The 1,017,731-nt window shown below is 42.0% G+C and overlaps 3 protein-coding genes and 1 long non-coding RNA gene across 8 annotated transcripts; 1 reads left to right on the forward strand and 3 right to left on the reverse strand.

Annotated features, from left to right (window-relative positions):
- Nucleotides 1–174,481: 174,481 nt before the first annotated feature.
- On the reverse strand, nucleotides 174,482–176,550 carry DKK1 (dickkopf Wnt signaling pathway inhibitor 1). The gene is made up of 4 exons (XM_075287985.1): nucleotides 176,300–176,550; nucleotides 175,901–176,054; nucleotides 175,087–175,239; nucleotides 174,482–174,923 (listed from the first exon to the last, which is right to left on the reverse strand). The coding sequence occupies exons 1-4, from the start codon at nucleotides 176,501–176,503 to the stop codon at nucleotides 174,667–174,669; spliced, it is 768 nt and encodes a 255-aa protein (XP_075144086.1). The 5' UTR covers nucleotides 176,504–176,550; the 3' UTR covers nucleotides 174,482–174,666.
- A 23,868-nt stretch (nucleotides 176,551–200,418) lies between these two features.
- PRKG1 (protein kinase cGMP-dependent 1) lies at nucleotides 200,419–926,968 on the reverse strand. Of its 4 annotated transcripts, none has more exons than XM_075257506.1 (19): nucleotides 926,524–926,968; nucleotides 720,436–720,602; nucleotides 576,208–576,321; nucleotides 374,861–374,966; nucleotides 332,060–332,123; nucleotides 316,868–316,945; nucleotides 311,150–311,244; nucleotides 259,895–259,960; nucleotides 255,953–256,027; nucleotides 230,801–230,897; nucleotides 223,011–223,150; nucleotides 222,721–222,810; nucleotides 221,429–221,464; nucleotides 218,627–218,768; nucleotides 217,540–217,703; nucleotides 215,695–215,817; nucleotides 208,116–208,178; nucleotides 204,211–204,277; nucleotides 200,419–201,890 (listed from the first exon to the last, which is right to left on the reverse strand). In XM_075257506.1, the coding sequence occupies exons 1-19, from the start codon at nucleotides 926,793–926,795 to the stop codon at nucleotides 201,792–201,794; spliced, it is 2,058 nt and encodes a 685-aa protein (XP_075113607.1). In that variant the 5' UTR covers nucleotides 926,796–926,968; the 3' UTR covers nucleotides 200,419–201,791. The 4 variants fall into 4 exon arrangements, with proteins under 4 accessions (XP_075113607.1, XP_075113608.1, XP_075113605.1 ...); XM_075257504.1 differs by lacking the exon at nucleotides 926,524–926,968 and adding an exon at nucleotides 797,822–798,854 and having other exon boundaries at nucleotides 200,421–201,890; XM_075257507.1 differs by lacking the exon at nucleotides 221,429–221,464.
- On the reverse strand, nucleotides 778,626–778,955 carry LOC142183098 (uncharacterized). Its single transcript, XR_012711767.1, has 3 exons — nucleotides 778,935–778,955; nucleotides 778,857–778,896; nucleotides 778,626–778,678 (listed from the first exon to the last, which is right to left on the reverse strand). It is a non-coding gene; the product is annotated as an uncharacterized LOC142183098 (long non-coding RNA).
- A 47,015-nt stretch (nucleotides 926,969–973,983) lies between the features above and the next one.
- Nucleotides 973,984–1,010,861, forward strand: A1CF (APOBEC1 complementation factor). Of its 2 annotated transcripts, none has more exons than XM_075257520.1 (12): nucleotides 973,984–974,018; nucleotides 988,821–988,964; nucleotides 994,160–994,294; nucleotides 995,617–995,747; nucleotides 996,104–996,342; nucleotides 998,230–998,394; nucleotides 999,266–999,363; nucleotides 1,000,547–1,000,826; nucleotides 1,004,614–1,004,831; nucleotides 1,007,867–1,008,003; nucleotides 1,008,754–1,008,878; nucleotides 1,009,068–1,010,861. In XM_075257520.1, exons 2-12 carry the CDS (start codon nucleotides 988,866–988,868, stop codon nucleotides 1,009,217–1,009,219), a joined length of 1,779 nt encoding a protein of 592 aa, XP_075113621.1. In that variant the 5' UTR covers nucleotides 973,984–974,018; nucleotides 988,821–988,865; the 3' UTR covers nucleotides 1,009,220–1,010,861. The 2 variants fall into 2 exon arrangements, with proteins under 2 accessions (XP_075113621.1, XP_075113622.1); XM_075257521.1 differs by having other exon boundaries at nucleotides 1,004,638–1,004,831.
- Nucleotides 1,010,862–1,017,731: the final 6,870 nt, after the last annotated feature.

The following is a 1,017,731-nucleotide window of genomic DNA, read 5'->3' on the forward strand; positions in this document are numbered from 1 at the left end:
AATATGTATGGTATGAATGATAAAATAAGTACATAAGTTTGTTCTATACCATAAAAAGCAACTTGCCTCTAAAACCTAAAAATTCCAACTTTTACCACTAAGCCTAAATCACTCTGTGACTTCCTGTGGCCTATAGAGGGACCGTGGTCCATAGACACAGTGGTCTGGAGCAGACCGTATTCACTTGTATGGGAGAGTTATGTAGGCATGCTCAGTAACCTGGGCAGAGGTCATTGTGCAGAGAGGGAAGTAGATAAGATGGTATATCCTCTTTTGTTTCTGGAGTATTGTGTGTGTCTTATCCTCATTATAACTGTGATCATCAGTGTGCTGATAAGTGAGGAGGCTGAGGCAAAGAAATCTACAGAAAACAGGAAGTCTCAACATATTATATGTCCTAGTGGACAGTGTCAGAACTGCAGGATTTTTAGGATTTTTTAGAAATACAGATAACATGGAAACATTTTAAAAATGTCACCATAAATTATTTCAAAATATGTTAAACATAAAATGATTAAAAAAAAAAAAACTAAATTATATTGAAAGCCTACCACTTTGTGTATACAACTCTGATGTAGATGTATGCCTCTCTATTGATTATTGTACGTGCGTGCTCAATCATTGCGACTTTGGAAAATGCAACATGTCAATGCCAGTGGTTTCCCTATAGTAAGTCAAAATAGAAAGTCAATGTAAGAAACCTCTACAAGCTTTCTATGCAAAGCGCTGCAGGAAGAACTGCAATACAGGTGCAACATAGTGGGTATCACTGTGGTCTTGTACTGTTGGATTCCTGAGTTTGAATCCTGCCAAGGACAACATCTGCAAAGAGTTTGTATGTTCTCCCTGTGTTTGTGTGAATTTTCTCCCATACTCCAAAGACATACTGATAGGGAAAAATGTAGATTGTGATGGGAAAAAATAGAAGTGCCGCAGCAGTTTTTCCCACAGCACTATTTTGCTGTGGGATGCTATCAGGGGCCTTGGGGTATGTTTCGCGCGGCTAGCTGCGATGGGATGCCAATGAAGCATTGGCATTCTGTCTCGGCATACCACTCCTGATTAGGCCTAAATGAATGGGTCTAAACAGGATTGTGTCTCGAGCCACGGACGCCGTGGCTGACTCAGCTGTGGAATCTGCAAGACAGGTCATTTAGCTTCTTTTTTCCGTTACTAGCTAGCAGAAAAAAAAAGTGAGTGGCTCCCACTTTTTTTGGGATTTTGAGGCAGATTCCGCCTCAAAATCCGCCTGCAAAAAACTCCGTGTGAACATACCCTTAGCCTTAGATAGAATTATTAATACAAGTCCAAAGGAAAATTGCAGGTTGTTTCTCTTGTTTTCAAGTCAATGTTGGAATCTTATCCGTCACTATGGACAATGACTATATCTCCCAATATATATATATATATATATATATATATATATATATAGATAGATAGATAGATAGATAGATAGATAGATAGATAGATATATCCTTTACTATTTTAATGAATCTGTCTGTTCCAAAAATATTTTAATGTAATATTTCAGATGTCTCTTCTATGCCATACAGTGATCATATAGTTGCTGAGCAGTAAATCCAGAGCCACACATATACATTATATAGAGATTAGCAACAGAATAATAGAGGAAGGATGGAAAGACAGAATGTCTGCCTATTCATAGCAATAGGAGCAAGGACCTCAACTACTTGAATTAAATGTTCTGTTCCTGCCATGTGTTGACAATTTACTGAGTAAAATGGTAAGGTCCATTGCTAAGGCAGACATAATGGAGCCCACTTTGTGCAGCAGTTCCAAATTACAGCCAAAGAACTTCACAAACATTCCAGGCTGAAAAAAAAAATGTTTAAAATACTTTAGACTGTAACAAATGCGCTAAATAATTCAGTGATTGTTTTTCATGTCGTCCTGCAACCAATTTTTCATTTCCTTAGTTAATAATCTGTTGTGTGATTTGTTTTTGAGAAGATGCCTACATTTACAGAATGCATGTTAATTACGACACAGGAAGCGTATAGCGGATGTACATATATGTACATGGAAGGCCGGGAAGCCGTGACCTTAGGGCTCAAAGCACTTAAGGAAAGATCGCAGCCTGTCCGATGGATGACAGTGAGTAACACATAGCTAGGCTGATCCAAGCAACTGATAAAGGGATACAGAATAGAATGCAGTGCATAGAATAATAATAATAATAATAATAATAATAATAATAATAATAATAATAATAATAATAATAATAATAATAACAACAACAACTAGTGATACATGGGACACAATACATACAAAGTACTTACAGTAACAGAAAACCAATTAATATTTTATGCTTACAATATTTGTGCCCATTATTAATCTCCTTTACTAGTTTTAAGGTTTAAAAATGTTATAAACCTCGGTTGTGAGAATATTCTGTGGTCACAGCTACATCGCCCTAATCTCACAACACTTAATTAAAATTATGTTGTGAATATTTTTCTATCTGCGTATATGATAGTTTTATTTATTTGTTGAAAACTTTCAATAAAGATACAATTGATAAAAGTAAATTTTGTAAGCTGCCCTTGCCAGTTTCCAAAAACGGGCTGCGACAAGGGCGAGTTGGAAGCAGGAAATGGGGGGCTATGAGCTGGTGTAGATTTCAGTGGAGGCCAATGTTCCGGTGAATTTATGAGCCGGTCCATCATCCACCAGTGCAGGAGATTTTAAGGCCAACATTGAAAAAGACAATAGGAAAAAGGGGGGCAAATGACGTTCACTACTGGTATTGGGTACAACAGACATAGGCAAAGTGTTGCAAGTGGACAATATCCATTATAAGGACAGTCTATACAAACAAGCCACACTGCAAACTAGTTAATAGATCAAGACATGGTAGTCAGCAAAGAATAGAGTCCATTTAAGCAGGAGAATACATGTATAATGTGCTACATTACCATACCAGAGAGGAGACAACCAACTTAAACACCTAAACACACCCAGGTTGTTTGAGATAGTTCTCTCCTCTCTGATATGGTAATGTAACACATTATACATGTATTCTCCTGCTTAAATGGTCTCTATTCTTTGCTGACCACCAGGTCTTCATCTATTGACTAGTTTGCAGTGTGGCTTGTTTGCATAGACTGTCTTTATAATGGATATTGTCCACTTGCAATACATTACCTATGCCTGTTGTATCCCCCCCCCTTTCATATTGTCTTGTGTCCATTGTGTCAATCCTGTGTTTTTACATATTTATTAATAAATGATGTAATTTTTTTTTACTTTAATGGAATTATTTGTCTCTTTGGCATTTCTTATAGTAAGGTTACTGTACATTGATTTCTATATATTGTCACACTATTGCCAATATCCCGTAAGATAATATAAATCCTATTCTAAATTTGTAAGAAATAATGAATTATTGTGGCCATATTAAAAAAAAATGTCCTCCCACCAAAACCTTTGTAAATACCACATTAGGTCCTGTAAAATAATAGATGTAATACTCACTGTATCAATCCTCTACCTCTGATGCTTCCAGTGTCCCCTGTTCTGTAATATACAACTCAGGCCGATATAAAATGATTATGATGTAAAAAATGGAAACATAAACCAAAAGTAGAGTTTCATGTTGTATAAACTGGTGAGAGGATAGGTAGATAGATGATAGATACATAGATAGATAGATAGATAGATAGATAGATAGATAGATAGATACCAATTCAGTCAATCTCCATTTTTTACATTGGTTTCGGTTGTATCTTCACCATATATGCCATAAAGGCCAGTCTTTATAAAATCAATATCTATATGTATATATACAATCTCTGGTGGTTGGTAGGTGATATAATGGAAGTATTTGTCAGGCGCTTTTGTTTTTGAACATTTTAGGTGAAAATACTTGGAAATCAGAAGGATGAACTAACATGATCCAAGAATTAACCATTGCCAAGTCTGTAGTGTATTCCAAGAAGTCTTCCTAGTCCTCAAACCACATCTAAGAAACCATATTCATTCATTTTTTTTTAAGAAAATTAAAATTAGGTGGAGAACCCCTTTGATAGTCATTAGATATGAATGGATGATCCATATTTCTTACTGAAACAGCTACTGGATATAGGAACAATTTCAACACCTTCTACAGATCCACACGTAGTATGTCCGCCGGGGAAGGGATTGACTCACCAAACTCCTATTGGGTTCACAGGGGCTTTTCTGAACATAATTTCCAGCAAAAGAAAGTTGCCAAACCTGGTGAATCATATCCACAGATGTTTATTGGGAATATTGGTCTTGGAGACACAAGCAACAACTGTAAGGTTATGACAAGAAAGCCATTCATGACGGAATAGTCACCAACTGTTTTGACAACCGCTGCCTATCAACAAATACAGATATAGGTTTATACGGAGCAATATAGGTGTATTTGTAGCATACAAAATGTATCTATCTATGTAAGATTATGGTTTGTAAGTTGCATTTCAAGTGCTTTTTCTTATAGTACTTGATAGACAATACATGTAATTCAGTGTACAGTTATGCGGTATACAGAAATATATATCAAAGTTGGACACCCACTACTTTTACAATGTAAATGTAAAGTTATATATACTAGGTAAGGTTGGACAGTGATCCTTAGAGCTTATTCTCTTGATAAGGTTTCATGACTATGTGTTATCCATTTTTCTAATGGTTAGCACGTGGTGCTATTGAAATTAATGGCTCTATTGACACAATCCGTTTTTTAATCTGTATGTCTGTCCTGTTAAAAAGGGCCATTTTGATAGATCCTTCAATAGACTCAAATCTGAGGGATGAGGGATCCGTGAAAATGGATTTCCCTTGGATGTACATTGGCTATGAAAAAGTACCGCTTTATGGCCAGATACATGGTACGGTTGTGTAAGGTAAACAGCATGTCTTGCATAAGCAAATTTGTTGAGGCTAGTTGATAAGAATTGTGCCGAAATTGTTAAAAAGTCCACAAAACTTAAGAAGTTTTACAATTTACAGTGTCCATTTTCTTATCTCATCTCTTTTTAAAATGAGTAGAAAAATGTTGCAAAATTCGGTGCAAATTACATACGCATATACACCAAAGTCATCTAAACTTTGGAAGACATTTTTGCCCATCATTGGGACCATTTCTTTATTACTTTTCTCAATGCATAGGATAATTTAAATACTTACTAAGAGGATGGGAAAACCTCTAAACATTTGTTTTGCCTGGTGTTCGGATGTGAAATTATTATACCCTGGGGTCCCAGAGATATAGGCCCAGGGAAGATGAAAAAAACAACAACAAAAAAACAAATCACATGGTGTAAACACTGCGGTTTTAGGTCCAGTTACAGATCTCAGCAGTGACCCCAGGCACATGATGTCACAGAAGAGGATGAGAGCGCCCATATGAGGAAAAACACAGATTGCCAGAGGCCCAAAAGAGGTAAGTATTTTGTTTTTATTTTTTACATTTACCTAGGGTCTACTCCTTTTCCATTTTGGGATTTGAAGAGACCACAGAGTATAAAAATTTACCAGAAAACATGTTGCAGTGGCCATTTTAGTTTATCCAAGATACATTCTAAATTGTTCCGTTTCTTTAAAATCTGAACAATTTGGAATATTTGAATCACATCTGGTTAGTTACAAACTGATACGCCCAACACTAATACTTACCCAGTATTATCAGTACCTGGTATATTTTTTATAATGTTATTTGTTTGTGTATCAACTTTTAATCCTATATGGTCTAAATAATGATGAATTAAAGTTACATTATTGTATTCTGTGTGAAATTTGGGCTCTTCTTTTACTTTGTTTTTGCTTTTTTATCTGTACTTCTGATTCAGAATGAAATGACCTGAACCCTATTGAACTATTTTTTTCTCTGAACCCGATGACCCGATCCAAATCTTGAAAGAAAACATTTCAATTCCTTTAGGATAAACTTTTTTTTTTTGCATGAGCAGATAAAAAAGAAAAAAAATATATCTAGAAATTTCTTATTTACATGAAGAAATATGATGATTCAGAATAACTCAAATGATTATGGGAAATATCCCATCTGACTGGTATGCCAACAAAGCCATCATGTGTTTCAGGACCCACAGCAATGTTGACACCCTGGTGGTTGATCCATACATAAAGTCTAGGCTGCTGCCTGCAGTGAATCTTCAGATTTTTCCAATGTGTTCATATAACAAGCAACGTGTGATGTCATTTACGGGGTTGTAAAAGGATGTATACAGTGGCTGCATTCTTCAAGTGCTAATGTAAATATTCACTGCGGTCTGAATGGCTCCGCTTTAAAAGACATGACTATTTAAAATTATTGTTAAGGAAATATGTTAAACTCTGTGGAATGCCTGATGTTTTCTCAGTGACATTATCACAGCTGTACCAGGTTACTGCCGGTGACATCACTGGACTGACACCTAAGCTGTCATTATATTCATGTTTGGTAACAAGCTGTTACACTGCGCTTTATAGAAAAACAATTAGAAAGAAGAGATATGTTTTATCATAATTTATTGAGAAATAGATAGATAATAGATATAGATAGATAGATAGATAGATAGATGATAGACAGATAGATAGATAGATAGATAGATAGATGATAGACAGATAGATAGATAGATATTATGAATGTGGTAGAGAGAGAAAGAAAATAAATAAACTCTTATATTTCCCAAATGTACAATAAAGAAGCAGTAACAGTAATTTATTTGTTCCCCCATAACAAAATGTTTTTGTAAATATTATAATTCACAATAGCGTTATTATGAGATATTGGTTCCCTGGAACTCATATGAAGCAATGATTTATAGATTTTCTGTATAATTTGATAGATATTATAGAAATTAGATATTAAAGGGGTTGTCCAGGATAACCATTTTTATATGAGTCTGGGGAAGATGAAAAATAAATAAAAACCCATATTCACCAATTCCTAGTGCTCCGATGTCTCCCAGCCTGGTCCGGTCTATCTGTTTCGGTCTTTTCTTCCCCTGGAAGATCCCGGAGCACTGGGAACAGGTGATTTATTTATTTTATTTTATTTTTTTTAACAAACTAACTTTTGAGAACCTGGTGCACTTTTACACTGTTTAGTCTAACTGTAGACCACTTATTATTTGGATTACTGCGTTTCTCCGAAATTAGGACATCCCCCAAATATAAGACGTGGTGCAATTTTTTTTTTTTTACAAACTTAGAAATATAAGGTCTCCCCTGGAAACAAGTCCTAGCAGCAGTCTTTGCTACAGCTTTTGCCAAATCTGCTCCTTTAGGCTTGGTAGGCCTCCAGCTATAGATGATGGTAATGTGATCATGGACATAGTTCATACAAAGTATCAGTCTGTCAAACATATGATTCCTTCTGTCTACAAATTTCATAGCATTGACAAACCATTTGTCTCAATCAAATTTGGTAATCATTTCCATATCTCTATTATTGATGGAAATCTAGGCACTTGGATAAGAGGTAGAGTAATACCGGCTTTCATTGCATATTCTCTGCCACGTGTGTAGTCTACAGAATGGAGTTATTCTCATGATATGGCTGTTACGTCTGTAAGTGTCCCTACTCCTTGTACATCTACTTGAGAATGGTTTACTCAGTAAATGCATTAGACCTTTGGATCTGTAGTGCTTGCAATACCAAGAATGATTTACCAATCTTTTTACCTTCACGCAATCCCTTTCTACAGCTAAGCTTCACTTATACTCTTTCATTAAAAAGAAAAGATCTCAAAGGAGACAATACATTTGCTACACTGTATTTCATGGATTATTGCTCCAGCGATCATAAAAGCCTCCAGTGATACAGAAGATTGCTATCATCTGCACTACATCCCCACAATGAATTAACGTGCATGCATTTATCCTAACATGAACCCCAATGGTATTTGAAGAATGAGATTTCTGAGATCTCTACATAAAGAATAGGGAATACTCACGTGAAGAAGTCATTCATCTCCGTCCAAGTCCCACAATGGAATATTATTTTTGATATTTTATTGCAGAAGTTGAATCTCTTTGCATAAGAGATATTTTGCTTGCAGTTGGATTTAACCATGAATTTCTCTACTTTTATATTTCATCACTAGATGGCAGGAACATACAATAATAATACTCAATCTGTTATTTATAAAGCCAGTTTAGCAATGGTGAGCAAAGGAAGAGGTCTTATGTATTTTTTAGGAAGATAAATTTATTCCATTACAATTATATACCAAAGTAGACAACCCCTTTAACTTTAATGATGATTCTCCGATCCTTGTTTAAGTGTCTGCACATACAGTGTTGGCCAAAAGTATTGGCACCCCTGCAATTCTGTCAGATAATACTCATGTTCTTCCAGAAAATGATTGCAAGCACAAACTCTTTGGTATTAATTACAGATGAGCGAGTACTGTTCGGATCAGCCGATCCAAACAGCATGCTCGCATAGAAATGAATGGACGTAACCGGCACGCGGAGGGGTTAAGCGGCCGGCCGCCGTCAAAGCGGAAGTACCAGGTGCATCCATTCATTTCTATGTAGCGTGCTGTTCGGATCGGCTGATCCAAACAGTACTCGCTCATCTCTAGTATTAATATCTTCATTTATTTTGCTTGCAATGAAAAAACACAAAAGAGAATGAAAAAAAAAAGTCAAATCATTGATCATTTTACACAAAACTCCAAAAATGGGCCGGACAAAAGTATTGGCAGATTTGTGTTTACACATATGAGAACTTAGTGTGAAGATTTAATTCCCCTTAAGTTCATAAAGGAAGGTTAGGTTATGGGGACAATGTCACTCCCTAAGGAGAGACCACATTCTCAGGCGTATGGAGTCTTACAAAAAGCCATTTTAGCTTCACTTGGGGGATTATGGGAAAAATATGCAAATCTGTTTCCCAAAATGTAAATGGATAAGCAGTGCCTCAGTTTGCTGCCCTCTAGGGGTAGCTCCCTTGAACATCATGCTCTACTTTCCAACAAGCCTTTACTGCAATGATGCAGAATTTTTCCAAGTCAGTATCCCAACTGTGGACAGCGCTTTTTCAATCTGGTGCTGAAGAGATCCAAACAGAACGAAACAGCACTGTCCACAGCTGGGATACTGACTTGGCAAAATCTCACATCATTGCAGTAAAGGCTTGTTGGAAAGTCATGCACAGCAAAACACAAGTCACTAGATTGACTAGTGGGGGTCTGACCACTTGGACCCAAATGATCAGGAGAACAAAAGCTTTCCTTGACCATAGAATGCAATTGAGTGGCAATACCTTCCCCAGTAGTTAGACCCCCCACCATTAGACAGTTGCCCCATGCTATGGATAGGGGATGATTTAATTACCAGAATAACCAGTTAACCCCAGATGCTCATCTAAATATCAAACACAGACTCATCTTTGCTGTGTATCACACAGATGGAGTAAAAATCTAGCAGTACACATTCTTTACTGCTATGGCTGTGATTCTCCTGGAGATGGGAAAGAAGAACATCTCCCAGCCGCAAGTAAAGGAGATTTGAAGTATTGTGGCAACCCTGCTTGTTCTATTAAGATAACAGCTTTGATAATATTAGGAATGCTACTATACTACAGTATAACCAAGAGTGCTACTATACTACAGTATAACCAGGAGTGCGACTATACTACAGTGTAACCAGGAGTGCTACTATACTACAGTGTAACCAGGAGTGCTACTATACTACAGTGTAATCAGGAGTGCTACTATACTACAGTGTAATCAGGAGTGCTACTATACTACAGTGTAACCAGGAGTGCTACTATACTACAGTGTAACCAGGAGTGCTACTATACTACAGTGTAACCAGGAGTGCTACTATACTACAGTGTAACCAGGAGTGCTACTATACTACAGTGTAACCAGGAATGCTACTATACTACAGTATAACCAGGAGTGCTTATATATTACAGTATAACCAGTAGTACTACTATACTACAGTGTAACCAGGAGTTCTACTATACTGCAGTATAACCAGTAGTGCTACTATACTACAGTATAGCCAGTAGTGCTACTATACTATAGTGTAACCAGTAGTGCTACTATACTACAGTGTAACCAGGAGTTCTACTATACTACAGTATAACCAGTAGTGCTACTATACTACAGTATAACCAGTAGTGCTACTATACTGCAGTATAACCAGTAGTGCTACTATACTACAGTATAACCAGTAGTGCTACTATACTACAGTGTAACCAGTAGTGCTACTATACTACAGTGTAACCAGGAGTTCTACTATACTACAGTATAACCAAGAGTGCTACTATACTACAGTATAACCAGTAGTGCTACTATACTACAGTGTAACCAGGAGTGCTACTATACTACAGTGTAACCAGGAGTGCTACTATACTACAGTATAACCAGGAGTGCTACTATACTACAGTATAACCAGTAGTGCTACTATACTACAGTGTAACCAGTAGTGCTACTATACTACAGTATAACCAGTAGTGCTACTATACTACAGTGTAACCAGTAGTGCTACTATACTACAGTATAACCAGTAGTGCTACTATACTACAGTGTAACCAGGAGTTCTACTATACTACAGTATAACCAAGAGTGCTACTATACTACAGTATAACCAGTAGTGCTACTATACTACAGTGTAACCAGGAATTCTACTATACTACAGTATAACCAGGAGTGCTACTATACTACAGTATAACCAGGAGTGCTACTATACTACAGTGTAACCAGTAGTGCTACTATACTACAGTATAACCAGGAATTCTACTATACTACAGTATAACCAGTAGTGCTACTATACTACAGTATAACCAGGAGTGCTACTATACTACAGTATAACCAGGAATTCTACTATACTACAGTATAACCAGGAGTGCTACTATACTACAGTGTAACCAGGAGTGCTACAATACTACAGTATAACCAGTAGTGCTACTATACTACATTATAACCAGGAGTGCTACTATACTACAGTATAACCAGGAGTGCTACTATACTACAGTATAACCAGGAGTGCTACTATACTAGAGTATAACCAGGAATTCTACTATACTACAGTGTAACCAGGAGTGCTACAATACTACAGTATAACCAGTAGTGCTACTATACTACATTATAACCAGGAGTGCTACTATACTACAGTATAACCAGGAGTGCTACTATACTACAGTATAACCAGGAGTGCTACTATACTACAGTATAACCAGGAATTCTACTATACTACAGTATAACCAGGAGTGCTACTATACTACAGTATAACCAGGAATTCTACTATACTACAGTATAACCAGGAGTGCTACAATACTACAGTATAACCAGGAGTGCTACTATACTACAGTATAATCAGTAGTTCTAATGTACTAAAAACTACACATTTACAGTGCATCACTTTATCATATAACTACAAATTTTCTTAAACATTTTGGTTTTTAGAAGCCTAAAAATACTTTTCAGATTTTTTTTGTTCCTTTTATCACGTTCCTCTTTAGTCTGTCTACATATTTCATTACTTCTATCAAACTGTGAAAAAAATAGTAGTGTGAAAATGCTTAAGGCTTCCTGAACTATATCTTTTCCCCCTGAAGACGGAAGTGCTCATAATCTCACCTCTTAAATAACATTGTAGGGTTTCCCAGACAGTAGTAAAGGAAGCGACGGAGTCACCAGTGATTTCATAAAGTATCTGCAGTAGCATTAATTGTATCCTGATTTATTATTCACTTAGTAAGGTATTTTTGTTTTTTTCTATTTATACGATCTTGTTAATTATAACGGAAGCTGAAATGTAATTAAAGTGAATGGGACAGGCTGCAGAGCTGGATGCTGAACGTGAATTCATGTTGAGGATTTTCTGTTTCAAAGGAATAGTATGGTCAACGGAAGCATCACAGTTATATATTTAACCAAAAAATTGTATATTATTTTTATTTGTTTGCTTTGTTAATTTTGATTTTTTACAATTTTAACTTAATTGTAATTATTGTAGTGCTTGTTCTGTCTTAATAAAGTTTCTGCTTGTATGTAACGCAGTTAGTTAAGGCTAAGGTCCTACATAGTCCCTATTATACCTATATGGAAAAAAATCTGATCAGTAGGTGTGTCTTTGAGCACCCCCACCAATCAGCTGGCTGCAGAAACTGTGGTTTCACTAGGAGCTGTTTTTACTAGAAAAATCTCAGCATTTTTGGCAGTGGCCATGTTTGGTTTTATAATTTTTTTACACTTTAATAGAACTGAACTGAACATACAGAGCTGTGCCATGTAAACCATAATTTGGGAAAGTTCTATATTGCAGAAGTTGCACCCTCCAACTGATCTGATTTTGATGCCACTCCTATATAGGCATCAATATTTTAGTCCTATAGAGACCCTTTATTGATAAAGTGGACAGATATTATCAAGAAGTTGGGTGAATTTACTAATCCATCTACATCAATTTTCTATAGTAGGTGGGTGTAAATGTGGCACGTGCCAAAGTTGCACCACATTGTTGGTTTTGTGCCTCACTTGCAATATTTATGAAAGTAGGCAGAGCTAGGTGGAGACCAACGCAAGTCATGGAGGGGATGCCTTGGTTCAATAAATTTTCTACTGAAGCCTTGCAGCGCTGGAGTCCTGGGTTCGAATCCTGCCAAGGGCAAAAAAACATCTACAAGGAGTTTGTATGTTCTCCCCGTGTTTGTGTGGATTTCCATCCCATACTCCAAAGACATACTGATAGGGAAAAATGTACATTGTGAGCTCTACGTGGGGCTCACAATCTACGTAAAAATAAATAAATACATTTTCTACAACTCACATCAGAAAACTGGCAAGAGTCATACATGAAATCTTCACTCACTGGAGTGGATGTCAATTCTGATGCACAGAACTCATTTAATATTATCTACGTAATAAGGAAATAAGCTTAAAGTTATCAGACAGAGTGCAGCAGCCCAGTGGACACTGCTTAAATTGTTTTGTTTTATTTTAGTACCACAGTGGTTGTGTATATTGTTTTTTTTTTTAATGTAGATTGTGAGCCTCATATAGGGATCCCAATGTACATTTTTTTTTCCCTATCAGTATGTCTTTTTGCAGAATGGGAGGAAATCCAGGCAAATATGGGGACAACATACAAACTCCTTGCAGATGTTGTTCCTGGCGGGATTCGAGCCTAGGACTCCAGCGCTGCAAGGCTGCAGTGCTAACCACTGAGCCACCGTGTTGCCCCATGTATATATTGTTTTAAATGTGTATATTCCCTTTTTAATTGTAGGTTTTGCAGCTTCCCTTATGTTATATATATGTTTTCTCCCTTTGGTTTACTCCACTGTGCATGGCTACCCCTATGTATTAGGGGACTTAGAACAGCCCTGGCCAATCATTGGCCACTTGATTGGTGGTAGAGACTGTAAGGGTAAGTTCACACAGAGTTTTTTGGTTACGGTTTTGAGGCCATATCTGCCTCAAAACCCTGACCAAAAAGAAGGCTCCCATTGAAATCAATAGGAGCCACTCAAGTCTTTTTTCCGGGAGGCGTTTCTTCGGCTCCTGGAAAAAAAAACCCAAGATGCTCATTCTTCAGGCTGAGTCACCCTCCTTTGGACTAAGCCCATTCATTGGGCCTAATCCGGAGCAGAGAGTGTGGCTGGATACCATTGCAGTGCACCGGCTTTCAGTGGCAGCTACCTGGTTTTTGGATCGGAACTTGAGGTGGCCTCCGCCTCAGGTTCCGATCCAAAAAACCCTGCGTGAACTTACCCTTAGTCTCCAGGGAACCGTTAGTCAGTTGTGTGCAATCAACCCAAGATAGACCTACTGTGGCTCCTCTGCAGCCCTTGAGGGGGAAGAAGCTCTCTTCAGCCATACAGAAGCCATATACATCCCTGAGAAAGACAAGAATTGCTGTCACTCATATATAGAGTGAAAGTGCCTATTGTTGGAGGACATTGTGGTCCACAGAACCCACCACCCAGGACCCTTTTATCTCCAGGTATCTGGGTTCCCTAGGACTTCATAGAACTCCATGCCCATAGCCATAGTGGGGGACACATCCAAAGTACTGGAATAGCCACCACAGTGGAAACTGCAACTCCAATTGGGAAGTTGTATGGTAATGGTTAAGTTAACACAGTAAAGTTTAATCTTGGTTCAACTGCACCACTGCCTCCTGAGTTGTTCCTACGCTGAACATCATGGCCCTTACGAACATCACGGCCCTTACGAACATCACCATTTGGCTCAAGGTAAGAGAGAACTCCTCTCTAACTGGAAGTGCCCCTGGGGAACAACTACCACTACCATCAGTGATCAGGAGTGTTATGCGGATAGGGGATAAGTGTCCATAATGGCATATCCACTTTGACAAAGTTTTTAAAAACGTGGCAAAAAGTGTTATTCTAAGGGCTCACTGAACCTTGCTTTCCGGACATAGTCCAGTAGATATAAGTAGATACTTTATGTCTCATCTTTAGTGTATTTTTGAGACGATAAGATACAGTGGAGTTGAGTTGATGCCAACAAAATAAGCTTAAAGTTTGAAACTCCTCAATTTTTATCCAAGGGACGGACACTGCAATACTGAGCCAAAGATATCTACTTCTTGTTATACATGAATGGCATCTGATTTGGTATTCACTGCACTTAGCAGCCTTTTACTACCTTTTTTTTTCCTCCTCCATGTGGAGGGTCCAGCTTTCGTCAGCATGTTAGTAAAGAAGATCTTGTTCCCTCTGTAGATTTTAAGCTATTTGCGCATGGGGAAGGATTGTTTACTGACCCATGTTAATGAGATACAAAGACTACTTCCACATAGTAATGTTCATGGATAAGTGTATCTAAACAATGCTTCCCACCCACTCTCCTCCCTTTGTAAACTACCCACCCAACTTAACAAGATTTTAATTTGCTCCTGTTTTGGTCCATATTTTGCTTCCATATTTTAAGTCAAAACCAAAAAATGTATAACAGAGATATGCACCTCTTTAGTATTTTGGAGCAACTCCGGATTTTGTTTTTTCGAATACTGATGCATAATACTGACCAAATACTGACCATGTGAAAGGGGCCATTAATATTAATGGTTTTTACATTATAACACTCTATTTTAGGAAATGAGAACACTATATGTCCTTTGTTATTGGAGCATTGTTTATAGGAGGAATAACCCCCCTTCAGCTCAAATCTACTATTCTAGTTATAGCTTTTGTTACAACCCACCATCCTCAATATAATATATTATAATGAAGGTGTTTCCTTTCAAAAGCCAATTACACTGTCAAATCCTTTGCAGAAGACTTTGCTTTTTGTTCTGCTCTTTGCAATTGTATCTTAAAATGGGATACAATAGGAAGGTAGAATGCTTTTGAAGATTAACCAAGTGGCATACTCAGTAAGATGTAAGCACAAGACACCACAGCCTCAGTTTATGTTACATATTAAAGGCCCACTACTACTAAAAAAAAAAAAAAAAAAAAGCTATTCTTAGCGTCTTTCCTAAAGGCAGGTTGCTCTAAGCTTTGACAAGTGGAATTACAAGATAAATTATGTCTTTTATAGATAAAAGGAATTAACCCATTTCCTATTCCCTTAGTTTTAACACAGACATTTTAATGCAACATCCTTACATGGAAAGTTCTGATATTGAAATATATACATGCAGATGTAGCAGAGTTAGGGCGGGTTCACATCTGCGCCCAGTCTCTGCCTTCGGGATTCCGTGTTCTGCCGAGAGAAACTGGACAGGAGACAGAATGGGTTTGCAAAGTGACCGCCTATAATTGTGTTCTGCCTCTCTCTGCGGCGACACTTTTTTTTTTAACCAGATACAAAGTCCTGCATGTCCAACTTTGTGTCCGGTTAAAAAACTGGTCTCGCCGCGGAGAGGCAGAAAACGCTCACGGGCGGTCACTTTGCAAATCCATTCAAGTGAATGGGTTTGAAAACTGACCGCCGGGTTTCCGTCTCCTGTCCAGTTTCTCTCGGCAGAAGACAGAAACGCAAAAGAGGAAACGGTGCAGATGTGAACCCGCCCTTAACTTGGACTTTTGCAATTGGTTAAACTGCTGCAGCCTGACATCTTATCACAGTAGACAATAGAAAACAATGAAGTAATTGAATATTTTTTTTCAATGACTTTTGATTGGTATCTGTTGTCTTCTGTGGTAACATATTACCCTTCACATGACTCTATTTTTGATATGAAATTGCTGATCAAAATACGGACATGTGCATTTCTATGGGCCCATAAACACAGCCATTCCTTATGGTTTTCTAGATCTCTGCTTGCTGTCCTTATTTTCTTCCAGTGGATAAAAAAAAACTCAAGCCATGGTCATGGGATTTACAGTCCATGGTCATGTGACATACAAGCCATAGTCAAGTGATGGACACAAAAGGTGCACAGCCTGATACAGTCACATCTGTATAGTAACAAGCCATACACCTGACGACTTGATACAAGAAGTATATTGAAAAAAAAACTCTACAAACAGGACAACCCTATTAAATATCACATATCACAATTAGAGATGAGCGAACACTAAAATGTCTGAGGTTCGAAATCCGATTTGAACAGCCGCACACTGTTCGACTGTTCGAACGGATTTCGAACCCCATTATAGTATATGGGGGAAATGCTCATTTCAAGGGTACGCAAAATTCGATAAAATTATACTTACCAAGTCCACGAGTGACGGTCGGGCTGGATTCTCCTTGAAGTCTTCTCCCGGCACAGAGTCCCCGCGTCTTCTTCCGGCTGGAATTCACTCTGCCTAGGCATCGGGGCCTAGGCAGAGCAGACTGCGCATGCGCGGTCGGCTCTGCCCAGTCCAACACCTGAGCAGAGCCAACTGCGCATGCGAGGGCATGCCGAGCATGCGCAGTCGGCTCTGCCTAGGCTGGATGCCTAGGCAGAGTGAATTCCAGCCGGAAGACGCCGCGGGGACGCTGCACGGAGAAGACTTCTAAAGGTAAGAGAAGAACCAGCGTTGATTGGCAGAATGTATAGAATTCTGCCAATCAATGCTGGTTCTGCATCGAACCTTAAACTTCGTAGTGTAGTAGTAGTAGTGTTCGATCGAGTACGAGTATTTCGAATACCGTAGTATTCGATCAAACACCTACTCGATCGAACACTTCTCTCTCATCTCTAATCACAATGTATTCCTCCTGTCTAACTTTCAGATGCCGTAAAAGATCTGTGAGTGACACAAACATATTTTCTCTATTTAATCCTGACAATTACAGGCCATGCCCCTGTAATGACAATTGACAAGTTCCTCCATTATTAGGACCCTAGCACTGAAAGTATTTTACTTACTGTACAAGCCCAACGTTATCCAACAGATCTATTTTCTAATAAATGTTGATAGAAATTCCTCAATTGGCAGCCTACGGTACCTATTAATAGGATCCTGCTGCATACAGATTTACAGTGTATGGCCAGAGATAATGGGAATATTATAAGTACATATTCAGCCAGACCATCCTAGTGAAGACTCCCAGCAGCAAGAAACAAACCTGACCATTTTTCCATGCAATCTTGGGTGGTTGTCTCGAACAGATTTCACTGTATATAGATAAGACTGAAAAAATTTAATCTTTCGCACATTGATCCACAAGTGTCCATCATGACCAAGCAAAAATTGGGTCATCCACTGAAGAACTTCTTCAGGATCAAACTGCTTAGTTTCCCCCTCCTGCACTGGAGACTGGGCACCTTTTTCCTCCAATAATCATAAAGCTAAGATTTTCTTTTATAGATCTGAAGTGTCTGTCAGACATCCTTACTATAGGAACTTGATATCTTATTCTGTCATGAGCGTCTTCTGTTCCGAGACAAAAACATATTTATCTGGATTCCTGAAGAAGAAACATGTTGTTTTACTTCACAAAATGATCTGTGTCTCCCTCTGAAATAATCATCCCTTTCCACTTTGAAGTTTCATTCATTACCTGTGTTAAGTCAACAAAGGCAGCAAAGCTCGGGCAGGCCACCATTTTTTTCTGCTGCCTAATTAGATGTAATTACTTTATTTTATCCTAAGGTTCATACTTGTAGCATTGCCTTGTAATAATTGAAATTGCATGCATGGTCAAGGGACTGTTTGACGCCAGAGCGGAGACGTTCCTGCTGTCACTCCCTACTACAGCGTCTCGGTAGGAAAATACAGAGACCTCATCATCCAGCAAAGTACTTATTAACTGCACTGCACTCTGTCAATGGACAGGATGTGTACTGACCCACTGGTGATCCTCAAGAAGGCTGAAATCCAAGTCTCTACTGTAATTGGTCTGAGAGCTGTACAGGTCCTCAGAGGCTTGTGGTGGGATATCTTATGGAAATGGTGACCTCTCCATGGCAGATTGATTTCTCCTCGCAATAATTATGAAAAAAAAAGATCAAAAGCAATGCTACCTCTCATTATCTCTTTTGAAGGGTTTGAAGAATGACTGTGTCACCAAAGATTAGGAAAAAAAAACACCCGAAAACACAACATGTACTATGACAGGCAACAAAAACAATGATGACCAGAGACTGAATATATTACTTTTTTGCGATTTCTTCCCCTAGGAGCAGTTAATGAAGGAAGAAGGTTAATTACAAGCCTCCGTCAGCTAATGAACTAACACAGGTCTCCTTATCCATAAGCGGCTCTTACTAAATTTTGACTCTGACTCTAGCGATTAATCAAATGGTAAATCTGGTCTCACCGCTCTTAATAATAGGTCTTTCCTTGACTTCTTTGTTGACCAGTGAAACAAAAGCATCTTCACTGAGTGTCAGAACCTTGGCTTTTGTTGGTGGTGCCAGCTGGTCTACGACAGTGGCAGTTAAGGTTAATGTGAGATGTTAAGTCTCAGACTGCATTGAAGTTTAAAGGAAAGGAATATCCACTTTTTTTTTTTTTTTTTTTAAAGATGCAGACAATTTGAGAGGGTCTGCAGAAGAAAATGGCAAGGAAGTACATGTAAAGTGGATGTGACAAGTACAAAGGAGTAATTCTTGTTAATTGTATCAAAATTTCTTTAATCAGGTAGGAAACTAAACCTGCCACAATAGCTGGCTTGCCTCTGGTTGCGAAAAACCTTACAAGTTACTTCTAGAGGAAATAATAAGTCTAGTAAATAAATACATGTACTCAATAGTATGCATATATATGTATATATTTACATGTACCTGTTTACACACCCTATATATGTATACCTCTGAGTCACAACACATGGTACCGAACTGACTATCCACATTCAGAACACATGCATCCTCAGCCAAATTAGGTATGCATGTCTAAGCTCTAGTCGGTTATTTGTGAATCAGTCCATAAGAAATAAACCATATTGACAAGTGTTTTCTCTATTACTGAGTCCTTAAGATTTAGGATTGCATTGCATCTGAGCAAATCCACCATTTTTGCTGGATCCATCTGATCATCTAATGTGTATGGGGGAAAATCACCATGGCAAATATCAGCGGAGACAGAAATGATCATTCCTCTAACAGTAATCTCACTGTTGGTCCCATGTACTTTGCATTGTCCATGCATTAGAATGAGTAAAGAGCCTTGAGGCTAGGGCTACACTACCACTTTGGCCACCAATATACTGTAAGTGAACAGAGTCAGTTGTGACCAAGTGTGTGCAGCGCCTGTCACTTCTAATTGCAAAAGAAATCCAGCAGTGGTCAATCTCGTTGCAACTAGAAGTCACAGTCACTGCACTCTCGGGATCACAGTGCAACTCCATTCACTAACACTAGTGATGAAGTCACAGGGTGACAGCAATTTTTTGTTGCGTGATGGAATTTGAAGCCAGTGTCACCAGTTGAGTAACTAAAGTCTTATGGGCCCCAATGCAATCTTTTGTCTGGAGCCCCCTATCTTATCCCTACAGTGAATTCTTGATAGTGATGGTTACGGGTGCTAAAGAGTTTAACCCACCTTAGTGTGGTTAGGGTAATCTGTGGGTCTACTTGGCTTACGGGTCAAAGGGAAGCTGCAATCTCAATACTGATGCCAGTGCTTATGGGCCCTCTAAGGCTCCTGGGCCATGCTGCAATTGCACCCCCAGCACCCCCTCAAGTTACGCCACTGAGTGATGCTGGGTAGCCCTAGCCAAAATTAAAGTGAGCTCTTGAATTTCACTTAAGTGGATGATGACAGTTCGCAAAAAATCCTAACTGCAGCAAATGCGTGAAGAATTCATAAAACATAACCTTTAATGAATATGGTTATAACCTTTTACAAACCAGCGAATATACATATAATACACAAAAGGACCAAAAATAGATCAAGACTTTGTATCTGGAAAGAATGTCAAACTTCCATTCTCAATCACCAAAACCTCCATTTAGTTTCAACTGCTTAGTATAGGTAGAAGTGAATTATAGAATGGAGAGGAAATCTCAACCTCACAGCTTGTTGATTCTCACAGTGGTTAGCTCACAAAATAATCTGGAGGCCCCTGGCACAAAAAACTGTGGCATAATCAGGTGCCATATTATGGAAGTTTCTCAATTAGAAACATTGCAATGGGTCTCTGCTCTCAGACTACAGATGCGGTAAATGGTGTCCTAATTCTGCACCTGCTCTCCGCTTTACCCAAATCTTTAAAACACAGTATACAGGGTTTAGGCTTTATATAATTGAGACTGGTAACTGGACCTCACTCGGACATTGTACCAAAAATTCTGGGAAAATGCCAAAATTTTGATGGAAATAGAGGCCACATGGTGGTTCAGTGGTTAGCATTGCAGCGCTGGAGTCCTGGAGTTCAAATCCCGCCAAGTGCAAAAAACCATCTGCAAGGAGTTTGTATGTTCTCCCCATGTTTGCGAGGATTTCCATCCCATATTCCAAAGACATACTGATAGGGAAAAATGTACATTGTGGGCTCACAATCTACATAAAAAAAATAAATAAATAAATTTTGATGGAAATAAATTAGACACATTGGTGCAAAGTTAGGCCGGGTTCACACGATGTATTTTGGCACGTAGACGGCGCGGGAGCTTTTGCGGGCCGTATACGCTCCCATGTACGGATGAAAAATAGCGCCGTGTATACGGTCCTGGCTCCCATTGAAATCAATGGGAGCGTATACGGCCCGCAAAAGCTCCCACGCCATCTACGTGCCACTTTACATGCAAAAATACATTGTGTGAACCCGGCCTTACTCTAAAAATAAGGCAGATTTTCAAATAGCTTTATACATTCGATAGTGCAGAATATGAGAAAATGTGTAATGTATCTTATAATAAATCTAAATCTAGTCTCCATCCACCAGTTCAGAGATAACTGAAAATGAGATTCTTCAAAGGGGAAAACTGATAAAGAAAGAATAGAAGTTATATAAAGCCACTAATAGTGTTACTCCTCCGGTACACACACACATTGTACTACTGTTTGCTCAAAGTTAGGTGCTCTTAAGTTAGGACTCTTGGAAAGTTGTCTATTTTCTGGATTCAAAATTATTAGAGATGAGCGAACACTAAAATGTTCGAGGTTCGAAATTCGAATCGAACAGCCGCTCACTGTTCGTGTGTTCGAACGGGTTTCGAACCCCATTATAGTCTATGGGGAACATATACTCGTTAAGGGGGAAACCCAAATCCGTGTCTGGAGGGTCACCAAGTCCACTATGACACCACAGGAAATGATGCCAACACCTCTGGAATGACACTGGGACAGCAGGGGAAGCATGTCTGGGGGCATCTAACACACCAAAGACCCTCTATTACCCCAACATCACTGCCTAACAACTACACACTTTACACACTCAATACCACATCTCTGACAGTAGGAAAACACCTTGAAACATGTGTATTTGGCACTTGCAGTGAGGAGAGCTTGTCACCAGCAGTGAATTTGGCCCTTGTAGTAAGTTGAGGTTGGCACCAACATTTGTTTTGAAAATCAGGGTGGATTGAGCCTCTAACCAGCAGAGTTTGGGCAAATTCATGGTGGAGGGAGCCTCTAAAAACCCCAGTTTGGACCAATTCATGGTGGAGGGAGCCTCTAACCAGCCCAGTTTGGGCAAATTCATGGTGGAGGGAGCCTCTAAAAAACCCAGTTTGGGCAAATTCATGGTGGAGGGAGCCTCTAAACACCCCAGTTTGGGCAAATTCATGGTGGAGGGAGCCTCTAAAAACCCCAGTTTGGACCAATTCATGGTGGAGGGAGCCTCTAAAAACCCCAGTTTGGACCAATTCATGGTGGAGGGAGCCTCTAACCAGCCCAGTTTGGGCAAATTCATGGTGGAGGGAGCCTCTAAAAACCCCAGTTTGGACCAATTCATGGTGGAGGGAGCCTCTAAAAACCCCAGTTTGGACCAATTCATGGTGGAGGGAGCCTCTAAAAACCCCAGTTTGGACCAATTCATGGTGGAGTGAGCCTCTAAAAACCCCAGTTTGGACCAATTCATGGTGGAGGGAGCCTCTAAAAACCCCAGTTTGGACCAATTCATGGTGGAGGGAGCCTCTAACCAGCCCAGTTTGGGCAAATTCATGGTGGAGGGAGCCTCTAAAAACCCCAGTTTGGACCAATTCATGGTGGAGGGAGCCTCTAAAAACCCCAGTTTGGACCAATTCATGGTGGAGGGAGCCTCTAAACAGCCCAGTTTGGGCAAATTCATGGTGGAGGGAGCCTCTAAAAACCCCAGTTTGGACCAATTCATGGTGGAGGGAGCCTCTAAAAACCCCAGTTTGGACCAATTCATGGTGGAGGGAGCCTCTAAAAACCCCAGTTTGGACCAATTCATGGTGGAGGGAGCCTCTAAAAAACCCAGTTTGGACCAATTCATGGTGGAGGGAGCCTCTAACCAGCCCAGTTTGGACCAATTCATGGTGGAGGGAGCCTCTAAAAACCCCAGTTTGGACCAATTCATGGTGGAGGGAGCCTCTAAAAACCCCAATTTGGACCAATTCATGGTGGAGGGAGCCTCTAACCAGCCCAGTTTGGACCAATTCATGGTGGAGGGAGCCTCTAACCAGCCCAGTTTGGGCAAATTCATGGTGGAGGGAGCCTCTAAAAACCCCAATTTGGACCAATTCATGGTGGAGGGAGCCTCTAAACAGCCCAGTTTGGGCAAATTCATGGTGGAGGGAGCCTCTAAAAACCCCAGTTTGGACCAATTCATGGTGGAGGGAGCCTCTAAAAACCGCAGTTTGGACCAATTCATGGTGGAGGGAGCCTCTAAAAAACCCAGTTTGGACCAATTCATGGTGGAGGGAGCCTCTAAAAACCCCAGTTTGGACCAATTCATGCTGGAGGGAGCCTCTAAACAGCCCAGTTTGGGCAAATTCATGGTGGAGGGAGCCTCTAAAAACCCCAGTTTGGACCAATTCATGGTGGAGGGAGCCTCTAACCAGCCCAGTTTGGACCAATTCATGGTGGAGGGAGCCTCTAAAAACCCCAGTTTGGACCAATTCATGGTGGAGGGAGCCTCTAAAAACCCCAGTTTGGACCAATTCATGCTGGAGGGAGCCTCTAAACAGCCCAGTTTGGGCAAATTCATGGTGGAGGGAGCCTCTAAAAACCCCAGTTTGGACCAATTCATGGTGGAGGGAGCCTCTAAAAACCCCAATTTGGACCAATTCATGGTGGAGGGAGCCTCTAAACAGCCCAGTTTGGGCAAATTCATGGTGGAGGGAGCCTCTAAAAACCCCAGTTTGGACCAATTCATGGTGGAGGGAGCCTCTAAAAACCCCAGTTTGGGCAAATTCATGGTGGAGGGAGCCTCTAAAAACCCCAATTTGGACCAATTCATGGTGGAGGGAGCCTCTAAACAGCCCAGTTTGGGCAAATTCATGGTGGAGGGAGCCTCTAAAAACCCCAGTTTGGACCAATTCATGGTGGAGGGAGCCTCTAAAAACCCCAGTTTGGACCAATTCATGGTGGAGGGAGCCTCTAAAAACCCCAGTTTGGACCAATTCATGGTGGAGGGAGCCTCTAAAAACCCCAGTTTGGACCAATTCATGCTGGAGGGAGCCTCTAAAAACCCCAATTTGGACCAATTCATGGTGGAGGGAACCTCTAAACAGCCCAGTTTGGGCAAATTCATGGTGGAGGGAGCCTCTAAAAACCCCAGTTTGGACCAATTCATGGTGGAGGGAGCCTCTAAAAAACCCAGTTTGGACCAATTCATGGTGGAGGGAGCCTCTAAACAGCCCAGTTTGGGCAAATTCATGGTGGAGGGAGCCTCTAAAAACCCCAGTTTGGACCAATTCATGGTGGAGGGAGCCTCTAAAAACCCCAGTTTGGACCAATTCATGGTGGAGGGAGCCTCTAAAAACCCCAGTTTGGACCAATTCATGGTGGAGGGAGCCTCTAAAAAACCCAGTTTGGACCAATTCATGGTGGAGGGAGCCTCTAACCAGCCCAGTTTGGACCAATTCATGGTGGAGGGAGCCTCTAAAAACCCCAGTTTGGACCAATTCATGGTGGAGGGAGCCTCTAAACAGCCCAGTTTGGACCAATTCATGGTGGAGGGAGCCTCTAAAAACCCCAATTTGGACCAATTCATGGTGGAGGGAGCCTCTAACCAGCCCAGTTTGGACCAATTCATGGTGGAGGGAGCCTCTAACCAGCCCAGTTTGGGCAAATTCATGGTGGAGGGAGCCTCTAAAAACCCCAATTTGGACCAATTCATGGTGGAGGGAGCCTCTAAACAGCCCAGTTTTGGCAAATTCATGGTGGAGGGAGCCTCTAAAAACCCCAGTTTGGACCAATTCATGGTGGAGGGAGCCTCTAACCAGCCCAGTTTGGGCAAATTCATGGTGGAGGGAGCCTCTAACCAGCAGAGTTGTGGGAAAGCAGGGTGGAGGGAGCCTCTAACCAGCAGAGTTGGTGGAAATCAGGGTGGAGGGAGCCTCTAACCAGCAGAGTTGGGGGAAATCATGTTGGAGGGAGCCTAGTATTAGCAGAATTGTGCAACGCTTATGGTGGATGAGTATGAGGATGCGGAGGAATTGGAGAGGTTGAGTACAGACATGGAGTTTCATGTTGGGGTGCTTTACACAGGTGGGCACAAAAATGAAGGCTCTATCCAGTGGTGGTTCATTTTTATCAAAGTGAGCCGGTCGGCACTCTCAGCTGACAGACGGGTGCGCTTGTCAGTGATGATGCCACCGGCTGCACTGAACACCCTCTCAGATAGGACGCTGGCGGCAGGACAGGACAGCACAAGGCATATAGGGCAAGTTCAAGCCACAGGTCCAACTTCGACACCCAATACGTGTAGGGCGCAGAGGGGTCGGAGAGGACAGGGCTGTGGTCGGAAAGGTATTCCCGCAACATGCGCCTATACTTCTCACGCCTGGTGACACTAGGACCCTCTGTGGCGGCACTTTGGCGAGGGGGTGCCATCAAGGTGTCCCAGACCTTAGACAGTGTGCCCCTCGTTTGTGTGGACCGGTGAGAACTTGGTCGCCTACTGGAGGAACTGTCCTCCCTGCCGCCAACGTCACATGCTGGAAACCTCTCCATCATATTCTGCACCAATTGCCTGTGGCAAGCATTGATGCGATTGGGCCTCCCCTCTACCGGAATAAAAGACGAGATGTTGTTTTTATACCGGGGGTCAAGGATAGCAAAGATCCAGTACTGGTTGTCCTCCATGATTTTGACAATACGCTTGTCGGTTGTAAAGCACCCCAACATGAACTCAGCCATGTCTGCCACAGTGTTAGTTGGCATGACTCCTCTGGCCCCACCGGAAAGTTCAATCTCCATTTCCTCCTCATCCTCCATGTCTACCCATCCGCGCTGCAACAATGGGACGATTCGAAGTTGCCCGGAAGCCTCCTGTATCACCATCACATCATCGGACAACTCTTCTTCCTCCTCCTCCTCCATTAAACGCGATGAAGCGGACAGATGTGTGGACCTACTCTCCAGCTGTGACGGATCGGATGCTATCCCTGACTCCTCTGTGTGATCTGAGTTATCCCTGATGTCAATCAGGGATTCTCTCAGAACACACAAGAGCGGGATTGTAAGGCTCACCATCGCATCCTCAGAGCTCACCCTCCTTGTGGACTCCTCAAAGACCCGTAGGATGTCACAAAGGTCTCTCATCCATGGCCACTCATGGATGAGAAACTGAGGCAGCTGACTTTGTGGCACCCTAGGGTTTTGTAGCTGGTATTCCATCAAAGGTCTCTGCTGCTCAACCACTCTATTCAACATCTGAAACGTTGATTTCCAGCGTGTGGGGACGTCGCACAAAAGCCGGTGTTGTGGCACATGCAGGCGTTGCTGGAGAGATTTTAAGCTAGCAGCGGCTACTGTCGACTTGCGAAAGTGGGCGCACATGCGCCGCACTTTCACCAGTAGCTCTGGAACATTGGGGTAGCTCTTTAGGAAACGTTGCACCACTAGGTTGAAGACGTGGGCCAGGCATGGAACATGTTGGAGTCCGGCAAGCTCCAGAGCTGCTACCAGGTTCCGGCCGTTATCACAAACGACCATGCCTGGGCCCAGGTGCAGCGGCTCAAACCATATTGCCGTCTCATCGAGGAGGGCATCCCTCACCTCGGAGGCAGTGTGCTGTCTGTCCCCCAAGCTGATCAGCTTCAGCACAGCCTGCTGACATCTACCAACGCCAGTGCTGCAACGTTTCCAACTCGTAGCTGGGGTCAATCTAACAGCGGAGGAGGAGGCGGTGGCGGAGGAGGAGGCGGTAGAGGAGGAGGAGGAGGGGGGTGTTCTTCTCGTGTCCCTGCCAGGAATGTTAGGCGGGGAGACGAGGTACACCGGGCCAGTTTGGGAAGCAGTCCCAGCCTCAACTACATTCACCCAGTGTGCCGTCAGTGAAATGTAGCGTCCCTGTCCGCATGCACTTGTCCACGCGTCGGTGGTCAAGTGGACCTTTGTGCAAAGCGCGGAACTAAGGGCCCGCCTGATGTTGAGTGACACGTGCTGGTGCAAGGCGGGGACGGCACACCGGGAGAAGTAGTGACGGCTAGGGACGGCATAGCGAGGTGCCGCAGTTGCCATCAGGTCCAGGAAGGCGGGAGTTTCAACAAGCCGGAACGCCAACATCTCCTGGGCCAGCAGTTTAGCGATGTTGGCGTTCAAGGCTTGCGCGTGTGGGTTGCTGCCTGCCACTGATTCCAGTGCTTGGATTCCAAATGACGGCGCATTGAAGTGGTGGACAGGTTGCTCTTCTCAGAGCCCCTAATCAATTTCGAGAGGCAAATTGTGCAGACAACACTATATCTGTCCTCGGCGCATTCCTTGAAAAAACTCCACACCTTCGAGAAACGTGCCCTCGAGGTGGGAGTTTTTCGGGGCTGGGTACGAACTGGAACATCTTGGGAGATTCCGGGTGTGGCCTGGCTTCGCCTAAGCTGCTGACCTCTGCCTCTGCCTCTAGCTACCCTTTTTGGTGCTGCACTTGCCTCAACATCCACACTACTTTCCCCGCTTGACATCCCCCCTGTCCAGGTCGGGTCAGTGTCCTCATCATCCACCACTTTCTCTTCCAACTCCTGTCTCATCTCCTCCTCCCGCACAATGCGCCGGTCAACTGGATGCCCTGACGGCAACTGCGTCACATCATCGTCGATGAGGGTGGGTTGCTGGTCATCCACCACCAAATCGAACGGAGATGGAGGAGACTCTAGTGTTTGAGCATCTGGACACAGATGCTCCTCTGTTAGGTTCGTGGAATCGTGACGTGGAGAGGCAGGTTGAGGGACAATGAAAGGAGCGGAGAACAGCTCTGGGGAGCAGGGACAGTTGGGGTTATTGTTCTGTGAAGCTTGGGAATTTTGGGAGGAAGGAGGACAAGACTGTTGGGTAATAGGAGGAGAGGAGGCTGAGTCTGACTGGCTGCTGGACAATGTGCTGTAAGCGTTCTCTGACAGCCATTGCAAGACCTGTTCCTGGTTCTCGGGCCTACTAAGGTTTGTACCCTGCAGTTTAGTTAATGTGGCAAGCAACCCTGGCACTGTGGAGTGGCGCAATGCTTGCTGCCCCACAGGAGTAGGCACGGGACGCCCTGTGGCTTCACTGCTACCTTGCTCCCCAGAACCATTCCCCCGACCTCGCCCACGGCCTCGTCCACGTCCCTTTCCGGGAGCCTTGCGCATTTTGAATTCCCAGTTAGAAATTGGCACTATATACCAGTAGCAAAAATTGTGGGTGCACGTAACCCCAATATATTCTTTGAATTCCCAGTCAGACAATGGCACTATATACCAGTAGCAAGAAATGAGGGTATTTATAACCCCAATATATTCTTTGAATTACCAGTCAGAAACTGGCACTATATGGCAGTAGCAAGAAATGAGGGTATTTATAACCCCAATATATTCTTTGAATTCCCAGTCAGACAATGGCACTGTATACCAGTAGTAAAAATTGTGGGTGCACGTAACCCCAATATATTCTTTGAATTACCAGTCAGAAACTGGCACTATATGGCAGTAGCAAGAAATGAGGGTATTTGTAACCCCAATATATTCTTTGAATTCCCAGTCAGAAACTGGCACTGTATACCAGTAGTAAAAATTGTGGGTGCACGTAACCCCAATATATTCTTTGAATTACCAGTCAGAAACTGGCACTATATGGCAGTAGCAAGAAATGAGGGTATTTGTAACCCCAATATATTCTTTGAATTCCCAGTCAGAAACTGGCACTGTATACCAGTAGTAAAAATTGTGGGTGCACGTAACCCCAATATATTCTTTGAATTCCCAGTCAGAAACTGGCACTATATGGCAGTAGCAAGAAATGAGGGTATTTATAACCCCAATATATTCTTTGAATTCCCAGTCAGAAACTGGCACTGTATACCAGTAGTAAAAATTGTGGGTGCACGTAACCCCAATATATTCTTTGAATTACCAGTCAGAAACTGGCACTGTATACCAGTAGTAAAAATTGTGGGTGCACTTAACCCCAATATATTCTTTGAATTCCCAGTCAGACAATGGCACTATATACCAGTAGCAAGAAATGAGGGTATTTATAACCCCAATATATTCTTTGAATTCCCAGTCAGACAATGGCACTGTATACCAGTAGTAAAAATTGTGGGTGCACGTAACCCCAATATATTCTTTGAATTCCCAGTCAGAAACTGGCACTATATGGCAGTAGCAAGAAATGAGGGTATTTATAACCCCAATATATTCTTTGAATTCCCAGTCAGACAATGGCACTGTATACCAGTAGTAAAAATTGTGGGTGCACGTAACCCCAATATATTCTTTGAATTACCAGTCAGAAACTGGCACTATATGGCAGTAGCAAGAAATGAGGGTATTTGTAACCCCAATATATTCTTTGAATTCCCAGTTAGAAACTGGCACTGTATACCAGTAGTAAAAATTGTGGGTGCACGTAACCCCAATATATTCTTTGAATTCCCAGTCAGACAATGGCACTATATGGCAGTAGCAAAAATAGTGGGTGTATATAGCCCCAATTCTATTGCTAGGGGACTTGCAGGGTATTTCTGGGGTGAAGGTGGGGGGGCACACCGTTGGAACGGGTATCGGGGGTATATATCGGGTATACGGGAATACACTGACAGTGTATTCCATTCAGGATCCTGGGAAAGCTGGGTTGCGGCGATTCAGCCCATCAGTGCCACGTTACACTGACAAGCTTCTCCCTGGAATTTAGCTCTTATAAGAGCTGTTGGTTGTCTTCTCCTTCCTATCCTAGCCTGTCCCTGCCTACCCAGAATCTAAGCCCTAGCTAGCTGGACGGAAACCTCCGTCCTCGGTGAATTGCAAGCTCAGAATGACGCGAACCTGGGCGGCGCTGTTCTTTTAAATTAGAGGTCACATGTTTTCGGCAGCCAATGGGTTTTGCCTACTTTTCTCAACGTCACCAGTGTCGTAGTTCCTGTCCCACCTACCCTGCGCTGTTATTGGAGCAAAAAAGGCGCCAGGGAAGGTGGGAGGGGAATCGAGTAATGGCGCACTTTACCACGCGGTGTTCGATTCGATTCGAACATGCCGAACAGCCTAATATCCGATCGAACATGAGTTCGATAGAACACTGTTCGCTCATCTCTAAAAATTATTGGAATAATAATAATAATAATAATAATAATAATAATAATAATAATAAAAAGAAGACAGACCTTTCTTAAGGAAGACAGCATCTTTTAAATTGACTTTAAAGAATATTTCAGAATCTGCAAATACTAATCTTTGTAGACATCCCTTTGGCTCTATTTAATGTTTGTTTTTTTCCTTCCATCAAGGTATATGTGCTGATTTCTGATGGAAGACTGATTTACGTCCGCCTATAGACGGACATTTTCATATGTCGCCCATTGTAACAGATATACATGTTACAATACACATTTTGTTTATGTGCAGCTTTTGGACTTCACTGTTGCCTATTTTTGGAAACCAAGGTGACAGTGAATATGAAAATTTTCAACAGTCAAGTCTACTAGACTTAAAAAGAGTATATACCATGGGGGGACACATTTGGTGCAAGGCCCTTTATTGTACCAAACATGAACCACAAGCCTGGATCCACAGTTTGCTCACCACTTTAAATGTGAGTGGATTGAGGCAGGGATCATGGTGGGCCAAGGTCACCTCAGCCCAACAGATTCATTATAATTCACTGGAGTTTTCTCGCATGAGTTATAATGGAAATCTATGCCAGTTCCTAACTGGCATACATTTCCATGCTGGCACAGGGACATATATCTCTAGGCCCCTGAGGGCCCTTTATTAAGATTGGCATACAAGGCGGCTCAGTGGTCAGCTTTGCAGCCCTGGGTGTGAATCCAACCAAGGACAACATCTGCAAGGAGTTTTTATGTTCTCCCTGTGCTTGCGTGGGTTTCCTTTGGGTACTCCCACACTCCATAGACATACTAATTGTGTGTGTGTGTGTGGGGGGGGGGGATTGGCATACAATATGCCAGTCTCAAATCTGCCCAAGTATGTTTAGCAATGAGGTTATATGGGAATAAGGAAAATAATAACAAGCCTGTTTTCAGTATATCAAGCTGCTATCAAATTCTGTAATGTCATTTGTATTAGTTTTTGTGCACAAATAAAATTCCTGAATCTTGCTGAAAGTAAAAAAAAAAAAAAATCCAAATTCTCAAGAGTCAGTATTCTGAAACATGTAAATGAGAGATTTATGGCAGCATACCTTTTAGAGCAAGTCATTTGCACATATTATATTGTAGCGCTGTGTGTTACGGGAATACATTCTCTGCAGAGTTATAGGAAATTCCCAATGTTATATTGTCAATCATCAACTTTTGTGCTTTACTGTAACATTTTATTTATGGATCTTTTATCCACTATCCCCTTGATAAAGCATTGTAACATTACAATTTCTTTACATTAAAACATCACTTCAGATATATAGCCAGACCTATAAAAGTATAGGTATATAGGAATAGTGACTGCTATTTAAAATGTGTATCATGTACAAATGTTTTTTATTTCTCCAGTTGTATTGACAGAAAATTGAGTTTTCTAGATTCTAGCTTAAACCCTAAAAGGAATACCAGAAGAGAGGTGACCACTGACAATAATGATGTTATGTTGCTGGATTTTTTGACAAATTTTACAAGGTGGAATAACTGGGAACAAATGTCCATAATAACAACCATTCAGGAAATTACTACTAACCCAACTCTGGTGTGGTTAGTCTATGGCACCTCCAAGGGTTTCACCAGAGCCTGTCACAGGATAGATGCACCATGTAGGACCCAACCAACAAACCTTCAGAAGACAAGTACAATACACAAGCTGGGTCAAACCAAGAGATCACAGGAGTATAAAAAAAAAATACAGTAGAAAAATATCAGAGTCCAGGAGTTCACACAAAGCCAAATCAGCAAGAAATCAGATAACCAGGAGGGCAAGTCAAAATCAGTAACCAGAAATACAGCAGAAACCAGAAGTTCTGAGAACACAACCATGTTACAAGTCTGACAAGTCTGAATGCTAGGCTTAAAAGGGCTATCATTGGGAAAAGTCATTTTTAACTAAACACATCCTTGCATAGCCTTTAATAAGGTTATTTCACACCTACCTTTAGTATGTAAATTGCCTCAGTGGTTTCTGAATAATAGTAATATGCTAATGAGCTTCCAGACAGCACAGGAAGTTCCCAGCAGCACTCGTCTCTGCTATTGTCTCCTATGTGTGTGCAAACAGGAAGCTGAGTCATCATCATCATCAGCAGCCTGTGCTGTATACACTCATCAGAAACGATAAAGAGGGTGCATGATGCATCGTGTACCCAGTCTAATAAGCTTATGAATAAAAACGACTTATTCAAAAACCGCTTTCTTAAGGCTATGCAAGGATGTGATTAGTTAAAAATTACTTTTCCCAATGATAGAGCCCCTTTAAATTCCCCTCCTCAGCTCAAGATTGGACAATGAGGCAGCACTCCTATTGGCTTAGAGTCTCAAAGCTCTGAATGACTGCAGACTCAGCCAGAGCTTAACTGGTAGACAAAGCAACCTCACATTGACAACTGTGAGCAGTGTTGCACTGAAACTACTGATATATATATATATATATATATATATATATATATATATATATATATATATATACTGTATATATACATATACATACACACACATGTAGGAGAGGCAGGAGCATAGATATTGAGATTCATACCACTACATTGTGCATCTTAAACATAGAAAAGTAGCATTTAACAGTCTCTTGAAAAAGGGAATAACTAACAGAATAATGTTAAAGGAGAGGTGAAGAATAAATTAATTCAGCATTTTCATATTTTTCCATATCTTTCTCTATAATCATAATCTATTCACATATATTTACCATCTTGATAATCCAATGACATGACATACTGGATGCCAAAATCATGTCTGCCTGGTATTCCTATGTCATCCTCAATCATAGACCACAAAAAGACTAGTATGAACCTATACTCTTGTATGGGGGAGTATGGTTCTCAAATACAGAGCGGAATAGGGCCAGCTTCATATGTTGTAGATGGTTTCTATGGCCAGGACACTTACCTGTAAAAACTATGGATGTTTGTATGGGGCTGTAGAAATTAATGTCTCAGATACAAAATTGTGTGCTATATACTAAAGACAACTACTGCTATGTACAGGGGACCTAATACTAGACAGTCCTAGGTGTGTTTTAAGTATTGATTCTGCTTTGGATTCTATAGGGGTAACATCTGATCTAGTATGACATATATTGCTTTGAGCAGAAACTACTTTCCATCCTACTGATGATATCCATGTACATTGTTGGTTTTCAGGGGGCAATTTGTTTGGATTTGTGCCAGGTAGAGGAGGCAAAGCTTTGAATGTTTTCGGATAGAATACCATTTGACAGCTGACTTTGCCTATAATTCAGTATTATTAACTATAAAGTTCTTTCCAATGAGTAGAAAATGATTCCAACCAGAATTATCACTCTTTAAACTAATCTGTTCCTAATGCAATTAATAGTAGAACATTTACTGGAGTCTGCAACGCGGAAGAGCTTAGCTAGACTGTGGTCAAGACACGCATTTTATGGATTTTCCCTAAAGCTTCTTTCTTTAGGAAGCTTTGATAAAAAACACATGATCTCAATTATCATTAACAATGCAAGTTTTGTGCTGAGAAGATGAACAGGACTTCTAACGTACAGATATATGTGATAAGCCGGTATCTCACGCATTTGTCATTTCAGAACAAGGTTATTTTTACCTCTGCCTATGCCTCTATAGGCTGAATTGTTTCATTACTGTATTAAATAAGTTTGCTTTAGAGACTAAATATATATTAATTTCACAAATACAGATATCCTCAGCGTTAATACCTACAACACCCATCTGAAATCATACAAGTGTTACATTAAAGGGATTCTACCACTAAAACACTTTTTTTTCTAGTTACCACGTCGGAATAGCCTTTAAAAAGGCTATTCGTCTCTTACCTGTGGAAGTGCTCTCCGCCGCGCCGTTCTTTCAAAATACCGGTTTGTACCGGTATGCTAATGAGTTCTCTCGCAGCGATGGGGGCGTCCCCATCGCAGGAGCAGCGATGGGGGCGTCCCCATTGCAGCTCGAAAACTCACCGCAGAGCCGCCTCTCCTGTCTTCGGTGTCCTCCCCTTGCTTCTTCAGCGTACTGTCGGAGTACGCTCTGTTCGACGAAGATTGCCGAACGTACTGCGCATGCGCGAAATTGCGATCCCAGCCATAGTGCGGGCACCAAACTTTCGCGCATGCGCAGTACGTTCGGCAATCTTCGCCGAACAGAGAGCATACTGCGCAGGCGTCCGACAGACGCTGAAGAGGCAAGGGGAGGACACCGAAGACCGGAGAGGCGGCGCTGCGGTGAGTTTTCGAGCTGCAATGGGGACGCCCCCATCGCTGCTCCTGCGATGGGGACGCCCCCATCGCTGCGAGAGAACTCATTAGCATACCGGTACAAACCGGTATTTTGAACGAACGGCGCGGCGGAGAGCACTTCCACAGGTAAGAGACGAATAGCCTTTTTAAAGGCTATTCCGACGTGGTAACTAGAAAAAAAAAGTGTTTTAGTGGTAGAATCCCTTTAAGAAGTTATATCACTACATATAAAATATGTTATATATTGCTATTGTCAACAGGATAGGTCTCTGGAATTTAAAGGACCACTAAACTTACGACCTCCCCCCCCCACACACACACACACACACCGCCATCAGTAACATATCTTCAATTGCAGCAAAGTGTTAAATGATACAATTGCGTTCCTTATATTTAGTGAAATTTAAGCACAGCAGGGATCTATAGGGAATTATATATTGAAAGCAAGGAATGAATATATATATATATATATATATATATATATATATATATATATATATATATCTATGGCCGATTCAATAGGTATGGCAAAATATTTACAATATTAAAAGTGCACAAATTGATACATTAACTTATACAGCATATATGACTACCTTCGTATATATCGAATATATATATATATATATATATATATATATATATATATATGTGTAAAGTTTTAATCAGTAGCTGTGAAAAAACGTTATTTTCAGTATAAAGAGTGAATTTATGGCCTTGTTGTATTTACAGAAATTGTGGATTTAAGAGGGATTAGCTATTCCCCTAGTGACGCTGAAAATTGAGAATCATCTGTAAGTATATGTGTGTTCTATAAGAATGCGTATTACTTCAGAGATTATGGTACTGGCTATGAAGTCACAGAAGGGATTTTCAATGTAAAGTAATATAAATGTATAAATTTTATAATACCTGGGGATCTTCAGCAAAGTTATTCCAGCCTTGATATATACGAGTTTCTGTCTGTCTGAATGAGTGTTCTTTATGCGTGACCAAACAACTGGACCAATCACCACCAAATTTGGCACACAGGTACATCAGGTGTCCGGGAAGGTTTTAGACCAGGTCTCATCTGTCTAAGATGAACCGTTCCTGAGATACAGCATTCCCAAAAAAATTACCTGCAGCCGCCAATACAAGCCTGCAAGTCTTTCACTCATATTACAACTCCCATACACATGGTCACATGTCCCTTATCAGCCAGTAGAAGCTCGCAGGCGCTTAGTCTCCACATGCACTCAACTTTACTCCAGGTTAACAACCTAGCCATAGGTCAGCTTTAAAGGCACAGGGCGCTGTGGATGACACTGTTACACAAGGTCACATACACACAGCTTTACTGAGAGTTTCCATAACAACCAATCACAAGTTTTTCACTCATATCCAAAATGAGATACACATGATTACATGACGCTTATGGAACAATGGAAACTCGCAGGTTCTTCAGTCTTGACATACACACAGTTTTACACCATTTTACATAGCAAGCAAGCAAGCTATTTAGGACTTTTATTAGTCAACAGCATTATTGGCAACAGTATAATTCAGATTAAACCCTACGCAATACAGACTTACCTCTCTTGGCCCAAAATAAAGCCTACAATGTAAACTGATGTTAAGTAGGAGAAAGAGATGTACTCTATTCCAATTGGAATGTGGTAGGAGTGGAAGTCCAACACGAAGGTAGTCATATATGCTGTATAAGTTAATGTATCAATTTGTGCACTTTTTATATTGTAAATATTTTGCCATACCTATTGAATCGGCCATAGAGCAACATTAAATTACATTATAACATAGTCCCAAACAAGGGAATTGGACAAGGCTTTAAGTAAATTGCACACCCATTAGACATGCAGTGAAAAGGTCATAAAGTTTGTGCAAGCACTTCCAAACAGCTGATCAGCACTGGTCCTGGGTGTCAGACCCCCCCCCCCCCCCCCCGGTATGTTATTGATTATATATCCTCAGGATAGATCATCAATAAAAATTATTTGGATAACTAGAAACAGATGGTTTTCATTCAAAGAGTGTGGGTGGGTAAGCAGGACTCTCACCATCTCTTGTAGGAGTCCGGTGAGGATTCCCTTGGCTTTTTGATCAGAAATTCTTTCCTATCATAACAACCTGTATATCACAGAACTTAGCTTCTTTCTCCCTCCCTATCCATGTCTCAGACAAGTCAGCAATAATCAGGTTCATTTTACATAGCTACTTTTTGGAAAGATGTGACCATTAAAAAAAGTTAGAAGAATACATTAAAAAAAAGAGCTCATACTTATAAGGAACCATGAATGAATAAAATGATCTTTGCAGTGATTCTTATATGTTTTGCTTGGAATAGTTATGAGGAATTAATGTAATTAACTTAACCACTTTTTCAACTGTAATAACAAAACACAGGAAAAGACAACACAAGGAAGATAATCCCTATATTGTCAGCCATATACCGGAGTGTTCCTGCCCCCAAGACAAGCTTCCGCTTAGTCAATTACAGTGACCACAGGACAAGATCACTTTCTTAAAGACATGTTTAAGAAGGCTTATACATAACAGTGGCACCATTCTAGTTATTGCAGCATGCTTCTTGTAAAGTGTTTTGGTACCCTGGGGGGAATTTATCATATACAGTATTTTTTAATCCAATTTTCCTGGAGGCAACGTTTTGGTTATTTGCTAAAAAATTATCAAAATGTTGCCCACTGTGTAGATAGAAACTCACCATAAATACAATACTACATCTAAAGTATTGCAGTGACCAAACAATCGCATGTTAAAGTCCTAGGAGGAATAAAAATAGAAATTAGTTAAAGGGATTCTACCACTAAATAGCTATTTTTTCTGCTTCAGAAAGGCTATTCGTCTCTTACCTTTAGACGAGGTCTCTGTGGCGCCGTTCCTTAGAAATCCTGATTTTTACCGGTATGCTAAGGCGTTCTCTCACAGCAATGGGGGCAGTCCCCAGCACTCAAACAGCAATGGGGGCTTCCCCACAGCTGCCCGAGAACTCTCTCCAGCGACGCCTCCTTCTTCAGCTGCATCCTCCCCTTCTCTGTCATCTTCCTTCTGCGTCAGCTCCTGCGCAGTTGGCTCTTCCAGCGAGACACTAGTAGAGCCAACTGCGCATGCCACCCGGCGGCCATATTTTCGAGGCAGCAATTGCACGCACGCGCAGTACACTCCTCAAAGTCTTCGCCGAACAGAGCATACTGTGCATGCTCAGTAAGGTCTTACACACTTTCGACGCACGAGTGAAGTCATCCAGGCTTCAGAGGCGCTCTGCAGTCCTGTGAATGAGAAAGGAGAGGACCAAGAACCACGGGGAGCGGCAGCGATCTGTGCAGGTAAGTGGACACCAGGGGGGACTAAGTAGCCAGCGTTCAATTTTTGGACACCACGCTGTGTAGTGAATAGGATCCTTTTAAAATCTGATCTTTGATTATTAAAAAAAAAAAAACGATTGACTTGCATTGGGATCGGAATTGGGATTGGGTTCAAATGGAAAATGATCAGAAATCGGATTTTAAAAACTATCCTGAAATCTCAAGATTGGCTCAACCATAGCTGTGATCATCAATTACTGTGAATGGTTGACCTTATCTTATCTATATATAAATATAGAGGATACAGATGCCTCCTGGGTTGGATAGCCATCAGGACTAGGAGGGTCAGTGATATAACAGAGATGCAAGTTTGCAAAAGAGGCATAAAGTGCCTCAGACTTTGAAGTGTCAAATTACGAGGCAGAGGATAAGTTACCCAATACAACCATGGCCATGGTATATATCAAGCTCCTTCTGTATATAGTATGTTACTACCGAGGTTTGTCAAGAAAAAATGTGGCTTTTTACAGTCACTGCATAGCAGATCCCATCCACACACTGTGGAAAAATATGCATAGAGGACATTCTACAAATTTCCAAAACTGTCGTGGTTTTGGAGACAACAGCATGTCAATTTTACCTACAGAAATGGGGCTTCCCTATGGGTATAATGTAAGCAGAAAATCCGCGTAAAAACCTTAGTGGACTTTCTGTGAAAAGTGCTGCAGGAAAATGTGTTGCTGCTACAGTTTTTTGCTATGGTCTGCTATGTAGGGCCCTAGCCTAAAAGATCATTTTGCCTGCTGTGTCTATTACTGTTGTTTACAGATGGCTATAGGCAGTGGCGTACCTAGGAATGGCGGGGCCCCATGGCGAACTTTTGACATGGCACACCCCCCCCCCGGCCGACACCGAAGACCTCAACCAACTCCCTCCTCCGCATTCCTGCGCGCTGTCCCTTAGTGGCCCCTGCACACAGTATTATGTCCCTTAGTGGCCCCTGCACACAGTATTATGTCCTTTAGTGGCCCCTGCACACAGTATTATGTCCCTTAGTGGCCCCTGCACACAGTATTATGTCCCTTAGTGGCCCCTGCACTCAGTATTATGTCCCTTAGTGGCCCGATAACTGAAAAGTACCTTTATTTATTTTATTAAAACTTCCCCCCCCTCCCCCCCAGGGACTTGTACCTGCAATCATTTGATTGCAAGTCCCATAGATGGCAATACGAGTGTATTGTCGTCCTTGGGAGATTCTATACATTACTATTGCGGATGGTCATAGAGACCAGCCGCAATAGTAATATAGCGATGACAGGCCTGGGAGCCTTCATTAAGCTCCTGGCTGTCATCTGAACAGGTCGGCTCCTGCAAGCTCGTCGCACAGGAGCTGTCCTGCAACTTTAAAGGTATGGGGCCGGGGGCTAACTTGACCCTTTTTTTTAGGGGGGGGGGGGGGGGGAAGGGAGGACATCTCCTGAGGCCAGGGAATCTCCGCTGTTAACTCTTACAGCGGAGATGCTGAAGCTTGCTATTACATACCCGGCATCCGCACCCTCCGATGCAGCATACAGACACCGGGGCAGGTCATGCTCATCACGCTCCTGGCAGAGTACAGCGAACACCCTGCAAAGACGGTCTTACAGGCTGTACCATGGTGAATAGGTCATTAGCCTTTGCGGGGTGTTCGCTTTCCAGTACTCTGCCTCTGACTCGGAGGGGCCGGATGCTGCTGCCTCTGCTGCCTCAGCGGTAGTTACGCCACTGGCTATAGGAGAGACCTACATTAGAGGAATGGAATGTGAGAAGTCAATCTGCTGGTCTGCTGACCATAAATGAGGGGTATTGTGGACTCTCATTAGGCTGGGATCACACCTGCGTTGGCTCTCCGTATAGGGATTCCATTCCCCCTCTCTAAACGAAAAATTTGTCCCTTTTTTCTCCGCATTTTTAGGCCCTTTCGGGTGGAAACCGAACAGAAATCACGCAAAACCCATTATAGTCTGTGGGATCTGTGGGTAATCGCTTTTTTAAGCAGATTAGGTTTTCATTTGGGGAGTCCCCGAGCAGACACTCTAAATGGAAACCCAGACACAGATGTGAACCTAGCCTTAGAACCAGTGTGAACAGAGTCTTATGTCAATATTTAGACCTGCAGTTAAAACACACTAAAAAAACCTTCTTTCTACAATATTTCTATTTTATTTACAAACATTAGGAAAAATAAGTATTTGATACACTGGCAATTTTTCAAGTTTTCCCACTTACAAAGAATGGAGAGGTCAATTTTTTTTTTATCATAAGTACACTTCAAATGTGAGACCCCGAATTCACAGAACTAACAGGTCTGCGAGAGCCAGAATTCTTGCTGGTTAGTAGGTGATCAAATAGTTATTTCATGCAATCAAATGCTAATTAATTATTTTAAAAAATCATACAACGTGATTTTCTTGATTTTTTTTTTTCACATTGTCTCTCACAGAAGTTCGATAAAAATTACAGACCTTGCCATGCTTTGTAAGTGGGAAAACTTGCAAAATTGACTGTGTATAGAATACTTATTTTCCCCTCTGTATGTGCATCTATTAATTAGTATTAATCAGTAACAAAAGGAAAAAAAAACCTCATACAACTTGAGAAAAGCTTCTACATTGCGTTTCTCAGTAGAAATTAAGGTATATTCTGATACTTAATGATAAGAGATGAGCGAGTAGTACTCGATCGAGTAGGTATTTGATCCAATACTACGGTATTCGAAATACTCGTACTCGATCGAGTACCACTCGCTATTCAAATGTAAAAGTTCGATGCAGAACCAGCATTGATTGGCCGAATACTATACAGTCGGCCAATCAACGCGGGTTCTTCTCCTACCTTTAGAAGTCTTCTCCGTGCAGCTTCCCCGCGACGTCTTCCGGCTCTGAATTCACTCTGCCAGGCATTGGGCCTGGGCAGAGCCGACTGCGCATGTCCGCTTGTAGTACTGGCATGCGCAGTCGGCTCTGCCCAGGCCCGATGCCTGGCAGAGTGAATGAACAGCCGGAAGATGCCACGGGGACACTGCAAGGAGAAGACTGCTCGGAGGATCCAGCCCGACCCTCACTCGTGGACTTGGTAAGTATAATTTGATCGAATGTTGCCTACCCCTGAAACGAGCATTTTCCCCCCCATAGACTATAATAGAGTTCGATATTCGATTAGAGTAGTTCAATATTGAGGGGCTACTCGAATCGAATATCGAACCTCAAACATTTTACTGTTCGCTCATCTGTATTAATGATACATCTATGGATGTTGACAAGTGATGTATCCTATCGGACGTATGCATGTCTGGTCTGTGATGTAACCCTTATACATTTCTTTTACCCCCTATATTTTCTTTCCACATCTCTCTTTCAATAATTCTCTCCTCCCTTCCATATTAAAAATGTAAAACAATTTCTAAATTTCAGCACCAATTATCATGCTTTAGTGGAAATTAGCATTGCAACATAAGAACAGTTTTCCATTACATTACCTGTCAAATTAGACAATTTATCAAGTGTAGCCTAGTAGAAAAAGGAAGCAATTATTCAATTATTTCATTAGTCCATGGAACATACCGTATATTGTTCTCTTCACAGAACCTAGACTAATTCCTTTAACTTGCATGCAGTATAATAAAAGCTGTCTGCCTTAATACGTAGTAAAGTTATTTATGCTCCAAACCAATAAACTGGAATAAATAATTGCTAAACTACGCACAAGTTTCGTAAACTCTCCTATTAATAGACATGTGTAGTTATAGCACACGTCATATTAGCGAGTGACCAGCAGTGGGTAGAGGAAGTTTAAGACAAAAATTTCACAGCCATTATTTAGTCTTTGTTTCTTCTTAGGTAGGGTTAGTCACATATATTTCTGTGTCTCTTAGGTTAAAGAGGTTGTCTGGGAAAAAAAAAAATCATGCTCACCTGTCCTTGGTGCTACTTTGTCCTTCCAGCACAGTGCGGTCCTTTGTTTGCCTCTGCTCCTCAAATTGTTCATCTCAGCCTTGTGTGATTGACATCTTCCTTTCTAATCAAGTCTGGGGCAGGTTCTTTCCTCCTATATGTTGTTTTCCCACCCTCACCTTAGTGCTTGCTATTTGCCTTTCTGTGCGTGCTGGCTCTATACTGTTACTGTCTGTATATACATTTCTGACCTTTAGCTTTTCTTGTGACTATCCCCTTGGATTTTGATTCTGTACTGCATTGCTTGACTACCCCACCTCCTGTTTGTTGTTGTTTGTCTTGTCTGCATTCTGAGTTATCCCCTATATCATAAGAAGGGACTGCTACCCAGTTGTCCTCTATCGCCTAGGGCAATGAGGTAAGTAGACAGCGACATGGGACGGGTTCAGCTTAGGACTCACTGTCTTGTCATTTCCTTCCTCCCAGGTTTCACCAACAGTACTGGGGCATTGCTCTTCTAACAATTCCCTTACACATACACTTCCTAAGATATGACATCAACATCACATTGATGAGGTAGAACCAAGCACACTCACTGATCAGCTGTTTGAAGAAATTATAGTCTCTTCAGTGCTCATATATGCACATTGCCATCATACTTGTAATGGTTGTGTATGGTACTACTTTTCCATTTACTTATGCAGTGTCTTGTGCTCCCCTTTGGAAGAAACTAGGCAGCATACACTTACCTTGTGCTTGGCAATACCTAATGCACTATAAAAAAAAAAAGAACACAACTACTGTTCAAGTTTCATTGCTAGTAACTTCCTATATGGCAGATATTTTTTGTAGATTTTCTCTTTAATTTTATTCTCTAAAATGTGCCGTTTATATTGTAGATGTTTGCATAGGTTTCTAGACTGGAGAGAATGGCACAGCTTATAGCTTTCTAATTTCAGGTCCCAGTAGATATATTTATGTTAGGAACACCACATTATGTTAAGCCAGGATGTGGTCAGTAGTCGTTGCGACAGGTTATATTCAAAATGGACATCTTAACCAATGCATCATTCCCAAATCTGATAATACAATGTTTATACTTTGTTCAGAACATTGTGCAACCACTGTAATAAATAGGTTAAAGTAAATTTAGCTTTGACAATGATACTGAGGAATGTGAGATAAAAATGGCTTGTACTATAGTATAAAAATACCAAATGGCCTGTACCTTGTAATTGTAAGGATCTTTATAACAGCAAATGCAGCAAGTTTTATTTAGTTGAAGTGCACCTTGAGTTTACAGGTAGAGTAGACAGCCCCTAACATTAAGGAACTATATTATATGTGTAGGGGTATTCCATAAGGGGGCATTGGGGGGCATGTCTGTCAGCTGCATAATTCTTGTCAGGTTGAGGTGTCAATGACCTGTCCCACTGTGTCCACAAAGCTGCAGAACAAGGATGTGGCATATTTTTGGCACAAGGGTCTTACACCAAAGAAGTGCCACATTATCACTCATCTATCTGCGTCAGATTTCTGTATTTCTTGTAGATTCCCTTTTGTTCAGATAATCAACTGTTTTTTTTAAGGCTGAAAATGGTTTGAAAATTAAAATAAGTCACTCTCACTTCCAGCAATTTCTCCACCATTTCTGTTCCACCACTTCCAGATTCCTTCAGGTCTTAGCTTCCTGTGTATCCAGAGGACCAAGAAACTAAGACAATGCCTGCTCAGCCAATCAGCGGCCTCCGTGTTGACTCACAGTGACTGACTGGACATGTGTGTTGTCATGAGGACAGGGTGAAGCCAGCATCAGGGACCTAAGAAGTGAGTGAACGGGTAAGTGAAGGTGTCATCTTTTTTTTAATGTCACTCCGCCTCAAAAAAAAAAAAAAAAAAAAAAAAACTGTCCAGAAAACTCTTTAGTTTGTAGCGATTAAGGACATCCCGCAGCAAAAAAGCACTGCGGGAAAAACCGCGGCAGCAATGCATCACGGTTCTTCCCGCAGTGCTTTAGACAGAAAGTTTGCAGAGTTTTCTCCTGTGGACTTTCTGTGACAATTATACCTATGGGGAAACTGTCGGCGTTCTGTAGATATAATTGACATGTTGCAATTTACAAAACCATGCTAGTTTTGGAAATCTCCGTGTGTCCGCTCCATGGTTTTTGCAGCAAAGTGGGAATGTGATTCACTAGAATCTCATCCACTTTCACCCTTACTGTAAAATGCCGTGATTTTTCCCGCGGCGATTCCATGCAGGCAAATTGCAGCGTTTCCATCCTGTAGGGCCCTGACCTAAAAGGGTTTCCTCGCCACAGTAACCCTTCTGAAAATGAAGCTGGCTTTAAAACTTCTGCCAAAATCAGATACAGGAGACGTCATGTGAGCAAGAAAATATGCGCCAATCATTGAATAATACAAAATGCAAGTACTTTACAAATATTTGAAATTGCGAAAATTTTGTTTTGGTCCAGAAAACCCATGTATTAGAGAGAGAGATAAAATTGCATGACTCATAGACTGTAAGCCCTTGCGGGCAGGGCCCTCTACCCCACTGTGCCAATCGGTCATTGTTAGTATTGTATCTACCTTTATATTCTGTGTACTGTATGTAACCCCCAAATGTAAAGCACCATGGAATTAATGATGCTATATAGAGATGAGCGAACAGTGTTCTATCGAACACATGTTCGATCGGATATCAGGGTGTTCGCCATGTTCGAATCGAATCGAACACCACGTGGTAAAGTGCGCCAAAATTCGATTCCCCTCCCACCTTCCCTGGCGCCTTTTTTGCACCAATAACAGCGCAGGGGAGGTGGGACAGGAACTACGACACTGGGGGCATTGAAAAAAATTGGAAAAAGTCATTGGCTGCCGAAATCAGGTGACCTCCATTTTAGACGAATAGTGGATTTCAAATCCGGGTCATATGAGAATGTGAACTTTGTGACTATGAGACAGGGATAGCTGTACAGGCAGGGATAGCTAGGGATAACCTTTATTTAGGGGGGAATGTTATTAAAAATAACTTTTTGGGGCTCTATCGGGTGTGTAATTGTGATTTTTGTGAGATAAACTTTTTCCCATAGGGATGCATTGGCCAGCGCTGATTGGCCGAATTCCGTACTCTGGCCAATCAGTGCTGGCCAATGCATTCTATTAGCTTGATGAAGCAGAGTGTGCACAAGGGTTCAAGCGCACCCTCGGCTCTGATGTAGCAGAGCCGAGGCTGCACAAGGGTTCAAGCGCACCCTCGGCTCTGATGTAGGAGAGCCGAGGGTGCACTTGAACCCTTGTGCACCCTCAGCTCTGCTACATCAGAGCCGAGGGTGCGCTTGAACCCTTGTGCACACTCTGCTTCATCAAGCTAATAGAATGCATTGGCCAGCGCTGATTGGCCAATGTATTCTATTAGCCTGATGAAGTAGAGCTGAATGTGTGTGCTAAGCACACACATTCAGCTCTACTTCATCGGGCTAATAGAATGCATTGGCCAGCGCTGATTGGCCAGAGTACGGAACTCGACCAATCAGCGCTGGCTCTGCTGGAGGAGGCGGAGTCTAAGATCGCTCCACACCAGTCTCCATTCAGGTCCGACCTTAGACTCCGCCTCCTCCGGCAGAGCCAGCGCTGATTGGCCGAAGGCTGGCCAATGCATTCCTATGCGAATGCAGAGACTTAGCAGTGCTGAGTCAGTTTTGCTCAACTACACATCTGATGCACACTCGGCACTGCTACATCAGATGTAGCAATCTGATGTAGCAGAGCCGAGGGTGCACTAGAACCCCTGTGCAAACTCAGTTCACGCTAATAGAATGCATTGGCCAGCGCTGATTGGCCAATGCATTCTATTAGCCCGATGAAGTAGAGCTGAATGTGTGTGCTAAGCACACACATTCAGCACTGCTTCATCAAGCCAATACAATGCATTAGCCAGTGCTGATTGGCCAGAGTACGGAATTCGGCCAATCAGCGCTGGCTCTGCTGGAGGAGGCGGAGTCTAAGGTCGGACCTGAATGGAGACTGGTGTGGAGCGATCTTAGACTCCGCCTCCTCCAGCAGAGCCAGCGCTGATTGGTCGAGTTCCGTACTCTGGCCAATCAGCGCTGGCCAATGCATTCTATTAGCCCGATGAAGTAGAGCTGAATGTGTGTGCTTAGCACACACATTCAGCTCTACTTCATCAGGCTAATAGAATACATTGGCCAATCAGCGCTGGCCAATGCATTCTATTAGCTTGATGAAGCAGAGTGTGCACAAGGGTTCAAGCGCACCCTCGGCTCTGATGTAGCAGAGCCGAGGCTGCACAAGGGTTCAAGTGCACCCTCGGCTCTCCTACATCAGAGCCGAGGGTGCGCTTGAACCCTTGTGCAGCCTCGGCTCTGCTACATCAGAGCCGAGGGTGCGCTTGAACCCTTGTGCACACTCTGCTTCATCAAGCTAATAGAATGCATTGGCCAGCACTGATTGGCCAGAGTACGGAATTCGGCCAATCAGCGCTGGCCAATGCATTCTATTAGCCCGATGAAGTAGAGCTGAATGTGTGTGCTAAGCACACACATTCAGCACTGCTTCATCACGCCAATACAATGCATTAGCCAGTGCTGATTGGCCAGAGTACGGAATTCGGCCAATCAGCGCTGGCTCTGCTGGAGGAGGCGGAGTCTAAGATCGCTCCACACCAGTCTCCATTCAGGTCCGACCTTAGACTCCGCCTCCTCCAGCAGAGCCAGCGCTGATTGGCCGAATTCCGTACTCTGGCCAATCAGCACTGGCTAATGCATTGTATTGGCTTGATGAAGCAGTGCTGAATGTGTGTGCTTAGCACACACATTCAGCTCTACTTCATCGGGCTAATAGAATGCATTGGCCAATCAGCGCTGGCCAATGCATTCTATTAGCGTGAACTGAGTTTGCACAGGGGTTCTAGTGCACCCTCGGCTCTGCTACATCAGATTGCTACATCTGATGTAGCAGTGCCGAGTGTGCATCAGATGTGTAGTTGAGCAAAACTGACTCAGCACTGCTAAGTCTGCATTCGCATAGGAATGCATTGGCCAGCCTTCGGCCAATCAGCGCTGGCTCTGCCGGAGGAGGCGGAGTCTAAGGTCGGACCTGAATGGAGACTGGTGTGGAGCTATCTTAGACTCCGCCTCCTCCAGCAGAGCCAGCGCTGATTGGTCGAGTTCCGTACTCTGGCCAATCAGCACTGGCCAATGCATTTCTATGGGGAAAAGTTAGCTTGCGAAAATCGCAAACTGACAGGGATTTCCATGAAATAAAGTGACTTTTATGCCCCCAGACATGCTTCCCCTGCTGTCCCAGTGTCATTCCAGGGTGTTGGTATCATTTCCTGGGGTGTCATAGTGGACTTGGTGACCCTCCAGACACGAATTTGGGTTTCCCCCTTAACGAGTTTATGTTCCCCATAGACTATAATGGGGTTCGAAACCCATTCGAACACTCGAACAGTGAGCGGCTGTTCGAATCGAATTTCGAACCTCGAACATTTTAGTGTTCGCTCATCTCTAATGCTATATAAATAATAATAATAATAATAATAATAATAATAATAATAATAATAATAATAAATGCTCCATTTACAGTAGCACCAAACAGGACAAGTAGTTTTGTGACCCCATTTTGGAGAGTACAGTAGGATGCCCTAGAACTAACTATAACATAAGAAACTGTTCCCTGACTATACAGGAGTCTGGCTGCCAGACTCTCGCTCTGGATACATCAAATGGTGGCACAGTACCTGGTTTGTAGGTTCAGTTCACACAGGAACTCTCAGCTTTGTCAGCGTGGTGCCACAGCTCCTAGGACTTAGGGCTCACACTAGCGCTTGCAATCCGTCCGGAAGGAGTCCACATGGACACCCCCTGGATGGAATACAATCGCAATTGCAAGCGATGTGCTTGCAAAACACACGGACCCCATAGACTATAATGGGCTCCGCGTGCTTGCCGCGCACTGCCCGCATGAATGATTCATGAACTTGAATTGTTTTGTAAAGAGGAATGGTCCAAAATACCTTCATCCAGGATCTGATTAAAAGCTACAGGAAGCGACTAGAGGCTGTTATCTTTGCAAAAGGAGGATGTACTAAATATTAATGTCACTTTTCTGTTGAGGTGCCCATACTTGTACACCGGTCAAATTTTGGTTTAATGCATATTGCACATTTTCTGTTAGTACAATAAACCTCATTTCAATCCTGAAATATTACTGTGTCCATCAGTTATTAGATATATCACACTGAAATGGCTGCTGCAAACACCAAAATATTTAGAACTAAAAATGATTAAGATAAATAGGGGTGCCCAAACTTTTTCATAGGACTGTATATGTCTAGAAATCATTTTATTTCTAATTAGAATTTTTTTGATTTTTCTGTAGATGCAATGAATAAATACAACACTAATAAATTTGTAAGTATGCTTGATATATCGGATCTTAGCTAAGCTGTGCGATGTACAATAAAAAGAACAATTTCTTATCAACCCTTGTTCTTAGGGATCATTCTTATTGCATTTGTCATAAGTTTTCAAACAGTGCAGGAAGCGTTCCCTAGGCCATAGGCTTTAATCACTAATCCTTGAATTCCTTCCAGATAAATGTATGCATTTTAAATCCCATCCAGAAACTGGTAGTTGTGTAAACCCCAGGAAATGGACAGGAATGTCCAAGATTGCAATGCCTGGGATTTCTTTCGGTAGTCCTAGGGATGCACGAGTATTATGACAAAATATTATACTAATACTATTGCTTATTCCACATAATATTCATTGTTTAATTAAATGTAAAAAACAGTCTAAATACATTGAATTTTCTGTTTTTCTTAATTGTACATTTTGTGTTATTTTATCCTGATCCAGATGTAGTCAAATGATTAACTCCATGAACTACGCTTTCAACTACCACAGTACATACCATGTCACCGATCCTAAGAATGGAGGGCCCCTGACCCCATCCAGATAGTTGCTGGCTACCATTTCCATACTGATTTCTCTGCATGGAAAGCAATGGTAGTTGGGTACACTCTGCTTCTGTCCTAGAAGTGAAAGGGAATATATGTTACCTGTGTGACAACGTGAACTTATGTTATGTTCATTATTCTCATCCCCCTGTATGGAAAAAGAGTGGTATAGTGAGCCAGACTGATTCCATAATACCAGCCACCTCTGCCTTCAGTAGCAGGATTTAAGTGACAGCAACCCCATACACCTGAGATAGTTGTCAACCAGTCACAAGATCAATTGACAGCGATTCCTCCCTCCTTCCCTGACTCATTCAGTATGGACAGGGAAATTGGCCACTGTCAGATTTCTATCACAATTGATCATCAATTAAATATCAGGGGTCCGACACCCAGACCCCCCCTTTCTAGCTATTTGAAGAGTCTGCAGTGTTAGGGTGAGTGCTGCTGTCTCTTTAGTACACTCACTTGAATGAGCCTGAGCTGTGATCACTCCATGTGACCGATGAACATGACGTCACATGTCCTGTGAAGACAGCGCCGCACCTCCCATGAGGCGACAGATTCAGGCGGCGCTATGCCAGGGCGGGCGGCATTTTTGCTTACCTAAGCCAGTCCAGGACAAGCTGTCCTGGACTGGCTTAGCACCGAGTGGTGGATTGGGGGGGGGGGGGGGGGTCACTGGAGCAGCGCTGCTGCTCCAACTATGGAGAGGGTAGGGAGAGGAAGAGGAGACCTCCTCAAAGCAGAGAGTGGTCTACTTGAGATGAGCGAGTAGTACTCGATCGAGTACCACTCGCTGTTCAAATGGAAAAGTTCGATGCAGAACCAGCATTGATTGGCCGAATGCTATATAGTCAGCCAATCAACGCTGGTTCTTCTCCTACCTGTAGAAGTCTTCTCCATGCAGCTTCCCCGCGGCGTCTTCCGGCTCTGAATTCACTCTGCCAGGCATCGGGCCTGGGCAGAGCCGACTGCGCATGCCCGCACTACAAGCAGACATGCGCAGTCGGCTCTGCCCAGGCCCGATGCCTGGCAGAGTGAATTCAGAGCCGGAAGACACCGCGGGGACGCTGCACGGAGAAGACTTCTCGGAGGATCCAGCCCAACCCTCACTTGTGGACTTGGTAAGTGTAATTTGATCGAATGTTGCCTACCCCTGAAACGAGCATTTTCCCCCCATAGAGTATAATAGGGTTCGATATTCGATTAGAGTAGTCGGATATTGAGGGGCTACTCGAAACAAATATCGAATCTCGAACATTTTACTGTTCGCTCATCTCTATTGTCTACCCTATGAAGACACTTTTATTTTACAACACAGCTGAGGTATTAGGAATTGTTATTGATCTTATAAGTGAAATGACTCATTTAATGCTGTAGACCTCATACCTCTGTAACTCCCCTTCTCCCCCCCCCCCCCCTCCATAGACTGCATTTTAAACATATCGGTTTGTGTATAGAGTATGGTTCAAAATCACTCGGATAATAAGTATAGACAGGAGTAATATTTAAAGACACAGGCACTTTACTTTAATGAAGTATATTGTAAATTTTCTTCCCTTCGCCTGCACTATTGATTTATGAAACAATAAATGAAAGGCTTGTACCATACATCACCGGAGCTAGAGCATCAATTTCTCACAGAATTTTTCCTCTTTCCTTCTCAATTTCATCACTTATCATTTCTTGGCCATAACATCTTAACAATCCACCAAACTGTACAATTGTTACTTTACCATTATTGTAGTTGCCTCATCCGAATATTGTGTTTTTCAATTTACCTGGGAATGGAGAATTCTGGCCACTGTTTCTGCAAATTCTATAGAAGTTGAAACTTTTATTCTTTGGTATTTTATCTTATTCATAAAAAGTGAAATAAATAATCCTCATAGTAAAAGGCTTTCTAAATGTGAACGTGAGCAGATACGTGTCATGTTCCAACTTGTCATCTTACTGGAAAGAGAAGAATCAAAATATGTGTTGCCAACATTTGCCTTATAGTTCCACACTAATTCCAACAATAGCTTTATTCTTTTAGATTATTTTGCTTACTTGTCATTTCTTGTGGAGTTAGATCACCCAAGAAGCCGAATTCATGTTGATTTTTGATGGTCTATAATCCTATAAAGGGAGTAAAGTGCTTAATACTTGAAGGATGGCCTTTCATGATAAAGCTGTAGGTTACCATCAATGCTCAAGGATATGTTCTTATAAAGCAAGTTACAAATACTTTTTCATCTTGATCTAAAATATTGTTGAAGGAGTTGTCCGAGAGGTTAAGAAATTGCATATTTATTGTAAGCAACAGGTGATTGGTCACCATGGTCTTGTGGAAGTAACACCACCCGAGCATCAGTACTGAAGCATATGGGGGATTTATCAGGCAAGAAATGTTTGGTTATTCTTTTTTATAGTGTCTTCATGCTTCAATAGATCAAGAGTCACAACTTGAGGTTCACCCAAAATCTTAGACAATAAGTAATCTACACAGTTGCTGTTGGTTCATGTCGTCGTGAAGAAGGAATAGAAAGTAGGGCAGAAGCAATGAGGAATAGGGAAGGAGTCCTGAATTGGGTCTGAATCTGCAAAAGAAGAGAATCTAATTGTCAACATTTTGTGAGTTAATCCTATGTAGTATTGTCTGTTTGCTGGAAGAATTAAACAGAGGGATACATACCATATTAAAAAAAAAGTGTTCCAACACTAAAATTTGGTGATATAAAAATCTGTGCTTACACTTACAATTTTATTTAATTTTTTTGCCTTTTAGAAAGGTAAAATACATGATGTGGTGTAGGTAATCTTCTTAATGGATGTTTTGTTTTTAACTTATCCATATCCCTTTAGTCCTAAGCTCTCTCATGTGACCAACAATCTAACTCTACAGCTAAGGCTACAGTCCTATGAAAAAGTTTGGGCACCCCTATTAATCTTAATCATTTTTTGTTCTAAATATTTTGGTGTTTGCAACAGCCATTTCAGTTTGATATATCTAATAACTGATGGACACAGTAATATTTCAGGATTGAAATGAGGTTTATTGTACTAACAGAAAATGCGCAATATGCATTAAACCAAAATTTGACCGGTGCAAAAATATGGGCACCTCAACAGAAAAGTGACATTAATATTTAGTAGATCCTCCTTTTGCAAAGATAACAGCCTCTAGTCGCTTCCTGTAGCTTTTAATCAGTTCCTGGATAAAGGTATTTTGGACAAACAATTCAAGTTCAGTTAAGTTAGATGGTCGCCGAGCATGGACAGCCCACTTCAAATCATCCCACAGATGTTCAATGATATTCAGGTCTGGGGACTGGGATGGCCATTCCAGAACATTGTAATTGTTCCTCTGCATGAATGCCTGAGGATTTGGAGCGGTGTTTTGGATCATTGTCTTGCTGAAATATCCATCCCCGGCGTAACTTCAACTTCGTCACTGATTCTTGAACATTATTCTCAAGAATCTGCTGATACTGAGTGGAATCCATGCGACCCTCAACTTTAACAAGATTCCCGATGCCGGCATTGGCCACACAGCCCCAAAGCATGATGGAACCTGCACCAAATTTTACAGTGGGTAGCATGTGTTTTTCTTGGAATGCTGTTTCTTTTTGGACGCCATGCATAACGCCTTTTTTTATAACCAAACAACTCAATTTTTGTTTCCAAAATGAAGCTGCCTTGTCCAAATGTGCTTTTTCATAACTCAGGCAACTCTATTTGTGGCGTACGTGCAGAAACGGCTTCTTTCTCATCACTCTCCCATACAGCTTCTATTTGTGCAAAGTGCGCTGTATAGTTGACCGATGCACAGTGACACCATCTGCAGCAAGATGATGCTGCAGCTCTTTGGAGGTGGTCTGTGGATTGTCCTTGACTGTTCTCACCATTCTTCTTCTCTGCCTTTCTGATATTTTTCTTGGCCTGCCACTTTTGGGCTTAACAAGAACTGTCCCTGTGGTCTTCCATTTCCTTACTATGTTCCTCACAGTGGAAACTGACAGGTTAAATCTCTGAGACAACTTTTTGTATCCTTCCCCTGAACAACTATGTTGAACAATCTTTGTTTTCAGATCATTTGAGAGTTGTTTTGAGTAGCCCATGATGCCACTCTTCAGAGGAGATTCAAATAGGAGATCAACTTGCAATTGGCCACCTTAAATACCTTTTCTTATGACTGGATACATCTGGCTATGAAGTTCAAAGCTCACTGAGGTTACAAAACCAATTTTGTGCTTCAGTAAGTCAGTAAAAAGTAGTTAGGGGAATTCAAATCAATAAAATGATAAGGGTGCCCATACTTTTGCAAATTTTGGTTTAATGCATATTGCACATTTTCTGTTAGTACAATAAACCTCATTTCAATCCTGAAATATTACTGTGTCCATCAGTTATTAGATATATCAAACTGAAATGGCTGTTGCAAACACCAAAATATTTAGAACAAAAAATTATTAAGATTAATAGGGGTGCCCAAACTTTTTCATAGGACTGTATATTCACACCAGCGCTTGGATTCCGTCCAGAGATTCCATCTAAGAATCTGCTTGAAAAATGCAGAGAGAAAAGTCATTTTTTTGTGTGAAACCCAATGGACCCCGTTATTGTCTAAGGGGTCCGTGGATTTCCTGCTGGTAACTGCTTTGTAAGCAGATTGGGTTTTTGTTTTTTGGGTCCTCAAGTGAACTTAAAGAATAGAAGTCCAAGCACAGGTGTGAACCTAGTTTCCTCTGCCACCTAGGGCAGCGAGGCAAGCAGGTAGGAGCAGTGGTGGATTCAGCTTAGGGCTCACTGTCTTGTCAAGCCCCTTTCTGCAGGATTTACCAGCAGCTACTGAGGAATTGCTCCTATTGCAATTCCCTTACAGTGATTTATTTATTTTTTTAATACTACATAAATAAAACTAAAATGAGCAAAAAAGAAGGTTAAATTGGGTTATACATAATGAACATAGTATAATACTTGTCATTAAGGGGATAAAATAAACTGTTATGCAAGTTTTGGCTTAGGAAACCCTTAAACAAAAAGCATATCTCATGAAGAGCTGCTTTAACCTTTGGCTACACCCTGCTAGTAGGCGAGAGGTACCTAAAATGTAAAACAGTAGACAGAACTCAGAGTGCAGTCATTGCTTATCATACTTTCATTCATGAAAAAATTCCTAATTTTCCGTTCTTACACTGAGATATGTAGATTTACGTGAGTGAGAGTGATTTGAGAGATATTTATTGAAGAGCTGTTGTATTTTGACTCATTTTATTCATGTGATGAAACCCTGTTCTTAAGGTCAATGGAAGGCTATGACCATTGGTTTCAGCAATGATGTGCATAGTCATTTTTGTGTCTTAACCCCTTCCCACCATAGGCATTTTTTCAATTTTAGTTTTTGTCTCCCTGTTTCCCAAACCCTGTAATTTTTTTTTATTTTGTCTGTTCACAGAGTCATATGAGGGCTTAATGTTTTTCATAATGGTACCATTTAATATTCTGTTCAATGTACTAGAAAGCTGGAAAAAAATTCGGAATGGGTTAAAATCAGAGAAAAAGTGCATTTATGGTCACCATCTTTAAATACCCAACATCTGCTGGAATAGTACGGCACATGTCAGAATGGGGTTAAAGCAAATGTATTGCCCACTTGTTTTTGTTTTTATTATTTTTTTTTTTAAATCAGATCAGTGAAATTAAAAAAAATTTCTAATCTATTCCTATTTTTTGATTGTAGATTTTTATTTAAAGTACATGAATATGAAGTTGCCATCTTGCCTGTGCTTCTCCTCTGCTCTGTTAACAGCATTTCATGTTACAAAAAATACCAATTCCATTATTGTTTTTGTAATTTTTTCTGTGCAGTTACAAAAATTAAAAACAATGAACTCAATTAGAATGATTGGTATGAATACAGAAATGCCTTTTATTTTAATACTTTTGCACAATTAAAACATGTTCAGTATATAAAAAAAAAGTCATTTTGTGTTAGGCCATGATGCCAGCTTCTAATAGCAAACATACGTTCATGCAGCAGTTCTTCCTGCAGCACTTTAGTGCTGCGGATATGGCCCGTGGGGCCTTAGCCTTAATGTCCATTTTTGCTTGGACAACCCCTTTAAGTTATTTAGACCATATTATATCTGATGGCCAATACAATCAAATTTGAGCCTAAATGAATTTCGGGATATTTGTTTCTCTCCAACATCAGGTGATTGGCTAGTCCGGCAGAAAACAATGGGTTAAACTGACATTAATGTAATATGACGTTTAGTGTACAATATGCAGTAGAAATTGTTGAAGACAGGTTGCAAGTCAAACAAGTAGCTTTGTGTTGGGTTGAGTGATCATCTTTTGTTCATTTTACAGAAGGTTAATCCTCCTCCGAGCTCTTTAATGTCTTGTAAGATGATCTGTTGTTTAGATTTCTTGTATAGAAGAGACTTATCATTAGTTATTCTGTTATTTTAGAGTGTAAAGCCGGGAGCCTTGGTGTACATTATAATGTGACAGCTGGGTTTCAGTTTATGTTAACACTTGCTCTTCAATATTGTTTTGGCTTTAGAGAACTTTGATATTTGGTGTCTTCAGCGCTGAACAAGAAGACAGAAATGATCCAAAATGGAAATAGGAAGGCCATACTTTACCTCGAAATTTAGCAATTTGAGGAGGAGGAGGAGGCACATTCTTACTACTTTCACATTAACAAAAGAAGTTAGAACTTCTAAAAGAACAGGCCGCCGAAAAGATGATGTGATGACTGTAAATTCCATGGGGAACAATTCTGCCTGTGGTTGTGGATCTACATTATTAACTATATGAGGAAAGATTAGGATGTTTTGAGTAGAGTAACACTTATGGTGTCAAGTTCAATAAGCGTTTAACAAAACAGATAATTGCGCCATGTCCAAGTCTACATTGTTTTGTTTTAGGATGTTAAGGGTTATTTATGATCTTGGAGGAGACCCATCAATTAAACAATATCTTTTATTGACAGCCTTTCATATGTGGAAAATGCACGCATCTTATATGGCATATGACTATGATATTAAATATACTACATGTTACGAAAAATATATTAAATACTATATTAGGCAGAGTACACACAGAGTAACATGCCGCGTGATGTGGCACGTATACGGCGTGTGAGACTTTGAGCGCCGTATACGCTCCCATTGATTTCAATGGGAGCCTGGATCGTATACACCGCGTTATTTTGCGGCCGAAAAATCATGGCTGCAAAATAACGCGGCATATACGGCACTCAAAGTCTCACATGCCGTATACGTGCCACATCACGCGGCACGTTACTCCGTGTGAACTCCCCCTTATTCTATATTTTATAGTATAGTATATAATATTGACATAAAGAAGCCATAATTAAATACTAATAGTGCTATAGGAAGTGAAATCTACAGTATGCATCATACCATAGTGAATTTTGCCATTCAACAGATTTCATTTATTCACCATTAACATACAGTGCCTTCAACATTTCAGAGAACAGAAGAGGGACAAATCTGTGATGCACAAAGCACATCACAGTAAATTTACTTATGATACGCTACAACTCTAACCACACCCAGCCCCCCTTTAAATATTGCCCAATCTCTCACCTACACGCTGTAAAATACCACTTAGGTGGACCCTACCTGGTATAATACCTTCTTAGTGCACCTTTATGGTCTCATTAGTGCCCCCTGTTGACTTTCATCAAATATATTGCCCCTTTTTGTCTCACACACACTACCATGTCCCTTTGTGGGTCCCACACAGTATAAAGTCCCCCTACATAGTATAATGTCCTACATAGTATAATGTCCTCCTAAGACCCCACAAACTAAATTGCCCTCCATATAGTATGTCCTTATGTGGGCCTCACACAGTATAATGTCCCCCTAGTAACCCCTACATAGTTATATAATAGATGAGGTTGGATGAAGACATCAGTCCATCAATTCCATCCTATAACCCTACAGTCCCCTAAAGTGATGATCCAGAGAAAGGCAAAAAAAAAAACCCCAAAAAACCCCATGAGGCTCATGCCAATTGCTCCATTTTAGGGGAGAAAAATCCTTTCCGACTCCAACTATATATAGTTCTATATAGTATAATGTCCTCTTGAGACTCTACAAACCAAATTGTCCCCCTTGTGGCCCCCACATAGTATCAAGTCTCTTTGTGGCCTCTACATGCACTATAATGTCCCCCTTTTGGCTTCCCCACTCAGTAGAACCATCTTTTGTTGCTCCCACAGTTAAATGCAAAAAAATGAAAATTCGTCTCACCCTGTTCTCACCTCGCGTCCACTCCACTATCATAATCTACTATCAGAAGCTTGGAGAATCAAGCACAAAGCAGTGATGTCACTACATCATGCCTGGCTGCATCCAAGATGGTGGCAGGCAGTAGGGTGTGAAACTCCACTCTGCCTCTGGAGAATGCTGATAAAGTTGAACCCAGGTAATATCTCCCTCTACCTACGAATGGGACAGGCCCATAATCTGAGACTGTCATGCTAAATCTGGGTCAGTTGAGAAGTATGCCTTTAATGTGGTGTGACGTGTCCCTCTTTACAAATGACATTATAAGAAAGAAGGATCAGGCATGCTGAATTTCAGTGCCCAATCCTTTTATTCCTACAGGAAATAAGCTGCTGCTAAAGGAGTCCATCTGACATAGCTAACTACTCTTTAGTATTTTAATGATATGCACACTTGGCTGAATTGAGTGCGTGTCTGTGTGCGGTGGTCAGGGGACTAATTGTTGGCTGAACAAGTTAGGCCTGGTTTACATCTGTGTTCGGTATTCTGTTTGTAGAGTCTGCATGGGAACCTCCTGAACAGAATACCAAACACATTGACAAGTGGAGAGTTTATGAAAGCACATGAACCCCATAGCCTACAATGGGGTCCGTGTGTTTTCCACGTGGTGTCTTTAAACATGCGGAGAGAAAAGTACTTCAACTACTTTCCTCTCCGCATAACTCGTGTGGACACCGCAAGGAAAACACATGGACCCCATTGTAGTCTATGGGGTCCATGTGCTTTCATAAGCTCACCGCTTATCAATGAGTTCAGTATTCTGTTCAGGGGGTCCCCATGTGGACTCCCCGAATGGAACACCAAACACAGATGTGAACTAGGCCTTATATGAGGTGCATTGGCACTTTTGGTCTATTTCCTACATAATATGTTGCTTTCTATGTGAATATTGCAAATATCTTCCTATCAACAATGTATAAACTTTCTCACTCCTTATACTGTGAGCAAACTCAGCAAATTCTCTTGGCTGATAATCCAGTTCACGTAAAAAACACCGTTCCTAGCTTTACCGTACTCTGCCATGTTTGCATTTTTGGACCAACTAAAGATCTCTATTTTCTTCCTTTTATCCCAAGTTTCCAAAGCCAGACATGATATAAAGACTTTTTTTGACCCAAAGGAAAATCTGTCAAATAAATTACTGCCATTTTATTGTGATATGTCTCCTACTTGTTATCCTAACCCTAAAACAAACATTTGTTTTTAGTTTATCTTTTAATAAGTTCCAAGTCTAGACCCATTCATTAATTTTGCAATGATGTTCTTTGATTTAATGCGAGAAGCCTACATTCGCTTTATTCTTCAAATATTCCCATATTAACCTTAATTATATATATCATCTTGACTAATGAAACATCTGTTGCCAATACAAGTATGCAAAGGAAAAAGTGACCCGAACAACCGCAAAAACATTGAATCCAAAACATCAGAATGGATCTTTTTACCTAAGTATTTATTCCATTAAATTTGACAAATTGCAAATCTGCGCATGGAATCTTACTGCTCATTAGGACTGAGTGTATTAGAACAGTGTCTATCTTGTATGTCTATATTTATGTTGGGAAAGTTTTAACTTTTGTTGAATAATGTTTATACAATGTTATTGAAATGGAAAGGATCTCCTGGAACTTTTACAAGACTGCCGGCTTTCGTGACTTGCCCGTAATTACTTGTATTCTCCATAAGAAGTTCTGGGGCATCTTTTTATACCTCTATTATGCGGTTTTGCTCCTAGAAAGGTGTGACTTAGTTAACAATTCGATTTCACCATTAGCTTGTCAAAGGGAAGTGTCCATGCAGAATCTGACACTGGCAGCATGGATTGCACTGTGCCAGGCTATATAGGGCCACCCCTCCAACTGGTAATCCCTACATCCCAGATTAATTCCCATACCTAAGCATAACGTTGTAAATACTAGAAGACGGTGAGTGGATCTGTCTGTGGTAATGGACACAAGAACGACATAGATCAAATGGGTAAGGCCAACAGTGAGAACAAAATACTCTGGACTGAGTGGTAACTCCTCCAACTTCAGTCACCTGACCTGTGCAAGGTGAAGTTCCCTCTCCCTCAAATGGGATGAGTTGATCTGTACTGGTCCTTCTACAATGTCAGCTTCTCATCTGTCCCCCTTCCTCAAGTGCCAAGATGGCCACAAACTCTGTAGACTCTGAATGAATTGCTGTCTCCCCTTCTTGCATTGAGTTCATCGGCAAATGTTTTTCTTCCCTCTTGTCAGATGAATTTTGTTCATTTTGCTTCTCCAGTGATTACTATGGTCCTCCACAGGCCCCAGAGGGCCTGCCAGATTGTCCAGAGCTGTGAAACCACCACCCAATAGTGGATGGGGGTGATCTCTCTTCAGTGGCATAACTAAAGTCTTGTGGGCGCCGGTGCAATCTTTTGTCCAGGGTCCCCTACCTCATCCCTACAACGAATTCTTGATAGTGATGGTTACAGGTGCTAAGGAGTTTAATCCACCTTAGTGTGTTTAGGGGAATCTGTGGGTCTCCTTGGTTTATAGGCCAGATGGAAGCTACAATCTCAATACTGATGCCAGGGCTTATGGGTCCCTAAGGCTCTTGGGTCCCGGTGTGACTGTACTCTCTGTATCCCCTCAAGTTACGCTCCTGGCTCTCTGTGATAATACTTTTTGTTAGGGATGAAAGATCAGAAGTAAATGTATCCATGTACATTAGATGCCATTTTTCAGGTTTCAGATGGTTGGAGAGTGATGTGTGACCAGCTTTTTAGAGAAGGGACAGCATTGGAGAGGAGTATGCAATGAGTTTAGTGCAAAAAGCATGATAGGTTTACAGCTGATATATTGTAATATATGAGGTAACAACAAACATGATACATGGAACAGAGGGCCCCAAAAGTAGTCAACATGAGCGAACAGTAAAATGTTCAATATTCTATATTCGTTTCGAATAGCCGCTCAATATTTGACTACTCGAATCGAATATCGAACCCTATTATAGTCTATGGGGGAAAAATGCTAGTTTCAGGGGTACACAACATTCGATCAAATTGCACTTACCAAGTCTACGAGTGAGACTTATGGTCAAAGTGGCCATTTTCTTGTAGCGCGGGCATGCGCAGTCGGCTCTGCCCAGGCCTGATGCCTGGCAGAGTGAATTTAGAGCCGGAAGACACTGCGGGGAAGCTGCACGGAGAAGACTTCTAAAGGTAGGAGAAGAACCAGCGTTGATTGGCCGACTGTATAGCATTTGGCCAATCAATGCTGGTTCTGCATCGAACTTTTCCATTTGAATAGCGAGTGGTACTCCGAATATGAGTATTTCGAATACCGTATTCGATCGAATACCTACTCGATCGAATGCTACTCGCTCTTCTCTAGTCATAGCTAAAGAAGTCTTCATAAATTAGGCTACGTTCACATCCACGTCTGAGTCTTCGCCGCAGATTCGGTTGAAAATCATCAGAGAGAAAAGTCCTACATGGATAGATTCAGTATAAAAACAACAGAAACCCAATGGACACCCGGCAGATCCCATTATAGTCTATGGGGTCCACAGGTGTCTACAAGTAATTGCTGTTTTAAGAGATAGACAGACAGCCAGGGGGTCCCAAAAGATGGAGAGCTCAGCACAAGTGTGAACCTAGCCTCAGAGAAGTAATAGGAGAGTCTCTGACTATACATTTTTTTGGGGATCAAAACAGACTTTTGATATAGGACCTATATTATCTAACAGAAGTTTCCAAAATCTGGGTTAACACTATACTACTGTGCTTTAACACTCGAAAACATGAAAACCAATAAAAAAAAATAACAGTCATCCAGAATGGGGTATTAAATGGGGTAAATAGTCATCACAAGGGAATTATCACCATGTTCACAGCAGATGAAAGCTTTATACAGTATGTAGCATGTGTAGAATTGTGGGAAACATGCTGGCCTTAGTGTATGTCACTGATAGCATTATTAATGGTCTATGAGGTCTTGAGATGAATCATTGGGCGCAGTAGTCCTCTATATGCCAGACATGGTGTGAGAGGTCACTGTACTAACAGACGTAATGCAGAATCCAGGATTTATATATAGAAGATAAAAGTGTTTATAGTGTGTGATCGCTCTACATCATGTAGCAAGACAAAGACCTGCATTCATCAATTATGATGTGAGAACTTAACATGGTCTAAGACACACTTCAAGAACACTTTGAACTCATGTTATTTGTACATATTGCAGAGAAAAAACAATATTTTCTCTTTTTCTTGGCTAAAACCCTAAAATGAGTATAATTCATATGTCAGTGCCAATGTCATACACAGTAGTAATTGTGGTACTAGTAGTCATACACAGATTATGAAAATTTACCTTATATATGCAGCGCTTACCTAGTAAAATGCTTTTATTACATCCTCTATGTCCTCCTTGTGGTAATTTGAAGATCAATGTATATGACTATTTAATTATATATTTTTTTTTATTATATAGCGCCATCATATTCCGCAGCGCTTTGCAAATATAGTCGACACTGTTCCAATTTTGGCTCACTATCTAAATTCTCTACTAGTATGTTTTTGGCGTATGGGAGGAAACCAGAGTACTCAGGGGAAACTCACGTGGGAAAAACATAAAAACTCCTTGCAGATGTTGCCCTTGGCTGGATTTGAACCCAGGACTCCAGCGCTGCAAGGTCACAGTATTATCTAGTGTGGAATTGGCTTCATTCAGGCCATAAAGGGATGAGATCCTACTGTCAAGCAGTTGCTGTGATGGTTGGAAAGCTCCTTGTGGCTGTATTTTTCTCATACAAAACATATATAGTACTCATTTAAGCTATTAAACAACATATACTTCATGGTTGCACCAAGTCATCCAGAGCAGAAGTTGTTTTTTGACAATTTATTTACTTACTATTATTTATTATAGCATTGATATATTCTTCAGCGCTGTACAAAGAACAAAGGCCAAGTGCTTTCAACCACCAGCAATTTTTTCCCGATCCTCCCATAAACATGGACATTGAGTTTAGGTGACACTATATATTCTAAAAGGGGATAGTGAAGAGCTATCGGTAATTGCACCAATATCTCTTCCCTTGGGGCACGCAATGGGAAAGCCGACAGTACGCTAAATTCTGGATTTCAGGCTTTCTAGCGGTATATGTGTCCAAGGACATGAAAGGTCCTCTTTTAAAGGGTTTGTTGGACAAATGATATTTATGATCTATTTTTAGGATAGGTCATCAATATCAGATTGGTAGAGGTCCAACACCCTAGACCCTTCTATTCAGCTGTTCACACCAGATGCTATATATATATAGAAAATAGAGTCAAAAGTACACAGCTCTGTACACAGAATTTCTGCAGCTCAGTCACTATGCAAGTGAATGGGAACTGGTTTTGGACCTCCCCCTAATTTGATATTGATAACCTAGCCTAAGAACACGACATATATAATGAATATATATAATCATATAACTTGCCCAGATAATCCCTTTAAACATGGATCAGCATTTTAGCCCCTATGCCATATAAATATATATATATATATATATATATATATATATATATATATATACACACTTAAAATATAACGTACAAATTTAAAATGTGCCCACTTCTTTGTCACTCTGGTAATGTTGATTTGTATTGAAGTAATGAGGTAATGTAGTCCATGTCTGGCAGCGCTGACCTCAGCGTGTTATACGCTCTCCCTGTCAATTTTCCTCTATCACTTTTTGAAGGCATACAAAGAAGCATGTATATATGTAAATAAAGTATGTAGGATGTCCTATGGTTGAACTCTCAGAAGTCTTGGTGAGTTTAAGTGCTGTGTGTAACTTAGTGAGTGTTTGTTTATGCGCTTGTATGTCTGCCACTTGTGTAAGCTGCAAGTCTATAGAAAAGAAAGACCTTGCTTACAATACACAGTCTTATGATCTCGGACAGCCAGTCTCAAAATGAACTCAGCCAGTTTGAGCTTTTCTATGTATGTTACAGTATCTTACTTGTGTTCTTCTTTACAGTGACAGTTTTCTGATAAAACTTGTCAAGATTTAAGGTTTTACGTGCGAGCTTTCATTTATGGCTTGTTTGCTTAGGTGTTTTAGATGTCGGATACATTATTCTCCTTTTCAAACAGACTCAGATCCCAGTTCATTCCACTAGAAGGCTGAGGCTCCACTTTGTCAAAAGCTTCTTTTTTATTGTTTCATATTTTACTGCAGTTTTTTTTAACCAAATTTGCGAGTGGGTTGAGTAGAAGGGAGAACTGTAAGAATTTCCTATATATTTCCCATTCTTGTTGTAGCCACTCCTTGACTTGGATTAAAAAAAAAAAAAAAAAAAGGCAGCAAAATTTGCTACAGAAAAAGCTGCGTTTCCACAACCTGGGGCCTTTGCATAAGGCTGTGTTCACACAGAGGAATTTGCCATGGATTTTGGCCACGATTCCAGAGCAGATTTCTATTGGAATCCGCCTTCCATTGTTTTCAATGGAAAACAGTAGAGATGAGCGACTAGTTAAATACTCGATATTCGATATTCGTTTCGAGGAGCCCCTCAATACTCGACTACTTGAATCGAATATCGAATCCTATTATAGTCTATGGGGGAAAAAATGCTTGTTTCAGGGGTAGGCAACGTTCGATCAAATTATACTTACCAAGTCCACGAGTGAGGGACGGGCTGGATTCTCTGAGAAGTCTTCTCCGTGCAGCGTCTCCGCGGCATCTTCCGGCTCTGAATTCACTCCGCCAGGCATCGGGCCTGGGCAGAGCTGACTGCGCATGCCCGCACTACAAGAAAATGGCCTTTTTGATTGTAAGCGGCCATTTTCTTGTAGCGCGGGCATGCGCAGTCGGCTCTGCCCAGGCCTGATGCCTGGCAGAGTGAATTCAGAGCCGGAAGACGCCACAGGGAAGCTGCACGGAGAAGACTTCTAAAGGTAGGTGAAGAACCAGCGTTGATTGGCCGACTGTATAGCATTCAGCCAATCAACGCTGGTTCTGCATCAAATTTTTCCATTCGACTAGCGAGTGGTACTCGATCGAGTACGAGTATTTCGAATACCGTAGTATTCGATCGAATACCTACTCGATCGAATACTACTTGCTCATCTCTAGAAAACAGAGATCGCAGCAGGATGCGGAAAAAAAAAAAGCGTTCTCCTCTATCTTGCCATGGATAGTTACCTTGTAGAGCTAAGTGTCATCTTGAAATATCGGTATTTTACTCGGCAAACCACGCGAGGTAAAACATGATTAATATGGATATTAATTAAGGATTGCCTAATACAGACCCCATTGGTACTCCACTAGTAACTGTGCTCACCAGTTATAACTTTTTAAGCTCTTATACCATAACCTGATGAAAAATACAGCTACGCATTTGATAGGAAAATATGGGCTGCTTCTCATCTGTGAAATGTTTATGAAATGTGATCTTCATTTTAGAAAACTTCCTCTATAAGGTGTTGAAGTGAGACAGTCAGAGAGGTAACGGTACTATCAAAATACCAGCATGTCATGGGTTGATTAATTGGCTTCTGCATCAGTCAGTAACCCCCTTGTCTTAAGGAATGATAGTTATGATGTTACTATTTGTTTTTTATTGTTAACTAAGATTAAGACCCAATATTAAATGTTCATGGTCCCTACTCATTGTGAATACAGGCAAGCGCAAAGTTACGAGTAACTTTAACAAGGACCCAATTTATGGTTATTTGATGGTTGTCCTTCATTTGACCACTTTTTTGTAGACATGCTCAGAATACCCCACACAATCTCCCATTTTGGATATGCTGTGACCCAGCTATCTACGCAGCCCAATTTGCCTCTTACCAAAGTCTCTCAGTGATCTGAGAAGAAATCAGGGAAAGTCATGGCCTAATATGAAGGATAACTGGGAAAAAGTATTTTAGAATGCAATAAAGTTGGTGTTAGAGAAGGATTGTTCTAGAATATAGTAGCCATTCAATGAGTGGCTTAGTATGTATGAGAGCTAAGGGAATATTTACTATAGGACCAATAGCAAAGCAGAAGTCTAATGTATAGTAAAAATCAGGAGTGCAACTACCGGAGTAGTGGCAGCCACAGGGTGCCAGGACATTTGGGGGCCCGGCGGCAGCAGCTATTGCTGCAGATTTTTTTTTTTTTTTTTTTTATAGGCCGTTAGTAACTCCGGGAGGAAACTGGCCTTAATTACTTACTTATCCTGGCTCCTGATCACAGCTACTTGCACTTCCCCTTCTGCAGATGTGGCTGTGAGCAGGAGCCAAGATCGGTAAGTAGGACCGCAGGCCCGCGCACCACACAAAAACCACTATTATTATACTCGGGGGGGGGGGGTGGGGGGTGGAATCTTTTCACATAATAGGGCGTGTACAGGTGCCACTATGGTATACAATAGTGTGTGCAGAATGCTGGGGGCAGAGGTTGGTCGCGGTGGTCTTCAGGGGCAGGGGCAGTTTTGGTCAGAGAGGGGGTATGTCAAATGTTCGCCTTGGGGCCCCGCCATTCCTAGATATGCCGCTGGTAAAAATTAAGGAGTGTTCTAGCACATACTGTGTCGAATATGGAAATTGGATGCTTGGTCTTCCTGTCCTTTACAGGTCTCATTAGAAGAAACACACCTGGAGATTAACCTCAAAGGAATGTGTATGTCTTGTATTGGATACCACAACAATATACTAGTAACTAAGAAATATTTTCAGAATTCAGTTGTGGGAAGCTTTTAAGAAACATATGATGTCATTCAAACAGGTGGAGCCTTCCATTTTGTACACGTTGTCCGACAGATCAGTACAATAGGACTTGGGCACAGTCACTATGTTTTTGTATTTTTTTTTTCTTGTATTCCACAAGCTTTGTAGTCCTGCATTTGTATTTGGTGTATTAAATTCTAAGCTTACTTCCTTTGGCTCTCACTTTCTCTACAAGCAAACCGCTAGTACGCTATATAGGCCGTACCTTTGTCTACAAGGGCAAACATTTAGACGTTAACCACATCACTTCATTCACTTTTCTTTATAATCCATTTCCTTCCTATTGTGTGTGTAGTATCTTTTGTTTAGGCATTTTAACATTGACTAAAGAAGAGATTCCTCTGTTGATAGACTAGAAAAATAATCCTTCTGAAAAGCCGAACATGTTTTCCGTTTCACTTTTTAAAAGCCAAAAAAAAGTTTGTCTCATTAAACTGTCTCAACTACATCATCCACCGCGATCTCCATTCTGATATAAGCTCATGTTGCTGGATGAAACCTGTGGCCTTTCTTCAAAAAGATAATAAGTAACAGACCTCTAAGTGTCTGTTGAAAGGAATAGAAAGCTGCTGTCTGCCATTTGCCTCCCCGGGGAGCTGCTGCTATTGTTGGGAAGCAGACAGCCCATGTGCACTAGTCAGGACTTACAATGACACACTCTAGTGACAAGAGACATAACATCACAGCCAAGGCTCCTGAATGGCTAAATCCACTGACACAAGTCGAGGATCTACAATTAACACTCAGGTGCTTAGAGATGAATTCTGTCAAAGCTAATTTTGGAATATTATTAATGAAATTCTTATTCTATTGCTTGGATTTTCTGGCAGTTGAGGTATTTCATAATACATTTTTCCTACACTAACCATTGATGAAGGAATATAACGGATTTTAGAATCCGTTATATTCCTTTTTTAGTATTCTATAGTATTTGGGGAATCGCGCACATTGTGGAGGTTTTCTGCCCTTTTTTACAAGCCATAGTTTCTAGTTGTCTTCAATTCATAATACACACTGTAGAAACGCGTACTAACATTGGGTAGCTGGTTATAGGATTTGACTAAAGGGGTGGTAGAAAGGAGACCGGATATGGAGAAGTTTAAAGGTGACCATACACCTCAGATAGCTGTCATCCAAACTTTCTTTTAACCAACAGCTCATGTCTACATTCACATTGGAAAAGCCACTGTCAGACCCCTCTGTCAGTAGGATATCTCTTGTGAGAACAAAAGGATTTGGCGTGTTGAAATCCAGCATGCATACAGGGGTGTAACGATCGTGGTCGCAGGGAGCACGACCGCAACTGGGCCTGGCAAGGTATGGTGCCAGTCGCCAGCTGGAGATGGCCAGGGTTCCCATACAACTATGACAGCAGTCAGGGGAAGCCTGGTTCCCCGACTGCTATACATACTAGCCCAGGGAAGGTGACTCATAATAATAAATAGTTATAAGATAAGATAATCCTTTAATAGTCCCACAGTGAGGAAATTTCAGTATGTTACAGCAGCATAGTAATACAGATACAGGATAATACACAGTAATATATTACAGACGTAGACACACATATGCTGAGAAGAGAAGATATACTAGGAGTCCATAGAAGCTAAGGAATAGAAGAAAAAAGAAAATAAGGACATCATAATCATTAGTTTTCTGTGCGGAGTGATCTTTGCTTGGTCTGATGTAGATTATACAGCCTGGTAGCGGTAGGAATGACTTGCGATAGCTCCTTCTCACACTTGGGGTGAAGCAGACGGTCACTTACAGTGCTGCCAAGTCCCATCAAGGTCCCATACATGGGGTGGGATTTGTTCTCCCGCATGGAGGTCACCACGGACAGCATCCTTCTGTCATGAAGGGGCTCCCCAGGACAGAGCTGGCCCTTCTGATCAGCCTCTCACCTCTCCTGGGCTCAGCGTCCACTCCGGCGCTCTTCCGTCTTGTGACTGAGGCCTGTGATTAGGCCCCAGTGGTCACATGGGGCACAGCAGCATAATGACATCAGTAGGCCCCCATGTGACCCCTGTGGACCAATCACAGCCCTCAGCAGGGACATCTGGAAGATGGCTTTAGATTTGGAAGACAGCCAGAGCCAGAATACCCAGAAAAGGTGAGGCAAGTTCAGTATTAGTGTTTGTAATTTTTATTCACCTTCCCCGGGCCTTAGATTATTATACTCTGGGATCTGGGGGGGAGGAACAGGGGAGAAAGGGTGAATTATGCGCTGGGGAAGAGGGGCTCCAGTTGAAAGTTTGCACCCAGGCCCACAAGACACTCGCTCTGCCACTTCATGCATAACCCTACCCTCTCTTAACATAGATGGTCATCCAAGTTCCTTGAAATTGGTGGGCTCAACCAATGTTGATCTAAAGGGTATGGTCACCTTAAGGCACAATTAACTTTTATTTCAGGGTATACTGATTAAATCATAGCAGATATATTTGAGAGCATAAAGGCCATGCTGAATATTAGATTAGGATACCTTCTTCAGGTTTTCTTTCACTCTTAGCCTAATAATAAAAATAGCTGACACAAGGTAACCTTACCTTTATAAAAATCCTAAGGCTATTCTAGCTAGAGATGAATACCTCGCTCCCATAGGAATGAATGGAAGCGGCCAAACAGCAAGGGATTAAGCGCTGGCCACTTCCATTTATTCCTATGGAGCGAGGTATTCAAAATTATAGTTTTGAATACTATTCGCTCATCTCTAATTCTAACATATTTGATGGTTAGCCAGTTCCAATAAAATTGTCAGACTTAATCTGTATATGGCCAACTCTAGTCTATTCATGAAAATGAGTCCTTCAAGATATAAATGTCTGAAAGGTATGGGTCTCAGAAAAGGCGGGTTTAGCTTTTGATGTATACACAAGTAAATTACATGGAAAGTTGGTACAATTGCTCAAACAGACCCTAAGAAGGTAAGCTTCACTCCACAAGTACTCAAGTCTTATGGTCAATTGTAATCACCCTTTGGAAGAGCAAGAGGAGGAAATGATGAATGATATAGACAAGGGGCATGTCAACTAGGTCGAATCAGGACAGATTTTGAAGAAGATAGGATGATCAAAGAATATACTGTAAAGATAATGGTGTCCATTTGGTTAGGTTTGGGCAGATGTTGTACATCTTCTTTAGGCAGTAGAATTTGTAGAGTGTAAATATTAGATATATAAATCAGTGTAGACAGAACACTCACGGTATAGCAAAACAATAGAGGTCAGAAAGGATGAGAATATCATTTAATCAAGATGTAGGACTTTTTGTTGGTCCTCTATTGGTCAACTGTTAAGTTGGCCTTACATGTCTGCCAAATAAAACAATTTAAATGGGACTGGCCAAATCATTAATGCGTATGGACTAGAGATGAGCGAACACTGTTCGGATCAGCCGATCTGAACGGCACGCTCCCATAGAAATGAATGGAAGCACCTGTGACGCCAGCCGGCTGCCGGCAAAGTCAGCGTCACAGGTGCTTCCATTCATTTCTATGGGAGCGTGCTGTTCGGATCGGCTGATCCGAACAGTGTTCGCTCATCTCTAGTATGGACTATCTCCCAAATAAAAATGTTGATAGGGATAAAGATCCTATGGTTCTCTGTGAGATAAGCGCTAGCTAGAGTTGTTCTTACCATATCTACTCTAACGTGAATGACCAACCAGAGATGAGAATTTCTTTTCACTAAATGCTGTATAGTGTTCAACATAATAACCAATAAAGAGGAACATATTTTCCTACAAAGTATCATGTACAGCAAGGGAGTAGCTATAGAGAGTGCAGAGAAAGCAGTCACTACCAGGTCCTCAGCCTTGCGGATGGGGTCTTCCTATAACATAAGTAGACAGTGGCGGACACGGAGACGAACATGGAGGCATCGCTGGAGAGTTTTCAGACAGAATAGTGGAATGCCCCCAGTGCGGTCTGAAAACTCGTTTATAAGTTTTCAACAGAGGCAGTTGAAACTTCTTTATATCGTAAACCTACGGCTGGAAACAATATACTTTTGGCATCCAGCTTGCATCCAGCTCATACACTTAAAGCAATACCGGTGGGTGAATTATTGCGCACCCGTAGAGCCTGTTCGAATTCTTCAGAGTATCAGATACAAAAATATGGTACATTAAATAGACTGCGCCAGAGAGGATATCCGAATTGGAGCCTCAAACGCGCATCAAATATAGTTGACAATATGAATCGGGACTCCTTGTTACGTAATTCCACTAATAAAAAAAGTCAAATATATGGATCTCACAAATTGGTATTTTCCACACCATACTCAAATCAATTTTCTCAGATTAAACGCATTATTATGAAAAATTTGCCCATTTTGTCACAGGATATTGCAACTAAAAAAATTCTTGAAGGAGGTGTTCAGGTAGTAGCCCGACGTGGCCAAAGTCTTAGGGACCATTTGTCCCCTAGCCTTTATATTAAAGAACATAAACAATCTGCCACTTGGCTTAACGTTCAAGGATTCTACAAATGTGGCATAGCGAGGTGTAACATGTGTCGTTATGCTACAAAAATCACAACTTTTCATAACTCTGACAACAGTCGGGAATATGCGATTAAAACTTTTCTCAACTGTTCAAGCGATCATGTGGTGTACATAATCGAATGTTCAGAGTGTCAACTAAAATATGTGGGATGTACTATAAGACAGCTCAAAAGACGTATATCGGAACATATTAGTAGCATTAATAATAATCAAACCAATATTTCAGGAGCAGCCCAACATTTTACTCTCAAGCACAAAGGTAGCACTTCCAACTTGCAATTTTATGCAATTGAGAAAGTTGCACGCCCTCTTAGAGGTGGTGATTGGCAAAAAAAGGTGTTACTCAGAGAAGCCCATTGGATTAAAATGTTAAACACCCGATCTCCCAATGGTTTAAACATTAGATCTGATTTGGCTTATATATATTAAGTCATTCTCTAGTATGGCCGTTCATCGCTAAACATATTTCATTAATACTTACCTAGTAATGTTGTTGCTGCCCTGACCATGTGACTAAGTAGTCATGTGGAGTTGTTGGTGATCACATGACATCAGCCAGATCACGCGTGATATGTTCGGTTAGTAGCGTTGTTTTTGCTCCTTGATATGTCTTTTTCATATACTATACATAGATTTTTTTTTTTTAATAATATGGATCTTATAGTAGTATTTATATCTATATATAACTCCTTTTTGTTAGTACAGTCAATGTATTTCGTTATTTATGTACATTAATTATTAGAGTGTTTTAATGACGCGATATTTTTATCGCCGATTATAACACTCTTATTTTCTGGGTTGGTCATCTCTTTGACTCGATCCAGGTTTATTTCACTTATATGTTTATTATTGTATGGATTCATGTTTTCTATGGTGCTTCACATTGGATCTAGTTCACATCTAGCGATTTTTCTGCACACGTATTAGCTTTTTAGTTTTTGTGTAGTATTTATATGTATTCTCGTTCATAACCCTAAACTTATAATTATCATAGTCAATGTGATTATGCAGTAAAACGAGTATATGTTTATGTATTTATATTTATGATCCTGTTGGTTAATAGGTATTTATTATGGGGTTAAACCTTTTTGGAAGGAGGCGGGACCTTGTCTGTTGTTTTTAAGCACCTGTGTTAGTGCATTGAGCTGAGCCGAGACGAAGGAACGTATAGTTCCGAAACGCGTCGCCTTGTATACAGCAGGCCAGACTCCAAGTTACTATGTAACTTTTTTAATCTATGGACGAAAATAAAAGTTAAATTTTAAGCTACGGATATCCGTCTTCTATTAAAGTCCTTTCGGCAGTAGCTGGCAAGTTTTATCTTGGATATTTTGGAAACCATTACCAGCAGTGTTGTGTCCACCTGCAAGCCGTGCTCCCCGGAGGACTCTATATGATAAAGTTTTTATACGGTGAGCTGATACATTTTTCTTTTTTCTTTTTTCTTTTTGTATGAAAGAAAGAAGAAATTTCTCTGGAATGGCGGCACATATCAAAATAATAAAGGTAAGAGAAGGCTATTCCTACGTGTACTTAGTTAAAAAAAGGGAATTTGAATGATAGAATCCCTTTAAGATTTTTTAATTTACACTAACTACAATAGCTGCACCAATGCTTGGTTTCTCGATAGCCTCCTATTTTCTGTGTCTGTGCCATGCTGGACGGGTGCTAAACCAGCCATCTTCTCCAACATGGCTGAACTAAGCCTAGAGAGCCATCCCCTTCAATCACATTACCCATAAAGGGACCGGGGGACGGGGGCTGTTTTCTAGAAGGTTCCAAATTTTGGAAAGTTAATACGGCATTTTATTATTTTTTAAATATATTTATAATTAGGTTTTGAAGTTCAGGAAATATTTCATGTGGTTTGTTCACCTCTAAGGAACTTCCTGCTTCCAGAAATAAAGACATGTCATATTAAATCAAGAGCAGATTTAGGTAAAACTGTTCATTGTATCTTACATTTTTTTCCGCAATTGCTTAGGTTTCAGGAAATGGATTTGCTTCATCATATAGTTTTAGTTTATGTTTTTTTTTAGCCTTTCATCTGAAAAGTAGTGACTACTACTGATCTCATAAGACAGGAATCTGAAGATCAGCAAATGGTAAAATATACTTTATTACTTATCAAATAGCGAGTGGAAGTAATAATTGTAAGTCTTTCTTCTGCTACCATTTAAAGAGGAAGTATCATATCTCCAGTGTTAGAACCTACATGATGTATCTGTGACTGATTTACAATGCACAAGCTATTTATCATGAGCTTACACCATGTACAAGTCAAACATAACAGAAGCTTCTCAATCAAAGCCAAACCCGGTTAATGTAATTTTCAGGGAAATGACTCTGGATATTATTACTAACACATGTACTAGATATAAAATACAATAGCCGCTAAAAATGACTACTGGTGAAAAAGCAAAGCAATATGTAAAATTCAATATATATTATGCAGCCTTAAAACCAATTGAAGAAATAGAAATTTTTCAGAAAAGTGCAAAACTTTCTAATTTTTAAAGCTGTGGTTGTCTCCTTTTAGGGGTGTAGCTATTGGGGGGTCAGTGGTTGTGTTGCTACCGGGCCTTGGACCCTGAGAGAACCCTAAAGCTACTTAAAATATACTGCCCTATGTTGTACAAATAATTGCTGGGGACACAACACAGATGTTGGGTGCTCTCCAATCTGGTCAGGTATTAGGGTTTGGGGAACACTGCAGAGCCAGTTGACCAATGAGCACATTTACTAATAGATTGGTAAAAGTACTTAATGGTCAATGCCCCTGAGATTACCATTGAGGTGTCAGGTAACTCCCATTGGCCAATGATTGGAATTTCCAGTGGGTCAAGGCAATACCAGGAAAGAAAGACAAGCAGGTGCCTGGGAAGTATTGGAAGGGAGCACCATGGGGTCATAAAGGTGAATACTACATCATTTCAAATCCATGCTGAGTCATTTGCCACCAAACTTTTCCACTGACAACCTTCTTAAGATGTCCTTCAAATAATATGCTTGCTATCTATTGTAAAGTGTTGCAAAACCTGTAAATGCCTATTCTCCAATTCACCATGTTCCTACAATAAATATCTCAACCTTACGGTTTCTGTTCTATGTTATAAGGTGGCATGGTCTGCCCGCTGTGTGGGGTTCTGCACCCCTTAGAAGGCACGTGTTTGTGTTTGTCATAATTATCCCTCTTTATTCCGCTCTCCCTGCTAATCCTTAGTTTATACAACTGCTCCGACCACTGGTCACCTCCAACCACTCGCTCCACTTCTGTGCTTTTTCCTTTGAACTTTGCTTGTTAAAACTTTCACCTCTGTAAATAGGTTTTTTTGTTCCCAATATTTTCTTTAGTGATGACTTCTGCCTTCCCATATTTATTTTTATCATGGTATCTGAATCCATGCAATGAATGAGTTTTGCATAAAGTTTCCTTTCTTTTGATGACAACACGGCCCTTTAAAGACAAACAAACTTCTTCTGTCCAACTTCTATTAATCATTGGTTTAGGAAAGATAACAATTTCATCAAACAGTCTTTAGCCTACTAGTCCTGAGAGGAAACAGCCCTCTTTCTAGAGGTCACTGGAGCCTACACAGCTCTTTAAAGTAACTCTTGACACCGCTGACCCCAATGTCCTGAACATGACTTGAAGCATCTCCCACCCATTTCCCATATGACTTGACCAGACTTGATTGTAGACACCTGTGAGATTTATTTATATGCATTCCCCCGCTGGGTATGTCATATTTTACAGAGGATAAAGACTGTATATTACACACATATTCATTTTAATTAACAGTATATGACCACATTTTATTAGGATCCTAAACCATGGTCTCTATGCTGTGGATTACATCATTTTAACCCTATAAATCCAGCAAAGTCTACAAGTAGATAGTCATGACAATGATGAAAAGTACACATAGTAATTACAGTCATTATTTAATTAAAGGTGCAATTTAAAATGGATATATGTACGTATCATTTGAAAAAAAATTACATGATAGATAGATAGATAGATAGATAGATAGATAGATAGATAGATACCCCAAAGTTTAATAATGATTTAAGGGGAACAAACGTCTAAAATGTTCAGCCAAACTCAAAATTTATAGAAAATCCCTAACAATTTCAAATTTCAATGTATTATTCCTAGTCTATATTATAAAAATGAATTCTTGTCTGTCTGTCTGTTCTCTATGCACAACCAAACGACTGGATCGATCTTCACCAAATTTGGCACACAGATACTCCAGGTGTCCGGGAAGGTTTAAGACAAGACCCCAACTCGCTCAGACGTACCGTTCCTGAGATACAGCTTTCCCAAAACCAACCTACAAGTCTTTCACTCAAATTCCAACTGTAATACACATGGTCACTCCACATGTAAAATCCAACACTGACATCCAAGCTGAGATACATGCATCAGAGGATTAGATACACAGGTCAGTACACAGTACCACACGCTGGAGGATTAGATACACAAGTCAGCACACAGTAGCACATGCAAGAGGATTAGATACGCACATCTGCACACACGCCGGAGGATTGGTTACTCGCCAATGCACACAGTTGCACACGCTACAGGATTGGATACGTGCATCTACACACAATTTCACATGCCAGAGGATTAGGTACGCGAGTCTTCACACAGTTCCACACACAAGAGGATTAGATACGCAAGTCTGCACACAGTACCACAAGACGGAGGATTAGATACGCACATCTGCACACTGTTCCACATGCCACAGGATTAGATATGCGTCATTGCACACTATACCACATGCTGAAGGATTGGATACACACATCTACACAGTTCCACGTAAGAGGATTAGATACGCGCAACTGCACAAAGTACCACACGTCAGAGGATTAGATACGCAGGTCTTTATACAATACCAAACAATGGAGGATTATATACGCGCCACTGCACATAATACCACACGGAGGCGGTTTAGATACACACTACTGCTCACAATACCACACAGGGAGGGTTAGATACACGCGTCTGCACACAGTACCACATGTCAGAGGAATAGATATGCATGTCAGCACAGTACTACACGCTGGAGGATTAGATGCGGGCATCTGCACAGAGTACCACACGCTGGAGGATTAGATACGTACGTCTATACACAGTAACACATGCCGCAGCATTAGATATGCACATCTGTGCATAGTTCCATATGCCAGAGGATTAGATACTCACGTCTTTACACAATATCGGAGGATTAGATACACATGTCTACACACAGTACCACAAGCCGGAGGATTAGATACGTGCATATGCACACAGTACCATGCGCCAGAGGATTAGATACATTCATCTTCATACAAATCCACACGCCAGAGGATTAGATATGCACCACTGCACACAATACCACTCGCCGGAGGATTGGATACGCACAACTGCACACAATACCACTCACCAGAGGATTAGATATACACCAATGCACACAATACCACACATAGGAGGATTAGATACGTGTCACTGCACACAGTACCACACGCCAGAGGATTAGATACGCATCACTCCACACAGTACCACATGCCAGTGGAATTGATATGTGCGTCAGAACACAGTACCACACGCCGGAGGATTAGATACATGGCTCTGCACAGAGTACCACATAATAGAGTTTTACTCAAGGTTTCCATACCAACCCAGCCATTTTTCTTCACTACTTTAGGTCAGCTTTAAAGGGGCATGGCGCTGTGGATGACACTGTTACACAAGGTCACATACACACAGCTTTACTCCAGGTCTCCATAACAACCGATTGCAAGTTTTTCACTGATATCCGAAAAGAGATACACATGATCACATGACGCTTATGGAAACACACAAACAATATACACCAGTGCAAAATTGGAAAAATCTTATGGGGCCACTACACAAACAAAAAATGAAATATACCCATGCGAAGCCGAGTCCCCCTTCCAGTCCCATATAAACAGGGGGAGAACATACACGCACCATGCATTTGTTGTCCATGGTTGGATATGAAACTAGGTCCACAGTACTGTCAGCCCACACTGCAAACCAACGAGTCACACAACTTTCACTGAGGGTCCAACAAATCTAATCCTTTGGGTTAACCACAAGCAATTTCACTGATTGCTAACCTGCTGTGAAGTCATGTGTGTTCCAGATATTCTCCTCTAGAAGCATTGTTTCAAAAGATTATCTCCATAACAAGGCACCATGTTGCGTAACACAAAGACCCTAGGACAGCATAATACAAGCCTTAGAGACTTTGCATGCCACTATACAGGCTTTATGCACATGTTTCTGCTAGTTGTCTCTTTAGTACGGCTATGTTCACATCTGCGCTGGAGTCTTCTTATGACAACTTAATCACCAGATGAAAAGTCCATCAAGTCTGACTTTCTGTCCTGCAGTTTCAGCTTAAAAGAACGGACACCCAATAGAGTTGTTAATGAGATTAATGGGGCCCATCGGGCTCTGTATGTGACCACTGTCGTAGCAGTCTACCTATTCTTTGTTATGGTACTCCGACAGACCAGAACAACAAATAGATCGACACCAGTGTAACTCTAGCTTAACTAGTATCATCACCTTTCGTGTTATGATAAACATGGACAATTATGAAAACCTGATAGAATAGAGCAGCTTGGACATTAGCACTGGATTCTAATCCAGCCAAGTACAACATTTGCATTGAGTTTGTATGGATTTCTTTCCATACTCCAAAGACATACTGATAGAGATTTAGACTGAGAACCCAACTTGGGACAATGACCAATGATAATATCTGTAAAGTGCTGAGAAATATATTGGCACTATAGTAATGTTTTCCATAAATAGCATTAAGAAGAAGAGACCACCCCACGTTTAGTGGCTGGTCAAATATTATAGAAGATGGGAAATCAAAACAGACTCTTGTTTTATTATGTTTAGCCATTCACACCATTTAGAAGTGTCTTTTGATGTGTGAGTGTGAATTGACTCTTCCGCACCTTGCTAATGTTTTTATGAGTTGGAACTATGCTCAGCAGCAGTTGGAATGATCATGTTAATAGCATTGTGTCACCAATGAAACAGGAGTATTTCAATGTAATTTACATCTGTTCTAAAGAGTGACAACGGTCTGACGCTTGAGGCACAACATTACCATAGTCCCTTAGGCTTGCCTTAATAACAAAATCAGCAATATTTCATATTTACTGTCAAAAACAATGGTATAAAATTGTAAGACTTTCCTATAGTAATGGCATACCCACATGTTATGTCATAAGTGACTTATGTAATAGTTGGGCATCCCTTGACTTCCATTCCAACACCAATGATGGCATGACACAAAATGTATTTAGATGAGGCTGCAAATGCGCAAATCTATAGTAATCTCCAAAACACATACTTTCATTTAGGGCAAGTAAGAATAATGCTAAAGCAGAGAACGCTAGCCAGTTAGAATTTACTCTTACAATGGGCAGTACTATATAAAAGCTTTAGAAAGGAGTGGAAAAATACTGCAAAGTAAAGAATGCTTTCAAAAATAGAAGTGATCCCATCAATATTTGGTGTGACCATTCCTTTGCCTTCCATCAATGCTTCTCAGTACACTTACAGTTTTTGAAGGCACTTGGCAGGGAGGATAATCCCAACAACTTGGAGAAGCCAGATCTTGTATGGATGTAGGCTTGCTCCAATCCTACTGTTTCTTCATATAATCCCAGACAGACTGGAAATGTTGACCAAGGCTCTGTGAGGGCTGTATCATCACCTCCAGGACTCCTCCTCCAAAGGGCAGTCACATCAAATATTTATGATACTTAGATTTCTCTTTTCTTAATAGACAAAAATGTTAACATTTCCACTCTAGCAAGCATCCATACTTTGCAGCATTTATTCCAACCGGCATAAAACTTTTGCACAGTATTGAACCAAAATACTACAGGCTGATTTAAAAAAGGCTATGGTTTTGTTGCATTCACATACTGTACTATGGGCTATCAAACAGCAACTAATAGTCTGCCAACAGGATAGGTGAAGGACCTTTGGTTCATGGCTACCTAGCACCAACATATTGATATATTTCTCTATTATTTTATTTAAGACATCACACAGGAGGATTTTACAGAAGTGTGACCTTGACTTAACCTTGACTGCTGCAACGGATACATCCTATATAACCTGAAACAATGACAGTCTATCACCAGATTGATCAATATCGCTACAAGGGCTGCATCCTCTAAAGCAGGGGTGGGCAATTAATTTTCCCATGGGGCCACATAAGAAATTGAAACTATGCTAGAGGGCCACGCCATGGCAAATTTAGCTCCACCCACTTCTGCTGACTCCGCCCATTCCCAATAATCTTTCCATGTGCCCCCACAAAGTATAATTTCCTACAGTCACCCGTACATTATATGCCTCCACATTATAATGTTCCCTTCCAAATGCCCCACAGTATTAAGTCCCTCTCCTGGTGCCTCAGTTTAAACTGGTGGAAACTAGAGGGGACATGAAGCTGGGACAGCTGGAGGGGTACATTAAACAGTGGGGGTAGTTGGATGGGGGCAATAAATTGACAGCTGTAGAGGGACATGAAACTGGGGGCAACTAGAGGGGGACATTAAAATCGGGAAGCTGGAAGCAGACATTAAACTGTAGGGGTAAGCTGGAGGGTGACATTAAACTGGGGGCAACTAGAGGCAGACAGGTCCCCCTACAGATTCCTCCACGGTTTAATGCCCCCTCCAGTTGTCCCCAGTTTAATGTCCCCCCAGTTTAAGTGCCCTCTTCATCTACCCCCAGTTTCATGTCCCCCCCTCCATTTCTCCCTCAGTTTCATATCCCCCTTTATTTGCCCCATTTCATGTCCCCCCTCCATCTGCCATCTCTGCCCTAGTATAACATTCCCCTTCCATCTCTGCCCCTAGGTTACTGAGACACACATACAGACAGATATAGACACACACAAATATAGACACACACACTCCCCCCTGCATCTCACCTTACATCTCTCAGTACCTTATGACACACACCACATGTCTCCATCTTCTGCACTAAGACATGCCCCCTAGACACACCTTCCTAGTCAAGCTGTGCAGGCCGGTCTGAATCAGTCAGAGGGTCGGATATGGCCCGCGGGCCAGGCTTTGCCCAGGTCTGCTCTAAAGTCTCCCATAAAACTAATAATAGGTTCACTTTGGTTTTCTGTTCTTCATGTCTGTTTGGGGACATGAAAAATAAAATTCTGTTCGAAATTCCCAGTATCACTACACTCGCCCTTGTTTGCCCTATTATGTATGTACTGTATTTTAACTTGGATGTGAAATAAAGGTGAAGGTATTTCCCTTTTAAAGCAATGGATTGCATTATCTGTTCTTCGAGTAAATCTTTGAAGCTTGTTTGTTTCATATTAACTTATTTTAGTTCCCTCCATGGTCCAACTTGAGGAAGGGTTCTAAAATGTTGCACCCTGAAGAGGAACTTTCACAGCCTCATAGATATTTGGTATTATATACCACTAGAAAGCTGACTGTGTGCTGAATTTAGTACAGTCTCTGCTTTCCTGGTTTGCACACCGATGAAGATATCAGAGCCGTTAATTTGGGCGTATTAAAGAGGACCTTTCACATCCTCAAAGATATGTGGTATTATATACAATTAGAAAAACGACAGCGGGGAGATATCTGTGCCGATAACATCCAACACCAGGCTGCATACTGGGACAGCTAACAGTGTGCTGAATTATTGCGCTGTCGACTCTCTAGCGGCATACTGCATATCTTTAAGGATGTGGAAGGTCCTCTTTAACATTAAAGGTTCGTCACAGGGTATATAGACCTTAATGTAGGGAATCACTGGGTCATCTCCCCTTAGTAGTCCCCAATAGCAGCAGCAGGCTATTTATAGATATACGCATGATATGCATGAATATGATAAGTCAATGTAAGATCAGAGATATGGTGTATTGTAAGACGGTGTAGTGTAACTTTGCACTTTCTAACTTTATCTAAATCCAACTTAAAATAAATCTGCCCAACTACCTTAAGAAATTACCCACAGATGACTTGCTTCAAAATTATTAATAAAGAAAATCTTTTCAATATATAATTTCCAAATTTTGTACTTTTGCTTGTATTGTAAATTGCATGCGTTATCTAAAGGTCTTGTCACATGGATCTTTTCACTCCCTGTAGTTTGCCTATAGCAGACTATGGCAGATGATCTATTAATGGGCTCCAATAATGTCTAAAGTTACTAGCTCCTTTAATGTGCAATGAGAGGAAATTGTAGTATAAAGGTGGCCATACACATCGGATGAATGTCGGCTGAGGACACCAGTTTCAACAGGACCTTTTGACAGTATATAGGGTGTATAGGGGAAAGAAGGGTTTGAAACATAAGAGGTCTGTTATGTCATTTCTCATAAAAGTCTCTGAATCTATGCAATAAAATTTAACAGATGCAGATATATAGTAGATGGTAGGAAGAAGCAACCTGTCTGGGAGTCAGCGGGATCTGCATGAGGCCTGAGTCTAGCTCAAGTTTGGCAGGTGTTCTGTAGACTGGTAACCAACCAGTAGGAGCATATGGCACACTGGGGGCTGTCTGATAGCAAGTTTTGTATCTTCAGGTGAATAGCCCACTAACATCTATAGGGGGGCATCAAACAGTTCAGCTTTGAAGTCAAAGATAGTAGAAATACGGTGGTCTGAAGAAGTAGACCTCATGTGTCCTATCACACTGGACCACGTAGCTTCGATCTTATTGGTTGTGTTAGCTCTAGGAAGGTAATATTGTAGTTCTGGAGGCTCTTTATAGGTCTGAAGGCAAGGACTCAAAATACAAGTATAAAAAGCTGAGTTATGGCCAATTCCCACTTTTAGATTCAATCAAAATCTATATATTCAATAAGTACATAAAAGGCTAATATCACAGCGAGATCCTATCTTTAGTTCCGAAATTATGACACTGACGGCTAAAATCTTTCTATAATACTGTACAAAGTTTAACATTCAGTGAGCAGAAAATATACAACTTGGTACTTCTTATTATTAAGAAAAATTGCTTTTTTATTCCAATGGGTTTGGTTTAAAACTTAGACCATAACTTTGTTGTTTGTCTTGTATTTAGCCTTCTTCTTAAGAAATACAATATGCCTAATACCTTGTAACATGTTGCTTCCCAGCATGGATCACCTTAGGGGAATGAGTTAAAAAGAAGCCCTTTGAATGTGTTATTGTTGTTTCAAATGGGGCCTTAGAAGCTGTGAAAAGATTCATGTTAAGTGTTTCCAACCGGAAGGCTGTAGGGTAATGAGCGGATAGAATTACAGTACAAGTCTGATATAATGCCGATTGTTGATAGGAGAAGGTATGGCTCATTTGATCCTAGTGATCACTGAGCAATTATCCAACTGGCTCCCTATCTATCCGGCTATTCTTTAGAAGAGCCACTGTATCCTCATCTCATTTAGTGATTGATGGCATGGACGCTTCTTCTACAGTTCGGGACAAATTGGCAAACAATATATACTGAATTTAGGAAATTATTGTAAAATCAACAGTGAAAGGTTTATAGTACAGAAATCAGATTTTATAAAGAGTTCTGTTTATTTGACTGCAGCAGAAGATTATATTCACATTAGTATAATAAAGGAAAAAAAAGTGTTTAATTTATACCCTTAGGGTATGTTCACACGGCGGAAACCTTTTCCGCCGTGTGACTTTTCCACATGACTAGCCGCAATGGGAGCCGATGCAGTGCATCGACATCCCAATATGTCATCCCGCTCCTGATTGGGTTCAAATGAATGGACCTAACCAGGAGTGAGTCTCGAGCCGCGGACTCCGTGGTTGACTCAGCCACAGAATCTGCGGGAAGAAAGGACATGTCGCTTCTTTTTCCCGTTAGCTGAAAAAAATCGCTAGCGGGAAATAAAAGCGAGCGATTCCCATTGAAATGAATGGGAGCCTTTTTTGCAGGCAGATTTTGAGTCGATGAACATACCCTAAATGCATGATCACAGTGATGTGAAGTTTAAAATGGAGTAACGTGGTGTTCTGTCAGTGTCTATGGCGGTCAATAGAAATTAGCTTATCTAAAGCATTGTATCAGTGTATAATCAAACATTCACAGTAAAACAGAGTCATTCCATAACATATGACAAAATTATAGTACACAGGCATTTAATGGAAACTGGTTAATTCGAGCGTATAGTCTTTTATGTCTACCTACATGTGTATATAGTATGGTAATAACTGTAATTTACTATATACAAGTGGAAAAGTTTTAGGCAAGTGTGAATAAGTGAATGCAGCAAAGTAAGAATGCTTTCAAAATAAAAGTGTAAAAATTGGTGAATGAAAAAAAGAGAAACCTAAATTATAACAATATTTGGTGTGACCGCTCTTTGCCTTCCATCGATTCTTCTAAGTGCACCTTCAGACAGTTTTTGAAGGAATTTGGCAGGGAGGATGTCCAAACACCTTGGAGAACTAAGCACAGATTTTCTCTGGGTGTAGTCTTGCTCCAATCCATCTGTCTGTTCTTGCAATCCCAGACAGACTGGATGATGCTGGGATCCAGGCTCTGTAGAGGCCATACCATCACTTTCAGGATCCCTCCTCCAAGGAGTGGTTACACAAAATATTTAATTTGTTAACCCTTTCTTGATATCCGCCGTACTACTATGGGGGATATCGGTGGTGAATGGCGACTGCCATTTTGGGGAGGATCGCTGAACCCCAGAACAAGATCCTGGGTTGGTAATCTGTTGCCATGACACAACAACAACAACTACTACAGGTAATAGATAGAGATGAGCGAACGGCGTATGATCGAATTGATATTTGATCGAATATCAGGCCGTTTGAGGTTTTCGAATACAATCGAATACTACGAGGCAAACACACTAAAAATTTGTATCCCCTCCCACCTTCCCTGTGCAGGGGAGGTGGGACAGGAACTACGGCAACGGAAAAAAAAAATAGGGAAAAAAGTAATTGGCTGCCGAAATCAGGTGACCTCCACTTTATACGAATGGTGGATTTCAGATTTGTGTCATATGAGACTGTGAACTATGTGACTGTGAGACAGGGATAGATGTACAGGCAGAGTTAGCTAGGGATTACCTTTATTTAGGTGGGAATGTTACTCACCCAGCTCTTTGGGGCTCTATCTCGTCGGGATCCCTGTCAGCTTGTGATATGCGGGAGCTGACTTTTTCTCATAGGAATGCACTGACCAGCGTTGATTGGCCAAATGCCATACAGAGTACAGCATTCGGCCAATCAACGCTGATTTTTCCGGAGGAGGCGGAGTCTAAGATCGGTCCACAGCAGTCTCCATCTGGGGTGTAGCAGAGCTCAGCGCACGGACAGCTCTGCTACATCTCAAGTGTAGCAGAGTTGTGCGCTCAACACTGCTACATCTGAGATTGGAATGTGGACCGATCTTAGACTCCACCTCCTCCGGCACTCAGTTCTGCTACAACTCTGGTGTAGCAGAGCTCAGTGCACACTCAGCTCTGCTACATCTCTGGTGTAGCAGAGCTCAGCGCACACTCAGCTCTGCTACATCTACGGTGTAGCAGATTTCAGTGCACACTCAGCTTTGCTACATCTCGGGTGTAGCAGAACTCAGCGCACGGCCAGCTCTGCTACATCTCAGGTGTAGCAGAGCTGTGCGCTCAACACTGCTACATCTGAGAATGGACTGTGGACCGATCTTAGACTCTGCCTCCTCCGGCACTCAGCTCTGCTGCAACTCTGGTGTAGCAGAGCTCAGTGCACACTCAGCTCTGCTACATCTCGGGTGTAGCAGAGCTCAGTGCACGGCCAGCTCTGCTACACCTGTGCACTCAATACTGCTACATCTGAGATCGGACCACAATGGAGACTGCTGTGGACCGATCTTAGACTCCGCCTCCTCCGGCAGAACCAGTGTTGATTGGCCAAATGCTGTACTCTGTATGGCATTCGGCCAATCAACGCTGGTCAATGCATTCCTATGTGAAAAGTCAGCGCCCGCATATCGCAAGCTGACAGGGATCTTGACAAGATAGTGGCGTAATACAGGTACTTGGGCATGTTAGATGCCCCCAGACATGATTCCCCTGCTGTCCCAGTTGCATTCCAGGGTGTTGGCATCATTTCCTGGGGTGTCATAGTGGATTTGGTGACCTTCCAGAGTCGAAGTGAGGCTTCCCCTGAAACGACGCATTTTTCCCTTAGACTATAACGGGGTTCAATATTCGTTCGAATAGTCAAATATTGAGGGGCTATTCCAAACGAATATTGAATATTTCACTGTTCGCTCATCTCTAGTAATAGATATACATAGCCTAAGCCACCATAGTAATCTCACCTTGTCCACCACTCTACCCCTTATCCCATATGAGGGACAAGGTGAGATTACTATGGTGGCTTAGGCTATGTATATCTATTACTGTTTTACTTATATGTTTGGGCTTTAGTACTCCTTTTTTGTTACATTCCCTGCTTATATTTTGGTCCTTTTCACCTTAGTAGTGCATATAATTATAATGGTATCACATTAAGGAGAATTCCCTTCAGTGCAGCATTGTTGTATATGTGTATATTTGCCCATGGTTCTTACTTTTCCATTTATCAGGTGGTATTCTCCATTATCAATATCATTTGCAATCAATCATAGCCAAATAACAGACACTCTAAGGAGTCCTAAGGTTGCAGAGAGTCATGTATAGATATAGTAATACACTATTTATTGTATTCCACACATATTTATGTCACTAATATTTTTACTACATTTCATTTGTCTAAATAAATGAGAAATATGATGATATAAACATTTAGACAATATGTAGAAAGCCAACCATAAATAATACAGCCACCTTGTCAAACCCGTACTTATACGTCCCTAGACTCCTTACTGCCTAACTTATATTCCATACACTTCTACTCGCTTAAAACCAATTCAAATGTGAAATACTGAAGTTTACATAAATATCCAAACCACTAAACATTAAAATAGACTTGAACTGAGAGGTCACATTTCATTTTGGGTTTTCTCCAAACCAAAACTAATAATGCCTGGTCAGCCATTATTGACATTTGGTCACATTGTAAACCACAACATATCAACCTCAGCCAACCCTTCCACATGGCGCTAACTGACCTCATTCTCTGGAACAGCATGACTGGCTCATTTAGATTAAGGTCATTGAGATATATAAAGCTGCATATCTAATCACATGACAAGTGCAGTGTGAATACGGTAAACGCCGTCCGTGGAATTTCACCTTCATTATATTCAATTAAGAAAAAAAAAAAAAAAAAACCAACTCCTTTTTTATGATTAGTATAAGAAACCTGGTTGAAAATTAAGAAAAAATAATGTACTGTAAACGTCAGCACTTAAAATATTTGTATATACAGTATAATGTGGCCAACTCTGGACTTACTGGACCACAGTTTGGAGTTCGGGCCCTTTTCCAACGATATATGGACTATAATGGATGTATCCAGCTGTGCCTACCCTCTCCATTTACTAGTATCTAATTACAAACATCGCACAGTATGGCGAGGGTCTCAGACCATCATTACCCCCTTATTAAAGGTTTTCAGGACTGAACTGATCTTAGTTGACAACATATGCAAAGTTGCAGTCTGACCAAACCACTTGCCTTAAAAGGGTTGCCCAGGATATGTTTTGTAGTCATCTGATCCAAAAGTTTAATAAATACATCATAAAATATGTACTCAAAAAAAAATTCTCCCAACAACCAAGGGCAAACACATGGAGTGTCAGTAACAGACTCAGCCGTACAGTTCAACAATACACGGCGGTCTCCATCAACATATCTAAATAAACTGCTAGTCTTACCGTGATTCAGGAGATGGGTCACGAAAAAGCCACAGGCCCAAATGGTAAAAAATGTCAGAGATGAAAAGGGAGGAAAGGGACGTATACAAATACCAATACTAGTATAATGAATGATGAAAGAGGAATAAAGTATACTCTCCCTAGGTGGAAGGAAAGAGGAGGTGGGAACCGACCACATCCCTCAAACCCCTAACTCGGGGTTAATGCCCTACTAGAGTATGCCCTGACCAGAACCTTCCCCTACATTGAGACACACCCTACAACACTCCCTAAAAATTGAAATATGCAGAGAAACTGTTGAATGTGAATAAAAAGCTATAAAAAAAAACTCAGCCACACCCGACATGCACGTTTCAACAGTGCCACTTTATCACGCAATGTATCATCAGGGGCTAAAGGGCTAGTATGAATAAAATAGGTGAATACAGACATGCATATTACAATTGGGCGGGGACTTCGATATACGCACACAACACATGCACACCTCAGACCAGATCACCATATACGTTAAAGCAAAAGGGAGCGGTCACTATGTTAGAGGTAATATCAATGAAAAGTTCAGTGCCAGTCAGCACTATATATCTCAGTAAAGCACAGGGTATAAGAACCAGTGTGTGAGTCTCCAGCATGCTAACACTGACAGAACAGGAGAATTTAAAGTCTCCCAGCAGGTGCGCACAACCAACAAGCGGCCGCACCTGCGCACTGAATGGGAGAAGGAGGCCCTACTGCACATGTATGAGGATGAGCACATACGGCCGACACTGAATGCGGGCAGAGTCCTGAAAGCAGATATAGCTGAACAATCGCAGACACACAACTGGACCACCAATGATAATGAAAGTGAAGCAACAGTTAGAGGTGACCCCTCATATAAACAGGTGTCACTGTATACAGTCTATAAGAAGATGACGTCAGCAATTGATGTGATATAGTATATCACCATCACAAACATCAAAACCAAAAAACCCTCACAACAACATAACTTATTAAAAGAACACCACATTTGTGAGTAAAGTAAGCATTTTTATTACATATGTATTTGCAGACCCCAGAGTATAATAATTGGAGACCAAGAGGGGATACCAACATAAAAAACACTGTTACTTACCTACCTCTGGCTCCAGAGCACTTCTTGGTGGTGTCGGTCATCTTCAATGACGTCCAGGACGTCACATGACCAGGGACTCAGGCCCCAGTAGTGTGATGTCAGGGATGTCATACAAGTAGGCCCGAAGCCTGTCTGGAGCCCTGAGAGGTAAGTGACACTGTTTTTTTATGTTCTCTTACCTACCCTGGGCCTCCGATCATTATACTTGGGGTTCTGAAAAGACCCCCCCCCCCCCCCCCCCGAGTATAATAATATGGTTTGTGGGGTCCACGGTGTCACTTACCGATCCCAGCCCCTGCCAGGATTGGTAAGTAAATAGAGCCTATTACCGGCCGTAGTAACTCCAGCCAGTAACGGCCTACTAAGAAAAAAAAAAATGCAGTGGTAGCAGCTATCGCCAGGCCCCTAATACTTCGAGCCCTGTGGCAGCCACTACTGCTGCTACCCCGGTAGTTACGCCACTGAGTTGGGAGTGGAGATGGTTGGTAATGGTATGGAGAATGCTAAGAAGCCAAGTGAAAGAAATCAAAAGGAAAACAATAAAATCTGTAAATTTCATTGCCATTTTTTAGCTGCTGTTGGTAGTCTTGGCGCAACGAGGCCCCAATGTCATATTTTGCTATAAGGACCCATAATATAGGTCATAGCATTTGGAAGTGGATGCTATTCCTGACAAGGGTGTAGTCGAGGGGATGTATTATTATTCTCAAATTTAGATTGATAAAACCAAGGTCGGCAGTGGATGATGCGCCAAATTCATCACAGTGGATCACCCATGTGACATTTTTACGCATCTTGTTGGACATGTTAGACACTTTCCTCTTCGTCACACTACCTCTAGATTGGTTTGCATTACGCTAATATTATGAATCAACATTTTTGAGTAACTTTGCCACTTTTTTACACATGCCTCCTTTTCTCTAGGACTCTCCTCCATTTTTGGTCACTTTTTAAAACTTTCCATTGTATTTTATTTATACATATACTGATGGATGAGACCGATGTGAGTTCTTATTTTAGGCTTTGAGTCTCCACAACGATAAGCCTTGTACTAGCCTGGAGCCTTTATAGGAGAAGGGACATAAAAGTTGCCCTGACCACTCTTTTCGGCTTAGAGTAGGGGGTGTTACTTTTTCGCCCCTGTGACTGTCAGTTTGTAAGTACCTTAGTGTAAGGGGTTATCCAAAAACATTGTTGTCTTCTACCAGAAAGAGGGCCATGGGTTGTATATGATATTACAGATCAGCTTCATTGCAGTTAAAAGGAATTATCTGCAATATCACATACAACCCGTCAACAGATGTAGTGCGGTTATTAGAAGAAAGCAACCATGATACTCTAACCATGGGCTATCTTTTAAGGGTTATTTGTTTTCACAGTATAGTCTGCCTAGTAGTGGTGATGCAGGGTATTACAGGGGATAAACTTGTAAAACCTGCACTGTCACTTCTTGGTTGGTAAACAATAAGAAGGCTGCAGGGCTAGCTCAAGCATTGAGTTGATTGGCGGGGATTCCCAAAGTTGGACCCCCACCAACCTGACACTGACGGCCTATTGTAACAACAGACTATGGTAGAACTATTGTGAAACCAAAAAACCTCTTTAAAACTGAGATTCCTCGTGAAGATGGCAATATAATATGTTGTATAAAATGTAATAACCATCACAGAGGTAGTTTAATGATAATGGTAAAATTTACAGTAAACTCTCAGCCACTTGAGTCATTTTCTAATTTTATTACTCGATACCAATTCTACATGTGGGCTGGCAAAGCGAGTTCCCTTCTGGGTTCTAAAATTGCATTGTAAGCTTTTAGGTACAAGGCGTCTGTGTCTGTACTATTCCTCTGATAAATGTTGCACTCTTAAACAGTCAGCTATCAGTTCCAGCTGTTCGTTTTCACATATTCAGCAGTGTATAATGCTTTCCCAAACCTCAAAAACACTGGAAGACAGAAAAAGTAACTATTATTAGTACGATGTGAAAGTATAGGGATTTTTTATTGGATGAGAAGTCCATCTGTAATAAAATATAGACACCCCTTGGTTTCTTTTCTAAGGAGTAGATGAAGTTGTTGAAAGGTGGAATTTGTGCCTCCTTTTAATTCAATGTTTCAGGTTGGTCTACGATTTATTTCAGTAAATTAAGCAGATATGGGAAAAGGGATTATGTTAGGAAAAATTAAAGCTTACCAGTGCTTCCCTAATATATGCTAGCCCGCGAAGAGCCGAAGACTACCTTTGCAAATCTCAGTGGGGTGCTGGAAATGTCCTCTTCTGCTGCTCTGGATCCAAGTAACATCACCTTCTCTGCTCTAGAGCAGGGTCAGAGAAAGCATCAATAGGGGAGGAAGAAGGAATGAGACTTCCTGCCGGCACTCTGCAAAGGTAATATTTGGGTATCTGAAGGACCAGAATCTATATTACTTGTTAACACTTCTATTCAACAAATATCTACAACAAGAAGATTGCTTGGAACCCTACTATCACTAGAATGGGGGTCCCAAACTTACAACGACAAAGAGGAGAAGATGTGATGGAGGAATACAATCATAGAATGGGCAACAAGTAAAATCCAGGAGTAAAAACCAGTAAAAGATGTCAATGACCGTTATGTATGACCCTGTGGTACATTGGTCACAGTTGATCAGTTGTGTAGAGAGCAGCAGGAGCCTCTAACACCCCCAATGGGATGAAAAAAAGAGAGAATGACCAAAAAGGAACCAATGACCATTACGCATAAACCCGTGGTAATTTGGGGAGATTGGATGGAGGACTGGGTAGCTGTGCACAGTGCCACTCTATTCCAAATGTATGGGACCAAATGAGACACCCAAGTAGAATACTTAGCAGTTCGTAGATGTTGCCCAAATTCTCCTCCTTTCAATCTTCCTCTGGGAGACTCTGGATCCCCTTTCTAGTGAAAATCAAGGGGAACCAGTATTTAGACATTTACTACCTAATCTGTGCATAAGTGTAACAGTGAATAATGGGAAATCCCCTTTAATACCAGAGACCATTCATCCCACCAACCCTTGCATTTAAGTCATTCATTCTTCATGGCTTTTATAGTATTGGTAACCTTTTATGACTTCTGGTTCTTCTTTGGCACCAGCTATACTTTCCTTTAATAGTTTTGTCCCTCCCATACTAATATGACTCTAATGCGCCATTGCTCTAGTATGTAGAAGATGTGTTAAAGAACCTGATATACAAACATGAAAAATTTTTGCAATAAATTATAAGGCTGAACACAGAATTGCAAATGCTAATATTTTTCCCCTAAAAGACAAAAAATGCTCTTTGACAATAAAAAAAAAATACAAATTAAGAGACAGCGGCTTCTTACACAGGGACTACTCCCTTGTGCTTAGCACTAGGAATAACATATTAAGATGCCAGACAAAAGAGAAGGAAATATATTATTTCCATTATAGTTAATTGTCTCTTCTTATGTGGTCACCTAACATGTTTGAATAGGTCGAAAATACCCTCAAAAGAAAATGTGTGAATAATCTTATTATTTTAGTTTGAAGTAAGAGACAGTGTTGACACAGTCTACGTCTACCACTATCCACATTAGCTATGCCTTTCTGAAGACTATAGATTACTGGATGCTTGAAACCTTTTAGGAAGACTACAGTAATGGGAAATGAAAGACGTACACACCATAAAGAATAGACCTACGGAAGAATGACTCAATCATTACATGAGGATATAACACTGGAACACATTGAAACTTGCTAGACCATATAAAGGGTTTGGGACTAGTGGAAGAGGAAAACGGCATATAGACAGACATGATCTGAATGCCAGTCGCACTGGTTTTACAGGTGCTTTTCTCCTTCTCCCTCTAATGTTGTTCTTCACCATCAAGAAAGAAGACATCAAAGAAATCCGACATGGTTTGGATGACCTATTAACCTATACTGGAACTGAGTAACTAGTGACTATGTGAATGCTCAGTTATTGATCAAATTTAAGTAGATGGGAATAAATGAGCAAATTAAGTTAACTAAAGTTGTTGTTTGTTAGTTTGATATGCATGTCCACTTTTTATTTTTTTTATTTTTACAATTTTTTATTATATTTTGGACAATAAAAAAGAAAAAAGGGAAAATAAGCACAACAAAAATGAAAAAAAGAAGATGAAAAACTAGATTCACACGAGACAATTTATTTTGTTTGGATGCTGGTTTTCTGGTGTACAAGACATGGAAAGTTGCAATTTTTGTCACATGTGAATGAGTTTTCGCTTTTACACAAAAATTTCTATTTTGCTCCCGGGCTTGGCGCACTAAAAGATGACACCAGAAATTCCTTGGGACTTCTCCTTGATAAAAAGTTATTGAAATGCAAAAACCTCTTAAGAATTCTGGCACGCACATTAGGATGAAGACTGGCGCATATTTCCTCTATAGACACTCACCTTCCCATTTATCTTTATCTCAAATCTTCTTTCTCTCCTTCCCCTTTTTCTTATCCTTCACTAAATTTTAATAACCTCCTTAATGTCTTCTACTTTCAGAAGGGTCAGCCAGGGTTCCCATTCCTTCTCAAAATGTATTCTATTATCATTCCTTATTGCCTCAATTTTGTTTCCTAGCAAAACCATATCCACCTTTTCTATAACCCTATCAATATTCAATGTTCCATCTTCGTGCAAGATGTCATTTTGCTTCTAGAGAAATGCTTTTAATCAAATTATGGCCCAATCTCCCTTCATCTCCATCTTCTATCATGTGAACAACTTTATTCCAAAACTCGTGAACCACTATACTTCAGGCATACAGAAGCGCCCATGTGCGTACATTAATTTTTTCTCAATCTATGTGCGGTTAAGCACTAACCATACACAGATGGATGTAGAAAAAAAAAAAAAAAAATTCCTACATCTCGATACAAGTTCAAACCTGGCTATAGAGTTTTAGACAGGTGTGTAAAAAATTCTCCAAAGTAGTAATGAGTTCAAGAATAGAAGTGGGTAGAACCTATGGAAATGCCAACGGTTTCCCTTTAAGTATGATGGAATCAGAAAGTAATCGGGTGCTTATTAGAGATGAGCGAACAGTAAAATGTTCGAGGTTCGATATTCGTTTCGAGTAGCCCCTCAATATTCAACTACTCGAATCGAATATCGAACCCTATTATAGTCTATTGGGGGAAAATGCTCGTTTCAGGGGTAGGCAACATTCAATCAAATTATACTTACCAAGTCCACGAGTGACGGTCGGGCTGGATCCTCCGAGAAGTCTTCTCCATGCAGCGTTCTCGTGGCATCTTCTGGCTCTGAATTCACTCTGCCAGGCATCGGGCCTGGGCAGAGCCAACTGCGCATGCCAGTACTACAAGTGGACATGCGCAGTCGGCTCTGCCCAGGCCCGATGCCTGGCAGAGTGAATTCAGAGCCGGAAGACGCCGCGGGGAAGCTGCATGGAGAAGACTTCTAAAGGTAGGAGAAGAACCAGTGTTGATTGGCCGACTGTATAGCATTCGGCCAATCAATGCTGGTTCTGCATCGAACTTTTCCATTCGAATAGCGAGTGGTACTCAATCGAGTACGAGTATTTTGAATACCGTAGAATTCTATCGAATACCTACTCGATCGAATACTACTTGCTCATCTCTAGTGCTTATCTAATTGCTTTTCCCTCACTGCTTGGTGTCTATTAGGAATGCTACTACTGATGACGGGCTTTCTCTCTGAGATGCAGAAAGAAAAACCTATGTCCAAACTGAAGCTGAAAAGTATTCTATTGTGTATACATGACTAGCAGAATCTCACTAGAATGACATATATACCCCTATACATTTTGAAAACCAGATAATTGTAAAAAATTTCTGCAAGGAAAGTTACAAATTTACTATAAAATTCTTATTCAGTTCAATTGCCTTTTGTATTGATGGCAAAACCCATTTCAAGGGAACTTATCACATGTTTTATCACCACAAACTGACCCCATTATGAGCAGGATGAAATAAATGACCTGTCCATTGGTGTCCCACTGTAATCTTATGGTTGCTAGAAAATCACATTATAAATGCTGCAAAACATAAAACTTCGTATGCACATTAATTGAAGTAGTAATGGTGGGTGGACGGCAGTTTGATATGTTCCCCATGATGTTAGAGAGTGAGATGTCCATCATGCCCAGGAGGTATTGTTAGCAAGCAGGTACCATGACTAGAGTAAAGCTTCTCCCCGCCCATTGGGAGTATATAGGTTGATTTACATATGATTTTTTTTTTTTTTTTTTGCTTTCCAAGATTTATAATTTTGTTTTGCTGCAACTGAAAGATTACAATGGGCAGCAATGAAAATGTCATTACTTCCTAATGTACATGATGGGGCCACTTTAGGGTAAGTTCAGATGGAGATTTTTGGTCAGGATTTTGAGGCCGTATCCGCCTCAAAATCATGACCAAAAAGATGGCTCCCATTAAAATCAATGGGAGCCGCTCAGGAAAAGGAAGAGAGATGCTCATTCTTCAGGCCGTTTCACCCTGCGATTTGGCCTGAAGACACACCCTCCTCCGGACGAGGCCCATTCATTCCGCCTAATCCGGAGTGGAGTGCGCAGCTGGATGCCGGTGCATCGCGACTACCCGACTTTTGGTCCGGAACCTGAGGCGGACCCAAAAACTCTGTCTGAACTCTCCTTTATAGTGGAAATAAAACCTGATGAGTTCTCTTTAAGACTTTCAATGTCTCTTAAAGAGGAACTTGTTTGTTACCTCTACTTAATACACTCCGAGTGTCTTTCCCAATTATTCATATAGTTGCATTTAGTGAACTTTCCAAAGATTCGAATAAATATCAATGAAATTAACCCCCTTCTTCTAGCATTGACTAAATATGTCCTTTCAAATTGTGATTCCTCCACTTGTCCTTTCTGAACCACCACCTTTAAAAACTAAGAACAGTATCTTTTGGACTCTAAATAGTTCTTCCTTTGGAGACTCTACGTTAAGCCTCATGCACATGACCATGCTATGAAAAACACGGCTAGAACACTGACCCATTTATTTTTATGGCCCCATATCCAGGAGTGTGAAATTTCATGGCCCCGTGCATGAGGCCATGAGCCAAACTCTGGACAGGTCCTATTCATCCATGTTGTCCATGCACCGTCCTTGCCCTTCAATTCGTGCTGTCTAGTATTCCAGTACTTTGGTGTATCTTACTCTATTGAGATTGTTGGCAATACATAGTATATTTTAGCACTTTCTTAATTTTGTGAGCCATCATCAGTTTTATGGTTTTATTTTATTGTATTTTAACACTTTTCTTTTGGGTTTTGTGTAGCTATTTTGTGTTGAATTTGATGTTTTTAGTTTAGATAGATAGATAAAGATTGGCAAGCCAATGCTTTTTTTAGTTCCACCAACAATTCCCAAGTCCTGCCGTCCAAATACAAAAGCTTAAAAAGTCATAAAATCTATTATTTGGAAACATCTTCTATGCCCATGTATGACTAGTCATCTAAGGCCCAGTTCACACCTGCGTTTGGGCCATTCCATTCCCTTAGGTTTTTTTATGTGGATTAGATTTGCATTCAAGAGGTCTACAAGTGGACTCCCCAAATGGAAATCCATGCAAAGATTTATTAGGGTTAGGGTAAGGGTTGATGGTGGCTCTTGGGAATGTTCCAGGCCTAAGAATTACCATGCTCCAAACATTAGAATGATAATAATCTCCACACTTGGTTGTAAGGTTTTCCCTGGGTTTTGATTGGGTTAAAACTACAACAATTGAAGTTCAGCAATTTTACAGCAAGTGTATTGGCTCGGTGATCAGCACGACATTGGTTGGAACCCTTCCAGGGCAACATTTAGGGTCTGATCATATCTCTGAAAATCCTCCATAAAATCAAGTTTATGGATGAGGTTTTGTAATGGTTATGGGTATATTGAGGTTTTGATGATGAACTGGATTGAAGGGGTGACATCTTGCTAGAGTTTTGTAATAGTTGCCCATGTGTATTCTGAAGCTCCTTGTGGAAAAAACTCGGTGAACATACCAACTTAGCTTTCTATAAATTATCTGTTGTTTCTGTAATCACGTTATAGTATTTCATATTAATTAGGATTAAAACAAATCAGATTTCCCATTGGAAAAAAAAACCTGGCCTCAACGAGGGAGAAGTGATTTGGTACTTCTGTGAAATGAGTGGCCTTTCTTATCTTTCGGCAGAACCTTTGAACTTATTGTATTTGGTTGAATTTGCTCATGTCTCTCTTTTATTCCCTCCTGGAGGATATATTGTTTCTAACGACCTTTTAATGGGCGAGGATAAAGTTACTAATCATTTCAATAAAACAAAAAGGAACTAATGAATGGAGCTTGGCGGAAGAATAGAGATTCTGCATGTAAAAAGCTTTGTGTTTGCTATCAGGACAGCACTTTTATCTCACAGCTGAAGTCTTCCCACTTATTGTTTGCTGCTACCAAAGCTGTAAACGGTGTTAGTCTTCAGTAGAAATGCCAAGACTTTGAAGAACTTGGGTTACTCTGTGTCACCTACTGTTCCTATCAGAAAGCAGAGATAAACCTGATGGACTCAGGGTGTCTGGTCTAATTCTTTTATTGACACATAGTCTTGTCTTCAAACACTTGTGTAAATGAATCCGCGTTGAGATAGTAATGTCAGTAATAGCACACTAGATAACTGGTAATGTTTGGATAGGGTGCCTTGTTTTGTAAGGTCCTCACACCACACTAAAAATCCTACAAATTAACACCTCACTGAGATCAAAGTGTTTTCTTTCTGCAATTAACTGCTTGTATGACTGAGCAAACAAGATCCCCTGTAAGGTGTTCTTTTTTTCTAATGGAAGAGGTCAGTGCACCTAAAATGGGCTCTGTTTTCATAGGAGATATTTAGCCTTGGGAAAAGACTAACTCAGTCATGGGTGCTTAGAATTTATGACACAGATACCTGACTCTGGAGACCTAGAATGTATGCCCTGCAAATATTTTTAGGGTATCGTAGAAGAGGTTGCCGAGCAAGTAAAAAATGTTTTTGAAAAAGATCAGTACAATGGCCAGCAGTTTAATGGGATTCTACCATTAAAAATCTTTTTTTCTGTGGCTAACACGTCGGAATAACCTTTAGAAAGGCTATTCTTCTCTTACCTTTAGATGGGATCACCGCCGCGCCGTTCCTTAGTAATACCAGTTTTTACCAGTATGTAAATTAGTTCTCTGGCAGCGATGGGGCAGGCCCCAGTGCTAAAAATGCGATGAGTGCATCCCCACCGCTGCCCGAGAACAGGATCCTGTGCCGCCTTTATCTTCTGCTGGATCCTCCCCTTCTTTCTTCAGCGGCTTCACCTCTGTCGGCTCTGACACTAGTAGAGCCGACTGCGCATGTGCGGCCATAGTTCCGAGGCCGCAATTGCGCGCATGCGTAGTCGGCTCTACTAGTGTCTAAGTGGCAGAGCCAACTGCACAAGCGTCAGAAGAAAGACGAAGAAAGAAGGGGAGGATCCAGCAGAAGATAGAGGCGGCACAGGATCCTGTACTCGGCAGCGGTGGGGACGCCCTCATCGCATTTTCAGCACTGAGGCCCACCCCCATCGCTGCCAGAGAACTAATTTACATACCGGTAAAAACCGTTATTACTAAGGAACGGCGCGGAGGAGTTCCCATCTAAAGGTAAGAGACGAATAGCCTTTCTAAAGGCTATTCCGACGTGTTAGCCACAGAAAAAAGATTTTTAATGGTAGAATCCCTTTAAGAAAAAGGCATAGTAACCTTCCCGATAACCTGTCAATCCCATTCTGATGCTACCCAATTCCCTGCTTGTCTCTACTTCCTGGATACATGTGAGTGCGGTAGCCAATTTATATTTTCCGTACAACCCCTTTAAACTAGTAAAAAATTGGGTTTAAAGGGTTTTTTTCTAAAATCACTGACTATAGTAAAACCAGCCCCATTTTAATTACCTGGGAAATCAGGGAATGAGGAGGGAAGGAGAAACCCGGGGGCATGTTGCTGCTTCCAGTCATGTGGCCAGGGTCCATCATTATCGTCCACTGGATCTAGTAAGTGAATTTACATACTCTAGACAGCTCCTTTACTTGGGAACACAACTTATTTATGTTTTCAACATCAATAGGGAAGGTGGTTAAAAAATACAGCAATTCTAACAATTGTTAAAAATAATTATAACAATTGACCAATTTTTTAAACCGTTACAATTCTGTAGGATTCAGAGCTGAAATCTCAAGATATTCAATGTTTGGAAGGGTAGTCTTACCCTGGTCGGGAAATTGAATAGGGCCCCCTAGATCAGGGGGGCCCACACTAACCGCATACTAACCATCAGTCAGACTAAGGAAGTAGAATACTGTGTATGGACAATAAGCATACAGTATATTATGTGTGAAGGCACTAATTGGCAGGATACTATGTGTGGGGACAATAGAGGGGCAATATGCTGTGTGTAGGGGCACAAAGGAGACAGTATTAAGGGGGCCCACAGACACAACTTTGTTTAGGGCCCTTAAAATGCCAAATTCACCCCAAAATGTCTATACAGAGCTTATTTTGATGATTTAGGTTTTAAAAAGTGTGATTTATATATCAGGCATTGTATCATAATGTGGTATCGGAAAAGTAAAGCCTACATTAAAGGTTGACTGCTTCCAATGACCAGCAGCAGAATTGTGAATGTTACACTGGACTATAATAGCAGTCGTAACTAATAATTAGTACTAGAAACAATGTACAGTATTTTACAACGTTACTGACTTTAATGCAGATAATACTATATATTTTAGGTTCAGAAATGAATATATATATATATATATATATATATATAGTGTATGGAATATTACATTTCCGTCACTCTCAGATCCGTACGGTTTTTGAAAACCAAGCTACCATTCAGAAATGCTAAGAATAAAATATGTCGCTACTGTGACTACTCTCTACATATTTTTCATTCTCTGTCCAAATAATGGGGATTAATGAGCCTTCATTTTAGGATTACAAACACATTTTCTGAGTCTCCATTCTATGCGCAGACAGAGAGATAGTATCATTGGCGATAAGCCTGGTTAGTAATGAAAACAAGCAAAATCTATGTCTGTTTTTAGTGTGGATGGAATGCTGGTTTCACTTTTTAACATGCATTACACAACTTGTAGGACAAGACAACCTAAAGATAAAAGCTGAACAAATTTGAGGCTTAGTAATGTATATTCCAAGATCGCTCATTGAAAGCTCATGGGACCAAATGCAAAAATTTTACCAGGACCCCCGGCTACCATGTACTATTTACTATACTGGGGTCCTCTTATGTTGTAGAAAGGTCTTTGGTCCTCCTGAGGATGAGGGGCCCAGTTAAGATTTCTGCCTATGCCCTGTCTATAGCTACACCCCTGTATACAGTAAGATAACTGCAGTGCAACAACACATTAGATGATTTTGGGGTGTCCAATGGGCTGGAAATCAAAATTCCCAGAACAACAGAATCCCGAGCTACTACACGAACACTAGTATCAATGGAGTAAATAAAGGGATCATCTCATAACTGATATTGAGGGCACGTCCTGACACAAATGTCCCATAAATGCGGATGCCACCTTTCAGAACCTTATTTCCCCCAAAACCCATCTGGCCTCACTGGCCCTCACAAATCCAGGATGCCAGCTGGGATCAGGTTTACGGACAAAGATGAATTTGGAATATATTTTTTCATGGTGGGTAAAGCAATTGTTAATGTCCTAATATAACATATGAGAAGAGGTGGAAAACTTGAGCTTTTGCCTCCTGGGTGTTTTGCATTCTTCATCAACATTTCGGGATAATAGAATGGAAGAATTACATACTATTATGTCTTACTATGGTAAAAACTCTTTCAGAATGCTCCAGTTACTATTATTTCATTAAACCAACCCTGTAAATGTTATGCGGCCGAATCTGGTACCCTAGGGGCATCTAGTTATTTTAGCTATGTAAACCTTTGCCTTTGTAGTGACATCATCCAATGGGATTAAATAGACTTCCTCTTTTGTGTGTAATCTCACAAGATAACATGACTGCACATGTGCCTTGGGTTCACGGATGTCACTCAGAAGTCATGGCGGCTCTGGGGAACGTCATTAAGAGTTAAAGTTGTGTCTAAAGAAGCAAAGATTGTTAAGACTGAGCAACGCTATAGGTTTTTGTCTAAGCAGTATAGTGTATACAATTTCTGGAGGTATTGATGGTTTCTTCCGTTTTTAAGACCATATATTATAGCTACGTATTGCATTATGATATAGGATATGTTTGGAGAAGTCTACCAAGAAAATTCTCTATATATTGGCCAATAGGTTCAATGCATATTCTGCAGTATTTCATGACATTAAAAAAAAATACTCAAAAAGTCTCACTCATAATATGTTAATAAGATAAGTTAGCATCCATTACAATCAGATCCTACATGGTCTTCATGTGTCTTCTAAGACATGAGAATCATGATGCCACAGTGAACAGAGACTGTCTAGGTATTAAGTTATTGAAATATTGTATAATCCTATAAAATATAGTATTATTATCAAAATTATAAAATAAAACAAGAAGTTGTGCACAATATTCTGTACCTGGAAACCAAGAAATGTCAATGAAATCCAATGTGTCTAGTACAAAAATTGAGCCAACCAACCAAGTCAACCAATACAGTATTTCCATTTTGTATAGAGCTTTTTCTAGTTGACTGGGATGTTTCTTTCGACATGTCTCATCTTTCAACCATCTAAAGCATTTTGCCACAGTGACTGAAGTTCTTGGCAAAATCAACAATCTGAAATGAGTCATTAATCCTGCACTTCAAAAGGAGACCTGGGACAATGGATGGAACCATTCCACATCTGCCATTCTTCTTGTTTATTAGGTGGGTCAAAACTCTGATAAAGGATTATCATGAAATTATCCCCATATGCCAAATCACATTGAAATACAGTAGTAAAGCCATCAGCTTTGTCACTTGAAATTCTGTAACTCAGTATTATCTGGTGTCCTATCTCAAAGGAAGAATGAACCCTTGGAAGTCATTAGTCATTGGAGGTAAATACCTCTTTGCAGGTTTAGTTTGGCCTAGTATTTTGGTGGACTGCTTAGATCCATTGTTCACAGAATTATTATTTTTTTATTATTGTAAATAATTAAAAAAAAAAAATCTGTTTTCTATCGATTAAAATACGAATCCCTTTGATTTACTGCAAGGTGAATACATTGCCGAGATTATATTTTAGTAAGAGACAATTTCATTACAAAAAAAGCCTCGATTTCTAGCATTCTACACAGCATTAAACAGCTGTCACAGTTATGTAGATGCCAGACAACCGTGATACTGAACGGTCCTTGCACTTCTAGGGAAACAAGGTAGGTGAGCTGTCTCTAGCGCTACGACGGCTAACTAGGCCCTGCCTGAAGGTGTTGGTCATCTGTTCTCGAGCTAAACTCGGCCCCGACTATTATTGGCTCTCTAAACACAGAGACCTACAGACAGGTAGGGTGAGAGCTGAAAGAGGCTAGGGACTGGAAAACTAAAGGTGGTCACCCCTAGCGAAAGGATAAGTGCAGCAGCAAACAGTACAAGCTAGGATGGGACATTCTGGAGAACTAACAGGTGCAGCACAACCACTAAACACACAACAAGAATTGAGGAAAGGAGGAGTGGAGTAATGAGGAAAGGGTATCACAGGACATGGGCAAAACAAACCTGGAACCCAAAACAGAAACTCACAAATACCAAACAGTGACAGGCAGCAAGAAATGAAGGACAGGGGTTGAGTAGGAATGTTTGAGGGAAAACAGACTCCCACACAGAACAAAACTCACACCACTTCCAATACAGCTCTAGAAACCATACCACTCAAAAAAAAAACCTCTCCTTCTAGACGGGGCCAAGAATCCTAGCTGGTAACCACGAAAACCAGTGAGGACTGAAGCCAGCAATCAGCCTTATGCAGACCGCAGAAACACCTGATAGGTTGACGACAATTACACACACCTGAGCTTGCATCCACCAAGACACAAAGTAAGCTGAAGTAGTCACTGAGGCCGAGACCTAACCACTATCCCTAAAGGTCAGTGGCAAAGAGAATCGACCAGAGAACCACAGGACACTGGCTCAAATCCCCAAACACCACTCAAAAGTACAACCACAGTCGCAACCATTTTATATATATCTCAGATCCTGACAACGGCCATCTGTCTGTCAGTTCTTGTTAATCCACCAAGTTAGCAAGACGTATGGAAACGTGCAGTATTACTGCAGGATGAGGCTACACTGGGTTTGTTTGTACTCTGCAACAATGGAGATACATAGATTGGAATTGGAGCTGTAATACTGTAGATCTTTTGCATGTATTAGGACAATACAAATGGTTGCTAAAGTGAACATATACTATAATGTAATTTCCACAATTAGTCTTTACTTGTAGTTATTATTTGCAGTTGACTTGCAGACACCATGTCTTATCTACCCATGTACCCAGTAAAACTAATAGAAAACGGTTTGAAAATTTATGGCTAAATATACAACCTTGAATCTTAAAAAAAAAAAAAAAAAGCACTATCCCATGTATGTCAATGAGGATAAGCAGCCATAGGCACAGCTCATGGACACAAGTGGTGCTTGCTTTTGACTACAATCCTATACAACCTCCGAAAAAAGACCTTTCAGGTGAAAAGTGTTGTCAGCAGGGGATATGTGATAGATAAATGAGTGAAGAAAATGGTCCCTTCTTCTTACACGGATTCGATTAACATTTTTAACTAAGGACACGTAGGAATAGCCTTAAGAAAGTCTATTCTTCTCTTGCCTTTATTATTCTGATCTGCACTGAAGTTCCTGAGAAATATCTTCTTTCTTCCATATGTAAATGAGTTTTTAGACAGCACAGGGGTTTCTATCATTACAATTCCCTTTTTTAACCCCTTAGCGACCTTTGACGTACTATTACGTCATGGACGCGAGGTACTTCGCGCACCATGAAGTAATTGTACGTCATGGTGATTCCGCCCGCTCACTAGCTGAGCGGGCGGAATCGGAACTGGGTGATGGCTGTTACTGACAGCTATCACCCTTTTCCATAACCTCCGGTCGGTACTTTTCCCGATCGGAGGTTTTAACCCTTTGATTGCGATGGTCAAACATGACCACCGCAAACAAAGGGTGCCGCGATCTCTCTCTCCCCCCCCCCGCCGGCACCCCCCGCGGTGAGATCGGGGGGTGCCGGTATCTGTAATATGTAGTCTGGGGTCTGGTTAGTGACCCCAGACAGCCCTGAGCACTCACTTACCTGGTGATGCTCCCGGCGTCTTCTGGAAGTGAGTTTGTGCCGTCCGCACAGCTCACTTCCTGTTTCTCGAGTGAGACACGTGCAGGCTGTCACTGCAGCCTGTGTCTCATTCTATAGTAGAGAATCAGTGATGCAATCATCACTGATCCATGTGTCCCATAGGGACACAAGAACAAGTTAAAAAAAAGTGTAACAAAAAAAATAAAGTATTTGAAAACAATTAATAAAGTTATAAAGTCCCAAAAATCCCTTTTTTCTATAAAAAATGAATTATGTAAAAAAAACACAAAAAATTAATAAAAACAATACATATTTGGTATTGTCGCGTCCATAACAACCTGTACAACAAAACTGAAACAATATTTAATGTACACAGTGAACGGCGGTAAAAAATAACGGAAAAAACCCGCCGGAAGTAGTGATTTTTCGCCATCTCACCTTACAAAATGTGCTATAAAAAGTGATCAAAAAGTCATATGCACCCCAAAATAGTACCAATAAAATGCACAGGTTGTCCCGCAAAAAATAAGCCCTCAACCAACACTGTCAAGCGAAAAATAAAAATGTTACGCCTCTCAGAAGATGGCAATGCAAAAATCACTGATTTATGTCCCCAAATGTGTTTTTGTTCTGCAGACTTAGTATCGCATAAAAAAATAACATAAATGAGGTATCGCCATAACCGTACCGACCCGCAGAATAAAGGTCACATGTTACTTATACTGTACGCTGCATGGCGAAAAATGTAAAAGGTAAAACTCAATACCAGAATTGATTTTTTCTCTTTTAAATCCAGCAAAAAAAGAGTTAATAAAATGTAATCAGTAAGTTTTAGGCACCCCAAGATGGTGTCATTACAAAATACATCGCATCCCGCAAACAACAAGCCCTTATATGGCCACGTCAGCAGAAAAATAAAGAAAATATAGCATCTAATAATGCAAGGACAAAAACCTGCAAAAATCGCCAAATCATTAGAACACAACTGGGTGCGGCAGGCAGGGAATGTATAAGCTGTGCGAGCGAATATCAGGGGACACCCCATATTTACAGCTTATGAGGGAAAAGACACCAGAAGTGACCCCCAAAGTGACCCCAGTGTGACTCCCCCAATCATAGGAGCTACTGGGGGTACAGTAGGGAATTTAGTGTCTGCAATGTCCTCCGCACCGCTTATATATTCCCTCTTCGCCATCCGCTGTGCAGTCACGTCTGGGATACTAATACTCACTACACCCCCTGATAAATTCTTTTAGGGGTGCAGTTTTCAAACTGCGCTCACTCCTTTGGGGAATCCACTTTTCTGGTACCTTACAGGCTCTACAAACATGACATGGCGTCTAGATACCAAACATCTGAATCTGTACTTCAAAAGCCGCATCGCGCTCCTTCCCTTCTGCCCCCTGCTGTGTGCCCAAACTGCAGTGTATGCCACATGTATGACACTGGTGTAACCGGGGTAATGTCATATGTGAGTATAAACTGATATTAGGGCACATATATGACACTGGTGTACCCGGGATAACATATGTAATGTCATATGTGGGTATAAACTGATATTAGGGCCCAGCCAGACACAGAAGGGAAGAAGGTTATTTGGTTTTTGGAGCACAGACTTAGACGGTTTGGTTTTTGGATGCCATGGCACTTTTGCAGAGACTCTAAAATTTCCCCTACAAAATGGGGTCACTTCTTGGGGAATTCCAGTTTACTGGCACCTCCAGGGCTCTGCAAAAACAACATGGCGCCCAGAAAGTCCCTCTAAATCTGTACCCCAAAAGCTAAAAAGCGCAGTGCTCCTTCGCTTCTGAGCCCTGCTGTGCGCCCAAGCAGCAGTTTATACCCACATATATAATTTTTTTGCCCCTCGGGAAGGCCCACTTAATAGTTTTAGGAGTGTAGGTCTCTGACAACACAAAGTGGGTGCAATGCATTGGATACCAAAATGGCATATTTCTTTAAAAATTTCAATTTTTGGGAAGCATTTTTAGTCTCAAAATCATAATACCACTTGATACATTCCTTGACGGGTGTAGTTTCTAAAATGGGGTCACTTTTGAGGGGTTTCTATTGTATTGATACTTTAGGGGCTCAGCAAATGCGACATGGCACCTCAAAACTATTCCAGCAATATATGCCCTCCAAAATCCAAATAGCGCTCTTTCCATTCTGAGCCCCAACATGTACCCATACAGCAGATTATGATCCCATATGGGGTATTGCCGTGTTCAGGGGAAATTGTGTAACAAACTGTGGGGGGCTCTTAATTCTCTAACTACTTGCAAAAATTAAAAATATGGCGCTAAATGGACGATTTATTGGAAAAAAAGTAATTTTTCATTTTCACATCTCAATGGTAAAAAAATCTGTGAAACACCTGTAGGGTCCAAGTGCTCACTAAACCCCTTGATAAATTCCTTGAGGGGTCTAGTTTTCAAAATGGGGTCGTTTTGGGGGGAGGGTTTCCACTGTTCTAGCACTTCAGGGGCTCTCCAAATGCAACATGGTGCCTGAAACAGATTTCAGCTAAATTTGCCCTCCAAAATCCCAATAGCGATCCTTCAGCTCTGGACTTTACAGTGTGCCCATAGATCACTTTACATCCACATGTGGGGCATTTCTGTAGTTGGGGCAAAGTGCTTGACAATTTGTGGGATGCATTTTCTTTTTTAACCCCTTGTGGAAATGCAAAATTTGGGGTTAAAGCTACATTTTATAGCAAAAAATGTCACTTTTCCTTTTGTTGGGCCAATTCTGTTACACTCCTGTAGGGTCAAAGGGCTCACTAAACCCCTTGGTAAATTCCTTGAGGGGTATAGTTTCCAAAATGGGGTGACATTTTGGGGGTTTCCACTGTTTTGGCACATTGGGGGCTCTGCAAAAGGGACATGGTGCCTGAAAAGTATTCTAGTAAAATCTGGCCTACAAAATCCAATTAGCGCTCCATCCGCTCTGAGAGCGACCGTGTGCCTGTACATTAGGGTACCAGCACATATGGGGTATTGTCGTGTTCAGGAGAAATTGTGTAACAAAATGTGGGGTGCAGTTTCTCCTTTAACCCTTTGTGAAGATGAAAAATTTGGGGCTACAGTGACATTTTATTATAAAAAAAAGTAATTTTTCATTTTCACATCTCAATGGTAAAAAAATCTGTGAAACACCTGTAGGGTCCAAGTGCTCACTATACCCCTTGATAAATTCCTTGAGGGGTCTAGTTTCCAAAATGGGGTGACATTTTGGGGTTTTCCACTGTTTTGGCACCTTGGGGGCTTTGCAATCGGGGCATGGCGCCTGAAAAATATTCTAGCAAAATCTGGCCTACAAAATCCAATTAGCGCTCCATCCGCTCTGAGAGCGACCGTGTGCCCGTACATTAGGGTACCAGCACATATGGGGTATTGTCGTGTTCGGGAGAAATTGTGTAACAAAATGTGGGGTGCAGTTTCTCCTTTAAACCTTAGTAAATGTGTAAATTCTAGGGCTAAATGAATATATTAGTGACAGAAATTGAAAAATGTAAATTTGACCTCCATTTTGTTTTAATTGTTGTGAAATGCTGAAAGGGTTAAGAAACTTTCTAACTGCTGTTTTGGATTCTTTCAGGAGTGCAGTTTTTAGAATGGGGTGACTTTTGGGGGGTTTTATTAGAGAGGCCTTTCAAGTTCCCTTCAGAACTGAACTGGTCCCTTGAAAAATGTGTTTTGGAAATTTTCTTGAAAATTTGGAAAATTACTGCTTGACTTGTAAGCCTTATAATATCTGAAAAAAATGAAAGGATGCTTAAAATTTGATTGCTACATAAATCAGAGACATGGTTAATTATATTTATGAAAAAATTCGGGTAGTATGACTTTCTATTTGAAAGGCTTGCAATTTCAAAGTTTGAAAACTGCATTTTTTTCAAAATTTTCACCAAATTTCCTATTTTTTCATAATTAAAGACAAAACATATCGACGAAAATTTACTACTGACATGAAGTACAATGTGTTACGAAAAAACAATCTCAGAATCACTTGTGTAAGTTAAAGCGTCTCAAAGTTATCGCCATTTAAAGTGACATGTCAGATTTGAAAAAAGAGGCCTGGTCCTTAAGTCACTTTTGGGCTGTGTCTCTAAGGGGTTAATGACGTACATGTAAGAATAGTCTTAAGAAAGGCTATTCTTCTCTTCCCTTTATTATTCTGATCTGTGCTACCATTCTTGAGAAATTTCTTCTTTCTTCCATGTGTATATGAGTTTTCAGACAAGCACTGGGGACATTACCTGTGCTGTCCATAAACTCTCTATCGATGCCTCCATCTTCTTCTCCGCCTCTGCTTCTTCTCCTGCGTCACAGCGCCAACTGCGTATGTCCATCAGCCATTTTCCTGTGGCTGAAAGGGAGAGATCACAGGAAAATGACCAACGGACATGCACAGTCGAAGCAGTCAGTCATTTTCCTGTGGCCAAACAGGAGAGGCCACAGGAAAATCGCAGACGCACATGCACAGTTGGAGCCTTTGGATGAAGACACAACGGTGACACAGGAGAAGAGACAGAGGTGGAGAAGAAGATGGAGTCATCACTGGAGAGTTTATGGACAGCACAGGAGAATACACCCAGTGCTGTCTGAAAACTCATTTACGCATGAAAGAAAGAAGGAATTTCTCAGGAACGGCGGCACGGATCGGAGTAATAAAGTTAAGAGAAGAATAACCTTTCTTAAGACTATTCTTACTTGTACTTCATTAAAAAAGGGAATTCTAATGATAGAATCCCTTTAAGAATGATATTGTTTTATTTAAAGGGAGTCTTTCAAAAAAATCACAGCAACAGGGGAACCAATTCACAAGGGGAAAGCTTTGTTGGATTCAGGTGACCCTAACCTATCTATGTGGCTTTGGGCTGGGCACTTGTGACAGACTCCCTTTAATAATAATGCACCTGTCCTTTATGTTAACTGGAGCTTTACGAGTCTTGAGTATGGCTTATTAATAAGATTGAGAGTTGAGACCTTCCATTACACAACTGACATAGAGCATGATATCATCATCCGTCACCATCTTTAACTTAGAGCCTATAGCATCTCCATTATTAAAACCAGACACTCATACAATCAAAAAATTACCATGAATTCATTTCAGTCTATAAGTGAACTTATGTTGTTGGCTCTCGCTTAAAGCCACCGGCATCTTGGCTCGATTCAGTTTTAACTAAGTATATCATAACATGCAAATGTCTGGTTTACAAAGCATGAAGATCAGAAAATGTCTTAATATATAGCCATAGAGGAAATAGCAGTAGTTACTCTTGGCTCCGCACTTCTTTATAATTAAGAGCTGCACTTATAGATGAACATGGGATTATTACTATTGTAATTTTTTTTTTTCAGGACATCCACATGGATAACATATGTGCAATGATGGAAGTTTGCATAACCTCATTTTCTTATTAAAAACATTTTGATTGAATATTCTATTCTGCAGCTCTTTTATCTTGTTTGTATTATATGAGCGGTATAATTGACCCCACAGAGGTCACCACAATCCTCAGCTTAATGAATGGGTAGATATTTTAACTTTAAAGCGTAACTATGATTACATACATTAGAAAAGGGAAGTCAAAACAAAAGAAAAAATAACACATTTCAACGTCAGCGAAGAAGGTTTTAGCTACGAGTATAGGAAACCAAAGACTTACCTTGCAATATTTGGTTCTGGTTTGTGGCATTACCTTTCAGCACTTCCCAATTCACTAGTGCCCAAGTGATCTTATATAAAATTGACAAGTGAATACATAAAGAAGATCAATGATAAATAACACAATTAAGGTTTATAGCGGATCCATTCTGCCTTGATGCATTGTACGATTTGTAAAGGTCACTGATAATGATAAGACCCCGTTACACATTAGACAAAAGTTGCCAAAACCTGCCATTTTTGTTGGGACTGGCCAACTATCTAATCATGTGAGGGAAGGAAAGGGGAAGAAGGATGGGCATGTTGAAGTTTAATGCCCAATCCTTTTATTCTTTCTGGAGACATACCGTCACCAGAAGTGTTCAGTCTAGACGCATACATACTCAGCCAAACCGATCGTGTATAGTAAGTAAGGAGTAAGGAGAAATAACGAATAAGAATTTTGCCAAAAATTGTGAAAGGTGTAAGGACACTTTCCATCTACTACAAACAATACTGTATAGCACATGACACTTGAGACATGCCAATTGTAACATCTTTGCCCATTTGGGTCTCCGTGCCACCCACCGCTTGTATTCTGCGTCACTGAATGTGTGTTCAGTTCGATTCTTTGCTTAGAGTTTTTTGTTGCTCTGTCTGAGCACTGCCCTATTACCTCCCCTCTGTAATTGAATTTCCACCACACCCATCGCCTGCACTTTGCTTCCCTCTGTTCATCAAATAGTGAATCTTAGCCTGGCCTGTGTGATTGACAGCCTGCCAATCAAGGCTGGGGCAGGTCTTGGACTTCCTATATACACGTCATCAGCTCAAACAGGTTTGCCGGCTATTTTGACTCTGTCCTGTGACTTTGTCCTCACTAGCTTCCTGCTTGCTCTTACTATTGTATTACTGACCTCTGACTTCTCTTGTGACTACTCTTTTGGATTACAATATTGTACTGCTTTGTCTCTCTGTCTTGACCCTTGCTTGCCGACTTCGCTTTTGTGTTGGTTTGTCCTGTCTTGTTCTGTGTGACACTTATTTCTAGGAAGGGATTTGTCACCCAGTTGTCATCTGTCATCTAGGACAGTCAGGCAAGTAGGCAGGGACAGGTACTGGGTCGAATTTAGGACTCACTGTCTCTTCTTCCCTTCTTCCTGGTTTCAGCAGCAGCAATAGGGAATTTCACAACTAGCAATTCCCTCACAATAATATTTTCTAATCCTGGATATATCATTCTCATATGTTAGGCATACTGTATATGTTTTGTATCTTGAAACCCTAATAAAAATGGAATTGTTAAAAAAAAAGACATTGAATATAGTTAATATTGTGACCTACAAACCTTTAGAACGCCAACTCTCTTGTAAGAAGAGTTGCCCTTGGTGTCTTGTGAAAATCCCTGATTTAATTTACAATGAATTTTCATATAACACTGAAAAGTGTCTTCAAATAGCTTATGGGTCATTATTCTTTCTACAAGCAATGAATTATGATACCTACTTATAAATATTACATTACCATTAACTTCATCTATCATTTCTCAGGTTGATGTAGCCAGAACATAATTAAGCTGAAAATCTCCTTATTTGTCCTAATGGTAATTCCATGATGATTAGTTTCAATGATTCTTATTTTCACAAGATATTGGTCTCTACTGGATTTATATCTTCATAATTAAGTACTGTTATTTAAGTTAACCTGACTAATCTATTTATGAGGATTAGGAATTGAAAAAATACCATGGTTTATGGGCCGCCAATCCAGATAATGGGGGGAATTTATCAAGTCTGATGTTTCCTACTCGATCCCCGATGATTTTACTCATGGCTAGACATGCCCAATACATAAGTCACATGAATATAAGCTATTCAAGGCAATATTGCTTCATGATATTGCATCACAAAGTGAGATGTATGTGTGCCTTATTGTCTGGCCACCCACTGGTTGTTTTGTACATTGCTTCCTTTCAAGGCTTTGTTAACATGCTGTATTACTGTATTCAGGGGTGCTTCTTTCATGAGGCGATCTGAGGAGATGGCCTCAGGCAGCACCTCATGGAATAAACTGGGTGGCAGTATTATTTTTTAATCGGCCACTACTTATTGTGCTATTGCAATAGATAACAGCCAGTAAAAAAGATCATATACCTTGTGGGGGGACCAGAAAAATGGGGTCATGTATGACGTGGCCGGCCAAAAAAAGGGATTGTTATACTATGTGGGGCTATATAGGAGGGTTTTTGATCTGCCAATGGGGGCCTGTCAGGTGGGTATCTATTTTTTGAGAGGGGAGACTTTTAATAGTTTGCCTCATGCAGCAGAGAAGGTAGGCTCACCCCACATTGTATTGCATTAGTTTTGTGAGAAAGTCCAAATTCAAACCAAGTTACGGGTTGACACCAAGACTTAAACATTATTGCTTAATTACATGTACTAGTAAGGCAATGCTCAACCCAACACACCAGGGCACATATTATACCCAAGGTCATAGCACGTACTTGAGGTCTTCAAAAATGACTGATATAGTGTACTCAAGTTCAACTCTTTAAACTTACAAACCCCATGAAGTTATACACTGCCAAACTAACTGGACAATTGAAGTAGAACACTGAACAAGTTAGCCTCAGTTTTTATACTATTTTATATATATGGATCTATTCACAGGCACCAAAAATGTTAACATTATAGCAACAACACAGAAATGGGCTTCATGTCATGGACCCAACAAAGCATTGCAGCCTCCATTATAAACAGGAGCCAAAACAGTAGTGTGAATTCAGCCTAAGAGCTTTACATCAATTTTCTTCCCTTAGAAATGAATGGGCTCTTTTAAGTGATTTTAAAAAAAAACAAAACATAAAGACAAGATGGTTTACTTTGCTAGGAGAACATCTATACTCAGACACTCAGGATTATATAGCTCATTATTTGACAGATCTTCATAGACATAGCAATAAGAATGATTGATTTAGTTCCTGGTTAACCCAAGACTGACAGTTTTACACTCACTGACCTGGAAATTGACTGTAGGCTTCTCTGGGCATCTAACCTTTTCAGAGACACCTCTAGTCCTTTTATCTTGTGATTGAAATGATCACAGTCAGATACAGAATATGTATGAGGCTAGGTTCAAGAGTGCACTTGCTAAATAACAGTATACCTTTCTCCTTCCGTTGCTTCTGGTAGAGCACAAGTTAAACATCTTTTATCTGGAAATTGATGGACGGCAGGAATGCTCTTTGACACAAATGGTGTTATTTTGCTTATCTCAACCACTCTTTGAATATGCTCTACTTTCAGATAGAAAAGATAGTTAATTTGTTGTGCTCGAAGCTCTGGCAAAACCTCATTGCTCATGGGAAAATCTAAGCGGATGACATGTGTGACATATGACCAGAGATTAGTCAGTTCTGTTCACAATGTGCTATCCTTGTGCTAGTAGGTAGTAAGACGGGGAAAATTAATGTCTAGTTTAATCTCATCAATAAATCTTTACATTTTGGGGCAATTTAATAACTCTTGAAATGTAATATCTCACAAAGTATGTTTAATGATGGATTTTTTTTTTAATGTAGATTGCGAACCCCATATAGGGATCACAATGTACATTTTTTTTCTCCTATCAGTATGTCTTTGTAGAATGGGAGGAAATCCACACAAACACGGGGAGAACATACAAACTCCTTGCAGATGTTGTACCTGGCAGGATTAGAACCCAGGACTCCAGGGCTGCAAGACTACAGTGCTAACTAGAGATGAGCGAACACTGTTCGGGTCATCCGATCCGAACAGCATGCTCCCATAGAAATGAATGGAAGCACCTGTGACGCCGGCCGGCTGCCGGCAAAGTCAGTGTTCGCTCATCTCTAGTGCTAACCACTGAGCCACCATGTTGCCCCGTCCAGTGTGGATTTCATCGAGCAACTTGCAATGAATAATTTTCCCATTATTGTTGAGTATTAAAGCAGCACCATCTATTAATGATAAGATCCCTAAATATGGTGTTAGGATAGCAGATGCAGTTCAGAACCAAAGTAAGAACCAGTACTAGATAGAATTGTGGTTTGCTTGACCAACATTATATTTACTTCTATGGGATTTCCTACACTGTGATGTCTGGTAGTCCCATAGAACTGAATCAAGCTGTTACTATGCCCTCTATTCACAAGGGGCACTCGTGCCCCTCAGTTGTGATTGTTTGGGGTCCAGTAAAAAAATATACTAGTCCCTCCAATGGTCTTTATAAGCATCCCCTTTCTGGACAAGTAGAAGAATATTTGTAATAAAAAGTCTTGACTAGTCAGACACTGGTCTATGGACGTTTACCGTGCCTGTATAACTTGACTTGTAGCCCCATGTTTACGGAGAATGCATTGCAGCTAATAGAGCTAATGCTGATGGAATGGCAAATCATTTATCAAATTACACAGGTGTAAAAATAAGGGGGAAAGAATAGCCAACATGCTTATGCTAGAATGCCAAAGACTAGGATAGGGGCAGGCTTTTCTTCTCTAGCACCCAAAACAGACAATTAGAATTTTGCTCTGTAAACAAGGAATTTTAGTGACACAAGGGAAAGCCTTGAAGGTGCTCTGCTGGCAGTCATGCCTTTATACACCCATCTTACTTGTTGATTTTCAGCTGTATATACGCCTTTGTATGTGATGTTGTATCTAGTGCTGTAGGCAAGGCTAAGGAGTGGTGTCTCTTATGCCACCTCTACAATTAGTCTCACCTCAGGCTACAGCCTTGTTGACCTTTCCCTTCACCCTGCCTTAAGAGAGGAACTAACTCCTGCACATTCTAGTCTTCAATTTCCTTCTTATGTCTGTGTTGGGTGAATAAGGATGATTTACAAACTGAGAACATTGTTATTTTAAGAAATAACCTCAGACACGTTTCGATACACCTTTGTTTACTTTGTCATATACAACTGCCTTGTGCTTGTTTTATACACAGTAGCGAGTGACTTCACATCCAACATAATCTTATCACGTACTGAGAAAGGGAAGGAGTTCAAGACAGAAAAGTTTTATCCTCCTATGTTGAAGCATCTCATATAGGTCACTTTAGTTGATACATGGAATTCTCAAAATGGATACAATTGGGATGAAATAGAAAAAAAATTATGTAATCCACTAATAATGGTAGGGAAAGATTCTCATTATGGGGAAATAATTCCTTTAAGTTTTTCTAAGGTCTATTCTACTGATTCATTCCAATTAGCAGTTATCTTTAGTATCAGGGATGGTGCCACCACGTGACAAGTTGGGTAAAGCTGCGACCCACAGTCCTGGGTGGTCACGGAGTCCACAGTGAATGCCACCATAACATATGAAAGCCTTGGTAAAAGCCTTGAGAATGGGCAGTAACTATGGGTTTGGAGCAGGAAGGTACTGGAAGACTGTTAGGAAACATATGCAGCACCAAGCAAAATAGTGAGTCCCAGCACCAGACACATTGATCAAATGGTACAAAAACTGCACTGAGCATCCTGCACACTCCAAACTGCACCAGACCCAACCCTATAGAGATGGTCACTAGAGCCCCTGATGGTGGGGATGGACATAGAAGCTATTGTCAGACATGGCGGTATGGATCAGTGAGTGCGCTCTGCTACTCACAGCAGACCAAGAAACTGGAATCACTTACCAGGTCGTTCTCAGCATTGAGGTGAAGGTCTGAAGAATCAGAAGGCAGCGAATGGTGGTAGCCAGTAGATGGCAGCAGTGCTCCAATAAAGTAGTCGTCCAATCTGGGTCATCAATGTGAGGTTAGCGCAATACAGAGAGGAATCCAGAAGAGAGGTCAAGCAGGCTGGGTTGATAACAGAAGAGCCGAGCGGTATCAAGTCTTGTTCAAAGAGCAGAAGCCGGGGTCATTGACAGGAGAGATCAGAGTGCAAAGTTTGGAGGCAAAAGCAGAGTCAGAATGGAACCAGGAGATCAAGGCAGGAGACACACAGGACACAGCAGAGGAGACTTACTACCAGAGAGGACTGAATAGCCAGTGGTGAGCTGGAGCAGTTCCCTATATATAGGCTCTGGCAGGCCAACATAGTCCCTGCACCAGAAGAAAAAGCTGCGGCCTGGGTCAGGAGAGGGACAGCAATCCCCGCATATTGCCAAGGAGGTTCTGACCCAACACCTTAACTCCCAGAAGGAGAGTGCCATGATCAACAACAGCCCCCGCATGCCACCCCAGAGGTTTGAGCCAACTCCCAACAAAGACTAGAGGAGATAAGAGCAGTTAACATGGATAAAATCCATATTCACCACTCGCTCATTGGGGTCCCATGAACATTAGCATGCAGGGTGGGTGTTAGCATAAGGGAGCATTATACTATGTAAGGGGCAAAAGGGAGCATAATACTATATGGGAACAAAAGGGAGAATTATTCTAGGTAGGAGGTAGAAGTATAATTGCTTTCTATACATTCCCATTCCTTCTGTATCTACTACTAGGTTTGGCTAAAAAAAAAAAACACAAGATGTATATAAAAAAAAAGCAGCTTTTCCCCAGTGTGCTGCCTTAGCCTTAAAGAGTGTGTGGTTCTGTCCTGTAATCCTGAGTCCAGTGAAACAAATTGTGCTTGCTTTGTTCATGTGATTGGGCATACGTATCATTAGGTTAACATTACTGTTTAGTTACTCAGACGAGCAGGTTTTTATTTTGTTTCTGCCTGAAGTTAAGGATGCATTTTGTTTTGCTTATTTTGTGCCTGAAGTCAAGGTTTATTTCTTTTCATGTTCTTTTTTTTTTCTAAATAAACCGGTTTGCTGCATATTTTGTGTCCCTGTCCTGTTTTGGCCTGCACCACTGCTTCTACCAAGCTACATTCCTATCTATCTATCTATCTATCCATCCATCTATCTATCTATCTATCTAAATTTTGCATGCAAGATTATAAAAATATCAGTATAGAAATATCAACAATTTTTGGAAAACTAAAAGTTGAGCATTTTGTTGAAGCCAGAGAATTCAGCCGGTCTGGCAGGAGAATGTTATTAGTGACTTTTATAATTTTATACTTTACGTGTTTTGAAGGTTTGTAGTTTTTTTTTAAAGTGTCATTTATAAATAATCATATACGTAATATATATATTATAATACATTTTGGTTGTAGTGAACACATGTTCTTTATTACAACTAATATTAAACCCATATTTCTTTGTCATCCTAAGCTACTCGTGTCATGCAGACATAATATTTTACTACAGTCTCAGTCCCTCTTCTTTAGTCACTTAAGTACAATCTTATCTGACATAATATGTCTTTGAGAAAATGACTAATTTGTGCCCTTAGAAGAATGATATTTTGAGGCCAGCTGGATGAGGTAACAGAAAAAGAACGAGGAATGTCAGGCTTCCTGTTACTTAACGCTCAGGAACGTCTTTAAAGTGATAAATCTCGGAAGTATAGGCAACACAAGTATTGTCTTAAATTTCCGCTGAAGATATTCACTGCCCCCTCTCTTGGCGATAACCTCTCTCAGATAGGATATAACAAATTGGCTCATTTGTGTCCATTTCTCACATTCTTGCTTTGGTAAACATTCTTGATGCTGATTAATTTTTCCTTGAAGTTTAAATTTGGAAAATTGACGGAACTTTCATGTAAATAATAAAAACACTAAAGCATCCGAACATAGATAAGACCATTATCATTAGGAATTCAGTCAGTAGCATTGGTTGTTACAAGTCACAGGCAATTGGCGCTACACATGACAAAGTATAGGATTTTAGAACCAAATGGATAAATTGGATAAATTTAAAAAATTAAAAATAAATTTATTTTTTACAGCATTTTAAAGTGTTTAGCCGAAGGTTAACAGCACACTGGAAAATCTTAAAATAGTGAAGCAAAAATGGTACATGGTAACTTATAAATCCTTGGTAATCTTTCATGGTCTATAACCGCATTTTTACATACAAAAAATCCACTTAGGTCAGGCTTGTTCCTTAATGTTGGCTTTCATACAAACCCATCCAAACACAGCCAAACACAGCCAAAGTTGTGGATTCCGTTCAGTAAAAATAAATCTTTCTTAAAGGCAGTTTTCTGGGATCAGCATATTAAGAACCTAACCCTAGGGTAGGCTATTGATATCAACTTGGTAGAGTTCTGGTTCTCGGCTTCCCCACTGACCAGGTGTTTGAAGGAGCCATAATGCTCATGCCTCAACTGTTCAATGTTTAGATCGGTGTATCTATCTGTGAGACTTACTCAGTAGTTATAGGGAATGTTATTGAACATTTTCTCCATACACTTGAATGAGAAGATGATGTAATACCATGGACTGGACCACTACTACCAAGTATATACCATGGACATAGACAGACTGAGGTCCGCAGCAATTGCATGAGTTCACAAATCCTTCAAAGAATGAATTAGCAACAGTATAGAGCAGGGGTCCCCAACCACTGGTCCACGGACCAGGACCGGGCCATTGGTTTTTTTTTGCCGGTCCACGGGGCTGCCTCAGTTTTAGCTGGATACGTCACACTAGGCCACGTTGCTATGGTAATGTGTAAACTCAGGTAGCACGGAGACTCCAGCACAGATGTGAATGTAGCCTTACCAAAACCACACTTTAGACTGGTGCCCCACGTGGCGTAGATGCTGCGGCTTGGCCATGATGCAGCATCTTACAGTTACCACAAGGTGGATGGGGTTCTAGTGAATCCCATCCACACTCGACAGAAAATTAGATACAGCGGACATGCTGTGATTTCTCAAACCTTTGTAGTTTTGAAAATCGCAACATGTCAATTATACCTATGGAAACACTGGTGGCATCTCTGTAGGTATAATGAAAGCAGAAAGTCTGCAGAGGTTTCCTGTGAAAAGCGCTGCAGGTAAAACCGTGATGTGTTGCCGCCATGCTTTTTCCTGTGGCCTGCTATGTGGGGCTTTCGCCTTACCAATCTTTTGTGTCTACTTGACTCTCACACTGGTATTGTTCCTGTTTTCCCAGACTGCACCATGTTATCTTTTAAGAATCTACACAAGTGGTACCATCCGAAGTGAAAGCCCCACTGGTGGAGTCAGCTCATTCTATTCTTCCCACTTTAGCAACAAAATATAAGTTCCAGGTCTTCTAGACTACTAACACTTGGGAAACAATTCATGCTATGCCCAAACACAGGTTCTGGTCGCAGAAAATGGAAGAGGACAATACATTCTCCCATATCCAGCAATGACCACGTCGCAGTGCCTATAGAGAATTATCTACAAATGCTGAATAAAACATTTTTAGATTTTTGTGCCATAAGAAGGACACACACAGATAGCGAAAATAGTCATTTGCGGTATCGTATATTTGTTTTCTTTACTAAAATCTGTCTTGTTATAATATTTAGTATAATAAGAAATAAAAACAGTATTCATCGACTTTGCTTCACCATTGAAAGCCTATAGCGTGTAACAGTGGCCTGTACAAATAACCACCATGTCATTATTTCATTATGTAGGTGGGCACGAGAAGAGCCATTGGATGCAATATCAAAGATTTTAAATGAAAGCATGCGGCCATTTACAAGTGGTGACAAGTTTGTGGAAGATGGAAGAAAAGCAACGTGTTACTGTAACTGCAATACTAAGAAAAGCTTCAATACATATCAAGTAACATCTTATTGAATTCATATGCAAACCCAACATGTAATGTTTCATCTAGCTTGACAGGTACTGTGCTCAATAGAAGAAAGGCAAATATAAAATATAAAGGTTTGTAATAGTAGAAAAGCGAAGCTGGTCGTACACGTTAGAAAAAGTCGGCCAAAATGGACAACAATCACTTGACAAAGTATTGTAAAGAACCATTCATGATAAGACTTGAACATAGCATGATGCCACGAGTAAGGGACCTCGTTCCCAAAACGCGTAGGTTATCTACCACTGAACCTATGGAGTCATAAGATTTTGTATTATGCAATTAAAGGTTATGTTTTATTTTGAATCTATTTTTGAATTGGGTGCCGATTTTTATTTTAACTTGTGGATTCCTTCGAGTTTTCAAGTCCAAGACTCCTTTTCATGCGCCAACTTTTTTCCTCAATAATATGGATCCAGCATAGTAGCCATAAGGGTGAGCTGTATGGAACTTTTTTCTTTTCTATGCGTCATGGTGCATTTAAGCCACCCCCCATTTTCCGAGAATCCACACCTCCATGTCTAATAAGTTGAAATATTTTAGCCAAACTAGATGTGCCAAGATGCACCAGACTGCGCCAAATATACACCATGTTTATGACCAAAGAAACATCATGTTTGCTATTGTGTTACCACCTAGTAAATCTACCGCAATGGTTTCTGCACATGTTCAGTTATAAATGATAAAAATCTAAAAAACAGCAAATAAATGATGAAAGAAAAGAACAAGAAGTGATTACAGAAGATCATTAAAGTAGTCAAAAATTCAGACCACAATTCTTGTAAAATATGTATAGTAAGGGCTCGTTCACATCTGCGTTGTGGTGTCCGTACTGCAGGTTTCCGTTTCCTGCCTAAAACACAGGCAGGATACGGAAACCTGCAGGAGTCTCTCACCCATTCATTTGAATGGGTGAGAGAGATGTCCGGCCGTGAGCGGCGGTGAGCGTTTTAGGCTCTCCGCCGCGAAACCGGGTTTTATAATCTGGACACAGAGTTGGACATGCAGTACTCTGTGTCCGGATAAAAAAATCCGGTTTCGCGGCGGAGAGCATAAAACGCTCACCGCCACTCACGGCCGGACCCAGTCTGTGCTTTCCGTCTTCTGGCATGCAGAAGACGGAAAGCACAGAACGGAAAGAAGAACGCAGGTGTGAACCTAGCGTAAGTGACCTTTTTTTTAACCTAAAATGCAAAGTTCTTCCAGGGCTCGAACACCATCACATTGCCAAACAATGTAATATATATAAATTAATAGCAATATGGATGGCATAGATAAGATGGTACACAGAGGAATGTACAGATAGGTAGAAGGCAGGGACATAATTTGAGGAGTGTAGAGGGTGCAGGCGCACCAGGGCTCAGGAGCCTTAGGGGGCCTATAAGCACTGGCATCAGTATTGAGATTGCAGCTTCCATCTGGCCCATAAGCCAAGGAGACCCACAGATTACCCTAACCACACTAAGGTGGATTTAACTCCTTATGACTCGCACCCATCACTATCAAAAATTTGCAGTAGGAATAAGGTTGGGAGCCCCGGACAAAAGATTGCACCGGGGCCCACAAGACTTTAGTCATGCCACATTTTTAAGTTCTTGGAAAAGTTAAAGAGAGAAATGATGAGGGTATGAGCTCAGGTTTAAGTAATGCCATGTGTAAGCTTTGATAGAAAGTGAGGTTACAAATTACAAATGTAATGCACCATACTCCCTATCAGAGGCAGTAAGGATTTCTAATACTAATAATGAAACAGGGGGCATAAAGTCATACGATTCACCATAGGATTTCACATAAAGGAACCAACATCTGTTAATAAAGTATATTACAACATTTACTAGGCCACATATGCTGCCAAAAAATCCAAAGTTGTTGAAAAGATTAGGTACGCTTTAATTTACAAAGACCTAATCATATACTCTTGTACCCTTCATTTCTTACATTATTCATCTGTCTCGTAAGAACACTGGATCCTGTTAGAATACCGAGCATAATGTTTTGTCCAGTGTCCGTGTCTGGTGAGTCACTTTGGTCCAGACATGTCATATCATTCACTCTTAATTTACACTGCTTGTGTATTGATCACCATGGACACTCTGGAGACCATACAGTAGCTTGGATCATTCATTTTGAACCTTGGTATGTCTCTCAGTCATGACTGTATTCATTCTGACAACTTGCAAAATCCAATCATGTAAACTGTCTTGTCCTCCTTGTGGACCATAGTCCTAAAACTGTATATACCATACTGTATATAGACGCAGTGCATGTCCAAGTATACCTACACATATAAATGTTACATGCAGAGCCAAAAGTGTCTTGTTAAGAACGATCTTCACTTTTGACAATCTTTACTTGTTAGACGTGTTCCCAAAACATAGACTGATCGCAAAGAATTCCCTTTCTGGGACCCTCATTGTACAACATGGAATCTGATGGGAAACCAGGCACTAAGCATTAAAGGGTAGGTCCAACTTTTTAATAGATTTGTTGAGGGGCCCATAGACATAATAAAAAAAAAAATTACTAACTTCTTCCTGGGCCTGGGTTTCCAGCTTTGGTCTTCTATGTAGAGGTCTCTTGGCTGTCCCTTGGGGACTGCTGCAGCCAATCAGTGTATGGCACGGTTATATTTAGTATATAGCTGTGCAGATATAGTCAGGAGGTGTTAGAAGTTATTAGACTATTGTGTTAGTATTAGGATAATGGTGTTCTACAAAAATGAAATGCTACAGATATCTGTAGCAAGAAACTGAGCACAGACAAACCAGAAGACCTTGCTACAGTGGTCTGGAATGGACACGTCAAGTACGAGTTGCTGAATATAATATTTTTTTTTTCATTATTTGTATATTAATATTTTTTATTTAACATATATTTATTCAGCGACATCAGGAAGTGACCTGGGATCTCAGAGGTTGTGACGTCACATGTCCTTTGTTGATGTGGGAACTTTCTTCAATAGGCAACAATGGGCCGGGAGGACCATGCTGGGAGTCACCAGAGCATCCGGGACAGGTGAATATTTTTTTTTTTAACCTCCCTCAGTCTATTTCAAATATAACATTTTTGCCTGGACAACCCTTTCAAGGTAGGAGTAAACTGCCATGGCGTGCAGGTACCCTACATGCATATCTTTGTCAGCCAAGTAGGGAACCCGTTGCGAACAATTTGAATCCCACCTAAACCAACAGAACCTATTTAGTATTCAAAGTCCTCTCCTAAAACAACATCCTAAACTCCCAGAGTTAGCAAAGAGTGATGCAGTGTTAATAGGCCACATAGATGGAGGTAAGAGAGGTAACTCTGTGTAAGCATAGCCCTAGCCACTCCAATCCATAGTAGCCTTGGTATTACATCTAAAGGTTTGGTTGGATTATCCCCTCTAATGATCAAACACTTAAGATACTATTTTTTGAGTGCTCATGTATGAACTGAATATTTGATACTGAATTCCATCTTGATCCAGCCTTTGCCGTGCTGAATATTTCTCTTCAGGTTGTTTTTCCAGCTGTTTTCGTTCTTATAGTCTAGTACTTCAGTCTGGGCACTTTCATCCCAACGCTTTTAACATTTCCTACTGAGACTATTTTGCCCAGGGATGAATGCAGCTTTTCCTTATGGAATCTAAACGTAATAACTTGTATCGTTCCATTCAGTGATTTCTTCCATTACATCGTATAGACTTTAGGAATAATAATTTACAGCTCTGTTGAAGCCACTTGCTCTTTGTACTGGGTAATGATAATATATCTTAGGTCTGGTTCACATCTGCGTTTTGGTATTCTGTTTGTGGAGTCCGTATGGGGAACATGCATTGACGAGCAGCGAGCTTATGAAAGCACACGGACCCCATAGACTATAATGTGGTCCGTGTGATTTCTGCGTGAGTCATGTGGAGAGAAAAGTTCATGAACTACATTCCTCTACAAATGACTATAGTCTATGGGGTCCATGTGCTTTCATAAGTTCACCGCTTGTCAATGCATTTTCTCCATGCGGACCCCAAACGGAATACCGAACGCAGATGTGAACTGACCCATAGAACATTAGAATAATCTTTAAAGTAGCCATATAAAAAATTTGTGCACAAAGATGGATTCAGACACGAATTATAGGGCATTATTAAATGCATATAAAAACACCTGCATATTTTATGAATTTTTTAGTAGGGATTTTTTAAATTATTTTATTTTATATTAAAAGTGATTTTGAAGTTATTCCAAAAAGTTTTTTAAATCTTGCTTTTTGGATAAAGTTCACAGCGACCTCAAAAACATCTAGCAAATATAAGTCTATGATTATGTGAATAGTATACATCAGGGAGATGTATCCAGGTATACAAGGAGCATAACGCCTAATTGTGGTGTGAACTTGTCTTAACCTACAACTTGCCGCTTATATATACTTGAAAGTAAAAACACTGCCAGTAAAGCATGTTCAAAGTGTGCTTACACTGATGGTCTGAACAAGACCCTGGAGACGTCTGTTACCGTCTGTTTCCCCTACACCATTCATTTGACCTAACTCCTTTTCATGGTCATAAGCTTAACTTAGCACATTGTGCTAAGTGTCATATCCATCAGCATTCTTGAATGGCTGCTCATTCTTCCTTGGAAAAGGTGTGCTCCTACTTTCTGATTTCTCCAGAACTCCATTCATTCGATTTTTTTTGCACATCTGGTAGACAGAATAAAATTCTTCAAAGTGAACAATATCCATGTAATTATGATTCATCTTTGAGACTTGTAGAGCTGTAATTCATGCAGATATGGCACTGAATATACTAAATTATATTTACTTGTTTATATGCTTAAAAGAGGAGCTTTCATGTCCTCGGGCACATGCGGTTTTATATACCGCTAGAAAGCTGACAGTGCGCTGAATTCAGAGCACTCTCGGCTTTCCTGTTATGTGCCCCAGGGCTAAAGATATCGGTGCCGTTAGTTTCAGCACCAATCTCTGCACACCATCAGAAGGGTGTTCCTGACAGTCTAGATGGGCTGTAAGTAACGCCGCAACAGTACTTGTCCATAGACTTGTACTGGGGGGTGTTCTTCACAGCTTAGCTTCATCACTGGGCGGTAAGGGACGCCCTCTCTGACAGTACAGTGTTGTGGACGAGTACTGTCATGAGGGGCGTTCCTCACAGCCAAGCTAGACAGTAAGGAATGCCCTTCTAATGGTGGACAGAGATCGGTGCCAAAATTAACAGCACCATCTCTGGCCCCAGGGCACAGAACGGTATATAACATCATGTATCTGTATATCTGCTTATTTGTAGTACTTTTATAGTATTGATAATCATGTTAGAGGGCAACTCCACCCAACTATGAAAATTCAGGCTACTTTTAGGTGTCAGGAAAATCTGTTCTAGCCTGCTATAATTGACCACTTCCAACAACTCCAGTTCTTTGCGTCATTTAATAGGTGTTGCTTCACTGTTTCTAGTGCAATAGGAACGCATCTTTTCTGAACAATCACTGCAGTTAGTTTTGGTGCCTGATTTGTCATTATGTTCTGTACTGTTAGATGGGTGGTCTCAGGGATGAATAAACAAGGGGAAGCGATTCTGAGCTCTATGTCCAACCAGACCACAACACCTAGTCTACTTTGACTCAGGACCAAACTCATGGCAATACAAAGCCTACTTTGCATACTGAGCACCTAAGTTAACAGCTCTGATTGCTCTGGACTGGTGGGGGCTAGAGAAAAACTTCAAAACTGTACCAGGATCAATCGTACAGCAGAACCTATTAAGTGATGAAAAAAAACTGGAGTTGTTGAAGCTAGTAAATGGTCCATTTTAATCTTACCCCTGGAGTTTCCAAGATTGCCCTTAAAGCAATCAGAATTAGGAAAAAAACAGTATAAACTCTGCCCTTTTTAGTCCAGTTGCCAGGAATGTCTCACCAAAATCAGGACTATTGGCATGTACGGTCTACAGTGGGATTCTGTCTCAGGAAGAACGAGCCAATTTAGTTAGAATCAGGTTCAACCTGATTTTTTTCAAAAAGTTTTGGGTTCAAAACCTACAAAACACTACTATACTCTGCGGCCTCCTCAGATCCAGAGTATAATAAGTGGAGGACCAGGGTAGGTGAGTGAAAATAAAGAGTTAAACTCACACTGCCTTACCTCTCCTGGGCATTGTTGGGGAATCCTACCTTTAGGAATCTTTCGAACTCTGACTGATGTCACACACTCTGGGGTCACTAATGCCTCAGCAGTCATGTGGGGTAATGATTCTATGACTCTATTTATAATAAGTGGATCCCCACTTATTATATTCTGGGGTCTGACAATTACTTCCATGATTTACTTACCTCTTCTTAAAACTTCAGTACCAATATCCAGTTACCTTTGGTAACGTATAGCATGTGATGCTAGTTAAGTATAAGTAATGATATACTAGTACTTGGTAACATATAGCATGTGATACTAGTGAGGTATAAGTAATATTATACTAGTACTTGGTAACGTATAGCATGTGATGCTAGTTAAGTATAAGTTACAATATACTAGTACTTGGTAACGTATAGCATGTGATACTAGTGACGTATAAGGAATGATATACTAGTACTTGGTAACGTATAGCATGTGATACTAGTGAGGTATAAGTAATGATATACTAGTACTTGGTAACGTATAGCATGTGATACTAGTGAGGTATAAGTAATGATATACTAGTACTTGGTAACGTGTAGCATGTGATACTAGTGAGGTATAAGCAATGATATACTAGTACTTGGTAACGTATAGCATGTGATACTAGTGAGGTATAAGCAATGATATACTAGTACTTGGTAACGTGTAGCATGTGATACTAGTGAGGTATAAGTAATGATATACTAGTACTTGGTAACGTATAGCATGTGATACTAGTGAGGTATAAGTAATGATATACTAATACTTGGTAACGTATAGCATGTGATACTAGTGAGGTATAAGTTACAATATACTAGTACTTGGTAACATATAGCATGTGATACTAGTGAGGTATAAGTAATGATATACTAGTACTTGGGAACGTATAACATGTGATACTAGTGAGGTATAAGTAATGATATACTAGTACTTGGTAACATATAGCATGTGATACTAGTGAGGTATAAGTAATGATATACTAGTACTAGGTCACGTATAGCATGTGATACTAGTGAGGTATAAGTAATGATATACTAGTACTTGGGAACGTATAACATGTGATACTAGTGAGGTATAAGTAATGATATACTAGTACTTGGTAACGTATAGCATGTGATACTAGTGAGGTATAAGTAATGATATACTAGTACTTGGTAACGTATAGCATGTGATACTAGTGAGGTATAAGTAATGATATACTAGTACTTGGTAACGTATAGCATGTGATACTAGTGAGGTATAAGTAATGATATACTAGTACTTGGTAACGTATAGCATGTGATACTAGTGACGTATAAGGAATGATATACTAGTACTTGGTAACGTATAGCATGTGATACTAGTGAGGTATAAGGAATGATATACTAGTACTTGGTAACGTATAGCATGTGATACTAGTGAGGTATAAGCAATGATATACTAGTACTTGGTAACGTATAGCATGTGATACTAGTGAGGTATAAGTAATGATATACTAGTACTTGGTAACGTATAGCATGTGATACTAGTGAGGTATAAGTAATGATATACTAGTACTTGGTAACGTATAGCATGTGATACTAGTGAGGTATAAGTAATGATATACTAGTACTTGGTAACGTATAGCATGTGATACTAGTGACGTATAAGGAATGATATACTAGTACTTGGTAACGTATAGCATGTGATACTAGTGAGGTATAAGTAATCATATACTAGTACTTGGTAACGTATAGCATGTGATACTAGTGAGGTATAAGTAATCATATACTAGTACTTGGTAACGTATAGCATGTGATACTAGTGAGGTATAAGTTACAATATACTAGTACTTGGTAACGTATAGCATGTGATACTAGTGAGGTATAAGTAATGATATACTAGTACTTGGTAACGTATAGCATGTGATACTAGTGAGGTATAAGTAATGATATACTAGTACTTGGTAACGTATAGCATGTGATACTAGTGAGGTATAAGGAAACGTCACACCTGCATTTTAGATCAAGAGTTTGTCCAAACAAACTTAACATTTCCTGGTGTCGAACGTGCAAGTGTTTAATTTAACAAGTCTTTAAATGAGTCGTCTTCCCCGGTTTTACACGCACCTTGACCCACATACCTTGACACTTTTTATACTGCTGCCAATAGTATACTGCTATGTGACAAAAAGACATTATTTTTATGGATTCCTTGGCTCTCCGGAGTATTGAAAGTGATTATACCTTGCTATACAGAGTGTAAATTATTGCGTCAGTCCTGTAGTGTTTTGTGTGTATGTACAAGATGTATCAGCTGAATGTTATATGGGCCATGTACAATAGATAGCAGTTAGCCAAGAATGGACGTTTTCTGAGTACTAATTGTACTATTTGTAATAGGTAATATAGTCAGATAACTCTAGGGTTCTCCTTGGGTTGTCACTTTTTAATGTACATTTTCCATCAGTTTTCTGGTTGCTTGTCCATTTTTTAAATTAAATGTGGATACTGAACCTCATATAGGGCTCCCAATCTACATTTTTCCCAACACGGGGGAACATACAAACTCCTTGCAGATGTTGTCTTTGGCAGGATTCGAACACATGACTCCAGAGCTGTAAGGCTGCACTGCTAACCACTGAGATACTGTGTTGCCCCTGAACATTTTTATTGTCCAGTCGCTACATTGGCTGCCTATTCATTATAGAATAAAATATAAAGTTATTACTCTCATCCACAAGGCTCTCCATAATGCCGCCCCTCCCTACATTTTCTCCCTCATCTCTGTCTACCGCCCAACCCGTGCTCTCCATACACTCAATGACCTAACACTTACCTCCTCTATTATCAGAACCTCCCACGCTCGTATACAAGACTTCTCGAGAGCTGCACCACTTCTCTGGAATGCTCTACCCCGGACAATCAGATTAACTCCCAATTTCTACAGCTTTAAGCGCAAACTAAAGACACATCTCTTCAGACAGGCCTATCACAATTCCTAATGTCAACCCTTCCGTACTACAATTAAAATCCCTAAATTTTAACCCTCCTCTGTCCCCGCTCTCACACTACCCCACTTGATATGATGCCTTTTCAGCCTAACTTATCTGTTCAAGCTCCATCCACATGTTAAAGGTCACCACTAGTGACGGCTCATACAGTATTATTTGTGTAATGACAGTAACCTCTATTACAGAATTGTCTGAATACTGTATAAGCAATGCCACCCCTGCTACCTCTTGTGTCACCCCCTCTACCTCATAGATTGTAAGCTCTCTTGAGCAGGGCCCTCAGTCCCATTGTGTGAAATGAAGTTCTTTGTTATGTATCTGTCTGTATCTGAACCCTACAAATTGTACGGAATATGTTGGCACTACAGTATATAAATAAAATGTATTATTATTATTATTATTATTGTCCATTTCGAACCAGTTTGGCCTCCATTTTTAACTGTTACTAATGAGTGAATTTTATTGGTCTAGTTATTTGACCCAACACAATCCATTTCAACAGCTGTAAAATTGGTACAAGTCCATGTTGACGGACTGACCCATGGACTTTGGTCCGTCCATCCATCAAAACAGGCACGTACTATGTTTTTAATGGTGCACTAAAAGAGTCTCTTAAAAAACAAACGTGTATGTCCCCATTGATTCACATTGATCAAAAAACGGATGAGTAACGGATGTTAAGAAAACGACTGTAGCACGTCTATTTTCCATGCTTGTGTGCATGGGGATTTACTCTCTTCCTTTTGAGTTCTAAGATCAGAACATAAACAATTAAATTCTGTGGATCTGAGGTTCTGCAGATTTCTACCATGACAGTGGTGGTGTGGCTGGGAGCCGTAGCCCCCCTACTAAATATGATTTATTAATAGAGATGAGCGAACGGCGTTTGATCGAATTGGTATTCGATCAAATATCGGGCTGTTCGAGGTATTTGATTCCAATCGAATACCACACGGCAAACACACTAAAAATTTGTATCTCGTCCCACCTTCCCTGGCGCATTTTTTGCACCAATAACTGTGCAGGGGAGGTGGGATAGGAAATAGGAAAACTTAGGCATCGGGAAAAAAAAAAATCGGAAAAAGTAATTGGCTGGCTAAATCAGGTGACCTCCACTTTATACGAATAGTGGATTTAAGATTCGGTTCATATGAGACTGTGAACTAGACAGGGATAGATGTACAGGCAGGGTTAGCTAGGAGTTAGCTTTATTTAGGTGGAAATGTTACTCACCCAGCTCTTTGGGGCTCTATATACCTTCCTTGCCAGTCCAAGATACATGCAAGAGTACGGTCAATGCATTTGTATGGGAAAAAGTCAGCTCCCGCATACCGCAAGCTGCCAGCAATCCCGACTAGCATATGGTGTGCTGCCATGATGTGTTTGCATTGAACTTACTCTCGCATGTAGCTCGGGCAGCCAAGGTCTCATCACTTTTAAACTTCACCTGCAAGCACATCTCATGGCAGCCCATTATATGCTAGTCGGGATCCCTGGCAGTTTGCGTTTATGCGGGAGCTGACTTTCTCATAGGAATGCATTGACCAGCGTTGATTGGCCGAATGCCATACAGTGTATAGCATCAGAGTTCAGCGTACAGCCAGCTCTGCTACATCCCAGATGTGGCCGAGTTCAGCGCACAGCCAGCTCTGCTACACCTCAGATAAAGCAGAGCTGTGCGCTGAACTCTGCTACATCTGAGATGTAGCAAAGCTGGCTGTGCGCTGAACTCTGCTACATCTGAGATCGGACCACAATGGAGACTGCTGTGGACCAGTCTTAGACTCCGCCTCCTCCAGCAGAACCAGCGTTGATTGGCCAAATGCTGTACACTATATGGCCATACAGTGTACTGCATTCAGCCAATCAACGCTGGTCAATGCATTCCTATGGGAAAAAGTCAGCTCCCACATTATTAGTGGCGTAATACAGTGACTTGGGCATGTTAGATGCCCCCAGACATGCTTTCCCTGCTGTCCCAGTTGCATTCCAGAGGTGTTGTCATAATTTCCTGAGGTGTCATAGTGGACTTGGTGACTCTCCTGAGTCGAATAGTGGTTTCCCCTGAAACGAAGCTTTTTTCCCATAGACTATAATGGGATTCGATATTTGTTCAAATAGTCGAATATTGAGGGGCTATTCGAAACGAATATCAAATATTTCACTATTCTCTCATCTCTATTTATTAACTTAAAAATTTATATGAAATTGGGCTTCTAAACCAGACAAGCCCTTTAAGTGATACTGGACCATAAGGTAAATATCATCACTATGTCAATAATACTAAATCACCTGACTTCTATGAAAGCAAGCACCTCTAGTAGGGCCGATACATATACTCCACCTGGAAACTTTCACAAGCTAGAAAATCTACTTTTCATACAATAAATAGGAAATTAGATTTTAATTAAATTCCTTCTAATCTGAAGAATAATGACAAATGTTACCAAAAGAACACCTTAATACATGGTTATATTCAGAAAGGAAAGTGATCTCTCTGAGAACTAGAGAAGAAAGACATGGTAGCAGGCCCCAAGGCAACCTAGAGTGAGAACTCATGAAATGAACTGACCAGATAGGATTTAGTATTCTTGTAATTATTTAAGAAAAAGAATGGTTTCATTGAGTAAACGTGTGAGAACAAGCCTGAAATTGTCTCCTGGACTTGTCCTTGACATTTCACACTGATTTGTTAGTATGGTTAAAAGGATAAAGCTTCAGGAATTAGCTACTTATTACTTATCCCAAAAATCCAAAAACTGTAACAAATCCATGGCCAAACCTATACAATATCCACAGTTACGTAAAAGATTTTGTAATATTTTGTCAACTTGTCCGGTTTATTGATTTTGGATATAGATTGGGGATATTTAGCCCAGGGAAACCCAGGCTTGCTTGCTATGGAGATGGTATTTTAACCTGATATTTCAAGTTAGCCCAAAAAATTTTTTGAAACATCTTTTAGAGATTTTGGGCATTTGGGCATTTGTACAGATTCTAACACCATTCAGCTCATTTCTCTGTCCACTTCCAATGTTATCTACAGTCAATTACAGATCAGAGCAGGTAGAAGCTTTGATCATAGTATGGTAATGCCAAGTAATTGTATCATCTAGGTGGTACCACAGGATTTAATGTAATTCAATTACTGGAGAGACACTGCATTGGGCTAGTGGTCCCTAACCTTTCTCACCTTGAGAGCCACTATCTGGGATCAAAAGATGATCACAAGCCACATTGTATGCAAAAAGCCCCAGGGATCACCTATGAGTGTCACCTATATCAGCAACCACACAACTGGGAACAGAACTTTGTTTTATCCCCTACCCTAAATTTTTATCTTAACCCCTTTTACGGTCTGCTACATGTGCATGTATTGACTTTTAATACAAAAAGGAAACGCTTCTTCTCTCTTCCACAAACATGTCTCCTCACCCAACAAATGTCTCCTCACCCAAATGTGGTGAGGAGCCGTATTTAGGTTAAGGGAAGACAGAATCTCTGAAGAACTATTTTATTTCTATATTAAAAATTCTGTCCATATGCATTTATTATATCCCATACTGCAATCTAACTGCACACAGTACCAATGATTATGTAAGAGGAAAAGACTGTGGTGGGAAATTGACTTACTTTATCATGTCCACCAAGCAGCCAATGCTGGAGTGGTGCAGGAAGATGGAGAGATGCAGGAAGATCAAGTGAGTGGTGGGAAGATGGACTATCAGTGTAATGGAGTGGAATGTCATGACATCATATACCACACTGCGGCTTCACCGGGTCTGGGAAGAGTCAGGGTGAAAAGTTTTGCTTGATGGTCTGGACTTGTTCTTGTTCTAGTAGAAAATCCCAAGCCACACATGAGGTGAGCCAAAGATTGGGAACCACTGCTTTAGCTAGTAACATACAACTCAGAAGAAACGGAGAAGGAGTTTAATGTAAATTAGAAAACTATTACCACTTGTGCCTATGTGGACTGGGCATAGGCTCTACTTGGAGAAACTCTGGTAGGATGGTCAGGTCATGACATCATGGATCTGAGGATCAGTGGATGGTGTGTCCACTTGTGGCTTAGAACTCATGTGGCCCATGGTTTTGAGTCTCATTCACTCTCAAAAGGTCTTAACAGCTGCCATATAATGCAAAAGGGAAATTTAGATGCAACTTGGAAAATTTGACTCAACTCTAAGACATAGCAGATCTCTCACTTGATTTCAGAAATGAAGGATCCAGCCCTGGTATTGGACATTTAGGGGCAATTTGGTAGAGTGTTGCAATCTCCTATTGGGATGCTCAGTAACTATACAGTGAATTCACACTGTCCTTTAATAGTCTGAAGGGATCTCCCTTGCCCATCAGAAATGCAGGAGCAGTGTCTCAGACTACCAAAGCAGAGTATGTGTGGAGTAGCATGCAGGGTGGTAGTCATTTACAGAAATAAAGAGGGGACTGAGAATTGGTGAAAAGCACCAAAAGCATTAAAAAGGAGAGTACTTGGTGTTATAACTAGAGATGAGCGAACAGTGTTCTATCGAACTCATGTTCGATCGGATATTAGGCTGTTCGGCATGTTCGAATCGAATCGAACACCGCGTGGTAAAGTGCGCCATTACTCGATTCCCCTCCCACCTTCCCTGGCGCCTTTTTTGCTCCAATAACAGCGCAGGGTAGGTGGGACAGGAACTACGACACCGGTGACGTTGAAAAAAGTAGGCAAAACCCATTGGCTGCCGAAAACATGTGACCTCTAATTTAAAAGAACAGCGCCGCCCAGCTTCGCGTCATTCTGAGCTTGCAATTCACCGAGGACGGAGGTTTCCGTCCAGCTAGCTAGGGCTTAGATTCTGGGTAGGCAGGGACAGGCTAGGATAGGAAGGAGAAGACAACCAACAGCTCTTGTAAGAGCTAAATTCCAGGGAGAAGCTTGTCAGTGTAACGTGGCACTGACGGGCTCAATCGCCGCAACCCAGCTTTCCCAGGATCCTGAATGGAATACACTGTCAGTGTATTCCCGTATACCCGATATATACCCCCGATACCCGTTCCAACGGTGTGCCCCCCCACCTTCACCCCAGAAATACCCTGCAAGTCCCCTAGCAATAGAATTGGGGCTATATACACCCACTATTTTTACTACTGGTATACAGTGCCATTGTCTGACTGGGAATTCAAAGAATATATTGGGAATACAAATACCCTCATTTCTTGCTACTGCCATATAGTGCCAGTGTCTGACTGGGAATTCAAAGAATATATTGGGGTTACGTGCACCCACAATTTTTACTACTGGTATACAGTGCCATTGTCTGACTGGGAATTCAAAGAATATATTGGGAATACAAATACCCTCATTTCTTGCTACTGCCATATAGTGCCAGTGTCTGACTGGGAATTCAAAGAATATATTGGGGTTACGTGCACCCACAATTTTTACTACTGGTATACAGTGCCATTGTCTAACTGGGAATTCAAAGAATATATTGGGGTTACGTGCACCCACAATTTTTACTACTGGTATACAGTGCCATTGTCTGACTGGGAATTCAAAGAATATATTGGGGTTACGTGCACCCACAATTTTTACTACTGGTATACAGTGCCATTGTCTGACTGGGAATTCAAAGAGTATATTGGGAATACAAATACCCTCATTTCTTGCTACTGCCATATAGTGCCAGTTTCTGACTGGTAATTCAAAGAATATATTGGGGTTACGTGCACCCACAATTTTTACTACTGGTATACAGTGCCATTGTCTGACTGGGAATTCAAAGAATATATTGGGGTTATAAATACCCTCATTTCTTGCTACTGCCATATAGTGCCAGTTTCTGACTGGTAATTCAAAGAATATATTGGGGTTACGTGCACCCACAATTTTTACTACTGGTATACAGTGCCATTGTCTGACTGGGAATTCAAAGAGTATATTGGGAATACAAATACCCTCATTTCTTGCTACTGCCATATAGTGCCAGTTTCTGACTGGGAATTCAAAGAATATATTGGGGTTACGTGCACCCACAATTTTTACTACTGGTATACAGTGCCATTGTCTGACTGGGAATTCAAAGAGTATATTGGGAATACAAATACCCTCATTTCTTGCTACTGCCATATAGTGCCAGTTTCTGACTGGGAATTCAAAGAATATATTGGGGTTACGTGCACCCACAATTTTTACTACTGGTATACAGTGCCATTGTCTGACTGGGAATTCAAAGAGTATATTGGGAATACAAATACCCTCATTTCTTGCTACTGCCATATAGTGCCAGTTTCTGACTGGGAATTCAAAGAATATATTGGGGTTACGTGCACCCACAATTTTTACTACTGGTATACAGTGCCATTGTCTGACTGGGAATTCAAAGAATATATTGGGGTTACGTGCACCCACAATTTTTACTACTGGTATACAGTGCCATTGTCTGACTGGGAATTCAAAGAGTATATTGGGAATACAAATACCCTCATTTCTTGCTACTGCCATATAGTGCCAGTGTCTGACTGGTAATTCAAAGAATATATTGGGGTTACGTGCACCCACAATTTTTACTACTGGTATACAGTGCCATTGTCTGACTGGGAATTCAAAGAGTATATTGGGAATACAAATACCCTCATTTCTTGCTACTGCCATATAGTGCCAGTTTCTGACTGGTAATTCAAAGAATATATTGGGGTTACGTGCACCCACAATTTTTACTACTGGTATACAGTGCCATTGTCTGACTGGGAATTCAAAGAATATATTGGGGTTATAAATACCCTCATTTCTTGCTACTGCCATATAGTGCCAGTTTCTGACTGGTAATTCAAAGAATATATTGGGGTTACGTGCACCCACAATTTTTACTACTGGTATACAGCGCCATTGTCTGACTGGGAATTCAAAGAGTATATTGGGAATACAAATACCCTCATTTCTTGCTACTGCCATATAGTGCCAGTTTCTGACTGGGAATTCAAAGAATATATTGGGGTTACGTGCACCCACAATTTTTACTACTGGTATACAGTGCCATTGTCTGACTGGGAATTCAAAGAATATATTGGGGTTACGTGCACCCACAATTTTTACTACTGGTATACAGTGCCATTGTCTGACTGGGAATTCAAAGAGTATATTGGGAATACAAATACCCTCATTTCTTGCTACTGCCATATAGTGCCAGTGTCTGACTGGTAATTCAAAGAATATATTGGGGTTACGTGCACCCACAATTTTTACTACTGGTATACAGTGCCATTGTCTGACTGGGAATTCAAAGAGTATATTGGGAATACAAATACCCTCATTTCTTGCTACTGCCATATAGTGCCAGTGTCTGACTGGTAATTCAAAGAATATATTGGGGTTACGTGCACCCACAATTTTTACTACTGGTATACAGTGCCATTGTCTGACTGGGAATTCAAAGAGTATATTGGGAATACAAATACCCTCATTTCTTGCTACTGCCATATAGTGCCAGTTTCTGACTGGTAATTCAAAGAATATATTGGGGTTATAAATACCCTCATTTCTTGCTACTGCCATATAGTGCCAGTTTCTGACTGGTAATTCAAAGAATATATTGGGGTTACGTGCACCCACAATTTTTACTACTGGTATACAGTGCCATTGTCTGACTGGGAATTCAAAGAATATATTGGGGTTATAAATACCCTCATTTCTTGCTACTGCCATATAGTGCCAGTTTCTGACTGGTAATTCAAAGAATATATTGGGGTTACGTGCACCCACAATTTTTACTACTGGTATACAGTGCCATTGTCTGACTGGGAATTCAAAGAGTATATTGGGAATACAAATACCCTCATTTCTTGCTACTGCCATATAGTGCCAGTTTCTGACTGGGAATTCAAAGAATATATTGGGGTTACGTGCACCCACAATTTTTACTACTGGTATACAGTGCCATTGTCTGACTGGGAATTCAAAGAGTATATTGGGAATACAAATACCCTCATTTCTTGCTACTGCCATATAGTGCCAGTTTCTGACTGGGAATTCAAAGAATATATTGGGGTTACGTGCACCCACAATTTTTACTACTGGTATACAGTGCCATTGTCTGACTGGGAATTCAAAGAATATATTGGGGTTACGTGCACCCACAATTTTTACTACTGGTATACAGTGCCAATTTCTAACTAGGAATTCAAAATGCGCAAGGCTCCCGGAAAGGGACGTGGACGAGGCCGTGGGCGAGGTCGGGGGAATGGTTCTGGGGAGCAAGGTAGCAGTGAAGCCACAGGGCGTCCCGTGCCTACTCCTGTGGGGCAGCAAGCATTGCGCCACTCCACAGTGCCAGGGTTGCTTGCCACATTAACTAAACTGCAGGGTACAAACCTTAGTAGGCCCGAGAACCAGGAACAGGTCTTGCAATGGCTGTCAGAGAACGCTTACAGCACATTGTCCAGCAGCCAGTCAGACTCTGCCTCCTCTCCTCCTATTACCCAACAGTCTTGTCTTCCTTCCTCCCAAAATTCCGAAGCTTTACAGAACAATAACCCAAACTGTCCCTGCTCCCCAGAGCTGTTCTCCGCTCCTTTCATTGTCCCTCAACCTGCCTCTCCACGTCACGATTCCACGAACCTAACAGAGGAGCATCTGTGTCCAGATGCTCAAACACTAGAGTCTCCTCCATCTCCGTTCGATTTGGTGGTGGATGACCAGCAACCCACCCTCATCGACGATGATGTGACGCAGTTGCCGTCAGGGCATCCAGTTGACCGGCGCATTGTGCGGGAGGAGGAGATGAGACAGGAGTTGGAAGAGGAAGTGGTGGATGATGAGGACACTGACCCGACCTGGACAGGGGGGATGTCAAGCGGGGAAAGTAGTGTGGATGTTGAGGCAGGTGCAGCACCAAAAAGGGTAGCTAGAGGCAGAGGCAGAGGTCAGCAGCTTAGGCGAAGCCAGGCCACACCCGGAATCTCCCAAGATGTTCCAGTTCGTACCCAGCCCCGAAAAACTCCCACCTCGAGGGCACGTTTCTCGAAGGTGTGGAGTTTTTTCAAGGAATGCGCCGAGGACAGATATAGTGTTGTCTGGACAATTTGCCTCTCGAAATTGATTAGGGGCTCTGAGAAGAGCAACCTGTCCACCACTTCAATGCGCCGTCATTTGGAATCCAAGCACTGGAATCAGTGGCAGGCAGCAACGGCAGGACAAAGGCCGCCTGCCGTTCACGCCACTGCCACTGCCTCTGCCACTGCCTCTGCCACTGCTGACTGTGCTGGCGATGCACTCCAGAGGACGAGCCAGGACACCACTTCATCTGCCTCCGCCACTTTGTTGACTTCTACCTCATCCTCCCCTGGTCCTGTCTTATCTCCTTCTCCTGCACCATCAAAGGCACCATCAGGCGTTTCTTTACAACAACCCACCATCTCTCAGACATTGGAGCGGCGGCAGAAATACACTGCTAACCACCCACACGCGCAAGCCTTGAACGCCAACATCGCTAAACTGCTGGCCCAGGAGATGTTGGCGTTCCGGCTTGTTGAAACTCCCGCCTTCCTGGACCTGATGGCAACTGCGGCACCTCGCTATGCCGTCCCTAGCCGTCACTACTTCTCCCGGTGTGCCGTCCCCGCCTTGCACCAGCACGTGTCACTCAACATCAGGCGGGCCCTTAGTTCCGCGCTTTGCACAAAGGTCCACTTGACCACCGACGCGTGGACAAGTGCATGCGGACAGGGACGCTACATTTCACTGACGGCACACTGGGTGAATGTAGTTGAGGCTGGGACTGCTTCCCAAACTGGCCCGGTGTACCTCGTCTCCCCGCCTAACATTCCTGGCAGGCACACGAGAAGAACACCCCCCTCCTCCTCCTCCTCTACCGCCTCCTCCTCCGCCACCGCCTCCTCCTCCGCCACCGCCTCCTCCTCCGCTGTTAGATTGACCCCAGCTACGAGTTGGAAACGTTGCAGCACTGGCGTTGGTAGACGTCAGCAGGCTGTGCTGAAGCTGATCAGCTTGGGGGACAGACAGCACACTGCCTCCGAGGTGAGGGATGCCCTCCTCGATGAGACGGCAATATGGTTTGAGCCGCTGCACCTGGGCCCAGGCATGGTCGTTTGTGATAACGGCCGGAACCTGGTAGCAGCTCTGGAGCTTGCCGGACTCCAACATGTTCCATGCCTGGCCCACGTCTTCAACCTAGTGGTGCAACGTTTCCTAAAGAGCTACCCCAATGTTCCAGAGCTACTGGTGAAAGTGCGGCGCATGTGCGCCCACTTTCGCAAGTCGACAGTAGCCGCTGCTAGCTTAAAATCTCTCCAGCAACGCCTGCATGTGTCACAACACCGGCTTTTGTGCGACGTCCCCACACGCTGGAACTCAACGTTTCAGATGTTGAATAGAGTGGTTGAGCAGCAGAGACCTTTGATGGAATACCAGCTACAAAACCCTAGGGTGCCACAAAGTCAGCTGCCTCAGTTTCACATCCATGAGTGGCCATGGATGAGAGACCTTTGTGACATCCTATGGGTCTTTGAGGAGTCCACAAGGAGGGTGAGCTCTGAGGATGCGATGGTGAGCCTTACAATCCCGCTCGTGTGTTCTGAGAGAATCCCTGATTGACATCAGGGATAACTCAGATCACACAGAGGAGTTAGGGATAGCATCCGATCCGTCACAGCTGGAGTGTAGGTCCACACATCTGTCCGCTTCACTGCGTTTAATGGAGGAGGAGGAGGAGGAGGAGGAGGAAGAAGAGTTGTCCGATGATGTGATGGTGATACAGGAGGCTTCCGGGCAACTTCGAATCGTCCCATTGTTGCAGCGCGGATGGGTAGACATGGAGGATGAGGAGGAAATGGAGATTGAACTTTCCGGTGGGGCCAGAGGAGTCATGCCAACTAACACTGTGGCAGACATGGCTGAGTTCATGTTGGGGTGCTTTACAACCGACAAGCGTATTGTCAAAATCATGGAGGACAACCAGTACTGGATCTTTGCTATCCTTGACCCCCGGTATAAAAACAACATCTCGTCTTTTATTCCGGTAGAGGGGAGGGCCAATCGCATCAATGCTTGCCACAGGCAATTGGTGCAGAATATGATGGAGATGTTTCCAGCATGTGACGTTGGCGGCAGGGAGGGCAGTTCCTCCAGTAGGCAACCAAGTTCTCACCGGTCCACACAAACGAGGGGCACACTGTCTAAGGTCTGGGACACCTTGATGGCACCCCCTCGCCAAAGTGCCGCCACGGAGGGTCCTAGTGTCACCAGGCGTGAGAAGTATAGGCGCATGTTGCGGGAATACCTTTCCGACCACAGCCCTGTCCTCTCCGACCCCTCTGCGCCCTACACGTATTGGGTGTCGAAGTTGGACCTGTGGCTTGAACTTGCCCTATATGCCTTGGAGGTGCTGTCCTGTCCTGCCGCCAGCGTCCTATCTGAGAGGGTGTTCAGTGCAGCCGGTGGCATCATCACTGACAAGCGCACCCGTCTGTCAGCTGAGAGTGCCGACCGGCTCACTTTGATAAAAATGAACCACCACTGGGTAGAGCCGTCATTTTTGTGCCCACCTGTGTAAAGCACCCCAACATGAAACTCCATGTCTGTACTCAACCTCTCCAATTCCTCCGCATCCTCATACTCATCCACCATAAGCGTTGCACAATTCTGCTAATACTAGGCTCCCTCCACCCCGATTTCCCCCAACTCTGCTGGTTAGAGGCTCCCTCCACCCTGATTTCCACCAACTCTGCTGGTTAGAGGCTCCCTCCACCATGAATTTGCCCAAACTGGGCTGTTTAGAGGCTCCCTCCACCATGAATTTGCCCAAACTGGGCTGTTTAGAGGCTCCCTCCACCATGAATTGGTCCAAACTGGGCTGGTTAGAGGCTCCCTCCACCATGAATTGGTCCAAACTGGGCTGGTTAGAGGCTCCCTCCACCATTAATTGGTCCAAACTGGGCTGGTTAGAGGCTCCCTCCACCATTAATTGGTCCAAACTGGGCTGGTTAGAGGCTCCCTCCACCATTAATTGGTCCAAACTGGGCTGGTTAGAGGCTCCCTCCACCATTAATTGGTCCAAACTGGGCTGGTTAGAGGCTCCCTCCACCATGAATTGGTCCAAACTGGGCTGGTTAGAGGCTCCCTCCACCATGAATTGGTCCAAACTGGGTTTTTTAGAGGCTCCCTCCACCATGAATTGGTCCAAACTTGGCTGTTTAGAGGCTCCCTCCACCATGAATTGGTCCAAACTGGGCTGGTTAGAGGCTCCCTCCACCATTAATTGGTCCAAACTGGGCTGGTTAGAGGCTCCCTCCACCATGAATTTGCCCAAACTGGGCTGTTTAGAGGCTCCCTCCACCATGAATTTGCCCAAACTGGGCTGTTTAGAGGCTCCCTCCACCATGAATTGGTCCAAACTGGGTTTTTTAGAGGCTCCCTCCACCATGAATTGGTCCAAACTGGGCTGTTTAGAGGCTCCCTCCACCATGAATTTGCCCAAACTGGGCTGTTTAGAGGCTCCCTCCACCATGAATTGGTCCAAACTGGGCTGGTTAGAGGCTCCCTCCACCATTAATTGGTCCAAACTGGGCTGGTTAGAGGCTCCCTCCACCATTAATTGGTCCAAACTGGGCTGGTTAGAGGCTCCCTCCACCATGAATTGGTCCAAACTGGGTTTTTTAGAGGCTCCCTCCACCATGAATTGGTCCAAACTTGGCTGTTTAGAGGCTCCCTCCACCATGAATTGGTCCAAACTGGGCTGGTTAGAGGCTCCCTCCACCATTAATTGGTCCAAACTGGGCTGGTTAGAGGCTCCCTCCACCATGAATTTGCCCAAACTGGGCTGTTTAGAGGCTCCCTCCACCATGAATTTGCCCAAACTGGGCTGTTTAGAGGCTCCCTCCACCATGAATTGGTCCAAACTGGGTTTTTTAGAGGCTCCCTCCACCATGAATTGGTCCAAACTGGGCTGGTTAGAGGCTCCCTCCACCATTAATTGGTCCAAACTGGGGTGGTTAGAGGCTCCCTCCACGATTAATTGGTCCAAACTGGGCTGGTTAGAGGCTCCCTCCACCATTAATTGGTCCAAACTGGGCTGGTTAGAGGCTCCCTCCACCATTAATTGGTCCAAACTGGGCTGTTTAGAGGCTCCCTCCACCATTAATTGGTCCAAACTGGGCTGGTTAGAGGCTCCCTCCACCATGAATTTGCCCAAACTGGGCTGTTTAGAGGCTCCCTCCACCATGAATTGGTCCAAACTGGGTTTTTTAGAGGCTCCCTCCACCATGAATTTGCCCAAACTGGGCTGGTTAGAGGCTCCCTCCACCATGAATTGGTCCAAGCTGGGTTTTTTAGAGGCTCCCTCCACCATGAATTTGCCCAAACTGGGCTGGTTAGAGGCTCCCTCCACCATTAATTGGTCCAAACTGGGCTGGTTAGAGGCTCCCTCCACCATGAATTGGTCCAAACTGGGTTTTTTAGAGGCTCCCTCCACCATGAATTGGTCCAAACTGGGCTGGTTAGAGGCTCCCTCCACCATTAATTGGTCCAAACTGGGTTTTTTAGAGGCTCCCTCCACCATGAATTGGTCCAAACTGGGCTGGTTAGAGGCTCCCTCCACCATGAATTTCCCAAAACTTGGCTGTTTAGAGGCTCCCTCCACCATGAATTGGTCCAAACTGGGCTGGTTAGAGGCTCCCTCCACCATGAATTTCCCAAAACTTGGCTGTTTAGAGGCTCCCTCCACCATTAATTGGTCCAAACTGGGCTGGTTAGAGGCTCCCTCCACCATGAATTGGTCCAAACTGGGTTTTTTAGAGGCTCCCTCCACCATGAATTGGTCCAAACTGGGCTGGTTAGAGGCTCCCTCCACCATGAATTGGTCCAAACTGGGCTGGTTAGAGGCTCCCTCCACCATTAATTGGTCCAAACTGGGCTGGTTAGAGGCTCCCTCCACCATGAATTGGTCCAAACTGGGTTTTTTAGAGGCTCCCTCCACCATGAATTTGCCCAAACTGGGCTGTTTAGAGGCTCCCTCCACCATGAATTGGTCCAAACTGGGCTGGTTAGAGGCTCCCTCCACCATTAATTGGTCCAAACTGGGCTGGTTAGAGGCTCCCTCCACCATGAATTGGTCCAAACTGGGCTGGTTAGAGGCTCCCTCCACCATGAATTTGCCCAAACTGGGCTGTTTAGAGGCTCCCTCCACCATGAATTGGTCCAAACTGGGTTTTTTAGAGGCTCCCTCCACCATGAATTGGTCCAAACTCGGCTGGTTAGAGGCTCCCTCCACCATGAATTTCCCAAAACTTGGCTGTTTAGAGGCTCCCTCCACCATGAATTGGTCCAAACTGGGCTGGTTAGAGGCTCCCTCCACCATTAATTGGTCCAAACTGGGCTGGTTAGAGGCTCCCTCCACCATGAATTGGTCCAAACTGGGTTTTTTAGAGGCTCCCTCCACCATGAATTTGCCCAAACTGGGCTGGTTAGAGGCTCCCTCCACCATGAATTGGTCCAAACTGGGGTTTTTAGAGGCTCCCTCCACCATGAATTTGCCCAAACTGGGGTGTTTAGAGGCTCCCTCCACCATGAATTTGCCCAAACTCTGCTGGTTAGAGGCTCAATCCACCCTGATTTTCAAAACAAATGTTGGTGCCAACCTCAACTTACTACAAGGGCCAAATTCACTGCTGGTGACAAGCTCTCCTCACTGCAAGTGCCAAATACACATGTTTCAAGGTGTTTTCCTACTGTCAGAGAGGTGGTATTGAGTGTGTAAAGTGTGTAGTTGTTAGGCTGTGATGTTGGGGTAATAGAGGGTCTTTGGTGTGTTAGATGCCCCCAGACATGCTTCCCCTGCTGTCCCAGTGTCATTCCAGAGGTGTTGGCATCATTTCCTGGGGTGTCATAGTGGACTTGGTGACCCTCCAGACACGGATTTGGGTTTCCCCCTTAACGAGTATCTGTTCCCCATAGACTATAATGGGGTTCGAAACCCGTTCGAACACACGAACATTGAGCGGCTGTTCGAATCGAATTTCGAACCTCGAACATTTTAGTGTTCGCTCATCTCTAGTTATAACTAAGCATTATGTATTTATTGTGAATTGGATGGAAGATTAAATTAATAATAATAATAATAATAAATAATAATAATAACAACAACAACGAAACGTCTAAAGCCTCCTGTATGTTATACATAGTATGATTGACATTTTAATCTTTTTTTTCTAGAGCAACCTTAATTCTCTTCTCTTGCCTAGGGCTATGATGTAATTGTACAGTAATAATGACTTGGGTTTCAAGAGGTATAGACTGCCAAGTCACAGTGCAGATAGACGTATGCAGGTCAGCAGATGTTTCCACTTCACTAAAAATGGAAGTAGAATCATACATTCCCGAAATGCTTTACATTTTTATATTTCATTTTAGGCTTTTACAAAATATGTTCACATAATCCCTGTTATATGACTAATCATATTTTCTAATGTGAGCTCTGGTAAACTTTAAATAGACTCAGCGTTACCCAGAGAATTGGTGTTCACTCCACTGCCCTTATTCATCTTTAAATGTGGTATTAATTCAGGTGCTTGGCATCTGTTAATAGGTGCTGTTCCACTGATTTTTTTTTCTCTAGCCCCCAATAGTTCCAAAGCAACAAATGCAGTTAGACTTGGTGCCTCATGTGCTATTAAAGCTCCATGATGGCAGATTCAGAGCTTCACTCGGAAGCTGATGGTGTCAGAGCTCAGAGTCACACCACTTGTCTGCTCCTGCCTGACACCACCCTCCTGACAGTAAAGAGCCTAAATAGCATATCAAGACACCAAAACTAAGAGCATTGGTTGTTCAGGAGCAGTGGGGCTACAGAAAAATTCCAACTGTGCCGTAGCCAGTGGAGCTGTACCAATTAACAGATGCTAAGAACTGAACTGAAGGTGGTGGAAGTAAAGATTTTCTTTAAAGGGGCTCTATCATTATATAAAGTCAGAGAGGCTGCTGCTGATTCATCTCACACACATAGCAGAGAATAGCAGAGGGTTCTCACAGACACTCCCAGAGTACACGGTGGAAGTTACTTAGCCTATGAATAAAAACGGCTCATTCAAAAACTACTGAAGAAATTAGCATACAAAAGGTATGTGTGGAATGACTTTTCCCAGTGATAGAGCCCTTTTAAGCTATTAAGGTAGAAAACACTTTATTATTACTATAATTTACCAAAATCCCAGTATGCCCAACAATTAACATGGTGATTTCCACTAAAAACCATTCTGGTATTACCTTTTGTGCACTGAATACAAATATAAAAATCTAAAATTTAGTTAGATGAAAGAATAAGGAATTACTGTATAAGAAAAATAGTTGCTATACAATGGATTACAAGAAAAAAAAAAAGCCACCGTACTCAACCATGCCATGGGTTCCAACGCTCCCAACCACTGGAGTCATGCATCAAGATCTGAAAATGACAGGCAGTGGCGTAACTACCGTGATAGCAGCTGCCACAGGGCCCGGGACATTAGGGGCCCGAAGACAGCCGCTACCCCTGCAGGTTTTTTTTCCTTAACAGGCTCCTAAATATCCCCACACCCTCAAGGGCCCCATACCTTCCCTACCATAACGAGAAGATCGGCAGTAGATGCAGGGCTGCAGATGCTTCTTGTAAAACCTTCCGCACACAACAGCTTCCTGTTCCACCCCTCCCCCTCCTCAGTATCGGAGTTTGAGGGGAGACATCCTGTGCAATGTATCTGCTCTCTTCACTGCTGGACAGAGCTGCACAGCCACATGTAAGTATATTTTTGGATAAAATCTGTATAGATGTGTATATGTGTTTACATTATGTGTCTTATATACTGTGTGAGTCCTGTATGTGTGTAGATAGGTGTGTGTGTGTGTATATGTTGTATATGAATGTATGTGTGTGAGTAGATGTGTATATGTGAAAGTATATACAGCATATCAATGTCTGTGTATCTATCTATCTATCTATCTATCTATCTGTCTGTCTCCTATCTATCTATCTGTCTGTCTATATTTGCTTCTTATACATGCCTACCATTATACATACTAGAATTGTATTTTATAATGTGATGTTTAGGCCCGGTTCACATCTGCGTTCAGGTTTAAGTTCGTGAAGTCTGCTTGCCCCCCCCCCCCCCCCCCCCAACAGAAACCTATATGCATTAAAAAGTGGTTACTTTCAGAGTCTCCAATTATTATACTCTGGGGTCTGAAAAGAGTATAATAATTGTTCATGGGTGTTAATTATGGGGCATAATGGTGTGTGTAGGGGCCACTATGGGGCATAATAGAGCGCACAGGAATGCGGCGGAGGTCGGTCGGTTGAGGTCTTTAGTGTCAGTCAGGAAGGAGGCCATGTCAAAAGTTCGCCACGGGGCCCCGCCATTCCTACTTACGCCACTGATGACAGGTCACGGTCAGCATGTATCACGTTTAAAACCTTACCCTACAAGATATTACATATATTTTAAGGTGTTCTACTTTTTAACAGTATACTGCTATAGATGAAAGTGTATGTGTATAATTATAATGGTAGGCACATGGACTGGTTACATTTCAGGTCACAATCAGATTGTTGAGCATTTTGCTGCACAGGCTCCATTGTATATCGGGACAGAAGACACAGATATGATTATTTCTTGTGCAATTGGAAGTTGTGTTGTAGTTGCGGCGACTCATTGGAGAGACTGGGAGTTATAGTAAGAACTAAGTATAGACAGTAGTGACTTTAGAATTGATCAAATCCTCTAGCTCCCCTGCTGGACTTGTGCAGAACTGATGTGGCAGGCAGGATACCTAACGGTCGTGCTAGTAGATCCCCTTGGTAGTGTTCAGCCTCTACGAGGCAGGTGATAGTTGGAAGGTCCTTTAATTGTCAAAGCAGGAGACACAGGTTGCAAGTGAGAACAGGTTGAAACATTAGCGAAGATGAGGCAACAGCAAAAAAACATCTTCAAACAAAAGATGGAGGTGTAGTTGTAGATCTCATCAGTTCCACTGTGGTTGAAGGGAATGAGTCAGGTCATGGTTTCCTACAGAAAATATTTATATGCCTGTATCAATACTCTCCTATGCCAATAATCCTAATAACACCAATTTCTCCTATTCGCAGTGTAACTGTTCTATATACTCAGAATGGTCCTGTCAGTCCTTTAGTGCAACCGGGGCTCTTCTCAGAGGTCAAGGATGTCCTCAAACTATCTCCCAAAATTGTACTATATACTCTAAAGTACTCTCAAGAGCAATGTTCTCTCCTTGTCTCCGGTCTGCAGTGGTCTAATCTCAGGGTTTGGACTCCCTCTCCGACTATCCTCTTCTAGAAGAGCTGGAACACATGCCTTTCCTCAAAGCCTTCTCCAACTCCACAGTCCAGTGTGGTCATGTTTGTGGCATGAATGATGGCCAAAACAGATTTTATCCAATTATAGTTGACTAATGTGGCTCCAAGATATGCTGAATTAATGATGAGGCATGTGCTGAATGCACCCTCCATTGGTGCAAGGGACATCAAGAATGGCATACAAAAGTCTCAATGAATTGACACCCTAAGTAATATTGACCTATAGCATTGTAACTATACTAAATGACTTCCATGTCCATCTATACAACTTTGATTCTATAAGAAAGAAAATAGTTCATTTCTACCATGTCATTCTGATGATCCAATTGGCTATATTTTTGTATATCCTTGTATTGCATACCATGGCAACACTGGAGGATAATTGGTATTGAAGGTGATGACCTTTAAGTGTAATGACTAACCATATAGTACAATCCGGAAGCTGAAGCTGTATAGATTGTTATTTAGTTGGCCCGATACAATTGGGGAAAAAAAAAAAAAAAAAAAAAACAACAAAAGAAGAAAAAGAATATATTTAAACAAGAACCATATTCTGTCCATCAATGTATTTACTCGTCCAATATTGACTCCTCCGCCCTTTATTCAATATAGAAAGTCAGTCTTTGATATGTAGCACCAAACTTGCTATGACTCACTAGGTACAAAGTGATAGTAGCAGAAAAATAAACATGACATCATAGTTTCCCATAGACTAGAATATAAATGTGTCACACGCATGTTACAATAATTGGATTAAGATATTATTTAGACAATATTCTATTGATTTCAGCTCAAAATTGGTCAGAGGTTTAGAACGTAACCATAGAAAATAGCAAAACGTAGAAAGGTTCTTTTACAGTATAGTTGTCGTCATATCGTATGATATCATTCTATGGAACATTTACAAAGCTGCTTTACACGGATGATGGAAAGGCTTTTTGTGCAAAGAAATGAAACACAATGATTATATTTATTACTGCCTTGGGTCCATAAGTCTTAACTATTGATCACCTGACCGAATCCTCTTTACTCTGTTAATAAGAAAAGTGGAGTTGTTATGTGATCATTAAAGGGGAAACCATTATTCAAGACTTTCTCCCCTTAGGCAGTAGTTTACAAACCTTGCCATCTGTACAACAGGGATGTAGCACATGTTTTAGTAAGCGGGATCTTGTTCTACATTGAGTACAATGTGTTTTGGTACCCCGGATTACCCCTTTAAATGACCTGACGTGGAATCGCTACTGGTGATGGTGCAATACAAACAATTGTCACAATCCTTACCACTATCCCTTTAAATGGTGATGCCAACAGGTCTGGTAATTCTCAAGGAATGAGTTAAGTTTTTCATAAACTAAGTCCACCATATGTTCTACCCCCTTGGAACATTTCTTCAGCATCACTGGACCATTGGGGATTTTATTTATGGCCTCTACTAGGGGTCAGTTATAGATAAACCCCATTAAATTATGATTTAATATATTTCATTCTATCACATGCTTGTTGGTTAAATTAAACCAGAGTCTATTTCATTGTCTAGATTGTGTTTTTTTCTTCTAGACTCACTATTACGGCCATGCCAACCCCTTCTCCTTTAAATGATAGTTTCTAGACCTGATTTAGTTAAGAAATGATATAACAGTAAATAATAATAATTTCCTATTATTATTGTTCATTTTATATCTAATTTTTCATTTCAGTTTATCCTATTTTAAGAAAACCACAGGCAAAGCATAATTTGTCCATGATATAATTGAAGTCACATGTCATATGTCTTGTATAGAGCTTTGCATGAACATATATTTTTTCAGTTAGATATAATACACATGGCTCCACGATGATCCCGTCTCACACATATACTGTAACACTGTGGTTTTCTAAATGCAACCATCAAAAGACTCTGGATTTTTGTGGGTGTATAGTAAAACCTGACTAGGATCTCTGCACAGGACGACACGGCAGCCAGCATTATCATTAGAGGAATGTTGGTTGTATCTCATTTCTTAACAATAAACATTTGCTTAAACCAACTGGTCATTGGAATTGATGAAAAAGTAACCAAATTACACCAATTGGCATTCTCGAGGGATAGGGTTCCTTCTAGCATGCTCATTGCTGACGTTGAAAGTATGCTGTCTCTTCTTGAGAAATACGAACGTAACTAGTGGGCATATTACCTATAAAAAAAAATTAAAAAAAATCTCAAAAAAAGAAGCACTTTTCTCCTAAACAGAGTCCAGGGTATGGTCATCCCACTTGGAAAGTTTCCCGACCATTACTGGTCAATCCACATGGAACATTGGAGACTTTCTTTGGAGTCACAGAAGGGGACAAGGAACCATGCCCACCATCACTATATATATATATTTTTTTACTAAATTTTATGTGACGCTAGGTTCACACCTGCGTTCGGGTCTCCGTTCTGTGGTTTCCATCTTCTGCATGAAAGAAGATGGAAACCACAGACCGGGTCCGGCCATGAGCGCTGGTGAGCTTTTTATGCTCTCCGCCGCAAAACCGTTTTTTTAAAACCAGACACAGAGTACTGCATGTCTGACTCTGTGTCCGGATTGAAAAAAAACAGTTTTGAAGCAAAGAGCATAAAACGCTCACTGCCGCACAGCTTTCAAACTCATTCAAATGAATGGGTGAGAGACTCCTGCAGGTTTCCATCTCCTGCCTCTGTTTTGTGCAGGAAACGGAAACCTGCAGAACGGAGACCGGGCGCAGATGTGAACGAGCCCTGAGTTGTATAGCTTTAGTCCATTTCTGTATTTTCCAAGTTCAGGAAATTTCAGGATATTTACCATCACTGACACTTTACTAATGAGACTTTGAACTTACATAGTCAAAAACTTGTACTTTTGGTCTCCTTCAACTCAATATCTGCCTTTCTATCTTTGGATCGTAATCACACCAAGGGTTTCCCTGTGCTTTTACTGCTTCTAAAAATTAATGGAATTCAGATTATATAGTGCAATCTTTAGTTGTATGAAGAGCAGGGTTGTGCCGATCTTGAGATTTCAGGATCAATTTTAAAATCTGGTTTCTGTTCATTTTCAATCTGATAGCGATCGTGAAATTTACTCGACCGCTGATCGGAATCCGATCTTTTCTGATCCCGATCGCTCAGCCCTAATGAAGAGTAATATGTGTGCCTTTTCTCATCGGCGGCAGCTTTATTCCTATTGATTTTGATTATGAAAACCATATGTAAAGTTCACCTGTTATCACTTGTCTTGTCAGAATAAGCTGTTATGTGTATCTATTTATAGTCAATATAAATAGTATATTCTGCAGTTGTTGTAGACCCCCCCCCCGTTACCCGTTTGTATTTCTCTCTGTGCTGGTGGTAAAGGCCAGTTGCTGTATACTTTACACAGTGAGAAAAGAAGAATCAGCTCAATAACCATCTCTCAGAAACAGACCCAAGAACATTCACATCATATATACAGATATATTCTTCTCTACGGATCTGTACGGATTTGATTTGTGTTTTGGTTGTGATAGAAAGTTCTTATTCAAACTCTTTCTTCTCTTATCTACGCTACTTCCTGCTCACTCCCCCTTTTTCCTCTCTCCATAGACTTCTATAGGTTTAAATAATTTGAGTCATTTCACCTGAAATCCATCTTGAGATAAAAACAGTAAAGGGAGTGGGTGTAAGGGAAGAGAAGAAAGAACTTTTTTCTCCAGTCGTAGTTATAAGGGGCACAGTGGTAGCAGTCATTACTAGGCCCTAGACCTGAGAGGGCTCCATAACAAAACAACCACTATTCTCAAAGCACAAAGTAAGTTGGACCCTCTTTACAGATTTTGCATTGGAGCCCAGAAGCCTCAAGACTCTTAAGACATATTGGCAAATTACTATACAATTAATTTATGTAAAACATGTTCAAATGATTTAAAAGATTTCCAGGACTCTATAAATAAAATTTCCTGACATGAGGATTATGGGGTAAAGTTATGCAAATCGTCTAATATAAAATGATTGTTGATGCCCACACTAACCAATCAGAGGACTGCGAGAAATAAAAGCTGTGCTGTGATTGGCTCCTATGGGCGACAAGGCCATTTTTTGTGTTAGACCATTTTTATACATCTCCCCTCTGTACGCACATATTATATATCATTCAGCCTTGGACTTGTACTATAAAGCACTTCTATATCCAGATGCAAGGATTGTAGGGTTCTATGTATAGCTTTCTTCAATAAACTTTATTTAAAGTGTCCAGAAAACAAAGTTATTGAAGGCCAATATTTACTTAGACGTCTCCTTGGAACATAGCAATCGTCCAGATGTGACAAGCAGAATGATCAGACGCGAGCTGCACTAGGTGCCTGTTTTTATAGACCTTCATCCTGTTTCAGACTCTCCGGGTTAAATTCCCAGTTGTGGAATAACCACAAGCCAATTAGAATTTAAATTGTTGTGCGGCCCAAATCTAATTGACGTCTCTCTTTTTATTTTTAGGATCTGAATTAAACTGTATATCCATGCAGGGTATAATCATGTTTATTTAAGAGCAATGCATTTCTCATTGAAAGAAAAAACAGAGTCAAAAATACTAGACCTAACTTCTAAAATGGGAAAGTGGGTGGTGTGTTGTGCATATTTGTAATTGAGAATTTCATCTCAGTTTGCTATTTGCAGGGTACATCACAAAAACAATGATTTAGACGGCACGCACCCTGCATGAATCCCTAACACCTGCTAGACACATGCAGCCGCCTGCTTATTGCATCCATCACACGTCTTAATGTATTATGCAGCAGGAGGAAAGGTTACCGTGTTCTGACATTTCTATCTAATATTTGCTCTTGTACGACGGTGTATGTAGAGACTTTACACATTGTTTGAACACTGGTTTAAAAATATACTCCGATAACATATTTGTTACATTTTATTAAAGAATAATTACCATATTATATAATAGTATGATGTATTCTAGCGTTATAGGCCATATTCAAAGGCTATGTAAACCTACGCAAAATATTGGTTCTGTTCTCTCAATCCATATATGATGAAAAATGAAGGCACTTGGCAATGGGGCTTGTTTACAGATTTGTTACCATTTTGTTTCTATGGGGCTGGATGTATTATCCTGTCTAGAAGGAATACTGTCCGTGCTGCCCATAGCCACCAATCATAGCGCAGCGATTATTCGGAAAATGAAAGGTGTGCTGTGATTGGTTGCTATGAGCTTTATACATGATAATCAATGTGGCCCCTATGTGTCTCCATGTAACAGACAGCAGTCCAACTCTGTGTAGTCCGATCCTACAGTCATACTATACCTCCATCTGTGATTATATTTGGGTCTAACTTACCTGGCTAACATTAAAAACAGACCCAAGTTACATATTTTATGCCTTTCATTATGTAACATTATTCATTCTAGTATTATAAGCCATGTTCAGATATTAAATGCTATGTCCATCTATGTAAACTCTTGTCTGCATATAAAATGAAAGGTGTAGGCCAGTGGCGTAACAAAAGTCTTGCGGGCCCCGGTGCAATCTTTTGTCCGGGGCCCCCTACGTCATCCCTACCGTGAATTCTTGATAGTGATGGTTACGGGTGCTAATGAATTTAATCCACATTAGTGTGGTTAGGGGAATCTGTGGGTCTACTTGGCTTATGGACCAGATGGAAGACGTCATCTCAATACTGATGCCAATGCTTATGGGCCCCCTAAGGTTCCTGGGCCTTGGAGCGACTGCCCCCTCTGAACCCCCTCAAGTTATGTCCCTGGTGTAGGCATTTGTCAATACATCTGGATTACAAATTCTCTACCATTTTGTTTATACAGATACAACATAGACTGTGCGTCAGATTTATTAAGTGTCTAAAATGAAATCCGTCTCTGTTGCCTATTGTAACCACAGTAAAGCTTTCATTTTGTATTTGGCCTAATAATTATACCCCTATATATCTCCATGGTAACAGACAGCAGCCAAACTGTCATACCATGTCATACTGTTATACAAGTTGAATAACCTCTTTAAGAGAATATCTGACTTCTAGAAGACCCTTTAAAGGGTAAACAGGCTGCACATATGTTTCTATACATGTTGGCATATACTGGGGATAGGAAACAGAGTAATATGGCGGCACGGTGCCTCAATGGTTACCACTGCAGTCTTGCAGTGCTGGAGTCCTGGGTTCGAATCCAACCAAGGACAACATCTGCAAGATAGCGTTGACTAGAAGAGACGGTGGATGGCACTGCTAGCTCTCAATAAAGTTCATTCCTTCCAAACTTATTTATACATAGGTACATATAGTCTTAGAATATTGGGGGTGCTCGACATCCAAGTATAAATAGCATCAAGCGATATTCCGAGAAAAAAGAAAGAGGAAGGGCACTCGCCAGCCGGTTAGAGGTTTCTAAAACAACATCCTTTATTAGGGTAAACTTTAAAAACAACCTTTTAGAGGGAGGTAACACATTATAGGCGAATGAAAGAGGCAACTCAGAGCGCTTTTTCAAACCTTAAATGCAATCAGCAGCAAGTGTCACCCCAGCGGTCATGACATAGTTGCAGCTATTCCCCTTTGGACACACCTATTATGCCCATTTCACTGGTATTGATACTTTTTACGGTAACACACTTGTATAAAACATGTTACAAAATGCTTGGTCACCCTTGGTCAGAGTTAAATGAAATTACATTCTCAATTGTAGACTCTCACTTTTCTCACGTGCCAAGTGTCTGGTTTTCAGGAAGTGTTTTAGGAAAACATCCTTTCTGAGTCTGGACTTTCTGAACTCCAAGTTCTTACTCACATATAAAGTTAGGAATTTACTTATTGTCATGAGTTAATGGTTTTCCTTTTTCATCTATAACATATGGTAAATGATCTGCCCATTAGGAAATATGTAACCAAATACTTACACTATGTATACTATATCTACCCTTTATTCCCTGCTGCTACGAGCCTTATTTTCCCTTAGCTGGAAACACTATTAGGATATATTCACACAGAATTTTGTGGCGCTGATGTTGCTACAATAACTCGAGTAAAGAATCAATGCTGAAAAAAAAAAAAAAGACTCGCTCTGACTTCAATGGGAAAACGGAACCCATTGAAGTCAATGGAAGTCTTTTTTTCAGTGCTGCTTCTTTACTCAAGTTATTGTGGCAAAATAAGCACCACAAAACTCCATGTGAATGCACCGTTAGGGTCCATTCACACATAGGAAAATGGCGCTGAATTTTCCATGGTGAAAAAAAGCCTTCCATTGACTTCAATGGGTGCCGCTAATGGAAAATTCCACTAGTGGAAACAAAAAAAAGCAAGCAGAACCCATTGAAATCAATGGTAGGCTTTTTTTTTTCTACGTGGAAAATTCCACACCATTTTCCTCTGTGTGAATGGACCCTAAATGTGTATAACACAAAAAAGAGAATCACAGCCCACAGAACTAATATAAGTGGATATAGATCAGCTGGGAATCAGCAAAGTGTTTTCCAGTGCACGGAAACAACCCCTCGGCTTGGAGTGAAAGCAGCAGCTCATATACAAAAAAATATTTCAAAAATTCAGCCCTGGAAACACGTTAAAATAAAACAACTTTCAATAGTCCATTTTTGGAATAAGACCTAAACAAAAGCGGCTCATCCAATAAATAACAAGGAGGAGAAAAAATGTGTGTTTAAAAAGAATTCATAAAAAACAAACAAAAAAACATGTAGCGTTACATACAGACAGGCAATTGCTTACGTGTTTCAAAGCCCATGGCTTCTTACTCATAGCAGGTTTGAAATGGCTAGAACGCCACAAATTTATATTGCGCAGGTCATCCTAGCTCAAATGTATGCTTAACCCTTCACATACCAAACAAAAACACAACTTGTCATAAAACACACACACAAAAAAAAGAGAAACATAGGTGTATACACCACAAATACATCATAGCATGAATACACAATATGATCACAAAAGCAATAAACTGAGACATAAACATGAATATAAGAAGATCTGGTAAGTCCTGGTCATGGAAAGTCAATTCACTATAGGAGGCTGCACATGGCACATAAACCCCAGAACAGAGAGCCACTTACCCTGAATGTCGGCATAATGATGGTGAAGCGAAACTACTAACATCTATAAACAGGAGAATATGAGGAGTAGTAATCCAAAATGGTAAGGCGATCCCTGTGTCCAAACAACCAGCATAGAAGTAGAAAGCACCTGCATGGTGCAGCAATCCCTGTATGTAAGCGGTGAGCACCAAAGCCTGCAATGTGACCCGGGTGCAGATCATGTGATCACATATCACAGGTGTGGACGTCACCGGCTGCATTCAATCTAAAGACCATAGAGATTGATGGTATGAGTAATAATAATGTATATGTCCAGAGCACCAATCCTGCGGTATATGCATCACATACAGGAACTGACCCTAATAGGAACAGTTCAAAAGGACCACCATAAGTTCAAAAATGGGATATTAAATGTATATCCTACGCAGATAATATAGTGGTGCAAAAATCATGCTAAATAATCTTGGAAACTGGGTGGGAAGGAAGAATGTGCAGAAATAAAAATAACAAATAAATACACAGAAAAAAAATGCAGAGAAAATTTTAAGAAAAAAAATTAAAGAGATATATAAAAAAAATTTTTTTTTTCTTTTTTGCAAAAAATAAAAATGCTGAAAAAAAAATAAAATAAAACCCCTGTATGTAATTAATAAAAATATATTGTATCGGACCTCAAATCCAGAAGGCCTCTCTTTTCAACAACTTCCTCCTCCGATTTCCCCCCGGCATGGGTCTACTGACCTGCTTTATGCCAAAAAAAACACATGGATGAAGTTTCCCTATGATGACATAACATAAAATGTTTGGACACATCCGAGATCCTATTTGCAATCCGAAATGTGCGCAGAAATCCTAGTCTTTAAAGGACGTGTGGTACATCCAACATAATATAAGTTGCATAAATTGCAGCAGATCAAATACACCACGTACTTCGATTGACAATTGATTAAAGATTTGATCTGAAAAAAACTCTGATTATGAATATTTGAAAAGATATTAGCTTGTCGCTCGCCACTTATCCTTCGTTCACATCGATATTCACTTCGGGGAGTCCCCATGAGGACCCCTCGAATGGAATACTGAAAGCACCTGCAAGCGCTGTGCAGTGAAAGCAAACAAACCCCATAGACTATAATGCGGCCCATGTGCTTGCCGCTCGCTGCCCACACAAATCATGCGGAGAGGAAAGTAGATTGTGAACTACTTTCCTGTCCGCATGAACCCTGCGTTCACTGGCACACCGCTTGCAGTTGCATTCGGTATTCCGTTCTGGGGGATCCTCATGCGGACTCTGCTGGACGGAATACCAACGCAGATGTGAACCAGGCCTTAGATACAGGGATTACTGCACCATTTATGTGCTTTCTATATCTATGCTTGTTGTTTGGACACAGGAATCGCCACACCATTTTGGATTACTACTCCTCATATTCTCCCGTTTACAAACGTTAGTAGTTTCACTTCACCACCATTAGCCGACATTCAGGGCAAGTGGTTCTCTGTTCTGGGATTTGCCATGTTCATCCTCCTATAGTGAATTGACATTCGAAGACCAGGACTTACCAGATCTTATACTAATGCTTAATTTTAGATTTAAGTTTGTCTTTTCTAATGTGTATGTCCACCTTTACATTTTGAGAGGTCAATCACATCCACTAATTTCATTAACCCAGTCAACAAATGAATGTGTACGAGATCCTTTCAGTGACAGATATCAGGGGATAGAAAGGTTGGGCATGTTGTATTTCAACACTCCTTTTGTCTCCTAGGAGGTAAGCCACCATCAGAGGAGTCTGGCAATGACTTGTTCCTCTCCTATGTATCATCAAATGAACACATGTATTGGAAATGGAAGGCTAAGAATATATAGCTCTTGTTATGGTAGTACCACCCTATCAAAGTCAGACTACTCTACGCATCCTTTCTGAGCTTATGATATTGTTCACATAGTCTTAAATCATGGGTAAAGATTCATTTTCCAGATGTTTGTGTCATCTGCTAGTTTCATGGTATTCCACGTGACCACTGAGGCCTAATCGTAGGCCTCAGCGTTCCCCATATATCACCAGGGAGGCCAGAGGACAAAGGGAGATGGGCTCAAAAAGCACCAGATGCCAAAAGAGAGCTCAGGAGTGGTAAGGAAAGTGGATTATCAGGGTTTAATATTTTCCCCAGGGCCTCCACTTTTCTCCCCACTTGCCTGGGCCTCCACTTTTCTCCCCACTTGCCTGGGCCTCCACTTTTTGTACGCTTAGGTTTTTCATGCATAAACAGAGATTGAAATAAAAAAAAAAAGACAAGTTATGATGAATCCTACAATACTACAACCAATATTTACCTACAATACTATATATCAATCTCCACAGCTCCTCCTACTCTATAACATGCACAATACACTGCATTTTCATGGTGACTGGTTAAAGAGGCTATGGCAGAACAATGATTTATCTTCTATCCTTAGGATAGGGGATAAATTGCTGATCAGTGGGGGTCTGGCTGTTGAGACACCGACAGATCCCAAGAATTCAATGTTTTACTCCAGTCCTGAATGTAGTGTTGGACACAGGATGCTTGTCTCCACTCCATTTGTTGCAAAGATGGTGGATCGATGTACTTTGGCTATTTACGGTACTCCATTGCAGTGAATGGAGTGGAAGAAAGTATTGTGACCCTCACCAATTAGTAATTCAATCCCTATCCACTTTAATATATATATATATATATATATATATATATATATATATATATATATATATATAATGTTTTATTATTTTTTTCTAGTATTGTGCTTTTGTGGGGGATTTTTTTTTTTTTTTTTTTATTAACCACATTTAGACCTCCTTGACTTTTTTGTACTTCTAATCAGATTTGATGCTGAATACTGATCAATTAAGGCAAATCTTGCGGTAAAACTTTCAGTAATAAACAATAACCTCTTGCCAAAAGATGTCTGTCCTACTTTGGTTATGAGACCACGACTGATTGGCACTTTTTCCACGAGGATTGTCTATTAAATTATACTTCATTTTAACCAATACCACAAAATTTGCCCACACTAATACAACTCTTGCGCAACGGAGAGAATCTTCTTTTAACTTTCTGCTTAAACCTTCTACTTACATTTGTTGTTTCTGATTTTATTGGCACGTCACAAGACCTACCACATCTTATTATCAGAAATACTATTTCCCGTAGTTGCATTCTGAGTCAGTAAAAAGTTTGTAATGGATACCACCTCATACGTTACAAGAAAACGGTTTTTCGTAAAGCAAATACAGATGCCTTTTGGGTACATTTGAATACATGGTAGATCTGTAGATAGGTCTTTATTCTGCACAGACATGGACGTCTCCAACTCTTCACATAACACATACTGATGTAGCAAGTTTTAATGTTACAAAGAATGTGTCGAGAACTCTGCGCGTTAACTCGACTTCTTTACTTTTCAAAGGTTTATGTCGTTCTATGTGAAAAGATATCACAGCACAGCATGCAGTGTAAGGTTAAAGTGAACCTGTCACATGGAAAGGAGCCGAACAGATTGATATATAAGTTTGTGGGAAAAGATTTGACATAACCTGTAAATTACTCACTGAAATCTTTGTGCTATTTTGAGAAGTCAAGGAGGTGGAGCTATCAGTGATTGACAGCTATCTCTGTAGGCACGGGCAAAGTGGAGGGATGTCAGCAACTGATAGGACCACCTCCTTGACTTCTTAACATAGAAACTGAGATTTCAATGGACATACTGAATCTGTGTCTACAAACCTATAAATAAATCAGATCAGCAACTCCGGCTCCATAACACGCTACCTACAAATTGTACATGTCTTCATGTGACTGGTTCCCCTTTAAACTTTACTACATTTCTCATATCTAAAATAAAATCCTTGAACTGAGAGACTCTATTACTTTATTACTCCAACAGATCCCTCACCTCCTAGACCAAGATGTCAGCACAGTTGATTGTTGCAAGCGCTTGTGGTTGGAAGAACAACAAACTAGAACAACCACCTCTTTATGGATGGAACGTGTGATTGGAAGAATGGTGTGTTGTGATCCATTCTGTACTACAAGTGAAATTGAAAGTCACTAGGGCCGCACACAGTGTTAACACAAACCATTAGAAGGTGTTTGCACAACACTGGGCTGTGAGCTAGACAGCTGCTCCATTGACCTCATGCCACCACTGTCAAAGTCTATCATGGCGCATAGCAAGACAGCAATGGAGGTTTGTACTCTTCAGTTATGAATCCTACTTTTGTCTCAGATACAGTAATAGCTAAAGATTGACCTGGAGACCATGTCAATAACACCATGAAGAGGCCTTCACCAGGGATTGGCCCGGAGACCATGTGCACAACACCATGAAGAGGCCTTCACAAAGGATTGGCCCGGAGACCATGTGCACAACACCATGAAGAGGCCTTCACAAGGGAACATCATGGCAGTCCTACTCTCAGGATTATGGCATGAGGTGGCATAATGTCCAATAACAGAACCCCTTATAGTCTTAATTTCAGGTACACTAACAACTCGGCATTTGATTGTGGAATCAGTGCCCCAGGAACCAATTTTCAACAAGACAGCTCCAGATCACTGAAGCTCCTGTGATCCACTTGCATGGCCTAAATGGGTTACCACGGCCTGCAGGGTCACCGAATTTGAGCGCATCTCCCATCAAGTACATCTGAGGGAGCTGCCATCTGCTGGTCTGGATGATGTGTGTGTCCAGGTTAACATTGGTCAGAACCATGAAAGGAGTTGTCTTGGGTATAAAGATTAGTTTACTTGATCCAGGAGACTCTTGATGGGCCCAGGAAATTCGAGCCTGGTTCCAACTCCTGGGTAAGTTAAGGCCCTCCCTCCATCCCTGATCTCATGGTCATTTCGAGTGCTATGGGGGTTGGCTTTACTATAGTCCACCACTCCCCATTAAACAGGTGAGCTCAAGGATACAAAAAAATCATTAACATACAGATTGTATAAATAGCCTCATTCACAAGAATTAATTTTAATGGGGCAACCAGGTGGCTCAGTGGTTAGCACTGAAGCCTTGCAGCGCTGGAGTCCTGGGTTCGAATCCCACCAGGAACAACATCTGCAAGGAGTTTGTATGTTCTCCCAGTGTTTGCGTGGATTTGCTCCCATTCTACAAAGACATACTGATAGGAAAAAAAAATGAATGAATTATAATGTGCCATGTGAACGCCATTAAAAAAGAAAAACCAAAACCCTCACATGACTGATTATGACGTATGTGTGAATATAGAGTTGTGGTGACAACATTGTTACCTATCTAAGTGAAGTAGCTCTCACTCTAAGCGTGTATACTGTGCAAAGAATATTACGAAATATTATAGCCCTTCTGTGCTGTGATCTGGCGGTGACATTCTCTGTATAAACACGCTGCTGTAATTTTAACCTTTCATTTTAATCAAAAGCTAAAAGGTTCCTGCAGGAGGTAAAAAAAACAACAGTAAGATTCACTTCAAGCGATAACTCTAGCAAAAGGAATGATCAAACCTTATTATAGCAATTTCCTCTCTAGTTTTAACTTACCCTGGAGGTATTAATAGCTGAGTACCTTGATCTGTAATATTACTCTGAAATATTGTGTTTAATCTACAAACGTCCTACTTACATGTCTGGTACATGTGTCATTACAAAGTCTACATTGTAAGCAGAAAGATCTCCAAATTGCACATTAACACAGACACATACTTAGAGGGCAGGTTCATTAGTCAGCAGCGTAGGAAGGTTTAACGTGGCAAGCAGTGGCGACAAGAATCAGCATTTCTTGATGACACTCCTTTCATCAGGATTAACACCACAATGTGTCCCAGTAAAGCCTTTCAAAGCTCAATAGCCATTGGCATTTCTCAGTACAGGTGTCCTTACAGTGAACAAACTGAGCTAAATGCTACATTTACCTGCATCGGGATCCCAAACAAAAAACAGCAACCACAACTTCTCTGGAATATGAAGATCAAAGATGGAAAAAAAAAAAAAGTGCATTTTGAAATGTTTCAATATCATTCCCTCTAGCGCTCTAGTTAAAAGCTTTAATTATGGATGCAAATAGGATAAAAGCAAAGGAAGTCACATTACAAAATACACGCGGATGAGATCCACAAACAACACCTAAGATTAGTAGCTAGGAAGGGTTTAAAAATGGAACGACACAGTTTACTCAAGTTATAACAGCGGAGGATTGGGGGTTATTCTCAGAGACGTGGGTCATTGTTATCAAGATAGACATGGCTTCTTTTTATTTTAATCGTATAGTCTCTTAAGAAAGGAATAAAAGGATATGAAGAAAAGTAACATAAACCAAGAAATAATAGGAGAGATTCGTATTTTATTACTTGCTAAAATTGTAAAATTTGCAAAACTTCTAACTAGACTAGAGGCACCAAATTTATTGGAGAGGCGAATGCTATATGCTAAATTTGTCCACTTTTTTCACACAGTCTTGTCTAACTCTATACTAACTTTTTAGAATTTTAGCACAGTGTTGCCTTTTAGGTTAAGGCCCCACGTTGCGGAAAAGCAGCTTTTTTTGTTGCAGATTTTGTTGCATTTTTTTGAGCCAAAGCTAAGAATGGCTACAAAAAGAATGGTAAATATATAGGAAGATCTTGCACGTCTACCTTCTGCTCAATCCACTCCTGGCTTTGGCTCAAAACACCGCAGCAAAATCTGTAACAAAACACTGTGTTTCTGCAATGTGGGACTTTAGCCTAAAAAGGTTTTTCAAGACTCTAAAATTTATTACATATCCTTAGCAACTTCTGGAACCTGCACCTATCAGCAGAAGATCCCATGAAACTTGGACAGTTGACAGTTGCTCAGTCCTGTGACATTATGTTCATTGGTCACATGCCCATTCTGGAGCTCATTCCCTTTCAAAGGAATGGGAGGCAGCTGCAATGTTAAGTATGTCCATTATACAATGTGTGGTGCTGTGCTTGATGAGCAGTGATATGCTTTAGAGTTCATCGGAGTGCCTCACCCCTGGGAAACGCCATGTAGGTGGGGTTGCCGGTTCTTAGACTCCACCAATCTGATATTCATCACCTATTTTAATGATAGATCACCAATATCAACAAACCCCTTTAAGGCTAATGCTCCACATTGGGAAACATCATCTTTGCTACGTTTTTTGAGCCAAAGCCAGGAGTGGGATAAGCTGAAGTGGAAAGTAGAGTACTTTTCTGTCCACATGTTCCGTGCAGACACCACACAGAAAGCACATGAACCCCATTATAGTCTATGGGGTCCATATGCTTTCATAAGCTCTCCGCTTGCCTATGCGTTTGGTATTCCATTTGGGAAGGGGGGGGGGGTGTCACCATGTGGACTCCCCGAACAGATTACCAAATGCAGATGTGAACCAGGCATAAATCTGCCTCAATCTCTGTTACTATGCCTTTACCCTGTACATATGACTTACTGAGATCTATTTCATTTACTTCATGGGAGAGCTCATAGTCCCTAATCCAAGGATTGAAATATATCATACACAGAGTGAAAGGAACTTGTAAGATTCATACGTTCTGAAACCTTCCGCAACCTGTTGTCTTCAGATGGAAAGACACTAATACCCTTTGAGGGAAGAATTTTTGCATACCTAGCTAGACTCTAGGATATGTTCCATGGGTTTGATTCCTCCCTGTAGTACCCCCTGCACGATTTCCATGTATAGCTTTTATTTTTTATATTGAGTTTACTTAGTTTGCATTTGACAAATATAAATATATGTAATATGAATATAAATATTGAATGTATACCTTATATGCTTGTGCCTACCTGTACATATAATAAAAAAATAAAATAAATTGCACATTATATATATATATATATATATATATATATATATATATATATATATATACACACACACTTTTTTTTTTTTTTTTTTTTTTTTTTTAGACACTCTGGGAGTGACAAGAAATAAGCTAAACTTACATGTTAGGAATCAGCTATTCAAGGATAATTATCGTCACCATATTGTACAGTGCACAGAGCCTGAAGCATATGGCTCCATGTCCTGTATACTGGTTGGGTGCTGTTTCTGCAGCTTTGCTCCAATTTACTACAACTTCACTAACTATAGTTATGGCACCCAGTACCTATACAGAGTACAGAGCCATTTTGTTCTGGCTCTGTGCACTGCATACTTATATATAGTATGGAAACAAAAAGTCCCTCCACGCTGCTGATCTCTATGTGGCGGGTGGCTTTCAGAACCCCACTGATCGGATTTTTGTGGCCTCTCCTAAATAAAACCCTTAAGGTTGGGGCCTCACGGGACGTAAACGCCGCGATTTGCCCTCAGCAGAGACGCTGTGGAAAAAATCGCAACGTTGTACAGTGCACGCAAAGTGGATGAGATTCATATGAATCCCATGCCCACTTTGCGTAAAAGGTCGCAGCGCGGACACACTGCGATTTGCAAAGCCATTGCGGCTTTGCAAATCACAGCATGTCAATTATATCTACAGAAACGCCGGTGGCTTTTCCGTAGATATAATGTTAAGAGAAAGTCCGCAGGGGAAAACTCTGTGAACTTTCTCTTAAAAGCGCTGCGGAAAGAACCGCAATGCGTTCAAGCACGGTTCTTTCCGCAGCGCTTTAGCGCTGCGTTTACGGCCCATGGGGCCTTAGCCTTAAGGTTATGACTATTTTAGAGGGGTGTCTTAGTTGGTCTTAGTGTCAAGTACCTATTACACCATACAGTATCTATTGTAGGAAGTACCCGTCATACTGTGTTAATCCAAGTGCAAAGTGATTGTATCACAGATGTCATCATTTGCTTTATGTACAGTATAAGTGACCATGATGCCAAGTATCAGTAATGTAATACAATGGTTGTTTCCAGGGATTGCTACATTATACAGTCTCATGTCACTGTATTTATATCCCATGACTATGGATTCACTGCTAAACCTTTATTACTCTCTTACTACAGAAGTTGTTTGCCACCTGATGTATATTGTAAGCCATCCATGTGTACATGCTACTTGTATGTGCTTAGGCACTGAGTGATGGCTGTCACTCACACCACTTACAATCTCTTTCCATTCTCTTGCTTACTCAAATTTCATTATTTGGCAAATAAAATATCAAAGCAAAGTCTTTCAGGCATATTGAATAGAAGTCTCTCTTACTTTAAACACACATCAGAATTTCAATGACTACCATATCAAAAGACCTAGTTTGCAAAGTGATATGGAGTTTTGCCTCGGGACAGGATACTGTGGACAGGATTTTTCTTGGACAGCAAAACCAGCATTGAACATAAAGGGACACAATCATCTCTTGGGTGGTGTTTTATCAGCTAAAAATATTGGTAATATGGGGGAAAAAAAACTAATAAGACACTGTGGTTTATTTTTATATCAATGTGCCTCCATGCCCAAGTCCTTTTTTGGGTTGTTCCGGTATCGGATGTGGTTTGGCTGTCTTACTTTGGCAAGAGTATACATATTTTTTGTCCTAATTGGTATAACTTTCAAATAGTGATAGATTTTTGGCATATCATATGTTTTTATTCCTCCCCCTCTTCCCATTCTAAACACATGGACACCCATTTGAGCCGAGCATGCGTGTATAATGGGGGAGGATGGGAGTAATAGTTGTCAGCCAAATGTATGGCTATAAAAATAACAAGAAAAAACTGCATTACAGCTATAAAAATACAATGGTCTAAAGACTAAATATATAAATACATTTGAGGTTCTTCGTTGTACACATTTGATCAAACAGTAGGAAGCCCACCTGCCCCGACAAGGTGACCTCATTAAGGTAGGACCCTACACTAATACCTCTCCTGGACCCAAATATGGGTCTACAGTGTGAACACAAGTAAAGTAGGAGCCAGAGCATACTCAACCTAAATGGCCTTGGGGAGATGGGGAACTGAAAGGCATTCTCTGTTGCAAATGAATAGGCCTGTTCAATTGAATGGGAATGCAAGTCCGACTGAAGGGAACCACACCCCTTTAACTATATACTTACAAGAAAATTCAGACAACACCTCCCAATGTGAACAGGTGCAAGCTACTGTTGTAAAATACATAAAAACAAAAAAAATATAGTAGCACTCCGACACAGCACTAAGGCTACACAGAATAAACTGCATTACAGCTATAACAATACTATGGTCTGCAGGCTAAATCTATAAATACATTTGAGGATCTTCATTATATATATTACATTTTATTTATACAGCACCAACATATTCCGCAGCACTGTACAATGTATAGGGTTCAAAATGGTACATTACAAAGAAATAGTCACTTCACACAATGGGACTGAGGGCCCTGCACGCAGGAGATTACTATATATATATATATATATATATATATATATATATATATATACACACACACACACATATATATATATATATATATATATATATATATATATATATATATATATATACATATATACATATATATAGTAAGCTCTTATGTTATTTTAAATAAACAAATAAACAGCAAATGACAACCACAAGTTTACTTGTGACTGCAGAGGGTATAATTTGGAGGATGCGATCTGGAGAAAGACGGCTATAATCTCAACAGAGAGAAATAATACATTTTCTAAACAAACTGCATGTTGTCTGTACAAGGCTGTGCTTTAAAGCTCTGGAAAATGAAAGGTGTGTTTATGTATAAGCTGATTTAATATGTAGACAGAGTTAGAACTCAGATTTAAGGAAGTAGGTGCCAATGGTATTTTGTTATATTACATAACATTTTTGTTTTCACTTTGTTGTTATGAAGCTAAAGAAGTAAATACATAATTCTTGGTACTACAGCCATCATAAAATCTGGTTTATAGTCATTTTATAGAGACTGTTGCCCCATGTTATTAAGTACGATAGATAGATAGATAGATAGATAGATAGATAGATAGATAGATAGATAGATAGATAGATAGTGATTGTATTACCAGTTACAGTCTGTACAATACTCTACTGCTGCATTCACAATTCTCCAGGCTCCAGAGATGAATTACTTGCCTGTAAACTAGTGTAACATTGGAGGTAAGTAGTTCAGAATCACACTGAGAGAATCTATAGGAGAAGTTATTTAGCTGCTTCCAGCCTCCATTTCTGGTAACAGTAGGGGTCTCCTCACTGAAGGACTTTTATTACTTGTCTAATTGATAAGTCATAAAAGTAATAAAGGGGATGTCATGAAACAAGTCTCCTAACGCCCCACTGTGGTGACTTGTATTATTCTTTAGTCTTGTAGTACAGGACATACTAATGTGTAGAGAATGATATACTCACTGGGTGGATTGTTCGCTTTATTCAGCTGCAGAGTTGGTCCTCCAGCCGGTCATGTGATTGGCAGACGGACCTGCTGATTAACACACAAGATAGTCCATGTAAGTGTATGGAAATGTTACATCCAGGCTCTCCAAGACTCATGTAGATGGAAAAAGTGTCTTTGGCATTTACTACATTTGTCAGTTTCTATCTATCTATCTATCTATCTATCTATCTATCTATCTATCTATCTATCTATCTTTACTACATCTATCATACTACATTTGTCAGTTTACATTCCTATGTCATATCTATCTATCTACATACAAAAAAAAAATTCAGACAGCATGTCCCAATGTGAACAGGTACAAGCTACCGTGGTAAAATTCACATACAAAAAAGTGCATAAGCCCTCAGACACAGCACAAGGGCGTACAAAGAAATAAGATGAAAACCACATTACTGCTATTATTGGCACATATAAAAACGTATATGGTCTATAGTCTAAATATATAAATTTGAGGTTCTTCGTTCTACATATTTGATCAAACAGTAAGTCACCTGCCCCGACAAGGTTACCTCATTCAGGTGGGACACCTACACTAATACCTGTCTTGAACCCAAATCTCCAGACTATCTACCTATCTATCTATCTATCTATCTATCTAGTCAATAGATATCCCAGAGCAGAACCAGAAGATAGGCAGGCACAACGCCCAAAGTTTCAGGTTTCAACCCCACAGAATTATCCAAAGAAATAGGAAGCACTCCTAAGTAAATTCACAATTCAATGGTGAGATTTATACCATGTCTGTAAGACCTCTTATCGTGGAATTGTGAATTTGCTTGGGAGTGCTGCCATATTCTATCTATCTATCCATCTATCTATCTATCTGGTTAAGCATAGAGGACTTAATTTCTCTCTTGTTACAAAATGGGTAAAAGAGCCAACCATTTTGTGAAATACAAAGTAGCCATGAGAGCTCCTATTAGCTTTCTGGACCCCCATTACATATAGTTAATTGGCAGATCATAGACTATTATATTAAAAGGATATTTTCCTCCTTACAAAGTGCTAACTTATTACTGATTACTTTATGCTTGGTGACCCCCACTGGTCCTGAGAATAGAGGGGCTGTGGCAGTGCTTCAGACTCTGTTTTCCCTGCAGACTGGTTCTCGGACTATGTAGGACATAAACAGCACATCCATGTTCCTAGGAATAGGACTGACTTCAGTTCCCTGCTGCTTGCAGTACTTTTCTCTCCGCATGATTCGTGCGGACACCGCACGGAAAGCACACGGACCCCATTATAGTCTATAGGGTCCGTGTGGTTTCTTAACGACTTTATAATGAGTTCGGTATTCTGTTTGGGTGGGCCCCCAAGTGGATTCCCCGAACGGAATACTGAGTGTAGATGTGAACCAGGCCTTAGTATCATATAGTTAGTTTTTAAGGTTTTTGCACCATGTTAGTATGATATAGGTAGTTGTGTAGAGTTTCTGTGTTACATTAGTATTATATAGTTAGTTTCTTAGGGTTTCTGTATTATGTAAGTATAATATAGTTAGATGCTTAGGGTTATGTTATATTTTGCCTCTAGTCAGTGAAGCCATTGTTTGCTCAGTGATATACTGTACCACTAGAAGTGCTGCCTTAGGATACTCTACATTCTCCTTATCTGCACTAACATTTCATTGTCAACTGAATATTATCTCTGAGTGTTAGATAATACTTGAGTACAATCTCTCCAAATATTAACTTCCTCATTCCCTGACGGGCTTCACAGGGCTTTGTTTTTTTGTTTTAGATTTTTTGTTTTTATCTTGCTACATAGTATCCTATCTTCTATTTTATATCTTCTTTTGAAGATTGAAGGGTAAGGAAGCCTTCACACGGAGTTACGCTGCGCTCATTCTGAACGTAAAATTCGCTCAGAATGAGCGCGTAAAAAGCAGCTCCCATTGATTTGAATGGGTGCCGGCATACGCGCGTATCACATTGAAAGGAATAGGGAAAAAAGTCTGGTACTTTTCCGTTATCAGGCCAGCATTGCAGTTCAGCATCAGCACCAGGACATGCTGAACTGCTGACACGATGCTGGCTGGCACTGGAGCTGTGTATAAAGGAGCAGCGGATCACAGGATGCCAGAGAGGGGCACTCAGACCCTGCTCTCACTTGCGGTGCGGAGAGGATGGTGGAGCCCGGATTGGTGTGAGCGGTGTGCCACCTTTACAGATGCTGTGTGCGTGTCACTAAAGCCACAGCATCAGGGGATGACGTCCGGCTTCACCGTGTCCTAGCGGCACTGGGACGTGCAGCCCGGCTGCGCTGACAAGCTTGTGCTCACCGCAATCCCCAAGTCAACCCACGTCCCGAACCAGTCACCATCCTCTCCGCACCGCGAATGGTGGCAGGGTCTGGGCGCCCCTCTCTGGCGTCCTGTGATTCGCTGCTCCTTTACACAGCTCCAATGTCAGCCAGCATCGGGCCAGCAGTCAGCAGTTCCGCATGTCCCGATGCTGATGCTGAACTGTGATGCTGGCCCGATAACGGAAAAGTACCAAAAACCCTCCCATTGATTTCAATGGGTAGCGCACACATGCCTGCACCCAGAGAAATCAATGGGAGCTGCTTTTTACACGCTCATTCTGAACGAATTTTACGTTCAGAATGAGCACAGCGTAACATTGTGTGAAGGCTCCCTAATAGAGAGGGAAAACCAGAAAAAAAAATAATAATAATTTTACATGCAAATAAACCGCACATTTCCTTGGTCAGATAATACAAATGATGACCAGAGAGGAAGAAAATGACAAAATATATTCTAGAGAAGATAGTAGTATCATGTATGGATTGTTATTATGCTTCTTACATTTCAGATTCAGTGACTGTAATTATCATCAGGCACTAATTTAAAGGGCTTGTCCAGAATGATAAAAAAAAAAAAAAAGTGGCATCCAGAAACAGCACCACACCTCTCTAAGGTTCATGTCTGGTATTGCAGTTTAGCTCCATCAAATTAGCAAAGCTATACCAATCCTGGAAAACCCTCTAAGGCTCCATTCACACAGAGGAAAATGGCGCTTTTTTTCTGCCAGATATGTGGATGGGAATAACCATCCACATGTGTGTACAGATTGGCTGGAGATCGAAGTTTCATGGCCACCTAAGGTTGTACACCTTGCAGATAACTGTGTGCTTGGATGGAAAACATTTAAAAAAAATACCCAATGTCAAATACCTATTATAATATAGCAATATCCAACGGCCAATGATTGGTATAATATGGAAAAATCCAACAGCCAATGACTGGTTATCATTGGATATTAAAATATCTTTGCTGAAGTATTGTACCTGCTGGTACTGAGACAGAAATGCTGAGCCCCACTTTCTCTGGATACCCAATATTAATGGGGTAGTAAAAAAAAAAAAAAAAAGGGTTTTCATTCTATGTACATGATCATAATATTTCAGCACCACAGGTGATACTGCATATACACTAGTGAATATAAGTATAACTACCAGGGTTGTATAAACAAGAGCTGCTAAGGGGCCTATACTGTGCCATCACTGTGTGTATTATCCCTGTACCGTGCCATCACTGTGTGTATTATCCCTGTACCGTGCCATCACTGTGTGTATTATCCCTGTACCGTGCCATCACTGTGTGTATTATCCCTGTACCGTGCCATCACTGTGTGTATTATCCCTGTACCGTGCCATCACTGTGTGTATTATCCCTGTACTGTGACATCACTGTGTGTATTATCCCTGTACCGTGCCATCACTGTGTGTATTATCCCTGTACTGTGACATCACTGTGTGTATTATCCCTGTACCGTGCCATCACTGTGTGTATTATCCCTGTACTGTGACATCACTGTGTGTATTATCCCTGTACCGTGCCATCACTGTGTGTATTATCCCTGTACTGTGCCATCACTGTGTGTATTATCCCTGTACCGTGCCATCACTGTGTGTATTATCCCTGTACCGTGCCATCACTGTGTGTATTATCCCTGTACCGTGACATCACTGTGTGTATTATCCCTGTACCGTGCCATCACTGTGTGTATTATCCCTGTACTGTGACATCACTGTGTGTATTATCCCTGTACTGTGACATCACTGTGTGTATTATCCCTGTACTGTGACATCACTGTGTGTATTATCCCTGTACTGTGACATCACTGTGTGTATTATCCCTGTACTGTGACATCACTGTGTATGTTATCCCTGTACTGTGACATCATTGTTTGCATTATCCCTGTATTGAGACATCACTGTGTATGTTATCCTTATACTGTGACATCACAGTGTGTTTTATCCCTGTATAGTATAACAAGAAAAGTTCCAACAACTTACCACTATGTAGCAATGGATGAATGCAGGTGCACGGAGACTAAGCCACGGACCAAGGCTTGAGAGTAACAGACATGAAGAAACCAATGATTCCAGCACCAAATCAAGATGAGAATCTTCTTGTAAATTAAGACATAACTTTTAAGAGAGAATTAAAAACACATCATGTGTTCACAAAAAAAATAAAATAAATAAAAGCAGCCTACATGTTTCAGGAGCAGCCCCCTCTTCCTCATGGCATACTAAACACAACTGATCCACACCCAAGTCACATGATGGTATAACACAAATTAACCCCAAAGTATCCAAACAGGTGCAAATAACATGTTCACAATTAAATCAAAATAAATAAATAAAAATAAGAAGAGCATGTGCAATACAATAGAAAACAAGACAAATGCAATCAACTAAAGAAAAAGTCTACAGAAATATCATAAATGATGCATCAAAACATTACAATATAAATACTGACCCAAAATGCAAAAAGAAAAAACAAAACAAGAGACAAACCAAGCAGAAAAACAAATGAAGGAAATAAACTTTTTACCATAGAGGATTTACGGGCATCTCATATAAAAATCATCATACTGCCATAGTTATTCCATACCGCTATTTGCAAGGGAAAACAGGAAGTCGAGATAGTTATCCTGTATCACGTTTTACAAATAGGTGAATAATATTGGTGTAAATATAGTGTGTAAACATTTTGGATAGATGGTTTTTGTCTGCATATATATAGTTATCCACATTTATGGAAGAAATTTCTGGTAGATGATAACTGGAGATGAGCGAACACTGTTTGGATCAGCCGTTCCGAACAGCACGCTCCCATAGAAATGAATGGAAGCACCTGGCACGTACACTTTGCCGGCGGCTGGTCGCTTAACCCCCTGTGTGCCAGGTACGTCCATTCATTTCTATGGGAGCGTGCTGTTCGGAACGGCTGTTCCAAACAGTGTTCGCTCATTTCTAATGATAACAGTAAGTGTAAGTTCACACTGAGTTTTTTGGTCCTCTGCCTCAGGTTCCGGACCAAAAAACTCCATCTGAACTTACCCTAAGACATACAGACAGGGGATATCCAGATGCCCAGGTAAGTGGTAAGTGGTAGGAGCAGATGCTAAGAAAACACAAACAAGAGCCATTAGTGTGTATGGCAAATCACCTTAGATGTTAAGGCTAAGCCCCACATTGCGCAAAATCTGCTTTTTTTGTTGCAGATTTTGTTGGGATTTTTTGAGCCAAAGCCAAGAGCGGATTTAGCAGAAAGAAAAGTATAAGAACTTTCTTTATATACCCATTCCTTTTGTAGCCATTGTTGACTTTGGCTAAAAAAAAAATGCAACAAAATCTACTATAAAAAAAGCTGCATTTCCACAATGTGGGGTCTTAGCCTTAGGGTGCATGCACACTGAGTAACGCCGGGCGTGTATCACAGCCGTACACGCCGGCATTACAGCAGACTGCCGAACACTTCCCATTCACTTCAATGGGAGCGCTCGTAACAGCGGCGTTTACGAGCGCTCCCATTGAAGTGAATGGGAAGTGTTCGGCAGCCCTGCTGTAACGCCGGCGTGTACGGCTCTCATACACGCCCGGCGTTACGTAGTGTGCATGCACCCTTAGGGTACATTCACACTGAGTAAACGCTAGCTTATTCTGAACATAAAACACGTTCAGAATAAGCGGCGTCTAAAGCAGCTCCATTCATTTCTATGGGAGCGGGGATACGAGCGCTCCCCATAGAAATGAATGGGCTGCTTCTTTCACTCCGTGCAGTCCCATTGAAGTGAATGGGGAGTGCCGGCGTGTACGCTCCGGCATGAGCAGAGCTTGCCGTATACGCCGGCACTCCCCATTCACTTCAATGGGACTGCACGGAGTGAAAGAAGCAGCCCATTCATTTCTATGGGGAGCGCTCGTATCCCCGCTCCCATAGAAATGAATGGAGCTGCTTTAGACGCCGCTTATTCTGAACGTGTTTTACGTTCAGAATAAGCTAGCATTTACTCAGTGTGAATGCACCCTTAGGCAGTTTCTCAGGCAGATTTCAGATTTCACTACTCCTCCCATTGCTTTCAATGGAAATGTACATCTTGATTCATATGGTAGACATGTTGATGCGCCCAGAATGAAACCTGTGTAGTGGGGAAAAAAATACAATTTACATCTCAATGTCAAGTTTTGTTGTGGGTAGCCAGACAAGGAGAAGCCGCATTAACATGCATGGCTGAAATCTTTGGGTCAGTCTTCTCACCATTTGATCTTTCAGTACTAAAATTCGCCTTAGAATATGCCCTTATGTTTGTGGTAAACGTCAGACATCTATACATGTGATAGGATGTAAAGATAAAAAGTATGCTAAGAGAGGACTAAGTATGCTAAGAGACTTCTGAAAGCAGAGAATGGATGAAGACTTAGCAGTGTGGATGGTCCTCAGGGTGTGAAAAGGGATTTCCCATGAGCTAAACATCTCTGCAAATGTAAATAATTTAACATTTTGCTGAGTTTTAAAGATTTTCTCCACCCATCTTATTGGTGACAGTCTTTGTCTTGATCAACTGCCGATGGATACGACCATGAATACCGGAACTTCTATAGTCTGTGACTTATCAGAAAACCCAGCCATGATTTCCCTATAGTGGCCAGGTTTTAAGGCAGAAACACTATATAGAGGAGAAGATAACCTGACCGCAGTAAAGAAATCATGGCTGGGTTTCTGACAAGTCCAAGACCATAGAAAGTTCTTGCATTTATGGTCATCTCCATTGTCAACCAATCACTACCAAGAACCTCGATTGTCAACTGATCACTACCAAGAACCTCCATTATCAATTGATCACCACCATTGTCAATCGATCACTACCATGAACCTACATTGTCAACTGATCACTACCATAAACCTCCATTGTCACTACCATGAACCTACATTGCCAACCGATCATCACCATAAACATGATTAAAGGCATGTTTTCAATGGCATGAACGGTTCTCTGGAATCTCTTGGGATGCCTCTAATGATCCAACTATATAACTTAGAGATGAGTGAGTACTGTTTGGATCAGCCGATCCGAACAGCACGCTCCATAGAAATGAATGGATGCACCTGGTACTTCCGCTTTGACGGCGGCCGGCCGCTTAACCCCACGCATGCCGGCTACGTCCATTCATTTCTATGGAGCGTGCTGTTCGGATTGGCTGATCCAAACAGTACTCGCTCATCTCTAATCACTACCATCAGCCTACATTGTCAACCGATCACTACCATGAACCTACATTGTCAACCGATCACTACCATCAACCTACATTGTCCACTGATCACTACCATGAACCTCCATTGCCAACCAATCATCACCATAAACATGATTAAAGGCGTGCTTTCAATGGCATGAACGGTTCTCTGGAATCTCTTGGGATGCCTTCAATGATCCAACTATATAACGTACTTAGTGGATTAAACTTTTTCTTGCAATCCAGGGAATCATCAAAACATAAAAAGTGTGATTTTTATCTATCTTAAGGCAAGAGAAGGGACACACTACCTGAGGCTGTAGCAAGCTGCAGTCAAAAAGCGCTGCTGGAAAAACTGCAGTAGAAACGCATTGTGGTTTTTTTCTTGCAGAGTTTTCCACAGAATGTACCCAAAGCTTCCCTCTGTGGACTTTCTGATTTTTATTTTACCTATATGGAAACTGCTGTCATTTCCTTGGGTATAATTGACTATAATTCACATGCTATGATTTCCACAAAGGCAATGGTTTTGGAAACCGCAGCACTTCCGTGTGCAATGTGTGGATGCGATTTGGTAGAATCCTATCCACTTTGCAGGGATTGTTAGACACTGCGATATTTGTTGCGACGTTTACACCACATGGGGTTACAAACAAAGTGTTTTCCCCTGTCTGTGTATTCCCATATAAGCAGGAATACCGGGGGCTGGTGTAAATACATGCAGCAGGGGGCCATTACTGTAAATACCTGGCCGTCCATTTAACAGCAACCATGCTGAACGTCACTGAACGAAGGTGATGCAATATATTCTAAAACCACTACCTTGGGGATCAAAATAAGGCTATAGCACCCCTGACTGAAAGATTGTATGGCTTTCTGGCTCACAAAAATATGAGACGTTTCCTATAGAATAACATTCCCATTTATTCACGTTCTTTAACATATTTTGCATGACATTGTCTTTACTAAAGATAATTGCTATATGTAATATTAACTTAATGATTATTAAAGAAAACCTCCGGTCATTCATCCCTTGACTTAACTATCTCAACTTATTGTCATGCAAAACATAGACAAATAAAACGACACAAATGTCTTACTTATGGCTGGCCAACCATGTTGGGCTTTCCTTCTACAGGAATGAAAATGAAGATGTCCTGCAGGTATAAACCTCACACTCAGTGTTTTATGACATACCGCCCCTGTTATCTGAGAGATCATATGACCCTACTTATCCAAGAGCAGCCTCCTATCTTTCATTCAAGCGGAAATATCTTCTCAGTAACGGTGATGGTTTTTTGTTTCCTCTCTTCCCATTGTGTTTTACTAGGTCTACAAGCTTGAGATGATACGAGGGGCAGGAGCCAGTGGAAAATCTCTTCCTGAAGATGACAAAAGCTCATGGGGATATAGACAGAAGGAGAGGGTGGTGTGTACAGGACCTGTATGATCGGCCATTGACAAAGCATAGTGGCTCGTCACTTTACATCCTGTCCTTTGAAAGTTACTCCTCTTTGAATTGTGACTGTGCTCTTCTTTGTGCCTATGGCTACTGTATGAGACACCAACCTGGTGGAATGTTCTGTCTACAAATCCCAGCAAGAGTTTTATATTTGGATCTAGTTGTAAAATATTGCAATATTCAACCCTGTTATCAGTCTATCTGGGTGTCTGCTCAGCAAGAAGAAAGGTCCTTGAGCTGCTTCTTCAAATGATGGAGCAATTTATTGGAGCTTACAACACATATTGGCCCATGCAGGTGTCCTTGTTCTTCTGTATGTATATGTCTATTCTATCTATCTAAAATCCAACCTATAGAAGAATGCATTGGCAAACGGTGTGCAGTGAAAGCACATGGACCCCATAGACTATAATGGGGTCCATGTGGTGTCTGCTCAGAACATGCGGACAGAGAAGTACTTCATGATCTATTTTTCTGTCTGCATGACTTGTGTGGAGACTGTGCGGAAAGCACGCGGACCCCATTGTAGTCTATGGGGTCCATGTGCTTTCACTGCACACCACTTGCCAATGCGTTCGGTAGTCCATTCTGAACAGAAGACTGAACACAGATGTGAACCGGCCCTAAGCACTAATATATTTGATCTTTATAGTGTGATCCACCCCTTACCAATTCTAATAAAGAAACTGAATATTGTGGTAAAATAAACCAAACCAAGGTAGTAGCAACCAATAGGAAGTCCTTCTGACTATAAAAGCCGATATATACATACACTTACAACAGACTGCAGATTTCTAATTTTTCAAAATATTTTATTTAAAATAAAAATGCTGACATCCTAAAACATAAATTCTATATACAATATAAAAAGGGTACAAATGTACAGATAGAAGCATATTGGCAGCAATTTACTAACTTTCCACAATCATAAATATATACAACTGAGAGTTGCATCGTATGTACAACACAGTAATTTACTGCAAATAATAGAATGCGGTTCCATAAAAAGAAACTATTCAGGTGACCGTGGATCATAGACGACCTCCAGAGGACGTCGTGTAAACAGATACATCCAAAGAGCAAGTCATCCGTCAAGCAAAGTCCTAGCTTAACATAGGAAGAGGAAGTCCATGAAGAGTCCTCAATGCCTCTGACAAGTGTGGAGTCTGGAGGTTTTAGGGACAGTTGTGAACTCTCCTTTCTGTAACTTGCAGGACAGGCCTGCTCCACAATGACAACGCTGGAATATCTCCAGACCATGGGAACCTTTTCTCCTATGCTTGGTGCACACTTGACCTTCTTCGAGGACAGGTTTGCAGATCTTTGACCAGAAGTGACGTGCACAACAAAGTCCTGGACCACAGTCGCTTGAGCGGAGACAGACGTCACCATCACGACCTAGGAAAAAAAAAAACAAAGTTTATATGAGTATATGCAATGCTCCATAAAATATGTACCGTATACTGATATAACATAAGGCGCCCTTGCCACATCTATAGGTAAAATAATAATAATCTTAGTGGTGCAGAATATTGCAAAAATGAAAAGTCAACAAATTTACCTTTAAATGGCTGCATTCCAGAAGGAGATGTAGTGAATTTGGTGTTGGTATCTGCTGTGGCCTGGTCGGTATTGTAGGTCTCCATAATAGGATCGTCCACATATCCATGATGAGGGAAACGTTCATTTTCATGCTCAACCGGCATACAGATACCTGTGAGGGAACAAGTCCCAAGTTAGCATAGGTATATAAGAAATGTGCACCATGAGCAAGGATACATAGCAGAGATTATAACAACGGACATGTATATAGAATCACAAAGCATCACCTGGTCTATGAGGACAATGTAAGACAATACACTTCACCTGCGAATATAATGGCCTAATAAAGAACACCAAAAAGGGCTACAGCGGACTATAAAGTGGCTGTGGGGTCAGACCATTTCCAATTGTCATGGTAAGTGACCCCTTAGTACATATGCTAAGGTTTGGCTTTCTCATTACAGAGTTTGTCCAAATCCTCAAAGACAGGACAATATTTTGTTGTTAAGCAAACTAAGCACTTAGTGTTACAGCAGGGGACAATGTTGCATTGCTTTATGCCATTGCGCCCATACATTTCAAACAGGATATTTTAGCTTAAATGAATGGGCTGAGGTTGTTCCATGCTTTGTATACAATGAATTGCTGCAGGACACAATGTTATGCAGATTGTCTTCTATAGTCACAGGTATCCACCATTGAAAGGAGAACTGGATCTACCACAATCTCCAATGTGCTGCTGCTAAGTCTCTTTACTATATAACTAATATACTGGCATTAGTCACTAACATTAGTTACTTTGCAATACATTATATTGGGTTATCATGACTTACCATTATTGCAGTAGTTGCCCATGCAGCACATGGCATCCCGGAGACATCTCTTTCTGCGTTTCCTACATGCCAGGCAGACCATGTTGTTTCCATTTCTAGCGCTATGGCAGAATTCATCTAGGGCACAATCATCATCTTCTGTGCAAGTGTAGAGCTGAAATATACAGGAGATGTGAGTATACTGATATATAACATCACTATCATCATACCCTATATAGCATGTGTTTACACTGGCCCACTGAGCTGACAGTCTGCAATAAATGATATTGGTTACATATCACCACTTGGATCAGAACCTCCTATAGATAACAGTTTGGTACATGCATTAGTATTCTAAACCTCCAATAAGTCTGAACAGTAGCTTATACACAGCAGAAGGTAACATGATGTCTTACTCACCGGGTAAGCTTCAAAGGGCTGGTACTTGTTAGCAATGTCATAGAAGGAGTCCGGGCTGACACTGACTGGGTAGAAGCCCATAGGTTGTCCAGCAGGAGCTGCAGGAGCATTCTTGATGGAGTTGGAGTTTGCCACCACCACATAGGCAGAGGCTCCTTGGACAAGGGTGAGGAGGGTCATGAGCATCCAGATAAGAAGGTGCATGGTCAGGAGATGAGATAAGTCCTGGGAGGTGCAGCTGAGAAGAGTCTCCAGTATTGCTACTGTATGGAGATACTGACGACCTGGGGCTCTACTTATACTGCTCGCCTTGTTTGGATACACGCCCATAACACGGCACAACAAAGCCAAGGGATGGGATTTCAAAGCTGTGGGATTTGTGTCGCTCCAGCCCAGACTGGCAGCAGCCGGGGATTTCACAATCATTGCAATTAGCTAGGACAGGGCTGATGAGCACACAACCAGAAGCCTGGAAGCTGTACAAGACTATATATATATATATATATATATATATATATATATATATATATATATATATATATATTATATTACACACACTGCACACAGCCCAGGAGCCTGGAAACTATACAAGACTATATATATATATATATATATATATATATATATATATATATATATATATATATATATTACACACACAGAAGCTAGTATCTATCCTTGTACATCCATCATTATAAATATATAGCTATCAATATTCTTATACTGTGTACACAGAGGCAAGTTTACAGCTAATTGTCTAATTGTATAAGATTCTAAATATATGGCTGTCAATAAGTAAAAGAAAATATACACTGAAGGATTAAAATGCAGAGAAAGATATATGTGTGTGTAAAATATAAAAGATATATAAATTGATGGGATCAATATCCAAGCTGTAATAATATCGACTAATTACATATAATAGACAAATCAGTAGATAAATAATTATTAGGAATATAATCTGACAAATGTGGATAAATCATAGAATTTATATCAATTAGATAAACTGACATATATAATAGAGAAATGAGTAGATAGTAAGACAGATAGATAGATAGATAGATAGATAGATAGATAACTAGATAGATAGATTTAACATAGGTAGAAGGAAAGGATATAAACTGACAATTGTAGTAAATTTATTGATGAACAGATATAAATTAGACACATTGACAAATATAACGAATGGATGGATAGATAGATAGATAGATAGATAGATAGATAGGACAGATAGATAGATAGATAGATAGATAGATAGATAGATAGAAGATAGATTTAAATTAACTGACAGATATTGTATGAGTAATCCCTATAGTTAAATAGATTAATGATCGATATACAGATCAATAGAAGACAGATCACTGGCCATTTCTAATAAAACTGAAATCTTATGGGTTTTAACAGTATTGTGGATACAATTACATAAGAGCATTTATTATGGCGGTATCTGTAGCATCAAAGTAGAAGTTACCTGAGTCTATTTTATAATTAGAGAACTGGCGCCAACTAGTGGTCAATTTGCAGTAATAAATTTTACTTTGAAACCTTAGACTTTCTTATCTGGTATCCAAAATTACTTTATGTCAAGCATGAAGAAGCTGATTTGAAAGAAATAACTTTTTTTTCTGTAGAACTAAAAGTTACAAAGACAGAAGAGGCTGAAGAAGAACAAGACAGGAGATGTTCTGCTAGCTGGACTGAAATATCATATTCTAATATTATACAGAGGAAATGTGTAAGGTCTCCTGCACATGTCCAGGTGTATGGACCCATTTCTGTGGCCCCACGCACATTTTGGTGGCTGTGGGTCCATGTTATATCCAAGTACCCTTAAATAATGAAGCATGTGCAATTTTTAGTGCAAAGTGTACAATTCTTTTTGCAGGTCATGTTTGTGGTTGACATACTGACATATTGTTTGCGGATGGCAGATCAGTATTTGTAGACACTATACACCAGTACGGTCGTATACAGGAGGCCTTAAGGAGTCTTCGTTTGGTACCAAATACATGAAAAATTCTCCCTAAGACGCAATGCTTATACTGTATAAAGCGTCCAATGACACATATAGCTCTGTATGCACCTGGAATCATACACAGGTACACTTGGGCTCCATAGACATCCATGGGTCCCATTAGATAGCTCCAATCATCCTATAGATAGTGTACATGAAGCCTAGTTCCATATGTGGGTTTAGCACTAGATGCCAATTATTGGTGGGTGTTAGTTGGTACTACTCAATGACCAAGAACTTCCCATAGGTGCCAATGCAAAGATGACTAGTATTACTAGACAACAGTCATGTCAAGTATCCGAAAGTCAAGCGTCTTAAAGACTGAGCCCTCATTTGAAGTTGGAATCATGTCTAAGTCATTTCACAAGAAGGAGCTTTAGGACATCTCCGGCAATGAAAAGGAGATGAGGAAGACACATGTCTCCATGTAATGTGAATAACACACAAACAAACAGAACATTGCTTCCATTTATCAGATGCTGAGGTGTTGTCAGAGGACGTCTCATAGATTATTACTTCTGGAACAAGACGGCGTTTATTTCATCACTTCAAAAAGCTGTTCTGGTGAATTTTTTGCATTCTCGGTCTATAACCTCAAATTTGAGTCATTATCCCGGCACCAAGTTTCATGATCTTAGGCCGAGATAACTATTGCAGTCGACGTTATTAGCCTTTTCTTTTAAACAATAGAGCAAAGTGTTACCTGCCGTACAAAGTGCAGGATGCTACACATCAAAAGCTATTGAATTCCAACAGTACGCTCATTCTTTAATGTCTGACTACAGCTTACAAAACTAGAGGTTTGTGTGGAGGTCAAAGGAATGGCACTATGATACATGGACGGGAGCACGACAGGGGAAGAAATTGGGGTTCCTGATATTCTTATATAACTGAACTAAAGGGGTTCTATGAAGTCAGTATATATGTTTGTTGTTTATTTCAGAAATGGCACCACAGTTGTACATAGCACTGTATGAATGGGCTGAACTGCAATACCTGACTAAGCCTATGGGTAATGGGGCGCTGTACCTGTGAAATTATCCTGTATAGCTCCAATAAGAGAACGTTTGTCAATCTTGGGGTCTAGAAGGTGAAGTAAGGTTAATTCACACAGTGAATTCACATATGGGAAGATGATAAAAGTAATGTAGGTATTTTGTATAGACAATGACACAGCATAGCCTTCTCCTATACATAGATAACATGTGCACTTATACTAGATATACACTCACCGGCCACTTTATTAGGTACACCATGCTAGTAACGGGTTGAACCCCCTTTTGCCTTCAGAACTGCCTCAATTCTTCGTGGCATAGATTCAACAAGGTGCTGGAAGCATTCCTCAGAGATTTTGGTCCATATTGACATGATGGCATCACACAGTTGCCGCAGATTTGTCGGCTGCACATCCATGATGCGAATCTCCCGTTCCACCACATCCCAAAGATGCTCTATTGGATTGAGATCTGGTGACTGTGGAGGCCATTGGAGTACAGTGAACTCATTGTCATGTTCAAGAAACCAGTCTGAGATGATTCCAGCTTTATGACATGGCGCATTATCCTGCTGAAAGTAGCCATCAGATGTTGGGTACATTGTGGTCATAAAGGGATGGACATGGTCAGCAACAATACTCAGGTAGGCTTTGGCGTTGCAACGATGCTCAATTGGTACCAAGGGGCCCAAAGAGTGCCAAGAAAATATTCCCCACACCATGACACCACCACCACCAGCCTGAACCGTTGATACAAGGCAGGATGGATCCATGCTTTCATGTTGTTGACGCCAAATTCTGACCCTACCATCCGAATGTCGCAGCAGAAATCGAGACTCATCAGATCAGGCAACGTTTTTCCAATCTTCAATTGTCCAATTTCGATGAGCTTGTGCAAATTGTAGCCTCAGTTTCCTGTTCTTAGCTGAAAGGAGTGGCACCCGGTGTGGTCTTCTGCTGCTGTAGCCCATCTGCCTCAAAGTTCGACGTACTGTGCGTTCAGAGATGCTCTTCTGGCTACCTTGGTTGTAACGGGTGGCTATTTGAGTCACTGTTGCCTTTCTATCAGCTCGAACCAGTCTGGCCATTCTCCTCTGACCTCTGGCATCAACAACGCATTTCCGCCCACAGAACTGCCGCTCACTGGATGTTTTTTCTTTTTCGGACCATTCTCTGTAAACCCTAGAGATGGTTGTGCGTGAAAATCCCAGTAGATCAGCAGTTTCTGAAATACTCAGACCAGCCCTTCTGGCACCAACAACCATGCCACGTTCAAAGGCACTCAAATCACCTTTCTTCCCCTTTCTTCTCTCATACAGAGAGAGGATAAGTCATTTTGGGAGAGGATATCCATGTATCCATTTTCCTAAGGAGAGAGGATAATTTTTGTGGCATAGTCTGTTTGTGCTAATGATGTTTGTGCTTTAATAGATCATTATGTATGTATCCCACATCCATAGACGAAATGTAAATGAACCCCCATTCTACCCCTTCCTCCACAGCTGCTGTCTCCGAGATCCGTATTTGGAATCAGCCTGTAAAGCCTGGTTCACATCTGTGTTTGGGTTTCCATTCGGGGAGTCAGCTTGGGGACCCCCCCAAATGGAGACCTATACACATTAAAAAGTGGTTACCTGAGAAACCTGCAGACCTCATAGACTATAATGGGGTCCGTGTGGTTACCGCATGAAACATGCAAAAGGAAAAGTGCTGGAAACAGCACTTTTCCCTCTGCATGTTTCGTACGGAAACCACACGGACCCCATTACAGTCTATGGGGTCCACGGGTTTCCTTAGGTCACTGCTTTTTAATGCGTATAGGTTTCCATTTGGGGGATCCCCAAGCTGACTCCCCGAATGGAAACCTGAACACAGATGTGAACTGAACCTTAAATAAGATAGAACTGAATAATAGAGCAGGTTTTGTGTTCTTATAAAATTAGCGTATACAAGTGCAGCAGAGATGGGTTTGTCATGTACAGCAGAGCTGAATATGTGATTTGTAATACCATGATATAATATGAATTTAGCAGTTGTTAACATTTTACGGATTATCACCTATGCTTAGGTGAATGTGGCTAATGCACATGCACAGATATTTTTTGCAATAGATTATTTTTTTAAAAAATTCACCATAATCCTTGTATCCCTGGCACTCTATACACATTATCATATGCGAATATCCCTAAGAGGACATCAGTTTTGCAGTGTCATTTGGAGGTATACAGATGCTACTATATAGACATATACTGATATCATCGCCATTGTAAAAAAATGTACTTATGACACAGTATACTTATTTTTTTACTGGCTATCTCTGCATATATAGTACAGCGGACTGTTCTAATCCATACATCAACCAATATATAAAATATACCAGCTTGATGGAGAGAGGCCAGGAAGGACCTATGTCAGGTGAGTGGGAGGCTATGGATACATTTACATATATGTGTGACCTTTCCCATAGCGTACGGCAGGGGTACGCCAACATTCACCCCAACTGCATTCACAACAGGAACAAAATACCCCCCCTTCTCAGACATGGTGTCAGTGATCAAACCCCTACTGTTCAGCAATTTAGGACAAATATATTTAGTGACATAACTCTATTATACAAATATAATGGCACCATTGCTTGTTGTCCGTAGTGTTGACGTAAATGTAACAAAGTATTCATACCAAGTATATTATTCTAATAATATTGATACATAATATAACTATTTGTTTCGCTATGTTTCCTAATGAGCTGACACTTCAATAGAGCGAATCTAACACTCAGCTTTGTGAAAACTAACATAGAAGTCTCAGAATAGGAGCGTCTTCAGCTGAGAGCCCTAATAAGCCCATGCCTCTTGCACTCCATTGAACTAAACTGTGAAGCTATTCTTTTCCTGGCGGAGCAGCCTTTGTTTTCTCAGTCCATCCCAGTGTTCTCTGCTCTAAAATGAAGCTTGTTTAAGGATTCCCTTTGATGAGCTGAGATCAAACAGACGGAGGACCCCAGGTCCTAATCAGACTTTGGCAAAGGTGGCATTTTCACAAATAGTTTGCCTGGGTTTTCTGTAGGTTTTTTTTCGTTCAGACATTGTACTCAGCAAATTTATCCGGTTAAATGTCAGGTAATCCTCTCTGTGACTACTGCCTGTCCTAAATCTATTCACACTACAATGGCTGATGTTTCCTTGTAGTGTCATTTCATCAGCAAAACACACACTTTTCACATAATTTAATTGAGTGGGGGCCAGCACGTGTAGGGGGATGGAGTTGCAGCTTTCGTGCATAGATGCAGCCACGGTGTACCGAACAGGATTTTATGGCAATTTTAGATATGCTTATGGCATAGGGATGATGTAAACGCAGAATCCTCAAATCTTTGACTACTGCATTAAAGGAAACTCTGATAAGAGTATTAGGCTAAGTTAACATCTGCGCCATTGTCTCTAGAGACTCTGTCGCAGAATTCACTAAAAAAAAAATCAGCGGAGAGAACAATCCTGCATGGGGGACCTTTCTCCCTGGTTTCAAATTGTTATGGCAGACATCCAATGTGCACCACCGGCGTACCCCATTATAGTCGTTATAGTGTCCACGTGTAACTACAACAGTGGTCCGGCTTTCTGTCATTCAGATCCCCCAGTGGACCAGAACGACAGAGTCCGACACAGATGTGAACCTAGCATAAGGCTACACACATAGAGCTGTGGGCTTTGTTTCTTATCCATGTATTTAATGGCTACCACACTGACTCATACATACAACTGTATATATTCATAGGTCCTTGTGGGGGGCTGAGACTCTAGAGGCCAAACTCAGGACACGCCTGGGCTCATTAATTGAACTGACCATGGAGGGTATAGATAGCTCATCTGTTTTCTTACATAGGAACATAACACTGGTGAAATGAACACCTGAATTTCAAGCACTAGTAAGGAAAGGGAGGTGTCCCCCAAAACAAACAATGAAAATTTAACTTTTATTGGAAAAACTTGTGTCCCTCATAACCAACAGCCACATTGACAATACTATGTGACCCCTCCAGTAGATGTGATCGAGGAAACAACAAATAAATATTAAGGAATCAATATCCTCATGCAGTGCGCTCCACCTACATCAACATCTAAATCTCAAAGGGTGTGCTGGAATTTACTCTGGTGTATGTTTGTATCTCCCCATACACTATATCACACCCATAGGTAACAAAAGTGGGTCCACTGTTCAAACAATTCCACAGGTAAGTATTAGGGGCCAAGTAGCCGCTTTACAGGGGCCGAATCAACAATGCCTGACCTCCCTGTCCCATCAATAAGTCTGGGTCGACTGGACAATCATTTCTAGTGAGGCCATATATAAAATACACCTTTCCTAAGTGATTCGTACATTCCCTGTACCAAAGTGTCCAAAGCCTAATAATACATTCTCATACATGTAGTGTCCCTGTCTGATAACCTGTCCGGACCACACAATGTTCCTGCATTCACAGCCATATCCATTGGCAACTGACCAAGGTAAGCGGCTGTCAGGACTAGGATGGTTAGAGAAAAAAAAATATTTCTATTTTCAATTGTTTACAAATGTATATAAAGATATATAAATTTTTGGTAAAAATAAGCAATTGTACAAAATAAATTTAAAAATATTGTATAAAATTACTTATAGCCACTAGTCACTATAGACTAGTTCAACAAGAAACACAGTGACATGGCTTTAGTTCTTTCTACTAGATTTTAAAGTGTAAAATGACGATTTCAAAAGCAATGGAATTCACATTTTTTAAAACCATAAAAGATCAACTTTGTCTCCCTCTAGTGGCCCTTTACGATATCACGTCTGCCATGTCTGCAGTCAGCACAGGTGTTGTATTATATATTATAGGTAGTGAATTGATGTATATTTGTTTCTATGTTTTTTTTTTAATGTAGATTGTGAGCTCCATATAGGGATCACAATGTACATTTTTTTCTTCCCATCAGTATGTCCTTGTAGAATGGGAGAAAATCCATGCAAACACGGGGGAGAACATACAAACTCCTTGCAGACGTTGGCGGGATTTGAACCCAGGACTCTAGCGCTGCAAGGCAGCAATGCTAACCACTGAGCCTCTGTATTGCCCCTTTCTATGTTTGTTTTTGTGTGTATATTATATTTTTAACAAGCATTAAATCACTTTTCCACAAGAATTAATAAAATAACAAAGACTGTTGTATTTCCTTAACCTTAATTCCTTACTGTGACCCCAGCAGGTCACGGTCCCTATTTACTTACCGAGCCCCCGTTTCTGCTCATGGCACCAGTACTTCCCCTTCTACGGATGATCAGGAGCCGGGATCGGTAAGTGAGGCTGCGGGCCTACGAATCCTACAAACAATTCTATTATTATACTTGGGAGTCTTTTTAGATCCCCGAGTATAATGATCATTGGGCCAATGGAGGTGAGGGAACATAAAAAACACTGTTACTTACTTCTCCTGCGTTCCAGCAGGCTTCAGGCCTTTTTGGTAATGTCAGAGACATCACGTGGCCCAGGCCAGTGTCAGGCCCTCTGGGGTTTGAAAAGACCTCAGAGTATAATAATTGTTCATGGGTCGGCCACTATGAGACATAATACTGTGTGCAGGGGCCTCTATGGGGCATAATAGTGTGTGAAGGGGCCACTATAGGGCATAATAGTGTGTGCAGGGGCCACTATGGGGCATAATAATGTGTACAGTGGCCGCTATGGAGCATAATAGAGTGTGCAGGGGCCACTATGGGGTATAATAGTGTGTGCAGGAATATGGTTTGTGCGGGAAGGGGGTCAGGGGGCCCTCTGCCAAATGTTTGCTTTGGGGCCCCGCCATTCCTAGTTTCACCACTGCAAAGGGGGCGTTCATACTAGCTTCGGTGTCCGACAGCTAGTGTCCGTTGCTAATGCCCGAGGAAGATTTTAGCATCAGACACTAGCTGTGTCCGTTCACAATTTGCATTGTTTTAAATGGGACACCATTTTAATCCTTCAGTGTCCGTGGGTGTCCTTAGGTGTCCGTTTGCAAAGATGTCCGACTTTTCAAGCCGACAGCAAAATCCTACATGTGTGTATTTTACTCTCACTAGATTACCATCATCTTCTAATATTCTGTAAAGCTCATTTGTATGTTCCATTAATTATTATTCTGCTCCATTATAGCACAGCAATGCCAGATCTTTCACATGACACTGGACAAACCCCATCAGGATTCCAGCTTTGTTGTCCATTGAACAAAATAGCATAGTCATAAGTCATGTTTTCCCTAATCTGTAGCGACACCAGTATTGCTATGTATCAGAGTAGCAGAGCTTCCGTTTTGGTGTCTGCTGCAGGACTAGAAGAATGGCAAAATGGTCCATCTAGTGATGGATAGCAATGGACCCTCAAGGACCCTATTGACGATATGTGGGTTGTTGGGTTCCCATTATTTTCTAACAGACATCATCAGATTAAAAAGCAGGATTTTTTCATCCAAGATTTCTGCCAGACACTGCACCAGAGATTCCAAATGGAGCCACCAACATAGATGTGAATGTAGTATATTAAATATAGGGCATGATAAGTGGGGTCTCTGTCACATACTTTGCATTGTGGACCAGGAGCTTCACGTTTCTTCTATGATGGACCAAAGGAACCCAAGTTACATTGTTACATAGTTAGTATCAGTGGTATAACTAAAGTCTTGTGGGCCCGGGTGCGATCTTTTGTCCGGGGCTCCCTACAGCCAATACTTGATAGCAATGGTTATGGGAGCGGAGGTGTTTAATCCACCTTAGTGTGGTTAGGGGAATCTGTGGGTCTCCTTGGTTTATGGGCCAGGTGGAAGTTGCAATCTCAATACTGATGGCAGTGCTTATGGGCCCCCTAAGGCTTCTGGACCCTGATGTGACTGTACCCTCTGAATTACGCCCCTGCGTAACATGTCCATCAGGTTCAACCAGGGAATGGGAAAGGGCCTAACATTCCCTAAGCATCAATGCTATTTTTCTTTAAAAAGGCATGTAATTCTATTTTAAGCTGTCAGCTGTAACTGCTGTCGCCATCCCTGGGGTAGGCTATTCCACAGATTCACAGTCCTTATAGTGACCCTTGTCGGAGTCCTATACTACAGGATAGAGTTCTTAGACAAAATGTTAAAGCTGGCAAGGGACCTTTAGAAACATTCTATGTGTTATGTCAGGGCTATACTGCAACATTTTGTAGTGTTGCTTATTGGGTAATTGATTTTAGCTATTGATTGACATCTGTAGCCCAAAAGATTGCAATTTGGACAGCAACCATAGTTATATTCAATTAGCGACGCTATAAGAACATGCAGTATAGTCCCAGGCTATAGAACAGAATACAAAAGAGTAAAAGTAGAAACTAATACAACTACATTTATATATTCCATACCCTATACTACTGTTTAATAGTAAAAATAGAATAACAAAACGTTGGTAAGCTATGTGTCCCTGTGCAGTGCTTAATAAGTGTAAGGTAATGTCACATCTGTATACGGAATATTAGGCTCTCTAGATACCTCACACCTCTTCATTCTGTGAGTTTGGCCAAGCTACAAAGTGTTAAGGTAGGTGTGATGTTCGGTGACCCCACCAATGCAACTTTCTTCTTTTCATCCTATTATCTCTACAGTTTCTGTAACATTCCTAGTTTCAGGGTCAAATGAACTGAAACACAATTAGTTTTCCGTTTTACTGTTGATTTGTACATAGATTGAAATGCTAAGCTTGGTCCTGCACTGTACAAAGCCTCAGGTATTACAAGCAGAGATAAAAGTGAGCCAAAACTCACTCTGATGGGCTGATTTTGCTTTGCAGGATCACTTTCGCCCTGTATGTTAGTGCAAGAACTTCTCACACGCTGTCTTCCATGTTTTGGTAATATAGTCCTGGTGATCAGTTTCTATTACCCCAGTCAAAGGGGCAGATTTATTGAGACTGGCATTTTGTACTCCAGTCTTGTTAGAGGTCCTGGCAGGTGCAGGGCATGGTCATTTATGAAGAGGCCTCTTTACAAATCAATTGAACACCTGTGCGCCAGATGGGAAAATTTGTGCCAGTTAGGAAGTGGCGCAGGTTCCATTATAACAGAAAATTAATGTGAATTTTAATAAATATGTCAGACTGAGGCATGCCCATCCTCCCCCATCCCACAGCTTGGTCCACCCAAATTCTTATTTTCCCTATTAGTATGTCTTTGGAGTGTGGGAGGAAACCCATGCAAACATAGGGAGAAAATGCAAACTACTTGCAGAAGTTGTCCTTGGCAGGATTCAAACCCAGGACTCCAGCGCTGCAAGGCTGTAGTGTTATAATCACCCATATTCATACGATAGCAAGCATGGCACAGAATGGAGGTTTTGATACGTGTCTGATACACCTTGAAACAAATTTGCAAAATGAGATCACCTCATTCTGGGGAATTTGGTGCATCCATATATTACATACCCCTGCTGCTGTGGAAATATATGGTTGTCTGCAATTTCTCAAAAACAGGCATAACTGTAGGGGGTGCAGAGGTAGCAATATGGACTCTGGAGTGTCAGGGGCTTAAAGATAGATTGTAAGCCCTCTCATAGATTGTAAGCCCTCGCGGGCAGGGCCCTCTACCCCACTGTGCCAGTCAGTCATTGTTAGTATTATATTTACCTGTATATTTTGTGTATTGTATGTAACCCCCAAATGTAAAACACCATGGAATTAATGGTGCTATATAAATAAACAATAATAATAATAATAATAATAATAATAATAATAATACCTCTCCATAAGATAAGGAGACACCAGTACATGGTAAGTGGGGGACACATTATATATTTTGCATTGGGATCCAAGCTTTAAAATACCCCTCTGTTCTCTATTGAAGGTATGGGTTACGGCCGCCAGAGCTGTGAAAACTGGTCTTATCACATCATCTGATAGCTGGGAATGAAAGAGGGTTGTCTAGGTGGCACAACCTGTTATGGTGGCCAATCTCATAAGACAAAATGCCCATAAGACTCCACACACCTATATGGTGGTCTCTCCCTATGGAATGACGATATCCCCTTAACCATACCTGTAATGGTAATTATCAATACTATGACTGAGAGTGAAGATCACTGAATATTAATGTCAATCCCGGGAGAAAACTCCTAGTTTCTAAGACGCTATGGGCGACATTAGGGATACTGATAACATACTAATATTAGAATTAAATTAGATAGGAAGTTACACTACTGTCTAAACAAATCTTCAAAGACGTTAGACTAAAGTACCTTTTGCTTTGGGACAGGAGCTGATCATTAACTCAATGGTAATTTCCTGTTTTGGCTTTGTAAGGTGTTGTCGTCTTCTTTTTCCATTAGCATTGCAGCTTTTGATGAGGAAAGAGTCAACAGACTGTGAATAAGAATAGGAGACCTTATCCTAAACTAATGATACTCTCCCCATAAGCCGATCTTCATTACCATACAAAATCCACAACACAAAAGTAAAGCTGTAGTCTTTATACTGTATAGACAACAGTATACAACGAATATTCTGCTGTATTCTGTACTATGTCAACCACACCTACAGATGATAGCTCACTGGTCCATGGTTGGGTAGAAGACCCTGGACTACAAGGTGACAGATCCATTAACAGAGCCGCAGGTCTTGACCTACCCACTGTGGATCTCTTCTAATTACCTTTCTATGGGACAAGGGTCTTCAAATGTTTTAATGGGTTGGTTACGGGGCTACACCTGGGTCACTATAGGTCATCATTATCATTCATTTTCTAATGGATCCTAAAGAAACTGTATTTACTCAAGGCTGGAACAACAAATCCAGTCTTTGTGTGGCTTCTAGTAATGTGATGTTAACTAAAGTTCTTAGTCATTTCTTTGTCAGTAGTTGCCAGTTTTCTTATCAACCAGTTCCCTGTTAAGCTTATCCACCTACCGCTTCTAAACATCTGTTAATGGGATGTCGGCTTTTGATACTGCTCATCCCATTCTTTACTCCTTTCCTTTTGAAACACGACCTGGCTCTGTGTAATGTTGTATTTGAAGTAGCGCCTCCATCAGACCTCATCAATTTGTTGTCTTTGCACTGCCAGTGGTGGTGGAGGAAGATAGAGGGGGGCATTTTGATGAAATTAAGAGGATTAGATTGTGTTTTCAACATCAATTTCCCTTCAATGCTTCTAAAGGTAGATCAAAACCTTTGAGTTTATCTCCTAGGTCAAGTGGCTAACACATATATTCGCAAATTGAAGATTGAACTAGGGTGCCGGCATTATCAATGACTCTTTGATGAAGGCTGAGTGGGTGGGAGTGTTAAGGTGTCACTCTGCATAAAATGATGCATTTTCTTCTACTATGTTCACAACTGTAAGGGCCTATGTTTAGCAGAGAGACAAAAAAAGACCCAAGGAAATGAGCGCGAGAAAGGTTCCAGATTGGGGAACGAAATGTCACCTGGAATAAACATACTGGTTAACTGATTTATTGGAGTGGAGCCAGTTTGGTCTTTTCTAGATGGATGGATAGCTAGCTAGCTAGCTAGCTAGCTAGATAGATGATAGATAGATAGATAGATAGATAGATAGATAGATAGATAGGAGATAGATAGATAGATATATGATAGATAGATAGATAGATAGATAGATAGATAGATAGATAGATAGATAGATAGATAGACGATAGATAGATAGATAGATAGATAGATAGATAGATAGATAGATAGATGATAGATTTCCAGTTGTAAGACCACACTGGTATTTGTATTGGGTGTTCACCAATGGGAAAAGGCAATATCCCACTTTGTGCTAACTGCTTACAAACACACTGAAATTTCAGATTTTAATGACTTTTTTCAATTAAAAAAGATCCAAAAAAATATTCCTTGATAGCGTCAGATGCCCGCTGGTGTTTATACATACACAATTGTAATAGCTGAAGAGTATTTGGCTTTTAGACAAGTGGTCCAAAAATGAGTCCTCTTTGGGAGCAGACCCGTGCCAGTGTGTAAACACAGGGAACCCGTAGAAGCAATGGCTTGTTCTTATCTGTAACATAGTTGCTGCTATTTCAAGCGAATCCCAAACCACTTGTACTTACCAAATCTGAAACATTTGTAAAATTCATAAATCAATTTGTATTGATTCCTGCTTGTTGCTCAGTCAGTTTGCTCTTTCCTAATTCTCGCACTTGGTCACGTGCATGTAGCCTTAGATATTACTCCTTTCATATTCCTACTGAAGTCGAGAAACATCAGAAGAACTTGTCATACACATACTGGGTCAGATTCACTATTGAAAAACTTCAGTACATCCTTTACACCACATTTATTAACTGTTTTAGACACTTTCTGATAGTGTGCGCGGGGGTGGGGGGGCTTACCAAATTAAGGAGAGGGACTTAAGATGCTTTTTTGTCGCAAATCACTGGCACATTTTAAAACAGTCCAATCTGTGTCACTTAGACAGTACTAGTAAATCTTCCCCACCGTCTGTTACAGACCCAAGAGTCGGGCAGAGGTCAGAGATGGAGAATGCTTACTTTTTTAGGCCAAGGCCCCACATAGTGAAATTCAGCAAAAAAAAAAAAAAAAAAAAAAGGAGCGAAAAAAAATGCACATTGCATTTTTTTTCACAGTTTTTTTCATTGCATTTTTGCACAGTTTTCCTCTGCAAACTTTCTGCCCTTATTATACCTATAGGGAAAACGCCAGCGATTCCGCAGGCTGCGATATTGAAAAATGTGGGTGTTTTTAAAAACGCAGCTTCTCTGTGGCAGATTTTTTTCTGCACTGTGTGGATGGGATTAGCCAAAACGCAGGTACTGTAAAACGCAGCATTTTCAAAATGTGGGGCCTTAGCCTTATAGTACCAGCAAAGCAAATGAGATCCTGGCTAATCTATAAATTCAATAAGAGAAGAAAAATGTAGCAAAAAACTGGAAAAATCGCAATTTTTTTAAAAAATTTTTTAGCTGCAGTTCTCTATGTGGGGCTTTAGCCTTACAGGGAATGCTCTGTCTGAGGCTCTTATTCTTATGTAAGTTATAAATCATACACAGTATAAAATTACCCCTCCATTTTTTAAGCAGAAAATTTTCAGAATGGATTATGCAACCTTTCAGATATGGATATTCATAGTAAATACATTGATCTCATCAAGTCTAAGGCCCAGTTCGCATCTGTGCATGGGTTTGTGTTTAGGGAGTCTGCTTGGGGATCCTCGAATGGTAACCTAATCCGCATAAAAAAAGCAGTTACCTAAGGAAACCCGTGGACCCCATTGACTATAATGGGGTCCGTGTGGTTTACATTTGGTTTCCGCACAAAAAATGTGGAGACTTTTCTCTCCGCATTTTTAAAGCAGAGAGGGGAACTGAATGACCCGAATGCAGATGTGAACTGGGTCTAAGGCTAGGTTCACATCTGCCCTTGGGTTTATGTTTGGGGGTCCGCCCAAACGGAAACCTAATCCACATAAAAAACCTACGGACACCAAAGACTATAATGGGGTCTGTGTGGTTTCCACCCGAATACATCTAATAACTGCACTTCCAGTGCTTTTCTCTCTGCATTTTTTATGCGGAGAGGGGAAGGGAAACCCCATATAGAGACCAGGCGCAGATGTGAACTGAGCCTAAGAGATCAATATAATGTATGAAGTTTATATTGTGTAATCCGGAGATGGAGCCAGCTTCTGTAAGGGGGGGTTTACACTACCGCCAATGTCTGTTCCGGGGTTTCCGTTCTAAACCCCGGGGATACTGGACAGGGGACGGCTTGACTGCGGTTAGCTTTAAAACCCAATCATTTGGGTATGCGGCCTCTCCACCTGGAAACCATTTTTTTTCACAGACAAAAAGTCATACATGCATGATTTTGTGTCCGCTAAAAAAACCGGTTTCTGGGCAGAGAGGCCGCATATGGACGCCGTCGGTTACCTTTAAAAACCCAATCAAATGAATGGTTTTTAAAGCTGACCGCCGGTCCAGTTACCCCAGGGTTTAGGATGGAAACCCCGGGGCGGACAGAGGCGGTTGTGTGAACACCCCCTTAGCTCTCAGACAATATTTACCAACTTATTTGACAACTTTATATAAAATAACATGAGAAATATTCAAAAGTAATTGCTTTATTTGAACTCTATAAAGTATACAACAGGCACTCAGCAATACGGCTGCAGGTAAAATACAGAGCAAATCAAGAGCAATTCATTATATGAAGAATATTATTCATCTACATCAAAAGAGTGCAACTGGTCAACGACCATTTGAGGACAGACGTGTTCAGACAAAGTCACTTTTTTTTTGTTGTTTTTTTCATTTTTTTTTTTTTTTTTGAAGAATACTGTGTCAGAGAAGACCTAAGGAAAATATACCCATAAATATACAAAATAATCGACCATTTAAAAAGAGCAGAAAGTGGAATAAATAGGCAACGTCCAATAGAACCTTTCTGACTAAAAGGACCCGAAGCTTTGATGCGCACACAGTCTCGGCGTCATGACTGCGCATTACAAAAAAAAGAGCAAAAATTCACACTCAATTCTGCTTTCTACTTGTATTGACAGCTTCTGTCAAAAATGGTTTGCATATAGAACTCATAGTTAGCAGTGATCCTGCTTTGCTAAGGGCTGTGGAAGGCTGTTACATCAACTAGAATTTGGTTTATAGAGACATTCACTTTGATAGAATAATGGATTTACATTTGGTGGCCATTTATTGCAAACTTTGTTCCAAAAAGTTGCTTCGATTACTTGGATTTGTTCCATAGAAGACCAATGCCAAACATTATTGGAGCCTTATAAATGTGGCTCATGACAATGTTAGAGGGGTTGGGAACACATGACAATGGAAGAAGGGCATTTATGGCATATCCAGAGGTGGGACCTGCAGGTAATATGGGGTTGTGGACCCCTGTCCTACAACTGCAGTGTAAGGAGAGGTGGCTGAACATGTTCGACTTTCTTCGATAAATTGTATGGGTTTTCCAAAAACAGGAAAGGATGTTTATTCATCTGTTTTTGAAACTCCCATAGAAATTATGGGAGACGCACATGTACGGCCACATTACCATTCACGTCATAGGACAGTAGTCCCAACTATAAGGTTTCCTTGTCCAGAATGAGAAATCAAGGGCTGCATCGGTCAAGAGGTTGCATGGGGCTCACCTCTAATACCTGTGACAGGGGTGGCACTGTTTTTTGAAGAAAGCAGCCATGCTTTTCTAATCTTGGATAACCCTCAACCCCCAACTCTCACTGCCAGGTTTCCTTGTAGATTACAGATGATGGCTGGGTGTCCAAATAAAGGGACACATTAAGAACAGGTTCCTGACAAGGGTCCCTTCTAACAAGTAGGGAATATCTGAAATGGGGAACCACTATCAATTTAATAACTTTTCATGCTAAATGTAAGACATTTATTTCAGTAGTGGTCCATGTTTTCATTAGCCCTTAATCCTGACATTGGGTCCTTCAATTACAATCCCAGGAAACCCCTATAACTACATAGTGACCATCAAGAGTGAAGAACGGGACGGAAGGTCCAAGTGAGGATGACGGACAGATCATAGAATGTTACCGAGCAGATAATTGAAAAAAAACACCTTAAAGAAGAAAAATGTATATATATATATATATATATATATATATATATATATAGAGAGAGAGAGAGAGAGAGAGAGGGAGAGAGAGAGAGAGAGAGAGAGAGAGAGAGAGAGAGAGAGAGGAGAGAGAGAGAGAGAGAGAGAGAGAGAGAGAGAGAGAGAGAGAGAGAGAGTTTCTAATATTAGGGCCACACATGTTGAAAAATTTAGATTTTCCATCTGCTAAAAATTTCTATAGAGTCCTGTTACAATTTAAGTATATCCATTACTTCTGTCATAAATGTTTCTTCTCCTAAAAGGGGTATCCAAGATTAGGGGAAAGGTCTGCATTTCTTCCACAAATAGTTCCACTTATTTATTAATTTTTTAAATTCTGGATAATTAATATTATTAATTAATTATTAATTATTAATATTATTTTTTAATAGACTCTGGATATAAAGATGACAATTGTAGATTCATTGCAAAACCACTGAATATGATTATATAGATAGTGGAGACACAAGATGGGTTAATAGACAACAAAGCAGCAGTAACTTCATGTCCAGTGCCAAAGGCAATACCTACCATTATTAAATGCAATCCATAATGACCGTATGTTATATTGCAAGATGAACTGATACATTATTTTATGGGAAAAGATTTTGTATACCTGCAACCTTCTGATTGAAATCCATGTTCTTTCTATGCTTAGGAGTCCAGTGGGCAGCCTTGTGTAATGATCCACAACCGTTCCTGTATGAGCATGTATACAGATAGTTATTGATCATTGATTAGGACCTCCCATTGGACTCCTAGTCAAAGAAAGAGCAGTAAGTTGCAAGGGATATTGATTTTTTTCCCAACAATACCATATATCAAACTGCTTAACTCTTCATGCTGATAGGATTACATGTTCAACATGACAAGTTCCCTTTAAGGGCGACTCAAAGATTACATACAATAAAAACTTAAAGTTGGCCATACACATGTATAAGCTAATTCACCTGACTCCACCAAGTACGCTCAGCTTGACCGAGTATGCATGCTAATTCCAATGACTATAGAGGAATAATCCACTGCCTGACACCACTGGCAATGGTTTATTTTCCAAGGGAATACGTGTAATTATTATTATTAATTAGACAACAGTCATCAGGAAATAGGGGGAAAGGAAGGACTTGGTAGGAATTGGTGCACATTTGATCATTGGCCAACGCTTATGTGATGTGTGTGGCCAGCATAAAGTCATGTGATCACAAATAATGTATGAAGGCTTATACAAATGACTACATGGTACACACTTTGCATCATAGGTGGAAATAACTCATATCAGCGCATAATGTGTTATAGCTCCTTTTGGGCTATATTTTTTGTTGCAGATTTTGCGAAGCTTTTTTGAGGACTGGATTTAAAGGGAGTCTTTCTCCAGAACCAATCATATGAGCTAAGCCCTACAAATACATAGGTTAGGTTCATCTGATCATATAGCGTTTTTCCCTTGTGAATTAGTGCTTGTTAGTATGCAAATAAACTGTTTGGAGCAACAAGGGTGTGGCGCCTTACGTCTTTGGAGCAATGGCAACGCCATCATTTCTCCTAAGAGGTAATTTGCATATTGATAAAAACAGCAATGTTTTAGCAACAGAGGCAGCAATTTACATTGAAAGACCACCATTTGACTCAGGTGAGGCCCGATTCACGTCTGCATTTGGGCCATTTCGTTCCCCTTATGTATGAGATATCCTGCAAGCAGCACTTTTCTCTTCGCATTTTTCAGGCGGAAACCACACGAACCCCATTATAATCTATGGGGTCCTGAAATTTCTTTAGGTAACCGCTTTTTTATATGCATAAGTTTCCGTTCAGGTGTCCCCAAGCAGACTCCCCGAACGGAAACCCGAACTCATATGTAAACCTGACCCGACCTATCTATCTGCAGGGCTTGGTTGATATGCTGGGTTCTGGAGACTCCCTTTAACAAAAGGGAAAAATAGAAGGGATTCCTTTATATTTCCCATTTCCTTCTAATCCAATGTATAGAAAAAGGAGGCAATGGGCGCGCTGGACCAAATGAATAATCTTTATTCAACGCGACGTGTTTCGGGAAGACAGGTCCCTTTCTGAAGTGCAAAAAAATGCAGCAAAATCTGCAACAAAATGTGACCTGAACACTATTGGGATAATATTTTCCTGTACTGGGGCAGTAGATAAGGGATAAGATAAGGGATAAGATAAGGGAGTAATCCTTTCACCCAGCTCATTTACTAGATACTTTCTTCACGCTAGGAACCAAATATTCGACCCTAGGACGTCCAAACTAGTAAGCTGGAGAATAACTACTTATGGTAACCTCAGATTTTTTTTTTTACGTGCTCCTTAGCAAAACAGCCGTGTAAAGACTAATAGTATGTCATATATTAAATAGACCTGCACATACATGTATACATTTCACAGAAATGATGCTGCATCCCATTAACAGATACACAGCTCCAGTACATTGAACAGAAATCATCAAAACAACGTCATCATTTCTGTAATCTCATCAATATAGAATAATAAAGGCTTAGAAATCGTCAGCAGAAAGAACTGTAAAACAGAGCAAGCTAAGAAAGGACAACGTCTTGAGGTGTGTTTGTCTTCGTCATGCAGCATAACATCGAACGGTTAAGTTATTAGAAGATGCCATGAATTTAAGGCACTTGTAACAATGCCAAAATCATCAGGTTTTATGGTTCAGGACTATGGGACGGATGAGAGGACAGGGTACAGTCGCTCACTAATACTAACAGTAAGAATTCAAGTCCACCTGTACCTAGTAAAACACGGCACGTTACAAATAAGGAAATGATGAAAGAAACGACTAAAAAAGACCTACTATGCATATCTTATCAAATCTCAACACAAAAATAGCAATATTCACACAAATACTCTATTTGACTGTGGTCCTACTGGAAGGTTCAAGAATAGCGGATGCGTTTTCATGAGCACATATACACTCCGATCCAGACATGCTTGGGACACGTAATGTAGATGAATATCTCACAGCCAGAGGATGGCGCTGTATGACAAAGCAGATGTAAAAAAAAGAACACATATCTAGTAAAGAAGCCTACAATAGCATGTATGTCACCATTGCGTTTTGTATGTATATCATTTTATATTGCCCCTCCCCGTCTATATACTCGTACAATGGGTTCTTATACATTCAAGACTTATGGAGTAAGAAAAATGAAAGCGTCAGAAATGACCACCAAATATTTCACAATGAGAATGAATGTTGTATATGACGTCAGTCAATGTCTACCTAGGTTTAGATAGAGCTAATAAAAATATTACGACCTCTGCGACGCCCTCTAGGGGGCAGAGGAAGAAGGAAGCCTGTTGTGTGACATGAATAGAGTTGCATGACAGTGTTTTGTCCTGAAACGTAACATCAAACCTAAGTCTTTAGGCTGCGCCAAAAAAAGCACAGTTTTTCTACTTTTTTTTTCAAAGCTTATAAAATCTACAGTAAAATGGTGCTCCAGTCTTTGGACAAAATACAGTGGGAGGATTTCAAGGGCTCGGTGCTCTGGAATAAGCAAATACATTGACAAGTACACCTTGGATTCTCTTAAGTCAGGGTTGCCATCTTTCCCAGCACCTTTAGCCCGGTAGAGAAACAGTAGCTATCCCCTTAACAGAGGTAGTTACAGAGTATATACAGTATATGCCATATAGTTTGCTAGGTTCTTTTCCCGATTACTTGTCTCTATAAATTCCCCGATACGTTAGTCTTATATTTACATAGGACACATATACATTTAGACAGTGCAGTACTACTATGTTACTTTCGATATATGATGACATCCCATAGGCTTTTATTATACCTTGGCTTATTGCTACATATAGACTCAGATGGGTTACGTAATACTTTGGAAGGCCAAGAGCAAAACCGAACCGTTCCGTTTTAGAATTCCGCGAGCCGCGGCAATCTACGCTGGTTATTAAAGTGATTACTATTCCATAGATAAAAGATAACCTACATTGCTGGAACACATTGTTACTATGCGATGTAGCAGGGCTTTGGTAAGAGAGAAATCGGTTTGGCCGCAGCAATTTTAATATTACAATAGATTATTAGATTAGAATTACTTCATGAGTTTTTCTACAGCTAAGACGTGAGGAGTTGTATACAACTCACAGATCAAGTATATACATAGCACCTAGATAAAATCGAAAAAAAGTGCTTATATGACATCATTTAGGAGAACCCCCTCTAAGGCCTCGCTAAAGGAAATGGACTCAATTAAATTGGTGGGTTTCTGTCTAGAAATTAGAATTTATTTATTTCTTTTCTCTTGGCTATAATTCTCCAATAAATGATATCTTGTAATTAAGGATCCAATATATTTCATCTTAAATATAGACATTCTAATACTATATCGTAAAGCTGAGAACAATATACTTTCCTCTGGATGAACAATATCTAGGTCTTAAAGTAGAACTCCCTATTACCCCCCCCCCCCAAAGAAAATAAAAAAAAATAAAATAAATCTGGTCTAAGTGGGTTTGTGATATAAATTGTAAATTGCAGCTTCTTACTGGTGGCTGTATTCGTGAATTTTCCATTCTGGTCCTCAACTGTGTCATGTGACCAGCTCTGTGACTCAACAAGCGAGTCCGATGTGTGGACAGGAAATCACTTTCCTTATTGATTCTTAAGGAAACCTCAATGTGAGACCCCTAGGAGTGAAAGGACAAACTGATGTCCTGTCTACACATAAGATACTGCAGTAGGAGAGTCAGAGTGTCAGTCACGTGGCACAGGTCAGGATTGGAAGGAAAAGGATAGCTCACAAATACAGTCAGTGGTAAAACGATTACCATCAATATAATTTATATCCTGTACCTTCTAATGGATCAGAATTGGGGTTGAGCCGATCTTGAGATTTCAGGATCGATTTTCAAATCCAGCCAATGTCTATCGCATTCGTGAAATTTGCTTGATTGGGATCCGATCTTTCCTGATCGTTCAATCCTAATTGTATACAGTAGGGTTGAACCGATCTTGAGATTTCAGGATCGATTTCAAAATCCGATATCCGATCACTTTCCAGACGATCCCGATCGTGAAATTTGTTCGATCGCCCATCGGGATCCAATCTTTCCCGATCCCGAACGCTCAACCCTAATCAGAATATCTATCTATCTATCTATCTATCTATCTATCTATCTATCTATCTATCTATCTATCTCTTTCTCTCTCTCTCTCTCTCTATTTCAGCTGAGCGCGCATGTTTTTAATTGGGAAAAGGAAATTTAGAGTAATAACAGTCTCCAAATATTTGGGGACACTGCTTTCACTATATGTTGCTAATATGATTTTTATCCAAAGATCTTTGTTTGAACTCGTTTTATAAATTTTAGCTTAGTTTTGGGCATCTTGGATAGGCAGATATGGGTTACACTTACAGAGACCCTCTATCACAGAATGCAAGGGTTTGATACTTTTGACCCTAATGGTTGAAATACTTGATCTCCATTGGATGTGTCCTATGCTTTCCTATATACATATATATCTGTATATAAATATTACAGCAACACTTCCTACAAAAGTGTGATAGTACCTGCACATGATGATCACAGGACATCGGACAAGTATACAACCCAACATACCTCCTCTATTATGAATACAAATTTGGTTCCAGCTAAAAAGCTTATAACTCTTACATTCTCTACAGATATAATGACTATTTCTCCTATCCTTGTCATTATACTCCACTTACCATCAACTCCGACTATGCTAAGCCACCACGGAGAAGACTTAGACTTTTAGTTCAGCATATAGGATATATATAAATGACTTTTTCTTTTATAAAAAAACTTGAGTCTTCAGTAGTTGATACCATTTTTAATGGCTAACTAAAAATGATGATTAGGGTTGAGCCGATCTTGAGATTTCAAGATCGATTTTAAAATCCGATTTCCGATCATTTTCCAGCCGATCCCGATCTCGATCGTGAAATTTGCTCGATCGCCGATCGGAATCCGATCTTTTCCGATCCCGATCCTCAACCCTAGTTAATGCTTCTCTATGGGAAAAGTCACTTTTAGGGTTGAGCCGATCTTGAGATAACCTCCAATCTCGATCCCGCTGGAAAAGATCGGGTCGGAATTCTGATCGCGATCGTGAAATTTACTCGATCGCCGATCGGAATCTGATCTTTTCTGATCCCAATCGCTCAACACTAATGATGATAGATTACAAGCTTTCGAGGCTGTAGGCCTCTTCCTCAGGCATATGAGGAAGAGGCCTAGAGCCTCGAAAGCTTGCAATCTGTCATCATTTTTAGTTAGCCATTAAAAAAGGTATCAACTACTGAAGACTCAAGTTTTTTTTTATATTTCATATCCACTGGCTAACACTGTACAAAAAAATATTTTTTCCTTATATTTTTCTTTTTGTATATAAAGTATTTGCCCTTTATGTTTTGCAGGAATGTATATACCTTTCTAATGTCACTAATCATAGTCCATTTCCGATAAAGAATCCAGAACCAAATAGACCCCCCTACTAGAAGTACATTCAATGTTGTAGATGAAGATGGATGAATGAATACGATGCCTTTCATGATCATTTTCAACAGCATATGCAACAGTTGTGCTTTTTATTAATAGAATTGTTAAAAATCTAACAAAAGAGAGGTTAACATTCAGTCTGGTCATGAACACAAGTAAAAAAGAAACCAAAAAACAAAACAAAAAAAAACAAAAAAACACAGCTTCAAGAATTGGATTGACATGAACATAAAATGACCAAATGATTGTGGTCCTCACAATGAGTGCGAAAAACAAACGTCCAATTCAGCACTTTACTGGGGAACTTTTTGTACCATACAGATTATCATGGTACATCTACTGCTTACACATACTGGTGGCAGCCATGTTTATAGCCGAACCAATAGTCATGGGAATAAAGCCTATTATCAACTAGAAACGGATGATACCTTAAAGATGTCAATAGCTCTCGCTAAATTAAAGGGGGCTCTAAACACTTACAATATTCCAAGAGGGGATCTTTATACCCCTCGACGGAGAACCTGGGACACCCTTTAGTATGAAGGTGAGCTCCAAGGTCCCCCAACCCCTAAAGTTTAATACTACAGGGCAACCAGGGCCTACTTCTTCAATAAGCTGCATACTCCTGAATATTAGTTCAGCCTCTGGTACCGTTTACTTGCATGGGCTAAAGGAAACACTATAAAGGAAGGAGAGCATTTTTCAGCAGGACACAGCTGGGGTAAAACATTAATAAATATTTTCCACATTTATCTACTCTGACCTGCAGTAAGTCATCGGTTATGTACTTTAAAGAAGGAACACGCAATATTCGACCCTACAGCCGCTGCTGAGCTACCGATCCCATCAACCCTAGCCAGCCAGATGATGGTGAGAGCTGTAGTATAAGAGCAGAACCAGGGGCCGTACTGCACATCCCTCCTGTAAAGACTCAGGCATCACTGCCTAACGTGGACAACTGTACCGAAATAAATTATTCCTTCCTATGGATAGTACTAGCTACAAAATATGTACAGTTTTAATACATTTTACACTATACTGTTCAAAAGGTAAATTGTGAACTCTGCAATATTAGAAAGCATATATTTTTGAATGAGGCTTTGCTTCAGGACCACCATGTCGACTGCTATATTAAAGGTCAAAACGAAAAAAAAAAATATGTTAAAGAGGGTTATCGTGAACTAAGCAATAAGTCCTAATGCCACTGTAGTTACTATAGCAGCATCAATCAAGGCATCATGGTGACCCCGAGCATTAATCTTCCCCAGTTCTTTCTTTTGTTCTCTTGGCAGCCATGTTTCAGGAAAGCTGTCTTCAGCAAGGCAGAAGCAGGTAAGAAAAATGCATTAAAAGTCTATGTCCCATCCTGAGTTGTCATCAGGTGGAGGATCGTCATTGTCTTCTGGAAAACTGTCGAAATTGCTTGTGTCTGTTGGGGATGAAACCTGGAAAAGAAGACACAAAGAGGTAAATCAGCCCAGAATACTAACTTACAGTGCTATCAATGACATTGGTATAAAAGAGTCAGCCATTTAAAGGGATTCTACCATTAAAATCACATTTTTTCCTCACTAACACATAGGAATGGCCTTAAGAAAGGCTATTCTTCTCCTACCTTTAGATGTCTTCTCTGCACCAGCGTTTGGTAGAAATCTGGGTTTTCATCTGTATGCAAATGAGCTCTCTCGCAGCACTGGGGGGGTTCCCAATTTTGCGAGAGAACTCTCCAGCGAAGCCTCCATCTTCTTCAGGAACGTGCTCTCTGTGTGTCTTCTTCCGGAGCTGGGTTCAATCTTCTAGGCCTCGGGCAGAGCCGACTGTGCATGCCCAGGCCACAAGAAAATGGCCGCTTACACAGTAAGCAGGTGCAAATAGCCATTTTCTTGTGGCCTTTGGGCATGTGCAGTTGGCTCAGCCCGAGCCCTAGAAGTTTGAACCCAGCTCCGGAAGAAGACGCGCAGAGAGGCTGTTCCTGAAGAAGATGGAGGCTTCGCTGGAGAGTTCTTTCGCAGCATTGGGGACGCCCCCAGTGCTGTTTGAGTGCTGGGCACTGCCCCCAGTGGTGCAAGAGAACTCATTTGTATACAGACGAAAAAAATGGGATTTCTACTGAACGGTGGCATGGAGAAGACATTTAAAGGTAGGAGAAGAATAGCCTTTCTTAAGGTCATTCCCACGTGTTAGTGAGAAAAAAAATGTGATTTTAATGGTAGAATCCCTTTAAGCACCATGCACATAGCTACATTATAGAGCTGTAATATAGCACCCATAGAATTTTATAGTCTGTAGTTTACTGTATCTGCAACTGTATAAATGGCCATAATCCACATATAATATCATGCTGTCAAAAGCTCTGGATTACTATACAGGACATTAACATGTGTTAGAGCACTTAGTATGAGGCATTGTGATACAAATGCACAAATAGTGTAAATGATGCTTTAGCCTTACATCTTACCTGTTTCTTTTGAGTTATACAGAGTTAACTAACTTGCTTCAGAGGTTGCTGGATATTGTACCTGGGGGTTCTAGGCTGGTTGCGACCCTCGGCCAAATGAGAGGAATAAGCCCCCAGGGTCACACTGTCACTGTCTCCTCCCAGTTTTTACCACCAGTTACATGGGGGTGATTTGATTTTTAGCCTAAAAGTGTTTTTTCAGGTTCTAACTCAAAAAGCCACATGTGTATGTAATGCTGTGAGTGTGGACCCCCTGGTCACTAAACCAGTTTGGTTTTGGGCTATTCTCAGGGCTGCTATCTAACTGATCCCCTGGTATTCACCCTTTAATCCTTGTATGGGTATATGGACTGCAGGGAGCCACCAGATTGCTATCTTAAGGAACAGAGACATAACATGACCTCTTGGGCCCAAATACAAAGGCCTACACCTATAATATATTGTGTATAGTAAAGATCTTCTTATATTGGGAACAGATACCCCATGGGCAGCAAAAGACTCTTGGACCCAGATGTGACTGCACCTTCTGTCAAGTTACTCCCTTGTCTAGGATTAGTCCTGATGTTAGTGACCGCTGACCCAGTTGGGTTAAGAGACTCTCCATGTGGTACTGAAGGAAACAGTCAGCAGTGTGGTCAAAAGGCAATGTGAATCCAGAAAGGCTGAGCTTGTGTAGTATAGTAAACCAGGCAATAGGTCAGGGCAGGTGGCAAAGGGTCAGTAGCGATAGCTCAGGACAGACGGGACAGGATCACAGTCAGGTACTGGCACAGGCATGGTGGACAAAAAGGACTTTAAGATAATAGTAGACAACTGTCTTTAATGGCGTCCTTCTTGTTGCAGATGCAATTTGGATAATCATCTTATATGTTTGCATGAACCCAGCCTTATTCTGTACCTTTATTGTAATACCTTAAAAATCCCTTTTATGGTTCCCATAGCTGTAGAAGGATCACTGACTTCTACTAAATATAGTATATTACTGATAGAGTCTCCTGTATTCTCTTACTTCAGAATGAATTGTTCAGGAGATGACATACAAAGAACAGGGATCCCTGCTTTGACTTTTTGTGCTTTGTTTCGATTGAGAACCAAAGTAAACACAGAGCCTTAGATCTCGGTTTGCGGATGTCCGACGTATTGTGTGCACAAGCAGACACTGACTAATAGCCATTATGCACACTATATATGTCTCTCTGTAGTATCATTCATAACTTCTCTTTTATGATGAAAATTACAATGTTGTAAACTTCACAGATGGTTCCACGTAAATTGGTAAATTGGGTGGGAGCCAGTCTGATACTTACACTTGGGATTATAGGAGGTGTGAGAGTACCTTTTCTTAATCCTTCCCAATTAAAGCCTTCAAACCATCTGGAAGACATCATGAAAAACCACTGAGATTAGTAAGGGCAATAAGAGAAATCATTTCTTACTTACCTAGTTTATATGAAATGTGAAGGCAAATCTTAAAGAGATCCTATCATGTCTATTGTAGTCAATTCTTGTATTCTCCATAAAACAAGTCTGGAGCATCTTTTCTGCTCCTGAATTGTTATTTCAGGCGGCTTTCAAGTATTTACTAAAATGCTCAGAAGAGATAACAGGCCTTTTTTTTAAAAGACATAGACCAGATATCCCGAAACAACACAAATATTAATTCCCAATTCGACAGGGCTATAGAGAATTTTACATTAGCCACAGGACCTACATGGTCTTCAGATACATTCACCTAATCCGCAGTTTAGCAGCATCCTAGGCGCATGTTGTGCCCATTGCATGTCCAACATATAAACCCATCCTAACACTGGGAATTCATTGAGAATAGGCATACCTATGAATACGCATTCAGCTGATAAGCAGCTCACTTAAAAGCCACAGAATACTTTAGCCTGGTGGGGGTGGGATGGGGGTACAGGCCTCAGACAATAAAACATTGTGCAATGAGAGAATTTTAGAACCGTGAATTGTCTGTAAATAGAGATGAGCAAGTTGTATTCGATTGAGTACGTATTTGATCGAATACTACCAGTGGCGTAACTACTGCAGAGGCAGCTGCCACAAGGCCATTAGGGGGTGCGGTGACAGCCGCTACTGCTGCGTTTTTTTTTTTAACAGGCCATTATGGATCCTATTTACTAGCCAATCCTGGCTGGGCCAGGATCGGTAAGTGACACCGCGGGCCCCACAAATACTATCATTATACTCGGGGGTCTTTGCAGACCCCCGAGTATAATGATCGGCGGACCAGGAGAGGTAAGGGAACGTAAAAAACACTGTTACTTACCTCTCCACGATCCTGCCAGGCCTCCTTCCTAGTTGTCTGACGTCATATGAACCCGGCCTGCTTCCCTGTTCGTGTGACGTCCAACGTCATAGAAGAAGGATGGCAGCGGAGAAGACAGCGTAGGAGCCAGGGGACAGGTAATAAACAGTAATTTTTTATGTTTTTATTCCCCCGGGTCTCCCATTATTATACTCTGGGGTCTGAAAAGACCCCAGAGTATAATATTTGTTTATGGGTGTCCACTATGGGCTATAATACTGTGTGCAGGGGCCATTATGGGGTATAATACTGTGTGCAGGGGACACTATGGGGGATAATACTGTGTGCAGGGGCTACTAAGGGACATAATACTGTGTGCAGGGGCCACTATGGGGGATAATACTGTGTGCAGGGGCCACTAAGGGACATAATACTGTGTGCAGGGGCCACTAAGGGACATAATACTGTGTGCAGGGGCCACTAAGGGATAAAATACTATGTGCAGGGGCTACTAAGGGACATAATACTGTGTGCAGGGGCCACTATGGGGGATAATACTGTGTGCAGGGGCTACTAAGGGACATAATACTGTGTGCAGGGGCCACTAAGGGACATAATACTGTGTGCAGGGGCCACTAAGGGATAAAATACTATGTGCAGGGGCTACTAAGGGACATAATACTGTGTGCAGGGGCCACTATGGGGGATAATACTGTGTGCAGGGGCTACTAAGGGACATAATACTGTGTGCAGGGGCCACTATGGGACATAATACTGTGTGCAGGGGCCACTATGGGACATAATATTGTGTGCAGGGGCCACTATGGGACATAATACTGTGTGGAGGGGCCACTATGTCGGATAATACTGTGTGCAGGGGCCACTATGGGACATAATACTGTGTGCAGGGGCCACTATGGGACATAATACTGTGTGCAGGGGCCACTATGGGACATAATACTGTGTGGAGGGGCCACTATGTCGGATAATACTGTGTGCAGGGGCCACTATGGGGGATAAAATACTATGTGCAGGGGCTACTAAGGGACATAATACTGTGTGCAGGGGCCACTATGGGGGATAATACTGTGTGCAGGGGCTACTAAGGGACATAATACTGTGTGCAGGGGCCACTAAGGGACATAATACTGTGTGCAGGGGCCACTAAGGGACATAATACTGTGTGCAGGGGCCACTAAGGGACATAATACTGTGTGCAGGGGCCACTAAGGGACATAATACTGTGTGCAGGGGCCACTAAGGGACATAATACTGTGTGCAGGGGCCACTAAGGGACATAATACTGTGTGCAGGGGCCACTAAGGGACATAATACTGTGTGCAGGGGCCACTAAGGGACATAATACTGTGTGCAGGGGCCACTAAGGGACATAATACTGTGTGCAGGGGCCACTAAGGGACATAATACTGTGTGCAGGGGCCACTAAGGGACATAATACTGTGTGCAGGGGCCACTAAGGGACATAATACTGTATGCAGGGCTTACTAAGGGACATAATAGAGTGCGGAGGAGGGGGTCGGTCGAGGGCGTCGGTGTCGGTTGGGGGGGGGGGGGGGCCATGTCAAAAGTTCGCCAAGGGGCCCCGCCATTCCTAGTTACGCCACTGAATACTACGGTATTCTAAATACTTGTACTCTGTCGAATACCACGCGGTAAACGTAAAGGGCGTTACCGCGTGGTATTCAACCAAGTACAAATATTTCAAATACCTACTCGACCAAATACTACTCGCTCATCTCTAGCTGTAAAGATAGCAAAATCCCAGACTGGTTGCGGACACATTGCATTCATCATGTCGCCTTGCAGCCCTTGCCTAAGACTGAGCACAGCACACCCAAAATGACCACCAGGGAGATAAGCAGGTAACAATATAAAATAGTAGTGTCGTGGGAACTTAACTGGGATTTCTGGGTATTTGTAGAAAAAAGGCCAAAGCAGCCCTGAGATGAAATAATTTTCCACAGTCCATGCAGCTAACATTGATAAGAATCATTTTCCCAACATCTTGATGTCTACGAAAAAGTCATTCTTGGCACAGATGTTAGAATAATATTTTGTCATTGTATCCCTTGGGTGTTTGCTCAGACTGAACCACATACATGACTGCTCTCCAGAAGGAAATGTCATGAACTGGTCTCCATGTCTTTCCTTTCTAAAACTAGAAGCCTTCTCTTTCTAATAAATCACATTGGTAAAGCAGATAACAACGTGCCATCCAGTGAAATATTAAGAGACGGGGTGACAGGGTTAAGCTAATAATAGCTACATGTAAGAAGATCATATTGTGGTGTCTTGTGATCTAAGAACTGATTTCTAGAAATATGACCTATATGGAGCCCTCCATTTGTCACTGAGGTTTTTCCATTTTTAACTGAGGTTAAAGCCATGGCAATGTTCTTAGAAGGATTTGTAGTGTCTACAGGTCTTATACTCAAGCCGGGCAAGACTGACAATCTTGGTCAGACCAGTTGACTATTTTATGATTATGGGGGGGGGGGGGAGTAGGAGCAGACTTTGAGCATTTTATAATCCTTTTATTCTGGAAATCAGTGGAAACTCCTTTATCTTGATTTTTAATCTACATTTTTCCCCATCAGTATGTCTTTTGAGCGTTGGAGGAAATCCACACAAACACAGGGAGAACATACAAAATCCTTGCAGATGTTGTCCTTAGCAGGATTTGAACCCAGGACTCCAGCGCTGTAAGGCTGCAGTGCTAACCACTGAGCCACCGTGTTGCCTATTTTAATTTTTTTTTTTGTTCTGTTTAAATAAGACAGCTTTTCTTAAAGGGAAGGAACAATATAGACCATATAGAAAATATATAATAAAATAATATAATATATCAATGAAACATCTTATTCACTATTTTCCTGCAAAATAATTTTATTATTAATATTAGTAACATCACTATCAGTCACTTACTTGTGCTTTTGGATATCTTTCACTCCATTTTTCAAGTTTCCTAACCTTTCTGACGGATTGTCCCTAATAGAGAAAAGATTACACATTATATACTACGGCCTACATGGTATACGCAATAATATCATACAACAGGGACCGTGTTTCACATGCAGGCTGACAATGGTAATGCTGTTGCTGTATTTTTTTCTAGCAGTAACAACTATGCACCAGAAGAGGGCAGCATAGTCCAGCAAAGGCACCTAAACGCAAAACTTTCTAGGAAAGCGAATAATGTAATAATTACTTGGATTCATGGGATTTATACTATTCCGGATTTTACAGGTTTTATTTGCTAAATCATAAAAATAAACCTACATATATCTTGAGAGTCACTCATTTTTATCTTTTGGTCTGATTCACACAAGAGTGACGTTTATGACGGATCTAGCGGCTATTAAAAAGGGACGAAGACGTCTGGTTTGAACAGCGGTTTTGCCACCATTTTGCATCTGCTCCGTTTTCCTATTTTTGATGGGCAAATGTTATCAGTTTTGCTTCAGTTTTTAACGGTCAGCGGAAAAAAAAACCCAAGGATACATTTCATTGCTCTTTCGTTATTGATCCAACCTGCCGTGAAAAACTTATACCCAAGGGGCACACGTTTTCATAGATCTCCCATAGATTTTAAAGTATAAAATATAAAACAGGAACATGAACTATAGCTTGGCGATTTGTTACAATGAATCATCAAAATAGTGGACATGTGAATCGCCCCCATTCACTTGCATTGAATTAAATGCTGCCATGTAATAATAATGATTAGAGATGAGTGAGTAGTATTCGATTAAGTAGATATTCAAACAAAATACTCGTACTCGTTCGAATGCTATCGCTATTAGCAGTAAAGATTCGATTCAGAGCCAGCATTCTGTATAGCATTCGGCAAATCAACGCTGGTTCTGAGGCAGGTTTGTCCTTGCTAGTCAGGAGAGCTGGCAGCTTGCTGTTACGAGTGAGCTGACTTTTCTCATAGGAATGCATTGACCAGCATTTACTGGCCAGTATACAGCATTCAACCAATCAACGCTGGTTGTGCCGGAGGCTCGTCTGTGAGGAGGTGGAGTCTAAGATCGGACCACAATGGAGACTGCTGTGGTCCGATCTTAGATTCCGCCTCCTCACAGACGAGCCTCCGGCAGAACCAGCGTTGATTGGCCAATCAACGCTGGTCAATGCATTCCTATGAGAAAAAGTCAGCTCCCTTGTAACAGCAAACTGCCAGCTCTCCCGACTAGCAAGGATGAGCCTGCTGCAGAACCAGCGTTGATTTGCCGAATGTTATACAGTGTATAGCATTCGGCCAATCAATGCTGGTTCTGCAAGACAAGTAAGGGCCGGTTCACATTAGCGCTTGCTTCCCATTTGGAAGGAGTCCGCAGGAGGACCCCCCGAATGGAATATCAGCGCAACTGCAAGTGCTGTGCAGTTAAAGCGCACGGACCCCATAGACTATAAATGGGGTCCATGCGCTTTAACTGCACAGCACTCCTCCTAAACAGTCTCCTCCTGCTACTCGTGGACTTGGTGACTCTCCTTTACTCGAATAGTGGTTTCCCCTGAAACAAGCATTTTTTCCTACAGACTATAATTCGATAATTCGATCGAGTAGTCGAATATTGAGACTCTACTCGAAACAAATATCGAGTCTCGAATATTTCACTATTCACTCATCTCTAATAATGATACATTTTATTTATATAGTGCCAACATATTCTGCAACACTTTACAAATTGACATGTGACATCTGTTAAAAAAAAACGAATGTCACACGACCATTATTCTCGGTTGTGTGAATGTAGCCTTAGGCTGAGTACAGCAGGAGTAAGGACGGGTTCACAACTGTGTCCGGTCTTCACTTTACAAGTTTCCGTCTTCTGCCCACGAAACTGGACAGAAGATGGAAACAGGCAATCACTTTTCAAACCCATTCATTTGAATGGGTTTGCAAAGTGTCCACTCGTGAGCGTCTTCTGGTCTCTGCGGCGAAACTGTTTTTTTTAACCAGACACAAAGTCGGGCCTGCAGGACTTTGTGTCTGGTAAAAAAAAAAACAACAAAAAAAAACGTTTTCGCCGCAGAGACCAGAAGACGCTCACAGGCACTCACGGGCAGACATTGACTGCTGGGTTTCTGTTTCCTGTCGTGGTTTCCTGGGCAGAAGATGGAAACCCACAAAGCGGAGACCAGGCGCAGGTGTGAACTTGCCCTAAAGCTGTATTCACACAATAGGGAATAATACCGTAGCTTTTTTATGGTTATCACTCGGCAACATGAAATTCAATACAAGTTAATGGGGACTATTCACATGACTGTTATTTTGAAGGTCCATTGTAATGGGCCGTTAGACTGTAGGTCATGTTCTATTTGTGTTCATTTTCACAGACCCCTACATATGCTAAAATTTATGGAATCTGTTAAAAATGGAGCCCCTTGGGTACAAGTTTTTCCACAGCCATTTTGCAGCTCAGTTGTGCGAATGTAGCCTTAAAGGGATTCTCTGTCCTTTAATTGCCCTGATAGGTGCCTGAACACCCTTATATAAAAAACAAAAAACTTGCAAGTCTTCAGTAGGTGATACCTTTTTTAATGGCTAACTCATAATGATGACAGAATATAACGTTTCAAAGCTTCCTGGCTTCTTCTTCAGATATATCTAAAAATACTTTCTGAAGGCTGCATATTTATGTACAACTGGACACATAGGGATTAGAGATGAGCGAACACTAAAATGTTCGAGGTTCGAAATTCGATTCGAACAGCCGCTCACTGTTCGAGTGTTCGAATGGGTTTCGAACCCCATTATAGTCTATGGGGAACATAAACTCGTTAAGGGGGAAACCCAAATTCGTGTCTGGAGGGTCACCAAGTCCACTATGACACCCCAGGAAATGATACCAACACCCTGGAATGACACTGGGACAGCAGGGGAAGCATGTCTGGGGGCATAAAAGTCACTTTATTTCATGGAAATCCCTGTCAGTTTGCGATTTTCGCAAGCTAACTTTTCCCCATAGAAATGCATTGGCCAGTGCTGATTGGCCAGAGTACGGAACTCGACCAATCAGCGCTGGCTCTGCTGGAGGAGGCGGAGTCTAAGATAGCTCCACACCAGTCTCCATTCAGGTCCGACCTTAGACTCCGCCTCCTCCGGCAGAGCCAGCGCTGATTGGCCGAAGGCTGGCCAATGCATTCCTATGCGAATGCAGACTTAGCAGTGCTGAGTCAGTTTTGCTCAACTACACATCTGATGCACACTCGGCACTGCTACATCAGATGTAGCAATCTGATGTAGCAGAGCCGAGGGTGCACTAGAACCCCTGTGCAAACTCAGTTCACGCTAATAGAATGCATTGGCCAGCGCTGATTGGCCAATGCATTCTATTAGCCCGATGAAGTAGAGCTGAATGTGTGTGCTAAGCACACACATTCAGCACTGCTTCATCAAGCCAATACAATGCATTAGCCAGTGCTGATTGGCCAGAGTACGGAATTCGGCCAATCAGCGCTGGCTCTGCTGGAGGAGGCGGAGTCTAAGATCGCTCCACACCAGTCTCCATTCAGGTCCGACCTTAGACTCCGCCTCCTCCGGCAGAGCCAGCGCTGATTGGCCGAAGGCTGGCCAATGCATTCCTATGCGAATGCAGACTTAGCAGTGCTGAGTCAGTTTTGCTCAACTACACATCTGATGCACACTCGGCACTGCTACATCAGATGTAGCAATCTGATGTAGCAGAGCCGAGGGTGCACTAGAACCCCTGTGCAAACTCAGTTCACGCTAATAGAATGCATTGGCCAGCGCTGATTGGCCAATGCATTCTATTAGCCCGATGAAGTAGAGCTGAATGTGTGTGCTAAGCACACACATTCAGCACTGCTTCATCAAGCCAATACAATGCATTAGCCAGTGCTGATTGGCCAGAGTACGGAATTCGGCCAATCAGCGCTGGCCAATGCATTCTATTAGCCCGATGAAGTAGAGCTGAATGTGTGTGCTAAGCACACACATTCAGCACTGCTTCATCAAGCCAATACAATGCATTAGCCAGTGCTGATTGGCCAGAGTACGGAATTCGGCCAATCAGCGCTGGCTCTGCTGGAGGAGGCGGAGTCTAAGGTCGGACCTGAATGGAGACTGGTGTGGAGCGATCTTAGACTCCGCCTCCTCCAGCAGAGCCAGCGCTGATTGGCCGAATTCCGTACTCTGGCCAATCAGCACTGGCTAATGCATTGTATTGGCGTGATGAAGCAGTGCTGAATGTGTGTGCTTAGCACACACATTCAGCTCTACTTCATCGGGCTAATAGAATGCATTGGCCAGCGCTGATTGGCCGAATTCCGTACTCTGGCCAATCAGTGCTGGCCAATGCATTCTATTAGCTTGATGAAGCAGAGTGTGCACAAGGGTTCAAGCGCACCCTCGGCTCTGATGTAGCAGAGCCGAGGCTGCACAAGGGTTCAAGCGCACCCTCGGCTCTGATGTAGGAGAGCCGAGGGTGCACTTGAACCCTTGTGCAGCCTCGGCTCTGCTACATCAGAGCCGAGGGTGCGCTTGAACCCTTGTGCACACTCTGCTTCATCAAGCTAATAGAATGCATTGGCCAGCGCTGATTGGCCAATGTATTCTATTAGCCTGATGAAGTAGAGCTGAATGTGTGTGCTAAGCACACACATTCAGCTCTACTTCATCGGGCTAATAGAATGCATTGGCCAGCGCTGATTGGCCAGAGTACGGAACTCGACCAATCAGCGCTGGCTCTGCTGGAGGAGGCGGAGTCTAAGATCGCTCCACACCAGTCTCCATTCAGGTCCGACCTTAGACTCCGCCTCCTCCAGCAGAGCCAGCGCTGATTGGCCGAATTCCGTACTCTGGCCAATCAGCACTGGCTAATGCATTGTATTGGCGTGATGAAGCAGTGCTGAATGTGTGTGCTTAGCACACACATTCAGCTCTACTTCATCGGGCTAATAGAATGCATTGGCCAATCAGCGCTGGCCAATGCATTCTATTAGCGTGAACTGAGTTTGCACAGGGGTTCTAGTGCACCCTCGGCTCTGCTACATCAGATTGCTACATCTGATGTAGCAGTGCCGAGTGTGCATCAGATGTGTAGTTGAGCAAAACTGACTCAGCACTGCTAAGTCTCTGCATTCGCATAGGAATGCATTGGCCAGCCTTCGGCCAATCAGCGCTGGCTCTGCCGGAGGAGGCGGAGTCTAAGGTCGGACCTGAATGGAGACTGGTGTGGAGCGATCTTAGACTCCGCCTCCTCCAGCAGAGCCAGCGCTGATTGGTCGAGTTCCGTACTCTGGCCAATCAGCGCTGGCCAATGCATTCTATTAGCCCGATGAAGTAGAGCTGAATGTGTGTGCTTAGCACACACATTCAGCTCTACTTCATCAGGCTAATAGAATACATTGGCCAATCAGCGCTGGCCAATGCATTCTATTAGCTTGATGAAGCAGAGTGTGCACAAGGGTTCAAGCGCACCCTCGGCTCTGATGTAGCAGAGCTGAGGGTGCACAAGGGTTCAAGTGCACCCTCGGCTCTCCTACATCAGAGCCGAGGGTGCGCTTGAACCCTTGTGCAGCCTCGGCTCTGCTACATCAGAGCCGAGGGTGCGCTTGAACCCTTGTGCACACTCTGCTTCATCAAGCTAATAGAATGCATTGGCCAGCACTGATTGGCCAGAGTACGGAATTCGGCCAATCAGCGCTGGCCAATGCATCCCTATGGGAAAAAGTTTATCTCACAAAAATCACAATTACACACCCGATAGAGCCCCAAAAAGTTATTTTTAATAACATTCCCCCCTAAATAAAGGTTATCCCTAGCTATCCCTGCCTGTACAGCTATCCCTGTCTCATAGTCACAAAGTTCACATTCTCATATGACCCGGATTTGAAATCCACTATTCGTCTAAAATGGAGGTCACCTGATTTCGGCAGCCAATGACTTTTTCCAATTTTTTTCAATGCCCCCGGTGTCGTAGTTCCTGTCCCACCTCCCCTGCGCTGTTATTGGTGCAAAAAAGGCGCCAGGGAAGGTGGGAGGGGAATCGAATTTTGGCGCACTTTACCACGTGGTGTTCGATTCGATTCGAACATGGCGAACACCCTGATATCCGATCGAACATGTGTTCGATAGAACACTGTTCGCTCATCTCTAATAGGGATAGGATTTCAGGAGGGAGGGGGAAGAGGCTTATTACTATATACATATAAAAACAAATAAACAATTCTCAGTTCCCAGGTTCTTTATCTTTATGGCTGTCTTAGTTCAGTGATTTGTATAGAATAACATGAACCCATGTGAGACATTCATTCCATTATCCAGAGTTTTAAATAGGGTCATGCACTTGTATTCATGAATCAGTCGCTGTTTTCTTGATTTAAAATTCCCTCTTAAAATCAAAATTTTCATGTCATTGGTGATATTATGATCTTCCTGGCAGAAATGTTTGGGCACAGGAAGGTCCATTCTTTGTTGTTTAATTGTATGGTGATGTGAATTAATTCTCATTCTGAGTTTCTGGCCGGTCTCTCCAACATACAGATTTTCAGTGGAACATTTGGTGCACATTATCAAATACACTACGCTACTGGATAATGTGCACCAAATGTTCCACTGAAAATCTGTATGTTGGAGAGAACGGCCAGAAACTCAGAATGAGGGATATTATCTAATGCTAAGACAATATGGTCATTTTCCAGATGGATAACATATGTTGGCAGGAAAGTACTCATTAGGGATGGTGCAAACTGATTCATTTAGAACTGACTTTGACCTCAAATTTTCAAAAATTTTGGGTTTACTTGAACATGAAACTTTTGGGGTTTACCACTCACTAACTCACTATACTATTATAGTCTGGGGTCTCCTCAGACCCCAGAGGTCCAAGTGAGGTGAGGGAAAATAAAAAATTATTCCCACCTGAGTTCAGCTTTCCTGAGGATCCTGCAACGTCGGTGATCTCTCTTCAGGACTCTTTCAGCCTCGAAATGACATCATACACCCCAGAGTCACTAGTGTGGCCTGTGATTGGGTCTCAGCGGTCATGTGGGGCATGTTGACATCAAAACGCTGGTTCTTAGTGTTGAGGTGTTTAGGTTCCTTACGTGATCTCTGAGACTTAATCACAGGCCTTATCAGTGACTTGGGTACACGAGACATCACCAAGAGGCATGAAGAAGACGCCATGCGATGCCACAAAGATGCCCAAAATAGATGAGGCAAGGCGAGTATAAGTGTTTGTTATTTTCCTTCACCTCTTCCCCCCCCCCCCCACCCGGCCTCTGCTGATTATTCTCTGGAGTCTGATGAGACCCCATAATAAAATAATAGCACTCATGGTTCTATCTAATCCAATTTGGCTTAAAACGAACGGAAGGCTGAACCTCATGAATATTCGCAAAATAAATCTTGTGAGGTTTGACATGCTCTAGCACCCACAGACTGTTTTAGCCAAACCTTTGTAGCATTTTGCAGGTAATTTGCCATCCCATGTCCTTTTTCATCACCTAGCAGTGCTTTCATTCTTACCTGCATAGTTTTTTTATTAGATTAGCAGCATTTTTGGTAATCTTCTTTGGAAATTCAATCATGTCGATTCCTCTCAGTATAATGTTGTAAGTCTTCATAGGGTCTGGACCTGAGAATGGGGGGCTGGAGGAAAAAAAGAATTGATACAATTAATGCAAATGGGATTCTCATTACTTTTATTGCTTAGAAGGAGCAAATTATGTTTCTTGTTAGAATGTTAATAGAAATTGCATCGCTCTATTCTGTGGAATGAAATTTATTTAAGCTTATTATTTGTGCAGGACATGAGGAATATTCAGTGTTATACATAATAAGGGCAGAATGATTAAAGCTTTATGGGTCACATTACTCTATATGAGTCTAGTCTTGTAAAGACTGAAAATGGATTTGCAGTGGGTAATGTGTGCCCTCAAAAACCTTGAAATTGATTTTTTTTTTTAATTTCTACTCCTCATGTGCAGAAAATGGACTCCACTAAGGAAATATATGGATATTAAGTGCATAATGCTTATTGAGACAACAGAGAACAACATCAGCTTTGTGCCTTTTCTACACCTCTATTAACTTTATATGTTGTCTATTTTGGACCAACTTGTCAAAGTACAACCACTGTCCCCTTTAAGCTAATCTGCAAAGTTCCCAAATATGCTCCAAATCTATCCCTGCATAGAGAAAGTCTGCTGTCATGAAAACTCCCTGTGCGCCTGCTTTAAAGATCAGGGAATGCATCCCTGAATGGTGTCTTCCAGTCACAAAGAGAACTGTGCAGCCATGCAGTAGCTGTACAGTTCTCACTATTCCCCCATACATGCTCATCTCTATGATCAATGCAGGGAGTGTTTAGCTTACAGGAAAAGACCAAAGTGTAACCTGTGTAGCAACGGGAGGAAGAATAGTCTGTGAGAAGGGGGCATTAGGGGCAATCTGTGTGTAAGGGGAAAAGTAACATAGGGCACAAGGAAAAGTCTGTAGGAGACAATGGAGAGCAGTTTGTAAGAGGAAGGTATCAGGAGTAGGGAGAGCACTATGTAAGAAATGGTGCATGGGAGCTGTCCATGTGAAAGAGGGGCCATAGGAAGCATTCTGTAAGGAAGACGGTCATGGGGGAGCAGTTTATGAGAGAGAGGAACATTCTGTGAGATAGGGAGCATGGGGAGTTATCTGTGAATGTAGGGGTCATGGTAAACATGTTTTAGTACTTGGGTAACACTCTGTGTAACACAAGGGACATGAGAATAGTCTGTATAAGAGAGGAAAGGATCAGAGAGTACAGTTTGTGTGAAAGGAGGGATGTCTTACTATTCTAATTTCAGATCTAATGCTACAACAGGTTGCAGACATTAACCCCATCACTGCTCTTTATCACCAGAGTTGCAGACTTCTCTATCCTAGACCCTAGGGATGTTACCATAAAACCATCACCTACTTTACTCAACCTTACCTGATCACTAGCGACAAAGGCTTACAAGGAACATTGACCAATACCCCAATACCCCTGTAGTCCGATCAAGTTTTAAGACTCATTTTATGAATCCATAGTTCTTGAATAAGACAGAGACATCTCCATTTGTATTTTGAAATATCATAACTATAGGAATATAAGATAATATTTTGTACATGAACCTGTAAGCCTTCACGTAGGGTCACATTGAGCACCATTGCTCCTTGCTGCACCTCGCTACTATATTAAGGTTTCGAGCATGTCTGTTACACCCTTATTAAATAAGCATTAACTTACATTAGCCACTGCCAAGTCTAGTCCCTGCCAGTGCTATAATCGAAGTGACAAGGACATAAATCTTCCACGATTTGCTTTTACTATTTTTATCATGGCGATTCCCATACCTGCCAGTCAAAAGTTCATACATTAAGATTCCCAGTGACCAGTAGTCTGCTGAAATGTCGTGACCTTTGTTCAAGATGATCTCTGGAGCTACATATTCAGGGGTTCCACAAAAGGTCCATGTTTTCTTACCAAAGCCTATTTTCTTTGCAAAGCCAAAGTCAACCTGTAGTAGAAGAAGAATATCATCAAAGCCAAGCAGTTGGCAGCATGTTTGCCTCCAAACAATGGCTAAGTCCTCTAAAATATCTTCACAGCCCGTGTTACATGAAACATAGACCTAAGAAGGCAGAATCACATGAGCAGAACATAATAAATCAGCCATTGTTTATTCTAAATTATATTGGAGCACTGCACAGTGACATGTGAAATGGAGTCCAAATCTTCCAAAGCAATATTTTATTTAAAGGGAAGTAGACATATTAAAGGGGTTATCAGGATTAGACAACATGGCTGCTGTTTTCAGAAAGAACTCCATTTCCTCCTCTTAGGAAGTGACATCATGTCCATTAGTTACATAGTCATGAAGCTCAATCCTACCTAAATGAATGGGACTAAGTCTTCACGCACACAACCAACTTTGTATTACAAGTGTCTTCTGAAGTTCTGATGCAATATTTTTACAGCGTGTTCTATTCTGATTCATCTTCATGTTGTCATCTGTGTGACTTACGGTAAAAAAAAATGGAAGACACTCCGAATACAAAATTTGTCATGTGGATGAAGCCTAAGTTCCGCCATGGCCATGAGACCAATGGATGTGATAACTCTAAGAGAAGGAAGTGGAGTTCTTGTTTTCTAATGTTTTCTAATCCTGGATAACTCTTTAAGTATTCTGTCCAATCTGCAGCATAATATAGAGCAGGAAGAGCTGAGAAAAATCTCTCCATATTCAGGACCTAAGAGTCCAATGGGTGGACCTATACAGGTCTGACATTTTTTCCCTGTATGAATGAGTACAATCAGCAATTGTTTTCCATTGACTTTCCATAGAGAGAGACCTCACACAAAATGTTAAAGATTGCCTTCTTCAGGTTTCCAAATGGAAATCTGTACAATATTAACAATAGAATGAATGTGTCAACTTACCAACTTTGCATAACCTCGATGGTCCAGAATTAGATTCTCTGGTTTGAGATCCCTATAAATAATCCCTTTGGAATGCAGATAAGCAAAGGCCTCAACTACACAAGCCGTATAAAACCTTGTCGTAGAATCTTCAAAAGAACCTCTGGAAGAAATAGCATATGGTTAGAAATATTTCGTGTTATGTGAATACTATACAGTATATACAATAGGAGTCACAGTCACAATGTCCAGGAGACTTTCACATTCAATGCAATTGCCATTGAATGACCTTAGTACAGCAGAGCTGACTGCCTAAGGTGTCGACACAATTCAGTACAATGATCAAATACATATGCAATGAGAAAATAATTATGCAATGGAGAAGGAGACGTGAACAGTGTCTAACATCTGCCAGCATGCTATAGACATATAAATAATAATGCTAATATTTACATTGTATCACATGAATAACCTTTTTATATATAAAAAAATATGATTTTTTTTTAAAGGGGTTTGCACCCAAAAAATAAGAACTGCCATACATAGATAAATCAGAAACTATATTGGATTTACTAAGATTTTCCAATTTTTTTTGTTGAAGTGGCCATTTTTGCAAAAGTGGACAGAAAGTAAAGTCATATTGGTTGTTATCTTTGAATTACCTTTTTGGTATTTTTGTAGTTTTAACATATGGATCCTAGAATAGTTACTATCTGATTTTTAGAGTAGCAGATTCAAAATTGACAACCAGCATGGAAAAAAAACCAGGAAAAAGATATTTTCTGTTCAAAAGACACAATTACAAACATTTTCACCATTAATTTCTAAAGTTCTAATTTACTAATATATGGCCAGTTTTAGATTTAGGATTGAAGACCTCTCATATGAGTACCCATAGTATAATGCACGATTTTCATGCTTCGGCTAGAACATATTTTACCGCTAAAAAATTTAGAAACCCAAGTGATAGCTTTGTGGAATTAAATGTATTTTAGGTTATCTATACCTTAATTTTAGAACAGGACTTAAATCAATCTGAAATCTACATCAAGACAAACACGTTCATATGGCACAATGGATTTAAACAGACTAAAACTGCCTGTAAAATGTGTCCTGGTTGTCCCTGACAAGTAATGTAAGTTCGTGTGTCATTTCCAGTGGATCTTGTAACATGAAATAAGCGATCATTGCTAGATGTGAGAAAGAAGGCCACAGTTTTTCTAGAGCATGCGGCCATTGGCAATATGTGACATGGTGCATTTTAAGTCATTAAGAGTCAGTTGTGTTTATCCCTTTCAGAATATGCTCAGGTATGGAAAAACTATTTTCAGTTACATATAGCCATTAATTGACTCTAAAGTTAAGTAACTTGGCAAATACCTTGTATTTCTTATATTGCCCGATTCTGGATTTAGCTGTCTATCTACATTAGATCAATGACAGATGAACCCACACATTTTGGAAGGGATGGCCAACTATCTAATGTGTCAGAGAGTCTGACTCTTCTCCAAATGTTGGTGGACATGTTGGATTTCGACATGTCCAATTATTTTACTTTCAGGGAAAATAAGCCACCAACAGTGGCGGCTTTTTCCATCTTACCCACTGAGAAGATTTGCATCCTTGAGCTAGCCAAGTGAGCACTTGTACAGTGGGACAGGAGAGATAGATGTTTGCAGAATGAGAATTTAGCCAACATCTATCTAAGGGCGGGTTCCCACCTGTGCCTGGTCTCCGCATTGTGGGTTTCCATCTTCTGCCCCAGAAATTGGACAGGAGACGGAAATCCCGGCAGTCAGTGTGAGCGTGAGCGTCTTCTGGTCTCCACGGCAAAACGTTTTTTTTTGTTTTTTTTTAACCGGCCAAAAAGTCCTGCATGTCCAACTTTGTGTCCAGATAAAAAAAAAAAAAAACGGTTTTGCCGCAGAGAGGCAGAAGACATTCACGGGCGAAAACTGACTGCCAGTTTCCGTCTCCTGTCCAGTTTCTTGGGAAGAAGATTGAAACCTGCAAAGCGGAGACCTGGCGCAGATGTGAACCCGCCCTAAAGTGTAATTCCAACCTGCTGAGCGTTACTAAAAACACCCATACCAAACATATAATACAGACTGTAACTTGGACTTTATCCACAATAAGTAACACAATGCATTTACATAGTTACTTAACCTTTTATGTAGAATACACTGAAATGGTGATCAAAGTGGACTTTTAATGTAATAACTTCTATCACATGTAAATGTACTATATGTACTCTAAGACTTTTAATATGCTTATGTACAGAAGGACAACCTCTATCGATAAAATGAAATGTCTATAATGTGGTATCCCACAACACATGACTAGCTACTAAAAGCTTAAAGCACACCCCCACCCAAACCCTGTGTGACCAATGTATACTGTGTTATTTCCACTCTCCCAATGAGGTGAGGTTATATTAATTATTTTTAGTTTTATAATACATATATATATATATATATATATATATATAAAGCGCGGCACACAAACAAATGCAATGGTTCCAAAATGACAAGCGTTCACTTAAACTCATAGATAAATAGGCAAGATGGCACAAAGGTAAATAAAAATATACATATATAAGATGGAGCACACCTATCAATTGTTTGTGTGTTAACCAGTATGTACAGACGGCAATAGGCAATGTCATTTTTTTCATAATAAAGAAAAATAAAATTGATTGCCTTAGCATATTTATCTTTAGTTATGATCAGCTCAATGTAACGTTACCAGGAGCTATAGCTCAGCCTGCATACATTCTGGTCATACGACACAAAAAGAACAAACATAGCAAAATAAAGTTCATACTTATACACATTTTGAGTTACTCCTGGTGTTGTTTTGCTGCTCATTTGTAGTCATACGATCGAAATCGATGGAGAAAAGAGCAAATGCAAAGAAAAGTAATGTAATTCTATCAAGCACAAGAAGCAGATAGATTGTAATACATTGCCATGAGGCACAGACATAGCGATTTCTCCACATTCAACCAATATTTCAACATTCTTTGTTGTTATTTAAGCACCCCCTAAAAGCAAGAAAAGGCAAACACCACCATGGGGGAGGCGACTGCTCCACATCTTCATTCTTCAGGTGTCAGCTCAAATTCGGAAGTTCAGCAGGTAGCGTTTCCTCGCATAATGGGATTTGCAAGTTAGCAGTCCCTTGTCCCATGGCTTAAAGTGAATGCAAAAAGTTTGAAGGTTTCCAATGATTCATCTTTGGTTCAAAGGCTCCAAAGATGTTCCAAGGTCACATAAGTGACATAACTTGGTTCATTGCCAAGCTGGAAACTAAGCACATTAAAGTTTCCAAACCTTCATAGGACTTTGTGCACAATGCTCCTTGATTCCTCTAGAAAGCCACACATTAGCTGTGCCGTATTAACATGCATATTTCGGACAAAAGTGCATTTCTACACTATAGCATACACAGAACAATACAAAAAATTCCCATCACATTTTAAAATAAAATGTGATCACAATCCATCATAAAATCAGCAGCAATCGGCAATAGTCTGAGATGAAGACACAAAACACATCTCACCTTCTTGTACTACGTTCTCCTAACTACAAATTACAAGCGTGAAGTTTAGGGATAAAATAATATCGGGCTAGTGGTGGTCAAATACCTTACATTAGAATAAGGATGATGAAATTGGAAGATTTCAACCAATTTGGAAGTTTAACAATAAATAACCAATAACCAGAAGTTGGATGTTTTCTTATCTTATAGATGATTATAGATGATGGTCGGATAAAGGTCTGTCATTCTTACAAAAGTTCTTCAATCTGTGAATGATCTTTCCTCGAAAGGATGTTCCTAGAGAGATCGCTTGTCCTTCGACCGATGTTACTGAAAATGTACTGGTACAGTTGTACCTGCCAATATCGACTAAAACATGCAGGTACATGTGGACAATAGACAATTATTTGGATAATAGTTGTCCAACCATCAATCTACTTCTGTTTCATGTGTATGGTCACCTTAAAGCACACGAAGTCCAGAATTCTTTACGTCGTTGCTGGTAGTTCTTTATAACATAGCACCATATAATCTTATCCCAATAACCTGGGTAAAACGTGGCACAGACTACATACCTGTCCCTGAGAATAGTCCAAAGCTCTCCACCTAGACAGGCTTCCATCAACATATACAAATACTTGCTGTCCTTGAATGTTCTGTATAACCTGTAATAGGTAACATTATGTTATACACTTATTCAGTCGATTGACAAAACCTAAGTACTATATCAGTGGGAAGACTGCATTGACCAGTCATGATAGACTGTCCGCAAGGTTGTGGAAGAGGAGCAGGACGTTTGTTCCATCCTTCTGGAGGTCACTAGTCTGGAGCCATGTTGTAGCATTGTCCTGGTCACATTTCTTACCTTACAATAAAGTCAGAATGAGCACTTTGCATTATCTGTTTCTCTGATCGAATGTGTTCCTGCTGCCTTGTGTCCACTATGTGTCGCTTTTTAAGGATCTTCATTGCAAATGTTTTGGATTCCTCACTTTTTAGCTGTACCTATAAGGGGGAACATAACATGAACATTAATATACACAGAGAATAGGAGAATTAAGCGATTGATGTCTGGAAACAGAACATAAATGGACCAGGACTGAATCATGTTTGCTTTATTATATGTTATTACCAGTGGCGTAACTAGGAATGGCGGGGCCCCGTGGCGAACTTTTGACATGGGGCCCCCCCTCCCCAAACCGATGCTGAAGACCTCGACTGACCCCCTCCTCCGCACTCTATTATGTCCCTTAGTAAGCCCTGCACACAGTATTATGTCCATTAGTGGCCCCTGTACACAGTATTAACCCCTATAGTGTCCAATGCACACACAGTATTAACCCCTATAGTGTCCCCTGCACACACAGTATTAAACCCTATAGTGTCCAATGCACACAGTATTATCCCCTATAGTGTCCCCTGCACACACAGTATTAACCCCTATAGTGTCCAATGCACAGTATTATTAACCCCTATAGTGTCCAATGCACACACAGTATTAACGCCTATAGTGTCCAATGCACACAGTATTATTAACCCCTATAGTGTCCAATGCACACAGTATTAACCCCTATAGTGTCCAATGCACACACAGTATTAAGCCCTATAGTGTCCAATGCGCACAGTATTATTAACCCCTATAGTGTCCAATGCACACAGTATTAACCCCTATAGTGTCCCCTGCACACACAGTATTATCCCCTATAGTGTCCAATGCACACACAGTATTAACCCCTATATTGTCCAATGCACACAGTATTATTAACCCCTATAGTGTCCAATGCACACACAGTATTAACCCCTATAGTGTCCAATGCACACAGTATTATCCCCCATAGTGTCCCCTACACACACAGTATTAACCCCTATAGTGTCCCCATATGTCCCACTGTGGACACCTATAAACATTTATTATACTCTGGGGTCTGAAAAGACCCCAGAGTATAATAATCGGAGACCCGGGGGATTAAAACCATTAAAAGAACAGAGACAGTTGCTTACCTGTTCCTGCCGGCTGCCGCTCTTGTCCAGCTTTAATGACGTCAGACGTCACATGACCCGGGAAGCTGGCCTGGGTCATGTGACGTCAGAGACGTCAGACACGAATGACGGAGGCCTGGCAGGATCGTGGAGAGGTAAGTAACACTGTTTTTTTTGTTCCCTTACCTCTCCGGTCCGCCGGTCATTATACTCGGGGGTCTGCAAAGACCCCCGAGTATAATGATAGCCTCTGTGGGCCCTGCGGTGTCACTTGCCGATCCCGGCCCAGCCAGGATCGGCAAGTGAATAGGGCCCGTAACAGACTTAAAAAAAAAACCAAAAAAAACAGCAGCAGTAGCGGCTGTCACCGGGCCCCCTAATGGCCCGGGCCCTGTGGCAGCTGCTACTGCTGCTACCACGGTAGTTACGCCCCTGGTTATTACATATATTGTCCCTTGTGCTGGTAGAACTGCGGGGCTTCAATGTTTTAGTGGGACCAAGTATAAATCTCCTTTACCTAGTATAATCTTATGCAAGCTTCATTCACTAGCAGCCACCTGGCCTGACTAATCCAAGTCATTTGTCTCATGACTGTAGACTGCTGGAATCCGTCCAGAGCAGTGCATTGAGGGACAGCATGTAAGGTGCCCTTCTGAAGTCTTGCAGAACATACTTGAGAAGTGTAAAGCAAGCCTGGCTGTGACTTCACGCAGTATAACATTTCTGGGTACATGGTTTCATTTTCTTAGAAGTGAAGTAAAAATGCTGACTGCTCCTTGTCACATCCTGTCCCTTCCCCATGGCTTTCCCCTCTTCCCCCCCTTCTTCCTTTAATCCAGTTACTGTTTATAATGTCACATTTGTAAAATTTAAGTTTAAAATAAACATGAATGAAATAGAAAAAGTGATATAAAAATGCACTGCCGGTAGTTTATATAGAATAAACACATGAAAAATGTTACTATATACAGTATGGAGTACACGTAGTACACATGAGGAAGTATTGGGTTAGCGGTATACATGGATAAATATTAGGTTAGTGGTACCCATGATTTATTAATAAATTAATAGTGCAGAGGAGTAAATAAAAAGGAGTGCACACGAGTTACTAATAGGTTAGTAGCACACGAGTTACTAATAGGTTAGTAGCACACGAGTAAATAATACGCTAGTAGTGAATATGAGTTAATAAGTTAGTAGTGCACACAAGTAAGTAATAAGTTACTAGTACACATGATTTAATAATAAGTAAGCAGTGTACATGAGTAAAAAGACTTTTTCTACACTTAAAAGGTAAGCATACAAGAAAGCTTCCATCTTGCTTTTAACATTACATGAATGGTGATTGATGCAAATAAAGAGTGTTTCATCTGTGTCAGTCATTTAGTTCATTTTCAGTCTGTTGTTCTAATCCTATGATGGATTAGAACAATGGACAAAATAGCGCTAGTGTGAGCCTAATAAGTCAATAGTACATGGGTACTATTAGTATAATAGTATATTAGGTCAGGTGTACCCACGAGTAATAATAGGGCAGTAGTACACAGGTATAAGCACATGATTAAATGTTAGGTAGGTACCATAAATGAGCACCTCTGTGTTAGGCCTTATTCACATGTCCATGATACCACGGACAGCACTCTACTCTGTTCCTTTGCGGGTGGTGTACTATCTGTGGATGATCCATTTTTAACATCTGTGAATAAGGGATTAATTTTTTAAAAAAATTTCCTATGTTTTAAAATGTCTTTGGGCCCATGAAAAACAGACAGCACACAGATGGCATCACGGACACACAGACTTTAATGAAGCTCTAGTGTCCCCAAAATGGACCAAAATAAAGCATGTGCCTACATTGATCTGTGGAAAACAACCAGAGGTCTGCATGTGCCCTTTAAAAGAATGTGATCCCACATCCGCAAAATGTGAAGGTGTAAATAAGGACCTAATACTGTTTATATATTGTCAGCATAATGTCATAATATATCATATCCTAAGATATATATACAATTGTGTGAAACTTGATTATGAATTTACTGAACGTTACTGCTATACAAGCTGTGGGAAATATACAAATCCAGTCTCTCCAATGACTGGCATACATGGTGACAGATCTACAGCTCCTGATAATTTGATTCATTTTAATTATAGATTTATTAACACCATTTTCATGGTAAGTTTCCATGTCACCATTAGCTCTGTCTTATGACTCTGGCTCAAGTGTCCCTTGGCATTCAGTAAGTGAATCAGGGTTAACCTCTGAAATTACACCCAGACAGTCTCTCGGATCACCTTGGCACGTCTATGTTTTTTATCTATACTACAATGTCACTTTTACTGGTGCTTATTTCTAAGTAAATGGAAATTAGAAGTGGACATTGTATTAGTTATAGGCATTAAGCTTTGAATGGGCTTTGTGGCCATGAAAAATAGACAGATCAGTATATTTTCAATGGCTGCCGAGAACCTGTTCTGCATCCGTTCCTTTTCCTTTCCTCTGTTACATTGGATTTTACCTTGATTCATACTGCCCATCATGCTTTTCATAGTAACTGTACTTGTAAAGTTCATTCAAAGGCACAAATTTTGGTACACTTCATAGATTTCTTGTCAAGGAAACCTTGACAACTAAGAAACTGGCAAGATCTGGAGAAATAGCTTTCTAATACAGTAGAAGCTTCTACCCACTACCGCCACCAATGGACCACGCGACCCCTTGGACTTCAGGGGCACACTGCATACCTCAACTGGGGACTCCAACATAGGAGGGAATCTGTGATTCCAAAAGGCTACCATACAACGCAATATCATTTACTGTGGGACATAAGCCTACACCTTCTCCCACATAAGCCCCACAGGCCACACACAACCCTCGGAGGACTCTGACACCTTCCAACTGGAAACATACCAGCTAAGGTCTACTCCCATAACCCACCTTACTCTGTACCCTTGACCACATCTACCTTACCGCAACTTACTGAGCTCGATAAAGGCCGACTAGGCCGAAACGTTGCTCGACACTCTGTATACCCACGTGTAGCACAATGCCCTTTGCAATTCAATAAAAACAACAAATTTTATTTATCTATTGGGATCCCTTTATTTACTATATGCAGTGGGGTGGGACCCTATCCTATAGATCCTTGTAGGTGCCGGTCACACCTTTATATTATTGGGTTTCCGTTCGGGGAGTTCACTTGGAGACCCTCCGAATAGAAACCTATCCACATAAAAAAGTGTTGACCTTAGGAAACCGACAGACTCCATAGACTATAATGTGATCCATGTGGTTTCCACACGAAAAATTCGGAGAGAAAAGTGCTGCTTGCAGATGCGGATTGGGGAACGGAATGGTCCGAATGCAGAGGTGAACCGGGCCTAAGTCTAATGACAAGCACTCATGTTCATCATGACATGGGACCCAAAGCTAATACAGAACCAGTTTTGCTCATTTTTTTCAGTACTGAATGGCTCTTTCTAGTCTACTTATAAGGTTGAATGATATAATCTATAAAAATATACCCTACTGAAAACAGGATTAGCTGCAGCTAAATATATTGGGAGATCACACCTCGCATCTTATCCAGTCTGACATTTTGCATTTGGAAGGTATTATTTATGTTTACAAGAGGGGAATCACCCAAGTTAAGACTTTCAAGGCGAAATATTGAGCAAGGGTTATATGATGCCGAGGATTTCCCTCGGATTATGGCTTTAAAAATAGAATGCCCACACATCTTAGATCTCTTCTTTCAAGTCTTTAGTAAGACCCTGCCTAGAATGAGATATTTCTGAACTGGAGATTTTATTCCTCGCTCCAACCTCAACCAAGACCACAAGATTACTAAATGTAGTATATTATACAGATGAAAGTGTCACCTTCACAAAGAGGGGGTTGCCATTTTGGGAGTCCATATATATTCTATGAAATTGTGGGTGGTATATTACACAGGGAATAAGACGTAACATAAATGGAAAAGACTAGTGCTAAGTGTGTGATCCTGCAGGACTGAAAGGCTGCAGATGATTTGAAGTATTATTAAATGCTGTGAATCTTGCATTGCAAAGGGTGAAATCTGTGGTGTCAAGTATATGCTGAAGATGGCCCAATATTCAGGACTGTTATCGGCAATGAACAATCCTAGAATCCTAATAACAGGCCGTTCTAATACTGATGCTATGTGGTATTTCTTAGGATCATCTCCTCAACCCCCAATACAAGGTATCCTGTATCTTTTTATCTCTAGTAGTGTAAGGGTTAAAGGAAATGTTAATAAAGAACCTGGTTAACAAATTCTCAGCCCCCTGTACCCTCATGACATGCCTTTTATAGTGGTCAGTGAAGGGCTTCCCTTCCCATTGCACTTGTGTGCCCGGGTATTGATTACAGCCGGGTGTCTCCTTCTGCACAGATGTCATATTTAGTGACAATGTCTCCCCTTTCCTTGGTGACAGTTGCTGTGTTTACACCACGCTGCATTGTTCAGCCACGTTCCAAGCATTCTCCAGCTGCCCGGCATACCAGAAACTCCTCCTGTACAAATCCTGTGCTCGGCTATAAATCACTAAGCATTACCTAACTACTGCAATGACCGTGTCTCACCAATGTCAATGCAAATGAATATTTTCTACTGTGTATTACTATTCAATTACAGATGATAAAACCAGTGGCATATCAATAGGTGCAGTTACTGGGCCCTTGACCCTGAGGGGGCCCCAAAGGTCCCTCTGCCACATATAATATAGCATTATTCTGTATGGCACAAGGTAGGTTGGGGTCCCATTACAGGTTCTGCACTGGGGCCCAAGAGCTTCATGCTATCCCATTGGTTAAAACTATAAGGGTGCCTTCACTCAGCAGCTTTTGGAGAGGATTTTGAGGTGGTCCTCTGACTCAAAATACTCTCCAAATATTGGGCCTGCAGACCCCTGTGGCAGAAAGCCATGGCTGAGCCACATGAAATGGAGTTAACCATTGTTTTAACAGTGATTGTACAAGGCATAAAAAGTCGCAATTGTTTGTGCAAATCAGTTTTCTTGCACACAAAATTGGAACTGGCGAAGTATTCCCCTCATTTATGTCATACATGAAGTGCCCCCTCTGAGGCTCAGGGGCTACGAAGACTGGCATAAGTAACGCCAGTCTTCATAAATCAGCCCCAACTTTAAAATAAGGTAGAAGAAGATTCCACTGAAAGGTTTTGACGCAAGTTGAATTTATTAAAGTGCTGATGATAATCACACAATACAGTGTACATGTAAATGTTTTCGGCTTACAACAAGCCTTCCTCAAACTCAATTGATGTTATAGTGCTAGCATGGAAGAAGTAGCCGGATGGTAGATGCATAGGAAACTCTGGCAACTGTCTGAACCGAGGGGATAGGGCCCACTGTGGTAGCGTGGTCAGGTCAGCCCAATATAGGTACGGTGGCCTCATGAAGTACCGGGGTGGGGGCCAGAAACTACTCCTATAAGGTGGTAAGGCCTGGACCAACAATGGCAGCGGTCCATCTGTGACCACAGTGGGCCCTATCCCCTCGGTTCAGACAGTTGCCAGGGTTTCCTATACATCTACCATTCGGCTACTTCTTCCATGCTGGCACTATAACCATCCACTGAGTTTGAGGAAGGCTTATTGTAAGCCGAAAACCTTTACATGTACACTGTATTGTGTGATTATCATCATCACTCAAATAAATTCAACTTGCATTAAAACCTTTCAGTGGGATCTTCTTCCACCTTATGGATTCGGATTGGGACCCTAGCCCACTGTGATACAACCCGGTGCCCAGTCACGCCTATTTAATAATACCAACTTTAAAATAGTCACAAGCCTGAATTGTGATGTGATAGCATTTGCATTATATACATGTACATGGTACCAGCATTCCTATATGAAGTATATTAGTATATTATGTATTAGTATATTGTCTATACATACATATAAGGAGTACTATATAGTTATTTCATCTTATAATATAAATGTATACAGCTTACAAATGGACAAAAATAATGTAATAGAGAAATGTTGTTGCAAATAGCAACCTATCACAGCGCAGCTTTCATTTAAGCAGACTAGTCACAGAGATGAAAGCTAAGCTCTGATTGGTATAGATATGAGGCCCACTCCATTGTCGTCATGATTTCTGCTTCCTGTCAGTGAATGAAACCTGTCCAGGCAATATGACCTGTCCTGTCAAGTCCATCATACACAAGTATATGGTTTAATGAGAATATCAGAGCTCTGTACTTAGGACAGATGGACATGGCCTCTGAATATAAACAAAGTAGGGTTCAGTTCACTGATGGCAAGCAGAGATATAAAATGTGGAAAACCCCTTTAATACCAAGGTTTACAAAGGCAAAGATTTGGCATGGCACCATAGCTGTACCAAATGCCCGAAACGCCACAGAGGATAGTATATGAATACATATAATGCACATCCCATCTGTAATATTAAGGCAATACATTATTTTACGTAAATTGACCAACATGGCATCCATTTCGTGAACAAATTCACTGATAAAAATATATGCTAGAAATGTATTGTATAAAATTCAAGGCAGACATTGCAATCCTTATCTATCCGACCCTGAATAAGACATATATTAACAAAATGGCTGCTTCAACTCAGGTAGAAACTCTATACATTACAATGACAGTTTTGACTCACCAGCTCGACTCTACCAAATCCTCCGACGCCAAGAGTATCGATGATGTTAAAGTCTGTTAGCTTGAGATTGGCGAAGAAAGCGGCCTCGGCTTCATATCTATATTTTTTCATAAAAAAGAATAAAAGTCTTTTAGAGGCGTGAACATGCGAAGAGCCTCGAGAGGAACCCGAAGGAGTGAGCATGGTGTCCAAGATTAAAAAAAGTTTCTGATTTGGTCCAAAAAGTTGCGTTATCACATTCACAGTAACTTAGAGAGTCAATAGTAGAATTTCATTCACAGTTTCACATCATGCATGGTGGCATTTTAGTGTTACATGGTGGCAAATATCCAGGATAAGGAATATTTCTACTTCTGCTAGAGGGTTCAGGCTTGTGCAGAAAATGAGGAAGGCATTTCATGAGATGGGCAACGTGAACCAGTCAAACATCTGGATTTCGTTATTCCGCACATATCTTGGCAATTTCTAAAAGGCTTGCTCTGGAAATGTATCCAGTATGACAGCGCCTTTCATCCCGTCCTCACTAGCTCTACTTGCTGCTAATACTCTATGCAGGAGACTCTGTGGCATATGTAGTTGCAAGCACTTGTGTGTCTGCCCCGAGTCCCCGGTTCAGCAGTAGTCAATATAAAACTCCTAAAATATCCCAATGAGCAATGTGATATATTTAGTACAGAAGTGATGGTCTGGCCCCGCCCACCCATTAGAAGCATTGACCGTAGACATGGTCGTATAGGTTTCCTTTGAAAGATCTCCATGTATGTTCCCCACCCGGCAGATGTCCATTAGAAATTCCGTACAGAACATATGTGAGGAGCATCACGGCCGGTGGCATTTCTCAGAATGAATACCATGAATGCACACAGGCATTTCCCTTTAACTGCTGCTCATTATGGTATGATGTAACGGTGTCAACATTTGTCAGGAATTAGAGAAAGGAATGTCATCATATATAGGCAATATAGAGCAAGAGTAAAAGGGACAGGCATCCATAGCCTCCAACAAATGTTCTAAATAACAGGATTTACTTCAATTTTGGGGGGGAATATTTTCAAAATAAAAGTGATCTAAGTAACTGTAATATTGCTAGGATGTGGTATGATGTCTTGGTTGGTGACGATCCAACTACAAGGATCATCAGTAATCCTCAGAATATCTTAAGGGAACTAGAACACTGTTCTAATAACTTGAAATTAGCAATGATGTACTTTTCTAAACAAACTACGGTATCTTTTCATAATAGGATGAAGATTAGTCTATCATCAATTAGAATTTTGAAGAGGTTATCTGGGCTTTCCAGGCAATTATCATACTGGTGGCTTATACATAGAATAGGCTATCAGTGTCTTATCATTGGGGGTCCAACATTGGAGGCTATACAGGGGAAGCTGGAAGAAGACGACACCACCATCCACTGTACAGTGGCTGGACCAGGATCATGCTTCTGTTTATTTCAATTGGGGCTATTGTACTATGGCATGGCGACTATACATCTGACAGTGTTTTATGCATTTAGCACAGACCCAAGTAAGGTTTCCAGGACACAAAGACAGCAGCTATAGCTGATCAATGTGTGGTCTGGGTGTTGGACTACCGCCTATCAAATACTAAAGGTCTATCCAGAAGATAGGTCATTATTATGAAAATGGCCTGGGGGCTTGAACAGCCTCTTTAAAACTCACTACGCACATTTTATAGCTGTCAACTGAATGCTTGTTTGGGCAACAACTAATCACCCCAACTGAACATTGTCATCTATTCTCCATGGGGAAAGGGGGTAAGCTTTTCTTAACTCCCCTATGAATAAAGGATTGGGCCAAGACCAAAAGGACCAAGAAGGATTGTAAAAATTCAACAAGCCTTATTCTTTATTTCTCCAATATTGGCTGGCACATCCAATATACATTAGATGGTTGGCTAGACCTGCTGATATTGTCAAGTTTGGCTTAACTTGCTGTAATGTCTATGGCTATGGCTACCTTTATTACATGTCCTGAAAAACAGCAATACCTATGTAGTATAGATTTCGTACATATACTTTCTCTTTAGTAGTCCGGCCTCTATTGATAGGGTGCTTCCAATAAGCGGCACAAATTGCTCAGGGTCAGGGGCCACATGGTGGCTCAGTGGTTAGTACTGCAGCCTTGCAGCGCTGGAGTCCCGGTGTTCAAATCCCACCAAGGGCAAAAAAACATCTGCAAGGAGTTTGTATGTTCTCCCCGTGTTTGCATGGATTTCCATCCCATATTCCAAAGACATACTGATAGGGAAAAAATGCACATTGTGAGCGCTATGTGGGGCTCACTATCTACATTAAAAAAAAAAAAGCCCCAGTGCTCTTTCCCCACCAATACTCCATTCACTTTTATGGGGGCTTCCAGAGACTTCAGTAACAGAAGCACTGCAGAAGTAAATGAAGTTCCGGTAGAGCAAGTGTACTGGCAAGCTGGTGGGCACTGACACCCATTCTCCTGATTGCTGCGGGTCCAGTGGTCAGACCCTAGACATCTGACACTGGCTAAGATGACCAAATGGACAAATCCACAGCTCACAATATAAAGGCGCTACAGTGAGGAAGGCCGTTCCTGACTGACTGTCAGAAATGCACTTCTGATGGTGAAGAGCTATGGTACCTGTACCAATAACGCTTTACCGGGGGCACAGAAAGTGAAAGCCGATAGTGCACTGAATTCAGCGCACTGTCAGCTTTCTAGCGGTGTATTAAACCGCATGTGCCCAAGATAGTGAAAGGTCCTCTTTAAATAGAATTTGTTTTCCAGTAAAAATTCCTTCTTTCTTAAAGTTACAGTACACAAACAACTGCAACTTGCCTACAGTTTTGTGAGATACAATGGATTTATCAGTTAAGCTAATGTTTTAGCAATGTCTACAGAGATTGACCGGAGATGGTGGAGAATCAATAGGGAACTGTAGTAATTCTTGTCTCAGATTACTGAGATCTTAAGTTAGTACAGGTTTCCCTATCCAGTCAATAGGGCCCCAGCATTAATGGCAGACTTCAGTCAATACCTACTTGGAGATGATATAAGAAGGGCTATTCTTTATCCATCCATAATAGAGTGTATGTTGAGTTCGTATGCAGTATACCCTTCAAGCTGACTACTGCCATCTGTTCCTCCGCTACTCAGCACGCCTCCAGTAAAATATCCCCTGTATTATATATGCTGACTATAATAGCAGGGAGACAATCTCTGGCTTAATATTCAATACCCTGCTTCCTACACATAAGCCCTAGTTTAGGCTTCAGAAAAATAAAAATAAATGGTTCTAAAAGAAAACAATAGCAAATCATTTCTTGGTATATAAGAGAAAGAGGCGACAATGATACAGGACAAGCAAGAAAATACAGAGATCAGATACAGGGTTTTACAGGATTAGAAAAACATGGCTGCTTCTTCTTAAAAACATTTCCATATCTGTCCATAGATTGTGTGTGGTATTGCAACTAAGGCCCATTTCACATTAGCTTTTGGGCCATTTCATTATACTATCTGCATGAAATATGCAGAGAGAAAAGTCCTACAGGCAGCACTTTTCATGCAGAATTCGAGCGGAAACCACATGGACCCCCACTATAGTCTATGGTCCAGGTAACCGCTTTTTTATGCAGATAAGTTTCTGTTCAGGGGGGTCCCCAAGCGGACCTCTCGAATGGAAACCCAAATGCAGATGTGAATCGGTCCTTATTCACATATATGTCAAAAGAGCTGAGCTGCAATACCAAATACGACCCATGAACAGGTGTGGCACTGTTTGTGAAGGATAGAAACTGTTATTGTTTTTTAATCCTGGACAGCCTTTTATTAGGATGCCTCAGTAAGTTAAATAATTATTCTCTAGAGCATAATTCAGAATTGTAGATACTTTATGGAATTAGTTTTGGTGCCTGATATGCTATTTAGGCTCTGTGCTGTCAGGTGGGCAGTGCCAGGGAAGAATAGGCAAGTGGTATGATTCCAAGGTTTGACATTACCCACTTCTGAAAGGATCTGTGATCTACATCTGCTTACCTGTTCCTTCCTGACATTGCCCACCTGTCATTACAGAGCCTATATAACATGCCAGACCCCAAAACTAACAGCACTCTCTACTCTAAAATGGGGATCTAGAGAAAAAAAAATCCCATGGCAAGAATGTGGAGCAGCACCTAATAACAGATACTAAGAACTGGAGTTGGTGGAGGTGAGTTAAGGTCTTCTTTAAACTAAAGTACATTTTGGCCTCTGCATTGTGACTATGCCATGAGAATATTATGGTGTCTTTTGTAGGTATAACACCTGTAGTCAGATGAATGGATTATTCAAATAAAATTTAAGGCTGGGGCGCCACGGGACATAAACGCCGCGGAGACGCTGCGGGAAAAATTGCGGCGTTGTACAGTGCAGGCAAAATGGATAGGATTCATGCGAATCCCATCCCCACTTTGTGGAAAAGATCGCAGCGTGGACACACTGCGATTAGCAAAGCCGTTGCGGCTTTGCTAATCGCAGCATGTCAATTATATCTACAGGAAACGCCAGCGGCATTCCTGTAGATATAATGTTAAGAGAAGGTCCACAGAGGAAAACTCTGTGAACTTTCTCTTAAAAGCGCTGTGGAAAGAACCACAATGCGATCACACAGCGGTTCTTCCCTCAGCGCTTTATCACTGCGTTCACGTCCCGTGGGGCCTTAGCCTAAAGGGGTTTTCCGGTCAAAAAATGTGTTTTTTTTTTTGTTTTTGTTTTTAAATGTCTGTTAATGCTATTAATGGGTTAATAAATGCACCCATATACCTTTTAGCATGTTTTGGGTGATTTCTGGGTGTCTCTGGGGGCCCCTGGCATCACCTGCTTTTGTTTACCTGCTTCTGCCTCCTTCTATGTAACTTCCTAATCCCTCTCATTACTCCCCCCTCCCTCCTATAACCCCCCTCCCTGTCTCTCTAGCTATGGATAAATATACATTTTTTTTATTACTAATGTTATTTAGAAAGCAGCAGAGGGGAGGGTGTTTAGACTAGCGTAGGAATTTGAAATTATCATGGCCAACCCCTTTAAGCAATTTTCGATCCACTGCCAAGATGTATAAGATGGCGGTTGGGTCATTTACTGTATCATAGTTGAATATCTAGGTTCTATATTTACACCAATGTAGCAGAGGTGAGGGGGTAAGGAAGACACCAGCAGAGGACTTTGTGTTCCCCTGTCAGAGTTATTCATAGCTGTAGATTATAGAAATGGATAGTTTCCTGTATTTCGTAAGGTTTCCAGGTTTACTTAGTCACCTATAAGTTATCCCTGGGAGATTTACTGCACACAATAAAATCTTTTTATACTGTTGTACAGACTGTGCAGATTTCTATTACCGGTACAATAAGAGTATTTTTAAATGAGCAGTGAATGCCTGCTGAGGATCCGGTATCCTACCTATGGCGGTGCCAGCCAGTGAAATTACACGGCCAGGGGTGTACTATACATAAGGCAAATGGAGACCTTTGATTTGGGGAATGGGGAGGTTTCTGTGACCATGGGCCGTAGCATTTTATCAGGAATAGAGATGAGCGAACACTAAAATGTTCGAGGTTCGAAATTCGATTCGAACAGCCGCTCAATGTTCGTGTGTTCGAACGGGTTTCGAACCCCATTATAGTCTATGGGGAACAGATACTCGTTAAGGGGGAAACCCAAATCCGTGTCTGGAGGGTCACCAAGTCCACTATGACACCCCAGGAAATGATGCCAACACCTCTGGAATGACACTGGGACAGCAGGGGAAGCATGTCTGGGGGCATCTAACACACCAAAGACCCTCTATTACCCCAACATCACAGCCTAACAACTACACACTTTACACACTCAATACCACCTCTCTGACAGTAGGAAAACACCTTGAAACATGTGTATTTGGCACTTGCAGTGAGGAGAGCTTGTCACCAGCAGTGAATTTGGCCCTTGTAGTAAGTTGAGGTTGGCACCAACATTTGTTTTGAAAATCAGGGTGGATTGAGCCTCTAACCAGCAGAGTTTGGGCAAATTCATGGTGGAGGGAGCCTCTAAAAACCCCAGTTTGGACCAATTCATGGTGGAGGGAGCCTCTAACCAGCCCAGTTTGGGCAAATTCATGGTGGAGGGAGCCTCTAAAAAACCCAGTTTGGACCAATTCATGGTGGAGGGAGCCTCTAACCAGCCCAGTTTGGGCAAATTCATGGTGGAGGGAGCCTCTAACCAGCCCAGTTTGGACCAATTAATGGTGGAGGGAGCCTCTAACCAGCCCAGTTTGGACCAATTAATGGTGGAGGGAGCCTCTAACCACCCCAGTTTGGACCAATTCATGGTGGAGGGAGCCTCTAACCAGCCCAGTTTGGACCAATTCATGGTGGAGGGAGCCTCTAAAAAACCCAGTTTGGACCAATTCATGGTGGAGGGAGCCTCTAAACAGCCCAGTTTGGGCAAATTCATGGTGGAGGGAGCCTCTAAAAAACCCAGTTTGGACCAATTCATGGTGGAGGGAGCCTCTAACCAGCCCAGTTTGGACCAATTAATGGTGGAGGGAGCCTCTAAACAGCCAAGTTTGGACCAATTCATGGTGGAGGGAGCCTCTAAAAAACCCAGTTTGGACCAATTCATGGTGGAGGGAGCCTCTAAACAGCCCAGTTTGGGCAAATTCATGGTGGAGGGAGCCTCTAAAAAACCCAGTTTGGACCAATTCATGGTGGAGGGAGCCTCTAACCAGCCCAGTTTGGACCAATTAATGGTGGAGGGAGCCTCTAAACAGCCAAGTTTGGACCAATTCATGGTGGAGGGAGCCTCTAAAAACCCCAGTTTGGACCAATTCATGGTGGAGGGAGCCTCTAACCAGCCCAGTTTGGACCAATTAATGGTGGAGGGAGCCTCTAACCACCCCAGTTTGGACCAATTCATGGTGGAGGGAGCCTCTAAAAACCCCAGTTTGGACCAATTCATGGTGGAGGGAGCCTCTAACCAGCCCAGTTTGGGCAAATTCATGGTGGAGGGAGCCTCTAAACAGCCCAGTTTGGGCAAATTCATGGTGGAGGGAGCCTCTAACCAGCCCAGTTTGGACCAATTAATGGTGGAGGGAGCCTCTAACCAGCCCAGTTTGGACCAATTAATGGTGGAGGGAGCCTCTAACCACCCCAGTTTGGACCAATTCATGGTGGAGGGAGCCTCTAAAAACCCCAGTTTGGACCAATTCATGGTGGAGGGAGCCTCTAAAAACCCCAGTTTGGACCAATTCATGGTGGAGGGAGCCTCTAACCAGCCCAGTTTGGGCAAATTCATGGTGGAGGGAGCCTCTAAACAGCCCAGTTTGGGCAAATTCATGGTGGAGGGAGCCTCTAACCAGCCCAGTTTGGACCAATTAATGGTGGAGGGAGCCTCTAACCAGCCCAGTTTGGACCAATTAATGGTGGAGGGAGCCTCTAACCACCCCAGTTTGGACCAATTCATGGTGGAGGGAGCCTCTAACCAGCCCAGTTTGGGCAAATTCATGGTGGAGGGAGCCTCTAAACAGCCCAGTTTGGGCAAATTCATGGTGGAGGGAGCCTCTAACCAGCCCAGTTTGGACCAATTAATGGTGGAGGGAGCCTCTAACCAGCCCAGTTTGGACCAATTAATGGTGGAGGGAGCCTCTAACCAGCCCAGTTTGGACCAATTAATGGTGGAGGGAGCCTCTAACCACCCCAGTTTGGACCAATTCATGGTGGAGGGAGCCTCTAACCAGCCCAGTTTGGGCAAATTCATGGTGGAGGGAGCCTCTAACCAGCCCAGTTTGGACCAATTAATGGTGGAGGGAGCCTCTAACCAGCCCAGTTTGGACCAATTAATGGTGGAGGGAGCCTCTAACCACCCCAGTTTGGACCAATTCATGGTGGAGGGAGCCTCTAACCAGCCCAGTTTGGACCAATTCATGGTGGAGGGAGCCTCTAAAAAACCCAGTTTGGACCAATTCATGGTGGAGGGAGCCTCTAAACAGCCCAGTTTGGGCAAATTCATGGTGGAGGGAGCCTCTAAAAAACCCAGTTTGGACCAATTCATGGTGGAGGGAGCCTCTAACCAGCCCAGTTTGGACCAATTAATGGTGGAGGGAGCCTCTAAACAGCCAAGTTTGGACCAATTCATGGTGGAGGGAGCCTCTAAAAACCCCAGTTTGGACCAATTCATGGTGGAGGGAGCCTCTAACCAGCCCAGTTTGGACCAATTAATGGTGGAGGGAGCCTCTAACCAGCCCAGTTTGGACCAATTAATGGTGGAGGGAGCCTCTAACCACCCCAGTTTGGACCAATTCATGGTGGAGGGAGCCTCTAAACAGCCAAGTTTGGACCAATTCATGGTGAAGGGAGCCTCTAAAAACCCGTTTGGACCAATTCATGGTGGAGGGAGCCTCTAACCAGCCCAGTTTGGGCAAATTCATGGTGGAGGGAGCCTCTAAACAGCCCAGTTTGGGCAAATTCATGGTGGAGGGAGCCTCTAACCAGCCCAGTTTGGACCAATTAATGGTGGAGGGAGCCTCTAACCAGCCCAGTTTGGACCAATTCATGGTGGAGGGAGCCTCTAAACAGCCAAGTTTTGGGAAATTCATGGTGGAGGGAGCCTCTAACCAGCCCAGTTTGGACCAATTCATGGTGGAGGGAGCCTCTAAAAAACCCAGTTTGGACCAATTCATGGTGGAGGGAGCCTCTAAACAGCCCAGTTTGGGCAAATTCATGGTGGAGGGAGCCTCTAACCAGCCCAGTTTGGGCAAATTCATGGTGGAGGGAGCCTCTAACCAGCCCAGTTTGGACCAATTAATGGTGGAGGGAGCCTCTAACCAGCCCAGTTTGGACCAATTAATGGTGGAGGGAGCCTCTAACCAGCCCAGTTTGGACCAATTCATGGTGGAGGGAGCCTCTAACCAGCCCAGTTTGGACCAATTAATGGTGGAGGGAGCCTCTAAACAGCCAAGTTTTGGGAAATTCATGGTGGAGGGAGCCTCTAACCAGCCCAGTTTGGACCAATTAATGGTGGAGGGAGCCTCTAACCAGCCCAGTTTGGACCAATTCATGGTGGAGGGAGCCTCTAAACAGCCCAGTTTGGGCAAATTCATGGTGGAAGGAGCCTCTAACCAGCAGAGTTGTGGGAAAGCAGGGTGGAGGGAGCCTCTAACCAGCAGAGTTGGTGGAAATCAGGGTGGAGGGAGCCTCTAACCAGCAGAGTTGGGGGAAATCATGTTGGAGGGAGCCTAGTATTAGCAGAATTGTGCAACGCTTATGGTGGATGAGTATGAGGATGCGGAGGAATTGGAGAGGTTGAGTACAGACATGGAGTTTCATGTTGGGGTGCTTTACACAGGTGGGCACAAAAATGACGGCTCTACCCAGTGGTGGTTCATTTTTATCAAAGTGAGCCGGTCGGCACTCTCAGCTGACAGACGGGTGCGCTTGTCAGTGATGATGCCACCGGCTGCACTGAACACCCTCTCAGATAGGACGCTGGCGGCAGGACAGGACAGCACCTCCAAGGCATATAGGGCAAGTTCAAGCCACAGGTCCAACTTCGACACCCAATACGTGTAGGGCGCAGAGGGGTCGGAGAGGACAGGGCTGTGGTCGGAAAGGTATTCCCGCAACATGCGCCTATACTTCTCACGCCTGGTGACACTAGGACCCTCCGTGGCGGCACTTTGGCGAGGGGGTGCCATCAAGGTGTCCCAGACCTTAGACAGTGTGCCCCTCGTTTGTGTGGACCGGTGAGAACTTGGTTGCCTACTGGAGGAACTGCCCTCCCTGCCGCCACTGTCACATGCTGGAAACATCTCCATCATATTCTGCACCAATTGCCTGTGGCAAGCATTGATGCGATTGGCCCTCCCCTCTACCGGAATAAAAGACGAGATGTTGTTTTTATACCGGGGGTCAAGGATAGCAAAGATCCAGTACTGGTTGTCCTCCATGATTTTGACAATACGCTTGTCGGTTGTAAAGCACCCCAACATGAACTCAGCCATGTCTGCCACAGTGTTAGTTGGCATGACTCCTCTGGCCCCACCGGAAAGTTCAATCTCCATTTCCTCCTCATCCTCCATGTCTACCCATCCGCGCTGCAACAATGGGACGATTCGAAGTTGCCCGGAAGCCTCCTGTATCACCATCACATCATCGGACAACTCTTCTTCCTCCTCCTCCTCCTCCTCCTCCTCCTCCATTAAACGCAGTGAAGCGGACAGATGTGTGGACCTACTCTCCAGCTGTGACGGATCGGATGCTATCCCTAACTCCTCTGTGTGATCTGAGTTATCCCTGATGTCAATCAGGGATTCTCTCAGAACACACAAGAGCGGGATTGTAAGGCTCACCATCGCATCCTCAGAGCTCACCCTCCTTGTGGACTCCTCAAAGACCCGTAGGATGTCACAAAGGTCTCTCATCCATGGCCACTCATGGATGTGAAACTGAGGCAGCTGACTTTGTGGCACCCTAGGGTTTTGTAGCTGGTATTCCATCAAAGGTCTCTGCTGCTCAACCACTCTATTCAACATCTGAAACGTTGAGTTCCAGCGTGTGGGGACGTCGCACAAAAGCCGGTGTTGTGGCACATGCAGGCGTTGCTGGAGAGATTTTAAGCTAGCAGCGGCTACTGTCGACTTGCGAAAGTGGGCGCACATGCGCCGCACTTTCACCAGTAGCTCTGGAACATTGGGGTAGCTCTTTAGGAAACGTTGCACCACTAGGTTGAAGACGTGGGCCAGGCATGGAACATGTTGGAGTCCGGCAAGCTCCAGAGCTGCTACCAGGTTCCGGCCGTTATCACAAACGACCATGCCTGGGCCCAGGTGCAGCGGCTCAAACCATATTGCCGTCTCATCGAGGAGGGCATCCCTCACCTCGGAGGCAGTGTGCTGTCTGTCCCCCAAGCTGATCAGCTTCAGCACAGCCTGCTGACGTCTACCAACGCCAGTGCTGCAACGTTTCCAACTCGTAGCTGGGGTCAATCTAACAGCGGAGGAGGAGGCGGTGGCGGAGGAGGAGGCGGTGGCGGAGGAGGAGGCGGTAGAGGAGGAGGAGGAGGGGGGTGTTCTTCTCGTGTCCCTGCCAGGAATGTTAGGCGGGGAGACGAGGTACACCGGGCCAGTTTGGGAAGCAGTCCCAGCCTCAACTACATTCACCCAGTGTGCCGTCAGTGAAATGTAGCGTCCCTGTCCGCATGCACTTGTCCACGCGTCGGTGGTCAAGTGGACCTTTGTGCAAAGCGCGGAACTAAGGGCCCGCCTGATGTTGAGTGACACGTGCTGGTGCAAGGCGGGGACGGCACACCGGGAGAAGAAGTGACGGCTAGGGACGGCATAGCGAGGTGCCGCAGTTGCCATCAGGTCCAGGAAGGCGGGAGTTTCAACAAGCCGGAACGCCAACATCTCCTGGGCCAGCAGTTTAGCGATGTTGGCGTTCAAGGCTTGCGCGTGTGGGTGGTTAGCAGTGTATTTCTGCCGCCGCTCCAATGTCTGAGAGATGGTGGGTTGTTGTAAAGAAACGCCTGATGGTGCCTTTGATGGTGCAGGAGAAGGAGATAAGACAGGACCAGGGGAGGATGAGGTAGAAGTCAACAAAGTGGCGGAGGCAGATGAAGTGGTGTCCTGGCTCGTCCTCTGGAGTGCATCGCCAGCACAGTCAGCAGTGGCAGTGGCAGAGGCAGAGGCAGAGGCAGTGGCAGTGGCGTGAACGGCAGGCGGCCTTTGTCCTGCCGTTGCTGCCTGCCACTGATTCCAGTGCTTGGATTCCAAATGACGGCGCATTGAAGTGGTGGACAGGTTGCTCTTCTCAGAGCCCCTAATCAATTTCGAGAGGCAAATTGTGCAGACAACACTATATCTGTCCTCGGCGCATTCCTTGAAAAAACTCCACACCTTCGAGAAACGTGCCCTCGAGGTGGGAGTTTTTCGGGGCTGGGTACGAACTGGAACATCTTGGGAGATTCCGGGTGTGGCCTGGCTTCGCCTAAGCTGCTGACCTCTGCCTCTGCCTCTAGCTACCCTTTTTGGTGCTGCACCTGCCTCAACATCCACACTACTTTCCCCGCTTGACATCCCCCCTGTCCAGGTCGGGTCAGTGTCCTCATCATCCACCACTTCCTCTTCCAACTCCTGTCTCATCTCCTCCTCCCGCACAATGCGCCAGTCAACTGGATGCCCTGACGGCAACTGCGTCACATCATCGTCGATGAGGGTGGGTTGCTGGTCATCCACCACCAAATCGAACGGAGATGGAGGAGACTCTAGTGTTTGAGCATCTGGACACAGATGCTCCTCTGTTAGGTTCGTGGAATCGTGACGTGGAGAGGCAGGTTGAGGGACAATGAAAGGAGCGGAGAACAGCTCTGGGGAGCAGGGACAGTTTGGGTTATTGTTCTGTAAAGCTTCGGAATTTTGGGAGGAAGGAAGACAAGACTGTTGGGTAATAGGAGGAGAGGAGGCAGAGTCTGACTGGCTGCTGGACAATGTGCTGTAAGCGTTCTCTGACAGCCATTGCAAGACCTGTTCCTGGTTCTCGGGCCTACTAAGGTTTGTACCCTGCAGTTTAGTTAATGTGGCAAGCAACCCTGGCACTGTGGAGTGGCGCAATGCTTGCTGCCCCACAGGAGTAGGCACGGGACGCCCTGTGGCTTCACTGCTACCTTGCTCCCCAGAACCATTCCCCCGACCTCGCCCACGGCCTCGTCCACGTCCCTTTCCGGGAGCCTTGCGCATTTTGAATTCCTAGTTAGAAATTGGCACTGTATACCAGTAGTAAAAATTGTGGGTGCACGTAACCCCAATATATTCTTTGAATTCCCAGTCAGACACTGGCACTATATGGCAGTAGCAAGAAATGAGGGTATTTGTATTCCCAATATATTCTTTGAATTCCCAGTCAGACAATGGCACTGTATACCAGTAGTAAAAATTGTGGGTGCACGTAACCCCAATATATTCTTTGAATTCCCAGTCAGACACTGGCACTATATGGCAGTAGCAAGAAATGAGGGTATTTGTATTCCCAATATATTCTTTGAATTCCCAGTCAGACAATGGCACTGTATACCAGTAGTAAAAATTGTGGGTGCACGTAACCCCAATATATTCTTTGAATTCCCAGTCAGACACTGGCACTATATGGCAGTAGCAAGAAATGAGGGTATTTGTATTCCCAATATATTCTTTGAATTCCCAGTCAGACAATGGCACTGTATACCAGTAGTAAAAATTGTGGGTGCACGTAACCCCAATATATTCTTTGAATTCCCAGTCAGACACTGGCACTATATGGCAGTAGCAAGAAATGAGGGTATTTGTATTCCCAATATATTCTTTGAATTCCCAGTCAGACAATGGCACTGTATACCAGTAGTAAAAATTGTGGGTGCACGTAACCCCAATATATTCTTTGAATTCCCAGTCAGACACTGGCACTATATGGCAGTAGCAAGAAATGAGGGTATTTGTATTCCCAATATATTCTTTGAATTCCCAGTCAGACAATGGCACTGTATACCAGTAGTAAAAATTGTGGGTGCACGTAACCCCAATATATTCTTTGAATTCCCAGTCAGACACTGGCACTATATGGCAGTAGCAAGAAATGAGGGTATTTGTATTCCCAATATATTCTTTGAATTCCCAGTCAGACAATGGCACTGTATACCAGTAGTAAAAATTGTGGGTGCACGTAACCCCAATATATTCTTTGAATTCCCAGTCAGACACTGGCACTATATGGCAGTAGCAAGAAATGAGGGTATTTGTATTCCCAATATATTCTTTGAATTCCCAGTCAGACAATGGCACTGTATACCAGTAGTAAAAATTGTGGGTGCACGTAACCCCAATATATTCTTTGAATTCCCAGTCAGACACTGGCACTATATGGCAGTAGCAAGAAATGAGGGTATTTGTATTCCCAATATATTCTTTGAATTCCCAGTCAGACAATGGCACTGTATACCAGTAGTAAAAATTGTGGGTGCACGTAACCCCAATATATTCTTTGAATTCCCAGTCAGACACTGGCACTATATGGCAGTAGCAAGAAATGAGGGTATTTGTATTCCCAATATATTCTTTGAATTCCCAGTCAGACAATGGCACTGTATACCAGTAGTAAAAATTGTGGGTGCACGTAACCCCAATATATTCTTTGAATTCCCAGTCAGACACTGGCACTATATGGCAGTAGCAAGAAATGAGGGTATTTGTATTCCCAATATATTCTTTGAATTCCCAGTCAGACAATGGCACTGTATACCAGTAGTAAAAATTGTGGGTGCACGTAACCCCAATATATTCTTTGAATTCCCAGTCAGACACTGGCACTATATGGCAGTAGCAAGAAATGAGGGTATTTGTATTCCCAATATATTCTTTGAATTCCCAGTCAGACAATGGCACTGTATACCAGTAGTAAAAATTGTGGGTGCACGTAACCCCAATATATTCTTTGAATTCCCAGTCAGACACTGGCACTATATGGCAGTAGCAAGAAATGAGGGTATTTGTATTCCCAATATATTCTTTGAATTCCCAGTCAGACAATGGCACTGTATACCAGTAGTAAAAATTGTGGGTGCACGTAACCCCAATATATTCTTTGAATTCCCAGTCAGACACTGGCACTATATGGCAGTAGCAAGAAATGAGGGTATTTGTATTCCCAATATATTCTTTGAATTCCCAGTCAGACAATGGCACTGTATACCAGTAGTAAAAATTGTGGGTGCACGTAACCCCAATATATTCTTTGAATTCCCAGTCAGACACTGGCACTATATGGCAGTAGCAAGAAATGAGGGTATTTGTATTCCCAATATATTCTTTGAATTCCCAGTCAGACAATGGCACTGTATACCAGTAGTAAAAATTGTGGGTGCACGTAACCCCAATATATTCTTTGAATTCCCAGTCAGACACTGGCACTATATGGCAGTAGCAAGAAATGAGGGTATTTGTATTCCCAATATATTCTTTGAATTCCCAGTCAGACAATGGCACTGTATACCAGTAGTAAAAATTGTGGGTGCACGTAACCCCAATATATTCTTTGAATTCCCAGTCAGACACTGGCACTATATGGCAGTAGCAAGAAATGAGGGTATTTGTATTCCCAATATATTCTTTGAATTCCCAGTCAGACAATGGCACTGTATACCAGTAGTAAAAATTGTGGGTGCACGTAACCCCAATATATTCTTTGAATTCCCAGTCAGACACTGGCACTATATGGCAGTAGCAAGAAATGAGGGTATTTGTATTCCCAATATATTCTTTGAATTCCCAGTCAGACAATGGCACTGTATACCAGTAGTAAAAATTGTGGGTGCACGTAACCCCAATATATTCTTTGAATTCCCAGTCAGACACTGGCACTATATGGCAGTAGCAAGAAATGAGGGTATTTGTATTCCCAATATATTCTTTGAATTCCCAGTCAGACAATGGCACTGTATACCAGTAGTAAAAATTGTGGGTGCACGTAACCCCAATATATTCTTTGAATTCCCAGTCAGACACTGGCACTATATGGCAGTAGCAAGAAATGAGGGTATTTGTATTCCCAATATATTCTTTGAATTCCCAGTCAGACAATGGCACTGTATACCAGTAGTAAAAATTGTGGGTGCACGTAACCCAATATATTCTTTGAATTCCCAGTCAGACACTGGCACTATATGGCAGTAGCAAGAAATGAGGGTATTTGTATTCCCAATATATTCTTTGAATTCCCAGTCAGACAATGGCACTGTATACCAGTAGTAAAAATTGTGGGTGCACGTAACCCCAATATATTCTTTGAATTCCCAGTCAGACACTGGCACTATATGGCAGTAGCAAGAAATGAGGGTATTTGTATTCCCAATATATTCTTTGAATTCCCAGTCAGACAATGGCACTGTATACCAGTAGTAAAAATTGTGGGTGCACGTAACCCCAATATATTCTTTGAATTCCCAGTCAGACACTGGCACTATATGGCAGTAGCAAGAAATGAGGGTATTTGTATTCCCAATATATTCTTTGAATTCCCAGTCAGACAATGGCACTGTATACCAGTAGTAAAAATTGTGGGTGCACGTAACCCCAATATATTCTTTGAATTCCCAGTCAGACACTGGCACTATATGGCAGTAGCAAGAAATGAGGGTATTTGTATTCCCAATATATTCTTTGAATTCCCAGTCAGACAATGGCACTGTATACCAGTAGTAAAAATTGTGGGTGCACGTAACCCCAATATATTCTTTGAATTCCCAGTCAGACACTTGGCACTATATGGCAGTAGCAAGAAATGAGGGTATTTGTATTCCCAATATATTCTTTGAATTCCCAGTCAGACAATGGCACTGTATACCAGTAGTAAAAATTGTGGGTGCACGTAACCCCAATATATTCTTTGAATTCCCAGTCAGACACTGGCACTATATGGCAGTAGCAAGAAATGAGGGTATTTGTATTCCCAATATATTCTTTGAATTCCCAGTCAGACAATGGCACTGTATACCAGTAGTAAAAATTGTGGGTGCACGTAACCCCAATATATTCTTTGAATTCCCAGTCAGACACTGGCACTATATGGCAGTAGCAAGAAATGAGGGTATTTGTATTCCCAATATATTCTTTGAATTCCCAGTCAGACAATGGCACTGTATACCAGTAGTAAAAATTGTGGGTGCACGTAACCCCAATATATTCTTTGAATTCCCAGTCAGACACTGGCACTATATGGCAGTAGCAAGAAATGAGGGTATTTGTATTCCCAATATATTCTTTGAATTCCCAGTCAGACAATGGCACTGTATACCAGTAGTAAAAATTGTGGGTGCACGTAACCCCAATATATTCTTTGAATTCCCAGTCAGACACTGGCACTATATGGCAGTAGCAAGAAATGAGGGTATTTGTATTCCCAATATATTCTTTGAATTCCCAGTCAGACAATGGCACTGTATACCAGTAGTAAAAATTGTGGGTGCACGTAACCCCAATATATTCTTTGAATTCCCAGTCAGACACTGGCACTATATGGCAGTAGCAAGAAATGAGGGTATTTGTATTCCCAATATATTCTTTGAATTCCCAGTCAGACAATGGCACTGTATACCAGTAGTAAAAATTGTGGGTGCACGTAACCCCAATATATTCTTTGAATTCCCAGTCAGACACTGGCACTATATGGCAGTAGCAAGAAATGAGGGTATTTGTATTCCCAATATATTCTTTGAATTCCCAGTCAGACAATGGCACTGTATACCAGTAGTAAAAATTGTGGGTGCACGTAACCCCAATATATTCTTTGAATTCCCAGTCAGACACTGGCACTATATGGCAGTAGCAAGAAATGAGGGTATTTGTATTCCCAATATATTCTTTGAATTCCCAGTCAGACAATGGCACTGTATACCAGTAGTAAAAATTGTGGGTGCACGTAACCCCAATATATTCTTTGAATTCCCAGTCAGACACTGGCACTATATGGCAGTAGCAAGAAATGAGGGTATTTGTATTCCCAATATATTCTTTGAATTCCCAGTCAGACAATGGCACTGTATACCAGTAGTAAAAATTGTGGGTGCACGTAACCCCAATATATTCTTTGAATTCCCAGTCAGACACTGGCACTATATGGCAGTAGCAAGAAATGAGGGTATTTGTATTCCCAATATATTCTTTGAATTCCCAGTCAGACAATGGCACTGTATACCAGTAGTAAAAATTGTGGGTGCACGTAACCCCAATATATTCTTTGAATTCCCAGTCAGACACTGGCACTATATGGCAGTAGCAAGAAATGAGGGTATTTGTATTCCCAATATATTCTTTGAATTCCCAGTCAGACAATGGCACTGTATACCAGTAGTAAAAATTGTGGGTGCACGTAACCCCAATATATTCTTTGAATTCCCAGTCAGACACTGGCACTATATGGCAGTAGCAAGAAATGAGGGTATTTGTATTCCCAATATATTCTTTGAATTCCCAGTCAGACAATGGCACTGTATACCAGTAGTAAAAATTGTGGGTGCACGTAACCCCAATATATTCTTTGAATTCCCAGTCAGACACTGGCACTATATGGCAGTAGCAAGAAATGAGGGTATTTGTATTCCCAATATATTCTTTGAATTCCCAGTCAGACAATGGCACTGTATACCAGTAGTAAAAATTGTGGGTGCACGTAACCCCAATATATTCTTTGAATTCCCAGTCAGACACTGGCACTATATGGCAGTAGCAAGAAATGAGGGTATTTGTATTCCCAATATATTCTTTGAATTCCCAGTCAGACAATGGCACTGTATACCAGTAGTAAAAATTGTGGGTGCACGTAACCCCAATATATTCTTTGAATTCCCAGTCAGACACTGGCACTATATGGCAGTAGCAAGAAATGAGGGTATTTGTATTCCCAATATATTCTTTGAATTCCCAGTCAGACAATGGCACTGTATACCAGTAGTAAAAATTGTGGGTGCACGTAACCCCAATATATTCTTTGAATTCCCAGTCAGACACTGGCACTATATGGCAGTAGCAAGAAATGAGGGTATTTGTATTCCCAATATATTCTTTGAATTCCCAGTCAGACAATGGCACTGTATACCAGTAGTAAAAATTGTGGGTGCATCGTAACCCCAATATATTCTTTGAATTACCAGTCAGAAACTGGCACTATATGGCAGTAGCAAGAAATGAGGGTATTTGTATTCCCAATATATTCTTTGAATTCCCAGTCAGACAATGGCACTGTATACCAGTAGTAAAAATTGTGGGTGTATATAGCCCCAATTCTATTGCTAGGGGACTTGCAGGGTATTTCTGGGGTGAAGGTGGGGGGGCACACCGTTGGAACGGGTATCGGGGTATATATCGGGTATACGGGAATACACTGACAGTGTATTCCATTCAGGATCCTGGGAAAGCTGGGTTGCGGCGATTGAGCCCGTCAGTGCCACGTTACACTGACAAGCTTCTCCCTGGAATTTAGCTCTTACAAGAGCTGTTGGTTGTCTTCTCCTTCCTATCCTAGCCTGTCCCTGCCTACCCAGAATCTAAGCCCTAGCTAGCTGGACGGAAACCTCCGTCCTCGGTGAATTGCAAGCTCAGAATGACGCGAAGCTGGGCGTCGCTGTTCTTTTAAATTAGAGGTCACATGTTTTCGGCAGCCAATGGGTTTTGCCTACTTTTTTCAACGTCACCGGTGTCGTAGTTCCTGTCCCACCTACCCTGCGCTGTTATTGGAGCAAAAAAGGCGCCAGGGAAGGTGGGAGGGGAATCGAGTAATGGCGCACTTTACCACGCGGTGTTCGATTCGATTCGAACATGCCGAACAGCCTAATATCCGATCGAACATGAGTTCGATAAACACTGTTCGCTCATCTCTAATCAGGAATACAAATTTCTTGCACTTTACTATTGCTCCGTTTCATCTTGTGTATTCTAACTTTAGGTTATTATTAAAAATGAATGTTCGATATTCCTAACTATTCCTAACATTAACTCAAAATATTCATTTACCAAGATATTGTCTTTGTAAAGCAATTTTTGGTTCTTGTTTCCATGGAAACCTAAATGTACATGTCAGCATAATGAAGCAAATCTTTTCTGTATAGAATTCCCTGGATTATTAGAGACTAGTGACAATCTAAGTGCAATTGCTTGAGCTGCGGAGATTAAGCCGAGCAATACAAATGAGGATTTATATTTGCATCTGCAGCATGATGGGCAATGAGACAGGTGGATTAGGATTCATTGCTTCAACGTAAGAGAATAGTACGGGGTATTATTACTTATATAAAGAAATGCCTTGATCTCCCTTTTAGCACCCACCCACCAAATCCACTTGTTGGTCAACTGGTTTGATCCATCGTCATTGTTCTGTACACAGCAACGCTATAACAGAGCTATGATGGCGAACCTATGGCACGGGTGCAAGAGGTGGCACTTAGATCCCTCTCTGTGGGCATCCATCTGTGGAATAGATTATACTGTGTGGGGGCCACTGTGCAGCAGATTGTACTGTGTGGGGGCCACTGTGAAGCAGATTGTACTGTGTGGGCCACTGTGGAGCAGATTGTATTGTGTGGGCCACTGTGAAGCAGATTGTACTGTGTGGGCCACTGTGAAGCAGATTGTACTGTGTGGGGGCCACTGTGAAGCAGATTGTACTGTGTGGGGGCCACTGTGGAGCAGATTGTACTGTGTGGGCCACTGTGGAGCAGATTGTATTGTGTGGGCCACTGTGAAGCAGATTGTACTGTGTGGGGGCCACTGTGGAGCAGATTGTACTGTGTGGGCCACTGTGGAGCAGATTGTACTGTGTGGGCCACTGTGGAGCAGATTGTATTGTGTGGGCCACTGTGAAGCAGATTGTACTGTGTGGGCCACTGTTAAGCAGATTATACTGTGTGGGGGCCACTGTGAAGCAGATTGTACTGTGTGGGGGCCACTGTGAAGCATTTTATACTGTGTGGGAGCCACTGTGGAGCAGATTGTACTGTGTGGTGGTCACTGTGGAGCAGATTGTACTGTGTGGTGGTCACTGTGGAGCAGATTGTACTGTGTGGTGGTCACTGTGGAGCAGATTGTACTGTGTGGTGGTCACCATGGAGCAGATTGTACTGTGTGGGGGTCACTGTGGAGCAGATTGGACTGTGTGTGGGCCACTGTGGAGCAGATTGGACTGTGTGTGTGTGTGTGGGGGGGGGGGGTGTCACTGTGGAGCAGATTGGACTGCGTGGGGACCCTTTACTATTTATATCACATAGTATCTGTTTTATAGCAGACGTGATATTATTACAGGTCATAATAACATTACACGGTCCTATAAAACAGATGTGTATGATGTAAATAGTGAACATTAATTGTTCAAAATTAAACCAAAGTTGTTAGTATAACTGAAAGCTCTGTAAAGCCCCATTCACACAACCGTATTTTGCGGGTCTGTAATCGTCCAAAATTGTGGATCTCCACCGTACTAAGGTTAAATTGCCGTGTTGGCACTTTGTGATAATTTAGTGGGTTTTGGGTTGACGTTTGGGCACTCGGTCTCTAAAAGGTTTGCCATCACTGCCATAGAGCATCATGAGCAACAGTATATTGTGTAGTATTATAGTAATATGTGATGCAGTGTTCAGATCACATTGGAATTCAATAAAAAGCAATAATAGTTAAACTTCCTATTTCTGCTACTCTCAGAAGTGGATAAGTTAATATTGACAAATTGGTAATTTAGGGTGTTAAAGGAGTGATATCTGGTAGTCTAGAGTAAGATGGGTTAATAACAACATATATGGTTGGTGGTTTATTATTTGTGAAGGAGCACAGGGTAACACTTCTCATGTATAGAGTTCTGAAGAGGTCATTAATGGGAATTCTGGTGGTCTGGGCTAGTGAAGTGTGTGTGTGTGTGTGTGTGTGTGTGTGTGTGTGGGGGGGGGGGAATACATTCACTGAACTAAATATGCCAAGGACAAAAGCTGAATTTTTGGAGCAAGCAGATTTGCACGAAAAAAATGCACCTTTGCCTCTATCTGCTGCTTGTGTCACTTTTTTTTTTTTTTAACCTATTGTAGATTGTGAGCACCCATATAGAGCTCATAATGTACATTTTTCCCTATCAATATGTCTTTGGAGTATTGGAGGAAATCCACACAAGCACAGGAAGAACATACAAGTTTTCTGCCGCGGATTCTGCCGTGGAATTTGCATCAGAATCCGCACAGAAAAAAAGCCTCCCATTGACTTCACTAAACTCTATACATAGTTTAATCTTATTAGCTATAATCTATCTATTTATTTCTATAAACTAAAATGTGCGATTTACAAAATAAAAGTTACATCTAAATCTTGTTATTCTTGTGAAGTTGCAGAATACACAGATTATTCGCTCGCAGGCTGTTCATCGCCTTCTTTTAATCTTTGTGAATAATCCTGGGAGCATCACAAATCATGTGGGGATTAGCATAGAAAATATTTTGTTGAGACGGTACTAATCCTACAAACATGTCCATAGCAATCTCTACCACTAGATGTCATACAACCCCAAGCCAATGGCCGCTTGTGTAGAGCATACGGTATCAGATCGCCTGTCTTTCAAGGCTCCGCTATGAAAAAGATCAAAACTGATGTCCCAACATGACACTTCTCAGCGGAGATCTTGTTAACTTTCATTTTCAACTAGATTAGAACCGTTTAATGTGGCCATATGGCTTAGATTTATAACAAAGATTCATTCACGTGGCATTTGTGACCATTTGTCTGGATTATGTATGGTTTTATCAATTTTAAGCAAATACAGAGGAAAGATTCATCCTAATCCGGTGTATTTATAAATGATCCATCGCCTGTAAATCTATCTGGATGTGTGTTGAGGTGGGGGTTATATTTAAAGATCTAAATCTAACTGGAATATATAAAATAACACCAAGCTAATATAGTTATTTGACTCCATAGGGATCTGTCCTCATGTGTAATTCACTGCGTTATTGTTGTGAGTTTGTCAGATACTTTACGCATTGTACTGCTTTGTAATCCTGCAGCATAAATCATACGCGACAACATTTGGTAAGTGAGGTCTGGGGGTGCACAGCGAGGCCATGTCCCCTTTAGGTGGGTTATGGCCCCCTTATGGCCACTTTTGCACCTTGAAATGGCCTCTTTATGTGACACTATGCACTGGCTATGCTCCTTTTTCATGACGTGACCACACATGAAGTCACATACTGAATGACTGCTAACCTGTAGGGTTGAGCGATTGGGTTGGGAAAAGATTGGATTCAGATCGACGATCAAGTAAATTTCACAATCGGAATCACAATCTCTTCCGGCGGGATCGAGGTCAGAGGTTATATCAAGATTGGCTCAACCCGATTCATGTATATATCATTTATAGGGTTGAGCCATCGGGATCAGAAAAGACTGGATTCCGATCGGCGATTGATCAAATTTCACAATCGCGATCGGCTGGAAAATGATCGGAAATCGGATTTTAATCAATTTTCGCCACTGGGATATTGATGGGGATCGAGGGGCCGGAAATCAGATTTTAAAATTGATCCTGAAATCTCAAGATCGGCTCAACCCCACTAACCTGGTGGATATGGGAGCATATAGCCAAGCACGGGCTACTTACCCATTTTTCTGGAACCCTGGAGGTCACCCCTCTTTTTGGGAGCATTCCAGATATTCCAGATGAGTTAGCAAGTATGGCATAAATTGACATGCTGTGTTAAGTTTCCAATAAAGGCTTTTTCCATAATTCTAGAAGAAATTTTCTAAAATTTCATCCATTTTGCTGGTATACTACTGGTATACTACTTTGTAGCTCCTGGGCCCCAATGCAAAATATGTAACTGGGCTCCTATTTACCATATCCAATCTATAATACTGGTATCTTCTTATATTATAGTGAGGCCTTTGGCCCCTTGGAGCTCCAAAGCCCCGTAGCAATTGCTACTTTTGCATAGCTGGGACCGTGTTAAAGGACACACACGTTTTATTGGCAAAACTTGTGTGTCCAGTTATCAATCTATTTTATTCCCTTCCCACCAATGCATGGTTTTATTCCTATATACCTGCCTCAACATGCAAACCTACTGTAATGTGATGATGAATATTCTGTATTAGATAATAGAACATGAAAGTGGATTAGAACTTGTGATATGTCTCCTATACCACAGCATTTGGAGATGAGGAGTTCCTTGCTACTTCAAATCCTGTTTCGTTCCATTTCAGTTCATACTGACACTCTAATTAAAGCATCTTTTACAGATCACATTCCAATTATGATTTCCTCTAAGTGCTGATGAGCCTAGCGGGGAGTAGGCATCTACACAGCACAATTACAACTAAGTGGTTTCAGCACTTAGGATGAAAACTAAGAGAGCAGAATAAGTGATATAGTGAGATAAGAGAATAGAAAGTGCTCACAAAGTTAATTCAAAGATGATGACAATTTTCTGCAACAATAGAAAATACATTTTTCATTTAAAGAATAATTGTTCTAGAGACTTCAGTGGATTTCTAACCGCCAAATACATGACAGTCTGCCTTCTCCTAAGGAGATTTTTCAGGCTTAAAATAATGATGATTTATAAAAGGATAGGTCATCAATATCAGATTGGTAAGGGTCTGACACCTAGCAAGCCCACTGTACTGCTATTCTCAGCATACACACAGAGAATGGAACAGGAAGCAGACAGCACTGTTCTCTGTGTATTGGTTGAATTCACTCATTGAGTTTAGGTCCTGTTTATGGGAATGAGAGCTGATCTGGAATGACCTGATCTGACACATACCACTTGTGTAAGGCCATGGATAGGGTGTGAGGCCTGGTTCACATATACATTCAGTATTCCGTTGGGGAAGTCCGCTTTGGAACCCCCCAACCGGAATACCAAACACATTAAAAAGCAATGAGCAAGGAAAGCACACGGACCCCACACAGACTATAATGGGGTCCGTGTGTTTTCCGCACAGTGTCCACACGAGTCATGTGGAGAGGAAAGTACTTCAAGAACTACTTTCCTCTATCGCATAATTCGCGGGAACACAGCGCGGAAAACACACAGGCCCCATTATAGTCTATGGGGTCCATGTGCTTTCATTGCTCACTGCTTTTTAAGTGTTTGGTACTCCATTTGGGGGTTCCCAAGCAGGTTCCCCAAACAGAATATCGAACGCAGATGTGAACTGGACCTCAAGATGGAAACAAACACCAACCCCTTTTATGTTAAGTGGCAAAAAGTGTCGTGATAATAAGGGTTACCTTTGCTATGAGGTCTCCTTCTGTCTACATAAGCCTAAGTCTTCAGTTTTTCAGCAATGATAAACAGAGAATGGGGCAGGAAGCAGGCAGATGTGTCCTCTATATAATAGCTGAAAGGAGTCACTCCAGGTTAGCTTCCATTCAAGTGAATAGGAGCTGATCTGCAGTATCCTGTTCTGACCACTACACAAAGAACAGACCTGTCTGCTTTCTGAGCCACTCTCTGTGTATCAGCAGCTGATCGATGGGGGTGCCATTTGTTAGACCCCCACTAATGTTCTACTGGACTATCCTTAGAATAACTCCTCTATATTTTTAGCCTGGGAAACCCTGTTAACATAACAATCACATCACATTTCACTTACTTTGCCTTAGCCTCAGCATCTTCATAAGCCTTGTTAGAAACATCATCCAATCCTCCAATCAAGTGCTTGAAAGAGCTGCAAAACACAAAGCATAGTTAGCAAACTGACCTAGGGTACAGCACATAAACATGACATTTGGGCATAGATATGCCAGGAGCTTCAGTATTTCATGCATTCCTTTTATCTCAGCATGGATCACAGACAATGTAATAACATTTCATCCAGCATTGAATATTTTAGACAACGTCTCTCCAGTCTATTAATGCCGGTGCTAGAGGTCTAGGATACAAGTGATTTGTCCAGGCAAACCTAGCTGCTGAAATGTTGACATATTTGCTTAATTATTCATTTCGCTCATTAGGATCATAAACTGAAGGAAATGTTTCCATGTGTATTTATACTGCAGACATTTCCATTTCATTTATCTGCTCCAGGATAGAAAGCACAAGGCTTATGAATGTTACATTTCTGTCGGAGCGGCCCGGCCAGAAGTGGCTTATTAGGAGCCATCAGTTAATTGTATGTATTGGCCGGTGAATCCTTTTGACCAGACATCGTGTTATTACTCGGTAATCTAAATAAATGATGGATGGGGGCTTTTTGAGTTCTACAATTTTGCTAATTTTTGCGCTATTTGGTTTATTCAAGACTACAAAGCAGTACTTAGGGTATATTCAGCACCGTCATTAAAGTCCGATGTTCTGTTCCATCATGGATCAGAGCAACGGACTGAAACTCTGGAAGAATGCAGATGGAATTCCCTTGTTTGTACCCTCTGTCTGCATCTACATGCACTGTAATGGTAAAACACATGATGCAAGCTTTCTTCTGTTTACTTTTCAAACAGAAGATGAAGTCAAGACAAGACTATCTTCCATTGAAAAGTACACACACAAGACAGAGAAGGCTTACGTCATGTCATCTTGTTTTTTTACATTACAGAGAAAGGAGAAGGACGCCGACAGAGGATGCTCCATCTACATCAATCATTTTGTCAGTGTTTCAGTCCATTGCTCTGATCCCATGATGGATCAGTCCAATGGACTTGAATGATGATCTAGGGTTGTATATTGGGTTGCCTATTTTTAGTTTGAAGGGTTTCAGCTACAGTGAATACAACTGAACCATAGCGCATGTAAGTTTGTTAGAAGTCTAGACTCTTTGACCTCTGCTTACGCTCTGCCATACTTCAAAATGGAACCATCACCATGATATGCTGCTCTATATAGTGTATGGTCAGCATCTTAGCTAAAGGTTTCTCCTGACCTCGTTCTACCATTCAGGATGGAGACTCCATCCACATATATGCAACAGCCTATCAGTCACACTAGAGCGGGGTGGGGGAGACAGAGGACTGCTCTGCTCATGAATACACCAGACTCAAACTATTTCTCCAGTGTATACGTCTAGCACTATTAATAACCAAATTCCATTTTTGTCACTTTGTCTACTGCTAAGTACAGAACTATAGCGGTTATATATTACTCTTACTTAGGGTAGCATATTAAGCGGACAGATCTGCTCTACTAATACAGATATAGAAAGGAGCAGACACCCTTTAATATAGGGGAACAGAATGACTGATAAACAACATACAAAGAAAAGAACAGTTAAATGTACTTATGCCTAAAATGTTTGTTGGAACATCTGAAAAAGATTGAAATGATTAGATGCAAATTGTCTTCTCAATCAAAAATAATGGTTTTTATAGGAGATGGATAATTTGAGGTAAGCGCCGTCCTGTCCTCTGCTGATCATTACTAGTCCATGTGCTGCTCCGACGGCGCAGACAGGAGTATATAAAAACCAGGTTTTATTATTGATATAAATAAGTGTTTAATAGGCTAATAAATGTGGATGAGTATTACTCGTCTGTAATTTTATGGTCAGTCTTATTACCAGGCAAAGTCGTTTGGACTCTGTTACCATTATGTTTATGTCCATATATTAGTGTGTGTATATACATATATGTATTCTATATTGTATGGGGGTTCCCAGTGCTTTATCAGACATGAGTGGAGAAGTGGACATGCACCCTCTCTCTACATTCCCACAGTGTACCCCATACTCCCCATCTCTGGGTACCGCAGTGGTTCAACCACGCAGGGAACCCAAGGACCCCTGTTCATGTTATCAGTGGAATTCTCAGTGAACCCCCATGGATCAGACATGATCTCCTATCATATGCTAAGATGATAAATGTTTCTTATGTGAAATCCATTAAACCTGGTGACTCAGTCCGGCTCATCTCACACTAACTGATCTTGGAGATGAGACTTGGTCCATGTGTGAGCCAGATTTACCTGCCTGTACACATTATAGTAATCTTTAGAGATGAGCAAACACTGTTCGATCAAATACATATTCGATTGAATATCAGGCCGTTCGAGGTATTCGATTACAATCGAATACCACGAGGCAAACACAGTAAAAATTTGTATCCCACCCACCTTCTCTGGCGCGTTTTTTGCACCAATAACTGCGCAGGGGAGGTGGGACAGGAACGGAGGCATTGAAAAAAATAGTTGAGCTGAGCGCACGGCCCGATGTGGCAGTGCTGGACGATGTTGCAGTGTCCGATGTAGCCGTCCGATGCAGCAGAGCTGAGTGTGTAGCAGGTTCAGCTCTGCTTCATCTTGGCATAGGATTGCATTGACCAGCGTTGATTGGCTGAATACCGTACTTCTGTATGGCATTCGGCCAATCAATGCTAGTCAATGCATTCCTATGGGAAAAAGTCAGCTGACAGGGATCCCGACATAATACAGTGACTTGGGCATGTTAGATGCCCCAAGGCATGCTTCCCCTGCTGTCCCAGTTGCATTCCAGGGTGTTGCCATCATTTCCTGGGGAGCCATAGTGGACTTGGTGACCCTCCTGAGTTGAATGGTTGGATCCCCGACCATCGAATCGGATCGAATGAGGTCCAATATTCGTTCGAATAGTCGAATATTGAGCGATTATTCGAAACGAATATCAAACATTTTACTGTTCGCTCATCTCTAGTAATCTTTGATACTATCATTATAGTTGTACATAATACTAGTAGTCACTATATTCTCTCCCCTACTATGGGACAGTATGTAGGAGAGCGGTAGGAACTGCTAGGATCGTAGATAACTATAAAGCGAGGAGTACATCTCCCTGCATAGTATACAGGTAGGTAAATTCGGCACACACGTGGACCAAGACTCGGTTAGTTTGGAACCAGCCTCAATGAGAGTGTTAGTTTGTGGCTATGAGAGCTCGTGTCTTTGTTGGCCACTGTATGATCCAATTCATTCTCTAACTAATGTGTTATAGGAAATGTATGCAGATTGTGATTGGTATACATGATATTATTGCTATATTAATACCACAATATCAGATGTACGCATAGAAAGAAGAGGATCCCTGTACAAGAACGGTATATAGGGTATCCGCTGTCTGATGACACAATATAGAGCTCCACTCATTACCTTATGGGGATTAAAATAACTAATAGAAGCTCCTAAAGCAGCAGTGACCCATACCAACTGTGCCCATGGGCAGGCGGACCGTATTCACATATGGTATTTCTTCTGCTGTACAATATCAATATCTTATACATTTTGCCCCCACAACATCATATAGCAATAGTCCCATTCAAAAGTCTGACCCCCTTCCCCCCCTAAAGTATTCAGTTTCTCTTTTATTAAAGGAGGCTCTTAGTCCCTAAAACCAGAAAACTGGCATGAGTTATATCACTAATGTATGCCAGTTCCTGACTCGATCAGATGCACCGATATCCACAAGAATTACTAAGTAGCTGGAGCCTGTCCGGAATCAACTAAGATTGGCATAAGAATCACCAGTCTTAATAAATTCTCCCTTTGTGTTCTGCTTATTGCCAAGAGACCTCCCAACACATAGGGATTGCTTAAAGTTGACAACTCCTTTAACATTAATTCAATTGATACTTACTCTCTGTCAATGACAAGACACATCACAGCTTCAGCAGCAATAACATTTGCTGTTCGGACATCCTCCCTTAAAGACAGAATAAGATATTATTATTATTATTATTATTATTATTATTATTATTATTATTATTATTATTATCACCATCATCATTTAGTAGTATGATCATTATTGTTGTCATTAAGATGTTATTTATACAGGAACATACATTATATCTGTTACAACTGAGAAAATGCAAATAAATAAATCCCAGATTTTTGGTTATTTAGAACAGTTATTATATATTGAGAACTATTATTCCCACAAACTAAGACCTGGCCATAATATGTCATTACTTTTATATACACATACTGTTGTTTGTTTGTCCCATATAGGGATCACAATGTACATTTTTTCCTATCAGTATGTCTTTGTAGAATGGGAGGAAATCCGCACAAACACGGGGAGAACATACAAACTCCTTGCAGATGTTGTTCCTGGCGGGATTCAAACCCAGGACTCCAGCGCTTCAAGGCTACAGTGCTAACCACTGATCAAACGTGTTGCCCCCACATACTGTTGTCTGTTTGACCGCTATTGCTCCCAACCCTGACCCAAGCGTGCATGTATCTCGATTAGTGAGAGAGGATTAAAGTTCTGCCATACAGCTCTAAGGGAGAATTCTATCCTGTAAAAATATAAGGATCAGGCATGTTGAAATCCAACACCCTGATCCTTGTTCTTCCTGATGTCTACTGACAGAGGAAAGGCAACCTAGCCCCATATACATTACAGGGTCAATTGGCGCAGCTCAAATCAACAGTTTAATGTGATGTGTATCAGTTTTAGGTTGAGACCAGAACTGGAACGTCAACCTTGTGGGTTCCAATGCAAAATCTATAAAGGGGCCCCCATCTATAATGATGGCGTCTTCCTATGTTGTAGATAGGTCTTTGGGCCCCTTGAGGCTCCAGGGCTCGGAAGCGATTGTTATCTTTGCACCCCTATAGTTACTTCCCAGGTTTAGGACACACATTGAGAAAAACTGTGTTTGGGGGGAAGGGGGGGGTTGGCAGATTTTCTGCATTTTTTGAGGCAATGCCAAGAGTGGCTTCAACAGGAATGGGAAATATAAAGGAAGAACATATACTTCTTCTAAATCCACGCCTGACTTTAGTTTTAAAAAAAACTGCAGCAAAAAATATAAATTTTCTGCAATGTGTGGCCTCAGTCTTAGCCTGTGATATCTGAATACTGCTGCAGATAATATTTTCTAGCAAATTAGAAGATATTCCAGTCATTCCAGCTCAGTCTATAGGTAGTGTCACACCTACACCATTGCAATAGGCAGTAGTGTAAAAGACATTTTATTCAAGTACGGCAATATCTCCTCTAGGCACATAAACTCTTCAATTCCACTTCTTTTATCTGCTTCTTCAGATTACGAGAAAATTGAATAAATTGCATGACATCTAATGCCTCCCTCATCTTGTAGCAAACAGGAAAGAAAATAACAAGTAATAAATTTATTCTATGCATTATGGATTACAGAAAGAGGAAAATGCTCCGACCGAAAAGAAACAGGTGAACGAGGGACATCTAGGTTTTATTACCATCTAATCACAGAAAGGTGATACATAGAGAAGATAACCATGGACATTTCTCTTCCAATATGCGGGGCAAGCTGCTTTCTTGTCATTTTATAGTTGAATTATATGGACTTGCTTTGAAAGATGCACCAAAGTCTCCGAACACCAAACTATTGCACCTATATTTGTCTATTCTAGTCCTTGGATGTAAAAGGGGGTTCCTGGTTTTACTAAAAAATAATAGAGTCGTATACCTGCTTTTTTCTAATCCACAGGATGAGCTCTGTTTGTTTAAGGCTGAAGCCCAATGTTACGGAAACAGCTTATTCTTTGAGCCGAAGCCAAGAAGGGCTACAGAAGGTATGGGAAATATATAGGAAGTTTTTATACTTCTACTTCTACTTTCTGCTAAATCCACTCCTGGCTTTGGCCTAAATACACGTAGCAAAATCTGAAACAAAAAAAGCTGAAAAGCCGCAATACCAGGTACAACCTATTGACAGGTGTGACACTGTTTCTGGAAGTATGTTTTTTTTTTAGGCTTAACCCTTGTTCACATCTGCATTTGTATTTCATTCAGGGGGTCCCCATACCAAACACAATTGCAAGCACTGTGCAGTAAAAGCTCAAGGACCCCATAGACTATAATGGGGTCCATGTGCTTGCCGCGCACTGCCCACATGAATCATGCGGACAGGAAAGTAGATTGTGAAGTATTATCCTTTTTTTTTTTTGTAGATTGTGAGCCCCACATAGAGCTCACAATGTACATTTTTCCCTATCAGTATGTCTTTAGAATATGGAATGGAAATCCATGCAAACACGGGGAGAACATACAAACTCCTTGCCGATTGTTTTTTGCCCTTGGTGGGATTTGAACACCAAGACTCCAGCGCTGCAAGGCTGCAGTGCTAACCACAGAGCCACCATGTGGCCCCGTCGGTTGTGAAGTATTATCCTGTCCGCATGTTCTATGCGGAGATCTGGCAGCATGCACACAGACCCCATTATAGTCCATGGGGATCCGTGTGCTTTTACTGCACAGCGTCTGCAATTGCATTTGGTATTCTGTTCCGGGGGTCCCCATGTGGACTGCCCCGGACGGAATACAAACGCAGATGTGAACCAACCCTTAGTCCCCATGTAGTGTTCCACAGAAAAAAAGATGTGGGTAAAACCGCGATGGCAATGCTTTGTGGTTTTTACGGCAGCGCTTTTCACAGAAAGTCCGCTGAGTTTTTCTAGAGAATCCATGCCCACTTTGCAGCAGAAAACGCTGTGCGGACACGCCACGATTTCCAAAACCGGCGCAGTTTTGGAAATGGCAGCATGTCAATTATACCTATGGAAATGCCGGTGGTTTCCAAATAAGTATAACTGTAACAAAGTCTGTGGAGGAAATCTCCGCAAACCTTCTGTTTAAAGTGCTGCGGGAAGAACCGCGATGTATTACCACCAGCGCTTTATTACTGCGGGACGTCCCATAGGGCCTTAGACTAAATTGGTGTTCCACCATCTTAAAATGACTCCACAGACTTGACATCATAAATCCATAAAATACAGCAATGTATCTTCCCCTTTTATTTTGGAAAATGTTTGGCTAACGTGTCATGTTTAGACAATTGGTACAAAAATGATTGGCTGTGTGGTCGCCATTTAATGTATTGCTTCTAGTTGTCACAGTATGCTGGGGTTTGTAGTATAACAAACGTTGGAGACTTTGTGTTGCATGCTATTACATCCATTGATATGACTTCAAGGCTTTACCAGAGCGTTGCTGCCGCATGCCATATTGCACCTCACAGCTAAAACCGCCTACAGCTCAACTTCTTGCCAGTTGCTGTTTTACATATTGCCGCTATCAGGGTCAAGAACTAGATTGTTATTTCTCGATGTAATGTATTCCTATTGCTGATAAATAAAATATTCCTATTTTCACTAAAACATGCTGCAATGCTTCGCACCAGCTCCTTGCCCACTGCCTATGCAGAGGAGACATTCCTTGAGCGCACAATAAAATGTATTAGGCTATTTATCTGAAAAGCTTTTACATGTCAATGTTCTTCCATTTATTGCACGGCAGCAAACTTGACATTTAATCAGGTGCATTAAAGTAGATCCGATCACCGATGCATAAAGAGTCGGCTTTCCATACAGTGACTTGTTTCATGCAGCCAGGAAGGCGCGTCTATATGTGTAAACTAATAATACAAGAATTTCAATTAGATTAAACAAGTCCATCTCATTTTAATTAGGTTAGAATTTCAATATGACATGAATAGGTAAATAGGACAAGATTTTCTGCATTGCCTGTAGCGGAGGATCATTGTAAGATTAGGACTGACAAGATACAGCGTAAAATTCTATAGAATGAAGACGGAAAATTGCAATCACATCTCCCACGAGCTAAAGAGAGAAATCATCGACATGCAATTCTGCCTTAAAGGGTAATCGTATACTTATGTAAATACACGGGTAATTACAGAGTGTTCAGAAAACAGCATTAGAAGATTGCTCCTAGTTTACACACAAGTCTTAATTAGCGCTTGTCAGCATAATGAAATCACTGGAGATGGGGACATGAGGCTGACATCAATGTGACACTGCCTATAAGAGATATCTGACTATGGAGAGCAGACAGGTACACCGATGCTGAGGTTCCTAATGAGACATCCCGGGGCATTTAATGGTGTGAAAGAAGTGAAGGTTCACCTCTAATTGCTGTAAATGTAATATCCTAAGGCCAGGTTAATAGACGGCATAGCAATGAGAAATTTTAGATTTTCTTTCCAAAACTAGCAGTATATCATAAAGAGAGGAGAAACTGCAATGAAAGGGGGTTGTCCATGATTTGGAGCCAAGAGTGTGGTGGACAGGGGAGGTATAAAATAAGAAAAGGAATATTCACCTGTGTTGTCCATCACTGCTGTGTCTTAGCCAGTGGTGTAACTACCGAAGCAGCAGAGGCAGCTGCCATGGGCCCCGGCGAAAGCGGCTATCGCTGCGTTTTTTTATTTTTTCTTAATAGGCCGTTACTGCGGGCCCCACAAGGACTATTATACTCAGGAGGCCCGGGAGAGGTAAGAAACATAAAAAACACTGTTACTTACCTCTCCATGATCGAGCAGGCTTCAGGCCTAGTCATCTGACGTCTCATGACTCCGGCCGGCATCCCGGGTCATGTGATGTCTGACGTCATTGAAGATGGACTACAGTGGAGGCCGACAGCGTAGGAGCCGGGAGATAGGTGAGTGACAAAGTTTTTTTTATGTTTTTCTCCCCCAGAGTATAATAATTGTTTATGGGTGTCCACAGTGGGGCATAATACTGTGTGCAGGGACCACTATGGGGCATAATACTGTGTACTGGGGCCACTATGAGGTACAATACTGTGTGCAGGGGCCACTATGGGGGATAATACTGTGTGGAGGGGCCACTATGGGGGATAATACTGTGTGCAGGGGCCACTATGGGGGATAATACTGTGTGGAGGGGCTACTATGGGGGATAATACTGTGTGGAGGGGCCACTGAGCGACATAATAGTGTGTGCAGGGGCCACTAATGGACATAATACTGCGTGCAGGGGCCACTATGGGGGATAATACTGTGTGCAGGGGCCACTGTGTGGGATAATACTGTGTGGAGGGGCCACTATAGGGCATAATAGAGCGCGCAGGAATGCGTAGGAGGGGGGTTGGTCAAGGTCTTCGGTGTCGGTCGGGGGGGGGGGCATGTCAAAAGTTCATCATGGGACCCTGCCATTCCTAGTTACGCCACTGGTCTTAGCGTTATCAGAGATCCTTCCTCGGGCTGTATAATCAACATCAGGCTAATCCGAGATCACTCTGCGGAGAACTAAATGCTCCTGAGTCTTTCTTTTTCTTCTAAGTTGCTATGACTCCTAATATCCTTTTCTATCTGCCATTCTGAGCTTGTATGTGTTCTTTCTTGAATATATTACTGTATTATCCATGCTGCTGTAATACACTGAATTTCTCCATGGTGGGACTATTAAAAGATTATTTTATGTTATATTATCTTCCTCATGATTGGGGTTCATTGCTGGAAGCCTTCATTCTCATGTGACCAGTGAGACCAATCAGTGGCCTGAGCATTAAGGTTCCTGGCATGAGATGTAAAGGGCATTGTTGATAAAAAATAAATCTCCCAGGACAGATGGGCGTTTTTTTTTTTATTTATTTTTTTTTAATCTTCCTTTGCTGCCCCATGGGTTGCTCCAAATCATGGACAATTCCATTAAGGGTATGTTCTAGGAATTAGGCACTGAAAATCTGCAGCAAAGTACAGTTATATTGCCACTAAGAGCTGCTGAATGCTTACAGATTTCTAATGCTCTTATTGAGTTGAAAAGGATCTATAACCAGGTTTGAGAACCCCAGTGATATGCATCATCATTTTGCTAATCCAAATCTGTTCAGCCATTCTAAAGATATAAGCCCTTTTAGTATTGATCAAAATTTGGGTATACTGGTCAAGTGAGCGGTAACACTGGTTTCTCTTAAGTGGAGTTTTTGTTTGGCACTCAAATGGTAATTTCATTGATCTTCAGAGATTTATTGATATGCAATCCAAAAAAACATCAATTTTAACATTTCAGTCCTCATAGGACATTCATTAGACAGTTGGATTGCCAGGAAGAACTGAAGAAGAATGGAATTAGAGGTAAAGCTAGGTTCATATCTGTGTTCGGGTTTCCGTTCGGGGGGTCCCCAACTATTGTCCCACATCATAACTCCAGCTTCCAGAAATGGTCACAATTATGGAAACAGCTCTTAGTTATGTTATTTCTGTAGCACCTAAGTTTTCCTATATAATATGCAATGTGACAAACTTAAGCCCTTCCAATCCACCATATGCAACAAGGTCTTCCATCTGCATTTACTGTGGAGAAGATAGCTCGGTAGAAGCAGTGGTGCGGACCCAAACAATCAAGACAGGAACACAAAATATGCAGCAAACTGGTTTATTTAGAAAAAAAAAAGGAACATAAATAAACCTTGACTTCAGGCATAAAATGAGCAAAATAAAATACAACCTTAACTTCAGGCAAAAACAGAATAAAAACCTGCTTGTCTGAGCAACTAACTAAACAGAACTGATAACCTAACTATATGAGTGGCTTACTTCCAGCCACTTGACAAAACAAGTGCAATATTGTCTCACTGGATTCAGGGTTACAGGACAAAACCATACACCTCCTATCACCCCATGGGTCTGCACTGGAATGCAGGATCTGCAGCCTTTTCTGGCCCAGTAATGAGCCAAGGATCTATACCTGGGCTGAGGCCTACTGCAGATCCACCCTGGACCACACACATGTCAGAAACCTGAGGCTGATATATCTGGACTCCAGCATTCTGCCTGTCAACTTCTCACAATACTTATTGATTTTTACAGATTCCCCCAAACTTTGCAGTTACCATTGTATCCGATAACAGCAAGAAAAGCAATTTCGGCATAGGCAAATACAGTTAGGTAGGTGCAGCCTCCATTTATTTGTACCTGTATATGTCACATACATCCATTGAGTCTACTTGGTATTGTGTTGCAGCCAAGTGCTATACACAGGTCCAGGCAGGAACACGTTCTATACATAACCTATAATTTATCCCCAAAATGGGACCCATCTAAATGAAAGAAGAATGGCAAAATTACCGGCTAATAAATCACAACACCTTCTGATTACAACAGATGGGCAACCGTGGCACAGGGCAGATGACACCTGCGACATGTTTGCAAAGGCCTCTGAAAGGATTGTAAGCAATGAAAACAAACACATAATGCTTGTTCCCATTCCATTGTTGCCTGCTGTCCTGGTGTGTGTGCCACTGCAGCCAAGTATTACATTACCATCTAGTTTATCCGATCTTCACCTGTCAGATTAAACTGTCATGTTACCATAAGATTGATACAGTGCCGTATTTGCTGAGTTCCGCTGTAAAAGAGCTTCTGCCATCATCAGAAAGAAGAAATTTCCATCAGAATCGGGTAGGCGACTAATGTATGCGGAGAGCTGAGCATCATAAATATTGGCCTTAATACCTTGAATTATTTCTTTATACATCTCACTATATTCAACATTGCAGTTTACTTATGCCTTGTTATTTTACATTGTACCTGGAATTCTGTCATTAATAACTAAATGAATACATCTAAGGGCGGATTCACACCTGCGCCGGGTCTCCGCTTTGCAGGTTTCCGTCTTCTGCCCGAGAAACTGGACAGAAGATGGTGACTGGCAGTCTGTTTTCAAACCCCGCAAAGTGTCCGCCTGTGAGCGTCTTCTGCCTCTCCGCGGTGAAACCAGTTTTTTTAAGCAGACACAAAGTCGTACATGCCGCGCAGTGCCGCACCTCCCATGAGGCGACCTGAAGCGACCGCGCTATGCCAGGGCCACAGGGAGGGCGGCATTGTCCTGGACTGGCTTAGGGTCACCGTCACTGAGCGGTGGATTGGGGAGGCCGCCCCTCACGCTCAGGCAGAGAGCAGGTCCTCTCCCTGCCTGCTAAAGATGCTCCCTCCACTCGGCCCTGCCCCCTCTGCTTGGCCCCACCGGCCCCTTCCGCTCCGATCCCTCCTCCGGGGGGAGGGGGGCGCTTTCTGACGTCCGCTTCAGGCGGCAGAAAGCCATGGTTCACCCCTGATGCCGCGGAGACCAGAAGACACACACAGGCGGGCACTGACTGCCAGGTTTCTGTCTCCTGTCCAGTTTCTCAGGCAGAAAATGGAAACCCACAAAGCAGAGACCGGGCGCAGGTGTTTACCTGCCCTAAGCTAATTTCCTTGCAGATTCCATTGCAAAGATACAATGTGTGTATTGCTGAATTTCACAATCCACATCAGCCAAGTGAAAATGATGCCGATAACATGACAAGGGGGCGACCTCTATGTCTGGAAGAAAAGAGGATTTATCATAGTCAGGAGTTTTTACAGTAAGAGCAGTGGAACTCACTATTATAGGGTATAATGATGACTTATACAAGTTCAAGAGGGGACTGGATGTCTTTCTTGAAAACAAAGCTATCACAGTGTATGGGAACTAGTATGGTCCTAAACAGGAGGGAGTCTCGAGCCACAGATGCTGCAGCGGATTCAGCCGTGGAATCCGCGTGAAGATAGGGCATGTCACATTTTTTTCCGCTAGCTGAAGAAAAATCGTTAGCGGAAAAAAAAACAGAGTAACTCCCATTTTAATGAATGGGAGGCATTATTTCCAGGTGAATTTTGAGGCGAATCAAATCTGCCTGCAAAAAACTCTGTGTGAACATACCCTAATATGGGGCAACTGGCATACACCTCATGGGGGGCTTTTTGCCTTCTTGACCAACATGGTAGGTTAATAGATTGGACCCGATAGACTTTTTCCAACGTTATCAACTATGTTACTATGTGGAATGCTATTGCCACTGCCGTCCATGCGTCCAGAAAATTTCTGTTTCAGGAATTTGAAGCAAATTTTTTCCATTTGACAAAAACTGATACTGAATTGGAAGCAGAATTTGGAGAAGAGAGCTACTGTGTTTTGCTTGTATTGGGCAAGGGAATATTCCAAAAGCGGATTTTGACAAATTCCAAGTCCAATTCCGCACCGATGGGAAAGGTATATTTCCTTCTTCCCATTCCATCTGTTTGAAGAATGAATATGGTGCTTATTTTTTCCACTAGCTAAAAAAAAAATCAGCTACTGTTTCCCACTGAAATGAATGGGAGGCGAATTTTGAAGTGGATTCAGCCTCAAATTGAGTTTCAAATTCCTATGTGTGAACACCCCTTATGTAAGTGACTCTTGGAATTGAATTGCCTTACTATACTGTGGTTAATAGCCTGTGTAGCTGTAGTAGTGCCGAGGAACGGCCGCTCTGCCCTATTCAATTAAGTAGCAACAGAGCTTCTTCCAACCATATATGATGTATGTAACTTCTAGCACCCACAGGCTACTGCGAGATTCGAGTGTCAGACCCCCACCGTTCAGATACTGAGCGATGACCTATCCTGTGCACATATCATCAGTCTCAAAAACACATGGGGTCTGAGACAACCCCTTGAAGGAATACATTAATTAATAACATATAGAAACTCTGCTGGTGGGGGACTCAAGGGGGATTAACATGGGGCAGATTTTGTTGCAAAAAATCAGTTCTATCCATTCGAATGAGGTTACTACAAATGGAATTCTACAAGGTTTGTTCAGATGAATAGGATTATTCAGGCATCTCTGCAACAAAATCTGCCCCATGTGAATCCAGATTTACAGTATTAGCAGTGCAGACAATCCTGCCTGAGCGAAATACAGCTACAGAACAAATTTCTTGTACCCCAGAGTCTAGATTGATAAAACAGCTCTATCTGAATTGTGCGGTCAAGACAAGACCATCAACAAAAACCATTCTATCCCAACCCATGGAAGGAAATAACGTTTTTGGTTGCTCTTTGTGATTTAGATCCAAGCACTCTAATATAATTTTTTCTTTGTAATAAAGATAAAAAAATACTAATAAATAACAACTACTGCTCGACTCGACTGCTCATAAAGCCTAATAAAAAATGAGTGACCGTTTCGACAATAAGCCTCCTCTTTTACGCGCTATACTAAGAGAACCAACCATTGGATTAAATAGAACGTTGTAAATAACACAATAATAAAATACACAAACAGATGTCTAAAAGTTGTATCACGTAACACAACAAAAGCCATTGAAAAGTAATTGAAAGCGTCAAGATGCATTAGGTGTCAAGTTAAACCTTGCTCCATCTGTGCATTACAGTGTATGTATAATTCTCTACAGCACGGTAAAAACCATCTGAGAACTTGCTGTTATTTTTGTAGCTCAACTTTTTGAATGGTGGAAATAATAAAGTACAGCCACTAACTGGTTGAATGTGGTGTCGCCCCCATCGCACTCGTCATCACTCCACCCTATGGAACACTTCCGTGTGAAGGAACAATCCGAGTCATAGCCAGAATAATCCATCAGAGGCTGTTTGGGCTCTCCATACACTGTTTTCTTCTCCTGTGTTGTGTGCTTGTCTCTCCCTTCTCCAGACTATAATTGTAAATTACATGTCGTTCCAACCTCATGCCTACAAGGTCACAGATGTTCAAACACTACCCTCATCGTTTTCTATTTCACTATGGCGTGGCAATCTCCCAGCAAGGAGAAAATGCAGGCAGAGATTCTTTGATGGGAGATAGTCTTTTTTTATCTGATATAAGATGTTGTCACACTTTGCTGTGCCAAGGTCTACATCAATGTGCACCAGTTGTGCCACTGGCACCCCTACTGTGAGGTTAAATGAGAGTGCTACTGAATTCCTGAAATGAATACTGATGTCTGCAACCTGGGAAACTTCATATTAGTTAGTCCAGAAGAAATATCCATCTAGCTATTGGACGACCGTGGCTCCAGATGTAGCTTATTAGTATAGAACTGCTGCTGCGGAAATCTTTGCAGACCATGACCAAACTGAAGATACTTAAAACTGTACAAAATTGTACCAGGGAAATATTCTCTTTCTGCAAGTCTAGGAACTAAGACCATATAATTCTCTGATATTAGTGACTGCCACATTAAACTTAACCTGAAATATTTTTTTGCAATTCCCCCTTTCCCCCCCCCCCCCTAAAAATAGCTTATCCCTCTTGATACTTATTAGGCTAGAGCTGTTTTTAGCTGAAACCAAAGATTTCCAGGTCACCTTGCGACTCCTTCACTATTGTTAGTGAATAGAGTCAAGTGACCCTTAGTGTTCAGTGACTGTGACTTTAAGTCAAACATTGATCAACTTTTTTGTGGCTTAAAGTCACAGTCACAACACCCTCAGGGTCAAAATGCGACTCCATTCACTAACAATAGTGAAGGGGACATAAAGCAACCTCGCGATTTTTGGTTGTACAACACAAGTACAATCGCTCAAGCTGTACATTATTGCCACCTGAGGTAGGAATATAGTCATTTGCTTTGGGATTCACAGATATGTAAAATCATGTTTCATAAACCCAAGTAGAGGTAAACAGTACTGTACATCAATGGAACTATTGCGCTAAAGGGTCTATACTTCACTTGCAGAATTCTGCACTGATTTGGGGTTCCCTCCTTTTAGACTCACGCCTTTCTCCATTACTAGGGTCCCTCCTCCCCTGCTGCATCCAGGCATGCAACAAAAGGAAAGGAAGCCAAAGGGTCTCTGCATTCATTTCTATAACAGTCATGAATACCGCTAATGTGCCTCCGGACACCCATGTTTTGAAGATGGAGATGGAGATGAAGATGGAGATAATTGGAGCTGCATCCAGTGTCGTAATTTGAGGGGGTGCAACCACACCGGGCCCAAGAGACTTAGGGGGCCCATAAGCACAGGCATCAGTATTGAGATTGCAGCTTCCATCTGGCCCATAATCCAAGGAGACCCACAGATTCCCCTAACCACGCTAAGGTGGATTAAACTCCTTAGCACCCGTAACTATCACTATCAAGAATTTGCTATAGAGATGAGGTAGGGGGCCCCGGACAAAAGATTGCACTGTATTCCGCATGACTTTAGTTAAGCCGCTGGCTGCATCTATCAGACATTTATGGGCTATATGGGCAATATTCTACATAACAAAGTATATCTAGAAAACAGAGCAGTTTAGTTTTCTTATTATGTTACAACGTGAAGTTAATGTTCCCATAATATGGCAGAGGATTAATGAGAGCGGAGAAGAAAAGAACAATAAAAGGAACAGATGGATACCTAGAATATCATTGTCGTCCAGCAGCAGGTGCTTAAAGAGCAAGCTGTGGAGAATGTTCATTCACAACATGACAAATAGCTTCGGCGAGGTGCTCAAAAAGCACAGAAATTCGTAAAAACAAATCGCCTAGTTCTAGCAATCTTGTATAATATTAAAGGGACATGCATAGGTAATGGGAAACTTCCCCAGCTGGGATCCCCTCTATTAGCCTTGACAATGCCCCACTCCCAAAATAATAAAGGCTTGAAAATGTATGTAACTATGAGAAACCTCATATTATACAACTTTTTGATAGCCAGTACCCACAATAATTGTGTTTTTGGGAATTGCACACAATATTTTAATGTTACCTGCACATACAGATGCAGCAATGGTTATCATGACTTGTAATAGCCTAACATCACTGGGGCGCAGAGTGTTAACCCACATCATGGCACAGAAAGTTATCATGCTGTAGAAAGTCAAGTTATATAATGCTTCAGCTGTACACGCATGGAGCAATGAAACCATATTACTGCTCTACAACATTTCCATGTCCCCAGTGTGCCTGGATATCAGTCATTCATTTACCGCTTAGCTGTTGCTTTATACTTGAGGAGGCAGTGTAATTGACTAATAGGCCAATATAACAGTATAATTAAGTACAGCAATACTACTTCATTTCACATCTGCCCCACCAGACTGTCACAGCTGTTCCAGCGCAGGTCACAGCTTTACAACAAACTTACTGAATTTAGTTTGCCTTGTTCATAGAACTGTATGTAAAGAAGCCAGACGAATGTTAATACTATGGAGGGCAGATATTGGACACATGAAATGCAATTGCTAAGATGAGCAATAGATATAGACATATAAAATGAAGTCACAATTGGGGTAGAACAAGCACTGTTGGCGCCCAAGGAAGGGAATTTAGAATAACCAACCCGAGGAGCGGAATAACAGCATCGCTCCTGCCGCTGCTGGCTTCATGCAGGGCAGGAGCATAGCGATGTTGCAGGCATCTGTGCCGGCGTCTACACTCCCTGGCATCCGCCTCTCTATTACAGCGGATGCCGGGTCTGTATTCACATATGCAAAGCCAGCGGCGAGATGCTGCTGGCCCTGCGTGCACGCTCATAGATGGTGAGACCAGTCTAGCCTTCACAATGCGAATACTGACCCGGCATCCGCTGTAATAGGGAGAGGCGGATGCCGGGTCTGTATTCGCATTGTGAAGGCTAGACTGGTCTATGAGCGTGCACGCAGGGCCAGCGGCATCTCGCCGCTGGCTTTGCATATGTAACCCCGCCCACCAATGATGCAACAAAGCAGGAAGACAGAAGATTTTACAGCAACGAAGACTGGTGAGTATGCGACGTGGGAATACCCTTTTAAGCATGATGGCTATCATTGGACTGGAAGTCTTTCTATCTATTCAATTCCATGATGATGAGATGGTGACTTTCAAAGACTTAGCAAGAGAGACTTTTGGTCCATACATCAAACGCTGCACAATTTGGTGAGGGCTGTAACTAAAGGTTCACAGGCCCTGGTGGAAAAGCTGTCCAACTTCTTCTCATGACCATCATCCATGTCCCATCCATACATTCTGCAGCATTTGCATTTCCCTTTCATTCTCTATCAGGTCCCAAACCACCATGAAAACTGGTTCCCATCATTTCCATCACCTTCTAATTCCCCCCCCCAGAATAAACAGGCCTCCTTTCAGGTCACAGCCTTTGTCCTTGACTGCATACTGACCAACTGCTCAAAAGCTTAAATTTCTCCTTTCTAACAGGGGCTTTGTATCATAAATCATGTTCCCCTGTGTCATTCCAGTGTACCAGTGGCAGGGGTAATACTTTTATGATGCAAAGGAATGGAAATCAGAAAGGAGATCAAAGAAGTGTAACCAGCTTTAGTGTTGTGATACTGACATGTTGGCCCCCCTGGCTTAGGGGCCAGGTCACAGCCTCTATTAATATGACAATGTATTTGGCTAGTCTCACTGCTCATCGCATGATCTAACAAAAGCCCGTCTTTTTTTGTGCAAATGCTGAATATTTCGCTTTAGCTGGATATTCACATCGTGTGCCAATGAGGTGATCACATCTACTATTATCTATAGATAGGAATGCATCTCTGCGGCAATAGCTAGTGAGTGAACGTGTATTCTACACCAGCTGTATAGATTTCATCCAGACACTGCCAGCTTACAAAGGGTGCAGTACACGGCTGCCAGAGATCATGCATAAAAACCCTCCAACAGGTGTTGCTTACAATTCATTGCAGTATGATTTAGACACCAGAGATGGCAAATGCATCACAATTCTTGGACGACAGGCACCTCTGTGTAGGTCAATGACACAGTTTGGGTATACATATTTATATCTGCATTATTTAACGTTGTGTCATTGACTTTCTCGTGAAGGCTGAAGAATGGCTACAAGTTACGACGTCATATGCCGCCAAATTGTTGTATGGAAATATGGTAATAAATACTATGCCTGTCATGAATATCCACCGGGCAAATGAAGGTCTTCTTCTCTACAGTAATGTCAGGATGATGCAAATCATGTCTGTCTGAACATGTGATCGGAATAGGAACTAAATATTGAATCAAGGTCAAGCGGCCGTATTTCCTCAAATTCAGTTGCTAATTGGATTTTAATATTTTTTCTCATTGAAGAAATAATCTGATTAATGTAAAATAATATTTCTCACCTATGCGACTTGGGTGTTGTCATGGTACAATAAACTGTGACCAACAGGGGGCAAAAAAATTGTCTGAAGTTCCTTTAATAGTAAAGGAGTTGTCCAGCTTGTAAAAACGATAAAGAAAAAACATAGACCTTTCCCTCAAGTGTCTCAATGTATTAATTTTACCCTTAATGTTCCTTTATGGAGACAGAATAGAATGTATTAAGCCATCTATACCAGACATAGCTGGGTGTAAGTGTGGCCCATTGGCCTTTCTTGTGCCAAATTTGCACCATATTTGTTCGTATTTGCAAAAGTGGTTGGCGCGTGACAGAGAGCAAGATAAGCAGGTGGAGGTACACTTCATTCTAACAAATTTACCCCAGGATAGTGACATGAGTAATGGATGAAATCTACGTCAGATCCTGATTATATTTTTTTCTTAATGTAGATTGTGAGCCCCACATAGAGCTCACAATGTACTTTTCCCCCTTATCAGTATGTCTTTGGAATATGGGAGAAAATCCACGCAAACACGGGGAGAACATACAAACTCCTTGCAGAGGTTTTGTCCTTGGCAGGATTCGAACCCAGGACTCCAAGCGCTGTAAGCCTGCAGTGCTAACCACTGAGCCACCCTGTTGCCCCTAGTTTTGGCTTTTTCTTCAGGAACCAGAGAGTGGGTAAATCGATTAAGCCTTTGTGAGCTTAATCGATTTACCCACATTGTACAAGTACATTGTGAGCCCTATATGGCTCTAAAAAAAACCCAAAATGAACAAAAAAACCTCTAGTGTTCTCTTCTCACCCGCTGCTGGCACATTCCAGGCACATTCTTTGCATAGAAGTTGCTAGCACATGACCATTGCAGCAGATCAGTTGCCTCATCAGTCATGTGCTGTGCTAGTATCATCCCTTGTGAAATGCTGAGCCATAATGCCAGCGAGTGCGGCATGTGACTACGTGCCTGGCTACTGACACATTGTAAACAGTCCAGCGGTGAACCGCTGAATCATCCCACTGAATTGGGGATTGAAAAGGTGAATATATATATATATATATATATATATATATATATATATATATACATATATTTTGTATTGGGGGGGGGGGGGGAATCAGACATGCCCACTACAGCATGATTGATAAAAAGTTAAAGGAGTACACGTATCCTAACCAACACAAATCCATTGTGATCTGGACATGATCATGAGTGCTTTGCAGCCTTTGGACGGGCACCAAGCAGGGATTCTAAAAACTTGCACCGTTACTGATAATCTACTGTATGCAATATGCTTCAGTACAGAAGAGTAATAATATAGTCTAGCCACTGTCATGTATACCCTCAGTATAGATGGAACTTTATATTGGCATTCTGAAAAGGTCAGAAATATCTGCAGAGACGCAGCAGAAGCCAGCGATTGTTAAGACGTAACTCTAGGAGCAGTATTTGGTATAGACAGCAATGGAAATTCTTATGTATGCTATTAGCTGTAAGGTCAGATAAAAGTTAAGGGGAGGGATGAATCCACATGGCGTATTGCAAATGTTTCCTTACACTTCAGTCGCATTTGGCAACGGTCCTATGATCTGTCTTATACACAAACTTATACATTTACTTAAGTCTGTTCCTAATTAAATTAGGTTTCCAAAATTGAAAAGATAATTTGCAGTAATGTGATTTTGCACATGCTTAGCGTTTTCGACTAGGATATGCCATTGCTTTATGATTAGTGGGGATCTCTGGGACTTCTACCAATCCTTAAAATAAAGGGACCATGGAGAGGATTAGGGCTTTACCCCATCTATGTTTTCCTTGCATGACCACACTATCGGCCCCCCAGGGGTGCTGTCCTTATTTACAGGTACATGCAATGAAAAAACAACAATGAAGGGGATGCAGCACTTCATTTTCATGACTGGTAATGGTCCTAAAGGTTGGACTCCCACAATAGTAATAATGCATGTAATAGAGATATCCCATAACTTTATAAGGTGGAAATATCCTTTTAACCACTGGAGATGCCAAGATAGCTTAGTGCCCAACAAATTTTTAAAATTTTTGCTCAAAGGGGACATGGTGGGTTTGGGACAGACTTATCTTAATTTATACCAGTTTTTTACCACCACAGTGTGAAGCTGATGTAGCAGAGCTGGATTTGAGTCAGTTTGCATTACATACAGAGGTAAAGGACTCCCTATCTCAGCCAAATTCAATTAAACCGACTGATAAGAGCTCAGAAATCCGGAGCTCCACTACTTAAAAGACACAAACAGCTCAGAGCTGCTCCCAGCCCCTCCCTCCCCCCTGAGAGCAGGCAGCTACATCACTTGACAAATGAGCAGATAATCCCAAGGGCCATAGAAACTGAGTGTAAACAATGAAGTGAATAAATTAAGATAGCGGCCAAACCAAACAGTTTTGATAAAGCAATGCATTTAGGAAAAGTCTTAAATCCACGTAAACTAACATTATAGATAGGATCCTTGTGATGGGACAACCCCTTTAAAGCTGAATGCTACATATAGTTGCTTATGCGTGAAACTGAAGTATAATGTTATATGATAAAATGGCACCTGCATCCAAGATGGGTGCAAGAAGTTATGTGCTTGGCTTATTGCCAGAAGGCAGCTCCCTAGAGAAACAGTACAAGACAGGGAGTAGCTGGCTATATATGGAACTACTTAAACTTTCTCTCTGAGTGATTGAGATGTACTACACCAATCAGGAATGAATGCAAAGACTTACATTGTTGTTATCTCTCTTTATTTCTCTGCTGTTATGTTGCTTTAATAAAGTGAGTCAGTGCATATCCTCCTCGGCTAAGAGAGGAACTAGCACCAAAATTGTCTGTCTGGTGCCATTTCCTCACTGCTGGCACTTAGCCTTACTAACTAGGATGACAGTTACCCAGAATTACTGGTCAGTTGGTCATCAACACGGCCTCTGACCTTATCACATGTACAACGGAGAATGTATCTAATTTATGATAAAGCATATACCGCATCATAAACTCCGACAGGACAGGGATTATCAATACAAATATGGAAAACGCCTTGATAAATCATCCCTATTGTGCTAGGTTGACCATTGTAATAAAGCCAACTTCTGTAATGGCCCTTGGAGAATGGAGAGTTCCGGCAAGCAACATAACTTTCCTCTAAGGCAGCCTGCGTCAATATGGATCTCTATCTCTCCAATCTTACCGAAACATCGTAAACAATGGAGAGCGAAAGAGGCCAAAAGGTAAAAGCTCTCTCACAGGTCCTGGGAATGCCTGGTGCTATGAAAGTAGTAGGCTGTATTTCATCTCAGGCATGGCGCCAACTTGTATACAGTATTTATGACTATGCTTATCCCTAGTTGCTACAAAAACAGACATTTTTCTACTTGGTTGGAAAAAGTTTCCCTACAAAGTCTACTATCTTTCTGGAGAATACTTGTTTACTATGACTTTACTCCAAAGCAGTCTACAAGATCGTAAGTTCATTCCTCATAAATTCCATAGTTTGATGTTTTATTCTGCATTAGGAATAATTTACAACATCAGTCTTATCTGAATCAAACATTCATGTAGGTTGTGTCACTTTGTTTCCTCCTGTGACAGAGGTTAGAAATAAACTTGGCAGCGCAAATACAATTCTGCCGACAGCTTGTTCTAGCCCGGCCTCATAGTTGTAATTCCTTATACACTTGACAACATTAGAGTTCACAGCGATCCTCTGTAGTCCTGGCCAAAAGAACTCTTCTCCAAAGCTAAACAATCTCTTTAGTACATGGATGATATCAGTGGCACACTATTAACCTTTGGACTACTTTGGGTTTCAATCTTTTCTGGCATGATCAAATTTCACTATTTGGGATTTACCAACTTATGAAATAATCATTTATTCAATCTAAAAGGGATTTGTATTATTTTGTAGAGACAAACAACGTTCCTTTAGGTCACCAAGGTAAAAACATGCTCCAATGTGTCTTTATAATGAGAACTGATCGACCAGCTAATGACTCATTAGTCACAGGCCTTGAAAGAGAGTCATCACATCCAACCGGCAGGTCAGGTATGGCCGGAGGAGAATGCTATTAGTTTTTAACCCTGGACCTGCATTAATATAATACAAAAATGATCTTGTTATTGGATTATATTATATATTGCACCTACTGTAGATTCCAGATGCAATTGGTTTCCAGTCTGTTCCAATGAGGCCTCAAGGGCACAAGTTCTGCTGCTAACACCAGATTGAGGACGGGACAGAATAAGAATTTATTCTTCCTATTTGGTTAGGATCCTCTCCAAATATTCTTCCTATTTGGAGAGGTTCCATTTTGATGGTGGACATCTTGGTCAGAGATCATTGACTATAGTCTTGCGTTCACAACACACTCGAAGATATTTTGCCCTGTTGTCAGACTTTGAGAGGGGGAGTGCATCACCGGACAGAGAAGCAGAATGGGCATTTTGTCGAATTGTCCGCCATCTAGGTTGCTGTGATCTAGCTGTTGTGTGCTTGGAGCAGTGGTTATGTGACTTTACGCACATGGTATACAAGCTCCAGATGGCTCTCACAGACCACCAGTAGAGATGATCATTTGATCTGCCAACAAGCACACGCGACTGCCGTAGTTTCCATGTCCACCAGCAATATACAGATGGCACCTTCCTTACACACCACTGTTTCAGCCTAGAGTATTTCCAGGTGCTTAGCAGGATATTTGATGCCATGGCACCCACTACATGTCCTGTCATTGCTTTCATTTGCAGTGGTGCTCGCTGCTACAGACTACAAATGTATCATCTATAGCAATGAATCCTGTTTCTGTTTGGGATTCAATGACGTCCAGGTTCGAACAAGGAGACCTTGTGGTGGCCTCTTCAATCCTGCCATTGCTGTGGAGCAACAGACTGCCCAAGTACTAGTGTGATGAACTGGGGAGCCATCACCTATGATATTCAACCACCCCTAATAATGATACAAGGGACACTAACAGCTCAGTCACATGTGGTGCAGGGCTTCCAACTTGCATTTTTCAGCAGAATAATGCTCACTCGCACACAGCAAAGGTTTCCACCAGTTTGCAACACTTACTTGGCGTGCCCTTTCACTAGATTTATTACCAATCTAGCATTTATGGGAACATCTGGAACTCCAGCTTTGGCAACCAACTCCATATCCTGCAAGGATTCCATATGGAATCTGAATGCCTCCATGCCCAGCCATATCTTATATTGTATCCAGGCTAGAGATGGCCCAACACGATACCAGGGCCTTATTTCAATGCTACAGATTTCCCCAATAAATCACTTACATATGTCATCATTACATTGACCATTATAACTTTTCTGCACCCAATAGAATCTTGCATTTTCAGCATTGTTGATTGTTTTTTGACACAAACAAACTGTCTGATTTTACAGTAAATTCACACCTGGCAAATGTGCTGCAGAAATTTTTCACAAAATCAGACCCAATTATCTTAAAGGATTGTATTACTTGCCACCACACAGATTTATACAAGCCCCATCTCGATGAACGGGACAATTGCAGCAATTTCTGCAACACATCCCCTACACTTCAGTTTACAGTAATCTCGCTGTAGAGAAAAGTGAATTACTTTGATGACAGGCTCTTATTTGTAGGCTAAGGTTACACTGGCATGTGAGGCTCGATAGATAGATAGATAGATAGATAGATAGATAGATAGATAGATAGATAGATAGATAGATAGATAGAAATATTGATAGATAGATAGATAGATAGACGTAAACAGAGATACATAGATAATTTTGCGCGATTTCAGGCATATAAAAAAGTAATTTTTTGACTTGCCCAACAAAACATAGTTAGCCGTAAATTACTTTTAACACATGGTATAAATGCTGTGTACATTTCACTGGTCAATACATTAGACTTTGCATTTTAACCCATTTTCTGCGGACTATTTTGAGACCGTGGGTATCAGACAGCATGTCTGACCTTGAAATTTAATTATAAGTCTAGAAAATTACCGATGTTATAAAAGTCATAACTGGGGACAAGCAGGGATTTTATGGTTCATTCATTTTAAATCACTGTCTGCTCCTACGCAACACTATGGGCAATGGATTGAATGTTCTTGAAAGCTTCAAGGTCAGAGCAGTTTGGTGCCACCAATTTGTTCAATGAGTCTGCCCTTTTTGTGTCAAAAATGGCAATGGCAGCTACATTAATTGCTTGTTCCCCGGTGAGAGAATGGTCCACAATTAGGGTGCATTTAATAACATCACTTTAGATGTACACACTATGCTGCAGAAAGCAATTTACTTGATTAGACTTCTGCATGACGATTTCTAAATTCAGAGTAAAATCATAAACTAGATGAGAAGTGATTGACGCTCAGCCTGGCTCTCTGGGGATTGTAATGTTAGTATGCCAAGGGTGTAAGTCTAAATGTCAATGTCATATGGCCTTAAACCTAAATAGCATTATTTGTATGCAGGTGGACATAGGGCTACATGACAATTTTTGGAAATGATAACATTCCTAGATCACAAATACAGTATATACTGTATCTGCGTATAGTATTATACACAAAAGAGTAACTTCTATTTATTATCCAATCAGTCATCAAAAGCTTGTAAGGGTCAGAGGCAAATATATGATTGTACAGTGAATCATTAGAATTATTTACCTATTTGTACAATGCAACTAGGTCACCCATAGAGATAAGTGAAATGGCTTGTGGCAAATTTTCCAAAAATCTTAGATGTTAGGGGTTAACCACCCATAAATTATTATTATTATTATTATTATTATTATTGTTTGCACTTTCTCCAGATCCCAGAGTATTATAAGCAGAGGCTCAGGGACACAGTCATACTCACCTTCCCTCACATCTGCTGGGTTCCCTCATGGTCCTGTGTCGAAGGAGATTTCAGTTCTCTTTTAGCCATTTGGATGATGTTAGTGGTCCTAAGGATTTCTGAGGGATGATTGAGTACACCAACGTCATGGCACTTTGATGCAAGCATCATGATATCAGCAAGCCCCATGCAACCACAGAGTTCCAATCCCAGGAACTGCTAACACCATCCAGGAGGCCAGAAGAGGTTGCAAGAAAACCAGTCCAAAGATGCCTCCTCTGCTTATTATATCTGGGGTCTTAATGGACACGGAGTATATAATTAGCACAAGTTCTGTCTGATTTCAAAATTGGTGGTTCAACCTCACAAATATTCAGAAAATAAATCTTGTGAGGTTCACCCATATCTATTCACCTCGAAGGCTAGGTTCACATCTGTGTTGGAGTCTCCATAGCAGACTCTGCAGCAGATTTCACGTAAAATGGGCGGAGAGGAAAGTCCTGCAAGGACTCCACCAATTTCAGTATAAAACCAGTGGAAACCCAATGGACCCCATTATAATCTGTGTGGTCCATTGTGTCTGTGGGTCACCACTTGTTAAGTGGACAGGTCCCCATGTAGAGCCAAACGACGGAGAGTTGAATGCTAGATTGAGCAATCCTTTTTCCAAACTGGTTGACCTGAGTTTAATAATCTGTCTTGTTATTTTAGTCCACCCATTTCTTTAATTTCCTTTGGTCACCCTCCTCTGGGGCTGAGTTTATTTGCTGGGTTCCGGTGATAGACTCACTTTAACCACTGTAAGAGGGGGTAATCTTATAGGAGTTATTCACCGTATACCGATAGACTGCAGCTATAGTCTGTTGCAAGTTTTATCTATTTTGGTTTAATTTCTTCTTTCTATATTTATCCATTGACTACGATACATTATGAATCTGAAAAAATTGTTAATAATCATAAAAGTTAATGGCACATAATTAATATGCTGCACAAGTAATCCATAGCCACGCTTCGCACTTTTAGTACCATGGCTATATGCTGTGCATTAAAACTCAGCAGACATAGAAACACTGAACCTATGACCACCTAGTGCGTATTGAGGCACGCATTTCACAAATCGCTGTTGTTATTCCATCTACTAGGTGATAAACAGATGTAAGGGCATTTGAAATGCAAAGTGGGTATTTGAAGTGCGGCACAGAGGGCAGGTGGCTGATAAGTCAGACAAGGATTACCGTTTAGTGCACGGGACTGATCAAAGCTTTACCGTTCTAATTCATTCTTCTCGGCTGTCTTTGAAAGGTTCAATAATGTTACATGATCAATAAACACTGTTGTACTAAAACGTTAAAAAAGAACCGCTCGTGTTGGCTTAAAATTGCATCATGATGGTATTATTTATGTAGGGAGCGAGAGCTGCTGTAAATGTTATTTTATAGAGCTGGTGATAGAATTATATATTATAGAACTGGTTCATGAACAATTCCCTAATACAAAGTTTTTCCTTTGCAAGTGAAAGAAGTTTTACTTTAAGGGTATAGTCACATCGTTGAATGTTATGGCCTATCACCAGGATTGCTATGTTTGAGGTCCCTTATTATTTTCACCTACCACCTGACCACCCCTTGCGTACGGGAATTAAACACAACCCTATTCAATGAATGGCGCGGTGTTGTAGTTCCGTACACAGTGGGTGACTTGTAACAACTTAGAAGAAGCTGCAAGCACGGCATTCCCTTCAATCTAAGAGTTGGCAGGGTTTCAGACAGGTGCCCCTTAACAACCAGTAGAAGGGCAATCCTAGCAACATGCCATCATGTACTATGAAGGAAAACAGTGTTATTGATCAATATCCTGGAAGTGCTATAATAGGATGACCGGCAGAATTTACAGAAAATTTTTGTCCTGCCAATAGACTTCTTAAAGATGATTTTGAATAATATTTAGACATATTGAATGTCTGAAAGGGTTAATCCTATTCTTGCCAATTTCTTTTTCGATCGAGAAGTGATCTAAGTTGCTATTTCACTTTTTGACCTCATGTCTTGTGGGATTTCCATAACAGCGGACTGGATAAAAATAGCTAATTCTTATTTGTTAGGAGTGGTCCCAGAGAAATTATAATCATAGGGTGCCCTGCTGCTGTGATCTCCAACAATCAGATGTTATCTATGAGAGATGTAAGGACCGGAGTCAGGGTCAGGCAGTGCAAAGTGACACAGCTGGGAAAGCAACACTGTGCAACTAATGACAAAAGGGGTCGTAGGCCCTGCAGCTATAACTATGCTGTAGATCTGAGATGAGGCAGACCAATGCACTTCCTAATTGAAGTGCGCCTGCCACGACTCCTACGCTACTGTCCAGACGGCTATGGTCAGGGAAGAGGAGGCCCTGAAAGTGCTAGGGACTGGAGTTACGTGGGTCACACCTAAGCAGAAAGCACAGTGTCAATGCAATGCAAAACAAAAGACAAGACAGCATGGAACAAGGGAGGACCACAAGTCCCAGCAAAAACACAGTAAAGAAAGCGAGGTCGGATGAGCCAGAGGTCAAGCTGGGAGATAAGAGTAAAGTACCGAATCAGAAGACAAGGAATAGTCAAAATACAAGCCGGGTATACAATAACCAAAACACAGACTGAAAGACTCAGACAGGAAAACTGACAGAGCTGGAGACCAGGAAAACACTAAGTGAATGGCTGGCAAGGATCCATGCCTGGGTGGAGTTTAAATAGCAGCAGAGAAAACACCTGTGATGGCTAATGGCATGGAGACTGAGAGCAAGGAAAAGATTTAACCCTTAATCACCTAAGCACAACCAATAGAACTCCTAACACGTCTCCTGGGGAGTCGCCGTGCAGCAAGGAGACCGCGGCGACTCCGTATCCTGACAAGAGAATCTGGCAGCAAGTTTTCATTCTTCTGCAGACTCAAGTGGAATTAACTGAGTTTTTGTGGGTTTCTTTAATACATGGCTCAGAATGGTTTAAGAAAGCAGCGGTACTAACCTCACCACTCCCACATCGCCCCTATTCCAATGCTTAATAGGTCCCCACTGGGGAACCTACTTCTACTTCCTAATCCTGTCCCGACACATAGGAAATTCTCATTCAGCCAATCACGAGCTGAAGCATGTCACCGATGTGGTTAGTGATTGGCTCAATAGGCATTTCCTGTTTGCCAAGAGGAACCAGGAAGCAAAGAACAGAAGGGATATGCCAAGTCAGGTATGCGATTGGCTATGAAAATGTTTTCATCCCATTCTGAGCCATAAATAAAAAAAACTCTCCCCCCCAGAAAACCCCTCTTAGACTCTCTTTTTAATGCAATGGTCTTCATGAGGAACACTCTTCTGAGAATTCCCTCAAAGGGTATTTGGGGAACAGTTTATCTAAACCCCATAAACCCTTTAATTTATTACAACATCCCCATACATATGCATTTAGAAAAGCATATAAAAGTTTTGAAATATAGGAGATGATAGGTGTTAGGAGTATTTTGTGTCGTGGGTATTGGTGCACACCTTCTGACTTGCTCGCACGCACTGTTGGTAGGCAGCTTGATTTCCTGGTTCATTAGTCTGTCCTCCCATTTGCACCTGGGAGGAGTGGTCTCTACTCTGTATATAAACCCATGCCTCCCATGGTTCTGTGCTGAGTGTCGCTTTTACAGAGCTAGGCCTTAGCAGGAGGAGTAGGTGGTTATCTTGGATAGAGGAAGTTCCGTGGTTGGTTTTTGGGAGGTTTTGGGTGAACAAGTTGGTTTGTGTGTTTTCCCTTCTGTGTTCACCAATCCTCCCTCCGTGTATAATTGACTGTGTGAGTGAATTGCCTTATCCTTTGATTTCTACTCAGTTTCCCTGTGTTTGTTTCCTAGTGTACGGTTCCTTCCCATATTGGTTTGGGGAATTCCTTTCCTACATGTTTCCTGTGTGCTGCTTGTGTTGTTAGTCAGCGCACACCCTTGTCAGTCCCTGTCAGTAGCAGCTTCACTTGTTCGTTAGGGGTGACCCCCTTTAGTCTCCAGTCCCTAGAGATCTTATAGGGCAATCCTTCTCCCACTTCCCTCTAGGCCTACGGTGTCAGTGAGAGAGGAGCTGTCGGGGTCAGGCTTAGCCTGAGAACAGCCGACCTACACCCGTGAGGCAGGGACCGGGTTAGCTAGTGGGAGTAGTGCAGGGCGAGATTCCCTACTGCAATCCCTTAGCCCCGTTGCAGCTACCTGGACTGACATAACAGTACACTCAGCCGGTAAAAAAAAAAAAAAAAAAAAAAAAAGGTTCGTTTGCATTATGACGGACCTGAAACAGTTGTACCAGGCGGTGCAGCAGATCTCCACTGAGATGGAGGGGATCAAGCTACGAATGGATGTCATCCAAGCTTCTGGCGTATCTCAAGTACAGCAGTTGGCTCAACACACAGCCTCTCAGGTGGAGGGCATACAGAGGCAGGTGAGTAGCGCCCCTGTGGGTCGGCCTCTGGAGCCAAAAGTCAGCTTACCTGAACCCTTCCGAGGTAAGAGGTCAGATTTTTTCCGATTTCAAAAGGACTGTCTTTTGTATTTCCGGCTACGGCCGTTTTCCTCCGGTTCTGAGGTACAGAGAGTTGGGATTATTATTACTTTATTGAGAGATGATCCCCTCATCTGGGCACATTCGTTACCAGCCGACTCAGCTTGCTTACTAACTGTAGAGGCGTTTTTCTCCACAATGGGGTTACTGTATGACGACCCAGACAGGGTACGCACGGCTGAGTATAACCTACGACGTGTGGTGCAAGGGGATCACGCTATAGAGAAATATTGCACAGAGTTTCGTAGGTGGGCAGCAGAAGTACACTGGAATGACCCCGCTCTACTTAGTCAGTTTGAGACAGGGCTCTCGGACCAGGTTAAAGATCATCTAGTTTCTCACCCTGTTCCTGGAGATCTAGATGAGGCCATGCAGCTGGCAATTAGAGTTGGACGGCGCCTCCGGGAGCGTGGAGACAAGAGTCCTGGGGGGGTTAGCCCTCCTCAATTCTCTGTTTTTGGAGAGGACCCGGGGGACCAACCCATGCAGATTGGGGCCACTGTGCGAAGTGCTAGACCCAAGAGTGAAGGGTCCCGCACAGTACGCTGTTTTGTGTGTGGAGGAATGGGACATTTAGCAAGGGTATGCCCCTCTAGAGAATGGTTCGCCAAGGAGGGTAATAACCCCAGGTCTATTGAGAGTAAGGGGAGAAAACCTACTAAGGAGGGAGGTGTGCATATTTCCTGTACTCAGACTGCCGGGTTGACCCTTGATGGATGGGTAAATGGGCAGAAGTGCCGGATTTTGGTTGACTGTGGTTCGGCAGTCAACCTTATTGACTCAGAGTTTTGCGAGCAACTAAGGGTGAGTCCTTTGGTCTTGAAGTCTCAGATACCGGTGTGGGCTATTGATAAGACCCCTCTACAGCAATCTGTCATCTCCAAACAGGTGGAGGGTCTGGAGTTTATTGTGGGTGGCCACAGGGAAGAGATTGACTTGTTCTTGTTGTCTAAGTTACCAGCACAAGTAGTTTTGGGGTGGCCCTGGCTGAAGCAGCATAACCCTATTATCAACTGGGAGACCGAGACAGTAGTTTCTTGGGGGCAGGGGTGTAATGGTCGATGTCTGCCCATATCCGTTATGTCTTTGTCTATAGACAATTTGCCTCAAGAAATATGTGAGTTCAGGGAGGTCTTTGAGGAAAGGGCAGCCAAGACATTACCACCACATCGCACCTATGATTGCTCGATTAAATTTATACCAAATGCTGTGCTACCCAAGACAAGGTTGTACAATCTCACTATTCCGGAGAGGGAGGCGCTCAAAGAGTATATTGAGGGGAGTCTAGAGGTGGGGCATATTCGCCCATCTAAGTCCCCAGTAGCAGTGGGGTTTTTCTTTGTAAAGAGGAAAGATGGAGGGTTGCGCCCTTGTTTGGATTTTAGGGAGATTAATAAAATCACGGTGCGGAATCCCTATCCCATCCCGTTGATCTCGGATCTTTTCAGCCAGATTACGGGAGCTCGCTGGTTTAGTAAAATAGATTTACGTGGGGCGTATAACTTGCTGAGAATCAAGAAGGGGGATGAGTGGAAAACAGCGTTTAACACACCCCTAGGACACTTTGAGAATCTGGTGATGCCTTTCGGTCTAACCAATGCGCCCGCGTTTTTTCAGAATTTTATTAATGATGTACTAAGTGCCGTCATAGGGAGGGGGGTTGTGGTCTATCTGGACGATATACTCATTTACACCCCGGATTTGGAGACTCATTGGGAGAGAGTGAGAGAGGTTTTAAATCTCCTGAGGGTTAACCAATTAAGTGCTAAGCTGGAGAAATGTGTGTTCGCGGTCAATAAATTATGTTTCCTTGGCTATATCCTATCGGACAAGGGGTTCGAGATGGATCCTGAGAAGGTCAGGGCAGTCTTGGAGTGGCCGCGACCTGAGAACCTAAAGGCGGTCCAACGGTTCTTGGGATTCTCCAACTATTATCGCCAGTTTATTAAGGGATTTTCTGAGGTTGTGAAACCCATCTCGGACTTGACTAAGAAGGGGGCTGACTGTGCGAAGTGGTCGCCAGAGGCGCTAGCCGCGTTTGAAGAATTGAAGAAGCGATTCTCCTCCGCTCCCATTTTGAGACAGCCGGATGAGAGGTTGGCCTTCCGAGTGGAGGTGGATGCCTCCTCGGTGGGGGTGGGAGCAGTACTTTCTCAGGAGTTCGAGGAGGGTACGCATCCCTGTGCCTTCTTTTCTAAGAAATTCTCTGCCTCTGAACGGAATTATGACATCGGAGATAGAGAACTACTGGCAATGAAACTAGCGTTCGAACATTGGCGTCATTTCCTGGAGGGGGCCAGAAGGCCAGTCCAGGTATTTACTGACCACAAGAATTTGGTTTATCTTGGGTCGGCGAAGAGATTAAATGCACGGCAGGCCAGATGGGCTCTATTTTTTGCGCGGTTCCATTTTACCGTGACTTATGTGCCGGGTTCAAAGAATGTTAAGGCTGATGCTTTATCCCGGTATATGTCGACTGAGGAGGAACGAGAGGCGCCGGCCACTATTCTTGGGGATGGAGTGGTGGTAGCAGTATTGGGCACGAAATTGGAGAAAGCCTTGATCGAAGCGCAACACGCTGCACCTTCCAAGATACCTAGAAACAAGCTGTTTGTCCCAACTACTCTCCGACAAAGTCTACTGAGGGAGTGTCACGAGTCGGTTCTTGCTGGTCACCCGGGGGTTTCAGAGACCATGAGATTGGTGTCTAGGAATTTTTGGTGGCCAGGGTGGAGTAAGGATGTCTTGCAGTTTGTTCAAAATTGTTCGGTCTGTGCAAGAGCCAAGGCGTCGCATACCCGTCCCCACGGTCTTCTACATCCGTTAGAACCTCCTAAGGCACCTTGGACTCATCTGTCTATGGATTTCATCACGGGCCTTCCAGTGTCTAAGGGTTTCACGGTCATTTGGGTAGTCGTTGACCGCTTCACGAAAATGTGCCATTTGATCCCGTTTTCCAGGCTGCCATGTGCCAAGACACTATCAGGGTCATTTATTAAAGAAATTGTAAGGTTGCATGGTCTTCCTGAGGAGATCGTTTCGGACAGGGGTCCGCAATTTGTGGCTAAATTCTGGCGGGCTTTTTGCAGCAGGTTGGGAGTTACACTGTCGTTTTCCTCCGGGTTTCACCCGGAGTCTAACGGGCAAACAGAGAGGAAGAATCAGGATGTGGAACAGTTTTTGAGGTGTTTTGTTCGAGAGAATCAGAATAATTGGGCTGACTTTCTTCCCCTGGCAGAATTTTCCTTAAACAACCATGATTCCAACGCCACAGGTACCACACCTTTTTTTTGCTCCGGTGGTAGACATCCTGTTTTCGGAGTATTTTCTTCCATTTCGTCCCCAGTTCCGGAGGAGGAGCTATTTTCTAAAAAGCTGCAAGGGGTATGGTCCCGTATCCGAGAGAATCTGGTGCGGGCGTCGCACCAGGCTAAGGTCCAGGCGGATAGGAAGAGAGGGGAGTTGCAGTTCTTCCCTGGTGAGATGGTTTGGTTGTCCACCAAGAATATCAGGTTGAAGGTTCCTAGCAAGAAGCTGAGTCCCAGGTTTGTGGGTCCTTTTAAGATCATCAAGATGGTAAATGAAGTGGCGGCGCAGCTGCAACTACCTAAAAGGTGGAAGATAAACCGGGTGTTTCATGTCTCCTTGTTAAAGAAGGCCAAGAAGGGAACGTCTCCAGTTAAAGTTCCACCAGTTTCTGAGTCCGGGGAGTATGAGATATCCCGAGTTCTGGATAGCAAATATGTTCGGGGGAAGCTACGGTATCTGGTGGCATGGAAGGGATACGGTCCTGAAGATAATTCTTGGGTTCTGGAGTCGGATATGTCAGCCCCCAGACTCGTGGAGAAATTCCACAAGGAGTTCCCGAAGAAGGATGCTCCTAGAGAATCCGGAGTCTTCTCCTTGAGGGGAGGATCCTGTTAGGAGTATTTTGTGTCGTGGGTATTGGTGCACACCTTCTGACTTGCTCGCACGCACTGTTGGTAGGCAGCTTGATTTCCTGGTTCATTAGTCTGTCCTCCCATTTGCACCTGGGAGGAGTGGTCTCTACTCTGTATATAAACCCATGCCTCCCATGGTTCTGTGCTGAGTGTCGCTTTTACAGAGCTAGGCCTTAGCAGGAGGAGTAGGTGGTTATCTTGGATAGAGGAAGTTCCGTGGTTGGTTTTTGGGAGGTTTTGGGTGAACAAGTTGGTTTGTGTGTTTTCCCTTCTGTGTTCACCAATCCTCCCTCCGTGTATAATTGACTGTGTGAGTGAATTGCCTTATCCTTTGATTTCTACTCAGTTTCCCTGTGTTTGTTTCCTAGTGTACGGTTCCTTCCCATATTGGTTTGGGGAATTCCTTTCCTACATGTTTCCTGTGTGCTGCTTGTGTTGTTAGTCAGCGCACACCCTTGTCAGTCCCTGTCAGTAGCAGCTTCACTTGTTCGTTAGGGGTGACCCCCTTTAGTCTCCAGTCCCTAGAGATCTTATAGGGCAATCCTTCTCCCACTTCCCTCTAGGCCTACGGTGTCAGTGAGAGAGGAGCTGTCGGGGTCAGGCTTAGCCTGAGAACAGCCGACCTACACCCGTGAGGCAGGGACCGGGTTAGCTAGTGGGAGTAGTGCAGGGCGAGATTCCCTACTGCAATCCCTTAGCCCCGTTGCAGCTACCTGGACTGACATAACAATAGGAACTGTTGAGAGTTCCACAATAAAAAAAAACTGAATCGCGTTCACTGGGTTCACCGTAATACGAAGTATAAAAGGCTTTATTAGAGAGAATGCGTTTCAGCGTATGATTTGTTAATGAAAAGCATAGTAGTTCCTATCATCTCCTGATTCTCTGCAGTTTTGGTGCATTTGACCGGCCGTGCACAGGGCGAGCGCAACCCTCTATATGGTTTTATTCCCACCATCCTTAGCACTACTTGCCCAAGTGGTCACAGTGTGTATCTCTAGTACCTAAGGGAGTTGGAGATTGCTGTGGATTTTCCAAGACATATATCGGTCCCAGGAGCATGGCCATTCTGTGATAAGTTTTGAAATATCATATGATTTTCTATGCAACCAGCACTGATACTAGGAATACATTGTGAATATCTATTTCACTCTTACTTAGCTCATGTCCTAAGTTTCCAACCTCTTCATGATGTAATTGCCCCGTGTTCACACAAGGGCACATCACTATGCAACAGTGTATTTCAGATCCAATTAAACCCCAAATAACGGAAAATTTGGATACTAATTGCAAATAAAGATGACAGCCCAGGTGGAAAACAGAACAATAACTGAAGCATCTGGTTTATTTGTCCTTCTGGCACACCTCATCCTATTGACTAGAGGCAATTAAATTCCAAATGTGTCTCCCTTACATCATCGACTTCAATGCCAGTGTTCAAACACATGTATCGGACATAAATTCTTGCAATATGTAGTTTTTATTTTTAACTTTGAAGTTGGATTTTGTACTGTAATATTTTCTTCAAGATTAGTTTACCGGTGACTCGAGAGCCTCAACCTTTACTCAGTGTATTAAGCAATTTGTATTCTTGATCACAGATGTTCACCTCATCGCATACAGTTCAGTATCATTATTCTGATTTACTGCCAGGAATGTGCTCGGTGTGGAAATGATATTTACTTCATTTTCTGTCTTTGAATGGTAATTTACGAGCCGGTGAAACTCAATAACAAATAAGGAAATATAAAAGATGGAAATACTTAAAGACTTTAGGCAAGACCAATTCACCAGCATATCCTCAAATTCCCTTGTGGATACAAGCTTTCTGTTATCCCCATAAAGGTCTTTATTGGATGACTTTTTTTTCGTGTCCCCGACTATACCGTATATACTCGAGTATAACCCGAATTTTTAAGCACAGTTTTTGTGCTGAAAAAGCCCCCCTCGGCTTATACTCGAGTCAAGCAAAAAAAAAAAAAAAAAAAAAAAAAAAAAAAAAAAAAAAAAAAAAAAAAAAAAAAAAATATATATATATATATATATATATATATATATATATATATATATATATATATATATATATATATATATATATATATATATATATATATATATATATTTTTTTTTTTTGCTGGTGGTCTATGACCAGCCGCAATAGTAATGTATAGAATCTCCCATAAAATAGTGAAAAAAAGAAGCTTTAAAAAAAAGGAAATATAATAAAAAAAATAAAAGTTCTAAATCCCTCCTTTCCCTAGAATATATATAAAAGTAGAAAATTACTGTGAAACACATACACATTAGGTATCCCTGTGTCTGACAGTGCCTGGTCTACTGAATATAGGATCTGCAGATACCCTATATTCAGCCAGGCTGAATTCCAAGTGGGGAAAAAAAAAAAAAACAGTCCTCAAGCTCAGGGAAGGGGCAGACAGACAACCAAAACACCCCCTCCCCTTCCCCAGAACCTACTGCACCCAAAAACCATTTTAATTTTTGAAATTTTCCAGTAGCTGCTACATTACTCCCCTAGGCTTATACTCGAGTCAATAAGTTTTCCCAGTTTTTTGGGGTCGGCTTATACTCGAGTATATATGGTATTTCATTTTAAATACAACAAACTTAATAGAATTTCTTGCTTAGAGCTTATTCACATGATAAGTTTTCACGGCATGTGCTAGCCGTTATTTTAATAGATAGGCCATGGCCTCATATAAAATAATATTGTATTCACATAAGTGACCGATCTGTGAAATGAAAGAGCATTCTATTTCCCATCCGTTTTCTTGGAAGCTTCAAGTCTATGTCTATGCACACATGACCATGAAAAATGTTCACTTTCACAGCCGATCACACAACCCTGTTGTGTAAATAAGCTCTTATAGAAATTAAAGTAGGATGATTGAGTCTCTCATATAAGATCTCAGCAAGTTTTTCTTTACTAATGTGTCCTTTCATCCCTTACCTCTTGGCTGGACATGACTAGATAGGCGTCACAATATGAGCAGCTTTTCAAAACAACATAATCTGGCAATACTCTGTTACGAGATGCCTATTCTATATGTGTCTGTGTGTGGCTACCAAGTAGTTGTGATGCAATTTTCAGGTCTTAAGGATTTTACTAACATATCCCACAATTGTATTGGACTCCTTAACTGAATTTGAACTAAATTTAGGGACACTACTAAAAGAGATTTTCCAACTGAGCAGGGGGAGTCTGAGCACTGTGACCCACCCTGATGATGACAACTGGTGTGTTTTGCACCCCAGTTTTAATGAAGCAATAGATTGGCATTCCATTCAACTCAATGAAGCTGCCAGAGATAGCCAAAAGACAGCGCAGCTATGTCTGGTGGTCCTATTGCAATGAATGGAGCAGTGCTCGCTGCCGGATCTGTCTCTCCATTCAAACTTGGGTCCAAAAAACCTCCAGTTCTCATGGTTGCTCCAGTACTCAGACACTCATCAATCAGCACTTTACCCTGCATTGTTTGGATAGGGGATATCCTGTAGTTATATTCCAGTATTTGAGGGGGCCCAAAGAAACTTCTATCACATGAGATAACAGCCATATTATAAATGCCACAAGGCAGATGGTGGACAAGCTACAAATTCAGCACTGGAGACTCTGAGTTTTACATGATCTCTGGGTAAATACACTGGTCACTGGCAAATACTTTTGGGAAGTTAAATGGGGTAGATAATTGACCTGCAAGGCATAAAAAGAGTCAAAAATTGCTTTGTGCATAAATTAGGAACTTTTTTGTATTGGTTCATGGCAAGGACAGAGCACCAGTTTATTGACTGGGCTAAATCATTCCTGAAATTTACACTAAGCATAGATTTCAGTGTATAGGAATGTAGCTTTCTGTAGGGTCTTCCTGATTTATGAAGAGTTGTACATCTCCTTATAAACAGGCACTCCTTTATAATACTGTATGTTAAATATGTCAGTCTTCATAAATCTCTACCTTTATTTCAGCATTGTACCCAACAGATTTGGTTTGGAATGGGCTACAAAGATAGCCTATTACCTTTCGTTCACATCTGCATTCGGCATTCCGTTTGGGGAGTCCGCATGGGGACCCCTCGAACAGAATACCGAACTCAACTGCAAGTGCTGTGCAGTAAAAACACATGGACCCCATAGACTATAATGGGGTCCGTGTGCTTGCCGTGCGCTACCGCATGAATCATGCGGGCAGGAAAGTAGATTATGTCCGCCTAATCCCTGACCGCTTGCAGTTGTGTTCGGTATTCCATTCGGGGGGTCCTAATGCGGACTCCCCCAGATGGAATACCAACGCAAATGTGAATGAGGGCTCAGGCTAAAGCCCCGCGTGGCAGCTTCTTGCAATATGTCCTATGGCAAAATTAACCAAAAACATCTGGTTTTCACCATGGTTTTCTGCCAAAATTCCCTGACAGCTGGTCCTGGCTTTCAACCTTTGCCCTGCAACATATAGCTTTTGTAACCCTTATGTGACTTATGTTCAGTACACATATTTTTAGTCAATCGGGATCACATTTTTATAATTGTATCATTTTTGTTTTCTGTAACGATGTAATAACGAAAACGATTTTTGATTTGCCTAAATGCACATAGAAATTAATTACAAGTTTGGATGAAGGCACCTATTAATGGGCCATTGCGAATGCTTTGTGTAGGTTGGCGAAGCCTGACAAACAGCTATAAAACTCCAACTTCATTTCAGAAATAGCCGCAGCATTACTGGTCAGAAGCATTCTCTTTTATCAAAAAAAAAAAAAATTGTTAACTAGAATACCATCTGAATGCCAATTTTAGATATTTGATTATTCATTCATTGTACACATTAATTGCTGTACACAGGAAAGGAAGTCATTATTCCCTATAATCATGTTAAATCATTTGCATAATAATTTTGAAGACAAGTCAACCAGTCCAAATGACTAACAAACATCTTTTTTGTATCGCTATATTTTTTTTATATGGAAAAAAAAAAAGTTCCATTCTTGGCATTTTTTTTTTCTCATTTTCCCCTGTTGATCGTGCCAACTCATTTACAAAGATTAAAGAGTTCCTTCAGTTATATTAGACAAACTCCTGACTAATGATCCGATAATAGCCCATTTCATTGCGAAAATGACAATTTGGTTGCTCACTTGGATTGCATTACAGCTACCGAAAAAACTCGAAATGCGCAGCATTGAAATCCTGAACCATGAAGAAGCTTTAAAGCCGAACCATTTAAAAAGTATATATATTTAGGATAGATTTTTTTGTCATCTTAATAAATTATATATACTTGTTATTACCTAGATGACTCTGAATAAAAGTAATTTGCGCTGCCGTGAATTAAGGAGGACCTTTTACCACCTCCACCAACTACAATTCTTTGCATCCTTTAATGGGCACCGCTCCATTGATTCTGGTGTAAATGGAATTTTTTCTAATTTTTATTAGTTTCAGCATAATTATGCTGTCGATTGTCAGGTGGGCGGAGTCAGGTAGGAGCAGACAGACAGGCACTGGCCACCTGGCAATAGAGAACATACTTGTGCTGAATCTAAAAATGACACCTGTGCCAAAATCACTGCAATCGAGAAGGCAAAGAGTTGGAGTTGGTGGAGAAGGTGAAAGGTTCTTGTTAATTTAAGTTAAAGGGGCATTAAAGGAAAATGTAATAAAATTTTAAAAAATACTCTGTTATATCAATAGCAACGCCATTGTTAATATTGCAATGGCCATTGTTTGCATGGTAGAAGGCATAGGCATGGGCATGGGCAATCATTATTATGTTACATCTTTTACTGGCACATTTTTAGATTGGGGACTTTTTATAGGGAACAAGTTACCAAAATACCAGGAAACTAGACCACCAACAGGTCCTTATGGGCTGATGCTTCAGTTTTCTAAATATTCCTATACATATTTGTCCATTGTAGTGTTTTGTTTTTGTTTTAAAACCTTTAAAGAGAACCTTTCACCAATTCACGTTCTTAGCATCTGTTAATAGGCTCTGCTCCACTGATTCCAGTGCAGTAGGAATTTTCTTCTCTAGCCCCCACCATTCCCAAGCAAGAAGTGCAGGTAGTTATAGTATCTGATATGCTTTTTAAGCTCTGTAATGTCAGAAGGGGGGTGTCAGGCAGGGGGTGTGATCCAGAGCTCCAATCAGAGGCAGCCAGTGTCAGAGCTCAGAATCACACCCCTTGTCTTATCTTTCCTGACACCGCTCTCCTTACAGTACAGAGCCTAAATAGTACATCAGGCACCAAAACTAACAGCATTGATTGCTCTGGAACAGTGGGAGCAAGATAATCAGTGGAGCAGTGACTATTACATTATGTAAAGAGCTGGAGGTGTTGGAGGTGGTGAAAGGTCCACTTTAAACTTACCTAAAGTATGCAGCAAGAGAAGTTGTCACCGGGTAGGTATAGACTTATATATTTTATATGTATAATAAAGTTATATTTATGGCACTAAACTACATGTACATATGGACCTGTTGGAGGTTTAGTGTCTCAGATTTTGGCACAAGGTTACCTTTGGAGTCAGGAGATATCCATATACATTAGGTAGTCAGGGAGTCCTGCCAAAATTTTCATATTCATATCTAATTTGTTTGGCCATGTTTAGTGTACATTGCTTGAAATACAAGTACAATACTTGCGAGTATCTGTACAACTCTGCAAAATATGTTAGGGCAATAAATGCACCAGTAAATAAACTTAAAGGGGTCATGCCACCAAATGTATTCATTCTTTATCCATAGGATACAAGATAAATACCTATCGATAGGGGGTCTTTTACCCCCTGCACGCCCATTGACTTCAATTGGAGCACCAGAGATAGCTGAGTACTGTACTTCTGCTATCTCTAGCGCTCCCATTGGAGTGAATGGGGGTGCCGTTTACCACTAGTCATAACTGTGGAGAAGGATCCCCTATTTTTGGAATTGATGGGGTTGTTATCAGTCAGTCCCCCACCTATGCTATATTATCTTCTATCCTATGTATAGAGGAAACACACTTCTTATGGCATAACCCCTTCTTGCATGACCTGAAAATTCCCACATTTCCTAAATTGTAGACTGTAGCCATATAATTTAACCTCGTTCCTCCATTCCTTTTATTGTATCAACTTGCAAAGAAATACATTTTATTCCAAATGGGGTGCCACAGAAAGTTAACTTTTAACATTGATTTCACTTGATATAACCATAAACGTGGTATACTCCATCAAGTCTTCGACACAGAAGAGAGATTCAATCAGCCAAGCAATTGTTTCCCGCTCCCTTATATTGTTCCACACAACTGTTAGGAACCTGAAGCCCAGTGAGAGGAATGTTAAATTATGTTCTCCTAAAAGCTATCTATTGATCTAAACAGAAAACCATTCAGAAAGAGGAAAATATCAAATAAACAGAAGCGGCGAGGAATGCTAAAATGGCCACATTCGGAAACTGGACGCACCTTATGACCGTATATAGTAACGTATAGGAAACGACAATTCTTCATACGTTGGTAACACAGTTTTTGTGGAATTTCATGCTCTCAGTAAAATAAGTCTATTTAACGGCTTAGTCACATTTTGCCTACAGGGTATCACACACGCTTTTTGCTGGAGCTCTGCTCCAAAGATATCTATATTGGTCTTTGTGCCTGTCAGATTAGTAGATGAAGGACTGCTGAAGGACTGCTTAGATATCACATATTCTATAGCTTTGGCTTTTACGGAGCATTTTTCCTGCCAACAGACAAAAATGCTCTGTAATTTTACAAAGAAGAAGAATGCCCTTCTGACTGAGTGACATGATAGAAATAGGCGGTATGTTAGGACATGATTATTTCATCCTTAAAATGTCAATGCCCATACATGTGTGGTAGATGCACCTCAGCCCCAGGGCTGGAAAGAGACCAGTGGTCACCTCGCTAAAGAAAGGAATGGAAAATAATGTTTGTTAATAATCGTTTTTGCTGTGACATCACTGCGTCTGCTATTACTATACAGTGACATCACTGTGTTTATTATATCTGTATAGTGACATCAGTGTTTTTATTATATCTATACTGTGACATCACCTTGTTTATTGTATCTATACTGTGACATCACCTTGTTTATTGTATCTATACTGTGACATCACCTTGTTTATTGTATCTATACTGTGACATCACTGTTTATCGTATCTGTACTGTGACATCACCGTTTATCACATCTGTACTGTGATATCACTGAAGTTATTACATCTGTACTGTGACATCATTGTGTATCACATCTGTACTGTGACATCACTTTAGTTAAAACATCTGTTCTATGACATCATTATGTTTATCACATCTGTACTGTGACATCACTGTGTTTATTGTATCTGTACTGTGACATCACCGTAATTTACTACATCTATACTGTTACAGCACTGTGTTTATTGTATCTCCTGCTGTGACATCACTGTAGTTATTACATCTGTAGTGTGACATCACTGTGTTTATCACATCTGTACTGTGTCGTCACCATAGTTATTACATCTGTACTGTGACATCACTGTGTTTATTGTATCTCCTACTGTGACATCACCTTGTTTATTGTATCTATACTGTGACATCACCTTGTTTATTGCATCTGTACTGTGACATCACTGAAGTTATTACATCTGTACTGTGACATCATTGTCTATCACATCTGTACTGACATCACTTTAGTTAAAACTAGAGATGAGCGAACACTAAAATGTTCGAGGTTCGAAATTCGATTCGAACAGCCGCTCAATGTTCGTGTGTTCGAACGGGTTTCGAACCCCATTATAGTCTATGGGGAACAGATACTCGTTAAGGGGGAAACCCAAATCCGTGTCTGGAGGGTCACCAAGTCCACTATGACACCCCAGGAAATGATGCCAACACCTCTGGAATGACACTGGGACAGCAGGGGAAGCATGTCTGGGGGCATCTAACACACCAAAGACCCTCTATTACCCCAACATCACAGCCTAACAACTACACACTTTACACACTCAATACCACCTCTCTGACAGTAGGAAAACACCTTGAAACATGTGTATTTGGCACTTGCAGTGAGGAGAGCTTGTCACCAGCAGTGAATTTGGCCCTTGTAGTAAGTTGAGGTTGGCACCAACATTTGTTTTGAAAATCAGGGTGGATTGAGCCTCTAACCAGCAGAGTTTGGGCAAATTCATGGTGGAGGGAGCCTCTAAAAACCCCAGTTTGGACCAATTCATGGTGGAGGGAGCCTCTAACCAGCCCAGTTTGGGCAAATTCATGGTGGAGGGAGCCTCTAAAAAACCCAGTTTGGACCAATTCATGGTGGAGGGAGCCTCTAACCAGCCCAGTTTGGGCAAATTCATGGTGGAGGGAGCCTCTAACCAGCCCAGTTTGGACCAATTAATGGTGGAGGGAGCCTCTAACCAGCCCAGTTTGGACCAATTAATGGTGGAGGGAGCCTCTAACCACCCCAGTTTGGACCAATTCATGGTGGAGGGAGCCTCTAACCAGCCCAGTTTGGGCAAATTCATGGTGGAGGGAGCCTCTAACCAGCCCAGTTTGGACCAATTAATGGTGGAGGGAGCCTCTAACCACCCCAGTTTGGACCAATTCATGGTGGAGGGAGCCTCTAAACAGCCAAGTTTGGACCAATTCATGGTGAAGGGAGCCTCTAAAAACCCGTTTGGACCAATTCATGGTGGAGGGAGCCTCTAACCAGCCCAGTTTGGGCAAATTCATGGTGGAGGGAGCCTCTAAACAGCCCAGTTTGGGCAAATTCATGGTGGAGGGAGCCTCTAACCAGCCCAGTTTGGACCAATTAATGGTGGAGGGAGCCTCTAACCACCCCAGTTTGGACCAATTCATGGTGGAGGGAGCCTCTAAACAGCCAAGTTTGGACCAATTCATGGTGAAGGGAGCCTCTAAAAACCCGTTTGGACCAATTCATGGTGGAGGGAGCCTCTAACCAGCCCAGTTTGGGCAAATTCATGGTGGAGGGAGCCTCTAAACAGCCCAGTTTGGGCAAATTCATGATGGAGGGAGCCTCTAACCAGCCCAGTTTGGACCAATTAATGGTGGAGGGAGCCTCTAACCAGCCCAGTTTGGACCAATTCATGGTGGAGGGAGCCTCTAAACAGCCAAGTTTTGGGAAATTCATGGTGGAGGGAGCCTCTAACCAGCCCAGTTTGGACCAATTCATGGTGGAGGGAGCCTCTAAAAAACCCAGTTTGGACCAATTCATGGTGGAGGGAGCCTCTAAACAGCCCAGTTTGGGCAAATTCATGGTGGAGGGAGCCTCTAACCAGCCCAGTTTGGACCAATTAATGGTGGAGGGAGCCTCTAAACAGCCCAGTTTGGGCAAATTCATGGTGGAGGGAGCCTCTAAACAGCCCAGTTTGGGCAAATTCATGGTGGAGGGAGCCTCTAACCAGCCCAGTTTGGACCAATTAATGGTGGAGGGAGCCTCTAAACAGCCCAGTTTGGGCAAATTCATGGTGGAGGGAGCCTCTAACCAGCCCAGTTTGGGCAAATTCATGGTGGAGGGAGCCTCTAACCAGCCCAGTTTGGACCAATTAATGGTGGAGGGAGCCTCTAACCAGCCCAGTTTGGACCAATTCATGGTGGAGGGAGCCTCTAAACAGCCAAGTTTTGGGAAATTCATGGTGGAGGGAGCCTCTAACCAGCCCAGTTTGGACCAATTCATGGTGGAGGGAGCCTCTAAAAAACCCAGTTTGGACCAATTCATGGTGGAGGGAGCCTCTAAACAGCCCAGTTTGGGCAAATTCATGGTGGAGGGAGCCTCTAAACAGCCCAGTTTGGGCAAATTCATGGTGGAGGGAGCCTCTAACCAGCCCAGTTTGGACCAATTAATGGTGGAGGGAGCCTCTAACCAGCCCAGTTTGGACCAATTCATGGTGGAGGGAGACTCTAAACAGCCAAGTTTTGGGAAATTCATGGTGGAGGGAGCCTCTAACCAGCCCAGTTTGGACCAATTCATGGTGGAGGGAGCCTCTAAAAAACCCAGTTTGGACCAATTCATGGTGGAGGGAGCCTCTAAACAGCCCAGTTTGGGCAAATTCATGGTGGAGGGAGCCTCTAACCAGCCCAGTTTGGACCAATTAATGGTGGAGGGAGCCTCTAAACAGCCCAGTTTGGGCAAATTCATGGTGGAGGGAGCCTCTAAACAGCCCAGTTTGGGCAAATTCATGGTGGAGGGAGCCTCTAACCAGCCCAGTTTGGACCAATTAATGGTGGAGGCAGCCTCTAAACAGCCCAGTTTGGGCAAATTCATGGTGGAGGGAGCCTCTAACCAGCCCAGTTTGGGCAAATTCATGGTGGAGGGAGCCTCTAACCAGCCCAGTTTGGACCAATTAATGGTGGAGGGAGCCTCTAAACAGCCCAGTTTGGGCAAATTCATGGTGGAGGGAGCCTCTAACCAGCCCAGTTTGGACCAATTCATGGTGGAGGGAGCCTCTAACCAGCCCAGTTTGGACCAATTCATGGTGGAGGGAGCCTCTAAACAGCCAAGTTTTGGGAAATTCATGGTGGAGGGAGCCTCTAACCAGCCCAGTTTGGACCAATTCATGGTGGAGGGAGCCTCTAAAAAACCCAGTTTGGACCAATTCATGGTGGAGGGAGCCTCTAAACAGCCCAGTTTGGGCAAATTCATGGTGGAGGGAGCCTCTAACCAGCCCAGTTTGGACCAATTAATGGTGGAGGGAGCCTCTAAACAGCCCAGTTTGGGCAAATTCATGGTGGAGGGAGCCTCTAACCAGCCCAGTTTGGACCAATTCATGGTGGAGGGAGCCTCTAACCAGCCCAGTTTGGGCAAATTCATGGTGGAGGGAGCCTCTAACCAGCCCAGTTTGGACCAATTAATGGTGGAGGGAGCCTCTAACCAGCCCAGTTTGGACCAATTCATGGTGGAGGGAGCCTCTAACCAGCCCAGTTTGGACCAATTAATGGTGGAGGGAGCCTCTAAACAGCCAAGTTTTGGGAAATTCATGGTGGAGGGAGCCTCTAACCAGCCCAGTTTGGACCAATTCATGGTGGAGGGAGCCTCTAAAAAACCCAGTTTGGACCAATTCATGGTGGAGGGAGCCTCTAATTAGCCCAGTTTGGACCAATTAATTGTGGAGGGAGCCTCTAACCAGCCCAGTTTGGACCAATTAATGGTGGAGGGAGCCTCTAACCAGCCCAGTTTGGACCAATTCATGGTGGAGGGAGCCTCTAAACAGCCCAGTTTGGGCAAATTCATGGTGGAAGGAGCCTCTAACCAGCAGAGTTGTGGGAAAGCAGGGTGGAGGGAGCCTCTAACCAGCAGAGTTGGTGGAAATCAGGGTGGAGGGAGCCTCTAACCAGCAGAGTTGGGGGAAATCATGTTGGAGGGAGCCTAGTATTAGCAGAATTGTGCAACGCTTATGGTGGATGAGTATGAGGATGCGGAGGAATTGGAGAGGTTGAGTACAGACATGGAGTTTCATGTTGGGGTGCTTTACACAGGTGGGCACAAAAATGACGGCTCTACCCAGTGGTGGTTCATTTTTATCAAAGTGAGCCGGTCGGCACTCTCAGCTGACAGACGGGTGCGCTTGTCAGTGATGATGCCACCGGCTGCACTGAACACCCTCTCAGATAGGACGCTGGCGGCAGGACAGGACAGCACCTCCAAGGCATATAGGGCAAGTTCAAGCCACAGGTCCAACTTCGACACCCAATACGTGTAGGGCGCAGAGGGGTCGGAGAGGACAGGGCTGTGGTCGGAAAGGTATTCCCGCAACATGCGCCTATACTTCTCACGCCTGGTGACACTAGGACCCTCCGTGGCGGCACTTTGGCGAGGGGGTGCCATCAAGGTGTCCCAGACCTTAGACAGTGTGCCCCTCGTTTGTGTGGACCGGTGAGAACTTGGTTGCCTACTGGAGGAACTGCCCTCCCTGCCGCCACTGTCACATGCTGGAAACATCTCCATCATATTCTGCACCAATTGCCTGTGGCAAGCATTGATGCGATTGGCCCTCCCCTCTACCGGAATAAAAGACGAGATGTTGTTTTTATACCGGGGGTCAAGGATAGCAAAGATCCAGTACTGGTTGTCCTCCATGATTTTGACAATACGCTTGTCGGTTGTAAAGCACCCCAACATGAACTCAGCCATGTCTGCCACAGTGTTAGTTGGCATGACTCCTCTGGCCCCACCGGAAAGTTCAATCTCCATTTCCTCCTCATCCTCCATGTCTACCCATCCGCGCTGCAACAATGGGACGATTCGAAGTTGCCCGGAAGCCTCCTGTATCACCATCACATCATCGGACAACTCTTCTTCCTCCTCCTCCTCCTCCTCCTCCTCCTCCATTAAACGCAGTGAAGCGGACAGATGTGTGGACCTACTCTCCAGCTGTGACGGATCGGATGCTATCCCTAACTCCTCTGTGTGATCTGAGTTATCCCTGATGTCAATCAGGGATTCTCTCAGAACACACAAGAGCGGGATTGTAAGGCTCACCATCGCATCCTCAGAGCTCACCCTCCTTGTGGACTCCTCAAAGACCCGTAGGATGTCACAAAGGTCTCTCATCCATGGCCACTCATGGATGTGAAACTGAGGCAGCTGACTTTGTGGCACCCTAGGGTTTTGTAGCTGGTATTCCATCAAAGGTCTCTGCTGCTCAACCACTCTATTCAACATCTGAAACGTTGAGTTCCAGCGTGTGGGGACGTCGCACAAAAGCCGGTGTTGTGGCACATGCAGGCGTTGCTGGAGAGATTTTAAGCTAGCAGCGGCTACTGTCGACTTGCGAAAGTGGGCGCACATGCGCCGCACTTTCACCAGTAGCTCTGGAACATTGGGGTAGCTCTTTAGGAAACGTTGCACCACTAGGTTGAAGACGTGGGCCAGGCATGGAACATGTTGGAGTCCGGCAAGCTCCAGAGCTGCTACCAGGTTCCGGCCGTTATCACAAACGACCATGCCTGGGCCCAGGTGCAGCGGCTCAAACCATATTGCCGTCTCATCGAGGAGGGCATCCCTCACCTCGGAGGCAGTGTGCTGTCTGTCCCCCAAGCTGATCAGCTTCAGCACAGCCTGCTGACGTCTACCAACGCCAGTGCTGCAACGTTTCCAACTCGTAGCTGGGGTCAATCTAACAGCGGAGGAGGAGGCGGTGGCGGAGGAGGAGGCGGTGGCGGAGGAGGAGGCGGTAGAGGAGGAGGAGGAGGGGGGTGTTCTTCTCGTGTCCCTGCCAGGAATGTTAGGCGGGGAGACGAGGTACACCGGGCCAGTTTGGGAAGCAGTCCCAGCCTCAACTACATTCACCCAGTGTGCCGTCAGTGAAATGTAGCGTCCCTGTCCGCATGCACTTGTCCACGCGTCGGTGGTCAAGTGGACCTTTGTGCAAAGCGCGGAACTAAGGGCCCGCCTGATGTTGAGTGACACGTGCTGGTGCAAGGCGGGGACGGCACACCGGGAGAAGTAGTGACGGCTAGGGACGGCATAGCGAGGTGCCGCAGTTGCCATCAGGTCCAGGAAGGCGGGAGTTTCAACAAGCCGGAACGCCAACATCTCCTGGGCCAGCAGTTTAGCGATGTTGGCGTTCAAGGCTTGCGCGTGTGGGTGGTTAGCAGTGTATTTCTGCCGCCGCTCCAATGTCTGAGAGATGGTGGGTTGTTGTAAAGAAACGCCTGATGGTGCCTTTGATGGTGCAGGAGAAGGAGATAAGACAGGACCAGGGGAGGATGAGGTAGAAGTCAACAAAGTGGCGGAGGCAGATGAAGTGGTGTCCTGGCTCGTCCTCTGGAGTGCATCGCCAGCACAGTCAGCAGTGGCAGTGGCAGAGGCAGAGGCAGAGGCAGTGGCAGTGGCGTGAACGGCAGGCGGCCTTTGTCCTGCCGTTGCTGCCTGCCACTGATTCCAGTGCTTGGATTCCAAATGACGGCGCATTGAAGTGGTGGACAGGTTGCTCTTCTCAGAGCCCCTAATCAATTTCGAGAGGCAAATTGTGCAGACAACACTATATCTGTCCTCGGCGCATTCCTTGAAAAAACTCCACACCTTCGAGAAACGTGCCCTCGAGGTGGGAGTTTTTCGGGGCTGGGTACGAACTGGAACATCTTGGGAGATTCCGGGTGTGGCCTGGCTTCGCCTAAGCTGCTGACCTCTGCCTCTGCCTCTAGCTACCCTTTTTGGTGCTGCACCTGCCTCAACATCCACACTACTTTCCCCGCTTGACATCCCCCCTGTCCAGGTCGGGTCAGTGTCCTCATCATCCACCACTTCCTCTTCCAACTCCTGTCTCATCTCCTCCTCCCGCACAATGCGCCAGTCAACTGGATGCCCTGACGGCAACTGCGTCACATCATCGTCGATGAGGGTGGGTTGCTGGTCATCCACCACCAAATCGAACGGAGATGGAGGAGACTCTAGTGTTTGAGCATCTGGACACAGATGCTCCTCTGTTAGGTTCGTGGAATCGTGACGTGGAGAGGCAGGTTGAGGGACAATGAAAGGAGCGGAGAACAGCTCTGGGGAGCAGGGACAGTTTGGGTTATTGTTCTGTAAAGCTTCGGAATTTTGGGAGGAAGGAAGACAAGACTGTTGGGTAATAGGAGGAGAGGAGGCAGAGTCTGACTGGCTGCTGGACAATGTGCTGTAAGCGTTCTCTGACAGCCATTGCAAGACCTGTTCCTGGTTCTCGGGCCTACTAAGGTTTGTACCCTGCAGTTTAGTTAATGTGGCAAGCAACCCTGGCACTGTGGAGTGGCGCAATGCTTGCTGCCCCACAGGAGTAGGCACGGGACGCCCTGTGGCTTCACTGCTACCTTGCTCCCCAGAACCATTCCCCCGACCTCGCCCACGGCCTCGTCCACGTCCCTTTCCGGGAGCCTTGCGCATTTTGAATTCCTAGTTAGAAATTGGCACTGTATACCAGTAGTAAAAATTGTGGGTGCACGTAACCCCAATATATTCTTTGAATTCCCAGTCAGACACTGGCACTATATGGCAGTAGCAAGAAATGAGGGTATTTGTATTCCCAATATATTCTTTGAATTCCCAGTCAGACAATGGCACTGTATACCAGTAGTAAAAATTGTGGGTGCACGTAACCCCAATATATTCTTTGAATTACCAGTCAGAAACTGGCACTATATGGCAGTAGCAAGAAATGAGGGTATTTATAACCCCAATATATTCTTTGAATTCCCAGTCAGACAATGGCACTGTATACCAGTAGTAAAAATTGTGGGTGCACGTAACCCCAATATATTCTTTGAATTCCCAGTCAGACACTGGCACTATATGGCAGTAGCAAGAAATGAGGGTATTTGTATTCCCAATATATTCTTTGAATTCCCAGTCAGACAATGGCACTGTATACCAGTAGTAAAAATTGTGGGTGCACGTAACCCCAATATATTCTTTGAATTCCCAGTCAGACACTGGCACTATATGGCAGTAGCAAGAAATGAGGGTATTTGTATTCCCAATATATTCTTTGAATTCCCAGTCAGACAATGGCACTGTATACCAGTAGTAAAAATTGTGGGTGCACGTAACCCCAATATATTCTTTGAATTACCAGTCAGAAACTGGCACTATATGGCAGTAGCAAGAAATGAGGGTATTTATAACCCCAATATATTCTTTGAATTCCCAGTCAGACAATGGCACTGTATACCAGTAGTAAAAATTGTGGGTGCACGTAACCCCAATATATTCTTTGAATTCCCAGTCAGACACTGGCACTATATGGCAGTAGCAAGAAATGAGGGTATTTGTATTCCCAATATATTCTTTGAATTCCCAGTCAGACAATGGCACTGTATACCAGTAGTAAAAATTGTGGGTGCACGTAACCCCAATATATTCTTTGAATTCCCAGTCAGACACTGGCCCTATATGGCAGTAGCAAGAAATGAGGGTATTTGTATTCCCAATATATTCTTTGAATTCCCAGTCAGACAATGGCACTGTATACCAGTAGTAAAAATTGTGGGTGCACGTAACCCCAATATATTCTTTGAATTACCAGTCAGAAACTGGCACTATATGGCAGTAGCAAGAAATGAGGGTATTTGTATTCCCAATATATTCTTTGAATTCCCAGTCAGACAATGGCACTGTATACCAGTAGTAAAAATTGTGGGTGCACGTAACCCCAATATATTCTTTGAATTACCAGTCAGAAACTGGCACTATATGGCAGTAGCAAGAAATGAGGGTATTTGTATTCCCAATATACTCTTTGAATTCCCAGTCAGACAATGGCACTGTATACCAGTAGTAAAAATTGTGGGTGCACGTAACCCCAATATATTCTTTGAATTACCAGTCAGAAACTGGCACTATATGGCAGTAGCAAGAAATGAGGGTATTTATAACCCCAATATATTCTTTGAATTCCCAGTCAGACAATGGCACTGTATACCAGTAGTAAAAATTGTGGGTGCACGTAACCCCAATATATTCTTTGAATTCCCAGTCAGACACTGGCACTATATGGCAGTAGCAAGAAATGAGGGTATTTGTATTCCCAATATATTCTTTGAATTCCCAGTCAGACAATGGCACTGTATACCAGTAGTAAAAATTGTGGGTGCACGTAACCCCAATATATTCTTTGAATTACCAGTCAGAAACTGGCACTATATGGCAGTAGCAAGAAATGAGGGTATTTGTATTCCCAATATACTCTTTGAATTCCCAGTCAGACAATGGCACTGTATACCAGTAGTAAAAATTGTGGGTGCACGTAACCCCAATATATTCTTTGAATTACCAGTCAGAAACTGGCACTATATGGCAGTAGCAAGAAATGAGGGTATTTGTATTCCCAATATACTCTTTGAATTCCCAGTCAGACAATGGCACTGTATACCAGTAGTAAAAATTGTGGGTGCACGTAACCCCAATATATTCTTTGAATTACCAGTCAGAAACTGGCACTATATGGCAGTAGCAAGAAATGAGGGTATTTGTATTCCCAATATATTCTTTGAATTCCCAGTCAGACAATGGCACTGTATACCAGTAGTAAAAATTGTGGGTGCACGTAACCCCAATATATTCTTTGAATTCCCAGTCAGACACTGGCACTATATGGCAGTAGCAAGAAATGAGGGTATTTGTATTCCCAATATATTCTTTGAATTCCCAGTCAGACAATGGCACTGTATACCAGTAGTAAAAATTGTGGGTGCACGTAACCCCAATATATTCTTTGAATTACCAGTCAGAAACTGGCACTATATGGCAGTAGCAAGAAATGAGGGTATTTATAACCCCAATATATTCTTTGAATTCCCAGTCAGACAATGGCACTGTATACCAGTAGTAAAAATTGTGGGTGCACGTAACCCCAATATATTCTTTGAATTACCAGTCAGAAACTGGCACTATATGGCAGTAGCAAGAAATGAGGGTATTTGTATTCCCAATATACTCTTTGAATTCCCAGTCAGACAATGGCACTGTATACCAGTAGTAAAAATTGTGGGTGCACGTAACCCCAATATATTCTTTGAATTACCAGTCAGAAACTGGCACTATATGGCAGTAGCAAGAAATGAGGGTATTTATAACCCCAATATATTCTTTGAATTCCCAGTCAGACAATGGCACTGTATACCAGTAGTAAAAATTGTGGGTGCACGTAACCCCAATATATTCTTTGAATTCCCAGTCAGACACTGGCACTATATGGCAGTAGCAAGAAATGAGGGTATTTGTATTCCCAATATATTCTTTGAATTCCCAGTCAGACACTGGCACTATATGGCAGTAGCAAGAAATGAGGGTATTTGTATTCCCAATATATTCTTTGAATTCCCAGTCAGACAATGGCACTGTATACCAGTAGTAAAAATTGTGGGTGCACGTAACCCCAATATATTCTTTGAATTCCCAGTCAGACACTGGCACTATATGGCAGTAGCAAGAAATGAGGGTATTTGTATTCCCAATATATTCTTTGAATTCCCAGTCAGACAATGGCACTGTATACCAGTAGTAAAAATTGTGGGTGCACGTAACCCCAATATATTCTTTGAATTCCCAGTCAGACACTGGCACTATATGGCAGTAGCAAGAAATGAGGGTATTTGTATTCCCAATATATTCTTTGAATTCCCAGTCAGACAATGGCACTGTATACCAGTAGTAAAAATTGTGGGTGCACGTAACCCCAATATATTCTTTGAATTACCAGTCAGAAACTGGCACTATATGGCAGTAGCAAGAAATGAGGGTATTTGTATTCCCAATATATTCTTTGAATTCCCAGTCAGACAATGGCACTGTATACCAGTAGTAAAAATTGTGGGTGCACGTAACCCCAATATATTCTTTGAATTACCAGTCAGAAACTGGCACTATATGGCAGTAGCAAGAAATGAGGGTATTTGTATTCCCAATATATTCTTTGAATTCCCAGTCAGACAATGGCACTGTATACCAGTAGTAAAAATTGTGGGTGTATATAGCCCCAATTCTATTGCTAGGGGACTTGCAGGGTATTTCTGGGGTGAAGGTGGGGGGGCACACCGTTGGAACGGGTATCGGGGTATATATCGGGTATACGGGAATACACTGACAGTGTATTCCATTCAGGATCCTGGGAAAGCTGGGTTGCGGCGATTGAGCCCGTCAGTGCCACGTTACACTGACAAGCTTCTCCCTGGAATTTAGCTCTTACAAGAGCTGTTGGTTGTCTTCTCCTTCCTATCCTAGCCTGTCCCTGCCTACCCAGAATCTAAGCCCTAGCTAGCTGGACGGAATCCTCCGTCCTCGGTGAATTGCAAGCTCAGAATGACGCGAAGCTGGGCGTCGCTGTTCTTTTAAATTAGAGGTCACATGTTTTCGGCAGCCAATGGGTTTTGCCTACTTTTTTCAACGTCACCGGTGTCGTAGTTCCTGTCCCACCTACCCTGTGCTGTTATTGGAGCAAAAAAGGCGCCAGGGAAGGTGGGAGGGGAATCGAGTAATGGCGCACTTTACCACGCGGTGTTCGATTCGATTCGAACATGCCGAACAGCCTAATATCCGATCGAACATGAGTTCGATAGAACACTGTTCGCTCATCTCTAGTTAAAACATCTGTTCTATGACATCATTATGTTTATAACATCTGTAGTGTGACATCACTGTGTTTATTGTATCTGTACTGTGACATCACCATAATTACTACATCTATACTGTGACAGCACTGTGTTTATTTATCTCCTACTGTGACATCACCGTAGTTATCACATCTGTAGTGTGACATCACTGTGTTTATTACACCTGCATTGTGACATTGTTATGGTTACTACATCTATTCTGTGACATGACTGAATTTGTTACATCTGTATCTATAATCTGTAAGTGTATGAGGCTCAGAGGTTGCAGAGACACTTGAGAACCAGTGTTTGGGGTGATCCCAAAGTTCATTTGCCATGTAACTGAATACCAGTGCTATAGATTCCATGTAAAGTTAGAGGCTCTGCTACAGAATCGGGATCACAGCCAGGAACTTCAAGTTACACCTTTGCACATAGAATAGACTTTAAGCTTCCTTTTAGGCCTAATTGACATGTCACTGTTGTGGCCTTATTTCTTGACTGCTGGCTCAAGTGAACTGAACTCACTGTATCATCGATCTATGTAGTGAGTTCAGTTCATTTCAGCTGCAATCGGCCAAGAAATGCGACCATCACATTCGCCATACTTGTGAATACTTTGTATCCATATGATAAAAGAAAACTTTCTTTCAGTTCTTCAGATCCTCTGATGGATCAGAACAATGGAAAAGAAAAGGCTAGTGTGAACAAGTGCAAGAAACTTAAATAATACATTCACATGAGCCGCAATGCCTTATGTGCAGTATGCCTCTTATAGGAAAAAAAACTGATAAAAAAAGTAAGAAAATTGACACAGCTTACCCTTGAAGAGCTTTCTCTCCAAACCAGTCACCTTTTCCTAAAGTGCGGAGAAATATTGGATCTTCACCCGGAGAATCTTCTCTTGTTACATTCACCTGTCAAAAAGAAGCATTTCTGTTCTCAAACCTTCAGCACATGAAAGACAGGAGGAAAACGACTCATAAAAGGCAGAATTTACTGGCAATGAAGATAGAGTGCTTGTCAAAACCTCCAAAATTTACTATTTGGTGCGGGCTCAAGAACAACCACACATTTCGATGCTGCCGTATACAAGCGTTTAGCAATGTACACAAGTCTTCAGCAATGTAATTCCTGGATGCAATGCAGTCATTGAAAGGAGTGTGCACAGCTATACATTCACCAAATATGTGCCGACTCCAGTTGGGTTAGGGGGCGTTCACACACCGCCGCTGTCCACCCCGGGGTTCCCATCCTAAACTGGATAGGGAACGGCTTGCCGGTGGTCAGCTTTAAAACACATTCATTTCAGTGAGTTCTTAAAGGTAATCGCCTGTGTCCACATGCAATCTCTCTACCTGGAAACCGTTTTTTTTTGCACACACACAAAGTCGTGCATACAGGACTTGAAAACGGTTCCCCGCGGAGGGGCTGCATACGGGCACCGGCGGTTACCTTTAAAAACCCATTCAAATGAATAGCTTTTAAAGCTGACCGACAGCAAGCCGTCCCCTGTCCAGTTTCCCCAAGATTTAGGATGGTAAGCGATAATGTGAACACCCCCTCAGGAAGACATTTTTCTAAGTGTTACACCCATTAGAATTTATTGTCCTTAATCTATGAAATTTCATATTATTTTCCCCACACTGCATGCTGTATAATATAGAAATGACAAAATTGCAATTTATTATCCTACTCAAAAAAAAAAACTGAATAAGGGTGCATTCACACTAAGTATACGCTGAGCTGATTCTGAACGTAAAGCACGTTCAGAATCAGCGCGTAGAAAGCAAATCCCATTCATTTCAATGGGAGCCGGCATACGAGCGCTCCCCATAGAAATGAATGGGCTGCTTTTTTCCATTCATTTCCATGGGGAGTGCACATATGCCGGCTCCCATAGAAAGCAATGGGAAATGTTTTAAGCGCCGCTGATTCGGAACGTTTACACGTTCAAAATCAGCCAGCGTATACTCCGTGTGAAGGGGCCCTGAGTGTTAAGACTAGCAGTGTGGCACCACACAGACAGAGTTGAACTGTCCAGATCGGACCTCCAAAGCAGGTACTGCGCCACCCATTGTTGTTGCCAAGGTGGGAAACTGGTAGCCAGTCTCCTGTATAGTCAGGGAAAAGTTTCCTTACGTTTATGTTAGTTTTCTCAGCCGAGAAGGAGTTTGTACATGTTTATCCAATTGATATAGTATATATATTCTCCACTTCCCCCATCTGCCTTAGGCTAGTTTGAAGTAGAGTGTGCTCTGAACCCTACTCACCCTGTGTTCACACTGTAGACCTGTTCAGGTCAAGGAAGTGGTATGTCTGTTTAGTGTAGGTTCCCATCTAAATGAGGTCGCCTTGTCGTGGCAGGTGGACTTCCATACTATTTGATCAAATTTGTATAATTAAGTACCTCTATATTATATAGCATATTAGGTGTTTTTACACTATGTATTGCCCTTTAGGGTTTTCACATGCCCTTGTGTCGTGTTCGGAGTGCCCTGCAATTTCTGATATTTTTACATATTACTTCGCAGTGAGCACCTGTTCACACTGGGATGTGCAGTCTTAACCATTTTTGTTGTGTAAATATATATATATATATATATATATATATATATATATATATATACACACATATAAATATATATATATATTCATATTTGTAACTATAATTGTACTGATCCATAGACTAAAAGTAACTAAATTTGTAATACTAAAATGACTGGCAGAATTGCAGTTTTTTCCATTTTCTTCCAAGAACGAGTTAATAAAAGTTCATGCAAATGAAAAAAGGGAAGAAGAAAGACGGCATTCACCAGTCTGATAAAAATGTCCTTTATTCTTCCAAACACATAAAACAGCAGGGTAAATGAAGCTGGCGCGACCAGACAATGGCCGGTTCAAGTGTATAACATGCTTCTTCAAGACTACTGAAAGCCTATTGCACATGTGCCTGGTTGCGGTGTCTTTACATACTGCGCTGTTTTACGTATTTGTTAGAATAAAGGATATCCTGATAAAAGGGATTCACTAATCCTTGGACTCCTCTATGTGATACATATTGGCTGTGTCTGCTATATAGAGGCAGTAGACACTACACATCATCTCTACTGTCTTTACTTAATAGAAATTCATCAGTAAATTATATGTACTCTAAAAACTGCCATTAAAAAAGGTGACTCATCCTGCAAAACATAAGCTCTCACACAGCTTTATTACCAAACAACACAGTTGCGGCTCTTTCTTTGGTCTAGTTATTGATATTAATACCATGTCAGAACTGTAGAGGGTCAAACGCGTTGTTTAGTAAGAGAACCTTTTATCTAAGCCGTCATGAATATTCAGATCTAGTCTGCAGTAAAATAGATAATTATCATTCATGTTGGAATGTTTGCTTTATATAATTTTATTGTCAAATAATTCTTAATCGGGCAGACATTTCAGATTTATTACTTACATAACACATGGTCCTTAATTAGTTACTAATGATATTGCAATGTAATTGCATGTTTAGATTACAGTTTTTGTACGGAGCTCATTTTAATCCATTATCTCAGAAAAAGGGTTTGATTTCCTTTTACAATCGGCAAAATATATAATGCTAATGATAACATTACAAAAGGTCTATGTTGGGATAGGGGTGCACTTACCTGCGGGGGGTTTCTGAAGCCCCAAGCTACATTCTGATTAACGTCTCAAACAGAGACGCAGCACCCGTAGAGCCCCTAAGCCTCCTGCATATACATATAGTTATATGCTTGCAGTCAGCACTAGGGAGAGCCTAGAACACATACTAAGAGAGATCAACCCCCTATGCCAGTTTTCTGGCTCCATCAACCAACTATGCCTGTTTGTTTGTTTTTAGCACGAATAGTGTTTACGAGAAGGGACAATATTGAAAACGTTGGTCTTAAAGAATCCCCCCACTATATTTTTTATTGTATTCAAGGTACATTTTTAGGCTCCCTCTAGTGGTGACTGTAAGCAGACAGAATTCTATGTTTGGGGCTTTACATCAGAAAAATAAAGCTCAAACTATTTTACAGTATATAAGACATATTAACTGGGTTTTCAGGACTTAGATATTTCATATTTCAGTATTTAGGATACTTCAACATTATCAGATTGGTGGGGGTCTGACACCAGGCACCTCCATCAATACACTGATACCAGTAGTCTCAGCACCATTCTTTTGAAGCTGCAGTAACACAGCCCTGGGTCATCGATATCTACATCCTGTCAAACCACTGGAAGATGGTTGTCAGATGTGCGAGCTACGTACTGTTAACTTGTCAGGTTATTTTTGTTGCACTGAGAGCAAAATATCATGGAGTGAGTAAAGATGAACTCTGCTCTATACAGGGCATTTAATTTAAAGAAGGATTTCTGAGTAAAAAGCAAAGTAAATCACAATGACAGGATTCTTAAGAAAGACAATGAGAGTCCTGATTACCCCGTCCATGATTGACATTCTTCTGTGTACACACCAATACAGGAAAGCTGACAACAACTGTGAGTAGGCGAGATAGTCAGGACTCTTTCTACCTCTCCTAGGAGTTCTGTCGGGATTTACTGTACTTCAAAATACAGAAACCTATGTACCAAAGAGCTTAGCCTCTCTCACCTTCCACACCCTGCTCTTACATAGGGCAAAAAAAATCACCTAAAGTTTAACTTTTAACTGTCCACAAATCTAAATAAGGTTATGTTTATGGGCAAACCCCTTTAAGTAAATGGCATGATCTAGACCCGTCATGGCGAACCTATGACACACGTGCCAGAGAGGGCACATACAGCCCTCTCTGCTGGCATGCACGTGCCCTCGTCCGGATCTCTTACTAACGGGAAATCCGGACAAGATTCCCTGTTCAGGAGCGATCACTTCTTTCAACTGAAATCTTTCAGTGTAGGTTGCGGTCATAGGTTACACTGACAGCAGAGTGTGACCTCTGCACCAATGCAGTTGCAATGACATAAGTGATCAGCACCTGCAATCAGAAGAAGGATGCTGCCTGGCTGCTCTTTATGGGACTTCAGGTAAGTATTAGAGATGAGCGAGTAGTACTCGATCGAGTAGGTATTCGATTGAATACTACGATACTTGAAATACTCGTACTCAATCGAGTACCACTCGCTGTTCGAATGTAAAAGTTTGATGCAGAACCAGCATTGATTGGCCGAATGCTATACAGTCGGCCAATCAACGCTGGTTCTTCTCCTACCTTTAGAAGTCTTCTCCGTGCAGCGTCCCCGCGGCGTCTTCCGGCTCTTCATTCACTCTGCCAGGCATCGGGCCTGGGTAGAGCCGACTGTGCATGTCCGCTTGTAGTGTGGGCATGCGCAGTCGGCTCTGCCCAGGCCCGATGCCTGGCAGAGTGAATGAACAGCCGGAAGATGCCGCGGGGACGCTGCACAGAGAAGACTTCTTGGAGGATCCAGCCCGACGCTCACGCGTGGACTTGGTAAGTATAATTTGATCGAACGTTGCCTACCCCTGAAACGAGCATTTTCCCCCCATAGACTATAATAGGGTTTGATATTCGATTCGAGTAGTCGAATATTGAGGGGCTACTCGAAACGAATATCGAACCTCGAACATTTTACTGTTCGCTCATCTCTAGTAAGTATAATACTGTGGAGCATATAATACTGTGTGTGTGAAGGGCGTACTGAGGAGCACATAATACTGTGTGGGGGCTGTTATGGAGCATATAATACTGTGTGTGTGTGTGAAGGGCGTACTGTGGAGCACATAATACTGTGTGGGGGGCTGTTATGGAGCATATAATACTGTCTGGGTGCCACTGTTCAGCAGATTGCACTGTATGGAGAACCCTTCGCTATTTATATTACACAGTATCTGTTTTATAGCAGACATAACATTAGTACAGTCTGTAATAATATTGCACGGTCACTATAAAACAGATCCTGCATGAAGTAAATAGTGAACATTAATTGTTTAAAAGTACTAAATGCAGAGACCTTTACCTTTCAGTGCAAAGTTGTTTGTATTATTGAAAGCTCTTTGACACTCCATTTACACCATTTGTCTTTTGCGAGTCCGTAACTATCCGCAATTGTGGATCTGCACAGTATTATCCTGTACCTGTATTACTATGCTGCTGTAACATGCTGAAATTTCCCCAATGTGGGACTATTAAAGGATTATCTTATCTTATCTTATTAAGGTTAAATTGCCATGTTGGCACTTTGCGATAATTTAGTGGGTTTTGGATTGTAGTTTGGGCACTTTGCCTCTAAAAGGTTCACCATCACTGCTCTAGACCATCAGTCATCTCTACAAACTTGCTTTTTTTTTTTTTTTTTTTTTTTTTACAGTAGACGCTTCTATTGAACTGTATCTTACCTTGTCTGAAATAAAGTCCATTTGCCCAAATGTCATGCTAGCAGCATTAATTAAATGTAATAAACTGAAACCATAAAGCGCCTGGAGGAAATATTTGATTGGCGTTGCATTCCCTAAGTACGTTATTATGATTTCAGATGGAGCGTAGGCTTCAAGAAGTAAAGGGAGCTTACCTTTCCTTTGCTGATGATGAAGAAAGTGTCCCCTCGAGCACCCTGTCTGATAATGTACTCTCCACATTCATAGTGAGTCTACAAAAAATAGAGCAGAAAGGATTATGTTATTATCATTTGCCTTGTAGTCAGGCCGCTCGACACAGTATACCTCAGGGACGCATTACAGCTGAAACTTGCATGTGTCAAGGAATCCACTGATCCACAAATACAATAGGCTTATGGTGAGTAAACTGCCATACAAGTGTCTACAATATAGATTTTAATAGCCGCAAGCCTCTCTGCATTCTGTCTACATTTATCATGAATTTTCCCAAATTCCATTGCTACTCAAGCACAAAGCCGACCGTTTAACCCATATTTGTGATTGGAAAGAACGAGAAGCTGTGCGTCTGTCATACTGGGATCGGTCCCAAGTATTATCCGTATTTATGATATGATCAACAGAAGATGATACTTAATGATACGTCTAGGGAGAACATTTTTCTGCTATTAATTTGCAGCGTATTTGTCTTTGCAAAGTGCTTTCTAGAGTAGTCACAGACCACTGTGATAAATTCTAGTGCACACCAGGTCTGGCTGAGAAACAAATCAGCCGTGGTGAGGATAGATCAATTGGCGTCGCCTGTTTGGACAGAATGTAATTGGTATAGCATATGCAAGTCAAGCAAGCCAGTGAAGAAGGGGTTAAGGAACAGTAAAGTCTGGGCATACTTCTCATCTAATGGGATTTTGCAGGTTATTAATTGATGACCTATCCTAAGGATCATCGACTGGAGATTAGTGGGTGTTCGACACCAGGAACTCCTGGAGATCAGCTGTTTGAAGGGGCCACAGAGTGGCCTCTTCACTGAAAACCAAAGACAGTTCAATAAGTTCCTATTCAGTATCACAACTCAGCCCATTCATTAGAATGGAACCGAACAGCAAAGAGACCATGTGATTGATGTGCATGACATCGCATAGCCTGTGATGTCAGAAGTGGCACTCAAAGAGTACAACTACCACTACAAATGCCTAATCCGTGGGGGTCCCAAGCATTGCACTGCCACTTATTTTCAATTAAAGTCTAGAAAACCCCTTTACGTTACATATCCAGATTCTACATTATTAAAGAGAATCTAAAAAGAGACTCAAACTGATCAATCTAGAGGCAATATGAAATCTTCCCTAGTCAAAAACAACTGCATTCTACGCTGACATTTTGTAGCATTTGGGTAAAGGGAGAAACCTGTCAATCAAACTGAGCTAGGTAGGGAGAAGTCAGCAGTGGAAGGAAATCCTACCCAATCACACACTCATGGACTTTCCGAAGGAAATCTTTAGTAACACTGAACAAACAGTTAAATTTACACCCACTCAATGGAATCCCAAAGTGCCAGGCAGTGTAAAGGAAAATAGCTTAGGCCTGGTTCACATCTGCCGTTTCTGCTTGGGCACCCCCCTAGTGGAAACCTATACGCATAAAAAAGCGGTTACCCAAGGAAACTCACTGACCCCATAGACTATAACGGGGTTAGTGTGGTTTCCACATGAAACATGCCAAGAGAAAAGTCCTGCAAACTGAGTGGAAACCCCATGGACCCCATTAGAGTCTATCGGGTCCACGGGTTTCCTTAGGTAAGAAATTTTTTATACATTTGGGTTTCCGTTCGGGAGGTCCCCAAGAAGATTCCCCAAAAGGAAAACCAAACGCAGATATCAACTGGGCCTTACCATACACTGTATTCTCCCTCCCTCTTTGAGCTATTTCAACCACTCTACTATGCTGCAGAGTCACGTGACACATTTCCCATCAGCCTGCCATCTTCAAAAGTTTCATACTATTTCTGAGGATTCAATGAAAAGCCTAGGGCCTGGATTATTTCACTCTCCCCAATGAAATAAATATGTATGCCAGGCTACACTGAGCGCAAATGTTTATGGGCAAGTTTACATAATTGAATACAATTCACCTGCATATGACCTCGAGTATATAAAACATCAAGTATTCTCGGAACATACTTCACAGAACATAAAGCAAAGATAGTCATACAAACAAATAAAACAGGATATGACTACCCCTGCGAAAAACAGCCCCCCACCTCTTATTTGTATATTAATCCGATCATTTAGCAATAAGAAAACAATGGATATCCCCCTCCCCTGCCTTTCACACCTTGTTATACTCTCCGAGAACACCACGCGTTTCGCGCTGCTCTCATTACTATAAATATTTTTACTTTAGTCGCTTTTTCATTGTTAAAACAATTTCATGCACAATAGGAATTCAATGTAACAATACATTCTGTACTGCAAGAAACATTATTGCTATTAAATGAGAATTTTAAACGTGTCACATTGTAGCGGCTTTCCTTTAACAGCAATTTTCCCAAGGGCCTAAAGCAGCCACTCCATCAAATTGTACAATATTATTTTCTGTAACATGCATTGATTGCGCCGGCAAATCTGTTTGTTTTTTAATACTACTAAAAATGTAATAAAATCTATTAACCTTTTCTAGGCAGGGGGATAACACCCAGGGCCAGGAATGGCTACCTATAGCTATAATAGCGTTAAGAAAGTTGTGCATGTATAATGTGTTACCCAGGCTCTAATGATATCATGTTATGGTTATTGCCGCTATTGACTTAGTGTTGTTGGTGGATAGTATTGATCGGTTTGCTTTCTTTAGTAAAGCAATGGATATGGTGCTTAGTAACATTGCGAGAATAAATGGCGAGGTCTAATGTAATTTTTCGGAGTACAAATGGAGTAGAGTTTGGCATTGTAGCACTGAAGAATACATAGATACCTATACACAGTAGAAATGGAGCCATACTAAAGATTAAAATGAGTCAAGACAACTGGTGAACAGTTCCAGTTCCTCAAATTCTTGTTTGCTGCTACTCCTATGGAGAGGGGAGTCCTGCCTAGGTTCTTGCAATTCAACAGTCAAAGCAATCAAATTAGCTTGATCTAAGCTGACCATCATATCAACATTGGCTGGACCTTCCAATTTAAGGGATACTGTCTATGTATATGAGGGCCTCTTGATTCTCCTCCAGCACCATATGCAGCCATCTTTAAGGCTTTGTAGCACACAGAATTTCTGCCTCTATGATTCGGAATGTCTTCAGTGTTGGACACAGCAACAACATATGAATTGTTGATTTAGTGGAGTCTTTAATGTAACTGAATAGAAAACATTCTCAGGAATCAGTCTTCAGACATCTGGCCTGTAGAAGGGGAGCCTCCCTCTCCTTCACACAGAGTTTAATGATGAAAACAACAATACAGTCCTACATTGGTGACCAGATTTAAAAGGCAACTGTGGCTACCTTCACTGTTACCGCTCAACAACACCAACGATAACCACCTTCTGCTACTGTATATTGTCATCCTTAAACCCTACTGCTGTGTCTGGTCCTGCTTCCAGATAATTAAACTAGGCAACCTCCTGCTTGACTCACATTCCCTCAGCACTAACTAAATATTTGACCACATACACTGAACTATACACAGTATGTACCAGGGCCAGCGTCCTCACGCGGCTTACCCGAGCAAGTGCTGGGGCCCCTAGCTCCTGAGAGTGCCCACTCGGCTGTGGCATAATGGTAGGGGGTACGGAGCCCACGGCTCAGCATTCCTTCTGGGGCTCTTCTGGCTGGTGACTGTGGCCTGTGATGGAGCCCTAGCGGTAACATGGGGCTCGCCAATATAATGACGTCATCGCACCCCATGTGACCACTTAAGCTCAATCACAGGCCCCAGCAGAGTACACAGGAGAGGTGAGGTAAGATGAATACAAGTGTTTGTTATTTTTAATCACATACCTTTGGTCTCTGATTATTATTATTATTATCATCATCATCATCTGAGGTGACCGAACCCAACCCCCCCTTCCCCCGAGTATAAGAGTAGTCCCTGCTCAAGGAGGGGTGGCATATAATACTGTGTGGGGGCCACTGTGAGCATATAATACTGTGTGGGGGCCACTGTGAGCATATAATACTGTGTGGGGGGCACTGTGGGCATATAATACTGTGTGGAGGCCACTGTGGGGCATATAATACTGTGTGGGAGCCACTGTGGGGCATTTAATACTGTGTGGGGGCCACTGTGGAGTGTATAATACTGTGTGGGGCCACTGTAGAGTATACGTAGTAGACATAAATTGACATATTGAAATATACCATGTCTCCCACAACTAACATATGTAAGATGTTGTCCTCCTAAGTGTCAGCACATGGCAGTATGTTGTATGATTATATGATAGTCTACTTACACCACAAGTATAAACTTCGCCAATCTGACATAGAATTTATTTATCTGCAGGAGAAGACTAGGCCTAAGGGACCATAAGCAGATATTTGCTGAAGCACCCACTAATGATAGCAGCAGACTTCTGGACTGATATACCTGGGAAGCAACCGATCATTTGTACCAAGTGTCAAGTTGATGAGACAAGACCTACTAGAATTAATGTACCGCAAGCTACATAAAACTTGACATCCTAAGTGAACCAAGCACATTTCCTATCAACTATGCCCAATATCTGTTAAAAGATGTTCAGTAAACCGTGAAAAAGAAGATTTGACTGCTGGCTAAAAATAAAGTACTAGATTATGAGATGATACATTAAGTGGGTTTTGAGTAATAGCAATATTTCATATAGTAAACCTATAGCATAACTTATAAATTCCATAATTTAAATAACCACAAGATTATGGCCCCATAAAACAAAACTCACGAGTATAGCAGGAGAAAAACTGGTTTATGTCACTTTCGAGGAGTTTAGTATAACTGTGAAAACGTGAGTTATCTGTAGTGTAATCCATGATTATATGTTTATACTTAAAGGTATATTCTGATCCCTTTAAAGAATTCCTGTTATAGCCTTTTTGCAGCAGCGCAGTAAAGGAAGGTCAGTAAGCATGGAGTAGCAGTAATAGTTGTGGTGAAGGTGGACAAGGGTTCCATAAGAGATGGTGTCTGCAATATATATGATGGTGGTTGTAGTACTCCCCAAGACGGGGAGGATGGTGGTAAAACTGCCCTTGATGGCAAGTGCAAGATTAAAACTCCGAACATAGTGATATGGGAGCAACAACCCAAGGTTTTCACTTGTAGATCAGGCGAAAGAGCAAACTTCATCCATCCAAGGCACAAGTCTTTAGGAAACTTGCAGGGGATGTCTTCTCATTCAGTGGGTAAAAGAATAGAATCTAAGTTACACTGTGGAACTATATATCTTTAGGTTTGTATCCTCCTGCTCTATAACATGCTGCTTGCACATTATATTATATGTTTAACAGGGGACACTTCTTAGGGCCTTCTTCAACTCTGTGATTGCTTCAGCCATCTTTTTTCGGTTTGGCCTGCTGGGGGAGCAGTATATCAACCAGGGACAGAAATAGACTTGACAGGCTGATCAGAAGGGCCAGCTCTGTCCTGGGGAGCCCCTTGGACCCAGTACAGGTGGTGGGTGACAGAAGGATACTGTCTGTGGTGACCTCCATGCGGGAGAACAAATCCCACCCCATGTATGGGACCCTGATGGGACTTGGCAGCATTGTAAGTGACTGTCTGCTTTACCCCAAGTGTGAGAAGGAGCTATCGCAGGTCCTTCCTTCCAATCACGACCAGGCTGTATAATCTACATCAGTCCAAGCGAAGATCACTCCGCACAGAGAACTAATGATTATGACATCTTCCTTCTTTCTCTTCTGTTCCTTAGCTGCTATGGACTCCTAGTATATCTTCTCTTCTCAGCTTGTGTGTCTACGTCTGTAATATATTACTGTGTATTATCCTGTATCTGTATTACTATGCTGCTGTAACATACTGAAATTTCCCCACTGTGGGACTATTAAAGGATTATCTTATCTCTTATAATACACTCCCTTTAAGCCCCATGAATAATGGACTTGAATCAACGCTATTGAGCAACCAATACAAATAGATTGGAATCAGGTTCATTTGACATAACAGCCACTAATAAAGTTCCCATAAGTAAACTGGGCTGGATAAACTTACTGGCACACTGACTGCTCTTCCTACAGTACCACGGGAAACGCACGGAGCACAAATTGTAGACTCTTCAAGTTACAAAACAAGTAATAAAGATTGTTAATGGAGATAACCTAATCCTGCACAGAAAGTAGCAACATGATATTTTATCCTGTAGACTTGAGAAGCATTTCGGATCACTCCTCGCTGGGTTACAATTCCCCATCCTAAACTCTGCTCCCATTTTAATTTGCACATTTATAGTGTTTGGTTCCCATTAATTTTTGCAAAGACAAATCCCTTTACATGCAATAAACCGTCCATATGCTTTATCTGTGTTCTCAGCCCATTAACTTTAAATGGGAATATTTGACTCAAAGACGTGTTTATCGGTGCAGCAAGTAATTCAGGGTAAATCTGGATGATATATTCAGTAAGCAAAACAACAACAACATTACGTGAGGTTTATGGACAGTCACTGTCACTGTCTATTATGGCACTCTATTATGTTCTATTATGGCTGACTCTATTATGTTCCCTTGGAATATCCCTTGAATTCTGACCTATTTATCACCCTGGGTAACCAGGTTAACCCCTAATATCAGTAAGTCACACCAAAGGAAGCAACACACAATTGCTCTAGCAGAGCAACTCAATGGCGCAACTTTTTTTTTTTTTTGCCTCTACAGAATATTGGAATCAAATACCATCTTCGTTAAGATCCACAATCTAATGAGTATGTGTTTATATATGCAAACTTGAATTTGGATCCATACTAAGTACCATATGTATTAAGACCGGTGTATCATATACCAGTCCTTATAGAGGGTCCAATTGGTGCAAGGACCAAGAGATTTACGAAGAGGTTGGGGCCTCTTTATAAGTCCATTGGAAGTCCCGATGCCAGAATAGAAATTAGTCACAGAATGTGGTGGGCGAGACACAGATCATGGCACAAGAAAGTGCCTTGCGCCAAACTTAATGTCATCAATCTACGCCAGTTTTCCGAAATTGCCCCAATGTGCCTGCGATAACACTGAAATTGTACATGTGGTCAAGGGATTAAGGGATCAGTGATATAACAGCATAGTTATGAAGTACATTGGTAGTTCTCCTTTAAAATGTAGTTTCTACAATTCACATTATTCTTGTAGCTTCACATCCTACATTTGACCATACCATAAGACACTCGTCCTCTCCTAGGAATAAATTGTGCAGGACAGCGAGGTTTTGCTTAGCATATGTCAAACCCCTCTTTCCAATTTCCAGGATCTTACAGGCTGCTTTTCCTGAAGAACTGCACCTCGGGAAATGAAGTGAACTTCTTCAAGATAAAATTTGGAATTGAAGTCATGTAAATGAAGGCGCTTTTCAAGTCATTCCACCTGAGCAGCACAGCAGGTAGAATTATCTCCGTACTTGAAGGCAAAATTATGAGTATTATATAAAAGTGCTTTCCCTCCCCGAGAGAAGATACCAGAGGAGGGATGTGGAGAAATATAACAGAGGTCAATTTCAGAGTACTGCTTGCCAAAATTTATGCTGCTAGCTTACAGGCATTTCTAAACTGAGTACCCCGCATTACATATGGATGTGATCATAAACAGTGTCCATAGCAAGAACACAAATAATACCTGGCGCGGTAACTGGTGAGATTTACAGAACACAAACCTCATCCTAATGCTTCTGCTTTTATTAGAGGAATGACACGTTACAAATTGTGTAAAATTTAACTACATAATTCTATTGGAACACTCGACAAACTGAATGTTCTTTGACCACCTCACAGCTATTATATCAGTATTTAACCAATTTTTAGCTAAAAAATTATGTTATTTTAATATACAGTTTTTCAACCCGAAACTGCAACATCATAAAGTTCAAAAATCGGAACAATCAGTGCACAATGTCTCCAGTTTGTTGGTGTCAATTATCGCCACAAACCGAGAAGGACAGAATCCTTGAGACCCTGGTTTATCACTCTGGAAGATCTCTACATGCCATGGCCAAGATATTATCATGCAGGATGTCGCAATGGCGGCATGACAGATATCCATTGGGGATTGACAATGAACTGGAATGACAACAAAAGGTGCGTAGAGGGAAACCTCTGCATGGATAGACGAATTGGACAAATCACGCATAGTGATCCATTTTGTACTGTAAGTGAAAATGGCCATCACATCCAAAGCTTAGGTGGGCCAGCAGTGTTGACGAAAAGCATCAGAAGAAGACTGCACAACATTGGGCTACAAGCGAGACATCCAGTTACAGGTGCCCCATTTATCTTATACCACAGCTCTCTAAGGCAGTCATGTTGCACAGCAATGGAGGCTGGAATAGAGGTCTATCTTCTTCAGCAATAAGTCCTGCTTTTGTCTTGCATTCACTGATAGATGGAGAATGGTCTACTGACCATGTGGGCAATACAATAAAGAGGCCTTCACAAGGGAACATCCCACTGCCTATTACCAGGAGTGTGGTGTCAGGTGGCAGATAGCGCTGCTCTATGTGTAGTGGCAGAACTGAGTCACTGCAGCATAACTCCAATTTAAGTGAATGGGTGCTGATCTACAGGAGAATGTATATTTACCAATATTTAGTGGTTTTCTGGTGACAATCCGTTTCCCCATTTCCGAAAACGGAACGTCACTTCTACTCGCCCCTCCATCCAGTCCATCACACTTACCTCTCTTGCTTCCAGGCTTCTTCCTTCGGGACGGCTCCTCCCTGTTTTCTGACTCCCAGTGTGTGCTATAGACCCTGCACTGCTCTGTGCTCTGCAATCCATCTCTACAGTGCAGGCATTGGAGCAGCATCAGAGACCTGCGCAGTAGAGGTGGATCGTCAGCTGCAGAGTACAGAGCAGTGCTGGGACTATTGCGCACGCTGGCAGAATCAGAAAAGAGTGAAAGCCCATCCTGAAGACTGGAAGGAAGATAGGCAAGTATGAGGATGTGGGGGGTGGACTGAATTAGTTGTGAAGAGCTAGTAGTGGGAATGCTAGCTAGAGAGAAAGGGAGGTGGAGTATGGGAGGGAGGGAGACGGGGGGGGGGGGAGTAAGGTGAGAGGGAGTTAGTGTGGAAGTTACATAGTAGGAAGCTGAACCCTGTAAACAAGTGCAGAAAATACCAGGAGCTCCCAGAGATAGACAGAAATCGCCCAAAACAATGCAAAAGGTATTTGGGTGCATTTATTAACCCATTAATAGCACTGACCTTTCTTTAAAAAAAAAAAAAAATGCCTGGAAAATCCCTTTAAATGAATCTGAATTTCCTGCCGCATTTAATGGCAACCAACTACTGGAACAGGTCTACTTTCCTATAAGCCAAAAGTCTGCAAAAATCAATTTCTCTGTTTGGCAAAGCATACGGCAGACTCACAGTTATAAAGACGGAAGTTTGGCACTGAAATAAAGGGCGTTTTACTTTTGTACCAGGCCTTCTTTCCAAAAATGGGTATGCATTTAAAAATACCAATCCAATTCCCAGTATTCAGTGGTCATACTTTATACTGCTGGAATAAAATTGTATAAAAATTCAGGGTTTTGCTGAAACATCAGGAAACTTTGCTTATTCCCATAGAAGCTTGACGTGATCGCCTGCGCTTGCTTCAAATTACATCTTAGCGGTTGATGACTTGGGCCGCGCTTATTGCGAGCAGTGACTTAAGGGCAGTCAATTTCTGTTTAAACAACCATAAGATATTTTTTGTTTTGGAAAACTGTACATGATTTATATTGGATATTAGGCATATACAGAAAAAAGGTCTTTCTAGGCTGGAAGCAAGAACATAATATAAAAGACCGCTCTCGGCAGACAGAAAACAATTCTACTTCAATAGTTTCTTTTCTTTTTTAGTCAACCGCAGATGTGATCCATGACATTTCTTAAAAGACAATGCAGCAAATTTTAAAATAACTTATAGCAGAAATTTCTCCAAGGGCTTCCTGGCAATATTGAGAATTTTATAGTACACCGTAGTCAATTCTCTAGGAATTATTCATGCCTGTCATGATTGTCTTATTATTTTAAATTATTGTCCATATTGCTGCAGAATAGTTTGACATTTTGCATGTGAGATATATATAGATGGGGTAACACTTTACAATTACATCTGTCACATTGTAACTGAGTTCTTAGGAATATACCTGTCTGCCTACTCATGGGAGTTTTTGCCTTCCTTTGGATCAACACAGTAGTATTGTAGAATAGACATGATGGACCTGCATAATTTTTAACAGTATTAACTATGTAACTTGCCATAAAATGGGATATCCAGGATTTATGGTTTTAAGGTCTATCCAGTCTACCCATACTATACACAACACTGGGCATAACACCAACCAACGGGTCATGGGATCAACCAACGGGATATGGAACCAACTAGGCATGGGACCAACCAACCAACTGAGCACAGGGCCAACTGTTCTGGCCCTGTGTTGTATACAATGGCAGAAGCTTCTTTGCACATCTGATCGGTGTGGGTGCTGGATGTTGGCCAACTACCAATCAGATATTTATACCTTATCCTAAGTGTACATTATAAAATTGTAAATCCTGGAAAACCCCTTTAACTATTTAGTAAATTCAAAGCACCAATGTTCCCTATAAGGCATTGATATTGGTTTGGGACACATTTTGGCCCTGATGGTCATTTCCCCTCCTGCTCAAGCTTTGATTCTCCTGCATGGAGAGACAACCATATAAGTCTCAATCTTCTGTAAAACCTCTATTAATATTCATTTACACCACTGGTAATGTGTATGCATACAGAGATGTTGTCAATGTCAGCGTTTGACTGTACCCTAGCCCCCTAAGCCATGGAATACTTTCTAAATGCTATATTGAATCCTTTTCATCAGAGCTATATATCAGTCTGCTCAGCTATTATTGCTCTATAACAGGGGTGCCCAATAAGTCGATCGCGATCTACCGGTCGATCGCAATGGACGTATGGGTTGATCGCGGACAGTGTCTACGGACACTGGCAGGCGGGGCTGCCACAGCCCCAGCCTGCCAGTGTCCAGAGATAACTCTCAGCTTGCGCTGTGAACAAGCAGACACCGGGGATCCCTGGGCGGCCACAGAACGCCGCTGTCTCCTGCTCTCACGCTCCGCCCAGACCCGCCCACATGCCCGGTCACACCCACAGACACACCCCACCCACAGGCCCGCCCCGGCCCCACCCACAAGAAGTGGGTAGTAGATCTTTGGACTTGGTCATGTTATAAAGTAGCTCACATGAAAAAGTGTGAGCACTCCTGCTCTATAACATGCTGCATGCATTTAGGACTGTATTTTCATCGTGACAAGTCGCCTTTAAAATCTACAACCATACGGTAAAAAAATACCTCAAAATAATACTGCCATACAGCACTTATGTTACACGCCATTGAGTGCTAAAATAATGAAATGTGAATCTATCACTATGTAAATTGAGATTTCAATTCCAGTAAGTAAACAACATTATGTCTTCCATTCTAAAGGCCATAGCCATGAGTAGATCATTACAATAATTTATTGCTAGATCTCTACAAGGCACACTAGTTTTGCTTTTCATAAACCCTATCATTATCAGCATCCTGTAATTACGGGAGCAGATATCTGTACAGATGCACGAGCCCCGGCCTTTGCACGCCGCCGCCAAGTGTCAATGACAATCCTAGACTCTTCCCAAAGGTGTGGATAAATCGCGATGACATTTCCGAGATGACAGCAGCGCTCTGCTTGTATGTGTACACGCGCCCTGGAGAGTTACAGCTCTTTAGTCTTATGAAAATAAATAGGACTTTTCCAATAAATCCTCATCTACATAGTAAAATATATTATTGAGTGGAAGCGTTATTATATGATAGTAAATGTTGTGCAGCTTTCATCATGGAAGGAGAAAAATCAATAGAACGTTAAAACTCCTAATAGAAAGTATAGAATAACAATACAAAAGTCATAAAAAGGGTTATAGGTACATAAAGTAAATTACCAGATATTACTTTGGCTTTTAAAGGGATGATCTACTTACAAAGTCAACTTCATTGTTTCCATGAATGAAAAATAAAACTTTATGACTATAGCTCCCATGCAAAATTATACCAAGTGATTCAAAAAGCATGGTGCAAAAGCAAAGGATTGGAAGAAGACAAATTCCCCAACGGGTTGTTCTTCAGCCAGGCGGCTACCTTCAATAGCCACAATGTTAGAATTTGGGACTCATGTCATACGCCTTTATTGGGCCCATGAGGGACTCACTCAAAGTAAGTTTGTTATGTTTAATGAGCAGGCACAAAGTCTACAGTCCTTGGCCATGTCTCTGACCACTCTTACCTGAATATGTTATAGGACTTATGCCAAGGATATAGGAAGATCTGCTAAACGTAGTCCATCAGCAAGATGGCACAACCTCCACATCTCCATTTGGATATTCACAGATAACTGAACAAAACTCTATTACAACATAGGATCAGCTAAACAACTAGACTCCATGATTGTCAGACCTAATACTCTGTGGCTTCCTTCCAAGGGGCTACAATAAGGAATCAGTGTATCAGCCCCATAACCACAGGATCTGAACGACTTGAGACGATGCATCACTGAAACAGTAGAGTCCATATCTTAGCTGGCATGGCTCTGGTCAGAACTGGACTACCGCCTAGACATCTGCCATGTCAACAATGGAAATCACACCAAACATTTGCGTATAGATAAAGTGTATAGATAAAATTTAGATTGGCGCTATGTTCTCAAATAATGTTCTGAATACTGAGGCCATAATTTTGCACAATTCTTTTTCTATCACCTTGTATTTATACTTGACAGCACAAGTATATGTGTCCCTCTTGTACATAAATATGCGTCCTTCAGAAATTGTTTTTAGATATACCTGAAGAAGAAGCCGAGAGCTTTGAAACGTTGTAATCTACTATCATAATTAGTTAGCCATTAAAAAAGGTATCAACTACTGAAGACTCAAGTTTTTTTTGCTTTTTTATTTCCTACCCACTGGCTAACACGGTACAAAGACAAACATTTTCCATCAGTACAATAAGAAAGTCTCTTTAAATGAAATTCCTTCTCACAATAGAAAACTCTTTCCACCGTGTTTCATTCCAAGAACATATCAATTTGTACTTACAAAGTGAACCCATACATCGGTCATTTACTTTTGGAAAGTTTATTTTATCGATAAAATAAAAGCAGCCGCGTCACGCACCACGTCTGTCTATTTTGGGCAAAGCAAATTGTTCCTTTTATTTGCCGCAGTCTGCAATGCTTCATAAACAGTCTCTGCTAGATAATGCTTTGGAATGTCTGCACTTGCCATCAAATGGAATACTTTAAGGAGCAGAAAAGACGACAAGCTGAGTAAAGTACTGAGTTTATTGACAAAATCGACTGAGCAGCTGCAAATGCGTGACGGGAAAGACACAAACAGGACATTATCAAGTCAATAGGATCAGCCATTCTGTGGATCATATAAAGAATAGATGAGGGGAAAACACTACTGTCCAGAAATGATTAAATGTAGTAGTGCAGACGCTGGGAATTCCGCTGTTTCCTCTGGTGCACGTATGAATGGAGCCTTGGAGATCACCATCCCAAAGAAGGGAATGAAGAGGTGGCCATGCATGTGCACCCCTACTCCATTGCCATGGAACACATAGGGAACTTTCAAGTCCCCACTCTTGTGATTGTTGGAGGTCCGAGCAGTTGGAATCCCAGAGTTAAGACAATTATGTTATTAATGAGAAAACACCTTTAAATTGCTTGTCAGGGATTCAAAATAAAAAGCATTTGTTATTTTTACTCACCTCCCCTGGGTCTCCACTGAAAAACCAGAGACCCCAGCGTATAATAGTGTTTTGCGTTTCGGGTCAAACCAAAACCTTTGCAAAATTTTGGTTCAATCTGGTTCTATCCGAATTGGTTTACTCATCCCTAGCTGTAATAGTGGTTCAACCCCTTTAACCCTTTCCTAACATCCAAGGTGGCAGCTGCCCAGCGCTAATGCCCACGAACAGAATTCACTCTGATGGCCGGCATTGCAGGACAGGACAGTCCTCACCACATGCACAAATGCACTTTTTCTGCAAATTCACCAGATTCTGAATTTTTTGACACGCTTCCCAGTACATTATACAGAATAATAAATGGAAGCAGCATGAAGAACATGAATGTGTCCCGCAAATATTAAAGGGGTTGCACCATTACAAGGATCCTATGTATACTGCTTGTTAAAGTGGATGTAAGACTTTTCCTAAATACATTGCTTCAGTAAAACTGCTTTGTTTGTCCACTATATCACTTTATTCATTTCTTTGTTGACACATCCCTTGACTTATCTGGTCAAAAGTCAAGTGATGTATCTGCCTGCTCTCAGGGGGGAGGGAGGAGGGGCTAAGTGCACGGGAGCGAGCCTGGAAGGGGGGGTAGTTTATACTTTGGGGGAATGAGCCGCTAATACAGACCCGGCATCTGCTGTAATAGAGAGGCGGATGCCGGGGAGTGTTAGACGCCGTCACGGGTGCCTGCAACATCGCTGTGCTCCTGCCCTGCATGAAGCCAGCAGTGGCAGGAGTGATGCTGCTATTCCGTTCTTCCGCCCCCCCCTCCGGAATAGCAGCATCGCTCCTGCCGCTGCTGGCTTCATGCAGGGCAGGAGCATAGCGATGTTGCAGGCACCCGTGTCAGCGTCTAACACTCCCCGGCATCCGCCTCTCCATTACAGCGGATGCCGGGTCTGTATTGCATTGTGCAGGCTGGAGAACTGACTGGTCTCACCATCTATGAGCGTGTACGCAGGGCCAGCGGCATCTCGCCGCTGGCTTTGCATATGTAACCCCGCCCACCAATGACACAACGAAGCAGGAAGAAAGAAGAATTTACAGCAGCGAAGACTAGTGAGTATGCGACGTGGGAATACCCCTTTAAGCCCTTATATGGCTCTGGTATTGAGTTTGAAAGGCAGGGAGTCAAAAACAAAATCACAAACATTACCGGCGGGGACGGGTTAACACATCTGACACCATAGAATTGCTAATGTACTGTCTAGCTCTCATGGAAACCAATAGAAATTGTTAAGTAATTCCCTAAAGATAACAAACTGTACAAAATACGTTGCGAGATCTGTACAGTAGATCAGAGGTTATGGTAACATGGTTTACCAAAAATAGTGATACGATAAAGGTTAAACATTTTTCTTACCTCTTCAAGTACATCGGCAAGTTTACTAAGTATTTCTTCAGGAAGGCTCTGGAATGTTGGTACGCTGAAAAATAAAGGGAATAAATGTTTCAGAATTTTAGAATATCCTCGAAAATATCTGTAAAGCTGTAATAAAACTGCATAAAGTTTATCAGAGACTTTCTGCTTTGGAGAAATCAACAATGTAATTTCTAGAAGCTCATCTGTGCAGTTTTGCTCCCGTCCCTTAATCTCTCAAAGTAATTTGAGCTATCTTGAGTTATATCTATTCTTAATGTCAAGCCTGATAAGCTAGAGGGCTTTTCTGATAAACAAAGCCAATAAACTCCATCTAGCTTGTCAAAGATTCTCTTAAGTCCCTTGGACACCGGGACACATTATTAAAGAAAACGGCATCGGCAAACAGGAGTATGAAAGTATACAGCACAACTTCATGCATCAAACTAATTCTATTACTGACAACTAACTAGGAGATCAGCTTTCTTATTTCAGATGTTTAGACACAAATGGGTTATTGTGGGCGGCCAAGAAAATCCTCAGCTGTAATACACCATGTAAGGGTATTCGGAACTTCTAACATATTCTTATAAGACTCAATACCAAAAACTTGTAAATTATTAGAAAAATAATTGTTCTTGATATAAATAGTCCCCAATATTAAAGTATTAGCACCATTTTTTTTTTTAAAGTCAACATTGGTATAGAATATAAGAAGTAAAACTCTCTTTATCATTTCCTACAGCTTTGATGTAGAAAATTTCTTGGCCCCTGGTGGTTTAAAACAACGTGTCCCACACACTAAGGTCACCGTTGTAGCCATTCATTGCATGCAACAGTTACATGTTGTATTAGCACATCATCGATGGAGCAAGAACAACAGAGACTAGCCGTGCAACGGGTGAGTATTACTTCTTTTGTTAAAGTATACAGTTGTAATGTAAGGGAATTGCTAGAGGAGCAATTCGCCAGTAGCTGCTGGTGAACCCTGGGGAGACGGGCATGACAAGACAGTGAGCCCTAAGCTCAACTCCCCCTGTCCCTTCCTGCTTGCCTATACTGTTCAAAGCAAGAGGTGACAATTGGTCAACAAGCCCTTCCTAGGTATATGTGTTGACAAGATAAGACAAACAACAACAAAGGGAGGTCAGCTGGCCAAGGATTCGGTAACAGTCAAGCAAAGCAGTACAGAAACGAGATCCAAGAGAATAGTCAAAGGTAAAGCCAGAGGTCAGCAATAAGAACACAGTTAACAAAACAGCAAGAGTGTAAGTGAGCCAAGAATAAATAGGGAGGAAGAACCAGCCCCAGACTTGATAGGAAGATAGGTTGTCAATCACACAGGCAAGGCAAACATTAACTGCTAGGGTAAGTTCACGGAGGCCGCCTCAGGTTCCGATCCAAAAACCGGATAGCTGTGACAAAGCCGGTGCACTGCATCGGCATCCGGCCACGCACTCCACTCTGGATTAGGCCCAATGAATGGGCCTAGTCCAGAGGAGGGTGTGTCTTCAGGCCAAATCGCGAGGCGACTCAGCCTGAAGAATGAGCATTTCGCTGATTTCAATGGGAGCCATCTTTTTGGTCAGGATTTTGAGGCGGATACGCCCTCAAAATCCTGACCAAAAACTCTGTGTGAACTTACCCTTAGAGGGGCCAAGGGAAACCTAAGTGAAGATGGGTGTGGTGGAAAATAAATGACCAAGGTAAGGGAATAGGACAGTGTTCAGGCAATACAAGAAGAACCCAAAAGAATAAATCATAGCCGGACATGTCTCTAGTGCTGCAGCATGCAGCCGGAGGATGGCGCCAAAGCCCGGACAGGTGAAGATTTTAGATGTAAGCTGTTAAAAAAAAAAAAAATTGTGTTCTGTAATGTATGCATGTATACCATATATACCAAATATTCTGTATCTACTGACTCCATTAGTTACTTTACAGCTAGGTTCACATCTGCGTTGGAGACTCTACCGCAGAATCCACCAAAAATCGTCAAAGAGAAAGTCCTGAATGGACTGGTTTCAGTATACAAATGACGGAAACTCAATGGATACCCGATAGACCCCATTATAGTCTAGGGTAACTGCTATTTTAGTGAATGGGCTCTCCATTATTCGGGCTCCCCAAATATGTGTTCTCTAGTGTAAACCTAGCATTACCTGCATTCTATGTCTGTTTTTCTTTGAGAAGACCAACCCCTATAAAAGACCATTTTTCTATTGAAATTTGGGTCGGTTGAAAGAAGTATAAAGAGCCCCATTATTAAAAAAACAGTGAAAATCAAGGTTGATGGCTTCTATAGGCAGTTCTTATAGGCTCAGATATTTCACATGGAATTGTTCATAGCAAGGTCAAGTTTACATAACAGTAGCAAGATAAAAGCATCATGATTGATAAGAGAACAAGTCTATCTGGCAATTACCAATTTCTATTTAATAATTAATACCACATTTGGCTGCCATAGGGACAAACTGGGCACTCACAAGCTTTGTGTATTGTAAAAAAAAAAAAAAAAAAAAAGGCAAGTTTTTTTTTTAATATGAGCAGGTGGATCATGTGAGTCAGTGAATTATTGAACGGGTGAACAAATCCAAACAGGTTGACTCATTGCAACTCCATTTCTCCAAGTTATTTTTTGGTGGAATAACGAATTATATGTGGGCACGGATATCATCATGAATGTGTATTAAAGATGAATGAATCATCGATGTAAGATGTATGCAAAATATATATGAGAGATGTTACCATTATATAACCTCTATTCTACAAGTTTAGAAAAATAACAACTTATTACATATTTGCTATTCATATTTTGTGGGTTTTTTATGCCTCCATCTTCTCCTGACTGCCTCTTCGCCGCATCATCGGCCGCATCTTCATCTGAAAGCATGTACAACATACTGAGCATGTATGTCGGCCATTTTCCTGTGGCCTCTTATACAAGTGCCTGTTCAGCCACAGGAAATTGGCCGATGGACATGCGCAGTCGGCGCTTTCGGATGAAGATGCGGCCGATAACGCAGTGAAGAGGCGGTTGGGAGAAGAAGGAGGAGACGTCGCTGGAGAGTTTTCAGAAAGCACAGGGGACGGCCCCTGTGCTGTCTGAAAACTCATTTACATATGGAAGAATGAGAAATTTCTCAGGAACGGCGGTGCGGATCAGAAAAAGAAAGGTAAGAGAAGAATAGCCTTTCTTAAGTCTATTCTGAGGTGTTCTTCGTTAAAAAAGGGATTCTAATTAGTATTGAGCGAATAGTATTTGAATCCTAGATTTGAATACCTCCGCTCCCATAGGAGTGAATGGGAGCGGTCAATCGCGAAGGGGTTAAGCACCGGCCGCCGGCGCCTGCAGCACGCTGGCTGCTCCCATTTAGTCCTATGGAGTGAGGTATTTGAAACTAGAGTTTTGAATACTATTCGCTCATCTCTAATTCTAATGACGGAATCCCTTTAAATTGACTTGTAGTAGGAAAATTATTGTAAGACTAGTTTAATCCATACCTGGCACAGTATGAAGATACTGCTCTGTATACTGGACGTATAGGGAATACACTGCATTACATACTATCATCTCGGTAGGATCTGCTCTGTTTATACTGCTACTCTGATTATTCCATTTTAATATTACATGACATATTACATTATCATACATAATTAACTCGCACATTAAAAGATGCAAAATATATCACTAATAAATCTACACAATTAGAGATTAGACAGTAACACTATTGATCCGATAACCATGCTCATGTCACATCTGTGTCAGTGTTTCTATCCTTTAGGTCCTTTGCAGAATGGGAAAAGGGTCCGTCAAATGACAGCAATGGATCCCATTGATTATAATACTCTATTCCGTCTGTCTACTACATCTTGCCACCCTGATAGATACGTTATTAAAACGTACAAGACAGATATAAGGAAGCATGTCTGCTGGATCAGACTGCCAGGTTTTGTAGTCTGTTATCATGGAAACACATAGAAGTGCATAGAAACTATAGACAAAAAATGATTTTTAATTTTATGGTCACCTTTTCATTTGAAAAGCGTTTGAACAGTAAAAATGGTATACCAAGCTAGATCTTCACATTAAAGTTGGAAGAAACGCCATTATTATGCCGACAGCCGAAGCGCAGCTGCATTATCTTATTATCATCATTTCTTACATGTCTTACCTTGGAATGCAAAGTACAGATATAACATCTCATAATGAATTATTGGAAAGAATGCAGACGATAGAAGTCAAAAAATGTTTGCAACAAACCCAAAGCCGACCAGCATAAATGTAGACTGAGCTAAAATACGTGCGTTATAAACTCAATGTGACAGCTCATTTGTCTAGGTACCAACCAAAGTCGATGGAGGGATATTGGTTTAATAATCCTTCTCTGAAGCCAGGCAAAATACACCAATGCTGATTGTGAATCATTGATGATATTATTGGGCTTTAGAAGAAAACATTTATTTTGAAGCTGTCAAAGCCTTCTGTATTCTACAGCTTTGGGAAATGTCACCTCTCACATGTCTAGAACTGCATTTAATAAATTCAATCTTTCTTATGAAGATATAAATTTACAGAGAGAAGCCATGAAGCCCAACATATTATGTATGCCAAAGAAATGAAGGGTAAACCAAAACTCAAACACATACTGTATGGCCAAAATACTATTGTTATCTTAACACCAGTGCCAACATTATTAAATATTATAATTATTATAGGTAGGCCATGTCCTGACCATAGACATAGTGCCTTAATACATTTCTAAGGAATCGGGATGTGTGCAGAGCCCAAGGGTGTAGCTATAGAGAGTGCATAAGTATTTGTCACTACTGGGTTCTGGAGCCAGAGGGGGTCCCAAGTGTCCCCGGCCACATAAAATATACCCAGAATCCCATTAGAGTTTTTGCATTGGGGCCCAGGAGTCTCAAGTTACGCCTCTGACGGTGCCCATAAGTGTGATCTTTAGCACCTCTTTGGCATTAGGATAGTCTGAAAGTCCTCAAACATTTTTTGCCAATCCTTTTTTGATGGTGCCGAGAGATTTGGCCACCACAGGCACTGGCTTTGGTCCTTCACATTCTGATCTTTCCAATTTTAAGTTCCTTGTACTTCATAAGCTTTCTCTGCTCTTTAGATTATGATTATTATTATCTTTTAGGTATGCAGGGCTAACATTACCAGTCAAGATCTGCAGCCAGAGGCTTTGGTCACTTCAAAAGATACAGTGAAACCTCGACCTCTTGAGAAGACCACTACCATATCCAGATCAGATTACTTATCAAAGACTTCTAGTCCTACCATATCTTATTCATTCTGGCCATCTTACAGGTGTTGACCATGGAGTCTACATTCAATAACCTGATGAAATAGAGGAGGATGATAGAATTGGAAGTCAACCAACAACCCACATGACTGGAAGCAGCATTGACTCTGGGGTCACTCCGTCCTCACCCTTCTTCCCCCACTCACCTGTGCTATGGGGGCTGGCTTTATTATAGACAGCCATAGCATAGGTAACTAATTAACCAGTAGCGACCCAGGAGGGAGAGAAACATGGGGATCACAGTGCGACTTCCAATTGTGTGACCTGAGCCATCATGAGGATAACAAGGCCGAAATCCCCACATTATCATCAGCCAATCAGATAAGTACAAACCCCTAGAAGACTTTTCATTGCAATGGTTGGAAGAAGAAGAATACATTTTCTAATAGACTACTTCAGAAGAATTCTTCTATTTTCTGTTCTTATCTGGCACATGTTGGAGGGAAGAAATCTGTACTAATGGGAGTGACATTTGATTTTACCTCATATCATAATTACTTGAAGAATAAGAGGAGGAAGCTCAGCAACAGCGACTAAAAGCAATTTACTTACCTAGCGCAAATCACTCAAAGAAGGCTATAAAACATTCTCATTAACGGTATAGCATTACCGCTAATATACCATTACTGTGTGATATAAACAAGGTATGGCCAACAGTAGATAAAAAGGCAGACATTATTAGTAGCAGGCAGTGTTTACCTACCATGACATATGGCTATTTTGTAGACGTCTGATTTCTGGGACCCCACAGATGCTCAGAATAAAAAAAGCTGCAATACCGTTGAAGTGCTTAAAGCAGACTCTTCCCCACCCCATCAGCTCTAGTTCTTTGCTTCCTTTAATAGGTTCCCCACCACCGATTCCAGCACAGTTGGATTTTTCCCCCCTTTGCTTCCTCTAATAGGTTCCCCACTGATTCCAGCACAGTTAGATTTCCCCCCCCCCTTTGCTTCCTTTAATAGGTTCCCCACCACTGATCTCAGCACAGTTGGATTCCCCCCCCCTTTGCTTCCTTTAATAGGTTCCCCACCACTGATTCCAGCACAGTTGGTTTTCCCCCCTTTGCTTCCTTTAATAGGTTCCCCACCACTGATTCCAGCACAGTTGGTTTTCCCCCCTTTGCTTCCTCTAATAGGTTCCCCACCACTGATTCCAGCACAGTTGGATTCCCCCCCCCTTGCTTCCTTCAATAGGTTCCCCACCACTGATTCCAGCTCAGTTGGATTTTTTCCCCCTTTGCTTCCTTTAATAGGATCCCCACCACTGATTCCAGCTCAGTTGGATTCCCCCCCCTTTGCTTCCTTCAATAGGTTCCCCACCACTGATTCCAGCTCAGTTGGATTTTTTTCCCCCCTTTGCTTCCTTTAATAGGTTCCCCACCACTGATTCCAGCTCAGTTGGATTTTTCCCCCCCTTTGCTTCCTTTAATAGGTTCCCCACCACTGATTCCAGCACAGTTGGATTCCCCCCCCCCCCCTTGCTTCCTTCAATAGGTTCCCCACCACTGATTCCAGCTCAGTTGGATTTTTTCCCCCTTTGCTTCCTTTAATAGGATCCCCACCACTGATTCCAGCTCAGTTGGATTCCCCCCCCTTTGCTTCCTTCAATAGGTTCCCCACCACTGATTCCAGCTCAGTTGGATTTTTTTCCCCCCTTTGCTTCCTTTAATAGGTTCCCCACCACTGATTCCAGCTCAGTTGGATTTTTCCCCCCCTTTGCTTCCTTTAATAGGTTCCCCACCACTGATTCCAGCACAGTTGGATTCCCCCCACCCCCTTTGCTTCCTTTTATAGGTTCCCCACCACTGATTCCAGCACAGTTGGATTTTTTCCCCTAGCAGTCACCATTCCAGTGCTATTAGCTTTGTTGCCAAGTCAAGTGGGCTGTCCTGGGCTAAAACAGACAATGGGGTGTGATTAATATTGTCTACCTCTGATTGGATCTCACAATCACACCCCTTGACTGCTCCTCCGTGACAACACCACCCACTTGTCAATACTGAGCCTAAATATCATGTCAGATATAAAAACTAACTGCGCTGAATACAATGGGAACAGAAACAAGGAAAGGAAGCCTGCAACAGATCCATTATATCCATTCCATGATGGACAACATCACCGGATGTTGTGTTATTTCAAGCCTCTGTCGGAATCTGAATAGAGTCTAAGTTTTACTTACATTCAAATGTAAAATAAAAAGGAAAAATACAAATCGCTTACGTTCTAATATAGGAATTAGTTCAAGTCTTGAGAAGTTGCTGAACACATTTGCTAGTCTTACCAACGCTCTGACTTTTTTGGTGCTGTGAATAACCTAACGTTAATACTTAATTGTCCTTTAAATGGCATGATATCTATCTGGCGCCACAGGAAACAGGGTAGAGATAGCACCGGAGGGATTTGGCTTTCCTAAAGAGACAGGTCAGTGTTTGTAAGTGAGAAGCCTGGGGCTGAGCCTGCTTGGAAAGTCACAATGTCCGCCAGTGTGAGATATTTCTTCAATGGTCTTAAAAACCTTCTAACAGATACATTTAGGTATAATCCCTTTTAAGATGACTATAAAGAAAAGCGACTCCTTGTGCCTGATGCAGCGAATGGGACAGAGAACACAAATACATTTACAACACTGCCAGCAGCCATCCAGAAATACATAGTATTCATAAAATGGATCTCGCTGCTTTTCCCATAGAAGTACAGAAAACATAATGTAAGTATATAGCCCCATAATAATACACTCCGATAAGACTGTTATATTTGCGTGCGCAACAATACTAAACTCAACGATTTACGCAAAGGGCCATCGGAAATGTTGGGAAAGTTATTGTTCAAGGTTACAAACTAGTTTAGCATTTCTTCTTAATCAATAGTCATCTTTTATTTCTGACTGTGTGACTCAGTTCTTATAGATAGGGCACGATGAGCACCCGCAAGGGTAAGGAGAGGTCATGTCCAAATCAATGGCAAGAAACAGGAGATTCGGAACTTTTCTGGGTCAGGTCACGGCTTTAAACTAACAAACTCTCCTTGCTATTTACTTACCAAAGTGAGGAAATGGAAATGTTAGGTGTGGTTTTATTTTGCAATGAATAGCATACAGAACGATTTGTTTGTTACTTTTGCTTTTATGGTGTGTCTACACCTCCGACACCTACAGATGTCAACCATACTTGAAGACTAGTCACTAGTCATGGATGAGTTTCCTCAAATGTCTATTGCCTTTAACAAACTATACTACAGAATCCTAGTGTAGCCCATTATTAGAGATGAGCGAACAGTAAAATGTTCGAGATTCGATATTCGTTTCGAGTAGCCCCTCAATGTTCGACTACTCGAATCAAATATTGAACCCTATTATAGTCTATGGGGGGAAATGCTCGTTTCAGGGGTAGGCAACATTCGATCAAATTATACTTACCAAGTCCACGAGTGAGAGTCGGGCTGGATCCTCCAAGCAGTCTTCTCCTTGCAGCGTCCCCGTGGCATCTTCCAGCTCTGAATTCACTCTGCCAGGCACTACAAGCGCGCATGCGCAATTGGCTCTGCCCAGACCTGATGCCTGGCAGAGTGAATTCAGAGTCGGAAGACGCTGCGGGGAAGCTGCACGGAGAAGACTTCTAAAGGTAGGAGAAGAACCAGCGTTGATTGGCTGACTGTATAGCATTCGGCCAATCAATGCTGGTTCTGCATCGAACTTTTCCATTCGAATAGCGAGTGGTACTCGATCGAGTACGAGTATTTAGAATACCGTAGTATTCGATTGAATACCTACTCGATCGAATACTACTCGCTCATCTCTACCCATTATAAGTCAACAGGATAGTCCATTATGTCTTAACAAGAGAGAACTGAGAGTAGACACAGGCTAAAATTTTTGTTCCATTTTTTCCCTATAAAAATACAGTACATAGAAAAAACAAACACAAGCGATTGATATTTTTCCAATGTCATTGCATTTTTAAAACAACAAAAAAACCTAAATTAAAAAAAAAATAAAAAAATCACATGGCCACTTGAGCAGCACAACAGTCTTCAGCCACGAAGAGGCTATGTCACTATGTAGCCCTTCACTTAAAGGGGCGCTCTCTGGAATTGCAGTCGTACCAGAATTATTGTTTGTTTTAGTCCCGAATTATGTGCTTAACTGTAAAGCGACCCTTTTATTCTCAGAGGGCTGGTCACTTTTTGAAAGTTTACTTTGCCAAAGGATTGTTATTACATTGGTGGGGCTGATAGTTGGGGTCAGCTGTTTGAAGAGACTGCGGATTTCTGGTGATCTTTGTAGCTAAATATTGAGCAGAACACCATACAGCTTGATGTTACAGCTTAGACTCATTCACTGGAATAGGTCTGAGCTGCAAAGAGGTCATATGATGGACAATGGACATGATGCCACTGGCATGTGAAGTAGGTGCAGTGGTCACCCGTTCAGATTAGATAAATGGTTGCAGTGTGAATATGACACCAAGGAAGAATCGTGGAGTAGGAGAACAAGTTATTAACAATAGTCAGGAAGCCAATTTACCTATCAGTAGATTTTTGGAATGTTAGGTAAACTGAACAACCCTAAAGAAACTAATGCAGACTTGGAGAACATAAATCCATGCATCAGAATCGAACCCAAGACGCCAGTACTGCTAACCACTGAGCCAGCATGGTAATAAGTAATGCCAAAACTCTCACAATCAGAAAGCTATTAGAGGATGTCTTTAAAAAAAAAAAAAAAAAAAAAAAAAAGGAACAGAATTTGCAAAGGGCTTCTTTTTATCTTCCGAAAATACTTCTCCATTTGCCAAATTTTTATATTCATTCATTTGACATGTGAATAGAAACCTTGGCAATACGTGTCACTTTCCACTGACAGATTAACTGGCCCTCTCCTTTATGGAGATTGTTACATTTATTCATAATTCTGTCCATAACCGTCAGAAATTACAATGTGTATAAGCGAGATAAAATCCCTATTACAATGACAAAGCTAGATTGCTTTGTTTTGACAAGTCTTGAAGAGAAATGGCTGCACTCAACATTAAAGGAGTTTTGACATCACTTAATAGTATTTACAGCTAATGCTCCGCTAACCTTCCTCAATGTTTTCTGACACATTTGCGCCTTAGAAATAAATTCATGCCCATTTAAACATTATCAATGACTTTCCCTAAAGCCAGGAGCATTGATAGCATGTCCTTCCTTGAGGATAAATCACGTCTCATTTTTTTATAGCTTAGAATATGGTGGGTGACTCGAGCCCTCCAAAAAATTATAAAAAAAAGGTAACAATTCTCTAAAACCAATCAAATACCAATTCTTTATCTACCCTGCTATTCATAGAGACTTACACAGAAGTAACAGTCACATCAGACCCTTTGTGCTTAAAGGGATTCTATCATTAGAATCCCATTTTAAGCTAAACCCACGTCGGAATAGCCTTAAGAAAGACTATTTCCCCCGACCTTTAGATGTCTTCCCCGTGCGGCCATTCCATTAGATATCCCAGTTTTCTTCTGATCATTTCGTCCTGTCTTCTCCAGTGCCGTCACCTTCTTGTTCGTCTCCTCCGCCTCTACTTCCTTGTCCTGTCACGTCTTCTTCAAAAAGCGTCGACTGCGCATGTCTGTCGCCATTTTCCTGTGGCTGAATGGGAGAGGCCATAGGAAAATGGCTAATGGACATGCGCAGGGGGCACAGTTGTCCATGTTCCTGTGGCCAAACAGGAAAGAAGAAGCGGAGGCGGTGAACAAGAAGAAGGCGACGCTGGATAGTTTTATTGCAGCACAGGGAACACCCCCGGTGCTGCAAGAAAACTAATTAGCATATGGACGAAAACCAGAATATCTAAGGAACGGCGGTGTGGAGAAAACATCTAAAGGTAGGGAAAGAATAGCCTTTCTTAAAGCTATTCCGTCATGGGTTTAGCTTAAAACGGGATTCAAATGATAGAATCCCTTTAAAGGGGGTGTCCAGTGAACATAACCATTTTTAAATTGGTAGACAGTAGATATGAGCGAGTAGTATTCAATCGAGTAGGTATTCAATTGAATACTATGGTATTCGAAATACTTGTACTCGATCGAGTACCACTCGCTATTTGAATGGAAAAGTTTGATGCACAACCAGCGTTGATTGGCCGAATGCTATACAGTCGGCCAATCAACGCTGTTTCTTCTCCTACCTTTAGAAGTCTTCTCCGTGCAGCTTCCCCGCGGTGTCTTCCGGCTCTGAATTCACTCTGCCAGGCATCGGGCCTGGGCAGAGCTGACTGCGCATGCCCATGCTACAAGAAAATGGCCGCTTTGACTGTAAGCGGCCATTTTCTTGTAGTGAGGGCATGCGGTCGGCTCTGCCCAGGCCCGATGCCTGGCAGAGTGAATTCAGAGCCGGAAAATGCCGTGGGGACGCTGCACGGAGAAGACTTCTCGGAGGATCCAGCCCGACCCTCACTCGTGGACTTGGTAAGTGTAATTTGATCGAACGTTGCCTACCCCTGAAACGAGCATTTTCCCCCCATAGACTATAATAGGGTTCGATATTCGATTCAAGTAGTCAAATATTGAGCGGCTACTCGAAACGAATATCGAATATCGAACATTTTACTCATCTCTAGTAGACAGTTAAACATTTATGCAAAAAAAACAAAAAACTTCCACTATTCATCTTAGTGGTGACATCTTTTGTCTTATAGGTCGCCAATAGATATGACCAGGAATGAGGAACTTTCTTCGGTCAGAAAAACAGCCAGGGTTTCCTTATTACGGCCGGGTTATCAAGGAAGGCGCACTTCATGCTCAGAAAAATAGAAACCCAATCAGGATCTATGAAATATGAAGACAAAGGATCGCTCACTATCTTTAACATTTCTATATTTGGAAGTCAAGTAAACCCATTATAAAGGTTTTGTGAAATAAAGTGGTATAAAGTCCTGGATATCGATTGGATACAGATGTAATGGATAAGAGATTACACCAGGTATGGTGAGGAGATCTGGTCAGTCAGTGACTAATATGCTAAGGGTAGAATATTAGATATTCACGTGTACAGATTTTATGTATTATATTGCATCTACTGTATTGAAGATACTATATTTTATGCAATATAGATTCTGACTGCTGTAGCTTTAATACCATATTTATTGTATACCTTTTTCCAAGACGTGTCCAATTTGTTACAGATTTTTACTGCAAATTCCAGAAATGGAAATCTGCAACAAATACTTTGTATGTGAAGCGTAAATGACTATAATGTGTTAATACTGTGCCGAAAAAAGTGCCAAAATGAACCCGTAACTAAGAAGCTTGTTCTCGGGGCATATCCCGTGGTGCACAGCAGCAGTGAGCTTGTGTCATTGACTGCTTGTGTGATCAGAGTTTAGCTTTACTTTCTGAAACTGCACTAAAAATAAGAGACATGGGATACGGGGAACACTGTAATTTCCACTGCAGGTATTGATACGTGAGATGCTATACAGATGTAACTGGTACAGAAGCAGTAGAACAAGTGTGAATGTCAAAGTAAACATTGCTATATCTGTATGTAGGGGATATTTCCCAATATATACTTCCAATATATGGCCCTGTATATAGTGGCATACTTTAGCCACAATGCAAAAAGTTGAATGAATAACAATGTGGACAGAATAGGTTTTTTGTATAAGAAATAAAAAAAAGGTGTGCTGGCACAAAAACACTCTAGCAAAGTTAAGAGGGGCCTTCTTTTTTTGACCACTTGGGGGAATGTTGAATGGGGCTCTATGGCCACAATGTCAGACTGTTGGACTGAGTTTCTTTGAGCCCACCAGATGAAAGGATTCTGGTGCCCATCCTCTAACAAATAGACCATAGCATCCTTCTGGGCCCACCGAACCTCCAGTACTCTAGTAGACCAGTCTGACCCTGTATGGCTACACTCAGCAAACGTATTGAGAGTAGAGATGGGAGAACCTCTCAGTATCCTTTTAGTCTCAGGTGGCTCAGGTCCAAGATTTATTTTGAAACACCCTAAGGGCTCCTGGGAACCAATCTACCAATTTGTAGCTCACTAATGCAAATACGGCAGAAAACGTAGCAAAGTGAATATGACATTATAATATCCTGGGGTCTCAACAGATCACAGAATATTTTGTACTCACCTACCATTACATCTTTTCATTCTCCTCTCAACAATCAGCACCCCATTTCTCTGTGCCCTCAATTACATCATGTGCCTGGGGTCACCACTGAGGATTGTGACTAGGGCTCGACAATAACATGGGCATGTCGAGCACATGACCTCATGACACCCGATGTGCCCATGTCACCACTGGTGACCCAATCACAGACTTTAGTGGTAACCCCAGAGGCATGATGTCACCAGGTTAATGCCATAATATTCGGCCTATCTCCAATTGACAGCTTTCGACCAAATGCAGAACATGTTAACATACAGGTTTACTTTTACTTTTGCATAGAAGCAGAAGCAGTGGCTATATTAAAGAATAATCATAATAATTCTAGATAGGATAGGAGGTAATGCACATGTACTCAGAAGTTGTGGTTACAGCACCCCAGAAACATCTAAAAAACAAGGGATCTGCAGTAAGAAAGGCAGCCTGGTGGGTTGGGAAGTCAATCTCAAGGGAAAAAGAGCTGAGGTTGACATTAAGTGTAGTTTCTACTGTATAAGTGCAATTTCTTTTACTGCAGCTGAACGGTGTAAAAGGGTTTAGTAAGATATGGCTCTGTAGGCTCCTCCATGGGCTGCTGTTGAGTTTTGATAACAGGGCTGTAGTGACAGTGACAACCTCCAGACTAATTATATTGTACTACTCCTGATTTGCCGGTGAACGTGTCATTGACTTTGCTAAGTGAAGAAAAGTGCCTGCTAAGCTATTCTGTACTGCACAGCAGAACTAGACTAGGATTTTCCAAAAGCTGATGTTTTAGCATATGTTAACATTTGTACATGCTTGTTCTGTTGCCTAATAAACAGTGCTATGTTTCTTGGTTGTCTTTCAACTGTGAAGGAGAGCAGCTGGCAAGAGGGAAAGATTGGCACGGGTGAAGGACATCACGCTTTGGCAAGAAGCTCACTTCTGAACTTGTTAAAAGGTGTGGGAAGAAATCAGACTTAATGAATAGAACCTTAGAATGGAATTGTTTGAGTGCTATTTCTTTGAAGTAGACAGTCTTAAACCTGATTTTGTGAAGTGTCTAATGCTGTTGGACAATCTGGCATACTTTTAGACTTTGTAGTATAGCTTTACACTGGAATTTTGGTGCAAAAATTTGGCACAATATTGATACAATTTCTGGCTCACAGTTTTGCACATCAACCCCCACCCCATTTCAACAAGCCACTTCCACCTGTTTTACAAGAAAAGGATAGCAAGTGTCTAAATACACATAGAAAATGAGGTGTACAATAGGTGGTACAAATTACACCAGAATTCTGGTTTATGTATATTAGTTGTGAAGAAGGTAAGTGGGTAACAGCATTCCTAACCAATCAGAGACAGGGACACAGAATCTGTAGCAAACAGGTTTGTTTAGAAAAGAAAGCAAAATAAATAAACATTTAGTTTAGTCAGAAAATGAGCAAAATAAAATACAGCCTTAACTTCAGGCAAAACAATGTCAAACAAAACCCTGCTCGTCTGAGCACTAACTAAAAAAACAAAGTAGTAACTGTATGTGTGGCTTACTACCAACCACACAAGTAAACAAAAATAGTGCAATACAGTCTCACCAGACTCTCAGTGTGTCAGGACAGACCCAGGCACCTCCTCTGGCTCCCAGGATCTGCCCTGAAGAGCAAGCTTTTATGCCTAGTAACAAGCCCAGGACCCACACCTAGGTGAGACGCATGGGGCTGATATATCAAGACCCCAGCACTCTGCTTCTCACTTTTTCACATAGTTTATCTGCCCAATGTTAGATAATAACAGAAAAACTTACTTATTTTATACCATCACTACTATATCTGGAAACACAGCTATGGCTGGCCATACATGTTACATAGGTCAGCTGACCCAGGCAATTTGCTTCATCTAATGTGATTCAAAGGCAGATGGAGTTAAGACTAAAGGCTTACCACTGTCCCTGCTGAAGATGTGCCTCTGCCAAAAAGTGTTAGCAGAATGAAAGATTGGTCCACAGCTATATTTTTTTCATTGGATATATCATAGGGCTCATATGGACTCCGCCCCCTTGTTGACCTTTTCACATTAGCCCTGGTAGTGCTGTTCATCTACATGTGTGTGGTCAGCTTTAGATAGGGTATATTTACTTGGATAGGACTGGATGGAGACACCCTACCTTGTATAATTATAGTAGGGTTTATTAGGCATTGGGAGACGGGGTGATTCCATTAAAGGGATTGTACAGTCTTTAGAATGATGTTAGCCTATGTCAGTCAAAACACACCCTTTAGCAGGTAGAGTATTTGCAAACAGAAGAGAGTGGAGAAGGTACGAGGACATGCAGAGAGTGAGAGCAGGCAGATGAATCATGGGAAATGTCGTTTGTTTAGAGATTCACTGCATGTAAATAACAGTGATACAAGGAGCAGCAAGTAAAATAAAGCCAGGCAAACAGAGTACAAGGGAATAGTGAGTATTTAGCACTGATGTGGATGTATTTGAAGATCATTTTTGGAAACTGGATGACCGTTTTAATGCTGTGGTTGGGTCCATGACAGGAATAAGAGCAGCCCTGATGACAGCCCTGGATATGTTCTGTACGGTATTACATTATGTTGTTATTTAGCATTATGCTAGCTCAGCTAGGTTAATGTAGTAAATTGCACAGAATGTCACCCGGATTATTACTTCTCTTTACTGTTTAATCCTATTATTAGAGCAGCTTATGTTTCTGTGATCGCTTACTAGGTAGAGGAGTCAGTTTGTCTCAATTTGAAGCTTGTGAATCTCATTGAATCAATTATTAAGGAGGAATTGTATTCATTATCACCCAATGTTAAGGAGCTTCACTTTCCAGTGGTGTCTGCTTCATTTCTTCAACTAGCACATTACAGCACCATATAACAGAAATGAAATACTGCTATATGCTAGGTTAGCAAAAACGTTCTGAAATGAAATTTGTACAGTGTGGGGCTATAATGTCACCTGGATATATGTCAGCGCTATGTGACTATGTACATCTTGTCTTACTTTGTGACATTTCAGCACTGCTGTGTCAGTTAAGTGGGGATCGCTAAGCCCCGCCCACAAAATCTCCTCTAAGCCCTGCCCAGGAAGCCTCACTAAGCCCCGCCCACCACTGCCAGGAGGAACAGCAGTACCAGTGCTGCTATGAAGATGGGAAGGTAAGTATGATATCTTCCCCCCCTCCCCTACACTACCTACAATCGGCAGTTATGCTGACGCTCCGCTAAGGAAGTGTCAGCATGACTGCCGGTTGAAATGGCATCCCCCGAAAATAAGACATGTCCTATATTTAGGGTGACAATTTAATATAAGACACTGTCTTATTTTCGGGGAAACATGGTATTACAGACAAATGCCTCTTTCTCCTCTTGTCAGGCTCCACTTTTCATCCTCCTGCACTGAATTCAATGGTATAATCCCAATACGAGATTCCATACAGTGAGAGATCAGGTTACAACTGCTGCCCATAGAAGTCTATGGAGAGAAAGGGAGGAGGAGGAGCTATCATTTTGTACCACAACCTCAGACATAACAGCAGTATAGAAGACACAATGTAGTAGTGAGGACTCAGAGCAGTTCATCCGATATACAACAACAGTGAGCTAGGAAACATACTAGAGCTTTTAACTCCATCTCTGTTTGCCTCTTTGTCACGACACTCCATCCTCCTCCCCTCCATAGATTTCTATAGGCTCTATAGGATTCTATAGGATTCCCAGGTTCACCTTAGTGGCCACTATAATAAAATTAATACTAGAATTAAGAATTAATGTCTTGTTGCACCCATAGTCAAAAGAAAGAAATATGAGCACTAGGTAAAGGTCACAAAAGCAGCTACGTGTGAGTTTGTGGCTGTTTCCCATTCACTTGCATAGATATTGAGCTTGTATGCATGAACACCTCTCACAAAGTTACGACTTGTTATTTTTGGGATCAGTGACATTTGTTAGACCCCGAAAGATGTAATTTTTACCTGATGTATTATGATAGCTATACCAAGGAGAAATCCCCTTTATGTTTCAATGTACCATAGCTGCTATTTCATACATGGATCAATCAGTGTATTACTGATAGATCTCTAGTACTTACATTATTTCTACAAAGCTGTAACCACTAAAAGCTTTTCAGTCTCTCCTGGCTCACCTTTGTTGATGGCTGACCCTTCCACTAGCCAATAGATGTCAAATATGCCACATGTCAATGGTCCCTTCAAGTCTATGTTTCATTCTTCATCTGATCTAATCTTGAAAACACCAATGAATTAAGTATGAAGAATAAAACCCAACATCCTAAGACTAAGCTTCAATTCATGAATGTAAGATAATCAATAGTGAATGAGATTAGGGACGTACACAAGCTACATGGAAATGGTATTCCCTGTCCACAGACTACTCCAAGCTCTAGTGTGAGGACTCTCATAGGAAGTCTATTATAGTCATTGGTGTGAAAAATGAGATCATGCTTTAAAGAAAGATGTATAATTGCAGATTCCCAAGGTTTCATCTCTGTGGACCATTGAGCTTGATGTTCCTAATGGATGCTCCTTCTAGAAAACAAATGAGTAAAGACGTAGCAACGCTAAAGTGAAACATATCTATGACGAACCACCAATGTTCTTCATGCAATAGTATTATCAAGCAATGTGCTAGACTTTATTTTTAATGTACAGAACACAACTACATTGAATGTAATGGATCTATTTGCAATACTTTTTTTTTTTTTTTTTTTTTTTTTTTTAACTGTCCACATGTCCGAAATATAGAGTATATTTGTCGGCTCGTTTTCAGAGATTCGCTTAATAGACCTCAAATCAATGAGGAATCTGTGAAAACGAGTTGCCTTTGAATGTACATCAGCCAATAAAAACGTACACAACCTGGTCATGTGAATAAGGCTGGGTTCACACCAGCGCTGGAACTCCATTCGGGAGTTTCGTGACCCTTTCTGCTTGAAAAATATGGAGAGATAAGTGTTGCAAGCAGTGCTTTTCTCTATGTATTTTTACCCATTTAGGTTGGAAACTCTGTAGACCCCATTCTAATCTATGGGGTCCTTGGGTTTCTGTGGGTTCCCAAAGTGAACACCTCGAACGGAACCTAGTGTAAGTTGTCACTATACTTTCATAGATTACTTATTTTATTGGAAACCTTGTTGAAACTTGCTCTCACTACATTACTAAGCATCAGTGGCATAACTAAACGCTTGTGGGCCCCGCTGCAATCTCTTGTTCAGGGCCCCCTACCTCATCCCTATATGCCGAATTCTTGATAGTGATTGTTACAGGTGTTATGGAGTATAATCCACCTTAGTGTGGTTAGGGGAATCTGTGGGTCTCCTTGGCTTATGCGACAGATGGAAGCTGCAATCTCAATACTAATGCCAGTGCGTTTGGGTCCCCCATGGCTCCTGGGCCCCAGTGCGAATGCAACCTTTGCAACCCCTCAGGTTATGCCCCTGCTTGGCATGAAGAATGTTTTTACAGTTAGTGGCCTATTATTAGGTCATCGGTGTAGGTGCTGCAACGTTGTCCCATTGATGTCTATGGGATAGTGCTGCAGTACCTACACTTGCCACTACAGTATGTCTCAGTACAGGTCATCAGCAATGGTGTCTGACCACACAGATCTAAAATTCATGCCCATAAATCATAATAACTGGATAACCCCTTTACCATTTCATAGCAAATGCTAACAATTATCAGCAAATAACATTGGCTATCTGATACAAATTCAGAGCTTTAGAATCAAAAAATATATAGATTTTATTTGGGTCTATTATATGTCCTTGATTTGAAAGTCATTCATTTACCTAATTCCATTATAACATACAACAAAACACCAATATCAGAAGTGAAAGTTCTGTTTGAAATGTCTGTTTTATTGAGCGTTAAAAGGCAATCTGCCCGTATCCTGAGGCAATTAGAAGCTATGAAAAGTATATGTACAGAGCCGTGCCTGGCAAAGTGAGAGGCTGGACTGTTAATCTGCCTTGTGTCTGCCTATTATTAAACTCTGTTTTACTGATTAAATGTATTTGCTTTCCAGCCTTAAATTTCCCCAGTGCATTATACAGAGATTCATTTAAGTTACAAGACACTGGCATCTCCTGGAATGAGTTTCATGGCATTCTTATTTGCTGTTTGTTTATCATAAAGTAGAAGACATCATTCCCCACCCCCACCGCCAGCTATCACTGTCCGCATCACTCTAGAAGTGTATCGGTCTACTGTAAGAGGATGGGCTATGTGCTATTTGTATATATTAGTTATACAGTTATTAGTCAGTGCCAGCAGAGTACAAGGGGTATTCCTATCTATACTGCTAGTTTATGTAAAGTCAAGAGTTTTCTTAAAATAAATTACTTTAATTTGTCTGCTATGTGAAATTATTCCTCCTATTGTTTACACATTGTTGTCAAGATAGCTGGCCTGTTATCTGATGTCAGGTCGGATAGCGTGACTCACTTTCTGCTCTGAATGCAATGCATTACCTTTATCCTCTGCTGTGCCTCAGGACAAACAGGTTAGCTACTTGTAGTTTGCTGATAAAGGTTTGGACAGTGTGTGTTATCTATATAAACAGAGTTTACTATCTGTCCTGTCCTGGAACGATGTTCGTGTTCTCCTAACCTGTTTAATGTAATATACATTCGCTGTGCAGTATTATAGATTACTAGTAATGATAAATAAGGCAATATCTATATATAATGAGATACTTCATAGTGTTCTGTCCATCAAATAGTAAAAATCAACCCTCCAGGAAATGAGAAGAAGAGAAAGAAGGCAAAGTGCAAAATCCTTTTAAGGAGAAGTATATGTTGAGATAAGGAATTGAATACTATGTACATTGTTTGCTCAGATGCCCCTCATATTTGTCCAGGCTAGGAATACTTTATATTATCAGCAGCACAGTGGCTCAGCAATGTCCTGGAGTCCAGTCTTGCAGCACTGAATACAACCAAGGGTTTTTTATGTTCTTCCTGTGTTTGCATGGGTTTCCTCCCACACTCCAAAGACATATTGATAGGTAGCAGAGCTATAAACACAAAAGGAACACATAGGTCAAATAATCCTAGCAGAAGCCCAAAGGTGACAAGTAGCAGAGGCAGGGCCGGCGTCAGCGCACGGCATAGTCGGGCAAGTGCCGGGGCCCACAGAGCCTCTGGGGGCCCCACGGCACTTACCTGTCACGATTTCAGCTCATCGGCGTCTGTCCGCCGATGAGCTGGAATACATACGCGATTAAAGCAGGAGCTGTGAGTTCAGCTCCTACTTTAAAGCTCCGGCCCGGCTTGCGTGTGTAGGCGCGATGACGTCATCATGCCTACACACGCAAGCCGGGCCTCAGCTAAGCAGTATGTGACTGGAGAGAGGAGCGTCGGGGGATCGATGGAAGGTGAGTGATACAAGGTGAGTGTGTTTGTTTTGTATTAAATATAAAGGTGGAACATAATGAAGAGGGCCCATGAACCTGGGGGGCAAATGAAGGGGAGGGGGGGAACGGCATGACACTGGAGAACATGAAGGTGGTGGGAAGAGAACGGCATGAAACTGGGGACAAAGATGGAGGGGGCCCAATGAAACTGGGGGGCAAATGAAGGGGAGGGGGAACGGCATGACACTGGGGCAGATGAAGGGGGTGGGGAGAGAACAGCATGACACTGGGGCAGAGACGGGGGACATGAAACTGTGGGCAGATGAAGGGGGAGAACGTGATGAAACTGGGGACAGAGATGGAGGGGGGGGACATGAAACTGGGGGCAAAGGAAGGGTGTATATGAAACTGGGGGAGAGATGGAGGGGGGGGCATATAATTTACGGGTGACTGTAGGAGGATTATATTGTGTGGGAGCACATGATAAATGAATGAGAATGGGTGGGATCAACAAAAGTGGGTGGAGCCAAATTTGCTGCGGCGCGCGGAGCACAGTGTCTCGACTCCCCCGCCTCCTTTACAAGGGGGCCCACTGAGGCTCTGTCGCCCAAGGGCCCATAAAAACCTGTAGCCGGCCCTGAGCAGAGGTATTAACACACCAGCATGAGGCAGAAACATATTTACATAGACAGGAGGATAGCAGGTATCCAAACAGCAGATCATGAAATAACTGAAAATTGCAAAACCAAGATGTGGGTAGAGAAGTAGACTTATGTACACACAGGCAGACAGGGATTGTCAGGTGAGTCTTAAAGAAACAGGCGCATGCACAGAGGTGCTGGGAACAGTAGCCCAACCATAGCTGGGAACAAGCACATGCCCAAATCCATGGGTTGCAGCTCTACTGAATGGAATGGGGTTGAGTTTCAATACTACACATATCCTGTGAACCAATGTGGGACTGTTTTTAGCCAGCCATGTTTCTTTAACCCTAGCCAAGCCATTTAGATTTTTTTTCCTAAAAAATGCCACTCTCAACCTTCAAGATGAAACTGCAGATCAGTACCATGTACCTGAACAGATAACTGAAGTGTGCCATAGCCTCTTCTATTTAGAGACTATAGAAGTGTCATCGCTTGGACCTGTATTGATCATGCAGTGATATTATATCCTAGCGATCTATGGGGGTCTAAGCTTGACTCAGCATCGCTACAGGTGATGGGGAAAAGTCCTTGTGGTTTAGACATAATGCATATTAAAATGGTGTGAAACCAGCCTATCAATGTGTTTGCATGCTTTACACTCACTTTCTATTCCCAGTTGGTCTCAAAGGAACAAGTCTATTTTCTACCAATGCCTCTATACACAAAACAGGATACAAGGAGAAAGATGAACAAGTCCTGGAATACGGCGCACAATCTATTTTCTGATATATATGGTAACCTTAAGTCTTGGGTACTAGTGGAAGAAAGTAATTGGAAAGGAATTGGATTTAGAGGCTCGGAAGCCAAGATATATTCCTTTACCGGCACAATTACGGAACGAGATCAATTTCTGAAGAAAATGCCTTGACTGTGCCAAAGATCTGAAAGCTCAAAAGCATCCATCGCTTCAAACCATTGCATTGAGCTGGCATCATATGGTCAAGCCATCCAATGTTACAGAACTGTACTATATTAAGCAGTCCAATCATGATAAATGCTGGACAAAGTGTTCATCCTACAAACATTAACAAGTCTACTTTTTTCAATCACTTCTGACATCACTTCTATCAATCACTTGATCCTTCTGCACCCAGTCCTATTCAAATGAGTGGGAATGAAAAGCTATACCAGGCTCAGCCACTATACTATATACGGTGCTGTGACTGGTATCCAGTGCTGATAGGATAGGAATCCAGTTCCCCCACCTAAGTCCTGGAATGCCCCTTTAATATCTCTAAAGTAGTTAAAATATCTCCTTAAGAAGTCTTTACCAATCTTCTTTATAGCACAGTTAAGACCAGGTATAACTTTGTCGATTTACAACAATTGAGACTTAGCCTATCCCTTATACAACATCTCAGAAGCATAATGTTCCATTATGTAACCATTATGGCTTTTACATAGCCCACACAGACTCGTATTATCAGCCCACATATGCCTTGTAAATTATACTCTTTCCATTAGGCATCACAATATCTTAAAGCTGATAAGTTGTACAAGACTTAGAACTAAACTACTTCACAATGTAATAAAAAGAAATGTACGGTAATTCACATCATTTTCCCAGGTGAAAACAAAAGAAAACTTTTTGTACCGTTTATATAGCACTTGCATAGTAATAGGAGTTACATAGACGACAGGTTACAGCCAGACCATGGCTATGAAATTATAACATGTTAATATGCTTAGAACACTGTTATTTATCTTAAACTGAACACACAGAATAAGGTACAGGTGGTAAGAAAAAAATCAGAATAAAAAAATACTACTGAGGCCAGCAAGAACTATCAAGAATACCAATTTCTTACAAGGAAAGATGTCATTTGCAGAGAAGCATTACTTTATATTGCATTTGGAAAAAGAAGATGGCATACAGACAAGTTCAGATGAGGTGCGATGGAAAAGTTTAACTTTGCAGAACAAATATATTGTATTACAATAAAAGGAAAATTCCATCTTATACATTAAGGTGCGGACAACACAGAGTCTTGTCGTAGAACAAAAAGAAGCACAGAGGATGCGCTACTGAAATAGTTCTGCAACTTGTCTGCGACATAGTATGGTTAATTTGGTTGAAAAACACAGTAAAGTGATTAATTTTACAGGCGATTCGTAGTCACATGCAACTTCCATTGAAGTCTATTGTAAAAGAAAAAAGTTGCATGCAACTGAGACCAAGATCAAACCAGTTCTGGATTTTCTGCAACTGTTGCATTGCATGATTTTGCATGTCACTGTGTAGCCCCATAGAAGTACATTAACATTTTTGTTGTGCAGCCTCAGTGAAGCTTTTATGTCACGCGACGCATTGCCTTGCAGCCAACACATCTTCCAATAATACATGCCACAAACATGCCATGTGTCCAGTTTAATTTTGTAGCTATGTGTTAACCCCTATCATCTGCCCCTCTACTTTCTGGAAGTTAATAATCAGAGGGGGTCAGGGGCAAACACAAGGGGGTAGTTTTATGGATAAAACTGCCCCCTTGCTAGTCCGGTTCAGCCACTGTTCTCCTGAATGCTGATGAAGTCCTGATGCTGGTGACTGCAGGCGCCTGTAGGAGATCAGCACGGTTGTTGCTACTAGACTGAGAATTCAATAAAATGGTTGCGTCTGATAATCCTTTTAATATGGTCCAGCTTGCCTACCGCTGTCATTTTGGAGCTAAATTAATCAATGTATTGATGATTGAATTCATGTATGGCTTGTAATGGTCAAAGAGGTTGTCCAGGCAAAAGAATAGGGTAGGTCAAGAAAAAAAAAATCATAGTCACCTTTTCCCGGTGTTCTCCCAGCGTGGTCCGGTCCTGCTGCTCCGGTGTCTTCCTGAAGTGAAATTTCCCTGGCAGTGATGGCCCGGATCCCTTCTGCTGAAGCAGATCGGCCTCAAGAAGGGATCCAGGACATCACAAATAGTGACGTCACTTCTCCTTTCCTGAGACTGCTGATTGGCCTCAACGTTCACATGCAGTGGGGGCAAAAATGGCGCTGCAGGACCAGACCATGCTGGGAGGCACCGGAGCACCGGGAAAAGGCGAACATGATTTTTTAAAAAGATTTTTCCCCTCCACTGACCTATTAAAAAAAATAACATTTTTGCCCTGACTACTAGGGTTGAGCGATCGGTATCGGAATTCCGACCTGATCTTTTCCAGTGGGATCGAGATCGGAGGTTATCTCAAGATCCGCTCAACCCAAAAGTGACTTTTCCCATAGAAAAGCAATGACTAGGGTTGAAGATCGGGATCGGAAAAGATCGGATTCCAATCGGCGATCGAGATCGGCTGGAAAATGATCAGAAATCAGATTTTAAAATCGATCTTGAAATCTCAAGATCGGCTCAACCCTACTGACTACACCTTTAATGGGAAAATTTTAAAGTTTAAAGTTTTTTTTCTTCTTTACATAAACCTCTTTAATACGTCCCATGAAACTTCATCTTAGATTCAATTTACTTCTTTGATTCTTAAATTTTTTCCATTAGATCAAGAACAGAAATAATGCAGCGCAGCACAAGGTGACCTTTGGTAACCGGGCAGATTATCTCAAACACTCTGTACATTCTGCATCAAATATGTCAACATTTTATCAAACAATTATCAGCCACAAGGATTAACTAGCTCTACTCAACAAACAATGTATTTATTTCTGCTTAAAATTAAATTGCTTTTCATACCGCCAAGTCCCGCGAAACGGCCTTACAGAAAAACCAGCAGACAGAATAATTGTATTTTATGGAGAAGAATTACTAACATATCTGGAAAGTAGCTTCAGCTTTGAGCTCAGCAACTTTGTAAATACATTTGGAGAAGATTTATCAAGACCAGAGTTATGGACGCCAAACCTGATGTGACCTGTGCCGCTGGGGGATTCGTCTAATTTATGGCGAGGCGTGTGCCTTGTAATAAATTAAGCGCATCCTCTGGCAGTCCAAGTGCCCAGATTGAAATTTACACCAGCCTGTAGCTGGCATCAACTCCAGTTATAATTTATACCACAATGATGATAAATCTGCTGAATCCAACGGTCTCATAGACATCCCCACCTAGGCCACGCGGCTTGCAACTTTTTATGCCAGGTTTCTGGTATAGGGTCATATTAAATCTATCCCATTGTTTTACCGTATTGATTCAAGGGTATAGATAGAATACCTAAAAAAAATAGTCCAGAGCTGCATTCACAAAGCTGAAGACTTCAAAGATTAGTAAATATCCCCCAAGTCTTTGTTGGCTCAACATGTTGTACGGAGTTTGGTCTAGATTCGTATAAAAGGTGTCAGGTCACCTCCTAGGTGCTCCAAAGCCACTTCCAAACCTGGTAGCAGCAATAAAGAAATTAAAGAGATGACCGACACTTCCATGGATGTTAATTCTCCAGTTTATTGATATATTTGATGGATTAAACGGAGCATAAGGGAATATATTCAGCGGCCTTTCCTTCTAATGCATTTCAGATCCATGACTATGACTGAAATGAGTCAGGTGGGAAAGACGCTGAACGTGTTCTGTCTTTTACTGAGATTTAGAGGGAGACGTGAAGCCCACCTGGGAATAAGTTAAAAAGGGAGCTTTCAGGATACTTCAATATGGTGCCCAATAAAATGAATTGGTGACTATTTATTGTATACTTGGAGGTGGCACCAGTGATGTATATACCCAGCCTCTGACATTTGGTGATGTGTGTTATGCATACCCATCTCCGAATTTCTCTTGCTTCCCGACACAGAGCCATAGCGGCCACCAGTAGGAGCCTAGCTATACAGTACTGAGAATGAGGACAGACAGAAGAATCATGGGAAATGTAGTTTGTTCACAGATTCATTGCATGTAAAAAAAAAACAGTGATACAAGGAGCAGCAAGTAAAATAAAGGCAGGAAAAGGCTGCACAAGGGAACGGTGAGGATTTAGCACCGCTGTGAACGTATTTGCAGATAAAACTGGATAAACCCTTGAAATAATAAGTTGTGTGTTGCACGGCGATGTTGGCCGCCATGTTCCTCACTCCCAACTAATGTAAATGAATATAGTCACTCTGCGACCTTGATTTTTCTGCGGCTGCAATATTTAGTCAGAAAAGATCAAGCACTGCTAGATTTCATTGCAACTAGAAGTCGCTGGACCCTCCGGGGTGCAATGCAGTTTATTCAATTACATTAGTGAAGCAATGACATCTTTGATCATACCAGAGGAGTTACGGGCAAATTTGCCATGTAACTCTAACCTAAAAGATAAACCCGCACAGATACAATAAAACTTCATTTTTAACATCTTTATAAGATGATGTGTATAGGAAAACCGCCAGACTTTGGAACTTATAATACGGTTACTGGTAAGGCGATACTCAGTCACTACTGCACCAAAATAATCTCATTTTAAGACTTCAGGGAAGTTTTCTATTGCGGAGTCAATTATGCCAGTTTTAGTAGTATTTATTAACCATGCCCTGCACAGCTCATTTCTCACCATGGCATTAATAGATAATTTCTTCTCCCCTCTACACCCACATCCAGTTTATGACTTTCTCTAGAGAAAAACAGTAGAACTGGCAGACAACTTGCTCACATATTTATGAGATGTTGGAGCACATATGAATATATGTATGGACTGTAAATATTTTAGGAGGAAATATTAAGAAACACAGTCATCTAGTGCACATGGCTTACACCGCAATTAGTACATAACCTTCAAGAATGCAAATAAGATGAGAATGTCACAAAGGAACAACAGCTCGAAAAATCAGACCGCTCCAAACCCCAACCCATTGACTTATCCAAATTGACTTAGCCAAAAGCAGGAATTATATTACAGAGTTCCAAGAAGATTCAAGGTATCCCTCTGATCTGAAATGTATGTAGGCTAGAAAAACTCTCAAGAAGTCTTGCTCAGCCATCCTCAGCCCCAGGAGTCCTCTGTTCTGGTCTTCAGTTCCAGCTCTCCAGCAATGACCTCAATCACTCCCCACTTGGCCGTTGCAGTCAGTCATTGGCCTCAGCAGTTATATGTGGTAGTTGAGTACATTATTGATGCAGAGGTTATTATGCTGCAGCAATGGAATTCCTGAATATCAGCCATAACCAATGAAGCAGGGACGTAACTACCGGGGTAGCAGATGCCACAGGGCCCGGGACATTAGGGGCCCAGCAACAGCCACTACCGCTGCATTTTTTTTCTTAATACACTGTTACCGGTTGGAGTTAGGGCTGGTAACAGGCCTTATTTACTTACTGATCCTGGCAAGGGCCGGGATCAGTAAGTGACGCCACAGGCCCCACAAACATTATTATTATACTCGGTGGTCTTTTCAGACCCTCAAGTATAATGATCAGAGGCACAGGAAAGGTAAGGGAACATAAAAAAACACTATTATTTACCTCTCTGGGCTGCAGATAGGCTTCGGGCCTACTTCTGTGACGTCTCTGATGTCACATGACCGGGCATGCGTCCCGGGTCATGTGACGTCCCGGACATCATTAAAGATGGTCGACACCACCAAGGAGTGCAACGGAGCCAGGGATAAGTAAGTAACTGTGTTTTTTATGTTGGTATTCCCCCTCAGTCTCGGATTATTATACATCTGGGGTCTGAAAAGGCTTCAGGGTATAATAATTGTTCATGGGTGTCCACAGTGGGGCATAATACTGTGTGTGGGGGTGTTAGGATTGTGCAGAAACTGCGGCCATGACATGGGCGTCGCCGCCTGTTCCTATGCACAGTCCAGGGTTGCAGGGGTTAACCTGCCTTGCAACAGCCGGGTGTGGTCGAGTCTTTGATGGACGTGTGTGTCGACCAATGGACACTCGGATTGGGCAGCTGGGCTATTTGCTGGTGACCAACCCTTGCCTATATAAGGGGGCTGGTCTGGACGCCCGGCGCTCTATGATCGCATTCCAAACCCGAGATGATGTGTGTGTGTATGTATGTATGTATGTATGTATGTTTGGGTTCCAGCCTGTAAACATTGCCCTAGTTAGCAAAAGACCCCTGAGATAGCAATGCCACTGTTTGTCAAGCAGCTTGCTGCCCTGGATGCGTGTGTTTGTGGTAAAACTCTGTAGGGTCAGCTAGCAGTAATTCCCAGACAGGGTGACTGGGAGTGGGCTTGGCAATAGTTGCCTGGGTGGTTGGGTGGAACTACCACACACCGGGTTACTTGGTCTCTGGCTAGTCCTGGAATTCAGGCTAGCCAGTTTATTTATTTGTGCGGCTGCTTTGACTGCACAGAGCTCTGTGAATATTAACAGAGCGCACCTGGTCATTTAATTTAGCTGGCAGTGACAGGAACTGTTAGTCTGTATTCACACCAGGTTGGTTGCAGTAATGGCCCAGAGGGCTCCGTAGGGTTTTCATTTAAGTTGTTTTTTTTAATAAACCCTGCTGACCATAACAGGGGGCCACTATGGGGCATAATAAAGCACACAGGAATGCAGGGGGGAGAGAGGGGTCAGTCAGGGTCTTTGGCATTGGTCAGGAGGGGAGGCCAAGTCAAAAGTTCACCACGAGGCCCCGCTATTCCTAGTTACGTGACTGCACTGAAGTCAGTGACTCTAATGGATTCTTGCACTAAGGTTACAAACCTCTTCAGGCCTGTGGCCGACAGGGTATGATGCCCACAACTAGGACATCTGCATGCCAGCAGGGGCAGGCACGATAAGATAATTTAATGGTGCCTCTTATGCTAGGAGGTGGATGTCATGTGACTATGGCACCTTGTACGTTGCAGCCTAAAGAGGTTTGCAGCCTGCAAGTAAGAAGGAGGATGCAAGGAAAGGCACAGCTCTGGTCTGACTCCAAGGTGAGGCAAGTATAGTTTGTTTGTTTGTTTTTTTAACACTTTAGGGGGACATTATTAATACCATAGTGAAAATGGGAGTAGAATGTTATTAGGACCATGATATAAAGGGTCATTATTAAATGATTGTGTGGGGTTTGGGGGAGTTTTCATTACAGGTCATTATTAAAAGGGTTGCATTTTTTTTATAACGTATCCTTAAGATCGGTCATAAATATTTGATTAGTATGGGGCCAACAGTTGGCCCCTGCATGGATCAGCCATTTGGGGGTACTTCTGGTCCCTGTACTATAGAGTGCATGGAGCCAGAAACAGATAGCTCTGTACACTGTATAGTGGACCAGCGGCATTACTGTATAATCGCTCCATTGACATCAACAGGAGCTATTGATGTCATGCACTGGCTCTGTGCACTGTATCCTACAGGGAGCGTGCAAGGGCCAAGTGCACTGAAGTCATCCAGATTTGACATTACGTATTTGACCGCATATAGAAGGTGACTTTATAGGTGGTCATGGGGGCACTATGGTATCTTTTACATCCCTAAAACTTGTGTTTTTTGGTGTTTATGCGACAACTACAGATCTGTATAAATTGACGTGTGCGTGTCTACGCCTACACTTTGACCTGGCCAAGCCTTAGGTGATGTAAGACCCTATGATGGACCCATTGGAGATCCCCACAATATATTGTATTGATTATCATTGATCATTTAGATTCTGGAAAGTAAAATGTGAATTCTGGACTATGGCCATGATAGGAGATCCTTTGGTAATCCACCATATTGTAAATAAGTAGTCACACATCATATAACCAGGGAAGCAGACAGTGCGCACACCATCGGAATGCAAAGTAGAAAGGGTTAAGGAGAAATTTGCCGATCCTGCAGTTCTCTATTGCTCTCTTGGAAGCTGTTGCTTAGCAACTAGAGAGGATGATCGTTGTACTTATACAGTTGTGTGCAAAACTTCACCGATATTGGCAACTTTCCCCCAATGCCGAACCGCATCAGCATTTTCATTATGATTTTCGGTAACGCATTCACGCTTCCCAGATTATTCTTTAAAAAACTGACTGCAAGAAAATAAAGATGAAATTTACCAACATGAAAACATCTCGCTGCAAATAATGTAATTACCGACTACAATGACGGTTCAATCCAAGTCCTGCAATATACATAACACGGCTTATTCTGATGCGATAAGAAAACTAATCAAGTCGCGTGACAAGGAACGCAAAATGATCATTTCAACGGAAAAATTCTCCATTCATCCTCTGCACGATGTCTGTATTTACCTACATCAGTCCGAGCGCTGCCTGGGAAATGTGCTCCAGGTTTGTAAAGAAAACTCTGAAAAGTTTCTTAAAACTGGTGGAATAAAAAGGTGAAGTAAAGCGTAAAGTGATGTGATCCTGGAAGGAAAACCTACCGTATAGGAAATAGATGCTGCAAAAAAGGAGCGTGATAATACATCCAGTGTTTTCCATATGTGTGACTTCTAGTCCATATGTTCCTGACTATGGGCAAAGGTGTCCAATGTATTGCCAAATATATCACAGAACGAATCTGAGTAATAACGGTCAGCGTCATGGAATCATCCTTATAGAATGAACTGTGTATATGTTGTATGTACTGTATATATTTACTTATTTATTTAGATAATTTGTAATCTATATATAAAATGTATAAATATATTTATATAATACAGTGCTTTCCAGAGGGGAGCATGTGACAGTCGTATTATTACATGCTGACTTTCTCACTACCACTGGAGGGAGTCAAACATTTCTTATAGTCTTGTGTAGTCTGGAGAAGCCTTTTATAAAACTAGCACAGAACTGTGTGTGGAATATCTATCTATCTATCTATCATCTATCTATCTGACTATCTAATTGTCTATCTAATTATCTATCTAATTATCTATATCTATCTATCTATCTATCTATCCATCCATCCATCCGACTATCTATCTATCTATCTATCTATCTATCTATCTATCTGTCTGTCTGTCTGTCTGTCTGTCTGTCTGTCTGTCTGTCTGTCTGTCTGTCTATCTATCATCTTTATTTCTATGGCTCTGTGTGGGCTGATACATGGTGAATGGTTAGGGCTCAAAAAATTGCTCAATTATTTGAAGATGCCGGGAAAGAACTTTTTTTTCTCGCTGACATGAGGGGAGATTGGATTTCTTCCTTGCAACTGTGAGAAGACTTCTCTTTGCTTGATGCTGTCTTTCTTTTTTCTGATCTATCTATCTATCTATCTATCTATCTATCTATCTATCTATCTATCTATCTATCTATCATAACCATGTGGGTCACATCTGTCTGTCTTGTACCTATATACCTATCCTCTATCTCCTTCTTTCCTTCCTTCCTCATATCTGGATCTATCTATCTATCTATCTATCTATCTATCTATCTATCTATCTATCTATCTATCTATCTATCTATCTATCTATCTATGGCTCTGTGTGGGCTGATACATGGTGAATGGTTAGGGCTCAAAAAAATTGCTCAATCATTTGAAGAGGTCGGCAAAGAACTTTTTTTTTCTTGCTGACTATACATATGAGGGGAGATTGGATTTCTTCCCTGTAACTTTGAGATGACTTCCCTTTGGTTGGTGCTGTCTTTCTTTTTTCTGATCTATCTATCTATAATAATTTGGAAGAGAATATGCAGGTTTATTGATCGATCCTAAAAACTGTATCTGGTGAAGCCTGGAAATCAATACTTTACTCTAACAGAGTCTCGATACAAATATTTATTTTCTTTGATATAGATTACAGAAATATATCTTGTAAAGCAAACTTCAGATTGCGATGAGGAAAGAAGACTCTGTAAAGGTTGCAGCCTTTGATATTGCCAGCGAATGCCTTATTACTCGCCACCACCTGTGGTCTGTATTACACAGTGTGTGGTTTCCATTTTGATGCACCACACTCTTGTTTAACAAGCTGTTTCCTGCCAGACACATCAATTTATCATCCTGGTGAGGTCCTGTGTAGCCCCTCACAGAACTCAAGGGTTTACGATTCCTGCTGCAAACACCTGCCCTCCCTATAATGCCTTCAATCACAGATCACAATGCAGAATCAGCCAGACCTGCGGGGTCACTACCGAGCTGTCAGGGAAATGCACAACCTTGAATTCATTACTAGTATTGTTATTAAGCACATTTTACCGCAGTATCTACAGACGTTGTTGTACATATGGTAAGTATATATACTAAGTACTCTTTCACATAAACCATTCTTTCATATTCTCCATTTCATATAGTAATAGCAGAAAAACTACCTAGCAGGATTCTAGTCTAGCTATTACTCATCTCTGTAGAAACATACCTGTCCTGGATCTCTGTGGATTCCACACACTTGCTTAAATTCAATTAGGCTGTGTTCACACATAAGAGCTTGGGAAAAGGAACTAAATCCACACAAGAAACTGCACAAAACCTCGTGTATATCATGTAAACTATGCACACGTAATAACTACTTCAAGAAAGTGTCATGGAATTGCAAATTCTTGTTACCTTTCTTTTTTCCTCCCTCTCTCTTTTTATCTATCTATCTAGCTGACTATATCTATCTACCCATGATCTTTATAATATATACCTAGTTATCTATCCATTAGCTTTGCAATTATGTGCCATCTACAAATGTAGCGAGTAGCAATCGCTACGTTGACACTTGACTAGTTAAATCCACAGCTGCAGCGAACTTCAGCTATTATTTAATAACTTAAAATTTGCTATCTACTCTTGTCTATCTGCTCTATCTATCTATCTATCTATCTATCTATCTATCTATCTATCTATCTATCTATCTATCTATCTATCTGCTCTATCTATATCTCATAACCATGTAGATCACGTCTGTCTGTCTTGTACCTATATATCTATCCTCTATCTCCTTCCTTCTTTCCTTCCTTCTATCAATCATCTTTCTCTCTATGGCTATGTGTGGGCTGATACATGGTGTATGGTTAGGGCTCAAAAAATTGCTCAATTATTTGAAGATGTCGGCAAAGAACTTTTTTTCTTGCTGACTATACACACAAGCGGAGATTGGATTTTTTCCTTGCAACTGTGAGAAGACTTCTCTTTGGTTGATGCGGTCTTTCTTTTTTCTGATCTATCTATTTATCTATCTATCTCATATCTATCTCTCATATCTATCTCTCATATCTATCTATCTATCTATCTATCTATCTATCTATCTATCTATCTCTCTAATGCAGCAAATGAACAGCACTCCAAAAAAATAAATAAAAAAAGGTGAGGATTTATTCTATAGCAACGTTTCGGTCCCAAAAGTGCAGGACCTTTCTCAAGCTCTTCTGGATCCGAAACATTGCTATGGAATAAATCCTCACCTTTTTTTGATTTATTTTTGGAGTGCTGTTCATTTGCTGTATTATATATATATATGTGGTCATATGCCTGTTCACTTGGAACTTGCACCCACTGACCGGGTCAGGTCTTTTTCTGGTGCTGCTCTATACAACTATTTTTGTATCTATCTATCTATCTATCTATCTATCTATCTATCTATCTATCTATCTATCTATCTATCCGTCCAATCTCCCATCTATCTCTATTTCTATCTATTAGAGATGAGCGAACACTAAAATGTTCGAGGTTCGAAATTCGATTCGAACAGCCGCTCACTGTTCGAGTGTTCGAATGGGTTTCGAACCCCATTATAGTCTATGGGGAACATAAACTCGTTAAGGGGGAAACCCAAATTCGTGTCTGGAGGGTCACCAAGTCCACTATGACACCCCAGGAAATGATACCAACACCCTGGAATGACACTGGGACAGCAGGGGAAGCATGTCTGGGGGCATAAAAGTCACTTTATTTCATGGAAATCCCTGTCAGTTTGCGATTTTCGCAAGCTAACTTTTCCCCATAGAAATGCATTGGCCAGTGCTGATTGGCCAGAGTACGGAACTCGACCAATCAGCGCTGGCTCTGCTGGAGGAGGCGGAGTCTAAGATAGCTCCACACCAGTCTCCATTCAGGTCCGACCTTAGACTCCGCCTCCTCCGGCAGAGCCAGCGCTGATTGGCCGAAGGCTGGCCAATGCATTCCTATGCGAATGCAGACTTAGCAGTGCTGAGTCAGTTTTGCTCAACTACACATCTGATGCACACTCGGCACTGCTACATCAGATGTAGCAATCTGATGTAGCAGAGCCGAGGGTGCACTAGAACCCCTGTGCAAACTCAGTTCACGCTAATAGAATGCATTGGCCAGCGCTGATTGGCCAATGCATTCTATTAGCCCGATGAAGTAGAGCTGAATGTGTGTGCTAAGCACACACATTCATCACTGCTTCATCACGCCAATACAATGCATTAGCCAGTGCTGATTGGCCAGAGTACGGAATTCGGCCAATCAGCGCTGGCTCTGCTGGAGGAGGCGGAGTCTAAGATCGCTCCACACCAGTCTCCATTCAGGTCCGACCTTAGACTCCGCCTCCTCCGGCAGAGCCAGCGCTGATTGGCCGAAGGCTGGCCAATGCATTCCTATGCGAATGCAGACTTAGCAGTGCTGAGTCAGTTTTGCTCAACTACACATCTGATGCACACTCGGCACTGCTACATCAGATGTAGCAATCTGATGTAGCAGAGCCGAGGGTGCACTAGAACCCCTGTGCAAACTCAGTTCACGCTAATAGAATGCATTGGCCAGCGCTGATTGGCCAATGCATTCTATTAGCCCGATGAAGTAGAGCTGAATGTGTGTGCTAAGCACACACATTCAGCACTGCTTCATCACGCCAATACAATGCATTAGCCAGTGCTGATTGGCCAGAGTACGGAATTCGGCCAATCAGCGCTGGCTCTGCTGGAGGAGGCGGAGTCTAAGGTCGGACCTGAATGGAGACTGGTGTGGAGCGATCTTAGACTCCGCCTCCTCCAGCAGAGCCAGCGCTGATTGGCCGAATTCCGTACTCTGGCCAATCAGCGCTGGCCAATGCATTCTATTAGCTTGATGAAGCAGAGTGTGCACAAGGGTTCAAGCGCACCCTCGGCTCTGATGTAGCAGAGCTGAGGCTGCACAAGGGTTCAAGCGCACCCTCGGCTCTGATGTAGGAGAGCCGAGGGTGCACTTGAACCCTTGTGCACCCTCAGCTCTGCTACATCAGAGCCGAGGGTGCGCTTGAACCCTTGTGCACACTCTGCTTCATCAAGCTAATAGAATGCATTGGCCAGCGCTGATTGGCCAATGTATTCTATTAGCCTGATGAAGTAGAGCTGAATGTGTGTGCTAAGCACACACATTCATCTCTACTTCATCGGGCTAATAGAATGCATTGGCCAGCGCTGATTGGCCAGAGTACGGAACTCGACCAATCAGCGCTGGCTCTGCTGGAGGAGGCGGAGTCTAAGATCGCTCCACACCAGTCTCCATTCAGGTCCGACATTAGACTCCGCCTCCTCCAGCAGAGCCAGCGCTGATTGGCCGAATTCCGTACTCTGGCCAATCAGCACTGGCTAATGCATTGTATTGGCGTGATGAAGCAGTGCTGAATGTGTGTGCTTAGCACACACATTCAGCTCTACTTCATCGGGCTAATAGAATGCATTGGCCAATCAGCGCTGGCCAATGCATTCTATTAGCGTGAACTGAGTTTGCACAGGGGTTCTAGTGCACCCTCGGCTCTGCTACATCAGATTGCTACATCTGATGTAGCAGTGCCGAGTGTGCATCAGATGTGTAGTTGAGCAAAACTGACTCAGCACTGCTAAGTCTGCATTCGCATAGGAATGCATTGGCCAGCCTTCGGCCAATCAGCGCTGGCTCTGCCGGAGGAGGCGGAGTCTAAGGTCGGACCTGAATGGAGACTGGTGTGGAGCGATCTTAGACTCCGCCTCCTCCAGCAGAGCCAGCGCTGATTGGTCGAGTTCCGTACTCTGGCCAATCAGCGCTGGCCAATGCATTCTATTAGCCCGATGAAGTAGAGCTGAATGTGTGTGCTTAGCACACACATTCAGCTCTACTTCATCAGGCTAATAGAATACATTGGCCAATCAGCGCTGGCCAATGCATTCTATTAGCTTGATGAAGCAGAGTGTGCACAAGGGTTCAAGCGCACCCTCGGCTCTGATGTAGCAGAGCTGAGGGTGCACAAGGGTTCAAGTGCACCCTCGGCTCTCCTACATCAGAGCCGAGGGTGCGCTTGAACCCTTGTGCAGCCTCGGCTCTGCTACATCAGAGCCGAGGGTGCGCTTGAACCCTTGTGCACACTCTGCTTCATCAAGCTAATAGAATGCATTGGCCAGCACTGATTGGCCAGAGTACGGAATTCGGCCAATCAGCGCTGGCCAATGCATCCCTATGGGAAAAAGTTTATCTCACAAAAATCACAATTACACACCCGATAGAGCCCCAAAAAGTTATTTTTAATAACATTCCCCCCTAAATAAAGGTTATCCCTAGCTATCCCTGCCTGTACAGCTATCCCTGTCTCATAGTCACAAAGTTCACATTCTCATATGACCCGGATTTGAAATCCACTATTCGTCTAAAATGGAGGTCACCTGATTTCGGCAGCCAATGACTTTTTCCAATTTTTTTCAATGCCCCCGGTGTCGTAGTTCCTGTCCCACCTCCCCTGCGCTGTTATTGGTGCAAAAAAGGCGCCAGGGAAGGTGGGAGGGGAATCGAATTTTGGCGCACTTTACCACGTGGTGTTCGATTCGATTCGAACATGGCGAACACCCTGATATCCGATCGAACATGTGTTCGATAGAACACTGTTCGCTCATCTCTACTATCTATGCATCTCTTTTTCATGAATATATATTATTATTATTATTATTATTATTATTATTATTATTATATAGCAGAATTCATGAAGACTATTCTGTCTTGTGCGGTAACTTATTAAACATTATGAAGTGTGGAGCTAATCTACAATGTTGCAGCCTTTGTAGCTAGAAACACTTGGCTTCTCTTGCAATGCTAATACATTATTGAAACGGTGAAGGGCAGGGACGCCAGTGCACATTACAAGCATTTAAATGCACAGACACAATTGCTCGGATCTTTCCAAATCCAAAAACTCACTTGGCAACCCTGAAACAATGAAATCTGTCATCGGCAGAACACGCTCAGCCCTTCATCATGAAATATTTAGTGTTTATTTTACTATTTACAATTGCGAGAAATCGCCGCCATCATTCTGGTAAATAAAATTCTATTGCGTTTAGGGAGTGCAGGTTTTTTACTTCTATCTCTTCAGAGTATTTAGATGACAAGAGATTAAGTGGATTTGGCATTGCTTTTCCCCATTGTTCAGGGAAATGCTCCGTGATCAACATGTATTTGGCATTGACATAAGCAAATAAGTCTTCAGTGGACAGTTAGCAAATGGCAGCTTGTGATCCGCTGGCACATCTGTGGTATTAGACTTCATTTCAGTTCTGCTTGGGTGAGTGGGTGGCTGTGCTCTGCGACTCATGGCAAAACAGCCTTCAAAAGCAAACTTCTTCAAGAGAACTTTGTGTGCGTGGACTAGAAAGTGAATGGAAGACAATAGAATAAGATGATTATAGAAATTAGCGCCGACCTCCCTGACTGCGGTATGACAGGAGTATCGGAAATTAATCGGGGATAATTGGGTTGGTTTTCTGACACTTAAGGAATTTTATTTCTCGTCTTTTATTTTGCCAGATAATTAATGGCCTTTAATCCTTGTATTTCAGAAACTGGTAAAAATAGATATCAGCTCTATAATATATAAAACATCATATTCACCTATGTAACACCACATACTGAAATTTTACTAATTTTTTTACATTAGATCCTAATACCAAGGCTAATGACAAAAAAAGTAATTCCTTGTGTCCTAGGGGGCTTCCAAAAACTGGACACTCAGGGGAATCTTGAGAAGAAGCCCCACTGCACTGGCCCACCAGGAACTTAAAGGGGTATTCCCAACTGGTTTGTTCAGTAACCTGCATGCTGTGTGCTCTCTTCACTTCCTGTTTTTTTTCGGTACATTGGTAGGCAGGGTTCCACTTGCTGTCTCCCAGGCAAGGCTCTGCTATCTCTCTTCATAGCAGTATGTTTGCAGTCAGTAATGAGGGATGGTTGTTCATAAATTAGCACAGTGTCACTAGAAGATGCACAATATGAAGCTGATGTAGCAGAGCTGGATTTTATGATAATCCCAAATTTACATGCTATACGAACAAGAGTCAGCTTGCAGCAAACTCCGTTTTAGGTCTGTGCTTACACACAGAGGTAACAGACTGCCTGTCTCTGCCTTTATCAGCAAAATTCAATTAACCGACTGATAACTGGAAGAGCAGGGGATAAAGGGTTAAGAAATGCAAGTTGCTCCAGAACACAGCTCCCCCTCCCCTATCTGAGGGCAGGGAGCTACGTCACTTCTCTGGGGCATAGAGATAAACAGCTCCAAAATACAAGCACGGAGCACTCAGCTCCCCCTCCCCTATCTGAGAGCAGGGAGCTATGTCACTTGTCAAATTGTTGGTGCTCAAACAGAAGGCGCTAGTGTAACAGAAAGTGCCGGAATGTTTGGCGTTTCAAGAGGTAATGTCTCAAAAGTAATGACTGCTTTTGAAAGAGAAAAATCCTCGGCCAAGCACAGGTCTGGTCAAAAGTTGAAGTTGTCTGAGAGAGACCGTCAGACTCTAAAGCAAATTGTAAGAGTGTATCGCAAGACCACAGCTCCTAAAATAATTGCAGAGCTCAATAGACACGTACAGAATAGAGATGAACGAGTACTATCCACGCACGCACCCATAGGAATGAATGGATGCAGCCGGCCGCTTCCATTCATTCTTATGGGTGCATGCTATTCGAAATGGCCGTTTTGAATAGTACTCACTCATCTCTAGTACAGAACCCAGTTTCCACAAAAACTGTTCGAAAGAAGCTTCACAAATCTGGATTCCACGGAAGAGCTGCAATTAGAAAACCTCTGCTCTCAAAGACAAATGTTTCAAAGCGTTTAGAGTGGTGTAGAAAGCACCAGAGATGGTCCCTCGAGCAGTGGCAAAATGTGATTTTCTCTGACGAAGCATCGTTTACCCTTTTTCCGACCTCTGGCCGTGTTTACATTTGGAGACAGCCAAAAGAATCATTTCATCCAGACTGCCTTCTCCCAACCGTCAAACATGGCGGGGGTTCAGTGATGATCTGGGGTGCTCTTTCTTGGAAATCTGCCGGGCCAATGATTTCCCTTCATGGAAGAATTAACAGCCATCACTATTTAGGAATTTGGCTGACCAAATTCATCCTATGGTTCAAGAACTGTTTCCGGAGGGGAATGCCATCTTTCAAGATTAAAATGTACCAATCCATAGAGCAAGAATTGTTAAAGAATGGCACAAGGAACATTCTAATGAAGTTCAGGATCTCATCTGGCCACCACAATCACCAGACCTCAACATTATTGAGCATTTATGGTTGATTTTAGAAATTCAAGTAATAAGTCGATTTCCACCACCATCGTCTCTAAAAGAGCTGGTGGGTACTTTAACTGAAGAATGGGCTAAAACTCCTTTGGAAACAATTCACAATTTGTATGAATCAATACCTCGGAGAATTGAGACTGTATTTGTATTTGCAAAAGGTGGACCAACACCATATTAAAAGATATTTTGATGATTTTTCAAGGTATTTCAATTTTTTTGTCCACCCCCTGTAGCACGGGAGATATGGGGCTCCCTAATGCTGGTGTTTTGGGGTCACATATGTGGGTATCTTCTCAAGTGACACAAAGGCTTTAGGGTTCTGTTGCTGCAAATTGTTCTTTAGCTGACTTCTTGGCTGGATGTCTCTAAATACGTATATGTATCCATGTATGACCACACAGTCTTTCAAGGCATTGTTAGCATGTCTTGATATTGTGTTCAATCGTTCTCAAGACAAATTGGAATCCTTAAAGGGGTTGTCCCATCACAAGGATCCTATCTATACTGCTTGTTAATGTGGATGTAAGACTTTTCCTAAATACACTGCTTCAGCAAAACTGCTTTGTTTGTCCACTATCTACTTTATTCAATTCATTGATGACACCGCCCTTGACTTATCTGCTCAAAAGTCAAGTGATGTAGCTGCCTGCTCTCAGGGGGGAGGGAGGAGGGGCTAAGTGCATGGGAGCGAGCCTGTGTTTCTAGCTATTCCTGTATCTACACCACGTGACCTAACTCCCTGCTCTGAGATAGAGCAGAGGAGCTGCTTTCATTTCTTCTGTTCTCCCAGTTATCAGGTTAGCTAACTCAATTGTGTTCTTTATGGCAGAGACAGGCAGTCTCTGTATGTAACACAGAATGGAGTTGCCGCTGCCTGTACTTCAGAGTCCAATATGGGTGGGTGGAGCTACACGCTAATTTGGGGGCAGAGCTAAACGGCAGGTTGCATGTGAAACCCCGCCCACCAAACGATGCAAGAAACCAGGAAGAACGAAGATTTTACAGCAGTGAAGACTGGTGAGTATGCGACGTGGGAATACCCCTTTAACCATATTGGAGACCAGGTAAGTGTGGAAACATCTATACCTCTGCACCTGCTATAACTATTCTAAAGTCATCAGCCTAGACCCTACTTTCTTCTACTGGTTTTGCAAGAAGCTTGAGACCATCTCCTCAACAAGTAGACATGAAATTAAGTAAATATGTAAATCTGAGGCAATCTAGAAGAACTATTCTAAATCACACTTGAGAAAGGGATCTGAATTCCCAAAACGCGTCATGGAATAAATTCTACTATATGGATATTCTAAATCTGTATCATTGTCGAGGCCATTGACAAGGTCTCGGTTTTTCTTCTGCCTTGATTTTCATATATGTCAGAGAATGCGTAAAAAAAAGAAAAAAACTGTTGGCAGAAACATAAAACCAGAAAGAGTCCTGAAGACTTTTGTGCAGAGAAAATATAGAGCGTCGCTGTGCGCACAGAGATAAGAGATTACTAGATTATGTCTTGTGCTCTATAGCTATGTGCTAAGCTGTATTTAGAGAATATATAGCTCTCAGTATTAAGGTCTTGTCCATATTATGTCTGACAGTTTGTCAGGAAAAGCTCCATTGTGGTCAAGGGTTAAAGAGCTTAATATGCAAAATATCTCCTTTGAAAACAAATCAGAAATCTGCGAGGAGAAAATCCCTTTTCACATTTATCTCCTTAATCCATTGCAGACTTTCGGGTCAGCATTTTTGAATCCTTAAGAATATGGAAGTGAAACGCAGATAAATATTGTATGTGTAAAAGCTGATGCTGGAATATTAATGTGTTGCTAAAACATATTCTCAACTCGGTCAACATCAATTTCGCGTAGGCAAAGGGACTTCTGGTGAACAGAATGGCCACAGTCAAGTTGTTTCTGGCAAAAGAGGGCATTTCGGGTGAACTTAAAGTCGTTCTTCTAGGTGTCTTATGTTACTGTACACTGAAGCCAGTATACCATACAAGTATAGCATAGTACGTATAGTATACACGCTTTTTATGGGTTAATTCAATATTTCCATGTAAAAAGATGTTTAAAAGTTGCCGGGACTCAGAGAGAAGGTATGTATGTCCTTTTTTTCCCACCTACACTCTGTGATGGACAGCGTAAAGCTGGGTTCACACCACTGCTCAGATTCAGTTTTGGGAAATCCATTCCTGAATCTACTTTAAAAATGCTGGTAGCATTTTCTGGGCGGGAATATGGTGGATCCCATTACAATCTATGGGGTCTGTTTCCACAGGTAACTGCTTAGTAAGCAGATTGGGTTTCCGTTTTTTGAGTGCCCAACAATGGAATCCCAATTGTAGGTATGAATCTAGAGTTAGATGTATAAGTATGTATACTAGGAAAACTATCAATAGCTTTGCATGGGTGGGGTTTGCTGGACCGTATTGACTATGATGGTTATGGTTATTTTTTATTTGACACATGTCCTGCTTTTAGCAATTGTTTTTCCAAATCCATGGCCACACATTACAAGATCATAATTCACAGTTAACGCATATCGTGAATTACAATAGCAGATTTTTTCACATACTGTGGAAAAAATACAGGCAAGTTTGGAACCCGTAGCAGGTCAAATATTGTTGTAATGCAAAGGTTAAAAAATGCTGCAACCATAGAGGTTAAACCGTAGATAACACCAGCTGCTTTTTCCGCAGGCGAGTCCATTGTAGAGTATCCTGTTGTGGATATTCCACATGTGGGCCACCCGGAGGATGCTACTTGCTTTAACCTGAACTTGGCACATAACCATATGTCTAAAGCTAAGTCACATCTGTGTTGTGGATTCCGTTCCCCATTTCTCTTGAAACCTGCGTAGAGAAAAGTCCTGGAAGCAGGACTTTCCTCTCCGCATTTTTCAGGTGGAAACCTGGAGGACCCCATTATAGTCACCAAGCGGACCCAGGGAATGGAAACCCAAGCGCAGGTGCGAACCTAGAGTAAGGATTGCACTTGAAAATACAATAAAAATAACATACCTTTTTAAAAACTCCATGTATTCGGTGTGCTTGATGAGCCCCGTCCGCATCATTATAGTCTGAAAACATTGTCGATCGATTGCCCATAGTTTCACATTTGTAAGTGCTGTAAAAAATGGAAAACAATGATTAACAACTATACTGTACATGTATGTGTCTAATCGACACACAATTAAATATGTTACGAACATACTGTCTCTTGTGTACAATCACATTTAAAGGGGGGCTCCTTTATTGTACAGTTCATATATTGTTAAATTTCCATGTTCCCTTGTAGTGATTTGATGCATAAATGCTTCGGACATTATTAACACATGTATGGATCCGGTATTGTTAATAATTGTAACATTACAAAATACAATTCCCACACAACAGATTCATTAGTCTTCATTGCATCAGTTGTTACTTTATACATTGTAACAACTGAAATCACCGATAACGTGAAGTCATGACTTGTGTTGAATGACAAATTGAGCTCTGCTACATCTGCATTTACAAGACACCAGTATACCGATCTTACCCAAGGACTACAAAGGGTATTAAGATCCGGTAGCTTTAAATCAGTTCATTTTACAAGAAATCGAAAAGCAATATCTGGATAAAAAACAGACACTTTCGGAATAAAGAATTACAGAAATGAGATTCATTTTGTCTTGGTTTCTGTTCTATAACATCTGGGTCCCAGATATATGAAATAAGAAACGTGAAGCCTTGAACGGCATTCTCTCTGCAATGGGCACAGAAGGGGTTTCATTTTCCGTCTGCTTCTCTCTCGTCAAGTATCCTTGAAGCCCATAAAAAGGTTGACTACCATCTTGTGACCGCAGTCATCTCGCCAGTGCGAGACGTATTTATAGGACCAAGTAATTTGTTTACAAGAGGGATGCGACAAAGCGAAGGTCAGATGAATATTTTATATTTGTGGTACTTATGTAAAAAATAACTAAGCAATGAAGTCACTATATAAACAAGGTAAGCAGTGGTGTAAGAGTCCTTGGCATAGAGGCAGCATTATTTATAACTAGGTAGGGAGTATTAGCTGCAACAAACTCTTTACATATATTCTATTAGGACCTATGGATGGAACCAGAGACCTGCAGCCATTGCCAGCTATTCATTTGACCTTTAGAGGATGGAGGGTAGTTTGAGCGTCAAGGTTCAGTTTTTTTCTTCCATATTTTCCATCTCTAATTTCCAATATTTTAACATTTTTATTAAATAAAACAGAAATAAACAATTTGCCCCCTCTGCTCCCGCAATAGATACAATCCTGACAGTTCCTAGGTAGAGATGAGTGAACAGTAAAATGTTCGAGGTTGGATATTCGTTTCGAGTAGCCCCTCAATATTCGACTACTTGAATCAAATATCGAACCCTATTATAGTCTATGGGGGGAAAATGCTCGTTTCAGGGGTAGGCAACGTTCGATCAAATTATACTTACCAAGTCCACAAGTGAGGGTCGGGCTGGATCCTCCAAGAAGTCTTCTCCGTGCAGCATCCCCGCTGCATCTTCCAGCTTTGAATTCACTCTGCCAGGTATCGGGCCTGGGCAGAGCCGACTGCGCATGTCCGCACTACAAGCGGACATGCGTAGTCGGCTCTGCCCAGGCCCGATGCCTGGCAGAGTGAATTCAGAGCCGGAAGACGCCGCGGGGAAGCTGCACGGAGAAGACTTCTAAAGGTAGGAGAAGAACCAGCGTAGATTGGCCGACTGATTCTGCATCAAACTTTTCCATTCGAATAGCGAGTGGTACTCGATCGAGTACGAGTATTTCAAATACCATAGTATTCAATCGAATACCTACTCGATCGAATACCACTCGCTCATCTCTATTCCTAGGCCATCTACAGCTCTGTGTTATATCATTATGGCACTGAGTTTTAACCATACATTCAGAGTAAAATAATAGTATAGAACAGAGTGTTAAGAGGGTAATAAGCTCACTGAACTCTACTAAGGATAGTGATTGCCAGACCAGCCACAAAAACATTTGCTCTAAGTGTTGCCTTATACAGAGGTGTCCTCCCTTACATACTCTTAGTTAAATATAGTTAAATGGTCACTAGCTTCTCAAGAAACTTTACATAAATCGATAGTATAACTGAATACAATAAACAAGGTAATATATGAGAGAAAAATACTTCTTTCTCCATTTAACCAGACTCCTTACTGGCTTTACTCAGAAATTTCTCTTAAATAGGGTGGAGTGATCCGGAAAGATGGGATCCCAATCGTCGATCGAGCAAATTTCACGATCGCAATTGACTGGAAAATGATCGGAAATCAGATTTTAAAATCGATCCTGAAATCTCAAGATCGGCTCAACCCTACTCTTGAATTTTTCTTGATCTCTGAACTGGACTGTCTAGTTATAAAGTATCATTTAAAGCATTGTTTTGAAAAGCTGGTCATCTTTTGACACATATAACTAGACATGTCCAGTCTAGGAGAGGTAAGAAGGGATATGTTTGTAGTTGGGGGTTATTACAGATTTTTTTTATTGAATGTCCAGAAGTTTGTGTGGGTTGTTTATTAGTTGTCTTATATAACCTGTGTTTACACCATGCACAGAATTATTAATTAATTGTAACGTGCACAAAACATACATAATCTATAGCTCTTGACAAGCAGCAAGACCTGTAGTGTAGCATTAAACACCACTCTGCCACGCTTGGTTTGCAAACTGCTTTCAAGGGTTTGACATTTAGGCAGCCAACTGCACAGCAGGTTAAATGAAGGAACATTAATATTGGCTGAAAGACATAAGGATCGTGAAATGAATGCACTCGCTTAATATGTTTAACTGCAGGCATTGTATGTACCACTGTGATCTCTCAGAGAGTGGCGCAAACAGAGCAAACGCCACAATTTGTAAGAATAATGAGAGACGGAGAGTACTGCTGCTACATAACAATTGCTAGAAGATAGGAAATAAAATATTATATAAGCAAAAAAAAAATCACACAAAAAGGTAAAAAGAAAATCTAAAAATAATATATAAATATTCAATAAATAAAAAAAATACAAATTCAAATTCTAAAAAGCAAAATTATACTTTGACACAAGAAACATGCTCACTATGCGCATAGCCACCCTTAAAACAGCATATAAGTGGTTTAGGAGACACTTTAGTAGTTGTAGACTCCCTTTAGCTACATTAAAGGGGTTGTCCCATCTCAAGAATTCTATCTATACTGGTAGCTTATGGAAATTGAAAACTTTTTCTAAATATATTGCCTTAGAAATTCTTCTTTGTTCTCCTGATATGGGACTTATTTCTCCAATTGTTTACACAGCATTGCTATAACCACGGACCTGTGAGATAGGACAAGTGACATCACTTACTCATTGCTCTTGCCGGCAGGAAAATCACTAAGCTAACTGCACTTTGCTGATAAAGCCTGGACTGCTATCTCTCTATGTAAACACACAGATAACTCTGAGCCTATTCTGTACAATCATCTGCATAATATCTTATCTGAATAAGTGTTCTGTGTCCCGTTCAGCAAGAGGGAAGAGGAGGGAGAAAAATTACAGGAAGTGAGAAGCAGAGACTGCAGGCAGAGCACTGAGACACTGAGATGGGAGAACCCCTTTAATAGTGCAGTCTATGGAAATGGGTAAAGATGTGAATGGGAAAAAAAAAAAATCTTATCTGACTGGCCAGAACCACAGTTTTACATTAAATCTACTGTATAGTACTGGTAGCCTCACATGAGGCACAAAAAGCATTGGAAACCCTTAGGCACCTGTTCCCATATATGACCACAACTTCTGACCCAATATAAATATATATACTTATGACCGTGAAATGTACACAGTAGGGCATATATATGAATAGAAGACAAATTACGAGACAGATATGGCACAGATTTTATTACACAAAGTATACCACAGATTATGTAAGATTTTTTTGGCTTGATAATAAACACTTACAAGTCAAAGCCATAGAATACCATAGCCATATGGGGCAACACGGTGGCTCAGTGGTTAGCACTGCAGCCTTGCTGCGCTGGAGTCCTGGTTTCGAATCCCGCCAGCACTGAATAAATTGTAAACGGTATTCTCTAGTGTGGGAAAGCATCAGTAGGCTTTAGGGTCTAGGTGCAAATGCAAACACCTTATAATTTTTCCGGAGACTGGAATTCTCTCAAATGCTCCAAATGTTCCAGACAGGTCACAGCACTGTATATGAATGCGATTATATAGATTACGCTAAGTTCATACTAGCCGTCATGTTTCTGTCCTTCAGCTCTTGAAAGAGGGAAACCCTGATCCTGCAGAACTGGTAGTCATAGCTGTTTTAACAGGACCGGCTGTGTCAGAAATTGCAGGATACATGCTATCTGATGGTGGAGATCCAACACAATGCCACACTGTCACCCATACAAAAACAACAAAAAATAAATGTCAAAAGTTGCTGAGACCTTCGTGTAAGCACCTGCTTAGAAATCCCCTAATGTTAATGACTGCCTTCAGCAATACTATGACTTACAAATTATTAGCTGACAACTTTGAGTCATAGTGAGTATATATTATCACCAGTCACTGACTTATGTTTGATTCTATGGAGATGAGAGATATGCTAATTATTACTGTCATCTCGGATACATGTCAGGAGATAGTATAATATAATCACCTTTATAGGAGAGTGTTCACTAAGAACATACTATATAAACTAGTCTCTCCTGCCTTCAGCTCTCATTACTAAAACCAGTGGCGCTTGTCAGTAAAATATTTTTTTCTGACAGGTTTTCAAGGACCACATTTCCACCTGTAATCATAGCCTAAATACAGGTTCCAAGTTCTAATACTGTACCCGAGCCGTTGTATGGATTCTATAATATGTGGAATGAAAACAGTTCTCAGTATAACATAATGCACAGAAGGCGTAAACAGTATAGGAGAGGAGGCGGAGCAGGAAGTCTCTAGGGTGATGATTCAGCCAATGGCTGCAGAACAGGAAGTGACATCACAGTACTGTTTTCTGGGTAGTCTGGTAACATCCAGTTGTTTAGTTATTGCTTGTGACGTGGAAACAGTCGTCCGACTACTCAAAGAAAGTTCTTCAGTAGCCTTCAAATGTTGGAACTTGTGTTGGGGACTGAGTGACAATGATAAACACTTGTAACACATTTTTCTAACCAAGGGAATGTTGTAGAGTAGGGGAGATAATTTCTGCCATACAGGCGCTCATTCCCAACACCCACAAGGGTCAGTTGTTTTACAGGAAGCCAATTTACTTATCGGTACATTTTTGGAATGGGGGAGGACATAGGGAGACCATAGGGCCCCAGCTCTGCAAAGCGACAGTGCAGTGCTAACCACTGAGCCACCCTGACTAAATCAAGGCCACACATACAAGTATATTAGTACATTTCATTAGTCTATATTTTACAACCACTTAAGAACTCTGTGTCATTAGATAACCCATTGAAGGACCTACATACAATACAATGTAAATATCAACTTGAGAATTCGCAGTTAAGAGAGCAGAGTTCTACAGTGCTATATGTCACATAAGCCTATTAGCTCCAATTTACTAATTATACAGAAATGTTACTGTAGTAAGTAAGATCTAATATTATCATACATCAATGATTCAGTAAAATATAAATAATCATAAGACAATTAAATATGTGTGAACATCTGGGTGCAATACGGCTTTATTCTGCCAACCACAGCCATTACGTTGAGGTCTTGTTCAGCATTCACACTGTATGCTAGAAACTTGACATTCCCAGATGGCCATAGAAGCACAGATTTAGTAATATTTCCCTAACTATCAAGTGTAAAATCTAGATGGAAATTTATATATATGACAGATGTTACTAAGGTAGAGGAGAAAGCAATGAGATGAAACAATGCAGAATATATGCTCACTATACTGTTTGGAATCAAGGGTGGGCCGGCCCCTGTTCTGGAGATAAGTAATAAATTTGTCTCTACGTCTCCTGTTGCCCCTCCCCTCTCCATAGACTTCATTGGTATGGAACCAAAATGACATAATATTTAATACTTAAAGGGATTCTACCATTAAAGCAACTTTTTCTCGAATTACCACGTCGGAATAGTCTTAAGAAAGGCTATTCATCTCCTACCTTTAGATGTGGTCTCCGTCGCGCCGTTCCTTAGAAATACCGGTACTTACCGGTATGCTAATGAGGTCTCGGCAGCAATGGGGGCGTCCTTCTTCTTCATCTGCCTCCTCCCCTTGTCTGTCGTCTTCTTTCTTTGTCATGTCTGACGCCTGCGCAGTCAACTCTGACAGTGAGACCGCTCCTCACGTCTTCGCCAAACAGAGTGTACTGCGCATGCTCAGTAAGGTCTGTACAGCCCTCCGACGCGCGAGTGAACTCATCCAGGCTTTGGAGGGCTGTACGGACCTTACTGAGCATGTGCAGTACACTCTGTTCGGCGAAGATGTGAGGAGAGTACTGCACATGCGCGCAATTACAGCCTTGGAAATATGGCCACCGGTCTGCATGCGCAGTCTGCTCTAACAGGGTCTCGCGGTCAGAGCCGACTGCACAGGCATCAGACATGACGAAGAAAGAAGACGACAGACAAGGGGAGAAGGCAGATGAAGAAGAAGGACGCCCGCATTGCTGCCGAGACCTCATTAGCATACCGGTAAGTATCGGTATTTCTAAGGAACGGCGCAACGGAGACCACATCTAAAGGTAGGAGACGAATAGCCTTTCTTAAGGCTATTCCGACGTGGTAATTAGAAAAAAAGTTGCTTTAATGGTAGAATCCCTTTAAAGACACAGGCGCTTTTCTTTAGTAAAGTATATTACAGCTTGCTCCATTCATCTGCACTATTTTTTTCTGAAAAAATAAGTACAATTGTATTTTCTCCTTAAATACGAAGAAAAAAGAACAGAAAAAAAAGTCCATAAAGTGCCGTCTTGTTTTGACCCAGCTCATGCAAACGACAGACCCCGAAGAATGCCTACATATTAGAATTGCTCTCAGTGATTTGCCTTAGTGCGCTGTCTACTTAGAACACTCCATTTACCAAATGTGAAGTGTGAACGTGTCCTGCCAAAACCTGGACAGCAGAGGACATTTGCATATTTGAACAACTGTCATGCTGTCTAATGACCATAAACATGGCTTGAGCATCAGCTTGAGTGAAGTATGATGGATTCCAAATCCCCAAGCTTATCAGCTATGAGTAATGTCTAATGTTCCTTGTGAATGCCAATGCTCTCACACAATATTTCCTCTTTGTTCATCTATATGGAAAAAACACTTTGTCCAAAGACCGAAAACACTGCGCTTTCTTGTATGTTGAAAGGTTTATACGCCATCTTCTTAACTGTACCTAGATAACCATGGTATTTAGCTAACATTATTAGTATTAGGAAGATAACATACACGTCTTTAAGATTACCCCCAAAGATACAACGAAATTGTATGTATGTTGGCACAAATCCTTTAGTAGTTCCTTCAGTAGTGTCTAAGGCCTGGTTCACATCTGTGTCCAGTAGGGAACCCCCACGAATGGAATACGGAACACATTAATAAGCGGTCAGCAATGAAAGCACACGGACCCCATAGACTATAATGGGGTCCATGTGTTTTCCACACGGTGTCCGCATGAATCATGCAGAGAGGAAAGTCATTCTTGCAGTACTTTTCATTTGGTATTACGTTTAGGGGGTCCCCTACTGGACTGCCCGAAAGGAATACCGAACACAGATGTGAACCGCGCCTAAGTTATGTCTTGCTTCATAATACGGATACTGGCAGAACCCCATTTATTATAGAAATCACACTTCCCATTGGATCAAGGTGGCTGTGCACACTGTAGGGGTTTTCTGGGAACTCATCTAACCTTAAGATAGGTCTGATGACCCCCCTCAGACCCCCTCGTATCAGCTGTTTGAAGAGTATGGGTGATGCCACATGATATCCATCCTCTTCATGTGAATGGAGCCGAGATGCACTACCAAGCATAGCCCCTACCTAATGTGTGGCGCTATGCATGGTATTCTCTTTAACTAGCTCTTGTTCTAGGTGTTGGACCCCCCCCCCCCCCCCCCCAATGAGATATTGATGACCTATCCTAAGAATAAATTATCAACAGTTCAGTCCTGAAAACACTCTTTAAATGGATTAACAAAGAATGCCAATTTCAGTGAGTTGTATCATTGAATGTATACGGAGGTCTTCTGTCTTTCATTTATGGTAGATGTGGGGGGGGGGCAGAATTGGCTGTCGATCTTTTTTTTCCTAGGAAAATCCACGTCTGGAGGTATCCGGCAGCACTTACTCCCCTTCCTCATTTAGAACTCACGTACAGGCTGAGTATACAAGTGTATGAAGGGTGAGGAGGAATCGCAGTCAGCCATACAAGCATTTCCCGGACTGCTATCTATTGTGTACAGTATGATCAGCTTTATCTGTTGAATGTGTCTTCATTGTAGTTGAAGCACTTTAGTTAAACCAAATCTATGAAACTTTCTGATATAAAGTTCTGATACGGTACATGAAATCACGACCAAGGTAGCAAGCAGAACAGCTGCTGAGGTACCCCGCAGTGCTGGCAGCCTAACTCTATTACAGCGTGATACAGCTAAGGGGTAGTGAACTCTACCTGGCAGATGGCAAATATGGGATAAGGTAGGGATACACTGAGCAATAACAAAACTACAATAAAGTACAAAGAGACTGAAAAGTGTCTTAAAAGAAAGTCCAGTATTGCATAAATGTTACTTACTATTACAACAGTCTTCTGAAAGTTGTGCCCAATATATGTGCTCCAGTTGTTGGGTGCCCAAGAAGAGCACCAACAAGTCTTGGTCAGTGTACCAAGATACAATACAAAGGGAGAATCTAGCTACAACTTTGCATTTAACTTCGATGGATGCAGGGACATGAATAATAATAATAATAATAATAATAATAATAAAGTATGGAATAGAGATTCTGTTTTGGGGTGTATTTTGTCTCTTTGTGTCATACACACCCATACAACTATATTATCACAGCTGTACTGATTATCGGGTCATGTTTTGGTAGTAGGAACTGAGCCTAAAGATAAGTGCTAGTCCTAACATAGTGTTTTGTCCAGAGTGTGTCTCTGGACAATGTGATGTGTCCACCACTCTAGGTGCTGGGGTAGACACACCTTTGTGTGGCCCAATATTTACTGGAGGGCTATATGATGATCTTTTACTGCTGGAGCCACTGGTTAACCCCTAAACTAGTCACATCAGCCACCTGGACCACATGCTCCTACCACCAAGGGGAAGGAAATACGCAAGGATAACTTAAAGGTAACCTGTCACAATAAGCTATCAGCAATATCTTATGGAGCGCCGGTTTAGTGTCCACAATATTCCAATATGAAGCCTGTCTGTGTAGGCGTTTTATTACATAAAAAATTGTATTTATATAGAGATAAGTCTCATGAGTCTGCTCAGATCACTAGTGCTCCTGGTACATGTGCAAAGAAACTGGGTGGGTAAACCTTGGCTTTACTGCGCATGTACCTGATGTTGGGCACATACAGAAGTATAATTTCCTAGATTCTTTGCAGAATTGTGCTGTTATGATAGTATCTCTGGAGCTACAAAACTCACACAGCACCGAGTGCTGATAGATATATCCCAGTGAAGCCAGATGGATATTTTCTAAAGTTATCACCACAAAAACTGGTATAAGAAATAAATGCTACACAATCTGAAGTCTAACCAGAACCCACCATAAACTCACAAAGCAGATGAAAACCATGGGAATAAATCAGTAGAGTTAATGTGTCTAAACCAAAAGTCAATCCAAGAAGTAATATCAGAGCCAAAATCAAAAGACAAGGATTTCCGGTAAGAAGCCACAGGTCTAGGAGCCTCACCAAAGTACAACCAAATAGCAGGCACCTGGAGGAGAAGGAATAGGGATTAAATATCAATAATTGGATCAGCAAAGGAGAGCTTTGAAAACTGCAGAAGATTTACAGGTTGGCACAGTAACCTTAAAGCGACAAAGCTGAACTGAGATTCTTGACATGTGCATACTCCAGGGACAGTTGTCATTAGGTAAGTATAAGCATTTTTAGTCTATCTTCAAGACATTCACAGCTAAGGTTTCCTATAACTTGTATAATTTGAGTAATTTTATGCCTTTTCTTCACAAATCTTTCTGGAAATAATGTTCGCTTTGTACGTTAATTTCATTAGCTCACCCAGGATAACACTCATTAGCTTCAAACAACAAGGTTAATGCCATCTTGTTAATTTTCTAAGTTTTGTTTCATTCGGTTTCTTTACTTTTGGCCATTTTTCTGTACTTGTCAGCCCACAAATGAATCTCTTGCTAATTGTGAGCTTTTCTTCAGAAAATGGCTTTGGTATATAAAAACTATGGACTTGTATTATGTACAGTGAATGTGCTATCCTTTGATGTTGTAAGGAACATTAGTCATCTCCTCTTTAATTTGCACTTTCTATTAAGTAATAATGAGGGACACGTTTCCTTTAGTTAATAACAGTTTATTAAACAGACCCCGCTGATGCTAACAATGGTCTCATGCTTTGTCTTGAGTGCGTATAGAAGAAATGGTTCTGGCAGTGGCATAAACAGATGTTGTCACAAATCTTTTCAAAGTCAATGTAATTTTTCGCTATAATTTTCTTTATCACACTAGGCTACACAGGAGTGACGTGACCTCTACAATCACACATTCATACACATAGCTGCCACCACTCGCTATGTTAAGGTAGGCAAGACCCCAAACAACCCAGACAACTCGCAACAATAGGTAATAACAAAAAGGTAATAATTCTAAGTGATATTTACTCTCTTCAGACCCATGAGGATGCTCACAGCAGAGGACAACCTTGTTAAATTTTATATATTTAATATACACAAAAAGATGTAATAAAGTCATATACAGGCAAATAAAGTAAGAACAAATTTGGATAATAAAGAACAGACCTATTTGTAAGTGTCTCTGGGAACACAGCATGATGTAGTTTGATAGATTCTACAGGTGACCTGTACCTCCAAAATCATGTACCTCACCACTTTTTACGGACCCCAACCTACTTCCTAGAACCCCCCACCAGTGACAAGAATGTCATAATTTTCTATTTATTTAAAATATAGAGCTTTGATCAGCAATAGAGATGAGCGAACAGTGTTCTATCGAACTCATGTTCGATCGGATATTAGGCTGTTCGGCATGTTCGAATCGAATCGAACACCGCGTGGTAAAGTGCGCCATTACTCGATTCCCCTCCCACCTTCCCTGGCGCCTTTTTTGCTCCAATAACAGCGCAGGGTAGGTGGGACAGGAACTACGACACCGGTGACGTTGAAAAAAGTAGGCAAAACCCATTGGCTGCCGAAAACATGTGACCTCTAATTTAAAAGAACAGCGCCGCCCAGCTTCGCGTCATTCTGAGCTTGCAATTCACCGAGGACGGAGGTTTCCGTCCAGCTAGCTAGGGCTTAGATTCTGGGTAGGCAGGGACAGGCTAGGATAGGAAGGAGAAGACAACCAACAGCTCTTATAAGAGCTAAATTCCAGGGAGAAGCTTGTCAGTGTAACGTGGCACTGACGGGCTCAATCGCCGCAACCCAGCTTTCCCAGGATCCTGAATGGAATACACTGTCAGTGTATTCCCGTATACCCGATATATACCCCGATACCCGTTCCAACGGTGTGCCCCCCCACCTTCACCCCAGAAATACCCTGCAAGTCCCCTAGCAATAGAATTGGGGCTATATACACCCACAATTTTTACTACTGGTATACAGTGCCATTGTCTGACTGGGAATTCAAAGAATATATTGGGAATACAAATACCCTCATTTCTTGCTACTGCCATATAGTGCCAGTTTCTGACTGGTAATTCAAAGAATATATTGGGGTTACGTGCACCCACAATTTTTACTACTGGTATACAGTGCCATTGTCTGACTGGGAATTCAAAGAATATATTGGGAATACAAATACCCTCATTTCTTGCTACTGCCATATAGTGCCAGTGTCTGACTGGGAATTCAAAGAATATATTGGGGTTACGTGCACCCACAATTTTTACTACTGGTATACAGTGCCATTGTCTGACTGGGAATTCAAAGAGTATATTGGGAATACAAATACCCTCATTTCTTGCTACTGCCATATAGTGCCAGTTTCTGACTGGGAATTCAAAGAATATATTGGGGTTACGTGCACCCACAATTTTTACTACTGGTATACAGTGCCATTGTCTGACTGGGAATTCAAAGAATATATTGGGGTTATAAATACCCTCATTTCTTGCTACTGCCATATAGTGCCAGTTTCTGACTGGTAATTCAAAGAATATATTGGGGTTACGTGCACCCACAATTTTTACTACTGGTATACAGTGCCATTGTCTGACTGGGAATTCAAAGAGTATATTGGGAATACAAATACCCTCATTTCTTGCTACTGCCATATAGTGCCAGTTTCTGACTGGGAATTCAAAGAATATATTGGGGTTACGTGCACCCACAATTTTTACTACTGGTATACAGTGCCATTGTCTGACTGGAAATTCAAAGAATATATTGGGGTTATAAATACCCTCATTTCTTGCTACTGCCATATAGTGCCAGTTTCTGACTGGTAATTCAAAGAATATATTGGGGTTACGTGCACCCACAATTTTTACTACTGGTATACAGTGCCATTGTCTGACTGGGAATTCAAAGAGTATATTGGGAATACAAATACCCTCATTTCTTGCTACTGCCATATAGTGCCAGTTTCTGACTGGGAATTCAAAGAATATATTGGGGTTACGTGCACCCACAATTTTTACTACTGGTATACAGTGCCATTGTCTGACTGGGAATTCAAAGAATATATTGGGGTTATAAATACCCTCATTTCTTGCTACTGCCATATAGTGCCAGTTTCTGACTGGTAATTCAAAGAATATATTGGGGTTACGTGCACCCACAATTTTTACTACTGGTATACAGTGCCATTGTCTGACTGGGAATTCAAAGAGTATATTGGGAATACAAATACCCTCATTTCTTGCTACTGCCATATAGTGCCAGTTTCTGACTGGTAATTCAAAGAATATATTGGGATTACGTGCACCCACAATTTTTACTACTGGTATACAGTGCCATTGTCTGACTGGGAATTCAAAGAGTATATTGGGAATACAAATACCCTCATTTCTTGCTACTGCCATATAGTGCCAGTTTCTGACTGGTAATTCAAAGAATATATTGGGGTTACGTGCACCCACAATTTTTACTACTGGTATACAGTGCCATTGTCTGACTGGGAATTCAAAGAGTATATTGGGAATACAAATACCCTCATTTCTTGCTACTGCCATATAGTGCCAGTTTCTGACTGGGAATTCAAAGAATATATTGGGGTTACGTGCACCCACAATTTTTACTACTGGTATACAGTGCCATTGTCTGACTGGGAATTCAAAGAATATATTGGGAATACAAATACCCTCATTTCTTGCTACTGCCATATAGTGCCAGTGTCTGACTGGGAATTCAAAGAATATATTGGGGTTACGTGCACCCACAATTTTTACTACTGGTATACAGTGCCATTGTCTGACTGGGAATTCAAAGAGTATATTGGGAATACAAATACCCTCATTTCTTGCTACTGCCATATAGTGCCAGTTTCTGACTGGTAATTCAAAGAATATATTGGGGTTACGTGCACCCACAATTTTTACTACTGGTATACAGTGCCATTGTCTGACTGGGAATTCAAAGAGTATATTGGGAATACAAATACCCTCATTTCTTGCTACTGCCATATAGTGCCAGTTTCTGACTGGTAATTCAAAGAATATATTGGGGTTACGTGCACCCACAATTTTTACTACTGGTATACAGTGCCATTGTCTGACTGGGAATTCAAAGAGTATATTGGGAATACAAATACCCTCATTTCTTGCTACTGCCATATAGTGCCAGTTTCTGACTGGTAATTCAAAGAATATATTGGGGTTACGTGCACCCACAATTTTTACTACTGGTATACAGTGCCATTGTCTGACTGGGAATTCAAAGAGTATATTGGGAATACAAATACCCTCATTTCTTGCTACTGCCATATAGTGCCAGTTTCTGACTGGTAATTCAAAGAATATATTGGGGTTACGTGCACCCACAATTTTTACTACTGGTATACAGTGCCATTGTCTGACTGGGAATTCAAAGAGTATATTGGGAATACAAATACCCTCATTTCTTGCTACTGCCATATAGTGCCAGTTTCTGACTGGGAATTCAAAGAATATATTGGGGTTACGTGCACCCACAATTTTTACTACTGGTATACAGTGCCATTGTCTGACTGGGAATTCAAAGAATATATTGGGGTTATAAATACCCTCATTTCTTGCTACTGCCATATAGTGCCAGTTTCTGACTGGTAATTCAAAGAATATATTGGGGTTACGTGCACCCACAATTTTTACTACTGGTATACAGTGCCATTGTCTGACTGGGAATTCAAAGAGTATATTGGGAATACAAATACCCTCATTTCTTGCTACTGCCATATAGTGCCAGTTTCTGACTGGGAATTCAAAGAATATATTGGGGTTACGTGCACCCACAATTTTTACTACTGGTATACAGTGCCATTGTCTGACTGGGAATTCAAAGAATATATTGGGGTTATAAATACCCTCATTTCTTGCTACTGCCATATAGTGCCAGTTTCTGACTGGTAATTCAAAGAATATATTGGGGTTACGTGCACCCACAATTTTTACTACTGGTATACAGTGCCATTGTCTGACTGGGAATTCAAAGAGTATATTGGGAATACAAATACCCTCATTTCTTGCTACTGCCATATAGTGCCAGTTTCTGACTGGGAATTCAAAGAATATATTGGGGTTACGTGCACCCACAATTTTTACTACTGGTATACAGTGCCATTGTCTGACTGGGAATTCAAAGAATATATTGGGGTTACGTGCACCCACAATTTTTACTACTGGTATACAGTGCCAATTTCTAACTAGGAATTCAAAATGCGCAAGGCTCCCGGAAAGGGACGTGGACGAGGCCGTGGGCGAGGTCGGGGGAATGGTTCTGGGGAGCAAGGTAGCAGTGAAGCCACAGGGCGTCCCGTGCCTACTCCTGTGGGGCAGCAAGCATTGCGCCACTCCACAGTGCCAGGGTTGCTTGCCACATTAACTAAACTGCAGGGTACAAACCTTAGTAGGCCCGAGAACCAGGAACAGGTCTTGCAATGGCTGTCAGAGAACGCTTACAGCACATTGTCCAGCAGCCAGTCAGACTCTGCCTCCTCTCCTCCTATTACCCAACAGTCTTGTCTTCCTTCCTCCCAAAATTCCGAAGCTTTACAGAACAATAACCCAAACTGTCCCTGCTCCCCAGAGCTGTTCTCCGCTCCTTTCATTGTCCCTCAACCTGCCTCTCCACGTCACGATTCCACGAACCTAACAGAGGAGCATCTGTGTCCAGATGCTCAAACACTAGAGTCTCCTCCATCTCCGTTCGATTTGGTGGTGGATGACCAGCAACCCACCCTCATCGACGATGATGTGACGCAGTTGCCGTCAGGGCATCCAGTTGACCGGCGCATTGTGCGGGAGGAGGAGATGAGACAGGAGTTGGAAGAGGAAGTGGTGGATGATGAGGACACTGACCCGACCTGGACAGGGGGGATGTCAAGCGGGGAAAGTAGTGTGGATGTTGAGGCAGGTGCAGCACCAAAAAGGGTAGCTAGAGGCAGAGGCAGAGGTCAGCAGCTTAGGCGAAGCCAGGCCACACCCGGAATCTCCCAAGATGTTCCAGTTCGTACCCAGCCCCGAAAAACTCCCACCTCGAGGGCACGTTTCTCGAAGGTGTGGAGTTTTTTCAAGGAATGCGCCGAGGACAGATATAGTGTTGTCTGCACAATTTGCCTCTCGAAATTGATTAGGGGCTCTGAGAAGAGCAACCTGTCCACCACTTCAATGCGCCGTCATTTGGAATCCAAGCACTGGAATCAGTGGCAGGCAGCAACGGCAGGACAAAGGCCGCCTGCCGTTCACGCCACTGCCACTGCCTCTGCCTCTGCCACTGCCACTGCTGACTGTGCTGGCGATGCACTCCAGAGGACGAGCCAGGACACCACTTCATCTGCCTCCGCCACTTTGTTGACTTCTACCTCATCCTCCCCTGGTCCTGTCTTATCTCCTTCTCCTGCACCATCAAAGGCACCATCAGGCGTTTCTTTACAACAACCCACCATCTCTCAGACATTGGAGCGGCGGCAGAAATACACTGCTAACCACCCACACGCGCAAGCCTTGAACGCCAACATCGCTAAACTGCTGGCCCAGGAGATGTTGGCGTTCCGGCTTGTTGAAACTCCCGCCTTCCTGGACCTGATGGCAACTGCGGCACCTCGCTATGCCGTCCCTAGCCGTCACTACTTCTCCCGGTGTGCCGTCCCCGCCTTGCACCAGCACGTGTCACTCAACATCAGGCGGGCCCTTAGTTCCGCGCTTTGCACAAAGGTCCACTTGACCACCGACGCGTGGACAAGTGCATGCGGACAGGGACGCTACATTTCACTGACGGCACACTGGGTGAATGTAGTTGAGGCTGGGACTGCTTCCCAAACTGGCCCGGTGTACCTCGTCTCCCCGCCTAACATTCCTGGCAGGGACACGAGAAGAACACCCCCCTCCTCCTCCTCCTCTACCGCCTCCTCCTCCGCCACCGCCTCCTCCTCCGCCACCGCCTCCTCCTCCGCTGTTAGATTGACCCCAGCTACGAGTTGGAAACGTTGCAGCACTGGCGTTGGTAGACGTCAGCAGGCTGTGCTGAAGCTGATCAGCTTGGGGGACAGACAGCACACTGCCTCCGAGGTGAGGGATGCCCTCCTCGATGAGACGGCAATATGGTTTGAGCCGCTGCACCTGGGCCCAGGCATGGTCGTTTGTGATAACGGCCGGAACCTGGTAGCAGCTCTGGAGCTTGCCGGACTCCAACATGTTCCATGCCTGGCCCACGTCTTCAACCTAGTGGTGCAACGTTTCCTAAAGAGCTACCCCAATGTTCCAGAGCTACTGGTGAAAGTGCGGCGCATGTGCGCCCACTTTCGCAAGTCGACAGTAGCCGCTGCTAGCTTAAAATCTCTCCAGCAACGCCTGCATGTGCCACAACACCGGCTTTTGTGCGACGTCCCCACACGCTGGAACTCAACGTTTCAGATGTTGAATAGAGTGGTTGAGCAGCAGAGACCTTTGATGGAATACCAGCTACAAAACCCTAGGGTGCCACAAAGTCAGCTGCCTCAGTTTCACATCCATGAGTGGCCATGGATGAGAGACCTTTGTGACATCCTACGGGTCTTTGAGGAGTCCACAAGGAGGGTGAGCTCTGAGGATGCGATGGTGAGCCTTACAATCCCGCTCTTGTGTGTTCTGAGAGAATCCCTGATTGACATCAGGGATAACTCAGATCACACAGAGGAGTTAGGGATAGCATCCGATCCGTCACAGCTGGAGAGTAGGTCCACACATCTGTCCGCTTCACTGCGTTTAATGGAGGAGGAGGAGGAGGAGGAGGAGGAAGAAGAGTTGTCCGATGATGTGATGGTGATACAGGAGGCTTCCGGGCAACTTCGAATCGTCCCATTGTTGCAGCGCGGATGGGTAGACATGGAGGATGAGGAGGAAATGGAGATTGAACTTTCCGGTGGGGCCAGAGGAGTCATGCCAACTAACACTGTGGCAGACATGGCTGAGTTCATGTTGGGGTGCTTTACAACCGACAAGCGTATTGTCAAAATCATGGAGGACAACCAGTACTGGATCTTTGCTATCCTTGACCCCCGGTATAAAAACAACATCTCGTCTTTTATTCCGGTAGAGGGGAGGGCCAATCGCATCAATGCTTGCCACAGGCAATTGGTGCAGAATATGATGGAGATGTTTCCAGCATGTGACGTTGGCGGCAGGGAGGGCAGTTCCTCCAGTAGGCAACCAAGTTCTCACCGGTCCACACAAACGAGGGGCACACTGTCTAAGGTCTGGGACACCTTGATGGCACCCCCTCGCCAAAGTGCCGCCACGGAGGGTCCTAGTGTCACCAGGCGTGAGAAGTATAGGCGCATGTTGCGGGAATACCTTTCCGACCACAGCCCTGTCCTCTCCGACCCCTCTGCGCCCTACACGTATTGGGTGTCGAAGTTGGACCTGTGGCTTGAACTTGCCCTATATGCCTTGGAGGTGCTGTCCTGTCCTGCCGCCAGCGTCCTATCTGAGAGGGTGTTCAGTGCAGCCGGTGGCATCATCACTGACAAGCGCACCCGTCTGTCAGCTGAGAGTGCCGACCGGCTCACTTTGATAAAAATGAACCACCACTGGATAGAGCCTTCATTTTTGTGCCCACCTGTGTAAAGCACCCCAACATGAAACTCCATGTCTGTACTCAACCTCTCCAATTCCTCCGCATCCTCATACTCATCCACCATAAGCGTTGCACAATTCTGCTAATACTAGGCTCCCTCCAACATGATTTCCCCCAACTCTGCTGGTTAGAGGCTCCCTCCACCCTGATTTCCACCAACTCTGCTGGTTAGAGGCTCCCTCCACCCTGCTTTCCCACAACTCTGCTGGTTAGAGGCTCCTTCCACCATGAATTTGCCCAAACTGGGCTGTTTAGAGGCTCCCTCCACCATGAATTGGTCCAAACTGGGTTTTTTAGAGGCTCCCTCCACCATGAATTGGTCCAAACTGGGCTGGTTAGAGGCTCCCTCCACCATGAATTGGTCCAAACTGGGCTGGTTAGAGGCTCCCTCCACCATGAATTGGTCCAAACTGGGGTGGTTAGAGGCTCCCTCCACCATTAATTGGTCCAAACTGGGCAGGTTAGAGGCTCCCTCCACCATTAATTGGTCCAAACTGGGCTGGTTAGAGGCTCCCTCCACCATTAATTGGTCCAAACTGGGCTGGTTAGAGGCTCCCTCCACCATGAATTTGCCCAAACTGGGCTGTTTAGAGGCTCCCTCCACCATGAATTTGCCCAAACTGGGCTGGTTAGAGGCTCCCTCCACCATGAATTGGTCCAAACTGGGGTTTTTAGAGGCTCTCTCCACCATGAATTGGTCCAAACTTGGCTGTTTAGAGGCTCCCTCCACCATGAATTGGTCCAAACTGGGGTGGTTAGAGGCTCCCTCCACCATTAATTGGTCCAAACTGGGCTGGTTAGAGGCTCCCTCCACAATTAATTGGTCCAAACTGGGCTAATTAGAGGCTCCCTCCACCATGAATTGGTCCAAACTGGGTTTTTTAGAGGCTCCCTCCACCATGAATTTGCCCAAACTGGGCTGTTTAGAGGCTCCCTCCACCATGAATTGGTCCAAACTGGGCTGGTTAGAGGCTCCCTCCACCATGAATTTCCCAAAACTTGGCTGTTTAGAGGCTCCCTCCACCATTAATTGGTCCAAACTGGGCTGGTTAGAGGCTCCCTCCACCATGAATTTGCCCAAACTGGGGTGGTTAGAGGCTCCCTCCACCATTAATTGGTCCAAACTGGGCTGGTTAGAGGCTCCCTCCACAATTAATTGGTCCAAACTGGGCTAATTAGAGGCTCCCTCCACCATGAATTGGTCCAAACTGGGTTTTTTAGAGGCTCCCTCCACCATGAATTTGCCCAAACTGGGCTGTTTAGAGGCTCCCTCCACCATGAATTGGTCCAAACTGGGCTGGTTAGAGGCTCCCTCCACCATGAATTGGTCCAAACTGGGCTGGTTAGAGGCTCCCTCCACCATGAATTTCCCAAAACTTGGCTGTTTAGAGGCTCCCTCCACCATTAATTGGTCCAAACTGGGCTGGTTAGAGGCTCCCTCCACCATGAATTTGCCCAAACTGGGCTGTTTAGAGGCTCCCTCCACCATGAATTTGCCCAAACTGGGCTGGTTAGAGGCTCCCTCCACCATGAATTTCCCAAAACTTGGCTGTTTAGAGGCTCCCTCCACCATTAATTGGTCCAAACTGGGCTGGTTAGAGGCTCCCTCCACCATGAATTTGCCCAAACTGGGCTGTTTAGAGGCTCCCTCCACCATGAATTTGCCCAAACTGGGCTGGTTAGAGGCTCCCTCCACCATGAATTGGTCCAAACTGGGCTGGTTAGAGGCTCCCTCCACCATGAATTTGCCCAAACTGGGCTGTTTAGAGGCTCCCTCCACCATGAATTGGTCCAAACGGGTTTTTAGAGGCTCCCTTCACCATGAATTGGTCCAAACTTGGCTGTTTAGAGGCTCCCTCCACCATGAATTGGTCCAAACTGGGGTGGTTAGAGGCTCCCTCCACCATGAATTTGCCCAAACTGGGCTGTTTAGAGGCTCCCTCCACCATGAATTGGTCCAAACTGGGTTTTTTAGAGGCTCCCTCCACCATGAATTGGTCCAAACTGGGCTGGTTAGAGGCTCCCTCCACCATGAATTGGTCCAAACTGGGCTGGTTAGAGGCTCCCTCCACCATGAATTGGTCCAAACTGGGCTGGTTAGAGGCTCCCTCCACCATGAATTGGTCCAAACTGGGCTGGTTAGAGGCTCCCTCCACCATGAATTTCCCAAAACTTGGCTGTTTAGAGGCTCCCTCCACCATGAATTTGCCCAAACTGGGCTGGTTAGAGGCTCCCTCCACCATGAATTGGTCCAAACTGGGGTTTTTAGAGGCTCCCTCCACCATGAATTGGTCCAAACTTGGCTGTTTAGAGGCTCCCTCCACCATGAATTGGTCCAAACTGGGGTGGTTAGAGGCTCCCTCCACCATTAATTGGTCCAAACTGGGCTGGTTAGAGGCTCCCTCCACCATGAATTGGTCCAAACTGGGTTTTTTAGAGGCTCCCTCCACCATGAATTTGCCCAAACTGGGGTGGTTAGAGGCTCCCTCCACCATGAATTGGTCCAAACTGGGCTGGTTAGAGGCTCCCTCCACCATGAATTTCCCAAAACTTGGCTGTTTAGAGGCTCCCTCCACCATTAATTGGTCCAAACTGGGCTGGTTAGAGGCTCCCTCCACCATGAATTTGCCCAAACTGGGGTGGTTAGAGGCTCCCTCCACCATTAATTGGTCCAAACTGGGCTGGTTAGAGGCTCCCTCCACAATTAATTGGTCCAAACTGGGCTAATTAGAGGCTCCCTCCACCATGAATTGGTCCAAACTGGGTTTTTTAGAGGCTCCCTCCACCATGAATTTGCCCAAACTGGGCTGTTTAGAGGCTCCCTCCACCATGAATTGGTCCAAACTGGGCTGGTTAGAGGCTCCCTCCACCATGAATTGGTCCAAACTGGGCTGGTTAGAGGCTCCCTCCACCATGAATTTCCCAAAACTTGGCTGTTTAGAGGCTCCCTCCACCATTAATTGGTCCAAACTGGGCTGGTTAGAGGCTCCCTCCACCATGAATTTGCCCAAACTGGGCTGTTTAGAGGCTCCCTCCACCATGAATTGGTCCAAACTGGGCTGGTTAGAGGCTCCCTCCACCATGAATTGGTCCAAACTGGGCTGGTTAGAGGCTCCCTCCACCATGAATTTCCCAAAACTTGGCTGTTTAGAGGCTCCCTCCACCATTAATTGGTCCAAACTGGGCTGGTTAGAGGCTCCCTCCACCATGAATTTGCCCAAACTGGGCTGTTTAGAGGCTCCCTCCACCATGAATTTGCCCAAACTGGGCTGGTTAGAGGCTCCCTCCACCATGAATTGGTCCAATTTGGGGTTTTTAGAGGCTCCCTCCACCATGAATTGGTCCAAACTTGGCTGTTTAGAGGCTCCCTCCACCATGAATTGGTCCAAACTGGGGTGGTTAGAGGCTCCCTCCACCATTAATTGGTCCAAACTGGGCTGGTTAGAGGCTCCCTCCACCATGAATTTCCCAAAACTTGGCTGTTTAGAGGCTCCCTCCACCATTAATTGGTCCAAACTGGGCTGGTTAGAGGCTCCCTCCACCATGAATTTGCCCAAACTGGGCTGGTTAGAGGCTCCCTCCACCATGAATTTGCCCAAACTGGGCTGGTTAGAGGCTCCCTCCACCATGAATTGGTCCAAACGGGTTTTTAGAGGCTCCCTTCACCATGAATTGGTCCAAACTTGGCTGTTTAGAGGCTCCCTCCACCATGAATTGGTCCAAACTGGGGTGGTTAGAGGCTCCCTCCACCATGAATTTGCCCAAACTGGGCTGTTTAGAGGCTCCCTCCACCATGAATTGGTCCAAACTGGGTTTTTTAGAGGCTCCCTCCACCATGAATTGGTCCAAACTGGGCTGGTTAGAGGCTCCCTCCACCATGAATTGGTCCAAACTGGGGTGGTTAGAGGCTCCCTCCACCATTAATTGGTCCAAACTGGGCTGGTTAGAGGCTCCCTCCACCATTAATTGGTCCAAACTGGGCTGGTTAGAGGCTCCCTCCACCATGAATTTGCCCAAACTGGGCTGGTTAGAGGCTCCCTCCACCATGAATTGGTCCAAACTGGGGTTTTTAGAGGCTCCCTCCACCATGAATTGGTCCAAATTGGGGTTTTTAGAGTCTCCCTCCACCATGAATTGGTCCAAACTGGGGTTTTTAGAGGCTCCCTCCACCATGAATTTGCCCAAACTCTGCTGGTTAGAGGCTCAATCCACCCTGATTTTCAAAACAAATGTTGGTGCCAACCTCAACTTACTACAAGGGCCAAATTCACTGCTGGTGACAAGCTCTCCTCACTGCAAGTGCCAAATACACATGTTTCAAGGTGTTTTCCTACTGTCAGAGAGGTGGTATTGAGTGTGTAAAGTGTGTAGTTGTTAGGCTGTGATGTTGGGGTAATAGAGGGTCTTTGGTGTGTTAGATGCCCCCAGACATGCTTCCCCTGCTGTCCCAGTGTCATTCCAGAGGTGTTGGCATCATTTCCTGGGGTGTCATAGTGGACTTGGTGACCCTCCAGACACGGATTTGGGTTTCCCCCTTAACGAGTATCTGTTCCCCATAGACTATAATGGGGTTCGAAACCCGTTCGAACACACGAACATTGAGCGGCTGTTCGAATCGAATTTCGAACCTCGAACATTTTAGTGTTCGCTCATCTCTAATCAGCAATACTTTCAGAGGACCAGAGTGGTGACATCTGGGGGCCGACCGGCACAAAAGACTTGCTAAACTGAATCCACATCCTGGGTCATAGTCAACTATTAGAGATGAGCGAGTACTGTTCGGATCACGCTCCATAGAAATGAATGGATGCATCTGGTACTTCCGCTTTGACATCGGCCGGCCACTTAACCCCCCGCGTGCCGTCTACATCCATTCATTTCTATGCGAGCGTGCTGTTCGGATCGGCTGATCCAAACAGTACTCGCTCATCTCTATCAACTATCTGTATCCTGGCTTGAGACTGGATTGTTCACGCCCCATACAGTTTTACGATAACGCAAGACAGAATATTTTCGTGAATATTACCACAAACCTATATGAGCCCCTAGCTAGCATATATTTCATCCATGCGCAAGAATGACTTAGTAGCCAGAGTCTTTTAGTATCTCTAGTTCATCATGCGTCTGGCGGGGAATGAATTATGACTGACATAGGATCCATATCTATTGGTTAGGACTTATTTTGTGGATATGCTGTAAATGTCTAATATTGTACCCCATAGTCGAAAATTCATTCTATATATCACTGTTATTAAATATAAGGAAAATGTTTGTTTTTGTACCATATTAGCCAGTAGGTATGAAATATATATATATATTAAAAAAAAAAAAAAAAAAAATTGCAAGTCTTCAGTAGGTGATACCTTTTTTAATGGCTAACTCATAATGATGACAGAATATAACGTTTCGAAGCTCTTTGGCTTCTTCTTCAGATATATCTAAAAACACTTTATGAAGGCTGCATATTTATGTACAATTGGACACATAGGGATAGGATTTCAGGAGGGAGGGGGGGAGAGGCTTATTACTATATACATATAAAAACAAATAAGTCACAGTTCCCAGGTTCTTTATCTTTATGGCTGTCTTAGTTCAGTGATTTGTATAGAATGACATGACCCCATGTGATGCATTAATTCCATTATCCAGAGTGTTAAGTAGGGTCATGCACTGAACTAAGACAGCCATAAAGATAAAGAACCTGGGAACTGTGACTTATTTGTTTTTATATGTATATAGTAATAAGCCTCTTCCCCCCCCTCCTGAAATCCTATCCTTATGTGTCCAGTTGTACATAAATATGCAGCCTTCAGAAAGTGTTTTTAGATATATCTGAAGAAGAAGCCAAAGAGCTTCGAAACATTATATTCTGTCATCATTATGAGTTAGCCATTAAAAAAGGTATCACCTACTGAAGACTTGCAAGTTTTTTGTTTTTTTTATATGTTATTAAATACTAAATTTGTTGATTTTTTTGCATTTTTTTTTTGTCCGAACTTAGATTTATTATTGCTATTTTTTTTTTTTTAAATCAAGAACAGCCAGTACCTCTCAGATTCTTCTAGGTATTTGTGCCAGATATTTTAACATATCTATTTTAGAAATGAAATGAACGGTGTAAACAAATTAAATAGGGATGTTAGCATAAAAATAGAACAGCACAACTGTTGGTGCGCACCTTTCAGGCAGGAATGAATCTGTTGTATTTTGTTGGATCCAGACAGAATAAAGGGATGTGCTATTCTGATCATGGAGAGACTCAGCAGGAAATTCTTTATTCAGAAGTTCTACCCTGTATTTTGTATTGCAACCTATTCAGAGAGTTAGAAGTATCTCTATGCAGGTAACAATCACACGGTCTGTTATATTACAGAACTGGTAATGCGCTTTCTCTTTGTGTCGGGAGGCCTAGGAGGGAATTAAATAGTGAAGATGTGTAGTGAAGAAGACAATAACCAGTTCTAAAATTTTCATCAAGTGTCTGAAAACTGATGAATAACAATAAGAAGGATTTAGGATTGGAGTTACTCAGTGACAGGCAAGTGGCACTACAATGATCTACACCGCTATGCAGCCAATACTAATGCTGACTGCTATACTGTGAGACTCCAATATGGAGTTACCCATGAAGAAACAGACTTTCACATGCAGTCGCTCATTGCAAATTAGTTTTCTTACGGTTTAACATTACAGCACATTGTTAGCTGGAGAACACTTTCAGCCAACCCCACATTGAAAATGCAATCCTAACTACTAGCAGCACTTTTTAAAGGGGTTGTCTGGGATAAATAGAAATCCCTACTAATCCCTAAATTACACAATTTAAACAAATGTATAGTTACCCATTTTCTGATTATCCCGTAATAAAACGGAACATCCCTACTACTCCCTTCCTCCATCCCATCATACGTACCTCTATTCCTCCCAGACTTCGTCCTGTGGTGAACAGTTCCTCCTCCTTCTGTGCCATCTGCCCGCACATGCGCAAAAGAGCTGGAGACCCGACTTTGTGCTGTACCCAACACTCCATCTCTATTGCGCAAGCGTGGGAGCACGAATGAGCCACCCGCGCATGCGCAATAGAGGTGGAGTGAAGGCTACAACATAGTGCCGGGACTGCTGCACAGGTTCTGGCAGAATCAAAGAAGGGGAGGAGCCGTTCCACGCAGAGGAAGTCTAAACAGGAAGAAGATAGGTAAGTATAATGGGGAGGTGGTGTGCTTAGGGAGTTGGGTAGGGCCAGTGGTAGGCAAGATAGCTAGGGAGACAACAAACAAAAAAAATAATATAAAATAGGGAACTAAAAACAAGAATAATGGGATGTCAGTAAAAATCTAGTCTATTACGTAGAAAAAAATGCCAGGAAAATTAATTTAACACAATGCCGGAAATATTTCTAGCAGTGCTGTAACTGCAATTCAGTTGCATTTGTGAAATACCGTTCTCCGTCTGGCCCACAAGCCCTCAGTGACGACTAAATGGATACGGCAGAGCTGCTTATAAAGCTTTGCTAGTCGAGGATGTATTATAACTTCCAGAAGAGGTTAATAAGATATGTAACACTGGTACATACAATAAAGAGCCTGCACTACTGACACCACCGTTATAGTATGAAGATGTATATACCGATATCACATTCAGCAGTATATAGCGTAATTATATATACTATGTTACTATAATTGGAGCAGCCGCACAGTCACTTCCCTCATATGTATGCATGTTGGATAACCAATGTATATTCGGTTGCATTAGCCTCCATGGCAAGGACACTAAAGCACAAAATATTAATTATACATCTAATTAGAACGGAGTACAATTTGCTGTAGGTCAGTAGCCCGCACCTCGGGGAAAACAGTTTGAGGTGAAGAATTTGTAACATAATTATTAAATGACTCATTTTACAAAATGGGAAAATGTAATGAAAAATGGAAAAAAATTGTCAAATTTGTAATATACGTTACACAACTGGATAGGGTTTACTCTTCATAGTATATACAGATTCATATTCAGCAGAGACATACTGTATCCAGGAGATACTTGGCCCCCATGCAAAACATGTAAAGTGCTCCCCATATAGTGTTGACCATCAGGCACCGGGGATAAGGGGCAACTGCGAGCAGGGCTGTGGAGTTGGAGTCGCGGAGTCACACTCCATACCTTAGGCTCTTTATATTTACATTTAGAGTTTACGTGTTTTATGACTAGCCGAATAAGATCATAAATGGTTAATGTTTCTGCGTCTTGTTATTACAGATGAATTTCCTCTATGCTTGAGGAATAGGTCCATTGCCTTGTAGTATATGCTCAATATGTAAAATGTCTGGTTTGCTTATACATAATTGAACAGATCCTGTTTTTCATTCGGCAGATATAAGAATCAAGCAGAGAAGTTCACAGGGACTTGGGAGAAACCTTATCTTCAGATTATCAACATCATAACATCTTCTACATGGAAAACATTTCTGTCTGGGCTGCTTACAATAAATAGCATCCAGTGTTCCTGTTTAATTGGTTATGTATATATATTGTAGGGAAGGTAGCTCGGTAGCAGGAGTGGTGCAGACCCAACCAGTCGGAGACAGGGACATGATGTCTGCTGCAAACAGGTTTGTTTGGAAATACAGTAAAAATCAATAAACATTCACGTCAGGCGCAGAATAAGCAAAATAAAATACAGCCTTAAAGGCATTCTACCATTAAAATAGGTTTTTTTCTAGTTAACACGTTGGAATAGCCTTAAGAAAGGCTATTAGTCTCCTACCTTTATCAGCCGCCTCCGGCCCGCTGTTCGGTAGAAATACCGTTTTTTACCGGTATGCAAATGAGTTCTCTCGCAGCACTGGGGGTGGGCCCCAGCGCTCAAACAGCACTGGGGGCATCCCCAATGCTGCCAGAGAACTCTCTCCAGTGACGCCTCCATCTTCTTCTGCAACTGCCTCTTCTGCCGTCTTCTTCCAGCTGGGGTCACACTCCGGCCCCTGCGCAGTCGGCTCTGCTATCGGGATGCAGGCAAGAGCTGAGTGCACAGGCCGGCTGGTGGCCATTTTTTGAAGGCCGGTTAAGCACGCATGCGCAGTACGTTCCTGTTCTCCATAGATCGTCCAGATGGAAGAGCCGACTGCACAGGCACCGGAGTGTGACTCCAGCCGGAAGAAGACGGCAGAAGAGGCGGTTGCAAAAAAAGAGGAAAGCGTCGCTGGAGAGAGTTCTCTGGCAGCATTGGCTATGCCCCCAGTGCTGTTTGAGTGATGGGGCCCGCCCCCAGTGCTGCGAGAGAACTCATTTCCATACCAGTAAAAAACGGTATTTCTACTGAACATCGGGCCGGAAGCGACTGATAAAGGTAGGAGACGAATAGCCTTTCTTAAGGCTATTCCGACGTGTTAACTAGAAAAAAACGTATTTTAATGGTAGAATCCCTTTAACTTCAGGCAAAATCTCAAACAAAACCCTGCTAGTCCGAGCTCTAACTAAACAGTTACTACAGCTTACTATCAACCACACAAATAAAGCAAAGTATCACAGTATTGTCTCACCAGAGACTCAGTGTTTCAGGACAGACCCAGGCACCTCCTCTCGCTCCCAGGATCTTCCCTGAAGTGCAGTCATTTATGGCCCAGTAATGAGCCCAAAGCTGACTGTAAAAATAAAACACCTTCATAGAGACAAGCATTGATAAACAGTCACCTACGTCACCAGCCATCCTGTCTTAGAACTGGACTAAACCTTTATTTACAGCTGCAGAATTCACTGGCCTCATTGTTGGCTACAGGCCATGATGTGAACATCATTGGTGCAGTAAGCAAAGTTTACTGGTACTTCATGGATTAAGGAGGTGAGTAGTGATAGATAGATAGATAGATAGATAGATAGATAGATAGATAGATAGATATTTTTATTGTTTTATTTTGCTGTACTCCCTTTTCTCTCTAGGCATACCAATAGCTAAACATTGCAAACACTTTGATATTTTTACTGATTTATGTATCTTGGCAAATTCAGTAAACTATGCTGGGAGAATATTATGGTGAATGTTGACCACAGATGTGGTGTGATCCTACCCTATGGTCTTATTCCCACATCCATATTTTCATGTAAGTATGCTGTCCACATAGGTGACTTACATGTCCATTATTTCAATGTCAAAGTAAAACAATGGTTTACAAAACTTTTTTTTGAATTTTGTCTGCAATATTTTAGCTTTGTGGCAAGTTAACTCTTATTTGCTCACAACCTGACTTATAACTTTAGCAACTCACTTACTTATTGTCTCTTCTCCGATGGACACAAAGAACTGAACTATCAAATCACCTGTAGAGGCAAGTTCTATAGACATCAATCCTCAATGCCAGACCAGTGTATGTGTTTTTTGTACTTCTTTGTGCCTGCACATACCAGGCTGGATCCATTTAACACTGCATGCTCTTTTCTATGCTTAGTATTTCTATAGTAGTTAGTGTGTTTTAGTTTTGTGCCTCGTACAATGATCTGTCTGAAGACTGGTACACACATTTCATATAACACTTTCATCCGCTACTGAGTATAACAAAACATCCGGGGCAGCGTGTTACCTTAAGAAAGGCTATTTACACCGCCAGATATTGACTTTTGAATATGCATGACTGCAGGAGACCTTCATTAATGTATAACAAGAACCTACCAGGGTGTACATTATCCTGGCAGCCAAAATTTCATATTATGTGCAAAACCTTTCCCAACTAATAGGACAAGAAAGAAAGAAAAAAGGGATTTTGGAAACATTGAAACAAATTAAGTTAAAAGTATCTGTTACATGGCTACACAAAAACTACAGAAAAAGCTGACGCTTTAATGAGTTCTGGAAGGGAACCGTGCGAGCAACGGGCACATTATGTTCTTGTTAATGGTACTAGGCTTCGCATAAGCATTACTATTTCTATTAGCTTGGTATAAACAGGTGCAGCACTTTATGGCTTAGCGATGCCCATTACTGGATGGCAGGACACGATATTATAGTGCCCAGGGGTGAAAGCCACAATAAAATCCTGATAACTCGTCTAGCCAAGGTGCCGCCTGCCAATCTTAAAGTTACTGAGAAACTGTTAAACCTATACATAACCAAGACCTTGTATTATATGTAGCCCTCAGCTGACTCATGTATTGTAGGTGACAATCTCTCTTCATGGCTGCAGCTAATAGGTTGTGGTTTTATTGTTGTTTACTAATGTAATGCACAATATATGGCCAATTTTCTTAAGATGTGCCGTATTCTACATATTCTTATCAGTTACAGACAATCCCTTTAAACAAGTATCACATGAGGTGGTCACATTGCTATATATCATATTATCTATGAAAACTCAACATTAGTGCTAGGTGAACCTTGCACATTTTTTCTTTGAATATGAATGAAGTTCACCTTGCAGATTTGGAGTCTGAATTGTATCTATTATTGAACCCGGGAGTCTCTTCAGAGTATAATAGAGTATACAGTATAATAATATAATATAGAGTAGATAATATAATAGAGTATAATATAACAGAGTAGATAATATAATAGAGTAAAATATAACAGAGTAGATAATATAATAGAGTAAAATATAACAGAGTAGATAATATAATAGAGTATAATATAACATAGAGAAGCTTAGAGGAGGTGAGTAAATGTAACATACATTGTTACTCACCTCATTTGGGCTCCAGTGTGGGTCTCTGTCTTTTTCATATATCCTCTCACCTCCTGATGATATCAGTGGCCCAGAGGAGTGTTATTAGACCGCATGTTGGGCACATTGATTTCAGGATACAGAGCCCAGGAGAGGTGAGTAACACTGTTTGTTTTGTTCACACACCGCTACTGGGCCTGAACCAACCAATTCACTCATTCAATGGTGTTTCCCTCAAAGCCACCACTACAAAAAACATCTGAAATGGTGTGATTTTTGCACAGGGTAAGCCCACAATATGCCTTATATTAAATTGACATGCTGCAGGTCGCTTTCCACTGCTGGTTTTTGTTTCGGCAAGTGGATGAGATTTGGCTAAACCTCAACCACTATGTTACTACTGTATATTGCTATCCTGCTGAACGTTTGTCCTGTGTGAGGTATAGAATAGCTTCTCAAATTAGAGTCAACCTCCGGCACCCCGACCAGCTGATTGAAGAGATCTCAGAGATCGCCTCTTTATTTCTTACCAAGCATTGTATATTGTATAGCTTGGTCTTGCAGCTCAGTGACCCATGAACATGATATCACATGGACTGTGAAGCAGAAGCCCCTGCCACTATGAGTTGCTGATCTGTAGAGGTGCCCACTGTTGGACCGTCGCAGATCTCATATCTTTAGAACAGACCCCTTTAAATCTTTGCACTCTGTAGCAAAACAACTTTTTCCACTCCTATAAACAAGTCCCAATATTTTTCTGACAAACAGAATTATGGATGTAGAAGGCTTTTATGTTCGTTTATTTTTTTATGTTTCCCAGTAACTTGATAACCAAGGAATAAAAGTCTTGTGTTCTGTGCAGATCATTTCCCTTTAGAAATCAAGTAGCATTACAAAAAAGCGATGTAGGATTATACAGCATTTCTGCACATAAATGCCGCTCTCTAGCACTCGACCAAAACTGATTTCATTTGATGACTATTGCACAACTTGAAAACAAAATTATCTCTGCAGTATATTAGATTAAATCAGCGGTGTAAAGATTGCCCTGCCAACTAGTCTAATACTCTGCTGCACCGGGGAACAAGTTTGTGCTTGGAAGTGCAGGATGGTGTTCAGGTAGCGATATGGGTCACACTTGAGATTTTCAACATCTTCACCAAAATTTGCAATTATTATTATTTTTTATAGCAGAAGCCTTGCATGTATTGTGATGGAGACCTGTCATCTAATGTGTATGGAGGTCTCCGGACTCTCTCTCAATGGTAGACATTGGGGTGAGGTATGAGAATTTGGATTTTAACATGCCCAATTCTTTTGCTTTAAGGGTGGTATTACATGGGAAGCTTTTACTCAACAATCAATGATCGGCTATAATACGTGCCAATACATGCTTGCTCTGCAATGGCTGAATTACACAACCTGATGCAAAGAGGGGGAACGATCACTACTTTTAATGTCTGCAGGTGGCACAATCCCTATAAGATAGGGCGATGTGCTGCTGATGGTGAAATCAACCAATCCCCTGATGAACGAGCACAGGGTGTTTGTTGGCTCTATTAGATAGCCAATTGTTGGGAATAAGCACTTGTATGAGGGTTCATTCCCAACAATTGACTTCTAAATCTCCCTGTCTAAAAGGGACTTAAGAGAGATAAGCTGATGCTAATGGTGTCTTCCCCATTTAGAACATATGCATGCTCGGCCAAGCAGAATGTAAAAATTTGGGGGCATCAGATATTTAATGACCATGGTCAGCCTTAGTATGTGCTGATAATCCAGTAGTCCCAGAATGGTACAATGAATACAACAAAGTTTTATGCATAGACTAGAGATGAGCGAACACTAAAATGTCCGAGGTTCGAAATCCGATTTGAACAGCCGCACACTGTTCGACTGTTCGAACGGATTTTGAACCCCATTATAGTCTACGGGGGAAATGCTCATTTCAGAGGTACGCAAAATTCGATAAAATTATACTTACCAAGTCCACGAGTGACGGTCGGGCTGGATTCTCCTTGAAGTCTTCTCCCGGCGCAGCGCCCCCGCGGCGTCTTCCGGCCGGAATTCACTCTGCCTAGGCATCGGGGCCTAAGCAGAGCCAACTGCGCATGCGTGGGCATGCCCGCGCATGCCCAGTCGGCTCTGCCTAGGCCGGATGCCTAGGCAGAGTGAATTCCAGCCAGAAGACGCCGCGGGGGCGCTGCACGGAAAAGACTTCTAAAGGTAAGAGAAGAACCAACGTTGATTGGCAGAATGTATAGCATTCTGCCAATCAACGCTGGTTCTGCATCGAACCTTAAACTTCGAACAGCTAGTAGTGTTCGATCGAGTACGAGTATTTAGAATACCGTAGTATTTGATCGAACACCTACTTGATCGAACACTACTCGCTCATCTCTAGCATAGACCCTTTCAGTGGCAGACTACCTCTATGTCAGAAGCTGGACCCCTATTGATCTAATACTGATGCCTGCCTCCTATGATAGCAACAGAGATATTGCCTCCTTTGACCCTAACTCATGAACACACTACTTTGAGTATTCTGCAATGTGAATTGTGTGGGTCCAGCAGAAGCTTAAAAGGGGTTGTCCAGTTTCAACAAATAAATGTTCTTGCTTGTATAATAAAAAGTTCTACAATTTTCCAATATACTTTCTGTATCAATTCCCCCCAGTTTTCTAGAAACTGGACATCTCCTTTAATTGTACTTATTTCGCCCAACTCCTGAGATTCTGGCGTGTTCCCTATTTGCTTTGTCTTTTATAAATATCAGAATGTTCTCCGAGAATTTATCAGTAAAAACTGGTTTGCTTTAAAGTTTAAGTGAAAAGCTTCTATACGAGAAGAAATCCCGGACACTTTTTGTTATCATTCCTGTTTCTTAGCGTTTGTTTTTTTTACATTAATAAGGATATAAATGGAAGATGTTGACATTTGTTTTATGTGCGGCACCAAATGCCTGGCAGGAGAAACAAAGCAAATAAAATAGACATTTCCTTATCTTCCACACAGGATTGAGCAGAACAAGCCGAGGCTCCCTGAGTTTTCTTGTTCTATTCTTCCAATTAAGTAATAACAGGAATGCGATTTCTTCAATTTTATTTGCAATTATCTTGTCATTTATGTAATTGTCTTTTATGTAAATTCACTAGAAGTATTTCCTTGCCATCTGACTGGACATCTGTGAGATCCACAATATCACAATGGAGGATTAAATGTTTGTTGTCAGCTGAGAGAGTGATGTTATGAAGCTCACGTTCACCAACAATTCCCATACGGCGTTCCTGTACAGAGAATCTAGATCTAGTTTGCATGACATGACTGCATACATGACTTCTCCATGTGCACGGTATGGACATGCAATAAGCAACTGTGAATAAATCAGCTATGCCAAGACCTCCAGAAATCCCGTCTTCCATTATGGAACTCCTGTTTCTTATACTTAAGGATAGGACGCTTGTTGTGCCCAGGTCACCGCTGAGGCCTAGTCACAGGCCTCAGAGATAAACATGGACTAATGACCTCACAGATAGGGTAACGGAAGGTATGGACATGCAATAAAGAACTGTGAATACATCAGCTATGCCAAGACCTCCAGAAATCCCCCTCTCTTCTACTAGGGACTCCCATTCCAATATTTTGGGATGGGACGCTTTGTATGCCAATATTTTGGGATGGGACGCTTTGTATGCACAGGTCAATCATAGGTCTCAGTGATGATCTCACAGAAGATCGCCATAAATCCCCAGGAGAGTGCTGGACACCACAAGGAGGCCCACGCAGATTTTACTCCAGATTTTGCTGTGGATTCACTCCAGATTTCACTCCTATACAATAGGTCGGTAAAATCAGTTGTGAAAATAAACTGCAGTTCTGCGACCAAATCCAGAGCATGAAGATTTTTCTACACAACATGTGGATAGCATTTTCCAAGCCCCATCCACACGTATTATACTGTAATTTGCTGAATATTTGCAGTACAGAATCTGCCTAATGTCAAGGTCTTATGCTAGGTTCATATTAGCATTCGGGTTTACGTCCTCCGGGTCGCTTAAGGGAACCCTATCTGCTTACGCTTAGACTTTAATGGAGTCTGCCAGGTCTCTGCCTGGTTTTTGCCTATTTTCTAAGAAAACAGTGGAGAAAAAAACGTCCTCCTTGCAGGAGTTTTATCTCTGCCGGTTTCATACGGATTTAGCAGTGGAGTGCTCAAAAGCTAATGCGAACCTTGCACTACTGGGTATTAGTAAGTATTTTATTATGCGTGGAGCAAAGCAGCAGCAACAGTGGAAACACCATCTTCCATGTGTCCCTTTACACCAATGCTGGGATCTCTGGCATAGTTACATAATCATGACTAAAGATGAGTGAACTGGCTCAGATTGAAGTTTCCAACAGTTTTGGGCTATATAAAACGACTATTATACTCTGGGGTCTCAAGAGGGTATAGTAAGTAGAGTTGTGGAAATATAGTATATAGTTATATGCTCCTTCTTGCACCTCTCCTGGGAGCCTCCACCATTCCCTTGCAGGCCTCTACTGCAATCCTGGTTGATGTCAGATGCTCCAAGGGTTCCAACATACATGTTGAGAAGAACTAGTTTCAGCTAAAAAATCAACCTTATGTGGGATGGCCAGCGTGCGTCTATATGCCATTGGTGATACTTCATCAAAGTTGAGTTTGGACCCCTTTTCCAGGTCCTCTTCATCATATCAGCAATGCTGCATGATCTGCTCTGAACTTCTCAATGCACCAGTGAAGCAGACGTAAGTATATTTGCTTTGATATACTTGCAGCTTCTCCTTTACCCATTTGTCAGAAACATCAGGCTGGCAGGGAAGCGAAGTGAATTTACTGGCGGTGTAAACTTTAATCATTATTTAGCTTTGCTAGAGATGCCAATCTACGCCACCCATGACAGACGGCACTAACACAATCCATAACGCTACACATTTGTATATAGATGTAGCTAAGCTTAACATGACATTAACAAGTTAACTTTGTTCCATTGCTTTCGATAAGTTGTGTTGAATTATCACGGTGCAGCGAGTTAGCAGATTCAAGTTGGCTGTAATTTTGATCACGAAATCTACTTAAATGTGTATGGGCACTTATATGATGATTGGATTCATTATACACTGAAAAATTTTGGAAATTTTTGGAAAAATTACTAAAAACAATAGAGGGCAGATTGTTGCTCCACTACAAACCACACCGAAGGTAATATGAGACATTGTGCATTGGGACTGTCCCTGCCACCATATGCCGACCAGGACAGTATTACAAGCCCTAAGCGACTCACAAAGTTTCCAACCTGCTTTTTTTGACAAGCTAGACAGTATACCTGACGTCCTCCTGGACTGCACATTGTTCATGTCCGACGGTCACTGTAGATCCAGAACAGAATCTATATCCAAGCTTCCAGAACTAGACCTGCATGACAATTCTTCGCCTCTCTTGTTCTCTCCTCTGCTTGAATGAGGTCAAATATTTGGGTTCATTTTGTTTATTCGGAGTAAAATCCTTCCCGAAATACACGTATCCTGGTCCAGTATTGATTGTACGCCTAAATGTGTAAGCGGGTGTGACAAATTGTGTATAACTAGGACACATTTTTTAAGAAGTGGAATTTAAATAATGTCTGGGAGGCAGGCAAACCAAGTCAATTGGATTAGGGAGTGCGGCTTACTATTGCAAATGTGATAAGAATTCCAGGCAGAGGCGCAATGAGACTCCAGCTTTGTTTGGAGAGAATTCCACATCAGCGCTTATAATAACAGCATTTCACAGATAAGATCACGCTTAACTACAATAGGTCACTGGAGGACTCCAGGAGATGAAATGTTACTGTTTTTATTTCGTGCAGGTCAATGAAGATTGTGATTGCAATGATATACCTGGCGATTTCATATATTACTGGTAATGATGGAGTGCAGGCTCTTGGGGGGCAGGGGGGGGTTAATATTTTCTATTCAACTCGGAAGTTAATTAGTGATATAGTAATACATCTATTACAATTGTCAAAGTCTATGGTGGCTGTAGACCTTGCGATGTCACAGTAGGCATTCATTTATGTTAATGCTTTAAGGCACTACATAATGAAAATTGCTGTATTTTCTATTAAACTTCTCCATTTGCTATCCATGAATGTGAACACTATTGTTCACATCCATAAAACCTGATACTCATGGCTTGCAAAATCTATTGCTCATGATTTTCTGGAATTTAAAGAAGACCTTTCACCACCTCCGTCAACCAATTGCATTCTTCAATTGGTCCCGATCCAGTGATTCTGGTATAGTTAGAATTTATTCTCCAGTCCCCACCAGTATTCACAATCGTGCTCTACTGTCATATGGGTGGTCCTTAGCAGGAGCAGATGGATAGGAACCAACTTCTTGATGGCAGACAACACAACTATGGTGAACCTGACAGAAATAATTGCTCAAGAATGGGGAAGTGTCGAGAAAAAGATTCCATTTGTACCAGAATCAGTGGAGCAGCACCTATTGAAAGATGTAAAGAGATGGTGATGGTGGAGATGAAAGAACCTCTTCAAGATTTAGAATGGCGTCAGTACAAAATAAGTAGTACTCACCTCAACAATTCCCTTCCATGTCCATTCCATTGCTTCCTGGATCCTAACTGGTTTCCACTTCCTGTTCTTTTGATGCAGGAAGTGACCACTCAGCCAATCACAGACAAGAATGGTGACCTACCTTAGCCAGTGATTGGTTAAGCAGTCATTTCCTTTGTGTTGATAGAGACCAAGAAGCAAATGCCAGCTAGGACCAAGAAGCCTCAGAAACCCCCTTTCTGAGGCTTCCTGATCAAAGCCCCCCCATCTTGAAGCACATGCATCAATTGAATTGTCTATTTCAGCGTAAGACCACATGGTCCACATGGCTTATCTTCAAATATGTGCCACCACTGGTGGATGCATTTCAGCCATATGCAGCACTGGACAATATAGTTGTGACCTTACTAGCCCTGATATATACTTGAGAAAGGGTGTTTAGCCCAAAACGCGTTGTGTGTTAAATAAAGGATATACATTTTGACCAGCACGCCTCCGACCTTCTTATAGACAGCATAAAATTGCTGTCTATAATGATAAAATGTACTCAGCTGCAAATTTATCTCTTACCAGTTACATTTTCTTAAGCTGTTCATGTAAATTAAATAAAATTTCCAACAAGGTCAATTTGGACTCGGTTATCCAGTGACAAGTCAAAGGAAACACAAGATGCCTCAAAAAGTCGGTAGGAGATAAAATAGACAGATTATCTATACTGAAGGCAAAGGATGATCCCCTCCCCCTTAAATACTGTAGATTCTAGAGACTGTCACCACACAGGCAGCATAATTTAGGGCACGTTGACCCCTCATTGCACTGTGTCTTCTGATATATATCGAAAACTACAGGATGTGTGTCAAGTTAACGCAAATGTATTCAACTGCAACCTAATTCCTTTCGCTCTATGGGAATAAAGGCAATCTCAATCCTGGGTCTTCTGCCATGTCCTCGGCTACACATACACAAAAGAGAATCCTAAAGCAGATGGAATTACCACTCACTGCCTGGACTAGATTGTATTTGTTTCATTCCACATGTGGCATTAAGGGATTGTGATGTGTCTCTTCCAGCAGTGTCAAATGTGTGCCTGCAAAGAAACGCTTGCATAGTTTGACAAAATGCTAGGATTAAATCTGTCTACCAAGCTTACAGACTGATTTGTGTCTAAACCGAAGGCATTCATGTTCACAAAATAAAAGTGAACTTGCATTTGGCACAATTTTAATGGATGGCATAGATTTCAGTTCTTTAGCAAATCGCAACGGAATATGCCTGCAGAGGATTAGGATGGTTTTGGAGATCAGAAAAAGTATATAGATATACAGGTAGACATTTAAATTTATACAATTTCAAGGAAATGAAGAAATTGGCTGAAAGGAATGAAGGAACTTTTTGCTGAATTTGCTAGGAAAAAAGTTACCGTAATCATGATTTGCTCCTATTGGTGAATTATATTACAAGTATATAGCCAAAGGCAGTATGACCTTGTACAGCAGGTTGTACCCTTAGTGCAAAACCCAAAAGTCAGGGTCGGGGCAGCTTAAAATACAGGCAAGATACAAGTAGTAGTTGGTCATTATTGGCTATAGTGCATTGCACCAAGCCTCCAGCACTTTTCAGAGCTGGCACAGTGTGGAAAACGGTTGTAGTAGCCTGTAGCAGGAACATAACTATCAGGGTAGCAGTGGTAGTGACTGCCACAGGGCCCGGGACATTAGGGGGCCCGGTGCAGCCGATACCACTGCTGATTTATTTATTTATTTTTTTAATAGGATGTTACCTACTGGAGTAACTCTTGGGCCCTATTTAGTTAACAATCTTGGTTCCTGCTCATGGTGCTTACCCTTCTACGGAGGCGGCTGTGAGCAGGAGTCAGGATCGGTAAGTGAATCCGCGGGCCCGCAAACCCCACAAACATTATTATACCTGGGGGGTGTCTTTTCAGACCTTTGAGTATAATGATTTCAGGCCCAGGGGAGGTGAGGGAACATAAAAAAAAAAAACACTGCTATCTACCTCTCCTGGCTCCGGAAGGCTTCGGACCTACTTGTGTGACATCATGTGAGCTGAGCTTGCTTCCTTATTCATTGCAATGCAATCCTCAGCTCAAGTGACATCTCTTCCATCATTGAAGATGGCTCAAATCAGTGGGGAGTGTGCTGGATCCCGGAAGAGGTAAGTAACAGTGTTTTTTTTTGTTTATATCCTCCCCTGGGTCTCCGATTATTATACTCTGGTTTCTGAAAAGACCTCAGAGTATAGCAATTGTTCATGCATGGTCCACTATGGGGCATCATACTGTGTGGAGGGACCACTATGGGGGATAATACTGTGTGCAGGGGCCACTATGGGGGATAATACTGTGTGCAGGGGCCACTATGGGGGATAATACTGTGTGCAGGGGCCACTATGGGGCATCATACTGTGTGGAAGAGCCACTATGGGGAATAATGCTGTGTGCAGGGGACACTATGGGGCATTATATGGTGTTCAGGGGCAACTATGGGGCATCATACTGTGTGCAGGGGCCACTATGGGGAATAATACTGTGTACCCATGTCAAAAGTTAGCTATAGGGTCTCACCATTCCTAGTTACACCACTGCCCTTTAGTAAGCCTTCCTGAGTGAGGAGAATCACTTTACTCAAACAAGATTGTTTCTGAGTAATGAGCAGATTCTCCTCTTCTCACTGTGTGTAGTGTATGGCAGATAGTTTCCACCTCACAGCTCAGATAGAAATGCAAACTATAGCTATAGAAAAAAAAGGAAAATATAAGGAATACAATGACCAGAAATACTCCTCATGTACAGACGCATCAAAGCTTATCCAAAAACAACAGGAAGCAAAGTTAAGTAAGCAGTTGTAGCAAACCTTACTGGACTGTTTCAATTACCTCTTGTTTTGTAAGTTTTCAGGTTCAGGTTAAACTTTGACATATATAAAATAAGAAAGCATACCACTTAGTCTCTGTTCTAATCTATATTCTCCATACGTACAGCTTTGTTATCAAATACGTCCCATGGTTCAGCGTTCTGCCGGTCCCAGGGCAATAACCCTGTAATAAAATATAACTACCATACTCTGGATTGGATTCTACTGCCTCATCTATGTCAGTATAACCTATACTGAATTGACCCGTTCCCCTTTTTCTGTAACACTAGCGGTCTATTACACCAACTATATGAATGTAAAATTACAACAGAAGTAGGCATTAAATATAAATCAATCATAAAAACCGCTCCCTCATCCAAGTCTCTGTAGCATTAGCGATAGCCTGACAAATAAAACCAGTAAGGGCTGCATGTAATAGTACATATTAGACCCGCGGACAGCCATGATAAACCTGCAACAATTCTCAACATAGTATTGATTTTTTTTCTTGGAAGCCCTAAACAGACTAACAACCGTATTGGTTCATACGCTGTATAGTCCACAAGCATAACTAACGGATGAAAAAAATTCATCTGACCTCTAATGGAGCACCTATTTTAAGGAAGAAAAATATAGGCAATCTGTTACTTACAGATTACCCCATCTGAACAGACTCGAGAGCCACTTTCATCCTCATTCCAAAAGCATTTATAAAGGGCTGAGTGCTGAGCAGATGGCAGTAGAGTAAAGCACTGGAGCAGACATCAGTCGATTCAGAGCCCGTTCCCCAAAGGATACAATGCCAGTCACACCATTTAGTAGGCACTTTGATCGAGATGACATATAGGCACAACATAAAAAGAAAACATATATGTAGGTCGTCCATTGCCGCTTGTGCATACTCTATTAACGTCATACTTCAGTTTCCACATCTAGTAGTCAATTCTCCCTAGGAGTCAAGGGCAGGTTAAGGTTATAGAGACAAGTACAATTGTGATTATTAATGTACTTTACAAATTATTATAAAAAATGAAAAATAAATATTTCTAGCCGAGCCCATTTTCCTGCTCCTCTTCCAGGTCACTAGCCTATGATGATTGGGATTATTTTTCCGCACAATTAAAAAATGACCTTGAAGTTTGTGTCTCTGGGTTGTTGTCTTGTAGAAAGTCTTTAAAGGATCGATTTGTCTGTCTCCAAGTTATCTTTGTTCCATAAATGAGCAACAGATGCTGGGTGGCAACTACTAATGGCAACCATCACAATGCCATATGGGCTGATATTCATGAAAGACTTATAAATCAGCAACATTAGGCTCGGTGACATCACTCTCCTATTGTAATCCTGGAGAAAGTATTAAAGTCTCATAATGCCTACGTTCTTGCTGGTTTCTACGTCCCTGTCTGGCCTGTCTTGACACACAAGAAATTCCCACTTTGACTGTAGTAGTGACCTACTCCAGTAATTTCCTGCCAATTCTCTGGGTCAAGACAGGACCTGCAAGCCCAAAGAATGATGGGGGATCCAATAGTCAAACTCAATCTAAAAATGCAACGAGATTGTCCATGTTCTCAAAAAAAATTAGACAGGTGCAGGGACTATTGTAAGGATATGGATAAGGACATTGATACCCGTCCTCCCTGCTATGGGTTCCAGCACAACCTTCTGGTCCTTAGCTGCAAAAAAGTTATGTCATATGACATGGTAGATGAACAATGGACCATTAGTAATATGTGAACAAAACTAGGCACGAGGATAGATCGCAGCCATGTAATCCGATTCTGGCATGAAAGACCATTGGGCAAATGTGGAGTGGTGGTCGGAAACGGCATTGGACTTTACTAGAGATGAGCGAACACTAAAATGTTCGAGGTTCGAAATTCGATTCGAACAGCCGCTCACTGTTCGAGTGTTCGAATGGGTTTCGAACCCCATTATAGTCTATGGGGAACATAAACTCGTTAAGGGGGAAACCCAAATTCGTGTCTGGAGGGTCACCAAGTCCACTATGACACCCCAGGAAATGATACCAACACCCTGGAATGACACTGGGACAGCAGGGGAAGCATGTCTGGGGGCATAAAAGTCACTTTATTTCATGGAAATCCCTGTCAGTTTGCGATTTTCGCAAGCTAACTTTTCCCCATAGAAATGCATTGGCCAGTGCTGATTGGCCAGAGTACGGAACTCGACCAATCAGCGCTGGCTCTGCTGGAGGAGGCGGAGTCTAAGATCGCTCCACACCAGTCTCCATTCAGGTCCGACCTTAGACTCCGCCTCCTCCGGCAGAGCCAGCGCTGATTGGCCGAAGGCTGGCCAATGCATTCCTATGCGAATGCAGAGACTTAGCAGTGCTGAGTCAGTTTTGCTCAACTACACATCTGATGCACACTCGGCACTGCTACATCAGATGTAGCAATCTGATGTAGCAGAGCCGAGGGTGCACTAGAACCCCTGTGCAAACTCAGTTCACGCTAATAGAATGCATTGGCCAGCGCTGATTGGCCAATGCATTCTATTAGCCCGATGAAGTAGAGCTGAATGTGTGTGCTAAGCACACTCATTCAGCACTGCTTCATCACGCCAATACAATGCATTAGCCAGTGCTGATTGGCCAGAGTACGGAATTCGGCCAATCAGCGCTGGCTCTGCTGGAGGAGGCGGAGTCTAAGGTCGGACCTGAATGGAGACTGGTGTGGAGCGATCTTAGACTCCGCCTCCTCCAGCAGAGCCAGCGCTGATTGGCCGAATTCCGTACTCTGGCCAATCAGCGCTGGCCAATGCATTCTATTAGCCCGATGAAGTAGAGCTGAATGTGTGTGCTAAGCACACACATTCAGCACTGCTTCATCACGCCAATACAATGCATTAGCCAGTGCTGATTGGCCAGAGTACGGAATTCGGCCAATCAGCGCTGGCCAATGCATTCTATTAGCCCGATGAAGTAGAGCTGAATGTGTGTGCTAAGCATACACATTCAGCACTGCTTCATCACGCCAATACAATGCATTAGCCAGTGCTGATTGGCCAGAGTACGGAATTCGGCCAATCAGCGCTGGCTCTGCTGGAGGAGGCGGAGTCTAAGGTCAGACCTGAATGGAGACTGGTGTGGAGCGATCTTAGACTCCGCCTCCTCCAGCAGAGCCAGCGCTGATTGGCCGAATTCCGTACTCTGGCCAATCAGCGCTGGCCAATGCATTCTATTAGCCCGATGAAGTAGAGCTGAATGTGTGTGCTAAGCACACACATTCAGCACTGCTTCATCACGCCAATACAATGCATTAGCCAGTGCTGATTGGCCAGAGTACGGAATTCGGCCAATCAGCGCTGGCCAATGCATTCTATTAGCCCGATGAAGCAGAGCTGAATGTGTGTGCTAAGCACACACATTCAGCACTGCTTCATCACGCCAATACAATGCATTAGCCAGTGCTGATTGGCCAGAGTACGGAATTCGGCCAATCAGCGCTGGCCAATGCATTCTATTAGCCCGATGAAGTAGAGCTGAATGTGTGTGCTAAGCACACACATTCAGCACTGCTTCATCACGCCAATACAATGCATTAGCCAGTGCTGATTGGCCAGAGTACGGAATTCGGCCAATCAGCGCTGGCTCTGCTGGAGGAGGCGGAGTCTAAGATCGCTCCACACCAGTCTCCATTCAGGTCCGACCTTAGACTCCGCCTCCTCCAGCAGAGCCAGCGCTGATTGGCCGAATTCCGTACTCTGGCCAATCAGCACTGGCTAATGCATTGTATTGGCGTGATGAAGCAGTGCTGAATGTGTGTGCTTAGCACACACATTCAGCTCTACTTCATCGGGCTAATAGAATGCATTGGCCAGCGCTGATTGGCCGAATTCCGTACTCTGGCCAATCAGCACTGGCTAATGCATTGTATTGGCGTGATGAAGCAGTGCTGAATGTGTGTGCTTAGCACACACATTCAGCTCTACTTCATCGGGCTAATAGAATGCATTGGCCAGCGCTGATTGGCCGAATTCCGTACTCTGACCAATCAGCACTGGCTAATGCATTGTATTGGCGTGATGAAGCAGTGCTGAATGAGTGTGCTTAGCACACACATTCAGCTCTACTTCATCGGGCTAATAGAATGCATTGGCCAGCGCTGATTGGCCGAATTCCGTACTCTGGCCAATCAGCACTGGCTAATGCATTGTATTGGCGTGATGAAGCAGTGCTGAATGTGTGTGCTTAGCACACACATTCAGCTCTACTTCATCGGGCTAATAGAATGCATTGGCCAGCGCTGATTGGCCGAATTCCGTACTCTGACCAATCAGCACTGGCTAATGCATTGTATTGGCGTGATGAAGCAGTGCTGAATGAGTGTGCTTAGCACACACATTCAGCTCTACTTCATCGGGCTAATAGAATGCATTGGCCAATCAGCGCTGGCCAATGCATTCTATTAGCGTGAACTGAGTTTGCACAGGGGTTCTAGTGCACCCTCGGCTCTGCTACATCAGATTGCTACATCTGATGTAGCAGTGCCGAGTGTGCATCAGATGTGTAGTTGAGCAAAACTGACTCAGCACTGCTAAGTCTCTGCATTCGCATAGGAATGCATTGGCCAGCCTTCGGCCAATCAGCGCTGGCTCTGCCGGAGGAGGCGGAGTCTAAGGTCGGACCTGAATGGAGACTGGTGTGGAGCGATCTTAGACTCCGCCTCCTCCAGCAGAGCCAGCGCTGATTGGTCGAGTTCCGTACTCTGGCCAATCAGCGCTGGCCAATGCATTCTATTAGCCCGATGAAGTAGAGCTGAATGTGTGTGCTTAGCACACACATTCAGCTCTACTTCATCAGGCTAATAGAATACATTGGCCAATCAGCGCTGGCCAATGCATTCTATTAGCTTGATGAAGCAGAGTGTGCACAAGGGTTCAAGCGCACCCTCGGCTCTGATGTAGCAGAGCTGAGGGTGCACAAGGGTTCAAGTGCACCCTCGGCTCTCCTACATCAGAGCCGAGGGTGCGCTTGAACCCTTGTGCAGCCTCAGCTCTGCTACATCAGAGCCGAGGGTGCGCTTGAACCCTTGTGCACACTCTGCTTCATCAAGCTAATAGAATGCATTGGCCAGCACTGATTGGCCAGAGTACGGAATTCGGCCAATCAGCGCTGGCCAATGCATCCCTATGGGAAAAAGTTTATCTCACAAAAATCACAATTACACACCCGATAGAGCCCCATAAAGTTATTTTTAATAACATTCCCCCCTAAATAAAGGTTATCCCTAGCTATCCCTGCCTGTACAGCTATCCCTGTCTCATAGTCACAAAGTTCACATTCTCATATGACCCGGATTTGAAATCCACTATTCGTCTAAAATGGAGGTCACCTGATTTCGGCAGCCAATGACTTTTTCCAATTTTTTTCAATGCCCCCGGTGTCGTAGTTCCTGTCCCACCTCCCCTGCGCTGTTATTGGTGCAAAAAAGGCGCCAGGGAAGGTGGGAGGGGAATCGAATTTTGGCGCACTTTACCACGCGGTGTTCGATTCGATTCGAACATGGCGAACACCCTGATATCCGATCGAACATGTGTTCGATAGAACACTGTTCGCTCATCTCTAGACTTTACCTGTCTCTGGTGGTCCTATAGAAATGAATAGTCGGGGCTTCCCTAACCACTGCTCCATTCAGGCTGGGGAGAAAAATACCCCTGTTATTTTGATCAATGGGAAGTCTTTGTCCACCACTGATCTGCAACTCATCCGCTTTCCTGCACATGAGGAATTATTTGCTGAAGAGGGGAAATATTAGAAATGTGGTGCAACCATTGTAGTGAATTCCTCACCAAGATGTTTTAGAATGATACTTAAAATGACTCTATAAATATAAGAGGATTCATTTGTTTTCTCTTACACTAAGGGCATCTATATTACTGAAATCTGTATGCAAACTTTACATAACAAAAGATACCCCGAGATTGCATTCAACCGCGACGTACCCCCAATGGATCGCCCCTGGCCATTCTTATAGCTTTTTATTTAACTACATGTCTCCCATATAAGTGGATGTCTTTCCGACCCGGCTGTGAATCCCTGCTCCTGAATAATACATAGCGATGATGTTATAAATATGTCTACTTTAGAAAGATAGAAAGTTGCTTTACAGAACATGTCCATTTGGCCTAATTGTATTCTTTCTTATCTGGCTCCACAAAAGTAATTGAAGAAAATTGACATAAATTATGTATGCATGATTCCTCCATGACTCCAATTTTCTTTTATATTTTTGGATGTATGAGATGTTTATGGGCAGTGATAAATATATATAGCCAACTGTGGCATCAGGGTCGGAAGGTCAGAGGAGAATCCTCTTATGGATCCATAACTTTAGGTCAGGGCAGGAGTATGCGGTATGTAATCGCAGATCAGCTGCTGAAGGGTCAGTACACGTGGCCTTCACTTATTATGCTATAATAACTATATAGCATGGTTTTATGTATTGTTATTAGATTATTCTATGTATGGAGCTATTATTTGTTACGTATTAGAGATGAGCGAGTAGTGTTCGATCGAGTAGGTGTTCGATCAAATACTACGGTATTCTAAATACTCGTACTCGATCGAACACTACTAGCTGTTCGAAGTTTAAGGTTCGATGCAGAACCAGCATTGATTGGCAGAATGCTATACATTCTGCCAATCAACGCTGGTTCTTCTCTTAACTTTAGAAGTCTTCCCCATGCAGCGTCCCCGCGGCGTCTTCCGGCTGGAATTCACTCTGCCTAGGCATCCGGCCTAGGCAGAGCCGACTGCGCATGCGCGGGCATGGCCACGCATGCGCAGTCGGCTCTGCTCAGGCGTCGGGCCGGGGAGAGCCGACCGCGCATGCGCAGTCGGCTCTGCCTAGGCCCCGATGCCTAGGCAGAGTGAATTCCAGCTGGAAGACGCCACGGGGGCGCTGCGCCGGGAGAAGACTTCAAGGAGAATCCAGCCCGACCATCACTCGTGGACTTGGTGAGTATAATTTTATCGAATTTTGCAAACCCCTGAAACGAGCATTTCCCCCCCATAGACTATAATGGGGTTCGAAATCCGTTCGAACAGTCGAATAGTGTGCGGCTGTTCGAATCGGATTTCAAACCTCAGACATTTTAGTGTTCGCTCATCTCTAGTAAGTATATGTTGGTATTATTTCAGCACTGTATTTCAGGTGTAAACAATATAACAATATAGCAATAGTGCAAACGAAGGGAACAAATTTTGTTAAAAAAAAAAAGATACTTTTTATTTACTTCTGTAAATACTTTATATCTTTCTCTGTTCCTACACTATACACAAACAGATCAGTTTACAATGAAGTCTATGGAGAGGGAAAAGAGAAATACAATGAAATCCATCAGTCAGGAGGAGACTGGAGACTGGTGTTGTGAAATATAAATGTCTCTCTATAATACAGATGTTTTTGTGATGTTTCTGTACTGTGAACAGTCCCCACCCCTCCCCTTACTCCATAGACTTCTTTTTTTTAACTGTAATTTTTATTAAGATTTTCAAACAGTGAACAGAAAATCATGTGCAAATCAACTGCCAGGATAACAAAAGTCAGGGAAACCATACAACTCCATAGACTTCTATTGTTCAGGTGTGATCAGTGGAGGCAAATCAGACCTACTTCTTTAATAAAAGTTCAAAGTGTGTTATATGTATCTGTCCTATGGATTTATTAAAAAATAAAGGTTTAGGGATACTTTATTATTTAGTCAATGCACGGCACTAATAAATGGAGCTTATAATAAGTTATTATATGGTATAGTTATTTGTACACCATACGGGGGTGTAAATAAAAAGTAACGTATAAGAAAATATCTAATGCAAATGATATTATCAGCTAAGATTTCCTAAAATTTTGCAAGTAATTAAAATCAGAAGTTCTTTTGTTCTATAGCGTCGTATAGAGAAAGCCTCGGATACATTTTCACTTCTGGTGCTGAGGTGCCCCAGCCCGACGCCCAGGGGGATGAATAATTAAATCTGGCAATTGATAATGACCTGTAGATGAGAGCAGGGCGACCCAATGTCTGCTACACAGCAAATTATAGCGTAACCTTGTGCGTAGCGATGAAGATACAGTCAGCGAGGAGACAGACCTTACTTCTGTATCACCTTGTCAGGTCACAGCAACGGGACGCAACCATCTAGAGATGAGATTTCTCAACTTGCTACATTGGTAAAGGCAGGAATTGTGTGTGATTGCGCTGTTCAGCCAGCAGGAACACTCCAGATCATTGTTAAGATGTTCAGCCAGCAGTAACAAGCCAAATTGCCTTTGTTAAATCTGTTTTCACCTATTGATTCATTGTATGCATTACTGTGTGTTGTGAACGGAGGAGAAAAATACTGAGATCTGTGTCAAAATGTGTATTTGTGCTGTGAATGCACCGATGGTAGCATATCAGTATTAACTGTCAGGGATGATACACTACATGAACGGCACAACAGAGAGAACCGCTTCTACAAAAGAAATAAGTCTTGAGCTTTTCTAGTGAAAATTTGTGATTTGCAGTATTTTTGTCATTATTGTTTGTGCGATTTAAAGAGGACCTTTCACCACCTGGGGCACATGCGGTTTAATACACTGCTAGATAGCCAAAAGTGCGTGGAATTCAGCACACTATCGGATTTCACGTTCTGTGCCCCCGGTGAAGTGCTATCGGTGCTGGTATTGTAGCTCTTCACTGTCAGAAGGGCGTTTCTGACAGTCAGTCAGGAACGCCCTTCCTCACAGTAGTGTCTATAGCGTTGTACTGTGAGACTGGTGAGGAATGCCCCTTCCAGTCCTGATAGTACTCGTCCATAGACAAGCACTGGGGGGGGGGGGGGAAGGCGTTCTTCACCGCTACGCATCATGGCTGGGCGGTAAGGAACGTCCCCTCTCACAGCACAGCGCAATAGACGCTACTGTGAGGAAGGGCTGACAGTGAAGCGCTACGATAGCGGCAGACAGTGCACTGAATTCAGCACACTGTCGGCTTTCTAGCAGTATATTACATCGCATGTGCCCCAGATGGTGAAAGGTCCTCTTGAAATTTAAAGTGACCTCCAACTATGAACACAATGGAATTTTTCACCCTTAAATCCCCCAAATTTTGATTATAGTTAAAATACATATTTGCACGCAATAGTGTCCAACTGGCCCACCAGAGGATCCTCCAATGGGTCCAGATGGATGATCCAATGGTTTTGTAGAAGAATCATATTTGAAAGGTACTATGGCCTTTTTCATACGAATTGTTGGTGGGCTCCAGAGAGTCACTTTAACTGGGTATCCTTCCTCCCCTCAACCATCGTCCAACCATCCAACCAGTGGATTTTGTTTTTTTTGACTATCATTCACGATTGTGACCACATTCACTTACTTGCAATTAAGACATTGTGATATTTGGCAGCACAATATGTCTCAAAGCACATTTTCGATGTAGCCCTAGCCCAAAAGGGGTTTTTCATACTGTATATACATAAAGTTAAAATCATATGTTTTAACTATTTGCTTAGGCCCGGTTCACCCCCGAATGGAAACATAATCCGCATAAAAAAGTGGTTAGCTAAGGAAACCCATGGATCCCATTGACTATAATGGGGTCCGTGTGGTTTCCGCATGAAAAATGCTATTTGTTCTCTATGGGATTTCTACAAGATTGCTTATTTCAGAATACTGATCATCTCCTCTTCACTTCTACTATAGGTTTCATTCTGGTATCCTTTATATACAGTAAAAAAGAAGAGAGCTCTCATTCAGTCTACTGAAAATAAAATAGAGACCTTATTACAAGTGGTTTTTTAGTATGGCCAGTGGCTGGAAGTAAATTGACTAAATATATAAAGCAATCTATAATGGGATATCTGGAAATACAGTCCATGAAGACAAGCTCAGTGAGCTATAGTCTGATGTATAGCTGCTCCCTTCTGTGACTGACGTATGGTATTATATCCCCGCCGGCAACTGTTTTGCAGTGCCATGAAGGCCTCTGCATAGTGACAGACCGGTTTCCATTTCTATGGATATAAAACTTCTTCAATTAATAGGATTTATAGTTCAATTTTGTGATCGATAAAAAAAAAAAAAAAAAAATTATAATATATCTCAAACCTACATGCCCGTCATAGCCGACCATACTGTAAACTGAAAGTTCAGTACAGTATATTCTTAATATATTCTATTACAAGTCAGGCTTGGTTTGTTTGTCACAGCACTCCAAATGCCCTATTGCCCAATAGTAGCTTTGTGTCCTCAGGAACTGATGTGAGCGAGTAAAGTTTCCATTGAGACAAAAATTTCTCTAGTGGAAAATTTAGAAAAGCTTTATGAAAGGAAGGTGTGAAAAGAGATTATCAAAGTCAATTTTAGTAAAGTGATTAAAATATTAAAAAAGCCCAATATCTCTTCTGGAGAGATATCAAATACATTGTATGGCACGTGCAGAGTGGATGTTTTTGACTATAAACTGCATCTCCCATCACAGAATGGTGTTGTATTGTTATCTTACACTTTGCAGTATCACGTTCATTACTAGAGATGAGCGAGTAGTGTTCGATCGAGTAGGTGTTCGATCGAATACTACGGTATTCGAAATACATGTACTCGATCGAACACTACTAGCTGTTCGAAGTTTAAGGTTCGATGCAGAACTAGCGTTGATTTGCAGAATGCTATACATTCTGCCAATCAACGCTGGTTCTTCTCTTACCTTTAGAAGTCTTCTCTGTGCAGCGCCCCCGCGGCGTCTTCCGGCTGGAATTCACTCTGCCTAGGCATCTGGCCTAGGCAGAGCCGACTGCGCATGCGTGGGCATGCCCTCACATGCGCAGTCGGCTCTGCTCAGGCGTCGGGCCGGGCAGAGCTGACCGCGCATGCGCAGTCGGCTCTGCCTAGGCCCCGATGCCTAGGCAGAGTGAATTCCAGCCAGAAGACGCCGCGGGGGCGCTGCACCGGGAGAAGACTTCAAGGAGAATCCAGCCCGACCGTCACTCGTGGACTTGGTAAGTATAATTTTATCGAATTTTGCGTAATCGTGAAACGAGCATTTCCCCCCCATAGACTATAATGGGGTTCGAAATCCGTTCAAACAGTCGAACAGTATGCGGCTGTTCGAATCGGATTTCGAACCTCGGACATTTTAGTGTTCGCTCATCTCTATTCATTACTAATTCCTGCCAAGGATGATGGCTTCTTTATATTTTGCATTCTTATAATCCCAGTACACATTAACAGCATACTTGTCACCTTCGGACAATGTGCGTGTCTTGTTTGGGGTAAGGAATTGGCTGAGGATTCATGAAAATGGGAACAAACCCCCCTATCTAGTAGTAATACAACCCCATAATGTGCTACATTAATCTTTGCACCCAATCTTTTCTGTACACCATGTTATACACATTACATGTGATCTGCTTTGTGACTAGAGATGGACAATGCTCTCAGAATTTGTATTGTTTCGGGGATAGGTGGCTTGCTTCCAAGATTTGGTTTGGGTCAAATAAATTTGAAATGATCCACACCTTAAAACATAGCGCAGGATACTCTCTGAGCTACTAGAAACTTACCTATCCAATGTCTAGCTATCTTAGGCTAAGGCCCCACGTTGCGGAAATGCAAAGCCAAGAGTGGATTGTGCAAAAGGTAGAAGTATAAGAACTTCCTATATATTTCCATTCCTCTTCTAGCCATTCTTGGCTTTGGCTCAAAAAACTGCAACAAAAAAAAGCTGTTTCCGCAACGTGGGGCCTCAGCCTAAGGCAAACACAACCAAAGGTTTGTCAAAGTGAATGTGACATTATTATACTCTGGGATCTCTTCAGACCTCAGAGTATAATAGATGAAGTCCCAGGGGAAGTATTAAAAATAAAAACCATTCATTCACAACTTCCTTTACCTCTTTAGGACCTCTTTTGAGGTCATGTCTCTCCACTCCCCATGTGGCCACTAGTCACAATCTAATATAGTCTGGGGTCGGAAGAGACCTCAGAGTATACTACAGATGCCATTTTAGTTCACACAAGACCAATCTCCATTTGGTTTAGTAAAAAATTAACAATTTGGAATATTCAGCTGGGTATGAGTCAGTTCGCCCATCTCTATTTGTGACTCATGTACCATACAGTATCACTTTAAAATGACCTGTGTGGAAGGACCTCCTGGGACATTTTCTCACGGCCGCCAGGGCAGTCATACCGAGACATTGGCGCAGCTCTACCCCACCTTCCATGCTCGGATTCCTCCAGGACTTTCTTCTTATCCGGAGGATGGAGGCTCTAGTTGCGGAGGACTCCCCCGATTCCTCCAAGTTTGAGCACCTCTGGCGGCCTTGGGTTCTGTTCAAGGAGTCTTCGACTTCTCTGCTTCCTTCTCTTAAGTCTTGACCTTAAGCGATGACATCACAACATGTATATGTGACTGCTACGGCCAATCACTGGCTGCAGTGGCGACCTGTCAACTCCACTGAGGTCTCTGCTTGGGTGCAAAGATCACATGTCCTTGTTGGGATGTAATTAACGGAAGTCTGGATATAGCGAAGGACCAGGAGGAATCAGAAAGGGAGCGATGAAGAATTAGTATGGTGGGTATGTTTTTTTTCTTTTTTTTACTGTTTTATAAAATTCTAAGTGGCTTTAAAACAAATAGAAATGAGTGGACAACCCCTTTAATTTTCTAAATTGTGCAGGAAAATGAAATTGGCTGCTACGCACAACACTACTACTTCATGTCCGAACCAGTTTTGTTCCCAATTTTTTCTTTTTTTTTTTGAGTGACCCTTCATGATAGTTTATAAAATTACATTTTTCTTGCATGTGATCAAAACCAAGTTATTTTTACAAGCGACTGCACACATCCTGCCTGCCTGCCTCCAGTCTTCAGCGCCTGTCTGTAGCTCGTCTCTCCCGCCTTCCTTGACTGTCACAGCGTCTTACCAAAGTCAAAGCTGGTTTATGTTTGATAATCTTCAAATAAAGTTATAAGAGAAATCATTTCCCGTATTGTTTTAGCTTAAAAGGAAGAGCTCGGAGAACAGACCCAACAGAAATTATTTTTTCCAACTTTCTAAAGCATAGCATAGTGGAAATTTCACTCAAAAACAAGAAGAAAAAAAAAAAAAAAAGGCAGAAAGTTGAGCAAATTTCCCCAGTGAGTATAAAAATCAGAATAGCGTGAAATCAGAATATGGGAACAAAATGGGCGATTTATCCTTCAATTTTTGGTACGGCCTAATAGAAGAAGATGGAAGGTACTACATGTAGAATACAAAATTAGGGATTTTGGATTGAAGCGAGTGATTTATGGCAATCATTTCAATCTTGGGATTACATAAATACTCAAGATTTCTTTAATACTTTAAAGGTGAATTTACATGAAGAGATTATAGGTAAGATGACCGCACAATAGATCAGTCGTGTAAATATTACAACGTGAATAAAATGGCTGTTTCTTTGTGAAACTAATACCACTCCAAAATTGTAGACAGCGGTCCTTGATCCAAGAACGTATGCAATTTAGCAGCTAATCTGTCTAGAAAGTAACCTCTTGGGCTATGTAAGTATCTGAAGATACAGTTTAGTATGTTAACTTGCAATATATTCTATCAATATTACATAATCTACTATTTATATTAAAGTTATTTTAAAGGGTTATCGCTGTCTCAGCAAATCTCTGCCAAGATGGAAATAACAGCTTCCAAGTTCTGGCTCCTAAGGTGGCACATATGGGAACAGCTGAGCAGTAAGGACTGTGAATCTGTGGAATAGCCTACCCTGGTCAAAGCAGCAACAGCTGACAGATTAAAAAACAGCTTAGATACCTTTACATAGCAAAGTACTATCGATGTTTATTTCTTTTATTCAACCATTTAGTCATGCCTTTTCCATTCCTTGGTTGAACTTGATAGACATATGTCTTTTTTTCAATCGAGCAACTATGTAACGATGCAAAGGAAAATGAAAGTTATGGAAATTGCCTAACTACGCTTTTTCCATAACTGTGACACCATGGAAACAGAGTAGGTCAGCTGTGCTACACTGTTTCCATAGCGCCTATTCTCCTCTATGGGAGATACAGTAACAACTTAGAACTGCACTGGGGGCAGCGCGGTGGCTCAGTGGTTAGCACAGCAGCCTTACAGCGCTGGAGTCCTGGGTTCAAATCCCCCCAGGAACAACACCTGCAAGGAGTTTGTATGTTCTCCCCGTGTTTGCATGGATTTCCTCCCATTCTACAAAGACATACTGAAAGGAAAAAAAAAATTACATTGTTACCCCTATATGGGGCTCACAATCTACATAAAATAAATAAATAAAAAAATAAAAACTTAGAACCGCACTGGTTGGCTTCTCTCGCACCTTCCATCCATGGGGGTCTGGAGTGGATTGGGAGTTCTTACTGCATACAAAACACAGTTTTAATTATATTCAATCTCAGCTATATAAACGAGGATGAAGCAAGTTCCCTTGAGTAGAACAGTTTTTTAAAAAAAAAAAAAAAAAAAAACTTTGAATTTCATGTAAATCTCAGAAATACGTGAAGGGCCGCTCCACTTTGGACAATCTCTACTTTTTAAAAGGAGTCCTTCACAATAGGTTGATTTCGAAGAGTCCCATTGCTGGGACCTTCAGTGAACAGTCTTAATCTGTGGGGATTATCAGGCAGTAAGTGTTCAATTTCCCCATATCGCCACCAGTGGTAAAATGAGGCATTACACAGTGCCTATTAAAATCAATTAAATACCTGTGTTATTCAGGAAAGGGAAGGGCCTTCAAATTTAGAAATGATCTTTCTATGAAGCTGCTCTCCACTCTAGCAAAGAGATGAAGGTCCTGAACAAGGGACCCCTTTGTTTAGCTTACACTGGGTTCACACTAGTGTTTGGGTCCACATAGATGAGACCATCTGCTAAAAAACTATTACCCATGGACAACCGTAGACCCCATAGATTATGATGAGGTCTGCCTCCATGCAGGACTTTTATTTATATTAAACATTTGCGACACACAACCTATCACTGTCAGAAATGGGAAAATTAACCCTTTTATTTCCAATAGTAGCAGGCGAGGAGAGGCTTTGTGGAAGGAGGCTGGGACACAATTACTGTGTATGAGGGCACTGTCAGGGGCTGGAAATAATGGGAAGCTTTTGTGTCAATGCATGTAGTGAACAAGTCTTCATGCATGTGTGGGTGGATGGGGGGGGCAACATGGTGGCTCAGTGGTTAGCACTGCAGCCTTGCAACACTTGGGTCCTGGGCTCAAATCCCACCAGGAAGAACATCTGCAAGGAGCTTGTATGTTCTCCCCATGCGTGTGCGGATTTCCTCCCATTCTACAAAGACATACTGCTAGGGAAAAAAATGTACATTGTGATCCCTATTTGGGGCTCACAATCTACATTTAAAAAATGGATGTATGGGGAAGAGGTAACGGTCATGAGTCCATGTAGGTGGACACCCCAAGCTTAATCTTTGTACACACCCAATCCTAAAATTTGCTAATACATAAAAAAAAAAAAAAAAAAAAAATCAGACAATGGTTCAGGTCCTTAGTATTTGATATAGTTCTACAATTTACTCTATGGTTATATTACAAACTTTTCTCTCAAATAATCCAAAACTAAAGAATTTTCCCTGTCTATAGATGACATATGTCATGATTTATTTTCTATCTACAGAGGCCTTTAAAAATTAACTTCAAGTTTCACATTTCTGCATAATGGGATTACTAATTAATATTTATATCAAAACCTGGGTATCTCACTTTGAAGCCGATACTGTGATATCAAAGATTACTCTCTTGAGTATTACTGGTTTAAGATGTTAGAACAAATTAACCTTTATGAAACTTCTCCAAAACTATTCATCCATATTAAGAGAACTTAAAGATAAATAAGACGATTTGCGTAGAATACCAAGTGAAGAGTAGAAAGGACGATTGTAAGATTTAGGCGCGCGCTTGCCTTCAAGTCCCTGTTCAGTTATTAGAGATTCAGCGCATTCATTGACTTCGACCTCATCCTTAACTTACCTATATGAAGCATATTTTAATATTTGACGTGATGTCATTGGATGGAGCATTTGACTCATCTCGTAATGTTATTTTTTAATTACAAATTAATTGTTATTCTAGAGCTAGGCTTCACCCTCTACTAGTTAGCACATAGTTCTATTAGCGGTGCCATTCAACTGGAAGGTTGAGATTAGCCATAAAGCTGTTTATACCAATTAGCATGAAGCACATGACCTCATTTTTGGGAATTCATGCCTGGGTCTCAAGGCGGTTTGGATCATTTGGAACGTAAATGCTTATGCAAATAATAGGGAAATTAGTAAAAGAATTAGCTTGTTGTTTTGGAAAGAAAAATGAATGACTAGCTATCGGTTTTATACTTCAGGTCTATAGAGCAGATTTCTCCTTTTTCTTATGTCAGTGGCCTCAGGTATACAGGTGATGGCTAGGAATATGAAATGTATTCCTTCATGTTAGTTACAACACCACAATTTCTTAAATGTCAAAGCATAACTCTTATGAATCAACTTTTCATAAGTCAATAATAGAGATGAGCGAGTAGTATTTGATCGAGTAGGTATTCGATCGAATACTACGGTATTCGATCGAATACTACGGTATTCGAAATACTCGTACTCGATCGAGTACCACTCACTATTCAAATGTAAAAGTTTGATGCAGAACCAGCATTGATTGGCCGAATGCTATACAGTCGGCCAATCAACGCTGGTTCTTCTCCTACCTTTAGAAGTCTTCTCCGTGCAGCTTCCCCGCGGCGTCTTCCGGCTCTTCATTCACTCTGTCAGGCATCGGGCCTGGGCAGAGCCGACTGCGCATGCCTGCTTGTAGTGCGGGCATGCGCAGTCGGCTCTGCCCAGGCCCGATGCCTGGCAGAGTGAATGAAGAGCCGGAAGATGCCGCGGGGACGCTGCACGGAGAAGACTGCACGGAGGATCCAGCCCGACCCTCACTCGTGGACTTGGTAATTATAATTTAATCGAATGTTGCCTACCCCTGAAACGAGCATTTTCCCCCCATAGACTATAATAGGGTTCGATATTCGATTCGAGTAGTCGAATATTGAGGGGCTACTCGAAACGAATATCGAACCTCGAACATTTTACTGTTTGCTCATCTCTAGTCAATAACACAGTTGAATATAAGAAACTAGGTCATATATCTTATTAAGAAAATCTGTTTCCTTCGCCACTTACTAGACTGCTCTTCTCTTTATCTTCACTCAGACTATTTGTTTACATAGAGTTTGAACCTGTTTCCAGCTTACAGGCAGAACTCTAAAGAGAAGGGAGGGGGGAGAAGGAGGCTGATAATTGAGAGTCGTAGAGTCTTATCCTAAAACCTAGCAGCATCAGACTCAGAGAGTAACAGAGTATAGTAGCTGCAGTTATTTTGTGTGTTTTTTTCCCACCTCAAAGTAACTCAAAAAGTAAGTTAGCTTAATAAGTTGAGAAGGAAACATTTTTATTTCATGTATCAAGCAGTACAAAGTTTTTTTATGTTCACTTGTACTATTCAGTTATGAAAAATTGAATCATATACCATTTTGTCACTTCTGTATGTTCTTTTATTTAAAAAAAAAAAAAGGTAAATAAATATAGATTTAAAAAAATTATAATCATTGGATAACCAGACTAGACAACCCTGGTCAATAGGACTCTTAGGGCTCATAACCAAGCTGCATCGGCTTCTCCCCATCACACTGTCACAGCCGCTATCTGCAGCCTCCACTTTGCACAGCACGCTACCTAAGCAATTACCAAGTTCAATACTAGCTGATTAAAAAGGTTGTTCAGCCACGTAATTTATTTAAGTCAATCCCCTATGGCTTATATTTGGTTGCTAGCCTCTAGCTGCATTATTCACCTCCAGTAATGACATGTCAACATGGACTTGTGAATTGGGTGTAAAGGTTAGGTGTCACTTCCATTAGCATTCAATGCTGCTAGTGTCTGGCTGCAGTGGTCACATGTGCATGTCGATAAACCATTGCTGGAGGTCAGTATTCAGAAATCAATGGGGTCTAGACCTCTTTGAGCCAGAGTGGGGATTAATAAAGTGAATATTATTTTTTTTTTAATGATAGCAAAGAATTCCATGTACAACAGTTATTTTAATTTCTTATTAAATTCATAAGACATTGGCTCCACTTAGTGAATATAATGAGAATTATACATTTTTAGAGAAACGTGGCTCCTCCTTGCAGATATTTTGTGAACTCACTGCCAAGACGGGCATATATAGTGAGAAGGTGAAAGGCAAAGTGCCGGACTCGTGCTATATCAGCCTCAGATTCCTGACTTATGTATGGTCCAGTGCCGGTCCAGAATAGGTTTCAGCCCCAGGTGTGGGTCATAGGCTCATTACTGGTCCATAAAAGGTTGCAGAGCCTGCACTTCAGAGCAGAACCTGGGAGGAGAGGATTTCCTGGGTTTGTCCTGACACTGAGAGCCTTGTGTACAGTATGGTGTTTTTATTTGTTGTTGATTCGTGTGGCTGGTAGTAAGCCTCATGTACAGTTAGTATTCTCTTTTTAGTTGGTGCTCAGACGAGCAGGATTTTGTTTGACTTTACTTTGCCTGAAGTTAAGGCTGTATTTTATTTTCCTCACTTTTGGTGCCTGAAGTAAAGGTTAATTTTAGCAGTTTTTCCTAAATAAACCGCTTTGCTGCAAGACTTGTATACCTGCCTCTGACGGGTTGGGTCTGCACCACTGCTTCTACCGAGCTACCTTCCCCACAATATACATATACATATATATATATATGAAAAATTTTGCAGCGTAAACAATATAAAATTGAATTTTTGAGGACAGTATCCTTTTACGAAGGGATATAGCTAATTATAACTAGTAATGAAAACATGATGCCCTCTGTTCAAACAAAATTACCTAAAGCCATTTAGAATATTACATATTACCTTCGAACGCCTCTTATAAAGACCTGAACAATAAAGACCTTAACGGCAATGGAATAATTGGTTGGTAAATGTTATGTGTTCTTCTATCTTTTTCAGCCTGTGGAAACAATAATGGACCTGATATACAACTGGTCTCCTTGATTTAGGAAAAGACGAAGCAAAGAAGGTAGTAATTGCTTTTAATCTCATATAATAGAAAATTAGCCAGCTATTACCACCCTGATGAATTTCTTCAGGCTTTTTATTAACATAGAAAAGCATGTAATTCAATCACTGTACATAATGTAGAAAGCTCAATTATGTCAACCCAAACTATTTACTAGGTGCTATTCATCCTCCATATCAAAACACAAAGACGAAGTTGCTGCAAAATATGTTCGTACAAAGCCAAACTCTCATATTAACAAAAGGAGATGCACAAGGCTTACTTATGAAAGCTGCTTGCTTAATGAATCGGTAGAGAACAAGCAAATCTCTGATGACTATTTGTTGGACAAGACCTCTGGGTTAGACTCATTGTCTGCTTATTTAAAGGGATTCAATCATTAGAATCCCGCTTTTAGCTAAACCCACATCGGAATCGCCTAAAGAAAGACTATTCTTCCCCTACCTTTAGAGGTCTTCTCCACTCCACTGTTCCTTAGATCCTTCGGAGAAAACTCTCCAGCACCACCTTTTTCTTGTTCACCACCTTCACCTCTTCTTCCTTGTCCCGTCTTCCTCAAAAAATAACGACTGCGCATGTCTGTTGCCATTTCCTTGTGGCTGAACTTGAGAGGACACAGGAAAATGGCCGACAGATGTTGGCCATTTTCCTATGGCAGAACAGGAAAGAGGCGGCGAACAGAAGAAGGCAGCACTGGAGAGTCTTCTTGTAGCACTTGGGATGCCCCCAGTGCTGTTTGAGTGCCGGGACCGCCCCCCAGTGTTGGAAGAAAGCTAATTAGCATATGGACGAAAACCAAGATATCTAAGGAAGGGCAACACAGAGAAGACATCTAAAGGTGGGGAAGAATAGCCTTTCTTAAGGCTATTCTAACGTGGTTTTAGCTAAAAATGGGATTTTAATAATTGAATCCCTTTAAGGGAAGTAATGCAAACTTTTTTCCCTTTTGGTTAGCCAACACAAAAATATTCCAGGGTTAGCCTATACATTTTGTTTTTCTTTACGTTTTCATTTCAAATACAGAAAAAAACACCAATTTCTCCTGTATTGACAAAGCCGTGTATTTTACGAATGTGCAATAAATATTATATAAGGGTTTGCCTGACACATTTTCGAACACCTCTGTTTAATTTTGTTTCCAATTTCGATATGCTGAAAGAATATAAGTGTATGTCCTTGTAAGGGATAACTTTCCAATCTATATTAATAACTATAGTATCAACACACACATCTATTTTATAGGAATAAAGACCTGCCAAGGTTAAGAATTACTATTGCAAATTAAATTACCTCCAAAAAAATTTCTGGGGAACATTATTCTTTATAACTAGCAAATGATTAAAGGAATTGTCAAGCCCGTCAAATGTAATGACAAACTTTACCAGTTCCTTGAGATTTCGGTGCTACCACTTCCCAGATCCCTTCTCTGTATCCTTGTCTCCAATGATGTCTTTTCGACACAGTTTTGTGACATCACTGAGGTTACTTATAACTGCGAGGAAGGATGCACTTCTCGACGGAACTACAAATAAGAATCCTAGTGGACCCCGTTCTTTCCTCCAGATCTTGGAGTATCCACTCTTCTCTAAGGAGGAGTGAGGAGTAGAGATGAGTGAACAGTGAAATGTTTGAAGTTCAAAATTCGATTCGAGTAGCCACTCAATACTCGACTATTCGATCGAATATCAAACCCCATTATAGTCTATGGGGAATAAATACTCGTTTAGGGGGAAACCACTATTCACTCAGGAGGGTCACCAAGTCCACTATGACACTCCAGGAAATGATACCAACACCCTGGAATGCAACTGGGACAGCAGCGGAAGCATACCTGGGGGCATCTAACATGCTTAAGTCACTGTATTACATCAGGATCCCTGTCAACTTGCAATATGCGGTAGCTGACTTTTTCCCATAGGAATGCATTGAGCAGCGTTGATTGGCCGAATGCGATACAGAGTACAGCATTCGGCCAATCAACACTGGTTCTGCCGGAGGTTCGTCTGTGAGGAGGCCGAGTCTGAGATCAGACCAGAATGGAGACTGCTGTGGACCGATCTTAGACTCCGCCTCTTCCAGCAGAACCAGCGTTGATTGACTGAATGCTGTACTCTATATGGCATTCGGCCAATCAACGCTGGTCAATGCATTCCTATGCCGAAATGTAGCAGTGCTGGCCGTGCACTCTGCTCGGTTACACCGGAGATGCAGCCTAGCCAAGAGCACAGCAAGCACTGCTACACCGGAGATGTGAACCCTGCTGCTCACTCAGCTCTGCTGCATCAGAGATGTAGCAGAGCTGAGTGTGTGCTGAACCCTGCTGCACACTCAGCTCTGCTGCATAAGAGATGCGCTGAACCTTGCTGCACACTCAGCTCTGCTGCATCAGAGTTGTAGCAGAGCTGAGTGTGCGCTGAACCCTGCTGCACACTCACCTCTGCTGCATCTCAGCAGAGCTGAGTGTGCAGCAGGGTTCAGCGCACACTCAGCTCTGCTACAACTCTGATGCAGCAGAGCTGAGTGAGCAGCAGGGTTCAGCGCATCTCTTATGCAGCAGAGCTGAGTGTGCGCTGAGCTCAGCTGCATCTCTGGTGTAGCCAAGCTGAGCGCACGGCCAGCACCGCTACATCTCGGCATAGGAATGCATTGACCAGCGTTGATTGGCCGAATGCCATACAGAGTACAGCATTCGGCCAATCAACGCTGGTTCTGACGGAGAAGGCGAAGTCTAAAATCAGTCCACAGCAGTCTCCATTCTGGTCCGATCTTAGACTCCGCCTCCTCCCAGACGAGCCTCTGGCAGAACCAGCGTTGATTGGTCAAATGCTGTACCCTGTATGGCATTCAGCCAATCATTGCTGGTCAATACATTCCTATGGGAAAAAGTCAGCTCCCGCATATAGCAAGCTGACAAGGATCCCTACCAGATAGAGCCCCAAAGAGCTGGGTGAGTGACATTCCCCCCTAAATAAAGGTAGTCCCTAGCTAACCCTGCCTGTACATCTGTCCCTGTCCCACAATCACATAGTTCACAGTCTCATATGAACCGGATATTAAATCCACTATTCGTATAAATTGGAGGTCACCCGATTTAGCCAGCCAATTACTTTTTCCAATTTTTTTTCGATGCCTCCGTTGCTGTAGTTCCTGTCCCACCTCCCCTGCGCAGTTATTGGTGCAAAAAAAGTGCCAGGGAAGGTGGGAAGGGAATCAAATTTTTAGTGAGTTTGCCAGGTGGTGTTCGACTGGAATCGAACATCTCGAACAGCCTGATATCCGATTGAGTATGTACTCGATCGAACGCTGTTCGCTCATCTCTAGTGAGGAGGATTATTTCAATGTGCCGGATCAGGGTCACCAACACCAGGACAACCGTCTGTCAGGGAAGACCAAGCCATAGGTAATACACAAAGTAGAATCTGAAGAATTACACAAAAAACAGGGTGCGCACTCTTTGCAAATATAGACTGGAACCATGCGGAAAAAGTTCAAATATTATTACATTAAGCGTTTTGGGGTGTTAAAAGTGCTCAAAAAATGCAACCCCATCATCAGATCTATTCCAATGAAGGTAAAGAACATACCATATTGAAGATAAACTTTTAAAAAATGTTGGGTTTGAACCTGAACTTTTAGCAGGTCAAGTCACAGAAACTTGTTAAAATGGTGGGCGTCATGTGGAACCATGGAGAAAACAGAGACAATTTCAAAAACACATTGCTGGTATCAAAAATAATGTGAAATATTTTTCTGTCAATAATTTACTAAAAAGCCTCTGGAGTATAGTCATTACTGTCAAGATTACAAGGATTGAAATTTCCTGTGGCAGAAAAATGTTTATTGAAGTCAACTTGCAATTTAGTCCATCTATCACAGTAAGACAATTGTGGGTTTTAGTCTTCCTTCTTGGATTCTGAAACATATGCTGCAGAAAATAGCTTTCATTTTTCCATAATCTATTTCAAAAAGTATTTGACTGAACAATTACACCTTGTCCTGGACAGCTAATGCAATATTTAACTTATAAAATGATCGAAATAAAGCTAATATATGGCACGAGCAAATAGAAATTATAGTTGGTTTAATAATAGCGTTTCAAATACTATTATCATATCATATACAGTATATATCATATCTAATATCTATCTATAATGAGAAGGTGACAGGCAGGTTTATGACGTGTGTGGTCAAGTGCGGGTCTTGAGTAGGCCTCAGGCTCAGGTGTGGGTCCTGGGCTCGTTACTGGACCATAGAAGGCTGCAAAGCCTGCACTTCAGAGCAGTTCCTGGGAGTGAGAGGAGGCGCCTGGGTCTGTCCTGAAATACTGAGTCTGGTGAGACCATACTGTGCTATTTTATTTGTTTGTGTGGTTGGTAGTAAGTCACACGTATAGTTTGCTTTATACCATTTAGTTAGTGCTCAGACAAGCAGGGTTTTGTTTGACGTTTTTGCCTGAAGTTAAGGCTGTTTTTGCTTATTTTGTACCTGAAGTGAAGGTTTATTTATTTTGCTGTTTTTCCAAATAAACCTGTTTGACCAGACATTGTGGGGTCTGCATTGCTGCTACCGAGCTACCTTCCCGAAAATGTAAAGAAAAGAGCAGTCCAGTCCGTCAGGAACCATACAAAGCATAACAGGAATCTAGTTTAGGTGACACTTGATAAAGACCCCTATGTGGGTTGATACGTGTGTGGGATGCTCTTGTTTGAATAAAATACATTTTTATTATGTTTTATATGGTTGCTGATGGACTGGACTGAATTTCTGCTCTTTAAGTAACCCTAAATAGGAGATGGATTCCATCATGCCACTAAGGGGGCGGTTTTATCCCTATTATCTTGAATGCTGTCACACTTTTTTCATTTATGAATTTTTTACATATATAGGTTTAAAATTTTAAATAATTCATAATTAGAGATGAGGGAGCACTATTCGAAACTCCTGTTTCGAATAGCACACACCCATAGGAATCAATGGACGCAGCCGGACACAGGATGTTAAGAGGCTGGCCGCCGGCAAAGTCTGCGTGCTGGCCTCTTCCATTCATTCCTATGGGTGCGTGTTTTGACCTGTTTTATAACTTTATCACATATGGGAATTCAGACGGCACAAAGAGCAATAATTAGAAGATTAAGATCTTCTAACCAGCAGGATTGATGGGATTATTTTAGATTATTTAAATCTACTCTGAAACTCGGCTCTAATGGGCGCTAAATCAAACAAGTGCGATGGTATATTTAACGTCAGTACATCTGAGCAGTAATAAACCACATTAAGAACTAACATCATAGTGACTACATAATGCCTACTTACCAATTGGTAATGGAATTTTATGTCATTTTCTATCACTGGCATCACTGAACAAATATTGCTTCAGTAATAAACAGGCAAATGCTCTTGAATAAAAGATAAACCGCATTAAACCAAACAATGAGTGACCGCAGTGGCAGATAAGAACACAAATCATATTCATTAGTCGCCGCGTATTTTCCTCCAGCAACTCGCAAGACAAAATGTTATAAACGGCCTTTATAAACAGATTCAGATTACAATTTGTAGAATATACTTTGTGATTTTTTTGTGTGTGTGTTCTGTCCTTCTTTTATGGTAATTGAACATAAAATTGGTTCAGTAGGAACCTTCGGAAGACACAAATTATTACATTATTTAACATAAAATTACCCACAATTTTTTCTATTCTGTATGTCCCATGGCAACAGGAAGCCTGGGTCATTTATCATATGGTTCATCGTTGCCATAAAACTCTTAATTTTCAGGGAAAGCAAATACTTACAGTAAATAATATTAGGGAGATTAATTCTTGTAAAATTTATAGATATAATGTTCCATTTGACTGGGAGGCTTACATATTTAAAGTTATCTTGTATGAACGCTTGAACGCACAATTTTCTTGAGTAATTTTAGATGTTCCAGGTAAAAGAGCAAAATTTTATATTTATGAAAACTAAGGTCAGTGTTAGCTGTAAATATATTTATTTTTTTTAAATTGAATTTATCAATTTTCCAATAAAACATAAATATATAGTACAACAGTCATAGAACATTAGTGCAAGGAGAAACAATAGCTAAGGTGGCGAGTTCCTTTTTCAGAATTAATCACTTCAGAGAATTATATGAAGGTCCCTTCTTCACTGCGGGTCAATGGAGCAATTCAACATGTACAGAAATAATATTGACGTCAATAGGGCCAAAGTATCATGGCAAACCTCTCTAAGCGTATACAGAAGATATCGGCTAAGGTCTCAAAGTTAAACTATTGCTTGATCTAATATAACATTCATCCAAAATAAGAGAAAAAGAAAGGAGAAAACTGGAGCAAGATAGGCAGGGGTGTGGTTAAAGTAAGAGGAGAGGGTATCATGGGGTGTGGTTAATGGGAGATGGGAGGGTGTCATGGGGTAGGTTTAAGGGGAGATGGGAGGGTGTCATGGGGTAGGGTTAAGGGGAGATGGGAGGGTGTCATGGGGTGTGGTTAAGGGGATATGGGAGGGTGTCATGGGGTAGGGTTAAGGGGAGATGGGAGGGTGTCATGGGGTGTGGTTAAGGGGATATGGGAGGGTGTCATGGGGTAGGTTTAAGGGAAAGTTCATCTCATGTTAAAGGGGTTATGGGGATAAGAAAACTTTTCAAAGTGAATCCACTACGCTGGAAAAACATCCTTACTCACATAGATAAGGGTCTTCTGTCAAAATGGACTCCTGTTGGAGCAGAGGAACAAGATAGCTGGCCTCCCCAACTTCAAATCTAATAATCGGAAAACCGGGAGACCCTTGGGAACCTGGGAGGACTTCTCTCCCCACATAAGCTCTTTACTGTGCATAACCCACATTACAACAAACCTGTGTGTCAGAATTCTGATGTATTTTACTAATCTACCACCAGTGGCCGCTGTTTCTCTCACTCTGAACTATTGTATTGCACTTCCATTCCTCACCACTGGAGGCTGCTGTGTTTCTTAGGAATTGCCTTTAACAAAGATGACCGATCTGTACCAATGTGAAGCCATCTTGTTTTCTGTTTGGGCCTATTCATACCCATGAGGCAGTTCAGCCCTGGCTTGAGTACCCTGTTACAATACTGGTATACACGGCTGGAATCTGTTGGCCAGATGGAATAAGCCAGGAGCAGTTAGGTTGTGAAGACTAGTAGTCCGGTGTGCAGCTTAAAGTGTAAATGGATAGTGTAATATAGCAAGGAGTAGAAACAGTCTGTGGAGCAGGAGACTAGAACAAGTTACAATACTCAAGTAAGGGCTGAACTGTCTGATGGGTATAAATAGGCCCAAACAATAAACAAGAAGGCTTCACATTGGTACAGATCGGTCATCTTTGTTAAAGGCAATTTCTAAGATGAACACAGCAGCCTCCAGTGGTGAGGAGTGGAAATGCTACACAATAGTTCAGGGTGAGAAACAGCGGCCACTGGTGGTAAATTAGCACAATACACCAGGTTTCTGACACTTTGTATTTTCAGCAGTTTTAGAACAATGCCTATGTATCTTCTACATTTTGATAATCTCAATAATGACCTAACTTTTTTCCAATTTTGTTCATTTGTACCTAAACTAAAGCCATGTCTGTAGTACAAAAAAATCTATATAATAGGATATAACAGATACAAGACCAATTAAACTACAGGAAGGCAAGAAAACAATCACAGCATTGTTACCTAAACCTGATACATTTGGAGTAGAAATAAATGCTATGCCCACTGGGGTAGTGCACCATAATGGGCATATAGATTTCTACTCTGTGTATACCTATTAGACTAGTAGTAAATGAATGGAATCCAAGCAGATACTATTAACTGTTTCCTTCCCTCCATATGCGCTATACATTCCCAAGTGCTTATTATGTTGCAAAGTGAAGGTTCACAGTAACTTGAACTATACAAGGATATCAGGGGATGATAAATATCTACAGCAGAGCTAACAATTGCCTGTTATTTAGTAGTTGGCTAATGTAGCCTTAAAATGGGTTAAACCCAATGGCCCGGAATGGCTTCTGAAAACATGGACAGACAGCTATGATGATGATGATAAGACAAGTACAATGTGCTTTAATGACCCTTTGAGTACAATGTTATTATATTTCCATATTACTGTAATATTCATTTTGTGTAACAAAAGTCACTACGGTGTCCTACAAAGATACAATTAATGTCAACAATGTATTGATGAAAGTATAGCAGATCAAAGCATACATAATAGAATTCACATTTACAATAAAGACATCGATGTCAGAGGAGCCAATGAACTTTATAGCAGATACTTGAAAATACTATAACATGAAAGACACAACTTGAATAAGTATTGTCAGAAAGAATAAGGACTCCAGAGGAAATAACAAACGGGGACTTTGATGTTTACTGTGAATGATCGTGAAATAGGCTGTTAACTAATTCTGCAAACAGAATCCCTCATCTATTCATATAGGTCTGTAACCTTAGCTTGTCACTTGTACATGGAACTACAGCATCTGCTAGAACACCTGTGATACTGTATATACGCATATAGCATCGTGCAAGAAAAGGATCATTAAGGGATGCAGCTCAGAAGGACAATTGTAGAGGGAATGTCCCATCAAGGTGGACTCTTTCCAAGAAAACAGGTCTGGCGATCTAATGATCGAAGTAAGTTAGTCAACAAGTAGTGACTGGTCCTGTATACCCTGCATTGATGTACATTTACTATTACACAGTGCCCAGTTTAAAGAGGACCTCTCACCATCAACTACAACTCTTTGCATCCTTCAGTGGGCACGTCTCCCCTAATTCTGACAAAGATGGAATTTTTTAATCTAGCCTCCACCATCCCCAATTTATTTCTCTTTCAGCACCCAACATCATAACCAAGATCTTCAATGTCAAGTGGGCAATTCCTGCTTCTGTGCTGCAACCAAGAACCACCCAGTTGACTGTAGCACATAGGATCAGGAAACTAACAGCACTGATTGTTCAGGAATGGTGTGGGCTACAGAAAAAAAAATCCAGCTGTGTTGAATCAGTGAGGCAACACCTGTTAAAGGATGCAAAGATTTGGAATTGGTGGTGGTTGTGAAAGGTCCTCTTTAAGAAATGTTATACTTGTAATAAATGTCTAGTCTGATGTTTACATGCTGCTCAGCTTCTATTGTCTGCTATGCCATAAATGATCACCAACTTCACAGCAAATTTTGCAGAAAGAAAGGCAGAGATACAAAGGTTGCTGCAGATAACAGTGAGTTTTCTAACTCACCCCAAGTGCTTCATTCACATCAGTAACTTCTCCAACCTATCAGAATAATGGGGTACCAAGTCCACTGTGAGACAGCCAAAACTAAAATGCTGAAGAGAACATCTGTTTTACTTTGGAGATTCATCTCGCCTCTGGAAACATATAAACCTGCTTTTCTATACAGTTGGGAGAATGAGCTCCATATCAAGCTTCAGATGAAGAGGCAGCCAAAGTTCTGAAGGCCTCACAAGGCTTTTCACCCTGCATCAGATTAAAAGAAGTAGACTACAAGCTAGTATCTAGGTGGTACAGAACACCGGAATGGCTACATCATAGAGGTGTATCGGACAACAATACATGCTGGAGATGCTTGTCTCAGATCGGCAGTTTCATGCACATTTGGTGGACTTGTTCACTTATCACCCCCTTATGGGGCAGAGGTGAAAGCACGAATTCAGAAGTTTAAGTCTAAACCACTGAAACTCACTCAGTGATTTTTCTTGTTCTTCTGAACAGAACATACTCTCCAAACAGAGACAAACTCATCACATAACTTGTTCCAAAAATATTGTCAAACATGCTGTGCAGCAGATTTATCAAGTTCTTTAGACACTTATTTAATACTTTCACGACTTATGAAAAAGGGTTTGGCCTATTGTGGAAGGGATGTTTTCTTGTTGGGAAGACACTTGGCTATGTTGCGACACCATGTGCTAAAAAGGTCCCAAAAATTAAGCTACAGAATAAGAGGTATAACGTTAGATTAGATAGACACACGAAATTTATCAAAGAGCTTCAGACACTTTACTAAATATGCGGTCTAGTCTATAATAAATAAAGAGATTGATAAATTCCCTCCATATTGTCTATTACTACTTTACGGTATTTCGGTCTTATTTTTCTGGTTGGATTACGTAGTATTTGACATTGCTTTCCCCCCTGCACATTACTCCTTGCTCTATGGATTAGGGGTCAGTTTTGCCTCAGGGACGTTGTTTGTCTTGTCATTTTCAGGTTTCTTAGAATCGCTTCCGTCATTGTATAGGAGGGCAACTCGTGAATTTATATAATAGTTTTACACCAAGGAGAAATAGTATTTATTTGCTACCATTTATTGCATTCAAGAAATAGTTAGATTATTGAATTTCCAAAATTCACAGTTATAAAAGTAAACATCTATACAACACTTTTTTCCATATACACAGTATATACAAGTATATAGGTCTTCCTTTAATACCTTGCTGGCTTGGTTTTATCTTTGCTGATGGGTGACAGGATTCGTATATGTTTGCAGCGGCAGCACTTGTACTTCTACTACTGACAGATTTCTTTCCAAATTGCATGAACCTGAGCCATTGTCTGTACCCAGAGCATACATTATGAGACTTCCTCAACCCATTAGAGGAAAGAAAATGTTTTCCGAGGTCTTGATGAATTCTATTGCTTATTTTTATGATTGCTCAGAAATCCCTCGAGGCTCCTCCTGAATTCCTCATCTCGCGACTGACTGAATTATAGAAAAATAAATAAAATAAGCTGAATGGTTAAGGAGTTAGTGAGAACTGCCTCATAGTTTCTGGGGATATTTAATGTGAATAATGAGCAGAATTAGAATAGTAACAATCCTTGTATAGATTTGGGATGTAAAGCGCTGGATGTATGTGTCAAGCAATGCAATGTCCTAACACGATGAAGCTAAATCATTAGGCATAACATTGTATTCATCTACAGAATGTATGTAAGAGAAATACTTATAACCTCATGCGGCTCATTGCATAACAATATAGACTTGCAGCATTAGCATCTTGGGTTACAATCTCTGCCCATGCCATACACATGTGAGTGAATCTATCTATCAAAAAAGCAGCACTCCAAAAATGTGAAAAAAACCACACACGTTCTTTGAGTCCACTTGGGGACCCAAAAAATGGAAACCTTATCCGCTTAAAAAACAATTACCCATAGAAACCCCATAAACTGTATAGGGGCACCTGTAATTCTGATGTCTTCATATATTGTCAAGAGGCTTTTGTGCCCCTTCAGGCTCCAGGGCCATTTAGTGATTCGTGTCTCTGCCCCCCAACCCCCCGATCATATCTATCTATCTATCTATCTATCTATCTATCTATCTATCTATCTATCACATATCTATATCATCTCTTTCTCTCTATATAACTATTGGAAATTAATTTCTAGAGGAGCAATTTTCCAGAAACTGCTCGTAAACCCTGGGGAGGGGGGCATGACAAAACAGTGAGCCCACCACTGTCCCTTCCTGATTACCTATCCTGTCCTAAGTGACAGGTGACAACTGGTCGGCAAGCCCTTCCTAGCTATATGTGCGACACAGAGTGCAGAGGAGACAAACAACAGCAAAGGGAGGTCAGCTAACCAAAGGTTTGGTGACAGTCAAGCAGCGCAGTACAAAATCATAATCCAAGAGAACAGTCAAAGGTAAAGCTGGAGGTCAGGAATACAGATGACAAAACAGCAAGAGTAATGCCAGCATGCACAAGGCAATAGCAAGCACCAAGATGAATGTGAACCAAGAATAAAAAGGGAGGAAGAACCCGCCCCAGACTTGATAGAAAGATATGCTGTCAATCACACAGGCAAGGCTAACATTAACTATTAGAGAAGCAGAGGGAAACCAAGGTGAAGGAGATGAGTGTGGTGGAAAATCAATTACCAAGGTGAGAGAATAGGACAATGTTCAGACAATACAAGAACCACCCAAAAGAAGAAATCACAGCTGTACACATCTCTTGCATTGCAGCATGCGACCGGAGGATGGCACCGAAGCCCAGACGGACAAGGATATTACAACTATTTCATTTAACACTACATAACTGGACTGTGTAGTTACTAATCTGGGGAGAACTCCTTTCCATTGTAAGTAGACATTTTATTTCCCATGCCCATAAATTTCGTAAATGTTCAAATATTTTCAGGAACATGCTGTGCCAAGATAACAAAATTGTTGAAGAGGGAGCTTGCTCCAATTTCTGGCTGAAGCTACATTGCACACAGCGCTCGCTCGTCCCCACAGTGCTGAGATTCTGAAGAGATAATTAAGTCACTTTTCATATCATTTCTTTCTTAGCACCTGGCGTTTTGTTTTTCAGATGACTCCGTGCAAAAGAATATTATTACATAAACACTAATTTACTAAAGAAAAGCCTCCCTCTGAATGAATCCACCATTTACATAGATAATTGCACAAAAGACAAAGAGGGAGCGGGAGAGAAGACAGTAAATCACCCTTCTGCTCATTTCTCCAGGCACATATTTCTACTTATGGTATACTTACTTATGTCATAAAATTCTTATCTACTTTCTTACTAAATCTCCTTCCTAGACTGATTGCTTGCTACAATGTATTGATCAGGTAGGGAAATACAGAAACCCATATCTATCTATCTATCTATCTATCTATCTATCTATCTATCTATCTATCTATCTATCTTCAATCACTAATATATCAACTGCAGCTCCGTACAGAGATTGTTATCACATCAGTCATGGTTTCCAATCTCATTTCTTTCCACACACTACAATAGCTGACTGCCATTTCAAATACAATTAAAGCAATAGTATGATGGCAAACAACAGCTGAAACACAATAGTAGGGCACACCATGGGTCCATTAGACTATCATCACATTATGATCATAACGTCCACTGTTATGATATAGAATCAGAACAATGGACTGAAATCTTGACAGTATGAAAGATGTAGATGGATCACCTTTCATTTGCACCCATTATCACTGACTTTGTTATTACTAAAAGATTACCACATTCCTGCACACACCATTATGTCCCATAGTGGCCCCTGCACACACTATTATACCCCATAGTGGCCCCTGCGCATACTATTATGCTCCATAGAGGCCCCTGTACACAGTATTATGCCTCATAGTGGCCCCTGCACATACTATTATGCCCCATAGTGACTCCTGCACAAAGTTTTATGCCCCATAGTGGCCCCTGCGTACAGAATTATGCCCCACAGTGGCCCCTGAACACACTATTATACCCCATAGTGGCCCCTGCGCATACTATTATGCTCCATAGAGGCCCCTGCACATACTGTTATGTCCCATAGTGGCCCCTGCACACAGTATTATCCCCCATAGTGGCCCCTGAACACACTATTATGCTCCATAGAGGCCCCTGTACACAGTATTATGCCTCATAGTGGTCCCTGCACATACTATTATGCCCCATAGTGACTCCTACACAAAGTTTTATGCCCCACAGTGGCCCCTGAACACACTATTATGCCCCATAGAGGATCCGGCGCACAGTATTATTATATTACTTTCCCTGGATGCCTTAGTTCCTCAGATTTACTATAACTCACACCAGAAAACCGTTATAAGTTATACCAGTAGTCAACGCCGAGGATCTCCCTGGGACGTGCCAAAATTATTAGGAGGTTGGTACTACTTAATAATTCTTCCACATTTTGGCCAAAGCACAAATGGATTAAGACCGGCGTAAATCCTAATCACATAATTTACATCAAGACAGAAATCTTCAATAGTTGCATGGGATTATAGAACATTTAACTTTGGATAAATTTATAATTTTAATTATTTCTTTTGCCTTTTAAATGAATAGTCTGTTAATGGATGCATACTGTAGGATAGCTCTGCATTATGTACAGTACAGTCACATAATCACAATTACAGGTCCCCCATACCACATGGACACTCAAATCTACATAAATATACTGCGTCTTTAATTTATTCTGATTACGACTAGAGATCCCATCAGTTGCCAGATTTGATAATTTTGTCCTCTACTCGGGGGGTTAACACAATGCGCAATCCTCCACCAACCATTATTTACTAGAAACCTTTCATGTGCACTCTGTGTGAGCCCAGCTGGGCAAGTGGTTATTTACAGCAATTGCATCAAGACAAAATGAACAGATTGTAAGAAGTGAATATCCAGGCTACGTGCAAGAAGAATACATGTTATTTCACACATCTAGATAAACTCTCCCACCCATCAAATGTTACTGTGAATATTCCTAAAACCTGTGCTGTAGGCAACATACTATAATCTAGGCAGGGAAGAGATTAAAGGGAGTTTATAAGGTCCATCATGATTCTCAAACCAGTAATTGGACAATGTAGGGTCCTTTAATAGATAATCTTTTAATGGATACACAGCAAGTACACCATGGGCCGAGGCTGATCTGCCAGGCTACCCTTCTAACACTTATGGCTCAGACAGGGCGTGAACGTTTCAATCATAAAGGGGCAGTGATTCCATTGGAGAGCGGAAGTATTTCTGGCTGTCTGTAGGCAACTCTGGCCAAAGGAGTCCACCTTCAAGGCTGATCGATACATCTATTAGGAGATGATCATCCTTGCATTGTTTCTTCAGTTTACAGACACAAAGTTATGTCTCTGCTCCTACTACATTAAATTCCTTCCCATGTTCAAGATCTCTATTGACTGGGTCCATGTGAACACTCTTTCTAGTTTCAAGACCCTGTAAATCTGTGCAGCATGTCAAGGCATTTGCTACAATGTTATAGTGTAATTTATCACCCTGGGGTTCAGTCTGTTTTCTTCACAGGGGACTATCTAGTTGTTTTTTTAACAACTTGTGGTCCTCGGACACTTATCTAGTTCATAGCTCCATGCACAAAATTTGTTGCCTTGCATACATATGCTACTTTCTGTCTTTATGCAATTGGTTCCCGTGAAAATAATAACATGAAGGAAATATCTGGTGCATCCACCTGATTTCAGCCAGAGGACTTTTGTAAGAAGGAAAAAAAAAACTTGTCTTGTACAGAACAGGAACAAACTATAGACTCGTAACACTCACCTTCCGGCAACTGAGACCCAAGACAACAGCTGAATATTCAATTTACTCATGTAATTTATTATAAAAATAGCATGGCTAGACAGCTCTGTCCGCATGCAAAATGAGCAGAAGAAGAAACACAGGAGAAGTCTTCACTTCATACGTCTAGGCTAGATTTGCCACTAAAGCAGTATGCTTCGTCTAGTAATGGCTGCAGGGTGTCAGAATTTTAAAATTCTGTTCCATGATCCATACCTGCCAACTCACCCAAAAAGTATGGGAGACTCTTAAAAAAAAGACAGGTAATATCTGTGCTGGGTGTCCGACTCTTTCCCCATTCCTTAAAGTGTTATAAAAGTTAGAAATAACTTTTCATAAAGGAATAATATAGGCTAAAATATTAAACTTGGTAATATATTTTATTAAAGGAATATATTTTCTTCTCCACTTTTCAGGCATTTACTTTCTCTATATTAGTCTATTAAGAGGGGAGGGGATAAGAAAAGACATTCAAATAATTGCTGTTCATACACTCTGCTATTCCTTGGGTTTTTTAGCACCGCTAATTTGTAGATAAGAGGCTATGAGGGCACAGAATAAGACAATAAATCAATTAACCAGATGTCAGGAGAATCTTACTCCCTCCTCCCATCTCCATAGAGCTCTATATGTGAGACTGAACAAGGAGATGGATATAATATATAGCATTTAGATTGAACATAAGGAGTAGGAAAGCAGTTTAATAAGTGGTGAAGGAAAGAAGTCTCCAAATCTCCTTAATAAGATATATTACAAAGTTTCGTATACTCACCTGTACTATTCATTTATGAAAGGTTGTTTGTAACTAGAGCTACTCTATAAGATACACATGATAAAGTGAGAACTAAGTCCACTAAAGCCTCCATGCAGGTCATGTCCTAACATAGTAGTGCTTAGAAATTTCTGCTCTTGAGAGGAGGACAGGATGGTTACAAAGGGATCCCTGATGGTCAATGATCCCCAAAGTGGTAAAGCAGTATATATTTTTAGGGGGTCTGTTTTTTAGCGGTCCTTTTGTAATGGGATGGTCTGGATTCTTTAATAGTTTAAGGGATCTGGAAGAATCTAAATTGATGGGTCTATATTCATTTAGGGGATTTAGTTGTGTGATCTGGTGTGTGCTGAAATATGGTCATATGTACCTAAGTGTTGTAAATTAGGGATATGTCCTCTAAAAACATAAAGCCCAAGATAAGATAAGATAATCCTTTAATAGTCCCACCATGGAGAAATTCAGTGTTGACCAGTGAACAAAAATTGATGTAGGCTCTTTATGTATTGCGACATTTATCATTCTACTTTAATAGGGTCTATGGGAACAGATAAACAGAGGACTTGCTCTGACATTCTTATATTCTTACTATAGACATTCCCTACTAGGCAGTTTTAGTTAACATTTAGGAAGCCCATGGATGTGATTAATACTTAATAGAAAATGGTGCCCTTATGTCTCAGTAAAGATTAGATAAAGCGGGCTGGTCAAAGTGGTAATATCCAAGGAAGTGGTTTTAGTTTTTTACTACAAGCTGAACCTAGGTCAGGAACAACTTCACTATGCTGTCTTGAGGAAAATATAGAAATGTTCTTCCTGGCTAATGAACGTAATATCAGAACCAAAGGACTGCAAGAACTACAATGATAGATAGATAGATAGATAGATAGATAGATAGATAGATAGATAGATAGGATCATGTATAGAAAAAATATAAATAAACTAATAAAAATCTAATTAAATAATATGGGTTATTAAAATTAAATAAAGTAAAGCTGTCTCATTTCTATTAGCAAACATTTAGAAGAATGATACATGCCCTTCAAAATAAGAGAGCAATCTTGTTCATATATTTCTTGAAAGGTTGCAATATTCCCATTTTAGTTACCAGCAAACCACTGAGCGCTTATTATTTAATACAAAGTCACAATTGGAAATATTTCCTCCGCATGCAGATCTACCAATGGTATCAAAACACCAGCAAAATAACCTTGTTAGTGACAAATAATGTGCCTGGGGTTGATGTGTGATGCTTCGCTGTGCTTCATGCCAGGCAAGACTTTGCCTTTGGTTTGAATAATTAACTGTTCTATAATCACATTTGTATACAGATGAGCGAGAATTCTGCAGATGACGTTTAGGGCGCTCCGGCTATACTGTAGTTGCAGATTTGGTCTAAAATGTCTTTAGCAATTTGAAAAGGCAAAAATTATACTGAATAAATGACTCACTCGATAATATTAACTAAAAATGTGATCTACTTTATTATTTACAGCTGGCAAGTTAAACATGACTTTTAACACATTAAATAATTACTTTAAGGCCCGGTTCACATCTGCGATCAGGCCATTCCGTTCCCCTATCCGCATGAAATGTGTGGAGAGAAAAGACCAGCAAGCAGCACTGTTTTCTCTGCATTTTTCATGCGGAAACCACATGGACCCCATTATAGTCTATGAGTTCCACAGGTTTCCTTAGGTAACTGCTTTTTTTATGCTTATAGGTTTCTGTTTGGGGGGTGCCCAAGCGAACTCCTCAAATGGAAACCGGAACGCAGATGTGCACCAGGCCTTACTTGACTTTTTTCCTTTGCTTTCAAATAATTTTCTTGTGTTATCACAGTGCAACCAGTTATCAAATTCAAGTTAAAGATGGCTATCTATCTATCTATCTATCTATCTATCTTAGCCATCTATCTTAGCCATCTATCTAGCCATCTATCTAGCCATCTATCTAGCCATCTATCTAGCCATCTATAACTTGAAATGGATAACTTGCTTCATTCACAACAGCCATTGATATATCACAGCAATAGCCATTGCAAACAATGGAATAATGTTCAGTAAGGCTTGGGCGCCACATACAAGCCGCAGCCAAAAAAAAGTTGCGGAAAACCACGTGATGGAAATGCATTGACATGCTGTGATTTTCAATAATGCTGATGGTTTTGGAATTGCAGGATTTTATGTGCAACGTGTAGCTAGGATTAACGAGAATCCCATCCACTTTGCGGGTTATGTAAAACGTAGTGTTTTCACAACATGGGGCCCAGTCTTAAAGGGATTAGCAATGGTTTATTTAACATGTCAAAAGTCATGTTATAATTGGCTACATCTATCTATCTATCTATCTATCTATCTATCTATCTATCTATCTATCTATCCATCTCCTATCTATCTATCTATCTATCTATCTATCTATCTATCTATTTTTGACCTTCTATTTATACTAGAGACATTTTCTGCTTGTGTTTTATATTTTTCATCTCTTGAACAGGTAGATAGAAATCTTGGTTCCAGAACAGCAACCTGTATCTGTTATTGGTTCAGGGCTGCATAATAAGGGCTAAATGCTTGGCTGCCATCAGATGTCACATAGGAACATTTCCGGATGTGCCTATGGATATAGAATAACCATCTGGACTCAAGCATGGATAACTCAAAATTGAGGAGTATTTATAACAGGGGACTGCAATGTCTCCGAAAAACATCAAGACATTATCAATGACCTCAAGATTGTCAAATTAAAAGAAAAAGAATGTCCATAGGCTTTTTCCTACCTTTTACTAAGTGCACGTATTTTGCAGTAAAGAAGCCCTCAAGGAACATATAATTGGTAAGATGTATTAGGACTAGCTTGTAAAATTGCAACAGATCATTTTGTGCGGTATGCACAGTACTCATCCTAGTACTTTGTATGGCTCATGCCATTGTCAGAAGACCTCAAACGACTTCAGAGCATTGAATTAGACATACTCTTAGGATATTGATGAAAGACATTGGCAGAATACAAAGATAATAGACATATAGCTATAAAGATAGATAGACAGTAAGTAAAAAGTTTTATCAAAGATTTTAGAAGAACAACTTAACTCACCATTAACAGAGAAGATCCCTATTCCTCCTCTTACAACTATTGCTAAAAGGATTGGTCAAGATTTACCAAAATTTGTTCAAGAGTGAAAAATGGGATAAAATTAAAAAAATTAGCTGCTCTAATATTCCCTCATTGTATTTACTTACTAAACACTAAAGTCAAAGGTTGACTAAGGTACAAACTTAAAGCATGTCACATAGGAAGCAAACAGAGATGGGTCAGGGATCAAATCAATGGCATAAGAGCTTTGAAGAAGTGAGTACTTTTTTATATTATATCTCATTCCCTGCTTTTTAACAAATTTTTGTAAATCCTGGATAAATCCTGGATAAATCCTTTAACATATATGATGTGAATTACCAGCACCATTCTGTTTCTTCATAGAAAAAAGTTCAATCTTTGGGCATTAAGCACTAGCCCACCAGGGATTAGTCCAATGTTTCCACTATTATACCACCAGTGATCAGTTAATTGCTTTTGCCAATAAAATGCTAAAAAAAAAATGAGTTTTTTTAATATCCATAAATATGGTTTTAGGGTATATTGGCTAGGGTGAGAATATTACTGGATTAGAGGGAAAATTCTCTAGATACCCCAACGTATTTGCTTCTACAATGTACATTAAAATCAACTTGAAATACATTTCTATGGATAGATTGTCGAGTAATGTTAGGAATATAGTTCGAGTCAGGATTTTAATTCATGTCTAAACTAACGTAGAGAAAACCTACATTGGTTAGTGTTCTATAAAATGTCATATGGTATCCCAAGTGACAATAAGATTAGCATGTTATAGGTTTCCAATCACACCTATGCACTTTTCAACACTCTCAACTAAATTACTTTAGGGATTTCTTTCTTTGTAGGACAGAATTTACACGAAGTTGAGAACAACTTCAATGCCAATAAAAGCTTTCATTAATCCAGGCATGCTGGGGGAAGCTCTCACTAGCTGAGCCAATTTGCTCTCCGACTCCAGTCAACTGCATCCAGGTCTACCATGCTGGTCTGTAGACAACCGAGGAGCCAAGGTTTCCTCACTTCGAACAGGGATTGTCAAATATCTCTTGACTAACCCTTGACCAAATGCTAAACAACGTGAACACGTCAGGTGTTAAACGTTAATATAAAAATTATTCTAAAAAGACATTTTGTTACCTAGAAGCTGGAGAAAAAGGCATAAAATAACAAAAGAAATGATCCCTCAATAATTCCCACTTTTCCTTTCAGTTCCTATTCTGCTACTGGTGTCTCGACACACAGGAAATAACCGGTCAGTCGATCACTGATCGCAATGGTGACCTGCCACTGGCAGAGATCGGCTAAATGGTCATTTCCTATTTGTTGAGTGGGACCAGAAGAAGTAGAGTAGAAGCCTTTAGTGACCCCGAATTGAATGTCTTTCTCTGCAAATTGTTTGTTTTTTGTATTATATATTGATTTTGTAATTTTTTATGTGTTTTTAATTAACTGGAATGTGAAGTAAATACCCCCTGCCTAAAGAGGTCACCTGAAGGTATGGTGATCTCTGCACCTGTATAAATGAGGGGTGTTGGCACAAGTCTAGAGTAAGCCTGATGAAATGCATTTTGCACGATCGTCGCTTCATTTATATGTCGAACATCAAACTTCATTCTGTGCACTGATGATGTATTTTTAAAAGGGATGAAATAAAAGTCTATTGATTTTAACACCCGTTGTTCGGTGAGTGCCCTGACCTTCCATTTTTTACACTATACTTAGGAACCAGGTACCTTGCCTTGTGATAGAACATGGACTTAGTGGTGTAACTTGAGGGGGTGCAGAGGGTGCAGTTGCACTGGGGCCCAGGAGCCTTAGGGGGCCCATAAGGACTGGCATCAGTATTGAGATTGCAGCTTCCATCTTGGTCATAAACCAAGGAGACCCACAGATTATACTAACTACACTAAGCAACCGTAACTATCATTATCACAAATTTGCTGTAAGGATTAGGTAGGGGGCTCCGGACACTGCATGGACTGTGTTATATTCAAGTTTGGCACTTGGTGCTGAAGGATATTTATCAACACCACTCAATGAAAAGCCTCATTTTGTCCAGTGTGAATAATCCATTTTTGTTGGACTGGTACCCTCGTGGTTTGTGGATTCAGCAGAAGTAGATTATATTTCCCAGTTCCTTTAACATGCTCATGGCTTTGGTTCCAAAAACCGCAGCAAAATCTGCAACACACAAAACATCTATGACCTCAGCCTTAAACAGTCTTTAAAAGTCAAGGGGCATTTGTGATGGGACTGAACAGCAATAAACAAGCAACAGCGGAGAACAAATTACAAGGATTAACCGAAAGGGAAAAGCTGAGAGACACATTACAGATTCACTAAATGATGGTAAGCTGCCCTATATCCTAAGGCCCGTTCACTGGAGTCATTCTTAATGTGCATTTTGGCTTCACATTTTCTACTACACAATGCTGCCTTTTATTCTCAATTGCTTCATTAATGTTGACATAAGCTGCAAAATGTCTATATCTTATTTTATGTAATAGAACATGTTTGCCTATTAAAACAGCACCTTTGGCATTTCAATTCCTGTACTCAGCAAAAGGATGAATTATTTGCACGGAATACCCTGTAGTTTTGTAACTACAATATTTATGGCCATGAAATAATCCATAAAAGATCCATACACGAATTTATCATCAAAGACAACAATGACGTCAATTTACAAGAGGATCTCCATGGGGAGCCAATGTTTTCCTTTTACTGGTATGTGTGTGTCGCACTTATAGGGCTGTTCTCATCTGATATCACTAAATATCCTATAACATTCTGATAAGTGGGATATTTTTACTTTGGGATTCCTACAAGTCTCGGGAACGAAAAGGCTGTATTGGGGTTTCGGTTCTTTGGGGACCCAAATAATGGAAACCCAATCCGCTTAAAAAGCAATTACCCGTGCACAAAAAATGCGGTAAGAAAAGTCCTGCATTTTTCAAGTGGAATGGGGGATGGAATCCCCAAATGGGTACCCAATACAGGTGTGGAAGGAACCATAATTCTGTTTGGGTTTGCCCTTAGGCATTTGCTATACTGGTAACTTTGACAATGCTCCATTCAATAAGCTGGGTATCCTTGCCCCTATACCTATATCAGAACAGAGGCATAACTTCAAGCTTCTGGGCCCCAATGCAAAACCTGTAATGGGGCGTCTACTTACTATATGTTATCTTTAATACTCACGTCTCAGGCTCCAGGGCCTGGTAGTGACTAGAGATGAGCAAGTAGTATTCGATCAAATACTACAGTATTCGAAATACTCGTACTCGATCGAGTACCACTCGCTGTTCGAATGTAAAAGTTTGATGCAGAACCAGCATTGATTGGCCGAATGCTATACAGTCGGCCAATCAATGCTGGTTCTTCTCCTACCTTTAGAAGTCTTCTCCGTGCAGCTTCCCCGCGGCGTCTTCCGGCTCTGAATTCACTCTGCCAGGCATCGGGCCTGGGCAGAGCCGACTGCGCATGCCCTCTTGTAGTGCGGACATGCGCAGTCGGCTCTGCCCAGGCCCGATGCCTGGCAGAGTGAATTCAGAGCCGGAAGATGCCGCGGGGACGCTGCAAGGCGAAGACTTCTCGGAGGATCCAGCCCGACCCTCACTCGTGGACTTGGTAAGTATAATTTGATCGAACGTTGCCTACTCCTGAAATGAGCATTTTCCCCCCATAGAGTATAATAGGGTTCAATATTCGATTCGAGTAGTCGAATATTGAGGGGCTACTCGAAACGAATATCAAACCTCGAACATTTTACTGTTCGCTCATCTCTAGTAGTGACTGCTACCTCTGCACCCCCTATAGCTATGCCGTTGCACCACAATCAGTCACCCTATCGGTATAGGAGCAAGCACAACTAGAAGTGGCACATGTCTGAGAACCATAATGCAAGGGTGCATGCACATGACAATAGCCTTGTACTGACATACGCCTGCCTTAGGGATGTCAATCCCAAACTGGGCATGGTTAGGAACCAGCCACCGTAATTCTTCAGTCACTGCACAGCCATGATTACCAGTAGGGAGTCATGTAGTCAGTCCGTGCAGTCATGACATTCCTTATTTGATATAATGGAGCCCCCTCTATGGATATGGAAACATTACTATATATACTGAGAGGTTATTCCAGCAACGTTTAAGTGCATAGATGCAGTCATGTAAATCTGTAAAACGGCAGTAAAATACAATTTAGAAAACAAACTCATTGTCATCATAGACAACAGCTAGCCCTGACAGTATGGCTGGTAAATAATCACTCTTTAGCAGCCAAGTGCGATAATGTGGTAATTGTAGCTGACATACAGTAATGCAGATTAATGGGATCCCCGGTGTCACCTGATCTATATATTTAAGTAGTTTATCGTGACTCGTGTTCATTGAAACAACGAAAACACATTTATGTACTACATATCAATAGAAACCTCTCCAGGGCGATGTATGGGATTAGCGCAATCTGAGATTGCAGTACATGGTGTAAACCAGAGATTGTTCATGGTAGAGTTGGCTTTTTGTCTGGAGAAATAACTAAATGGTGGTTTTGTAAGATATGTAAAAAATTGTGCCAAATACAGTGAAAAGAAAACATTATTCAACTGTTCCATTGCCGAGCTCCAGCACTGCCATTCCAATGGCTCCTGCGTGTTACGCTAGAATATCCATGTGACCGCTGTAGTCACTCACCGGTGTAAGCAGTTTTGTGCCATACACCTCGAAGCCAGCAATTGTCTGAAGCTGTCACTACTTTGGTTGAGTACACAAGCATAAACAGGGGCCAACAGTACCCACTCAGCATGGCTGGAGCATTGGGGGTTGAAGAGGACCTGTCACCATCTCCACCAACTCTAACTCTTTACATCTGTTAACAGCTACCATTCAACTGATTCCAACTCTGTTTGATTTTTGTCTCTACCCCCCGCCATTCCTGAGCAATCGATCATGTTAGTTTCAACATCTATTATGCTAATTATACTCTCTACCGTCAGGTAGATTGGGCTGAGACCAGTGGCATAACAAATGTCTTCTGGGCAATATGCATTATAGTGCCCCATTGGCACTACTGTCTGTCATATATCTTTCGCTCCTGAAGAAAATAAAGATAATATACACTATTAAATGACCTGACATTTAGTAAGAGGAAGATTCAGCAGTTTAGATTCCCATTTTTATTTTAGGGGGAATGCTATATATTTGGACCGCAGCAGATCTGTGTACATATTCCAAGTTTAAAAAATACAGCAAAACAATGGTTAATCTCCGCTAGACCCTTCAACTTTACTGATATCATGGCGAAAACTAGTCTCTGTGTTGTGACAGATTACATGTGGTGAAAAAATGAAACAAGTAGATTAAAGGACCCGTTCTATGTAATTATGGCGAGCAAAGCTGCAATACCAAGCCAAAGTGACCTTCAAAACCCATTTTGTAGAAGCTTTCGAAAGACCAAGACAGCCCTCTGTGTACACTGATGTACAATTTTAAAGGTAGTAGTTTCGGAAAACACATTCCTAAAATTATTGTATCAATCTGGGGAGGGTGGTAAAATATAGTGTGGATCAAATGACTACTCGATGTGGATGTAATCTCGCAAATATTATTTTGTCAAAGACTGAGGAAAAATCCAGTAGAAGTCTATACTTTATAGCAAGAGTCCAACTTTTTCATACTTATTATATATACATACACTGTCTATCAATAAGTATTTGGACACCTGTGGTCCGAGCAGCACGAGCAGCAATTACAGCCTCAACCCTCCGGAGCTTTCCTTGTATGAAGGCTAGTGGTATTTTATTCCATTCAGCTTGGAGAACACAGGTAAGTTCTTTCACCAATTTTGGACGGCTGCTGCACCCCTTAGTTCAGCGATCGAACTCGTCCCATAGGTGCTCAATAGGGTTCATGTCTGGGCTCTGGGCAGGCCAGTCCAGTTGATTAACCTGATTGTCACTGTACCAAGCCATGGTAGACCTCACTACATGACAGCTGGTGTTATCATCCTGGAAGTAACATTGGTCCGACCCAAAGAACCGCCATAATGTAGGAAGCACACTGTTATCTAAAATAGTCCAATAGGCGTTGGCGTTGAGTTTCCCATGCACTGGGACCAAGCGTCCCAGTCCATATCAGGAGAAACACCCCCAGACCATAACTCCACCTCCGCTTAACTTTACTAGGTGTCCAAATACTTATTGGTAGACAGTGTACATGGGATTATGAGTACATGGGAACTGGTGCACTGATATTCAGGATCAAACCTAAATAAGTAAAGCAATGTATTTGCGCACAAGATGTGAAATGGTGTTTACACATTAAATATACATATTCACACTTTTGTGATTAATATTTAAGATGTTTCATGGGACTTTAATATTGATAACATACTTAGGATAAACAGTTTAGAGGCTTTCACTCTAGAGCAGGCACAGCTATGTATATTGGCTAGTGGTCAATAATGGTAATACATCTATCTCTCCCATATTTCAAAGAGAGAGAGTCGTGGCACCATTCACCGGAACTATCCATTATATACCCATTCTAGAGCATCGAACCCTCATCAGTTCTGATCCCCTATTGTATATCTAAGTATGCCGACTGATACATTTATGTATATGATATGTAAGGAACTAATCCAACTGTTGAGACCCCACTGATCATGAGAAAAGGAAGTCTTCTAAATATGGGAATGTCAAAGTCAAGCATTCCATCATCGAACAATCTCGAATAATCTTTGATAATTTGGCCGCATATGCAAGAAGCTACCGTGAATAAAGCATCGCAATAGTTTGGATACCACTTATGACTGAATTACACAATTCCCTAACCTTCAAGCTCGCCAATGCTTTCTGGCGGCTACACACCATGAAATTGCAACACAGTGCCAAAAGTCATCTGACCGAAGCAGAGGTTTCGTAAAAATGTTCTGTTAATTGTCCTATCTAGTCAAATAGAATAGTTAAAACCTCTGGCACCACAAGACAGTGAACGCATATTACATTTTATTCTAGTCCCACTGGGGCTCAGTGGTTAGTACGGTTGCCTTAAAGCACTAGTAATATGGATTTGACCAGGGTAATATTTATTTATTAGGCTTACTTATATAGCGCCGTCATATTCCACAGCGCTTTACAGACATTGACAGTCACTGTCCCATATAGGACTCAAAACTTATATTCAACCTACAGTGCCTACAAGTAGTATTCAACCCCCTGTAGATTTAGCAGGTTTACACATTCGGAATTAACTTGGCATTGTGACATTTGGACTGTAGATCAGCCTGGAAGTGTGCAATGCACTGCAGCAAAAAAGAATGTTATTTCTTTAATTTTTTTTTAAATTGTGAAAAGTTTATTCAGAGGGTCATTTATTATTCAACCCCTCAAACCACCAGAATTCTGTTTGGTTCCCCTAAAGTATTAGGAAGTAGTTCAGGAACAAAGAACAATGAGCTTCACATGTTTGGATTAATTATCTCTTTTTCCAGCCTTTTCTGACTATTTAAGACCCTCCCCAAACTTGTGAACAGCACTCATACATGGTCAACATGGGAAAGACAAAGGAGCATTCCAAGGCCATCAGAGACAAGATCGTGGAGGGTCACAAGGCTGGCAAGGGGTACAAAACCCTTTCCAAGGAGTTGGGCCTACCTGTCTCCACTGTTGGGAGCATCATCCGGAAGTGGAAAGCTTATGGAACTACTGTTAGCCTTCCACGGCCTGGACAGCCTTTGAAAGTTTCCTCCCGTGCCGAGGCCAGGCTTGTCCGAAGAGTCAAGGCTAACCCAAGGACAACAAGGAAGGAGCTCCGGGAAGATCTCATGGCAGTGGGGACAATGGTTTCAGTCAAAACCATAAGTAACGTACTCCACCGCAATGGTCTCCGTTCCAGACGAGCCCGTAAGGTACCTTTACTTTCAAAGCGTCTTGTCAAGGCTCATCTACAGTTTGCTCATGATCACTTGGAGGACTCAGACAGAATGGTTCAAGGTTCTCTGGTCTGATGAGACCAAGATTGAGATCTTTGGTGCCCACCACACATGTGACGTTTGGAGACTGGATGGCACTGCATACGACCCCAAGAATACCATCCCTACAGTCAAGCATGGTGGTGGCAGCATCATGCTGTGGGGCTGCTTCTCAGCCAAGGGGCCTGGCCATCTGGTCCGCATCCATGGGAAGATGGATAGCACGGCCTATCTGGAGATTTTGGCCAAGAACCTCCGCTCCTCCATCAAGGATCTTAAGATGGGTCGTCATTTCATCTTCCAACAAGACAACGACCCAAAGCACACAGCCAAGAAAACCAAGGCCTGGTTCAAGAGGGAAAAAATCAAGGTGTTGCAGTGGCCTAGTCAGTCTCCTGACCTTAACCCAATTGAAAACTTGTGGAAGGAGCTCAAGATTAAAGTCTACATGAGACACCCAAAGAACCTAGATAACTTGGAGAAGATCTGCATGGAGGAGTGGGCCAAGATAACTTCAGAGACCTGTGCCGGCCTGATCAGGTCTTATAAAAGACGATTATTAGCTGTAATTGCAAACAAGGGTTATTCCACAAAATATTAAACCTAGGGGTTGAATAATAATTGACCCACACTTTTATGTTTAAAATTTATTAAAATTTAACTGAGCAACATAACATTTTGGTTTGTAAGGTTTATGCATCTGTTAATAAATCCTGCTCTTGTTTGAAGTTTGAAGGCTCTAACTTATTTGCATCTTATCAAACCTGCTAAATCTGCAGGGGGTTGAATACTACTTGTAGGCACTGTATATTCCCTACCAGTATGTCTTTGGCGTGTGGGAGAAAACCCACGCAAACACGGGGAGAACATACAAACTCATTGCAGATGTTGTCCTTGGCTGGATTCGAACCCAGGACTCCAGCACTGCAAGGCTACAGTGCTAATCACTGAGCCACTGTACTGCCACTATATGAAGATCATGGATGTTCTTTTTCGTTAGAACTTTCCATCATACAACATGCATAGGGGGCTAATGTATGCACAATTTTGCAAATAACAAATGTGAAATGTCTATGATTATTCCTATACTCAGGTTAAAGGTTCTTTTTCCATTACAGACACTCATCCCGTATGCACTGTATAGAGGACTAGTGCCAAATCACTGGGGGTCCTACCACTGGGATACCCTGCAATCAGAAGAATGGCAGCCTGAAAGTTCCCCTGCATCCCACCTGTGAGTAAAGCGCAGGTGCACTTGCGTGACTGTTGCTCCTTTTACTTCTATGGGGCTGAGATTGCAGGCCAGGAAGAGCTCCATAGAAATGAATTAAATGCTGTCATGTAAAGTCAAAGAGAGGATACAGGGCGACTTATGGGCCCACATTGTTGTGATCACTCATCTGACCTTATGGATAGGGAAATCATGTCTATAATGGCGAAACTCTTAATTGGGTTTCCCAAAAATTGTATGATATACTTATGTAGCCACCCTTATCTTTTCCTGTATTTTATTAAAGAGGACCTCTCACCTCCTGGGGAACATGCGGTTTAATACACAACTAGAAAGCAGACAGTGACCTGAATTCAGCGCGCTATCCGCTTTCCCTTTCTGTGCTCCCGGTGAAGAGCTATCGGTGCTGGTACCGTAGCTCTTCACTGTCAGAAGGGTGTTTCTGACAGTCAGTCAGGAATGACCTTCATCACAGTAGCCCCTATAGCGCTGTACTATGAGAGCGGTGAGGAACATCCTGCAGTACTCGTCTATGGACAAGTACTGTCAGGAGGGTAGGGAGGCATTTCTCACCGCTATCATAGTACAGTGCAATAGATGTTGCTATGTGGAGGACTGACTGTCAGAAACGCCCTTCTGACAGTGAAGAGCTACGGTACCAGCACTGATAGCACTTCACCGGGAGAACAGAAGGGGAAAGCCAATTCAGCTCACTGTCGGCTTTCTAGCGTTGTACTTGTAATGGGCTTACTTGGTACAAGGGAACCGAGTCCCACTGTGGTCATACCAACCAAAGCTCAAATTTAATTTTTTAAAAGGGATTCTATCATTGGTGTAAGTTGTTTTTAGATGACATTGCTTAAAAAGGCTATTCTACTACTACCTTCTTTTTTTCGATTCTCCCTGCCATTCCGTTGTAATCCTGGTTAATTAGTTTATGTAATTACTAGAGATGAGCGAACACTGTTTGGATCAGCCGATCCAAACAGCACGCTCCCATAGAAATGAATGGAAGCACCTGTGATGCCGGCCGACAAAGTCAGCGTCACAGGTGCTTCCATTCATTTCTATGGCAGCATGCTGTTCAGATCGGCTGATTCGAACAGTGTTCGCTCATCTCTAGTAATTACTTTATGTAATTAACCAGCTCACTGAGCACCCTGGGTATTCCCCAGGGCCCCCGAGAAACCCCTCCCCCCCCCCACGTCATACTTTATTCACGCCCCTCCATTGCTTGTGCTCTGTCTAACCCTCCTCCTCTCTGGATGTTCTTCCAGACAGATCGCACTGCTGCATTTGAATTCTCGGGCATGCGCGGTTCCACTCCATTCAGAGCGGTACTGCGCATGTCCAAGCGCCATTTTGTTGTAGCCCTCTATAGAACTAAGCATACTGCTCAGTATACTTGTTCTGATTTCCATACACAAGATGTTCTATTTTTTAAATTTTTCCTAAATTAGACCGATTGTAAACGAGTACATTAAGTGTACAAGATGGCAGAACATGTTGGTACTACATTACCGTTAGACAATACCTTCTTCTCCATCTTAATATTCTCATCTTTATATTCTGTATATCTTCCATCTTACATTAGCGCAAACTCTATTTAATGTTTGAGAAAATGACATGTACATTTAGAATATTACCTGAATTATCTCATATTCCATTTCTCGCCAAAGTTTACAGACTCAGAAGCTGGCTCCGTTCTCTAAGCTCCTAAAAAGACTTAAAATCGCACCTTATCTGCCTCACAATATGGAGCGAGCTTATTAAAAATAATATTTGCTGTTTCTTGAATACTGTGACTAAGAATTGCCATGGAAATATGAAGTTGTAGGATGCTATTATCACAAGGAGGCTTTCTGAAATGACTTGAAATAATTACGTTTCCTTAAGTATTTTTTAGCCCTAGATTTAATACCGGTATATACAGACCTAGAATATTACTTTTATTTATCTTAATATGTTTTAGAATAGCAGCAATACTCAATATATTCTTATGATTATCTTCACACATCCAAAGGGTTCAGACTGACTTCATATTATTTTCCAAGTATTAATGGAAGCAAAGAAACAAAAATGAAATATTTTTTAAAATATCCTTTTTCCTTCTATGGATTTGTCTGAAGTTTTAAAGGTTTTATCTAAATATCTTGTGGTCACAAGTTGTCGTCTTGATCGGTTGCCAGTGGATACGACTAGAGATGAGCGAAAAGTAAAATGTTCGAGGTTCGATATTCGTTTCGAGTAGCCCCTCAATATGCGACTACTCAAATCGAATATCGAACCCTATTATAGTCTATGGTGGGAAAATGCTCGTTTCAGGGGTAGGCAACGTTCGATCAAATTATACTTACCAAGTCCACGAGTGAGGGTCGGGCTGGATCCTTCGAGAAGTCTTCTCCGTGCAGCATCCCCGCGGCGTCTTCCGGCTCTGAATTCACTCTGCCAGGCATCGGGCTTGGGCAGAGCTGACTGCGCATGCCCGCACTACAAGCGGACATGTGCAGTCGGCTCTGCCCAGGCCCGATGCCTGGCAGAGTGAATTCAGAGCCGGAAGACGCCACGGGGAAGCTGCACGGAGAAGACTTCTAAAGGTAGGAGAAGAACCAGCGTTGATTGGCCGACTGTATAGCATTCGGCCAATAAATGCTGGTTCTGCATCAAACTTTTACATTCAAACAGCGAGTGGTACTCGATCGAGTACGAGTATTTCGAATACCGTAGTATTCGATCGAATACCTACTCGATCGAGTACTACTCACTCATCTCTAGTTACGACCATGAGTGAAAGACCTTTCTAAGGTCAGAAAAACAGCCATGATTTCCTTATTGAAGCCGGGATATCTTGATTGCCAGAAAAAATTTCCCTTTGGCGTACCATTGGCCTGTATCTGTCAATTTAATTTCTATGCCATACTACTGGCATCATGGCTCCCATCACTGAGCAATGATGAACGTAGCATGACACATAACTACTGAGCCATTGAGTCATGGGCTCAAGAACTGGGGGGTTCACCAACGCTTCTGCACTGACTAGATGGAGGAGCAGATGTCTTTTAAATCACATTTGCACTGGTTCAGATGTTTTTTAAGGTTGGATAACCCCTATTGTATGAGTACAGTGTGAATGAAACATCATAAAAAAATTAAGTATATATTGTGAGAAGGTGACAAGCAGGGTGCTGGGATCTCGCTATATATCTCCCAGGTTTTTAACTTATGTATGGTCCAGTGTGGGTCTTGAGTAGGCCTCAGCTCCTGGAGTGAGTCCTTGGCTCATTACTGGGCCAGAAAAAGAATGCAGATCCTGCACTCCAGTGCAGATCCAGGGAGTGAAAGGAGGCGTGTGGGTCTGTCCTGTAACCCTGAGTATAGTGAGACAGAGTTGTGCTTATTTTGTTAGTGTGGCTGGCAGTAAGCCACATACATAGTTATGTTAACTCTACAGTTTAGTTAGTTGCTCAGACGAGCAGGTTTTTATTTTGTTTTTGCCTGAAGTTAAGGCTGCATTTTGTGTTGCTCTTCTTTGTGCCTGAAGTCAAGGTTTATTTATTTTCCTGTTTATTTTTTCTAAATAAACCGATTTGCTGCACATTTTGTGCCCTTGTCTTGACTGTTTGGGTTCGCACCACTGCTTCTACCGAGCTAACTCCCCCACTATATATATTACGTTGATAGAGGCAAATTCTAAAAAGTTCCTCTTCTCATGGGTGAAAATGCTAAAATTGCTTCAAAAAGGAATGAGAACATCCTTTTAAAAATATTCAATATATCAAAAGTTTCAAAATTGACAAGAATATACCGGTTACAACCACCATGCTCAAAAACAAAACCCTGCTCGATGAGGTAGAGAAAGTGATTTAGGAATCTACAGGTCCTGGAAAATTGGAAATGCTTGAAATATGCACAAAATAATTCAAGGCGCACAGTCGTGTGTTTTGTGGACTATGTGAAAAAAAAATGATAGGCATCTTGGTTTATTGGCAAGGTCACAATTCGGCGCTTCAATCTAAATGTGCCATATTTCTTGGAGCACAGCTGCCTGGTGGTAATAGGAACCTGTCATCACATTAGTTTGCAGTTACTTCTAATAAAATATCCAAATCTAATAAATGTAACTTGAACAGTTTCACAGATTCATGAAATATAGAGACAGAAAAGGTCCTACATATTTCACTGATTTGCAAAGCGAGAAAAGGCTAAGAAAGTAAGACGGAAAAGTCTAAGGTGGATTTCAGAAAGTGGAACTTCTAAAGACTCAGATATTCATGGGCAATGTGTTACTTTGATGGCTTCTACGGCATTTTTATAACGCTAGTATATGATTTATAGGAAATAGAACTTCATTTGATATTGAGTATTTATGACTTCTCTTAAAGGAGTAAACCGGGAAATAAATACTAAAAATATACAAGAAATATAGTTCTCATCACTGTCAGTTTATAGTATGTTCTGCCGAATCCTGGCACAAACACTACGGTGTAATCCTGCAAGGGTTAATAGTCTGTTGGTCTGTTAAATATTCAGCTGGAGGGAAGACTACCATAGGGGTCTGGGGCTTAATAGTATAATAGTATTTTTTTTTTCTGTCTACAGACAAGACACAGCAAGGAGACTCCTGCTCCTGCCAGTTGTCTTAGAGGGCATTCACACTCGCACTCATGTCCCCCTACCAGGACTCCGCCCTATTCCCCAGAAAAACTGCATAGGGATGGCTTCCTGGCGGTCAGTTTTAAAACCCATTCATTTGAATGGATTTTAAAAGCAAACTACTGGTGTGCATATGCAGCTTCTCCTCAGGGAAAGTTATTTTTGGCCAGAAACTAAGTCCTGCATGTCCAACTTTGTGTCCAGCCAAAAAAAAACAAAAAACTGTTTTCCCGCTGAGAAACTTCATACGGTTGGCTTTTAAAACTAACTGCCAGGAAGCCATCCCTTATGCAGTTTCTCTGGGGAATAGGACGGAGACCCGGTGAGCGGACACATGCGCAAGTGTGAATGCCCCCTTGCAGCCATGCAATGGCCAGTGAAGTGACGAAGGGGGGACATGGCTGAGCTTCTGACACACTGCACAATGAGACAACATAGGGCCAAGGAAAAGGGAAGAGGAGGTACTGGGATATTTTTTTCTACTTTAATGTCCATATAAGTCTTTCAAGCAGGATTCAAGGCCAAAATCATATCAAATGTATAACCTACGGAGATGGTGGGTCCTGCAACAAAATCCAAAAATCACTTCCTAAATGTAAGCCCTTTAAAGTCTACAAGTCTTCCAACTTATGTCAAATCTTCATTGCCCTACCTTTGCCCCAATAAAATGACTTCACCTAATACCCACACCAGTGCTATGGAGCTACATTGGATTCCATGGCCCTCAAATGCCCCTCGATCAAAAGCCAATTCCCCATATAGGTGGCATCTATGACAGCTAGACCACTATTTCACATACTATACATGATACAGTAGTCTATTTCTGGCTGCGCACACAAATTTTTCTATATTAATATAGAAAATAGCAGAACAGCAAAGCATCCCTTACCCCAATGGTGACGTCTAAACTCAAGGTCTATTTTTTTTTCTATATAAATTTAAAATAAAATGGAGCTTATGATAAATATCAGCATAAGATGATGATTTTTTTTTCTTACACCTCATTAAATATGTATTAGGCACTGGACACATTCAGGGATCTGTCTTGTATTCGAACGTACTGTAAATTTCCTTTTCAGAATAGAATCTTGGATGCATCTAAACTACAGTAAAGAACAAACAGTATAAGCACTGGCTGCACACATCAAAGGAAAACCACAGGGCGTATGGATTATTGTTTGACATCAAGTTAAACTGGAGAAAAATCACATTAAAGAGAGACTGTCACTATGTACATGCAATCCTAGCCGTGGGTATTCTTTGTGGACAGGAGTCAAGTGGGCGGTCCTAATCAGTCATTGATAGCCATCTTTATATATACACAGATTGTTCCATTGCAACTTGATGGATAGGACTTTAACACCAATTTAATCATTTTGTAAGGGGTTGTCCAAGACCTGGTATGTATTGGATGCTGATAAACTATCAACTGGATAGGTCCTCAATATCTGATTGGTGTGGCTCCGACACCTGGACCCTTATCCCGTGAATAAGTTATAGGTATGCAATATGCTTTGGGAAAATTATAACATGTATGCTACCTTTTTGTTATGGATGGGTGATAATGTGATGCACATCTCCACCATTCTGCACCTTGCTCGCTATGTTCAGGGCAGGGACACTTTTGACCAATAAATTTAATATAAATCACTCGTTTTCTGGCATGAATTATACAAAAACCTTAAAGGGGTTTTCTCATCTCAGTGTTTCATAAGCTTTGCCTACTGTCTCTTCTTCTCACTTCCTGTATTTCTCCCCCCCAGGCTTACTGAACAGGACACTATGACATATAAGGCCCCATTCACACAGGGAAAGAGGGGGAAGATTTTGGCGCTGAATCCACGTCATAATCCGCTCCCTCACATTAGCGGTCTATGTAGACCGCTATCTTACTTTTTCCCCATGAGCGGCATGTGTAAGTGGAAACTAGCTGCCCTTTCTCCTGGAGGATTCCATGGCTGATTCAGCCCCAGCGTCCGCATCGCGGCAGCACGCTCCGGACTCCTGCGACAAAATCAGGACCAAAATATGCCCCCCCTTGCCCCGTGTGAACTAGGCCTAACAATATTTTGCAGATAAGATAATAGATGCTTGTACAGAATGGACTCAGTGTTATCTGTGTGTTTACATAGAGAGATAACAGACTCTGCTTTATCCGCAAACTGCAATGAGCTGAACGGATTGTCCTGCCGACACTGAATAAGTGACATCACTTGTCCTATCTCATAGGTAATAGAAATGCTGTGTAAATAATGGGAGTAATAAGGTCACATAGCAGGCAAACACAGCATCCTTTCTCAAGCAATATATTTAGGAAAAGTCTTCAATTTACATAAGCTATCAGTATAGATAGGATACTTGAGATGGGACAACCCCTTTAAGGCTATGTCTACATCTGCACCAGGTTTTCTGTTGTTCAAGTCCTCTGACTGATCAGATCAATGCACCACTTAAATAGTGGACATATATGGAATCTGATGGACTCCATTAACAATAATTGGAGCTGTTGGGTGTCCACTGTTTTTAACTGAAGTTGTGTGCACAGGACTTTTCCATCCAGCCATTTAGTCAAACACTGTGACAGAATGTGGCCAAGACTGGCATAGATTTCTATTCTGGCATATGGGCATGAAGATGATGAAGCCTCTTGATACATCAGACGTGACTTGCACCTGTTGGGCCCTATAACAAGACTACCATACAAATGGTAGTCTTAATAAATTTGTCCTATTGGGTCTTGACCCCTTTAAAGAGAATTTCATCAGATGGTCTTGAGGGAACTAACCAAATAATATAAGCTTCTGATCGGTCATCCAAACATTCTGAAATTCTCAAAAGTATACTCCAAGAAAAAGGTGAAATTATCTATTGGAAATAATTGGATATTTTATCGATGAAAAGGAGAATTTTGTTGCAATATACTTTCATTGAAAATCTCCACGATATTTAATTTGAAACCACAATGTAATTTCCTTTATTACCGGGATATTCCAAGTTCTATATTGCTTACAAGTTATTATGCATGAAAACAATGACATAAAAATGAAATAAAGATTGTGATCAGCAAGTAATGGGCTCGGAATATATTTTTCTGTTTACGGGTTGGTATAATGATCTGGAAGGATAATAACTAAACTCATATAAAGTGCGCTTCCATTGGATTACCGTAAAAAGGGAAGTCGAGGTTTACTAATTAAAATAATAAATATATTTCACTTGCCATACTGTGCACTAGATGCTACTCAGCGGGAGGACGGACAATTATACATGCTTTTCACATCAGTGTTGCTAGGGAACAAATGTTACTAAAGCTGTCGCACAACACAAGCATCTTGACTTTGCTAACTGGATATAGCGACGGCTCCTGTGTGACTTTGCTGTGAAAGGCACCTTAATCCACTTTTTTTGCATCCATGATTGGTCAACCATTATCTTATAGGTCGCTCATCGATAGTGATCACTGATATTATCAATTGTAACGGATGTATAATTGAAGATTAGCAACTAAGTAGGTTTTTTTAATTAATTTATAATTCACATTATAATTTGAAAAATCTGTATTATAGATAAAGAAGAGTAAAGAAACCAAAACTTGAGGCTCAACCGAACTCAATAATTTTAGGGGTTTGCCATCCACAAATCGTTATTATTAGAGATGAGCGAGTAGTACTCGATCGAGTAGGTATTCGATCGAATACTACGGTATTCGAAATACTCGTACTCAATCGAGTACTACTCGCTATTCGAATGGAAAAGTTCGATTCAGAACCAGCACTGATTAGCAGAATGCTATACATTGCCAATCAACGCTGGTTCTTCTCCTACCTTTAGAAGTCTTCTCCCTGCGCAGCGTCCCCGTGGCGTCTTCCGTCTTTGAATTCACTCTGCCAGGCATCGGGCCTGGGCAGAGCCGATTGCGCATGTCCACTTGTAGTGTGGGCATGCGCAGTTGGCTCTGCTCAGGCCCGATGCCTAGCAGAGTGAATTCAAGGCCGGAAGAGGACACGGGGACACTGCGCAGGGAGAAGAATCCAGCCCGACCCTCACTCATGGACTTGGTAAGTAGAATTTGATCAAATGTTGCGTACCCCTGAAACGAGCATTTCCCCCCATAGACTACAATGGGGTTCGAAACCCATTCGAACAGTCGAACAGTGTGCAGCTGTTCGAATCGGATTTCGAATCCCGAACATTTTAGTGTTCGCTCATCTCTAGTTATTATACTTTAGGGTCATACTCACCTTTCCTCACCTCTCTGAGCTTCTCTACATCTTCCAGTCCCTTAAAGCATCATGACATGCCCTCTGTGTTTGGGACTCATTGGTGACCTGGGTTGCTAACACCACTGAGGAGGCTGGAAGATGTTGGGAAGGAAAAGCAGACAGTGGCAGAGCCCTGGAGAGGCAAGGTAAGGCTGGATTCACGCCTGCGCTTGTTGGGATTCTGTCTCTCATTCCACTTGAAAAATGTGGAGAGAAATGTCCTGCAAGCAGCACTATTCTTTCTGCATTTTTTGGACCGAAACCTGGTGGACCCCATTATAGTCTATAAGTTCTGTGGGTTTCCATAGGTAACTACCTTTTTAAGCGGACTGGGTTTCAGTTTTTCAGGTCCCCAAGTGGAACCAAAGAACAGAAACCTGAGAGAAGGTGGGAACTCAGCATAAGTCCTCAGTTTGTAATAATACAACTTTTATCTCAAAATGTGGACAGTCCTCATCTTGTGAAGTTCACCCATCACTAACTTTAGAAGCTGAGCTGATTTTTCACGCTAATACAACTCAGTTCCCTGAAGTTAATATTAGTTAATGACAGAGTTGATTTTGACTATAAAAATAAGTAAACCTGTTCATCTTTTTCTACTCTTGTAGACTTAATTTATTAAAAATGTTGCAAAGTTCAACTTAACCCTTAATGCGTTAACTAACATTGTGACACAGAATGTTAACTTGGGTCTTTCAATTGCTTTTGTTGAATTCTGTGATAAGGTATCACACTGCAGCAAGTTATCAGTATCAAGTTAAACTTTGCTACAGTGGGAAACAACTCATAACAGTTGGACGCAGCTTACAGATAGTGCAAATATTTCCCACCTTTGAGCAATCTACAGTCTTCTGATAATTTGCTGTATTGTTGGGTCTGAAGAAAGGGTTCACTGTAATCCACATTAAGATTTAGTGCCCACTTGTGTCTTGTACCCTGTAAGAGGGATGCGCATCCTGGTCTTTTTTAGAGTCTCTGCACTCTCCAAGATGTATATGCCCATTACCTATGACACTGATATACTCAGTCTGCTGTACACCAGTGGTCTCTGCCCTTTATTTCTCTATGACATTAGAATAAAGTCATCAATGGTGACTCACTATAAAGGAACAATGAGCGAACCTCTCCTGTTTGAAAATATTATGTACAATGTGACATACACACAGAGTTACTCGTGGTATCGTCTGGAGATTGCATGAGTTATTGTATCAAAGCTTGATATTATACCTGACATTGTTTGGAAAGTTTAGAAGTTATAGTGAAAATGAGTTTAAGTTTGTAATTGCTAGGAAGCGGTGCACTGAGGCACGTTGTAACACCGTATGGGCAACCAGCCATGTGCTAATATTCTCCAAACATCCTTTTATTTCCTAACTTATTTCAGTCTGGAATTTGTGTTTAAAACCAATTAGGCTTGATGAGACAGGGAAGCTTCTTCTGCATATCAAGCCGTCATCTGCTAGCTGTAATGGCGTCCTGGACGCTCTACATCTTCACGGTTTGGGAATCTGTGCGGCAATAAAAAGGATGGCAACAGTGAGTTCTGTTATTGAAAGCAATATATTTTACATCAGCAGATTTTTGTGGATTTCCTTCTGTTGATCACACATCTGAGAAAATAAATCCAATATTATGAGAGCACCGGAAAGTTTTATAAAGACCATATATTATGGAATAGTCAGCTGTAGGATAGAAGAGTTGGGTGAGTCTAAATCTGATATATACATATATATATATATATATATATATATATATATATATATATAAATTTGGCAACCAAAGTCTTCTAATTCCAGGTGCTATTGGAGTTGAGAATTTGCAATGTGTCTATCCTTAACTTTTCTCTTGGCTCAACATATGCTCAGATGTGTCATGACATGAGTATAATGTGCCACTTTGTGCCTACCGGACTCTGTTGTCATCATATATTATGTGAAAGGTATATACAATGTACTGTACCTAGAAATTATACAGTATACAGAAACAATACAAGTACTGGATGACAATAAAAAGTTGTAAATCTCTATCAATTATTTCTGTATCATATACTGTATCATAAGGACAGGGTTAACATATAACCTTAAAGCTGTAATAGAGATGTATAGAAAGAGATACAGACATAACCATAGCATTTTTATAAAATATAAATTTACTAAAATTAGGATAATTTGGCCAGAATTATGACTCACTCCAGATAATGATCTGAATAGATCCATGTTAAGGTCATGTTCTACTTAATTAAATAATTGTCCTTCATCGAGTTTCTATTATTGGTAGGGCTATTATACGCATAACATTAGACAATTACAGCTCTATCTGTACTTAAAAGGCTCCTACTATCTCCTTAGAATGAAAAGGATACCCTGCTCTCCCTTCTATATTATGCCCAAGCTCTCGTTCACACGGGGGGGATGGGGGGGGGCGCGAATTTTGACCATATTTTGACTCGGGGAGCCAAGTCAAAATATGGTCAAAACCCGCCTGCCATGATGTCGCAGTCGCGGCTTCCCCCAACCCGGAGTCGGCTCAAATGAATGGGCTGACAACGAAGGTTGTGGCTGCCAGGCAGAATCCGCCTGAAGAAAGGGCAGCTCACTTCTTTTTTTCCGCTATCGGCAGTTGCCGATAGTGGAAAAAAGAACACTATTGGTCTCCATAGACCACCATTGTAAAGGGGTGGATTATGACGTGGATTCTGCTGTCAAAATACGCCCCTTTGGCCCCTGTGAACTAGCCCCAAGAGGTCAGACTCCCACCTTAGTGATACACACTAACTTATAAGATGGGAAATCCTCTATAATGTCAGTCATCAACCATACTCAATGACATTAAAGGGGACCTTTCTCCACTAACACCAACTATATGTATATTTCAGTAGGTGTCATTCCACCGATCCTGACAAAATTGGAATTTTTCTCTAGCCCTCAGCGCTCCTGAGCAATCATTTCTATTAGCTTCAGCAGCCAATATTCCAATTAGTCTTGCTAGTGTCCAATGGGCTGTCCATGGCTATCTGCTCCGGACCAGGAACACGCACAGTAGACAGTCTAATTAGCATATTGGGTGCCGAACTGACTGCACTGATTGCTCTGGAATGGTGGGGGCTAGAGAAAAAATTTAAACTCTGTTGGAATCAATGGAGGATGTAAAGAGATGGAGTTGGCGATGGTCGTAAAAGTCTTCTTTAATGGGAGGCAAATAATTATTCTATCTGTTCATGTTGATAGCTTGATGTTTATGTACTTTCAGTGGGAGTGTTCTGTATATTCATGCTCTTTTGGAGTATTTATAGTTTAATCCATCTCTGAACATACCATCTATGGTTAAGCTTAAAGGATATAAAATATATATTATAAATACCATATTTTCCGGACTATAAGGCGCACATAAAAACCTACGATTTCCTCAGAAATCGTAAGTGCGCCTTATAGTCCGGTGCGCCTTATATATGGATGGAAGCAGCGGCAAAGTCTGCGTGCCGCTTCCATACATACATAAAAGGCACCGTAAAGGGTGCATTCACACTACGGAACGCCGGCGTGTATCACAGCCGTACACGCCGGCGTGACAGCAGGGCTGCCGGACACTTCCCATTCATTTCTATGGGAGCCGGCATGCGAGCGCTCCCCATAGAAATGAATGGAAAAAAGCAGTCCATTCATTTCTATGGGGAGCGCTCGCATGCCGGCTCCCATAGAAATGAATGGGAAGTGTCCGGCAGCCCTGCTGTCACGCCGGCGTGTACGGCTGTGATACACGCCGGCGTTCCGTAGTGTGAATGCACCCTTAAAAGTTATATTAAACTACCCCCCCCCCCCCGTTTTAAAATAAAACCCTGAAACAGAACGTGAAACTTACCGACCGGTGCAGGGTGGGCGGGCGGGCATTCAGGCCTCCTCTTCCTCCGATGTCCTGACCACTTCCTCCGGCGCTTGCTAACTGATAATGGCCTGGGCGCATGCGCAATATCATAATGCTTCTACTACGGCTACTGCGCATGCGCTCAGGCCATTATCAGTTTGCGAGCGCCGGAGGAGGAGGACGGAACATCGGAGGAAGAGGAGGCTTGAATGCCCGCCCACCCTGCACCGCTCGGTAAGTTTCACATTCTGTTTCATGGTTTTATGTTAAAACGGGGGGGGGGGTAGTTTAATATAACTTTTACGGTTGGGCTCTATCAGCATGATTTTGCTGATAGAGCCCCTTAACTCCTCGCCTGCCGAGCGCTTCCAATAGAAGCGGCTGGCACGCGGGGGGTTATGCGGCCGCTGGCTCTGCGTGCCGCCACTTTCAATAACATATAATGCGCACCGGACTGCGCCTTATAGTCCGGTGCGCCTTATAGTCCGGTGCGCCTTATATATGAACCGAGACGGACTATAAGGCGCTCATGGACAATGCGCCTTATAGTCCAGTGCGCCTTATAGTCCATAAAATACGGTATATTAATACCATGGTGCTGTACAGTATTATATTAATTCAGTCTATGAGATTTTACACAATCCTAGAATAACAAAGGTGCTTTTTCACTATGAAACATATCTTATCTACAACATTGAAACCTAGAAATGTAAATATTTTTAAAAAATGTATTTTGATGTTACCGGTAGCTGAGAAATTGCTGTAGACTGCTTAGAGATGGCTTCGATCTGGGGATATATTGGCAGTAAATAAAGCAAATTAAGATGTTTCAAACAGTTGAAAAAACTAAACAAGAAGAAAGCCAAGAAAATAAAAAAGAAAAGGCGTCTGCTTACTCTAAACAAACCAATGTCAACTTTGATTCCACGTTTAACAGGTTTCCTGAAGAATAATACACGTGTTGGCCGCTTCATACATAAGAACACATTTTGGAAATACACCAGCAGCACCCTTGTTTTCCACTTGTCCTGTTCAATTTGGGAAGATCATCCTTTACATTACCCTGGCGACACAGGTAAAGGCTTTTGTAAAAAATACTGAAACTGTGAATATTGATTTCCTTTCCTTGGAATGCTAGCACAATACCAACAGAAAAGAGAGCAAAACAGACAACCGACAAATAATTGACCATACGGGCCCGCAAAATTAAAGGTACAATATGCTGAGAAGCATTAAAGTCCTAAATTCCTATAATGTCCTTGCCCTCGTCCCCCGAGTAGATCCCGATTTCTTATATGAAAAATTCTATTTTCTTTTATAACCATAGAAACCATAGACTGAGGCAAACCCTAGAGATGGTTCACTTTTAACTCCCGATGCAAAAAAATATAGAATTTGGGAAAGGAAGCAAATTCGGAACCTTTCCCAAATGGCCATGCTGAAAAGCAATAGAATTTTTAATAGAATAAAAAAACTGGTAATTTGCTTCCCCAGTTCAATTAATGGTTTTACATAATTAGTTATATTCTTTTCACGTGCTGCAAAATGTCAATTTCAATAAAGAATAAGAATTTTTTTTTTTTTTTTTTCAAAGAGACTTCGGTTTTGATTTATTTGTAAATGGCAATTTGTTATGACTTATGAATCATATATAAGTCATTGTATATTATATGTATAAAGGGGGAAAATCAGCAAATAATAGTGACCAGGCCTAGAATAAGCCCCCAAACAGGCGAGACGACTCAATGTAAATCAAAGTATAGAAGGGAAAGAGGAAAAAGGATGACACAAGAAAAAGAAGGGAACGGGTTGCTCATGGAGACTCTCTTATCCCACACATATCCACTTTTTTTCCAGAAGAGTTCCAGAATTTCCTGCAGTGCTGGTAAATATGCACTAGGGTTATTGGGTTATAGTGCAGAATACTGTAACAGTAGCCCCCAGACCCTAATGAGAGTACTTTAAGGTGTTTTCCCATCTCACTGTTTCAGCAGTCTGCCTGCTGTCTCTTCTTCTCACTTCCTGTATTTCTTCCTCCCCCCTTGCTGAACGGGACAACTATGAAGTATCACAATACCTATGCAGCTCAAATAATATACACATGCTTCTAGAGAACTCAGTTATCTGTGTGTTTACATAGAGAGATAACAGACCAGGCTTTATCAGCAAACTGCAATTAGCTGAACTGATTGTCCTGCTGGCAGAGCAGTGAGTGACATCACTTGTCCTGTCACACAGGTCTGGCTCTATGGAAACTGTGTGTAAACAATGGGAGGAATGAGTTCACATAGCAGGCAAACAAAGCAGCATTTCTAAAGCAATATATTTAGGAAAAGTCTTCAATTTACATAAGCTACCAGTACAGATAGGATCCTTGTGATCAGACAACCCCTTTAAAGACCCTTTGCTACATAAGAACACATTCGTGTCATAAATGATTCATAACAGTTGGGAGCCCTAGTTTATTTTATTACACTGTAGTGAAGATTTTTGATGCATTTTTTCTACCAGACCAAGGAATGGAGAGAGAAATAAATCTATACAGTGGAGTAAGTATAGTTCAGTGAATAATGCAGGGCTAGTGCTAAACCACTGGTTAAAGGGGTTATCCAGGATTGGAAAACATGCCTGATTTCTTGCAGAGAGTACTCCACTTTCTCATCATGTCTGTTAGTCACTTGGCCATTTCTTCTAACTTTGGGATACATGGGACATATGCAGCCAAGGGGATGAGTAAAGTAGGACACGTGTATACAACCATTCTTCATGTTGGATGGCAGTTTAGTGGGGATATGTATGACCACTTCAGACCACCAATTGCATATGAGCTGGTGGAGTAATGCTGGTACATAAGTCCTTATGCGTTACTAGGATGGATTTACAAGGATGCTACTTTAGTTTAGGTGTAATTTCTTATTATATTGGTACTAACACTCCTTAACACATCTGTAATTAAAGTAACTATATTATGTAGCAGTGAGGAGTCAACAATGTCTACACCACGTTCTCGCGAATCATATAATAAGCACTTTATCTCATACAAATCAATTGAATGAAACCTTTGTCTTTCCAGCTGGGTGCTTGTAATGCTCATCTTTAATATCACTAAATCCTTCCTTGAAAAGCTGTCTACTTGCTCCTGAAGTGGAGATTTCGATAATCTCTTCTTCATCTGTAGAGTGGCGGTTTTCTTTGAAAGAACTTGCTAACACCCTGACAATGAAACTCTTTAAGTTCACTAACCTCTAATGAGAATTTGATCAAAAATGAAGGTTGTCTTTACAGCTGTAAGAACATCATCTGCCCTATAGAATATAGGATTATTATGTAATTACACGTAATGCGGCCGCCAGAGATTCAAAGCTTTTTCCTTCGGCATGAAATATATTAACGTATTAAAGTAGAATTTGAAAGAAATCTTCATACTGAATGTCCCGGTACACCCGGATTTGTAAACAGCATCTGCAACAGATGTCATCCCATCCGCTACTCCATCCTCAGTCGAGTCCAAAGAAGCTTTATGTAAGAAGACTACTTCTTTCTCAAGGTGTTTGATGAATAAATAGACATAGCTCACCAAGGTTTATTTAAGCAAAAAATTCCGTACTTTAATGCGTGCAGTTTACGTGGTTTCTTTGGACTTAAGATCTGGAATTCTATTTTCAACTTGTGTCTATGTGCTTGATATGCAAAAAATCTTGACCTTCATATAAACCAAGACCTCAAGTTAGTATAACAACTTGGCCGAGTCCAGAAGTTATGATAGAGACTCGTGTTTCTGCTAGGTGCTGACATTTTATTAAATCTTGAATCACTCTATTGTTGATTCATGTTTCGTCCTTGGAAGGTTTATGGCTGCAAATATTCATTTCAACTCATACACATATTCTTTAAGAACAAAATACATGGTATACAGTATATCTGCGAGAAGGTCTGAGGAGATATGGGGCCATCATTTCCATAGAGCCTCCCATAAAAGAACTTGTTATAATGACTCTCTTTGACATCAATTGTTGAAGGCCTAATTTTAAAATTGATGCAGGAGTAAGATTTTTGGAAATTTTACAATTTTTCTAAAATCTTAATTAGGCTGAATGTCAATCATGGGTAGATGAATGATATTTCAGTGGACAGCTAGAGCACTTTTGACTGTCGGAAGATAAAATAGGCCCCTCCCCTGATGCACTTGCAGACTAATTTGCATATCCTTAAAAAAACATGATTTTCTCTTCACTACTTCATTAGTTTATATTTTTATTGCTCTATTATTGGCTTGAAAGACCTGAGAGACTCTCTTTAAAATTTAAAGAACAGTAGCATCCTCTAGGTAATACCAGAAATTTCTTTTCTTCAAAATGGCTGTTTTTGGATCAGCTCCATTAGCTATGACCTACTGTATAACGGTCATAGTGAAAGAAGTCTAAAATCCATCTCCTGTATTATTACTGGTCTTGGTTGCTTCTCTGTCTCTTCTTACTGAAGCTCCTTAAGGTATGATTGGCTACTGGGTATAAGCACAAACTCTCCCCCATTTAAGTCTATTAAATGAAGGTTTATATTAATTTTCACATTGATATACAATGTACCAGATAGAACATGGGTCCAGCCACCGGTATATGTCCAGCTGAGAAGCACTGTATGGAGGTAAGGGGTTATTTGTGTCGATCTCCATTAGAATGCTCCACTAGTTATCAGTCTTCCGAGGATAAGGCATTGATATGAAAATGCGTACTGTACTTCACAGCTGATTTAAACCCTTAGACCCGACTAACAATGTTTAATTACAGCGAGCATCTATTTGCTGGAGGCTGATAACACAGCTTTGTTTCAAAAGTAAACATTTAATTCAGAGTAATATGACAAATTAGAGATGATTCTAAAGCTATGGTTGTGTAAGGCATAATAATTCCATGCTTAAAATGAAGAGTGCGATGCCAACGAAAAAAAAAACGTACCAGGGAACAGAAACACCACCAGCTTTTGTTTATAGATGTGTTCACAATTAGGCTGATTGCACCCATACATTCAATGCGCTCATTATGGAAGAAATGCTAATTTGTGATTATCCCCAATCTACATAGCACTCAGTGTCACTTTGTCACCACACTCGTACGTAAATAAAAATCCTTCGGCATCCACCATGCTACTTGCAGGTTATGGCTGAATAGGATGAACAATTTCTTTATAAGGAAAAGTATTATTTGGTATGTGCTTAAGTTATATTAAAAAAAGGGTGAATGATGGTTTTTAGGATAGTTGCACTAAAATATCCAACTTTTCTTGGCACTTATCAAAAATAATGATAAAAGTGATCAAGATTAATTGTAAAGTGGTATCAACTATCCTCTCACATCTCATCCAATTCACTTTTTGTCTGGCTATAATCTGGTTTGAGACCCCATTACAAGACATACATGACCATTAAACAAACTCACAAATGACCTATTGACTGCCATATACAAACACTGAAAGTCTATTCTCGTCTCTCTAGATCATTTGTCCACCTCAATTGATCACTCCTGTCTGTTACAAAATCTCCGATCCCTTGGCATCACAGATTTGATCTCCTGGATCTCTTTATACTTAACCAACTGTACATTTAGAGTCTCCAACGCTACTTCCACACTGAACCCTGTACCTGTAGGTTTCCTTCAAGGCTCAGTCCCGGGACACCTACCATCCTTCATCTACAATATACATTTAACCCAAGCCAACTCATACATTTACATAGTTACATAGTAGATGAGGTTGGATGAAGACATCAGTCCATCAAATCCAACCTATAACCCTACAGTCCCCTACAGTGTTGATCCAGAGGAAGGTAAAAAAAAAACAACCCATGAAGACTATGCCAATTGCCCCATTTCAGAGAAAAAAAAAATTCCTTTCCAACTCCAATCTGGCAGGTACTATAAAAACCCTCGAACAACGAGTCCTCAAAATCTAGAATCAATAACCCGTAATATTGTACTCTTCAAGAAAGGCATCCAGGCCCTATTTGAACTTGTTCAATGAATCGAGTACTATGGTTTTCCATACCATTTTTTACACTGAGGACACTCAAATATACCTCTTAGGCCCGGTTATTACCACTCTGCCATTCTTCCGTTTCCTCTCCTTCTTATTTCTCCAAATTCCTTCTTACAACCGCCTCTAAAATTTCTCCTATGCATTCCATAAACTTTGGAACTCACAACCGTGACATAAGATATGTGGTGTAGATACCACATAAAAGTTTGTGGCAAACTGTGGTATAAAAAAAAAAATATGCAGATCTGCATTTTTAGGTCTCTCTCATAACTATGTGGCTCTGAGGTGTAAAAATGTAGCAGTCAAATTACCAGAGCTAGATCCAAGTGAAGACCCTTAAACAATGGTGGGTCATGCACCTATCACATCGCCTAGGCTATGCTAACCCACCAAAACACAGCAAAAAGGTAACAACATAAATAAAACTAATTATTCAAAAATATCTTTGTACAGCCCGTGTTCTGGTTTGTAGAATAATACATTTCAGCTTTAAAGACAGTCTAACCCTATTAAATAGAAGATGGAAATTTGACAATATTTTAATATGTCCGCAAATTTACTTATAAATGTATTATATTCATGTGGACAAATGGTGGCCTTAATTCTGAAATCCATTTTCATGTTGTGCTTAATTTACGTTAATTCATGATCACGAAAGGCCAACACTTGTAGAGCTGCTTTCCAAAATAATGTTCTAATGTTCTGTTGATGCCTCCAGTAATCCACAGCATCAATTATTTAGTAAGCAATCTTCTAAGAGGGATTGAAAACCATCCAATGCGTTCTAATTAGTTGTCTAACTAGTGTATCTCAGACAGGCAAATGCTAAAATATAATATGTCGCTTCCTCGCTTGCAATACGTAAACAAATAAATATTAATGATATACAGCATTGCCACTTTTTTATTACAGCGGAAGAACTTTTTCCTTCCTGAGACATCTACTGATTTTCACAATAGTGTCACAACTCCGACATTACCTAAGTAATAAGTCGAGATCAGTTAAAAGTGAAGACTTCAGGTAATAATTTACATGTAGCAGCAACAATTGCGCAAAACAAGTAAGACCTAAAAAGTGGAGAACCAAACGATTATCTTCATGCAACTTTTATACAACATCTCTCTCTCTGGGCTTGGATGATTGGCTGAGTTCTGGTAACAGATTCCATTCAAGGGGATGTTCACCAGTGCGCCAGTATTCGCCTGCCGGGTCTCTGTCCTATTCTCGAGGGAGACTGGATAGAGGATGGGTTCTAATTGGATAGGTTTTAAAACTGACCCTTGGGAAGGTGTCCCCTATCTAGTTTCCTTGGCCTCTAAAGGGAAGACCGCAGACCACTATGTAAAAGTTAGGCCAGCCTTACTGTAGGGCTTCTAATGGGTAGAACATGGATCACCATGTATAAGATAGGCCAGGCCTTATGATTAGAGATGAGCGAACAGTAAAATGTTCGAGATTCGATATTCATTTCGAGTAGCCCCTCAATATTCGACTACTCGAATCGAATATCGAACTCTATTATAGTCTATGGGGGGAAAATGCTCGTTTCAGGGGTAGGCAACATTCGATCAAGTTATACTTACCAAGTCCATGAGTGAGGGTCGGGCTGGATCCTCCGAGCAGTCTTCTCCTTGCAGCGTACCCGCGGCGTCTTCCGGCTCTTCACTCACTCTGCCAGGCATCGGGCCTGGGCAGAGCTGACTGCGCATGCCTGCACTACAAGCGGACATGCGCAGTCGGCTCTGCCCAGGCCCAATGCCTGGCAGAGTGAATGAAGAGCCGGAACACGCCGCAGGGAAGCTGCACGGAGAAGACTTCTAAATGTAGGAGAAGAACCAGCATTGATTGGCAGCCTGTATAGCATTCGGCCAATCAATGCTGGTTCTGCATCGAACTTTTACATTCGAACAGCGAATGGTACTCGATCGAGTACAAGTATTTTGAATACCGTAGTATACCTACCTAGAATACCTACTCGATCGAATACTACTCGCTCATCTCTACTTATGATAGGACCTCTAACTGGCAGAAAATGGATCACTAGGTATAAGGTAGGCCGGCCTTACTGTAGGATCTCTAATGGGCAGACCGTAGACCACCATGTATAAGGTAGGCCAGACATTAATGTGGAGAAGCTAAACATTCTTGCTCCTTGCAGCCACATCTGGATACTGTCTACTTCTTTCCATTTTGTGGGGTGTTTGGGAGAAATGTCTCATCTCATCTCTTGCCTCATGTTTAGCATGTTCGATGAGAGAAAATCAGGATAATGATACAAGAAGAATATAAATGTAAAATATGAATATAAAATTGCTAATGCTATCCTATCAATATATAAGTGTGAATTATATAAGCAGCCCTTACTGAAGGGGAAGGAGAAAGAGCTGACATCTGCAATAGTTACCTCCATAAATTACAAGTCTTGCTCTCTCTTAAATGGCTCATTGAGAATACATGCTACAGAAACATGACACTTGGATAATTCCCTCTTATTATCCAATATGATGAAGAAAGCGCAGCATTCTATTCCCATTAACATGTCCATCCTCTCTAGTGGAGTACGCTTTTAGTCTTTTTACAAATACCTCTGTTTACCACCAGCTCTTATCTACCCATCTATTTCTCCCGTGGCAGCTTTTCCCCCAATTGACTCTGTAGGTATTGAGTCTGGATGTATCACAGTTTATCATGACCTTCAAACACACTTAGCCATTTAGAGATTCAGATGGAGTAGCATCACCCCAGTGCTTGGCTGCCATTGTACGCCATCTCTGTAAGACGCCAAATGACACCGATTGGTATTTAAGATGGCAATAAGACAAGTGGGAAAAAAGATGATTGACAACTCACCTGCATTTAGTATAGAAGCCAAGGTCTACTGTCAAGAGGTTACTCACAAACAATCCCTGCTGACGTCTAAGCTGACACTGCCTATCTTTCCAGTTTAATACTCACATGCTGAATTCAGTCACATTATTTTCAATGGGAAGGAAATTTAGTATGAAATGAAAAACCCAAAATGTCTTTCATTTTCACTCCAATATCTGAATGAAGAGCAATGACTGATAAAAAATAAGACAACAACATTAACTAAATGGAGAAATGGGTTGAGTGAGTGTATTGCAAGTCCTTCATCTCAGTAGACCCCCGAGTCTATGTATTGCATATACTTTAACTCTACGTTTACATTACTATTTCAAGCTCTAAATATGGTTTTCCCCTCATACAAAGGGGGCGTGCACTCTTACACCCTCTGCCCTGTGACATTCCGCTGGGTTTCCATCCTCAGCCTCGGTAAAACTGGACAGGGGACGGCTTCCTGGCGGTAAACGCTGGTGTCCGCCTGCAGCCTCTCCACAGGGAAACCGTGTTTTTGGCCGGACACAAAGTTGGACATGCAAGTCTTTGTGTCTTGCCGAAAAAAAACCTGTTTCCTTGCAGAGAGGCTGTAGGCGGATACTGGCGGTTACCTTTAAAAACCCATTCAAATGAAGCTCACCGCCGGGAAGCTGTCCCCTGTCCAGTTTTGCAGGAACTGAGAATAGAAACCCGGTGGAGAAACACAGGGCGGACTTGGGCACAAGTCTGAACGCCCCCGAAGACTACATTCACATGACCGTATTAGAAAATAGCCGTGAAAAATGGATTAAACAGTCCATTTCTCATTTTCAGTTTGCATCCATGGAGCACTAGTTTTATTGGAACAAAGATGTATATTCCCAATTCTGGCTATCCAAACTGAAAGCTATGTCAAAATACATGCTACACTGGTCATACACACTAGATATACAATGAACAAACCCACCGATTTTGGTGGATTCGTCTGACTATCTAATGTGTATGGGGGGGCCTCCCATCTCTAACCCAACAGCATACGTCAGGGCAGATGACTCTTTCCCTCTGAGTTCAGTACACCTGCACCTCTTTCCCGAGCTAAGCTTGCATGCCTATGGGGAAGTTAGCATCCAGTCCAATGAGCGTTTGACAGCAATCTAAAGTGTATGGCCGACTTTACACTGAAGCAGAGCTGGATAGAGTAATATATAATTTTCTTCCACTATAATAGGTGTTTAGAAAAATGGAGGATTATTGTGTATAACCACCTATAGTATATCTGAAGGGCAAGCACTTCTGCGAAGCTAAGCTGTTTACAGTCCCTTGGAAAGGTCATCCATAAATTAATGTTCCTCTTTGATATACTGCATTGTTGGTGCTTGCCATAGACAGATATTGATACCAGAATATTCTGATACACGACTTACAACCTTCTGTACCAAATTACATGCTAATTAAAGATTAGAGATGAGCGAACAGTGTTCTATCGAACTCATGTTCGATCGGATATTAGGCTGTTCGGCATGTTCGAATCGAATCGAACACCGCGTGGTAAAGTGCGCCATTACTCGATTCCCCTCCCACCTTCCCTGGCGCCTTTTTTGCTCCAATAACAGCGCTGGGTAGGTGGGACAGGAACTACGACACCGGTGACGTTGAAAAAAGTAGGCAAAACCCATTGGCTGCCGAAAACATGTGACCTCTAATTTAAAAGAACAGCGCCGCCCAGCTTCGCGTCATTCTGAGCTTGCAATTCACCGAGGACGGAGGTTTCCGTCCAGCTAGCTAGGGCTTAGATTCTGGGTAGGCAGGGACAGGCTAGGATAGGAAGGAGAAGACAACCAACAGCTCTTGTAAGAGCTAAATTCCAGGGAGAAGCTTGTCAGTGTAACGTGGCACTGACGGGCTCAATCGCCGCAACCCAGCTTTCCCAGGATCCTGAATGGAATACACTGTCAGTGTATTCCCGTATACCCGATATATACCCCGATACCCGTTCCAACGGTGTGCCCCCCCACCTTCACCCCAGAAATACCCTGCAAGTCCCCTAGCAATAGAATTGGGGCTATATACACCCACAATTTTTACTACTGGTATACAGTGCCATTGTCTGACTGGGAATTCAAAGAATATATTGGGAATACAAATACCCTCATTTCTTGCTACTGCCATATAGTGCCAGTTTCTGACTGGTAATTCAAAGAATATATTGGGGTTACGTGCACCCACAATTTTTACTACTGGTATACAGTGCCATTGTCTGACTGGGAATTCAAAGAATATATTGGGAATACAAATACCCTCATTTCTTGCTACTGCCATATAGTGCCAGTGTCTGACTGGGAATTCAAAGAATATATTGGGGTTACGTGCACCCACAATTTTTACTACTGGTATACAGTGCCATTGTCTGACTGGGAATTCAAAGAGTATATTGGGAATACAAATACCCTCATTTCTTGCTACTGCCATATAGTGCCAGTTTCTGACTGGGAATTCAAAGAATATATTGGGGTTACGTGCACCCACAATTTTTACTACTGGTATACAGTGCCATTGTCTGACTGGGAATTCAAAGAATATATTGGGGTTATAAATACCCTCATTTCTTGCTACTGCCATATAGTGCCAGTTTCTGACTGGTAATTCAAAGAATATATTGGGGTTACGTGCACCCACAATTTTTACTACTGGTATACAGTGCCATTGTCTGACTGGGAATTCAAAGAGTATATTGGGAATACAAATACCCTCATTTCTTGCTACTGCCATATAGTGCCAGTGTCTGACTGGGAATTCAAAGAATATATTGGGGTTACGTGCACCCACAATTTTTACTACTGGTATACAGTGCCATTGTCTGACTGGGAATTCAAAGAGTATATTGGGAATACAAATACCCTCATTTCTTGCTACTGCCATATAGTGCCAGTTTCTGACTGGGAATTCAAAGAATATATTGGGGTTACGTGCACCCACAATTTTTACTACTGGTATACAGTGCCATTGTCTGACTGGGAATTCAAAGAGTATATTGGGAATACAAATACCCTCATTTCTTGCTACTGCCATATAGTGCCAGTTTCTGACTGGGAATTCAAAGAATATATTGGGGTTACGTGCACCCACAATTTTTACTACTGGTATACAGTGCCATTGTCTGACTGGGAATTCAAAGAATATATTGGGGTTATAAATACCCTCATTTCTTGCTACTGCCATATAGTGCCAGTTTCTGACTGGTAATTCAAAGAATATATTGGGGTTACGTGCACCCACAATTTTTACTACTGGTATACAGTGCCATTGTCTGACTGGGAATTCAAAGAGTATATTGGGAATACAAATACCCTCATTTCTTGCTACTGCCATATAGTGCCAGTGTCTGACTGGGAATTCAAAGAATATATTGGGGTTACGTGCACCCACAATTTTTACTACTGGTATACAGTGCCATTGTCTGACTGGGAATTCAAAGAGTATATTGGGAATACAAATACCCTCATTTCTTGCTACTGCCATATAGTGCCAGTGTCTGACTGGGAATTCAAAGAATATATTGGGGTTACGTGCACCCACAATTTTTACTACTGGTATACAGTGCCATTGTCTGACTGGGAATTCAAAGAATATATTGGGGTTATAAATACCCTCATTTCTTGCTACTGCCATATAGTGCCAGTTTCTGACTGGTAATTCAAAGAATATATTGGGGTTACGTGCACCCACAATTTTTACTACTGGTATACAGTGCCATTGTCTGACTGGGAATTCAAAGAGTATATTGGGAATACAAATACCCTCATTTCTTGCTACTGCCATATAGTGCCAGTATCTGACTGGGAATTCAAAGAATATATTGGGGTTACGTGCACCCACAATTTTTACTACTGGTATACAGTGCCATTGTCTGACTGGGAATTCAAAGAGTATATTGGGAATACAAATACCCTCATTTCTTGCTACTGCCATATAGTGCCAGTTTCTGACTGGGAATTCAAAGAATATATTGGGGTTACGTGCACCCACAATTTTTACTACTGGTATACAGTGCCATTGTCTGACTGGGAATTCAAAGAATATATTGGGGTTATAAATACCCTCATTTCTTGCTACTGCCATATAGTGCCAGTTTCTGACTGGGAATTCAAAGAATATATTGGGGTTACGTGCACCCACAATTTTTACTACTGGTATACAGTGCCATTGTCTGACTGGGAATTCAAAGAATATATTGGGGTTATAAATACCCTCATTTCTTGCTACTGCCATATAGTGCCAGTTTCTGACTGGTAATTCAAAGAATATATTGGGGTTACGTGCACCCACAATTTTTACTACTGGTATACAGTGCCATTGTCTGACTGGGAATTCAAAGAATATATTGGGAATACAAATACCCTCATTTCTTGCTACTGCCATATAGTGCCAGTGTCTGACTGGGAATTCAAAGAATATATTGGGGTTACGTGCACCCACAATTTTTACTACTGGTATACAGTGCCATTGTCTGACTGGGAATTCAAAGAGTATATTGGGAATACAAATACCCTCATTTCTTGCTACTGCCATATAGTGCCAGTTTCTGACTGGGAATTCAAAGAATATATTGGGGTTACGTGCACCCACAATTTTTACTACTGGTATACAGTGCCATTGTCTGACTGGGAATTCAAAGAATATATTGGGGTTATAAATACCCTCATTTCTTGCTACTGCCATATAGTGCCAGTTTCTGACTGGTAATTCAAAGAATATATTGGGGTTACGTGCACCCACAATTTTTACTACTGGTATACAGTGCCATTGTCTGACTGGGAATTCAAAGAGTATATTGGGAATACAAATACCCTCATTTCTTGCTACTGCCATATAGTGCCAGTGTCTGACTGGGAATTCAAAGAATATATTGGGGTTACGTGCACCCACAATTTTTACTACTGGTATACAGTGCCATTGTCTGACTGGGAATTCAAAGAGTATATTGGGAATACAAATACCCTCATTTCTTGCTACTGCCATATAGTGCCAGTGTCTGACTGGGAATTCAAAGAATATATTGGGGTTACGTGCACCCACAATTTTTACTACTGGTATACAGTGCCATTGTCTGACTGGGAATTCAAAGAGTATATTGGGAATACAAATACCCTCATTTCTTGCTACTGCCATATAGTGCCAGTTTCTGACTGGGAATTCAAAGAATATATTGGGGTTACGTGCACCCACAATTTTTACTACTGGTATACAGTGCCAATTTCTAACTAGGAATTCAAAATGCGCAAGGCTCCCGGAAAGGGACGTGGACGAGGCCGTGGGCGAGGTCGGGGGAATGGTTCTGGGGAGCAAGGTAGCAGTGAAGCCACAGGGCGTCCCGTGCCTACTCCTGTGGGGCAGCAAGCATTGCGCCACTCCACAGTGCCAGGGTTGCTTGCCACATTAACTAAACTGCAGGGTACAAACCTTAGTAGGCCCGAGAACCAGGAACAGGTCTTGCAATGGCTGTCAGAGAACGCTTACAGCACATTGTCCAGCAGCCAGTCAGACTCTGCCTCCTCTCCTCCTATTACCCAACAGTCTTGTCTTCCTTCCTCCCAAAATTCCGAAGCTTTACAGAACAATAACCCAAACTGTCCCTGCTCCCCAGAGCTGTTCTCCGCTCCTTTCATTGTCCCTCAACCTGCCTCTCCACGTCACGATTCCACGAACCTAACAGAGGAGCATCTGTATCCAGATGCTCAAACACTAGAGTCTCCTCCATCTCCGTTCGATTTGGTGGTGGATGACCAGCAACCCACCCTCATCGACGATGATGTGACGCAGTTGCCGTCAGGGCATCCAGTTGACCGGCGCATTGTGCGGGAGGAGGAGATGAGACAGGAGTTGGAAGAGGAAGTGGTGGATGATGAGGACACTGACCCGACCTGGACAGGGGGGATGTCAAGCGGGGAAAGTAGTGTGGATGTTGAGGCAGGTGCAGCACCAAAAAGGGTAGCTAGAGGCAGAGGCAGAGGTCAGCAGCTTAGGCGAAGCCAGGCCACACCCGGAATCTCCCAAGATGTTCCAGTTCGTACCCAGCCCCGAAAAACTCCCACCTCGAGGGCACGTTTCTCGAAGGTGTGGAGTTTTTTCAAGGAATGCGCCGAGGACAGATATAGTGTTGTCTGCACAATTTGCCTCTCGAAATTGATTAGGGGCTCTGAGAAGAGCAACCTGTCCACCACTTCAATGCGCCGTCATTTGGAATCCAAGCACTGGAATCAGTGGCAGGCAGCAACGGCAGGACAAAGGCCGACTGCCATTCACGCCACTGCCACTGCCTCTGCCTCTGCCTCTGCCACTGCCACTGCTGACTGTGCTGGCGATGCACTCCAGAGGACGAGCCAGGACACCACTTCATCTGCCTCCGCCACTTTGTTGACTTCTACCTCATCCTCCCCTGGTCCTGTCTTATCTCCTTCTCCTGCACCATCAAAGGCACCATCAGGCGTTTCTTTACAACAACCCACCATCTCTCAGACATTGGAGCGGCGGCAGAAATACACTGCTAACCACCCACACGCGCAAGCCTTGAACGCCAACATCGCTAAACTGCTGGCCCAGGAGATGTTGGCGTTCCGGCTTGTTGAAACTCCCGCCTTCCTGGACCTGATGGCAACTGCGGCACCTCGCTATGCCGTCCCTAGCCGTCACTACTTCTCCCGGTGTGCCGTCCCCGCCTTGCACCAGCACGTGTCACTCAACATCAGGCGGGCCCTTAGTTCCGCGCTTTGCACAAAGGTCCACTTGACCACCGACGCGTGGACAAGTGCATGCGGACAGGGACGCTACATTTCACTGACGGCACACTGGGTGAATGTAGTTGAGGCTGGGACTGCTTCCCAAACTGGCCCGGTGTACCTCGTCTCCCCGCCTAACATTCCTGGCAGGGACACGAGAAGAACACCCCCCTCCTCCTCCTCCTCCTCTACCGCCTCCTCCTCCGCCACCGCCTCCTCCTCCGCCACCGCCTCCTCCTCCGCTGTTAGATTGACCCCAGCTACGAGTTGGAAACGTTGCAGCACTGGCGTTGGTAGACGTCAGCAGGCTGTGCTGAAGCTGATCAGCTTGGGGGACAGACAGCACACTGCCTCCGAGGTGAGGGATGCCCTCCTCGATGAGACGGCAATATGGTTTGAGCCGCTGCACCTGGGCCCAGGCATGGTCGTTTGTGATAACGGCCGGAACCTGGTAGCAGCTCTGGAGCTTGCCGGACTCCAACATGTTCCATGCCTGGCCCACGTCTTCAACCTAGTGGTGCAACGTTTCCTAAAGAGCTACCCCAATGTTCCAGAGCTACTGGTGAAAGTGCGGCGCATGTGCGCCCACTTTCGCAAGTCGACAGTAGCCGCTGCTAGCTTAAAATCTCTCCAGCAACGCCTGCATGTGCCACAACACCGGCTTTTGTGCGACGTCCCCACACGCTGGAACTCAACGTTTCAGATGTTGAATAGAGTGGTTGAGCAGCAGAGACCTTTGATGGAATACCAGCTACAAAACCCTAGGGTGCCACAAAGTCAGCTGCCTCAGTTTCACATCCATGAGTGGCCATGGATGAGAGACCTTTGTGACATCCTACGGGTCTTTGAGGAGTCCACAAGGAGGGTGAGCTCTGAGGATGCGATGGTGAGCCTTACAATCCCGCTCTTGTGTGTTCTGAGAGAATCCCTGATTGACATCAGGGATAACTCAGATCACACAGAGGAGTTAGGGATAGCATCCGATCCGTCACAGCTGGAGAGTAGGTCCACACATCTGTCCGCTTCACTGCGTTTAATGGAGGAGGAGGAGGAGGAGGAGGAGGAAGAAGAGTTGTCCGATGATGTGATGGTGATACAGGAGGCTTCCGGGCAACTTCGAATCGTCCCATTGTTGCAGCGCGGATGGGTAGACATGGAGGATGAGGAGGAAATGGAGATTGAACTTTCCGGTGGGGCCAGAGGAGTCATGCCAACTAACACTGTGGCAGACATGGCTGAGTTCATGTTGGGGTGCTTTACAACCGACAAGCGTATTGTCAAAATCATGGAGGACAACCAGTACTGGATCTTTGCTATCCTTGACCCCCGGTATAAAAACAACATCTCGTCTTTTATTCCGGTAGAGGGGAGGGCCAATCGCATCAATGCTTGCCACAGGCAATTGGTGCAGAATATGATGGAGATGTTTCCAGCATGTGACGTTGGCGGCAGGGAGGGCAGTTCCTCCAGTAGGCAACCAAGTTCTCACCGGTCCACACAAACGAGGGGCACACTGTCTAAGGTCTGGGACACCTTGATGGCACCCCCTCGCCAAAGTGCCGCCACGGAGGGTCCTAGTGTCACCAGGCGTGAGAAGTATAGGCGCATGTTGCGGGAATACCTTTCCGACCACAGCCCTGTCCTCTCCGACCCCTCTGCGCCCTACACGTATTGGGTGTCGAAGTTGGACCTGTGGCTTGAACTTGCCCTATATGCCTTGGAGGTGCTGTCCTGTCCTGCCGCCAGCGTCCTATCTGAGAGGGTGTTCAGTGCAGCCGGTGGCATCATCACTGACAAGCGCACCCGTCTGTCAGCTGAGAGTGCCGACCGGCTCACTTTGATAAAAATGAACCACCACTGGGTAGAGCCGTCATTTTTGTGCCCACCTGTGTAAAGCACCCCAACATGAAACTCCATGTCTGTACTCAACCTCTCCAATTCCTCCGCATCCTCATACTCATCCACCATAAGCGTTGCACAATTCTGCTAATACTAGGCTCCCTCCACCCTGATTTCCCCCAACTCTGCTGGTTAGAGGCTCCCTCCACCATGAATTTGCCCAAACTGGGCTGTTTAGAGGCTCCCTCCACCATGAATTGGTCCAAACTGGGGTGGTTAGAGGCTCCCTCCACCATGAATTGGTCCAAACTGGGGTGGTTAGAGGCTCCCTCCACCATTAATTGGTCCAAACTGGGCTGGTTAGAGGCTCCCTCCACAATTAATTGGTCCAAACTGGGCTAATTAGAGGCTCCCTCCACCATGAATTGGTCCAAACTGGGTTTTTTAGAGGCTCCCTCCACCATTAATTGGTCCAAACTGGGCTGGTTAGAGGCTCCCTCCACAATTAATTGGTCCAAACTGGGCTAATTAGAGGCTCCCTCCACCATGAATTGGTCCAAACTGGGTTTTTTAGAGGCTCCCTCCACCATTAATTGGTCCAAACTGGGCTGGTTAGAGGCTCCCTCCACAATTAATTGGTCCAAACTGGGCTAATTAGAGGCTCCCTCCACCATGAATTGGTCCAAACTGGGCTGGTTAGAGGCTCCCTCCACAATTAATTGGTCCAAACTGGGCTAATTAGAGGCTCCCTCCACCATTAATTGGTCCAAACTGGGCTGGTTAGAGGCTCCCTCCACCATTAATTGGTCCAAACTGGGCTGGTTAGAGGCTCCCTCCACCATGAATTTGCCCAAACTGGGGTGGTTAGAGGCTCCCTCCACCATTAATTGGTCCAAACTGGGCTGGTTAGAGGCTCCCTCCACAATTAATTGGTCCAAACTGGGCTAATTAGAGGCTCCCTCCACCATGAATTGGTCCAAACTGGGTTTTTTAGAGGCTCCCTCCACCATGAATTTGCCCAAACTGGGCTGTTTAGAGGCTCCCTCCACCATGAATTGGTCCAAACTGGGCTGGTTAGAGGCTCCCTCCACCATGAATTTCCCAAAACTTGGCTGTTTAGAGGCTCCCTCCACCATTAATTGGTCCAAACTGGGCTGGTTAGAGGCTCCCTCCACCATTAATTGGTCCAAACTGGGCTGGTTAGAGGCTCCCTCCACCATTAATTGGTCCAAACTGGGCTGGTTAGAGGCTCCCTCCACCATTAATTGGTCCAAACTGGGCTGTTTAGAGGCTCCCTCCACCATTAATTGGTCCAAACTGGGCTGGTTAGAGGCTCCCTCCACCATGAATTTGCCCAAACTGGGCTGTTTAGAGGCTCCCTCCACCATGAATTGGTCCAAACTGGGCTGGTTAGAGGCTCCCTCCACCATGAATTTCCCAAAACTTGGCTGTTTAGAGGCTCCCTCCACCATTAATTGGTCCAAACTGGGCTGGTTAGAGGCTCCCTCCACCATGAATTGGTCCAAACTGGGGTTTTTAGAGGCTCCCTCCACCATGAATTGGTCCAAACTGGGGTTTTTAGAGTCTCCCTCCACCATGAATTGGTCCAAACTGGGGTTTTTAGAGTCTCCCTCCACCATGAATTGGTCCAAACTGGGGTTTTTAGAGGCTCCCTCCACCATGAATTTGCCCAAACTCTGCTGGTTAGAGGCTCAATCCACCCTGATTTTCAAAACAAATGTTGGTGCCAACCTCAACTTACTACAAGGGCCAAATTCACTGCTGGTGACAAGCTCTCCTCACTGCAAGTGCCAAATACACATGTTTCAAGGTGTTTTCCTACTGTCAGAGAGGTGGTATTGAGTGTGTAAAGTGTGTAGTTGTTAGGCTGTGATGTTGGGGTAATAGAGGGTCTTTGGTGTGTTAGATGCCCCCAGACATGCTTCCCCTGCTGTCCCAGTGTCATTCCAGAGGTGTTGGCATCATTTCCTGGGGTGTCATAGTGGACTTGGTGACCCTCCAGACACGGATTTGGGTTTCCCCCTTAACGAGTATCTGTTCCCCATAGACTATAATGGGGTTCGAAACCCGTTCGAACACACGAACATTGAGCGGCTGTTCGAATCGAATTTCGAACCTCGAACATTTTAGTGTTCGCTCATCTCTATTAAAGATCACTAAATTGACTGTATTGACCAGAGTTTCAGTTGTTCGCCTGTCAATCACTAGGTGCATTGTGTAATGTATTGAGGATATTCCCAACAATATACAACATCGGCACAGTATCTGTATGTTCTTACTCTGCTTGTATAGGTCTCTGGTTTCCTCCTTTGACACTAAAGTTTTGTAAAAAGTTTTCTATAATGATGACTTTTTCAGGTTTGTCAAAAGATACATACAGATCCCCCAACTGGCTGAGACCTTCCCCCCAGATGACCTAAAAGAGGACATATTTACATAGTTGCGGTTTTCAAAGACTGATAGGTGTAAATAGGATTAACACCTCATATGAGGAACATATAAGGGTAAAGAGGATCAATTCACAGATGTGTCCTCATGGCTGGATTTGCCTTCATATGTGTATTATGAGTTAAATGGATTTTCTAAGCACAACATGGTTTCTTGATAGATTATCACAAAATGATATGCTAACTATCCTATTTCTGTGCATGTGTGAGCACTCAGTGGCCACTTGTAGCCTTTCAAGGGTTTTATTAGCATTTTTTGACACTGTGCTGAATTGCTATCTAGATATATTGGAATCTTTGACCAACCTGAAGATCAGTTAAGAGTGGACACATCTATAGAGTACTAACATAATAAGTACAATACTTGTAAAATCTAATGAAACTCATGTCAATTTCAAGTCAGCAGATAGAACAGCAGTGAGACAATGGTTTATGTTCTCACTTTACTACTAAAAAAAAGCATTGGAGATGCCGGGCAGGTGTTTGGAATTGCAAAAAGAGTTTTTGAACATAAGGGGACTCAGGGGAACTGGGGTGGCATACGGAAACCTTCTTTTTGCTGTTTTTCCTCTGCCATTTAACGTTTCAATGCTCAGCTGCAACTATGTGATGTTCTCCAATCTCACTGATGCACTCAGCTTGAAAAATACACAGTTAAAAGTCATCAACATTGAGTAAAACACGGAAAAACGCATGTAAAGGATTCCAAATACTGCTTGACCTTCATGACCAAAGAATAACTCAAACAGGGAGTCGTAAGTTCCCCTGCTGATTCCTCCTGGGTCCCCAGACATCAGAAATGACATAATAAATGCCTAAAAACTGATCCATTGTAGGTTATAAATACCATATTAGAGAAGATCTTTCATGTCCTCGGGCACATGCGGTCTTATATACCACTAGAAAACAGACAGTGCGCTGAATTCACCGAACTGTCGGCTTTACCATTATGTGCCCCGGGGCAAAAGCTATTGACGCCATTACCGATAGCTCTTCACTGTCGGAAGGGCCTTCCTGACAGTCCAGCTGGGAACACCCCTCCTGACAGTACTCGTCCATAGACTAGCAGTGACGGGGAGTTCCTCACTACTCAGCGTCATGGCTGGGTAGTAAGTAATGCCCCCATCTGACAGTATACAGCTATGGACAGTACTGTTAGGAGGGGCGTTCCCAGATAGACTGTCAGGAATGTCCTTCTGACAATGAAAAGCTATCGGTAGCAGCACCAATATCTCTTCCCCGGGCACATAACGGGAAAGCTGACAGCACCACCATCGATCAGCTGTTCTCAGTAGCTGAAACAGAGAATAAAGCAGGATCAGACAGCTGTGTTATCTGTATTGTGGCCAAATCGAGTCATGGCAGCTTAGCTCCCATTTTAGTAAATGGGGGGTGATGAGCAGTAACTTTGTCTGCCCACTACAAAGACAAGAAAGCAGTCTGTTTTCTACTCCATTCTTTGTATATTATTGAATTAACATCTGATCGACAAAAGTGATGGATTTCGGATCCCCATTGATCTGATATTGATAAACTATCTTTAGGATAGGTCATAAATATTTTTAGCCCATAATACTCCTTACCACAGCTGATTAGTGCTGGCGCCAGAAATCAGCCCATCACAAATACTGTATAATATTTATGGCCGATACTAAGGATAGCTCATCTATATTAATCTCCCATAAAACCACTTTGATCTTCTTTGTAGTTGAAACTAGAACGAATGTGTTGGTGACATGTATACATTTCACAGCCAGAGGCATAACTAGAAACTCCTTGGTTCCAATGCAATATCTGTAACTCCCCCCTCCTCATTGCTACCGGACATGTACCTTTTATAACACTGGTGTCTTCTTATGTACTGTAGTACAGAGCCTTCTGGCCTCTGAAGACATCAGAACAAAGGTAAAACTTCTGTTCTACATCTGTACCCCCTATAGCGTCTCCCATGCCACTGGCCATTTCATTGAATGTGATTGACAAGTACAGATCTTGACAAACCTAAATTTTCACTTTGATCATTACTATTATATTTTTATGGCTATTTATCACAATGTGGCTTTTTAGTCCATAATACAGAATACGTAATTGGTTACCAAAGAACACGAATAAGCTATTAATGGCCATTATATAAAAAGGAGTGTCATCGTACATTTACATCTACCGTGATTCCGCTATTAATAAAGAGATTGACTTGTTATAGTCATAAACAGGAAATTTAATTCTGAACAAATCTGAATTACTCACAGACATAACAAGGCAAATGAGAGGCTGACACATTCAGCGTTCATCCAGATAAGAAAGAAGGTGCCAGACGGAAATATTGCCTTAGAAGAATAGTCTCAGGTTTCAGATTCTAGTAAAGGGAAGGACGGGATGAACAATGATAATTAGAAATGTCTACGCTAAAGGTTGTGCGGGAGGTTAAAGCTGTTTGGGCAGAGGATATTGTCACCTTGGTGTCGGGGCTATTATAATGCCATAATGTAATGTCAGGCAAATGACCTGATACACCACAGCATTTTTTGCGACCCTAACAATGTCTCGCATAAGAATTATCCACTTATATTAATTGATATGTTGGAAATATCATCTAGAACATGAGCCTTACAGACGCTAATGACAATCTGTGAGGTTAATGGTTCGACTGTCAGAGAAAAATGTAGATGGGAATGGATTGTGCCAACATAGGATTTTTTTTACTTCTGTCATTTATGTAAAATTTGCCATGAATTTGTAGTTTGATTTGTAATTTGGCCTGCCTTATGTGATGTGCATGTTCAGGGGCATAGGATGAGAAATGTCAGTCTCCCCCTCTCCTTCTGTCTCTACCCCCTTCCCTCATAGATTGTAAGCCCTCGCGGGCAGGGCCCTGTACCCCACTGTGCCAGTCAGTCACTGTTAGTATTATATCTACCTGTATATTCTGTGTACTGTATGTAACCCCCAAATGTAAAGCACCATGGAATTAATGGTGCTATATAAATAAATAATAATAATAATATAATATGTAAAAAGCGCCCATAGCCTATAATAAATGAATGTTGTCGATTCTTCAAAGATCTGAGTGGTGGAGTGCTGGTTGTCAGATGCCCACTGATCTAAAAGTATGATGTCCTGGTGACCGAAGACCAATCCTGAGGATAGGTAATCAATATTTATAGGGATGACATCATCAGATCATGCAATATCAAATCAGTACATTGTAAGGGGCTCTACGATGGGCGCCATCATACTTTTAGATCTAATACATATACTATTTCCTTCAGAAAATCCAGGCTCAAGTGAGGCTCAAGTGCAATGGTGCATGGTCTCTAAGGTCTCTGACACGCACCCACTTATCACACCTAAATCTCATTTGGTGAAAAAGCACATCCCAGATACCATTGCGCTTGACTAGATACAGTTAAAGAGGTTGTCTAATGTCTGACTGGTAGAGCAGACTTGGCACAGATCAGTTCCTTGGGGTTGTGTCCAGTTCCAATTCTATACAGTGCACTGAGCTGGAAGCAGATAGCTCCATGCCCTGTATCCAGGTGCCATTACTGCCGCTCACCTCCCATTACCATCAATGCCACCATACAGGTCATAAAGCTATCTTCTTCCAATTGTGTGCATTGTATAGGATAGGCATAGGCAGAAACCCTGAAGAGTTAATCTGTACGGGGGCTGGTTGTCAACCAGATATTTCCAGTCTATGTTAAGGGTAGGTAAAAAAATAAATAAAAAATCCTGGACAACCCCTTTAATTGAGCAAAGTTCAATGACATAACAGGACAGTAATTACAGAAAGTAATCAATGTCCAATAAGAAACAGGATCCTGGGGGAAACACAGTGGCTCAGTGGATAGCACTGCAGCCTTGCAGCACTGGAGTCCTGAGTTTGAATCCAGGAACAACATCTACAAGCAGTTTCTATGTTCTCCCCGTGTTTGCGTGGATTTTCTCCCATACTCCAAAGACATACTGATAGGAAAAATGTATGTGGGGCTCACAGTCTATAAAAAAGAAGAAACAGGATCCAAATACACTACACATTGCATTAGAATGACTACTGCTAAGTCAAATATATGAAAATTTAAGGTATAAGAACTGGAATACTTAAACCTTAAATGTTCTAATTCTTAACAGTAAAGCAACAGCAGCCACCTTTTCTATTCTAACTAGTAACACTTGATAATACTTGAAATGTACGATCCCTATATCCTTACAATAAATAATAATCAATATTTGTAAAGCCTTGGTAAGCGTGATGCCAACTATATTGTATCTTTTATGTTTTATAACAATCAAAACCAGTCTCAAGCTGTGGAACCTGCTATAGAAACTCCAACCCAAATAAATGAATCACTGCCACGCTATATACAGAACCTGGTTCTGGCTTACTCTGCCCAGTAATGTCTGTAATAAATCAAAGTATTTGGGTTCGCCAATTTTGGTTCTTCCATTATATTATATTTCATACTTATGATCAAGTTCTAGAATGCTAGCCTTGGGCACCGTCCAGTGGTCATGCAAGAGTTAATGGCGCTATCCTATATTTCCTAATAAAGCCTTTACAGACATACAGGTATAGGAAGACGCAATCCTTCCAATGTGTTGAAAATGACTGGAAAAGAAGGTCAAGAGGGCAACAGATAGCACCGGTTCAATACTCCGAAAGAAATTCCCAATCAATAAAACCTGGTAGACAGGGAAATAATATTCACAAATTCTCCACTGAGATACCAAAAAGCTATAAAATAAGGAAAAAGAATAAAAATGATATTTTTCGTTTTCTGTGTTTTGCTAAACATAAATTGAATGCAGCGGTTGGCATGAACACTGGCATGTGATAGAGTCTGCTGGGTAGCAAATCATACCACTATCATGGTGACTGCGGCTTTGTAATGTTCTGCTATGCAGGACATCACTGCCAAGCTGGTCGCTACTAGAATTTTCCATGTGGTGCAATTTATATGGTCTTAGATGCTTGGCGCAAGGCAGCTGATACACTGGAACCTATGAAAACAACTGTGCCTCAGAAAATAGTACTTACATTTACAGCTGTGCACGGTACCAGGTGCAAAAAATCTAACTTAGATACATATTTATCATCTTTAGCTAGCTAGAATTTTTGCCGGTTTCATACAGTACATAGTATATCTATGTAAAGAAAGCATATTAAATAGAGATGAGCGAACAGTAAAATGTTCGAGGTTCGATATTCGTTTCGTGTAGTCCCTCAATATTCGACTACTCGAATCGAATATCGAACCCTATTATAGTCTATGGGAGGAAAATGCTCGTTTCAGGGGTAGGCAACATTAGATCAAATTATACTTACCAAGTCCATGAGTGAGGGACGGGCTGGATCCTCCAAACATTCTTCTTCTTGCAGCGTCCCCGCAGCATCTTCCGGCTCTTCATTCCCTCTGCCAGGCATCGGGCCTGGGCAGAGCCGACTGCGCATGCCCGCACTACAATCAGACATGCGCAGTCGGCTCTGCCCAGGCCCGATGCCTGGCAGCGTGAATGAAGAGCCGGAAGACGCCGCGGGGACGCTGCACGGAGAAGACTTCTAAAGGAAGGAGAAGAACCATCGTTGATTGGCCGACTGTATAGCATTCGGCCAATCAATGCTGGTTCTGCATCGAACTTTTACATTCGAATAGCGAGTGGTACTCGATTGAGTATGAGTATTTCGAATACCGTAGTATTCGATCGAATATCTACTCGATCGAATACTACTCGCTCATCTCTAATATTAAACTTTAAGATTTGGTACTATTTTTGCATACACTGAATCTGTTCCAGATCTTAGGATCAAAAAAAATGGCCAACGGCACCTTGACATTCTTGGACAACTATACAGTGAACCAGGACATCCTGATGCATGACACCGCGCTCACCAAATTGTAGCCAAAATTAGAACTCTATTGCACCAAAAAAAAAAAAAACACACAACACCAAAGAAAGTCCTGTCAAGGGAGCGGAGAGAAGCAGAAGAAGCTTAAAATAAACAAAAGAAGAAGGAGAGCAGCCCCGAATATCAGAGCAGTATCGGGAATGGAGCCTGCTGTGCCCCCTAGGTGTACACACTTGAATAAGGAGTGACCCCGAGGCCCTTTCTTTGGTGTCGTGTGTTTTTTTGGTATCAATGAAGTTCCAAGTTTGGCTACAGTTTGGTGAGCACAGTGTCTTGCATCAGGATATCCTGGTTCACTGTATACTTGTCCTAGAGTACCAAGGTGCCGTTGGTCGTTCTTTTTCAAGTTCACGTATTAGACATCAGCTGCTTGGTGACCTGACTGTGAAAAAAGGGGGAGAACAAGGGGAACCATGAGCAGTATGTGAGAGAGAGACTTTAAGGAGCAAATTATATGGGAGACAGAGGAAGAACAAATGTGAGATAAGAAATAAATGAAAAGGAGGTTGGAGAAGACTAGAGAAGTGCCTGATGGCTTTGACCAATTTTGGGCGCTGGAGAATACTATACTTATACAAGTTGAGGGATATTTCTAGAGATGTTTGTTGATTCCCATTGAGAAGGCATTTTTACTCTAATATGGGGTAACAGGTATCCGCCTTATAGGGTTTTTTGCATTCTTCTGGATGAAACAAAGTAGGCTTATAGGTTGGACTTCATGGATTTTTTTAAAATTTTTTCAGCCTTATCAACATTGACACAATATAATGGCATGGAGCTGTATGGATGATACCAAGGTAGGACTTTCACACATGTTAAACTTTGCCTTAGCTGTAATTCATCAGTCTGGTGGACATTTCCAAGCCATGTAGAAACTGGAGAAAAACAAGGACTAGGCGGGACATTTACCATATAACAACCCTACTGCGCTCCATCATTAGGTCGGAAGAAATCTCCTAAAAACTTGTTACCCCTCTGGTAATAACTTCATAAGTTAAACTTCCAGCTAGAATCTCACATCTACAAAGCAACATCTGCCATAAATAGAGGATTCTTTCATGAATGGGCAGTTTACATAATTCTTAGGTGATAAAATTCTACATCTCGCTTACTTATTTTCAGCTCTGGTAATATTTTCATGTTTAATATGAAACAAAATTCTGCGCTCGGGCACAATTGTGTATAAGACAGCTATAAATCCTCTGACAGTCGTACCCAACCTTGGATACATTCAAAGTTAATGGCACATTGAGTATGAAATGTCACACGATACAGAAGCTTTTTCTCTATATTTAACTTCTATTACAGATAGTTTAGCTGCATCTAGGATGGATTTCTATTCTGGTATAAAAAGCTATTTCTGTCCTTGTATAAAATGCTACATTTATTTTAGCTGGCAGAGACGGCTACACTTAAGACAAAGGATACAAGATGAACAACTGTCTGGGGGCTCTTGATTTAATAATTTTCAACATTTTTATGCCTGTTTATAAATGATGCATCTTGTACATGTCATTTCACTTTATAGGACAATGTGCTTTGGCAGATTATATTCCTCCTGGATGTTACTGGGAAACAATAACGTCTGTCTAGTAGTATGTAAAGGTGGGAGGTCAGGGAAGACTGGTTCATGGCTGGATATTTCTTCACAAAGTTAAAGCTGTCAGCTTATATGTGATTTTCATATTCATTTCCAACCCGATGCATTATTAATACACAAACCCAAATGTTTTCAGCTTTCAAAATAAGAGTATATATTAAAGGGGTTATCCTAGACCGAAGGGTAGGTTGTTAGTATATGATCGGTGGAGGGGTCCCTGCACTGGTCAGCTGATTCGGCTGCCAGGAGCTCTATGCAAGATATACCTCCAGAAGCAGACCTACTCTTATTCAGGGATTTTGGCTCCTTTCTTTGAAATCCTGTGCTTAAATTCACTTTCTGTCCCTTCCTTTTTTTCCCCAGATTCTTTATTGCTAGCTAAAATCTCTACACTACTCCTTACTATTGGAAGAATATGCAAATCTGTCTTCCATGATGTAATTAGGAAGTCAGGTGCCTCAGTGTTGCAAACCAATAGAGGGCGCTCACTGGAATGTGCAAGCCTGGTTTGCAACACTGAGGCACCTGACTTCCTAATTACATCATGGAAGACACATTTGCATGGTCCCTTGCAAAGGAGTGCTAAAGGCTTAATAAATCTCCACACACCTATATGGTGGTCTCTCCCCAAGGAGTGACGATATCCCCCTAACCATGTCTAAGCCTCTCACCTCTACCAGGTTATGCTTCTCTACACCGGGCTGACAAGATGCAATAACATTGAAACGCCCGTCCTCGGTTGAGAGACTATACCTGGTAATAATCCCATCATCATTGCAAAACAAAGGCCTCTTGGAAGGTCGAGAATGATGTTAAAGGGAGCAGCCTTTATTGGGTCATATCACTGAGATTCTGTCTTCCTAATTACATCAGGGAAGACAGACTTGCACATTCCAGTGAGCACCCTCTATTGGTTTGCAACAGTGAGGCACCTGACTTCCTAATTTCATCATGGAAGACAGATTTGCATATTCTTCCCATGGTCCCTTGCAAAGTGGAGTGCTAAAGGCCTAATAAGTCTCCACACACCTATATGGTGGTCTCTCCCCAAGGAGTGACGATATCCCCCTACTCCTTACTAGGAATACTAAGAGGTGGGCTCTTGTATAATGCTGAGAAGCTAAAGAAAAGAATGGAAGAAAAGAATCACCACTGTACTAGGATGTAAAATTATCAAGATCTATTTGTTCAAAGTGACCCCGCTCATCCTCATTTTCCCTGCAATATATATGGTCTACCCCTCCATGTTCCAAGTAAGAAACAAGGTACAGAATATAGTTCGTGATAGAGAAGTAAGGAATATAATACAAATATAAAGTAGATTTTGGTGCCGGATTTCACACGAAGGAGCTAAAATCTTTTAATAAAGTACCGTATTTTTCGGACTATAAGACGCACTTTTTTTCCTCCCAATATGGGAGGAAAATGTGTGTGCATCTTATAGTCCGAATGCAGCGTGCGCAGCGTCTGTGTCTCGTCTGTGCGAATCAAAAGGAGAGCTGCACGGTGTCTGCCTGGTCTGCCCCTCCTTCCCTGTCTGTGTCGCGTCATTGCAGGAGCGAGATATGAGAGGCAGGGAAGAAGGGGCGGGCCAGACAGGTGAAGGAGGCGTGGTTTCAAGCTTGCCGAGAAAACCACACCTCCTTCTCCCGTCTGGCCCGCCCCTCCTTCACTGCCTCTCAGATCTGGCTCCTGCAATGAAGCCACACAGACAGGGAAGGAGGGGCGGGCCAGACGGGAGGAGGCGTGCTTTTCTCGGCAAGCTTGAAACCACGCCTCCTTCACCCTTCTGGCCCGCCCCTACTTCCCTGCCTCTGTGGCTTCATTGCAGGAGCAAGATCTGAGAGGCAGTGAAGGAGGGACGAGCCAGACGGGTGAAAGAGGCGTGTTTTCAAGTTTGCTTAGAAAACCACACCTCCTTCAGCCGTCTGGCCCGCCCCTTTTTCTCTTCTTGCATAGCTTCACTGCAGGGTGTCTCTTTCCATCCATGGATACCAAACCTGTGCACAAAGTGCATGAAACAATTTTAATTAAAACAACATATATATATATATATATATATATATATATATATATATATATATATATATATATGTTCAAATCACCCCCATATCCATAGAATACATATAAAACAAAAACATTACTGTTGAAACACATACACATTTGGTATCCCTGTGTCCGAAAACCCCCGGTTCTATTTACATTGGTGAAATATTAGATTATTAGATTATTAAATATTTTACCAATTTTTTTTTGCTTAAATTTTTTTTCCCTATTTTCCTCCTCTAAAACCTTAGTGTGTCTTATGGTCTGATGCGTCTTATAGTCCGAAAAATACGGTATATTACAATAATTATTGTTGTCACATATGTTGCCAGAAATTCAAAAGTTGTTTGAAACTTTAGGCACGCTTTAGGTATATAAGGCATTTAGTCTAAGGCAGGGGTACATCATCCATAGGGGAAACTTTTGTTCAGGTGGTTACTATGCCAAACTGGCAATAGCCGCTGCTCCACTGATTCTGGTAAAGTTGGATTCTTCTCTAACCCCAATGGTTCTAGAGTAATCATTGCTTTTAATTTCAGCTTAGTCATGCTCTGTGCTGTCAAGTGGGTAGTCCCTGTCTTCTTCTCTAGGCCAAGACCACTCACTTGACAGTAGAGACTGTGCTGAAACAAATAGAAATGACTAGAGATGAGCGAACAGTAAAATGTTCGAGGTTCGATATTCGTTTCGAGTAGCCCCTCAATATGCGACTACTCTAATCGAATATCGAACCCTATTATAGTCTATGGGGGAGAAAATGCTCGTTTCAGGGGTAGGCAACATTCGATCAAATTATACTTACCAAGTCCACAAGTGAGGGTCGGGCTGGATCCTCCAAGAAGTCTTCTCTGTGCAGCGTCCCCGCAGTGTCTTCCGGCTCTTCATTCACTCTGCCAGGCATCGGGCCTGTGCAGAGCCGACTGCGCATGCCCGCACTACAAGCGGACATGCGCAGTCGGCTCTGCCCAGGCCCGATGCCTGGCAGAGTGAATTAAGAGTCGGAAGACGCCGCGGGGAAGCTGCACGGAGAAGACTTCTAAAGGTAGGAGAAGAACCAGCGTTGATTGGTTGACTGTATAGCATTCGGCCAATCAATGCTGGTTTTGCATCGAACTTTTACATTCGAACAGCGAGTGGTACTCGATCAAGTACGAGTATTTCGAATACCATAGTATTCAATCAAATACCTACTCGATCGAATACTACTCGCTCATCTCTAGAAATGACTGTTCAGGAATGGTGGAGTCTACAGAAAAAAATCCAAATGTAGTAGAATCAGTGGAGCTGCATCTACTGAAGGACGCAATGAGGTTGGTGGTAGTGGTGATAAAAGGTCCTCTTTTTGGCTTAGTCAGCAACAACTAGATGAATTTTTGGCGTTTGAAAATATTTTGACAAATCTTCTGCTTTTTCTGTAATTTGGGATATTCTATTTATTTAGTGGCACGTTGCTTGCCAAGAAAGGTTAGAGAAAGCATAAAATATTTTGACCTAAAAACTGAAAATCAATACAAACAGTATCAGTAACTAACATGGCTTTAGAAATCCAAGAAACAAACACCCAACGAGCCTAGAAATATTAAGCAACAATTTCGAGTAATCGGTTGATGTTATTCAGGACACACAGACTCATAAACAATTCCCTACCTATATACAATCTTTGTGCACACATGCATCGCAGACATAAAGGTCCATAAGGGATTACAGACTCATCTTCTACCATCAATCTTTCTGTGGCAAAACCATAAAGCCACATATGAAGGAACAGAACTAAAGTAATAATATGATTTTTATCTTGTGTCAAACACTTGTTTATGAGGAATGTGTGAGATATGAGCAGGGCTGTAGTAGACAGGGAATACACAAAAGATATATTAGTAAAGAAAATGTTTACCGCATCAAATTAAGGAAATATTGGGTATGTCATGCCTTCATGATACGTAAAAATAGCAGAAAATGCAAAAAAACTAAAACCACCTTTATAATGGAGCAGAACAACTTTGGTTTTGCCTAGATTTAAAGAGGTTGTGCCACCAGAAATTTTTTTCTAACAAATTTACTATAACTCATTTCAGAAAACTGTCAGGAGTTAGGGTGCATGCACACTACGTAACGCCGGGCGTGTATGAGAGCTGTACACGCCGGCGTTACAGCAGGGCTGCCGAACACTTCCCATTCACTTCAATGGGAGCGCTCGTAAACGCCGCTGTTACGAGCGCTCCCATTGAAGTGAATGGGAAGTGTTCGGCAGCCCTGCTGTAATGCCGGCGTGTACGGCTCTCATACACGCCCGGCGTTACTCAGTGTGCATGCACCCTTATATGGGAAATCCATGACAGTTTACAACTGGCAAAGAATTCCATTCTGGCACAGAATGGACCCGGCTGGAGCCTCTGAATATGTTGTGTCTCTTGCAACAGCCAGGGAATTGATTAAAGGGATACTGTGGCCGCTTGCGGAAGCGACCACAGTAAAATGGCCCATTGGGGTTTGGGCAGAGTCGACTGTGCATATTTGTTTGGCCATTTTACTGTGGTTGCTGACACTAGGTTCACACCTGTGTTCGGGTCTCCGCTCTGTGGTTTCCGTCTTCTGCATGCAAGAAGACAGAAACCACAGACTGGGTCCGGCCGTGAGCAGCGGTGAGCGTTTTATGCTCTCCGCCGTGAAACCGTTTTTTTAAAACCAGACACAGAGTACTGCATGTCCGACTCTGTGTCCGGATTTTAAAAAACGGTGTCGCGGTGGAGAGCATAAAACACTCACTGCCGCTCGCGGCCGGACATCTTTCAAATCCATTCAAATGAATGGGTATGAAAGAGTCCTGCAGGTTTCTGTCTCCTGCCTCTGTTTTGTGCAGGAAACGGAAACCTGCAGAATAGAGACCGGATGCAGATGTGAATGAGCCCTTACATGAGCATACTGTTCCTATAAGCCCAATGGCAGAGCCAACTTAGCATGTGTGGGATTTCCATCTCGAACACAGTATCAACGTAGCGATGACGATTTGGAGGATGTGGCGGAAAGGCGCAGTTGAAGAAGATGGAGACGTCACTGGAGAGTCTTCAGGAAGCACAGAGGATGCCCCAGAAAACTAGAATATCTACAGAACGGCAGCACGGAGTAGAATTATAAAGTTAGGGGAAGAATAACCTTTCTTAAGGATATTCTGACGGGGTATTACCTCAAAATGAAATTCTAATGATAGAGTCCCTTTAAGACTAATGTAAGAAACACCAGTATTAATAAATTTCCCCCAATATTTGAAATATTTGTTCATGGAAATTTGTTCCAATTGAATCAATTTTTTATTTTTTTTTAAATGTAGATTGTGAGCCCCATATAAGGATCACAATGTACATTTTTTTTTCCCCCCTATCATTATGTCTTTGTAGAATGGGTGGAAATCCATGCAAACACGGGGAGAACATACAAACTCCTTGCAGATGTTGTTCCTGGCGGGTTTCGAACCCAGGACTCCAGCGCTGCAAGGCTGCAGTGCTAACCTCCGAGCCAACGTGTTGCCCCCTGAATCAAATTTCTAAGCATGTATATTTCTTTACTCCAGATCATCCTGACATTAACAATTAATGTAACACTCGTTGGAACCTTGTTATTAAGTTCCATATAAAAATTAGACAGATATGACATAAACGATCCCGTCTTCTCCAGCAAGGCAGACCTATACGTGTCCAAAATGTCTGCATTTCCGTAAAAAAAAAAAAAAAAAAAAAAAAAATCAATTAAAATTCAGATGTATGATAATGTTATTTAAATGAGCAACCGGCACCAGATTAATTCAATTTACATACTGAAGTTGGAAACAATCACATTGACCCAAAAGGCCACCGGAACATAATTCAGGGAAATAAAGTCTGTGAAATAACTGCTGTGCCTTATCTTAAGTGTCAACCGGTTTACAGAGTGTGTGATTCCTTATTTTTTCAGAAGCTTGTAAAGTTGTGCACAATAATGAATTCGGCTTGCAATACATGATAAATTAGATTCTTGCCAAAACATTTTAAATGTCAGAGACTGGTGCAAGAAACTGGGTGACTCCAAACAAAAGAGCGAGGACGGCTGACTGCAAAGCGCCATCCGCATAAATTGAAAGGCAGAAATGATGTCTTGCATGAGCAAGATAAAAATGAAACAATTACGGGTTATTTTCTTAAGTTTGTTATCGCCACCGCATAAATTGTCATATACTTAGTAATACATTATGGATAATTGCTGGAAATGGAAATCACTTCTCGTTTGCTCTGCAGGTAACCCCGATCTAATGGCTGAAATCCATTGGACAATTCATAGAGTCTTATTAACACATGCTATAGTCTTAGTAATAGAAGTCAGAAATGCCTATTACGTTAGTTACATCTTAATATCGTACATGATATTAGTATTTAGGCAGCGGGGCTTTGCCAATTAATTTACAAAAAAGGCTGAAGTCGTAAAGCTATTGTATCTGGCTTATCAAACTAGCCCAGGCCTATGTGAAGAAAGTAAAAAATCATATATGGAGACAACTGTTGTAGCACTGTCAGCCACTAAGCTTGAGGACTCTAATTTAGGAAAGGCCCACTCTTCCCAATGGGTGGCATGGAATTGAATTGTAAGGGTTAGTTCACACTAGCGCTTGTATTCCGTCCACAAGGAGTCCGCATGGAGACACCCCCCCCCCCCAGGACAGAAGGCAATCGCAATTGCAAGCGATGTGTTTGCAAAGCACATGGAGCCCATAGGCTATAATGGGCTCCGTGTGCTTGCCGTGCACTGCCCGCACGAATTAATTGTGCAGGCAGTGCGTGGCAAGCACACAGAGCCCATTATAGTCTATGGGCTCCGTGTGCGCTTGCATTAGCGTTGGTATTCCATTCTAGGGGGGTCTTCATGTGGACTCCTTGCGGACGAAGGACGAACACTAATGTGAATCAGGCATTAGCTTGAGGCTACCTTCCCACAAAGGAGGGAATTTACGAAGGCTGGGATTTCACTGACAACAACAGAATTACTAAGAGGCTCTAAAAATTCCTTCACGTCTGTAGGTGCCTTAGAACTCAAATCTGTACCAGACAGGAACTGGCAAAGAATTCTGGTACAACCAACACCAATTTTCTGGTGTGAGTTATAATAATTCTAACAACCCAGGACATCCCTGACCCAGCCCGCCTGAATTCCCACCCTACTCTACCCACTGTCAGTTCAGGTGCATTTTGGCCACTTTTTAGATACTTACCACTTAGTACATAAAGACCATATTTATTTATTTTTTAATTTATTTATGGAATTTTTGTTTCTTGTTAAAAAAAAAAAAAAAAAAATACTGAAAAAAATGCCTGTATTGCCCTTAAGTAGAAATGTTAGCCAAAAACATACACGTGATTAAGTTTATACACTTGAGAAAGGGACATTTGTTTGTCTGAAACGCGTGGTGCTATTGGCAGTAATTTTTTGTGGTCCACCTCTTCCTGTTTTTGGGTTAACATTTCTACTTCTCTTGCAGCTCTTCAGTGACGTCAATGGAACTCGCTGTCACTCTCGCCTGTGGATGGCTTGAGAACCAGCCTTAATGTGTTGTTGTGACATTATCACAACAACAGAAGGTGAGAGGCCAACTGGTCTTGCATATTTTAATTGTATTTTATTCATTCGCCATCCATACGGATCTGTACTATTGTGTTGCTCGGTGCTTTTCTCCCTTGTGGGCATATTTTGGCCCTTGGCTTTTTTTCATTCATACAACACATTTCTCCAGTTTTTTCCTTGAATGAAATCAATAGGAAATTGGCTGAAAAAAAAGCCAAACCAGGAGATTGCTGTTTTCAAAAATGCCAAAGGACGCCATGAAATGTAAAGAAAATCTGCAAAACATTACATTTATTCACCAAAAGGTTTATGGAGTACACAATATATACACTCTGTCATATCACTGTGCTGTATACATACTGTTAACCTTTTGATAAAATGGACATTGAAATATTGTTTTCCATTTTTATGATTCCCAGGTTCAGGGTAAGATAATAAACACCTGACACAGACATCATTCTCCATGGCCAACAATTAGAAGGAAGTCACAAAGGAAATAATAGAATCTCCTTGAGAAGCTAAGAAGGGCACACAATGCCAGTCTCCAAGCCAATGGAATTATCTACTGGAACCTTAGCCTTAAATTTAGGTTCATGTATTTGAAAACGGACCTTTTACATCTTCAGTCACTCTAATGAATAACATGATATAACAGGTCATTATAATGACAAATACTTCAGACAACTACATTCCCCCATAAGACATAGGAAGGCATGGTAATCTAAGAGGATCCCTGTATTCTAAGGTTTGGTTTACATCCGTGTTCTGTATTCCATTCGAGGAGTCCGCTTAGGGACCCCATGAATGGAATATCGAGCACATTAAAAAGCACTGAGTAATGAAAGCACATGGACCCCATAGAATCTTGATGGCGAACCTATGGCACGGGTGCCAGAGGTGGCACTCAGAGCCCTCTCTTTGGGCACCCACCTGTGGAACAGATTATACTGTGTGGGGGTCACCATGGAGCATATTGTACTGTATGAGGACCAATGTGCAGCAGATTGTACTGTGTGGGGACCACTGTGCAGCAGATTGTACTGTGTGGGGGTCACTGTGGAGCAGATTTCACTATGTAAGGGTCACAGTGTAGCAGAAAGCTCTATAAAGCCCCATTCATATGACCATATTTTGCAGGTCTGTAATTGTTTGCAATTGTGGATCCGCACATTATTTAGTTTAAATTCCCGTGTTGGCACTTTGTGATAAGTTAGTGGGTTTTGGGCTGCAGTTTGGGCACTCGGTCTCTAAAAGGTTCGCCATAAATGCCATAGACTATAATGGGGTCTGTGAGTTTTCCGTGCGGTGTCCGTACAAGTCATGCAGAGAGAAAAGTGGTGCTTGCGGTCCCCAAGCTGACTCCCCTAACGGAATACAGATGTAAACCAGGCTTAACACTAGACCCTAGATGGCACATAGGACTATAGATCCAGGACTTTTTAAGATAAGTAGATGTGTTCACCCTTACTTTTCAGAAAACTTTCTGAACTTAAACTTTTTATATTAGCCATAGTGATTTGCTGTCATTCTTGAGCTGTGTAAGCTACAGTAAAAACCAAAGCAGGACAACTTCAACTCTGCTACGAATCCCACAATGGCTCGAGCCAGTATTACATGGGAAGCTATAGACATTACCATCTCTACCTGATAGAGGGTAGTGAAATTATCCTTCAAAATATTCTAAAAGACTATAAGTCAGGGAGGCTGAACTGTCATTATCTTCATTATCACTATGTGACAGAATCTGTCTAATCATCAACAGTAGCTAGCGAGAGGAGTTTGTGCTCCCCATAAGGGACAGCCCGATGTAACTTCATCACACAGGAACACTTCTTCCTGAGATTGTGACTTCTGGTGAGAACAAAAAGACATATGATTCCCAGAATGAGATCACATGAACCGAACTTAGAAAGAGGTCCCAATAATTTTGAGATAGAAAGGAAGATTATTTTTTTCTATCGACAATATCGGCAGAATTATATATACCGGGAAAAGGCTCCAAAAAACACCTCACTGAGAAGACCAACTCATCAACGAAAAAGAGGTTTCACTCTATCTATCTATCTATCTATCTATCTATCTATCTATCTATCTCCTATCTATCTATCTATCTATCTATCTATCTATCTATCTCCTATCTATCTATCTCCTATCTATCTATCTATCTATATATCTATCTATCTATCTCCTATCTATCTATCTATCTATCTATCTATCTATCTATCTCCTATCTATCTATCTCCTATCTATCTATCTATCTATCTATCTATCTATCTATCTATCTATCTATCTACATCTATCTATCTACCTCCTATCTATCTATCTATCTATCTATCTATCTATCTATCTATCTATCTATCTATCTATCTATCTCCTATCTATCTATCTCCTATCTATCTATCTATCTATCTCTAGGAAAAAAGTATCCAAGTGTCACTTTAAGCAAAAGGAAATAGAGATTGTGAAAATGGTGAAGCGTAAAAAACAAAGATAAAACCTATTAATACCAGAGACATAATGCAAATCTACAGCCTCAGATACGGGAGATCGGATTTAAGAGTTGCAAGAATTATTACAATATTTGGAAATCTCTAGCTTTATAGCCAGTAAAGTTCATTTTAGAAATAAACCGGCATTTGATAAAAATTTTAGAATAATCAACTTCGACAGCTAGAAATGTAATGTACCTGCTGAAAGCGCTAATAAGGTTTTGTTCCACCTGCATTTTATAGAAAGTTCTGCTCCTGAACATAAACCTGTTAGACTTGCTGTATCTACTGACGATAAGCACTTGCTTTTTACTGCCGTACTCTTACATTTATTATACAGCATTATGCAAAGTGCTGATGTTTGCTGCATTATACTGCTGATATATTATTTCCATTTTATGTTGCGGTTAAAACTCAGCGTGTAGATGCCTCAACATTTCTGTACAAAGAGCAATGAATGGTAAGCAGAGCGCGCTCATGTTAGCAATGGCTTATATATTTATATAGCTGAACACTTGTTCCTTTTTAATTGTACTTGATAAATCAAAGTATTCTGATGTACCTAAAAATATCTATGACCTATCATAAAGAAAAATATATTATATTATATTGGTAGGGATCAGGTAGCCAGTACGTCCATCGATTAGCTGTTCTCAGCAGCTGATACACAGAGAACAGGGCAGGAAGCAGACAGCTCTGTTCTCTTTGTACAGTTTTATACTAATCTAAATGAATGGGAGCTAATCTGCAGTACCTCATCTGGCCACTACACAGAGAACGGAGCTGTTATCTTCCTGTGACATTGTCTGTGGATCAGCTGATTGAAAGGGTGCCCGGAAATGGACCCTTGCTAATCTGATACAAGTTACCTATTCTTAGGTTAGGTCATCAATATTTTTAGCCCGTAAAACATCTTTAAGGAATTAATATGCTATATATAGTGGCCAAGTGGTGGTACTGCAGCTAAAGTTATGGCACCTGGCCACTATACCTGTTGGCTTCCACTGATCAGATATTTATGGCCTATCCTTAGGATACAAATAATAAAAATTCTGACCAACCCCTTTAACTCTTATTTCTAAACACTATCCTATAGTAAATGATTCAGCTGTTGTGTAAAGTGCTTTATATCACTTTAATAACCTGTCCTTATTTGGCTGGAATTAAACCTTAAGTCTTATACAACTATTCTAATACCCAAAATCTGTTTCCCAGACGTGTGACACCACTAGAACTATTCTGCCGGAGTGATTTATTTCCCTGCTTTAGCTGTAACATCCCCAGGCTCATTTATAATTTTACATGTTATCTCCAGTAAGACATGTACAACTGTTCCTGCACAGGCTCCCCTCCGGTGATCTGCCCGTCTATATGAGACATCAAATAATGAAATGCAGCACAATAACGACAACTTGACTCATTAAAAATGAATGCCCTCACAGGCCATTAGCGGTATTACACATGAGCAGATCCTACACCGCTCTTATGACTTACATGACAGTATGGTTGCGTCCAAGTATCCTAAACCTACACCTACTGTATGTAGCAGTGAAAAGCTATTTCTGACCTGTCCGGTTGACGTTGGGGATCTACACTATGTGATCAAAAGTATCCAGACACCCTCAAAAACATACGTTTTTCATATTAGGTGCATGGTCTGCCACCTACTGCCAGGTACTCCATATCAGCGACCTCAGTAGACATCGTGAGAGAGCAGAATGGGGCGCTCCGCGGAATTCATGGACTTTGAACATGGTCAGGTGATTGGGTGCCACACATCACGCAGGTCAATGCCAAACGACGCCTCGCTTGGTGTAAGGAGTGTAAACATTGGACGATTGAACAGTGGAAAAACATTGTGTGGAGTGACGAATCATGGTACACAATGTGGCGAACCGATGACAGGGTGTGGGTATGGCGAATGCCCGGTGAACGTCATTTGCCAGCTTGTGTAGTGCCAACAGTAAAATTCGGAGGCAGTGGTGTTATGGTGTGGTCGTGTTTTTCATGGAGGGGGCTTGCACCCCTTGTTGTTTTGTGTGGCACTATCACAGCACAGGCCTACATTGATGTTTTAAACACCTTCTTGCTTCCCACAGTTGAAGACCAATTCGGGGATGGCGATTGCATCTTACAACACGATCGAGCACCTGTTCATACTGTACGGCCTGTGGCGGAGTGGTTACACAACAATAACATCTCTGTAATGGACCGGCCTGCACAGAGTCCTGACTTGAATCCTATAGAACACCTTTGGGATGTTTTGGAACGCCAACTTCGTGCCAGGGCTCACCGACCTACATCGATACCTCTCCTCAGTGCAGCACTCCATGAAGAATGGGCTGCCATTCCCCAAGAAACCTTCCAGCACCTGATTGAACGTATGTCTGCGAGAGTGGAAGCTGTCATCAAGGCTAAGGGTGGGCCAACACCATACTGAATTCCAACATTACCGATGGAGGGCGCCACAAACTTGTAAGTCAGTTTCAGCCAGGTGTCCGGATACTTTTGATCACATAGATAGATAGATAGATAGATAGATAGATAGATAGATAGACTATCTATCTATCTATCTAAAAAAAAGCCTATGGCATAGGCTGTGTATACAACCTTCCAAAAGCAGATGGGTGCTAAATCCAGGAAGACTGGCAATATAATCTTCTCCATTAGTGGAAAACCAAATGACAGCACTCCACTCCAGGGCTTAGCAAAACAAGTGGTTCTTTATTCCAATACAATGTTTCAAGCAGTTCTTGAGAAAGGTTCAGACATGAACTGAAACATTACATTTTTGTTAGAATGCAAAAAAACCAGGAAGAACTCAAATTTAAAGTGAAAAAATGGACTTTATTATTGAAGTGCTGCCTACTTTCTGGCATTCTATTAAATGACCATTGTGCTAATGACCAAGGATTTGTACCCAAAGCTTTTTTATTGACCTGTGCTGTTCTTTTGCTGAGATACCCATGCTATATTCTCTTTACTTTTTACATGTAGAGCTGTTTGGACACTTTTTTAATAAACTAGAACTAGGGCTTGTTTTTGAAGTAGGGTTTTTATTTCAAGCCTACTCCAAAACTCCTGAAAAATCATGCTAGGGCTTAGTTTCGGAGAAACACGGTATATATATATATATATATATATATATATATATATATATATATATACACAGTTCTGGCTGCAGTGTATAGCATATATAGGAACACTTGAAAACGCCAATATCTTGCAATATTCCTGAGGCAAGACAAACACCTACAGTGTAATGAGGTTGGAAAAGCAGCAAGATAAGAAGACTGCCATGAGAATATAAGAAGGTTGAGAAAAACACTGCAGTGTTATCTCCATCAATAGAAGCTGCAGAGACTTACACATGGATATACAGTGTAGGCCTAAGGATGTATATACTTCTATTAGAAACCGCATGCATACTTATTCTTCTTCACTCACCACTGGTTAAGAGGTATCAGGATTTTCATCTTCAATTTTTTGCTAGGATATATGTACCAAATATACAGCATATATATATATATATATATATATATATATATATATATATATATATATATACACACCCCACTGTCTATATGACACTATAGAACTATTACATGTCGTATCATACTCTCACTACATTATTTAAGAGTTCTGGAATATTTCTCCATAGACACCCCCATTGTTTTAGGTGTACGAATGCGGAGATGAAAGAGACTCGATAGTTAATCTAATTATTTTGCAAATCAAGTAATATAATGATATCCACTAACTCATTTTTCAACTTTCTCCCGCATGTGACATTAACAAAAAAGGGATAAAAGGATGATAATGAGCTTCTGCTAAATGTTTTCACAGAATGTCACATCTGCACATTATAAGCCGAGGGTATCGGGATATCAGAGACTTCTAAAAGGACACAGTCTCTTTCTATATTTCTATTATACCGTTATCTCTGTAATAGAACTACTTTTCTATTATACTCTACTGTTCCCTTTAATGAGTCCAAGGAAGTATCTATTCACATCACGCATCTCTCACCTGTTTCCCCCACCTATATATTTGGGCTAAGCAGAAGTTCAACATGGCCGTGAAAAACATCAAATGTTTCACTGGTGTCTTTCACCTGAGGTCACCCATTTTCATGGACCCCCATCATTTGAATGTATGGAGGGGTCCATGAAAATGGGCAAAAATAGGACATGACCCATATTTTGACGGTTCATTACAATGGACCATCAAAATAATGGTCATGTCAACACCCCCCCCCCCCCATTCACTTGAATTGAATTGAATGCTGCCAAGTGATGTTCGTGTGAATACAGGTAAAGACAGTCATTGTCAGCGAACCTCAATATACTATAAACGGACATACATTTGTGACTATAGCTTAAGACAGTCTTTGTCAGTGACGGATTATATCAACCAACCTCAGTATATTATAAACTGAGCAAACATTTATGAATATTTGATATCAGCTAAGACCCTTGAAAGATCCTAGTAGTCTAATCTTCTAGTACTTGATGGAGAATCTAATTCTTATTCCAATCCTTCCCTTTGCTCACAGAAAGGTTGTTAAGAACTGGAGAATCTATAATGACATGTTACTACACTGTCTACCAATCAGTATTTGGACACCCATACAAATGAAGATATCTGCGGTCATGGTCTACGTCACACCTTCTGCCATTAAAAAGGAAACAGCATTGGCATTAGTGCATTGGCATTAGTCACATGCAAGATGCTACAAAGTGCAGAATTGTCCGATTTCGAGAAAGGGGTAAATTTGGGGTACAATAGAAATGTTCGATCCTTAGCGACATAGCAAGCAAACTGAATTACCCAAAATCCACAGTGGCCTATGTGATTACGAAATGGAAGATGAACGGTGATTGTCGGAATGTGCCCAGAGTCGGCAGACCCACGAAACTGGGAGATAGAGACCAACAAGTGGTGGTTAGAGAAACCGCACCCGACCGATGGCTCACATACACCAGGAGGCAGTATTGTGTCGATTAACACCATCCATAAGGAAGCATCTGCTGGGTTCTGCTGAACTATATTCATCCATTCAAGAACGCAGAAGCCTTAAAGCAGAGGTCCTCTTTCCATTAGGTCTTCTACATTCTTGGCTGCATGATCAGTATTCACTAGGATTTGTAAGGATCCATATGCAAGTATGAATAGAGCCTTAAACTATTTCAGGTTCTAAAACTTGTCTAGTCATCCTTCGGAAGTGTTGAACATGCTGGGCAGTCAAGTAAAGTAAGCGGTATACAGTAGCTAAGTGACCACTCAATCACTAACCACAAGCCGTGACTTGCTATAACTAGTGAATGGCTGCAGCATTTTTCAAGAGGACACAGAAAGTGGTTCCGGAAATATTGGAACTGGTTCAATTAAAACATATCCTACCTGGACAACCCTTTTAAGAAGTTATCTTTCAGAAAATTAGACTATTAAAAAATGACCACAAAGAGAACAAATCCCACGTAGAACGGCAGTAAAAAGCTTCCATCGCTTCTTATAAAACTTACAATAGCCCGATGTTTCTTTTTACATCCAATACTTCATTTCATTCAATATATTAAGCACATCAGGGAAATATTTAGCCGGGATCAGACACCTTTCAAATCTCTTCTTTCAGTATTGCAACATGCGCACGAAACCATTTAAATTTGCATATAAATTCAGAAAGCAGAAAATGACTAATACAGACAAGAATATGTCAAACTCTATTCTTGTTATCTGCCATCAATTATTCATTCTAGTGTCCAGGATATCATTTAATAAACTGCCAGCGATTCTGAAACGCGCTCTATTTACAATACGGAAAATCATTCTCATACAGAAACATTTTAATTGGCATTTGGAAAAGATGTGGTTTACATTCCAAAGCATCTAGCAATGTCCCTAATGTAATTTAGGTTCTCCAACATGTCAAAGAACACATAATTAGAATGTTCAATAACAAAGAATGGAGCTGCGGAATAGAATAAATGATACTGGACGCGACCACCAAAAAAAAATGTTTATTCTGAAAATTACTAGTGATCCGCTATTTGTCAATTAGCGCTGTGCGCATTGCTGTATGCGAATGAACATCTGCGCTGACGTCTGAGCCTAATAATATTTGGATAGACAAAGAGGCTTCTAGCAGAGGGTTTCTTACATATGACTATTATTCACAAAAATAAACTAAAAAATAAATATATATTTATTTATTATATTTTGTCATGGTCAAAAGTTCTAAGACTGATACAAATTTTGGTTTCTACATGTTTCTATGATATATACAGTTGGTAAAATGGGCCCCAACGCGCTGGATCACACTTCCGGCACAATGGCAAATGACTGTCTGTGTTCCAGTATGGATTTTTTTGTCCGCTTGAAAAAACGGACATGGTTGTAGACGGACACTAAAGGACACAATATAAAATTCCATTGAAATGAATGGAGATTGCAAACGGACCAGCTAGTGTCCATTGCTAAAATAGTGCCACTGACACCGCTGAGCAGACACCAATGGTGGTGTGAACGCCCCTTATGTGTCACGATGCAAGCCCCTGCTCAAGTGACGTCCGGAGTCCTGCTGTGCTACATTAAAAATGGCCAACATGATCCGAGTGGAGTTCACTGGAGCCAGGAAGAGGTAAGTAACAGTTTTTTTGCATCTTCCTTGGGCCCTGGGTCTCTGGGTGTGGCAGTGGTGGTGCACCGGAGGGGGGAAATCATCCATTATTCCAGAGTCCGCCCTAACAAATTTTTTTCCAATTTAAGCACTGGGTATATTGAAGTACAATTATTATTATTTATTTTTTTAAATGTAGATTGTGAGCCCCATATAGGGATCACAATGTACATTTTTTTCCACCTATCAGTATGTCTTTATAGAATGGGAGGAAACCCACGCAAACACGGGAGGAACATACAAACTCCTTGCAGATGTTGTTCCTGGCGGGATACGAACTCAGGACTCCAGCACTGCAAGGCTGCAGTGCTAACCACTGAGCCACCGTGTTGCCCCAATTGAAGTACAATTATGTACCTATATAAGTCATAATTTTTGAAATCTCGACAGATATATCAAGTTTGTGCAAATAATTAAATCCGGAAAAAACTGACACCCCAGTAAATGGATAACGTAGCAGATTCAGGAGCTTTGTCAGCAGTTTGTGCAGACTCAATATTTACATTGTTGATCCTTATTTTTCAAGACTTCTTACATTTACCCTTACATGCTGCAAATATCACCTTCTGGGCCATATTTTGACTGATGGCATCCAATTCTTGGCTAATAAATAGAGATGAGCGAGTAGTATTTAATCGAGTAGGTATTCGATCGAATACTACGGTATTCGAAATACTCGTACTCGACCGAGTACCACTCGCTATTCGAATGGAAAAGTTCGATGCAGAACCAGCATTGATTGGCTGAATGCTATACAGTTGGCCAATCAATGCTGGTTCTTCTCCTACCTTTAGAAGTCTTCTCCGTGCAGCTTCCCCGCGGCGTCTTCCAGCTCGGGCCTGGGCAGAGCAGACTGCACATGCCCGCTTGTAGTGCGGACATGGGCAGTCGGCTCTGCCCAGGCCCGATGCCTGGCAGAGTGAATTCAGAGCCGGAAGATGCCGCGGGGACGCTGCAAGGAGAAGACTTCTTGGAGGATCCAGCCCGACCCTCACTCATGGACTTAGTAAGTATAATTTGATCTAATATTGCCTACCCCTGAAACGAGTATTTTCCCCTCATAGACTATAATAGGGTTCGATATTTGATTCGAGTAGTCGAATATTGAGGGGCTACTCAAAACGAATATCGAACCTCGAACATTTTACTGTTCGCTCATCTCTACTAATAAATACTTGGATTTCATCACAATTTCTGTGTTTTTGTTCCGTCCACTGTTTGCGCCCACCGCACAGTTATCTTGCTACAGTCTTCCTACAGAGAATCCTTCTTTGACTACGTCTTGACCAACTGAGCATTTAAAAGGTTAATTTTTGCCCTTCTCATAGCTAGAGACTGTGCATCATAAATCTTCTTTACATGGTAAACTACCCTGCACCAGAGGGATGAGGTAATAAATTTATGATGCAAGGACTGCCGGCCCTCAAAGGAAATCAGAAAAGAGATTAAAGAAGTTTAAGTAGCCTTAGTGAGGTTGACTGGTGGGCCCATCTGACTGGGTCTTTGGGTTGACAGCAGCATGGCGATATATTTTATCCTGTAAAACTTTAAGAAAAAAAATCAGTTATGGAAAATTAATCTGGCGGAGATTATAAAGGCTTTATTTCAGCTTGAAATAAATATTGATTTTTGGCCTTCAGCATTTGGAGGAAAAACTACCGGAACGATTTGGACTCCAGGTATTGATCCTTAATTAGGAGTAATGTATTCTCCGGGATCACAATGGTATTCTTTGTTTTACATTATAATCAATGGAAATGGTGAAATATTATATCAAGGAATAAGGGTAATAAATAAAAAAAGTAGAACTCTGGTTGCAGTCTTAGTATTTGAGGTTTCCTAAAAGAGCTTCCCCCCAAGAAAATGACATTAGCATTGATCAATATATCAATCTTGCTTATCCTACTTTACTGCTTGTATAAGAAAAAATAATTTGATTTTTTAAAGAGAATGTATCAACAGAAAGTCACCCATTAATTTAAACCAAGTTCTAAAGAGTTTTTGTTTTTTCATTTTCCAGTTATGTTCACATCACAGACAAGGCAGATAGAATTACAATAGAAGTTAACACCTGATTTCACAAAATATAATAAAAAAATATGTCAAATGTGTTAAAATGTCAATTTTTTTTCAATGAATAATAAATGTTTCGAGCAATAGTAACAAATTGGCGATACATTCCCTTTAATAAGGTTTGAAGATATTAACTTTTCACAAGGTGAATAGGACTGAACTGCAATACCAGGCACTGCCACACTTTAATGTATGGTGCTGTGCTTGTACCCTTTATTCTCATTATCAACTAAGATCCCAGGAATCAGATCAAACATTGAAAAATTTTACATTGATAAAGGAAACTAAATAATTTTGACATACATATTCTTATACTAGTTATCTTAAATTGTCATATAGTGACATCAGGTTATAATTTTATAGCAGTTTTATAATTGATATGACTATTGTTATAAGTATTTTACTATATTATGTTTACTATTATCCTACTAATATTATAAATGTGAAAGTTTGGATGTTTGTGTGTTTGTTCCTCAATCACACAAAAATGGCTGAACAGATTTGAATGAAATTTGGCACATAAATAGTTTGTAACCTCGATTAAAACACAGGCTGATTTTTATCCCGGTAAATGACATGGCTTCACGACTGTTATGAATTTATGTTCACGTACTATATTATACTGCTCTTGCAGCTGCTTATCTCAGGTCTGTTATCTCTCTGTGTAAACACACGCTAACATCAGTGGTTTGTGTACTTGCGTTTGCATATTATCTGATCTGCTCCAGGCAGTGCTGACACACTGGATGGGAAAATACATTTAATCCAAATTTGCAGTTTGCTACTTTTAAATATGCTAGGAAAAAGAAAATCTAATTTGTTGCAAACAAAGAGAGCTACGAAGGTAGCCAGAAGTCAACAGAGTTCTCCTAAAGTGGAGCAGGCGGATCATCAACGCCAACAACACGCTCATTATATGGCGTCCCAGCGAGCTGCTGAGATACTGGAACAATCACAGGAACAAGTTCAGCAGCAGGATAGTTTAAGAGCTGCTGAAACGCCAGAGCAAGCAAACCATCGACGGAAGCAATTTGCTGAATATAGGTGGATCATCGAGGCAAACAACACGCAGATGAAGTCGCGGGCAGAGATACACACACAAACGACATGCAAAATACACAAGTGCAAAACTGGGCAATTCTTATAGGGCCACTACACAAACAAAAAAATCAAATATACCAGTGCGAAGTCTGGTCCTCCTGCTAGTATATGTATGTATATGTATTTTACTATATTACTTTTATTATATATGTATGTATATGTATATTACTGTTACTATTATATATGTATGTATCTGTACTGTATTTTACAATTCTTTCTTATACTTACTCAAGTTCCAGTACTTGTTGCCTTAGTTGTATTACATTATTTATCAGTCATAAACACCTACTGATATTTATTATTTTACATTACACACAATGGCAGCTGAATTGCGGCATTATTATTCTCTACTACGCTTTTTCTTATCATATTCTTTGCCTTTTCTCTATACACAGCAGTGGTATTTTTATTCGTCCATCTCTATCGGCTTCATGAATGTTACCTGCAGCTTTCCCTGACTTACATTTGACATATTTTCAGTCTTTTCATTGTTCTTAAACCCCACGTTCCCTTTGGTTTGTCTTGGCTTTTCTTTCTTCTATAGAGGTTGTAAGCAATATTATACAATACCAGCGTTAAGACCGGGCAAGTGACAGCACAGCCTGCGCGGGACACAACTTCTGGTGACCTTGTAAATCCTCTGAAATGGCTGGTTAACAAGCTAAGGATCATTTTACTTCTTGAAATTACAGTTGTATTTATTCTTAAGACTATAATGATCAATCAAGAAATACATCTGACAATACAAAGCAATTCGTATCCCGTATTGTATGTTGTCCAATATTTATTGCATGTATTGTAGGAACAAGTTAACTAATATATTAGGAAATTTAAAGGCCATATCAATATTCTCTTATCACCTGGAAGCCAGACATATCCCCTCAAGCTGACACTGGAGATGTCGTTTTACATCCAGTTAAATGATTAAATGGACATTTTTAGAGCGTTTTGTAGGCAAGAATATTCTAGAATTTATATACAGGGTTACATTAAATGATGTATATGCCTTATTTTCTGACATCATACTCATTGTGGGATACTTTAATAATAATAATGACCCAAAGACAGGGGTGAACCATGGCTTTCTGCCGCCTGAAGCGGACGTCAGAAAGCCGCCCCCCCCCCTGGAGGAGGGGGGCAGAGCGGAGGGGGTGGAGCCGAGCTGAAGGGGCGGGCCGAGTGGAGGGGACGGGGCCGAGTGGAACGATCATCTTTAGCAGGCAGAGAGCAGGCACGGAGAGGACTAATGAAATGCAGGGACTAGTCTTTGTGTGCTAATTTAGGGACAAAGTATCAAATAGGTCCCAGTCTTCTTTTCAGTCCTATCTATATACCCAGTTTTATAGGTTCAAACACACACACCAATTTTTTCATGAACTTTTATACATGTTCTTACAACAATTTTGACTTTTAGTGATAATAATTAATAAAAATTACATTTTAAGTGTACCCAATCCCCGAATTTTTCTATTCTTTTGATGACTAACTTTGGTACACATACCTACCTATACCAATAAAATATATTAGAGTTATAATCGAAGCAACATTTGGGTTGCAATATCCACATAAAGAGGCGGATGTCTAATGCTAAGGCAAATTGTTAGTTACCGTAAAGGCTAGTGTTGCATGCCTGCCTCTCAATAGCGCCAATAAATGTAACATCCTTGCCCATTCGGGATTTGGCGCCATCCTTCGGCTGCATGCTACAGTGCAGGAGGCGTGTCCAGTTAGGATTCCTTGGTTTAGGTTCTTCTTGTACTGTCTGAACACTGTCCTATTCCCTCAACTATGTAATTGATTTTCCACCACATCCATCTCTTTCATCTTGGTTTCCTTCTGCTCTTCTAATAGTTTATCTTAGCCTTGCCTGTGTAATTAACAGTCTATTTTCCTAACAAGTCTGGGGCATATTTCTTCTTCCCATTTATTGTTTGTTCACATTCACCTTGGCGCTTGCTATTGCCTTTTGTGTGTGCTTGCTTTCTCTGATTGTTATCGCTATACATATTTATGACCTTTGGCTTTGCTTGTGACTATTCTCTTGGATTTTGACTCTGTACTACACTGCTCGACTGGTATCGACCCCTTGGCTAGCTGACCTTTTGGTGGTTGTTTGTCTCGTTTGCATTCTGTGTCATCACTCATAAGAAGGGACTGTAGCCCAGTTGTCTTCTGTCGCCTAGGGTAGTGAGGCAAGTAGGCAGGGACAGGGGAGGGTTCAGCTTAGGACACACTGTCCAATATGTCCAAAGACCTGCAGGAGGATATTTCTGTCTAGACTAGATTACCAGGAGTCCTTCACTTTGGTCTCAGATTTTCACAGTTCCTAACCTGACACTCTTCACTTGATCATGCTGACCAGAATGAATACATTAATGTATAAAAAGCTTTTGCCAAGTCTGATTCTAAATCTATTAATAATATCGCCCATCGCTACATGTTTAGAAATTTCAAAATTATGCAACCCGCAGACTATAACATTTCCATATCCAGATTGTGGATGCATGACTCAAGGCAGGACTACAACTTTACCCTGCTGTTCCTGAGACAAATAAAAATCTATTGTATGATCATCTCCAGATGGAGGTCTGTGGGCTGCCTGTTGATCACAGTCATGCTGCTAATATTGGGCATATATATTTCATCTGTTGTACTTCTAACGGGAGCCAATGGTTTGTTGACTTAGCAAGAAAACATATGAAGGCTAGAAAAACATGAGGTGCCGCAAGCAATAGAGAAATAAACATTTCCTAGTGCTTGGAAAATCTAAAGTTAAAGGGTTGTCCAAGATGATAAAATATTGAGGCAAAGTCAGACAATGGCATAAAATAACAAGAGAGTTAACTTTTTTAACCCACTGGGCTAGTGCTAATATTTTATTGCCCACCCACTTGGCTACAAACATTATGTCTTGTCGATAACACATGACAGCTACAGCAATTGATTGGCTTCAGTTGTCACATGTTGGTGACGTCATGACATGCTCCACAGTGGCAAAAAATTGAAAGAGAGCCAGTCAACAGATCTGAAAAGCCCAATGATAGGAGCTGTCACCCTCAGCCTATAGCTGATTTGTTTTTTCCAAATATGCTCCGCCATTCCAAAAGTATATGTGGTAGGGACTTTGTATGCTGTATGTCAAACAGTGTTCCTTCTCCCTTGGATAGAATAGCCTAATTTGAATCATCACTAAAAGGGCTTATAACTTTGGAATAGCTGAACATGAATAAATAAAACACCAAAATGCTCAGGTTGACCGAGCCTATCAGATAGTATATGTCATTGGATAGGTCTTTAAAAGGTCAGATCATTTTTGAAAAAAATTTTCATGACATTGTACCCCTTGGCTAGATTTAGTCTGATCATGGAAAACCCCTTTAAAACACAGGTAAATTTCTGGACATTTCTTAATCAGTCTCTAATATTGGAATAGCTACAAAGCAGACCTTACTACTAGAGATGAGCGAGCAGTAAAACGTTCGAGGTTCGATATTCGTTTCAAGTAGCCCCTCAATATTCGACTACTCAAATCGAATATCGAACCCTATTATAGTCTATGGGGGGAAAATGCTCGTTTCAGGGGTAGGCAACATTTGATCAAATTACACTTACCAAGTCCACGAGTGAGGGTCGGGTTGGATCCTCCGAGAAGTCTTCTCCTTGCAGCGTCCCCGCGGTATCTTCTGGCTCTGAATCCACTCTGCCAGGCACCGGGCCTGGGCAGAGCAGACTGTGCATGCCCGCACTACAAGCGGACATGCGCAGTCGGCTCTGCTCAGGCCCGATGCCTGGCAGAGTGAATGAAGAGCCGGAAGACGCCGCGGGGAAGCTGCACGGAGAAGACTTCTAAAGGTAGGAGAAGAACCAGCGTTGATTGGCCGACTGTATAGCATTCGGCCAATCAATGCTGGTTCTGCATCGAACTTTTACATTCGAATAGCAAGTGGTACTCGATCGAGTACCGTAGTATTCGATCGAATACCTACTCGATCGAATACTACTCGCTCATCTCTAATTATTACAATTCCATGGTGTCCATAGTAGTACCAACCTCCATATTTAATACGTTTCGAACCAGTACCATTAAGGTGTTGAAACACCTCATTCGCACAATAAAAGACAAAGGTGTCTTTAGATGTCTTCGTCGGTGCCCCTTACACCCCGACATTATTTTTTTGATCCTTTATGACTTAGGTTGACTCACTGTTTTAGGGCTTTCGCACCATGATGTGTTCTCTGCTTTTTATACTAATACAGATTGAAAAAAAGTAGCCGACCGCACGGGAATGAAATCTGCCTTGAATTAAACGCCATATGTAGTCTTGCCTCTGCTGGTCACAATTTTTAATTCATCCCGAAATATCTCGTCCTCTTATCATAGTGAGCTCTGTGATGAACTCTGAATGTTTGGTGACATAATAATCATAGGTTATCAGGCGCTTCCTGCAGAGATAATCTAGAATACTAATTATCTATTTTATCTTTTGATATCTTGTCAGTTTTTATTATCCAGTGGATTCTTTTCCATTTTACACTTTAGAAAGCGCCTAATGATAAGAGCAAGACTGATGAATACTACAATTTATTATCAACCGACCTGCACATAAACATTGGTGCTTGCGAACAGCGCCCTAAAAATCAACATATTTATCTGTGAAATATATCTTCTTATCCATGCAGATGCCATTGAAAACAATGTAACTTTTGAAGACTTGTAACAATGTAACAATGTAACTTTTGAAGACTTGTAGAGAAACAGCATTAAAGTCTTATGCAAGTGCACTGGAGGCGGGCCTTCACCTGCCTGGATCACTGTTCTTGCCACTCAGACCCCTACCATCGCCCTCCGCTGAACATACCCTTCCTGATCCTCCTACGGTATGACATTGGCCATCCTACTTAAGTTACAAGAGCAGTGCAACCAAAGGCTGAAGACCCGCCCCCAGTGCACCAAATCTCCATTTGCATAAGAATTGCATTTCTTCAATTCTACATAACCAAGGTATGATTTTTACCGCTATGATGTGCTTTGTACCATGATGGTGACAGATGGACATGCTAAGGTGAGATGGTACACTCCCTTTAACTATATGCCCATTTTGAACATACCAAAAACTTCTATTAGGTGGGATGAAGAGTTTCCCCACAAAGTGGCCAAGCCCATCCGCACATTATAAATTGCTGTGGTTCTACAATGTGTGGGTTCTGGCCTACTACTTAGGATTCAAGAATCCCATAAACTTGCCCTGGATGGAGGCAGGAGGGGTAAATAAAATGGCTGATATCTCAACAAGGCTGATGCAACTTTTGATTTTTAATGTTCTTCAAAACTAGGTAAAAGCAGAAATTTCGTGATTAGACAAATATGGAAACGGATGGAATATGTCCAACAGATGACTAGACAGATGGGTTATTGTGTAGACCCCTTTAACCTTGTATTCAGCTATGATATCTGAAATAATAGAAACAGAACATTTTTTGGCTTCTGGTGTCATTGAACACACAAGTCCTTGAACTCATATTCCCTCATAACACCGAGAGACTGTGAGCAGGAACCAGGGAGGATTACGTAATGGATATGTTATAATGGGTGTATTAAATTCTGTCTCAAGTCTTCAATTTTCTCATTATTAAAAGAACACTTAATTCTTCTCCTAGCAAAGCACATTACTCAGAAAGCTATTAAGACGAGGAGCGCTACTTTGCGTATATTCACTCCACTCCACATTTACTTAAAGTTAATCAGGTTTTACAACAAAAAATGGTCTTGGCTTATATTTCTCCCGTCTATCGAAAGGCCGTAATCTGAATGAAGAATACAGAAGGAGGTATTAAAGGAGAGAAGCTAAGACGTATCAGAAACAAGAACTAGTGGCATGCTATAAAGGAGTCAAACGTGTCTCATGTCGATAACTCCATTTTGAATGGAGGCCAGAACAGCAATAAAGTCATCCCAAACCACCCGTGAAAGCCATGTCTGGCCAGATGTTTCTCCTGCAGATTTACATGGAAGCAATTCATATGAATGTACATTTACGTAGAGCTGTTCTTCATTGTGGCTCAGAGAGATGCAAATAATAATCCCCATGACATTCATATGCCTTAAAACTAGGGTTGAGCGATCGGGATCAGAAAAGATCGGGTTCTGATTCCGATCTTTTCCCGCAGGATCGAAGTCGGAGGTTATTTCCCACAACGTTTGGCTAATGGCCAATTATTGTTAGCTTTTCCAATGATTGGCCAGTAGCCAAGCATTGTGGGAAATAACCTCCGACCTTGATCCCGAGGGAAAAGATCGGAATCAGAATCCGATGTCGATCGCTCAACACTACTTAAGCCCAAGTAAACTTTTATTTTTATATGTATTACAATATATTTTATTTTAAAAAAAAATGGCTGTTTCTTCATTTATTTACCTTCTTCTACCTGTGATCAAATCCGTTCAACTGAAATCTATGGAGAGGGGAGAGGGAGGAATAGAAGAGCTCCTAAAAGAAGAGAGACATTTGCACTCTACAGAGAGAGTCCATCTTTACTAAACCTGGATAATCCCTTTAACAGGTATAACGTCAGTGGTTTCCTCTTTCATACAATTAATAGACCACCTAAAGGGTGTTAAGATTTAGGACCCCAAATTACCAACAACTATCCAAGATAGTGGCATGTGTGATCTTCGATATTCTGGTGCATTTGGCATAATGAATAGAAATTATTTTGAATGTTTAATTTATATGTGGTGAGTCCCTAATCCCGAAAAGTGAAGATGGCCAGTCCTTTTCCTGAGTCCGCTCACATTGTACAGGCCAGGTTTGTCATCACAAGCCAGTGTATATGTAGTGAAGCAAGATATACTGGCCTTGGCTTTACCTGTACATTACACAAGAACTGAGTATTGCTGGTGGTGGCTTGAGTTTACATACCATAATGGACAGCAATCAAATTAGGATGGGAGCTACTAGGTTGACCGTCATGGAGAGCCGCTCCATCCCTGTGACTCCTCACTGGTGGTTAAATTCAAGAATTTAAGAAGACAACGCATCTGAACTTGTCACCATCAATGGTTGTTGGTGGTTTGGGTGTCTAAATTCTGCCGACTGGTTCCCTTCAATATTGTCTCACATTGTGGCTCAATAGCATCTTCTCCCGGTGTTGAAGGGTGGGATTTGGAGATTCAGGTATCTAGATGTTTGCCATGAATATATATAAGTGAAGAAAAAAGATCAGGCTGAACAGTGCTATGGTACCCCATAGCACTGAGGAAACCCAAGGAAAAACAGGGAGACTACACATATTCCTGCAGATATGGTCCTTAGTTGGAATCGAACCCAGGACTCCAGTGTTGCAAGGCTAAAGTTCTAATACAGTCGAGGAAATACATCCATAGATTACAGTAAATTCTATCTGGAAACACAGTAAACCAGATGATAATACTTATAAACTGCAGGTTATCTTATTTTCTCCTAAGTGCAGTGCTGCATTGTCACAAATGGCAATTTACGATTGAGGTTTGAAGAAGAAAAGCCTTACCCTACCAGCAGGCACATAAGATTTGTTTTCATTGCATGCAGCCATTATGATTCCGGCTGTTGTATCTGAGATGATTAGATGATTGCAGCCTTGTAACCAGGAGTAGTGTACTGGAACACATCTATAAATGATAAGACAACTTCTACCCCAAAGGCTTAGAAAAGTTCTGTTATGGAGAATAGTGTGCAAAGGCAAGGAAGACATGTTACAAAATATATTGCACTGATAACACCTTGCTAGATTAATGATGTGGATGGGAGCAACGGATACGTCAAAAAGTTGATTATTATGCTTATTTTTTTTTATAGTGCCATCATATTCGTCAGCGCTTTACAGACATTGACAGTTACTGTCCCATATAGTGTTCACAATCTATATTCCCTATCAGTATGTCTTTGGAGTGTGGGAGGAAACCAGAGTACCCGGAGGAAACCCACGCAAACACGGGGAGAACATACAAACTCCTTGCAGATGTTGTCCTTGGTAGGATTTGAACCCAGGAATCCTACGCTGCAAAGCTGCAGTGCTAACCACTGAGCCACCCATAGGTAACAGATAGTCAGAAAGAAAGATAGATAGATAGATAGATAGATAGATAGATAGATAGATAGATATTCAGATAATGGATTGGTACATCGATAGACCGATATAAATAGATATTTTGTATAGGTACATATATAGTTGATAGGATTTCATAAGAAATCAATGGATAGGTAATGGGCGGACGGCTAAACAAATGGAACCAGATCACTTAGTTTTTATAGAGTATTGGATCCTATACAGCATGATGTTATTACAGTGGCAGAAAACATCAGTGGGCCCAGGAACAGTCTATACTTGTTCTAACCTTATTACATAGTTGACTATACCCCCCTCATCATATTCTAATATGCATACAGTATTCAAGACAGGATAAATAGTCAGTAACCTATCCTTAGGAAAGGTCAACTACTAAAAATTGGCAGTGGCCGGATACCTGGGCCCTCAGCTGATCAACTGTTTCACTCCTTATTGCCGCAGGTATTTTTTGATTTTTGTTTTTGACTTCCCATAATTTTTTTTATTTTTTCTGTTCACAGAGCCATGTAAGAAAATCTTATGTTATGTGCTGGGAAACTGGAAAAGAAATGAAAATGCAGTGGAATTGCGCAACTTTCTTACATCTATGGTGCCCACGCAGCTTCTGAGCTGTTGACATATATAAATAGCCAACGGTACGTTTTGCACTTTTTGGTATGGCAGCTCAGCCCATTGACTTGAATGGGTCATGTGACCAATGAATGTGATGTCATATGGCCTGCGAAGTGAAAACAGCACCCAGGGAGTAACAAAATATAAGAAGAGCTCTAGGGCTTTATAGATTATGTAAAACCCTTGAACGTATTTATTAGAGATGAGCGAGTAGTACTCGATCGAGTAGGTATTCGATCGAATACTATGGTATTCGAAATACTCGTACTCGATCGAGTACCACTCGCTATTCGAATGTAAAAGTTCGATCCAGAACTAGCATTGATTGGCCGAATGCTATACAGTCGGCCAATCAACGCTGGTTCTTCTCCTACCTTTAGAAGTCTTCTCCGTGCAGCTTCCCCGCGGCATCTTCCGACTCTTCATTCACTCTGCCAGGCTTGTAGTGCGGGCATGCACAGTCGGCTCTGCCCAGGCCCGATGCCTGGCAGAGTGAATTCAGAGCCGGAAGATGCCGCGGGGACACTGCATGGAGAAGACTTCTCGGAGGATCTAGCCTGACCCTCACTCGTGGACTTGGTAAGTATAATTTGATCGAACGTTGCCTACCCCTGAAATGAGCATTTTCCCCCCATAGACTATAATAGGGTTCGATATTCGATTTGAGTAGTCGAATATTGAGGGGCTACTGGAAACGAATATCGAACCTCGAACATTTTACTGTTCGCTCATCTCTAGTATGTATGTCATTATAGTCCTATACGTTACTATACATTTGGGTAAATTATCGCCCACTCCAGCCGGTATTTCTTTAATCTGTTGACTACATCAAATGCGCTGCACTTAACCAACTCATCCAAAACTAAGTCGGGAGCCCTGCTTTGCCCCAAACACAATTTTCTTGCTGTATAAAGCTGTCATTGCTTTTCCAATATATTCTTCATATTGTATTCAAGCCATTAAACATGTGTTTGGTGGATGAAAAATCAGCAATGCATATTAATGCTTTTTTCCTAGGCTTTTAGTTCAGAAATAACAGCATCTGTGATGTGCCATGGGTAATCTGAACAATAAACATTCCCTGACAAGCATATTAGAGAGAAAGAAATGACCCCTCCAACTTCTCGTATGAGAACGATAAGGCTGGCTGTCAGAAGCGGGTCAGAAAGGTTAATATTTATATTACTCAGGAAAATCATTATACAGCAAACTTCAAGACTTGCCTTCTGCTTTGGTTGGTACGAAAATGAATTTTGCTATCGGTTGGCTTTATCAGTAATTATCACGAGACGCCATAGTCATCCATATAAAGATGAGCTTTGTAGGTTCCTGTCCAGTGGCAGAAAACCACATCCTTAAATGAAGCACAAATGACCTATATATAGTTTATGACTAGATAGACATTACCCACGCAAACCCACATACTGCCATTTAAAGTGAGAGTCCATCTTGGAAGACATGTTAAAAGGAAATAGACCTTACATTATGATTAATGGGAATCCATCAAGGCTGTTTGAGGAACTGACGAACTGATGGCTTGTCCACACCTAACTATATCCCATGGGAATGCCTAAAAAAGCAAACCTTTATACTTACCTCGAGTTGAGTCCAATGAGTCTTATTGGACATATCCCTATACTCAAGGATGTAACTTGAAGGGGTTCAGTCACACCGGGGCCCAGGAGCCTTAGGGGGCCATAAGCAACGGCATCAGTATGGAGATTGCACTGGGCATATTACCCATAGGCCAAGGAGACCCACAGATTACCCTAACCACACTAAGGTTCATTAAACGCCTTAGCTCCCATAACCATCCCTATCAAGAATTCGCTGTAGGGATGAGGTAGGGGGCCCCAGACAAAAGACTGCACCGAGGCTCACAAGATATGCCACTGCCTATACTCCTAACACCTTGACATCCAAGTCCCAAGATACAGCACATACTGACTCCAAACAGACACAACCCATAACCATAGATTCACTAAAGATCTAATAATCATATTCCGAATTGTTGAGTTGTCTATCCAAATAAGTTTCATGTTTTAGCTTGTGATAGGTATCACAGTCTTCAGATGACTATTCTGGATTTCCATCCAAGCATGGAGATCTGGGCAGTCACCCACGAGTCTGCAGTTGGCTTGTTACATGTATTGAAGACATGCTACTAGTATTTTTCTGCTATTTTACCTGCATAATGGAGAGGACCGGTAACAAGAACCAAACATTGCCTTTAAATATTACACTAGGGAATGGCAATTCCACTAAAGTCACTGCGTCAAGTACTTGGAGGGGGGTTTCATTTCAGGTGCTTAGTCTGTAGTCTCCGCTTTGACCAACTACCTATATACAGTATTTACAGAGTGGTGTTACCTATCCATGTGCTTTATAGCAATGACTGTATATAAAACTAAGCTTTATTCATCCTCAATAAAAATTCATTTTTTTTAACTTTGTATCATAGACCGTGAGAAATTGTTTCCATATTCTAGGTGGACATTATGTGCCAACCAGAAGCCTTGTGAAGGTCATCACATCGCAAAGTGTGTTTCCATCTGAGCAGAAGCTCCTCTAATGATATAAATGAGAGTCTACAATACAGACAGCACAGACAAATGTCCCCCTCACTCTCTGTAATGCTTCATTACGAGGGATGACCAGTGATAAGGTCACTCCTGACCAGTCTAGGTTGATAAATGACCACTGTCTTGTGGCATAAAGTAAGAGTCACCTGTAAGCAGGTGGTAGGGCTGATGAGAAGAAGAAACTCATGATGTTCTCTACATCTAGCTATCAATCTAAGTAGGTCGTCAGAATTGTATTATTTTTGTGTGGTCTATACAGGAACCTAAGTATTCGGCATTAATTGGACACCTCAGTGTTTATCTTTTACTTATAATATTCTCTGAAAGAAATACCCATTAGTAGCAGTAATTCAATAAGTTACAGGATAATAGTGTGACCTCTTTTTTCTAGCCTGTATTGGTATGTAAACAGGACATTGCAAACTACCAGGTGGCACCAGATTCATCCCAAAGTCCTGATGCCTTGTTATTCTGCCTACGTCTTCTGTGTAAATGCCTCTTTTGCCTCTCCTTATAGCCACTTCCTTAATCTACTCCTTACTGCCCCGTTCTCTGACATACTGCCCATAGTCGTCATCCTTCCCACTGTCTGGTCAGCATGCCCCCCTTACAGTGCTGGATTGGGCCACGAAAGGATCTTCTTGTGGACACAGGATCTAATACAATAATGGTCCAGTAGAAGACTACCGCACTATGGTCTATTTTAAGTCTAGTTCACTTCTGCATTCGGGCCATTCCATTCCCCTATCCGCATGAAATATACGGAGAGAAAAGTCCTGTAAGCAGTACATTTTGCTCCGCATTTTTTATGTGGACACCAAGCGGAAACCACACCGACCCCATTATAGTCTATGGAATCCACGGGTTTCCTTAGGTAACTGCTTTTTTATGCAGATAGGTTTACGCAAGCGGACTCCCAAATGGAAACCCAAACGCAGATGTTAAATGGGCCTTATAGGGGTTGTTGGAAGGTAGGCTCCCAGAATCATTTTATCTGGTGGACAAGGAACCTTAGTCTGACAGTGCCCCAATGTTATTAACAGCAATTGGTACAGCTTGTGGGACATTTGATGACATAATCCTCATGGTTTAAGGTCCTGGAAGGTTCATTTTAGTATTAGCTCTGCAGTGTTTTTCAGAAACGATAACTAGACATGGGCAAGGGAACTAGACATGGGTATAGGCACTTAACATGGATATAGGTACTGAACATGGGTGACAGCATCAGCAATATGAGATTTGAATCTACTTTGATGGTTTCCTTGTATAAGAAAATATGGCTTAAAATTCCTTAAAAAAAGGAATTAAGGAATGGAATCTATTTAGGTAAAACAAGTCGCATTGATAGATGAAGTCTCACTTTAAGGTTTTTCAGAATATCTACTAAATATTCACGTGTTTCCTTTTCTAGGTTTCAGCATGGGTATACGACACAATAAAAATAAATCTTTGTATTGTAAAAGTAGGTGTGTTGGTATTAAACTTTTATGACTAGAGCATTGCTTTGCATTTATGTGTTACTCTCTTTTTGCACTCATATCTAGTTAAAATGCATATGCTCTAGCCCCGGCAATAAAACATATTTTAATGCAACGTATCTGGAATTTAACAGGGAAATTGATGTAGAATTTGCAAGAATATGTCTAATCTACTCGCAGGCAAACACTGACACTGCAACAATACGATTAAGCATTCCTTTAAAGCCTCTAAAGATATCCAATTCATCATTGCAAGTCCTGAATAATGGAGATATTTTATGTGAAGCTATCAAATGAAAAATATTCCAGCATTGTGGCAATGGCTGGATGAAAAATACTCTTGCCTATTTATAATGAAAAGATAAAGTTTCCAATATAAATGAAAGCTAATGAAAGTATAAAGCTTTAGGAGAGCACATTGGGAACTTAGATCCATCTTACTGTGTTTTTCAATTAAAAGGGTCTTCTAGGCAAATGAGATTGATGTCCTATCTGCAGCTGCCACCATACGGAGAACAGAGCTGGAAGCAGATAGCACTGTTCTCTATGTAGTGTCTGTGCTGAGTTACTGCAGATCAGTTCTCATTCAATTGTACAGAAACGGAGCTGCAGTTACCTAGTCTGGCCACTAAATTGGGAGCTCAGGAAGTCGGACCTATCTGCTTCCAGCTCTGGTCTCCATATAGTGGTTGCTGAGAACAGCTGAAGAATGGAGGTTCTGGATTTTGAACCCAAAACAATTGAACATTGATAACTAGAGATGAGTGAACAGTAAAATGTTTGAGGTTCGATATTCGTTTCAAGTAGCCCCTCAATATACGACTACTCGAATCGAATATCGAACCCTATTATAGTCTATGGGGTGAAAATGCTCGTTTCAGGGGTAGGCAACATTCAATCAAATTATACTTACCAAGTCCATGAGTGAGGGTCGGGCTGGATCCTCCGAGCAGTCTTCTCCTTGCAGTGTCCTCGCGGCATCTTCCGGCTCTTCATTCACTCTGCCAGGCATCGGACCTGGGCAGAGCCGACTGCGCATGCCCGCACTACAAGCAGACATGCGCAGTTGGCTCTGCCCAGGCCTGATGCCTGGCAGAGTGAATGAAGAGCCGGAAGATGCCACGGGGAAGCTGCACAGAGAAGACTTCTAAAGGTAGGAGAAGAACCAGCGTTGATTGGCCAACTGTATAGCATTCGGCCAATCAATGCTGGTTCAACATCGAACTTTTACATTCGAATAGCGAGTGGTACTCGATCGAGTACGAGTATTTCGAATACCGTAGTATTCGATCGAATACCTACTCGATCGAGTACTACTCCCTCATCTCTATTGATAACCTATCTTAAGGATAGACCAGGGCTCCATCCAAGACCGAGTTTTCCATTTAGTATTTCCATTATTTTTTATATAGAGAACAATTAGGAAAATAGCACTCCAGGATTCTGAATTTGGGAAAGGACCAAGCCCTGGCGTATCCAGCCATTACAAATGCTACCTCTCAATGAAAAACATTTACAGATTAATGGACAGTACCAGTATAGAAACCCTTAAATGACTCTTAGAAAACAAAATTAATATCCGTTTGTATCTAAATCTATGCTCTTGAGTGTAAGCAAAACAGATTCAACTAGCTGCAAGTCAGTATATCCACAGTCACGAGCTTGGTCTGAACCTTTGATCTTTGAATTTATGAGATGTATTGACATACTGTATGCGGATTGCTAATAAGAATATCAGGGAGAAACATTTGGTTATTTGCATATCTCTTCCCGTGATACAGTGCTATGAGTGTACAGTGAGAAGGTGACAGGCAGAGTGCTGGAAACCAGATATATCAGTCCCAGGTTTCTGACATATGTGTGGTCTAGGTCTAGGGCTTTTTAATGCTGTGTCTGAGTCTGCTGCTGCTATAGGATGACCTGTATAAACTGTTTTGCAAAGTCCTCGATGCTGGCAGTCTTCTTTTTAATCTCTCCTGCAGCTTTCAACCAAGACGTAGGAGAGAAAAAAATGCTGTAGTCTCTAAGACTGTTTAACTTGGGCATGCCCGCATCCTCCACCATATGTGGGAAAGTTAGCTCAGTAAAAGCAGTGGTGCAGACCCAGTCAAGAAAGGTAAGCAAAATATGCAGCAAACTGGTTTATTTAGAAAACAAACAGGAAAATAAATAAACCTTAACTTCAGGCAAAAAATGAGCAAAACAAAATACAGCCTTTTTCTTGTCCAGTAATTAGCCAAGGATCTACACCTGGGCTAAGGCCTACTTCAGATCCGCCCTGGAACCACACATATGTCAGAAACCTGGGGCTGATATATCTGGACTCCAGCACTCTGCCTGTCACCTTTTCACAGTACATTAGTCAAATGCAAGTCTCAATACAGTACTGTGCAAAAGTTTTAGGTAAGTGTGTATTATCCATTAATCTTGCATTAATATATGTACAATCCCTAGTATGGTAGCACTAGAAGAACATCCCATCAAGGAACTTTACTATAGTGCTCTCCATTATTTATTTGACCCTCTATATCCATTACTGAACCAGGGCATGCACATATTCTGTATGTAAGTGTCTAGCCATAATAATTATCAGCGACGACTCATACTTAAAAATAATTCACGTTTACCAATATGGGTTAAGAAAGCTTGAACTTAGTAATTGGCGCAGACTTAATGTAAAGTAGTATAAACCCATTATAACGCATTTAGTATGCACATCCAGCCAACTCAAATTAGTGTTTTTTAGTCAGTGTCAACAACTTAGCTCATTAGTGAAATTTAGCCGGACATTATCAAACAGCATGAATTATTCATCATGGTTGTCAGTCTTTGCCTCCGCGGTATTAAATCCTTATTCATAAAGTACCTGCAGATGATATTTCTACACTAAAGATACATGGCTGCTTTAAAACATATCCATGTGCACGTCAGTCAACAACTCTGCATTACTTTAGTGGAACCCAAGGGATGTTATATTCTTGGGCATGGGGAAAAAGCATGTTGACAGCTTTACATGTCAAATTCCCCGGTGATATACGGTGGAGCGTCTGTATGAGTATTATAGCAGGCACTACTTTTGGGATGTAGATTGATGTCAGCTCCAGACAGATGGAGGATGCTGTAGTGCGAGTCAGACGAGGAAGAAGCAGAAAAGTTTGCAATCTTTGTAACGAGAAATGTCCATAAAAATTCCTGTAGTCTTTTCAGCAGCCACCTCACTTATGATGATCACAGCTATAATGTACATGTAGATAGAACGTAGAATCCACAAGACCCAATATGTGATGTCACTGCTTACCTACTCCCCTCTATACACCTCTGCCTAGGTTACAGAACATGCCTACTTGGAAGTCAATGGGGTCTGTTGCAGACCACTGTATCCATCTCCAGGAAACAGGAACAGAGATCAGAGATCATCTTAGTGGTGTCGGGGATGTCAGATTGTGTAACCTCCATTTTGGATACCAGCCATGTGCTCATAGTCTATATTTTGCATTCAAAGACCATGTGGTGGTATTTTACAACACGCCTTTGTTTAGAGAGCTCACAACCCGCCTCAGTCTTCAGGGGGCCATGACCTCTTTCCAGTTTCTTATCCAATAGACATTCACCAGGATTATTGTTACAACTTCTCCACCAATCATGTTATGCTAATTATACTAGTAAATCCTGTTCCTGTCTATGCAATGCATTATATACTGCTTCGTTGTCATCATTAAAGACAGAACCACCATATACAACACAGCTGAGTGTATTTTGAAGAAGTGAAAGAGGGACAAAATGTGCAGCGCGCTACGTGCGCCGCGGCAAATTTAGCTCCACCAACTTTTATGTTGATTCCGCCCATTCTCATTCATTTTTCATGTGCCCCCACACAGTATAATCCTCCTACAGGCACCCGTAAATTATATGTCCCCCCCCTCTATCTCTGCCCGCAGTTTCATGTCCCCCATATCTGCCCCCAGATTCATTTCCCCCCATCTCTGCCCCCAGATTCATTTCCCCCCATCTCTTCCCCCAGTGGCATGCCGTCCCCTCCTTCATCTGCTCCCAGTTTCATGTTCCACCTCAATGTCTACACACAAAAAAACACTTAAACTCACCTTTTCCTTGCTCCCCCGCCGCTCTCTCCGCAGTCTCGCTAACACAGTTGTAGGTGCGATGTGACGTCATCACATCGCGTCTACACAGTCACTAGCCGGAGTGCAGTGGCAAAGCAAGGAGCAGAGCTGTGACAGCTCCTTACTGTAGTCGCGTATGTATTCAACTCAGATCTGTGTCCTCCGGACGCAGATCTGAGTTGAAATCGGCACATACCTCCCGCTAACCGGGACCGCAGGAAACGTCACCGAAATCGTGAATGTCCCGCGGAAATCGGGACGGTTGGGAGGTATGATTTTGTGCGTATCTCTAGCATATGCTACCATATCTTTAATAATTTGGACTTCAATACGGTGATACTTAGAGCAGATTGCACTCACAGTGGCAACAGTTGGAATTGCAACATCTCTATGATTTTTTTTTTTTTTTAATATAGGTATCAGGGAATTTTTCATCACCACCACCAACTCTTTAAACATATATGACTCTTAAACTACATTTCCTTTATCGTGCAAAAATATGAGAATAAAATGATTTACCCTTATGATGTGCATTGCTATGATAGGGGACCCCTATGCGAAATTTTAAGGTGTTCCTATTATTGAATTTTAATTATAAAACTGCTATCCTATTACGGAGCAGAGTCAGAGGCACACATGACTCTATAGACTCTGTATCCTCTATAGTTATAGGGATATTTCCATATTAGACTTGCCAGAAATGTGACATCTGCAGTTCCAGGTAGGAAGCTTCTCCGAGAAAAATGTGGGCATGCATATGTGTCCCTTCTATGTGAGCGGGTAACCTTAGCTATTGATAGAACATCCATATTAGTGAATGGAGAGAGTCAGACATGTAGAGCATATAACCTCAAGAAGACTGTGATCAAATGGCTATGCAGTTTCCTAATTTATTCAACGAATATATGGTATAACTTACTGTATATAGTGCAGTTAGATCTGTACACATAACGTAGATCGGTATATAGTAATTCACATAACCGGCCAACAGAAATGTTACATAGAATCGCAACGTACAATCCCAATTTAACACATAATACAACGTATTAACTATTTGTTAATGTTCGGCATATATGAAAAATAAGAATAGCTGAAAAATCCATAAAAGAAAGGCAATCATGTGCAGCACTTAATGAGAAAGCAGAAATCAATATTGTGCAGGGAATGTTAAAAGACCGAGCCAGGCTGCGATAGCGAAGATAAGAGAATTGTGATGACAAGCAATGGAAACTTAGACACAAGTAATAAATGAAATGTAGTGAAATTGAAGAAATAGTCGTACCCCTGCTAAATTATCTAAGGAGAATCAGATAAGAGAAGGAAGTTTGAGATGGGCTTTGTCTCCGTCAGATACAGTATCGTCTCCGGCAGTCGGCCAACATAAACTGGGCATTTTTAGAAATATCATTAAAGCTTTGCTTGGTTGAAACCCAAAAGAAACGTCTTCATCTAACAAAAGAAAGCCATAAACGTATTATATCCTAAGTCTTATCAACATAGAGCTCATGCCAGGAGTCAGGGAAAAGCTAGAACCGCCAGGACTTCTCTCTGGTGTCTACCGAAAATAACCGGCTGTTCATGTGACAGAGTGACCTTAGAGAATTCGCTACTCATGTAAATGAATGGTTCATCAAACCGTAGCTGAGAGATGGGCCTTATTCACATGAAAGTCAAAAACAGCTATGTGATGGCTGTTTTTGGAACGGCCATCTTTAGAACGCATTGATTGCTATGAGGCTATTCACATGTCCGTTTTTGGATAGTCTGTTTTGCCAAACCAATAAAAAAAGAAGACATTTTTTGATAACTTTTGTAGAGTCTTCATAGATTCAAGTCTATAAAGTGTTGCTGGTCCCAGACCAATTCAAAATGGCCATGAAAATTGATAATTATCTGTTTTTCATGGTCATTTTTATCCATAGTGATCTGTATATGGCCTTACAGTGACTCCATTCTTCTGAATTTGTCATAGACCAAGTCAACCATGCCCCATCCATTAACCAATTGGCCTCAATATGTAATCTCTTGTGGTACTCCAGTCTTAAGTTTGGGGTCATGTGCAGCAGAGAAATCATAGGGAGTGTAGAGAAATTACCAAGAGTCTCTCATTTGGGCAATAAAATGGTCGGTATTAGAGATGAGCTCACAGTAAAATGTCTGAGGTTCGATATTCGTTTCAAGTAGCCCCTCAATATTCGACTACTCGAATCGAATATCGAACCCTATTATAGTCTATGGGGGAAAAATGCTCGTTTCAGGGGTAGGCAACGTTCGATCAAATTATACTTACCAAGTCCACGAGTGAGGGTCGGGCTGGATCCTCCGAGAAGTATTCTCTGTGCAGCGTCCCCGCGGCGTCTTCCGGCTATGAATTTACTCTGCCAGGCATCACGCAGTCGGCTCTGCTCAGGCCCGATGCCTGCCAGAGTGAATTCAGAGAAGTCCCCCGGAAGACGCCGCGGGGACTCTGCGCGGAGAAGACTTCTAAAGGTAGGAGAAGAACCAGCGTTGATTGGCTGACTGTATAGCATTCGGCCAATCAATGCTGGTTCTGCATAAAACTTTTACATTCGAACAGCGAGTGGTACTCGATCAAGTACGAGTATTTCGAATACCGTAGTATTCGATCAAATACCTACTCGATCGAGTACTACTTGCTCATCTCTAGTCGGTATCATCATGCCCTACTTTACCTTTTCCTCTTGTTGGACAAATCTAGATATGAGGGTCACAAGATGACTAACAATATTGTTTTGTGATATTGTATCACAAAGTGATATCCTACATGCGTCTATGTGTAACTATCCATTGTTTGTATAATGAATTGAAGCCATTAATTATTAATTATGCTTGACCATGACTGAATGTTATTCACTAGATCAATAAGAAATGAGCTGATAATTTCCAGGTGGAAACATGATAGGACAGAAAAGATCCATCCTACCCAGATAACATCTCCCTCATGTGTATGGTCAACGCTGATTCCATACAGTAGGTATAAGACAGCCAAAAACTAAAAGGATTTAACTTTAAAGTTCCAACAACTTTGATAGTTTGTAATGTTTCTTGTTTCTATTCTATATAATTTATTTGATACAAGAATCTGAGATCTGTTCCATTCGAGCTATGAAGAATTTCACATTTCCCGGTAAGCCTATATCCTAGGACTTCTCTATTGATTTTCAACTTTTTCAACTTGTCTTTACATTACAGTCTTATCTATCAGGTAAGGTTGGTCACATCTTGATTAGATATCATCTTCACCTTGAAGTGTGCTACATCATAGGTGGTGTTCAGAATGGATAAAACCAGCATATTCTACAGAGATAAGTGGTCATGCTTTGTAAAGAAAATAATTCCCAATAACCTCCAATGCTGAACTTTGCAGCGAACTGCGATAACAGATCAAATACTTAAGGTTCCCCAACACATTGGGGGAACTTATGCCTAGGAAAAAGTAATACAGGCATGAAAAAGTAGCAAATTTAGAGGTTTTGTGCAAGAAATTCCGTTAAAGGAACACATTGAGGAACAAAGCGTGGGCTGGTCACCACATTTATGACGATTTACACCAATTTATACATGATTTTTTACATCTACACCAGCTACAAGATTTCAGTGCAGGTATCCTCCCCGCCAGAGGATAAATCTGGCGGGGAGAGATTATTAAGATAAGTTTATTAAACACCGATCTTGATAACTCTCCCCCCTCCATTGTTTATTTAATGTATTGGACATAGACAAATAATTCTATCAACATAGATAGATAGATAGTTCTATGTAGATAGATAGATAGATAGATAGATAGATAGATAGATAGTTCTATGTAGATAGATACATAGATAGATAGATAGATAGATAGATAGATAGATAGATAGATAGATAGATAGAAGACAGAGGACTTTTCACGATTCGAGCTACATCTATGTATAAATATATATACTTCAGCTTTTTAATTTCCCCTTCAGCAAGATTTCCCGCTGCTGTGACTTGCAAGTATTATTCATAGTTTGCTGCATTTATTGCTATTTCATTATGCTGTATTATTTGACCCCCGTTGAGTTAATTTTCTTGCTTCGCCTCTAAATAAGCATAAACAAAATCCAATATGTGAGCCGTAAAATGTTGTAAAGACGCTTTTTTTCAGAAATCCTTATTTTCGTTCACTTATACAATGCATAGGTCGGTATATTTCCAGCTGAGCCTTGCTGTAAATTGGCACTGCACCTTAATGAACCCACGCACAGTGAAACATTTTAATAGTACTATAGGGACTGAAAGGTCAAGAAAAAAAGATTTTATTATTCCTCATATATATTTACTACACTTTTAGAGAAGGTTTTTTCGCCTCCTCCACCAACTCCATTTTTTTGCATCTTTCAATAGGTGCCGCTCCAATGATTCCAACACAGTTGGAAATTTTTTCTCTAACCTCCAAAATTTCCAATGAATTATTTCTGTTTGCTTCAGCACAATTATACTCACTGCTGTCAGATGGGTGAACCTCTGAAGATTTGTTTCATTTGGCGTTCGGTCAAAGTGATCCCCCGGTTTGGTCCAAACTTTTTTGGATAGAACCGGATGTAAAATTATTGAAAGTTGTGTTTGGTTGTAGTGGTCTCATCGATGTGACATCACTGCTCTGTATACTCCAAACCCCAGAGTATAATAGGTGAAGGCCCAAGAGAGAGGTAAAAAAATCAAACAAAATCATTTATACTCACCTTACCTCAACTCTTCTGGGGCTTCTTGCAGTATGTGGCCATCTGTGTCTTCCTCCTCCATGCACATGATGTCACAGAAAGGTGCCAGACCTGATATGTGGTGCTCTTCTGTGATGTCATGCGCCGTGGGTTACCTCCGATTCCTGTGATTGGGTTTCAATGGTGACATGGCATGCCGACCATTATGACATCATGACATCGAGCATGTCCATGTCACCACTGAGGCCTGTGACCCTGTGCGCATGATATCATAGAAGTACTTCAGAGTGCCTGGAGGAGGAGGCCTGAAAGAGGTGAGGGAAGGTGAGTATAAATGTTGTTTTTATTTTTTACCCCTCCCTCGGGCTTGCACCTTTTATACTCTAGAGCAATGATGTCACATCAATGAGATTAGAACTACGAAATACCACTCTTAGCTGTATACTTAGTGGTGTTTGGCTACAGCTACTCCACATACAGACAAAGCAGTGGAGGTGACGGGTGGCCCAGTGAAGAAACAGAGGGGAAGATCTAGATCGGTAAAATTTATTTCTATCCTCTAGCCCAGGGGTCCTCAAACTGTGGCCCGCCAAGCACTTCTGTCTGGCCCCGCCGACAAGCGTGCATTTATAATGAAGCTCCTGGGGAGCTCGGGCCAGGCCATGGAGTGCACTTCACTTTACCTATTGGAGGGCACCGCTCCCGATGTCTGTGCGACCTGCTCTGCCTCCGGCCCACTGATTAAAAAGTTTGAGGACCCCTGCTCTAGCCTTTCCATCCTGCAAGCATGCAATTTTTTTAATCTTCAACAACCCTGTTAAAACTGACCCCTTGATAAATCAATCTTGGCTACTCTTGGTTGTTTGAAAACAAGGGAACATATATAACTATCCAACAAATAACCTGCAAAGAATCTGGACCACTTAACATTATGATCCCGTGTGACTGTTCTATCATGACTGTCTATGAAAATCTTACATTTTATGTCAATACTAACAATTTAACACAAGATATCACATACTATTCGTTCAGCCTCATCTCGTGTAACGAGAACGTTTCTAGTTTTTAGACCTTTAGAAGTGGCACTTCCAGTCCCCATCACATCTGAGGATTTCCGCTGTCAAATTGAAGCATAGAAATGTATCCAATAAATTATGAACCAAGGAACAAAGTCAAACATCTCCATGCCTGTAATATGGCAGATCTAAGCATTTTACCATAAGTATCCTATAAATTAGTCACAATACGGCATAGATTCATGGCTACTAGAAGGCAAATAACTGGATTACCGGGATTTTATAATCCATCTACGCAAAAAATTTTATTTCACGCATGTACGTCTCTTTTGCCTGGTACACAAAGCCTTACGTAAAGACGTTCCAGGCATGCAAGGCCAGTCATTCATGGATTAGGGCAGGTATACAGTACATGAAAGTGTTGGGTTCAGTGTTGAGTGGTTACAGGGATTAGGGTGGCAGAAAAAGAAAATGCGCACAAATACGTAAATCAGAACGGCCTGGATATAATACATATAAATGACTGTTTTAGCAAACAGTTAAGAGTGATTGCTTTTAGAAAATAATGCCATATGGGGACTTTACTGAGCGTGAACACGGGATTTTATGAAGGTATGAAAGCAGGAGTATTTATTAATATCCATATTTAAGCCGTTAACAAATTATAGGCTGTACGCTCATACATTTTAATAGAAAAGAAAGCTATTTCATAGAATTAAAACTTCAATCGGGAGAGATATAGGAGAAGAAAAAGAATAGCACGAAGATTTATGTGACAGAATGACAAACTACAGGCTACCATAAACAGCGATATGTCAAAGGATAAAGAGATCAATGTCGGGTCTTTAGCCAGTTTAGAATGGTTGACATAGGTCTTCAGCTACAAATCTTAAGTGTTGGGTGCAAAATAATTAGGATGTAGCAGACTAGTATTAATGTTACTCAACTATCACAGAAGAGGGGTACACAACACAAGCTGAGCTCACTCATGATCTAATAGTTTGGACAACATAAAGGTGTAATTGACGCCATACAATAGGATCAAAGATGGCAGTATTCAGTGGTTTGCGGTTTTTATCTTATATCTATCTTAAAGAGTATATCTAGTCTACATATGTGGTAAGCGTTCTGAACCAGAACCAAAAAAGATGAGAGTACTGGCCACCTATGGACCAATACAAATGGTACCCACACATCTACAATACAGTAGCCGGTGGCCCAATAGTTGTCCCTTGGTTCAGTCGGGTAAGCATATGTTTTCAGTTATGAGAAAAGAGCAAGTAGATGCCAAAAACCTAATGTATGGTGACGTAATGTAATGAAATGAACTGATCCTTCGTTCCTACACCATTTTCTACTAGGATCAGGAGGTCTCCACACTCATAGAATAGTAGTAGGCCAGTCAAAACCAAAAACTGATGGTTTGGCCAACTTAAGTCTAAGAAGGCATTAAGTAACCCTCTAGTAGGGGCTAAAAGAGAGCCTATCACCATTCTAGTAACTCCAGCTCTTTGCATCTTTCAGTAGATTCCAGTCCACTGATCCTGGCACATTTTTGTTAGCCCCTATCATTCCTGAGCAATTGGTGCTGTTAAATTTCAGCACCCATTTCTACTGTCAGGTGGGCGGTCCCAGACATTCTACTCCATCCCAACACTGCCCACCCAACACTTAGACTAAGCAGCTAATAACTGGAAGCTGAAACTACCACCCATGAACAGCGGGGGGCTTAATAAAAAATAAAAAAATGCAACTGTGCTTGAATGGATGGAGCGTCGCATATTGAAGAATTTAAAGAGCTGGAGTTACTGAAGGTGGTGAAGGGTCCTCTATAAAAAGGTTTTAGTAACACATATCGTACATTAGACGTTGGTTTTAACTTTCTACATATTCTTTTTAATGAGCTTCTCATGACATATCATTGAATAAAATCCATATATTGGCAAAAAAAAGACATCAATATACCGTCTACAAAATAGGAAGAGCATGATATATCAAAAATTTCAAAGAAGGAATTCAAGTGGTACATTGTAACAGAAGATCAAAAACTTTTTTCTGCTTTATCACAATTGTAAAACTGAGCCAACAAGTCTATGTGAGTGTTTCTACGATGGTGTTGCTATTTAGAACATGCCATTTTGTTTCTGTATGTCTTGTGGGTGGGTCTCTGCATATCTTGCAGGGGGGGGTGTCTCTGTATAACGTTTGGGTTGGGGGGTTCTCTATATATTTTGGAGGAGTGAAGGATTCTATATAGGTTAGAGAGGACTCAGTTTGAGTAAGCATGATCGACAAAACAGCCAAACATCAAGCCACAGTAAACATGTAAGATGTACAGCAAATTAACCGGACTATAAAGTGGATTGCGAAGATGCGCGTGTAGAATTATTGAGAGAAAGGTGTTGGGTTGAACATTTGCTTGAAAAATGATCGTGATTATAATTAAAAAAAAGAACCAGAGGGAAATAAAGATGATCTGGAGGGAAGATATTTTATACTCAAAACGGAGACTTTAAACTCGAGAATCGCATCCTGTGTATTACAATTTCTTTTTATAAATTATCTGCCATTGCCACACATCCCATAGGTGTCTCTAAACCAACAGATCAACTTTTTTGTGTAGTAAAAACAAAATAAGGCACTAAAATTTTTCTTTTATTCCTACAATAAAATTAGTTTTATCCCAAAGCTACAGAAACAATTGTTTTCTCAGTTTTTTTTTTTTTTTTTTTTTAACTATTTGTATATACTATGGAAGTCTTGACAGGGTCCGCGGGTAGAACATTACTGGCCACTTTGACTACTGCTAGCCCCACAAAACATAGGAGGAACTGTCAAACATAAGCAATACCCAATAAAATGCCAGCCTCATCTATATGGTGACATTTGGCAATGAGTTGCAGCATCTACATGGATGGCACTTTGTTAGGTGCTTGGTTTGTAGCCCGGGCTCAGTTGCAAAAATGAATGGGGCCGTGGCGGCAGCACACAAATTTGCCAAATGGGTCGCTAAACCACTGACTATTTACATGCACTAGTGAGCTACATTGTTTCAGTAGCTTAAGAGTTCTATGCTGTTTCCATAGTTCCCATTCACTTGTATAAGAGTTAGGAAAAAATCAGCAGCGTTAAACAGTCATTAGGACTTGGGCTCAGTTCACATCTGTATTCGGGATTCCATTCCCCTCCCCACACGAAAAATGCAGAGAGAAAAGCGCTGCATATAACACTTTTCTCTCCACATTTTTCACGTGAAAACCAAACGGAAACCACATGGACCCCATTACAGTCTATGGAGTCTCCAGGTTTTCTAAAGTAACTGGCTATTTTATGTGGATTAGGTTTCCATTTCTATTTGGACCCCTCAAATGGAGACCTAAAAGCAGATGTGACCAGAGCCTTAGGAACAGTCATTCCCATCCCTGCAACCATTCGTTGAGATGTGAATAACCCTTTAAACTCCACCATCAGTCAAACAACTTTTGCTATATGAATAGTATCGGTTATTATGTGACACTGTAATATATCTTATTACACAAATGTTTTCTTCTCCTCTTATTAGGTGGTTTTATATGGATTTCTTATTCCTTCTGTTTTCCTAACTTTGCATACTTGCATTATTATTTTTAGAGCCCCATTAATTCCTCGATCGTGTACATACAAACATTCCAGGTGATGGAACCACATCTGGTTCTCTCTATATAGGGACCCTGATCATGGTGATATATTGAATCCACTTGTTAGTGAATCTCGACCACTTTTGATAAGAAGCAGATGGATGAATTTTGCATCGCGTACCCTAAAAGATTAATAATTTTAATTTTGACTACATTGAAGAATTCCCTTTAAATCTTAAACAAACCTCTCCATTTTAGTTCCATATACATGGTGTCCTCCCTTTGTTCCTATTAGTCCATTCCAGTTTTATTAGTGCTAGTTCTAAAATCATTGAAGTGTAGCAAAAAAATGACATGAGACATAACAATGACAGATGCAGAGTGGAGCCAAATAATTTGGTATAAAGATATAACAGGTCGAATGGTAGAACGCTGCCTACTATCATCAATGCAAATCTGCTTTTGAGCTGGAAAGACCATTATTAAAATTGATGACTTGTGTCTTAGATGAAAATAAGTATTTATTATGTGGGGATTCGGTTTCTGGCAAAGAGCTGTTGTCTCCGCATTCAGTGCCGGCAAGCTCTGCTTGTTTATCTTATTGACGTGACTTGCCTAAATGACTTCATACCATCATACTGACAAATACGGTGAGTTATGGCGCTCATGTTTTCTGATGAAACCGCAGCTTATCAGTTTCCACTACTGTATCTGACTATAAGCATCATCGTAAGTAAAGATGAAGCAGAGGGTGGGGTCATAAGTTATCAGAAATGGATTATACACGCCGTGAAATAAACTTCTTTGTATTTCCAGGCAGGAAAATCCTGATGCAAAGTAGAAGACACTTAAGGAAACGGACATTTTTCAGTTCTAAGTCACTGGGCAATTTTTCATGACTTGTACATCAAGGCATGGAAAAGTCACAATATGTCACACATTCCTGTTTTGTTTGTTTTTTTGTGACTTTTCTCATTTACACCCCTTTCAGTACTTTTTTTAAAAAGTGGGCAGAGTTGGCAAGGACTAGGTAAGCCAAAGTTTGAGAGAACTTGGCACATCATGCCAATCATTCTCTAATCAAAGGAAATGGAAGATATTCCTTATTACTAGAGATGAGCGAACAGTAAAATGTTCGAGGCTTGATATTCGTTTCGAGTAGCCCCTCAATATTCGACTACTCGAATCGAATATCGAGTCCTATTATAGTCTATGGGTGGAAAATGCTCGTTTCAGGGGTAGGCAACATTCGATCAAATTATACTTACCAAGTCCACGAGTGAGGGTTGGGCTGGATCCTCCGAGCAGTCTTCTCCTTGCAGTGTCCCCGCGGCATCTTCCGGCTCTTCATTCACTCTGCCAGGCATCGGGCCTGGGCAGAGCCGACTGCGCATGCCCGCACTACAACCAGGCATGCGCAGTCGGCTCTGCCCAGGCCCGATGCCTGGCAGTGAATGAAGAGCTGGAAGACGCCGCGGGGAAGCGGCACGGAGAAGACTTCTAAAGATAGGAGAAGAACCAGCATTGATTGGCCGACTGTATAGCATTCGGCCAATCAATGCTGGTTCTGCATCGAACTTTTACATTCGAATAGCGAGTGGTACTCGATCGAGTACGAGTATTTTGAATACCATAGTATTCGATCGAATACCTACTCGATCATCTCTACTTATTACTATTCTTGAGTTTTTACATCATCAAGTGCCTTATTATGCTATAAAAATGCAACAACGTGACTACGTAATGCATCGAACATGTGCATTAGGCTAGGTTCACACGTGCCCACTTAAAAAATGCTGATAGAAAAGTCCTGCAAGAAGGATTTTTCTCTCCGCATTTTTCCACCATTTTCTAGGGAAATATGGCGGATCCTATTATAGTCTAATGGAACCACAGATTTTCAATAGGTTACCGCCATCTTAAACGGATTAGTAGAGATGAGCAAACACTGTTCGGATCAGCCGTTCCGTACAGCACGCTCCCATAGAAATGAATGGAAGCACCTGGCACGGCGACCGGCCGCCGGCAAAGTGTACGTGCCAGGTGCTTCCATTCATTTCTATGGGAGCGTGCTGTTCGGAACGGCTGATCAGTGAACAGTGTTCGCTTATCTCTACTGATTAGGTTTCCATTCATCAGGTCCCCAAGAACGGAAACCCGAACATAGATGTGAACCTGGAGTAAACTGAAGACTTCTTAGATCCTCAAGTGAGTGCTGGTCTACCTTTTCCATTATATAAAACCAAACTTGAAGCTGATTCTACACTGAGATTATCCATTCATGAAGGCGATACGTCAATGGGTGAAGGACACATCTTCATACATGCTTTCCAATATTTAGTCCCACTGTGTTTCTCTGAAAATAAGACAGGGCCTTATGATGTTTTTTTCACCAAAAAAAGGGCTAGGTCTTATTTTAAGGGCAAGTCTTATTTTTCAGACACCGGAGCAAATCAGAATCTCTTCCAATTCAGCCTGGACAAATCTTGTAAAATGGTTAGGGTTGGTATCCCTAATGCTAACTTGCATTCACAATTGATACTGTAGTGTTAGCGGGTCTTAAATATACTTGCTGGCTCTTTCTCTATAAACACTTTGTGTGACAATGACCCCGTGCCCTCTGTATCTCCTCTCCTTTACGCTAACAGTTGCTGTCGTGGCATGGCTGCATCTGTGGGAACGAGCAGGGGTGGCACCTGACGTTTGGTCACATAGGTAGCCATGCCCACAGCAAAGCAGCGGTGAGGAGGCAGCACTCGGAAGGCGGACTCTGACGGCAGTAGGCGGGACTCTGGAGCAGGTGAACAGATTTTGCTCAGCCATGGCGGGAGGTAGTGGGGCACTTGTCCAGGATGGTTGGGAGCTACAGTATATTTATTCTCTGTTTAAGTGACGTCAGTGTCGTCACATAACCAAACTGATGACTATAACTAGGGCTTCTCTTTAGAGTAGGACTTATATTTCAAGCCTACTCCAAAAACCCTGAAAAACCAAGGTAGGGCTTATTTTCAGGGTATTTTATTTTTTTGAGAAACAGAGTATTCCAACCATGGTGGTGAACTTTGTCCAGTCCAGTTATGATTAGATCATGCTTCATTTATTTGTTTAGTATCATGAATTTCCGTAGGTTTTTTTTTTTAAACAGTGCCACCCTTGGATGAAGGTTGTGTGTGGTACTGCATCTCAGTCCCTTTCACTTCAATAGAGATGAGCTGTAATACCAGACACATCCCATAAACATATGTAACACCAATCATTTTTCTAATCACGTACACCCACTTTAATCAATACAAAAGATGTGACCGTACAATAATAAGGTTAAAGTGTTCTTGACTGTTGTGGCTTCTTTTGCCTCATTGTTTATCTGTCAGTCAGATCCATGGAAATATCAGTAGAAGCTTTATTCTTTATTCATAATGTAATGGTATTTGAGGGCCATGAACTCTATTAGTGTATGCATTTGTTTTGCCACAATACGTGATACAGTCTTGATGAGCCAGAGGTTAGAGATCTTTCTAAGCTCACTACAAGCCTATGATTACAATTCACTGCAAAACAAAAAGGTCTGTATCCGACCAGCGCACAGAAGTAAATATAATTGTCAGAGTCAATTGTCTGGGAAAATTGCTGACTGTCAAGAAGTGCAAAAAGCTTTGATCTCCGCTTTTAATTACAGAAAGAATCTTTAGTTTGCAAATGCGCCTTCTTTTATCCAGACGTGAAAATGATAGACAATCTATTAGCGCTGTTGGTCAGCTGTGACAAAGACATCGAAACGCAAAGTAGTTGTTTCAGTAAACAAAACAAATACTTAATAGAATCAAGTAAAATCTCAATTCCATCTATCCTTATCTGCTTTACTGGCCAGACTTGGTACAATGTGCTTAACGGAACATTAAGCCTAAATGTGAACAATGAAAGAAAGCTTAAAGATGACCTTTCACCACCAACTCCAGTTCTTAGCATCTGTTAATAGGCGCCACGGATTCTGAGGCAGTTGGAACTTTTTCTCTGGCGCTCACCATTCACCACCAATTAATGCAGGCTATTTTGGTGCCTGATATGCCACTTAGGTTCTGTACTGTCAAGTAGGTGGTGCCATGTAAGAACAGGGAGAAGGGTGTGATTCAAAGCCCCAGAGGTGGACAGTGTCGGAACTCAGAATCTTACCCCATTCTCTTTCTGACACTGCCCACCTGACAGTACAGAGCTTAAATAGTATATCATGAAGACAAAAAGGGGAGAACACCGAGCAAGCTTATAGTATAGATGTGTGGAATTAAAAATGAACAGAAGAATGGCCCAGTTGGTCGCTCACCTTCAGGTGTTGTGAATAAGTCACAACACCAATTGAGGCATAGAAGGTGAAGGTGGCTTCAGAATCCACAGACTGGTCACCAAAGACCAAACAGTAGTCAGAGGGAAGAAGCCAGTGGCTCAGGATGAAGATCTGTGCTCACTGGTCCACAAATTGGCTCCAGGATAACATGGAATGAAATCATCAGAAGCATTGAGGTGCCATGTAATTATTTGTTCACCTGAAGAAGAGCTTGTGGATCTCGAAACATGTTGGGGAGTACACTTCTGTTCAATAAAGGTCATTAAACATATCCATTATGTTTGATGTTCCAATTCGTGGACCAGTGAGTACAGATCTTCATCCAGAACCGTTGGCTTCTTCCCCCTAAATAGCATATCAGGCAACAAAACTAATTCTATATATTGCTCAGGAATATTGGGGGCTAGATAAAAATTCCCAACTGTGCTGGAATCAGAGGAGCAGCACATGATAAATGATGCTTGACTTAAAGGTGATGAAAGGTTCTCTTTAGCAGAAACTTGCCCACACTATTTGCAAATGTGCAAACGTTCTGGGTGCCCCTAAAACGCCTTATACAGCAGTAAAAATGTTTTCCTAGTATCTTCCATTTTGGAATGATAGGTAGAGCTTGTAGCAATTTGTGGGGTGGCCGGGGTGGACATAAAGGGGAAAAAGACATACTCACTCATAGCCAGCATTCAATTATCTTCTCCTGGGCCCCTTTTCTCCATAAGCCAGGGTGTAGTGAGACTCTCATGACCAGTGAGACCAACGAGTGTCCTCAGGGGTCACCAGAGAGTGACATAAGTAATCAGTGATTGCTGATCCCAGAACATGATAGAAAGGGGACCAGGAATGGACAATAGAGTTCTGAGGATAAGCTGGTATGCCTTTTTTTCCTTTACCTCGGCTACCCCACGGGCTGCTCCAAATCCTGGACAAACCAATGGGTGGGGCATACTACCCCTGATCACCAATTGCACACAGATATGTGATGGACTTCTTCTTCTACAGTAAGGTTCCTTATAGTTAGAAACATATTTATGACATGGAGTTCAATAGCTGGTTTCCTAGAACACATATCATGTATTCCACATGTCTTCCATTTTTGACTAACAGATCACTAAAAGCGTTGGCTTGACCAATGGGTAGAGCTTACCACTCTGATCTCCTGCTCACCAAGTACAGACAGGGCTGTGTTAGAGGCTCTATTTGCAGCAACTTAGGCTGGGCAGAATGCTGCTTCAGATCACATGACTTAGGGTCATAACATGGATGGAACCCCTGACTCCATCATCAGCCATCTCCAGGCCAACTAATACATGTCTGCACCTTGTTCAATAAAAGTAAGTTTTGCAGATGGAGTTGTGTGCCGCTGCTCCACTCTCTTCACTTACATTTCTTTTTGCAGTCAGTTTCTTTACAGCCAGAAGATTTTGTGGAGGGTTAATGGGATGATTTCTGAGGACACGTTTTGCACATTATATTTTTCTTACAGTTTTGGTTTCAATATGAGACAATGAAATCAAAGCTGGGAAGGAAATTGTTAGCGTTTTTGTATGCATGTTCTACATTTAGAAGTGCCCTTAACAGGGCTTTCCAGTTGGTAAAAAAATATTGGATTTGAGAACGGATAAAAAGAAAGAAAGTAAGATGAGAAATAATACAGAACTCATTATATCCACATCGCTCCCGCTACAATACCGCGCGGGTTCCTTACTATTCTCTAGTTCATACTGGAAATACTGCTCAGCTAATCCATGACCGATGCTGGTTACTGCGGCTTTATTTGTTGGAAAATTCTGAGCCACTTTTACATTAAAAAAAAAAAAAAAATATAGAGAATTTTATGAAAATATTCAGTTCTAGTTTAATTTATATAAATTACAAAAATATTCTCATTTTTAAATTAAATTTTTTCAGAAATTGACTATTAATGTTCAAAATTTCATTTGAAAAAGATCCTGAAAATGGCTCAATTGCTTTAATCTGCAGCGTCATAAATGGTCTGTAATGGATCCCCGGAAGTGTCCGGAGCCTATAAACTATCATTATATATCATGCCTTGTCAAGCATCGGCTTTCTATCAACCAACAATCCATGTTTGTTGACGAGAAAAATACACAATAATCTCATTTCATGTACAAGAGAAGAGAGTTCAGGGACACATATGTCTACAACATACTAATGAGAAAACGGGCTCAGGAGGGGAAACGGGGGCACGGCGATTCGACTGATATTGCTGAAACAACTGAACTTAAATTTTATGTTCAGAACTTATCTGATAATTTTTTCTTTTAAGGTTGAGTATTCTGAGCAAAATTCTTTATCTTACACATTAATTTTATAGTTTTTAAATTGTTAAAATTTTTTAGGGGGAACTAGTAGACCATGATCGACCGACGGACGCCCCATCACATTCCTGCACACACTATTAAACCCCATAGTGGCCCCTGTGCACAGTATTATGCCCCATAGTGGCCACTGCACAAACTATTATGCCCCATAGTAGCCACTACACATATGTTATGACATAGTATTATGCCCCATTGTGGACACCCAGGAGCAATTATTATACTCTGGAGACTTTTCAGACCCCTAAGTGTAATAATCAGAGATCCAGGGGAGGATACAAACATATAAAACATTGTTACTTACCTCTCCCTGGCTTCAAACCAGTTCTCGCAGTTGATGGCCATCTTCAATGATGTACGGAATATCACGTGAGCAGGGACTTGCGTTGCGACACATAAGGATGCAAGCCTCGGCTCACGTGACGTCTGGGATGTCACCAAGGAGGCCTGAAGCCTTCTGGAGCCAAGAGAGGGTAAGTAACAGTGTTTTTTATGTTCCACATTCCGCTTCAGATCATTGAGGCATTGGTTTCTTTATACCAGAACGCTGAAAGACAGTTTTTAATTATGTGCGTTATGGCACGTTACGGCCCAATTTAAGATTTCAGATAGTTCTATTTCTATGGCAGGGCTACAATACAACTGTAAAGCAGTTTACGGCAGAATTGCTGTACTGCTATTAAGACTCGTCATAGCCAGGTCTTAATAATTATATTCCTATGACCTAGGTGCTTTTGGCTTTCAGATTCCATAATCTTACAGCGCAGGAATTGTACTGAACACACTGTAAGGAGGAACATGGTCCTGAGTGGGAATGCTTGAGAATTAGAGATGAGCGAACACTGTTCGGATCAGCCGATCCCATAGAAATGAATGGAAGCACCTGTGACACCGGCAAAGTCAGCGTCACAGGTGCTTCTATTCATTTCTATGGAAGCGTGCTGTTTGGATCGGCTGATCTGAACAGTGTTCACTCATCTCTATTGAGAATGAGACACCTGTGATAAGAAGGTGGTGATGGTGCGTGCTGTGCTTCTGAGCAGGTGCCATATTTGAAGACCTGACGTCCTCCTTAATATGCTGAGAAGGTGTTAAAGAGGGACACGATTATTCCCAATTTATGTATGCATACACTTCTAAGAGGAATAATAAAGGACTAGCACAAAGATAATCTGGAATTGCTAAATTATAAGGAATACAATCCTGTACTAAAGCCGACATATCAGGTGAGGAGACCGATCAGAACCAGAATTCTAAATGAAATTCACTCTAACTTTGAGAATAGCCAATTGCAAGTCAAAATCCTTGGAACAGGACAAGACCCAATACCCTTTTATTCATTGCCTATGACTACTATTGTTAGTCTCTATGTGCTGTGAAATTATGTATATTTCTTATGTCTATAGAACACTCTAGATAAGTCTGACAAAGATACCTGTCTCTTCCTTGATAAACTGCCTATTCAATAATTCCCCATAGCCAGTAATATGTTTTGAGGAGTGACAGCTAAAAAAGAGAATTATGAAAGCAGACACAACAGATCACAGGGGCAAAGCTGTCAATCACGGCCAGAGAACAATAAACCGATTTTCCCCAAGCATTAGTGTCAGTTCCATAAAGTTTGATTCTCTAGTTGTGTGACAGCCTTGCAATGGAGTTCTCCGATATTAAAGGATGATTATTCTTAATACATACACAATATGAGTGAGACTCAGAGAGTACTACTAATAAATGGTGACTTTTGCGCTAAATAAAGTAGTAGATTTTGCTCCTTGATCTTTTGAAATAGCGTCATCAGTAGTGTTCATTCGAATAGTAGATTCAAATGCCTTCTTGATCTAAGAGTTCAATACACAGTAGAGGATGCTTGAACTGGAGAAGACATGTTTCGGACAGAAGTATTGTTCTGGATCCGAAGTAGGAGGTGTTGTGCACATGTGAGCAGTGAATGACTCAGAGTCTTGATACTAGAGAACTAGCCAGGGGTGCCAACAAATACTTTTATATATTTAAGTATAGAGTAAGATCAGTGAATTGAACCTTTGCTCCACATGACGAAAATTCTAGTTTCAGCTCTGTAGAACCATCTTCTTCAAGAACGTGCCACTAATAATTGATCAAGCACAAGCCGACCAGATAAAGTAGGCCAATTGCTTCAAGGGGTTTTCTAGGCTAAAATTATTGATAAACCATCCCAAAGACAGGTCATCAATATTATATCGATAATGATCTGACAGCCGGCACCTCAACCGATCATGAATGGAACAGGAAGTAAATGCCTCTGATCTCTATCTAGTGGCCAAACCAAGTGACTGCAAATTGGCTCTCATTCACATGAATGTTAAGCTGTAGTAACTCAGTTCAGCCACTACATAGAGAACGGAGCTGTCTGCTTCCTGTTCTACACTCAGAATACCAGATGCTAAGACCAGCTCATTCACGGCACTGCTGGGTTTGGATCCTCACTATTCTTATGTCAACGACTTATCCTTAAAGGGGTTGTCCCATCACAAGGATCCTATCTATACTGCTTGTTAATGTGGATGTAAGACTTTTCCTAAATATACTGCTTCAGCAAAACTGCTTTGTTTGTCCACTATCTTACTTTATTCAATTCATTGTTGACACAGCCCTTGACTTATCTGCTCAAAAGTCAAGTGATGTATCTACTGCTCTCAGTGGGAGGGAGGAGGGGCTAAGTGTACGGGATCAAGCCTGTGTTTCTAGCTATTCCTGTGTCTACACCACGTGACCTAGTTCCTGCACTCAGATAGGGGAGAGGAGCTGCTTTCATTTCTGAACTCGTCTTCTGTTCTCCCAGTTATCAGGCTAGCTAATTCAATTGTGTTCATTATGGCAGAGACAGGCAGTCTCTGTATGTAACACAGAATGGAGTTGCTCCTGCCTGTACTTCATAGTCCAATATTGTGCATATAGTGTTTAAGGACCTCTGATGACATCACAGGCCCTTCAGCCGCCCCATAGGATCATGTTATGCAGTGGGCGGAGCTACACACTAATTTGGGGGCAGGGCTAAATGGCAGGTTGCATGTGAAACCCCACCCACTAAATGATGAAAGAAACCAGGAAGAAAGAAGATTTTACAGCAGTGAAGACTGGTGAGTATGCGACGTGGGAATACCCCTTTAAGATAGGTCATCAATCATTTTAGCCTGAAAAATCCCTTTAATTGGTACATTTCCTCTATTTGCAAACATGATGTCATGATGTCAACAGCCAATCCCTGGTCTCAGCATCTATAATGTCCTATATTTAAGGAATACATAGGCAGAATTATGGTGATGGAGTAGTAATATGTATATCTATAGTTATCTCTGCATTGATAAAGGACGTCCCTTTAAGCCAACTATTTTTACCTCCATTGAGTTAAATTGAATCCTACTGTAAGTACACTGCACACGGCAATCCAACAATGCACTGGGGATCCCAGCGGCACTCAGGATATTCCCATTACCAGTCAAACCACAGATGGAAAAATGACCTCGGATTCACCTTACATGTCAAGAACGTTCCGCCAACATTTACGTATAATATCTATAGCCCGAGTACTGTGACAGGAAAACTAATTAATCAATAATAATTAATCTATATGATATGCAAACAGGTAGATTCTAATTAATAACTACAAGCAAATCTACGCAATCTTCTAATTACATTCACAGTAAAAAAATAAATAAAAATTCCAATATAAGTTCTTATTAAAAAAAAATTACAAAAATAGAATAAAAATTGCAAAACAAAAAAACACTAAAAATTCGACTACACCCATAGCACCAATTATCTAGAAAGCGCGAGCAGAAGGAAACATTTCAACTCACAATGGAATTATTTTTTATCAGACGAGCGATTCTTCATATTTTCTAATCCCCCGGTTAATAGTTTTACACACAAAAACTCGGCGCGGTTCTAAAGAAGAATTTCCTTAATGTCAACACAGGATTCTTAATTTACGTTCGAGAAACACAAAAGAGAAGGTCTTCACAGAAGATTAAACAGCGGGATAGTATAAATCTCTGGGAAATACATCTACATCAAGGAACTTTTAAAGGTGACTAGAGGACAAACATTGCAAGTAGAAGGCATGTAAATGATTATAAAATATATGTCAGCCTTGAGATCTGAGCGCTGAGATCTGGAGACGCTTCTATTTTCTTATACTAGATTAAATTATTTGCTTTCGCCTTAAGTTCTGTTCACACCTCGATGAGGAACGTCTGGAAGGAAAGTTCATCATATTGGATGGGAAGAAAAGCTCAGCATGCAGCGCTATTCTTTCCACTGGCTGAAAACATTGAGGGACCTCATTATAAAGCAATGGGATCCTTCAGGTACTATTAGTGTCTGTCATATCGTAATGCTATCACTTCATTATTTTCCTTTCTCTGCTCCTATAATGGAAAAGAAAAGATGAATTTTAATGAAAGTGTGAACGGAGTTTTAGGCTGATTTTACAGGATTGTAATCCAGTCCCATTCACCAGTGATATAGCTGTACGGGGTCAAAAATAGTATCGGTACCTGGTCTCTAGATCCCGCGGAGCCAAAAGCCCTCTGTCTCATAGGAAGACACTACTATGACACGTTACAAATGTTGCATTAGGTAGAGCTGTAGCTAAGGTTCAGTGCACTGACTTTACATTGCAACTTAATACATAAAAGTGCCTTGTTGTCCCCCTTACAACCATCAAACGGTGCGCATGTTCCTGTTGCCCTCCAGCTATGCCCCTGTATTGTCCTAGAAGTTGCCCCAGCTTATAAAGGGGCTGTGCCGCGATTGACGCATATCAGCTATCCACAGGGCAGGAGATAAGTTTCTGATCACTGGGGGTCTGATCACTGGTTCTTCCAGTGATCATAAGGACTGGGAACCAAAATTACCCATAAGGCCTCCTTGTGAATGGAGCATTGGTACACTTGTGTGAACCGACCCATAGGAGTGAATGGAGCACTGGTCATGTAAGCGCAATGGGCACTCCATTCAAATGGAGGCCTTAGGGGACTTGCAGTCACCCATCCTGCTGATCACTGGGGGATCAGCAATAAAGCCCCCATCGATTGGAAACTTATCCCTGTCCTGAGGAAAGGGGATCATCGTTGACAGTGGTACAACCCTTTTAAGCATCCATGTTATGGCCCCAATGTCCAGATCCAAACCCCCAATGTTATATGGTTCTATGGTGACCCAAGTTAACTGCAGTCATACCACATTGTTTTTAGTATTTTAGTCAAATGATTTTCTGAACAGTCGTATTGTATACTATGATCAGTGTAATGTAGATCCATACTTTGTATAATTGGGTGCAAAAGTAGAGTTATAGGGCAATGTATCCAAAAAAGGAGAACTAAGGAGAACTGTGGATTGCAGAGTTCTCTTTTTTTTCTGATACAACGATCATTACAACCTACATGTCTAACATACTTTTTCCCTAAACTAAGAAAATCTTATTTTCTCAACAAAACATATAAGAATAGGCAGTCAGCATCGAGCCTAGTTCCCACCTGAGACACATTCAGCAAAAAAAAAAACACTGTGAAGATGTCTGACATCAAACAGTTATTATAACATCTGTTACGCCAAGAGCCAACCAAGTAAGTTTTCGGTGTTCCAGTCACATTCCTATAATTTATACTGGGTGTTGGGTATTATTTCTTGGGATGCAACACACAAATGTGTTTACATAATGCAATCTTGCATTCTATTATGTGTAACCACACACCGTGAGGCGGCAATAATGACTTTCCCTGACAGAAAATCCATATGGCCGTTTATTGCGGAGCGGAGCCACTATATCCTCAGGCAGTTTTCTGCACTTCAAAAATTGCCCTGTTTCCTCTCAGTTATAAATAAAACCGTGGGGTTTTCTGACAATTTTCTGCAAAAATAATTGCAAATCATTTACATTCCAGTTTATAAAAATGTCACCCATCTCAAATGACAATGGCAATGTAGAAGTCACATTCATTACTGAGGTCTGTGTATAGTAACTTGCATAAATGAGGGATGGCTTCTGTTTTCTTAGACTTTTGTTTTCTTGTCAAGGTTCCAAAACGAATCTCAACACTCTTATCTTCAGCTACTACATGAATGAGGTTACGATTAGAGATGAGCGAGTAGTATTCAATCGAGTAGGTATTTGATCGAATACTATGGTATTCGAAATACTCGTACTCGATCGAGTACCACTCGCTATTCAAATGAAAAAGTTTGATGCAGAACCAGCATTGATTGGCCGAATGCTATACAGTCGGCCAATCAATGCTGGTTCTTCTCCTACCTTTAGAAGTCTTCTCCGTGCAGCTTCCCCACAGGGTCTTCCAGCTCTTCATTCACTCTGCCAGGCATCGGGCCTAGGCAGAGCCGACTGCGCATGTCTGCTTGTAGTGCGGGCATGCGCAGTCGGCTCTGCCCAGGCCCGATGCCTGGCAGAGTGAATTCAGAGCCGGAAGACGCCGCGGGGACGCTGCAAGGAGAAGACTTCTCGGAGGATCCAGCCCGACCCTCACTCGTGGACTTGGTAAGTATAATTTGATCGAACGTTGCCTACCCCTGAAACGAGCGTTTTCCCCCCATAGACTATAATAGGGTTCGATATTCGAATCGAGTAGTCGAATATTGAGGGGCTACTCGAAACGAATATTGAACCTCAAACATTTTACTGTTCACTCATCTCTAGTTACGATGGTAACTAAGGAGAATATAAACATTTAAGGAGTATTGTGTCCTATAATAAAGCGTAGCATATACTACATAACAGTGATAATTTAAATATAGTAATGCACTATTGCTTAAAGGGTATCTCCAATGATAAAGCATAAATGAATACTACAGGTGAGTATAAGAAACTTTGTAATATACTCTATCTTATTTAAGAAGTATGTTTCCTTCTTCACTTAAGCTGAGTTACTTTTTACATATCAGTATTTGGACATTCAATGGGGAGACAGAGGGTGCTTGAAAAAGCAGAATAGCAACTGCAATTGCTAAACTATGTGACATGGGAAGGATAGACGTTATCCCCACAACCTAAACTATGTGAGTGAGATACCATTCTGGCACTGCTATTTCAAGGCAAGACTCTACCATGGCACAGAATGAGGCATTAAATCAGTTAATAGCCTACTCATCCCTCTCCCCTCTCCATGGTGTTCTGTGTGTGAGCTGGATAGAACAGGACTCTATGTAAACAAACACTAAAGATACAGAGTAGAGAAGTTTGATAAGTGGAGAAAGAAACAGATTTCTTTAATAAGATATATTATAACGTTTCTTATATTCAGATTCATGAAAAGTAGTTTTGTGATTTGAGTCACACTTTAACCTCTTCCAGACAGCCCTTACATTATATCTATTTGGGCGGCCCCAGCCTTGTTCTGCAAAGTAGTAACAGTACATTCTTGCAGTTTTCAGCAGCTACTGAAACAGGGAGTCATCTGTAATTACAGCCAGAGGTCCCACAGAAAAGGCAGGGACGGTTTATTACCATCCCTGCCTTCCCGATCACTGTGTGCAAAACACTCATTGAGCACTGGATACACAGCTATGGGCGCTGCCATGATGTGGTTCCCCTCTGACCACATAATCCGCTGGGATCGGAGTCTATTAGAGCTGCTAGGTCCTACAGGACCCAAATCAGCTCAGACAGTCATAAACAGGAGGCTGTATTACTCCTGCAATTAGGGATATATACATATCAGCTGTATAGTTTGGGTACACTGGCTCTAGCACACACCTGATTGGGGTGTTGGAAATCGGACAATCTGCGATTGATGACCTATTGTAAGGTTTGATCATCAATGATGAAGTTCTGGACATTACCCTCCGATAAGGATCTGTCACCACGTCTGACATGTTTATTTTTGTAAATACTGTATTCCCATGAAATAAAAATTCTGGAGCATCTTTTCTTAGAGCTCTAGGTTGTGCCATTTCTCTGTTTATCCTCCAGCAAACACATGGTTGAATTGAGCGTTATAATTCCTCACGTCAAAGAGGCGTATCCCTGGCTCTGCACAGTCTAACACTGATTGGACAGAGTCCGACTATCTGATAACATGAAGTTGTCAAAGTATTCATATATAAGGAATAACAGAGGTGCATTGGCTACTCCATTCAACGTTATTGGACTGTCAATAATTTGGTAAAGTTCAGTCCCATAGAGCTGAAAGGAGTGGCAGCACACCTGCCTGACTGCTGCTCTATCCAGATGGTGATACAAGGAACTACAGGTAGTGTTAAATAGTGGATCCAAGATTCCTCAGTCTGTCTATACAGTACATTTGCTAGTCCACTTGCCACTTAGCTACATTTTGCTCTTATCATTGTACACGCTGGTCATATCATGTACGTTATTAGTGAATTAGCTCCATACAGGGGTGTAAGCACCGGGAAAGCAGTGGTAGTGGCTGCCACAGGGCCTGGGACATTAGGGGGCTGGTGGCAGCCACTTCTGCTGCACACTTTTTTTTTTCTTTTTTTTTTTTTTTTTATAAGTAGTTACTGACTGTAGTATCTCCAGCCGGTAATGGGCCCTATTTACTTACTGATCCCGGCTCCTGCTCACGGCCACCCAGTGCTTCCCCTTCTGCGGCTGTGAGCAGGAACTGGGATCGGTAAGTAAGGGCACAGGCCCGCGAACCCCATAACCACCACTATCGTTATATTCGGGGGTCTTTTCAAATGTTCACCTTGGGGCTCCGCCATTCCTAGTTATGCCACTGGCTCAATATTAAATATCGCTAGCAGAATACAATTGGCTACAAACTTACTACCAGTTATGTTGTCAATGACAATGTTAGTACCCCATCCATCAGGAGATCCACTGGTAATCTGGTAATCTGGTAATCTAGTGGGATAGTTTTGCCTTGAGAAAGGACTGTTATTTTTGATCAATGATCATTCAATAACATAATGAATTACAGTACCAGCATATTGTAATTCTTTACAGTATATATACTGTGACTGTCACTCTCTACAGGGAGAGCCTGGAGGACGCAACAGGTAGCAAAACACTGTATAAACTCCTTCCAGATGCCTCCTTTGTTATATTCAAAGATCCCAGTAAGGGAAGGGAGCAACGCTAACAACTTTGCCACCAGGCAGCCCTAGGCTCCCAAAATGTGTGAATGCATTTCATCTGTACTTTAGGAGAAGCAAGCCTGGCTGTGAGTACAATTCTAAATTCCCTAATACGAAAATTAGTAACAAACATACAAAAAGTAAAGCTTCCGCTACATGATTATTTAGACAATGCAGAACGTCTCATGTGAATACATGGTGCTGGGTTCCTTCACATATTATAGATGCTTTCTAGAATCCTAGTAACTTATCTCTTTACAAAAATGCATTGTCTATAGGGTACCCTTTAAGAATATTTAGGCTGTGATTGATAGATTGGTGGATGGAGAGAGAGAGAGAGAGACAGAGATAGAATATCACACTTTAATCCACATAAACAGTAATCTATATTATACTTAATATTTATTAAGCTGACCATATAATTTCAGTGGAGCTTGGTCGTCCATATAAGATGTACAGTATGGAGGTCTGCGAGGAGGAAGGTGTTCGACTATCTATAGGTTTTGGCCAACTTAAGGAAAGTTCAATTCCTTGTAGCCTGACATTAGTATTATCAAAGCACCTACTTTACCCTATAGAACTATTCCAATTATAAAACGATACTAGAAAAATGTCATGTTATTTAACCAATTCCATGCTTGTTAAAGGCCAAGTCTACCTCAGCATCCATCATTTTCATTATCGTGCTAATTCCTGCAAATCAAAGCAATCTCACGAATACTGTTGGATCAGTCGGTCAGGTTTTAATAACCATTGTGCATCAGTTACATGTAACGTCCATTAAAAACTTATTCAAAATGGACGACACTTAACTACTCTGCTGAATCGGGTGTAAAAAAAACAAGCTTAGTGTCATTTTAATTCATGCAACGTTGGCAATACGATCTAACCGGTCTTTGAAACACGGTCTAGTGTCAAACAAGAATTAAAAGCCCAGAGCAAAGACTTTCAGTCCTCCAATATACCCCCGCTAATCCTCCAATGGCTCCTCTCCAAACTTAAGATTTATACATTAAGAGGGTTTAACTAAATGAATTCTGCTCCAGAACATGTGCTGTACTTTGCCATATTTAGAAATAAGACCCTGTTCTATCTGGCACTGGATTATATTTTATCTTTCCTTCTAGGTTGAATGTGTAAAGCACGTTATACATATCACTCTATGGATTACGTGACTTATGAAGGTCTTTTTAGTGTTTTTGTCCTTTTTATACTGTAGTTTTTATATGCTTGTCTTAAATGTTATATTGCTTTATTGCTTCTACATTACAATATAAAGTGATATAAGATCAGCACATCAATGCTTATTACGCTCAACACCAAATCTTAAGGTCACCCGATGAGTCACTAACATTGATTTTTAGGTATACAGCTAACCGTATGGGTGATCTAAATACACTCCATACTGTGCACCATGAAATCAATGCAATCAGGGTAAACTAGATGTTCAGCAATGAATATCACACAGCAATGTCTCCCAAGATCTCTGCTCATTAAAACACATTAAGGGTCCATTCACACGGAGTAATGTGCCGCGTGACGTGGCATGTATACGGCGTGTGAGACTTTGCGCGCCGTAAAAGCTCCTATTGATTTCAATGGGAGCCTGGATCGTATACACTGTGTTATTTTGCGGCTGTGATTTTGCGGCCGTAAAATAACGCCATGTATACGATCCCAGTTCCCATTGAAATCAATGGGAGCTTTTACGGCGCGCAAAGTCTCACACGCCATATACGTGCCACATCACGCGGCACGTTACTCCATGTGAATGAACCCTAAGGCCAATTTTACTAGACATCAGATTGGCAGTTGTGTTAAACAAGTATGTAAGGATCTATATTGTAAGGGTCAGTATGTTATACTTTGTGGCATAAGAAAGTTGTAAACCTTGACTTTGCAAATGCGATTTGTAGCAAAAATTGTTTGTTTACATCACCCTTGCCACTTGTCTGAAAGGGGGCATGGAAGGGATATGTCATGCAAAAGGAGCCACTGACCCCATCTGACTTATAATCATTTACACCAATTTGCTAGTGCAACTCATGTGTAAAATGTATGCTATAAGCCATAGCTCCCAACCGTCTCAGATCCGGTGGGACAGTCCCGATTTTACAGTGCTTTCCCACTGTCCCGGATAGCTTACGGTTTGTCCTACTATGCCACCTGAATTGTTTGGATGTTAAACTTTGTTATGGTAGGCAAGAGGCTAAATCCTGGTAGATGCTAAATCCTAGTGGGTTAAAGGACCTTTAATAACATCGTGACCATACGATTAGACAGTGGGGCGTTGCACAGAAATAGGAAGCTGCTGGGAACGGAGACTGATGAAGGTAAGGAGGAAAGTAGAGATGAGCGAATACTATTCGAGCACATTCCCATAGGAATGAATGGATGCAGCCTGGATCGGCGTCCAACCCTGCGCGCTGGCCGCTCCCATTCATTCCTATGGAAGCGTGCTATTCGAAACTACTGTATTGAATAGTATTCACTCATCTCTACACGTGTGAGCAAGAGGGGAGAACTGGAGGCAGATGTAAGAGGAAATTAAACTGGGTGGGTGGAGCTAAATTTCTGCATCACATATTTTGTCCCTATTTCTATCCTTTGAAAGTTGGGAGGTATACATGAGCTGTCATAGATTTCAGTGAGGTGCACAGACCAGGCATAGTAAGTAGAGATGAGCCAATAGTATTCGATCGAATACCTCGCTCCCATAGGAATGCGTGTAAGCGGCTGAACACCAAGGGGTTAAGGTAGGTCAGGTAGGAAGGAAAGGTCACTGATAAGTGGGGAAAGAGGCATTTTTCTCTGATAATATATAATACAAAGTTTCTTCTATTTGCTTGTACTATTCACTTATGAAAAGTTTGTTAAAAGTGATGTGACCATTAACATTTAGCGTTCAGTACAAGTAATATCTCCATTGGTAATAAGTGAATCGAAAGGTTTCCTAAACCTCGATCCATAATGTAAAATACAGTTTTTGATCGTCCAAAGTGAAGCCATTCTGCACCGATAAACTGAGCTCTGCTTTATATATGCCTATGTAAGCAAAATTACGGAAAGCAGCATTATGCTAAGCGAGCGCACTGACAATGATTGCTGCCTGCTGTGATGTCTGATTGCAGGAATAAACATTTGTAAACTACGTGTGAGCTTGTTACTGAGTAATTATTGTATCAATGCTGTGACGGTGAATTTAGAAGATGTAAAGTGTAGGAAATAGTTGTCAAAAGCATGGGAGAAAGCTAAGAAAAAATAACAGCAGTAGTCCTAAAAAATAGGAACAGCTATCGGTATGCATGGAAATGATTGGCATATTAAGAGTTAATGGTGGGGTGTAGTGGTACATACATGAAGGGCGCACCGGTAATAATTCTATATACAGATAACCTATCCTCATGTATGTGTATGTACATATGACAGAGTACTGTGTATATTATATCCCTTTCCGTACCATCTGGTATACAGCGGCGGGCGAGATTGTAAGGCAGTATTTTCCTGTGCCCTTTCTATTCCAGGTCACTGGATTATGATTTGGGGCAACCTGTGTTTTATTTTTGAGCCAATCCATTTAACTTCTGGCAAACCTTGTAACACAGGGTTGATGCGATCCCTGCAGAGCCTGAAAATAAATGTTTTATATACCTGCTTACTATTTCTCTATGATGCACACATCTCTTTATAAGTCAGTCTCCAAGCAAAATGGCTACACTTCAATTATTCACGCTTTAGTGCTGGAGGTCTGTAGCCTTCCTATAATTGGCATATACTGTATGAGATCATAGATATAAGGGATTGCTTCATTTTCTGGATTATTAGAAGACAGACACAATAACTATACTTGTATCTTCAGCAAAACTGAGCAAAAGTCCACTCATACATGACTATATTATAAGGAGTCTATATTTGTCCCATTTTAAAGGGTGTCCGACAAAAACTAATAAGTAGAGGTGAGCAAACAGTAAAATGTTCGATATTCGTTTCGAGTAGCCGCTCAATATTCAACTACTCGAATCGAATATCGAATCCTATTATAGTCTATGGGGGGAAAATGCTCGTTTCAGGGCTAGGCAACATTCAATCAAATTACACTTACCAAGTCCACGAGTGAGGGTCGGGCTGGATCCTCCGAGAAGTCTTCTCCGTGCAGCGTCCCCGTGACTTCTTCCGACTCGGAATTCACTCTGCCAGGCATCGGGCCTGGGCAGAGCCGACTGCGCATGCCCGCACTACAAGAAAATGGCCGCTTACAGTCAAATCGGCCATTTTCATGCGCAGTCGGCTCTGCCCAGGCCCGATGCCTGGCAGAGTGAATTCAGAGCTGGAAGAAGCCGCGGGGAAGCTGCACAGAGAAGACTTCTAAAGGTAGGATAAGAACCAGCATTGATTGGCCAACTGTATAGCATTCGGCCAATCAATGGTTCTGCATCAAACTTTTCCATTCCAATAGCGAGTGGTACTCGATCGAGTGCGAGTATTTCGAATACCGTAGTATTCGATCGAATACCTACTTGATCAAATACTACTCGCTCATCTCTACTAATAAGTCTTATTGAGTATGAAATAATAAATTGAGGAATTTACTAATGCACTTTAGTGTCAAAATCTGCCCCAATAACCTGGTTTCAGTGACCCCATCCTGGTGCCCACATTTCCGTGTTCATCTTGACACCAGATATAGTTTCCTTCCTCCTATGTACCATCATGTTCCCGTTACTTGCGTGGAGGGGGCTGACTTTCAGGTTCAGTTCATCAGTTAACCCAACCCCTTCTCGTTCTCTCATGTTAGGTTCACACTAGCGTTCAGGTTTCTGATACCCAATCTGCTTAAGGCTAAGGCCCCACGTTGCGGATGGAATGGATGGAATGGGGGACGGAATACCCGAATGGAGACTGAGGGCTTGTGTGAACCTGGCCTAAGTCAACCATAATGGAGAAGGGAGCTGGTTGAGCTATTGTACTGAGACAAAAAGCTAGCCCATTTCATGTGCATTACTGATCACATACTGACACAGAAGTGTACTGACCAACATGAAAGTTAGGCCGCCAGGACCAAGGGCAATGGATCACATATGTTCAATAACTTCATTGTTAAGAACTACAATGTTCATATCTTAAATAAATCATGTTGTTGTTACATCAGCGTACCAGCATTTCATTCCACCGAAAGAAGAGCACAACCGGTTCCTCCATTTTAAGGGTATATCCCTCAGAATAAGTTGCATTTATACCATTCGACCCAAGAGTCGTAAGCCGAAGACGCTAGCCTACAAATTCGGTGACTAATACCTGATTGCGTATTATAAAGGCGTAAGACAAGGTAACTGACTATGAAATCTACAAGGTCTCATATGCCTAATTAGTGCAGCCATGCTTGGTTCATTATATTTCTTTTGATCACATACTGACACAGAAGTGTCCTGACCAACATGAAAGTTAGGCCACCAGGACCAAGGGCATTGGATCACATATGTTCAATAAAATACATTGGTTTCAACATTTAACATTTTCAAAACAATACAGTGGAATTTTCTCTGGTTAGACAATTCCTTTAAGGCAATAGAGTCTCTGTATTTTAAAGGGGTTTTCTAGCTCCATATGGATTTTTGATACTGATGACTAATTCACAGGATAGTTCATCAGTTTGAGAGTAGAGATGAGCGAACACTGTTCGGATCAGCCGATCCGAACAGCACGCACCCATAGAAATGAATGGAAGCACCTGTGACGCTGACTTTGCCGGCAGCCGGCCGGCGTCACAGGTGCTTCCATTCATTTCTATGGATGCGTGCTATTCGGATCAGCTGATCCGAACAGTGTTCGCTCATCTCTATTTGAGATCTGTGGGGTCGGATATGGAGCTTGTTCAAGCAATAGAAGTTCCATTCGTCAAAACTACCATCTGCTAATGGTATAGAAGCAGCCTCCTCAAGCCCTTTTATCCACTGCAGTAGTTTACAGAGGCTACCGAAAACGATGATATATGCTGGGTCCGGGTGTCAGACCCTCACAGATCATATAATGATGACCTAAGCATGAAAAAACCCTTTAAGCCTTCACTATAGGTACTAGTATATATGCAGAGCACCCAAAACATTATATAGGATACTAGTCTCCTCATGTGGTACCAAGAGACCTTTTTGGTCATCTTACGGATCAAGGCTTGCATGTTTACTCCCTTTGTGCACTTAATAAATGCACCAGTAACGCTGCACCCAAGTCGACCCAAAGAACACAAAACCGAATACAGCCATTTTATAATAAAGTGGAAAACTGAAGGGAAATCGACCTCAACCTACAAAGGTGCTTAGGAGGCCAAACCATAGTTAGATCTAAGAACATACTGTGTGTAGCTCAGTGAAAAGTCAGCAGAGTCTTCAGAAACTAAAGTGGAATTCATCACTTGCGGCAAGGATAGTATCTTTCTAACTATATCAATGTATATTCAATTACAAAGACTCCAAGTATATTAAAATAACGTCCTTTGTTATTTCCTGTATTTCAGTTCGGTGGCTTCTGTTATATATCTGGAAAAGTTGACATATTGGACATTCCTATTCCCACTGCAGGACTTGAAACCTCCAACACAAGGAAGAGATTTCCCTCAGCTGCCGCTCTTTTCTGGAGGTAATTTTTGAGGTGTCATTCAAAGTCTCCTTTCCAATAACAGATGCTTGAGGGAGTTTAGGAGATTCAATATATCCCACTACTTCAGGTTTAAAAGAAATGGACATACAATAACATTAAAGCACTGAAAATCCAGGCGCTCTGATTGTTTACAATATCATCTGTCAGGTAAACTGCGGATTCTTGGCTGGACAAGCAGAAGTACAGCGAGAAGGGGCTGAAATTAAATTCCGCTTCAAGTAAGAAAAATAGTGAAGATAGCGCAAGGTGGAAAAATATTTTATTAGTAGATTAGAAAGAAAAGACCTCGAGTGTCTGGCTGATGGAGGATGATGCCAGAATTTGGAAAATTGAACGTCCATATTTGAACTTAATTTCAATTTTTTTCATATTATTTTATATGGAATCATTTTCGAACATATATTTTATATTAGAGTAAAAGGTAACATTGTTCATTTTTAAGGGGCACCGCCTGCTCCCCTTACGCAACTATAGTGTTAATTCTGTCCATCTGCAGCTACCACTTGACTGAATTTGGACAACTTCTTCCATATTTGGTGCTGGGGAGGTATTCTCCCATTAATATGATGAATAGGTCAACTGCTGTACTCCATAAAGGTTTCTGCTTTGCTCTGAATCAATCTTTTTTAATCCTTTAGAATACATGATTATAGATTAAAGCTCTTTTCTCACTGGCCATCGCACCTTCCATTGTCAAGAATCCATACGAAATATGAGAGGTGTCATGAATAGCTACAATCCATTCCACAGGCTCTTCTATATCATCTACTGTCTACCATATAGCTTTCCGATCTTAAAAGGCCAATGCATACCAATGCTCCTATTCATAAACCATTTATGTTGGCACAGACTTCTCCAGAACTCTTGCCCCACCATCCTGTGCCTGAGCAATAAGGTCCTTTTGGTGGCAAAACTTCTAAGGTATTCTTCTGCCCTGACATTCTGTATTTATTATTATTGATCTTGTCTATCACCTTTTCTGACTTACTGTTTGTCTCCTCTACTCCCTGAACTCTGCCTGTCCTAACTCCAGCCTGAACGTACTCTGCCTGTCCCAACTCCAGCCTGAACGTACTCTGCCTGTCCCAACTCCAGCCTGAACGTACTCTGCCAGCCCTGATCTCTGCTTTACTGACTACACCATTTACCATCTCACCAGAGGTATAGCTTGAAGTTCCTGGGCTCTACTGCAGAAACTGCAATGGGGCCTCTGCTTTATTTATGTCATTTAGAATAGTGCTCCATTTTATAGGGGCAAAGGGACCAGTGGGACTACTGCAGGGTCCATTCCATGTAGAAAATTCCAGATTCCTATTTGATGACTGAATAAGAACAAAGCCTCATGAAGGTCCTACTACCTACACCTATAAAAAGTGGAGTTCATCTGTGGGGAAAAAGAATGTTTACCAAAATTTGGACTTCATCATGAGGTTTATAGAACAGTATGCTATAATAATAGACTAAAAAGAATCCTCTGTATATATAGCTCCCACCCTGAAGGATCTATAGTAATAAATCTGACCACACACCTGTAAAAGTTGGACCACACTGGAATATAAACAGCTCTGCTGAGGTCAATGGTGAGCAGAATGTAAAATAATCCATGATAAAAGATCTGGCAGGGACAATGTTTTCTTTTCTCTTAGAAAATCAGACACGGCCATAAAATCCACCTTTAGTAAAAGTGAAAAGTTCAGGAAGAAGCTGAGATGTCAAGTGAAGTTTAAAATACTGGATCTTCAAGGAGATGAAAGAGTTTGGAGAAGTCGGATATGGAAATGTACACCAAGAACATAACTCTTATCCACCATTAAATTTAATATCTACACCATTTTTGTTACAGTTATGGAAAGAAAACATCGTAAATCCGAGGTATTTAGACTATTAGTGGGATTCTGAAAATCGGCCAAGATCATCTCGTGTTGAGAAACTCCATTACAATGCCACACACATGGAATCCATAAATCTTTCATCAGATCTAGATGTGTTGCACATGTTCAATATTAGTACAGTCCTGTATAAGTCTTTGTGGTAATGCGATGATATAGGGCTTATCCGCGCTGCGCTGCCAAGTGCTGTGCGCAGATCGTGTATGACGGTGAAAGGAGGGAGTACAGCTTCTGTAGGACTCTATATGTATGGAGATATTCTCCTTATAAACAAAACCTCTAGGGGAGAATTTCTTCATATATAGAGAGTCTGGGGGCATACAGAGGGACAGTAGAGATCTCATGAACCTATATGACATCCCTATTATAGCAGTTGTGACAGGCAGAGTGCTGGAGTCTCACTATATCAGCCCCAGATTCCTGACTTATGTGTGGTCCAGGGCAGGTCTGGAGTAGGCCTCAGCCCCAGGTGTGGGTACTAAGGCTCATTACTGGCCCATAAGGGTGCAGAGCCTGCACTTCAGGGCAGATCCTGGGAGGAAAGTAAGTGCCTGGGTCTGTCTTGACACTGAAAGCCTTGTGATACGGTACAGTGTTGTTTTGGTTGATTCATGTGGCTGGTAGTACGCCACATGTACAGTTAGTATTTTCTATTTAGTTAGTGCTTAGATGAGCAGGATTTTAGTTTGACATTATTTTGCTTGAAGTTAAGGCTGTATCTTATTTTGCTCATTTTTGTACCTGATGTAAAGGTCTATTTATTTAGCTGTTTTTCTTTTTCTTAATATTTTTTTAAAATGTATTTCTATTGTCTATTTATCCTTGTGTTGACAAGTCATCCTCAGCTATATCCAAAGGGGTAACTTGAATTTCCTGGGCTCCAGTTCAAATACAATATACAAATCTGTAATGGCGCCCCTATGTACCTTGTGTCATTTAGAGTCCTGGTATATTTTGGGGGGCCCCATCAGGGTCAAGGGCCTAGTGGTGACTTCTACTTCTCCACCCCCTGTAGCTACACCCCTTATCTGTTAACTACACAAGTCAATGCCTAGATGTGCCATCTTTATAGAGTAGGTCAATTGGCACCACTACATAGATGTTTACTACCTGCACCCAGCGCCGCACCTCCCATGAGGCGACCTGAAGCGACCGCTTCAGGCGGCACTATGCCAGGCCCCCGGGAGGAGCGGCATTTTTGCTGACCTAAGCCAGTCCAGGACAAGCTGTCCGGGTGGCTTTCTGTCGTCTGCCTCAGGTGGCATAAAAGCTAGGTTCACCCCTGCCTGCACCATTTATTAACTATTTTTAACAACCAGATACTTTACTCTGTGTGTCATGGTGTGGTAAATAAATAAAAATAAATGTGTCAAGCCGTGTTATGTACTAAACTTCTGACAGCGTTATAGAAAAGGATGTTTGGCAACTCTGTCTAGTTGTGTTGTATGTAAGCGCTTGTCTTGTTCGTGCAGGCGGTATTGCTTTAGTACTGTGTTATAATACGTGAAGCAATACACTTATCACTAGACTTGACTGAGAACATGTTTATCCTACAGAGATAAATGAGATGAAATATCAGTTTAACCATCTTAAAAGAGAGACTTGTCTGCAAACATGAATTTTATCTGAAAGCTGGATGTCTCTAAGCAGCCATATCCAGAGTAGTTTACGAGCCTTGTTCTTCATTTAGACACATTAAATGGTGAATGTTTTACTAGTATGGAAATAATCAAGTTTTATCTTTACATCAATGTTTATGTCAATGGCGGAAAAAAATTTGAAGAGCACTTAAGGGGGCCTCGCACCATGCCTAAGTCTGCCCATATGCCCTATTAGGATTGCCAGCTAAGTGCCCAATCTAGTCTTCATATTAGATAACGGCTGCAAACACATGGAAGACACTGGCACAGATTTATTAATAGTACAATTGGACGGCTTAGAATCAGATTAAGCTAATGAAGAATGATAGCATTGGAAAGCAGTTACTCCTTATTGTCTAATTTTATGCCTCCTCTTGGTGGGCTTACTTAATCTCAATGCCTCTGCTATTTTTTAAAAATGCTGTGTCTCACTATTGTGATTACATACTTGATGTGATGCCCCCTGGTGTTCATTTGATTTATTTTCAGAACGTCCACCTCATATCAGTGGTAACACACATTCAGTAGTTCGGTACCATCAATTACACCCTTCTGCATACAAATTACAAGCGATTCGTACATTTGTGATGGCCGACCAACAAGTCTTAGTTCAGTACAAGCAACTTTTAACTTATACTGAACACATGAGGTGGACATTCTGAGACTAAATCAATAAAGCAGTAGGGGGCGCCATAACAAGTTGTAGAATCAGTATTTACATTCAACTGAAAACTTTTTGTGCTTTCAGGGATCTAACACAGTAAATTAATCTTTATTTGTGGGATAAGTCTTATGTAAACATTTCCGACTTGCTCCTTTTTACATATTTGCCATATCTTTATAAGGAATACATTCTCTATAAAGGAATCAATGGAGAATACTTCATTTATTTATGCCACACAACTGGAAGTATCCAAAAGGGGAAGGGGTTGGGAAGTGGAAACTTATCCCCTACTCACAAGATAGTGGGTAAGTGTCTAATCACTGAGGGTCTAAATTGCAAGGTCCTCCAACGATCAGGAGGACAAGAGACCAAAAATCCAGAACTTTGCTTAATTCCTCCGAGAGCTTCAGGAATAAATTGACACTTGGGTGTTACCACTTGGGGTGTCCAATCAGTTCTAACAGAGCCTCAAGTGATCAGGAGGACAAGAGACCGAGAGAACACCTAAAGCCTCCTTGTGAATGGAGTGCCGATTTACTTGCATGACCAGTGCTCTATTCACTTCCATGAACCTGAAGCCCCATAAAGGTGAATGGAGTAGGGGTCACAAAAGCAATCAGGTCCCCATTGTCTACCTATCCCCTTTTCTGTGGATAGGGAATAAATGTCCATAATGGCACAATCCCTTTAAATGTATAACTACCCCCCCCCCCTCCATATGGCCATGGATTTGACTATCCGCATCCTTTTCACTGATTACTTTATCCCCTTAACCCTGTCTAAGCCTCTCACCTCTGCCAGATCAGTTCTCGCTGCGCCAAGCTGATGAGATGCAGATACATTGAAACAGCTGTCCTTGGCTGAGAGACTGTATCTGGTATAATCTCAACATCATTGCAAACAAAGGCCTCTGAGAAGGTCGGCATGATGTTAAAGGGAGCGCCCTCTATAGGTGTGTTTGACTGAGACTCTGTCTTCCTAATTACATCATGGAAGATAGACTTGCACATTCTCAGTCAGCGCCCTCTATTGGTGTGCATACTTGAGGCACTGACATCCTAATTACACCATGGAAGTCAGATTTGCATATTCTTCCCATATTACTATACTCCACTAATTTTCACCTACCAGAAATTTTACTAAATAATAATTATTGCCTAGATGCAATACCAGGCACAGCCCATAGACAAGAGTGGCGCTGTTTCAGAAGAAAAAACAAAACAAAACAGACCTTTTTTGTAATGAAAATAATCATTGAGGATTTCAGGCCGCATGTTGAAACCCACATCAGTATTCTTTAAGTATTGTACTGAAAAAGTTGTGAAAATACCAACCAAAATTACAAGCTCGCCTATAACTTTGGAAGTAAAATAGAAACTGTAATGAAAGCGATGTATCTTGTTTATACCAATTTCCTTCTGTACTACAGCACATAAAATATTTACAGCGCACTCTTACTTTTTACAGTTGCTGTGCGGGTGCAGTTGTAGAGTATAGCGAGCTCTCCAAATACTTTTCCTGGTCCCATGGTGCATAGCTTCACACTTTCTTTTGTTACTTCTACCTTGCCATCTGGAGAAGAGAAATAAATAAGAGAAAATTAGTATTGACAATAAAAATGTAGATTTTTTTTACTTTTCAGGTAGAATCATTTTGAAAGATACATTAAAATACAGAAATGGTAATATGGCATTGCGTCCGTGATGATAGTGCTTTACACATATAGTCATGTATGGTCATTGACTATACTAAAGAACAAAGCTGCACAGTTCAAAAAAAAACATAAGAAACCAATAGCTGATGAATTGGCATGGAATTTGCCAAATTGTTTTAGAGATTGATAGGGGTCACATAGGACGGATGTGAATCAAATGTTCAAGTTTTCTAAAAGAGTAATTGTATGGATGGCCAAAGAGGATAAACTTTACAGAATGCATCATTACTAGGGTTGAGCGATCGTGTTCGGAAAAAATCGATCGGATCGATCGGAATTGCGAACACGATCTTTTTAGGTGGGATCGAGATCGGTAGTATTTCCCACAATGCCTTCACATTGAGTATATAGTGTATACTCAGTGTGAAGGCTCCGCTGCGGTTCCATAGGAATGAATGTAAGCAGCCGGCACACAGCCTTAACCCCCTGCGTGCCGGCTGCCTCCATTCATTTTAATGGGAGACTAAAGTAACATCTCTAGTAGCTACTTAACTCCAGAGATGGCTGCTCCGCTGCTCTTCGCCTCGCTGCCGCTCCAGCTGCAGTCTTCTTTGCCTCGCTGCCCCGCCTCCCAGGTTAGGAGAGTGTGGGCGGGTTAGGATAGTGTGGGTGGGTACAGGGCGGGGAGACGTGACGTCTCCCCTCCCAGTACCGCCCACACTCTCCTAACCCACCCACACTCTCCTAACCTGGCAAGGAGGGGGCAGTGAGGCGAAGAAGACTGCAGATTAATAAAAAAAAATTAATTAAAAAAAACAAAAAAACATTGACTTGCATTGGGATCGGAATTGGGATTGAGATCGGGTTCGAATGAAAAATGATCGGAAATCGGATTTTAAAATTGATCCTGAAAAGTCAGGATCGGCTCAACCCTAATCATTACTCATGTCTCGAGTATATAAAGAGGACATACAAATAGGTCCTGATTTTTTTCACCCCCTTGGATTGCAGAGTGCCATATGTACATAAGAAGCCTTATATGACATATCACAAAGTAATATGCTACCTGTACATACTGTATCCTCAGTATATGTGTCCTTGAATAGATGACATATTAAGGGTAAACACCTGTAGATCTAGTCATTAGTTTTTTGGCGTATATGGATGTAATTGTGGCCACTTCTTGTGTCAACGATTCTCCATATTGTTAATTCTGGGCCTGTTGGGGAATATATTAAGACTGGCATATGAAATGCCAGTCTTAATATATTCCCCTATAGTGTATTGTTTATTTCATTTTCAACAGTGATATAGTGTAAGTGATAATGTGCTGATTCAGTACTGACCATACTGTCTGTATCAAACCCAAAAGCCAATGACCTAGACCACTTTGTTGCTAAAAGCAGTCTGTTGGCAATCCTGACATGTCTATTTTAATAAATAATTCTATCCCCCATAAAGTAACAACTTTGAAGCATCTCTTCGTAGAACTCGGCGTCAATCCTCCTAGAGGAATAAATTGGTAACTGAGTGTTACCAGTTGAGAGTGTCCATTCAGTGCCAAACTATATAGGGACACACCCAGCTCACAAGGGGAATGGATGGACCTATTGTCAATTTATTCAGAGATATTGAAAAGAAATAACAGGAGAATGACACAATGCAGAGTTATGGAATATGACTTTCCAGAACTGGTGAGTCATGGGTAATACAAGTATTTCATAAAACAGGTATATCAGTAGTAACAGATAGGTCGGCCGTTCCTCCCCTGTGTGCTGGCCGGAGCCGGCATCCACTCTACCCCCTGCATTAGCCATAATGGATCGCTGGAAGGGGGGAGTTTTTCACCCAGGGGCAGGCCGGAGCGATACACCCGTGTCCTTAATGGCCCAGGGAGGCAGGCGTCTTTGACTATGACCGAGGGATAGACGGTGGTAATACTTACCTATCCCCCAGACGGAGGAGAGCCTCTCATCCCGACCCTGTGTAGGGACAGGAAACACTGGTGAATGATGGTGGGAGTGGTGTATTTAACAAGTCTCTCAGTTCCTGTCCCTACAGCGGGTCAGAGGTCAACCTCCTTGTGTAGCCGTCATGGTGGATGTAATGGAAATTCTATTTTTGTAAAAAGTGACAATTATCAATAAAATAAAACCCGGTTACTCGAGTAGGTTTTTAGATTTTAGTTTATATTTATTAGTTATACTTTTTAAGCTGGAAGGGAAATAAATACACATTGTATATTTTTTACTCGCTGCTGTTTATAACCCCATTTGACGTGGGTAACTCCTCTGATTTAGGAATATTCACTGCTAACCATGGAACGCTTTGTCCTCTATGCATCCGTAAATCCGGTAGCATTTGTGCTTCATCAATCTTGCTCTCTTTGGAAACATATCTTTTATGAATGGGGAAATATATATAGCCCCAGAAGCGCTGTTAAAACACTGACTAACATAACTCTTATACACGTTGTCACATTAAGTATGGCACGGCTCCTGGCATTTCCCATGGCTCATCATTAAAATCCACAGTTTAGTATCACCACCACAGTTAATTGGTATCTTTGTCAAGACAAACAACCCACCAGTGACTCGGTAGGTCTACAGTAGGTCTGACTTGTTGCACGCCTATCAGGTCTACATGCCTTTGCCAAGCTCTGTAAACTTCTTGAAGAAGTTTGAAAATTTCAGTAAAGGGAACCTTATCTTACAGAATTAGCATATAAAACATATACGAGTGACTCCTTAATTAACCCTATGGTAATATTAAATGAGTTGTATTAAATTATGAAATATGTGACACATTGAGATGCATTAAAAATAGATGAAATTTCCCTCCAACTCTGCTTTTTTAGAAGTAGATTCATACAGAGGACATTGTGAGAGTTGAAAAAGATATTCATTGTGGCCTTATATCTCTGCCATGTTATTGAATAGGCAAAAAGTAAGGAAATTAGAACAAGTATATATCTCCAGCTGGCACCAAGTATGTATAGAGGTTATACCATGAAAAGTATTCAACCTCTATCCATAGGACAGAGAATAAATCCCTCATCGGTGGGGGGCCTGAACAATGAAACCACCAATGATACTGAGTAGGGGCTGTTTTCCCCCATTGCACATACATCCTTATATAGATGGACCAGTGTTCCCATTCACTTCATTGTTTTACATTGGCACTGCCAATAAGGTAATTGGGAGAATCACCACCGAGTTACACACCTACATTCAGCATGGTTGGGGTTAGGCAAAAAGCAACCCTCTGCCCCTGCCCATTCTGAGGATCATAGGGACTCAGCGGTGAGAGCCCCACCAGTCAGTCATATATTTATCCTCTATCCTCTGGATAGCCAGGAGTTTACCATACACATGAATATGATGATACCTGACAACCATCTAAGGTGTATGGGACTTCCCAACTTTCCCGACAATGGTTGAGGATAATAAGGACCAGGCTTTTATTTCAACAAGCCTGTTCAATTTGTTCCCTGGGAGATAAATCACCACTTAAGTTATCTCATAGAAGAGTTCCTCCATCACCCTATTCAGAATACATGCCGAACTGAGCATCCATGTGTATAAGGATGTTGGAAAACATAACTGTAGGTCATACAAGCCTTTGGCAACAAGCTGTGTAATATGTTTGGCATGCCTTATCAAACACTTTTCCATTCTGTTCCATGCCAAAGGAAGGATTTACCTCTATGATGTCCTCCTAAGGCACATCTAAAAGTTCTTCATGAGACAACCTAATATGGAAAAAGATAATCTCAGTTGTTGATCACCAAGTCTAGACTACTGGAAGGCACAAACCCTGCCACTATGGCAATCATTGATAAGTATCCCTTTAAGAGCGGTTTCCGGAAGCCCTTCAGATGCGGCATATGCTGAAGACTGGCAATAGAAACCAAATAACACAAACAATAACTCAAAAATGACTAAATAATATAATAAAAAACTGACACAAGGGGGAAACAGTGACTCACGTTTCCCAGCTAATTAATATTTAACAACTTGTTGTTATCAATGTGCTATGTAATGAAAAACAAACTAATCCCAAAGTAGCGAACAGTCGCTCTTCAAAGGATGAATAGGCGACAGCATTAGGAGAAATAAGAGATTTGTGAAAGTATATTAAGAAAGATGGACGATTCTTCATCAGACATTATTCTCTTCCATTCAAGACACAGAGATATAGTATGACAGTTCTTTCCAAGAGCGGAAATTACTTTGACCTATAGCCATTATTTAATTCCCATCTTTCTTTCTATTCTTTTTGAACTTAATCTCCACGATGAGTGAGTCAGTCTTTATCGGGCCGGTAACACCACACACATGGTTATCAAAGGAGACAAGTCATCCGAATAAAGAGATGTCTAAGGGCATCCTAATACCTACAAAGATGATGAGAACAGGAACACAATGAGGTATAAAATACCAATTTATAATGAGTTTACCATTCTGGATGAGGTGATGTATTAACTATGGAAAATGGTGAGATTTCCAATAAGGTCTTATTATTGCAACAAGACAGGTAGCTAAAGATTAGCAGTATCTATCTATCTATCTATCTATCCATCTATCTCCTATCTATCTATCTATCTATCTATCTATCTATCTATCCATCCATCCATCTAGAAGAGGGTACTTAATTGACATATACCAGCTGGGACTGGTGTGGCCATACTCATCCAGAGAGGCCAGACACAGGGACTATATACCCCGTAGAGGTGGAGTTACCAAACAAATGGGCTTTGCCTGAACTCAATGCTTATGGTTGCATCACCCAGAGAGTTAAAGGTTTGAATAACATATCAGGGTGGGATTCATATAAGAATGCAGGGAAACAACCACAAGTACAGTCCAGAAGTCAAGATGTTCGTACAACACTAGAGCTGCCAAAAGAGGCCTGAGAGCCTATCAGACCATGATGGCTAAAAGTAGAGTTAGAGTACAGATCAGCCTACAGACTAGCTCAGAACCAAAAGAAAAGGCTTAGATGGGAACTGTACAGTGTCAGACTTGAGAAACAGCTGGGTACATGCAGCTAAAGTGTCCGAAGAGTTAAGGCTGAATTTAAGTGAATATTTCTAGTCGAAACATCTAGAAGAGAAAGTGTGGGTTCAAAAACCGATCTGAATTGTTTTTGAATTGTTGATCTGATCTATTAAACTCTAGCTTTCCTGTAGAGTACCGTTGACTTGAAAGTGTAAAACTGTTCCTGCTTTCATGTGACTTTCCATGAACCTCATCCATGATCTGTACTATCTACGTATCTTACACATCCATAATACCACCGTATTTTATCTGATATTGTATAAAACCACATCATACAAAAATAAATAGAAAAGTAATATAAAATTTCATTCCTTTCTCAAACATTAATTTTGAAAATATTATATATATATTTTAGCAACCTAACTACAGTTATAGAAAGCAAAGAGCTTTCACATTGAGGCCCAGGTGGCTTCAGAGCATCAGCCAATAAATAAAGCACAATCCAATTACCAGGAGCATTGACAATGTTAAAGCGTCAGGGCTGTGGAAGGGTCCTTCAGCTTCTAACAAGAAGAAAACCTCTGCTATTGTGCTATTTAGTTAGATGTCAAGTATTGAGAATACATTAACATCTTGGCCTACTTGGGCATGGGGACTAGCATTGATAGGAGTGGAGTAGCCCTTCTTAAAGAGATCCTGTCATGTCTGAGATAATTAATTCCTAACATACAGAGGTGGCTAGTAGTCATGCCCATGTGGCACATAAGGGCATGGAATGAAATGAGCTGCTGTTTGATAGCTAAGAGTACCATTTAAGGAGCTGCTGTGAGTCTGTATGGTCCTGCCGCTCATTTAACCTGCAGTCCCATGTAAAACTAGTCCCAACACAAAGATATCCTAATTAGAGATGAGTGAACACTATTCGAAACAGCCGTTTCGAATAGCACGCTCCCATAGAAATGAATGGACGTAGCCGGCACGTGAGGGGTTAAGCGACCAGCCGCCGGCAAAGTCTGCGTGCCGGCCGCTTCTATTCATTTCTATGGGAGCGTGCTGTTTGGATCGGCTGTTCTGAATAGTGCTCGCTCATCTCTAATCCTAATAAATTGTATCAACTCAAAGAATCTTAGACTTAATGTCGACACTGATAATTTCTACTGATTACTGATAATAAACACAAGAAGCCGGAAGACGCCGCGGGGACGCTGAAAGGAGAAGACTTCTCGGAGGATCCAGCCCGACCCTCACTCGTGGACTTGGTAAGTGTAATTTGATCAAACGTTGCCTACCCCTGAAATGAGCATTTCCCCCCCCCTAGACTATAATAGGGTTCGATATTCGATTCGAGTAGTTGAATATTGAGGGGCTACTCGAAACGAATATCGAATCTCGAACATTTTACTGTTCGCTCATCTCTATTGCTGATGCTTCAGGATTGTTCTAAGATTGTACTAAAATACCAAGAATTCCTTGGGGTCGGGTTGAGAAGATTATTGAAGCATTTTGGGAGGCCGAGACTATTTCACTGAGGATGTTAGCAATTCAACTTTTTTTTAGCTAAGGGTGCATTCACACTGAGTAAACGCTAGCTTATTTTGTAGAGTAAAATTACACTTGTAAATTTTGCTATCCCATTGACTTCAATGATATTTTTTTACAAGTGTAAAAATACGCCTGTAAAAAATACGCCTGTAAAAAATACGCCTGTAAAAATACGCCTGTAAAATGTCATTGAAGTCAATGGGATAGCAAAATTTACAAGTGTAATTTTACTCTACAAAATAAGCTAGCGTTTACTCAGTGTGAATGCACCCTAACACTACATGGGATGATTTCGGATAAAGCGGTCCTCTTATGAACAGTGTGAATTATTGGTCGGAGAGGTGATAAAGATAACTGGTATTTTTATTCATCCTGCTTTCTAAATTGATATCTAAACGTGAACAAGGCCCCCGAGACGTGATACTAATTACAGTCATTACCCAATTACATGTGAATGGCCATGGAGTGGGACGCGACACAGCAATTCCCTCTAAACAGCACTTCACTCTACGGACAAAACTTCAGCGGTATCAGCTAACATCTGCAGCATGAAGAAATCGAGAAAATCCATAAAGCAGCTGGTTTGTTGTGACATTCATCTTCTTAGAGTGGTGATCATGTGTCTGCCCACACAAGATGATAAATGTCATATCAGAACCAGATTATCAAGCATTAGAGATATGCAATTTAAGTGTCTCTTCTACATTCCAAAATGTGCAGTTGCACTTCTGCAGGAAAGTGAAGACTCTCGACAAGGACTGAGTGTGTTCGGAAAGAAAACTTATTTCTCTGGCATATCCCTTGGGTTTGTTTTTATCTGAAACATCTCAAGGAGAAGAGAGATAGGGGTTGATCTAAGGAGGATATGGTTCATTATTATGCTATCACATTGTTCACACTACAGCAGATGAGAATCAAGACAATTGACTCCATATATTTCAAAAAAAACTCCAAGCTCAGAGGTGACGGGACTAGACAACCCAGAGTCCAAGTCTTCAAGTATCATCGTCATTCCAATGGATGCGTTGGCACCAAGTGTATATTTTATAATGCACTATGCAGGGACCCAAGAGCAATCTGTATAGCCCTGAATAATGGCACAGATTCTCAATAATGATAACAAGGATAGTTTAGGTCCACACACATGCAAGGGGGGTAAACAAGATTTTCTTAAGGAGTGTCCATCCATCTTCACCCGGCTGCTGATTGTCAAATCATTCCACCCCACACACTCTGCTGCGACTCTGCAAGCATCAATGCTCTCTTGCCGTGCCAGACTTTGATTATAATAGTGAGCATTATCATCATTAAAGGAGAATAATGACACTTGTAGGAGATAAGTAAGGAGCAAATGGTTGCAATGATCTTCTTCCAGTCCCCTTACCGATCTCTTACAAGTCTTGACTTGCTACCTGCTGTGCCAAGATTTTGATGATGACAGTCGTGATGAATCATTATCATCATGATGATCATTAAGTGTATCTCTCTCGTTGTATCGGGACTTTATAGGAGATCTTTGAACAAATGATCCCTCCAACCTTTGTACAGGTTACATCTGTCATTTACATTGTAGTCTTACTAACCCCATTCAGCTAAACTAAAAGTTTCCGGCTTGTAATACAACTTGTTAGATCATTCAGTTCAATAGACTCCAATTTAGTAGGATACAATTTAAATTACATTATTGCAAATTTTACCAAAATTCTGAATACGCTGCAATGGATAACCACTGGTTGACAACATATCGCTTAAATAGCTTCCACCAGAATGTTACAAAATCATGTTTTCTCAAAGCTGATCATCTCATTTTGTGTCAAGCCAAAAAGTTAAAGAAGTATTCAGTTGTACGTCGTAAACGTATGTGTAACTTGTAAGCTGGCCAGGTAAAGTACAATAGCAGCATCTTTCATGACCTGTATTCAGGTCAATATAAGGCAGGAGTCATAATAAGTCACCAGTGATCCCCAGATATACAATCCTTCCTGAAGACTGCAGTAAAACAGGTCAGTTGCTGGTTTTTCTTCCACATGATCTCAGAAGTGAGAGATTAGTTCTTATTGTGTATATGATCTATTGTGGATGTTGCATTATACTGACATCTATGATCAAATTAAATGTGATAGACTTGACCTCTATTGCTGAAAGGTGAGGTCTCAGAATCATATTCTCCGGTATATCCCAGATATCTTTATCCATCTGATGTGTTATAAAGACATTGGGAAGCAGTCTGAAGCATGACACCTATTAATACATCAATATATATTGTTTTATTCTACATTATGAGGAACAAAGTAGGTTTTGATTTACTGGACAATGACATACTGTATGCTATTATGTGTCCGAGGGGGAGATGAGAGACACAGATGTACGTTTTCTTTGGATGACTCAGTCTAACATTGGAGCTTCAATTTCCTTGATACGGCGTCTTCCAGCATTGAGCAACTAGAGATGAGCAAGTACTGTTCAGATCAGCCAATCCCAACAGCACGCTTGCATAGAAATGAATGGACGTAGCCGGCACGCAGGGGGTTAAGCGGCCGGCCGCTGTCAAAGCGGAAGTACCAGGTGCATCCATTCATTTCTACGGAGCGTGCTGTTCGGATCGGCTGATCCGAACAGTACTCGCTCATCTCTATGAGCAACTACAGTAATAAGTACAATTAAATGAGGGTATTGGAAAATATTACATATACACCCAAGATGTTACTATACAGAGGTCAAACTCACATGACCTATAACATTTTTCACTTTTCTTCTGACTAGTCGAAAAAGTTGAGGGCTAAGTTAGGCTGAACTCAAAGGATGGAGTTGCTGGAGATGAAGTGTCCCAGATAAGTACTGGATGATGTAAAGGAAAGGTAAGAGTGGAAGAATTGAGAAAAAGTGGGAACACGGCATATCTGGAGAAATTTAGATGCCAGAGACAAGAAGTCTTCAACCCTCGCTTAACAGATGCCATTACTGAGATGGAAGTTGATGTGGCTTTTGTCTCGATGAGTTGCTCGAATTGGTTAATGGTGGTAAATGGGCCGTCATGGCAGTAGTGGACTGGGAGGTTCCTGTTAGGTATATAACGAATTCGTCAATGTGTCCACACTGAAATTTTCTCAAATTTGGTTCAAGATTCCAACTGGCCTTGAAATCAATACAACACAATATAATGACATGTTAAAAAATGTGAAATCTTGCAATCCTACCTCCCCCAATAGGTGGTCACACGTAGACACAAAGAGGAAACGTTTGGTGATAACTTGTCAGAAAACCATGTGTTTAGAAAAGCTGCTAAACTTATGACACATGTTAGTGGACATGGACAACCAAGGGGACAGTAAAGAGAGAACATATCTATATATATGAAGTACTTGATGAGAATCAGACTGACACCAAACCGCACAATCCAGATCCAGTAATATCACAATTCCAGTCTAAAAATAACACTTGATAAGAAAAATACCAAATTCTAAATTGTTCAAAAAACACTTGATACATGTATTGTACCTACAGACGGTTAGATCATAAACTTCGATCCTCTGTACAAGGGATAGACTAGACATGGAAACCGCATCAATTCTAGACCTGAGTTGCTATATTCTAGATCAGGGATCCTCAAACTGCGGCCCGCAGGCCACATGTGGCCCACCAAGCACTTCTGTCTGGGCCTGCCGACAACGCCGGCAGGCGTGCATTTATATTGAAGCTCCTGCGGAGCTCGGGCCAGGCCATGGAGCGCACTTCACTTTACCTATTGGAGGGCACCGCTCCCGATGTTTGTGCGATGTGCTCTGCCTCCGGCCCACTATTTAAAAAGTTTTAGGACCCCTGTTCTAGATATTCTATCTGTGCAATTTAATATTTGTCAGCGAGTGTCAAGGCACCCAGATTTCCATTTTTATGATCTACTCGATTCTAGGCCCAGAGTTTCGGTCAGCGGTCATGGATTAATCCATAGGAAGAGTATAGTCGCTTTATAACATATTTTCAATACCGATATGATAGACAAGTGATTGTTCTCAATGTTCATTACAATATTCTACAACCTGGATCTAACTCAACCTCATATCAATATGTACTAGCAGTTGACGTGAATATAAATGGAACCCATGGTCAGAGATGATAAGTTGTCACAATTTCTTTCTGATTAAGCTTCCTCTGTAAGAGTTATGATTTGTTATGTTCAGGTTAATAATAGAGATGAGCGAACAGTAAAATGTCCGAGGTTCGATATTCGTTTCGAGTAGCCCCTCAATATTCGACTACTCGAATCGAATATCGAACCCTATTATAGTCTATGGGGGGAAAATGCTCGTTTCAGGGGTAGGCAACGTTCGATCAAATTATACTTACCAAGTCCAAGAGTGAGGGTCGGGCTGGATCCTCCGTGCAGTCTTCTCCGTGCAGCGTCCCCGCGGCGTCTTCCGGCTCTGAATTCACTCTGCCAGGCATCAGGCCTGCGCAGAGCCGACTGCGCATGTCCGCACTACAAGCAGACATGCGTAGTCGGCTCTGCCCAGGCCTGATGCCTGGCAGAGTGAACGAAGAGCTGGAAGACGCCACGGGGAAGCTGCACGGAGAAGACTTCTAAAGGTAGGAGAAGAACCAGCGTTGATTGGCCGACTGTATAGCATTCGGCCAATCAATGCTGGTTCTGCATCAAACTTTTACATTCGAACAGCGAGTGGTACTCGATCGAGTACGAGTATTTCAAATACCGTAGTATTTGATCGAATACCTACTCGATTGAGTACTACTCGCTCATCTCTAGTTAATAATAAAGCTTGTACACTTGTTTCTCTTTACTTGCCTCCCATCTGAATACTATACTTAAAACAGTGTATTATATAGGTGGGGATGGAGTGGGCTCTTACTCAACCCATTCATGGTGGGGCCAATTTATGGTGACAGGTTCCCTTTACCCATTAAGTTTCTTCTACTCTACTTTGATAAAAGTTACAACGGACAGTTCGCTCCCATGACAGATGTAAAGAATAGTGGCTTTACTAGGCTGACTCATCCATGTGGCGCTACGTAATGACGGGACCAGATTTTGCAGCCAGCGCATTCTCTACATTTCATTCATTCTCAAGAGTGTTAGATATATTGGGAGTTTATGGGCTGTTCACACTCTTTCATTTGAACTCCTCAATAGACCAGAAGGCACTGGATTAAATATGTATTGTCTGGTGGGATGTCACAATGGGACATAATACAATTTTCCACTTGCAAAATTGGAAATTGAACCGAGACCCTACAGGGTCTTTCTAGAAAGGATGCAATTTTCATGCTGAAGACAAAAGTATTATACACTTGTATTAGGTCAGACCTTTACCTAGTGTATGCATGTCTGGCACGAAATATCAGCAGATCTGTTCATCACAGAGTTTCTCCTATCTGTACTACAATTATAATATTTATCAGCTGGGATAAAAAGGAAACATTCAAAGCTTCGGGATCAAATTGTAAACCGAACCAGCTTAGAGAATGTGGAGAAGTATGTGCGGAATGTATAAAATGTTTAAAAAAAAAATACAAAGTGATATACGACTATTACTGAGAAGGGGAATTAAATACTGTACTGCAACGTGCGGTCAATTCATGTTTTGCCACTACGCGCTTCCTAAAGTTGTGCGGGAATGAATGAAATGTTTCATACGTGATCCTGATGATGGGAAACCCAAGAGATCGACTGAACAATTTCCCTACAGCATAAATGGGCCAAAGAAGCAATTTGTGGATATGTATTTTAAGAAAGATGGAAATATTTGTATAGATGCATTAACACATCCATACAGCATGGACTATAACAGTAACTTATATTCTTTATATTGGTCATAACATTCACAATGCTCACTTATTTATATTCCAAGTACAGCCATCCAAGAGAGAGAGAGAGAGTCCTGTCACTTAAGAGTTAATGCAACGCTCACACACCGGGCTCACAATTGGCTTCCTTCCCTTAAATGATCATTTTGGCAGTGACACATTATTACATATAACCTCTCCGTTCTGCAGCTTTTTACAATGAAGTAATAATTTATGTCTTTAAATTGCAAAGAATTGTGAAAGGGCAAATACGTTTCCAAGAAGACATCATCTGAGCTTTAGAAAGAGATAGGCTAAAATATATCTTCAGAAAATGTTCAGGTAGAAGAACAGAGACTGCCAGATTTATATTCCGAAGGTGTACATAGAGTGCCATATAAATCTGTCAGGATCTAAAGAGGAGAGGAAAGGTATATACCACCCAGATTTATGTATATTTGGACTACAAGGCAAAGTAGTATATTACGTAGTTGAAGGGATACACTCAATTCCAGAATCATATTGTAACTTGTAGCTTGAGATAACTTCAGTGTTTTACTAATACACTGCTTTACCTATCTTGTTCTGTCAGATACAGCTGGATATGTTTTCTCAATGATAACAGCTTATTGTCTCTTTTTCAGACCAACCTCTATTTATCCAGTCCTAGTGGTCAGGTTGATGACTAAGTCCTTGGTTCCGGCCATGTACATTATTTTCTCTTTCTCTCTGCAAATTGCTCTCAGTTGCTGAGTCCTTCAAAAATAACCTGTCATCTCTCTTGACATGTCTGAGTTAATAAATACATGATAGCAGACAATTGAATGGTTATTCTAACTAACATGTGAGGATGGGGTTAATAGCAGATGTACCAATTAAAACTATTGTCAGTGAAAAACTGATAATTTTTACTTAAGTTTACCATGGTCGAACATGGTGGAAAGTGAATAAATAAATCCTGTTTTAGATGCTGTGTTTGGGCTTCTTATTAAATAAAGGAGTTTTCCACCAGGTTGCAAATAGAAAATGGAAGAATCGGGCGCCAACTGTCCTGGCAAACCAGGAGACCTATAGTTGGCCATACATATTATATTTGTAATAGCCGAAGCCATCAATTATGGCAGAATCTACAGCCCATCTGAGTAGATCATACATGTGTATGGGGATGGTAAGCTGACACTTTTCTAATATGTAGGGCATAAGAATACGTATTTCCTAGACAATAGGTGTTGGTGAAGCGCAGATGTATAAAGACAATAACTGATCTCCAATTTGGTTATGAATGCCAATAAGTCTTAAAACCATTTCAACACAATATTACAACATGTTAACAAATACCACCCCACCAATGAGTGGCCACACATACAGTAGACACAAATACAATAGTTAGCGTGTCATTTTGTGATAACTTATCACAAAACCATATAGTATTTACTGCAATGTCTTCTCATGTGTCCGTGGGCTTAACATACTATTCTGTATATGTGTATCAATAAATAATCCAGATCTTAATTTTTCTCAGCAGGATGGGATTTGCAGTCCTTTTATGTGTGTGAACCTGCATGTAGATGCATGGCTGGCTATTCACAATTGCCTCTCTAACCCAATGTGATTTCATCTTAGACAGCTTATGAAAGCAGTTTATGTTTCTTTGGGAGCACGGAAATTGCTTTGCTCTGAGCAAAAGTGCATGGAGCACACACCAAAATTGGATACAGAGGAAACATGTAGTGCTGATATTACACAGCTTTATTTAGGAGAAGCTGTATATTCTCATTGGAAAAACAACTTCAAGACGACTTTCATCCTAAAAGTGTTTATCGAGAACTTTAAATTCATCCATCTGCATGAAGGTCAAGCCAATATCTATTTATGTCATGTGCCATGCTAAAATGCCATGAATTTTTAGAACTTAGCCACCAAGACTATAAGCAGACTGTTCTCAGGACCTTGTCGGTCAGTGTTAGGTTATGTATTTCGGTGGCAGCAGACTCTCTTAAAAGTCTTACAGACAGTCAGAACCATTGGTAAAAACCTCTGTAGACATCTTAGTTTGGGTACAAACTCATTTCCATCTAAAGGGCTGAGACTAGAAAACGCGTGGTTCACATACAAGACATTATTATCACGGCTCCCATTACAACACATTTTGCACCACCCGCATTTGCCCCATTTATGATCAATTTCATACCATGATACTCCAGTTTTGTGTTTTTTACATCAATATCTGGATCCAGTAACACCTGACAAAGTCTTGAGCCGTCACCTTCCCGGCATGCTTCTTGTAACATATCGCAACGGATGCCTTGCAGCTTTAGCTTTATACTAGTATTTCAATCCCAAATGTCTGATATGTGACCACATCTTTGCTACTTGTGCCCTTTGTTACTTCAGTTTTGAGCTGAAAGGAACAAAGTGCCATTTTTTGGATGATCTCTCATCATTTAGGCTGTTTTTTTGACATCTAAATTTAGACCTAGAAAAGTTGCTTCGCACATTCAGAAAAGTTCCAGGATATTTTTTAGAAATTCGCTAACAAAGTAACATAAAAACTCAGTCTGCTCAGGCTAAGCCTCATACTTGTGTAGCTCATGGATGGATATTTTATAGAAATTCCTTTATTTGTAACTAAGGAGCCGATTATTTGTTCTTTCCACATTAAGTCTTCATGCTCATAGATGAATTACGTGCACAGTGCCAGTATGGCGGTATGTAAAGCCCTTACAACTCCATCGTATAGAGCTGTGAGGAATCTACGTGCTTCCATATGGTGTTGCCATATGGCACTGGGTTATAAAGATATTATCCCCTGGAAGCAATGCTTCTAATATAGAATATATTTATAATACTCAATCTAATGAAAATTACCATAATTTTTTTTTTTTTGCAAAATTTCACATGAATTCTACAGAAACAAAAACTGTATGCCTTTACTTGAAATAGAAGGTACATAAAAGTACAGTAGGCCCGCTTATATTTTCATCTTTGCCATATCACTGATCCATACAACTTAGTGGTTGTACGTTATACGTCAGGGTAACAAGCTCTAAGATACAGTGAGTTATTCAACAGTTTTGACCCCTCAAATGTGCCAGGTAGGTTGGGTGGATTGGTGGAAGGGTGAGAGGTTTGGGGTATAATAGTCCTTGGGGTCTCGTCATTCTCATCGTTTGGTGGCAGATGGACAGTGAACACACGATGGGTTTGGGTGGCTGAGATGGATAAGTGAGTGGGGGATTTGGGGTAGGTCAGTCCATGGGGTCCTATCTTCCCCTCTGTTGGTGGCAGATGGACATGTATTGGGCAGCGATCTCCATAGTTGACTCCACTTCTCCCAGTAGGATGTAGAGTTTCCTCTTCTCATCTGCAGATGTGAAGTCTGGGATGTGGGCAGAGAGTCTTTAGAAGTAGACGGTCCTCATAGTTGAATATTTGGTGCAGTGTAGTAGGAAGTGGGTCTCGTCTTCTAGGGTCCCCTGGGCACAGTGTTGGCACAGTCTTTTCTCCCGTGGCTTCTACATCTGCCTGTGCCTTACTGTCTCCATTTAAAGGCTGTGGGTGCTCAGTCTGTAGTGATTACTACAGATGGATGAACCGACTCCTACAGATTTGGGTTTGACCCAAATATTGAAAATTTTCCTTTTAATAAAATTTCCCTTAAACTAAGATAAGATTATTAAGTCCTTTCATTATTGATTAGATATACGAAGTATATATATGTAAATTTAAAGTGTCCACTTTTATTTGCCTCCAATACTTACCCTTCTCTGCCTCCAGGTAAACAAATTTTAACCCAATGCTAAATCTCTCCTTCCATGCGCCAGTCACATTCCATTTGTGCCACTTAGCAGCTGTTGCTGTAAATAGGTAAATGCTTCCCAGTTATCCTTATGCAGTATCAAATCAGCGAGCAATTACTTTAAATTTATTGCTCATTATAACAAATTCATCTGCAGGTAAGCAATGCTCACATGGGCAGAATATGAATCACATCCAAATCCTATTACTACTAAACTGCTAAATGGAAAATGTTTATTAAAAAAAAAAAAAAAAATTCATATACTAAATGTGCATCTAGCTTAACACAATTGTGTACAATTTAGTAGATATCCTAAATTGTAAAAAAAAAAAAAAGTAATATAATTACAGTAGATATATTCCATTGAGCACAGAATGCCTAAGTATCTCTCACATATTCTACTATTAGGAAGGCTTCTCTTAAAGGGACCCTCCAATTATAAAACTACTTTCCATAATAAAATAGTATAAACGTGAAGAAATGAGACTTAATATATCTTATTAAAGAAAAATGCTTCTTTCTCCATTTATCAGGCTGCTTACTACCTCAACTACTCACATAAGTCTATAGAGAGGAGGCAAGACTAGGAGGACTAGCAACCTCAAAGACAGATCAAATTTCACATAAGTCTAAGGAAAAGGTAGGGGGAGAGGAGTCAGTTAAAGGGAAAGGGTTGTCCATAATGACCTATTCTTTAACCCCTTCCCGCCGATGGCACTTTTTGACTTCCTGACCAAGCTTGATTTTTCAAAACGGACATGTGTCACTTTATGTGGCAATAACTTTGGAACGCTTTAACTTACCAAAGTGATTTTGAGATTGTTTTTTCGTAACACATTGTACTTCATGTTAGTGGTAAATTTTGGTTGATATGTTTTGTGTTTAATTATGAAAAAATAGGAAATTTGGTGGAAATTTTGAAAAATATGCATTTTATAAAGTTTGAAATGATGTGCATTGCATACAGAAAGTCAGACCGCCAAAATTATATCCTAAATCTCATGTCCCAGATCTCTGCTTTATGTCGGCATCAAACTTTAGTCACCCTTTTATTTTTTACAGACATTAGAAGATTTACAAGTGAAACAACAATATTCAAAATTTTCAAGAAATTTCCAAAACCCATTTTTTAAGGGACTAATCAAGTTATGAAGGGGTTTTGAAAGACCCTTGTATTAAAGCCCCCCATAAATCACCCCATTTTCAAAACTGCACCCCTTAAATAAGCCAAAACATACACCTAGTAATTTAACCCTATAAGTGCTTAACAGGAATTAATACAAAATGGAGGTGAAATTTTCAAATTTCATTTTATTTTACTAATATTTTCGTTTAGCCCTAGAATTTGCACATTCACAAGGGGTTAAAGGAGAAAACGCATCTCACAATTTGTTTGGCAAGTTCTCCCGACTACCATAGTACCCCACTTGTGGGCATAAACTAATATATGGACGCACCGCGAGACGCAGAAGGGAAGGCGCACCAAGGAGCTTTTAGAGGACAGATGTAGCTTTGATCAGTTTCAGGCACCATGTCGCTTTTACAAAGCCCTTGAGGTGTCAAAACAGTGGAAACCTCTAGAAAGTGACCCCATTTTGAAAACTGCACCCCTCAAAGAATTTATCAAGTGATGTCGTGAGCATTAGTAACCCCGAAGTGAATATGTAAGCTGTGTGGAGTAAATTGGGTACACCAAATCCCTTTCTATTTTCCCACCAGCTCCTATGACACGGACGGGGAAGAGGGGCATTCTGGGGGGTCAGCACTTGTGTATTATCTCTCATAAGCTCTAAATATGGGGGGTCCCCTGAAAACGCTCGCACCGCTTACACATTTCCTTCTAGTCACAGCCACTTATGTCCTAATGATTTGGCGACTTTTAGGGTTTTTGGCTTCACATTGTACAAGCTAGATTTTTATTTTCTGGCAATGTGGCCATATGAGGGCTTGGTGTTTGCGGTATTAGATGTGGTTTTCAATGCAACCATTTTGGGGCCTGTAACTTATTGACTATATTTTATTAACTCTTTCTGGGTGGGATGTAAAAGGAAACATCAATTCTGGCATTACTTTTTAGCATTTATTTTTTTTCCCGTGCAGCGTAAAGCATAAGTAACATATTACCTTTATTCTGCGGGTCGGTACGGTTACGGCGATACCTCATTTATATGATTTTTTAATGCGTTGCTATTTGTGCAGAATAAAATTCAATTTAGGGAAAAAAATCTACTATTTTTGCATCGCCATCTTCTGAAAGCATAACATTTTTATTTTTCGCTAGACAGAGCTGATTGAGGGCTTATTTTTTGCGGGAACACCTCTTCTTTTTATTGGTACCATTTTGGTTTTCATCTGACCATTTGATTACTTTTTATTGAACATTTTGTAAGGGAAAGGTGGTGAATAATCATTATTTTGTGCGTTTTTCTACGTTTTTTTTTTACGCCGTTCGGGTTAAATAATGTTTTAATTTTATTGTTCAGGTTATTACGGACCAAATATGTTATGTTTTTTTCTATTTTTCTTTATTTTACATAATAAAACATTTTATATGGGGAAAAAGGGATTTTTGGGGCTTTATTTATTTGTAATTTATTTTAAACTTATTTAAACTTTTTTATTTTTACTTTTTTTTCTGTCCCCATGGGGGATTGAAGCAGTGATCGGCTGATCACTGCTTCAATAGAGATACGCTGCAATACACGTGTTACACGTGTATTGCAGAGTATAGGAAGCTGTCAGCTTGTGTAGACGCACAGGCTGACAGCTTCATTTACGGCAGGATCGGCCAGGCGCGAGGACGAGGTAAGTGAAGGGGCAGACCCGGGGTCACTGATCAAACCCCGGGCTGCCCCCTACGAACACCGGCACCCCCCGAAACCGGCGCGGGGGGTGCCGATCGGCACCATGTTATGTTGAAACTCCGGAGGTGCCGGTGGTCATGTTGACCGCCGGCATCTCAGGGGTTAACACCCGCGATCGGACCCGGTTCCGACCGCGGGTGTTACGGGGCATTGTCAGCCGTGTATTACGGCTGACACCCGCTGTGCATGGTGCGCACACAGGTTCTGTGCGTGCACCATGCATCCGCAGTAATAGTACGGCGGTTTGCGGGAAGCCCTTCCCTGCAGCGCCGTACTATTATGGCGAATGTCGGGAAGGGGTTAAATCATGTTTTTATATGAAATATAATTTGTAAGAATTTTTGGTGAAACTGTTTTTAATATTTCATGATATTCTTTAAATTTAAAAAAATCCTAAAAATCTTTCTATTAAGCCTTGCCACTAAGTCTAAAATAACCTGTAAAGCAAACAATGGACCGCAGACACAAGTAGGTATTCGATCGAATACCACTGTATTCGAAATACTCGTACTCGATCGAGTACCACTCGCTATTCGAATGTAAAAGTTTGATGCAGAACCAGCATTGATTGGCCGAATGCTATACAGTCGGCCAATCAACGCTGGTTCTTCTCCTACCTTTAGAAGTCTTCTCCGTGCAGCTTCCCCGCGGCGTCTTCCGGCTCTGAATCCACTCTGCCAGGCATCGACCCTGGGCAGAGCCGACTGCTTGTAGTCCGCTTGTAGTGCGGGCGTGCACAGTCGGCTCTGCCCAGGCCCGATGCCTGGCAGAGTGAATTCAGAGCCGGAAGATGCCGCGGGGAAGCTGCACGGAGAAGACTTCTCGGAGGATCCAGCCCGACCCTCACTCGTGGACTTGGTAAGTATAATTTCATCGAATGTTGCCTACCCCTGAAACGAGCATTTTCCCCCCCATAGACTATAATAGGGTTTGATATTCGATTCGAGTAGTCTAATATTGAGGGGCTACTCGAAACGAATATCGAACCTCGAACATTTTACTGTTCACTCATCTCTAGTCTTGAGCAGTCCCTACTGACTTTCATGGGAGAGTATTTTACATATCCTCAGAGTGTGTGTTTGCACAAACAGGGCTAGATAATGTGAAAAATAACCTATTGTGGCTGGTGGGTTATGTGTCTTAGCTACATATACATGATAGTTGTAATCAGTGTGCTGAGAAGTGAGGTGGCTGATGCAAAAAATTCTCCAGAAAACAGGAAGTCTCAGCCTATGAAATGGCCTAGTGGTGATTATCCGAACTAGGTCATTTTCTGCTAACACATTCTCTTTGAGGAAAGCCTGATGAATGGAGAAAGAAGCATTTTCCTCCTATCTTAAACCTCACAAAAAATTATTTAAAAATACGTGTAACATAAAACTTGCTTGAAAAAATAGGTAATTTTCTGCCAACACATTCCCTTTGAGAAAAGCCTGCTAAATGGAGAAAGAAGCATTTTTCTCCTAACTATCCTAAACTAATTCTATGTTGCAAGGCTTCATACAACTTGTCAATGTGCCAACATACAAAACATGGTAAAGCCTGCCAACACTCCACTGGTCTACATGTATTTGAAAGTAAACAAGATGTTAGGAAAGTATACGGTTTTATCTTCAATGCAAACACACATCCCGGTTCTTCTTTCCGAACCTTCCAGAAGGCCTCTGCCACATGGGTGATTGTCTACATTTCAGGCTGTTTGGATGTTTTCTTTCTAAGTCGCCTAAGGAACGAGAGATATTTTGTTCATCTGCCCGAAACATCTGTTGGTCTTTGCCGCCTGAATTGAATTTTTAACCCAAATGATCCCTCCTTATTTCTATGGAGTGTCTGTTCATTTATTTTCTTTACAAGATATTTTCAATGAGTTTATCTGGCTAATCACATTATAAACTGAATCCTGCATTTCTCCAGCCGATCGGGGAGGGGGCTTTTAATTAATTCTTTGTTCCAATAAAACATATGTTTAGCTGCTGAAGGGACAGCGATGGGAGCGGTGAAATGCACATAATGCTATCTCCAGGTTTCAATCCACAACCCAGAAATTCATTGAAATTAAAACGAGCCTTTATATGCTGCATTTATTTTCTGCATTGTGATCCTCTGGCATCCATATCACACTGTAGCGGGTTTTTTCTACCCAAGTTTACGTCAAACAGATGCTTTAGAATAATGCGGAGTCCAAAAACATGATGAACATTGGATGCCGCACGTCTTACCTTCAGTCAGTGCTCAAAACCTGTTAGTCTAAAGCAAAATGTAATGTTCTGGATTATTTTAATGCGGCCTGTATGGACATGTTCACACACAGAATTCAGAACATGAGCAACATATTTATATGGCTATCATATTTAGCATTCGTGAGCCATTTTTGTGCATTTTTCGTATTTGTTCACAGCTTTTAGGTCCAGGATCGAAATAATCTGACCAAAGAATGGTATGAATAATTCATTTATAAAAAAATATGTATTTTTTTGCACCGCATTTGCTTTTTAGAATATGTACAGGTGACAAATGGTCACCATAACTTGTAATGGTAGATTCATATACTGTAATGTCAATTATAATGAAGTGAATGAGCAAAATATTTGATGTGACCGTCCTTTGGAGGACAAGTCCTGGAAGTGATCATATTGCCCCAGTATCAGCGCCGCACCTCCCATGAGGTGACCTGAAGTGACCGCTTCAGGCGGCGCTATGCCAGGGCCCCAGGGAGGACAGCATTTTTGCTTACCTAAGCCAGTCCAGGACAAGCTGTCCTGGACTGGTTTAGCACCGAGCGGTGGATTGGGGAGGCCACTGGAGCAGCGCTGCTCCAGCAGCCTCCCCTCACGCTCAGGCAGAGAGCAGGTCCTCTCCATGCCTGCGAATGCCGATAAGCCCCGCCCCTTCACTTAGCCCCACCCCCTCTGCTCCGTCGTGCCCCCTCCCCCCGGGGGGGGGTGGCTTTCTGTCATTCGCTTCGGGCGGTGAAAGGGGCAGGTTCACCCCTGCCCAGTATCATGCAGTCTGTCTTGGATAACATAAAAAGACAGAAGGATTGGAGCAAGCCGACATCCACAGGAGATCTGCGCTTAGTTCTCCAAGATGGCAGGAACAACCTTCTTGCCAAATTCCTTCAAAGACTGTCTACAAGTTTACTGACGAGAATTGATGGAAGGCAAAGGGCAAAGGTCACACCAAATATTGATGGGATTTAGATTTCTCTTTTTTCCATTCATTAACACTTTAATTTTTTAAAAAACATTCTTAATTTGCAGTATTTTTACTACTCTACCAAAAAAAAAAAAAAACCCACCTGAGTAAGGAACTCATGCCTCGAAACGCGTAAGTTTCTATATGGCTTTTTTTTTTTTTGTCTGTCCTTTTTGTGAAGTCTTTGTGAACTTGCACTTAATTCTTCAGATTTTTTTTTGTCCCTTGTACTTATATGGGATAGGTTTTTGAGGTTTTAATTTTAAAACATTAAAAATTAAGTTTTATTATTTTTGGAGTTTTCATATTGCTGCGTGCGCTTTATTTGGATTTGTATGTTGAAGCTGTCTAGTAATCTGTAGGATCAGCTAGTAATGCCAATCACTTAGTAGGACCGCCCACTGGACTCCTAAGCTCAGAGCAAGCAAAGATTGTGATCAATAATGTATGACTTTTCTCAGCTCGGCGTACAGACTTGGCCGCATTTTTAATTATACAAATCCCCCTTAAATCACATGGACCCTTACTGACTACCATCACCATGACACAATTGTTACGGGTTAATAAGAATGTATTACATGTTATTATGTATATTACTACATATATTATTATATGTATATTATTACATGTTATGTAATTACATTACATGCAACTTCAAGAAATGTTTTAACAGATCAAAGGACTGTAGACCCCATTTTACCATCCCTAAGGAACAAATGTTTGGGACATATATGTTGCTAATACAGTACAAGGACCATGTGAACCAGACACTTAGTATAGTATGTGTTTCCCCATTGGTGGGGCTATTAAAGGATTATCTTATCTTATGTGTAAAGGATTTGTCCTGAAAATACATGAAGATTTCTTTCACATCCCGATGCTGTGCATAATACATTTCCACTAAATATACACTTGCCGTCACCCTTTTGTAAAGTTCTATGTTTTACTTGATGGTCTTCTTGAGACGCTTCTCGCTAGGCAAAATAGAAAGGTGTATAAATATGTTGAGATTACTGACATTTTCCGAATTAAAACACCCTCCTATTAAATCAGTAGGCAGGAGCCAGAAATTGTGTGTATGGTTTGTGGAAATGTAATGACACTGTTTCTCAGCACATAAGTGCTTCCAGCATCTATCTTATTCTCAGCTAGGGCTTTCTTATCAGAAAACAGCAGGGGAAAGAGGCTCACAGGTATTAAGAGAGGAAATTAATCCTTCATATTGCTACAAGCATTCAGTTGCCACTGTGATTGCTCTAATACATCAACAAAAAGTGATAAGATGTTATATTAAAGTCCTGATTCTGTATTAAAATTTTAACAAAGAGCATCAGAACCTTTTATTACGGGCATTTGTCTTAGTGTTGGTTATGGGAAGTCGCATACCGCAAAATTAAACAGTAAATAGCGTGCTTGTACGTAGATGGCTAAGGAGCAAAGCCAGCGACTAATCTATAGTCATTGTGTATATGGCAGATCAGTAGTAAAGCAAGGGTTATTGATTGTATCCTTCAAGGTAGGTTATTAGATCCAAAATAGCAATATAGGGCCATGTAGGGGACTGTAATAGAAGCAAAAACATACCTTTATGGCCAGCACCGCACCTCCCATGAGGCGGCCTGAAACGACCGCTTCAGGCGGCGCTATGCCAGGGCCCCGGTGAGGGGGGGGGTGGTGGCATTTTTGCTTACCTAAGCCAGTCCAGGGCAAGCTGTCCTGGACTGGCTTAGCGTCACCGTCTCTGCAGCCCGGCACGGGAAGCGAGCAGTGGATTGGGGAGGCCCTGTGGATGCAGCACTGCTCCACCGGCCTCCCCTGACGCTCAGGCAGAGAGCAGGTCCTCTCCCTGCCTGCTAATGCCGCTCCACCCCGCCCCCCTTCACTCCGCCCCACCCCCTCTGCCCCGCTACGGGCGGCGAAAAAGGTAGGTTCACCCCTGTTTATGGCCACAAACTGATGAAGGAATGCAGACATAGTAATGTTTATACAGATGTAAAAATTAGCTTGCAGGTGCACTGGGATTAGAGTCTGTTTTGTCAGATTTGCCTACAGACAGTCACAAGAATCCCCTTGCCCAGTGCACTTGTAGTCTCATTAGCATATTCATAAAAGGATGATATGGCTGAATTCCTTCATTGGTTTGTGACCAATAAGTTATATTTTTGCTGGTAAATAAGTGCTAAGGCCCTTTTAGGCTGAAGACCTATGTTGCGGAAACGCAGCTTTTTTTTGAGCTTTTAGATCCTAAGCCAGGGATGGCTACAAAAGGAAAGGGGAATATATAGGAAGTGCTTATATTTCTACCTTCTGCTCAATTCTTAGCTTTGGCTGAAAAAAAATCACCGCAAACTCAGCCTTAGGCTGGGGCCCAGTGAGACATAAACACCGCCATCTTCCCGCCACGGGAAAAATGTGGTTGTTTTAGAGTCAGGGCAAAGTAAATAGGATTCTAGGGAATCCCATGGCAACTTTGCGGTAAAAACCACGATGTGGACACGCCGCGATTTCCAAAGCCATCACAGTTTTGGAAATCGTAGCATGTCAATTATACCTACGGAAACGTCAGCAGTTTCCCCATAGGAATTTTTATAATAGGAAACCTCTGCAAAATTTCTGTCTAAAGCGCTGCAGGAAGAACCACGATGTGTTGCTGTCGCAGTTTTCCCCACAACGCTTTTTTGCTGCGGGATGTCCCATGGGGCCTTAGCCTTAAACTTAGTGGGATCCTAAGAGTCACCTGGTCTCCTTTAAACAGCTTCTCAGTTGGGGTACTCAATCACCTGATCCCAGATTGTCAAATATTCCTGATTAGAGTGGATTCGAATACTAGATTTGAATACCTCGCTCTATAGGAATGCATGTTGGCAGCTGGCGCCGTCGGCCGGAGCTTATCCCCTTGGTGTTTGGCCGCTTCCATTCATTCCTATGGGAGCAAGGTTTTCGAAACTATAGTTTTGAATACTATTCACTCATCTTGCTCAAATGTAAAATATAAAAATTGAAAAATTGTAAGAAAATATGTAAGAAGATAAAAACTTTTATAATTGGCTATCTTTTGTAAGTCTGCTGTAAGCTCCATTATCTGCTATCGCCCTGCGATTTCCGTCAATAAAACAGTAAGACACTTTTTGAAAAACATATCCATAAGATGTTAACCGTCCGTCAGACAGCCAAGAACTAAGTGATTAATTCATGATCCATCCCCGTAATGATTCTATACACGGCAATTCCCCAAGTCTGTTCAAAATACATAGACTGGCTCAGGATTAAGAGAGAATCTGCCAATATTTACTCCCAACTGGTTTACCAGTAAAAGCATCAAAACTGGGTTCTTACGAAACAGTCAGATCATTAATTCATAGAGCCTTAGAAATGCAGGTGCAGCTATAAAAATGTTAACTTAAAAATTAATTATTCCCTTGACAAAAGTGCTTAATAAACGCTTTTAACGCCGTAGAAACTTGGATAAGCCAACAAAAACTTTGAACATTGCAGGATCAAATCTTGGGAAAATCAGAATAAACTTAGTTTTTGTAGTATATAAATAGTTCAGCACACACGAGTAAATCCAGGCAAAAAATAAAAGTTTCTTCTTATCTGTGTTGTCCTATAGATGGAGAACTTGGATAAATTACAGAAACGAAAGGCGGTGGTGCTTCAGAGTCACTATATTAAAGGGGCATTCTGTTAACATAAATTTACCCTCAATCCAAAGACTAGGGAGGAACTGGCTGATCGCACAGGTAAAAATTTTAGTACCCCCACCAATTATATGACTTGGGGTGCTTTTGAATGGAATGGTTGGTTGGACAGCACATACTCCATTCCTTTCAATGGGACCACCAGAGATAGTTGAGATAGTTGAGTGATGTACAACCAATCACTGGTCTCGATGTACCTTACATGCAGGCTCTACTATTGAGGATAGCGATTGGTTGCAGGAAAAGTGGATGTACGGCATATCGTCTCTGTAGCAAATATCTACAGCAGGGGTAGGGAACGTACGGCTCTCCAGCTGTTGCAAAACTACAACTCCCAGCATGCATACTTGCTCTGCTGTCCTTGGAACTCCCATGGAAGTGAATGGAGCATGCTGGAAGTTGTAGTTTCACAGCAGCTGGAGAGCCGAAGGTTCCCTACCCCTGATCTACAGGGTTCACCAGAGCTGTGGTGCAGGACCAATGTGGATTTAACAGATACGTAATGGTTATTTTATTAATGTTTTGCTTTCTTTGCTGTTAGACAAACTTAAATCTTGGACAACCTCTATAAACTACTGTAACTGACAAAAATAAGATCTGACAACAGTTTTCACAAAACTGGTAATATTTAAAATAAATTTTTAATTTTTTTTATTATATTTTATATTGTTAAATGCATCAAAGCTTTAATCGAGCTTATGTTTTAGTTCACATTGACAATTTCTATGCCCCCAACTAGTCTGACCCTGTAAAACCTCGCTCGGTGTTGTGTTTGCACGGAGCAGTTAAGGAAAAGCATCAACAGTTTCCTTCAAAATGATTGTCTACACAGCACGAGACAGATTGCCGAGCAGATGTAAGTTCTGGCATGGAGCGCCCACAAATGCTGCTATTTGCAATAAGAGCAACAAAGCAAAGATTGGGCAACTTCCACAATTTACAATCACTGTATGATGTTCTGTAGATGTTATTAAATAAATTCATGACGGGGTCAACTGCTATTAGATGTTCTCCAAAAAGGAGAACATTGCAGAAAAAAAAGAGGACCATGTAACATTTGTTTCCATAACAGAATTGCAGGATAATCCGGGATTTCACAAGATTGGACCATTACGAGATTAAAGAACCAAATTAACGGTTCCATTAATGTTTCCTTTGGTATCTATTAACAAGGCAATGGCAGAAGATCCTTGGTGGAGCGTCCATAAATTGGACTTGTATTTCCAGCACATCCAACAGTTGCTCAAGTTGAGAGCTGAGGAATTTGGAAGCCAGTTCATCACCTTAAACGCTTTATCTGTTTCCTCCAAATTTCTGAACATGTTTTTCAGTAGAACAGGGAATACTTTTTACATGAAGGTGTACTCAGTCTACAAGTACCTACCCCAAAAAATTAAAACAAAAAGTTTTTCATGACTAATACGATAAAATCACAAAGAAAAAGACACAGTATCCAACAACTTACGTCTAGTTGTGTAATGAGACACGACCTTCTTAAAAGCAAGTTGTTAACGTGTCCTAGGACTGTAAGCTGCTGGACCCTGCTTGGTCAACCTGGTTTCAATTTGGGTTCTTGCAAGAAAAGCTGGAGCATTATCTACTAAACTACCAAGCTTCTCTTGCTGGATATTAGCTCTCCTGCAAACTCTGACATCAAGTTTTGGGGAAATGGTTTGTGCTGTGTTTGTATGAATGCCAAGAGTCAGTTTTTTCAGCAGATCTTTGTCCATAGCTTTGTACCTTTCCAGCATCTGCAAATGCACCCACAGATAAATAACAATGTATGTAAAATAAAATGTCACCACCTATGAACTGGTATAGATTTCAGTGTATGTGTACAAACAGCGTGCACCTCCTCATAAATCAGGTCCATACTTCTCCAGAGCACTGAAATCACTGGTTTTCAGAAATCTCCACCATTGCCTTCAAGAACTTGCTTGGGGTCACATACGTTCCATCTCTTGACAGGCTTCACTGTACGGAGATAATAAATGCACTTCACCTCTATATGGTTCCCAATACTCCTTGAACACTTGTGAGGCTTCCCTCCACTAACGCTAGGTTCACACTAGTGGCACATCCCCATTGTTCGAGTCCATCGGTGGACCTGAGCAATGGAGAGCTGGACTGTTAAAGCAGCAGTAACACAAGTCTGATGGCCCCCCATTGACTTTAAAATGGTCCATTGGTGTTTGTTGGTTTTCAACTAAAGCCAACTGAGAAAATTGTTCTCTGTACGGGACATTTTCCTCCACTGATTTTTGTCTGACACTCTCCAACAGGTACTCCGGCATAGATGTGAACGTCACCTAACATGATCCCACCAGGTAGTTCCTGCCACTCCATTATTGGGACAACACTGAGTTTATGGATTAGAAATTTTCCAAACAAATAACATTAAGGGAACTTTGATATTCACTACTAGTGGTTTATATAGGATCTTTTCACCATACATTCATGATAAAACATGTACAGGTCAAACCTGATAATAAAGGGGCGAGCAATCTTATATACAGTAATGTCTTCATTCTACAATATATATTTGCATGGTGGCAATTACGATGACATTTGTGACATCCATAAAGCTTCCATATTTTCTTTTAGGATGAAATTGCTTACACATATAAAGTGATTCTCGCTTATAAGAGGAATGAATTCATCAAATCTGTGCATTACATTCTGTCATAACAGATGTCACAACACAGATAGCGGCAGGGATTCTGCTATTGGAGATTCACTGCACATTCGCAGTCCATACCCACTTCCTTTTACAAAATCTTTACAAAAATTCTGTCGGGCCATGAATCCAGATCCTTGTAGTTTTACAACAGCGATGAAACCCGGCACAATGAATAATCTATTTCTCCTTAAAATGCTAATGATTTTCAGCCGAACGTAGATACATTCTTACCAGGAAACACTAACATTTCTTATTGATTTCTATCTTTTATCAAGCTCCAAGGATAGAAGACTGTTTAAGAAAAAGTGTGAACCAGGAATCTTGAAAAGAACGGAGCCTGTGTAAGCTAAGAGACAAAAATCATTGTCTGGCTGGCCCAAAGCCAATAGTAACATGAGCTCGTGAGATGGCGATCTCCAAGATTTTACTTGTCAACAGCATAGGTAAATTGACTGTAGATTCCGTTTCACCAATGTCTGGTGAATAAGCGATACACTGTATCTTACTCGGTGCTTTTATATTAATCCCTGTTTGCTCTTTTCAATTATAGCATGAATTATATGTATATTTCCCACAACAGAAATCTGATTTAGAAACATGAGAAAAAAAATATCCTTCCCACGGATACAAATTCTGTGGTTTCCCATGGAGATTAGATACGCAACTGGAATTAATCATCAATCTAGAATACAGTATATACACAAAATATGAAAAATGTTCCCGCTTCCTGTGTTAAGTGTATTCCTGCCATTATTCTCTATAATACATCATCGTATAAAGTACAATGTCAGACTACTATGTTCATAATTCCTATAAACTACATCTCTAGGATACGTCTATAGGTTACGTCTATAGTTCCTATAATCCACATCGCAAGATATGTATGTTACGCTAATTTGATATATCTGATTAATTCTGCTGTTCTAGTAGTCTCTGGATTTTCTTGCATTCATGATATGCCAGATACCCACATGACCCCTCATGTGAACCTCAGAGTTGATGGTTCCATGTATAACACAAGACCTCTAAGGTCACGTCATGTGCAACACATGAACCACCAGCATATGCCAATCTTCGTAAATCTCCCCCAGTGGTGTCAAAATGGATGAGTACGGCAGGAACAAATAAATCCGTGGGTTGGGTGACAAAGATAAACCATAAATAGACATTCGATTTTTAATCATTTCTTTAAAAAAGGATTCAAAACAAATTCCAACTCATCAATGGACATGGAACTGATGCAAAAACAGACGTTAAAAATTGAGCAGTTCCTCCATTTTATATGGCCAAGAAATATACACCATCACGTGAAAAAGGCTTGGGTAAGGATTCTTTTGTTATTTTATAGTGAACAATAATAAGTCTCAAGGAAATAAGTCGAAGCTGTTGGGTGCAAATGAAAAACCTGAGACATGTCCCCACTAGAGATGAGCGAGTAGTACTCGATCGAGTAGGTATTCGATCGAATACTACGGTATTCGAAATACTCGTAATCGATCGAGTACCACTCGCTGTTCGAATGTAAAAGTTTGATGCAGAACCAGCATTGATTGGCCGAATGCTATACAGTCGGCCAATCAAAGCTGGTTCTTCTCCTACCTTTAGAAGTCTTCTCCGTGCAGCTTCCCCGTGGCTTCTTCCAGCTCTGAATTCACTCTGCCAGGCATCGGGCCTGGGCAGACCCGACTGCGCATGTCCACTTGTAGTACGGGTATGCGCAGTCGGCTCTGCCCAGGCCCTGTGCCTGGCAGAGTGAATGAAGAGCCGGAAGATGCCGCGGGGAAGCTGCACGGAGAAGACTTCTCGGAGGATCCAGCCCGACCCTCACTCGTGGACTTGGTAAGTATAATTTGATCGAACGTTGCCTACCCCTGAAACGAGCGTTTTCCCCCCATAGACTATAATAGGGTTCGATATTCGATTCGAGTAGTCGAATATTAAGGGGCTACTCGAAACTAATATCGAACCTCGAACATTTTACTGTTCGCTCATCTCTAATCCCCACCTAAGTTGTCCTTTATACTGGTTTGGGCTGCCATGACACCAGAGTCACACAACCGTACCCCTTACAGTTAAGGACATGTATGAAGATACTGTCCGCTTGCCGGTGGTTAGCTTTACAACCCATTCATTTGAATGGGTTTTTAAAGGTGTCTGTCGGTTTCCGTATGCAGACTCTCCACCTGGAAACAGTTTTTTATTTGCACAGACACAGTCCTGCATGTACGACCCCGGGGCGGACAATGGCAGTAGTGTGAACCCAGCCTAAATCTGATACAAGAATGGTAATGTGTTGCAAAGTATATTATATCATTGTATACATTGTATCAATTTTATCATCAATGAACTTTCCTACAACTCTTTTTGCAAACACATTTGACGTAAAAAAAAACTTTCTATGTGATTAGAGCAGAAAGACTCCAGTTCGTAATCCGTCAGATCAGCATATTGCTCATATACCTCAGGCTGGTATTACAGAAAAGCAGAATCATTCTTAAGCACCCTATGGACAGATTTATACAAGAACATCTGCCGGAACCAGCAACAATTTTATAGGTTTCATCCACAGGCAGCAAGCCTGTGCCTTCTTGGCTGTGACATTTTATGTTTATATAAGTACCAATACAATCGCATGATCATTAAGAAGTTCCACACTCATCCATAAAGCCAGGGATTGCACCCACGGCTGCGACATGTGTGCTGACTGCAGAGCAAACATTAAAGCAGAAATAAAGATGTTGCATCATTTGCTCTCTGCGGTTTCTCATCTGTGGATTGCGCATTTTTTCATCATTAAAAGTATTATGAAGAGAAAAGTAGATTTTCCACAACAGCATCATTTGCATTTTGACAGTCTCTAATAATCTTCTCCAAACAAGTTATGGCACTCCAGCTGGTATTAACTCCTATTACTACAACTCCTGGCGTCACGCCTTAGCTACTTCATGCCAACTATTGTACCTTTTGGTGTCTTGGGTTAGAATGATTCATGGAGGTAATTTTTTTTTTCACTGGCTGGCTTCTGGGGGCTTCCATTACCTAAACCTTTACATGATTACTTTTCGGTCACCAAACCATGAAATATGCATATTGTGAAGGAGGTAACTTGGTAGCAGCAAAGGGGTGGCCCCAAACAGTCAAAGATAGGGACACCAAATATACAGCAAACAGGTTTATTGAGAAAAAACAGGAAAATAAATAAACTTTCACTTCAGGCACAAAAACGAGCAACTTCAGGCAAAACAAGAAATAAAATCCTGCTCATACAAGCAACTAACTAAATAGAAATGATAACCTAACTATATTTGTGGCTTACTACCAGCCATATAAATAAAATAAGCACAATATTGTCTCACCAGACTCAGGGTTACAGGATAGACCCATACACCTCCTCTTACTCCCTGGATCTGCACTGAGTGCAGGATCTGCAGCCTTTTTCTGGCCCAGTAATGAGCCAAGGATCTACACCTGGAGCTGAGGCCGACTCGAGACCCGCACTTGGCCATACATATGTCAGAAACCTGTGAGAGATATAGCAAGATTCCAGCACCCTGCCTGTCACCTTCTCGCAATATGTATTATCTAGGTTTTCTCCAGTAGGTAGAAACTTATCTCAAATTTGCCAAACCAGACAGCCTTCTGACTAAATCTAAGGCAGATTTTTTTTCTTCTAGGAGACATCTAATTTGGATACAATATTTCCAATGGAGATTTTCCTGCAAGTATGTCTCAATGCATAAGTTGGATCTCTGCAATGATAACCAATACTTTCCCAGAGCATCAATCATTAAATCCCGTCTAGGCAAGGGATAACTTGTAGGTTGGTGGAGGTCTGACCAGTCAGACTTCATTGAGAAGGAGAACGTAGGAGTTGTGTCCCTAGTTCTGAATGGATCGGTGGTCACATGACACACACTGCTTCATTTATTTAAATGGAAATGAAAGATATCCAAGCAATGTAATTCAACTACATCTAGCACTCCCATTAAAATGAATGGAGCAGTGCAAACCTTGCACAACCACCGTTCAACCATCACGCCATTCAGAACAGGGAATAAAACTCCCTCATTCTCCTGATTGCTGGGGGCTTAAGCAGTTGGATCACAAATGATCCTTAAGTTATTCAGATCGTAAGACACCTTTACATAAAGTCAAGGCCTTTACAAAGCTTGATCATCAGTGGGAACTTCTACAGTCCACAATAAAAAGGTTGCAGCAATCTGAAGCAATCTGTAGAGAACCAAAACTCTATGGTGTTGCTCCAAAAAAGGTTTATAAATTCATCTTTACTTAGAGGTTATTTCCCACAATGCTTTGCTACTGGCCAAGCATTGTGGGAAAAGCTAACCATGTTAGCTACTAGAGATGAGCGATTTCTATTCAAAACTGCTGTTTCGAATAGCACGCTCCCATAGGAGTGAACGGATGCAGCCGACACACAGCCTGTGCCGGTGTCCGGCCGCTTAACCCCCTGCTGATTTTATCTACTATTCTGTTTCCTCTCTGCTGTGCCGTATAATGGACTCTGCTACATCTGCATTACTGTACATTGACTTGTCTATCTACTCTTCTGCTTCAGGGACGAAGCATAGATAGATAGACAAGTCAATGTACAGTAATGCAGATGTAGCAGAGTCCAGTATAGGGCGCAGCAGAGAGGAAACAATAGTATAGTCCACTAGAAACAGAATAGTCCACTTACCTGCACAGATCCGCTGCCCATTCTTCTCGGTCCGTGTGCACCCCTAGCTCCCAGGTTAGTGTTACAGACCTAGGAAGAAGGCGGGGCTTGTGGCTTAGGAGAGTGTGGGCAGGTACTGGGAGGGGAGACGAGAGTGATGCACTTAAGTAGCCATGGGATTTAAGTAGCCAGGGGATTTTTTAATCACTACACAGCGTGGAGTCTATAAATTAAAGCGCTCAATTTTTAGACTCCATGCTGTGTAGTGAAATCTGATCTTCGATTATTAAAAAAATCCCATTGACTTGCATTAGGATCGGAATTGGGATAGGGATCGAATGGAAAATGATCAGAAATCGGATTTTAAAAATGATCCTGAAATCTCAAGATCGGCTCAACCCTACCTATGACTCCAGACATTTGTTGTTCTTGGTCATACAGTACTGTCCTTACCGATGACTGGCGCTGGACTACAGGGGGCAGTCTAAGGTTTGCTCCATTACTTTTTCATTGCTAGTCATGCCCTTGAATTGTATTATACGGTGGATGTTATGACAGAAATATAACTAATCAGAAATGAACATTTCACGTAGAAAGGAAGATTCCAAGTAAAGCTCAAGGTTAAACAGAATAAATTATTGTTTTTATCAATTTAATGAAAGTATAGAGAAATGTTTTACAGCATTTTACCCATGTGCAGAATACAGAAACGAATGCCCTTGTGAGAGACATCATGTAAAATACAGCTAAATACAGTCTATAGACTCTGCTAGGAGCCGGAACCCTTTTAACCCTCGACAACCATGTCTTATCCCTCCACTATATCCCTCTGACTGTGCTTTATTAAATGGAATTATACGAGACTCCACTAGATTTAATAATGAAACATAACTATACTCGTATACTTAATATTTTATTCATACAATTGGATTCAGCACATTTAACATTGGTGTTCATATCTGTATTCTGAAACCTTTTATTAATGCCTCTCCATCTGATGCCTGTAAGTGAATATTGTACTAATACAAATGTAGACTATGATCATCCCCGACACTGGGATCGACTACATTTTTTTCCCTTCAAACATATCAGATGCCACTTTGTCTGCAGGTACTTGCCGACATCTATTTGCAATGGTGTTGTGTTACTCTAACATAAAATTTACCAAAATTGTATCCAATATTTTCACCTTATAAGCATTAAGAAGTATAAAAGTTCTTAATTGGGGACAAGATCAGAATAACGAGATATGTAACTGCATATCCAACTGTATGATGCAAGTCCACTTATCTGGTCAATTCTCCTGTCTTCACTTGTACTAAAGGGGTTTTCTGGATACACTTTTTTTCAAGAAAGATCTGATAGTGCTATTGATCGGTTAATATATGCATCCAAATACCTTTAGCAGTGTTTCTCTGTTAGCTCCTGGCACCTTCTGCATTCGTTTACATGGGTTTCTTCCTGTTTTGTTATCCTACAACTATCATGATGCCTTGGGCCACTCAGAAATAACTCTCAGCACCTTCCTCTCTCACTCCTTCCCCCTTTCTCACACCCCCTCCCCGTTTCCCTAGCTAGTCCATCCACTACTGGCTCTTCCTAACTAACTCAACTGAACATTAAGCATTTAATGGGATAAACCACAAAAAACTATCCAAATAATAACAAAACAAAAAAACAAACATGTTTTCTCTTAGACCCCCAGACTCGAACCTCCATCTTGGAACCCCATCAGCCCTCTGATTGGAGGGGTAGTGCACATGTGTGACCAACGCTCTATTCCATTTCTTCCACATTGCAGTCAAGATGTGCAGAGGAACCGCAATACTAGTGATGGCAATGGGGCCTCCAGACATATCGTTATCAGCTATCCTGTGGCTTTGTGATCAGTATTATTCCTGAACTAACCCCTTTAAAACCATTTAATTCTACTTTGACCCAACACAGTGGAAGTCGGTGGATAACTTGGCTCAGACGACATCCCTGGCTTATTGCATACTTGTCAAAAATTCTTAATAGTCTCCATATGAAATGGGCATAAACTCCAAAAACATCACCCCCTCTCTAAGCCCCATTAGAGGACAGTAGTACTGTAAATGGCAGAGAACTGATGGAATCTTCAAAAAATAATCAAATATTATTAATATTACTACACATATTGTAGCAGAACCTGGGAACTCCAAGCTACACTTCTCTATACACCCAGTTAGATTGTCATGATGCAGATACACCACGATTGACAAGAAAATGCAAGACACAACAGTATTTGAGATTCAATGTTAGACACCAAAGGAACAGGATACATCAAATATTTTGTTTTAACATGACTGCTAAAAACTTTCTGCCCTTTGATAGAAAACTTCAGAGAAGAATAGTTTCGTAGATTCAGACTCCCAACATGTTTATACTGTAGATCTAAAATGTCAGAAAGCAATAACATCAGCGCTGTCACCAAGATGACAGGTGAGGAGCCGATATGCAAACCGCTCCAAAAGGCCAAGTGGAAATAAACCAAAAATATTATTGTCAGCAGAGGTGAAAAATTCTGCAGCCAACCCAAATAGGAGTAAGGCAAATGGCTAAAAACTCGCATTTACTGATATACGACTGTAAAATAAAACTGTATAGAGCCTCCATTCTTATCTTCATTATCTCACCAGGATTGCAGGCGGCCACTGGAGCAACACAAGGTAACCTGTAACCCGCAGACGAAAAGGTCTTCTCTCCTTTCGCTTCAATGTTAGTTGATGTTTTCAATTGTTTTACAATATTGAATCACTTTATATCGTCACTGCTGGCAGTTTACAGTCCAAGAAAATTCCTAAATTCCCTATGTATCCTCACAAAAACCTACAGATTAGTCCTACACGGATTTGTCCTATCAAATAGGGCTGTGTGGTGGGTTTGTGATGCATCAACTGCACAGTTGTAGTGGAGATGAGCCTCAGATTTCTGCCATGTATTGTCTTCTAAATACACATTCAATTTGCAATAGGTAATCCTGTGACCCTAAGGCTGAAGCCCCATGTGAAGTAAACGCTACAGTTTGGCAAAAACTGCAGTGTTTTACAGTCCCTGCAAAGTATATGGGATTTTAGCGAATCCTATCCACACATTGCAGAAAAATATTTACAGCGGAATTGCTGCAATTTCCAAAACCGCTGTGTTTTGCAAATTGCAGCATGTCAATTAAACCTGGTGTTTTCTATCTAGGTATAAATGAAGCACAAAGTCTATGGAGGAAACCTTAATTTTTATATTTAATAAGAATATAATATGTAACATTTCTAAAAGCAAGGTATATAGGTATATAAACTGTGGGGAAGGTAGCTCAGTGGAAGCAGTGGTGTGGACGCAACCAGTCAGAGACAGGGACAAAAATCTTGCATCAAAGCGGTTTATTTAAGAAAATTAACTTTTCTGTCAGGCACAAAGATGAGCAAAATAAAATACAGCCTTAACTTCAGGCAAAATAATGTGTTACAAAATCCTGCTCGTCTGAGCGCTAACTAAACAGAAAACAACATCAAACAAAATTCTGCTCATCTGAGCCCTGAAGTGCAGGCTCTGCAACCTTTTATGGGCCGGTAATGAGCCTATGACCCACATCTGGGGCTGAAACCTATTCCAGACCCACACTGAACAACACAAGTCAGGAATCTGAGGCTGATATAGCGAGACTCCAGCACTTTGCCTTTCACCTTCTCATAAGACCGTCAATAATACGACAATTTTTTTTTTTTTTTTTAGCAATTTATCCCTCAAAACTTTCACTTAATTTAGTTCAAGCTTAATGAATATAGGAAGGAACCAAAAAGGCTACACAAGGCCTTGAGAAGATTAGAGAAGGGTTCCTCTGAGGATACAATAAGGTCTGCGAGCGTCTCTAAACAACATATCATAACATATTCATTCAGGTTTACTTCTCAATTTAAGGTCTAAAACAAAGGATTTTCCATTAGAGCAGTGTGATGTGTAACTAGTTGAACAAGTCATTTACTGTTTATAAATCCTCTTCCTGTTCATTACCTTCATGTTTGAGGAATGGTCATCATTTTTGGTATGTCTAGACTCACTTTAGATTATTTATAACCTGCTGGAAAATCGGCACAGGTTTAAAGTGGATGAGAAAGACAAATCTGATCTACCCTGCACGGCCACTGCTAAGTAGATGTCGTGCAGGTAGACGTCAGGCAGGGCAAGAGTTGGAATATCCCACCAATCTTATATAGACAGTCTATGCAAATGATAGGCCATCAATATTCTTTAATGGGGTTTTCCAAATATATCCTCAGGATAGACCATCAATATCTGATCACTCAGAGTTGGGCGCTCCCAATCGTTCAGCTGTTCTCAATTGCTGTTGGGCATTGGAATTATACAGTGGATGATGACAGAAGCAGCAGTCCATTACCCAGTGGATGGAGCCATCTTCTCCTAGCTCCTGATGATGGTAGCTCAGTTCCCGTATACTGTAAGTAAATAGAAGCTGAATTTTAGTACTCTGGCATTGCAACTACAAAGTGGATGGAGCCATCTTCTCTTAGCTCCTGATTACGGTAGCTCAGTTCCCATATATTGTAAGTGACTAGAAGCTGAGTTGAAGTACGCTGGCATTGCAACTACACAGTGGACGGAGCCATCTGCCTCCTGCTCTATCCACTATAGTTGCAGTACCTGGATGGTAGTCGATCCCCTACAATCATGGAATGACCATGGAATGGAAAGACCCTATGGAATGACCCGATATTAATGGCTATCAATATAAAATACTCAGACTATGCCTTTAAGAACTGGTGGCATCTGTTGTGCATGGTGTATGTCACATAAATGACCTTTGCTGCTTCCCGAGTAGTACAAGGCTGCGTAAATGGAATGCACTTGATACACTGGTGCAATGGCCGCCAGCAGTTCATTCTTCATTCTGTTACTAGTTGCACTTCATTAGTAAGACATTATTTCAATCATTTCTATTTGCAAGCATTTACAAAGAATAAAGCGATTGTAATGATTTTCTGCACAGTTTGTGATTTCTAATTGCACTTTTAAGTACCACCAGTTACATATGCAAATGGATTTGTTAAGTATGACTGAGTATGAACAATCCAAAGAATCTGAAAGTGACTTCCTCAAATCCACTGTAGCCAGAACCAGATCATATTACTTCACTGTGTCTAATGATGTTCAGCCCTCTTAAGTATAATGGTGTTATACAAAGTTTACGGAGTATTAAAAACTTTACTAGTGTAGAGTACGTGACTAGAATCCATACATGAAGATATGACTCTTATTACTGTCACTGTAAAAATACTATACAGTCTACCAGCAGCCTGGTAAAGAGTAGGGAATGCCGAGAATATTAAATAATATTTTTGTGGAATATAAAATGTTCAGTATCATTTATTATAAGCTTGTTATCACTGATTAAAATCCAACTTCTTTCTGTACTTAATGGGGTTTTTCTCATCTCAGGATTTCACCTGTCCTCCTGTCTCCTCTCCCCTTCACCTCCTGGTTTTCAGCTTCTTCTTGCACAGAGCTACTGCTTGTTATAACAGGTACATCTATCTCTGGATCTACTGCCGGACATGTTCAAGAAACTTTACTAATCCTTAGCAGTAAATCTTTTTAGTAAATTAGCCTTGGTCTACCTAATCTGTGCTCTGCAAGCCCAACATTCGCAGAAAGCAGCGGGCAAGGCACAGATTGGGGCTTGAGATGCACATTTACCAAAAGAAAAGTCCTTGCACTAAATATGCAACATAATATTATCCGTCTACACCAGTGACACAGAGGGAATGAGAAATTTCTTTGTGTTTGGGGCAATTCAGCGAGAAAACCCACAGCGGAAGACTGTAGGCTCTCCTTCAACATTCTGCCACCAGTTCCATAAAACCAGAATTTGGAATAAGTTCTGAGGCAGCCCACCACCTCAAATTCTTCTCCAAATTACATTGTGTATGCACATTCTTTAAGGAGTATTTACAGGGGTTGTCCGGTCTAAAATTGTATCTAATAATTAGGGTCCGGGGATAATCGTACACATCAGGGAGAGTGTGTGCCTACATAGGCAGTACGGAGACTTAAGAGTCATTCCTGCTCCGCTAGGGATTCTGGGTAGAAAATGCAAATCTATTCTCCAGGATGTAATTAGGAGAACAGTGCACTCTGCTAATTACATCCTGGAGAATAGATTTGCATATTTTTTACCCAGAATCCTTAGCGGAGCAGGAATGACTTATAAGTCTCCGTACTGCCTATGTAGGCACACACTCTCCCTGATGTGTACGATTATCCCCTGACCCTGGTCTATAGTATCTCACTCTGCCAAATCAGTATCCCTACACTATGCTGAGGAGGCCCAATAGGCCAAAACAGCGCTGTCCATAGCTGGGAATCTGTTCCTTTTGGAATAGAAATACTAATTTGGCAATTAAATCCGCATCATGATATTAGACTTTTTAACATGCATGAGTCATGCATGATGTTAAGGATGCTGCCCTCTAGAGGGTGGCGTACAGAGTGCACTGTTCTCCTAATTACATCCTGGAGAATAGATTTGCATATTTTTTATCTAATAATTAGGCAGGGGGAAACAATACTCACCTGTCCCTGGGGCTCCAACGACTCCTCGCATGGTCCAGCCTGTAGCTCCATTGCTGTCTTCTGGTGAAGAAGACCAATCAGCAGCGTCAAGAAGGGAACCACAACTATCTGTGAATCCCTCAGTTCCTCTCCTGAGGCCACAGACTGGCCTCAGTAGTCACGTGACCACTAAGTCCAATGAGTGTCCTCAGCAGAATTGATTCGGAATGTCACAGATGGCGAGAAATTCATCAATAAGGAGGCAGCCGACCGGACCAGACCGCACTAGGAGACCACCGCAGCATGCACAAATAATAGCACAATTATCAGCCACCGTTTCCCCACATATAGTCATTTCCACTTGCCATGCTTTATTACTAAAGCATTAAATTATAACATTGCATGACTACAATATTTTCTATTCACTCATGCTGCTACTGTATATACCCATATCATCAACGTAGTTACTTTGTCTCCATTTCAGATGAAAGAAGGATATTGCAGATTTACAATGGAATATCAATGTGTTGTGACATAAATGTTCAATTCTTCGGCTATCAGAGGCCAGCCATTTCTCAGTTGGAGCTGTTTTCATAAAAGATTACTTATCATTGCTGTTTTTTCTTAAGTAATAGTCTCAGATTTCTTACAATCCATCACCGGCCACCCACCAGTAGTGATTTGACTTTAGATTGGCACAGCTTGCTTAAACCCACTGCAGATTTTACTTAAAAAACTGTTTAGTGAAGTGTGGTGGGAGACTCAGGGCGAGGACTTAACAGGAACTAATATTAGCTCGAAAAAGAAAAATCCGCCAGATTTACATTTTGTGGTTTTTTGCATTAATATTTAATTTCCTTTTATTTATTTATAATCTTAGGTGCTGCCGGAAAAATTCATCTGTTTTGGATTTACAATAAATACATTAATGTTATACATTAGGTCATGGGGCAGGGTTGCCATTATTGAAGTTCTCATACGCATATCTATAAAGCTGACCAGAGGGGATTGCTTGCTCTACGTCATTGCGTCTCTTTTGTTTGGAGAGAGATCAGGGATCATGGAACTGCCAAAACAGCAACACTGTATCAAGCAATCCCTATAGGCACAAAATATGCCGTACAATACACAAAGTGTAACTACAGATGCAGTATTATAGATGAATACAGTAGCAATACATGAAAGAAGTTCTAAATTTCATGGCAAAATTTTGTTCTGTGTAAAGTAGCAAAACCAAGGTGACCTTTTGACACCAGAAAAGTGGAGGTGATAAATCTCACCAGATGTGTGTTCTTGACTGGCGCAATCACATCATATTCTTAGCTCTTGGGTACCAGGGGTGTCAATGGAAGGTATAGATAGGCAGATCCTTAACAGAAAAAAACTTCTTAGGAGATAGAACAGCTCCCCATATTGTCTTCAGGTATCTTCTCAGAAGAGACATTGTGTCCCAAATTTATTACAGTGGCTCAAACTGAAAATTTGGTACACCATTAGACTGCTTTGCTTAATTGTGTACCTAGGCAACACAGTGGCTCAGTGGTTAGCACTGCAGTCTTGCAGTGCTGGAGTCCTGGATTCAAATCCTGCCAAGGACAACGTCTGCAAGGAATTTGTATGTTCCTCCCACACTCCAAAGACATACTGATAGGGAATGTAGATTGTGAGCCCTATATGGGACATTAACTGACCATGTCTGTAAAGCGCTGTGGAATATGATGGTGCTATACAAGTGAGCATAAAGTAAATACAACCTATTGGTGGTTTTACATTTTACCTAAATTTTTAACCCCTAGTGTCTACTGAGACACAAGGGCATTAGGGCTGGTTACAACTGGCTGCAACATAAAAAGAAGCTTTTCTGCCCTCATGATGCCACCAATGCCCAGCATGTGCCCCTAAGGCCAGTGACTGGCTGCAGAGATCTCATGAGATGTTTTACTTCCAGTCCAGACACAGACTAGATCACTCAAAACGTCATTACAGAATACGGCTACGATTCATTTTTTCCCCGTTATAAGTAATACTTTTACAATACTATTACATTTTACAAAAGTTCAGAAGTTTCCTAAAGGTAAATGTTGGTTTAAGCTGCAGAGACATTTGTAGCCGCTAATAAAACCTACAGTAATTACCAAATAACCTTTTATCAATTAAAGACTCCTCACCTTCACGAACCTTCCTCCATGAGCTTTAAAATGTCAAATGACTTATCGTTGGCTTAATAGAGTGGATTAAACCGCCCGAATCCGCAACAAATACCAAATAAACTTTCAATTAGATCCGAGCACAATGGATGAAGATGGCATGGAGCCTGGAGTCTTTGTTAATGATGGGAAAGGTCATGTTCTGCTTTGTCAGTATTTTACAAAGTTGATCTCACAATAACATCATTTTACAAGAAATGGATAAGTAAAATGATACTAGATGTCACTTAACTATGGCTCATTTGACATCTCATTTTTGGCTATGCCAGAGGAGTATTTCCATAAGCACTTAGCTGTAGAGATGAGCGAGTACCACTCGCTGTTCGAAGTTAAGATTCGATGCAGAACCAGCGTTGATTGGCAGAATGCTATACAGTCGGCCAATCAACGCTGGTTCTTCTCTTACCTTTAGAAGTCTTCTCCGTGCAGCATCCCCGCGTCCTCTTCCGGCTCTGAATTCACTCTGCCAGGCATCAGGCCTGGGCAGAGCCGACTGCGCATGTCCGCTTGTAGTGCGGGCATGCGCAGTCGGCTCTGCTCAGGCCCGATGACTAGCAGAGTGAATTCAAGGCCGGAAGAGGACGCGGGGATGCTGCACAGGGAGAAGAATCCAGCCCGACCCTCACTCATGGACTTGGTAAGTAGAATTTGATTGAATGTTGCGTACCCCTGAAATGAGCATTTACCCCCATAGACTATAAATGGGTTCGAAACCCGTTCGAACAGTGTGCGGCTGTTCGAATCGGATTTCGAACCCCGAACATTTTAGTGTTCGCTCATCTCTACTTAGCTGAACATGTTCAGTTGTGATATAAGATGACCAGCTTTTCAAGACAACATAACGTTGCAATAATCACCATATTTTTTTATGCTATATATGCCTATATGTAGTGCAATGTGTTGTAAACTACAGCCTGTAGAGGGTTTTGCTGGCATGTCACAATTATATTGAGTATGTTGTTTGAGCATAGCAATATCTATAGATGGAATCAAATTTGTCTCGTGAGAAATTGGAGTCCATAAAGGGTTTTTTCCAGGAAAATGTATTGATCAGCTGTTCTCAGCATTTGCTATACATAATACAGTCATATGCAGATAGCTCTGTTTTCTGTGGCTGTGCTGAGCTCTAATACAAGCAAATCGGGTCTGAACTGCAATAACTCCTCAGTACCAAGCAGACTCCAAAACGGAGACCTGGCCAATATGGCGCCCTCTCTGCCTCCGAGCAGGCGCTACAATTAAAGACTCAACATCCACTGTCAGAAAGGGGTTAAAACAAATAATGGTCTAAGATGGAAGGACTAAAAAGAATATCATGAAGATGGGGGTGGCCTGTGACAGATTTCTGGGGCTGTTACCTATAAAACATATATAGTTATATTATATTCAGTAAGGTTTACTTTAAGATGAGCAGAAGACGTTGCAGCAGACTCTCTGCTTCCTTCAGTACAATTATTTTCTTACATCATTCATGCTTTCGACTTGCTTTAGTTTAGTAGATCGTTCTTTCCCGGCTATGTCAACATAATGGCCTTTTTTATAATCTGATTTTTATTGGCATCCAAGGTCCTGTACGCTGCATTTTATCTGTGTACTATTCCCCACTGTGTTTTCATATCTTGCTATCTTTTTGTCAGTGCTACAGTACATGTCTCAAGGAGACCTCCATGTTTTAATAAAATGAAATCAAAAGTGGAAATGTCTATGTGCTTTACATCTTTATAACCCTGCACGCATAGATTTTTCACAGCTAAATGGAAATGCATGATATAAAATGTCTTTTATGTTGTATTTCTGGATTCCCCTTGAATATTTTATGAAGATATAGCAGTTTTTTAATGAGAATATTAAGAGCTGAAATCAGATATTTAGTAATCTCTTGCATATTAATTACCTTCATATACACAGGACATCACTGGGAGCCTATGTTTGGCCCATAGATGTCCCTTCAAACCACCATCAGCTAACAAACCTATGAGGCAACAATCAGTAATACAATGTCTACCAATAAGTATTTGGACACCTGTGGTCCGAGTGGCAATTACAGCCCACCAGGGCTTTCCACAAGTCCTTGTATGGCGGCTAGTGGTATTTTATTCCATTTGGCTTGGAGAAGACAGGTAAGTTCTTTTACCAATTTTGGACGGCTCCTGCACCCCTTAGTTCGACGATCCAACTTGTCCCAGAGGTGCTCGATAGGGTTCAAGTCTGGGCAGACCAGTTGGTTAACCTGATTGTCACTGTACCAAGCCATGGTAGACCTCGCTACATGACAGCTCGAATTATCATCCTGGAGGTAACATTGGTCCAACCCAAAAAACCACCATAATGTAGGAAGCACACTGTTATCTAAAATACTACGCATCGGCATTGAGTTTACCGTGCAGTGACACAAAGGGTCCAGTCCACACCTGGAGAAGAACCCACAGACCGTAACTTCACCTCCACAGACCTTTACTGGGTGTCCAAATACTTATTGGTAGAAAGTTTATAGTGATCTAGTAGTGAGGTTGGAAGAAAACACAAGTCCATCACTTTTAACAGTGCCAAGAAAGGCGAATTAATAATCAGAGCAAATATAATAAATTAAATATACTAGTTTAATATATATATATATATATATATATATATATATATATATATATATATATATATAACCATTTTAAATTATACAAGGAAAATATGGACCTAAAGAAAGTGCGCACTCTGCAAAGTATTACCAAGGTATAAGCATTTTAGATTAAGATAAAAACGTGTTCTTCATCTATTTTCTGGATATAAGAAACGCAGACAGGTGTTCATCTATTTCCTTCTGGACTACACATCACTTCATTAAATGTCAGGCCTACATTTCCATATAAATACTGTATTAGAAGGCAGATGTTCCTCCACGTCTACTGTAGTTCCATAAAATGTTAATGTTAATAAAAGTCTTGTCTGCAACAAGGAGCCACCAGCCACAGTATCTCTATGGAAAAATCTATTCCATAATTACTATAGTCAAAAACAAAGAATAGAGAAGAACAGGAATAGAGAGAGCGCTAAAGATATGATCAGATGCGGTAAAACACAAACCTACAAAGAAGAGAGTCATTGGTAAGTGGCCTTTTGATCTAATCATGAACAAAGACAAATAAATTGGTGATAGATTAAGTTTGATATGGTCACGTTTAAAGGGTTATTGCCAACTTGGCAAATCGATGGCGAAATGGGAACAATGGCTGCCATATCCTGGCACCTTGGATGACACTTCAGGAAGAGACTCAAAGGCAAAAATTGAAGATACAGACGCAATATACCACATCTAGCTAAACTGCATCCACAACTATGAAGCTATGGAAACAGTAGTTTATCAGTCCTACACTGTTTCTGTAGTTCTTATTTTCCTCTATGAAAACTACAGGAACAGGGTAATACAGCACTACTTGGCTGCTCCCATAAGTTCTAGTAGTTGGATTCAGGACAGGGAACAGTTTTTCCAATTTTATCAGCAATTTGCCAAGATGGGAACAACCCATGCTTAAGATTTCTTTTACCTTCTGCTAAAATTGTTTGGAATATTGTTTCCCTCGACTGACTTCTACTTCTACTTCTAAAAGACTCCAATATTCTTAAAGGGGTTTCCAAAAGTTATGCAATCCACAATCCAATCTGTGGGACCACCATAGAACAGATAGTTCCCCGTAGCAGAACGAATTGCAGTGCTTACTCAATGTTCTTGTAATAGTAGGGGGCATGAGTACTGGTTATCCAATTCAAGTCTAGCCAAAGTACTACAGCAGTCGGACAATCGCCAATCTAACATTGTGGTCCTCATGGATGAGATAGCAATTTATAAAAGCTGGATCTTTCAGAAAACATTATTTAATTGACCTTGCATTTTATCTGGGTTTTTTTGCTGCCCATAGATTCATCACATGATATGTCCTTCTATAAACCTCTACGAACATAACCTGCCTCTGATTTGCTAAAGTCATTGTTGTCATGACTTTCTATAGAGCATAAAAGAGCCATGGCCTTATGAATCAGCCAAGGTCTACTTCATTGAAGTGAAGTTACAATATATACACATACTGTCCAGATGGTTGTGATGACTCAATAGGAGTAGCCAGGTAGAAAAATATCTAGGTTTAGCTGTTTAGAGTACAATCTATGGTACAATCTAAGCAACATCTGTATTAATGTTATATCTTTATTATATGTGCAAATAACGACAAAAGTAGGTGACCTGGCGCCTGTATTGGTAAATCAAGAGGCTCAATGTGGGAACCCAATAGGTCAGCTGTAGCTCTTACCTGGGTGCCAACCTAGAATGTAGGTGGTGGTAGAGTAGAAACAAGAGAATAAAAACTGGAAAATGTTGAGCGCTAGTGAAAAAAGCAATGGGATACCGGAGTATTGGTATATGATAAAATATGTGTATTGGTTCCACAGACCGTAAAGAAGGCAATGCGTTTTGACACAGAACAGGTATCTTCATCTGGCCAATGGAGAGTATTCTGTCTCAAGACGAGGGAACCAAGCCAAATCACAAGTAAGGCTAAATACTGGCACGCTCACGCGGAAAACAACACAACCACACTCACATTAGTTCTCAATGTACATGACAAACATTACCCATAGATCACCATTGTTTAGGAAAAAAGTAATATACTTAGTTTTTCTATATAGAAGAAAAACGGTACATTCCCATATGCCAATGCCTCTATGAACACTCTTTAGGCTTTCATCTGACCTATTGGAATTTAAAGACACATCCAAAATACACACATAGTACCTGCACAGATACCAAATGTAAGGACCAAACATATTGAGACCATGGCCTTAGATCGACATGCTCTAAGAAACTCATCTTTTGACCTTAAGAAGTATTGTATCACTTGACCAGTATTTCAGACTGCTTGACCTCTTCTCCGTTTCCACACATGGACAATTTTAAAGGAATTGTATTGTAGCACTACTTGAAAAATTCACATCCATTCTCAGACAACTTAGACAAGTTTCTGTTTACAAAAGAAAAGTTCGAAGTTGGTGCCGCAAACATGACCTTTTTTGTTAAAAGCTGTTAAAGGAACATCTCCAAGCAAATAGGACTTTTACTATCGACATCAGCCAGGAAGCTGGGAACAATAAAGATGGAGCTTCAGCACAAATACTTGATTATACTTTAGTTCTTCACAAGCTCCACATCAGATGAACTTCACTTTAGCATCTATCAGCCATAGTGAAGGTGTAAAGTTGTGTAACAGAACAAAGACCATCCGGTAATCCGGTAGCCCAGTAATTTCCTTAACAATTCTTGTTTGTAACCGTAAATAAACGACTGAGTCTGGATCAAACCTGAATTTTTCAAACGTTTCAGGCTTGATCTGAACCTGAAACTTTTGGGGTTCATCACCCATAAATCACTACTGTACACTGGGCTCTCTTTAGAGGATAAGAAATTGCGGCCCATGGGAGGTGCGGCAACATAATAAACAGTTATACTCATTTTGCCTCACCTCTACTGGATTCCAACAATGTGTCTGGTTGTCCCAAGGCATCCTCTTCCAGCCTGCATTTGGGGTTCATCACCCACAAATCACTATTCTACTCTGGGCTTTCTTTAGACCCCAGAGTATAATAAATGGAGGCCCCAGGGAGGTGTGGCAACATAGTAAACCGTTATATTCACTTTGCCTCACCTCTACTGGACTCCAACAATGTGTCGGGTAGTCCCATGGCATCTTCTTCTGACCCCATGGGTGCATGATGTCACCCAGGAGACAGGATGCTGAGGGACCACTAGAAACTATGAGGGAACCCAGGAAAGTAAGGCAAAGTGAGTATAATTATTATGTTGCCCCATAACATTTCCAAAATGAATTGGACAGACAGACTTTAAAAATATTTGTCAAAACGAATCTCTTGAAATTTGCCCATCTCTTTTTATAACCACTGGTCAGTAAGTCATTTTTATTCTCATATTACAATAGCCTATAACTTGTATATATAGTATAACATCCTCCAAATGTAACACCATACTAGCAGATATTCCTTACTAGTTGATATTTTTTACATGTGCTGCATTCTGTATTGAAGGTGTGAATTAAGCGCAGATGCTTTTTCACACAACTGAAGGGCATAACTCGAGGCTGGTATAACTTGGACCAAAAAGCAACACGGAGTGCCAGACAACACTAATCTCACTTTTTGCAAAATATTTTATGATGTATATAGAAATGGTTTTCTTTAAGGTCCTGCTGTTTATTGAGCAATAAAACATATGTTCATTTTGACAGGATTATAGTACACCAAGGCCATATCACTCCTCTCATTCTTCTAGGAAATAGTATACAGCTTGTTTAGTACTGATGCCTTATACTAGGGGTTGGCTTATCATCGAGGGCCATATATTTTCAATATTTTCTGATGACCCTTCCATATACATGCATGTTTGGGTTACGCTAGGTTCACACCCAGGGGTGAACCTAGTCTTTGTGCTGCCTGAGGCGGACGTCAGAAAGCTGTCCCCCCCTTCCCCCCCCGGGAGGAGGGGGCGGAGCGGAGCCGAGCGGAGGGGCGGAGCCAAGCGGAGGGGGCGGAGCAGGCAGAATTAGCAGGCAGGGAGAGGACCTGCTCTCTGCTAAGCGTGAGGGGCGGCCGCTGGAGCAGCGATGCGTCCACAGGGCCACCCCAATCCACCGCTCGGTGACGCTAAGCCAGTCCAGAACAGCTTGTTCTGGACTGGCTTAGGACAGCAAAAATGCCGCCCTCTGAGCCCCGGAATAGCGCCGCCTGAAGCGGTCGCTTCAGGTCTCCTCATGGGAGGTTCGGCGCTGTTCACACCTGACCCTGGGTTTCTGTTCGGCAAGTCCACTTGGGGACCCTAAGTACAGAAACCTAACCTGCTTAAAAATCGGTTACCTGCAGAAACCCACGGACTCCTTAGTCTATAATAGGGTCCACAACACCAAGGAGAAGGGAAACTGTGCATGTAGGAGGAATCCTATGCTGATATTGCAGTATGTATGAGCTGGGCTGTATCTACACATATCATTTCAGCTATAATAGGGTCCACTGTGTTTCTGCCCGGTTTCCACCCGAAAAATGCAGAGAGAAAAGTCCTGCTTTCTCTCTTCATCTTTTAAGCAGGTTCAGGAATGGAAACCCCAAACAGATACAGAAACATGTGTGAATTTAGCCTTAGCTGATCATGCATGTATTCTAAAAAGGGACAGGCGAATAAGCCACTGGAAGATGCAACGGTCATCCATTTTGGTGGCTGATCTCTCGGTATGTTAACATCCAATTGCACAATCCTTCCCTCCAAAAAAGGAGAATCTGGGGTCCATAAACATATTAGATGGCCAGCCGGTCAGACGAAAATTGGTGGACTTAATCTTCTGTGTGTGGTCACAGTAACCTCAGTACAGTTCTCGCTCTCCATCCTTCAGGAGAATTCATTACCAGCTAAGCATTTTTTCCATATTTGGCTCTAAGTGAGAAATAATAAAAACCATCAATACTACGAAGCATCCAGTTTCTGAGGATTCAGCCCTTTTATCTCCAGGGTTTCATCTTTTACCATCATGATGTGATCTATTTAAAAATAACTAAAATATCAAATCTCAGCGAGAATCTTTCGCCTCTTTCTCTGTCTCGCTCTAGCTCTCCCTTTAAGTCGCTACATTTCTGAATGCCTTTAATGTTGTTTTTCAAAGGTAATCCACTTGGATAAATATCATGATGGATACATTATCATTTCACCTCCAGGAGCAGAACTAACAGATCATTTAGATATATCATGCATACGACATACTAGAACTCTTGCCTAAAGTCTTGTCTTGCATTGGTTGAGAGATACAAGGTCATCCAATTATACAGAGAAACGTTCCCTTTGTTAAACGTACAGTAAATTGAAGTTCAAGGCATCACAGGGGCTGAGCCTTGTTAAGGCCAATAATGGATTTGGTATGTATGATGTATCCCTTTAATGATCATAAATTCATGTTATGTCATTCAACAAAGTTTTGCAGTCAAAGCCTTTCGGGCATTTCTGTCTATAGTTAAAATGAGCCAGGACAAACAAATCTTGAGGAGAAAAACTGGAAAAGCGACCATGAAGTGAATGTTATATCTCAACATGTCAGATCGGATTTAGTGATGTGGAGTTTTATATATCTAAAGGACAATCAATTTCTAAGGGTTAGGCTATAAGCCTTCCATTGCCATCATCGCGGATGATAACAGAGTAAAGCTCATTACATTGGCATGTAAACCGCTTGTCATTGTGAAAGTTAAAGAACGTAGAAGACACGGGATCCATTTGTGTAAATGCACAAAGAAAAGCATTGCAAGACTATCTTCAAGGAAAAACCTATGGAAATGTCTATCGATAATGATGGCAGAATAATTCGACCTTGAGAGCACAACCTTGACTTTCCATTTGTTATAGGTTGGAAAATAGAGAATAGGTAAAAAAAAAATGAAGCAACTCAGTATGGAGAAATGGAGCTGACGTGGATTATTAATGGAAATCTAAAATTCAGTGACATGTCGATGTCCATTATGACATAAACACAAGATAGTTATGGGCCAAAAAATTGTTTTTCCGATAGCGATCTTACTTGGCCCCTTAATACATTTGTATGCTTGGCTCAGTTGAGCAGAATCGGAGAGGAGAAGAGGCTTCTGCCAGGCAGGTTATCATCTCAAAGAAAGTCCAACAGCCCAATCCTTATCTTCTTTAAGGAGGGGATCAGTTCAACATACACCTTAGATGGTTGACTATCTAATGTGTGTGCACGGCTTACACAAGATGTAAGACTAAGGACTACTTCCCCATTTAAAAATCACCTATGCTTGGGATATCCCTAACCTTAGTTCATTAATATGTATTTGGTGGGGGGCTGACAACTGGGGTCCCCAACACTCAGTGTTTAGGTGAGTGCTACAGCCCATGTACTGAATACCAAGACCAGTTCCTTACATGTATTGCAGCTCAGCACCATTCAACTCAATGGGACTGAGCTGCTTGTGTTCCATGTGATTGATTTATGCAATATATACACTTGGAGTACTTGGAGATTGCAGACACAGTGTGAACAGAGCCTAAATATGTAGCTTGGACTATCATATCATCCATCATTGCATCCAGTGGTGTAACTACCATTGAAGCAGTGGTAGCAGCTGCCACAGGGCCCGACACCATAGGAGGCCCGGGCCCACTCACTAGTTAATATGCCAAAAAATAAAGAAACAATAAATTTCTTAGGTGTCGGGTTCCGGGCGGTGGAGAGTCTCACTGTGCGTCCTGACAGTGGGGGAGGGGCGGAGACATTGTGCAGGAAGAAGAGCGGGGGATGGAGTGAGCAGCGCTGAGGACTTATGGAGAGTGAGTGCAGACTGGTGAGTTTAATCCATGTGTGCAGTACAGGCTATCAGCACACAGTACTGTGCTGGCAGCTGCCTGCTGCCTAGGAATGAAAGGGGTTATTACAGTATATAATACTCTGCTACATGGGCCACTATAGGACATAATACTTTGTGCAGGGGCCACTATAGGACATAATACTGTGTGCAGGGGCCACTATAGGACATAATACTGTGTGCAGGGGCCACTATAGGGTATAATACTGTATACAGGAGCCACTATAGGGTTTAAAGGGGTTAACCCATAACAAGGATCCTATCTATACTGCTAGTTTATGTGGATTTAAGACTTTTCCTAAATACATTGCTTTATCAAAACTGCTTTGTTTGGCCGCTATCTTGATTTATTCACTTCATTGTTTACACTGAGTTTCTATGGCCACGGGGCTTATCTGCTCATTTCCCAAGTGACATAGCAGCCTGCTCTCAGGGGGGGGGGGAGGTACTGAGTGCTCAGCAGCAGCTCTGAGCTGTGTGTCTGACAAGTAATGGAGCTCCTCAGATAGGGGTGGGGGAGGTGAGAGCTCTGAGATTTCTGAACTCTATCTTCAGCTCTTCCACTTATCAGCCGGTTTAATTGAATTTGGCTGATAAAATTTGATATAGGGAGTCCAGTACCTCTGTATGTAATGCAAGTTTACTTACTTCATACTGTGGTAATGCATTTACAACCAATCCCTCATTACTAACTGCAAACATAGCAGATAGCAGAGCAAGTGAAACCCCGGCCACCAATGTGCAGAGAAAACCAGAAAGTGAACATAGCACAGAGCCTGTAGGTTGGCTGCAGGGTTATGGCAATACCCCTTTAATACTGTATACAGGAGCCACTATAGAGTATAATACTATGTACAGGGCCACTATGGGGCATAATAGTGGCTGCAGGAACACGGGGGAAAAGGGGCGGTTGGTCGGGGTCTTTGGAGGGGGGGGGGGGGCCCTGTCAAAGGTTTGCCACAGGGCCCTGCCATTCCTAGTTACGCCACTGATTGCATCCACTACTGGCGATAAATGACATCACAACCTATCTACTCCCCCCTCCCTGACATATAGGGAACTTTCCCATAGACCTCAGTTGGCTCTAGATTATTGCTGTCTATGTTTACGACTATGCTATAAAAACTCTCTCTAAATGCTGTTAATAGAGAAAAGCAGACATGGCAACATGGTTGCCCCATAATCATATACAGAAAAAAATTAAATGGAATGGACCTGGTTGGCATTAAATTGCAGTACTAGGCACAGCCACTACAAAATGTATGGCGCTGTATCTGGTAAGCAATAAAGGGGCATCGGGACATTGCTCTGTACATTGCTTTATTGCATTACTTGAATTTACTAAATTTACTTATCAGAAATAAACCATAAATTGAAATACAGTAACAGCGCCAGCTGGGGCTTACGTAGGAGATGGCGCCAACCGCAATTAGCTCCCAATTTACAGATTCAGTAGTGAATAAGACTTTCAGCTTTATTTGTCCTCCATATTTTCTCATTTTCTGCATCGCTTTCTCCCGTGATGAACATTTTGACAAATAGTAATACGTACTGTTTATTTGCCCGTTTATGACTTAAATTAGTTTTTTTTGTGAGCACCACAATGTATTCCTGTTTCAATTTCAATTTAGCATCCAATTTAGTCCCGTGTTATTTACATCGACTGCTTTTGAAGCGAGGCTTTCAGCTTAACTATTTTTCTCATCTGTGCAATTATTATTGTAAATTACTTTTTGAAGATGGAGAATAATATTTCGTCTTTGGTTTGTGGTTGGATTCATAACCCCGTTTAATTTTGTCTTCATGTTGAAAATGAGCAGTAAATTGAAGGTCTTCAATCCTAGCATACTAAACTCTGCTCACAGCCCTGTAACATGTCTTTGCTAATATGGGATTTCCATACATTTTAGAATTCCCAAAGTTGGTAAAGCTTAGTTCTACTGGTAGAGAAATGACTCCTTGTATTGTTATTGCTACATTGACACACATTAATATATAGGAGCAGTGGCATATCTAAGAACGGCAGGGTCCCGTGGCAAACTTTTGACATGGGGCCCCCCTCCCTCCCTGACAGATGCCCGCCCCTGCATTGGCCTTCTTTAATGAAGTCTGGGATGTCACATGACCTGAGACGCCACATGACCGGGACCTGCGTCGCGGGTCATGTCAGGTCAGGGAGCGTCCAGAAGTAGGCCTGAACCTGCCCAGAGTGTGGAAAGGTAAGTATCATGGTTTAGGTTCTCTTACCTTTCCAGGACCTCCGATCATTATACTCGGGGGTCTGAAAAGACCCCTCCCCCAGTATAATAACGATGTTTGTAGGGCCCACGGCGTCACTTACTGATCCCGGCCCCTACCAGGATCAGTAAGGAAATAGGCCCGTTAACGGCTGGAGTAACGGGGAAAAAACCCACAGTGGTAGCAGCTGTCGCTGGACCCCTAATTTCTCGGGCCCTGTGTCAGCCTCTCCCCCTACTACCCTAGTAGTTACGCCACTGTGTTGGAGTCAAATTGGAGTTTCCTGTATTTGGCTAAAAATTGAGAATTCTATAGATTCTGGTAAGTTCACAGTAGGTTTTTTGTCAGGCAGAAAAAATTTGCATTGGGTTTTTGAAGCTTTTTCTAAGGTCGATTTCAAAGAGGGTTCATGGGTATTGTTTCCTAGAACCATTTGAATTTTTTTACAATAAACTGCCTCAATAACCACTTTACGGAAACACAGCTTTTTTTTCTAGCCAAAGCCAAAAATGACTACAAAAGAAATGGGAAATATATAGGAAGTTTTTATATTTCCACCTTTTGCTCCGTCCACTCCTGACTTTGGCTCAAAATCTGCAACAACAAAAAAACCTACGTTTCTGCAACATGGGTCTTCAGCCTAAGAGATTTTCTTCTGCCTCCCAATTATTTATATTAGCATTCTTTTTAGACCCCAGAGTATAGTAATCGGAGACCATGGGGAGGATACAAACATAAAAAACACTGTTACTTACCTCTCCTGTGCTCCGTCGCACTTCCAACTGATGTCAGCCATCTTCAATGATGGAAGAGACATTACTTCAGCTGTGGCTTGCGTCACAATGCATAAAGACGCAAGCCCTGGCTCACGTGACTTCTGGGACATCACACAAGTAGTCCTGAAACCTTCTGGAGCCAGGAGAGGTAAGTAACATTTTTTTTTATGTTTCCTTACCTCTCCTGTTCCTCCAATTATTATAATCAGGGGGTTTGAAAAGAACCCCCTTCCCCAAGTATAATGATAGCGTTTGTTGGATTCCTAGGCCAGCGACCTCACTTACCGATCCAGCTCCTGCTCACAGACTCTGCAGAGGGGGAAGCGCTGGCAGTCGTGAGCAGGAGCCAGGATTGGTAAATATATAGGGCCCATTACCGTTAACGGGATATTAAAAAAAAATAAATAAATCTGCAGCGGTATCAGCTGCCACTGAGTCCTCTAATGTCCTGGGCACTGTGTCAGCCGCTACCGCAGCTACCCAGGGGATAACAGTTTTTTTTCCCTCTAGCTGCCTCTGATTCTCATTAAAATGCATGGGGGAGTCAGGTGGGTTTTTTTTGAGGAGGATAATGAGGTAAAATACACCTCAAAATCTGTCTGCAAAAATACTCTGTGTGAATTTACCCTAAATGGGGTCAATGCAAACCCATATTTTTTTTTAAACATCTGATGATCATATAAAATATATAGAGGAGTATTATTCACTTTACTAACCCCAACTGCTACCATGCCGGTGTTTCCCTGGTCTCCTTCCAGTCTCTGTTCACCTGGCTCCAACATGTTGTGTTGATACAACATATGATATGCTATATGATATGACTACTGCGGCCAATTATTAGATGAAGCAGTGATGTTAGTGATGGTGGTATAGCCAATGATTGGTCAAAGTGGTTTTATGTCATGTCAATACACCATTGCCAAGGGCCTTAAAACAAAGACCAGTGAGAACCAAGGAAGACAAAGCATTAGGAGATTGGTAAGATGAGTTTTGTTATTTAAACAGTGCTGGTAGAGAGAAGCCTGATGTATTTGTTGCTGATTGACAGGTTTCTCCCTATTACTGTACATGGGGAAAAATCTGTTGATCCGTGGCTAGAGGGCAGTGGGTGATTGGTTTCAGCTTTCATATCATTAGCATTAGGGGATTGGTAAGTTGAGTATTATTCCTTTTGTTATTTTATACAGTGCTGGAAGAGAGAAGCCTTATGTATTTGATGCTGATTGACAGGTTTCTCCCTATTACTGTACATGGGGAAAACTCTGTTGACCCATGGCTAGAGGGCAGTGGGTGATTGGTTTTAGCTTTTATATTCTGAATACACTGGACTTCTTGTTGACTACATTGTGGAAAGCCTAAGTAAGTTATCTCACAGTACTGCACCATAACACATAAATGAAAGACAGCAGAAATCAATATATCCTTCACTACTCTATGCTGCCTGCAGGAAGGATAGCAAACAGGGAGCGGCTTACCCTTTACCAATGGAAAACAACAAAACATTGTCAAAAACCCAAAATTCGGAGCAGTAACGCAAATCAACAGATAATTAAAATTGCTGACTTTGAGAGCTATCAAAATCTAGTTAGAAGATGACCTTATCTTAAGGCAACTTGTCATCTAGTGTTATGTCAGGACAGTATGAAGATTACTAACTAGCAGAACAGTCTAAGGACAAATTGAATTACAAAGCAAAATGGACAATTGAGTGTTTTTGAAATAAAAAAAAAAAATGTAAATTCTATGTTTTCCATAATTAAAATTAAAAATTGCAAACAAAATAATGAGCTAATACAATCATGTAGCCGAATCAAAATGTCAAGTACAATGACTTTATGCATACAATGAACCAGTTAGATCATCGGTTTTCTTTTTGTATCCTGTTAAATGTCATGCAAATGACAGTCTACAATTTGTTCTGTTCTTTGTACTTCATTATGAGTCTGATTTTGTTCAGTAATTTTTTTCCCCTCCATTTGTATAGTTAAGGTGCGAGGGATAGACTATTACAGCATTGAAAGAACAATGAAAGACTATGGCAAGTCTAATGGAAATGCAGTCATGCAGGCACATGCATGGCGGATAAGGAGCCCTATAGCTAACAAGCTGCCGTCAGGAGCTGTCTGACACCATCAAGCTCGAAGATACCTGGAAAACAGATCATGGTCATTTAGTGTTTATGATTTAGGTTACATTTCCAGTTCCTCACTCGATAACAATGCAGAATACATTACAGTGCTCAGTCTCACAGTCCTTACATAGAAGAAGAGACCAAGCTGAATTGGAACCCATTACTTCGGGGACCCAATTTCTGCAGCATGGATAATACAGTAATACATTACAAGAAAAGAACACATACAAGCTCATCCCAGATAGATAAAGATACTAGGAGTCATAGCAACTAAAAAGAAAAGAAGACTTCAGGATCATTTAGTTCTCTGTGCGGTGTGATCTCCGTTTAGCCTGATGTTGATTATACAGCCTGATCACGGTTGGGAGGAAGGATCTCCAATAGTGCTCCTTCTCACACTTGGGGTGAAGTAGTCGGTCACTGACAGTACTGCCCAGTGCCGTCAAGGTCTCATACATGGGGTGGGATTTATTCGCCAGAATGGAGCTCACCATGGATAGTATCCTTCACCTGTACTGGGGTCCACCACCAGTACAGGTACCCACCACCTGTACTGGGTCCAGGGGGCTCTCCAGGACAGAGCTACTAGCTTTGACCAAAAAAAAATAAAAATGCTGCAAGCTACTTTTCCACAATGTGGGGTCTCAGCCTCAAATGGTTTTCCCAGTGCTTTGACATTATATAGACTAACCTTACTGTAGACCATCAATAGCAGATCATCCGAAGTCCAGCTCCAGGCTGCCCAAATGATCAGCTGAAGGTGCCATGGAACTTACCAAAGTCCTGTGTATTGTTTACCAGGCACAGTTCGATAAAATTTGGATTGGCTTTGCCAGTACTGCAGCTCACTACTCCTCAGTCCCATTCAAGAGAATAGGATGGTAACTGGAATACTTGGGACAACCACTATACAAGGTATGACGCTGTGACAACCCCATTCGGAATGCATAAAGAACCAAATATACATCCAGTGCTAACATTATCTGAAGCTGCCAGGTCATCTATTATCAAGTCTTTTTCATCCTCTTTTTTTCTTATACAATTTCTATAAAAATATTATAAAGAGCAACGTTATCAGAGTTCATCACTTTTTAACTGTCATGAATGTTATTAAATATCTGTTTAAAAAATGAAGATCACATTCAGTTCAGTCATACAGTATCTTCCCCCAAATGGCATCTACATCTCAGCGGCCTTACCCTGAATCTTCACATTTTATTATCAAGTCATTTTAGAGCCAATAATCTCGGCTGACTATTTTCTTAATATTTTTCCATAGCACCTGGAGCCCAGTTTTTCTGATGCACAGTGCTTAATAGCCCGGCATAGGTGTAAAAATAAAATTGCACCATCTTTAGAGGAGGCTTACTCATTCAGTACTTACCAACTATGGGACAATCCAGTGACCCAACTGCAAAAAAATATGGTGGAAAATCATGAACAAAAAGTAGCCATTTTTGGAGACATCCATATATCATTGGAGGAGTTTTTGAGGCTGGGGCTTACGGTAAATGCCTGGAATTTGGCATTCTGAATGTTTGCACATTTAGGGACGGGGTGAAGGTCGGCCATTGGACAGAGATAGGTGCAAGTCCTAGAGTTGACACTCGCACTCTCTATAGCAAAGCAAGAAAAATTGCCAAAAAGTTTTTTTCCCGAGCAAATCAGACATTTCTACATGCAAATATTTTTCCTAATTTTGTCAAAAACGACATCAGCTTCCACAACCAAACAATATTTAATACATAAAATCAACTCCATTGCATGCGGTTTGGAAAGCAATCAGTCATCTGTCTTTTTACTCAAGAATTGAACCCAATCTTTTTTAAGTACATCTCCGCATTTTCTTGACTTGATAACAAGTAAGATGTAATCATCATCTAGGCTTTGACAGATGCACAGCATGAGTACAACAACACAGCCAAGATCAATATGAAGGAATGTCTTCCAAAGCACGCTTTGGGCGCTGAAAGGACTACATAGAGGAGCCACTGTGAGGGCAGCTCAGGATGCGACTCCTCTACCACTTCCTCCACTGCTTCAAAGTAGGAACATTCTGAATTAAAGGAAAATTAAGAACTACAAGAAGCAATCTAGAAAATCAATGCAGGGAAGAAAACGCAAGATCTGGCCACTTCATTTATACACATTAATATTCTAGGGTCAAAGAAAATACCCTGTTTCCCTGAAAATAAGACACCCCCCCTTCACTTCCTGGACCACCTACAACCGGCAGTCATGCCGGCGTTCCATTAAGGAAGCGCCGGCATGACTGACAATTGTCCCCCGCTCCAGCCGCTGTCTAACACATCCCCCGAAAATAAGGGTAAGGTTGTAGCTTCCGCCTTATGGTAAACCTGCCACAATATTAGTGCCACACTATATATATATATACCAAAACAAACATTTTCCTTTTATATAAGAACAGTATATGATAGAGGAAAGCAGATGATATAGTGAAAAGCAAAGTAAATCCTCATAGGACTCCTAGTAGAGACAGCAAGAGTCCTGATTGCCCCGCCCACACACATATTGATTGACAGCCTTCTGTATACAGTACACGCACACTGATACCGGAAAGTCGATCCAACTAGGCACTTCTTACTTGTTTCCCTTATTTGTGCTACCTTATCCAATCCCTGTCTATTTCCTATATATTAGAGTATATGTTAGATGTATTGTTTATTTCATGTATGAGTTTTTCTCTTATGTTTTACGGGATGTACAATAAGCAATTTATCTTTAGGATTAATAAAGTACTCTATTCTACTTCCCCACCCATTACTGACATCATCTGAGTCAAGAATATCCATAACTTGGAGTAACTGACAGCAAGCCTACATAATGCGGTGGTGGCCTTTCACTCGATCTGGTTCCCATGGGATACTTATTGTATGTTACAGGATCTCTTCTGCTTTTCTCCTCCATACCTTACCCTTTTCCTCCTTTTGCTCATCTTTTCCTTGTTCTGGTGGTGTATCTGTTCTGCCTCTTCCTTATTGGTTTTCCATTTACAGTGTTTATCTTGTAAAGCATTGTATTCTTCGTTTATTATATTGTGAACTTTATTAAAAAGTACAGTAAAAAAAAAAGTACTCTATTCTGTTTGATTTTATCTCACTTTTAACCTCTACCCAAAACCCTGTCCTTGTCATAACTGCAATAGGCTCCAGAGATTAAGGAAATCTATCACCATTAGAGATGAGCGAGTAGTACTCGATTGAGTAGGTATTCGATCGAATACTACGATATTCGAAATACTCGTACTCGATCGAGTACCACTCGCTATTCGAATGGAAAAGTTCGATGCAGAACCAGCATTGATTGGCCGAATGCTATACAGTCGGCCAATCAACGCTGGTTCTTCTCCTACCTTTAGAAGTCTTCTCCGTGCAGCTTCCCTGCGGCGTCTTCCTGCTCTGAATTCACTCTTCCAGGCATCGGGCCTGGGCAGAGCCGACTACGCATGTCTGCTTGTAGTGCGGGCATGCGCAGTCGGCTCTGCCCAGGCCCGATGCCTGGCAGAGTGAATTCAGAGCCGGAAGACGCCGCAGGGACACTGCACGGAGAAGACTTCTCGGAGGATCCAGCCTGACCCTCACTTGTGGACTTGGTAAGTATAATTTGATTGAATGTTGCCTACCCCTGAAACGAGCATTTTCCCCCCATAGAGTATAATAGGGTTCGATATTCGATTCGAGTAGTCGAATATTGAGGGGCTACTCAAAACGAATATCGAACCTCGAACATTTTACTGTTCGCTCATCTCTAATCACCATGTCTATTCTGCCTTATTTCAAACACTGATGACAACATTTACCAAAATGACACATTGTTCACCGCAGCCAAATTATGGGCAGCGCCCTCCTGATGTTGATTGTCAGCTTTCTCCCTATACCATGTATAGGGAGAAAACTGTCAATTGGCAGCAGTTGTGCAAGGGAAATATACAGTTAAGAAAAACTGAGGACTCAGCAACAGGACTTCAATGCTCAAATGCACAGAAATTTGAATTTTCTGAAAACGACTACAAGAGAAAGTACTAGATGGACAGCATGGACCAAGTGGCAGAGCTACAAAGACAATTGATACAAGTAGACTGTCTATCCTAATATCTATGGCACTTGATTCTTATCAGATTACATCTCCTCACATATGAAGTGCTACTTTTATCTCTAGTAGTGCCTTTTTACATTACACTTTGATGTTTCTAATAAAAACATGGCCACACAAGGCACAGAACATCTATCTCGCTAACAAAGTGATAGAGTTAGACTTCAATAGTGTAGTCATCAAATTTCCCAGCATGCCCTACCCCTGCAGGTCTCCACAAATAACACAGATGACCGGTGACTAAATGATTTCCTTCTGCCATGCAAGTTATTCTTCACAGTTCTCGCTGAAAGAACACTGACTGGTAACAATAGCTCGGCAAAATGTCCTATTACCTCGAGAGACTGTTTAATTCTGCCTTTGTGTGTAGTACATGCAGAGAGTCACTACGGTACAGAATGCTGCATCCACTACACGCACGCTCCGGTCTGCTCGCTCACTTTCTTCCTGTGTGATTTTGCCTTTTTCTTGGATTTTAAGCTCCTCAGAGCACTGACCTACTTATTCACTTTGCTAATTTGTATAAATGCATTTCACTTGTAGGCCAAATTGTACTGCTTAGTACAATATGTTGCCTTTCTTTGAAATGCCAATGATCATGTTTTATTATCTTTTTGTTCCGACTTATTTCATTAAAACTGTTTGTGTTTTTTTAATGGCAAGGCGTGTGCACAAGGAAAGTTCTGTTTGCAAATGTGACATCATATCTATAGCCAGCATAATAGAACTATACCCGTGCAATTTTTTTGGATAAGCAGAATGTAATTTTATATATACAAATTGAGCAAAACTAAATACAGCCTTAACTTCAGGCAAAAACAAAATAAAATCCTGCTCGTCCAAGCAACTAAACAGAACTGATAACCTAACTATACATGTGGTTTACTTCCAGCCACACGAACAAAATATTGTCTCACCGAACTCAGGATTACAGGACAGAACCATACACCTCCTTTCACTCCATGGATCTGCACTGTAATGCAGGAGCTGCAGCCTTTTTCTGGCCCAGTAATGCGCCAAGGATCTACACCTGGGCTGAGGCCTACTCCAGATCCACCCTGGACCACACATATGTCAGAAACCTGGGGCTGATATATCTGGACTCCAGCACTCTGCCTGTCACCTTCTCACAGTGTGTGTGTGTGTATATATATATATATATATATATATATATATATATATATATATATATATATATATATATATAGTTCATTCCTTTATTACAGGGTCTGTGTCAGCAATTTTGACCTCTCAAAGTGAACACAGAACAATTAGGAACCCCTTTGTTCATGAATGACGATTCTTATACTTACGTCCATCATGGAGCCCACTAGAGCTGTCAGTCACGAACAAAGGGTAGGGGGTGCATTTAGTAAAGAGCCCAGAGCACTTTGCTGTAAAGGAACACCCAGAGGACACTTGCAGTCTTGGCATAAGGCAGATTAAAACTACTCTAACTACTACTACTAGTATGAACAGTCACCTAGGTATGCCTTGCATTTCAGTTGACTGGCAGTGTCAGAAGATTTAAGGAGTCAAAACTGTTGGCAGACTCTTCTCGACCCAAAAAATGTATGTGTGGCATTAATCCATACCCTACAATATTTTGAAACAACAAATAAGTACTCCCCCTCCCAACAAAAGATACACAAATGTATTCTGATATAACACTTTGTAGATTCTCCCTTTTGAGCAGCTTTTCTATGATGATTTTGTGATATTATAAAATGCTATGCTAACCACTCTATATGTGTGTGAGAGGATATGTAAATACCCAAACCAAGGACTGGGGGTTAGTGGATATAATTTCCATTTTTATTGTACCCTACCCCTTGACCCCCAGTAAGATTTTAATTTAGCAGAGAGCATTTTTACAGGTAAATATACAATAAATATAAGAACACCTCATCCATACTTTTCATCTATATTTGGAACTGTATTTGTATTCTACTCGGGCATACCAGATAATCGGGAAACATGAACTAGGCACCATATTTGGCAAAGCATAAGAGTTTAGAAAAGGTGCCAAGTAAAATCTAAGCCACATAGTAATCTCTTGGACTCCATTTCTTGTAGACCCAGACAGACGGCAAAATTAAATAAACTTCATTGCATCTTATCTTCCTGAAGCTGCTATATTCTTCAAGATGTATCATGAGTTTCATATGAAAGGAAAAGATTGGGTAAGATTTTTGTTTTTAGCATGTCAAGATGTGGGCAAGTTTATCCTGACTTCGCGCTAATGACTAACTTCATTTTCGTCCATTGGTATCAAAAACATTAAGATACAAGAGTCAAGTTAAAGATGGTGTGAGAAGGTGACAGGCAGGGTGTTGGAATCTCTATATATATCCTTCAGATTTTTAACTTCTGTGTGGTCCAGTGCGCTTCTTGAGTAGGCCTCAGCCTCAGATGTGAGTCCTTGGCTCATTATTGGGCCAGAAAAAGCTGAAGATCTTGCACTTCAGGGCAGATCCAGGGAGTGAGAGGAGGCGTCTGGGTCCGTCCTGTTACTCTGAGTCCATTGAAGTTATGTCATGCTCATTGGTTTGTTCGTGTGGCTGTTAGTAGGCCACAGGTATAGTTAGTTTACTATTACTGTTTAGTTAGTTGCTCAGATGAGCAGGATTGTTTCTTACTGTTTTGCCAAAATTAAAATTATTTTGCTGTGTTTTTGACAAACCGGTTTGCTGCAAGATTTGCGTCCCTGTCTCTGACTGGTTGGGTCTGCACCACTGCTATAACTGAACTACCTTCCCTACAATGGGTAAAGATCATTTTAATCTATCACTGGAAATCTAGGCTTGCACACCTCTTTATAGATTCTGTATCTGATGACATTTACTTTGGTTCTTTGTCCACAGCCCAGTTGAGAAGTTAATTTAGGGACAAGACACAATTTGCGATGCTAATAGTTATTATACTTTTCATACAAGACAATATTATTGGTATCATTTGGGAGAGATCAAGTTGCCCCTGTGGTCAAGTAAATGTATTTGCAAGTTTAAACCGTTTTGTATGCAAATGTCTTCCTGTAAATGTGGCGTAACATTACGAGATCACTACAGCACCCTCATGGGAAATGTCACTGAATTAGTTTAGTCTATTACACTCTTCTTTAATGCGCGGCGTATATGTATTGTTGAATTCTTCCAAAAGTAAAAGCCACAACGGGAAAAAAAACAAATGTTAGGAAGAACCAACCTCAGGGGTTTCATATTATTTACTAATATGTTGGTTCACACTTCTGTACTTAAGACATCAAATTTTTCTGGTTTCGTGCTGCTAGACCTGGAATCCCACAACGAAAACTCGTTCCCACACGGATCAGCAAATACAGTATAAATACCAAAAAACAGTTGGCAATTGCAGTATTGTGTAACAAAATGTTTTCCTTTTTCAGCAAAGCAATAGCAGACCAAATATATATTTTAGGCTAAGGCCCAACGTAATTTTTTCTTCAGCACTTTTCACAGAAAGTTGGCAGAGTTTTCCGCTTTGGACTTTCTGCCTCCATTATACCTATAGGGAAACTGCTGGCGTATCCGTAGCTATAATTGACACGTGGCAATTTCCAAAACTGCAGCGTTATTAGAAATCGCAGCACGTGCACTGCATGTATTTTTTCACAATGTTTGGATGAGATTTGCTTTGCAGTGAAGGTAAAATGCAACGTTTCCATTCTTCCACGGTCAAACCAGAGTGTTTACGCTACTCGGTGATGCGGCCTTAAAGGCTGTTTTTGTATGTGTGGGTATATGTGAAAATATTTTACAGCCCCTTTAAATGGGCAAAATTGTATCCATTAGTATAGAAATAGTTAGGAAGACTAAAAGAAGACCTTTCATGTCCTCAGGCACATGTGGTTTTATATATCGCTAGAAAGCAGACAGTCCGCTGAATTCTGCGCACTGCTGGCTTTCCCGTTATGTGTCCCTGGTGAAGAGCCATGACGCTGAGAGTTGAGGAAGGTTCCCCAGTACTAGACTATGGATCAGTACTGTCAGGAGGGGGGCGTTCCTCACAGCGTCATGGCTGGGCGTTAAGGAACGCCCACTCGCAGTATAGCGTTACACAGTACTGTCAGGAGGGGCATTCTAGCTAGACTGTCAGGAATGCCCTTCTGACAGTGAAGAGCTATCGATAAATGCACCGATAGCTTTACCTCTGTGGCACATAATGGGAAAGCCGATAGTACGCTTCCCTGTTACATAAAACTGCATGTGCCCGAGGACTAGGGTTCAGCCGATCTTGAGATATCAAGATCGATTTTAAAATCCGAATTCCGATCATTTTCAGGTGGATCCCAAACCTAATCTCAAAATTTGCTCGATCACCGATCGGAATCCGATCTTTTCCGATCCCAAACACTCAACCCTAGTCAATGCTTTTCTATGGGAAAAGTCACTTTTAGGGTTGAGCTGATCTTGAGATTTCCAAATCCGATTTCCAATCATTTTCCAGCCTATCCAGATCGTAACATTTGCTCGATCACTGATCGGGATATGATCTTTTCCAATTCCTCAACCCTACCAAGGACATGAAAAATCCTCTTTAAATTGTCCTAATGTGAGAGCACAATTCATGAGCTAAGCCTAAGCGTTCATTCACATGGCTGGGCCGTGTGCTCGGCTGTGCAAAAAACATGTTTTCATTGGCCAAGTGTACATCCAAGGGATCCATAATAACAGCTCTGGAAAAAGCAAATTCTAATATTTAATAGATCGGTTACACAGGTGGTTAAAATGGTCTTGTAGATCAATCCATTGTTTTCAATGGAGTCGTGTGCTGGCTATTAAAAAACGCCCTGCTGTGAAACCCTGCTGTGTAAACAAGCGCTTACTCAGAATTATACCAGCCATCATTTCCCGACAGGTTTTATTTTACTTTAAATTTATATTTTACCAAAATAGATAAAAAAATTTATTTTTGAAAGGATTCTTACTTTGCGGAATTTTAAAATTTTTGTATGTTATAAGAAAAGAACAGGAAAAAAAACCAAACAAATTGAGCTTTATTCAACCTAACAGGCTGCAGCCATATTCATTGACCATGAATGGCGCTTGTAAGTACCGCTAAGCTTTCTCGGCGAGCAAAGCTTAAGATTTAAATCTATAGCCGCGGCTTAGGCTGCTATTATTTCACACTGACGAGACTCCAGTCATTAGCTATGGGTCACTTGGCCAAGTCAATTGACCTCTACAAATAAGAACATGCTGCATTCTGCCTTGGCTTATGACATTGTAAAACACTATCTGTTCTCAGTCATTGTGATTTCCAGCTCAACGCAGCCTCTGTGAGCAGCAGCTGAAGCATCACATCCATGTCTAGATGCCGACAAATGATCCATGTACTTTGCTTTAACCATTTATTCCCCCTTCCAATGCAACAGTTTAATATTTACAGGATAGATCTTAATATTACAATGCATCGAGAGCAAAAGAAATGACTTAAAGGGGTTTATTAAGGGATGACCTATCCTTAATTTAAGTCATCAACTGAAAATCAGTGGGATTTTGATACCCGGACCCCCACAGATCAGCTGTTTGAAGTGGTATCCCTGAGCAATCGCTTCCACTTCACAGACCATTTCGTGTCGTGTTCATCAGTCACACGGCCTGTTTGCTGCGAAGCTCTAATGAAGTGAATGGACTTTAAAGGGGCATTCCAGTTCAAGGAGATGTAGTCATTGTATAATATTTTCAACTTTTTGCTTGAAGTCGTGATCCAAGCTGGATGGGTTACTGGGGCATGTGAACAATTCCTATAAAAATAGTTCCTTGGAAAAATTATACTCACGTTGCACCCCTACAATTAATCTAGGTAATCTGTAGGGTATAAAAGTATTAAAGGGGTTGTCGGGGATAAAATGATAAACTAAACTAATCCACCGTCCCCTTCCCCACACCTAACTTGAGGCATAGTTTCTGATTTTCTGGTGATGTTCTGTTCTTCCATTTCCGGAAACAGAATGTCACCGATATTACCCCCTACACCTCATCATACTTACCTGTCTTCATGTCTGGATCTTCCAGGCATGAAATGTCACTTCCTTCGGGGGGGTTGGCTCCTCCTCTTCTTGACATCTGCTGGCCAACCACGCCTGCGCAATAGAGCCCGAGCACCAGCACTACAGCTCAATTGTGCAGGTGAAGGCAGACATGAAGAAGAGAAGGATGGAAGGAAGAGATCTCCTGTACCCAGAACAGACAGACAGGAAGACAGGCAAGTATGATGGGGTGAGAAGGTTGTCTGAGTGAGTGAGTTAGTTAGGTAGGTAGGGCTAGTAGTCTGCCGGCTAGCTAGAGGAACAGGGAGGGAGTGTGAGGAAGTGAGATAGAGTAGGGGAGGGAGTGAAAGGGATATGTTAAGATCAATGCATCATGGTAGTTGTAGGATACAAGGACAGGAAACTACCCACGTAAACAAATGCAGAGGATGCCAGGAGCTCCCAGAGACAACCAGAAATCACTCAAAACACTGCTAAAGGTATTTAAGTGCACTTATTAACCCATTAATAGCACTAGAAAAACTGAAAACTTTTTTTTAAGTGTTCGGTTTTCCAACAGTGCCACCACAAGTGAAATTATGTATTACACAGAAAGCCCATTGATTTGAATTGGTGCTGTGTAATGCAGAACAGGACAGGTCCTCCAGACATACAGACACTCTGTAATCACTTTTCACTTTGGCCAATGGATAAGGATCCTGAGCAGAAGAGCCTCAAGACTTTTATGGTAATTTCACTTTTAAGAAAGGGCTAGAGATCAATGCAGTGCTGAGAAAGCAAGTATTCATCGCATTACATTCTGATCTACTAAGAAAGCTGTAAGAAAGCGGTACGGTCTGGAACATTCCTCTCTAAGTGCATCCTTATATGTGAAAAGCAATTAAAAATGTCCATAACAACAAAATGAAAATATTCTATTTCCTATCACTAAGACTCCGGTCTAACATGAGGAGCGAAATCACAAAGTAGAAAAGGAAAGGTCAGATGTGTGGGAGGAAAGTGATCCGGACTGCAATGCAGAGAAGAACAATGGCATTAGGTTCCTAATAAACGCACAATAGTTTTAATTAACCGCAAAGGAAGATTTCACGTAAACGTCAGACGTTCCGAGTTTGTGAAAAATTCTATCAACTCTATATAATCATCCAGACCTAAAGGAATCCGGCCATACAAAGCATACTTGTATCATGGTAATTGCTCATCCTAGAACCTGAAGGTCCCCCTGACATGGTGGAAGTGGTAAAGTGAACTCTGGGAAATTCATCATCTATAGTCACATACAGTACAAAGAATTCCTTGGTTTATTTGCATATTAAAGGAACCACAATGAGTTACTTTAAGACCAGCCCGTATTGAATATCACTTTAAGCCTTCAATGACTTTTGCCTTCTGGTTTCATGGCGGCTCACGCTGTGTCTGATCTCATCTTTAGACATGAAATAGGAACTTTTGATCCGTTCTGCTGAATGCATTCACTTCTTACTCTATTTACTCCGAATGTTCCCTGCACTCGAGTGTTCAATAAAACATTCACTGGTTTTCCAATGTGCATTTATCTGGGATTTTGCTTCACCATGTGACTTGGCACTTATTTCTCTTATTCAAGTCGCTGCCGGCATCTGCGAGCAACACTGTGATATATGCTTCCTATAGTCGCAAATTGTTCTGCTATACCAATGGAAGAAGAAATTGTTTGGACGTAAAATATAGAATACATTTCAAGTACATGAAGGTGCAGATTGTCTGACTTGTTGTAGGCAACACCTCTCCATTAACTCTAAGTCTTAGGAGCTGCTCAACTGATTCTGGAGCAGTTGGAATTTTTTCTCTAGTCCCCACCATTCCTGAACACTCTGTGTTCTTAGTTTCAGCACCCATTCTCTACTGTCAGGTGGGTAGCTCTGGTAGAGCAGATAGTCTGGGGCCACCCACCTGACAGAAGAAAGCCAGATGAGCATATTAAGTGCTAAAAATAAATGCACTAATTGCTTGAATGGTGGGGCTAGAGAAAAAAATTCACATGTTCTAGAATCGGTATGTAAAGAGTCTGAGTTGGTGCAGGTGAATACAAGAGTTGCAGAGATTTGGTCTTCCGCCACAGGCTTGCTTACCAGGGGTGATCCTGCCTTTTTCGCCGGCTGAGGCGGACGACAGAAAGCCGCCCCACCCCCCGGGATGAGGGGGCAAGGCAGAGCGGCGTTAGCAGGCAAAGAGCAGGCACGGAGAGGACCTGCTCTCTACCTGAGCGTGAGGGGAGGCCGCTGGAGCAGCGCTGCTCCAGCGACCTCCCCAATCCACCGCTCAGTGACGCTAAGCCTCTTTTCCCATTGTAAACAATAGGGGGCAGACTCCTGTCAGAACTTGGCGTTTATTTGAGAAGTAACCACATCAAAATTAACTCCAAATTTCTCCATGTAAGCAACCCCTTACACTTCTGATCCGCACAGAAAATACGTTTTTGCTGATGCTTAAAAGCTATATACCGTACTACACAATGTAATGTATCTTAATGCTTTTCAATGCATTAAAATATCTTTAGTTATCTGTAATAATTCTACGCTGTGGGTAGTGTTCCTCTGGAGATAATACATTATATTGTATTTCTTTGTTACCTTCTTTTAACTATATCGTAAGGCCTCAGATACATATTACAACATAATAAAAATGCTAATTTTTCCTAGACATAGTGTTGTGAATATATCAGACCACCCGTCGATCATCACAATGAAAGCACCAATTGTTGTCCAAATTAATGAAATAAGCTGCCATATCAGACACGGCAACTTACATGGATGAGAATTGAATTGGGTATAGTGGTTGCAGAAGCAGTGGGGTCCATTCTGGTGATGGCCAGTAGGTCAGATACAAGTTGGACTCCCTATTGAGCAACATATATGCAGCGCCGCAACTCTCATGAAGCGATCTGAAGCTGTCCTGGACTGGCTTAGCGTCACCATCTCGGCAGCCCAGCAGGGGAAGCGAGCGGTGGATTGGGGCGGCCCTGTGGATGCAGCGCTGCTCCAGCGGCCGCCCCTCACGCTTAGCAGAGGGCAGGTCCTCTCCCTGCCTGCTAACGCCGCTGGCTCGGCCCCGCCCCCTCCCCCTCCTCCCGGGGGGGGGGCGGCTTTCTGACGTCTGCCTCAGGCGGCACAAAGCCTAGGTTCACCCCTGCATATATGAAAAATAGAACATCGGTGTTGGGGTTGAATGGCGGCATCTGCATGGGGTTTGTGTGTTTTCCAAAGTTCTCCCATGTGCCAAAATATACTAATAAGTAGTCTGGCTTCCTATCTACATCTGATGTTTGTGGGTGTTGGGGATGAGTGCCCGTATGGCAGCCACTAACTCCCCTACTCCAAATTGTTCCCTGCACTTTGCAAATTCTAGAGAAATCCAATAATGCTATCTATCTACACATAGTCCTATGTATTGAAACACGGTCCTATGTATCTGGCCTTATAGCATAGGAGTTTAGTGAATGTGACTATGAGCCTGGCATCTGTCCAAAGAGGTGGTAAAGTCATTACAAGGACTTACAAAATGTTATGATATGGCCAATAATAAGCCTTCATAATGGCAGTTATTGCATGAATGATAATACATATAACAACACAAATTCACAATTAGGAAATCTTACATATGGTTTATAACACAGTGAATATAGTCAAAGGCTGAACATTAGAAAATGTTGCATGTGGACCCGATCCAATACTAAGAGTATAATCGGAAGCTTTGAGGCAACAAACTACCACAGTTAAACATAGAATTAAACTCTTTCACCATGACCAATCTTTTCTCAATCCCTAGGACCCCCACTTTGTAACCACATGTCTTTAATGAATTTCAACCGATGCCTTTCTACAAGTTTCCTTTGGAGCGAGACTTGATCTCAGACTTGGAGGGAGTTTAGAGAAGAGCGAATTAGTGCGCCGAGACTAAATTTACATTCTGCTTCCAAATATAAAAAGAACAAAACCAATATCAAAAAACCCCTAAGTGAACAATTGCACGGCTTTCCTCTAGTAAACCAAACCATCTGCTCCAGCAGACAGAGATCAGGAAGGTTCACAGTTCTGTGGATGTGAAGGTGCAAATCTATGCTAGAGAACATTACCGTCTTGTGAATTCCCGACAGTATTTGTGAGGTTATGATGATGTACCAGGAGACATGAATACATACTTCCCTTTCTTCGTTCTCTGTAAATATTTGTGAAGTGGAAAATCTCGCACGTTAAAATAGTTTGACATATGTTAAGTCTCCTTAGAGATCTGAACACTTATATTTAGCTCTTACAGATCAAACCAAGGTAGGAAGAAACAAGAGATCCCAAAACTAGGATGTAACTACCACCTAGTGCTAGAATAAGGGTAATCGAAAGCTGGAGGACATGACCATCTACTGTATCTCTTCTGGCTGAAGATCAACAATCGATGTATCTAAGTCACCGAGTCAGGGGTGAACCTGCTCCTTTCGCCGCCCGAGGCGAAGTACAGAAAGCGGCCCCCCCTCCCGCCAGGGCGGGCGTGGCTTAGCGGAGGGGGCGTGGCACCTCGAAGGGGGCGGGGCTTAGCACCGTTCATCGGCAGAGAGCAGGCCCGGAGACTGCCTACGTGAGGGGAGGCTGCTGGAGTAGCGCTGCTCCAGTGGCCTCCCCAAACCACCGCTCCATGCTAAGCCAGTCCAGGACAGCTGGCTTAGCATTAGCTTAGGTTAGCAAAAATGCCGCCCTTCCTGAGGCCCTGGCATAGCGCCGCCTGAAGCGCTCGCTTCAGGTCGCCTCATGGGAGGTGCGGCACTGCACCGAGTCCTAAACTACTTTATATATGAAGATATAAAATGGTGCTGAACATATTGGGAACAATTCAAGATTTCTTGATATTCAGGAGTGAATATATCTTACAACTTGGAACCCCAATTTTAATATTGGACTTAAATGATGTACCCCAAAAGCCATAAAGAGCACTGAGTTTTCTGCTTTTTACTTACTAGATCCTTGGACAAAATCCCTTTAACTGGAACCACATCCTAATGTTCAGGAGTGAATGGAGGTAGACTCTCAAGCATTTATCGCCTACCAAATGAATAGGTAATAAATGCTATATGGGTGGGGGTGTAACTGTTCATGGTCTCGTAGACTGCCAGAAATGGTGACCGGAACCCTATTCTTTAGCATTTGGGTGAGCGCTACATTCTCTTCACTGAATACCAAGCACAGTGCCGAACATTAAGTAGGGGCTATCCTTCTTAGGGTCAGTTCACACAGAGTTTTTTGACAGCGGATTTTGACATGGAATCTGTCAAAATCGGCTCCCATTGACTTCAATGGGAACCACTCTCCTTTTTTCCGCTAGCTAGCAGCAGAAAAAAAAGAAGCAAAATGACCCTTCTTGCAGCAGATTCCGCAGCTGAATCTGTGGGGCCACTATGGGACATAATACTGTGTACAGGGGCCACTATTGGGGATAATACTGTGTACAGGGGCCACTATTGGGGATAATACTGTGTGCAGGGGCCACTATGGGGGATAATACTGTGTGCAGGGGCCACTGAGGGACATAATAGTGTGTGCAGGGGCCACTATGGGGCATAATACTGTGTGCAGGGGCCACTATGGGGCATAATACTGTGTGCAGGGGCCACTATGGGGCATAATACTGTGTGCAGGGGCCACTATGGGGAATAATACTGTGTGGAGGGGCCACTATGGGGCATAATAGAGCGTGCAGGAATGTGTAGGAGGGGGGTCGGTCGAGGTCGTCTGTGTCGGCCGGGGAGGGGCCCCATGTCAAAAGTTCGCCACAGGGTTCCGCCATTCCTAGTTACGCCACTGGTTGTGGCCTCTTCTGAGAGCTAATCTGTGGAGGTACTGGGTGTTGGACCCTCACAGATCTGATATTAAAGTGCTATCCTATGGATAAGTCTGCAATATGTGAATCCCAGAAACCACTTTTAATGCCAATACCATATACTATCATATACTTGTTTGACTTTAGAAGATAATATATAGAACAAGGTATTTTCTTACTTTATATAATAGTAATTAGTATAAAGCAAACACAGGCGAGTCTAATCTTCAGTAACATCAGTCAGATTACCAACCATGGAGTTTAATGACACGAGATATTTACACAAAGAACATGTTGTCATCCTTAATCTTCCCTAATTCATATGGGTTAGCACATTAAAAACCGTACAGACTATTAACACAAGGCATGCTGTTCTGTTTCATCTACGACCACTGGCACAAATATAGATTATTACACTACATTAGGATTCAGCCAGAACATCCGGAATACTGTCCGCTCTCCAGGGGAATACCACAGTAAAATTCCCCAATTACAACTTTAATGGCACACATCTAATGGCCCTGGCCCCAGATTATATCATCACAATGACTTGTTAGAGAGTTGGCACTGTACAGAGCATTACCGGCACAATCTGATCTCCGCTGGAAATATCCATTTAAGGGTTTTGGCTTCAGAATAGATTAGAATAGAAAAACTAATCCTTAACTTGTGGTTAAGTTCAGAGTTACCGCTTTATCTACAGACTGCAAAGCCTCCAACCTTTAATGTCGGCCACTAGTTAGACCTAGAGTAGACCCACAAGGTAACAGTCGCAATACTTTTTATTTTTTAATGTAGATTGTGAGCCCCATATAGGGATATAGGGATCACAATGTACTGGTTTTTTTCCTATCAGTATGTCTTTGTAGAATGGGAGGAAATGTACGCAAACAAGGGGAGAACATACAAACTCCTAGCAGGTGTTGCTCCTGGCAGGATTCGAACCCAAGCGCTGCAAGGCTGCAGTGCTAACCACTGAGCCACCGTGTTGCCCCCAGTTGCAATACATTTTATATGAGTTTCCCATAAATTTAGAGGATACACAAGCCTATATTATATGTATATATGGTGTATTTCTTTAGTATTTTTTATTATACATGGCAACAAGTGTCTTGTGAGCCTGGGTGCAAACCTTCATCCGGGATTCCCCCTTCCTCAGCGATCACATGGGGGCGCACTTTTTCATTACGCTTCCGCGCCCCATGGGACTAATCACAGGCCTCAGTCACTGCAGAGGACACCGGAGAGGACGTTAAGCCCAGGAGAGGTGAATATATGTATTATTTTAAGTCACCACCCCTGGGCTAGAATATATAGCGGTTGGGGAACCAGTTTTTTTTCTGACCACTGTCATAGTTGTATGGGGCCCCGGCCATCTCCAGCTTACCTGGTCGCAGTCTCACACTCTGTGACCAGGATTGTTACACCCCTGATACATGGTATAAATATAGTACAGTATATTTGTATGGAGTCCTTTGTGCTTCACTCATACATAGACGACGTATACATAGTCCTTCACGTTCATTGATTCACTGGCCTCTATTGTGTAAAATATTATGTAAACCCACTTAACCTGTGGTGACCTCCTTTATCATGTGCATAATTGGGTGGGAGATCCATTGCTACTTGTATTCATTTGTATTCTATGTGGTTTCATTATTAACCGCTTTTTAATGCATTCGGTATTCCGTTCGGTGGATCCCCAAGCGGAATACCAAATGCAGATGTGAACCGGGCCTTAGAATGTAAAAAGAGTTGTAGTTTTTTTTTAACAAATTTTACATTTCCTGTATAGTCAGCACATGGAAAAAAAACTATTAATATATAAAAACATATTTATTTTATTTATCTTGAACTAGACTTGCAAAATTCTGCAAAACATCCAGAATTCTTCCCTTATATGATATATTTGTCCCCTGAGTATACATTTAATATTTAGCCTTTTACATTTTCTTGCTTCTTCTAACCTAATTGCTGTCATTTCCTTGAAAGGTTGTGAAGAACACATCTAGTATGAAGCCATGACAAATCTGACACCCTAAAAATTACAGGCTTCATGGGTCTTCTACCATTCACAATAAAATGACAAACAAAGGGACACGGGCACATAACTCATAACATAAAAATGAAAAACGCAACCTTTTTGTGCTCTAAATAAATGACATGTCAAGCGCTCTCCCCCCAGAAGTTACAGTAAGTGTAATGCTCCTTGCTCTCTAATAAATTACTATGCCATATCCCTGCAATATCTGCGCACAACGTCCCCAGCAAACGCATTAAGAAAATTTAATTTAATTTTTTTTAAACTTAGTTCCACTAGAAAACAATATTGCTTTACATGCATATTGTATCCAAAAGAAAAAGTAGTATATGAATACAAATAGGTCGGGGTATACTATACAGATGTAGTAGAGCGCAACAGTGTAGCAAGCTAAGGGTAAATTTGCATTTTCCGCCATGTGAATTTTTTGCGCGGCTAGCCGCAACGGCATCCCCACTCCTGCCTTATCTTTCCGTGGATTCCGCGGCTGAGTCAACTGCGGAATCCGTGGGAAGATAGGGCATGTTGCTTACTTTTCCCGCTAGGCAAAAACAATCGCTAGCGGTAAAAAAAAAAAGCGAGCGACTCCCATTAAAGTGAATGGGAGACATTTTTGCAGGCAGATTTTGAGGCGGATTCTGCACAATACTCTATATGAACATACCCTTAAAGAGTGACTGAGACTGCACACAATGGGGCTGTTTTATGAAGACTGGCACTTTGCATGTTGGTCTTAATCCATCTGTGTGTTGGTTTAAGAGTTAGTTCACAAGGGGAGCATTAAGGCGGATTTTGACACAGAGTGACGCAGGGAGCCGTGTCACTCTCGGGTCAAAACCCGTCTGCCACGATTGTCGCGGCTTCTGACAGTCGTGGCTTTCCCCTCCGGAGCAGGCTCAAATGAATGGGCTGACTCCAGAGGATGCTGCCGCAAGGTGGAGGCCGTGGCTCAATGAGCCACGGAATCCACCTGAAGAAAGGGCAGCCCACTTCTTTTTTCAGTGAGCAGCAACATGCCGCTCACGGAAAAAAGTAGCTTGACGGTCTCCATAGACCACCATTGTGAAGGAGCGGATTATGACATGGATTACGCGCCATAATCCGCCCCATTCTGTGTCCATGTGAACTATCACTAAGATGCGCCAAAATTGAAAGACTCTGGCCTCTGCTGGTATACTATAGGGAGGTTCCAGGCACCGGAAATAAAATCTGTTCTAGTCAAGAATGGCCATAGATTTCTGGTGTAACTCATACCAGTTTTCCCGTGAGTGTTATAGGAAATCTGAAAGTCCATGATATTCCCACCCTGGTTCACCTACATTTGTGACTAGTTCTAATTTTTCAGAGAGAATATTAGGGAAAAAATTGCCAAAATAGCCAGGATGCGCGCATCTGTCGGAGAATTAGGACACGATATGCTCGAAGTACAATGTAGAATTTTTATTGGTACAGATAACGCGTTTTGGGGCTACAAAGAGCGTACGCTTTCATCAGATCCAAAGTAAGATATGTTCACTCCTACTTTTAACTCCGGTTAGACATCATTTAGTCAAGCAAGCCCAGCAGGGAGCATGCTGAAGTTGGCTAGTTGGCCCTATTGGGTGAGTTTTAGAAGAATGTTCGAAAACTGCCATAAAGACATTGATAAATCTGTCCCAATGAGCAGACATTATCACCTCTATAACAATTACGTTACGGATAACAGGACCGGTATTAAGCCAGTAGTACAAAAGGTGTACAATCATAAAGGCCCTGTATAGTAACAATTGTCACTGTAGTAGGATTGAGTTCACCAATGCTCTTCTGCACAGTCCAGTTCCTTCTATATGAGATTACATTCTTAACCATTTTTCTCATTTAACTAGATGTGACCCTTTCAGGTCATTCATGATGTCCTGTCCGAGAGTAATAGCTGATACAGGGAATTAGGCTGAGACCTATCATCTATAAGTTTCTACGATTTAGTGTGAAAATCAGATTACTAGAAATCCTGAAAAGACTACTAGGAAAGACAATGGGGGGATATATCAATTTTACTCCAGAATTTGGCATTAAATAGTCCCAAGTTTTGGCTGATTTGGGGCTTTTGATGAAAAGTGGACATATCGGGCAAGGGAGTGTGGTCATCCATGGCCTGGCAGATTTATTATAACTTAAACCAGAAATTGGGGTAAGAGCTGGAACTGGTGGAGATTGGACTTTTTGGCACACATTTTACCTAAATTATTAAGCATTATAAATCCTAATAAATTAGTCTTGATCTCATATGCCCTAATATGCCACTATGGATAAAATCCCCCCTTCCTCCTAGGAATGCCTTTTTTATTAGGGTTGAGCAATCGGGATCGGAAAAAATTGGATTCCGATCGACGATCGAGTAAATTTCACAATCGTGATCGGAATTCTTTGAGATCCCGATCTCAACACTATTCGCGTACAGGTATATATCATTAATAGGGTTCAGTGATCGGGAAAGATTGGATCCCCATCGGCGATTGAGCAAATTTCACGATCGGCTGGAAAATGATCGGAAATCGGATTTTAAAATCAATCCTGAAATCTCAAGATTGACTCAACCCTACTTATTACCCAAACACCACACAGTGATTGACAACCCTTTACATTCACGCTGACACAGAGGGAGCTGTCCGTCTTTGTGTGGGTGGAGCCCTATCCTTATTTTTATAATTGTAAAAATAATTTAAATAATTTCTTTATACCATATACTCCACTGCAGGGTATACAGACATTTTCTAAGTTTCCCATAGACGATGCAAAGCAGAATATTACAATTACTCTATACACAATTCAGAATCATAAAAATAATTTCTCCCACACAATTCAATTAAAATGAATAATATGAAATTAATGAGAATAAATTAAGAAGAAAGTAATGAGAACAACATTCACTTTGGTCAAGATAACAATATCACGGAACACATTTTCTACCATAGATGATAATTATCGACACAATGCCGAGGATTTGGGATTGTCGTCACAGTCATCCCACACATATTGGGTCAATTACCTGTGATATTTCAAGTAGTGGACGAATCGCAACGCAATAATACAGCATGAAAATTGGCTAAGCCCATTACTAATAGTGGATGGAAAAGCAACAGGTTTTGATCATCCGGCACTGAAAGACAATTACTCCTTGTGCTTTAAAAGTAATTCCAGGCCCAGACTTGAGGAACAATTGGGTATTATATCCCTACTGCAATATCCGTGTATGTAGAATAAAAGTCTTGTACAGATGTTTCCTCTAGATCTTTCTTTTGGGCTGGATATATCTAGATATGTGTGTCACAAATTAGGAATAGAGATGAGCGAATAGTAAAATGTTTGAGGTTCGATATTCGTTTTGAGTAGCCCCTCAATATTTGACTACTCGAATCGAATATCGAACCCTATTATAGTCTATGGGGGGAAAATGCTCATTTCAGGGGTAGGTAACGTTCAATCAAATTACACTTACCAAGTCCACGAGTGAGGGTCGGGCTGGATCCTCCGAGAAGTCTTCTCCTTGCAGCGTCCCCCGGCTCTGAATTCACTCTGCCAGGCATCGGGCCTGGGCAGAGCCGACTGCGCATGCCCGCACTACAAGCGGACATGCGCAGTCGGCTCTGCCCAAGCCCGATGCCTGGCAGAGTGAATCAAGAGCCGGAAGACACCGCGGGGATGCTGCAAGGAGAAGACTTCTAAAGGTAGGAGAAGAAACAGCATTGATTGGCCGACTGTATAGCATTCGGCCAATCAATGCTGGTCCTGCATCTAACTTTTATATTCAAATAGCGAGTGGTACTCGATCGAGTATGAGTATTTCGAATACCGTAGTATTCGATCGAATACCTACTCGACCGAGTACTACTCGCTTATCTCTAATTAGGAACCTTTGCGGTTTTATATACCGCTAGAAAGCCAAAAGTGTGTTGAATTCAGTGCTCTGTCGGCTTTCCCATTATGTGCTCCCGGGCTGGAGATATCGGTGCTATAATATAGCTGTGAAGAACACCCCCTTGACTGCACTTGTCCAAAGACTTGACTGGGGGCGTTCTTCACAGCTTAGCGTCATCGCTGGGTGGTAAGGAACACCCCCTATGACAGTACAGGGCAATGGACAAGTAGTACTGTCAGGGGGGCATTCCTCACAGCCAGCGCCGCACCTCCCATGACGCGACCTGAAGCGAGCGCTTCAGAAGGCGCTATGCCAGGGCCTCAGGGAGGGCGGCATTTTTGGTTACCTAAGCCAGTCCAGACAAGCACCGAGCAGTGGTTTGGGGAGGCCACTGGAGCAGCGCTGCTCCAGCAGCCTCCCCTCACGCTCAGGCAGAGAGCAGGTCGTCTCCGTGCCTGCTCTCTGCCGGTGAACGGCGCTAAACCCCACCCCCTGTACTTTGCCACGCCCCTCGCTCCGTCCCCTCCTCCCGGCAGGGGGGGGCAGCTTTCTGTAGTTCGCCTCGGGCGGTGAAAGGGGCAGGTTCGCCCCTGCTCACAGCCCAGCTAGACTATCAGAAATGCCCTTCCGACAGTGGGCAGAGATTGGTGCCATGGCACCAATATCTCCAGCACCAGGGCACATAACAGTAAAGTCAGCTTTCTAGCGGTACATAAAACCGCATGTGCCGGAAGACATGAAAGGTCCTCTAAGACAGGAATAATAAGTCGGCCTCAATGTATTGTGATAGGACATCTATGCCTTGTTCTATTTAACAATGGCAACTACCATAGATGGAGACATAAAACTTACACATTTCCTACGAATAACTGGTGTCACCGTCACCTGTACTAATATAAAATTATACAATTCCGTTCGGAGTCTATTGCAAAAGCAGACACCTTTGTGGGGATGTTAGGAATTGTTTGACGGATGTTCTCTGCACAGACACATTGTGCTGTTTCTTCTGGGAGATGGTAGAGCAAGACAAGTACTACAGAATTAATATGAGCGGTATAATGTACCCTGTGTACTAATTGAATTAATGGAGCTTGTAATGTTACAAACATTCAGCTACAAAAATATAGAGAGAAGATCCACGGTCAAATACACACAGAAAACTGAGCGTAAGTTTGACATTTTAATACATAAGCTTAAATTTATTATAATAAAAAAATTCTTTCCATAACATTATCTCATTTGGTCCTACAATGTCAGTAAAAACTGGGATAAATAGTAAGCTCCTAAGGCGAGAATGTGGGCTTAGTTATCCGGTTTAGCATGGGTTATACCAGATTCATTAAAGTCAATTGTCACAATTTTACCCCAGTATGGGTGTACAGTAGAAGGTGGACAAAAATACTAGGCTTAAAGATGCCCCAATTTTTTCAACGATTTCACAATTTAGCACCGATGCAGACACCGGCAAAGCTGACGTCAAAAATTACCCTCATGGAAAATATATTCCCCTATAGACACTACGTGTCCAATTTATCACACATTATACTATCTAGTCTGCACCATCAATTAGTTGACCTAGTGTCGGCCAAAAATGTTGCCAAAATTTTGCACGTTTTTCATGCATGGTGTTTTATTTTAACTCTTCTCCTTTCACACTAAGTCCAACTCCATTTTATTTAAAACTTGACCCCTTGTCAGAAAAAGTGTGTAATGAGCCTAAAACGGTGGTATAAGGCATGGTTGCCAGTTTTTTGTTGGAAAATTGTGCAAGAATTTGGAAACATTATTATTAATGAATCGGATCCACTGTTTTATACCTGGATTCAACAAATGCCTACGTATAAACTAATCCAGTGCAATTGTTGATTTATTAGCCTCCATCCTACCAGCAACTCTAAGGTCAACTGAGATCATGTAGTTTGCCGGTTTTGAAGTGCCAATGTAAGGCCCCATTCCTACGGAGTAACGCGCTGCTCATTCTGACACGTAAACACATGTCAGAGTGAGTGCTTCAAAACAGAATCCCATTGACTTCAATGGGTTCCGTCTTACGCGCGCTACACATTGAAATCAATGGGAATCTTTTTAACCCATCGATTTCAATGTGTTACGCGCGTTAAACAGAACCCATTGAAGTCAATGGGATTCTGTTTTGAAGTGCTCACTCTGGCACGTGTTTACGTGTCAGAATGAGCAGCACGTTACTCCGTGGGAACAGGGCGTTAGAGGATGATGCAAGCTCAAGAATGAGAGCTGCATTGCCCCATTTTTCATAGGCTTTCAAAGCTGACATGGAATACGACATGAGTCCAATATTCTACATAATAGGTTCATCTAAATGTCTGTGCGTGAGTAATATTGAATAGTTAAAAGCTTCATTGTTGGAAATCCAACCATGGCCCCTTCCATTACTGCTCAAGAATTTACTTGTCAATGCCAATATTCTCCTTGTATGTAACAGTGTATCTGGATATTTGCATGGAGGAACATATCCTTGTGCATGGTTGCTAGAGCTGAGATTTTATAGTTTCACAAACAAAAATCAATAGGAGCTGAAAGAGATTACAATGTCCAATGTGACTTCCATGTACGTGGAGAATCGATAAAAGAAACTAAGACACAATGAAAAGCCTATCGGCTATGAAGGTTTATTCCAGTATCGTGGACAATACTCTTTCCAAACCATTATTCATATACAAAGTCTTGTTCTACTGCCTTTAATAGTCTCATTTTGTAGGAATTTCTTCTTATTCAACCTCTTTCCTAACATCAGTTAGCCAATACTATATATCTCAGCATCCATTTTTCTTGAAGTATACAAACAAATCTTAGATGATAAAGTTGACCAAGTCCATCAATCCCATGACATTAATTGGTCAGTCTAATGTATCTTCCACTTAGAAATAAATACGTGGTCATACAGTAAATACCAGAATATAATTCAGGCTCCAACGGACTACCAAGAAAATCCAAGATAGACTTCTTTGGGTAACCAGGTGCCACATACTACTTTCTGCTTTCCATCACTCAAACCAAGCTGTAAATTAAAATTTTATAACTATTTCCACAATGTGTATCTCTTCCTCAATAGATGTATAAGCTCACCAATGTGAAAAGTCAATGGATGAAGTCCACAAATAGCCAGAAGCTAAAATATGCAGGAACATCGTGTCCCTGAAATTTAAGACAGGAGAACTGCTCTTACTCTACGGAGTCAGCTCTAAGTTAGACATGTGCTCAGAATCTGAAAGCATTGTGATCATAAACCTCTGGAACATCAGTTATTGATGTCTGATGAATTCTCTAATGCCATGGTCAAAGTCACACTAGCCCACCCGAGCATCAAGAGAACCTTCTGATGGGCACACGTTTGGACAAAATATTGAACCCCGCAATGTACAGCTATAAGAACCATATTGGAGCTATTCACTTGACTGTAGAGTCATCCGGATCTTCACTGATATTACATTTTTTGTCTGTAACAATAATGCAATGCAAATTAAAGTGTTCTGACTTTGATCTTGTTTTATAAATGGAAAAAGATTTTTTAAAAAAAACATCTACACCAAAGATACACCATATGCCCAGATCTGTGCCTCGCTCATCACTTTCTGGGTGAATAGTGATGGTTTTTCCAGCAAGGGTTGCATAGGAGTTGCTGATTTGTTTCTATGGTGGAAATAACTCCTCTAGAGTTGTATTTGCTAATTTGCCAAATTTATGGGGTTTTAGATCTTACCAACCCTGGAAGAAGAAGAAAGTAGGATCAACAGAATAGGGTTGGTTTGTTTTGTTTTTTTGCGCCATTTAGGTAAACCATTTGTTGGATCTATACATGGAAAATCCCATAATAACCAAATATAATATGAGGAACAGAAGATTATAGACAAATCATGATACACGTACCATACACTATAACAAATGTAATGACCTGTACTATGGATAAAAGATTTGTTTGGTTCATACATCTTGAAAAGTGGCACAAAAAATTTAGTTGCTTATGATAACAAAAAACCATGGTGGCTTCCATTCCAGACCAGATCCACTCCGGTTTACGTGCGGAGTCTGTTATTGCTTCTCAACTCAAATCACTGGATGCCAAACCCAACATAGCTTATGCACAAGTGTGGTATTGTTTCTAGAAAAAAGTTATGTTTTTCTAACCTTATGCAACCCCTCTATAGTAGAACCTGTAGATTATACTACTGGGTCATAGTCAAAGCGTTAAGTCAACAAGTGAAAGGAAGCAATGGCCACGACATAACATCATAGCATTGGTTAAAGGACTTAAATATTGGTGACCTACTCTTAGGATAGGTAATCGATCAATGATCATTAGGGTTCTGTCACCCAATACCTTGACTGACCAGTTTGAAGAGTCTTTGGCATTCAGATAAGCACTGATGTCTCTGTACTGAAAACAAACAGTGCCCTACATTGTATGCCGGAGGGGCTTGCTTTTAGTTAGTGGACCAGGATCAAAGCGTTGTCTTAGTACATATTGTTCTTGTGGTTACATTTATAGACCTCAATTATCGAGTCTTTACGATTAAAAATTGTGTAAAGTATTTTTTACGAGCTGCTATTTTTGGACTAACGCAATGGTACTATGCCTACAAAAGTTTTCTGTACAAGTCCACAGTTGATTGACACAATAAAAGGCTTTCATGGCAGCTTCTAATAAATTTGGACGCAATCACTATTTTCAGTAATTAAAAATGTATCCAAAGCCACATTAAAAGTACCAAGCTGTAAAGGCCAATAAATACAGCCGAAGAAGCGGATCTAAGGTATTTTGTTGTTGGCCCTGGCACAGAAACATCAGAAACGGTTTCCAATGAAAAGCTTTGAACAGCAAAAGCAAAAGTCTCCATTTCTTATTAATAAGCCCGTAAAATGTTTTTGGAAACAACTTACAAACTTTTCCAGCAGTTCTGGTAATGATCGCATATTAGCCCATGTACTAGAATTCCTGGTGTAGTTCACCTGCAAACAGCATCCAAAAAATCTCCACTAATCGGCACCGAAATAGTAATAAACACAAGGCATAAAACATCGAGCCAAGATGTAAAGTTACGGAGTTAAACATTTTATAAAGCGAGATTTTGGATGAGGCGTTGGATACATTCAAGTACCATTTGCAACCTGGAATGATATTTTATGACAGTGCTGTCGGGCTCATTAAAAGTGTGAGCTCGGATACACTTCACAAGCCGTGCACCTGTGCGATCAGTACATGACCATGATGGGTCTTCGCCTTCTGAATGTAAATCAGAATATCCCTCATTTGCTGAAACCATGTGGAGATTTCTAAAATGGCAAGGAATTTCCAAACTTGAAAGTTCCTATGGTTAAGTGCCTAAGGCCCTGTTCACACTAGAATCATGCATCTGTCTACTCTATTCAGTATCCATAAAGAATATGTTATGATCAGCCATGATCAGATATGATACATTTATTCCCTAATTGACTTATGATTGCGCTATCAGATTTTTGCTTTTTCACTGGTAGAATATCACAGCATGGCTTTCTGCCCATCAAAAAGTAATAAAACATGATGGAAAGGAACTAATGCAAATGTCTTAAACCATTTTATATCATTTCACTAAAATATTTTAAAGGGGCCCTGGGCCTTGAAACAGCTAAAGGTCAATTCATGGTGCTCAAGGTGCTTAATGGGTTTTCTGGCCCCAAATGAAGCTGTGGTCTGTGCATGCTCCTGTACAGATCAGCTGATCCTGCAGCCTCCATGCAGGGGTGAACCTGCCTGTTTCGCCGACAACGACAGAAAGCCCCCCCCCCCCCCGGGAGGAGGGGGCGGAGCGGAGGGGGTGGGGCGGAGCGGAGGGGGCATGGCGGAGTGGCATTAGCAGGCAGAGAGCAGGCATGGAGAGGACCTGATCTCTCCCTGAGCGTGAGGGGAGGCCGCTGGTCCAGCGGCCTCCCCAATCCACCGCTCGGTGACGCTAAGCCAGTCCTAGACAGCTAGTCCTGGACTGGCTTAGGTAAGAAAAAATGCCGCCCTCCTCGGGGCCCTGGCATAGCTGCCTCCAAGTGCTGGAAACTGGTACAGTGGACTGGAAACATGTACAGGCTGCTCCAAAGTAATAGGAAAAGCGCTGCAATTCCTCGTACGGTACTGACAACGTGTTTATGAACCATGTTCACCGTACTTTGTGTCCAGCCAAAAAAAATGCTTTCCCCTCGGAGAGGCTGCATATGGAAACTGACCAATGGGAAGCCGTCCCCTATCCAGTTTCTCCAGGGCATAGGATGGAAACCCGGAGGACAGAGCGAACAGGGGAACACCCCCTCAGACTTGTTTGAAAACTGTGCACCAGAATAGTCATGGTTTTAATGTGTATACCTTTACGATTATGACACATGTATGCAACAGAAAAGAACAAATATGGTGCAAATTTTCTACTACAAAGTAGACCAAGCTCAAAATGGTGTCAACTTAGTTGAGGATTCAATTGAGACACTTTTTTTTTTTTGAGTAGCGGCGACAGTTTTTTTTTAATTATGCAAAGCCAGAATTTTGGCACATTATCAAGTGAGCCAGGATTCTGAAAGTGAAGCAAATTTTTTGCGCATCAGAAAGACAGAAAAATTTATGAGGGTCCGTACGACAGTTATACATATATCTAAAACTACACATGGAATTCAGTTTTAGACTCTACAGTTTGACAGTATTGATAAATATGCCCCATTGTATTGACTGGAGAGTTTTCCTTGGGTAAGGAAGAAATGTGGTTGTGCCTTGGAGAAGTTACTTTGGCCACAGTAGAATACCATTCTGGCCGTGGTATACCAATTAGGTCATGCAGGGTGCAGGCACGCTGTATAAGAGTGGATTGTGCACCATTCAGAACAATCAACATGGAGAATTCAGTTCACGCAGAATCCATCCAGTGGTCAGTCCACATTGTAAAGTAAAGTAGCTGCCACATAAACCATCAGCAGTTACCAATGGAAGAGTCTAGTCTATGAGCAAGGAAGTGAGCATTGCCTGTCCCTGGAGGATACTCCAGGTGACTGTAGTTTCCTATGAAGAGTGTTCATTGTATATAGGGTATAAACACGCACAGTAAAGTTTTGTATCTAGTATATGAGAGCCCGGTGTTTTTTCTTCTAAGACAACTACACCACCAGTCTGAGCAGGGTATGCCCAGTAAAAGTCTACCTGTCATGGCCAAATTACAGTCTTCTGAATAAAGTGGTAAAAAGAAACGAATTGATGACTTACCAGGAAACCTGAAAAGTGATTTCGGAGCATAAACTGCAGATGTAAAATCATTGATATTCAGCTCAAATGTGCAAACACGGTTACAATATTATCAAGGTTAGACATGCTGTAAGCAGTCATTTACAGTAACTCTTACATTGATTTTATATAAGGGCATCTGTCAATGTTAACAAATGAAAGTCCTTCAGATACATTTTACAGTGGAAGCTGAATCCGGAATCTTAGACTGGGGCTACACGTGCACTTTTGCAATAACAGTCACAATCTGTAGGAACACTAATGCAATAATGTGATTGACATTCATGTAATTCTTCAATCATAAAATATCAAAATGAACATATTGTTACTAAGGAAATGTACAGTGGTTGTCCAAAGCAGCCAATATGTATATGTCTACTGGTAACTGTACAAAGTGATACTAAAATATTGTTAGTTTTCCCTTCCAGTTACAGTAACTTTCATGTAGGTTTTGTGTCGAAATGGCAATGAACCGTCCTAGTCTTCTTACTGGGGAGTCAATGGGAAGCTTCCTGCTCTTCAGTTGCTTAATCTTTTCAGCCACTTAAGAGTTAAATGGACAATGTTTGGGCGTATATAGTCAACATGGAGACAGACGGTATTTAAAGGGAACCTATCAGGGCAACTTAGGACACTAAACTCCCACAGTTCAATATCCCATATGGTAAAGCTGCCAATGCCTTGGAAAAACCCTTTAAAGTTACCTAGCTGCTCAGTACTCCCAAGGCCTGCACAGTGGTTCCTTTAAGACACGTAGTGTACACCTTGACTACTCTGTACATGTACCACATTGGCACCTGCATGGTGAAACGGAGGTCCACTTCCATGGCTTAACCAAAAGGCTGTACATGCTCCAGGAGCACCAGAGATCAGTCTAGGCAATAAACAGTTTTTGTTGTTGTTTTTTTTACGTGAACACTAGAGATGAGCGAACAGTAAAATGTTCGAGGTTCGATATTCGTTTTGAGTAGCCCCTCAATATTCGACTACTCGAATCGAATATCAAACCCTATTATAGTCTATGGGGGAATATGCTTGTTTCAGGGGTAGGCAACATTCTATCAAATTACACTTACCAAGTCCACGAGTGAGGGTCGGGCTGGATCCTCCGAGAAGTCTTCTCTGTGCAGCGTCCCCGTGGCATCTTCCAGCTCTGAATTCACTCTGCCAGGCATCGGGCCTGGGCAGAGCCGACTGCACATGCCCGCACTACAAGCAGACATGCGCAGTCAGCTCTGCCCAGGCCCGATGCCTGGCAGAGTGAATGAAGAGCCGGAAGACGCTGCGGGGAAGCTGCACGGAGAAGACTTCTAAAGGTAGGAGAAGAACCAGCATTGACTGGCCGACTGTATAGCATTCGCCAATCAATGCTGGTTCTGCATCGAACTTCTACATTCGAATAGCGAGTGGTACTCGATCGAGTATTTCGAATACCGTAGTATTTGATCGAATACCTACTCGATCGAGTACTACTCACTCATTTCTAGTGAACAGCTTTACAACAGAGCTTGGGACACTAAATCCATGGTCATAATACCTGTGGGTGGTTTAGCATCTTAAAGAGGACTTTTCATGTCCTCAGGCACAAGTGGTTTTATATACCACTAGAAAGCTGACAGTGCATTGAATTGAGCGCACTGTCGGCTTTCTCATTACGTGTCCCGGGGATGTAGATATCGATGCAGTTACCGGTATCTCTTCACTGTCAAAATGTAGTTCCTGACAGTCTAGCCGGGCTGTGAGAAATGCCTCTTGTGACAGTACTCGTCCATAGCGCTCAGAGGAGGTGTTCCTTATTGCCCAGTAATAATGCTGAGTAGTGAGGAACGCCCCCTACCCCAGTACAAGGCTATGGACGAGTACTATCAGGAGGGGTGTTCCTCACAGCCCAGCTAGACTGTCAGGAACGCCCTCGGTAACTTCTCCGATATCTCTTCTCCGGGGAACATAATGGGAAAGCCGACAGTGCACTAAATTCAGCACGCTGTCGGCTTTCTAGAGGTATATAAAACTGTGTGCGCCCAAGGACACGAAAGGTCCTTTTTATATTTCCTTAACAGGTTTCCTTTAAATAGGTGAGCAATATAAAGATGAATGGGGAATCCTAAGGACACTGGCAGATGGGGTCTTCGTATTGCACATTGAAAGTAATCAAATTTAGCTAAACTAAGCAGATTAAACATGAGCCCACCATTGATTTCAGGGCGGAAAAAGCAGATGTTCATAACACAAGCACATTAGACTATACTCTACATGTATCTCCAGGACAACATAGATAATTAGGGAGCAAAAAAACAAGCCAAAAACATTGAAGACCCATTCTTGGCAATAACCCAGTGGAGTCTAATGACAAGCCATAAGACCTTGCATAGAATGAGGGTTTGGAGATTCACAGGCAAGTCTGTAATTGAGCCCCAAGTCATTACGGCACTTGTATTTGCACCTGTTGCCAAGGATTTCACTGAAAACAAAGCCAGGCGGTTCTAAATGATACAATTAAATCTCATTCTGTAAAATAGCTTCACATCCTCAGTAGTAAATGACACTGTAGTCATTACTCACAGTGACATTGTACAATGTGGACATTTTAGACAGCTACAAATCACACTCTTTGCAGATAATGGATTAGGTCAGTTCTGTTGTGACCTCGCCTCTAAATTATCTAGAACATCAATGGGTGGCTGGTTGGTAACATTTCTGTGCCTTAATGGATACTTTTTAGAGAAAACACAAACAGATTCATGTAATTTGGAACAGCAGAATAAAGCGATGGATGTATGGTGACGCTCACATCCCTTCCCTAATGAGACCCGCAAAGGGCTAAAATATCAACAGGAGACACCCCAACAATATTACACTAAATTATGTCCATTGATAAATAGATTTGTCCAGGGGCGTAACTTGAAGGGGTGCAGTCACACCGGAGCCAAGGAGTCTTAGGGGGCCCATAAGCCCTGGCATCAGTATATAGATTGCAGCTTCCATCTGGCCCATAAACCCAATAAACCCACAGATTACCCTAACCACTTTAAGGTTGATTAAATTCCTTAACACCCGTAATCATCACTATCAAGAATTCACTGTAGAGATGAGGTAGGGGGCCCCAGACAAAAGATTGCCCTGGGGCTCACAAGACATTAATTACACCACTGGATTTTTCCACACTTACAGATGTTTAGTCTTGCATGGTTTGGGGGCTGTTACTAAGTGAGAATGAAACAATCCTATTGCAGATTCTCCCTTACTTACTGTGAGCCATGTATGGCAGCTAGGCTCTATTCAACAGTTAAGAGAGGACTGTACATTATAGATATAGCATACAAAGAAGAAACTAAATACAGCCTAATAAATCTAATATAATGACAAAATAGTATTGCTCTCTATGTACACATACATAATATCTTATTCTGAAAAGTTACCTAACGACAGGTATGTTTTAAGGGCAGATGGCAAAATGTGGCTAGTCTGGCAGCCCTTCATAAATATTACACCGAGCCAATCCTATTAATATTATAAAAGGTGAAAGTTTGTGGGTTTGGATGTTTGTGGGTTTGTGTGTTTGGATGTTTGTTCCTCAATCACGCAAAACCCGCTCCACTGATTTGGCTGAACGTTTCCACATACATAGTTACTACACAGGATTGAGCAGTTGGCTACTTTTCGTCACAATAGTGCGCATACATTTTTGCCAGGACCCCAACAAAACCCAAACTCACATCACCATCTCTGCAATCTCACACACTTTGGACCATAGCAAACCACAAAATTCCTATTGCCCTAACCCCACACAATCACATTTACATATACATTACCACTTTGCCCCTCACCGTAACGATACTCCAGGAGGCTACCTCTTCAACGCTCCGGAGCAGCCATGTTTGCTGACCCTCCACCCCTTTCACTATCCGCAACACCGCCCACCCAGCCACTCCACTGTGTTGCCAGGAAAATGCGCATCTTACCCACCTACAGAACGTCTTCCTGCATGCCACCATTTTGTGCCTCCACAGTAGGCTGCAGTGCCCAAAATACTCTCTCTAGGCCACCACACTCCCTGACGGCACTCTCACCTCACTGCTGTTTCATGTTCACAATCCATCCACCTTCCGTAGGTCTCCACGCCACACTGGTAAGTTCCCAAACCATACTTGCATTGGGACAGCGGCTCCACATCCGTGATCACTCCTTCTCTCCTCTATATGCCGCTGTACCCTTTCTACACACCACAGACACGTTACGGCCCATAATATCTTACCAATCTGCCTTTCTGCCCTCTCCATCGATTTCTCCTCCACAAAACACCACATATTCACTTGAAGCTCACTTCACCCCTTGCCGACATACGCCGTACTACTACAGCCCATGCCGGCTGTGTTGCATAGCCACCAGCTGGTTCGCTACTGCCGCTCACTTAACTCCTTGCCGATATACGCCGTTGTACTACAGCACATGGTGGTGGTTTTGCTATGGCAGCCGCCCAGGAGCTGGACAGCCGCCATAGCCCTCCAGTTCAACACCCCTAGGGGGTGTAATAAATACAAAAAAAAAAAAAAAAAAAACATTTAAAAAGTATTCAAATTGAAATCACCCCCCTTTCCCTAGAACACATATAAAAGTACTTAAATACTGTGAAACACATACATGTTAGGTATCCCTGTGTTCGAAATCGCCCTCTATACAAAGCTATACAAATATTTTACCTGGACGGTTAATGCCGTAGCCGCAAACATACTGAAAAGTCCCAAACCGCCGTTTGCACACTACTAAAACCTTACCCGCGCCTGTATTTACCCACTTCTACAATCACCGCAGACGAAGTCGTAGGTACCAGCTAGTAATTATATAGACTGCCAGACTAGCCACATTTTGCCATCTGCCATAAAACATATAAGGCATAACTTTAGCTATAAATACCAATATGAACTTCGGAAACTTGTGAATGGCTGTCTTTTCACTTTTCTCTTATCAATCAGTAAGGGTTCAGCAAGAATATCTTTAGGTATCATTCAGTCACTTAAGGCGGCATTTTTTGGAAAGTCAGCTGTCATCCCATCACCAAGCTCTAGATGTCCTAAAAACCTAGTAAGATAACTATAGCAATACTGAATAGAAGAAGAGGCATTTCACACAATTATCCCTGTAGCTGAAGGCAAAATTGATCTACAAGCTTTCTCAACCTGAACTCTGGAACTTCATAGGCAAAAAAAAAAAGTATCTTTGCCTTGTGAAGATCTGCAGCACAAAAAAAAGAAAAAAAAAAAAAGTATAATACATTAAAAAACTTAAATTCCGCGGCTATAAACCTGAACCACGTTTATACATCTCTTCTATTTCTCTTGTGCAAGGACATACAAGATCGTAAAGCGCTGACATTTAGACCTTGGTTGGAACAGTGCTACCAAAAATGTGACTATTATTTTCTCCCAAGTAGAGAGGAAATCTAGAGAGCGGGGAAATAATTAGACCAGTAACTTGACATATGGAGGTGGAAGTTACTGTAAAAGTGAATACAAAAATCTTTAAGGAATATTCATTATAAATTGTTGGCTTGTAGCGGTAGGATTTCTGTGCTGCATACTAATTCCGTTTTGGAGAGATTTTCTGAAGAAATTAATACAAAGACATTTTATTTCTATAACTAAAGAGGAAACGGCTTTGGCAGAAATCGATTTTGCATATGTTCACATATTACCTGCAGAAATAAGTCTGTACATGGCCTGAGTAAGCTGGACTTTTTGTCTTCATAAGAAACCCATTGATATTTACCACCTATGCATAGGATCTGCTACTGAGACCTCCATGATCACTAACAGGGTTCCCAATGCTTCTCACGGCATTAGTATAGTGTGAGCTTTAATGAAGAAGTGGCCTTGCTCCATTTAAAGTCTATGGGTCTATGGGTGGTTAGTGGTTTCCATAAGCCCCAAAACATTGCATGGGGTGGAAAGGCGTAAGTTCAACCAAGGCTACAATCAAACTTCTCAGAAGTGAGGTGGAATGGAGGGAGGTTGGGATCCCGATATAGAATTTGGTATAGTTAGGTGGTAAATAAAGTGGGAACAAACCCTTTAAATTTTGTCATGTGAATATTGGACTAGAAATAACACAGAAAATGGACCTGGGAGTACAACTCCAATTTCTTTCCAGTGGTCAGGTCAAGTCTCTGTAGTTCATGTGAATTGCTTCCCAAAGTCACCTCTTTAGCAGCGAATATCTCTTGTCTCTGTCACAGCTTTGAGTAGGCAAATCCAGGAAATCAGGCCCCGATGCATTTGTTGGCTGATTTGTATGTCAATATCTCTTCATTGCTTAATCAGTTTTTGCCCACAAAGGTATAATTTCTTCTATCTGGGAGGCTTTTTGGACCTAACTAGAGATGGGCAAACTTCTCCAGATTTGTTTTGACAAACATTCGCGAGGTTCTTTCCTTTGATTAATTTCAGGCCGACCGAGTTCAGCACGAATTACAAGGGCTATTATTATAGTTTGGGGTCTTTGCCCCACATGATCGTTGACCCTATCATATACCTCAGTAGTGATCCCAGGGCATGTGACCGTGGATGCTGGGGGATCAGAACAGGTGCGGTTAACTCTTTGTGCATGGTGAACCCCAAAAGTCAAATCCAAAACTTTTGGGGAATTTGGTTAAAACTAGTGTGGAGTGAATAGCAATTGAATCCTAGATTCATTCCGTTCAATCCTATGGGAGCTGCTGATCGCGAAAGGGTTAAGCGCCGGCCGCTCCCTTTCAATCCTATGGAGCGAGGTATTCGAAACTAGAGTTTCAAATACTATTCACTCATCTCTAGTTAAAACCAAATCAGTTCGCTCATTCCTAGACACAGCAGACTGCCTATAGGCATAGCCCCTTATTCATGAATGCTGGGTTCAGACGGGGTATTTTAGGCCGGATTTTGACGAAAAGGCCACCTCAGAATCCGGTGCACAGAACTGCTAGCCATGACTGGATGCTGGTGCAGTCACAGCATTCCGCTCCGGATTAGGCCCAAATGAATGGGCCTAGTTGGGAGGAAGTGTTCACACCACAGACTCTGGCAGATTGCGGTGGTCACTTATTTTTTCTTCGAGCGGCACAAAACCGCTCTCGGAAAAAAGAAGTGAATGGCTCCCATTGAAGTCAATGGGAGGGGCTTTTTTGAGCCGGATTCTGCGACAAAATCCAGCCCAAAAAACCCTGTCTGAACCCAGCCTTAAGTGACCAAAAATTCCATGGTTAACCACTGCTCAAGAAAAAAACTTAGAAGAAACCCGAGCGATAATATTATTCGTAGGCAGCTTCATCCTCAGGAATGGGAGGGGGTCTTGGCAATCAGCCCTACCAATTAGAAAGTGGCACCATATCCTAATAATACACCAGCACTTTGTTCTGGGAATAACCCTTTAAAATCTTATTTCTGTGTTAAAAAACTGCCATAAACTTTGTCATGCTGTTAAATGGAATAAGTGAGAACCTCTTTGGCCCCGATCTACCTAAAATAAGACGTGTGATCCTTCTAATTAAGTAATCTTCTTCACATACTATTAAAAATTACACAGTCTGTTAAATTACAACAACTCTTGACATTCAGCGTTATCGCAGACATCTGTCCCCACCTACATAAGCATTCTTTGTACTGCAGCGAAATATTGTGCACAGCAGACAAAAGCCGCCTTCTCCTCCTTCCTAAGGATCATTAGGAGCAGCCATTTCATACAACCATAAGTGACATTTGTAATCGCCTACACTTTATTATCTTCAACCGACTGGTTCTTGTATAATAAATATTTTTGTCGTGTTTTAGTTATGGTGCAGAAAGAAAGAAACATCAGTGATCTACGATAAAAATGAGAGTCGATCTCTGGCGTGGAATTTCGACGCCTACTAGTTCACATTTCTCGTTGGAACATACAGCATTAGTCTATTCTAGACAGCTACAATCACAACACATAATATTATGTAAATGAAAACACGACTAGAACTGTATCCAACATCACAGTATGTCCTATTGTGCATTTAATTAGTGTTTCCATAGAAACATTAAAGAAGAACCCCATTAAATTCACTATTTCAAGGGGTTGTCTGGGACAAAATGATCCCTCTAATCTATGCTAAAGAACCTCCCTCCCCGCCTACCTTCTAAATTACTTACTGTACCTTAAATCTGTATTCACCTATATCATAGGGGTGGTCATATGACTATCCCAGGCATATTTTCCGATTTTTCGGTGATGTTCCATTTCTAGAAACAGAACGTCACCAATACTAACCCACACCCTACCCCATCATACTTACCTGTCTTCCTGTCTGTATCTTCTGGGCATGGGACGTCACTTGTTTTGGGCTTGCTGGTACTCTGGCTCTATTGCACAGGCATGGGCATCCGGCACCTCCTCTTCTTGACATTTGACCAATGCCCACGTCTGCGCAATAGAGACAGAGTTTCCAAATGCCCAGAACAAGTGAATTCCAGTCCCGAGAAGATCCTGCACGGAAGATAGGTAAGTATGATGGAGTGGAGGTTAAGTTAGTTAGGAAGGGCTTGTAGTGAATGGGCTAACGAGGGAAACAATGAGGGGGTGTGAGTGAGATAGGGAGAGTGAGGGGGTGAGAGGGAAGGGCAAGGAGTAGGGTCGAGCCGATCTTGAGATTTCAAGATCGATTTTAAAATCCTGTTTCCGATCATTTTCCAGCCGATCTCGATCCTGATCGCGATCGTGAAATTTGCTCGATCGCCGATTGGAATCCGATCCTTTCCGAACCCGATCCTCAACCCTAGTCAATGCTTCTCTATGGGAAAAGTCACTTTTAGGGTTGAGCCGATCTTGAGATAACCTCCGATCTCGATCCCGCTGGAAAAGATCGGGTCGGAATTCCGTTCTCGATTGTGAAATTTACTCGATCGTCGATCGAAATCCGATCTTTTCCGATCCCGATCCCTCAACTCTAGCAGGGAGTCAGCTATGAGTGAAGGGAAAGGCATCATAGTAGTTGTAGGAAAACAGAACAAGAAGATACCCATGTAAACAAATGCAGAAGATACCAAGAGCTCAGAGAAACCCAGAAAATCACTAAAACCTCCCCCTTTAACAAACTAGCATTCATACACAACACAATTCATGTGTCCTTCCCTGCCTTTCCAGTTGTGTGTGTCATGAGAAGACCAACTTTTCAAAAACAAACCTGTTTTTGCAATACCCTGTCATGAGATGTCTACCCTCTATTTGTCTATGTATGGCTAACCAGTGGTTGTGTTGTGAAGTGTAGCCTTGCTATTAAATCTTGGAAAGGAATATGCAAATAAGTCCTCCTTGGTGAAAGGGGAAACTTGCTCTAGTGTCACGTTTCAGAAGGTCTCTATGGGTCAATGCCTGGTTTTCATGAAACCTTGTAATCATAATCTGGGAATAAAGACAAAAATAAAATATTCTTCCCATCCTCTGACAGCTGTTATTGCCTCTCTCGTGAGTGTGAAGATTATGCTACTAGGGTTCATGAAAGCCAGGCATTGTTCTATAGAGAGTTCCCAATTCATGCATATACTATAATCCAAGCTTCCGAATAGCAGCCCGAACCGTGACTTCATCTTGCTGGAAGTGAAAGCCCTTGAGGAAGGATTAAGTTTTCTTCAAAACATGTAGGGAATTGTTTGTTCTTACTATCTCTTTAGGGTAGTGGTGACGTCACACACACTACTATTGGGCTTTACTTTCTCTTCCACAGAGAGCAAACCACTGGAAAGTAACTTGTAGAAACTTGGATCACACAACAGGGGAACTTCCTTACCCCTAAAAATTGGATATATACAGACACATTTCTATTGCAAAAGGATTTCAAGCTTCTTTATTGTGCATGGTGCCAGAGCTGATTTGTGCATTGAGGTGGACTAGGTGACCTAGTCATATAAGTGTTTAGTATATGTACACATTGGGAAATTGATTATAGGGTTTAGAGATGAGCGAGTAGTACTCGATCGAGTAGGATGCTATACATTGCCAATGAACACTGGTTCTTCTCTTACCTTTAGAAGTCTTCTCCCTGCGCAGCATCCCGCGTCCTCTTCCGGCTCTGAATTCACTCTGCCAGGCATCGGGCCTGGGCAGAGCCAACTGCGCATGTCTGCTTGTAGTGCGGGCATGCGCAGTCGGCTCTGCCCAGGCCTGATGCCTAGCAGAGTGAATTCAGAGCCGGAAGAGGACGCGCAGACGCTGCGCAGGGAGAAGAATTCAGCCCGACCCTCACTCATGGACTTGGTAAGTAGAATTTGATCGAATGTTGCCTACCCCTGAAACAAGCATTTCCCCCCATAGACTATAATGGGGTTCGAACAGTCGAACAGTGTGCGGCTGTTCGAATCGGATTTCGAACCCCGAACATTTTAGTGTTCGCTCATCTCTAATAGGGTTATTGAAATAGTTGGACAATGACAAACGTTGCATATAGAATATATATATGTAGGTTTTCCAGATGTGAGGCTATTACACCACACTGGGAGCCATATCAGTAGCGCTATGGGTTAGAGACTCCGGCTCTAAGGGTTGAATTGTGTAACTATATTAACAATAATAGACTATGAAATATACAAAAATACTACAATTTCAAACTACTCCAGAAGATCAAGAATGAAATATCAGAACTTATTATTACTGTCTACAATTCGGACAGCTTAAAACTACACCAGACATGAAAATTGCGCAAAGTCAGTCACAATAGCGTAGCCCTGGCCCAGCGATGGTGTCAAATATTGCCAAAGGACACTCATGATCAGGCTCATTGCTTTTAGAATATGCTACATTTCTAGATAATATAGTAAATATCACTAAGGACAGGGATTAATATATTCTAGAAGAGCCGCACCAATCCCTCTCGGAGAGCTACCCATGAGCCTCAGTCTTCATCATTAGTCTGTAGAAAGCCAAATTCTGACTGATGTTTCCGTGTCCTGAGAGGCCATGGCGATCTTTCACATGTCAAGATTAATATTCCAGAAACCAGGAGGAGAGTTTGAGGTTGGTTGAGTCGATGAGTCTGTCTTAAGCTTAATGTTCTGCTTCAAGATACAGATGTATATTTACTCAGACATTGTGAACAGGAGGGAAAACTAGATTTCTGGCTCGAAATCCAAGCCATCTTCGATACAAAATAAAATATTCAATTGAAATAATAGATTGTAAATAGTGTATAAAGCTGAGAATCCTACGTATTGCTCAATATAAGAAGTTTTCTTTGAAAACTGATTTTTACAATCAGAAGCTTAAAACATATTACCTTCCCATAGGAACATGAATAAGTGCAACTGCTTGGACCCCTACCAAACATGTCCGATCACAGGCTGGAGTGGTGGTTTAACCTGTGCCAGAGATCGATACAGCCAAATGTCGAAAATATAGTTTCCAGCCACAAGGTCGGCATAGGGTGGTGTTTCCAGAGTAAGAGCTCACTTGTGGATGCCTGTAGTCAAATCTGGTAAGTTAGGTACAAATATGGCGCACTTGTAGGCTGATTTACCCATCAATAAAAAGATGATCTCTGTATTGCTTCATGGGTTTGAGGCCACAAAGTTAAGTTTCTGCACCTACTTAAGGTCTTTATACCCCCCTTTTATTGATTTGAGAGGCATTGATAGAGGTTCACCATCAGTCCCATAGATTCTGAATGGAGGAGTAGCATGTGTGCTATTTAAATAGGGGACACTGAAACCCCCGTTGACCATGGGTTGTGCAAGACTGGGTGCGCGGATCAGTGTAGGATTAGTGCGGTATCCATTTTTTTCACCTCAATGGGTGAATCAGGTCTGTAAAAATGGATCAGATAGTCCAATCCGTGAAGTTGACGTTGGTTGTCTGAATAGGCTTTTAGGATGAGCCACAGTATTGGGCACAGCCAATGTACAAGAATAACACTATTAAAACATGTAGGCCATTTTATTTTAACCCCTTTAACGAAAGACTACATACATGACGTAACCCATGAGCACTGGCTTCACAGTTATTTAAAGATCTTATCAGTCTCTGGATTAAATTCCTGTTTCTATTCTGTTCCTTATAGCAATGAGACTTGAGAACAATACGTTGTTTTCAGCCACCATAGCAATGTTTACGGCTTAATTGGCAGCTAACAGGATTTAATTGCCGTGGCGAATAGCGTTCTTTGCCGTGCGGAGCCATTGCTGGTTGTGCAGCACTGAAGCTAGCACTTCACGTCTTCAGCAATATAACGGATGATCCTTCTTACTTGCGTCTATGGTGTCTGTCACTTTTCATTATTCCTTTCTTTATTCGAAGAAACATTGAGTCAAATGAATGTTATACAATGCAGCAACCAAGGATAACTAAATGAGAACAAAATAAGTAACAATTCAATGAAGAGTGACAATATCTTACACAAATCTAATCCCAAAAGGCAGATCGTCTCCAAAATAAAATAAGACGATCACTTGGCCAAAACAGAGTATGATGTCACAGTACAGAATAATATGCCTTTGTATTAATATATCATTAATTATTGTGTATATATATATATATATATATATATATATATATATATATATAATTTTACATTTTATAGATAAATTAGCAAAAAGTTGAAGATTTCTGCTGATTCATCGCTTTATTTTTCGTATGTATATCCCAATATAGAGCATGCCTTATAGCCTTGAGCACTATTGAGATTTCTTCTGGTTCCTTGTAGAGCCTGCCAACAACCTGTCAGCACATATACCTCCTACTTTATATGTAAAGAATATTCTAAGTACTTTTTGCTACCGTAGATGACTACTGACGGTGGCTGCCGCCTTCCGTCCCATACAATGAGATATGCAATTGACATCTTGTTTGGTATATTTAGAAGTGTCCACCTTTATCTTTGCAGAAATTTGGATTTCTCATTAAGAAATGCAATAAAATATTGTGACATGCTAGTATAATCCTTGACAATTTACAATCTGCAACAACATCTCCGTGTGCCTACACCTAGCCACATTTAGCATAGACATCCCATGCTTGAAAACCTGTTGACAGTTTGCACTTTACAGCAATCATTGAGCAATCACACATCAACATGTATAGGGTTGAGGACCCCCCGAATGGAATACTGAACTCATTGACAAGGGGTGAGCTTATGAAAGCACATGGACCACATAGACTATAATGGGTCCGTGTGTTTTCCGTGCGGTGTCTGCACGGAACAGGTGGAAAGAAAAGTACTTCATGAACTACTTCTGTCTCCCCATGACTCATGCGGAAAACACATGGACCCCATTATAGTCTATGGCAGGGGTGCCCAATATGTCGATCGCGATCTACCGGTCGATCGCAATGGACGTATGGGTCGATCGCGGGATGCAGCCAGGGATCCACGGTGTCTGCTTGTTCACAGTGTAGGCTGAGAGTCGACTCTCAGCCTGCGCTGTGAACAAGCACTCCGGACAATTGCAGGCCGGGCAGCAGCAGCTCCGGGGGATGACGCGCTCCCTGCTCTTAGGGATGGAGGGGACCGGGGTGCTGCTTATTCACAGCGCAGGCTGAGAGTCATCTACGGACACTGGCAGGCGGGGCTGACGCAGCCCCAGCCTACCAGTGTCCAGAGATAACTCTCAGCCTGTGCTGTGAACAAGCAGACAGCGGGGATCCCTTGGCGGCCACAGAACGCCGCTGTCTCCTGCTCTCACGCTCCGGCCGCTCCCCCGCCCACATGCCCGGCCCCACCCACAGACACACCCCACCTCATCTACAGGCCCGCCCAGAAGAAGTGGGTAGTAGATCTTTGGACTTGGGCATGTTATAAAGTAGCTCACATGCTGAAAAAGTGTGAGCACCCCTGGTCTATGGGGTCTGTGTGCTTTCATAAGCTCACAGCTTGTCAACGCGTTCGGTATTCCAACAATGGACTAGTGTTATAAATAAAATACCTTTTATAGCTGAATCTAAAGTTGGTTACAAAAATCTCAGCCATCAGCTTTGGCCACCTATAAATCTTCTCTGCAGAGGCCACGTCATTGAAAATTTAGGGTAGGATGCTGGTCATGAATGTCCACCATGTAAAAAATGAACATGCCAAAGTGAGAACTAAGGGCATATGGACAAGGGATGTCTTAGATAACGCTTTTTAATACAAAGAATGGATGTTGGTCCCTGCTCGCAGAACAAATGTCTTCCTTTTCTGTCCCCTTGATGGAACATGTCCAGATACAGTATCACAAGATCACTAGCTTTTAAAAACAACATGGTTTTCTTACATTGCGTCACAAGATGTCTATCGTATATATGTGTCTATCACTGACCACCAAATGGTTTTGAAGTGCAGCCCGACAAAGGTTTTGCCAACATGTTGAGATATAATATGGAATCTGCTTCATGAGCCTAAGGTGTAAATAGTAAATATTCAATGGGGAATTGAGAGGAACTAAATACGCTGTGGTGCCTTACCACTGAAACGGGAGGCTGGTTAAGAGTCATCCATTCTCAGAAATCAATTGTGGCATAAGCGCTACGTAGCAGGCATAAATGTATTGTAGAGATAGATTTTTAGCATTGCTCTATGTGCTTGCTCTAGGTGTGTGCCCGGATAAACTATCCACGCACTTCGATTAAACAGTCCTTTTCTCTCCTGACAGCTCTCAACCGCCAGTTGAAGCTACGCAGGAATATCATTGCTCTGGAAATATAAAGGGAAGACATAAAATCAATGGTGGACAGATGAGCAGACGTCAAATAATAAATAGAACCCCAGTGATTAGAATGGCAGAGACAAATAATAGAGTGGCATATAAAAAGTAAGGGGGAGGGCCAGCAAAACACTAGGGGGAAAAGTACGTACAAGTAAGAAGAAAAAGGAAGAAGGATGAACTCATTGTAAATCTTGGCCGCTCAAGGCTAATGGCTGAAAAGCGGCTTCCTGAGATGTGTATATCTTTCTCTCTGTCAGGGGATATTTCATGTGCCACGTTCCTTTCGTCTATCTCACTTTCAGGCTATAAATCTGCCTGTATGGCCGCCTACTTTCTTCTGTCTGCTGTTCTTGGTCAGATCATTGCTAATGGGTTCCAACTAATTCTAGTAAAGTCCCGGTATAAGCTTTTACTGGGATTAATATAAAGAAGGTTTCTTGCTTTCCTTGAGAATCTATCAGGTGATTTATAAAAATTAGTAGAAAGGGAAAGTGGAGCCGTTCTCCCCAGTAATACTTTCATTGTCCAAAGTGCCTTAGAAAATCGAGAGCTGTAATGGGATTGGCCATCAGGGGCAACAATACTGCTTTGACGTGCATAAGATTTATAAGCCCGTCCTTGTTTTCATTATAATAAGAATATCGAGAGCTTGGACTATTGATGCATTTTTGTGGATATGCAATTTGCAGTAACGGGAGGGTCGTGTAGTTTGGATAACTGCCATAAAGAATTGGTAGCATCATAGAAATGAAGAGGTCTTATTAGGGTCAGTGGATTTTCCAATTCTACCATGTATCATATATTTCAAGGATGAGAGCTGAAATGGCTTACCCTCAAACCCCTTAGTGAGTCCATATAGACAGTATATTGCATTAGCCTCAGTCTTTAATAGTATCAACGGTCAATCAAAGGAGTCCCAATGCAAAAATCTGTAACAGGTTCCCTAGCCTACAATCTTCCCATTTACAATATTGATGAGGCATAAGGACTTGGTGCAACTGTTACTTCTGCACTCACTATAGGTACTCCCCAATAGCCCAATAGCTAGAAGACTTCATTGTGCCATAATACTGTGTGAACATTCAGGCTCGACTTGGTCAAGCAGTTCATGTGACCCAAAGGGAAAAAACGTAGAAAGTCATTGCCAGACACCTCTGGTGGTTGCTTATCTTTAAGGAAACAAAAGTATCAACCAGTTGGCAACTGGCATGAGCCTCATGGGGTTTTTTGCCTTCCTCTGGATCAACACTGTAGGGGACTGTAGGGTTATAGTTTGGACTTGATGACGTCTTCATCCAACCTCATCTACTTCATCTACTATGTAACTATAAGGGAAGAGTCAAGAGGTCCCTATACACATTAGGTGGTTGTAATCGAATTTGGCAGAATCAACCAACCTACATCTATTGTGTATGGCCACTAACTAAGAAATTATTAACTAACAATTGTATATTCAGAAGACTGTATTTAGATCTGAGAAGATGGTCATGAAAATGACATTAACATTTTTGCTAACATGACCTTGTCACAAATGTATGGCTATAAAGTCGGTGTGACTTTTTATTTTCACATGCTCTACTTGACCTCCCTTTGTTTCTTCTGGGATTTCTTGGATCCCTGTAACTCTATATGTTGGTTTCTGAGACGTGAACCCATTACCAAGCTAAGAAGGCATGACCACTATGATATATGCATACTTATTGCCTGGAATATCACAACTCTATCTTCATTTACAGGAGATTATCTACTAATAAGTAAAGACATGTTGATTCTATATTAGAGGCAATGCAGCTTATCCAATGTGATTGACAACTGCTGGCAAAGTGTCCATCAAAGTCAACCAAACATTACAGCCCCGAATGCTCAGACTCCATCCCCAGTGTTACATTTCCCTAATAGTGTTGGAACCTGGGAAAATGTACACAATTTGGCTTGCCAGGGGCTTGAATTAACACTTCATGGGGAGTCTTCACAATGAAAAGAGAAATAACCAATTTGCTTAAAACTGGCAGGGACCACTCTTCCTTGTAAAGGTAATGAGGGATAATTTATACAGGTGGAAAGCCAAATAATTATAACCATCCCCAAGGTATTACTCATTACCAATACAAAGAATAAATACATCATTGCGGAGATGTGGGAGATTTTACAGCACAGATTGTTCTGCCGAAGAATAAAGGATGTCATTTAACGATTAAGGCAAAAATATTCTAGAAAGGTTGCTTTAAAGTTCTCAGTATGTAATTCGGGAAAGAATGGCACAACACCTTTAGAACAAGTATTAACGCAAAATGAAAAATCAATTGTGTGAACCATAAGGATGCATATATTCTTGGGCAACACATTGGGGAGAATTAGAGATGAGCGAACAGTAAAATGTTCGAGATTCGATATTCGTTTCGAGTAGCCCCTCAATATTCGACTACTCGAATCAAATATCGAACCCTATTATAGTCTATGGGGGGAAAATACTCGTTTCAGGGGTAGACAACATTCAATCAAATTATACTTACCAAGTCCACGAGTGAGGGTCGGGCTGGATCCTCCAAGAAGTCTTCTCCGTGCAGCTTCCCCGCGGCATCTTCCGGCTCTGAATTCACTCTGCCAGGCATCGGGCCTGGGCAGAGCCGACTGCGCATGTCCGCACTACAAGCAGGCATGAGTATTTAGAATACCTTAGTATTCGATCGAATACCTACTCGATCAAATACTACTCGCTCATCTCTAGGGAGAATGTATTAAGACTGGCCCCATTCACATGGCCGAGTGTGACATCCCAATGGGGCTTCAACGCTCCGTTCTGATCCGATGATTATAGAGCAGGTCCTATCTTGCTCCCTGATATCAGAATGGTGGATGGAGCCATCATAGAAAATAATGAATCATAGAAGGCATTAGGATGACACTTGAATGTTATCTGAGTGTGACCCAAGTAACTTCTAATCAAAAAATTGTCACCCGCTTGGCCTACACACTATGAGGACTGAATCCGATCTCTCTCCGGTCTCCATCCTCCATGCACCAGAGTTAAAATCGACTGGTGTAGATTTCTAGTTAAATTATAGTATTTTTCCCTGGTCCTCCTTGGTCTTCACCCCAGTCTGATCAATTTCATAAAAAGTGGCAAAAGAGACACAGAAACCACAAATGTTAATGCAAAAATGGCACCAAAGACGCACCATATTTACACCCATCTACACAAGGAAACTGGCACAGATTAGAACATTCCTCAAGAAGGCAACGTGGAAAAGATCTTAAATCCCACCCTGTAGACTTCCTTTCATGTCTATTGATGTGTACATTGGGTAAGAAGACTCCATAATTCTCTCATAAATACTCATGGTGGTAGAATTATTAATCGTATGGGCCATAAAGACTAAAAGCTTTTATCTATACTTTATTATACATAAAAAGGAAGTCATTCACATATTATCAGTATTAATAATCCTCAAAACTGATCAATGAAACCCAAATGAATCCTTAAAATGCCTTGAAGAGATCCGCAGGGAGCCTGCCACATTAAACAATGTACGTCTTATCTGCTGCATATAATAGACTGGAAGAGCTGAACAGATTGATGTATAGATTTGTGGGAAAAATTCCTAATAACTTGCATTTTATTCATTTAGATCCACGCATTTTGTATACTTAATGCCTTTCCAGAAATGAAAAAAATCTTTGTTACATATCTTATTTAACAAATATGTTGCCTTCTCCATTTATCTACGGAGAAGGGAGGGGTACAAGGAGGCTACTGGAAAACACAATAATAACTGCTACATTTTACTATTCTGTGGTTGAGGGGGATCTCTTAATAGGTCTATGCTAGAGATAAGAGACAATAAATCTATTAACATCTTCCTCATCCCCCTCCCCATCTCCATAGAGCTCTGTGTATGAGTAGGATACAAACGCTTACTGTACGCCTAAACATTGAAAGACCAGGGACTATAATGAACAAATTATAAGTTAGCCATCAGGGGCAACTCACCACTCACTGAGGACCACCTCACATTGGGTCTATTGACAACAAGGAGCGGTACTCACTTAATCTTATCTAGGTTGTCTGACACCATAAAAGTCAACTGTCGGAAATCTAAAATAAATAGAGATGCGCGAACGGTGTTCGATCGAATTGATATTCGATCGAATATCAGGCCGTTCGAGGTATTCGATTGCAATCTAATACCACGAGGCAAACGCACTAAAAATTTGATTCCCCTCCCACCTTCCCTGGTGCTTTTTTTGCACCAATAACTGTGCAGGGGAGGTGGGACAGGAACTACGACAACGGAGGCATCGAAAAAAAAATCGGAAAAAGTAATTGGCTGGCTAAATCAGGTGACCTCCAATTTATACAAATAGTGGATTTAATATCCGGGTCATAAGAGACTGTGAACTATGTGACTGTGAGACAGGGATAGATGTACAGGCAGGGTTAGATAGGGATTACCTTTATTTAGGGGGGAATGTTACTCACCCAGCTCTTTGGGGCTCTATCTCGTCGGGATCCCTGTCAGTTTGCGATATGCGGGAGCTGACTTTTTCCCATAGGAATGCATTGACCAGCGTTGATTGGCTGAATGCCATACAGAGTACAGTATTCAATCAACGCTGGTTCTGCCGGAGGAGGCGGAGTCTAAGATCGTCCACAGCAATCTCCATCCTGGTCCGATATCAGATATAGCAGTGTTGAGCACACAGCTCTGCTACACTGGAGATGTAGGAGGGCTGAGTGTTCGCTGAGCTCTGCTACATCCAGAGATGTAGCAGAGCTGAGTGTTCGCTGAGCTCTGCTATATCCAGAGATGTAGCAGGGCTGAGTGTGCGCTCAGCTCTACTACATCCAGAGATGTAGCAGAGTTGAGTGTGTGCTGAGCTCTGCTACATCCAGAGATGTAGCAGAACTGAGTGTGCGCTGAGCTCTGCTACATCCAGAGATGTAGCAGGCTGTGGACCAATCTTAGACTCCGCCTCTTCCGGCACTCAGCTCTGCGCTGAACACTGCTACATCTGAGATTGGACCAGAATGGAGACTGCTGTGGACCAATCTTAGACTCCACTTCCTCCGGCAGAACCAGCGTTGATTGGCCGAATGCTGTACTCTGTATGGCATTCGGCCAATCAATGCTGGTTAATGCATTCCTATAGGAACAAGTCAGCTCCCGCATATCGCAAGCTGACAGGGATCCTGACGAGATAGTGGCATAATACAGGTACTTGGGCATGTTAGATGCCCCCAGACATGCTTCCCCTGCTGTCCCAGTTGCATTGCAGAGGTGTTGACATCATTTGCTGGGGTGTCATAGTGGACTTGGTGACTCTCCTGAGTCGAAGTGTGGCTTCCCCTGAAACTAAGCATTTTTCCCCATAGTCTATAATGGGGTTCGATATTTGTTTGAATAGTCGAATATTGAGGGGCTATTCGAAACGAGTATCGAATCTCGAATATTTCACTGTTCGCTCATTTCTAATAGGTAAGTAATTGGGGTAGTAATTTGTAGATGTTGAACTTTTACCAGGAAAAAAAAAATCATATCACATTTTTCTTTATTTGTAGTAATTGTGTTGAAATTCATTTTAATATGGAAATAAATTGATATCATTTGCTTCGCCAATTGTAGAATCGGGTTGATATAATAACTCATAACATCTATTAGAATGACTGTGTTTATGTTTTTGTTCACACAATTTAATGATATTGTTTTATGTAGTTTCACTAGACGGGGTACCGTAGGAGCCGCCGTAATGTACAATTAGGTCCATACACAAAAGCCATTATTTCCTCTGTCAGAACGTGACAATTATAAAGAGAATCGGGGAATTACAGCTAGTGGTGCGCGGTACAAAACCAAATGGACCATAAAAACCACTTTTCTTTTAGACGACAGAAATAACGGATAGTCAGTAGGATATCCATAGGATGTAGCAGATTCCTAGTCATTCCCTCTTTACTTCTGAAACCATTACTACACAAAACGTAGACTAGTCACCTTAATAGTCACTATGGACTATTAAAGGATTATCTTATAGGGAGCCTACTACCTGTTGCACTAAATAGGGTGCAGGCAACATATTATAGAGCAGGAGAACACATTGATATATAGCTTTGTTACAAAAGATTTAGTATAATTTGCAATGCTCTTTCCATACCTAGGTGTCCAGTGGGCGGTCCTACTCTGTGACTGAACGTTGTAACTAAGTAGGATATCAATCTGCTCAGCTCCTCCTGCTGTATACTGTACTGTCCACAGATTGAACAATATGCACAGCATGACAAGGTTCCCTTTAAATGGGATATTCTATCTGGAAATATTTTTCTATCACCCTCTCTTGCATATTCAGAACCCCTGGCCTCCAAAAGGTGTGCAAAATCTTGCCAAAATGCACAAGGCAGTATAGTGGGCTAACAGTGCAGGAGTCATACAAGATTAAAGGGGTTGTCCAGAGTAACTATATATATATATATAAGGCCGGGGACAGTAAAAAAATATTTTGAAAAAACGCTCACCTATTCCATGTCCTTTCCTTAAGTCGCTGAGGCTGCCGATTTCCCAGCCCCTGGCCTTGTCCCTTGCTACAAAAGCAACACTTTTGACTATATGACACAAGCGGGCTTCAATAGTTGCCAATCACTGAATTGACCCCAACATGTAACCACGGTCCTTGATGACATTATTTGACCCTTTCAAGAACCTAGGTCCTGACGAAACAAACTGTTGCACCATTTAAAGTAATTCTTATAGTTCCTTACTGAAGACTATATCAATTAAAAAAAGAAAGAAAAACAGCATTCATCTTCAGAGACGCATATTAAATCTGAGATGCAGTAAGGTTATCTAGAACAGACGCATTTGTTCCTCTCTTTCTCTTGGTCTGCAGCTGCATCTTCCTCCTCCCCCTCCCTTTGTCCTTTCCATAGATCGCCTCAGGCAGCAGCTGTAACCTGATCTCTCAGTGAGCTGGTAATCCAACTTCATTTCTCTGAAGCCAGACTTTACCAGTGAATTGAGAGTGAGTGATCAGTGTGGAGGCAGGGAAAGAGAAGAGAAGATGTACTAGAGACAGTGCGAGAAGGGCGACTAAGACAAGTGAGTGGATTGGAGTATAAAGACACATTAATAACTGTGGGGTTATTCAGTTTAGAGGAAAGACGTCTACGGAGAGACCTAATAACAATGTACAAATACATGAAGAGACAGTACAGAGACCTTTCTAATGATCTTTTTAATCCAAGGCCTGTGACAGCGACAAGGGGACATCCTCTATACCTAGATGACCATTTCACCAGCAACATTCTTCAATGTAAGAGCAGTGAGATTATGGAACTTATTGCCACAGGATAAGGTGACGGTGAATTCATTGTCCAAGTTCAAGAAGGCCCCGAATGCCTTTCTTTAAGGAAAAACATAACAGATAACGGGTTTTAGCTTTTGGTGAAAACACTGGAGAGTATAGGTTGGACTGCATGGACCTCTGGTCTTCATCCACCCTCATATACTATGTTATTAACAAGTTTCTCATAAGTGGAGAAAGAAGCATTTTACTATAAGATACATATTTCTTAGAACTTCTTGAATTATTAATATAAGGGAAACATTTTCAATGACGATGACACTTTATGGTTCACATTTGCAAAAGATCTTCCAGCTGGTTTGATCCCATTTTTTAATTTATTTTTTACTTTTAAATTTTCAATGCATGTATCTAAATTTGAGAAGAAAGTTAGAATGCCAGAACTGTCAGGTAGAACCAAATAGTGCAGAATATGATGCGGTGTTTGTAATTAATCATCTCCTGCAAGTGTTTATGAGAGAGCCGGTGTAGTGAACTGTAAAGGATGTTGATGTTGTTAATGATCTTAACACTGACATTTCTCCATGAATGGTAACAAACCACTGAGCCTAGGCAGATAATTAGTCATGATGTAAGGTGGCAGTCGGGTGATTCAGGCCATTGGCTAATTCACAAGGTCTTCTACCTTGGCACAATGCTAAAGATGTGCCAGAGCATATGTGCCCACTGTGACTCATACTGGAAGTATACACAGCTTTATACTGCATGTCAGTGTAGCCTAGAGGCATTTCTACAATGTCAAAGGGGTTTAGTATGGCTTGTTTTTCATTTGTAGGATACGTGTAACATCAAGATACAGAACTCCCTGAGTGCTCTATTAAACATCTGGTGACACATTGTACAAAAAATATTTTAATTCCTAATGAGGCTAACTCAAATTAAAGAGTTTCGCTCTGCTATCCTCGCTTAAATAAGTATATATATTTAGTGGGGAAGTTAAATAAACCTTGACTTCAGACACAAAATGAGCAAAACAAATACACCCTTGACTTCAGGCAAAAATTAAATAAAAACCTACTTGTTTGAGCAACTAACTAAACAGAACTGATAACCTAACTATACATGTGGCTTATTTCCAGCCGCATGAACAAAACAGGAGCAATATTGTCTCCCCGGACTCAGGACAGACCCATACAACTCCTTTCACCCCATGGAACTGCACTGCAATGCAGGAACTGCAGCCTTTTCTGGCCCAGTAATGATCCAAGGATCTACACCAGGGCTGAGGCCTACTCCAGCTCCGCCCGGAACCCCACATATGTCAGGAACCTGGGGCTGATATAGCTGGACTCTGCCTGTGACCTTCTCACATCACATATACTAAAACACGTACTGTAGCATGCTACTTATTTCCAAAACCACACCCACAATAGTGTCGAGTGTGGCACAAATACCAACAATTCCTAATTTTTAGAATATATATGGTGTGCACCAAAAATTGCAGCTTTTATCATGTCTTATAGATCGTAAAACTAATAAATCGAGTCTTCTCCCTCCTCTCCTACTTTCACACTTTAGTTACCTTTGTTATGGGGGTTGTCTCACTATAGTAAAGGCAACCCCCAAATATAGGAAAGTCATGGTGAAAATGGGAGAGGAGGGAGGGGGCGAAACAACCCAGAGTCCGGTTGCTGGTTCCAATGATATGACTGGTGTCAGAACCAGCTGGGAACCCCTAGGTACAATTAAAAAAAATACCCAGAGGAAGTAAAATAAAACTCCCTGGAAATCCCTTTAAGTGAGGTCCATTTGGTTTCACAAAGCTCAGCAACAGAACAATTCTCCTTTTCATTACCATGTAGGATGGGTTTTAAGATGGACGGACGGTGTAGTTAGTGCTCTGTGTATTTATGTGCAGGAATGTCTAAATCGTGTTTTATATATTGTTTTGCTTGACCTTTTGGTACAATATACACAAAAAAAAAATTGGTATTCAGCAGCCATAGAACATATATGTTAAAATGCTCAGGATAGAGCAAAATTACATTAAATTTATCTTCCGAGAAATTACCACTTCAAATGTTGCAGTCCATCATTTATTCATTACATCCTTCAAGAGATTTACTGTGTCCTCATGGATTTCAACATGTAACGTGAGCAAAGCTGGAGATTATGAGATGCTACCACCACATTTTATGGCTTGTAAAATCTATAGGTGAATGTTATTTTTCCCTTAATATCCTGACTTTATGAAATATGTATTGAACTAAAATGTCTAAGGAACAAATGAACCTTCAGTGTCCAAATCTGTTGCCCAAATAGAAGTCATCGGGTTATTATTCCTAAGTCCCATAATGGGCCTTTCTATACAATTAATTCATTGTGGTAGGGAAATTAATTTTGCCCAAATTTTGATTTTATCTTAGGGAGGGTCAGATGGGGGGTCATGTGTGCCATACACATTAGATTGCTGATGTGGCAGAATTTGGACAGTCTACTGTTGGTTGGTTGTTTAGAACCAAAATTTGTTGGATTGCTAGACTGATAGACCATTGCAAATTTTGCATTGTGGGCATGTACTATTAAAACACAAAGTCTATATAATTTACTCTTGTCACCACTTCATTAGCATTGAATGACTTTAATCTGTAATTTTTCAAGTATTTGGGATAGTCGAAACGTTCATGTGAAGTTTGGTGGTTGTTCATGTGTTTGGGACAGTTGGCCATATCCAACCAACCACAGCTCATTGCAGGTGAACAATGGCAGTCTAAAATTGCCACTTTAGGGCTAGTTCACAAGGTGGGGGGCGGATTTTGGCATCGAGAGTGAGGTGGGGAGCCGCATCACTCTCGGGTCAAAACCCGCCTGCCACGACTATCGCGGTCGCAGCTTCCCCTTCTAGAGTCCACTCAAATCTCATTGCTGGCACACGCCTGTTCTCGGTTATCGAGCAATTCTTCAATTTCACTGGGAGAGTAAAGCATTACATAGGGTCCTTTGAAATCAATGGGGTGTTCATGTTAACCACTTCATACCATAGCTTTGTAGTCATACTCTATTCTGGCTAATTGATGGTGGTCTTAAAGGACCCCCCTCTGGTAACGCTAATAAGGTACAATTTCTAAATCAGGAGATCCCTTTAAATAGTTCAGGTCAGAGATGCGGGGGAAGAGGAAAACCATCAGCAAGTATTTGACACTAGTCAATGCTGGGAAAACTAAAGTTAATAGTGCGAGCTGACAGTAATGGTTGGAAGCTTCTTAGCTGTGACAGCCGTATTGTAACAGTGTGTATCTGCATCTATGTATTTGTATTGTATGCACTTCTATTTATATCCCTCCATGTCTATGTAAATGCCTAGGTACGTCTATGTCTTACAGAGCCTCATTCCTCTAATCAGAATTGACACACATATATCTATGCAGTCAAATGCTGAGGCTGATCCACTGCTGTGTAGCTCACGGAGGGGTCTACGGCTCTTCTAGCTTTCCATGATGCCATCCATTTCTAGTTGCAGGAATTTATGAAACAAAACGATTCCCTGGGATATTCTTATATAAACTGAAATGTATTGTATATTTTATATTCTGTGACATTTCTAAAGCGTAATACAGAGGCAATCCAATAACATGATGGCCTATATTTCGAGAAAATGTTGGTTCAATACATGCAATATATATCATGAAATAAGCTTGCTTTGGTCTATTTATCAGTAATCTGTAGGAGGCCACATGTAGTTGTGGGACTCAGTCCCTATGAAAATAATGTGTGTATTTACTTGTAAATCTATAGGGTTTTGTACTGCTTGTTTTTGCTCAGGCTATTTTATTTAGATGTTTAAGATGTGAACACGATGGAAGCAAAAGGGGGGTAACATGAATCTCCTGGGTCCAAATGCAAAATCTGTACCAGGCTACCCAACTATAATGTATCATAATATGTATATGTATAAGACATAGTACTGGTCTCCTCATATTATAAATGGGCAACTTATGGGCCCCCCTAAGACTACTGGGCCCAGGTCCAACTGCTTCTTCTGTAACCTCTCACGTTATGCCCCTGGCTATGTGTGATCTCCCTTAATAGTAAGGCTTGGTCCACACCCAAGTGGACCTCCCGAACGGAAACCTAATCCGCATAATAAAGTGATTAACTTGGTAAACCTGCGGCCCCCATAGACTATAATGGGTCCGCGTGGTTTCTGTTCAGTTTCTGCCCAAAAATGGGAAAAAATGCAGAGCGGGTAATGGAATTCCCATATGGAGACCAGGCACCAATGTGAACAAGGCGTAATTACTTTTGAATGGTATAATATTTCATTGAATTTCAAGTGAACATCTAAAGATCTGGGGTAGTCATAGACTATAGGGTCAGTTGTTGATCAACAGGTCGAACACTTTCTGCTGACTCCCATGCCCATGTCTGCTCACCTTGACCAAGTATTCCTGTATTGCCAAATGGGAGAGGGGAGTAAACCAATGCAAAATTCTTTGGTGGTGTCTTATCTCTTCTGAGAAGGATGGGGCATGTTGAAATTCAACATGTCTGGTTCTTCTTTCTCCAGACATCTGATGTTAATGGAGTTTGGTCCCAGAAATATCTACATATTTGACCAGAATTTTCTAATTCGTTTGACCATCTTTATGCCTCCATTAGTTTACATGCTTCCCTAGAAAGATCTCAGGAAATGTGGCCAATAACATGGATGTGTCTATTTATCTAGCCCCCACCCTACATGTATTTAGCTACTATGCCTGATTCATACAACAATGTTCTGATCTGCTCAACTGTTTCTAATGCCTAAGTCATGGACAAAACTACCCCCCAGTTCATGGAAAAAATATATACTCCAGCTCTGGTGCGGTGCCGGAGTCATCCAGTCCATGTGTCATCCGTTCCACCTAGCTGCTTGGGGCTTGATTTTCGACTCTTCCGAGCTAATTTTGGTTTACCGATCAGAAAGTCTCCCTAATGAAAAATTAAATGGGAAACACTGGTCACATTACCATATGCAAATTACTAATACTAATAGCTGCTTCCGCTTCTTGTACATGATGTCTAATACAAAAGGTTCCCATTTAATATGCAATGACAAAATATCCCCTATAGGCAAGTTATTAACAACCTTAGCTAGGATAAAAGCCTAATGATAACTAAATCAACGACACAATTAATTCTGTTCCCGTAGTAAAAACATTGTCGCATCGTACGTAATGAAATGCAATTGCAGTTAATACCAACAGGAAAATATAACATGGGCTGAGGATGAACCAAGAGAGGAAGCAACATAGACAAAGTACAGTAGGAGTCATTCACAAAAATTAATTCAATTTAATTTAAAATAAATTCATATCAATCAGTTCTAATGTCCAACATTTCCACCATAGTAGTGTAGTTAGATTAGGAAACATGTAAGGTTTTCTCTGCTAAAATCAGTTATCTTACCTGAAATCCACCAAAACTGGGCAAAACCTTGGAAGGAGATATTGGCCGAAGTTAAGCCAATAGGTAGCTCAAAAGGGGTTGTCCGGGATAACTGGAAATCCCTACAATAATCTAAACAACACCTCCCCTTCCTACTTGCTAAATTACCTTATTAATTAAAACTGTATAGTTACCCATATCCCTGGAGCGGCCATGTGACATTTACTGTGTATCCGGTGATGATCCGTTTCCCCATTTCTAGAAACTGATTGTCACTACTACTCGCCCCCATTAACTCCATTATACTTACTATCCAGGCTGCTTCAAGCGAGACAGCTCCTCCCTCTACAGTATAATGATTCTGCAGGGTGCACGCTCTTCTCTACTGTGTGCACTGTTGGGGGTAGATCATCTCCCCTGCGCATCCACACATGCGCAGTAGAGGTGGATCATTGCTGGAGGAGTAGAGCTCACACAGACTGAATCAGGAGAAGGAGGGTCCATCTCACAGGAAGAAGCATGGAAGATAAGTATTTAATATGGGTCAAGGGTTGGGCTGAGTAGGTAGAGAAGGGCGGGATAGCTAGAGAGACAGGGAGGGGGTTTATGAGAGGGGGGAGAGAGAAAGGCGGGGGAGTAGGGTGAGAGGGGTTAGTAAGGAAGTTAAATAGCATGAAGTAGGCGAACAAAGGAAGGAGCTCCCAGAGACACCCAGAAATCACTCAAAACACGCTAAAAGGTACATAAGTGTATTTATTAACCCATTATTAGCACTAACAGACATTTAAAACAAAACATTGTTTTGTTCAGAAAACCCCTTTAAGGAAGAGCAAATGAGTCTAAGGGTGCATTCACACTGAGTAAACACTAGCTTATTTTGTAGAGTAAAATTACACTTGTAAATTTTGCTATCCCATTGACTTCAATGACATTTTACAGGCGTATTTTTTACAGGCGTATTTTTTACAGGCGTATATTTTACAGGCGTATTTTTACACTTGTAAAAAAATATCATGGAAGTCAATGGGATAGCAAAATTTGCAAGTGTAATTTTACTCTACAAAATAAGCTAGCGTTTACTCAGTGTGAATGCACCCTAACAAGATAGATCACACAGCATAAGCCACTGTGATAAATCTGGTGTGCTAGATCGTCTGTCTTGTGTAAAGTGCCTAAATCATGGAGAATAATAATAAAACTCCAAAACCTTTTACTACAGACCAGACCATGCGAGCAGTGCATACAGAGGAGGCTCCTAAGTCTATACTTTCAGGTCTCATCTCGCCATCTCATCAAAATGGATACAAATAGTGATCTAATGTACGTCCTAGTTGGACACATCCCACCACCAAACAAATGCGTCCTATATATATTTATATATTTTAACAATGCACAGATTCATAAGAGGGGGTCTCATTCAGGTGGCGTTAACCTATCTACCTGCTGGCCTGGATTGATATTCCGAGCTCCCTTTGTAACACTATTCTTACCATTGCATGACGTTCCAAAGAACTTTTTCAAATAGTGAAGAGAATATACTGACACCGAGAGTCGAGGATTTGGGTAATGTTGGTAGGTAAATGTTAAAGGCTGTGAGTGATTGAATGATGGCGGGTATTCAGGGGTTATTTGGAATGACAGTAAAGGTGGTCCATGAAAGTAACTTTCACTGCTGCAGATTTTCTGTTACTTATTGAGGTAAAAAGATGACATTTTTATAGTCAACTTAGAGAAAGTGACAAATGTAAACAGCGCGCCAATTACTCAGGTGTCAAAGAGATTTTTAAACCAATAATAGTGAAGTCAAAAGTCCCAGCAATATCCCCGGCAGTTGTCAGATCTGACTGCTTGCACAGAGATTACCATCTTTTTGTTAGCTGAGATTTAAGCCATTACAATACCACTATTGTCCTTTCCTGGCAAGTATTACAGAATCCAGGCGTCGTGCAGGATTCAAGAAACAAGTAAATTAAAGCATTGACTGGAATGAGGCACAACAAAAACACACTATTACCTCTACCACAATATCGCCTATAAAGACTCACTACTTAAAGGGTCGGACGATGGCTCCATGATAGAGGTAGGACCGCTTACACCACAGGGCAAATACTGGATATGAATCGAACCTGACGGCATCTGACCACCAGTGACAGCGCCATTTTCAACAATGCTCTATTTTCTCTGGTTAAGAGGAACCTGCACAGAAGCACATGACCAGGTCTTGTATGTGCAGGTTCTTCCTCTTCATCGAAGAATCTATCCATCCAAATATATATATATATATATATATATATATATATATATATATATATATATACTGTATATATCTATCGTAACTATCCATGTTCCATAAAATTTCCAGTATAAGAGTCAGAAATTCTGTTCATGCTTCACCTTCTATTGGTTTCTGGTCCTAACCAGTAAGTGTTTTCCATTTTCATAAAGCATTTGTGAGAATTAATTCCCTGGTGTCTTCTAATTAAAACCCAGATGAAGAATTATTATTTAATTTCATGTCTAATAAAACTGTAGCCAGTCTGCCCCGCTTCATAAGCCAGTACAGAAAGTAAAATTTAATTTATGCTATTGAAAAAGATTTTTTTTAACTGGTGCTGATTCTAACAAGAGACCCAGTAACCAGCACTGACACATATCTAGAATTAGTCATCTTCATGGTAATATCACATACTAATGGAAATAAAGCCAAGTGATAATGGGCTATGATGATTCTTTCCGTTCAAGGAATCCACTTGGTGATCTCCGAATGGAAAACTATACACATTAAAAAGCAAACCAACACGGACCTCATAGACTATAATGGGGTTTGTGTAGCTTCTGCTTGGTTTTGGCACGAGACATGCAGAGAGAAAAGTGCAGCTTGCAGGACTGTTCTCTCCACATCTTTAGTACAGAAACCACACGGACCCCATTTAAGTCTATGGAGTCCGTGGGTTTCCCAGGTAACTGCTTTCTAATACGTATAGGTTTCCAATTCGAGAGGTTCCCAATCGGACTCCCCGAATGGAAACTAGAACGCAGAGGTGAACCAGGCCTTAGTAACATTGTGTATTGCAGCCTTCTAAACTGAAATGTTAATTACCTACTCATACCTCCCAACTTTTGAAAAACTGAAAGAGGGACAAAATGTGCGGCAAATTTAGCCCTGCCCACTTTTGTGCTGACTCCGCCCACTTGTTAATTTTTTTATTTGCCCGCACACAGTATAATCCTCCTACAGTCACCCGTAAATTATGTCCCCCCTCTATCTCTCCCCCAGTTTCATATACACCCTTCATCTGCCCCCAGATTCATGTCCCCTCCATCTCTGCACCCAGATTCATGTCCCCCATCTCTGCCCCCAGATTCATGTCCCCCCTCCATCTCTGCCCCCAGATTCATGTCCCCCCTCCATCTCTGCCCCCAGATTCATGTCCCTCCATCTCTGCCCCCAGATTCATGTCCCCCATCTCTGCCCCTAGATTCATGTCCCCACATCTCTGCCCCCAGTTTCATGTCCACTCCATCTCTGCCCCCAGATTCATGTCCCTCATCTCTGCCCCCAGTTTCATGTCCACTCCATCTCTGCCCCCAGATTCATGTCCCTCCATATCTGCCCCCAGATTCATGTCCCCACATCTCTGCCCCCAGATTCATGTCCCCCCATCTCTTCCCCCAGATTCATGTCCCTCCATCTCTGCCCCAAGATTCATGTCCTCTCCATCTCTGCCCCCAGATTCATGTCCCCACATCTCTGCCCCCAGTGTCATGCCGTCCCCTCCTTCATCTGCCCAAAGTGTCATGCCGTCCCCTCCATCTCTGCCCCCAGTGTCATGCCGTCCCCTCCATCTCTGCCCCCAGTGTCATGCCGTCCCCTCCTTCATCTGCCCCCAGTGTCATGCCGTCCCCTCCAACTCTGCCCCCAGTGTCATGCCGTCCTCTCCTTCAACTGCCCCCAGTGTCATGCCATCCTCTCCTTCATCTGCCTCCAGATTCACGTTCCACCTCCACATTAAACTTACCTTCTCCTCCGCTCCCTCGCCGCTCTCTGCCCCGCCCGCCTCTCTCCCTGACACATGCGGCTGAAGCTGCTCGCGTGCTCGCTTCGCCGCTACGTGTCTCTCTCGCTAACACATGCGGCTGAAGCGAGGAGCTGACCTGTGTCAGCTCCTCGCTTCGCCACTGCCGCCGGCTCCTGGCTTGTAGACGCGATGTACAAGCCAGTAGTCGGCGGCAGCGGCGAAGCGAGGAGCTGACACAGGTCAGCTCCTCGCTTCAGCCGCATGCGTCAGCGAGAGAGACACGTACCGGCGAAGCGAGCACGCGAGCAGCTTCAGCCGCATGTGTCAGGGAGAGAGGCGGTCAGCGGCGAAGTGAGGAGCTGACCTGTGTCAGCTCCTTGAAATCGGGACATACCTCCCTCCAAACGGGACCGCGGGACATGTCACCCAAATCGTGACTGTCCCGCGGAAATCGGGACGGTTGGGAGGTATGCCTACTTGTTCAGTGTCTGCAGACCATCAATACATACAGCACTACAGAAACCAGACAACTCTACCAAATATACACCAACTTGTCATAGATAATTCATAGCTGAAATATTTGATTTGTATCAAATCCAGATTTCCTCAAGCTTTGTGGTAACAAATCACATTTTTTTCCTAAAATGGCTGCTGAACTTGTTAGGAGATGAGCAGCGCCGCACCTCCCATGAGGCGACTTGAAGTGACCGCTTCAGGCAGCGCAATGCCAGGGCCCCGGGGAAGGCGGCATTTTTGCTTACCTAAGCCAGTCCAGGACAAGCTGTCCTGGACTGGCTTAGCGTCACCGAGCGGTGGATTGGGGAGGCCGCTGGAGTAGCGCTGTTCCAGCAGCCTCCCCTCACGCTCAGGCAGAGAGCAGGTCTTCTCCCTGCCTGCTCTCCGCCTGCTAACGCTACTCCACCACGCCCCCTTCACTTCACCCCGCCCCCTTTGTTCCGCCCCCCTCCTCCGGGGGGGGGGGGGGGGGCTTTCTGTCGTGCGCCTCGGGTGGCGACAAAGGTAGGTTCACCCCTGGACATGAGGCAAGGAACTCTGGGAACGCAGGATGACCCAAAACGCCATGCGTGCAGCCAATCAGCAGCCAGACAGCCCTGTGATGTCACAGCCCTTTAACCCCTTCACGACCGACCATGGCATCGTTAGCGGGTTTTAGCTGCAACTGACAACTAACACCCTGCTCCATAATCCGTAGTCACAGCACAGCTCCGATTGTGGGTTTTAACCTCTTGGATGCTGTGGTCAAACGTGCAAAAAGGAGTACAAAATCATAAACTTAACATTGTATCCTATTTAGCCTATAAAATGCACCAATCCAAGTACTGCAGCTGTAAATGAACTCGGCAGAAAGACACCGGGCTCAGTGATGTGTATATATCCCCCATAATGGGATTAATGCCATTATTCTGTACTCTCTTGCAGAAAACACTGAATTAGTCGACATTCTCAAAAAAACAAAAATTACTTCTAAAAACCCGTGTTTGCAAAAACAGGGTAACCTGTCTAAAGTCATTCAGTCTTTTCATAACAGAATTTCGTACGGGCCATTAGCAGACGATGCTCTCGAAGTATGGAGCGAATCTCATCAATCTGCAAAATTAATGTAATTCCACTAGAAAACCAGAAAATAGTAATCAGATGAAATCGTAAGTGGAACTCTCAAACTGCCTCCAATTTTTCTCTGTCTCTTTTTTTCTATTTCATTTTTTTTTTTTATCTATTACAGATGCCAAAATTCTGTATAAATACTGGGTCAAACAAGAAAAACATAAAAACTATATACAAAGAGAAAAATGAATCAGCATTCAGTTATACGAAAAAAGATATGGTATATAATGCAATTACACATCATCTAGTATCACAAAACCATATAGTGAAAAATCTACTAAGAGGAGGTGTAATTGTATGTGCACTTTTATATAGCTGGTCCCGGTCACTGCTTTACCCCCTGCTGTAAAAAAAACAAAAAAAAAACTTTTTGGCAATGTTGAAATCATATCCCTATAGGAAGACCAATCTCACTATACGTTATTGTATGCCATAGCTTGACATTGTCCATTTCTGATTTAGTGTAAACTTAGACCTGTCAGTCTAAAATGACCAAAATGTAATAAAGTATCTCATGCTGGATAATAAATCCAGTGCATTTATCTAACGTTACACCATCCAATGGCTTAGTTAGAGTACATCAAAATTTTGGAGAATATTGCCAAATATCATATGTGGGAATGTTAGCTCGGTAGAAGCAGCGGTGCGGACCCAAACAGCCAAGACAGGGACGGAAAACATGCAGCAAACTGGTTTATTTAGAAAAAAATAAATAAACCTTGACTTCAGGCACAAAATGAGCAAAACAAAATACAGCCTTAACTTCAGGCAAAAACAAAACAAAATCCTGCTCGTCTGAGCACTAACTAAACAAAGGTATTCTAACTGTACGTGTGGCTTACTACCAGCCACATGGTCAAAACAAAACAGAGGCTATGATCCAGATAACTAGATACCAGGATGTTGGGACAGAACCCGGCTCCTCCACTCTCCCCCAGGAACTGCTCTGAAGTGCAGGCTCTGCAGACTTTTATGGCCCAGTAATGAGCCTGTGACCCACACCTTGGCCTGCAGCTTATTCAAGATCCACCCTGGACGATACATATGGCAGGAATCTGGAGGTTATACAGTATACCGTGACTCCAGCACTCCGTCTGTTACCTTCTCACACATAGAAAAATGTTTGCTACCAAGTCACCACCCTCTCCCTGCTAAGCCATGCTCTTAAGTCAAATGAGGAGCCTAAAGTGTCTAAAACACATTATAAATGAGTTTTTAGCTTAGTAAATCTCTCGCCAGTGCATCTAGGTCCAGGCTTAGCCACATAATACCTACTATAATATAAGACAACAAACTCTTAGAACACAACCAGTGACTTAGAAGTCCAATAAGTACTGGGTCAAGTTCTAATTACTCCCAACCTAATATGGGAATTACATAGTTTGCTTAAAGGGGCATCCAGAGATTACAATTTCAAGCTCCACATCCATTGATCACAGAGCCATGATGCCGGTCAATCCCATTCAAGCACATCCACTATACAATGCAATGAAAGCAATATCATAGTCCTGCAATATCCTTTTAAGAAAGTGCAAGTGATCTAATGACATAATACGAGTCTGTAAAATTCATATTTAGCTAAAACCATCGACAATATGAATGTAAAATACATATTATACCCTTCCACGACGAGACTCTTTGTTTAAGCAGCGTACTATGCAAGAGCCATTACCGATAATAGCTTAGCCACAGTATTAGTCTGACCATTGTGACAGGTTACGAGCGTCTCCCTAATTGATTCGAGAGAAACGTCCTTGGGGATCTGGTTCCTTGCGCTGAAATTGTCTGCCAACGATCTCCTCCTCTGTGGTTGCTATGCGTTTTTTCCTCCCATCAGATTTTGTCACCAAGAGCTATGATCTATAACTGCCCTCTTTTATACTTAAGATGTATTCCTAATTCTTGTGTGCCCTGTGGTTTTACAATAATTCTCAGCTCATGTATTCAGGGACTGACTGCAAGGAAATGTTCTCTCTGTCAATTATCTCAAGTCAAGGAATTGCCAGCTCTTAGTGGATACCAATCACTTCGTCCTGTTGACTTTAATGCTTTTCTCGCAGATTGTACCCAGGACTCGGACGTAGTAAAAGTCATGCCTATAGTAGTCTACCCTCAGGAAGACCTTTCAGAACCATACAGTTACTGAGCTCACTAAAAAGCTTCAATGGCATAGACATCAACCCCAGTAAGTGGGCTCTAAAGCCTTGATACTATCGATGATCTTCATTTTTAAAATTATTACATTTTAACAAAAATTGGCTTTTAACACACATATATAGTTAATTATTAGGAGGGAAAAAATGATACATAGCTTGACTTTAGTTAAAGGGAATGTACAGCATCCCATTTGTACTACGGTTATATGACGTGAAGAGTAGACACACAGATGTGGCCAAGGATAAAGTCCAGTTTAACACATTAAGTTGATAATCACATCAATCCAACTTTTTGCCATTGTTTTCAATGGCTTCTGTTATCAGTTTTCACGGTGCAGCAAGTTATAAGATTCAAGTCAAAGATGGCTACAACTATACCATTGGTGCACATGCCCAGAACATGAAAAACCTGGTTTCTACCAAAAACAGTGTCACTTCCTTATTTAAGTTCTAGGTAGTAGAGATGAGCGAGTAGTCAAATATTCGAGATTCGATATTCATTTCAAGTAGAGCCTCAATATTTGACTACTCGATCGAATATTGAATCCCATTATAGTCTATGAGAAAAAATGCTCGTTTCAGGGGAAACCACTATTTGACTAAAGGAGAGTCACCAAGTCCATGAGTAGCAGGAGGAGAGTGTTTAGGAGGAGCGAAGTGCAGTTAAAGCGCACGGACGCCATTATAGTCTATGGGGTCCGTGCACTTTAACTGCACAGCGCTTGAAGTTGTGCTGATATTCCATTCAGGGGAGTCCTCCTGCAGACCCCTTCCAGACGGGAGGCAAGCGCTAATGTGAACTGGCCCTTACTCGTCTTGCAGAACCAGCATTGATTGGCTGTATGCTATACACTGTATAGCATTCGGCAAATCAACACTGGTTCTGCAGCAGGCTCTTCCTTGCTAGTCGGGAGAGCTGACAGCTTGCGTTTATGCGGGAGCTGACTTTTCCTCATAGGAAAGCATTGACCAGCGTTGATTGGCCAGTGTACAGCATACGGCCAATCAACGCTGGTTCTGCCGGAGGCTCGTCTGTGAGGAGGCAGAGTCTAAGATCGGACCACAGCAGTCTCCATTGTGGTCCGATCTTAGACTCCGCCTCCTCACAGATGAGCCTCCGGCAGAACCATCGCTGATTGGCCGAATGCTGTACACTGTATAGCATTCGGCCAATCAACGCTGCTGAGTGCATTCCTATGAGAAAAAGTCAGCTCCCGCATAACCGCAAGCTGCCAGCTCTCCCAACTAGCAAGGACGAGCCTGCTGCAGAACCAGCGTTGATTTGCCTAATGCTATAGCATTTGGCAAATCAACGTTGGTTCTGAATCGAATCTTTACTGCGAATAACGATAGTATTCGAACGAGTACGAGTATTTCGAATACCATAGTATTTGTTCAAATACCTACTCAATCGAATACTACTTGCTCATCTCTACTAGGTAGTATTGCTAGGTACCCCTATTTACTTCAACAGAGCTGAGATGCAATACCAGACCTCTCCTTTAGACAGTTGTGACGCAGTTCCTGAAAGAAAACAGGGAATTTTTTCTAATCTTGAACAACCCACTCAACAGCTTCCCAAGCACTATTATGTCTGCTAGTCCTATAAAAATGAATAGAGTGGTGGTAACCTACACACTGCAAAACAATTCACAAAGAGGATTCAGAAATTCCCATTCTCATAACTGGTAATGAGTATGAAATGACTCTGCTGACCCTGTCACAGTCTACAATCGACACAGCAATGCTGAAAAATGAGCTGCAGAAATGTCAGCCTATTATGTGCGCTTCATTAATAATGGGAGAATATTGGGATTTTATTTTGCATCACATACAAATAAATTTCAGGAAATTATCTGTATTCTCATTACTGTCTATAACAATACTTAGGGACGGGAGGTGTAGACTATAATGAACAACCAATCCCTAAAGGCCACAGTGAAATGCTGTCCATCTAGGTAAATAGGTTTTACCATAAAGGTTATCGATGACGCATTACCTGTTAGCATTAATATGATCAGAAAACAATGATAAATGCATTACATGATAAAGGGATCAGTATGTATTTCAGCACCTGGGATAGCGCTCCGCAACAATAGCAACGTGTCAATGTGGCATGTGGCATGAAAAATGCGGAAAATACTGCAGAAAGAGACCGTAAAGGCAACTATACTTCCTTCTTAGTATTATGATGAATTCTTGGGTTTAGTGCCCCTTTAATATACCGTCGCGACATTAGATGTTACAATTGCTGGTAAGAATTCCCCTTTAATTACAATTACTATCTATGGAGCTGTACATTTAAATGGATTGTATGGGAATTACAAACTGTTGGCCTATACTTAGGATAGGACATTAATATCTTATCAGTGGGGGTGCGGCACTTGGGACCCCACATAATATTCAATTGAAGAGGCACAACGTTCGGTAGAGTGCTGCTGCCTCTTCACAACATCTGTAGAGTCTGTGCTTACTATAGAAGCTCAGTCCCATTTAGTTACATAGTAGATGAGGTTGGATGACGACATCAGTCCATCAAATCCAACCCTATAGTCCCCTACAGTGTTGATCCAGAGGAAGGGAAAAAAACAAACAAACAAAAAAACATGAGGTTTATGCCAATTTCTCCATTACAGGGGAAAAAATTCTTCTTATAGCTGTACTATATGGATTTTGAACATTACGTCATCAGCCCAGGGAGGGGTCCATAGTGTCCCCAAGTGCCGCAGCCTCTTCCGTTGATCAGCCAAGACTTCAGGTTTTGGATAGGTCATCAATGGTTCAGTCCTGGAAAATCCCTTTAACCAGTGAGCTACCTATACCATACAACATGGCTACAGAGACTAGGACACTGTTATTTAGTTCTAAGGGCTACATTGGCTATAGATAACTCTTTGGTCACTGGCAATAACTTGTTGCCAAATTTTATCAAAGTTTTAGAATATTTCCCCCAACCAAATTTAAATTTCTGCTACAAAAATAGATTATTTTTAGATTTCTATTAACTATTTAAATACTGTATTTACAACTCAGCTTCATTCTTTAAGGACCTGTACAGGTTTGCCCAGAAGGCATGTAGAAGCGCACTCTTCCTTTCCCACGCAATAACTATATCTTAATATCTACTTATGGTGTTTAATGGAATTTGCTGAACAACCTTTCCTCTCCTTGACAATGCAGTGATATACTGTATTTCACCTCCCGGAGGAGTCTAGTTAACAGATATTCACTTTTCACCATTGTTTTAGGCAGATGATGTTACATTGTGGGAGTTATATATTCGATTTACATTCTCCCAATGAGACTCCTAGATTGACCGAGAAAATCATCCAAAGACGACAACTAAGTAACCATTTCCTAGGGCTGCCGACTGTCTTATTCCTATGTAATTGAAGAAGTCACAATTTAAATGCAATATTTTTCCACGCGCATAGATCCTGCGGAGACTTCATTAATGTTGATAGTTTACAATCTCCATTAACAATTATAGCACTCCTCAAAATCAGGCGCACTTCAGATTTTTTCCTTTTTAATTACACTTTTACATTTGTAGACAATTAGCAATCTTGCTAAAAGCAGAAGCAATTTTGTGGCTCTAATGTGCATTCATATACAATATAGAAGCATAAACCATTATTCCGAAGTACAAAATGTGCAATATAGCCTAAGTACAGTATAAAATATCATTTAAATATCTTAAAATGGAACATAAAAAAAATCATAAAAATGTTATTCTTTAGACCCTAGAATGTTGTCATTTTACACTACATCCATGGCCTCTTTACTAGAGACAACCATCCACAGTAGTAGAAGTTTGCAGTAGAGCAAACGTGACAACAGCATGGCTCCAGAAGGGAAGATCAACCGACCGAAAACAATCTGATGAAGGGGCTTCGTTTTCTTTAACGTTTCATATGCCCCAAAACACGTTATCTCAAATTTTTATTCAATTACATCCTCATGATCCGGTTTGTACCTCCAAGGTGGGACTCCCTGAGTTTGTTTGTGGAATTCTTTGGATTCTACCACACTAGTCTGCATCCTACGGCCTTGTCGTCTCAAACGACCGTCCTCCAGGCAGTGGCGACCCTGGTTTTTTTTTAGCCTCGGGCCAATAACTCTTCGTATCCCCTTAAAAAGGAGTGGATATCCTATCAAGTAGAAGAAATACTGGGAACCCACGACGTTATCAAATTGTGGTTTCGTCACAAGGAAGCACATCCTCTCCATTTTTTACTCAAATTTACAGTAGTACAATTTTGGAGCTTCTTTAGCCTTCAGAACTGCAGCAATTGGTCATGACATATACAGGAACAATCCACAGTTATCAGGGGACTAAGTGGGTGCCAGGAAAACATTCCAAGAAACACCATCACTCCACTTCCAAAAGCATAAACGGTCAACATCTCATAAGAGGAGTTCACTGATTCATTTTACTTGTGCCAAATTCTGACCTTCTCATCAGCATGGGGCAACAGTATCTGGATATATCTCACCAGATGTTTTTTCCACTGCTCAATAACCAAAATGTCTACTCTTTTGCCCACTGGAGTCTTGTCTTTCTATTTCTCTTAAACAGTATGTCAAGAGTAACCCCTTTGGCTAGACGTTTCTCCCCGATCACACAATTCTCAACATGAGGAACTCAACAAAGCTGACAGTTTTTGTCCCACCTAGCTTATGCCTCATTCAAAGTCTTCCAGATCATAAGATTGTCCTATGTATGTACATACTGGTATTGAACCCAAAAACCTGTAATAGACCATAGTGACATTAGATGTTACAATTGCTGATCACTTCATGTCATATAGGACTTTGGGGTTACATGTCTAATTTCTATACTGGGAAGCTTGTCCAGGGAAAGGGTAAATTTCTCTCTTAAAGTGACATGTACACTACAAGTGTGTCCAGGATGTTGTTGCCTTCACTAGCTCTCATGTACTACTATAGTTGTATTTCTACATCGACATCTGTAGCCCAAGAGAGATCTCTCCTCCCTTAAACAGAACTTTGAGGGAATCCTCAAAGAGTGTCCTTGAACAAAAAGTAGTTGACCAAAGAAAGACAACACAACTAAAAACCATGTGCCATCTGGTCTATGTCAAAAATAACAGGATAGCCAGTTATGTTAAGGAGTTACACAGACTCTACAACGACAAAATGGTAAGATACATAAACCAACTCTAAGCTTCTTCCTTTCCCAAGATGATGGTATCAATGTCCTTCATCTCTGTTTTGAACTGACAATTCTATAATTAGTACAAAATACTGAAGAATATTAATATATACTATTATGTTTTATTATGTTACATAAAACAACTAAATGCTTTGGATTCAGAAGGTCAAGATCAATAGCCCACCGTTTGAATATAGTGTTCAGAATGTTAAAAGCGTTTGCTGAAGGTCTTTGATATAACTTTGTGTTGCGAGGAAACATCACTGTGTCAAGTTGCTGTGGGAAGAGTAAATCTTCTGTTAGGGCTGACTGGGGGGATAATAACCTGAGCAGCATCTACACGGCTGTTCTCATATGGGTATTCAAAGCTTGAAAATGGGAAGATACTAATCCATGGCATAAAAAAAGACATAAGGGGTCATTTCAAGATCACTAAACAGCTAAGAGCTGACCTCCCATAGACTATTTAATCTAATTCCCAGGGAAACTCTTTGATCCACTAATTCTTTGAATCGATTGATGTAGTTCTTATGTTATTCTCATCGCATTAGTGAATTATGAAGCGTTTTGTGACTAGAATCGCAACCACTGATAGATGATTTTTTATAGCAGTTATCAGATTTTTTTTCCCTTTTTCATGTTTGCTAATTTTATATTAGATTATACTATATTTTTTTTTTTATTGTATTATACTTATACCATTATATATTACAAATTTGTATCAAATATATATATAAAATTAAATGATAAAATATTACATAGACTACAAACACACGTTTGACTCAATGAGCTCAAACGGTGATTATTATTATTTATTATACAATATTTGCAAGTGTATTTTACTGATCCTTTGCTGGAATAGTTGTACTCTACAAATGATGTGCCTTGATAATATGAGAGTAAGCGTAGATTCTAATATTTGGTGAATTTGTGGAACCAATAGGACGTAACTCTTTTATAAGCCATTAAACAATTTGGATTATCACTGGAACCCACCAATCTCAGTGAGACTGGTGTTACATATACAGGGGGCTTGCAACTATCTTCCAGCAAAGTCCAGGGACAGAAGGATCAGGATGAAGAATCCTGATCCCTTCGTTATGGTAGGGGATTTGTCTGGCAGTAGGTTGGTAGCTATAGTTGTCAGTAGAGTAAGTGTTTAGTCGTCAGCTACTCCAAGATCCATGTGCATCTTAAAGAGGACCTTTCACCACCTCCACCAACCCCAGTTCTTAGCATGTTAATAGATCCTGTTCCATTGATTCTTGCGCCATTGTATTTTTTTCTCTAGAACCCTCCATTCCAAGGAATGCAGTGTTAGTTTTGATATCTTATATACTATTTTGTGTCTCTACTGTAAGGTGGGGGGGTGTCAGGCAAGAGCAAGAAAGGAGGCATGATTCAGAGCACCAGAGGTGGACAGTGTGAGAGCCTGAATTACATCCATCGCCTCGTCCTGCCTGACACTGCCCACCTGAAAGTAGAAAGACTAAATAGTATATAAGGTGCCATAACTAAGAGCACTTCTTGCTCAGAAATGGTGGGGTCTAGAGAAAAAAAAATTCCAATGATGTCAAAATCAGTTGAGTAGCATCTATCAAATAATGCAAATAGCTGGACTTGGCGGAGGTGGTGAAAAGTTGTCTTTAAGAATTTCCAACTAAGAAGACCTTTCACTATCTCCATCAACTCCGAATCTACTCCTACAATAATCCTGATTCTGGAACAGTAGGAGTTTTATCTCTAGCCCTTACCACTCCTGAACAATCCATATACCAAATTCTCAACTGTCAGATGGACGGTCTTAGGCTGAAGAGGTCCAGCTATTTCGGGATAGTCAGTCTCTCTACCACAGGATGTTGGCATATAGAGTCACATACCCAAGGACCATAGCACGGTCGCAACCAACTTGCAACTCTCTCTCACTAGTGTATGACATTATTTATGGGAAACTCAGTGGTAAATAGTTTGCAGACAAGGATATACTTGGATGTGGCTTTTCTTGTGTCGGAATTTTTTTAAAAGTCATCCTAAAAATGATTCCATTAGAACTGAGTAGCAATTCCCTGGGGCCACACGGTGGCTCAGTCGTTAGCGCTGGCATCCTGGTGTTCAAATCCCGCCAAGGGCAAAAAACCATCTGCAAGGAGTTTGTATGTGCTCCCTGTCATTGCATGGATTTCCATCCCATATTCCAAAAAAAAAAAAAAAAAAAAGACATACTGATAGGGAAAAAAAAAAAAAAAAAAGACCTGAGCAGCAATTCCCTCCATGACATACTACCTGGTACAGCAACACCCACGTTACTGTGCAAGGTGATCGGTACAAGATCATTATACAAAGTTTTATCTGCTTTAGACAGTCGTCCATTTTCCTTGTATGTTGAACTCCATAACAATGGAACTGCCTTTATCCTTAGTGACTTCAAACAACTGCTATTATTTCAACCCTTTAGATATATATTCTTACAATACTCAGAAGATCTAGTTTGGAACTTCAGATCAGACTTCCAGTACTCCGACCTTGAGTAAATCATCTCTTAACAATCTTATCTGGGTAGACCATGCCTTCCATTTTTGGCACTTCTTCTGTCACTGTCTTTAAGTTACAATATATAAACCAGAAAGGAAATAAATGTGATTTAGATTTCACGTCCTCCTAAAAAAAATTCTGCAGTGATTTGCTCTGTATTGTTTCGAAATAAACATTATTCATCTGGACAAGACCATTTGGAGCTCAAAGGGAAGCGCCACTAAACATTTGACTTTGATCTTTACGTATGATGAATATTAAAAGAAGGTTGTAAGAATAGATTGAATTTTTTTTTCCCCGACTCTGAGCAAGGCCTTTTGCAATAGATGTTTTTTGCTGTCACTTTGATATGGAAAAAATGAACACAGTAATTGAGCATTCGGTAGTGGCTTGTTGAAGTCTAGGAGATTGCTCGCTGCTGGTTTCAGCTTAATATACTGCTTAAAGCGTTTGATCCCCTATCACTCTAATAGTATTTACATACAGAGGCCGGAACCGCTATTGATGCCAATAGAAATGGATTTTAATACAGGACTGTCCGGTAACTGCATAAACATGAATTGGGTAACTCAGACCGGAGTCTTCTCTTTGTCAAAATGCAGAATAATAATCCAGCAATGTCAGCAAATCCATACAATTTGAGGATATTTATTCCTAACAAATGAAGTTGAATAGATAAAAAAAGAATAAATGAAGAGAGTGAAATTGAAGCTGAAGTTATAAGACGACGGAGATTAAATTACTGGGGCTGCTTTGTAGGAGATGGGAAGAATTGCAAGGCAATTGCGGAAGGAAAATGAGATGAATTATAAAGGGAAAATATGTATGGCCTATTTACAGGTGAAGGATGGTTTGGTGTATTATGTGGTTTGCAACAGTGGACATTACACAATGGTGTAGCTAAATATTGGGCAGCAACAGAAGCTTTTGGATTGGAAAAATATTTGTGTTTTTATATTATATTTCCCAGTAAAAAATCCGGTGTTAAACATTGGCGGCCATCCAGGCCACTCTGCACAGACTAACCAAAACGGTTCCCAATGAGAGCACCTTGTTTCTTTCTTATATATTGGGCTTATAAGTTTGAGGCAGGTGTTGATGTAAAATAAGAATGATTTCAGACACAGAAGGGTTAATAGTTTAGTCTGAGCAAAAGAGAAATCTAAATCTCATCAATATTTGGTGTGACAATTCTCTGCCTTCTAGTGCTTGTTTGTACAGTCTTAGAAGGAAAAGTTGTTCCAAACATCTTGGAGAACTAAGCACAAATCTTCTGTGGATGTAGGCTTGCTCCAATCCATCTGTCTCTTCATGTAACCCCAGACAGACTGGATGATGATGAGATCAGGGCTCTGCGGGGGCCGTATCATCATTTCCAGGACTCCTCCTCCAAAGGGAGGTCACACAAAATATTCAGATGACTTGGGTTGCTATTCTCCCTTCATTTTGTTAATTGAAAAATACAATCTATCCTCAAGATTTAATAGATTTGCGAATCATACACAACCATTGCTAGTTGGGCACGTCCAAATGCAAGCCCAGTTTTATTGGGGGGCCCATTATTTGTAAGAGCCCTGGCCATTAGATATTTTGGTCCTTTGTGACCGCCCTTTGCCTTCCATCAATTCTTCTCAATACACTTGCAGATGGTTTTGAAGGAGCTCGCTGGGAGGTTGTTCCAAACATCTAAGGTTCCATTCACACGGAGGAAAATGGTGAGGAATTTGGTGTGGAATTTCAGTGATTAAAAAAAAGCTTCCCATTGACTTCAATGGGTTCCTTTTTCTGCTAGCATAACGTATGTATGCATCCAGTGTATTAATATCTGCAAAGCTGTAAATATTGGCATCCTCTTTCTATAAAACATTTTGTAGGAGGGGGCAGATATGTAACAGTCAATAAAAAGTCAAATTAAAAAAGCTGCCATTCCTCCATGTGAATAAGTGCCTACTGTATAATATAACAATACTGAAGCATCTTCAATTAGAGCTCTCTGTTGTCTTGTCCTCTTTTACCCCTACTAAATATTTAGGAATACATTGACAACAAGGTGTTACCAGTTCAGGGGTGTGGCCCTACACTGAAATTGTCCAATCACTGGTGACGGAGCAGAGTGGATAAAGACACGCCCCTTTGACTAGTGGAACATTCCATTGTCAATTTATTCCTACATAGACACAACACTACATAGAGTTATAAGACAAGCTGCTCCCGAAATGTTATTGCAGGTAAAATACAAGTACTTACTAAAGCAGACATGTCAGGAGAGTCGATCGGTCCATTTTAGAGACTTCAGTCCCTATAGAAATAACAAGCAGCTGAAATTAAGCAACCGATCTATTTTGTAAAACCAAGTATAAGAGTAAAAAAAAAATTCTGACAAGCTATCCTACAAGTCCCGAACTCTACAAAAGATGACAATTTTTAATGTTATGCTAAGAAAAAATACAAAAAGGACTGCAAGTACAAAGGAGATATCAAAACTAAGCTGACAGCATTTTCTGTGATAGAACAGGTGAAATCTACACCTAGTCAAGCACATTAAAGTGAATAGCTCTTTTCATAAAGCTGCAAAGCTTCCAAGTGACAAAGCAACAGCAATGCCGGAAAATCCGATATCATCACGGTCGGTGTTCAACAATTCAACAATTGGAATAGTGTATGTGGGCTACAGCATAGGCTGAGACAATTCCCAGACAAACTTTGTATGCAAGGCAGTCTTGCAGTGAATGTTACCCAGTATGGTATGATATAAAAACTAATATTAATACCTACTGTATATATCAACTGTGATCAGCAATGTGAAATCGTAAAGCATCCTTGATGAATTGGAACCCTTCATATAAAACCCCTCTTAGGCTGGCATAACACCTGCGCTTGGTTTCCATTTGAGGATTCCGTCACCCATTCCGCTTGAAAAAAAATCTCTTTGCGTTACTCGGGCAGAAACCAGACAGACCCCATTATAGTCTATGGGGTCATTGTGTTTCCGCAAATAACCACTTTTTAAGCGGATTGGGTTTCCGATTTTTGGGTCCCAAGCAGATCCAAAGAACACAAACTCAAGCGCAGGTGTGAACCTAGCGTCAAAGAGGTTGCACCAAGTTTTCATATTAAAGGGGCTCTATCAGCAAAATCATGCTGATAGAGCCCCACATATGCGTGTATAGCCTTTAAAAAGGCTATTCAGGCACCGTAAATGTTATATTACACTACCCCCCTATGTCCTCGGGTCCCGTCCTCCTCCGGCGCTCGTGAACGGACATTGATTAAAAAAAAATGGCCTGGGCGCATGCGCAGTAGCATGCGGCTTCTACTACGGCTACTGCGCATGCGCCCAGGCCATTTTTTTTTTTATCAATGTCCGTTCGCGAGCGCCGGAGGAGGACGGGACCCGAGGACATTGGAGGAAGAGGAGGCGTGGATGAAGAAGAAGACACACCCTGAATGCCCGCCCAGCGTGCACGATGCGTAAGTAGATCACATCCTTTTTTAGGGTATTATTTTAAAACTGGGGGGTAGTTTAATATAACAATTACGGTGCCTGAATAGCCTTTTTAAAGGCTATTCACGCATATGTGGGGCTCTATCACCATGATTTTGCTGATAACACACACAGTGTGTTTTAAGGAAACGAAATAAAGTGCGTGTGATGTTAACTTCAGTGGAGTAGTGCAGTATTCTTCCTATCCATCGGTCTTCTTCCAATCAATTATTACTTCTTACTTTATTACTTAGATTATTACCTATTTATCAATATGCAAATCAGCCTACAAGTGCATTGGTGGCACAGCCTGATTTACCAACAGACAGAGGCAAGTGCTCCAACACTTCTCGGGAGCCATAGCCTAATATTGTCCATTTAGCCACGACTGGTATTTTCAGTCTCTCTCACGGTTCTTGGCAAATTGGATCCACTTCTTCCGCATTTGAAGGCTCACTTGCATCACCATAATACGAGATTATCTTTGCATTGCTTCATCGGTTTGAGGCCACAAGTGTATGCTTCTGCTCCTATTAACCCCCACTACCCCACTGCATTTCTAATTGTATTGAAGACATTTTGGACTTGAAGCACACCCTTTAAAGGGTTTGAATGAAATAATTTCTCTCTTATCCGGAAACAGCGCCACTTTCTCATAGGATGTGCCTTCTATCCCACTGTGTAAGGTTCATCTTTAGGCCTTGGCTTATCTTATTTGTAACATATTAAAGGAAAGAAGAAATGCTATTCGAAGCAAAAACTTTAGAAATCTTGATCTTGATCAGATCTTTGTTCGGTGCGCGGTTTATCTGTGGTCACAATGTACAAAGTCTAAGCAGAAAATGCAATTTTCTTTTACAAACCAAAGGAATAAAAGCTGTCTTAGTTTATGTGTGTAAACAAGTGACGGTAACAAACAGCGCAATCGATAGAGCAGAGGTCTGAACGGAGCTTGTGCAATGCCATTATGATACTTGGCTGGCTCGCACCGACATCTAATAATAGAGATCAATACTTTAAGCCTGAGAAATCCTTTCATTATATTAAAGGTCCTTTAGTATAACTAGAGCTACTTGTAACACCTGGGTACATCAGAGACCCTATCTGGTGCCATGAATGTGCCACCCTCTAACATCCAATTTCTTTCATTCTATTGAGGGTTATGGGAACACTTAGGCTAAAAAGATTCCTCCAAGATTCCTTAATAAGAATAAGATACCATGTTAATCTTTAAAGTCTATTGTATTAAATTGGGTTCTACCAGCACAGACCTTTAGGACATGTCCATAGGATTCCATCGTAAAACTGGGTTCCCTGACACCAGATCAACTAGGTCAGCAGGAAACCGAATGAATAGTCTATGAAGAACAGCCAACGTGCCTTTGATGGAACCAACCTAATCTATGGGTATGTCATCATTGAAAACCCCTAATGAGAAATTTGTCAACATGGTTTACTTTTTACTTATTTTAATTATGTGGCAGAAATAGGGTCAGCGGGGTCAGAGTCTATGTGTATAAATGCTGATCTCATTTCCATATTGATCTCCAATATCGAGAAGATCAATATCAGAAAGAGATCAGCCTTTAGAGGAGGTTGATACTGAACCTCTTGTGGATAAAGTGGACAAATACCAATTTCAGAGATCAACTTAGGAATTTTCCAGTAGCCGTATTATTAGTAGGACATTAGTTTCAGCAATGGATTATTATTAGGGATAGACATATATGTTATAGGCAAATGGGGACTCATGTGAGATTTATTTTAGGTTCAAGACGTACATTTTGTGAGCTGTTGGTCCATTTAGTTCCCATTTCATGTTTTGTTCATGTGGGTCGGCAGCATCATTCTTATATGTTACTTATGTGCAACCGAACCACTCCTATTCCGATACTGCCGAGGGCCCCCCCACCAGTCTCCACTGCTTGATGCACAGGAAATGAGCGTTCAGCCGTTGCCAGTAGTTCCTGTATCAAAATGGAATCAGGAAGTGTAGTAGAGATTACTGGGGAACCAGGCAACATCGGAACTGTAGTATACAGTAGAGGACGCCATTTTTACTCTGCCAAATTCATGCAGAGGTCAACAGAAAAAGTCTCCATCTAAAATCAGAGACAAATGGAAGTGCACTGGAAGCCCAAGGCACCTTCATAGGAGACCCATCACGGCTCTGTTCTTTTATAATCATATATAGTAATGACTTCACTGTTGAACTTCACCACATGGAGTTACTATGATCTGTCTACAATGACCTGAATTAATATGTTTGGATAATATCCATTTGCCCCAATACATCATCCAGCATGAAGGGTCATGGGTGGTGGTGGATGTTGACCACATACCACAACTCAATGAAGCTTCTCAACAAACGTCCTAACGTTTATCTACTCTGTATTGTTAAGTATGGAGGTATTTATGGGATCGAATACCGTATAAGTACATAGGGCCCATAATAATGAAGCACAATAAACACATTCATCAACATTAGGGACTACACAATTTGACTTTTGGGTATATAACAATCCATTTACAACCTCATATACTACAATATACTCAACGCTTAAAGTAAAAACAATGTTTTAAAGATAAGGCAAATTTATAAATTTCCTGTTAATGGAGTACAGGGCTTTTTATAGCCTCCAGATGTTATGTCTGCCTATGAAGCTCCAGTATAAAATCTATGGGATGTGTTTCATCAATAACTAATTCTACCCATGGAAGAACCATTATATTCATAAATAGAAGCTATTAAACACCATCCAAACCATATCGAGAAGCTAAAGCATTAAGTAAAATACAGCCAAAACGATTATATCATATTTGTGCCTAGATGACATATAGAATGTGGCATATTATTGAATGGACAGGGTTCCAGATGGGACTCTCTGGAGTGGCGCCACCACCTTTCAATAATGAGCCATTTCCTATAGGAATCTCTGTATGTCGTCCTCTTTCTGAAGCCAACTATCATGAAACCAAACAGTGCTAAACCATGCTTTTGGATCCATACGGCGACTGGCTCTTCAACACCCTTCCAGTTGCCAAATGGGAGGCCAGTTTAAGCTACATATCTATTAGTTTCTATTATGTTCCGTGCAGCTTACAAAGCATTAATAAAGCTATTTAAAAATTCTAAAGAGATTGACATGCATCCAAAAAAATGACTCCATCCCTGGCAAGAAGGACAAAAAGCTATTTTTATTGATCACTATGGAGAGACTGTCAATGAGCATGTGCGTCCACCAGTGCGGTCATTAGGTGGACGTGCATATTCCGATGTCCATTAAATGCGGTATAATATGTAAGTAAATGTCATAAATCTTCATTGGATTGTTTTTTTAGCAGCATTAACAGCATAAACATCCCATTTACATAGTGCATTTTATAGGATCGATGCAGTCAATTTGACACTTAAAGGGTTTTTCTCATATATGGCAGATAGATGTAGGTCCCAACCCTATGACCTGCACCTCTACTCTCTACTCTACTCTCTAAAATCTCTAAAATCAACCCCTCCAGCCTTTGTACAAATACACAGACCCCATTATAGTCTATGGGGTCCATGTGCTTTCATTGCTCATTCACCGCTTTGTAATGCGTTCAGTATTCCGTTCTGGGGGTCCCCAAGCGGACTCTCTGAACCGAATACTGAACGCAGATGTGAACCAGAGCTTAGGGGTCTAGTTGTAAATGTGATGGGATACGCAGGATACAAACCTTGACCATTGTAGATTTGTATTATAGCCTCTAAAACTGAAGTGCAAGTGCAAAGCCATCAACAAGGATTCACCATTTTCATTAGATTGCTTTATATACTCGTCTTTGTAGGGTCACCGCTGTCCGTCTACCTCCTCACATGTCACCATGACATACAGATTTTGCACAAGGTAAAGTAAGACGTTTCCCATTATAGAGATGACATCGCTGCGTTTTCTTCCTTACATAATTTATGCTTATGGCTATATAAAGAAAAATGGAAAATCATTTCGCTACGATGACCAAGACATTGAACCATTTAAATACCCTCTAAGAAATACTAATCTACTGTAGATCAATACGTGGCAGAGCTGCAAGTGGATATGTAATTGGTAGCCGCGGAATAACACATTTATCCTCATTAGCGTGCAACTCCACTCATTTATAACTGTCAGTGTTATGCAGATATTCATATACGCTGCGGCCTTGCTACAAATGACATCGCAGCACAAGCCTGACCATGCCATGACTCCTTCTGGTAATCACCCTTCATCTTCGGAAAATTGAGAGAACCACTCGCAAGACGTATAGACATAAGAGCAGAGATGCTGCATGGCAACCATCAGTGATCAAGGTTTTAGGTGGTCACTATACTCCTTAGTCAAAATGCCCCATAGATTTACATTAATAGGTTGCACAGGGTTAAATATATATATATATATATATATATATATATATATATATATATATATTATTTTTCTGTTTTTTACAAAAACAGCAGCATGCCAGTCAACTGATCAGATTAATTCACTTTAATAAAGATGAACTGTAATACCAGATGCAACCATTGGTCAGGTGTGGCGCTGTTACAAAAAAAAATTTAACTCTATGTATCTATTTCACAAATGTATCTATTCATTTGCAGCCGGAAATTTTATATAAATCTGAGGTTCTTTAAGTTTCCAAGAAAAGCGCTGTTTTTTCCCCCCCAGAAACCGCACGACTGCAGTCTATGGGCTGGGTCAGGTATAGAAGATTAGACTCACCAGTCCAACAGATACATAGGGTAAGGTTACTGAAATCAAATGATAATCTTCCCCTAGTACATTGGTGACTCCAAGATGTTGCCGATTTTGTCAATATGCAAATGAGCTCTTTGAAGCCGGGAGGGCTTTGCGGATTATCTCTATTGGAGGAAACATACATCTATACACACATCATATTCCTAAAACATATCCAAATGTATGAAATATAATAAAAATACATATACAGCTAATAAAAAAGGGATGAATATAGACAAGCAGGAGAAGGTGTAATTCTGACTATAGCTTTATCATCAATCTAGTGTCTCATAACCAACTATGAATTACTATAAGACTATGATAATGGTATATAGGAGATACGCAATACATATGCTATACCATACTATTGTATAAAATACAGCTGGAAGCATCACAATATGTCACACATATCAAAGTAAATGACTGGTGCCTTGCATCATATACACAACCATAATGTGGTACTTTACTTGTCTGGCGCTCTTCTGTGACACCATTGGCCTGAAGGTCTTGGTTATGACCTGTGATTGGGCTGCTAGTAGTCACATGGGCATACCAAGTGTCATGGCGTCATGAGGCTCGGCCTACCCAGGTCACTGCTGAGGCCAATCACAGGCCTCAGCGCGGAATCCGGGCCTATGACATCACTGAAGACTGAGAAAAAGAGAAGTAAGGGAAGGAGAGTGATAGTTTTTGTATTTTTCTCACCTCCCCTAGGCCTCTACCTATTATAGCTCTCGGAAAAGGTAAAACATGCCAGCTACATCCAAGATATCCAAAGATTGATGTCCACGGTATTTAAAATTTAACTTTTATTCATATTTTCGTTAAAAAGTTACATAGTAACTGGATAGTTGTAGCCCGTACGGCTAGGCGACGCGTTTCGGGAACTATAGGTCCCTTCCTCTCTACCAATTATACTCTGGGGCCTGAAGACACTCCAGACTATAATATGGTGGCCATTTTAGTTCACCCAAGATGAATCTCCTCTTAGTAAAAAACCCAACAATTTGGAATATTCGGGATGAACCCGGCTTGTTACAAGATGATTCGCCCATAGTATCTACCAACCCTATATAATGAATTGCAGGGCTTGGACCCCAGAGGGAGTCGATCAGGGATGTATCTCCAATCCTATAAAGAGGTTTTCATTTTGAACATTGGAGCCAAAGGATTAGATGGATTTGCTTTTTGATAGAAATAGGATTCTGCCTCGTGTACTCTCTCTAATTGTCTATTAATTATTCTACTCCTCCCCCAACATCAAGCATAGATAGATCCATCCATCAAAGTGGAAATATTCATTAGAAGAGATGAAAGCTGATGAGCAGTCTTCACTAGCACAAGAAGTAGCTTTAATATGGTCACAGAAAGTTCCTTCTACATCTTGGGGATGGTCTGATACCATACAAACATGAATAGTACCTTAAACTATGGTTTCGATGGGTTGGTTACAAAGCTGCAGGCATGTTCAATCAGATTCAGATGTAATAATGAACGAAGAGATAGCAACACATGGAGACTCATAAATCACAGACATATGGTCGCAGAGACCGAGGTTATCTCCCCTGCATTGAATATAATGTTGCATGCGGGGAGGATAAAAATAGACATCTGTTAGAATGGTGAGAAGTCATCCATCCAAGCATTCAACAGGAACAATGTATACAACAAGCACAATGCTGGATAGAAATAAAATAGTGGCACTTGGAGGTCTGGGGGATGGCAGGTGAGCTACTGCCATACTGTCACCTTAGCAAGTGGAAAATTGGTGGAAGGGTACAGAGATTTAGATAGGGATTGGGAGCTCGACATGAAAGGGTGGGAAGGAATTAGATCAGAACTTACCATTGGTAATGATAAGAACCACCTTACCCTCCATATCCATTGTATGACGTAGGCCAGATCATGACACTGCAGTCCTACTAGGAGTTGGTCCTTGGTTTACCACCCCAGGCTACATAGGATGGAGACACTGGTTGCACAGTAGGTCCCCCAGCCAACTGGACCTAGACAGTCCCAAATGTTGGCTAGATGTTTGGTGGATGCCTTGGAGACCAGTTATGGTATAGCTAGTCTACGTCAAGGTGTTGGGAGCTGGAAGCATTGGGGACAATGTCATGGATAAGTCGCCTATACTTCAATTCTTGTGAACGGCTGTTAAAAAAATATGGCAAAATTGGGTAAATTTGTTGAGTTTAAGTAGAAGTAATGTGTGTGCACCTCATATTAAAATGGATCTACCAGGTAAACTGGAAAACAGGGGACTGGGGGGGGAGGGTGAAGAAATAATTAAGGAAGCAATACGGAAATACTCTTATCCATTATTAAGTCCCATATTCCATCCCTGTGCCTGTGGTGGTCAATGACTGGCATCAGTGTTCACATGTTGGGTACAAATGACATCATTGCTGATATGTCACCGGTGCAACCACGGAGGCCAGTGACTTGTTGCAGTAGTCATCTGAGCCACTTTGCTTATGGAAGTGCACGGGAAGGAGAAGGGGACGCAACACTGGAACAGAAGACCAGATGTAGATAGTGGGCATCTTTTTTTTTTTTTTTTTTTTTTTTTTTAATTATTTTACCCATTTAAAATACAGCACCTCCTATGGGCAACTACATAATAGCAATTCCCTATCTAATAGTATCAGGTATTTTTGGGGGGACATCAGGAAATCAGTCAAATAATAACCTGCATATTTGGGTAGAATTTTAGGATAATTTCCCTGCGGATTAGTTCAAAGATTAGATACTGTAGCACACAGTCACGGTGTCAAAAGGAAAACCGCTATATTTGTGAGAACATCGGCTGCTGTGAACTTCTGTATTTTTGTACACGGTGGCGGAGAAGCTCTCCAGGTGTCAGACAAGGAGTGTGCGGTATAATTAACTCTATGCCTGCTGGTTTTGTCTCGCTATCATTTGTACTTGCAACCATTCACGCAGACGTTCTGAGTCTTTGTCGCTACTGAATAGGAAGCGACCTATGACCTAAGCGAGGGCAATCTGACTAATGCAAACATCTTAATATATTTGGAACCCTTCCCTATACTGGATCTGTAGCCACCCTGCAATCTGCGCACTGTTATCTGTAAAATCTACGACACCATGTGAATTTCAGTAAGCATTCGAGCCCGGTACACTGCCAGATCCTCATCTCTAAGCCAAGGTTGACTGTTCTGTACATGACGCGCTTCTTCTTTAATTCCTACACTGCTGGAAGCAATGTATAATCTCAGCTGTACCAGTGCTGAACGCAACACATCATGGCAAGTATTATGGGGATTGCCTATTGATGTGGATGTGCTGGATAAGCAGGTACTGGGCATACAGTATATGAAATGTAGAGTGTAAGAGTGAGACAGTGCAGAGGATATGGGGTATAATTGGCTGCTATGTACATTGAGGTTATATTTATAAATGCTGAATATTACGAATAATGGAAGGCATTTGCATCTAAAAAGTATGAGGAAATAGAGTAGGATTTTATGTAATGTATTGTCGTTTTTTAAAAGCTCTGAATATTATTGACCTACTGGATCTGGCATCTCAGCTATCATTGAAGTGGACCGGAGCTGAGTTGTCTACTTTCCGTACCAACAGCTGATCAGTAGGGGTACTGGTACTTTTCATACCAGCAGTTGATCATTAAGGGTTCTGGGTGTTGTACACTCACTGGTCCGATATTGATGAACTATCCTAAGAATAGGTCATCAGTATCAAAATATTTAAAAAAAAAAAACCTTTAAATATAATCAGATTGATTTTGTTGGCAATAAGGGTATGTTCACAAAGCAGAAAATACACATTGGAAAAACCTGATGTGTGCTTTTGCTGTAGAGCCGACTGCAGAAATCCAAGGCTTCACTAACCCCACTGAATGTCTTCAGGACTGAGACGCGGCATGATAGGATAGCTTTAGTTTCAGCAAGGCAGGTTGGAGGAGGTTTCATACTGATTCGGACATGTTTTCCTTATTAAAATCATTATGTAAAAATTCCCAAGTGTGAACATATCCTAATATGCTTAATGTGACCACATAGACATTGGGGTAAATTTATTACGGCCCTACTCTAGTTTTATAGCATAATATAGTCCCAACCTCGAGTATTCTACTTTTACAAGTCACTTGTCACAAAAATTGTCACAACTGGAATGGTTAAACTGCTCTCGACACTTTCCAAAAAGGGGCCACGGCAATGGCTTGCTGAGGGTGGCCCCAATTTATCATCATTGACTGCAGTTTTCAGAAAAGTGATGACTAATATTAGGGCAATTAATTGAAAGATAACGACTATAGAATTTCAATTTGGTAATTACAATATTTCAGAAAGTTCTACGTGATGTTTATTGTGACCCAAACACGTCCGAAGCAGAAATGCTATTATACTTTGGGGTGTCTTTAGACCTCAGAGTATAGGAAGCAGAGACCAAACATAAAAAGTGGTACTCACCTCTGTTGGGCTTGAGGTCCAAAGAGAACAGGGAGCTGCGCCAGAGCCCAGGAGAGTTGAGTAACACTGGTTCTCTATGCCTGTGATTATTATACTCTGGAGATGAAGAGACCCCAGAATATAATGATAACAGTTCCGGTTTGAACATGTCCGAAACTACCAGGCGAACCTCGCGAGATAAGCCTTCAAAAAGGGGTGTGGCCTAGATAGATGTTCATTAATTGTAATCAAGGTAAAATACCCAATTAATTGTGAACTTTTTTTTACATAATCGTCCTCCCCTATCAATGCTAGATATGAACAGTAGAGATGAGCGAGTAGTACTTTAACCCAGGGGGGAACTTTAACCCAGTTGATCTCTCAACACAGCAGAAGGTAGAAGATGAAAGGATGGGTTGGGAATTCTTCTCAGGTCCGAGGCAGCTCAGAGACATGATCATGAATTATAGGAAATGGCAACAAACGGTAGTGCGAAGGAGCCTAAAAAAATCCTAGTATGCTTCAGCAACAATGAGTCTGTATTATTGCAAACTTTTCAGAATTCCTATACAACGTAAATGACCAGGGTTAATCTGATCGGAGACAGACAATATAGGGCAACGGTATAGCTATTGCACTAGGAAGTGTTACCAAATAAAATAGGTCCAAATTTTTTGTTTTTTTTTTTAAGTATGAGCGATGTACATATGATTTTACCAAGATGGAAACAATTTATCTTAACCCATTAACAGCCATGATCCCCATTTTAACCCACCTATGAATGCCATCTGTCATTGAGGAATAGAAACAGGACCTTCGCGATAGGAACCCTAAACTGATCACGTGCATGCGTTGCCTTGCGCACAGGAGGTCGTTTTTATGGTACAGTTCCCATATTATTGAAAACATTTTTGGCAATCAACGGGTTAAAGGGGACGGAAAACACACTTTCATATGACTTATGAGGCTGAGGCCCCAGGTTGCCGAAACGCAGATTTTTTTGTTGCAGATTTTGCTGCGTTTTCTTTGAGCCAAAGTCATAAGTGGATTAAACAGAAGGTAGAAGTATTTCTTATATATTCTCCATTCCTTCTTGTATTCACTGTTGGCTTTGGCTCAAAAAAATGGGCAAGACTGCAACAAAAAAAGCAGTGCTTCAGCAACGTGGGGCTTCAGCCTAGGAGAATTTTTAACATATTATATATAAACAACATTTAGAATATTTTTTTCTGGTGTGTTTTCTGTAAACCTACTAGAAGTCTTTCCCTCTTAAAAGGACCTTTCACCTCTCGGGCACATGTGGTTTTATATACCGCTAGAAAGCCAAGAGTGCCCTCAACAGTGCATTGTCGGCTTTCCCGTTATGTGCTTCGGTGGAAGAGATTGATGCAATTCCGACTTTTCTGTTATGTACCCAATAGATCTTCACTGTCAGAAGGGCGTTCCTGACAGTCTAGTTGGGAACGCCCCTCCTGACTTTACTGTCCATAGCGCTATACTGTCAGAGGGGGCGTTCCTTACTGCCCAGCCATGACACTGAGCGGTGAGGAATGCTCTCCCAGTACTAGTCTATGGACCAGTACTGTCAGCAGCAGGAGCGCTCCTCACCACTCAGCGATATGGCTTGGTGGTAAGGAACGCCCCTCTGACAGTATAGTGCTATGGACAATACTGTCAGGAGGGCTTTCCCAGCTAGACTGACAGGAGCGCCCTTCTTACAGTGGAGAGCTATTGGTAACAGCACTGATATCTATTGCCCCGGGGCACATAACGGAAAAGTCAAAAGTGCACTGAATTCAGCGCACTGTCGGCTTTTTAGTGGTATATAAAACCACATGTGCCTGAGAACATAAGAGGTCCTCTTTAAAACGAATCCTATAAGAAAAACACCATGAAAAAGCAACACACTAAAAACCCTGACACCAAAAATGCACACCTCCCCGCAAAAAAAACAATATAAATGCCAACAAATGCATTAAAATTCTAAAGCATTCTCCTAGACTACTAAAAACTTACAGCTGTCCTCAAAAAACTATTACTACCGTTTTAGGAATTTTCCAAAAATATGATGCACGGGCCTGATCAGAATTTGCATAACAACCTCCTCTCTAAATTAGGGAGTTCCGCTTGCGCTCACCGTTCTCCTACCATCGGGGCACTAATAGGCCACAGTTATGGCTTATAAATTGATAATTAATTCAATTCTTTACAGGAGATCAGACATTTGCAGCCGGAGACTCTCCAGGTGCTGACAAACTACAAATGCTGGCGTAATCCTCCATGCTTGAGCTGCATAGCATGCTAGGAACCGAGCTTAAAAGCCATAGGAGAGTCAACGGTTGAACCCCTGCCAAATATCAAGACTGTGATCTCCAAAAAATAAAGCCTTGCCTGCGGGCTAGGTGGTAGAGACTGTGATAGCTGGTCAGCGCCAATCATGTCACAAAGGGATTTACGTTCGTAAAGTCTTCTTTTAGGTAATAAAATCCGTGACCTCATTTCTTTTTCACTTTCTACTTTCCCTGGTAATTGTAGGGCTGCGGACAAGCCGTGATAGATGTAAAACAACATTCCTCAACGAAACGAATATCTAAAAAAAAAAATCGACCGGAAAGAAAAACTTCACATCTCGTACAGTAAAAGCAAATAAGTGTGGGAAAAATATAACACAGTACCTTCCATGACATAGACCAGTGACCCCACGTCCCCTTCCTTGATGATACAGCTGTCTTTGCCATATTCAACAGGATACATACAATCCACTATCTCTTGGATCTGGGAAATCTCAAGGTTCTTCATGAAGTCATTGTCAAGGATCGCTTCTTTAATTAATTCCTTGGACCTGAAGCAAGAGACACAATATTTAGTCATATCCTGGAGGCGGGAGCGCTAACACTAAATGATAAAGGCACAGTGTTCCAGACGCCTTTTATCTACTGGGGTGTTGAGTGACGTTTTATGCATTTTTCATTGCGACTTGGTAACTTTAATACCTAGAGGTCGGTAACTGCTGTTTCAAGCCTAAATAATAAATCCCGGTATAAAAGTACCGCATATATTTAACTCCGTTTCACCTTTGGCACTGTTAGGAAAATTACTTTTATAGGATATTTGCTGTGTTACGCCGACGGAATATTTTAGCTTTACAATGACAGTATTATGATGGCATAAGCTTTATAAAGAGGCTATTAAAAGTCAATGTCTGTTCTCTCCAAGTTTAATAGCAAACAGTAATCATGAAGAAAATTAGAATAATTATCTATAATAATGTAAATTTTCTGCGGCTTGTGTTCTCTTTGATGTCTTCAAGTATACACAGATACATCTACGGATTTGAGATGTTTCGTATTCAAGGCCATGAATCTGATTATTAGTTGGAAGTAAGATAGAAAAAAACCAAATATTGTCCATGTAGAAGAATAGACATTAAACAGATGTCCATAAAACTAGTAGCCATTATATTGCCCCTGAATATTGTTCCGATTGAGCACAATGCAAGGCAATAGTCTCTTACCTGTCGCTGCTAAATTACAACTTCTAGTAGGCTAAGGCTGGGTTCACACTTGAGGATTCCTTCCCCAAATCTGCTTGAAAAATGCAGGTTGCTCTCCACATTTTTCAGATGGAAAACCATTGAAGTCTATAGGGTCCATGGGTTTCCACAGGTAACAACTTTTTAAAGGGGTTTCCCATCTCACTGTTTCAGCTTTGCCTGCTGTCTTTTCTTCTCACTTCCTATATTTCTCTCCCTCCCCCCTTGCTGAATGGGACACTATGAAGTATCACAACACTTCTGCAGATCAGATAATATTCAAACGCTGGTAGAAAATGGACTCAGTGTTATTTGTGTGTTGACATAGAGAGATAACAGACTGGGCTTTGACAGCAAACTGAAATTAGCTGAACCGATTGTCCTGCAGAGCAGTGAGTGATGTCACTTGTCCTATCACACAGGTCCGTGGTTATGGAAACATTGTGTAAACAATAGGCAGAATAAGGTCACTTAGCAGGCAAACAAAGCAGCATTTCCAAAGCAATATATTTAGGAAAAGTCTTCAATTTACATAAGCTACCAGTATAGATAGAATCCTTGAGATGGGACGACCCCTTTAACCAGATTAGGTTTCCATTTTTCGGGTCCCCAAGTGGAATCGAAGAACAGAAACCTGAACACAGGAATGAACCTAGAATAATAATGCATGCTGTGAGATGTAGTTTTGCAAAAACCTGGAGACAGGTGATGGGGACCACAGGTATTAAGGAAAGATGTCGATCTCTAGATTAATCTGATCAAAAGGTAGAAAATACGCATTAAGGTATGTTCACAATGCTAAAATCAGAGTAATGTGAATTTGAAGAATTTCTCTTCCATTTCCACCCTTTCAGTTTTCACTCACTGATCACCCTAGACAAATGGTTGGCGCTGTGGATTCTGAATCAGCCCCTGGATCCACAGCTAGATCACACAGCAAGTTTATTTTGATCTATGCCTGAAAACAAAGGGCAAAATATGGAGCTGATTTTGAGGTGGAATTCAAATCTTGAAATCAGTGCAAAATTCCATCATGTGACCCTTATGCACATAAATGTCCACTGAAAGTATTCTACAGTTTTTAGGAGTTTAAGAAAGAATAAGATGTATCATTGATAAAGTGACCCTCCAGGCTCCACCTTACTAAGCCTCATCCTGCCAAGGATATGTTTGGTAATTACATACCTGCATTTCTTACTAGCAGTTCAGTGGATACAGATTTGCATATTCTTCCCATGTTCCCTTGCAGTGGAGCAACTATGGCTGTATAAGTCTCCACACACCTGAGAAGGTGGTCTCTCCCTAAGGATAGACGTTATCCCCATAATCTAGCAGTTCAGTATATATCACAATTATGCTGCCCTTACCAGAGACATAACTAAAGTCTTGTGGGCCCCGATGCAATCCTTTGCCCGGGGGCCCATACCTCTTTCCTGCAACTAATTCTTGATAATGATGGTTAAAGGAACTAAGGAGTTTTTTTTTTTTTTTTTTTTTCAAATGCAGATTGTGAGCCCCACATAGAGCTCACAATGTACATTTTTCCCTATCAGTATGTATTTGGAGTATGGGAGGAAACCACACAAATACGGGGAGAACATAACCTACTTGCAGATGTCCTCGGCAGGATATAAACCCAGGACTCCAGCACTGCAAGGCTGCAGTGCTAGCCTATGAGCCACCGTGTTGCCCGGGTGCTAAAGAGTTTAATAAACCTCAATGTGGTGAGGGTAATCTGTGGGTCTCTTTGGCTTATGGACCAGATGGAAGTTGCAATCTCAATACTGATGCCAGTGCTTATGGCCCCCTAAGGCTCCTGGACTCCGATGCGACTGCACCCTCTGCACCCCTTCAAGTTACATTCCTGTCCTTACTCTATTATACATTATCTATTCATGCACTGACTTTTATAGCCATATGTGTATATACAGCAGTCAATAACCAAACATGAGAACCAATGACTAGACTCAAGGTACGTCTTAAACAACCTCACACTCCCTGTAGGCCCTGGAGCTCAGCTGTAGTTACAGATCATATCTCGGCCCTTTCCAAAGGTCGGTGGAAACCAAACAACAGATTATCATCCCCTATAGTTACTGTTATCTTCTCATCCATGTAAAGTCCCTACCTGATAACCTGACGATAATGAGGAAATCATGGCGGGCTTCTGACCATAGAAACCCTGCATTGATGGTCCTCTCCATTGGCAACTAATCAAGACAGAAAATCTATAAAACCTCAACAAATGTTGAATTCTTTAGGCTTCCAAAATGTTTAATTTTCATTGTCTACATGTTCATGGGAAACCCCTTTAAGTGTTTATATTGCTATTTATCCATGAGCGCTATACTCAAAGCCATAATATTCTTAAGGTAAATTACACTGACTGCACAGGAACCAGACAGCGCCGGCTGATCCCCTTTAATACATCCCTATCAGTAATAAGTTAATAGGACTAATTGCAATGAGCGTGAAGCAACCAGACACCACATGCTAATCCCCTTGAATATTTATAAAAAGCCAAAGAAGAAGCCTGAAAGACGCTATGGTCTGACTTCAAATAATGAAGCGTTCTATGGATGAACAGGACAGGTTTGTGCGGCTTCAGAGAAGTTCTCAATGCCCCAAAGTCTGTGATCATGTCTAAGACACAAATAGCATCAAAATCTTCAATCTCAGGGGAGGCCAGTAGGAACAGCTCAATAATTTCATTTAGATATTGCTTAGCATATTAAGCTCTCGTCTGCCTGAAGGAATAGGCAATGTGTGGGGTTCCCGGGAGCTTTGAAGGGTTCCGACAGAACATTTTAAAGCATGTGTTCTGCCTTGAAGCCAGTATTGGGTTGCTTACAGTGCCTTGTTATACTCCTTGCTGGAACATTTTATGCAATATGAAATCAGGAAGATTTGGAGCAATAAATGATGTACATTTTCAAGGCAATTCCAAATCCCTTCTCAGGCAGAGGCACTTCACCTGGAGCAGTACAGCCTCCCAATGGAGGCCGCCATGCACGCTCATCACTTTAACGTCTTTAATGTTTCATTAACATGTGTGGTTCGAGTGGAGACATTTTGGAGGTTTTTAGCAAGGGATGCTCCAATTGTACACTCATCCTGAGTCCTCAGCCTGTAAACAGGCATAGATAGGTATAATCTGAGCCAGACTGCTGACAGTACAGCTTTAACCCTCCTCTTCCAGTAATAAATAAGATGCATTTTGAGATTTAGCCTATTAATTATTCAGTATACAGCACATGTGAAAATGACTGTCTATTCCATGAGGCTCTATCACTAGTGTTGAGCGATTGGGATCGGAAAAGATCGGATTCCGATCGGCGATCGAGTAAATTTCACGATCGCGATCGTAATTCCGACCCGATCTTTTCCAGTGGGATCGAGTTTGGAGGTTATCTCAAGTTCAGCTCAACCCCAAAAGTGACTTTTCCCATAGAAAAGCATTGACTAGGGTTGAGGATCGGGATCGGAAAAGATCTGATTCTGATCGGCGATCGAGCAAATTTCACGATCGAGATTGACTGGAAAATGATCGGAAATCGGATTTTAAAATCGATTTTGAAATCTCAAGATCGGCTCAACCCTATCTATCACCAATGCAAACTCTTTGCATCCTTGCTCCACTGATTCCAGCACAGGTGGAATTTCTTCTCTAGCCCTCACCATTCCTGAGCCATCAGTGCAGCCATTAGGCAAATCACTGTCAGGTGGGAAGTCCTGGACTGGAGCAGACAGTATGGGACTAAGCAACAAAGCATACGAACAAGAAGGTATAGAAACAAGTAAACACTATAGGGGTTACAGATACACCAAACCAGAGAACAAGCAATGGCAGAGCACAAATGAAAATTCATTGGGAAATAATTCCATAAGGCTGTGGCGTAATATAGTTGCAAATTGATGATTGCAACTACAATGAGTGCAAGTGGAAATTTCGCACCAGCATTGGGGTGGGGTATGATCTTGATTTGCATCTAGATACAAGGATGCCAAAGGGAAGCCCCAAATTTATGATGTCATGAATTAAAGGGGTTGTCCCATCACAAGGATCCTATCTATACTGCTTGTTAATGTGAATTTAAGACTTTTCCTAAATACATCGCTTCAGCAAAACTGCTTTGTTTGTCCACTATATCACTTTATTCAATTCATTGGTTGACACAGCCCTTGACTTATGGTCAAAAGTCAAGTGATGTATCTGCTGCTCTGAGGGGGGAGGGAGGAGGGGATAAGTGCACGGGAGCGAGCCTGGAGGGGGGGGGGGGGTAGTTTACACTTTGGGGGAAGGGGCCGCCAATACAGACCTGTCATACGCTGTAATAAAGAGGCGGATGCTGGGGAGGGTTAGACGCCAGCACAGGTGCCGGGGCCTGCGACATCGCTACGCTCCTGCCCTGCATGAGGCCAGCAGCAGCAGGAGCGATGCTGCTATTCCGGAGGGGGGGGGGGGCGGATGCCGGGTCTGTATTGGCATTGTGAAGGCTGGAGAACTGACTGGTCTCACCATCTATGAGTGCGCACGCAGGGCCAGTGGCAAAGAAGCGACGTCATCTCGTCGCTGGCTTTGCATATGTAACCCCACCCACCAATGACGCAGCAAAGCAGGAAGAAAGAAGATTTTACAGCAGTGAAGACTGGTGAGTATGCGACGTGGGAATACCCCTTTAAGAGCTCTCTACTGGCACAAGGGACTTCAAGACTAGTGTAAAATATACAGGTCTCCATGAACCCTACTCAAAATGTTTATAGTTTAATCCAACATTTGGCATTAGATAGTTGCTTTGTGTAATCCTGGTCCAAAGGAGTAGTTATACTTTTAGGCAGCAAAGCTTTGTAAGGGTGCCATAATGTCTGTAGTAGCCACTCGAGGGCACTAAAAGTGAAATAATCCGGTGCCTGTCTAACAACAGACTGTTCCATGTGCTTGTACTTAGATGTTGGCAACTCTATACTTCGTTTTAAGTTTATTTCTTAAACTACTACTTAGATGCGAGAAAAAAGTAAAATTTGGAAGGGAAAAATCCCTTTTGTAAACAAACATGTTTACATACTGTAGTTCTTCTCATTGGAAATTAATGGACATGACCTTTAGACATGAGACTACATATTGTAGCTGAAAAGACGACAGCAGCCAAAAAAGCCACTGTCGTTCCCACTTGCATAGACGGCTAAGAAAACATACAGAGAAAATATTGTTTTCCAGTCTGTTAGAAGGAAGTGTCTGGTGGAGCCTTGGCAGTTTATTATCAATTTTCCATGTCACAGGGTAAGTTTAAGATGACAGAAAGCCTTGCAGAATGAACTCTTTCTCACTGGTGACCTTTGATCACAGAAAAATGATTTCCAGTGTGTTCCTTTGAACTGATTCAAAATTAGAGGCTCGGAGCAGAGTCATCATTAAAATGGGATTTATATCACTGTGCCATGGGAAAGGCCTGAAATGAATAAAGAGATATGCACGCCACCACCAAAAACTCAATTTCATATGGTTCATTTCATTCCTTTAATAGATTATGCTAAAAAAAAATCAAAAAAGAATACAAAGAAGTGTAATAGAAAAGTTTTGCTAATGTACAATATAATGCCATACATTTAAGGGTACAATATTTATAACATAGCACTGCCGACATGCAAATAACTGGCTCCGGCCCCCTAACCCTTTGGGCAAGACTTATGGGAACAGCTAAGGGAACTTCACACTGACATATCTAATGGCCATTGCTGTCATAGGAAGACAGCAACGGTCATTAATCTGTCACAGACTATCTTCCATTACAAAAGTAAACAAATATGATAGTGTCAGACATGTTGTTTACATTAGTGTCAATGGGAATGGACACAATCAGTCTATGACCATTCTCTGTGACAGTTTAATGTCCGTTGCTGTCACTGTATGATGGAAGACAGCAACAGACATTAGCAATGGTATAGTGAGCGCCCCCAAGAGCTACTGCGCAACACTGTTCCTGTAACTCCCATAGAGAAGAGTGGGACCTATGGAAATGACTTAGTACGGCTGAGATACATTGTTCCTGTAACTCCCATAGAGAAGAGTGGGACCTATGGAAAGGACTTAGCACGGCTGAGATACATTGTTCCTGTAACTCCCATAGAGAAGAGTGGGACCTATAGAAAGGACTTGGCACGGCTGAGATACATTGTTCCTGTAACTCCCATAGAGAAGAGTGGGACCTATAGAAAGGACTTGGCACGGCTGAGATACATTGTTCCTGTAACTCCCATAGAGAAGAGTGGGATCTATGGAAAGGACTTGGCACGGCTGAGATACATTGTTCCTGTAACTCCCATAGAGAAGAGTGGGACCTATGGAAAGGACTTAGCACGGCTGAGATACATTGTTCCTGTAACTCCCATAGAGAAGAGTGGGATCTATGGAAAGGACTTAGCACGGCTGAGATACATTGTTCCTGAAACTCCCATAGAGAATAGTGGGACCTATGGAAAGGACTTAGCACGGCTGAGATACATTGTTTCTGTAACCATTTCCGTAGCTCCTAATATTTTCTATGGAGTTATGGGAGCAACGTGAAGCAGAACGGCTTGACTTTTCCCATAAGCCTTACCCCAGGGGTCAGGACTTGGGAATAGTATTTTCTTTCTCAGCAGTAGATCATTGAGATGGAAATAACCCTGTGAATTAAAAAGAACATGCACATATTATAGACACTTCTCCTCACAAGAGAGGATAAGTGCCAGGTCCAACCCCTAGGACGCCTGGTGATCAGGGATCAGAAAGTCCCTATGCAACCTCCCAGTGTGATTGCATGACCACCGCTCCATTCACCTCTATGGGACTTTTGGGACCACACTCTGGCAGCCCCATAGAAGTGAACTGAGCATTAGTCATGCAAAAGCTCTGGTGCGCCCTTCACAAGGAGACTGCAGGGGGTCTTTTCAGCCTCTTCTCCAGATTGCTGGCAGGCTTGTCTCTGGAAAATGGACAATAGATGTGTACAATTGTGTATACCACACAGTCCATTAGTTGCTCATGTAAGGCAAATAGAAATGATCACTAGGCGAGATGAGGAGGATTTTATTGATGGGACTTTATTCAGCAGTAAATGAGGCAATGTGCCATTAAGAAACAACAAAAACACAACAGCTCGTAATGATATAGCGGCCCTGGCAAAGATTATGTAACATTACTGGAGAACTACAAATTCACATCCCTGAAATCCCTATAAATACACCTGCCATAGATACAGTGACATCGCAAATGAATATTGTGTTACTTATGACTTTACACTGGACTAGAGATAAAATGACTGAAGTATCTAAAGGGGTCTTCTGGGAGTTACAGGTAAATACTGATGACCTATTGATACCTAGGACCCCCACTGATCAGCTGCTAGAAATGGTGAGCACTTCCTGGTTCTGCTTCACAGACCTGTAATGTTATATTTATTCTGCATGTTTGCAATCCCATGTGATTATTATATGGTGTGGAGCTGCAAAACCAAACACAACCCCTACTCAGAGTACAGCACTGTAATCATTGAAAACGCTCACCCAAATGTTGTGGTCTCTTTAAACAACTGATCAGTGGGGTCTCGGATTTATTTATTTTTTATGCTTACTTATATAAAAATATATCATATTCCGCAGCACTTTACAGACATTGACAGTCACTGTCCCATATAGGGCTCAATCTAAATTCCCTATCAGTATGTCTTTGGTGTATGGGAGGAAACTGGAGTACCAAGAGAAAACCCACGCAAACACAGGGAGAACATACAAACTCCTTGCAGATGTTGTCCTTGGCGGGATTCGAACCCAGGATTCCAGTGCTGCAAGGCTGCAGTGCTAACCACTAAGCCACCGTGCTGCCTATATTGCAGACCTCCCTATAAATCTGATATTGATGGCCTATTATAAGGATAAATGATCAATATTACAATCTCAGAAAAGTCATACAACTCAAGATGCATCAACAATAGAACCATCAAAAAGATAAAAACAAATTCTGCTTAATCTGTAGGTTTTAAATTCAAAACTGTCCTTACACGCACAGAAGTTAGTTTGGATTCACACTACCATTGTCAATGTCCGTTGCAGTCATCTGTCGCAGGATGACAGTAACAGACATTAAATGACAGCTAAAGACAGAGCCCCCTCTGTCGGATGTCCTTCTGCATTCACCCCAATATAAAAAAGATGCTGGAACCTTTCTCCTATCATGTTTGTTTTTAGTTTTCTAATGGAAGAAAAAGTCCTGCATGCATGTAGGACTTTTCTTCCAATGCAAAGGTGAACAAACATGATAGAAGAAGGTGTCCGTCATATTGTTTACATTAGTGTCAATGGGAACGGACACAGATGAAGGAGCTCTGTGTCCGTTATTCTGCTATGGTTAAGGTCCATTACTGTCACCCTATGATGGATGACAGCAATGGAAATTAACAACGGTAGAGTGAACCCACCCTAAAGGGGTTGTCAATAGAGATGAGCAAACACTGTTCGGATCAGGCGATCCGAACAGCACGCACCCATAGAAATGAATGGAAGCACCTGCGACGCCGGCCGGCCGCCTGCAAAGTCAGCGTCACAGGTGCTTCCATTCATTTCTATGGGTCCGTGCTGTTCGGATCGGCTGATCCGAACAGTGTTCGCTCATCTCTAGCTTGTCACCTATACACAACTAAGATTCCAATAGTGAAGCAGTTGTCCACTTACTGCAAATCCATTGAAAATCTATAGGTCGGATGAAGATAGAGCCTTATATAAAAGTGTCAAAGCTTTGGAATAAGAAGAATGAGAGAGAAGTAACAAATGTAGACATTGTAGAAACGGACATTTTAATGTTCACATTACAGCCACATCACCCAGATGTCGGATTCTAATGGATTCTAAGGGGATCTATATTTGTTTTGTTGAAAAGTGGCCGATCTCAGTGTTGTGGTCATAATACGGACAATATAATTTGGACATGAGAAATTGACAATGATCCCTTTAAAAAAAAAAAAAAAAAAAAATGGAACTTGTTACGTTAATATACACAAATAAACCCATCATTGGTAGATTGGGTAATTTTTTTTTCCTGAAAATGTACAGGTTTATTAGATTTCTACTTTAAAATGAAGTGAGCATTGGATGGATCTATTCTTCAGAAGACCAGCCAAGCAACAGAAATAGACATCTACTAAAGGGCGATCGAACAGTGATATACCATACAGGCAAATGAGGCTGTAAAATACACCGTCTGAAGAGACAGTAGCCCTATGTCAAGTGCTTTAAACTGCTCCAAGGTGTCAAGGATCATTATTCAGTCCATGCGTTTCATCTTCTATTCCAACCTAGGCTTTCTACCAGTTCATTGACATCATTACGTTTCCCATAACATTTTCCGGACTAATCCAGTGCATTTCCAGTGTTAATGGAATATACAGCACTTACAGTAATAATGGCCACATCTATTCCTTCATATCTTCAAGATGTCAACAGGGCAATTTACAAGCTGCATTCCTGCAGATGAAATATGTCTCCCATTCTGCATTATAGTCACATCCTAATGAAGATATTAGCAGCCAGATGGGAATGACACAATGAGCCATCACAGCCATGAGTTACATGAAAGATATTGCTAGATGTCCTGTAGTCCTGACATTACGGTGGAGGGGCCGGAAGTCTAGACACTTGTTAGGACGGGAATGGATTGTAGATTCACCTTCTTACTCTTCAGTCAAGGATAATAGTGTAAAATGTTCTAACCAGCCAGACGAAGAACACCATGATGGATGGTTTGTGCAGAATTCCACCGTGGTCCCTACTTATTCAAAATGTCAAATACAGATGACTGGATAAAAGGAAGTGATGAGACAAATCTTACCGTAATTGGAGAATGGCATGTTCTCATAAATAGGAAGAAATTACAGTCCATTATAATATATCGCCAATATGTTGATGGAACTAATTCATTGCAACATATTTAATAAGCACAAAACAATGATGCAATTAAAATAAAGCTAGATCTGCCGCTGTGCTCCAAAAGAAGCCGCCATTACAATGCCCGTCAAAAAATCCAGAAGAAAATAGTACAGCATATCGTCATCTATTGCCTAGTAAAATTACCGACACAAGGATGAAAATTTGATGGACCTTATGGTCAAGGGGTCCATTTGTGTTTCTCACAAACAGATTTCTGAAAGCTAAGAATTATTTGGCACAATGGTGATCGACCTGATGCATTACGGAAGTCTTCCATAGAGAGCTAAGAGACAACCACACATATACATGAGTTGTTCACACAGCCATATTTGCGGGCCAAAACAAGTGTGAATCAAGTGGCGGAAAATCCAACCATCTGGTACGTATGGGGAGCTCCTGACTCTCTCCCAATGGCAAATGTCAACAGTCCCATCCTTTCGTTTTCCAGGAGACAAGTAAATATCAGTTAAGTACATAGGCACCACCAAGCATACATGTCTATGGGGCTGTTGGTTGAGATAGCTGTCTTAAGTGTATGGCCAGACAAACCCAGAATTCACATGGTTGGTCCATGTTTTGGCTGGATTTAATGGCCTGGACAGTATGCCAGAATAGGGACTCCTAGCATTATTATCTATACTGCTAAGAATCCCTGCCTCCCAGTGATATACTGTACTATAATCACTACAGGACAATATGTCACTGGGAGGCAAGGTCTACAAGAAACATAGATAATGATAATGTTATAAGTTCCTCTACTGGGATACTTTTCAGGTGTTACGTTCACACCCATTCAAGTTTCTGCACCAGCCTCTGGCTACATTCTACATTGCAGGAGGCGTGTCCAGTAGAGATGAGCGAACACTGTTCGGAACAGCCGTTCCGAACAGCACGCTCACAGCACACTGCCATAGAAATGAATGGAAGCAGCCGGCACGTGGGGGGTTAAGCGACCGGCCGCCGGCAAAGTGTACGTGCCAGGTGCTTCCATTCATTTCTATGGGAGTGTGCTGTTCGGATCGGCTGATCCGAACTGTGTTCGCTCATCTCTAGTGTCCAGCTATGATTTGTTGCTCTAGGTTCTTCTTATATTGTCTGAACACTGTCCTATTCCCTCATCTCTATAATTGATTTTCCATTACACCCATCTCCTTCACCTTGGTTTCCCTCTGCTCCTCTAATAGTTAATCTTAGCCTTACCTTTGTGAGACTGGGTTCTGGACTTCCTATAAACATGCCATCAGCTCACACGTTTGCTGGCTATTGTGACTTTTCCCTTGCTAAGCTGTTCTCTTGCTATTGTACTGAATTTACTGACTTCTGACCTTTGGCTTTCCTTGTTACTACGCTCTTGGATTTTGATTAGGTATTGTTTGTCACTCTAGTTTGCTGACTCTGCTTCTGTGTTGTCTTGTCTTGTGTAAACACTTATTCAGAGAAGGGACTGTCACCCAGTTGTCCTCTACCACCTAGGGTTGCTGAAGCAAGTAGGCAAGGACAAGGGCTGGGTCAAGTTTAGAACTGACTATCTCTGTCATTCTCTTCCTTCCAATGGGGAATTGCTCAACAGTGAATCTCTTAACATCAGGCCAATAACTCCAGTCAACACATAGACCAAGTTCCTTGGATTATGTTCAGATTTGCATTGGACTCTCTGTGACCTTAAAAAAAAAAAAGTACCATATAGCTGTGAATGGAAGTGAATACATGACTACAATACAATGTATGAGGCTTGTGGCTTTGCACGCTCAGTAGTCCCAGGTCCAGCAGCAGTAATGAACAGCTGATCAGTATGGGGGCCAGGTGTCCAGCCCCTAATGATTAAATTTTAATGGCTTATCCTGGGAACAGGACATCAAAAAAAAACCTGAAAACCCCTTTCATGTTACTAATTTTGCCATATATCTATAATCTCTACTCAAATATTTCTGCACATTACAAAATTACTAAACCATTCCCATTTTCAAACAACGTTGCTTTAAAATGAAAAGGTAGTGAGCTTACAAGGCTAAAGATATTCTCCTGTGCACTTCCTGGGATTATCCGTTAAATCTTGCTACTTTGATTTCCTTTTTTTCTGCTCATGCCGGGTTCATTAAGAGGCGTGAGCATATAATCAATACACCCAACATTGATATTGTGACTATAACAAATGAGAGACGAAGAAGAGCTTAGCACATTAAAGAAGAAAATAAGAAGTGACTACACTCTGACTATCTACCTGCAACAGGGAAACCGCTCACCATCTACAATTGTTACAAGACACACGAGAAGGAAAGGGACAGAACACACAAATCTCATCACCAGTGTTTATGAAGAATGCTAATGTGAAAATGCATGCTATATATGGATCTGGTAGCCGTATACATGTGAATGCATCATGTAATGCTACTCCGAGTCTCATCTGACTGTATTTCGCTTCAAACTCATATGCACAATTGGTCATGTGATGGGAGAAAGCTTCCATAATCTTTTTTTACATTGGAGTGAATGCAGGAGGACACACAACAAAGGGGGCTCTGTCTGTATCTGTCATTTAATGTCCGTTGCTGTCACCCTTTGACACATGACTGCAACAGACATTGACAATGGTAGTGAGAACACGGTGTCTGATCTGTCACGTTATAGATAGGGTTGAGCCGATCCTGACTTTTCAGGATCGATTTTAAAATCCGATTTCCGATCACTTTTCATTCGAACCCGATCTCGATCCCAATGCAAGTCAATGGGATTTTTTTATTAATCGGAGATCGGATTTTAAAAGCAATCCTATTCACTATACAGCATGGAATCTAACAATTGTTAGAATCCACGCTGTGTAGTGAATCACTAAGTAGCCAGAGGATTTTTTTTTATCCTCTGGCTACTTAGTCCCCTCCTGGTGTCCACTTACCTCCAGAGATGGCTGCTCCGCTGCTCTTCGCCTCGCTGCCGCTCCAGCTGCAGTCTTCTTCTCCCTTCACTGCCCCCTCCCAGCCAGGTTAGGAGAGTGTGTGCGGGTACTGGGAGGGGAGAAGTCACATCTCCCCGCCCTGTACCCGCCCACACTCTCCTAACCCGCCCACACTCTCCTTACCTGGCAGGGAGGGAGCAGCGTGGCAAAGAAGACGGGAGCGGCAGCAAGGTGAAGAGCAGCGGAGCAGCCATCTCTGGAGGTAAGTAGCTACTAGAGATGTTACTTTAGTCTCCCATTAGAATGAATGGAGGCAGCCAGCACACAGGGGGTTAAGGCTGTGTGCCGGCTGCTTCCATTCATTCCTATGGAACCGCAGCCGAGCCTTCACACTGAGTATACACTATATACTTAGTATGAAGGCATTGTGGGAAATACTACCGATCTCGATCCCACCTAAAAAGATCGTGTTCGGAATTCCGATCGCGATCGTGAAATTTTCTCGATCGCCGATCAGAATCCGATTTTTTCCGAACACGATCGCTCAACCCTAGTTATAGAGCAAGAGAACCTGAACAGATTGATATATAGTTTTGTGGGGAAGTAATCAGTATAGCTAGTATGTTATTGATTGAAATTCATGATCTTTCTAAAATTAGGAGTCTGGTGGGCGGTCCTAATCTATGATTGATAGCTATCTCAAAATGCAAGCTCATACAGGGAATCGCTTACTGGGACCACCCACTGGACTCTTAAGCATAGAAAGAGCAGAGATAGCAAAAACTTATACTAGCATGGATATCAAAAAGATTATACAGAATCTTACCCCACAAAACTACATATCAATCTGTTCAGCTTCTCATGCTGGTGGCAGGTCAGACGGAGAGAATCATGCAGAGAGAAAAGTACTTCAAACAGCACTATTCTCTCCGCATGATTTTGCGGACACCGCAAGGAAAACACACAGACAACACTACAGTTTATGGGGTCCATGTGCTTTCTTTGCTAACCGCTTTTTAATGTGTTTGGTATTCCATTTGGGGGGGTCCCCAAGCGGACTCCTCTAATGGAATACTGAAAGCAGATGTGAACCAGACCTTATATATTTTCCGAATCTTGGAGTGCCACTTGATTCTATGACAAATCACTATTACTTAGTGATGACGGGAAGAAGTCATCATTTCCTAATGATATTTAATGTTATTACTGAAACAATCAGACATAGAATAAAGTAGACATCAAGCTGCATACTTCGTGTAAACTAAAGAGAATCACTCTGGGGTGAAAGATAAGAGGTCATGTTAATTACAATGTAATTAAAACTCTCCTAAATAACTGGCAGCTAATGTCCCCGTGCACACAAAGTGGCCGCTTACTCGCAATATGCTTAAAAAGAGAGTCAATAGTAATTAAATGTTATGGACCTGATAATCCCAACTGAGACTTGAAAAATGCTATTTATCTTCCATTTCTGACACCTAGGGGTATTCAAGTCAAAAATGAACTTTTGTTCTGCGTCTCATGTAGTCAAAGGAAATGGCAGAATAATTATACAGAAAACATGCCATTGGATTTGTAGATATTCCCTTGACCAAAGTATGTCCATAGGCCATTGATTGTGTCATAGCCAGACACTAGAGATGAGCGAGTAGCGAAATATTCGAGATTCGATTTTCGTTTTGAGTAGAGCCTCAATATTCGACTACTCGATCGAATATCGAATCCCATTATAGTCTGTGGGAAAAAATGCTCGTTTCAGGGGAAACCACTATTTGACTAAAGGAGAGTCACCAAGTCCACAAGTAGCAGGAGGAGAGTGTTTGGGAGGAGCGCTGTGCAGGTAAAGCACACGGACCCCACAGACTATAACAGGGCCGTGTGCTTTAACTGCACAGCGCTTGCAGTTGCTCTGATATTCCGTTTGGGGGGTGGGTCCTCCTGTGGACTCCTTCCAGACGGGAGGCAAGCAATAATGTGAACTAACTCATGCTGCAGAGCCAGCGTTGATTAGCCGAATGCTATACAGTGTACAGCATTCGGCCAATCAACGCTGGTTCTGCAGCAGGCTCTTTGCTAGTCGGGAGAGCTGGCAGCTTGCGGTTATGCGGGAGCTGACTTTTTCTCATAGGAATGCATTGACCAGTGTTGATTAGCCGAATGCTATACAATGTACAGCATTCGGCCAATCAACGCTGGTTCTGCCGGAGGCTCATCTGTGAGGAGGCGGAGCCTAATATCGAACCACAGCAGTCTCCATTGTGGTCCAATCTTAGACTCCGCCTCGTCACAGACGATCCTCCGGCAGAACTAGTGTTGATTGGCCGAATGCTGTACACTGTATAGCATTTGGCCAATCAATGCTGGTTCTGAATCGAATCTTTACTAGGAGTAGTATTTGAATGAGTACGAGTATTTCGAATATCGTAGTATTTTATCTTATACCTACTCGATTGAATACTACTCGCTCATTTCTACCAGACACTTATAATGTCGTAAACAGGAAAACTCAAAGGGGTTCAACGGTATCAAACCATTGTATCTATGATACGTTACATTGGCTTCAGTAACACTGGATATGGCAGAATAATCAATACAAGAAGTATGTAAATGGAAATCCTTGGTCTGAGGGTCCCAGTCATGTACAGTGCCATAGTACTAACAAAACACATCCTCAAGATTTAATAGGTTTGTGAATCATAAGCAAGACAGACCCAAATGGCAATGGCTGGTCATCTCCAAATGGAGTTCAGTGTTGCTAGAACATGCAAGCCCAGTTTTATTGGGGGCCCATTATTTTGAGAGAGCCTTGGCCATTAGGTATTTTGGTCCTACAGGTATGAAAAGCTGTTGAGGATGAAAACCTTCGAGAGAAATTAGGAGCAACTGCGGCGCCCAGGGGATCAAGACTGGCATGTGAAACATTAGTATTGATAAATCTATTGTTATGTCACCACTTGTATCATTTGCACATGTCCATGCCCCAGACAAGGATATATCTACACGGGATGTATACACAGAAGATTTTCTACAACAAAAGTCAGTATCAAAAACTACACAAAATGCTTTTGGTTGTAAAATTCACCTAAATTGCTGTAAATGTTCCTGTGTTTGCTAATCCTTATTGATAACCCGCCACACATCTTGATAATTTGACATCCCAACCTCATATTAATTGTTGCTGCAATGCTTGGTAGTACTGCAAACCAACTCTTAAGATTCTGCAACAACAAAAAATCTGCATTCTGCCATGTGTGAACACGTGCTAAAAGGGAAAACTAACGATGAAGCTCTTGATTTTTTATACAAAATTTTTTGCAATATCTTGATAATTTGGACATGTTTTCTAATCCTATTTCCCAACGTCATTTCACCATTTTGCCACAGAATAATCGCTACACGAGTCATATTTTGTCCCATGCTATAACAAGATAGCTAGTTCCTAAGCAACCAATAGGGCGAATTATAATGAGTGTCGCGTCAGCCGTCATAGGGACCGTATCCCAGTGCGAGGGATTAACAGGTACGGTGTAAATAGATAGTAAGTGACATAATTGTGGTTAATTATTATGTATGTAGGGCTTACCTATACATTACAACACCCAATCCTCCTGTAAGCATTAGATCTCAGTTACCACCGCATAGAATAAAATGACTATATTCTATAATATACAATCCTGAGGTCAAGCGGCCCATAATATACATGTAAATGGTATTATTATAGGCCATTATACAAAATACAAGATGTCGTCTTGTTAATATTTTTGGCAGATAATATAATGGCACTTGTACCTAGTCCAGTAATTTATGGCGCGGTACATTGTTATGAGACATCATTATCTTACCATCAGGATGTATATTATAGATCCCGTCTGGCTGAGTCAGCTCTTTATAATTTATTGTCATTAGAGTCTATAGAATCTAAGAAAAGGCAACCACATTCTAAATATTATAAAACTACGAAAGATTATTGCTATGAAAGTAAAAACATATAGATACAAATAACACTATATACATATATGCAGACCAGACAAGGGGGACCATGGAGGTCAGAATACCAATAGTACCGAGGCGGTAGGTAGTATTAAAATATATACCAGTGATGGATAGATAATAGATAGGGTTGAGCGATCGGGATCGGAAAAGTAAATTTCACGATCGCGATCGGAATTCCGATCCCGATCTTTTTAGGTGGGATTGAGGTCGGAGGTTATTTCCCACAATGCTTTGCTACTGGCCAAGCATTGTGGGAAAAGCTAACAGTGTTAGCTAGGTCTCATAGGAGTGAATGGATGCAGCTGGCACACAGCCTGTGCCGGCAACTGGCTGCTTAACCCCTACGTCTATTTTAATTCATTCATTCTAATGGGAGACTGGCTAACTTCACGTCTCCCCACCCTGTACCCGCCCACACTCTAAGCCACAAGCCCCGCCTTCTTCTTAGGTCTGTAACACTAACCTGGGAGGTGGGGGCAGCGAGTCAAGAAGAGGAGCAAGAACAGCGGGGACCAGACCAGCGGCCGCGCTTCTGTGCAGGTAAGTGGACACCAGGATGGACTAAGTAGCCAGAGGATTTTTTTTAATCATTACACAGCGTGGAGTCTAACAATTAAAGCGTTCAATTTTTAGACTCCATGCTGTGTAGTGAATAGGATCGTTTTTAAAATCCTATCTTCGATTATTAAAAAAAAAAAAAAAAACATTGACTTGCATTGGGATCGGAATTGGGATCGGGTTTGAAAGGAAAATGATTGGATTTTAAAAACGATCCTGAAATCTCAAGATCGGCTCAACCCCAATAATAGACAAAATGGTTACCATAAATCCCATAGGGAGCATAAATAAAGCTTACAACTTGGTAAAAGAACCATAGCAAAAAAGTGTATACTAACAAGATCATCTAGTGTTACAAGGTACAAATGTCCACTACCCTACAGCAACACCTAAAGTAAATGCTATGTGACCTACCACACAGACATGCAATCAGTCCATCACGTGTTTCGCCCACGCAAGGGAAACTATGTATCCTTAATGGTGGAGGACTCCGCAGGTCTGGTAATATCTCTGTGTGGAATATCACTGCTTCTTCTTCCTTCCTTTCCTCCTTGGGCCGCCACCTAATCTCTATTTTCCTACTATTTCTTGCCTTGCCACCTGGGAACAATGTACCAAAACTAAAGAACTGTTCACCATAACAAGGATTTATAAAGGGTTTTTATTTCCTTACCTGCAGTAGTGGAGCCGCACTAGGGTGTGTCTGCCCGGACCTTATAAGAGGCAACTCTGCAGCAACTCCAGGGTTTTATAGAGAACCCTGCAGAGGATTATGGGAAATGTCTATAGGTATAAAACAGCAAGCTGGGTGTTGGTGGAGTTGACATGGTGAATAGTCTGTGGGACTACAGCAGCCTGAAGTGCAAGGTGTTTGTTGGACACAATATGGATATTTTTTGTAGATTTTTTTTTTTTTTTGTCAAATATTGGGCTTCCTAAAATCAACTCCTTTGGATTTTTTTCCCATACAGGGATCACAATGTAATTTTTTTTCCTCCTATCAGTATGTCTTTATAGAAGGGGAGGAAATCCATGCAAACACAAGGAGAACATACAAACTCCTTGCAGATGTTGTTCCTTGTGGGATTCGAACCCATGAGTTTAGCCCTGCAAGGCAGCAGTGCTAACCACTCAGCCACCATGTTGCCCCTTTCTTTGGATGTTTTTCATCAATCAAGGTCTGATTCTTTTTTTGAAAAATCCCATGTTTAACAGTTGCAACCAAATACAACTGCAAGCGCTGTGCAGTAAAAACACACTGATTCCATAGGCTATAATGGGGTTCGTGAGCTTGCCGTGCGTTGCCCGCACGAGTTATATGGACAGGAAAGTAGATTATGAACTACTTTCCTGTTCGCATGAACCCTGCGGAGATCTGGCAGCAGGCACACGGACCCCACTATGTGGTCCGTGTACTGTCACTGGCACACCGCTTGCAGTTGCGTTCGGTATTCCATTCCGGGGTGGTCCTCATGCAGACTCCCACGGACGGAATACGAACGCTGATGTGAACGAGGCCTTACATAGGATTTACTTTAGGTGTTGCTGTAGGGTAGTGGACATTTGTACCTTGTAACACTAGAGGACCTTGTTAGTATATACTTTTTTGCTATGGTTCTTTTACCAAGTTGTAAGATTTATTGATGGTCCCTATGGGATTTCTGGTAACCATTCTATCTATTATCCATTCATCACTGGTATATATTTTTACACTACCTACCGCATTGGTACTTGGGAGCTTCCTTTATATTTCTCATTACTTTTAAAGCCACTCCAACTTTGGCTCAAAAAACTACCGCAGAATGTGCAACAAAAAACGCTATGTGTCTGCAACATGGGGCCTTAGCCTTAAATGGGGTTGCCTGGCCAAGACCACGCTTATCCATATGCCATATTAGAGGAAAGTCACTATGTTCTATGTCCCAGGACCCACAGCCACTTACAGATCTGGCACATCCACACATTACATGGACAGCCATTTATTTGAAGGATTGTCGTGCAGGATGCTTATACTGTCCACTGGTGAAAGGAGTTGGCAGCCATAGCCAGTTTATTTCTAGAAAGCAAGACCGCTCTTTTCTACGAAGATAAGTTACTATACTAGTCATGAGGGATTCTTTTTTCTGTTAGCAGGTGTTCAGAATAGCACTGAAAATGTCCCTTGCGCTTACACATCGTAGGATCAGAGCAATGGACATTAACAGCAATGGAGGGACAGATTTAGATAGAACCCCCTCTGTTTAAGGTAAAAATATGTATTTTTTTTTTTTACCACAGAGTCAGTACAGACAGACACCAGAAAGCCCCCGGGTCCATATCCATCAGTCACATTTTTGGTAACATCCATTGCTCTCATCCCATGATGATCATTGTTACTGGTACTAGGAGCTTACTCTTAGGGCCCCTTCACACGGCGCAAGTGCTCGGCTCATTCCGAGCCGTACACGCGAGCGCTTCTAAACACTTCCCATTCACTTCAATGGGAGCGCGCGTAAAGCCGGCTTTATGAGCGCTCCCATTGAAGTGAATGGGAAGTGTTTAGAAGCGCTCGCGTGTACGGCTCGGAATGAGCTGAGCACTTACGCCGTGTGAAGGGGCCCTTACATAAAAGGCAAGTGCAATATTGTAAATTAGGGTTTTTTTCATGGAATTTTTTTCTTCAACTTTCACATTACGTAAAAAAACTATAAATACTAAAAAGTATTAAATCTTAGCAAATCCATAATATTTAAGATAACATGGATACAAATGTAAGGATCAAGAAGGTCTGGGGAAGTAAAAGAGTAGAAGTTTTGTCCTATCTTGGAGACGTTGGGGGCCAGTGATATACAGGTTGATATACCTTGGATCAGAACAATCAGAGTCATTGGTGACAGGACTCCTAGGAAACACCGTGAGAGTCCTGAATACCCCACCCATATACAGAGATTGATAGATCTCCTTGTAGCTGTATATAGAGAATGCTATCAATCACCGGGTGTGGGTGGGATAACCAGGACTCTTACTATCTCTCCTAGGAGTCCTGTCCAAATTTCATCTTAAATCCTTTCCCAAATCATATAAACCTATATATCACAGAACTCCGCTTCTCTCCCTCCATCATATCCTCAGATGAGACAGGAAAAATCATTGGACAATTTCACTTTAACTACAGGAACAGATTGTTCGGATTATACATCTACATACAAACTTTATAAAACAGGATACATTTCCTTTCATCTTCTAAACAAACATGTTCTCCATAATTCTGATATTTTCCAGGCCCACAATCTATTACATGTTATATTCGCTATGCCAAATCTTAAAGGGAAGGTAATTGCCTTTTATTTAGTGAGCCGTTACATCTCTTAATACAATGAGGATCTTCGAGCTGTCTGTAAGCTCGTGACAATATCCAGAGCCTCCTGGTTTGTAGGCCTCAGCGCAAAGAGTCACACAGTAAGAAAAGTTCATTGGCAGGTATCCCAGTCAGCCCATACGACATAATCCGATTTCCCTTCTGATCAAGTTACTATCTACATTTGTGAGGTTCTTGTTCACATTGGAACATAAGGCCATGTTTCGTACTATAAATAATCATTGGTCTTAATGGAAGTTTATTGATTTGTCCGAGGTCATTCCTCAAGAAAGAAAGTAACCTCGGAGCAATGTCTGTGTGCAGTGATACAACGGAAAGTGAACGTTCTTTTACTTATATTAGCAAATGATCGAGTGCGCTTCCGATGTAGGGCCGAGGTGGATGATGTCCGAATGTCATCTGAGTGCATTCCGTGATTCATTCACATAGGGGGTTTTGATCCGTGCCGTTCTGATGATATGGATGATTATAGAGCAGGTCCTATCCAGCGACACACATCAGAAGCCCCCATCATGGAACGCACTCGGAATTACTTATCTGACGGCATTCAGCTTATCGGAAGCACTCTCGGTCGTGTTTATGGGGTCTTAGATAGACATGCTAAAGAGGGATTCCATGCTATAGATGATTTATCATCCAATCCCAATAATTTATGGGATCCTTTATTGGATCATCACAGATCTTTCACCAAACTCTGTAACAGTTTTACATTCTGTTCTATTCCTGACACTGACTTGTGCAGTATAATCTTATCAATTGGGGTGGTATTTAGTGAGTCTGTCACCAGGGTGGAGCATAATAAACCAACAACATGTTATATAGGTTAGGCTCTCCCTTTGCCCCATGAAAATCCATGCCTTCACTGCTGAGATATACATATATTTCACCATATGAAAATGAGCAATCTGGAGCAGCACAGACGGACCTGACTCTCTTTACTGCTAAGCTCCACGTGTTTCTAATACACAAGCATGTACACGAGAAATCAGGACGAGGCAATATTTCAACATAGCTCCATTTCCCTGTCATTGAAGAAAGGACGGAGGGAAGAAGGTCGTATTAGGGCGGGTTCACACTTATGCCCTGTCTCCACTTTAGCCAATTTGGGGGGTTTCTGTCTTCTGACGGACAGGGGACGGAAACCCAGAAGTTTTCAAACTTATTTACTTAAAAAGGTTTGCAAAGTGACCACGCGTGTGCATCTTCTGTCTCTCCGCAGCGAAACCGGGGGTTTTTTTAAGTCGAATATTCAGGATTGGCTAAAGCGGAGACCGGTGCAGGTGTGCACCAGCCTTTAAAGCAGTGTGGGGCATAGCAGTTCGGTGCAACAGACCTGTCCTCGGTGCTCCAAACTTCTCATTTGCATATTCTAAAAAAAATATATATATTAACACGGAGGGGGGGGGTGCTATATTTAGATGAGCCCTACATATCTCACTGTTGCTGTTTTCATACTGGTGACTCTCTTTTAATGGTTTATGCAACGTCTATCACTTACCCATAGTTATCTGGGTACAGTATTTGATTATCTCTGCCAGTCCCAGAGACTTTGCATACAATTGGAGGGCACATGCGTGACCGCTGCTTCAGTAAAACTCCTTTGGAATAGGGACTTGGGACTTTTAACACCTCCAGCTTTCTCATTTTCAGACTGATGATGGATCTATTTAGTATTCTTACTTTAGACTAGCATACAATAACCAAGCCTTAAAGGGGCTCTATCAAAAAAATCATGCTGATAGAGCCCCACATATGCGTTAATAGCCTTTAAAAAGGCTATTCAGGCACCGTAAATGTTATATTAAACTACTTCCCCTGTTTTAAAATAAAACCCTAAAACAGAATGTGATAAACTTACTGAACGTGCACGCTGGGCGGGCATTCAGGGTGCGCCGTCTTCTTCATCCACGCCTCCTCTTCCTCCGATGTCCTCGGGTCCCGTCCTCCTCCGGCGCTCGCGAACTGACATTTTCTTTAAAAAAAAATGGCCTGTGCGCATGCGCAGTAGCATGCTGCTTCTACTACGGCTACTGCGCATGCGCCCAGGCCATTTTTTTTTAAGCAATGTCAGTTCGCGAGCGCCGGAGGAGGACGAGACCCGAGGACATCGCAGGAAGAGGAGGCGTGGATGAAGAAGACGGCGCACCCTGAATGCTCGCCCACCGTGCACGTTCGGTAAGTTTATCACATTCTGTTTTACGGTTTTATTTTAAAATGGGGGGGGTAGTTTAATATAACATTTACGGTGCCTGAATAGCCTTTTTAAAGGCTATTCACGCATATGTGGGGCTCTAGCAGCATGATTTTGCTGATAGAGCCCCTTTAATAACTATGGTCCTATATGTCATGTGTGTTGTCTTATTGGACCTTCTGGTCCTACAACTCTTTGTGTAAGTGCTTATGTCTCATAGAAGTAGCCCTGGGACCACACTCCATAGACCCCATAACATTACAAGGGTGGGACAAAGTAACCTTAGGATCATGGGAAGCAGAGTGCCCCATTTTAAATATACCCCAGTATATAATTATACCCCATAAGCTATAAGCACGCTCCTGTGCCAAATTCTTTCAAAAGAGGGCACAGAAAAGAGAAAAACGGAAAATGGAGTCCACACTCTCTACACTACTGTATTTCTATGGTGATCTTATCGAGAAGTCACATTCTGGAAGACGTTCCTTATACCTTATAACACACCCCATTGGTTTATGTTTTTAGTTCTGCACGTTGGTCTTCATCGATTTTAACCATGGCATTACCATTAGTGCCAGTAACGCATACAGGAGGAGGAATATTAATAGCCGACTCGTCCGCTTGTTTTTCCCACTGTTCTATTAATAATAAGACATAATGAGTAGAGATGAGCGAACACTAAAATGTTCGAGGTTCGAAATTCGATTCGAACAGCCGCTCACTGTTCGAGTGTTCGAATGGGTTTCGAACCCCATTATAGTCTATGGGGAACATAAACTCGTTAAGGGGGAAACCCAAATTCGTGTCTGGAGGGTCACCAAGTCCACTATGACACCCCAGGAAATGATACCAACACCCTGGAATGACACTGGGACAGCAGGGGAAGCATGTCCGGGGGCATAAAAGTCACTTTATTTCATGGAAATCCCTGTCAGTTTGCGATTTTCGCAAGCTAACTTTTCCCCATAGAAATGCATTGGCCAGTGCTGATTGGCCAGAGTACGGAACTCGACCAATCAGCGCTGGCTCTGCTGGAGGAGGCGGAGTCTAAGATAGCTCCACACCAGTCTCCATTCAGGTCCGACCTTAGACTCCGCCTCCTCCGGCAGAGCCAGCGCTGATTGGCCGAAGGCTGGCCAATGCATTCCTATGCGAATGCAGAGACTTAGCAGTGCTGAGTCAGTTTTGCTCAACTACACATCTGATGCACACTCGGCACTGCTACATCAGATGTAGCAATCTGATGTAGCAGAGCCGAGGGTGCACTAGAACCCCTGTGCAAACTCAGTTCACGCTAATAGAATGCATTGGCCAGCGCTGATTGGCCAATGCATTCTATTAGCCCGATGAAGTAGAGCTGAATGTGTGTGTTAAGCACACACATTCAGCACTGCTTCATCAAGCCAATACAATGCATTAGCCAGTGCTGATTGGCCAGAGTACGGAATTCGGCCAATCAGCGCTGGCCAATGCATTCTATTAGCCCGATGAAGTAGAGCTGAATGTGTGTGCTAAGCACACACATTCAGCACTGCTTCATCAAGCCAATACAATGCATTAGCCAGTGCTGATTGGCCAGAGTACGGAATTCGGCCAATCAGCGCTGGCTCTGCTGGAGGAGGCGGAGTCTAAGGTCGGACCTGAATGGAGACTGGTGTGGAGCGATCTTAGACTCCGCCTCCTCCAGCAGAGCCAGCGCTGATTGGCCGAATTCCGTACTCTGGCCAATCAGCACTGGCTAATGCATTGTATTGGCGTGATGAAGCAGTGCTGAATGTGTGTGCTTAGCACACACATTCAGCTCTACTTCATCGGGCTAATAGAATGCATTGGCCAGCGCTGATTGGCCGAATTCCGTACTCTGGCCAATCAGTGCTGGCCAATGCATTCTATTAGCTTGATGAAGCAGAGTGTGCACAAGGGTTCAAGCGCACCCTCGGCTCTGATGTAGCAGAGCCGAGGCTGCACAAGGGTTCAAGCGCACCCTCGGCTCTGATGTAGGAGAGCCGAGGGTGCACTTGAACCCTTGTGCAGCCTCGGCTCTGCTACATCAGAGCCGAGGGTGCGCTTGAACCCTTGTGCACACTCTGCTTCATCAAGCTAATAGAATGCATTGGCCAGCGCTGATTGGCCAATGTATTCTATTAGCCTGATGAAGTAGAGCTGAATGTGTGTGCTAAGCACACACATTCAGCTCTACTTCATCGGGCTAATAGAATGCATTGGCCAGCGCTGATTGGCCAGAGTACGGAACTCGACCAATCAGCGCTGGCTCTGCTGGAGGAGGCGGAGTCTAAGATCGCTCCACACCAGTCTCCATTCAGGTCCGACCTTAGACTCCGCCTCCTCCAGCAGAGCCAGCGCTGATTGGCCGAATTCCGTACTCTGGCCAATCAGCACTGGCTAATGCATTGTATTGGCGTGATGAAGCAGTGCTGAATGTGTGTGCTTAGCACACACATTCAGCTCTACTTCATCGGGCTAATAGAATGCATTGGCCAATCAGCGCTGGCCAATGCATTCTATTAGCGTGAACTGAGTTTGCACAGGGGTTCTAGTGCACCCTCGGCTCTGCTACATCAGATTGCTACATCTGATGTAGCAGTGCCGAGTGTGCATCAGATGTGTAGTTGAGCAAAACTGACTCAGCACTGCTAAGTCTCTGCATTCGCATAGGAATGCATTGGCCAGCCTTCGGCCAATCAGCGCTGGCTCTGCCGGAGGAGGCGGAGTCTAAGGTCGGACCTGAATGGAGACTGGTGTGGAGCGATCTTAGACTCCGCCTCCTCCAGCAGAGCCAGCGCTGATTGGTCGAGTTCCGTACTCTGGCCAATCAGCGCTGGCCAATGCATTCTATTAGCCCGATGAAGTAGAGCTGAATGTGTGTGCTTAGCACACACATTCAGCTCTACTTCATCAGGCTAATAGAATACATTGGCCAATCAGCGCTGGCCAATGCATTCTATTAGCTTGATGAAGCAGAGTGTGCACAAGGGTTCAAGCGCACCCTCGGCTCTGATGTAGCAGAGCCGAGGGTGCACAAGGGTTCAAGTGCACCCTCGGCTCTCCTACATCAGAGCCGAGGGTGCGCTTGAACCCTTGTGCAGCCTCGGCTCTGCTACATCAGAGCCGAGGGTGCGCTTGAACCCTTGTGCACACTCTGCTTCATCAAGCTAATAGAATGCATTGGCCAGCACTGATTGGCCAGAGTACGGAATTCGGCCAATCAGCGCTGGCCAATGCATCCCTATGGGAAAAAGTTTATCTCACAAAAATCACAATTACACACCCGATAGAGCCCCAAAAAGTTATTTTTAATACCATTCCCCCCTAAATAAAGGTTATCCCTAGCTATCCCTGCCTGTACAGCTATCCCTGTCTCATAGTCACAAAGTTCACATTCTCATATGACCCGGATTTGAAATCCACTATTCGTCTAAAATGGAGGTCACCTGATTTCGGCAGCCAATGACTTTTTCCAATTTTTTTCAATGCCCCCAGTGTCGTAGTTCCTGTCCCACCTCCCCTGCGCTGTTATTGGTGCAAAAAAGGCGCCAGGGAAGGTGGGAGGGGAATCGAATTTTGGCGCACTTTACCACGTGGTGTTCGATTCGATTCGAACATGGCGAACACCCTGATATCCGATCGAACATGTGTTCGATAGAACACTGTTCGCTCATCTCTAATAATGAGGAATTTTTTGATTGGAAGTTAATCTAGAAAAAGCTCTTGGACTTCGAGAGGAAGAAAATCATTACTAACAAGAAAACACATGACAGCAAATCTTTGTGAAGAACACAGCTAAGTACTTCAGTACAGTAACGTGGTTTACATTAGCGCGGGGATCGGGTAACAGCGAGGAGAGATTTGATAGAATTCCGTCTTTATGCAGCCTCTGATCGGCTAGTTTTCCCATAATGAATAAAAAAAGAACCCCCCCCCCCCCTAAAAAAAAAAAAAAAATACAAATAAGACGAGACTTTGAAGTAATGGTTAACTATTTGTGCGCCCTCAACCTTTACGTCCTCAAAGCTGTAGTTGTGACATTTCTGTAAGAACACCAGGACAATGCATGGCTTCCTACTAATGCAGCACTCGAACTGTTTTAGGGGGCGTTCACAATTGCGCTGCTGAACACTCGCAGCGATTCTGCCGAAATTGCAGGAAAAGCAACTTGGGGATGGCTTGCATGCGGTCAATTTATAATCCTTACCATTTCAATGCGTTTTTAAAGCAAACCACCGGTGTCCGTAAGCGGCCTCTCCACCATGAAAGCGCTTTTTTTTTGCACAGACACAAAGTCGGACATGCAGGTTTTTGTGTCCGTGTAAAATAAGCAGTTTCACAGCGGAGAGGCTGCATATGGAAACTGGTGGTTTGCTTTAAAAACCCATTGAAATAAATGGGTTTTTAAAAACTGACCATATGCAAGCCGTCCCCAAGTTGTTTTTCTTGAAATTTTGGCAGAATCACAACGGGTGGTCAGCAGCTAAGTGTGAACACCCCCTTACTGAGTGCCTAGGTTTTTCATTGGAAGGTATTGTACAACAAGGCTAGGTTCACAACTGAACCTGTGTCCCCGAATCCACTTAAAAAATGCAGAGAGAAAAGTCCTGCAAGCAGGACATTTTGGGCAAAAACCCATCGTACCACATTATAGTCTATGGGGTCTGTGGGTTTCTGTAGGTTAACTGTAGGTTGTCCCCAAACCCGAACGCAGGTGTGAACCTACCATAAAACCCCAGTATCTGGAGGAAGTAGGTTCCAATACTACTTGCAGATAGAAGAAACCACACTTGGCATCAAACGCTATTCCACACAGCTGATCAGTGTAGGGGCCATGTATGAGCCCCATTGATCTTATATTAATGATCTATCCTTTTAATAGGTCACTATTAGAAAGCCGTGCATATCCCTTTGCTGCTAATCATGGTGAAACTATGTTTAATGAAAATGCAGATACTGGGGTATTGGTAAAGATGATAAGATAAGATAAAATAAGATAAGATCATGTTTAATAGTTCCACCATGGGGAAATTTAGTGTGTTACAGCAGCATAAATAATATAATACCAAATACAAAAGCTCCACGGTAGAAGCATTACAGAGACAGTAGGTACAGAGAAAAAAGTTAAAGGTAAAAAATAGTAGAAGGGATATTACATACTTAAGGATCTCACAGTTCTCTGTATGGAATGATCTTCACTTAGCTCGGTGTTGGTTGTACAGCCTGACCACCAGGGGTGAACCTGCCCCTTTTGCCGCCCGAGCCGAACTACGGAAAGCCGCTCCCCCCCCCGCCGGAGGAGGGGGCGGAGCGGGGGCGTGGCTGAGCGTAGGGGGCGTGGTGAATCGAAGGGGCGGGGCTTGGTGCAGTTCGCCGGCAGAGAACAGGCACGGAGAGGACCTACTCTCTGCCTGAGCGTGAGGGGAGGCTGCTGGAGCAGCGCTGCTCCAGTGGCCTCCCCAAACCACCGCTCGGTGCTAAGCCAGTCCAGGACAGCTTGTCCTGGACTGGCTTAGGTTAGCAAAAATGCCACCCTCCCTGAGGCCCTGGCATAGTGCCGCCTGAAGCGCTCGCTCAGGTCGCCTCATGGGAGGTGTGGCGCTGCTGATCGCGGCTGGGGTGAAGCAGTTGGTCGCTGACAGTACTGCCCAGTGCTGTCATAGTCTCATACAATGGATGGCAGTTGTTCTCCAGCATGGAGCTCACCATGAACAGTATCCTGAAGGCAAAATATCTGCCATATGGCCATCCAGATATCATCGGGCTCCTTACTAACCCTTGGTTCACATCTACATTTGGTAATCTGTTCCCCCCAACGGACTTCCGAACGCATTTGCAGTAAAAGCACACAAACCCCATAGACTATAATGGGGTCCGTGTGCTTGCCGCAAGATCCATGCACGAGTCACGCAGACAGGAAAGTGGATTGTGAACCACTTTCCTGTCCGCATTTTCCCTGCGGAGATCTCAAGGCAAGTACACAGACCCTATTATAATCTATGGGAGTCCATGTGCTTTCACTGCTTTCGGGGGGGATTAGCGACGCAGATGTGAACAAGGCCTGACACTGCTCATTGATCATTTTTTGTATCTGTGTTGATATTTTAACTCAGACCCATTCAAGTGAATACTACCAAGCTGCATTACCCGACACACCCCACGGACGAGAGCGGCACCATCTCTAGAAGGTAGCAGCCATGTTTTTCTAATCACGTTCACCCTTTTTAAGAATTTTGTAGAGGAAGAAAGTGCAAGTGGCGAAAAGAATTTCCAGCGGTAATAAAGTCTGGTGATCGCTTTCTATTCTCATTTTAATGAGTAAAAGAATCTCCACAATGTGTCATAGCAATTTTCTCAAAAAGTGATACTTCACCTCTAACTTGACTGCCTATTGAGAGCCGTACAATGATTGCGTTAAATTACATTCTAAATGTTATATTATAAAGATATGGAGATACCTTTGTATCGCTTACCAAGAAGCAGCATATGGTGTTAAATAGCTTCTGAGCATCGCACTCGGAAAATTGTTAATACAGCGCCAGAACATGATATACGCAGGCACTTTGTAAAACAGCGGCTCGCTCTATCTTTGGGGACAACTTGCCAGCTGCTGTGAAATGTTACCTCTGAATTGAATGTGTGCAACTTTTACTATATAATATTGTTTTATGGCAGTAGAGGCTTCAATAGGAGGCTCATCATTCGCTCTGCTTTAAAATCGTGTCACTGACATTGTCACTGCTACGTTTCTATCTAAGAGACTAAAAGAGTCTGAGAGTTTTGGAAAGCTGATGCCGCAGTCTTTGGAGTTCAGTATTTCTGCCTGGGGGAATGATATATGCCACACATTATATTGTGAGAATGATAAAGGCAATCTTTATGGAACGGTAGTCACATCAGTATTTCCACGGTTCAGTCTCTGCTCGGTGCAGAGCAAATGTCTAAGATGGAGAAAAAGATTTAATTGAGGTTAAAGGGAGTCTGTCAACAGGGTGAAGCATAGTAAACCAGCATCGCAGGTGGGCAGGTCAGGTATTGGGAGTAGGACCGGAGTCTCCACACCATCGTACGGAGGTTACCAGCCCTCTCCTTGCTGCTCTCCCAAGTCCCCTGCTTCTGGGTCTCGGGAGGCAGGCCGGAACCTCCAAATTGATGTGCCAGTCTCCTCCTGAGCTGGAGGGGAGCTTCTCGTTTCGGTCTAGTGGCGGGACGGGGCCTATTTAATGCTGGCTATTTAGTGTTTTTTCTAGTATTCCTGGTAGTAAGCGTATCTGACTGCCTGTGCTCTGACCCTTTGCCTTGCCCTCTGACCCTGCCTTTGCCTCCTGATTTTGTGCTGTCCCTGCTACTTTTTATGACTCCGGCTTGCCTCTAGACCTCCGCTTCCTGCTTTTTGTACTTCACCACTCCTGTTACTGACTCGGCCTGTCTGACCTTCCCTTTGGATTTCCCAATGCACTGCGTTGCCCTCTTGTTGACGACCTGGACTGTACGACTATGCTTGTCTCTCGGCTGTCACCTGCTGACCACCCGCCGCTGCCTCCTGGTTCCTTGGACCTGCACTGCTACTCAAAACATCTGCTCATAAGAGTCCCCAGTGTCTGGTTTACTGTGATTTGTGGCATGCTGTGTATGGCATTTCCCGACCTGTACCGCTCTGCCCAGAAGTGCCACCAAGTCCATCCCCACAATCTGTGGCTCTGGTGCAGGCAATTGTTGGGTTGGAGTGGGTGCGGCCTGGGGGTGTTGGAAACACAGGGCAGTATTAACCATTTTCATCAATGTATCTAATACTGGTTCTCACTATTGGCTCAGATCTGCATCTGTTATCCTAACACCAGGCTCACCTGAATGTAACACTCTTTTCCCCATGGAAATTCATGGCTCCATTGCTAAGATATTATTTATTTAGTAATATGCAAATGCACTACCTGGAGCAACAAAGGTGTCTCCGATGTTCCTTGCGACTAACAATTTTCATGGGAATAAAGGTTGGTAAAATCAGGTGTCTCTGATTTATCTGTGTTGCTGGTTTAATATGTTTCACCTGGTGACAGACTCCCTTTAATACTATTCATGCCCTAATATAGTACATCTGCAGGAGTTAGAGCCCCCCTATTTTTTTTTTTATACAGACCTCCATAAACGTCCTATTATACAAGCCGATATCCAAGGCTATTTTCGGCGCTGAGCGATTTTGTGGATGGTTTGTGCCGATAATAGCCCTGTCTAATATTTCTGTGCATCAGCTGACCAATGATGATAAAATCTACAGATTATCGGCAGCATATCACTATGTGTAATCCGGGATATGCTGCCGATTACCAATGCATTGCTATATCACCTCCTTGAGGTGGGCCGCAGGTCACGTGACTCAGATAACACGTTTCTGTACTAGTATATAGAAAGGGGAGGAAGGAAATGTGACGAGATGTTCAAGAGATAAGAGAACAAAGACAGGCTTATAGTAAGTTTCATGGCTTCTTCTGGAGCGGTTCTGAAGTTATTCTACCTCAAAAAGAAGCTCCCAAAGCAGCTTCAAAGATGCCTAAAAAGTCAGAAGTTAGATGCTGATGCTGAAACTAAATAGGAGCTTTCTATCACAACTAATGCACTTTTTTCACATCACTGAAGGTCAGTATTTCTTTATAGATTCTGCATAGTCCTGACTGAGCTAGACAGTTATAGAGCAGATTCTCCTTCACTTACTGTGTGCAGTTTGACAACTAGTCTTCACCAACCTTACAGCAGACTTCAAAAGCCTATAGACCCATTGTAACCATTTCATTACTTTTAGGATTTTTGAGAACCAGCTTTGGATTTGGTTTTTACTTGCGAATTGAGCCTAGCATGCAGAACTAGTTTTGTGGGTAGTATAATAGGACTAACAACTAGAGATGAGCGAGTAGTACTCGATCTAGTAGGTATTCGATCGAATACTACGGTATTCGAAATACTCGTACTCGATCGAGTACCACTCGCTGTTCGAATGTAAAAGTTCGATGCAGAACCAGCATTGATTGGCTGAATGCTATACAGTCGGCCAATCAACACTGGTTCTTCTCCTACCTTTAGAAGTCTTCTCCGTGCAGCTTCCCCGTGGCGTCTTCCGGCTCTTCATTCACTCTGCCAGGCATCAGGCCTGGGCAGAGCCGACTGCACATGTCCGCTTGTAGTGCAGGCATGCACAGTCGGCTTTGCCCAGGCCCGATGCCTGGCAGAGTGAATTCAGAGCCGGAAGATGCCGCGGGGACGCTGCACGGAGAAGACTTCTCGGAGGATCCAGCCCGACCCTCACTCGTGAAGTTGGTAAGTATAATTTGATCGAACGTTGCCTACCCCTGAAACGAGCATTTTCCCCCCATAGACTATAATAGGGTTCGATATTCGATTCAAGTAGTCGAATATTGAGGGGCTACTCGAAACGAATATCGAACCTCGAACATTTTACTGTTCGCTCATCTCTAATGAACAGGCATAGATTTCTGTATCGGTGCAGGGGCTGTGCCCACTTTATGACAAGGCATGTGGCATTTTACTGTTCGCTCATCTCTACTAACAACGTCAGATATACTATTATTATCTAGTGGGGATATTGCAGTAAGCTATAGTGCTTAGTTTATTTTTCACCATACTCACTAAGCAGACTGGCAGATAAGGGACGGTTATAATCCACCTCGACTTTCTTGGCAGCCAAAAGTCGTCAGCGCCAGCCAAGCTCTACTTCTCTGACTCCAACAAATGTTGTTTAACTGCAAATTCTAGAAAACATCACGAAGAACGAAGCTGAACCCAATGGACTTCATTTGCTTATTTTAAGAAATCTGATTTCCTTTTAGCCACACTAGTCAAAGCCAATTCTGTCCTTAAAGCTGTCAGCATATAGATCTTTCTAAGTCTGGCCCTGTGTCCGGTTGTTTCCATTCATAACGTATATTGGCACTGTTCCTTTCCCCAGAGCCTGGGATACAGTAGAGCCTTGCGAATGAAAACCACATTAGGTAGTTGCGGCCCTTGAACTTCCCCCGAGCTGGGAGAAATCCCTGGAGCAGTTTTGCACTGTGTGAGTCATGGAGAGACGGTTTTAGTTACAAATATTTTATTAATGCTTTAGAATAATGAGCAGTCAGAACGCGCGGCAGTCAACAGACCGCAATACGCTTCCCGACGCCTCACAAGAGCGCAGCCATTTATACAGTAAATGCTTTTGTATGGTATGTGCTTTATAGCTGCAATTTATCAGGTCATTCAGCAATTTGCAGGAATGAAAATTCCACAAATCTGATCATGTTCACACTTCAAGGGTTGTTCAGTCACCTATAATTGATTTTCAGAACCGCTTAGATGATGTTCACACTATCATTGTGTAAGTCCATTGCTCTCATCCTTTATAGAATGAAGCGACAGACTTTTACAGTGATAGAACGATGGATAAAGACAGAGCCCCCAGCATCAGTGTCAGTTCACATGGACTCTAATGACCATGACTAGCCTGACGAGAGCTTAGAAGAAAGAATTCTGTGTGCCATATGTTGTCTTCTATATATTATGGTCGTATGGCACTCCTTAGATGTAGGCGGGTGCTGGAGGAGGAACACAATTGTATACACAGTATACAAAGACCTCCGCACCCCCAGTAGCAATCTATACAGTGATTTAACATTTCGATCCTACCCGAACCTTCGTCAGACATGGATCACCGTAGAAAGTATCGGTCAGGTAAGCCAGAAAAAGTAAAAATCATGATGGAAGGTTTCTGCCATGTTTGTTAACATGAGAGTGAATGCAGATGGATTCCATATATAGGGGGGGGGTCCGTCTGCATTCTTCAACTAATGTCCCCTGCTCTAATGGTATGATGGATGAAAGCAATGGACGTTACTAATAGTAGTGTGACCCTACCCTTAGAATGCCATGAAATAATGAAAAAACAAAACTAAAAGTACTCTATAGAGACTACTGCGTGGGCCATAGGGAGCAGTAAAGGGTTGGTGGTCTCACCATATAGGGCAAAGTATGGATTTATATGGATAGTACCAAAGTCACTAATCTGTCTCTTTGGTATGACATAGCATTCATTGCTGAAGGATACATTGCTCCTAAGAGGGTCACTTATGACCAGCGCCGCACCTCCCATGAGGCGACCTGAAGCGACCGCTTCAGGCGGCGCTATGCCAGGGCCCCAGGGAGGGCGGCATTTTTGCTAACCTAAGTACTGAGCGGTGGATTGGGGAGGCCGCTGAAGCAGTGCTGCTCCAGCAGCCTCCCCTTACGCTCAGACAGAGAGCAGGTCCTCTCCCTGCCTGCTCTCTGCCTGCGAACGCCGCTGAGCCCCTTTGCTTCGCCCCACCCCCTTCACGCTCCACCACGCCGCCTCCACTCCGCCCCCTCCTCCGGGGGGAGGGGGGCGCAGCTTTCTGTCGCTCGCCTCGGGCGGCGAAAGGGCTAGGTTCACCCCTGCTTACGACAGCAATTTGCTGAAACTTTCATGCGATTTCATGGCTTTTGACATCTAGGACTGTAAGGGGTTAACCCGAACCTATCACATTGGATCACAGTTCTCCATACAGAAATAGAAAGTGTTAATATGTTTATTTTTTCGAGCATCTCCTGCACAGGTCGCAGCTAGGGGCTCATTAATGGTGTCACAGCCCCCTTTTACAGCTTTGCAGCCATGCTGAGTGACTACAGAGGCATATATTAGGAAGAGCCGGAGGGAGAAAAGCCATCGAAGCCCATGAGAAGGTTTATCAGTGAAGAATGCCGTTTTCAGGAACAGAGACTTGTACGTGAACTGGCTTTCTTATTAAAGGAGATCTGAGAGCCGCGGCGACTGGAGAAAGGTGACGGCAAAAATGCTGATCACCTTAAAGGGACCAGGCACACAACATAAAGCGCAATCTGTAGGCGGCGTATTATAGAACCGGAGGAGCTGAGCATAAAAAACTATAACTATAAGGTATTTATTTACATCTCGGCCACTTAGGAGGAGGACCCCTGGGACAACTAAGCACAGAGTGAATACATAAGTTATATTCAGAAGACCGTACATCAGCCGGCCACGCTGCTCCGGCGCTATAACGTACTTCCTGCAGGTTGCATGCATTCTCAATGCAAATACTTAAAGGGGTACTCAGCTCATTTCAAGTTAAATGCTAGGAACATGCTGAATTGGTGAGGGACTCACAGCCATTTGCAGAAAGGGGGTCTCATGTCTCCTATGCCTGCACCCCCTTGGCGCAAGGAGTTAAATGAAGCATCTCTGTCCTATGCTTTCTTCAGCAGTTCCCCAAACTTAAATGTAGCCAGAGGCTTTACTATAGGTGATACAGAGGTAGCCATCACTGCTGGGCCCTAGGTTGAGGGGCCCCCACAATATCAGAAGACTTGGTAAATAGGATTCAAGACATATTTTGCATTGAGGCTCAAAAGCTTCGACACCAGTTACACAACCTATCAAGATCAATAGGATGCTAAAGACCAGACCCCAATCATCTAAAAGCTACCCCCTATCCAGCTACATCCCTTTAAAGTGCTCGGTTGGTTAGCACTGTTGCTGTGTATCATAGTCCATGTTCTCAGAATCTGAACAAGGGGCAACATCGGCCCGCTGTCTGTACATTCTGCATGTGTTTCCTCCTCATTCCAATGGCATACTGATAGGTTAATTGGCTTTCTATGAAATCAGCTCTAGATTACGGAAATGAAATACTGAGGCCCCAGAGACTGAGGTCATGATTAAAATCTGTACAACGCTACAGTATATGTTGTGTAGTGTGCGAATGTTGGTTCATGCTGCTACTCTGCTGCACTCCACTGCTTCCACAATTCTACGCTTGACCTAGTCCTGATGCTGATGATGTTCCGTGGGCTGAGCGGCCAGACAGGAAAGTATCCATTCTAGAAATGCAATAAGCAGACTGCATCCTATTATGCAAATTTACCAAATTTTGTTATTGTTGGTAATAACTTCTATTGGCAAGGCAACACTCTCACAGAGTTAAAAATGACCTCTTACCTCCTCCACCAATTCTAGTTCTTAGCATCTGTTAACAGTCACAGCCCCACTAATTCCAGCACAGTTAGACATTTCTCTCTAGCCGCCACCATTCCTGAGTAACAAGTGCAGTTAGTTTTGGTGCCTGATGTGCTATTTAGGCTGTGTAATGTTAGAAGGGTGGTGTCCCGTCAGGGGGGGTGTGATTCTGAGATCCAATCAGAGGCAGCCAGTGTCAGAGTTCAGAATCACACCCCTTGTCTGCTCCTGCCTGATAATACCTAGCCTAAGTAGCATGCAGGCACCAAAACTAACAGCATTGATTACTCAAGAACTGTGGGGGCTAGAGAAAAAAAATCCATCTGTCTAAGAATCAGTGGAGCTATTAAAAAAACACAAGGAGCTGAATTTTTGGAGGTGGTGAAAGTCCTCTTTAGAGGATTTTTCCCACAAACATAACCTGACTGCTGCCCCCATGATCATCAGCATGAGTCCCTATTTGTGAAAGGAGAATCCCATGTATAACCAGTGAACGCTGATCCATTCACTACTAAGGGACGAACGGTGCTTTGCTAGTCATAGTAGGAAATGAAGGGTTATGCATGCACAATACCACTCCATTCACATTGAGGACTCGGAGACCCCAGTGATCCCACCCTCCACTGACCACACACCCAGTGGATAGGTGATGAATGTCATTCATAGAAAACCCCTTTATTACCAATTGGGCTGGTCTGCCAACCTGGTAGAGAGCCTACATGCTATGGAAGTGTGTGGGGGGGCAGGGATGGGCGAAGGGTGGATTTTACTGATTCCGAATTAGGTAAGCAGACTCATATTACTATATACCTCTATATAGCTATGTTTAACTGTATATTGATATCTAAGCATGTACGCATAGCCTAGTTATTTGCACACTAGTCTTAGATGCCAGCCTGACTTTATTCCTGTTATTTTATAGGATCAAGCAGCGTTTGTCAGCATGAGTACTCTTAATCCTTTATATTGTGGATTTAGAGCAGCAGCCAGATCCGAATACTAGATACACACAATATATATGAGCAAATCTGCTAAACCGCTTTATAATTACTTCTGGGACACATTTCTCTTTCTATATACTATGGGTTTTTATTAGGATTAAATATATATCCTTAATATTTCAAGGAACCTGTCAAAGGGGGTTGTCCAGCTAAAAGTAAAAGTTGTTCAGCCTACTTCTGCAATTTACCAATAGACTTTCATTAAGACGTCAAGGTCAGTCTCGGGGTCTCTACGTCCACTTAGACTCCACTCTCTTCAATCTGCTCAGATCCTCCTGCTCTATAATATGCTGCCTGCAGATCGTATGGAATCTTCCATGAGTCCCTTTAATTCAAGTTTATTATTATTATTCATTGAAATGGATTAAAACAATTTTTGCAGCCAAAGAACCATGAAGATATAGTTTGATGGCTACACAAAGTAGTCTAGAGAAGATAAATCAAGTGACATACAATAAGTCAGCACAAATTAAGTCTACATTAATTCTTAGCACTAAGTACGCTCATATTTTATCGACGTGCATGGAGTTTCCCCTTCCTACTACTACTGTGCACTATATACGGTAGATTTATGACTTCAATAATTTTTTTTTATAATTACTATACTGCTTCTGGCATTTTGTTCCGTGTGTTTGGGGTGAATTATCCGTCATACGTAGAAGTACAATAAAGCCTTTGATCGTGACGAAAAGGTCAGTAGTAATCACTGTAGTGAATGTGTTACCCTTTATGGTCATCACTTTTTATTGCTGGCAAAATATCACACTCCTTCCAGGGAATAAATATTACTACAGTAAATCCACCTAAGGCTAATTATGGGTGAAGACACGGCAAACTGAGAGATTATTCAATGGAAATGAGAACACGAGAATAGTCAACTCGAAGCTGAATAGGTCAGGGCGGGTCTGCACAAAAGTGGCCGGAAAAGTTGGTCAACATCCCTTTTTTTTCAATTATTATATACTGTATGCCGTTATTTTCTACAAAAAAAATTATATTGTGGATGTAGCCTATTTGGTATAAAATAATATCAATGACAAAGAATTTGAAAATCTCCATTTCAGTGGGTCTAGATCTAGAAATCTAGAAAAATCGGAAAGTCAGTTTGGGCGTATTTGAGAAAATCCATTTTTCATCATACAAAGACAAAAAATGGGCAAGACACTGAGCGACACTACAGTGTAGATCCATATTGAGATGGAACTAGGCAAATATTGTAAGTAAATCAGACCAGTTGACCTCTCACCGCTGTTGTGATAGTGTCACAACAACAAAAACTGCATAATTGTTGGCCAAATGCAAGAGTGGCAGCGAGTACCACTTAAGTCACTGGAAAACCAGGCACACACAAGCAGTGGATGCAAGGGATGAACTGAAAAAGTGGACTGAGCTTGCTGGCCAAGGAATGGAGGAACAACTTGGTATGTTCACAACAACTTTTATTGATATAAACAACACAATGCGTTTGGGGCGGTGAGGGCCCTTTGTCAAGTGCATAGACTTTCCACACCTCTTTTGGGAGTCCACATTCACATGCTCTTCTGGCCTCTTTCAGAATTGCCTAGCACCACAAGATCACCATTGGACATACCGACTTCATGATGCTACAATCCAAAAAGAGGTACAGGAACAATTGCTTATCACTTTGTCATTTGCATATCACTTTAAAGTTGATTTGAAGTTGGTGCACTATGGATGAGCCTTCAGCCCAGGGAACTTGCTTCTCAAGTAGGATAGGTGATCACATAGCAGTAGCAGGATCAACCCTTAGTGCATAGGGCAGCAAAGGCAGAAGATGATAGAAGTCTGAGTGACAAGAACATTGTTCCAGGTAGCTGAAGATCCACCCACAGTGCACCAACTCCTTCATTTAAAGTTGTTCATCTCCAAATCTACATAACAAAGATATATTGTTTATCAGTGTAATAAGTTATGTAACATGACGACGACAGGTGAATATTCTTGCAGGAGATCGTGAACTCTCTTGAAAACTCCCCAATATACAGTTCTTCCGTTATACTTCATAAAATTGTGCAAAAAAATTGACAACTGAATATCACCACTCCTCTTGTCAAAGGGTTATGTCACTACATAGTCAAGCACTGTCAGCACTAATTGGACATTGCCAAAATTTGCATGAATGCACCCCCAACTGGTAGCACCCAGCTATCAATGTATTTGTACATTTTTAGGAGGAATAGCAGAGGAACACTAAAGGGTAAATATAGGAGAACCATCAGTTACTAGACAAGCTAGGTGGATACAACAACTATAACCATAAACACTACATTTAGGAGGTTAAAAATCAAAGAGAAAACCAGATATTCGAGAAAACACTATCCATCAGGTCACAAGGATGTCCGATCTAAAATCAGTTTGATAGTATGTATGAGTTGTTCTATTGTTACTGTTTATAGATATTATTGAAAGTGGTTTTCCAAGCAAACAATATTGATAACCTATCTTTAGTATGGGCTATCTATCTCCTATCAGCTGGGGTCCAACACCCCAGCCATCTGGTGTTCTCTGAAGCTGCTATACAGAGAACAGAGCTGGAAGCAGACAGCAGCAGGCTGTGCTGGGTTACTGCAGCTTAAGTCCCATTAACCTAAATAGGAGCTGAGCTGTGATCATCAATATCATTTGCCCAGAAAACCCATTTAATATATTTATTGCTGTATAATGTTTGAAGATTGTTAGTTAAATTTTTACAATACCCCCTACCCCTTGGTAAAATGGAACCAGGCTTTATGTTAGCAATGTGCCCACAATTATATGAAAGTATAGAAGAGCCTTTAGAAAAGAATCCCGCCGAGATTAGGAAGCCCTTGAAGATATATTAGTTAAGCTTCTCATATAAATAGAAGTCTTTCATTTACGGTCTGGCTATTGTTAACCTCGGCAGTGTTGAAGTTCCAATCTATCATGTTCTAATCATTGCTTCCATCAAATTCATTATTATAAGAATGGCATTAATGTATCAAGTTCAATCTATTCTACAATACTTGAATGGCTGTCCACTGAAAGACGGCTATACTTTGCAATACAAAACCTCTGTTCCTAGTCGATGTAAGCAAACCACATAAAAGGACAGCGAGGTTCGAAGGTACAGAACCAAAGTTTTGTGTTTATGAAAATGAATTTAGTTATTAATATTTTTGTTTTACATAGGTGCAATCCAATTATAATTTGCTTTAAGTAAGAGATATACTTCATCTAAAATTGAGAATGTCCTTCTTTATCTTGACTGTTGGCTCAAGATATCTGAAGATAAGAGTCACAAGAAGACCAACTTTGGTAAAATTATTTTTTAACAAATTCAACACTGGTCATCTTATCTCACTCATCTTACAATATCTTGAACAAAGATAAGGATGGACACATCTGTATAAAGGGAGTAAGCACCATAGAGGTAGACCATATGGTTACAATAAGGCCCTTGCGTAAATGTGGCCTAGTACTGACTAGTCCCTTATAGTACAGGGCCTACAAAGGGATAAGAAATTGGGTCATAGAGCCAAATTTGTGCCCCCTCCTCACAATTGTTTAAAGTTGAATTCCTCACTGATAACATTACATTTTATAATAAGAACAGGGCCCTTCTTAATATATGTGGACAGTGGTTAAATTGGGTCAGAACGCGCCGGAACGGAGTACAAATGTGTCTGAAGCGGAATGTGCGAAATATAGAAAAACACCGTTACTTATCTCTCCTGGCTCAGGATGGCTTTGTGCCTATTTGGTGATGGACCAGACATCACATGGGCCGTGGGCTTGTGTCCTCATGCATTACAACGCAAGCCCCTTTTTCATGTGACGTCCGGCATTCCATGTAAAATGGCCGACATCTGCAGGGAGTGCTCCAGAGCACAGGAGAGGTAAGTAACAGTGTTTTCTGTATCCTCGTACAGTCCTAGGTCTCTGATTATTATACTGTGTTGTCTGAAACAGGGGAAGGGGTGGTCATCGGTCAGTCGGTCAGGGTCTTCGGAGGAGAGGGGGCAGAGAGCATTCCCCCCCAAAAAAATTCCCAATTTAAGCACTGTATATGGATACATATTTCCAAAATTTGGAAGTGAAATTAGAGGTCCTTGGCAACTATAGGTCTACAGTAGAAACTTTATCAAAGACAATATTGAATCAGAATATTTAACTTTCCTCTTACTTGAAGATATTACAGTACAATTGTAACATTATATGAATTACATTTGCCTGTGAATTACAATCGAGCCTGTTTACCTATATAACCCAATAATCCGCACCCTGGTAATGCTGCCCTTAGCTGATAACACGCAAATAACACTGGTGTCTGTCTGGAGCAAAGCATGGCTACATAATATGTTTGGCAGTCAGCCCAGCCTGTGATAAAGAGGCCTGGTAAAGAGCAGTGCAAGGTGACACAGGTTTATTGGAGAAAATCACATCCAATTGCAACAAAAGAAATAGTCTGCCAAATAAGTCACACACATTGCACAGCGTGTGCTCCTGTATACATAGAAACAAAAGCTAAATATGCTTAGAAGGGATTTCGCTTCACCGGCTACTTAAGTTCTAGTTGATCGTGCAATTTTTTTTTAGTGAAGAGCAATAATAGGGGTAATGTAACTTACATAAAGCATAGAAGCAAATGCTACCCAACTATAAAAATTTGCAAAATAAAGAGACCGCAAATGCAATTTAATGGATAGAAACAGGGCCCCCACCATAGCTCAGGCACTTCATCCATGGACAGACTGCAATAAACATCACAACCACTGGGTGGCCACACATAAATACTAGGCATAAAGGGTAGATATCTTGTGATAGAGTATCGTGAAATAATATTTTTTTCAAGGCTGGTCATCTCTCACTATATACCTATGGATTTGTGTTAGGAGCTGGACCAAACCTCTACTACAGTGCATGGAGGCTGCTGGCCTGCTCCTCTGTCTGTCTGGATCCAGCACTTCTAAGCCCTTCAGGGGGAGGACTGGAACTCCACAATAGTCGGCGGAGGTTGCTGGTCTCCTCCTGGGACCGCAACACAATTCAGGGGGTCAGGGGGCGAGCTGAAGTCCATTTAAGTTTGACTTTAGTTCCGGCTCGCAGCGGATTATACAGTTACCTAGAATCAGCTCCGCGCTACGTTATCCCGTTTGCCCCGGACCTCGTTTTCTGCCCTCCTACTGTGTATCTGTTGTTTGCCTCCTGTGAATGACCCTGCTTGCCTTCCAGACCACCTCTCCTTGACCTACGTCTTTGTACCTCATGACCTCCAGTGTATGACCCGGCTTGCCTGACTACCCGATTGCTCCATCCTTCTGTACCATGTGACCTCCAGTGTATGACCCGGCTTGCCTGACTACCCGATTGCTCCATCCTTCTGTACCATGTGACCTCCAGTGTATGACTCGGCTTGCCTGACTACCCGATTGCTCCATCCTTCTGTACCATGTGACCTCCAGTGTATGACTCGGCTTGCCTGACTACCTGATTGCTCCATCCTTCTGTACCATGTGACCTCCAGTGTATGACTCGGCTTGCCTGACTACCCGATTGCTCCATCCTTCTGTACCACATGACCCGGCTTGTCTGACTACGTCTTGTCTCATCCCTAGAAACTGCGTGACCTCCTGATTACTTACCCAGCTAGCTTCTGCCATCTTCTGTTGAACTCAGATTACTGCACTCTACTCCAGTGAACAGCTTCGTCTGCTTCTACACCCACCTAGGTGAGTGGTCTTCAGGTTTCTGAGTCCTGCTGTGACTTGGGGTGCCCTGTACGTGTGACGCCCTATGGACGGCTGTGGTTCTGGATCCCAGAATTTACCAGTCCATCTCCACCATCAGTAGCTCTGGTGAAGACCTCTGGGGCCTGGTTCTGCTTTGGTTTGGAGGGCATTGGATGCTCAGTGCTGTTTTGCCTCAGTGTTCAGGAAGTCTGGTTGCCCGGGACTAACTGTCCGTTCTATACTGTATTTGGTATTTCTAACAGTATGTCTAACCAATAGCCAAGGTAAGGAAGAACACATCTATAGATGGACAGGATTGACAAAACATATACAACGTTCCAGAATGCATGTGTCTCATCTATGACATTTTCAGAAAAAGCTCAACATTTACTTGTATGTGATTGTAAATCACTTATCTGTGCTAAAAAATATGCTAAAGCATTCAAAGCTATCACTCCGCACATACAATACAATACCAGATTACAAATGTTATTATAACAAGCAACAAAGCCAAGTTATAATAGAATTATATTAACCACTGAGTCACAAAATACTTTTTTTTCTTTAACAAGGAATTTTGCATTCTTCTGCCTTCTTTCATATCATAAAAGAGAGTAAGCGTCATTTCACCATCATTAATCTGTATCATCTTCCGTATTCATCTAGATCTGACAACTAATACACTAGAGAAAAGCTAATTCTAGCCAATAAAAACTGGCACCAGTGAAGGAGAGATTTCATTTGATATATTAGGATAAGTAATGCTATTTTCTAGCCGGACGGAAAATGGAGCAGACTTTTACGTGACAATTTTCAAGTATTCGGAGAGATTTGAAATGCCGCTGTGCAGTCAGTCATTAAACGCATGGCACAATATTCTCAGTGTGACATTTTCCGAAGACTGCATATTTATACGCTGTAGACATGACTGGAGAAGCTGGGAAGGGAAATTGGCCATTCTTCAAAAAAAATTGGAGGCCGGGCTTGTAATGTCTTCTTGCCTTGGTATCTTAGACAGCGATGATTTCAATCAAAGTTCATCGTACATCGCGCCCAGTAATAATCTTGTAAAGCTTCAAAGCCTAGACAAATGTCAAAAGGAGTTTTCGAGCAAGACAGCTCATTAAACTGGGTTTTCCCATTGTATGGAAAATCAGATGCCAGAACACATGTACTGTGTAGACATGTTACTGTAAGGACTTGCAGTGTCTGGGTGCCAAAAACTGGCTGCAAACTGAAAGACTGTCATGTATATTGCAGAGTCCTAAGTATAGCTATATATCAAAGCCACAAGCCTATTAATAAAAAAAAATTCTACTAGACGTAGCAAAAAATACAACGCCATAAGGCTGCTAGGATAGAGACCACAGACCATGCGGAGCACACAACTCCACCAAATAGACTACATATTCCACCTGAAGAAGAACATAGTTGAAAAAATTATAAAATAGAAAAATTCAAAAAATTCTACTCACCTAGTCAGGCCTCGACTACTCTGAAACTCCAGTCGTGTGGTTCCCTCCCTCCTTGTTTACTATTACTGCGGTGATGATGTCATGAACATCCTTGAGCCTCTACAACCGCCATGTGCATGTACATGATATCATCGCTACAGTTGAGTACTAGTGTAGAGATACTGGTGGGGATTGAATAGCTAACAATTGCTTTTAATAACGTGCTTGCTATAAACCGGGATTAAACAAACATTCTCAGACAATCTCTTTAATCTAATGCAGAGGTAGGGAACCTTCAGCCCTCCAGCTGCTGTGAAACTACAACTCCCAGCATGCTCCATTCACTTCCATGGGAGTTCCAAGAACAGCAGAGCAAGTATGCATGCTGGGAGTTGTAGTTTTGCAACAGCTGGAGAGCCAGCCAAAGGTTCCCTACCCCTGATCTAATGAAATAACACTGACTTAAAGGGGATACAAAACATATATATATTTTTGTGCATCTAAAAGCAAATTTACCAATTGTCTCCATTGTGGTCCGATTTTAGACTCCGCCTCCTCACAGACGAACCCCTGGCAGAACCAACGTTGATTGGCCAAATGCTGTACACTGGCCAATTAACGCTGGTCAATGCATTCCTATGAAGAAAAAGTAAGCTCCCTCGTAACCGCAAGCTGCCAGCTCTCCTGACTAGCAAGGACGAGCCTGCTGCAGAACCAGCGTTGATTTGCCGCAGGCTCATCTTTGCTAGTCAGGAGAGCTGGCAGCTTGTGGTTATAGGGAACTTACTTATTATCAGCGCAACTGCAAGCGCTGTGCAGTTAAAGCGCACAGACCCCATAGACTATAATGAGGTCCCTGCGCTTTAACTGCACAGCGCTCCTCCTAAACACTCTCCTCCTGCTACTCGTGGACTTGGTGACTCTCCTTTAGTATAGTGGATTCCCCTGAAATGAGCATTTTTTCCCATAGACTATAATGGGATTCGATATTTGATCGAGTAGTCGAATATTGAGGCTCTACTCAAAATGAATATCGAATCTCGAATATTTCACTGTTCACTCATCTCTAATTATGTCCTTAATAGTAAATTACTGGGTAAGACTGCCAGTGAAAAAGACTTAGGGATTTTGGTGGACAGCAAGCTTACCTTTAATGACCAGTGTCAGGCAGCTGCTGCCAAGGCAAATAAAATTATGGGATGCATCAAAAGAGGTCTAGATTCTCATGACAAGGACATAGTTATGCCTCTATACAAAACACTGGTACGGCCGCACTTAGAATATTGTGCGTAATTTTGGTCCCCGATATACAAGACAGACATAAGTGAACTTGAAAAAGACGGGCAACCAAAATAATTAGGGGAATGGGTGGACTGGAGGACAACGATAGATTAACAAACTTGGGGTTATTCAGTTTAGAGAAAAGACGTCTACGGGGAGATCTAATAACAATGTACAAATACATGAAGGGACAATACAAGGAACTTTCTAAGGATATTTTTACTCCTAGGCCAGTGACAGTGACAAGAGGACATCCACTACGTCTGGAGGAGAGAAGGTTTCACCAGAAACATAGAAGGGGATTCTTGAATAGAACAATATAACAGGTTATGGACTCTAAATTTTAAGGACACGTTGATCCAGGGTTTTTATACCAACTGCCAGATTTGGAGTCGGGAACAAATTTTCCCAATTGGCATGAGCCTCCTGGTTTTTTTGCCTTTCACTGGATCAACACTGTAGGGACTGTAGGGTTATAGGTTGGACTTGATGGACTGGTGTCATTATCCAACCTCATCTACTATGTAACTATGGCGTAAGCTATTTCTATGTGGTTTTAGTTAAAAAAAAGGGATTCCAATGATAGAATCCCTATAATACAGTTCCTATTCTGTATTAAGTTCCCGTGCCTTTCTGGTAACTACAAACAAACCAGGTATAGTCTGATTCTGAAGTCACAATCCCTTAAAATCCCTGTTCCCTGCTTCTTAGGTAGAAAGACATAAGAGATAGATGTATGCCAATATAAAAGCAGGCCGAGACTACAGAAAGTGTGTCTGTAGTCTGTTACCATGGAGACATACAGTTAATGCACAGGAGCTGCAGACACAAAACCGTTTGTGGTTTCATTTTTTTACACAAAGTTTATTTTCTAGAAAATTCTTAGTGTTCATTTGCTGGCCTCATATCCAACCATTCATGTAACTATTGTCCTCCACAGCCCCATACTATAGTGGCCACAAACACGACTATAAAGGAAATATGTAAAATCTATTTGTAATCATTAGAAAAAACTCCAGAAAGAATGACAGTCTTTGCATAAACAAATTATAATGCCATCAAACATATTTGTTTGCAACTACAAAGATAAATGCTTAAATGAAAGCAACATTTGGTAGCGCCTGCAGCGAACTCCGTAGAAGGCATCCTGGGGGAAGAAAATAGGCCACAAATGAGTGACTGTGGGAAGGAAGCCAGAATCGGTTATATGGAGGTATAGACAAAGGCTGCATTGCAATATTGTCCCTATGATTATATCAAGAATTCACTTGTAAAATTCTGGAAATGGTAATCCAGCTGGAACAAATCACAATGGCGAGAATACCGTGATGTAAAGATGGCAGCGATCATTGTTTTATATAGTCGTGCCTAAATGAAGTGCATCAGCTGCAATATTCCAAACCGCCCACTATCACCTGCCTTTGTATTGTGTAACTCTTATATTCATGTGACAATACAAAGGCTATGGTGTATACATATCACGACATTGCAACGACCAACGTGACTGCTGAAGCCCAACCAACGACCGCAGTGGTCCCTGATGTCATTCTGGGTGCTGGAAGAGGACGAAGAGGATGGGAATCTGCATGAACCTGAATCGTCCTGATATCATAGTAAGGTTCCAAGGTGGAATGGTGGCTTGGACCAAGAGGTCCTTCTTCTCAGCATCCAGATCTACCCTCTAGGACACCCACATATACTATCAGCCTTATTGTGGTTAGTGTAATCTGTGGGTCTCCTTGGCTTATGGGCCAGATGGAAGTTGCAATCTCAATACTGATGCCAGTGCATATGGCCCCCTAAGGTTCCTGGGCACCAGTGTGACTGTACCCTCTGCACCCACTCAAGTTATGCCCCTGATTAGGTGTACAGTTACATATATACTTTCATAGGAGCTCCATCACTAGCATTTTTGTGAAAGAGTAGTTTTGCTGCTTTTGTCTGACCACGGTTGTCAATCATTTATGGAGGAGTTGGAGTCAGATTCAGTCTGTGGAGTCGGAGACAATGGTTTGGCCCACCAACCCACAGTCCTGCGACAATTACCTACCCAAAGTGACAAAACACACAGCCCCCTGCCCATCAGGTCCACAACATAAAACTTGCTAACATAATACAGAGTATAACTAGTATTATTCCACAAATGACCACCATACAATTAGGTACAATATAGGATACCAGATTTCCTCTAAGATACATTAACTCATTGCTGCTCAGAAGGTAATATTGTCACGGTAAGGCTGGCCTTACACGACCGTATTGAATGTACGGTCCACAAGTTGCTGATCGGCAACATAGACTCCGCAGACGTCCGTGTCCTGCCGCACTCGCCCATAGAGTTCTATTAGGAGAGTCCGTGCAGTGCCGCAATTCACGGCCTTTACTGACATGTTCTATAAATTGCGGACCACGGTTGTGGCCCGGCCACACCACAGACAATTTATCTGTTGGTGTAAGAGGCCGCATTGAATATAATGTGTCTGCAATTGAAAACCCTCAATTGCAGACCATTTGTGGACTTACATTACGGCCGTGTAAGACCAGCCTAAGCCTCAATATCCTGGTCAGTGGCAGCTGAAAGCGACTTGCATCTGTTACACATGAATAGTCAACATATGAAAATCCATATTCCTTTAAAAGTCTTGAAAATGCTAAGGCCGATATGCTAATTGCAGCAAGTGTTTTACTGGAATCAGTTCTCATGGATACCGCTTACCTATCAATCAGCTCTGCGCCGCTATATAAGGAGGCTCCTGCCTGTGATTTTCTATGCATAAGCATACATTATTAACACTTGTATATGCTGAAGGGCTGCATTTCATAGATAATAAACTGTATGAAGAGCCTTCTGCATAAACACATGAAACTCCGATCTTGTCTTCAAAGCATAATTAGAAGATAATACAACTGCCTGCCAATGGGCTGAAGCCATATACTGTACAGTATAATCCTAACAGACCAAGTATCTCCGACTATCAGACCACTAGTACATATAAAGCCCAGGGTTGTGGACATCATATACTAAAGTGCATACTGAACAAAGAGCCAAAACTAAATCTAAAGCAAAAATTCGGTGCTGCACCTATATAGGGGATCTGGACCAACTATAAAGAGGTTGCTTTGAAGTGGATAGTTGAACTATACAGCTTGATTAAAATAAGTCATACATGGCTGACCCTTTCCCACTACTATTCCATTGCTTCTTGGTCCATAAGCTAGTTCCATATGTCCAGATCAAGCAATGATGTACAAACACAGCTAAATTGCCTTTAAGGTTATCAGGGCCACTGATTTACAAAAGTGATATTATATTTTGGAAAATCTATGTAAGATATGCTGAGATATCAGATCTCATCATAGTTTCCGAGAAATATCTTATCTATGACTACCCTGTGAGTGCAGTAAGCTGTTCTCAATTCATCAGGCTGACATAGCAGTCTATGGAGAGGAGTTGACGACTAGAAAAGAAACACACAAAAGCTCTGCTACACTTCATAACGGAGATAACTCTTCTAATCGCACCATATCTAACACGATAATACTCTACTACTGTACAGAATGAGGCAATAAATGAATTACATCCTCCTCCTGTCTCCATAGACTTTTATGAGTGAGGCCGGACATGGATAGGTTACTATTAGAGATAAGAGTCTGAGTAAAGGGAAGGAGGAGAAAAACAGCTTAAATGGGTTGTCCAATCTCAGGGATCCTATCTATACTGGTAGCTTATGTAAATTCAAGCCTTTTTCTAAATAGATTCCTTTAGAAATGCTGCTTTGTTTGCCTGCTATGTGAACTTATTCCTCCCATTGTTTACATTGCGTTGCTATAACCATGGACCTATAGGACAAGTGACGTCACTTCCTCAGTGCCAGCAGGGCAATCCGTTCAGATAACTGTACTTTGCTAATAAAGCCCGGTCTGTTATCTCTCTAAGTAATCACACAGATAACACAGAGTCCATTCTGTACAAGAATCTGCAGATTATCTGATCTGTAGAAGTGTTTGTTCTGTTCAGCAGAGAGAGGGCGAGAAATACAGGAAGTGAGAAGCAGACATATTATTTAGCAAATATATATTATGTTAGTTTATGTATTTGTTACTTATATTAGTTTAGAATATCGGCCAGTTCTATTCCGCTTATAGCCAAAGATGACCAATTTGATCCTGATTTCTTTGAGTACAGACAAATAGATAAGGAAGTTCTGGCTTAGCGGGTAGTGAAGCAAACAAGATTCAGGATGACGATACTTGTTACTTATACTTATTAACTAATTAGCAATTAGAGGGCTTAGTCGTAGTTCATTCCGTTCCCCACTAAAGTCTTAGGCAAAATGCTTTATCTTTTTAGGCATCCTCAAAGATTGCGACATAGGTGGTATAGTCACCTACTACACTATGTGATCAAAAGTATTCAGACACCAGGCTGAAAATGACTTACAAGTTCGTGGCGCCCTCCATCAGTAATGGAGGGGGCTTGCACCCCTTGTTGTTTTGCGTGGCACTATCCCAGCACAGGCCTACATTGATGTTTTAAACACCTTCTTGCTTCCCATTGTTGAAGACCAATTCGGGGATGGCGATTGCATCTTTCAACACGATCGAGCACCTGTTCATACTGTACGGCCTGTGGCGGAGTGGTTACACGACAATAACATCTCTGTAATGGACCGGCCTGCACAGAGTCCTGACTTGAATCCTATAGAACACCTTTGGGATGTTTTGGAACGCCGACTTCGTGCCAGGCCTCACCGACCTACATCGATACCTCTCCTCAGTGCAGCACTCCATGAAGAATGGGCTGCCATTCCCCAATAAACCTTCCAGCACCTGATTGAATGTATGCCTGCAATAGTGGAAGCTGTCATCAAGGCTAAGGGTGGGCCAACACCATACTGAATTCCAACATTACCGATGGAGGGCGCCACAAACTTGTTCAAAGTGTTCCCTAAAGATTAGAAGACCCGACAAATCACTGTAAATGAAATGTATCATAGACCATGTCTTCTAGGCACTAGTTAAGGTCTACATTGACTGTTGTGAAGTTCCTCAAGCTGTCATATAGGATAGGGTTAATACCTATTGCATGTCAACACTATCATAAACTGAGCTTCATAGAACTGTACGGAACGATCGCTAATAACTCGCTCAGTAGATAGCGTTATGGAGTGTGACTGCATGTTGAGTCACCGGCTCTTCTGTATTCAGGAAATGAAACAATAATCAGCCAAACACAATAACTATTTGTAATGCTTTATAGAAAATACACACAAAAGTGTTGAACATAACACCCCCGTCCCCACCTAAAAAGCTCATCACGAGAAGGCGCACCCATACATAAAGAGGTATCACCACCTTGTTGATTTATAGAACATTATCGGTCTGAAAAATGTGGATCTCAACCTGGAAGTAAGGGCCAGAGGCTATGAGCATGGACTAATCCGAAACATGTAAGCAGATACCTCTCTCTCCATGTGTGAACAGTGGATTTGTATTACATCAAGTTGGTTTTAATAGACGGAGTGCTTTTAGTGCTCGATTCTGGGTTTGTCTTCATGCAAGATCCAGAAGCTACCCCATTAGGAAGCATGGTGGCCAATAGACCTCTGTTATGGGTGCAGGACACAGAAATGGCATTGGCATCTGTCAGTTACAAAATGGATGATTATCATCAGAAACCCCCTTTAATGCTTCTTCTGTCAGAAGACTAACTATACTGTAAGACTAGTTTCACACCTACTGTGCTTGGTTTCCATGCAAGCAGGACTTTTCTCTCCGCATTTTTCATATGGAAACTAGGTTTCCACAGGTAACCACTCTTTAAGAGGATTGGGTTTCCATTTTCGGATCCCCGAAACCCGAGAGTAGGCGTTAAACCTAGCGCTAGTTCCATAGAGGTAATAGCACCCCAGTCACCCAAACTCCCTATGCCACATAAGAAAACACCAATATCTCACATTTCAATGGTGGAGGCTTGGTATGGATTTTGCATTGGGCCCCAGACGCTTTATAGTTATGGACCTTCCAGCAGAAGACAGGCGCCCCATTCACTGCTAATCTCCGGCAACGCTTGCGGCCTCATAGAAGTGAATGGACCACCAGTCACGCAAGAAGGAAGTTTATCACAGTCAGGCCTCCCACGATCAGATCCTTATCCCCTGACCTGTGGCTAGGGAATAAGTTCTAGTGTCCATAATGACGCAATCCCTTTAACTATACAATGTGCATGCACTTTAGTGGCATTAGGCTTAAAGGGATTCTACCATTAAACTACTTTTTTTTTCTAATTACCACGTCGGAATAGCCTTAAGAAAGGCTATTCGTCTCCTACCTTTAGACGTGGTCTCCGCCGCGCCGTTCCGTAGAAATACCGGTTTTAACCGGTATGCAAATGAGCTCTCCGCAGCAATGAGGGCGGGCCCCAACGCTGAAAGGCCGATGAGCGTATCCCCATTGCTGCCAGAGAGCTCTTTCCTGCACCACCTCCTTCTTCTGCAGCAACTCCACCTCTTCTGGCTTCTCTTGCTCTTGTAGTTCTATACAAGAGCATAGAGGCCACCCCAAAATGGCCGCCGGAAGACTCCTGTATTGAACTGGAGACCACGGCAGAGACCACGTCTAAGGGTAGGAGATGAATAGCCTTTCTTAAGTCTATTCTGACGTGTTCATTAGAAAAAAAAGGTAGTTTAATGGTAGAATCCCTTTAAAGACAATATCGGCGTACTCTAGAAAAACGTATCGAGTGGCGTTACAAATGTACAAATAAAATATTAGCATCAAATGAGACAGTAAGTATGGAATAATCTTCTCCGTGGCCGCCTGCTTTTACACTGCGTTGAGCCTGGAGATTACCCAATGTTTATCTTCTTCTAGGGAGCAACTTTAAACTGTTCTGTTATTTGTCCAAGTATTACGCCAGGAGTTTACTTTTCATTATAGGAGGACTTCTTTATTTTGTCACATCAGGACTTCTTCTTTGGCGTCTCTTCCTATTGTGAGTGGAGAAGTAACACTTTGAACAGAGCTGCTAATAGTTTTCCACGTCGAAGGAGACAAGAGGATAACCGGTATTTTTCCCTTTCTTAACCAAGCATCTGAACGACTAACAGAGAGCGACTAATTCGTGTTACGTTCTCGGTCAACAATAACTCCAGAGGGGACAAACTCACCGCACAGATGATTCTTCATAAACACAAGTGTCTTTACCCCGGCAAGACATGAGAACAGAAACTCATCAGGCGCTAGCATTTACTTTGGATTAAGTGAAAGGGACTTCAATAAAACTCTTTACTGTTAAATATATGCTTGATATACGGGTTATTGTAATATTAACAAAAAGTCTCCCGAAAGTCTTATCCTTCTCGAAAATAGGAAATCCCTGACCTTTACCAGTGCATTGCTCATGTGGCTGGAAACGCTCTCCCTCACCAAAAATATCTTTCCCGAGAGACGTTTTTCACATGATATACAGTAGATTCAGAGAAAGTACAAGCCTTAGAAAAGACTGAACTTTAGTATGCGCTAGGTTGCTCTTCCACACTTCAAAATCTCATTGAAATGGTGCCCTTGATATGACATCTTATTTCTTCCTAACATTCAATACACGTTTGGATACCGTATTTTAGCTCATAAGAAAATATTATTTATACCAGTAAAATGTATTAAAGGTCTATGGGGATGTTAGATATATACACTATGTGATCAAAAGTATCCAGACACCTGGCTGAAAATGACTTACAAGTTCGTGGCGCCCTCCATTGGTAATGGAGGGGGCTTGCACCCCTTGTTGTTTTGCATGGCACTATCACAGCACAGGCCTACATTGATGTTTTAAACACCTTCTTGCTTCCCAATGTTGAAGAGCAATTCGGGGATGGCGATTGCATCTTTCAACATGATCGAGCACCTGTTCATACTGCATGGCCTGTGGCGGAGTGGTTACACAACAATAACATCTCTGTAATGGACCGGCCTGCACAGAGTCCTGACTTGAATCCTATAGAACACCTTTGGGATGTTTTGGAACGCCAACTTCGAGCCAGGCCTCACCGACCTACATCGATACCTCTCTTCAGTGCAGCACTCCGTGAAGAATGGGCTGCCATTCCCCAATAAACCTTCCAGCACCTGATTGAACGTATGTCTGCGAGAGTGGAAGCTGTCATCAAGGCTAAGGGTGGGCCAACACCATACTGAATTCCAGTATTACCGATGGAGGGTGCCATGAACTTGTAAGTCATTTTCAGCCAAGTGTCTGTATACTTTTGATCACATAGTGTAGATGTGACTTTCTATAAGGTCATTCTTGGCTGAACATATCCCAAGGTATATGGCATGAGATGACCAGCTTTGAAAAAACACACGGTTTTGCAATATTCATCACAAAGCTGGTTGTGTTGTGAATTGCATCCGGTTAAGGGTTTGGCTAGCGTGCTGCTATATTGCATTTAACTGTTTTTGTAAGAAATTGTAGTCCTTAATATAATTCGAGTAAAGGTTATGGGTGAACACATCGGTAGGTGTTGGAAGATTCCCAAGTATATATGTTGAGCATTCACTCCATAGGTATTGTGAACCTAGACATCGATGTAAGAAGTGTAGCTATCGTTTATGACCTATTTGTGATGAAAAAGAAATTGGCCTAGTGTCTTTTACAATGACTTCAAAGAGACTTCAAAGACCGTTTACTAGATAATAGGACAGCACTTAGTCTCAAAGAGTACATGGTTAATAACATCTACAGAGGGGATATACAGTATACTGCTGTACAGCATTGGATATGTCAAGGGTAGTGAGAAACCTTGACATTACATATTATAGTATTCCAATATTTTGGAGATTGTTCTTGGGATCTTCTGAAGACCTAAGTTACTGTATGAAAAACTGAGATATCGTACCAACCATAGCTGTAAAAGAAACTGAAGCTAGAAATAAATGCTCAAAACATAATTCAAACACACTTTTGTAGTAAGGCCATGACTTGTATTCTGAAATTTGAGGCATAATTACCCTTTACAGGCTCTAACTGTAGTTTGCAGTTTTCTCTGAGCCGGTGGTTGAATTACTATCCTCTACTGATGTGAATAAAGAACTTTGGTTGTGATACAAAGCCCCCAACTAGCTCCAGAATCACACTAAACCTGTGATTCTTCTGCCACCTATGTCTCCTTCTGCTCATTCCTCTCCTTCGCCTCTGTATAAACACTTATAAACATGTATAATCTGAGACATGTGACCTTTAGTCCATCTACAGATTGGTATAGCAGAATTTTAAGAGTGAGAGTCAGTTTATCAGAGGAAAGTAGAGAAGGAAACCGTAGTAATAGTAAAATATATTACAAGGTGACTATTTACAGTAAGGTATTTGCAGTTTGTTAGTCTTCAGCATTTTCTGAATGACACTTCTATAGTCTTCAAAAAATCCTGCAAAGAACACAAGGCTTATTCTCCTGCTCAGTTGTTTTATCTTCTGCTGAAGAAGGTCTTGGCCAAAGAGATGGGGCTTTGTGATCTTCTTCTCTTACTGCAGACATGGCACAGCAGGGAGGCTCCCACTCCATCCAGTTGTCTTATAATTAGTCACAAGATGGTGAGAAGAAGGAGGAGAGTCATGGCTGGATTCCTGAGACACTATGAGAATATTTCTTTCTACATTTCTCAGTATTAACTGTAACGCAAGGAGGAGATGAAGAGAGAAATTGCTGGGATACTTCAGGTTTTTTGTGCATTTTTTTAATGAGACATTTATCTTCAGTCACCTTAGGAAGACTAACTTTCTAATCGGAGTCAATTAGCTTTCTGTAAACAGTAGGCATCTTGGAGGAGTAGAATTCTTACCAGAGACCTCAAAACTATGCAAGACGTTCTGGCAAAACTCTAAACTCTCTCCAATTTATTCCTACAGTGTAAACAAGCCTGAAGTTTTCAATGGAACAAAAGGATAAATGTGTCTTCTCTATAATCAGACTCCTGTGGCCCACATGCCTGCCTTTCTATGGCATGAAAACATTCACACCATTGAAAAAATTAGTCACAATTAAGAAGATCAAGGTCGAAGACTGTTTTCAAGCAATTACAACTATTTCTTTTATTATGGTTTAAATTGGATTCTACTCTAAACTGCAAAGAGTTCTTTGTCGGGGAACCTGTCAAATATTTAATTACGGCTCGCTATTTTTTCCTTCTATTTAGAAGTACAGCACATAAAAAGACTTAACATATTAGTCAGAGGGTGTCACTTGTTATCGAGCATCTTAAATGGACCTTTTGACGGCCCTTTAGTTGGTGGAAAAATACGCAGAAAGCATTGTATAATTGAGGCCATAAAAAAGTTGTCTGGGGAAAACCAAAAATAGGTCCTTTAAAGGGAACTGGTAACATTCAGTTCAATCTATAGATGAAGTCGAGGATCTCAGATTGATACATAGGTCTCTGTGTAACTTGAAATTTATACATTTCAATTTTTGACCACACTAAGCTTAGGAGTTTAGTGGGAGGTCTTATCAGAGAGTGATAAGTAAGACCGCCCAGTGGACACCAAAGCCAAGAATGAGAAGAGCTTTAAATGAATAAAATAAAAGTAATACTGAATTGTTTCCCACAAAACTACATCATCTGCTCAGCTTCTCATCCGTGACCTGCCAATGGGACAGCATGATCAATGTGACAGGTTCCTTTTAAAGTCTCCGCTCATTTGAGTCCATTCCAAGTTTACCAAAAAGTGGCGTAGACATTATCACTTCTTTGAAAAACTGAGAAGCCATGGAGCAGTTGTCTCAATCCCAATGGGGCAGATTTACTAATACGGTCTAAACGTATTAGACAGTGTACACTTTATATGTAGAAGATTTTGTAAAATCTGGTCAGTTCCCTTTGGATACAGCACCCATCAGTAGACAATTGCCTGGGTACAATTCCAAGTGTAGACTTAAAGGGAGTCTGTCAACACAAAATTGAGATATAAACTAATCAAAGTACCTCGTAGGGCTGCTACCACCTGAAGCCAGCTACCTTTACTTACATTACAGACACAGCGTGTCATCAGACAGTGCAGTTAGTCATCCAAAGCAAGTGAAGAGGTCAAGTTCAGCACCAACCGGACGATTAAAATTTAGCTTTTATTTCATATCCAATAAAAACGGTTCATATAACAACCATAGGGCGTCAAAGTAGATTTATGAATGTACAACAGCTACACGTTTCGGAACATGGTTCCTTCCTCACGGCGCTCCTGAATAAAAAATACATCATTGTAACGTGTGCTAATAGCCCTACAAGGTACTGTGGTTAACTTATATCCCAATTTTGTGCTGACAGTCTCCCTTTAAGGCTCACTCACATAATGACAGTGAATGAGTGTATTCACATGTCCTTTTTTGGATAGACAGAAAAATGGTCAATTAAAGAAATGGACATGAATGATCTTTCTTTATCTTAGTCCGTTTTGACACATGGATCCAATAGAATCAAATACAAAACAGATGTAAAATGGATTTACATCTGTTACATCCTTTAAAAACGGATCAGCAGGTTCAGACAAAAAAGAAGGTAATTCATCTGTATTTGAACAGTAAGTTTCAAATGGATGACACTTGGCCATCAAAAAAATGGACAATCGAGCACGTAACCGATTCACAGCAGCCGTGATAAATGGAAGGTTTTAAGACTGGTTTTTTTGTTGTTGTTTTTTAAGAATACTGACACATTTTGCTTAGCAAATCTCCCTCGATGTGTAAACCTAATACATGTCATTCTGCAAGTAATATAGATTTTTAATTGACATGTTTATTTCTAAAATCTTTAAATTGATGACTTATAGTCCTCAAATTCTGGACTATAATGCCTTATTCACATATCTCATATCCTATACCACATTCACATATCTGATATGACATATCTCATGCCACATTCACTTACCTAAAATCACATCTCATGCCACGTTCGCCTATCTCATGCCATGCTCTCATCTCATGCCACGTTCTCCTATCTCATGCCACATTCACATATCTCATGCCACTTTCACATATCTCATGCAACTTTCACATATCTCATGCCACATTCACATATCTCATGCCACGTTCTCCTATCTCATGCCACATTCACATATCTCATGCCACTTTCACATATCTCATGCCACATTCACATATCTCATGCCACGTTCGCCTATCTCGCCACATTCACATATTTCATGCCACATTCACATATCTCATGCCACTTTCACATATCTCATGCCACTTTCACATATCTCATATCACATTCACATATCTCATATCACATTCACAACGCATCTCACATTCACATATCTCATATCACATATTTTGTGCCATATTCACATATCTCATATCATGGGGTAGGTGAGCTCTATTGGCTTTGGGTAAGTAGAGAAACAGATGTAGTTCTCACTTTCTTGCCCCCTGAACCATTATCTGGGAAACCTTTGCTCAGTTACACGTACTACCCTGCAGCAAGTAAATAATACCCTCCTCCAGTAGTGGCGGTACATATATATACAGTGTATCCCATATAACACCCCTTTATATCATGGTAGAAACAGGCACCATGTAGCGCTATTGAGATACATGTGACTGGCATAACCTGCAGAGTAGATTTGGATCAATACCTTGAGATATGTGGTCATGTGGAGACTACTGAATGAATGCATTTCTATACGGCGTCACTGAAGTCCTGCCAGCTCTATTAGACAGTAACTCCAGCATATTACACGACTCCAGCTAACTCAGATAGAATTACACATAGAGCAGCCCTGGCAGCTTCTACCTTTACCCAGAACAGATTCTAGGCAGATAATAGGATTTCAGCGGAGGAGCAACTCACTGGATTTTAGGCTGAAAATTAACATTATTAGTCTTAGAGATTTTTTTACCAGAACATATTCTCTGATATATGGGCACGGTTATATCTTCTGTTATGTCAGAAGAGGATCCTTGGAAGACCTAGTAAGACTTTTAGTAAATAGATGAATTATGGCTCAGCGCACCTTTTGGACATGGACTGTCCAGGCTGCATTTGGGGACATATATGGCAAGTTCACAGGGGAAAACGTTGGGCTGGCAGATGTACTTTGCAGCTGAAGTTGCTGTAAACTACTACAACGTGCTGATATTTACGGGAAAGCTTAAAGCTGTGTCATTCACTGCCTGCAAAATCCTTATTCGTGAGGCTAAATGACGAAAACAGATTTCCTGGTATATTCACACACTGAAGAAAACTGTATCTTGTAATACATTCCTTGGGATAGAAACAACGTTGACACATCTTATGCAACCTTGGGGCAACAGTAGAATATATCTGTGAGTCCAAGTAGCCCCATTCACACAAGTAACGATAATCACTTAAGAGATGTTGAGCCCACGATGGTACCCTGACCCGGGTGACCAGTCTGAACGCTCTACAGCTATGACCCCATTTATACTGCTGAAAGTGAATGGAAACATCCAGGAATCCTATATAGAGTCAGAGACAAACTAGGGAACCCTCTGTAAGCTCAACAACTTGTGTTCCATAAAGTGGAAAGAGCCATCAAAGTGATAGGGGCAGGGGGTTCCTTTAGATCCCCTCGTTTATCTCCTGAACGTATCCCCCAGGCACTTAGGTGGTAATACCTCTAGGCTGTTCCTCTACCTCTTCACAGTAGCCAAGACCCTCATCGCCAAGCATAGGAGGAATGTCAACCCTCCCACCATTACTGAGCTTCTGGCCCGCATTAAGGATGTAGTGAGTCCCGACTGCTACCCGGATTAACAGCTTGGATACCTTTCACTCTCTCTGTCTGGTCCCCATGGGACACTTACTGTACGATGCGTGGTCTCTGAGGCTAGACCTTCCTTTCCCTCTCTCCTCGTTCCCTTCCTTCCCTCTTGTCTATGTGTGTTATTCCTTCTCTTCCCCCTTCCCTTTTCTTTGATTGCTCCCCTTATTTGTTGGCGTACTTGTACTTGTATTTGTACGTCACTGTTTCTTGTGTGGGGGTTTGGCAGTGTAGCCTCCTCCCCAATTTGTTGGTTTACTGTGTGTTTTGTGGAGGGTGCTGGAAGAATTCCCCTATTCATGGTCACTGGCCTCTATGGTAAGTGTGTGTGGGGGGGGGGGGCTCTATGGTAAGCATGTTAAATTTAAGACGACCCAAAAAATGAGCATGTCACTAGGTTTGGGGCACTAAACCACCAGCATGCCATTAGAGGGTAGGCCTTCAATCTTAGAAACCAGATGACCCCTTTTTATCAGTTGGGGGTTTGTTTCGTAAAGTTGCCCCTACCACAACTGCCCATTTTGACTTTATGTATTAAATGAAGTCCAGTAAAGTGAAATGCACCATCCTCATCTTCACCCACATTATACACCTACCCCGACTCCGCTTGACCAATCTTACTAATTTTACCTACCACTACAACGGGTTTCCACGGGGAATCTTTAGAAACCTCAGCTACACAACATGGCAGATTAAAGGTCTCCGACCTAGTGGCAGGTTCCCTTTAAAAATGGCACCGGCTGCCTTCCCAAGATCGATTTACACTAAATGCTGTAAAATAAAAATAGCAAAACGTGTAAGAATCAGAGCTGAATATTTATTGCGCGAGTTAGCTGGAGAGCTCACAGCTATGGCGCTCAGGCGCTCTCCTGTATAAATCAGCTATAATCTGAGAACACTGCTTGCAAAATCATTATTAATTATGCCGGGATATTGACTTAAAACGCCATTCCTTTCCTGTTATATTTCCTTACATGAACCTGCAGATTTATCATCCGACCACAATAATTACAACAGGACTGATCATATCCAATTAACAGCTGGAGTAATGCTCATTACACCTCACTCCCTAGAGGGAGGCTTCTCACCCGAGAGTATAACCACGTACAGTAATACGGTAGGTTGTGTCGGTGCAATGCCGTATTCAAGTCATGCTACTGCTCTTCATGGGAGCGCACACATAAATTGTAACAGATGATGGTATTATTCCAAAGAATATTTCTTTATAATATCTTGTTTTGTGTTCCTTGTACGCTTTCTTATGTACAACCTTTACATATCAATTAATCACAATGATAAAGCAGAGAATGCCAGCTTGCTATGGTGCTGCTCGCTATACTCTCTATTATGTTGGTGGATTACATCAAGTTATGTATCAATAGTGGTTCTTATGTAAAGACGACTTGTCGCCTCTCCTGACACATCTATTTTAGTAAATACTTTTGTTTCCAAGAAATACCATAATAATCCTGAAGAATTATTTCTCAGAATTCAGCATTGTGCTGTTCCTCTTTAATATTACATGCATACGACTGCGTACGTGTACCGGGTCCATAGTTGAACAGCACGGACGCCACATGCATGATACTTGTGTGCAGGGGTGTAACTACCGGGGTAGCAGCTGCCACAGGGCCCGGGACATAAAGGGCCCGGCGACAGTCGCTAACGCTGCATTTTGTTTTCTTAATAGGCCATTACTGGCTGGAGTTACTCCAGCCGGTAACGGGCTCTAGTTACTTACCGACCCAGGCAGGAGCCAGGATCGGTAAGTGGCGCGCGACCCCCACAAACACGATTATTATAATCGGGGGGTCTTTTCAGACCACCAGAGAATAATGATTGGAGGCCCAGGAGGGGTTAAGGAAACATAGAAATCACTGTTACTTACCTCTCCAGGTTCCAGACAGGCTTCTGGCCTACTTTTGTGACATCACATGACCGGGGCCTGTGTCCCAGGTCATGGGACGTCCCAGACGTGATTGAAGATAGCCAACACCACCAAAGTGTGCGGCGGCGCCGGGAATAGGTAAGTAACAGTGTTTTTTATGTTGGTTTCCCCCTCGGTCTTCAATTATTATACTCTGGGGTCTGAAAAGACTCCAGAGTATAATAATTGTTTATGGGTGTTCATAGTGGGACATAATCGTATGTGCAGGGGCCACTATAGGGCATAATACTGTGTGTAGGGGCCACTATGGAGCATAATAGAGCGTGCAGAAATGCGGGGGGGGGGAGGGAGAAGGGTCGGGGGGCACAGCTTGTGTGCCACATGTGCCTCCATGGATATATTAATATCCTTCAGTGAGCCCTGGCTGCAAAATAGACATGTATGGGACTTGTCTTGAGTCTTGCCCCAGATTAAATAATACATGGGCATGTGTATGGGGTCATTATAATATAATGGGTCTGTGTGCTAGCCATGAAAAATATGACTAACACATATTCGTGTTCATGGAGTCTTTCATCTCCTAAAAATAGATGAATGAATTGACAACTAGGTAAGCCCTGGTATGGTCTTGGCTGATTTTTTCTTCCCTTTGTTCTCCTATAGGCGATCAGTTTTGTTCTTTATTATGGTAGTGCACCTGTTGTCGGACACTCCTTGGTATCATGACCTGGCTCTCGATTGGCCAAGTCCATCTTGCTTGGCGGTGGGCACTGGTGAAAACACTGAAGGTGCTCTAAATTCCACACTGTAAAATAGTGTTGGGTACCTTGTATAATTTTACTAGCAGACTTGTGACCTAATAGTTTTGTGGGAAAAATCCAGTATATCTTATATCTTATTGTTTTAACTCTCTGCTAATTTTGAACTTAGTAGTCATGTAGGTGGTCCTACTTAGCTGTCAATCACTGAGAAGGACCGCCCACTGGACTCCAAAATGATCAGAGATTTAAATGCATAAAATTGAGTTCTACAAAATCTTTGCACATAAAATAATATATCCATCTGCTCAGCTGCTCCTGCCCTGTAACTTGCTATCCGCCGAATGGACTTCCTTTAAGTTCCCTTCATTTGTGTTCCTATAACTGCAGTCCACTTTACCTCTTTGTGGTTAATAAATGCTTTACAGACTAGCACAAGCAGATAAGTGGGCGAGATGGAGCGCATGACCATATTACAGCTTTGCACCTCCAGTATGTACAGAAGATACTTCTTGATCTCTCAGGGGCTATACTGTATCTCTGTACGCCTTCAGATTTAGTAGGATTTCACATTTGGATGCCATATTATAAAGATGTTGTTCCTAGGGTACATTGTGCTGTACGGAGCACCGTATGGCATCTCCTGCTGTGTGCATTATTTATGTCATGCAGATTTATATGTCATTCAATGTCTGCCGAAAGCCGGGTGGCGTCCCCTGTAGGTTCTGTAATAGTTGCCATTAGTGTCTGTCACCCAGCATCCCATAGGATAGCACAAAAAAGCCTGAATACTGTATTAAAAGACTTTTTGGTGTAAGTTTTCCTTACAATTGATCCAATGGCTTTAATTTTTATTATCAGAAGACTCAAGATGGGAGGTTGATCATTTTGTAAATGAATTAAGCCAAGACAGTGTTATTAATAGTCTGCAATGCAGCAGAGAGAGAGCTCCTAATCCCTAATTAAAAGCTCATTATAGATTAGAATTGTATGCCACTGGGATATCTGGAACACAACACAAAAAGAAAACCTTGGACAGAACTTTGATGTCCAACTGAACGATGACAGAAGTAGAACAAGTGCTATATTCTATCTTATGGTCTAAGTGTTGGGAAACCATAAATATATATTGTTGGAATATTTGCCAGGCGTTCCACTGAATCCATCTGCAACAGTCCGCAAATCCATCAGCAGAATTCAGGGTGCTGTAGTTATTGGGTGGGGCAAACAAGGTCACTGGGGTAACTGGGTCACTGGTGTGGCCAGTAATTTGCCAAGTGAGTTTTTCCCATATAGAGAGACCCAAAAGGCAGGCGACCCCATCATTGGAGCAACAGATAATAAGGCTAGGTTCACACCTGCATCCGGGCTATGTCTGAGGTTTCCATCCACAAATCCGCTTAAAGAATGCAGGGAGGAAAGTCCTGCAAGACGTACAGTGACGCGGGAGAAGTGGCGGAGGTGGAGGCGCCACTGGAGAGTTTTCAAGCAGCACAGGGGACGCCCCCAGTACGGTCTGAGCATGGGGGAACACCTTCTATACAGTCTGGAGACTCATTAGCATAACAACGAAAACCGGGATATCTACCAAACAGCGGTGCAGAGGAATTCTAAGGGATAGTTCACATTGGGATTCTGCATGTGCACATTCCATCGCGGTGCAGTGCAGTGCACCGACATCCCGTCGCAGCTTTCCGCTCTGGATTAGGCCCAAATGAATGGGCCTAGTCCAGAGGGTGCTGTCGCAAGAATCAAGCCGCAGAATCCGCCTGAATAAAGGGCAGCACGCTTCTTTTTTCCGCTAGTGGGAACAAACCTCTAGCGGAAAAAAGAACCCCATCAGTTTACATAGACCTCTATTGTGAAGGGGCAGATTCCACGCCAAAATCCACCCCCCTTGCCCCATGTGAATAACCCTAAAGGTAGGGGATGAATAGTCTTTCTTAAAACTTTTCTGACATGGGATTGGTTAAAAACGGGATTCTAATGATAGAATCCCTTTAATATGGACCAAAGTATGACGGACATAGACTGCAATAAAACTGACTATAAACATTTCCCGTTATGATAAATCTCCCCCGGTGAGTTCTCTTTCCGTTTCAGCTGAATCAGCCTTCTCGCGAAAGGGCCAAAGATTTTTCATCCCGGTATGATCCATGTGAGAAACAGAGTAGCAAGTTCACCTCCAATCGAATCCTAATATTCAGAGTTTTGTTGGAAGAGCGCTCGAGGGATTCCATAAACCTGAATATTACTTTGCATGGAAACCAGACATGATTCTTAGCTGCATCAGTGCCCAGAGTAATGTGTCGCTCGGAGAGAGCGTACTAGCAAGCGAAATAAAATACTAAATTATGTTAAACCTTTACACTATTTCAGCTTTAAACAATGTAAGACTATCCAAGTGTTCAACCTGCCTTATCGAGACTGGGTTTGTCTAAGCATCGAACTCCCTTTAATTAATACCCTCTTCCCTCCAGGCACGGTAACCACATCTCCACTCCTTTGTGCGCCTTTGCGGAATATATTTTCATAATTCATTCGGTGGAAAGCGGAAAAAAAAAAAGGGAACTTGGCATTGACACTGATCATAAGGAGCTTACAGTCATCAGAAGTATTTGCATTATATTAAACATGGCATTGCTCCTATAAAGTGATATGGATGAGGACGCTTTGCCAATCCGAGCCGAAGGAAATGATGATTAATTGGAAAATAACTATTAGAAACAATTAGCGTTGTCTACCCATTTATCAAGCCACGGCGAAAAGAGAGATAAGTTGGCAGGGAGATGCGTGCGCCCCTCACTTGTTTTGCAACATAGAAATCATCTCATTTGGCCTAGATACGAAGAGAAAGTTTGCTTTAGGATTCGGCATGTCATTTCCACACTCCCCCTCACTGTTCTCCTCAGTCCCACGTTTGTCGCCCGAGTCGTTAATTACTAAAGTTTGGAAATGACATGAAAATGTTTGCACTGTGCTGAAATCGCGCCAGTCATGTGTTTGGGTGGAAGATGAATGTGACAATACTGTTTCTTTTACAGGGTGTTGCTAGTTTCTCCGCAGCCTCCCTCTCCGGAGCCCAACTCCAGATATTTCCCTTAAAAGGATAAAATATCACTATAGCTAAAGTTTTAGCTCCCTGGAGACATAGCCCGGAGCAGCTCCTCGCTAGACCAGAAGCCTGAGAATAACCTTACACCGCAGGACGGAAAAGCGAGCGACGGACGAAAAAAAATAAAGAGCATTATGGACACATTGTTAATAATACCCTCCATGCGATCTGTTATCTCGTGAGTCAAAATCATTCCAAGGGCAGAAGGGTAACAGTGAGGGGTGGAGGAAATACACAAGTCTGGGCTACAAGCACAGCTGGAAGGCTTCACAGGCTGCAGAACGCCTTTCCATATATGTTCTCTGTAGCTGCTGTTTATTTCATGTAGACTATTTTGTAGAATTTTCCATGAAGAAGGAGAAACAGTTATTAGGAAGGAGCTGAAAAAATATTCAGAAAGCCTGCTAACATCTGTCACACGCAGAGCAATGGAGCCGAAGTCGTGGAGGTGGAGTGGGGGCCAGATTTGGGTTGAGTTGCAAAAAAGTTACCCCAGCTTCAAAATAAAATGATTATTTTTAATGATATTATACCATCATTGATATTTTATAGATATTTAGATGTGTAGTTTGCTACGTTCAAGATGTCACTAGCTTTTTTTGTGAATTAGAGGTATTTTGCAGCTTTGTGTGACCATGGCTATTATGAAGGAGTCAGAGTAGGAATCGGACTATACAAAAATAGAGGAGTCAGAGTCGAAGACGGTGCTATGGCTAGCGCCGCACCTCCCATGAGGCAACCTGAAGCGAGGCGCTATGCCAGGGCCCCGGGGGGGAGGCGGCATTTTTGCTGACCTAAGCCAGTCCAGGACAAGCTGTCCTGGACTGGCTTAGCGTCACCGTCTCGGCAGCCCGGCACGGGAAGCGAGCGGTGGATTGGGGAGGCCCTGTGGACGCAGCGCTGTTCCACCGGCCTCCCCTCATGCTCAGGCAGAGAGCAGGTCCTCTCCCTGCCTGCTAACGCCGCCCCGTCCCACCCCCCTCCACTCCGCCCTGCCCCCTCCCGGGGGGGGGGAATGTCTTTCTGTCGTCCGCCTCAGTCGGCATAAAAGCTAAGTTCACCCCTGGCTATGGCCTACCAACTTCAAAGCCCTGGTCACACATGTCTGTGTACCCATTGAAGAATGGTTGCCCAGGGATGTAGATTGCTAGCCGTACACTTGGGGAAGACATTAGAAGATATGTAAAGGGGATTGGGATTGGTATCAGGACAGAAATTTTAGACATTAACACACACAAAATTATAAAACATCATGCAATACAACTTACAGCCAAGGTTTATACGATCCCTCCATGATAAATCTCCATCTATATATCTACATTAGAAAATGATCAGACTTTCAGATAGTCTTGGGTTTCAAACTTTAAGCTCCTATGCAGACCCATGTGTCTCCATGGTTACAGACAACTAAGGCTATGTAGTCTGATCCTACAGGTGTAATCACTCCCATAGGTTCTTACCAAGTTATTAACTTCAATATTGTAAAGGGAGTCTACTACCACCAAAATTGCTACTAAACCTCTTACTGTAGGTACTGGTGTTGTAATGGCAAACTTACTGTCAACAACATCAACTGTTAACCTTTAAGTCCTATCATGTTATCTATCATACACCACTATCATACACATATCATTATGATAGACACCATGATAGTACTTAAGGGTTAATCTGTGTACCTATGAGTGGTCCCATACACCCAGGACATGGAGATATCTGCCCAACCTGTGTTTTCACCCAGTGCTACCTCCTAACAAAGATTGACAGGTGGCCAGCACATGTGGCTACACACCAAATACACCAAAGAGCTCTCTTGGAGGACAGATTGCGAATTCACACGTAAAAGTTACATTCACTATGTCCCTATCCACCAGTACAACAGTATATAATTGGTGGTGTAGACTCCCTTTGGTAACTCAACCACTCCTAGTTATTGTCTATGGAAGATACCACATTGGTTGAAAGCAGTTGACTGTCTAAATGTCCTAGAAGCCATGCTGCAGAGAGTGCAGGAGTGGTCACCTCTTTGTCGGGATTGGGAACTAGGTATGGACCAAATAATCACAATTTCACAAGCCAAAGAGCTGCCGAAACGCCAGAGCAGGCAAACCATCAACGGCAGCAATTTGCTGAATATAGGCAGGTCATCGACGCCAACAACACGCAGACAAAGTCGCGGGCAGAGGCTAGTCTGGTATAAATGTGTGTGTTAAGAAATCACTATCTGAAGGATCTTGTGGGGCTCGGGGCTACAACAGATGCTGAATAAATTACAATGTAATTAATACTAATTAGGAACCCAGCATGCATATGTAAATGTAAGTACCTCTGCCAAAGTTATGACGCCAACATTGGTGAATTTCACTGTCCATGTGATGATGCCAGCACTGGCATCTTCAAGTTGGTTCCAACACTTACATAGAACACCTTCAGGCCAATACTCTAACTAGAATTAATGATGTTGTAAATGATGCCGATAAGATCAGTCTTTCCTCCAGTCCACCAGGACAAGTGCCAAACTATCAGGTCATTTTTATGATATTGCGACATGTGACTATTTATCTACAATCACGAATTTATGGGGTTTATGGAATCCCCGGTGCTGTATTAATGGAATTTTACTATAAAGCATTCATCTTGTATTATATTTTTAGAAATCCACATTGTCCAAAGACACCATTTACCAAGAACCTGAATCATTGGCTCATCAAAAAGCTTTATGCGAAGTGAACCGTAGGAAATAAGCTCATCTCTATGTATTGGTCAATGCGCCCAAAACCCGGAGGAAAGAAAATAAGCAGCACCCCTACCGGGGTACAACAAAGTGATATGGCCTGCAGTGCAGATAAAGTCAGCTGGAATATTTAATCCAATCTGGGAAATACTGTAACGTTCCGCATCTCCGGCTGTCATAGAAACTGCAGCTCATATCAACTTAAATAGGACAATAATGTTTCTTAACTTCTACTTGATGTCTGAAATTCCGTTCTAGTTTTCAAATGTAAAAATAGAATTTTAAATTTCTCTTTGATGAAGCCTCTTGTAGAGATGATGACACAACCCCCCACCCCCCATCCATCCATCGTCTATGGGTATAATGAACATAATGGCTGAACATAAATTTACTGGAATAATATACAGGATAACTTTGTAACTATTGTCCAGGACTTGGCTCCTACAGATATCTGCATAGGTCTCCCTTGATATCCTTGCTGATATAATACATAGCTTGAACGGATATAGCTGTTGGCTGCTGGGTTATATGAACTCACCTAAGATGTAAGGATATAGATATCTTAACACTTAGGCTAAAGTCCCACGTTGAGAAAACAGATTTTTTCGTTGCAGATTTTGTTCCTTTTTTTAAGCCAAGGCAAGGAGTGGATTGAGCAGAGAGGAGAAGTACAACAACTTCCTCTATACTTCCCATTCCTTTTGTAGCCATTCTTGGCTTTGGCTGAAAAAACTGCAACAATAAAAGCCGTGTTTCCGCAACGTGGGACCTTAGCCTTAAAGGGGTTTTCTGGGACTTTTTAATTTCTGGCTAAATCCTTAGGATACGTCATCAATTGAAGATCATTGAAGGTCTGACCGAGGACCACCATGATTCAGCTGTTTGACAAAGGCGCTTTGAGACTTTACCAAATCACAGGCCATGAGAAGTCAGGTTCATTGGTCACATGGCCTGACAATAGCTCAGTCCCATTTAAGTGAATGAGTCGAGCAGTGATACCAATCACAGTTGCTGTACACATATACGGTGCTGTGCTTGGTATGTACTGAGAAAGCTGTCATGTTTACCTAACTTCTGCATGTCTAGGGCCTAGGTGACAGACCCCTGCCAATCTTTAATAGACGACCTATCCCAAGGATAAGTCATCCATTGGTTAGTCTGGAAAACCTGGCGTTTAGATTGGTTAAGGTATACAGTTTCGGAGGAAACCAATTCAATACAATAGCACAATGTGATAACAAAAGTTTTGAAAGTCAATTCACACTTTCCCCAACAGGGTGGGCACAAATAAACCCAATATAGGATAGTTATAGCTTTTTGTGTTACTTTATCACAAAATCATGATGTTTTGCTACACATCATTGGACGTGTCCAAATCTCTATGTCAGTCAACAAGGTTATTGAATATTTCCAACACCAACCAGTAGAATTGTATCCATTCCTTGGATGAGCCGATGAACATTAGTCTTCTTTCAACAGTGCTAACAATATAACCATCTGTAGTATGGAAGCAGAACAAGAACAAGATCAGACTGCACACAAGGATTGTTAGTAATCTGTAATCAAGAGAACATATTGGTCTACATAGGAACTGTATATACGGTACAAAAAGATAGACTTTGCTTTGATTTCGAACCATTGTAGCAATATAATAGTGACAAAACTGCACATATGTAGTAAAACCAAGTAATGTCCTAGGAATGACTGAAGATATAACTAGTATGGTCACATATGGAAGCTTCAGAGTATTCATTGTCAATGTGTTTGTCCTTAGATGGATGTGCGGTCTAAACAATAGTCATTTTATAGAATCCACATGTTACAGTTTTCACTTAACAGAAGATCCTAAAGCCTCAATTGTCTAGGGCTGGATGTTCCGGGGTTTGGAGTCTAAAGAAGATCTTCATTTTCACCCTTAACCCCTGCAATAATCTCTGACTGTTGGCAGGTACGTTGAGGAAAACTGAAATGTTGTCAAGAATTAAACCAAGGCTTGTCACCAGAAGACAAGAATGTAGTCAGTATATCCGAGGAAAAAGAAGAAAAAAACGGTGCCAAGCGCTAATAGCGTAATGCTGTATGGCAAGCTTGGATTAGATATAGCAAGCATATGGTAAGAGGCTCACCTTCTAGGGTTGTGACAATAGTTCACGACCACTATATATGCATGTATAGGAGACAGACCCCAGGAAGCAGCAGCTGGACTCAGGAACGCGATAAACACAATTTATACATCAGGAACATCCAGTGTGTAGAAGAAAAGAGGCAGTGAGTGCAATGGTCCAAACGGGAAAATCTTATTGACACACGACATGTTTCAGGAACACGTCTCTTTCTCAAGATATATACACACTTGAGAAAGGGACTTGTACCTGAAATGCGTTGCGTGTTAATAAAAGCTTTTCACGTTTGGACCAGCGCACTTGCTGCCTCTTTTCTTTTACACACTGGAAGAATGGTGTCAGAAGATGGATAAGGGGTCAAAGAAAAGAAGAGTTGCGTCCACCAGTAGGGACTTGTCACCGTAATGGTGAATTACATCAAATAGTAAAGTAACAACACAAGTTTAAGCTTGTGCTTGGATATTACCAGAGAAAAGATGATAGATAGGGTTGAGCGATCGTGTTTAGAAAAGATCAGATTCCGATCGGCGATCGAGAAAATTTCAAGATCGCGATCGGAATTCCGAACACGATCTTTTTAGGTGGGATCGAGATCGGTACTATTTCCCACAATGCTTTGCTTAGCCTTCACACTGAGTATACGCTCCGCTCATTCTGAGTGGAGTGTATACTCAATGTGAAGGCTCCACTGCGGTTCCATAGGAATGAATGGAAGCAGCCGGCACACAGCCTTAACCCCCTGCACGCCGGCTGCCTCTATTCATTCTAATGGAAGACTAAACTAACATCTCTAGTAGCTACTCACCTCCAGAGATGGCTGCTCCGCTGCCCAGTGTTCTTTTCCTTCTTCACCTCGCTGCCGCTCCACGCTCCTCTTCTTGCCTCGCTGCTGCCACCTCCCAGGTTAGTGTTTAAAGAGCTAGGAAGGCGTGGCTTGTGGCTTAGGAGAGTGTGGGCGGGTACAGGGCGGGGAGACGTGACATCTCCCCTCTCTGTACCCGCCCACACTCTCCTAATCTGGGAGGCAGGGGGCAGCGAGAAGAGTAGCGTGGAGTGGCAGTGAGGCGAAGAAGAACACCGGAGCAGCCATCTCTGCAGGTAAGTGGACACCAGGGCGGACTAAGTAGCCAGAGGATTAAAAAAAAAAATCCTCTGGCTACTTAGTGATTCACTACACAACGTGGATTCTAACAATTAAAGCGTTCAATTGTTAGATTCCATGCTGTATAGCGAATAGGATGGCTTTTAAAATCCGATCTCCGATTAATATAAAAATATTGGCATTGGGATCGGAATTGGGATTGAGATCGGGTTCGAATGAAAAATGATCAGAAATCGGATTTTAAAATCAATCCTGAAAAGTCAAGATCGGCTCTACACTAATGATAGACTATCAAAATTATATATGTCTAAGCAAAGCCCAGTTGGGCAGAGGTAACACCAGAAGGACCTGGATACTAATATCCCTAAGGGATAAATATAAGATAGTATATATATATATATATATATATATATATATATATATATATATATATATATATATATATATATCTCTACAGTCTTGGAAAAAGTTGTCCAATTGTCAAGCTTTGCTTGAGAACCAGAGTCGAACTACACAAGAAAACTGGAAATTTCAAAGGATTCTTCTTCTGTTTGTACAGAGCAAACCTTTTGAGAACTAAGTTGAAAGGAACTTTCCCTTTCTTTCAAATGGACAATTCTCTGTCTAAACTAGTAGCGTGCTCTATACCTGACACTTAGGTTAGACGCTTTCTACAGAATAGCAAAAAAACAATTTCCTTTAAATGTTTTGCAGACAGTGAATTCATCGATAGGATCAAAAGATATAAATACATGACAGGCAAATGAGAAAAATATGAGCAATGTGACATAGGCGATTGTGAATATTAGCATGTCTTTGTGTTCACAGTTTATGGGTCTTTGGGCCTTTGTGAGCCAGTCCTATTATTGAAGTTTATAAAGGAATATTATATTCATGAATCATCTCACTAACCACTGATAGAAGAATTTCAGAGTGTCTAGAATACATTTATACCGTTCAATCAAGAACAAAGACCCAAGATGGCAGATCGACTACTTGGCGTCAAATTTTTTAGATTTATTACTATAATTTTTTTCACAGAAACGACATCTATACATATTAGAAGAAAAAAAGTTTAATGGAAAGAACGATTCAGACTAAGATGACCGACACATCTGGATAGGAAAGATTTGTCACAACTAGTTGAAGACCATAAATCAGACACAAAATAGTAAATATAGGGGGTGCTTGGACCTGGGCCCCGGTGCATGAAAGGTTGTTGTCCGCTTTCCTTTGATGGCCAATCCTCAGGATAGGGCATAAATATATGATCGATAGGGCACCGACATCCGACCCCCACCACCACCAGGAACCCGTCCTGTAAGCAGAAATAGTGGCCCAGCTCTGATTCTGCCACTGTTGGAATTTTATCTGTAGCTCCCGTCATTCCTGAGCAACTGGTGCTGTTAGTTTTAGTTCTCAATATGCTAATTAGGCTGTCTAATGTTAGGTGGGCGGTGCTTGACTGGAGCAGAAAGACAAGAACTGCTCACCTGACAGTAGATAACAAAATTGTACTGAAACTAACAGAAATAACTACTTGGGAATGGTAGGGGCTAGAGTAAAAAAAATTCCAACTATGCTGGAATCAGCAAAGTGCCACTTATAGAATAATAGAAAGAGTTGGAGTTGGTGGAATTGGCGAAAGGTCCTCATTGTCTAACCATTGCTTAGAATGTACTGACTTTAGAGGTCCCCCATTATATCCATTCTGGCATATCCTGGTTCCCTGCCCGACTCTTTATCCTATCAATGACATCCCAGCATGAACAAGTGATCACAGCAGCCGATGACTGACTGTAGTAGTGACCTGTTCACTAAGTTCACTATGGCTGGTGATTGGCTGTAGTGATCACATGTCTGTGTCTTATCTCTATAGGTAGGGTACGGAGACCAGTCAGGTACTGGCAAACATCAGAATGGAAGCAGTCTAGGAATTGGTAATGAATATGTAACATATCTGCCTGTTTGGGTCTCTGCACCACCCTCTGCTCACGTGCTGCGGCGCAAGAGGTGTGTGCAGTTTGGTTCTTGGCTTAAAGTTTTTGGTCGCACTGTGTGAACACGGCTCTAGTTCTGTGATTGTATTGCACCACACCCATCTTCTGCCCTTGTTTGCCTCTGTTCTTGAAGTGTTAATTCGTGTGATTGACAGCCTGCCTTCCGGTCAACTCCTGGGGCGTGTTCTTCCTCCCTATTTAGTCTTGACTCTCGTTCACACCTATGCTTGTGCATACCTGCTCCTTGCTGTCACTATTTTTGCTTGCATTCTTATCCTTGACCTCTGGCTTTCCCTACTGACTATTCTTTGGACTCCGATTTGGCACTGCATTGATCGACTGTTACTGACCCTTGGCTAGCTGACCTCTCTTTCTTGTTGTCTGTCTTGTCTGCGTTTTGCGTCTCACATATCCAGGAAGGGACTGTCTTCGTGGTTGCCGCCTATTACATAGGATAGGGCCTGGGAATAGGAAGGGTCAGTTGGGGGCTTCAGCTTAGGGCTCACTGTCTCTTGTGTCCCGTCCCAGGGTTCTAACAGTTACTGGGGAATTGCTGTCCTAACAATTCCCTAACAGTATAATTTAATAATTTAGAACATTGGAAGTATTTTTAAAACATTTACAATTGGACACCCCCATTTCTTGGTTGACTACGTATGGGCTCATCGCGGCAGTACATCCAGTCATCTGTCAGTCCGAGCACTGTAATGTACATGGTAAGTAGCTTTTATCATCCGGTTTTGTTTGCTTACACTTTCTCTCTACTTTTGTACAAAGTTAGAATCTCAAAATCTACGGTAACCAGTAAGGTTCCCTTAAAACTCCATCCCAATGGTCCCAGCAAACGGTTAAAAAATGGTAAAAAAAAAAAAAAAAACGCATGGTGGTAGCACATGTAATATGGCATGATGGGAGATGGAGTGTGAGGAATACAGTAACACGTCCAGGTAATCAAACAAAGATAATAGAACTGAGAGGATGATGTGACCAGAAAGATGAAAGCAGAATGAAAGGGCATAGCAGAATAGGACATAGGGTTCACCTGACATGAAAGCAGACGGGTGAGTCAACAAGAAGAATAAGAAGGGTGCCATTGATAGTCAGAAGTCAGACATGGCGTAGAATGGAGAATGTTTAGGAATAGGATCAGTCCATGGCTGACAGCACAAGACTCCAATGTTAGCCTCCTGTTGCTAGGGAACCAGGCATAACCTCCATTGCTAGGCAGACGGAACAAAATATGGTCATGCCTCGGAATCAGCCGACAGCAACAAGAAGAACAGAAATTGTTTTCTGCCATCAATCCTACCAGGAGATCATTCCCAATTATTTCATGAGGGTGGTCCGCCAATACCTAATGAGGAGGACATACGTTCTACCGTCACATAGGATGGCGGTCGCTATACCTGACACGTTAGTGTCAATGCACAGACGTGATCTGAAGCCGCACACTACTCTGACATATTAACCGAGGCGAGATCCTGCAGAAAAACGAATGAAAGCATGAGAGGGAAACGAAATGTGGTTTAGCATTCTTTTAGTGATTGACATTGGCAATCCCCAAGGATTTTATAAACTGTCCCTGCTGTTCCAGCTTCATTCTGAAGGATTTTATCACCCTCTCTAGGGAATGTATTCAGCTAACCCACGCTGTGATTATATAAACTGCATTCAGCGCTGGCTGAATATATAGGAATCTGATCAACTGCATTGTGCGCAAAGCTCCAAATTTTGGAGTGTGCGGATCCGTCCTATTAATGGAACGCTAAAACATTTTTCTCTTTTTTTGATTTTGCAAGTCGTGATCTTCCGAATCGATGCTCCTTTCCCTTTTCAGTGGTTTGCTACCTGTTAACCCGCTGAGAGGTGATTCTGCTCTTTGCCGTTGACAGCCTACTGATGGCAATTGCTCCTATTTTCAGACTCCATGTGTTCCCTGTAATAGCTCTAAGTGTGAGTTGTAATACAATGTGTAAGATGCTGTGAACTGTGTCTGCAGACATATATGGGTCACACCTTACTGGTTGTAAACAGACCTCAGTTTGTTGATCCAATGATGGGTTGAATCCCATAAAAACGGAGGAACCAGCGCTGGTCCGGTTAAAAAGTCTACTACGCGTTTCGGGCAAAACAGTGTGTATCAAATTGATGTAGTTATTATTGATTTAGTTTTTTCGTGCCTCCAAATCCGACTTGTTAAAACTACTATTCCCAGCATGTATGATGGGAGTTGTAGTTATGCAACGGTAGACAAACCAACAGCCTGCGCCATGTAATCTTTCGTAGGGGCTTGTAGTTCAATAAAATATCATCTATAAAGATCGTCAGATCTGTCCTTGGTTAACCCAAAGCTTCGCATGCAATGGAATCGTCAGCTTCATTGAGATAAGTTATAGGCATGGTGACGCGTTTCTGTGTGTGTGTGAGAATATCTAGATAGCTAGGAAGACATGTCCTTAAAATATGTATTAATACCATGTTCCTATATATAGGACAGGACTGTAAAAGCAACATAACGCTCACCAAATGATGACTGATCAAGCCACGTGTTGAAAGCCATCTCTTACTATCTCCACTATACTGTATACAACAGATAAAATTCATCCAAAAACCAACATTTTTTTACAAAAGTAGCAATGAAGTGGATTGCCTTACTATGACCATATTGGCAGAAATTAAGTTATTTTACTCAGTTGCGTTTTACTTGACTCTCCAAGTTACACATAAGTAGGTAGCTAGCCAAGGGATGTAAAAATCAGAACAGCAAATTGTTCTCTAATTCTTTTTTTCTTATAAATCAGGATTGTGGAAATGGAAATCTTCAGCGCCTGGAATAATTTGGAGCTCACGCCTCTTGATCTACTGGATAATCAAACCACATGGGAAATGTTGATGAACTGTTTTGTCTTTGATGTCTTCGTTTTCATTAAATTATTAAAATTTCTTAACGTGATTATAATATTGGAGAAAGAAGAGGAAGTTTGGAGGATTGGTGGTATACTGTGTATGTCTTGGTCTGGACAATATAATAGTAGTCTCACAAACATCTGTGGATAGTAACTAGCAAATCCTGACACAGTTCAGAGAAATTCATATTCACCCCTGAAAGTTCTTCTACTATGGACATATATATATATATATATATATATATATATATATATATATATATATATATATATATATGGGTCAGCTACTTCCGGTTACCAGTATGGCACAATATTATACCTCTTAACCCCATATAGGTCAGTATCCATATTAGACATATAGAGATGGGCAAAGCAAATATTGAAACAATTTGTACCAAGTCATTGCAACGTTTGTACATAACAGTTTCCAAAACATAGAAAAGTGTTTAGTTTCACATACCTGGACATTTGACAACAACACATAGATGGGTGCAGTTACTGTGGATTTTTGGGGGGAAGAAATGTGCACAATAGCCCATACAGAAGTGTTAGTTAGACATAACTGCAGAGGATGGAGACAGAAATGGAAAGTAGAAGGTGCAGTAGGTCGTCTATACACAGGTGGATGGACAGAGACAATACAGAGAGCACTGAACTAGCACAGACAGGATGCTACAAGGACACATTGCTGCTTACTGTGGGCTCTTGGGGTAGAAAGGAAGAGTGACATGGCTGAGATCCTGGATGTCAAAAGCAGTTGGCTCAGCTGAGATAGCCTGCCTCTTGGTCCTCTGTTCCCCTAAGGTGTTGGAAGTTTGTTTCTGAGCCTGTTGGGTTGCAGGTTTGATGACAGATCGATACTTATCCAGCTCATTCTGCAATCTCTGGATGAGCTCGTCCTTCTGATCTAACTCCAGCTCCAGCTCGTCAATAAGAGCATCCCTCTGCCTGAGCTCCTCAATCTTCTCCTGCAGAGCGTACTGCAAGTCCCGCAATGTGCCCATATTCCCGGCAGGGGCTCCTGCTGCCTTCCCTTCTCCCTTCGTCGTCTTCCCGGTCAGTTCAACCCCCCTCCAGAACAGGATCAGCAGCTTCCTACTTTCTCCAACTTACTTTGCGCACAACAGGTCGTGATCCTCGCTCGGACGCCCTATTCAGCCTACAGAAGTTCCCTTTCGCGTCCGCGGTCAAGCGCTCTAGACGACTTCCAGGTCCTTGCGAAGGTATTTGTATCCTCTGTGCATTGAAATCCTCAGCCGGTCCCCAAGACCCCTTGCTTGGAATAAATCACAGTCTTCACAGAGCTTCACACTTCTTACATCCAACGAGGAGGTCCCTAACGCTGAGGAAGATCCACCTTTCCAATCGTAAACAGATGTCTTCTTTGTATGCCTGAAATTCCTGGGCTAGCAGTGTCTACAGGTCACCACCACACTGAGGTCCTGGAAAGTGTCAGCTGCAGGAGAAGTAGATGGCCACCAGGATGGTTACTAGAGAGTGGCAGCAGTCACAGGCACAGCCAGGGAACATTTGCATGCATGATCTCCAACTAGAAGAACAAAAATCCCTCCCTCTGTCAGGATGACTACGATTACAGAGAGCTGAGCTCTGGTACAGGGTGATTTCCAGTTATCTGCGTCAGAAAGAGGCACAGAGGGAGCAAGACACAGGCAGAGAGGGGCTGTGTCTACAGGAGCTCCTGGAGTATAGAGACTGGAGTGCAGGCATCTCCTCCACAGCACTGCACAGCTCTCTATGTATTGCTCCTGATCCCATCACATGCTATATACCTCTGCTCATACCAGTCCCCCTCTTCTGTATGCTTTCACATGCCCAATATATGCCACAGAGCCTGTACCTGTTCAGTATGCTGAGCTACAGCAAACCTCTTTCTACCCTTCTGCAATTTAACTCCTGATGTTCTGCAGATGACATCATTCCCCACCAGCCCTGAAATTACACAGCACCATCCCTGTCGCTAATGTGCCCATTATTGCCACATGTCAACCACATTATCCTTGTCAATATAATGCATATAGTGAATGATGAGAAAAACTAATAATGCCAAAAAGACGGTTTGATAAGTAAAAAAAATTTAGGACACATCCAGTGACTTTTGCTAACCAAAGGATTTTAATGCTCACAAAAAGAAAGGGGGGAGACACCGAGCGGCACATAGCATAACACAGCTTCACAACGATGTAATATGAATGTAGGAACGCCTCATTGGCCTCTTACCTTTAGGGGTTGTGAGTGGTCACAACAATCCTAAACACTTCAAATATAAACCCAATTAGGGTGGCAGCGACCTCATCCTTACGTCAATGATAAGTGACGTCAACGATATATGAAGTTGGGAGAGTACACATGCATGAACATGCAATACGTCAGACTCTGTATTGAAAACAGATATAATCTTTATTATGGTATCGAGCACTACGCGTTTCGGGAAATGTCCCTCTCTCAAGTGCATAAGATAACAGGTTGCTGCTAGGAGGATCGGGAATCCCTCAAGCGTGTCTATATAGCAGCACAACTAGAGTATATCTCATCACTCAGCTCCCGGTCCTTCTAGCGGCACCTAGTTATCCTATGCACTTGAGAAAGGGACATTTCCCGAAACGCATAGTAATCGATACCAGAATAAAGATTATATCTGTTTCCTATACAGAGTCTGGCGTGTTGCATGTTCAAGCATGTGCATTGTCTTTCCCTCCCAAGGGTTGTTGTCCCTGAAGTTCCTATAAAGATTTTTAATGGACTGCATCCAATTATTCCAACGCTATAGATATGGCGAAGCTCATTACCATGGCTAATTCTTGATTGTGAAAATCTGATTACATCATAAATCCGCTGCATATTAATTCACCGAGAAAATATCACCAGGGTCCCTACAGCGAGGGGTACATAAGGTATTTGACATGACCACATCATCCATGGCTTCTCTCTATGGCTGTATCTGTTCATGTCACGTCCTACGGGCACTGGCCATGTATAGAGGGAGAACCTGAGGACTACACACACACTATGATGATGTGACTGACATTGCTGAGGGCTATGGCCTATTATCTATAAATAACAGCCATGGACATTTTCCCTGGTTACTAAAAAGATTTCCTAATGATACAACCTAAAACTCGGAACGATAATCTGAAGCTCTAGACCAGAGCAACAACCTGTGGAGCTATTTTATGTTATAGGAGTGTTCCAAGTAAGTCTCTCCCTGCAGAGGATTACAATAAAAAAATATTCATATCGTCTTTTCTGTTCTGTCAGCGATCTCCGTTTGGATCTCCGTTCGGGTCTCTGATCTTTGTTATTTTCTGCTCACTCATAAGTGGTGGACGAGTGCTGATACTTTGCTCGAACAGACCACCCCTACTCAACCACTGAATGGCTGCATCACCCATGTGTGGGCGAAAGTCAGAAAGACCCGGGACCCAAATGGAAAGATCCAACCAAACAGAGGGGTGGTTGTGCATATTTTTGTATTTTGAGCATTTGCAGGGGGAAAAATACTTGGTACACTCCTTGACTAGGTTCAGATTGGAAAGTTACTTCTGTTTTTCAGTTATAAGAATGGTAAAATGAAAATAAGAAAAAGAGCAGTATTGGATGCGTCACATGATGTACAATCCAGGCACCCATCGACTATAATGGTATCCATTGGGTAGCCCATTTTATCCTTCTTTTTTTTTTTATAAAATTGAGCACAAGCCTAAGGTTCTATTCAGACGACTGTAAAACGGACATTTTCACAGCCATTTCACATCTATAAGGCAGCCATTTTCACAGATCCTTCTAAGGTCCAGTTCACATCTGCATTTGGTATTCTGCTTGGGGACCCCCTCAAATGGAATACCGAATACATTAAGAAGCGGTTAGCTAACCACACGGACCCTATAGGCTATAATGATGTCCGACAGGTTTTTCCCCGGTTTCTGCCAGTTTTATATCAAAACCAGCAAATTTGGATTCTGCGGCAGAGGCTCCAACGCAGGCGTGAATCCAGCCTAATACTAACCCAGACTATATTCACATGAAAGTGTAGATCGGCTGTGTGACAGCTTTTTTTTTATCAGCCATCAGGTAGCTGCATTAAGATTCATTTATGTAAATGGGGGCTATTCACATGACCAATAATTTGACGGTTCGTTATAATGACCTGCTAAATATAGCTCATGTTCTATTTTTACTGATCCATCCACTGTAAAAAAAAAAAAAAAAAAAAAAAAAAAACTCCTATTGAGTGCAAAAACTGCTGTGAAAAATCACCACTTTGACCAACAGTCATGAAAATGTATCAGAGGCTGAGGTCACATCTGTGCTGGGCTGTCCGTTGTTCTGGTCCGTCAGTCCAAATATTGGCCAGATTTACCAGTCGGAATCCAATAAGGTGTCCGGGACTCCTTGCATCATAGTGATCTATGATGCTAGGAGTCTCTGCTTCCTTGCGTCTTTACTGTCCATGCAGAATGGAACAGTGAAGCGGGAAAGCACGGGCTGCCAAAACCGTAGATGACTAGGATGTAACACTATGATGGCTGGGTTTAGGGCGGGAAATCTGGGCAATGTTTAGAATGGATTTTCCAGTCCATATTCCCTCATGTACATAGGCAATGCAATAACAATGGCAGGGATTGTGGCTGAAGTGGGGGGCAAAAATCAGCTAATTTCAACAACTTTTCCCATTGACGGATCCACTACGGACATCCCACCGTGGACCTGACCTCCCTAAGCCTTATATTCTCGTATAATACAGTTATTGCCCATTGCATAGTATTGTAGGCACTGTGTTCTCCTATTGTTTTGCTGCCAGTATCCTTGTGTTATCTCGATTTAGCATATTACAATACCGCACAACAAGTGCATTTATTGTCCTGACACACTGTTATAATGTGCCAGGAAATGGGCTTAAATAAATCTTCTAATAATCATACCCTAGTCCTGAATGGCCCGGGGTTAATATTCAGTTAGTGTATGCCGAACTGAAGGTATTTATTAAGACAGAAATAAAATGCGCTTACTGTACCGTGCTGCCATCTCCCGCCATGTGTTCTCGCAGTCATTATCACTCCTACTCTGCAGGAGGTGTTTGTGGCAGTGACAGGGTTAACCCCTCCTCTCTGGCAGCGCCGCGATGCCTTTATTAACCTGATCACTGCTAGGAGGGTGATTAGTTAATTATATTCGCTCATCAAGCGAGTAGCATGGTGTCCTGACAAGTTGCCAGGCACACCGGGCATTGTACGCCATAAATGACAGTGATTTAAAATAAAGCGCTAAAGTCCTACAAAGCTGGTTTTATAGCAGATGGGATTTTTTTTTTTTTTTACTCTTCTGCTCCGCGATACTATGAGGTTCATGTAGTCTTGGCATTGCGGATTGCAGGGATTCTACAGTAAGTCATGATGTCTGCCCAATAGTAGCGGAGATCGTGCACCTTATTTAAAGGGGCTTTCCAAAATATGGGTAAAGACGGGGACTTTAATAAATTAACAAAACAATACTTATTTGTCAGTATACTCAACGATATTCATCTGCCAGGTCCATATTGCCTTCCGAATCAATAATAGTAGGGGCCAAAAACATATCTGTGACCACAACCCAACAAAGCAATACGGAGATAATCATCTTTTTATGGATATGCAAATCAGCCTGCAAGTGCATCAGGGGTGGGGCTTGATTTGTCAGATTTGCCTACAGACAGCTGCAAGTGCACTAACCTTCCCTTAGCTGCAATAGACATCTACTAGCTTCATGACTGTCTATAGGCAACTCTGGCCGATCTGACTCTGTCCTTGGTAGGCTGATCTGCATATCCATAAAAAGATGACTATCACGACATTGTTTCATTTGTTTATGGTCACAAAGGTAAGTTTTTGATCTTATTAAAGGCACGATTATTGGTTTGGCTCCACTTTTTGACCTGAAAGACTCCCTTTAATCCTAAAATGTCCCAATTTCTTGGATTTTCTGTATTCGGTGCAGCAGTGACGTGCCCACATGGCATATACAACTATTCACTGGCCCCAGGATCTTCCTGCTGTGTGGGACAGAGCACATCCAAATATCCAAGCTGCAAAGGAGAACAGCAAGTGTCAGCGCTGTATACTGTATCTAGTATGGCTTTGTGTACACAGCAATATATACTGCAAGGACCTGTAAGAAATTGTTTCCGCATGAATATCTAATGCAGATATTGACTATTTCTATGGGCTTCGCTCAGGATTCTGAATTTGGTGATGGGGTTTTCTATTGGACTCCACTTCCGCTTCACAGATCAGTAACATGACGCCTATTGCAGCTCAGTCCTATTTGAATGAATGGGGCTGAACTGCAATACCAAGCACAGCCACTATACAATGTACGGCGCTATGCTTGGTAAGTAGTGAAGAGGACACTGCAATCAATATCCTAGTCCTAGACAATCCCTTTAAGACTGAATGAATTTTTCAGTATCCTGTTCCTCTATCCTTATTATAAATCAGTTGCGGATAATCCCTCATATTTTTAAGGATGCAAACAATCACATTTAATAAAATCTCCGGCCGTATATCGTCTTACATTAGAAGTTGTAGTCATCTACATGGGGACCGTGTGCTCTGTGTGTATAATATATGTCATGAAGAGTGAAGTGTAATGGCTACAGCCCAGGCAGATGCACAGCAGGCACAATTTGCCCCCCTTATTTTGCATAAGTATAGTGATATCCCCTTAGATTTGGAGCTAATGCACAGCACAGACCGCATTGTCCGATACAGAACACTCCACTATATACTGTATACATTCGTATAGAACAGATCTGAGATGTAAATTTACTTTTCCATTAAGTGCACATAGAAGATACAAGCAGGAGTTAACGCTCAGACGACTACAAAAATCTGCCTGCATGCTAGTCATTGGAACAGTGCCACATAGTGGCCAAATATAGTAAGTGGAAAAATCTTCTGAGCGAGCCAGCATGATATTGTATTGTAAAAAAATATCTGGCTCAAAGTACAGATAATAGTCAGTATAAGCTTAGACTAGACAGTAAAGACACAACAACATTAATCACATTATCAGTATTAGAATATGGCGGATATTATTAACGATGCCAAGAAAACCCGTCACTCCAGTACGATCAAAGCTTTCAACTATAACCACATACACACCAGGAGAAGTGTCATGAAAGGGTTTGTCCATTCACATGTACATAAAGAGTAAACCTATAAAGAAAATCTAATCTTTACGTTTCAATTCCTTGTCATTGTAAGAGCTCTGCTTGATGTCAGTAAGGGCTCGTTCACATCTGCGCCCAGAGGCAGGAGACGGAAACCTGCAGGACTCTTTAAAACCCATTCATTTGAAACAGTGGAAACCCAGGGGACAAGCGGCAGACCCCATTATAGTCACGTGTCCATATGTAACCGCCATCTGTCGTCCAGGTCCCCCCACAAACCAGAACAATGGAGCTCCCAGCACTAATGTGAGCCTTGTATGACATTGTAGCAAACTGGGATTGCCTTCTGTAGCAGAGCCTCATATATGTAAAACTACATATATGTTTCTGCAAAAATTCTGATAATCTGGATTGCCCAATAATTTGACAATTTTCTAGTCCAGAGAAGAAGAATTTACTGTCTTGTCTGAGTCTACATTAGCATTGTTACTTATGGGATTTAATACATGAATATATCAACATAAAGCAGATATAAAAGAAAGATTATACTGGAGAAAATGTAAGAATCCTGTGTTCTCGCGTTCCCAGCTTTGATGTCTTCTCAGTTCCTGCCCAGGTCTGATAATATATTGATCATCTTTGTCTTGATCTTCAGTACACACAATATCTATGGATCCCCCTCAACAAGCAGATCCAACCTGATATCTATTAAACAAACACTGCAAGGCGGCGAGCAATGGAGCTGCGTCGTATGTGTACTGCTCAGAATATATGGATATATATATATATATATATATATATATATATATATACACACAGTGTATATATATATATATATATATATATATATATATATATATATATATATTTTTAACATGGGTGCCCATGAGCGATGTACAGTTATGGCATCTGTATGTATGGAGTGCCATCTTATCTGCGTTTTACATAATGGCGCACTATACTATCTCCGTAGCGTGCTGTTCTAACAGTAAGTCTATTAGAATGGAACGCTATGAAAATAGTGTAACATGCTGGTGCGGTATATTGAAACAGAATCCATACTGATAATGATGGCGACATCCATATGTATGTCACTGTATGTCTACTGTACATACGTATATACCTGGAATCCTTAGAGGTGTACATAGGAAAATCCTTCAATGTACTCTGCTAACGCAATGTGAATGCGTCCTTAGGTAAATATAATTATAGAGAATGACAGGCGCATAAGAGGAATTACAGCGATACTGGAGGTTTCTATGGATTACCTGCAATACAAAGATAGACGAGAAAAAGGAACTATATACACAATATACATTGTGCAAAGAGACAAGAATTGAAATGTCATTCTAATCCATGGAGAACTAGTCTATCGTAAATTATTCTATATATCTGACCAAGTACATACAGTCACATAGCAGGACTGGTACATGGGAGATACAGAATGGATCTGAATATAAGAAATCAAGTTCCTAATAAGGACTGAAAAAACCTTGCAATAAATCCATATAGACAGCCATTCCTTATTATAAAATGTATGGTTGTACCGTAAGATCTCAGACTAGGGTTGAGCGATCGGGAAAGATCGGATTCCGAACGTTTGGAATCGGCTGCAAAATGATTGGAAATTGAATCTTCGATCCTGAAATCTCAAGATTGGCTCAACCCTACCCCAGACCAGATTACTGCTAGCATTGGGATTAGTAATATGACAATGATACAGTTCTGCTAGTTTACTATTGTCTATCATATGGGAAATATGGAATTATGACAACATAAATGTCATTCTGAACCGCAGAGTTTATATTCTTTATAAAAAGAGGTTCTGCAGCAGTGTGTATTTTATAGAACCATGTCCATGTCATACAGCTGGCTTCAGGTTCAGCATGTGAGACTGGATGTTGACTGTATTTCCCGGACCGAACCCTTTGCTGGGACCTGAGACTCCCATCCCTGAATCGTACAGTCTGTATACATCCCACATCTGTATACATCTATTTAACAACCAAAGGATATGCCGATTTCTGGAGGGAAGGCGTCCTAGGCAGGAGAAATGACATGTGTACTCAGAACGCCAGAAGTGAAATGACTATGAAAAGGGAAGTGTCTCTATCGCAGAGGAAGTCAATGCTCATTTATATGTCAATTCTGGCATTCAGAAGAATCCTATACTCTTTAGATGAAATATCACGCTGCACAATGACTCTTCTATAGGGTGATCGTCACAAATTCTGTTTACGCAGATAAGCCAGTCTATATTGCTTTCTGCCTGTAATGAAGATGGATCATCAAATGAACTTTATTTCAATCAATTCCTATTTATTTTCACAGAGGATTCGCATTCAGAAAATGAAGCTTCTATATGTAATTCCACATCCCCAAGAGGGTTAACAGCAGAGACCAGCCCTCAATTATACCATCATTGTAGTGTAAAGTAAGCGCCCTGTGGTTATGGTATACCTTCCATAATGCATTCGATATGGATGGGATACAACTCTTAAGGACTTAATAGCTTCAAAATCATTGGTTTCCATTCGCTGCAGAAAATTGTCCTAAAACTAACAATTGGCTATTCCTATAAAAACGCACGCAGAGCTGCACGTGTACAACCATGAGATTATAGCATGTTATCGCCTAGTACATGGGCTCCCCATTCTTAGTGGGCCCTGATATCAGACGGGGTATTAGACATACAACACATTCATTATTATAATTGTTACACTCCCTGCAATCTTATATTGTGGATCTATTGATCATAGACCATCCATATGAAAGCCCTGGAATAGAATATTGGGGATCCGCTGCTTATTTAGGGTTTATTCCCAATAATTGTACTCGCCTACATGTAGGAATTAGCTACATAGAATTCACAATAGAAAATCTATATTAATGTGTCCTCACTTTGCTCAAAATATCCTGAGATGTGTGGCATGAGGTAGCCAGCTTGATTTTGGACACTTCGTCACTTATGTCAATGTATGGCCTGTCCAGGGTCTTGTTAGTGTGCCTTGATATTATGTTGAATTGTCTCCTTGGAAATCGTCCTTGACCACATTCAAGCAAAAGCTTCTACACAATGTATTATATATATATATATATATATATATATATATATATATATATATATATACACACACACACACACACACACACACACACATTGCAGTTCTCCTTTTCAGCTTTTGTCTACAAGAGATAACAGAATCCTTGGAAGAGATGTGTATACAAAGGCAAACGTAGCCGCAGACGGATGACCAGAAATGTCACAATGTGTTTATACAGTACGTGCCTTCATATATTTAGGTTTCATCAAACAAAACATGCTAAACCCGAGCAAGTCTGCTATCGTATCATATCCGCAATAAATATACAAGGCATGTAACAATCCCCTAGAAAACCTAAAAAATTATTAGACCAATGGAAGAACAAAAGGACGGCGCTCTCAGGTCCAAAGGAATTTATTCAAAAAGAAGATTGCACAACGCAAAAACAGTTGCCGCGTTTCGGGTCGGAACCCTTTATCAAGTGCGTAACTAGTTAAAAACAATAAATATAGTATATGTATAAAAAACATGAATATACAAAGACATAATTTAAAAAACAGATTAGCTTGTCAAAGAAAAAAAAAAAAACAACAGACCACGACGTTATTAGGCAAGAAAATCATTTACCTATAAACCCAGAACCTATAAACAAATCCAAGGTATATTATATGAATTCTGAATTAAGCTCAGGTGATGTATTACACATCATTAGTCATAGACAAACTATTATATATTGATCATATTATTCATACTCGAGATAACTATAGATCCTTAACATCCCATATGTTCAGTGACTATTATTATATTTCATTAGAACAAGATTCCAGCAATAATATTGTCTTACCTTCACTAATCGAGCTTCACTCAAGCTAGGAAGAAATAAACTCTATCCGGAGCGCTACTCGGCCTATTTAACCGTACCGCTCCATGTGCCACTTCCGGAGGAAAAAGATGCGGTCCAAGTTGGAACGCATGCTCATTAGCTAGATGTTACGAGCCTTTGTGCAAATTTTTTCGGCGGAATATTCTATCACCACAAGAGCACGGGCACTCCGCCCGCACCAGAGAAACCAACAGTACGGGCTAAGAAAAAACGGTGGTACGACCTATCAAGAGTCGTATAGCTAAGTATGCAAATGTGAATAAAAAATAAAATAAAAGGAAGTCATGCGGTTCAACCTGGAACGCATGAACTTCTGCGCATGCGTAAAAGGACAATCTGCTATACGAGTCATCTAAAAGAATTCATAGTGATGATATTTGCCTAGGACGTAACATAAAAGTTTAGAAAATGATTCTATAATTAGAAAACATAAAAATCTATATGATTACATTCCTAAAAATATTAGAGTCATTTTTTTTTTTAATATAGTGATTTTCAGCTGATCACAGGGTTGTGCCTATATCTTGAGGAGGGGTGGTTTAAGGTGGCGGCTTCTTTCCATGAATAACACCCTCCTGTCCACAGAGCTGCAATGCCCGCCGGCCACAAGAAAATGGCCGCTTACAATACTGTGTAAGAGGCCATTTTCTTTTTTTTTCTTTTTTTTAATGTAGATTTTGAGCCCCGTATAGGAATCACAATGTATTTTTTTTCCCTATCAGTATGTCTTTGTAGAATGGGAGGAAATCCACACAAGCATGGGGAGAACATACAAACTCCTTGCAGATGTTGTTTCTGGCAGGATTCGAACCCAGGACTCCAGTGCTACAAGGCTGCAGTGCTAACCACTGAGCCACTGTATTGCCCCCAGCGGCCAATTTCTTGTGGCTGGCAGGTATGCGCAGTCGTCTTTGCCCTAGGCTCAAGGTCTAGAAGTTTGAAACCAACCCCCGGAAGAAGACACCTGAAGACTCTGTTCCTGAAGAAGATGGAGGCGGTGCTGGAGAGTTCTCTCGCAGCATTGGGGACGCCCCCAGTGCTGTTTGAGCGCTGAGGACCGCCCCCAGTGCTGCGAGAGAACTCATTTACAGACCGACAAAAACCAGATTATATGCCGAATGGTGGCGCGGAGAAGACATCTAAAGGTAGGAGAAGAATAGCCTTTCTTAAGGTTATTCGTACGTGGTAGACAGAAAAAAATCAGTTTTAATGATAGGATGCCTTTAAATAACAGCATGCAATGTCAGTCAGTTGCTTTGAAGGCCAGCAGTATATTGTCATGTATTAAAAGAGGCATAGACTCACGAGACATGTAATATTACCTCTGTATAAGTCATTGGTGCAGCCACATCTGGAATATGCAGTTCAGTTCTGGGCATTAGTACATAGAAAAGATGTCCTAGAGTTGGAAAAGATACAACAGAGGGCCACGAAACTGATAAGGGGCCCAGAGGACCTCAGTTATAAGGAGAGACAAAAGGAGTTACATTTGTTCAGTCGTAAGAAGAGTCGCTTAAGGGGAAATAAGGTAAACCTGTATAAATATATAAATGGCCCATACAGGAAATATGGGGAGCTGTTCTATGTAAAATCCCCTCAAAAAAACAAGAGGGCACTTCTATCATCTGGAGAAAAAAAAATAATTTCCAGAGGGTTTCTTCACTGTAAGGTGACTGTGAATCTGTAGAATAGCCTAATCCAGGAACTGCTTCTTCACTGTAAGGACTGTGAATCTGTGGAATAGCCTAACCCAGGAGCTGCTTCCTCACTGTAAGGACTGTGAATCTGTGGAATAGCCTACCCAGGAGCTGCTTCTTCACTGTAAGGACTGTGACTCTGTGGAATAACCTACCCCAGGAGTTTCTTCTTCACTGTAAGGACTGTGAATCTGTGGAATAGCCTAACCAATGAGCTGCTTCTTCACTGTAAGGACTGTGAATCTGTGGAATAGCCTAACCAAGGAGCCTTTTACAGAAGCAATAGCTTCAAAAAAAGATTCTTATTTACAGCAAAATAGCATTGATGGTTATGGAAATATATAGAATATCAGGCCCTTTCTCATTCTGTACTTCTTTCTGTACATTCTGTAGTACATACTGTACTACATAACTACAATGCGACGGGTTCCCTTAAGATATTTGAGAAGACGAGGCTTCTGTATACTGAAGCAAATCCAGATCTGTGTACTGAAGGAGATCTGGACCACACACAGATAAGATATTCTGGGTGCTGAAAGCTGCTAGCGGACGGGAAGCAAAGCACTTATAGTTGTCCTGTGAATAGGCCATTAATATGGAAAAATCCATTTGGGGTTGGTAAATACAGTTTTAATTAATAGCATCCTCAAAGACCAAAATGTTGGCATAGATTTATAAAACAAAAAATACCTTACTATGGAATATGTAATACCGTAATATGTAATACCGTACTATGTAATAATATCTTATGCTGCCCTACACACAGGATCATCTTGTAACAGCTCATATACAAATAATGAATACGCGTGTAAAGAATATATTCATGGGCATTTATGATCAGACTAATATAATACATTAGTATTATAGTTCTGCATCCATATGTGCCGAATCCTCATATCTTCATCTATAACCGCTTTACAGATTGTTACCAAACAGTGACATCAGCCCGAGGCTCCAGGCAGTGTGCATACTGACATAGCACGCCCCTGTGCACAACTAGGTCATACAGGTACAGTCAATCACTATTCCCCGCACACAGCTCCGTCTCCTCCCTCTACTGTGCATGGCTGTTGCATTATGATAGTCTGAAATGACACAGCAATGCAGTGCAATACAGATAGGAATAGCATAAAGCTACAGAGACTATCCAGAATGCAGCACTGGCAGATCCAGGGCCGTAGTATGTATCCTGACCAGGGCACCATCTGCACATGGCCGTAGTATGTATCCTGACCAGGGCACCACCTGCACAGGGCCGTAGTATGTATCCTGACCAAGCTACCAACTGCACATGGCCGTAGTATGTATCCTGACCAGGGCACCATCTGCACAGGGCCGTAGTATGTATCCTGACCAGGGCACCACCTGCACAGGGCCGTAGTATGTATCCTGACCAAGCTACCAACTGCACATGGCCGTAGTATGTATCCTGACCAGGGCACCATCTGCACAGGGCCGTAGTATGTATCCTGACCAGGGCACCACCTGCACAAGGCCGTAGTATGTATCCTGACCAGGGCACCATCTGCACAAGGCCGTAGTATGTATCCTGACCAGGGCACCATCTGCACAAGGCCGTAGTATGTATCCTGACCAGGGCACCATCTGCACAAGGCCGTAGTATGTATCCTGACCAGGGCACCATCTGCACAGGGCCGTAGTATGTATCCTGACCAGGGCACCATCTGCACATGGCCGTAGTATGTATCCTGACCAGGGCACCATCTGCACAGGGCCGTAGTATGTATCCTGACCAAGCCACCATCTGCACATGGCCGTAGTATGTATCCTGACCAGGGCACCACCTGCACAAGGCCGTAGTATGTATCCTGACCAAGCCACCATCTGCACATGGCTGTAGTATGTATCCTGACCAGGGCACCATCTGCACAGGGCCGTAGTATGTATCCTGACCAGGGCACCATCTGCACAGGGCCGTAGTATGTATCCTGACCAGGGCACCATCTGCACATGGCCGTAGTATGTATCCTGACCAGGGCACCACCTGCACAGGGCCGTAGTATGTATCCTGACCAAGCTACCAACTGCACATGGCCGTAGTATGTATCCTGACCAGGGCACCATCTGCACAGGGCCGTAGTATGTATCCTGACCAGGGCACCACCTGCACAGGGCCGTAGTATGTATCCTGACCAAGCTACCAACTGCACATGGCCGTAGTATGTATCCTGACCAGGGCACCATCTGCACAGGGCCGTAGTATGTATCCTGACCAGGGCACCACCTGCACAAGGCCGTAGTATGTATCCTGACCAGGGCACCATCTGCACAAGGCCGTAGTATGTATCCTGACCAGGGCACCATCTGCACAAGGCCGTAGTATGTATCCTGACCAGGGCACCATCTGCACAAGGCCGTAGTATGTATCCTGACCAGGGCACCATCTGCACAGGGCCGTAGTATGTATCCTGACCAGGGCACCATCTGCACATGGCCGTAGTATGTATCCTGACCAGGGCACCATCTGCACAGGGCCGTAGTATGTATCCTGACCAAGCCACCATCTGCACATGGCCGTAGTATGTATCCTGACCAGGGCACCACCTGCACAAGGCCGTAGTATGTATCCTGACCAAGCCACCATCTGCACATGGCTGTAGTATGTATCCTGACCAGGGCACCATCTGCACAGGGCCGTAGTATGTATCCTGACCAGGGCACCATCTGCACAGGGCCGTAGTATGTATCCTGACCAGGGCACCATCTGCACAGGGCCGTAGTATGTATCCTGACCAGGGCACCACCTGCACAAGGCCGTAGTATGTATCGTGACCAGGCCACCATCTGCACATGGCCGTAGTATGTATCCTGACCAGGGCACCATCTGCACAGGGCTGTAGTATGTATCCTGACCAGGGCACCATCTGCACAGGGCCGTAGTATGTATCCTGACCAGGGCACCATCTGCACAGGGCCGTAGTATGTATCCTGACCAAGGCACCATCTGCACAGGGCCGTAGTATGTATCCTGACCAGGGCACCATCTGCACAGGGCCGTAGTATGTATCCTGACCAGCGCAACATCTGCACAGGGCCGTAGTATGTATCGTGACCAGGCCACCATCTGCACAGGGCCGTAGTATGTATCGTGACCAGGCCACCATCTGCACAGGGCCGTAGTATGTATCCTGACCAGCGCACCATCTGCACAGGGCCGTAGTATGTATCCTGACCAGGGCACCATCTGCACAGAGCCATAGTATGTATCCTGACCAGCGCAACATCTGCACAGGGCCGTAGTATGTATCCTGACCAGGCCACCATCTGCACAGGGCCGTAGTATGTATCCTGACCAGGCCACCATCTGCACAGGGCCGTAGTATGTATCCTGACCAGGGCACCATCTGCACAGGGCCGTAGTATGTATCCTGACCAGGGCACCATCTGCACAGGGCCGTAGTATGTATCCTGACCAGGGCACCATCTGCACAGGGCCGTAGTATGTATCCTGACCAGGGCACAATCTGCACATGGCCGTAGTATGTATCCTGACCAGGGCACCATCTGCACATGGCCGTAGTATGTATCCTGACCAGGGCACCACCTGCACAGGGCCGTAGTATGTATCCTGACCAAGCCACCAACTGCACATGGCCGTAGTATGTATCCTGACCAGGGCACCATCTGCACAGGGCCGTAGTATGTATCCTGACCAGGGCACCACCTGCACAAGGCCGTAGTATGTATCCTGACCAGGGCACCACCTGCACAGGGCCGTAGTATGTATCCTGACCAGGGCACCACCTGCACAAGGCCGTAGTATGTATCGTGACCAGGCCACCATCTGCACATGGCCGTAGTATGTATCCTGACCAGGGCACCATCTGCACAGGGCCGTAGTATGTATCCTGACCAGGGCACCATCTGCACAGGGCCATAGTATGTATCCTGACCAGGGCACCACCTGCACAAGGCCGTAGTATGTATCCTGACCAGGCCACCATCTGCACAAGGCCGTAGTATGTATCGTGACCAGGCCACCATCTGCACAGGGCCGTAGTATGTATCCTGACCAGGCCACCATCTGCACAGGGCCGTAGTATGTATCCTGACCAGGGCACCATCTGCACAGAGCCGTAGTATGTATCCTGACCAGCGCAACATCTGCACAGGGCCGTAGTATGTATCCTGACCAAGCCACCATCTGCACATGGCCGTAGTATGTATCCTGACCAGGGCACCATCTGCACATGGCCGTAGTATGTATCCTGACCAGGGCACCACCTGCACAAGGCCGTAGTATGTATCGTGACCAGGCCACCATCTGCACATGGCCGTAGTATGTATCCTGACCAGGGCACCATCTGCACATGGCCGTAGTATGTATCCTGACCAGGGCACCATCTGCACAGGGCCGTAGTATGTATCCTGACCAAGGCACCATCTGCACAGGGCCGTAGTATGTATCCTGACCAGGGCACCATCTGCACAGGGCCGTAGTATGTATCCTGACCAAGGCACCATCTGCACAGGGCCGTAGTATGTATCCTGACCAGGGCACCATCTGCACAGGGCCGTAGTATGTATCCTGACCAGCGCAACATCTGCACAGGGCCGTAGTATGTATCGTGACCAGGCCACCATCTGCACAGGGCTGTAGTATGTATCCTGACCAGGGCACCATCTGCACAGGGCCGTAGTATGTATCCTGACCAGGGAACCATCTGCACAGAGCCATAGTATGTATCCTGACCAGCGCAACATCTGCACAGGGCCGTAGTATGTATCCTGACCAGGCCACCATCTGCACAGGGCCGTAGTATGTATCCTGACCAGGCCACCATCTGCACAGGGCCGTAGTATGTATCCTGACCAGGCCACCATCTGCACAGGGCCGTAGTATGTATCCTGACCAGGGCACCATCTGCACAGGGCCGTAGTATGTATCCTGACCAGGGCACCATCTGCACAGGGCCGTAGTATGTATCCTGACCAGGGCACAATCTGCACAGGGCCGTAGTATGTATCGTGACCAGGCCACAATCTGCACAGGGCCGTAGTATGTATCCTGACCAGGGCACCATCTGCACAGGGCCGTAGTATGTATCCTGACCAGGGCACCATCTGCACAGGGCCGTAGTATGTATCCTGACCAGGGCACCATCTGCACAGGGCCGTAGTATGTATCCTGACCAGGGCACCATCTGCACAGGGCCGTAGTATGTATCCTGACCAGGGCACCATCTGCACAGGGCCGTAGTATGTATCCTGACCAGGGCACCATCTGCACAGGGCCGTAGTATGTATCCTGACCAGGGCACAATCTGCACAGGGCCGTAGTATGTATCCTGACCAGGGCACCATCTTCACAGGGCCGTAGTATGTATCCTGACCAGGGCACCATCTGCACAGGGCCGTAGTATGTATCCTGACCAGGGCACCATCTGCACAGGGCCGTAGTATGTATCCTGACCAGGCCACCATCTGCACAGGGCCGTAGTATGTATCCTGACCAGGCCACCATCTGCACAGGGCCGTAGTATGTATCCTGACCAGGCCACCATCTGCACAGGGCCGTAGTATGTATCCTGAGCAGGGCACCATCTGCACAGGGCCGTAGTATGTATCCTGACCAGGGCACCATCTGCACAGGGCCGTAGTATGTATCCTGACCAAGCCACCATCTGCACATGGCCGTAGTATGTATCCTGACCAGGGCACCACCTGCACAAGGCCGTAGTATGTATCGTGACCAGGCCACCATCTGCACATGGCCGTAGTATGTATCCTGACCAGGGCACCATCTGCACAGGGCCGTAGTATGTATCCTGACCAAGCCACCATCTGCACATGGCCGTAGTATGTATCCTGACCAGGGCACCACCTGCACAAGGCCGTAGTATGTATCCTGACCAGGGCACCATCTCCACAGGGCCGTAGTATGTATCCTGACCAGGGCACCATCTGCACAGGGCCGTAGTATGTATCCTGACCAAGGCACCATCTGCACAGGGCCGTAGTATGTATCCTGACCAGGGCACCATCTGCACAAGGCCGTAGTATGTATCCTGACCAGGGCACCATCTGCACAAGGCCGTAGTATGTATCCTGACCAGGGCACCATCTGCACAGGGCCGTAGTATGTATCCTGACCAGGGCACCATCTGCACAGGGCCGTAGTATGTATCCTGACCAGGCCACCATCTGCACAGGGCCGTACTATGTATCCTGACCAGGGCACCATCTGCACAGGGCCGTAGTATGTATCCTGACCAGGGCACTATCTGCACAGGGCCGTAGTATGTATCCTGACCAGGGCACCATCTGCACAGGGCCGTAGTATGTATCCTGACCAGGGCACCATCTGCACAGGGCCGTAGTATGTATCCTGACCAAGGCACCATCTGCACAGGGCCGTAGTATGTATCCTGACCAGGGCACAATCTGCACAGGGCCGTAGTATGTATCCTGACCAGGGCACCATCTGCACAGGGCCGTAGTATGTATCCTGACCAGGGCACCATCTGCACAGGGCCGTAGTATGTATCCTGACCAGGGCACAATCTGCACAGGGCCGTAGTATGTATCCTGACCAGGGCACCATCTGCACAGGGCCGTAGTATGTATCCTGACCAGGGCACCATCTGCACAGGGCCGTAGTATGTATCGTGACCAGGGCACCATCTGCACAGGGCTGTAGTATGTATCCTGACCAGGCCACCATCTGCACAGGGCCGTAGTATGTATCCTGAGCAGGGCACCATCTGCACAGGGCCGTAGTATGTATCCTGACCAGTGCACTATCTGCACAGGGCCGTAGTATGGATTCTGACCAGCGCAACATCTGCACAGGGCCGTGGTATGTATTTTGACCAGCGCACCATCTGCACAGGGCCGTGGTATGTATTTTGACCAGGGCAGCATCTGCACATGTTATACGCTTTGCAGATGTATACTTATCACACAGGACTATAGTATGCCTAGCAGCTGTTTTGGGGCCTAACAGCTGTTGGAGCCCACCTCAGGAGCGCCAGAAGTAAGGTATAGAACTGCTGGAAGAAGACGGCAGATGCCTGATCAAAGCAGGATAAGGGAGCAAAAGAGAAGAGGCAGAGGAAGAAATCTAATACAGCGCGAGTGGCGTAACTTATTGTAGAAAAACAGATGGTATTTCTCCTTTTCTGAATCAACCTCTGGTTTTGGTTTCAAAAGCACAATCAATAAATCTGAACAATATCTGATCAAAACCTGAATGTCTGAATCGCAAATAGGAGATTTCAATAAAAACGGGTATGGGGTCCATCATGATTCTGCGTGGCACCCTGAACATCCTGGGCAGATTTATTATGTTTTGTACAGCAGAGATCTGCCAAACACAGCACAAAAAGTTCCCAATTTTATTGTGAAAATGGACTTGGATGGGTACGGTGGATGGATGGGTGCAGTGCACTTTACGGTGGATGGATGGGTACAGTGCACTTTACGGTGGATGGATGGGTACAGTGCACTTGATTTATTCAATGTACAGCAGTTTACTGTTACATTTCAGTGTGTAGGTGCATTGCCTGGCATGTGCCCCCATAACGTATAGATATACCTTCTGCTGGTGCAGGGTCTATGAAGACTGATATTGAATATGCCAGTCTTTATAAATCCCGCTTATTGATTCCAGTATTTGCTGCTATTAACCCCTTGCTTACTTAAAGTCAACACTTTAAAGATGGTTTCCGCTCAGAAACTGCGCAGGCGCCATAGCCACTGGATCTTCAAGTCTGGTACTGAACAGGTACTTAAAGAGGACCTTTCCTGTCTACCACCTGTCTATGAGCACTCCGGTGTACAGCTCGTAACCAGGTCTGATTACTGTACTGTGACTGTAGCGAGTTGTGCACCTGTGTGTCCATCACATGACCATGGACTGTATATCACATGACCATGGACTGTATGTCACATGACCATGGAATGTATATCACATGACCAGGGACTGTATATCACATGACCAGGGACTGTATATCACATGACCATGGACTGTATATCACATGACCAGGGACTGATTTTTGTCTACTGGAAGTAACAGAATGAATGACAGCAAGCCGAGATCTAGAAAACCGTGGGAAATTGATACAGACAGTATATTGGAAAATTGTATATCTTTTCATTATACAAACAATAACATTTGACTCGATACATGTGTCTGAAACTGGACAACCCCTTTAAACCTAAAACCCCTTCAAACCCCTAAAACAAATCTTATGAGAGATATCCTCATAGATAAAATAAGTATTAAGAAATCCTAGGGCACTTGACAGACGATTCCCACCATCTTAATTCGGGAGAATAGTGATGGGAACGTTAGCGACAACTGTGTTCCTCACAAAGCCTCTAGATATACCAGGCCAGGCAAATATTTAGGCCCAGGGATTACTTCATGATTTAAAGTGAACAGAATATTTGGCTGTGTTTGTTCTCGCTGCAGTTCAAATAGCACTTTCCAATTTCTGGTTTTATAATGATTATTCATTTTTGTTTGTCTAGAAATTCTCCAACAGCAATGCCGTAGAGTGACGTCGGTGGAAGCACGAAGAACGCGACGGCTGAATACAGTGGGTTTTCAGATTTACTGGTTATGGATTAATGGATTTTAAGTATTTTCATGTAAAAGCGAAATTATTTATGGTATGACATCACAGCTTTCTAGAATGTCGCTAAATAAAACTCCTTTGTTCAGCTCCTATACACACAACCGACACAATCCACTTCACCTACTGGAGATCTCAAGTATGCCACTCGGAGCCTTCAATAGGGACGTGATGTCTGTCCATGTGCACAAAGGTTTATTATGTAATGGATCTCATGAGAAATAAATCATGGCATGCGCCATCAGATGCAGATTAAAGTGGCTCACAATGCCGTGGGTGGCACGTATGCACATAAGACCTGATAGAGTACTCAATAGCCCGGCCATCGCCTTGATATATGTAACAAATTCTAACCCCAGTGACCAGATACAAGAGAAATGGATTATTACAGGTATTCTGGTTCCCGTTCCTCTGGTCCATTTTGGGACCTGAAAAACAGAAACCTATCCTGTTTAAAGAGGACCTTTCATGTCCTCAGGTACATGCGGTTTTATATAATGCTAGAAAGCAGACAGTGGGCTGAATACAGCTTTCCCATTATATGCCCCAGGGCTGGGGATATTGATATTGGTGCCATTACCGATCTCTGTCCACAGTCAGAAGGGCTGGGCTGTGAGGAACACCACTCCAGACAGTACTTGTCCATAGCCCTGTACTGTCAGAGGGGCATTCCATATCCAGCAATGACACTAAGCTGTGAAGAAGGCACCCCATCCCCACTACTAATCTATGGACAAGTACAGCCAGGAGGCGCGTTCCTCACAGCCCAGCTAGATGGTCAGGAACACCCTTCTGACGGTGGGTACAGATCATCTTTAAAAGGCGGTCACCTGTAGCAACCTGCAGACCCCATAGACTATAATAGGGTCCGCCCAAAAAATGCATAAAAATGTAGAGAGAGAGAAGTCCTGCTCACAGAACTTTTATCTCTGCATTTTTCAAGCAGATATGGGGACGGAAATCCCGAACAGAATCCAGGCACAGGTGTGGGGTATGATGTATAGTAATGTAAGGTATAGAGAACGTGCACAAGTCCTATTATAATATATATTTTCACCTTAATCTTTATTTACTTTTTCAGTTTTGAGTTTAAGTGTAGAAATAAAATATTAAGTTCTTCCTTTCCACCCCACATAAATTAACATCTGACAACACGGCTCTTGTTTTAGAAGCCCATGCCCCAAAGTGTGACAACTTGATCCTGTATTGTGACATGGAAAGTACAATAAGTTCTTATAAAAAGCTATGAACACGGCATTCCTACTTGGGTTCTCGATTTGGGCATATTGACATTAATAGACCATTTTCCTTGAATAAAAATTGTAAGATTAGCGTATGGCCACTCCATTTCTCAATAATAAGAAAGTCCTGTGTGTTTTGGAAAAAACCTCAAGACATTTGGGGATATTAAGATATTTTTGAAGAATGCCCAAGGAGAAATTTTGCTCCAATCATGAAGGTCCATAACCGTCCTGATCATGAAAGGGTTACAACAGACACATGACCACTTAAGTACTTTAGAAATATATTAGGAAGACATGCTACTTGTGTTCTTGTAGGCCTTCTTGAGAACCTTCCTAGTTCCTGGTTCCCAAGATATAGTCGTTTACTCCTACTAAGATGTTACAGATGTCTTAGAGTGGGCCGCTGCTCTTGGACACACTCGTATGGCAAAATAATGTTATTTTCAAGTAAAACAATAAAAGGAAGTGGATTTTGCTTTAATACACAAAAACATTCACAATTGCCAGAACCTGACCACGTAGCCCAATGGTCTCTTCCAAGAGCTTGGAAGTACAAAAGATGTATTAAATGAAAAAAATCATTCTTGAACTATATGGGGAATAGTAAAAATGAAGAATTTCATTTCATAAAAGTAATCAAGTGATATCAAGCGTTCTTAAAGCCAAAAACATTGAAAAAGGAAGAAGAACAAAAGGAATTGTCAATATCAAAAAAAGAAAAGTCCAATATCGCTCACCCTTTCCTGATGAACAAGGTGCACCATCCGAAACGCCTCCGGGACTGAGGATCCAAAAGATTTATATTCCAAATCGTGGTGAAACATAGAAGGATCTGCGACACTTGTTCAGTAAATTTTAAAATCCAATGATTTTATTCATATTTTCTTCTTTAAAAATTCACAAAAAACACTCCATGTAGATAGAAAAAACACATACGAAAGATAGTCGAACAAGACAATATAAAAACCGCTGTCAGTAACGCATAATAATGGCTGACGCGTTTCGAGACCAACCTGGTCTCTTAATCATAGCTCTTGTGCGTAACAAGAGCTTAGAAAATCCAGCCAAATCTGGTGGTGTGAATGCAGGGTTAGAGAGCCATATTGAAAAGACTTGGTAATATACTTTCCATACATATTGCAAAAAAGTTAGCCATATTATACCTACGATTTCTGTGTAAACTGGTTGTACAAGCAAACTGACACATTGCGAGTCCAGAAGAGATTAACTCTAAAAGTCAGCCATCAGTTGGAGATTGCTTTTCCAAGAACAGACTGTTCAGCCTGGGAGACAATAATTCCCAGGCATGCTGTGCCGAAGACAACTTTTCAGATTGATCCTTATGTCATAGTGGAAGATCAAGCCAGCTCCAGCTTCAGTGCTTATTCACACTTCAAAGGCAAAGTCTTCCATATTGATAACTATGGCTTATTATTATGAGCTATAACGAACTTTGCATAATCAAACTGCTGCTTAATACATTCTATAAGTGGACATTTATACATATACATGGTAGTACATAGGGGTGAATTTATTAAAGAAGATGAATTAGAAATGAGTTGTAGTAACCAGGAATGGCCACTATAATGTGTAAGGCGCTGTCTACTTTTCTGGTGCAGCATCTAATATCAGAAAAATATTTGTCCCAATATCAAGGTCTACTTCTCATCAGAACTAATGTGCCTAAAAGAGTTTTCCGGCCAAAAGGGATTTTTCATACTGATGACCTATTAGGATCTGATCTGTAGGGGTTTGACACCTGGAACCCACGCAGATCAGCTGTTCCAATGGCTTCCAATTGCTGGAAGTTGATTTTTTAAGTGTAACATACCAGAATTTTGGCATATTTTGCTTAGCAAACCTAGACCATTCTGATATATATATATATATATGTCTCTAGGCTGTGAATCTGTATTAATGCTACTATACAGTTTGTCTCTATTCTACTCGGTATTGGAAAAACGGGCCCTAGAAAGAATAGAATGATAAAAAGGTGGAGGTTCACATTACTCATTGGTAAGTAATAGAGATGAGCGAACACTGTTCGGATCAGCCGTTCCGAACAGCACGCTCCCATAGAAATGCATGGAAGCACCTGGCACGTACACTTTGCCGGCGGCCGGTCGCCGTGCCAGGCGCTTCCATTCATTTCTATGGGAGCGTGCTGTTCGGAACGGCTGATCCGAACAGTGTTCGCTCATCTCTAGTAAGTAATAGTAGATATCCATTTATATGCCTGACTTGCAATAGATAAAATAAATAAAAATAATAATAAATTGGGGAAAAAAATAAATTTTTATAAAATAAAATTTAAACTAAGAAAATAGAAATAAAAAAAAAATTTCAATTTTGCAGTCCGCTTACAATATCATTTTCTATTGTGCCAGAGCCACATATTTACTGTACATGAACATGTCTGGAATTCTTCTGTCGCCTATTTGGATGGATACACATGTATTTCTATGTGGTTATTGAGATAATTCCAATGTGTCTGGCCGGTTGTGTCTGGCAATTGATGAGATCCAGCTTGCGAGATCCTTGCATTAGGGGAACACAAACCTCATAGTAACACATGATGATGTGTCTGTGATAATCTTTGGCTGTTCTGGAGCTGTTAGAAATGTTATCGATCAGTTTTCAGCAGCTTCGCTAGAAAGATAAAACAAAGAAAAAATACCTAATCTACTGCTCAGGGTGTAAGAGGAATATACAAGTGTAGGGCTTCATAGTCTAATACGACGAGGATGATCAGTGTCAAGGACCTCATGACTGCTCGTACAATAAACACTTTCCTTTCGCTTTTCATGGCGTGTACCTGTCAGTGGCGTAACTAGCAGAGACTGGGACCCCTAGCAAACTTTGGAGTTGGGCGACCGCTTTACTTTTATATGGCATGAATCTATTAGTTGTAATAGACAAAGATAGCCTCTAGTAATCCAGTTTTGTGTATACCAAAGAGACACTTTTTAACTAAAAAAAATAAAAACTAAACTAAAATGGTTGTTTCCTTTTTTTAACAACCCTATGAGCGACTGATGCAACTGTATGGTCTGTAGCATTTGCTTAATGTATACATCTATTATATACATTACACATTACATAAACGCAGCATGAACATAGCCTTAGTGGTATTTATTATAGTTTATATGAGGTTGTCCCATTTGGATTGGTTATCACAGTTCACTGCTCGTAGGCCCTATGATCTTTCCCCCTGTAGTGAAGAATAATTACACATGGTCAATAAAATCAATGAGTTCCTTCCAAGATATCCAGAAGGAGAAGAGGTTGTTGAAGTCTGGCTTAATCCAGATAACCCCTTTAAGTACCAGATATGCTGTCTGATGTTAGCCCTTATAAAATATAATATATATATATATATATATATATATATATATATATATATATATATATTGTAAGCCGATGGCTGGTCTGGTAATGGAGGGGGTGTACATCTCACCCAGACTACTAAGGTGGGTGAGAAGAGAAAACTCCAGAAAGAACATTTCTCAGCAGACAACTATTGTCTGCTGAGGGTTATTTCAAAGTTCCGGTTACTGGGCTGGATTTTTATGAATGACAGGTAGGTTGGTAGTGGGACCTGTCATTCCACCCCCCTCCAGTCCACACTTTGGGGATGTTCCGGCAGCAACTCAGCTGTAGAGAGTCCCCTCGTCAAGGAGGCTTAAGAAGTTGCTCCAGCAGCAACACTGGGGCAGAGTTTGGCTGAAGAGCCAACAGAGAGGTCATATTTTTGGAGCTGTGTCCTGAATGATTCTACTGGCTTTTGGATTGCTGTTATTCTAGGTGAGGTAACCTATTCTATGTTTAGTTAGAGCCGGACAGGGATTTATTTTTATATTGTTTCCTTTTGTTGCTGCACTGCCTTTTTGAGTGAAAATAAACTCTACCTTTGTTTTGGACTAAAGAAGCTGGACTTTTGTGTCTATGCCACCTCACCTAGCAACCCCAGACCCTGACTAACTATATTATATATATATATATATATATATATATATATATATATATATATATAATGAAAACCCATTTAATTGAAAATACTGTACTGTGACAAAACAGTCATTTATATAACAAAAATTTCATCGACATCTTTCCCAAAAGACTCTCCGCCATCTGCCCTGTGAGAACATGTATTTTTAAACTGTCTGGTAATTCCGAGGCCGCACAGATGTATTCTGAAGTTCAGGGAATTCTCTCAAAGCCTAAATCATGTTCTGCATTTTTTTTTTGTCTAGAAAGTCAACCATATATGTTGACAGTTTTCTAAAAATAAATAGTGTCAAGTTGTCGGTATTCATTTACCACAAAGGTCTTATTCAAAAGTGTACATTTACATGCGTCGTATCGCCAAATAATGGATTTTATCTTGTATTTTTATATTATTTATGTCAATAAAATAAAAATTGAAACAATCGTTTGCGTGTAAAGTGACAGTGTACTGTATAGCATCTATGGTTACAGTCTACAAACAAGCACTGTATGTAGTCTGATCCTATAGCATACCCAATCGTGTACCAAGGTCTTGGTCAGTGGGAGGTATGTCAATTCATCTGCGTCCGGAGGGTAATGAAACAGCCGACTGCACATGAAGAAACACTCAGAGCACAGTGTTGTCATCCATTCCAGTGCCGCCTTTGTCTTCTGCTCTATGGGCCATTCTCCTCCTCTTTACTCCACTTCTTACACGAGACCACCACAAAATGGCCGTGCAGTCAGCTGTTCTGTCAGCCATTTTGAGGTGGTCTCATGTAAGAAGAGTAGTAAAGAGGAGAAGAATGGCCGATGGAGCAAAAGACAAAGGCGGCATTGAAATGGATGACAACGCTGTGCTCTGAGTGTTTCTTCATTACCATAATGAAGAAAAATTCAAAAACAGTGGCACAGAGCTGCAAAATAAAAGTAAGAGATGAATAGCCCTTCTAAAGGCTATTCCTATGTGCTTTTAGTTTAAAACGTGTTTTTTAATGATAGAATCCCTTTAAACGTGTGGCACATAAAGGGGGGGCATTAAACTGGTGGCAAATGAAGGGGAGCATTAAACTGGTGATAGATCAAAGAGGGGACATTAAACTGTGGGCAACATGTCCACCTCTAGTTGCCCCCAGTTAATGTCACCCTCCAGCTACCCCTATGGTTTAATGTCCCCTTAAAAGGAAATGTCCCTTTAAAATAAGCTTATTAGCATATAATTAACATAAGAGTGAACAGCTTTGCAAGTAAAGCTCCAGATCCTGGCTGATGGGTGGGGTGTTCTACCTCGTTAACATATTTCATTCTCTATTCTCAGAGCAATTATCAGTGGGAAGCAATTAATCAAACATCTGGGAAGTAATAATTGCAGGTTCACTGTTTGTCTGACTGCGCACGCGACACCTTGGCCTCAATTCTTCAGTGGGGGGAATGGATTCGATGCTCAGATTAAGATCCTCAGGTCTCAGTTTTTGCACACAGCACTGACAAAGCAAATGTCCGGTCAGATAGTCACTATATTTATATAGTATGTTATTGATGAATACTCCTATAGAGCCCTGATAGTCACCCATTCCTGGGATAGGAGTCACCCATGCTGCAGTAGCCATAGCAATAGCATGCATTTAGTGTGGATATTAAAGAAACCCTCGAAATTGAAGGAAGTTGTACCGTATTCCCATAGCATGTGCCACTACCATATATAGAGATCTCCAGATTAAGCCGAATATCTAAGGTTCCATTTGTTATTGGTATTACTAATGTAATAAAAAGCATTGCCGGTTTTACTATTTATGGTGCAACATGCAGCTGTTCACTCAGATTTACAGATACGTTATCGCCATCCTAGCTACGTCCTCGATTCCTCGCCTGCACAACAGAACAATGGTCTCATATTATACTGATATTCTGGATACCGCCTGTGCAGATACATACGGGATCATTCTCACTCCTATTACTGGGGAAAAAAAGCCTATACTTTGTGCAGTATACACACTTGTAGGTATGCCGTGGTTATAAAATGTTATTGGAAAGCAGCTCATGCTAAGAATACTAGTTACTTCTAGATTTTAAAGCAGTGGCGTGTTAAGAACTAGTCAGTTCAATTTGGGACACAAAGAACCCATGGGCCCTTATAGACTGGGGGTTTAGTGTCCCAAATTGCCTTGTTTTTTTTAAACCTAAAAACTTTATACTTACCTAGAGATGAGTCCAGTGAGTCTCATCCGAGTCTCTAGTGCTCCCTACGCCTGTGCAGTTCTATAGTGAACCCGAGGACATACATGTCACTGCCACAAGTTCCAGAGGTCTGGCGCATGCGCACTGAAGCTGTGATCTACTACTCTGGCTTCAGTGAAGACCTGTGCTGGTGCAAGGAGTACAGCGGCAGGGGGAGTATAAAGCTTCTTTTATTTTTATGGCTTTACAACAGGACAATTAGGGACACTAAATCCCCAGTCCATAATGACCTGTTTATGGTTTAGTGTCCCAAATCGGTCTTACAGATTCCCTTTAATAAATTATTTTTGTCAATTAACAAAATGAAGTGAATGAAAAAAAGAGAAATCTAAATCCCATTCATATTTGGTGTGACCACCCTTTGGAGGTATTCTGGAGTTCAACATCATCCAGTCTGTTTGGGATTACATGGAGACAGAAGGATTTGGGAGACTACACCTACGGAAGATCTGAGCTTAGTTCTCCAAGATGTCTGGAGAAATCTCCCTGCCAAGTCCATTCAAAAAGTGTCTACGGGCAGTGGCGTAACTAAAGTCTTGTAGGCCGGGGCCCCCTACCTCATCCCTACAGTGAATTCTTGATAGTGATGGTTATGGTTGATAAGGAGTTTAATCAGCCTTACTGTGGTTCGGGGAATCTGTGGGTCTCCTTGGTTTATGGACCAGATGGAAGCTGCAATCTCAATACTGATGCCAGGGATTATGGGCCCCCTAAGGCTCCTGGGCCCGATGCAACTGCACTCTGCACCCCCTCAAGTAACGTCCCTGTCTACAAGTGTATGGAGAAGAATTATTGTTGCTTTGACGGCAGACAACACTCTTACTATGAGGAGTCCTCGACCAGTCTGATACTATTGGACTATCATAGATAGTCTTCCAGATTTCAGTGGACTCCTCTTCCAATCTTATATGTACAATGACAGAACTGCTATTCCAGGCCGCTCCTGTGTCCCCTCCCCCCACCCTAGACCAGTCTTGTACTGCTGATCGGAGCTCTGGGTTACGGCCGTGCTCCTAGGAAGGACTCTCTATATTACAAGCGGCAATTACCGAGCACTTACATCTTACATCTTAGACCTATGCTTACATTACAAATGACTGGAAATAAAATGAGAATGATTTCTCCGTGATCAAAGTAACAACATCATCTCTTAGTAATGCACATTTACATCCCACATATTACAAAACTTTCAGGAGTAAAGTGCCTCACTTATACTAAAGTCAGATAAAGAAAGTTAAATGAGGTAGATCTCAAGTTATCACTTTTATATGCTGTTTGATCTATTCACCCTCACTAAAATTACACACATGCGTGAAAATGCTCCATAGCCATTAGCAAAGTTTCGTACTGTCTTAAGGAGAAAAAAAAAGATCATCTTCAAGGAAAATCTCAGCGTCAGCTCCCTTAAGTGGCCGAATGACCATTAAAAGCAGAGCAATTATTCATGAAGTGCTCCATTACATCCAGATCAAGAGTAATACAATGGATTAACCCGATTGGATATGTATATCTAATAAGCAGAAACTGTCACCGCAACCAAAATCATAGAATAACGGAAGAGTAGAATAATACGGAGTAATGTAAGACACAACCACCCATATAGGACAAGCCAAAGCACCAAGACATCCTTATTGTGTTCATCGGTGGGATCCAATATCTGAGACATCCACAATCCAGGTGTCCAACACATAGGGCAACTACCTGAGTGCTTCTTCCACTTAACCGGCCACGTAAACCCGTGTTCATTAGAGATGAGCGAGTAGTATTCGATCTAGTAGGTATTCGATCGAATACTACGGTATTCGAAATACTTGTACTCGATCGAGTACCACTCGCTATTCGAATGGAAAAGTTCGATGCAGAACCAGCATTGATTGGCCGAATGCTATACAGTCGGCCAATCAACACTGGTTCTTCTCCTACCTTTAGAAGTCTTCTCCTTGCAGCTTCCCCGTGGCGTCTTCCGGCTCTTCATTCACTCTGTCAGGCATCGGGCCTGGGCAGAGCCGACTGCGTACGTCCGCTTGTAGTGCGGACATGCACAGTCGGCTTTGCCCAGGCCCGATGCCTGACAGAGTGAATTCAGAGCCGGAAGACGCCGCGGGGACGCTGCAAGGAGAAGACTGCTCGGAGGATCCAGCCCGACCCTCACTCGTGGACTTGGTAAGTATAATTTGATCAAACGTTGCCTACCCCTGAAACAAGCATTTTCCCCCCATAGACTATAATAGGGTTCGATATTCGATTCGAGTAGTCAAATATTGAGGGGCTACTCGAAACGAATATCGAACCTCGGACATTTTACTGTTCGCTCATCTCTAGTGTTCATCTATCACATGGCCTGTTCACAGCTCAGTCCCATTCAAGAGAATGAGCTGAGTTGCAATACCAAGCACGGGCACTATGCAAATGTGAAGCGCTGTGCTTAGTAAACAGTGAAGAGGATGCATCACTCACGCAACCTCTTCAACAGCTGATCGGTGGTGGTCCTGGGTTTCAAACTCTACTGATGTTCAGTTCATCATTAATGAATACGTCTGGAAAATCCCTTTAATTCTATGTGTGATACAGAAAGAGCTGATAAATAAAAACAGGCTACATGATATCATCGGTCGCCTGAAGCCTAAACGGCAAGAGGTGCAGCTACTATTTCCACCATTGTAACCAATTGGCTGACAAAAATAGAAAAATCATATTTTTTAGTGTCTAATGGCCCTTATGCAGACCTATATGTGTTCATGGTTATAGACTGGGTTCACACTACTACTATTTAAGGTCCATTGCTCTCATTCTTTATGGACCTTAATGAAAGATGCAGGCGGAGACCCCTCCATCGAGTGTCCGTCTGTATTCACCCCCCCATGTAAAAAAAACATGACGAATTCTTTGTTGCATCATGTTTTTGACTTTTCTAATGAAGGAAACGTCATATCAGCAGGATGTTTTTCCATGATGTTTTTTTTACACTAGAGTCAATGGGAATGGACACAGAAAGAGGGGGCTCCATCTGCATCTGTCACTCTACTCGCTATTGTTAATGTCCATTGCCCTCATCCTACGATGGATCGGAGCAACGGCCTGTAATAACGGTAGTGTGAACTTGCCCTAACACAGCTAAAGAAGAAATAACTTTGTATGAACACTTTAGACAATTTCTTTGCTCCTTGCAAAAATAGATTTAGAATTTAGCCTAGCATGGGTGGATTTTTTATTTGGTGCTTTATAGAATCCATGTGCCATATATAGTGTTAGGGAATTACCCATTAAGCAATTCCCCACTAGCTGCTGCTGGAACCTGAGAGTAAGAGATACGATGGAGACAGTGAGCCCTGATGCTTGGCACTCCCAGTGTCCCTACCTGCTTGCCACAACTACCCTAGAGGCAATGGACAACTGGATGACAGTCCCTTCATATGATAAGTGAAGCACAGAATGCAGACAAGACAAACAACAAGGACAAACTAGCCAAAAGGTCAGAACTAGATGGGGAACTAGGTACAAAAAATCAGAATCCAGAAGAATAGTCAAGAGATCAAATATGGCACAGAAGTCTGAGCGGACAAGGATGCCGCATATGGTCTTCAGGTTTTGCAGTAGTGCTTCTTTAAGGTCTATTTAACGGAGACCAAGTTGCTGACTTTGGCCACAAATCCGTGACAAATGACAAAAGTATAGAGGAGCTTTATTGACCTTTCCAGGATGACAGATCTCCAAACCAATGAGCTGAATCTTGAACTCCAAGCAGTATATTTTCTATATTCTTCAGCTCTGAGCGATTATCTGTAATTCCTCTGCTGGTTTATTTTACGTAGCTGTTTAGCTATTGAAAAGTATAGGGCTTAGTAGAAAAAATACACACAAGCCATCATGTGTGCCGTCTGCGACTGCGGCCGCTGTATGATTTGCAGCCCTGCCTACCATTCCATAAACTGTATATTTAAGGTATAGGTCAAACATTCCTCAAATTCCTCTGGAGTTAATGGGAGTTTTTTTTACAAATTTTTTTAGGGATTCAAAGGTACAAATACGCCATCTACTGTTCAGATGCGGTTCTGACTTCTAGACGTAAGATCTGATTTTCTGTATTTAAAGGGGTTGTGTTTCAGGGTGAAAAGGTTTCTCAAATACTGTATGTTTGGGATGGGTTTTCTAAAAGCATTTTGATGCTTACTAGAGATGAGCGAATAGTATTCAAAACTGCATAGGAATGAATGGGAGCAGCCGCGTGCTGGCTGGCGCTTAACCCCTTGTAGTTCGCCTGCTCCCATTCATTCCTATGGGAGCGAGGTATTCGAAACTGGAGTTTCGAATAGTATTTACTCACCTCTAATGCTTACCCTTTGATCTATATGTCCACATTGTGACATACAGGAATCACTGACTGCCGCAGATGTGTAACGGATCCAGAAAGTAGCGAACAGTGAGGAGTCGGTAAGTGTTGGAATAGGACTGGCAGGAGGATTGGTGGGGTGAGTACTGTTATTTTTTAAAAAAAAATATTTTTTAAGCAATCGGAGAACACCTTTGTTTCTTCTAAAGGAATATTCAATCATTTTAAGGCATAAATTATATTAAACACCCACCAAGACTACAAGTATATAGTTTGCTTCAAGCTCCAGATTGAGGGTCACCTGTACGAAATGGTGGTGGCCTAAAGTTGTGTGGACCCTGGTGCAATCTTTTGTCCAGGGACCCCCTACTTTGTCCCTACAGCGAATTCTTGATAGTGATGGTTACAGGTGCTAAGGAGTTTAATCCACATTAGTGTGGTTAGGGGAATCTGGGGGTCTCCTTGGCTTATGGACCAGATGGAAGACATAATCTCAATACTGATGCCAGTGCATATGGCCCCCTAAGGCTCCTGGTCCCCAGTGTGACTGCACCCCCTCAAGTTACACCCCTGTTAGATGGACATTCATTCAATCTCACGCTCTTTAAGCTCGTTCATTTAGGCTTTAGCTATACACGACTTTATATACATACTTTATAAGGTTGGATAAAGCCCATCCGGTCCAACCTACCTATAAACCTACCAAGCTTATCCAGAAGAAGGCAACAAACCCATGAAGTGGATTTCAATTGCCCCATCATTGGAAAAAAAAAATTCCTTCACAAGTGCAACTATGGAACTAAAAGTTGTAGTTCACATAAAAACTATGATAACTTTACTTTTAAAAAAAAGTCATCCAGTGCCCTCTTGAATCTATTGCACCCCACCCCATGGCAGTACTGATGTGTTATAGGGCTGATGTACCCAGGCTGTGCCGTGCGTGTAGGCTATACGGCTCCATGCCATGAAGCTGCACAATCTCTATGTACTGCTCTACAGACTTTAAGGGCTATCATAAGTATAGATATACTTCTAGGGAATATTTTTCCTTATATATGGCATCTGTTGAAGCATGCCATTCTTTATGAGACCATGTGTGCCTCTGTGTACAAAAACGCTTACATTTGTGTCTTTCCGAACTTTTCTCCTTCGAGAAATACTTTGATAAGTAATAGGAAATGATCAGGTTTGTAACACACACCTCTATTATTCATTTGGAGGCATTGAGAGATTTTCCATGTAATGTAGCGTGCTCCATCTGTATGCCGAACTGCAGTACCCCCCCTAGTGGCAGACTAGACAGGACGGCGCGCACTAAGCTATCATTCAGGAACTACACCAATCATTGTCAAATAAGAACCTAAGTAAAGGACGGCCATGCAATGACCATCCCCTGTACACCAGGCTCAATGACTCAATGAATGGATAACCAGGGTTATGTTTATTAGACGTACTCAAGTGTGAACCTTCCTGTATATTCTCCGTGCTCCACAACACGCTGCTGTAAAGGGCATATGTCCAAGCAGTGCATTTCACATCAGACTGAACCGTCTGAAGTATTTTCAAGCCCATTCTTACCGGCTGAAGAGGAAACAGTAGGAGATTCAACCATGTGAACTGAGTCAATAAATTCTCTTCTAGCATCTACCTGAACGGATCATGGGATTGGAAAAACTCTCCGACAATTCAAGATTCGATGATACCGTATGATGGCCACTTTATAGCTCATGTATATGTACGACGTCTGCAGATTCATGATTCAGGTGGAAATATAAACTCCTCCACCTATATCAACTATGGGTGTCTGTTTACTAACATATACACTGTAGGAATAGCTTTAAGAATAACCTTTCTTAAAGCTATTCCTACGTGTTAGTCACAAAAAATTGCTTTTTAATGATAGGATCTAGAGATGAGCAAGTACTGTTCTGATCAGCCGATTTGAACAGCACGCACGCATTGAAATGAATGGACGTGGCCGGCACGCGGGGGGTTAAGTGGCCGGCCGGCATCAAAGCGAAAGTACCAGGTGCTTCCATTCATTTCAATGCGTGCGTGCTGTTCGGATCGGCTGATCCGAACAGTACTCGCTCATCTCTAATAGGATCCCTTTAAAAAAAATGGCCATCCTAAGGCGGCTAAGGCTAGGTTCACACCAGCGCCCGGTTTCCGTTTGGGGATTCCATTCACCTTTCCACTTGAAAAGTGTGGAGAGAAGAGTCCTACAAGCAGAACTTTTCTTTCCGCAATTTTTTTTGGATGGAATCCAGGCATACTCCACTTTTTAAGTGGACTGAGTTTCTGTTTTGGGGTCGCCAAGCAGACCAGAAGAACAGAAACCCGAAAGCAGGTGTGAACCTAGCGTAACATTCATCTGAATAGAGCTTGGATGTCTTTGGTAGGAGTACCCCTTTAATCCAATGTGTATGGCCAGTTATCTGTTTAAGCCTATAAATACCAATGTGTTTGATCATAGTAATACATATGTCATTCATTATTTGTTATTTATTGTGCATTTATTACACCAATGTATCTCTCCTGTTTTGAAGGCTACTTTGGTAATACATTGGTAATGTCTCTCTCGGTATTCCATTTATCAATGCGTTCCACAAAGTAATTCATCAACATTCACCACAAGGGACAACTAACTTTACTAATTCAGTTCACCTTGTTTAATATAGAAATGTATCGCAGCCATAAATCACCAAGACGGATTCATTATCACCAGCAGCCTGTGCTCTGGAATAAACATTTCCTTGTCTTGCGGGGGAAATCAATTTGAGAACTGATTGCTTACAAACTTAATAGAGAAATAAGAGGTGTAATCCTCCATGGTGTCCAAAGTACTATGGCCCTATCACAGATCCAACAAATCTACCAAAACTGCATTAGCAGAGTATACACATGTGCAACGTCTCAGGACTGTGAAGATGGTGCACAAGGAGGAGGCCCAAGATGGTAGCCACTTGCTTCTTCTTTGGCCCCAAATGTATTTACAGACCCAGAGACAGGGGAACCCACTGGGGTAATTTTAAAGGGCACTCCCTACTGTGTATCTCATGTGTGGTGGGTTTTTGGTTGACCTTGATGGTGGTGAAAGTGAATGAAACATAGAAAACAATGTGGTAGTTAAAACAGATGATGCTCACGACAAAGTTTACTTACGCTGGATTCACACCAGCGTCTGGACTCCGTTATCAGGTTTCCATCTTCTCCATGCAGAAGACGGAAAACTGTCATGCCAAGTCAGGCCGTGAGCGTCGGTGAGCGTTTTGAGCTCTCCGCGGTGAAACCGTTTGTATTTAAACCGGACACAGAGTACTGCATGTCCGACTCAGTGTCCGGTTTTAAAAAAACGGTTTCGCCGCGGAGAGCATAAAACGCTCACCGGCGCTCACAGCTGGACACTTTTCAAACCCATTCAAATGAATGGGTTTGGAAGATGCCCAGTTTTGTGCAGGAAACGGAAACCTGCAGAACGGAGACCGGGCGCAGATGAGAATGAGCCCTTAGTAGGATTCTTGCAGTTCACCTACAGTAAGGAGTATCCACAGATTGTGACTCTCTATAAACACAGACGGAAGTGGAGTCTGCTCTTCACTCCCTACTCTAGTTCTCTGACCCTTTCTACTTTAGTGATGTAGAGCAACCCCGGGACATGTTCCCAGTTAATCTTCTTCCATCTGTAGGCAATTTACAAAAGTGCAAGAACTGGCTGATAACAGAAAGCAGTAGAAAAACCTACCTAAATCCTACACAGCGCTGGGAGATAGATCCTAAGGTTGATCAGACGACTTCACTAGAGCCCTACCTTGAGGACTTTAAGTCTTTGCAGGATCTGAGGCCCCAGTTATTGCCCCTGAAGCTTAGTGTAACAAACAGATGCTACTACAATCTGAAATCTAAACCAGACTCTACAGCAATATTCACAATGCAGGTCAAACAAGGAGAGAGGAATCGGAGTAAATATAATAATCAAACAGGTATGAGCACAAGAGCCTCACAAGCGGGTATTAAACTAATAGCAGGCACCTGAGAAGTTGGAAGAGGCTCTAAATATCCCTCCTCTGATTAGGTACCGAGTAAGAGAAAGCTTCATATGTAGGCATCACAACCTTAAAGCAACAGTAGCTTGCAGTACTACAGTGTTGGAGAATACATCCTTCAAGTAACCTCAGAGCAGGAGTCACTCCTGTCTTGAAGACACCATATGAGTGACTAAACCAATTCCTAATCTTAACACGTATGGAGGGTCCTGGACTGTAAGTATTGGCTATCTTAAAGCTATCTTAAGCTGACACTCTCTTCTAAACTAACTATAGAAAAGCGGGGTCTTTTAAAGTGGACCTATTATGTTCTCATAGATATCCAGTATTCTATACACTAGAAAGCCTTATTGCCCATTTATGATGCTGCCCTTCTGACAGTGGGGAGGTGGCGGTGCCAGAATTAATGGCAGTGATATCTCCAGCACCAGGGTGTATACCGGGACACTGTCTGCTTTCTAGTAGTATTTAATACTGCACATCTAGGAGGACATGAAAGGTCCTCTTAAGAAGAGACAGGTCGAGCTGTGTATATCTATTCATGTAAGTACATTAAGCAGACAGGCACATACAATAAACCAAATCAGATTACTGTCCCTAATTGTTGGACAAATATTGATCTCAAATATTTTCAGGTCTATTGTGACTTATTTTCATATTTGATGCTTTGAGTCTAAGTCCAATAACATAGCTATAGATAGATATAAGATAAAAGCATCGGCTGTAGATTCTCATCGCTCTTCTAGGCTAATTTCGTGATGGGACGTTATTATATATCATGAGTAACAGAGGGGAAGTATTGTGCTGCCACCTTGTGTAAAGACAGGAGATCACATGGTATCATTCACTCGAAGCAAACCTTCCTCCATCCTGATGTTAATCTTAATATTAATATGGTCTTTATCTTCATGTAAATCCTAATTCTTATTAAACTGTCAGAGGACGGGACCGGCAAACAAGATCAAGTACTTTAGTCTGGATGAAGCTATTGATTTTATAGTTATATGCTACACAACACAAAGCTAGTTGTGATCTACATAGTGGACACTAGCAATCTGACATTTTTTAATAATACTGCTACAACTTATTTTGTATACATTGAAAATTGACAGAATGGAAAGAACACAAAACTCTGTTTTCAAGACTCAAAGAAACCTATTGATCATAAGCAGGAGTGCTGCATGAGATCAGGTTGGCTTAAAGGTCCCTAACATTTTATTTTGATGTCTCTACTAAATCTGTCTTGGCCTACCAAGATGGACTGTTACTTCTCTTAATAATCAAACACATGTATCCATAGAAATCTAATAGAAGGAGGAAAAAGGAGCCCTGTATCAGAGAAGCAGAACCCAGGCAAAGGTAGAGAAGCTGCTGGAACTACTAGTAAGTTTTCTATCTCACACATATCATTCAGAACTTCTTTATAATGTCTTATATGATGCTGTATATAGCATAGCAGCTAGTCTCCATTGACTAAAGCTCAGTTTCCTCTGTTCTAGAGACAGAAATGGACATACATGACGCTTATTCTGAAGGTTTAAGTATGTTTTAAAGTAAATGTGGCCCCTGTCTACTCCACCTTGAGCTTGACCGGTATGGGAAATGTGTATATAGATTATGTAGATTTTTTATAGATAATAAATATTATTTATATGCCTCAAATCCTGTGGGCCTATGCAAGTGTGTCAGGTTCTGATGCCAAACATTATGCATTTTGTCTGATAAGGTGGGTGCCATATACTGCACACAGTAAGTAGAGGAGAATCTGCCTTATAACTGCTCTCTTACTCAAAACCAGCCTTAGGATAGGACATATATAAAGAAGTACTGACTAGATTCATTTCTATGGGAGCGTGCTGTTCGGATCGGCTGATCCGAACAGTGTTCGCTCATCTCTAGTACTGACATAAAAAAAAGAGGACAATAAAGTGCTTTGGTTGTGATAGAAAGCTCCCAAATTGCTCCAGCATCAGACTCTGCCTTTGTTTGTGCTTCTATTTTTTTCTGCTTATTTTTGCTACTTTCCTTAGACACATATCAAATATGACTTGTATGCTGTAGAAAACTCCTAGTGTTGTGAGGTATTAGTACCTACGTCTATCTCTATACTCTGTCAGCTCTAGAATCATGGAATAGAAGGGAACAATCTTCATTTGATGTTATTTTCTATACAACTGGATGTGCCGCTATATACAGCTATGCTTGGTTTATTTTAAGAAGGGATTGTCCAAGGACAGAGCCTTTCACTTGATACATCCAAGTGTTCTCAAAATAGTTCCTATAATAAAGAAGAGGTAAATTATTCATAAAGGTCAATGCTGCTACATCGGATACCTTGCCTTAGTGATAACAGCACCTTCCTAAAGGAAAAGAACCAAAATCTTTAACAAAAAAATCTGCCTGATATTGATGAATGAGATCTCAAGGAAGTTTCTATGAACTATAGCATGGCGACTAAGTGTTACTAAAAGTTAACTAAGTGACACAAGTTAATGATTTTACAAGATATTGAAATACAATCTTAACTAGAGTTGATTCGAATACCTCGCTCCATAGGAATGCATGTTAGTGGCCGGCGCTTAATCCCTTGGTGTTCGGCCGCTCTCATGCATTCCTATGGGAGTGAGGTATTCAAAACTATAGTTTGGAATACTATTCGCTCATCTCTAATCTTAAGACAAATGGGTTTACCATGCAATATTAGATAGACCAATACAATGGCGCTGTCCAGTACTGAGACATTTGTCAACAAGGTGGAGGGCTTAGAGGAAATAGAAGATAAAGTGCTACATATTACCAGTCTCACCATTACCAGTCTCCCTACATCAAGTGTGTTACCTAGACATGGAATCTATAGTGTGAATACATGGCTACTTTACCCAATGGCAATACCCAATGTCATTTTTGAATGGTTGACATGTTTTCATGGTCTACAGTGACTGGTTGAGTCAGAAGACATTAGCCAATACAGACATTAGCTGACATATTAAGACTAGTATGTACCAGGGCTGTGGAGTTGGTGGGTGAAAGCACCAACTCGGCTGTTTTTCCACAGCCCAACACTGACTCTTTCATAAATCAGACAGAAGGAATAAAGCTCTTCTAAATCCCAAAAAATCTAGAAACTGAATTCCAACTCCGACTCCACTCCAAACTGCCTCGAACTCCACAACTCTGTCTCCACATGCCTGTATAGTACCAATCAGCTTTACTGGAGCTAGCAGTACTTTTCTCTCCGCATGATTCGTGCGGACACTGCACGGAAAACACATGGACCCCATTATACTCTATGGGGTCCGAGAGGTTAAATTGCTAACCGCTTTTTAATGGGTTCGTTATTCCATTTGGGGGATCCACAATCACACTCCCTGAAAGGAGTACCGAACGCAGATGTGAACCAGGCATTAAGGGGGAAAGTCAGCACAACACATAAAACAGTTGGTCGTTCTCATTAAGATCATTGGGTTGGGTCAACTCTTCTCTTACATATGTGGCCTTCATAAAACTTTATGTAGATTTACTTCGACAAGCTCCAGTATAAAGACTTATGACAAAAAGCTTAGCTGCCCTTTGGACCCAATACATACATAAAGGTCAGAGAAAGACCTGTACAAAGAAGCTGTCCATGTAGTTAAGATGTTCTATAATACATGCTCAAAAGCAGCTGAGAGATGTACAGTCGAGAAGGTTGTCGGCAATCCTGAAGAAAAGGTTACATCTCGTCTCTTATCTAGAAATAGTCAAGTGTCTTCTCAGTCTTATAGAAATACAATAGGTTGACAGCCATGTATCTTAGCTAGAGATGAGCATATTGAATCCAGATTTCCTCATACTTCGTGGTAACAAATCGCATTTTTTCATTAAACTGCTGCACGTTAGGACATAGGGCAAGGAACTCTGGGAATGCGGGATCACCCACAGTGCCATGTGTGCAGCCAATCAGCAGGCAGCCAGTCCTGTGATGTCACTGCCCTTTAACCCCTGCACGACCACCCATGGCATCGGGAGCGGGTGTTAGCTGTAACTGACAGCTAACACTCTTCTCAATAACCCCCGGTCAGAGCACAACTTTAATCACAAGTTTTAACTCCTTGGATTCCGTGGTCCAACATCACTGCAGCATCCAAGGGGTTCTGCCATGGTATGTCCCCCTCAGCACCCTCTACAGCAAGATCTGGGGGTGCCAATATGCATCTTCTTCAGCCCAAGGCCTGGCCAGTGAGCCTAGGCTGTTAGTAGCCCCCCCAGTACCTGGTTGATCCTGCCCAGAAGTGAGGACGTTTGCCTATGCGTCTGCATAGGATGATTTCCTCTATAGACTGCAATACATGTGTATTGCAGTCCATAGTGATGAACCATTGACCAGTGCATTGCTGGTTCAGGTCCCCTAGTGGGACATCCCTAAAACCAATGCAAGGCTCATTGTACTACACCGCTATACGGATCTAATCGAGGAGGCCCAAAAGAGGTAATGAAAGGGGAGCATGAATTATTTAATTTATTTTTTTTTTACACTCCTTACCTGGGCCTCCGCCTTTATACTATGGGGTCTAAAAAGACCCCAGAGTATAATAATGTCACTTTTCCTTTGACATAACTTCAACTATGCTTGCCATAGAGAGCTAGACATTGGATAGATAGGAGTCCTGGCAGTGTCCTATACTATGTGTTAAGCCATCTTAAAGTGTGGTTCATACTAAACTTGTTGAATCTTGGACCCAAACTCAAAACTAAATGACTCCTGAAAGGTTCGCCCATCTGTACTTATTACATACAACCGCACAAACTCCTAGTCCTATGCCAACACAGAACATACAGTAATATAGACAAAGGAGACCATTGTGTATCGCCATTCCACTTCTCACTGGGACATGTCCTTCTACAATACGGCGCAGTCCAGTCAGTAGGGGCAGGATCAGATGGTGGAACAACAAAGAAGAGCACAGTAGTCTAATTCATACAGTACATTACCAGGAGTAATAACAGAGGGTGATTTCTAAGATAATTTGTTCCAGAATTGCTATTTCTTAGAGAATACACGTATTTATCAAAGCAGACATATCACGAGAGATGACAGATCATATTGAACGGTTGTGTCGGTGGTGAGGACATCAGCCGGCTAACAGGGAGGCCATAAATAATCAGAGTCACCAAAATGTATCTCGGCGCGTATGATACAATACGTTTCCTGATCTGAGAAGACGACGTAATTAGATCTCCACCTTTAGCGTGAAAGTCAGCGGGAGATCTGTGTATTACCTGGCCCGCAATTGATGTGGTTCCCTTAATCTTTGCCTTATCATGGTTGGCAGGCTTTGGATAGCCGGCTGTATCAAGTCGAAACTCGGCAAGTGACAGAATATTTAAGACCTGCTTTATTTTTATCATCTCCTAGTGGAGCCATCTAGCTTTTGTGTTAGTACTTATCTCTAGGACACGAGCCAGGTCTGCTTTATGCCTTTGTCTGCAAAAATCACTTGAATCCTCCGAACGTTACATTGTAGCAGCTTTCTGGTGAATATATGTTCTCTACACCTGTACGGCGATGGCGCTGAGTATATAAGTCCACGTGCTTTATGAAACAGCAATACTCCATTAGCCAGGCTACATTCCCATAGAGAGTATACGGTTCTGGCTTCACAACAGGTGCTGCTCTGCGAAAAAGGAGTTGCAATAAGAAAGGAAATACATTTCGGCTTAGATCATGGCGAGAAACAGTGCTTTTAATTTTTTTCAATGACACGTGTAAGTGTGAGACATCACAGGGAAAGGAGTATATTTTAGCTGTCGCCATTGTTTGCACATCATGCATTGTAAGAAGACAGATGTCCTGTGGATTTATATTATGAGGCAGCTTGTGAATATCAAAAAATGTCAACCAATAGATGTTTAAGCTCCTACATTGTTAATATCAATGGGCGGGTGAGTAAGCGGAGTGACAACATATAAACACGGGGCTCTCCCAATGGTCTCATCTTCAAAGGCCGGCAATGTCGCGCAAGGCGAGAGCGGATTGTGTTAAGTGCCTGTTATGTCATTGTCTATCAGATATTGACATCTTCCATCGTTCAACATTACACCTGCAGAGTATCAGAGCAGTTCACACTTTATACACAGTGGGTCGCGTTTTGGAGGAGTTATAGGACCAATTGTATGGAACTGGATAGGCTATATCTTATACAGATCCGGCTCTGTCCGTCAATAGAATAGTGTGATGACCCCCAGGAGATTGAGTGCTCTATACGTGTTGTACAGGTTAAGATTAGAGATGAGCGAATTTTTCAAAAATTAGATTCTGGGTGACAGACAATAGTCTGGGGATATATATACAATTAAAATATATATATATATATATATATATATATATATATATATATATATATATATATATATATAGTCAGTGTCTGGGGTTGCTAGGTGGGGTGGCGGAGACACAAGTTCAGTTTCTTTAGTCCAAAACAAAGGTAGAGTTTATTTTCACTCAAGAAGGTAGTGCAGCAACAAAAGGAAACAATATAAAAATAAATCCCTGCCCGGCTAGGCACTAACTAAACATAGAATAGGTTACCTCACCTAGAATAACAGGAATCTAAAAGCCAGTAGAATCATTCAGGACACAGCTCCAAAAAGATGACCTCTCTGTCAGCTCTCCAGTCAAACTCTGCCAAAGTGTTGCTGCTGGAGTTGACTTCTTAAACCTCCTTGACGAGGAGACTCTCAATAGCTGAGTCACTGCCGGAACATCCCCGAAGTGTGGACTGGAGGGGAGTGGAATGACAGGTCCCACTACCAACCTACCTGCCATTCCTAAAAGTCCAGCCCAGTAACTGGAACTTTGAAATAGCCCTCAGCAGACAGAATTATCTGCTGAGAAACATTCATTCTGGAGTATTCTCATCTCACCCACCTTAGTAGTCTGTGTGAGATGTACACCCCCTCCATTACCTGGCCGGCCATCGGCTTACTACACATATATATATATATATATATATATATATATATATATATATATATATATATATATCCTGAGAGTTTGGAGTTTGTGTTTTTGCTGCTCAATCACGCAAAAATGGCTGATCGGATTTGAATGAAATTTGGCACATAGTTTGTAACCTCGATTAAAACATAGGCTACTTTTTATCCCGGTAAATGACATGACTTCATGACTGTTATGAATTTATGTTCACATACTGTATTACACTGCTCTTGCAGCAGCTTATCTCCGTTCCCATGTTTAAAATTAGCAAACTGCCACTTTGGATTAAGGTTGCAAAATTATAAAACAACAGCTATGAAGAAAGACAGAAGTCAACAGAGTTCTCGTCAGGAGGACCTGACGAGGGATCATCAGCACCAACAAAACACTCGTTATATGAAGTCCCAGCAAGCTGCTGAGATGCCAGAACAATCACGAACACAGTGCGAGGAATGAGTTCAGTAGCAGGCCAGCTTGACAGCTGCCAAAACTCCAGAGCAGGCGGATCAACAACGCCAACAACACGCTTATTATATGGTCTCCCAGCGAGCTGCTGAGATGCTGGAACAATCACAGGCACGACATGAGAAACAAGGTCAGCAGCAGGACAGCTTAAGAGCTGGCAAAACGCCAGAGCAGGCACATCATTGACGGCAGCAATTTGCTAAATACAGGCGAATCAACAACACGCAGATGACATCGCGGGCAGAGACACACACACAAACGACATACAAAATACGCGAGTGCAAAACTGGGCAATTCTTATAGGGCCACTACACAAACAAAAAATATGATGTATGTTTGTATGATGTAGTGTTTTTTTTTGCGGGGCCAGATGTACTTTTTAGTTATACCATTTTGGGGGATATCTATTTCTTAGATCACCTTGTATTGAAAAAAAAAAACAGGAGGTGATTTAGAACTTTTATTTATTTCATATTTTTATTATATATTTTTAAAGCTTTTTTTTTTTTTTTTTTTACTATTTTATTCCCCCCCGGGGGCTTGAGCCTGCGGTCGCTTGATTGCAAGTCCCATAGACGGCAATACAACTGTATTGCCGTCTATGGGACATTCTGTCTATTAGTATTACGGCTGGTCATAGAGACCAGCCGCAATACTAATACAGCAGTGACAGGCCTGGGAGCCTCATTAGGCTCCCGGCTGTCACCCGAACAGGTTGGCTCCTGCGATATCGCCGCGCAGGAGCCGGCCTGCAACTTCAGAGGTACGGGGCCGGTGGGGACCGGCCCCGGGGGAGAAGGGGCCACCGATACTGACCCGGCATCCGCTGTACTAGAGAGGCGGATGCCGGGCGAGGGATAGACGCTGGCACAGGTGCCGGGGCCTGAGACATCGCTCCTCTGCCCTGCCTGAAGCCAGCGGGGGGAGGAGTGGAATAGCATCGCCGCTGCCGCTGCTGGCTTCATGCAGGGCAGGGCAGCGATGTCTCAGGCCCCGGTGTCTATCCCTTGCCGGCTTCCGCCTCTCTATTACAGCGGATGCCGGGCGGCCACATTCAGACTATAAGACGCACCCTTCTCTTCCCCCCAAATTTTGGGGGAAAAAAGTGCGTCTTATAGTCCGAAAAATATGGTAAATATTATACATATATATATATCTGTATATATATATATATATATATATATATATATATATATATATATATATATATATATATCTTGTGTAAGTGCAGCAGATGGAGTAGAGCTGCACTTGTTCTCAGATCAGAGGTGAGTTTGCCATTGGCAGTGATAGGTTTGTGTAGCCGCATTTCTGTACAATCCTATAATATACTGCAGAGCTTTCCATTATATGAGAAGTATGCTTTGAGCTGGAGTAATATGCGCTTTTACATAAATATCCAATCCATACATTACATGCTCTGTCGGAGAGTATTGGTGCTTTGGGGATAATAAGGAAACGTCTACACACATCTGTTTATATGTTTATGAGACCAAAAAAAGTCATCTCTGGGCAGAAATCCATGAGAAATCCTATAAATACAGCGATCTGGTAGACGAAACCATCTACTTATAATAAACAGCAATCACATGGTGCCTGGTAAGACGTAGAGCCGTCTATTGGCGGGACCATCCCTAACTCTCTGTTTACAGAATGGAAAGTAAGAATAATGCACTTCCTTTTCTTTTTAACCACAATTTTTTGTGAGAATTTACTTGTTAGCATTAGAGAGTACAACCCATGGGAACAGTGCTTAAATACATACTCCTACTACCGCAGCCAGGAAACACGACCAAGTAGCGTTTCATGAGAATTTACCCTTTAACTGGTTAACTGCTGGAAGTCACTGTGTTAGTATAGGGCGCTTCTCACTCTCAGTCCCTATGCACGGTTGCCGTTAGGCCTACAGATGTGTCCTACCTTACCTAAGCTCATGCTAGCCAATCCTTTGACAGGCTGCAATATACAACACAGCCACTGGGTGGCCACTCATAGACAGATGCAGAATAGACATTTTGTGACAGAGTATCACTTTTTTAAAAAAAAATAAATAAATTGCCACATGTCTCAGAATTTGTTCTCTCAAGAGGAAAGGTAAGTAGGTCATACCTGTACATTTACAGTGATTTTTTTCCTACCAGTAAGTCTTTGGAGTATGGGAGGAAAATCCATGCAAACACGGGGAGAACATACAAACTCCTTGCAGATGTTGTCCTTGGCAGCATTTGAACCCAGGACTCCAGCGCTGCAAGGCTGCAGTGCTAACCACTGAGCCACCATGTTGTCCTCTGTGTGATGTGTGACGTACGATGCGTTATGTGTGATGTGTTATGTGATTACTAGGTAGAACTAAAAATTTAGACCTTGCCTCGAAAGAAGCTGAAGTCAACAGGTGACCCAACTTTTATGAAGTTTACAGTGGCACCTATTATAGGGATTCTATCATTAGAATCACTATTTTAACTAATATCACATCAAAATAACCTTAAGAAAGGCTATTCTTCCTCTACCTTTAGAATTCTTCTCTGTATAGCCATTCCATAGATATCCTGTTTTTTGCCGTCATTATGCTAATAAGTCTCCAGACAGCACTGGGGGCGTCTCCTGTGCTGCGTTTAAACTCTCCACCGCCGCCTCCATCTTCTACAATCGTAGCTCTCCACCGTGTCCTCTGCTTAGTCTTGTTCCGGCGATCCTGTCTTTGGGAATTAAATTCCGCACATGCGCGCTCGGCTCTGCCATCAGGCTTCGGGCAGACATGACTGGGTATGTCTGTTTGGCCATTTTACTGTGGCCACTTACAAGACCATGTAAGCAGCCACAGTAAAATGGCTGAACAGACATGCGCAGTCAGCTCTGCCCGAAGCCTGATGCACCGACTGCGCATGTGCAGAATTTAGATTCCGAACGCAGGCCCGGCCGGAAGAAGACTATAAAGGATGCGGTGGAGAGGCGCGGCTGTAGAAGATGGAGGTGGCGCTGGAGAGTTTGAGGTTTGAGCACGGGGGAAAGCCCCTTGTGCTGTCTGGAGACTCATTAGCATAATGACAAAAACCCGGATATCTACAGAACGGCGGCGTGGAGAAGAATTCTAAAGGTAGGGGAGCATTAGGGGACCTGCTTAAGAGGCGAGAGGTCTCTTTAAATCTGTATATATATATATATATATATATATATATATATATATATATGTAACCACTTAGAAATTGTGTCTCCACTTTGATCTCTAGCAGACAGAGAGCCTTTCATACATCACAGAGCCCGCAGGAATGAGTTCATTGTGGCGATGTATTACGATGATGATGAATTGAACACATGTAGTCGCTCAAGTAAGAGGCACGCTTTGGTACAAAAACAACACCTCTGCTCTTTTTGAAGATGAATATTTTTAAGCACAATGCAGGAAGACAAACCAGCAAACAAAAGCCGCGCTCGCCGCTCAGAACCCCCGCTGGGGTGAAGTGTGCAGGAAACATTTCAATTAAACAGACCGTGTTCTGCTGCTCAATTCAATTTCCACCAAGAGAGAATGTTGGTTAAATAAAGGATATACAGTGGAAAATAAACCCTCTCCTGGTACCGGCGCAGAAATGTAATGAAGGCTTACACTGAACTCAAGCATAGAGCATGGAAGCGATGGAGCAAACACGCACAGGGACGTTTCCCATGGTAAATCGTGTGTCCTGGACGGAAAGACTGTCTACAAGCTTACAGCAGATTGTAAGGGACCAGTGTTCACTGGGTAGGCAATGAAAGCATCAAAGTGTTGGCCAGGAGCGGCATCATGGCGTTGTGTCTGCTCCGAGCATGGACGGCTCCTGCGCTCTCGTCAACTAATAGAATTTGGTAATTGAATTTTGTATTAAGTTTTTGCAAATCAAAAGGGTTAACACATGATCGCCGCACCATGACTAATAAACTAACGCTAGAATTTTTTGGAAGATGCAATAACCATGTGCCCTGTAAAGGGAATGTGTCGTTGGAAAAAAAATATATATAAAAAATTGTTTTTGCTGGGTTTTTTCCGCAGCCATTTTTTTTAGCTCGATTTTGCTACATGTGGACTTAGCTTTATGTTATGTTCACATCTACAGCCAGGTGTGTATTTTTCTGGTCTATCGGAGAACCAGAACAACAGATACACAGATCACTAAAATAGCAGATATCCGCAGTACTCAATGGAGTTGTCTATAAAGGGAATCAGTCTGGTGTCCAATCTTTTAATCTGAATCCGGTGGATTTGTAGCGCCGTTTCATCTGATGATTTTCAATGGCCGCTGTGATGGAGTCCCCAGCATAGATGTGAACCCAGGCTTTGCCATATTCTATGCCTGCCATGAACCAATTTTGCCTAACCTCAACATTTTCAGAAATTGTTTAGGGCCAGTTAATATAAAATGAGGAGTTTGGGTGGGTCAGAGCCTATACAGATGTCAGAGGTGAAACTCCCAGGTCCAATGCAAAATCTGTAGCGGAACCTCTGCTTACCATCTATGATACTGGTCTCTTCTTATATGGCAGAGGCACTCTCTATAGCTATACTTCTGACTGAAGCCAATCTGAATAGTCAGACATGTAGTGTAAAGCATGGGGGTCAAGCAGCTTAAACCTGTGAATTTCAGAGGACTTCATAAGTTCTATTATCACTTGTGGGTGATGTATATCTCCTGTAATAGACTCATCCTACAGCAGGAATTGATATATAACCATACCTGTACTGGTATATGTCTTTAATGTGGTGTGATGGTGGATCAAATACAAGACTATAAGTAAGCCAATAAGATACTTGAGAATATATAAGAAGCTAGAACAAGCTAATATTCTGTATATAAGAAGCTAATACATATAGTGGTATTTTCTTACTTTACCTTCCAAAGAGAAGTGATTTGCATAAGTTTATATAGGACCACTAGGGGTCGCTATGATCCTATGACTGTGTTGTTAGATATCTATGTTAGAACACCAGCAGTCTTATGGACTTACTGACAGTTTGACAGATTGGCGCACTTGTTCCTGGTACTCAGTACTTCTCTAAACTTTATAACAACCTCATCTACTATGTAACTATGTAACAATTGTCATAGTCTAAAAAATCTGATAAATATGAGCAGACATTTATAAAACAACAACAACAAAAAAAAAAGTAGATGTGTTTTACATAAGACAGTCCTGGACGTCCACGTTCTGCGCAAAATAAAGATCATCGAATGCAACAGAGGTGAGATGTCACCAGGCAATGTCGTATTTAATTTTACATGGGACTGCAAGTGTGATCTATGGAATTACATCAACAATGTCTCTGATTAATATTGTCTGTAAAAGTAATAGCCGTAATATAGCAGCGCATTTGTCCTAAGGTTATGTTCACATTTACAAGATTCACTGAATCGAGTAAAATGTCTCTGATGATTTCTTTTATACCCCATATACATGTCAACAATATGTGCGGAATAATAAATGCCCTGCAGATTGTAAAATCCACAGTATGTTCATTACGGCATGGAAAAGGCATGGACGCCAATGAATTACAGCCAGTCCACATGAGGATTCACGGGCACATCTGTAGCAGAAATTATCAATGAAATGGGTTTTCCAGGATTTTGTTCCTTAGGATAGGTCATAAATATTTCATCAGTGGGGTGTCGACAGGTCAAATGTTAGAATTTTCTTCCAGTGGTGTAACTAGGAATTGCATAGTGGCCCCTGAACACAGTATTATGCCCCATAGTGACCCTTGCATGCAGTATGATGCCCCATTGTGGACCACCCATGAACCATTATTATACTCTGGGATCTTTTCAGAGACCCAGGGGAGGATACAAACATTAAAAACACTGTTACTTACCTCTCCTGGACTCTGGTGCACTCCCGGTGATGTCGGCCATCTTCAATGATGGAAGAAACGTCACTTGAGCCTGGGACTTACATCCCGATGCATAAGGATGCAGGTCCTGGCCCATGTTTTATCACCAAGTAGGCCCGAATGGCTGCCGGAGCCAGGAGAGGTAAGTACCAGTGGGGTTTTTTTCTTAGTTCCCTCACCCCTCCTAGCCCTCCAATCATTATACTAAGGGTGTGAGAAAAGACCCCGGGTATAATGATAACAGTGTTAGTGGGGATCACGGGCCCGCGGCCTCACTTATTGAACTCGACTCTACCTCCACAAAAGAACAAGTGCCAGCGGCAGCGAGCAGGAGCCAGGGTTGGTAAGTAACTCCAGCAGGTAACAGCCTATATAAAAAATTATATATATATATATATATATATATATATATATATATATATCCACAGCGGTAGCAGCTGCCGCCAGGCCCCAAGTGTCACGGGCCCAATGGCTGCCACTACCACTGTTCCCCGGCAGTTAATATAGATAGTGGCCTTGAAAATTAAAAAAATATAATCAGAAATTCTTAAAAAAATATGTTTCTGATAAATACGATCCACATTCCCTTTAAGAAATTCCTTTTGCTTGTATCTATAACTCTGTACTACTATGACTACCGAAGGATAACGTCTATATAGTTACCAACTATCCCTAATATTCAGGGGCAGCCCCAAGTTTTTGTCCTTGGATTTTCTTCCCAGGGACTGTCCCTCTCTTCTAGGTACTGTCCAACTTCACAAATACATCTCAATGTTAAGTTCCTCAGGGCAAAGAAAAATCCATCGATAGGCTGAAGGATAAATAGATGCCGTAGAAGATTAGAGTCTAGAGAGATAAAGAGATTATAAAAGAAAATTCTATACAGAAAATTCTTCAAGCGCTACCGAACCTCCTAAAAATATCCTGAAGACCCTACGAGACGAAACGGTTTGTGTCTTTCAGAAGGGGGCACATACTTTTCACAGCACTGTGCTATAAAAATAGCTTTCTCAAAATAATCGATTTACGACTTGGACTTTTATTAGTCTGCCCTGAATTTTTCTCAGACTAAAAAAAGATATAATTTATGTAACCGGCTTCCAAGCGATAAACGCAGGAAATACGAGTGCGTCACTGAGTAGGGTTAATATGACCCGGCTATTTTCGAGGTCAGAGCCTTGCTGCGGCTGGGATAAAATCCTGCTGGATTCTGTCTTTGGCTTTAGGCAGGGGATGCATTTTCATGCTCTCTGACCAAATGTTATCTCATGCACAAATTCAGATTCTATTGTCACGCTTCCATGCCCAATGATGAAATCCAGTAGGCCTTTCTGAATCAGGCCTCAATTAATCTAATCAAGACAAGTGAAGCCTAGAGAACACTGACTACGGGCAAATGCCATCCACACCACCATTAGCAGGATACCGGAGTTACAGCGGCCGCGCCCCGCAACAAACTTTATTAAGGATCGTAACATAAGTTGGTAAGGTTGGGTGTACCAACCTATAGGAATAACAAGTTGATACAGCGGAAGGCAAAAATCTCCCTTGAGGTGATGTCAATTGCCCCGTGTAAGGAAAAAAATGTCCTCCTTACTCCAAATAGGGCAATTGGATCAACGTTCTAGCCCAAAGATTCAAGTTCCCTTAAAGGGGTTGTCCAGGCAAAAATGGAAAACCCAAACTTTTAAATCAGTCGGGGCAGAAAGAGAAAGAAATAAAAAAAAAAAACAACAAAAAAAAAAAAACACACCTCACCTGTCCTCGATGCTTCGGTGTCCTCTCAACACATTTCAGTCCTTATGCTGAAGGGTCTCTTCCGGAGTTCCACTGATTAGCTTCAGCCGTCACGTGATCGCTGAGGCCAATCAGCGAATGGCATGTGATGTCACTGCCTGTGAGATCACAGGTCTCTTCCTGAGGCCGCTGATTGGCCTCAGCAGTCATGTGACCACAGACTAATCAGCGGCTTCAGTGAAACTATGGGAGAAGCCACCAGAGATGACGGATGCACCAGGAGGATACCCGCGCATCGGGGACAGGCGAGTGTGGGGTTTTTTTGTTTTGTTTTTTTCACTGCCCCTGGCTGATTTAAAAGTTAAAGAGTAGAGTTGAGCAAACAGTAAAATGTTCGAGGTTCGATATTCGTTTCAAGTAGCTCCTCAATATTCGACTACTCAAATCGAATAACGAACCCTATTATAGTCTATGGGGGGAAAATGCTCGTTTCAGGGGTAGGTAACATTCGAACAAATTATACTTACCAAGTCCATGAGTGAGGGTTGGGCTGGATCCTCCGAGAAGTCTTCTCCTTGCAGCGTCCCCACGGCATTTTCCGGCTCTTCAGTCACTCTGCTGCGCACTACAAGCGGACATGCGCAGTCGGCTCTGCCCAGGCCCGATGTCTGGCAGACTGAGTGAAGAGCCGGAAGACACCGCGGGGAAGCTGCACGGAGAAGACTTCTAAAGGTAGGAGAAGAACCAGCGTTGATTGGCCGACTGTATAGCATTGGGCCAATCAATGCTGGTTCTGCATTAAAATTTTCCATTCGAACAGCGAGTGGTACTTGACCGTAGTATTCGATCGAATACCTACTCGATCGAGTACTACTTGCTCATCTCTATTAAAGAGTTAACCAATTTATCCTGAACAACCCCATTAACCTTTGATATTTTTACTTTCAAAAAAGTCATCCAGGCACCTCTTGAACTTGTACAAGATATCAGTCATCTTCATGTCATGTGACAGCGACTCGTTTCATTGCCCGGACAGTTATTACAACCAGCCACCTTCTGAAATGGAGACTCCTGAACTACAGGTGAAATGTGGACATGAACAAAGATACTTGACTCAAGAGAAGACTGGGAAAAGAATGACCTAAAAGGTATCTGATTGCCAAATCGATGACCTACCGTAATTGTCTATTTATGTTCTTTGAAAAACCATCTTTTTTATTGGATAAAGGCACGTGGTAGCACAACACTGACATATCTTACTGAAAAAACACTTGAATGTGTATGGAACAATTATGAACTATTACCATGGCTGCTCAGTGTACACAGAAAGCTGTCAGTCACTGTGTGTTCAGGGTAGACATATGTCTCACTGGATCTTCTCAGCGTGCTATCGGGATTTATGCCAAATTAAATAAACCTATATATCAGACAGCTCAACTCCTCTCTGTTGTATTCTGCTACCACATCTAGGGATATAGCAGCAATAGACATGAGCGAAACAGTGAAATATTCGATATTCGTTTCGAATAGCCCCTCAATATTCAACTATTCAAACGAATATCAAACCCCATTATAGTCTATGGGGAAAAAAAGCTTAGTTTCAGGGGAACCCACTCTTCGACTCAGGAGAGTCGCCAAATCCACTATGGCACCTCAGCAAATGAGGACAACACCTCTGGAATGCAACTGGGACAGCAGAGGAAGCATGCTTGGGAGCATCTAACATGCTGACTTTTTCCCATAGGAATGCATTGACCAGCGTTGATTGGCCGAATGCCATACAGAGTACAGCATTCGGCCAATCAACGCTGGTTCTGCCGGAGGCTCATCTGTGAGGAGGCGGAGTCTAAGATCGGTCCACAGCAGTCTCCATTGTGGTCCGATCTCAGGTATGGCAGAGTTGACACAGCTCTGCTACATCTCAGGTGTAGCGGAGCTGTGCGCTGAACTCTGCTACACCCGAGATGCAGCAGAGCTGGCCGTGCGCTGAACTCTGCTACACCTGAGATGTAGCAGCGCTGTATCACCTCTGCTATACCTGAGATATAGCGGTGTAGCAGTCTCATGAACAGAATCTGAAATCCACTCTTCATATAAAGTGTAGGTCACCTGATTTAGCCAGCCAATTACTTTTTCCGATTCCTTTGTTGTTGTAGTTCCTGTTCCAACTCCCCTGCACAGTTATTGGTGCAAAAAAAGCACCAGGGAAGGTGAAAGGGGATACGAACTTATAGTGCGTTTGCCGCGTGGTATTCAATTGGATTCGAATATCTCAAGCAGCCTGATATTCGATCGAATACCAATTCGATCGAACGCCGTTCGCTCATCTCTAATCAGCAAGTTTCATACTTGGATTAGGACAGCACTTTTTTGGCGTGTGTATAAACATATTCCTATTGTCCGTCCCGCATTCTCCACCAAATATTATTGCAAAAATGATGATAGACTATACTACTGATGGTAGGCTGCACTGTTATATTCACAAGCTATATGCGAATTTATTACTTTTCTACTGGGTTATGCCAATCACACAACTACGTGTAATGAGAGGCAAAACATTTATTGTATCTCATATTGTATTACTCAAATTTTTTGCGCTGTCCTATTCTACTCTACTGCCCCCTAACCTTGTGTTCATGTTACTACATTCCCATGTTATATGCTCAAAAGCGCTCTTATATCTAGAGGAAATGAAAATCATAATGGAAATTGTCTTGTGCTGCCAACCTGTACTATACATGTCATTCAACTGCCCTTATCTACAAATTACCCAGATCTAAATAGAGCTTCTTTGCTGTCACTATTAAGCCATTATTGTTCGCAGCGTAATGTCTTTTCGTTCAATTAACGGGCCCGGAAATCAATCAGTAAATGACAGGTTTTATCATCATAGAAATTTACAGTCATCATTACATGCCAGCTTCTCCCATCCGTTCTCTTTCACTGCTATTTGCCTTCTCTGTCCTGATGGAAGTTAAAGCCAATGAATACAAATGTCTGATCAGGAACAGCTTTGCCTTAGGAAGAAAAAAAATTCTATTCAAGGTGTTTCTCGCCCTACAAATTTGACTAAATCCTCTTTTACATCCTATTAATATTATAAATGTGAGTTTGGATGTTTGTGGGTTTGGATGTTTGTTCCTCAATCACACTCGAATGGCTGAATGGATTTCCTAGAAATTTCACACACACCTACATATTGGCCAGGAAGGGGTAATAGGCTACTTTAAAAGTGTCTCACTCACCCCAAAACGCCACTGCAACCCTCCAAAGTTGTCACGTGGTCCACTGTCGAGCCGGGCATGACGTCAGCACAGGTAGTTAGACGCCATTCCTATTGGTGCATGGCAGTGTGTGGGTGGGATAGGGAGCCAGCACAGCGGCCCATAGGGTGGCGCCGAATTGTGGGTGTGGCCAGCGCGCGGGGACTCCTCGCTGAACATGGCGGATGCCCGCATGCTTCCGAACGCCGCTGTCATGCCGCCCGGCCACACATTGCCTAAGGCCGGCGTAGCATGCAGCAGCGCACCCAGCCCGAACAAGCCCAGCCACACCTACCCTTGAACTGTGTGACCAGGAACACATACAGCACGGAAAGGACTGCACACACGGAAAGGACACACAGCTCCACAGCATCTACGTAATGAGGGCTGCGGGAACAGGGATCCCTGGTTTGCTTAAGGAGGAGAGGGGTGATCGGTAGGGGTCGGGGGGGGGGGGGGTTGCTGGTTTGGGGGAGGTGCTGGTGGTAAGGGTTACAGAGGGGGCCGGGTTTCACACCAGAGGGCAGAAGGCAAGTAGGGGGGAGGGGGGCCAGATTGCCCATGTGGAGATGGGGGGGAGGATAACCGAGGTCACGGGTGAGTGGTGCTGGGGGGAAGGGGTAGACGTAGGAGGTGACTGGAACTGTAAAGGGGGCCGGGGACGCGAGTGGGGGGTAAGGGGAGAGCCGGGGACGCGAGTGGGGGGTAAGGGGAGAGCCGGGGGCGTGGGTGGAGGGAAAGGGAAGGGTCGGAGGTGCAACAGCAGGGCCGTGGGGTCCCGGCCCACGACGCTGTGGGAGATGACCGCGTTGGACACAAGGAAAGGGCTGTGGAGGGCCACAGGCCACGCTGCAGGTGGGTCGCGCAAGGTTGAGGGCACAGCAGACGAAGTCACGGGTTATAGCTAGTTTCAAATAAAGTAGATTTAATTTAAAAAAAAAACACACCAAAAAAAAAAAAAAACAGCTTGCGTCATCCTCTGCCATGACAAAAATTCTAATCTTTTTTTTATACCCTTCCTCTTGGTTCAACATTTTCCCAATACTCTGTCACGGGATGCTTATCCTATATAAGTCTATGTGAGGCCACTGAGTGGTTGCGTTGTGAATGGCATTTGGAAGAGTATAGTCATAGATTGCTAGGATGAATTTGAGAGACAATACAATCCAGAATTACTACATAATGGGAAATGTAAATATTTTTTTCTTACTGAAACATTCAGATAACATAACAGATTCCCAGCTGTCGCCCATGTACTGTAGGTGAATAATACATAACATGACTTTGTAACATTCTATAGCATACAAATCGATGAGGCTGATGCTCCGCACGTATTGATAATCCCTTTCATTACGTGTCTCTGGTAGTGACATTGCCCATGGACATTCTGATTTTCCAATGTCGTATGAAAATAAAGATGAATATCTGACTGCAAACAATGCACGCGGCATGAAAACATAATCTGCTGTTCAGGACAGGATGTGGGCGAAACCTTAATAACTTATTATATCTATATTTACAAAGATGAAGGTATTCCCCGGCAGCTATAATTCACTTCTGGAGAAGAGCCAATTGTGACATGACTGTGGTATAGAGAGTTTAGGATTTAAGTCAATGGGGACATAATTATCTATGTCTTAGTTTGGGTTCCCATCATGTAGACTCTACCTCGTTCACTGGAAGGCATCTGTATGTAACAGTTCCTGATTTTTTTTCATTAACTTTTTGCTTTGTACAGTTTTATTACAGGAAGAAGTGAATAGCCAGGGACAGCTTTTGGGGTGCACCGGACACCAACTACTCCTTCGGAATGGGAACCATAAAACCGGCATCCAAAGCTTGTCACCACCACAGATCTTCATATCACTTGTATAGCAATTATCTATCTATGCTTATATTATAAAACTGTTACAATATTGCTGTCACATGTTATTAGGCAACATTTCTCTTGCTGGTGTGGGCAGTATGGTGGCTCAGTGGTTCGCACTACTTGTAAGTGGGGTCCTGGGTTCAGATTCAGATCTGATTAAAATAAAATCCCCTATGCGTTTCCCTAAACATAAGTTCATCAGGGGGAGTCTTTCATTCAGCAGTATTAAACCTACAAACGATGTGCGGTAAAAACCGCAGTTCGCGGGACCATAGTGGTTGGCCTCGCTACTTAAGGATTGACCATAATAAAATGAGAAAATATTCCACATAAGGAGCATCTTCAGCTTCTTTAGTTTTAGAAATCCTTAAGTAGCGGGCGCCAACTACTATGGTCCCGCGACCTGCTTTTGTTAACATGTCTACATAAGGACACATGCTACCCGGGGTAATAGGAGCAATGAAGAGCGTGTTTGTACAGATAAGTGGGAGATTTAATATAGTGGGAAATTGTGCTCAGCATCTATCAAGCATGTATGTTATCCTAAACTGCACAAGCTCTGAAGGAAAAAGGTTCATCAATCAACTTAGTAGGGGAGATAAGAAAAGCAATTATCTGGCGTGCGAGAAATTCATAATTCTCTCAATATTTTTAGGTTCACAAGAATTTCTAGGAAATGACGATGCCAATATAAATGTGTGCAAAGATTTAATGAGAAGGACCAACTACTTACTATCCTAGAAGTCTCCAAACATCATGAAGGACGTCTCTTTCACCTATTCTAACCTGGACTCTCTACCATGTGCAGCAACCCATTTGAAGAGAGCATGGGAGTAGTGGTCCTAAGTCATGGTAGCTGTGGTGTCTAACAAACCTCTTGCACCCCTCAGGTCTGGTACATGATGAGGAGTCTGCAGTGTAGTCGCTGGCATTGGTAGTTCTCCCATGAGCACACTCTGTGTTTGAGGCGATAGTGGTTGGGGTGCCCTTCTTTACTGTAGTCGGCAAGACAAATTACTCTTCCAGTTTCCAAAATTATGTCCAGTTATGAAGGTGAAGTTACTTAAGGTCTCATCGGTGGAGAAAAGAGGTTGGTGATGGTCCTCCAAGCGTTTTGATACCTGTCTTTAGGTATCGGCACTCATCTCATCGCCTGCTGCCTGGAGAGTACAGCGCAGTGACCTCTACAGCAAACAGAGATAAGTGCCGATCTCTGCTGCCTAGAGCAGGCATGTCCAACTCAGGGTACCCCGAGGGCCACATGAGTAACAAGAGGTTGTTGCGAGGGCCGCACACAGCAGCTAATGGCTAGGGCCTAGGGGACTGATCACTAATACCGTGCATCGCAAAAATCCGGCATTTCTATTGCAGGCTACATAGAGTAGTCTACAATAGAAAGTATAGAATGACAGGCTGGAGCCTCACAAGGCTCCCGGCTGCCATACAAATGCACGCAGGCCCCCAATCTTGCTCCGGGTGCCTGCGATTCCCGGTAAAATTTCACCTCAGTTAAAGCTGGTAGACACCATTATTGTGTTGGAGTGCTGGGGAAGAGTTGGCGTGCTGAAGGGGGGGGGTGCTTGGGAACGGGGGGGCTTCTGGATGTCTGGCCCTTCCTTGGGCCTGAGGACTGTTTTTTCCCACCCACTTGCAATTCTTGCACTTGGGGGTTAATAGGAGCACTACAGACTGTAATGCTCCAATTAACCCCCAAGTGAAAGAATTACAAGGTGGGTGGGAAAAAAAAACCAGTGTTCAAGCCCAAGGAATGGCCAGGCGGACATTCAAAAGCCCCCCTCCCCCAGCACCCCAACCCTTCCTCAGCACTCCAACCCACCCCCCCCACCCCCATCATCATAAATCTAGTATTTAACCCCTATCCATAGGATAGAGGTAAAATACATGAGAAATCACAATTTCTTCTGCAGAAGCTTACCTGTAGGACGCAGGCACACGTCGGGTGCGGGCCTGATTACATGGCCACGTCACCCGGCGTGTGGGGAGGAGGGGGCGGAGCAGGCAGAGAGCAGGCAGGGAGAACTGCTCTCTGCGAAGGGTGAGGGGCGGCCGCTGGACCAGCGCTGCGTCCAGCAGGGCCGCCCCAATCCACCGCTCACTTTCCTTGTACATCTGCGGCCCGCACAAAAGTCTCAAACTTTTTCTCTAAAGTTTAGAGACAAAGTTTGAGACTTTTGTGCGGGCCGCAGATATGCCTGTAAAGGGCCGCATGCGGCCCGCGGGCCGCATGTTTAACATGCCTGGCCTAGAGAGTACAGGGCAGTAACCTCTACAGCAAACAGAGATAAGTGGTGATCTATGCTACCCAGAGAGTACAGGATAGTGAACTCTACAACAAACAGAGATAAGTGCCGATCTCTGCTGCCTGGAGAGTACAGGATAGTGACCTCTACAACAGAGATAAGTGCCAATTTTTGCTATCTAGAGATCAAAGCGCAGTGACCTCTACAGAAAACAGAGATACTGTAAGTGCCGATTTCTGCTGCCTAAGTATCTTTAGATAGGGGGACAGCGGTTGGGGAATCAGGCATTCCCCAGCCGATATCATGATGCTGTGGGGCCCCTGCCAACTTCATCTGCACCCCCAGTCGTACCCCCTGCGACCGACAGTGTTAAGACCCTGCTATGTTAAAGCAACTGCTCCAGAATCTGCAATGTAAATTCCATCTGACTTTTGATGTTCAGCACCGTGACCCAATGACTTATGTAACCGGATCACTTTACATTCTAAAACATTTTCTTGCTTTTAAGTATTTTCATCGAGCTCCACATTCTGATTCCTGAAAGGATTACCGTAAGTAATTGACGAAAAAGGGCGACAACTAAGCCGTAACTTTTTTTCTTATACACATCATGTCATGGTTCTTCTCAATTCTGCATACCAGCTTTGGAAGGAAATGAGGACTATTTACTCAGCGTCACAGGGAAGAATGTTCAGTCCTTAAGAGCTCTCCAGCCCGAGCTCCCAGTGATAAATTATTCTCATATTATTCTACGACTGTTGCAGGGAAAATATGAAAGGATAATTTACTTTCAACTAAGCGGATTTAGGTCAATATTTCATGCGAAAAATAAATATATTTCCCAATATAACATGATACATGCTCAAGTGAGCCGACTGGGGTCATGTAGATAATGATAAATGCGGTTTACATTAATATTAGACCAAAGATAGGAGGCAGTAAAAAAAAAAAATCCAAAAAGTTACCAATTTCTGAACCCATTGATTTCACCAACCATACAATGGGATTATTTGGATGCGTAACCAGTCACTAGTATTAAAGTGGTCAAGAAAATCCCTGTAAGGACATGTTCACACCATATGGTCACCATCCATTCAGTGCGTCCTTTCAACTCTAAAAACAGATGTCAGTGGAAGCAATGCATAAATTGGTCTGGAAAACGCTGGAACTCAGTTCCAGCAGAATTACAAAATGTCTTTCAGAGTTACATTATAAAGAAATGAGTCTGAAGTGGAATGCGGAGCCTAAAAAACACTGTTACTTACCTCTCCTGGAATTGGAAGGCTTCAGGCCTACTTGATGACGTCCCCAGACATCACATGGGCCGGGATTTGCGTCCTTATGCGTCGCGACGCAAGCCCCTGCTCATGTGACGTCCCGTACATCATTGAATATGTATCATCCCCTGGGTCTCTGATTATTATACTCTGGGGTCTGAAAAGACTCCAGAGTATAATAATTGTTCATGGATGTCCACAATGGGGCATAATACTGTGTGCAGGGGCCACTATGGGGGATAATACTGTGTGCAGGGGCCACTATGGGCCATTATAGTGTGTGCAGGGGCCACTATGGGGCATAATACTGTGTGCAGGGGCCACTATGGGGGAATAATACTGTGTGCAGGGGCCACTATGGGGGATAATACTGTGTGCAGGGGCCACTATGGGCCATTATAGTGCGTGCAGGGGCCACTATGGGCCGTTATAGTGTGTGCAGGGGCCACTATGGGGCATAATAGTGTGTGCAGGAATGCGGAGGGGAGGGGTCGTCAGTCGGTTGGTCGGTGAGGGCGTTCGGGGGGGGGGGGACCATTAGGAGTTCCTCCTAAATATTTTATCCCACTTTAAAACTGATGACCTTCCACTCCGTGCTTAAATAGAATTCAGTGGACCTTGCTGTCCGTTTTTTTTTTTGTTTTTTTTGTTTTTTTTTTGGGGGGGGGGGGGGGGGTGTCAGACAGAATAGCGTAGTCGAAGATACTTTTTTTTATCCAGCAAAAAAAAGAGACTGCAGAAGGTCTGTTCTTTTTAACTCTTTGTGAAACGGATTCCCTGGATCTGCTAGCAGAGGATAGAAACACGATGTGAACTCATCCTAGGCGTGCAGGAGAAGCGTGAGAGTGTGGTGGAATGTAGAAAGAGAGGCCAAGGAAAGGGAACGATACAACCGGACTGTGTGAAAGCCATAGATATGTGGGGTGGGGGTTAATGAAGTAACTCACTTACTGCAGAGTTGTCATGGGGTAAAAGGAGCCCATTCCAATGTATGTGATCGGGCTCTATCTTCATTATAAGGAATCTATAACTTTATCATCATGTAGCCATGGGGGCCCCACAATGTAACTTGGGATGAGGTCTAACTTCACCATGTTCACCATCACAGGTTTATGAGAAGCGTCCGATTATGTGACCTCGTGTATCCTTTGGCACCCCATCTTTATCTTTACATAAAGGGGTTGTCCACTTTCAGACCAGTATAATGGAAAGTTGTACAATTTTCCAATATACTTTCTGTGTCAATTCCTCCCAGTTTTCTTGTTGTCCTTCATTCTGCTTATTTGCAGTGGATAAAATCAGTCCATGGCCATGTGATATACAGTCCATGGTCATATGATATACAGTCCATGGCCATATGATATACAGTCCATGGCTATAGGATATACAGTCCATGGTCATGTGATGTATACAGGTGCACAGCTTGTTACCAGGCAGATGTCTGATTACTGTGCTGAGACTGTAACAAGCTGTGCACCTGTGTGTTCATCACATGACCATGGACTATAAATCACATGACCATGGACTATAAATCACATGACCATGGACTATAAATCACATGACCATGGACTATAAATCACATGACCATGGACTATAAATCACATGACCATGGACTGTACATAACAGATTTTTATCCACTTAATGAATGACAGCAAGCAGAGATCTAGAAAACCGTGATGAATTGATAGAAAGTATATTAGGAAATTGTATAACTTTTCATTAAACATAAAATAAGATTTGTCTCTCAATATTGGTCTGAAAGTGGACAACTCCTTTAAGATTTCATATTCATGCTACATATTCGCAAAGATGGAAACTTTATCTCTAGGTTACAGCAGAACCTTTGGCATCCATCACTTTTGAAAAGTTTTTAGTTTCAGACTTTGACCCATTACTAACAACAGAATTTATAATGGATTTACTAAATTTTTCTATAAAATCCCACAAGAAAACTTAAATATAAAAAATAGTAAGCCTAAGTAAAATTGATATGTCACCCGAACAGTACGTTCGTACATTTTAGGTTCACATTAATGTATAAGACGCATTAGCCTTCAGGGGGTTAAGTATTGCAGTATTTCCATAGTGCTGCACTGCCCTCTAGTGACAACATATAAAAGAGCAGAGAGACCGACAAGACATTGGCTAATATACTGTATTTTGCATTGGTTAAATGACACAATTTAGTGCACTGCTTATTTTGTTATTAGAAGGCGTGAACCTATGACTATTTGGTATTGTAGAATACGTGTTCATGTCCACATGTCCCAATATTCAGCTGTAGCACCAGGCAATGAACCACGTAATGCTTCTTTTATTATTCAGCGCCATGCTCTGTCTTTGCTCCATTTTTATCTGACTTTGGATAACCTTTTCATTTCCGACTTTCCTTCCAAAGCTTCTCTTTTTTTCATGGAACGAAACGTCTACCTTTTTTTTTTTTTTTTTCTAAAGTCCAAAATGATCCAAACTAGGGCCCTTCCTTATGGATGGATGTATAATTAGAGTCATCGTCCTCCATGGACTTGTCATCTTTGCTGCTGTTTACTGATTTGCTCTGCCATAATTGAAGTTTTAATTAGTCGCTCTCCGTAGTAACGTTTTAATGAAGTGCCAGGCGGTTTATGAGAATGTATTCAGAGAACATATACTTCACTATATATAGACATTTTACAGTTCCAGTGTTAACCTGAAGATCTGTGGAGAACATTAAAGGCCCTTCTGTCCTCTATAGATGCATTTCTTCATAACGTGTATTCTTTACCATTCAGTTTTAGCCCCCATGCTCATTATTTTTAACAGCTAACGTACTTTATGGACTATTTTATTATGGCCCCCTATACATTGCCCTGTTTAAAGTTTTTGTAAGGTTAAAAACCGCCAAGTTTCTCATATTATCTGAGCCACGGTATTGTCTTTAGGTAAATTTTCAGACAAATCCCCTCTAAAATACCCTAATGGAAACCCCCACATCAGATCATGGCAGCTGGGCTATTGTGCCACGTCTCATCTTGTAAGGCCTGCAATGTTAGTATACAGAAGCCAGTGTATAATTTCCAGGACATGTCTATCATTCCCTAGGTAGGCAGTAAAGTCCCATAGATATGATAGTTGTGCGGCCATATTTATCGTCAGCCCCAGCGCTGCTCAATACGAGAAAATATAAGATGGTGCAAAGAAATCTCGAACTCTCACTCATCCCCCTGGTCCTCTGCCATAAGAGCTGCAGTTAGCAGGGCCTGTTACTCACATAGAGGTTGCTGCAAAGACTAAAGCCTGACACACACCTATATTATACCTATAGAATAACTTATCTGTATACTCAGCCATTGTGCATTGACCTTAGCATTTTGTGCCAAAGACAGTGAGACCACATAGTCTAACCGGATGTTTACCGCCTACCTATTAGTGCTGTCCCAAATGCCCTTGGATGCGTCCTACTAGGAAGTTCCGGTATCAGGTGTCTCATTTTCGTTCTTGCCCTTTTCCCTTACAATTTAGATCAATAGACATAGGATACCGCAAGTCATTCCAGGTACCATGTGATCAGAGTGAATTCTTGCAAGTCTATCACTGTTTAACGTTCTATGGGTAGACAGGATTTATTTCATATATTTTATGGAAACCTTATATATCTTAGATAAATGAATACTCGTGACTCTCCCATATACATACCGGGCTTTAGTATTATTCATTATGCTTACTTATATACCATATTACCATATATACCATGTATTTACCATATGTGCCTGTGCTTTCAATGGGAAGATAAGATTAAGCCGCCACCACACTACACAGGTAATGTTGTATCTTCTTTCACCACCTCCAGGCATCTGTTAAAGGGTGGGGGGGGGGGGGCGTGATTCTGAGCTCCAATCAGAGGCAGCCAGTGTCAGAATCACACCCCTTTGTCCTGATTAACACCGCCCTCCTGACAGTATAGAGCCTAACTAGTATATCCATACCTCCCAACTGTCGAAGAACAAAAAGAGGGATAAAATGTGTGGCGTGCTATGTGTGTCACTGCAAATTTAGCTCCATTCACTTCTACATTGACTCTGCCCATTCTCATCCATTTTTCTTTGTGCCCACACAGTATATTAACGGGACATACCTCCCACCGACCGGGACTGCGGGGCACTTGTTCTGCCGAATCCAGGACTGTTGGAAGATATGGTATAGCAGACACCAAAACTAACAGCAGTGATTGTCAGGAATGGTGGGGGCTAGAGAAAAAAAAAATCCCAACTGTGTTACATGCCACTCAAGCAGTGGAATTTATTGCAGGACGGCACTTACCATTCAGACCAAGAGAATGTGAAAGCTAGTTAGCATTCAGCTAGTATCCTATACGTAAATTGCTCAGTTATGCCTAAACATACAGCGGGGTTTTATTATATTGGGGTCTTACCTTCCATTTTGCTATGTTTTCCAGTATTGCTGGGTAAAAGTAAAGAAATTGCTGTTTTCCTTGAAATTGCTCACTTGGCTGGCTCTGACAACTGCTCATTTGGACAGATATTAAGACCTGCACAAAGCTTTCGCTCTTGTAGCAGCAGTCACTGAAAACAAACACAGCAGGCTCTCCGCCGGTATTCATCTATGTCACTTGCCTGGTGAACTATAGATTAATGAACAGAAACGTAACATTGTTCAAGCCGCAGTGTACATTAGCAGAGGCATGCAGAATCTACCGGGAAATAATATGCTTTGTATTAACCAGTTCACTTACAGCTATTAGACACTCCAGATATCCTCACGTGACATCTACAGATTAATACATAAGCAGCTATCTATTACCACTCATCGCATACACAGGTTGGTTAAGCAAGCACGTGTTTTCTATACTGCTAGTAATTATTAGGTTACATTAGGAGCCTCCGTCAGAAAAGCTTTATCCAGTAATACAACAGATACCCTAATGGAAACCTAGCAGATCCCACTGTAGTCTTTGGAATGATGGGATTTCAGCTGTGGGGGAATGGGAGGTCCTCGAAGACCAACCCTATATCCCCTAACACCATTGAGTATTACCCCTAGCCGTTCCACTGGCTTGGGGGCACCAAGCGGTTATAGCTCTTTGGTGCTCAGCTTCCGTTCCACTCCACCAAAATCCCAAGCCTGCCAGAAATCCCCAAATGGCCTGGAGACCCCCCCCCATTCCAACCATTTTCTATACCCCACCAGCTTTGAGGACCCACCCCCCGCCCAGTTACTGTGACAATATACCCCATCAAAACAAATAAGGGAGTGTGGGTGGGGGCTATGTTGCTGTCTGCTATTTCTCCTTGACTGGTGGGAATTTTCCCGCTCTCACTTTAATTACCTCCCCCTCTCACCTCCAGCTCCTCCCCCTAACGGCTGCCATTTAACCCCTTCTGTCCCTCCTAGTGATGTCATGAACCCTACCTATTAAAGGGGTATTCTCATGTCCCTTGCTCACCAGTCTTCACTCCTACAAAAACTTCTTTCTTCCTGCTTTTCGAAATCAATTGGTGGGCGGGGTTTCATATGCAAAGCCATACTGTCCGACTACCTCCAGTTTAGCCCCACCCCCAAATTAGTGTGTAGCTCCGCCCACCACATAGCGTGATCCTATGGGACGACTGAAGGGCCTGTGATGTCATCAAAGGTCCTATAACACTTAGATTTAGCTTGTTCTATATAGAGTCGGCTAAATCCTAGTGGGCTAAGGGACCAGGTACACTAGGATTTAGACTGTTTTATATAAGAAAGCAGCACTCACTTCCCCCCTCCTTTATCTGAGAGCAGGAAGCTAGGTCACATGTGTGGTGCAGACACAGGAACAGCTACAGACACAGGCTCGCTCCCGTGCACTTAGCCCCTCCTCCCTTCCCCCTGAGAGCAGGCAGCTACATCACTTAACATTTGAGCAGATAATCCCAAGGGCCATAGAAACGAAGTGTCAGCAATGAAGTGAATAAATTAAGATAGTGGACAAACAAAGCAGTTTTGCTGAAGCAGTGTATTTAGGAAAAGTCTTACATCCACATTAACAAGCAGTATAGATAGGATCCTTGTTATAGGACAACCCCTTTAAGGCTGGATCTTTTAGTCAGGCTTTACAATATACTGGAGTTCATTGTAAGGGCTCGTTCACACGGTGTAACGTGCCGCGAGATTTGGCACGTGTACGCCGCGTGACCCTTTGCGTGCCGTACACGCTCCCATTGAGTTCAATGGGAGCGGGGATCGTATGCGCCACGCTAGTTTGCGGCCGTGAATAAATGCACGGCCGCAAACTAGAGCGGCGCATACGATCCCCGCTCCCATTTAAATGAATGGGAGCGTGTACGGCACGCAAAGGGTCACGCGGCGTACACGTGCCAAGTCTCGCAGCATGGTACACCGTGTGAACGAGCCCTTAGACCAAGGCTTCTTCTAACTGCTCAATGTGATCATAGAAACTTCCAATAGTCAATAACCTTAAGCTGAACAACATAAGCATCTCTATGATACAGTCAATGTTATGGCGGCCTAGTTACACAATAATTTATATATAGATTTTACTATAACGGGGTCTGCTTGGTTTCTGCCCAAAATAGTCCTGCTTGCAGAACTTTTCTCTTCATATATTTTAACCGGAAAGGGTGACAGAATCCCCAAACAATCACCGAACGCAGGTGGGACCATACCCTTACAATGCTTTCAAAATAGAAGTGTTAATAAAATCGAAATCCCATCAATATTGGTGTGACCGCCCTTTGCCTACATCTGCAGACAATTTTTGAAGGAACTAGGCAAGTGGGTTGTTCCAAACATCTTGGAGAACTAAGCCCAGATCTTCTGTAGAAGTAGACTTGCTCCAATCCATCTGTCTCTTCATGTAATTCTAGACAGACTGGATGATTTGGGGGCTCTGCGGGGGCCGTATCATGTCTTCCAGGACTCCTCCTCCAAAGGGCGCACACTATGGTGGAACTACCACTGCAGCAGCCATAAGACCCACAACCTTAGAGAGCCTACACCGGCAGTAAGTGAGGCATCGAGCGGCAGCAAGAGTATTTGTTGATCGAGCCTTACGAGAGGTTTGCCTGGTGGTTTCATTTGGACTGAATACGTCCGAAACTAAACTGCTATTATTATACTCCGGGGTCTCTTTAGCTATACCTTGTGGGGGCCCAAGTCAAAAGTTTGCTATGGGTCCCAGTCTTTGCTAGTTAAGCCCCTGGATGCTGACACCAAATATTAATAGGATTTAGATTTCTCTTTTCTCCATTCACTTTTATATTGTTCATAAAGATAAACTATTAACCCTTCTATTTCTGAAGGCGTTCTTATGTTCCATCATCCTTCCATTCCCACAACCATATGCATATACATTATATATAACATGTGCGTGTGTTTCTCCAGCAAGTTAATGCACTGCCTTTGTTTGGAAACTGAGGAAAAAGCTTTTTCTATCAATGAAACTGGATGCCAAGAACCTTGTGTCTCTTCAGCTACTTCGCTAGAACAAGGCATGACATCAGTATAAGATGACTTCACTTTGCAAGCACCTCTAGGGAGTCCAGCGGGTAATGGACGCAGGTAAAACTGAATGAAGGCAGACTGATGTCCGCCAAGAGGTTATTGATTCTAATTGAAGTCAATTAGACATGATCTCACCAGTGTCCTCTCGCTCCTGAGCAAAGAGACGTTCACGGACATGTCAATCTGGATTTCCCGATAACAGCTCAGAATTGGATTTAAGAATGAGGAAGAGAAGATTTCCAGAAATAATGCAATGAAGATGTAACCTGTCCACACATTAGACTCCCCATTGATAACGTATGATTCAGTGGCGGAGATAAAGGAAATGACGCAATCCTTCTGCAAGGTCAGAAATGTCTCATTAAACCTCTACGTGCTGTAGGAATGACCTGTTAATAAAAATGATCAGTGATAATAAATGCCCCCTCTGTGTTCTAAAAACAACCGTGATGTCTATATAGGTTATGAAATCGTCTCTCACTTGGACATTTTTCATTGTCGTATGCCTGAAGCCTGACTGTCGGCTGTAGTTGCATCTTGTGTATGTCTGACCATTGCTTAGTCATGCAGTGAGGAGGAATGGGGGCCTTGGGATCTTGGTTGTAGAGTTGGTGGGGTGTCTTTTGGGAAGTCTGAGTGATCACACATTTACCACAAACCCTATGTAAAGATGATAAATATCCTTTGTAGGAAACCCCTTTAATACTGTACTATACAAAGGTATGTTCCACAACTATACGATTACAATCTTGATCTTTGGTATGGAGGAACTTCAGTGGTCTGAACAAATCCCTGACCTCAACCCCATCAAACTCCTTTGGGATGAATTGTAACACAGATTGCAAGCTTTATAGGCAACATCTCTGCTGGGACACAAATCCTCTCTTGGCCGAATTGGCACAAATTTCCCAAGATACACTGCAAAAAGATGTGGAAAGCCTTCTTATAAGAGTGGAAGTTTTTATGGCGCCATAATGGACTTCACTCCATTACACATCTGGTTATGGAATGGGGTATCCAAAAATTTTATATAAATATGATGGTCCAGTGTCCACATAGTTTGGCCATATTGGGTAAAATGTATTAACACTGGTGTATTGTACGCAATCTTAATAAATGGCCCAACTGGTGCAGGGACCACGGGCTTCACGAAGAGACTGTGGCAATGCCGCCCCTGATTCAGAATGGAAATCTACGCCAGATAGGGACTGATGTAGATGTGAGGCCGAGGGGCCTTGAGCGGTGTAAACTCTGCAGCGTTTTACAGTCTCTGAAAAGTGGATGGAATTCTCGCAAATCCCATCCACACATTGTGGAAAAATACGTGCAGCGGACACGATGCTTTTCCTAAAACTGTCAATTATACCTACAGAAATGCTGGCGGTTTCCCTAACGGTATAATTGAAGCAGAGAGGATGCAAAAGTTTCCTTTCTGTGAAAAGCGCTGCAGGAAAAACCACAGTACATTGCTGCCACATTTTTTGCTGCGGCCCGTTACGTGGGTCCTTGGCCTAAAACTGGTGTGTGCTATAGTAAATTTATTGGACTGATGCATAGATTCTTCAGCCTTCCCTAATCCCTGCACCATCCACATTTGCAGAATTACTTTAGGCGCAGATTTGTCACATGAAAGGGCTCTGAACCAAATCTGCACCCCAATATCATCCCTCTATGCCAACGTGTAGCGGGAACGATGACTTTGCCCCAGTGTATATTTTGTGTCTCTATTTTTGGTGACTACATATTAAACCACACTTCCCTTCTCAAGCATAAGACCTTGACAAAATCCATGTTCTCCACTGGCAATACAAGAAACTCAGCGTTTGTTGATGCTCAGAGGAAATGAGCTCACAGATATCGATCGGTAGTAACAAAAGCTGACATGCATTGACAAATTGGCGGTGGTTTGTCTGGGAATAGGAGGCGCTTTTTTTACTGGAAACCCAGAAGCCATTAATGAGCCAATGTAAATACTTAATATCTCTTCTGGCTTTCAATGCAAAGAAATACAAATCGAATCTTCATCACGTACTTATTCCCTACTCATAGCCTAGTGCAAAACTGGGGCACACAGAAACCCTTAAAGGAAATAAAAACAGAATGCAAGACAATAGGAAGGACATTTCTATAAATATTGAACAAAATTTGACTAAGGTTCCCTTTACTCAAGATTGGCCCCCCCTTGTTATGACAAAATTGATCCCATAGTGTCTATGGGAATAGTTGTGTGTTTGGTTCCCTATCAGTCGTGACCCTACATGTATTCCTGCACGTAATAAATGACTGTTGCAGTTGTTGAGTTTTTTCGATCTAGCTATGGCCACTGGACTGGTGTACAAAGTGTCCCAATTTGTTGTTGATTGTATCCAGCTTTGGTATAAAACAACTGATCAGACAACTGATACATGCCATAAACTGTCACAATCCACAGTAACCCAGAGGATCCATATATCTGAAAAGCGTTGTGTCACCTCACATGCGGCTATATGCTTGTACAAGGTCCTAGTGCATGGCAAAGTTTTTGGCGTCTCATCATTACATGAAAGTGATTTGCAACATAACCTGAAGTTACTGGGTCACAATGTAAAATTTGTAACAGGGTTCCCCACCTACCATGTACCATTTATGATGCTGGTGTCTTCTTAGGTAACAGAAAAGCCTTTGGGATCCCTAAGGCATCATGGCTCCATTTAGAAATTGATGAACCTCACAAAATGAATTTCAAAAATATTCCCCCTGTTTATTTTCAGACTGACGTCATGGCGCTTCCATTTAACCATCATGACGTCAGTGTGCCAAACGTGAGGGACCGCTGGACACCACAAGGAAGGACTTGGGGCTTCTACTTAAACTGTTTGGTCTGAAGAGACCCTTGAGACCGTCAGTGGTTCCTGGGTGATGAATCACAGACGCTTTGATTTTTGGCGAAACCTGAAAATTTAGGGTGAATCCGGTTTGCTCATCTCTAGCCCTAAAGCGGCTGCTACATCTGCAACCACTATTGTAATGTCCCAATTAAGGATCACCCAGAAAGACTAGAAATAAATTCTACCCAGCAGAACAAGAGACCGTCAAACCTTATAGACATTAAATTGTCCCATCTGATAAATGTCTTCCCTGAACACATTTATAATGTACTGAAAATATTTAACCCTCCGCTGCCAAACTCCAGGCGAACAGCTGAGATTCTGCGCATAGTCTTGAGTCCGTTCTCATGTCCTAGTGCAATGATTCATATCGCGTACGCTGCTTTTCAACTGACAGCACATGGATTGATGCGGCCCTCAAAGACTCTTTTTGGCCCCCAGCCTGCTCGAGATCTTAAGTTTACACAACATGATATCACTGTCTAATAGGATCCAGCTTGTTATTATCTAGATATGAAGTATGTCCTTCTAGTATCCTTCTCCTAAGGATATGTATTATCATCATGTGGCCTCTGACGTTAGTACATGCCTGGCACAGCATCTAAAGAGTTAACTGCTGAATCCCGAGGTTCACAGGAACACTAATATGTCGTAACCTATTATGACACTACTGCAATCAAAAGATTCTGGGAATTTTAAGGGGAAATCCAGTGAAATCAGACACAACCATGGTCCATCCAATTCAATGACTGTCTACATCTGGAAACGCGTAGTGCTTCAAGATCATAGAATTTACCAATAAGATCTTCTTACATATATCTATGGAATTTTAGAAGATCTTTTTGTCTGAATTCCCCATTGAACCCTGTGAACGTATAAAAATATCTAACCAATAAGTATGAAAATTAAGCTAGAAAAAAAAAGCTATAATTTTTATTTTTATTTTTTTTTTTTTATAAAAAATATATATTTTTTTATATTAAATTAATTAAAATTCATACACATACCCCAGTAGAATACAGGAAAATATTAAATCCATCCCTATATTACTGGATTGACTATATATCATATATTATGGTATCAGCATATACCTATACATCATACTCTTATAATAATCATAATGCAACTTGGACATTGCAATATATTCTGCCATACAAAACTCGAAACGCCAGAATATATTTGTTTGGTTTTAATTTAACAGCTGCTGCCATCTAGTGGCCAAGACTGAATTATTTATCTACTAGCGTGCCTTCTTATTACTACAGTGGGCACTGGAACAGAAGGCGCATATGGCGTCTGTATGGCAAACCATCAAGAGAAATTACTTCATGTCAGCGCTGGCCGATATGCAACGCTGGGGGCTTTGCCTTCAAATGCTATAAAATCAACTTGGGCCCTATCACGAGCAAACCATATAATGCACTATTGCTGTAAATAGCCGGCATGTGGGATCGATTAATATGAGCAAGTACGTCGAGATTCTGTAGCGATTCCAGCCAGTTATGCAATAAATACGAAGCTACAGAAACAAGGATAGAAATATGTTAAAGGGGTTGTGCCAAGCTGACAATGTATGACCTATCCACAGGATTGATGATAAGTATCTCATCGTGGGAGTCCAATCAGCTAGACCCCCACTGATCACAAGAACAGGGGTCCATTGTCCCCGGCTAAACAGACACACAACACCACTCCATTCAGTTCTATGAAACCGCCAATGGGAAGTCGAGCTGCTATCGGAGATGAATGGAGCAGCAGCATATGGCCTGTGTCCATAAAAAAAACTACAACATTGGGAATTACCATAGAGTTTAAAGGGGTATGACCAGCAACTCCAACCTTTGGCATTCTTTCATAGACAATACTCCATAAATTCTGGCACAAGTGAAATTTTTTCTCTAGCCCCCACCATTCCTGAGCAATCTTTAGTTTCAGGACAATTATACTCTATCGCCACGAGGGCGGTCCTTTGCTGGTGCAGAAATACAGGGACCGCCCACCTGACAGTAGGAAGGCTATAGGCTAAAACTAACAGAAAAGATTCCTTGGAAATGGTGAGGACTGGAAAAAAAAAAAACCCCAACTGTGCCAGAATCAGAGTGAATGAAGAATCAGTTGGGGTACAACACTATGGTGCTACATGCCATTCTGTCCCATTTACTTGAATAGCTGCAGTACCAATAACAACCACTACACAATCTGTGGCACTGTGCCTGGTAAACAAATGAAAAGGGAGAAGCACTTGATCAAGTGCTGCAGCCCCTTCTTGATCGAGGCGGTGTTTGGAGTCAGACCCAATCTGATACTGGTAACGTTAGGTCATTACTATCAAAGTCTCTGAAAACCCCTTCAAGACCCTTTAAAGGGATTCTATCCTTAGAATCCCTTTTTGAAATAAGACTACGTTGGAATAGCCTTAAGAAAAGCTATTCATGTCCTACCTTTATTATTCTGATCCGCACCGCCGTGTCAGTGTTATTTTGCTTCTTCGCCGTATACAAATGAGTCTTCAGAAAGCACAGGGGTTGTTCCCTTTTGCTCAAGACGCACAGGGGGCATCCCTAGCACAGTCTCTGTCTTCTTCTCCCGACCGCTTCTTCATCGTGTCATCGGCCGTGTCTTCAGTCGGCAGAGGCGACTGCGCATGTCAGTTCGGCTACTTTCCTGTGGCCAAACGGCGCTCATGTAAGAAAGCACAGGAAAAATGGCCGAAAGACATGCAGTGTCAGCTCTTTCGGCTGATGATGTGGCCAATGTTGCAACGCAGAGACGGTCGGAAGAAGACAGAGGTAGGAGAAGTATTTCCTTTCTTAAGGCTATTCCGACGTGGTCTTAGTTCAAAACGGATACTAATGATAGAATCCCTTTAAGTAGGCTATGTGGTTTTCAGTATCAAGTAGCCCCCAGTCTTAGTGAGACCTATATATGCATTTCCCAGAGAACCCCTGAGTAACGTTAAAGGGACACTGATAACTGCGGAGTGATAACTTATCACATAATACAACAAATCCCATCGATATGTCAAATGGAAGTTCATTGTCTATGCGTATATAACACGTACAGTATGAGGTTCCATTTTGCTGTATGTGTACAATAGGATCATTATCACAGGATTTTCTTACTAAGGCGGATACATTGTACGTTTAATGGCTGAATCCGTACAAAGCCATAACTTCTGCAGTCACGGGATCCATAAACTTCTGACAAGTGTTGGTTTGTGACGGCCGCTCCTTACCCTTTGAAGTTGTTCTGCATTTTGAGGTTATTTCGGTAATAAATGTATATTGCTTGGAAATCTTTAAAATGGCACAGATGTTGGCAGATTTTTACCCTTTTATCCCCTGGAATGTGGTTATCTCCCAGCTCCAAGGGTTTGCACTTCTTAAACTACCCGTGTTATTATCATGTCCTCGAGAAATGAGCAGACGTCTTCCCGTATGAAGTAATGACCTCCAGAGGACTGGTATGTGCAATATGGTATATGCAATCTAGGCTATAGATTTCAGCAGAATATTGGGTTACTCAACGTCAGGCAGATGCTGTTATGGCTATTACATACAGTCAGGTCTACAGAGTTACAGAAGCATAGGATTTACCCATAGGACGTCCATTCATGTTTTACTTCTTTTACATGGGGGTAGAGATGGTGGATGGGATTGACAACCCCGTTATAGAGTTTTCCTTGAACTTAAATTGTGGTGGCCAGTCCTTGGGCTAGGTCCTCTATATCTGTTGATTCTGATGACATATATACTAAATTTAGTGCTAATGCAGACTAGGAAATACTATCCAAATGGATGGGAACACTATATGGGACCCTGCGCCAACAGTTTTACCGCCCACTTGACTAGTATACCCTAATTTGTATCAACATGAACAGGGCTTATATCTAAGGCTGACGGAGGAGGGAGTAGGACCCTAAGGCTTTCTCTATGTGTGTCCTGGCAGCATTTAATAAAAAGGATATATATCCTATGTATGAGACCTTGACGGCACTGGGCAGTGACAGTCTGCTTCACTCCAAGTGTGAGAAGGAACGTCATCGTAGGTCCTTCCTCCCAACTGGGGTCAGGCTGTATAATCTACAGACCAAGCGAAAATCACTCCGCACAGAGAACTAAATGATCCTGAAGTCTTCCTTCTTTCTTCTCTTCCCTAGCTGCTATGGACTCCTAGTATATCTTCTCAGTATATATGTGTCTACTTCCGTAATATATTATTGTATTACTATGCTGCTGTAACATACTGAAATTTCCCCACTGTGGGACTATTAAAAGATATATCTCATCTTAGATCAGTGTCTCCCCCCATCCTATACTATACTCAGATAGGGGCAAGTAATAGGAATGGTGTGCAATTCCCTGGAACCATTGCTATACAGTAAGCAGAACTGTTGCACCACTCCTATTACTGGACTAGGATCAGCCTGCACTCCCTTCCAGTCCACTGTAGCCGATTCCGGTGCCTGGAGGCTAATCTGTATGGGGTCCAGGTGTCAGACCCTCACAGATCACATACTGATCACCTAGGCTATGGATAGGTCATCAGTATGAAAAATCCATTTGGAGCTGAGAAATCCCTTTAATTCTTTCTTCATGGCATCACAATTCTGAAGCACCTTGCTGTATTATTTCCAGGAGGAATAACAGAGGGACAGGCCCAGTGCAAATTTATAAGCATTGATGCTCCAGAGTTATTTTAACGGGGAATACAAGTGTGGACAGACGTGTCCGGAGTGGTGACAGATACGTGCTACTTCCCTCAATGGCGGGGCTTGGAGGTAGCGTCTTTTGGCCATCTCCTCGGCACCTGGATTAGTTGTGTCTGCTTGAAATGAATCCTGGAATGTTTTAATGCATCTGAGTATGAAGGAGCATATGGTGATTTACAAGGATTGAGCAAAGAAAATGTAATCTGATTTTCACCAGCTTTCCTTCCAGACATAGATGGGACCCAGGCTAGATTTCGGCAGCTGAGGTCTCTAACTAATTGCACATTTCACACAAGATATTTTTATTAGGTTTGAAAGAATCTGGAAGAGGAAGATTCCTTAAAATGTTGCTATAATGTGTTCAGAATGGCATCAGATTATCTGATCTCTAAAGACTCGGCCATATTGGCCTTCTTCCATACGCAGCTGTCAGTCGTGACATCTATTCCTGTAATCTTATAGACCTTATTAAATCTTGTGCAGGACTAGTCTTCTCCTATGGGATGCTCACGGGCTTCTCTTCTGCTATGTTGACATCTTACCAGCACACAATGGGTGGGAGGAGACTTTGGTCTCCAAGATTTGGGGAAGCTTGTCCGCTCACAGACAATAGTCTGGACCAAGTTCCTTCTTGACTAATCTGGCTGCGCTCTACCACAACGCAAATTCAAAGCTTATGTCATAGAGAAATGTACTGTAATGTGATGGAGAGGAGTTTACCGCAGAGTTCGTCACTTTTCAGACCGTCTACCTGCCCTATGTATGAAGTGTGTGTGTGGGGGGGCTATGCCACTTGGGAGTCAATGGGGCAGATTTTATAATTCTGTCTAGTGTCTCGTGGGGAAACGTGGTCTATATTTGTGACCTCGCTCCGCCATGTACAGATGTAGCAGAGTTATCCCGAACCTCTGAATTCTATCATTAGAATCCATTTTTCTACAAAGAGCACTTTGGAACAGCCTTTAGAAAGGTTATTCTTCTCCTACTTCTCTCTTTCTGATCAACACTACAGTTCCTGAGAATTTTCCATTTTGTTCCTTATGCAAATGCATCTCCTGTGCTCAGTGAAGATTCTCCAGCGACACCTCAGTCTTCTTCTGCTGACACCTTTCCGCCGCGTCATCAGTTACAGCATCAGCCGGCAGAGTCAACTGCACATGTCAGGCCTCGTTCACATCTGTGTCGGTAATCCATACGAGAGATTCTGCATGGGGACCGCCCCAAACGGACTACCAAACGCATTTGCAAGTGGTGTGCAGTGAAAGCACACAGACTGCAAATTTGTTCAGTAGTTTGTTAGAGGGGATCCCCATGCAGAATCCCAAATTAATTACCGACACAGATGTGAACCAAGGGTCAGTTCGGCCAAAATGGCCAAACTGACTTGCACAGTCGACTCTGCCAGCTGATGACGCGGCAGAAGACGACAGAGGCATTGATGGAGTCTTCTCTCTCCTCATTTGCATAAGGAATAGAGATGAGCGAGTAGGTATTCGATTGAATACTACGGTATTCGAAATACTCGTACTCGAGTACCACTCGCTGTTCGAATGTAAAAGTTCGATGCAGAACCAGCATTGATTGGCCGAATGCTATACAGTCGGTAAATCAACGCTGGTTCTTCTCTTACCTTTAGAAGTCTTCTCCATGCAGCTTCCCCGCGGCGTCTTCCGGCTCTGAATTCACTCTGCCAGGCATCGGGCTTGGGCAGAGCCGACTGCGCATGTCTGCTTGTAGTGCGGGCATGCGCAGTCGGCTCTGCCCAGGCCCGATGCCTAGCAGAGTGAATTCAAGGCTGGAAGAGGACCACGGGGACGCTGCGCAGGGAGAAGAATCCAGCCCGACCCTCACTCATGGACTTGGTAAGTAGAATTTGATCGAATGTTGCGTACCCCTGAAATGAACATTTCCCCCCATAGACTACAATGGGGTTCGAAACCCGTTCAAAACAGTCGAACAGTGTGCAGCTGTTCGAATCGGATTTCGAACCCAGAACATTTTAGTGTTCGCTCATCTCTAATAAGGAATAAAAAAGAAAATGCTCAGCTCTAAAGGCTATTCCGATATGGACTTTGTAGAAAAAGGAAATGTAACCCTTTAATGGTTGCAGCATGATATCTTATCACAGATCACAATTTCAGAAGTCCAGGTTAACTCTGCTACATCTGTATACAGTATATTCTGTAATGAAATTATTCAACTATTATCTCCTCACTATGAGAACATTCTTGCTTAAATCTCATTTTTTGCTACATTTTTATTCAGTAAATAAATAAATAAAATTAAAATCAGTAAACAACAGCGGAATCATTTTACATACATGGATCATTGCTACAAAGTGTCGACATTAGGAAAACCCCTTTAATGAACTGTCATGTTTTTCTAGAAAGTGCTATACAGGCCACATGAGACCTTCCATCTGTCATCTGGTGTATGTCACTAATGGATTCTGTATAAAGAAGATGAAGAGGGCAGAGAGCACACAGAGGTGCCCGGTGGCTCAGTGGCTAGTAAGGATGTGCCCACTTCTGGACCCCAAATCATCTGCTCTGGAAATAGGGAAAATGCTTATAGAAGCAGAATGGGAAATAAAGGAATTTCTAATACTTCTTTCTTCTGATACATCCATTCCTAAACAGAGAGACGCAGCTGCACTGCAACATCTTGTCCCAACCTGAAGTGCTGAATATTGACCGCTTAGGTTATGAATATATGATGGCGGGTCCAACAGCTGGAACGCCACAGATCAGCTTTTTGTAGAGCCTGCAGTGGTCCAATGAGTCATGCAGCTTCCTCATTGAATACCAAGTATGGTGCCGTGCATTGTATAGTGGCTGTGCTTGGTATTGCAACTCAGTGCCATACACTTGAGTGGGACTGAGGTGCAAACAAGCCACTTGGCAAATGAGTATTAGATTGGAGCCCTGTGAAGCGGAAGAGGTTCACCCAAGTGCTAATGCCATCTTAAATCAAATCTGTGGCGATCCTGTCACCGATCAGATACTAGATGTGTCATCAATATGCAACTATTGAAAAATTCCTTTAGGCCAGGGTCCGAATTCCAAAAAACACTGTTTTACATTACCTGGGGCCTTAGCCTCAAAGTGGTTGTGCCACAATGCAATAACAGGAGGCCTTTTAGCTTCACTGGCTGCTGTCACGCATGACTGGTGGACAGTGCCCATTTGTTTCAACGGGACCCTCGGAGATAGCCGAATACTTTACTTCAACTGTCTCTGCCGTCCACAACCTGTCACACCTACATACAGCCTGGCTGTGCTCAGAATAAAGGACAAAAAAGACCCCCCCATTCTCAGGATCAATGGAGGACAGACCCCCGCCCGATCAGGTACTTATCCTCTATCCTATGGAAAGAGTATAAATACTAAAAGTAGAAACCATATATAAAAGTAAATATACTGCACGTCAGGTTATAAAACTAATATATATGTCTAAAAACCATGTAAAACGCTAATACAAAAGACAAACGCCTCCGGGCCATTGGGGAGACTCATCTGTGTAGATGTTACAAACCATAAAACCAACAAAATTGCATTTGTGACTCAATGAATTGTGAATCTCGGGAACTGACTTTCATATAGAATCCCTTCTTATGTGACTATTACAGGGTTACAGATAACTAATATCTGCCTTCTACAGTGATGTCCTAAAAGACAGGTCAGTGACATGTAATATAAAGTAGCTACAAGGATCAAATATAAGCTAATAGGGTATAAGATAAGGTGATGGGCGCAATCTCCGATATTCCATGAGCTGTTCTGTACGATGTCTTAATATCCTGTTCATTTCCTGTTCAAAGCCAAACTATAAACCGTCACATAGAAAAGTTGTTTGAAAAAAATTCCAAAAATGTTATGTGGACTTCCTGTCAATGACTTCATTGGAGTTCTCAAAGAATTTGGTCACGGAGGCCGACCAGCAATGTCTTAATAATAAATTACCACCAGATTTGAAGCCAACATTTAGCACGGTTCTCCCGGTTCTTTAGAAAAACCACTGATGCAATTTTTTGAGCCAAAATCTGAAATGGATCCATTTTCTGCTTGCACCTCAATCCAATATATAAGTGTGCGGTTCCACTGTTTTCTTACACTTAATACCAGATATAGTCACAGACTGAGTTATAGCCAAATTGTACTCAGTATTGCAGTCCTTGGTCCACTTGACTGGACAGTGTCACACTTTTGACACCATTTTTCATATCCCTTAGGTTGGCGAATGGTATGCCTGATTTAGGAGAAGGTGCACCCTCTGCCAGGGCAGATTTTAGGCATCATGTTTAATGAAGGGGCCGGTGGACATGCCCATCACCATAGTATGGGGTTATTCTAAAGCACAACCCTATAGTAGCTATAATAATGAGGATACCCAATATGTCTACATGAGTTCTTTGCAGCAAGTTTCCACCATATTTCCAACTGGTTGACCTGAAGATGAGCATTTACATTAGATTAATGTCGTCTGACCATCACCACTCACCGCCAATGGCAAATGTTGAGAGAGGAAAGGATAAGTCACCTGGACTTCCACATGCCCGACACATTTGTTCTCCTACCACCAGCAGCTTACTCCACACTTCCCATTCAAAACACATGTATGCTTGGCCAAACCAAGAGTATATGTGTATAAGGCATTTGGGTGGAATAACCCAATAGAGCACTCAGTTGTGTAAGACCTGCCTCAGTCAACTCTAGGCTTTTAAGGTTGCACATCATCGTCTATCCACACCAAGACCCGCTAGGTTGTATCTGACATCTGCAATCTCGAGGACATCCTATTGACAATGCTGAATCAGCAGAGAAAGCAGAAACGTCACAAACCGATCGGAGGATCGGAGAGACGAGACTAGTTATAGTGGTCAATATAGAAGAGATAATGTGTGGGTCAACTCCGGCTCCAGCATCTATAGAGTTAACCATTTATGGAAAAGCCAAAGATTTTTATTTATTTATTTTTTTTTTTATTTCTAATGCAGCCAAAAGGTTACAGTCACAAAGCAACGTTCTGCTTTCTGACCTTTTGTAATTGGATACGAGCACGTCCAAGAAATAATAGATGAGTTCCCTTCCTGTCTTCTATATGTTGCTATAAAAATAATCTCAACAGCTATGCAAATTTGGCTGAAATAAGCAAACATCTCATAAGTCAGCTGCGGGGTGACTATTCAGCCGGGCTGTTTATCCTGTGAAGTTTTTCAGGCTAAATTAGGATTCCTATGACCTGTCCCTCAAAAGCCACAGGCTTAAAGAACAATTCCACTCAAAAAGGATCTATACATAGATGCGGAGACCATCCTGAATAAATACAGCATTCGATCTGTCTCTGAAACCTTCATACATTTTGGAAGGACTCCACATCCAAGCTGCTCCAAGCTTATGTCCGCCTTTATACTTTGAATTAACCCCTTCATGCAATTTTATACTAATATATATATATATATATATATATATATATATATATATATATATTATACTCGCATAGTTATTATAGATCAAGAGGGGTTAGAGAAGTTGGCCACAAAAAATTTACTCAATGGGGGTTGTCTGAGAACAAATAACAGTTGTTGTTGAATCAATGGAGGCCTGACTGCCAAGGTAGCCCAGGACTATGACGCTGATTCATACATGATGATACAGTGTATAGTGGTTGCATCAGGTATTACAGTTCAGCTCCATTCATTTGTATAGGACTGAGCTCAAGCATGGCCATAGCACCAATGGATGTAAAGTCACTGGCCTGAGAAGATGAAGCGGAGCTTAATACACTCCACTCCAAGACGATCTCCTTAACCAATGGGCCAACCATATGACCTCTGGTACAAGTACAAATCTCTGACCAGATACTTGTGCTGTGTGACTATGCAATATAAATTCTCTAACTACAACAGAAGACTGAACAGATTTGGATTTTCCAAAAATTCGTATTTTTCCAAAAGCTTTAGGCTCCACCCAAAACCTAAATGTTTGGGGCTCATCACCCACAAATCAATAGTATTCTCTCAGATCTGTTGAGACTCCAGATTATTTTTAAGTGGAGGCCCAGTGGTGTTGCGCATAAGAAAAAACAAACGCTATACTCGCTATTCACGCTTCACCCCTTATGGGCATCCTCGTAGCATCCAGCAGTTTACGCTTCTAACCTCATGATCTAATGTGATTGGGCCTCAGCAGTCATGTGCCATGCGCTGACATCATAACGCTTGCATTTAAGTGTCATGATGTCAGTGAGGCCCATGTGACGGCTGAGGCCTAGTCATAGGCCTTAGTAGTGAGTCGCGGGCCCGTGACCTCAGCCAGGAGGCCAGAAGAGGACACCAAGGACTGCCGGACACTGCCCCAACAACCCCCCCCCCCCCCGGGTATAATAATAGGACTTCTGGTTCTTGCCAAAGAGATGAACAAGACAGCCAAACTCCCAAATATGTGTGTTACAACTAGAGATGAGCGGACAGTAAAATGTTCGAGGTTCGATATTCGTTTCGAGTAGCCCCTCAATATTCGACTACTCGAATCGAATATCGAACCCTATTATAGTCTATGGGGGGAAAATGCTCGTTTCAGGGGTAGGCAACATTAGATCAAATTATACTTACCAAGTCCACGAGTGAGGGTCGGGCTGGATCCTCCGACAAGTCTTCTTGCAGCTTCCCCGCGGCATCTTCCGGCTCTGAATTCACTCTGCCAGGCATCGGGCCTGGGCAGAGCCGACTGCGCATGTCCGCTTGTAGTACTGGCATGCGTAGTCGGCTCTGCCCAGGCCCGATGCCTGGCAGAGTGAATGAAGAGCCAGAAGACGCCGCGGGGAAGCTGCACGGAGAAGACTTCTAAAGGTACGAGAAGAACCAGCGTTGATTGGCCGACTGTATAGCATTCTGCCAATCAATGCTGGTTCTGCATCGAACTTTTACATTCGAACAGCGAGTGGTACTCGATCGAGTACGAGTATTTCGAATACCGTAGTATTCAACCGAGTACCTACTCGCTCATCTCCAGTTACAACCAATCTGGTGAGGTTCGCCCATCTCTAGTGACTACTTCCCCAATGTTATCCATTGATTTATTATCCCGATATCTCCATAATGGTGGTTACTCTGATACGTAACTATGTACACAGATATACAGTGAACGGGAAGCTTCTTCTTTTTCTAGACATCTCTCTTAGTAATGACAATACAAAGATGAATTATTATTTGTATCTTTTTTTTATCTTTGTATTTTTTTCTATACTATAACTTGTTCACACAGATCTTATAGTTTACCGGCGTTGTCTGGGATTAATGGAGTACCGTATTGAAATTGATCCATAGCGGGAAATCCAAGGAGACTGGTAGACAACTAACTTTTTGGATTGTTTTGTATTGATGTCTATAGAAGTTTTTATTACCTTGCAACTGAAAAAAAATGCAGACTTAATTGGTACAAGTTGTTCTTTCCCTGCCTACTATACATCAAACAAGGGTACGAGGGGGAAATGAGAGATGGCAAATAAAACGGGGGCTGAAACCTTTGTCAAAAGTATGAGAGAAGTGCACAGAGGTAATTTATTGCGTTTCGGCAAACAATTCAATGATAACACTAAATCCTTAAAATAAGATTTTCGCCTTTGTAAGAGAACGAAGGAGATGGTGACAGGAGGTGCATTAATCGCTTGCTAGAAGGATTTTCACCGGATAGAGAGTGAACTGTAGAGCAGAGCGTGACCTGCCGAATACAAGGCTCTGAAGCACTGCTACTCTTTGTACAATGCCTCATATCCTTTGTGCTTCCACCGCACTAGAACACTTCTAAGCGGAGGTATTTTAAGGCCGGCTCAATAGTAGAAACCAGATATGAGAAACCCTAGGAGTGCTCATTGATCTATTCCACCATTAGATTTTAATGACCACCGTACCGATGGAAGTGCACATATTTTGCAGACATACATACTATATAGGTAGGAGATATTATAGACTGTTAAAAATTGCAACTCTCTGAGAATTTAAGACAAATGTTGTTCATGCCTTGTAGCAGAGGACCACAAAAATATGTTGAGGGTCACACTAGGGCTGGCAGATTATGACCAGGGTAAGGGGACCTTAGGCCCTTGCCCGTCACATAGTGTCCTTATAGTGGCCCTTCCACAGTGTAATGTCCCATAGTGACCCGCCACGCAATATAATATCTCACAGTGGCCTCTCCATGCAGTATAATGTCCCATAGTGGCCCCTTCACACAGAACAATGTCCCATAGTGGTCCCCATGAAGCATAATCTCCAATACTGGCCCCTCTGCACAGTATAATGTTCCACACAGCCCCTTCTCACAGTATAATGTCCCATAGTGACCTCTCCACACAGTATAATGCCCCATAGCAGCCCCTCCACACAGTATAATGTCCCATAGTGGCCCTTCCATACAGTATAATGCCCTACAGTGACCTCTCCACACAGTATAATGCCCCATAGCAGCCCCTCCACACAGTATAATGTCCCATAGTGGCCCTTCCATACAGTATAATGTCCCATAGTGACCTCTCCACACAGTATAATGTCTTAATTTTACCTCAATTACAATCAATGAAAGTTTATTTTTAGGATACTCCCCTTTTTATATGCCACACCGCCATTTATATACCACGTCATGCCACTAAATTTTGGTTATTCATCTATTAGTGATCCTGGTTGAATATGGTACAGTTAGTGAAATATTCTTTAGCCAATGGCTAAGACAAGATGGCAGGAAAGCAAAATAATTGAAATCGATATAAGCAAGTTCATATATATGAATTGATCTGATTTTCGATTTCAGTTATGTTGCGAGTATTTGCCCAGCCCTAGGTCATACATTGCCAAGACGCTCGTACTTTACTGGAACCACCAAAGGAATTGTATAAATACCAATTTCCTTCCTCACCTATTCTAATGTCTCAAGGTACAGTATCCACGATAGGAGTTACATGATTTTTTATTTTGTTTGTCTTACTCTTTAGGGTGTTGTTTCTCAAAGCTGGTCATCTCATAACTGAGGAAAGGAAAGGAAGAACAGAGGAACTAAATGGCAAATATCATTTGCTTCTCTACCTTAGAAGACCATATAGTATACATAATACTAAAATACTAATTCCATTGCAGTAGAGTTGAGTGGAGACCAACATCTTCCTCCGGTGACCACAGCAGATAGTCAGAGCTTTCAGCAGCAGACTTGCAGAGATCAGCCGATGCCCAAGGCAGATGTACAGTAAAATGAGTTGCACAGATAATTTATTCTTTCCGTTTGCTGGTATTGAATTGTTATGGCAGATTTAGCCAATTAAATTCTTCCTAATCTAATACAGAACCATTTGTATCATAAATCCACACATAGATTATGGCTGCTCACAGCCATAGTAATCTCACACAAGGACCATGACACTAATATTGTAGTGGTCTTAGTAGTGCCCTCTATGTGCATATTGTAGCCACATTTAATAGTCATTGGAACAATCCACATGGTAATATTTTAGGCTTCATACCTATATCATATAATAGGTCCTATCCTTAGGTCCGATTCACATCTGCGTTTGGTATTCCATGTGGCGTGTCCACTTGGGGACTCCCCGGACGGAATACCAAATACATTACAAGGGGTGAGCAATGAAAGCATATGGACCCCACAGACTATAATGGGGGTCCATGTGTTTTCCACACAATGTTCACACAACTTCAAGAACTACTTTCCTCTCCACATAATTCGTGGACACCGCACGGAACACACATGGACTCCATTATAGTCTATGGGGTCCGTGTGCTTTCATTGCTCACCACTTTTTAATGCATTCGGCATTCTGTTTGGGGGGTCCCCAAGAGGATTCCCCAAACATAATACTGAATGCAGATTTGAACCAAGTCTTAGTTGCATTGTGCCCAAGTGAAGTCTATGGAGACTATACTAATGAAAAAGTATATATACTTTTTTATTTTTTTTATTTTACTGCACTTGAAGTGACCTGGACAGTCGTTTTCAGTACATATGTATTTTCTGCTACAATATAAAATTCAATGTCCTGGCACCATGATACACCAATGGATGAAAGCAATTATTGTATGTTATTTGTAATTGAAGTCTAGAATTTTGGTCTATAAACTTATATTAATGGCCCCCCACCAGTAGGTGGCAAAAAAGACAACCATAATATCTTCAACTTGTGCTTAATAAAACTCACCCGTATGTGACCTGGAGGAAGACAACCATTGAAATCCCCAGCTTAAGTTCAATGTTACCCACTAGAATGTGGAATAAAGGAAGGCACCCAATATATCCTCAGCTTATGTTCCATAAAACACAATACTAGGTGGCATAGAGGAAGACGTCCATTGTATCCTCAGCTTATGTTCCATAAAACACAATGCTAGGTGGCATAGAGGAAGACGTCCATTGTATCCTCAGCTTGTGTTCCATAAAACACAATACTAGGTGGCATAGAGGAAGACGTCCATTGTATCCTCAGCTTGTGTTCCATAAAACACAATACTAGGTGGCATAGATGAAGACGTCCATTGTATCCTCAGCTTATGTTCAAGGTTACCCACTTGTTGGTGACAAAGGAAGACAACCATTGTATTCTCACTCTGTGTTCAATGAAACCTATTAGTTGGCGGCATGAAGGAAGACACACAATAGTATATGCTTAATTGAGAAGGAAACACATCAATAGGTTCATGAAGGAAGACACCTTTATTGTATCTTCACCTTGTGCTCAGTGGCCGCCAGCAGTGGGTGGCATGAAGAATGGCACCTGGTTGGCAGCTTGTATCGATACCACTTCTATGGCTTTCCTGTTGTTTATGTTCCCAGTACTATTCTTGTAATGTCCTTTAAATGACATCTTCATCATGAAACAATGCAAGATAAAAATAAAGTCTTACTCTTAGGCAAGTGTCCTCAGTTAACCAACAAAAATGTATCACTAATATATCAGTTTTATTGCTGTTTCACTCCAGAAGCATTTTACTCTTACATCTAAAGCATGTAATAAAATGGCGAGGAATGCAGATCTTAGCCGAGCGTTATCGCTTCATTTTAATGGGGCCGCTATTTGTAAGGTGAAAGGAGACTTGTAGAAGCCAAAGGCTGTGTCTGCCCTTTCTATGGCTTAATAGTCATCTCTCAGGGGTCACAGTAACAAAAGCCCAAAGATGTTCTTTTTTTGCAGTTTAGCTGAAGGCAATTCTCCTGTCTTGAGCAGGATGAGACCTTATGTCTGCCATTATGGCTGTAGTTACCAGAGGGTATATTGTACTCGAGTCCATACAAGCTGTGATATAACGTTGGGGTATCCTGTAGTTATCACAGTGTGAATGCCCATTGAATAAGAAGCTGTACGTTCTATTAATCCTGTTAATCTAAACATAATTTACTTATTTCACCCAGTCATAAACCGTGCCAATAGGACAATGTTCAGAATAGGAGAATTAAAACAAACTCAGAAGGCAACCCTTTTAACATGGACATTAAGAACAATTAAAGGAGGTTTCCAAGACTATAATACTGAGCTCCACTACCTCTTTTTCGGCAGGGACATCACTATTCAAATTACCATGCTGCCACTCAGATCCATTCAAATGAATGGACTGGACTGCAATACAAAGACCAGCCACTATAGAATACATGGCACTGTCATAGTAACCAATATCATAGTCCTGGATAACATTACTATTATGGAGTTTATTACATAGACCATGGGAGGGTAAAACTTTTGAAACTTTTTGAGCTTATGTTTACTTTCGGGACCAATGACTTAGAGTGGGTGGGAAAGTGTATGTGGTTAGCCTGTCCAAGTGTCTGTACACCAGATTTACATTTCAGATGTAACTAATAGTTGCAAACTTACTCCACTCAATGGACGTTGTAGAAAGTGGAGTAACATATCGGAACAGATGTGTCAGACTTATAGCTGTATTAGGTCTTATGACACATGGAGGTCTAGTGTACAACTAAACAATTCCTCTGTTGTATTGCAATGCCTAAAATTTCTAAACCACACTACCTGAAAAACGACCCATGCCGCGTGACCCATGCTGAATCTTCCCTCGATTCCCCCATTTTTGTGTTACAATATACCATATAGTGCCCAATAGTACCACCATACAGTGTACACTCAACATTGCCAGCAACTGCCTGAGCAATACCAAATCACCAAATAAATAAATTAGGAAATGGATATTGGCACCCAAATTGATATTTGAGGTGCAAGCTCTTGGTACCCAGGTCACATGGCCACTGGAGCCTTATTCTTGACCATCAGTGACAAGAGGTTGTATTCCTATAAAGTGAGCCTTGACCTCAAATCTTCCACAAAGGAGAATACAGGTTAACTCTCAGATATGCGATTAAGTTTATGCCCATAGATTTTATCTTACAATTCCGAAATCCATAAATTCAGAAATGACCATTTTTGGAGCTTACAATGTTGGTGCTGTGCGACCATTTTGGATTAAAATAAACTTTGGGGATTCTTTTTAATAAACCATTTCCAGACCATCAGGTGCCAGAATAAAGGAATTTTAATGTGTTTGTGCATTGCATATAATCCCGCCATTTACTGAAGCCATAAATCCTGTTTTACAGCAATTTACATGAAAACACCTGCAGGTGCTGGGTGAGTCTATTAAAGTTAATGCTTCTTATATTTATGTGAACCATTGACATTTACATTAACTGATCCTGGCACCTCTTTGTAGAGATGGTTTAGCTTCATTTGCTGCGGCGGCAGAGAAGGGGTATTACATACTTGTCGCTTAGGCAGTCTATAAATAATACCGGCGCTATTCTCCTTTAACATAAATATGATCCGGTGAAGACAATTTTCTCATCACATCTTGTAGGCCCTTTCTGGAAGAACAAGTAAACACGCTAATGTATAAAGGGATCATTTACTGTTCTGTTCTCTAAATACGTAGCTAAAATAATTGCTATAATGACATCAATTGGTACAGTGATGTCATTCCTTCGGAGAATGTTGATATGGGAAGCGTCAACATTCAGGTAAGATCACGCACTATCCTATGTGAGGCTCATGTATGAAGCTGGTATCATTTCCAAAATGAGAATGCCAACGCCGACACCATGGCCACCAAACAAACGTTCCGTTGAAATGTCCTTCAGCCTACTCCTGTCTATGGTGTTCGGCCACCTTGACATATTTTGGTATTCATCTGTAGCGCTGTAGCTAGACTTCCTTCAAACCTGGCAAAGACTCCATACTCAAATACCTCCATTATACATTCACACTTGCACCCATGTCCGCCCTGTGTCATTATGGACAGTTGAAACTGGACAGAGGATGGCTTCCCAGCGGTCAGCTTGAAAACCCATTCAATTGAATATACTAGAACTATAGTCCACTATATATTATATTCCAGTAACATGCCGTATTGTCAGAAAATATCCTGCAGCATTGAATAATTTATCACTCATGATCTAAACTGGCCGTACGCCACTCCTCAGATAATGTAAGTGTAATTTACAGTCTGGGAGTTTTAAAGCAGCCGTCACGATGGCCGATATTAGCCATAGTGCTGTAGTCCTGTGCCAAGTGCATAATGTGCCGCCATAGTATGTATCTATTCACATATGTTGGCGTATAGCACAAATGCAGTTCTATAATATAATGGCACCAGTGGCGTAACTAGGAATGGCGGGGCCCCGTGGCGAACCTTTGAACCCCCGGCTGACGTCGAAAACCCCGACCGACCCTACTGCCCGCATTCCTGCACACACTATTACGCCCCATAGTGGCCCCTGCACACATTATTACACCCCATAGTGGCCCCTGCACACATTATTACACCCCATAGTGGCCCCTGCACACAGTATTACACCCCATAGTGGCCCCTGCACACAGTATTATAGCCCATAGTGGCCCCTGCACACATTATTACACCCCATAGTGGCCCCTGCACACAGTATTACACCCCATAGTGGCCCCTGCACACAGTATTACACCCCATAGTGGCCCCTGCACACAGTATTACACCCCATAGTGGCCCCTGCACACAGTATTACACCCCATAGTGGCCCCTGCACACAGTATTACACCCCATAGTGGCCCCTGCACACATTATTACACCCCATAGTGGCCCCTGCACACAGTATTACACCCCATAGTGGCCCCTGCACACAGTATTACACCCCATAGTGGCCCCTGCACACAGTATTACGCCCCATAGTGGCCCCTGTACACAGTATTACGCCCCATAGTGGCCCCTGCACACAGTATTATGTCCCATAGTGGCCCCTGCACACAGTATTATGTCCCATAGTGGCCCCTGTACACATTATTATGCCCCACAGTGGCCCCTGCACACAGTATTATCTCCCATAGTGGCCCCTGCACACAGTATTATGTCCCATAGTGGCCCCTGCACACAGTATTATGTCCCATAGTGGCCCCTGCACACAGTATTATGTTCCATAGTGGCCCCTGCACACAGTATTATGTCCCATAGTGGCCCCTGCACACAGTATTATGTCCCATAGTGGCCCCTGTACACATTATTATGCCCCACAGTGGCCCCTGCACACAGTATTATCCCCCATAGTGGCCCCTGCACACAGTATTATCCCCCATAACAGCCCCTGCACACAGTATTATCCCCCATAGTGGCCCCTGCACACAGTATTATGTCCCATAGTGGCCCCTGCACACAGTATTATGTCCCATAGTGGCCCCTGTACACATTATTATGCCCCACAGTGGCCCCTGCACACAGTATTATGCCCCATTGTGGTCCCTTCACTCACTAATATGTCCCATTGTGGACACCCATTAACAATTATTATACTCTGGAGTCTTTTCAGACCCCAGAGTATAATAATCGGAGACCCAGGGGAAGAACAACATAAAAAAAAAAAAAACACTGTAACTTACCTGTCTCCCGACTCCAGCCGGTAACGGCCTATTAAAAAAAAAAAAAAAACGCAGCGGTAGCGGCTGTCACCGGGCCCCTAATGTCCCCGGCCCTGTGGCAGCTGCTACTGCTGCTACCACGTTAGTTACGCCACTGAATGGCACTACTTGTAACCTTACTATAAGGGGATCCTAAAATATATATATGCAAATAGAGAGAAATGACAGATCTCCGGCCTTATGGCATATTGCATGCAGTAATGTATCACAGACAGTTGTACAGCAGCCTGTATTCTGCTAACAGAATTAAGAGGTTAACCTAATTTTTTTTTTTTTTTTTTTTTTTTTTTTTTAATTTTGAGATTCTAGATACTTTTATTTAAATTTTCTGCACATTATAGAGGATGGCCATCTTGCCTGAGCAAGCCGGACTTTACTCGCCACATTTTTCGGATGCAAACCTGGCAGAAACCCAACGCACCTCATTATAGTCTGTGGGTTTCTGCTTTTTTAAGCAGATTAGGTTTCCGTTTGATGGGTCCCAAAGCAGATACAACGAACAGAAACACAAAAGCCCAACCTAGCATGAGTTATTTGCTTTACAGCATAGCCATGGACATAGGTAGAAAAGTTCTTGAGTCAACTTAGGTCTCTAGAAGAGTTTAAGGCATTCTGTGTGCATGGAGGAGGGGGGGGGCAAGGATAAGCTGTGACATCATCTATTATCAGTACACAATACAGTGAGGAGATGGGTGTTATCTGTAAATGGGTGTTATCTGTAAAGGTGTGATCTTCTATTGTAATATTGTCTACTCTGTTTAATGTAAAATGAATAAATCACTGCTGAAGTGAAAATGTATAGAATTGGCCAGTGTCAGGTCATTATTAGGTTAAGTGGTGAGAGTGAAAATTGTAGGATCTAGACCTTTTTTTGAAAAAAAAATTTATATATATACATACACAACTGTTATTTTAAAAAAATATATATATGTTTCATGTATACATATGGTTTAGAAAATAGGCCATTTTGGTAACACATTCCATTTTAGGAGATGGTTGGGTTTTTCAGACTAAATAGAAAATGTGGTTAAAAAAAATTAATGCATAAAAAATAAAAACATTACTCATAGCCATTCAAAGCCCCACAGATCCAACTTTGCCTAGGGTTTCTTGCAAAAATGATGTCACATATATACTGATCATTCACATAATCACTTCATCCATTCACTAGCCTTGTATGTGCAGCACAGGACTGTTGTTCAGTTAACCAATCAATGTTACTAGCTTTCGGATCAGCTTTAAGTGACAGGCCATGTGAAAGCAGCTTAGCTGCAATGCCAAACATAACCACTAGAGATGAGCGAACACTAAAATGTTCGAGGTTCGAAATTCGATTCGAACAGCCGCTCAATGTTCGTGTGTTCGAACGGGTTTCGAACCCCATTATAGTCTATGGGGAACAGATACTCGTTAAGGGGGAAACCCAAATCCGTGTCTGGAGGGTCACCAAGTCCACTATGACACCCCAGGAAATGATGCCAACACCTCTGGAATGACACTGGGACAGCAGGGGGAGCATGTCTGGGGGCATCTAACACACCAAAGACCCTCTATTACCCCAACATCACAGCCTAACAACTACACACTTTACACACTCAATACCACCTCTCTGACAGTAGGAAAACACCTTGAAACATGTGTATTTGGCACTTGCAGTGAGGAGAGCTTGTCACCAGCAGTGAATTTGGCCCTTGTAGTAAGTTGAGGTTGGCACCAACATTTGTTTTGAAAATCAGGGTGGATTGAGCCTCTAACCAGCAGAGTTTGGGCAAATTCATGGTGGAGGGAGCCTCTAAACACCCCAGTTTGGGCAAATTCATGGTGGAGGGAGCCTCTAAAAACCCCAGTTTGGACCAATTCATGGTGGAGGGAGCCTCTAACCAGCCCAGTTTGGGCAAATTCATGGTGGAGGGAGCCTCTAAAAAACCCAGTTTGGACCAATTCATGGTGGAGGGAGCCTCTAACCAGCCCAGTTTGGGCAAATTCATGGTGGAGGGAGCCTCTAACCAGCCCAGTTTGGACCAATTAATGGTGGAGGGAGCCTCTAACCAGCCCAGTTTGGACCAATTAATGGTGGAGGGAGCCTCTAACCAGCCCAGTTTGGACCAATTCATGGTGGAGGGAGCCTCTAAACAGCCCAGTTTGGGCAAATTCATGGTGGAGGGAGCCTCTAAAAAACCCAGTTTGGACCAATTCATGGTGGAGGGAGCCTCTAACCAGCCCAGTTTGGACCAATTAATGGTGGAGGGAGCCTCTAACCAGCCCAGTTTGGACCAATTCATGGTGGAGGGAGCCTCTAAACAGCCAAGTTTTGGGAAATTCATGGTGGAGGGAGCCTCTAACCAGCCCAGTTTGGACCAATTCATGGTGGAGGGAGCCTCTAAACAGCCAAGTTTTGGGAAATTCATGGTGGAGGGAGCCTCTAACCAGCCCAGTTTGGACCAATTCATGGTGGAGGGAGCCTCTAAAAAACCCAGTTTGGACCAATTCATGGTGGAGGGAGCCTCTAAACAGCCCAGTTTGGGCAAATTCATGGTGGAGGGAGCCTCTAACCAGCCCAGTTTGGACCAATTAATGGTGGAGGGAGCCTCTAAACAGCCCAGTTTGGGCAAATTCATGGTGGAGGGAGCCTCTAACCAGCCCAGTTTGGACCAATTCATGGTGGAGGGAGCCTCTAACCAGCCCAGTTTGGACCAATTAATGGTGGAGGGAGCCTCTAAAAAACCCAGTTTGGACCAATTCATGGTGGAGGGAGCCTCTAAACAGCCCAGTTTGGGCAAATTCATGGTGGAGGGAGCCTCTAACCAGCCCAGTTTGGACCAATTAATGGTGGAGGGAGCCTCTAAACAGCCCAGTTTGGGCAAATTCATGGTGGAGGGAGCCTCTAACCAGCCCAGTTTGGACCAATTCATGGTGGAGGGAGCCTCTAACCAGCCCAGTTTGGACCAATTAATGGTGGAGGGAGCCTCTAACCAGCCCAGTTTGGACCAATTCATGGTGGAGGGAGCCTCTAAACAGCCCAGTTTGGGCAAATTCATGGTGGAGGGAGCCTCTAAAAAACCCAGTTTGGACCAATTCATGGTGGAGGGAGCCTCTAACCAGCCCAGTTTGGACCAATTAATGGTGGAGGGAGCCTCTAACCAGCCCAGTTTGGACCAATTCATGGTGGAGGGAGCCTCTAACCAGCCCAGTTTGGACCAATTCATGGTGGAGGGAGCCTCTAAACAGCCCAGTTTGGGCAAATTCATGGTGGAGGGAGCCTCTAAAAAACCCAGTTTGGACCAATTCATGGTGGAGGGAGCCTCTAACCAGCCCAGTTTGGACCAATTAATGGTGGAGGGAGCCTCTAACCAGCCCAGTTTGGACCAATTCATGGTGGAGGGAGCCTCTAAACAGCCAAGTTTTGGGAAATTCATGGTGGAGGGAGCCTCTAACCAGCCCAGTTTGGACCAATTCATGGTGGAGGGAGCCTCTAAACAGCCAAGTTTTGGGAAATTCATGGTGGAGGGAGCCTCTAACCAGCCCAGTTTGGACCAACTCATGGTGGAGGGAGCCTCTAAAAAACCCAGTTTGGACCAATTCATGGTGGAGGGAGCCTCTAAAAAACCCAGTTTGGACCAATTCATGGTGGAGGGAGCCTCTAAACAGCCCAGTTTGGGCAAATTCATGGTGGAGGAAGCCTCTAACCAGCCCAGTTTGGACCAATTAATGGTGGAGGGAGCCTCTAAACAGCCCAGTTTGGGCAAATTCATGGTGGAGGGAGCCTCTAACCAGCCCAGTTTGGACCAATTCATGGTGGAGGGAGCCTCTAACCAGCCCAGTTTGGGCAAATTCATGGTGGAGGGAGCCTCTAAAAAACCCAGCTTGGACCAATTCATGGTGGAGGGAGCCTCTAACCAGCCCAGTTTGGGCAAATTCATGGTGGAGGGAGCCTCTAAAAAACCCAGTTTGGACCAATTCATGGTGGAGGGAGCCTCTAAACAGCCCAGTTTGGGCAAATTAATGGTGGAGGGAGCCTCTAACCAGCCCAGTTTGGACCAATTAATGGTGGAGGGAGCCTCTAAACAGCCCAGTTTGGACCAATTAATGGTGGAGGGAGCCTCTAACCACCCCAGTTTGGACCAATTAATGGTGGAGGGAGCCTCTAACCAGCCCAGTTTGGACCAATTCATGGTGGAGGGAGCCTCTAAAAAACCCAGTTTGGACCAATTCATGGTGGAGGGAGCCTCTAAACAGCCCAGTTTGGGCAAATTCATGGTGGAGGGAGCCTCTAAACAGCCCAGTTTGGGCAAATTCATGGTGGAGGGAGCCTCTAACCAGCCCAGTTTGGACCAATTAATGGTGGAGGGAGCCTCTAACCAGACCAGTTTGGACCAATTCATGGTGGAGGGAGCCTCTAAACAGCCAAGTTTGGACCAATTCATGGTGGAGGGAGCCTCTAAAAAACCCAGTTTGGACCAATTCATGGTGGAGGGAGCCTCTAACCAGCCCAGTTTGGACCAATTAATGGTGGAGGGAGCCTCTAACCAGCCCAGTTTGGACCAATTAATGGTGGAGGGAGCCTCTAACCAGCCCAGTTTGGACCAATTCATGGTGGAGGGAGCCTCTAAACAGCCCAGTTTGGGCAAATTCATGGTGGAGGGAGCCTCTAACCAGCCCAGTTTGGACCAATTCATGGTGGAGGGAGCCTCTAAAAAACCCAGTTTGGACCAATTCATGGTGGAGGGAGCCTCTAAACAGCCCAGTTTGGGCAAATTCATGGTGGAGGGAGCCTCTAAACAGCCCAGTTTGGGCAAATTCATGGTGGAGGGAGCCTCTAACCAGCAGAGTTGGTGGAAATCAGGGTGGAGGGAGCCTAGTATTAGCAGAATTGTGCAACGCTTATGGTGGATGAGTATGAGGATGCGGAGGAATTGGAGAGGTTGAGTACAGACATGGAGTTTCATGTTGGGGTGCTTTACACAGGTGGGCACAAAAATGACGGCTCTACCCAGTGGTGGTTCATTTTTATCAAAGTGAGCCGGTCGGCACTCTCAGCTGACAGACAGGTGCGCTTGTCAGTGATGATGCCACCGGCTGCACTGAACACCCTCTCAGATAGGACGCTGGCGGCAGGACAGGACAGCACCTCCAAGGCATATAGGGCAAGTTCAAGCCACAGGTCCAACTTCGACACCCAATACGTGTAGGGCGCAGAGGGGTCGGAGAGGACAGGGCTGTGGTCGGAAAGGTATTCCCGCAACATGCGCCTATACTTCTCACGCCTGGTGACACTAGGACCCTCCGTGGCGGCACTTTGGCGAGGGGGTGCCATCAAGGTGTCCCAGACCTTAGACAGTGTGCCCCTCGTTTGTGTGGACCGGTGAGAACTTGGTTGCCTACTGGAGGAACTGCCCTCCCTGCCGCCAACGTCACATGCTGGAAACATCTCCATCATATTCTGCACCAATTGCCTGTGGCAAGCATTGATGCGATTGGCCCTCCCCTCTACCGGAATAAAAGACGAGATGTTGTTTTTATACCGGGGGTCAAGGATAGCAAAGATCCAGTACTGGTTGTCCTCCATGATTTTGACAATACGCTTGTCGGTTGTAAAGCACCCCAACATGAACTCAGCCATGTCTGCCACAGTGTTAGTTGGCATGACTCCTCTGGCCCCACCGGAAAGTTCAATCTCCATTTCCTCCTCATCCTCCATGTCTACCCATCCGCGCTGCAACAATGGGACGATTCGAAGTTGCCCGGAAGCCTCCTGTATCACCATCACATCATCGGACAACTCTTCTTCCTCCTCCTCCTCCTCCTCCATTAAACGCAGTGAAGCGGACAGATGTGTGGACCTACTCTCCAGCTGTGACGGATCGGATGCTATCCCTAACTCCTCTGTGTGATCTGAGTTATCCCTGATGTCAATCAGGGATTCTCTCAGAACACACAAGAGCGGGATTGTAAGGCTCACCATCGCATCCTCAGAGCTCACCCTCCTTGTGGACTCCTCAAAGACCCGTAGGATGTCACAAAGGTCTCTCATCCATGGCCACTCATGGATGTGAAACTGAGGCAGCTGACTTTGTGGCACCCTAGGGTTTTGTAGCTGGTATTCCATCAAAGGTCTCTGCTGCTCAACCACTCTATTCAACATCTGAAACGTTGAGTTCCAGCGTGTGGGGACGTCGCACAAAAGCCGGTGTTGTGGCACATGCAGGCGTTGCTGGAGAGATTTTAAGCTAGCAGCGGCTACTGTCGACTTGCGAAAGTGGGCGCACATGCGCCGCACTTTCACCAGTAGCTCTGGAACATTGGGGTAGCTCTTTAGGAAACGTTGCACCACTAGGTTGAAGACGTGGGCCAGGCATGGAACATGTTGGAGTCCGGCAAGCTCCAGAGCTGCTACCAGGTTCCGGCCGTTATCACAAACGACCATGCCTGGGCCCAGGTGCAGCGGCTCAAACCATATTGCCGTCTCATCGAGGAGGGCATCCCTCACCTCGGAGGCAGTGTGCTGTCTGTCCCCCAAGCTGATCAGCTTCAGCACAGCCTGCTGACGTCTACCAACGCCAGTGCTGCAACGTTTCCAACTCGTAGCTGGGGTCAATCTAACAGCGGAGGAGGAGGCGGTGGCGGAGGAGGAGGCGGTGGCGGAGGAGGAGGCGGTAGAGGAGGAGGAGGAGGGGGGTGTTCTTCTCGTGTCCCTGCCAGGAATGTTAGGCGGGGAGACGAGGTACACCGGGCCAGTTTGGGAAGCAGTCCCAGCCTCAACTACATTCACCCAGTGTGCCGTCAGTGAAATGTAGCGTCCCTGTCCGCATGCACTTGTCCACGCGTCGGTGGTCAAGTGGACCTTTGTGCAAAGCGCGGAACTAAGGGCCCGCCTGATGTTGAGTGACACGTGCTGGTGCAAGGCGGGGACGGCACACCGGGAGAAGTAGTGACGGCTAGGGACGGCATAGCGAGGTGCCGCAGTTGCCATCAGGTCCAGGAAGGCGGGAGTTTCAACAAGCCGGAACGCCAACATCTCCTGGGCCAGCAGTTTAGCGATGTTGGCGTTCAAGGCTTGCGCGTGTGGGTGGTTAGCAGTGTATTTCTGCCGCCGCTCCAATGTCTGAGAGATGGTGGGTTGTTGTAAAGAAACGCCTGATGGTGCCTTTGATGGTGCAGGAGAAGGAGATAAGACAGGACCAGGGGAGGATGAGGTAGAAGTCAACAAAGTGGCGGAGGCAGATGAAGTGGTGTCCTGGCTCGTCCTCTGGAGTGCATCGCCAGCACAGTCAGCAGTGGCAGTGGCAGAGGCAGTGGCAGAGGCAGTGGCAGTGGCGTGAACGGCAGGCGGCCTTTGTCCTGCCGTTGCTGCCTGCCACTGATTCCAGTGCTTGGATTCCAAATGACGGCGCATTGAAGTGGTGGACAGGTTGCTCTTCTCAGAGCCCCTAATCAATTTCGAGAGGCAAATTGTGCAGACAACACTATATCTGTCCTCGGCGCATTCCTTGAAAAAACTCCACACCTTCGAGAAACGTGCCCTCGAGGTGGGAGTTTTTCGGGGCTGGGTACGAACTGGAACATCTTGGGAGATTCCGGGTGTGGCCTGGCTTCGCCTAAGCTGCTGACCTCTGCCTCTGCCTCTAGCTACCCTTTTTGGTGCTGCACCTGCCTCAACATCCACACTACTTTCCCCGCTTGACATCCCCCCTGTCCAGGTCGGGTCAGTGTCCTCATCATCCACCACTTCCTCTTCCAACTCCTGTCTCATCTCCTCCTCCCGCACAATGCGCCGGTCAACTGGATGCCCTGACGGCAACTGCGTCACATCATCGTCGATGAGGGTGGGTTGCTGGTCATCCACCACCAAATCGAACGGAGATGGAGGAGACTCTAGTGTTTGAGCATCTGGACACAGATGCTCCTCTGTTAGGTTCGTGGAATCGTGACGTGGAGAGGCAGGTTGAGGGACAATGAAAGGAGCGGAGAACAGCTCTGGGGAGCAGGGACAGTTTGGGTTATTGTTCTGTAAAGCTTCGGAATTTTGGGAGGAAGGAAGACAAGACTGTTGGGTAATAGGAGGAGAGGAGGCAGAGTCTGACTGGCTGCTGGACAATGTGCTGTAAGCGTTCTCTGACAGCCATTGCAAGACCTGTTCCTGGTTCTCGGGCCTACTAAGGTTTGTACCCTGCAGTTTAGTTAATGTGGCAAGCAACCCTGGCACTGTGGAGTGGCGCAATGCTTGCTGCCCCACAGGAGTAGGCACGGGACGCCCTGTGGCTTCACTGCTACCTTGCTCCCCAGAACCATTCCCCCGACCTCGCCCACGGCCTCGTCCACGTCCCTTTCCGGGAGCCTTGCGCATTTTGAATTCCTAGTTAGAAATTGGCACTGTATACCAGTAGTAAAAATTGTGGGTGCACGTAACCCCAATATATTCTTTGAATTACCAGTCAGACACTGGCACTATATGGCAGTAGCAAGAAATGAGGGTATTTGTATTCCCAATATACTCTTTGAATTCCCAGTCAGACAATGGCACTGTATACCAGTAGTAAAAATTGTGGGTGCACGTAACCCCAATATATTCTTTGAATTCCCAGTCAGAAACTGGCACTATATGGCAGTAGCAAGAAATGAGGGTATTTGTATTCCCAATATACTCTTTGAATTCCCAGTCAGACAATGGCACTGTATACCAGTAGTAAAAATTGTGGGTGCACGTAACCCCAATATATTCTTTGAATTACCAGTCAGAAACTGGCACTATATGGCAGTAGCAAGAAATGAGGGTATTTATAACCCCAATATATTCTTTGAATTCCCAGTCAGACAATGGCACTGTATACCAGTAGTAAAAATTGTGGGTGCACGTAACCCCAATATATTCTTTGAATTACCAGTCAGAAACTGGCACTATATGGCAGTAGCAAGAAATGAGGGTATTTATAACCCCAATATATTCTTTGAATTCCCAGTCAGACAATGGCACTGTATACCAGTAGTAAAAATTGTGGGTGCACGTAACCCCAATATATTCTTTGAATTACCAGTCAGAAACTGGCACTATATGGCAGTAGCAAGAAATGAGGGTATTTGTATTCCCAATATACTCTTTGAATTCCCAGTCAGACAATGGCACTGTATACCAGTAGTAAAAATTGTGGGTGCACGTAACCCCAATATATTCTTTGAATTACCAGTCAGACACTGGCACTATATGGCAGTAGCAAGAAATGAGGGTATTTGTATTCCCAATATACTCTTTGAATTCCCAGTCAGACAATGGCACTGTATACCAGTAGTAAAAATTGTGGGTGCACGTAACCCCAATATATTCTTTGAATTCCCAGTCAGAAACTGGCACTATATGGCAGTAGCAAGAAATGAGGGTATTTGTATTCCCAATATACTCTTTGAATTCCCAGTCAGACAATGGCACTGTATACCAGTAGTAAAAATTGTGGGTGCACGTAACCCCAATATATTCTTTGAATTACCAGTCAGAAACTGGCACTATATGGCAGTAGCAAGAAATGAGGGTATTTATAACCCCAATATATTCTTTGAATTCCCAGTCAGACAATGGCACTGTATACCAGTAGTAAAAATTGTGGGTGCACGTAACCCCAATATATTCTTTGAATTACCAGTCAGAAACTGGCACTATATGGCAGTAGCAAGAAATGAGGGTATTTATAACCCCAATATATTCTTTGAATTCCCAGTCAGACAATGGCACTGTATACCAGTAGTAAAAATTGTGGGTGCACGTAACCCCAATATATTCTTTGAATTACCAGTCAGACACTGGCACTATATGGCAGTAGCAAGAAATGAGGGTATTTGTATTCCCAATATACTCTTTGAATTCCCAGTCAGACAATGGCACTGTATACCAGTAGTAAAAATTGTGGGTGCACGTAACCCCAATATATTCTTTGAATTCCCAGTCAGACAATGGCACTGTATACCAGTAGTAAAAATTGTGGGTGCACGTAACCCCAATATATTCTTTGAATTCCCAGTCAGAAACTGGCACTATATGGCAGTAGCAAGAAATGAGGGTATTTGTATTCCCAATATACTCTTTGAATTCCCAGTCAGACAATGGCACTGTATACCAGTAGTAAAAATTGTGGGTGCACGTAACCCCAATATATTCTTTGAATTACCAGTCAGAAACTGGCACTATATGGCAGTAGCAAGAAATGAGGGTATTTATAACCCCAATATATTCTTTGAATTCCCAGTCAGACAATGGCACTGTATACCAGTAGTAAAAATTGTGGGTGCACGTAACCCCAATATATTCTTTGAATTACCAGTCAGAAACTGGCACTATATGGCAGTAGCAAGAAATGAGGGTATTTATAACCCCAATATATTCTTTGAATTCCCAGTCAGACAATGGCACTGTATACCAGTAGTAAAAATTGTGGGTGCACGTAACCCCAATATATTCTTTGAATTACCAGTCAGACACTGGCACTATATGGCAGTAGCAAGAAATGAGGGTATTTGTATTCCCAATATACTCTTTGAATTCCCAGTCAGACAATGGCACTGTATACCAGTAGTAAAAATTGTGGGTGCACGTAACCCCAATATATTCTTTGATTTCCCAGTCAGACAATGGCACTGTATACCAGTAGTAAAAATTGTGGGTGCACGTAACCCCAATATATTCTTTGAATTCCCAGTCAGAAACTGGCACTATATGGCAGTAGCAAGAAATGAGGGTATTTGTATTCCCAATATACTCTTTGAATTCCCAGTCAGACAATGGCACTGTATACCAGTAGTAAAAATTGTGGGTGCACGTAACCCCAATATATTCTTTGAATTCCCAGTCAGAAACTGGCACTATATGGCAGTAGCAAGAAATGAGGGTATTTGTATTCCCAATATACTCTTTGAATTCCCAGTCAGACAATGGCACTGTATACCAGTAGTAAAAATTGTGGGTGCACGTAACCCCAATATATTCTTTGAATTACCAGTCAGAAACTGGCACTATATGGCAGTAGCAAGAAATGAGGGTATTTATAACCCCAATATATTCTTTGAATTCCCAGTCAGACAATGGCACTGTATACCAGTAGTAAAAATTGTGGGTGCACGTAACCCCAATATATTCTTTGAATTACCAGTCAGAAACTGGCACTATATGGCAGTAGCAAGAAATGAGGGTATTTATAACCCCAATATATTCTTTGAATTCCCAGTCAGACAATGGCACTGTATACCAGTAGTAAAAATTGTGGGTGCACGTAACCCCAATATATTCTTTGAATTACCAGTCAGAAACTGGCACTATATGGCAGTAGCAAGAAATGAGGGTATTTATAACCCCAATATATTCTTTGAATTCCCAGTCAGACAATGGCACTGTATACCAGTAGTAAAAATTGTGGGTGCACGTAACCCCAATATATTCTTTGAATTACCAGTCAGACACTGGCACTATATGGCAGTAGCAAGAAATGAGGGTATTTGTATTCCCAATATACTCTTTGAATTCCCAGTCAGACAATGGCACTGTATACCAGTAGTAAAAATTGTGGGTGCACGTAACCCCAATATATTCTTTGAATTCCCAGTCAGACAATGGCACTGTATACCAGTAGTAAAAATTGTGGGTGCACGTAACCCCAATATATTCTTTGAATTCCCAGTCAGAAACTGGCACTATATGGCAGTAGCAAGAAATGAAGGTATTTGTATTCCCAATATACTCTTTGAATTCCCAGTCAGACAATGGCACTGTATACCAGTAGTAAAAATTGTGGGTGCACGTAACCCCAATATATTCTTTGAATTACCAGTCAGAAACTGGCACTATATGGCAGTAGCAAGAAATGAGGGTATTTATAACCCCAATATATTCTTTGAATTCCCAGTCAGACAATGGCACTGTATACCAGTAGTAAAAATTGTGGGTGCACGTAACCCCAATATATTCTTTGAATTACCAGTCAGAAACTGGCACTATATGGCAGTAGCAAGAAATGAGGGTATTTATAACCCCAATATATTCTTTGAATTCCCAGTCAGACAATGGCACTGTATACCAGTAGTAAAAATTGTGGGTGCACGTAACCCCAATATATTCTTTGAATTACCAGTCAGACACTGGCACTATATGGCAGTAGCAAGAAATGAGGGTATTTGTATTCCCAATATACTCTTTGAATTCCCAGTCAGACAATGGCACTGTATACCAGTAGTAAAAATTGTGGGTGCACGTAACCCCAATATATTCTTTGAATTCCCAGTCAGACAATGGCACTGTATACCAGTAGTAAAAATTGTGGGTGCACGTAACCCCAATATATTCTTTGAATTCCCAGTCAGAAACTGGCACTATATGGCAGTAGCAAGAAATGAGGGTATTTGTATTCCCAATATACTCTTTGAATTCCCAGTCAGACAATGGCACTGTATACCAGTAGTAAAAATTGTGGGTGCACGTAACCCCAATATATTCTTTGAATTCCCAGTCAGACAATGGCACTGTATACCAGTAGTAAAAATTGTGGGTGCACGTAACCCCAATATATTCTTTGAATTCCCAGTCAGAAACTGGCACTATATGGCAGTAGCAAGAAATGAGGGTATTTGTATTCCCAATATACTCTTTGAATTCCCAGTCAGACAATGGCACTGTATACCAGTAGTAAAAATTGTGGGTGCACGTAACCCCAATATATTCTTTGAATTACCAGTCAGAAACTGGCACTATATGGCAGTAGCAAGAAATGAGGGTATTTATAACCCCAATATATTCTTTGAATTCCCAGTCAGACAATGGCACTGTATACCAGTAGTAAAAATTGTGGGTGCACGTAACCCCAATATATTCTTTGAATTACCAGTCAGAAACTGGCACTATATGGCAGTAGCAAGAAATGAGGGTATTTATAACCCCAATATATTCTTTGAATTCCCAGTCAGACAATGGCACTGTATACCAGTAGTAAAAATTGTGGGTGCACGTAACCCCAATATATTCTTTGAATTACCAGTCAGACACTGGCACTATATGGCAGTAGCAAGAAATGAGGGTATTTGTATTCCCAATATACTCTTTGAATTCCCAGTCAGACAATGGCACTGTATACCAGTAGTAAAAATTGTGGGTGCACGTAACCCCAATATATTCTTTGAATTCCCAGTCAGACAATGGCACTGTATACCAGTAGTAAAAATTGTGGGTGCACGTAACCCCAATATATTCTTTGAATTCCCAGTCAGAAACTGGCACTATATGGCAGTAGCAAGAAATGAAGGTATTTGTATTCCCAATATACTCTTTGAATTCCCAGTCAGACAATGGCACTGTATACCAGTAGTAAAAATTGTGGGTGCACGTAACCCCAATATATTCTTTGAATTACCAGTCAGAAACTGGCACTATATGGCAGTAGCAAGAAATGAGGGTATTTATAACCCCAATATATTCTTTGAATTCCCAGTCAGACAATGGCACTGTATACCAGTAGTAAAAATTGTGGGTGCACGTAACCCCAATATATTCTTTGAATTACCAGTCAGAAACTGGCACTATATGGCAGTAGCAAGAAATGAGGGTATTTATAACCCCAATATATTCTTTGAATTCCCAGTCAGACAATGGCACTGTATACCAGTAGTAAAAATTGTGGGTGCACGTAACCCCAATATATTCTTTGAATTACCAGTCAGACACTGGCACTATATGGCAGTAGCAAGAAATGAGGGTATTTGTATTCCCAATATACTCTTTGAATTCCCAGTCAGACAATGGCACTGTATACCAGTAGTAAAAATTGTGGGTGCACGTAACCCCAATATATTCTTTGAATTCCCAGTCAGACAATGGCACTGTATACCAGTAGTAAAAATTGTGGGTGCACGTAACCCCAATATATTCTTTGAATTCCCAGTCAGAAACTGGCACTATATGGCAGTAGCAAGAAATGAGGGTATTTGTATTCCCAATATACTCTTTGAATTCCCAGTCAGACAATGGCACTGTATACCAGTAGTAAAAATTGTGGGTGCACGTAACCCCAATATATTCTTTGAATTCCCAGTCAGACAATGGCACTGTATACCAGTAGTAAAAATTGTGGGTGCACGTAACCCCAATATATTCTTTGAATTCCCAGTCAGAAACTGGCACTATATGGCAGTAGCAAGAAATGAGGGTATTTGTATTCCCAATATACTCTTTGAATTCCCAGTCAGACAATGGCACTGTATACCAGTAGTAAAAATTGTGGGTGCACGTAACCCCAATATATTCTTTGAATTACCAGTCAGAAACTGGCACTATATGGCAGTAGCAAGAAATGAGGGTATTTATAACCCCAATATATTCTTTGAATTCCCAGTCAGACAATGGCACTGTATACCAGTAGTAAAAATTGTGGGTGCACGTAACCCCAATATATTCTTTGAATTCCCAGTCAGACACTGGCACTATATGGCAGTAGCAAGAAATGAGGGTATTTGTATTCCCAATATATTCTTTGAATTCCCAGTCAGACAATGGCACTGTATACCAGTAGTAAAAATTGTGGGTGTATATAGCCCCAATTCTATTGCTAGGGGACTTGCAGGGTATTTCTGGGGTGAAGGTGGGGGGGCACACCGTTGGAACGGGTATCGGGGTATATATCGGGTATACGGGAATACACTGACAGTGTATTCCATTCAGGATCCTGGGAAAGCTGGGTTGCGGCGATTGAGCCCGTCAGTGCCACGTTACACTGACAAGCTTCTCCCTGGAATTTAGCTCTTATAAGAGCTGTTGGTTGTCTTCTCCTTCCTATCCTAGCCTGTCCCTGCCTACCCAGAATCTAAGCCCTAGCTAGCTGGACGGAAACCTCCGTCCTCGGTGAATTGCAAGCTCAGAATGACGCGAAGCTGGGCGTCGCTGTTCTTTTAAATTAGAGGTCACATGTTTTCGGCAGCCAATGGGTTTTGCCTACTTTTTTCAACGTCACCGGTGTCGTAGTTCCTGTCCCACCTACCCTGCGCTGTTATTGGAGCAAAAAAGGCGCCAGGGAAGGTGGGAGGGGAATCGAGTAATGGCGCACTTTACCACGCGGTGTTCGATTCGATTTGAACATGCCGAACAGCCTAATATCCGATCGAACATGAGTTCGATAGAACACTGTTCGCTCATCTCTAATAACCACTGTACAATGTATGGCGCTGTTCTTTGTTGTTATTAGTTGCTGCAGTTATCTGAACACTATCATCTCTTAATGGACCCTTTGATCTTTCATTGATGAGAAAGGTGGCCAAATCCATTACATATTAGTACATCGGTGGTTAAACAGCCAATGAATGAACAAGTCTGTGGAAAACCAATGCACTGTCACAACTATGCACATTGCAGAGAACCTTTACAACATATTAACATAATGCAACATAATACAGTATTCCATCCTATGATGCATCAATGACTACTAACCCCACTACCAAATTTCAGCTGTAAAACTCAGTCCACATGTTGGCCAAATTTAAAGGCCTGAACAGAATGGCAGTAAAAGGACTCATTATAGCAGTATAGATGAACATGATGCTAGGAGTCCTTACCTCCTTGTGACAAAAACTCTCCTCCCTAATCTCCAAATCTCACCTCACCTCCCGCGTGCTCGACCCGATCCAGTCACATCTCATCCCCAAACTCACTGAAGTCATTACTCCAGCCCTAACCCATCTCTTCAACCTATCCCTAACCAGTGGATCCTTCCCCTCTGCCTTCAAACATGCCACAGTTACACCTACTTAAGAAACCATCCCTCGACCCGTCCTCTCCAGCCAACTATTGTCCCATCTCACTGCTCCCGTACGCCTCAAAACTGCTTCAGCAGCACGTCCACTCAGAACTCTCCTCCTATCTCTTGTCCAACCTGCTCTTTTTTTTTTTTTTTTTTTTTTTATTATTATTATTATTATTTAAATGTAGATTGTGAGCCCACGTAGGGCTCACAATGTACATTTTTTCCCTATCAGTATGTCTTTGGAGTATGGGATGGAAATCCACGCAAACACGGGGAGAACATACAAACTCCTTGCAGATGGTTTTTTGCCCTTGGTGGGATTCGAACCAAGGACTCCAGCGCTGCAAGGCTGCAGTGCTAACCACTGAGCCACCGTGTGGCCCCTGTCCAACCTGCTCTTTGACAGACTCCAGTCAGGTGTCAGACCCCAGCACTCCACTGAAACTGCCCTAACAAGAGTCACCAATGACCTTCTAACCGCCAAAGCCAAGCGCCATTACTCTGTCCTCCTCCTCCTTGACCTCTCCTCTGCCTTTGACAAAGTTGACCACTCCCTCTAGTTAGAAACTCTCTCATCCCTTGGTATCTCAGACCTGGCCCATTCCTGGATCTCCTCATACCTCACCGACCGTACATTAAGCGTCTCCCATTCGCACACCACCTACTCACCGCACCCTCTCTCTGTAGGTGTCCACCAAGGCTCCGTCCTAGGCCAACTCATAGAATCTCATGGTTTTCAATACCATTGCTATGCCGATGACACCCAATTACACATCTCCGAACCAGACATTACCTCCTTGCTGGCCAGAGTTCCAGATTATTTAGCGGCTGTAGCCTCCTTCCTGTCCTCCCGCTTTCTCAAACTCAACATGGAGAAAACAGAGTTCATCATTTTCACCCCACCCCGTATGGCCCCTCCACCTGACCCATCTATCAAAATTAATGGAACCACAATTACCCCTGTCCCATAGGCCCGATGCCTTGGGGTAACCCTGGACTCCGACCTATCCTTCAAGTCACACGTTCAAATCCTCAACACTTCCTGCCGCCTCCAACTCAAGAACACCCATCGAATTCGCTCCTTCCTCATCCCTGAAACCACTAAGATGCTCGTCCAGGCCCTCATAATCTCCCGCCTAGACTACTGCAACACCCTTCTCCATGGACTCCCAGCAAACACCCTCGCCCCCCTCCAGTCCACCTTAAACTGCGCTGCTCGCTTAATCCACCTCACGCCCCGATCTTCATCGGCTGCTCCCCTCTGCCAGTCCCTCCACTGGCTACCCATAGCCCAGCAAAATGAGTTCAAGCTACTAACGCTAACATACAAATCCATCCACAACCTGTCCCCTCCATATATCTCTGATCTAATCTCCCGCTACCTGCCCACATGTAACCTCAGATCCTCCAATGACCTCCTTCTCCGCTCTGCCCTCATCCGCTCCTCACACAACCGTCTCCAAGATTTCTCCCGTGCATCCCCCATACTCTGGAACTCCCTACCAAGACACATAAGACTGACCTCCACAATCACAGGATTCAAGAAGGCCCTGAAGACTCACCTATTCAGGAAGGCCTACAACCTCCAATAACACTATCACCTCACTGCCATCTGTACAGTCTCCCCCTCTCCTTCTGTCTCTACCCCCTTCCCTCATAGATTGTAAGCCCTCGCGGGCAGGGCCCTCTACCCCACTGTGCCAGTCGGTCACTGTTAGTATTATATCTACCTGTATATTGTGTATTGTATGTAACCCCCAAATGTAAAGCACCATGGAATTAATGGTGCTATATGAATAAATAATAATAATAATAATAATAACAGTCCTGTATTGGTTACAGTAGAGGATAGTACTGTATATAGCTGGAAGGCAGGGACTCCTTCCATCATATATAACTTATAATGCTAGGAGTCCCTCGCAGGCCTTTAAATCCGGCCAGACCCCTTTATAGCCGGCCAACACACAGGTCTAGTTTCACGTGGTTAAATGTCATCACTTTTTATGAGTTTTTTAGATGTTTTTGATGAGAACTTGAATTCTTTCCACCATTGTATATATTCTTTCAGTATACAGTGACTTGTTAATACATACAGTGCTGGATAATACCATAGATATAAAGGAAGCACTGATTACCATCTGTCATAGAAGTTACATGTAGTGCCTGCACACACCCAACAACACACATCAAAGCGAGGATAATGACTACCTACAGATAGGAGACAGAAGGTAAATATTTCCCTCCATTCAGCGGTGCGGGGCTCAGCCAAAAGAAATCTCATCAATATGCATGTCAAAGCAACCGTAAAAAGATGTGGCTAAAATACAGGAGATTTGTCTCCATTTTGTGCTTTTATTTGGCTGTAGTGCGACTATCCTCACGTTACTGTGGCCTCTCCACAACACTGACCTCCTTGTTAAATGAGGCACGAAAAGAAACAAAACACATTATAGCATCAATGTTAATATCTTGCCAAGTGCGTTTCATATGCAAGGCACAATGTATGCTCTGTCCAGCGCGCACGTCGATCGGATGCCACTTTCATTCGTACTTGAGCAAAAAAATAAATATTGTACGGATATTAATAGAAAGTCTCAATTTATGTCAGATTTCAGAGGAGAAATGTACACGATGTACATCATTGATCTGTCCATACAGAAAAAGGGCCGCTGCTATTTCAGAAGAGAAAACTGCAAAAAATTCCCCCATGTGAATGATGCCCCGTCCAGATAATTTCCATTGTCTGAGAGTCGTCTCCAGATTAGAGAGAAAATGAGGCACTTACGCTCCAAATGGGCATCAATAATATATTAGCCGCTTTAGGAGCAGCAGTGGCGGAGGAAGGGCAAGTTTCTCTTAACTTTGAGAGGGGATCACTTTTCGCCGGCAGATAGAGATTGGGCTTTTTTTTTTTTAAAGGCACAGCTGTTACCAAAATGACTTGTAGGTCAGAGGAATTTCAATTATAGATTCGAGCGTCTGTTACCAGATTACTATGACACTTCTTAAGAGACAGAACGGAGATTAGATTACATGTGTTTTACTCTATGAAACTATCTATCATTCCATCTATCCTGTCTTTCCATCTATGTGTCCATTGACTGTCTTCTATCACTTGCATCCACCCATCCATCTTGTCCATTATCTATCTATCTATCTATCTATCTATCTATCTATCTATCTATCTATCTATCTATTAGACAAATAGATAATGATAGACAAACATACAATAAAAAAAATAGACAGAATAGATAGATAGATAGATAGATAGATAGATAGATAGATAGATAGATAGATAGATAGATAGATAGATAGATAGAAAATAGGCAGCACTCCAAAGTAGTAAAAAAGAACTGGTGGGAATTTATTCCAAGAACAAGTTTCTGGAATAAACTCACATCAGTTCTTTTCACTATTTTGGAGAGCTGCCTATTTTTGATTATTACTGGAGGGATCAACTGCTGGATCCTATAGATTTGCACCCACATATGAACTTTTACATGGTGCTGCTCTAAATACTAAGTATTTTAGATAGATAGATAGATAGATAGATAGATAGATAGATAAGAGACAGATAGATAGATAGATAGATAGATAAGAGACAGATAGATAGATAGATAGATAGATAGATAGATAGACACCTATACAACACACATTCTTTATACGGTCTAGTGCTTAGTGGGGTATAACGGAACAATAATATCGATGGTCTATTAAGATCAGAAATAGATCATCAGTATCAGATTGGTGGAGGTTCTGGAGCTGGACACCGCTCTGTACATTGTGGTCATGAATGGAGTTGCAGTTCAGTACCATTTACTTTAATGAGACTGTGCTGCAGAAACCAGATCCAGTCACTATACAATCTCCATAGTGGAGTACGTTTCCAGAGTGACAACAACCTGTCAATCAGCTGATCATTGGGGGCTCCAGGAGTTGCCCCCCATCTGATAACTTATCCTAAGAACAAGTCATCAGTGTTAGTTCCAGAAAAATTCTTTAATGTTAATTTATAAAACTAAAGAAGCTGCTTATGTGGAATATGTTCTCATTTTATTTTTCAATGTAAATTTGTTCTTCAAGGACAGACACAATTTCTTATGACTTAATGCTAGGTCATATTTTATTCCATCATTCAGTAAAGAGACAGTACGATGACTCTCTATAATAGTAGAAGAGACATCAGCAGGTATCCGTAGGTCCAGAGGCAACGTTAGGTACGTTCTGAAATGTGCAAACAATGGCTGGACACATATTGCAGTCTTGGTAGAATATATTTCTAAGGCTCTGTTCACACATTCTTTTTTGACAAAGCTTTAGAGCAATTTTTGATGCCTGCTGGTATATCTTAAGCCACGCCCCTTTCCACAAAGCCACGCCTCATATACATGGTCCGATAAATGTGCGCCCAATTTGTAGCATACATTGCAAAAGAATCCTGGTAGGTTGGGAATAGGAAATGGCCCCGATGTATGAACAGAACTGAATCTGCACCTACAGAACGCCATAGATCACTTTTACTAGTTCTTAAAGGGATTATGCAGCACTAGAAAACATGGCTGCTTTCTTCTTCTCAGGAAGTGACCTCATAGCATGCCTATGTGACCAACAGATGTGATATCACCAGAAGGCAGCCATGTTTTCAAGTCCTGTAAAACCCCTTTATGTATGTAATATATCAACTTTCCATTAAAAAATCTAATGTATTCTTAGTATATACTTATGACAGGAAAGTATATTCACAGAATCATATAGCGCTCTATTAAGGAGTCCTGTGATCTCAGGCCTGTGAGAGCTTCATCATAACAGCGTACGATAATGTGCATCACGTCCTGGGCGGCCATCTTGTGACAAGCTGTTTACACCATCTACTTTCTTGCTATAATTTATGCGCTCGCCGGCAGTTTCACCGCGACGTAAGAACGATCAGCTCTAGTAAAATAAACCTCCGCCTTTGATCCGGACACTTCGTACATTATCCTTTGCCAAAAAACCATAGCAAAAACATTTGGCCACTACCCTGGACATGGAGGACAACCCTGGCCATGACTAATATGTCTGCTATTTCCTACAGTGAGCGTTACAGGTGGTAAAGTGTCAGTATGAAGGCCGCACAAGGGAACTCTGTGACTTTAACAGCTGTCCTTAGAACCAAGCTTCGGGCAGTGTTGTTGCAGCCTCTGTCACTCAATAAAACTGTCTCTTTCAGCCTCAATAAACCCATCATGGATACTTCGCTGTGTGCAAGGGAAACCGAAGCAGGTCATCAGAAAACATTAAATGTTTATTGTAGTTTTTCTGAAATGACCATGGAAAAATGCATCCAACCACCTGTTTCCTGCTACACTCGAAATTTCCAATAAACCTCGATGCATTTTCCAAAAATAAGTTCTGAACGGATAAACAGATATGAGGTTATCATCTCCGTCCGCCTTCTCTATGTCGTCCTGAATGTTAATGGACCATAATTGACTTGTGTACGTGGTAATTGTCCATACCCAACTCCCTGATCATAGGGGAGATTTGTCTATAGCGTCACATGCCTGAATTTACGTAAAAGACTTAATATAGTTGGCACAACACTTTAAACATCAACCATTTTTCTTTGTTCCTTATTTTACCACTTTATAATTCACTACTAGAGATGAGCGAACACTCTTCGGATCAGCCAATCCGAACAGCACGCTCCCATAGAAATGAATGGAAGCACCTGTGACGCTGACTTTGCCGGCGGCCGGCTGGCGTCACAGGTGCCTCCATTCATTTCTATGGGAGCGTGCTGTTCGAATCGGCTGATCCGAACAGTGTTCGCTCATCTCTATTCACTACCATATACACCAGTACATTATGACAAAAGAATATGGAGTAGATTGGTCACCCTCGGTCTTGATATGTCCTTAATTTACAATGCGGTTCATGATACAATCCTTGTACCGATATGGAAATCTAGGCCAGGTCAATGGGGACACAGATTTCACTTACCTATGCCATAAATGATGATAAATCTGGTCGGCCCAATGACTACACCCACATCTCATCCCTTTTCCAAAAAGAGGTGAAGGAAGTTTAGAAACACAAATTTTGCTGCAAGTAGTGTTTCAAAAGTTGCATCAGTGAGGTTGGTGACTTTTTCATACCAGAAAACAGCGTGAAACAATAAATGCATCCAATAATAATAATAATAATAATAAATAATAATAATAATAAAGTTGGAGCAAAATTTTCAGTTTCAGATGTTGTGCTACCTGTAAGATTGAGGCCTTAACCCAGAACCCGGCATATCAACTAAGCCCAACAGATTGATAGGTTAGAGTCACGTGAACCCAGCAGTGTTTTCCCCTTGTGAATCACTGTCTACATCACTAAAGATATCAGTGTTTTTTTCCAACAGGCAAATTAAGTCTTTGGAGCAATGGGGATGTTGCCGCTTATGTTGGAGCAATGGCATCGTCCTTGTTGATTCAAAGAGCTTATTTGAACATTGCCAAAAATGGAGAGAACACCTTTGATTCAGGTGACCCTAACCTATCTATCTGCAGCTCTGGTTCGATATGCTGGGCTCTGGTGACCCTAACCCATCTATCTGCGGGTCTGGTTCGATATGTCGAGCTCTGGTGACCCTAACCCATCTATCTGCGGGTCTGGTTCGATATGTCGAGCTCTGGTGACCCTAACCTATCTATCTGCGGGTCTGGTTCGATATGCCGGGCTCTAGTGACCCTAACCTATCTATCTGCAGGTCTGGGTCGATATGCTGGGCTCTGGTGACCCTAACCTATCTATCTGCGGCTCTGGTTCAATATGCTGGGCTCTAGTGACCCTAACCTATCTATCTGCAGGTCTGGGTCGATAGGCCAAGCTCTGGTGACAGACTCTCTTGAGCAGTAGATCCCAGATTTTTATATTATTACATTACAGAGCTGCTACTAATACACTCACCTAGTTAAGGGGGTGACCATATTAGACAACCATTTCTTTATTTTTTATATTAAGAAATATTGATCATAATTCTTGTTTTCTTCAAGTCAAAAATTTCTAGTCTGACCCTCCACTCAGAGGACCAGCCATCTGCTGAAAACATTGGACACCTATTGATTTCCAGGGTGCAGAACAATAATGGACATTTACAATGCAGTATGGATGATGACAGCCGACCATAGGGGCACCTGGAGGTGACACCACTGGCGGGAAGACCTGATACATGACATAAGCTTGTCCACCCCTATACAGTGACTGCACACCAAGGCGTCACATAGCACAGAAGGTGCACTTGTTACTTGGTGTGACCCCATGTTAAATAGCAAGGTGAACTTCAGACCTTCCATCGGAGAGAAATAGGGCTGTTGGCAGTGACTGGGTTAATATTTAGCGACGGGTCTGATTAGTAAAGTGCACAACTAAAATATTCTGAATGCCGAGACTAAAAATAAAGTTCCAAATTGACTATTTTAATGCTTAATTGACAGAGTCATAATCTGGAGCATGAATGTGTCCCATAACGTGGTGCGTTAAGAATGTGTTCCAGCAACGTTCAGCTCGACTACTCCCGTGAGCGTGCACTGTACATCCATCCCAGCCCGCACTGCTCACCACTTATTATTCTATCAAGCTTTCAGCGGTCATCTACCTGCTCTCCGCAATGCTGACAAGACGCTTACACACACAAGCAGATCAGTATATATTCCAGCTATTAGGTCAGGTTCACACAGGCTGTTTTTGTCAAGGATTCCTCTGCAGTTTTTACAGTACTGGTAAATTGTGCAATGACTGGAATTTTGTAGTTCGTGATTTTCCACTCACATAAAAATGAAAAATATATTTCTGGCATGATCTAGGTGCTCGCAGGGGAATGCAAAATGTATGGTCCACACACAGCGGAGTATGGTACAGATCCAAAAAGTATAGAGGAACCATTAGGCCGGGTTCACACTGGGTTTTCCGGTCCAGAACCTGAGGCGGAGGACCAAAAACGGGAAGCCGCGACTGAATACCAGTGCACTGCACCGACATCCAGTGACGCACTCCGCTCCGGATTAGGCCCAAATGAATGGGTCCAGTCAGGAGGAGGGAGTGTCTTCAGGAGGAATCGCGAGGCGACTCCGCCTGAAGAATGAGCATGTCTGTTCATTTTCTGGGAGCTGGAACAAATGGCTCCCAGAAAAAAGAACTGACCGGCTCCCATTGATTTCAATAGGAGCTGTCATAGGCAGATACGGCCTCAAAATCCTGATCTAAAAACCCTGTGTGAACTTACCCTTAGACTGCATAAACGGGAGGGTGTATGTGGGGTTTATCATGTAGTATAGATTTTGCACTATTCACTTCTCCATCACTGATGACCTGGATGGGATGGGGTGGTGACTACTTCACCAGGTTGGACGGGGGTCGAGGAAAATCCATCCTGTCCAATCTATCATTTCCAAAGTGTTGAGGAGCCATCAGACAACATGCCTTATTAATTCTTCAACATTCAACTCAAAGAGGTTTTCCAGATAAATGGGAGATCGTTTGAGATCAGTCCTTAAATTGGGCCAGAACATAAAGACAAACAGTCTTTCGGTATAAAAAACTCCACAAACATTGCTATCATTACACCCGGCAGGTTTCGGACCACACCGATCACATAATGATAACCAATCCTAGGTTATCAATATGTAAGTTGATAAACCCTTTTAAGCTACAAATAAGACTAATTTTGACAGGACTAGCCAACCATCTAATGTGTATGGAGGTCTCCCAACTTTACCCTGATAGCTGATGTGGGATAGATAAGGATCAGGCTGATACGTTTCAGCATTAATGATAGTTTTGGATGGCTGTGCTTAGTATTGGACCCCAGCCACATTCATGAAGTTGACATCCTCAATTACAAGTGCCAGGACCCACCAATCACATATTGAGGACCGATCCTTGGTCCTCTATATAGGAGTTCCAGAAAGACCTTTTAAATTGCCTATAGAAATGAGATTAACTCTCTAATATATATGTGGAGGCCTCAATGTTTCTCTAATGGCAGATGTGGGTTGTTGGGTTTCAACATGCCTGATGCTTCTGGATGGGTCTCCACATGTTTTGTGCGGACACCACGCTGCAAGAAGTACTTTTCTCTCCACATGACTTGAGTGGACACTGCGCGGAAAACACACGGACGCCATTACAGTCTATGGGGTCCATGTGGTTTCATTGCTCACTGCTTTTTAATGTGTTCGCTATTCCATTCGGGGAGTCCGCTTGGGGACCACCGGACACAGATGTGAACTGGGCCTTGGTCTAAAGAAGGACTACACAAGATACTGTGATAAATCTGGTGTTGTATTAGCCTGTCTAGTCTACGCTACACTGTCTAAATATTAAACAGACTTAGTAAATCTGTTCAGTGCAGATTATGTATTTGTTTGGACTATGTGACCCGTCCATATAAAATAACATATATCGTGTTAGCATAAGGAACGACACGTAGGATTTATTACACACAATGTCAAGAACAGTGATAGTGACATTTGTGACCCACACAACATAGCACGTGGTAGCTCTCCAGCGCTGTAAGGGTTAAGTCTTTGCATCTCATACCTCTCGTCCCCTCCCCCATAAGAATCACAATGTCCATATATTCGACCTGTCAAAATTGTTTAAAAGTGTAATGAGTCAGCCTGCCGAAAATAAACTTTATGGCTTCCATTCTAAAGAACAAGTCCAAACACTTAGTGGAAAAATGAAAGAAGTTTACCCTATGTATGGTACACTGTGAAAGACGAGCGTGGCAGGGAGAGCGGGCATGAGCGATGGGGATTCATTCTGATACATTCATTGAACAAACCAGTCGCGGCCATTAGATGATCTCCTCTATTTACAGCTGGAGAGATGCACTTTACATCCACTATCCAAAGAGATTTACTTTCATTAGAAGCCGCGCTACGTGCCAAGTCAGATGCCATAGTCATTACATACCCCGCTGCAAATGCCACACATTACAAGGAGTATTCTAAGCCGTGCTTTAATGTATTGTGATACAAAGCATATCTTTATAAGTACAGTTATTCCATCACCATCGGGTGTATATAAAAAGTACTCAAGGAGCGGCCACAGAAAGGATTTTATTATGTACGTTTCACCCTCGTATTGAAAGACGATCATTGCTTCGATTACGGTTATGATTATTAGAATAAAGCAGCGTAAAATATAGGAATAATCTGTCCAATGTAAAGAAATTATATACAGACTAGCTTCTGCCCATGACTTTGTCTGCAGGTTGTTGGCGTTGATGATCCGCGTTGCTGCTGTCGATGGTTTGCCTGCTTTGGCATTTTGGCAGCTAGCAAGCTGTCCTGCTGCTGACGTTGTTCCTTACATCATGCCTGTGATTGTTCCGGCATCTCAGCAGCTCGCTGGGACGCCATATAATGAGCAAGTTGTTGGTGTTGATGATCCGCCTACTGCGGCGTTTCGACAGCTGTCAAGCTGGCCTGCTGCTGAACTCGTTCCTTGTGCTGTGCCTGTCATTGTTCCGGCATCTCAGCAGCTCGCTGGGAAGCCATATAATGAGCATGTTGTTGGCTTTGATGATCCGCATGCTCCGGCATTTTGGCAGCTCTCAAGCAGGCCTGCCACTGAGCTTGTTTCTTGCACCGCGCCCGTGTTTGTTCCGGTATCTAAGCAGCTCTCTGGGACACCATATAATGAGCATGTTGTTGGTGTTGATGATCCCCCTGAGCCCCGCTTGAGGAGAACTCTGTGACTTCTGGCTTCCTTTATAGCTCTCATTGTTTGCGACAAATGGATTTTCTTTTTCCAGGCATGTTGAAAATTGGCAAACTGACAATTTGGATTAAAGGTGTTTGCCCATGTCAGTTTGTCATCAGTGCCTGAAGCAGATCAGATAATATACAAATGCATGAACACACACTACTGAGGGTTAGCGTGTTTGCATTGAGAGATAACAGCCCTGGCATTCTCAGAAGCGGAGATAAGAGCAGTGTAATATAGTATATGAACATAAATTCATAACACTCATGAAGCTATGTCATTTACCGGGATAAAAAGTAGCCTATGTTTTAATCCAGGTTACAATCTATCTATGTGCCAAATTTCATTCAAATCCGTTCAGCCGTTTTTGCGTGATTAACAAACACACAAACTTTCACATTTATAATATTATAGTAGAACGTAGTATTAAAGGGGTTATTCAGTTCTATCCATGACATAAGACATCAACTTTAGATCTGCGTGGGTTCAACTGCCGGGATCCCTGCAGATAAGCAATACTTTAATAGTGATCGCAGTTGTGTCTCATCAAGTCTATGGGACAACCATTGCAATACTCGCTACAATGATGGGCACTACAATCCAGGTCAACACAGCTGATCTGTGGGTTCCCAACAACCAGATCCCCAGTGATCTGCATGGATAGGACATATTTAAAAAAAAAAAAAAAAATTGAATAACCCCTTTAAAGAAGAAGGAAACCTCCAGTTAATGTCACTCATTGAACATTCATCCTATGTCAAGATTCTTTGTATCTTGATACATCTATATCTGGAAAGACGTGTGGGAACTAGCGTGACTCCCATTACAGTTCCCACAAGCGTTGTCACCCAGCATAGCAGAAAAGAAACTGCGACATAATATAAGGCAGAAGATTTTCTATGGTATGTCAGAACGTCTGGAGCACTTTCACACATAAAACATTACCATGGGTTAGAAATAAAAGTGCTACCCTAGGGGCGCGGGCTAAAGGTAAACCCATCAGTCATGGGTGACATCCAGTAAATTGGCCGAGCTCCTGTAAAGTGAATGGATTGCATGTAGATTTGTCAAAGTCAGGTTTTCCCTGCAGAGGGGATCTGGCAAGGAGTTTTTGTTTGTGTGTCGGGTCCCCCTGACTTTTCACCTGCATATAACAAACCCCTTTAAAACAAGATTCAGGGTTTTTTCTAAGCCGTTTTACTTTCCTCGGGGTAACATTTATCATTGTATTTTCTATACAAGAATATTAGGGCAACCATCTTGCATGAACTGCTCAGTATTCAGAGACCCACATGGACCATAGGAACTGGAGAGGTCCATTGACTACTGTGAAGGAGTGTTGTGGGCATGCTCTGTGCCCTGTAAAGAGGTTATTGTACAGGGAAGGTAGAAGGTCCATCACTTTTATGTGAATGTGTTAGGGCCAGTTCACATGGGGTTCCGTGTGAACACATTCCGTTGCGGCTTTCCGCTCCGGATTAGGCCCAAATGAATGGACCTAGTCTGGAGGGTAGTGTCGCAAGGCGGAATCAATCAGCCGCGGAATCCGCCTGAAGAAAGGGCAGCTCGCTTCTTTTTTCCGCAAGCTGGAAGAAACTGCTCACGGAAAAAGGAAAATGACCAAATCCCATTGATTTCAATGGGAGGTGGCAGGATTTTGATGGGGATTCCGCGTCAAAATCCTGACGATTTTGCCGCGTGTAAACTAGCCCTTAGTGATCTGTAGATGACACTTTACATTGTAATCCTTCCAGCTATGATAATAAGGCTAAGTTCACACTACAGTCGTAATGAACGATATTAGGCTTGGTGGACAGAGTGAAGACTGCAGGGTTTTAGGCTTTTTTATACAATGACATATAACGTAACCAATTCTTAAACAGTATATTTAATATACTGATTGAAACAAAAGGTCATTTTCTGATGATACATTCTCTTTAAGGGCAGCCTTGGGGTATTCCCATCTTTAGGATATGCTATAAATACCTGACATGTGCAGATCTCACCTACTGTGTGAACAGCACAAGGACGTAAGGCATATCATTGTTACTACATGATGTAAAGACGGGTTTACGATTAGAATTAGGATTACAGATTTGTAAGGCAGTAATAAAGGGTCATATTGGAAAAAAAAAAGATACATGTGATCCAAATATAACAACAATAACAATACCCGTCTACATTATACATAGACCACGCCAAAAACTCATAGTCACAGTGCTCACGAGCTCAGAACAGGAAGGTAATGTATAGAACGTGACGGACGTCAATCATCCTTAATAGTATAAGTATGGAACAAGAACAACGGCCTGCTGTGCTGTACTTGTTCCCCGGGAATAAATATAATCCACCACTCAGAAACGCCATGTTTTCTAAACTTCCTTATTAGTACATTGTGTGGAAAGTGACAAGGTGATGGTATGACAGTGATGGGATCTATGTAATGCATTGTTACTGTATGTGGGTCTGTAAAGACTTTCTTCCACACCTCTTACAGGTGATATGTGGTATTGCAGCTCAATCATGTGCAGTCAAAGTCATTTTCCAGCCCCAAATGCATTTGTAATACTATCTGGTCTGTGATTGTGTGTCACCCGGACCCCGCACAGATCAGCTGTTCCAGCAGCCTCCAGAATTTGCTGTGGTAGATGGAAAAGTAACAGCTCTGGTCCTATTCAAATAATAGGAGCGGAGCTGCAGCGCCATCCACTGTATAGTGGTCATGCTGCAGAACTACTCATCCACTGCAATACCTTCTGTCAAGCAGAAACAGCTGATCTGTGCAGGGTCTAGGTGTCAGACCCTCACAGATCAGATACTGATGACATATCCTGTTGATAGGATGTATCAGGGATAAGAAAACCCTTTTAATGGTGCTGAACTATAAGATTACACACAGTTTATGGACAGGTATGATACTATTTCATAAAGAGTCACTCTGTGCCTACTTTGTCATTAGTCGCCTCATTCCTATGTTACAAGCTCCATCTAGGTTCCCCATTAGATCATGTGATCTGCAATGTGACCTGTCATCTGCTGAATGGACTGACAACCACTTGGTCTTATCAATGTGACTCCCATTACGGCTCTCATAGACTTGCTAGATCTTCCATCCAGCAAATCGGAAGCAAAGAACTTGCAAAGTTGCTCAACGTTTCATGTAGATTGTAACTAGATATGAACGGTTATACAGTGTTTAAAGGTGACCCTACACTAATCCTATAAACCACAGCTTATAGCGATCACTGTCTAGGGGGATATAAACATTTACACGTTTCCCATCATTTTTACTATATGGAAATTCCATCAGATAAGGTTGTTGATGTTATTGAACGTGTTCTTTTTGGATTCCGCTTATCAGCCCTGTTACCTGTGAGATAAAGGCTCTATGTGATGGATAACTGCAGTATAGCATTGCCTGTGGTCAAGGAATCACAACATGATAAGGACTCTGACATGATAATCCACACTCCATTCCACTAGATCTCATATGGGTTTTTACAACAAATGGCCACAGAAACATGATGCATAAGATAGACTGATTTTTTTTTTTTTTGGAAATGGGGTGGTAAATTCTGATAGGGCTCCTAGGAGAGATAGCAAGAATCCTGCTTACCCTCCCCACACAAAGCGATTGACAGCTTTCCCTAGAATAGTGTATGTACACAGAAGGCTATCAGTCACTGGGTGTGGGCGGAGCATAGTCAGGACTCTTACTGTCTTTCTCAGGAGTCCTGTTAGGATTTACTCTGCTTTTTACTTAGAAAATCCTGCTAAACCTATATAAACCTTTAAAATAAAAAATTCCATGACCACTAAGAGAAATAAAATAATTTCATCTTATTAGTACACCACAACATATAATAAGGGGAACAAACTATACCATGATGGTGGCCAGGAGCAATGGTGAACAATCACAACATAATAGTCAGGATATGTGTAGGGCAGCATGGGAGAAACCTCAGTATAGGACATAACATTGTAGTCTGCCCATTACCCCATAAGGACAAGGATACACCCCAAGAATAAATATAGGAACACCAAGCTTACCATGCCGCACGCTCACCCCAATGCCAATTGCCTTAAGACTTCATCAAGGGGGCATGTAGCATGGTCAGACTAGGATGTTTATAAATGCACATAGCACCAATCACAATGCAGAAGCTCAATCACATGTCTAATAGCAACGTGAGACTACCCCGCCATCTAAATATCAAACATTACATCACCAAGCTCCCTTATAGGATAGCGAAGTCTGCTAGCAAAGAGGAAACACACATAAAATATAAAATATAAAATATAGGTCGCAGGTTCAAATCAGGTGATCAAAGTGTAAAAAGCTCTCTCTATATGAAGGTGAAGAATAAAGTGTGATGGTGAAAGGTGATAAATAAAAGTGCAATAAGGTGTAAAGTGCATTATAATAAATTCATATTGTACAATCCATACATGTATAAATATAAGGGACACCATGCATATATAGACACACCCATACATACTATTAATAAATACAGTATATCGTAATATACAATCCGTACAATAAATGTAAGTGACATGATACATAGATCTATACACCGATGTACAATGAAATACACTAGGACTATACAATATATGACAAAAAGTGTCAAATACTTTCTAGTCTGACCATGTTACACGCTGCCTTCATGAAGCCTTAGGGCGAAACTGCATTGGGGTGAGCGTGTGGCAAGGTAAGAATGGTGTTCATATATTTATTCTTGGGGTATACCCTTGACTTTATGGCAGACTTTATGTTCTATACTGAGGTTTCTACTATGCGGTTTAGTCCTGCCCTACACATATCCTGACTATTATGTTGTGATTGTTCACCATTCCTCCTGGCCACCATCATGGTATAGGTTGTTCCTCTTATTATATGTTGTGTTGTTATTGTGGTATAATAATAAAATGAAATTCTTTTACTTATTTCTCTTAGTGGTCATGGAATTTTTGTTTTTGTTGTCCATAATACATGATTCACGCATTATTAGGTTTATTGGCCCAACCTATTATCTATATATACACCTTTTATCATATGGACCTATACAACACAGAGCTCAGTTTCTTTCTTCTATCATTTGGACCTATACATATAGATATATATATATACACATATATATATATATATATATATATATATATATATATATATCTATCACAGAGCTCAGCTTCTCTCCTTCTATCATATCAGTGCCGCAACTAGCAAAGACTGAGTCCCCCAGCAAGCATTTGACTTTCCCTCCCCCTCACAGCATAGCACCCCCTTTCCTGACCCTCCGCACAGTATAAGGTCCCAATTACACACACAATAATGTCCTAAAGTGGCCTCTAGACACTATGATTTCTCATAGTGGCCCCTCCACATGGTGTAATGTCTTATAGCGGCCCCTGAAAACAGTATAATCTCCCATAGCTGCCCGTCCACACAGTATAATGTCACACCATGGCCAGGCACACAGTATTATGACCCACAGTGGCCCCTGCACACACTATTATCCCCCATAGTGGCCCCTGCACACAGTGTTATCCCCCATAGTGGCCCCTGTACACAGTATTATCTCCTATAGTGGCCCCTGTACACAGTATTATAGCCCATAGTGGCCCCTGCACACACTATTATGCCCCACAGTGGCCCCTGTACACACTATTATGCCTCACAGTGGCCCCTGCACACACTATTATGCTCCACAGTGAGTAGGATTTCTGCCATGTGTGAATATATATATATACTGTATATATATGGATGCATTCCTCATACAAAATGCAGACTCAGCTGGAAGACTCTGTTGGTTTCTTTAAGACCATCCAGACAGCCTCATGTTACCTTGTTATGTTATCACTTGGTGTACTTGGCTCCCTGTAACACCACCCTACAAATCCCTTATGTGCTCTCCAACAAACCACTAAAATGCAACATTCATTTATCTTCACTTTGGACGGTGACAGGAACATCCAGTAAATGATAATAGAAGTGACGCAGCAAAACACAAATTTCTTAGCATTGCACAGGTTAAAAATAGAAGTCTGCAGAAAATGATGAATGGATTAAAAAACCTGTCCAGAAGAGTACAATTCCCAGATGTTGTATAGACAATATATGCAAATGTTTAACTTCACTCACTTTCCGTATCTTATCTGGCCCAGCACAGATACAGGCCTGCACTGCTGATATAGGCTTTCCTATGTGTGCGTGATACATAACAGCTCTGCTCTGCGGCTGGTGAGTTGTCCGGGAACAGTCTAAGTAATAATGGGCGATGTCTATGGTCTCATGCTACACGTAAAGCACAACGACTCTGATGCCTAAATTAGTACTTACTATGGGCGCACGTTGCTGTACTGCTATACAGTGTCAGGAAATACATTCCACACCCTAATGGATCACTCAGAGATAAAGCATACCGCTCTCACCCTGTCCACAGGCCCTTTGGCACATACAGAAATTCCAATATACCAATTGTTCAGCTAATTCACATAAAACATAACATAGAAATTCCTTCTTCAGATCCCATTTTTCGGTGTTTCGTTACAAATTACAATTAACAGTTTGTATTACATTTATATGTTTTTTGGAAAGCCTCAGTGACAACCAACATGGTGTCCATTACTATCCCCATAAGGTTAGCACACATCAAAGCCAATCCGCCCTGCCATACAGAAGTCATTTGCTGTTCTGCAGTCTGGGAAACCCTGGAGAGAAGCAATGGTAGATCATTCCTGGTGCCAAATATGGGAAGCAGATATGGATGTGAGATAAAAGATAACAGATGAAGAAAACGGAGGCCGACACAATAACTTATACTGTATTTACTGATTATTTTTATCTTTTTTTTTTTTTTTTTTTTTTTTTTTTTTACTTTCTACTTTTTACATCTAGGATTGATACAGCTACCCACACATTAGAGGTAAGCTAGCCAAACTTTGTGGTTCTGGTGGGACCAGCTGAGAGTCTTATATACACCGGGACCTCTTGACTCTTTCTCAGTAGATGATATTGGGAAAAAGAAGGATTGTCCATGCTGGGTTTCAGAGGCGTAACATGAAGCTCTTAGGCCCTGATGCCAAATCTGTACCAGGGCTCCCAACTATAATGTATCATTTATAGAACTGGTCTCTTCATATTGGGAAAACACACTTTATTGGCCCCCTAAGGCCTGGTTCACATCTGCGTTCGGAATTTCATTTGGTAGTCCACATGGAGACGCACTGAACGAAATACCAAATGCATTGATAAGCGGAGAGCAGTGAAAGTACACGGACCCCATAGACTATAATGGGGTGTGTTTTCCGCGCGGTGTCCGCACAGAACATGCGGAGAGAAGAATACTTCATGAACTACTTTCCTCTCCGCATGACTTGTGCAGAAAACACGCGGACCCCATTATAATCTATGGGGTCCATGTGCCTTCATTGCTCACCGCTTGTCAATGCATTCAGTATTCCGTTCGGGGGGGCCCCCATGCAGTCTCCCCGAACGGAATACCGAACGCAGATGTGAACCAGGGCTTAGAACCCAGGCCCTGGATACGAGTGCATCCTCGGAAATTCCTCAAGTTATGCCCTGCTCTTATCTTTGTTCTCAGCAAAGATAAGAGGACGAATTTGGGAGGCATAGCTGTTAGCCAAACGTGTATTCAGATGAAGGTGTGTAAGGCGTTGTACTAGACAATGTTGATGGCCTGTTCTTATAAGTAGTTAATATCAGTTTGGTAGGGATCTGACACCTGGCACCTTCACTGAACAACCCCTTTAGTCTTACCCATACACCTTTAATAGTTGTTATTTGTCTGACAGCTATTAGGCTGGTCTTACACGACCATATTCAATGTACGGTCCACAAGTTGCTGATCGGCAACAAAGGCTCCGCAGATGTCCGTGTCCTGCCGCACCCGCCCATAGAGTTCTATGGACGTCCGTGCAGTGCCGCAATTCACGGCCATTACGGACATGTCCTATATATTGCGGACCACGGTTGCAGCCTGGCCACACCACGGATAAAATATCCGGGGTGTAAGAGGCCACATTGAATATAATGTGTCTGCAAATGGTCCGCAATTGAGGACTTACATTACAATCGTTTAAGACCAGCCTTACTCCTAGATACATGCTGAACTTGGTGGTGGTTATCTATCCTGAGAACACAAGGATCAGCCATTAGATTCCATCATGCGTGTGTCATCATATGGTGGATGAGCATTGATAGATGAAATTTGCTGGTTCCGACCATAGTTCTGCTATATATATGGGAGCCTTTACAATACAGAACACTCTCGCAACAAGCCCTCTATATGTATTTAGCTTGGAAGATAATCCAGTCCCAAAAAATGCATAGCAATAATGACACTGCAACAACTGTTGTTTTGGTCAAGAGAACAGGACAGACACAATTTAAGATACATTACATCATTGCCAGCCCAAAACCAAAATTACCCCGGGGGTTTTTGCATTACACATGTCATCGGGTAGAATAAATAGAATCACTTTGTACAGGACAAAATAAGCTTGAGTGAGAGCGAATCTCTACGGACCAGAATACCACGTTGTCACACTTTAAAGAATCCGATACAGTGACAATCGCCTCAAGGGTACACTGGCCTCAATCTAACTTCGTCCATGACCTTTATGCGACCACATCTTTACTATTTAAGACAGGATGCGTCTATATTAGACTTCTTACTCCAATCGCCAACCATTGGCCTTTGTCGATGCCACTACTTAAAAACCGACAACTGTTCACTATTTTAGCGCGCGTCCGCATTCCTGCTATATTTCGAATGGCTGTTTGAACACAGAGCTTTCTCCTTATGGAAATGTGATCAGGGGTTAAGCCGGATTTTAGGACATTTGTTTTTTTTTAAAGTCTGCAAAAAAGCTACACCATGATGACTATCAGCATGGGAATAGGGGAGAGAAGGGGCCGAGCTAGTGAAGGCTGGATGTATAGCCCAGGAGGAATGATCTAAGGCCTGTCATTAGCTGGAAATGTTTGTCATTTGGCTGGTTAACCCTTACACTGCTGCTGTGTTTACCCAGATGTTACGCCGCCATCAATCAACCTTTTTTTTTTTTCGGCACCATGTCAATGAATGCCAACTAGTGAAGCAAGGCATGGTGGCCAATGGGTGACATAACCAAGATATGTTCCTTGCAGTTGTGGCAATGTGCTCTGCTGTGTGGTCTGAACATATACGTCAAAGAAGGACTATAGTGTTAAATAAATATACGCGTTATGTGCATTAAAGTCTGCCAGTCCCTTAAACAGTGGCTGCTATGGGATACATAGATCAATGTATATCTTGTGCCCGTATAGCATACTGTACTCTACCTGCATCTACGCGCCCATATATTTTGCCTGGATCTACTGAAATGATATCTAGTATCTAGAGACCCATATGGAATGGACGGGTTGGATATTTCCGGTCCCATTCTTATCCATTCCTCTGGGATAAGTGGTGCTCCAGTTGGTAGATACTAGAGATGAGCGAGTGGTACTCAATCGAATACCGCGCTGCCATAGGAATGTGTGTAAGCGGCCGAACACCAACAGTTAAGCGTATCGAATATTCACTGCGCTTAACCCCTTGGTGTTCGGCCGCTTACACGCATTCCTATGGGAGCGAGGTATTCAATCGAATACTACTCGCTCATCTCTAGTAGATACCTATCCCCACCTGTCCTATTGCGCATTCAGTCAAGCTGAATGGTGATGTTGGGGTGACATTTGCCAAACTCTCTCTTTACGTCTACGTCATATTAATCCATTGTTCAGTTCTATCATAGGAACAGAAGAACAGACTAAACATTATAGCGGGATCCATCTTTAGATCCTGAAGAACGCCATTGACTTTAATGGGGTCCATTGGGTATTCATGGTTATCTCTGCGGTTTTGTCAGACGTTCACAAGACTTTTTTGTCCTCGATTTAAATGGACTCTGCGCTAGCTGTAGACCCTGACACGGGTGTGAACTTAGGTATATAGAATCGGTCCACGGACAATGTACCAGTATTGTATGATGACAAATAGGATATACTTTAATATCACGTTCTTTTTTTCTTCTTTCTAAAAAGAAAGGGTTAATTTTCTAGCAACCACTGGCGCCTTTAACCCTTACTTCTCCAGGAATGTCACTTATTTTTGCCGTCTCATCTCTACAAAGCGTCTCTCAGCGTCGCCTCTATCGGCGTTTCTTTGGAGTTTGATATAAAACCCATTCTCACCATGGTAACAGCTATACACGGACTGCCAGGGCAATGTAAAAACGCAGCTCTCCTGCCCCTGTCCCTCAGAGCTGGCGCTCAGTCTGCGCTTGTTTGAAGTGTGTAAAGATCTGATGATGAGCAGAGTGAGCGAGCGAGCGAGGAGCGGGGAGGGGAGGCTTGGCTAATGGGATATTAAATATCCTGAAACATGCATTTTCAGCCATGTACTCACAGCTTCTAAAAGCCAATAATGCTCTGGACTTCCTCTATTTAATTTCCAAAGGGGGCTTAAATGACAGATGAGATCGATGCTACTTTCCCATTGTCTGTGGCTCACTTACATCTTCTTAAAGCAGTACAGCAGCCCAACTACATATACATGTGCATATATATATATATATATATATATATATATATATATATATATATATATATATATATATATACACTGTAACTCCTTGCAGCTGGATGCAGCAGTGATGATTTTGTCACTCCACATTTTTGGCATATATTGTTGATACATTCAGTAAGGAATTGTTAGGTTATGACAATCCCTGTTAAGCATGCAGCTTCCTAGAGTGCTTGCACCCCAACACAAATACTGTCGCAACCCCCCACAACTACCATATATCAAAGGGTGTGACTACAGTCTCTGCACCCGCTATAGCTACACCAATGCAGGTCCCCCAGACATAAGTTCATTGTAGGGCCCTTTAGCTATTTGGGTAATTCGCATAGGACCCCTTCCGTCAGGTCAGTATACCCTAATATAGTCAAAGAAAGTGAGTGAGTGTGGCCGCCTATCCATATTATAATGTAGAAAGTTCACCTGCAGCCTCACGCAAGTGCTACATATCACACACACAGCTCTGCTTCATCTGTATGTGTGTTTACAAATGTATATTACTTACATGCACTGTATGTATTATATACTTATATATGTATAAATTATTTATATACACTGTTTTATTTAGATATATTGTTATGTATTTATTTACATTTATATATAAACATATATATATATATATATATATATATATATATATATATATATATAGTGTTATTTATAATATTGGAAATATTTAGATTTACTGTTATTTATGTATTTATAAATATTTATATATTTATTTAAAATTAGTAATATTTATGAATTTACTTATTATATTATTATTATGTGCATATAAATTTATGTATTCATATACTTATTATTTACATATACTTTTATGTATTCATATACTTATTAGAGATATTGATATACATACAGTTATATGTATGTCATTATGTATTTATTTAGATCTGCTGTCACTAAAGAGTCTCCCAGTAGAAAGTAGGAGGACCATAACAACAGGAAGTAGTTGAAAACAGCTGAAAAGTCTTCTGGATCCCCCTTGGGGTGCTTAACCTCATGTTGTAGTATCTTTGGCACACAGAACTTATCTGGAGCTGGGGAACAGCCTCTATTTTTAATACAGTTTTTTTTTTTTTTGTAAAGCTTTGGGATCTGTCCATGTCTTGCTAGAAAGTGAAATAAAGTAAAAGTAATATGTGCATCCTGCACAAACACATTAACCCCTTCACATCCTCGGCAGCATGCAGGCAGCCAGCCCTGTGCCTGCTGTACATCAGGATAAAGCAGCACATTAGAATGACAACACTGAGATCTATAGAGAGACTCTTGCTGTGTACTGTACATACTGTAGCAAGTTCCTCCTACCTTTCAGACTTTGTGAATTTTTTAAAGGACTGCCTGGTGAGGTCATGGTAAGACCTAAAGCTCTGAGGTTCTGCTGAGATGCCCTGCGCTCTGGTGGTCCTTGGTCCAATCTGGGTACTGCTGGGCATAGCCAGAACAGACTGGTACTTGTGCAGTTTTCTTTTCAGTTCCTGGATTTCCTCCTCTTTTTCTGACAAGCGATTCTCCAGATCCCTAATTCTCTCCTCCTTCAGCATGAGGATCTTGGCGAAGTCCTCCTCTAGGTCACTCATTGTGCTGGCAAAACTTAGCAGTAGTCACACAATCCCAGGACAAGAAGAAGAAGAAGGCTCCTAGTAGGTGCTTGCTGCTGGTGAAGTTTTCTTTCTAGCCACTGCTGAATGGACTGGAATGGAAAGGAGGGTGAGGAGTCTGCAAGCTCTAGTGCAGGATGATGAGTGCTAATCCAGTGTCCCTTTTGGGAAATGCTGATTATCTTTCATTGAGAAACCAATTAGAGCTGCCTTCCTCCCCCTGTGAGACCCCTCTAGGATCAATCCATAGAAAGCACAAGTCAGAGCTCCTGAATGTGTGATCACAGGCAGCTTCTCAGTCTACACATCCCACCATAGTCACTCTCCACCACTGAGGAGAAGACAAAAAAAGAGCTTTGTGGCACTCTCAAGTCCTGATCCCTGAAATAGCAACAATTACCATGTGATCTTAAGGGTGACGCAGCTCCTTGTAACAGGATCCTGGGATTCTGCAATCACAAGAAACTAAGCACTTCTTCTAGATGAAAGCCTCCACAGATAGAGATGTCTGGAGCTCAGAGGCTTCCTTCCCACCTAGACTGGAGCTGCTTCTCCTCTGCTGCCTGAGGTCTACATCCCTGGATTCCTGCTGCTGCTGCATAAACCAAGGGACAATCTTGATGTGGTTATCACAGATTTACACTCACAAGAGGAAACTAGGACTCTCTCTAATATGGTAATGAAAGCCAAGTTAGAGGAAGTAGAGGACTATGCTGTGTGGACACAGGGAAATCTCTGTACATCGCTTATATGCTGGCTTATATACTGTACTGCATGTATTGCTGGTTAGGGGTCATTTACAGCAAGGTAAGTGACAGTCAGCTGGATGATGTGACACTGACTTCTGTATGTAATGGTGAGTCGTCGCCCCTTCACTATGGGGTATACCAGTACTTTATTTTTCTATAAAACTAGAACTGAATTAGTTAATGGATATGAACTCTATAAACCTACTTACTTAGACATGTTTGCAAATATCATATCTGATGCATGCTAATAAACTTTACTATATACATGTTGTCTCATCATCATCATCATTATTATTGTTATTTATACAATAAATGGGATTCCAACTAGAAGTGTCAGACTAGTTTTATATTACCACTACATTGTACCATATATATATATATATATATATATATATATATATATATATATATAAAAAATGTTATATTGCATATCCCTCTCTCTCATCCTATACGGTCCATGTCAATGGTGCGCACCGATGACTTGTGTAATATTCTGTACAGGAAGAGTCTCCAAACTTTGTAACTGTTTTCTTTTCCAGCTATATATACCAAAACGATAAAAATATCTCCTTGCGGACGTCAGATTCTCACGCAGAGAGTGACATCTTGTGTTCAAATCGTTTAATGCCAAGACAAGCATCAAGGAAATGTTTGTACTTTCATTCCCCTGAGGTTTGGCTGTACTTTGGGTTGCATGCAAACCAAATTTGGTTGGTTGGAGATTTGAGATCTTCCCAGGCACGTCCTTGAATTGCATAGTGTATACCCTAAGGAGTGCCTGGAAAGTGCGGAACTGCAAAGCCCAGCTAGTCCAGTTTTTAGTTTCATATAAATGTAGATGAGGTTTGAGCGTGTATACTGGAATAATTTAAGGATACAGTCTGTAAAATGTTGCTTGGACCACAGGAGTGGGCAAAGATTCTTGATATATCCATACCCCTATAGGTCATGTTTATATGCATTGTACTGGGCATGTGAATGAGGCCTTTGGCTGCTATATCAGTGTCGTATACTGTACACATTGAATATCATACATGTAGATATATAATTACACTGTAAGCATGACCTGACGTGAAGTGCCTAAGGTTACAGATAATGAATATATATATATATATATATATATATATATATATATATATATATATATAGTCAAATCAGTTCAAGCTCCTCACCCAATGGCTTTATGCAGCTCTCAAACCCCTGAATTTGGTTACCTAGCTGTCAGCTGCAGAAACCATTGCCGCACAAGGCATATCATAGGATTACCAGAACGATTGGTTATTAGAGTCAGAACTATAGACATCTGTCATATATCTGATAGATTTATGACTATATGTGATTTCCCCTATCTGCATTGAGACTAAGGTCCCATGTGGTGCCTTGCGCTGCAGGCAAAAACACAGCGGCGACATATCGGTTTCCTCTGCGGACTTTTTACTTCCATTATACCTATAGGGAAACCACCAGCATTTCCATATGTATAATTGACATTCTGTGATTTCTAAAACCGCAGCGGTTTTGGAGATCGCAGCATGTCCGCTGTACATATTTTACCGCAAAGTAGGGATAGGATTCACTAGAATCCCATCCACTTTGCTGTGACTGTAAAGAAACGTTTGTGTTCCCGGCCAACCCCAGTGTTTACGCCATATGGGGCCCTGGCCTGAAAGAGGTAAAATCCATGGTGAAAATCCGCGTGAAGAAATGGCGCCTGGAAATCTGAACAAAAGATCTGCAGCATTTCCACTACATAGGAACGCACCCCATATTCACACAAATGAGTTTTACCTGTGAAACTTGGTCATGTGTTGACCGGATTTTTAATACTATGATCCGTACAAGACAGTATGTCGCTGGGAGTCAGGGAATCCTAGCACCATAGATACCTGTATTGCTAGCAGTCCCTATCCCAGCATAGTGTTCAGGACGGTAAATCCGGCCATCACACGGATCGTGAGAATGTAGGACTACCCTGTGGGGCTCAGTAGCAGCTCCTGTATATGGAAGGGATTTAAACCCTACAAAAGGTTGGGGTTATTACTGAAATAATTCCCAATAACACACATGCACGGCCTTGATATACTTTACTTGCTCGCCCCAGGGAGAGATCTGTAAAGGTTATCTTGATCTGTATAGAAGTAGGTAAAACCAAAGTGATTTCGGACAAGAGCAGCTGCAAGGACAATAAATTCCCTTCTGCTTCCTTACAGCAGCTGGCAACAGTATGCAGGTGACAGACATGGCAGCTGGTCCTGTGGATGACCACAACATCACCATGGTCCCTGGGAAAGGAACATTCAGGACATTTGATGGCAGCCTTATTTTTGGATGTCTGCCACTTCTTAAAGGAGTGATTCCCATCACAATATAATACATAGTAATAATATGATACATAGGGATAGTAATAATATGACACATAGGAATAGTGATAGTAGTTCCGGAGCAGAACTCTATAGAGTTTATTAATAATGATTTATGGAAGCAAACGTTTGTTCACAGGAGGATATATAAGAAGAATAACTCATTATATGAAGCTTTGATTGTGTTAAAGAGATATATATATATATATATATATATATATATATATATATTTATTAGGAATATCAGTTTTATGTCACATTTGACATAATTATGTTTATATAATTAATAAATATTAATTAAAATAAAATAATTTAAATAAAAAATATAAAATTGGATAAAAATGAGTCCATGGTCATGTGATATACACTCCATAGTCATGTGACAAAGCGGTGATTACAGTACTGTGACTATAACGAGCTGTGCATGTGTTTCCATCACATGACCATAGATTGTCCATCACATGACCATAGACTGTCCATCACATGACCATAGACTGTCCATCACATGACCATAGACTGTCCATCACATGACCATGGATTGATTTGTATCCACTGGAAGTAAGCAGAATGAATGGCAGCAAGTAGAGATCTAGAAAATAAGAAATTGATACAGAATGTATACTGGAAAATCGTACAACTTTTTATCATATAAACAATAACTTTTGTTTGTTAAAACTGAACAACCCCTTTAAGTACCCTTTAACGTGGATTTGTCAACATGGTCTGGTTTATATATAGGTCATTAAAGCATACCAGTCATTTCATTGACATGTAACATTTTTATGCCCTATGCATATCACTATTTCAGCCATTATGGGGGAATGTATTAAGACTGGTGTATCGTATGTTATTCTTAATCAATTCCCAAACTGGCATGAGAGATGCCTAAATTATTAGGAGACTCCGGCCTCACTCATGTGCCAGAATTTAAATGTATGCTAGTTGAAGACGGCCGTACATATCTAGTATAACTCACAGCTGTTCTCCGCTTCTGCCTACTTTCTTATAAATAGAGCAGAACCAACAAAGTGGTGCATCTTTGGCACAAAAATGTCACTCACTGTTTAGCACTGCAGCCTTGCAGCGCTGGAGTCATGGGTTCAAATCCCGCCAGGAACAACATCTGCAAAGAGTTTGTATGTTCTCCCTGTGTTTGCGTGGATTTCCACCCATTCTACAAAGACATACTGATAGGGACAGGACTCACAATCTATATTAAAAAATTTTTTTTAAAAAAAAGTGCTATGCATCAAAGATATGTTACATCGATACCCATATATGCCAGAAAACCGGCACATGTATTATTAAATATCTTGTATTGTGGTGGCTATGAAGTCTCCTATACACGGCACACACAAAAGAGGAGATCCTGTTCACTGCACAGTAAGTGCTTACTTACACAGTAAGTAAGCGGCCATTTTCTTGTAGCCACGGGCATGCGCAGTCAGCTCTGCCCAAGGCCTAGAAGTTTGACTGCCAGCGCCAGAGGAAAATGTGTGAAGAGGCCGTTCCTGTAGAAGATGGAGGCGGCGCTGGAGAGTTCTCTTGCAGCATTGGGGATGCCCCCAGTGCTGTTTGAGCGCTGAGGCCCGTCCCCAGTGCTGTGAGTGAACTCATTTGCATACGGACAAAAACCGTGATTTATACCGAACGGCGGCACGGAGAAGACATCTAAAGGTAGGAGAAGAATAGCCTTTCCCACGTCACATACTCACCAGTCTTCGTTGCTATAAATTCTTCTTTCTTCCGGCTTTGTTGCATCATTGGTGGGCGGGGTTACATATGCAAAGCCAGCGGCGAGATGCCGCTGGCCCTGCGTGCACACTCAAAGATAGTGAGACCAATCTAGCCTTCACAATGCGAATACAGACTCGGCATCCGCCTCTCTCTATTACAGCGAATGCCGGGTCTGTATTCGCATTGTGAAGGCTAGACTGGTCTATGAGTGTGCACGCAGGTCCAGCGGCATCTCACCACTTGGCTTTGCATATGTGAATACAGACCCGGCATCCGCTGTAATAGAGAGGCGGATGCCGGGGAGTGTAGACGCCGGCACAGATGCCCGCAACATCGCTATGCAACATCACCCACCCCGTATTCACAACCTGTGGCCACTTTTACATGGCAGTATTTGCATCAGTATATGTAAGCTAAAACCATGAGCGTGTCTGAAACACAGAAAATGGCAAGTCTTGTTATTATGCTTGTCTCTGTATTGTGTTTGTTACGCTCCTGGTTTTGTCTTAAAAATACTTATGCAAAATACTGACCAAAATACTCCCCATGTTAAAGTAGCCTAAGGGGCGTCACACGTTACTGTTTTAGAAAGGAACCGATGCTAGGAACATTTTCTGTTTCTACGGAAAACTACTTTAATCTTATTAATACATGTACAAACTTCAGTCTATACAATTCTGTAATTTCCCTATGGTATTGGCGCTGTGCTAATAAGGTTTTTTTCTGGGCAGCTGATCAATGGGGGGAGCTATTGGACCACCATCAATCTATTCTAGGATAGGTCATCAATACCATTTACCAGAAAAACCCCTTAGGATAAGACCCCACGTAGCATCCCCAACGCAGAAGTCCTCATGGAGACCCCCAAACGGAATACCACACGCATTGACAAGTGGTTAGTGAAATGTTAGTGTTAGTGCTAATGTTAGTGAAAGCACACTGACTCCATAGACTATAATGGGTCTGTGTGCTTTCCGTGTGGCGTCTGCACGAGTCAGGCGGCATGTTCCGTGTGGACACCGCACAGAAAACACACGGACCCCATCATAGTCTGTTCATCAGCTCACCGCTTGTTAATGCGCTCAATATTCCGTTTAGGGGCTGCCGATGCAAACTCCCCGAACGGAGTACCAAACGCAGATGTGAAACCGGCCTGAAAGACTGCCATGCTTCTGTCCATGCCCTTCCCCAATAAACATATTTTGAGAAATACGGATTAAAATAGCTACAAATATCCAATTTTTATATAGTTGCCCATAAACAATCCGCATACACTTGTACAAATGACATTTAGACACACGACACAATACACCATGTGGATATAACCGCTGGTAATAATAGCTTTCCTCCTGAAAGTTAAATGGATGTAATGGAATCCAAGTCAGTGAACCATAAAAGGAAAATTTTGGAGGTACTAATAGATAACATAAGTGGTGAGTACCAGGCAATTCCTGGACCGGTTGAGTCATACAAGACAAGGAAAAGCTACGACCATGCCATAACAAGTGAGCAGCGCGCTAACTGAACTTTCTGGCAAGTAATGTTCATTCTTGTTGAACTTCATCCAAGCACAGGAATAATTAACTGTGTCTTCAATGCAGATTCAATGAGGTCCTACAAGGATCTTTTACGGTACAATGTCTATTTATAGTACTACTAGCAGTATACAGTATACATTATTCTAGTATAGGAGGAGATCATGATCCGTATAGCTATGTAAATACCCATCTGGGAACGGAGAGATCCGAAAGTTTGTCACGGATGAGAATGATCACCTCCTATACCAACATTTACATTCTCCTCAGACTAGAGGATCAGCGGAAAAAACACAACAGTCTGAACAATGTGAAGGAAAAAGACTGGTCTTACACGGCTGTAATGATTTTACGGTCCGAAAGTTGCTGATCAGTAATAGACAAGTTCTATTGGGAGAGTCCGTGCAGTGCCGCAATTCACGGCTTTTATGGACATGTTCTATAAATTGTGGACCACGATTGTGGCCCGGCCACACCACGGATAAAATATCCGGTGGTGTAAGAGGCCACATTGAATATAATGTGTCCGCAAATGATCTGCAATTGAAAACCCTCAAACGCGGACTTACATTACAGCCAAAGAGTGGTGTTCCGATAACTGAACCAATATATATGGGGCAACCTTTCAGAATATCTGTACCCAGACCTAAGGCAACTATTGAGACATCCTGAAGAAAGGATCAGCAAGGTTCGCACTAGTGTTATGGTTTCCATCCTTTGGTCCGCTTGGGAACCCGAAAAACAGATACCCGCAGAATCCCATAGACTATAATGAGGTCCACCAGGAGTCTGTCCTACTTGTAAATCTTCTTTCCCCACCTATTTTAAGTGGAATGGGGGATGGAGTCTTATACGGAGACTAAAACACTAGTGTGAATCTAGCGTTAGGTAGATCAACACGGAAAGGGGGGCACTGCAAAAATTTTAAAAACATGCTGTGCAGGGGAGGGGGGTTTCGTTGGAGGCTTATCATTGGATTTTTCTGTAAACCATTTTGCTGTTTATTGTGCTTTTTTGCTCTATGTACTTTATGATGTCTCAATAAAGTCTTGCTTTATTAAGAAAAATAAATAAATAAATAAATAAATGCTGGCTTTCTATTTTTCTTGTTTGTTCTTGTATTGCTTCTATAGCTTCTTTCAGACGTCCTGTTGACTATATACACTCTTAGTCCTCCTGCACATGACCGTGTCCAGTGTACAGGACAGTAAGAGATGAGCGAACACTAAAATTTTCGGGGTTCGAGATCCGATTCGAACAGCCGCACACTGTTCGAACGGGTTTCGAACCCCATTATAGTCTATGGGGGGAAATGCTCGTTTCAGGGGTAGGCAACATTCGATCAAATTCTACTTACCAAGTCCATGAGTGAGGGAAGGGGTGGATTCTTCTCCCTGCGCAGCGTCCCCGCGTCCTCTTCCGGCCTTGAATTCACTCTGCTAGGCATCGGGCCTGGGCAGAGCCGACTGCGCATGCCCACACTACAAGCGGACATGCGCAGTCGGCTCTGCCCAGGCCCGATGCCTGGCAGAGTGAATGCAGAGCCGGAAGAGGAAGCGGGGACGCTGCGCAGGGAGAAGACTTCTAAAGGTAAGAGAAGAAGTTGATTGGCCGACATTAGCATTCTGCCAATCAACGCTGGTTCTGCATCGAATCTTAACTTCGAACAGCTAGTAGTACTCGATCGAGTACGAGTATTTCGAATACCGTAGTATTCAATCAAACACCTACTCGATCGAGTACTACTCGCTCATCTCTAGTCAGTAACAATGGCACATGACACACAGATTGGTATCCATGTGTCATCTGAGCTTTTGACTGACCCATACATTGGAGTGAATGGACCTGCTCCATATTTTGTGGGTCTTCTCTACAGCCCAACTACACACACCTGCAAAAACTAAGGCTGTGGGTATGGACCCATAGAAATTCAGGTGCCCATACTTTGATACAGAATTATGGATCCACAATTACGGATCAAAGGTACGTCATGCATAAACTCTACAGTAACATACTGGTAGTGTTAAGCAGGTGCATAGAGCTGGCTGTTACTATAACCAGAACTCCCTAGCGCCAGGAGCCCCACATTGTTAAAATGCAGTGTTTTGGCTGCAACACAAATACCGCTGCAAAAAAATACTGCATTTTACATTACCTGCAAAGAGGAGATTGACCAGAATCCCATTCAGACATTGCAGAAAAAAAAAAAAAAAAAAAAATCAGGATCAGGTCTTTGAAAATGGCAGCATATCGATAATACCTGCAGTATTTTCCACATTGTTTTGTTTTTTTGCTGTGGAGCCTTAGCATTAGAGAAGAGAAGGATTTTTTTTTACCGTCCCTGTGTACCTAGAGTAGAGCAGAGTATGGGACCCGCCTTAATCCAGCACCTTTTCCAACAAGCAGTCACATGATCAGCTGGGACCAGGAACTGTATGAGCGACCAAGATCAGCTCTATAGTATACGGTAGGAGGCTAGATTCCTCCTGTAACTGGGACTAATATATCAACCCCAATTGCAGGACAAAACAGATTCTAGCCCTCCATCGTGGTCACCTGTGTAAAAATTACTGTAAGGGAGAGGAAAAAGTATTAAATAAAACCTTAGTAGCTGTTTGTGCTATTAAAAAATGTAAATGTGAAAATCAGACACGCTTCCCCTTTTTTTGTTCATATTTTCTCAGATATTAAAATAAAGAAAAAAAAATAAAATAAAAGTAAAAATAAAAACATAAAAATAAAACCCTATTTATCACCAATGTTCATGTACTGCTGATACATCCTATTGACAAGAGGAATAATAAGGTCTGGAAGTTCATTTATTCTAAGGGCAGGTTCACATCTGCACCCGGTCTCCGGTTTAGCCAATCCAGCAGGTTTCCATCTTCTGCCCCGCGAAACTGGACAGGAGACGGAAACCCGGCGGTCAGCTTTCAAACCCATTCACTTGAATGGGTTTGAAGAGGTGACCGTCTGTGTGCGTTTTCTATCTGTCCGTGGAGAAACCGTTTTTTTTAGCCAGACACAAAGTCGGACGTGTAGGACTTGGTGTCCAGTTAGAAAAAACGATTTCCCCGAGGACAGGCAGAAGACTCACACGAGTGATCACCTCTGCAAACCCATTCAAGTGAATGGATTTGAAAGCTGATTGCCGAGATTCGTTCTCCTGTCCAGTTTCGCGGGGCAGAAGACAGAAACCCAAAAGTAGAGACTGGGTGCAGGTGTGAACCCGCCCTTACACTTTCAAGGGGAATACTGGAGGAACGGAACAACTCAGAGCTCTAAAATAGAACTTCAGAATTGTTATTCTATGGGTCAAACAAATATTTACTGAAGCAGACGGGTCAGAAATGTGGACAGGTGCTCGGTCACTAGCTCAGGGCTCCGAAAAAAAATTACATAGTATAACATAATCTGTCTAATCCTGGCCAGATCCATCCGAAAGAGCAAGTGAGTAAATGGTAACACCAATGGCATAAATACATAAAATACAGAAAAAATATGTAACAACATCTAAATAACAAAGCCATCTATAAGGAACATATTATTCCCTACAAATACGTAGTACGATACGACTCTGTTTCTTGTCTTCTACACACTCACAGCTGTTATAGACAAGAATTGCTTGAGATTAATATTCTACATAGTAATAACATGATCAGTATTTATATAGGAGAGCACAAGAAAGCAGGTCAGTGCTGAGAACTCGGCTTGTTGACATTGTGATGGATACGGTAGCAATAAGTATGTGATAAATTTAGTCCTGGTTGCGGTATGTGAAGCATTTATTTGTGTAAACTGAAATGTTTTCATGTACCCTGAGTGGCCAGCATAGCGCTGTATTCTTCCGACATACATCTCCAACAACTGAGCTATACATGAGCAGCCTCCCAAACGCATTTCGCGCTGGACCACATGCCTATATCTAGACTTGGGTAAATATTAAACTAGAAATAACATGGGTGGCTGAGCTGGCAGTCAAACATTTGTGACCCATTTCTGGGATTGTGGATTAGAACGCGAAGGTTACTCAGTGACTTCTTTCATAGTGTCTGGTTAATTTAGGGCATAATTATTTACAGATGCTGCTTTGCATACCTGGCACATCGTCCGCAGCGAAGAATGTGGTGTCTGGGAAGGCGATGTCCCTTGTTACCTCCAGAATTGGGCTTTCCATCAGGACAACACAGGAAAAGATCATAAAAAATGATGGTAATAATAGAGACTTGGTGGCTCAGTGGGCGATATGTTGGCTCAGTGGTTAATATGGTTGCTTTGCAGTGCTGGGGTCCTAGAGTTGGCCTTCTTGGACTTCGTATAGTCTCCTTGTGTTAAAGTGGTTGGCCACTTACTGAGGACAGAAACAACATAAACAACATTTGTGACTCTAGCGCTATCTCCGTGCTCATTGCACCTCCTTTTCTCAGACAATACTGAATAGAGGAGTATAGAGCCGATAGCATCATGCTCCCATATTGTATTGAACTGTCCAAGAGACATCATCATGTGGGACCAACACCCGAAATGTAGAACAATTCATCTGAATCTGGGATGGAGGAGAAGGAGCCCCCCGCTATAGGTCTGGTGCATGTGCACTGTTTACCCTATGGTTAAAGTGGCCCTGACCCACCTTATGTGCAGGACTGATGTGCAGCCAGGGGACCTCATCCTCCTGTGCACCAGAACACACAGATACAGCAGAATGGTCCTAATGTCCATTCTTTGAAGGATTTAGATCGTCAATGTTACTGGGTCTGATGTTTGATATCAAATACTGATGTACAATAACAAGCACTAATGTATGATAGCAAGGGCTGTTGTATGAGGACACGGATTGATGTCTGTTGACAAGGACTGATGTGTGATAACAAGGACTGATCTGTGATGACAAGGACTGATCTATGATAACAGGGGTTGATATACACTCACCGGCCACTTTATTAGGTACACCATGCTAGTAACGGGTTGGACCCCCTTTTGCCTTCAGAACTGCCTCAATTCTTCGTGGCATAGATTCAACAAGGTGCTGGAAGCATTCCTCAGAGATTTTGGTCCATATTGACATGATGGCATCACACAGTTGCCGCAGATTTGTCGGCTGCACATCCATGATGCGAATCTCCCGTTCCACCACATCCCAAAGATGCTCTATTGGATTGAGATCTGGTGACTGTGGAGGCCATTGGAGTACAGTGAACTCATTGTCATGTTCAAGAAACCAGTCTGAGATGATTCCAGCTTTATGACATGGCGCATTATCCTGCTGAAAGTAGCCATCAGATGTTGGGTACATTGTGGTCATAAAGGGATGGACATGGTCAGCAACAATACTCAGGTAGGCTTTGGTGTTGCAACGATGCTCAATTGGTACCAAGGGGCCCAAAGAGTGCCAAGAAAATATTCCCCACACCATGACACCACCACCACCAGCCTGAACCGTTGATACAAGGCAGGATGGATCCATGCTTTCATGTTGTTGACGCCAAATTCTGACCCTACCATCCGAATGTCGCAGCAGAAATCGAGACTCATCAGACCAGGCAATGTTTTTCCAATCTTCAATTGTCCAATTTCGATGAGCTTGTGCAAATTGTAGCCTCAGTTTCCTGTTCTTAGCTGAAAGGAGTGGCACCCGGTGTGGTCTTCTGCTGCTGTAGCCCATCTGCCTCAAAGTTCAACGTACTGTGCGTTCAGAGATGCTCTTCTGGCTACCTTGGTTGTAACGGGTGGCTATTTGAGTCACTGTTGCCTTTCTATCAGCTCGAACCAGTCTGGCCATTCTCCTCTGACCTCTGGCATCAACAACGCATTTCCGCCCACAGAACTGCGGCTCACTGGATGTTTTTTCTTTTTCGGACCATTCTCTGTAAACCCTAGAGATGGTTGTGCGTGAAAATCCCAGTAGATCAGCAGTTTCTGAAATACTCAGACCAGCCCTTCTGGCACCAACAACCATGCCACGTTCAAAGGCACTCAAATCACCTTTCTTCCCCATACTGATGCTCGGTTTGAACTGCAGGAGATTGTCTTGACCAGTTGCCGCCATGTGATTGGCTGATTAGAAATTAAGTGTTAACGAGCAGTTGGACAGGTGTACCTAATAAAGTGGCCGGTGAGTGTATAATAACAAGGACTGATCTATGATGACAAGGACTGATGTGTGATAACAGTGGCTGATGTACCATGACAAGGACTTATGTGTGATGACCATGAAGCTGCAGTACTGTGGAATACATTGGCTCTATATAATGAACAGAAACTACAATATGATTGGACAATGTCCCTTAAATGACTAGCTCGTGTGCACATACTAAACGATCAGGGTCAGTGACTGATGGCCGTGTCCAGTCTTAGCACTAACATGAGATTAAAGGCTTAGGTTCAATAACTGCTCCATATATCAACTGAGATCTAAAAAACAGAAATCACTTTAAGGACGAGCTAAAGGCAAATCTGAATATGATCTTATAGGATAAAACAAGATGAACGTGAACGATCTAGGAAGGATTAATAGCTAATACATACATATTACCGAACTCAGTCCCATCACTGATAGCTAAGAGTCTCTGTAACACAGAAGCCTGATACCGGACCACCGCTATATAACCTACACTGATGAAGTCATCAAACTCCAATGGAGTCTCTCCTGTATAAAGTCCATAAAAAAATTAAGTCCATAATGTAAAACCTTATTATATTGGCTGCACATGTATAATATCTGGGAGGTAGCAGAATATATCTGTATTAATAAACCTGAATTATGGTATCACAAAGATCCTACTGTAGGATAGGGAAATATAAAAAAAAACACGAAACCTTGGTGATCTTCAGTAGTTGATACCTTTTTAATGGCTAACTCATAATGATGACAAATGGCTAACGTTTCGAAGCGCAAAAGGCTCCTTTGTCAAAGCAAATTGAAAAACATTTTTGAAGGATGTATATATATATATATATATATATATATATATATATATATATATACACAGAGCAGGCACAAAGGGTGTTAGATTTCAGGAGGAGAGGGGGGGGGTTGTTAGTAGTTGGTGAGACAATGTAAGCAATTGGTGGAGACATTTGGTCGAGACAATGTGGTAATTGGTGGAGACAATATAAACACTTACAGGTCCTTGTCAGATCACACGCTACTGTAAAAAGACATGAACCCCTGTGATGCATAGGGAAATAAGCATGGCAAGTTAAAGGGGGTTTCACACCCAACACCCTTACTAATCAACAGTTTTAAGAGCTGTTCACCTGGGTTGATATGCTGGGTCCTGGTGGCAGACTACCTTTAACCCTTTCCCAACAGCGTACTATTATGACAAAGATGGTGGGCATTCAGGAGCTGAGCAGCAACCATAGACCGCCAGTTCTCCAATGTAGTTCTTATGCACAATTGCTAAAAAGTATCTGGTCATTAACAAGTTAAAGATCGCTTTGCACAAATATTTATTATTCTTTTATTGTATCAAAAATGATAAAATTAAAAAGTTTACAGATATCCCAGCAGTTATGCGGTGGGACCGTATAGGTCTCCAAGGATGCAGACTACAAACAACCCCTTTGTAGTCAGAGTCACTCCGTTCTTCCAATGAATTTTTCATCATTAACCAGTAACAAGTATTAATATATTAATTTATTAATACATAATGATATTGCTCACTGTGAAGAGAATACTTCTAAAAATCGCCATAGACATATTATACTGTACAACGCACCTGTCAAAGTGTAACCGAAGGAAGATAGATGTATAGAACAAAGAGTAATAGGGAAAGTGTGGAGCGCACAGGACACTGTGATTTATAGGAAGGTACATTAAGTTCTTGTTAGTAAATACTTAATATGGTGAATGGTGTAGAATGGCTGTTCCTTTTGTACCACGGACTGCGGAATGTATTAAATCAGACAGATCTCAGAAAGTGAGATATTGAATAAAGTTCCACCCACATCTCCATATTTCCTTTACGACTCCCTCTAACAAGAGATCACTTTACAGGAGGGAGGAAGAGCCATTACTCATACCACAAGTGTAATGATCAGGTTAGAGCCCCTGCCAGTAACCCCTTAGCAGGACTCTCAGAAAGGAGCCAAATCAATGCCGCATTTTAGTCCAATCAATGAATCCTCTTCGGTTGTCTCAACGCTATTGTACTTTATTATGGCAGGAGATGCTTAATAGGATCTACCTATCTGGACATTCATATGTCATATGCATTGTTTTATGTTGACTAAATAAGAATAATTAAAGGGGCAAACCGACTTCTAAAATATACACAATGCACCATATTTACTAAAATATTTTCAGAAAATACATACAATTATGTGTGTCAAAGTCTCAAAGTACCCCTGGTATTTGTAAGTTATAAGAAGTTTCTGCTAGTTACATCCACTATTCTTTGTTTTACTAGGTCAAGGATTCCCTTTTATATCATGTGCTTACCAGAGGGACCCCCACCCTCATTTATTCATTGAAGACTGAAGGACATACAGGGCTGAAAAGATTACATGGTAATGCGTGTAAATATATTGGACATGTACTGTAAAACTGACATCATATTAGTAAGAAATAAAGATACATAATTGTTGTATTAAAGTATTGTTAAAAGGGTTGTTCAGGTTTAAGGATTTTAGGTCTGACATCTGACCCCCACACCCACATTGCCACTTCTGGTGCCTGTACCCTACACAATACAGGGTTGGGGGCAGCAAGCTTCAGTGTCTGTATAGTGACCGGGTGCTGATATTGCAGCCCTATACAGACCATCTGCTTCTGGCCCTGTATTGTATATAGTATTGGCATCAGAAATGGCCTGTACAGCTGATCAGTGCAGGGGCCAGATTTCAGCCTACAACCAGATCTTTATATCCTATTCTAAAGCCTGGACAGTCCCTTTATTTGATCATATAAATGGGGCATGTTCCTTCAGATACCAGATTTCATGAAATATCTTCCCATAGGAGCAATACTGAAGAACAAGGAAAAAAATCTTACGTAATATATTGCCATGTAGAGGAACCATACTGGGTGACATATGATATACCTATACCTCTATAGTACAGATTCCTTCAGAGTCATAGATGCCAGAGTACATGAGCCCTTATACTGTATTGTAAGATAAATCATTGCAGATGTAACCAAAACTACATTTTGTCATCATCATTGCCCTTCTTTAACAACCATAACATCTCCATCGAATATACATATAATAGTACCCTATAGTGCTCATTGCCATGTATAATACTGCAGTAACAATACCTCCAACCAGCATTAAGTAATACTTGGTATTTTAGGGTTAAATGTAAGCTACTGTCAGACATAGCCCTACAAAACAAGTACTGTGCCTGAATACTAGAATGGACAGTGGCGTGGTATGAGTCCAATTCCCAGCTTGCTCCTTGGCTCCAGTCCTTGGAGGCTCCTTAAGACTGGGGGAGTCACTATAAGGGGTGCAGAGGTAGCAGTTGCTATTGGGTCCCGGACCCGAAGAGGATAGAAATTTTGTTCTGCCTCATACCATTACTCTAAATGGGACCAGTTAGGTAGAGTCCCCATTACTGATGTTATATTGGGGCCTAGGAACTTCATGTTACACTTCTGCCTAGGACATAGGAACCCTGAAGAGTCGGCAGGCTAATATGTCCAATACATACTTTTTAGTGCCATTTGATCCGGAGCTTAATGGGCAAGTTACTTGTGCATTACTTGCCTAGGAATAAGCCCATTGGGCTTGTAGTATTAAGGGGATATATAGGACACGGCAATGGTGCTTACCTCTAGTTTAAAATAGATCTACTTGCACTGAGTCACATCTATGAACAGACCTTATAGTCTATGCTTGGTAATGGAAAATGTTCACCTAATTGAATTAGATCTGCAGGTTCAGCCCGGGCGAGCCAAGCCGTCCTTAATAGCTCGGCACATAAATACAGGAACCAAGACACTTTAATATTTAACATTTATGTAGGAATATATTGAACATACTGCGGACACTTCAGATACAAGGACCACTTCCAAGCTGCTGGGAAGGAGGCAAACCCTTGAATGGAGATGGATGATTCAGAAGGGTTCATTAATATTAATTTCCCTGTTTTAATTGATATAGGAGAGAGGCAGCCTCACTATAAAGTGCTGCAGTCAAGGATTTTATTTTTATCTGGTCCATAGTACTATGGGATGAGCTCATATGGTGTAGTAGACATGGAAGTAGGGGATGCTATCTGTCGGTGAGAGGTAAATAAAATACCAAAAATATCAAAGGCCTTTCATGATAACCAAATCAATATGGTAGATTTAACAGAACCTGGCAGATGGTTTTTCCACCATAAAATGGCCCCATCACGTGTAGGCCGGTTCCTCCTGGATGTCGCCGACATCTCCTTCAACTCAATATCAAACCATCGTAGTACATTGTAGGGGACGTTATGATATATACACACCTTTCAATAGTACAATAGATGCATCATATATTGGAAAGGGAGTTGTATAAATATGCAAATGAGGCTCAAGTGCAATGAAAGCTCTGGCACGCCCACTGCACTTGGGCTTTATTTACATATTTCTAAAAATAATAATGGCTTTTTCAAGGAATTTTTGCAACTACGGACCATCTGAAGGTGTAAGGGCCCCTTCACACGGCGTATACGCTCACTGCTTTGGAGCGTGTAAACGTTCCGTAGCAGCGGCGTCTAAAGCACTTCCCATTGTTTTCTATGGGAGCCGGCAGACGCGCACTCCCCATAGAAATGAATGGAAAAAGCAGCCCATTCATTTCTATGGCGAGCGCACGTATGCCGGCTCCCATAGAAATCAATGCGATCTGCTTTTAGACGCCGCTGCTACGGAACGTTTACACGCTCCAAAGCAGTGAGCGTATACGCCGTGTGAAGGGGCCCTAACAGTGCGAAGCATGTTGTTCCCTATAGTACACCAAGGAACAAAGCCTTCAGTGGGTGCTTGATCTGTTGAGCACAAAGTACAGCCAGACATGCGTATATCAGACTGGCCATACATGGTAGGTTAGGGGGGCCTTTATGTGACAGTCCAGTTGATGTTGGGATGATTCATATAAATCATCCAACCATTGACATTAACATCTAAAATTACTAATCAGGAGATGTCAAGCAGTTTATATGTTGGGTGGGGGGTGGGGAACAAGAGCTGCTGATCAGCTTTCGACAATTCACGGCATCTACATATCTGATCATCCTGTCTATCAGCAAACGAAAATCTAGTGTATATGGGCAACCGAAGGTGTAGCCTACTTGATGTGGAGTGATAGAATTCTATTTCTATGTAAAAAAAAAAAAAAAAAAACTTTATAACAAATATTTGTTTTTGCAATTCCAAATTATTGAACATTTCTAACAAAAAAAAACCAAACAAACAAGTGAAAGCAATATAACTACAGACATGACCCAAGGTGCAAACAAGCAACCATTCTGCAGCCATTCCCGAAGTCTAGGATGATTCTTTCCCATTGTCTTGAAAGTTACGACTAGAAATGAGTGAGTATTGAAATATTCAATATTCATTTCGAGTAGCCCCTCAATATTCGACTGAATATCAAATCCCATTATAGTCTATGGGGAAAAAATGCTCGTTTCAGGGGAAACCACAATTCGACTAAGGAGAGTCACCAAGTCCACAATGACACCCCAAGAAATTATGCCAACGCCTCTGGAATGCAACTGGGACAGCAGGTGAAGCATGTCTGGGGGCATCTAACACACCCAAGTCCCAGTATTACCCCACTATCACAGCCTATCAACTAGACAAATTCCAAACTCACTAGAACCTCTATGGAAAATGGAAAAATACTTGGAAACCTTCTTTCCTCTACATTAATATGGACATAAACACAAATTTAAACCTATAGAAACATTAGCATGCGCTCATCACAATCCCTGACTTGATAGCTGCGTTAAGCAGGGTGCAGGGTACAACGCAGACCAGGCCCGAGCACCAGGAACAGGTGTTACAAGGGCTAGCGGATGATGCTTCCAGCTGATTTTCCACCAGCCAGTCAGCCACTACCTCCAGTCATGTTCATACCCAAGAGTCTTCCCCTCCTTCCTCCTAACATGCCCAATCATCCCAGCAGAGTCATCCCACCCTTGCCCCCTCCCAGGAGCTGTTTTTGGATCCTTTTCCACTCTTCGACTGTTCAACCACTTCACGAATCCAAGGAGCTAACAGACGAATTTCTCTGTCCTGATGCCCAAACACTGGAGCATCTGCCATCTCCTGCCGATTTTGTGGTTGTGGACCCGCAACAAGAGTTTCTCGGCCTCAGTGATGATGACGAGACACAGTTGCCATCAGGGCAGGCTATGGTTATGTGCAGTTTGCAGTAAGAGGAGAGTGAGCAATTGGAAGTGTGTAGTGTGGAAAGCTGTGTAGATGTGGAGGCAAGTGCAGCACCAAAAAAGGTGGCTACAGGCAGAGGCATGTCCAGAGGCAGAGGACAGCTGCTTCACAGAAGCCAGGGCAGACCCAGCAAGGCCCAAGATGTTCCCTGTCCTAGCCACTCAAGAAAAACTCCCCCATCCGGGCCACATAGCTCGATGGTGTGCAGATTTTTCAATGTATGAGTGGAGGACAAACTGAGTGCGTTTTACACACTGTGCAACTCAAAACTAAATAGGGGCTCAGGAAAGCACTGGGCTCAGTGGGAGAGAGCAAATGCAGGACAATCGTCTCCCGGCGTTGCAGACACTGCCTCTTTCACGGTTTCCAGTGCTGGTGCTGCAGTCCAGACCACCAGCCTGGACACCTCCACATCTGCCTCTGACACTTTGGGGAGTTCACCCTCATCTGCCCCTTTTCTGCCTCTGCTCCTTTTGCCTGCACCATCATGCACCTCTACCCAGCAACTCCCATCTCCCAGACATTTCATTGCAGGCAGAAGTACAGCACAAGCCATCCACATGCCCAAGCCTTCAACGGCCTCATCTCAAAACTGCTAGCCCTGGAGATGTTGGCGTTTATGCTAGTGGAGACTCAGGCCTTCCGTGACCTTATGGCAGCTGCAGCACCTTGCTATGCTGCCCCTAGCCATCACTACTTCTCTTGGTGTGCCATCCCCACCTTGCGCCAGCACGTGTACCATAACATCAGTTGGGCACTGAATTCTGCGCTTTGCTCTAAGGTCCAATTGACCACCGACACATGGACAAGCGCATGCGGTCAGGGACACCGCTTCTCTATAATGACAGGCTGGGTGAATGTAGTGGAGGCTGGGCCCGGCTCACAAACTGGGGTGGCCTATCTCCTCTCCCAGCCCAAAACTCATTGCAGAGGTTCTCAGAAAGCCTACTCAGCTGCAACGTCGACCCCACCTGCAAGCTGTAAACACTGCAGGACTGGCGTGTGGAGAAGTCAGCAGGTTGTGCTGAAGCTCAGCTTGGCCGACAGAAAACACACTGCCCTCGAGGTGAGGGATGCCATCCTAGATGAAACGGCAATGTCTTTCTCGCCGATGCACCTGGGCCCAGGCATGGTCGTGTGTGATAATGGCCAGAACCTGGTAGCGGCTCTGGAGCTTGCCAGACTCAAACATGGTCAACACATGGCCCACGTTTTCAAATTGTTGGTACAAAGGTTTTTAAAAACCTACCCCATTGTGCCTGATATACTGGTGAAAGTGCAGCCATTTTCGTAAGTCTAAAGTAGCCGCTGCTAGCCAGAAAACATTCAGAGCACACTCTGGTCTTCTCACCGTTGGATGACAGAGGAAGATGAGGAGGATGAAGTAGCATTTGATGTCACTGTCCCACACGAGGCTAGCAGGGAAGTTCAGTGCATGCCATTGCTTCAGCGCAGATGGTGTGAAGGGGAGTCAAAAATGGAGGAAATGGAGAGTGACCCTTCCTTTGGGGGCAGCAAAGTCATGCCAAGTAACACTCTGGCACACATGGCTGACTTCATGTTAGGCTGCTTTTCCAGAGACAAAGGCATTGTTCACATCATGGAAAGCAACCAATACTGGATTTTTGTAATCCTCGACCCCTGGTATAAAAATAACACCTCGTCTTTCATTCTGGTAGGGGAGAGGAATAATCGCATAAATGATTGCCACAAGCACCTGGTGCAGAATATGATGGAAAAGTTTCCGTCAACCCTCGCTGGCGGCAGAGAGGAGATTTCCTCAAAGAGGATAACTGCCATCTGGTCCACAACCACCAGGGGAACACTCTCCAAGGTGCGGGACACGCTACTGCACGTTAATGGAGGCTCCCCCAGCTGAGGTTAGGGTGAGTTTGGCGAGGGGGTGCAAGTGTGCCCCCCAGTTAGCCTTTTTGGTGGCATAGAGTGTACACAATGAACCCCAACTGTCACTTGCTGAGCCACTCTTCTACTTGTAACTTCATGATAGAACCTGCGTGTCTATGCTTTGTTTTCAGTTCTACTTAGATTTGTGCACCTGCATTTCAAGTTTATGCGCCATTCTGTGACTTCAGCCCACAAGCAGTGTTCTTTTTTGTGCCCTTCTGTGCCAATTCAGTCCTGCCCCACCAGTAGGCATTCTTTCTTCCCTATCTTTGAATTGTGACTTGCTCCAGCAGCGTTTACAGTCTCAGCCCCATTCTGTTGCTTGAGCCCAGGTATATACTGTATACCAGTGCTACGGAATTTCAGGCCTAAAAAGTGGTTTTGAGAACTTTCTGCAGGCTGAGCCTATAAGCTGATGGTGTTTATAGACTCATCAAGCAGTGTTGTTGGTTTCAGACTTTTTCCTGCCTAGCAGAAGCTAAAATTTCTCTCTGACCCTCAGCACGATGTCTCTCCCTATCTATCCCAGCCGCAAAAGACACAAACATGGCTGCCACTATCCTTATAGGTCCGAGGTCACCTGATTTAGCCAGCCAATGACTTTTTCCTATTTTTTTTCCAATGCCTACGTTTTCCTGCTTCCTGTCCCACCTTCCCTGCACAGTTATTGGTGTAAAAAAGTGCCAAGGAAGGTGGGAGGGGATACGAATTTTTACTGCGTTTACCACGTGGTATTTGTTCGATATCAAATATATCGAATAGCCTGATATTCGATCGAATACCTACTCAATCGAACGCTATTCGCTCATCTCTAGTTACGAACATGAAGTTTCTGTAACTTCTTTCTGTTTTCTATGCAGGTGACAATGACAGACATTATTAAATAATGAAGGATTGATACAATATCCTGACAATCTCTGTATTCTGTGCTTCGGTCTCACTTCTATGTACTTTTTACCTTTTGATATGCCATGTTGGATTAACATACTGGATAAAACACACTTGTCTCTCTTCCCATTGTATCCTAGTCAGGAAGCTTACAAATTGGCTTTAAAAAAAAAAAAAAAAAAAAAATTGAATACATTATTTCAGACAATGTACAAATAATATATAATTCTCACTGCGAGCCCTGAAAACACGCTTTTGTAAATAGAGAAACCGCATAGAAAGTCCTTGTGTGCCTGTCAAGGGCTTGATAAGTGGCTGCGCTGCTATCAAAAAGACTCGTGGTGAGACTATTTTTAGAGCAGTTCCGGTTATATAAATTGACTATTGAGGGGGTAGCCAAGTCCTAGGTGCTTTGCATTTGTAAACATTTTGGCTGTCTTGTCTTTGCACTTTTTACAGGGCGCTCATAGTACAATCTGTATTTTCTACTTAACATGAGCTGTAAGGGACAGGAAAGCTATCATCACCCAGGGCCAACGCAGAATTGTTAAAGAGTTTCCAAGAGCATTAGTGCCACAGATATGGCAATATGCCCATAGGCAGTGGTTAAATTGGGCCAGAACTCAGCAAAATGACTAAGCGTTCCGGCATAAATGTATCTGAAGCAGAATGTGCAGAACCTAAAAAACACTGTTACTTACCTCTCCTGGCTACGGATGGCTTTGGGCCTACCTAGTGTCGTCATAGACATCACATTGGCTGGGGCTTGCGTCCTAATGCATCGTGATGCAAGCCCCTGCTTATGTGACGTCCAGCATCTTTAACAACATTGAAAGTGGCTAACATCTGCAGGGAGTGCGCCGGAGCCAGGGAGAGGTAAGTAACAGTGTTTTTCTGTGTCCTCCCCTTGCCCTGCATCTGGGGTAAGACTATAATAATTGTTTATGAGTGTTCACAACAGGGCATAATACGGTGTGCAGGGGCCACTATGGGGTGTAAATAGTGGCCCCTGCACAAATTATTATGCCCCATAGTTGCCATTGCACAAAGTATTGTGTGCAGAAATGCAGGGGGGGGGGGGGGGGTTGTAGGGTCGTCGGTCGGTCGGTTAGGGTCTTTGGCGGGCGAAGAAGAAGGGAACGTTCCCCCTAAAAAATTTCCCAATTTAAGCCATAGGTTAGCCCATAGGTTATACTCATTGCGGCAGATTGGCCTCAAAATCAACGGCGAATTCTATTGTGAATCTCCCACCCATTGCCGTTGGGTCTTTGCTGGTTTCCAAAGCAAAGGCCCAGTGGTTATGTCTGCATTCAGAGACCATGCCATTGTGGACATATCACTATATACATCCTTTGATCAATTGTCACAAAGACTGGGTGCACTGTCCCTGGATCAATTCATTGCCCTGACAACCAGGAGCCTATTGAAGACTCTTAGACATATTATTACCAGGCTTCTATTACACAATGGCAATGGATTTTACAATAAACTGCAATAAATTAATATTGCAGTATATTGTATAAGTGATCAGTCCCCTAAAATGAAAATAAAAAAAAAATTGAAATATATTTTTTTTAAATAATAAAATAAATTAAGTACAAAATTTCAAATCAACTTTCCCCAGATTTCATATTTTCCCAGAACTTTCTCTAGATTTCGTATTTTTCTTAAAATTCTTCCACTAGGGGGAGCTCACTGGATAGGGTTTTTACAGCTGGGAGTCCGTACGTGTCACCATATTTAGTGTACGGGAAAAACACACATTTTTCCTTAGCAAATCATTCTGTTGGGGTGGGGGAGAGGTAAATTCAGAAAATTCAGAAAGCTATTTTACAATAGAAGAAGGGTGAATTGTGTAACAAAGTATAGTGCCAAGCTCAAATCGGCTAAAATAAACTTTCATGAAAAAAATTAAAATACAAGACAGTTACCCTTCAAGCTCAATAATAAATCCATATGCAAAGAGTTCCCTCTAGTGGTAGCAGAAAGAATGTTTTGGGAAAATGCACAACATATTCTGCAGGGCTATACATGCACAGCAGGCACTCACGCTGGTGAATGTTCACACTAGTGTCAATTCTAATCAGAAGGAATGACTGAGAAATTAAAGAGTAAAACACCCATTTTAATAAGGCCTAAAATGAGCTTACCATGAAAAAATTTTATGGCATCATTTCCAGTCCATTCAGATAAGGCCCAGTTCACATTTGTGTTCGGTTTTCCATTTAGGGAGTCCGCTTGGGGACCCCCGAACGCATTAAAAAAGCGGTGAGCTTATGAAAGCACATGGACCCCATAGACTATAATGGGGTCCATGTTTTTTTGTGCAGTATCCACACAAGTCATGCAGAGAGAAAAGTACTTCAGCATACCTCCCAATCATCCCGGATTCTGTTGGACATTACAGTATTCAGGGTCCTGTCCCGCAATCCCGGTCAGCAGGAGGTATGTCCCGTCTTCAACTTTGAATGCAGAGGAGTTGAATACACAGGCGAGTGAAGTAGGAGCTGTCGTCAGGAAGGAAAGGTCAGTAGAAGTGTTTTTTTTATGTTAAACCTTGAAGGCAAATTGAGAGGGAACATAATGAAGGGGGCATATGAAACTAGGGGCAGATGAAGGGGGGGGACATTAAACCGTAGGAGTATCTGGAGGGGGACCTGTCTGCCTTTAGTTGCCCTCAGTTTAATGCCTCCAGCTACCCCTACGGTTTAATGTCCCCTTCCAGCTGCTCTAGTTTAAAGGGGCTCTATCAGCAAAATTTTGCTGTATAAGCCCCACATATGCGCGAATAGCCTTTAAAAAGGCTATTCAGGCACCGCTAATCTTATTTTAAACCCCCGTCCCATTTAAAAAAAAACAAACTATAAAAACATATAGATAAATCCTACCTGAATGTAGGGGGACTGTAGGAGGATTATACTGTGTGGGGGCACATGAAAATATAGGAGAGTATGTGGGGACAGTGTAAAAGTGGGAGGAGCTAAATGTGCCGCAGTGCGCATAGCGCACCGCACATTTTGTCCCTCTTTCTCTTCTTCAAAGGTTGGGAGGTATGCTTCATAAACTACTTTTCTCTCAGCATGATTCATGTGGACACCGCATGGAAAGCACATGGACCCCATTATAATCTATGAGGTCCATGTGCTTTCATTGCTCATCGCTTTTTAATGCATTCAGTATTTCCCAAGCGGACTCCCTAAACAGAATACCGAACACATATGTGAACCAGGCTTAACAATATTAAGAAGTCAAGTATTATATGGTGTAGGGGGCTCTTGTATAACAAATGTGATCACTATGGAGAGCATTATACTGTGCTGGGGAAACTCCCCCCACCACGACCAAAATGCCCCCCACCATTGGATTGCATATGCCCCTGTCTCCTCCAGTTCAGTGCACAAATATTGCTCTATTTAGTCCCATGTGCATGCATATGGGAGAATCTGGGGAGATAGCTTTTGGCCAAATGCTTCTTCAGCTGACAGTTCTGTAAAGTGTATGTCTGGCTTAGGACCTATCAGATAAAAAAGGAAAAAAAATAATTTTTTTCTTTCTGCAAATGTGCTGTATGAGATTGTGGGAAGTATCTAACACCAAGACTTCAGGGTGTGTAGAGAAAACAAGGAAGCATTACAAGACCACATCACGGACCACCTTGTTATTAGGGCTGGGGATCAGACTTGAGGGTAAACCTCTCTTAAAGGGGCAGCTCTGTGTCACCTTTTCCACAAGTGTTTGATACTATTGCACCTTGGAGCTGACGTATTTGATCCCATCCGAGCACCACCTGCGGGAAGTTTGTATGTTCTTCCTATATTTGTGTGAGTTTCCTTTGGCTGCTTCTGTTTCCACCCATAATGTAAAATATACTGTAAGGTTAATTGGCTTGTAATAAAATGGCTTTAGTGTATGTGCGTGTTTGTACATGTGGTAGGGAAACTTCTCTGCTGCCAGCGGCAGGGTGCGATGTGAATGAAGGCATTCTCTGTGAAGCTCTAGGAACATAAGGACAACGCCTAAATAAAGCGTCAGAACTTATAACCCCGAATCTCACGTTCTGCCATCACAAATAATGAACCGACCAAGTGACATCCTCGACTTATGACAGCATCTTACAAGAAATGTGACGCAGGGGTGAAGATAGCAATGAGAATATGACAGAAAGGCTATTAAAAGCTGATGTCCTATGATGTCATCGGTGTATTAAAATAAGGCGTGAATATGATCTCTGTAAAGGACTTCTCAAGCAAAGACGCCATTTGTATCCGGTTACTGTGCTGCATACCAGTAGTGCATACCTGTATAGATACCATAGCAATGCTAAAGAACCTTTAAATCTGCAACCATAAGAGGAAACAGTATAGTCGGCCATATACATAAGGCAGCAGAACACCCTCTGGTAAGACTCATATGAGCATGCATATGTACTGGGAAAGCAGCTGACAGTCTCCTATTGCAGCCATATATCTGCTTGAGAAAAAAAAAACATCTCAACTGCCCGAACCGTCCCCGAGCTCCAAACACATTAGATGGTGGTTCACTTCCAATCAAAATGATGATTTAGGCGGCTGAGCACTGGTGACGTATTATCAGTGACATCATCGGTACCCAACATGTGACCACTGAAGCCAGTGATTGGCCACTGTAGACACCTGAGCTGCTTCACATCTTACCCAGCCAGTGTCTGCACATGATGGAATGGGTGAATATTGCTTCTTTTTTTATGTTGCTCACCAACCCCCGACTAGACAGGTCCTCCGGAGCCAGTGGCATAACTAGGAATGACGGGGCCCCGTGGCGAACTTTTGACATGGGCCCCCCAACCGACACCAACGCCGAAGACCTCGACCGACCCCCTCCTCCGCACTCTATTATGTCCCCTGCACTCAGTATTATGTCCCTTAGTAGCCCTGCACACAGTATTATACCTAATAGTGGCCCCTGCACACAGTATTATGTCCAGGATCGGCAAGTAAATAGGGCCCGTAACAGCCAATTAAAAAAAAAACAAAAAAACACAACGGTAGCGGCTGTCACCAGGCCCCCTAATGGCCCGGGCCCTGTGGCAGCTGCCTCCGCTGCCTCTATGGTAGTTACGCCCCTGTCCGGAGCAAAATCTTCTCCACGTAGATGCTCTTCATTTTAGCCAAGAAATGATCATCCCAAACAATGGATTCCCTTTATATGAACTCAGCACTTCAGCTGGGAAGTGAACAATCTAAGGGTGCATGCACACTGAGTAACGCCGGGCGTGTATGAGAGCCGTACACGCCGGCATTACAGCAGACTGCCGAACACTTCCCATTCACTTCAATGGGAGCGCTCGTAACAGCGGCTTTTACGAGCGCTCCCATTGAAGTGAATGGGAAGTGTTCGGCAGTCTGCTGTAATGCCGGCGTGTACGGCTCTCATACACGCCCGGCGTTACTCAGTGTGCATGCACCCTAAGGCTCCATTCACACAGAGTAACGCCAGGTGTTTTTTATGCTTATTTTGTGCTTAATTTTACAGCTGTAAAAAGACGTTTCCATTGAGTTCTATAGAAAAATATGTCCGTTTTTTACGTCCGTTTTTTTTGTGTCCGTTTTTTTTGCGTCCGTTTTTTTACGGACGTATTTCACTATAGAACTCAATGGAAACGTCTTTTTACAGCCGTAAAAATACACACAAAATACAAACAAAAAACGCCTGGCGTTACTCCGTGTGAATGGAGCCTAAGCACTCGGTTAGTAGGTTAACTAATACACAGCTTCAACACAGGGCCGCCGATAGGCCAGTATTACTGGTACTGGCGTCAGGGGCCCAGCCAAATTGAAAACTGGTGGGGGCCCGGTTTTGGCCCGCCACCGTGTGCCGGCCCCCTGGCGCCTGCACCAGTCATTCAGGGCCGGCGTCAGCGCAGGGCATAGTCGGGCAAGTGCCGGGGCCCACAGAGCCTCTTGGGGCCCCCGGCACTTGCCCGCCCCAGCACTTGCCGGTCCCGATTTCAGCTCATCGGCGTCCGTCGGACAAAGGGGGATGAAGGGGGTGGGGAGAGAATGGCATAACACTAGTGCAAATGAAGGGGGTGGGGGAGAGAACAGCATGACACTGGGGCAGATGAAGTGGGGGGGGGAAATGGCATGACACTGGGGCAGATGAAGTGGGGGGGAGAATGGCATGACACTGGAGCAGATGAAGGGGGGGAGAATGGCATGACACTGGGGCAGATGAAGGGGGGGAATGGCATGACACTGGGGCAGAATGGCATGACACTGAGGAAGATGAAGGGGGGCAGAATGGCATGACACTGAGGAAGATGAAGGGGGGAGAATGGCATGACACTGGGGCAGATGAGGGGGGAACGGCACGACAATGGGGCAGAGACGGGGGGACATGAAACTGTGGGCAGTTGAAAGGGGGAGAACAGCATGAAACTGGGGACAGAGATGGAGGGGGGACATGAAACTGGGGACAGAGGAAGGGTGTATATGAAACTGGGGGAGAGATGGAGGGGGGTATATAATTTACGGGTGACTGTAGGAGGATTATACTATGTGGGAGCACATGAAAAATGAATGGGTGGAGTCAACAGAAAAGTGGGCGGGGCTAAATGTGTCGCGGGGGGCAGACACTTAGGCTGTATGGGGCCCCAAAATTCCTGATGGCGGCCCTGCTTCAACATGTTACCACTACTGACCTTGCAGCAATGTCTCAATAATGCCATAAAATGCCTGGCATACAAGCGGCAGTGATGTGGCGCTGACCCTGGAATGAATTGCCATTGATATGCTCTGAAGTCTGGTGCAAAGTACAAGTGATTCTGTGCTGTGCCTGATGCCAAGTGTGTGCTGACCTTATAGTCATGTAATAGCCTGCCATTTACCCCTGGCGAAAGCTGTCAATAATATTATCTAATATCTGACAAGGCTGCAATTTCACTATAGTCTTCCTATGAGGTCCTGTGCTTAGCATGTACATAAAACGCATTGTTAATTTTTTTGATCTGCAAGATGAATATGACATGCTAAGATATGACAAGCCTCCGAATCCATCATACAACATCCATGACAAGCTTTGAGTTTGTACCTGCAATGTGGTGTGTACTAACCTTAAGTTTCACTATGACTTACGGGCTGTGAACATCCCCTTACCCAAATCCATATCAGGTTGAGCCTCATGTCCCAGCGCGCAGATCAAAATAGGTTTCTTTCCATCTCTCAATAAAAGAAGCCCAACATGTTGCCAAAGGTTGATCAAGGTTTTCCTCATTCTGAGACAATGCTACCCCCATCTGGTAAAAATATAATTGACATTATTTCATTGATTCTTGAATTTTTCATCATTTGCTTTTGCATTACATATTTCCTTATAGCAAAAGAAACAGGATTGTAAATTATTAACCATTTCACGTGAAATAAATAAATCCAATTAAACTTCTAAAAAGTAGAAAAGAAAATAATTTGAAAGTGAAAGTCCCTTGCGTGATGAATTATCCCTCCACACATAATACGTGCTATGGAACTCCAAAACTATAGATTATATCTGACGTGATCAGAGAGATCTGTATTGCTTAAGTTTTAGTTATACAATAAAGCGAAATATAATATCATAAAAAGTCATAGGCCCATTTCACATTGGCGCATGAGTTTATGTTCAGGGGGTCCACATGGGGACCCCACAGAGGGGAAACCTCATCTGCATAAAAAGTGGTTACCTTAGGAAACCCGCGGACCCCATAAAATATAATGTGGTCCATGTCCACACGAGCGAAAAGGGCTTCTTGCAGGACTTTTCCTCCGCATTTTTCATTCAGAGAGGAGAATGGAGTGGCCCGAACGCAGGTGTGAACTGGGCCATAGATGGTCGGAAACCAGAGTATAAGGCCCAGAGTATAACATACCTCCCAACCGCCGCGATTTCCGCTGGACATTCACGATTTCGCTGTCAGAACTCAGCTCCTTGCTTTGCCGCTGCATTCCGGCGGGTGAGCGAGGAAACAGTGAGTTTAATGTGTGTACACATTGAGGTGGAACATGAAACTGGGGGCAGAGGAAGGGGGGGACGGCATAACACTGGGGGCAGAGATGGGGGGACATGAAACTGGGGGCAGAGATGGAGGGGGGACATTAAACTGGGGGCAGATGAAGGGTGTATATGAAACTGGGGGAGAGATAGAGGGGGGACATATAATTTACGGGTGACTGTAGGAGGATTATACTGTGTGCGGGCACATTAAAAATTAATGAGTGGGCGGAGTCAACACAAAAGTGGGTGAGGCTAAATTTGCCACGGCGCACGACGCACATTTTATCCCTCTTTCGGTTCTTCAAAAGTTGGGAGGTATGCACAAGTCGTGATTGAACAGCACCGGCCATGCTTCTATAGCCTCATTTATTCAATGGATAGGGATCATGGGAGCACAGCCGCAGGAATAGGACCTGTCCTGAGTTTTTCGGCCCATAATACACGGTCAGGTGCGTGGGCCGACAGATATGATTTGCCCAGTGTACCATCTGGGAAAAACTTGGATAGCACACTGAACTGGCAGATGGTCAATAAGTGGAGGCCCGGGGAAGGTGCACAAAAATAATAAAAAATTCACACACATTCCTCACCTCTCCAGGGCTCCATCATGGCAGTGTTCACATGAGATAAATCAATGTCATGACATCAATGTCCCCAAAAGACAATAGCAGACCGGGTCAACGTTGAGGTCTGTGAACATCACCCAGGAGGCTGTAGGAGGACACCATTAAAGAATACCAGCCTTGGAGCCGTGAGGTTAGATGAGTATGAGCTTTCCCTGAGCCTCTGAAGACACCAAGTATAACAAGGAGTGATCAGTGGCAAACCCAAAAAAACTCTGCCAAACTTACGAAGAACCTGGTTTGTTTTGAGTAGGTTTGCTAACCCTTAAATAGAGGATAAGAAGGACCAAAGCAGATACATAGCATAAACTAAAGCCCCCACACCAGTCTATGCCGCACTAGATCGGTAAAATGCCAGGGTGCTTACTTACTTTTATACAGAATTGATGCAATATTTGGACTTGAAGTTTACAATTCTGTCCCTTTAACATAGGTAAGCTCTCCGACAAAGTTTTATATTACAGACGTTTACTCGCATACACAGTCTTGCCTAGAAAATAATCTAAGATGAGCAAAATTTCAGCAGGACGCTAGATGACCTTGCGGAGTCTCAGTGTACAGTAGCGGCAGAATACTACAGTAGGCAATTGATAGAATCGGTAATGTCACAGTAGACGTGTGAGTGAGTCTCGCTGTCCCTGCTACAATGAAAGGAAATCTGCAACCTACCAAAAATGAACAAAACGCTTGTTCTTTGAGCCTGAGACATTGCAAGGACGAACACTAAAAATATAGACAATATATGACCGTTTCCCTCTAACTGCTGACCACATGCAATGGTATCAAGTGATAGTAGGCTACATATAATCTATAGAGATGAGCGAGTACTATTCGAAACGGCCGTTTTCAGTAGCACATGTAGCAGTCAGTAATAGCCCCTATTGTCTTAACAGTGGTGTTTTGCTGCCATCTACTGGTGTGAAGAAATATAGCCTGGGACTGTACTACTGTGAGACAATAATCACCCTGTTCTGTTTGGTAAATGGTGCGGTCCAGAGGAAGTGACGTGAGCAGCGTGGTGTGGGCCCAGGGTGTGTGCTGTGAGGACCTGTGAGAGGCCATTGCTGCTGTAGGCCATAGTAGAAGGCCTGAAACACTGCAGAGACTGACTGGAGAAAGCGGCAGTGTTGTGGAGATTGTTCTGGAGACTAAAGCCGGACTGTGCCTTGGACTTTGTTCAGACCTTCACCCAAGACAGAAGCAAGACAGAGTCTGCTGAGTTCCTGGACAGGCCTGCATCGAGGGAGCACCACAGAGAGCTGAGAGACTGTATAAACCCGGTACCGTACAAGTATCTCAGGGACAGCTAGGGACAGTTTATAGCGTGCGTTATCCTCATACTGTTATATGTAACTTAGTTTTATTTTGTTGATTCCTTCCCATTTTCCATAAGTAAATTGTGTTATATACCTGCCAGTGTGCGTCTGTCTCCTAGTCGCGGATCCTTGTTACCTGCTGGCCCGGACTTACATTTTGGCGTAGTCGGCAGGATCCGTAGCTCAGGAGACATGTCGGACAGGGAAGAGGGAACCTCTGCCGGGTCAAGCTCAGGCGCCCCAGCTGATAGTCCCAATGTAGCTGTTTTACCAGGAAGGAGAATGGTGCCGCCGGGCTCAGTGATGAGCCAAGTGACAAAATTTAATGGATGTAATATGACGGTAGCTGAATGGGCAGATCAGATACGAGGCTTACAGCAGATATATGACATTGCACCAGATGTGATAGTACAGTTAGCCACACTGACGCTGACAGGGGACGCCAAGACGACTGTCAGGCTACAACCAGCTAATGAGAAAAAGACATTTGATGAAGTAGTGACTTTGTTAGAGACCATTTATGGAGAGACAGCATCATTAGGTTCCCTAAAGGTCAGGTTCTTTCAGCGAACCCAGTCAGAAACTGAAACTCTCCCTCAGTATGCCAATGCCCTACAAGAACTACTCAATGACGTTAGGGAAAAAGGGGGAACCAACGCTATAGCCGACTATGACCGTACTCTCCGAGACCAGTTTGTCATAGGAATACGTGACAAGATCATAGCAGAGGCAATGCAAGATGAGATAAGGAGACGGCCACAATCTACCTTCAGTGATATACGGGTGGAGGCAATTTACCGTGCGAATAGTAAAGTGACAGAGCCACAGGTGAGACAGAGTGTCACACTAAGTCAAGGGGCTGAAGCAGCAGCTATAGGAAAAGCCAGAGACCTGGAGTCCATTATTCAGAAACTACAGGTACAAGTAGAATACCTAACAAAGCGCTGCGAAGATTATGCACAGCAGGCCAAGAGAGGCTATGAAGGAGGAAGAGTGAATAAAGTACCTGAGAGTGGAGTGTCAGGGGCCTACCGAGGGGGCCCAGAACAGGACCGAGAACGTTGGGTCTACCGAGGGGGCCCAGAGAGACGACCACCTCGGCGAGAGATCCAGTGCTGGGTGTGTGGAAGACTGGGACATGTCGCTGCAAAATGCCCAGACAAGTTCCCAAGACAGCCGCCTTTAAACTAGAAGGTTCCAGCGCAGCGGGGCATGCGTTGGAAGGGAATAAAAGAGTGAAGGAAGTTAAGAGCCCTGATGATACACTGTTTGCAGCAAGCCCAGTATTGCAGGTCAAGATGAATGATGTTCTTGTTACTGGAATGATAGATACGGGATCACAGGTTACCACTATGGGAAGAGAATGTTATGAACGGTACTTCCAACAGTCTGCCCAGTATGACCCTGAGATGTTTGTGAGTGTGGTGGCAGCCAATAACCTACCTGTCCCGGTATGCGGAGTAGTCTGGATGGACGTGAACATATGCGGCCGAGACTTAGGCAGAAGAGGTATTATCGTAGTCCAGGAGGGCTATGATAAACAGATCCCCGTAATTTTAGGGATGAATATTCTGAAGGACATGGACCACCTGCTGTTTGCTAGAGATGGGCATAATTATTGGAGAGAAGCTACTGCTCACCAACCCACTCGGGCTGCCTTACAGCGATTAATAAGGATGTGTGGACTACAGAGAGCCACCGGTGGAGAACAGCCCGTGGGCTGTATTACTGTTCCTCATCACACCAAGATAACACTACCAGCTGAAAGAGAGACTATTATATCGCTCCCACTGGGCACCACCCGGAAATTAGAAGGCCTCTCTGTCATGATTGACCCATTATCTAACCAGAGCGGGTGCACTAATGTGCTTGTGGCTCGCTCCTTGTCTGTGGTAACCCAGGGGAGAGTGTTGGTGCGGTGTGTCAATACCCATAACCAGAGTTTAGATCTGACTCCAGGTAGCCTCCTTGCCAAGGTCTATGCTGTCCCAGCTGAAATACGAAAGGCGACACCTTTAGAACTGACCCCGTCCGGGAAGGGGGAATGGTCAGTGACCGTGTCCACAGAAGCAGAAGGGCTCATTGTCTCCCATGAAGAAGGGCGGTTGCTGCGGGAACGGATGAAGTTAAATGTTTCCCGATTCACCACTGATCAAGTCAGAAAGATAGACCAGTTGCTAGGAGAACACAAGACCTCATTTGCACGACATGAGAATGACTTTGGCTGTGCACAGGGAATCTATCACGAAATACCCACTGGAGATGCGGCTCCCATCCGAGAGAGATATCGGCAGATACCACCCCAACAGTACCAAGAAGTGAAAGATCTGCTGAATTCAATGCTGGAGAATGGAGTTGTTAGAGAGAGTCAAAGCCCTTGGGCTGCACCAGTGGTGTTAGTCAAAAAGAAGGACGGATCTTTAAGGTTCTGCGTGGATTATCGTAGACTGAACTCCTGCACTGTACGTGACTCTTACCCGCTCCCCCGTATTGAAGAATCGCTTACGGCCTTAGGCAAGGCCCGTTACTTCTCGTCCCTGGATTTAGCAAGTGGCTACTGGCAGGTCCCCATGAGTGAGAAAGACAAAGGGAAGACGGCTTTCATCCTCCCAATGGGTCTATATGAGTTCAACCGTATGCCTTTTGGTCTGACCAATGCCCCGGGTACATTCCAACGGCTCATGGAGAAATGTCTGGGCGATTTCAATTTCGAATTCACTCTGATTTACCTTGATGACATCATTGTCTATTCCGCTACATTCGAAGATCATCTTCAGAAGCTGGGGCAGGTTTTTAGGAGACTGAGAGAGCACGGTTTGAAGTTGAAGCCCAGTAAGTGTCGCCTGTTACAGGAAGAAATTGAATATTTGGGACATCGAATATCAGGACGTGGTGTGCAGCCATCCAGTGAGAAGATTGCGGCTGTGCGAGACTGGCCCACTCCTACCACCCTACGAGAGGTTCGTGCCTTCTTAGGGCTTGCTGGATATTACAGGCAATTTGTGAAAGACTTTGCACACAAAGCTGAACCACTGAATGCGCTATTGAGGAATACCGCTAGGGGTCCGAAGGCTCAATGCGTGCCTTGGGGTATCGAACAAGAGAGAGCATTTCAAACTCTGAAAGATGCTTTGACCAACCCTCCAATTCTGGCATATGCTGATTACCATCTACCCTTTCAGCTTTATACAGACGCCAGCCAATATGGTCTTGGGGCAGTACTCTCCCAAATCCAGAATGGAGAAGAAAGAGTGATCGCATATGGCAGCCGGTCATTACGAGACTCTGAAAGAAACCCTGCTAATTACAGCTCCTTCCGCTTGGAGTTATTAGCCCTTGTGTGGGCAATGACTGAGAAGTTTGCGGGGTACCTCACCGGGGCAGAAGTACAAGTGTTGACAGACAACAATCCACTGGCACATTTGGATAATGCAAAGCTAGGTGCCCTGGAGCAACGGTGGATGGCCCGACTTTCTAAGTACCGCTACAGTGTGAAATATCGCTCCAAAAATGAGAATCAGAATGCCGATGCATTGTCCCGAGTCACCACCCAACCACCGGTCGGGGACATAGATCAAGAATTAGAATCAACAGAGGTACCTGATTTCACCCAGTTTTCCCAGAAGGTGGTGACTGCTCGACAGAGCGAAATACTGGGAACTCAAGTAGCTCCCTTCCTGGGCCCATCCCACCAAGAATGGATTGGGCTCCAGCAACGTGATCCAAGCCTGGCACTGTTATGCCGTTGTGTTAAAAAGGGGTGCAAGCCTACTACTGATGAAAGAGACCAGCTGTCACCCGAAGTATTAGCGGTACTGGGGCAGTGGAACCGATTGGAGATGAGGGACGGGATCCTACGACGGCGTGTATACTTGCCAACTGAAATTGACGCCTGTTATCAAATTGTAGTGACTACTGATCTGGCCCGTCCACTAGCCGCCGAGGTACATCGTAGGAATGGTCACTTTGGAGCTGAGAAGACCTTTAGGTGGCTCCAACGATTGATCTTCTGTCCGAGTCTCCGCTTCATTGTTGAAGAAGTATGTCGTGATTGCAGAGCATGCGAAATCAACAAAGCAGTTGAACAGAGGGCTCCAACACAGACCATAGTGACGAAAGAGCCACTTGAAGTATTGATGATTGACTATCTCGCCGTGGGATATTCTGCAAGTGGGCATCAGTATTGCTTAGTTATGGTAGATCACTTTACCAAATTTGCTGTAGCCGTTGCAACAAAGGACCAGACTGCTGAGTCGGCTGCTGAGGCCCTGTGTCACCACTTCATACGAGTGTACGGCTGCCCTCAACGCATTCACTCTGACCAAGGCGCCTGCTTTGAGGGGCGAGTCATGCAAGAAGTGCAACGTATTTATGGAATGAAAAAGTCACGCACCACCCCATACCATCCACAGGGGAACGGGGCATGTGAACGATTTAACCGCACATTACTTCAGATGATCCGTACCTTGGAAGCCGACAAGAAGCGACAATGGCCGCAGTACCTGCCTGAATTGCTATGGGCCTATAATAATCAAATCCACTCTGTCACAGGGTACGCCCCATATGTTCTCTTCTTTGGGCGACCCGGAAAAGGTGTGGGAGACCTCAACCTCGAAGACACCGATGAATTTCCTTATCGAGACCTGCCCACTTGGATTCAGGCTCACCGTCAGAGATTAGAGACTGTCCACCGGATAGTACGTGAGAGACTACAAGAACAAGTTCACCCTAATCATCGGCCGGTGCAGGACACCCCTCTTAAAGTGGGCGACTTAGTCTTGGTACGAGTAAAGAAGCCACTAGGGAAATTGGACAGTAGGTGGGAACCTGACCCTTACTGCATTGTGGCCCATCCTCATGTTGATAGTCCCGTTTACCAAGTCCAAAATACCCTGACCAAGCAGACGCGGACGCTACACCGTGACATGTTACGCCCATGTCAGTCTCAGGGACCAGTTCAGAACGACAGAGAGGAAGTGACTATGACACACCCCTCCACAAGTGAGCCCTGGTTGTGGGATGACGATGATGATAACGGGGGTGTTGTGGAAGCTGTGACCACCCCGACAGTAACTGGGCCTGCAACAGTAGTGACACCCCCGACTGCCATATCTGACCGTCCTAATGAGAGACCGACCTCTACACTTGCTGATGATATGACAAGCTTGCGGCGGACTAGTCGCTCCACAGCGGGTGTACCGCCAGTGCGTTATGCCCAGAATGAGTTTGTTTGGCCAGCAGTCCATCGTTACATCACAACATTGCGATTACAGAAATGTGTTGATGGGGCTATTGTTGTCAGGGACTGCCAACATTCGACTGGGGGGGTATGTAGCAGTCAGTAATAGCCCCTATTGTCTTAACAGTGGTGTTTTGCTGCCATCTACTGGTGTGAAGAAATATAGCCTGGGACTGTACTACTGTGAGACAATAATCACCCTGTTCTGTTTGGTAAATGGTGCGGTCCAGAGGAAGTGACGTGAGCAGCGTGGTGTGGGCCCAGGGTGTGTGCTGTGAGGACCTGTGAGAGGCCATTGCTGCTGTAGGCCATAGTAGAAGGCCTGAAACACTGCAGAGACTGACTGGAGAAAGCGGCAGTGTTGTGGAGATTGTTCTGGAGACTAAAGCCGGACTGTGCCTTGGACTTTGTTCAGACCTTCACCCAAGACAGAAGCAAGACAGAGTCTGCTGAGTTCCTGGACAGGCCTGCATCGAGGGAGCACCACAGAGAGCTGAGAGACTGTATAAACCCGGTACCGTACAAGTATCTCAGGGACAGCTAGGGACAGTTTATAGCGTGCGTTATCCTCATACTGTTATATGTAACTTAGTTTTATTTTGTTGATTCCTTCCCATTTTCCATAAGTAAATTGTGTTATATACCTGCCAGTGTGCGTCTGTCTCCTAGTCGCGGATCCTTGTTACCTGCTGGCCCGGACTTACACACACACCCATAGGAATTAATCTACATACCAGGGTGACCATCTAACAGCAGGCTCAGAAGAAAATCTTATATTTTAGATATACGGCCCACTTCCAAAACTGGATAAAAATGGATCAGACTACTCATCTACCAGGAGACAACGTATGATCAGTCAGCACATGCTAAGACATATCTACAGTATCTCCATATGTGCCAGTCAGGGGTGAACCTAGCTTTTATGCCGCCTGAGGCGGACGACAGAAAGCCGCCCCCCCCCCCTTCCCGGGAGGAGGGGGCAGAGCGTAGGGGGTGGGGCGGAGCTAGGGTAGGAGAAGCGGACAGGGCGGCGTTAGCAGGCAGAGAGAGGACCTGCTCTTTGCCTGAGCGTGAGGGGAGGCCGGTGGAGCAGTGCTGCGTCCACAGGGCCTCCCCAATCCACCGCTCGCTTCCTGTGCCGGGCTGCCGAGACGGTGACGCTAAGCCAGTCCAGGACAGCTTGTCCTGGACTGGCTTAGGTCAGCAAAAATGCTGCCCCCCCCCCCCAGGGGCCCGGCATAGCGCCGCCTGAAGCGGTCTCTTCAGGTCACCTCATGGGAGGTGCGGCGCTGGTGCCAGTGTCTGCAGGTCAGAGGTCAGCACTGGAGGATTCCATTATGGATCTGTAGTAGATGTGCAGCACTGTCAGAGGGTGGGACAGTTACTGAATCAAAGTCATGATCCAAGGAATGTTTAAAGGGTTGGACATTGACTTTTAAGGTTGTTCCCTTCCAACAGGTGGTGCTAGAGTGCTAATTTGCATCACCAAATCCTAGACATTGCTTGCCAGGCTGGGAGGGAGTCGGAACCTATACAAAGTGGTCTCAGAATATGAAATCTGCTTGGCCACTCTATAGCAGCAAGTAGAAGAGCAAGCGACTTGAAAACTGAATTATTATATTATGTTTCTGTATAGATAGATAGATAGATAGATAGATAGATAGATAGATAGATAGATAGATAGATCTAGGTTACAATCTTCCTCTGCCTGATAATATTCCTGTGACTTCTGATACGCATTATTAGATAAGTGATTATTTATAGCCAATCCGTCCTGATCATTGGCCAGCTGGCTAAGATGATCTGAGACTGAGCAGGATGTTTTAATCCAAAAAAAGTGTCTTGGCAGTAACTGAAAGGTTCCAACATCACTTAGGGAATAAAATAATAATCATAAGTTTTATTCGATTCCTTAAAATCCACCCAAAGCATAGAAAACAGTTTACACATTTCAAGCCGCTTTTGGCACAAAAAGTATCCTCTGTTGCGATCTCCTCCCGCTCGCGCCTTGGTATCCCCTTCTAGGGAGCACATGGCATCGCATGCAGTATAAACAGCCTCCTGTCCCATTAAATATGATACATACGCCACATTTCTGGTAATGTGCTCTATTGCAAAATCCATCCATTTACTTGTGTACAAACAATTTGTACCGTAAAAGTCCAAGAAAGTGCCGCAACAACAAAAGCGAGCATCAAAACAAAAACACCAATGTCTGTAAGAGCATAGAAGCCTCAGCCAAATGGTGTGAAATACACTGAATATTCCATATAAATGTTGAATTATTTTCTCTTGATAATTTCACTTTTATCGCGAGGGTTGTTTTGGATTTAATATCAGATCTGCTTTGTGTTGAGGCGATTTCTTGGCTGAATAAAGTATATTACTGAATCCAAATGTCCTGGCCATGGATAACCCATTAAAGGATGGACGGGCTGCCATACGTTCGAGGTTGTAGCATGTGCCTCTTCATTTCCTGCTATCACAACACATTACCATTTCCTATTATGTTTCCTTATAACTATTCCCAAACGTTAGCTTAGAATCCAGATGAATCATTGTGATAAGTCTAAGAAAACATGAATTACAATGCCTTCTTCAGCAGCCAGTATTAACAAAACAAGAATTTCACGCTGATCGTAATGTACTACTGCAAGGAAATCAGATGCAAGAGATCTGTTAATACATCTGGGATCCGCAGATAATAGACTGACTTGATCCCAAGTGATACGTTACATTGCGGCCATGTATCTCAGTTGTTTGTATAAAGAACTGTTTGTGACATTTGAAAGGCTAAATAGAAAGATACCAGTTGTCCAAATCTCGTAGCCGGACAACAACCTCCACCCATCCCTATGGGACCATGTTGTTCTTTCTGCTAAACTGTTACTGCTGCACAGCTCAAAGCTTCGACAGCTCCGGCCAACATCATGTATGGCCAAAAACAATTAAAAACAAGTTTCTCTCATCTAAACATGACATATTATTGTTGTTTTAAGCCATGATTAACATCTACGTTCTAGTGAAGCCTAGCTGGGATCCTGACCATAGTAATGGCCAGCTGTTTTCAGACAAGGATTTATCCAAACAACATGTACATTGAACACAGTTCAACATGATGTAAAGGAGGAAAATCGAACACAAAAAGGTAATAATAGACCAAGTACAATAAGGAACCTGAAACAGAGTATCCATAATTTAATACAGTTTACCAGCACGCCATGCCATGGTGAAGCATGGTTATTAATACCGTATATACCCTGGTCTATTACCTGTGCCGAGGGCAGTTGGGCAGACTGGAACTCTTCTTGTTCTGCTGATGTTCCAACTCTTGGTTACATGACCAGCTCCACTCTAGTCAACGGGCCCAAGTAGAAGAGAGTCGGTGATGACCGTGAGCAGAGGAGAAGAGGAACAAGAGTTTTAGGCTCTTCAGTTGCCCTCTGCAAATGTTATATGGTACTCCAGGGAATTGGGGTGTATATTAGTAATAAAGCTTGAAGAGGACTTTTCACGTCCTCTGGCACCTGCGGTATTATAGAAAGCTGAATGTGCATCGAATTCAGCACACTGTCATTGTTCCCAATGTGTGCCCATGTACAAGAGATATCGGTGCTGTTAATTTCGGCACCGACATCTCTCCACTGACAGAAGGGCAGGCCTTACCGCCTAGCATCAACGCCCCACCGACAGTTATCTTCCACTCCATTGTACTTTTAGGGGGTGTTCACACTACCATTGGTGTCCGACAGCTAGTATCCGCTGCTAATGTCCGTTCAAAATCTTGCGTGAAACCAGACATGTTTACAGACGGGATCGTACAGCACTCGGCATCTATCCCTTAGTAGTGGGACCAACCATTGTGGTCTCGCGAACTGCGGTTTTCACCGCACAACAAATTGATGCTGCTACGAAACACCTCCTGATGAACTTTGACTAGGGAAACACGTAGAGGACGATAGCTATATGGTGTAGGGAGCGAATAACTGCTACCAGGGGTGATCTTGAGGAACCTGAGAGCCAATAAGGGATTGACCGGGCTCATGATTGCATACTAAATCTATGAACATCCACAATGTAGCAATTCCTCTTCTCCATCCGGTATCATTTGCAGCACTGGTTTTATTAACTGAGTATCTTTGCGGGGGAAACAATTAACTCTCACTTGCTAGATATATACAGGTGGGTTTATACCATCTGAATCCTAGGGCTACAATATACCCTGGACAGGGCTAGAATAGATCCTGGGTTTAATGGGCTACAAAAGACTCTGGCCCATAGACTAGTATACACGCGTAGAGTCAGCCCCTATACGGCAATGGTATACTCATACTCGAGCACATATTAGTCCCTAAATCTATAGACACACACACAGGTGTGCATAGGCAGTGAAGTCAAGAGGTGTAAAACACTCCAACTTTACTTGACACACACCTGTTCTTGGATTAGGGAAGTCCTAATAGAGCGGTGTTGGGATTTGTGAAGTATATCTTGCTCAGGAATCATTGGGGTATTATAGGGGAGATTCCACTGCTTTTACTAGATTAAATAAAAGTTATATTGTAATTCTTTTTGTTACATGTGGAGACATTAGTATATATATTTACAAGCCTCCCTGTGTGGTTAATAATAACAGACTGACATGACATGTGACTAATAAACATAATATCACATGGTTGATGATGGTGATGTGGAAGCGACACTCAGGAATCGCTGCTCTCACTTCAACCAGCTGATCTGTCCCAGTTGTCTGACCCGCAGATCTTTAATTGTTGACCTATTTTAAAATAGAATGGGGCTGTAAGCAACAAGCGCGCCGTCTCCTTTCTTTGTTATATTCCATTTTTCTGATGTAAAATAAATGAGAAATATTGGTTCATGTCATATTTGCATTAAAATGCCCTATTTTTCTTCCTGCCCCTCAAACAATCCACAGTTACCACCCACTTGTATATCCTAATTTTTATAAACACTAATAGGCTTAGATTATGTATGTTTTTGGGTGTTTCAGATTTGGTGACAGGTCCTCTTTAATGAACTTCTAAGGTGTCCAGTATAAGGAATATTTAGAGATAAAGTGGGGGCTGAAAGGTAAGTACACAATAAAATATGAACCAGAACTCTGAACATTAGTCGATCAGATAGTTCTTCACCTTGGATTTCGAGGTCAGGTATTATCTAGCGAAGGAATGCACTGATATATCGCTGGAATTCTGGGGAGGTTGTTCTTATCCCAATGCTAATGGTCCTGACACATAAACAGCACAATTCTTTAAGCGTAGACATTATACAAGTTATTATACATTGCCCTGGGAGGCCATACGTATATTTTATACTGTACAATCCCATACAACATAGGGCAACTGTAGGGTAAACGAAACCTTGTAGTTGCCTTATAGAGAGCCTTTAGGTTTTGCCTTTGGTTCCCCAAGACACATCTCTAACTGGGCTCTATGTTTTATTTGACAATCACAGGAAAATTCATACTTATGTGATTTCAGATGTTGAACACGAATACATGATGTGTATGTATCTCCATCCATATAAAAAAGTGGTGCACTCATGACTATGGATTCGTATTGTAACCCATTATTTGTGGTTCACCATATTTTCCACTTCTTTTGCCAATCTGTTAGTTCACCTGTGTCTATTTTTTTCAATTCTTGCCCTTTTTCTGTAAAAAACTGTATCTCTGAAATTGATGGACCTCTATCAGAGCAGAGCTGAAGTATTTTGGCATGGCCATTATATAGTAGACAGAGCCTTCTCCTTCTAGCTCCTGCCTGAAATAGCGGATTTGTTTGAGGTCCAAATGTTAGTCCCCCACCAGACTGACTAAGGACAGGACATCAGTATCGAAAATACCCCATCCTAGAAACCCAAAAAGTTCTGGGAGAAAGTATGGTATGGTGCATACCCTTTGTGAAAAATTTCAAGACCTTTCCCCAGGAGGACTCTGGTCCTCAACTGGGATACAGTGACACCAAGAGGTACCAGGGAAACCCGCTAGAGGTGCCACGATAATCTGGAGGGGAAAATGGCTGCATGTCTGCTTTCAACTACTTTGGTGTCCTTAGGACACCTATTGTTTCGATTCTGGTAGACATGGCTGGAATCCGGGAGCCAAATGGAATAAACCAGGGACAGTCAGGAATAGCAAAGTTGTAGTCCGGGGTGCAGCTTGAAGTGGGGATCGCAGGGTGATAATTTATTGAGGAGCAGAACCATCTGGGAAAGACAGTTCTGAGGAGCAGGAGACTGGAAAATGTCACAATACTCAAGCAAAAGGCTGTACTGACTCATGGGTATAAATAGGCCTAAACAGAAAACAAGATGGCTTCACACAATCATTCAGAGTGAGAGAAACAGCGGCCACTGGTGGTAGATTAGCAAAATACACCAGGATTCTGACACCTATGTAGTTGAATAGAATGGAGGAGCAGGAAGCCTTTGGAAGCCTTTGGCTTCCTGCTCCACCATTTAGGAACCTGCTAATGATGTGAGTGTGTGAAGCAAAAAGAAAAAGTTTAAAACATAGGCTCACCAATCTTCAGGGTGCACGGCTGAATAATCCCGGACTCCAGGGAAAGACGAAAGGTCGAGCAGTAGAGAAAATATTCCAGTCCGCACTCCTGAGATTTACTTAAAAATTAACCTTTAATTGTCCATATAAAAATGGGTAAATCCAATATAAAAAATTATATGTGACAGTGATAAACACAAAAAGTGCATTTAAAAACCCATGAACTGGCTGACGCGTTTCTGGGTATGCTATACCCCTTAGTCATAGCCAGTTAGCACCACTAGGGGATAATAGTCGTGGTAAAAGGTGAATGTGTAAAGTTATGGCTTAATGTTATGGTATGCCAACCCTTTACGTGAGTGGGGACTGGGATAGCCACATTTTAGCCCCTTCACAGGCCTTCCCTACACAGTGGTGTCCTGGTTCTAACTAGGCATGCAGATGGATACAGAGCTTGGCCAAGCACCGAGGCCCCTTCAGTCAGCTGGTTGGTGGGGGTGCCAAGAACCAGACACCACTGATCTAATATTTTTGGCCTTCCCTAATAATGGATCATCAATATCGTGACCCCCAAAAAAGCCCTTAACAATGGAAGATTCTGGAATGCTACATATTTTTTTCAAAAGATAATGTCAAAATGAGTAAAACTTCTAATGTGAACAGACATTAAAGGATATAAAAAAAAAAGGCAATTCGAGCAGTGTCAGAAGCCGTAAATTACACAATGAAATGTTTTCTGCGCTTTAGTCAAATGTGTGATGAATATGAATAAGCAGGAAATGAGATTTGTACAGATAAAGAATTACAACTATAACAAATATCAGATACTCTTTGAAAGGACAATAATCAGATCTTCTCTTTGTGAAATAAAATGGAGAAACTTCTGAATACAGAACAAAACCAGACAATATAAAGTCTAGATAAAGGGTTAATGAATGCAAAGTCACTACAAAGATAATATATTGAAATGAAAACTACATCAATGGCTTGAATAGCATATTGTATTAAAGAAGATGACAAAAATAAGATGCAAAGCCTTAAAATCTGTCTGCTCTTACTTCTCTTTTAGATGCCGTCCCTACCCAAATCTTGATGCTCCTCTAAAGTCCAAAATAATACAATATAGTGCCCAAAATAATTTACAGTGCCTATATAACACTGCCAAACAGTTGACTAAATAACACTGTTGATAAACTATGGAATGACGCATATTATTTACCATAGGCTTTAGCACATATTGGGGAATTGGGCGTACAAGCTCTGACCACCCAACCCATTACATATGGTGGGAAAATGGCTTTAAAATACAGTATATGCTTGGTTTTTTACTGCGTATCCCACATTTTAGTCTATTATTTTCAGCAATGTGGCACTTGTAAGATTGCATGGTCAGCATTGATACAGATAAGTGGTTCCTTGGACTACCAGATAAAATGATTCTGAGGACCAACAATCCCTAGGAAATAGACCAAAAGTCTCTTCAGATTTAGGTGTCTTCTGGTGGACCATTTTTATGCTAAAGTCTGGGCCCCCAAAGGATTCTCTGGCACACTTGTAGACCTGTCCAACACTGGATACATAAGCAAGAAGTTTAGGTTGACCTTTGGCAATTGTCTGTCGAGAGTATGAGACCACCAGGAGCAACAGAAAGTACATGCTGAAGACCCTGCTACAGAGAGAAAGTCTGCGGAATGGACTTGGGCCCTGCCAGAACCTATAGGTGGAGAGGCAAAGAATCTCATGGAGTCTTAGAATCACATTGAGCAGTGCGGAACTGTTAACAGCACCGTAACCCTCATTGGCCTGAGGCCTTGCTTTGGTTTGCCAGAAGGAAAGATCCCTATGACCAGACAATGCCTTGTGTAACCTGCAAATGGGTTTGACCCACTGCCAGCATGAACCTGTACTGAGGAAGAATTAAGCGCTAGGACTCCTGCTTTTTGTTAGGATAGACCGAGACCATGCCAAGCCAATGGTAGTCCTGCATCAACTTTCAGTGTGAATTGGTCGATAAGTGAATTAGAAACTGCAGCATTCAATGCAAGTTGTATGCCCTGGTTGTACCTACTAAGCAGTATTCCCATTAGAGACTTATAGCTACTAAGCTGTGCGCCCATCAGAGACCTACAACTGCCAAATTCTGCACCCATTAGAGACAAGAACTGCCAAGCTGTATGCCATCACTTGTCACCACCATGATGTATACCCAATTGAGACGGAAACCACGAAGCTAAGTGGTAATATTCTTATGTCCCAGCTGGAGTACAGTTCTTCTACTTTGGATGGCACAGTGTCCACCTCCATTGCTACGCTATCCATGACTGGCGGTCCGATTTCTGTGTCAGAGACCATAACTCAAATCTGATCCTCTTACATACTTCTCTTCTAATGATATGTTACTGCTCAGGATGACAATTTTTCAGGAACAAACAAGATCTGTAGAATCCCATCTGTGAAGTCTGTCTACACTTTATGCCGTACAATTCACAAACAGTGCCTAATGGTCTAATTTGTCATTGAACGTACATGATAAAATTGACAGGTTGTCAAATCTGAGCGGAGATGCCCATTCATGTTTCCAGGTCATTGGGTGCTACATGACAGAGGTATTGTCATCAATATAAGCCCAAATGTGAACCATAATAAGGCTGCGTATTGTGAATGTCTCATTTACAATACTTCCCTGCTTGACCACTTTATATAAAGTCCCTGCTCCAGCGGACATTGGTATCAAACCAAACATTCAGACCCAGAACCAGCCAAACATGCGAATTATGGGATTATTGTAGTAGAAACCGTCAGGGTGGCATTGTGTCTGGATCTGCTATGGTACCACTATGTCCCTTCTGTACCATATGGTGGCATACTGTATATAGCTGTAGGAACATCTGTTTGCTCCCACTTATGCATGGGTCCTTTGGCATATATCTAACAAGTTTATGTCAGTATACATTTCTATAGTAAATAAAGATATAACCTGGAAAAAACCAAGCAAAGCAGAACATCTGTTGAGTGGTCACAGCGTAGAGCCTCAGACAAATAGCCACAAGTAGTAGAGCCAGGGGGGCGCTAGAGCTGCTGAATTCCAGGTAGTGGCAGGATAGGCCATCCATTAAAGATTGTCATAGGTCTGACAACCAACACTACTATTTAAAGTAGCTGATCCATGGAGGATCCATAAATCCTCACATGATGGCTAATCCTAAGAATAGGTCATCAATTTAAAAATAACTGTAAACTTCCTTAGGTTTTATGTGCACCTGTTGGATTTGTCTTTACATCACTTTGGTTACCTTTGTCACACTGTTGGTCAGCATTGTCATCCTACAAGGTCAAGGAGACCACTCTTAGATCTACTGAACGTCTTAAATTTTTTATCTTACTCAAACCATCTTCAGTAAAGAAAGTTGTCTGTACACATGCACCTTTTATTTGCATAATATACACTTTTTTTTTTTTTTAAGAAAAGAGGCAAAAAAGCCCATTCACTTCCCCTTTAATAATTATGGATTCATGAGGATCTAGACACTAAAGCCACACTGTTAGGCATATTGTGATTCCAACTCTTTATGAATCATTTACATTTGGTATAAACTTCGATAACCAGAAAATATCTATATTGACACAACCCATTTTCTGGTCGGATTGATAAAGCGACGATCTTTCCAATATTTGGGTTTTTCTCCATATGCTACTGTCTTGTGTGAGATTTTGTCTGTGCTGTATTTGTATGATGATGCTGTGTGTGCTGCAACCTCATTATCTGGTCAAAGGGCTACACAAGCCAAGAGATAGAGCGGGTTAACGTTTAACCTGGAAGGATTGTAAACCAAACCAGGGGCCAATGAACCTTTGGAGTTTGATATGATTAAGGGATAACCAAAGGGACACGTCTCAAATTCACCATAATCAAGCACAACCTGCTGGTGGTGATCTCTGAAATTGCTCAGGTAAGGCTGGAGGGATCTTATAAGAACTGCAATATACAATAACAAGATCAAGTCAGCTACATAGAGCACATGTGATATAATAGAACTACCTGGATGAACATATCAGAAGAAGTGTCACCAAATATCACATATGTTGTGCAGCATCCTTATGTTTCCTAGCTGTAAATGAAGGTGCATTGGGACAGATACTAGATGTAGGTGTTACAATATATATTCTATAGGGTAAATATATGCGTATAGTTTGTTTTTTCTTTAGTGTCTGTCTAGCGCTATGTAAAACAGAAGGGGTTAATCATTTATATTTCCAGAAACCATTTGTGGCTTTCTTCAATTTATTTTTAGCAATGTACAAAGAACAGTTTTCTGGCTGTGGATTTTTTTATGTATAGAATTTCAGAATTTATATAGAATTTTACATTTTCATATCTATTAGCTTTTTCAATGAGTTTTTTTTTAATAATAATAATAGTAATAATAATAATAATAATAATAATAATAATTCTATTATTAAATATTAGTAGCAGTGGTGTTATTATGGTGTTCTAGTAAAGTCTGTCTGCTCTCTAATAATGTATAAAATATATGATAAGCAAGTTTTATTATTATTAATAATATTAATTATTACTAGTAGTGATGTATTGTTATTATACTGTCATAGTAGAGTCTGGCTGCTCCCTAATACATAAAATATATGATAGGCACATTGTTGTTATTATTGTTATTATTATTATTATTATTATTATTAATAATATTACTATTTTTAATAATACTAATATAATAATAATAATAATTCAATATTAATTTTTAGTAGTAGTAGTGGTATTTTTATTATGGTGTTCTAGTAAAGTCTGTTTGCTCTCTAATGTATAAAATATATGATAAGCAAGTTTTATTATTATTAATAATAATTATTATTAGTAGTAGTAGTAGTAGTAGTAGAGTTATTGTTATTATGCTATTATAGTAGAATCTGGCTGATCCCTAATAATATGTAAAATAAAATATATGATAAGCAAGTTTTTAATTTCATCATCATCTTTATTATTAGTATTATTTGTAGTAATAATAATAAATAATAATTATAATTATAATAAATAATAAAATCATTGTATAGAATTCTTCTATTTTAAAAATAAAAAGTTCTAAACAAATAAATTCATATTATAATTAATATCAATATTATTATTGTTGTGAGTATTATTGTTATTACGCTGTTGTAGTACAATCCTGCTGCTCCTTATGGATATACAGTATAAGATAGATAATAAGTATGGTCATTTTTTATTATTAGTGGTAGTACTAGAAGTGAACAGGCCACTTTCACACAGTGAAGGTTTGATCAGTATTTTGCATCAGTATTTTGTACACATGGACAAAGCTCAGCATGAAGCCTCCTTGTACTCTTCTCCTGTGTCTGGCCGGTACGCTCTGTGAATTAGTCCTTCCCATTCTATGAGTACAGCCGCTCACTTAGGCCTGGATTTCCTGACTGTGCTTAGACACTAAGGAATGGTTTATATGACTAATGTTTTCCTTCCTTCCCTACGGCTTTGTGATCTATGGCAGCTGCTTGTGTAAATAGTCTTATTTATGCTGATAGGATTTCTTATAATTTACAATGTTTGCTACTTTTCATGTTATTTTACCACCAGACAAGTATTTGGTCTGGTCAAATATTTAACAAGCATTTCAATGTCAACTTGAGAATATTTGTTAAAAAATATTTCAGTATTTGGGTAATTTCGCAAACGGCGTTTTTTGAGAAAAATAATCCTTGTATTGGCCAAGGACCCAAAGCAAAGTGAATTAGATTCTTGTCAATCTCATGTACACATGGAAAAAAAAGCTGAGTTTTCAAAAACCAATGCGTATGCAGAAACCCAAGCGTGTTCCCTATAGATTTAATAGGGGAAGCAAAAATACAATGAAATACTCTGCGGAACGTTTTCCCTGTATTTTTCCGCAGCATTTTTAGCTTAGGGCCTTAGCCACTACTAGGGATTTTTTCGTGATATTTTTACATCCCTTTTTGCAAAAAAGAAAAAAAAGCTGTGTTAGCCGAAAGGCAAATTTTTAACAATTTTTTTTGTATTACTTAGTAAGTTCGGGTCTGTTCACATCTGTGTTAGTTCAATTATTCTGCTCCATTATAGGATCACAATAATTCATTTCATGTCTCATCTTATTGACTCATAAACTAGTTGTTTGGATTTCCATCATGGTGTCTAAAATAAATAGAGCAGTGTGCTGCAGTTAGGCTAAGGCCCCATGGGGACGATCCGCAGCATTAAAGCACTGCGGGAAAAACTGCGGTGGGAACGCATCACGGTTCTTCCCACAATGCTTTGAACAGAAAGTTCACAGAGTTTTCCTCCCCGGACTTTCTGTTACCATTACATCTACAGGAAAGCCACCGGCATTTATGTAGATAACCATGCCAGTTTTGGAAATCACAGCGTGTCCACGCTGCAGTTTGAAATGCTAAGTGGGCATGGGATTCGCATGAATTCCATCCACTTTGCAGATACTTGAAAATGCCGCGATTTTTCTGGCAAATCGCAGCGTTTCCGACCCGTGGGGCCCTGGCCTTATGGCGGAGTCTGCAATATACACGATAAACAGTGTCTTGGGTCTGATTTACGGTACACTGTTAATGTATACACTACTACAACCTCCCAACGTGCTGCCAAACCCATAAACATTAATGGATGTCAGGAATACAAGGCTTTACATCGGTTTCAAAAACAACAGTATACAAAATAAAAATGTATACATCTCAATAAACTTTGTAATGGGCGTCTATGGTGGCAGACAATCACGCGTCCAATGGCTTTATTTCCATTATATATTTAATCACATGAAAAGCTTAAAAAAAACCAAACATGGCCGTAGTCACAATTTTTGTAAAACTGGCACCAATGATAGAAGAGATTCTGGTGACCATGATGACAGCATTACAGAAGCCCATAATGGTGCCGCGCGGTCACCTTACTGGTTGTTAGGTCAGAGTCTTTATAATGGAAGTCAAAGTAATTTCCCAATGAAGAATTACAATAGACTATATGGGGTCCGTCCGGCTTACACCAAAAATAGGGGAGAGAAAAGTCCTGTTAGAAGGAATCAACGTCGGAGTCTCCTATGGAGGCTGGGGGAGTCTCCTCCTTAGCACCTCCTCCAAAGTAAAATGCCCCCCTTAGTTACTTTGACACAGAAACCGTGCATGGTTTCACCAGGACTGGTCCCTCTAGGTGACAGTGGCTGGCGCTACCTATCAGCACATACAACCTACCTGCGCCAAGCCACAGACTACACCAGTCACATACTAATGGTGGAGGATGGGGCTGTTGGCCATCACTGGTACATTGGGATAGAGCAGATTTCATGCTCAGTCTGGGAGCGCAGGACAGGGCAGAGCCCGAAATTTGGGAATATGTAAAATCTAGCAGGAAATGACGGTTATAACCCCCTTGTGTACACCTCTGTATTATTATCAAAGAAAAGGAATTGCATTATAATGTACGGTGTATATAGAGCGTTACCACTATAATGTACAGTGTATATACAGCATTACCACTATAATGTACAGTGTGTATACAGCGTTACCGCTATAATGTACAGTGTATATACAGCGTTACCACTATAATGTACAGTGTATATACAGCATTACCACTATATGTACAGTGTATATACAGCGTTACCACTATATGTACAGTGTATATACAGAGTTACCGCTATAATGTACAGTGTATATACAGAGTTACCGCTATAATGTACAGTGTATATACAGAGTTACCGCTATAATGTACAGTGTATATACAGCGTTACCGCTATAATGTACAGTGTATATAGAGCGTTACCACTATAATGTACAGTGTATATACAGCGTTACCACTATATGTACAGTGTATATACAGCGTTACCACTATAATGTACAGTGTATATACAGCATTACCGCTATAATGTACAGTGTATATACAGCATTACCGCTATAATGTACAGTGTATATACAGCATTACCGCTATAATGTACAGTGTATATACAGAGTTACCGCTATAATGTACAGTGTATGTACAGAGTTACCGCTATAATGTACAGTGTATGTACAGAGTTACCGCTATAATGTACAGTGTATGTACAGAGTTACCGCTATAATGTACAGTGTATATAGAGCGTTACCACTATAATGTACAGTGTATATACAGCATTACCGCTATAATGTACAGTGTATATACAGCGTTACCGCTATAATGTACAGTGTATATACAGCGTTACCGCTATAATGTACAGTGTATATACAGCATTACCGCTATAATGTACAGTGTATATACAGCATTACCACTATAATGTACAGTGTATATACAGCGTTACCACTATATGTACAGTGTATATACAGCGTTACCACTATATGTACAGTGTATATACAGCGTTACCACTATAATGTACAGTGTATATACAGCGTTACCGCTATAATGTACAGTGTATATACAGCGTTACCGCTATAATGTACAGTGTATATACAGCATTACCGCTATAATGTACAGTGTATATACAGAGTTACCGCTATAATGTACAGTGTATATACAGCATTACCGCTATAATGTACAGTGTATATAGAGCGTTACCGCTATAATGTACAGTGTATATACAGCGTTACCGCTATAATGTACAGTGTATATACAGCGTTACCGCTATAATGTACAGTGTATATACAGCGTTACCGCTATAATGTACAGTGTATATACAGCATTACCGCTATAATGTACAGTGTATATACAGCATTACCGCTATAATGTACAGTGTATATACAGCATTACCGCTATAATGTACAGTGTATATAGAGCGTTACCACTATAATGTACAGTGTATATACAGCGTTACCGCTATAATGTACAGTGTATATACAGCATTACCGCTATAATGTACAGTGTATATACAGCGTTACCGCTATAATGTACAGTGTATATACAGCGTTACCGCTATAATGTACAGTGTATATACAGCATTACCACTATAATGTACAGTGTATATACAGAGTTACCGCTATAATGTACAGTGTATATACAGCATTACCGCTATAATGTACAGTGTATATACAGCGTTACCACTATAATGTACAGTGTATATACAGCATTACCGCTATAATGTACAGTGTATATACAGCGTTACCGCTATAATGTACAGTGTATATACAGCGTTACCGCTATAATGTACAGTGTATATACAGCGTCACCGCTATAATGTACAGTGTATATACAGCGTCACCGCTATAATGTACAGTGTATATACAGCGTTACCGCTGTAATGTACAGTGTATATACAGCGTTACCACTATAATGTACAGTGTATATACAGCGTTACCACTATAATGTACAGTGTATATACAGCGTTACCACTATATGTACAGTGTATATACAGAGTTACCACTATAATGTACAGTGTATATAGAGCGTTACCACTATAATGTACAGTGTATATAGAGCATTACCACTATAATGTACAGTGTATATACAGCGTTACCACTATAATGTACAGTGTATATACAGCATTACCACTATAATGTACAGTGTATATACAGTGTTACCACTATAATGTACAGAGTATATAGAGCGTTACCACTATAATGTACAGTGTATATACAGCATTACCGCTATAATGTACAGTGTATATAGAGCGTTACCACTATAATGTACAGTGTATATACAGTGTTACCACTATAATGTACAGTGTATATACAGCGTTACCACTATATGTACAGTATATAGAGCATTACCACTATATGTACAGTGTATATACAGCGTTACCACTATAATGTACAATGTATATAGAGCATTACCACTATATGTACAGTGTATATACTGCGTTACCACTATAATGTACAGTGTATATACAGCGTTACCACTATAATGTACAGTGTATATAGAGATTTACCACTATAATATACAGTGTATATAGAGCTTTACCACTATAATGTACAATGTATATAGAGCATTACTGCTATACTGTACAGTGTATATAGAGTGTTACCGCTATAATGTATAGTGTATATAGAGCTTTACCACTATAATGTACAATGTATATAGAGCGTTAGCGCTATACTGTACAGTGTATATAGAGCATTACCACTATATGTACAGTGTATATAGAGCGTTACTGCTATACTGTACAGTGTATATAGAGTGTTACCGCTATACTGTACAGTGTATATAGAGCATTACCACTATATGTACAGTGTATATACAGCGTTACCACTATAATGTACAGTCAGTGGTGTAAGCCCCAGAGGCAGCTGCCACAGGGCCCGAGACATCAGGGGCCTGGTGACAGCCACTACCGCTGCTATCATTTTACTTGGAGGTCTTTTCGGAACCCCGAGTATAATGATCGGTGGCCCAGGAGAGGCAAGCAGGGCGGGCGTTGGGGGGGAGGGGGGGGTAGCACTTGCAGGGGCCCCCTGTTGGTGGAATACCTTCCCTATTAATATAGGTAAAGTATATGTCTGAAGCTGCAGCAACAACTGATACACAGGAGCAGATGCAGGAGCTGAAGGTCTGGCTCCTCTCAGCGCTATCAGGAGGATTTCTCTCTCCCTCTCTCTCCCCTCCCTTTCTCTGGCTGTCTTCTGCCCACCAATAAGAGGGCTGAGAAGAGCCCAGGAGGCGGAGCTTACCTCTGCCGAGCTCCTGCAGTCCTGCACACAAGAGAAGCAGGAGATGATGAGCCAGAAAGTGAAACTAAAGAAAGAAAGCAAGGTACACAGCAGGACATACAGGGATTACTATGCTTATCAATGTCAGGCATTTGGGGTAATTAATTTAGTTTTAGTAACTCCATGTGCCTCATATTAATAGCAATTAACCCCATCATGTCCCTCACATTAACCCCTGTGTGCCTCATATTAGAGTTACTGATATGTGAGATATATGGGGGTACTAATAATGAAGATACTTTATTATTACCTCCATGTCTGTTACATATCAGTAACTCTTATGTGAGGTACACAGGGGTTAATGTGAGGGACATGATGGGGTTAACTGCTATTAACATGAGGCAAATGGAGTTACTAAGCTGTAATACACATGACCAGATTTTTTATCCACAATTGTCTTGGTATAGCGGTCAGCGGGTGACGTGACAGTATTTAGTCCTGTAGGGGCCACTGAGGGACATAATACTGTGTGCAGGGGCCACTATGGGGCATAATAGAGCACGAAGGAATGCGTAGGAGAGGCTTGGTTGAAATCAGTGGGGGGGGGGGGATCCCATGTCAATAGTTCGCCACGGGGCCCCACCATTCCTAGTTACGCCACTGTGTACAGTGTATATAGAGCGTTACTACTATAATGTACAGTGTATATAGAGCGTTACAGCTATAATGTACAGTGTATATACAGCGTTACCACTATAATATACAGTGTATATACAGTGTTACCGCTATAATGTACAGTGTATATACAGTGTTACCGCTATAATGTACAGTGTATATACAGTGTTACCGCTATAATGTACAGTGTATATACAGCATTACCGCTATAATGTACAGTGTATATACAGCGTTACCGCTATACTGTACAGTGTATATACAGCGTTACCACTATACTGTACAGTGTATATATAGCATTACCACTATAATGTACAGTGTATATACAGTGTTACCACTATACTGTACAGTGTATATAGTGTTACCACTATAATGTACAGTGTATATAGAGCATTACCACTATAATGTACAGTGTATATACAGTGTTACCACTATAATGTACAGTGTATATAGAGCATTACCACTATAATGTACAGTGTATATACAGCGTTACCACTATAATGTACAGTGTATATACAGCATTACCACTATAATGTACAGTGTATATACAGTGTTACCACTATAATGTACAGTGTATATACAGCGTTACCACTATAATGTACAGTGTATATATAGCATTACCACTATAATGTACAGTGTATATACAGTGTTACCACTATACTGTACAGTGTATATAGTGTTATCACTATAATGTACAGTGTATATAGAGCATTACCACTATAATGTACAGTGTATATACAGTGTTACCACTATAATGTACAGTGTATATAGAGCGTTACCACTATAATGTACAGTGTATATAGAGCGTTACCACTATAATGTACAGTGTATATAGAGCGTTACCACTATAATGTACAGTGTATATACAGCGATACCACTATAATGTACAGTGTATATACAGCGTTACCGCTATAATGTACAGTGTATATACAGCGTTACCGCTATAATGTACAGTGTATATACAGCATTACCGCTATAATGTACAGTGTATATACAGCGTTACCACTATAATGTACAGTGTATATAGAGCATTACCACTATAATGTACAGTGTATATACAGCGTTACCACTATAATGTACAGTGTATATAGAGCGTTACCACTATAATGTACAGTGTATATAGAGCATTACCACTATAATGTACAGTGTATATACAGCGTTACCACTATAATGTACAGTGTATATAGAGCGTTACCACTATAATGTACAGTGTATATAGAGCATTACCACTATAATGTACAGTGTATATACAGCGTTACCACTATAATGTACAGTGTATATAGAGCGTTACCACTATAATGTACAGTGTATATAGAGCATTACCACTATAATGTACAGTGTATATACAGTGTTACCACTATAATGTACAGTGTATATAGAGCGTTACCACTATAATGTACAGTGTATATACAGCGTTACCACTATAATGTACAGTGTATATAGAGCATTACCACTATAATGTACAGTGTATATACAGTGTTACCACTATAATGTACAGTGTATATAGAGCGTTACCACTATAATGTACAGTGTATATACAGCGTTACTACTATAATGTACAGTGTATATACAGCGTTACCACTATATGTACAGTGTATATACAGAGTTACCACTATAATGTACAGTGTATATAGAGCATTACCACTATAATGTACAGTGTATATACAGCGTTACCACTATAATGTACAGTGTATATAGAGCATTACCACTATAATGTACAGTGTATATACAGCGTTACCACTATAATGTACAGTGTATATAGAGCGTTACCACTATAATGTACAGTGTATATAGAGCATTACCACTATAATGTACAGTGTATATACAGCGTTACCACTATAATGTACAGTGTATATAGAGCATTACCACTATAATGTACAGTGTATATACAGTGTTACCACTATAATGTACAGTGTATATAGAGCGTTACCACTATAATGTACAGTGTATATACAGCGTTACTACTATAATGTACAGTGTATATACAGCGTTACCACTATATGTACAGTGTATATACAGAGTTACCACTATAATGTACAGTGTATATAGAGCATTACCACTATAATGTACAGTGTATATACAGCGTTACCACTATAATGTACAGTGTATATAGAGCATTACCACTATAATGTACAGTGTATATACAGCGTTACCACTATAATGTACAGTGTATATAGAGCGTTACCACTATAATGTACAGTGTATATAGAGCATTACCACTATAATGTACAGTGTATATACAGCGTTACCACTATAATGTACAGTGTATATACAGCATTACCACTATAATGTACAGTGTATATACAGTGTTACCACTATAATGTACAGTGTATATAGAGCGTTACCACTATAATGTACAGTGTATATACAGCGTTACTACTATAATGTACAGTGTATATACAGCGTTACCACTATATGTACAGTGTATATACAGCGTTACCACTATAATGTACAGTGTATATACAGCGTTACCACTATAATGTACAGTGTATAGAGCGTTACCACTATAATGTACAGTGTATATACAGTGTTACTACTATAATGTACAGTGTATGTACAGCGTTACCACTATAATGTACAGTGTATATACAGCGTTACCACTATAATGTACAGTGTATATACAGCGTTACTATAATGTACAGTGTATATACAGCGTTACCACTATAATGTACAGTGTATAGAGCGTTCCCACTATAATGTACAGTGTATATACAGTGTTACTGAAAAAATCCTCCACAAAAATAACATTTTTTTCTTCACATAATTAAATCCAGAATAGGCAGAAGTCAGGAGGAATGACATAGTAAGGATGCAAAGGGCATATTATTAGTTTGGGAAAATATTTTCTGGTTTTGTTCCATATTTTTCAATTGCTTACTTGGAAGAGACAAACCCATGTACATCCAATGGCCGCCATAGCTGTCTTGAGTGACATCCTTGAAGAGACCCAATTAGTGCAGGAGCCTTGGGGCTCAGGGCTGATCGGGAGCGGAATAAGGATCTGCCAAAAACTAATATTACCTTAACAATAGAGATAGGAATTTCCTGTTTTTATGAGTTTTTTATGATAAGCCCTTGTTATATCCATTGTATTGCATTGTATTAAACTGAATATGAAAGGCGGACTGGCCTGTCATGCAAATGATGGGATGGGTGTAATGCTGCAAGGCGCCATTTTAATATTTGCTAATGGGCTTAGTCTCCATAGCAGGTAGTACTTTCATGTATTACCTGTATATCTCTATACTCATAAGGTTGAAGAATTGGCAAAGATGCAAAGCGTGGCTCAGACAATCCAAACAACTCTGTCTGATAGTACACATGAGCTTTCCATACAGTGGGACCATAACCCCTATGCAAGTGTGAACCTTTCATTCTTTGGGTCCGCTTGGGGACCCCAAAAACGGAAACCCAATCTATTTCAAAAGTGGTTACACATGGAAAAATGCGGAAAGAAATCATTTGCAGGACTCTTCTCTGCATTTTTCAAGTGGAATAGGGGACAGAATCCCTGAACGGTCACCGAACGCAAGTATGAACTAGCCTCAATTAGCGAGAACTGGCATAGGGCCCCACATTGCAGAAAGACAGGTGGCTCAGTGGTTTACACTACAGCCTTGCAGCACTGAAGTCCTGGGTTCAAATCCTGCCAAGGACGACATCTGCAAGGAGTTTGCATATTCTCCCTGTGTTTGTGTGGATTTCCTCCGATACTCCAAAGACATACAGATAGGGAAGAATGTACATTGTGAGGCCTATATAGGGCTCACAATTTACATTTAAAAAGAAAACCGCAAATAGCCATTTTTTTTTCTACTGCGTTTTCTTTCTATTTGGAAAACTGCTGCCTGTAAATTGCACATTCTGCTGAGAATCGTTCTTAAAGTAAAGTAGAAATAACATAAAATTTTCAGTGGAATATTCTAGATCTATTTTTAAACCATGATGGAGTAGAGACTTGCATCCCGCTATTTCTACCTATATCAGCAAGACTTTGTTCCTAAGTGGAAGCAATATGTTATATTAGTACATGGTGTACTTTGGTTTACATAACATCTGCAAATCCCATGACCCAAGGTATTATGAAAGACTATGTAACACTTCATTATACTGTGTCCTATATACAGAGCTAATCCATTTATTTTTTGGTGTATTTTAGGGGCTATGTACTACAGTATATACTCGAATATAAGTCGAGGCCCCTAATTTTACCACAAAAAACTGGGAAAACTTATTGACTCGAGTATAAGCCGAGTGGGGGAAATGCAGCAGCTACTGGAAAATTTCTAAAATTAAAATGGTCGGAGTTTTTGGGTGCAGTAGTTGCTGGGAAAGGGGAGGGGGTGTTTTGGTTGTCTGTCTGCCCCTTCCCTGAGCTTGAGGACTGGGTTTTTTTCCCCCCACTTGGAATTCAGCCTGGCTGTATATAGGGTATCTGCAGTGCTCCTATTAACCCCTTCCTGACGGACCAGGAGCACTGCAGATCCCCTATATTCAGTAGACCGGGCACTGTCAGACACAGGGATACCTAATGTGTATGTGTTTCACAGTCATCTTCTACTTTTATATGTATTCTAGGGAAAGGAGGGATTTAGAACTTTTATTTACTTTTTTTTTTTTTTTTTTTTTGCTTGACTCGAGTATAAGCCGAGAGGGGCTTTTTCAGCACAAAAACTGTGCTGAAAAATTCGGCTTATATTCGAGTATATACGGTACTTACGCTAGGTCCACACCTGCATTCGGGTTTCTGTTCTCCGGGTCTGCTTGGGGACCCAAAAAATGGAAACTCAATCTGTTTAAAAAGCTGTTACCCACAGAATCCTGCAGACCCCATAGACAGGTCAGTAACCTTCGGCACTTCCGCTGCTCCGAAACTACAACTCCCAACATGCTCCATTCACTTCCATGAGAGTTCCAAAAACAGTATGTATGCAAGTATGCATGCTGGGAGTTGTAGTTTTACAACAGCTGGAATGCCAGAGGCTGCCTATCCCTGTCACGGACTATAATGGGGGTCTGCCAGGTTTCCACCCAAAAAATGCATAGAGAAAAATCCTGTTTGCAGAACTTCAGCAGCACGGTTTTGATCATTGTTTCTAGGGACAATAATGTCCACATGAGATCTTGAAAACTTATCGGAGGATGGATAACTACAGAGTAAACAGAGGGAGATGGTGACAGCCCGGTGACAGTGCCGCGTGGAATATAGGGTGTGATGGGACCTTAGCTTTCTGATGGCAGATAAGATAGAATAAAACAACATAGATGGAAGATAAATATAGATTATTCTCCAAGAAATAGAATAATCTCCGACCAAAGTAATCTGAGGCGGAGAGGGCTGACTTCTAACCGATTGGCAAGACCTGAGACATTGAGGGGTTTAGCTTATATATAGACTCCTCAATATGGCAGGCGTCTAGAACTGGGGACTCTCAACCAGCCATTGTCGGGGTATATTGTCAAAAAGATGGAGACATTGGCAACTAATGTTCGAGCTTAGAAAACTCTTCCAGAGACCTCAAGGAGTCAGCTCCAGACCATTGCTCCCTATGGCCAAGACAATGCTGTAAAAGATATTATTAAGTGTTGTAGAAGGAGTATAGAGGAAGCTCAGGCAAGATGGCAGCCACAATAACCATGTACTAAAGCTAGAATATACAGTCACTAATACTTTGACTTGTTATTTAATCTATTTTCTTATATGTACTGTAGAAAATCTCCTGGTACCTGAATACCTTCCACAAGCTGCTGTTGACAGATCTATTACTGCTTATCTGCTGTAATAAGTATTTTGAGTACACAACGGTCTACAGTTGTAAATGGGTGGAAGTTCTCGCATTATCATACTGCAAATATTCCGTATTTCTACCTTAACAGACCAATTTGGATGTTCATGTTTTATTGACTAGCATGCTGTCCTGGACAGACGACAGAATGTGGACCCTTTGTGTCACCAAACCAATCTGACTTAGGAGCACTCCGTCTAAGTGGCCCCCCAGATCACCAGTGGTCTTGGTGTTGGTAATAGGTGACCAGACCGGTCAGGGACTTTGGTGCAGTGCACCACAGAATCAGGCTCAACTCATTGCAGAATACATGCACAGAGTAAATATATAAAGGTATACAAGACTGGTACTAGAGGTACTGACACAAGAGCAGTCTAGCACAGAAAGTTAGCAAAGCTGGGTCTTCCACAGGAATCCAAAGCAGGACAACAGGACAGGTGGAAGATATTACATATACTGAAAACCACAGGTAGCAGAGGTATATACATATATAGCAGAGGTCCCCGACAGGTAGCACAGATGAATACATGGTGGTAGGATATAGGTGTCCACAATACGTGGCAGCAGCATGAACGCCAAACAGTCATACAAGAAGTCCTGGAGGCCCAGACAAATAATAAGGATTCATATGTGGTGGGAAGAGAGAGGTGTCCACACAAGAGTCCATGATGGAAGTCTAAAGCCCAAACATTCATTACAGAAGGGCAGGAGGCCCACACAGGTAGTAGAGAAGCATGCATGGTGGAAGCTTAAACAGCAATCGTACATAACACAAGCACATTTCTAAACATAGAGCAGAAGGACATATGCATCTACATAGGAATATATGCAGAAGGAGATATACATCCACAAACATAGCAGAAACTTGCACAAAACATATGAACACTAAAACAACATAACCCAAGCTAAACAAACAGAATGACAGTAATCCAAACAAAAAAAAAAAAAAAATCAGCACATAAAAGTACAAAAAAAAAATGCAAGATTTCTCAGAAGGGTAACATGCACCCAAACAGCTGACCATGATACAGAAAACGGAAGCATTGCTTGGACAGGCAGAAGGACAGCATGCGTCCAAACAGCAGATCATGGCAAACAGAATCAGACGTGAACTCAAGTGAATTTTAAGGGAATCTCCCAGTTTTCAGGCCAATTCACATGATCAATGTTCACTTTTACTTGGCTGTAAGCTTATTAGTATGTGATACATGGTGACATCATCTCAATGCAGTGAAGATGGGTATGAATGTTTTTCTTTATTTTGTCACTCTCCTGGGCCTCTAACTATTATACTCCGTGGTCTCTATAGACCCCAGAGAATAATGTGGTGGCCTTTGTCGTATGAAATCTCCATTTGCTCAGTTTTGTTAAACAATAAAAAAATAAAATTTGGAATACCTGGGTCAAACCCAACTCGAAACAAGTCTGTTTGTCAATCAAACCGTGAGCATACAGAGCTGAACATTTTATGTGACCTAATTCAGACATATTGGGTAAGATGAAGCTTTATGCCACTGCAGTCCATGTATAATATGTCATCTGTAATATTGTGGTGTACAATGTGTAATGTATGAATGCATTATGAATGACAATTAATTTTTACACTTAGTAGGACAAATAATAATTCTCTAATGATTTGCAGTCTTTTTTATTTTTAGCATTATTAATTCATGTAATTTATCTTAAATTTGCTTGCAGTGAGCACTCCTAATTAACCTGATTTATTGCTGATAATCACTCACAATGGAATCAAATCAAAAATCCGGGGATGGAATGGCCGCCACACAGAAGGAAGCCTCACTGCGCGCTCTCATTCAGCGTACAGGATATAGTTTGACCCAGGTAGGAACTTTAGCTTCAGAAGGTTTGAGCTATGAATATGAAATCATGAAAAATTCAGTGTTACAAATATGTTCTTGCTGATGTTTATCGCTTAAGATTATAACGTTGTGATTTTTACAAGAAGAACAAACAATAGTTATAGTGGAGAGTAAGGCCCAGTTCACATCTGCATTCGGTAATCCGTTTGGGGGGACCCCTCGAATGAAATACTGAACGCATTGGCAAGCGGTGAGCTTATGAAAGCCCACAGACCTCATAGACTATAATGGGATCTGTGTGCTTTCCGCACAAGTCACGCGGACAGGAAAGTAGATCATTTTCTGTGTGCATGTTCCATGCGGACACCGCACAGAAAGCACATGGACCCCACTATAGTTTAAAGGGTCTGTGTGCTTTCATAAGTTCACCTCTTGCCAATGCGTTCGGTATTCCGTTCGGTGGTCCCCATGCGGACTCCCCAAATGAATTATGTAACGCAGATGTGAACCAGGCCTTACTTAGAGGTCCTTTCACCACCTCCAACTCCTTACATCTTTCAATGAATGCACGGATTCAAGTATAGCTGGAATTTTTTCTGCACTTGAGTCATTTGTGTCTCTTTCATGAAGAATCATACAACAGAAAGTCAGATCTATGGCCAAAAATCTGAAATGTTTGCCAGCTAGAAACGGACATAGGTTTGGGCTATTTTCTACACCATTTCGTCCTCTACATTCTGACAACCTTTTGGAAAAATTCTGAGGTTGGGGTGAAAATCTTAAAAGTCAGATGAATGTAGTCAAATGAATTTGCAGAACATTTAGTAAGGGAATGATTCAGTCTTCTTTTTTAAACTAGGTTTGACATATGGGCTAGTGTGTGCACAGAACAAATCCATATGTATGGCCAGGCATGTGCCAATCTATATATTAGAATGTAAGCTTATCTAGTGCAGGGAATTCCCTGGTAAGCTTTACTTTTCCCTGCATAACCCCATTGAAAAGTAGATACTTTGTGAAATGGCAATAGCTGTGAGAATGTGATGATTTATAGCTGTCATATCATGAATTCCTGCTCTTTAGCCTATAGAATAAGATCTTGTTATAGGCATGGAGGGATTATTTTCTTTTATTGGAATGTGGGATCTTCTAGCTAATATACAGAGTAAAGAATATGATGAGATTTACTTTTTTGAGTGGATTTTATGTCCACAACATGAAAATTATTTTTTTATACTTACGGATCATCCAGACAAAATTTTAATCTGAAGCTTGCGTGCCCCAAAGCAATATCTGTACGGGTGCAGGAGGTCAGAGGAGGAATCCAGAAGTATGGGATTAGTAATGGTCATGGTGGCTGTAGCAGATGCAACCTGCACTCCTCAAGGCTTGTGTGGTGGCAGTGGGAGCCTGCAACAAGGAAGATGTGGGTAGTTGTATCCCGCAGGTCAATTCCCTGTATTATGTTCCATACTTTGTCCAAACCAATTTTGACCTAGTTAGAGCAAAAAATAAGAGTATGTACGTCCACGTAGGCAATATGTTCCTGCATAGCACATGGTCTGCTCCATGTCCTTCCCTTTTTCTTCATGCTTGCATTTTTTATCTCTTTTCTGTTATCAAAAGTCTCTGTCATCTCTCGATCAGTCCACCTCTATCTCTCTATGTCTACAGCCTGTTTTATAACTTGTTTATTGTGGTTTCCTTCTTTATTCTCCTATCTAAAGCCTCATATAGATAATCTATCCTTGATCTGATGAATATTTCTTAATTACCATAAGTTGTAATAAATGCAGGGGCTATTGAGGCAGAAGGAAAATCTAGGCCTAAAATTGATCACGTACATATATATATATATATATATATATATATATATTGTCAGGGTCTGGGGTGGCATAGACACAAAAGTCCAGATTCTTTAGTCCAAAAACAAAGGTAGAGTTTATTTTCACTCAAAAAGGTAGTGCAGCAACAAAAGGAAACAATATAAAAATAAATACCTGCCCGGCTAAGCTCTAACTAAACATAGAATAGGTTACCTCACCTAGAATAACAGAAATCAAAAGCCAGTAGAATCATTCAGGACACAGCTCCAAAAATATGACCTCTCTCTTTCACTCTCCAGCCAAGCTCTGCCAAAGTGTTGCTGCTGGAGCTGACTTCTTAAGCCTCCTTGACGAGGAGACTCTCTGCAGCTGAGTCGCTGCCAGAACATCCCCAAAGTGTGGACTGGAGGGGGGTGGAATGACAGGTCCCACTACCAACCTACCTGCCATTCCTAAAAGTCCAGCCCAGTACTGAGCATTTACCAAAATGCTCAGCAGACAAAGTTGTCTGCTGAGAACAAACATTCCTGGAGTTTTCTCATCTCACCCACCTGAGTAGTCTTGGTGAGATGTACACCCCCTCCACTACCTGACCAGCCATCGGCTTACAATATAAATATATATTTATATATCTCTTTATTTATACATGAATTGTATTTATCTCATATACTTGGGGCTTCTTAACTCTCCCCAATGGCAGATTCTTCATTTTGGGGAGATAAAACACCCAGAGATATCTTGTAGTCAGCCTTAGCACCTCTCTAGGTTTGCCTGGTGCTGGATTTGGCCTTGAGCACAATGTTGCAAAGTGAGCATATAACTAAATGCATGGTGCCCAGTGGTTAGCACTGCAACCCTGCAAGGAGTCTATTCGTTCTACACTTGTAAAATGGTTTTAAAAAGTTCAAAAGGTTTTTCTGGATTTTATAGAACTCAACCAAAACATTGGTAATAAAAAAAAATATATAGAAATTATCCAATAAACACTGAGTCGCTTTAGCACCACCATTGGTACCTGCAACAGACTTGTGTTATACTGTATATTATTCATATGAATGTTACATTCAACCATTGGTTTTAGAGGGGATGCTTGTATGTATGGCACATGACGACTTAGGCCAGTGATTGGCCGCAGCCATCATTTAAAGGGAACTCCCAAATCCTCCATACACATGCATGCTCATATACTACATGCTCAGTGTACTAAACTAGGACAGGGAAGAAAGGCCAATCCCCCCGCCCCCCGAGACTATGAGGATCCGGTACTTGAAATCCTTGTATCCTTCAAGTTCTACTCTTGTGTACATTGGCTTGCTGGCTAAACCTGTTCAACTCAATGAAGTGAAATATACGAGTCTAATACCAGTTAAGAAAGCTAGTATTTAAGGGGCAGAATTTCAATTTAAGATTTGATGTTTTCCAAAACAATTTGCAGAACAAGAGTGTGTCCCTTTTATTAAATAGCACAAGTCATCTGTAAAAACAGTCAAATCCTATTATTAGATGGGCGACAATTGGTGATCTGTTATATATATGCATGAATGGCTGAATCTCGGAAAACTGGATTATATTGTATTTACACAATTCTAACAGGTATTCCATGTGTAACTAATTTACTTATGACTCACTAAATGTTCATCTCCTGTCTCATATCTGCGGTGCCTGGAACCATTCACTCCATTGTTTATAGTGCTGGATCTTATTTCTTCAAAAATATATCTTCATTTCAGCCTGTGTAGCCCCTCACCACTTTTTACAATGGGCGGAACAGGCAGAAATCTGGTTGGGCCACGGACGTCCCGATCCATCCAATTTACTATTACTCACACCAGAAAAATTGTGCGAGTTATATCACAAATCTACGTCAGATTGTGACTGGTAAAGATTTGTTATCAGGCACACAGACATGTACTAGAATTACTAAGGGCTCGGTCACACGGGGCAAGAGGGGGCGGATTTTGGCGCTGAATCCACGTCATAATCCGCCCCTCACAATAGAGGTCTATGTAGACCGCTAGCTTACTTTTTTTCGATGAGTGGAAAAAAGAAGCGAAGTGCCTTTTCTTCAGGCAGATTCCGCGGCTGATTCAGCCCTGGTGTCCGCCTTGCGGCAGCACCCTCCGGACTAGGCCCATTCCGGAGCAGGAAGCCATGACAGTCGTGGCAAGCTCATTTTGGCCCTATTATGATGCCGCTTCCCGCATCAGAATCAGGACCAAAATCTGCCATTCTGCACCCTGTGTGAACTAGCCCTAAGAGACCTGAGCTCCTTAGTAATTCTGGTAAGTTGTACACCTGTCGGGAATCTTAAGACTGGTGTAAGAATCGCTGTCTTCAGTCCTGACCGTTTGTCAGAAGATTATCAGTGGCAAGAGTAGAGAAAATAGGAGTCAGTCTTGTCATTCTAGACGTACTGTAGCACATTTCTAAAATGATGAACTTGGATCAATATTGTAAAGCCGCCTATAGCATCTGTGCAAAAAACAAGTTATATAGTATATCATAACAGCTGGTATATCATTACTAATCTGTACGGTTCTGATCACGTCTGTAGCTTTGGTCCCCGTAAAAATGGCAGAAAAAATAGCTTGTTCTGGAAAAGTTACAGATACTTTGACCGAATCCTAGGGGTCCCTTTTTAAGAAACGGAATCCATCGGATGTCATCATTGTCTGTTGTACATCATTGTCTGTTGTATGACAGATCTATCACAGCATGAATTCTGTCTATGAACAGGAAACAGCATTCACATCCCAGATATGAACCTAGTCTTAGGCTGCATTCACACTGAGTAACGCTGGCGTTTTTTGTGCTTATTTTTGCACATAGCGCCGCGTTAACGTATACGCGACGTTATGTGCAAAAATAAGCACAAAAAACACCAGCGTTACTCAGTGTGAATGCAGCCTTAAAGGGATTACATATATATATATATATTTATTAATTTATAGTCTATTGATAGGGTAGGGCATAAATAGCTGATCAGTGGAGGCCCAATAGCCAGTCCCACCCAGATCAGCTCTTTAGGGTGTGTGGAGTCTGTGTACTACACAACTCATGGAGACAGAAGCAATTGATTCTGTGTCCTGTAAAGTGTCGGGGTGCCATAGCGCAGCTCCTATCCCATTGACTTTAGTAAGAGCTGAGCTGCAGTTCTAGCCACCGGCCACTATACAGATCTGCTCACTATATTGAACATAGACCAGATGCACCAGATATTTATGGCATATGCTAATGATAGGCCATAATTATTGACAATCCCGTTAATAGAAACTTAGACTTCACAATACAATTAGGGTTATGGAGTGAACAGCATATAAATGATATACTACATGATATTACATATTTCTATACGTATTACTAGTAACTTACAACAAATTTTATTCAATAGGAAAATGGGCAAAGAAGATACGGAGGTCCTCCTCCTGGGTGGGATGGCCCACCTCCTGAACGAGGATGTGAGATCTTTATTGGCAAACTACCCCGTGATCTTTTTGAAGATGAACTTATACCATTATGTGAAAAGGTAAAATAATAATCCAGTAATGTCGTAAGCGATCAGTATACAGCATACATCTAGTTTATAGGCTGAGGTCTTGTTGTGTGTCTTTAATGTATACTTGACTTAAAAAAATTCTCCTGCCTATGAGGCCCCAGTTGTGGTTCATCTGCCTATCTGTTATTCAAGAAGACTGAAAATTATGGACATTGTGGAGGCAGAATGATAGATAGATAGGTAGATAGATAGATAGATAGATAGATAGATAGATAGATAGATAGATAGATAGTGATGAGAAGGTGACAGGCAGAGAGCTGGAGTTCCACTATATCAGCCCTAGGTATCTGACACATGGGTGGACCAGGGTCGGTCTTGAGTAGGCCTCAGCCAGGGGCGTAACTACTGGGGTAGCAGTGGTAACAGCTGCCACAGGGCCTGGGACATTAGGGGCCCAACGACAGCCGCTACGTTGTTTTTTTTTTAATTGGTTGTTACCAGCTGGAGTTACTCCAGACAGTAACAGTCCCTATATGCTTAACAATCCTGGCAGGGGCTGGGATTGGTAAGTGATCGGAGGCCAAGGGTTGGTGAGGGAACATAAAAAAAAACAACAACAAAAAAACCCCACACCTTTGTTACTCATCTCTCCGGGCTCCAGAACGGCTTCGTCCCGGGGCATGTGATGTCATTGAAGATGGCCGACACCACTGAGAAGTGTAACAGAGCCAGGGAGAGCCGGGTCTACAATTATTATACTCAGGGTATAATAATTGTTCATAAGTGTCTACAGTGGGGCATAATACTGTGTGTAAGGGCCACTATGGGGCATAATACTGCATGCAGGGGCCACTAGGAGATATAATGCTGTGGGCAGGGGCCAATATGGGGTATAATAGTGTGCGCAGGAATGCGATGCGGGGGGAGAGAGAGGGGGTTGGTCGGTCGGGGCCCATGTTAAAAGTTCACCAAGGGTTCCTGCCATTCCACAGGGTCCTGAGCTCAATACTAAGCCAGAAAAGGCTGCAGAGCCTGCACGTCAGGGCAGATCCAGGGAGTGAGAGAAGGTGTCTGGGTCTGTCCTGTTACTCTGAGTCTAGTGAGATTCCTTTATTCCTCACTTTTATATGATTTTTTTTAATATGCAATTTCATAAAGCTTTTCAATGTAAAATATTTTACCAAGAAGGGGGTGAGAACAATGACGATGGAAGCTCTATTTGTATAACAATGTGGATGTGACAGATTTAAGAAGGGGACATTAGGAAGCGAGGCTGGTGCTCTATTGTAAGAAAGAAAAGGTTCATGTTTATTTATATATGGTATTAGTATTATGGCAATTTTTGTTTGCAGATAGGAAAAATCTATGAAATGAGAATGATGATGGACTTCAATGGAAATAATAGGGGATATGCATTTGTAACGTTCACTAACAGACTGGAAGCCAGAAATGCGATCAAGCAGCTCAATAATTACGAAATTCGGTAAGTATATTAGATATACCAGTAATTTGGATTGAGATTGTGAAGGATGTAAGACTATGATTAATTGCATACATCTTATATCTATTTTCTATCATGAATTTATCCAAAGAAAAAAAAAAATTAAGAAAATAAAAAATTATTTTGCCCTTGCAACTGTGGTTAAAAAATTTTTTTAGTAAGCTTTAGGTTCTCCTCCACTAGATCCATTAAGGTATTAATGGAGGTTGGATTTTCCGAGAGTGTCAAAAATCGCCAGGGGCTCACTCCCGTATGGTACTAAGTTTGGACATCATTGATCTAAAGTAAGATAAATTACACATGAACTGAATTCCTATCAATCTAATATTTTCTTGCAGAAATGGGAGATTACTAGGGGTCTGTGCCAGTGTGGACAACTGCAGATTATTTGTTGGCGGGATCCCAAAGACCAAAAAGAGAGAAGAAATCTTAGTGGAGATGAAGAAAGTCACAGATGGTGTCATTGATGCGATTGTCTATCCCAGCGCTGCAGATAAAACGAAAAATCGGGGGTTTGCCTTTGTAGAATATGAAAGTCACCGGGCAGCAGCTATGGCGAGACGGAAATTATTACCAGGTGGGCAACAGGACAATGATATATAGAGTATATAGGGATGTAAGAGCGTAAACATATATCTGAAAGAGTATTATATTTCCACTGAATCCAATGAGAGTTCGTCCAGAATGTAAAGTATAAGCAACTTAAATGGCGGCTATTGACTCCACATTTTGTGTTTTTGAAAAAGTTGTGCTAATTTTTGTATGGAACATGATATGAAGCATTTCTCAACCATTATTCTTCTACTTTGACCAGATCCGCTACTTTTCTCAGACTAGTCACAAGGGTACAGATGTCCATCCTTTGGTACATCCTTTCCTTAGCCCCATGAGGTTCAGGACTCCAGTTAACTAAACATTTGCCAGGCTGTAACTACAGGGTGACCACACGTAGGCACCGGAGATTGGTGAACGTCACACGATTAATTTAGTAAATATTTTCACGGTTTTGTTTCAAACATAACTTGTTTGGTACAAACCAGCAGTGATATTATTATACCACCCACGAATCATTATTATACCCTGGGGTCTCTGATCCCAGAGTTTAATAAGTGGAGACCCAGGGAAATATAAACAGTCATGCTTACCTTTCCCGTACCTCCCTTGGGCTCCCTCAAGGCATCATCTGGGTTATTTTGATGCAAGTGCCATGACATTAATGTACCTGGTCAATGAGGCCCAGGGGCGTAACTTGAGGGGGTGCAGTCGCAGCAGGAGCCCTAGGAGGCCCATAAGCACTGGAATCAGTATTGAGATTGCAACTTCCATCTGGCCCATAAGCCAAGGAGACCCACAGATTCCCCTAACCACACTAAGGTGGATTACTGTAAACTCTTTAGCTCCCTTAACCATCACTACCAAGAATTCATTGAAGAGACAAGGTAGGGGGCCCGGACAAAAGACTGCATCGGGGCCCGCAAGCCTTTAGTTACGCCACTGCTGAGGCCCAATCACAGGCTGTTCCCCAGAGCCTCTGATGGAAGAGGCCAGAAGAAGCTAGAAGATATCTGGGAACGAACACTAGAACTAGTAAGGGAGCCCAGGAGAGATGAGGGAAGGTGAATATGACTGGTTTTACTTTTCCTGCACCCCCTCTGGGTCTACACTTACTACACTCTGTGATCTGAGACCCCAGGGTATAATAAGGATTCCTGGGTAGTATAATAATCCCAACAAAAAGACCCAAGTGTATTAATGATTCATGGGTGTCAAAACCTAAAAATATTGGCTTCAGCCGAACTGAAATTTTTGGAAAATTCTTAGCAAGCCGGTTCACTCAACCCTAACAAACTCATATGGGATAGTTATCTTGTGACAGAGTATTGCAATTCATGTTTTTTGTTTTTTTTCATGGCTGTTTTTCTTATATCATCCATGAAATGCCTTTTATTTGTAACATAAATGAATTCTACAAGCATTTTATACATCATTTTACTATGGGTAGTTATTGTGGTGTTTTATGGGATTTTCTATACCTTATGGGATCTTCATTGATGTTTTGATGCTGTGAACAGTTGTTTAAATCATTTTTAACAGGGTTTGTATTTATTGGGATTAATAAAGTTGTGTACATTTTTACGACCTTGAGCTTATCCTTCAATTCTTTCATCTCATCGCTTTCCTTGCACATTTGAGGTTCATGATTTAAGTCGCTGTATAACCTTTAAACACAACACAGATGTGGAGCATGCTGACAGCTAAAAGGAAAAAGAACCTAGCAATAAAAAGAAAAAAAATAAAATTTATTACTAATATATTTATTAATAACGCTCGGTATAGCGACATGTGATGTCAAACAAGCCTAAAAATGGGTCGTCTAAACCAGAATATCCCTGTAAGAATTTTCTTTGCATACTTGAATACATGAGGATAAGAGAAATTGAAGCCTTATGTTATCAATTTGTAGGACGTATTCAGTTATGGGGTCACCCCATTGCGGTGGACTGGGCAGAGCCAGAGGTTGAAGTGGATGAAGATACGATGTCATCAGTTAAAATTCTATACGTCAGAAATCTAATGTTGACAACCACAGAAGAAGCGATAGAGAAGGAATTCAACAACATCAAACCAGGTAATATACTTTTTGGTAGAAATATCCATCCATTATCTATATATGTACTATGGGGTCTACTTAGACCTTCACCCTCCACTGGAACATTGAAGAATGTAAGAAGGAAGACATGATAGTTCAGAAATGTGGACATTCTGGGAAACTTCTGGAGGATACAGTCCTTCTGGGTGGGATATAGGTTTTGTAAGCCCACAAGTACATTTCCATGATCTCCATTGACATCCTTGATGGTATCTCTGAATACCTACTGTACGATGAAAGGGATTCCTAAGAAGAAACACATTTAGAGAAATGTTGGTTCCTTCTTCTAGGAACCAACAAATGACATGACCACAACCAAAGCCTAGTTCACATGCGAATATTTAACCTTAAGTTATACAGTTAAAATGTAGAAACTTGGAACTGTGAACCTTGACACCTGATAAATCTCCGGGCAATAATGTGGTTATTTACGTGCCTCCCCAATCTACTACAGAGATAGCAGTCAAGTAAAGACTTCAAAGTCCTGTCCTTGTAGTTGGCCAAGGAGTTATTTTTACAGCTCCGGAAAGATAAATCCAGCAATAATTTATACGTGTTTGGACCCTGAGGAGCAACAAATTTAACAAATGTTAAAGTGCATTGGAGTAACCAGATCACCTGTGTACTTGTAAGGTACATGGAGTGCCAGAACATTGGAGTCTCCTGGGGACTCCACTTTTCCGCAGCCTGTGGAGAACCCTACATTTTTTTTTTAGCAGGGGTCACATTATGATACAATGTCTACACTTAAGTAATGCTTTACTACAGAAGCTCCTACAGAACTGAATACAATGCAACCATTTATTTAGCTTTTTCTACACCTAAGGATATATTTTGTATCCATTTATAGGGGCAGTTGAACGTGTAAAGAAAATCAGAGATTACGCCTTTGTACATTTTAACAATCGCAATGATGCCGTGGAAGCAATGAATGTATTAAATGGCAAGGTAGGATCCAGAAAACTGCACCGCTATACTTGCTTTTACCTTAATGATATGTGTCTCAGAGGGCAGTACTTAGGCTACAGGTATAGTACAGTAGATATGTAGCTTGGTACTACGAGTGCATTTTATGGGCCATTGTAGTGTGTAATCGTATAAAGTGCGCTTTTTATTTTAAACACGCACCTATATGCCACCATACAACCTTAATATCATCTGTATTAGGCCATAGAAGTAATAAAAATGGATAAAAATAGTAAGATCCAATAACATGACAGCATCCCAATAGTATTCTTCGCTTTTCGTTGTAGGATTCTTATGCAAAGGCTGGAGCAGAAATACTTCAGCTGCATCTCCCTCCTCCCCCACTTACTGTTTTATACTAGATAGCTTTTTTATTTGCTGAGGAGGTTTCAAAATACTTATAGAAACCCTAAATACAGTATTAGGGGAATACAACTAATATATGCCTAAAAATTCCAACGCTCGTAAAACGTTAAAGGGGACCTCCAGTACTTGGTATGCTGTGTTAGGTGTTGCTTTAGTGATTCTGGAGAAGTTGGAATTTTTCCTCTACCCCCGCTGTGCCTGAGCAATTAATTTCAGAAACCAGTATACTAATTAGGCTCTCTACTAAGGGGCCATTCACACGGAGCAAAATGGCGCGGATACCGCGCGTATTATGGCGCTTTCCTGTGCGGGATCCGCGGCAGAGTCCGCGTGGTAAAAATGTCTCGCCCTAGAGTTCTATGGGGAGGCTTTTTTACCTTACGGACTCTGCCGCCAATCCCACGTGGGAAAGTGCCGTAATACGCCGGTATCCAGGCTATTTTGCTCCGTATGAATGTTCCTTAACAGATAGTTGATCTCAGACGTCTACTGCAATCCCGGACCACCCACTTGTAAGTAGTGAGCCTAATTAGCTTATTGGATGTTAAAACCAGCTATACTGATTGCTCAGGAATGGTGGGGGCTAGAGAAAAAAATCCAATTGTGCTAGAATCAATGGAGTAGTGTTTATTAAAGAGCTGGAGTTGGTGGAGGAGGTGAAAGTGCCCAATCTCATATGTGTGCCACTTCGGATGACACAGTCTGACCACCATATACAAATGTATGAAAAAAGTGCAAATTTATATATATATATATATATATATATATATATATATTTATATATTTTCTTTTTCTCTAGATTATAGATGGCTCTCCCATAGAAGTAACCTTGGCTAAACCAGTAGACAAGGACAGTTATGTAAGATATACAAGAGGGACAGGTGGAAGAGGTGCTGCCATACAAGGAGGAGAATACGCCTATACGATAGGCCATGTATATGACCCAACTACAGCCTACCTGGGAGCGCCAGTGTTCTATGCGCCACCTACCTACACCGCCACCATCCCCAGCTTTCACTTCCCTCCTGCCAAAGGTTATGTCAGCAATCGCGGCCTCATCCGACCTCCGTCTGTCAGAGGTAACGGCGCAATAACTGAAGTGAATGATTCTGTATTACGTGTAATAAATGTTGGCACTTGTTATTAATCCAGAAGGCAGATCATGACATGACAATTTAGAAATGTAATTAGCTGTTTAGAATCCCTCTGCAAGTTACTGCTATGTAATTGATTTAATTAGAATCCTAATCAGTCACCCTTGTAATATACAGGGAGCAGTCACTAACCCAAAGTTTTGCATAATGCGTGTCCGATGATACTTACTTTGTAAATAGATTAGCGAGGGTATGAAAAACGACTGCAAATTAATCATCGCTTCTGGAAAAGAACAGAATTCATCGCAACATAGTTTGCCGCTGCTTAATATTCTTAATGGAAACCAAATAACATAGGATGTAATCGCTTTTATTTGGGTTAATTCAAGCCAATTTATGTAGACACCTTCCGCTCCAATGGAGTCAGACTACACAGGGATTGCAGGTTGTATAAGGCTACATTCAGACGTCCATTTTTCAGGTCCATCTTTACCACCCAGTACTATGGATCCCCCATACATGTCAGGGTGTGAAGGGATCTGTAAAAATGGACAAACTTAGGACAACCAAAACCGCTCACCACATTGTAATTCCTCCATGTATGTTGATGGCAGGATCAATGAAACCTCGGGCCTTGGAAGTATGGAATGTAGACAAAAAAATAAATATGCCAATTCTAGTGGATGGAAGAAACAACAATATACAGTATATCTATCTGTATTTTTGTATAGTATACTAGTCATGTGGTTGCACACACGACTCATGTACTTCCAGTTTCTACAGAGGATCATGCAGAAGGTAGCGCGGTGCCGTCCTATATTACATAATGGGTATGTGGACTTGGGTTACAATGTTGTATTTAATGAATACTTATTGTATTTCCAATTTATGAGCATGGGCAGCAAATGATATATACGAGTGTGATCAACTCTTTTATGGTCCCGAACCCAAGTTTCATATTGTGGTATTTTATACAATATGTTTGGACGATTGATGATGACTTTGTCTAGTGACGATGGTGCATACGGCATCGGTCATGAATGTTCATTTATGTTTATTACACGTAATGCAGTGGATATTCTTGTAGCGGATGTTACAATGAGGGATTGGTATTTGACTTTGCTATAAGTGTCCTCTTGAGAGCGGTTTCTTCTTGGTACTTTGAATAGTGTCATGTGATGGACTTAAGGCTGGGGTTTTTTTTTTAAAGTTTCGTTGTTCTGGTGTAATGTTCATGCTATCACTAAGAGACCGGCCTTGCAACGCATAAGCAGGGGTGCAGTATGAGCCTCTCTAGGGGCTTTTTTTTTTTTTTTTTTTTTTTAAAGAGGACCTTTCATCACATTAGGCACATGCAGTTCCATATACTGCTGGAAAGCCGACAGTGCGCTGAATTCAGCGCACTATCGGCTTTCCCGATCTGTGCCCCGGGTAAAGCGCTATCGGTCCCGGTACCATAGCGCTTTACAGTCACAATGGCGTTTCTGACAGTCAGTCAGGTACGTCCTTCTCTGAATTCAGCGCACTGTCAGATTTCCAACAGTATATGGAACTGCATGTGCCCAATCTGATGAAAGGTCCTTTTTAACAAGTTAATTTTTAGTGGCATATTTATTTTTTTGGTACTGAATTCCACATTTTAGGTGTCAAAATTGGGACATGACCTATACTTGGACGGTCCATGTTAATAACCACCACTCACTGGCATTGAATTTAATGCTGTCATGTGAGGTCTCTTAAAAAGAAAGAAAAAAAAAAAAAACACACCGCCATTAATCAATGTCATGTAAATATGGCACAACAAAGCTAAAAAAAAATTAGATACAAGAAGATTAGTTACTCGTGAATGAGTATTAACCAAGCTGTACCCAACTAATCTAAAGGGCCAAAACTGCTTTATATTTGCATATCTATATACTTGTGCATTGTGAAAATATAGCGCTATAGTCTATATTAAAGGGGGATGTCTGATGGAGACTAAAGCAGGCTGAAAAGCGAGCTTCACATCTCCTCTGCAGTGGCCATTTCACAAATGATTGACTGTCCATGTAATACTTGGTATTGCCAAGTCTACTGGTCTCTCTTTGTTAGTAGCAGTCCGTTTTGGCTAATAGATCGGCATCTAAAGCACATTCTTCGCCATTTATGAAACGGAGGTTGGCTTGACATCACCACAATTACAGAAATTGTATCCAGTGTTATATTGTTTCCGATGTTTCACTTTTTCAGAAAAGTGACATCTTCAGCCGTCTCTTAATATTGCTTCAAGTTGTAGGTGAGCAGGTAAAGCAGTATTGGAGATTACTATGTGGTAATGGAGATTACTATGTGGTATTGGAGATTACTATGTGGTAATGGAGATTACTATGTGGTAATGGAGATTACTATGTGGTAATGCCAATCACAAAATCAATCCAGAACTAGAAGCCAGAAGTGAGATCTATCGGATGTGTTGAGTGCCAGCGACTAGGTAACATCTGGACCATAGGTAGAACCTTCTAAACTAATAGTAATGTCATCCTCTACTTGGCTTGGTAAAAACTACCTGTATCATCTGTAAGGAGGCACTTTTAGAGAAGTATGTTGGGCGGTAATCTTAGTAGGACATGTCATATTAGATACTTAATGGTGATATGATCAATGACCATATGCATGTTACGACATGTTCACCTCAATGTTTGGTTATTGTACTTACCATATAATCCAGGTTATTTTTATACTTCATATAAGGTAGGATTGAGTTTTGGTTTCCGTTAGGACCATTAGCTCTATCAAGAGGTTGTCCCACAACGCACATCACCTATCTACTGCTGGATCCCTCCAGTCACTAGAATAGGAATCCTTCACCCCTATACCTCCTTACGTCACATCACCACAATGGAGACCAACAGCAACGTCACTGAAACTTGTATATTGTTTGTGTAGACACGAAACGGAGCAGCAAGATGTGTGTGACCACCGTTCCATCCAAAGGTCACCCCTTGTACCCAAGCATACAATACGCCATTGCTCTTGTCTATACTCTAGGTCAGGATTAATAAGAAGTGGGTGACTTATGTGACCATTGCCCCTATCCAATACCATAGGAATAGTGTTTGTAATCTGAAGCTATCAAGAACTAATGGAGCGACATAATCTGGATGATACTTTGTCTTACAATGTATTTAAAGCAATTGCAAGGAAGAGGCTATAATCTGTGCATTAATTTCATCGAAAGTTGGAACCAATGTGTGTGAACATGTACTAAACAATGGAGGAGCAGTATCTGAATGCAACTGATACACATCTATTATTAAAAAAATTCATCTATTTTTCACATACCGTAACAGCTTGATACAGTATTTTAATAGTCGGGGGAATTGTATTGTATGTTGGAGTGTATCAGCTACGGCAGGGGTAGGGAACCTTCGGCTCTCCAGCTGCTGTGAAACTACAACTCCCAGCATGCTCCATTCACTTCCATGGGAGTTCCCAGAACAGCAGAGCCAGTATGCATGCTGGGAGTTGTAGTTTTGCAACAGCTGGAGAGCCGTACGTTCCCTACCCCTGAGCTACGGTATTATTCACTGTCTTAATGTGATATATGGTGAATGTGCTGTTATCTTATGTTATCCAGTATGTAGATACTTTTCATTGTTGGATAAGGCCACTGAATGGAACTCCATTGTTCCGATCATGTTCATTGCACGCGGTGCCGGCTTTTTCATGATATCATGGATCTGGGTGATTTTCTGCTGATTTGATTCAGTTTAATGCCTTCTTACATTCCTAGAAATTTACATGAGTGTACCTGTAGGGGCTGCGGGCGTTAGAGGACTGGGAGGACGGGGATACCTGGCATATACTGGTCTGGGCCGCGGATGTGTGGGGTACCAGGTAAAAGGAGACAAGAGAGGAGAAGAGAAACTCTATGATATTTTACCAGGAATGGAGCTCACACCGATGAGCGCTGTCGCTTTAAAACCACAAGGCATCAAGCTGGCACCACAGGTAATATGGATTCTGAAGTTTACTTGTATTACTATTGTAATAGACACTTGATTAAAAATAGGATTACTGATACAGAATAAAGGAAAACATATTCTATGTAATCCAATGTCAACGGCAAGTTGGATTTTTGCGCCAAAATTGTGACTTTTCCTTTTTTTACACTACAGTCACTACTTTCCTGATAAGGTGTATGACGTAGGACATGGCATGGGTAGGGACACTAGCACCATCAGATTTATGGTCATTTATGTCAGTTTAGTGGCATGAATGAGACTTCTAATCTACGCCACCTATGAGTGCAGGTACATTAGAGGATGGATGTAATTTATGATGAGGCGTTTGTATGGTCATAAATTTGGTGCATTCTTTGGTGGCACACGAGATATACCCTGAATACACAAGTCTCATAAATCTCCACTGGATAATCGTATGAACAGGGTTACCCCTCCAAAAGGAAGAAGGGCAGTGTCCTGTGTCCGACAGGTTGTAATGCCTTAGTGGAATGCTAGAGACTGAGACTACGGGATATAGCTGAAAAGATGAATTCTATGGACATTAAACATGTGCTAAGAGGAGGCTACGGGATACACCCTGGACTTTAAACAAAGCAGGTCTTAAAGGGGTTTTCTAGGCTAAAAATATTGGTGGCCTACTTTGGCTTTCTCCCCTGCTCCCATGGTTGTCAGGCTAAATGCACAACAATGGCAATACACCCCCGGTTTCAGGTTCATGGGGGGGTAATTCCTTTTTTTGGCATGTAGTACACAATACCCTTCTCCCTTTTGCGCCTTTCAGATGTATATGTATACTTGACACTAGACAAAGAGAACTTCTAGATATGCAAGTACCCCCAATACTGTACAAAAAGAACCGCTAAATATGCAAGTACCCCTAAGGGCTCATTCACATCGGCGCTCGGGACTCCGTTCTGCACAAAACTGGACATGAGACGGAAACCTGCAGGACTCTTTCAAACCCAGTCATTTGAATGGGTTTGAAAAGTATCTGGCCGTGAGCGCCGGGGAGCGCTTTATGCTCTCCGCAGCAAAACTGTTTTTTTTTTAAACCGACACAGAGTCAGACATGCAGTACTTTGTGTCCGGTTTAAAAAAACCGGTTTCGCCGCGGAGAGCATAAAGCGCTCATTGGCGCTCACGGCCAGATTCAGCATGACAGGTTTCCATCTTCTGCATGCAGAAGACAGAAACCTGATAACGGAGTCCAGACGCTGGTGTGAACCCAGTGTAACATATAGAAAGAGAGCCGCTAGATACGTATGTATTCAAAGAGAATTATCAGACATGTAAATACCCCTGACACTATACAAAGAACCACTAGATATGCAAGTACCCCTGATATTATACAATGAGAACTGCTAGATATGTATATACCCCTGACACTATACAATGAGAACCCCTAGATATGTATATACCCCTGACAATATACAATGAGAACTGCTAGATATGTATATACCCCTGACACTATACAATGAGAACCCCTAGATATGTATATACCCCTGACAATATACAATGAGAACTGCTAGATATGTATATACCCCTGACAATATACAATGAGAACCCCTAGATATGTATATACCCCTGAGACTATACAATGAGAACCCCTAGATATGTATATACCCCTGACACTATACAATGAGAACCCCTAGATATGTATATACCCCTGACACTATACAATGAGAACTGCTAGATATGTATATACCCCTGACACTATACAATGAGAACCCCTAGATATGTATATACCCCTGACAATATACAATGAGAACTGCTAGATATGTATATACCCCTGACACTATACAATGAGAACCCCTAGATATGTATATACCCCTGACAATATACAATGAGAACTGCTAGATATGTATATACCCCTGACACTATACAATGAGAACCCCTAGATATGTATATACCCCTGACACTATACAATGAGAACTGCTAGATATGTATATACCCCTGACAATATACAATGAGAACCCCTAGATATGTATATACCCCTGACACTATACAATGAGAACCCCTAGATATGTATATACCCCTGACACTATACAATGAGAACCCCTAGATATGTATATACCCCTGACACTATACAATGAGAACCCCTAGATATGTATATACCCCTGACACTATACAATGAGAATCCCTAGATATGTATATACCCCTGACACTATACAATGAGAACCCCTAGATATGTATATACCCCTGACAATATACAATGAGAACTGCTAGATATGTATATACCCCTGACACTATACAATGAGAACCCCTAGATATGTATATACCCCTGACACTATACAATGAGAACCGCGATTCCTGATGGGATAATAAAATTCTGTGTGATTGGAATAGTAAAAATGAGACAGATAATGGAACAATAAAACATTTTGCTTCCTGAAATACATTTAGGAGCAGATCGTCTAAACGACTATTATCAAATCCAGCATTTCCATGATGTAATTTATCCGACCACATCAACCGCATCTACATCTGCCGAGAAGCTTTTTACCTTAATTTGCAGATTAGGGAATGCACCATTAGATAAAGAACAGAACCTTGTGTCCTGTCTCCTGAAATAAGGCTGTAGTGTCAGTGACAGGGAACTAATGGAGACTGAAATCTTCAATGTAACCTGGGATTTCCTGAATACACTTTAGGCTAAACATCAATATTAAATACAGTAATGAAAGTTTCATTCTGCAGAATAGCCATTCATCAGGGAAAGCCATAGCAAGCTTACAATGCGCTCTAACCCCCTCCCCTTACTAAACTCATGTGGGCAGTGGTACTGGGTGATAAGGAAAGTCCTACCTGGTCTAGTAAAATCTTGTAGGTCTATGATATGCACGCTTGTCTTAGGGACCTTCTACTTCTTAAATAATAAATTCATCCAGGATATTCTACAAGAAAAATCGATATGCTAAACGTATTGATTTTGGGGTAAGGGGACATTAAGTTATGTTATATTATAATGAAATTTAAAGTCAGTATGAATGGGCTTTACATTTAGTTCTCAATTTTGTTTAGATACTGCAAGAAATTTGCCAGAAAAACAATTGGGGACAACCGGTTTATCAATTATATTCTGCAATTGGACAAGACCAAAGGCAACTATTTCTGTATAAGATTACCATTCCTGTCCTGGCAAACCAAAACCCTGCAATGTGAGTAGGGGGTTCTGCTTCCTAGGGGGGCCATGACGGAGGTAAACAGACACCAAACCACACTTTCTCCAGGAGGTGATGTTAAAGGACGGTATCAAGATAAAGAAGCAGCCGAGATAATTCCTTACATGATTATTTTTTGCACTTCTTTCATATATATTGCTATTACTTCTGTGCAGCTCAGACGCCATCTTGGTTTTTTGATTTCTCTTTCTCTGTGCTCTGTTGTCAGTCCCATGATGCTTTAGTGCAGAATCACATGGGCAGCTTAAGACAGTACCATCTCTACCTGCTAGGGAGCAGTCTAATTATTATTCTTTGTATTGTCTCCAATAAGCTAAGAGGCCATACTATGCAGTCAGGGAGGCTTCATTGTCATCTTTTTCATTCTAAGGGTGTGACAGGAGTCTGCCTAACCATCAGCAGTAACTGGGATAGGAGTTTGTGTCCCCACTGTGAAGAGCAGACCACGTAGTTTCATCATACAGGAAGTGAGATTGTGACTTTTAGGGAGTACAGAAGGGCATGTAACTCCCAGGAGGTCACCATGACATCACATGACCCAAGGGAACAAGAAGTATCCATGAAATGTCTTATAGACAGGAGCAACTATATAAGGCACTAGCATGACCTCATTTATTAAACTTGCTGCTCCAAGAAGCCAGTGGCCCTAGGCCATGGCCTGTATCTCTTGAACAAACAAGAGGACATTTTTTATACATGTAGATGATTAAAATTTTCCATTTTTAGACATCCATTTACTCCTCCAAAACTCTGTGTATCAGTGGATGAAGCAAAAAACTATGCAGCCGAGTACACGCTTCAGACCTTGGGGATTCCGACTGAAACGGCAGAACCACCAACAGCCTTCGCAGGTAATTAGGTATTTTAAGACACTTCGTCATAAGATGCCATTAGAGTCACGTCAGTGTCATCCAGCAGCTGTTGAGATTTAAAGGTCCATTTTGTTGGCTTCTGGACTCCTGAAAGGGCGAATCAAGATAATTTTTGCAGATATATTTGCTCAATATTCACTACTACTACACTGTATTTTATACCTCCAGGATACGCCATAGCCAGCTCCCCAGCAGCAGTGGCCGCCACACAACTGAAACAAGCCGTGGCCTTGGGACAAGACCTCACAGCCTATGCGGCTTATGAAGCCTATCCTGCTTTTGCCGTCGCAGCTCGAGGAGATGCCTATGGAACATTCTAAGAATTTGTGGTGAATGTGAACGAGAGATCGGGTTTTTATTCTTATTCTATTGTATTTTGCTCCATTTATTCTAACATCCCCTTTGTCAATTAGTTTCATGTTCTAAAAGGGTTATCGTCTTATTTAGTCCGTAGGTTGTTTTTTGTCTTTGTTTTTCTTTGTGGCAATTTGTCCTTTATGTTGGAAGGTCCTCCTTATCAGTGTGGATGTTATGGACACTTTCTGGACATTATTACTCAGGCTAAGCCTTAAAGACTTTGGAGGACTTAAAGCATTGATGAAACGTCATTCCTAAAGACGTATGGTTTCCGATTATTAGGTGACTCACTTACTATGTATGCTTTGTCCGTTGTATCTATTCAATACATTTTACTACCTGGAGATATTGTAGGGACACAAAGGATGTCAGGAAAGACCATGGGCCCCATTCATCAAAACTGTCCAAATGTGGTCATTTTACCCATAAGAAATGGTCAGATCGGTCCTTTAAGTCTCAAAAATGTAAGCTGGATTCTGGTTTATTTGGATATTTGCTCCAATTTTGACGAGTCTCGACCTTTCCCAGAATTCCTAAGGGAGCGTCCATGGCGAATAAGCTTCCCTACGCAGATACAATGAACTTTCTATCCTACTTTACAGTAAAAATATTATTATTTCTCATTTTCTCATGAGTCAGGTGAGCATAAATGCAATTCACGGGCCTTGAAAAGGCCGTAAGTAAGAACCAGTGAACAAGTAAAATATGAGGAAAGTGTGCACAATGTGTAGTATGACAGGTAGTGGACTAACATTGCCAAACCCTTGCAAACATAACACATAAGTTATATATATTGTTCATATCTAATGTGTATGGCCATTTCAAACATGCCCTTTCACTATTCTCACAGTTCTTTGTACCCTTTAATAGGCGCCGACCACTTTTTCCTGCACAGTTGGAATTTTTTTCTCTAACCCCCACTGTTCCTGGGCAATCAATGCAGGCAGTTTTGCTATCTGGGATGTCTACTGTCAAGTGGGTGGTGTCAGGCAGGAACCAGAAAGGGGGCATGAATCTTAGGTCAAGCCCTGATTGGACAGTATCAGACAGGTCAGACTTACACCACCCATTTGACAGTACCTAGTAGTCTAATATGCCTCTGTCACCATAACTAACAGAACTGATTGCTCGGGAATAATAGGGGCTAGAGAAAAAATTCCAACTGCGGAAGAATCAGTAGTGCGGCACCTATAGGGACAAAGGTGATGAAGATGTTCTCACACCTGTCAAAAAAAAAAAAAAACACTAAAAAAATCTTGAACTAAAGAACATAAAGTAGATTAATAGATATTGTTTGTATTGCTATGTTTTTTTTTACATGTCCTATTTTTGGCAGAGGAAACTATATTAAGCAACGAATGTGAACTTAACCAAAGAATGACCAGCCAAGATTTAAAGATTAAACAAAACTTTGGGTTTCCAGGTATGGGACATAAAGTTATTGGCTGGTCTTTCTTCTTACATATGGAAAATAACAGCGATGGCAGCAGTATTATAGTGTGCATGAAGCACTTGTGTATGTATAGATGTTTATAAAGAACTGGCGTACTGTGAATAAAAGGCAAATGTTCTATCATCGAGTAACACAGCATTAAAGGAAATGTACAGGAGTTTTGCTTCATTTCTTCATTTTATGTGGGGGTACACCGATATTGCAGAGCAAGCTTTTAAGGGAACTACTGTACGTTAAAGGGGTTTTGTCATCAAAGGCACATTCCCTAGGATATGGGATATGTGGGGGCCAACGATCAGGAGAATGAGGGCTCAGAAGTCAACCATACCTCGGTCATTTCAATGATGCACCAGTTCGCTTACTGCATAAACTTACATGGGCAGCACAACGCTTAAAATCCAGCCAAGGGCAGAATCTACTAGGAGTGTGTAGGTTCTTTCCATATTTGTGTGTGTTTCCTCCGGGCACCCCTGTTTTCTCCTGCACTCCTAAGATATTCGAATAGGGAGTTTAGCTTATATGCCCTATGTAACAGTCTGGGTCTGGTTCAGAATCTTAGATTGCTACTACTTGGAATGTGACTTACTTACAAGGCTGGTAATGTAGTCAGGAGGAAGCCAGTGGTCAATGCACAAGATGAGCGTCAGTGTTTGCAGCAGAGCAGGAAAGCAGCTAGATTACCAACAAAGGACAATAATATCACAAGACAGGAAGTGCAAGGCTGGGTTTGTACAGGAAGTTCAACCAGAAAACAGGGTGGAGCAAACCAGAGAGGGCGGAACTGAAACTAGAGGTACCGGGAACTAGGCTCAGATCAGCACAGGAGCTGTCTGGGAAGCTGAATAGCTCAGTTGGAAGAGCTGCACCCCGGGACACTGAAGTACTGGGTTCAAGTTCTGACACCTTAAGTAATGGTCTGATGGCAATATTTGTAAAGCATCGTGGTGAGATTTGTTGGCACTGTATAAGCATGCTAAATAAATTGATAAATTCTGGGGCTTATGGAGATTGCAGTTAATGGAACACACATATCATTCACGTAGAAGCGGCACAGGGGGCTTTCAGGCACCTCCTCCTGGTCCAACCATTGGGACCCCAGTGATCTGACAATTATCCCCCTTTATAGGATAATTGTCTTTGATGATATCTCCCCTTCATTATATAACATATCAATCTATAGATGACTATTAGTATGACTTTGGGATATAGTGAGTTGGGCCAAAGGATAAACTAAATACACACATACATATAAAAATCTATTTACTGTGACATTAGGCCTGATAGTAGAATATAAGGAGTCACTGGAGTCATGAAATCATCTGTGGGTTTTTTTTAATGATTGTTGCCCATCCTACAATTATTTGCTATGGATTTTACTACATATATAAAGAGGTACAGCAGGGCCCCTCAGCAGTCTATGTATGCATATATATAACTATATATAATAATCACATGGCAGAAGATCCATCTTCCATGTGTTCAGTTGAGGTCTGTCTGAGGATACGTTTAAGGATAGTTAAACTTTGCGGATGTAGCGGGGTACAAGTCAAAGTTACATTTTTAAAACAAATGGATTGCCCCAAAATGTCTGTTCCGATTCTGTTGTGGACTACCAGCACCTCCATCCTATTACATACTGTGTCGCTGCTATATGTTTGCCCCTCTATGCTGCCCTACATTATTGAGGAATCCCAAATATTTTGAACTAATAATTAAACATAACAAATAAATAATAATATTGTATCATTTTAGTTATATTGTGATATTCATTACAGCACCTTAAAGAGAACCCTTCAGCCGTTCCCTCACCATTGCTGACAGTACTATATAGAGGACAGGGAGGGCTGTGTAAACATACCTATGCCTATGAACTGAGCACATAATGGCAACAACGTTACTAAACTTGTAAATCTATGTTTTTCTGACTACTAAAAACATGCCAAAAATGGGCAAAATATTGTGAGTAAATTTATATTGCAGAAATGATGTATTTTCAAGGAAGTAATTTGCATTATGTCTATAAAACATGGCTCCTGTCACCCGCCCATGGGATATGTCTGATATTAGAGGTTGGCTCCATTGACGTGAATGGGTCCGAGCTGCTGTAACCTGGTATAGGCATTCATTTCAGACCTAAGCAACCATAAGACCTACAGCCTGTGTTATAATACAGAGCTATTTCTGCTGGGAAACAGTCAGCAAGCTTGTTGACAGACAGACCCCTAACCACATAGCTGAGCTCCTGTAATACAGTGGAATAGTTTATTCTACGTTACCTTGTGCATTTCACAAATACAAATGACCAAAACAGGTCACATGTACATTAAACATAAAACCAGCAAGGAATGCTGGGAGATTTCAGTACTGAAGACAGCAGAATTGTAAGTGCAGTGTATGATTACAATACAGACTGTAACAGTGATCAGAATCTGATAAATAATGTATTGTCACAGTATTGAAAGTCTTGTGTAGGAAAATAAATATATATATATATATATATATACTATATATATATATATATATATATATATATATATATATATATACTTATTCACTCATTTGGATGTCTAGGCAGCAGAATTAGACTCCATTTATACCTGGAATGCAGCAACCAAGCTGACACTGCTCAGTAAATGTGAACTTTGCTCTATTTGATCAATCGATTTTTCAGTCTAAACTTTGACTTCTACAGAAGAAATGTTATTTCATGGCTTCAAAGCCAACATTCAGGGCTCTATTGAGATGGTCACTGTCAATTTAACAAACTCTGCATAAATCAATAGTATAAATGAGTATAAGAACCATTCTAATTGCTTGAGAAATGCATTTTTATACTCTTACAGACCCCCCTTTCCCCTCTATAACTGCTCCCTTACTCGCAATTTACTACAGAATCCATCTTATCAACTCAATGAGGGATCAGACTATATGCTGTTTATAGAAGTCTATAGAAGGAGCTGTAGGTGAGACAGTGGGAAGCGGAGAGATACACACATAGATGTTGTTGGTGAAGACTCTAGTAAGACATTTATCTCACTGCAGTGCTGGATTCACAGTTATACTGTTCTTTCCTGCTATGTGGTGTCCTACATTCTGCTGGTGTTGAGGAGACTACAATCTCCATAGGGGATTTATAAATTACATCAGACTGTCAGACATAATGGATTTTTCTTCTTACTTGTAGTGCTGATGTAATTTGTCGTAATATAAATGATAAGTAAGCAACTGTGAGCCGCCGATATCCTTCATTCAGTCTTAAAGACAACTCCCGTATGTAATGATATATCTCCAATGGTCAAGTGGGGGCTATGGCAATGGGTTCTGAAGTTCCGTACTATCCATATTTTTTTAAATGTAGATTGTGAACCCCATATAGGGATCACAATGTACTTTTTTTTTTCTCCTATCAGTATGTCTTTGTAGAATAGGAGGAAACCTACGCAAACATGGGGAGAACATACAAACTCGTTACAGATATTGTTCCTGGCAGGATTTGAACCCAGGACTCCAGCGCTGCAATGCTAACCACTGAGCCACCGTGTTGCCCTCTGTATTATCCATATTTGTGGGCAGTCATACAACAGCAGGAAACGTGCTGCGAAGCGTCAGCCATGCAAATGTATGGACACTCTTGTAATGCATGGATGGGTTGGGTATGGCAAAGTAGGTGACACTGACATAATTAGATGCCAGCCTCACCTAGATGCAGAATCCTGAGCGAAGTTTCCACTTCTATGCCATCCTTGTAGTCTAAAATGGCGTATGGGTTAGCTAAGTAGGGCAGCAGCACAAATCTGGTGTCCAGAGGGGTTGCTACAATATATTGGGGTGGGTAAGAGCTTTCAGAATGTATACATTGTAGACACCCTCAGCCGTGAGAATTACGCCTATACAGGTTTGCAACCACATACTCATGACTGTAGGAAGTAAATTATTAGGGTTATAGTCTCAATAACCAAAAACATACAGAAAACATATAAGATGGTGACAGTGGAACAGAAACCTGGTGCGACTACAGAACCTTAAAAGGGGTTTTCATTTTACCATGCCTGATTGTGCACAGTAAGAGTTTGCATATTTGCAGATGGCCGGTCATTAAGCACAAAGATTCCTCTCTCTGTGATCAGTCTCTGCCATGCCGTCAGGTTCAGAAGAGGGCATCAGATAAAAGTGTTTGTTCTTACACTGGCTAGCCATGAACTTTTAGCAAAACAGAATATTTTCTACTCATGCATCACAGTATTGTAAGTCATTGCTTGCTGGAGTCCCTGTGATGTAGGAATCCAATGCCGTGTGCACTATATACAGAGAACAGTAACATAATTATAAATGTAAATACATATATATATATATATATATATATATATATATATATATATGTTCAGGCACATCAGAAAAATGCAAAACAAAGATAGAATAAAAAGCTGGTGGTGAAGATAAAGATAGAAATAAGCGACTGATTTGCGACGGTGAATTATTGACACAGGTTTTATTAGACAATATGATGCAGATCAGGATATGATAAGAGGGGACAAAAGTCTCTACTATAACATATCTGTGTTTGTAAATACGAGTAAGCCAATACTGACATCTAGTGGGGTGTTTGGCAAATTGAACGTTAAATGTAGAGATCACATTTGTACATTTTCTGGCAAGTCAATGGTGGGGAAGGGGAGGGCAAGAGCGACCCTAACTGAGACCCCAACCAATTGATAGAGTAAAAGAGACCATTTACATAAAAATAGCCTTAATGCATTAACCATAAGTGTGGGTTCTGCCTCCGGTGATTTTTGTTACATAGATTTTATGTTTGCAGATTTACAGATGGTAAGACCAGGGCCGGTTTTAGGCAAAATGAAAGTAAATGACCCCCTATCCTTGAAGGCTGACAGTGACAGCGTCTTGTATTGCACAGACAAAGATTTGAATGGATACGGTGTAATACTTCATTTCCCCTGTGATGGCGCTGAACAATTACCGCCAGGCTTCTTCACTGATTAGAGTTGGTTGCTGAGGGTCCCAGCAGTTTGTCACCAAAAAATTGTCAAGGGACCCTTCTAACAAATAGGGATTGTCCACACCAGAAAACCCCTTTTAAGGCTCTTGAGTCCTTCACCAACCAGTAGAACCCTGATATACTTGGATTGAATGAACCAATAGCATTTGTGGAGCAGTTTTCATTTACAGGTGTATATACAGATATACAGAGAGCTTGGCACAGTGCGGGGACCATGTATAAGCTTGGCAGAGATGAAAACTGGAGAAGTAAAGAACCTGCAAAGAACCAACATGCTGGACTAGTTTTGACACTAGAAATATTTTCCTGAAAAGGGAGGTGGAAAAGATTCTGCCCCTCATTCATCATAGCAGAAGTCAGTAAAAATCTCATCTCAATGGGTGAACAATGGTGTCCAAAATAGCGGCTAGCTGGCGTAAGGGCTTCATACTCTGTGAGATACTAGACGGCAGAGTTGTATCTGTGCCATTCCTCCATTGTCGCATTTGGCGTAGAAATGACACATTATTGTGACTCTCAGTCTATATTATCAGGCAGCGAAACGCTGGCTATTATAGATGAGCGAGTAGTATTCGATCGAGTAGGTATTCGATCGAATACTACGGTATTCGAAATACTCGTACTCGATCGAGTACCACTCGCTATTTGAATGGAAAAGTTTGATGCAGAACCAGCATTGATTGGCCGAATGCTATACAGTCGGCCAATCAACGCTGGTTCTTCTCCTACCTTTAGAAGTCTTCTCCGTGCAGCTTCCCCGCGGCGTCTTCCGGCTCTGAATTCACTCTGCCAGGCATCGGGCCTGGGCAGAGCCGACTGTGCATTCCCACGCTACAAGAAAATGGCCACTTTGACTGTAAGCGGCCATTTTCTTGTAGTGTGGCCATGCGCAGTTGGCTCTGCCCAGGCCCGATGCCTGGCAGAGTGAATTCAGAGCCGGAAGACGCCACGATAACGCTGCAAGGAGAAGACTTCTCGGAGGATCCAGCCCGACCCTCACTCGTGGACTTGGTAAGTGTAATTTGATCGAACGTTGCCTACCCCTGAAACGAGCATTTTCCCCCCCATAGACTATAATAGGGTTCGATATTCGATTCAAGTAGTTGAATATTAAGGGGCTACTTGAAACGAATATCGAACCACGAACATTTTACTGTTCGCTCATCTCTACTGGCTATATTTTAGCATCTCAGTCTCTCACGTGAGGAAAGCTTTGGATTCAGAGTACAAGTTTAACATGAAAAGGTAGAAAAAAACTGAAGCGAATATGAGAATAATTTTATTTCCAAACTGGAAAAGACAGGGGTGTCAAAGGGGTGTTTGTAATTGTAAGACTGTATAGAATGTATAATCTCATGGGCCACATACACAGTCCAGTCATATTAATGTGACCACCGCCGACTTTTGACGTCAACGTTATTGCAGAAGGCACGTGTCATCAGCCATCTGGGTGCACTCATCATTGTGGAAGGCACGATGGATTAACACAAGTATGCATCTATCCTTGCGGACCATGTTCACCCCTACATGCTAATTGTTTTTCTTCAGGATGATGGCATCTACCAGCAGGACAATGCGACGTGTCCTAAAGCTCGTAGTGTACGTGTGTGGTTCGAGGAGCACCAGGATGAGTTTACCGTACTCCCTTGGCCAGATAATTCTCCAGACTTAAACCCAATTGAGAATCTGTGGGACCACTTCAATCGGGTTGTTTGCGCCATGGATGCTCAACCGCATAACCTAGAGCAGCTGGACACAGCACTGGAGTCGGCATGGCTCAACATCCCAGTGATCATCATTACAACATCCCTTCTCTTCCTGCACGTCTCGCAGCAGTCCGCTCTGCCAAAGGTGGTAATTCTGGATTTTGACAGGTGGTCAGATTAATGTGACTGGACTGTGTAATATGACATGGAGGGCTAGATTTGGCCAACGGACCTTGAATTATACATGTTATATACAAAATATAGGTAGGCAGGGTTTGGTCAATTACACATTGGGCATT

This window comes from Leptodactylus fuscus, chromosome 10 (assembly GCF_031893055.1).
Source record: "Leptodactylus fuscus isolate aLepFus1 chromosome 10, aLepFus1.hap2, whole genome shotgun sequence".
Taxonomy (NCBI): Eukaryota; Metazoa; Chordata; class Amphibia; order Anura; family Leptodactylidae; genus Leptodactylus; species Leptodactylus fuscus.

Coding starts and splice junctions, on each gene's coding strand:
- DKK1 (XM_075287985.1), bottom strand. CDS start 176,503: ATGCACCTTCTTATCTGGATGCTCATGACCCTCCTCACCCTTGTCCAA. Junction 176,055..176,299: donor AGCCCTTTGAAGCTTACCCG/GTGAGTAAGACA, acceptor TGTATATTTCAG/CTCTACACTTGCACAGAAGA. Junction 174,924..175,086: donor TGGAATGCAGCCATTTAAAG/GTAAATTTGTTG, acceptor TTTTTTTCCTAG/GTCGTGATGGTGACGTCTGT.
- PRKG1 (XM_075257504.1), bottom strand. CDS start 798,129: ATGGGCACATTGCGGGACTTGCAGTACGCTCTGCAGGAGAAGATTGAG. Junction 223,151..230,800: donor GATTTGGTAGAGTCGAGCTG/GTGAGTCAAAAC, acceptor TCCCCCTTATAG/GTACAGCTAAAAAGTGAGGA. Junction 221,465..222,720: donor TGGACTATTCTCAGGGACAG/GTATGTAGTCTG, acceptor ACAAATGAGCAG/CAAAACAACACCAGGAGTAA.
- A1CF (XM_075257520.1), top strand. CDS start 988,866: ATGGAATCAAATCAAAAATCCGGGGATGGAATGGCCGCCACACAGAAG. Junction 988,965..994,159: donor CAGGATATAGTTTGACCCAG/GTAGGAACTTTA, acceptor TTTATTCAATAG/GAAAATGGGCAAAGAAGATA. Junction 996,343..998,229: donor GAGACGGAAATTATTACCAG/GTGGGCAACAGG, acceptor ATCAATTTGTAG/GACGTATTCAGTTATGGGGT.